At 40.3% G+C, this 1,153,433-nt stretch overlaps 5 protein-coding genes, 2 long non-coding RNA genes and 3 other non-coding genes across 22 annotated transcripts; 5 read left to right on the top strand and 5 right to left on the bottom strand.

Moving 5' to 3' along the window:
• Window positions 1–21,216: 21,216 nt before the first annotated feature.
• Window positions 21,217–142,599, bottom strand: DNAJC13 (DnaJ heat shock protein family (Hsp40) member C13). Of its 5 annotated transcripts, none has more exons than XM_027583525.1 (57): window positions 142,395–142,599; window positions 122,644–122,724; window positions 109,854–109,929; window positions 108,911–109,060; window positions 108,453–108,494; window positions 105,581–105,781; window positions 102,033–102,239; window positions 101,846–101,941; window positions 101,385–101,476; window positions 97,683–97,849; window positions 97,504–97,583; window positions 97,252–97,421; window positions 95,919–96,018; window positions 93,472–93,579; window positions 92,642–92,797; window positions 91,901–91,957; window positions 89,730–89,851; window positions 87,323–87,398; window positions 86,970–87,065; window positions 85,789–85,932; window positions 82,894–82,908; window positions 82,241–82,323; window positions 80,455–80,608; window positions 77,687–77,790; window positions 77,440–77,599; window positions 75,870–75,932; window positions 73,847–73,948; window positions 72,304–72,408; window positions 71,288–71,490; window positions 70,119–70,203; window positions 66,982–67,136; window positions 66,416–66,461; window positions 64,402–64,556; window positions 62,848–63,049; window positions 60,721–60,836; window positions 59,820–59,898; window positions 58,301–58,436; window positions 56,388–56,572; window positions 55,876–55,950; window positions 54,322–54,441; window positions 53,167–53,346; window positions 52,080–52,247; window positions 49,189–49,302; window positions 47,540–47,656; window positions 46,026–46,203; window positions 44,501–44,592; window positions 42,508–42,607; window positions 40,501–40,575; window positions 40,174–40,286; window positions 35,446–35,615; window positions 35,256–35,298; window positions 34,738–34,911; window positions 33,032–33,211; window positions 32,578–32,718; window positions 30,645–30,788; window positions 28,085–28,184; window positions 21,987–22,093 (listed from the first exon to the last, which is right to left on the bottom strand). In XM_027583525.1, exons 2-57 carry the CDS (start codon window positions 122,709–122,711, stop codon window positions 21,987–21,989), a joined length of 6,747 nt encoding a protein of 2,248 aa, XP_027439326.1. In that variant the 5' UTR covers window positions 122,712–122,724; window positions 142,395–142,599. The 5 variants fall into 5 exon arrangements, with proteins under 5 accessions (XP_027439328.1, XP_027439327.1, XP_027439324.1 ...); XM_027583524.2 differs by lacking the exon at window positions 142,395–142,599 and adding an exon at window positions 142,183–142,368; XM_027583527.2 differs by lacking the exons at window positions 32,578–32,718; window positions 142,395–142,599 and adding an exon at window positions 142,183–142,368 and having other exon boundaries at window positions 21,217–22,093.
• Window positions 142,600–200,334: 57,735 nt separating this feature from the next.
• On the bottom strand, window positions 200,335–247,361 carry ACP3 (acid phosphatase 3). Of its 2 annotated transcripts, none has more exons than XM_027586939.2 (11): window positions 246,625–247,353; window positions 239,713–239,808; window positions 236,383–236,469; window positions 235,569–235,721; window positions 230,537–230,635; window positions 226,287–226,379; window positions 224,127–224,259; window positions 219,854–219,936; window positions 217,692–217,795; window positions 214,056–214,225; window positions 200,335–202,686 (listed from the first exon to the last, which is right to left on the bottom strand). In XM_027586939.2, exons 1-11 carry the CDS (start codon window positions 246,739–246,741, stop codon window positions 202,568–202,570), a joined length of 1,254 nt encoding a protein of 417 aa, XP_027442740.1. In that variant the 5' UTR covers window positions 246,742–247,353; the 3' UTR covers window positions 200,335–202,567. The 2 variants fall into 2 exon arrangements, with proteins under 2 accessions (XP_027442740.1, XP_027442741.1); XM_027586940.2 differs by lacking the exon at window positions 200,335–202,686 and adding an exon at window positions 212,078–213,404 and having other exon boundaries at window positions 246,625–247,361.
• Window positions 247,362–325,573: 78,212 nt separating this feature from the next.
• TRNAC-GCA lies at window positions 325,574–325,645 on the top strand. The gene has a single exon. It is a non-coding gene; the product is annotated as a tRNA-Cys (tRNA).
• A 2,607-nt stretch (window positions 325,646–328,252) lies between these two features.
• Window positions 328,253–328,324, top strand: TRNAC-GCA. The gene has a single exon. It is a non-coding gene; the product is annotated as a tRNA-Cys (tRNA).
• Window positions 328,325–333,505: 5,181 nt separating this feature from the next.
• Window positions 333,506–334,287, bottom strand: LOC113918128 (nascent polypeptide-associated complex subunit alpha-like). Its single transcript, XM_035723075.1, has one exon. It carries the CDS (start codon window positions 334,200–334,202, stop codon window positions 333,555–333,557), a length of 648 nt encoding a protein of 215 aa, XP_035578968.1. The 5' UTR covers window positions 334,203–334,287; the 3' UTR covers window positions 333,506–333,554.
• A 198,187-nt stretch (window positions 334,288–532,474) lies between these two features.
• On the top strand, window positions 532,475–1,032,227 carry CPNE4 (copine 4). 8 transcript variants are annotated; one of them, XM_027586335.2, is made up of 17 exons: window positions 535,192–535,600; window positions 549,958–550,038; window positions 667,055–667,235; window positions 864,651–864,830; window positions 890,017–890,088; window positions 896,943–897,017; window positions 911,762–911,845; window positions 915,294–915,383; window positions 980,259–980,357; window positions 992,520–992,606; window positions 995,899–995,958; window positions 1,005,581–1,005,714; window positions 1,014,009–1,014,063; window positions 1,017,338–1,017,389; window positions 1,018,490–1,018,623; window positions 1,024,278–1,024,514; window positions 1,030,480–1,030,614. In XM_027586335.2, exons 3-17 carry the CDS (start codon window positions 667,056–667,058, stop codon window positions 1,030,612–1,030,614), a joined length of 1,674 nt encoding a protein of 557 aa, XP_027442136.1. In that variant the 5' UTR covers window positions 535,192–535,600; window positions 549,958–550,038; window position 667,055. The 8 variants fall into 8 exon arrangements, with proteins under 8 accessions (XP_027442134.1, XP_027442136.1, XP_027442135.1 ...); XM_027586333.2 differs by lacking the exons at window positions 535,192–535,600; window positions 549,958–550,038 and adding an exon at window positions 532,475–532,651; XM_027586334.2 differs by lacking the exon at window positions 549,958–550,038.
• Window positions 552,337–565,078, top strand: LOC113918129. Its single transcript, XR_003518449.2, has 3 exons — window positions 552,337–552,441; window positions 564,525–564,621; window positions 564,936–565,078. It is a non-coding gene; the product is annotated as an uncharacterized LOC113918129 (long non-coding RNA).
• Window positions 744,340–744,479, bottom strand: LOC113918979. Its single transcript, XR_003518738.1, has one exon. It is a non-coding gene; the product is annotated as a U4 spliceosomal RNA (small nuclear RNA).
• Window positions 928,482–957,878, bottom strand: LOC113918130. Its single transcript, XR_003518450.1, has 3 exons — window positions 957,720–957,878; window positions 928,907–928,977; window positions 928,482–928,628 (listed from the first exon to the last, which is right to left on the bottom strand). It is a non-coding gene; the product is annotated as an uncharacterized LOC113918130 (long non-coding RNA).
• Window positions 1,032,228–1,050,983: 18,756 nt separating the features above from the next.
• MRPL3 (mitochondrial ribosomal protein L3) lies at window positions 1,050,984–1,089,346 on the top strand. Its single transcript, XM_027587069.2, has 10 exons — window positions 1,050,984–1,051,244; window positions 1,052,229–1,052,413; window positions 1,053,662–1,053,753; window positions 1,055,654–1,055,752; window positions 1,063,320–1,063,419; window positions 1,065,484–1,065,544; window positions 1,076,919–1,077,027; window positions 1,081,805–1,081,882; window positions 1,083,704–1,083,781; window positions 1,088,631–1,089,346. Exons 1-10 carry the CDS (start codon window positions 1,051,153–1,051,155, stop codon window positions 1,088,781–1,088,783), a joined length of 1,047 nt encoding a protein of 348 aa, XP_027442870.2. The 5' UTR covers window positions 1,050,984–1,051,152; the 3' UTR covers window positions 1,088,784–1,089,346.
• The last annotated feature ends 64,087 nt before the right edge of the window (window positions 1,089,347–1,153,433 follow it).

Here is a 1,153,433-nt window from a genome sequence, read left to right as displayed (position 1 = left end):
CTCAAATAAATAAAATGAGAAATGAAGGAGGAGAAATAACAACCAACACCACAGAATTACAAAGGATTCTAGGACAATATGAAATACTGTACACCAACAGACTGGACAACCTAGAAGAAATGGGTAGATTCCTAGAAATATATCACTTTCCAAACCTGAATCAGGAAGACATAGAAAATTTGGACAGATTACTAGCTATGAAATTGAATCAGTCATCAAAAAACTCCTAACAAATCCAAGTCCAGAATCAGATGGCTTCACAGGGGAATTCTACCAAACATTTAAAGAAGAGTTAATACCTTTTCTTCTCAAATTATTCCAAAAAATAGAAGAGGAAGGAACCTTTCCAAATGCATTCTATGAGGCCAGCATTACCCTGACACCAAAACCAGATAAAGACACCCACAAAAGGTGAAATACAGGCCAATATCTCTGATGAACACATGCAAAAATCCTCAACAAAATATTAGCTAACAGAATCCAACAATACATTAAAAAAATCATTCACCACAATCAAGTCGGCTTTATTCCTGGGATGCAAGCACGGCTCAATATTTGCAAATCAGTGTGATACATCATATCAACAAGAAAAAGGATAAAAACCATATGATCATTTCAAGTGTAAAAAAAGCATTTGACAAAGTACAACATCCATTCATGATAAAAGCTCTCAACAAAATAGGTTTAGAGGGAATATATGTCAACATAATAAAGGCCATATATGAAAAACCCACAGCAAACATACTCAATGGTGAAGAACTTGAGAGCTTTTCTCCTAAGATCAGGAACAAGACAAGGATGTCCACTCTCATAACTTTTATTCAACTTAGTACTAGAAGTCCTAGCTTCAGACAATAAAAAGAAATAAAAGGCATCCAAATTGGTAAGGAAGAAGTAGAACTTTCACTATTTGCAGATGACATTATTTATAGAAAACCCTAAAAGCCTCCACCAAAAAACTAGTAGAAATGGTAAATGAATTCAGTAAGGTCGCAGGATACAAAAATCAATATACAGAAATCCATTGCATTTGTATACACTAATAATGAAGTAGAAGAAAAAGAAATTAAGAAAACAATCCCACTTACAACTGCACCAAAAATAATTGCTTAGGAATAAACATAACCAAGGAGGTGAAAGACCTGTACTCTGAAAACTATAAAATACTGATGAAAGAAATTGAAGTCGACACAAACAAATGGAAAGATATTCCAAGCTTGTGGATTGGCAGAATTAAAATTGTTAAAATATCTATACTACTCAAAGCAATCTACAGATTCAATGCAATCCCTATCAAAATTCCAGTGGCATTTTCAGAGACCTAGAGTGAATAATTCTGCCATTTTTATGGAACCACAAAAGATCCCAAATGGCCAAAACAAAGAAGAATAAAACAGAAGGTATCGTGCTTCCTGATTCCAAACTCTACTACAAAGCTATAGTAATCAAAACAGTATGGCATAAAAAACCAGCAACATAGATCAATGGAACAAAATAGAGAGCCCAGAAATAATCCCTGTATATATGGTCAATTAGTTTACAACAAAGGAGGCAAGAATATACAATGGGGATAAAACACTCTCTTCAATCAATGGTGCTGGGAAAACTGGACAGCCATATCAAAAGAATGAAACTAGACTACTGTCCTATACCATACACAAAAATTAACTCAAAATGGATTAAAAATTTGAACGTAAGACCTGAAACCTACATGAAAACATAGGCAGTAAGCTCCTTGACATTGGTCTGAGCGATATTTTTTTGGATCTAACTCCAAAGGCCAGGGAAATAAAAGCAAAAATAACCTACTAGGACTATATCAAACTAAAAAGCTTCTGCACAACAAAGGAAACAATCAACAACACAAAAAGGCAACCTACTGAATGGGAGAAGATATTTGCAAATCATATATCCAATAAGGTGTTAATATCCGAAATATATAAGAACACACACAACTCAATAACAAAAAAACAATCACTTTACAAATGGGCATTGGACGTGAGCATTTTTCCAAAAAAGACACAGATAGCCAATAGGCACATGAAAAGATGCTCAATATCACTCATCATCTTGGAAAATGCAAAATCAAAACCATAGTGAGATATAACCTTACACCTGTCAGAATGGCTAAAATGAAAAAGACAAGAAACAACAAGTGTTGGCGAGGATGTGGAGAAAAGGAAATCATTGTGCACTGCTGGCGGGAATGTAAATTGGTGCGGCCACTGTGGAAAACAGTATGGAGGTTCCTCAAAAAATTAAAAGTAGACATACCATAAGATCCAGTAATTTCACTACTGAGTATTTACCCAAAGAAAACAAAAACACTAATTGGAAAAGATACATGCACCCCTATGTTCATTGCAGCATTATTTACAAGAGCCAAGATATGGAAGCAACCTAAGTGCCCACTGATGGATAAATGGATAAAGGTGTGGTATAGATACACAGTGGAATAGTACTCAGCCATAAGAAAGAAGGAAATCTTGCCCTTTGTGACAACATGGACCTAGAGGGCATTGTGCTAAGTGAAATAAGTCAGAGAGAGATAAATAGTGTATGATTTCACTTATATGTGGAACCTAAAAAACAAAAGAAACAAATCTCAGACTCATAGATACAGGGGGTGGACTGGTGGTTGCCAGAGGGGAGTGGAATAAGAAGTACAAACTTCCAGTGATAAATAAGTCATGGGGATCTAATATACAGTCTGGGGAATATAGTCAATAGTATTGTATTAACTTCCTATGGTGACAGACGGTAACTAGATGTACTATGCTGACCATTTCACAATGTATACAAATGTCAAATTACTATGTTGTACACCTTAAATATTATATGACAATTATACCTCAATGAAAAAATAAATAAATTAATTAAAATGAAGTAAATAATTCAGTTCTTCAGCTACATTTCAAATGTTCAATAGTCACATGGGGCCGGTGGCTACTTTTCCTCTTTAGCCCACAGTGTGAGAGGCCCCCTTCCCAGTCAAATCACACTCAGTGGGGAAAAGGACTTGGGCATTATTAGAAATGGAGACCAGATGACAAACAGCCAAAAACAACCGTGCACTATGGCAACTAAGGGAAGATAGTGATTTTATATCTTTTATGTTAGCTGGTGAAGGGAAAAAGTTAAGTCCAGTGGATTTCCTGTATTTAAGAGAGGAAAAACAACAACAACAACAACTCAGCATGCCAAGGAATTGCTAAGCATTTCTAGTTTACCAAGGACCTACAGTAGAACCACTCTTAAAGATCATTTCAGGGAGGGCACCTGGGTGGCTCAGCTGGTTAAGCGACGACCTTCGGCTCAGGTCATAATCCTGGAGTCCCAGGATCGAGTCCCACATCAGGCTCCCTGCTCAGCGGGGAGTACGCTTCTCCCTCTGACCCCCTTTCCTCTCATGCTCTCTATCTCTCATTCTCCCTCTCTCAAATAAATAAAATCTTAAAAAAATTTTAAAAAAAGATCATTTCAGGGAAAATCAGTATTTGTGCAGGGTGGTTAAGGTTTCTCAATGGAAATAAAAGGCTGGCTCTAATATTTCGGAAGAGAAAAGTGTAAACTATGAGTCAGAGGCCCCCCCCCAGGTTGGTGGGAATTAATAACTATCTTGTTGTGGGAAATAGGAGACAATATTTTTACAAAATACAAAACTGTGATCATCAGTTTTTCTCTCCCAATTTATCCTCTGCAATATTTTTTATGATGAGGTTTTTGACATCATGGAAAATGGTTTCCAAATGTCTTACTTATTGCATTTTATTTAGTTTAGTCCATAATAACTCCTATCTCTGTCTCCAAGATGCCAAATGAACTTTCTACTATTAAAGGACCAAGCCATGAATAAGGCTGGAGGGAGGGCGCTCTCCCCAGATACAGATGTCCTGTCCCGGAAGGAGCAAGCTCCCCTTCTCCAGATGGCTGAGGAGCAAATGAGCTTTCTTTCACAGGTGATCGTGGCTGCTGCTTCTCAGGCCAGATCAATGTGGACCTGTTGACCTGGGCAGTCTACCCTCCTCCTTTGGTTGAAGTTAGATTTAAATTCTAAATCCAGTTGAAACCTTTCTGCAAGAAATCTCCTTCCAACCCTTCACTGGACTAGGGGCGCCTGGGTGGTTCAGTCGGTTAAGCGACTGCCTTCAGCTCAGGTCATGATCCCGGGGTCCTGGGATCGAGTCCCGCATTGGGCTCCCTGCTCAGATGGGAGTCTGCTTCTCCCTCTCCTTCTGCCTCTCCCCTCTACTCGTGCCCTTTCTCTCTCTCAAATAAATAAATAAAATCTTTTAAAAAAATAAAAAGATTTATTTATTTGAGAGAGAGAGGAGGGGTAGAGGGAGAGGGAAAGAGCCTCAAGCAGACTCTGCACTGAGCACAGAACCCAATTCAGGGCTCAATATCACAACCCTGAAATCATGACCTGAGCCAGAACCAAGAGTTGGACACTTAACTGAGTGTGCCACCCAGGCACCCCTCTCTTTTTAACCTTTCTTTTGCTGACAGAATTTGAGACAAAAACCACCCAGAAGAAAAGAAGAGAAGCAGAAATAGCTATTCATGGAAGTTTTAACATTTTGCCAGAAGTGGAGCATGAATGTTGAGGAAATTAAGATATTTCCTTCCTATTTATCGTTAGCTTTGCTGCCCCATGATTCTTTAAAGCATATGAAATCAAAAGGATTTCTTATTTATATCTAGTTGAAGCAACACAACACCAGACCATCTGGAATTGAAAGAACACTTGATTAGTTGTAGAGGTGAGATGGAAGGCACCTGCAATCATGGGCAGCTCTACTGGTCCTTCCTGAGCACCCATGGAGGATGCATTTGTGGACAGCCTGAAGGTCCTTGATCCCGGGAGGTGTTCATCCCGCTGACGGGTCACTCAACCCGAAACCCCCACCCACTTGTCCTAGTTAGGGCCAGATTTTTGTCTACCACACAATCTTGAGAAAATTAACTGGTATACAGAAAACAAATTATTTTCAAAATTTCTCTTTTTGGATTCTATCTCCTCTATAGAAAGCCGAGGACACTATGCAAGATGAGTTTGGAGCAAGTTCAAATGAAGAATCTAGAAGTGAAGCAAGTGGGATCTCTGCTCATTGGGAAACTCTAGGTCTAGCCCCGAGCCTCACCGGGTCAGACCCTGAAAAACTGGCATCGTTGAAAACACCTAGAAGTCAGCAGAGACCGGCCTGGAGCAGGATTTTGTAACTTTGGAAACTAGCCCACACAGCACTGATTCAGGCACAGTCCATGGCTTTACTAATGTTACTTGGTAAAGGTTGCTGTTGGCCATTAACATTCACTTTGTACCATGCGGATTTGGGCTATTATTTTTTTTAATCATAAAGAACTGATTTATACAAGCACAGTTTAATTCATGCACCGAATACCACTCAGTGAGTGCCTGTTACATTCTACATACACTGCTACATTCTGGGGGATCTAAAGATGAACAAGACGGACACGATCCCTGCACTCACAAAACTTACTTCCTGTGGAGAGATGGTCAATTAAACAAAATGCTTTAATTTGAGGAGTCCACAACCTCTGGTAGACAGGAAGAACAGGAGGTGGGAGGAGGAGAGAAAAATGTTCTGTGCAGACCCATGTGTGTGAAGGTCTGAGGAATAGGCCGGCAAATTCTAGAAACAGAATTTCACTATTTTCAAAAGGATACAGAGATAGCAGCACAGGTGATCACAGAAGGCCTCAATCCAAGAGGAGGCACTGGACTTGGTCCTAAGAATAGTGAGGGGCCATGGGAGGGCATTAAACATGGGATTGAAAAGATTGTATCTGAGTTTTAGAATATTACTCCATGAAGAATGGATTGCATTCAGACTATGTCAGAGGGACACCAGTTGGGATCCTGTTGCACTGATGCAGGGAAGACGTGAGAGGCCAACATAGCGGTAGAGACAGACTGGCCATACATCGTACAGATACTCAATATATAGAAGCAACAAAATACCATTAAAAGTGGTGTGGTGTAATAGCCAAACTGTGGAAAGAGCCAAGATGTCCATCGACAGATGAATGGATAAAGATGATGTGGTGTATATATAAAATGGAATATTATGCAGCCATCAAAAGGAATGAGATCTTGCCATTTGCAATGACGTGGTTGGAACTGGAGGCTGTTATGCTGAGTGAAATAAGTCAATCAGAGAAAGACATGTATCATATGACCTCACTGATATGAGGAATTCTTAATCTCAGGAAACAAACTGAGGGTTGCTGGAGTGGTGGGGGGTGGGAGGGATGGGTGGCTGGGTGATAGACATTGGGGAGGGTATGTGCTATGGTGAGCGCTGTGAAGTGTGCAAGACTGTTGAATCACAGATCTGTACTTCTGAAACAAATAATGCAACATATGTTAAGAAAAAAGAAAAAGAAGATGATAGCAGGAGGGGAAGAATGAAGGGGAGTAAGTCGGACGGGGAGACGAACCATGAGAGACGATGGACTCTGAAAAACAAACTGAGGGTTCTAGAGGGGAGGAGGGTGGGGGGATGGGTTAGCCTGGTGATGGGTATTAAAGAGGGCACGTTCTGCGTGGAGCACTGGGTGTTATGCACAATGAATCATGGAACACTACATCCAAAACTAATGATGTAATGTATGGTGATTAACATAACAATAAAAAATTTTTTAAAAAAGGAATTTAAAAAAAAGTGGTGTGGTGCAGGACATGCTAAAGGTCAAGGATGATGCTCGTGGCTCTGGCAAGGCAACTGGCTAGATTAAAGGTTCACTTAATGTTACTTAATAGATTTTATAGTTTTATTTTTCACTTTTAAACCTTTGGTGCAGCTGAGATATATGTGCATGTAAGAAGATGAGGTAGGGGCTCATTATATAGATCCTTTTCTACCTAGGGTGGGGTCTATACATAACAGCTAGCCAGTTTGCTTGATGGATCCATTTCTCCTCTCACCCAAATATACACACGTGCTTAGCCGAAGGGCCATCTTTATCACGTGCTAGTTGTCATATACTTGGACTGATTTTTAAGACTGGTTCTGTTGACCTTTTGTTCATAGTGCCTACTCCAGTTGTTAGTTTCTGTAGCTTTAAGTTCTGGTTGGAGTTATTCCTTATCCATTTCTTTCACATATTTTTATAGTATTCTCCCAAATAAGCCATAGAATTATTTTATTGGGACTTAGAGATTGCATTGAGTTTACTTTAGGGACAAATGGACACCTCTACAATTTTGAATCATCCCACCAGGAATAAGATGCATCTTTCTATTCAAGAATTTCTTTATGTCCCTCAGTAGAGGGCCAGACTTCGTATAAATCTAGCACATTTCATATTAAGGTTGTTCCTATTTTGTGTTTCTTTTTGTTGTGGCAGATAATATTTTTTTCTATTATATTTCCCAGACATTGTATGTACAAAAGCTGTTTTTTTTTAAAGCTTTGGTGTTGCTGATTTCACATTTCCCCTAATATGTACTGATTTATTAAATTCAGCTTTTAATAAAAGGTGCATATGTCAAGAGTTCAAGAGTGAAAGCATCATTCAAAGCTAGCTATGAAGCACAGTGCTTTCTCCTCCCCACCCTCAAATACGCTCGTCTCCCATTCCCATGGGCAACCACTTAAAACCTTTTAATTGATAAGCATGGCTATCTTCCTCCAAATAATGCAATTATACTACGAATTATCTCCCAGGTTTTTTTGAAAAAAAATTACACACCTTCAGAAAAGTTCTATGACGAGTATAATGAACACCCGTATACCCTCACCTAGATTTGCATTTGCTTTCTCTCTCTCTCTGCTATTTGAGTTAGTGGCAGATGTCATGGCACTTATCCATAACCCAATGATTACATTTGGGAAATGTGACCTTGACAAAACACTACTCTTCATCCATAGTCTGTTATATTGCTACTCCTTGGTTTTTTGTTTTTAGCTTTTGCCATCATCTTTTGATTTCTGCAATTAGAAGATTCAATTGTCTTTCAACTTCTCTTCCCACCAAACATACATACGTTCTCTCACACACATCCTGTTCCTTTATTCTCCCTATGTAATCATATTGGCATTGTCATGATGGAAGTACCATTCAGAACCTTACCTCTCCACATCACCACAGCGATTATTCTGCCCTTTGACTCTTCCAAACTCTTTCCTCAGGTATGTCAGTCTCCTTCCTCTCAGTATACTGAGCCCAGAGACTGTCTATCAGTTTCATCTTCTTGACGAGTTTGTTCCAAGTCTCTGAACTGCTCTGCTCTGAGCTGGTCGCGCTCTAAGTCAGCTGCCAGTTCTTGTCTTAGAGGGTTCTGGAGAACCCCTCCTTCCTTTATTGGTTACTGCACTCAGGGGGAGAACATCTTTCAGGAGCTTCTTACAACACATTCGTGGGAAGTAAAGTTGAGACCTGGTAGGTTTGAAAATGTCTAAATGTTGTCCCCTCACTTAATTGGGAGTTTGGCGGACTCTAGAATCCTAGGCTGGGAAATTATTTTTCCCTTAGACTTTTGAAGGCATCACCCCTTTGTCTTCTAACATTCAGTGCTGAGAAATCCAGTGCTATTCTGATTCTTGCTCCTTTCTAAGAAATGTTCTCTCCTTCTCCTGCCAAACCCTGGAAATTTATAGGAACTTCTTGTTTCCATATTGTAAAATTTCACAATGACGTGCATTTGTAAGGGTTTATTTTCATCTGTTGATCTGTTGGGCTGGGTACTCAGTGGCATACTCTTTCTTTCTGGGAATGCTTTTGAATTTTTTATTTTGTTCTCCACCCGTCTTAGTCAGCTCAAGCTGCTATAAAAAAAATACCATAAACTGGTTGGCTTAATTTTCAGAGTTTGGGAAGCTGTAAGTCCAAGATCAAGGCACCAGCAGCTTCAGCATCTAGGGAGGGCCCTGTTTCTGGTTTTTCACTGTGTTCTCACATGACAGAAAGACCTCAAGAGAGCTCTCCGGGGTCCCTTTATAAAGGCACCACCCTCATGACCTTATCACCTCCCAAGGCACAACCTCTGGTTACCTTTTCCTTGGGGGTTAGGATTTCATAGGAATTTGGGGAAGGCAGGGGCACAAATCCATAACATCTCCCTTTCAAAACTATCTCTTTCTGGACCTTTGTTGGATAATGGGCCTCCTAGACTGGGCCTCCCCGACTTTTACTCTGTCTCCTGTTTTTCCATCTCTTTCTGTTTATTCTGCTTTTTTTTTTTTTAAAGATTTTATTTATTTATTTGAGAGAGAGAGAATGAGAGATAGTACAAGAGGGAAGAGGGTCAGAGGGAGAAGCAGACTCCCCGCTGAGCAGGGAGCCCAATGCAGGACTCGATCCCGGGACTCCAGGATCATGACCTGAGCCAAAGGCAGTCGCTTAACCAACTGAGCCACCCAGGCACCCTGTTTATTCTGCTTCTTAAGGGAATTTCTTCAATGTTATCTCTCAGTGTCTTCCATTATTTCTCATTTCTGCTGTTTGGTGTTTTTTTGTAAGACCTGATTTTAATTCTCTGGAAAAAAAATACATTTTTTTTAAAGTGGCATCCTGTTGTTTTGTGCATGCAATGTTTATCTCTAAAGGTATTAAATATGATAGCTTTCTTTTCCAATGTTCTCCTCTTCCTTTATTGTTTTCTACAAATTACCTTCTTCTTCCTGTTTTGGCCTCATTCATGCTTAAAATCCTGACTGGAGGTATACACTTGTTGGTATTCAATCTAAGTTTCGACTTCAAAGGTTTTCCATCATGCTAAACTGCTTTAGGAATGTCCTGGTCATATGAAGGGTGGGGTATCGTTCAACCCTGTAGCAATTGATAACATTTCCTGCTCTAAACTCAGGACGCACATAAATATTCTGAACTCAACTTGATCGCTCAGGGATGACAAGACAGTGTCTGGCCAACTCTCACATTTAAAGCCAGGAAATATGCTCTATTTCCTGTCTTGGAATGCTGGGAAACTGGATAGATTACACAGAGGGCTGTTCTGAGTCCTGTAAAATATTCAAGGGTGAGAGTGGGGTTTGAGCTTAAGTTCTGGTTGAAGTAACTTTAGTGAATTTGCACACAACTAAATATTTGCAGAATTACTTCCATATGACCTTTTTGAAGACAAATGACTCATTCCTTCACTGACTCAAGTCACATTTTCATAAACTTTTCCATGAAATAAAGAAATTGAGGGCACGGGATTCCTCTTTTTCCGCCCACAGATACTGCCATTTGGCAAGGGCCAGGGAGTGAGGTGAATGTTCCTCGCAGACATTCGATTTCACACATATTGCCACTGGCGTATAACTGAAAACTCTCTATACACAGTAACCACATAACCTTGTTAGATAAACCATATACCCTTTCAATGTTAAAAGATGTAAGCATAAACACTGAATCTTATTTATACATGTAACTGAGACTTTCCGTGAGAGGAAAGTTCTGGAGCCTTTCTTTCCTCTTACAGTTATTTTCCTAAACTGGGGGCTTTGTAAAAATGATGAACATGTATGCATCTTTGGTAAGCTTGGTGGAAAAACAAACTTTTTAACCTGGCTCCCCTAGTTCCTGAATTCATGGGGCCCTGGAACCCACAGTAAACTGGCCTTGCCTTTTACTCCTTCAATCTGGAAGTCAGTGGATGGTCAATAATCCAAATGTGAAGTTTTTTGCTCTAAATGCTAAGTAACATATTAAACATATGTAGTGAAAAAAAAAAAAAAAAAGGCAACAGGAAAGCGTTGATGACCAGGACAGATTCCACAGTGGAGGACAGAGAAGGTCTGTTTCATGATAAGCCCAGTTATTTGTGGGAAACAATATCGTATCGTACATAATTCTTAGAAACTATCTAGCTCTGGGCTTTTTAACTGGGATTAGAGTGGGACTGAGTTCTCTAATATTTAAAAAATATGTGCTTTTGTACATTTTTGCATGGAGGGCTTATATTATCTTTCATAACATTCCTGGGAGTGAAATATTTCCTGACTGACCAACCCGGGCATTTTATAGAAGAAACCGATGCCCAAGGTCAGAGACTTGAGCAGGGTAGGTTCTGCCTGCCGCACCAGGGTTCCCTCCCCGCCCCGGATGCCACCACACCATCCAGGAGGCTGGCACCATATCAGGTGTTTATATCCATTACCTCTTAGCGACAAAACAGCAGAGTAAGGGAGGCGTTAATGACTGCATTTAAAGATAAGAGGTCACACGGTGAGGGCCAGGACTGCTGCCTGGATGGACCCAACTCGCTCCAGGACAATTGGGCAGCCTCTCTCTTGCTCTCACTTGAACAGACTGGGTGCCACGAGACCGAGACACAGAGAATTCAACGCCAAGTCCACACAGCCTCTTGGGGTCGAAGTGAACGAGCATGGACTATTTAGAATCAACATCTAGATCCTTTGGCATCAGCAGTGATTCTGAGATAACCTGGATAACTCAAAACGTAACACATACTTTTTTTTTTTTTAAGATTTTATTTATTCATTTGAGAGAGAGAGAGAGATAGAGAGAGTCCAAGCAGTGGGAGAGGCAGAGGGAGAGGGAGAAGCAAACTCCCTACTGAGCTGGTAGCCCGATGTGGGGCTCGATCCCAGGACCTTGGGATCATGACCTGAGGTGAAGGCAGATGCTTAACTGACTGAGCCACCCAGCTGCCCCTTAACACATACTTTTAAAAAACCCCGACAAACCCAGAAACGCACACTTGGTCCCAGGAGCCAGCCAGTTTCTCAGCTCTAACCCAGTGTCCGTTCCAAGTTTTGGTGTGTGCTGTCGACCAGCAGAGCCGTCACTCCATGCCCCGCCATCTGGACTTTTGCAGGCCAAGGTTTTAGCCCTGGGCTCTTCTCTTGGAATGGAAGCTGGAGGCTGGTTGCTGCTATCCCTCAGCCCTGCTAGAAATCAACTTCCCGGCCGCCTGGGGGCACTCAGCCGTTAAGTGTCTGCCTTCGGCTCAGGTCATGATCCCAGGATGGGATCGAGCCCCACATCACGCTCCCTGCTCAGCGGGGAGCCAGATTCTCCCTCTCCCACTCCCCCTGCTTGTGTTTCCTCTCTCGCTGTCTCTCTGTCAAATAAATAAAATCTAAGAAAAAAGAAATCAACTTCCCAAGGAATTCTTTTTTTTTTAAATATTTTATTTTTATTTTTTATTAAATTTTATTAAATTATTAAATATTTTATTTTATTTTAAGTAATCTCTACACCCAAAGTGGGGCTCAAATTTACAACCCCAAGATCAAGAGTTGCACACTCTACCAACTGAGCCAGCCAGGTGCCCCTTCAAACTCTGAATTCTACATTTCATAGGAAGACAATGAGACTGGCTTGACTGTATAAACGGTCTGTGCTTCAGTCTGCGGATGGAACTGTTCACTGAACTCTGTTTCTTCTCAATTTAAGTCACTTTCTAGGACTTGCCTCTTGGACCTCACCTGCTGGTGAACAAGCAGCAGCTCAGGGAAGAAGATGTTTTCATTGCAGGAAACAGGTAGTCTTGCTGACTAAAGATCATAGCATCTCTGATGTTGGAGCCAAGATGGTTACTTCTTAGTTAGGGATTACATACCAACACGACAACTTCTAAAAAGACTAAAACATTACAAATCATTTTACGTAGACCTAAAAGTCCTTGAAATTTGTTTTACCCTATTCCTGATCCTAAACATAATGAGAAAAATTGCTGTTGACTGTTGCTGACTTCAAGGCTCAGGATTATTACTGCCATTGTCATGCCCCACAGTCCCCAGAGTCCTTCTGCAGCATTTAGTCCTTACGGCAGCACTGCGTGCTTATCAACCTTACCGAGCAGATAAGGGAATGAGCTCAAAGGAGTCTTTGCATTCTTTGCTCACACTTCCTCTGGTCACTCAAAGGGAAGTAGTTGCTTCTTTTAAGGAGTTTTGGCACCCAACATGGGGCTTGAACTCATGATGTGGAGATCAAGAGTCACATGCTCTACCGACTGAGCGAGCCAGGTGCCCCAAAGGAAATGCTTACACCACATAGCACACCATGTGGTCCTGAAAATTCAAGCAGGCCATTAAATTTCTAGTCAATAGGTTGCCAGAAATAGACTAAGTTTACCTGTAACATTTTTTTTCAAACTGCTCTTTCCAAAAGCCTAGTAAAGCTTAGGTAATTAGAGACATTCCATCCTATAATGGAATTTAAAATCAGGAAAGGGATCACAGAATTTCTGGACTGAAAGGGATTCTCCAGCTACCTGGTGATATTCCTCACATTTACTGGCGAGGGCTTGTTCCCTGTGTTCGGCCCCTGCTCTGCTCCTCCACATGGGCTGTGCATTACCTGTGTCCTGAGTTTCACCACCTGGGACCACCTTCCCTGAGACAAACATAACAAACTGATCACACCCCACTGCTGTCTTTTTTTTTTTTAGCAGGTAAAGAAATTTATTGACAAAGGTTTAGATGTTTTAGGACTTTCATGTCCTCCGCACAGTCAAGAGAAAATACTGACAATGGATAAACAAAAGGGAAAAAGACTCTTCAGCAAAGATCTTCCGGAACTCACAGCACCACTGGTCAAACACTGTAACCACTGCTGTCGATTTTTAAACACGGATCTCACTCCTAAATCACAGGCCGGGATGCCCACACCTCCGTCTGGCACTGAGGATGCTGCCCACTGGCCACTCCCTGGGTCTTAGGCTGGGTCCTCTCTCTTGACCCCTATACACCAACCATACCAGACAACTCCGCCTCTAAATGTCCTCGATGTACTTTATTGTCCCCTGCTTGTGCTGTCTTGCTTTCATACCTAAGAACTGAGGCAAAATGCCCCATGTAGAAGTTTTAGGTAAAACCTCTCCTCCGAAAGGGTAAAGCGCAGTTTTCAAATATCTGAGACCCTGCTTTTTCAACAGTTGTTTTGGGTATTTACCCAAAAGTGGAATTGCTGGATCATATGGTAATTACATTTTTCATTTTCTTAAATTGAGGTATAACTGACACACAGTGTTACATTAGTTTCAGGTGTACAACACAGTGATTCCAGTCTATACTTTACACCATGCTCACAAAGGTACAACACTACCATACCATTGACTGTAGTCCCCAGGCTGTACCTCTCAACCCCAGGACATATTCATCCCGTAACCAGAAGTCTGTATCTCCCACACTCCTTTTACCTATTTTGCACATCCTCCATGCCTCTCCCCTCTGGCAATCACTCTGTATTTATGAGTCTGTTTCTGCTTTTTTATTCACTTAAGATTCCACATATAAGCAAAATTATATGGTATGTCTTTATCTGACTTATTTCACTTAGCATAATACCTCTAGATCCATCCACATTGCCACAAAAGGCAAGTTCTCATTCTCTATCATGGCTGAGTAGTATTCCATATAGTCTACATAAACCACATCTTTTTTATCCATTCATCTATCAGTGGTCACTTAGGTTGCTTCCATATCGTGGATATTGCAAATAATGCTGCAATCAACCTTGGGGCGCAAATATCTTTTCAAATTAAGTGTTTTAGTTTCCTTGGGGTACTCAGTAGTGGAATTGTTGGATCATGTGGTAGTTCTATTTTTAGTTTTTTGAAAAATCTCCATACTGTTTTCCACAGTGACTGTACCAACTTGCATGCCCATCAACAGTGCACAGGGCTTCCCTTTCTTTTCTCCACATCCTTGCCAACACTTGTTATTTCTTATCTTTTTGATTATAGCCCTTTTGACAGGTGTGAGGTGGTATCTCATTGTGGTTTTGATTTGCATTTCCTTGAGGATGAGTGGTTATTTTTACTTTTTTTTGAGGAATCACCACAGTTTTCCACCATAGCTATACCATTGTGTCTTCCCACTAACAGTGCACAAGGGTTCCAATTTCTCCACATCCTCATTGATGTTCATTTTCTGTTTCTTGACAGTAGTCAGCCTGTTGGGTGTGAGGTGATATCTCATTGTAGTTTGATTTGTAGTTCCCTAGTGATTAGTGATTCAGCACCTTTTCATGTGCATATTGGCCATTTGTATGCCTTATTTGGAGAAATGTCTATTTAAGTCCTTTGCACATTTTTAAATTGAGTTGTTTGTAGCGGCATTATTCACAGTAGCTAAAATATGGAAACCTAAATGTCCGTTAATGGAGGGATGGATAAAGAAAATGTGGCATATACATACAATGGACTATTATTCAGTTTCTTAAAAAGGAAGGAAATTCTGACATATGCTACATGAATGAATCTTAAAGGTATTATGCTAAGTGAAATAAGCCGTTCACAAAAAGATAAACAATGTATGATGCCACTTGTATGAGATACTTCAAATAGTCAAACTCACCAGAGACAGAAAGTAGAATGGTGGTTGCCAGGGGCTGGGGAAAGGGAGAATGGGGAGTTTTATCAATCAATTCATGAATACCGAGTTCCAGTTTTAGAAGGTGAAAAGAGTTCTGGGGATGGAGGGTGCTGATGATAGCACATTATCAATGTACTTAACACCTAACAGTACACTTAAAATGGTTAATATGATAAATTTATGTTAGGTGTACTTTACCACATTAAAGGAAAAAAAGAAGAAAAAAAAGGGGGGGGTATTTAGGAACCAGGCAGAAGAAGCTTCCAAACTGGAAAAGACAGGACATTTTCAACTTCAATAAAGATACAGGCATACCTTGGAGATATTGTAGAGTCCCAGAGCACTGAAATAAAGTGAATATCACAATAAGGTGAGTCAAATGAATTTTTTCATTTCCCAGTGCATATAAAAAATGTTTACATTATACTGTAGTTTATTAGCTGCGGTAACATTATGTCTAAAAAATGTACATACCTTAATTAAGAAATAACCTTATTGCAGGGTGTCTGGGTGGCTCATAATTAACTTGAGTTAATCAAGTCCAACTCTTGATTTCAGCTCAGGTCATGATCTCAGGGTTGTGAGATCGAGCCCCACATTGGGCTCTAGGCTGGGCATGGCATCTGCTTAAGATTCTCTTTCTCCCTCTTCTTCTGCCCCTCACCCCACACTGCTCCTGCTCGCTCTAAAAAACAAACAAAAAACACCTTATTGCTGAAAAGTGCTAACCATCACTTGAGCTTTCAGCAAGATGCAATTTTTTTGGTGGGGGGGGGTCCCCTGCTTCAATGTTGATGGCTGCTGATTTGATCAGGGTGGTGTCGCTCAAGTCTAGGGTGACTGTGGTAGCTCTTAAAATAAGACAATGAACTTTGCCACACTGGTTGACTCTTACTTCCACAAATGATTTCTCTGTAGCATGTGATGCTGTTTGATAGCATTTTACCTAGAGTAGAACTTCTTTCAAAATTGGAGTCAGTCCTCTCAAATCCTAACCCTACTTTATCAACTAAGTTTATGTGATATTAATCAGTCCTTTGTTGTCATTTGAACAATGTTCATCGTATCTTCACCAGGAGTAGTTTCCATCTCAAGAGACCACTTTCTTTGCTCATCCAGAAGCAGCAACTCTTTTTTTTTTTAAGATTCTATTTATTTATTTGACAGAGAGAGACACAGCGAGAGAGGGAACACAAGCAGGGGGAGTGGGAGAGGGAGAAGCAGGCTTCCCGCGGAGCAGGGAGCCCGATGCGGGGCTCGATCCCAGGACCCTGGGATTATGACCCGGGTTGAAGGCAGACGCCCAACAACTGAGCCACCCAGGCGCCCCCAGAAGAAGCAACTCTTCATCTGTTTTATCATGAGATCGCAGCAAGTCAGTCCCATCTTCAGGCTCCACTTTTAGTTCTCCTGCTATTTCCACCACATCAGCACTTACTCCCCTCCCCCCACTGAAGTCTTGAACCCCTCCAAGTCATCCGTGAGTGCTGGAATCAACCTCTTTTAAACTCCTGTTAATGGTGATATTTTGACTTCTTCCCATGAATCCCAAATGCTCTTAATGGCATCTAGAATGGTGAATCCTTTTCTGAAGGTTTTCAGTTTACTCTGCCCAGATCCATCAGAGAAACCACTAGCTATGGCAGCTAAAGCCTAACAAAACCTATTTCCTAAATAAGGCTTGAAAGTCAAAATTACTTCATGACCCATGGCTGCAAAATGGATGTTGTGTTAGCAGGCATGAATACGTTAATCTTGTTGTCTATCTCTATCAGAGCTCTTAGATGACCATGTGCATTGTCAGTTTGCAGTAATATTTTGAAAGAAATCTTTTTTTCTGAGGAGGTCTCTACAGTGGGCTTAAAATATTCAGTAAACCAGGTTACAAAGAGATGTGCTTTCTTACAAACATCCAGGCTTTCTTATTCCATTTATGCAGCACAAACACAGTAGATTTAACATAATTCTTAAGGATTTTTCAAATGGTAAATGAGCATTGGCTTCAACTTAAAGTCACCAGCTGCCTTAACTCCTAACACCCTGTCTTTTGAAGCTTGGAAGTCAGGCATTGACTTCTTCTCTCTAGCTGTGGAAGTCCTAGTTGGCATCTTCTTCCAATAGAAGGTTGTTTCTCGTCTACAATGAGTATTTGTTTAGTGTAGACACCTTCATTAGTTATCTTAACTCGATCTTCTGGATCACTTGCTGCAGCTTCTCCATCAGCACCTGCTGCTTCCCCTTGCACTTTGATGTTATGGAGACGGCTTCTTCCCCTAAACCTCATGAACCCACCTCTGCTGGCTTCAAACTTTTCCTTCTGCAGCTTCCTCATCTCTCAGTCCTCATAGAATTGAAGAGTTAGGGTGTTGTTCTGGATTAGGCTTTGGCTTAAGGGAATATTGTGACTGGTTTGATCTTCTGTTGAGATCACTAACACTTTCTCCATATCAGCAATAAGGCTGTTTCACTCTTAGCATTCATGTGTTCACTGGGGCAGCACTTCTAATTTCCCTCAAGAATTCTCCTTTGCATTCACAATTTGGCTGTGTGGTACAAGAGGCCTAACTTTCCACCTAGCACAGATTTTGTCATGCCTTCCTCAGTCAGCTTAATCATTTCTAGCTTTTAACTGAAAGTCAGAGATGTGCAACTCTTCTTTCACTTGAACACTTTGTAGTCATTGTGGGTTATTAATTGGCCTAATCTCAATATTGTTGTGTCTCAGGGAACAGGGAAGCCCGAGGAGAGACTGGGGAACAGCCAGTCAGCGGAACAGCCAGAACACATACATTTATTAAGTTCACGGTCTTACACAGGCATGGTTTGTGATTCCCCCAAATAATTCCAATAGCAACATCAAAGATCAGTGATCCCAGAGGCAAAGAAATAGTAATAATAAAAAAGCTTAAAATATTGCAGTAATTACCATAATGTGACACAGAGACATGAAGTGAGCAAATGCTGTTGGAAAAATGGTGCCAAGACTTAGGTGACACAGGGTTGCCAAAACCTTCAATTTGTAAAAAAAAAAAAAAAAAAAAAAAAAAAAAAAAATGCAGTATCTGTGAAGCACAATAAAGCAAGTGCAACGAGTTACACCTATAAGCGCAAAGGAGTGAAACACAGCAAATGTTTAAATCTACGATACTAAAAAATACAACAATAATGGTACTAGTAAGAAAGCAAGTTTGTCACCTTCAGAAGAGGACAGGGAGTAAATTATCTTGAAAGTTGATAAGGAAATGAATTAAGCCTTCCTCCTGCCTTTCCCATACAAAATGTGCCACTGGGTAACAAATAGCAGATAAAAGCAAGCATTTCCTTTTTTTTCTTTCTTTTATTGAGGTAAAATCGGTATATTACATTAGTTTCAGTTATACAACATAATAGTTCAGTGTTTGTAGAAACTACAGTGATCACCAAAGTCTAGTGACCACCCATCACTATACAATTGACACCCTTCACCCATTTTGCCTACCCCCGAATGCCTTCTCCCCTGAATATATATATTTCACATCTTCTTTATCCAAATTCATCCACTGATGGACACTTAGGTTGTTTTCTTATCTTGGCTATTGTAAATAACACTGCAAAGAACACAGGGGGTGCATGTAACTTTTTCAATTAGTGTTTTTGTTTCTTCAGATAGATACCCAGAAGTAGAGTAGCTGGGTCATAGGGTAGTTCTATTTTTAATTTTTTGAGGAACCTCCATATTGTTTTCCACAGTGACTGCACCAGTTTGCATTCCCAACAGTGCACGAGGGTTCCCTTCTCTCCACATCCTCTCCAACATTCGTTATTTGCCTTTTTGATACTAGCCATTTTAACAGGTGTGAGGTGGTACCTCGTGGTTTTGACTTGCATTTCCCTGATAATTAATGATGTCGAACATTTTTTCCTGTGCCACTTGGCCCATCTATCTGTCTTCTTTGGAAATGTTTATATAGATCCTCTGCCCATTTTTCAATCAGATTTTTTGCTATTGAGTTCTTTACAGATTTTGGATATTAACCCCTTATTGGATATGATTTACAAATATTTTCTACCATTCAGTAGGTTGCATTTTCATATTATTGATAATTTCCTTTGTTGTGTGGAAACTTTAGTTTGATGTAGCCCTGCTTGTTTAACATTTTTTCTTTTTTTGCAGGAAGCATTTCTTATAAAAATATTCCAGTTACTAAGAAAGGGCCTCAAAATAACAGCATTTGGTATAGCTCCTGACGTACAGATGGATCTAGTCACACTGAGCTTCCATTATTGTCAATATCACATGACCTACAGACATAATGTACTTCTAAACAAAAGAACCCAGCACCCCTCTAGTCTTGCCAAAGGGATGGAACCTGAATCTGATCAAGCTCCTGGATGTAAAGGACAGAGGATTAAGTTGAATTGCACCAGGAGTGTGTGATCAATAACTTCCAAACTCCAGGAATAACAAAAAATGGCCTTGGGGCCTTCAACAAAGTTATGGGGGAAAAGGGGATGGAAGGGGAGCCACAAGATTAAAAAAGACTCAAAACATATTTAAAGAAGAAAAAGTGCAAGACCAAACCCTAGCGTTTAGGGATATACACATGGGTGATAAACTGCAAAGAAACGCAAGGGAGTGTCGGACAAGTGGTCACTTTTGTTAGGAGGGGCTGTGATTTTGATGGGTGCACATGAAGGGGCTTCTGGAAAGACTGACAAAGTTCTTGACCAGTTTCAAGGGTGATTTGCCTTACATAATGATTCATTAAACTAACTTGTTCAGTGAGATTTTCTGTATCTGTTTTGGTTTACAATATAAAATGTTTAAAAACAAAGCAAAACAAAAACCCCCTGAAGTTTTCCTAGTTACATATACCTGCTGGAGACTGCTGCTGTGATCATGGCTCAGAACACAGACTTTGGTGTCAGGTCTAAGTAGTTTGGATTTCTTACCCTGTTACTTACTGTGTGACTTTTGCTAAGTTGCTTTGCCTCTCTGAGCCAATGTTCTTCACCTAGAAGATGAAAATGTTATCAGTATCAAGCCCACAGGCTTGCTCTGAGGATTAAAGGAGGCTATATATGTATAAGTTTATATGATGTTTGGCATCCAGGCAATGTTCAATAAAGATGAGCTATTACTGTTATTCAAATATCAATGGTTGGAGATTAAACAGTCTTTTAAATATCATAAATGCAATATTTATGTTCTCATAGTATTTAAAGGAAATATATTGATTTGTACTCTCCTAAAACACCTAACTCCTAAATTAGCTGTTGAAATCTCTTTTAATGAACATATTTTTAGGACAAGTATTATCTGGAAACTAAAAGCAGTTATATATTAAAATACTTACACGGGCATATTATTCCAAAATCTTTGAGAGATGATGCAAAATTCTGAATTAGTGATTCCATTCCATTCTGGCTCTGTTTACACAGCTGTGGAATAAACTTGGTTCTTGCTTTCAAAGGCAATGTGAAGGTTTGGGTTATTTCCTCATTCTTTAAGAAATGTTTGTATTCTTTACAGGTTTATATTTTCTTGCAGTTTGTGATCATACTAGGAGACCTACATGTTGAGATCTGTGTTATTTAAAATCTGTTCTCACTCTAAATTTCCCTCCTCTTAAAAATACTGGAATTAATGTGTCTCACACATTAGAGTATTAATATATTAGCTGGCCCACTCCTGAATTACTTAAGAGAAAATAAATGAAATGCTATGTTTCTGGAAATTAAGATGTGGCTGAAATATTAACAAAGGACGTTAGGAATGATCAGATGTGTCAGTGTGGTTGTCTATACAAGGAGCAGTGAACGTAAGGGAAATCTGTGTTTATTCCTACTCCCAAATCTGTCTTAGGAACAGCTTTGAGGTCTTCCATGGGAAAAATTAAATTAGAACAAATATATCTCATTAACAAAGCAGTCAATTCCCTTTATTTTTAAAATTTTATGTACACATATGAATGATCTGTATAATGTACATTCAATATAGAAAGCTTTATATATCTGATAATGTATAGAACATTTCACAATTACACTCATCTCTTACATAACATCTTGACATCCGTTTTTAAATTTTTAAATTTTTTTGCACAAGCTCCTTTTTCATTCAATTTGGTAAAGCCAGTTATACACACCGACATGGACTGTGAGCTCTCAGAAGGTTAATGATTGAGGAGAGGACACCAGGGAACAGGCGCAAGGACAAAAGCTGACAGTGTTTGACGGTGGAGTAGGAGGGCCACGTGGACTCGGTGCAGGAGAGGAGAAGACCCTTTTCCGGGAGTAAGTGACTTTTAGTCCAATTTCTGTAGATTGCAGTTCCACCCCAGAGTCACACTAATTCAAAAAAACATTATAAAAACTAGGAAGAAAGTTTTGTCTTTTTGATTCACAGTCTTGTAAACAGATATAAAGAAACAGAATGTGCTTACATACATCAAGAAAAAAAAATTCTTGTGTACCCACTTAGGTTGATCCACAGAGTGCTTTCTTACAACGTGATACAATTAGAATCACTGACTTTTTTTCCTAAATAAAAATATTTGTATAGAAAAAGGAATAATAACACTGTCATGAAACCAGGAGAAAGGCAGTAAGAGTTTGCTTCAACGTATCAGCTGGAGGAATGTGGACTGGGCACTGGCCTTTCAGCATTTATTGTCTCTCACAAATGTGTCAAGTCTGATAGCCAAGGTCGCCTGCCTCGTGGTCTACAGGAGGCGGCAGGTTAGACATGACTGACGAGGATGTCCCTGCAGTAAGGTAGCCAGCAACTCCAGGTCCTGCAAGAGAAAAAGGAAAACACACACCTTCTAGAGAGCAGAGCCACAGGAAAACATGGACCTTTCTAAAAACGTCAGAAGCTAGTCAAGTACCTTATCACATCTTAACTCACAGCTACACGGGGCCATTTGCAAGGTATGGCTTTACTAGATGACAAAGTTAAAAATCATTTCAAGATTGAGGCTGGACAGTCACACTGGTGTGGAAACATGGGAAACTGTCCCTTCTCAATTCTGGGACTTTAATGGTTCAAAAAATCCTGGGCACTAAAGGATAGCTATGTCAAATAGGAAAGAAATAAAAGGGCGGGGGGAACAAATAGAGGAAAGAAACTCTATACTCAGTCAGCCCATCCAAAAGTTATACTTGATGAAATGCCCGAGAAAAACACTTTATCGACATTCAAGGTAACCAACTTTCATTTGGTGCAAAGAAATGCTATCATACCAAGTTAACACCAAATGAACAAGGGCTGCTACACCAACATCTCTAAAAAAGGAAGGCTCTGGATGTCTGTCATAGGTCAAAACAATGATGCTAGGGGAAAAGATACCAGTATTTTCATTTTCTAGGTCTTCCTTGATTCTAACCATCTCCAGTGCATGGAAATGCTACGTATGCCAGCATTTATCAAGATGAGTCCTATGAGCATTCTCTATAATGGCTTTAGCCCTCCAGTTTATCTTAAACATTGCACAATTACATCCCAGAAGCACTGCACAAACCGTACAGAGTACTTGCGAGAGACATTGCAGCGTAATACCACCGACTGAGCAATACTTTTAGCTGAAACCGTAGGAAATAAGGCAAACAGCTAAGGAACTTCAGAGGGTTAGAACTAGAAAGGCAGTGGAAGCGGCATGCATTTAGCAAAATGGTTCTCTACCTGCTTCAGAGAGCTACACAGAAGTTAGCAAGCTGCCTGGCAGAGCGGATCTAAAGCCCGCTCCTGAGGTGAAGGGGGCTGCTGCCAGTTAGAAGGGAAGGAGAGATACCTGAGGGGAAAAAAGAAATATAAGCAGCAAGGGAAGTTAAAAGGAAGTGCAAACAGCAGAGCAGTTTGATGAAGGCTAAGGCACAAGAGGGACTAATGCAGGACAACAGGGGCACAATTCAGATTCATCTTGTTCACCTTACAAGCACTTGTACCGAGGATGTGGAATGGCTTGCAACCCTGAGCAAACAATGCATCTAGCATGTAATTACACAGCCAGAGACAACTGAGCCTGTGTCAGCTGTCACATGCCAACCAGAGGGCCGAGGCACTCGGACCCCTGAACTAATAAAATGTGGAAAAGGGATTTTCCCTTTTTAAGGCACCGTAAGGCCCACACCTGTCACCTCCTGCCCATCAGGGTGCCAGGCCGTCCCCAGACTGCTCAGGAGACCACCACTGGGGCAACCCACCCCCTCTAACAGGGCAGTGCAGAGCTACAGCACCCGCTGTTACAGTCACTTCGCACCGACCTATCACTCTTTGAACCTTAGGCAGCAGCAAGATTACCACAGAACTATTACGTAGGTCTCACCAAAGACAGAAGCCTGAAGAACAGAGCCCCAAACACCCTGCATCGGTAAAGTTCCCAAGCACTCCCAACTGTGGACTCAACTTGGTTCACGTCAAATGAGTAGATTATGAGACCAAATCATGAATGCTACCTAGAAAATAGACTAAGGCTACTGTTCTCAAACTGTGTGCAGAGGCACCCTGGGACAAATTCACAGGGGTGCTGCTAGGTATTTTAAATTGCAGAGAAACACGGCAACATTTGTTGGACATCACACAACCACTTTCAAGTTGTTTGGACCTAATACTTAAACTTAACTGTTAGGTTATTTCTTTTGGCCTAAGGGTAGATGGGAAAAAAAAATCATAAAGATATTAAGGGCACCGTGAATTGAGAAAGTTTGGGAACCTCTGGGCTAAAATTAAATTGTGAAATGATGGGCCTAGAAGGATCATCCACAAGAGACCAAATTCTAGCCCCACCATTTGCTGCTTTAGGAAGGGCAAACCAATTCCTGGACATTTCTGTATATTAAGTCTGAAATGCTCTTTCCCTCACACCTCTGGCCTCTCCTTTAGACCATGTCTGGTTTCCAGGGGCCAGAAGGTACAGTCTCGTCATTAGGATGGGACAGGGCAGTTGTGTTCTCCAGAGAAAGGTGGGAGGACATAGAAAGAGCTGCCAGAAATGCGGCAGGCAGCAACACTGTGCTAGGCTGCTAGACTTAAGAACGGGAAAAGATGGACAATTAACGAAGAATCCCACAAAATGGAACTGACTGGAATTACGGAGTAGTGGAAAGAGCATGGGCTTTGGTAAAAATGAACATGGGATTCTCAGCAGGGAAATAACAAGGAGGAAGCTCTGCCTTAGCAGTCAGTGACCTATGATAAACTGACGACCTTAGGGAATCTTTCCTAACATTGCTCACACCGTGTAGTCTTGGGACAGGTGTAAAAAGAAAAACACAAGGTAAAAAAAAAAACAACAAACCCGACTCTGTAAAGAACTGACAGACTGGTTTGAGGAGAGACCCAAGAACTGCACCCTCTCTCCCTTTAATGACCTTAGGAAGCCAAGTGAACTATTCCACATGCCTCTAATTAAATATAATAAAACATACACAGGTGTGTGTGTGTATGTATAAAGCTGATCTCCAATTCCAATTAAATATAAATATATGTGTGTACATGTCTTGTGTACGTATACAAAGTTCTTCATCTTCATCTCCAACTTCTACAAGCATGTTTACCTTGGTCTGCTTCTCCTCCTTTCCCTGTTGTTCCTTCCTTCCCTATTCTGATTTTATGAGTGAGGTAAATTGAGGATTTTCACTGCTAAAATTATTTTTATAGGGCCTTGAGTTTGTCAGGACCCAGCTCTTCTAGAACCTAATAAATAGCTAAGTAACAGGGCCCACAAGCAACCACAGCTTTTCTGCATGACGGGTAAAATCTCACTGAGACACTTTTAGATTAAGTGTTAATCATAAAACAAAACAAGTATGCCAGGCTAGAGAGCCTATGGAACCAGGCGGTCTCATCTCAATTCATCAACAATGAGTAATCCTGCCTAGGACACTTTATTTATAACCCCAATCCTGAGCATGTGACTGAATGGTATCTGCTCAGCAGCCAAGGTGAAGAAAAATCATTCATAAATGATTTTTTTTCTTCTTATCCTACTTTGAAATAGTCATTAACTTTCGTTTATCTTTTCCCATCTCCTACACAAAGTCCACTTACTTGCCAAACTCACCCACAGGTATTTTAGAAAAAGGGCTACTAGTAAAGTGTGTTCTCATAGCGCCTTACTTCATTTGCACACTGATTAGAGAGGGGCTGGCCACATTGAGAATCCTCTCAAGGCCGAGGGTAGGGTAGGGTAAATCCTAATCAATTCAAGTTCCAACTCAACACACCACTGTATACATTCCATGGAGTTATACACGCGATTTTACCGTTTTTAAAAGAACTTGTCCCTTTAGCAAAGACATGACACACAATACAAAGCACCCATGGAAAAGCTCAAACACAAGAAGAAAACATTTGGCAATCTAAACAATGAGTAGACAACAATTCGAGGGGTAGTGCTCTGACTCTTTAAACAGTCCTTTCAAAAAAGACTAGAACTGACGGGAAAATATTTTTCAAACATCTCACCAAAAGAGTATCCCAGATTGATGATGTGCTGAGAATTGGGACAATTTGGGGGCCAACACAGTTCAGAGGTTATTCCAGACTGTCCCCTGTGGACGGCAGGCTTCAGGAGGGCCTTCGGAATGGCCACGGTAACACCAGTCCATCTCTGAGTTGGGATTTATACCACTGCCCCCTTGACCGGCTTTATACAGAACCTGCTGCCCCTTGAGTCGGCCCAAAGGAGGGTGTGAAAAAATTTGTGACCCCAGTTTTTCTTCCCCCCCAACCCTCTTACCTCCCTACAGCTCCTCACAGCTCTTCTCACACCTTACTCAGAAGCCACCCCAGGGATCCAAGTAGAAGGAAAGGCACAGACAGGAACCTTTTTAATCCCTGTACTTTTTTTCTCTAGTTTTAGCAAATTTGGATGGGGTGAGGATCAAAAGATTTCTAAAGGAAACCTAGGTCCCTGAAGATAAATCCCTATCTCTTCTGTATTCTAACCACTGACCTTTTGGCCCACATCCTGTTAGTAAGTCAAGGACCATCTCAAGTCTTTTACTCTATTAAGTCAACTCGATGAACACTAAGCACAACGGAGATCACAACAAATTAGAAGAGGTCGACCCAGGGGCGCCTGGATGGCTTAGTCGGTTAATTGCCTTTGGCTCAGGTCATGGTCCCAGGGTCCTGGGATTGAGTACAATATCGGGCTCCCTGCTCAGTGGGGAGCCTGCTTCTCCCTCTCCCTCTGCTTGCTGCTCTGCCTACTTGTGCTCTTTATCTCTCTGTCAAATAAATAAATAAAATCTTAAAAAAAAAAAAAAAAAGAGGTCTCCCTGTAGGGAAGCTTATAATCTACATCTTATTATTCTTCAGGGCCAAACTTTAAATGAGTAGTTGTTTTTAGCTGGAAAAAAATTAGGCAGATTTTCCAGTCACAACATCCTTAGACACAAAATAATGAATGCAATGCCACAAAAAGGTGGTATTATGTAAACTTCTGGGAAGAGTCTAAAGAGATAAAGTGTTTAGTGTGCCTGTTAGAGAACATACTCTTACTTAGAAGCTACAACTTTACTTCAAATTTGAAAGAGAGATAAGAGATAAGCAAAGACCATTTTCTCGGTATTTCTCTCCATAGAAATCACAGGACAGGGAATGGAAAAGTTAGAAGTTAAACCTATGACACTGCTCTACATTCATGTACACCCAGGGCTGGCAATCAAAGCACCGTGTGTTTATAAATGTTAGGGCTCTGCTTATACATTTTAGTGGATTCAAATGAAAGTGGTCATAGTGAAGAAAAAAGCAGCAGTGTCACAATTGAGACTAAAATTAAAACCAAAATGTTTTCTAAAGTTGCCATTTTTGAATACTCAAGATTTAGTCTTCGTGATTTATAAACTTCTATACTAGTGATCAGGATTACTAAAACAATTACACTAGCATGCAAACCAGCGGGTACTATTTTTTTTCCTCTCAGTTTGCACCCACATCCTCTCTGGTTAGAGGAGGATGCAGAGCTGACTTTTACACACACACACACACACACACACACACACACACACACACACACACACACACACTACACGAGCAGATGGCAAAAACCACCTATTATTCTTAAGGTTAATTTCAAACTGAAAACTTTTATACCAGAGATTATATTTCAGATATAGGAATAAAATGGTACGATTTTCTTTTTAAACAGAAGCCAGTATGAAAACAAATATTCCAAAACTGTTATGCAATTAGTGTGTCAAATGGACAAATGTCCTGAACTTCAAATGTTATGATCTTTTGATCCTCACATAATAAAATGTCTTTTCCTTTATGGTACCCACATATTTCTTCCCTTGAGAGGACAAACTGTAAATATTTTGTAAAACTACAGAATCACCACTGGAAACTCAGAAGGAAAATATTTCACAGATGAATGTACATATTTGGAGTTTCAAACTGTTACTCTGGCAGAAATGGAATGATGCTACCATGTTTCTGATACTGACACTTCTGAGTAGATATTTCTCTATACTTTTTACACGTTCAAGATAAACATTTTAATATCATGCTCCAAATGTAACCTATGACACCACGAATTAATTGGGTTAAAACTGACCAAGGTCCACATTTCAGTCAGCACACATTCAACACAACAGCAGTTGACATCTGTCCAGGGCTAACCCCAGAGGTCCACTGCATGCCTGCAGCATCCCCAAGACAAGTGGCTAGAAGCCTAGGAAGAAACTCTTAAGTGCTACATTCAGTCTAGTCAGGACAAAAGGAAGGTTCAAGTGGCTCTGGCCCTATGTCTTCGAGTAACCAATTAGGTGTGGTTTACCTGTGAGGTATCCTGCCGTTTGTGACTCAGAAATAAACAAATCATGTTTCTGATCTTTGAAGGCACTCCAGACTGAAGAACGAGACAAGATTTCATTCACCTAGGAAAGTAAAGCAAAGTCTTTGAGCACAAATGAATTAATAAGAACTGGGTACTGGAAGATAGAACTAAAGAGAAAAAGCAAACTTCCAAGACAAAAGGAAGAAGGTCAGCTGAGGAAAGATCCAAAGATGGAGCGAGACCTAGCATTCATCACTCTATACTAGGTACTGGGAGAGGCACAGCTCCTTAAACCAGACCCAAAGAAGTCCCTAAGAAGTCAATCTTCCCTCTAGAGTTGGATGCTGGTATTTGAACCTATAATTTACTGGCTTGTTTGTAATTTGGGCAGGAAGATTTTCTTGTGATACTAAAAACTGGCTGAGAGTGTGTCATGAGCTCATGAAGTATTCCCAAGGGAGGGGTCTGGGGAAAAGATGCTACAAACTCAAACTAAAACTTAAAGCAGTCTTTCCCCAAATTATGGGCTGTGACCTGTTAGAAGTTTATGAAATCGATTAAGAGGATTGTGATCAGCATGCTTGAGGTTAATAGTTTAATACAGAAAGCACCAGAGTATCACATGTAAAATGGGTAAATACTGATCTGTGATGTATGTATGTATATAGAGAGTATAAAATATGTGTATAGAGTGTAACGGACTAAGATGACAAACATTTCTGTGTGATACATATTAAACAACAAAAGTTTAGGAAATCCCAACTCAGAGGCTGTCTCTTGCATATTAACATTCAGATCAAATATTTATTGGGTACCTCCTTATGTGGAGGCACAATGGACACAAAGGGGAGAAAGACAGCCTCCGTCTCTGAAGTGCTCACCGTCCAGTCCTAGTGGGGGAGACACACAGCGCCAGATAATCTGGTGGCAGGCAACAGAGTAGAGATACACACAGGGCCATGCGAGTCCAAGAGACTCCCTGTCTCAAGCTTGGAGGCACCACTGGAAGTAATTACTTGTGAAGGTGGTGGAGGAGCTGCTATTTTGAAAATCATCACACCTGTTTCCTCCCCTTAAGACTGGAAGATGGGTGTCAGGGTTACTTGGCTAATTTCAACAACAGAAATCCTCAGGCAGGTCAAGGGTAAGACGACTGCCTGGACATGGTACCCAGGAGTGCCTCTGCTTGGCAAGTTTAGAACACCCACAGAAAAAACCCTCAAATACTTCTAAACATATAGCTGATGACTGCAGCAAGATATGTGGCCTCTCTTCTTTAATATTATTTTAAAATGTTCAAATGGTGATACTGATAGAACAGACAATGGCATAACAAATGTTTCTTTAGTGAGACTCTACACAAACACAGTGGAATCACCAAAAGACAATTTAAACCTATGAAAGAACATTAGTAGGGAGTAACAGTCCAAATGTCTTGGGGCGCCTGGGTGGCTCAGTCGGTTAAGCACCTGCCTTCAGCTCAGGTCATGATCACAGGGTCCTGGGATCGAGTTCTGCATCGGGTTCCTTGCTCAGCAGAGAGCCTGCTTCTCCCTCTCCCTCTGCCTGCTGTTCCCCCCTGCCTGTGCTCTCGCCCTCTCTCTGACAAATAAATAAATAAAATCTTAAAAAAAAAAAAAAAGAAAAAACACCAAATGTCTATCACCAGATGAATGGATAAACCAATTGTGGCACATACATATAGGAATATTTCAGCCATAAAAAGGAATGAAGCACTGATACATGCTATTAACATGATGAACCTTGAAAACATGCTAAATGACAGACACCAGACACAAAAGGTCATATACTATATGGTTCCATTTATACGAAATATCCAGAATAGGTGAATTCACAGAAAACAAAGTGGTGCTCGCCAGAGGCTGGGGGGAGGGAGAAATGGGGAGGAACTGCTTAATGGGTATAGAGGTTCCTTTTGGGGTGATAAAATGTTTTAGAACTAGATAAGGTGGTGGGGGCACAACACTGTTAATATGCGAAACACAAATTAATTGTTCACTTTAAAATGTTTAATCTCATGTTGTGTAAATTTCACCTGAATTTAAAAAACAAAACAAAACAGAGCAAGGGAGCATTAGTAGACAATGTTGGATGATAACACTGAATGAGGAACTCCTCAGAAGAAACAATAAGAATGAAGCCAAAGAGGAAAATTAAATTACTGGGCCAGCTGGAAGTGAGCATATGCACGCGACTGACACAGTGTTAACAAAGAAAGAGGCTAAAACTAAAATGGCATTCGGAAATGGCATTATGGGATTGTTAATGAATGTGGTTATCACTACCCAGCAATAAATCCTAGAACTAAACATTAACCTTAACCAGCACTAAATGCTCAATATTCTTCTATGCTGAAGAATTCCAGCATTTTTCTTCTTGAAATGTACAACATGCTATCAGTATTCACCCCCCACCCCCACCCCGAGTGACTATTTGAGTCTATGAGGAGAGGTACAAAGATCATCCATGGTCAAGACCCTTGGCTCGGCAACTACCCTACTGTACCCAGCAAATTGCAGTCACCACTGTGCAGACCCACCTGTTCTCCATGCTGCAGGCTTCGAGTCATGGCCTTGAGAGCTTTAACAATCTGAGCCTTAGTGGCTGCTGGGCTGTCGAGATTTTCAAGGCCAATGCCTTCGAGTAATTTTAAGAGGTATGGGACCAAATCTACTTTCAGGGCCTAGAAGAGAATATTAAGCATATATAAATAGGATAAAAAAAATTCACTGAAGAAACAATTTCACCCCAGAACCATACCTGGAAGAAGACAAACTCCTTTCTTTCATTTTAATGCAGATAAAGATTTCTTTTATAGATCTAATGATAATGACACTCTTAATGGGATTTTATTCCATGCCATTCAACTGTTCTAAATGCTACAGACTGATTATTTTACTTAATCCCCACAACATGTAATGACGCAGGCACTCTGATTATTACTGATGGGAAAACCATCACCTAGAGGGTAAAACCTGATAGTCACAGACAGTGATGGACTCTGTATGTAGGCTCACAAAGTGTTGAACATGACCTTTAGCCACTATACTGGGCTGCTTCTTCTAATCGCAACCACACAAATGGGCACAAAATTTGAAGTATCTTAATATTTTTTTTCATGTCTTCTTAAAACATCAAACTTTGCATTCACCACACATTTCCCAGCAGCCTAATAAAAGTTAGATAATACTCAGGTATCACACAATTTTCACTACCCACCCTGAAGCTCAAAGGGAAGAGGTGGAAGTAACTAACATTTAGCGAGTGCACCTCCCTTTATAGACACCATTCTAACAACCCTGTGAGGAATCAGAACTATTTCACAGATGACAAATCTGAATGTTGTTAAGTTTATGTATCATGCCTGAGGTCACAGGGCCATCACGTGGTAGTACTAGCTCAAGTTCTTTCCAATACAACAACCCCCTCCAAGCCAATTTTAAGTTTGAACTTCAGAGTATCTGGTTACCTCTTTGAGAGGTATCCAGTACTTCTAACTTGCCTAAATGAGGGGCAAGTGGTGGGTGGGGATAGAGAATGGGAGAGGAAAAGGGGCCAGGAGAATTGGAGGGCCAGATATAAAGATGCATGGCCTTGTATTGAGGCTAAGGATGTCAACTGTCACCCTGTCCTCTGGAGGTAATGGGAAACCAATGAAGAGTTTTTAAGATGAACAGTGACCTGGTTATATTTAAGAGTTGTATTTTAGAAAGATCACTTTTGCAATGGTTTTTGTTCCTTTAGGGTCTGTCTACTCTACATTGGTATCCACCAAGTCCTATTTACATTAGGTGGGAGGGTAGTCTCTTTGAAAAAGACAGTATCTTGGCATATTTCTTAAACATGACTTAAGAAATGAAGGCATCAATAAACAGATTGAGTCTTTCCAAAGAGCAGGAAGTAAATTTTACAAAGCAAGCTAAGAATAAATGCTTAGCAGAAAACCAAAATCTAAAATTTAAACATCACAAAAGTACTTTGAAATTGTTTTTTGTTGTTGTTGTTGTTTTTAGAAAGAGAGCACAGGAACGAGAGGACTGGGTGAGGCAGAGGAAGAGAGGGAGAGAGAATCTCAAGCAGGTTCCACACGCAGCACAGAGCCCGACAGGGGGCTCAATCTCACCACACTGAGATCATGACCCGAACCAAAATAATGAGCTGGACGCTTAACCGACTGAGCCACCCAGACGCCCTGAAGTTGGTAAGATTTTTGACAGATGGTCCACCTTTACCAGTGTGTGTATGAATGTACGTATATGTGTGTATATATATATATGCATATATATATACACACATATATATGTATGTGCCTGTGTGTGTGTGTGTGTGTATAAAATATAAAATCGTGCATGCGAAAACCCCCAAGTTATTTCCCTATTAAACCTAAGTCAGAGAAACCAAATCAGTGCTAAATCTATTCACTTGGCATGTTTGTTTTCCTAAAACAGTACTGAATCTAGAAAGTCACTTACTTGTGCCACTAATTCACTCTGCTCCTTCTGAAACATTCGATTAATTGCTTCACAGGCTAGACCAACAGTATCTGGTCGCTTCTTCATTCCATTCATCAGTGGGCCAATGGTATCTAAAGATGCCATGGCTCGAACACACAGCTAAGTGTCCCCACCCCCCCCCCCCAAAAAAAAGAATGTTACTTGTAGAACAACAGTATTTCATACAGCACAATAAATACAATTAAAAAATGTATGAAAAACCTCCATTCAGCTCAAGTTTAATACTGAATTCAAATTCAGTCTCCTATTAATTATATCATTTGAACTAGTCTGAGTTGTTACAATACTGTTGGTTCATATGCAGAAAGGCACATGGTAGGAAGGGGATTTATACTGCAATGTGCATTAATCAGGAAGAGGAGAGCATAAATAAATTCCAGAATTCTAAGCTACTAAATGCATTCATCAATACCTCATTTTCAGACAGGGCATGGATAACACGGATGGCACTCTTAGGAATGGCATTGTTCCTATGATTCATTGCTTGGATCACTTTGGGGAGGTGGCCCAATGGTGGGACCTGGTCAGCCAGCTGAGGCTGTGCATTGAAGAGACATACTGTGGCCATTGTCAAAGTTTCCAGAGTTTCTCCCTGGAGGGTGTAAAACAAACAAACTATAAAATACTGACAAAGTGAGTCCTAAACATCCCTGGAAATTATTTGATATTCTATCCTAGAGATCTATAAATTCTAAGTGCTGATTTTTGAAAACTGATTCACAAATCCTAAGAAAACAACAAACTTCCCACCTTGAAAAAAGGCATGAATCCCAAGGACTTTAAGAATGTCATATCCTAATCTAAGCAGCCTTTCATTGGGCCATGTCATACCTCATTTCTGTTGCAGGTTTAAGAGATCATCTCCCAAAAGATATTACTAGAAAGTTTCAGTCAATGTTGTAGAAATATGAGTATCAGGGAACATCACTAGTTCAGGAGAATGCATAAATCATGAAATGTGTTTCCCAGTTCTATTAAATATCCTACCGATATTTAGGATAAGGCACTTTCTGTTGTGGATGGCAAAGACCTGTAACTTATACCATTACAAGCAGACATACACAACCACAGCATCTTAAACGAACATGGAAATTGGAACGAGCACAAAGAACAATGATATGAGGAAAATATTGTGGTCATTCTTTCCCCTAAGTTTCTGCTTTCTGAGCATTTCATTTTTTTTTTAAGGAAACTATGTATGTAGTAAAAATCCTAGTAAAGAGAAAACGTGACAGGGGGAAAGTGACATATGCAAATATCTGGTAAACTAATATTTTTTCTGAAGTTGTGCTAAGCTAATGAGAGTAACTAGTAATTTCTAGGTACCTGACATGTGCCAGACATTATGCTAAGGACCCTCTATAGATCAAAACTCATTAAAACCTCAGCCTGAGGGACAGGAGCTGTGATCCATCTATAAATGAGGCAGAGCCACGAAGTACTGCTCAAGGTCACAGAGTCAGTCAGTAGTGGAGCTGGTACTGGGGTCCAGGACCATCTAATAACACAGCCTGGGCTCTTTATCACTTTCCCCCATAGCCAGCCTGTTTAATATAACAACAGTCACATCCCTCAATTATTTTTAATCTCAAGGTTTAAATAACAAAACCTTATATACTACCAAGATTTCTGACTCAGCAAATGAAGACCAAGGCTACTTTCTCACTCCTGCTTCCCTAGTAGCTTTTGGCTTTGAACAAAGGTACTAGGTTCACTCATATAGTTACTACTCTCCTGTCAACTTCTTTCATGAGGGTCATTCCAGTCATATATGGAAAGCTGAGTGAAGAACACACCCTAGCAGGACACACTTCCAGGGGAACACTGAACATTTAGGTTTCTCCTTAAAATTTTGCAGTCATTGGAAATGGGGTGGCAAAAACCTTCTTTTAGAGCTTCGGTAGTTGTTAGAAATAACATTCTGTCAATAGACATCTCCAAGTTTGGTTCAGAAATAACTCTTTTACTAACGAGTTTCACTTTCGAAATGCCCCAAAAAAGATGTATACGTATATTTGAATTTAAATGTGGTTGCTATATTGAAAGGTCAATAAACAGAAACACCATCAGTATATTTAGCAAACTATCTGAAATGTTTTGCTGCTGGCTGAAGCTTACATGTGGATTGTTCTTCTCCAGGAACTCAGTCAATTTTTCTAATAGTGCAATAAGAAATTCTCTGGGCTTCCTTAGAACCCATGCTGGTTGTGCAATAAAGATTCTCAAGAAAACTCCTCCAACAGCAAGTTCACCCTCTGCTTCTCCAAACACCACAGCAAAATCGTCAGGCAACTTTAAAGAAAGAAAGGAACATAGTCAAGTCACTTAACCATTAGTCCAACATGACACAAAAAATGCAAATCCCATTAATGGTTATTAATATAATCAAATTATAATCACCATAAATTTTATTTCCCTTAATAAAATTCAAAAAAGGTGCTTTTATTGGTTACTTAAAAAGTGAATATCCCTATTTTTAAATTTAAAACCTTGTTTTCCAGGGGAATATTTAAATGTCTTAATGACAAAATATCTAATTGTCATTAAACTGACTTAGTAGGAATTAAAAAACAACAAATCAACAAAAAATACAGTAAAATGTAAAATTCCTTCCTCTGAATAAAAGTATGTTTTACCTTCCAATTTACATCAGGGTTGTCTCGCTGATTTTTAAAGTGCCTTGGGGGAAAAAAAAAGGAGGGGAAAATATCAAATATCAGTCACAAAATACACTTTCATTAACCTTTAGAATAAATATTAGAGAGGTGATGGACAATGTGGGAAACATCTGTCCTTTTTGGTGATTTACCCGAAGGCTTTACTTACTCTAGCATCATTTCTCTAACTGTTGTAGACACTTTATCTCTGGAGCTATCATTCCAAATCAACTCGGGATTTTCATGAGTTCCTTCAAAAATATGTACAGCAGCTTCAGGGTTGTCTCTCATGGCATCCATAAAAACACTTGGCAGAAATTTCATTAATGTAATGCGGACCTATATGGGGGTTTGAGAAAGAAAAAAGACCTATTGGACAGCTCAGTGTTTGGTGTGCTTTGTATTTCTCTAGGATGGAATATTGATGTATTTGTGGTATGGCTGATTTGGGCCTTAACTATTATCCAAACCGCCTGGAGGGGGAGAAGAGATCAACCTTGGTTTATGCAAAGGTAACTTTAACAAGACTTACATGACCCGCTCTTACGTACCTATCCAGTTTCATTTCTTCTCCTTCTTCAAATTTAAGAACCTTGAAGAAATTCAATATTGCTAATGCATATACTGTCCACAGCACACCTTGCTAGATCATGCCTTGCACACACTATTTCTTCTTCCCAGAATACCCTTGGTTGGCCTGTCCCTCCAACTCTCCCCCAGGCCCCTTGCCCTTGCAAACAAATTTTTCTCAAGCTGCCTTTGTGCCTTTCAAGTGCATTTATTTTGCTATACTATGTTTTATATTATACTGTGCCTTTTTCCAAAAAGGACTTAAAATGCAGCTTTAAAAGTAACACAGGGGTGCCTGGCTGATTCAGTCAATAGAACATGCAACTCTTGCTCTCGCAGTCCAGTTTAAGCCCCATGCTGGGTGTAGAGATTACTTAAAACAAAAGGGGGGAGGCAGTAAAAATAATGCATCTAACACACACACACACACACACACACACAGAAAATTAGTTGGACGCATAACGACAAAGGGAAAATGAAGGTTGGGAAGTTTTCTCCTGCGGTCTTCACATGATTTTCTCTCCTTCATATCACTTGAGCCTGTGCTCAAACTTTTTTTTTTTTTGAAGATTTTATTTATTTGAAAGAGAGAGAGTGAACACAAGCAAGGGGGAAGGAAGGAGGGAGAGGGAGAAGCAAACTCCCCACTGAGCGGGGAGCCCGATGCGGGGCTTGACCCTAGGACCCCAAGATCATGACTTGAGCCAAAGGCAGATGCTTCACTGACTGAGCCACCCAGTTTCCCCTCAGACTTATCTTCTGGAAAGCTTCCCTGACCTAGCCTTTCTTGCTCATTGCTTGTATTTTCAGCCCTTGGCATATAGCAGATAGTCAAAACTTATTTGAACGAAGACTAATATAAAGTCAGTACACAAAGGAAACATCAAAAACTCTACATAATTGATGGTGATATACTACGAATTTAGTTTTGAACTTCCTAAGCAGCCAATGAACTAAAGAAAGTTATGTCAGTCACATAATAGACAGTATTCACAAAATAGGAAGTATTTAACTTTTCTTGGTCATGAGAAAATTCAAACAGGAAGTGATCACTAATATTATTAAACATTCAAGTAAAACAATTTATATAATGCAAATTCTTTAGAGTTATGTCCAGGCTACTCAGTTATTCGAGAACAGGAGTTGGTACACTAGGAGCCTGGCCTGCCACCTGTTTTTGTATACAAAGTTTTATGGAAACACTGCCATGACCATTTACACAGTTACTGTCTACGGCTGCTTTCCTGTTATGATGGCAGAGCTGAGTATTTGTGAAAAAAATCAGATGACCCAAAAAGGATGCAATATTTACTATATTTTTTTCTTTTATAGAAAAAGTTTACTGGTCCCACCCCCATGTCACATCATGTATGAAAATTAACTCAAATGGATCTAGGATGTAAATCCAAGAGCTAAAACTATAAAACTCTAGTAGGAGGACAAATAGGCATAGCTCTTTGTAACCTCGGATTAGGCAATGGTTTTTAGATATGAGATCAAAAGCACAAGCTACAACAGCAACAAAAAAACCAGACTGAGCTTCATCAAAATTAAAAAATTTTGTACAGTGGGGCACCTGGGTGGCACAGTCAGTTAAGCGTCTGACTCTTGGTTTTGGCTCAGGTTGTGATCTCGGAGTCATGAGATCGAGCCCTGTGTCGGGCTCCGTGTTGGGTGAAGAGCCTGCTTGGGGTTTCTCTCTCTCTCTCTCTCTCTCTCTCTCTCTCTCCCTCTGCCCCTCCCCCTCACGCTCCCTCTCGCAAATAAATAAATCTTTAAAAAAATTTGTGCTTCAAAAGACACCATAAAAAAATAGAATGACATTCATGGAATGAGAGAAAATATTTACAAATCATGTATTGGATAAGGGACTGGTATCCAAACAATTACAACTCAATAGTAAAAAGATAACCCAATTAAAGAATGAGAAAAAGATGCAAATAGACATTTTTCTTTTAGAAAACGTACAAATGGCCAATGAGCACATGAATAGATACTCAACATCATTAGTCACCAAGGAAATGCAAATCAAAACCATGAGATACCATTTCACACCCACTAGGATGGCTATAGTCAAAATAGATATCTAATAACAAGTGTCAGAGAGGCTGTGGAGAAATTAGAACCCTCAGAAACTGCTGGTGGGAATGTAAAATCGTGCAGCCATTTTGGAAAACAGTATGACAATTCCTCAAAACGTTAACTAGTACCCTCCGATCCAGAAATTCTACTCTCAGAGAAATAAAATACATATCCACATGAAAACTTGTACACAACTGTTCACAGCAAGTAGAAACAAGTCACATGCCCATCAACTGATAAATGGAAAAGCAAATGCAGTGTATCTATACAAGGGAATATTATTTGGCAATAAAAAGGAATGAAGTATTGAAACTTGCAACAGTATGGAATAACCTTGAAAACATGCTAAGTGACAGAACCCAGTCACAGAAGAACACATATTGTATGATTTCACTCATATGAAATGCTCAGAAAAGACAAATCTAGAAAGTAAGTTAGTGGTTGCCAGGTGCTGGAAGAGGGGGAATGGGGAGTGACCTCTAAAGGGAACAGTTTTTTTCCCTGGATTGATGAAAACTGACAGTGGTTACCCAACCTTTGGATATACAAAAACCACTGAATTGTTCACTTTACATGTGTACACTGTATGCTATGTCAATTATATCTCAACAAAGCTGTTATCAAAAAAGGGGAACAAAGTTTACTGATCCCAGTTCTAAAATATCTTCCTGCAAAGCATTCAATAAAGGAGCTGGTACTTGTATTGGTCCTATACAAAAAATTTAACTGTAAATATATTCACCTTGATAAAATTTGTCCCTCATGTATTCTGAAGGACAAAAAATTACTAAAGAGCTCAAAGTCAACTCCAGTACATGTTTAAACAGCTAAAACATTATCTAAATCATGTAATATTGAATATTACAACTATGAGTACCCAACTCTAGCTTTAAGAAAACTCAGTATTGGGGCATCTGGGTGGCTCAGTCGTTAAGCGTCTGCCCTCGGCTCAGGTCATGATCCCAGGGTCCTGGGATCAAGTCCCACATTGGGCTCCCTGCTCGGCAGGAAGCCTGCTTCTCCCTCTCCCACTCCCCCTGCTTGTGTTCCTGCTCTCGCTGTCTCTGTCAAATAAATAAATAAAATCTTTAAAAAAAAAAACTCAATATTAAATATCAATATTCATGCTTTTATGGACCCTTTCTATAGACATCCAAATGTACTCTCCCTCATCAACCCTTGTGATGACAGACTGTTAACTGTATTCCCAAAGTAAAATTGTTTCAGGGCCTATGACACATTCTCAACATCCAGATCTAGAGATGAGACAAGGAAAAAACCTAAATCCAGATTGGTTTTTTTGTTTTTTTAATTAAAGATTTTATTTATTTATTTGACAGAGAGAGAGACAGCGAGAGAGGGAACACAAGCTGGGGGAGAGGGAGAAGCAGGCTTCCTGCCGAGTAGGGAGCCCAATGCGGGGGCTCGATCCCAGGACCCTGAGATCATGACCTGAGCCGAAGGCAGATGCTTAATGACTGAGCCACCCAGGCACCCCTCCAGATTGTTTTACTGATGTAAAATCGACTTGGAAGTGGGGGCTCAGGAAGCCTCTGAGTCCTGACACATTTCTCTGAGGTGCTGCTTCAAGGGCTAGCACAGACAATGAATGCTTCAGTGAGCACTACTTCTGCTGAAACTGAGTTAATAATAGGAGACTGACTACACCTGTGTCTGGATGGAATTCTACTTAGAAGTACTGTTTTAATACGTTCCTGGTCTAAAAACGGGACTGTGTTTCCAAAAAGCATCTGCTCATCTCCAGATTCTGGACGAAAGATCTCCTTGCAGAATGGAGAGGCTGTTACACTCACGTGCCTGTGTGGACTTACTTCCCAAAGTGGTGTAGCCTTACTAACAAAGGTGTGGGGTAAGAACATAGATCACCATCTCCCCTTCACTAGCTGCTTCCACAGGCCAATCCTCACAGTGTCAAAGTCTAACCTAATTATCTTCTGTCAAAACTTAACACATACTTTTGTTCTTTCTTCAAGGAAGGTAAACAGTTTAACGCCATAACCCAAACACCGTCTTAAGACTTCTCAATTCCAATACAGGCTTCTCCAACTATAATTTTTCTCAAAGTAGTAATATAAAGCAACAATTTCAAGTATGTCAATCTTCCAACTTTCACATCAAATCATGTCCTTATCCTCACCATCAGACTTTGGTAAACTTCATGAAATCAGTATCAAAGTAACAAGAGCTTAAATAATTTCTTTCTAAGGACCTACTTTGTGCTCACCTTTGGACCTATTAGTTTGTCTGCGATCATTTTAGCAAAAAGTTCCGCTGTTTGGGCTCGAACCTGTGGATGTGTTGAATTGCAGAACATATCTAGTAAGTAAATCAAAGCTCCTATGAAGGAAAAAAAGAATTAATACTTAAACTATAAAGAATGACTTTTCTGATCAGCTGAATTCATTTTCAACTTTATTTCAACTTAATGCAGTTTTTTTTAATTATAAGCCTTCCAAAGCATTTTTCTAGTTTAGCAGACTATACAAAACAGTTCAAAATAAGCTTCACTTATTTTGAGCATGACTGGATGAGAAAGCACTCTATACATTACCTTTTGCCATTGCTTCTTTGATTATTTTTGTGCTTGATGTCAAAGCATAAAGAGTTTCTAAAACAAGCTGGCGACCTGCAGGGTAAAAGATATTTCAAGGAATGCATCATCATCACATTAGCTGACATTTACTGGGCATCAGCTCTGTGCCTGGCACTGACCTAGGTGATCTACAGAGGGTATCATACTTATCTCTTCACAAAACCAGAGACAGGTATTACCATAGCCTTATTAGGAATGAGGAAGATGAGGCCCAGTTTAACCAGTCCATGGTATCACAGCTAGTGAGTGGTATAGCTGGGTTTTACATACAGGTCTTTCTGACTCCAAACTGCACACTCGTAACCACCGTGCCATACTGTCTTCATACCTTATTGTTCACTACATGGGCAAAATCTTCTCACCTCCTGGAACCACCCTGAAGGCACTGGTCAGGCATCAAAGATTTTTATCTGGTGCTACGGCCTTAGAGAAGTGAGTTGGAAGCAGCAGTTTTAAGACACTGCTCCAATCTAAGACATGACAGTATCCTTCTGGACACAGCCTACACACCTCTCATCCCTTGCCATCAAAGTATACTCAGCTATTGGACTTTACTCTTCCAGAGTCAAAGAGCAATGACAGACAGCTGACCAAAGGGGTAAGAACTGGCAAAGAGGGTGGAGGCCGCCAAGAATTAGGCTGATGCTGAAGCAACAACAAAGGCAGGTCCCTGGGCTGGGCTCCACTCACATACAGGAAAACACACATTCAAAAGGAGGTTCCCAAGAGAAGCAACAATACTTTACTGAAAATGCACCACTGTTTAAACATAGTTTCAAAGGAAAACAACAAGTCTTTGGAGGAGGAACAGGAAGGTTAAATATTTTATGTGTTTAATATCCCTTAGCAAACAGTGGAAGAGAGATAATTTAGTCTAAAATATAAATGACGGTGGAGTAGGCTGAGATAGCTAGATGTCAGCTATTTAACCCTTAAGATTAAAATAGTGATTGGACTATAATTTTCAAACTATGATTTTTGTAACATTCTTTACTTCATTAGTCAGTGTAATTTTGCATTGTTTGAAGCCTCACAAAGCTACTGAAAACCAATAAAAAAGAAAAACCAACTAAGGCTGTAAGTATGACACAAATGATCTGCAAATGACTTTCAAAAGCTGTCATTTTAGAGAACTATTTCAAATGTCATTTATTAAGAAAACAAAATTATTCAATGGAAATTCAACTCCATGCAAGTCACTGAACTTGCACTACTTGCGTGCAAGGCACTAAGGCATAAAATGAAAGAGACAGGTTCTTGTTCTCAAGGAGGTAGATAGGTGTGAGCCAAGAGCAACACGGCTTCCAAAGCCAAGTGAATAATGCATTCTGATAGTCAGTGGTGAAGTTGGAGCTGTACTGCCATTGCCTTTGAAAAGCAATCTCAAGGTTGATTCTAGCCCAAATACACACTACTTACTACGCTAGACAATTGCACAGTTTAAAAGGAGCCTATATCAGTGCAGGCTGTATTCAAGAAATAAGATAGGTATATTTTTAAAAACTGATCTCACCTTGGTGGTAGTAATCTCTATCTGCATCAAATCAGTAAAGGACAAATAATGCAGGATTGAATTCTAAGTTGAAAACAAGGTAATTTTTATCTTAAGCATTTTTTCCTGTCATCCAAGACCAATGATGTTTCTTTATAAACTATGGGCCAATTCTCAATTACTCATGTGCATACCATACTCAGAAAACTGAAAAACCTAGGTTATTTTCCTTTGCTTTTGGACCGCTCTTACCTCTAACTTTCAACTTTTGAAACGGGAAATACAAAATAGTGTTATTGACTCATGTAAAACATAATTAGGAAGACAACTTTAATATAAAGAATACCACTTAAAAGATTCCAAAGTAAATATGGATATGTTTTGTTAGAGGTCTTCTATTCACTATGTAACTGCTCCCTCTATAGGTTGGCCGTGCTGTGGTTTCCAAAATTCCATTCATGAAATATACATACTTGATGGTAATGAATGTAGAAGAGCCAATAAATTGGACAAAACCATTGATTCAGCAATATTGTTGACACAATCCTGGTTAGATGTCACTATATTCACAACCTGAAAATTAAATCAACAGGATTTTAAGAGTTTGGGAAATAATTTTGGACCTAAATAAAGTCCAGTTAGTCAGACCTAAATAAATTTGAGCCTTCACAAAAGTGAAAAAAAAATGTTTGGAGGACAAAATAATTTTTAAGAGTTTAATTTTAAAAGATTGGCTTTATTACTTTGATCTTTTGTGAAATAATAAAAATAATTAAAAATGTTAATGTTCATGTATATATTATATATATTAGCTTCCTGTTAATTTAGAGATAAGAATTAAATGTAATAATCTAAAAAATATTTTAGAAACATTAGTCACAGTCTCGAGGTTATGAGGAATCCTTCAGTCCTATACTGGTTCATGCTCTGTAACTATGTATTCCAATCACAGAACTGGGGTGGGGAGTGGTTAGGAAGATCATGACCCTTACTACTGGGACTTTATTTTTGCTTTTAGAGGGAGAGAGTAAATGTCTTCAGTGCCCAGCACAACAGATTTAGTTTATCTATTATAAAGAAACAGGCATGTGTTTCTTTCAAAGAGGATGACCTCTCAAGTCTAACTTTTATAGTATACATCTAAAGATCAATGTCACTTAACTTGAACCACGTGGTCAGCATCTCAAACCAATATGTTAGATTTAATAACGTTCATTTAAAAAGTTACAAGGTATGTGGAGGAATTAAGTAGAGAAACGCTCTTCAATTAAAAGAACATGCTTGTTAAGCTTTTTGACCAATCTAACTTGTATTATTTTACTAAAAATCTTTTTTAAAATTTTTTATTGTTATGTTAATCATCATACATTACATCATTAGTTTTTGATGTAGTGTTCCATGATTCATTTTTTGTGTATAACACCCAGTGCTCCATGCAATCTTTTAAACCAAAATGCAACCTAAGATCATACTACTCAACTAATTCATAAACTGCTCATAAACCTGTTAATGCAGGGTTTAATCTGGTGTTCTTTACAATAAATTGTATATGTTACAGTTAGCAGGATCAGGGGTGCCTGGGTGGCTCAGTTGGTTAAGCAACTGCCTTCAGCTCGGGTCATGATCCCAGGGTCCTGGGATCGAGCCCCGCATCAGACTCCCTGCTCAATGGGAAGCGTGCTTCTCTCTCCCGCTCCCCTGCTTGTGTGCTCTCTCTCTCCCCCATGCTTTCTCTAACAAATAAATAAAATCTTCAAAAAAAAAAAAAAATTAGCAGGATCATCTGAAAAATGATCCTGGGAGCTTACTCTGGGTTGCCTAGACAAGGAGACCCCTGTAGCCAGGGACCTCCTGCTTCTCCCAGAGGAAAAGGCTGTACCCAGCTTCCCATGGGACCAGTGGTTTCATTCTCCTAAAAAAGGGACTTCCAACTTCTCTTGGACCTCTAAAGCCCAAAGGTTCTGGGCCGCTGGCTTTCTTAGCTCCTGTAAACAGCATAACAGCCCAGTTGTCTGTCTGTAACACTCAATGAAGGGAAGGGGGTAGGTTGTCCTCTGAACACAAACCTACAGTGTGTGGCCAGCAGTATGCCCTGGTCTCTGGGGACACTGAGAGATCAGGGAAATCCTACCCCTCTTCTTGTCATCTCTGGCTGCCAAGCTTCCCCAGTAAAGCACCCCCTTAACCCACACTGCATGACACTATACAATGCATCCCAAGTTCTGATGCATGACAGACAATGACCACACAGGGAACCACCTTGAACAACACTGTGTAATGTTTGCTCTTCAAAATGAGTATACTAATTTAAATTTTAAGAACATATTTACTTGCCTTAATAGACAAAATGAAGGGAAAAAAAAGAAAATACATGCATACTTTCATTCAACCCCAGATGGTAGTTAATCAAGGCCTAAACCACATATAGTAGTAAAGACAGCATGCTTTAATATAAAATTCCTTTACCTCTAAAGCCAATTGCTGCACTTGACCTGCTCCATGGACTCGGAGAAGAGAAAATATTAACTTAAAGTGCCCAATGCATTCACTTTCAGAGCCTAGGGAATAAGAATAAAAGGTTTATCTTTTATTTTTAAGAGATGTTCTAAAGTACAGACCTTCAGAAAACTGATCTACTCTGTTGTTTATTGTCAATTATAAGTCTATGATAAACCCTTTCTCAACATTGGTGACATGAAATGAATGGAGTACCTCCTGAGCAGCAGTAAATCTCAAGAGGCAAAAAGTAAGAGAGAATTTCTTTGGTTTGTTTTGTTTTCATTTCCATCCATACCCCTAGCCCTCAGGCTAAAAACAAGAAATATACCAAATACATAATCCAAATGCAACTTAAAAAACAAGGGTATAAGGTGTTAATTTTACTCTTTACTCTAGACCTTAGAGCTACCCCCCTCAGCCTAATTACATTTTGGGAGAGTGTGACATCATTTGCTTTTAATTTAGACTGAATTAGAACTCTGCCACTTGAGGACTACATTACAAACAACTGTATGGATATACAAAGGACTCCTTATGAAAATACATAAAACTTAATAGTATTTTCATTCCTACCCATCTCAAAGCCCAATCCCATATATTTCCTACCATTCTGTTAATAGAATAAAAATATTAAACATTAAGACTCTGTTCAGTGTATTTTTCCTTTTATGACATGGTAGTAACACACACAGTATAACTGTAATTTTTTGAGGCTTCTGAAGATAATTCACTAAGACTCCTCAACTTAAAGGAGTCTGAAAATATTCTATAAATAGATTGCTTTTAAATTCATTTTCAAACCACTACAGTACTGAATATATACAGAAAAGAGCAAAAGAGTACCTGAAAGTTAATGATAAATGTCAATAAAAAGGATTTGGGGTCTTCAAGTTACTTAACCGAATTTGTATTGTTTCAGGTTTTTTATGCTCCATATTTGTTATCAAAGTTAGAATTAGAAGAAGCTTTCAAATTTTCACTCATGCATCTCCCTGCTGTCAGGCAAGAGTGGTAACATTTTTGGAAATGTCCTCTTAAGGCTGTTGAAGAATGAAAACTCACACTTTTTTATTTCAATTTTTATACACCAAAAGCTGCAGGTAGTTTCTCAAAAATATAAGTGCCCATATGTACACAGCACTGTGTTAGATACTAGAAGAGACAAATCAGATCGCCTAATAAATCAATCTAACTTAAGCACTTATATGTCAACTTATGTCATCAATGTGAAATTTTATACTATCAAGTTATTCTGTCTTTTCAACTCATTGAGACTCATTTTCTCTTAGAGATATGAATTCTAAACATGATGCCTTGATCTCTCCTCCTTCCACCCTGTTTTTATAGGTAAAAAATTAAGAGCTCAATTCTTATTACATTATACCAAGTAAAACGTTATAACCAAGTATACTATTTTCTTTGAGTTTCTCTGATAAAATTGAGAATTGGAATTATTGTAAGGATCTTACTGATCAAGGGTAGAGTCACACACCTGGATTATATTTTATGACATTTCTCAGAGCCTCCAAAGCCATTTCCACTCTTGGCAAGCGGTCTCCATGTTGCTCCGACTCCACTTTTGCAGCATGTGTGATAGCCATGAATGTGTGGAGGTACTGGGCCTGGGAGCCTATATAATCCAAAAGACTTGCAGCAAATGCTTTTGGAACCTAAGTCAAGTGGAGAAATATTTACAAACATGTGTGCCCTCAGAAGTAACTATAAGACTCCAGAGCAACAACCATCCCCTTCCCCCAAAAAACTTCAAGGTATGGAACGATTAAATTATACATATACATGAACATCTATGGATTTGGGGACAGAGTGGGGAGTAAAACTCAGATGCATTAGAAAGCATTTCTCAACTTTTTTTGTCCCAAAACATTAGAGATCTGATATACCACTAGGACCTTAGCATATCAATTCTGAATTAGTATATCTCTCCCTTTTACAAATCAAAGTAATTGATAGTACCATATGTAACTTCTACAATTTGGTTATATTTTTCTATTTTAAAAAATATATATTTAGAATATAAATTCGAAGGACAGTTTTCAAAGAGACTTCACAAATCAATGAACTCATCCTGCTTAACAGCTATTTATACATATTATTCTGTGATACATAATATACATTATGGCTTAGTAGATTCCTTTTTTCCCAAGTGCAAACTTTAAAACAAAGCCTCACTGGGGCACCTGGTTGGCTCATTTGGTTAAGCGTCTGCCTTCGGCTCAGGTCATGATCCCAGGGTCCTGGGATGGAGCCCCGCATTGGGCTCCCTGCTCAGTGGGGAGCCTGCTTCTCCCTCTGCCTGCCCCTACACCCTCCTCGTGCTTTCTCTCAAATAAATAAAATCCTTAAAAAATAAAAACAAAAACAAAGCCTCACTTCTTCCCTCTTTACAAACCAAGCAACCACCAAATCCTCCTTGCCACTCCCTCCAAAAAAAAAAACTACAACAAAAAAATTCCTACATGATCACCAAGCTCCAGAAGACAAAAAAGCTCCTCTTTTGCTTCTGAAAGTGATTAGGGATCATCACAAGAAACGACATGGTTTGACCTCAATCATTTTCTAAAAAATCTCTTTGTTTTCCACTGGTATTTTCTTATTTTCCTCTAATAATTGGCCAGAGAAGTACTTCTGTCTGGTGGTCTGATATTGTACATGATGGAATGAATGTGTAAATGACCTTGCACTTCCAGGAGAGACTAGTAAGTTGAAGGCATATGCACATGACACAGGTAGCATTATGCATAAAATATGAAAAAATAGTTCGGCAGGAATAACTTATTTTCATGAATCCACAAAACTAAATTCTTCAACATGCAAAATAAAGAGGCTTATAAATTACCAATGGTAAACCCCATCACATACCCAGGTTAGTATAAGGCATTTGGCAAAGAATATGTATTATTTCAACTTATTCAGTGTGAATAAACTAGTAGCTTTCAATAACAAGTGACTGAAGGTATCAGACAAAACTAAAAGTAGAGAGCTTACCTCTAGTTGGAAAGTAGGGACTTCGTTATACACCCTAACAAAAATTTCCCCTACAATAAGTTCTTTGGCATGATCGCTATAGACAAATTCTGATCCATAAGTTTTGTCACAATCACCCTTTTTAAAAAAGAAAATAGACTGTTAGATGTAAATCAGAATCATCAGTGTCTGGTTTATAAATCTAACCATATTCAATTTAATAACCTGGATAGCCTGGAATAATAGCCTGGAAGTTCCATTTCTTATCTAGAGGAAAAATGTGGGGGGACACACATCATAGCACTCAGTGCTGTACTAATGTTTACAACTAATAATATGAACTCTGCAATAGGCATGGGGTTACTTTTTAGTCCAAAGGTTAATATTATAACTCATTTTAAGATTTCAAAAGATCACAGAGGTCATCCAATGAAGTGTCTTAGAGCTAATGTTTATAAAGCAAGTATGACACTTGGTTCTTCTCACTCCACTCAGCAGATATTTGGCCTAGTCAGCTCTGGGGTGATGGAGCTAAGAAATGAACACATCTGGACTGACCTTTAAAAAGTAATACACTGAATGGAAGCGCTAGAAAATTGAGTCTCTGAAGGAAAAAAAAAAAAAAAAAAAAACGACATGGTAATATTACAGAGGTTGCCAAACCAGGAAGAGTTTCCATTTGAGGAAAAGGAAAAAGAAGAGGAATGGGAAAAAAAACAGTACCAATGAAGATTTAGGTTGAAATTACACAGAATTTAAGTTGGACTGAAATGATACAGAAAAGTATGCAATAAATTGTAAAGTGTTAAAGATGCTGGGTGCCTGGGTGGCTCAGTTGGTTAAGCGACTGCCTTCAGCTCAGGTCATGATCCCGGAGTCCCGGGATCGAGTCCCGCATTGGGCTCCCTGCTGAGCAGGGAGTCTGCTTCTCCCTCTGACCCTCCCCCCTCTCATGCTCTCTCTCTCTCTCAAATAAATAAATAAATAAAATCTTTAAAAAAAATTAAAAAAAAAAGATGCTATTATGTTTCTTCTGGTAAAAGAACAGATGTATAAAAATGTGAGACCTGTTCTCCCCAGCTATGCAATTCTCAAAACTTCAATCTATATAGAGTTCTGAGTGACTATCACAAAATGAGTTAAAAAAAAAAAAATCTTGAATAATTCAGGACATAACAGTGGTGTTTATTGTTTAGTAAGTTCTAGGCCCATAAACGTAATTGTCTGCTAAACCATCAAGTCTCAACCATCTACTGTATGGATTATGCAAGCCTTATCCTTATTGGCCACAGTATTGTCTCATTTTTTTTTTTTCCATAGCTTCATAGATTCTCCACTAGGAGGTGGCAAGACAGGAGAAACTGTTCGATTCTGATACCAGAAAGCAACGTCAATGTACTGGGAAAAGAGGCTGAAGAGAACAATTACAAGAGTGCTTCTGTAGAGAAAAATTCATTAAAACGGGGAACAACTACACATAAACAGGACCACAATCACGAATGTATCATTAAGTACAAGAATGCCATTCCTTACGTGGGCCACACATTAGGTGGAAAAACCTGTAGGCCTGATTAACACCAAATGGAGAAACTGTCTTGTCACTACTGAGTTCCCAGAGAATATTTTTTTGAGACTAAGTCACCCCAGAAGTTTATGAAACAATAACATACTTTTTTAATCATGTTTTCTTGTTGGGATTCAAGAAACTCAAGTAGTTCTGCTCTTGTAGAATTGTTCCATATCAAATAAGGGCTCTCAGTGTTGCTGTTGAGCATCTTCAGAATCTAGGACACAGAATGTTACTGTTTTGTAACATTTAGAAAAAAATAGTGCAAGTTATCATTTATTGAAACTGTTGATGACATGCCAAGCACCGGAATAAGTGCCTTAAGTACAATGGGCCTCAATAACTCCATCAAGTTTGTTGATATTATCCATTTTGCAGCTGAGAAAAATCAAAGCTAAGAGCAATCTAATGATTTGTCCCAGGTCACACAGCACAGCCCTTCAGCTGGGAAAAGTGGGATTCAAATCGGAGTCGGTGTGACTTCACCTCCTTAATATTTGCTCTGCTACAGTGAAAATTATGAGATAGTTTGTGCTGAAAACATTTAATAAATAAACACTTAGTAAACACAAGCTTAGAAAGAACAATACCATACTAACTTTATACAAACACATCTGAAAACAAAATCTAAGTGTCTCTGAAGCATACTGCTATGAAGGGAAGCAAAATTTATGGGCAGAGAGTAACTTCAGATTTTCCTGGCCAAACCCAGATTCAAGGCTGCATTAAGCAGTTATGAAGGCATAGCTTCTGACTGCTTAGCCATCCATGGTGCGGAATTTCCCTTTGTCTATTTAGTTCTCAATTAGAAGTGTATAAATAGACATTTGACTCTCCTTCAAATGTTTTAATACAAAGTTTTGTACATTTTACACTTATAAAGCTCTATGCTAGCAGGAAATCAGTGGGTTATTACTTTCATCTTAGATAAAACCAATTAACCTGTTTTTAAAATGTTAACTACATTTTTAAAATGTTAAAATAAAACTACTGTTTTAAAATGTTAAGTAAAATGATAAAAGAATACATTCTTAGGAGGGATGTCTGGATGGCTCAGTAGGTTAAGTGTCTGCCTTTAGCTCAAGTCATGATCTTAGGGTCCTGGGATCAAGTCCCGCACTGGGCTCCTTGCTCAGCAGGGAGTCTGTTTTTCCCTCTGCCTGCCGCTCCCCCCTGCTTGTTCCCTCTCTCTCTGACAAATAAATCAATAAAATCTTTAAAAAAAGAATACATTCTTAGGAGAATTTTAAAACTTTGAGAACTGGTGGTTTAAAATAAGCATTTTTAGGGTGCTTGGGTGGCTCAGTTGGTTAAGCGACTGCCTTCAGCTCAGGTCATGATCCTGGAGTCCCAGGATCAAGTCCCGCATCGGGTTCCCTGCTGAGCAGGGAGTCTGCTTCTCCCTCTGACCCTCCCCCCTCTCATGCTCTATCTCATTCTGTTTCTCAAATAAAGTATTTAAAAAAAATAAAATAAGCATTTTGAAAAATCCAGATGGGAGTTCAGACCAAGATTCTGAAATGCTTTTTTTCCCTCCCTGTAGTTTATCAACAACCTGCAAAGAATGGAAAGAATGTCTCACCAACAAAATACATCATGCTGGTGAACACAAAATTCAGAAAAAGTACAAGGATCAAGCATTTAAAGCTCTTCGCCCTTACTCAAGGGGCACTGAAAAGCAATGGCCTACACCAAAAAAAGAAGATTGAGTTAAAAAAAAAAAAAACGTTTAATAAATTCTAAGAATACTTTACATTTGGAACATTGAGGACTTCTTCCCTTACAAAAGTACTGGATAATCATTACAGAAAACATAAAAATAGCCTACAATTCTGCCATTCAGGGATAACTACAGTTAACATATTAGTATAGATCCATCCATCCATTTTTTTAACACCAAAAATGGGATTTTTAGCCTTTTCACTTAAAATACTTTAAACATCTTTTAATGTCTTTATGCCTTTACAATTTAAGGCTTCATGGTATTCTAATGAATGGATTTTTATGGTTTAATTCTTTAATGCTACATTCTTAGATTGCTTCTCAATGATCCTCACAGAAGAGGCCAAAGAGGTTGGGAGAGCTGTCAAAGTCATACTTGATTTCTGTCATGAATGCGTGTGTGTGTGTGCGTGTGTGTGTGTGTGTGCGCGTGTGTGCGTGTGTGCGTGTGTGTGTGTGTGTGTATTAGCTTTTAGGATTTCAACTTGGAGTCTAACTTAGAGATTGCTTATAAGAAAAAGCCAAGGGGCTCCTGGGTGGCTCAGTTGGTTAAGCAACTGCCTTCAGCTCAGGTCATGATCCTGGAGTCCCCGGATCGAGTCCCGCACGTCAGGCTCCCTGCTCAGCAGGGGGTCTGCTTCCTGCTTCTCCCTCTGACCCTCTTCCCTCTCGTGCTCTCTAGCTCTCATTCTCTAATAAATAAAATCTTTAAAAAAAAAAAAAAAGCCAAAAATAGGGGCGCCTCGGTGGCTCAGTTAAGTGTTTGCCTTTGGCTCAGGTCATGATCCCAGGGTCCTGGGATCGAGCTCCATGTCACACTCCATGCTCAGTGGGGAGTCTGCTTCTCCCTCTTCCTCTGCCCCTCCCACCCACTCATGCTCTCTCTCTAATAAATAAATAAAAATCTTAAAAAAAAAAAAAGCCAAAAATAGACTCTGGGTCTCCTAACTCACAGTTCTCTGCCCATTGTGAAACACCATTTCCAAGTTCATTCTCTTTTCCTGTCTCCTTGTGACTCAAGGTTGGTAAGAATTATGGTGGGCTCCAGAGCCGAGAATAATAAAGTTAATTTCCCCCTGCAGAAAGAGTGGGCTTATAAAGCTGTTATTATCAGCATCAATCCATAATAAACTGAATTTCTTGGATGAGAGAACAAACACGAACATTTTCAATTTTTAGGTTTCCTAGAGCAATCAACATTGTTATGTTGTTCTACTATTTAAATGATCTTGCAACAGTCATCAAATCCCAGGCTACCTCTGAAGCACATACCTCTGTAGCACTAACCACAGCAAGTTTTCTAGCAACATAGGGTGTCAGCATGCCAGCTAAACTTTTTCTTATGGTTGGATTTTCTGGGGTTGCCTGTTCTTCAGGCAGATATCCTCCAAGGCGACTTAGAGCACGGACACTCAGTTTAGCAAGGCTGTTGGCTACTTCCTGTTACAAAAAAAATTAAGACATTGAAGTAGATCTGTCATATTACATAGGTAACATGGTACCTTTATGTAATCAAAACCATATGGGAAAAAAAACAAAACAAAACTATATGGGACATACTTAAGGAGCAGAAAGCAAGTCCCCAACACTGATGTTAGAGCTTATGCATTAGAGCTTACTCTTTCATTTACACAAAAGAATATCAGAATCTATATACTCATTTATATCCAAAAGAGTACCTTGAAGATAACTGGAAGAAGCACACTTGGTGGTAGGGTGGGGAGTAGGGGATAGGAAGGCAGACTTGCCTGCTAGAGGAACATACTAACAATAGGAATAATGAATGGTAGTGACTAAAAAAGGAGAGACAGAAAAAATATTCAAGAAAATCAGTTAAGTACTCAAGTGTCGAGGGGAGGCTAGCCCCAACAGCCCAATATTACTGTTCTATTTCCCTGTGTTACACAACCTAATTTTGCAATCATAAAGGTGACTCTAAGTAATCAAGAAAAGATTGTAATCCAGTATATGTTACTGCAAATTCCCTCCCCTTCAATCCTTCTAGCACAAATGGCTAAGATAAAAAGTTCTGGGGCTTTCAGGCACCTGGGTGGCTCAGTTAGTTAAGCAACTGCCTTTGGCTCAGGTCAGGATCCCAGGGTCCTGGGATCAAGCCCCGCATCGGGCTCCTTGCTCAGTGGGGAGCCTGCTTGTCCCTCTCCCTCTGCCTGCTACTCCGCCTGCTTGTGCTCTCGCTAATAAAATCTTTAAAAAAAAGTTCTGGGGCTTAAAGAGCAATAAACTTAGTTAGCTAGAAAAACAGTTCGTGTCTGGAGCTATGGATAGCTGGAACTTTCCTGTGCATTAATTCGGCATTGGTTTGGGTTCAAATTCAAGATTAAAGCAGTGTGAAAGTTACCTGCTGATTTGTTTCCTCGCTTTTCTGAATGCCACTCTCTTCTAGCGTGTAGTCATAATTAAACAGATAACCAAGCAGATACCACAAAATCCCAGCCTGAAATAGGTGTGTCTGTAGCCAGAAATCCACAGCAAAAGAACTGACACATTCTACTCCAAGAGCAGCAACCCGTGGGATACTCTGAGAGAATTAAAAATAATGAAATTAATTACAGGGTTTAAAAAAACTCCCAAGAGAAACTGGTCGTGAATGTATGTCAAGCTACCTATCTTACTATGCAAGATGTTTACTTCCTCTTTTATTTTCAATTCCAATTTAAATCTGAATCCAATATCCTTTAAAGCCTAAAATTAAAAGTGACCCTGTGACAAGACACACAGAATTATCTTTGAAGCTAGTGTTAAAAAACTTGGGAATACAGTTTTCTTCATTTCTCGTATCTTTAATTTTTAAAAATAGTGATAAGGCATTAATAGCAACTCACATGCTAGGATCTTATGTGTCTCAGAAATATCTTTAGTGCAGGTGTGTGGATTTGCTTCCTTATATCAGAGTTTGTATTCTTATTAAATTCTTCTAAGGACATCATGTAAATATAGTTGAGAGATTTTCATCAGATTCCTTATTTCTAGATACCTCAGTCCAGGATCAGCACCCCAATCCTGTTCTCTTCCAACGCACCTCACCCTGTCCAGTTATCTAAGGCATCTCTCTCCTTCCCAGTCACTTCTTCCATCAACCCCCAGCCAGCTGCCCTCAGCAGTACCGGACTGGGAGGAAGTACTAAGTTCTCAGCTCCCCAAAGCCCTTCCCACCAGGCAGAGCTTGACTTGTTTCAGGTTTCACATGGTCCTTTACTTGCATTAAATTTATTTACTCTAGTCTCTCATTTATTTCTTCTCTCCCTCTCTTCAAATGTTCAGATGAGACCCGTTTCGCTTTACGTGTATCACTTTAGTTTTATTCCTTATGGGCCACCGTAAGAACAAAAGCCTCCATTTACATCAAGGGTGAAAAATGATTTTAGAGATCCAAATAATGCACATAAAAATGATTTTGGGAAAACAGTTTATTTATAAATTGGGGACTGGCTACTTACTTGACAAGAACACCCATTGCTTACTGCATCCAGAAAGCATTAAAAATGAAGTATACCTTGCCAAAATATAGCACCCGACAGAGATCCTTGATGATGCCAGGCATTTCTGTGATCTTCTCTCGGCATTCTTCAAACTGAGCGGCCACACTATAGCATTTGCTTATGTGTCCACACACCTGCATACAACCCAAGAGAGCAAAAAAAGAGTTACATGTGCATTCTTTATTTAAGACAGCAGAAATCAAATCAGCAGAGATTCATGAATAATGCTTAATGGTATATATCATGCTCCAAAATTAAAAACATTTCTATTGAATCGCCAGTATTTCTGGTTAAGACTTCCCATAGATGCAGGGTTGGCAACCAATGGCCACACAGTGCATGGGCCAAATTGACTGTGACCTGTTTTTGTATGACCAGGGAGCTATGAATGATTTTTACATCTTTAAAGGGTTGTAAAGAAAACCACAAAAATATGCAACAGAGACTGCATATAACCTGAAAGTCTCAAATATTTACTCTCTGGCCCTTTATAAAAATTGTTTGCCAACTCTGAATTAAGGTATCTTTGTCCAATCTATTAACATTACAGAATTACAATTCTATGTATGTACTGCACTTCAAAATAGAGGATGAAACTAAAAAGACTGAACTCGATTGTTTTAAATTCTAAAATCTGCTGGCATAAAAAAAATTATCACATAAAAAGAGGCCTTCTACAATAATCTCAATGAATTTCTGATGGATTTTTTATTTCTGATGGATTTTTCTATCAAAGAATTCAATTTAACCTTAATAGAAAGAAAGTCAGTCAATTAAAACACTACAGTGGGGGGAGGGAGCTCCTGGGTGGCTCAGTCGGTTAAGTGTCTATCTGCCTTCGACTGAGGTCATGATCGCAGGGTCTTGGGATCAAGCCCCACAACGGGATCCCTACTCAGTGGGAAGCCTTCTTCTCCCTCTCCCTCTACCTCTGCCTGCCACTCACCCTGCTTATGCTCTGTCAAATAAAAAATAAAATCTGGGGGAAAAAAAACACTATAGGGATGGATTACTGTATCTATATAAGCCGATGAATGTTAGCTGAACCTGTGGTAATCATTTCACAATATATGTAAATCAAAGCATCAAGCTATATGCCCTAAATTTATACAATGATGCATGCCAAATGTCTCGATACAACTGGAAAAAAAAATACTAGGGATGGGGGACAGAGGTAAAGAAGGAAATCAGGGAAGGGGGGCAGAGAGAAATGAAACAAGACTGGCAAAATGACAAATGTTTGAAACTGGGTGGTGGGAATAGAAAGGTTCACTATACTATACTCCAAGAAAAAAAAAAAAAGCCACTAGATCACAAGTGATTTAGTGCAGAACTTCTTAAAGCACGATACAGAGACCAATAGCATCAGTATCACTTGGGAATTTGTTAGAAAAGCATATTCTCAGTCCTCCACCCCAGAACCACTGAATCAGAAACTGGGCAGCAGGGGAAGTGGAGGTCAGCCACCCACATTTTCATAAGCTCTCCAAGTGATCCTCATAGATGTTCAAGTCTGAACTACTACTAGTCGAGTGTAACTTTCTTAGAACCATACATGTTAGCCTCACCTGTACTGACATATCAACTGGTTTACTAGAACGATTCAAAACAGCCACACAGCGACTAAATGCCTCCTGTAACACCTGCAGAGAAAGAAGTCAGCCATTAATTCTCCATTTGGACTTGAAGTCTAAAAAGTCTTTTCTGGTAGGAATAACATATTAAAAACCTTTTACTAATAGATACTTGGTAAATAAATGTGTTTTGCTCAATTAACATTTGTTAAACAAATAAAGGATTCCCTAGAAGTTTCTTTTTAAACATTCCCAATAAGCTATTTTGTAAGCAGCAAGTTTACCAATTCTGAATCCAATACTCTCCAATTCACATTATGAAATAAAGCTCCATTCCACCTTTAATTTTGACACTAGAATATGGAGACTATAATATGTTATTTGCTGGAATAAAGTTTAAGAAATTATATCAACTGTACTTGTACTTGGTGAATTCTCTATTGCCAGAAGTCATACAATGTGCCTGAAACAGCTTGAAGAGAAGCACAGAGGTCATTCCATATTACCTCAATTCCATTCTCCCTTCTGAGCTCTTCAGCATTGAGGGCTGAGCAGTTGACAGTATGGAAAGCCAGCTCTGTAGCAGCAGGCAACAATGGTGATTCTTTTGAGAAAAGGAGGTCATCTGAAGTTTCCATTGTTATAGTCCTAATTAGCATGGGGTAGCCTGCATATTTATAAGGCTGTAAATCTGAAATAATCAAAGGTTAGTGTTAGGAAAATGGAAAACAAAACAAAAACTGATTGTCATGGTTTTAAGTTAATTCTGACACCATGTTCAATTATGTTCCTTTAAGGAAAACGACAAAATATTTAACATCTTAAATGTCTCCTAATTCTGGTTCATAAAAAGAAATTAAACCTGGTATAAATCCCTTGGATCCTTCTTTTTCTAGCACACTTGTTTGGCTGATTTCTCCAAAATGTTTCCACCAAAAATAAAATATTTTCTGACAGATTAACTGAAGTGTGTAGTGGTTTTGATCCTTCACAAAATATCTATTTTCTATGTTGTCCATGGGATCTTTGTAACTTTTCACTTGATCACAGGCAGCACAGATAGATCAGGACCCCACTCCAGAACTTACTGGGTATAAATCCCCTTTGGGATAAGTGGGAGACACGGCCTGAAAAAACATTACGACCTTGATAACAAACCAATGGTGAGCCACAACTGCCACTCTCATATAGTTATTAGCCGTTAAAACATAGCAGTTTGAAAAAGACTTCTTTAAACTCATTCTGATTAGTGGTAAATGCCATATAGCTAAATGCTTTACAAATGTGTTCTGTTCAACTCATGCAAAAATGAGTCAATTAATCACTACTCTCAAATTGCTAGATCCCTATGCTGTCCTCTTGTCTTCAATTACCCAGATAAGTCCTGCTTATCTCAGATTCCCACTGTCCTCTCTTCCTTCTCTCCCAACATCATCCTACAGAGCAAATGGGTCTCTCACACAGTGCTTCAAGCCAAGTTCAGTTCCCAAGCCAAAGGATACCTGCTGTCTTGAACCTAACTTCCTGTCCCCAACAAAGCCTTTAAAGTTTACAACATACTTCTGGCTTTGTAGGTGCTGTTGTTACTGGAAACGGCCCTGCAAACATGCTGGAAATTCCCAATAACCCTGTACTCCGAAATCAGACCTATTTCTTCTACAACAGTGTTTTTCAAACTGTCCCACAGGATCAGAGAAGTTTGGGGGGTTTGTTTTGTTTTTTTAAGATTTTATTTATTTATTTGAGAGAGAAAGAGAGAGCATGAGCAAGGGCAGCGGCAGAGGGAGAGGGAGAAGCAGACTCCCCGCTGAGCAGGGAGCCCAATGCGGGGCTCGATCCCAGGACACTGGGATCATGACCTGAGCCAAAGGCAGACGCTTAACGACTGAGCCACCCAGGCGCCCCAGGATCAGAAAGTTTTGAGAGCTGTCACAGGAAATGAGAATTATGAGAGAAGCATATGATCATGTGAAAAGTTTCTATTGCTTGTTAAAGACAGACCATCCTTTAGAAGTTTTTAAAGTTGTAACAGGCACAGCCTTTTACATGTGATTTAAGAACAACATGAAATGATCCTTAAATTCCAGATTCATTATAGATCTCATTTAATGTTTGTTGCTAAATAGCTAAACACAAAAAAACTAACCTCCACAGAACACAAATGTCCTTCAGGAAGGAATAACGAAAATTTGCTGGAAATCCAAAATATTGAAAACCGTAGGTAAGAAGTAGAAAGTATAATAAAAACAACATTTTGGGCCTTCTGACAGAAAACTACTCTATTACTATATCTAAAATGCAATTCTAAGAGTCTTTAGCAACAATAACTCTAAATCTATTAAAATATGCTATAGAAACAAGTAACCTGGTAGAATTAGCTGGAAGGTAAACTAAAATTTGAGAATAACATATGCCTTACCTTCTTTATGACGGTTGAAGAGGATGCTCTGCGTTTTCAGAATTAAAATTATATTCTCTGGATCTGGTCCATCCACTATTTTTGCTGATTTGGTACATAAAAATTCATATGCTTTATTTACTTTTTCAAACATATCCTGTGTATGACCAAAGATAATTTTTAGTTTGGCACATCTCAAACCACAACTTCAACAGAACACGGCTGGCTTGCATTTTTACCAGTAACTTCTTTAGTTATTATTTTGTTTTGTTTCACATTAAGGAATTCATTCCGATTGTAATCTAGCTGGTATACTTGGAAGGTGAAACTTTTTCTCTTCCCCACAAATAACTTTTTATTGATCATAATACCATTACTAAAAAATTCTTCACTGGGTTTATACCCACATTGAACTCATACACACTAAAGACAGTTTCTGAGCTATTATAAAAATAGTAGAAGAGCTACTCTTTACTGAGTACTACAGTAGGCATTGTACTAAATATGCTTTACAAACATTGTCTCATTAAATCCTCCAAACAGCCATATGAGGCGTGTACAGTTATAGTCTCGCTTTTTAGATAACGGTAAGTAACTTGCATGATGGGCTAAGACTTACATGCAGGTCTGACTCCTAAATCCATGCTCTTAAACTGTTACAATACCGTATTATGTTCCTTGATCTACATGCTGATTCTTGTGTCAGGGTCATACTATTTTACTACTGTAGCTTTAGAGAGTATTTTAACATCTGGTAGGTTAAGTCTAGCACTTTAATACTGATTTCAAACATTTCTTCCTATTTTGTTTTCTCTCCCAGATGAATCTGAATTGCTATACATTTCTCAAAAAATCTGGAGCTTTTGATTAAAAATGTCTTGAACATATAAAAGCAGTATCTTTTCAATACCAAGTCTTTCCTAAATAGGAATACTGTCGCTAATAAAAAAAAACATTAGCCTTGAAATCAGTGGAAATTACTCCAAGTTTCTAGCAATAAACCACCAGTCTTAGTTATAGAAGTTACTGTGTGATTTCATCTTTTATGAATCTTTCTTGATATTTTAGTAGGAAGCTGGAAGAGGCAGGATCAAGAAATGCTCACACCTGATAACTTTAAGTCTGATCCAAATTTCTACTTTTTCAGTTAGAACAATATGAAGTTGGATGTAGTTAGAAAAAAAAAAAATAGTACCCAAAGCAATTTGGATGGCAATAACATCACCTACAAATGAATTACGTTCATCCACATTCCTAATGTTCAATTATTCATGTAACTGTCCATTAGAGTTAATTCTCAGACAGGAGAAAATATCCAGAAGTTACTAGTCACAAGGGCAGTCCTTTTGGTAAACTGAGGGAGGACCATTCGTGCAGAAACCATGGGCATGTGGGCTAAAAGTTAATTTAACATACAATGGGCATTATATTATGAGGCAGATACTAGCAGAGGAAGTGAATATATCTTTTCTCCACCTACAACAGTAATAGAGCAAAAGGAAGTCAATCCAAAAGTCCTAATTCCAAAGGCAGTACATACCCTCCCTTCTGGATTCTTATCAGGGTGGTACTTTTGTGCTAGTCTGAAGTAAGCTTTTCTAATCTTGCTCTCATCATGCCTGCTGAATAGAAAAATTATTTTTTTTAACGGAGTAAGGTGCAAGAAAAAATTTTACATCGTTATTTAAAACAATACTGTAAGAACTTTACTTTTATTATATATGATCATAAATCAGGCATCAAATTAAACCCAGCAAGAGTCAAGAAATTCTTTATATGTTATCTTTACATCTGAAACATAAAACTTCAATGTTCCCTATGGGAAGTTATCACTTCAAATTACAAAACCATATTTGAAGAACTAAGATATTTTTTTCAAGCTAATTTTTCAAAATGATAGTTCAAACTCTGTAATTTTAAGTAATTTAACTATCACAGCCTTGCCAAAAACATACAAATTTAGTCTATACTTAAGAAAACATCCTTTAAACCATTTTTCTCTAATATTATCTACTATAAAAACATCTCTAATAAATTAATGAGGTAAATCTACATTCTTATACATCTGTCACTTAGTGTCCTAAAGATAATGCTACGAGATCTCTTCCTCATGTATAACACAAACTGTAAGAGGAAGGGGTAAGATGAATACGTGAGTAACCACCATGTCTCAGAAATAGTGCCAGGTGTTTCACATCCATTACTTCAATTAATAGAGAGCAAAGACTGTACTAGCTAGGAGAGAAAAATGTTAATTCTGCTAATAAATTTGCAATAAGTGATAATCACATGGATATAGTTCCATATGGCTATTCCCAAAGGTGTATATATCAAAGAATAGGCAAAACATTTATAAATTGTTGGTTTAAGAATTTCGCCTTTGATATTAATATTCTAAGACCAGGCAGAAATTTACTACTGTAATACTGAAAATAACTCACGGCCCCTGTCCTTGAGGGAGATTAAGCACTTCATAAGCATCATCTATTGACATTGTAGGTGGCTTCTTTTCTACTTCCTTCTTCCAGGCATCAAGTGTATCTTTTAGAAGTTTAACCTTAAAGACAGAGGATTAAAATTTATAGCTCTTAGGGGGAGACGAACCATGAGAGACGATGGACGCTGAAAAACAAACTGAGGGTTCCAGAGGGGAGCAGGGTGGGGGGAATAGGTTAGCCTGGTGATGGGTATTAAAGAGGGCACGTTCTGCATGGAGCACTGGGTGTTATATGCAAACAATGAATCATGGAACACTACATCAAAAACTAATGATGTAATGTATGGTGATTAACATAACAAAAATAAATAAAATTTATAGCTCTTAATGCAAAACTATTTCAGAATGTAATTTTTAAGTTACAGAATTCTTGTGTTATATTTAAACTGACATTTCTAGGCTATTCAATTATTACAGTTCTCTGAAATACAAATAATCAGAATCACCTTCTTAGCACTGCTAAATAGATGGCAAGGTATCTGCTATAGGGCTACATCCCTCTTTTTCTTATGTGATTTTTTTTTAGAGGGGGTGGAGGGGCAGAGGGAGAAGGAGAGAGGGAGAGAATCTTAAGCAGGCTACACACCTAGCACGGAGCCTGATGCAAGGCTTGATCCAACAACCCTGAGATCATGAGCTGAGCCGAAATCAAGAGACGGACACTTAACCAAGAGACAACCCTCTTATGTGAAATTTTTATTCTCTGTCCATTTTTGTCTTATTTTTAATTGTTAAGTGTTCATGAAGTACTGAAACATTTTAAATTAGTAGATGATATACTCCAGTAAGAAAGAAAGCAGTATATGGTGGCATGCTTCTCAAGGTGATCTAATGTAATTACCAGTAAGGTGGCATTCAAACAAATCTAAGAGATAGTAAAAACAAGGGAGTCTGAGTAGCAGGTCAGAAGAAGAAAGCTAATATTTACTGCATGCCTTTATGCCAAGGAGCTAGGTGCTTTACAGACTGTAGCACTGTAGCAGACCTTTAATTCTTTTGTAAAATTTCAATAATACATGAAACCATTCAGATTCTGAGAGATAGCTCCATGTTTCCCACTTAATAAGTGATGCAACTAGATTCAAACCTAGGTCTGACTAAAAAGCCCATACTCTTCTATTACTTCATGCTGAATCCAGGCCAAGTAGCAGAGATACCTGTCTTCATTTGGTCACAATAAAGAGGCAGTGTCTACTGGTACAAACGCAACTGTTTGGAAATCTTTTTGATGGTAAGAATGATGGTATAACCTCTCCTACAGTAACAAGCCAACATGGGCACCCAGGCCTTTCCAGGCTTCCAGAAGACATTCAAGGGCTCAAGTTGGAGAGTTCCTAAGGGCACTGCTATATAAATGAGCAGGTCTCACTTAGTGCCTATGTGTGCCAGGAATTACGCTATTTTTTAATATGAGTTCTCAATTTTCCCAACCACATGAGATAGTTGCTATTAGCAGTAGTAGTACTATTACCATAACTGAGGCCTAGAGAAATCAGGCAATGTTAAACAGACCTATTAATGGCCCAGCTGACACTCAATCCCAGACTGCCTAACTCCAGTACCTGTGAGCTTACTCAATATGCTATAAAGACAAGTTTCCACCGAACTATTATAGTATATAATTATTATATATGAAATTATGTTTATATTTGTCAAAAAAATCAAGATTGTAAAGTTCTTAATAATTCCTCAAAAAGTTATCTTTTAGGGTGCCTGGGTGGCTCAGTTGGTTAAGCGACTGCCTTTGGCTCAGGTCATGATCCCAGGGTCCTGGGATTGAGCCCTGCATCGGGCTCCTTGCTTAGCAGGGAGTCTGCCTCTCCCTTTGCTGCTCCCCCTGCTTGTTCTCTCTCTCTGTCAAATAAATAAATAAAATCTTAAAAAAAAAAGTTACCTTTCAGTTTTAGATTTACCCAAATATACTGAACTATACTCAGAGTTACATAGTGTTTAAGCAAGAGGGAACACTTAAGGAAGCTATTATCCTTATCAGAGGAGGAAGAAATATCCAGAAGTGATTAGAGGCTATTTCTACAGTTTTGAGAAGGCACAAAATAATCTACTGACTTACCGGATCTTTAATGGGCCAATCAGGAAACCGGAGTGTATCACAAAGTTGTTTGAGGTAATAAATATTACAAAATAGTTCATTTTCTAGTTGTGGATAGTTGATTACTGGGATGGGACAATATTGATAAAGTGCTCTTGTGTTACTCTGAAGACGTGGTGTGAAATCAGCAAGATGGGCAGCAATCTTCTCTATCATGAGGCGCCTACAATTACAAAAATCTCCAAGAATTATGAAGGGATTATTTCAGTTAAAAAAAAAAAAAAAGGTTTTAAGACAGGTAATCACACAAGATAATTACATGGATCTTCTTTACAGTAATTCAATTATTGGCCTAAAATTGAGTGTTTATGTTACTGAGGGCATTCTAAAGTTAACTCTGTAAAAATCAATAGACATAAACTTATTTGTAGTACTTATCTATAAAGACAACTATAGATCAAAAGGCTGATATTCCCAGTCCTTTCAAAAATCAGTCATTAGAAGGTCAAATGGTACAGTATCTACATACCTCATGCAATGCATGAGGGCATAACCAGGGGACTAGGTTTCCTAGTACCCCAAAGAAGCCCACTACATGGTAATTTATTTTAGTTAACAATCTGGGGTCTGGCCCTCAGTTCAGCAAAAACTTGATTTGATTAGTATACAGACAGTTATATCTTTTAGATAGGGACTCATATTAACCAATCAGAGAAAAATATTAGATAGAAAAATTGTGTTGTAAACCTTTTCATATTCCTGCACATTTGTTGTTCCAGTGAAAAACATGACTGTCATACAGAATATATTCAAGTTGGTGGCTAGCACATGCCAAGTCTATGGGTCAACCTAAGGAGACAAGCCAAATGATAACCAGCAAATGGCACTGTGAGTGTGAAGTCAGCTAAGGGAGTGAATAACTGGCTAGGAAGATCAACTGCCATCCAGCTAAGAGGACTGAAGGGTTCACCACAGAAATGGTGGTCTTGACATTAGATCTATGAAGTGTGTACTCTTTTCCAGAGCCTGTATGGATGCTGACATCTGCTTCTGTGGCTCTAGTTTTTCTTGTTTTCACAGGCTTTTCCTCTTAAAGACATTCTTTAGGAATGCTAACTTCCACATTAAGGTCAAAATGTGCTAACTAGGGGGGTCTCATTCTAAAATGATTTGGGCTATCTCTGGTGTGATCCATTCTATGTGGGCAGTTTTTAATTAGTGGAGTACAGTTCTATTTCCAAATACCAAGGAAGTGTGTCTTGATTTTATCCCTATATATTCCTTGTATATACTGCCTAAAATTCTACCAGCTCTATAGAGTGATTTAAGAATCATCAGTGGTTAACAGGCTCTACCCTTACATTAAGCTCTATTAAGGTAACAGTAACTTTGTCAAATCATGTCAGAATAGAAAAAAGCTTACAGCCCTGTCAAACTCGTCACCTAATTTGGCACCAATGCCTGTAGCTTAGATCATGTAACTATGTGAAAGCAGTTCTTTTAACAGAAATCAAACCAGATGGCAAGATGCACAGATTCTGAGTATAAAATGCAAATGATCAATGGACTATTTACCTCATTTCACTGCTCCAGATTGCTTCTGGAGTATCAAATTCTCCTAGAAAAATCTCAGAAAACTTTTCAGGCTCATAATTTTCTAAGTAACAAACCATTGCTTCTGGAAGGATGTGCCCAAGTATACTTCTCTGAAAAATATCTTGTCCTTTTGTCTTTAAAACAAAACAAGACATAGAAACACTAAAGTTATCTTTCAATTTTCTAATAAATGGATTAGGATTAGAGAGCATTTTAAGAAAACAACTGGAACAAATTGCTCTTATGCTTTGGAAATTTACACAGAAACATGGCAAAATGTGAAGTGGAAAATGTCTGGTATTAACTGGCTTTGACATGAGCTCCCAAGATAGAATTAACACTCACTGGGGCTCCAGCAGACTGAGGTTCCTCAGGTGTCAGGTGCTGCCAACATTATTTAGGACAACTGGCTTTGAACCATGTATAATAGGAAAGGACAACACAAGGAGAGATCCCACAACGATTTACATCAATTATTCTGTGTTACATTGTTGGTTGCAATTTTCACCTGTACTTGCGTCTGTTTTCAAAAACAAGTCAGTCCAGAAAAATCAACATCTTAAAAAGCCTGTCCTCATGAATTGTGGCTATTTAGATGGAGAATATCTATTCAAAGTAATTATAATTAACTATTTTAAGGACTTCATATTCTCTGGCTGGCCAAATGGAATCAGGATAATGACCATACTTTATCATACTAAATTTTAAAACTCATTTCTTTACCTGAGAGAAATAAAATCCTAAGGACTATAAATACTTTTCATTTTTCTTTCTAGGCAAATTGAGAATGTTTTATTTCTCTAGGATCTGACAAAGAGACAGAAGAAAAAACCCAGACATGGTTTTACCACCTAGTGCCAAGACAAATTAGACGATGAATACTTCCAGGCTTTTGGCTAATAAAAATCATAAATTCACTATCCGTTAAATTTTGGGATGAAGAAATGTTTGCTCTGTTCTTATAGAATACTATTATTTGGTAATTCCTGCATCCAGAGTTCTGTTACAAACACAGTTTTGCCCTAATTAACCAAAATATTGTTAGGTGAAATGACATATCATTTCTCATGTTATAAAAACTTGAAAAAAAGATTACATACGCATAACTGTACAAAAAAAGGGAAAAAAGAATGCTAGAAAATGTCTAATGCTATGCTACGGTGGTAGCATTAGAATTTTTTTTTTAACTTTTTTTATATTCTCATTTTCTATTTGTATAAAACTGTAGAAATTACGCTGCCATAGGCATCACTTTAACATCATTAGATTATTTTCCAGGGCTTCACTGGCTTCTCTAAGAAAACATGCAGTTTGATCTAGTGTCCACTGTCAAGGTGGCATAAACATTCCTTGATTAGTCTCCTCAACAGTGGTCTGGTTTTGGTTTATTCTTCTGCTCTCAATAAAATCTGAAAATCAATGTTCCATGAAAATCCTAACAAAATTTGAAACATCTTTCAGTTATGTTTTGACAATAAGTACCTCTATAAAATGTAGGTATAAGGTTTCAGGTTGTCAAAGCTATCTGGATGAGTCTTATCTTTTTTGGACACTTTAGAGCACCTGAAAAATTAAGTAGCTTCAAAAAAGAAACTTGGCATTTCTGCCACCTTGTAATCTGAACAAAAAGAAGGCTGAAGTCTTAACTGAATTTTAGCTGATTATATGAGATTCAGGTATATACTCAAGTATTTATGAAAATTATTAATCTAAATTTTACAAAAAGGAACAAGTTATATTCACAGCAGTGTCAAGTTATAATTCATATCTGAAATTTCAATTTTAAATCTAATGGGCAACATTTATTTTCATTAAAAAATATTAGCTTAAGACTTTCTATGTACAAGGTACCACAAGAATGTGAAAAATGAGTGAAACAGTACCTGCCCTCAAGAGCTTACAATCTAGTAAACATACACAGCTCAGGACATTTAAGTGCCAAGACAGCTTATCCAGTGTTAAGTTATATATTCAGAGGATTAATCTGGCTTACCTCCTCTGACTTGAAAGCCTGTTTGGTATGCGTGTACTTCAAAAATCTAGGGAAAAAAATGACTTGTCAGACATAGGAACTGATTTAAATTTAGTAACCTTAGATTTCTAAAGATCAGATTTTTTATAGATAAATAAAAGCCACAAAAGGCAACTTGTAAATACATATTCCCAAACTGTTTTATTTCTAATTAAGAAATTAAATGAATTAGGAAGATTTTTAAATTATGGTCATATTAAGATTATGTAATATTATGAAAAATACCCAATTTGAAGAAAAAGCAAAATGTAAAACTGTATGTGCAATATGAGTATATTTAAATACATATATTAGAATTGTATTATAAAAGATGGTGACAAATTCTTCGATTAGATGTGGTAAAGTGGTGTGATTCTGAGTTATTTTTTACCCATTCTAATTTCCAAATTTTCAGACATATAATTAAACAGCTTTTATAATGAAAAACTTAACAAAAGCAATGATATACTCAAAAAATAATCAATTAAAAAAAATTTATCCCTGTACATTTCAAATAATAGCTTTAAGATTACCACTAAAGTTCTTACCGAGCAACAGGAAGCACATTGGAACCTGTATACATCATGATAAAGAAAAATACTCCACTAAGATAAAGACGAGGTAACTGTGGGTTATCTTGCATGATATGGTATAACAAAATCGCAACCTTCTCAACAAGGATAGGGTCAAAGGTCAGCAGTAGCTAAAAAAATAAAATGTTTTTGTTACTGGATTATAAAAAAAAACTTGTAATAACATCATTTACCTTAAGTTTATGTATTTCATGTGAAGTTATAGTTTCTTATAAGTTATAAAAGAAAAATTTGTGGGATTTAGTAAGCTTGTTTGTCTACCAGACTCAACAGATTTGAAAATTAGTTCATCTGAAAGATTTGAAAATTAGTTCAAAATGAACTTAATGCAGATAGTATAACACTGAGAACTGATCAAAACTTATTCAGAAAAGGCCCAAAGATGCCTGAAGCTATGTTGTCATGGTTATAGGTAAAACTGTTTCTTATGCAGGAATCTTCCTGAATGGACTTCTTTGTTAATGACAAAAGAAAAAAGAAAAATAGCTATGCTCTGGGTTAGTTTCAGAACATGAAGCATTCCCTGAAGACTACTTGAGAACTCAAGGAGCAGAGCAGAGAACAACTATCAGTGGACACTAACAGCACTAAAAAATAGATGTACAAGTGCAAGTAGAGGGCAAACGGTAACTGAATACCAGCAGTACTTCTACTACTGCCAGATAGTACCAAGAGATGGGGGTCTCTGGAAATTCGAGCTAGGGGTACTGGAGGGAGTACCTGGGACTACTATAATGAATCCAGGCTTTAAAAAATCATACAGAGTTGCTGTGAATAAACACTTGGTAAAAATATTAGTAAGTTTTATCTTAATATAAGTGGCATTTCAATTTTCTATAAACACTTCCCAAGAATCCCCAATGTTGGGTCAAATGCTACCAGTAAAAAAACTGCACTAATGAGTAAATACTAGCTCACATTAGGAGGTCAAAGTTGTAGACTCAGTTACAAGACTGAGTTGCTATATGTCTTTAAATAATTTGGATTTCTCTGTGTTTTGGTGTCTTATCTGTTCGAGTTGTTTAGACTGTTTAGTACTATGACATATTTTATAAAGGGAAAATTTAAAAAAAAAAAAAAAGGAAAGACAAATTGAGATACAGTAGCACAGGATTTTCCCTAGTTTAACAGCAGTTATAGTTCAAGACTTGGTATCACTTTAACAAAAATATGTGAATTAGCAGGCAAAAATTCAGAATATTTGAAATTACGACTATACCAGAAAACCTAAGACATTCCATTCACTATATCTTAGACACAGTCCAAAAATTCTGAAGATGTTATCAAAAGGTCAAGCCAGCGATTGCTCTTAAAGTCAAATGAAGTACAGAAATCTGTACCGACCGATGTAAACAGTATGTTCCTGAAAACTACTATAGCTGCCTGTGTTTAGCAAGATTACAATATCCCAGAATGTGGGAAATTAAGGAAAAACAAAAAGAGCTTCTAAAAAAAATACTTTTTGAACTTAGTATAAAAGATATAGGTGGTATATATTATTAAGAACAGATAGGCTGGACGCCTGGGTGGCTCAGTTGGTTAAGCATCTGCCTTTGGCTCAGGTCATGATCCCGGGGTCCTGGGATCGTGTCCCCCCTGCTCAGTGGGAAGCCTGCTTCTCCCTCTGCCTGCGGCTCCCCGCTTGTGCTCTCTGACAAATAAATAAAATCTTTAAAAAATAAAAAAAAATTTTTAAAAACGGACTCTTCCAAAGTGTCGTGTTATGCCAACCACATCTCTTAAAAGTTTTTTAGTCATGCTTTCCTGGCCAGAAATTCAACAGTGTTTGCATTTACCCCTTTCTTTCCAGTTTCCTAAGTCTTGGAAAAATACTTGGGAGAGGCAGATTTACTAGGCCTTTACCTACATGTCCAGAATAGAAAAAAATCCCTCTCTCCTCATGCCACCTCACATATGCAGCCACATAATCCTCTGGGCTGGAGTGGGTGTTAGGTTACAAGAAAAATAATTGCAGCACTCTTTCATTTAAGCAGTGAAACAGAAAGGTCCACAACAGAAAAGCATACAAATTTTGAAATGTTGATATGCTTAAATAACAGAAGTTGTGGGGGGGAGTTGATAGGTTACTGTCACTGTCGTATTTCAGAGGACTTTTTCATTATCAGTGACTTACACAGGCACTTGCACACCTATGAATGTAATAATATACAAACTAAGTAATTCTCCTCTCCCTTTTCACATCAATGTACAACTGATGTGTACAAATAGCACAAGTTACTGCCATACACTTTAAAGTCACGTCATGCATGGTTAAGATAAAAAACGGGATTTGGGGGCACCTGAGTGGCTCAGTCAGTTAATCGTCTACCTTCGGCTCAGGTCATGATCTCGGAGTCCTGGGATCAAGTGGCGCATCGGGCTCCCTGCTCAGCAGGGAGTCTGCTTCTCCCTCTCCCTCTCCCCCTGCTTGTGCTCTCTCTCTCTCTCTCTCAAATAAAATCTTTTAAAACAAATGAAGAGACTTAACAACAGGATATTTAATAGACAGGAGGGAAACACCGACCTGAAATCTCTGGGACCTGACTTATTTGGATTTAATACTAATCTGGTTAGCCTAATTCCAAAAAAGCAGAATAATGAGGGGGAAAAACGAAGAAAAAATACTTTAGTATAACCTACATTAATTCCAACTCAGTGTGCTGGGTCAGTTGCTATCCATGAAAACACTGAACTGAAAAGAGTCAAACTCTGAGCAAGCTGGCAAGACTGCTGTGATATTTCTTAGAACATAGCCGACCACATGTCCACTTCTGTGGCCCACTGGTATGCTTCTCAGGAGTTCTAACTTCAACGGTGTGATTTAAGAAATGCATAATAAATAAAACCTTTTGAGAGTAATTCTGGAGTCTGGAGGCTTCCTATGTTTAGGTTCTTGTATATACAATCTTCCAGAGTTTATTCAGAATATCGACTCAATTAGGAGTAAGTGAAATAAATGTAAATCAGGGTTCAGGCTTTTTGGAAATGGAATACACTACAATAAACAATGAGTAGGGCTCATGCCAAAACTGAATAAGGGAGAATGATTCTTAAAATACTGTTCCTAATTTGGTAACATAAAGATAACTCACCTGAATAATATGGGGAAGGCAAGCGCTATCTGATAGGAGTCTTTTCACTCTCGGTAAAGGCCGAATGATGGCATTATCTTGATCCCTAGAAAGTATTTTCTAAGGTCAACATTTAATATATTTATTAAAATTTGTATGTGCAGAGGATATGACATTCTACTAGGCATGAAGCATGTTACCTTACTTTTTTGTTAATGAAGACTAAGCTCTCATACAGCTGGGAACATGATTAGGTATTTTGGTTTAAATCTATTTGGCTGCTTAATATGACTTCATTTCCTTCCATAAGATTTCCTTGAAAAACAGTACCCTAGAAGAGCCAAAGACTCTTATTTATTATTTAATTGATTAAACTTGGTGTTGTCCAACACACTGTCAGAGGATATTTCCCCCCAAGGGCATATCTAACTTTGTCACATAATTTTAAACCTTAACTATTCTCAGGATTTTCCACATATAGCTTTAATTTTAATGCTACAATTCCTTCTAAATGCTAATTGTATACTTTTAAGTCTGATCTGAACTTTAAAGAGAATTGGAACTATGAAAGCCTCAAGTGTTATAAAACTGATAGTTTCTCAGTAACTTCCATCACAAAATGTCTCTAGTAGAGTAATAAACAAAATGATACATAATATGCAAATATTCTATAAATATCAAAAAGTTCCATGCAACAGTTATAATTATCACTCTAGAACACAGTCTCACCTTCACTTGTCAAGTGGGACAAGATGCGGGGCAAGATGTGGGCTTAGACTCAAGTTCTATACCAGGAGTGGCTAACCTGACAGATAAGGAGCCAGTGGCACTCACCACTGTCTACAGGCTTCAGTATGTTTATTTCAAATGTTCATATCTGATTCGCAGCAATGTGACAATTGTTACTGTTGCTAGAGTGCAGCTAGTAAGCCTCAATTTGGGAACATTATTTGAAGTCTCCTAGAGAACGTCACTTTTTAGCTACTTTTTCAATATATTTTGCAAATTCTTTATGTTTCAAAAGCTCCAAAACTCAAAGCAGCATTCCCTCAAGGTCACAAATGGAACATCTTTGCTCTAAATCATCAGGGTAATCCCATGTTGTTACTGAGGAAGCTCCCATGCAAATGGAGAGAACAAGATTATTTTAGAGTCCCTGTTAACCATGGAAATGTTCAATTACATTTTACCTGCTTGGGAAATATCCACACATTGTGATCAACATGTTCAATATAAGGGTAGCAAGGTCAGTTTCATTTAGAACAGCCTGTCCACTGGCTAACAGACACCACTTAAGCTGAGGTATTGCCTGAAGTGGTCGCCATCCATCCATGCCTTGAGCCCAGCATCTGGTTTTTGCATTTAACATTCCTTTAGTCCACAATTCTTGCATCTAAATCAATGGAAGGCACCGTTATTACAAACACAAACAAAGCAAAATGAGGTTTGCTAAGGTTTTCTATTTTGTGGTAAATACATGAACTATGGTAATAAACATCCAAGTTCACTATCAAAAAACAATAACAAACTTCTGTTGACAAGTCTTCAAGAACCTGAAATAGGTTACTAATATAAGAAAACAACCATTTAGTTGGCCAACCTACAGAGCATAAAGAACATTGGAAAGAATGAAAACAACAGGCAGAGTGTAAAATGACCAAAATATATACAAGCAGAAGGCTTGGTCTTCTATAAAACTATCTTTGGCTAAATTTGAATTGAGCCTGAGAGGGCAAGATCAAGTATCAGCAGATGTTAAGATGGAAATTGCCTTTGGAGTGCACAGGCAATTTTCAATGAATTTCAGACTGCATATTAAAAAATTTACCTATTCATTCCATATAGAAGCGTTATAGTTTGAAAAGCCTTAATATCTATAATATTATAATACCTTACAATTAATTATTAAGGTAGCAATTGCTATTATTATTTAAAATTCACTAAAAATCTAAGTGCTACCTCTGTAACAACAGCTTATAAACAACAAGGTTTGAAGACATGACTGTGTGTCTGTTTCTGTGTGTGTGGTTCTTTCTAACGGCAAGCCATCTAATCCTTCATGGGGAAACTGAATGGCAGAGCTCTTGGAGGTGATGACAGTACTTCAAATCACAGTTTGAAAGTACTCAACCTCTCTCTCTATGTGTGCTAAGCAGGAGGGCATAAGAAGGACAAAGACCATCACAAAAAGTTCTAAGACACTAACCTCATGAAATCCATATGGGCCACTCCTTTCTTTGTCTGCATTGCCAAAGTACCATTCCTTTTCACTCTCTCTTTTCATATCTGGAGAGGCTTCGATTACATTGCTCTGAGTTTTAAAAAGAGGTAGTTATTTTTCAAGGCAGAAATCTAAGGGGGCAGATACCATAAAAAGTAACACGGTACTAATTTTCTGGGTTTACACTCCTTTGGAAAATCACCTAAATTTCAGGTGACCTTATTTTAAGAGTAAAGATCAGCTGTCTGACCAAGTAGTCCAAAAAAGCTATTTCCTTACTAACACGCATTTGAAATAAATGGTTTCCTAAATTAACTTGGCAATCTAAGCTAAATTCAAAGACATCTACATTCCCTATGGTCATTAAATAAATTCTCACACCAGTAAAATTTTAGTAGCAAAGAATATTATAAATAGCTATATAAAGAAACACATTAACCTTAAACCACAATGCTGAAAATACTAAAGTTCTTTTGAGGGAAAAGACTCCAACTAAAAGTTTCAATAAGTATCTGAGATCAAAGAGTTAAAATACTAAAAAGAAGGTTTTTAATGCATTTAAACACTTTCAATCTACTACCCTCACTACAGATAATTCTTATAATTTTATATATCAATGTTTATGAGAACCAAAGATAAAATTTTTATTCAGTTAGTATATTTTATTAAAACAAGGTTTTTAAACTACCCTAATAACTACCAGCTTATGGTTAGATTCATACAGACAGACATAGCAAAGTGGTTAAGAGCTTAGACATCTGGGTTCTAACTCGCTCTGTTCCTTAATGGGTGGCCTTGGGTAAAACACTTGGCTTCTCTGTCCCACAGTTTTCTCATCTGTAAAATGGGACAGCCACTGGGGAATTTAAAGAGTTAATATATCACATATACCAGAACAGCACCTGATATACTGTCATGCTACACAAGTGTTACAATTACTATTATTCATACCTGACAATAGAAAATTCCATATTCTAAATATTCAAATAGCAATTTTGTACACAATTAAGCCAAAAACTAACATGGAACATCTCCTGGAACCAGGAGATTAAACAAAAACAGAACATAACACCAAAAAAATCACCAGTGAGCTAGGTATAGATCTCTTCTACAAGTTAGGTATCAGAAGAGGCCTTTCAGTAGAGACCTGCAGCTCTATCCTCTTACTGGCTGGTTTCAATAAGGCCTCCAGATTCCTAAAGGCAAAGTATATTCTCAGTGGCTGTCAATGCTCTAAGTTCTAATTACATAACTGAAAAATTCAGTTTAAATCTTAAAGATCACATTGCCTCAAAATAAGCCACATTAGAGAGATACAGTTACTTTAAAAGACAAAAGAGACACTTGAAAAATAAAATTGGATCAACATTGTCCATTTGAGATTGTTCTTCTGGTTCTTTTAACTTTCATTGGCCATATTCAGGACCACATATATTGACAGGTTTTCATGTCAATTTTTACGATTCTTTTGATCCGAAATTGTACTCAAAGGCTGTTAAACTTGTGAAATCTAGATAAGCATACATACTTGCAGTGGTACTGTAGCTCGGCTCACGTGGAGATGTGCAAGGGTAAGCAAGTCCACAAGGATTCTAATTCCATTTGAATCCATGAGATCCTTAACATTTCTCTGGAAGGCAAAAACACTTTTACCTAATTGAAAATTTTTCTTTCCAATAGGTACTATTACCTAAAAGACTCAAAGAAGAAAACATCTAGAATCTCTTTGGAAAAACTGACATATAACCGATATTACTTAGTGTTTTCAGGATTTTGTGTTCAAGGAACATGAAGTTAGATAAATGTGAAAAGGGCAAAGCAAAGAGATTGCATAAAGAATTTTTACTTAAATATATTCTGCGCAAAACAAAAACAAAAATAAACAAAGCCTGGCAGGAGTAACACACACGATAAATTCTTTGGTTCACATTTTCCTAGGTTTTTTGGGTTAATAACCAGATTCTTCTATAAACAGAAACAAAATCTGGTATATTGAAAAATCTTGGGGCGCCTGGGTGGCTCAGTTGTTAAGCATCTGCCTTCGGTTCAGGTCATGATCCCAGGGTCCTGGGATGGAGCCCCTCACCGGGCTCCCTGCTCAGCGGAAGCCTGCTTCTCCCTCTCCCACTCCTCCTGCTGTGTTCCCTCTCTCGCTGTGTCTCTGTCAAATAAATAAATAAAATCTTTAAAAAAAAAAAAAGAAAAACTTTTAATGTTCCAGTTCTTGTAAACTTTAACAACTGGCAATTTCTTAGAAGTTAGGAAGAGATTATAATTTAAATTTTCATAAGATTTATTAATTACACTTCATTTTAAAACATGTGCACTATTTTCTAAAAGAGAATAAAACTAAGCAAGTTAGAATATGATAAATTTAAGAAATAAAAGACCTGCTAAGATTTCACTGCAACATCATATAATTGTGAATAAATGCTACAACTATGAATTCGTTAGAAACCAGTATGAACCTATTAAAATGTCTTTTTTTTATTCTAAGATTTATTTACTTTAGGGGTGCCTGGGTGGCTCAGTCCATTAAGTGCCTTCAGCCCAGGTCATGATCTCAAGATCCTGGGATCCAGCCCCCTGTCAGGGTCTGCGCTCAGCAGGGAATCTACTTGTCCCACTCCCTTTGCCCTCCCCCCACCACTTGAACTCTCTCAAATAAATCTAAAAAAAAAAAAGAGAGAGAGAGAAATGAATTTTTCCTTAAAAAAAATTTTTTTTTTTATTTGAGAGAGAGAGAGGACAAGTGAGAAGGGCAGAGGAGAGGGAGAGAGAATCCCAAGTAGACTCCATGCTGAGTGGAGAGCCTGATGCAGTGCTCATTCTCACCACCCTAAGATCAAGACTTGACCTGAAACTAAGAGTCAGATGCTTAGGGGCACCTGGGTGGCTCAGCTGTTAAACATCTGCCTTCAACTCAGGCCATGATCCCAGCGTCCTGGGATAGAGTCCCGCATCGAGCTCCCTGCTCAGTGGGGAGCCTGCTTCTCCCTCTCCAGCTCCCCCATGCTGTGTTCCCTCTCTCGCTATCTCTATCAAATAAATAAAATCTTTGGGGAAAAAAAAAGTCAGACACTTAACTAATTGAGCCACCCAAGAGCCCCAATCCTATTAAAATGTCTTAAAAAAGAGTGAAAAGCTAAAGTGACTCTCTGTCTTCAAATTACTTTATCATCAAAATGTACACTGAATAAATTAGAAACCTTCCATTTTATGTCAAACATTTATTTTATTTCCAGTCCAATCCTAAGGAGTCCCTAAAGAAAAATCAGCTACTGATTTCATCCCTCATTATTCTTCATTCAGAATTTTATTATCATTAATTTATTCAGTATCTGTAACAATAGGACAGAATGTACAAAGAGTATTTGGCAAAAAATTTTTATTCCAGAAGTTGATAGCACACGGAGATTTCTGAACTAAAAGGAGGGAGAAGAAAAGAATCATGTCTGGATAATTAGCTCAAACTGTAATAATTTATCTTTTTGTTACATATTCATGTCATCTATCTGCAAATAACTGCATACTTAAGCGAAATACTGTACCTTATTAAGGATCAACTTGTTAAGGAAGAGGATCAACCGATCTCGTTCAAGTTTATCTGTGCACTATTGAATAAACAAGAATTTAGTCAGAAGTGAACAGAAACACAAATTATTATCAATGGACAAAATCAGCAACAGCCAATAAGAAAGTCATCTTTTAAACATCAAGAACATGAGAGAAGACTATTAATTATTGTTTAATTCCCCAACGTCTTGCATTCTGTGAAATTTTATATAACTTGTCTAATTTCCCTAGAAAGGCATATATTTTAAAAGTCAAAAACAAATTACTTTAACATATAATTTATATATATACAAATATATACTTTTATATATATATAAAAATTAAAACAAATGAAAGAATTATCCCAAATGACACTTCTCAATTAAGTAAATATTCTAAAGAATGATTAATGATGTTTCATATAAATCACACCATGATGACAGAAACAAGAAGGAAAAATGTATCTGCCTAAAAAATACAAAGGCTATGCTGCAAGTACTCAGGTTTACTGGAATAACAGTGAATTAGAATAATGCACTATTGTGTATTATTAATAATATAACAGCAGACAATAAGATTTTCATCTGGTTATGTTATTTCCTAGGTATGTTTTATGACCCTATCCAGAATCAGTTTTCTAATCTACAAAGTATGGTTGACAGTAAAGGTAATTATAACAAGCACTGATGGTCATTTAAAAATTGGTGAAATGGTTCTAAGGCAGTTCACTGAAATTCAAATTGTTAAATGTAAGAGGAATATAAGCACAAAAGAACAAAGTGTATATACTGCAACAAGTAGGTTACACTCGAATTTGAGCTGCAGGATAGATGAATGGGTCACTATGTTCTTTCCCCCAGCCAAGCTCAAGTGTTAAATTAAAGGACAAACTTTCTAAAACGTGCTAACTCAACGTTCCCTTTTTTGGCTATCATTGTAGTTCTAAAAACTTTTTAAGTGTGTAGTTTTTCACACTCTGAAATTCAGTATGCTAGCAGGTGCCTGGGTGGCTTAGTCAGTTAAGCGTCTGCCTTCGGCTCAGGTCATGATCCCAGGGTCCCGGGATCGAGTCCCACATCAGCTCCTTGCTCAGCGGGGAGTCTGCTTCTCCCTCTCCCTCTGCCCCTCCCCCGCTGCTCATCATGCTCTTTCTCTATTTCTCTCTCTCTCAAATAAATAAAATCTTAAAAAAAAAATTTAGTATGCTAGCATAATTTAAGATTTTTCCAACGTGGAAAACCAAATGTACACACAAATCTAATAGTCACTATTTCTTTTACACACCTGTCCAGCTCATCCATACTTAAATTAAAGACTGGCAAATAAGTCGGTAAAGTTGTTCAAAAGCAGCAACTGAAAAAAATAAACTGACATGGACAAATACTAACCCATTAGCCATTTTCCTATTCACCTAACATATTTAATTAAATATAATGTAAACTACACAAAACTCATGCAGAAAGTTATGGTAACAATGTAATCAAACAATTTATATTCAGTTTTGAAAATTTAATAAGTACCTCAAATGCACTATCAAACAGCAGTTTCCTTAAATGATATTCTTACCCTCTCTAACATTCCAATGATATATCTTGTATCTGTAAAAGGTCCTATTTCTTCATGACATCTGCCATAAACAATAGCAAGGGCTTGTAAACATAAACACTTCATGTTTACTTTTGGGGTGAGCAGGAAACGATGATAGAGCTCGTTGAAAAATTCATACCTAGATTTTTAAAAAAAAGTTCACAATGGAATTAGCCATGAAACTAATAGTGAAAACAAATATAACAAGATATGAAGAGTAGCTTACGATCTCTTAATTGATCCACTTTCTTCATTCTCATCTTCCTCCAATAGTAATCTCAGGTAATAGTCTCCTATTTTGATTTCCTCTGCCAGGCACTCATATTTAACCTTTATTAATAAATGCACATTATAGTATTTTAGTTTACAAGAAGGTTTTGGCAGTTTCCACATAATCACTTCTTAAATTCTGTTCAGAGCTTTTTTCTTTTCTTGTAAGACCACCTTTAGTAGAAAAAAATTCATCATTTCCTAAAATATCTGGTAACTCATTATTAATATAACTTACTATTTTAGTTAAATATTAAAGAGCTGGAATTATATACCAAATTTATGAATGTTAAATTTGTTGATAAAAACTTTCGCAGGACTGTATGGTACTAATGAGGTTGAAGGGAAGGAAGACTCAAAACACTGTTAAGAGATAATGTTTCCCTACCTTCTCAAGTTTGTCACAACCAACTACGGAGTAAATGATCCTGCACCATACATAGTTTGTGCAATTCACACAAGTTACCTCAGGTTTTTCTTCATCTCCCAACACATCAACTACACTTTATGGTGTCTTTTTATTTATTCATTTTCTGCATGTCACATTACCCGAGATTACAAAGGAGGCGATACATGAAGGAGCAGCCCATGATGATCAGGAGCTATGGCAGCACCATGACCTTTGTACTCAGGCTGCACAAAGTAAAGATTTGCAAGCAATTGTAAAAAGGAATTCTACTGAGCAGATTATTAAAATTCGAAAGCCTAAAATAATTTCTAAAAATATAAACTATATGAAATCAAATATATATGTATATCCATTTCACTTTCTTTCCATAAATTCTGAGCATTCAACTTCTATTTACTAAGCATATACTGTGTGTACCATGCACTATTCTAGTCGTCAAGGCTATAGCAGTAAACAAACAAAAATTACTGTCCTTACAGTAGATAAAAAAGTAAAATATACATGATAATTGGGTGACAGTAAGTGCTATGGAGTGAAATAAAGCAGGGGAGAAGGAGAGAGAGAGTAGGGGGTTGTATGTATATACAAAGAAGGCTGCATTTTTAAAGATTTATTCATTCATTTTTAGAGAGAGAGAGTAAAGGGGTAGGAGGAGGGGCAGAGGGAGAGGGAGAGAGAGAATCTCAAGCAAGCTCCCTGCTGAGCATGGAGCCTGACACGGGACTCGATCTCACAACCCTGAGATCATGACCTGAGCTGAAATCAAGAGTTGGACACTTAACCAACTGAGCCACCCAGACGCCCCCGAGGGCTGCATTTTTAAACAGAGTGGCCAGGGAAGGCCTATTCAGATGATGACAGTCAGTTAAAGACCTGAAGGAAAAAACAAGTTATGAGGCTATCCAGGGAAAAAGAATATTCTAGTAAGAAGGAATAGCAAGTAGAGAAAGATCTTGAGTCGAGAACATGAATTTGGTATTTCCAGGGAACTCAGAGTTGCTGGAGCAAGAGTGAAAGGGTGAGTAGTAAAACATGAGATCAAAGAAAGAATGCTTGGGATTGGGTACACAAATCTTGTCTAGTAAGTCATTTGAAGGACCCAGGCTTTTTCAAAGTGAGATCAGAAGTGACAGAAGTACCAGAGGGCTCTGAGCACAGAAGTGACAGGATCTACTTTATTTTAGTAAGATCATAATGCTGCTGTGTTGATAACAGATTACAGGGAGGCAAGGGTGGAAGCAGAGATACTGCTACAATCCCATGAAGAGAGGAGGGTTGGGTTATGGATAAATTTTGAAAGTGTACTGAATAGGATTTGCTGACAAATTGGATCTGGAGTATAAGAGAAAAGATATTTTCAGAAGGAGCCATTATCTAAGATCAGGAAGAGTACAAGAGAAGTAGGTTTGGAGGAAGAGCAAGAGCACAGTTTTAGAGCTACATTCTAGTTGCTTATTGGATATCCAATTATAAGATAACAGTATGTATGAGGTCTCGGAAAGAAAATCTGAGATAAAAATCTGGAAGCCACCAGCAAATAAAAAAGTTAAAGCCATAAGACAATAAATATAAATACGATGTCCAAGAAGCGGTCTTTTGTCCCAGTTTAGCAGTTGGGAAAATAAAAGTGAACAAAGGAGGAGTGTACAATGAAGGAGGAGAAAATCCAGGAGAATACAGATTCCCAAAACCAAAGTAAAGAAAGTTTTTCGAGGAGGAGAGAATGAGAACAATCAAATCATTGTATTTTGCAAATGCAGCTGGATTAAATTTCAAAGCCTACAGGGTCATGAGTATGTTCAAATTCACAACTGCTATGAGAGCTTACATTATACACACACACACACACACACGATTATCTACCACCGTGTTTCTTTTTTTTCTTTAACCAACATGTTTCTTGATATTTTGTTGTTCTTCACATCAATATTTTAATAGAAAAGTAAAATAAGGCCACATTCAGAATCAAACTACCACAAAAGTTAATTAAACAAAGTACAAGTACAAGGAAAAAAGGAAAACAGGCTATATTTCAATGGAGAAAAAAAGCTGAGGAGGAAAAAAATAAGCAAAGAACAGATCTAGAAAGCAGATCAAATTCATTAAAACTCCTATATTTTCAGGTACAAACTGAGTTACTTAATGTAATGAATTTTTATTTTTTGTGTTAAATATAAAAGTTTTCTAATATTTCCTCCACAAAATTAAGAGGGAAAGGTAAAAATGTTATATAACCATAAATCTTTGAAAAACACTCCAAAAATAATATATACTTCCAAAAAGAAAATATTAATATTACAAAAATTAAACTTTACCTCAAATTCATGGTGGTTCCAGGAGATCACATTAGCACTACCGAGCTCTCTATCAATATTAAATGCTCTCATTTCAGATTCAAGACTATCTCTCAGTTCTTCTCGCGTTTTGAAATTCCAAATTAGGTTTGACTTGGCATGATCCTGACCAAACCTATACATATGATCAGAAAATAGTAGGAAGCAATAAACATAAAAAAAAAATCTATAAATACCCCTTACTACATTTTATAGAGTAAGAAAACAGTGGAATTAACAAACTCCAGCAAGTGTAAATGAAGAAAATAAAATCTCTGTATAGTACAATGTAAATGGTAGAATCTTGGTGACAGGTAATAGTGTACACTGTAAAATTCTTTCACCTTTTCTGTATGTTTGAAAGTTTTCATAATACAATGCTAAGGAAAAAAAAAATTAACCCAAACCACAAAAACAAATCTGTGTGGATTTTAAAACAAGGAACTGATATTCAATTTCAATATTTATTGCTAGTATAAATTTCAGTCAGAAAATAATTACAATCAGATATCAGATTTCAGGTTGGGGATAAGAATTTCTGAACTTTGCACCCGGGTAGGATGAGCAACATTCTAGATTAGAATGTTACAAACTACCTATGAAAGAATATAGCTAAACTGCCAAGTTCTGATTGATATTTGTAAAACATCTTTTTATTCCTAGAATAATTTAACTACTGTAATAAATTTGGACACAGGTCTGAACTGGAGGTGGATGGGCATATCCTTTTATTTTCATTCTGTAACACTCCTAAAAAGTCTGATGTCAGAGCTCCAAGAGAGTTCTACGGGAGACAACATAATCGAAGAATTCCTAAGAAAGAAAACCAATATTCTTAAGGCCATTCTAGATACTGTATACTTTCAAAGTACCGTGAGAAAATTCCAAAGCACATATTTTCCTTTATTAGCCAAGGTATAATCAATATGTCAGCTTCCAGAGTAAGTACTGTGAGTTATCCCCCAAAATGTTTCAAAGTCTTTCTGTATTATGTATATGTCTGTGTGTGTGTTTGGGTTGGAGGAACAGTGGGCAGGGCCAGTAGGTAGAGAAGGGGTAAGCAGATCAGAAAGGCTGGAAAAGTATAATAGGCCAGCTAAGCTAGATACCCATTTCCCACAAGTCTCCTTATGTTTTCATCATCTACCTTTTTTTTTTTTTCTTTTAAGATTTTAGGGTCGCCTGGGTGGCTCAGATGGTTAAGTGTCTGCCTTCGGCTCGGGTCGTGATCCTGGGGTCCTGGGATGGAGCCCCAAGTCGGGCTCCCTGCTCAGTGGGGATCCTGCTTCTCCCTCTCCCTCTGCCACTCCCCCTCTGTCCCTCCCCCTGCTTGTGCTCTCTCACTCTGAGAGAGCACAAGCAGGGGGGAGCAGTAGAAGAAGAGGGAGAAGCAGGCTTCCTGCCAAGCAGGGAGCCCGATGGGGGACTCCATCCCAGGACCCTGGGATCACGACCTGAGCCGAAGGCAGACACTTAACCATCTGAGCCACCCAGGCGCCCCCATCATCTACCTCTTTTAAGTAATCATCTCAAAGCCTTAATAAAAATTTAAAGGTAACTTTAGCTCCTCAGACTACCAACACTATAAAAGACATTAATATTATGGAAGCATCATTAATCATACTAATCTTAACAGTGACAATTCTTGACCTTGAGAGCATAAAAATACCCGTAGCATAAAGCACTAGTTTCAAGCAAGAAAAACCTATCATGATCTTCCAATAGCAATACCAAATTTAATCTGTTGGAAAAGAGGCTTTAAGTTTACCTATAATAGAAGAGATCCCAATTTGCTTCTATTTTTATTCTTTGTCTTCTCTTTCGAAGAACCACTGGCTTTTGATTTATATTCTGGAAAAAAACAAAAACAAAACTTCATAGTGCTCAATCTGGGGCTACCAAATAGGTTCAGTGAGAAAAATCAACACTTTGTAAGTGATGAGAAACATTTTCTACATCAAATTTTGGCAGAAACAAATTAATGAAGCAAAACCCATAAAATATGAATATAAAATATTATATCACAATGTGATATAGTGCTAGCAGATATTTCTACAGTGTTGTTGAAATATTTTCCATGTAGCCTAAAGTTATTATTTCAACACAAAATTTTGTTACAGTTTACAGTGATGACTGATAAAATTTATAACAATCAAAAACAGTGACTTGTTTTAAACACTTACATGCAGTTAATACACGAGTCATGGGAAAACAATAAATGCAAAAGATTACAGGTTGTTAAACTGCTATCAAAGCTATAAGGAAGTATAAATTGAAACAGCTAATGAACAAGAAATAAGAATCTACATTCAGACACATGTGAGGTGAGACTTGAATTTATTAGACAAAGAATCTCAAAGACAACTCCACATGCCAGGCAGTTGAATGCATTTCACACATGTAGCAGGGACTTAAACTCACCATATTGTTTCTGTCCTGAATTTAAGTTTAGAAAGGAAAAAATGAAAAAGTTTTAAATAAAAAAGAGAGTGAGCCTATATGTGTTAAGCTGTATCTATCATACAAATTCCACGAGGAGGATGTCAGCTACATAAATCATCTTCATTTTAAGACAGAAGGAGGTCCTCCTGCTTCTCTAAGTCTATGACTCAAATTTTAGGCAGTCATAAACCCATTTGAGAATTCAAAGAAAGCTATGGCCCCCATTCCAGAGAAAGACATATACGTAAGGCTTGTAACTAACTGGAAGGGAAGATTTCAAAGATTTCTTGAAGTCCTACACATGGGCTGGCAGTTAGGAATTTCTGCTCCAAGTAAAGCCTGTAGATATAGCAGACATTAAAATTCTTACCCTCAAGGTGACAGAACCAAAAAGTATAAAGTAGTAGAGATTAAAACAGAAAAGTCTGTAACTTCATTAAAGTGACAAATTATACAAAATAAAGCAGAATAAAGAAAGAACAGAAGGACTAAAGGCTAAGTGAGTAATAAATTTTAAGAAGGAAATACTGTTTCAAATATGAAACCTATTGGTTATATAAGGAAATGTCTCCTACAAATTTTAATTCTGTGCACTCTCATGAAAACTAATATAAGATGACTTGAATAAAGCACATAAACAATTCAAAGATTTAGTTTTAATGATAAAACTTTCTCTAAAACTTCTAATTAAAAAGCACTTTCTTCAGTTTCCCCAGCCCTCAGGACAAAAAGCTGGGAGTCTAGAGTAGTGAAAATATAAATGTTATACACAAAAAGCACAATCAGTTCTCTATAAGTAGAGTTCAGGGACTCAGAGACTTAGGCTAAAACCCCTAATTAGCTAAACAAATTCCTCAACTAAAATAACAAAAATCAGAAAAAAGCAATTTTAACCATTAGCCAGTGGTTATTATTAATCGAACACAGAACATTAGCTACAAATGAAATTGACTTAAAAACATTCTGATTATATAAGAAATGCAGTTCCTTTTAAGGCTAGCCAGTTAATCTTGACAATGGTTAGTTTTCAGACTAGCTAAAGCACATGATCATTCTGTATTTGGGTGTTAATATTTCTACAAATAAAATAGTCACAAAGATTATTCACGTTTCCTAAAGAAATTAACATTAAAAATAGTACTACAGCAAAAAATAATCCGTTTGCTACCTAAACAGTTTCTTGACCAGCATATCTATTTGGCATCATTATTTGCTCAAAGTTTTAGATAACACCCACATAAATGAAACCAACAGAATAAAACATTACTGATATTTAAAAATATATTATTTTGCCTCTGAATTCTTGTCTTTAAATAACTTATGTTATCCACAGTTACAGCTAAAATAGCTTTGCATTCAAACTTATGCTGCATAAATGTTACGTACGAAATCAGATGCCAAAAACTTATTTCAGTTAGATAATTATATCCAACAGCTTGAACAACTATTATTTTAGAAATGGGTTTAACTACCTGGAGTCAAGAGCTCGTAATTTTTAATAAGTGAAAACCACTCATATCATATCTATAGATTTTCAATTACTCAAATGTTATAGGAATATTATCATATTATCATGACCAGACATGTATACAGTACTTCTATTATTACCTTGCCTTTTTGTGAGAGAGAGAGAGAAAGAGAGAGAGGACAAGTTGGGGGGAGGGGAGAGGGAGAGAGAAAGAGAGAAAGAGAGAATCTTAAACAGGCTCAATGCTCAGCAGAGTCTGATGCAGGGCTCGATCTCACAACACTGAGATCGTGACCTGAGCTGAAATCAAGAGTCAGACGCTTAACTGACTATGCCACCCAGATACCCCTATTATTACCTTGCTTTTACATCAAAGCAACCCCATAGGATAGAGAAGGGAGGTATTGTTATTCTGATTTTATGGAAAAGGAAAGTAATGCTTTGGAAACCCATAACTTATGGGTTAATAAGTGATAAACCAGGCTCAGATGTAGGTTAAACGGTTCAACGTGCAATATTCTCTTCACTATCCTCATCATTTAGAAAGCACGTCTAATGATTCTTTATACTGCATATGTCATTCATACAGATTGTCATGAACTCCTTAGGTTCAAGTTCTACAGAAGTGAATTGTGGTCTCAATTTCAGATAGACACACAAGACTATAATTGTTCTGTGGCAGCCGATTACTATGTTTAGATGTTCTGGAAATTCATAAGAAAACTGTTCAGTAAGATATTTATATTATTTTCTTTGTATAAAGAAATAGCTACCATAAGTAAAGAGATGGTTTAAGGGAAAGAATGTAAGTGTGGTCAATAAAAATGGTGAGATCAAGTCAACTTTTATAGTTGATTTAACCACTGCACATTCCATCCTAGAGAGAAGAATATGCATTACTGAATTAGGTTCTATTGATCATACTACATGTTGAAGGATGAGACTAAAACTGTTTTTGATCTGACCTTGATTTGAGGAGCTAATATTCAAAAATTTAAGTACACACAGTAAATTTAACTTAAAAATGTGAATCTTATTACCAAAACACCTGTCTGTCTAGCTTTGAATAAAAATGCTAAACAAGAAGAGCACCTTTATTTCTATAGCTATAAAATAAAATTTGGAGAAGGAAGGAAAGAAGCAGATACATATGAATAAATTAGTATGGAAGAAAACTTAAGAGTGGAATTTTATAAAATACCTAACTAAAATCCTAATCACTGATTCATAAAACTATGAATTAAGAAAATTTATATAAAAATATGAATCAGAATTAGGTGACATTTCTTCCTATGTTCAGTCAGAAATATGTGACTACCATCTCTGTGAATAGCAACAATGAAAGCAAACCTACAAAACATAGATACAAAATACAAAATACTAGCAGTCTGGAAGCAGATTTTTACCTCTTTTTGTGCAATGCCCATTCTATCCCTCCAGTGCATCAACACTAGATCTACTTTTTCTTTGGCAAATTTTTCAACTTCCTTAGCAGCTTTTCCAGCTAGTCTTTGCCACTCTGGAACTTTATTAAATTTTCCATACTGATCCTGTAAAATAACATTAAAATCCATTATAGTCCTGTTTGCACATTCATTTTTAAAATCTAAGTAAAGCTGAGTCACACTATTTATTTTACATAAAATACATACTGGGTGTTAGGGGCTCAGTGAAGAAACAAAGTGAAAATTTCTACAGGGCACCTGGGTGGCTCAGTTGGTTAAGTGACTGCCTTCGGCTCAGGTCATGATCCTGGAGTCCCAGGATCGAGTCCCGCATCGGGCTCCCTGCTCGGCGAGGAGCCTGCTTCTCCCTCTAACCCTCCCCCCTCTCATGTACTCTCTCTCACTCTCTCAAAATAAAATAAATAAATCTTTAAAAAAAAGAAAATTTCTACAATAAATTATACTTTTGTCCAAGAAATCTAACTTTTTTGCTTAAGTTTCAAGATGATTCCTACGTGAGGGTGGCAAGATGTGAATGGGAGATGGGGTGTACAAAGAAAAATGGAGTGAGGAAAGGAAAAGAACATATACAAGACATTATTACACTGGTGTATCTTGAAAGATGTTTAAGTATCAGAGATAGCCCAACCTTAATAATGAACATAGCTTTTATTTAAAAAAAAAAAAAAGTCCTGAGTTAATTTTTTCACTACTGGCCCCTTTCACCATTTATCAATCACACATTATACACAAATTATCACACTATACATTTGAAACTAAAAAAAAAAAAAATCCATTCCTGAATGGGCCGATAAGCTGAGTTAAGGGAAAAAAAATATACAAGGTTACTACTATTCATAATGTTAGATTGAGGTGATGGTTTTACAACTCTATAAATATACCAAAAATTACTGACCTGTACACTTAAAACAGGTGAATTATATGGGATGTAAATTTTACCTCAATAAAGCTGTTATTAATAATACTATGTGTGTGTGTATATACACACAAACAGTAGTACTATACTTTTAGTACTACTATTCAATACAGTGAATTCTTGGTTTATTTCTAAAATTTTTAGTGTGTTTTACAAAGAGTATTCTTTTTAACCTGAACAGACACTTAGGACAATCATTATTTACCATTGCTATTTTCACATTATCTCTAACATGCATCCGATCAGCATCCTTCTCAGGAACTGGATCTGAACTGTCCAAGTATGCCAGCAAGCCTGGCGGCTAAAAGCAAACAAACACAAAACATAAAATCCATTTTCAAAACAACCGCACAAAAGAAAATTTAGCTTTCAAAACCCAAATAATACTATGATTTAAGCTACTGAGGTTAGCATTTATTATGTGACAACTCCTATGATAAGCATCTTTTAAATAAAAAACAAGCAAATAAACTAAAAAAAATCCTTTAACAGTATACACTTACTCAATGAAATTTTATTGGGCAAGAAGACATAAATTTTCCCATTCAGCTGACTTACCAAAATACGTTTCAACAGGTTTGTCGCAGTTGCATTATCAGCTGTCCAGAGTCCCACTAAATGTCTACTTAGCTGTCTGAAAAAAGCAGACGTTGAGAAAGGTTTGCTGCTTTATCTCAGCTAGAACAGAAAGGAATTTTTAAGAACAAAATATCATATAAGAAATATGGCTACAGCAAAGAAATCGTTCTGATGTTAAATATTTAAAGTTAGTACTTTAATGTGGAGAGGTGTATGAGATAGTAATTCAAAATATTGCTAACGTTTTAGAATTTTCTCCAAATCAAAATGTTTCCTTGATAAACTAATTTTCAATGGACTTGAACACAAAGAGGTAGGTTTTTACCTCATTTAAAGAGGGGAAAACAAAACAATTAGACTTGATGATATGATTAGTTTGCGTAACAAGTCCTGATATAGCGATCATATAGCATTCTGGCATTCTTTGGAATTCTGAACATGATCAAAAGTCAATAACTATGTTCTAATATAACCTATTTGGCAAGGTTAGAGATAGAAAGTATTTTCAGTTTTGGAGCCTGGATAAAGACTTAAAGCAAATTATTCTACTCATGCCACTTTAGAGGTTAAAAGCATATTTTGGTTCAGAGTGAAGAATCTAAGATCCATGTTGAATCTATGACTTAGTCATTTATTAATCTTAAACCTCATGATATGCTCTTCATGAGCAGAGAATATATTTTATTCACTGTTGATCCTTCCGTGCTTCAGTAGGGATTCAAATTGCCATTTGCTACAAGAATGGGTATGAAACCTGTGAGAGAAACAACCAAAACTACAGACACAGGTATTTATACAGGTTACATTCCCAGAAGAAAAAAGTTTAAAAACCCAAATTGTACTATGTTCTATCACGAAAAAAATGAACACTACTGAAACGGTTCACTTCTATGTCTAGTTGGAAATTAACTACTACTGAAGTAATTAATTACATTCATAATTTCCTTCACATGCATCAGGTAGGTATCATTTATCAGGGATTCCTAAAAAGGCTTTAAATAGGGATAAATGGGATAACTTTTTTTTTTTTAAAGATTTTATTTATTTATTCATGAGAGACGGCGGGGGGGAGAGAGAGAGAGAGAGAGAGAAGCAGAGGGAGAAGCAGGCTCCCAAGGAGCAGGGAGCCCGATGCGGGACTCAATCCCAGGACCTCGGGATCATGACCTGAGCCGAAGGCAGATGCTTAACCATCTGAGCCACCCAGGCGCCCTGGGATAACTTTTTATAATGGCAATTTGTAAAAGATAAAGCAATGCAAATGAAAAGTGGTAATTTATATTATACATTGACAGCTTTTCAATACTGTAACTGATCACAGTAAGGAATGTAACTAATAAAAAGGAACACAACAAGCAAACATCTAACATGGGGATTTAATGGAATAAGATATCAAATAGTCCCTATTTTAGTGAAAGATGGTATCTAGTATCACTTATAAGGCAGTATACCATGGAAATAATCTTTCTTTTAGATCTTTTTGTCCCCTTAAGCAACAAAAAAGACTACTTTTGTGGCTAACATTTGTAAGTTGAGGGATGCAGACAGTCTCTTATAAGAGTACAAATGGTAGAAAGTTACTGCCAAGGCAGCATACTACAACATCCAGTAACTGGATGTAGGTGACAAAAAAAGGAAATTCATGATATCATAACATAGTAAACCTAAGTCAGAAATTACTGCTATCATTTAAGAAGTCAAAAGAACATGATTAAAAATATTTATGATATTCTTTTCTTTTTTTTTTTTTAAAACTAATGAGTCCTGAGTCATAGTATGCTAAGGATATCTGAAGGGTCACACAACAGGAATCACAAAGAATTAAAAGGAATGGAATTCACAAGGCCTGGAATAAATGAATAGATTTATGTGCTTCCTTGTATTTGGTTATTATAAAAAAAAAGACAATTTACCAAAGGGGAAATTGTTTAACTGTAAGAGATTTAGGATACCTAAACCAGTTAGATATGGTTTTCTTTATTCTTAAAGTAGAGCACCTAATTGACAAAAGAGATTTAAAAATTAACATGACAGCCAGAAGGAAACACAGGAGAAAAACCCTGGGCATACGGTGCTAGTTCCATAAGCTTCTAGAAACCCTTTCCCTGTTCCAGTCCCATGGCTATGGGTGTAGAGCCCTAATAGGAAAGTGAGGGGAAAAAAGCAAACAGATTTGTTGTCCGCCCCCCAAACCCCCCAGCTATCCAGGGGCAGCGGCAATGATCATTTGGACACATTCTTTCTATAGGGAAAGGAAAAGGAGAACTAGATGAAACAAAAGAAAATGAAGCATTTGCATAATCCAAACACTTAATCTGTTTTATGTAATATCTGAATCCATTTTATAAGCAGCAAGTTAATTTATAGCAAATTAAATTTAACCTACCTATTTGTAAGCATCCTTTGATCTGAGCTTATTGTAAACATCGCAGTATGCAAGTGTCGAGGTAAGGCACCTTCACTTAGGGCAAGCTCTTGCATTTTTGTTGCAATTTCTTTGTCACCTTCCTTTGGAAAAAGGGTAAGATGATCCCTAAAGCAGCACTCCAGAACAAACTACCCTAATTTTATAGAACTAATTTTACATCTTTAGGTAAAATAATTATGTAGTATATTATGTAATAAAAATTTGAAGTGCAACTTAACTACCCAAATATAACACAGGTGATACAAGTAATTTTAAAAATATTATTTGCCTGTGAAATGAGGTTTTAAATGTTTACAGATACATTTATCTTATGAATTATGCTTTAATTTAATATTAAAATTAGATTCATTCTGAGTATATATCAGCCAATGAAAGGGAAAGGCGACTCAGGGACATCAGCAATTCCTACGGAAGACCTCTGCAAACTCACCTTGCTTTTATTATTAACAATATATTCATTTTCATGGTGAACACAGTTCTTTACTTTTTTAGAAGAATGATGTGATAAATTGGGGTAGTTCTTTTTATCCCGATTTTATGTGCTTATATGGACTCACTTTGGCAACAGAGTTAAGACAGATAGGACTACTAATCAAAGGTAAGCATAGAATTATAAATTATGTAAGCAAGGGGATATTTAAGACAGCCTGTTGGAAAGCAAAAATGCTCATGTTAGTGAAAAAAAAAGGTACAAGTATATAGTACAACTGATATGTAGTATGTATACAAATATTCACATAGTGTGAATATGTACATTTATCATTCTGACAGTAGTATCAATACAAATATATACGCAGTAGGTACACATATATAGTTTGTATATGTACACATATAATTTGGAACTCTACATAGTCTGAGAGAAAATTTACCAAAATGCTAATTGTAGTTATCTCTGGATGATAAAAATATAAATGATTCATTTTATTTGTTCCTTGAATTTTTTCTGTAAATACCAATGTTTCTTCAAAGACCATATACTGCTTTAACAATCAGAAAAAATAATTTAAGATACTTGCCAGGATTTCAGTGTAAATAAAGAAGGTGGTTCCTTACACAGACATCAGCTCTAGTCACTAGCTATGAGTCTGACATGTGTGGTTTATACTGAAGCCCAAAGTCCACATTTTGGACTTTGCCATGAATGGCAATATACTGGTGAATCAAGGTCAGGAAAATACACTTTTGTTTGGTCTCATGGTCCTAACTGTCTTTGGCTTCCAGCTCTGTGAGAGATACATTACTTTAGAAGCTAAAACCCATTAGCTACAGGAAGAAAATTAGCCTTTAGCTGTAAATACACACTAAAAATGCAAAAAGAACTTTGAGGTATAATGCCTGTATATAATTTTTAAACATCTACTTAAGAGTATACTAATTCTGTGCATTTCATTTAGCCACATGTTATATTTACAATACATATTTACATATTATATTTATATCACTGTGTTTTTTGATAAAAGGGGCATGCTGAAATTTTATCCAAATCACTACAAACAACAAAAAGAATTCAAAGCCATTTGGACTGATGTCACTGTGAACATCCAGTATGCAAGTTGATATTTATAGCCATGATTTTATTTTCTAAAAATCAGAGAGCTAAAGCAACTATCTTAGAGAAACAATATCCCATGTCTCACCAACGATATCATGTCCTGATCTCTAGAGCTTAATTACAAATGCGCTTTAGCATGAAGAACTAATTTTTGTTACCATTCTTACTTAATATCACTTTGCTATGAACTAACTTCATTAACAGATTTCTATGTAACCTCAGTACCTAATGATTTCAATACCATCAATACCATCATCCCCCACCCCCAAAAAGAGCAAGAGAGGAAGAATGCTAACTTTTAATTCTTTTAAAACAAACAAAATACAAATAATGTAGGAACCGAAAGATCTACTTGCCCTAAACCCACTTACCTCATAACTTTAAACTCTTAGTTTAATATTGAGGATTGTTTCTGTAGTTTAAAACTACATTATTTCTGAATAATGACTCAAAATTACTTTTCTTACCCAGAAAAAAAGCATGTTTCCCATAAAAGGCTGTAAAGTAATTTTGTCAGCATCAATTAAAATAGCCAATCAACATTCAAGTAGGCTTAAAATTTCAAAATTGTTCTCACCTCTATTATTGCCTTCATAACCAATCCAGCTCCCTTTATAATTGCCATGGAAGGATGCTTTAAAACAGGGAAAAAAGTATCGCAGAATAAAAGAATTTTATTGCAACATACTAGCTATTGCTTTTAAGGAGGATATACAATTTTATAAGCCATAAAATTAGTAAAGGATACACCTCAAAGTCAGATCACAGTTAGGCTAAAATTTTTGGGTATTCTTACAATATAGCTTTAAGGGTAATTAAAACAGTAGCAGGAAACAGCTGACACTTACTTGAATAATTATAGTTAGCTGAATGATAAATATCAAACAGTAATGATATAAAAATACAAATTGACATTTACAAAACTGATATAAAATAACAAAAACAGAAGTATCATATAGAAACAGATCACATGTACATAATAAATACTATAGTATTATATGAAATGATGTTTTCAACTTTATGAACAGCCCTATTACTTGGGAATTTATAAAGAAAAGGGTACTATGGGCCTATTACAGAAAAAAATGAGTTTTTCACTACTTCTGAGAAAAGATGGGCAACAGGGTCAAAACAGTGGTCAAAAGCCATCAACAGAGCCCCTCAGGAAATACCAAGAAATCTGTGGAATTAAATATCCTTAATATGACAATGTACTAGGCTGTATTTATCAACATTACTACAGAAGCACACATCCCTTATTTTAAAACCAAACTGACCCAAAAAGTGGTTATCTGATAAGAAAGATACAAGCTCTCACCTGAAAGAGCTTAAAGAGGGTTCTTCCATTGGAGGCTACCATCTCTAAGAGCATATCAAACTGCTGTCCTTCTGTTGTCTCGCTATATGGAGCACAGAGGGCAAAAGTAAGGAAGTCCAAGAGTGAACTAATAACTAGGGCACCAGTCCCATGATCCTGAAACAAAGTAACATATTGCCTTAGGACCGAGAAATTCAAATAAAACACAACAATAATGTGCTTCTGTTACCCTGTATGTTAAAAGTAAACGTTTAATTCCTTTACATGAAGCTTAAAGTTTGATTACTCTAAGGAGTAATCCTTAAAACTTGTTTTACTAATGTAGTAAATCCATTGCTTACCATATCTCAAAAGGAAAATAATTAAAATTTGGTCAAATTTCAAGATAATAACCAAACACATATAACTAAGGTTAATATGTGTAGTATTTGTATAAAAAGCAATCTTTGGCAACATTTAAACAACCCTTGACAATTTGTTCCTTTCAGATCTATAGACTACCCATCTCCCAAACTGTTACCAGTGACTGAGGAGCAAAGATTTGGCTTTTTTTTTTTTTTTTAAGAGCAACTTATTTCATAATGACATTAAAGAAAAAGAAGAAAATCTAAAGTCTTTGCAACTTAATTCTTCCCAGATGAGTGGATATAGTCCTAAAACAGAACATTTTACTATTAGTGAGTGACCAAGCTGACCTGTGTATGATCAATCCTGACCAAAGTTAGGAGCTGCAATTAAAAAAAAACAAAAACCCCGCCAAACTGCACTTCTAGAATACCTTTCAATAATGTATGGTATCTCTCATTAAGATAAATTTAACTATAACTCACCACATGAGAATTAAATTTTTCCAGTAAGTTTTCCAGAAACTTCTTTGAAGAGAGAAGAGAAGCTTTGTTCAGCTGTTCTTGTCTTAAGTCATAGTCATCATGCATGGGCTATTGATTAAAAACAGTGATAATTCATGAGCAGGCCCACATGCTGGCATCACACGAAAGTCATTTATAAAGAGTATTCATTAAATACTGAAAGAATTAAAAAACACAGCCTTTAAAGTTAAAGGCAGAAAGGAAACTCGTGATAAGACAAGCAGGCAAAGTGATGATTTCCCCCAGGGTCTGATGAGGCTTCATAGATACTGTGCCCAGCAAGTATCTGTAGAGAGTACTGTACAAGGTACTCTGTCAAAAGTCACAGGTCTCCTCCTTAAAAAGCAAATGACACCCATTTCCTCTCCCCCAATTTTATAATTTAAATTTGAAATGATAAAACTTAGCATTTATTTATTTTTTTAAACAGCATTTAAAAGCAGGTACTAAAATGCACAGCAAATATTTTTTTTTAAGATTTATTTATTTATTTTGAGAGAGTGAGAATGAGAGAGAGAGAGAGTACATGAGAGGGGGGAGGGTTAGAGGGAGAAGCAGGCCCCTCGCTGAGCAGGGAGCTCAACGTGGGACTCGATCCCGGGACTCCAGGATCATGACCTGAGCCGAAGGCAGTCAGTTAACCGACTGAGCCACCCAGGCGCCCCACAGCAAATACTTCTTTGTCTCTTCTGACTGATGGAATAAACGAGAATGGGAAAAAGATTCCAGCGTGAGGGTTAGGAGTAAAGAGATCCAACCCTAATTTTGCTACTGACCATAGCCAACCTCAGGCAAGGGTAAGTTGCTTTAACTCTTGAGTTTCACTTTCCTCAGCCATCCAAGTGAGATTAATAGTACTTAGCTCATAGGACTGTTAGGAAGCATAAATGAGATAATAAATGTAAAATATATAGCCAAAACCTAATATGTAATGAGAGCTCAATGTGTTTGTTTCACAGGTTGGCATTTTATTTTATGTTCTAGTTATCCCACTAATTCTTTTTTTTTTTTTCTTTTTAAAGATTTAATTTATTAGGGCACCTGGGTGGTTTAGCAGGTTAAGTAGCTCCCTTCAGCTCAGGTCATGATCTCAGGGTCCTGGGATTGGGCCCCACATCCGGCTCTTTCCTCACCAGGGAATCTACTTCTTCCTGTCCCTCTGCCCCTCCCCCCACTGTGCTCGCACGCGCGCGCGCTCTCTCTCTCTCTCTCTCTCTCTCAAATACTGTTGGGGAGCATGTATTGGGGAGGGGCAGAGGGAGAGGGAGTTTCAATCAGACTCCATGCTCAGTGTGGAGCCAGACATGGGGCTCAATCTCACGACCCTGAGATCACAACCTGAGCAGAAACCAAGAGTCAGACACTCAACCAACTGTGCCACTCAGGCACCCCTATCCCAGAATTCTTTTAAATGGAATTATTAGTAGTAAAGATAGTAAAATTCACTTTTGAGTATAAATGCAAGATTTTATACAAGTGATTACTTAGGTGTATTCTAAACCTCTAAGTTCGCCTAAAACACTTTAGTCCCATATGCTATATACAACATTGAAGTGAATCTGGAAGTTCAAAGTTATACTGAAAAATTCATTGCTTCTCCTCCTATACAAGCTGTCACCAAGTTAGAGCTTTACCCTCAGCCTTCAAATGTGCCTTCTTTTACCTCAGCATCTTGTTTCTTACATATTTGGTCTACCTGCCTCTAATTTTACCTCTAGTATAGTCTCCACATAACATTTATGAGCTTTTGGAAGTTCAAAGCTATATTACTGCTCCCCTGATGAAAAACCTTTCAGTTGTTCCTTACTAAAGGATACAAATCCAGCTTTTCTGATACAAAAGGCTTCTGATGACTGTCTCTGCATATATTTCTAGCTGTAACTCCTAATCCCACACACCTCCATACATGCTTTATGACCCAGCCATTTCAATTATTTGCTTCTTCCCCAACATACCTTTGCATATGCTATCCCCCTTTCCCAGGAAAGCCTTCTCACAGTGGGGAAAATACCTGTCTGTGCTTTAAGATTCAGATCATTTGTAACATCTAAAAGACTGGCCTCGAATCTTTTATCTTCCCCTCGCCACAAACCCATAAAACTAAGTGCTGCTTTTCAGGGATCCCGTGGCCACTACTACTTTAGATCATACACATATGCCTACCTCACTAGACTGTCAGCAATTTCAAGGAAGGAATGAACTTTGTATTTCTAGTAGATAGCCCAGTACCTGGTTTATAGGATGTGCTAAACAAACATTTATTTGAATCAATAAATTGCCAAGAGAACAATTTAGGAAATAGAGAAACACTGAATTTAATTGGTACAATGAAAATCCAGGTTTGTGAAAATTTAAAACATCAATCAACGTAAGAAAAACCAGTCTCCTTTTAAAAAACCACTACTTACACACATGAGGGCACAGAGCATGTCAACAGCTGCATGGACCACCCCATTGCTGCTCCTCTTCAGTGCCTTCACTACCTTCACTCCCAGACGCTCCCGGAACCTGCGGGGCAACGACAACAGGCGTATCACAGCAGTACCAGAGCATTATTTTATTATTAAAATGTAACATAATAAGTCCTCTTGAGTTTCTACTGCATTCAGCAAGTGCATATTTTAAATTACACCTCTAGATTTAATCGGTTCCCGTAACAGTTTTTTTCTTTGAGGGGAAAGATTTTTTTAAAAATTACCTAACACTAAAAGGGATCTTGGGGGACCTGGGTGGTGCAACCAGTTAAGCTTCCAAGTCTTGGTTTCGGCTCAGATCATGATCTCAGGGTTGTGAGATGGGGCCCTACATTGGGTTCTGCACTGAGCATGGAGACTTAAGACTCTCTTTCCCTCTGCCCCTCTCAAATAAATCTTTTTTTTTTTTAAGATTTTATTTATTTATTTGATAGAGAGAGAGAGAGAGAGCACAAGCAGGGAGAGAGAAACAGGCTCTCTACTGAGCAGGGAGCCCTATGCGAGAGCTCAATCCCATCATGACCTGAGCCAAAGTCAGACCCTTAACTGACTGAGCCACCCAGGCGCCCGTTTTTTCATTTAAAAAAAAAAAAACAAAAAAGAAAACACCTAAAGGGATTTAATTTCCTACTCAAAGTCATTAAAAAAAGAGTCAGTATGGGGCGCCTGGGTGGCCCAGTCAGTTAAGAGTCTGCCTTCAGCTCAGGTCATGATCCCAGAATCCTGGGATAGAATCCCATGTCAGGCTCCCTGCTTAGCAGGGAGTCTGCTTCTCCCTCTCCCTCTGCCCCTCCCCTTCCCTCATGCTTGGTTGCTCCCACGCTCTCTCAAATAAATAAGTAAAATCTTAAAAACAAACAAACAAGACGGGCGCCTGGGTGGCTCAGTTGGTTAAGCGACTGCCTTCGGCTCAGGTCATGATCCTGGAGTCCCGGGATCGAGTCCCGCATCAGGCTTCCTGCTCAGCAGGGAGTCTGCTTCTCCCTCTGACCCTCTTCCCTCTCATGCTTTCTATCTCTCATTCTCTCTCTCTCTCAAATAAATAAAATCTTTAAAAAACAAACAAACAAGCAAACAAGAGTCAGTATACTGCAGGTATGTATAGGACCAATATTCACACCCTTCAGTTCCACTCACCTTCATTTATTTATGAATAAAAACTACCATATCATCAAATGAAAGGTTTTAGACAGATATAAAGAGATAAACTGCTGATATCTATTTTGAGTTGTTTATATTCTCTAAAAGAAGTTCAAAGACCGCTTACTTTGGAAGCTGAGTGAAGGCCAGAAAACCAGCTTTGGAAGCCACAAGCCTCCTCACAGCCTGGAACTGACTCTCAAGTTCTGCATTTGAAGCAACAACATCTCCCTCTTGGGACAATAATGCTGTTATGGCATTATTGATCAGTTTTTCTTTGTTTTCTGAGAAGAGACCCTAGGTAAAAGAAGAATGTTTCAAAAAGTTTCCATTCCAGAATTTAATGACAATGAACAAATTGTAATACAATTTATCTTACATCCTGCGTTACTGCATGCAAAACTCCACTATATGAAATATTAGCGTTGAACCTGAATACAGCATCTGCAAAGTTGCCATCTGTAAGATGAAAAGTTCAAAAGATTTAGAGGTTTGCATTCCTAATTTTTAAATTATTAAGATGGATGGAAATGCAATTATACTTAAATCACTACTTACTTGGAGGTGTGGCTAAAAATCTGAGATGAAGGCTCTCTACTTCCTCATCAACAGGCATGCTGAGTAACCCCCATCGCTGACCTTTATGAGTTGGTGTCATTTTTACACAAACATCTCTGTTACCAGAGGCTCTTACTCCATCCAGCAAACTTGCTAATAAGGAATCTCTAAGCAAGGTAAAAAATAGGTTTTAGTATTGAAAATTAAGGGAACAGGGCTTTAAGAGAAAGCCTGGAGTTCTAATACTAGCTCTGTACTTTGCTGTCACATACCTTGTACAAGTTACTCAAGCACTATAAATGTAACATTTTTGGTTTTTTAAGATTTTTTTAAACAGTTGTACTGAGGTGTAACTTACAAATCAAAAATTCACCCAATTAAAATTACAGTTTAAGAATTCTTAGTAAATGTATATGACGTGGATGGAACTAGAGGGTATTATGCTAAGCAAAATAAGTCAATCAAAGAAAGATAAGTATCATATGATCTTACTGATATGAGAAATTTGAGAAACAAGACAGAGGATCATAGGGGAAGGGAGGGGAAAAATGAAACAAGATGAAACCAGAGAGGGAGACAAACCATAAGAGACTCTTAATCTCAGGAAACAAACTAAGGGTTGTCGGAGTGGTGGGGGGGGGGGTGGGAGGGATGGGGTGGCTGGGTGATAGACACTGGGGAAGGTATGTGCTATGGTGAGTGCTGTGAATTGTGTAAGACTGATGAATCACAGACCTGTGCCCCTGAAACAAATAATACATTATATGTTAATTTTAAAAAGAAAAAAAAAAATTCTCAGTAAATTTATACAGTTGTGCAATTATCCAGTTTTGGTATACTTCCATCACCCCCAAAAATTCCCTTGTGCCCATCTGCAAAAAACTCCCCAGTCCCAGGCAACCACTTACTTTCTATCTCTACAGTTTTGCTTTTTCAAATAACTTCATCAAGAGAATGAAAAGGTAAGCCACAGTCGGCGAGAAAATATTTACAAAAGTCGTATCTGATAATGGACCGTTATCCAAAATATACACATAACTCTTAAAGGTCAACAATAAGAAAAACAACTCAATTAAAAAGTGATCTGAAGTCCCTGACAGACAGACACCTCACCAAAGAAGATACACAGACAGCAAATACACATATGAAAAGATACTCAACACATGTCATCAGGGAAACGCAAACTGAAACAACAACAAGAAGCCACCGCACACCTTAGAATGACCAAAATTGAACACTAATTATACCAAATGCTGGGGAGGATATGGAGCAACAGGAACCCTCACTCACTGCTGCTTGGGATACAAAATGGCACAGCCACTTTTGGAAGACAGTTGGCAGTTTCTGACAAAACTCAACGTCCTCTTACCATATGATCCAGTGATCGCACGACTTAGTATTTACACAAAGGATGAAAACTTACATCCACACAAAATCTGCACACAGATGTTTACTTCAGCTTCATTCATAACTGCCCAAACTTGGAAGCAACCAAGAGGTCAAACGGATAAATAAACCATGGTTATGTCTAGACAATGGAATATGACTAAGTGTTAAAAAGAAATGAGCTATCCGGCCAGGAAATGAAAGAAGCCAATCTGAAAAGGCTACATACTGTACAATTCCAACTATGATACTAAAGCAACTTCGGAGACAGTAAAAAGATGCGTGACTGTCAAGGTTTAGGGAGGAAGGTGAGATGAAATCAGTGGAGCGGTATTATTACTGCTGGAGAGGATCTCTCAAGATTTTTAGGGCAGTGAAAATAGTCTGTATGATACTATAATGGTAGACAAATGCCATTATACATTTGTTCAAACTTATAGGCCCATCGATTGTAACAAATGTATCACTCTGGTAGGGGATGCTGGTCATGGGAGAGGCAGTTAGGAGGCAGGGCAGCAGAGTGTACAGGTAGAGGAGAAATCTCTGTACCTTCTGCTCAATATTGCTACGAACCCAAAATGGCTCCAAAAAATAGCCTATTAAAAAATTCATATAAACAGAATCGTATAATGTATAGCTTTATGTGGCTCGCTTATTTTATATATCGTGTATTTTTAAGGTTCAGTCCTTTTTATTGCTGAGGAGTACTTCACTGTATGGATAATCAACACTTTTGCCTATTCGTTCACCAGGTGATGTATGTATCAATTGTTTCTAGTTCTGGCTATTATGAGTCACGTTATTATAAACATTCACATACAAGTTTTTATGTGGGCATATGTTTTTATTTCCGTGGGGGTAGATACCTAGGAGTAGAACTGACATAGGGTCATATGATAACTACATGTTTAAGAAATTGCTAAACTATTTTTTAAAACACTTTATGATTTTACATCCTCACCAGCAATGTATGAGAATCCACACGCTTGCCAACAATTGGCATTGCCAGTCTTTTTGATGTTAACCATTTTAGTGCACATGTGATGGTTTTACTTTTCCCTAATGCATCATCATCTTTTCATGTGTTTATTTACCATTCAAATATCTTCTCTGATGAGGTAGGTGTCTATTTGAATATTTTTGCCCATTTATCATTTGTTTTTTAGTATTGAGTTAAAAGGGTTCTTTATATATTCTAGAAACAAGTCTTTTATTAGCTATATGTTTTCCAAATATTTTCTTCCTGTCTGTGGCTTGTCTTTTTTCTTAATGGGGTCAAAGTTTTCAATTTGACAGAGTCTAATTAATCAGACTTTTATGAATTCTGTTTTTGGTATTATATCTAAGAAATCTTTTCCTAATCCAAAGTCACAAAGAAACTGCTTTACTTTCTGCCGATAGACTTTATTGGGAAAAATGGCATCTTCTTCATAGGGATCAGGATTCAACAATGTAATGTACATAAAGCACATGACAAACTGTAAATGTTGAGACACCCTCTTCTGATTAGAACATGTGCACTATTTTTTTTTTCAGAAGTTCTCTTCCTTGAATTCAAGACAGGAAAAAAATACGACCTTTTGCTTAAAATGCCATTTTTGTTGAACTTAGATCAAAAGCTTTCCAAGGTAAGAAACAGTTACTGGTCATACTCCAGGAAGTGACAATACTTCAATAAGGCTGTATTGTAGACAGTGGCAAAATGTACCAGAACTGTTTCAACTATCTTTTAAAAACAGATTCAGTCTCAATCTATTTACAACAGCATAAAAGAACCTCCTGGAATGTAAAAACTGCCAAACCCATGACAATGGCTTAGTATTTCGTGAAGGGAGATCTAGTCGTTCACAGTAGAACAGCACTATAAGTAGTTTACCTTACAGAAGGAGTTTATGAGCTATAGCATCTCACAGGTTTTCAGAGCAACAGCCAACTCACAGTAATATAAAAAAAATCAGGCACATTCCACTGGAAAATTATTAACTAGCCTACTGATACTAACTTAAAAGAATCTAACTTCAAGTATATTTAAAGTAACTTGCTGCTGTTATCTAAATAATTTAACAATGAAAGTGAAAGATGCTATTTCAAAATACCTTAAAAACATGTTACAGAAATATTTTATTTTCATCATTCCATTTAAAATCAAATCACCATTTTTATTCTCTTTAGAAATACGAAAACTGGTCATTTTCAATATGCAAAAAAATAATGTCTTTTCCTAAGTTATATGATTTCAAAGTTCTAGATTATAAATCTTTGCTTTTCCTCACTGATGGAGGACTTTGCCTTGCATATACTAGGATCTCAAAATACCTTTCTGTTGAAGAATATTTCCGTATTTGCCCTTTTATAAATTCAATGGTAAAAAGTTGAGGATTTTCTGAGTCACAAACCAATGCAAATACCTAATGAAAACAAAAACCAAGTTCAATAAAAGATGTTTAGTTTTATGGCATTTCCTTAGAAGTACTACATATCATTTTAGCTTACAAAAGTCAATATTTAAAAACTGTTTACGATATCAGAATTTAAGAGCTGCTTAAAAGTTTCATTCAAATTTTCATATAACTGTTGAATAAAAAGTTCCATTCATTGTACACTTTGAAAATAAATTTTGTAATATTCATTGTTCTAAGTATAACAAATACAATAATGTGAAGAATTACGTAGATTCTTATTTTCCATTCTTTAAGCATTAAAAATGTTAAAATAGAAAATTATTCTAATTTATCAATAGGAAGAAGTTTCATTTAGGCTAATAATGTCACACTTACTTCTCCTAAAGGCTTCAAAGTCGCAATATTATAGGTTGCGGGATCACGTTCTACTAAACACGTTTCTGTAAGTGCTAGAACTCGTTTTACGGGTTCCTTCAAACAAAATTGAGACACATTAAAAAGTCATTGAAGAAAAATGTCAAAATCAGATGAACAAATTTTTATTTTTAACACAGGATCTTACCGAATGTCTAGGTGATATTTTTTGGACTATAAACTCTGCTAAAGATGTGATGGATTCATCAGTGCTGTATTTTCCAAAGCGAAGATTCAAATATTGCTCAAATTCTAAAGGTTCTTTTCTGATGCGCAATGAAATCCCTATGTAGTTGCCAGCATGATCTATTGCACTTTTGATTATTTCTTCTCTTTGCTCTGATGCAAATAAATGCTGCACAAATTTTGAAATTTAAAGTCAGGGTTGAAACAACCAAAATGTGACCATTTCGAATCAACTCATAGGAAAAAGACTGAAGTAGCAATTCTAAAGAAAAACAATGGTAGTTGATCATATCAAAGGTAAATAAGCAGTGTGTTGTGGTTTTTTTTTTTTAAGATTTTATCTATCTATCTATGAGAGAGAGAGAGAGAAAGAGCACAAGCAGGAGTGGCAGGCAGAGTGAGAGGGAGAAGCAGGCTCTCCACCAAGCAGGGAGCCTGATACAGGCCTCAATCCCAGGACCCCGGGATCATGACCTGAGCCCAAGGCAGATGCTTAACCCACTGAGCCACCCAGGCGCCCTGCAGTGTGTTGTTTCAACCACTATTACACTAAGTAAAATCACAAAGTCTGGGATATAGAGCCTTGCAAATAACTCATTGAATGGAAATTATCTCATAACTTCTCAGAGTCTGATTCCCGTCACCATGTAGAAAACAGCATGCTGGAGCTTCCAGAAGGGGTCCCAGGGACCCCAGCCAAGTCCAGTGGGGGTAGTGGGTACTATGTGGGCAGGATTCCCAGCTTCAACAAAAGTAGCTCTGATTTATTGTTTTTAATAATAGTGGATTTTCTTGCAAGATTACCTTGAAGAATGCTTAAATGTTTACAAGCCATTGGCCAATGGACATTACAAATCAACCTCCAGGAGTGTTATTTACAAAGGTAAAGATAAGGTATTGCGACTTGCATTTGACGCCTGGGCCAGAAATGCTAAATGTGCTGCAAAGAACAAGGCAGGAGAGTGCCACGCAATAAAGAATTGTCCTGTCTATATTCTAATAGCTCCCCTACTGAGAAACACTGGTTGAGATCATGTTTTAAAACCTGATTTTAGCGGCGCCTAGGTGGCTCAGTCGTTAAGTGTCTGCCTTCGGCTCAGGTCACGATCCCAGGGTCCTGGGATCAAGCCCCACATCAGGCTCCCTTCCCTGCTCCACGGAAGGCCTGCTTCTCCCTCTGCTACTCCTCTTGCTTGTGTTCCCTCTCTTGCTGTGTCTCTCTCTGTCAAATAAATAAAATCTTTAAAAAAATAAATCAATAAAAATAAAACCTGATTTTAGGGGCACCTGGCTGGCTCAGTCGGTGGAGGGGGCGACTCTTTACCTCAGGGTTGTAAGTTCAAGCCCCACATTGGGTGTAGAGATTATGTAAATAAATACATAAAATCCTAAAACCTGATTTTATTCCCAGCTGCTTAGGATAGTCACTACGTATGCAGAAGGTACCAGATAAAGGTTTGCTGAATGAATCTGTCATATTAACATATAACATTATATAACATATATAACATATTAACATATTAACAGTATCATATTAACTAATGCCTTTGAAAAGACAGCATATGCTTAGAAAGTAGATGATTAAAACTAAAATTGTTTTGGGACACCTGGGTGGCTCAGTCGGTTTAAGCGGCTGCCTTCAGCCAGGGTCATGATTCCAAGGTCCTGGGATCGAATCCCACATCGGGCTCCTTGCTCAGCAGGGAGCCTACTTCTCCCTTTCTCTTCCTCTGCTTGTGCTCTCTCTCAAATAAATAAAAAAATCTTAATAAAAAAAGTTTAAAAAATAAAAAAATAAAAAATAAACTAAAATTGTTTGATGCCATTAAGCAATAAAAAATTGTTGCCAATTGAGGAGTATCAAACAATTTTCATCCTTAATGTTTACCTTATGCACTGTAAGGCTTGGCCGAATTACTGTGGTATAGTTGTCCAATTAAGGTTTGTAAGGCTATAGCGTATTCCTGTAATTAGGTACATTTTCCACCAAGGATTTTTTTTTTTTAGAGAAACAGTGCATGGGAGTGGGGAGGAGGGGCAGAGGGAGAGAGAGAAAATCTTAAGCAGACTCCACACCCAGCACAGACTCAGGGCTCCATCTCACGACCCTGAAATCATGACCTGAACTGAAATCAAGAGTCAGATGTTTAATCGACTGAGCCACCCAGGCACACCACCAAGGAGTTAATCATTACAAATTTCACTGTCCATGGAAGAGATAAGCCTTTGGACAGCACTTCAACAACAGGCTTCAGGCTGATCTAGGGTGGGAGAAGGAAGTAATTTTCTCTTTGGGCCTCATCTTTTGGGTCCAGACTCAGAGGTAATAAAATGTCTAGATGTTTGTTTCTAGATGAGGGAGACTAGGTTGGTACCCATCACCTGGGCAAAGAGTGAAAGATGGAAAAAAGCCTGTAACTCTGAAGAGCTAACATACTTTGTAAATCAAATACTTTAGCACCCCTATCCCATTATCATTCCTTTTATTTCCCTTCTGCTACCCTCTAGCCTCTTATGTATCTAAAAGTTCCAGGCTCGCCCTGGCTCTGCTACCTAGAGAAGGATAATTTATCTACACAACACTAAATCTTGGGAGTAGTTGTTCCCAGGCCACTAAGATAGCTACAGAAATTAAAATTCTCAAGAGGAAAGAATCCTGAGAGTAAGTTAAACTGAGCCTTTCCTTGTGGAAACTCTACTGCTCATCTTTGAGATGCGAGGTTTAATTAAGGAAGGCAAATGTTTCTTATAAAAAAAGATGGTCATCATCTATATAGCTCAGCTTCAACTACCAATTAACAAATAGGGTCTGAGCATCTTAAGTGGCTTCTACTGTACCACACAATTAACATATAATTCAGAATTTCAAGACAAGAACACGTAATGAAGTTTCAATGAATACTCAGATTTCAAATTACAAACAGCTGGGGAAAGGAGGGAAGACTATAAAAATAAAAGATCGTAAATTATTTTTTCAAAGAAAGCTTAGAATCTTTCAGTTAAGACATTAATACTAATGAAAATAACAACTGTAACTACCATTTATTGAATACTAAGCCACATATTATGCTAAATATTTACATAAGTTATTTCACAGGATCCTCAAAAAAAAAAAAAAAAACCTATGACGGACATATTACTCTCCCCACTTTTTGTTTTAAATTTATTTGAGAGAGTGAGAGAGAGTGCGTGCATGCACAAAAGGTGTGAGGGTCAGAGCGAGAAGCAGACTCCCCACTGAGCAGGGAGGCCCCCAGTCTCCCGGATCATGACCTGAGCCAAAGGCAGACACTTAACAACTAAGCCACCTAGGCGCCTCACTCTCCCCACTTTAAAAAGCTCTAAGTTGGGATTCAAGCTCAGGTCTCTTTGATAACAAAGCCTACACTCTTAATACCAGACTTCCTTCCAGAAGACTCATGTGAAATTTGAAAATTAAGTGTAAAAACCCTGCTTTCCTTCAAATGGTCATGCCTCTTTTTAAATAACTTTTTTAAAAATGCTACTTACCAATCTACTAAATCCTCCGTAAAGTATACAAAACCCTCCTTGATAATCAGAGAGATCTACAAAGCCTTCAATATTTCTATAGTCATAGGAACAGAGGACTTTGTTGGTTGCAGGATTAATTTGGTCAAAGCCTCCAGGAGTTACTTCTAAAATGACAGGTTTTCTTGTATCACTCCAGTGATGTTTATAGCAGTTATATCTCTAGAGAGAGAAATAATACTACTTTTAGGTTCATATTTAAGCTTACCATGAAATAAAGTTACAGTTAATATATCAGTCACTGCTAAAACAACCAGAAATCTAAACAATGTTATAAATATTTAGAGCTACTATCCAAATTGTTAAAAACATTAATTTTAGCTATTTGGAGGTTTGTATTTAAATAAGAATGTTCACTCAAACTGAAGATACTATATGTTTTTTAAATTAACAAAGGTTTGGGTTACAATATTTTGTGAAACAATTTTGAGTCAGTCTTATGCAAACCTTTAAAAAAAAAAGAAAGAAAAGTAAGTCCTAAAAGAAATGTTACTCTGAAAGTTTTATTGGGAATAAAGATTTCAACTTTTATTGATGGATTCTTTTAATTCAACTTACATATGGAAAAGAGGTAAGTCACATTTTGGGGAAGTTACAGTGTTCAGTTTAAATCTGAGCTGGTTCAATATGCTAATATAGATTTTCTTTCTACACACACAAAAATGCTGAAGCCTCAGTTGGACCTTAGGCTTTTCTAATCACAACAATGGAGAGTTATAAATTTGATTGCATTAGCAAATAAAATTCCACTTAGATAATAACATTCCTTTGTAAATTAAGGTACCTAGTATCAGAAATGATTAGAATGGTCAACATCATTTACTACCCAGTTTTATTCTTAAAAAGGAAAAAAAAAGGTTTAGGTGAGGCTGCTAACCAAAATGTTATGATACAAGAGAAAATAATTTAAAATAAAGACAAAATGAGGCAAGAGAAAAGTAACCAAGTGTCAGATGTGAAATGAATATCCCCTCACCCACCCAAAAGTCCACAAAGTTTTCTACCCAACAATATGAAAAGGAACACATGGTCAGTTACAGGACTCTTCAGGTAAAAGTAAATTGGTTGCTCAGGAGTACAACTATTTCTAATACTGAAATGAGAGAAATTCTCTCGTAGGTATTCAGAAAAGTGAGAAGGCATTAAATAATAAACGCCTCCACGACACCCCAACACTAAACCCAGCAACGAGCCTCAGTTTGGCTCAGGATTATATGACGTCAAGTCCCCTCAGCATTACTGATCGATGGCATAATAATGCACATTATAGTTCCACAAAAGGAATTCTGGAGAAAGACAAAGGGCCTACATTCACCCAAGAATATATTTAGAATATTGATTCTGAACTAAAGGTGCCACTTCTCTCCAGAAGAAGGGAAGTCACAAAAATGGTGGTGCTTTTCCAAACTATGCTTGCTTGCCTGCCCTGACCCACTCTGCAGGATAGTCTCTATTCCCCCAGCTGATAATCAACTGTCATAATGAGATGTGCTGACAGAAACACATCATTATCCCTCAGGATTGTAGAAGCGAAAAGAGAGAGGCTTCGAGATCTGATTTAGAGTACATCTAGGGACAACTGAAGACCTGAGGGTCAAATTCAATTTATGCAAGAGTATTCACCAGCAGAGCATTTGGGGGAGGAAGAGGTGCCATTTATTACTGATTAAAACTAGATAGACTGACTTTCAGGCAATCTTTTAGAGACACTGTTTCCACCTCAGTTTTGAAAAGTATTAAGTGCCTGAAGTTAACTGATATAAAGGGAAGCTCATAAACAAAATCTAAAAGTATTGTTTTTGGAAGCAGTTGTTTTCCAAACAGATGAGGAATACAGAAAACTCAACTGCTAACATAAAGTAATTAAAATAAGCATACCAAATTACAATTTATAGAAATCTGACTGTGGCTCATGAGGAACAAGAAACAAGCAGCTTGCCAACTGCCATTAATCTATTTTAAATGGCTCCTGAGCAGCCATTCAGTTGCTTGACCTGAGATCTGTGAGGTTTCTGGGATGCTAAAACTAGCAGAACATCCATAGAAAGGATGCGGGCTTAAAAAAACAGAGAAATGATGCTGCCAGCTTCTCAGAATTCAGTTCTTGCCTTTTACCAGAAGCCAGAGTTCTGAAGAGTGCTACCAGTTTAGGCATTATTCTGCTCCTGTCCCTGTTATAAAAGCAATACCTTCTCATGGAAAGAAATTTGGTATTTCAAGGGAGCGAAAAAATCATAAACTCCCATCTCCCCTCGTCAGAAGTCTCTGATTTAGTTTAAATGCTATTGTAACATGACTAGAGAACGCCTGAGAAAGTTATGAAGATTCTAATAAGCACCCGTGACTTCCCCAAAGCTGCCAGTGCACCATGCAAAGCCTTATTAGCAGCCAGATCCAGTGCAAGAAAATACAAGACAGTTTTGATATACCCCAAACTTCTTAAAACCTTAATACTTCTGAAATAGGAAAATCCTACAACAAACAACTAGTGCATGTTCCAACAGGTATTACCCAGTGTGACGCTTACTGTTGCTGTTTAGAATACTGAATAACGAGCACCTGAATGGTTATAGCATCAGTTTTAATATTCCATAGCTCTGCCTGAAAACTTTTACTCCAACCATCAACATTAACAGTCATAAATCTAATTCCTCATGTTGGAGTTTGCTATTAAACTACATTCATCTCTCACATAGTGCCAGAAAACCTTAAATGATAATTCCTTTTTTCCCTTTAGCTTTGCCACAAAAAAACAACACAGATCACAGAATGATTTCTATAATAATGGGCAATATTAGAATAAAAACAGGTATTAATAAGGTCAAATACTTGCCCTTCCTGTGATTTTTCCTTCTGAGAAATCAGTTCTAAATCTCTGAAAGAGAAAACAATCACAGTTTATCACAACAGACTGGTAAGGAAGACTCACAGTTCAGTCCTTTCTATCCAAAACATGTAAAATCTCAACTTGATAACCTTGATATTAAATATTACTGATGTTATAGTTTAAGATTGTTCAATAAAAATGTGGAACTTCACTGAAAAACAAGATAGATTAAACATACAACTGCTCTGCTCTGTATATGCGCTTAAAAAGTCTAAACACTATTAAATAGATTTTTCAGTTAGAGAAAGTGAAAGTTTCACAGAATCAAGTTAACAGTCAGTAAGAAAAAATAAGCAGTGTGGGGAAAAAAGCTCAGAACATTAACATCTGTACTTTAATGTAACTGTTTCATTTAAAAAAAAAAGAAAGAAAAATTTAGCTTATTAACATGGAACTGTTCTTACCAATGCTTCTGTAAGCAGTTCTGTTCTGTGCTCTGTAGAAAATTTTAAAGTTTCTGACTTTTTTCCACTGCCTTTACGAAATGTGAGGTTGAATTCTGTTCCTTGTCCTTTTCCAACGGGACTGATGCTGCAAATGTCTCCATAAGGCCACTAACAAAAAGAAAAATTCTTCCAACTGATGCTGTATTAAATACTATTTTTACTACTTTAATTTCACAATCATGGATTAAATGAGAAAAATCTTACAAAATAATACAGAGGCCTAGAAGATGTTATATCTTATAGTAATTCTGTAACAAATTCTTTTAAAGGTTTTCAGTTATCAGAGACAATAAAAACCCCACCTGTATTCCAACTTTCACGATTAATGACATTAATCCAAAGCAATTAAAATACATAAAAGTGAAAAGAAGTGAGGAATAAAATTTTATGATTACCTACAGATCTGTTAAAACAGACAAAAAGGAATCTGTAAAACATGCCTAATTTAGAATTAAAAATAAGCAAGAAAATATTTAATTTTGTTTACTTATCCATATTCAAGTTGGTTTTGCCTTTATAAACAGTAATCCTACTTCTATGACAAGGATTTTTCCAAACACTGCACTGTGACTTATGTATGCCTTTATTGCAATTCCTATAGTCTTTAAAATTATAAAGAATTAATGCACCAATTTACATAAAAGAGATGGCTACAATCAAAAGCAACATATCAAAAAGTTATTATACTTAGAGCCCAGAAAAAAACATTTGTCACCACCCTCTTTTATTTACTTATTTTTGGTGCTCGGCATGAAGTATTCTATAGGCGTATCAATCTCTTTCAAAGTTGACTTTTCTACCTAAAATACTGATTTCAGGCCAAGGAAATCATGGGTCATTACCTGGCTTTTAAAATTCAAATGGAGTTCAAAAAATGCCTAACAGCTTCTAACATGATTACCTGATTTGTTACTTCTAAGGTATTGGGATTATATGTAGTAATCGCATGGGTTCCAACTGAAAAGACACGCTTATACCTACAAAGAAAGACAAGTACTTAAATTTAGTCTTAAATAAAAGAAACATTTTATAATATATGATATTAACACAAAAGGAATATTTCAACAAATAGAAATGTATCAGTTGATTAATGCTAACTAAATATAGTTTAGTTTTATATTCTAAAGTGTTATTAAAACCTACCCACCACCACTCACTTTACTGTGAACTAGTGATCCTTAAGTAGAGAAGTAGGACCTATGCAAGCTTGAGTTGTTAGTATACATGAAGTTAAAATATTGTCTGAGGATGCCAAGATTCTAAATGGGAACATTTTATTAAAACAACACCACTACACACTAATTCTTTAAAAATATGCTTTCAACAAAACCATGATGCAAAGAAAGGAAAAGCTATGGCCTGCAACTGGTCAGTCACAGCAATATTCTGGAATCTTAATAATTTCTACTTAAGTAAGTACCTATGAAATTTAAGTGTTGCAATTTTATAGAAGCAGGAAGCCTACAACACAACAGGCAAGTTTCCTTCTCACTTCACTTCATATCTAAGGAGAAAAATCACCTGGATATCAATAATCCTTTAGGAGAGGAATTCATAATGATAAAAATAGAAACTGAACCAGAAAAACTTAAAAATAAAGAATTAGTTCTTTAAAAATAAAATACATAAAACATCAGCTAGTCTAAGAAAACACAAAAACAAAATTAAGGATATATAAGAATTTATAATCATAGATACAGAAGAAATAATGATGTAACTCTACACAAATAAATTTGAAGTTACAAATAAATCAAACCCTATATAGAAGAATTTAAGAATGCTGCAAAGAATTACAACCTACAGAAGCACCATGGCTCAAACAAGAAGATGAACCTTAAAGAACAGGTAAGTCCCAAGCTTCTGAAGTTGTTCCAAGAAACAGACTAAGGACAGTTTATCAATTCTTTTAGTGATAAGCAAAATCTGGTAAGACAACACAAAAAGAAAAAAAGATACACAATCTATTTTTTTTAAATAAATATTAGCAATAAGAATCAAGTAGCTCGGGGCGCCTGGTTAATCTCTGTCTTCAGCTCAGGTCATGATCCCAGGGTTCTGGAATCGAGCCCCACATCAGGTTCCTTACTCTGCGGGGAGTCTGCTTCTCCCTCTCCCTGCCACTCCCCTTGACTGTACTCTCTCTACTAAATAAAATCTTAAAAAAAAAAAGTAGCTTATGAAAATAGTAGTGCACCATGACCAAAGAAGGTTCATTTTAGGAAAACAGAGTTCAATATTAGAAAAATCTATTAATATAATTGGTCATATTTAATGAAGTATCTATTTGTATTTTAGTTAAGAGATTTTTAAATTACCAAAACTGAATGTTAAATACAATCAAATGCCTTTTTGATAACTACGGAAATCATGTTTTTCTGCTTTATACTACTAAAACTAGGGTGGGGGGATGGGTTAGCCTGGTCATGGGTATTAAAGAGGGCACGTTCTGCGTGGAGCACTGGGTGTTATGCACAAACAATGAATCATGGAACACTACATCCAAAACTAATGATGTAATCTATGGTGATTAACAATAAAAAAATTTAAAAAAAAACCAAACTACTAATACTAAAAAGACATACATGCCTTAAACAAATAGCCATTATCAGACTTGAAGGTAACATGCTAGAAGGATTTCCATGAGATCAAGAGAGATCTTTCACAATTTAATTTTTCTATTTCCATTTTTTCTAATTAGTATATTACATAATAAAAATGATGAAGTTATCTCCACTTGGAAAAAAGAAAATGACATTTTATTAATCTTTACCATGTAGTCATTAAAAAAGTACTGCCATATTACAAATATTTTTTTCACATGTCTAAAATGGAGTTGGAAATGATCAAAAGAATGAAACTACCTCTTCTAACATAAAAACATTCATTTGCTGCTTTCTAAAGCCAGGTGAGGGTTGAGAGATTGGTGAAGTACATGAGGATTAACCTAAACAGCTAAAAAGTCTCAGAACTTCAGAGGCTTTATCAATTAACAGGGACAAATAAGATCTTGTTGAAGACTGCACAATGAAATCAAAAGTCACAAATTCTAACTTTCAGAATCATCTGGAAAGTCAAACATGCCAATTTTTATAATCCTGAAACGAAACTACAGAATTTGTTTATTTTACTTTGGGAGCAAAAGTAGAAGAATTAAATGCCTGAAATGTTTCCAATGTCAACTAATGTCACATTCAAAGTCTTAAAGGATCTCAGCTAAGAAGATCTTCTTTTCAATTCTAAACCAATTTCCTCCACACAACTAAAGCCCTTCTAACATCTTTCTCATGTAACTTTGTTGTCTAGATCAGTGCTGTGCAAAAGAACTTTCCAAAAAGATGAAAACGTTCTATATCTGCATTGTCTAATGAGGTAGCCATGAGCCACATGTAGCTACTGAGCACTTGAAATGTGGCTGATGCAAGTGAATTTTAAATTTTATTTATATTTAATTACTTTAAATTTAAAGTCACAGCTGGTTAGTGACTACCATAACTGGAGAGAGCACATTCTAGATCCTTCAGCAAAAGGATCCTGGAGTTAAGTGCCCATTAGGCCCAAAATACTGTCGTCAAAACTAGTAAACTCAGACCTATCTCTCAGACAAAATACTGGGCTCTACAGCCTCCCTAAGAAAAAAAGCTATAAGGAAATTCTTAAGAGAATTCTCTTCTGTTCTCCTCTCTCCCCCTTCCATGAGAGCTCCCCTTACCTCTGTTCTCTAGAATGGCCGCTGCACTTTCTGTAAGTATAGAACAAATACTTCTAGGTCATTAAAAATGTACACCTTTACAAGCAGCCCTAAACCTTCAAAGATTACCTGTAAAGCTGCCTTAGATATCAGATTTAGAGATTAGAATCTAAATGATCCCACATGTATGGTATGTTAGTCACAACACTTGCAAACTTAAGATTTTTTTTGTATCTAAGTCACTGGTGTCCTAAGTCATAAAGAACAAAGATTCCCTAAGTTCAAGGGGGTACATGTCTTCATTATCTTGAAATTCTAACTCCTCACACAGGACCCTGCACTGCATACAGCACATGCTCAGTGTTTGTCAAATAGCTAAATAGGCCAATCTATCCAATCATACAGCGACATGCATTCAAATCTATGATCTGCTCATTTACTCCTGTTTTTAAAACAGAATATATGTCAGATAGCAACTAATTTCACACTAGTTTTTTACTCTTAACCAGTATAACATCAGGAAATGACAAAGGTCTTATTTTTATGAAGTATTCCCATTTTATTTGCTATCTGCAAAGAGAAAATGCCATTTATAAATTATAATTTGCTGTTCTTATGGGTTTGAGATGAATTTGCTGGCTAATTCCTTAAAATTATCACACTAAAAGTTCCTATAAAATATAGCTATATTAAAACCAAGTAACAAAAGGAACAAAGACTAAAGTAAACAAAACGTATGAGAAACTTACAACAGATGATGCCATCTATATAATATGAAGAAATGTAAAGGCAAACACCTTTTCCCCCAACTGAGAAATTAATAATCATTACTGACTTTACTTATTGCACTTGTTTCCATTTTACTCAGGAACTAAAGTCACACAAATCATTAAATGCCTATAGGGAATAAAGGATTTTCTTCCCTCAAGTTTTCATAACTCACAGATTTATTCTAATATGACAACTTAATAAATAATATAATTTACATTACCATTAACTCTAATGTTATTTAGAATCAGGAAACTAAAGCTATTTAAATAAAAAAACGTATTTGGGGCATCTTTTCTAATGGCCTTTTGCTCCCATAACAATTGGTAAAGATAAGGACAAGTAAAAAGGTGCTAATGATATTGCTGACAGAGATAAGAAAGATCATCTGAAACAAAAGCTGGGGATGTAATCTTGTTTTGAATATGACGGGTGATGTTCAGATTTTTTAACAGACTAAACTTACATTAACTTACATTAAAATGAACACTCCGGTATTATTCTAATTCCTGCAGATAAAAATGTTATGCCATACTTTTTTTTTTTTTTTAAGTAGTCTCCACACCCAGCATGGAACCAATGCAGGGCTTGAAAAGAAAGTAATGTTGAATGTTCTCTATTTTGAGAGTTAAATAGTAATGAAATTTTATGCAGAAGAATATTGTGATGGTGGTATTTTTGGAGCATATATTGACACTATTGTACATGTCTAATTAATACATGCTAGTTAAAGAGTACTCAAGTCTGGAATTAACTTTCAAACGATGACTGACAAGTATCATAACTCTTAACTACTCGGAAGTTCATTTCAGATGTCTGAAATAACTTAATAATAAATAAAATGTTGGGAGGGGCGCTTGGGTGGCCAGACTCTTGATATCAGCTCAGGTCATGATGTCAGGGTTGTGAAATCTAGCCCAAATCAGACTCCACAACTGGGTGCTGAGTCTGCTTAAGATTCTCTCTCTCCCTCTCCCCCCACCTCCCTCTCTCGCAACTCTCTCAAAACAGAGAAAATTCAACATTACCTTCTTTTTGTAAAGTACAGAAAAAGCTTATGTTTACTATAAAATAATGGTTCTAAAATTTCTTGAGGTCATAAAACCTTTGTGTATTACTTTTAAAGTTAAGAACCTCCCATCCAAGTACTAACCAGGCCCGACCCTGCTTAGCTTCCGAGATCAGATGAGATCACAGGCACATTTAGGGTGGCATGGCTGTAGACTTAAAGTTAAGAACCTCAATCCTTTCAGTAGATAGTCTCTGCAGTGGGCCTCAAATAAGCCAAACAGATCTCATCAGAGTTGGAAGACAAGCTTTTATGTTACCTAGCCTAGTCCCCATAACATATAGCTTGAACCTACAGCACTACAGGGTACTATAGTACCCTATAGTACACTAGCAAAGGTGGCTAGTTTTAATTGTTCATTACTGGTGCAAGGGAACTAACTTTCCTTAAGAGTAATTCTATTTTTTTTCCCCAGTACTGCAGATACTAACCATTGTTCCTTAGAATTATATTCTTACCCACAAATTTCACCTGCTGGTTCAAATTCTGTCTTTGAGCTTCTCATAGGATATAATAATTTTTGTGCCAACCAGACTTTGACTTTGAATCCTCTTTCCTAAGCTGAACACCCTAGTTTCTTCGATTATTTAAAATAAGTTTTGGCTACCAATTTCTAAGAAGCTGTTCGGATTCTCACAGAACCTAGGGTTTTTCTGTTTACTATTAAAAGCTTCACAATCCAGTTACCTGAATTAGAATTTTAGTCCATCAAATAATGAAACTAAGGATGACTGCAGTACAAGATTTCTCAAAGAGTTAGGAGATCAATGATAAGCAATGCTGAAAGAGGCACTACAGCTTACTAGTTTAGCCCACCAGCTTTGGAGTCACTGCCTGGGTTCGAATATTGTCTAAGACTATTCACCTTCTATGTATCCTCTGATAATTTGCTTAACCTCTCTAAGCTCCAGTTTCTCCAACTTAAAGATGTGGATAGTATATATATCTATTTCATAATGTGAGGATAAAAGAAATAATCCATGTAAAGTGTCACTTGCTATTTATAATCAATAAATGTTAGCTATTCTTATTGCTATTATTCTGCTGAGTAACGGGGGGGGAGGGGTTCAAAACTCCAGTAGAGTAATTGAATTAATTATAATTAGTACCATTATGCTTCCAGTAACCATAACTGCTAAATCCATACCTAACACATAGAACACAGTAACAGGCAAAGTGATCATTCCTGTTCCTATAATACCAGGATACTCTTGATTCTGGTCAAACTCCACTTGAAAGATGAGTTTCACCTGAGATGACTCACTCACATCAGAAGTTGTACTCATCAGAAAAGAGGAAGAAGGAATGTATAGCACATACTCTCTCTGCAATTATCTATCCCAATAACTCAGTAAGAAAATGTCCCGTTTCTTTCAGGGGAAATAAAGCAAATCCCATGAAATGTAAGGGCTTAAATTTCATGATGCAAGGTCCATATTTTTTCCAGCTCAGATACAGCTGTTTTTAAAAATATTTTTAATTTTTAGAGCAGTTTTAGGTTCACAGCAAGATTAAGCCAAAGGTACAGAGATTTCCCAAATACTCCCTGTCCCCACCCATGCACAGCCTCCCTCATTATCAAATACTCCACCCACCACAGTGGTACATACATTTGTTTAATTGCTGAACCTATACTGACACATCATTTTCAACCCAAGTCCAGTTTACATTAGGGTTCACTTCTGGTGTTGTACATTCTATGGGTCTGGACAAACGTATAAAGGCATGTATCCACCATTACAGTATCATACAAAGTTTCACTGCCCTAAAAATCCTTTGTGCTCCACCTTTTATTCCTCCCTCCTCCTTCAACTTTGGCAGCCACTCATCTTTTTACTGTCTCCAAAGTTCTGCCTATTCTGCAATGTCATATAGTTGGAATTATACAATATGCAACCTTTTCTGACTGGCTTCTGTCACTCAGTAATATGCATTTAAGTTTCTTTCATGTCTTTCCTAGCTTGATGGTTGATTTCATTTTAGCACTGAATAATACTCATCAACTGCATGTACTACAGTTTATCCGTCCATTCACTTACTGACGGACACCCTGGTTGTTTCCAAGTTTTGGTGATTATAAATAAAGGTGCTATAAACATCTGTGTGCAGGTTTTTGTGTGGATGTAATTTTCAACTCTTTTGGGTAAATACTATGGAGTGTGATTGCTGGGTCATATGGTAAGAGGACGTTGAGTTTTGTAAGAAACCACCAAACGGTCTTCCAAAGTGGCTATACCATTTTGCATTCCCACCAGCAACAGATAAGAGTTCCCTTTGCTCCACATCCTTACCAGCATTTGGCACTGTCAGTGTTCTGGATTTTGGCCAATCCAATAAATGTGAGGAGTATCTCTACATTTGCATTTCCCTGATGACTGATGATGTGATGCATCTTTTCATTTTTGTCATCTGTATTTCTACTTTGGTGAGATCTCTGTTAAAGTCTTTGGCTCATTTTTTAATTGGGTTGTTGGTTTTCTTATTGTTGAGTTTTAAGGGTTCTTTGTATACTTCATCCAATGTCTTTTACAAATATTTTCTCCCAGCTTGTTTTTACAGTCTCTTGACGGTGTCTTTTGCAGAGAAATTTTTAATTTTAATGAAGTCCAGCCGATCAATTCATTTTTTCATGGGTCACATCTTTGGTGTTGTATATAAAAAGTCATCACCAAACCCAAGAGTCATCTAGGTTTTCTCCCATGTTATCTTTTTCCTTTTTTTAAGATTTTATTTATTTATTTGAGAGAGAGAGAATGAGAGACAGCACAAGAGGGAGGAGGGTCAGAGGGAGCAGACTCCCTCCTGAGTGGGGAGCCCGATGTGGGACTCGATCCTGGAACTCCAGGATCATGACCTGAGCCGAAAGCAGTCGCTTAACCAACTGAGCCACCCAAGCGCCCTCCCATGTTATCTTTTAAGACTTCTGTGTTTCACATTTAGGTCAGTGACCAATTTTGAGTTAACTTTTGTGAAAAGTGTAACGTCTGTGCCTAGATGTTTTTTTTTTTTTTTTTGCATGTACACGTCCAGATGAAAAGACTATCTTTGCTCCTGGAGCTTGCTTTTAATACAACACTGTGTGTAAATACAAAATTCCTAAAAAGCAGATGCATTATTATTTGCATTTTTGGATGAAAAATGCTCAAATCCCAGATTGCCTGATAATAAGCACAAAGAATTATATAAAGAGAACACAAAAACAGTCCAAGATGCACTCATCTGAGGTTTAGAGGCTGGCAGGGTCAAGAGCTAGATCAATAAAGCAAGGGAAAAAACCCTCAGGATTTCTAGGATTATCAGAGTTGGTGACATCTGTAAATTCCAGATGGCTAAAGAGAGGAGTACCTCTTCTTTTGCAGGATTCTATTTCTACACATAAAGGTATCAGAAATTTGCCAGCTTCATTTTCAGTCGACTTTCCTCTCAATTTCCTGTATCTAGTCACTACACAGACTATATGAATGTCATAGCATCTGCCATTTAATTCCACAGACTGATTACCATATATCCATCCCGACGTATTAAAATCTAGTGCAGATACTAAAGTGCTACTCTTAAATTCAGAGTATTTGCTACAATTAATGTATGCAAATACCAAAGTGATCCACAGGTAGATTTGTAATTTCCACCCAGAAAAAACTAAAAACCTGTATTTTGAAAATCACCCTAAAGTTTCCCAAAGTGAATCTGCACTTCTGCTTTAACTGAAATATATGCATTCTCCTTCCTATTAGAAATGGCTTGCTTCGGCCAAAAAGGAAACTTTGCTCTTTCATGAAAGAAAAGTGCTTTTTACTCCTGAAATCTATTCCCCTTTCCTGTTCCCTCCAGAGCAAACATATAGTTATGTACTTTGCAAGGGGAAAAATGACAAGCATAGGAGAAAAGGCTACTTTGCCAGCTAAGGAGACTACACTAACCGTGAATAGACCTGAATTATTAAGAGCATGGAGTAGTGGCTGCAAAATGAGACACATGAAAACTATTACAAAGGTAATATGAAATAGGTCACATGAATATCCTCAACGGAAATATGTAAAAGAGGTTATTTTTAATTTAGAACATATCTAAATATATAGACGTTTAATTTAGACAAATATTTTTAACTCAGAAATACATAGAAAAATATTTACTCATCTTTGCTGCCACTATCAATAACATTTTTCTGAATGTTGGGTCTGGGTTAGCAGTATGTATATAGGCATGAAGTCACTTACAACTGAGGCCCTAAATCCCCAAAATCACATGTAGAATTTGTTGTAAATAGACTTATTTCTAGAGAAAGGATTCAATTAACAACTCTGAAACAATACAGAATTTTTAATGTTAGCCATTTGTTTTTTACATTAAGACTGATGAGGAATGCTTTAAAGTTAGATTAGAATTGGCCACATAAAATTGGTAGGTATAATAAAAATTTGAGTGCCACATAATAATTTACATGATTAATGAAATAATATCACACTCTGGAAATGCAAGATCTTTCAAGAAGGTAAAAGCTTCAAGGTGTGTACACTAAAAACAACAAAATACTGTTGAAAGGAAATTTAAAAGATGTAAATAAATGGAAAGACATCCCACTTTCATGGATCAAGTCTCAATATTGTTATGGTGGCAATACTCCATTTGATCCACACATTTAATAAAATCCCTACCAAAATCCCAGCAGCCTTTTTTGTAAAACTGACTACCTGACTCTAAAATTCATATGGAAATGCAAGAGACCTAGAATAGCCCAATCTTGAAAACGAACAAAGTTGGAACCTCAAACTTCCTAGTTTTAAAACAGTACAAAGCTACAGTAATCAAGACAGTATAGCTCTGGCATAAGGTCAGGTATATAGATCAATGGGACAAAATTGGCAGTTCAGAAATAAACCTTTACATTTATGGCCTATTATTTTTGACAAGAGTGCCAAAACAATTCAATGGGGAAAGAATCATCTTTTCAACAAATGATGCTGGGACAACTGGATATCCACATGCAAAAAGAATGAAGCTGCATCCCTATTTCACACTATATATAAAAATTAACCCAAAATCGAAGCTATAAAATTCTTAGAATATAGGAGTAAATCTTTGAGACCTTGGATTAGGTAACAGCTTCTTAGATATGACACCAAAAGCACAAATCACAAAAGAAAAACATAAACTGGATTTCATCAAAATCAAAAACCTTGTGCTTCAGGAGATAACCATCAAGAAAGTGAAAAGACAACCCACAAAATAGCAGAAACTATCTGCAAATCATGTATCTGATAAGCAACTTATATTCAGAATATATAATGAACTCTTACAACAACAAAAGGACAAATAACCCAAATAAAAAATGGATAAATTATTTGAATAGACATTTTGTGAAAAATATACAAATGGCCAACAAACACACAAAAAGATATTTAACATCTTAGTCATCAGGGAAATGCAAATTAAAACCACAACAAGGGGTGCCTGGGTGGCTCAGTCAGTTAAGCATCCGACTCTTAGTTTCTGCTCAGGTCATGATCTCATGGGGTTGTGGGCTAAGCCCCGCCTCAGGCTCTGCACTCAGCAGAGAGTCTGCTTGAAGATGCTCTCCTTCTGTCCCTCCCCCCACTCACGCACATATGTGCACACTCTCTCTCAAAAGAGATAAATAAATCTTTAAAAAAATAATAAAAATAGGGCACCTGGGTGGCTCAGTTGGTTAAGCGACTACCTTCGGCTCAGGTCATGATCCTGGAGTCCCGGGATCGAGTCCCACATCGGGCTCCCTGCTCAGCAGGAGTCTGCTTCTCCCTCTGACCCTCTTCCCTCTTGTGCTATCTCTCATTCTCTCTCTCTCTCTCAAATAAATAAAAAATAAAATCTTAAAAAAAAATAGAAAAATAATAAAAATAAAATGACAGAGATACCACTTTATATCCATTAGGGTAGCTAAAATAAAAAAGAAGAGACAATGACAAGTGTTGGTAAGGATGTGGAGAAAGTGGATTCCTTATACCCTGATAGGATTGCAAAATGCTTTAGCCACTTGGAAAAGCTTGGCTATTCCTCAAAATGTTAAATGTAGAGTTACCATGTAACTCTATATAAGTCCATACAACATCAATTCCACTCCTAGGTATGTACCCAAGAGAACTGGAAATACACATTCACCCATAAGGTTACACATAGACATTTACAGCAGCATTATCCATAATAGTAAAAAAGTAGAAACAATACCAATGGTCCATCAGCTGATGAGTGGATAAACAAAATGTGGTAAATTCATATAATAGAATATTACTTGGCAATAAAAAGAAATGAAATGCACAAGCTACAATAGGATGAACCTTGAAAACGTTATGCTAAGTGAAAGAAGACAATCATGCATCTGACTCTTTGTTTTGGCTCAGGTCATGATCTCAGGTTCATTGGGATGGAGCCCCATGTTGGACTCTGCACTCAGCAGAGTTTGCTTAAGATTCTCTTTGCTTAAGATTGCCCCTCCCTCTTTGTTCGTGTGCGTGCACGCTAGCTCTCTCAAAATAAACAAATCTTAAAAAAAAAAAAGCTAATCTTGTGACAGAAAGTAGATTAGTGGCTGCCAGATGCTGAGAAGATAGGAAAAAAGGGAATTGCTAATATTAGAGAAAACTTTGAGGAAGGTGATGAAAGGGCTCCAAAAATGGTTAGTGTCCACTACTCTATTGAATATATTAAAAACCACTAATGGTACACTTTAAAAAGGTGAATTTTATGTTATGAAAATTTTATCTTAATAAAGATGTTATAAAAACAAAAAAGTTTCAAGGTGTCAATAATGGAGGCAAGGAATTGCGCTGAGAGCACATAAACAGTTCTGCTCCAAATTACTACAGAAGGTAAAGAAAGAGGATTGTCTTAAGTCTTGGTCACAACTTTCCTAGAACGTCAAAAAAAAACTTTTCCAGATATCACAATTACTGACAAGCTCACAAAACAAAAAGTGTTCAGTAAGCTTATTCTTTAGAATTATTGTTTCAGTATGCTAGACTTGTATTAAAAATAGAAGTTAGAGTATGATGATCAGAGCAACCTACCACTTAAGGAAAAAATAAAAATAATTTCAATATACAATTTTTTTTAAGGCTGATTCAAAGAACTAAAGAGACTCACACCACCCTGGGTATGTCAATTTTCTAACTTTGCTCAATGAAATTAAATGAAGAAAAAATTTCAAGACAAATATTCTACAAGTATAACAGTTATGCTCCCTAATTTAGGAGCTCGTACACTCTTTCAAAATTATAGTCAGTTTGCTAATGCAAACCAGAAACACTACAGAATTCAGATGTTGCACCATTCTAAGAAGTTACTACCCTATTACCTAAAAGATGAAAAGTTCAGAAAAAGATCCAAAGTTACTGGCTTCGTGTACGTGGCATGGTTTATCTGAGGCCTGATTTGGAATAACGTGGTCACCTATTTGTCAAAGTGTGGGACGCTCATTTTACTTATTACACAAGAAACTTTTTTTTGGTAATGATCAAAGGTACCATCCACTGAATACTCAATGTATTTAAGGCATGATTTTAAAACCTTCACATGCTCCATGTCACTTCATTTAGTCCTCACAGCAATCTGAGGGGTAGGAATTATCACCGGTTTTACAAAAAGGAAACAGAAGCATCAACATCTTGGTCTGACCAGGCAGCCTACTAAAAAATGTCACTTCCTCTCCCAAGGAAAAAATAAGATCAAACCCAATTTTTTAAAATTCATTATAGGACTAAAGAAAGATTATAAAAACACTATTAGCATATTTCTCTGATAGGCAAATCGACACAAAAATGCAGCCATCACACACAGGTTAGTCTCCGGGCAATAAAGCTATGAAATTAATACTCTGCCACTACTATATAATCCAATCACTAACTGACAACATCCAAGAAGGTAGACAGATGGTCTGTTTTCCTTTTGTTACTTTTAATTATTACCAACTCTTACCTAACACAGACAGAAAACTGGAAATGTCAAAAGAAAAAAGAACAATAATTTATTCTGAGTGTAGGATTTGCATTTAAAATATGCACATATGCTTTTCAGAAGAGAAGGGCTAAATGGCAAAAGTGAGCTGTGTGGTACTACTCAAGATATTGAAAATTATGTTTAAAATGATACTTCACAGAAGCACAGAAAAATAAAACCAACAGAAATACTTACTTTCCCCTCCATGAATGTTTTGTTGTGTAGAAACATGCCAAATCCTTGTTTTCCCTAATTATGTTCATTTTGTGCTGAAACCTAAAAGATAAAAATATGGCTGAATTTAGTACAGTTATCCTTCAAGTTTTTCCTGAATCTCCCATACCATACTTTCAGAGCTTGCCATATAGTACTGATTTTAAGGCACAGATTCTTCTACAAGACCATAGGTTTTAAGGAACAGGCACTAGTCGGTTCACGTCTCTCTCACATACTTTAGCACACCGTATTGTGATTGTCTGCTCCCCTCCACTACACTGGGTTTCTTGAGGACAAGAATTGCCCTCAACATCCCAAGAGTAAAGAATCTAAGAAAAAATGTTCATGTAAATGAATCTTTAAATCTCACATTACCAAACAATGCCCTTGCACAATATGGGCACCTAAAAATGTCTGCGAAGTATCAAATCAATTCCAAAAGGTTTTTGTTGAGTTACTAAGAGCCAGCTGTTCTGTTGTCACTGTCACTTTAAGGAGACCCACTGTAAATACAATTTAACTTAAAAATAACAATATTTTCATTACAAAAGTAATGCATGTCCACAGTAAAAAAAAATCTAAAATGCTCATAATGCAAATCCTAGCATCTAAAGATAATCATTCTAGCCTCCCTTCTTCTATTTAGAATAGGCTTTTTTTTTGTTTTATTTTACTTTATTTATTTATTTGAGAGAGAACACAAGCAGGGGGAGACGCAGAGGGAGAAGCAGACTCCCCGCTGAGCAGGGAGCCCAACATGGGGCTCGATCCCAGGACTCTGGGATCATGACCTGAGCTGAAGGCAGATGCTTAACCAACTCAGCCACCCAGGTGCCCCTAGAACAGGCTTTTTTAAAACAAAAGTGAGAGGGGCGCCTGGGTGGCTCAGTCATTAGGCATCTGCCTTCGGCTCAGATCATGATCCCAGGGTCCTGGGATCGAGCCCCGCATCAGACTCCCTGTTCAGCAGGAAGCCTGCCTCTCCCTCTCCTGCTCCCCCTGCTTGTGTTCCCTCTCTCGCTGTGTCTCTCTCTGTCAAATAAATAAATAATTTCTTTCAGGGCTGGTTAAAAAATAAATAAATAAATAAAATAAAAATAAAATTGAGATTGTCAATTGTACTGCTTAAGCCCGTTTTCACACAATTTTAACCTTCTTCTACAGAACCTTCTATGGAATTAAATTTTAAAAAGTGATTTTTTTAAGGCTATATGGTATTCCATTGTATGAATATACTAGAACAATGCTACTTATAGTGTAATCGCAAGCATCAAGCTAAGTACAGAAATTGACAGTGTTTAGAAACCTGAAATTTTGGTGAGTGAACGCCTCTGGCTGAAGAGTACATAGACCAAACAGTTCAGGACTCTAAACTTGTGTGATGGATCACATGGTAATAGCCTCCTACCAGCTTCATGCAGAGGGACCATGTTGTCATATTTTAAAATTAGTCTACTGACTGTAACACAGAAGTGTATGAAATCCAGAACCCACTTAACTTCATGAAAAAAAATTTAAATTTTGCTAACTGTACAGGATAAATTATTGGAACTATTTACTAAGGAAAAGACTGATAAATTTTGAAAATACTACATAATTTGCTTCATACTGCATAAAAGTTAAAATGAATATGGTCATTTATTTCTTCTTTTGTGACTTGACCATCTCTCCCTGCCCTTAGTAAGAAATGTACTTTTAAAAATACTGGATACATACCAAGTGTTAATGCACACTAAATAGCTAAAATTATGGTTCCAAACATATTATGGTTCACACTGGTTTAATTTTTTTTTATTCAGCAAGTATTCTTTTAATAACTTGAATAAAACTAATTTCATTCAAAAAAACACTTTTGTAACAGCTTTTTAAGATACAATTCACATGCCAAAGAATTCACCCTTTCTAAGTGTACAATCCAGGGGTTTTTAGTATATTCAGAGTTCTACAACCAATGTTGTTTTTAGAACATTTTTATCCCCCCAAAAAGAAATCCTGTTAGCAGACACTCCTCATTCCCACTCACTCCCAGCACCTGGCAACCACTTATCTATGGATTTTCTGTCACTATGGATTTGCCTATTTTAGACATCTCATATAAATGAGTCATACAAAACGTGGTCTCCGTGACTGCCTTCTGTCATGTCTTTTAGCATGACATTATCAAAGTTCGTCCACACTCTGGCATGAATTAGTTTCCTTCTATTGTATAGATATACTACATTCTGTTTATTTATCAGTTAATGGACATTTGTGTTGTTCCTACTTTCTTGCTATTATGAATCATGCTGCTATATACATTTGTATGAACATGTTTTTATTTCTCTTGAGTATATATACCTGCACAGCAAAAACATTTTAAAAGACACTGCTATTTTGAAATTGCTTTCTTCATTCTTACTACTTGTTTTTGTATTAGCAAAGTGGTAAAGGCCTCTATACTCTATGTAGAACACTCTTCCCCTAGATACCTACATGGCTCACATGTCCTTCAAATCTGTATTCAAATGTCACTTTTATAATGAGGCCTACCCTAACTATCCTGTTATAAATTGTAATCACTCTCCTCATTCTACACCTTCAATTCCCTCTGACTCCTGCTCATTTTTCCTCTATGGCACCTTTCACTGTCTAGTGTGCAATTTATTATCCATCTAATCCTGCTACCATATCCAGAGAGAAGCATTTTTGCCGATTAAGCTCATTAACATGTGTGTGTGTGTGTGTGTGTGCGCGCGTGTGTGCGTGTGTATCCCCAAAGCCTACAAGCGTTCCTGACACAAAACAGGTGCTCAGTATTTGAGTGAATGAATGAAATGCAGCAACCCCATGGGAAATTCTGATGTCCACTTTAAACTTCATGTTCTAACAAGTACTCATAAATAAGGTTTTGTCAAATCATCTGGAAAAGCATCAACTCATGCTCTGAGGAATAAGAGAACCACAAGTAACTGCAAGGTTAGGGAAATTTTAAGAGAGGAAATTACAGTCAACTGACATCTTCCTACTAGTATGTATGGAGACAGCTAAATATAGTCCTGACAGTTGGTGCGTTTTGTTTTTTTCCTGGATTGTGTATCTGAGATGAAACAGGCAGCCAACTAAGACTTATTAAAACCAGCAAACATTTTTCCTACCTTCTAAATCATTTGCAGTAAATGACGTCGCTGAAAAGAAACTTAGGTAGGATCTCTGAAAATATGCCAAAATAGTGAAAAATACAGGCCTACAGATGTTATCTTTCCCTTATATACTACGACTGAAGATTGGAATAAGGGAATGAGAAAGGAGGACTGAAAAGGTGATGGCCGATACCAAAGAGTGGAGTTTGGATTGCTAGTCCGTAACTTAAGATATCTGAATGACAGACTCTGTACCAAGGCCTATCTTAGAAAACTGACAAAAAATGTACTTGAGAGAAGAGTGACTGGTATCATAAGGGGCTTTAAATTTAAAATGGAAGTGAGGGAAAAATAATAAAGACTTTAAAATGACAGCCCCAAAGAACTTAGAGCATGACCTGGGGGGGATCCTAAAGATGACTTCATAGGTATCGCTGATTTAGGGGAATACGTAACCCAAACAGATCTTTTAGGAGGGGAATTTAAAAAAGTTTACATCAAGAAGGCTTTTCTACAACTTTCCGAAGACCTAGGCACTTGGTGGTGATGAAAGCACCAGACTCCAGAGAGTTCTTAGGTTAGAACAGATAAAAGGAGAAAGGGAGAGAAGATCTAACACACACATTAATATAAAATTAAACTACTAGAAGATATATAAATGGCCAACAGGTATAAGAAAAGATGTTCAATGTCACTATCAGAGAAATGCAACTCAAAAGAACAAGAGGGGGTGCCTGGCTGGCTCAGTCGATGGAGCATGCAAATCTTGATCTCGAGATTGTGAGTTTAAGCCCCGAGTTGAGGAGATTGCCTAAAAATAAATAAATAAGTAAAATCTTAAAAAAAAAGGGCATGAGATAGTACCTCACACCTGTTACAATGGTTATTATCAAAACAAACAAGCGAAAACCCCAAAAGACAACATGTTTTGGCAAGGATGTAGAGAAACTGAATATTGTTAGTGGGAATGTAAAATGGTATAAGCAGTATGGAAAACAGTATGGAAGTTCCTAAAAATTAAAAATAGAACTACCATATGATCCAGCAATCAAACTTCCAGGTATTTATCCAAAAGAACTGAAATTAGGATCTTGAAGAGCCAACACTCCCATGTTGATTGCAGCATTTTCTATAAAAGCCAAGATGTGGAAACAACTTCAAGTCCATCAACGGATGAATGAATAAAAAAAAATGTGGCATACACATACAATGGAGTATTATTCAGCCTTGAAAAAGGAAATCTTGCAATATGCAACGTGGGTGAACTTTGGGAGACATGATGCTAAGTTAAATAAGTCAGTCACAGAAGGACAAATACTGCATGACTCCATGCAGTATTATATGAGTTATCTAAAATAGTCAAACTCATAGAAACAGAGAGAAGAATGGTGGTTGCCAGGAACTGGGGTGCAGTGGAAAGGGGGAGGTGCTAATCAATGGGTGTAAAGTTTCGGCTGTGCAAGATAATTAAGTTCCAGAGATGTGCCATACAGCATGGTGCCTATAGTTAACAATACTGTACTGCACACTTAAAAATCTGTTAAGAGGACAGATCTCATGTTGTGTTCTTACCACAATAAAATAAAATTTAAGAAAATTTTAAAGGAAACTACTGATTACCTGGCCTGAGAGAAGAAATACTGATGCAGATAACCATGTTGACAGAAAAATACAAGATTAAAGCAGTACTTCAACTCTTTAGACATCAGTAGAAGTTCTCGTGGCCAAAATCAGGACACCTGACAATTATCTCTAATATTTTAGGAAGCAACAAGTGATACTGCTATTGTGCATCCAATCCTGAATAACCACCACCAAAAAAGGCTAGTAAAATGGAAGTGCTTTTTTTGGAAGAAAAGTACTCCTTTATCTCAAAAGCTTGCTTTCAGCCATGTTATATGGCTGAGGTATATTTGAGAGGTAAGAGAGGGAGGAGATACTCACCTACATAGCCAAATACAGGGCTAATTCAGTGCTATGGATTACTAGTGTCCGCATAGCCTCCTAATGTAAATCAGGATAACCCTTTTTTATTTAGAGCCCTCAGTAAAGATTACCCTGAAATTGGGGAGGCATGATGACTCTAACAAAAAGATTTAAGACATGTCCTGAAAACAAGGTCCATTGAGTATTCATCACGTGTTAATGATTAGATCAGGCCTTGACCATGCATTTATCTATCTACCTCATTTTGTCTCCATAACACCACCATGGTACAGATATGATGATTCCCATTTTATTGACAAGAAAACTTAGAGAATTTATATCACTTCTCCCTGGTCACACAGCTGATAAGTAGTTGGGCCAGACTGTGGACTCAATCTATTTAACTCCACACTCCACTTAACCTAAGCAGTAAAACCTTCCCTCGAATTCAGGAACTCAAAATAAATTCATTTTGACCATGTAACTACAGATGTATCATTTGACAGCACATTCCTGGATCAATTTAGAACTATTCTAATTATTAACCTTCACACAATTTCAAACAATGAAACAAACTGCCATACTCAACACAAGGCAAAAGAAATAAAAGGCTCCAACGCTGAATATTTCTGTCTATAGATAAGCTTTAAAAATTTTTTAAACGGGGTGCCTGGGTGGCTCAGTGGGTTGAATGTCTGCATTCAGCTCAGGTCATGATCCCAGCGTTCTGTGATCGAGCCCCGAAACCACGCTCCTTGCTCAGCAGAGAGCCTGCTTCTCCCTCTCCTTCTCTCTATCAATCATCTTTTTAAAAAAAAGGCTAAAAAAATTTTTTAAATGAAGTGTTCAAAACAAACATGACAGAAATGTGCTACGAATATAGGATTCCAGGATAGTCTTTAAGGAGCTCGATAACAGAAAAATACTATTTTAACGAACACCTGAACTTACAAAATAACCAGATTAATGAGATCTGAGGCTGGGACCTACTTCTCAACAGTGTAATATTAACCTCTCCAAATTTTCAGGTAAATCTATTTTATATTATCAATAAAACCTCAACCACTTTGTGATGCATTCATTTAATCTAATAAAAAAGCAACTGGTCTGGAAACTGCAGTAACTCTTTCAGACCATGAGGATACTCCTGGACACACAAATAACTCACTAGTGGATAATGGCAATACACAAATATCAGAAAAATGCAGAAGAAATAGGATAAGAATATTCTGTACGGACTACGTATCATTCAAAGTGAGACTTGGAATAACTTCAAGAGAACCACTGGAAAATGAGTGAAGGCAAGTCTGGGGGTCCTCCAAGCACAGCGTTCAAGTGATGATTTAATCTTGTAACACAACCTTGAAACAGCTCCCTGTAGCACAGATACCAGACCACACTAAATGTAACTAACGACTACCACAAAAAGCTACACTAAACTAGTTTTAATTTCAATCTATCATCAAGGTAAGTAAGGGTGGCAAATTTTTAAAATGTTACGTATGGTTGAAGGCAGATTAGTAATAACTGCCATTTACTGACTGCATGACCTTGAAGAAAAGCTTCCTAAACTTAGAATCACGGTTCATCTATGAAAGAGAACAGTATTTGTAGCAAAAGGCTTTGGTGAGGACTAAATGAGATAAATAAAGGGTGGAATGTGATGCCTGGCTCAGGATAAGCACTCAAAAATATTAACTGCAATCATAATAGTTATTATTGTACTTTAAACATACTACCCTAGATATGAAATAGTTGTTTCATATCTCTCTATGATTGATTACCTCTCTTTCAGGCTTACAAGGCCCTGTATCTCTCTTAAGGTGTCTCAGGTGGGAAAGTTAAAATTTTTAAATTACTTGGGGCGCCTGGGTGGCTCAGTCGGTTAAGCGACTGCTTTCGGCTCAGGTCATGATCCCGGGGTCCTGGGATCGAGCCCCGCATCGGGCTCCTTGCTCTGCAGGGAGCCTGCTTCTCTCTCTCCTCCCCACTTGTGCTGTCTCTCACTATCTCTGTCTCTCTTTCTCTCTCAAATAAATAAAATCTAAAAAAAAAATTTTTTTAATTACTAAATCCTAAATCTTTTATCTTTTAATTTCAATCCTTGTACTATTTATTCAATGTATATCACCAAAGAATATCGCTAGGATTTCTACCTTCAAAAGTATAGTGTTTTATTGCTTTAATTGGTATTCGCAGTTTTCACCTGCTCATTCAAAAATAACTATAGCAATATATATTTCTTAAGCTGGGTTGACTATATGAGGGTGTCATTATTTTATTATCCATTGTTATCTTAGTCCTTACAATTTATTTTACCTAAAAAGGTTATTTTTTTTAACATTTTATTTATTCATTTGTCACAGCAAGAACAGGAACACAAACAGGGCAAGTGGGAGAGGGAGAAGCAGGCTTCCGGCCGAGCAGAGAACCCCATGCAGGGCTCGATCCCAGGACCCTGGGATCATGACCTGAGCAGAAGGCAGATGCTTAATGACTGAGCCACCCAGGCACCCCACCTAAAAAGGTTTTTAAAAAGATATAAATAAGGGCACCTGGGTGGCTCAGTCAAGTCTGACTCTTCATTTCTTCACTCCCTAAAAATAATCTATGGTCCATTTAATATTTATGTATTTCTCCATTAATATTTACATATTTCTTTAATAAGCTCCAAAAGTGTTTCTAAAATTGTTGCTCATAGGGGCACCTGAGTGGCTCAGATGGTTAAGCGTCTGCCTTCGGTTCAGGTCATGATCCCAGGGTCCTGGGATCGAGCCCCACATCCGGCTCCTCGCTCTGCGGGGAGCCTGCTTCTCCCTCTCCCTCTGCCTCTCTCCCTGCTCATGCTCTCTCTCTCTGTATCTCTGTGTCTCAAATGAATAAATAAAATCTTAAAAAAAAAATAAAATTGTTGCTCATAGACAAAAACTCTTAGGCAACCATAATTCCCATTAATAGTGATAAAAATCATGCAAAACGTCTAGTATCAAGCAGCTCAAGCATCAAGCAGGTAACAGCAATAACAGTCATTTATAGGCACATTTCTCTAAATAGCAATGAACTGTCCAACTAAAAAAATGTAAAACTTGTTGGATGAGATCTTGGTAGCAGCTGCATCATCAGCACTTGCCACCCTGCCAGTTGTTGAGACGTACTCAAGTTAGCAAGAATTTATCTGTTCAAACCAATTATTGCTTAAATTTCATCTCCTTCGGGGCACCTGGGTGGCTCAGTCGGTTAAGTGTCTGCCTTTGGCTCAGGTCATGATCCCAGGGTCCTGGGATGGAGCACTGTGTCGGTCTCCCTGCTCAGCTGGGAATCTGCTTCTCATCACTCACCTCCCCCCCACCCCTGTGCATGTGCCCTCTCATGAGCACTCCGCTTGCTCTCTCTCTCAAGTAAATAAATAAAATCTAAAGAAAAAAAATTCATCTCCTTCATTCCTACAATAGTGTCCCACTTCAAATTCTCAAAGACCTACCCTTTTTTTGATGAGCAAAACACAAATTTACATAGTCTTTGTAACTAAATCACACAGAAAGCATCTCCAATTTTTTAAGTTGACTTCACCTGTTTTCGTTCCATACCTTATTATACCACCAACAGAGATTTTTTGCAACTTCAGTTTGTTCTTTGAGAGAATTGTTCTAGGGGTTAAAAAGTCAAATTCAGGGCAACACAGGCGTTTTGGCTAAATTCACCCTATTCAATGAATTCCCTTGCTTCATGCTTTTGAACATTTAATGTTCTCACATTCTCTAATTTATTACTGGCAGTAAAACTGGCAATCCATTTAAGACCACTTATGAATAAAATGAGACCGATTTTTCAAAAGATACAATTTTGACACAAAACCACAGGATTTGAGAGTCCACTAAGCAGAAGCCTACACCAAATCGACACTAAGAACAAAAAACAGGTTGAATGGCCTCAACACCACAGACACCCAGACAGATTACAGCCAAGCTGTAAGCAAAAGTATCTGCACACAGAGCAAAACTAGGTGTATGTGCAAGTCTTGTGTTTAAGTAAAAACAGAGCCCTCGTTTAGCCAGAGATGAATGTGTATATTCAGAAAAATACAGATCTTCCTTGACTGACCATGGCATTACCTCCTGATAAGCCCACTGTAAGCTGAAAATGCATTTAATACGCTTAACTTACCAGTCTTCATAGCTTAGCCTAGCCTACCTTAAATGTGCTCAGAACACATTAGCCTATAGTTGGGCAAAATCATCTAATACAATGCCTATTTTATAACAAAATATTGAGTAGCACATGTGATTTACTGAATACTGTACTGAAAGTGAAAAACAGAATGGTTCTAAGTCTATCAGTTGTTCCCCCTTGTGACTGCACGGCTGACTGGGAGCTGTGGCTCGCTGCCACTGCCCGTGGTCACAAGAGGAGGATGCCGCATAGCGCTAGCCTGGGAAGGTATCAAAACTCAACAAAGTATGGTTTCTACTGAATGCATACCACTTTCACACCATCATACAGTTGAAAGATTTTAAGTCAAGGTATCATTAAGTTAGGGACCATATGTGATACACTAGTGAATAAAGGAAGGAAATGGCTTTAATAAACACTATTTGCCTTTAAAGCACATTTTGCATGACCCACTGAGACTAATTTTTACACAACTTGGAGAGAGCAGATGAGATACTAATTTTTACACTTTGAGTCTGTAACATAAAGAATTCTGCTCTCAAATAATGAATTAAAAACATGAGTTTGTCCTGAAATGCATTAAAAAATAAGATGGATAGGGGCGCCTGGGTGGCTCAGATGGTTAGGCATCTGCGTTGGGCTCAGGTCATGATCTCAGGGTCCTGGGATCGAGCCCCATGTCGGGCTCCCTGCTCAGCGGGAAGCCTGCTTCTCCCTCTCCCTCTACTGCTCCCCCTGCTTGTGTTCTATCAAATATATAAATAAAATATTTTAAAAAAATAAGATAGATAGAAAGATGGATATATGATAAAGCAAGTAGTAAATGTTAATGTGAAAATCTTGGAGATGAGTATATGAGTATGTATGTAATGTAAAGTTCTCTCAACTTGACTGTAGATGAAAAATTTGGGGAGAAAATTGCATTTACCTTTATTTTCTGACCAAGCTCACCTATAGAAATGCTGTTTTTCTGCTACACTGTGACACTACACCTGAAAATACGATATACAGTCACAGGATAGGAACTAATTTATTAACTTAATATTTCCTCATACAGCTATATCCTATTAAAAATGCAGGGGGAAGGAGACCACTTCTAAGGCAAAGGCTAACCTTGAGTAATAACCAAAGAGAGAATCCCTTAATACTAGCTTTTTAAAGGCCTACATTTGGGGCATCTGGGTGGCTCAGTCCTTAAGCGTCTGCCTTCAGCTCAGGTCGTGATCCCAGGGTCCTGGGATCGAGCCTCGCATCGGGCTCCCTGCTCAGCGGGTAACCTGCTTCTCCCTCTCCCACTCCCCTTGCTTGTGTTCCCATGTCAGGCTCCCAGCTCAGCGGGGAGTCTGCTTCTCCCTCTGCCTCTCCCCCTGCTTATGCTCTGTTTCTCTCTTAAATGAATAAATAAAATCTTAAAAAAAAAGACCCCTGTACAGTAGGTATTATACACATTACACATACTGATTTGTTCCTTATTTAGAAGGAAATGCTTTTGCCTCTACTTGTGTTATATATTAAAACATGAAGCTGAAAATTAAAAATTAGAAAAGAAGGGGCGCCTGGGTGGCTCAGTCGTTAGGCGTCTGCTTTCGGTGCATGTCATGGTCCCAGGGTCCTGGGATCGAGCCCCACGTCGGGCTCCCTGCTCCATGGGAGGCCTGCTTCTCCCTCTCCAGCTCCCCCTGCTTGTGTTTCCTCTCTCGCTGTCTCTCTCTGTCAAATAAAGAAATAAAATCTTTAAAAAAAATAAAGGCCTACATTTATTTGTAACTGGATTCAAAATCTGAGTGAATTACATCACTTGGCTACTTGTTTCAAATAAAAGGTAAAAATATAAATAGTTAATGTTCCAATTTTAGATATGCTGCTGAAGCCAGCACAAAATATAAAGTTAACGGAACATTAATTTTTATCCAGATTAAAAAGTTACAACTAGACTGTCTTAGATAGAATGTGCTGTGTATGGAGGAAACTGATAGGAACTTTAGCCTCTTTTAATTTTTTTTTTTTAAGATTTTTTTTATTTGGGTGCCTGGGTGGCTCAGATGGTTAAGCGTCTGCCTTGGGCTCAGGTCATGATCTCAGGGTCTTGGGATCGAGTCCCGCATCGGGCTCCCTGCTCCTTGGGAGCCTGCTTCTCCCTCTCTCTCTCTCTCTCATGAATAAATAAATAAAATCTTCAAAAAAAAAGATTTTATTTATTTGACAGAGAGAGAGAGACAGTGAGAGAGGGAACACAAGCGGGGGAGTGGGAGAGGGAGAAGCAGGCCTCCCGCCGAGCAGGGAGCCCGACATAGGGCTCAATCCCAGGACCCTGGCACCATGACCTGTGCCGAAGGCAGACGCCTAACGACTGAGCCACCCAGGCACCCCTTCTTTTTTAATTTTTAATTTTCAGCTTCATGTTTTAATATATAATACAAGTAGAGGCAAAAGCATTTCCTTCTAAATAAGTAACAAATCAGTATGTGTAATGTGTATAATACCTACTGTACAGGGGTCTTTTTTAAGATTTTATTTATTCATTTAAGAGAGAGAGAAACAGAGAGAGCACAAGCAGGGGGAGAGGCAGAGGGAGAAGCAGACTCCCCGCTGAGCTGGGAGCCTGACATGGGGCTCTATCCCAGGACCTAGAGATCATGACCCGAGCCAAAGGCAGATGCCCAACCATCTGAGCCACCCAGGTGCCCGTGTACAGTGGTCTTCAAACAGCTTATAAAGGGGCACCTGGGTGGCTCAGTCATTAGGGGTCTGCCTTCAGCTTAGTGGGGAGTCTGCTTCTCCCTCTACCCCTCCCCTTGCTCATGCTCCCACTCGCTCAAATAAAATCTTTAAAAAAAAAAAAATATACAGTGGGTGCCTGGGTGGCTCAGTTGGTTAAGCGACTGCCTTCGGCTCAGGTCATGATCCTGGAGTCCCAGGATCGAGTCCAGCATCGGGCTCCCTGATCAGCAGGGAGTCTGCTTCTCCCTCTGTGACCCTCTTCCCTCTCGTGCTCTCTCTCTCTCTCAAATAAATAAAATCTTTAAAAAAAAAAAACTTCAAAATAAATAAATAAATATACAGCTTATAAAATAGATCACAAAGTAAGGTTTTAATACATCCTACCTTAGCTTTCTAAAAGCGCTGAAGAACCCACTAACTCCAGAGATAAATGTGGTTGGAGAAGAAAGACAGTGGTACTGTCAAATTTCAGTTTACAATCATATCTCCAAATAACTGCCCAGAAGTTATAATATTGAAACCTTTGCCTTGTCTGCCACATCAAAATGAACTTTTAAATACTTCCATCACCACAGGGTAAGGCAAAATAATCTAAGATCCATCTCCCCATTCTTTAAAAATCCATTCCTTTCCAATTAGAAATCAGATAAATATTCATGAAATAAAAGGGCAAGGGAAACTCAAAAGCAACCCCTAAATCTGAAGAAACACTTTTAATAGTATCTTAATTGGGGGAGGGGCAAGCATAAATACCACAGTAGTTAATTTTGTTGGCCATTCCTATGCAATATAAATATTGAAAAAAATACATCTTTACATTTTAATCACATGTATGCTGATGTCATCCAAGGGAATAATTCTTACTTCTCACAAAATGGACCTCTAGCTGTTGTAACAAAAAGTTTTTTTCTAAGATGCATGATTATGATTTTCCTTTCCAAAACTTAAAAACAGCCCTGAATATTCACCTAAAAAACCCAAACAAATGTGTTCATTTAAGCAATCCTGTGAAATCGATGCTAATGATCATTTACAGTTTGTACACATTCCTGAAAATTTTTAGACCTAATTTCTATTTTATCTTTGAAGCTAACTTAGCTCTGCAAGAAAACGTACTAGTCCAATAAGCTCTTCTTTAGCTCACAAACAGGTACTTAATAATCTTCCTCTATTATACTAAATAGACCCTAATGTGTAAGAGACTGTCAATTGCCATGTTTTAACTTGTTGCTGCTTTTTCTATCACTGTAGTGAATGCAAAATGGAGGACTAAATTTCCTAAGCATATTACAAATTCTTCTTAGAGGAAGTTTTATAGTAAGCATCCTAATAGGCAAACACACTATTAAAAGACAAGGAGCTTAGGCTACTACAATTTCCCTTTCACCCAACACAAAATAGCAACATGTAGGTTCCTCCTTGGGCTCTTTCTGAAATATCCCTGTTATTCCTAACTCTGCCATAGTTCTTCAGATTTTACAGAACACCTCAAATCTACCAGTTAACTAAAAAAAAGGGAAAACTCCACTTTTAAAATTAAACCCAGCACATCTACGGTTGGGGGGAGGGAATGGCTTTATCTACTCTTAAGATTTGGCAAACATCCAAAATACATTCTGTATCTTAACTAGAAGTTTGAGGGGGAGAGAAACCTCATAGCACTAGATGACTAAGGAATACATGTCTGAAATCCATGTATAAGAATTTAAATTTTACTATAATTAGCACAGGATTTATGAAATATTAAGGGAAATCTATATTCATAACCTTATCAATCCTTCATGTTCTGGCAACTATACTTGACAAAATTAAAACATTTAAGTAATTATTTTAGATTGCTTTGGGGTTTTGTTTTTGATCTGTTCATCACAGATCAAATTTTTACTCATCAACTTCACAGAGGTATCACCAATGGTCATGCACTAAAAATGTGACCACCACTTAGGCAGTCTGGTCTACTTCTAAGGGCAACTTAGAACGCTGCAACAATAAAATCCCATTGAATGTAGACTTCGTTGTTTTTTTAAGATTTGAGAGAGAGTGCACGCGCACATGCACGCACACATGAGCGGGGGGAGGGAGAGGCAGAGGGAGAAGCAACACTCCCTGCTAAGCAAGGAGCCTGATGCAGGACTCAATCCCAGGACCCTGAGGCATGACCTGAGCCAAAGGCAGCCGCTTAACTGACTGAGCCACCCAGGCGCCCAACTTTGTTTTAGAGATCACTATTCTCCATAAGCAGTCCATAAAAGTGCAAGTAAAACTCAAATATGCAGGCTATTGAATAAAGAGCCTGTGAAAAGAACTACTAGCAAATTGTTTCTCTTTATTGATAAAATTAGTATTTTACTGAACAACACTTAAGTTTAAGTTAGTAAGATGATCACAACCGTGGGCGCCTGGGTGGCTCAGTCGTTAAGCATCTGCCTTCGGCTCAGGTCATGATCTCAGGGTCCTGGGATCGAGCCCCGCATCAGGCTCCCTGCTCAGCAGGAGGCCTGCCTCTCCCTCTCCCACTCCCCCTGCTTGTGTTCCCTCTCTCACTGCCTCTCTGTCAAATAAATAAAATCTTAAAAAAAAAAAAGATGATCACTACCATGTTGGTTTAAGTTACTACAAAAATATTCCCAAATCAGTGATTCTCAAAGGAGTTCCCACAATTAGAAATCACTCCATACTTCAAGAGATGTTACTGATTGGCATGTGCTGAGCATGTGAAAACTGCTGAAGCAGAAAAATGTGTTTGAAAACCACTGACTACAATTTTAAAGACACTATGATTAAAACACTGAAGTAGGGGCTCCCAGTGGCTCAGTCCGTTATGGGTCTGCCTTCAGCTCAGGTCCTGGACCCTGGGTCCTGGAATCGAGCCCCATATTAGGGTCACTGCTCAGTGAGGACTCTCCCTCTCTCTCTGCCTCTCCCCTCCACTCATGCTCTCTAATAAAGAAAATCTTAAGGCAATAAAAAAAGAGAAACACTAAAGTAGTCCCCTCTATCCACAGGAAATGTGTTCCAAGACCCCCAGTGGATGTCTAAAACCACATAGTACCAAATCCCATATAGATTCTTTCCCTGTATGTACATACCTATAATGTTTAATTTATAAATTAGGTACACTGACATATTAACAATAAGAACAATTATAAAAATATACTGCAATGTTATGTGAATGTGATCTCTCTCAAAATTTACTGCACTACACTCAGCCTTCTTTTGATTTGAGATAAAATGCCTATGTGATGAGATTATATGAGGTAAATAGCACAGGCACTGTGATACAGCATTAGGCGACTACTGAACTTTTTTTTTTTTTTTGAGGATCATCTGATTCTGGACTGCTACTGACCTCAAGTAAAAGAAACTATGAAAAGTGAATAAGGGGTGACTACTGTATTATGATTTAGTGGATGGGGCTAGATAACCCTCAATGTACAAGACAGTCCCACAGGTTGAGAACTACCCTCAACTGACTTTCAAATATCCAATTGGGCATTAAGATAGGTAAAAACCTATTTATAACTGATCCCAATTTTAATTCTGTATTAAATATAAATCACAAAGTACATTTTGCAGAGTTTAACACGCACATAATTTTCTAGGAATGTACCTATCATGTAAATGGAGAGATTATATTTTTGAGCCTCCCGGCTTTTAACAGTGTCTGTATTTTGTCTTCATTTCTGAAAAATATTTTTGCTGTTTTTTTCTTTTGGTACTTTAAAGCTGTCACTCGACTGTCTTGTTTGCATGGTTTCTCTGCTTTAACTCTTTTTCCTCTGTATAGGCTTCTCTTTTCTTTGGCTACCTTCAGGATTTTCTCTGTCCTTTGTTTACTTACCTCCTCAGTTTAAATATGATGTCAAGGTGTGTTTTGAGTTTGCGGGGGGGGGGGGCGGTATTTATCTTGCTTGGTGCTCTCTAAGCTTCTGGATCTGTGGTTTGATGTCTGACATTAATTTTGGAAATTTTTCTATTATTTCCTCAACATTTTAATATTTCTTCTACTCTGTTCGTCTGGGATTCTAATCATTTATATATTAAAATGTTTAGTACTATCCCCAAGCTCTAGGGTGTTTTAACTTTTTTGTGTCTCAGCTGGGTAAATTTCTTCTACCAATTATAATTTCACTGATTCTTTCCTTGGCTATGTCAATTCTGATAAGCCCAAAAGCATTCTTCATTTCTTTACTGTGTAATACCTCTAGCATTTTTGATTCTTTCTTATAGTTTCTATCAGCTAAAATTACCCATCTGATCTTGCATGTTATCCACTCTTCTCCTCAACCTTTAACATATTATAGTCATTTTAAATTCCCTAGCAGATAACAACATTTATGTTAATCTAAGTGTACTTCTGATTGCTTTCTCTACAGAATTTTCCTTTGGCCTTTTTGTATGCCTTATAAATTTTGTTTGAAAGCTGGACACATATAGAAGAGTAGAGATTGAGGTAAATAATTTTTGTGACTAGAAATGGACACATCTTTTCTTTGCTAGGTCTTTAGTGCAGGGTTTGTGTTAATCTGTTTAGGAGTTGGGCTGGATTTATAATTTGCCGTTGCTATGGTTATTCTCAGTGTATCACAGGCTTCAAAAATCTCCAGAATAGCTGGTGCCTATGGTGGGGGATGGTTTACTACAGCAATGTCTATCGGATTCTTTGTGCTGTGCCTCTTTGCATGATATTGTTCCTGGTAATATTCTGCATTCACTTGTTACTCAAAACTTCTTAGAGTGGCAGGGGGATCGAGATAGAATCTTTGTAGTTCTGATTAAGGTTCAGTCTTAGGCATACACTATACCCCTGGATCTCAGGGGTGTGATCTTCTTGCTCCTCCTGGCTGCAGTTTTAAGCTCAGTGCCCCTCCCAGAGGAGATTCGTTCCCCTTTTCTTGCATTGCCCCAGCTCAGTGAATGCTAACCAAGGGGCCAGCAGAGATGCCCTTCCCTTCACAGATTAAGGTTATTGTTCCATAAAAGAGACAGAGAAAGAATCAGTTTTGTGCCCCTCTTAAAAGCTCTGCTGCTTTTCCCCTCTTCTAGGTCAGCACCACAACAGACACTCCCCAGGGTTCTTTCCAATCTTTTCTAACAGTGCCTAGCGAGTTTGTAGAGAAAGAGCTTGGAAGAAGGTGCACTCAGCCTTCATCAACTTGTCAGCTATTCTAGCTGAACTCTTCTTACCAGTGTCCAGTTGTGTCCAATGAAGGTGACACTGAATTCATGTACCCTCTCACCTTAAAAGATTGGCCAATGGTTTGCTCGGTGACCTCAGTTCTTTAACAGTTCTCAAAAAAAAAAAAGTCAAGAATTTAAAGTGAGTCCCATTTTTTTTGGTGCAACAGTGAGAGCAAAGCTTCTTTTTGTCCCAGGACCAAAGCCAGAAGGTGATTATATTATTTAAAAACTATCTCCAGATAATCGAGCGGGTGTTACAAATTGTTAGGAATAAAAAGGGAGTCTTTCTTGGGTTTAATGAAGTTGAGAAACACTGACTTAAAGGATTTCTTTCAAAACAACTCCCCTTTAACCACTGCTAAATATTACAGTCAACATTTGGCCTGAAACTATTAGCAACCAAATCTTTGCTATAGTTTACCTGCACAGCCTTGCTTCTATTTTACTAGTTTTAAGTACCTCAGAGAAGCAGGGGAAAGGTAAGTGCAATGAAAATCAGCTGTGTAAACAGACCTAGTTAAGGAACAGAGCCAAATGAGTTAAAACAGATCTTTTTTATTTCAACTGTAATTTAGTATCTATTGAGAACCAGTTTCCACTATCAACCTTTTTTACAAATTTAATAAAGCCAGCATTGTTATAGTCCACCTCAGCAACTACCGTCTATTTATTTGTGGATAAAGCTAAATTCTTACAAATAACTCCTGTTTTCCATGGTTCCATAACTTTTGCACTGATAACGTTCATTTGGTTTAGCCTATTTACTACTGTCACTTTAGAAAAAGAGGAACATCCATTGCCTCCCAGTGGAATACAAATGGTGGTATTTTCCATGAACTGGACTATAGACTTAAGGTTCCTGACATTCCTCTCTTAATAACCCCCTGACTATTCTTTTCCTCCCTTAATATGTTCTACTTCCTGTTCTCAAACTGGGAATACAGTGTAACATTTTCTAAACAGGACTTATGCCCCATTGTGATATTAACAGCAAAAGCCAAGTTTGAGCTATAGGTGCTTAAACACTGTTTCATGTTACATTTAATATGTTAACAAAGTTTTAGGTTATATGCCAAATTCAGTCAAACAATATAGCACTTTCCAGAAACCAAAGAAATGTGAATCAAGTCTTTTTCGGACAGCGAGTTTCTGACGAGTTTTTGAAATTTCCCTTTTTTTTTTAACTTTTTAGGGCAAATCCTATTTCATATTTCCATAGACTCTCAGAATACTGGTAATATACTACAAAACCCGACCACTGTAATTTCCTCAAACTCAACAGACGGTACTTTCAAACCTAGAAATCTATCAGATCCATAAAGTAAAAAAGAGAATACAGCAAGAAAGACAGTCACTGGGGCAGAGCCTGAAGAAATATTCTGAAATTTTTTTCGCGAAGACATTACACTCCAAGAGGCTCAAAATAACCCAACAGGATAAAGTCCTTCACAGAGGAGGTAAAAGCATCAGGCCTAGGCCCTCCCGATTAGAAGAAATCACAGTAGGGTAAAAGGGAAAAGCAGAGAAGGGAAATCATTACTTTGGGAGACCATAGCCTCATTAGGGGGAGATTTTTTAACCCCCCCCTCAAAAAAAAACTGATAAACAATCTGAAAACATCAACTGACAAAACAATCTCAAGACAAGAGTAGGTAACTGAACACCCTACAATAAGAGAGTTTAACGGAAGGCACTCATTCTTAAGTCTAATAAGTCAAATCTGCGTTTAACCGCCACTTCACTGAGCGTCTGAGTCCTACTTCACCCATTCCAAAGGCCACATTCAGAGGCAAAATCACAGCAGTGAAGGAAAGGCCACTGAAAATAAGCTCCGCTGCAGGAAAGGAAAAACCTGGGGGTAAACCTGATTTTGGAAAAGGGAGAGCCTGGAGAAGAAACGACGCGGGTGCTCCCCACCTCCAAACGAAACGAAACAAAGCAAAGAAAGTCAAAGTCTAAACCGGACGTGGGGGGAAGGAAGGTCGCGGACCCCAGGAAACAGGAGTTGCCGGCAACCAACACAAACTGTGTTCAGAGTAGGAAGCTGGAAGGGAATCCTGAGGGCGGAGCCCAGAGGGGAGTAAGGGGTGTGTGGGGTAAAGATGTACAGACGGGATCTGGGGACCATGGTAGGTAGAAAACGGGAAAACGATCCAAAAAAGAGGGGTGGGGCTGAACAAGGCAGCGCCCAGGGATAATGTCACCTGGAGCCGTGGGGGATCCGACGGGAGAAACCAGACCAGCAGCCTTGGGGGAGGGTAATCTGCTTTCCCTTAGCAGCTGGAGGCTGCGACGGCCAAGACACCACCCCTTTTTTCTCCTGTCCTTGGCGCCCCAAGTCCCCGGGGCGTGGGGAGGGGATAAGGCAGAGCCCCAGAGGCCGGTGCCCGGAGTGGTTTACCTTCGCGGGAGGCTGGAGAGACTCCAGCCCGAGCTCCTCCCGCCGCCGGCTCTGCGTCCGGAGTGAGATGAGGCGCCCTCCGGCCTCCCCCCCAACCACTTCCCCTTTCCCCCTTCGGGGCCCTGTAGCTCCGCTGCCGCGGGTTCCTGGTGCCGCGGCGGCCCGGCTTCCCCGCCCCCTCCGCCTCCTCCCTCTGCCTCTCAGAGGCTCACTCTGGAGGCCGCCATCTTCGCTCAGGCTTTCAGCAACCGCGCTCCAATACGCCTGCGTCGCCACCGCCCAGGCTGTCACGAGACCCGGTCAGCTGATTTCAATTCTTCCGCTTTCTGTCCCGCCTCACCCCCGCATGCATTTCTCGGCTCTCTCCGTCCCATTCGCCCCCTTTCGCAGAAATTCCGCGTTCTACCGGCCCGCCCGGCCCGCAGAATTTACACATGCGCCGAGTGACGGGGCCAGCTGTAGGAGCCGGAGTCCACGCAGTGCCAAGGAGGACCCGCCCTGGAGCGCGCGCGCGCTCGCGGGTGGAGCCACGCCCTCCGGCTTGTTCTCTCCTAAGGTCACGCCCCTCGGCGTGTGGCCCTGAGTCCTGCGGGCGACTGTGGTGCGTCCCAGCTCTTTACACTATTAATCCCCTGAAGTCTTCTTTTAAAGCCTTTCCCCAGCTTCGCCCCAGACTTCAAATGCTGTGGAATATCCGCGAGGCAATCCGAAGGCTCAGCCTGCTACCCGGTTTGGCTGGATTGCGAGCCAGCAGGTTCACCGCTATTAAGACTTACAGAATGACAGTTGAGGGTTTAAATTTTAGTTGGTCTAAAAAAATTAAATAAATAAATACATAAATAAATTTTAGTTGGTCTGGGAGGTCGCCAAGATTAAAGCTTGGGAGGTGGCTACGGCTTGTCAGGAAGATAATACACCTCCATTTATTGTCTGCTGATCACGTGCCAAGTGTTTTATTTGCATTAGTTAAACCTCAACTCTGAAGTAGGAATTATCCTCGTTTTGCGGATAAATTAAGGCACTTCCCCACAGTAATGGACTTGGTGTTTGAACCCTAACAGTCTGACTCCATAGTCTGTACCCTCAGGACCATCTCCCGTGTTCAGTTGCTCTTAATTTGTATGTTCAACAAAGGAGCTGGAGGTGGGGCGTCAGGTTAGAGAAAAGAGGGGACATTGTGTATTACCTGTGAGCAAGTTTAGGAAGTTCTTACAGTCTCCTCTCCCAGACCTGAATTCTAAAGACCACAGTTCAAAAATGAATGATTCTGCTGCAAAGTTCAAAAAAACGGATGGGGGTGAATTGCATGGACACATTATTTTATGAGGGTTAAAGGTGTCTGATAAGGGGTTTAATATTCTGCAGAGCCATGCTGAAACTAATTTCTCAGAGTCCCTTTCATCGGTTGACTTGTTTTTAGAGATGGTAGTTGCAGGATGAAAAATGTAGACAGTGGTTTTTACAGACTTTGCTTCTTGACTCTATTGACCCTTTGCCCTACCTTGGGGCAGAAAAAGACTGCATTTAGCCTTAGAGTAGTAGTCTTTCCTGTACTGCAGCAGTAAGATAAGGCGAATCTTAGGGGTGGTGCCAGGAATTAGCTGGGTGTGGACAGAACCTTAAACAGAGTAGAAGGGGAGGAGAAGAAAAAAGAAACCGGAGGGCTGAGTTAAGGGGGCCTTCTTGCCTTATCCTATGGAAACAAAAACTTGTGTTTATGCGGGATTTTATAGGTTGCAAAGCCTTCCAATATTTCCAGAAGTCTGTATGGAGTGTATTATTTTTGAGGAAGCAAACCCAGAGAGTCCAAGACACTTGCCGGAGGTGACCTAACTCCTAAAGGTTAAGCAGAGATTTAGTCACAGGACTTGGAACACGGCGGCCAGTGAAGTAGTAAACCTCCACACTGCCTTTCTGTTCTATATTTGGGACAGATAAGATCGGTTCTCAGAGTTGGGAGGAGACTTCAGCATTATGAAATGCCCCCATCCCCTGTAGGGGAAAATTGCCTGCCTCCCAAGACATTTATCTTCATTTTTATTATTTTTTTAAGATTTTATTTATTTCTTTGACAGAGAGAGACAGTGAGAGAGGGAACACAAGCAGGGGGAGTGGGAGAGGGAGAAGCAGGCTTCCCGCTGAGCAGGGAGCCCGACGCGGGGCTCATCCCAGGACCCTGGGACCACGACCCGAGCCGAAGGCAGACGCCTAACGACTGAGCCACGCAGGCGCCCCTATCTTCATTTTTAGAAACCATCTTTGGATTCAGCCAACTTGACCTCTCTTTCATGAGCATTTTAGTTCTTTTGTTTTTCCTCTTTGTGACATCCCTTTAAGTATTTGCCAACACAGCTAATCACCTCTCTCTCTCTCTCTCTCTCTCCTCTGCTTATCACTCTGACTACCCCAGCCACAGCTTCCCATCTTCCGAAGCCATATCCCTCATGCTTTCAGCTGTTGCTCACAGGATGTGGTTTCTAGCCTTTTCACAATTGCCTTGGTTGCTCTTAATTTGATTTGTACAAATTTGTCAGTGTCATTCTTAAGACACTAGAACTAAATGCAAGAGTCAGGAAGGATAAGAGGACTTGTCCCTTCTTTCTCTATTCTTACTTAAATCAGTACCCACCCCCACCCCCAACACACATACTCACTCTTTTTTAAAAAGAGTGACAAATACAAGGCAGGCCCCTCAGACTTCTCTCTCTGGATTTGTCTTTTTACTCAAAATTTAAATTTGCCTTAGCTTTCCTGACACTTTCATAGTGTGCACAAATCAAATTTAGTTAGGAAAGGAGAACACAGAAGATACCCTTCTAAATTGTGTGACATATACTGACAGTATTTCTCAGCTTTTTATTTTTTTATTATGTTAATCACCATACATTACATCATTAGTTTTTGGTGTAGTGTTCCATGATTCATTGTTTGCGTATAACACCCAATACTCCATTCAATATGTGCCCTCTTTAATACCCATCACCAGGCTAACCCATCCCCCCACGCCCTCCCCTCTAGAACCCTAGATATCATTAGCTTTCATCAGTAGCATAAGTTAGTTTACAAGTCAGGAGAAGTCTTAGATTTTAGGGAACCCACAAGATGGTCAAGCACCTGTTTATCATACTCCCTATTGCTGTTAAATTGCTCTTCCTAATGAAATCAATGTCCAGATCCAAAATAAATCCCTATGAACTCTATGTAATTCAGCAAGATTGGAACTGTTTCCAGTACAGTAGCCACTTACCCCATGTAACTCCTGAATACTTGAAATAAAGCTAAAATACACACCACATTTAATAGGAAGAATAGTAAAATATTGCATTAATAATTTATGTATTAATAACATGATGAAATAATATTTTGGATATATATTTGGTTAAATAAAATAAAGTATTAAAGAGGCGCCTGGGTGGCACAGTTGGTTAAGCATCCCACTCTTGGTTTTGTCTCAGGTCATGATCTCAGGGTTGTTAGAAGGAGCCTAGGGTTGGGCTCTGAGCTCAGCAAGGAATCTGCTGGAGTTTCTCTCTCCCTCTCTCTCTGCCCCTCCCTGTGCTCACTTGGTGTGCTTGTGCTCTCTCTCCCTCTCTCTCTCAAATAAATAAATCTTAAAAATAATACATTATTAAATTTAATTTCACTTGTTTTTAAAAAAATGTAGCTACTAGAAAATATAAAATGTTATAGGTGGCTCCTATTATATTTCTCTTGGACAGTGCTGTGTGCAAACACAGTCAGAAAATACTTTCCAGTTGAGTTGGCAAGCTTGAAGCTCCCACAGAGTCATCTCCTACTGGACTTAATTTTAATTTTTTATGTGGTTGTTTTTTTGTTTGTCGGTTTTTCTCAAGGTTTATTTCACCACATACAGTTTTTTGTGTTCCTCTATACTATTCTAATAACTATATAGACTTGAGGGGCGCCTGGGTGGCTCAGTCCTTAGGCATCTGCCTTTGGCTCAGGTCATGATCCCAGGGTCCTGGGATCAAGCCCCGCATCAGGCTCCCTGCTCGGCGGGAAGCCTGCTTCTCCCTCTCTCACTCCCCCTGCTTGTGTTTCCTCTCTCGCTATGTCTCTGTCAAATAAATAAATAAAATCTTTAAAAAAAAAAATAATTATATAGACTTGAAATTTTTGCCAACATGTGACAAATGATGATGACACAAGGATTCCTTGGTGCATATACATATGCTTGTGTACATACATAGTTCCCACAATTAAAAAAATAATAAATCTTAGCCTGGTTTCCCCTGCTCACTTAATCCTACCCCATGAACTCTAATTTTATTATTAATGATGTGGGAAACAAAGGCAGAAGGAAAGGTAGATGAAATTAAATGTCCTTAAAACCTGCAGCCCATTGACAAATACTTGAGGCAGGCAGAGTATAATGTTCTTCCAGGAAGCTCCCAACCGTCTTAATGTCTTTTAATGTCTTGTTAGAGGGAAAAATAACCTTGGTTTTGCAAGGCCTCTGGTATCCCAGGAGTTTTCTTTAGCATATGAAAATCCTTTTGAAACTTCCTTTATCTTTACTTCCCCAACCCCAAAGTATATAATCAGTTGCTCCTCACAATCCCGGGGCAGCACCTCTTTCTGCCCACGGGTCCTGTTCCCGTGCTTTAATAAAACCACCATTTTGCACCAAAGACGTCTCAAGAATTCTTTCTTGGTCGTCAGCTCCGGACATCACCAACATTCAAAAACTACATCAATTAATATGAATGAAAATGTCTTTTTAAATGGATAATTAGGGGTGCCTGGGTGGCTCAGTCGTTAAAGCGGCTGCCTTTGGCTCGGGTTGTGATGGGCAGGGGAGAGCGGGGCCCTGTTCAGTGGGAAGCCTGCTTCTCCCTCTCCCACTCCCCCTGCTTGTGTTCCCTCTCTCGCTATCTCTCTCTCTGTCAAATAAATAAATAAAATTTTTAAAAAATATAAATTAAAGGATAATTAAGTTATATAAAGGATTTTGAACTTAAATTAAGAAAAACATGCTTTCATTTAATTACAGAAAATTATTCAGTTCTAACCATATTTTCAGGGTTGGATCAAGAGGGAAAATGAAATACCCGGTCTGTCGTTTAACACTTTGAAACCATTATTGAAATATTAATTGATTAAGGAAAAGGCCTGTGTTTTTTATTAAATTTAATCCCAAAGACTTTTTTTTTCTCTTTTTTTTGGTAATAATACACATTGCTGAGGATTTTCTAATTCAAATGTTCTTACTAGTCAATGCAAACACTTCCAGTATTACCATATTTGAGAAAAATCTAGATGCTTCTATATGTTTTTCCATAAAGGGTTTTGAAGTGAACAATATTTCCAATCTGCTATGAAATTATTATAGTCAGATATTTTTAGTCATCAGCCCTTCAAGGAAATATAAGGTAGTAAAAGATCATAGGCAAGTTCTTGATCCTCTTTAAGCCTCAGTTCCCTCATCCGTAAACTAGGGATATTGGTATTTTGAGAGACGGTAGAGTTAAAATTACTTTGTGGAGCACCTGTTTACCAAGCGCTTGGTACCTGCTGATTTTCTCACTATAGTTAATCTCAGGATCTCCAGCTGGTTTATATAATCCTTGTGTTTGAGGTTCCTCCCTCTAACCAAGACAAGATAAACAGGCATTTAAACTGTTATTCACAAAACAGGGGAGGTTCAATTTCTCAACAACTGTATCTGAACACTCATCATGAAAAATCATAAAACATTTCATGCCAAAAATGCGTCATTATTTTATTTCTTACAAGCGAACACAGAGTCGCCTTGCTAAAGTCGTACATCAATGTACGACACAAAAAGAGCTAGATGCATGCAGTGTTTGTGCAATAGAACATTTGAGTAATGAGCCAAAATTTGATCATGAAGTTCTTAGAATGCCAATGGCCCATTCACACAGAAATCAAGGTGAGAAAACATCCTCTAAAGTTAATTAGGTGCAATAAAAGCTTCTACTTCCCATTGATTTCATCAAAATTCATCTCAACTACAAGGAAAAAATGTCTATCTGTTGATATTGGGTAATGACTTGTTCATATTATGTTCATCTAAGAACATAAAACGTAATTACGCAATTAAATTCTTGCTGACTTTGTGCATATGAAGATGATATGACTGCCATTTCTATGTGAAACCTAATTTTGCAAAGAAAAATATGACTTTTTTTTTCCTTCTGAGCAGCAGTAAATGAGGTGGCAGCCACTCAGCATAAGGGAAAATAAAACTAATATAGGAAGTAGTATTTCAAGCTCAGCTACTGGTTCTCAAAATAGTAAACGAATGTAAAGCAAAATAAAAGGTACCTACTAATAAAGACAATTAAAAAAAACCTTACTAATATAAAAGTAACTCACATAGGGCGCCTGGGTGGCTCAGTTGGTTAAGCGACTGCCTTCGGCTCAGGTCATGATCCTGGAGTCCCGGGATCGAGTCCCACATCAGGCTCCCTGCTCAGCAGGGAGTCTGCTTCTCCCTCTGACCCTTCCCCCTCTCATGTGCTCTCTCTCTCTCTCTCAGTCTCACTCTCTCAAATAAATAAATAAAATCTTTAATAAAAAAAGTAACTCACATATACTAGTCATTGCTGCCACCCAATTTTAAAAAAATGGTACAGCTGAAGTCGATCTATTACAGATCTGCCTGTAAGACAAACCTTTGAGAGTAGAAAGCAGCCTACTGTACTAGAAACAATGGGTTAGTCACAAGTAAGGCCCCACTGTTTTCCCGTTTATAATTATCTTTGGACACTGCATTTACTTACTTGGGGAGATACATTTTTCCCTTGTCTTTTCTTCATCTTGTAAATTTTGAAATCCCAATTCTACTACTTATTAGCTACTTAACTTTGAACCTCAATTTCCTTATCAATGAAAGGAAGGCAATATACATATCAACTCCAGTTGTTTTGAGGATTAAGAGTCAAGACACACTAATAATGTTGGACCAACATTATTTAATATTATAAATGTACATAATAGAAGAATAAAAATCATAAACTTAAAAATGGAGTAAGGGAGGAGAGGGAGATAGTTTAAATGTGCCAAGTCCTTTATCTTTCATAATAGGGAGTAAATTAATACTACCTAAATTTTAGTTTTATTTTTTAATATTTATTTGAGAGAGAGAGAGAGCACACAAGCAGGGGGAGGGGCAGAGGGAGAGAGAGAAGCAGGCTCCCTGCTGAATCCACATGGGGCTACATCCCAGGACCCTGGTATCATGACCTGAGCCAAAGGCTGACCCTCAAAGGACTGAGCCACCTAGGCGCCCCAATACCGTCTAAATTTTATTTTATTTTATTTTATTTTTAAGATTTTATTTATTTATTTGAGAGAGAGAGAATGAGAGATAGAGAGCACGAGAGGGAAGAGGGTCAGAGGGAGCAGACTCCCTGCTGAGCAGGGAGCCCGACGTGGGACTCGATCCCGGGACTCCAGGATCATGACCTGAGCTGAAGGCAGTCGCTTAACCAACTGAGCCACCCAGGCGCCCAATACTGTCTAAATTTTAAAAACCAAAAAAGGGCAAAAGAAAACTAACTTTTATGGAGCATTTACTAAGCACCATTCATGTTCCGCAAGTGTTAACTTTCTCTCTTCCTTATATACCTTTTGTTCTCTTTCTCTGTAATTCTAGAAGCAAATAATGCAACATTTGGGGGCAGTGCTGGATTACACAGTCGGCAGTTTAAGAAAGTGCTTAGGACACCAGCAAAGCAAGGACTCCCAAGATAAAAGAAACTTAAAAGGATTTGCTAGTAAATGTTTTATAAAAAGCACCAAAATAATAATCATGGGAAAAATCAAAATTATGTTGAATTCCCTTCACTTATTTCATGGGTGTAGAATTGAGGACTTCTAATGATCTAAACCCAGCTCTGAGTTGGGGAGGTTTTTATTTATTTATTTGTTTGCTTATTTATTTATTTATTTATTTTAAAAACCTGTGAATACATATTCACAGAATAGGATGCTTTATATTACTATGTTGAAAATTGAAGTTGGAGACAGGCATGAGAGATCAAAGAAGAGTTTTAAGGGAGGAGCCGTTACTGTGCACTGAGAGTTTACCCTATGCCCTGATCTGTTACAACATGTTGTTACCTGTTTTGTATGGATGAGAAACTCACCAAGGTTCAGAGGGCTTATGGGACTTGCCCAAAGCACCCCCTTAAGTAAGTGCAGGAGTTAGAATTTAAATCCATATCCACCTGGTGCCAAAGCCCAGGATTTTCCAAGAGTAATTTGATGACTGTTTTTATTTATAGATAAAATGGTACACTTTGAGCAACAGACAGTTTAGATCTTCTTCTGGTCCTTCCTCAGTAATCCTTAGGAACTTAAAGGTTTTCTTTCTTTTTTTATTTTAAGATTTTATTTATTTGACAGAGAGAGACACAGCGAGAGAGGGAACATAAGCAGGGGGAGTGGGAGAGGGAGAAGCAGGCTTCCCGCTGAGCAGGGAGCCCGATGCAGGGCTTGATCCCAGGACCCTGGGATCATGACCTGAGCTGAAGGAAGATGCTTTAACGACTGAACCACCCAGGCACCCCAGGAACTTAAAGGTTTTCTGCCAGGACCAGAATACGAACTGTGTCATGATTATTATTACCATCAGCAGGTGGAGGAAAAGATGCCTAATGGAGTCACAGATGGTTTTAGGAGAATTACAAAATGAGAATTTCGACCAGAGAGAAAATATATGTACTAACAGCGAGGTAGAAGTTTAGGGGTTAAGTTTTTCATGAGGGTCATTAACATTTCTAAACCAAGGAATTTCCAACATACAGTCTTTTCCTTTTTTTTTTTAAGATTTTATTTATTTGACAGAGAGAGAGAGAGAGAACAAGTAGGCAGAGAGGCAGAGGGAGAAGCAGGCTCCCTGCTGAGCAGGGAGCCCGATGCGGGACTCGATTCCAGGACCCTGGGATCATGACCTGAGCCGAAGGCAGCCGCTTACCCGGCTGAGCCACCCAGGCGCCCACATACAGTCTTTTCTATAGGCCAGTTGTATCATTTATGATCTGATAACAGAATCTTTAAAAAATCATATGAATAGCTTAGATTAAGGAACTCTTTAAAAGTTCACCAAATCGTGGGACGCCTGGGTGGCTCAGTCAGTTGAGCGTTTACCTTCAGCTCCAGTCATGATCCCGGGGTTCTGGGATCCAGTCCTGAATTGGGCTCCTTGCTTGGTGGGGAGCCTGCTTCTCCCTCTGCCTGCCACTCCCCCTGCTTGTTTTCTCTCTCTCTCTCTCTCTCTCTCTGACAAATAAAATCTTTAAAAATAATAAAAATAAATAAATAAAAGTTCACCAAATCACTAAGCTTGATGTCCTTCTTATTCTGTTTTTATATAGTCTTAGAAGACATATTTTCTCTAATGTAGATTTCATTAACCTACGTGTCTGTGTGTATTTTTTTAAATTTTTATTGTTATGTTAATCACCATACATTACATCATTAATTTTTGATGTAGTGTTCCATGATTCATTGTTTGTGCATAACACCCAGTGCTCCACGCAGAACGTGCCCTCCTTAATAGCCATCACCAGGCTAACCCATCCCCCACCCCCCACTGTGTGTAAACATTGATTACTTGAAAAGCTATGTAACTATTAGAAAACTACGTTTGCCAAAAGATGTCTCTACACTGATATATGTTGAACAATTTAAGATTATTTACAAATATGAAAACAAAATAGTTTTCATGTCTAAATCTAAATCTCTGTCAACAACCAAATTGGTTCTAAAACATGAATAAGCCCAGGTTCTGCAAAAATGTCCCCAATGAATAATACAGTGAGAAATTCAAATAGATGGTGGCTCTACGGTGCCTTAAGTCTGAAACAAGCAAAATGTGCTAAATCATTATTTAGCACCTTCCCCTTCCAAAAAGTGCTTAATTTGTTGGGGCGCCTGGGTGGCTCAGTCATTAAGCATCTGCCTTCAGCTCAGGTCATGGTCCCAGGGTCATGGTCCCAGGGTCCTGGGATCGAGCCCCGCATTGGGCTCCTTGCTCAGCGGGAAGGCTGCTTCTCCCTCTCCCACTCCCCGTGCTTGTGTTCCCTCTCTTGCTGTGTCTCTTTCTGTCAAATAAATAAATAAATCTTTTTAAAAAAGTGCTTAATTTGTTTTTAAGGATTTCTATACTATCTCAAAAGGCTAAGGAAAAGATACTCCAGTTAATCCACAATTTTAGTTAAGTTTGGACCAGTTTTCAAGGAAATATATCGTATATCAACCTATCTCATGTCTATTGTTTATTGAATAGTTACTCTGTGTACTGTGCTATGAGCTTTAATACATCATCTGATTTAATTTTCATTACAATCCTGTAAAGGAAAATGCTATTATTATCCCCATTTTATAGATGAGGAACCCAAGACATTAGAGAAGGTAGTTAGCTTTCCCAATATCTTTTTTTTTAAGATTTTATTTATTTGACAGAGAAAGAGTACAGTGGGCGGGGGGGGGGGGCGGCGAGCGGCAGGCAGAGGGAGAAGCAGGCTTCCCGCAGAGCAGGGAGCCCGATGTAGGGCTCGATCCCAGGACCCCGGGATCATGACCTGAGCTGAAGGCAGATGCTTAATGAATGAGCCATCCAGGTGCCCCAACTTTCCCAATATCTTATCACCAAAAGCTGCAGGGCCTTTCCAGATGATTTCAAAATCTGTGCTCTAAACCAATTAGCTTCATTTAACTCATGAGCTCTACTAGCCATGATTTCCTCTTTCCTTGATTGTTAAGGTGTCACTTCTGTTTATAATTCTATTGAAAATGTGTATTAGACATTTTTATATTTTATTTTTTATTTATTTATTTTTTAAAGATTTTATTTATTTATTTGACAGCGAGAGAGGGAACACAAGCAGGGGGAGTGGGAGAGGGAGAAGCAGGCTTCCCGCCGAGCAGGGAGCCCAATGTGGGACTCGATCCCAGGACCCTGGGATCATGACCTGACCGAAGGCAGACGCTTAACAACTGAGCCACCCAGGCGCCCTATATTAGACATTTTTAAATGAAGGAAAACTCTTCTACACTTTGTTTATGGTGTGTTTCCTCAAAATAACACAGGAGAAATACTTTGATGTCTTATTCTTAACATCAATTTTATAATACTGTGTTATCTTTTTATTAAAATTTGACCTATAGGTAAATTAGCTCCTCAAAAAACATTGTGTCTGTAATTTTAAATAACAGAAAATATAACTTACCCTCACCTGCAACCGATCTCTCAGTTCCAGCCCATTTATAGCTTAAATTAGGAGTAACAGAAATGGGGGCACCTGGGTGGATCAGTTGGTGGCTCAGTCAGTTAAGAGTCTGCCTTTTTTGTTCAGGTCATGATCCCAGGGTCCTGGGATCACGCCCCACATCGGGCTCCCTGCTCAGTGGGGAGTCTGCTTCTCAGTCTTCCTCTCCTCTTGCCGCTCCCCCTGTTTGTGCTTGCTCTCTCTCTCTCCGTCAAATAAATAAATAAAATCTTAAAAAAAAAAGAGGAGTAAAGAGATGGAAAGCAAATAGTCTATTTCTAGTGACATCAAATAAATGACAAGGGGGAAGTGAAACTGCAAAATAATCCAAAATCAACTGAAATTAAGCAGCATAGGGTCAAAGCTGATGGATTAAGGAGGACATTTTCATGTTTTTCTTTAAGAAAAAAAAAGTAAAATGGCTGTATCTTTGGATTTGAGTTAATTTATTATATTATCAGTTAACTTGCACCCAGAGTTCCACATCTATCTGGTATTAGGTATATCAAGAAATGAGGTCCTGTAAACTGTTGGTTCTTTTCTTTGTTTCCCTTAATTTTACTCCTTAACTCATTCACCTGTTCTTCCATTTGGCAAAAGCTGTCTTGGGAAAACGAAGAGGACTAGTTCAACATTGGGAACCATCTCGCAATATTTTAAGAAGTGAGATGAATTCAGAAATGAATAGTACATTTTTATTCCTTGCATTTAAATACCTGTTATGTTTATAAAGAACATAATTCAATGGAACTACTAACCCTCTTTTCATTGCCAACGCACTTTTGGTGTTTTGAAGCACCATGACCTCAAAAATGATTTTTTGTTTTCGAGAAGCCAGTCTTAGAACTTTTTAGAAGGTGTTACTTTCAGTACAATTGTTAGAGTCTTAGTTCATAGACAAAAATCATAAAAGATTTCTTGCATGGACTCTGCCCTTGCTCAATAAATGTTGAATTTCTTGGGGGGAAAATGCAGAATTATTAAAAAAAAAAAGAAGCGAGCAGATGAATAGTATTACCACAGCCCTTAATGGTGGTGACACCCCCCCCAAAGGATGAGCAAGGAAAGCTGATTTTTCTCTTCAAACATGTTTAATTGACCTCTCTTTTTTTCTCTTTCTCCAGCCGTATTTTTTTTTCTTTTTACTTCACTTTTTAATCACTCCCCCAACTTCACTCAAAGGCACTTTAAGATAAAAAAATCACCAAAAGGCCTTCAGCCATCAATGGAGTTGAAGAGGCCTCCCACATAGTCTGTTACTTAGGCAACATTTACTACAAAAGCACCCTGATTAACCCTGTTTGTAAGAATCTGCATCGACTTAGTTGGCACTTGATTATACAATTTCAGATTATTAGCTTCCTACTCTTTCGTTGAAAGAGGCAACAAATCGTTCCTTGCTGCTGTCCCTTCATGCCTGGGGTCTTGAACATCTTTCCCGTGGCAGGGGTCCTGGGTGATGGCAAATCCGGTGCCACAAACCACACGGGAGGGGGTGGTGGCTTCAGCATCTGAAAAGAAAACCCAACTTCCTCTGGCTCAGAACGCCAAGATTGTTACTACAAGTCATCCCTGTGAAATTATAGCCCTGGGGGCTCACTCAACCCTCCAGCAATTGGGACTGCGAGACCGGATCTGGAGTTCTGACAGGGCAAGGGCCAGAGGGAATCCTGCAGCACCCCAGACCCTAACAAGCCCCTGCACTGGAGGCTGCTTATCTCATTTTGCACGGAACCTTGATTCTGCCCGTCAGGCAGTGTCACCACAGTTTTCAGATTCCATAAAACAAAGTTCCCAGAGAAGTTCTGAAGATCGCAAGAGGATTTGTTGAAAACAGTTCAATGTACTCCGTTGAAGGAGAAGGATGGAGATTTCACAAAACATTAATTTTTACCACGCTACGTGAAATAACTACAAAACATATGTAGTAGGAAGCTAATAAATAATTCCTGTTACACCTCTCGGAGGAACTGGTTTGATATCAGTCCAAAGAGCCTTCAAAGTGCTCATTTTGTCTCTGTCCCATTCTGCTTTCTGTTATCCCTCTTTCCTCTTTGTGACCCAGTGCATGGCATGAACAGAAACTGTCTAGGATCATTAGAGCAAGCTGTTGCAGAAGCTGGGCTGTTGATTCAGCATTTGGCAGAAGAATAGAAGGCTGTTCAGTGAAAGCCTTGATTTCATTTCTGTTAGGCCAGCAAACAACAGAGCACATTGGCTTTGCTGATAAAAAGAACAAAGAAAACAAACCAATACCTTTTGCTGACATTTCTCTTTCTAATGCAAGAAAGGGAGGTGTTTTCTCCCCTTTCCACCCTTTTCTGGCGTTGGGAAGTCTAGGGTAGCCAGACGAAGACTATGGTCCTTTCTCGGGTATTAAAGACTTAAAAACAAAATCCATAACAATAAATAAGTAAAATCAATGATTGTTTTTTTCTCCCGCTCTTCACTTCTGACCCTGTTCTGCTCCAGACTCTCTTCACTTCCCGCTGTAGTCCACGTTATCTGCTCAATGCAATTATTCTCTTTATAAGCCAGACTCCTTAGAGAGGAAAGATGTTTACTGCTCTGTAAACTTCCTGCTGTCGTAAGCAGTGTTTTGGCTTCCAGTTCAGAGCTGACGTTGCTGAGAAAAGGCTTTCCACCACCGAGGCGCAACGCCCTCTCACTATAGGGTCTATCATTTTCTTGCTATGTTTGGCTAAAGTGTCAATGCTGTGCATTTCATGAGCCCGGTTTTCTAGAGGAGAGGGAGTTTGAGCCCCAAAACAAAGGGCAAAGTCTCCCTCTGCTTTTGTACCAGCTCTTGTAAAACCTCCAATATCCTGGACAACAGGTTTGCTCTGGAGAATATAGAGGTCATCAACTTGTTCTCTTTGGGGAAAATGGTTTGATAATCTCCCATAAAAGACACAGTATCAGCATTAGCATATTTCATAATTTTCAGAATTCTGCCTGTTCTGAGCCAGCTCTGTTCTTATTAGAAGTGGAAGCCTGGGAAACAGTTCAGCTTGGATAGATTTTTTTTCTTAACTCTTGCCAGTAGGAGCTGTCAAGGGTTTCCTTTGTCATCTCCTTCTCTTTCATTAGTTGTTCCTTATTGTCTATTGTCCCCAGTGCCCTCACGTGGAGATTTCTGTTGCAATTTTCCTCAATTGGAAGTTTTTTTAGAATTATTTATTATTTATTTTTTTATTTTTTTAAAGATTTTTATTTATTTATTCATGATAGAGAAAGAGAGAGGCAGAGGCAGAGGGAGAAGCAGGCTCCCCGCTGAGCAGGGAGCCCAATGCAGGACTCGATCCCAGGACCCCGGGATCATGACCTGAGCCGAAGGCAGATGCTTAACTGACTGAGCCACCCAGGCGCCCCTTAGACTTATTTAAAAAGAGCAATAGCTTTCCTAAAATACATGAGATCCAGAGAACAAAGGGACTTTTCTTGTAGAAAAGACCAGCTAGGTAAATGGGAATGTTACCTGTATTGAGATTATAAAAACCTTGTTCTATCTTAAGAGTTTTAGCAATAAAAGAATATATGTCATTTTTCTTAAAGAAAAATGTTAACCCATCTCACACAGGTTCACCTCTCAGTGCTCATTAAAGCTGTGTGAGGTAGGGTGAGGCAGGCATTTCAAGTGCTATGTTCAGAGTGACCCAGGAATTCATCTTGGCAGGGGTCTTGCTGAAATCAGACGAGAACTTTGATGATAAGAATGATACTGGCTGGGCGCCTGGGTGGCTCAGTTGGTTAAGCGACTGCCTTCTGCTCAGGTCATGATCCTGGAGTTCCGGGATCGAGTCCCGCATCGGGCTCCCTGCTCAGCAGTGAGTCTGCTTCTCCCTCTGACCCTCCCTCTCTCATGCTCTCTCTATCTCATTCTCTCTCATAAATAAATAAAATCTTTAAAAAAAAAAAGAATGATACTGGCTATCTCTCCTCCTTGATGAATGAAGACCACAAGCACAGTCCACACTTCACTTTCGAGAGGGAGAGAGTTAAGCAAGTTACTCCAGTCTCTCTGCCTCTGTTTCCTCATCTTAAAATGAGTAAAAAGAACACACACCTTATAGAGTTACAGTGAAGATTTCTATGCACATCTATAGTGCATGGAAAAGTACCTGGAACACAGCAATAACACAGTCAGTACTGGGGCTCCTACTATTAGGACTACAGTTGCAATGATAATTTGTTTCATTGAGGTACCAGGAAGGCTAAACTCAGCTCCTTAAAAAGATGTCACTTAAAAATCTGATAGCATTTCGATTTTTCTGTATTTTTTTTTTTTAATCCCAGCTATTCTAGGATGTTACAAGAATGAGAACTAGTGGGCATCTGGGTGGCTCAGTCAGTTAAGCGTCTGCCTTTGGCTCAGGTCATGATCCTGGGGTCCTGGGATCGAGCCCCACATTGGGCTCTGCTTCTCCCTTTGCCCCTCCCCTCCACTCCTGCACACACTCTCTCTCTCTTTCTCTCTCTCTCTCTTTCTCTCTCTCTCTCTCTCTCTCGCGCGCGCGCGCGCGCGCGCGCGCGCGCGGGCGCGCGCAAAAATGAATAGATAAAATCTTAAAAAAAAGGGCGCCTGGGTGGCTCAGTTGGTTGAGCGACTGCCTTCGGCTCAGGTCATGATCCTGGAGTCCCGGGATCGAGTCCCACATCGGGCTCCCTGCTCAGCAGGGAGTCTGCTTCTCCCTGTGACCCTCTTCCCTCTCGTGCTCTCTATCTCTCATTCTCTCTCTCTCAAATAAATAAATAAATAAAATCTTTAAAAAAAAAATCTTAAAAAAAAAAAGGATGAGAACTAGAGAGCATCAGGACCATTCCATGATTCTTTTTTTTTTTTTTGAGGTGGGGCAAGTATTTTATTTTATTTTTTCTTTAAAATTTTTATTGTTATGTTAATCACCATACATTACATCATTAGTTTGTGATGTAGTGTTCCATGATTCAACCATTCTATGATTCTGAATATCTTACACGCATAGATAAACAGATGTATACATGTATAATGGATAGACATGTGTGTATATGTATATATACATGTATGTATATATAGTTAATTTTGACACAGTGGTAACAAACCACACCCACAGTTCAATATCTTACAGTTTTGATTAACAATATATCTTCAAAATTGGTTTGGCTTGTCTCATTTGTGAAGGCTGGAAATTATTCCATTGTACAGATGAACCATAATTCAACTTCTCTCCTATCGATGGACATTTAGGTTGTTTCCAATCTTTTGCTTTTACAAACAAGCCTGGAATGAACATCACTGGACATAGGTTATTTCAAAAAAATGTGCAAGAAAAAAATGTGCAAGAATATCTCTTGACTTTTTTATTATTCAGTTTGGTACAGTTCTTTCTCACTCTGCAATAAATTGTAGCCTTCCTGTGGCTTAGAATATTTCTACAGTTATTTTATTTTTATAATATGTACACATATTTTAACACATGTAATGTGTTATTATATATTACATATGCCATGTATGTCGCAAAAATAAAGTACATGAACACATGGGTAATGTCTACAAAGATTTCCTGAAAACAACCATTCCCAGTTCTGATATTCTTTTAAGTTTCAATCCTGTGATCTAAGTGTCCTATCCCTTTAATGACTACAGCCTCCGGTCATGTTTTATCCTAAATCTTCTTGAAGTTGAACTCGCTTGCTATATCCCTTGATCATCTCTCATATCCTATATTTTATTGTTTTTATCTCCAGAAATGAAGATGGTGAACTGTGTTTTTTTTTTCTTTTAGCTATCTCCAAAAGCAAGAAAGTTCTTCTAAACATTTTAAAGACAAAGGAATTTCCAACAGCAGAAAAGCAATCTTGTGGAATTCAATATAAATAATCAATGTTGAAAACGCAGATATAGGGGCGCTTGGGTGATTCAGATGGTTAAACGTCTGCCTTTGGCTCAGGTCATGATCTCAGGGTCCCGGGATGGAGCTCTGCATTGGGGCTCCCTGCTCAGCAGGGAGTCTGTTTCTCCCCCTCCTTCCTGCTCATTCTCTCTGTCACTATCTCTGTCTCTCTCAAATAAATAAAATATTAAAATATATATGTATGTAAAAAAAAGAAAACACAAATATAAACTCCCATAGGAAAAAGGATTATATTCAACTGCATTTTAAAAAGAGCATGATAGGGCGCCTGAACGACTCAGTCATTAAGCATCTGCCTTCGGCTCAGGTCATGGTCCCAGGATCCTGGGATCGAGCCCCACAACGGGCTCCCCGCTCGGCGGGAGGCCTGCTCTCCCTCTCCCACTCCCACTGCTTGTGTTCTGGCTCTCTCTTTCTCTGTCTCTGTCAAATAAATAAACAAAATCTTTAAAAAAAAAAAGAGCATGATATAGGTTGAGAAGTATCAGTAAGTTCAACCATGAGCATTAAGTTCATGATAGGCATTGCTAAGACTCAGTTTTATACCTAACCATAGAATAATCCCAAATAATAATAACAGCAGCTGATGTTTATTTAATACTTACTCTTTTCAGACACTGTGCTAATAACACTATACATGCATTATCTTATTTAATTTTTCAGAACCTTAGGAGAGAAATGGAATTATTAGTTCTTATTTTACAGATAAGAATTGTCCCAAATCACCTATACAGGTAGAGCTAGTATTCAGTTCTAATACTTTTAAGCATTTCACTTTATAAAGAAAATACTTTTTAAAAAAAGTTTCAATTTTTAACTCCAATTGACTACTTGATTTTTTTACTTCCTTATTTCTTTCATTTTGGATGCAACTGTTTCTGAACTCAACAGACAGGGCTGGTAAAGAATAAAAATAGGTTGAAACACATGTTGTTTAAGCCGATTTCTAATTACTGAGATTCTACTGAGACTGTGGAGCCCCTATGTTATGGAATAAAATTAGATTGCCATGCTTCCATTTTGCTTATTTTTGAAGTATTACCTATCAATTTCTTCCAGCATAGATTTATATGCCTAATTGGTTTACCAAAAACAATTTATCAAACCAACATAAAACAGAATGTAGTAGCAGGAAAAATCAATAATTGACATTGAAATTCGGCAGTAAATCATCTACAAATGCCAGCTGGTCTACCCATGCCAGCTGATCTACACACGGCAATAGCCAAGTTCATTGAGGAGATCAGGTGTAGCTATCATTTGCTTCCACATTTAGGAAAGAAATCAGCTCTGCGGTTTTATTTCATTCCAAATCCACTATATCAACATGAAGAATTTGGCTGAGTGTGGGGAGAGGAAGGAGGAGGGACTAAAACCAATCGAGTCCTCAGAGTGCAATTTTCCTATGTTCACTTCCATTTTCTCAAACAGTACAACCACCCCTCCATTTCTCTGGGTTGACGCTATCTTGAGAATAAAGCAATGAAATAAAATAAAAGCAATTCTTTTATTTGACTTTTTGAAATTGCAAACTAATATTTTGTTCATTGTAACCAGTCTAACAATACAGAGATGTATCAAAACAAAATCAATACAGAGATATATCACCCACCTTTCTCCACTTGAGGTTATTAACATCCTGTTGGTGTTTATCCTTCCAAGCTTTTCTCTGTACTTTTACCAACACCTACATACATCTGGACAAATATAGTTTTATTTTTTACAAAAGTGGGATGATACTAAATACATGCCTCTAAATCTTGCTTTTTCCCCAGCATATCACAGTCTTCTAGCTCAATGCATAGAAATCTAACTTAATAATTTTGAGAGCTTCACATTGTTCTACAATAAGTTGCACCAGAATTCTATTCCCTTATTGATGGATATTTAGTTTTTTTTCCAGGATCTTGCCATTCCAGACAATGCTGTCATATGCTTTCTTATTTCTTATATTTGAAAAAAAGTTACACACATGAAATTTTAAAGAACTTGGTCTAAATTGGTCCTCCTGCAAGCAAATAGGTTGGGTCAATGGTCAGGCGATGGACAAACGCAGTTCTCATACTGTTTACAGCACCATACAAGGTACGCTTTTAGTAAGTTAACTCTTTGCACTGTCTTATTTGATTGGATTTTTCCAATCTATTCAGGTGTAGTGAGTGCTTTTACTTTGTCATAAGGAAATTAATTTCCATTTAAGCATATTTGAATTATCTGCTACTTTTCAGGATTCTTACCATTGTTTAAAGGTATAAGCTGAGGGGCGCCTCGGCGGCTCAGTTGTTAAGTGTCTGTTTTTGGCTCAGGTCATGATCCCAGGGTCCCGGAATTGAGTTCCACGTCGTCGGGCTCCCTGCTCAGTGGGAACCCTCTCCCACTCCCCTGCTTGTGTTCCCTCTCTCTGTCTCTCCCTGTCAAATAAATAAAATAAAATCTTTAAAAAAAATAAAGGTATGAGCTGAAACAAAGGTAAAAGCTGAAACAAAGGTAACTTTGATTTGATATTATCACAAATTCATATATATGGGATTTATTTTCTCCTGCATTTAAATGTATCGTTGTAATAAATTGGGTACTTTATGCTTTGGGGACCAGTATTAGACAGTAACTACTTAATTGAGTCTCAGTCTTGTCAGATCCAATCTAAAGAATCCCAATACTGTTGGTCTTTATTAGTTTTTATTTTCCAACCCACAAAGTGTTTTTTCCCTGCTAGCTTCTTAACAGCTTTGTTAATGTATAATTTACATATAATAAAACTTACCCATTTTAATTGCACAGTTCAATGTATTTGAGTAAACTCATACAGTTATGCAACCATCACCACAGTCCAATTTTGGAACATTTCAATCACTCCAAAAAGTTTTTTCATTTCCATTTGCAGTAATTCCCTGCTCCCACTTTTAGCCTCAGGCTAACTCTGATTTGCCTTCTGTCTCCGTGGATTTGCCTTTTCTAGAATTTCATATAAATAGAATCATACAACATATAGTCTTTTGTGTCTGGCTTCTTTAGCATGCCTAAAAAGTTTACCCATGCCATTGCATGTGTCAGCAATTAATTCCTTTTTATTTCCTGGAAGTATTCCATTGTAGGGATACACCACAATTTGTTCTTTTACCAGCTGATGGACATTTGGATTGTTTCCAGCTTTTGGTGAATACGAATAATGCTGCTGTGAACATTCTTGTACAAATTTTTAGTTGGACATGTTTTCCTTTTTCTTGGGTAAATGCCTTGGTGTGGAATCACTCAGTTGTATGGTAAAGTGACAAAAATTATGTCTTAAATCAATGCTATTATTTGCGTATAATTTTTACATATTATTCACGTGTAATAGATATGATTTATATACATCACCCATAAATTATTATATATTATCTCTTCATTCCTTCTTTGTTATTCTGGGCCTTTTTAAGGTGTAGAACCCAGGCTTAGAGACAATACTCTAAAAAGGGAAAGTGATCTATGATTCTGCTTGCCTTCATTTCCTTAACAAAGCATACTTCTTCATGTACATTTAATTTACTTCTCACAACAGCACTTCCATTTACTATCCTACTACATTTCTCCACTAACGTAGCAATTAATATGTTTTTACACATTACTGAACTCATCACAAGACTATGAACTTTAACACTGCTTCTCAGAAATTGTCTGAAAACAGATCAAGACTTACTTTATGCAATCCTTGTTAATAATAGATATTATTTGCTATTTTCTGTGTTTACCACATGCCAGGTATTTAATAGGTGCGTTGCAGGCTTCAACTCATTTAATCTTCAACAAATTCTGTGAAATAGATAATGTTATCATTCACATTTTACAGATAAAGAAACTGAGATTAGAGAGTTTGTCCAAGTCGAGACAGGTTGAAAGTAATTTTTGTAACTATCTAAGAACAGTGGAAAAGCTTTGAAGAACATGTTTCTTGACTAGTGGGTGAGAAGAATTCCTGCTTTTTACTTGTTGCTATGAAATGAAATGGAAATTTGACCATTAGTTTAGTCACTATAGATAGCTAAATTATGTAATATAAGACTACATGCTTAAAGTAATAAAATAACCCAGGTATTAGACTTGCCTTAATAGGAACATGCATGTCTCTGTTGAATGTTCCTTGTTTCACTTTTTGATCAGAGTTTAGTGGCTTATAATAGGAGCCCTGAGAACAGAAGAAGTTCTTTGTGGCTGAAAGCATAATTAGATAAAATCAGCATAATTCTTGTCCTCTTAACAAGGAGGATATTTATAAAGTGTTTTTAAGGCAACTTGGGCTTTTGTTGATGGGAGTTAGATCAGTGTCTTCTAGGAACAAGCCTCTTTGCTCAGATGTATCCTGAAGGAGGTAATTTATAAAGATCTGAGGCCAGCCTGGGGCTGCCCCCAGTCAGCTCGACCTGATTTCCAATGTGTCTTTTCAAACACTATTTGCTGAGATCCTCTAATAAGGGTATACCAGTTTTTTATTGTAAAAAAAGATAGGAATGGAAAAGTGACTAGAAGCAAACACATTAAAATTGGTTAACATTTGGTAGTGGTACAGTAAGAAATGTTTTTTAACTTCATTGCGCTTTTTCTACATTTTCAAAATTTTTGATGTTGAGCAAAATAAAACTGTAAGAATAATTTTTCAGAATATTATCCTTTCCTAGCGATTGTATAGCTCAGGTAAGATTGGAGGGGGCAGGTAATGAGGGAGAAATCAACAGAAAGTTGCAATGGTCATCAACCAACAACATCATTTCATTTGGGGCTAAGTGCTAGAATCTAGGATTGACTTTGTTATCCCCACAAAGAAGAAAATTCTTTATAGGATCAACTAGTAGGGAGAGGGAATACTAAATTATATACTTTAGTTTACCCAAATTCACTAGGCTCTCACAATTTGCATCAGAAGTTGGAGTAATGTCCGGTCAGGATCAGGAACCTCTTCAGCCAGAGCGGGAATGTCCACAGGTGCAATTTGTTTCCTTCTTAAATGAACTGGGAACTTAATGAGAGGGAAATTGTAGGATCTTACCCTATATCTACTGCATTAGAGTCCCTGTGGGTGGGGCCCAACAATCTGTCACAACAAGCCTCCAGGTGGTTCTGATGTACATGCAATTTTGAAAATTCCTGGACCACAGCATGCGAATAATTTAAATCTTTTTTTTTTAACTTTTTATTTATTTATTTATTCATGAGAGACAGAGAGAGAGAGAGAGAGGCAGAGGGAGAAGCAGGCTCCCAAGGGGCAGGGAGCCCGATGCGGGACTTGATCCCAGTACCCTGGGATCATGACCTGAGCCGAAGGCAGACGCTTAACCAACTGAGCCACCCAGGCGCCCAGCATGGTAATAATTTAGAGCATGAACTTTGGACCCAGACTACATAGGTGGGAATCCCATTTCTATCATTTACTACCTCTTTAAGAAAGATGAATTTAGGCAAGTTATTAAACCTTTTTTTTTGATTGTGTAAATAAAAACATTTTTAATTAGAAAACCCTACAGTATGCATTGGGAAGGGAAGGCCGGAGGCCCTGGCCCAGTGTGCCGGCTGTGCTGGGCCCTGCGCCGGGCCGAGGAGGGGGCCCCAGCTTCCTTCTGGTAGCAGCGTCAGGGCATGGCGGCCGGGGCCGGGGTGTCTGCCCCCAGCAATGTGCTGAGCGGCTCCTTCATGTATGGGTGCAGGAGCCCTGCTCCTACTCCTTCTCACCGGTCCACTTGATCATAGTTTTGGGCGAGTGGTACAGGAAGCTGAGCTTGGCGTAAAGCTCCTCCCCGAGCTCCAGCTCCTGCGTCTCCCGCACCAGGAAGATGTCCTGGCAGAGCTTGAGGTTGAGGTCCACGCACGACAGCTCCTCGAACATGATGGGGTGCAAGATCTCACTGAAGAAGCCGCGCACGAACTTGCCGATGACCAGCCACGATGGACACCTAGCGGCCAGCCAGGAAGCCCAGGCTGGGCCGGCTGACCTTGTCACTGAAGATGACCATGGGCAACAGGTTGCACTTGGCCTGGCAGTCCTGCAGCTCGATGACCCACCACTCGAGGAAGCCAGCGGCCCCTGCGCCCACGTGCTCCCTCTGCAGCTGGATGCGCACACTGACGTAGTCAATGAATGAATTTTAGTTGGGCAATTGAAGGTAATGAATTTTAATTGGGCAATAATAGTACAATCCTTCATTATAGAGGCATACAGTGTGTCACAAGCTTGCAGCCAGAAGAAGAAAGGATGGAACGCAAAAAGCCAAAAAGCAACATATTCCTCAACTTTGGGCTGGAGCCGGGATAGTGTGACCTCTTTGGTCGAAAGACTTCTCATCCCTGTTTCACCAGGTCATTCCTTCCTTTGGTCTGAATCATCGCTGAGAATCTTGAACATGACACTATGTCTCAGTTTCCCCATTTGAAAAATGGGGCTAGTAATAATATTTTTTCATGTTTGTTGAGACTATAAACCAGTTAATATTTGTGAGGCACTTAGAGCAGTGTATGGCACGTGGTAAGTACTTGGAAAGTGTTTCCTACTATTTTTTTTAAAGATTTTATTTATTTATTTGAGAGAGAGAATGAGATAGAGAGAGAGAGCATGAGAGGGGGGAGGGTCAGAGGGAGAAGCAGACTCTCCGCCAAGCAGGGAGCCCGATGTGGGACTCGATTCCGGGACTCCAGGATCATGACCTGAGCTGAAGGCAGTCGCTTAACCAACTGAGCCACCCAGGTGCCCAAGTGTTTCCTACTATTATTTTTCTAAAATTATAGCAGTATCCTACTTAATGTTGCTGGAATCTACAAATTCCAATAAAGGAACAAACAAATATCTCACATCAAACAAGTATCGTATTCATTTATGCATTCATTCATCAAATATTGACATTTATGAAGTTTAAAGCATGAATTTATGTTCTGCGTACTAACTCATAAACTTAAGAGACACATTTAAGAGTGCATTATTCGTCAGCAGACCACATGATGATCCCTGGAAAAGGATGAATGGTAAAATGATAACACAGAGCAAAACAAAACCCCTGCATTAAAGAAAAGAGGATCTGTTTTACAAAAAACAGAATGGAAAATCCATCAGTGAGGATTCCTAACCTTGTCTTGACTTTCTTCCTAACTGTAATACTATTATCTAGGTGACAATGGTGGACTGATTAGTGTATATTCTACATTAGTTTTGATAAACACGCTTTTATTGTAAAGGAGGGTGTACAGCCCAATAAAGGATATAATTCTACCAATTGATTTTGCTTTCTCCATTTTATTTCCACTTAACCACTTTGCCTGGAAATCTCTGTGAACGGTAGAAACCTTACCTTCATGGATCAAAAGCTATCTCAAGTATTGAGTTGCAGGTTTTTCGTTTGTTCGCTACTTTTACCTAACCCACATTGACCCAGTTGCCTAACTAATGTAATTCCCTCCTAACTATGGCTCTTTTTCTTTTTTTAAAATATTTTATTTATTTATTTGAGAGAGAGAGACAGAGAGCACGAGAGAGAGAGCACAAGCAGGGTAGAGGGGCAGAGGGAGAGGGAGAAGTAGACTCCCCACTGAGCAGGGAGCCCCACACAGGCTCCATCCCAGGACTCTGGCAATCATGACCTGAGCTGAAGGCAGACCCTTAACCAACTGAGCCACCCAGGCGACCCTGGCTCTTTTTTTTTTTTTTTTTAAGATTTATTTATGTGAGAGAGAGAATGTGCGAGCCTGGGGGGAGAGGGCAGAGGTAGAGGAAGAGAGAAACCCAACCGACTACCCACTGAGCATGGAGCCTGCCCTGGGGCTCGATTTCACAACTCTGAGATCATGACCTGAGCCAAAATCAAGAGTTGGACACTTAACCGACTGAGCCACCCAGGTGTCCCTTAACCATGGCTCTTAAGATTACCTGGTAATACCAAAAACTGTGCTGCATAATGTCTTAAACCCAGTATATTTTCAATAGATATTTGCTGAATGAATGCACAAATGAATGATGTGATACTTGCTTGAAATGGGATATATATTTGTTTCCCTACTGGGATTATGTATAACTTTTCCATCATTTTACTTTTGATCCATGTGTATCCATTTGAACTGAGCTTCTTACAGATGGCATAGAGTTGGGTCATGTCGTTTAATCCATCCTGACAGTTCCTTCATTTAAATTAGTATGTTTTGATCGTTTACATTTATGTCATTATTGATATTGTTAAAAAGATAAACTGACACATGTTCAAAATTTTAAGAGTTTATTTGAGCAAAAATGATTTGAATTAGGGGCAGCATCCAGTCTAGCAGATAAAAAGAAGCTCTAAAGAGCTGTATAAAATAAAAGTTATACTAGGCAAAAAAGTAAGTTGGTTATTGCAAAGGTACTTTTAGGGGATGGGTCTACCAGGCAGATTACCTAACTAGTACTGATCTGGCAACTCCTGATTGACTGGTTTAAAATTCCATTTCTGGGAGAGCTGAAACTATAATTAAGTCTAAGTTTGGTGACATGGGGCTTAGTATAAGTGACTCCATTTGGGGCCTGTCATCTTGTTTTTGACAATATGTTTGGATTTAGATTGATGGTACACAAAATTCTGGTGTTGTCCCCCGCCCCCCCCCAAGCCCCACCCTGCAATCTGCCTGTTGCTATTTACTTTCCAGAGTCTTCACATAGTTATTGCATGCATTCTGTCCAGGTTCTATGGCTATATTCAGTGGGAGACAATGTATGAAGCACACTTAATCCATCTACGTACTACTGGAACTTGGGGATAATTATTTTTAGAGTTCCCCTTAAAGCTGAGGGCCAGATTTCAAGTTTCTGATGGTCACTTTAACGTTCCTATCAGATCACAGAATCTCAAATTTGCCATAATCCAACATACTTATATAGGTATCTTCCTTCAGCAATTAAGAAAACCCAAAAAACTCCGAAGGACTCTCAGGATGAGCTACTCATAAAACCCTTCCCAGCTCACTGCTGTAGACTTAAGTTTTCCAGAGTTAGGACATGCTTGAGGCGAGTATTCAAAATGTAGACTTTTCCAGGACCAAACCAGACAGAATCTCTAGGCTAGCAGATGGCTGGTATCACAAAATAATTGTATCTATTAGTTTTTTTTCATCAAATACTGTGGGTTGGATCCTGTTCTGAGTATTTGGGCTGTAGCAGTCAACAAGAAAATGGCCCTTACCTCTAGTGGGTGTGCAGGTGAGGAAGGAAGAAAGACAACAAACACATTCAAAAATAAATGAATCAAATGTTTCAGTTGGTGATAAGCCTTGGGAAGAAATAAAAACAGGGTAATGGGCTACAGAGTAATGGGGGTGGGGGTGGGGTGGCAGAGTGGCTACTTTACCCAGGTGGTCTGGAAAGGCTCTCTAGGAAGCATTTGAGTTGTGATCTGAATGTTGACAAGGAGAGAAACTAGGGAAGACGTGCGGGCAGACGTTTCCAGGAAAAGAGAAATGAAATTGCCAAGGTCTGGTCTGCGTTTTTTCTACCTCTTCTACATTTCTGACCACAAAATTTAAATCTAGATGAGGAAAAGTTGTTTTTTTTTCCCCCAAAGCAGCTGGAGACCTTAATCAAACATCAAACTATGCATAGGTAATAAAATACCCCAGAATTTGATTGCTATAACCCACTCCCTTAATATTTTTTCTGCAGACCAATTAAAGCCCAAGTTCTGGCCCAATATTAAGGGAATAGACATGGCGAATTTTAGCTAGATATAGTGTTTAGAATGGAGGAGACAGATCATTAGATTGTGGATTACAAAAATCCAGATTTGCTGTCTCATTCATTCATAAGAAACACTGAAACATAATTTGCACTTTGAATCATGTTTTTAAGCTATGAAAACAAGCATGCAAATACCATTTTTTTGGACAATAGGTGGCAGACTATACCTACAAACTAGCGGTTGAGTCTTCTGCAGCATCAACTATTTGGGAAAGGAGTTGGCCCCAGCTTCTTGAATCACAAAGATTAGACCATTCAAAGGGTATATATGAAGGATATATACAAATGTTGGAATGATAGGAACTTTCTGTATTCTGGTACCACTAAAAGTACCTCCTCACAGTAAATAGACATCTCAGAGGCCCTGAGAAAGAATATTTTAGTGACAGAAACATCCCAACCTCAGTCCTATAGGATCTAAGATACTATAGGTGGCGCTAACAGACACTGACACTTGTCTTAGATTAGGGATTTTGAAAGAATGTGGGTGGAGTCTTTGAAGTCTTTAGTCCTCTCTAGTTAAAAGACATAGGTAACGTACTTAAGCAGTATGTCAGGAAAAAGCAGTAAAACCTTCAAAAATGACCCTTCTCTACATGGCATGATTTTGAGACATCAACCATCTGCCAGCCTAGAGATTCTGTTTGGTTTGGTCTTAGAAAGGTCTACAACACTGTGGGTCCTCACCCCAAGCATCTCTGACCTAAGGGGAGCTTCTGAGTCAGCAGGGGTACATTTCTAGCAGCCTTCCCTAGGAAATCCTGAGAATTTTGTTTTGTTTTTTAACTGCTGAAGGAAAATACTTATGTAAGTATGTTGGGTTCATGGCAAATTTGAGATCCTGTGATCGGATAGGAAATTTAACACGACAGTCAGAAACTTGGACTCAAATCCCCAGATTAAGGGGAGCTCTAAAAATAATTATTCCCAGAATTCCAGTTATAAATAAGATGGCGTAAGCACAGTTTATATCTTGTCTTTCACTGAGTATAACTACAAAACCTGGACAGAATGCATGGGACAATACTTGAAGACTCTGGAAAGCAAATAGCACATTGGGAAAAAACACCAGAATTTGGAGTACAATCAACCAAAATCTAAATATATCAATAATAACATTAATGTAAATCATCTGAACGTTCCAATTAAAAAAAATTCTCAGAATGGATTAAGGAACATGACCCCACTCAGTGCCATCTATAAGAAACTTAGTTCAAATGGAATGATACACATAGATTAAAGTAAAAGGATGGAAGAAAATTTTCCAGGCAGACCTAGTCAGGAGAGCTGAGGTGGCTGTATTGTTGTCAGACCTGACTTCAGAGAAAAGAAAATTACTGGTGATAAGAAGGGTTAGATAACCGAGAAGCCATAACAATCCTAGATGTGTGTGTAACAACAGAGTTTCAAAATACATGAAACAAAAACTGACAGGATTGGAAGGAGAAGGACAAGCCCATAATTAGAGTTGTAGACATCAACACTCCTTTCTCAGTAATAGACCTAAATAGAATATCAAGGATATAGAGTGACTGAACAAAGCTGGCAACCAACTGATATTTGAAAAACATTCCACCCAACCACAGAAGAAAACATTTTCTTCAGTGCACATGGAACATTTACCAAGATAGACCATATTCCAAATCTTTAAACAAACCTTAACAAATTTTTAAAAATTCAAAGTATACAAAGTGTATCCTCAAACCATAATGACATCAGACTATAAATCAATAAGAGAAATATAACAGAAAAATCTCTAAGCACTTGAAGCTAATCAATACACTTCCAAATAATACATGGCTGAAAAAGGAAGCCTCAGGGTAAATTATAAAATATTTTGAATGAAATGAAAATGAATGTAACATCAAAATTTGTGGGATGCAGCTAAAGGAGTGCTTAGAGGAAAATTTATAGCATTAAAATGTTTATATTAGAAAAGGAAAAAATAATCAAATCAATTACTTATATTTACCTTAAAAAACTAGAAACAAGAAAAGCAACTAAACCCAAAGCAAAGATAACAAAGGAAAATGAGACGAAATGATAAATTAATAAAATTTAAAACAGAAAATAGAGAAAATCAATTAAACTAAAGGCTGGTTTCTGAGTGCAATAAAATTAAATAACTTCTAGCAGGAACAGAGAGAAGATGCAAGTTACCAATATCAGACTAAAAATGGAGAGATCAGTACAGACTCTGTAAACATTAAAAGGTTAATAAGAGAATATTATGGGGGCGCCTGGGTGGCTCAGTCATTAAGCATCTGCCTTCGGCTCAGGTCATGATCCCAGGGTCCTGGGATGAAGTCCTGCATCGGGCTCCCTGCTCCACGGGAGGCCTGCTTCTCCCCCACCAACTCCCCCTGCTTGTGTTCCCTCTCTTGCTGTGTCTCTCTCTGTCAAATAAATAAATGAAATCTTTAAAAAAGAGAGAGAATATTATGAACAACTCTATGCACACAAATTCAATACCTTAGGTAAATGGACTAATTTCAGCTCAACCAAGAAAAATCTATAACTTGAGTTGTCCTATAACTATTAAAGAAATTAAATTTGTAGTTAAAAGCCTTCCAAAAAGAAATTGCCCAGCCCCGATGGTTTCACAGATAAATTCTAGGAACATCTAAAGGAGAAATGGCACCAATTCTACACAATAACCTTCATGAAATAGAAAAAGAGCGAACATATCCCAGGTTATTTTATGAGGCTAGCATTACTCTGATACCAAAAGTAGACAAAGCAAAGATAAGAAAAATAACTACAAACCTATATTTCTCATGAAGATGGATGTAAAAATGTTCAATAAAATATTACCAAATTGAATTGAGGGATATATAAAAAGAATAATAGATCATACTAAGTGGAGTTTATCCCAGGATGGAAGGTTCAACATTCAGACATCAATCAATGTACCCCACCTTATCAACAATGAATTGATACTGAAAAGCATTTGATAAAATCTGAAGATCATTCTGAACAAAAACTTGCAGCAAACTAGGATTAGAAGGGAATTTCTTCAACCTGCTAAAGATTATCTACAAAAAAAAAAAGGAAGAAAGAAAGAAAGAAAACCTACAGCTAATATCATACTTAATGGTTAAATGCTTTCTCCCAAACTCAGGAATAAGTTAAGGATGTCCGCTCTCACCACTCTTAATTCAGCATTGTACTGAAAATTTTAACCCAGAGCAATGAGGCAAGAAGAAGAAGAAGAAGAAAAAAGACATATAGATTGAAAGAAAAAAAACCAAAACAGTTTCGAGTCTCAGATAACATGATTCTGCAAGTAGAAAATCTCAAGCTATCTACTGAAGAGCTCCTGGAATTAATGAGTTTAGCAGGGTTGCAACACACAGTCAAAGATCAAAAATCAATTATACTCTAGCAATGTAAAACTAGAAAGCAAATATTTAAAAATACAATTTACAATATCTCAAACAATTAAATACTTTGGTCTAGATCTAACAAAACGTATAGAATCTGTATGCTGAAAACTACAAAATGCTGATAAAAGAAATCAAAGAAGACATATTAATGAAAAAATGTACCATATTCTTGAATGGGAAGACTCAGCAAAGCAAAGATATCATTTCCTCCCCGAATTGAACTGTAGACTTAATACAATACCAATCCAAAGAGAAGCAGGAGTTTTGGTAGATATAGACAAGCTGATTCTAACATTTATATGAAAAAACCAAGGAACTAGAAGCAGTAAACACGTTTTTAAAGGGGCGCCTGGGTGGCTCAGTTGGTTAAGCGACTGCCTTCAGCTCAGGTCATGATCCTGGAGTCCCGGGATCGGGTCCCGCCTTGGGCTCCCTGCTTGGCGGGGATTCTGCTTCTCCCTCTGACCCTCTCCCCTCTCATGCTCTCTATCTCATTCTCTCTCTAAAATAAATAAGTAAAATCTTTAAAAAAAAATAAAGGAAGAATAAATTTGGAGCAATCTGTAGAAAGAACATTTTTGTACTTCAGTGGAAAACTGCATTGTCTATAAACGTACTTTTCTACTTAATTAGATTCTGATTCTACGGGAGCTGTTTTATAACTGTGTAAGACAGGCATTTTGTTTCATTTGGTAGAGGTTCAAATGTGCTCCCTCACACTCTGCAAAAACCAGTTTCTTCTCCATGTGTAATTCATTTCAGTATTCCTTTACTCCATATAAATGTGTGCTCTTTTGACCTTTCCTTTGAATGATTTATAACATCTGCTCGGTTCCCTTAATAGCAAGTAAAGTAAAATACTTACCATGTGTTCATTTATATCTGTTTGAGTCATGATTTTACCTTTTTCTGAAAATTGTTTGAACAAACCACACTACCTGGTTTCAAAACTCACTAGGAAGCTGCAATAATCAAGACAGCGTGGCGCTGTTGAAGGGATAGACACATAGATCAGTGGAACAGAATAGAGTCCAGAAATAGACTCACACATATAATTTATAATTTTAACAATATGCAAAAGCCACTTAGAGTATTAAAAACAGTCTTGGGAGCGCCTGGCTTGCTTAGTTGGTAGAACACGTGACTCTTGATCTCGGAGTCATGAGCTCGAGCCCCACATTGGGCATAGATATTACTTAAAACAAACAAATAAATAAAAATAGTCTTTCAACAAGTAGTGTTGGAACAATTGGACATCCATGGGTTAAAAAAAGAGAAAGAGAGAAGCACTTCAACCAGAACTGTATGCAATACACAAAAATTATTTCAAAATATACCAGAGACCTAAATACAAAAAAAAAAGCTGTACGACTTTTAGAAAAAAACATAGAAGACTTTGGATTTAGTGAAGAATTCTTACTTATGGCACCAAAAGTATTCTCCTTAAATAAAAAATAAAGTTGATAAATTGAGCTTCGTCACAATAAAAAAAAAAAACTTTTTGCTCTGCAGAAGACACTGTTAGAATGAAAATATAAGCTGCAGACTGGGAGGAAAGGAAATATTTGCAAATCACGTATTGATAAAGGACTTTTATCTACATCAGATACAGGACTCTCAGGAATCGACAATAAGTAAACAAACACTCAATTAAAAATCCACCAAAGACATGAGTGGATACTTCGCCATAGAGATAAAATGGATGGCAAAAGGCACATGAAAAAAAAATGTTTAACATCATTAGCTAGTAGGGAAACTCCAGTAATCAATGAGATATCATTACATTTCTGAGTGGCTAAAATAAGAATTACTGACAACACCAGGTACTACTGCAAAATGGTATAGCCACTCTGGAAAACTGATAGTTTCTTATAAACATAAACTTACTGTCATGACCCAAAAATTCCACTCCTGGTAACTGCTTTAAGAAATGAAAACATATCCACACAAAAATCTGTACACAAATGTTTATCATAGTTCTATTTGTAATTGCCTACATTTAGAAACAACACAAAGTTCCTTCAATGGGTGAATAGATAACTAAGTGTGGTAAATCTGTAAGTCAGCAGTAAAAAGTAACAAACTCCTGATACACATAACAACTTGGATGAATCTTAAAAGCATGCTGAGTGCAAGAAGTTAGTCTCAAAAGGTTACATACTGTGTGATCTCGTTTATATGACTGTCTCCAAAAGGCAAAACTACAAAGATGAAAACCAGATTGGAAATTCACAGGGATTATGGGTAGGGGGAGGAGTGACGTTAAGAGATAATTCAAGGTGGGGCGCCTGAGTGGCTCAGTCATTAGGCTTCTGCCTTCAGCTCAGGTCATGATCCCAGGGTCTTGGGACATCGGGCTCCCTGCTCCGCGGGAAGCCTGCTTCTCCCTCTCCCACTCCCCCTGCGTGTGTTCCCTCTCTCACTGTGTCTCTCTGTCAAATAAATAAATAAATAAAATCTTAAAAAAAAAGAGAGATAACTCAAGGGATTTTGGGGGGTGAAGAAACTGTTTTGTATGCATGGATCTATACATGTATTAAAATTCATACTACTGTACACCACAAGAAAAAGGCAATTTTACTGAAAATAAGATTTAAAAAGAAAAAAATAACATAAAATTTTCTTAATGTCCCTTTCCTTTAAAAAGTGCTTGAAGGGGGTGCCTGGGTGGCTCAGTTGATGAAGCGTCTGCCTTTGGCTCAGGTCATGATCCTGGGGTCCTGGGGTGGAACTCCCCAAGTTAGGCTCCCTGCTTAGCGGGGAGTCTGCTTCTCTCTCTTCCTCTACTCACCACCCCCCACCTCCGCTTGTGCTCTCTCTCTCAAATAAATAAATAAAATCTTTAAAAAGCCCTTGAGGAAAAGGAGGAGGTTGGAGCCAAATTCTACCCCCTCAATCAGAAGCATCAACTTTTGCTCAGTTCTCGATCTTGTTCCACCAAAAACGCCTTCTGGGGCACCTGGGTGGCTCAGTCATTAAGCTTCTGTCTTCTGGGTTGCCTGGGTGGCTCAGTTGGTTAAGCGACTGCCTTCGGCTCAGGTCATGATCCTGGAGTCCCGGGATCGGGTCCCGCATCGGGCTCCCTGCTTGGCAGGGAGTCTGCCTCTCCCTCTGACCCTCCCCCCTCTCATGTGCTCTCTCTCTCATTCTTTCTCTCAAATAAATAAATAAAATCTTTAAAAAAAAAAAAAAGCTTCTGTCTTCTGCTCAGGTCATGATCCCAGGACTCTGGAATCCGGCTCCCGCCTCAACGGGAAGCCTGCTTCTCCCCCACCCACTCCCCCTGCTTGTGTTCCCTCTCTCCTTGTCTCTTTCTCTGTCAAAAAATAAATTAAAAATCCTAAAAAAAAAACAACAGAAAGAAAGAAAAATGTCTTCTATGGAGACATGGTTGAATAGTTTTATGCTTTAAAAGATAAATGATTGTTGTTGAGCTATCAACTGGTATTTATCTGTATCATATACAACTGGGACCATGAACTAGGTCTATCACACAAAAACATAATTGCAATTTGTCAAAAACTTAACTAACAGATTAATAATAAGTAGTTTTATTAATGGACATATATGAGTATATAGACCTTTATTCCAACAATCTGTTTATCTATATAACTTCAAATTGTAACCACATTTCATTGAAATTCATTAAAATTCAAAAGGCATGCTCTTAAGTTTCCATTACTGTATTTTACATCAAGGTGATAAACTGGCCAATAAAACAATTTTGAGCTATATTTTCCTTTCTTGTAGTAGTGTACTATATTCCCCTAAAATTATTCAAGGACTCTTTTTATTTTACTCATTGGATTTGTTGTATTTTCTTTTTTTTTTTTAAAGATTTTATTTATTCATTTGAGAGAGGGAGAGACAGACCACAAGCAGAGGGAGAGGGAGAAGCAGACTCCCCTCTTAACCATCTGAGCCACCCAGTCTCCCCGTTTTATGATGTTTTCTGTTGCCCATGTGAGACTGAAAGCAGATTTCTGTTTGCCCATATGCATTTAGAAAGTCTTTGAAGAATGCAGCTTTTTTTTTCTTCTTCCCCAGAATGAACTAATTCGGTGTTGGGAATAAGGAACCAGTTCCAGAATCTAGAATTTCTATCACAGAATGGTGGCATGACCTAGCAGGTCCCTTAGTCTGCTTTCCAGTATTCCATCTCCCAAATGAAAATGTGAGATGTGATTAATTATATGTATTTCCTCTCTGCTCCCAGGAATACATAATAAGGCTAATTATGCTAATTATAATGCTGACCACCACTGCACCAGGCTATTTACATATGTCATCTCATTGGATTGTCACAACAGCTTTATGAAATAGATATTATAAGTAGACCTGTTAATTGCTGGAAACTTGCAATTCTTCAGTTCATTTCCAGCTCTGACATCCTAGACATCATGACCTTGCAAAGCCCAGGGTCCTCACTCTTGCTCCTCTCCTATGAGCATTCCTTCAGTAAGCCTGCTAACAGCTCTTTCCTCTATGTCATTTGTTGGCCATTCTGACGATGTCCACTGTTGGGTCTCAGGTCTCAGTGGTGTTATAGATATTAGGTGCTATAGATCGTCCATCCAAAATACTAATCTTGCCCAAATTCAACTCCAATGACTACTTCCTCTCCAGTTCAGTTACCCACTAAATGGGTCACATTTTGTATGTGGGAGTTTGATCCATCTTAGAAATCAAAGTCTAAAATCCCAGTTACCGACCAAATCTTCTATCCTAGCTCTTTCATGCCCACACTCCATTTAAGCCTTGTAAAAACCTCAGGTCCCCTCGGTCTCTCCATCTTCCCTTTGGTGTTGGCTCCACGTTCTTCCCACTTCTCTTTCCTTGTCCAGCTTGAAATTCACAATTAACCACTTGACTTTCTTAATCCAGCCCCTCTTTTTTATAGCTTGAAATGTTTCTTGGGCTGATTGTTTCTTCCCTTGACCCGGTGACCTCCAGTCTCGTCCAGTTCCCTCCCTTTTCCTTCTTTACATTCTTCACTTTTACTTCCTTATGCCCCATTAGTTCATCATCCCATTGATTTGTTCTTTGTCCTGCCAAATCACTAAAAGTGCCCTCAGGAGGGTTGTTAATGTTGGTTCAACTGCGGAATCTAATGTAAACAAAATTTCTTAAATCCCTGTATAGTTTGTTGCATTTCAAACTGCGTATCATTCAGTAAGTTTTCCCTTTGGAAGTGATTTGCATTTTCTTTTTTGTGTATTGTCCTTTGTCAGTTTTTTGATTGAATTGTTGACCTTCCTCTTACTAATTTCTAAGAGCTCCTTACCTGCAAAGGAAAGAAAAAAGCCCACTATCATTCATGTTGCCATTTTCTTCCCAGGTTTGTTATTTGTTGTTTGTTAACTTTGCTTATGCTATTTTGTCCCATGCTCTAATTTTTATTTTTATTATTTATTTATTTTTAAAGATTTTTACTCATTTATTTGAGAGAGCATGAGGCGGGGGAGGGGCAGAGGGAGAAGCAGGCACCATGCTGAGGAGGGAGCCTGACATGGGGCTCCACCCCAGGACCCTGGGATCATGACCTGAGCCGAAGGCAGACACCTAACCGACTGAGCCACCCAGGGCCACCCCCATGCTCTAATTTTTAATACATATGTAGTTTTATTTATTGATCTCATAGATTATCACTTCTAAGTGAAAGCCTTTAAAAAAACTTTTCCTATTCCCCAAATTATATGCATATATTATATCTGTATAATCTTACATGTTTTCTTGGTATACTATATATGATTTCAGTTAAAAATGTAAATGTGTAGTTCATCTGAAATTTATTTCTTATATTCTTTCTAAATAGATAGCCAGTTGCTTAGCCCTCTCTTTTCTTCACTGAAATATCACCTGTGTTGTATATTAATTTACATCATTTGTGCATATTTTGGGAATTTATATTCTTTTCCCTCTCATTGGACTGTCTATTCATGAACCTGTACAAAACTGATTTAATTTCTATGGACTTAAAAAAATCACCATTGTCATCTATATACCCATTTTTGTGCCATTGCCATTATGCCTTTGGTACATACATTATGGTTTCTAGAAATAATATATATAAATCTCCTTTTTTCTTGATCCATCACAGTGTCTCTTGTACTTTTTGACTTTCCATGAAGTAAGAAGCAACAAATGTTAGAAAGTTAGGTACTTCCTTGTGCCTCAGTGTCCTCACTGTGGGAAATTAAATGAATTAATTCATGTTATCTCTTAGGATGAGCATATGGTAACTACTCAGTGTTAGCTATTATTAATAGTATGAGTAAGTTAGGACTCCTATTCTTCCCTCTGCCTCTTTTTCTACTTTTCTATCTGTAACCTCCTCCAAATTTGAGAACTTTCGTCATCTCTTCTGTAATCATAATTAATCCTTGCATGCTTTTTCTGTTGGTTGAAGCTAAAATTGATAATACCAATACATAGTATTTCCATTATTGTGATTGTGTTAATATTGTTCATTATTCTATGATTCCAAAGTGTCTTTATTTTATTTTACTTTTTTTGTCATATGTCTTCATCAAATCACTAAGATCATCTATCTTCCTAAACATACTCCATCCATGGTAAGAGATGCAATATAATTATTAAAGATATATTTCCCAGAAACTTCTGCCTTCTTATTCCAATCTGGACCAGAGAGTACTCTGGGCTGGATCCCAGCCTGTCATCCTGACTTCCTTTTTCCCTTGTCTTGGGTTGAAGCCAGTGTTCTTAGATCTCAAATTTTTACCTCTTTTGGATTTTATTCTGGTTATGGCTGAGGACATCTTCAAGTAATTTTCTTAAAAGGGTGCATAAGAAATAAACCTTCTGAATTTTTACATGTCTGAAAATGACTTTATTTTTCCTTCTCACTTGATTGGCATGTTTACTAGGTATAGAATCTTAAGTTCATAATTATTTTTCTCAGAGGGTTCTAAGGGATTCTAAGATGAAATCATATTCTTGTTCCCTTGTAGGCCATATCTTTCCCCTCTCTGAAATCTTAGGATACTCTCTAGATGCTAAGAGTTAAGAAATTTCTTTTTTTTAAGATTTTATTTGTTTATTTGGGAGAGAGAGAGAGAGCACAAGCAGAAAGGAGGGGCCGACTGAGAGGGAGAAGCAGACTCCCCGCTGAGCAGGGAGCCCGATGTAGGACTATATCCCAGGACCCTGGGATCATTACCTTAGCTCAAGGCAGACACTTAACCAACTGAGCCACCCAAGTATCCCAGTTAAGAAATTTCTTGAAGATCTGCCACCGTTTAGGTTGTTTTAATTCTTCCTGTGATCATGATTACATGAGTGTATACAACTGTCAAAAATCATCAAAAAACATGGTATCTTGAATCAAATTGTAGCACCAGGAGGAAGAAATCTTGTAGTACTTAAAGCCTGTGCTACAGCATTCAACATTAAATTATACCATTATGTAGGGCTTCTCTAATTATTTTGCATTTATATGTTTAATGCTTTGATCTTCATCCAAGGTAGGAATTCTTAAACTTTCTTTTGGGCCATGAAACCCTCTGTCTGGCTTTCTGGTGCAGTCTGTAGAACGCTTTCCAGAGTAATGTTTTTAAATGTTTAAAATAAAATACATAAGATTTTAAAAGAGACCTTTTAAATTGAAATATAGCTACCAAAATGCTATATCATTTGTGCATATTTAATATTGTAATAGAGTACTATATTGCTACTTTTTTTTTTTGAGAGAGGAAGAGAGGAGGGAAGGGGCAGAGGGAGAAGGAGAATCTTAGAATCTTAGGGCGCCTGGGAGGCTCAGTTGTTAAGCATTAGCCTTCGGCCTGGGTCATGATCCTGGGGTCCTGGGATCGAGCCCCACATCGGGTTCCCTGCTCAGCAGGAAGCCTGCTTCTCCCTCTCTCACTCCCCCGGCTTGTGTTCCCTCTCTCACTGTGTCTCTCTCTGTCAAAAAAATAAATAAAATCTTAAAAAAAAAAAAGGATCTTAGAATCTTAAGCAGGCTTCACACCCAGCACTGAGCCCAACACAGGGCTCGATCTCACAACCTGAGATCATGACCTGAGCCGAAATCAAGAGTTGGACGCTTAACTGACTCAGACACCCAGGCGGCCCTATATTGCTTCTTTATTAACACTTTAAGTAAGATCTAGTGGAGGATTTTATAGCCACTATTATTTCAAAATAGTGATGAGTATAGGTCTCTTATGGGGGGGCGGAGCAAGATGGCGGAGGAGTAGGAGACCTGGATTTCATCTGGTCTCAGGAATTCAGCTGAATAGGGATCAAACCATTCTGAACACCTACGAACTCAACAGGAGATCGAAGAAGAGAGTAGCAACAACTCTCTGAACAGAAAAGCGACCACTTTCTGGAAGGTAGGACGTGAGGAGAAGTGAATCCGAGGCGATATTCGGGAGGATAGACGGCGGGGGAGGGGGCCTCAGTCGGCCGCTTCTGGCAAGTGATAGAGCCGCGGAGCACAAAATCGGAACTTTTAGAAGTCAGCTCCGCGGAGGGACATCGCTCCAGTGGCTAAGCGGGGGGTGGAACCCTCGTGGGACAGTGTGGTCTCAGGACCCTCGGGATCACATAAAGACCGGGGGTGCCTGAGTGCGGCAGAGCTCCCAGGTATTGGAGCAGGGAAGCCGGCTGCAGAGACGGAGCCGAGGCGCGGGCTCTCAGCTTGGGGTTGCCATAAACTGTGATCCGCGGCCCAGTCGGGCCACTGCTCCTCCAGCAGGGACCCAACAAGCGGCAGAGCTGGGGAGACTCCCCTTCCTCCCCCGGGAGGAGCGGCGCGGGACCGCACCGTAGGGATCTGCTGGGTTTGGAGACTCCACACGGGGTCGGGTGCCAGACATAGAAACACTCGGTCACAGGCCGGGTGAGCACGGAGTGCGGCCGGAGACCGGGGAGACGGCAGTGAGTGCTTTTCTCTGGGGGCGCACTGAGGAGCGGGGCCCCGAGTTCTCAGCTCCTCTGGGTGGAGATTGGGAGGCTACCATTTTCACCCTGGTCCTCCAAAGCTGTACTGAGAGCTTGCAGGGAACAAAAGCTCCTGAGAGCAAACCCGAGCAGCTTGCTTAGCCTGGACTCACAAGGGCGGGGCAATTCCGCCTCCGGCAAAGAAATTTGAGAACCACGGCAACAGGCCCCTCCCCCAGAAGATGAGCATGAACAGCCAGCAAGCCAAGACCAAGTTTACCGATCAAGGAGAACGGGAGAACTCCAGCGCTAGGGGAATACTGCACATAGAATTCATGGCTTTTTTACCATAATTCATTAGTTTTTCAAAGTTAATTTTTTTAACTGTTTTTTTTTTGAATTTTTCTTTTTCCCTTTTTCAAACAACATCTTATCAATCCATTTTTTAAAAAAAAATTTTTATTTTTCATTTTTAGAGTCATATTTTTATCCCTTCATAGTAGTTACCCTTATTTTTGGCATATATATATAAGTTGTTCTCTCTTTAAAATTTTGAAATACAATTTCTTCTAACAGATCAAAATATACCCTAAATCACTAGTGTATGGCTTTGTTCTATTCTCCTGCCTGATCACATTCTCTCCCTTTTTTTTCTTTTTTTCTTTTTCTTTTTAAATCTTCTTTCTTTTTAAAGAAATTCCTTTTATAAAATCTTTTATAATTTTCATCTTTACAGTCATCTGCCATCCCTTCATTGTATTAACCCTTATTTTGTACATATATAAGTCTTTCTTCCTTTAAAATTTTAGCAGGCACTTTCTTCTAACAGACCAAAATATGCCCCAAAGCTAGTGTGTGGCACTGATCTATGCACTAGCCTGATCATATTTGATCATATTCTGTTTTTTTTTGTTTTGTTCTGTTTTTGTTTGTTTTTATCTTTTCCTTTTTCCTCTTTTTTTTTTTTCTCTCTTCTTTCTTTCCCTTTCTTGTCCCCTGGTTTCAGGTCTTTTCTGATTTGTATAGAGTATATTTGCTGGAGACATTGTTAACCTGTTAGCATTCTGTTCTCTCATTCATCTGTTCTCCTCTGGACAAAATGACAAGATGAAAAAAATCACCTCAGCAAAAAGAACAAGAGGTAGTACCGTCTGCCAGGGACCTACTCAATACTGACATTAGTACGATGTCGGACCTAGAGTTCAGAATCATGACTTTAAAGATACTAGCTGGGCTTGAAAAAAGTGTGGAAGTTATTAGAGAAACCCTTTCTGGAGAAATAAAAACTAAAATCTAACCAAGTCGAAATCAAAAAGGCTATTGATGAGGTGCAATCAAAAATGGGGGCACTAACGGCTAGGATAAATGAGGCAGAAGAAAGAATCAGCGATATAGAAGACCAAATGATGGAAAGTAAAGAGGCTGAGAAAAAGAGAGATAAACAACTACAGGATCACGAGGGCAGAATTCGAGAGATAAGCAATACGATAAGATGAAACAACATTAGAATAATTGGAATCCCAGAAGAAGAAGAAAGAGAGAGGGGCAGAAGATATATTGGAGCAAATTATAGCAGAGAACTTCCCTAATGTGGGGAAGGAAACAGGCATCAAAATCCAGGAGGCACAGAGAACCCCTCTCAAAATCAATAAAAATAGGTCAACACCCCGACATCTAATAGTAAAACTTACGAGTCTCAGAGACAAAAAGAAAATCCTGAAAGCAGCTCGGGAGAAGAGATATGTAACCTACAATGGTAGAAACATTAGATTGGCAACAGACCTATGCACAGAGACCTGGCAGGCCAGAAAGGACTGGCATGATATCTTCAGAGCACTAAAAGAGAAAAATATGCAGCCAAGAATACTATATCCAGCTAGGCTATCATTGAAAATAGAAGGAGAGATAAAAAGCTTCCAGGACAAACAAAAACTAAAGGAATTTGCAAACACGAAACCAGCCCTACAAAAAATATTGAAAGGGGTCCTCTAAGCAAAAAGAGAGCCTACAAGCAGCATAGATCAGAAAGGAACACAGACAATATACAGTCACAGTCACCTTACAGGCAATACAATGGCACTAAATTCATACCTTTCAATAGTTACCCTGTGTAAATGGGCTAAATGCCCCAATCAAAAGACACAGGCTATCAGATTGGATTAAAAAACAAGACCCATCAATATGCTGTCTGCAAGAGACTCATTTTAGACCCAAAGACACCCCCAGATTGAAAGTGAGGGGGTGGAAAACCATTTACCATGCTAATGGACACCAAAAGAAAGCTGGGGTGGCAATCCTTATATCAGACAAATTAGATTTTAAAACAAAGACTGTAATAAGAGATGAAGAAGGACACTATATCCTACTTAAAGGATCTATCCAACAAGAAGATCTAACAGTTGTAAATATCTATGCCCCTAATGTGGGAGCAGCCCATTATATAAGGCAATTAATAACAGAAGCAAAGAAACACATTGACAACCTTACAATAATAGTGGGGGACTTTAACACCCCCCTGACTGAAATGGACAGATCATCTAAGCAAAAGATCAACAAGGAAATAAAGACTTTAAATGAAACACTGGACCAAATGGACTTTATAGACATATTCAGAACATTCCATCCCAAAGCAACAGAATACACATTCTTCTCTAGTGCCCATGGAACATTCTCCAGAATTGATCACATCCTAGGTCACAAATCAGGTCTTATCTGGTACTAAAAGATTGGGATCATTCCCTGCATATTTTCAGACCACAATGCTTTGAAACTAGAAGTCAATCACAAGAGGAAAGTCGGAAAGAACTCAAATACATGGAGGCTAAAGAGCATCCTACTAAAGAATGAATGGGTTAACCAGGAAATTAAAGAAGAATTAAAAAAATTCATGGAAACCAATGAAAATGAAAACACAACTCTTCAAAATCTTTCGGATACAGCAAAGGCAGTCCTGAGAAGAAAGTATATAGCAATACAAGCCTTTCTCAAGAAACAAGAAAGGTCTCAAATACACAACCTAACCCTACACCTAAAGGAGCTGGAGAAAGAACAGCAAATCAAGCCTAAACCCAGCAGGAGAAGAGAAATAATAAAGATCAGAGCAGAAGTCAATCAAATAGAAACCAAAAGAACAGTAGAACGGATCAACGAAACTAGGAGCTGGTTCTTTGAAAGAATTAACAAGATTGATAAACCCCTGGCCAGACTTATCAAAAAGAAAAGAGAAATGACCCAAATCAACAAAATCATGAATGAAAGAGGAGAGATCACAACCAACACCAAAGAAATACAAACAATTCTAAGAACATATTATGAGCAACTCTATGCCAGCAAGTTAGATAACCTGGAAGAAATGGGTGCATTCCTAGAGATGTATGAACTACCAAAATTGAACCAGGAAGAAATAGAAAACCTGAACAGACCTATAACCACTAAGGAAATTGAAGCAGTCATCAAAAATCTCCCAACAAAAGCCCAGGGCCAGATGGCTTCTCAGGGGAATTCTATCAGACATTTAAAGAAGAATTAATACCTATTCTCCTGAGACTGTTCCAAAAAATAGAAATGGAAGGAAAACTTCCAAACTCATTTTATGAGGCCACCATTACCTTGATCTCAAAACCAGACAGAGACCCCATCAAAAAGGAGAATTACAGACCAATATCCTTGATGAACATGGATGCAAAAATTCTCACCAAAATACTAGCCAATAGGGTCCAACAGTACATTAAAAGGATTATTCACCACGACCAAGTGGGATTTATCCCCGGGTTGCAAGGCTGGTTCAACATCCGCAAATCAATCAACGTGATACAATACATTAACAAAAGAAAGAACAAGAATCATATGATCCTCTCAATAGATGCAGAAAAAGCATTTGACAAAGAACAGCATCCTTTTTTGATCAAAACTCTTCAGAGTATAGGGATAGAGGGTACATACCTCAATATCATAAAAGCCATCTATGAAAAACCTACAGCGAATATCATTCTCAATGGGGAAAAGCTGAGAGCTTTTCCCCTAAGGTCAGGAACGCGGCAGGGATGTCCACTATCACCACTGCTATTCCACATAGTATTAGAAGTCCTAGCCACAGCAATCAGACAACAAAAAGAAATCAAAGTCATCCAAATCGGCAAAGAGGAAGTCAAACTCTCACTCTTTGCAGATGATATGATACTGTATGTGGAAAACCCAAAAGACTCCACCCCAAAACTGCTAGAACTCATACAGGAATTCAGTCAAGTAGCAGGGTATAAAACCAAAAGACAACCGACAGAATGGGAGAAAATATTTGCAAATGACATATCAGATGAAGGGCTAGTATCCAAAATCTATAAAGAACTTATGAAACTCAACACCCAAAGAACAAATAATCCAATCAAGAAATGGGCAGAAGACATGAACAGACATTTTTCCAAAGAAGACATCCAAATGGCCAACAGACACATGAAAAAGTGCTCAACATCGCTCGGCATCAGGGAAATCCAAATCAAAACCTCTATGAGATACCACCTCACACCCATCAGAATGGCTAAAATTAACAAGTCAGGAAATGACAGATGTTGGTGGGGATGTGGAGAAAGGGGAACCCTCCTACATTGTTGGGAATGCAAGCTGGTGCAACCCCTCTGGAAAATAGTATGGAGGTTCCTCAAACAGTTGAAAATAGAGCTACCATACGATCCAGCAATTGCACTACTGGGTATTTACCCCAAAGATACAAATGTAGGGATCCGAAGGGGTACGTGCACCCCGATGTTTATAGCAGCAATGTCCACAATAGCCAAACTGTGGAAAGAGCCCAGATGTCCATCGACAGATGAATGGATAAAGAAGAAGTGGTATATATACACAATGGAATATTATGCAGCCATCAAAAGGAATGAGATCTTGCCATTTGCAATGACGTGGATGGAACTGGAGGGGGTTATGCTGAGTGAAATAAGTCAGTCAGAGAAAGACATGTATCATATGACCTCAGTGATATGAGGAATTCTTAAATCTCAGGAAACAAACTGAGGGTTGCTGGAGTGGTGGGGGGTGGGAGGGATGGGGTGGCTGGGTGATAGACGTTGGGGACAGTATGTGCTATGGTGAACGCTGTGAATTGTACAAGAGTGATGAATCACGGATCTGTACTTCTGAAACAAATAATGCAATATATGTTAAGAAAAAAAAGAAGAAGAAGATAGCAGGAGGGGAAGAATGAAGGGGAGTAAGTCGGAGGGGGAGACGAACCATTAGAGATGATGGACTCTGAAAAACAAACTGAGGGTTCTAGAGGGGAGGGGGGTGGGGGGATGGGTTAGCCTGGTGATGGGTATTAAAGAGGGCACGTTCTGCGTGGAGCACTGGGTGTTATGCACACACAATGAATCATGGAACACTACATCAAAAACTAATGATGTAATGTATGGTGATTAACATAACAATAAAAAATTATTAAAAAAATAGTGATGAGTATAAATGATATTTTGAGATATTTGTAACAACCAAATGTGCTGTAAAAATATATGTGATTTCTATTGGTAACAAAATCACAGGTGTTGCTCTAAGTACTGTAATTTGTGCTTGTATTCAAAATGGACAAAAAATGCTAAAGTTTAGTTAGAGACTAGGGAAACTAAAAATATAATTTTTCCCTTCTAAGTTCAAAGACCTCCTGAATTTTATGCAGGGCCTCTTATTTATGCGTCCCTGCCTTAGAGTAAAAGCTCTTCAAAGTGTGGCAGACTGCCTGTTCCTGAGAAGGTGGCAGCAGGGTCCCCACCCCTACAGACTCTTTCAGTATATGACTTTGGCATTCCCCCATCAAGAAGTAGACTCTTTCTCCATTTCCTTGAATCTGCCTGTGACAGCTTTGACCAACCGAATATGTTAGAAGTGATGCTATACCAGTCTGAGCATGGGCCTTAAATGATCTGTCAGCTTCTACTTTATGCCTCACAGAAGCAAGACACCATGTAAGAAGTGCAATTAACCTAGACCACCATGCTGTAAAAAACCTAACTAAGCTCTATGAAGAGGACCTGGAGGATGAAATGCCATATGGAGAGAAAAGGTCACCAAGGAACACTGAAGTACTAGACACTTGGGTGAAGAAGCCATATTGGAAGTGGATCCTTCAGTCTTAGCCATCCTATGTGATGCCATGTGGATCAGAGGTGAGTTTCTCCCCTGAACTGTTCCAGAATCCCTGACCTATAAAATTGTGGGCAAAATAAAATGCCTGTTTCAAGCTACTGAAATTTGGGGAAGGTCATTAGAGAGTAACAGAACAGAGGACCATGACCATGTTCCATATGTCTTTTGTATCCTTCACATTAATTAGCAAATTAACAGGCAGAGGAGGGGAACTCTGGAATTCTTGACATAATGAGGTTTGCATGGCATTTTGTTGTCATTAAAGAACTATGGGGAGTAACATCATAGAATCAAAGTATATTGTCCAATAAATGCCCTATGATTCTTTTTTTTTTAAAGATTTATTTATTGGGGGTGCCTGGGTGGTTCAGTCATTTGAGCATCTACCTTCAGCTCAGGTCATGATCTTAGGGTCCTGGGATCAAGCCCCATGTCGGGCTCCCTGCTCAGCGGGGGAGTCTGCTTCTCCCTCTGCCTCTGTCCCTCCCCTCAGCCCATGCTCATGCTCTCTTTCGCTCTCAATAAATAAATAAAATCTTTTAAAAAATATTTATTTATTTACTTCAGAAAGAGAGAGAGAGGGATAGAGCATGTGAGTGCATGAGTGGAGGGAGGGGCGGAGGGAGAGAATTTTCAAGCAGTCTCCCCTCTGAGAGAGGAGCCCACCACAGGACCCATGAGATTATGACCTCCCCGGAAACCAAGAGTTGGATGCTTAACCCACTGAGCCACCCAGGCTCCCCTGGCCTATGATTCTTAAGGTACCCAGCCAGCTTCCCAAGATCTCAGATTAGCCCAGGACCCTGAGATCATGACCTGAGCTGAAATCAAGAGTTGGTGACTTAACCGACTGAGCCACCCAGATGCTCCCAAATGGATCTCTCTTGAAATATTTTCAGTGACTCCTGAATTATTTAAGTGGTTCCTAAAATACATATGTGCCACATATGATTTTAGATAGTGCGCAAATCAACTCTTTATGGTTATAGTAGTTTATATTTGGCTTGTATATTAGAATATTTATGGCAAACATTTCTGGGTTCACACATAGTATAGTATAATATTTTAAAACGGGTCAATTAAAAGATACATTAGGCCGTGAATGCTATACCTATGGCCCAAATGGTGAAGATACAGCTAAAAGGCTTCAAATTGGCAAGTAGAGGTTGTAAATACAAAGGAGACAGCAATACAGAAATGGAGTCATTTAAGGGCACCTGGATGGCTCAGTGGGTTAAGCTTCTGACTCCTGATTTCGGCTCAAGTCATGATCTCAGAGTTGTGAGATTGAGGTCTGAGTCAGAGTCCGAGCTGGATGTGTGGAGCTCCCTTAAGACCTCTCTCCCTCTCCCTCTGCCCCTCCCCACCCTCTCTTTCTAAAAGAAAAAAGAAATGGAGTCACTTATTCATAGTCACTCGACCAGCATCCAGGGCTAGCAATCCTTTGCATTAATTTATTTTATGTTTGACTACTCTAAAATAGGCAGCACTATTTAGAATCTATATCTGCCTTCCAAAAGGACAATGTATCTTTATTTCTTTTTAAGATTTTATTTATTTATTCATGAGAGACACAGAGAGAGAGAGAGAGAGAGAGAGAGAGGCAGAGGGAGAAGCAGGCTCCCAAGGAGCAGGGAGCCCGATGCGGGACTCGATCCCAGGACCCTGGGATCATGACCTGAGCTGAAGGCAGATGCTTAACCATCTGAGCAACCCAGGTGCCCAGGACAATGTATCTTTAATGGGGCAGCAGTAATATTTTCATTTCAGCATGTTTCCCTGAAAAGGATCATTAATTATGGTCTACAAAACACTGGTCTACAAAGTTATTGTGTTAATTTGGTAAAAGTAGATTCTCATCAGGTTGACTAACTTTATTGTCATGTGCCCTGGTTCATGTGCTCTGGTTTCTGGAAACTTGTCCTTATTTATTTATTTATTTATTTATTTATTTATTTATTTATTTATTTGGTGTCAAGGTTTAGCACTCTTTGAGGGGCTTATAATGGACTTGCAATACTAATCAGCTGTTCAGTTGTGATGATATGATTTGGCAGGGGTTTTGCAGCCTGAAAATGAGGGGGAGATCTAACAACTCGGAGTTCTCAGCACTAATTTTTTGTTAAGTGGAGCTAAGGGAGAGCTGAGTTATTAACATGTATCTGATTATTTCATCAACATATTAGATCGTTAACTTGAATATCTTAGACCCAAAATGTCATTCATAAAATTGTGAGAGTATCTGATCTTATCTTCATATCCTATTGCACTTTAAGGTCATGTCTATGTGATTGTGGCAGGTCAGATTTAATCAGGAGAATAACATATTTTGTCAGCTACTTCGTAAATCTTTCAGGGATTTTGAAATGGCCAGATAGGAATGTTATTATCCTAAATGAAGTTAAAAAAATTAAAAAACACCCAACTCAATTTCATTAAGACATTAATGAAGACAGTTTGAAATTACCAAAATAAAACGACGTTCTACTTGAATGGGACTCACATACCATCTTAGCGGTCATTTTCTTTAGGCATTAACATCGCACAAGTGAGACATTTTGGATAGAAGAAACACGACAAAAATAAAATAAGAATGTGATGATTTTCTGAGAATCTTACCTGAGTACTTTTCCTTAAAGGAAGGTAGTATGGTTTAGCAGTTTAAAAACGTGCTGTCTAGAAGAGGACATCTTGGGCTCAGATCCCATCCTTGCCACATTCCAGCTCTGTGACTGTAGGCAGATCACTTTGCCTCAGTCTCCCCATCTGTAAAACGGGCATGACATTACTATTCGTACCTACCTCACAGGACTAGCCCATAGTAAGTGCCATATAAGTGTTTCTTAAATGAATGTACAAAATTTCTTTGTTGACCACAGGAATGTTTCAGGAATGTTTCATCAATTATTTTAGTGAAACTAGGGTGTTCCCAGTTCACAAATTCCCATTCATATGGGTACTTTTCCACATTTTAACAAAGAATAACTTCATAGGAATTGCATATATATAAAGGTAAAATGTTTAAATTATGAAAATAACAGGTTCTTAATGTCTTATGTTTGGAAACTTCATTGCATTAAAAGCATTATAAATGCTTTCTCATCTCCATTTTTTTTAAAGCTTTTATTTATTTATTTGAAAGAGAGAGAATGAGAGATAGAGAGCATGAGAGGGAAGAGGGTCAGAGGGAGAAGCAGACTCCCTGCTGAGCAGGGAGCCCGATGCGGGACTCCATCCCGGGACTCCAGGATCATGACCTGAGCCGAAGGCAGTCGCTTAACCAACTGAGCCACCCAGGCGCCCATTTGTCCCCGTCAGTCTTTTGGAAAACCAAGGGAGGTAATTTTGTACATGATGAATGATCTGAACTGAATGTCACCCTCGAGAGGCCAGGAAGATGATCTGTGTAGAAAGGAAAAAGAAGATGAGCAAAGTGACTGTTTGAGGAACTTGGTAGCATACTCTACCCAGGATTTGCATGCTGTGAGAAAGGACCATTCATGATTTTCTGCAGACTCACTGGAGAGAGAACAGAAATGCCGCCTGGAAAAGCTGCTTCACCGTCTGATCGCGGGGATGACTAGATCCTGCCTCAAATCACCAAGTTACTGAAGGGCCCCCATTCACCAGCAGTCTGTTCAATTTTGGAGACATTGTCATGTCTCCTTCATTGAGGTCATTGAAGCCTGGGCACAGAGGAGGTAATTCACATCTATAATTATAAGAAAGAAGTTAACCTATAGCAAGAGATTAAAGAAAGAAAGCTATCTACCACCTATATTCAGTATTAGTCTACTTGAAATTATTCTATCATTAACAAGATAACAGATCTTTAGAAAACCACTCATTTGCTTGTTTTTGGTTTGTTTGCAGTATCTACCCTCCCACTGAATTGGTAATAACTTAAGCTGGCCTCACTGTGGAATCTTTGTGTTTTAATGACTTTTATTTTCTGCGCATTCTATTACAGTTCACCTTGTGCTAAAATCTAGTTACTCTCCCTCTGACCCTCCCCCCTCTCATGTGCTCTCTCTCTCTCTCTCATTCTGTCTCAAGTAAATAAATAAAATCTTAAAAAAAAAAAAAAAAGAGTCAGATGCTTAACTGACTGAGTCACCCAGGCACCTGGGCGCCTGGGTGGCTCAGTTGGTTAAGCGACTGCCTTCGGCTCAGGTCATGATCGTGGAGTCCCGGGATCGAGTCCCACATCGGGCTCTCTGCTCGGCAGAGAGTCTGCTTCTCCCTCTGACCCTCCCCCCTCTCATGTGCTCTCTCTCTCTCTCTCTCTCTCATTCTCTCTGTCTCAAATAAATAAAATCTTAAAAAAAAATAAAATCTAGTTGCTTTGATTTTTCCAGAGAACATTAAGAATATTATATTCTCTCAGAAATAAATCCCCAACCAAAGTAATATTTTTAATAAGATCTCGAGTTTTCTTATTCTTCCACCAAATGAAACTTTTCATCATTTTAATAATGGTTGTCATTTCAAGATGTGGTATAAGAAGATCGGGAGAATAAAAACAACCCTGCTTTCAAGATTATAGTGAGAACTAATGAAAAATGACATCTCATGGTTATTTCTTTTAACTTTATAAAACTCAAAATCATAAATTTTTAGCTGGGAACGATAAATTTCTGTCTTTTCATTCAACATTTAACAAACCCTTATATGGTGTTTACTATGTGCCAGGCACTGTTCCTGGCACTTTACAAATATTAACCTGTTTATTCCTATAACAATTCTCTGAGGTAGGTACTATAATTATTCCCATTTACAGATGAGGAAACTGAGGCATGGGAATGTTAAATAACTTGCCCAGGATCATATGGCTAGCAAGTGGCAGAGCATGGATTTGAACCCATGCAATTTGGCTCCACTACCTTATTCTCTTTTGTTCCCCATGTTTGATAATGGTATTGAATAATATTCTCCTTGAGTCACTTCACGAAAAATAGTACCTTTTTTTTCATTTTTAAATTTTATTATTATTATTTTTTTATAGGGGGTAGGAGCAGAGAGGGAGAGAGAGAATCTTAAGCAGGTTCCACACCCAGCTCGGAACCTGACGCCAGGCTTGATCTCAGGACCCTGAGATCATGACCCCAGCCAAAATCAAGGGTTGGCCACCCAACCAACTGAGCCACCCACGCGCCCCAAGAATAGTAACATTTAACACATAAGTACTTGACAAAAATTTGGTTTAAAAGACTTGGCTCCTCTTCTATAAAATTTTTAAATAATTTGATTATAGGTAGATCAGACATATATGTGAATAGACATTGCCAAAAAAAAGGAAAAAATACACTTATAAAGATTGAAGAAGGGACATGTGTTTTATTTTCTTCCATCTATCTTATTCAAGTATGATTTACTTTGTACAACGTGTGTAAGGGGGATGGAAGATAGACAGGAAATGGTGGTACTAACAAGTACCACCAAGTTCTTTTAGAAGATACAACAACAAAGAGTTACATATTAAAGTTTGACTTTAGGGGCCCTAGGTGGCTCAGTCAGTTAAGCATTTGCCTTTGGCTCAGGTCATGAGCTCAGGGTCCTGGGATCCAGCCTCCTGTCCGTCTCCCTGCTTAGTGGGGAGTCTGCTTCTACCCCTCTCCCCTCCCCCTCCCTCCCGCTTGTGCTTGCTCTCTCAAATAAATAAAATAACATATTAAAAAATAAAGTTTGGCTTTAAATTTTCTTTGGTATGTTACTTACTTAGCTTTGGTAAGGTTACTATTTGCCCCAGGTTTTTTCAGGGAAGTTACTGTTTCAAATATTTTATTGCATTGTAAGTTTATTTTTCCTATGCTTGGGACTGGGAATATGATCACTGTAAACATATTTCTATTCATTTAATAACACAATTTCTTATTTTGGGAACCGCAAATTGTGAATGGCTGACCTTTTTGAAGAGCCATCACTCTTTGTTCTTAAAACCACAATTTTAATAGGCCTTAATTCTTTAATTTCCTCTATTCTTCAGGTGAGGCTTACTAAAACTACATTTCAGAATGTGAGCTTGTTTCCAACTTCTTCTATGATTCTTTTTTTGGAAATACATTTTCGATGTCTACTTAATTAAGGCAGTTTAGACCTCTGAGTTACTTCACAGCCTTTTTTTTTTTTTTTTTTTTTTGGACTTGATCCCAGGACCCCTGAGATCATGACCTGAGCTGAAGGCAGACGCTTAACTGAGCCACCCAGGTGCCTTACTTCACAGACTCTTGGTGGAGTAGATAAACCTGAAGTAGCAGATAAGTGCTCTGCTCAGCCTGAGGGCTTTACTGCATAGTTTAGAGCAGGGTTTCTCAAAACAAGGTCGAGAACAGCCTGTAGCAGAATCAGATGTGATACCTGCTAAAAAGGCAAATTTCTAGGTGTACTAAATCAGAATTTCCGGGATTGAGGACTGGGAATCTGAATTTTTAACAAGCATACTTGTAGATTCTTTTTTAAAAAATATTTTTTATTTATTCATTTGAGAGAGAGAGAAAGTGCACGCTCATGAGAGAGAGATAGAGAGAGAGAGAGAGAGGGAAAGCACGAGCAGGGCAGAGGGGTAGAGGGAGATGGAGGAGCAGACTCCCCACTGAGCAGGGAGCCCGATGCGGGGCTGGATTCCAGGACCCTGAGATCATGACTTGAGCCAAAGGCAGCCACTTAACCAACTGAGCCACCCAGGCGCCCCGCATCCTTGTAGATTCTTATGCACACTGAAGTTTGAGAACTACTGGTTTAGTTATAGTTTGGCAATGTCTCTGTAATCAATGAATTTGAGGTGGGGTTTCATGAAACCCCTCCAGCTTGAAACTGATCAAAATGTGATACAGTTAGCACCAAAAATAGTATCAGCTCGGTAGATCAACAAATATTCATAGAGAATGTAGTTTGAATCAAACCAATGTATGTTCTTGAACAAGGGTCCGAAAGGAATCTTAAGAATACAGGCGTACTTCATTTTATTGTGCTTCATAGATACTGTATTTTTTTAAAAATTGAAAGTCTGTGGCAACCCTGCACTGAACAAATCTATTGGTGCCATCTTTCCAACACCAGTTGCTTACTTTGTGTCTCTGTGTCACATTTTGGTAATTCTTGCAATATTTTGAACTTTTTCATTATTATATTTGTTATGGTGATCTGTGATCAGTGGTTATGACTTGCTGAAAGCTCAGATGATGGTTAGCATTTTTCAGCAATCAAGTGTTCTTTAAGGTATGTACTTTTTTTTAGACATAATGCTGCTGCACATTTAATAGACTACAGTACAGTATAAATATACCCCCCCCTTTTTTTTAGAGAGAGAAAGAGAGAGCGTGAGCAGGGAGGGGCAAGGGGAGAGAGAGAGAATCTTAAGTAGGCTCCACACTCAGCCCTCTGAGCCCAATGTGGCGCTCTATCTCACAACCCTGAGATCATGACCTGAGCTGAAATCAAGAGTCGGATGCTCAACAAACTGAGTCACCCAGGTGCCCCAATATAACTTGTATATACACTGGGAAACCAAAAATTTCAATGGACTCATTTAATGCAGTATTTGCTTTATTACAGTGACTGGAACTGAACCCCAATATCTCTGAGGTATGCCTGCATATGAATACGTGTTGGTTAAGGCTTGGAATTAGGCAGATGTCTTGTACCCCCAATAGCCCGCTCCTGTGAGACTTGGCCTCTCCAGACACTTGCTCTCTTCCAGTTCTGGCCCTTGTTACTATACATACCGCGTCAGCCTGCCTTGGGAACCCTGAGCCCTCCAGGCCTGTGGACCCCAGCCACTCCAGAATCACCTGCATGGCATCTAGGGTGGAGGGAGCACACCGTGCAAAATTCCTTCTGAGGAGGCAATTTAGACTGCCCACAGGCAGTCCCCATTTGGACTGGCTGCTGGATAGGGTCTATACCAATAATCGAGGCTCCCGGGTACGTCTTAGTGAAGGATACCCCGGCTGCCCACCAGACCCCATTCTGGAAGGGCAGTCCAGATTCCTCCAGCTGTAACTTCAGGGCGAATATGTGCACTTGCGTAGGTTCAGATTGGAATTCGGAAGATGCCTACAGGGAGGAGGGAGGCCCACTGCCCCAAAGCTTCCTGAGTCTGCAGCTTTAAACTGACAACAGCCCCAGTCTGGACTAGCTGTTTGATGGGGTATCGGCTTCTCCATCCAGCAAGTGTCTCTTACTGGAGGATATCCTGCACATCCCAACTCTGGCAAGGCAGTCCAGATTTCTCCAGCTCCGCCTTCAGGGAGAAAATGCGCATTTGTGTCGGTTAGGCAGATGCACGTACTCTGGTGGTCCTGTCTCTCCCTATAGTTGCTCTGTTCTAGGTCCCTGGCTCCACTGGAACACATCTTGTCAGCTGCCTCCAGGCCTGCAGAGTTTCAATCAGTTCCGAACCACCTGCAGAACCCCCGGGGTGGAGGGAACCCACCTCCCAAAACTCTTTCTGAGGCAGCAGCTTTAAGCTGGTGACATCAGTCCCCATTTGGAGCCGTTGCCTATGGGGTCCTGTGTTCGTTCACCAGTCATCAAGGCTCTCAGGTTTCTCATATTGGGGGATACCCTGGCAGCCCACCAGGCCCCTTCTTGGTAAGACAGTCCAGACTTCTACAGCGACCTTCAGGGGGAATATGTACGTTTTGTGCAAAATTAACTAGAAGGATGAGGAGGCCATGTGGTTTAAAACCAGACATGTACTGAAAGGTAAAATTTGGTGACAGCACTACAAAGGAAGGGCCAAGTCCTTGAGGCACTGTGAAGGAAAAATAATATAAGCTAGTAAAAACAGAAAACCCAGTTAAAGAAACTATGGATCTATGAGCTTTATGAAGGTCTACAAATAATTTAGTACTGTATTCCTTATGTCAAATAATGGCACAATGGTACTTAACCTTTCCTTGAGCTAAGATTCTCTTTGAAAAATATGAGAGAGGGATGCCTGGGTGGCTCAGTCAGTTAAGCACCTGCCTTCGGCTCAGGTCATGATCCCTGGGTCCTGGGATGGAAGCCCCGCATCAGGTTCCCTGCTCAATGGGGAGTCTGCTTCTCCCTCTGCCTGCCACTTCCCCTGTTTGTGCTCTCTCTGACAAATAAATAAAATCTTAAAAAAAAAAAAGAAAAATATGAGAGAAACTAGGTACCCTACTTCATTCTAAGAGTGGGCACTTAGCAAATGTTGGTGAGATTAAATTGTGTACATAGTGTTATGTCTTTTTTTCATTTTCCTTCACTGAATGGCATGGCTAACTTTCTTAACTTTGGTGGACACAATTATAGACCTCTTTGCTAGAAAAACAAACTCAGGGTTTCCTGTTAAGGGGAAAAAAAAAAGACCTATTGCACCTAACTTCCCTTCCTCCCAATGTTTTCCTGCAGTAATGTAAAAGATGTTAAAAATAAGAATGAAATCATAACAGTGCTACAGAAAGTGGCAGTGGCAGATTAGATATTTTGTGAAATTCTTCAAAGATAAGCAGATAGGATTGAACTGATGAAGAAGTCAAAATGCGGAAATTGTAGTCAGACCCACAAGAGATGAACGTGATTCATTCTTAGGGAGCCACAGATAAGGTTGGAGCTTCACTCATCACATTGTAAGTAATATTCCAAGCAAACGAGGTTCTTAATGCAGTTATTCAAGAAGATATTTGTTGGGAAAACAGATATACATGACTAAAAGGGAAATCAAGACCAGCCATCCCTACTAATCCATAGAATTCTTCATTTGTGGATTATGATTCCTGAATATTTGAGAAAAACCCAGAGCATGAAAGAGAAAGTCCAAGATTAATAAATTAAAACAACTGAGCACTGAGAAACAGAGGTAATTTAGGGAGCAGAGGAGAACTTGAAAAAAATTCCAAGTAGGATTTTTTTTTTTTTTAAGATTTTATTTATTTGAGAGAAAGCGTGCACAAGTGGGGGCGGGGGCGTGGAGGGGCAGAGGCAGAGGGAGAAGCAGACTCCCTGCTAAGCAGGGAGCCCAACACGGGGATTGATCCCAGGATCCTGAGATCATGACCTGAGCCGAAGGCAGATGCCCAACCAACTGAGCCACCCAGGCGCCCCCCAAGTAGGATTCTTAAAGATTCAAGAATAGATTACATTCATAAAATAAGAAGTGGCCATTATGAAAAAGGAGCAATCAAATAGGAACGTATTCTTAGAAATAAAAAAAGAATGGAGTTGCTGAAGACTAAATTAGTGTTCTGGAAAATAAAATTTCCTAGGATATAGAGAAATATTAAAAAGCTGGAAAATAGGTGAGAGAAGTTGAGCATGGAGGATAAATCCAGGAATTCAAGTTCAAGAATACAATTTTCCTGAGTCAAAGACAAGTGTAAGCCAGATTTAATTAGACAGGAAAGAGATATACATGCCTAGCGTGTATCTAGTTCTAGTGAAATTTCAGAATCCCATGGATAAAAAGAATATCTTAAAAAGATTTAGAAAAAAAAAAAGAAAAGAAAGAAACACCACCAGATTACTTACTTTGGATGAGAATGATACCAATCAGACTTTTCATCAGCCGTCTTGTATGTTAGAAGACAACAGAATACTACTTTCACATTCTGGGGCAAAATGATTTCAACCTGAGAATGTATACCTTGCTGACTGATAGGTAAGTGGAAGGGCAAAATACACACATATTTGGACATGGCATAATCAGAAAGCTTAGTGCTCAAGTATCCTTTAAAAAATTACTTCAAGAGGGGCGCCTGGGTGGCTCAGTCATTAAGTGTCTGCCTTCAGCTCAGGTCATGGTCCCAGGGTCCTGGGATCGAGTCCCACATCGGGCTCCCTGCTCAGCAGGAAGCCTGCCTCTCCCTCTCCCACTCCCCCTGCTTGTGTTCCTGCTCTTGCTATCTCTCTCTCTGTCAAATAAATAAATAAAATCTTTTAAAAAAATTAAAAAATCACTTCAAGAAAATGAAAAAAAAATAGTATAAGAAAGAGGACATCATGCATTATAAGAGCAGGGAAAAATGTGAAATTTTAGAAAATCTAGGTATAAGTATAGCTCATAAAATTCATGCTAGTCACTAGAAGAACTAAAACCAGATATTTTTGACAGGATTGCCTCTGATGAACGGAAGTGGGTAGAAAGAACTTTTACCTTGTATTTTATACCCTTCTGTATTAATGAATTTATTTTTGTTTTAAATACAATCACTTGTAACAAAAATTTTGATAAAAAATTTAAAAGGCACTCCTACCCCAATCTAACAGTACTTATATTCTAAGTGTGTTGTCAGATTCCTTCTTTAGAAATTTTATTAGAAGATGAACTAGTTCATTTAGTATAGGATGGTTTTGGAACCAGTCTGGGGTGCTGCTGTTAAGACAGGTCTGCAAATAAAACATTTCGGAAAAATCCTTGATCAATTCAGCACACATACAAAAACAGTCAGACGTAGACTTGTAAGAAAGATGACTTTCTTTTCTTCACAATAACCTGAAAGTGAATCTTGCAAATTAAAAAAACTTAAAAAAAAAAAATCCAAAACTTTCTTTCTGCTTCAAAAATTTTGTTGTCTTGTGGTGTAAAGTGTAATTGTCCAATATGGTAGCCACCGGCCACATATGGCTGTTGAAACTCGATATGTATCTAGTTCAAACTGAGATGTGCTGTAAGGGTAGAATACACATCAGATTTCAAATACTTAAAAAAAAAACTGAAAAATATCTCATTAATAATTTTTAAAATATTAATTACATGTTGAAATGGTTTTTTTTTCACAGCACTGGGTTAACTAAATTTTATTAGAATTAATTTTATGTTTATTTTAAAACCCATATGTGGTCCTTATTCGTGGCTTGCATTGTGTTTCTATTATTCAGTGCTGGTCTAAAGCATCAATATGTAGCACACATCCATTATTACTCAAAGGGGGTTTCTATAAAGAGAGTTTTGAAGGAGAAAACTCACATTTTGGCTTTCACTTGCCAAGAAGCTCCCCTGGCAATGAAGAAAGGATCAATGCTAGCAATATTAGAACAAGACAGAGTGAGAACAGGAAGTTGGGAGAAGAGGGAACATGACTGAATTCAGGGAGAAGGAATGCCATTTCTAATATAAAAAAGTTTGTTGGTTGAATGACTTCCAATAAAATGTTTGCTTCTAAGGCTTGTACTCTTTTAATACCATAAATTATTCTTTTTATAATCATATTCTCTTAATACTTCCTTTACACAATGCCATTCTAGCTAGGAATTCTCTACCTACAATTTCCTCAGAACTTTTCTACATGTATATTGGTATTTTTTATGTTAGGGCATTTTCCTACACTGATGTGGTAATTACAACATTATTTTAACCTGTACAAAGGCCTCTATACGGATTCAAACTGCCCAAAGTGGGCAATACATTGCAGAACAGAAGTTATCTCAATCCTAGCAGTTATCTTTCAAACAATATTTATCCTCGTGTCAACTGAGCTTCTCCGACCCATCTGAAAAGATCACTTTTATCAGTAGAGGGAATTTGCATATTTCTCTGTAAAAGATGGATGATTAGCTTATTTCCTGAGGAATGTTACAGTGCATTTGTGTTCTCTTGTCACTATAGATCATTTCTCACTTGTGATTTTTTTATTCTGTCATGAACTATGAAAAACAATTACAGTGTTTATCAACAGAGCAGCTCTGTGGAAGGTAAAAGACACAATTAAGTTGGGAGTGAGAGCTTTCTTTACAATAATCAAGAGATGGTAAAGGAAGAGAAATGGGGGATATTAAAAAAAAAATCCAGGGGTGCCTGGGTGGCTCAGTCGTTAGGCATCTGCCTTCTGATTGGGTCGTGGTCCCGGGGTCCTGGGATGGAGCCCTGCATTGCATGGGGCTCCCTGCTCAGCGGGAAGCCTGCTTCTCCCTCTCCCACTCCCCCTGCTTGTGTTCCCTGACTGTGTGTCTCTCTGTCAAATAAATAAATAAATAAAATCTTAAAAAAAATCCAGAAACAATAGAAAGTAGGAGTCCTTTTAGCCATTGCCAGTATTAAAAGATGATATTAGGGAAAGGTTGTGAATGCTTCTACTTTTACATTCTATCAACCCTGTATAAGGCTATTGTTGGGGTCAAACACCTTAATAATTGCATTAGGGATGGACAATTAGTTCAGCGATTAGCAAATAGGTCCTCTATCAATGTTTGTTAAGTAAGAAAATTCATGACTTATGGTTCTATTTTCTACTTCTATTTGCAAATCTCATGACTTAGCATAAGATGTTATGGTCTCGTTACTAAAATGGCTGGCTACTTTACAGAGAGAGTAATTTGTCCTTTGTTCTCGCTGCTATAGATGTTTTTCCCCTTCTCAGGTTGAGAATGAAGCCAGATCTTGCATTTCTTTGCCTACATGCCTTTTGTGTTGCAGGAGGAAGCAGCAGTTGCCAGGCAAGAGAACACAACTTCCTCCTTCTCAGGCTTTTTTTTTTTTTTTTTGCAATAGCTTTGGCTCAGGGAGAATTATGTAGAAAGTGATAGAGGTAAATGCTTGAAGTTTACAGGAGAAAGCTGTGGAATCCAAGGGGAGAGGAAGATTCCTGAGACTAAGAGATGGGGCAGGGGTCTAGGAGGGTTTCTAGTTTATAGGCATCACCCCAGGAAGGGGACGGGACAATGTCAGGATGGTGAAATCCCAGTTTGTGGCCTTGGAAGCCATGCACAGATGTCCTCTGCCTACCTTCAGGACACCATGTGGGAATGAATGGACAGTGTGTTTATTGGAGACCAGGGTGGACAGCAGCCTAGACTAGGGCCCTTATCCAACTCTTCCCACCAATTACATTCTGGGACCTTTAGTAATACCTGAGAAGGTGAAGAACCCTACCAATGAATGAGACTGAATTTCCCACCAACTGGATGGTTAAAGGCTCAGTGTGGGATAAGATTGTTTAGAATACATTTCAGGCGAAATGCAATGGTATCATTCATGAAAGTGCTTGCTTGGACAATGACCAGTCCGTAGCATGAAATGAAAAGTTGTTCACCAAACATGAGAACTAGATGTGACTCCTATGCTCATCTAGTCCAGACTCTTCATTTTTAGATTACGAAACCAAGGTTTAAGACTTAAAATAACTTGTTCCAAGTTGTTGGTCTGAAGCCAGTGCAGAGCTGAGGCAGGGTGTCATCAACCTTCAGCTCACTTTTCTTTTTAGTTTGTCACTTGAGAAATTCAGATCTATTTGTGGTGATTAAATACATTATTATTTCATCATGGCCATGAAAAGTTCTCATCAAAGTAAATCTCTTACTTTTAAGATAAAATAAAGAAATCGGAACTATAAAAGTATCTAGGTCTGATGACGGTAGAGGTAAAAAAGAAGAAACGTGGCTGCCTGGAATTTCCAGTTATTTCCCATTATAGAAGTTGTGGGGGAAATGACCTGAGCTACCATTACAGGAGTTGATATTACAGGTTCTGAGCATGAAATACCTCTCTCTAAGGCAGTTTCAATACAGCTATGTGTTAACACACACACATACACATACAGAAATCTGTTAGCTACCAAACACTGGGTAGGAGTTTCTTTTCAGGAGTGTGTACATGTTTGTATTCAATCTACTTAACAGCTAAAGAGATGATTTATTTATACCTTCTAATTGGGTCTTACTTCCTAAGAAGCATCCTACATGATACTACTTCTAGTTTAATTGTCCTCATTTTCCAGTTTTCTTTAATCTATGTCTTTGTCACACATTGTAACCTTTTGCTCTTTGCAGGAAAAAGGCTGACTGGGGTTCGATTTCTTCTTTCTTTCTAGACATCCGTGCCAGAGAGTGTAACTATCCTTTGCAGAAGAGCCTCCTTCTAGCCGAGAATGAGAAGCCTGCACTACAATGAAGAGGGTAACCATCAGGAGACCTAACCAGGTAACCTGGGGCTCATCCTTCAGTCCCTGAGTCTCTATGAGCTCAGACCCTGCTCTAGACAGGCTCGAAAGGAAGGGTGTGGGGAGGGTGATGTCCACACGGTGAAAGCCTGTCCTTCGAATGAGGCATCACTGAGAGATGCTGTGTCCCAGAAGGTTGATCCGGTGTGTCCGCCCTTAGCCAGCCATCTATTCAGATGTTCCGATAGGGGTCCCTGTGCCAGCAGGGCCCGTGGCGGAGGAGGATAAACAGCAGCACCACTAGGACACCAGACACCAGGCAAAAGGCAACGGCAAGGGCGACCCTTAGAACTGTGGAAAAATTGGAAGAGCAATAATGTAAAATTAATGGATTAGGAAAATATAAAGATTGTAAAATTAATAGGTGAGGAAAATAGGAAGAGCACACATCAGTGCCTTGATTGTGAACTTCAGTGGCATTTCTGAAGCAAGCTTGAAATCAGCATAGTGTTTTTTTTTTTTTTTTTTTAAAGATTTTATTTATTTGACAGAGAGATACAGCGGGAGAGGGAGCACAAGCAGGGGGAGTGGGAGAGGGGGAAGCAGGTTTCCCACTGAGCAGGGAGCCCGATGTGGGGCTCGATCCCAGGATCCTGGGACCATGACCTGAGCTGAAGGCCGATGCTTAACAGCTGAGCCACCCAGGAGCCCCGATTTCTTTTTTTTTTTTAAGATTTATTTAGGGGTGCTTGGGTAGTTCAGTTGGTTGGGCATCTGCCTTTGGCTTGGGTCATGATCTCAGGGTCCTGCCCTTCCACTCATGCTTTCTCTCTCTCTTAGGTAAATGAATGAAATCTTTACAAAAATAGATTAAATAAATAAAAGATTTATTTATTTATGTGAGAGAGAGAGAAAGAGTCCACAAGCAGAGGGAGGAGCAGAGGGAGAGGGACAAGCAGATTTCCCACTGAGCAGGGAGCCTGATGCAGGGCTGGATCCCAGGACCCTGAGACCGTGACCTGGCCAAAGTCAGATGCTTAACTGATGAGCCACCCAGGCGCCCCCGCCCCCGGCCTTTCTTTCTTTTTTTGTTTTTTTGATTAAAGTTTTTCTAAGGTCCTTTCCCAGCATTAACTTCATGCATTTTTATACAGTTAAAATGATCAACTGCTCATGGTCTCAGGGTCAAAGGAAATACTATCATTAATTAGGTCTAAAAGAAACAGAATAGCATCTTCTAGTTTCTGAATATGATTTTCAGTAAATATCTTTTAGAGAGGAAACCTTGAGTACCTGTTAACAGTGGCAAGCATTTTTGGGATGTGTACTATTGCTAATCTGTGCCTTTATTTATACATATCCCTTTGAGAGCTGACCAGTCATGGAAAGATATAGGGGGTCACTTTTTATGAGATGCTATTCATTATTTTATCTGGAAAATTACCTTACATACACACACACACACACACACACACACACACACACATCACAAATATAAATTTGTACCACCTCTAAATGTATGTCTGATCTTCCCTAAAAATAAAGGATTGCTTGTTGGCTTAGACAGTAGGAGAGCAAACATCTCTCTGATCCTGGCAGCTCTGTCTACAGAAGCCCTAGTGCTCCATGGAACACAGTTGAAAAATCACTTATTTCACCTAACCTTATCATTGCAGAGATGAAAAAAAAAAAGTAGAGGGATTAGATAATTTGGCTAAGGATAAGCAAATAATTGTATTTGGGTTGGAATATGTGGGCTTATCAGTCTCATGATTTTAAAAACCATCTGTTCACTAATGACTTCCAAATTTAAATCTTCCCCAAACTCAAGACTCATATATCCAACTTGTACTTGACCTATTCCCTTGGACATCTAATAGGCATTTCAATCTCAGCAAGTCCAAAAACTAAACTCCTGATTCCCTTGTGCCCTCCCCTACCCCAAACTCTGTTCTCCCTGCAGCCTTCCCCATTTCATTTGATGGAAACTTCCTTCTTCTAGCATCTCAGCCCCAAAGTCTTGAAAATTCCTTGACTCCTCTCTTTCTCTCACATTCTATAATCAATCTGTCAGGAAATCCTGTTGGTTCTACCAAAAACTATACCCAGAAACCAGGGATTTCTCCCCTTCTCTGCCACCGCCCTGTTTTGAACCATAATCAACTTTTGCCAGAATTATTACAACATCCTCCTGACTTGTTCCCTAGTGTCTATTCCTTTCTCCCCTACTATCTGTTTTCAACACAGCAGCCAAATGACCTCAAGTCAAATCATGACACTCCTCTACTTAAAACAAAGTCTGCAATGAATGCTCATCTCACTCAGAATGAAAGCCAAAGTCCTAATGATAACAGTTTATGAGACTCTATATCATCTGGCCTGATTAACCTCTTGGAGTTCCTCTCCTACCACTCTCCCTTCACTTACTCTTTTGTCCACATGGGCCTTCTTGTTGTTCCTTAGACATGCCAGAAACACACCCATTTACTGCCTTTGCTGTAGTTGCTACCACCGCCTAGATGCTCTGCTCATGAATCTCTGTATTAGCTAACTCCATCAGCTTCTTTGCTCAAATCTCATCTTTTTCTGTTTTTTAGATTTATTTATTTGAAAGAGAGAGAGAGCAAGCAGGGGAAGGGCAGAAGGAAAGAATCTGAAGCAGACTCCCCACTCAAACTGGAGCTTGATGTGGGGCTCGATTCTACAACCCCGAGATCAGGACCTCGAGCTGAAATCAAAAGTCAGATGCCTAACCAACTGAGCCACCCAGGCGCTCCTTAAATTTCATCTTCTCAGTGAGGGCTTTCTTTTTAAAGATGCAACCAATATGCCCCTTCCCCACACCCACCCCCAGCTTGGCACTTGGGATTCTCACCTTCCAAAGTATTTATTTATTATGTTTATTATTTATTACCCATCCCTCTCTCCCTCTAATAGAATATAAGCTTCATGAAGGCAGAAATCTTTGTCTTTTTTGTTCATGAACGTATCCCAGGCACTTAGAATAGTACCTGGCACATAGCAGGTGTTCAATAAATACTTGTGGAAAGAATTAATGATCTAGAATTCACAGGTTCTCAATTCTTAGTTCAGTGCTTTTCTCATGATGTCAGGATGCCTCTTAGCATCATGAGAAGGTGAATATTAATAAAATTAGATCCTGGTGGACAGGTGCCATTACCACTGTGAGTTAATATAAAGGTAGAGGGAACTGAACAGACTTGAGGAAGGAAGGAAAGGAATAAATGGAAACGAGGGAAGAAGGCAGAGACTAATGAATCTTTAAAATTAATGTTCATTAATGTTCATGGGTGACTTTCTTTATCTGGAAATTTATTTTCAATTTTTTTTTTTATTGGCTATGTTGTCATAGTAGTCCCATGGAATATGCTTTCTCAATCTTTTTTCCTCCTTCATTCTTTCCCAGACATGCAGTGGGCACATACCATATGCTAGGCCACCTATTGGCCTAACCCAGTGTTGGGTTCTGGGGTTCCATGATCCCTGCTTTTGGGATCATCAAAATCTAGTGGGAGAACCAGATAGACAATTATGAGGTCATGTGATAAATAGTAAAATAAAAGTGTAAAAGACTTGCCATTGGAGTAGAGAAAAAGCTGAGATTAATACAAAGCTTTCTATTTAGAAGAGATAGAGGTTGGAAAGCCTTCTCAGGAAATGCTTAAGATTTGAGCTGGACTTTGAAGTAAATAAGACTTTGCCATGAGACAGAATGAGTTGCACAAGAGTGCCAATGAGCAGCTGCCCGTGGCTGGAGGATAGCTCCTAGTGAGTTGAGACCAGAGAGGTAGGTTGGGGCCTAGGTCTTTGAAGGTCTGGTTTGTCATGGGGCACGTGGAAATCATCAAGTATGACACATGGAAGTGACTTGGCCCAATTTGTGTTTACAACAAGAAAACAACTGCAGAGAAAGATAGGATGGTGGAGACACTCTAGGCCTGCTGACTATAGATATGCCTTTGACAAGATACTGAGGGCTTAGCACTGGACGTGTGGTCCTGACGATGCGGATGAGGGAATTCTAGCATACTCCTGAAGTAGAACCGACAGGCTCCGTCGTGGACTAAATGTACTGGTCAAGGAGAAGTGGAATCACGGCCACTCATGGGTTCTAGTTTGGGTGAAGAAGATGATTAGGCTACGAACTGAGATTGGAAGCACATTAAAAAGGATCAGTTTGGAGTGGAGGAGACAATAAATTTCATTTCAAATGTAGGCTTATTATCCTCGTAGAAAGGGTCAGTAGGCAGCTGGAAAAAACAGGTCTTCTGTATGGAGACACGGAAATAAGGATTGTAAGTGTAGAAGATGAGACCTGGGTAATAGTGGCCCATGGGAAGGGTGGAGTGAGGGCACCAGGGACCTGATCATTTAGGGAGTTGGAGGAAGGTATGAGTCTGAGGACACAGAAGATACTCAGGAGAGATTCTCTCTCTCCCTCCCTCCTTAATTTTTTAAATTACACACTACCTTGTACTGTGAAGGATTTTGTGAGTTTGACAGAGTAATGTTCTAGAATCTGAGAAAAAGAGGGAGTGATCCATCGTATCTACTACAAAGAGACAGTGCTGGAAATGACTGAAAGCCCTCTTACCACATGGGAACACGAGAAGGCTGCTGAAGGCAGTGTGAATCAGCACTACTTTTCTGAAAACTATTTTGGCAATAAGTATTAAAAGCCTCTTCCTCTTGCTGTTACTCCCCAAGTCCTGTCTACACTTCCTCTTTCCTCTTTGAATAAGTCTGCCCTCACTCTCATCCTTGGATGATTGCAACAGCCTTCCAGCCATGCTCCCTGCCCGAAGCCCCACTGCTCCCCAGTCCACGTTCCCCATGAGGGCAGAGGTCTTTCTAAAACAAGAAGCCTGTCCCGTCATAGGTCCTCTGCCTGAAACCTTTCTTTTTTTTTTAAAGATTTTATTTACTTGAGAGAGAGTGAGGGAGAGGGAGCAGGGGAAGGGGCAGGAGAGGGAGATGCAGACTCCCTGCTGAGCAGGAAGCCTGACGTGGGGCTCGATCCCAGGACGCTGGGATCATGACCTTAACCGACTGAGTCACCCAGGTGCTCCTATCTGCCTAAAACCTTTTAATGGCCAGAGCTACTCAACTTGACCTGAGACACTTAATGCCCACCTCCTCAGCATCTTCATGCTCTAACCAGACATACTCCTTCTAATTCCTAAAATGCCCCATGCTGTCTCTAGCCTTTGGTCTTCTCCACATTTTCTTTTGTTTGTAACATTTTCATCTTTCCTCACCTCCACTCACCCATTTAATTCTTTCTCTCTTTCAGGCTTTGGTTTAAACATCACCCCCTTTGCGCCTGGGTGGCTCAGTTGGTTGAGCGATTGCCTTCGGCTCAGGTCATGATCCCGGATTCCTGGGATCGGGTCCCACATGGGGCTCCCAGCTCGGCGGGGAGACTGCTTCTCCCTCTGACCCTCTCCCCTCTCATGCTGTTTCTCTCTCTCTCTCTCTCTCTTTCTCTCAAATAAATAAATAAATAAAATCTTTAAAAAAAAAATAAACATCACCCCCTTTGAAATGTCTTCTCTGACCTTTTAGACTTAAGCGAATTGCCTTTCCCATATGTCCTTTATTATAGTATTCACCATACTTAAAACCATTAGGGCTTGTTTAATTCTTTATCCCCCTGTCCTCCTCGCCTGCCTCCCTCCCCAACCTCGCCAAGGGGTCTAGGTCACAGGGGAACAATTTTCTTGTCTTGCTGTTTCCTCAGCAGACTTAATGCTTCCTCTTGCTAACCTAATGTTCCTATTAGGCACATAATAGGTACTCAAAAAGTAGCTACTGTTTATTAAATATTCATATTCTTTGATCCACTAATTTAATTTTTGGGAATTTTGTCCCAGGGGGATGGTCAACAAGCCAGTGTAGGATGGAAAAGGAAGACGATACAGTAGAACTATGGTGTTTACGAGTGTGAGGCTTGAATCCTGACCCTACCACTTGTGGCATGTTTTTTTCTGAGGCTCAGTTTTCTTCTCTGTAAAATGGGGATATGTGATATTGGTAGGAAAATGAAGACAGGTTGCTGAATTAGGCACCAATGACTTTCAAAAGGGATGTTTCCAAAGAGAGATGGAGGGAAGAACGTCATTTTTTTGAAAAGTTCAGGAGTGAGAGAGAGAGATGAGGAAATACAGAATGTAAATGATTAGTTCAAGAAAATTGGGATTGAAGAGTGAGAGCAGGTGCTTGAAGCTGTTCTTTGATGAGAGATTTGGGCATGTTCCTAAGCCAGTGCAGAGGAAGAAAATGAAGCTAAGATTCATCGAGGTCCCAGGAGATGAGGGGTGGGATCATACGCATGAGGAAAGGAGTTAGGTAACTCAAGGAGGAACATGTTTTCCTGAGGGGCAGCAGAAAAGGCAGGTTCGGGCTACTAAGATATTTTGAGGTAGTGACAGGAGAACCTAAAAGACTTTTCAATGGACTATCTTGCTCTTCTCAGGCTATCTCAAAAGAATTAAAGAAGCCAAGATGGAATTAAAAGTTTGGGGAAAATAACAAGGCTTTCCTGTAGAATACAGGAAAAGAGTCCAGTAAGGGTGAATACATTTGCCAAGCAGTGTTGAAAGATCCAGCTGGGGTTGGAATAGAAATTTCAATATTCCTAATCTGCAGTGCTAACAACAGGCTTCTGCTTCACTCAGCCGATGAGAATGCAGAAACTGTGTGGTTGGTTTAATCTAGGTTGGATATTGCTGTGGTGGGCAGGGTATGGGATGGACCACTCTTGTGATGTCAGAACTGCCTAGATGAGGACAGAAGCGGGAGTGAGGAGTGAGTTGGTGTATACCAAAGCAAGTTCCCAATGTCATTAATGAAGGATGACACACGTCCTGGGAAACTGATGATAGTGGCAACAAGAATGAGAAACAGGTGCTGTGATTGGCCTTCGCTCTGAGGGAGGGGAGGTGCTGGAAGGGGCATCATGGAACAGGGGCTCTAAATAGCAATGGGGGAACAAGAGAATGCCAAGGTAACTATGCGGAAAACAGACCACATAACAGACATATTGGCATATACATATGTGTATGTAGTCACTGACTGGGTCTTTATAGTACAGTCACATTTGAGGCTCATTCATAGCCTTTCTCCCCTATTTATTGAACAGTTGGGTTCCAGGCTTCTGATATCTGGGTCCAGCCATGAGGAAGTCAGGCTAAGTATGAAGGGCTGAACATTTATTTATTTGTTTTTAAAGGTTTATTTATTTTTAGAGAGAGAGAGACAGAGGGGTGGATAGGGGCAGATGGAGAGGGAGAGACAGAATCTTAAACAGATGCACTGCTGAGCGGGGAGCCCGGCTTGGGGTTGGATCTCACAATCCTGAGATCATGACCTGAGCCAAAATCAAGAGTGGGACGCTTAACCGACTGAACCACCCCGACACCCCGGGGCTGAACATTTATTCAATTAGTAAATTTTGACTGAAGGTACCAGGTTCTAGGCATTGTCTGAAGATTCAAGGAGGAAAAAGGTCTGGATCTTGCCTTGGGCATGTGCATATTTACTGCAGAGTCTCAGCTTTACAAAGGTAATAAGGGGAAACTAGAGCTTCCCACCAGTAATTCTCCTTCCCACTAAATACGTGATGTTGGAGATTGAGAGAGGGTTTGGGAGAGGGCTAGCAAAGAAAGTCTGACAGTGTCAGTAAAATTCTGGAATTAAGGAAGTATTTTCTAATTTTTTTAAAAGATTTTATTTAATTATTTGAGAGAGAGAGAGAGAGAAGCTGGGGGAGTGGCAGAGGGAGAGGGAGAAGCAGACTCCCCACTGAGCAGGGAGCCCGATGCGGGGCTTGATCCCAGCACCCTGGAATCATGACCTGAGCTGCAGGCAGATGCTTAATGATAGAGCCACTCAAGAAAGTCCCAAGAAAGTATTTTCTAAAGAAAGAATTTTATCATTTTCAAGTAACATAGTATGGAACTTAGACTTATGAATTTCCCAGCAAAGATTCTGCTTAATTTAGTTGATAGGAGAATGAAATTGACTGGGTCTACCAGCACTGGTGAATAACACTGCTTACAGGTATGGGTAGGATTTCATGGGTGGTGGGGTTGCCAGGCATTCTGCATGTCCAAGATATGTCCTGTGTTTAATGGTTTGTCCTGCTTTCTGTATTGGCTTTCTCAGGACACCTGAAATATTCTGTAACCATCTTCCCCCCCAACATATTATAAAAATCCATCAGTTAAAGCTATCATTCAAATGTATCTGAGCACCCTATACTTTTATTTGCTAAATTTTGTGGCCCTACTAAGGAATCATTCAATGCCTATAACCTTGTATACTTTGGCCTGCTTGATGGTGTCTCTGTCAAGGCAAATATGACTTCCTGTTCCAGGAATTTCCCAGCACTGATCACAGTCTGTCTTTCTGAAATTTTTACCCAACACCGATCACAGTCTTTTTGAAATTTTGACCTGCTGCTCCAACATCACTCTTTGAGACCACAGAACAAATCTAATCCTTTTTCCTTAAAGGAGTTCAGTTATTGAATTCACTTTGTTGGAGACCACCTCATGTGGTAGACTCTTAATAAGCTCCCTATGAGCTAAAACCAGCGGTGTGCTAGTAAACTGGATCAAAAACACAAAAAATAAAACTTTGATGTGTGGCATATGCGGATTTCTGTGGTGAAAATGCTCCTGCTATGACACCATGACCAATTTCACACTGCCGAAGTCAAGTCTTTGAATTCAGAGTTGGGAAGGGATGTGCACATTCCACTCTTGAGGTTGGTAAGCGCTAGCTCCAGCACAACAATCCCTAAGTTTTCTTTTTATTGACATATTTTGTAATTAGTTTCACTCTATTTGAATATTGAGTTGTTGATACTGGTATCTTTTTTTTTTTAAAGGTTTTATTTATTTATTTGAGAGCGCACACGAGAGAAAGCACAAGTGGGGTGAGGGGCAGAGGGAGAAGCAGGTTCCCCGCTGAGCAAGGAGCCCGATGTGGGACTCGATCCCAGGACCCTGGGCTCATGACCTGAGCTGAAGGCAGATGCTTAACCCACTGAGCCACCCAGGTGCCCTGATACTGGTGTCTTGAAAAGAATTTTATTTTATTTTTTTAAGATTTTATTTATTTATTTGACAGAGAGATAGAGAGAGAGAGCACAAGTAGGCAGAGAGGCAGGCAGAGGGAGAGGGAGAAGCAGGCTCTCCACTGAGCAGGGAGCCCGACGCGGGGCTCAATCCCAGGACCCTGGGATCACGGCCTGAGCTGAAGGCAGACGCTTAACGACTGAGCCACCCAGGTGCCCTTGAAAAGAATTTTATAAACACTCTACACATAGGTTTGATAAGAGGAGGTGATGGGTTGGCTATGGAGAATAAAGAAGAGGATGAGATAAAAAATAACTCCCGGGTTACCGGGGATCACTACTAATCAAGACAGAGACAAGACAGTAGGTTCAGGGAGGAAGGGTAAGTAATTTATACATTCCTCGAGCAAATGTTTATTGAGCACTAATCCATGTCAGGCACAGGTATTTCTGAGGACAGATATAAGAGAGAACACAACAGATAAAAATCCTTGCTCTTGTGGAGATGATATTTTATCTTATTAGAACTGGCCCCTTGAGGGAAACCTGTGGGAATCTCCTTAGACCCAGAATCTTCTGCTGAGTAACTCCCCTACGCTTTCCAGGTTCAAGCCACTGAGACATTTGATAAATGGCTGTCTAGTACCTTGTACCACACCATTAGAAACCACCATCCAAACTGATTTCAGATGGTGCACCTTGTACCACACCATTAGAAACCACCACCCAAACCGATTTCAGATGGTGCAGCTCCTATAGGTAGCCTTTCGTGCCATTCCTTACTGACTCCCTCCCTCGGAATCCAGTTAACTCTTGTCCTCTAGCAACCCTTGTAGTCATAAGATATAACCCTTGTTATTCTGTGTAATCTGTATCTTTTTGCTTCCCTGCTACATTGTACATTTTCCAAGGGTGTTTTCTTGCAAGTTCCTCATTAATAGATGAAGTAGAGCCATCCATCAGCTTAGCCTTTTTCTGAAGCAGTAAAGTCCACACTAAACACATTTTCAATGTAAAATAGTCATCTAAGCCAGTCAAAATCATTTTTACTTTACATTAATATTTTCCCTCTGGTTACATTAAAATAAAATCCCCAAACAAAAATAGAACCCCTCAAATGTGTCCTTCTGGGATTTTATTCTAATTAAACACACATACATTTTTCACAGTTCATTATAAAAGTAATGTCTTTGAACTCCCTACTAGTGACTTTATTCATTGTTTTACATTTGGCTTACTGCCGGAGGAAAGGTACATGCATGCGGGAGGAAGGGTAATTAGATGGTAGCGCTGGGGCAAATAATTACTTGGGAAAAAATAGTACAAATAACTATATGAATCAATGTCTAATGTCAGTCATCCCATAACCCACTAGGCAAGGGAATGCTTTGCTCTAGACTCTGGCATCCAGTAGAAACCATCTCTAGAAATCATTTCATCTTTATCTGTAACGGTAACGTGGCATGGTGTTCTCTAGATGCGTTGCATCTGCCACCCGGCAAATCTACAGAACTCTAAAGAGTGTCATTTGCACACGATTTCTTCTTGTACAGTGAGTAGTTTCCGCAGGACCTGTGAGCTTGCTTAGGTTTTCTGAAGGTCTCAGGATCAAAGCCTTACACATCCCTTTTGTCCTCAGAAGAGCTATCACACAGCCATACCTTCGACATTCCAGTAAGTTTTGATCTTGGAGGCATTTAGAACATTCTTTCATTTCTAATTTTGTTCCAGTCTGATACGTGTCATTGTACTTTCTCTCTTTAATCAAATCCAGAGTCAACATCTCTTACCATCTTCAAGAGAGACCACTGATGTAGGGCTCTCATCTCTGATGTGTTGTGCACCTAAATAAAATTATTCGCTAGGATGTTTGTGCTCCAAGAGCTGCCGTATATATTACAGACAGCAAAGTTTTCTGGCAAATTTGCTTTTGGTTTCTTCAAAAGTTAACATGGATTTTCCAGGGCTAAAGGACACAAAGAGGTATTTACTTTTCAGATTTCCTACCCAATATGTTTTAACATAAGTAGAAAAAGATAGTACCAGTTTCCCAGTGTAGAGGATTTCTCTGGATCACTCCACTGTATCCATTTCTCTGCCTCTCCTTGTGAGAAGACTGGAACTAACAGATAAGCTGGTCCTTTGCCCATCTGCCTAGGATTAACTTCTTCCCTTCCTTGCTCTCACTCTAGATTGTGGATTTTGTTTGAAATCTGTTTCACTTCCGACACTTAAAGAACGACCTCATTTAATCCTGCTCAAGTGATAGCTGGGAGCTCTTAAAAACAAACAAACAAACCCAAAACGTTCTATGTGGCCAATCATATAGCTCATGGGAGCCCCATGAAATTTGATCTAAACTTTATCTCTGATTCTCTTTTGACACGTCCTTTTCTATTAACACTGAAAAAAACCAAGTCAAAGTTTAGGCCAAGTAGGGGCAGGGCCTGGTGGAGAGGTAGGAGTTGACTGAAATTGGGGGTCCCTGAAACAGACAATTATCACCCCAAACCCATTTCCCTCAAAGCTGGGGGTGATGGCCGAGTTATATTCTCCAAGCCACCATCTGCCTGGAGAAAGGGTACTCTGCCTTTCTAATCCATAACATCCCCAGTACCTTGGTCATTGCTGGTGGTCATACACTCCGTGGACCAGTCTTGGGGGATCACAGGGGCAACCAGCTCAGCAAACTCCGTCAGAGGACAGCTGGAAGTGCAGCCTGGCAACGTGAGGGGGTATGGTTCATGCTGGGTCTCATTCCGGTAGTACATCTCTACAAAGTACTCCCTGGTGGAGGAAGGTAGAAGACGGAGCTGTTAGTTCTGTGTTGTTAAACTGCCATTGAATTATTTTCCACCTGGCCTGTAATATGTCAGCTGTAGTTAAGAAGTTAAGAAGTTACGGGCATCTGGGTGGCTCAGTCGGTTAAGCATCTGCCTTCAACTCAGGTCATGATCCCAGGGTTCTGGGATCCAGCCCCGCATTGGGCTTCCTGCTCAGCGGGGAGCCTGCCTCCACCCCCCACCCCCCATGCACACACTCTCTCTCTCAAATAAATAAAATCTAAAAAAAAAAAAAAAAAAGAAGTTAAGAAGATACAAGTTAAGAGGGGAAGAATTTACAGGAGTGAGTAGATATTAGCTAACTTAAGTGTGGGAATGGGGAGATTGGGGCAGGTGGACCAGATCCAGAGGGTGGAAATGGGAGGGCTGGTTTGTTAGATAACCAGGGGCAAAAGAGGTGGGGAGCGGGATGCTTAATTGGAGAGGGAGCTGAGAGGCGATGGTTGGGGGAATTGGGGTGATCTGATGAGCCTTTGAGTAAGAAGTGGGGGGCAGGTAGGGTATTGGGTTTTCCTTCTCTTATTCTCTCCCCTTCATGATCCTCATTTGCTTCATTTTCTCTTTTCCTCTCTGAGGATTTCTTTTAGGTTTTCCTCTGAATGAAGGTATCTCTGCTTTCCTTATCCAGGCAATAAACCTGGAACTGAGCAATACTTAACACATGTGCTTAAATATACATCCAGACTTTGTCAAAATTACACCTCAGAAAGAGGGTGTAATTCCTTATTCCTAAGTCCTTATACTCCCTCACATTTGATACTTTATTTGAAAAAACAAGATGTATGCCAACCTTATAAAACTAGTATGAGGGCCTTATGGACTCATTTGCCAAAGAGGCGGGAGAGAAACGGAAGTAGGATTTAGTGATTATTCTTGGGGTAGTAACCTCACAACTACAAACAAGTCTTCTAAAATATCACTTTCAGGGGTGCCTGGGTGGTGCAGTTGTTTAAGCATCCGACTCTTGGTTTCCGTTCAGGTCATGATCTCATGGTCATGGGACCGAGCCCCCAGTCGGGCTCTGCGCTAGATGCGACATCTGCTTGAGATTCTCTCTTTCTCTCTCTGCCCCTCCTGCTCATGCTCTGTCTCTGTCTCTAAAATGAATAAATCTTTAAAAAAAACCCTTCACTTTTGGGGTGCCTGGGGGCTCAGTCATTAAGCGTCTGCCTTCAGCTCAGGTCATGGTCCCAGGGTCCTGGGATTGAGCCCCGCTTCGGGCTCCCTGCTCCGTGGGAAGCCTGCTGCTCCCTCTCCCGCTCCCCCTGCTTGTGTTCCCTCTCTCGCTGTCTCCTTCTCTCTCAAATAAATAAAATCTTAAAAATAAATAAATAAATAAACTTCACTTTTAAAAGCCACATAAACAGTAGTAACTACAAATATTCATTTAGAGATATGTTTTTAAAAACTTCCTAATATTATGTGAATGACTACTTATACCCTGAGATGACTTTCCCAGTGACAGCATCTTTTATCTCAAGATGATATGGCAAAGATGACTAATAGTCGAACAAAATTCATGATTCTCGTTCCATATAATAGAGTTATGGCTGAAAAGTGACATTTCCCAGATTGGGAAATCTACACCCTTGCATGTAGGTGGGACCAAGTGACTACACGCATTTCTTGGAGATATTGTGGGTTTTGTTTCAGACCACCACAATAAAGCAAATATCATAATAAAGTGAATCAAATGAATTATTTGGTTTCCCAGTGCATATAAAAGTTATGTTTATACTATATAGTAGTTTATTAAGTGTACAATAGTGTTATGTCTAAAAAAAGGTGTATAACTTAATTAAGAATACTTTGTTGCTAAAAAAATGCTAACCACCATCTGAGCTTTCAGCGAGTTGTAATCTTTTTGCTGGGAGGGTTCTTGCCTCAGTGTTGATAGCTGCTGACTGCAGGGTGGTGGTTGCTGAAGGCTGGGGTGGTTGGGGCAGTTTCTTAAAATAAGGCAACAGTGAAGTTTGCCATATTGACTGACTCTTACTTCCACAAATGATTTCTCTGTAGTATGTGATGCTGTTTGATAGCATTTTACCTATAGAACTTCTTTCAAAATTAGAATCAATTCCCTAAAACCCTGTTGCTGCTTTAACAATTAAGTTTATGTGATATTATCAGTCCTTTGTCGTCATTTCAACAACGTTCCCAGCATCTTCACCGGGAGTAGTTTCCATCTCAAGAGACCATTTTCTTTGCTCATCCATAAGAAGCAACTCCTCATCCATCAGTTTTATCATGAGATTGCAGCAAGTCAGTTCCATTCAGGCTCCACTTCTAGTTCTAGTTCTCTCACTATTTCTACCACATCTGCACTGAAGTCTTAAATCCCTCTAAGTCATCCACGAGGGTTTTGGAATCAACTTCTTCCACACTTCTGTTAATGTTGACATTTTGACTTCTTCCCCTGAATCATGAATGTTCTTAATGGATTTAAATGGTGAATCCTTTCAATATACTTTGCCCAAATCCACCAGAGAGGAATCACTAGGGGTGCCTGGGTGGCTCAGTCAGTTAAGCATCTGCTCTCGGCTCTGGTCATGATCCCAGGGTCCTAGGATCGAGTCCCGCATTGGGCTCCCTGCCCAGCGGGGAGCCTGCTTCTCCCTCTCCCTCTGCCCCTCCCCCGGCTCATGTTCTCGCTCTCTCTCTCAAAAAAATAAATAAAATCTTAAAAAAAAGAGGAATCACTAGTGTATCTATGGCAGTTAAAGCCTTACTATAGGCCTTAAAAAGATGGAAGCTTGGGTCCCCAAATCACCATGGGTGAGTCACCTCCTAATGGCCAGGGACATCTCTCTTTTTTTTTTAGGGGGGAGGGGCAGAGGAAAAGGAAAAGAGAGAATCTTAAGCAGGCTCCATGGCCAGTGCTGAGCTTGATGCCAGGCTTTATCTCACAACCCTGAGATCATGACTTAAACCAAAATCAAGAGTTGGACGCTTAACCAACTGAGCCACCAGGCGCCACAAGTGAGGGACATCTCTATTGGGGTATTACATGAATGAGAAAATGTCCATTGGGATAGGCCTCTGAGAATCTGAGGTTAATTTGTACAGCAGCCAAAATTACCCTTATTAGTTAATATATCTGGAAAACAGTTTTAGGGGACTCAAAATTGGCTCTAGTGGTGAAGACACAAATTAAGATGCATACAAAGAGTTTGGATAAATTATTTCATGAAATTTGAAAGTGGAAAAATAGCGATATTTTTAACTTAGGGAATTATTTTACATAGTATATGATTTTATTTATTTTTTATTATGTTCAGTTTATGATTTTAAATTTATGTACCTAACTGAAAATTAAATATTTTTTTAAAAATTTAAGCTAATAATAACAATAATAACAAAACCTGGGGGCCAGTGGTATTAATTGTGAAAAACACCTCTTAGATACTCACCCCTTCTCAAGATACAATTCCATTATGTGGCAGGAAGCATAGGGAGGAAGGATTCCGTTGTAAACATCTAGTGCCATCTGTAGGCCACTCACGGTAGTGTCATGCTGTGGAGATTTGAAATAAATCATTTTTGATCTTTACCTCTGGTTCCGATGTACATTCCATGGGTAGTATTAAGCACTTGTAGAGAACTGTGGTTTCTGATTCACTTAAAGTTGCCATACCCCCATGGTAGAAGGGAAGAACTAATTTTGGTGGAACATCTGTTGTGTGCGAGGCAGTATGCCTTTTTTTTTTTTTTTTACATATCATTATTCCCATTAAAAAGATGAACAAACCCAGATAAATTAAGTAACTTGCTTAACGTCATATAACCCCCAAATGGAAGAAAGTAAATTTGAGTCTAGTGTTCGGGTTTTGTACCATGCTTTTTCCCAGTGGAACATCTCTGTTTTAGCTTGTTTCATTGATTTTTATTATATTTTAAAATATTTTGGAACATATTAATGCTAGATTATATTTCTTCTGCAGATTAGAATAATGTGTGATTTTAAAGTTGGGGAAGAGGCTTGCCTGGGTGGCTCAGCCGGTTAAGCGTCTGCCTTTGGCTCAGGTCATGATCCCAGGGTCCTGGGATCGAGCCCGGTGTCAGGTTCCCTGCTCAGTGGGGAGTCTGCTTCTCCCTCTCCCTCTGCCTCTCCCTGATTGTGTTCTCTTTCTCAAAGAAATGAATAAAAAAATCTTAAAAAAGTAAAGTTGGAGAAGAATATATAAGATTATAAATGATAGAGAGGTTAAAATGTGAGGAAATAGAGCGCATAATTGAAAAATAATTGTTAATTGTTTATCCCAGAGTGGCTGGAAGGTGTAGGGCTGGTTTTCAGTCCCAGTTTGGCCACTATTTAATTACATAATCTTTGAAAGTCCTCAGCTTCTATATCTACAAAATGGGCATAACATCTGGTTGCCTAAACTATATGGCAGTATACACATATTAAAAAGGGCTCAGAACTGATTTACTGGAGAAAGAACTAGAGTTACAGATTTATGACTTGCCAGAAATCATACAAGTCAGAACGGGAAACCAGATGAGAAACTAAAGAAACTGGCAGAACGGACTGGTTTCCGGAAGCCCCTCTCCAGGGAGAACCACGCTCTGTTCCATCCATAAGCTCTTTGTCTTATACCATTCAGAACCTCTGCTGATAAACAAACTTCCCTGTATCTGGAGTCACCCCTTCCAGCTTCCTGCAGAATGAAAACATGGCTTTCTCCAGCCAAACCATATCTGAGAAATCCTCTGTCCTAGAGAAGTGGGTGGGAAACTTGAGTTCCCATACTGTGTGTTCCGGTTCCCTGCTCATTGCAGACTCCACGGACAGCCATTTCAGTGCTCAATGTACCCCTTGAATCTCCGTGCCCTGCCAATTTCCCTGGCTCCCTGAACACTGCCTCTTTCCCTGGCTTCTGCTCCCAAGGTTGGAGTCTTCTCCGAGACCTCCCTTTTTCTTTCTGCACCCAGTTTGGCTCTAACTTCATGTTGCAGCTCTTTTTCCCCTTCTCTCTTCTAGTCCCTTTGCCTTCTGGAGATTTCTATTTGGAAGCTCCCTGGCATTTCAAACCCAGTTGTCTAAATCGTTACATTCCCCTGGCCCAAGAGCACCTCGGTTAATGGCTCCACTCTTTTCCCAGTCCTGGAGGCTTGAAACATGGCCTTCGTCTGTGGTTTTACCTCCACATCGTTACTCCCCACCCGCATCCCATTCATCATCGCATCCCGTTCATGCTCTGCTTTTAGTTTGGAACAGAAGTGATGCTTCCCTTCTCTGTGTCACCAAAGCACTTGCTTACGCTGCATTTCTATACTGCTCTGCATGGTGTTTATGTCTTCTTGTCAGTCCTAGACTGTAAGTTCCTCAAGGGCCAGAATTATGTATCTAATTTTAAAATTAAAATTTAAAATAAAAACAAAACAAAATTTAAAAATGCCAACCACATAGGTGGTCATCTATACACATATTTAGGAGAGCTGAAGAATCAATATTTAAAATGTCTACCATCTACTGGGCAATAGGGAAATGATGATGAAGAAAATGAGGCTCCTGCCTTAAAGAGGTCACTGTCCGACCAAATGGATGTTGAGCGGAGGTGAAAACACTTACTGCCGAATACATGACAAGTTTTCTGTGGTTCGATGGCTGAGTTGCACTCTTCATGTGATTGAGGATCTCACTGACCAGGATACCTTAGAAAAGACAGATCAACAAAGGAGCTGAACCAAACATGGGCTTAAACTTTTTGTTAATTGCTACTTCGTGATTCTCCCTGCCATAATTCTGAAAACTTAAGAGAGGGAAAGAAATTACTTCGGTTGAGCATCTACTATGTGCTTTATGTTATTTTACTGAATCCCGACTTCTATCCCCCATTTAACAGTGGGAAAGCTGAGGCCCGGCGACATACAGTGACTCATATACAGGCTGGGCAAGGAGAGTTGGATTGACACACGAGGACCCTACTATCCCAAGGTTTTGTCAAAGCTTGAGATAGGAGGTTGAGGAACTTGGAAGGAATTACAAATGGCATTTTTCAGACAGTTGCTAGCTAGTGCTCTTCTCCAGGGCAGCCCTGAAATGACAGCCTGGCATCTACTCTGTCTTCATCCCTCTTGCTTCTACTCTCTGGGAGTCAAACCATTGGGAGGCCATGGGAGAAAGCAGCTCTCTGGATGTCTGTATAGGTCCTGGACTATTTTCTGTGGACCATTCCTCCAGGTTACCCTGGGGATCACTATGAGGGGGCAGCCAGCATCTTCCATCTGAGGGCTCCATAGAAGAGAGCTCTTGCCCTTCATGTTGTTGTTCCTGAGGTGGTGAAGGGCAGGCACACAACTCAGAGTCTCCATCCTCTTGGCAGATGCTGAAGGCTGAGAGGTATCTTGGGGTGGCAGGTGCTGGCTTGAGGACATGGTGCCCCAGGGATTTCCACAACCATCACCTGAAGACTCCTTATATTTCTGGTGGGTTTTTTTTTTTTAAGGTTTATTTATTTATTCGAGAGAGAGAGAGAGCGCGCACAGGGGGAGGGGCAGAGGGAGAGTCTGAAACAGACTCCATGCTGAATGTGGAGCGGGGTGTGGGGCTCGATCCCATGACCTGGAGATCACCACCTGAGCTGAAACCAAGAGTCAGACGCTCAACCAACTGCGCCAGCCAGGCGCCCCGGTGGTTTCTTTACTACACATGTACTCTCCTGGCTTCAGAATGACCAGTTTGTTTTTGTAAAGAGCAGGGCATTGATGTTAACAGACTGTCATTCCTGACTCTGTGGTCCACTCAGCAAACACACTGAGCAGCTACCATGGGTCAGATGCTATGCTAGCTGAAATCAGACTCCTGCCCTCAAAAAGCTCATAACATAGTACAAAGAGACTGTTTTCTCATCTGTCTACCAAGAGGCACCATAAAGGGTTAATTAAGAAGGGAGGCGGTCTGCTCTCTCTGTAGATGCTGGGACTCTTTTGACTAGGAATAGAAGAACCTGGAAGCCACATCTCCAACAGGTCTACATCACTCTGCTTCAGAGAAGGTGGCTTTCTCAGCGTCCTTTAGGGACAACACCATCACCCATCAGCAACCTGTCCTTCGACAGGTGCCTCTGCAGCAGCCTTCGGTGTTGATAATGGGATATGGTATCAGCTCTTGGTTCTGGGGGTGGTTGTCCACCTTGCCCCAGAAGAACCTAGGGGTAACCACCACAGTTACCCCCGGGCTCTGAGGTGCCAATAATTATGTTTGCGGGGGGGGGGGGGCACGGAGGTTCAGAGACATTCAGCAACGTGCCCAAGATTCCACACCCTGTGCACAGAGGGGCTGAACGTCTCTGAACCCAGCATGTCTTAATCATCTGACTACCCTGTAACACAGGCTAGTTTCTGAGTTCCCTGTTGCATCATTTACTGACTGCATACACTAGACAAAATATCACTGACTGGAAGACACAAACTTCCCTTCCCACACTCTTGAGCTAGAGCAGGGGCTGGTATACTTTTTCTGTAAAGGACCAGACAGTCAGTGTTTTAGGCTCTGTGGACCCTATGTTCGGCCGTAACGGTTCCCTCTCAGGGCGAAGCCCCAAAACAGCCATAGCACTACCTAAATGAGTGTGGCTGAGTTTCAGTCCTATTTTATTTATAAAAAATAGGCAGCAGGCTGGATTTGGCTTGCAGGCAGTAGCTTACATCAACCTGGGGTGTACACCGAGGTTTGCATTAGTGCAGATATGACCAGCCATATATCAAAAATTCCTAAATGAACCTTAGGAATTTTTGTGGGGTGTGTGTGTGTGTAGAAGGAGGTGGGTGGAGGAGTACAGAGTACCAAATTGTGTCATCCCTAAAACCAACTGATGGAACAAAAGTTTTGGCAAAGATCAGAAGATGCCAAAATCCTGATGTTCCTGTGTGACTCTGTGTCACCCAGACAATACAGGTTTTCTCTGTAGGATTGTGTTTAGCCACTTCATCATCCAACAAGCATGCAGTTGCCAAATCTCCCTTGCCTACCCAGATCCAAACAATAGGCTGAACTCGGATTTTGGTAGGGATCACTCAGGAAACAATTTCCTGGCCAATCAATAGCCTGGACTTCTCCAGAAAATAGGACAGGTGCATTCACACAAATACCTGCCTTTGGAGTCTGAGACTAAAAGAACAGCTTAGGGAAGGACTCTTAATAGACAGAATCTAATTTAACGCACTCATCAGAGGGGGAAACCGGATTCAAAGAGAAAGTGACTTCCCTGAAATGCAATGTCTAGTAGTCAAAGGAAAACAAGAAGAGGAAACATGAACAAACTGCGAGGAAATCCCCCAGTTTTTCTTCCTATGCAGACTCCTGCATCTATTATTAGACTATTCTCAGTTTCTGCCTGGCTCTCCCTGCCCATTTCCTCAGCATTTCTTGCATCTAGAGAAGTGCTTCTGAACTTTCATGTTTCGTGAGGTGCCTAGGGATTTCAGAAGAATGCAGATTCTGATTCAGCTCGCCTGGGGTGGGGCCTGAGATTCTGCATTTCCAGAGGCTTGGTGATGCTGTTGCTGCTTCATGGATGGCATGTTGAGTAGTGAGGGCTGAATTCCTCAGCCCATTTTGACTGGGGTGGGGGGAAACTCAATCAAGAGCGCTGTCTCCACCCTCTGATGTGACTTGGGATTGGGTCCTACCTCTGGGACCTGGTGGTTCAGGAATAAGACCTGGTGTACGTGTAGCCAGTGGGGCCCAACGTCCACCCTCTGCCTCCTTTTTTGTTTACACATCAGATTGGGCTGCTGCCTGGGCCATGACCAGTGAACATCTGCCCAGTCTGGTCCAACAACCAGGACGCTTTGCCTCTGTCTCCTCCCGGGGCTCTGCTGAACTGGTCCTGACCCCACAGTGAAGAGGGTCTGGTAATGGTTGGAGTCTTGATGTGATTGCTCTGTTTTTCTCCACCTGTCTAGAGTCTATGACTTGGAACATCTCCTGTGGCTGAGAATTTCTTCGCTGTTATGTCATCCTGACATAATGGACCTCCTCTTGCTCTCCATCCTCACTTTTCATGTCTACATTAACAACCCCTAGAGGTGATGCCCCCTTTGGTGTCTTGGCCTGCAGTGCAATTGCCCTTAGAGGCATCAGCATCTCTTGCTGTTCTGCCTGGTTCTACCTTCTCTCTTCCACCCACCTATCCTGATTAGAAGGGCTTGGCAGCCTCTTGCCCGGGTCTACTTTTATTATGATAGGATGTCCTATGCTATGAAGGGCCAAATCCAGCTGAAAGGAGGCATCACTGAGAAATAAATGCCATTCAACACCAATGGAAAAATTTAAGTTGTGTCATAAATTTATCGATTGCAATTATGTATTAATCTACATAACATAATTAATCTGCAAAATGTGTTTTACTAACTTTAACAATGCTACCTCAGGAAAATGGGCCCCTTTTGTCATACTTCCCACTAGAAGAATTCATCCTATAGGCCGCCAGACACAACTGCTTTCCGTGGGGCTTAGATACAAAATCCTTAATTGTTTGATCTGGAAAGGATGAAAAGGATCCTTTAGCTTTAGCCCAAAGCGTCCATTTCCCAGATGGGAAAACTAAGGTCCAGAGTGGGTAACATTAATGACTATGAAAACACGTAATGTTTATTGACAGTGTGTTACGTACCAGGTACTGTTTGTCCCAAACTTTTTGAATACACCCATTTATTTTAATCCTTACGACCCATGGAGGGTATCATTATTATCCCCATTTTGAAGAATGGAAACCAGTGTAGGAGCAATGAAGGGACCAGTCCAAGGTCACACAGCTTATTAGTGGTGGGACGGCACTCAGGCCCTGATCACTCCACCACAAATCTAGTACAGTCCTTTTACGTTTTTATAGACTTACCTCCCTGCAGTCTAGATTTCTCTTTCTGCTTGTGAATTCCATAGATGGACAGGATGCACAACTCTGATAATTCTTTCAGCTTAGTCATGGTGTCCTCTGTGGCCCAGGAGGGTAAAGTGAAATTGTGAACACTCTATAGCAAAGAAAAAGGGAAGAAAATGTGTATTTTTAAATGATTTTTTGTCCTCTTTGTCCCACAAGAACTACTGGGTCTAGCCTTATCCTGTTGTTTCTCTCTAGGAAAACTTTATTTTTTTATTTTTTATGTATTTTTTTAAAGATTTATTTATTTGACAGAGAGAGAGAGAGCACAAGCAGTGGGAGCGGGAGAGGGAGAAGCAGACTCCCTGCTGAGCAGGGAGCCCCGATGTGGGGCTCGATCCCAGGACCCTGGGATCATGACCTGAGCCGAAGGCAGACGCTTAACGACTGAGCCACCCAGGCACCCCTAGGAAAACTATTTTGTGATTAGTAGTGGTATTGATTTTCAGAAGGGAAATTCACAGAGACTGATTTGCTCCTTCCTACCAAGTCCATAGCTTTTGGCTGAACTGTGGGTGCAAAGGGGGATTCCTATTTTGCAGAGAAAGGGTGAGGCAGGGCAAGAATGTACCTCTTTCCTTTATGAAAGGTTTAGAGATCTATGAACCTGGGGGGAAGGTGATACTGACAGGGTTAGATGATGTTTCTGTCAAAGCTGAGTGAGTGCCCTTAGAGGACAGCTGGGAGAGGCAATGTATTTCTGGAGCCTTCAATACCAGACCCTCCACTCCCAACAGCTTCTAGTTTACTGCCTTCTGGGGAATGTGCACTGTACACACAGTAGGATCTTGGTGAATACGTATTAAATGGATGAATAAGCTAGACAGCCGGACTGGTGTAGACTTCCTGCCAATATTTCTTACTTGCTATGAAAAGTTGATTAAGAATCCCCCAGATTCAAAGGTAGGATTGAGAGAGAGAGAGAGAGAGAGAGTACTTGAGAGAGGAGATCAAAGTGGAGTGCCTAGGGAGGAAATAAGTGGGAAAGAAGTGAAAAAGAAACCATGCACCACGGCCACATCATGCAACAGCTCAGATCAACCTGTAGTAAGGAAGAAAAAAAAGAAAATTAAGACTTGAACAAAAATATGGGCTCTTGTCTCTATTGAAGAGTTTTGTTTTGTTTTTGTTTTTGTTTTTAAGATCTGTTTATTTGGCGGGGGGGAGGGGGGCGGGTAGGGGCAGAGGAAGAGGAAGAGAATCCCAAGCAGGCTCCACACCCAGGGCAGAGCCCGACATGGGGCTCATCTCATAATTCTGAGATCATGACCTTTAGCCTAAACCAAGCTTTGGATGCTTAACTGACTAGCCACCCAGGCGCCCCTCAAGAGTCTTTTATAAGGCTAATAAATCTTCCTTGAAACAGCTGTTAATGATAAAGTGAAAATATCAGGAGGTCATGTGAAGGTCAATAAACTGTTATGGAGGGGGGGCAAATTGTGTCGTTTGTTACTGACACGGAACCATGAAAATAATTGCTGGCCCCCAGGCCCTTATGATGATCTTAAGGTGGATATAAGTCCTGTGGGTGGTCAGAATTTTGCCCCAGGAATCAGGGAACCCAGTCGGGAAAACAGGATTACAGAGCACTCCTTTGGGCCAGTAGGTGGTGCATAGTGAGTGAAAAATACCAAGTAGCCTTGAAAACCCCAATGGTAACTGATGGAGCTTCAGAGGTTATTTCATATGCATGTATAGCAAGGAAGAGATTACCAATAAACCAATTTCAATAGCCTGGCTTAAAGTTGTCTTGCTTATTTCTATATCCAGAAATCAGGTACCCTCCCCCTTTTTTTTGGCTCTGTCTATATAACAATATTGCTTTTTTTCATTAAAATCCATAACAGGAGCCCCGCATTCCTGAGTGACTGAAAAATAAGTGAACGGCAAGACACAGAAGAAAAGCAATTTTGCCTGCAATTTTCGAAAGTGTGAAAACATATATAATGGAGAGAAAAAGTTAGTTTTCAATTTAATGTAAAGAAGTCTTGAATTGTGTTTCAATGTCAAAGGAAGCATAATTAATATATCTGCCAGAAAGTGTATTCATCTGTTTCAAAACAGCCATAAGTCAGAAAATCAGATTGCAAGTTAATTTTTGATATTTTTTTCTTTTACCTCACAAAATAAAGGGTCGTAGACTTTAGTCCACATTCCAAAAAGGTCCTGGGTTTGGTATCCGGTGAATGTTGGCAAAGTTTCTATAAAATCCTGAAACACATACGGACAGAGAAAATATTTCTACATTAGAGTCACTCAATTTCAGCATTACTGACATATGGGGCTGGATAATTTTCTTGTGGAGGGTGCCCTGTGCTTTGTAGGGGGTTTGGCTGTATCTGCGTTCTCTACCCACCAGATGATGAGCATCATCCCTATTCCCTCAGTTGTAACAACCCAAAGCGTCTCCGAACATTGCCCGGGTTCTCTGTGGGGCATATCTGCCCCCATTGAGAACTCTGTTCTTCACATAGAAGTGCACCAGGAATATTGGCTGTGGTAATATGAACCCAAAGAATTTCATGAACACTAAATTGATCATTTTTCATGATTACAGTAAAAATGTGGGTGGATGCTGGCTTACTGCCATGTATTCCTGGTTTGTCCCGGAATCAGGCCAAGTGTACTACCTCAAAATTTTGGGGGAAGTAGGTGAAGTAGAACTCACACATAAATGACTGATCAAGATGTGAAGGGAAACCATGTCTTAGGCCAGAGCACCTCAGGAATATACCACAGAAACTGGACCTGCTATCTGGCTATACATTTGAAATTTGGGTGGGATACAAACATTTCTCTAGGTTCTGTATTATTCTTGGATTGTCATGGTAATGAGACCCACTATTCAGCTATCTGCCTGATGAATTTGGCAGCAATTTCTGGGAATCCTTGTGGAAGATATTATTTAATGGATAAATTTTCTAGGAAAATATAAATTTGCCAATTTAACCTAAACAGATATCCACAAAATAAATATAATTATTGAAGATCTTCCCCCAAACCAAGCCAAACCAAACAAAAGCCCCAGGGCCAGATGACTTTATGGAGAAATTCGACCAAGATTTTCAAGAGTAAATTATTCTAATGCTATTTTAACTGTTATAGAGTATAGGGAAAGAAAAAAAGAGAAAATTTCCAAAATATTTTTATTTTTATTATTTATTTACTTTTTAAAAAGATTTTATTTATTTATTCAGAAGAGACAGAGAGAGACAGGCAGAGGGAGAAGCAGGCTCCCTGCTGAGCAGGGAGCCCGATGTGGGATTCGATCCCAGGACTCCGGGATCATGACCTGAGTCGAAGGCAGACGCTTGACTGAGCCACCCAGGCGCCCTCCAAAATATTTTTATGAACTAAGGGCAACACAGACACTAACAAAATACTGGCCAGAAAACTATAGTCCAATGATACTTTGAATATGAATGCAAAAGCTCTGAGTAAAATATTAACAAATAACTCAATATCCAAAGGGGCTTGAGTCTAGACATGTAAAGATGGCTCATTAGTAGTAAATCTACGAATATAATTAATCTTAGTAATTGATCCAAGGAGAAAAATAACTTGATTATATATATATTTTTAAAGATTTATTTATTTGAGAGAGAGAAAGAGAGCACTCACACACTGGGGGGAGGGGCAGAGGGGGGGAGAGAGAGAGAGAGAGAGAGAGAGAGAGAGAGAGAGAGAGAGAGAGAGAGAGAGAAGCAGACTTCCCGCTGAGCACGGAGCCTTACCTGGGGCTCAATCTTACAACCCTGAGATCATGACTTGAGCTGAAATCAAGAGTCAAATGCTTAACCGCCTAATCCACCAGGTGCTCCTTGATTGTATTTAAATAATGTCAAAAAGATTTTTCAAAAAATTAAACACTAGTATTGATAAAAACAATAAAAAATAGGAAAGATGGTTACTTCCTTAACTTGGTATAAATATCTCTATTTGGTCCTAAAGCCAGCATGCTTAATAGAGAAACACTTCTAAAATAAAAAATAAGCTGAGGATGCCCACAGCCGGTACTGTTATGTCCTACTCTATTCTAAGTACTGGCCAGTGCAAATACGCAAAAGAAATCAGAGGTAAAAATAGTTATGTCCTACTCTATTCTAAGTACTGGCCAGTGCAAATACGCAAAAGAAATCAGAGGTAAAAATATTGGAAAAGTTGAGGTAAGCCAAGGTTATTTGCAGATATTATAAGCTTGGCACAAGTTTCAAGATAAATGTAAAGACCTATGTGAAGAAAACCTTAAAAAATTCTTGAACAAATAGGATAATGTACCAAGAAAGGAATACTCAACATCATAGAGTTGTGAATTCTCCAAGTTAATTTATACATTTAATACGACCCCTAGAAACACTAGAAAGTAAAAAGAAAAGTTTTTGGAACTGAGACAAGCTGATTCTAAAGTTCATAAGATAAAAACACAGCCATGAAAACTCAGAAAAGTAGAGAATGAGGGGTGATAAGCCTTTTAGATATTAAAGCATGTATAAAGTCTTACTAAGTACAACAGTGTAGTTTTGGCTAGTGAAATGAAAGAATAATTGGATAGAATAAAAATTCCAGGAACAGACCACATAAATAGAATTTAGGGGAATAAAAATAAATAAAAATAGGGGAATTTTAATATATTTAATAGGAAAAAGATGGGAAAAAGATGGACTAGTCAATAAATAGTGATGGGGTTATTGGGTAATATGGGAAAACTTAAGCAGGATGCAAATTTTGCAAATCAAATATATTTAATAGGAAAAAGATGGGAAAAAGATGGACTAGTCATAAATAGTGATGGGGTTATTGGGTAATATGGGAAAACTTAAGCAGGATGCAAATTTTGCACCCTAGTATAAAAGGATCCAATATGTAAATGCAAACATGAAGATATAGTGGAATTAGAAGAAAACATTACAGACTTCCTTTGTAACCTAGGAATCGAGAAAGCTTCTCTAAATATGACTACAAATATACAAACCATATAGGAACACATCAGCACACTTAGGACTATGCCATGGCAAAAACACTATAACCAGTATCAACAGGCAAACAATAGAAACCATGCCATTCACGTTTGTGGAAAAAAATGTCAAAATATATTGAGAAAGCTCCTACAATGTACAGGAAAGAGAAAACCAATAATCCAAAGGATAAATGGTCAAGGGATAGGAAGACAACTGGAAATACAAAAGGCATTTAACTAGATAAAAATATTCCAAACTCACTCATCACAAGAGAAAAATATTACAGCACAATGCTTTATAATGGTGATGGTTCTGGGCTTCCTTGTCTTGTTGCTGATTTTAGAGGGGATGCTTCTAGTGGTACAGTTTTTTACTTACAGACTGGCAAGTATCCCCAAAGTTGTCTACACACCGTTGGCAAGGTTACAGAGAAACAGGCAATCCTGTGCATGGTTGATCGGGTCAGACATTAGTATAACCTCCTTGGAGAACAATTTGATAATATTTCATATTGTCCTAGAATTTCTACTTTTGGGATATTATTCCACAGATATTCTTGTGAAATTATTTAGATGCACAAGATACTCATACAGACTGTAAATGATTGGAAATGACTCACTTGTCCATCAATATAGACTGGTTAAAGAAAGTACGGTACGTCCACGAATTCCAATGCAGTTATAAAAAATGAGGAAACTCTTTACGTACAGATTGAGTAATATTTCTAAGATATATTGTTAAATGAAAAAAACCGAAAGTGCCCAACTCTGTGAATACAGTATACTACTTTTGTGTAGCAAAGGGGATACTACCAGAATATATTCATATTTATTTGCATATGCATAAAGAAACTGCAAGACTATATAAGAAAATGCTGCCACCAGTTACGTGTGGGGTCATTAAGAGACTTTCCACTGTATTCCTTTTTATATTTTTTAAAATTTTTGAACCACGGAAATGTGTTAGAGATTCAAAATTTTGTTTTTTAAAAACACAGAGCATTATATCTACTTTTTAAGCATCGTCTTAAGAAGGGGTATTTTGCAAAGTGGAAACATAAAATAAGAAAGACTAACCTTTATATATGAAATCAATGGTCCCAGACCCTCAGCCTCATTAGGGAAGATCATTTTAGCCTTGCATGTATTCTGACCCAGCCATGCACTTTCGTCCGGGTCCTTCTGGCACGCGGGTATAGGATTAGAAAGGGACTGGCTTCTTTACCGGCTTGTGGCCCCACGCAGGGAAGGGGACCAGGCAGTGATGACTGACCGTCATTAAACGTTTCAACCCACTGCTCTAACTGGCCACTGGCAGACACATTTCTCCCACACTTTTAAGAAGCTGGAGCTTCATCCTTTGTCTTGGCCCTCACCCTCCCGTGCACCACTAAATGACATGATTTTTAACCTTGTAAGGATGCAACCTCTCCTGGAATTCCGTCGATTTGAGAGTCTCCTCCTTAAGTTCTTTAAAGCGAGGGCAGTCCCGGAAAGGCAGGTACAGCAACTGAGAACAAAAGAAAAACCACAAATTCTTTATTAGAAGAACTTTGCTAAAGAAGCTGCAGCCATGTTTTAAGCCTCATTAGGGGCAAAGTGATCTGAATAAAAGATTCACATGTGTTCTGAGCCGAATGGAAATTCTAAAATTGAGGAAAAAGAGATAAATGGTCTGTAGGTCTTACATAGTAGGATATGCACCCAGAACTGAAAAGCCTTTTTTTTTCCCTTTCATGAACTTGCCTAAATAGGACTGTGTTGTTGGTAAATATTCACACTTCCTGGTTTTCTATGTTGATATAACTATTATTTCGATTCCTACTGGACCTCTTACATTTCTAGCATGAGATACACATGTGTGTGCAAAGGCATCCTGCCCCTCCACTCCATGCACACGAGTATAGAGAAATGAGTAAGAGGCTCTGGAGAGAGATTGATTAGCCATTCACTGACTTAAGTTCCAGTCAAAATAAGGTTTTTATTATTAATTAATAATATCATTATTAAAACCCATTATGAGGACAAAGAGGTGAGTTTAAATTGGACAATCCTCATCCTCTGTAACCTCATGTCTAGGTTGGTGACTCCTCAGCTTATTTTGTTGCTCTGACTTTTCATTTGTGGCTGGTCTTCTCTTTCCAGCCCTTAGTGGACATCACTTCTTGGAGCTTTCTTTGCTTCCTCAAGTTTAACATGTACGAAACTGAAGTCAACTTCATTTTTAACCATTTTGCCTTTGTAATCTATTTACTTTGGCCAATGGTAAAATTTATCACCCTCTTTCATAATCAGTTTTGCTTGTTTACTTTCAAAATATATCCAAAATAGACTCCTCTTCATCATATTCATTGTTCCCTCCCAGTCCAAACCATCATAACCTGTGTTTCGACTAATGAAAGAGCCTCCTGTCTGGTCAGTAGGCATCCATCCATTCTTTCCGTCTTTACAATTCATTCTCCATACCACAGCTACCCTAATCCTTTTTGTTTTATTTTTATAAATACAAATCCTTTTAAAGCATTAATCAGATCATGCCAATTTGTAGTTTATAAACTTCGCTGGCTTTCATCTTACTTGGAATAAAATCCAAACTCAGTTAACCCTAGAGATCTCTGCCCTGCTTTCCTGCTACTGCCCCCTTATTCTTCTCCAGCAACACAGGGGCCTCCCCTCCTTGTCGTCCCCTGAACTCACAGGCTTGGGGGCTCTGCAGACTGTTCCCTGCCCGAGACCTTGCCCCTGGTGACTCCTGCCAGGCTCTTCTAACTCAGCCCCAGCCATGATCACATTAACTTGCTTTATTTCCTTTGGGGAACTCATCACTATTTGAGATTATTACTATTTTTTACATTACCATCTGTTTCCTATAAAATGTCATCTCAAGGACAGCCAGGATCTTGTCTGTCTTATCCATTGCTGTGTTGTCAGTGCCTAGAACAGAGCCTGGCATATTTGTAGCTGCTCAGAAAACTTTTTCAAAATAAGTTGCTTCCTGGGGCACCTGGGTGGCTCAGTGGGTTAAGCGTCTGCCTTTGGCTCAGATCATGATCCTGGGGTCCTGGGATCAAGCTCTGCATCCGGCTCCCTGCTCAGTGGGGAGTCTGCTTCTCCCTCTGCCCCTTCCCCCCCAACTCATACTCTCTCTCTCAAATAAATAAAATCTTAAAAAAATAAAAATAAGTTGCTTCCTGATTCTGTCATTTGCCTTACTCTGCTTTCCTTCCTCTCGTGTCTTTACCATCTAATTTCAAACCTTCATTTCCTCATTCCTGAATGGCTTCCACAGGTATTCTCCGAGGTTCCAGTATCCTTTCCTTCCAAACCGTGGTCAGACAGATGCCTCGGAGCACGGCTTATCACGTGTGCACAGTACTGAGGAACGAACGTGCACAGGTTCTTTTTATGTCCGCGGCTTTATAGCTCAATTTCCCTGTATGGCCTTCCAACTTGCCTACCGAAGGAACGGCACTGTGGAGGAATAGGCGTGGGACTCTCCATTTAAAGATCTAGGTTTTAGTGAATTACTCAGCCTTCCTAGACTTTTGTTTTCCCATCCCACATCTTGAAAGAGGCTGAAAATAAGTGGGATAATCATCTAAATATTTGACCAGCGTTTTGCAATTCACAAAAGCTCTTCCATTTCTTAACCAGGTTTTCACAAGTCGTCCTGAAATATTTAGTTTCTCCTGTCTGTGCCCAACATAGTCAGACATTTTCATTCCTTCTAAATAAGAACTCTGGACACAGAAGGGCAAGCCCTCTATATATTTACCCACTGCCATGTTTTTGGGCTGCTTTCTTCTCCTGTCCTTCCCCCCTCCAAGGTCTGGTTCAAGCTCTCACTCTCTCCGTGACGACCGGAATGGCTGCCTGTGGTAGAGCCACGGGCGTCCTTCTGCGAGTCCCTCTCGCAGGTGCAGCTTGTCCTTGCTTCATCGCCCACCACTTCGTATCGTGGTCTACACGCGTCACACATGCAAATCTGTTTTCATCAAGTGGATGATGAATTAGGGAAGAAACCTGGCCTCGTGTTTCGCTACAGCACTTCGCACAGCTCTGGGAATAACTGTGTGTTGACTGATGGGTGTTTGTTAGGTTTCTTAGCTGATGTTAAAACTGTTTTTATCTTAGTGAGGACATAGCTGGAAGCCATGGGTAGATAATCTTGCTTCTCTCTTCCTCATTCTCCGTTGTTTCTCTTTTCCTTTTTTTTTTTAAAGGTTTTATTGATTTATTTGACAGAAAGCATGCACGAACAGGGGGGAGGAGCAGAAGCAGAGGGAGAAGCAGGCTCCCCATTGAGCAGGCTTGGCCCCAGGACCCCAAGATCATGACCTGACCCAAAGGCAGACGCCTAACTGACTGAGCCACGCAGGCGCCCCTCTCTTTTCCTCCTCTGATAGCTCCTATAGTCTCTTTCCTACATAATTTTATTACTATCTTTCGGGATTAAGGGTTAAACATCTACCTTGGTCTACACTGGCTAAATCTGGTGCTGCTGTCCATGTCTATCTACGCAGAAAAGGCTGTGGCAAAAGCGATTTTTTTTTCTTTTGGAAGAAAATATTCACAAACTCCTAAGAATACTGATCATCATAATACTTCTCTCTTGATTCTGTGAAGGAAAGAGGTACAAATAAATCATCCTGTCTTTTCAGGAAACATCAGAAAAGTGGTTGGAGGAGACTTACCTAGAGTGAGGTTGACAGGGTCAGGCTGCTTCTACAAAGTATTTGGGAAAGATTCTTACGTCATCAGATGCAACAGTTAAGTCAAATGTCTAGGAGTACTGGCAGGGCAAAGAGGTCGGAAGCTTACCCCAGGGGCCCCTGGGCAACAGTCCAAGTGCAAAAGTCATGCTCAGCCTCAGCTACCAAGAGATGACATGGTCATGCTTACAGTGAGACTGCAGGGGAATCAGCACGGATTCCTTGTCCCAAAACTTTCCCTTCAAATAGTCTTTTTTTTTCTTTTAATTTTTATTTTTTAGAAGGGGGAGGAGCAGAGGGAGAGAGAGAGAGAGAAACTTAAGCAGTCTCCACGCCCAGCATCAGAGCCTGAAGCGGGGCTCGATCTCACAACCCTGAGATCATGAGCCAAGCCGAGATCATGAGCCAAGCCGAAATCAAGAGTCGGACACCCAACCGACTGCGTCACCCAGGTGCCCCTCCTTCATATAGTCTTAAATTCCACACCTGGGAGATTAGTTAGATTTATTTCATCCTACTTAAAACCAAAAGCAATTCCTCTGAAAATATTAAAGAGCTTTTGGTGCATCCTACCCAGTGCAAAATAGATTTGAGAGTTTCTCTCAAATAGCCTCATTCAGGCAGCTTGGCTTACGGTACTGGTTCTCACACATGGCTGTCCACTAGAATCATCCAGGGGGATTATTTTAAAAGTACTATGCCTGCATCCCACCCTCAGAGATCCCGATTTGTTATAGAGAGTGCCCTAGGTGCCAGGATTTAAAAAAAATTTTTTTCAGGTAATTCTAATATAATAACTTTGAGAACCACTAGTTTATAGGGAAGGAAATTGCTCTGGAATGAGATAGGCCTGGTTCTAGTCCCAGTAGCGATGCTTACCAGCTCTGTGGCACTGGGCCTATTTTGTTTCTTTCTCTAAGCACATATGTCCCTGGCTATAAAAGGTGAACAGTAATATTGTCCATTGAAGGTTGTTATGAAAGGTAAATATGGTGGCACATATCAAAGTGCTGGTCACTGACTATGCACTCAAATCTTTCTTTTTTCCCCTACCTCAGAATGGGGGTTTTCATGTGGGGAGGGGTATTTTGTAGGTAGAGAGGTCTCAGAATATTCTGGAGGGAGGAGAACCCTATTGTGGGGCACCAAAAGCCTGGGAATTGAAAGTAGAACAAGGGGAACTCTGTGTGTATGTGTGTGTGTATGTGTGTGTGTGTGTGTGTGTGTGTGTGTGTACATGTGAAGATGGAGAGGGGCAAATTGCCATTTTTTTAAAAAGATTTATTTATTTATTTTAGAGAGAGAGAGAGAGAGAGTGAGCATGTGGTGGGGAAGGGCAGAGGGACAAGGAGAGAGAAACTCAAGCGTACTTGGCGTTGAGCGTGGAGCAAAAGAGCCCGATGTGGGGCTCGATCCCATTACTGGGAGATCACGACCTGAGCCAAACCAAGAGTTGGCCACTTAATTGACTGTACCACCCAGGTGCCCCCATGTTGCCATCTGTTGAAAGGGTGGCAAAACAAAGTGGATGATAAAGGTCCAAACTGAAATTCTGTTCCTACTCTCTCTTGCCTGGGGCTTCTTATGTCCTACTTTGTCCTTCACAGCTTTATTTAGAAAAGGATTAAGATTTCACAGACCAAGCAGTCTCCAGACCTCCAAACTCACAAGTACTGGGCAACCTGCCTTCCTCCTCCTAGGCCAAATAGGAGGTTTTTGCAGAATACTCACCCGATCTTCAGAAAGAGAGAGTGTGTGCACTGGGATGGGCTGCCAGGGTAGGCTGGGATTCCAGACGCTGATACCCTCTGGGGGAAATAGGCCTGCAAGGTTTGTCATAGCACTCATCAAAGTCCTATCAACGTCCGTACTTTGAATATAAACCTAGAGTGGGAAAATCAAAGGAGATTCCAACTAATTGGAACTGTGCATTTTTCCCTGTGGAGCAAAGAGTACATTTGAGAAAGGCCAGGACCCTCACACGAAAACATTAGCAAACATTGTGGTAGCATCATGATCATAATATCTACTATAGAAGAGACAGTATTATGAGAATGCCACCTGGTATGTCAATAGTTGAATTGACAAAGAGACCAATTAAGTGGTGGCTAATTGCCAAGCCAAAATATTTGCCATAGGGGTCCATAAAATTTTGCACTTAGTCATATTCATAAATTTTTTAGGAACAAAGTATTTGTATAGAGAGGAGTACATTTAAGGTGCCTGGGTGGCTCAGTTGGTTAAATTACTGCCTTCGGCTCAGGTCATGATCCCAGGGTCCTTGGATAGAGCCCTGCATCAGGCTTCCTGCTTGGCGGGGAGTCTACTTCTCCCTCTCCCTCTGCCCGTCCCCCTCACTCATGCTCTCATTCTCTCTCTCTCGAATAAATAAACAAAAATCTTTAAAAAAAGAGGAGTATATTTGTAAATAAGATCTCTGACTTGTGTAAGTTCTTTGGGAAACTGGAAAAGCACTTTTACAAATGCAACATTATGTTAAATTCTTTCAAGGAAATAGGTTCCCACTCTTGGCTCCCCAACTTGCCTGTTCATGTTTGTAGGACTCATTCAAAAATTTTCTGTATCTTTTCCTTATATACTGTCCAAGTTCATAATGCTGTTCCATGCCCAGCTATGGGAAAAATAAAAGCAAAAATCAGTGAAAGTAAATTCTGTGCATTTCATGTATGAGTCTCATCTCTCCTTATTGAATGTGTAGAGCAAACCATGGTGTAATTTAATAGTTCCACAACAACATATTTTTAAATGAAAACAAGAAAAGAGAGTTGTAATCTTTAGCCATGACTCCTTGAGAAAACTCATGCACCTTCATTAGCACTTAACATAGAGCTTTGCACAGTTAATAGCTGGTGACTGATCTGGTTTAAGTAAATGGTTCATCTCTGGTGTGGTAGAACATCACTGGCTCATCTTTGTTGGTGAAACATTCAAGAGAGCTGGTTGACCACTTGATGGAGGTTTTGTGGAAGAAATTCAACCACCTGATAACGGGTTGGACTTGATGAATCTGCAGATCACTTTCAACCTCTTGGTGTAACGATTTATTATCTGCACAGTTTATTTATGCCTGGTTCCTGAAAAACTAGTCTGTTACCCAAAGTGTGGTCTGGGGATCAGCAGTATTAGGATCACTTGGGAGTATGTTAGAAACCAAAGTCTTGGGCCCCATCTTGACCTTCTGAGCCAGAATTTTTGTCAGGGAGTGGAGCTCAGGAACCCCTTTTTAACAAGCTTATTAAGATTCTGATGGCCAGTAATCACTGAGAAATATTGCTTTAGTTCAGTGATCCTCAAGCATTACTGTGCATCAGAAGCAAAATTACCTAGGGATGCTTGTTGAAATGCAGATGCCTCAGCATTTCCCCCAGAGATTTCCTGCTTGTTAGATCCCAGTGTGGCCCTGGAATCTGCATTTTAACAAGGGCCCCGAGTGATTCAGATCCTTGCAGGAGAGTGCCATGCTTTGAGAAACACTGCCTTCAAGTCTGTCTTTAATCCCGAGTTTTATTAGAACTTCAGGAGTCAGAGAGGATGTGGTCCCTATAACCTCTGCTTGGTCCGACTCCTTCCTTTGCTTGTATTCCTGGCTACCATGATCATCACCACCCCCCTAGGATAGGGAAGGAGGTGGGGAAAGAGTAATGTGTGCTTTGAGTTTTGCTAGTTTCCTGGATGACATGGGTAGCTAAAGAAGCAGGTACTTTGGGCCTAATTTGTTATACTAACTTACAGCTGAATTTTAAAGAGTCATCTTCTATAGAGCAGTGGTTTTCAAATGTCAGCATGCACAGAATCACCTGGAGGATTCATTAAAATAAGGTTCCCAGAAATGAAGCCCAGAGTTTCTGGTTCAGTGGGGAGGGCCAGACAATTTACATTTCTGACAACTTTCCAAGTAATGGTGATGTTGCCTGTCCAGGGACCACACTTTGAGAACCACTGACCCAGAAAGCCATTACCTTGTCATTATGTAGCTTGCAAGTACCTGGCCAAGGGCAGGAATTTGAGCTCTAGAACCTTGTGACTTCAAGAGTGGCCATGTACCAGCATCACTGGCTTCACCTTGGAGTGTATTAGAAATAAAGACTCTTAGGCCTATGTCAGACCTGCTGAATTAGAATCTGCATTTTTTCTTTTTTCCCCAAGTCTTATTGAGATATAATTCACATACATCACTGTATGAGTTTAAGATATACAGCATACAGCTTGGTACACACACACACACACACACACACACACACACACACACACACACACACACACACACACCCCATAATGGAATATTATTTAGCCATAAAAAATGATAAAATCCTGCTGTTTATGACAACATCGATAAACATTGAGGACATTATGCTAAATAATATAAATAATATAAGCCAGAGAAAGACAAATACTGTATGATCTCATTTATATGTAAAATCTCAAAAAAATTTTAAAAACCAAACTCCTAGAAAAAGGGATCAGATTTGTGGTTACCAGAGGCAGGGGAAGGGGGGGAAGAGGATTGGGGAAAAGGTGGTCAAAAGGTACAAACTTCCAGTTACAAGGTAAATAAGTAGTAGGGATTTAATGTACAGCATAACGACTATGGATAAAATAGCTCTATCATACATATGAAAGTTGTTAAGAGGGTAAATCCCAAGAGTTCTCATCCCAAGGAAAAAAAATTTTTTTTTTTTGCTTTCTCATTTTATTGTATCTCTATGAAATGACAGATGTTAACTAAATTTATAACAGTGATCATTTCACAATATATGTTCTCTCGTTTAAGGAGCTGAAAGCTGGGTAGGAGTGAGGTATGGTGGGAGGAGCTCTGACCGGGGAGCCAAAAGACGCTGACCTCAAACAGCCTCTGTGGGATTTCTCCTCTATGAAACATTGTGGTCGAATTAGGGAAGTGATTCTCAGACTTGGCTGCACATTAGAGTCAACTGATCAACTGAGGAGTTTCTAAAAATCCCAATGTCCAGGTCGTACCCTAGATGAATTAAATAAGAACCTCTGTCTGGGAGGCAGACAGACATCGATATTTTTTAAAGCTCTCCAAATAATTTCAATGTTTAGCCAAGACTGAGACCCATTGGTTTAAATGCTTAGTTAAATGTTTGGTTAAATGTTTAGAGACATTCAACTCTAAACATTCTATGACATTTTCTTAATGTATTTAAACATTGCTTTGGTCGGGACAGAAGCAACACACATGGTCTCTGGCTCCAAACAGAAGAGCGATCCACTCTTGCAAGAGAAGGGGGTGGGGCACGGGGGCAGTGACTACAGATGCCTCTGTCCCCTACCCAACCCCGCCTTCACCTTCTCCTTTAGGAAGTAGGTCTTCCTATGTTTAAGACCACTTATAAGAAGGCCTCAATCCCAGTATATCCAGCTGATTAAAAATAAAATTTGATATCAGCACTTCCAGAGGAATCCTGTTTTCCCAACCCTGCTGATTCAGTTTATCGATTATAAGATTATTTTCTACTTCCTCAGGAGGAGGCTGAGGAACTCAAGGGGCAGGCTTCCAAGTATCTCTTGGCTCTCCTCAGCATCTTTAAGCTCATGTATTCATCTGTTGCCATGCACAGCTCTTAGGCTTTAATAAAGCCAAACAGGGCAAAAAAAGATCAAAACGGGCAATTTTATACAATTTTCCTACAGTTACTAGTCACTAGGAGTGACTTGGTCATGATCAGAAATTATCAAAGTTAACCATTGTGCCTCGCCTTTCACAATCAAAACACATTTTCAACTTTTAGTTCCTAGTAACTGAAGTGGTTATATGGTTTCAATGTATTACAAACTCCACACAGTTTCCCTTAAGACTCATCAGCAAACTTTAGCTGAAAATCCAACCAACCTGAGTGAGCTGGCCAAATCCTTGTGGCCATGAGGATTCCTTAATGGGGTCGTTAGGAAAGGTTTCAATGGGACTTCGGTCTCCATGCCTAAATACCTGAAAATAGATCAAGACAGTAACATTACAAATTTCACTTAGGTGTTTTGCCTCAGCTCATCCTAATAGATTTTCTTCTAAACCACTGGTTTTCAACCTTGGGATGTGGCCAGGGCATCAGGATTTTAAAGACATCCCCAGGTAAGGGGCGCCTGGGTGGCTCATTCAGTTAAGGGTCTGCCTTCAGCTCAGGTCATGATCTCAGGACCCTGGTACTGAGTCCTGCATTGGGTTCCCTGCTCAGTGGGGAGAGTGCTTCTCCCTTTCCATCCACCATCCCCCCTGCTTATGATCTCTCGCTCTCACTCTCTCTCTCAAATAAATAAAAGAATCTTAAAAAAAAAAGACCTCCCCAGGTAAATCTCAGGTTAAGAAGCGCTGTTTTAAGCTCAGTAACACTTTCTTGTGTTTCAGGTAATGTAAGTAACAAGACGGTCAGTCATTAGAAAGCAGGCGAGTCACTCATGGAGACTGGTTTGTATATTTGGGCAAGGAGGAACACAAAGCTTAGCAAGATCACTTTATTGCAGACACTGATGAGAAGTAATCTTCCTTAATTATGGAGTTAAAATTTTTACATATGATGAAATAGTAGATTTAAATGCCACATATAATTTGTGACCATCTTGAACCAATGATTAGTTTTTAGATTAGAGATAAAGGACTTATGGAGAGGGAGATTAGAAAAGCTAATTCTTAATACTTTAAGAACATACCTCTGAATTTGTATGCATGTCATGCTATTTTGATTGCACATTTTCCTCTTTGGGGAGAGTAGTTTGGATTTTCAAAACCTTGGTATTTTATGACTCCAATGTGCTTTCTGAATAAAATACCAAGCTAAATACAAAGCTATTTTATAAGCAAAAGATAAGACATGAAAAACACTCAAGAAATCCAAGATGACATCTATACTGATGCCAGCAAACATTTTTAATACGGAGGAGGGCCACGTAACACCTTGCATCATTTGAGATTTCCTGCACTTGTCATTGACACTACCTGGCTAAGATGCTCCAGTAGACACGGAATAAGGAACAGTCCTAAATGTTGACCATCTTTCAGATGGGATTCCAAGAAAGTGAGAGAGGCTTATGGGACTTGGGCTGTGTCTCTGGTGTCTAAAGAAAACTTATCTTTTGGTCCCCTAAACTGGTGAGAAATAAAAATCGCAGTAGAACAGGCTACAGCAAACAGAGGCCATGGCGTAGTGGATCTTAGGAAATCATTTTGGTCAGGTAAGAAACTGCTGTTATGAATGGTCCCTTCATGGCTGGAAGAAAGGCTGCATAATTTCAGAAATTATCAAGGCTAATCATTAGTGCTCTTTCTTTTTTCAAAAGATTTTTATTTATTTATTAGAGAGAGCATGAGTGTGTGTGGGGGGGGCAGACTGAGAGGGAGAAGCAGGCTTCCCACTGAGCAGGGAGCCTGATGCAGGGGGCTCGATTCCATCATGACTTGAGCCGAAGGCAGACACCAACTGAGCCACCCAGGCGCCCCTCATTAGTGCTCTTTCTATAATCCAAACATATTTTTGACTTTTTAGATCCCAGGTAATTGTGCAAAATACTTTCCTAGATCTGAGTAACTAAAATTGTTACGTGGTTTCAGTAGATTATAAATCCTACAATGTTTAGTTTCCAGGGCTTCTCAACCTCAGCACTGTTGACATTTTGGGCTGGATAATTCCTTGTGAGGGGCTATCCTGTCCACTGAAGAATGTTTAGCAGTGTGCCTGGCCTTTGCGCACTAGATGCCAGGAGCAGTCCCTAACTGTGACAACCAAAAAGTTCTCCAGACACTGCCAAATGTGCCGTCGGGGGGGGGGGGGGGCAAAATCATCTCTGGTTGAGAACTCCTGAGTTAGCCAAAGGGACGTCAGATGAGAGACATTATAGCAAAATAATTTACAACACTTCCTACCAGCCTATAACCACAATAACTCCTCAAGGTTTTTTGAATGCTTGCTGTGTCCCAAAAACTGTGCTAAATGCTTCTCATAATTTAATCCATTCATCAGTTCTCCAAAGCATTTACAATTATTATCTTCATTTCACAAACAAGGAAATCAGCCCTAGTTAAGTGACCTCCCCAAGGTCAAACAGCGTGTAAGTGGCATAGCAGAGATCCAAACACAAACCGTGTGCCTTCAATGCCAGCATTCTTAACCCATGTAAGGGGCTCATTTCTCTGCTAAAACGCACCCCTCAGCATCCCACCACCAGTGGGTGATCTGGGATCTGGGGCTTCTTTATAAACTCCGGTCTTTTCCTCTGAGATTGGGAGCTCTGTGTGTTGTGGGGGGAGGGGGTGGTGTTGCACTAGAGGAAAACCTTGATGTAAGAAACAATTCCAAATCCTATTTAAAAAATAAAACTGAGATTATGCATCTAAATGACAGTATAGCCTGGGGAGAAAAATAAGCATGGTTCCCTTAGAGGAGGGTTATTTAAACAGCAGAGCCCTGGAACATAATCACAGGTTTGAACAAGTTTTCTTACTCTGTCCTTACAGGTCACGAATAATTGTACTCCCCTATATTGTAGTAAGTTTTAAGAGTTTTTGAGGTAGTGACTCACACATGCTGTGAGCTCTTCAGAAGGGGTATCTCCCAGATACAATTAATAAACCATCCCTTCCCTGCCCCCGGATGCTGGAAATCAATATGTGTGCGGGTGCATGCGCCTGCGTGCGTATCAGTTAGTGCCCTCAAGTGCACACGTGCCATTCTTGAGCTCCTGGAGTTTCAGCTGGAGCCTTTGGACTGTGCCTCGGTGCTCTTTTAAGCCTGTGGTAAGGCAAACTTCTTAACTGCAGCTCTGTTGAATTTATAACTTCTGTTCTCAATCCTACAATCATACTCTATGAAATCCTTTAGAAACCTAAATATATAGGGTCAGCCCTAGGACTATTTTGCAGTCCTAGTGGTAATTGCAATAGGAAGACATCCAGGAGACCAACCCCTTACATGGGTGCAACCCTCCACGTTTTGTACAGTCTTTTCCCCACTCACTCTTTCAATTCTCACAACTCCAGTGAGGCCAGGCTGGCCCTATTGCTGTCCTGAATAAAGAAGGAAACTGAGGTTCAAAGAGATTGAATGAGCCGTCCAGATCTCCTAGTTTTCATGATTGCTACCCACTGTTTTCCCCACCACATCACATTCACTTCATCCTTTTAGACCACAGGTAACTTTTTAAAAAAAAAAGAGCCATGGTTTGGTACCCCCATGAATGATCCTTCTCCATCAAGTCGGCTGAGCAGATTCGGCGTGTTACATCATCCTGCCTGATCTGGCCCTGCCCACTTCGATGTTACTACCTTATGGTCTTGCTAAACACAGAGCTCCTGCTCTTCCATCAGTACATTGTTCTAGCTTCAGGGCGGTGATGTTCTACCCGTGGAGGTTAGGTGTACAGACTTAACGCGTCCGTAGTAGTTTCCTCACTGTTTCTCTGTGATCCAAGAATAATAAATCTTTCCCACTTCTGAAAAGCTGTTCTGGGCAGCAAGAGGAGGAAACTGTCCTTGGTTCTTCCTTGCCTGTAATGTCCTACTTCTACTTCTAATCCTGGAGGTCACTAAATTCAGGTCCTTCCTGAAAAAGGCAACCAAGAGAGGTCTCCCTTGACTTCCCATACTCACCATACTTATTAGTGTCTCTCTAAAAAGTTAGATATAATGATTCTCTAAGGGTTTTCTAATGGGACACTCTGGAAAAAGAAGGAGGTGGATTCTGTGGTCAAAGTTTAGGAAATACAGTTTACTACTAGATCCATTCCTTTAAAGCCACAGCACATAATAAAATATTATTTTTTTTAAAGATTTTATTTATTTATTTGAGAGAGAGCAAGAGAGTGAGAGAGAGCGTGAGTGGAGGGGCAGAGGGAGAGGGAGAAGCAGACTCCCCACTGAGCAGGGAGCCCGATATGGGAGTCGATCCCAGGACCCTGGGATCATGACCTGAGCCAAAGGCAGACACTTAACCTACTGAGCCACCCAGGTGCCCACACATATTAGAATATTAAAGACTGAGGAGTCCTTCCCTTTAGAGACCTGAAATACAGTGTAACCCTTGTTCTGTTCCCAAAACTGATTTGACTATTGAAACCCATTTTTTTAACCAAGAAACTCCTGTTAACAACTTGTCAAACTAGTATTCCGTGGGACACATGTTGATAAACCTGTTTTTAAAAGATTGTGTGATAACTCTGTTCATGAGACAGAACAAGAACCAAGGACAGTTTCCTCCTCTTGCTGCCAAGAACAGCTTTTCAGAAGTGGGAAAGATTTATTATTCTTGGATCACAGAGAAACAGCGAGGAAACTACCTACTGATGATGTGTTAAGTCTGTACACCTAACCTCCACGGGGAGATCTCAGCTCCATACGCTGGCTTAAGTGCACACAGCAGGAATGGAATATGTATAGTGATTTGGGGCATAGCCTCTTCGATCATACAGCCTGGATTCAAATCCTGACTACACCACGGTTACTGTGTAACTATGGCCAAGTTGTTTAACCTCTTTGCGTCTCAATTTCTTTATCTATAAAATAGAGATAGTAAGGTTTTTATAAAACTTTATAGAACAGTTGCCAGATGTAGCAAACCAAACTACAGGATGCCCAAATATTGCACGAAACATGCTTTATGCTATAAAATTATTTGTTGTTTACCCAAAATTCAAATTTAACTGGGTATCCTGTGTTTTCCTAGCAACCCTACTTTACAGGGTTGTTGGGAGGATAATGTGACATATTCCATATTGAACTCTCAGAACAATGCCTGGCATATAATAAGCATTGAGTAATGATTGGTTATTGTTACAAATGTTACCACTTTGAGCAGAGGCACCTTTCTTTTATTCCGGTTCTAATGATTTTCTAAGGGTTTGCCTGGGCATATAATTTAATCATTTATAGTCATATATTCCCCATAATCAATAAAAAGAAGAAAATAGTATCTCATTGTGTAAGTCCTTAGATAGATATTGTTTTGTAAGAGCCAAGAAAGTTGTATTAAGTCGCCCTTCATCTACCATTAACGGAAGAAAGCCTTGGTAGGAAAAATTAACATTAGTCTTGTGTGATAAATATTATTTATTCCTTTTAGCTCCAGGAGAGCTATCTTTGTAAGGTTTTCTTTTCTTTTTTTAAAGATATTATTTATTTATTTGTCAGAGAGAGAGAGAGCACAAGCAGGGGGAGCGGCAGGCAGAGGGAGAAGCAGTCTCCCCGATAAGCAGGGAGCCCGATGCGGGGCTAGATCCCAAGACCCCGGGATCATGACCTGAGCAAAAGGCAGACGCTTAACTGGCTGAGCCACCCAGGCGCCCGTCAGGTTTTTCTTAGGGAAGAATTAACTTGTAGTCCCTGAACACATGGTAACTGAACGTGAAGGGGGAGAAAGGAAGCCCACAACAGTCTGGTAGTCGAGGGAAGTGAGCCTGCGCTGGAGTAAAACAGGGAGCGAATCGACCACATGCGGTTAACTGCAAGTTCATGGTAGTATCTCAGAGAGGACTACCTCTCAACCAACTTGCCACAGACTGACAGTGTTGACAGTGTCATTTCCGCGGCGTCCCCACACTTGCTTAATGCACATGTTGGCCAGGAACCCATGAATATAAGTAAAAGTCCAACTTGCACGGATTTCTCTACAGAAGGTACATGATATGACACACTTTTTTTTTCAGCACCGAAGCCTGACAGCTGGTAAATCATTTGTAAATAAATTGATATGTTTCTCTGATTCTCTCTCCTGTGTTGACTTCGGACCTAGTAAAGATAATATGCATAATCATATGGTCAGAAATTTGTTTCTGTAGAAGGGAAAGAAAGGAGTTCTGAATACACTAAGCTGAGGAAATAGGAACTTCATGTTTGATTTTTAGGTAAAAGATGACCTCCCTGCAAATTATAGAAATAAATTTTGAGTATTCTTACAGTAAGAAAATTTACTTATTTGTCAGCATATTTTCAGTCTATCAAATAAAAAAAGGTGAGGAAGAGAAAGAGATTGAGAGAGCGGATGTGAAAGACAAAGAGAGGGTCAGAGGCGGAGGGAGACTGAGTGAAACGGCTCAAGAGAAGTAGAGATACCGAGAAAATCACAGACAGAGAAACCGAGGGATTAATTCCAGGACTCACACAGATAAAGTGATAAATCCCCTTCACTTTGCAAACCCCCTTCCTACCTATTTTGAAGACAACGTCAACAGTATATTTTCTTTCCTTAACCTCTCGCACCAGCCACCCCTCTTTTCCCATAACTTGTTACACTGCCCCGGGGGAGAAAAACATTATTTTAATGATCAACCAAATCTACATATCAGGAAGTCCTCGAAATCTCGAATTTAGTTTCACTTTTATGCTTCAAAGACTGTTTACAAATATAGTTTCCAATTTCCTGATTAAAAAAAGGGGGGGAAGGGGCTACTTCATGCAGAAGATGACTGTTTTTAAATAATCATTACACTGAACGAAGTCTGCTTAGCTCCTGGTGCTAACGTGGCTAGCTGAGGCTTCCCCCCCCCCAGCATCATGTGGCTATCAGAAGGAAATGCACTCAAGGCAGCTGTGAAGTAAGTGAATAAATAAATAATAGCAGCAAAGGCACAAATAACCAAAGCAAATACTTTTTGTCAGGACACGTTAAGCATTCGTTAGGAGGAACTTGCGAAACTAGATGATTCACTTTCTGAGTTTGGTCTCTGGGAGACAGCAGTAGGGGGTAAAGTGAAACCTGATACTTGGATATCAGACCCTGCTGGTAACAGTTTTAAGGGAAAAACAATAGAAAAGCTTACTCACCAACATCACCAACTTGAGCTCCTTAGCTACCGCACCTCGGCCTACCCCGGAGAGCAGAAGCAAGCAGCTAAGGCAAAGGTTTGTTGCCCTGGCCACGAGGAGCAGGGCAGGCCTCATGCTGGGGAGTGCTGTCTCGGGCAGCAGTTTGGAGGTGCTGTTTCCAGAGCAAAAGCCATTAGAGGGGAAGCTATTTAACAAAGGATTGAAAGGGAAGGAGTCACTGGGAGGAGTCAGACTCAGAAGTAGTAAGATCACCAGGTAGTTTGGGGCGGGGTTTGGCGTGTCTGGTCAGATAATTTGGGGGCTGGGTGTGAGAGAGCACAATATTCTGGATTTAAGGTAGAACACTGAGCTCCAGGGAGGGGAAAGCTGTTGCTCAAGGTCACGGAGCATGTTAGGAGATTTTTTTTTTTTTTTTTAAGTTTACCATTCTCTTTAGATAGGGTGTGATAGAGTGTTTGCTTTGTGCCTGTCACTTGGGAAAGGGATCTACCTTGACTTTGGAAACCTTAGGCCAGTGATTCCTAATCTTTTGGGAATCCAGGAATATAGGCACAGTAATATGGAAGGGATTGTGGGTACTGGCATATTTTGGGTCTATTCCCCAGGCCAAACTTGGCTTCCTTTTGTAAAACTTTCATGTAGTCTAGAGAGGTGTTTTTATTTTTGTTTATTTTTTTTTTTTGAGAGGTGTTTTTAAATTGAAGAAAAGTAAGAGAAATTTTATTTTGAAATTTTTTAATGACAACCTTAAGATATTTGGGGTTCATCTGTGGCATCTCAAAATTAGGATTAGGAGTACCTTTCCAAACCTGACACAATTGAAAAACAATGACAACAACAACAAACTGACCTATGCTGTCAGTCACCATCTTGTGCCAGGAGCCCTATGTTCTGCATTCTGGGTGAGTCACAGCCTTGCCTCTCCAGCCCTGGTCTCATCAGGGACGCCACAAAAGAGGATAATCCGGACTGAGGGAACGTAGCTTTCCATTTTTTCCCCAACCCGCCACCCCATTGTAGGCTGAACTGACATGATGCTCCCACCCCATCAGCTGAGGGAGAACAATGGTTTGTCCCATAAGCTGTTCTCTGGTACATTGCACATACCTGTGGCAGGAGGGTTCTGTGGTCATAGGATCATAGGACGCCGTAGAATGTGTTGTGTGGGGAACTGGTTGCTTCTTTTGGTGTGGGAAAACAGTGTGTGAAGAATGAATGAATGTGTGGTAGGGTTAGACATTTGAGGGGTCTTGGGATCCTCTCTTTGCTATCACATTCTTCACCTGCTAGTCCCCACTGTCATTTTCAGTGGGTGACATTTTGAGGAGATGGGTTCAGGGAAAAGGGGATGAAGACTGAGAGGTCATGCAGGGCAGATTTGAAATTGCCACATTGATGATCCCTGCCATATGCACCAGGCAACCTGACCAAGGAAGCTCCAGAACCCGTTGACCTTTCACTTGACCCACATGCCTTAAATTGTGCCAGATACATGATTCTGTTCAATGTTTTTTCAAGGATCAGCCTGGCTCCTCATTCTCTTGTCTTCTTCCTTATCTGCCTCTGGATTGATGCCTGGCTATAGCCTTAGTGCTTCCTGGTAATGGCTCTGGTTCTCTAACCCACCTATGCCATGTTGTGCTAGGTTGGATAGAACCCTCTTCTGACCCAGATCCTACTTGCTTTGCGTCACCTCCTCTGGGCTCCTCTTAGCCCTCCAAGTAGGAACAACAGCAGCAGAAGCGGCAAACTTAGAGAGAGAACCAGAAAAAGGCTGATTAAGTTGAAGACATCTCCGTTTAAACTGATTCAAGTTGGAATAAGTGGTTTATACTTCTATTCTCCACCCTAGTCACCACGCTAACTTCTACTTTGATTATTAAATTATGAGGGGAGGAGAAGATCATAAATATAGATCTGAACACCATGAAATTGAGTCTGAAAAACCTCAACTCAGATAAAATTCATTTAAAAATCTTCTTTGGACTCTTGAACCTTGAACTCATAGGCTTTTGCAAAGACTTAAAAGAGTTATCTGGAATAAACATATGGATATGGTAGCATTAAAGGTGAGACTTCAGGGCACCTGGGTGGCTCAGTCGGTTAAGCGTCTGCCTTCAGCTCAGGTCATGATCCCAGGGTCCTGGGGTTCAGGGTCCTGGGATCCAGTCCCCCAGCGGGCTCCCTGCTCAGTGGGAGTCTGCTTCTCCCTCTCCCTCTCCCCCCCCGCATGCTCTCTCTCTTTCTCTTGTGTGAGCGTGTGTGCAAAAATAAGTAAATAAAGTCTTAAATAAAAGGAAAAAAAGGTGAGACTTGAGAAAATATTGGGATGTCTTTACTGATATCCCAATACAGGGTGCCAATAATTTTCATGTCGATGATTAGCAGAACTTAATGTCTGAATCACTTTTGTTTCCTTATATAGCAAGTGTTCCACCTCTACGTAACTAAGACAGCACAATGTTAGAAAAGTCCCATAAGTGGAGCAGGTTGGATTCATTGGAAAGCCAACTCCCAGATGGAGATTTGCATGCAGGAAATTTATTTAGGAATGTTCTCAGGATCAACAACAGAAGGGGGAAGAGAAATAAGCAGGGTTGGGCAGAGGGAGAAGGCCTCAGCTGACCCTGCTAGGAGTGCAGAAGCTGGTGTAGCCTTTTGGAGTTATCCCGAACTGGGGTGAGGGCACTGGGTGATTTTTTTACCCCTGCCTCATCCAGTCATTGGATGTAGGCTGCTCCCAGCGGGGAGTGTGACTGTGGGTAAGGTGGCTTTCTTCTGCCATGGCAATTCTGAAAGGAAGTGACAGCTGAGTAATGTCAGACAACAAAGTCCCAAGAGCTGGAGGGAATTAATCCTTCAGCTCATCAAGGGAAATTTGGGTGATATTACACAGAATCCTTGACAATGAACAATTATTCATAGGGAAAGAATTCATGACTCTGGGTAGATCAAGGGCTGTAAAAGCACTAAGTGTCCCTCTGATAGCAAAGAGTCTGGGTTGGAGTTAAGATCTATCAGTAGATATATTGGTTCCTCACCTAGTAGAAAGGCTGTGTTTAAACCCCCTGACTTGTTATACCTTCACAATTGCATTATTTGACTCTCAGTGACTTAAGGACTATTGGGCACTAACTAGTAATGATTGATCAATAGTTAGCATCAGGGCAAATTGTTGCATCAGAACATGGTTACAAAGTTAGCTGCTCTGAGGCAAAATTTAATCTAAGAGGGGCTTAGAATAGAAGTGTTTTTCCCCTCAACTGATCATTTTAGGTGTTTAGTGTCTGTCTGTAAGTCTGTTTGCCCTTGGTATGTCTGTTTTATTTTGAATATTTAGGTAAACATCCAATGTCAATGTCATTGGTGGTATGGGGGGTGGGGCGTAAGATTAGTGACAATGCCCTGCCAAACTTGATGGGAGCCTGAGGCAAAAGGAAAACTGGTAATGCTGATCCTGTCTTTATTTTAAACTTTGACATCTTTTTATTTTTTATTTATTTTTTAAAAGATTTTATTTATTTACTTGAGAGAGAGAGAGAGAATGAGAGAGAGAGCACGAGAGGGAGGGAGGGTCAGAGGGAGAAGTAGGGCCCCCGCTGAGCAGGGAGCACAATGAGGGACTCGATTCTGGGACTCCAGGATCATGACCTGAGCCCAAGGCAGTCGCTTAACCAGCTGAGCCACCCAGGCACCCCTAAACTTTGACATCTTTTTAAATGATAGATTGCTTTACATTAATTTTTGTTTTTCAAAATACTGTGTAAAAATATGGGTACCTGGGTGGCTCGGTTGGTTAGGCATCTGCTTTGGCTCAGGTCATGATCTCAGGGTCCTGGGATCGAGCCCTGCTTTGGGTTCCCTGCTCGGCGGGGAGCCTGCTTCTCCCTCTGCCTGCCACTCCCTCTGCTTGTGCTCTCTCTCTGTCAAATAAATAAATAAAATCTTAAAAAAAAAATACTGTGTTAAAATATTATTGATCATTATTAGGAAGTTTTGGGCATCCCCTTATGTTATGAGCCCAAGGTGAATGCCTCGCTCTCCTCACCCTAGTTCCCAGGCATGACTCTATGAATTGGAACATGGGAGAGAACAACTTCTTTTTTCTTTTGAGATGAAATAGTCTGACTTCCTTTCGTTCTGTCTCCAAGGAATTGAAGGCTTGGGCAGGGTAAGGACATCAAGAACTGAAAGGAACAGAGGACTTTTATCTGTTAGGTTGAACCAAGCTGACGTTCAGCTACTCCTCAGACAGTAGTTACCTGCATCGGGCTGGCCTACTCCTTCACCCCTGTGATAACGCTGCTTTCCTCACATTCAGAACTAACTCACCTGAGAGAAGATGTGACAGTGACTCATGCCTGAGAAGGAGCTCTGAAGAACAGGGATGGGGTCTGAAATGGTCCCTCAGGAACGAGTCTTAATTCTTCAGGCTCTGCCAGGAGAGACAGTTGTGTTGTCGTCCATCTTGAGAGTCATTCCAAGGCTCTGGTTACAGGGATAACCAGGCAAATATTGTCCTACCACTGTTTCACCTCTAATACAGCCATCCAGACTGACCATCGTATTGGTTCTACTGTATTTAACATGGAAGGGAAAGAACTCACCACTTATAAAAATATTATCCTATCTCATTTTGTGTAATGTGTTGAAGAAACGTGCACATTTTGATGGTGATTTTTTTTCTGGGTGATGTGACTGTGAGTGGTTTTACTTTCTTCTTTCTGCTCTTCTCTACTTTCCAAATTTCTCACAATGAACAGATATTTTTATTAAAATCAGAATAGAAATTTTAAAATGTCTAATATGAATGGTATGCTATTTCTCACTTGATTACCAGGTACGCTCAGAGTTATAGAAGGTGGGTCTGAAAGGTCATTGAGTTTATAGCATAGTTCACCTGACGATTCCTATTATAGGACCAATTCCTAAGCTGCCGAAGAGAGAAAAACTTCTCTCTCCTGTCCCAATTTCTGTCTTGTCTTTTGATGTATCTTGTATTAAAAAGATCCCACAATTGCCCGTAGTGTCGTGAAAATTCCAGGATAATGCAACACCCATTTAGAAAGTCCTCAGTCTGTCCTTAAGAATTCCCTGAATCACATCATGTCAGTGGCCCATTAAAAATCCTCCACTGGCTTCCCACCATACTTAGAGTAAAATCCCAAGTTCCTCCATGACATACAAGGAGCCTGCTACCTCTTCAACTTGTCTCTTCTAACTCTTCCCTTGCTCACTCCGTTCTGGTCACATCAACCACATCGATTGCCCAGCAAGCCAGGAAAGTTTCCACTCCACGCACCTTGCATTTGACAGAGCCCTCTCTCCGGTACACTCTTCCCTCACATGTGGCTATCTCTCACTTTACTTCTTCACACAGGCCTTCCTTGACCACCCCAGTCAAACGGGCAGCTTCCCAACAACATCTGTCACACCATCCTGCTTTATTTCTGCTATGGCCCCTTTCATACCTGACATTATGTTACACATTTATTTGTTCGTTTATTGTCTGTCTCCTCCATTAGAATGTAAACTCTGTGAGAGTAGAGGAGTTTACTGCTGGGTCCTCATTGGATAGAACAAGACCTAGCACATAGTAGGGGTTTAGTGAATATTCGTTGAATGAATGAATGAATCCTAACTAACAATTCCTTTATCTAAAAAAAAGAAAATTTCCCAACACGTTTCAAACTTTCTTATAATATCTCTAAACTGGTATTCTGTTTCTTCCATTCCCAGAAGGGTTTTTCTTTGGATAAATAAAGTCATGTCAGTCATTATCTCTTGATTCTGAGACTTTCAAAGTTTTGTGATTTTCTAAGTCCTCTTCTCCAGTATTTGACTGCTGACTTGAGGCTCTCCGCTAATTTCTGTCAAGTGGGATGTATTTTGGGGGAAACAGTCAGATGAAGGAGACATTTTTGAATTCCATATTTGATGTGAAAAATTAATATAACTTCTTCATTTTATGTGATAATGTTTGTGTTTTATTTTAATAAAAATATTTTAAATTACTTATCACCTCAAAAAGTTAAAAATAGAACTAACCTATGATCCAGGAATTGCACTACTGGGCATTTATGCAAAAAATACAAAAACGCTAATTCAAAGGGATATATGCACCCCTATATGTATTGCAGCCTACTTACAATAGCTAAACTATGGAAGAAACCCAAGTGTCCACCAAAAGATGAATGGATAAAGAAGATGTGGTATATATACACAATGGAGTATTATTCAGCCATAAAAAGAATGGAATCTTGCCATTTGCAATGACATGGATGGAGTTAGAGAGTACAATGCTAAGCGACATAAGTCAGTCAGAGAAAGACAGATACCATATGATCTCACTCATATGTGGAATTTAAGAAACAAAACAAATGAGCAAAGGAAAAAAAGAGAGAGTGGGGCGGCAAACTAAGAAACAGACTCTTAACTATCGAGAACAAACTGATGGTTAGGTTCCCAGAGGGGAGGCACGTGGGAAGATGGGTAAAGAACAAGAAAAAAAAATAAATTACTTATCATGGGGCACACACTCCATGATGATTTTGCCCTCTCAGTCCTGTCTCTCTCTCTCTCTCTCTCTCTCTCTCACACACACACACACACACACACACACACACACACACACACACACACACTCACGAATCCGTACCCCAGGATAAATATACCTCTGGAAGTGTGGCATTAATCATCCTTAAAGGGGAATTAAGGCAAGAAAACATGAGGACCCCTTGTAATACTTGATGGGGAAGCTTTGTGGCAGGCAGTAAGATGGCCCCTGTTATATAATAGTGAAATTGAGAGTAGGCTTCCTAAAACATTCTAAATATATCCACTTTACCCTATTTCATCCTTCTTCACTTCTCAATAAATTTATTAGGCTACATTTGTTCAAATAAAATTGAGTAACATGGGGTTCATATTCTTTACTTGACACTGGTCATTAGAAATAATGTTGAATACAGAAATATTACTCTTAGCATGAGAAAAATTCAATTTAATTATAATTTTGGATATCATGTAGATATAGGATCAAAAATATTTTTATAGTCCCAATTTTGTATGACACAGTAAATTCTTAAAGGAAATTACTGCATTTATGCATAGATATTAGTGGATTAGACCAGATTATAAGTCTACATGATTTTTTCAATCAGAAGGGTCTTATAATTCAAAGGAAAGCCACAAGAGTCTCCATTCATGTGCCCCTTCTTTTTGTTGTCAAAAAGCCTAACAGAAGAGTAGGGTCCTTGTAGCTCAAGGATTTTAAAGTTAGCGCTGCTACTGGCATTATGGAAAAATAGTGTAAGGAGTCACAAAATATATCCCAACATAACAGTTGCTGAAAAATACAAATTGTCTGTATGACAAAAACTACCTTAGCTTAGTGAAGTCCTATCAAAAAGTATATTTTATTGATGTGCTTAATACCATGTTATGGCTTTATAAAATTCCATCTTTTAATCCACAAAACAATGATTCACATCAAATGGTTTCCAATTCCACTTCTTCTCAAAGATCCCACTGGGACGTAGCTGCTATGCTCCATCCTAAATCATCATCCCTTTTGTCAAATCCACAGTACCCAATCCGGGACAGAGTATTTTTTTCTTATTTTTATTTTTTTACTTTATTTTTTTGAAAGATTTTATTTATTTATTTGACAGAGAGAGACGTAGTGAGAGAGGGAACACAAGCAGGAGGAGTGGGAAAGGGAGAAGCAGGCTTCCCACTGAGCTGGGAGCCCGATGTGGGGCTCGATCCCAGGACCCTGGGATCATGACCTGAGCCGAAGGCAGACGCTTAACCGGCTGAGCCACCCAGGTGCCCCAGAGAGTATTTTTTTCTGAATCGGTTTGTTCAGGTGAATATTTACCATAAGGCAGTAGGCAGTGGTACTCAAAGTGTAGGTTGGGGACTCTGAGACCCTTCAGGGGATCCCTGAGATCCTTCCAGAAGATTTCTGAGATCTTTTCTGAGCGTCCGTGGAGTCAAACCTATTTTTATAACAATGCTAAAATACTATTTTCTTTTTCATTCTCTGTCTCTCATGAGTACTCATTGGAATTTTCCAAAGTCTACATAACATGTAATGACATCATTGCTCTGATGGCAAGTTGAATGCGTGCTTGTGTATCCTTGTGCTTTAAAATGTCCTCATTTTTAATTTTGAATACAGTAAATATCAGTAGATACAAACCACACAAACAAAAGCTCTTAAGCACCTTCAACTATTTTTAAGAGTATAAAGGGGTCCTAAGACCCTCAAATGTTTGAGAATTGTTGCTACTGACAGCCAGAGATTAAAAAAATTTTTGAGTATCTATTATGAACAGGCCCTGGGAAGACCAAGTTTGGGCAGACACAACCCCACCCTCAGGGAGCATACTATCTTGTGGGGGAGGACAAACAATAGTAACGTGATGAGGCCAGTGAAACATGCACAGAATGTCATGGTTGCTAAGAAGAGGAACATTGACTTAAACAATTATTAACCTAGTATTTAGGTCAGTAGAAAAGATATGAAGGAATCAGAGAACATGATGCATTCTGGGGAACTGCAAGTAGTTGGACTGGGGTGTCTTAAGGGTAAAAACATCTTTTCCAACCTTACCTTATGTCTTTAGCTACTTTTGTATATTTGGTGATTATTGCTGGACTATATTCAAAATGATCCATTGAATATGTTGTAAATGTTTAGCAACTGGATCTGAAAAAAAAATCTGATTTGTAGCATTTGCCAATTTCCATGGTGTAAATATTCCCACCATGGCCCATTTCAAGCTACCAACATGTTGTCACTGAATATGCAGCTGGGAAGAACTAAGCACACCATTGTATAATATTTCCACCATAGTTAGTACACTCACCATGAGTGTAAGTAACCTCAAGAGAATGGATAATAATACAGTGTAGTAAAATAATTTAGAAGTGATGAATTTTGAGTATTTCTTAACTTTGTTTTTTTTTGTTGTTGTTGTTGCACATTTTCTTCCTTTATTTGACAGAGAGAGACACAGCGAGAGAAAGAACACAAGCGGGGGGAGTGGGAGAGGGAGAAGCAGGCTTCCTGATGAATAGGGAGCCCGATGTGGGGCTTGATCCCAGGACCCTGGGATCATGACCTGAGCCGAAGGCAGACACTTAACAACTGAGCCACCCAGGCGCCTCTTAACTTTGTTTTTAATATAACTTACTTAATTTTAAGTTTATATAGTTTAATTTTTAATGATGGCTGAGCTTAGCAACCAGCTTACAAAATTCCTGAAAAGTCAACATTTGGTTCTCACAAGCCAGTATAAGCTGGCTCCAGCACACCACTGGATCCACCATTGTGTTAGTACTACATTGTTAAGTATGGCGTCACTACAATTTCCTCATTTTGGAGGAGGAGGAATATGGGACATCCTGACTGAGAGACAGGTGGGAGATTGTAAAACTCCAGTTATGGGTGTAGTTATGGGAAAGCGTGGGTTGGCCGGGGAAATTGTGCAAGAGCTCAAACAGAAGGGTAAAGAATGGTAATTAAAAGTCAAGGTCAGAGAGTGAATGCTAGATGTTGGAAATAGAAGTGCCCCTTAGACAAAAAAGAGAGGAAGAGAGGGCAATAACATTGATGGAGTTCCTACTGTATGCGGTGAACTCTGCCAGTCACAAGTCACCTCTTATGTCATTGAATCCCCACAACATACTTGAAAGGCAGATAGCTAAAGGGCACAGTGTAAGAATGTGAACTCAGATCTAACTTCAAAATCCCTACTCTTCTCATTTCATCAGGAAGGACAGAAAATTGACAGGGTAGTGGACTAGGGATAACTGGAAGCAAAAAGTAAGCAGACAGATCCTGAGGCCAGGGCAGCATCAGTGTGAAAGCAAGACCACAAGGTGTTGGACCTGGAAAGGTTAGGGCCTGATGAAGCAGCTTCCTAAGGGGAATGTCTATGGTGTCCAAAAGACAGAACACACTCTTGTGATGAAAGAAAATTATTCTCTTCCTTTCCAAGAAATGCCAAGAGCTCTGTGTGCCTAGCGCCAGCAGCATGAGAATCAGTGTGATAGTTAAAGGAATGTGTTATAGGCAAAATGCAGGAATCCAGAATTAAAAACATCTGAATCATGGCTATCCATACACAGCCCCAACAAGGGAAGAGGAGGGAAAGATCCCAGGGAGATGGTGGTGCTGAGCTCTGCTTTATTTCCACCCCTGCTTCTGTTGATGGTCTTCTGCTCCTTCTCTCTCTATCCTTCCTTCAACAGAGGCTCTCAGCTGCCTGCCAAATACAAGCAGCTTGTTGCCCTGCAACTATTAAGGTGTGGATCCTCCAGGAGCCTCCACTCCTTCCATCCTGCCTACGTCTCATGCTTTCTTCCGTATATTGGCCCTCAGATAGCATAAGGGCTGTTGGCCTTGCCTTGCATTTGGTTAATGTGTTGGTTAGGTCCTCCAGGAAGCAGAGGCCAAGACAGGGTTAGAAGCACAAGCTTTTTATTGGGGATAATGCCTATTAGAGGGGAGACGAAGAAGAGTAGGCAGGGAAGGACTTCAGACTGTGATGCAGGTACTTGGGACAGGTCCTTGTACTTGGGACAAGGAGTGATGGATGGAAGGATTAGGTAGAAAGAGCATCAAACTGTGGCTCAGACTGCAAACACTCAGACTGCAAAATGGGGACTCCTGGGCAATAGAGGAATCCTGAATTGGGCCCAAGTTCAGTATCCCACCATGCTCACTCATTGTCTGGGGGCTGCCTGAGAAGAAGGTGGCCTCAACTCAAATGCTACAGTGGATCCCAAAAGTAGTGCAAATGGAGGCTGCTAGCTAACGGCACTCCTTGGAATTTCTGGCAAGTTTATTCTTGAAGGCAGATCTGAGTGTCACACTGCCATGTGTGCTCAGAAATTTTGTTGCTGCTACTTTTTCCGATAATGAAGGGCTGTTCTCATTGGCTAGGTGTTGATGAGAGGGAGAGTGGGGCCTCAGTCAAGGTAACTGACTCCTGACCGGGGCCCTCCACCCCGTCTGAATGGCTGATGGGGAGCTTCCTTTAGGAGGGCGCTCAGAGCCCTCTCTGAAGCTTGCAACCTACCTTGGTACTCAAGATTCTTTTGGTGGCAGGTGACAGATTTGTTCATCTCAGGCAAGGAAGAGAATTTTTGCCTCATCTAACTGAACAAAGCAAAGAGTAAAGGTCAATGGGGACTTAGAACAAAAATGTCACTGGGGGGGGGTGCCTGGGTGGCTCAGTTGCTTGAGTGTCCATCCTGTCCAAGGAATGGACAGGATGCTTTCAGATAGTAATAATTACTGTAAGTACAATAAAATGAGGTGATATGACACTGAGCAGTCCTGTGGGTGGAAGGGGGTGACTTAAGATGGGTGGCCAGGGAGGGTTTCCCTCAGGTGACATCTGAGATGAGGCCTGAATGAAGTGAAGGTGTGAGCTACAACAGCCTCTGGAGCGGAGTGGACTGGGCAAAGTGAATAGCAGGTGGAGACCGATGTGCCCTGAGACAGGAATGGGGTTGTTGTATCAGAAAGAAGAAAAGGCCGGTGTGGTTGGAGATTAGTGAACATGGGGGAAGGACTGGAGGGCAGAAGGTTGGAGAGGTGAGGGGTTGCCAAATCACACAGGGTCTTGTTTGCTGTGGTGAAGAGTTTGGATTAATTCTGAATGAAATGGGAAGGCAAATGAGGAATTTAATCAAGAGAGTGATATGTGTTACAAATCACTGTGGCTGCTTGTCTAGAATGGATTATAGAGGAGCAAAAGGGGGAGAAAAGAGAAGAGCCCAGAGGCTATGACACTGGCCCAGGAGATAGATGGCTTAGATCAGAGTAGACCTAAGGGAGGTGGAAAGAAATGGATGGATGGAAAAATACATATTTGGAAGGAAGGGCTGACCAGTCTTGGATATGAGACGTGAGGGGTGGGGGAATCAAGGAGCATCCTTAGACCTTGGGTTTGAGAAATTGGGTGAATGGTTCTCTTGTTCCTAAGGTCACATATCAGGGTGCTTTGGGCCATGAGTTGCTGAAAAGCCATCTCAATTTTCATATAACAAGTAATACAGAAGTAGAATATTCCAGGGTTGGTTAATTTAGGGTCTCAAGGATGTCTTTAAGAGCCCGGGACTATTTCACCTTTTTTTTTCTCTTTTAGATTAGCTCTATTCATGGTCTCAAAGTGGCTACCACATTGTAGGTATAGCTGCTATACTATAATGTAGCTATGATACTATAGCATGTAGGTGGAAACAGCCAGGTGTAGAAAAACGATGGATATTTCATTCATTATGGCTCACTTAATCAGTGAAGAAAACTCCATGTTTTATTGACTAAAATTACATCAACACCACCACACCTAAACCAATCACTGGTAGGGGGTAGGATTGCTATGATTGACATACACCAACCATGAGTTATTCCCTGGAGCTGGGAAGGGGCCTAGTCCCATGAAGCACCTGACTGGTACCTGAACAAGATTTGCATTCCTTTAGCAAGAAATAACTGTGGGTGGATGCTGTGGGTAAGCAAGAAAAGTATCAGATACAGATTCGTGGACAGGCAAGAGCAGGAAGTTAAGCTTGAGAGAGAAACGTTTTCTGTTTTTTTTCTTATTTTATTTTATTGAGAGAGTGACAGGGAGAGAGAGAGAGAGCATGAGCTGTGGGGAGGGGCAGAGAGAGAGTGAGAGAGAGAGAGAGAGAATCCCAGGTGTGGAGCCCGATGTGGCTCTCGATCTCACAATCCTGAGATTTTGACCTGACCCGATATCAAGAGTTGGACACTTAACCGACTGAGCCACCCAGGTGCCCCGAGAGAGAAACAGTTTTATCTTATTTAATACAAACTTAGCGAGCTCTTACAGCCCTGGTTCTCACATTGAACCTCACATTGAAATCACTTGGGAATTAAAAAATACCTGTGTCTGGTTGTCACCTCCAGAAATTCTAACTTAATTGATATGGGTTGTAGTAGTCTGGGCATCCAGAATTTTAAAAGCTGCCCCAAGAGATTCTAATGTGCTGGAAAATTTGAGAACCACTGATTTACTATACTGAGGGCTCTGTTTAAAATGCTTTAGGGTGGTTAATTTGTTTAATCCCCTTAACAGTCCAATGAGATAGGTACCATTATGAAACACCATTTTATAGATGAGGGAATTAAAGTTAGAGCGATCAAGTTACTTGCTTAAGGTCACACAATAAGTGAGAAGTCAATATTCAAACCCTGGATGTCTGGCTGCAGGCACACTCCTAGCCACTATATCATGTGGAGTTATAAGCAACAATCCTGTTTAGAAGTGTTTGAAATGTCTATTAAAAATCCAAGTAGAGATGTTGAATGCTTGTTGAATATGTGAGTCTGGAGTTTGGCAGGGACACTGGGGCTCTTGACATAAATCCGGTTACCCTGGACGTAGAGATGGGGTATAAAGCCACAGGCGTATATGAAATCACCTACAGAGAATGTGTCGAAAGAGAAAAGGAAAAGTGAATCTATATATAGAGCAGGTTGACTTGTAGCTACTTAGGCTGGATGTAGGAACCAGAATTAGCTATAACTTGGCAAGAGGGATCTTATTGTGGCAAGAGAAATGTTCTAAAACTGGATAGTGGTGATGGTTGTACAACTCTGTAAATTTACTAAAAATCATTGAATGGTATGCTTAAAATGGACGAATTTTATGGTATAATTATACCTCAGTGATGTAAGAAAAGAAGAACAGAGCCCTGAGGCACAGCAATATTTGGCATGCAAACAGAGGAGGGGCCTGGAAAGGTGTGATGAGGACTTGGAAGGGAATAGGGAGGTGTAATCACAGACGCTGGGCAGAGAGAGAATTTCACAGAGGTAGTGGTTGATGGTTTTGAAAGCCCCGAGTGTTTGCAGAAGAAAGATGAGGACAGAAGCAGTGACCACTGGATTTGGCAAGATGAGGGCATGTTGACTTTGATAAGGAGCAGCGCCCGTGGAGTGGGGGAGATGGAAGTAGAGTCAGAACCCACTGAGAAGTGAGGATGTAGAAGCAGCAACAATCAATGACTCTGGAAAATATTAGCTGTGAAAAGGAGAGGAAAATGGGAGACAGATGGAAAAGTTGAGGAAGAAGATGGGGGCTTTCCCCCTTCTGTGTTTGTGAGTGTTTAAAGTGTTGAGTTTGTATGATGATGTACTAGAGTATAGAGGAAAGTCCTTGAATAGGAGGAAGGAATGGGATCCAGAACACAGTGGAAGGTTGCACAGGAAAAGGACAATTCACACATCTTTTTTTTTCTTTTATGTTATGTTAATCACCATACATTACATCATTAGTTTTTGATGTAGTGTTCCATGATTCATTGTTTGCATATAACACCCAGGGCTCCATGCAGAACGTGCCCTCTTTAATACCCATCACCAGGCTAACCCATCCAACCACCTCCCTCCCCTCTAGAACCCTCGGTTTGTTTTTCAAAGTCCATAGTCTCTCATAGTTCATCTCCCCCTCCGATTTCCCCCCCTTCATTCTTCCCCTCCTGCTATCTTGTTGTTGTTGTTTTTTGAATATATAATGTATTATTTGCTTCAGAGGTACAGATCTGTGATTCAACAGTCTTGCACACTTCACAGCGTTCACCATAGCACATACCCTCCCCAATGTCTATCACCCAGCCACCCCATCCCTCCCACCCCCCACCACTCCAGCAACCCTCAGTTTGTTTCCTGAGATTAAGAATTCCTCATATCAATGAGGTCATATGATACATGTCTTTCTCTGACTTATTTCCCTCAGCATAATACCCTCCAGTTCCATCCACGTCATTGCAAATGGCAAGATTTCATTCTTTTTGATGGCTGCATAATAGTCCATTATATATATATATATATATATATATATATATATTATATATATACCACATCTTCTTTATTCATTCATCTGTCGATGGACATCTTGGCTCTTTCCACAGTTCGGCTATTGTGGACATTGCTACTATAAACACTGGGGTGCATGTACCCGTTCAGATCCCTACATTTGTATCTTTGGGGTAAATACCCAGTAGTGCAATGGCTGGATCATATGATAGCTCTATGTTCAAATTTTTGAAGAACCTCCATACTGTTTTCCAGAGGGGTTGAACCAGCTTGCATTCCCACCAACAGTGTAGGAGGGTTCCCCTTTCTCCACATCCCTGCCAACATCTGTCATTTCCTGACTTGTTAATTTTAGCTATTCTGACTGGTGTGAAGTGATAGCTCATTGAGGTTTTGATTTGGATTTCCCTGATGCCGAGCGATGTTGAGCACTTTTTCATGTGTCTACTGGCTGTTTGGATGTCTTCCTTGGAAAAATGTCTGTTCATGTCTTCTGCTCATTTCTTGATTGGATCATTTGTTCTTTGGGTGTTGAGTTTAAGAAGTTCTTTATAGATTTTGGATACTAGCCCTTTATGTGATATGTCATTTGCAAATATCTTCTCCCATTCTGTCACTTGTCTTTTGGCTTTGTTGACTCTTTCTTTTGCTGTGCAAAGCTTTTTATCTTGATGAGGTCCCAATAGTTCATTTTTATCCTTGCTTCCCTTGCCTTTGGTGATGTTTCTAGGAAGAAGTTGCTGCAGCTGAGGTTGAAGAGGTTGCTGCCTGTGTTCTCCTTTAGGATGTTGATGGACTCCCGTCTCACATTTAGGTCTTTCAACCATTTTGAGTCTATTTTTGTGTGTGGTGTAAGGAAATGGCCCAGTTTCATTCTTCTGCATGTGGCTGTCCAATTTTCCCAACACCATTTGTTGAAGAGACTGTCTTTTTTCCATGGGACATTCTTTCCTGCTTTGTTGAAGATGAGGTGACCACAGAGTTGAGGGTCCGTTTCTGGGCTCTCTATTCTGTTCCATTGATCTATGTGTCTGTTTTTGTGCCAGTACCATACTGTCTTGATGATGACAGCTTTGTAATAGAGCTGGAAGTCCGGAAGTGTGATGCCACCAGCTTTGCTTTTCTTTTTCAACATTCCTCTGGCTATTCGGGGTCTTTTCTGGTTCCATACAAATTTTAGAATTATTTGTTCCATTTCTTTGAAAAAAGTGGATGGTATTTTGATGGGGATTGCATTGAATGTGTAGACTACCCTAGGTAGCATTGACATCTTCACAATATTTGTTCTTCCAATCCATGAGCATGGAATCTTTTTCCATTTCTTTGTGTCTTCTTCAATTTCTTTCATGAGTATTATATAGTTTTCTGAGTACAGATTCTTTGCCTCTTTGGTTTGATTTATTCCTAGGTATCTTATGGTTTTGGTGCAGTTGTAAATGGGATCGACTCCTTCATTTCTCTTTCTTCTGTCTTGTTGTTGGTGTATAGGAATGCCACTGATTTCTGTGCATTGATTTTATATCCTGCCACTTCACTGAATTCCTGTATGAGTTCTAGCAGTTTTGGAGTGGAGCCTTTTGGGTGTTCCACATAAAGTATCATATCATCTGCAAACAGTGAGAGTTTGACTTCTTCTTTGCCGATGTGGATGCCTTTTATTTGTTTTTGTTGTCTGCTGTGGCTAGGACTTCTAATACTATGGCGAATAGCAGTGGTGATAGTGGACATCCCTGCCGTGTTCCTGACCTTAGGGGAAAAGCTCTCAGTTTTTCCCCATTGAGAATGATATTTGCTGTGGGGTTTTCATAGATGGCTTTTATGATATTGAGGTATGTACCCTCTATCCCCATACTCTGAAGAGTTTTGATCAAGAAAGGATGCTGTACTTTGTCAAATGATTTTTCTGCATCTATTGAGAGGATCATATGGTTCTTGTTCTTTCTTTTATTAATGTATTGTATCACATTGATTGATTTGTGGACGTTGAACCAACCTTGCAGCCCAGGGATAAATCCCACTTGGTCGTGGTGAATAATCCTTTTAATGTACTGTTTGATCCTATTGGCTAGTATTTTGGTGAGAATTTTTGCATCTATGTTCATCAAGGATATTGTTCTGTAATTCTCCTTTTTGATGGGGTCTTTGTCTGGTTTGGGGATCAAGGAAATGGTGGCGTCATAAAACGAGTTCGGAAGTTTTCCTTACATTTCTATTTTTTGGAACAGTTTCAGAAGAATAGGTATTAATTCTTTAAATGTTTGGTAGAATTCCCCTGGGAAGCCATCTGGCCCTGGGCTCTTGTTTGTTGGGAGATTTTTGATGACTGCTTCAATTTCCTTCGTGGTTATAGGTCTGTTCAGGTTTTCTATTTCTTCCTGGTTCAGTTTTGGTAGTTGATACATCTCTAGGAATGCACCCATTTCTTCCAGGTTATCTAATTTGCTGGCATAGAGTTGCTGATAATATGTTCTTAGAATTGTTTGTATTTCTTTGGTGTTGGTTCTGATCTCTTTCATTCATGATTTTGTTGATTTGGGTCATTTCTGTTTTCTTTTTGATAAGTCTGGCCAGGGGTTTATCAATCTTGTTAATTCTTTCAAAGAACTAGCTCCTTGGTTTGTTGATCTGTTCTACTGTTCTTTTGGTTTCTAGTTCATTGATTTCTGCTCTGATCTTTATTATTTCTCTTCTCCTGCTGTGTTTAGGCTTTATTTGCTGTGTTCTCTCCAGCTCCTTTAGGTGTAGGGTTAGGTTGTGTATTTGAGACCTTTCTTGTTTCTTGAGAAAGGCTTGTATTGCTATCTACTTTCTTCTTAGGACTGCCTTTGTTGTAGCCCAAAGATTTTGAACAGTTGTGTTTTCATTTTCATTGGTTTCCATGAATTTTTTTAATTCTTCTTTAATTTCCTGGTTGACCCATTCATTCTTTAGTAGGATGCTCTTTAGCCTCCATGTATTTGAGTTCTTTCTGACTTTCCTCTTGTGATTGAGTTCTAGTTTCAAAGCACTGTGGTTCAAAAATATGCAGGGAATAATCCCAATCTTTTGGTACCAGCTGAGACCTGATTTGTGACCTAGGATGTGATCTATTCTGGAGAATGTTCCATGGGCACTAGAGAAGAATGTGTATTCTGTTGCTTTGGGATGGAATTTTCAGAATATGTCTGTGAAGTCCATTTGGTCCAGTGTTTCATTTAAAGTCTTTATTTCCTTGTTGATCTTTTGCTTAGATGATCTGTCCATTTCAGTCAGGGGGGTGTTAATGTCCCCCACTATTATTGTAAGGTTGTCAATGTGTTTCTTTGCTTTTGTTATTAATTGGCTTATCTTTTTTTTTTTAATTTTTTTATTGTTATGTTAATCACCATATATTACATCATTAGTTTTTGGTGCAGTGTTCCATGATTCATTGTTTGTTCATAACACCCAGTGCTCCATGCAGAACGTGCCCTCCTCAATGCCCATCACCAGGCTAACCCATCCCCCTACCCCCCTCCCCTCTAGAACCCTCAGTTTGTTTTTCAGAGTCCATCATCTCTCATGGTTCGTCTCCCCCTCTGACATACTCCCCTTTTCTTCCTCTCCTGTTATCTTCTTCTTTTTCTTTTTTCTCAAAATATGTTGCATTATTTGTTTCAGAAGTACAGATCTGTGATTCAACAGTCTTGCACAATTCACAGCGCTCACCGTAGCACATACCCTCCCCAATCTCTATCACCCAGCCACCCCATCCCTCCCACCCCCAACCACTCCAGTAACACTCAGTTTGTTTCCTGAGATTAAGAATTCCTCATATCAGTGAGGTCATGTGATACATGTCTTTCTCTGATTGACTTATTTCACTCAGCATAACACCCTCCAGTTCCATCCACGTCGTTGCAAATGGCAAGATCTCATTCCTTTTGATGGCTGCATAATATTCCATTGTGTATATATACCACATCTTCTTTATCCATTCATCTGTCGATGGGCATCTTGGCTCTTTCCACAGTTTGGCTATGGTGGACATTGCTGCTATAAACATTGGGGTACACGTACCCCTTCGGGTCCCTACATTTGTATCTTTGTGGTAAATACCCAGTAGTGCAATTGCTGGATCGAACGGTAGCTCTAATTTCAACTGTTTGAGGAACCTCCATACTGTTTTCCAGAGGGGTTGCACCAGCTTGCATTCCCACCAACAGTGTAGGAGGGTTCCCCTTTCTCCACATCCCCGCCAACATCTGTCGTTCCCTGACTTGTTAATTTTAGCCATTCTGACGGGTGTGAGGTGGTATCTCATTGAGGTTTTGATTTGGATTTCCCTGATGCCAAGCGATGTTGAGCACTTTTTCATGTGCCTGTTGGCCATTTGGATGTCTTCTTTGGAGAAATGTCTGTTCATGTCTTCTGCCCATTTCTTGATTGGATTATTTGTTCTTTGGGTGTTGAGTTTGATAAGTTCTTTATAGATTTTGGATACTAGCCCTTTATCTGATATGTCATTTGCAAATATTTTCTCCCATTCTGTCGGTTGTCTTTTGGTTTTGTGGACTGTTTCTTTTGCTGTGCAGAAGCTTTTTATCTTGATGAAATCCCAATAGTTCATTTTTGCCCTGGCTTCCCGTGCCTTTGGCGATGTTTCTAGGAAGAAGTTGCTGCGGCTAAGGTCGAAAAGGTTGCTACCTGTGTTCTCCTTTAGGATTTGGATGGACTCCTGTCTCACGTTTAGGTCTTTCAACCATTTGGAGTCTATTTTTGTGTGTGGTGTAAGGAAATGGTCCAGTTTCATTCTTCTGCATGTGGCTGTCCAATTTTCCCAACACCATTTGTTGAAGAGACTGTCTTTTTGCCATTGGACATTCTTTCCTGCTTTGTCAAAAATAAGTTGACCATAGAGTTGAGAGTCCATTTCTGGGCTCTCAATTCTGTTCCATTGATCTATATGTCTGTTTTTGTGCCAGTACCATACTGTCTTCATGATGACAGCTTTGTAATAGAGCTGGAAGTCCGGAATTGTGATGCCGCCAGCTTTGCTTTTCTTTTTCAGTATTCCTCTGGCTATTCTGGGTCTCTTCTGGTTCCATACAAATTTTAGGATTATTTGTTCCATTTCTTTGAAAAAAGTGGATGGTATTTTGATGGGGATTGCATTGAATGTGTAGATTGCTCTAGGTAGCATTGACATCTTCACAATGTTGATTCTCCCAATCCATGAGCATGGAACGTTTTTCCATTTCTTTGTGTCTTCTTCAATTTCTTTCCTGAGTATTTTATAGTTTTCTGAGTACAGATCCTTTGCCTCTTTGGTTAGATTTATTCCTAGGTATCTAATGGTTTTGGGTGCAATTGTAAATGGGATCGACTCCTTGATTTGTCTCTCTTCTGTCTTGTTGTTGGTGTATAGGAATGCCACTGATTTCTGTGCATTGATTTTATAGCCTGCTACTTGACTGAATTCCTGTATGAGTTCTAGCAGTTTTGGGGTGGAGTCTTTTGGGTTTTCCACATACAGTATCATATCATCTGCAAAGAGTGAGAGTTTGACTTCCTCTTTGCCGATTTGGATGCCTTTGATTTCTTTTTGTTGTCTGATTGCTGTGGCTAGGACTTCTAATACTATGTTGAATAGCAGTGGTGAGAGTGGACATCCCTGCCGCATTCCTGACCTTAGGGGAAAAGCTCTCAGCCTTTCCCCATTGAGAATGATATTCGCTGTAGGTTTTTCGTAGATGGCTTTTATGATATTGAGGTATGTACCCTCTATCCCTATACTCTGAAGAGTTTTGATCAAGAAAGGATGTTGTACTTTGTCAAATGCTTTTTCTGCATCTATTGAGAGGATCATATGATTCTTGTTCTTTCTTTTGTTAATGTATTGTATCACGTTGATTGATTTGCGGATGTTGAACCAGCCTTGCAGCCCAGGGATAAATCCCACTTGGTCGTGGTGAATAATCCTTTTAATGTACTGTTGGATCCTATTGGCTAGTATTTTGGTGAGAATTTTTGCATCCATGTTCATCAAGGATATTGGTCTGTAATTCTCTTTTTTGATGGGGTCTTTTTCTGGTTTTGGGATCAAGGTAATGCTGGCCTCATAAAATGAGTTTGGAAGTTTCCCTTCCATTTCTATTTTTTGGAACAGTTTCAGGAGAATAGGTATTAATTCTTCTTGAAATGTCTGATAGAATTCCCCTGGGAAGCCATCTGGCCCTGGGCTTTTGTTTCTTGGGAGATTTTTGATGACTGTTTCAATTTCCTTAGTGGTTATAGGTCTGTTCAGGTTTTCTATTTCTTCCTGGTTCAATTTTGGTAGTTGATACATCTCTAGGAATGCACCCATTTCTTCCAGGTTATCTAATTTGCTGGCATAGAGTTGCTCATAATATGTTCTTAGAATTGTTTGTATTTCTTTGGTGTTGCTTGTGATCTCTCCTCTTTCATTCATGATTTTGTTGATTTGGGTCATTTCTCTTTTCTTTTTGATCAGTCTGGCCAGGGGTTTATCAATCTTGTTAATTCTTTCAAAGAACCAGCTCCTAGTTTCGTTGATCTGTTCTACTGTTCTTTTGGTTTCTAGTTCATTGATTTCTGCTCTGATCTTTATGATTTCTCTTCTCCTGCTGGGTTTAGGCTTTCTTTGCTGTTCTTTCTCCAGCTCCTTTAGGTGTAGGGTTAGGTTGTGTATTTGAGACCTTTCTTGTTTCTTGAGAAAGGCTTGTATTGCTATATACTTTCCTCTCAGGACTGCCTTTGCTGTATCCCAAAGATTTTGAACAGTTGTGTTTTCATTTTCATTGGTTTCCATGAATTTTCTTAATTCTTCTTTAATTTCTTGGTTGACCCATTCATTCTTTAGTAGGATGCTCTTTAGTCTCCATGTATTTGAGTTCTTTCCGACTTTCCTCTTGTGGTTGAGTTCTAGTTTCAAAGCATTGTGGTCTGAAAATATGCAGGGAATGATCCCAATCTTTTGGTACCGATTGAGACCTGATTTGTGACCTAGGATGTGATCAATTCTGGAGAATGTTCCATGGGCACTAGAGAAGAATGTGTATTCCGTTGCTTTGGGATGGAATGTTCTGAATATGTCTGTGAAGTCCATTTGGTCCAGTGTGTCATTTAAAGTCTTTATTTCCTTGTTGATCTTTTGCTTAGATGATCTGTCCATTTCAGTCAGGGGGGTGTTAAAGTCCCCCACTATTATTGTATTGTTGTCAATGTGTTTCTTTGCTTTTGTTATTAATTGCCTTATATAATTGGCTGCTCCCATGTTCGGGGCATAGATATTTACAATTGTTAGATCTTCTTGTTGGATAGACCCTTTAAGTAGGATATAGTGTCCTTCCTCATCTCTTATTACAGTCTTTGTTTTAAAATCTAGTTTGTCTGATATCAGGATTGCCACCCCAGCTTTCTTTTGGTGTCCATTAGCATGGTAAATGGTTTTCCACCCCCTCACTTTCAACCTGGGGGTGTCTTTGGGTGTAAAATGAGTCTCTTGCAGACAGCATATTGATGGGTCTTGTTTTTTAATCCAATCTGATAGCCTGTGTCTTTTGATTGGGGCATTTAGCCCATTTACATTCAGGGTAACTATTGAAAGGTATGAATTTAGTGCCATTGTATTACCTGTAAGGTGACTGTTAACTGTCTGTTGTCTGTGTTCGTTTCTGCTCTTTGCTGCTTTTAGGTTCTCTCTTTGCTTAGAGGACCCCTCTCAATATTTCTTGGAGGGCTGGTTTCGTGTTTGCAAATTCCTTTAGTTTTTGTTTGTTCTGGAAGCTTTTGATCTCTCCTTCTATTTTCAATGATAGCCTAGCTGGATATAGTATTCTTGGCTGCATATTTTTCTCGTTTAGTGCTCTGAAGATATCTTGCCAGTCCTTTCTGGCCTGCCAGGTCTCTGTGGATAGGTCTGTTGCCAATCTAATGTTTCTACCATTGTAGGTTACATATCTCTTCTCCCGAGCTGCTTTCAGGATTTTCTCTTTGTCTCTGAGACTCGTAAGTTTTACTATTAGATGTCGGGGTGTTGACCTATTTTTATTGATTTTGAGAGGGGTTCTCTGTGCCTCCTGGATTTTAATGCCTGTTTCCTTCCTCACATTAGGGAAGTTCTCTGCTATAATTTGCTCCAATATACCTTCTGCCCCTCTCTCTCTCTCTTCTTCTTCTGGGATCCCAATTATTCTAATGTTGTTTCGTCTTATCGTATCACTTATCTCTCGAATTCTGCCCTCGTGATCCTGTAGTTGTTTCTCTCTCTTTTTCTCAGCCTCTTTATTTTCTATCATTTGGTCTTCTATATCGCTGATTCTCTCTTCTGCCTCATTTATCCTAGCATTTAGTGCCCCCATTTTTGATTGCACCTCATCAATAGCCTTTTTGATTTCGATTTGGTTAGATTTTAGTTCTTTTATTTCTCCAGAAAGGGTTTCTCTAATAACTTCCACGCTTTTTTCAAGCCCAGCTAGTATCTTTAAAGTCATGATTCTGAACTCTAGGTCGGACATCGTACTAATGTCCGTATTGAGTAGGTCCCTGGCTGACGGTACTACCTCTTGTTCTTTTTGCTGAGGTGATTTCTTTCGTCTTGTCATTTTGTCCAGAGGAGAATAGATGAATGAGAGAACAAAAGGCTAACAGGTTTACAACGTCCCCAGCAAATATACTGTATACAAATCAGAAAAGACCTGAAACCAGGGGAAAAGAAAGAGAAAGAAAGAAAAAAGAAAGAGAAAAAGAAAAAAAAAGAAAAAAAAGATAAAAACAAAAACAAAACAATTCAAAAAAGGCAGAATATGATCAAATATGATCAGGCTAGTGCATAGATCAGTGCCACACACTAGATTTTGGGCGTATTTTGGTCTGTTAGAAAAAAGTGCCTCCTAAAATTTTAAAGGAAGAAAGACATATATGTACAAAATAAGGGTTGATACAATGAAGGGATGGAAGATGACTGTAAAGATGAAAATTATAAAAGATTTTATAAAAGGACTTGGTAAGATAAGTTTTTTGAAAAAAGAAAGGAGATTTAAGGAAAAAAAAAAAAGGAAAAAGGGAGAGAATGTGATCAGGCAGGAGACTAGAACAAAGCCATACACTAGTGGTTTAGGGTATATTTTGATCTGTTAGAAGAAACTGTACCTCAAAATTTTAAAGAGAGAACAACTTATATATATATGCCAAAAACAAGGATAACTACTATGAAGGGATAAAATATGACTCTAAAAATGAAAAAAAAATAAAAAATGTTTTTTTTTTTAAAAAAAGGGATTTATAAGATGTTGGTTGAAAAAGGGAAAAAGAAAAATAAAAAAAGTCAACAAAAATTAACTTTGATGAAATAATGAATCATGGTAAAAAAAAAAAAGAAGCCATGAATCTATGTGCAGTATTCCCCTAGCGCTGGAGTTCTCCTATTCTCCTTGATCGATCAACTTGGTCTTGGCTTGCTGGCTGTTTGTGTTGATCTTCTGGGGGAGGGGCCTGTTGCTGTGGTTTCCAAATGTCTTTGCCGGAGGCGGAATTGCCCCGCCCTTGTCGGTCCAGGCTAAGGAAGCTGCTCCAGTTTGCTCTCAGGAGCTTTTGTTCCCTGCAAGCTCTCGGTACAGCTTTGGAGGACCAGGGCGAAAATGGCGGCCTCCCAGTCTCCGCCCGGAGGAGCTGAGAACTCGGGGCCCCACTCCTCAGTGCGCCCCCAGAGAAAAGCAGTCACTCCCGTGTCCCCGGTCTCTGGCCGCACTCCGTGCTCACCCGGCCCGTGATCGAGCGTTGCTATCTCTGGCACCCGACCCCGCTCGGAGTCTCCAAACCCAGCAGATCCCTGCAGTGCGTTCCCGCACCGCTCCTCCCCGGGAAGGAAGGGGAGTCTCCCCGGATCTGCTGCTTGTTGGGTCCTTGCTGGGGGAGCCGTGCCCCGACTGGGCCGCAGATCACAGTTTATGGCAACCCCGAGCTGAGAGCCCGCGACTCTGCTCCGTATCTGCAGCCGGCTTCCCCGCCCCGACACCTGGGAGCTCTGCCGCACTCAGGCACCCCCGGTCTCTCTGTGACCCCAAGGGTCCTGAGACCACACTGTCCTGGGAGGATTCCACCCCCCGCTTAGCCACTGCAGCGACGTCCCTCCGCCGAGCCAACTTTTAAAAGGTCCGATTTTGTGCTCCGCGGCTCTAGCACTTGCCAGAAGCGGCCGGCGGAGGCCCCTCCCCCGCCGTCTATCCTCCCGAATATCGCCTCGGATTCACTTCTCCGCACGTCCTACCTTCCAGTAAGTGGTCGCTTCTCTGTTCAGAGAGTTGTTGCTACTCTCCTGTTCGATCTCCTGTTGAGTTCGTAGGTGTTCAGAATGGTTTGATCCCTATTCAGTTGAATTCCTGAGACCAGACAAAATCTAGGTCTCCTACTCCTCCGCCCTAATTGGCTTATCTATTTGGCTGCTCCCATGTTAGGGGCATAGATATTTACAATTGTTAGATCTTCTTGATGTATAGACCCTTTAAGTAGGATATAGTGTCCTTCCTCATCTCTTATTACAGTCTTTGGTTTAAAATCTAATTTGTCTGATATAAGGATTGCCACCCTAGCTTTCTTTTGGTGTTCATCAGCATGGTAAATGGTTTTCCACCCCTTCACTTTCAATCTGGGGGTGACTTTGGGTCTAAAATTAGTCTCTTGCAGACAACATATCGATGGGTCTTGTTTTTTTATCCAATCTGATAGCCTGTGTTTTTTTTTTTTAAGATTTTTATTTATTTATTGAGAGAGAGAGAGAATGATAGAGAGAGAGCATGAGAGGGAGGAGGGTCAGAGGGAGAAGCAGACTCCCTGCTGAGCAGGGAGCCCAATGTGGGACTCGATCCCGAGACTCCAGGATCATGACCTGAGCTGAAGGCAGTTGCTCAACCAACTGAGCCACCCAGGTGCCCTAGCCTGTGTCTTTTGATTGGGGCATTTAGCTCATTTACATTCAGGGTAACTATTGAAAGATAGGAATTTAGTGCCATTGTATTGCCTGTAAGGTGACTGTTACTGTATATTGTCTGTGTTCCTTTCTGGCCTATGTTGCTTTTAGGCTCACTCTTTGCTTAGAGGACCCCTTTCAATATTTCTTGTAGGGCTGGTTTCGTGTTTGCAAATTCCTTTAGTTTTTGTTTGTCCTGGAAGCTTTTTATCTCTCCTTCTATTTTCAATGACAGCCGAGCTGGATATAGTATTCTTGGCTGCATATTTTTCTCGTTTAGTGCTCTGAAGATATCATGCCAGTCCTTTCTGGCTGCCAGGTCTCTGTGGATAGGTCTGTTGCCTACCTAATGTTTCTACCATTGTAGGTTACAGATCTCTTCTCCCGAGCTGCTTTCAGGATTTTCTCTTTGTCTCTGAGACTCGTAAGTTTTACTATAAGATGTCGGGGTGTTGACTTATTTTTATTGATTTTGAGAGGGGTTCTCTGTGCCTCCTGGATTTTGATGCCTGTTGTCTTCCCCAAATTAGGGAAGTTCTCTGCTATAATTTGCTCCAATATACCTTCTGCCCCTCTCTCTCTTTCTTCTTCTTCTGGGATCCCAGTTATTCTAATGTTGTTTCCTTTTATGGTATCGCTTATCTCTCGAATTCTGCCCTCGTGATTCAGTAGTTGTTTATTTCTCTTTTTCTCAGCTTCTTTATTTTCTGTCATTTGGTCTTCTATATCACTAATTCTCTCTTCTGAGAATTAGTGATATAGCAGTTAGAGCCCCCATTTTTAAAAAATTTTTTAGTTATTATAATCACCATACATTCCATCATTAGTTCTTGATGTAGTGTTCCATGATTCATTGTTTGTGCATAACACCCAGTGCTCCACACAGAATGTGCCCTCTTTAATACCCATCACCAGGCTAACCCATCCCCCCACCCCCCTCCCCTCTAGAACCCTCAGTTTGTTTTTCAGAGTCCATTGTCTGTCATGGTTCATCTCCCCCTCCGACTTACTCCCCTTCATTCTTCCCCTCCTGCTATCTTCTTTTCTTTTTTCTTAACATATGTTGCATTATTTGTTTCAGAAGTACAGATCTGTGATTCAACAGTCTTGCACAATTCACAGCGCTCACCATAGCTCATACCCTCCCCAATGTCTATCACCCAGCCACCCCCTCCCTCCCACCCCCCACCACTCCAGCAACACTCAGTTTGTTTCCTGAGATTAAGAATTTCTCATATCAGTGAGGTCATATGATACATGTCTTTCTCTGATTGACTTATTTCACTCAGCATAACACCCTCCAGTTCCATCCACGTCATTGCAAATGGCAAGATCTCATTCCTTTTGATGGCTGTATAATATTCCATTGTGTATATATACCACATCTTCTTTATCCATTCATCTGTTGATGGACATCTTTAGAGCCCCCATTTTTTATTGCATCTCATTAATAGCCTTTTTGGTTTCAACTTTGTTAGATTTTAGTTCTTTCATTTCTCCAGAAAGCGTTTCTCTAATAAATGCCATGGTTTTTTCAAGCCCAGCTAGTATCTTTAAAATCATCATTCTGAACTCGAGGTCCGACAGTGTACTAATGTCCGTATTGAGTAGGTCCCTGGTAGTCCCTACTGCCTCCTGTTCTTTTTGTTGAGGTGATTTTTTTCCCTCTTGTCTTTTTGTCCAGAGGAGAATAGATGAATGAGAGAACAAAATGCTAACAGGTTAACAACGTCCCCAGACAATATACTCTAAACAAATCAGGAAAGACCTGAAGTCAGGGGAAAAGAAAGGGAAAGAAAGAAAAAAGAAAAAGAAAAAGATAAAAACAAACAAAAACAAAAAAACCAGAATATGATCAAATATGATCAGGCTGGTGCATAGGTCAGTGCCACACACTAGATTTGGGGTATATTTTGGTCTGTTAGAAGAAAGTGCCTCCCAAAATCTTAACTTACTTATATATGTACAAAAGTAAGGGTTAATACGATGAAGGGATGGAATATGACTGTAAAGATGAAAATTATAAAAGATTTTATAAAAGGAATTGATAAGAAGTTTGAAAAAAGAAAGAGGAGGATTTGAAAAAAAAAGAAGAAAAAAAGGGAGAGAACGTGATCAGGCAGGAGACTAGAACAAAGCCATACAGTACAGATTTAGGGTATATTTTGATCTGTTAGAAGAAACTGTATCTCAAAATTTTAAAGAGAGAAAAACATATATATATGCCAAAAATAAGGGTAACTACTATGAAGGGATAGAATATAACTCTGAAAATGAAAAATAAAAATGTTTTTTAAAAAGGGGATTGATAAGATGTTGGGTGAAAAAGGGAAAAAGAAAAATTTTTTAAAAAGTTAAAAAAATAACTTTGGAAAGACTAAAGAATCATGGTAAAAGAACCATGAATTCCATGTGCAGTATTCCCCTAGTGGTGGAGTTCTGCTGTTCTCACTGATCTGGTAAACTTGGTCTTGGCTGGCGGTTCTTGCTGATCTTCTGGGGGAGGGGCCTGTTGCCGTGGTTCCCAAATGGCATTGCCGGTGGTGGAATTGCCCCGCCCTTGCCGGTCCAGGCTAAGTAATCTGCTTGGGTTTGCTCTCAGGAGTTTTTGTTCCTTGCAAGCTTTCTGTTCGTCTTTGGAGGACGAGAGTGAAAATGGCGGCCTCCCAATCTCCTCCCGGAGGAGCCAAAAACTCAGGGCCCTGCTCCTCAATGCGCCCCCAGAGAAAAGCAGTCAATCACTCCTGTCTCCCCAGTCTCCGGCCGTACTCTGTGCTCACCCGGCCTGTGACCGAGCCTTTCTATCTCTGGCACCCGACCCCGTGTGGAGTCTCCAAACCCAGCAGATCCCTGCGGTGCGCTCCCGCGCCGCTCCTCCCGGGGGAGGAAGGGGAGTCTCCCTGGATCTGCCGCTTGTTGGGTCCCTGCTGGAGGAGCAGTGGCCCGACTGTGCCACGGATCACGGTTTATGGCAACCCCGAGCTGAGAGCCCATGCCTCGGCTCTGTCTTTGCAGCCGGCTTCCCCGCTCTGATACCCCGGAGCTCTGCCGCACTCAGGCACCCCCGGTCTTTCTGTGACCCTGAGGGTCCTGAGACCACACTGTCCTGTGAGGGTTCCACCCCCCGCTTAGCCACTGGAGTGATGTCCCTCAGTGGAGCCGACTTCTAAAAGTTCTGATTTTGTGCTCTGCTGCTCTATCACTTGCCAGAAGCGGCCGGCGGAGGCCCCCTCCCCTGCTGTCTATCCTCCCGAATATTGCCTCGGATTCACTTCTCTGCACGTCCTACCTTCCAGAAAGCGGTCGCTTTTCTGTTCAGAGAGTTGTTGCTATTCTTTTCTTTGATCTTCTGTTGAGTTCATAGGTGTTCAGAATGGTTTGATCCCTATTCAGGGTAATTCCTGGGACCAGACGAATGCCAGGTCTCCTACTCCTCTGCCATCTTGCTCCGCACCCCCCTCCCCTCGAATTCACACATCTTAATAGGAGGAGGCTTGATTGTATTCTGAGAGCTTTTAAAGATTTTGTTTATTTATGAGAGAGAGCGAACATCAGGGTGGGGGCAGAGGGAGCGGAAGAGAGAGACTCTCAAGCAGACTCCACGTTGAGCATAGAGCCCGACTCGGGGCTCGATCCCATGACCTGAGCTGAAATCAAGAGTCAAACACTCAACCAACTGAGCCACCCAGGTGCTCCTTCTGTGGGCTTTTATATGCTCAGCAAAAAGTAAGAAACAACATCACTTGGGGAAATGGAAGCAAGGAGGGTGGAAAATGTTTTAGAGACTTTAGGAGCAGTGGGTTGGGAATCACATATCCTGGATAGTGGGAAAATGAACATGCAATGAAAATACAGGCTTGGGGCGCCTGGGTGGCTCAGTCATTAAGCATCTGCCTTCGGCTCAGGTCATGATCCCAGGGTCCTGGGATCGAGCCCCACATCGGGCTCCCTGCTCGGTGGGAAGCCTGCTTCTCTTTCTCCTACTCCCCCTGCTTGTGTTCCCTCTCTCGCTGTGTCTCTGTCAGATAAATAAAATCTTAAAAAAAAAAAAAGAAAAAGAAAATACAGCCTTATTTGCAGGCAGTGCCGGGGCCCATGTGAGGTCTTGGCTATAGTATCTCAATATTCCTTTACTGCCATTGTTTTACCTGTTTATCTTTTATCCAGCACAACATCATTAAAAATGCCTTTCTAGTTTTTTTTACCTCTTATTTATCTTTTCTAATTGTAATAGTACTTAAAATGTAATTTTATTATTAGTTTTTAAAAGATTTATTTATTTGAGAGAGAAAGAGAGAGCACATGAGCATGGGGGAGGGGCAGAGGAAGAATCTCAAGCAGACTCCCCACTGAGTGTGGAGTTGGACACAGGGCTCAATCTCACAACCCTGAGATCATGACCTGAGCCAAAACCAAGAGTTGGGCACTTAACCAAGTCATCTAGGCACACCTTAAATCGTAATTTTAAATCCTAGTTGTGCTATGGCGCATTTTTAGCCCATTTCTGACTTTAAAGGGAATGCTAATGTTTCACCATTAGACAAGAAACTGGACTTTTTATTTAACACACACACGCGCACATAGATATGAACACAAGTTCCCCCCACCCCAAATCCGTAGAATTAAAAATATTCCTCTATTCCTGCTTTATTAGAAGTCTCCAAAAATTGAGAAGCAAATATTAAATAGGTAGTGGATATTTTACAAATTCCTTTTTAACATCCATGAAAAGAATTACCTATTTTTGCTCCTTTGATCTCTTAATATGTTGAATTTTAATTTTAAATTCCTGCAGTCAGTCCCTTTTGGTCATGGTGCATTTTCTTTTAATGCACAACTGAGTTCCATTTCTGTGATTTTATTTTGGATTTTTAAATAATATTCATAAAATATTGGCCTGTAGCTGTTTGCTCTAGTGTTTTCAGGTTTTGGTGTCAAAGTTATACTGGCTTTGTAAATACTGTTTGGATATCCTTCTTTTCTGTTATGCTTTGGAACTATTTTAATAGCATTAGAAATCTTTGCTCCTTGTAAGTCTGACAGAAGCTGATTGAAGTTCCCTGTGAAATTGTCTGGATTTAGTGGATTTTAAAGGGTGGTTATTTGACAATTTTCTGTTTGTGATATTTGGTTTCCTTTTTTCCCCCCATCTCTTTTGCTGTCTCTGATAATTATTTATATTAGTATAACACTGGTATTTACATAAATTTGATAATTTATATTAAAATAATCCATTTCATCCAGTTTTCTCACCATATTTTTAAATTTCCTTTACATTTGTGTGTAGGTGTACATTTTTTCTCACAGCTTCATTTGTACACTTCCTGTTTAAAAACTATATTAGCTAGTGAGCTATTTCACTGTTATTGTTTCAAGATTCAATTCTTGCGTTATGTATTGGCCCTGCCTCTCCTTTTTCTTTTCCTTTTAATTCATTGTTTTCTGCTTTTGTCTTTCTTTCATGTTGTTTCATTTGACCAAAGTGGGAGTTTCAAAATTTTTTGATGACAGAGCACTTCGGTCATTTTTTTTTAATCTTAAAAGATCTTATTTATTTATTTGACAGAGAGAGACACAGCGAGAGAGGGAACACAAGCAGGGGGAGTGGGAGAGGGAGAAGCAGGCTTCCACAGAGCAGGGAGCCCGATGCGGGACTCGATCCCAGGACTCCGGGATCATGACCTGAGCCGAAGGCAGACACTTAATGACTGTTCCAGCCAGGCGCCCCGCACTTTGTTCATTTTTATTACTTTTCAAAAGTAAGTTAAAATCTCGCACTGTAACTGTGTTTCTGCTCACTTCTCATTGCATTTTTTGAAAGTGTTGCCTTATGGATTTATATGCTATGATATTTGCTGTATAACAATTTATGATAATTAGATCTTCTTTGTGGACTGTACCACTATTTTGATATAGAGGCCATTTTTAAGTATTTTTTTTCCCCTACCCAAGTGGCAAACTTCCCCCAATTATTACATGGCTGGACCTTTCCTTCATATTACAATATATATTCTAAACTTCCTCCCATTTTGAGCCTGTCCATCAGTAAAACAACCCATTTATCATAATAAACCAGCCACATGAATTCATAATTTCTATATCCTGAACCATTGCTTCAATTATACTGTTAGGATCCCAGATATCTCTAGAACTTTTCTTAGAATGAAGAAAAATGTAGAATGTAGGAATGTATTCCCTATAAAACTAACCAACCAATCAAACATACAGAAATTGTTACTTGGGCAACAGAATGATCCGGGGATCAGAAGACTGCTAGGCTCTAAAACTGTTCTGAAAGGATCCCCTGGGAATGCTGGGGAAAAATGCAGAATCCTGGGTTCTGTTCCTGGAGGTCCTGAATCTCTAAATTTGGAGGGTTGAGTGGGGGCAGAAATTGGAATTTCAAATAAGTTCTCCAAGTGATGTTGCTGAGCATGGTATGTCAATCTTCCTTTAAAAAACAATGACTTAGGGAAGGACTCTGGACAAAAAATGAACACAGAAATCCTGGAGAAGCATAAAAATGCTTTGCTCTAGGCTGTGTGCCCACTTTGAACAGCAGGGCCCCCAAGGGAGCATGAGCTAATACTCCCGGATCCTTTTCCCATGGGGTCCCACAGCCTCACAGGACATCACTGCATGGAGCTGGAGGAGAATAACGCTATTGCTAATCAGGTTTGATTCCAGATGTCTTGCCCTCTGAGAATGTTTAGCATTCTTTTTCTTTTCTCAGTTCCCCTCTGAGATAACACTTACCTGTCCCTGAATCTTGCCATTGAAGTCTTTTTTTTTTTAAAGATTTTATTTATTTATTTGAGAGAGTGAGAGTGAGAGCAAGAGAGAGAGAGAGAGCATGAGTGGGGTGAGGGGCCGAGGGAGAAGCAGACTCCCTGCCGAGCAGGGAGCCCAATGCGGGCCTCGATCCCGGACTCGGGGATCATGACCTGAGCCAAAGGCAGACACTCAATGACTGAGCCACTCAGGTGCCCCTGAAGTCTATTTCTAATGCAGAGGAAGGAAACACAATGTCATCCAAACAGTCTGCACTGATCTCCTCAGGAATGAAACACTACACAGGTAACATGTATTAATTATTTTTAGGAACTTGTGGTTATATTGACTATTTTAACATACCAAATTAGGTTTTTGCAGACAGCCCCCCCCTTTTTTTCCAGAGCTCAGTTTACCAGGCTGACAAGAGTTAGTGTCTTTTCTTCTCTCCCTCTTCTCATTCTTGCCCCTTATATTAGTTTTCTAGGGCCACTGTGAAAAAGTACCACAGACTACATGGCTTAAACCACAGAAATTTATTGTCTCATAGTTCTGGAGGCTGTAAGTCCAAGATTAAGGTTACTTAATTAAGATTGGTTCCTCCTGGGGCTGTGAGGGAGAATCTCTTCCATGCCTCTTCCCTAGTTTCTGGTTGTTTCCTGGTAATTCTGGGTGTCTCTTGGCTTGTAGATGCATCACTCCCATCTTTGCCTTAATCTTCCCGAGGCATTTGTCTATATGTCTACATTTCCCCTTTTTATAAGTTTTATTCATTAGGGGCACCCTAATGACTTCATTTTTTAAAATTTTATTTTATTATGTTACCTTAGTCACCATACAGTACATCATTAATTCTTGATGTAGTGTTCCATGATTCATTGTTTGCGTATAACACCCAGTGCTTCATGTAGTACGTGCCCTCTTTAATACCCATCACTGTGCTTAACCTGATCATCTACAAAGATCCTATTTGCCAATAAGGTCACATTCACAGGTACTGGGGGTTAGGACTCCAGCACGTTTTGGGGAGACATAATGCAACCCAAAATCCCCCTCCTCCTTCTCTTTCTGGCAGCCCAACTATGGCTTCTAACTGTTCTTACTACTAGCACTGCTTTATACCTCTTTCCTCTTCCTTTGACTATTTGATTGTTTTTTTTTTTTTTTTTTTTTACTTATGTGTTAGCACTTCTTCCCTAGCATGGTTGAACAGGCAGTCAATTATTTACTATTATTTACTTGCTAAATATTATTAGAACAGTCAAATCTATTCATGACGTATTTATGAAAAGAATAAACTATAAAGAAGAAAAGAAAAGTTACCCATAGTATCATCAACAAGTGGATAAGAGAAAGTAGTGTCATAAATCCACAGTATTTTACTGAATCTAATAAAACAGTTGGTTTGAGATGGATCCTAATTTCACAATGTGAGAATATATATCTTGTAATCCATAAAATATAGTATATATATATGCACATACACATGTATATAACTAGAATCACAAAATTCCATGAAAATCTCTCAAATTCCAAAAAACATAATATTCCCACTATTTTTTCCTGAGTATTAGCTAAAGTATTTTCCTAAGATATTATATATATTTTAAAATTTATGTTAATGACTGCATTTCTTTTTTTTAATTTTTAAAAATTAATTAACTTTTTCGAGAGAGAGAGAGGGAGAAAAGCAGAGCGAGCGAGCGAGGGAAGGGCAGATGGAGAGGGAGAGAGAGAATCTCAAGCAGACTTCCAGTTGAGTGGGGAGCCTAACATGGGGCTTGATATCAGGACCCTGAAATCATGACTTGAGCCAAAATCAACAGTTGGTCGCTTAACTGACTGAGCCACACCCAGATGCCACAATTACTGCATTTCTTATAATGTAATAATTTAACATTTGTACTTTTTCTTATTTTGAATTATCCTGAAATGAACATTATTACATATACATATTATGTCATTTTTATTATTTCCTCAGGATAGGTTCAAGAACTGCAACTACTGAATCAAAGAATGTGAATTTGATTTTTTTTTTTTAACTAATCTCTACTCCCAATGTGGGGCTCAGGGTCATGGGCCGAACCCACGACCCTGAGATCAAGAGTTGCACGCTCTACCGACTGAGCCAGCCTGGTGCCCCAAGTCTGTGATTTCTGAAAATGCCCTTCATAATATTGCCAAACTGTTTTTAGGAAACCTCTTTCAATTTTTATCACCACCAGCCATATATAAAACCCCAGTTGAAAGCATGAAATTTCCACACCTTAATATTTTCTTCCTTCCTTCCTTCCCTCCCCTCTCTCTCGATGATTTGATATACCAAAAATAGCATTTCTTTCTTTTTTTAAAAAAATTAACTCTTCTGTTTTAATAATAGTAAATAACAAGCACAGAATGAAAAATCCAAAGATAGGAAATTTGAGAGGAAGATCAGGTTTGGGGCTTCCTGGGGCCATGTCTGGGAGTAGGGAAGATGATTGATTAGACATGTTGATTCTTGTAGGAACTACTCTCTGTCCAAATGAACTAGAATCAGATTACACATGGGTAAAACTGAGGGGTGGCCACAAAGCTAGAGACATATGTTTGAGACCAGTCAGGCCTGTGATGACAGTTAAATCTACTAGAGTGGATGGGATCACCTAGGAACGAGAAAAGAATTGGTTCAGAACCGTTAGAACATTTAAGGAATGTGGAGGAAGAAAAATCCAGAGTCTTAGTTTCTTCAGGACAGGAGATATTCCAAGCCTGATTTATCTTGTGGCCTAGATAATACCCAGCACTGTCCAGATTATGTATTGTGCATTCAATACACACCCTCTTGATTGCTTCCATTTGTTTCTTAAACTTAACTAATTAAAAAATATGTCAATCATTATAAGTCAAAATTCAATAGGTGTGAAAATGTATTTCTTGGTACTCTTGTCCCTTAGCCACTATTTACCCTTCCTGGAGTCAGTAAATATCAACACTCTCTTGTGTATCCTTTCAGAGGAACAAAAATTGCATTTCAGTGTTTCCTACTTGAGTTACATACCCATTTCCTGCTGAGGCTCCAGGGAGCAGCTTCCAAACTTACTTCCTCATTGTTATAATGTTTCACTTTTTTGCCACATCATACAGTCTTCTGAGTGTCTTCTCATCACCCCAGACTTGGAAGTGGTCTTAAGGGTCCATTAATCTCATTACTCCAGCTCTGCAGACAGGGATGTGGTGTACGGATTCAGAGCACAGGGGGAGGTTTGACTCCTGATCCCACCACATGCAATCTGTGTGTCTCTGGGCAAGTTCCTTGAGCTCATGAAATCTGTTTCCTCACCTATAAAACAGGGATGATAATAATAGTGCTTAACTCATAGAATTCCAGGGGTCTGACTCAATAAATAATATAAATAATATGTATGATTATCCTAGACAACTTATCTTTTGACATCCAGTTAACAAAAATTTACTGAACACTTGCTATGTGCCCAGACCAGTTTTAAGTGCTAGTGATACAGCAGTGAATAGCAACATAACAAAACAGAGAAAGACCCTTTTCTTCCTAGAGTAGAAGAAACAGATTGTACTCAAATAAACATAAATCTATGGTATAATTTCAGATAGTAATAAGTTCTGTGAAAAAAAATCAAGCAGGATGAAGGAAAAGAAACAGAGAATACTATTAGAAAACAAACATTAGGGAGGTCTCTTTGAACAGGTGACACTTGAGCAGAGACATGAATAAAGTAAGAGAGTGAAATATGGTCTGAGAAAGGCATAACTCATAAACAGTCGTGGAAGGGAGATGAGCCAGAGAAGAGAGGAAAATACTCGATTTTTCCATTTTATGTTTCCTATTGAACTTCATTTCTTTGAGTACAACTATGGAATTAGACTGGACCTCATGGGAGCTTGTTTGGTATGGGTTGTACTTGCGGATGAGTGACCCTAGAAGAAGAGTAGAAATCTGAGCTCTGCTCTCCTGTGTTAAGAGTAGCTGTCTTTCACTCCAGCAGGCTCTGCAGTGCTTGCGAGCCCAGAATTTGAATCTGTGTAATAAATTAGCTGAGCTCTTTGGTGATGACATAGATTTCCATTGTACTTAGCAGGTAGTTGCCAAGGCTGAGCCACATCTTAGAGGTGATAAAAATGTACCATGTAAAAGCGACCTCCCACAATAGGTAACGACATATTTCAGAAAGAAATTTTTCTTTCTTTTTTACCATAGATCTTTCTGATTTTAAAAGCTAAAGGAAATGTTAAGGGTCTTTTATGTTCAAGGCACTTTATACATGTGTCTCATTTAATCCTCCTAATAATCCCAAATAGGTAGGATTTATATCCTCATTTTTCAAATGAGGAAAGAAGGCTCAGGGAGGTTAAGTAATTTGTCCAAGATCACACAGATAGTGAGCAGTAGAACCAGCATTTGAAACCCAGGTCACTGTGATTCCAAAGCCTATGGGTTTCCACTTACACAGTATTGCTTCCCTCAGGCAGGGAATGTCCATCAGATTAGCCAGTAGGACATTTTCTCCTGAACATTAAGTCACTTCTTCCAAAGGAGTTTCCTCAAATCTTCATATTGTATTGCGGATTGAAAAATGGATTGTGAATTAGGAATGTTTGATAGACTGCTGGTTTATAAATTGATTTTGAGGGACGTTCATGACATTGAAGAGAGGTGCCAATCCAATAATAATTCTCACACAACAGAGAGGTCCTCTTTTTGAAAGATAGGGACTTACCCTGTTTGACAAAAGCTCTCTCATGCTGTTTTTCCATCCTCCTATCCCAAGTCTGCATCATTCAACTTGCACTTGAATGAGGAACCACAGAGAAGATCCTATTGACGATGTTAATCCTTAGGAGGAACTACCATAGTTTAGCTTCACGACTGGCAGAATCTGGATTTAAGTATGCAGAGTAAATACAGATATGTTTCAGTGCTCTCCACGATTGCTCATTTGATTCTTAAAATCCCATCAATGAATGAGGTCACTTCCTTACAGTGGCTTAAACAAGAAACCTTGGTGTTACCCTGGATTTCTTCACCTCCTAAATCCTTGCATATTAAATAGTCGACAAATCCTGCCAAATATTATGTCTTAAATCCAGAATCTCGCTCTAATGTAGTTAACACGAATCTGGGGTTTGGACCCGAGTTAGCCACTTACTAGCAAGTTAGTGAACTTCTCTGTGCTTCCATTTTATCTTTAAAGGATACTGTATTAGTTTCCTATTTTTTTTTAAGATTTTATTTATTTATTTGACAGAGAGAGAGAGACAGTGTGAGCACGAGCAGGGGGGAGGGGGAGAGGGAGAGGGAGAAGCAGGCTCTCCGCTGAGCAGGGAGCCTGATGTGGGACTTGATCCCAGGACCCTGGGATCACGACCTGAGCCGAAAACAGGTGCTCAACCGACTGAGCCACCCAGGTGCTCCAGTTTCCTATGTCTTCTGTGACAAATGACAGAAGCTTTTGTTTTGGTAACTTAAAACAACACAAATTTATTAACAGTTATTACAGTTCTAGAGGTCAGAAGTCTGAAAGAGGTCTCATCTATTTGCTAACATCAAAGTGCTGGTGGGGTTTTGCTCCTTCTGGAGGTTCCAGGGGGAAACTGCATTCCTCTTGCTCTTCTTCCATTCCTTGAGGCTGCCTGCATTTCTTGGTTCGTGGCCCTGTCACCAAAGACAGAAGCCATTTATGGACCAAGAACACACCTAGTAAGCAGGAGAATTCCCCGAATTATTATCATTATTATTACAGATCTCTGTACGACAATGCACCTTGAATCTGTGCCGAGGCAAACACTGAGAGTACAAGTTCCCATCCGAGAAAACAGTGTCAGTGGTGCTGGGATGAAACGGCACAAGACTCCGAAAAGTGGGTCAGCCCCTCTCAAACAATGAGAAAAGAAAAGAAATCTGGAGTAACAGAGCCCCAGTGGCTAAGGACGTTCACCATTTTCTTTGTGATGAGAAATTGGAAATCAATACCAGACATTTTTCGGTAGATCTCTCTCTCTTGCTCCTGTAGCCATGTAGTAAACTGTATGTGCTTCTCATTCCATCATTTGGGCTCATTCTTTTTTTTTTTCTTAAGATTTTATCTATTTATTTGAGAGAGAGAGAGCGCACAAGAGAGCCTAGAGCACAAGCAGGGGGAGAGGGAGAGGGAGAGGGAGAAGCAGGCTCCCCACCCAGCAGAGTGGGCTCAGTCATTCTTAACAAATTGTTTACTGTTGTCTTCAAGCCCTGAATTGAACAATACCTACAAGTGTTATAAATAGCTATTTAGTGGACTTGGGTGGACCCAGGTGGCAGGTGCTCAAAGCTGGGAGACCAGATAAACACTCCCTCAACCCCCACTGGTCTAACAATGCCTGTTTTTCTCTAAGGGTACACTCCCAGATACATCTGCACGTGCTCTTCTCCACCAAGAATGCACTGTCCTGCCTTCAGCTCTTGTCCATGTTTTCACATCCTTTAAGAGCCTGTGTCACTGATGCTTTCTCAAAGTCTTTTCTGATTCCCCCAGGAGTTGTATTGCCACTACGTGTTCTGTCCCACAGCCTTTGTGCACGTCTCTATGACAACACAGTCACTTATTTACTTTCCCTTGCCTCCAGATCAATGGCGACCTCCTCTAGGTACAGACGGCCCCTGATTCTTTCATCTCCTCCAGACTCTCAAGAGTCGCCACCACCTGGCAGGCACCTGGCAAATGTCTGCAAACATGGGTCTCATCTCTAGGGAGGCAGATGGGCCTCACCAGTTCTTGGAACACCTCAGTGAAGGGACAGTTGACTTGCTGTGGACAAAAACCTGGCTGTAGTTGTTGAGTTGTATAAACAGACCGTGATTTTCTCTGGCTGGTGGCTGCTATCTTTGTGCAGGACAGAACACTCTGCCGATCAGTCCGGTTGGTTAGAAGAAAGAAAATGTTCTTACTTGATGAATAGATCATAGTTATGCCCTCCCAGTGACCTGATTGCCAACTGCTTTGTATAAACTAATGGTATTGTGACACAGTGGCTCTTAGTACTTATTACCATTATTATTATTAAGAAATCATTTGGATTTTTATTATTATTAAGAAATCATTTGCATTTTTATTCATCTGGAATAAAGGCACAACTAAAAGTAAACTTAAAATTCTGCTGTTAGAAAGGGTTTCAGTTTAGTCATTCTGAAGACCTGCTAATCACCAACTGTACATTGAACTAAGGATTGAACTGAGGACATACATTTCCTCCCTCCCTCCCTTCCTTCCTCTTCCTCAAATATTTATTGAGCACTTACATGTTGACAGGCCTTGTTTTAGGCATAGGAGATACACAGTGAAGGAGCCATAGCCCCTACTCCCCCGTTGCTTTCTCTCTAGGGCTTTTCATTTGCAAAAAGAGAAAGACAGAAGAAATTTGTAAAACTTGGAATCTGGAATTTGTAAAATGGCAGCTGGTGATTTGCTTTGTGCTTTGTGCCAGTTGAAATAGAAAGCACTTAGAAGGGTAAAAGTTCTCATCAGATAGTAAAATTCATTATTTAATGGTCACAAATCCAGATTGTATTAATTTGTCCTTAGTATACTGATATTGTATTAAATGAATATAAGATATGGCCCCTGACCTCAGGAACTTCATCACTAGAGTGATTCCTTTTATAGGAACCCTAAATTCTTGGCCAACATGATGAAAAGCTAGCATTATTATGTGTATAAATAAACAATATTAGATTAGACCAATAATTCTCAAAGTGTGATCCCTAGACCAGCTGCATTATTGTCACTTGGGAACTTGTTTAAAGAGGCAAATTCAAGGGGCACCTGGGTGGCTCAGTCGGTTAAGCGTCTGCCTTCAGCTCTGGTCATGATCCCAGGATCCTGGGATCAAGCCCCACATCGGACTCTGTGCTCAGGAGGGAGTCTGCTTCTTCCTCTGCCCCTGTCCCTGTTCTCTCCCTCTCTCAGATAAATAAATAAATCTTAAAAAAAGAGATTAATAAAAAAGGCAAATTCATAGGTCCTAACCCAGGGCTACTGAGTCTGGAAATCTGGGGGTGGATTAGGGCAGCACTCCATGCTTTAGCAGACTCTGTGATTTTGATGTATGCTCAGGTGTGATTGAGAACCACCGCTCCAGTCTAGACTCTTAATATTACCAGTGTGGACCGTGGACCAGTAGTGTCAGCATCCCCTGGGAGCTTGTTAGAAATGTACAGTGTTGGGTCCCACTTCAGACCTGTTGAATCAGTATTTGCACTTTCACAAGATTCTCGGGTGGTTGGTATGTACATCACATTTGTGAAGCGCTGCTCAAGATCAGGTTGGAAGTTGAAGGGCGCTGAGCCAGGGCCAGGCTAAGTCTCCTCCCATCTCACTCACACCCACAGGCTGCTCCACTCCACTTCCCTCTGCACTGGTGTGATGCTATTACGAACTGGCCTTTTGCAAGCTTGGACAGCACCAAGGTTTCTCGCAGAGCAGGCTCAGCTCCTCTCCACAAAGTTGGAGGGTGGTGCCTCTTAAAAGATAATCGGTTTGCCAGTAGCCAATAGATTGCTATTAAAATTATTTGTCAGGAGATAATCTTCTTTCTTAAGATACAATTACATTTTTTTGTCTGAGGCAAGGGTAATATAATTTCCAAAATAAGGGAGTCAAGCCGACTGACAAAATAATGAGTAATGGGAAAAATTGGGGATTTCTTAGCCTGTTACTACATTGACATTAGGAAGGGCCGATAGAGTCAATTTGATTAATAATTACATGTAATTCTATAATAGACTGGTAATTAGCTGTTGTTTCCACAGCGCCCCTGGCTACCCAGCTCTTTCTGTGGGATCTCCTTAGAGTTCCCCATGACCCAGAGCCCAGCAACTCTCAAAGTATCCTTTCCTGCCACATCAGGAGCCTCCAGGGCCTTAAATAATGTGGTTTGCATCTTTTCTGTTTTGGTTGGTGCTCCTGCCCTACCACTTGTTAGATACAGCTGATCCTCCCTATGTGTAACGTCTACATTTGTGAATGTGCTTTCTCGCTAAAATCCATTTGTAACCCCAGGTCAATACTCACAGTGCTTTTGCGGTAGTTTGTGGACATGTGCAGGGTAGTGAAATAGTTGACTTGCTCTACGGACACATTCCCAGCTGATGTTGAACAAAGTGATGATCCGCCTTCTTTTAGCTCTCCTCTTGCAAACAACTGTCCTTTTCGAGGTCTATTTAGTGGCACATTTTTTGCATTTTTGTGCTTTTTGTTGGGACTCCGCTGTTTAAAATGGCTCGCCCAGCGTAGCGTGGAAGTGCTGTTTAGTGTTCGTAAACACAGAAGACTGTCAGGGGCTTTCAGAGAAAGCATGTGTTAGATAAGCTTCGTCTAGGCGTGAGTTCTACTGCTGCTGGCCATGAGTTTAATGTTACTGAGTCAACAACATATATTAGGTGAGGTGTCTTTAAACAGAAACACACGTAAAACAAGGTTCCATATCCACCAAGTGATGAAGATCTTATGATCACAGACTTTTGGGAACCTAACCCTGTGTTTTCCCTAGAAGCCCTGGTTAGGTATATTCACCAACTCAGCATTTGTGGTGAATGTATACAACACAGTGGTGAATGTATACAAACACGTTTATGGTTTATACATGTTTTAATCTAATTCTTTACTCTTGATAGCTCTGCTGAAAATGTAAAGAGGGCCATCATCCTACCTTCCCATCGGGCTACCAGTTTCAAAGTACTTGCTGGGTGGGAATGGAGGATAGAATAGTTACATGTTGCAAAGATATTTTCTGAAAAGAAAGTGTGTGAGGGAGCTCAGAACAAGTCTCCTCAAAATGTGCCACTTTGACATGTAGACTATTTTGCGCTGAAGGTAACAGAAACCCTTTTTGTTCAGAGAAACTTTTGCCCCTCCTTTAACTACCTAGAAGAATCTCAGTTGGCTAACTTCCAAGAATAAGAGTTAATATCAGAGATACATTTTATCTGAGTGACCCATCTGTGTGGCAGGGCAAACATCTAATTACCATACACCTGCTCTTTTTACTGCTCCCTGAATCGCCATCCTCCCCTTTGACGCCCCAGGCCCCTATGCTATTCCTTGGCTCAGGATGGCATATAAGCCTCAGTTTACCTTTCTGCCTTTGAACTGCTCATGCATGTCCAGTTCCCAAATGTACAAAATTAAATTTGACTTTTTCCTGTGAATATGTCTCGTGTCAATTTAATTCTTCCATCAGCCAGAAGAACCTTTGAAAGGTAGAGGAACATTTGTCCCCAGCCCCCAACATGGGTTTGTCTTCATCTTTGTATTCCCAAGGCAGCACTTACTAAATGTTTCCTGAATATGGTTAACTGAATGTGAGCCTTAAAGGGCAAATCCCATGAGCTGGTGAGGGAACTACAAGGGAAAATAAGGGGTCTAGTTAGACCCCTGGCTAATGGTCCTTGCAAAATTTATGATGCCTTTAGCTACAGAGTGGATGTGAGAGGTCAGAGGCAGACAGTGGGCGAGAGAACACTGTCCCTGCCCTTAAGAGCGCAAAGCCATGAGCAAGACAGACTTGAAAAACAAATAATTCCCCCTCAGTAATCTCAGCTATATTCCAACCGTTGTAGAGACGTTGTGGGAAATTGGAGGAGGAAATGCCTGATTTTTTTCCAGGTTTCCTAGAGGAGACATTTGAGCTGATTTTGAAGCAGGGAGAAGGGTTCTTTAGGCGAGCAAGAGGGTGAGACAAACTGGGCTGGGACTGGGGAGAATTCTAGGCAAAAGGAGCAGAATTAGCAGAGGCATAAGTGTGTCAGGAGTGTGTTTGTGGATGGGGTGTGTGTGGAGGGGTTTGGCAGATAAGGAAGAGACCAAATGTTGGGGATGGGAGAGAGGAGTTGTGAGTGGGCCCCATGATCGGGGACTTTAACAGTGCAGGCCACAGGAGAGCAGTATAGGATTTGAATTTAGGAAAGATTGCTTTGGCAGCAGTGGGCAAGATGGATGGGAACAGGGTGATTAACACCCAGCTCAAACTGCTTCTCCAGAAAAATCGCTGTCCCCTGGCGGCCTTCAAAGGGATTCCTGCTCTTGGTCTTTTTTCCTAAATTTAACCTTTTCAGGTATGAATGGGCGCGCAAATCAGTAGGTCTGAGTGTGGTCCAAGTTTCTGCACTTCTGAAGAGCTCCCCAGTCGTGCTGTCTATCTTAAAAACAGCCAGTTATTTTACCCAGCAAAAGGAGTTTATTCAGGAATAGCAGAGGAATTACCATTCGTGACAAGTAAATTACGGGAAACAGTAGGCAAGTCCCAAGAGACAAAGGGAAGGTCGGCTTTTAGTAGATAATAGGAGGAAATTGGGGAGGATAGTTTTGAACAAAAGTTCATTGAACCACAAGAGTTTGAGGTTGTGGAAATTGGCTGCAAGCAGTGGTTAGTGCGTTGTTGCGGGGCAGGGAGAGATCTTCCTTCCTCCTGAATGATCTTCCTTCTTGCTGTTTAGGTAGGCTGCAGTGAGTGTTGCCTGCACGACAGCTCCCTCTTCAGGGCTTCCTGACTCCATTAAAGTTTTTTTTCTTTTTAATTTGAGTATAGTGGACACACAGTGTTATGTTAGTTTCGGGTGTCGCCCTGGCAACCATCCGTTTGTTCTCTGTTCTGATAGCTAACTCCATTTTATTTATTTATTTATTTTTTAAAAGATTTTATTTATTTATTTGACAGAGAGAGACACAGCGAGAGAGGGAACACAAGCAGGGGGAGCGGGAGAGGGAGAAGCAGGCTTCTCGCGGAGCAGGGAGCCCGATGCGGGGCTCGATGCGGGGCTCGATGCGGGGCTCGATGCGGGGCTCGATGCGGGGCTCGATGCGGGGCTCGATGCGGGGCTCGATCCCAGGACCCCGGGATCATGACCTGAGCCAAAGGCAGACGCTTAACGCCTGAGCCACCCAGGCGCCCGCTAACTCCATTTTAAATGAGACTTCCTTACTTATTTCACTTCCTTAATAGCCAAAACTATTGGTCCACAGACACACTTTGAGGAGGAAGGCTCCAACTTGTGTGCACAACGGAATGATCTGGTTTTTTTTTGTTGTTGTTGTTGTTGTTTTTGTTTTTTAAAAACTGGTGTCCAGTACCACTCGTAAGACTCATTTAAATAGTTACAGGTTGTGGTCTGGACAGTGAGAATTTTAAAAGTGCCCCAGGTGAAAGATCAGGTTCTTCTGTTTGTTTTGATTCAAAATTTTCACTAGAGGATGCTGGGATCTGGAAGCACCGGCCAGGCAGCCATGCAGGGTGAGAAGTGATTGGGGATTCAGTGTCCTGGGAGGGAAGGAGTCATTGCTTCACCCTGGGCTTGTGTTGCCTGGAGGCGGGAGTGGGCTGAGATGGAATGGGACTTCCCTGCTCATTGTGCTTCAGAGCGTGTGGTCCCTGGGAGTGGGGGGATATCCTAGGGAACCTCTAATAATTGCCTGGTAGTGGTGGCTTTACCTGTCAGCCCAATCATTATGGAATCAAATGTCAGCCCATTTCCATCAGCAAGGAGGGAAACTGTTCTCCTAGCTTCTTGGATCTTCCCCTTAACTCTTCTTTCCTTGCCTTGGTAGGGAAGGAAAAATTCTTCCTCTACCCTTCAAGGTCTTCAGGCTGGACAAAGAATTAAATTTATATGAGACAGATTAACAGGAGAAAAAAACCAAAGCTTTATTATGTGTGCCTGAACATGAAATTGAGACCTAGAGAAATGACTGAGGCAGGCGGATTTTACGCTTTTTAGACAAAGAAAAGATACATTGGTGAGGAATTAACAGGATAAAGAAAACAGATGTTTGGAAGGTTTAATTAGTTAAGAAGTGTAAGTAGAATTTGGGCTGAGGTGTAGTAGATTAGGAAAAAAGTAATAAGATTTCTTTCTATAGCTTTCTCGGCTTTAAAGTTCCTCTCTGGTCATGAGGATATTTTCTTACTTAGGGCAGGGAGAGTACTTTCATATGGGAGATTTATTTCCTGCTTTCAGGGGGACAGAGGAGGGTCTGAGTGTCCTTGCACCAGCTGTTTCTTACATAACTTTTATTTAAAATAATCAATATGCAAAGGTGGCACATTTTGGGGTGGCCTACCCTTAGCTCCTACACCTTCAAGAGTTGTCGTGATATGATATTGGCTTTAAAGTTCCTCCATGAGAACGGCACCAGCCATCTTCTCCCACACTCTATTTGTACTGTAGCAAGCCTCCTTATTTCATACACACTATTTCTTTCCCATGCCTGAAGATGCTAGCTAGAACCACCAGTACAACGTTGTATTGAAGTGGTAAAAGAGTCTGACCGTCCTTGAGTTATTTCTGATTTTATAAAAAATGATCTTAACGTGTTATCATGTTTGCTTTTATTTCTGGAGGGGAGGGGGCTGCTCTTTATTAGGTGCAAGAAATTTCCTCTATTCTTGATGTTAGGAAAAACATTTTTAAATTATGAATATTACTGATGTTCATCAAAGGTTCTTTTTTATCTGTTGAGATGACATAGTTTTCTCATTAAGTTTTTCAAGGTGGAGAATCGCCTTAAAATTAAAGGATTCTCTAATCCTTGCATTTCTGGGTAAAATCTATTTTATTTACTTTATCTTTTTTTTTACATTATCTTTTTTTAATTGATGTAGACTTGACATACAATGTTGGTATTAGTTTCAGATATACAACATAGTGATTCAACAAGTCTGTATGTTACTCAGTGCTCACCACAGCAAGTGTAGTCATTTATCTTTAACACATTATGGGATTTGCTTTGCAAGCAGTTTGTTTACCATTTTTGGTAATTTGTATTAATGAATGGGATTGGCCATGCTATGTTTCTTATCCACAATTTATCAGTTTGGACATCAAGGTTATGCTAAACTCATTAAATGATTCTGTTTACCTATTCCCTGAAAGAGTTTGTACAAGCCTGGAATTATTCATTTCATAAATGGTTGACAGAGCTTGATGGTAAAATTATTGGAGCCTGAGGTTTTTATTTTTGGTAGATTTTTAATTAATAACTTAATTCTATACTGGTTGTAGTGTTCCCTGGTTTCTATAGTGTATATACTCCTCTTATGGCTAATAGCAATCTATCAACAGTTAACAATTGGCTTACAAAATTCCTTAATATTTAATAATTGGCCCTGGATTCCAGTGTGAGGTGGCTCCAGGATAATTTTTTGAGAGAGAGAGAGAGAGCGCAAGCAAGCATGCAGGAGCTGGGGTGGGGAGGGGCAGAGGGAGAGGGAGAGGATCTTAAGCAGGCTCCATACTATGTCTTTTCATTCTTAATATTATCTTGGGGGGCTTTTTTCCTTGATCAATCATCCTAATGGTTCATCTACTTTGTTTTTGTCATCTCTTTCTACTGTATGTTTTATATTGTATTAATTTCTATTTACTTAATTTTTTCTTCCATTTACTTTCTTTGGCTTTAGTCTGTTACTTTTTTAACTTCTTGAGTTAGATACTCTGTCAGTCAGGGTTCTCGACAGATCCATGCAATAGATGCATACTCAAAGAAAGGATTAACTGAAGATAGTTTTTTTTTTTTCCAAAGATTTTATTTATTTGACACAGAGAGAGAGAGGGAGAGAGAGCACCAGCAGGGGGAGTGGCATGCAGAGGGAGAGGGAGAAGCAGACTCCCCATGGAGTAGGGAGCCCGATGCGGGGCTCAATCCCAGGACCCTGGGGTCATGACCTGAGCTGAAGGCAGACGCTCAATGACTGAGCCACCCAGGCGCCCCTAACTGAAGATAGTTTAATGAGGAGAGTACTTATGCAGTTGTGACAGGGTAAGGAAACCAACAAGAGGTGAAGCACCCAGAATTTACAACAATAGGAAGCCATTATTACTCCTCAGTCTGAGGTTGTGAGGGAAGGTGCAGTACTTTCAGAAGCACCTCCCCGCCATGAGACAAGTGGCCTTGGCAGAGGAGCTGCCCCCAAAGAGCTATGACCTTAGGCAGAACAATGTTGCCTCTGCAAACTCCATGGCTCAGTAAGGAGGGAATGGAGAATAAGTAACCCTCTTTCTTTTCCTACCCTCTGATGTCTGCCACTGTCATCCATTGGGTAAACCCAACTAGAAGCCAGTTGAAAGTTACCTGGGCTAATATGGTCCTTGGAGGTGAGATTCTTGGGGGCATAGAATAAGAGAAGGGCAACTGATAGAGGGGTGTCAGAAAGCAATCAGCAGAGAGACTTAGATCGTTTATTTAGTCCCTCCCCACCCTTGCTAAGTCTGTGTATTTAAGGCTATATATTTCCCTCTAACTACTATTTTAGCTGCATCTCATAAATTGTAAAGTGAGATATACTCATTATTGTTTGTTTCTAAATATTTTGTAGATTCTGGTAAGATTTCTTCTTTAATTTGTGAATTATTTAGGTGTATATATTTATTTCCAAACAGAAGGACTTTTGTGGTTTTCGTTTTGGTATTGAATTTTAATGTAATCACATTGATCTGAGACTGTAGTATGTTTGACACTAATTCTTGGAAATGTTTTGGGACTTGTTTTCTGGCCTAGTACATAATGTTCTCTGTGTGGTTGGAAAGCTTGTGTATTTCAAAGCATCTGGTAGTAGTAGTCTATGTATGTCTATTTGTCCCCATTAGATCAAGTGTCTTTATTCAGATCTTTTACGTCCTTACTGTTGTCTTCTTAATCTATCAATGACTGAGAGAAGTGTATTAAAATCTGTCATTATGATGGGGGATTTTTTCCATTTCTCTTTTACTTTCAATCTAATAAAATATTAGACAGAGTTTGGAGTCATTTCTTTCTGGAGAATTCAACTCTTTACAAAATGTGCTGACCTTTTTCATATGCTATTATTATTATTTTTTGTGTAAAAATTGATTTCACACATGTGACTTCCTCCAGTAGGTACACTCTTCTCACATCCTTCTTGTCCTCATGGATTCTTGCCAATCCTTTAATTCACAGCTCATCTTATGCAAGCTTTCTTGACACCTCAGAATAGGTCAGGCTCCTGTCTATGTGGATGATTTAGCATCTTCATTGTCTCTTTTTGGTGATCTTAATAGTTTGTAATTTTACATTTCAAAGTGATTATTTGATTTCATATCTGAGTCCCTCAATAGGCAGTAAGATCTATAATGGCAGGGAAAACGTTCGTAGTTGTTCACCATTGTGTCTCTAGAACCTAAAACAGTCTTGGAAATTAATAACTTCTTAGTAAGTATTTGATGAATAAATAAACAAATGAAGTGAAAGCTGCTTGTAAAAGTGGTGTATTAGTTTATTAGAGCTGCCATAACGAAGTACCACAAACAGGGTGGCCCAACAACAGAAATCTACTGTCTCACTGTTCTGGAGGTTAGAAGTCCAAAATCAAGGTGTTGGTAATGTGGCTTCCTTCTGAGGGCTGTGAGGGAGGGATCTGTTTCAGGCCTCTTTTCTTGGCTTGTAGATGGCCCTCTCCCCCTTTTGTCTCTTCCCATTATCTTTGCTATGCAGATCTCTATGTCCCAGTTTCCTCTTTTTATAAGGACATCAGTCATATTGGATTAAGTCCTGCCCTAATAATCTCACTTTAACTTGATTACCTCTGTAAAGACCCTATTTCCAAGTAAGGTCACATTCTGAGGTACTGGATATTAGGGTTTCAGCATAATTTTGGAGGGACACAATTCAACCCATAATTAACACATGCTTATAAGTTACTTCCTTCACTGGCCACTGGAGGTTGAAGCTGAGAAGGATGGCAAATTCCTGATGTGTGTACAAATGTGTGGGGGGGTATGTTTTAAAGGAACAGAAGCAGGGAAGGCACCCAATCAGCTTGTGGTAGATCTGGAACATAAACTCTTTAACTCATAAGAGGTTTGCCTTTTTCTATATTTGGATGTTTACTTTTGCTTTTGTGGGATAATGTAGCACTTTGAACACATGGGATTTAAAAAAATGATATATTAGTCTAGGGGACTTTTCCCCAATTTCTTAATCGGTGAATTAAAGGTTTTATGGCAAAACATGTTTAGGAAATACTTCAGATACCCATCACCTTCTTGGAGTGTTACAAAGGCACAGGGACATTAAAGGCTCTGAGAAATCTTGCGGTAATGTGACCTAATTAATTTTATTGAATTCAGTATTTCTTGAACTTATTTTTACCAAGGAATACTCTCATTTTTATAGAATAATTTACCATATACTGTATCATTTGATCAGATGGGTTTGGGAAATGCTGGTCTGGGGTTGTTTCTGTGGGTGGGAGAGAGCTGTTAACCCTGGTGGCTTCCTTTGTGTCTTTTTTCTCCTTATAATGGAGCAATTACCTCTCTCTCTCTTCCTGTTTCTACTTCATCAGTGCTTAGGTCTGTCACATTTAGGTTTTCTAGAAATGGCAAAGGCTCTGGCTGAGGTTAGTAGTTTTGGTTGCTGTTAAAAAAGGGAGTAGACAGTTGTGTTTATTGGTGACATTTTGTTTACGAGGAGCTTTACAGGAGATTTGTAAAGAAAACTTCCTTCATTCCATTGCTCTTAGAAACTCTACAAGTCAAGCATAAGCTCCTTTCTGGGTCTCCATGTGCCCCAGCGATGATGTGAGCAGTAGTCATGCATCTGTGACAAGCTTTTCTTTGTGGAGATCCCAGTTTCAAGAGCATCTACAGTGTAAAGTATCACTCCTTAGTGGGATGTTGATTTCAAACAACGGATGAGAGGATGAGATCAGGCTGGTGTTAATTCCTTGCAGCCAATCACACAGGTTTTTGTGAGAACCAAGAGCAGGCTTCTTCTAAAGCATCTGCTCCTTCCCACGTCCTCCCGCTTAAGAGTGAAGAGGAAATGTGCTTGGGAGAACCCCCAGTCCTGCAGCTCCGGCCTCCCTGGAGATGGATAGGTCAACATTTAGGTGAGTGCGATTGGGGAGCTAGTGAATCACTGCCTTTTCACATCCTTACTCATCACCATCTGTGACAGACCAGCAACCCCTGGACAGGACTGCCTGCGATCACGTACGGGATACTAAGGAGGCTGAGGGAGGAACATGAACTCCCCGACCTTCAGCCTGGGGGCTCAGTCAAAGGATGCTGGGAGTGCCAGGATCCAAGGAGCCAGCGGAGGTTTAGGGAGGCTCTGGGGTGAATTTGATCCAGGAAACAGAGCTGTGAACAACTTGAATGAGCGGCCCCGAAGGGTTCTCTTTGGAAACGTTCTCTACCGCTACCGTCCGTTTGGCTGTTACATAATCCTAGGGTCCTTCAGTTTACAAATGAAGTAATAAGAGTAGTAACAATTGCTACAGATTGATTGCTTACTGTGTGTCAAATACGCTTGCTAAGTGCTTTATAAGCACTGTCTTTTAATCTGTAAAATCACCCTATAACGGGGGTTCTTTTTTTCTTTCTTTCTTTTTTAAATTTTATTTTATTATGTTATGTTAGTCACCCTACAGTACCTCATTAGTTTTTGATGTAGTGATCCACGATTCATTGTTTGCGTATAACACCCAGTGCTCCACGCAGTACGTGCCCTCCTTAATACCCATCACCAGGCTAACCCACCCCCCCACTACCCCCCTCCCCTCTAGAACCCTCAGTTTGTTTCTCAGAGTCCGTCGTCTCTCATGGTTCGTCTCCCCCTCTGAATCCCCCCCTTCATGTTTCCCTTCCTTCTCCTAATGTCCTCCATGCTCTTCCTTATGTGCCACAAATAAGTGAAACCATATGATAATTGACTTTCTCCACTTGACTTATTTCACTTAGCTTCATCTCCTCCAGTCCCATCCATGTTGATGTAAAAGCTGGGTATTCATCCTTTCTGATGGCTGAGTAATATTCCATTGTATATATGGACCACATCCTCTTTATTATAATGGGGGTTTATAACTATCTTTATTTTGTAGATGTTGAAGCAGAGGATCAAGAAAGTAAAGCCACCTGCCCAAGGTCAAACATAGCTGAGACTCCCACCTGGATCTGACATCTGAGCTCCTGCTCTGAACCACCTAACTTCATCCTAACTTCATGCAGTGTATGAGGCACTTTGTGAATGGAAATGCACTTTCCCATGTATCTCCCTCCATCTCTGCTACGATTGTGTGAGACGGCGTGAGCAGGTACAAGTACTCCCCTGTTGCAGAAGAGGAAACTGAGGCACAGAGAGGTTGAGTGACTTGCCCAAGTTCCACAGTGATAAGTGATAAGATCCACATAGTCTCCAATTCCAGTTTTTTCCCACTGCCATGCTGTTTTCCAGTCCTTCTTCTTCTTTAAGCCTGAAGGTATGGTCAGGGCTTGAGTTGAAACCCAAGTAGTTACAGAAAGTACATCATAAAGCTCTTAGGATGGAAAGTTATTACTATTTTTTAAATTAAATTAAAAGAATTTTTTGAGAGAGAGAGAGCTCGAACGAACGGGGTGGGGGAGGGGCAGAGGAGAGGGAGAGAGAGAATCTTAAGCAGGCTCCACACGAGCCTAAGGCAGGGCTCAGTCTCACGACCCTGAGATCATGACCCGAGCTAAAATCAAGAGTTGGCTGCTTGACCAACTGAGCCACCCAGACTCCCCTATTATTTGTTGTTTTTAAACAACATATAAAATTTATAATTTTTTTTAAAGATTTCATTTATTTATTTGAGAGAGAGCGAGAGGGAAAGAGAGCACAGAGGGAGAGGGAGAAGCAGACTCCCACTGAGCAGGGGGCCCTCTGGGGGACTGGATCCCAGGACCCTGGATCCCAGCACTCTGGGTCATGACCTGAGCTGAGACAGACGCTTAACCGACTGAGCCGCCCCAGGAGCCCCTAAAATTTATAGTTTTAGTTTGAAATGCAACTGTTTCACTGACCTGCTTCCTACTGCTTCTCCTTAAATAACAAGCAAACTTGATGTAATAAAACTTTAACAAAAGTCTAAGTTGCCAACGCAAAATCCATCCTTTGTAACTTTATGGTCACCTGAGGGGCCAGAGAGTGAATATAAGTAGAATACAGAGGTGGGAGAAGCAAGCAGGGAGGGCAGCATGTGAGGAGGAAGAGAGCAAAGGGCGAAGAGCCTGTGAAATGGAGCTAGTCTGAAAGGCCTCATTTGAAAAATTTTTTGTGGATTAAACTTCAGTGGCTTAAAAGACAAAAACAAAAATAAAAATCCAGACAGACTGCAAACTGATAAAGCTGCTCTTCATACCTTTACCTCTTATTGATACATATAAAAATACTTACAGGTGAAATGATAGGATGTCCGAGATTTCAAAATAATCTAGTAGGTAGGGAAGTGAATGGGGTAAGGTCAAGTTTGGCCACTTGATAATTGTTGACATTGGGTGACAGGTACAGGGGGATTTATTATAATATCGCCTCTATATATGTTTGAAAATTTTCATAGTAGAAAGTTTTTATTTTTTTTAGAAGAAACTACTTCATTATAGCTAACTGGTGCCATCTATGGGTCATTCATGGAAACTGTCCTTTAAGGGAGGAAAACCGGCAAGGCCAAGAGCATGTTGCAGAATAACCAAGAAGTCAAACACCTGGCTACTCAGTTACTGGGAAGGACTAAATACTGGGCAGCTGATGGGCCTTCTACTGTTTTAGGAGTCAGAGGCTTGGGAATAATATGAAATACCGACTTTCTATGTCTTTCCATGTTGAATTCACAGGCCCAGAGTTTAGCACAAGATTGGGTCAGCTGCTAGTAGTCACTAAATGCTAATTCATACAGGTGTGAGTCCCCGGACAACAAAACAATGTTTGCAGAAATGGAATGGGTTATGTTGCAAAATTCGTGCGGTCTGGGTCCCGCGGTGTGGATGATTCAGCCATACCAGCTGGAAGAGTTCAAAAGTTATGATTTCTTCATCTGTAGAAACAAATAGCATACATGTACCTTTTTTTTTCTTTTCCTCTTTTTCTGGAGAGACCTTAGCAAATCAACAACTAGTTTGGAGGGTCATGTAAATTCTAATATAAATAACTTTTGACATTGGAAAATAATTTTTCTGAAATGGTCTCTGCACTAATGTTTCTTAATCTTTCTTAGGTTATTTGGAATCTGTAACAGTTTTCTGGAGTTGAGTGGCCCAGGGGTTGGACTTTTGTCACATCCTGCCCTCTCACTGAGTTGACACTTTTCTACCCAAATGTAGCCAACTTGCAGGCTCAGGTCATGAGACCATTTTTATCAGGAAAGAGATGGGGAGACAAGTATTTCGGTGTCTATGTCCCCCCTACCTCTCTTCCTTTTCTCGTTTAATCCTCACAAACACCTCTCACGTTGTATTCATCTTAGTTTGCTAGGACTGCCAGAACAAATATTTGGCTTAAACCCAACAGACATTTATTTCCTTAGAGCTCTGGAGGCTACAAGTCCAAGATCAAGGTGTCTGTAGAGTTCATTTCGTCGGAGGCCTCTCTCCTTGGCTTGCAGATGGCCCCCCCTCTTGCTGTGTCCTTGCACAGCCATTTCTCCATGCGTGCATACCTTCTTCTTCCTGTAGGGACAGCAGCTTTATTGGATTAGGGCCCATTCCAATGATCTCATTTAACCTTAATTATCTTTTTAAACACTGTATCTCCATGTATACCTGAAACTACTATAACACTGTCTATTAATTATACTTCTATAAAAAAAAAGAAAAAGAACCTATCTCCAAACACATTCTGAGGAACTGGAGTTAGGATTTCTTTCTTTCCTTTTTTTCCTTCCTTCCTTCCTTCCTTCCTTCCTTCCTTCCTTCCTTCCTTCCTTCCTTCCTTCCTTCCTTCCTTCCCTCCCTCCTTCCTTTCTTTCTTTCAAGATTTTATTTATTTATTTGTCAGAGAGAGAGAGAGAGAGAGAGAGCGAACACAAGCAGGGGGAGCAGCAGGGCAGAGGGAGAAGTAGGCTCCCCACTGAGCAAGGAGCCTGACACGGGACTCGATCTTGGGGCCATGGAATCATGAGCTGAGCTGAAGGCAGATGCTTAACTGACCCAGCCACCCAGGTGCCCCTGGAGTTGGGATTTCAACACATGAATGGGGGGAGGGGGAGACACACGATTAAGCCCATACCAGTGTTATTATTATTCCATTTTTTGCTAGTGATGAAGCCAAGACCTGGAGAATTTCCATATCCCCCCAAGGTCTCATAACTCAGAAGTAGCACTGTCTGTATTTGAAGCTCGATTAGTTGCACACTTTTCTTTCTCCCACACTGCATGCTAGTTTCTTTTTGTGCTAGCAAACACTTTTCCCGTCTCTGACCTCCTCCTGATGAGCTAGGCATCATCCTCTCAGCTTCCCTGATCTTTTGTTGTCTCTGAGAATGAAGACTTTTGTTGTTGTTGCTTCATTTTGGTATTTAATGAAGGTTTTTTGGTTTATAATTTTTAAATTTATTTGCATTTATTTCAGTAATAACTGAAGGTTTTTAACTCTCCAGGTAGTTTGACATGGGATAAGGCAAATAGTGAAGGTGGGGGAATAGTGAGTTCTTGTCCGGATTTCCCTAGTCTGTGGCCCCATTGCCTTTCTTAGCTGGCTCTTGAGCTGAGCCTTCTTGTTTTCTCCTTTTATCCTGAACATTAGTTGTTAAATAATCTTCGTCTCCCTTCATCTGCTCCCCTTATCACTCTATCTTCCTCTGACCTGTTTCTCCAAGAAGATGTCTGGAGTCAGTCCCTTAATAAAGTTTGAAGGACCACTTTGAGCAGACCAGCAGTGGTGAATCAGCAGGTGATTCAAAAGCCTGCTGACTTCCAAGTGGCAATTTATATTTTAGGGGAACACCAAATGGGTAGTTTTTATTATTTGCTGTCTTCTTGGTATAGGACTTTTTTTCATACCTGTCAATAATATTAATAATGAAACTTTCTGTTCAAGATGGCTGACCAGGAATGCCTCTTTACCTGTTCTCCCTTCCTAAATCCCATTGGATTGAATGAAGAAATTAAAAAAATTGAGGATACAAATACCTTATATTTCTACTTTCACACATAGTCACTTAATTTTTACAACAGATTTGGGAGGTAAAGTAGTAATACCAGCATTTTCCGTAAGGAAGCTAAATCACAGGGATGCCTGGGCGGCTCAGTCAGTTGAGCTTCTGCCTTCGGCTCAGGTCATGATCCCAGGGTCCCGGGATGGAGCCCCACATCGGACTCCCTGCTCAGCGGGGAGCCTGCTTCTCTCCGTGCCTGCTCCTCCCCCTGCTTGTGTGTGCTCTCTCTCTCTCTCTGACAAATAAATAAATAAATAAAATATATTTTTAAAGATGTTATTTATTTGAGAGAGAGAATGAGAGAGAGCATGAGAGGGGGGAGGGTTAGAGGGAGAAGCAGACTCCCTGCTGAGCCGGGAGCCCGATGTGGGACTCGATCCCAGGACTCCAGGGTCATGACCTGAGCCAAAGGCAGTCGCTTAACCAACTGAGCCACCCAGGCGCCCTAAATAAATAAAATCTTTAAAAAAAAAAAAAAGGAAGCTAAGTCACCTTGCTTGCCCAAGGCAAAACAACATACCAGTTGGGGACCTGACACCTCAAGTGGAATCCAGAATTGCCTCATTGGGAGCTCTGGTCTGTCTAGGTTATTTGGTTTAGCAAGTCTAACCGTCTGATCAGGCAGCACTGACTTCTAATTACTTAAGAATTGCTTATATGGAGAAACCACTTTACATCTAATTTAAAGTCCAAAGATCTGTTTTTATTTGCATTAGTTCTCAATTTACAGTGTAGGATGCATCTGACTTCATCATCCATCCCTCCAGATGATCAGCATTTTCTTGGTGCTTGGATGAAGCTGAGGCTCATGAAGCTGCCTATTTTAGGCAACTCTGTATTTCATTTAGTTTTATAATAGTATCTGTGTTTTCACTTGGGGCCTGAAATAATAATCCAATTTGATATATAATTAAAAAAAACCTTTCATCATATTGGTGTTTAGTTGAAAGTAATGCCAACTGTCCAGTTTCTAAAAGATAAGCAGAAACAGGTGAAGCAGGTGTCTATGGAGACTTTGCCTTTGTCCCTGAGTCCAAAAATGTGTGAAAACCATGGTTTCAGATCATTCTAAATAAAAATGAAAGATTCAAGAGCAGTTATGTAAAGAAGAAATGCATCCAACCCATGCCTTACTGATGTCATTAAATAAGTGTTTAATGACCAAAAGCTATTCAGGAGAAAAATGAGCATGAATCCCTATACTGTCCTCAGAAAACCACTTAAAACTAAACATAGCAGATGTAAGAGTGGATTTTACAAATCAAACTAAACCAAGTCAAACAAACAAAAAACCAGTACCTAAATCTAAGAATTTAAAAGCTGCAAGATGTACCCAATAACTGAAGGACTTGAAAATAGGCTAACATTTAAAAATAATGATTTTTCTTATTTGCTGTATGCTTTTTGTGGAAAGCTTCTTATTTGCTTAAATTCATTATATATTTGGAGAAATAAAACTGTGATTTTACTATATGAACATAATTGCTGCTATTTTTTTAAGAGATCTTATTTATTTATTTGAGAGAGAGAGAGAATGGGGAGAGGGAGAGGGGGAGAATCTCAAGCAGACTCCGCACTGAGCACAGAGCCCAGCAGGGTTTGATCTCACGACCCTGAGATTATGACCCGAGTCTAAACCAAGCGTCAGACGCTCAACCGACTGAGCCACCTAGGCACCCCAAATCACTGCTACTTTTTAATTGTATCCTCTGCCATTCTCTTTATTTCTTTGTTTCTGAATGTGTATAAGCATACACATATTTACACACAGGTACCATGTGCACCATATGTACACACACACACACACACACGTAGCTAGTGGCTACCATACGCATACACACACACACACGCCAGTGTGTATTCAGGATTATATAACATATGCTGTTTTATAAGCTCTTTTTTCCCTTTAACATATAATGAGTTTATTTCCATGACAATGAATGGATGTATATACTAAAAAGTGCTTTATTCCCAAGGCCAATTCACAAGTAGCCTGGCCCTCACCTCAAGGTTCATTCATATTGGCAGGACCTCTTTCTTTCTCATGGATGAATAATATTCTGTTGTGTATGTATACCACATCTTTATCTACTCATTTTGGCTGTTGTGAATAATGCTACAGTGAACCCAAGAAGGCAGATATCTCTATAAGATAGTGATTTCCTTGCCTTAGGATTACCCAAAAATGGGATCATACAGTAATTCTATTTTTCATTTTTTGAGGAATCTCCATATGGTTTTCCATAGCGGCTGCACCAATGTACACCAACAGTGTACAGTGGTTTCATTTTCTCCACATCGTCACCAACACTTGTTATCTCTTGTCTTTTTGATTGTCGCTCTTCTAACAGGTATGAGGTGATACTTCCTTGTGGTTTCGATTTGCATTTCCCTGATGATGAATGATGTTGAACACCTTTTCAGGTACTTATTATTCATCTGTATGTCTTCTTTGGGAAAATGTTTATTCATTTCCTCTGTTCATTTTAAAATCAGATTACTTATTTTTTACTATTGAGTTGTATGAGTTTTAAAAATATATCTTGGATATAGCCCCTTATATGATATATGGTTTGCAAATATTTTCTCTCATTCCACACGTTGCCTTTTCATTTTGTTGATGGTTTCTTCTGCTGTGTAGAAGCTTTTTAGCTTGATGTAGTCCTGCTTGTTGATTTTTGCTTTGTTGCTGGTACTTTTTTAAAATTTATTTTTAAGATTTTATTTATTTATTTGACAGAGAGCGGGAGAGCGCAAGCACAAGCAGGTGGAGCGGCAGGCAGAGGGAGAGGGAGAAGCAGGGTCCCTACTGAGCAGAGAGCCTGAGGTGGGGCTCAATCACAGGACCCTGGGATCATGACCTGGGTTGAGGGCAGACATTTAACTAACTGAGCCACCCAGGCGCTCTGAAATTTTCTGTTTTTTTTTTTTTAATTTTTTTATTGTTATGTTAATCACCATATATTACATCATTAGTTTTTGGTGCAGTGTTCCATGATTCATTGTTTGTTCATAACACCCAGTGCTCCATGCAGAACGTGCCCTCCTCAATACCCATCACCAGGCTAACCCATCCCTCTACCCCCTCCCCTCTAGAACCCTCAGTTTGTTTTTCAGAGTCCATCATCTCTCATGGTTCGTCTCCCCCGCTGACATACTCCCCTTTTCTTCATCTCCTGTTATCTTCTTCTTTTTCTTTTTTTTCCTTAACATATATTGCATTATTTGTTTCAGAGGTACAGATCTGTGATTCAGCAGTCTTGCACAATTCACAGCACTCACCATAGCACATACCCTCCCCAATGTCTATCACCCAGCCACCCCATCCCTCCCACCCCACCCCCACTCCAGCAACCCTCAGTTTGTTTCCTGAGATTTAAGAATTCCTCATATCAGTGAGGTCATATGATACATGTCTTTCTGTGATTGACTTACTTCACTCAGCATAACACCCTCCAGTTCCATCCAAGTTGTTGCAAATGGTAAGATCTCATTCCTTTTGATGGCTGCATAATATTCCATCGTATATATATGCCACATCTTTGTTATCCATTCATCTGTCAATGGACATCTGGGCTCTTTCCACAGTTTGGCTATTGTGGACATTGCTGCTATAAACATCGGGGTGCACATACCCCTTCAGATCCCTACATTTGTATCTTTGGGGTAAATACCCAGTAGTGCAATTGCTGGATCGTACATCATTAGTTTTTGATGTAGTGTTCCATGATTCATTGTTTGCGTATAACACTCAGTGTTCCATGCAGAATGTGCCCTTTTTAATACCATCACCAGGCTAACCCATCCCCCCACCCCCCTCTTGCCATTGTTTTTTAAAGATTTTATTTATTTATTTGAGAGAGAGAGGGAGAGAGAGAGAAAGCGTGTGAGCACAAGCAGGGGAAGTGGCAGAGGGAGAAGCAGACTCCCCACTGAGCAGGGAGCCCGACGTGGGGCTCCATCCCAGGACCCTGGGATCATGACCTGAGCCGAAGGCAGATGCTTAACCAACGGAGCCACCCAGGCACCCCCTTCCTTGCCACTTCTGACTCATTTTCAGCACAATCACTTGCAAGCCTTTTGTTATCCATCACGTGTCAAAAATATTCACTGGAATGTGATGTGAGGGCAAGAAGAAATGTGATGGCAGAAGATAGTACTGTAATGGGGCCAATGGTGGGGGCAGTTCCCTCTGGGTGCTGGCCGTAAGTGGGGGCATTGTCTGTAAAGCATTTAAAAATAGTAATAAAACTAAAAGTTGGTCTGCTTTTTATTATCACCATGCACCAGCAATTCTAAACAATGTCAGTGATACAATACTTCGTCTGTTCTTCCACTGACCGCTCTCACCCACTTCCCACTTGGAACACCACTGCTCAGCAAACACCAGAGTGCCAGGCTTTTTCTGCAGTGAAGGAAGCAGTTTGATGCATTTGTGCCTTCTGGATTAAAATAGCATATAGCAGACCTGTGCCGTCCAATAAGGTAGCCACAGCCACATGGGACTATTTACATTTAAATCAATGAAAAATAGTATTAAATATTAATTTCCTCAGTCTGACTCACCAGCCACATTTCAAGAGTTCATCAGCAGCTCCTTGTAGCTGGTGGCTACTTTATTGAACAGCACAGACATAGAGTATTTCCATCATTAGAAGAAGTTCTATTAGGGGCACCCGGGTGGCTCAGTCAGTTAAACATCTGCCTTCGGCTCAGGTCATGTTCCCAGGGTCCTGGGATCGAGTCCTGCATTGGGCTCCCTTCTCAGTGGGGAGCCTGCTTCTCCCTCTCCCACTCCCCCTCAAGCCACAGCCCGGACAAGAGGGCTTGTGCTCAATCTCTGTCAAATAAATAAAAAAATCTTAAAAAAAAAAAAAAAGAAAAAGTTCTATTAGTCAGTGTTGCTCTACACTATACCAACTGTCTGACCTTATGAAAATATCTATTAATTGTACACTATTTATATATAACATTATTATGTATAATGCTATTTATTGTATTTAATGCTGCTTATTATATATATTATGCTATTATTAAATTAAATATATTATTAATAAACAGTATTACATGTATTATATGTTAATATTTCTGAAATGAACAGTGGCATAGCAAATCACCATTTTATGGAACAGCATTAAGTGAGCTATGTCTCTACCCATAAAAGTTTAAGAATAGTTCTGTTCCATGTAAATATTACTGAATGCCTACTATGTGCCAGAACTCTACTAAGTACTGGAGATAGCAAAGTAAGTAATCAGATTCCTGCCTAGGATATCATTGTCTAGTACGTGAAGCATACAGGTAAACAAATATTATATTGCTGCATGGTATCTGTAATAATTGAAGTGTGCTTAAAGTATGGAGTCAGCACAAAGGAAGGTCTAATAAACTATCTCTACCTTGAAGGCGGGAGGAAGTTGGTATTTGAAGTAAGTGAGGGAAAGGGCAATGTGTTAATTGGAGAAATGAAGATCTAGGATGATTTATTCACAAGGATCAGTTCAGCCCATGCCATTGTAAAAAGGAATAAACAAAATGGTTTCTGGTCTTCAGGAAAAATGGTGAGCTGTGTCCCTAAGTACTTCAAATATTGCTATTGCTAAATTGGAAGATGAGTTTGGTTGGTGGGATAAGAATGGCAATGGAGTTAATGTCACAGATTCTGTGTATTTTGGGGGAAGCCAATGTTAGAGAAGATGTAGGTTTGGTAAGAAGAAAATGGTAACATGATTATTGATTCAAGACATGAGAGAGTGAAGAGGTGTTGAATGAATTGGGGATAATGGCATGCTAAGGTAGGGAAGTAGAGAAGGAGCATATTATAAAGGGCAAAACATCTTAGGAAAAACCAACGGGACCAGACCATCTTTGATCCAGTGTTGAATTCTATCTAGAATAAAGCTAGAGCGTTTGCCATAATTATGGCAGCATAATTACACAGCAGAGGAACTGGAGCCCCAGAGGGGGTGTAGTTTTGTCAAACTCCTAACTGCTTTCTAATACATTGGTGCTTATAAAACACTTGTGGGATAAATATAAATGTACTTATTGTGGTGGATCTCAGAATTTAGTGAGTATGGGAGTCTGCTAAGGAGCTTGTTAGAAATAAAGACGCCCTCCCCACCTCACTCCAGTGGGTTTGGGAGGAGGCCAAGAATTTTTATTATTTTATTTTATTTTTTTAAAGATTTTATTTGTTTGACAGAGAGAGCACAAGCGGGGTCGGGGGGCAGAGGCAGAGGGAGAAGCAGGCTCCCCACTGAGCACGGAGCCTGATGCAGGGCTCTATGCCTGACTGAGCCACCCAGGCATCCCAAGAATTTTTATTTTTAACAAGTATCCCATGTATTTCTGATGAAGGTGGTCCTATTGACTGCAGTTTAAAAAATACTAGTTTATCAGAAAAATCAAATGGTCAGGCTACTGGAAGATTTCTGATCATGCCCCCCTTTACTCAAAAGAGTAAAAAGAATATGCAAAGTGATTATTAGTTTTGATTTCCAACATCCTGAGAAATTTGCATCTAAAGCACATCGCAAATGGATTCCAGAAATTAGTTATTACATGTGGAAATGGGCTGACCTCACTAAGACTACTAAGAGGGAAGTAATCGCTTGCACTTTAAGATTTATTTAATTTACAGCATACATTTATTAGCGATAATTTGCTTAGTTCTATAATTGGGCACAAGGGTAGGGCTTGTCTAGCCAACAGCTCTAGGCAAAATGCTAAGTAGAGACTGAGTGGAAATCAAAATCTTTGTAGCCAGTATGCTGCCTCTCCAACAGTTCTCAAAGATTCTTTCCAAGTTCCCCTGAGCAATGTTTCCCATTTGAGATAAGGAGGCAGCTCAATGTCCTGCTAGTTCACCATTATTGATTTTCCCTAAACTTCCTTTCTGGCCAAATGAAGGGCTCTCCATCAGGGGATCTTCAAGGGAGAGCAGCTCTTCTAGACGAGTGTGGTTTAATGTTCTGCATCCTTGGGGATAAAAGAGAGCCGAGAGGGGTACCTGGGCTTCTTGGAACGGAACAGAGACAAAGGTGAGGAGAATGTAATGAGGTGTTTTGAATCTCTGTGGCTTCTTTATGTTTGATCTTGTACATCCCTTATAACTCCATTTACTTTAGTTATTAAGTTCTTAAATGAATAGTGTTTATTCCTTATTGGTGGATGACAAATTCAGGTGTGACCTGGATAATCAGGAAGTCTTGGAGAGGGTTCTAAGAGGACAAAATTCTGGAAGAGGACTCGAGAACAGTTCGGCCTCCCAGCAGCCTGCTGGAAGAATGTGGATGGGCTGATGGAGATAAAGGTATAACCTCAGGAGAGGTTAGAAAATGGAAATACCTTTTGTGAGTGCTAAAAATCTCCCTAAGTCTCACTGTTACTACCTTTAGGTAGAGTTCCATCTTCCTCATTTGCCTGGAACTGATATGTGTGAGGCTCTTTTCTCTGGACAGGAAGTAACTATGTAGTCAGCCCAGGAAACTGAACTCATGCTACTAAGTGGGTCTCCTCACCACCACGCTCAAGAAAAAGAGTATGAAAGGTTTTCTATATCCGGGAGTGGACTTTTTGGGTGATGATAGACTGGAGGATTTGGGGACGATAGATTAGGGAAGGTAACCCTCCTGTGACCCAGGCTAGGGTTGGGTGGAGCCTGAGGACAGACGAGGACAGCCTAGAACAACAGTGCTGATTAGAAGGAAGTGTAGTGGATGATGGAGTGGGGAGGAGCAGAAATGACAAGGGAGTGGGAAGACTCGGGCTTGGGATACCTGTTCTCAAAAGGTCACGTTTGAGACACTTTCTCCTCCAACTTCCAGAGCTCCAAATAAACCATCTGACTTGTGATATGAAAACCCACATCACACAACTTATGATCCACAGCAACAACTGAGATCACTGGCCCCACAGGACCACATCATTCTTGGGGTTTCCAGTTTCAGGAGACAATGACTATAGAACAAAACAAAAAGTCTCAATGGTTGCTATTTATACCCCCACAGAAACTCTCGCATTATCTAAGGCATTGGTTCTCAAAGTGTGGGCCATGGACCAACAGTATTAGCAACATCCGGGAAATGGTTAGAAATGCAAATTCTCGAGCCCTCACCTCTGATCACTGACTCAGACACTCAGGATCTCATCTCTGAGCCTTAAGGTGCTCAACACTTAGCCAACCTGAAAAACACCCCCACCCCAACTTCTTGGCTTTAATTGGGTTACTGTTTTAGAATTTTGGGGAATTTTAAGAATTTGGGAGTCATGTTTTACTCCCTCTCACTTGGAGCACACAAAGGAATAGCCAATAAATTGAACAAACTCAATGCTTTTCTTTCCTCACCAACTGTCAGAGCTCTTAGAACATGAAATAAAAATAGAAGAAAATTCTATTAGCAAAGAAAATCCATAGCAGATTGGAAAGCTGTAGATTTGACATTAAGATCAAGGTCTTGCAAAATGTATATTCGTATGAGATGTACAGATACCTTTATAAAATTCATGAAAAGGGAGGAAGAAAACGGTGTGGAGAGGTGTAGGCTCCAGAGAGTCAGCACCATCTGCTCCTCAGCCTGTGTACATTTCTGGCTGATGCCTTTATTTCTCACCCTTAATAATGGTGGTTCTCACCTTGAACACAGTGGCTCTTCCAACAGCCCTGCTCTGATTTCCTGGTGCCCCGTCATTTTCTGCTGTCTCACTCACTTGCCGTATTTTCTCCCTCTCCCTCCATTTCCCACTTCTTTCTTTTGGTGGAATTGCCGGTACACACCCCTGTCTATTCCAGACCAAGGTAGAATATGCCTTGGCCCTTCCTATCCCTCCTGACTATCTCATGACATATCTCCCCCTCATTACCTTAATAGTGGTCCTGTTGGGAGAAAGCCGTGTTCACCCACCACCTATGTACTTTCTTTTAGCTGAAGACTCAATTCTACTAATGCCTTTCAGGTAGGGTTGCTAGATTACTAAATAAAAATATAGGAAGTCCAGTTAAATTTGAATTTCAGATAAACAATGAATAGTTATTGTAGTATAAGTATGTCCCATGCAATATTTGCAGCACACTTATACTAAAAAATCTATTTGTTGTTTATGTGAAATTCGAATTTAACTAGATGTCTTGAGTTTTATCTGGCAAGCTTACTTGCAGGGAACAGGGATTCCCACTTTGGTTGCCTAATCCAGGAGAGGTACTTTCTTTTAGAAAAGAACATATTTAGTCATAAAAATAAGGACAGGCTATTTGTACACAGCTGTGCTGTGTAATAAGATAGCCGCTAGCCACATATCGATTGCTATTGAGGACCTGAACTGGGGATTGTTTGAACAGTGTATACCCAATTTTGAAGGCTAAGTATGAAAAAGGAATATAACATTTTTATATTTTATAGTCTCAATAATTTTTTACATATCGATTACTTTTGAAATGATAATAATTTAAAATATTAGGTTAAAATGTATTTTGAAAATTAATTTCACCTGTTTATTTTTACTTTTAAATGTAGCTATTGGAAAATTAAAAATTATATATGTACCAATTTACATTTCCGGCCATGGTGTGTGAGGGTCTGCTTTTCTCCATGTCCTCACCAACACTTGGAGGGAATGTAAAATTGTACAACCACTGTAGAAAGCCGTATGGAGTTTCCTCAAAAAATTAAAGATAGAAATACTATGTGATCCAGCATTTTCACTACTGGGTATTTATCCAAAGAAAATGAAAACTCTAATTTGAAAAGATATATGCACGTCTATATTTATTGCAGCATTGTTTATAATAGACAAGACATGGAAGCAACCCAAGTGTCCATCCATAGATGAATGGATAAAGAAGATGTGGAATGTATAGACAGTGGAAATATTACTCAGCCATAAAAAGAATAAAATTTTGCCATTTGCAACAACATGGATGCACCTAGAGGGTATTATGCTAATTGAAATTTGTCAGAGAAAGACAAATATAATTTCATTTATATGTGAAATCTAAAAAATAAAATATATAAGCAAACAAGAAAAGCAGAAACAGACTTATAAATATAGAGAACAGAATGGTGGTTGCCAGGGGGAGAGGGTTGGGGAGATGGGTGAAACAGGTGAAGGGGATTAAGAGGTACAAACTTTCAGCTCCAAAACCAATAAGTCATGGAGATGAAAAGTAGAGTATAGAACGTAGTCAATAACATTGTAATAATGTTGGATGGTGATGGATGGTAACTACACTTACTGTGGTGAGCACTAAGTAATGTATGGAATTGTCGAGTCACTATGTTGTACACCTGAAACTAACATAACATTATATGTCAACTATACTTCAATAATAAAAAAATAATATATGTAGCTCACATTTGAGGTCTCCATTACGTGTCCAATGGACAGTGCTGGCCTGGAGTGGAAGCCAAATCAGGGAGACCTAATGGCCATCAGGCCATGAGGCAGATGCCCCCATGCCTAGGGGTTAGAGTCCCCTCATTACAAGGATATTGTGGCTGACACGGTTGGGGGTGTACCCAATCCTTGAATATAGTATGTATTTACAAAGTTTTCATTGTTTTTATTTTCTAGTCTGATGATTTTTGGTGATTGGTGATTTTTGAATGATTGCCGAAAAATAGTCAGGGCTGATGTTTGCTATTCTGTGCATTTGGCAGTTGAGTTCTGACATTAGATTGAGATGTGGTGGGAGGGGGTACTGAAGGAGGAGGCGAGCTGGGAAAGATCCTGGCTCCTGGAAGCGGCGCCAAGTTGTTCTTTTTCACTTCTTTTTCTTTCTTTGGTTTTATGATTGCAAACTGGTGGTGGCAGGACAGCTCTGACTATATTTGTTAGAAGCAGATGTCCATGTTAATTTAGGATTTTGGAGACTGAAAACCATAGAGAGTGGCACTATGAAATATGGAAGAGGCAAATGAAAATTTTGTCAGCCAAATCTCTACAAGTCTCCTGACTTCTGAAAACTGTTTACAGAACTGGTTTCTGAAATTGGGACATCTTTTTATAACTGAAATATTTCAGGATTTCGAGGTTTAGATCTAGGACTTAAATTCTCCTTGATCTGCCACTGCCTTTCTCCCCCCACTTACCAACCTTCTTCTGAAGTTCCTGGAAAGTAAAGAAACACTAGTGAAAGCAAAGAAAACTTGAGACCTTACAGGAGCCAAGGGCTTGCTTGGTCTGGTAAAAAAACCTGATCTCTACCAAGTTCCATTTAAAATCTGTATGCCAACCATGTCAAACTGAAGAATCCGTTCTTGGCTGCAGGATCTGCCATCTGTCAATTTCCATTTTTTGTTCCTAATCTTCACCACCCACTGCCTGGGTTGCTGCATTGCCCTCCACAGATGCCTTGTCACTTGGTTCTAGGATATGGCATCCAAGATCTCAGGCCAGTAAAGAAGAGTTGCTGCCACATCCCTTATCTGCCGCCAATCTAGTGAATCTGGTGGTTATTTCACTGAATCCTGTGGCCCTCTCCCCTGTGGCAGGCCTTCTTGTTGGCATTGCTGTCATTATTTGGGGGACCCCTGTAGTCTATGCGTAACACATGGCTTGTCAGTAAGAGGAAAGCTGATGACATTGGCTGGCAGAATGAGGCAGGGAACAGAGACACTGGGGCTGTGTGCCAGATGCCATTTTGGGAGAAGGAGAACGTCTCACTTCCTTGAAGCCTCAGGATCTCAGACCCAAAGGAAACTGGGACTGGGTGTGTAGGAGGAGGGGTAGGTGCTGAGCAGGAGATTTGACTGTGTGGGAAAGTGCCGCTGGCTGCACTCTCTCCCTGACTGGGCATCTCCTTCACTGGGCAGCCTGGCTTGCCTAGACAGGGGTCTGAGGATTGGTACCTGGCTTGGAGCTCTGCCAAGTGAAGCTGGAGATTTGCCAGAAACTTATCAATCACTAATCATTGGTCCTTGTCCTAGACCAACGGGAAACTGGAGATGTAAGGCAATATTCTAGATGGATGTGCCAGGACAGATAAGAACAAACAAAACATTCAGACATGTCGGGCTTTGCTCGCCAGACCATATCGCCAAATTCAACTATTCTACTTTGATTTCATTTTCCTTATTTACTGCCTAGTCATAATCATGTTGCTCACCATTATGTTTGTACTATCTTGGGTTTCATCCATAAGGCAGTGACCCTGCAAATCAGAGCAGGTGAGGGAAGGACGGGGTCTGGATCTGAGCCTCATATACCCCGGTGATGGTGGCCGGGGCTAGTCCGTGAGGTAGAAAAGAAACAGGACCCAAGGGCTTTGTAGTCTCCAGTCTTGGTTGAGGCATAGAGTGGTAGAATGGCCCAACAGCTGTAGCAATGACAGGGAATACAGGCAGGTAGTTCCACTTACAAATTGCTACGTGATAAACCATCCCAAAGTTAATGTGCAATACAACAGCCGTTTATTACACTTATGAATTCTGTGTGTTGGGAATTTAGAAAGGGCACGATGGAGATGGTTTGTCTCTGCTTTGCATCATCTGGGGCCTTAGCTGGGAAGACCTGAAGTCGGGATGACTTGCCAGCTAGGACTAGAATGATCTAAAGACTTGTTCACTCACATGTCTTGCTGTTGGACTTTAGCTGGGGCTGTTGGCCTGAATCCCTGCACATGATCTTTCCCGATGGCAGCTTGGGCTTCTTCCCAGCATGGTAGCTGGGATTCAAGAGCACGAATCCCAAGAAAAACAGGCGGAAGCTGCATGTCCCTTTCTGACCTAGTCTCAGAAGGCCTACAACATTGCTTCTGCCATCCTTTGTGGGTTGTAGAAGTCCCGAGCACCTGGTCAGAATCAAGGGGCAGGGACTACCTTTTAAGGGGAGAAGTGATGAAGAATTTTGGGGTCATGTTTTAAAGCACAATCTGTCCCCTGACCACAAATGTTTACATTCTTCCCGTGTGCAAAATACATTCACTCCTCCCAAGTCCCTACAAAAGTCTCATCCCATTATGAAAATCAAGCTCAACCTCAAGGTGCAAGTGCAAACGAGGCCCCCTTGGGTGTGGCTCCTCAAATCCTTCTTGTGTACCATCCTTCTCAGTCTGAAGACCTATGAACTGAAGAGATTGATCATGTGTCCCCCTATGTTGGGACAGGCCCAGGATATACACAATAGACACTCCCATTCAAAAAAGAGGGGAAACAGGAGGCACACAACAGCCCCTGGTCTGCAGCAATTCTAGAATCTAGCAAGGCGCATGTGACGAATTCCCTGTTAGGGTTCAGGGCTACTGTCATGATTTTCTATGCGTCTTGACTCTGCCTTCTGGGCTCTTAGTTTTGCCCAAAGTTACCTTTCCTTGGTTATAAGAAATGGACTCATAGGCAACGCCAGGAGGTTTGGGAAGGGAGGCGGCCAAGTACCTGGGCCACCCGTCCATAGCGGGCAGAGCTCTGGCCCCTGGCTTTGGTTCTGGAGCAGGGACCTGACCATCAGTGGGCAGACTCTGGTGATAAAGTGAGATCTATAGCTCTCTGTCCTTGGGGTGGGAGGACTAGACAGAAGTTAGTGTCTGATGTCCCTTACACAAAGTGGGGACCTGGGTCTAGGTATGCATTAGTGCAGGGAGCTTGGAGGACCCAGGTAGACGAGGCAGTTTTCCTAAAAGACAACGACTAAAGCTCTTTCAATCCATGTGAAGTGGGTCAAGTCAGAAAAAACTTTATGCTTGTTTTTTTTATTCACTTCCCAGAAGTCAATCAAGGCCCTTTGAGAACTGTATTCTTCCCAGCAATCTTAAATAATGCATTAACTTGCTGTTCCCAGGGGACATAATCAAGGAGTTTTAACCTATAGTAGTTTTCCTTCAGAGCTACTGGAATATTTTAATTATTTCCTTACAGTTTATATTTCACACACTTCCAAATAGGGTTGAGGCAGTACATTTGAAAAACAAGACTAGCAAAATAAAGTAAAAACCATGTGAATAAGTATGCTAAAAACTAGAATTAATTTAGTTACAGTGATTGAATATTAAATTTACTCTGAGTTTCATTCTGAAATATGCTGTGTCTATGGTCTGATATATCTTTGAAAATGTACAAAAGTCTAAATATTTGTTTCTGGGAATATTTACTTCCAGCTCCTTTAAAGATGAAGCTTATCTTAGTGTATATGGAGTGTTATTTAGAAGATGTATTTTGAATGGAATGTTTGAAGTTGGAGGGGTCTTGAGAGATCAATTCCAGGTCTTTCTCTCTGCAGATAAAGGTTGGAGGATCCAAAGAGATTCAGGGGCTTGCCCAAAGATCTGATTGAACAGAGCTGGAGTTGATGGCTAGCCAGGGTCCTCCTCCATACCATGAAGGAGAGATTCTTAGATCTGAAGTTTTCAGTGACCGCTCTGTAAAGCTTAATGAGAAAGGAAAAAAAAAAAAAAACCCTGTATATTTGCTGCAAGAAATTATGATTTGATATACACAGGGCTGATTTCAGATATAAAGTGACTCTAAACAGACACGAACAGGTAAGGGTAAGTGTACGACTAGGAAGGGAGATCTCAAGGGAGGCCAGAAGTTATTCTGGGTGCTGCTTACAGTGAGATTCCAGAGAAAATGACAGATTGAAGTCTCCATGCTACTTTCTCTTTGGCCATCCAATGGGAGAATGCCAGTATAAAGAACGATTTGGTCAGACCAAAGAATTTCAGCTTCCGTGTGTTGTTTGCTGACTTATTTCCTCCAGTAATTAGGATTGAATCAGAACCATATATGTGATATAAAGGATTTAGTATAGAGGTGAGACCTTATTCAGTTGTGGGAGCTGATTGAGCAATATACATAATTCTGGTGCCCTGGGTCTGGTGCTGGGCCTGTGGTCAATGAGGCCAGCAGTCATGACGAGAGGGAAGATGGACATGAAGTGGGGGAGAGAAATGACAAACTGGAACCCCCATCAGTCTCTCAACGTCTCCAAACCTCCAACTTCAATGATGTGGGTGAGCTCCTGGCACATTTCACCCCAGAGCTGCTCTTACGAGGATTCAGAGAAGCTAAGGAGGAGGTCCAGAACTGTGGACCTGGGACTGCCCAAAGCCAACAATGTGGGCCCAGAAATCAGTGCATATGAGTGAACCACAACAGCACCTGTTCTAGCTCCCTCTATCTCAGTGTAAACATTTCCCTCCACCTTCTATCTCCTGCACACTCTCTTGTGGGTGCAACCCTAGCCCAGAACCATGCAGAGAAAGGAATTCTGGGAGATGTAGTTCCAGCTTAACTCAGTTGCTTTCATTCAAGCCACCACATCTATGAATTAAATTATTCTCTTTATCCCCCCAATAACCATATATTCAGTGTGCTATCCAAACAATTGGCAGGTTGGCTATTTTTATTTTATTAAAATTTTTTTTTTATTGAGGTATAGTTGACACACGATGTTACATTAGTTTTAGGTGTATAACATAGTGACTCGACAACTCTACATGTTATGCTGAGCTTACCACAAGTGTAGCTGCCATCTGTCACCATACAGTGCTATTATGATATCATTGACTGTATTCCCTATGCTGTGGCTTTGATCCCCATGACGTATTCATTCCAATAACTGGAAGCCCGTGTCTCCTTTCCCCTTCACCCATTTTGCCCATCCTTTTACACTGTTCCCTCTGGCCTCTTCTTAATGAGTCTGTTCCTGCTTTTTTTGTGTGTTCATTTGTTTTGTTTTTTATTTTTTTTAAATATATTTTTTTAAAGATTTATTTATTTATTTGACAGAGAGAGAGACACACACAGTGAGAGAGGGAACACAAGCAGGGGGAGTGGGAGAGGGAGAAGCAGGCCTCCCGCAGAGCAGGGAGCCCGATGCGGGGCTCGATCCCAGGACCCTGGGATCATGACCTGAGCCGAAGGCAGACGCCCAACGACTGAGCCACCCAGGCGCCCCGATTTGTTTTGTTTTTTAGATTCCACATATAAGTGAAATCATAATATTTGTCTTTTTCTGTCTGACTTATTTCACTTAACATAATACTCTTTAGGTTCATCCATGTTGTCACAAATGACAGGATCTAATTCTTTTTATGGCTGAGTAATATTTCACTATATATATATATATATCACATCTTCTTTATCCATTCCTCTATCGATGGACACTTGGGCTGCTTCCATATCTTGGCTATCATAAATAAAGCTGCAATAAACATAGGTGTGCATATATCTTTTCAAAATAGTGTTTTTGTTTTCTTTGTGTAAATACCCAGGAGTGGAATTATTATTATTAATATTTAAATATTTAAATATTTATTTATTTATTTATTTATTTATTTATTTATTTATTTATTTATTTTAGAGAGAGAGAGCCTGAGCAAGTGGGTGGAGGGGCAGAGGGAGAGAATCTTCAAGCTGACTCCCTGCTGGGAACAGAGTCCCACTCCAGGCTGGATACTTCCACCCATGAGATCATGACCTGAGCCAAAACCAAGAGTCGAACACTTAACTGAGCCACCCAGTTACCCCCAGTAGTGGAATTATTGATAGTATGGCATTTCTAATTTTTTGAGGAAGCTCTGTACTGTTTTCCACAATGGCTGCACCAGTTTGCATTCCCACCAACAATTCACGAGGGTTCCTTTTTCTCCACATTCTCAATAACACTTGTTATTTGTTGTCTTTTTGATTCTAGCCATTCTGGCAGGTGTGAGGTGATATATCATTGTAGTTTTGATTGTTGGCCATCTGGATGTCTTCTTTGGGGAAATGTCTGTTCAGGTCCTCCACCCGTTTTAAAATCAGATTATTTGGGGTTTTTTTGGGGGACGTGTTGACTTGTATAAATTCTTTATATATTCGAGATATTAACCCCTTATTGGATATATCATTTACAAATATCTTCTCTCATTCAGTAGATTGTCATTTTGTATTTTTTATTTTTATGGTTTCCTTCGCTGTGCAAAACTATTTTGGTGTAGTCTCAATAGTTTACTTTTGCTTTTGTTTCCCTTGCCTGAGGAGACATATCTAGAAAAATATTGCTAAGGCTGATGTCAAAGAGATCACTGCCATGTTGGCTATTTTTGGAAAATTTTTAGGAAAACTTAGAGAGGGGCAACATACGCCAGCAAGACAATATTTCATGAAACAAATTAGCAAAGGCATTTATAGAAGGACACAGGACTATGGTTGTCACATAGTAACTTGTAAGGAACAAACTTGCCCATAAATGAGGCACATCTGTACATGAAATTTTAACTTCTGCACTGAAACACTGCAATGTGAGTAGCTTGAATGGACCTCGTAAAAGGGCCATTGTTTCATCTAGAGAATAAATTGAACCCTGGGAGATTGAATCTAGATTGCTTTGCGAGAGAGAAAGGAAGAAGGGAGGAGAGAAGGGGAGGAGACCGTGATTTTGAGAATGAGTTTTAAGGTAAAAAACAGACCTTGCTGTGACCTCAGGGCTATAGCAGAGCACATGGTTTTCCCTTGAAGCCTCTGGAGATGTCAACTGCAAAGCAATTACTAAAAATATCATTTGGCCAATCTTCCCCATGACAACCCATGTGGGTGCCCTTTGACTGGGACACCCCCTCACCCCACAATTTTAGTAAAACTAACATGTACCAGCCCCCAACTTTCTTTCACCTGGCTGAAGGCTTAACACAAATTGAATGACTTCCCTAGACTGGGTATGGATAGAGTAGACAACCTGAGCACAGGACAGGTGGATTTGTGGGTTTGACTGTGGGGCTAAATCCAGAGGCTGCTTTTCCAAGAACAGAAGAATAGGCTCTAATATTAGCTTTATTTTGCTTTTTGGTTAACTGGGTAATGAAAAGGGGCTAAAATAAATGATGCGGTGACCATCTGGGGAATAAAGAATGCCAGGCGGTGGTAGGCCCTGCTGGGAGCAGACAGAGGCATTTGGGTTTGCTGTTGAGTTAGAGGAAGAATTTGTCTTGGTCTGTGAATCAGGCAAAATCTGTTCACTAAGTTGGAGGTCGTGGAGTAGCTTCCCATCAAGTGATATAAATGCTTACATTGCCTGCCGTTTCTACAGTAGGCATGTGTTTGGTTTTTTGAGGTGGCTTCTTTCATTACTCAAGTTCTTTGTAATATTAGGGCATAGGCCTTTTTTTTGTGTGAAAAAACACATAACATTAAATTTACCATTCTAATCATTCTAAGGGTACAGTTCATTAATGTTAAGTATGTTCATATTATTGTGCAATAGATCTCTAAAACTTCCCTATCTTGCAAAACTGAAACTCTATACCCAGTAAACATTAATTCCTTTCTTCCTCCAGCCCTTGACAAGTATTTTTTTTCTTTCTTTTCCTAAACCACTTTATTGAGGTATGATTGACATAAAAAAAGTATACATGTGTAATGTATACAACAACTTGTTGAATTTGGAAATAAGTACAGACTCATGAAACTATCGCCACATTCAAGGCTTTAAATATCCATCACCTCACCTCCAAGTTTCCTCTCACCCCCTTTATTTCTAAATTTCTATCTATCTATCTGTCTATCTATCATCTATTTATCTATATATCTTAAAAGATTTTTTCTTCTGTGATAAGAGCACTTTACATAAGAGCACTTAGCAAACTTTTAAGTATACAATAAAATATTGTCAACTGTTGGCCATATGTTGTACTGTAGATCTCCAGAACTTATTCATCTAGCTTCACTGAAACTTTGTATCCTCTTAACTGGCATTTCCCCATTTCCCCCTCCACTCAGATTCTGGTAACCACTGTTCTATGTACTCTCTAGTTCTATGAGTTTGGCTATTGTACATTCCTCATAAAGTGGGATCATGCATTGTTTTGTCATTCTGTGTCTGGCTTATCTCACTTAGCATAAACTCCTCCGGGCCGATCCATCTTGTCACAAATGGTAGGATTTCCTTCTTTTTCAAGGCTGATTAATATTCCATTGTATATTTATACCACATTTCCTTTATCCATTCATATGGTGATGGACAGTTGGGTTGCTTCCACATCTTGGCTATTGTGAATAATGCTACAGTGAACCCGGGTGTGCAAATATCTCTTCGATAGTCTTCTTTGAATTCTTTTGGAATATGTATGAGAAGTAGTATTGCTGGATCACATGGTAGTTCTATTTTTAATTTTTTGAAGAAACACCATACTGCTTTCCATAGTGGCTGCACCATTTATGGTAACAGTGCCCAAGGATCCCAATTTCTCTTTAACCTCACTAACGCTTGTTATTCTCTGCTTTTTTGATAGTAGCCATCCTAAGGGATGTAAGGTATCTCATTGTGGTTTTGGTTTGCATTTCTCTTGTGATTAGTGATGTTGAGCATCTTTTCCTAGAGCATAGGTATTTATAAGAAAAAAAATCTTTTGTGGAATAAAATGAGGAAAAATTAGGTAGTAAGGCTGATGGTAAATCTTGTGCCCACAGTAACATATTCCCTTTCTTTTTAATCACTTTTTTCTGTCATTTTTGGGCCATCATTTTGCTTTTGACCTAGTCTCCCCACTAGAAGTTAATTTTTAATTTGTGAGTCATACATTGTTGGGATTGGAAAAGATTAAGGAGATCTTCTAAGGGCAACATCCCCATTTTCGAGTCAAGAACCCTGAGGATGAAAAAGTGAAAAAGAATTCAACTAAGAAGGAATATAAGGGGAGAAATCCTTAATATAAGGAGAAAGAGACTTCTGATTACTGAACCTTAAATTCTAATTCATTCCCATTATGAAAGAGTCCTGTGGAATCTGGAAATATCAGGAAGACCCAATTTCCAAAACTCTGTGGTCGAGCATATTTTGAATAACTGCCACAGTTTTCCTGACATTTCTGCCAGATGTCTTGTGCTGTCATCTCCTCCTCTTCTGTAGCCCTGATGTAAATCTTTGAGTGATGGGCTTTGGAGCTCAGATTAGATCATTTGGCTTGTATACCTTATAATTAAAACACATATTAACTTTTACTTATGTTTGATAATGAGACCCAGTTCACATGTGTGACATGATGATAAAGGGAAGAGAAGTTAGGAATACAATAGCAGGCCAGTTCAACCATCATTTCTGATCTCCTAGCTTGTAGGTAGGGCAGGCGGGGGTGGTCTGTGCCTCCTGAGGTATAAAAAATCTCAACAAATGTGGACAGTATCCTCAAGGCCAGAGCAGGCCCAACCATTCTTCCCAGAGCTTGCTGTGTGTGTTAAGGGTTCTCTTGAGAAACGGAACCAACAGATATATGAATAGATTTATTATGGAGGCTGGAAAGTCCCAAGATCTGCAGTCACCAAGCAGTCACCAAGCAGAAGACCCAAAAGAGCGGATGAGTAGTTCCAGTCTGAGTCCAAAGACCTAGGACCGGATGGTGTGAGTACTAGGCGGAAAGACAGCAGACTCAAGCCCCAGGAGCTGATATTTCTATTTGATTCTGAAGACAGGAAAAGACTAATTGCCTAGCTCAAAGAAGTCAGGCAGGAGGAAGTCCCTCTTACTTTTTCTTCTATTCAGCCCTTTAGTGGATTGGATGAAGCCCATCTAAAAAGGGAGAATCCATCTGCTTTATTTGATCTCTGATTCAAATGTTAATCTTACACAGACTTGTACAGACACACCAAGAATAATGTTTGGCCAGATGTCTAGGCACTCTAAAACCATCACACTGTGGCTACCCTCTGAGGGTTTCCAAGATGACTTTGGGAACACATGGACATATTTACCAGCTGTGTGACCTTGGGTAAGGTATTTAACTTCACTGTGCCTCAATTTCCTCATTGTAAAGGTGATAACAATTCCTCTCTCACTGGGTTGTTTTAAGGATTAAGTGAATTAATATTTGTAAAGTGCTTAGAACCCTGCATGGCAAATTATAAGTACAGCATGTGTTTAATACAACTTTAACATATTTCAATAGCTTTGTATTTATTTTGATGTGTAGTAGAAGGAAATACAACTGGCATGATTTCAAGGATATTTTTGCTTAGGATGAGGTGAAAAAAAAAACAGTAGCTTGATTTCAAGACAAATAGTAAGTAAATACTGGTATGGTAGACCTTGTGATAGGGGAAAATGAATGATTCTGTTTGGGAAATATTGTGGATGAGAAAAAAATAAGATAATATGTAGGTTAACCAATGAAACCCAACCCAGTTTTCTGGGGGAGTTCATGGGACACAGGACCTTCAGTGCTGAAACCAGGAGAATGCACCGCAAATCAGGATGTTTAGTGTACTCATATGTAATGTGGAATTGGATAACATTTCTGGACATTAGAGACTATTTGAAGCTCCATTTTCCTTTCCAACTAATGAACTCTTGAGCTGGGCTAGAAGTGGCAATTGGTTCACAAGTAGATGCTCATAAAATTTAGACAGAGCTACTGGCATTTGGATCATATGAGGACAATGAAGTTGGCTGGTACATATGAGAGGCAGTTTTGTTTGATAACACCAATAAAGTAATCAATAAGATAGAAGCAGCTCAACCAGTCAGCACCAAATGAGCAGTTTTTTTCTCTTCTCCTTTCTTCTTTCCCACAAAAATCCTGTGCTTTCCCCACAGGAGCGGGACCCTTTTCTGACTACTCCATCCGGAATCTGTACATCCCAAATTGCAATTCTGACACCCCAAATAAAGGCCTTTGTTCTTTTTTCAGTTTCCCCTCCTTTTCTCAGTTGACAGTAAGTTTGGTATTTATCCCAGAGTCACACATTGTTCCTGGCACAGGGGGTCTCCAAGGAGCTGGTAGTAGGTAGAACCTTGGTTCTGATCCTGCTTTGATATGTCTGTGACTTTATTTATTTATTTATTTATTATTTATTTTTTTAAAGAGTCATCCATTTATTTAAGAGAGAGAGAGAGTGCACGTGCTGGGGGAGGGGCAGAAGGAGAGAGAGAGAGAGAATCTCAAGCAGACTCCTTGCTGAGGGTGGAGCCCAATGCAGGGTTTGATCCCAGGACCCTGAGATCATGACCTGAGCTGAAATGGAGAGTCGGACGCATAACCAACTGAGCCACCCAGATATGTCTGTGACTTTAAACAAGGGTCTTCAGTTTCCCTCCATCTGTGTTTCTTGGTCTGCAAAAGAAGTGGTTGGAATAAATGATCTCCAAATCCCGTCCAGTGCTGGTTCTTAGATATGAAGCACACACTATATCTGTTGCGGCTAAAATCTCAATTCCACTGATGTTCCAGGTGAGAAAAGAACAATGAGAAAAGCATGTACTGTTAGTCTCTTCAGGGGCTCTCAAATCCAGCCTAAGGCAGAGGAGAAAAAGAACGGAATGGAGTTTCTCCCCTCTCCTGACTCCCAACCAACCACACCCCTGACACAAAGTGACCAGCCCACGCTTAGGATGCTTTAAAAAGACCTGAAAAATGTATGTGGTCTGGGAAATCAGCAGAAGACAGACTTCTCAATAGGTTTAAACATGCAAGATTTCCATAAGAAGGACTTGAACTGTTTGTTGGGGTGAGAGATGTCTTTATATAAAGCCATGAAATATAGGTGGCTTTAATTGTGGCTGTGTTTGGAAGCTGAAAAGGAATCTTTGGTGGTAAGTAGGACTGGGAAAAATAATTGACTTAATTGATTAAAGGCTCCTGTTTGGAGCCTTGTTTCTCTTCATCCAATGAACTTTCGGAGTTGACAATATTCCAAGTTCCAGGCAAGTTATGTGTTTTTTTTTTTTTTTAAGATTATTTATTTATTTATTTATTTAACAGAGTTAGAGAGAGCACAAGTAAGCAGAGCGGCAGCCAGAGGGAGAGGGAGAAGCAGGTTCACCGCTGAGCAGGGAGCCCGATGCAGGGCTCGATCCCAGGACCCCAGGATCATGACCTGAGCCGAAGGCAGACGCTTAACCAACTGAGCCACCCAGGCGCCCCTCCAGGCAAGTTATGTTACATAAGAATGTAATTCGCTGACCATCTGTTTTTGTAAGATTAAAATCATCTTACAGTCCTGGCTTGGAAAAGCTATTTCACACCAATCATTATTTATACATATTTTTTTTCCAGAATCAATTTAATGTAACAAATATCTACTGAGGGCAGTTATGAGCTCAGTTCTGTGAAGTCATGAAGAGGAATAAGAATCTCAGTTGCTAGGAGCCCCAGCTATAAAGGAAGTGTGACAGGAATCCAGTCATCGGCATTATGTTGATGTTGCCATTTGTGGAAACCCTGATGATTTTTACCTGGCACTGAGATTCACTTTATGTGAGATGGGGTGGGCAGACAGGCTCTGGGTATTGGGAAGTCTAAGAAGAGTTTCTGGGCTCCAAGAGCTTAGTTTTCAGGAGTCCTGTCGTTTTTTCATAATAAACTTCTTCTAAGGCTTGTAATGCCCAGACGCCTTCCAGGCAGCGTTCTCTCTAATTATAGCTCCCCTGAGTCACTGGAGGTTTCAGAACCAGAGTGTTGAGAGAGAGATAGACTATAAAAACAAGCTTATATCACTGGGGGTATAGCTCAGGGGTAGAGCATTTGACTGCAGATCAAGAGGTCCCTGGTTCAAATCCAGGTGCCCCCTGTACACTCAAATTTTGCTTCAGAAGGATATGGATTGATTTTGGCTCTATTATTTTCCGTAACTTATGGCTGAATAATAACTAATGTCCTTTGTGCATATGCCAGGCACCAGTCTGAATTCTTTGCATCAATTATCTCCTCCATTTCCCTCCCAGATTCTACAAGATACATACCATGCCATCAGTATCTTCATTTTACACGAGGAGACAGACAGACTTGGAGACACCCAGTAATTGGCTAATGGTCAAAAATCTACAAAGAGAAGGTTTAGGATTTGGACTCAGAGCACATGTCCTCAATGACTTCCTGATGCTACTTCTACTGTTCTAGTGGTAAAAGTTTTGTGATAAAATTCCGCTTAGTAATGCTCCCAAGGTGCCAGGACTGTCCGTCCACTTTTAGAATCTTTGGGCTGCAGGGTCAACCCAGCGACTTAGTGACCGTGCTCACACTGTGAAGTGCCCTGGGGAAAGTAAGTCTTCATTCATAAAACACTGCTAGGGGTGAGCATGAAAGGGCCCGAAGTTTAGGGAGCTGCACTCTTTTCCTGCTCTAAAGCTCGAGGAATTTCTATTGCCTTTCCACCCCCCATTCCTTTCCTGTAGCCCCGCACTCCCACCACAGGTGCCTTCACTCAGGACCCAGGTGTGGGCCAGAGGTCAGGCCTGAGTCTGAGTCTAACCCCTGCCCACAGCCCAGGCCATGCTGTGTCTTTAGAGGGGCTTGAACAACACACAGAATGCTGACTACGAGGCAGGACTGTGCCAAGTGGGAACCCCAAGGTGACTAGGGCACGGCCCTGGTCTCAGTGTGCTCTCCACCAGGAAGCAGGGCTGCAAAGTGCACCATCAGAGGGATGGGACTTGCAGGGAGCTGTGCCAATGTCAGGTATGCAGAGGAGGCAGTGATGCTGTCCCTCTAGGGGAGGGAAGGGTAAGGGAGGCTTCCTTGGGTTGCTGATGGCAACAAGTTTCAAAGACGAATAATATCTCCCAGGACAGAGCATGGAGTGGAGGAAGGGGTGTGGGGCGTGGCGGCTGAGTTGCAGCCGGACTAGGCTGCCTGGGCCAAGGCTGGGACCAGATGGATGCAGGTGGAGGCAGCTGGAGAACACAACAAGATTTGGGAGTGTCAGAAGATGAAGTTGAAGAGGCAGATAGAGATCCACATGAAAACAAGCCCGCCTATTGTGCTGAGACTTGGAGCTTCTGGGGGAGGCATTTAAAGGGCCGTGACCCAGATAGACTCCATTTTAAGCAGGGTGCTCTGGGAGCAGGAAGGGGGGCGGCTGTGAGCAGTGGAGGCTGGGAGGAGGCCATTTAGGGGGTGGTGACATTGCCAGTGTTGGGGGTGGGGATGGACCTAAGTGACGTCAGAGCTAAAATGAGCAATACCCAGAGATTAACTGGAGCTGGAGAAGAGAAGCTGAGAGAAGCCCACGGTTGTCAGTGTTCTGACCAAATGATGGAGTACACGGTGGTGTCACCAACCCAGATGGGGAGGCGGCTGATCATATGGTTAGGGAGGCAGGCCTGGCGCTGAGCCCCAAGCCTACACCGGAATCCCGGCCTCAGCACCTCCTGGCTGTGTGACCACTCTGTGCTTCAGTTTCCCTACGTGCAAAATCCATATGCTGATATTAATACCTATTTTATAGCATCTTTGTAATGATCCCCTGGGAAGTTATGGGTGGAACCTTTACTACAATGGCTGGCACATAGCAAATGTCCGGTAAATATGAGCTGTTATTATGACGACAAAGCAAAATGAGGAAGAGGTGCAGGTTTGGGCAGGCAGGTGGCACGTTTGTTTTGGGGCACACTGGGTATGAAATCTGAGGTTTTTGTAAGGCCTCAGAGGGGAGCGGCTGCGAACGGGCATCTGGGCCCCCCCCGAGAGCTGGTGAGCTGAGGCTTCAGCTGCTGTTGGCTCCTCGGCTTCGTGGAGGCGACAGGCCTCTTCAGGGAGGATTTGTTGCAACGGCAGAGATTCTCTCGACCTTTCTTCTCAGTCTCAGAGATACACAAGATTAAAAATCCTCAGACGGGAGCTGAAGGCAATAGGATTCAGAGGTATTAGAGGTGAACTTTGGACTTTGGAATACCTTGTTGTTGTTCGACTGTAAACCGGGACAGTTCATCCTGGATGGAGTCCCCTTTGAAAATCTGATGAAAACATACACACTATCCGATACGTGCACACACACGACATTTGCCTATCATTTCAGAGTCATACCTGAACCTCTGAAGTTTCTGGATACCCGGTTAAGGTGCCCTCCCCGTCCAATACTCGTCGGTGACCCAGTACTTAAACATTCATCGGTGTGAGGGTGCGGGGGAGAACATCTGTAGATGTGCCCAGAGATTCCTGGGCAGTTGGTAGTGTATTTTAAAAACTGGAAGATTATACTGAGAATTACACTGAGCTTTAGGTGCTGGGAAGAGGATGAACATACATGTTCTGGGAAAAGTAGGAGCTGGTGTGTGGCTGAAAGGGAATTGAGGATGAGTTTAAATCCAAGAAGAATCTCAGCTGTAAAAGGTATTTATGAAGTATGATGTAACTCATAGAAGGGAAATAAGTGTCTATGTGAAGCCTATTGCCATCAGGGGGTATAGCTCAGTGGTAGAGCATTTGACTGCAGATCAAGAGGTCCCTGGTTCAAATCCAGGTGCCCCCTCTGTGATCTTTTGCTCTTCTTGACAGCCTTTTTAAAACACTGGGTTTAGGGTGAGGCAAGCAAGGTGCCTAGGGGCTCAAAATTTAAGGCTGTGCTCACTCTCATGTAAGTCCCTTAGCTTGTTAATTCCCCACAGTAGAGCCTTGTGCATATGAATTCACCCCTCTTCCAACATATACACACATAAACACAGTCATCCACCCAGAGACATATATACACACACCCCACACACCAGATGTCCCCCAACCACATACACACACCTGGACCCACACAGCATCACACAGACTCACCAACAGACAAAACATACACGCACGCATACGTGGACTTTCTCACAGATACCTTTATTTTTCCTTTCTGTATGTTCAATCTTATTAACCAGACCCTTTCTAGCTTCCTTTCTCCAAACTTTTACCCATTTACTAGTTTGGATTTACAAAAGAGTTGTAAAGATAATATAGAGAGGTCCCGTATACCCTTTGCTCAGCTTCCCCTAATGTTAATATCTTGCATAACCACGGCACATTAATCAAAACTATGCAATAAACATTGATGCAACACTATTAACCAAACCTTAGACGACATTCAGATGTCACCAATTTTTCCACTAACATCTTTTTCTCTGTTCCAGGATTCAATTCAAGATACCATATTGCCTTGAGTTATAATGGCTCCTTAGTTTCCTTCAGTCTCTGACAGATGCTCAGTCTTTCCTTGTGTTGTTTTTTTGTTTGTTTTTATAATCTTAACACTTTTGAAAAGTCCTGGTCAGATATTTTGTAGAATGCCCCTCATTTTGAGTTTGTCTGGTGTTTTCTCATGATTAGACTGAGGTTATGGATTTTGGGGAAAAATATCACAAAGGTCATGTGCCCTTGTTGTCCTCTCTTAGTAGGGGTAGAAGAAAAGCGCTGCAAAAATTTAGGAGTCCGCTGCATTGTAAAAATTTAAAAGTACAATGGCTGAGGCTTATCAGGATATGCCTTCTAAAGTGAGATACCTCACAGAATGAAACACATCACTTGGTGGGTCTCTTTGGATTTTGGTGTCAGTGTATTTGGATGGGCTTCTTTGGTATATCTACTAGATAACAATAACCCAGAAGATTGTCAGTTTTTTTTTTTTTTTTTTTTTTTTTTTTTGTGGATCCTAGAAAAAGAAAAGGGTCTGCACTCAGTCGGGGCCAGGGGAAAAGCTGTTCCTCCACGTGGGTGTTATGACTTAGTATTGCAAGCGTAAGTGGCAGCTCCAGCTTGGTTAATTCATCTTTCCTTTGTTTCATAGTGCATTGAATTTACCTCTTGTTTATGCTAGTACGTGGTACAACATAACTGTTTATATGTCTATGTATTAGGCTAACCTTGGCAACAGTGTGGTGATAACTCTGAAATCTCAAGAGCTTAACACAAGGAAGATTTATATCTTATCCATGCAAGATCTGGAGCAGGTCTGGTGGTCCTTCACCCTCTTGTAGCTAGGTCATCAAGCAAAATGTGGCCTCCAGGGTCATCACTCCAGGGGTAGTGAGAGTTGGAGGAATCGCACGCCTGCTGCCTTAGCCCGGGCAAGACGCACCACACCTCAGCTCAGAGTTCATGGGACAGAACTAGTCACATGGCCCCCACTTCATTGCAATGGAGACTGGAAAAAGTTAAGAAAGCGTTTGGATGTTAGTGAGTATTAACTTTTACTGCCATAACTGATCTTGCCTACTCCAGTGTGGGCCCCTAGCTGGTAGCAATTCTTTTTGATTCTTATTGTTATCACCAGTGACTGGTAAGTACCTTGTCCATTGTCAGGGCTCAGAAAGTATTTGATGAATAATGACTATTGGCTAATTGAGTGAATGAGTAAATGAAGCAAGATACATAAACAAGGTATATTCTTAAATTATTTGGAAACTGATTTTAGTATAAGGCAAGAATTATACCTCTCACATTGAAAAAAATGACTTATTGATGCTTTCTAAGCAATCTCTTAAAAGATTCAAACTTTTGTTGAAGAAGACAACTTCATGCCCATCAAGTAAAACACAGAACACTAATTTTTTTGCAGCTTTGTTTTACTTTGAAAAAGAAATGGTTACTACTCTGCCTCCCTTTCTAAAATTGTCCACATGACATTTACCCATTATAAGGTCAAAATACCTTTATTGTATAAAACCTTAAGCATATATCAAAGAATGTAGGAGGGAATTAAATTTGGTTGGATCTTTACTACCATCTTTTGTTAACTATTGTCTGTTAAATGTGATGGTGTTTGTACACGTGGGTGCATGTTTTACGTAAGTATACGTAAACATAACAAAAATGTATCAGGCATATCTAAGCAACATCTCAGATCCTCTTGTCCGTTCCTGTTTCTGAGGCCCTTGGCCAGCTTTTCTCCCCTGGCTGCCACTGCAGTAGCTGAGGAGGTATGGACTCTATCAACGTCACTCAGGTCCACCCAGCAGTCCCTCTCCTGTCCCTGCTGGATGCCTCTCACCTCCTACTCTTGGCTTCCCTCTTGCTTTTGAGTTATAAGAGGCCATGAGACCCCCTTGGTACCCCCACATGCAGAATCTGGAGGTGTTCAGGAGTTAATGCATCATGGGGAAAACCTTTCACCACCAAGATACAGAGGCTGAGGGCTAAGTCTTCTCCTCGCTTCCTCAGCACAAACTGTCCTGTGATGCAGTAGTTCATACACCCTTTGGAGAGACAGCTTTACGAGCTCGAGCAATCAAGTGCACTTGTTAACAAGTGACAGCCAGCTTGGAAATGCCCCTTTGCACTAACTTACCCTTTCTCTGCCTCACTCTCTTTTACCCCTCTCCTCCCAGGGATCACACTTGGTGAAAAACTAGTGACACCCAAGCTTTTGCCTCGAGCTCTAGGCTCTGGGGTATCCAGAGACCACAGACAGTCAGGATACTCTTTCCAGTTCTCTCTCAGCCTTTACCACCACACAATAGAAAGGAATTGCGTCCAAGCTCTCATTAAACAAGGTATCATCCCTGCCAGGTTCCAACTGCCAGGATCTGCATCTCTTCCCCTGAGTTTTTTTGTTTTTTTGTTTTGTTCCCCCTGTTTTGGCAGCCAGAGTCTCTATCTATATCTGCCCCGGGGAGCAGCCTTCAAAGAACAACGGACAGAGGTTGCTGTTTAAATAACTCAGATTCCTTAACCCCTCCCCCATGGACGAACTTAGCCAAGATGCCATCCACCTTGGCTCCAGAGTTCCCAACAGTGTTAGGTGGGGCTGCCCACAGCGTTAACTTGTATGACAGAGCAAACCTCATTGGCTGCTTCCCTTTTCCTGTCTCACTTCCGCTCTCCTCCATCAGTGTTATCTTGTGGTCACCTCCCGCAGAAGCTCCTTGAATTTGGGTTCTGGACGCAGAGTCTGCTGCTATGGGAACCCAAGCCAAGACGTCAGCCTACAACATAATTTAAAAGATTGTTATAACCTGATCCTTTTCATTTAACAAAATAACCTGTACCTGATGTTCAATATTCTAAAACTTATCTGAAATAGAAGAGTTTAAATGCTGCATGGTATTTATCATATGGACTGTAGAAAGAATATGTTGGACATTTCTGCTTCCAACTTTCCTATCCAGCTGTAGGGAACCCAGCACCAAACAGAGCCAGATAGGCTTTGTCTCTGGGGGTCAGAGTTGCAAATAAATAAGCTATAGATCAGTCATTTGTGCACGTGATGGGAAAGGAATAGCCAACATAGAGATTTCCCCTGACTTCTATTTGATGTTTTTTGAAGGTTGCCCTGTAGCAGGGCTTCTTAGAGAAATATCAAAAGCATCTCGATTATGTTCTGCTTTAAAAGGAAATGAATTGCCTCCAAGCTTTCATTAAACAAGGTACCATCTTGTCTCATTTCTCTTTGAAAAATAATGACTGCAAAAGCTCATTATGTGGTACTTTGCTGCCTGATGGATTTTGTTTTACTGTGGGACAATTTGGGGTTCCTGCTTCCTAAGGGACAGACCTCTCTCACTGTTAGACAGTTAGGATGACTGCTAAAGTTTTATTCCAAACCCCTGAATGATTTGGGGCCAGTTAACCAAACTTTGTCAGTTCTGGGTTTTCGTTTGTACATTGGAGGTAATAAGAGTGTTCCCCTTACTAAGTTTGATGTCCGAATTGTATGCTGCCAATGAATCCACAGTGGCTGCTCAGTAAATGATAGCAATTACTTCACAGTGATTGCATTTTCAGTGGTGAGAGGAGTAGCACAGAGCAGAGGGTGGGGCTTAAGAAATTTTCCAGGGGACGTAGCAGTGGGACAAGCAGATATCTAATTAGATTCAGGGAACACGAATGGCTGTCTGCTCAAAGGTATCTCCTCTACATGCTCTTCCTGCTGCGTCAGAGTTGGACTCAAAACCCTGCAGAATTCCAGCCCTTCTGCCTGGCATAGCCTCTTCTCAAAGTACACCAGGAACATCAGCAACGCCTCGGGAACTAGTTAGAAGTGCAGATTGTCAGTTTCCTCCTGGGACATTAGAATAAGAATTTCTGGAGGTGGGGCTCGGTAATTTATGTTTTATTTATTTTTAAGATTTTATTTATTTGTCAGAGAGAGCGAGAGAGCACAAGCAGGGGGAGCAGCAGGCAGAGGGAGAAGCAGACTCCCATCTGAGCAGGGAGTCTGATGTTGGGCTCGATCCCAGGACCCTGGGATCATGACCTGAGCCGAAGGCAGACGCCTAACTGACTGAGCCACCCAAGGGCCCTGGTAATTTATGTTTTAGAATGCTACTCTTGTGCATCCAGGTTTAGAAAATCCCCAGTCTACTCTAAGCCTCTACCTTGGCTTGTCTAGCCCCTCCTCCCATGGCCAGCCCAGGGGGCTCTGCCAGATTCATGTTCCTCCTCTTCAAGCCTTCACCCTGAAATGTTACTGTGTGTTCGGTTGCAATTACACACGCCTTTCCAGCTCTGATTTTCATCTCTTGTCTTGTGCACTATACTAAGACCTTAGGTCTGCCATTGGGTGTGATTTCAATCCCTCCCTTTGTCCCTGTGTCTGGCAGCTCCAGACAACTCCTCCTGGTGCAGTTTAGTGTCCTCAGTCTCCCTGGAGTCTGATGAGGAAGCTGATATTTCTTTTTTTTTTTTTTCATCCAACAGGAAGCCATAACTTTATTAATGATAGAAACAGTACAAATTTCAAACCAAGCTGCAGTTATTCTTTTGAAACACCAAAAAAAGTCCTCGTTTTCAGATGGTTACATTGTTAATTCCATAATAGCATTTACAATATCATTACTGTTGTTCTTCAGGGCCCGGACTGCCTTTGCTCTTGACACATTTGCTTGTGACATGACCAATTCTATGTCCTTAACCTCTACACCGGTTTCATCAACCTCTTCTTCTTCACTCTCCTTTTGTACAGTTGGAGTCTGTGTGTTTTCTTGAATGTTTGAGACAGCTTCACCTTGAACTTTGAATTTCTCAGCAGCTGCTAGTTGTCCTTGCTGAGATAAATCCTCGATCTTGGCTTCCCCAAAAACTATGTAGGTATCTGAAGCGGGGCTCTTGTAGACATCTGGTTTTGTGATGACAAAGAGGATATTCTTAGATTTCCGGATAGTGACTCTTGTAGCCCCTGTAACCTGTCGAAGACCCAGTTTGGACATAGCCTTCCGTGCCTTCTTTTCACTCCGGCTCTGTTTTGCTTTACTGACTGGTTCTTCATCGATTTCAGCAGCTGCTGCCAGCTGGGCCTGTTGTGTGGTTGCCTGTGTGGAATCCTGTTCCTCAAGCTCTGGTACTGGTTCATCACTGTCAGATTCTGTTCCAGACCCTGTCTCAGTCTGGGGCTGTGGCAACTCCTGCTCTGTAGCAGGGACGGTTTCTGTGGCTTCACCAGGCATTTTGTGAGGGGAACGCGGAACCAAGATGGCAGCAGAAAGAGAGCGAGCGAGAGCGTGACCCACGCCTGTTGCAGAAGGAAGCCTGGTGGAGTGGCGAAGCTGATATTTCTACCAGGTTTTGGCCCCTGCAGGAGGACTGGCCCATTAGTAGCCCAACATTCGGGCTCAGTGCTGCCCCAGTCTCCAAGAGAGAGTCAGGCATCCTTTTTAAGATTGAGTCCCTGAGTCATAAGCTGTCATTTCTGTTACATTTTATTTGTTAGAAACAAATCACCAAGAGTGGTTCACATTCAAGGGGAGGGGAATTCGGCTTGACTTTCTGAAGGGAGGAGTTTCAAAAATTTGAGGGCATGTTTTATAACCACAGAGTCAGTCTTTGGGGAAAGCTTCTTTCCACATACCACCCATTTTTTTTTTTTTTTTTTTTTTTTTAGAGAGAGAGCATGCAAGCATGGGGAGGGAAGATAGGAAGGGCAGAGAGAGAGAAAGGGAGAGAGAGAGAGAGAGAGAGACACTTAAGCAGACTCCATGCTCAGCGTGGATCCTGACTCAGGGCTCGACCTCACGACCCCGAGATCATGACCTGAACCAAAATCAAGAGTTGGATGCTTAATCGACTGAGCCACCCAGGTGCCCCCATACCACCCAATTCTTAAGATGATCTGCTCTGCTGGCCCATTCTGGCAGATTCTAGATGCTCACCTTTATCTTTGGCCAGGGGTCCTAAACCAGCCACTAGACAGAGAGCCTTTTCTATTTCTAATATTCAATCGAGGTTGCTGTCAATATCCAAGGGGTCTAATCTCTTTATAATGATAAGGTTCAGTCATTTATTGAGCACTTACTGTGTGAATTGGTAACTGGTGCATTGGTTATGCCCTAATTGCCTGTGTCTTCCTTGGTGAGTCACATGTCCTAACACAACCAACCAAAGCCTTTGTCACTAAGAGATTAAATTGAGTTAATAAGTTCCAAATTTTTGTATATTAACCAGGCACAGAACTGCCACATGAATATATGCAGCTAGAACAGAATGCAAAGCTGCTCAGCTGAGAGGGTGAGAAGTGGCTGAAATCTGGCCCACACTCCACCAGCTGAGTTAATTTGGACTCCATGTGCCTAGAGGAAAGGGAGACTTTTTCCGACGTGCACAGGTGTGCTATTGATCTGCTCAGCACGAAGACCTCAGGGCTAATTTTTACATCCGTGTGTGTGAGCTGGCAGTGGCCCTGGTTGGATGTCTTTTTGTTGCACACAACAAAAACCAACTCAAACTGGTTTTAGCAAAACAGAAATTTAAACGAAAAAAAAATCTAGCTTTCATAGTTGGCTTCAACATGGCTGGATCCAAGTAACCAGGTCATGTAGCCAGGAATCTCTTTCTCTCCTTTTCTTAGATCTGCCTTTCTTCATGTTAACATTATTCACAGGAAGAATCTCTTAAGTGGTGGCATGTTGACCAGATTTACCTCCTCTCTTAGCCACCCCAGGACTAAAAGAAGTTTTCTAGTGTTTCCAGTCCTGTGGTTAAATCTCATGGGTCTGTTTTGAAGCATTCATGTGCCAATGGCCATGAAATTCTCTGATTTGACTGTCTCTAGAGCTGGGGAGTTGGTTCTACCCCGTTCAAACCACACTAAATTTGAGAGTGGATGGTTATCTATTTTTTTAAAAAATGATGCTTTTACCAGAAAAAAAGTAGTGGAAATAGATCTTGGATGGATTAACAATAATACATAGCTACTACATCTATTCACTGGATTCACACTTGGGTATGGCCAGTCAGCATAGAGTCAAATTACAGAAAGGGGACTGAGAAGATGATAAAGAAAAAGTGTGGGTCTTACCCATAATCCTGTGGCAGCCACAGGTTACCCTCAGGTAACCTACAGATTCTCTTCTCAGGGAATTGAAAAGCTATTCCCGTAGCTCGGTTTGGCCTCTCAGTATCGGCGATATAACTGGGATCTCTTACATAGCCTCTGGATTTTATCTCATTCCATCCTGTTTTCTATCTAGCTCTTGCTCATGGCTCCTTGTAGTATATACTGCAGAAGCCGGGGTTTGAAGAATACTCATGGTATGCTTTGGATGTGTCAGTCCTTGATGTCCCTGACTTTTCCTTTCTTGTTCTCAGGCTGTCTCACTTCTGAGTCTTTTTCTGAGGAGTGGGAGCTGATATCTATAGGCACAGACTCTTCTGAAGGGACCCCAAAGAGCCTTCTTCTCATTCACAGGAGGTAGGTAGACCTACCTGAGAAAGGTCTAGAAGAGGATGGTCTAAGAAATGCTAGTTTGTTATGTTACCTATCAGAATCCAGAGATTTGATCACAAGGCAGGAAACAGTCACTTGAGGAATTTATCCTATTTGGGGCCGTGTGCTTCAGGGTGGCCCATTCTTGGCCAGTGTTTTAAGCCAATCCATCAGTTGCATTTCTTGGTCTACAGAAATTGGTTAGGAAACGGAGTCACAACCCAAGGACAGCCAATGCTTCTCAAAGGGAATGTTTCTGGTTCTTTTAGGAAAGGGTTCCTTTTTTGTTTGTTTACTTCTTGCAGGCCTTGAACCTGGAAGTATGCAAAAGCTGGAGCTTTTTTGCCAGCTAAAAGCCATAAAGAGTAATCAGCTCTGAGGAGCCACTAGTACAGAGGAAGTGAAAGCTAAGAAATGGAGAGAAAATGCCAAGACGTGGGAGGTAGTTTTAGACCTTGGAGCAAGTCATGCCTGACTTGCTAGACAACTCCTGGGCATTTCAGTCTTGAGATCCAGAAAATTCACTGTCTGTCTTGTTCTCTATCACCTGCAAACAAAAAATTCCTCAGGAATGCATCCTGACACCATGCTGTTCCAGTGATTACAGAGGTCCACTAGGGCCTGCATGCTCCTCTTCAGACCCAGAGCGCGGCTTCTCACATTCCCAACCCTATCTCCAGAATCCCAGTTAGCCCCTCCCCACCCTGCTGAACCCGTTTCTCTCTTTGTAAATGTATGATAATAAGTCATGCCACCCACCACCTACGGGGGTTGAGGACTAATTAGAACACTTGTGAAATTCTTTGCTTTTACAAAATGTCAGCAAAAGAGCTCTATGTATTATCTCTTACTCTTGATTCTCCTGCCCTTAAAAAAAACTTCTGCAAAATAAAATTTGTCTTTTCTTTTAAAATATGACCAATTATCTAGATTCACTTCTTTTTAAAAAAATTTATTTATTTGACAGAGAGAGAGACAGCTAGAGAGGAAACAAAAGCAGGGAGAGTGGGTGAGGGAGAAGCAGGCTCCCTGCTGAGCAGGGAGCCCTATGTTGCGGGGCTCCATCCCAGGACCCTGGGATCCCAGGCACCTCCTAGATTCACTTCTTAAGGCGCAAACAGCTAGATGAAAAATATTTCTCTCTGTGGTAGGGGGTGGGATTCGGGGACAAACTGGCTCTCTCTTTTCTGTTCTCTCACTTTTCCCCCTGGATTTTTCTAAATTCTTGACTTTTGGGTTTCCAGTACGGGAAAGAAATGCAGTTATTCAGACAATGCCAACACCAGTGAGAGGTTAACTTGACTTTGTTTTGAATCTGGGTTTATCCCCAATTGGTATCATTTTGAGAAAATGTTCCCCTCATTTGTGTGAGTAAAGTAGCTTTACCATGGAGGAAATTGACCATCTGATAAGAACATCAGGAAAGAAAAAAGTGCATGAAAATGTATTGGAAAGGAAGGGGAGAAATAGAGGATGAGCAGTAAAGAGAGGAAGGTGACATGGATTGAGATAGAAAATGTACTTGAATCAACCTCTGATCATGGTGTCAAATTTTGGTTAGATAATAGAATACTGGTAGGGTTGCCAGATTTAGCAAATAAAAATACAAGACACCAAGTTGAATTTGAATTTTAGATAAATAATAAATAATTTTTTAGTATAAGTATGTCACATTTAAACATTGCCAGCCAATCTTTGAATGTAGGAATATGGGGATTTTTCTTTCTTAGGGTCAATGAGTTTTCTTTTTTTTTTTTTTTTTTAATTTTTTTATTGTTATGTTAATCACCATATATTACATCATTAGTTTTTGGTGCAGTGTTCCATGATTCATTGTTTGTTCATAACACCCAGTGCTCCATGCAGAACGTGCCCTCCTCAATGCCCATCACCAGGCTAACCCATCCCCCTACCCCCCTCCCCTCTAGAACCCTCAGTTTGTTTTTCAGAGTCCATCATCTCTCATGGTTCGTCTCCCCCTCTGACATACTCCCCTTTTCTTCCTCTCCTGTTATCTTCTTCTTTTTCTTTTTTCTCAAAATATGTTGCATTATTTGTTTCAGAAGTACAGATCTGTGATTCAACAGTCTTGCACAATTCACAGCGCTCACCGTAGCACATACCCTCCCCAATATCTATCACCCAGCCACCCCATCCCTCCCACCCCCAACCACTCCAGTAACACTCAGTTTCTTTCCTGAAATTAAGAATTCCTCATATCAGTGAGGTCATGTGATACATGTCTTTCTCTGATTGACTTATTTCACTCAGCATAACACCCTCCAGTTCCATCCACGTCGTTGCAAATGGCAAGATCTCATTCCTTTTGATGGCTGCATAATATTCCATTGTGTATATATACCACATCTTCTTTATCCATTCGTCTGTCGATGGGCATCTTGGCTCTTTCCACAGTTTGGCTATGGTGGACATTGCTGCTATAAACATTGGGGTACACGTACCCCTTCGGGTCCCTACATTTGTATCTTTGTGGTAAATACCCAGTAGTGCAATTGCTGGATCGAACGGTAGCTCTAATTTCAACTGTTTGAGGAACCTCCATACTGTTTTCCAGAGGGGTTGCACCAGCTTGCATTCCCACCAACAGTGTAGGAGGGTTCCCCTTTCTCCACATCCCCGCCAACATCTGTCGTTCCCTGACTTGTTAATTTTAGCCATTCTGACGGGTGTGAGGTGGTATCTCATTGAGGTTTTGATTTGGATTTCCCTGATGCCAAGCGATGTTGAGCACTTTTTCATGTGCCTGTTGGCCATTTGGATGTCTTCCTTGGAGAAATGTCTGTTCATGTCTTCTGCCCATTTCTTGATTGGATTATTTGTTCTTTGGGTGTTGAGTTTGATAAGTTCTTTATAGATTTTGGATACTAGCCCTTTATCTGATATGTCATTTGCAAATATTTTCTCCCATTCTGTCGGTTGTCTTTTGGTTTTGTGGACTGTTTCTTTTGCTGTGCAGAAGCTTTTTATCTTGATGAAATCCCAATAGTTCATTTTTGCCCTGGCTTCCCGTGCCTTTGGCGATGTTTCTAGGAAGAAGTTGCTGCGGCTAAGGTCGAAAAGGTTGCTACCTGTGTTCTCCTTTAGGATTTGGATGGACTCCTGTCTCACGTTTAGGTCTTTCAACCATTTGGAGTCTATTTTTGTGTGTGGTGTAAGGAAATGGTCCAGTTTCATTCTTCTGCATGTGGCTGTCCAATTTTCCCAACACCATTTGTTGAAGAGACTGTCTTTTTGCCATTGGACATTCTTTCCTGCTTTGTCAAAAATAAGTTGACCATAGAGTTGAGGGTCCATTTCTGGGCTCTCAATTCTGTTCCATTGATCTATGTGTCTGTTTTTGTGCCAGTACCATACTGTCTTGATGATGACAGCTTTGTAATAGAGCTGGAAGTCCGGAATTGTGATGCCGCCAGCTTTGCTTTTCTTTTTCAGTATTCCTCTGGCTATTCTGGGTCTCTTCTGGTTCCATACAAATTTTAGGATTATTTGTTCCATTTCTTTGAAAAAAGTGGATGGTATTTTGATGGGGATTGCATTGAATGTGTAGATTGCTCTAGGTAGCATTGACATCTTCACAATGTTGATTCTCCCAATCCATGAGCATGGAACGTTTTTCCATTTCTTTGTGTCTTCTTCAATTTCTTTCCTGAGTATTTTATAGTTTTCTGAGTACAGATCCTTTGCCTCTTTGGTTAGATTTATTCCTAGGTATCTAATGGTTTTGGGTGCAATTGTAAATGGGATCGACTCCTTGATTTGTCTCTCTTCTGTCTTGTTGTTGGTGTATAGGAATGCCACTGATTTCTGTGCATTGATTTTATAGCCTGCTACTTGACTGAATTCCTGTATGAGTTCTAGCAGTTTTGGGGTGGAGTCTTTTGGGTTTTCCACATACAGTATCATATCATCTGCAAAGAGTGAGAGTTTGACTTCCTCTTTGCCGATTTGGATGCCTTTGATTTCTTTTTGTTGTCTGATTGCTGTGGCTAGGACTTCTAATACTATGTTGAATAGCAGTGGTGAGAGTGGACATCCCTGCCGCGTTCCTGACCTTAGGGGAATAGCTCTCAGCCTTTCCCCATTGAGAATGATATTCGCTGTAGGTTTTTCGTAGATGGCTTTTATGATATTGAGGTATGTACCCTCTATCCCTATACTCTGAAGAGTTTTGATCAAGAAAGGATGTTGTACTTTGTCAAATGCTTTTTCTGCATCTATTGAGAGGATCATATGATTCTTGTTCTTTCTTTTGTTAATGTATTGTATCACGTTGATTGATTTGCGGATGTTGAACCAGCCTTGAAGCCCAGGGATAAATCCCACTTGGTCGTGGTGAATAATCCTTTTAATGTACTGTTGGATCCTATTGGCTAGTATTTTGGTGAGAATTTTTGCATCCATGTTCATCAAGGATATTGGTCTGTAATTCTCTTTTTTGATGGGGTCTTTGTCTGGTTTTGGGATCAAGGTAATGCTGGCCTCATAAAATGAGTTTGGAAGTTTCCCTTCCATTTCTATTTTTTGGAACAGTTTCAGGAGAATAGGTATTAATTCTTCTTGAAATGTCTGATAGAATTCCCCTGGGAAGCCATCTGGCCCTGGGCTTTTGTTTCTTGGGAGATTTTTGATGACTGTTTCAATTTCCTTAGTGGTTATAGGTCTGTTCAGGTTTTCTATTTCTTCCTGGTTCAATTTTGGTAGTTGATACATCTCTAGGAATGCACCCATTTCTTCCAGGTTATCTAATTTGCTGGCATAGAGTTGCTCATAATATGTTCTTATAATTGTTTGTATTTCTTTGGTGTTGGTTGTGATCTCTCCTCTTTCATTCATGATTTTGTTGATTTGGGTCATTTCTCTTTTCTTTTTGATCAGTCTGGCCAGGGGTTTATCAATCTTGTTAATTCTTTCAAAGAACCAGCTCCTAGTTTCGTTGATCTGTTCTACTGTTCTTTTGGTTTCTAGTTCGTTGATTTCTGCTCTGATCTTTATGATTTCTCTTCTCCTGCTGGGTTTAGGCTTTCTTTGCTGTTCTTTCTCCAGCTCCTTTAGGTGTAGGGTTAGGTTGTGTATTTGAGACCTTTCTTGTTTCTTGAGAAAGGCTTGTATTGCTATATACTTTCCTCTCAGGACTGCCTTTGCTGTATCCCAAAGATTTTGAACAGTTGTGTTTTCATTTTCATTGGTTTCCATGAATTTTTTTAATTCTTCTTTAATTTCTTGGTTGACCCATTCATTCTTTAGTAGGATGCTCTTTAGCCTCCATGTATTTGAGTTCTTTCCGACTTTCCTCTTGTGGTTGAGTTCTAGTTTCAAAGCATTGTGGTCTGAAAATATGCAGGGAATGATCCCAATCTTTTGGTACCGATTGAGACCTGATTTGTGACCTAGGATGTGATCAATTCTGGAGAATGTTCCATGGGCACTAGAGAAGAATGTGTATTCCGTTGCTTTGGGATGGAATGTTCTGAATATGTCTGTGAAGTCCATTTGGTCCAGTGTGTCATTTAAAGTCTTTATTTCCTTGTTGATCTTTTGCTTAGATGATCTGTCCATTTCAGTCAGGGGGGTGTTAAAGTCCCCCACTATTATTGTATTGTTGTCAATGTGTTTCTTTGCTTTTGTTATTAATTGCCTTATATAATTGGCTGCTCCCATGTTCGGGGCATAGATATTTACAATTGTTAGATCTTCTTGTTGGATGGACCCTTTAAGTAGGATATAGTGTCCTTCCTCATCTCTTATTACAGTCTTTGTTTTAAACTCTAGTTTGTCTGATATCAGGATTGCCACCCCAGCTTTCTTTTGGTGTCCATTAGCATGGTAAATGGTTTTCCACCCCCTCACTTTCAATCTGGGGGTGTCTTTGGGTGTAAAATGAGTCTCTTGCAGACAGCATATTGATGGGTCTTGTTTTTTAATCCAATCTGATAGCCTGTGTCTTTTGATTGGGGCATTTAGCCCATTTACATTCAGGGTAACTATTGAAAGGTATGAATTTAGTGCCATTGTATTACCTGTAAGGTGACTGTTAACTGTCTGTTGTCTGTGTTCGTTTCTGCTCTTTGCTGCTTTTAGGTTCTCTCTTTGCTTAGAGGACCCCTCTCAATATTTCTTGGAGGGCTGGTTTCGTGTTTGCAAATTCCTTTAGTTTTTGTTTGTTCTGGAAGCTTTTGATCTCTCCTTCTATTTTCAATGATAGCCTAGCTGGATATAGTATTCTTGGCTGCATATTTTTCTCGTTTAGTGCTCTGAAGATATCTTGCCAGTCCTTTCTGGCCTGCCAGGTCTCTGTGGATAGGTCTGTTGCCAATCTAATGTTTCTACCATTGTAGGTTACATATCTCTTCTCCCGAGCTGCTTTCAGGATTTTCTCTTTGTCTCTGAGACTCGTAAGTTTTACTATTAGATGTCGGGGTGTTGACCTATTTTTATTGATTTTGAGAGGGGTTCTCTGTGCCTCCTGGATTTTAATGCCTGTTTCCTTCCTCACATTAGGGAAGTTCTCTGCTATAATTTGCTCCAATATACCTTCTGCCCCTCTCTCTCTCTCTTCTTCTTCTGGGATCCCAATTATTCTAATGTTGTTTCGTCTTATCGTATCACTTATCTCTCGAATTCTGCCCTCGTGATCCTGTAGTTGTTTCTCTCTCTTTTTCTCAGCCTCTTTATTTTCTATCATTTGGTCTTCTATATCGCTGATTCTCTCTTCTGCCTCATTTATCCTAGCATTTAGTGCCCCCATTTTTGATTGCACCTCATCAATAGCCTTTTTGATTTCGATTTGGTTAGATTTTAGTTCTTTTATTTCTCCAGAAAGGGTTTCTCTAATAACTTCCACGCTTTTTTCAAGCCCAGCTAGTATCTTTAAAGTCATGATTCTGAACTCTAGGTCTGACATCGTACTAATGTCCATATTGAGTAGGTCCCTGGCTGACGGTACTACCTCTTGTTCTTTTTGCTGAGGTGATTTCTTTCGTCTTGTCATTTTGTCCAGAGGAGAATAGATGAATGAGAGAACAAAAGGCTAACAGGTTTACAACGTCCCCAGCAAATATACTGTATACAAATCAGAAAAGACCTGAAACCAGGGGAAAAGAAAGGGAAAGAAAGAAAAAAGAAAGAGAAAAAGAAAAAAAAAAGAAAAAAGATAAAAACAAAAACAAAACAATTCAAAAAAGGCAGAATATGATCAAATATGATCACGCTAGTGCATAGATCAGTGCCACACACTAGATTTTGGGCGTATTTTGGTCTGTTAGAAAAAAGTGCCTCCTAAAATTTTAAAGGAAGAAAGGCATATATGTACAAAATAAGGGTTGATACAATGAAGGGATGGAAGATGACTGTAAAGATGAAAATTATAAAAGATTTTATAAAAGGACTTGGTAAGATAAGTTGTTTGAAAAAAGAAAGGAGATTTAAGGGAAAAAAAAAAAAAAAGGAAAAAGGGAGAGAATGTGATCAGGCAGGAGACTAGAACAAAGCCATACACTAGTGGTTTAGGGTATATTTTGATCTGTTAGAAGAAACTGTACCTCAAAATTTTAAAGAGAGAACAACTTATATATATATGCCAAAAACAAGGATAACTACTATGAAGGGACAAAATATGACTCTAAAAATGAAAAAAAAAAAAAATAAAAAATGTTTTTTTTTTTTTAAAAAAAGGGATTTATAAGATGTTGGTTGAAAAAGGGAAAAAGAAAAATAAAAGTCAACAAAAATTAACTTTGATGAAATAATGAATCATGGTAAAAAAAAAAAAAAAAAAGCCATGAATCTATGTGCAGTATTCCCCTAGCGCTGGAGTTCTCCTGTTCTCCTTGATCGATCAACTTGGTCTTGGCTTGCTGGCTGTTTGTGTTGATCTTCTGGGGGAGGGGCCTGTTGCTGTGGTTTCCAAATGTCTTTGCGGAGGCAGAATTGCCCCGCCCTTGTCGGTCCGGGCTAAGGAAGCTGCTCCAGTTTGCTCTCAGGAGCTTTTGTTCCCTGCAAGCTCTCGGTACAGCTTTGGAGGAGCAGGGCGAAAATGGCGGCCTCCCAGTCTCCGCCCGGAGGAGCTGAGAACTCGGGGCCCCACTCCTCGGTGCGCCCCCAGAGAAAAGCAGTCACTCCCGTGTCCCCGGTCTCTGGCCGCACTCCGTGCTCACCCGGCCTGTGATCGAGCGTTGCTATCTCTGGCACCCGACCCCGCTCGGAGTCTCCAAACCCAGCAGATCCCTGCAGTGCGTTCCCGCACTGCTCCTCCCCGGGAAGGAAGAGGAGTCTCCCCGGATCTGCTGCTTGTTGGGTCCTTGCTGGGGGAGCCGTGCCCCGACTGGGCCGCAGATCACAGTTTATGGCCACCCCGAGCTGAGAGCCCGCGCCTCGGCTCCGTCTCTGCAGCCGGCTTCCCCGCTCCGATACCTGGGAGCTCTGCCGCACTCAGGCACCCCCACTCTCTCTGTGACCCCAAGGGTCCTGAGACCACACTGTCCCGGGAGGATTCCACCCCCCGCTTAGCCACTGCAGCGACGTCCCTCCGCCGAGCCAACTTTTAAAAGGTCCGATTTTGTGCTCCGCGGCTCTAGCACTTGCCAGAAGCGGCCGGCGGAGGCCCCTCCCCCGCCGTCTATCCTCCCGAATATCGCCTTGGATTCACTTCTCTGCACGTCCTACCTTCCAGTAAGTGGTCGCTTCTCTGTTCAGAGAGTTGTTGCTACTGTCCTGTTCGATCTCCTGTTGAGTTCGTAGGTGTTCAGAATGGTTTGATCCCTATTCAGTTGAATTCCTGAGACCAGACAAAATCTAGGTCTCCTACTCCTCCGCCATCTTGCTCCGCCCTCGGGTCAATGAGTTTTCTTGCTAACATTCCGGAACCTATGAGTGAGACTGACTCCAGCTCCTATCTTGAGATCGAAACCATGGAGTAGTTGTCTTATAAGTTCCTGAAACTTCTAGGCTCTTCCCTGTTTCAGCAGATGCCTTCAGAGGGCTGACATGTTCACATATTCTTTTTATCTGAGCACTGTGAATGTATCATCCTTTTTTTTAAGCTTTTATTTTTTTATTGTTATGTTAATCACCATATATTACATCATTAGTTTTTGGTGCAGTGTTCCATGATTCATTGTTTGTTCATAACACCCAGTGCTCCATGCAGAATGTGCCCTCCTCAATACCCATCACCAGGCTAACCCATTGTATCATCCTTTCTTAAAAATACTTTTTTATTGTGGGAAATTTTCAAATACACACAAAAGTAGAGAGAATTACCATGAACTTCCATTACTCTGTTTGAAGACTTGTCAACATTTTGCCAATCTTGGCCTGCTTACTCCCCACCCCCCCTTATTTTGCAATAGTATTTTAAAGACAATCCTAAACTTCACGTCACCTTCAGATACGATGTTTCTTTTTAAATTTTATGTTCCCTCTCCTGTCCTTAAGTATATATCTGATCTGTTTAATATTGCCAAGATTCCACTTTCCCCCTTTATTTCCTTTCATATAAAATAGTTAATATAAAATAACGGCTGTCTTCCTTCATAAGATGATCTTGGTTCATTTTCTTCCTCAAAGCATCCCTGTAGTTCAAGACTTTGCCTCACTCTGGTGACCTGTTCAGGCCTCAGGGATCTGGCCCGCATTGTGCTGAGGTGTCTGTGGACCATGGTGGGTGGGAGAAGGGTTGGGGGTGAGGGGGTCATTTTTTGGCTTTCTCTCAAACTTCCTTCCTGTGACAAGTGCTCATCCTTTCTCTCTTTACTCCTAGCTTTATGCATCATGCAAGTCTATACTTTTTAGGGTAACTATGGGATCCTCTGATTTAATATTTAAATATTCCCAAGAGGGGGCGCCTGGGTGGCTCAGTCAGTTAAGCATCTGCCTTTCACTCGGGTCATGATTCCCAGGGTCCTAGGATTGAGCCCCGCATTGGGCTCCTACTCCCGCTGCTTGTGTTCCCTCTCTCGCTGTGTCTCTGTCTGTCAAATAAATAAATCTTAAAAAAAAAAATTCCCAAGAGTAGGTTTGAAGACACTGTGAGCAGCATGACAGAGGACTGTGGCTCTCACTCTTCGGGGAACACATGGTCCCTTGAGGTCTTGTTAAGACACAGACCCCGAGCCCACCCCCAGAAGTTCTGGTTCCATAGGTCTAGAGTGGGGTCTGGTGGTCTGGGGAGCACAACCTTAGAACCACTGGGATAGTAACAACTTTCTGGTTATGCAACCCTGAAGAAGAATCCTTGTTCTGGGACCGTGGGCAGGTTACTTAACCTCTCTGATGTAGTCTCCTCATCTGTGATCAACAGATGGTCATTTCTTCTCCCTTTCCAGTGATGACTTGCTGCTTTTAAGAGTGTTAACAGAGAAGGGGAGGCAAAACTGAAAAGGAACAAAGGCCTTTATTTGGGGCCTCAGAATTGTAATTTGGGGCACGCAAATTCCAGAGTAACCAGAAACGTGTCCTGCTCATGTGGGAGAAATCAAGGGATTTTTATGAAAAGAAGGAAGGGAAGGGGTAATTCCATAATTTAGATAAAAAAGAGAACAGAAAAAAAAAACAACACACTGCTAATCTGGTGCTGACCGGTTGAGCAGTTTCTGATTACTATCCTATTGATTATTTTATTGGTGCTATCAAACAAAACTGTCCCTGGTATGCACCAGTTATCTTTCCTGCCCTCATATGATCCAAACTAGCCAGCTGCTCTGTTGAAATTCTATGAACAACTGCTTGTAAACCACTTGCCACTTTTGGCCCAATTCAGAAGTCTTAGTTGGAAAGAACAGAGCTTCCAATGGAGTCTCTCATGTCTAGAAATGTTAGACGTTTCTACAAACGCAAGAGCTCACCCTTCCTTTGTGCTGTTTTGTCAGTGGCTAATTGGAAATGGTTTTGCCTGTATTCACGTCCTGGAATCCAGTTGCATCCGTAGTGTGGAGTTTTGGGTCAAAAAGGTACTGTTGAACTCGGGGTTGTACTCTGGCTCCTGAAGAGAGGGAATGATGAGGAGATAGCTAAAGGTCGTTCATTCAACCAGTTTGTATTGAGCACCTACTGTGTGCCAGGCACTGTTCCAGCTGCCAGAGATACAGTTAGACAGGATCGTCGTCCTTAAGGAATTTGCATTCTAATAGGATGAGAAAGAAGGGAACATTCCTGGTGAGGCCCTGAGGAAATAGGAAAAATACAGCGAGGAGCCAGTTAAATAATAATTTATATTATTCCCTCACAGTTCCGGAGGCTGCAAGTCCAAAGTCAGCTTTGCTGGGCTAAAGGTACGGTGCTGGCAGGACTGCACTCTCTCTGGAGGCTCTTGGGGACAATCTGTCTCTTACCTGTTTTGGCTTCTAAAGCTGCATTCCTGGGCTCATGGTTCCTTCCTCCATCTTCAGGTCTCCCTTCCATCTCCTCACCTCACCTCCTATTGCCTCCATAACACAAGACAGTGTGGGGGCAGTGCAGAATGTAGAGGAAGGGTGGAAGATGACCCAGAAAGGATGGGAACAATGTCTGAGAACTGTGCTGACTGTGGCCACCGGGGCTCCACGAAGCCATGTGGTCACACAGCAATGATAAGCAGTGTGTATTGGAAGGTCTCCACGGACCAGTGCTTTACAGTTCTCACAATTACCCTTTGAGGGAGGTGCTTTTACACATGACAAAACTAAGGCTCAAAGTTCAACTTGTCCAGAGTCACTCGGTGAAGTGGTAACACCAGGAGTCCAAGGCAGGCAGCCTGCCTCCAGAGCAGAGCCCCAACGAAAGCCTTCCTACTCAGTATGTAGACTAGCAGCACTGGAATCCCCACCACGAACTCGAACTCAGCAAAAGTGCAGACTCTCGGGCTCCACCCTCTACCTGCTGAATCAGATTCTGCATTTTCCCAAGAGCCCCTGGGAATTCCGATGCAGGAATTGGTTAGAGAATCCCTGCCCTCAAGCATTCCATTGGAAATGCCGTGAAAGGACCTTTCCAGCAAGCTGAGGAAGCTATCTTGCTCTTTGGTGTTCGCTTTAACAATACTAGGGAGCCCAGTTATTCTGATATGTCTTCATCTGAGTAAGTAAACAACAATTAAAAATAAACCCTCCCTGAGTTCATGTCTCTAGGCCTAAGGAAGGACATCACAGTGCCCTCTAAATAGCAGTTACTTGTCTCCTGGGCACTAAAATATTTGCTGACTCAGTTATTCATCATCTCTGTGTGCTGCGGGGTCCAGGGTGATAAATTATGGAAGAGAGTTATTAAATTACAGCAGTCTCTCTTACATCAGATGCTGGTGTTGGGCATATTTTGGGCATTGCTATCATCACACAGGAAGTAGAGAATTGTGATTATTGTGCTTATAAAAGATGGCTATTCTCAGAAGTTTGTTTTTACCCTGGGTCCTTGTTAGGCTGGTATTCTATTTCTAAGGCTTAGAGTGTGTGATTTTGGCTGAATCAAGGAATAGAATATATAGAAATAGAATCGGGCTAGCAGACCAGTGTTTCTCATGAGCCATTTGCATTAGAATTGCTTGGTGCTGGTTAAATGTATAGATCTTTGGCCCCCCCCTGGAAAATTAGAGTGAAGGGTGAGATCCAGAAATTTTAATTTTTAACTGGCTAACCTGGCAATTCTTACATAAGTGAATCTTTGAGAATTACCATTGTATACATCAGACCTAACTCTGTTATCGTGTGATGACGAATCAGAAAAAAAGAGCAGCATAATGACTTGGCCTAAAATTTCAGTGCCCCACAGAGAGTAACATTTCCAACTTCCTATAATATAATATATATATGTGTGTATATATATATATGTATATAAAAGTCTTGTATAGATGGTTGGCTTTTTCGGAGAGCCTTTTGGATCTATCAGCATCTCTCTCTTTTTTTGGGTCTATCAGCATCTAATAAAGGCAAGGCTAGCTGATTGTGTGGCTACATGTGAGATAGGCAAGTAAATGCCAAAGAAACAGTAGTGCAATGTAAAAATTCTCTCATGTGATAGATACTAAGTGACCATTTTGTCGTCAGGCATGCCAAATCCAGAGGATTTTTGCTAGAATTGAAAGAGTTAAGGCACCTGGAAGAGTTCCTTGAACGAGCTGACATAATGCCACAAATTGCCAGGAGGGGGCAGCAGAGAGCTGCCGAATGGCCCACAGTGGCCCGTTGAACCAAGGTTATCAATTAGGAGATGTTAGAACAGCGGCCAAAAGCTGGTTCTCCCAGGTGTGTCTGCTAAGGAGACATCTAACCTGGACAGTCTGAAGCTTGGCCCTAAAAGAAGAAATCTGGGTCTGAAGCAGAGGCAAGTTACCTCTTAATGAAAAAAGGCAATGCCCAGGCTAGTGGGTGGAGGAGAAAAGCGGGAGTCAGAGAGGCAAGCTGAGTGAGTCAGGAGCAGGGGTAAGTGGTGGTGTGCCACAGTGGGGTGGTGGACTCATCAGGAAGCTAAGGGGCTGTCGGGGAGCACGAGCTTCTTCTGAGGCACTTACCTTGATTTACAGCATTTTAAGGGCCACTGCCCTGGTAAGATTAGGAAACAATGGGGCTCCTGATGAAGAACATTTCCTAAACAGATTATTAAAAAACCTGGAACTTAATCCTTTATTTGACAAGCCCTTTCATAGTGTAATCTTCAAATTCTTTTTGGAAAATGCCCTAGTATTAAAAAAAAAAAACTTAAGGAAAACAAGGCAGTGCATGATTAAATACTGCAATTATGGTACAATCAATACTTGCTCCAGAAGCTTCAGTGAAGGGAGAGATCAATGAAGGTTTGAGTGGCCAAGGAAGGTTTTTTTTAAGGAAGTGAAATATGAGCTGAGCCTTAACCAGCGAGTATGATTTAGAAAAGCAAATGAGGACACTCAATGAGTCAAGGGAGAAAACCTCTGTCTGTTTGCAGGCCTGTGATATAGCCTGTCTGCCTATATCAAGGGGGCCTGGAGTGTTTGTTGGGCTGGGGCATAAAGACACTTGTTTAACCTTTGTTTGATGGTTTCTGACACATTTTGAAGGAAGAGGGTCCAGCTTCTTATGCAATAGGAGTGTACCACTCACTTAGAGGAAATAAACATTGATGCCACATGCATCTGATGCAGGTAGCTCACAATGAGAGAATTTGCTAGCGGGGACATGTTGTCTGATTCCTTCCACTTAGGGCACCATAATCTTGACTCTGCGAATAGGCAGGATCTGCTCAGTGCATGTCTAGATCTATAAGATTATACCCAAATTTTATGAAGATGATAAAAGGTTTTATTGCAAATTCCTGAAATCATATTCTGTGCTGAGAACCAGGTACGGTTAACCATGTGCTTACACAGAGACCCATCTCACAACAGATCTATCTTCTACCCACGAACGGGCAGGTGATTAGCCCTTATCATTGTGGCCCAGAGAGTAATTACCATGTATTTGGGTAGATTTTGTTTGTATACCCCGTCTCTCCCCGGATGTTAGCTTCGCGCTTTTTATTACTAATCACTGATAGATCTTTTTGTCTTTGCTTATAAACTAGTTAAAAACACTATCTCCTTTTCAACTAATTTTTATAGAGTGCTTTATGTCCCTCCAACACACTCTATAAAGTATTATTTGGGTTCTTGACACAGCAGCTCTTGTTTTTCTGATGTAGTGTCTCTCAACTTTATTTGTGTATTTATTTATTCATGTATTCATTCATTAATTCATGCATTTATTTTTGAGTCTGAGTAACTTGAAAGATAAAACACTTCCCATCAAAATCAGTAACAGTGGCTCCCTGTGCCAGTGATTCTCTTGGGAATGGAAGTGGGGCCGAGGGTGAAGTTTCCATTGGCGATTCATCACAGAGATCCCAAGAAATCCTCCCCTCTAAGCCCTGCGGTGCTTCTAGCTCAGAAGCATTGCTATCACTTCAGGATTCAGGACAGCGTGAGTGTGTCCGGCACAAGCGCCGGTATCTTGCAGTAATCCGTGTTCTCTATCTGCTGTGGTTTGGGAAATTTTTCCTTCTGGCGAATCCCTTTGGTAGGTCCAATCACTTCCAGTTTGGGATCCAAGGGAAAGCATGTTCCTCATGGGTGGTACCAAGGGACCTTCTTGGAGAACACCTCCACATTTCTTCCTGGCAGCGTGAGTTTAGAGGGAGATCAGCGATAGTATTATTTAATCATTTAATGCCCACTCTCGGGTTATGCATTCTTTCAAGAAAGCGTTTCCCTTGAGGACATTCCTCAGGGTGTCAGGACACCCATAAACAATAGTTGAGGAAGAGAAAAGAGCTAAAGTTAGGGTCAGTTGTCTGAAGCTCCATATAAGAAGGATAACTTAGATGAGAGGAAATTAACCCTTGGAGGTGTTTCATACCTCTAAATGGCTGAGAGTAGGAAGTATCAACAAATCTGAAATCACAGTTGAACGCTGTGTTAGTGAGTCCAGGCCATATTAAAATGGATGAGGGTTGCATATGTCTGTAGATGGGACTATGTTTTACATGCAGAGAGTAGGTAGTTTATTTCTAATTAACTGATCTGATCCACACTGCTGGATCCTAATTTTTAGTCCAATGGAATAATTTTAGTCCGACTCAGTAATTTAAAGTCTCTATAAGTTTATGCTTATTTTCTTTGCATAGACACTGTCTTCCTGTCCCTACCCATTGTGCCTCTCTAAAGTGGTGGTGGATCCATTAGGTGTTGTCGTATATGTGACCTTGGCTGGTTGGTGCGGCGGCGGGGGGGCGGCGGGGATGGAATTCTTGGACTGCGCTGTTTTCTGGAACTGCTCCCATCACTGTGGCAGAGGGGCTGTGTTGGGCTGCTCCCCAGCTTGGAGAACTCCAAGGTTAACTAGCTCCTCCAGAGGAGTGTTCAGCTGATGTCCACTGCTGAACCGCAATGGTTTGGCAGGTTTCCCTGTTACCTTAGCCCTGCCCTCATTCTTGCTGTGCTGTGGGTACCCCTGAAGCCTGGCGGGGATTGCTTCTGTGAAACTCCCCAGGCTGACTTTCAGGGGCTTTGGGGAGTTTTGGGTACCATCTATGGGACCAGAAGGCAGCAGCTTTGGAGAGTTAACTAAAACCTTTCCTCAGGGATGCTCACACCAGTGTATTTTCATTCCAGTGCTGGAAACCATAAGCTGGATAGAAGTCTTTTCCTTTTTGTAAATTCCCTCAACCCCTTCCTAATACACCGCTGTTCTCTGAGTCTCCAATCCAAATAAGGGAGACTGATGTGCATCTTGCTTCCTCTGTTTCCTTTCTTCCTTCCTCCATCCCTCAGGTTGGAAGGGGAAAACTTTGTGTTTCCCACTTCCTTGCCATCTTACCTTCTTTCTCCCCTGGGGCAGCAAGCATCATAGTGAGTCATCAAATGTGTGTGGAGTAACCTCCCTATGGTGATCCCCACCCTACATGGACTGGCAGCATCAGCACTACCTGGGAGCTTATTAAAATGCAGAATCTCAGGCCCTACTTACCCAATGGACCAGAAGCTGCCTTTTTAACAAGATCCCCTGGTGACTTATGTTTATATTGAGGTTTGAGAAGCACAGTTGTAGAAGAAACTGTATGATCTTATTCACGTAGGCTTAGCCCTTAGCAAGTTAATAGGAATTAAAGAGATTTAAAAAATTCCTTTTCTCTTGAAAAACCTTGCTCTTATAAACCATTAAGTTGCTGCAAAACTCCAAAGCTGAATATTAACTGTTTTTCTTTTTGCACTCTTGCTTTAATAAATCATTAACCTTCTAAAGGGAAATAGATGTTTCTGAGAGACTATGGGATGTTTGGTATGAGGAAATACAGATGTTAATCATACTAAAGTATTGTCCCTTAGAGATTTTGGAAAAAGAGAAGAAAATAATGAGAGGTGAAGTAAGTAAAACAGTTAAGTTGGTGACAATATAATTTGTTATACTTAAATCTTTTTGTAATGACTCTGGTACTGTACAATTTATAAGTAGAAAGCAAATTTAACTGATTTATGTCACTATATCCATGCTTCCTAAAAGTGTGTTTTGCCAAAATGTCCAAAAGAGGTGGGTTTCAGGGGGGCCTGGGTGGCTCAGTTAGGTGTCCTACTCTTGGTCTCAGCTCAGGTCTTGATCTCACAGTCATGAGTTCGAGCCTGGTGTTGGGCTCCATGCTGGGTGTGGAGCCTACTTAAAAAAAAAAAAGGTGGCTTTCATAATCAGTTTAAAAAGTGCTACGAACTATATATCACTCTTGGAGACTTACAATAAATATTGTTATTATAAAGGAGCTGCAAAGTCCTGACGGGAAATCCCTCTAACTCATCTAACAGGGTTTTCTACAGCTCGCTTGTCTGTGGAACACTGTTTCATGTAATATCCATTAGCATACCACAAAACCTATGTCCTCTAGAACATGCTTTAGGATATTCTAATCTAGGGGCACCTGGGTGGCTCAGTTGGTTGGTTGTCTGCCTTCGGCTCAGGTCATAATCCCAGGGTCCTGGGATCGAATCCCGCATCGGGCTCCTTGCTCAGCAGGGAGTCTGCTTCTCCCTCTGCCTCTGTCCCTTCCCCCCTTGTGCTCTCTTTTGCTCAGATAAACAAATAAAATCTTTCTAAAAAAAAAAAGAATGTTTTTTTTAAAGATTTTATTTATTTATTTGTCAGAGAGAGAGAGAGAGAGAGCACGAGCAGGGGAAAGGCAGACAGAGGGAGAGGCAGACTCCCCACTGAGCAAGGACCCCAATTCGGGACTTGATCCCAGGACCCTGGGATCATGACTTGAACCAAAGGTAACCGCTTAATCAACTGAGCCATGCAGGCATCCCAAGAAAGAATATTCTAATCTAAAATAACCCCTTACATTAACTATGCAATGATTGCAAGTCTAAGTTGTGGCGTTCCCAAGTGCAACCTGGTGGCTCCTAACTGGTCTAAACTGACCCAGATTCTCTTGACTCACAATCAACGTCAAGGGCCCTAGGATCCACAGGGCTCCCTCCAGGTGGTGCCTCCTCCTCCCCTGTGTCCTAGACCTGGCTGCTCTGCTGAGATATCTTTGTATAGCTAGGCCTTGTTTTCTGCCTCTATAATCAGCCAGTTCAGTTGACACCATGGATTGTTGGCTTGCCTCTCAATTCACTTTCACCTCAGATGCCACCTCTTAGATCTTGGAATTGAGCATGGAACATAGGATAAAGAAGTTGACATCTCCCTCTCACAACCCAGCTCAGCTCCCAGGCCAGGTTCCTGAGACTCTTGCTGCTGAAGAGGAGAGCTGCACAATTACTGAAGTAAATCTACTCTAATGAGTCAGCACAGACTGCCTGATGACAGCTGCAAGAGCCAAGACATGGCTTTGCAAACCACAAAAGAGGACACATCATCTGTATGGGGTTTCCGTGTCCTTTCTTGGCAGTCTTGGAAAATTGTTCATATGCTGTGTGAGGCTAGACTTGCAATTTCAGATTCTTTCTGGTAACATTGCATAAAGTACATGCATGTTTAGAGAGGATGAGGTCTCAGAGATTCCCTCCTCTTTTTCTCTTGTGGCAGAAAGAATCTGGTGTGCACTGTGTTTGGAAACCAAGCCTCATGCTGTAGTTACACATATGATCAACTGTGTATAGGTTAGCATGGAGTATAATTCCATGGGACTGATGTTGCTAGATATGAGTCAGAAGAGAGTCCTATGGTTGAAAAATGTTGGGAACTGCTGGGATGATAGTTGGAATATTGGTGGGGTCAGAGCGGGATGGAAGGAGTGTCAGAAAGCTAATGGATTGTGAGAAGGCAGTCGAATTACACACCTATGCTCAAGACATGGCCTCATACTAGGAGGGATATACTTCCCTGCCCCTCGACTAGGGTTTGGCTATGTGTCTTGCTTTGGCCAATAGGATATTAGCAGACTTGACATGAGCAGAGGCTTGAAATAGGCATGTGCAAGAGCTTCCCCTGGGTGGCCTACTCCTTCTCAGTCTGGGCCTCAGAATGAATACTCCAGAGGCTGACCTGAGCCCAAAAGCCAAGCTCAGCCAATCCTTAGCCTGAAACAGAGGTGCCTGACTTAGTCCAGCCTAAGTCAGCCAAATTACTATCAACCTGCAGACTTATAAGTGTCAGAGTAATTGCATGCTGTAAGCATTCCCCATGGAATTTTGGGGTTGCTTGTTATGCAGCACTATTGTGGCAATGACTGCCTAATATACTGGATTAAAGAAATTAAATAGGTTTCTGCATTGCATTATTTCTTTAATCTTCTGTGTGCACAGCAAATCTTTAAGATGGCCGTAGAATTAGTGGCAATTCTCATTAGACCTTTCTTTTTCAGAACAATTTATGATATCAAGGCAGGTAGAGATATAACCAGAGTTGGCTTTTAGGGGGAGGGTAATTAACCCTCCTCTTTTCTCCAGCCCCTAATATAACACACACATACAGAAGTTCACCCTGATAAGAAGGATTGCTGATATGATGGGCTACAGCCCCATAGTTAAAGGGTCAAAGTGTTAGAAGGAATAGTTTTGGATGTGGAGAGGGGAAAGGTGAAGTTTTTGAGGTTGTTCCATTTATTATCTTTATGCACATAGCTGTTAATCGATTCATTCTCTGGGAAACGGCTCAAAAGATAGCATAAAATGAAGAAAATACGTACTGTCTGAGGTAGGGGAGCTACCCACCTGTGAGGAATTAAGAATGGACCTCAGAAGTGTGGCAATAAGGTAATCCAGCTAATTACCACACCTGCTAGTTCACTGGGGGTATGTTTCCTTCCCAAGTTTTTCTTGTACCTCCTTTTCTCTTATGAGGGCTGACTGGAGCTGTACCCTCATGGCAGGAGCCTCCTACATCGAGCAAGCCTTGGGTGGGGGAACCCCGGACTGTTCTGCTAGAGGTCAGTCTTCAGGGGAAGTGGTTCCGTGTTCCTCCTGGGTAGATGTGTACTTTCCTTGCCTGCTCTCGCCGCTGGAGTGATGAAACCCAAAGCTAAGCCAAAGACACCAAGGAGGCCATTTACTTCTACCCTTTGGGACAGGGGTTGGAAAAAACTCTGTTTTTCCAGAACCACACAGTAAGTATTGTAGACTTCCCAGGCCACGCAGTCTCCATCACAACCACTCATCTCTGTGGTTGTAGTGTGAAGACAGCCACAGATAGTATATCAATGAAGGAATGTGGTTGGGTTCCAAGAAAGCTTACTTACAAAGACAGGTGATGGGATGAATTTGGCCTGTGGCCATAGTTTGCTGACCTCTGCTTTGAGAAATGATTTCTTAACAACGAACGCATCACTGTGCTTTAAGTCAACCAAAGCCCGTTGTCTGGAAAACACATTTTCCTGAGGTTTCCCCTTGGCACTTCTTGATCATGAACCTGTGGCATAAAGTGTTAGGTTGGAGGGTCCTGGTTTTTTGTCATCATTCCCTCTTTTTTCTCAGATGGGACAAAAGCATAATTTATAATGCTCTTGTGAAGTGAGCTGTATGCATTATAATTTTGCCCCTCTTTTGTAGGTGCTTGACATTTACTTTCGAATCATCCACAAAAGACATGGGGGGAAAATCTAATAGCAAAATAAATTGTAGGACATTAAATACTACAGTTTGGTTAATTGTAAAAAGATAGGTTAACTTTGCAATAACCATTGTGAGACATGAGACCCTGGTGTATTGCTTGTGCATTAGAAGGGTAGGCAGCACATTTAGTGTAGGTGAGTAGGGATAACTCTGAATTCAATTTCACAGTAATGAGACCCACGCTATCTGCACAATAGCCTTCCTGCATTTCTGTGCACTTGAAACTTTAATGACATTACCTCAAAACATGGCCCAGATTTCTTTCCTTTTATGAATCTCCTAAGTTTTGTGCCACCACGATTTCTCATAGAATAACTGCAGGCCATACGTTTAAGCAAGCTGAAATGAGTTACACAAGAAGTCACTCCTGCTGTTCATGATCCACTTAATTACCAGCTTTGCTAGATCACCCATCAGTAACCCCAGAACTTTTCTAAAGAAACACAGCCACAGTCAAGGGGAGAGATTTGATGGTTGACAGCATGTGGCTGCATTTTTCTGTCTTTGGATACCAGTGGATTCATTTTCAGGCTTGCAAAGGTCTTAGGCACCTCCATGCCTTCATTCCACAGTGGGAAGTTTCTCTAGACACTATGGGAGCACAAAGAACGCAAGGAGAGAATTCTGGCAGCTAATTTATAAATCTTTATCTTAAATTCTATCCTATTGGCTCTCCTGAACTCTATGAAATCGAATTAGACAATTCTGTCTGATTTTCTCCCCAAACCTTATGTGCGTTTTGTATCTTCTCATTTTGATGCCTAATGAGTGGGACTGGGTTCACGCTTATGTGCTGGTCTTCCTGGGGTCTATGAAACCATTTCCAGAGTGAAAAAAAAATCACAGACAACAGTTCCAATTAGCAGAATGTGTGTAACTTTCTTCTAAAAGAACCCAAAGGAGTAGCCTGGGTGACATCTGCTTTGGATTAGTTCCTGCTTTCAGTGCCTAGGCAGGGAGGCTTTCTGATAAAACAAAACAGCACCCCCTGACCCCTGCCCTGAAAAATGAAGATGTAATGTGTCCAGTGTGTTAGAGGCTTTGGAAGTGACCCAAACACCAACACAAAGTAGACTGTATAATTGCTTCTTCTGTTGCATTTTATTTATTTATTTATTTATTTATTTATTTATTTATTTATTTATTTATTTATTTTCTTGCATATTTACTACCTTGTGTGACCTAATGGGCCTATTAGAAGGGGTATGTTTTAAAACACAGTATGTGAATATCACATATTGTATCTGATGAAAGTCAGATTTTGTTTGCCTTTGTTTTGGTAACCAGTGTCTGTCCATCTCACTTTTCCTACCAACTATTTGGAGGACCCGCTTTCCCCTTTTTGTTGTTAAAATTCTGCTTTCCAACTCCAGACTCACCCAACTCCATGCCATGTAAGGCGGTCACATCATTGCCTACCTTCCGGCCACCAACATGAGTTTTAATTGGGTCATAGGTTCATTGTTAAGCCAATGAGATATCTTGAGGCTATCCCTGAGACATATAGGCTAGAAGCAAGTGTTCTTTCTACCCGTTTTGAATAGAACACGCTGTAGCTCTTTGTATAGTTTCAGCCATTTTACTGTCCTGTGAACGTGAAGCGTGCGTTCAACCTCTACAGGGCAGAGCTGAGAAATAAAGAGAAAGAAAGGTTTTGGGTCCCTAATCAGTTCACATTTGATTTCCCCCTGGATTTTTCAATGATACAAGATAATAAATTCTTTTCTTGCTTAAGCCCTTTGGGTTGTATTTTCTGTTACTTGTAAGCAAATGAGGTGTAAATAGTCAGATCCAGATGACCACTGTTCATGCTGAAAGGAACCTCAGGGATGATCCACTTCAACACCTTTAGAGTGAATAAATCAGGGAGGTGGGACTCTGACTTGATGCCAGTTCCATAGTCTGCTGGTGGTAGAAGTATGTGTAGCATCTGGCTCTCTTTCCTTTCCTGCTGTTAAATTAAGAACTATATCTATCCTTAGGAGATGTGACACATTCCAGAAAGTTGCTTAATCTTTTTTATTTATTCTCATTCAAATATGCCAGCTCTAATGTCCATTTTTACTTTTATCTTCTAAAATAAAATCACAACTGGCTTGCCAACTAAAAAAAAAAAATAAACCCACAAAAATAAGAGTTATTGTAACAGGCCTTTGACTTGTCAATTTGAGTTGAAACTATAACATTCCCTATGACTATGTGATGGGCCTGCTCTGGTCTTTGTTACCTCAAAAGTGGGTGCATCCTACCCACTGGCATCAGGTAACTTGACTTCGCTCCCATGGTGACTTCTAACGGGCCCAACCTCCCAGACTTGGGGACTGAGCCCCCATCCCTTTCTCTCCTGGAGTCAGCCTCTGCTCAGGTACCTTCTCAACTTTGGGCAGAGTCTCTGGCCCTCCCCGGAGTTGATGTTAAAGTCTTATCTCCACTCACACTGCCCTGCCCCACCTCACTGAACTCTCTTCCTAGGATTCTACATATGGTTTGAACTCTGGTTCTCCTTATAAACCTGTAATGATGGTCCTTTCTGCCTCATTAAAGGATATGTGTGTTGTTTTCTTGCTCAGATAGCCCTTGGAACTCCTCTGACTATGCTCCTTGGGAAACCTGGAATATTGCCTTTTCTTTTTCTCAAATAGAGCAATTACCCTATTTGCTACTCCCAGAAGACTTTAGCTAATGCTGATGTCCTGAGGGCCTAATTGAATTTATAGACTTAAGAAAAAATAAATATGAGCCAATATTTAAAAACCTGTGATATTATGTCGCAAGTATCTAGTTTTAGACTATTCTTTAAAAATGAGATGATCTGGCAACAGTGTTTCCCCATTTTCACCTTTTACAACTGTTGGATGTGAGTTTCAGGTGCCCTTTTGGAGAGTGTGCCACAGTCCCCAGCATTCCCTATTGTACTGTCATGTGAGCAACAGCCCCCACAGCATCACAGGGGCCAGCCAGGAGTGATGGTGGCCTATGAGCGTGGGACAGCTTTAAAGGAGAGTGGGGTTGGAGGGAGAGGGACAGTGCTTATTTCTGGTTGGGTTCTTTTTGCATTGGAGATTTGGATGTGGGAAGTTTGTTGGGCTTTGCTCTCAAGATCAGCCCCTGGGCTGAGAGGGAGTAAAGAAAACAAGACTGGGAAGAGAGAGAAGTTGCACAACAAAAGACCTCAGTCAGTCCTACAGGGGGTTCTGCAGCCGGGATGACATTTCAGAGTTGTCCTGGATTGGGCCAAGTAGATTAAACCTTTATATTTTCCACCCCAATCTCTGGATGTGGGCTGCTCCTGAGAAGACAGAGTACACCCGAGGTAGGGGGGCTCTCTTCGGCTGGGAGCAGTCCCCACAGAGGGACTCAGCTGAGAGCTTTCAGGCTCCACAGCTCCCAGCACCTGGAAGTATGAATACTTTAGTCCTGGAGGGGCAATGCAGGTGGCTCTCAACAGCATCTACTAGAGTGAGGTTTGGCAAACTGGGGCCCAAGGGCCCAATGCGGCCTGCCACACATTTTAGTAAATAAGATTTTACTGGAACACGGTCATGGTCATTCACTTCTACACCGTCTGTGGCTGCTTTCCTTTCACAAAGGCAGAGTTGACTGGTTGTGCCTAGAGTATTTATTATCTGGCCCTTGCAGAAAAAGTTTGCTGCAGACACCCAGGTAGGAGTAGACCAATCCAAAGTGTCTTGTTCAGCAGAAGGTCTTTGTGACATTTTCCAAATACTAGGGTAGTAGGAAGCGGGTGGAAGGAGGGAAAGGTGAGCATAAGGGGGAAGATTCTGGCTTAGGCAGGAGGCCTCATTAAAAAATTTGCCTCGAGCCATTTAAGTACAAGAAGGTAACTTCTGGAGGTCTCACTGAGCTGACCTGCAGCCTGGCTCAGGGTTTTCTCCTTCTTCTACATGATGGGGTCAAAGAAGGAAGTCCATGATTGTTTTTACAAAGGTGAGGTAATTCATGAGAGGCTCATATTTTTAAATTCATTTGCTACAGCAAAAGAGAGGGTGGCCAACTCAGTCTTGTAACAAAGTCTGGGATTTAAAAGGGTCTGGCATATTCAGGAGCTCTAAGGCCCATGTTAGAGAGAAGGGGAGAGCTCCAGAGGAGCCATGGCTCAAATTCTCCATGGTTAGAGACAAACACATCTGAATGTCAGTTGGCCAAGATATACACTTAGAACAAATGAGACTGCCCAAGCTTTAGTATGAGCTTGTTCATTTCCATGTTCAGTGTTCATTTCAATGTGGTGCTTCTTTATCATTCACTTAAAATAGGTAGTTTCTATAACAACAGTCCTAACTTAAATAAATGCATGCTCGTCTCTTTGTTATGGAGGAAAACAATGTTTCAAAGACTCTTTTCTGCTTTGCTAATCACTTTCAAAGCTGAAAAAAATGTTCTGACTTCATAACTTCATAGGAGACTGAGCCCATCTCACTAAGTTGTCTCTGTGAGCTCTGAATTACTATTTTGGGGCAGAACCCAGCTGCCTGTGGAGGCCAGATACCCATTTGTCTCTGTACAGCAGTGAGGTTAGATGCATTTGGTCTTGAGTCTGGGCCGAGACAGTTAAAAATGCAAGACACTGAGTGTGGAAGACACCCATGAGCCCTTCAGCAGGGCAGGTGGGAGGGGAAGTTCAGGATGAAAGGAAGCTTTTGAAGGGTGAGGGCAGTGTTTCTTAAGAAAGACCATCTACTGCAGGATCACTTGGAGAGCTTGATTTTAAGAAAACACTCCTGAACCCCAACTTGATCCTTCCAAATCAGATTCTATGAGAGTGGAACTCCAGAGTCTGGACTTTTTAAAAAACAAGGTCTTCAGGTGATTCTGATGCACACAAATTAGAGGAACATCTTGGCTCATCTTTTGCTCCCTTGCTATCTATCTGCCTCATCCAGGGGAAAATGTATTTACATGACTAGCAAGAACACATTTGTTGGGGGTGGATAAAATTCCAATGAGGGATTTGTATTTTGATGGGTTTGGCATTTAGGGATGTGGTGGTGATGCCATTAGGGTTTATGATTTTATGTGTTCGAACTGCAGATCTGTCATCCATTCTTGCTAAATTCAGTCAACAAACATTTAAATATTGATTGACCACCAGCCATGTTGCGGGCATTGTGCTAGGCTTGGTGAGTAGTGGGAAATATAAAAAGAATGCCTACCCTCAAGGAGTGCACAGTCTGGCAATTGCTGCCATTTCACAGATGACAGACTTTGGTGGACAGAGGTGGGCTGCTACTAAGTGGCAGAACTGGGACTCCGTTTTGAACTCTGAGTCTCCTAGTCTGGTGTTTTTTTGAGCGCTTCTATCTTTTTAAATGTAATGATGCCCTTTCTTTAAAAAAACTAGACTTGGCTTGGAACGTGAAGAATCATACTCAGCATATTTTTATATAGCATATAAAAATATTTTTATATAACATAAAAATATATGCTATATAGCATAAAAATATATGCTATATAGCATAAAGCATATGGCATATAGTTATTTTATTTTAATGCCCCAGCCATCTCTTTGGAGTCAGAAATCCTGCTATCATTTGGAAATGATTCTGACTATGCAAGTTTCTCACTATAATCACGTTCAAGTTGCAAGACTTTCTTTCAAAACTCTCCTAAGGAAGCTTCCCTGCAAGGAGGTCACAGAGAACAAGATCCAGTACTGCAGAGATGTTGAATAAGAGGAAAATGGAGGCACAGTCAATGTGTCTCCCACATTCGTGGGACATAGGAGGCCATTAGTGACCCCCGGGGTGAGCAGTCCTGTCCAGTGGTCTGGACAGAAGCCAGAAAGCAGGAGAGTAAAGAGGAGTTGAGGGAGGAGCAGGAGAATGGAGCTGAACTCAATTAAATGATCAAGATAAATGGGATCAGATAAATGGAGGGAACTGAGACAGGGAGCAAAATTTGGCCAAAGAAGCTGGGAAATTGAGCATAGGGAGCGGTGGGTTAGAACTGGAGCTGAGGTTATTTCCAGAAATGCAGAGCAACACCCAGAGGCCGTTGTTTACACTCACCCAAGTGGGCAGGCCACATCTTGTTACAGCAGTTGGGACTACATAGCTGGCTCTGATGTGGTCCTTGGCCAAAACAAGTAATGAGGTCCGCTCAGACTCGAAGGATTAGGAAATAGATGTTTAATGGGAAAACTGAAAAATCACACTGCAAACTGGAGTAATTGGGGCCACTTTTGCAAATAGTCTACCCAATCATCCTTCTGCTTCCATGAGCAGGCAGAACCCACCATATTGGCATGTAAGTCACACTTCGTTGTCTGCACAGAAAATCAACTCCCTTTCCCCAGGGGTGAGGTCTGCCCAGGTACCCACTGAATGAATTGATGGCTACCCAGTTGTTCTATCTCTACTGCCTTGTCTTAGGCCTGGAAAGCAGGCTTCTTGGCCCTGATTACCTCCAACATGCTCTGTAGTCCCTTTGAACTTGAAATGCTTTTAGTAATGCCTTGCCACCCAAGGGACCCAGTTCTGAGAGGAATGTATAATGTTAGCAGAAATGAACAATACAAAAGAGGCAATTGAGCCACATGACTTCTGGGAACATCCAACACAAAAATGTTGTCATTTCGACACTCCCTGGTCTTCTCAGAAAACGACCAATAGCACAATGAACTTGATATCATTAAGCAGTAAGCTCCCTAGGTGATTATGTTGGCTAACCTTAATATGTACAGAATGTTGCCTTCCTCCTTCACCATCACTGTGCTGCTAGGAGCTGCCTTTAGGACTTCTTTGTAGTTGAACAAAGCTGGTGACGATCCCAGTGTACTCAGTGAACCCCTTCCAAGGGATGGCCCTTGAATATCAAATATGCTGCTCTCTCTCCACAGGGCATGCAACGACCATTAACATTCTTCTCATGCCTTTTGTGAGAATTACAAACTAATTACAGAATGCATAATTAAGTGCTTCATCTTTCAAATGTGAAAAAAACCCCACAACAACCAAGCATTCCTCCCTTTGAGCTTGATTTTACTATTGGTGATTAGCAACATGATTCACTCTGAAATGGGAAGGCTGTGCTTTGAAGCATACTTCTCATTTTTTAAGCATAATAAAAGGTTGGAAGCTCAGGACAGGTTTGAGGTATTTTTCCCCATAGAAGTAGAGTTCACCGGAAACCCCTTACCTCTCACCCTTTGTGAATTATTGTTTAGTTCTCATGGGGCTTGTGGAGTGCATTCTTTCTTCATTGGCTCAGGTCAAGGTAGTGGGTCTCCGAGGCATAATACAACAACTACTGACATTCACTTAGCACATTATAGTCAGGGGAGCTTCTTTATACCCATCTCTCATTTAGTACTTACAACAAGCCTGTAAGGAAGCTGATTCTATCTCAATTTCACAGTTGAGGGTCCTGAAAGCCAAGGAGTTGATGTGATTCAGAGTCATATGACTAACTAAAGGACGACTGGGGTCTGTGGCCAGGCTCAATATGATTCTAAAATTCCATGTGCTTCCTCCTACAACATTATGGAAAGGATGGGGGTTCAGATGGATAAGTTGTTTGGACCATACCTTGGGATCCCCCACTTTATTTTTCTCTTGTGTTTGATACAACCCAGCACTGCTCTTTGTGATGTTTGTTGGGAGTCGAGTTATGACAGCACAAATAAACAGGCAAACTCATCCATTCAAGGAAGCAGATGTAATACTGTCTGTATGTTGAGATTTAATTATGGGGTCAGACCTTGTTATAAGATAATTTCCCCTTAAAATGGCTTAGAGAGTGTGGAGGAAGCCTCCATAGACATGAACATGCTTCAAAGTAATTAGACATATGTATCAGAAAACATTCTACTTCTCTATTCACACCACACTTTTTGAAAAAAGATTTTATTTTTAAGTAATCTTTATGCTCAATATGGAGCTCAAATGTACAACCCCGAGATCAAGAGTTGCACGCTGCACTGACTGAGCCGGCCAGTGCCCCCACACTTACAACATTTCTGACACAAGATGTGTGGGTTTTTTCCACACCCACCAATTCTTGGACACCAGCTGGGTGTCCTGCAATTCAGTTCAATTCTGATGCTGTCTCCCTGGAGTTAGTATTAGTATCAGATCCCACAAGTTAAGGGCTCAGTCTCACAAGACTGACCCCCACCCCCACCCAGTTTTAGAGACCAATCACAAGTCCAGGTTGTCACCTATAGTACAATTCAGGGAAATACTTACTTATGTATCCTGGTTTAATAAATAATAAAGGAAATGTTAAAGGATATAGAAGGACAGCCGAAGGAAAATATACATAGGGTGAGGTCTGAAAGGGTCCTGAGCACAGGAACTTCTGTCTCTGTGGAGTTGGACAGGTGGATGCGTTCTCCAACCCAGAAGCTCTCCAAACCTCATACTTTGGTTAATTAACTTGATTTCCAGCCCCTATCTCCTCTCTGAAAAAATGGGAGGTAGGTCTGAAAGTTCTAAGATTCTAATCATGGCTTGGTCTTTCTGGTGACCAGCTCCCCTCCAGGAGTCCACCAAGAGATGCTTGTTAGAACAAAAGATGCTCCTATCACCCAGGAAAGTCTGAGGGATTCAGAAGCTTGTGTCAGACACGCCTATCACTCAAGAAATTACAAGGGTTTTAGGAGCTCTGTGTGAGGAACTGGGGTCAAAGACCAAATATTAGTAGGAACCAAGGTAGTGGGCAGAGAATGTATAATATATACATTATATATATATATAATGTGTGTATAACTCTCTTATTATTTCATAACACATTAACCCCATGAATAGCTACTGTCTGCCCCCTCCCTGCCCACTTCTCTCATTTTATTATCTTTTCTCTTTTTTGTCCCCACTAGATTATACAGCTGTCCACATTTAAATTCCAAATTGGAAATTGCATGTATATTTAATGTATGAATCAACTGACATTCTTCCTGTCTTGGGTCTGGAAAATGACGTCTAGGAGAGCTTTGTTGGGATTTCCAGAAACTGCCAATGATCTCTTTTGTAGTAGATGTTCTAGAAACCCTACTTATACTTCACTGGTCTACCATCCAAGTGATGGCACTTGATTTCTTTTCCTGAGGACTTTCTCTGGACGCCAGAGTCCATTTGAGTACCCACCAGGCATCCTCCAGAACATCTTCTGAGACTAGTCCTCAAACAATGAGTTATAGGAACTGGTGGACAAATACTCCAGTTCCCTCACTTCTTTGGCAGGATAACTTTGAGGCATATGGCCTCCAGAGTTTTTCCAGTGAGACTGGGCTCTAGGTACCTACTAACATACCCGACTTGATATTGCTGCCTTTTCGTTCCCCTGTCTTGCTCCCCCCCTCCCCTGCTGGTGTTTCCTTTATCTCCCACATAACTACTTGCATTCGGTTCTACTCACAGCAGATTTAGGGTCGGTCTCTGAAGGAATCCAAACCAAGACACCTTTGTACTCAAGCAGTAGAGATACTTCCTTCTGCTAAGTCAACAAGTGTTTGTCAAGTACCAATTCTAGGTCAAGCATCATGTGTGGAGAGCAGGATATCCCAAGTGAGTTCTCCAGACTCACTCTGGTCAAAGCAGATCGGGAAGTATAGCATGCTACAATCTCCCATATAGCACATTGGCATATTAAAGGTTCTGAGAAGTTGAGCAATAAAGAAACAAGCTTACCATTGTTTATTTTAGTATTTCTTAAAATTTTTAGGTAAGGAACTCAGTTTCTCTGCCATAGCAGCTATTATATTCCTGGGCAGCGTGATGGCAAATGCTTATCTAGATGGACTGTTACATCAGGAAGGAGCAACTCAGGACAGAATTCTGATACCAGGAGTTTCTTCTATGCGGTGACAGATTTTTTCAGAAAGAATGTTAAACCAAATCTTTTAGGGTTAGTCTTCTTTCAATATGACACTAAAATACTCTCATTCTCTCCATCTCTGTCTCTCTTTACATGTCTATATATTTATGAATTCATCCACTTAACCATTCTCTTATTCACTCATTCGATTAATATTTGAATAATTACCATATGCAAGGCATAGTGCTGCATATTGGGAGATATAATGCATAAGTGGATGTAACATTTCCACCTTTCCAAATATTACTCAACCCTAAAGAGAATGAGATCTTGTCATTTATGACAACATGGAAGGACCTAGAGGGTATTATGCTAGGTGAAATTAAGTCAGAGAAAGACAATTATCATAGGATTTCGCTTATTTGTGAATCTAAAAAACAAAACAAATGAACAAGCAAAAAGGCAGAAACACCCATAAATACAGGGAACAAACTGTTGGTTGCTAGAGGGAAGAGGGGATAGGGAGACGGGCAAAATGGGTGAAGGGCGGTGGGAGATACAGGCTTCCAGTTATGGAATGAATAAGTCACGGTGATGAAAGGTACAGCATAGGGTATACAGTCAATGATATTGTAATAGTGTTGTGTGGTGACAGGTGGTGGCTGCACTTGGGGTGAGCGGAGCATAATGTATAGAGTTGTTGCATCACTATGTTGTATACCTGACACTAATGTCATTGTGTGTCAACTATACTTCAATTAAAAAAAAATTTCCACCTTTCCAAAGTACAGAACGATTTTGATACATTTTGGGTCTTATTTTAAAACTAAAAATCTACTTTGTGTTCTGTCGATTTCGGTGAAAATATTAATTTTTGATACTTTATTTGTTTAGAGAAGTTTTAGATTTACAACAAAATTGAGAAGGAGGTACAGAGATTTCTTAAATACCCCCTGTCCCCCTACATGTCTAGCCTCCCCCATTATCAACATCACTCACTGGAGTGGTACATTTTATACCAAGGATGAAGCTACATTGACACATCATAATCACTCAGTCTGTAGTTTACCTTAGAGTTCACTCTTGGTGTTGTACATTGTATGGGTTTGGACAAATATATAATGATGTGCATCTATCATTATAATATTATATAGAGTATTTTCACTGCCCTAAAAGTCCTCTGAGCTCCACCTGTTCATCTGGATTTGGCCATTCTAATAGTATAGTGGTATTTCATTGTTCCTTGAATTTGCATTTCTCTGATGACATTTGAAGGGGAGCATCTTTCATATGCTTATTTGCCATCTGTATATCTTCTTTGGTGAGGTTTCTGTTAAAGTCTTTGGTCCATTTTTAGATGAGGTTGTTTTCTTATTAATGAATTTTAAGAATTCTTTGTATATTTTGGATAAGTCCTCTATCAGATGAGTTCTTTGCAAATATTTTCTCTCATTCTGTGGTTTGTCTTTCAATTCTCTTGATATTGTCTTTCACATGGCCGAAGTTTTTAATTTTAATGAAGTCCAGCCTATCAATTATTTCTTTCATGGACTGTGTCTTTGGTGTTTTGTCTAAAAAGACGTCGCCATGCCCAACGTCATCTAGGTTTTGCCTATATTATCTTCCGGGAGTTTTATAGTTTTGCATTTTACATTTAGGTCTGAGATCCATTTTGAGTTAATTTTTGTGGAGGGTATAAGATTTGTGTCTAGATTCACTTTTTGCATGTGGATGTCCAGTTGTTCCAGCACCATTTGTTAAAGGGACTGTCTTTGCTCTATTGTATTGCCTTTGCTCTTTTGTGAAAGATCAGTTGACTATACTTATTAAGGTCTATTTCTGGGCTTTCTCTTTTGTTCCATTGATCTATTTGTGTGTTCTTTTGCTAATACTGCCCCCTCTTGATTACTTATAGTAAGTTTTGAAGTTGGGTAGTGTCAGTTCTCCAACTTTGTTCTTCAAAATTGTTTCGGCTATTTGAGGTCTTTTGTCTCTCCATATAGACTTTAGAATCATTTTTTTCTATTTCCATAAAATAACTTGCTGGGATTTTGATCAGAACTGCACTGAACCTATAGATCAAGGTGGGAAGAACTGACATCTTGACCATATTGAGTCTTTCTGTCCATGAATATGAAATGTCTTCATTTATTTAGTTTTGCTTTGATTTTGTTCATCATTTTGTAGTTTTTCTCAAATAACACTTACACATATCTTGTTAGATTTATGTCTAAGTATTTAATTTTTGGGGTACCAATGTAAATGATGTTGTGTTTTTAATTTCAAATTCTAATTGTTCATTGTTGACTTTTGCAAAGTATTTGTTTTAAAATCAATTTTGTATAAAGTATGTTTTTGATCACGATGGAATTAAGTTAGAAATGATAGAAAGAAAGAAGTTCGGGAAACTCACTAACGTGGAAATTGAACGATACTCCTAAGTAACCAATGGGTCAAAGAAGAAATCACAGGGGACATTAAAAAGTACTTTGAGATGACTAATGTAAAGTACTGCTTGGAGATAAGTTTATAGCTATAAAATGCCTGTTAGAAAAGAATAAAGATCTAAAATCAATAACTTAACCTTTCACTTTAAGGCACTGGAAAAAAAAAAGAACAAACTATACTTAAATCAAGCAGAAGAAAGGGAATAATAAGGATGAAGGCAGAAATTAATGAAGTGGAGAAATGAGAAACAATAGAGAAAATCAACAAAACTTAAAGCTGTGTTTCTTCAAAAAAGATCAACAAAATTGACAAACTTTTCACTAGATTGACCAAGAAAAAAAGGGAAGAGTCAAATTATTAATATCAGAAATGAAGAGGGGACATGATTACTGTGTGTCTTAGCTCGGGCTGCTCTAACAAGATACCATACATTGGGTAGCTTATCAACAACTGAAATTTAGAGGCTGGGAAGTCTGAGATCAAGGTGCCAGCATGGCTGGGTTCTGGTGAGCTCTCTCTTTCAAGTGGCAGACGGCTGACTTATTGTAGCCTTACATGGTAGAAAGAGTACATTCTAGCTGGCTCTCAGGCCTCTTCTTGTAAGTGCACTAATCTCATTCATGAGGGCTCTACCTCCATCATCTAATTACCAAAGTCCCTACCTCCAAATAGTATCACCTTGGGGGATTAGATTTCAACATATGAATTTGGTGGGGACACAAACCTTCAGTCTTTAACAGCAACCTTACAGAAATTAAAAAAATATGTTAAAGGAATATTATGAACAGCTGTATGCCAATAAAGTAGATAGCTTAGATAAAATGAACAAATTTCTAGAAAGACACAAACTACCAAAATGAAATCAAGAAGTAGAATGTCTGAACAGACCAATAATAAGTAGAGATTGAATTAGTAGTTTAAAAAAAGTGCCCCCAAAGAAAATCTCAGGCCCACATGACTTTACCGGTGAATTCTACCAAATATTTAGATAGGAATTAATACCAATTTTTCACAAACTCTTCGAAAAAACAGAAGAGGAGGGAACATGATTAATACAATCTGCTTCTCCGGTTCCCAGCTCCACAACTTCAGACCCTAGTTTACAACTCATCCCTTGCATGAGTTGAGCTTACTACTTACCACTTCAGTTTGGCCTTGGAATCCCTATGTGTGAATTGTCCCTTTGGAAAAATCCTGATGAGATGAAACCTAAGATCCTGGATCTATTCCTGTCTCTTGGCTTGGGCCTCAGAGGACCAGACCCTGTGCAGCTGAGATGCTGTCTCTCTCTATTACTTCCCTGGGCTAAGAAATGGTTTAGCCACCCAAGAGACATGGGGACTAAATGCTACTCATCATGCCTCTGGTTGTATTTAAGCCAATCAACAGCCATATAGACTCCCTCAGAGTGTATGCCAACTGATTCTGGATCAGCTTCCAGCCAGGATCTGTCTGGTAGCACCAGGTCAAGGGAGGGCGTGTGCAAGCACATGGCTAGGTTCAGTCTTTTCCCAGGGAAATGAACCATCTTTAAGAGGTTTTTGGCTCCAATTAAGCAGGACAACTCGATGGCTATGTCTGGCTTTATGGTCTATATCAGAAGCTTCTTGGAATAAACTGATTCATATGAAGGGCTTATAATAGTGTCTTGGACGTAAAAAACCCTCAACAAATGTTAACCATTTATTGTTCACCACGTTTATGGTGCCTGGCTCTTATGGAGACTCAATAAATGATAATTTACCACTCCTGCCAACTCATGCTATCCTGTGTCTCCTACAGAGTTTATATGAAATCAAGAGAGAAATAATCCTGTGGGTTCTTGGTAATCTGCAAGGCACAAAACAAATGCAAAGGAAAAATTTCCTGATCCTAACAGCATTTATGATTTTCAAAGAATTATGAGAAAAAAATAGTAGACGTGTATGAGAGTTTTTGACTAACTGATTACTAAAAAAGTTTACGAAATCTTAGCAGGGTTAAACAATAAAATCCCTTTAGCAAACTTATCATTAGACCTGCTGTGGAATTACTAATTTTTCATGACATAAGAAAAAGTTAATGTGTTTTTCTTATGCCTAAATCTAATCTTATGACTTAACTCTAAGCATAGATTTATTATATGTGATGGAATTCTAGGATGTATATTTTGAGACAATTCACACTAATTATTCCTTACATTTTCCTTCTCATTACCTTGTTAGAGTTGAGGGAGAAGACTATTTTTGAACTTGAAAGCTTCTATGTAAAAAGAGTAAGGTTCCCATTGTTTTTAATGTACCCTAATTACTCCAGAAAGAGTCAGCCAGGGGCTAAGAATATTTTATAAAAATAACCCCAAATCAGTTTGTTCTCTCTTGTCTCTGCCCCATCCTGCCTGGTGGGACCTGGTTTCCTCTACAGGGCTCTGGAAGTTCCTGGAGCAGGTCTCACATGTGCTCTTCCCCAGTCTGCTTTTAGTCTTTTCCTCTCATGCACTGATCTGCTGTGGTAGATCCTCCCAGTCCTGCCTTACCACTCCTGATGGAGCTGTTGCTGCCTCAATGGTGCCAGTCCTTGTCCAAAAGCCACTGACCCTAACCCAGTGTGTCCCGTCACCACAGAACCTGCTGCTATTAATGCCTCCTTAATGGCCCAAGGAGATCATAAATGAAACCAGCTGTATTTACTCCCTTGTTTATTGCATTCCTATTTCCCCATGATTCAGACTTGAGTCTATAGAGGTTAGGGAACAATCTGAGGGCAAACATGTTCTTCTTATAGATATCTGCATCCTTCAGAGCCTGGGCCCCTACCCTTGAGCCTGACTCCTGCTCATCCTGGCCTCTCTTTCCTGGGTCCTTGTAGCCTCAAACTTGACCCAGCAGCCCACATCCCCAGGCCAACACAACTCGGGACCATTCCCAGACTCCTGTTACTATTAATGAAGTCCAATTGGCAATTAATTTTTAAAATCAAGCAGACCTATTCTTCTTGAAAGAGGAAGTACATTACAAAGAAGGTGATATAATTCCTATTTCCAGAAGATCCTTACAATTCCCTCATAGACAGGCTTCCAAAGTGCCCCCGGGGTTGATTTTATACCAGCTATATCCCAGCATGGGTTCTGGAGTCACATCTGGATTTGAATCCTATCTCTGCCATTTAATTAGCTGTGTGACCTGGGCAAGGTGCTTAAGTTCTATGAAATTTGATTTGTTCATCTGTAAAATAGAGATAAAAGATAACTTTCTTATGAGATGGCGGTGAGCACTAAATGGTATATGTAAAGTGTTTAAGAGAGAATGTGTCCCATATTGAATATTATAGTGCCAATACCAATCTTCAGTGATAATGGCTCTTGGGGTCTCCAAATAACTTTGAAAGAAGACAAAGGCCCTTCTGGCCTATAGTAATGAGGAAGAGTTTTTATTATTTTTGTGAGGTCAAAGGAAAGACAGAAATAGACATACCTCAAGGCTGCCTCAAAGTGTAAAATTTGGCCTAAAATGAACATTGATAACGAGAAATCTCTTTTCCTAGTGTAAGGGATGGGAGGGGGATGTCACTAGTTGAGGTGGGTCACATTAACTAACTGTTGCACCTTCTCTCTTGGAGGCACTCTTAGGGTGGCCAGATGAAGCAAAGAAAAATACAGGACACTGAGTTAAATTTACATTTCAGATAAATAACAAATACTTTGTTAATGTAAGTATTCCCCACATGTCGCATGGGCATCCTATATTTTGTCTGGCAGTCCTAACCCTTCTACCACTCCTTTTGAGATCCTGGCACTATGTGGCTTTCTGCTTTGGACATTTTACCAGACATCTTGGTGCTTGTCTGTCTGTGTTGGTTGGTGGTTGACATGTCCATTTCAGAAGGTCAACAATAATCCTGAATTACAGAGTTCATACATCATGACAAGGAAAAGCAAAATCTTCTAAAACTAAACTCTGGGGTGTGGGTCATCATGAGGCTGCTCTATTTAGCTCGTGAGGAGATGCTGGCTGCAGGGCTTCTGCCTGGCTCAGGTCTTGAGCATCATCATCATCCTTAGTGCTGAAATAGGCAGCTCAGAATAGACCAGGCTTTGTGGCTGAAGCCAGCCCAAGGAAACACTTGATAAATAGTGGTACTTATTAATATTTGTCCCCATTTCACCTGGGTCTGCTGATCACTGGGAACCATCTGTTCCAGTTCCACTGTGTGAGAAGACTTGATGGAAATGCCCATTAATCACAGCTGGGTCTACTGGGGAGTAGGATTGATGGCAATTAATTGACAATATTTATTTGGGAAGCTGCATTACTTTGTGATAATTATAGAACCATGAGTAAACCATCCCCTCCCCCCTTTTCAGTAATAATTAGAGCCATAGAGACATGTAGAAATTGCTCTGCTATCTTACCGATCTCTCCAGGAGGCTACTTTTCCTGGATGGCTGGAGCATATTTGGGAGACTGGGCTGGCTCAGTGGTGGCTGTTGCTCCTCATCTTTCCAGTAGGAACATGACAGTCTGGATCTTCCTTAGGGCCCTTAAGTGGTCACCTGCCTGGCTTTCCTTATTAACAGTCTCTCCTGACTTAGTGGGAAAGCTAGAATTATTAATAAAAACTCATGGACTGAGCTTGCAAGAATCAATAATAAAACTTTACATTTGTAGGGGTTCTTGCAAGACTTCTTCACACATTTTATCCATTTGTGGATTCATAGCGATCACTGAAACCTCCATTTCGCAGAAGAACAAAAGTGTTGGGACTTTCTTAAGGTAGTTAAACTTCTAGGATTAGAATCCAGGTCACCTGACCATTAGGCCACATTCTATCTGATGGCTCTGATCTTTTGTGGTCATCTTCCTAGGAGAGGGAAGTTCATTTCAGTAGCACCTGAAGAACAATTTCATGGTACCAGAAGAAGGTGTCATTCCTATTTGGCCCAAAATTTCAATTAAGGCATCATAGAAATAAGCAAATATTACCCACCCCTCCACAGCCAATTGTTAAATAATTACTAGTATACCATTGCTAACCATTCAGAGCACAGCTGCTTTCTTCTGTCAGTCTATACACTTACTTCTAAACAAAAGGCTTTCTCTACTACAGTTCTACTGTTCAGTCAAGGGAGCACTGGGCATTTGTGTCTGTACAGCACTTGAAAGGTGGCTTGTCCAAACTGAGATGTGCTCTACGTGTAAAATACACACAAGATTTTCAAAGACTTAATATGCAAAAAGGAATGTAGAATATCTCATTAATAATTTTAAAAATATTGATTACATGTTGAAATGGTAATATTTTAGATATGCTTGGTTAGATAAAAGATATTACTAAGATTAAGTTGACCCTTTATTTTTTGCTTTTGTTACCGTAGCTACTAGAAAATGTGAAGTTAGGGGCGTCTGCGTGGCTCACTCAGTTAAGCGTCTGATTCTTGATTTTGCTTTTTTTTAAAATAATTTTTTATTGTTATGTTAATCACCATACATTACATCATTAGTTTTTGATGTAGTGTTCCATGATTCATTGTTTGTGCATAACACCCAGTGCTCCACGCAGAATGTGCCCTCTTTAATACCCATCACCAGGCTAACCCATCCCTCCACCCTCCTCCCCTCTAGAACCCTCAGTTTGTTTTTCAGAGTCCATCGTCTCTAATGGTTCGTCTCCCCCTACGACTTACTTCCCTTCATTCTTCCCCTCCTGCTATCTTCTTCTTTTTTTTTTGTAACACATATTGCATTATTTGTTTCAGAAGTACAGATCCGTGATTCATCAGTCTTGTACAATTCACAGCGCTCACCATAGCACATACCCTCCCCAATGTCTATCACCCAGCCACCCAATCCCTCCCACCCCCCACCACTCCAGCAACCCTCAGTTTGTTTCCTGAGATTAAGAATTCCTCATATCAGTGAGGTCATATGATACATGTCTTTCTCTGATTGACTTATTTCACTCAGCATAACACCCTCCAGTTCTATCCACATCCTTGCAAATGGCAAGATCTCATTCCTTTTGATGGCTGCATAATATTCCATTGTGTATATATACCACTTCTTCTTTATCCATTCATCTGTCGATGGACATCTTGGCTCTTTCCACAGTTTGGCTATTGTGGACATTGCTGCTATAAACATTGGGGTGCGCGTACCCCTTCGGATCCCGACATTTGTATCTTTGGGGTAAATACCCATCAGTGCAATTGCTGGGTCGTATGGTAGCTCTATTTTCAACTGTTTGAGGAACCTCCATACTGTTTTCCAGAGGGGTTGCACCAGCTTGCATTCCCACCAACAGTGTAGAGGGTTCCCCTTTCTCCACATCTCCTCCAACATCTGTCGTTTCCTGACTTGTTAATTTTAGCCATTCTGACGGGTGTGAGGTGGTATCTCACTGAGGTTTTGATTTGGATTTCCCTGATGCCAAGCGATATTGAGCACTTTTTCATGTGACTGTTGGCCATTTGGATGTCTTCTTTGGAAAAATGCCTGTTCATGTCTTCTGCCCATTTCTTGATTGGATTATTTGTTCTTTGGGTGTTGAGTTTTATAAGTTCTTTATAGATTTTAGATACTAGCCCTTTATCTGATATGTCATTTGCAAATATTTTCTCCCATTCTGTCGGTTATCTTTTGGTTTTGTGGACTGTTTCTTTTGCTGTGCAAAAGCTTTTTATCTTGATGAAATCCCAATAGTTCATTTTTGCCCTGGCTTCTCTTGCCTTTGGTGATGTTTCTAGGAAGAAGTTGCTGTGGCTGAGGTTGAAGAGGTTGCTGCCTGTGTTCTCCTTTAGGATTTTGATGGACTCCTGTCTCACGTTTAGGTCTTTCAACCATTTGGAGTCTATTTTTGTGTGTGGTGTAAGGAAATGGTCCAGTTTCTTTCTTCTGCATGTGGCTGTCCAATTTTCCCAACACCATTTGTTGAAGAGACTGTCTTTTTTCCATTGGACATTCTTTCCTGCTTTGTCAAAGATGAGTTGACCATAGAGTTGAGGGTCCATTTCTGGGCTCTCTATTCTGTTCCATTGATCTATGTGTCTGTTTTTGTGCCAGTACCATATTGTCTTGATGATGACAGCTTTGTAATAGAGCTGGAAGTCCGGAATTGTGATGCCGCCAGCTTTGCTTTTCTTTTTCAACATTCCTCTGGCTATTCGGGGTCTCTTCTGGTTCCATACAAATTTTAGGATTCTTTGTTCCATTTCTTTGAAAAAGGTGGATGGTATTTTGATGGGGATTGCATTGAATGTGTAGATGGCTCTAGGTAGCACTGACATCTTCACAATGTTTGTTCTTCCAATCCATGAGCGTGGAACGTTTTTCCATTTCTTTGTGTCTTCTTCAATTTCTTTCATGAGTATTTTATAGTTTTCTGAGTACAGATCCTTTGCCTCTTTGGTTAAATTTAGTCCTAGGTATCTTATGGTTTGGGGTGCAATTGTAAATGGGATCAACTCCTTGATTTGTCTCTCTTCTGTCTTGTTGTTCGTGTATAGGAATGCCACTGATTTCTGTGCATTGATTTTATAGCCTGCTACTTGACTGAATTCCTGTATGAGTTCTAGCAGTTTTGGGGTGGAGTCTTTTGGGTTTTCCACGTATAGTATCATAACATCTGCAAAGAGTGAGAGTTTGACTTCGTCTTTGCCGATTTGGATGCCTTTGATTTCTTTTGGTTGTCTGATTGCTGTGGCTAGGACTTCTAATACTATGTTGAATAGCAGTGGTGATAGTGGACATCCCTGCCGCGTTCCTGACATTAGGGGAAAAGTTCTCAGCTTTTCCCCATTGAGAATGATATTCGCTGTAGGTTTTTCATAGATGGCTTTTATGATATTGAGGTATGTACCCTCTATCCCTATACTCTGAAGAGTTTTGATCAAGAAAGAATGCTGTACTTTGTCAAATGCTTTTTCTGCATCTGTTGAGAGGATCATATGGTTCTTGTTCTTTCTTTTGTTAATGTATTGTATCACGTTGATTGATTTGCGGATGTTGAACCAGCCTTGCAGCCCGGGGATAAATCCCAGTTGGTCATGGTGAATAATCCTTTTAATGTACTGTTGGATCCTACTGGCTAGTATTTTGGTGAGAAATTTTGCATCCCTGTTCATCAGGGATATTGGTCTGTAATTCTCCTTTTTGATGGGGTCTGTGTCTGGTTTTGGGATCAAGGTAATGGTGGCCTCATAAAACGAGTTTGGAAGTTTTCCTTCCATTTCTATTTTTTGGAACAGTTTCAGGAGAATAGGTATTAATTCTTCTTGAAATGTTTGGTAGAATTCCCCTGGGAAGCCATCTGGCCCTGGGCTCTTGTTTGTTGGGAGATTTTTGATGACTGCTTCAATTTCCTTCGTGGTTATAGGTCTGTTCAGGTTTTCTATTTCTTCCTGGTTCAGTTTTGGTAGTTGATACATCTCTAGGAATGCACCCATTTCTTCCAGGTTATCTAATTTGCTGGCATAGAGTTGCTCATAATATGTTCTTAGAATTGTTTGTATTTCTTTGGCGTTGGTTGTGATCTCTCCTCTTTCATTCATGATTTTGTTGATTTGGGTCATTTCTCTTTTCTTTTTGATAAGTCTGGCCAGGGGTTTATCAATCTTGTTAATTCTTTCAAAGAACCAGCTCCTAGTTTCGTTGATCTGTTCTACTGTTCTTTAGGTTTCTATTTCATTGACTTCTGCTCTGATCTTTATTATTTCTCTTCTCCTGCTGGGTTTAGGCTTTATTTGCTGTTCTTTCCAGCTCCTTTAGGTGTAGGGTTAGGTTGTGTATTTGAGACCTTTCTTGTTTCTTGAGAAAGGCTTGTATTGCTATATACTTTCCTCGCAGGACTGCCTTTGTTGTATCCCAAAGATTTTGAAGAGTTGTGTTTTCATTTTCATTGGTTTCCATGAATTTTTTTAATTCTTCTTTAATTTCCTGGTTGACCCATTCATTCTTTAGTAGGATGCTCTTTAGCCTCCATGTATTTGAGTTCTTTCTGACTTTCCTTTTGTGATTGAGTTGTAGTTTCAAAGCATTGTGGTCTGAAAATATGCAGGGAATAATCCCAATCTTTTGGTACCATTGAGACCTGATTTGTGACCTAGGATGTAATCAGTTCTGGATAATGTTCCATGGGCACTAGAGAAGAAGGTGTATTCCGTTGCTTTGGGATGGAATGTTCTGAATATGTCTGTGAAGTTCATTTGATCCAATGTTTCATTTAAAGTCTTTATTTCCTTGTTGATCTTTTGCTTAGATGATCTGTCCATTTCAGTCAGGGGTGTGTTAAAGTCCCCCATTATTATTGTATTGTTGTCAATGTGTTTCTTTGCTTTTGTTATTCATTGCCTTATATAATTGGCTGCTCCCTCATTAGGGGCATAGATATTTACAATTGTTAGATCTTCTTGTTGGATAGACCCTTTAAGTAGGATATAGTGTCCTTCATCTCTTATTACAGTCTTTGTTTTAAAATCTAATTTGTCTGATATCAGGATTGCCACCCCAGCTTTCTTTTGGTGTCCATTAGCATGGTAAATGGTTTTCCACCCCCTCACTTTCAATCTGGGGGTGCCTTTGGGTCCAAAATGAGTCTCTTGCAGACAGCATATTGATGGGTCTTGTTTTTTAATCCAATCTGATAGCCTGTGTCTTTTGATTGGGGCATTTAGCCCATTTACATTCCGGGTAACTATTGAAAGGTATGAATTTCGTGCCATTGTATTGCCTGTAAGGTGACTGCTACTGTATATTGTCTGTGTTCCTTTCTGATCTATGCTGCTTTTAGGCTCTCTTTTTGCTTAGAGGACCCCTTTCAATATTTCTTGTAGAGCTGGTTTTGTGTTTGCAAATTCCTTTAGTTTTTGTTTGTCCTGGAAGCTTTTTATCTCTCCTTCTATTTTCAATGATAGCCTAGCTGGATATAGTATTCTTGGCTGCCTATTTTTCTCGTTTAGTGCTCTGAAGATATCATGCCTGTCCTTTCTGGCCTGCCAGGTCTCTGTGGATAGGTCTGTTGCCAGTCTAATATTTCTACCATTGTAGGTTACATATCTCTTCTCCCGAGCTGCTTTCAAGATTTTCTCTTTGTCTCTGAGACTCGTAAGTTTTACTATTAGATGTTGGGGTGTTGACCTGTTTTTATTGATTTTGAGAGGGGTTCTCTGTGCCTCCTGGATTTTGATGCCTGTTTCCTTCCCCACATTAGGGAAGTTCTCTGCTATTATTTGCTCCAATATACCTTCTGCCCCTCTCTCTCTTTCTTCTTCTTCTGGGATCCCAATTATTCTAATGTTGTTTCGTCTTATTGTATCGCTTATCTCTCGAATTCTGCCCTCATGATCCTGTAGTTGTTTATCTCTCTTTTTCTCAGCCTCTTTATTTTCCTTCATTTGGTCTTCTATACTGCTGATTCTTTCTTCTGCTTCATATATCCTAGCAGTTAGTGTCCCCATTTTTGATTGTACCTCATTAATAGCCTTTTTGATTTCAACTTGGTTAGATTTTAGTTCTTTTATTTCTCCAGAAAGGGTTTCTCTAATAACTTCCACACTTTTTTCAAGCCCAGCTAGTATCTTTAAAGTCATGATTCTGAACTCTAGGTCCGACATCATACTAATGTCAGTATTGAGTAGGTCCCTGGCAGACGGTACTACCTCTTGTTCTTTTTGCTGAGGTGATTTTTTTCATCTTGTCATTTTGTCCAGAGGAGAACAGATGAATGAGAGAACAGAATGCTAACAGGTTAACAACATCTCTAGCAAATATACTCTATACAAATCAGAAAAGACCTGAAACCAGGGGACAAGAAAGGGAAAGAAAGAAGAGAAAAAAAAAAAAGAAAAAGAAAAAGATAAAAACAAACAAAAACAGAACAAAACAAAAAAACCCAGAATATGATCAAATATGATCAGGCTAGTGCATAGATCAATGCCACACACTAGCTTTTGGGCATATTTTCGTCTGTTAGAAGAAAGTGCCTGCTAAAATTTTAAAGGAAGAAAGACTTATATATGTACAAAATAAGGGTTGATACAATGAAGAGATGGCAGATGACTGTAAAGATGAAAATTAGAAAAGGAATTAATAAGATAAGAAGTTGTTTTTAAAAGAAAGAAGATTTAAAAGAAAAGAAAAAAGAAATAAAAAGAAAAAAAGGGGAGAGAATGTGATCAGGCGGGAGAATAGAACAAAGCCATACACTAATGATTTAGGGTATATTTTGATCTGTTAGAAGAAATTGTATCTCAAAACTTTAAAGAGAGAACAACTTATATATATATGCCAAAACTAAGGGTAACTACTATGAAGGGATAAAAATATGACTCTAAAAATGAAAAATAAAAATGTTTTTTTTAAAAAAGGGATTGATAAGATGTTGTTTGAAAAAGGAAAAAGAAAAATTAAAAAAAAACAGTTAAAAAATTAACTTTGAAAACCTAATGAATTATGGTAAAAAAGCCATGAATTCTATGTGCAGTATTCCCCTAGCGCTGGAGTTCTCCCGTTCTCCTTGATCGGTAAACTTGGTCTTGGCTTGCTGGCTGTTCGTGCTGATCTTCTGGGGGAGGGGCCTGTTGCCATGGTTCTCAAATGTCTTTGCCGGAGGCGGAATTGCCCCGCCCTTGTGAGTCCGGGCTAAGCAAGCTGCTCGGGTTTGCTCTCAGGAGCTTTTGTTCCCTGCAAGCTCTAGGTACAGCTTTGGAGGACCAGGGTGAAAATGGTGGCCTCCCAATCTCCGCCCGGAGGAGCTGAGAACTCGGGGCTCCACTCCTCAGTGCGCCCCCAGAGAAAAGCAGTCACTGCCGTCTCCCTGGTCTCCGGCCGCACTCCGTGCTCACCCAGCCTGTGATTGAGCATTTCTATGTCTGGCACCCAACCCCGTGTCGAGTCTCCAAACCCAGCAGATCCCTGGGGTGCGCTCCCGTGCCGCTCCTCCCGGGGGAGGAAGGGGAGTCTCCCCAGCTCTGCCGTTTGTTGGGTCCCTGCTGGAGGCGCAGTGGCCCGACTGGGCCGCGGATCACGGTTTATGGCAACCCCGAGCTGAGAGCCCGCGCCTGGGCTCCGTCTCTGCAGCCGGCTTCCCTGCTCCGATACCATGGGAGCTCTGCTGCACTCAGGCACCCCCGGTCTTTCTGTGACCCCAAGGGTCCTGAGACCACACTGTCCCGGGAGGGTTCCACCCCCTGCTTAGCCACTGCAGCGACGTCCCTCAGCCGAGCCAACTTCTAAAAGTTCCGATTTTGTGCTCCGTGGCTCCACCACTCGCCAGAAGCGGCCGACGGAGGCCCCCTCCCCCTCCATCTATCCTCCCGAATATCGCCTCGGATTCACTTCTCCGCACGTCCTACCTTCCAGAAAGTGGTCGCTTTTCTGTTCAGAGTGTTGTTACTCTTCTTATCTTCGATCTCCTGTTGAATTCGTAGGTGTTCAGAATGGTTTGATCCCGGGCGCCTGGGTGGCTCAGGCGGTTAAGCGCCTGCCTTCGGCTCAGGTCATGATCCCAGGGTCCTGAGATTGAGCCCCGCATCGGGCTCCCTGCTCAGTGGAGAGCCTGCTTCTTCCTCTCCCTCTGCCTGCTGTTCTGCCTACTTGTGCGTGCTCTCTCTCTCTGTCAAATAAATAAATAAAATCTTTAAAAAAAAAAAAAAAAAAGAATGGTTTGATCCCTATTCAGCTGACTTCCTGAGACCAGACGAAATCCAGGTCTCCTACTCCTCCGCCATCTTGCTCCGCCCCTCCTGATTCTTGATTTTGGCTCAGGTCATGATCTCAGGGTTGTGAGAGTGAGCCCCGCATGGGGGTTTGTTCTGTGTGTGGAGACTGCTTAAGATTCTCTCTCTCTCCCTCTCCCCATATACCTCCTCTGCTCCCTCTATTGAAAAAAAGAAAGAAAGGAAATATAAAGTTACCCATATGGCTCACATTATATACCTAATGGATAGCACTGCCAGACTATAAGCTCCCTGTGTACAGGAACCATGTTTCCTCAGTAACTAGCACAGTGTTTGCTACATAGTAAGTACTTCAATAAATATGTGTAGATTGAATGTATGGAAGAAGGTGGAGGAGAGACAATGGCTATATAGGGAATAATTACATGGGGTCTTGTAATCGATAGAGGTATAAAACCATTAGAGAGTTGGAAGGGACTGTAGAAGTCATATGTGTAGACCAAGTGCTCTGCCACTGATGGAACACATCTTTAGGTGTCCTGATTGGTGGCATCCTGCCTTTGTAGGAAAATGTTTAGTAATTGGGAACACAGTGCCTCAAAAGGGCATCTGCCTCTGGCTGGGCCTTCATTTGCTCCAACAATCCTTACTGCATACTTGGGTGCATGTGCACATGTGTGCCAACATGCACATGCAGGCACACATGTGTGCATACACATGCATAACCCAGCAGCCGTCTACTTGAGGTGAGGAATAACTCCAGGTTCTACCTCTCTCCCTCTTCCCTGTTGGCTCTGCTCTTGGTCTCCTTCCGGGATCTCCCTCTTTGTCCAGCTTCCATGGGTTTGGTGATGTATTTGCATGGTGTTGGGGGATTTTGTATTCATTCTCTCCCAAAGCACTACTGCCCACTTCATGGCTCCCTCAGCTTCACATATCCCAACTCCCAAATAAGAGAAGGGCATAGCCTCATACTCAGACCAGGCTTTGTAGGTAAAGACCATTGGTTTGAGGCACCACCCAGAGCTTGTCCTGCCCAGACAGGGGACCTGGGATGGGAGCAGCATACCCTCTCATTGTGGGATGGCATCTATCTGTAGGAAAGCTTCCCTCTTTTGGAACTGAGTCTGTCTCCTGGAAACTTTCACCAGTTAGTCCATCTTCCTCTACCTCCTCTTCCTTCTTTTCATCATTGAATAGAAATAGCTAATATTTATTGAAAAATTCCATGAGCCATTGGCTCTGCTAAGCCTTTCACACCACTTATCTTATTTAACTCTCATAACTACCCTGTGAGGCAGGTAGTACTAACTCCATTATAAGATGAAAGAGCTAAGGCTTAGAGAAGTTAAGTTACCTGCCAAAGTTCATCCAGAAAGAATGGCAGAGCTGGGATCTGACCCAAGTTCAGTCTGATTTCAAAGCCTAAGCTACTAGCCATGTTGCTATATTGTTTTGCAATCAGTTAATTCTACATTCTACAGTCTGTTCCTGCTTTCAAGAGTTTGAAGACAGCACACCCCTCTTCCCTGGCCCAAACACCAATCATAATTATTTTTTCTTTTTTTCAGAGTGGTCACTTTTATTTTCTTCCACTTCTCTTCTGCTTCTGGCAACCCTAATGCTCCTGTTCCTCACATGTTAGCTTGGTGTTGGTCATGCTACCATTACAGAATTAGAGGAAGTGTTGGTGTATGAGAAAATAACATATAGCTCTTGAAAAAAAGGATTTTTACATATACTGTATTTTATTTGAGTTTTACAACAGCCTTGAGAGATAGTCTTCATATTTTCATATATTATGATAATAGCTGACAAGAAATTAAGTGATTTATCCAAGATCATACATGTGATAAATGAAAGAATTGAAACTTTAAAACTAGATCTTCCTATGCAGACTCCATCTTTCCCCCACTTAGATGCCCCCATACATGATGTTGGGGGTCTTTATGGATATTGACGTATTAGCCCCCTGGGGCCTTGGTTTCATGAGTTCCTGCACCAGAGCCCCTTGGAAAGTCTATGAGACTACGTTGAAAGCCAGATTCCTTCTTTCAGAAATGTTACAAAGGTATTGACATCTATTTATAAAGATACAAGTTTTTTTAATTGAACTATAATTAACATATAATATTATATTAGTTTCAGGTACAACATATTGATTTGGCAAGTCTATACATTACTCAGTCCTCCGCACAATGGATGTCATCACCATCTGTACTCTACGATGTTATTACAGTATTATTGACTCTCTTCCCTGTGCTGTACTTTTCATGTCTGTGATGAAAATGCTTTTATAACTGGCAGTCTGTACCTCTTGATCTCCTTTATCTATTTTTCTTATACCCCACTCATCTCCCCTCTAGCAACCATTTTAAGAGTCATTATTCACCATAGCCAAGATGTAGAATCAACCCAAGTGTCCATCAATTGATGAGTAGATAAAGAAGATGTGTGTAAATACAGTGAAATATTACTCAGCCATAAAAAGAATGAGATCTTGCCATTTGAAACAACATCGATGGACCTAGAGGGTATTATGCTAAGTGAAATCAGTCAGAGAAAGATAAATACCACATGATTTCATTTATATGTGACATCTCAGAAACAAAACAAATTAGCGAGACAAAACAGACTCTTCTTTAAAAAGGATTTTATTTATTTATTTGAGAGAGAGAGAGAGAGTGGGCATGAGCAGGGGAAGGAGCAGAGAGAAAGGGACAAGCAGACTTCACAGTGAGTGCTGAGCCCCATGCAGGGCTCAATCTCATGGCCCTGAGATCATGACCTGAGCCAAAATCAAGAGTAGGATGCCTAATAAACTGAGCCACTTAGGCGCCCCAAGGCAAAACAGATTCATATAAAGATGTAAGTTTTTGAAAGAGTATTTGCATCTTTTCAGCAAGGCTTAATTTTGGTGGGAAAAAAGACAAGAGACTAAAGGGAACCCATTACAAACACCTTGGTGAACCAAAACTTAAAGCCATGCAGGCTCTGGTGGAGCACTTTATAAAGTACCTGGTGTGCAGCAGGACTTCAATAAGTATTCGTTGGAATGAGTGAGCTTACATAGGTTTACAAAGGTGAAATAGAGCAGACTAACCTTCTTTCTCCATGTAAGGAGCAATCAGAGCCTAATAAACCAAGGTCACTTTTCAGTATTTAGGAATATTGAGTGTTTGATGACATCACTGAGGCTAGAGCTCAAATATAGTTTTCTGAGCCAGCCCTGGCTTTGGTCACCACCTTATACCCCTGGTAGAATGCCTTAGAAAGGTCCTTTTGGAGGGTTGGTAAATAGGTGCCATGGTAACCAGGTTCCAAGGTAACTAGACACAAGTGGGATGGTGGCAGTGTGCTGTAATCAGCATACTTCACATTGCTTCCATGAACACAGCTGCCCCTACCGTTCCCTGCGAAGGACTGGGGCATGCCCAGCAGCTGACAGGTTTCAGACGGAAATGAAACAGTTCCATTAAAGGTTTCTGTAAAATCACCCCTGAATTACATTGTAGGCCCCTCTACTAAGCCTTCGGAGCTCTCTTTTATTAAAGCCCTCTGTGTTTAACACCGCTCACCCACTGTAGTCACAGTGCAGTTAAACTATGTAGCATTGCTTTGGCTATCAGATGAGTTTGCACAACTCTTAAGCTAGCTTGCTGCCCCTTTTGCCTCCGCCAATTTGCTGGGAAACAGTGGCACCATTTTTTTTGTTTTTCCTGAATGGCAACATAAATGCAGATTGCCCTGCTATTACACCAGCTTAACAATAGTATGTATATATTGATAAAAATGATAATACTTTGTGGCTATAATCATTATCATGTTTTATCCACACATAAACTCTGGGAAGTACTTATTATCCCCATTTTCCAGATGAAGGTGAGAATGGAGTCTCAGAAAATGTGAATGTCTTATTCAAAATCATGCAGCTGGTAGTGAAGAGGCTGGGACTCAAAACGAGGTGTTTTCAACCTTCAAGCTGTGTCCTTGCTGCTCCACTGTATGACAGTGCAACCCCCTGCATGTTTTTCCAACCTTTTCTATTGCTGCTCTTCCAGAACCATCCCCATCTGCTCTGTGACATTCCTGTTGAACTGTTTGCTGTTCTCCAAATATCATTCTGCTTTTCAATTTGCTGCTTTGTGTTTCATTCAGGAATCTCCTTTAGCTCTTTGCCTTCCTGGACAGTGTCTCCTCACCTGTAGAACCGAGGTAAAGCATTCCCTCCTCTGTGAGATATTCCTAGAACCTCTCTTCTTTATTAGAAAAGACTTGCTGTTTTCATGAAAAGCAGTTACCTGTTTCCCCCATCCGACTCTCACTAGGGTGTGAACGGATTAAGGGCAGGGCCTGGAGCTCTTTGCTTCTGTTTTTCCAGGACCCACTTCAGGGTCCAGAAGCAAGTAGAAACTTAATAAATGCCTTTTGAAATGAAAGGCCCACATGTACTTCTAATGGTTAAAACAATTCAATTTCATTTGATTTATGAATGTGTCATTCCTTTCTGAGGACTGACACATCCTTGCAGAGGATGAGCTGTTTGGCCTCTCCATGTGGTGAGGCATTCCGTGTGAGTGATTGAACAGCATTCCAATAGATCACGAAGGCACATTTTAATTGTCAGAATGAGAGTCCTCCTCCTCAACGGCCAAGATTATTGGTATTTATTGTTACTTCCCACTCTTTAGTCTTTGGTTGATAGCTCCTATTAGCATATCTTTCTATAAAATTTGTCTTAACAATTATTGTGTACAGGGTCCAGTTTACAGCCCTTATTACTTGGAGAAATTTGAAAAATGACTTGTTTTTGGCTCAAGAATGCTGGACACTGTGCAGTTTCTCATCTCTTTATAGTGACGCTAAAGATTAATTTATTTTCTCAGGAAAAACAATTTCTCTGTCATTGTGAATCCCACACTTTGTCCTTCTCATTGAAGATAATGGTCTGAGACAACACCACTTTTCCTAAATGACAATAAGAGAATTATAGGCAAGTTGCCACTGGGTTACTGCAGCTTTGTTTTGGCTAGAGTTTTCCGATTGCTCTTCCTTCATCTATAGTTAGAAACTTTTCCTTTGTTTTCAGTGAAGGGAGTATCTTTTAGACAACTACATGCTAAGAATTAGACTTAAATATCATGAAGTGAGTATCAGTGTCAGTATTTGTGGTAGACATCACAAGGCATTTCTCTTAGTCCTTGCCAGGAGAACCCCAAATTAATTCCCAAGAAGAATATATACAGCCTCAACAGAACACTTAACAATGAATGTAGTAACTGTATCATGGCTTTCTGGCTCTCCTTTGCTGGACAGTTCCTTTTTCTGCCTCTCTGGAAGCCAGGGATAGAACTTTGAGTGTTAGTGAGCCCAAGGGCAGGTTCTTAACTTGGCTACTCCTATCCCTCTTGCTTCTTGCATTAGAGCATTGAGGTGACAAAGCTAAGGTAAAAAACCCAAATTCTTAGAGCAGCAGAGGGAAGGACAGAAATTGCTAGATACTTGAGGACATATATGAGCTGCTGAACCAGCCGTAGACTCCTACCTCTTGGCTTGTTAAGTAAACCAGAAATGTCCTTAAAGTTTGAGCTGCTGTCTGTTAGACTTGTTATCGCTGTAGTCGTTTGTTGCCAGGGATGGATATAGTGTAGTGAGGATGGTCCTTCCACTACTCTAGCCGTCAGGACTCTACCCAGTGCCCAGACCTGTCTCTGCCCAGATTATGAGCTACCCCTCAGAAATATATTGGTTTTTTTCCTCTGGTGAAGCATGAGCTAGCTACCCATTTCTTTGTAACTTCAGCTTGCATTAATCTGCATTTAATCTGTGTTCTTTTCTCTGCCATCTAAGGTCTTCTCAGCATTTGTATTAATATTTCCAGGCAACAGCAGGTAGTAGGTGAACTGACTCCTATCGCAGCAATTATAATGAATACTTTGCTTTACTGTTTTGATTGTATGACTGTCTCTTTGGTCTAGACAGTGCTATCCAGTAGAAATATAATGAGAGCCTCAGACATAATTTCAAATCTTCTAAAAGGAAAAAGTACATGCATGTTATAACATTAACAATAATATCTTATGCCATGTAGTGGTTAGAGTGAAGTGTTATTCTCCCAAAACAATAAAGTACGTTTAATGGAAAAAAATGTTGGCATTGCTTTAGTTTTAAAATTGAAATGAATTAAAATTAATTTATTGCACTGGCCACATTTCAAGTGCTCAGTTGCCTTATGTAACTACTCTCGTGGATAGCTCAGGCCAATGCTGTAAAGCCCTTGCAGGAAGGAACTATGTTCTCTGCAGCTCTCTTCTTAGTTATTTGTTCTTCCTGGAACCCTTCCTGGGTCTCCTAACCTGGCTTAAGGGCCCTTTTACAGGCTCCTATAGTCCTCTATGCTGATTTGTCTGGCAGTGTGTGCACACCCCTGTATTGCAATTACTTATTTACTTGTCCGTAGGTTCCTTACAGGTGAGGGCTGTTTCTAGTTCAGTTATATGTCCTGTGCTTAGTAAAGGGCCAGGCATATTGTAGCATTCATTAAAAATGTACTGCTTTCTTTCATGAACTGTAAGATTCACCAAAAATGTTGTTTTTGGAGCCTTTATCAGAACAAGAGTTCCTTGAGGGTAGGGATCATGACTTATTCATCTCTGTACCCTCTTCACCTAGCCTAACGTTCAGCACGTAGTAGGTGTTCCATAAATGTTTGTTGAATGACTACGGAACCCAGCCACAACCCCAGGCTTTGCAACCCTTCTGCCCTTAGAGCTGAGGATGGCAGGTGTTATAGGCAGCCTTACTCTTTGAAACTTGTAGTCACCATCTGAAGGCCTGTGTCAGATTCTCTGAGCTGGAGTCTGCCCTGCTTCCTCAGTCTGGCTGGTGCTGGGCCTGTCTTGGGCTTATAAGGCTCACTCTGCCTTCCTCAACAACTGGCTGTATGACCAGAGGCAATGGCCCCACTGGCTCTCTGAGCCCAGCCTCCCTCTGGAATGCTTCATCTTGGATAATGCTTTACTTTGATTTTTACATGGTTATGGTCTCCTGGGATAGACTGATTTCTGGCCTACAATCATGCTTGCCTAGTCTTGGGATTTCCTCTTCTGCCTACCAGACTAGATTTCCCCTCAAGTTGACCTCAATTCAGTTGTTTGGATTGTGCAGTGACAGGGAACACCTCTAGGGGGCAACATTCACTTGCAATCACCCTAGATATGAAGAGTTATTTTGACAACATTCCAGCAGATGGCAATAAAGTGTTTTGAGTAAGGGGTGCATTTTTCTGGTTTGCACAAATCTCCCAAATCCACTAGTATCTGAGCTGCCAGTGGGATGTGCCTGCAAATCTAGGAGGAGAGTCTAGTTGTAGTTTCTTGCCCCTCTCCTCTCACCCTTAACCTTCTAGTTAGTCTTACCAGGCCAGGTATAGAGAAGCCATGCTAAATAGGAAAACCTCATGCTTAGGGAATGAGATACATTTCCTTATAACTATGTCTTGTTGCCAGCATCACAGGGTGGTGCAGCCACATGCACCACCCCTAAGCCTTGCCTCAGTTCTTACACTCTGGTCTCATTCCCTTGTTTTCTGTAATTGATCTGTTGACAACACCTGTACTGTATCATGAGTCTGCTTAAGGTTCTTAGATGGCGCTCCATTTTCCTTATGGGCACCAGTGGAACATGGCCCTGGAGATTGGAGCCACGGTCTTGGAGCCTTGGAGGAATATTCTATGCAGGATATATATGTTTTTTTAATTTAAAAAGAAAGCCATTTAAGACCATTAAAAGGAAAGGACAAAGAAACAGAAGGGAGCTATTTAGTGGTTCCAAGAGAAGGAAAGTGTTAAAATGCTTGTGATGCTAATTTTCCTTTTAGTCCTAATTGTCTGGACTGGTGGAATCATCCTTAACTGTGAGCGATTTATACAGCTATGAGCATCTCCATGTGTGAGTCCATCGGGAGGAATGCAGCCCTCTGATTATGGACTTTATCATGCTGCATTTCAGAGCACATTTGGGAAGGAGAATCTACAACCATAGTCCTACAGGGCTAAATGCCATTGCCTCAAGCCAGTAGGTTCTAAGGAGGAGTATATCACAACATGCAGCGTTCCCTCAGTTTTGTCTTGTTTCAGAGCTAACTTTATCCCAGAGTCTCCTTGTCCTCCTGTTTTCCTGAAAATATATTCCTGCTTAGGAGAGCAGAACCAGTAATTCTCTTGTTTGGTTCTTCTAAGGTTGGACTATTCTTTGGAATATTCCAGATTATTTCTTGGTGGTTTGTGAGCCAACTTGATATCAGGGTAAGAGGTCACCCCGCACTGCCTAGCGAAGTGCTCACTGATCTGGCACAGTGAAGATTTGCTCAACTTTCTTTCCAGAAGCTATGTAACAGATATGCCTAAGATTAAGAGGAAACAATTTCATTCTGAGACATCACTGGGGATACATAATAGAACTGGATTGGGGGAAAACTGAGTTCTAGCACTGGTCCTACATTTTCAAGTAGTTATGTAGCTTTGGGAAACACCCTTTTTGGATACTTCTTGTCTTACATTAAAAATGCAAGATTTGAAAGAGGGGAAGTTTCCAGAACTCCCTGACTTTGGGTGCTGTATAACTTGACAGGCAATTGCCAATGCAAATACTGAACCCCTAAGAGCAAGAGTACCAAATGCCTAGCACTTTGCAGCCACATTACCCATAATCAATCCCACTAGTCTTTCCTATTTAGCCTGAGTGTGGTCTCAGAATCTTTCTCAACACAATGTCCGAGGGGGCCATTACGAGTCATGAAGTTGGAAGGTTCAAGATGGAATCTTCTTGCTGTGCAGACTGAGATTTCAAGGTTTCACATCTCTCATGGCATTGGAGTTTCCATTTTCCTAGCAGCAACTAAAGCTAGTTAGTTGTTCATGATGACAGGCATCTTAACAGACTCTCTAGGATAAACTCCCATTCCCAACTTGTGGCATACATCAAAGAAAAGGGTCTGAATGTGAAAATAAATGAAATGAAATAAGCAGCAGCAGTAAAGACAGAGGCTGTATCAATATTAAGGAATGACATTTGATTTGTGTTATATTAAGTAGGAGAGAGAGAGAGAATTAAAAAAAAAAAAAAGATTCCAAAACTAGTTTGGCAAAGCATCCTCACATCTCAGAACAGGGGGAAGAAATCCCTTTGCCTAATCCATTTGGTTAATAATGTGTTAACAATTCTGTATGGCTGATTTGAAAACTGAAAGCTTTTTGTTTGCCTTGGTGTAAACTGATGGACGGTATAGACCATAGTCTATGTTCCCCAGGGACAAGAACCATGTGTTCAAGGTCTTACATTCTATATACTTTTATGTTAATCCCTTGAGTCTTATTTAGATCCAGTATTGTATCGTTGGGCCAGAATTTATTTCATGCTATTAGTTTTCAGTAGTGCTTCTCAGACTTTATAGGTAATAGAACATCCAGGAGCTTACAAAAAAATGCAATTCATTGGGCCCTGTCTCCAGAGAGTCTGACTTAACAGATGTGAGGTAGTGCTTAGCAATATTTGTTATCAAGTCCCAGATAGTCCTTAGATGACAATTTGTAAAATAGTTATCAATGTATAGTAAAGTAGTTCTTTCCTGAGCTTAAAACCAGACATTGATGGCTTCCATTTTTCATGTAAGTGAACCTCATGGTGCCATAATTTAATTCTGTGGTGCTCAGTTTGTATCATACCTTAAAGAATAAATTGAAGAAGACATAGAGAATAGCAGTGGTTCTTGGGTATGAAAACCCCTAATGACAAAATATTTATATATCCATGTGATAATATTGAACTTTTGGTATCTACTGATAGAAAACATACACCAATCATGAGAAAATGCTATTCATTAACACCTTAAAGGCATTTATAGTTCATCAATAGCATCTATGCACAATCAAAAGTATTTGTGTACATGTGTGTGAAAGATACTGTTTATTTAATTTATGTACAGTAGACTGGGAAACCCTAGGAAGGAATTCCATCAGCTAAACCATGTGTCTCCCATCGTGCCTTAAGTGTTCTTGACATAGAAATTGGAATCACTGGGAATAGGGAAGGGCCTAGCAAGACTTGAGCTTTAATTCCACAAAGGACACACACTGACTGAGTTATGTAGCTACTTAATCCATATGTCTTCATTTCCTCATCTGTAAAATGACGATGGCTAATATATTCCTAATGGGACTCCTGTAAAGATTGAATTATGTAATATATGCACCGTTCTGGCCTGACCTAGACAACCAGTGCTTGTTTTCTTTTTTCCTTTACAAGAATTAGTGAAGGGACTCTTTAAGACTACAGCCACAGGAGAATCTGAAGCTTTATACTTTCCCCTTTGATTCAGCTTGAACGTCCCAGAGGCTTTCTTTCTCTGTGTGAGATGGTTTTGAGGAACTTCCCAACTGGGGCTATGCTGATGCTTCTTTTGTGGCTGTAGTTGACCAAGAGTCTATAAATAAGGCATAGAATGAGAGTGGGCTCCTGCAAAGTTACAAGTGTCTGACATTATTTTTCTTCATTAAAAAGATTCTCAGCACTCAAGGAATCATACAGAACAAACGCCAGCCCCATCCCCTTCCATTTGGAGAGGGACACAAGGAGCATCACCCATAATTAGTGTGTTTTTGTTCTTAATGTTCCCATGTCAAGTCTACAGATGGAGCCAAGGTTATTACATCCACTTGGCACATTGTTTTTTGTCCCTCATCAGGAGATAGCAGGAGGAAGTTTGTGTTTCTCTCTTCTGCAACTATTCTAAAATCTGACACTGCAAACACTTGGGCTCGAGGTTTAATTTAAATATCTATGGTATAAAATTACCAGTGTTCACACCCCTTAGCATTTTCCTGACAAATTAATTGCCAATACAATTTTCAGCAGCAGGTGTGTGTGGAGGGTGGTGGGGTTGCGGGTTCAGTTTACAGGAGGTAATTACGGGTGCCCTTGGCCAGGAAAGAGCAGATATGATATTAAGGGAGCCAATGTTTTGGGTAAGCAGCACCTGCTCCTTTGCCTGCTCCACAGACCCATGGATCTAGGAAACACATATAATTTGGAAGATTTAGGGTGTCACACATTTAGTACATGTAATTTAATCTTTTAAACACAGGGTGATCTGTGACTGCCATGGGCTCTCTGAAATCACACTGGGTGTTACCATTACCTGGTTCTTGGATCTTTGTTCCATTTTTTTCAGCATTTCAAGTCTTCAGAACAGCAGGATCAAGAAGACAAACAGCAAAAGGCCTAAGGCAGAGGTAAATAGGCTACAAAGAAATTCTTTATTTCAGCTGGGTCTTGAATTTCGGGGCACTTTTGTTGACATATCTGAAAGTAACTGGTCTCCTCTGAAGGAGGTGGGAAAACATTGAGCTGGGATGAAGCATCTGACCTTTTCAGAAATAGCCTCTGCTCATTCAAAGTCTTCATTGAAAAACCGTTTCCCTGAAATACACATCTTTAGACAAGACGCCTAAGTTCCCTTTGCAGCCTGTCTCTCTCCACAGTTGTAATTCTTTAGTGTCAGAGGCATTTGCTGTTGGAGTTGTTTTCATTTTCATTATGTTTCACTGTCACAGCAACAACAACAAAAACAAGTGAACAACAAAAGCCAGCAAAAATCCCAAGCTGGGGTGAGGAAGGGGTGGAGGTAGTAAAGACCGGAAGAGATATAAACCCTTAAACATCCTCCTAAAATATTTTCAAGTGTTTAAAATATTAGCGCTTTATAGATTTCTTTTCATCTCAAAGATAGTTTTGGAAATAAAAGGTTATAACCTTGTGTGACAACAAACAAAGAACAACAACCACAACCAAGTAACAAAAACCAAGAGAAGCACGTACATTTGATTCCATTAAGTCTTGTTCTCAATTTTTCTCTCTGATGCCAGTTGCTTTTAAAAATATTAAAGATCCAATGAGGATGAGATAATATTTCTGGCATTTTAGTTTCTAGAATAATGGAATCGGAGAGAAAGGAAAGAGGCTGTTTGTTGGCTAAGGTTAGTGGACAAGGGTTTCAGTTGTGTTTTTTATTTATTTATTTTTTATTTTTATTAACATATAATGTATTATTTGTTTCAGAGGTACAGGTCTGTGATTCAACAGTCTTACACAATTCACAGCGCTCACCATAGCACATACCCTCCCCAAAGTCCATCACTCAGCCACCCCATCCCTCCCACCCCCAACACTCCAGCAACACTCAGTTTGTTTCCTGAGATTAAGAGCCTCTTATGGTTTGTCTCCCTCTCTGGTTTCATTTTGTTTCATTTTTCCCTCCCTCCCTTATGATCCTCTGTCTTGTTTCTCAAACTCCTCATATCAGTGAGATCATCAGTGAGATAATTCTTTCTCTGATTGACTGATCTTGCTTAGCATAATACCCTCTAGTTCCATCCATGTCATTGAAATGGCAAGATTATTTTTGATGGCTGCATAATATTCCATTGTGTGTGTGTGTGTGTGTGTGTGTGTGTGTGTGTGTGTGTGTGTGTACCACATCTTCATCCATTCATCTGTGGATGGACATCTTGGCTCCTTCCATAGTTTGGCTATTGTGGACATTGCTGCTATAAACATTGAGGTGCACGTGCCCCTTTGAATCACTACATTTGTATCTTTGGGGCATATACCCAGTAGTGTAATTGCTGGGTCATAGGGTAGCTCTATTTTCAACTTTTTGAGGAACCTCCATACTGTTTTCCAGAGTGGCTGCACCAGCTTGCAATCCCACCAACATTGTAGGAAGGGTCCTCTTTCTCTGCATCCTTGCCAACATCTGTCATTTCCTGACTTGTTAATTTTAGCCATTCTGACTGGTGTGAGGTGGTATCTCATGGTTTTGATTTGGATTTCCCTGATGCCAAGTGATGTTGAGCACTTTTTAATGTGTCTGTTGGCCATTTGTATATCTTCTTTGCAAAAATGTCTGTTCATGTCTTCTGCCCATTTCTTGATTGGATTATTTGTTCTTTGGGTGTTGAGTTTGATAACTTCTTTATGGATTTTGGATACTAGCCCTTTATCTGATATGTCATTTGCAAATATCTTCTCCCATTCTGTCGGTTGTCTTTTGGTTTTGTTGACTGTTTCCTTTGCTGTGCAAAAGCTTTTTATCTTGATGAAGTCCCAATAGTTCATTTTTTGCCCTTGCTTCCCTTGCCTTTGGTGATGTGTCTAGGAAGAAGTTGCTGTGGCTGAGGTCGAAGAGGTTGCTGCCTGTGTTCTCCTCTAGCATTCTGATGGACTCCTGTCTCACATTTAGGTCTTTTATCCATTTGAGTCTATATTTGTGTGTGGTGTAAGGAAATGGCCCAGTTTCATTCTTCTGCATGTGGCTGTCCAATTTTCCCAACACCATTTGTTGAAGAGACTGTCTTTTTTCCATTGGACATTCTTTCCTGCTTTGTCGAAGATGAGTTGACCATAGAGTTGAGGGTCCCTTTCTGGGTTCTCTGTTCTGTTCCATTGATCTATGTGTCTGTTTTTGTGCCAGTACCATACTGTCTTGATGATGACAGCTTTGTAATAGAGCTGGAAGTCCAGAATTGTGATGCCGCCAGCTTTGCTTTTCTTTTTCAACATTCCTCTGGCTATTCGGGGTCTTTTCTGGTTCCATACAAATTTAGGATTGTAGGATTGTTTGTTCCATTTCTTTGAAAAAAGTGGATGGTATTGATAAAGATTGCTTTAAATATGTAGATTGCTCTGGGTGGCATAGACATTTTCACAATATTTGTTCTTCCAATCCATGAACATGGAATGTTTTTCCATTTCTTTGTATCTTCCTTAATTTCTTTCATTAGTAATCTATAGTTTTCTGAGTACAGATTCATGGCTCTTTGGTTAGATTTATTCCTAGGTATCTTATGGTTTTGGATGCAGTTGTAAATGGGATCGATTCCTTAATTTCTCTTTCTTCTGTCTCATTTTTAGTGTATAGAAATGCCACTGATTTCTGTGCATTGATTTTATATCCTGCCACTTTACTGAATTCCTGTATGAGTTCTAGCAATTTTGGAGTGGAGTCTTTTGGGTTTTCCACATAAAGTATCATATCATTTGCAAAGAGTGAGAGTTTGGCTTCTTCTTTGCCGATTTGGATGTTTTTTATTCTTTTTGTTGTCTGATTGCTGTGGCTAGGACTTCTAATACTATGTTGAATAACAACAGTGATAGTGGACATCCCTGCCATGTTCCTGACCTTAGAGAAAAAGCTCTCAGTTTTTCCCCATGAGAATGATACTCACTGTGGGTTTTTCATAGATGGCTTTTATGATATTGAGGTATGTACCCTCTATGCCTACAATCTGAAGAGTTTTCATCAAGAAAGGATGCTGTACTTTGTCAAATGCTTTTTCTGCCTCTATTGAGAGGATCATATGGTTCTTGTTCTTTCTTTTGTTAATGTATTGTATCACGTTGATTGATTTGCGGATGTTGAACCAACCTTGCAGCCCAGGAATAAATCCCACTTGGTCATGGTGAATAATCCTTTTAATGTACTGTTGGATCCTACTGGCTAGTATTTTGGTGAGAAATTTTGCATCCCTGTTCATCAGGGATATTGGTCTGTAATTCTCCTTTTTGATGGGGTCTGTGTCTGGTTTGGGGATCAAGGTAATGGTGGCCTCATAAAACGAGTTTGGAAGTTTTCCTTCCATTTCTATTTTTTGGAACAGTTTCAGGAGAATAGGTATTAATTCTTCTTGAAATGTTTGGTAGAATTCCCCTGGGAAGCCATCTGGCCCTGGGCTCTTGTTTGTTGGGAGATTTTTTATTACTGCTTCAATTTCCTTGCTGGTTATGGGTCTGTTCAGGTTTTCTATTTCTTCCTGGTTCAGTTTTGGTAGTTTATACGTCTCTAGGAATGCATCCATTTCTTACAGATTATCTAATTTGCTAGCATATAGTTGTGCATAACATGTTCTTATAAGTTTGTATTTCTTGGTGTTGGTTGTGATCTCTCCTCTTTCATTCATGATTTTATTTATTTGGGTCATTTCTCTTTCCTTTTTGATAAGTCTGGCCAGAGGCTTATCAATCTTGTTAATTCTTTCAAAGAACCAGCTCCTAGTTTCGTTGATATGTTCTATGGTTCTTTTAGTTTCTATTTCATTGATTTCTTCTCTGATCTTTATTATTTCTCTTCTCCTGCTGGGTTTAGGCTTGATTTGCTGTTTTTTCTCCAGCTCCTTTAGGTGTAGGGTTAGGTTGTGTATTTGAGACCTTTCTTGTTTCTTGAGAAAGGCTTGTATTGCTATCTACTTTCCTCTTAGGACTGCCTTTGCTGCATCCCAAAGATTTTGAAGAGTTGTTTTTTTCATTTTCATTTGTTTCCATGAATTTTTTTAATTCTTCTTTAATTTCCTGGTTGACCCATTCATTCTTTAGTAGGATGCTCTTTAGCCTCCATGTATTTGAGTTCTTTCTGACTTTCCTCTTGTGATTGAGTTCTAGTTTCAAAGCACTGTGGTCCAAAAATATGCAGGGAATGATCCCAATCTTTTGGCACTGGTTGAGACCTGATTTGTGACCTAGGATGTGATCTATTCTGGAGAATGTTCCATGGGCACTAGAGAAGAATGTGTATTCTGTTGCTTTGGGATGGAATGTTCTGAATATATCTGTGAAGACCATCTGGTCCAGTGTGTCATTTAATGCCTTTATTTCCTTGTTGATCTTTTGCTTAGATGATCTGTCCATTTCAGTGAGGGTGGTGTTAAAGTCCCCCATTATTATTGTATTGTTGTCAATGTGTTTCTTTGATTTTGTTATTAATTGGCTTATGTAATTGCTGCTCCCATGTTAGGGGCATAGATATTTACAATTGTTAGATCTTCTTATTGGATAGACACTTTAGGTATGATATAGTGTCCTTCCTCATCTCTTATTATATTGTCTTTGGTTTAAAATCTAATTTGTCTGATACAAGGATTGCCACTCCAGCTTTCTTTTGGTGTCCATTAGCATGGTAAATTGTTTTCCACCCCGTCACTTTAAATCTGGAGGTGTGTTTGGGTCTAAAATGAGTCTCTTGCAGACAGCATCATATCAATGGGTATTGTTTTTTAATCCAATCTGATACCCTGTGTCTTTTGATTGGGGCATTTAGCCCATTTACATTCAGGGTAACTATTGAAAGATATGAATTTGGTGCCATTTTATTGCCTGTAAGGTGATTATTACTGTATATGGTCTCTGTTCCTTTCTGGCATATGTTACTTTTAGGCTCTCTCTTTGCTTAGAGGACCCCTTTCAATATTTCTTGTAGGGCTGGTTTCGTGTTTGCAAATTCCTTTAGTTTTTGTTTGTCCTGGAAGCTTTTTATCTCTCCTTCTATTTTCAATGACAGCCTAGCTGGATATAGTATTCTTGGCTGCCTATTTTTCTCGTTTAGTGCTCTGAAGATATCATGCCAGTCCTTTCTGGCCTGCCAGGTCTCTGTGGATAGGTCTGTTGCCAATCTAATGTTTCTACCATTGTAGGTTTCAGATCTCTTGTCCTGAGCTGCTTTCAGGACTTTCTCTTTGTCTCTGAGACTCGTAAGTTTTACTTTTGATGTCGGTGAGTTATTTTTATTGATTTTGAGGGGGCTTCTCTGTGCCTCGTGGATTTTGATGCCTGTTTCCTTCCCCAAATTAGGGAAGTTCTCTGTTATAATTTGCTCCAATATACCTTCTGCCCCTCTCTTTCTTCTTCTTCTGGGATCCCCATTATTCTAATATTGTTTTGTCTTATGGTATCACTTATCTCTCAAATTCTGCCCTCATGATCCAGTAGCTGTTTTTCTTTTCTCAGCTTCTTTATTCTCTCCATCATTTGGTCTTCTATATCACTAATTCTCTCTTCTACCTCATTTATCCTAGCAGTTAGAGACTCCATTTTTGATTGTACCTCATTAATAGCCTTTTTGATTTCAACTTGGTTAGATTTTAGTTCTTTTATTTCTCCAGAAAGGAATTCTCTAGCATCTTCCATGCTTTTTTCCAGCCCAGCTAGTATATTTATAATCCTCATTCTGAACTCTAGTTCTGACATCTTACTAATGTCTGTATTGATTAGGTCCCTGGCAGTGGGTACTGCCTCTTGTTATTTTTTTTGAGGTTTTTCTGTCTTGTCATTTTGTCCAGAGAAAAATAGATGAATGAGAGAACAAAATGCTAAAAGAGTAGCAATGACCCCAGAAAAATATAAACAAAACAAGTCAGAAAGGACCTGAAACCATGGGGGAAAGAAAGGGAAAAAGAAAAGAAAAGAAAAGAATATGATTGGGCTCGTGAATAGAACAGAGCCACACACTAGATTTTGTGTGTATTTTGGTCTGTTAGAAGAAACTGCCTCCCAAATTTTTAAAGAAAGATTTATGTATATACAAAAATAAGGGTAAATACAATGAAGGGATAGAATATGACTGTAAAGATGAAAATTAAAAAGGATTTTTAAAAAGGAATTGATAAGATAAAAAGTGGGTTGAAAAAAGAAAGAAGAAAAATTAAAAACAAAAACACAAACAAAAAAAAAAAGGAGAGAATGTGATCAGGCGGGAGACCAGAACAAAGCCATACACTAGAGATTTAGGGTGTATTTTAGTCTGTTAGAGGAAACTGTATCCCAAAATTTTAAAGAGAGAAAAACTTACATATATACAAAAAATAAGGTTAACTACAATGAAGGGATAGAATATGACTCTAAAAATGAAAATTAAAAAAGATTTTTAAAAAAAGGAATTGATAAGATGTTGGTTGAAAAAGGGAAAAAGAAAAAAAAAGAAAAAGGGAAAAAGAAAAATAAAAAAATAGAAAAAGAAAATTAAAAAAATTAACTTTGAGAGACTAAAGAATCATGGTGAAAAAGCCATGGATTCTATGTGAAGTATTCCCCTAGCGCTGGAGTTCTCCCGTTCTCACTGATCGGTAAACTTGGTCTTGGCTGGCTGTTCTTGCTGATCTTCTGGGGGAGGGGCCTGTTGCCGTGGTTCCCAAATGTCTTTTCTGGAGGTGGAATTGCCCTGCCCTTGCTGGTCCTGGCTAAGGAATCTGCTCAGGTTTGCTCTCGGGAAGCTTTTGTTCCCTGCAAGCTTTCCGTACAGCTTTGGAGGATGAGAGTGAAAACAGCGGCCTCCCAATCTCCGCCCTAGAGGAGCCGAGAACTCGGGGCCCCACTCCTCAGTGCACCCCCAGAGAAAAGCAGTCAATCACTCCTGTCTCCCTGGTCTCCGGCTGCACTCCGTGCTCACCCGGCCTGTGACCGAGCGTTTCTATCTCTGGCTCATGACCCCGTGTGGAGTCTCCAAACCCAGCAGATCCCTGTGGTGCGCTCCCGCACCACTCCCCCGGGGGGAGGAAGGGGAGTCTCCCTGGATCTGCCGCTTGTTGGGTCCCTGCTGGAGGAGCAGTGGCCTGACTGGGCCGCAGATCACGGTTTATGGCAACCCCAAGCTGAGAGGCCACTCTTCAGCTCTGTCTCTGCAGCCAGCTTCCCTGCTTCGATACCTGGGAGCTCTGCTGCACTCAGGCACCCCAGGTCTTTCTGTGACCCCGAGGGTCCTGAGACCACACTGTCCCAGCAAGGGTTCCACCCTCCCTCCCCCGCTTAGCCATTGGAGCGACGTCCCTCAGCGGAGCCGACTTCTAAAAGTTCCGATTTTATACTCCACTGCCTTGGATTCACTTCTCCACGCGTCCTACCTTCCAGAAAGTGGTCACTTCTGTTCAGAGAGTTGCTGCTATTCTTTTCTTCGATCTCCTCTTGGGTTTGTAGGTGTTCTGATGGTTTGATAGCTATCTAGCTGAATTCCTGGGACCAGACAAAATTTAGGTCTCCTACTCCTCTGCCAAGTTTCCCTGCCTCTCACTTGTATTCTTGAAGAATTTGGATCTCATCCAAAATTCATCAACCATCTTGGCTAGCAGGCTTCTGCCATGTTTCCTGGGAGGCAGGCCCACTTTCAGAACTCTTACCGGTGTTTGAAGATCCCAGAGTTGGGCAGGACCATCTATTCTAATCTTTCATTTTACAGAGGCCCACTGATGGTCAAGGGACTTATCAAAGATTGTCAGGCAATTTAGTAATTGAGCTAGGGCTAGAACCTGGATGTAACTGTCTTTAAAGTAGCAACAAACAAATGTCATGGGGCCATAATCAATTACTTTACATGGAAATGGCCTTGAATTCTTAATTTGAAAATCAGCTTTACTCTACATAATTTACAGATTATGATGCTTTTGATACAAATGCCATGGTGCTGACAGGCAGGTGGAGCTGGGGAAGGAGAAGAGAGTGGATGTTTATTGAGCACCTTCTATAGCAAGGCACTTACAATTTACTATGGCATGTAATTTTCACGTGTCTCTAATGAAGGAGATATTTATATTTTGTAAGTGAGAAAAATCAAGGCATTTAGAAGTTGAGCATTTGCCCATCCAGCTGTCCCTATAGGATTTGAACCCATCCATATATGCTCCAAAGTCCTTCTATACTCTTTGTGTCAGCCCATTCCAACATTATTTTTGTTACTCTTTTCTAGCACCAGGCAAACCGCAAAGAAGGGTCAAGATAATCACCCTTATCATGTAACACAAGCATTTATAGTGCATCTATCAAGTACTCGGCTTTGTGCTGGGTAGGGGGAAAATACCAAAAAGCTATGAAATCTTTGTGTGACTGAGAAAGGCTCTAGAGGTATGAGGGCATCACATAAATGTGGCTTTCACTGCAATTGCAGGAGATCCAAACATTGTCCCATGGCTTACAAGGCCCTATATTCTTGCTAGTCACAGTGGGCTTCGAGGACCAGTAGTTAATATCAGCCTCATCTGGTAGCTTATGAGAAATGTGAAGCCTCAGGCCCCAGCCTAGACCACTGAATCAGACTCTGCATTTTAACAACATCCCCAGGTGATTTGTATTCACATTCAAGCTTGAGAAGCATAGCCTACAACCTCTTTGTTACTGCCCAGCCATAGTAGCCTTCTTTTTGCCCATAAACATGATTTTCTGGCTCCTACCTCAGCACCTTTGCCCTTGCTATTCCCTTCCTCTGACTGCCTTGTCCCCCAATTTCTTTCGTGGCTCTGTTTTGTCATTCAGATTTCGGCTTAAGCAGTATTTCCTCTGAAAGTCCAAGAGTGCTGACTCCTAGATTACTGCATTATCCTCTTATATTTTCTCATGTATTTATTATTCTCTGAAATTATATATTGCTTATTTGTGTCCATACTTATTATCAGTTTCCTCTCACTAGAATGTTAAACTTGAATGCAGGACTGCTTTGCCTGTCTCGTTCACTGTTTTATTTCCAGCACCTGGAACACTGCCTGGGTCAAGCTTGATGTCCAGTAAGTGTTTTATAAATTAAGAAATGAATGAACAACGGAAAGTATTTCATTGCTTTTGAAATTTCAGCATGTTGATATTAAAAGCTAAGGTTATTTGCAAACATTTATCTAACCAACTACCAATCTATATGACCACAACATTTTTTTGTGTGTTTGCTAGTTTGAGATAAAGTTCTTTGGAGCTGCAGTTCATGGATCAAGGAGAGGAAAGCTGTAGTAGGAAAAAAAAAGTTCTTCCTAAACTTTTGCCATTTTATTATAAATTGATTTTGGTAGGCTGGCATTGGGGAAATTTTGACTTATCTGCATAGGTAAGTTTTCCTCTTAATACCCTTTCAGCAATTCCCTTGAGAAATGCAGATATTTACTCCTGGCACATGCAAAAATGTGATTGGAAATCTTCTCTTTTTATTTATAGGCACCTACAAGGAAGTGGTTTATTTCTTGGTTAAAAACACCAGTTTAAAGAGACTTCATGCATACTTTACGAGCTGACTCTTCAGTAATACACTGCAGATATTCCTGGAATGAACGGCAAAGGTAACTGCCCTGAATTCTGATCAGACAGCCTGGGAAGAACTCGCGCACCTATGATCTATGAGGGTCCTATAAAAAACAAAATGAGAAAGAAAAACTGTTTGATACTTAATATATGCCAGGTGACTTAGAAAACAAGATCTCATTTTAAGTCTCATAACAACCTTATGAGGCAATAATACCCCATTTTACAGAGTGAGACATGATGATGAAGATGTTAAGACTTAATCAAAGTCATCCTGCTGGTAAGTGGCAGAGCTGGAATTCAAATCCATGTTCTGGCCACCATAGTACTGGCCATTCTTAGTGAAACTTCATTCTCTACCATCCACTGTCCATGGTAGGGTGAGTCTGCTGCTGCCCTTTCATATGAAAACTTTTTCGGTGAGAGCCAAATTTTCTACTTCCTTCAAAAGAACACCCCAGGGACCAATGGCATTATAAAGGACTTACGAGGAAAATAGACAGAGAATACTCTAGCTCTGAGGTGGGGAAATCCAGAGATGAAAATTTTGTTTACCTCACAGAACTGTGTGGCATTTTTAGTCAGTGGATCCAACCAGATATAATTTATTAAGAATTTGAGAGATCAGTCATTGTGATTTCACATACACATGTGCGTTATTTTATTAGCCAGAGAGTGACAGCCATTGTCAAGTGGAGGACCTAATTCAGACTAAATATTCCTGACTTGTTTTGTCTACAGAGGAGAAAATAATTTTGAGGGCAATCTGATATTCAGATGCCTGAATCTTTCTTTCTAGTTACCTGAAGGCATTGAGAGGAGAGGTTGTTTGGACAGTACCCCTCTCCCCATTAGATTCTACTCCTAAGCCCTAGCTCTCTCTCTCTCTCTTTTTTTAAAGATTTTATTTATTTATCTTACAGAAAAAGTGAGAGACAGAGCAGGGAGGAGGAGGCAGAGAGAGAGAGAGAGGCAGACTCCTTGCTGAGCAGGGACTCGACAGGGGACTCGATCCCAGGACCCTGGGATCATGACCTGAGCCAAAGGCAGACGCTTAACCGACTGAGCCACCCAGGCGCCCCAGCCCTAGACCTCTTAAAGAGATGATCTGGAGCCTTGATTTCCTGAGGGCTCATTTTACATCTTTTCTCCTGGAAATGAAATACCCTAACTCTATCCCAGTATCCATGCAAAGGACCAAGGCAATATTTTTCAGGTGAACCCAAAAGGTTTTGCCTGGGTTCCCAGGAGTTTCCTTTTCTGTGCCAAGAGGCCATTTGTGCAAAAGGAGTCCTGAATTTCTTTGCTAAGTGCTTTGAAATTTCCCGACAGAGTTTGGGTAATTCCCAGTAGATGGCGCTCATCAGCAACTTTCTGAAAAAGCCATGCCTTGAACTTTCACAAAAGTACTTCGAAAAGGTTTTGAGATTACAGCCTTTTGGAAGACTAGAGCTTTGTAAAAGATACATTTTAGCTCATTTCCTGACTCATTGCCCATTCTTTCAGAAATAAGAATTTGACGGGCAGGAGGGAAGGTTGCTTTCCCTTAGTTTATAAAGTTACTTTCTTTTTTAAAATTTTGGTAACTTTAATATCTGGCTCAGAGGAAAAAAGAATAGTCAGAGAAAAATTCTTCTCCATCTAGCCCCCATTTTTTTTCCCCACTTAGAGGATCCGAATGTATCTCTACCCCCCAAACACACTGTACCCCAGAGGTTTTTATTTAGATGTCAGTTGCTTAGAACTCAAAATTACCTTCTTTTTGAAATAGGTATTTTAAGAATGGCGGTGAGGCCCCCATAAATGCCTTCTCAACTCCTGCTGTGCCTGAAGTTCAGAGTCTCCGCGCTATTTCAATAAAATCTAGGCATTGTGGATGCCATTGTTTCTATGGAAAATGAATTCTGAACTCCTTTACTCTCAGTGGAGCTGCAGGGGCTGATACAGTTTTCCTGGCACCTGTAACTTGTCAATTACCCTGTGTAACAGAGGGAGCGCTCATGAGCCTTTATGCTTTGTTATCCTTAAATGGGCAGTTACCCTCCCGGCGCAGACCTGAGCTTCCTCCCCATGCAGGGCTTTGGGAATCCACTGTTCTCAAAGCAGAAGATGCTTTTCCTCAAAATCAGGTCTCCGATTGAGTTTATACCTTCTTTCAGTAGTTGAGTAATCCTATCTTTGGCAGATGCAGCCCCACAATAAATTACAGAATTTTAATCACATTGATTATAGATTATAAAGGATATCTGGGAAAAATTGAAGTACAAAAGGACTGAAAATGCAGTTCAGGGGATAGCAAAATCAGAGGAAAACTTTGATGGTAGGTAATTCACCAAATCTTCTTTTAGAAACTGTGGTTCATTTTATCACCAGCTGATGGTACACACCATTCCTTCTATATTCAGGCCCTGTCTAGTCTAAGCAGTGATGGGGTCCTTAGGTTGGGTCCCAGGTGTCTCCTAAGACCTTAGGGTACAGATGCTAAGTCTGATCTTAGTACAAAGTATAATCTTAGCTCTTTGTTAAGTGTTAGAAGGGTAGAAATATTAAATTTTAGTGTTATGCACATAAAAGACAATAAGGCTTTTTAAATAAAAAGCTATTGCCAGATATATACAAGGGTCATTTTGCTAAGTATTTATTTTCCCCTTTCCGAACGCTCCTACACTGTTGGTGGGAATGCAAGCTGGTGCAACCCCTCTGGAAAACAGTATGGAGGTTCCTCAAACAGTTGAAATTAGAGCTACCATTCGATCCAGCAATTGCACTACTGGGTATTTACCCCAAAGATACAAATGTAGGGACCCGAAGGGGTACGTGCACCCCAATGTTTATAGCAGCAATGTCCACAATAGCCAAACTGTGGAAAGAGCCAAGATGTCCATCGACAGATGAATGGATAAAGAAGAAGTGGTATATATACACAATGGAATATTATGCAGCCATCAAAAGGAATGAGATCTTGCCATTTACAACGACGTGGATGGAACTGGAGGGTGTTATGCTGAGTGAAATAAGTCAATCAGAGAAAGACACGTATCCTATGACCTCACTGATATGAGGAATTCTTAATCTCAGGAAACAAACTGAGGGTTGCTGGAGTGGTCGGGGGTGGGAGGGATGGGGTGGCTGGGTGATGGACATTGGGGAAGATATGTGCTATGGTGAGCGCTGTGAATTGTGTAAGACTGTTGAATCACAGATCTGTACTTCTGAAACAAATAACGCAACATATTTTAAGAAAAAAGAAAAAGAAGAAGATAGTAGGAGAGGAAGAATGAAGGGGAGTAAGTCAGAGGGGGAGACGAACCAGGAGAGATGATGGACTCTGAAAAACAAACTGAGGTTTCGGGAGGGGAGGAGGGTGGGGGGATGGGTTAGCCTGGTGATGGGTATTGAGGAGGGCACATTCTGCATGGAGCACTGGGTGTTATGAACAAACAATGAATCATGGAACAGTACACCAAAACAAATTATGTAATGTATGGTGATTAACATAACAATAAAAAATTTAAAAAAAGGTAATATTTTCCCCTTTCCCTTCTATTATTTTCAGCATTTCCTCCCAGAGAGTGTTCTGTTTAGATCCTCATTTATTTATGCATTTGATAAATATTTACCAAGCATCTTCTACATGCCAAGTCCTCATCTAGATAAGAGATCAGCAAACTATTGTTCATGGGCAAAATCCAGCCCACCACCTATTTTTGTAAATAAAGTTTGAATAGAACAGAGCCATGCTCACACATTTACATATCATCTATGGCTGCTTTCATGCTACAGTGACGGGGGCTAAGTAGTTGCAGCAGAGACTGTTTGACTTGCAAAGCCCTTTACAGAAAGACTTGTTGTCTATAATGAAGATACAGTGGTCTATGGTCCTAATGAATTAACAGTTTTGGGAGGAGACGTGATGCTAGAAAGAGAGAGACAATAAATAAGTAAACACACACACACACATATATATATATATATACTGCTAAGTGCTATAAAACAAATAAAGCCAGGTGATGTACAAGAAAATGGATAGGGGACAGAGGAGTTATTTGAGATGGCATGGTGAGGGGAGGTCTTCCGGAGGGACTTACATGTGAACAGATCTATCTGAGTGTAGGGAGAGGGCATATATAAGGAGATCTGGGGAAAAGCCCCTGAGGCGAGGGAAGACCACCAGCAAAGGCTTAGTCTGGAATTAGGTTGATATGTTAAAGGTGCAGAGACAGGTTGGTTAGTTTGGGGTGGGCACAGCGAGAGGAAAAATGACAGAGATGAAGTCAAACAGGTGGTCAGGGGCTGGATCAATGGGGCCTTACAGTGTTCCCCAAACACTGGGAAGCCTTTGGATGGTTTGAAGCAGGCTAGTGACATGAACTGATGAATACTTTCAAAGATCATTCTGGGTGTCAGGAAATGGGCTGGAGTGGGGCAAGGATGGAGGAAGGAGACTGATCAGGAGAAATCTAAGTGAGACGGAATGGAAGCAGTGGTGATGAGAAGTGGATTGATCTGGGCCATCTTCTGGAGTTGTGACCAGTGGGACATGCTGATGGATTGGGTTTGGGAGTGTGAGGGAAAAAGAGGATTCAGGGTGAGTTTAGGTCTTGGATGGAGTAACCAGTGGATGGTGGTGTGTTTATCTACCTGGAGAAGACTGAAGGTGGAACAGATTTGGGTAGAGATGTGGATAAAGAGTTTTGTTTGGGGAAAATTAAGTTTGAGGTGCCTGTTAGATATCCAAGTAGAGATGTCAGAGAAGCTATTAGATATGTACTTTTGATATGATATCAAAATTGGAGTGCTATCAGAATTAGAAATACGAACTTTAGAGTCCGTGGCGTATCGATGGTTTTCATAGCCATGGGGGTGGAAGAGATCACCTAGGAAAATAATCATATCAACATGATTATTTATATAGATAGAAAAAAGGAGAGGGCTACCAAACAGGTATAAGTATTGCAAAGATCTTCTCACAGAATGGGAAAAGTATGAATTAGATTCACATTCTAATTCCTCCTCGGCTTTACTAGCCATGCAGCGTTGGCCCTTTTACATCTCTGCTCCTCTGTTTCCTGAAGTGGAAAATCTTAAAAATCTACTACTTTAGCCTCTGATTTAACCAGTGATTGGTTGCCAAGTCATATTTCTTATCTAATCATGAGTCACTTCTACATGGAAGAACAAAACTCCTTGGTCTTCATGTGTTCTCACTTGAAGTCATTTCCCAGATTTGTGGATTAAGGAGCAGAAGTGTTGGGGATCCAGTGTTTGGAAACTCTTGTTTGATCTGCACGCAGCTAGGATGACAGAGCTTCCTAGCAGCCTTCCCACCTTGTGCTGATAATGTGGAACCAGTGGTGATGCTAGCTTCGTATAGTCCTCTGAGTTGATGTGGAGAGCAACTATATCTCCATGCAGGGGAAGAGCTGTCTGCACTTTTGAGTTCAGAGCAGACTTCGGGGCTCTAGGGCTCTGAACTTGGCTGGAGTATGTCCAGGAGGCTTAGAATTGGGAAGTTCTCCAGTCATTCCTTTCAGTATTTTCAAAGAAACAAAGACACTGTCATCCTAAAGCCAGTAGACCTCTGCCCCTATTTGAATCATCCTAAACTGGAGAATTGGAGATTGCTGGCCTCACTTACTATCCCCTACCCAAGACAGCCTAGAAGGATGATCTCAGGCCATCGGAGACTTTGTGACCAAAGAGTCTGCATTTATAGAGTGATGTAAGCAAGATATTTATTTTCTTTGAGCTCAGTTTTCCCTATCTGTGAAATGCATGTAGTATCAGCTTTATTGGTTAGTATACAGATTCATGGAGATCATCTTTGTGAGAATGTCTAGCAGAGTCAGTATTAGTTTCTTCTCCTGTGGGGTACACTCCTGGTCTGTCCTTAGTATGTGTGCCCTGCCCCAGTGACTTATGCAATGATGGTAAGACAGGGGAACTAGGGCCAGCCTTGGGAAGGAGGCCTGGAGAATGAATGGGGATGTTAGAACTGGTGAGAAAAGCAATATTCGCCTGTAACACTGGGGTGCTGTTTCCTGCATTCCACTCAGTCTTCTCTGTTTTATAAATTTTCTCCAGGTATAATGTACTAGTTGTACCATTTATAAATATATTATATATTTATAATAAATATATGTTTTGTTTTTGTCCATTCCTGGCACAGAGCTCCTAACACCCTTGGAATTTCCTGTGATGAGGGTGGCAAAATGTCTTTTGTTATGCTATCGAGGCAACTTTTGGAAAGCTACCTAAGGATGTGGGCTGGTTGCCAGGGGAGCCAATTGTATGATTGGTGGGTTTAAACTTTTAGTTGTGTCCCCCTCCTCCGATCCTGACCTCCAGAAGGACAGAGGAGCTACAGATGGAGTTCAGCCATCAATAGCCAGTAATTTAATCGATTATAGCTATGTAATGAAGCCTCCATAGAAACCCTAAAGGATGAGATTCAGAGAACTTCCAGGTTGTTGAATGGGCATCCATCCACATGCTGCTGTGCCAGGTCCCGAACTCTGTGGGGAGAGAAGCTCCTTTGAGACCTCACCTGTTGTAGCTCTTCATCTGGTTATTGATTCATATCTTTTAATACCCTCGGTCATAAACTAGTAATCTAGTGAGTAAACTAATTTCTGAGTTCTGTGGGCCACTCCAGCAATAATTGAACCCAAGGAGGGAGTTGTGGGCATCTCTGATTTAAAGCTGGTTGGTCAGAAGCACAGGACAATCTGGACATGTGATTGGCATCAGGAGGGGGGGGCAGTATTGTGGGACTGATTCCTTAGCCTATAGTGTCCGATGCTGTCTCTGGGTAGATAGTGTCAAAGTTGAGGTGAATTTTAGGACAGCCAGCTGGTGTCAGAGAATTGCATGGTGTGATATAAAAAACCCCACATATCAGAATTGGTGTCAGTATCATATCATTAAAAACCACCTTACCTCTTCCAACCCTGCACAGACACTAAATGTATTGAATTTAAACAAACTCCATTTATTGTGCACTTCTTTTATGTTGAGAAGAAGGTATAGTGTAAAGAAGTTTTAGATTGGAGCGCCTGGGTGGCTCAGTTGGTTAAGCTTCTGCCTTCAGCTCAGGTCATGATCTCAGGGTCCTGGGATGGGGCCCCACATCCGTCTCCCTGCTCAGTGGGGAGTCTGCTTCTCCCTCTCCCTCTGTGATCTTTCTTGCTCTTATTCTCTCTCAAATAAATACATAAAAATCTTGACAACATAAAAGAAGTATCAGATCAATAAATTCAGAGGGGAGGGACTATGCTTCCAGCTTGGCTTATATCCAAGGTTGGGGTATCTGTAGAACTTCTGTATCTATACAACAGAAGAGTTTACTCAAAGCCAGTGCATTTGAGTTACTCAGACTTTTATTTATTTTTTGAATTTACTCAGACTTTAAAGTGCTTATGATTCATCTTGAAATCTTGTTAAAATGAAGATGCTGATTCAGTATGGATGGTGTGAGGTCTGAGATTCTTCATTTCTAACAAGTTCTCAGTGATCTTGATGTTGCTGCTTCAGGGACTACATTTGAATAGCAAGGGTCTAGATTTCTGCAAGGTTGAAAATGTTATGATTTTATGGTAGGGGATATAGAAGGTATATCTCTGCCACCATTCATTTATTCATTCATTCAGTAAATATCTAGGGCTCGACATGGGTCAAGACCTGGGATTGTAGAGCTGAATGTGGCCTAATCCCACTTAGAAAGTCAGGCTCTAATTAAGGAGACAGACATGGAAACAAACATTTTTCAAAACCACTCTGACCCAGATTCCTGAAACAGCGATTTCTTTTATTTCCTTAAAATCTTTTTCTATTCTCTGGCTAAGTTCTTTTATTCTCACATACTGAGGCCATATTAAAAGGTATACTATAGGGCAGGAAGCTGATTGGCACGTGTCTAATGAAAAGAGAACTGGATTTAGAACATCACAGAGTTTATTTTGAGTCTCAGCTCTTTTATAGTCATGAGGCCTTGTTGGAGATTCTTGAAACCTCAATTTTCCTATTGCAAAAAAGAGGAGAATTATGACTAGGTTACTTATCACATGAGATTTTTACGAAGTTTAGTCTGAGATAATGGATGTAAAATGTGTTTGAAACTGTAAAGGGATGTGTCAATGCAAAGAGATTGCCAGATTATCACGTGTGCATGCAGTATAGTGTTATCTACAATGGTGAAAAATATTTGAAATTAAGTGTCTCAAAGATGGGACTGCAGTAAGGTTGGGACCATATGACTAGTTCCAGCCAATGACCTGGGAGCTGCAATGACATGTTGTCAGTTCTAGGCTGTGGCAGTTTAAAGCCAATGTGCCTCCTCCATCCTTCCCCTCCCCTGATGCAGAGACCCTGAAGGCCACACACACCAGATTGTCTACATGATGGATGCAACCCAGATCTCTAGTCACCATTTGGGGGAGAACCACATAGGAGGGCCACCTGTCCCACATCACACTTTTAGTGAGGATAGAATAAATTTTTATTGTGTTAAGCTGTTGCAGTCTTGGAGTTATTATCAAAGAATAGCCTTTCCGATTCTAAGAATACAGTTAACTCCTTCAGACTTTCTATGCATTTAGATATATAAGTAGTTATAAATATATACTATTTCCTTGTGTATTCTTCCATAAATGTCCTGTTACTGTATATATTGTATTGCAATTTATTATTTTCACTCAAGAATATATTGGAGACATATTTTATGTTGGTTCATATAAGTCTATCTTATTCTTTCTGCAGATACAAAGGATTCATATTAGGCATGTAGTCATCCCTATACTGATAGATATTCCATTTCTTGCTCTTTCAAACAATATTAAAATAAGCATATTTATACATGCTCCTTGGTATACAGGTGGGTGATTTTTTTAGAAGAGATGCTGAGCAATGGAATTGCTAAGTTATAGGGCATATGCATAGCAAATGTTAATAAACACTGCCAAATTGCCAACCAAATTAATTTTTTTAATAAATGAATGCAAATATATATATATATATATATTGCATTCAGCATACATTGAATTTATACTCCTACCAGCAGTGTGTGAGAGTGCCCATTCCCTATTACCTTCATATTACTTAAGTAAGAATATCTAAAAATCATTGTTTAATTTACCTATTGCTGTGTAACAAAACACCCTAAAATTTAATGGCTTGAAACAACAACCATTTTATCATTTCTCATGATTCTATAGCTTTACTGGGCTTAGTTAGGCAATTCTGCTTCTTGTGATATAGTCTACCATTATCTGGGGGATTCAACTGTACTGGGATGTCTGAGATGGCTCATTTTTGTGGCTGCCACTGTGTCCTCTCTGTGTGGTGTGGTCTTCCTATAGAAAAGCAGCTGGGTTCCTAGGGAATTCTCTTGAGTTGTCTTAAGGCCTGGGCTCTGACACCCTAGAACATTATTCCCCCCCGATATTGGCCAAAACACTTACAGGCCAGCCCAGGTTCAAGTGCAAAGGACCCCAAAACTGTTGGCAGCAATTTTTAGAGACTACTTACACAGTTATTATATATTATCAGAACAATATTTGTGTCTTTGGGTTTAAACAGAATTGGAGAAATGGCATTTGCCTAACTTCCAATATGCAAGGGTTGCTTAGAGTGTTTGACTCTTGATTATGAAGTGGAATGTGCTCTGTGCTCATCAAGTTGGAGAAATATGAATTTCTGCTAGGAATTCTCTGAGCTTGAAGGTCAGTCATCCTACCAGTGACTATATAAGCCAAGGTGTGAACAAGCTATAATTTCTTCCCATTCTAACACTTTCTAAATATACCAGTAGAAAATCAAATGAAGAATCAAGTTCAGGCTCATTTCTAGCTATCCATCATGTATTTGGGAGCTTCAAGGGTAGATATCTTGGGAAATATTAAAAATAAATGGCTCAGACATGTACAAGATCTGCATCATTCAGAGTGATAGTTTATCAGTTAATCTCCTCCTAAGATGGGGTAGGAGGTGAGGCAAGTGAAGGAGTTGTAGTGGGAGGGGAGGGCAGGGCTTGGAGGCAAGTTCACTGATGGATCAGGACAGTTTTTCTGATTTGTGGTCTTGATTTCGCTATACATTGCTGTGTGGACCCTGGAATGGTAGGAAGAGATAGGAACCAGAGCCAGGGAAACAGTTTGGGATAAAGGGGGAAGAAGATATTGGTCATTTCTACTTACTCATGGCTCCTTAGGAAGGGCTTTTTTTCTTCTTCTGCCTATTCCAGAGAAGAGGTCTATGGAAAATATTCATGATCTTGTATGATCATAAATTTCCTGGAGGAAGGACATTAAGCATTAAATTTAGGGCTTCCTAAAATGTTTGACGTGGAGTTAGAAATACAAAAGCTTATGGAAGAGTAGCTTTTGACCTTTGAAAGGAAAAAGGAAGGAGCAGAATTAGGCAGGGAGTCTGCACTGTGATGCTGAACTAGTAAAGCTAGTTAGTTCTGCTAGTCTGGTCAGGGATTAGCTAGTTCTGCTGGTCCAGTGGGGGATTTGGAGGTGGGAGGGAAATTGTCCACTAGAGGAGTCCTGCTTTCCGTGGAAATGGGTAATTCTTGCACCACATGTTTTGCTTAATTATTAGCTGGAGGCTGCCACCAGGATAGCATGGCCTCAACTACATTGCTTTAGTCAGTCCTTGACTGCGGGCTGCTAGAAGAGCGTGCCCTTGGCCTGAAAGTGGGGACGGATCAGTCAACCACATTGCCTTCAGCTGGGCCTGGAGTTCTTTCTCGAAGGAGTTGTGCTTTTCGGTGTCTGCCACATATACCTTATCTTTCACCAGTTTTTTTCCCCCAAATTTTCTTCAAAGCTGCCTTGCAAGAGCAAGGGGTTCTCTCCTGTTGATATGGTCATGAAACTCTTGGTTGCAAGTGTTTGAGAGTGACTTGAACCTGCTTAGGAGAAAAGGGGATTTTACGGCTCATACTGTGGGAAGGCCAGAAATAACTGACACCAGAAACTCAGATGCTCCCAAGATGGTCACTGCCTCTCATCTCTACTCTTGGTACGTTGGGTTCTTTGAGAGTGCTGGAAAATATGTCAGCCTTGCATTCACCATTCTGCTTCTGCCAGAAGAGGGGCACATTTCCTCTTGGTTCTCATTTTTTTAATCTCAAGCAAGGATTCTTGCTTAGATATCAAGCAAGGACCACCCCCCTCCGTGCCTTTTCCTGGGTCCAGCTTCATTTTCTAATTGTTTCCAGCAACAGATGTTTAGTTTAAAGGTGAATGAACATTCAGTTTTAATCAGGCTCTTTAAACAGTATTTGGGCCACTTGAGGCTTTATCGCTAAGAGCAGTTGATATTTGCTTTCAGGGAAAATAAAGAATATCGAAACCTCTTTCCAGCCTGCAGCGATGCAGACTCTTACCTCACCCACTGCTTTGAGAACCTCCATCAACTAAGAAGATTTTGTTCGGTTTTATTTTTCTATAGTTTTGGTGTCAGTTGGATATTCTTTTTTTTTTTTTTTTTACTCTCAAAAGTTGCTTTATTGCTTATCTCATTTTCTTTTTTTATTATTATGTTATGTTAATCATCATACATTACATCATTAGTTTTTGATGTAGTTGGATATTCTAGTGAAACAGACTACCCAAAAATCAGTGGCTTCGAGCCATAAGCATTTATGCTTGCTCACAAGTTTGTGGGTACGTCTTCCAGTCTCAGCTGGAAATATGCTCACATATTTGTAGTCTGGTCTAGGCTGGCCTCATCTGGGACAGCTGAGCTCTGCTCTGTGTGGGCACCTGTGGGCACCTGTGCTCCAGCAGCCTAGCCTAGGATTGTTCATGTGGTGGTGACAGGGTTCTAAGAGAAGGAACAGAAGTGTGCAAGCCTCTTGAGACCTAGGCCTGGGACTGGAGAACCATTAAACAAGCCAGATCCAGGGTGTGAGAAAATAAACTCGATCCATTGATGGGAGGAGCTGCAAAGTCACATTGCAAAAGATGCAGATATAGGGAAACATGAAGAATTGTGGCTATTTTTGCAAAACAAAAACAAAAAGAAAAACAACTTACCACAGGTTTAAAAAAAGAGAAACACCTTAAGGTTTTTTTCAAGATATGGTCTTTTATTATAAAATTAAAAATTTTTTACACTATGTCTGCTTCCTCCCTACATTTATAACTGCTCTCCCTTCCATCACCTCCCTCCCTTCACACGCTATGCACCCCTGCATCCAGCCGAGGAGGGCTTAGAACCTAGAGAGGATTCAGAAAAGACAGATTCTCTGACTTGACAAAAAAAGAGACATAGGGACTGGATTTACTGTGTGTATAAGGAGGCCTGTTGGATGAATAAATAAAAGGAAGGAAGGAGATTAAGGGGGTGGGAATGGGTGACCCTTAAGATGCCATCAAGATGGTGTATATTGAACTTCGAATTTATAGTCTTTTTGATTTACTCTGCCATTTCCCCTTTTCACAGAAATTCCCCTCACATCAGAGAAGGGGACAGACAGAAGAATAGGGTTAAAAGGCACTCAAATGATAAAACAGAGTAGGTTGGGGACAGCAGCATGGAGTTAGGGAGAGCAGGAGAAACAAGTTGCATTTATTGAGTTTCCCTGAGACACTAAGCTTTGCATCTACATCTTCTGCTGTGTTTCACCTTTCTCACAACCTGGGCACCAGACAATATCAGCCCCATTGTGCGGCTGGAGAAATGGAGGCTCAGCAATATTAAGAAATGTGCCCAGGTCTCACAGTTAGCAGCAGCTTTGCTGTTGTGTGTTTATCCTTCAAAGTCAGTGATTGGAAGGTGAGGAACAGAGTGGGATCAGCAGCAGTTTTGCAGGCAGCTGATGGAGGAGGAGCTCCAAGTTCTGTGATGATGATTGTGAGTCTCTTGAAGACCCGCTGTGCCGATTTCACCTTTGTATCCTCACTGCTCAGCATAGTGCCTAACACATGCTGAACATTCATATTGGAGATATAATCATGTATTATCCAGCAAATAATGAAACAAGGGCTCTGTTAACATGTAATTAGCATGTAATTAATGACTGAAGTGATGGGCAGTGAGTTATGGTGGGGGCCATAGGAAAATACAAATGGTTGACAAAGCCAGGAGCTCCATGGCTACCAGGCTACCAGGTTGAGGGGCAGGCATGGGGTGAAGAGGAAAGCTAATGGAGACCAACTTTCTCCACTTAGTGGCATTGGATACTGATGCTCTCCAGAGTTGCTAGAACCAAATACTGAAGCTTTTCTCATGGACTGAGAGAGGGAAACACCTGGCCATCTTTTAGCTTTGCCACAACTTGGGGGAGTAGTCAGTAATAATGGAAAAGAAAAGACTAAGAATGGAATGAAGTACAAGGGATTGAGAGAGTCTTCAAGCAGCTTCTGTGGGTCATAAAAGCATCCTGTCTTATCACAAAATGACAGACACTGGGCATTAAGCAGTTATTTTAACAGGTGATGAAACAAGCCCACAGATACAGGACTTTGGGTTTAATGCATATGTCTTTTTTTTTCTTTTTTCCTCTTTTTTTTAAAAGATTTTATTTATTTATTTGACAGAGAGAGACACAGCGAGAGAGAGAGAGCACAAGTAGGGGGAGTGGGAGAGGAAGAAGCAGGCTCCCCACTGAGCAGGGAGCCCGGTGTGGGGCTCAATCCAAGGACCCTGGGACCATGACCTGAGCCAAAGGCAGACACTTAACAACTGAGCCACCCAGGCGCCCCCCCCCCCCGTTTTTTTCTTAATCAAGCAACCAGTAGTAGTACAACTGAAGGCTGTCTTAAAAAGATTGGATAAAAATACCCAGGAAAATTTGTCTCTAAGATCCCAAAGTTTTGCTAGTAGTTGATCTACCAGTGTGGGTCCAGTTATTGTTTGTAACAAACCAGCCCAAAACTCAGTAACTATCTTATCATACTCACAGAGTCTTATCATACTCACAGATATCATACTCATAGTGGCATAAAATAACTATCTTATACTCACAAATTCCAGACAGGGCACAGCAAAGATTGCTTCTTGGTATCTGGGGCCTCAGATTCAAACTCAGAGTTTCTCAAAGGCTTGGGGACTGGAATCATCTGGAAGCTTTTTCACTCACACATCCGTTGATCCTAGCTGTTGGCTGGGACGTCAGCTGGGCTCTCAACTTAAACACCTACATATAGCCTCTCCATGTGGTCTAGTTTGGGTTTCCTCCTGGTATGGTGGCTAGGTTCCAAGAGCAAGTGTCCCAGGAGAACATGCCATTTTAATGTTTTAGCCTCAGAAACTGTAGCATCAATCCTGCTCTTTTGGTTGAGGAAGCCACAAAGATCTGTCAGGTTTCAAGTGGGGGGGACGTAGACCTCCCCACTCACTGGAGGAACATCAAGGTACAGTATAAGAAGAGCACATGGGATAGGGATGATGTTGCTGTCTTCTTAAAAATGCAATCTTTCGGGGGGCGGAGCAAGATGGCGGAGGAGTAGGAGACCTGGGTTTCTTCTGGTCTCAGGAATTCAGCTAAATAGGGATCAAACCATTCTGAACACCTACGAACTCAGCAGGAGATTGAAGAAAAGAATAGCAACAACTCTCTGAACAGAAAAGCGACCACGTTCTGGAAGGTAGGACGTGTGGAGAAGTGAATCCAAGGCGATATTCGGGAGGATAGAAGGTGGGGGAGGGGGCCTCCATCGGCCGCTTCTGGCAAGTGATAGAGCCGCGGAGAACAAAATCGGAACTTTTAGAAGTCAGCTCCGCTGAGGGACGTCGCTCCAGTGGCTAAGCCAGAGGTGGAACCCTCGTGGGACAGTGTGGTCCCAGGACCCTCGGGGTCACAGAAAGACCGGGGGTGCCTGAGTGCGGCAGAGCTCCCAGGTATCGGAGCGGGGAAGCCGGCTGCAGAGACAGAGCGAGGCATGGGCTCTCAGCTTGGGGTGGCCATAGACTGTGATCCGCGGCCCAGTCGGGCTACTGCTCCTCCAGCAGGGACCCAACAAGCAGCAGAACTGGGAGACTCCCCTTTCTCCCTTGGGAGGAGCGGCGCAGGAGTGTACCGCAGGGATCTGCTGGGTTTGGAGACTCCACACGGGGTCAGGTGCCAGAGAAAGAAACACTCGGTCACAGGCCAAGTGAGCACGGAGTGAGGCTGGAGACTGGGGAGATGGGAGTGACTGGCTGCTTTTCTCTGGGGCCACACTGAGGAGTGGGGCCCCGAGTTCTTGGCCCCCTCGGGTGGAGATTGGGAGGCCACCATTTTCACTCTCATCCTCCAAAGCTGTACCGAGAGCTTGCAGGGAACAAAAGCTCCTGAGGGCAAACCCCAGCAGCTTGCTTAGCGTGGACCGACAAGGGCGGGGCAATTCCACCTCCAGCAAAGACATTTTGGAACCACGGCAACAGGCCCCTCCCCCAGAAGATCAGCACGAACAGCCAGCCAAGACCAAGTTTACCTATCAAGGAGAACGGGAGAACTCCAGCGCTAGGGGAATACTGCATATAGAATTCATGGCTTTTTTTACCATGATTCATTAGTCTTTCAAAGTTAATTTTTTTAGCTGTTTTTTTTTTAATTTTTCTTTTTCCCTTTTTCAATCAACATCTTATCAATCCCTTTTTTAAAAAAAAACCTTTTTATTTATCATTTTTAGAGTCATATTCTATCCCTTCATAGTAGTTACCCTTATTTTTGGCATATATATATAAGTTGTTCTCTCTTTAAAATTTTGAGATACAGTTTCTTCTAACAGATCAAAATATACCCTAAATCACTAGTGTATGGCTTTGTTCTAGTCTCCCGCCTGATCACATTCTCTCCTTTTTTTCTTTTTTTTTAAATCTTCTTCTTTCTTTTTTCAAACAACTTCTTATCAATTCCTTTTATAAAATCTTTTATAATTCTCATCTTTACAGTCATATTCCATCCCTTCATTGTATCAACCCTTATTTTGTACATATATAAGTCTTTCTTTCTTTAAAATTTTAGCAGGCACTTTCTTCTAACAGACCAAAATACACCCAAATTCTAGTGTGTGGCACTGATCTATGCACTAGCCTGATCATATCTGATCATATTCTGTTTTTTTTTTTGTTTTGTTCTGTTTTTGTTTTTATCTTTTTCTTTTTCTTTTTTTTTTCTCTTCTTTCTTTCCCTTTCTTTTCCCCTGGTTTCAGGTCTTTTCTGATTTGTTTAGAGTATATTTTCTGGGGACGTTGTTAACCTGTTAGCATTTTGTTCTCTCATTCATCTATTCCCCTCTGGACAAAATGACAAGATGAAAAAATCACCTCAGCAAAAAGAACAAGAGGTAGTACCATCTGCCAGGGACCTACTCAATACGGACATTAGTACGATGTCAGACCTAGAGTTCAGAATCATGACTTTAAAGATACTAGCTGGCTTGAAAAAAGCATGGAAGTTATTAGGGAAACCCTTCCTGGAGAAATAAAAGAACTAAAATCTAACCAAGTCGAAATCAAAAAGGCTATTAATGAGGTGCAATAAAAAATGGGGGCACTAACTGCTAGGATAAATGAGGCAGAAGAGAGAATTAGTGATATAGAAGACCAAATGATGGAAAATAAAGAAGGTGAGAAAAAAAGAGATAAAAAACTACTGGATCACGAGGGCAGAATTTGAGAGATAAGCGATACCATAAGACAAAACAACATTAGAATAACTGGGATCCCAGAAAAAGAAAGAGAGAGAGGGGCAGAAGGTATATTGGAGCAAATTATAGCAGAGAACTTCCCTAATGTGAGGAAGGAAACAGGCATCAAAATCCAGGAGGCACAGAGAACCGCTCTCAAAATAAAAAAAAAAATAGGTCAACACCCCGACATCTAATAGTAAAACTTACGAGTCTCAGAGACAAAGAGAAAATCTTGAAAGCAGCTCGGGAGAAGAGATATGTAACCTATAATGGTAGAAACATTAGATGGGCAACAGACCTTTCCACAGAGACCTGGCAGGCCAGAAAGGACTGGCATGATATCTTCAGAGCACTAAACGAGAAAAATATGCAGCCAAGAATACTATATTCAGCTAGGCTGTCATTGATAATAGAAGGAGAGATAAAAAGCTTCCAGGACAAACAAAAACTAAAGGAATTTGCAAACACAAAACTAGCCCTACAAGAAATATTGAAAGGGGTCCTCTAAGCAAAGAGAGAACCTAAAAGCAACATAGACCAGAAAGGAACACAGACAATATACAGTAACAGTCACCTTACAGGAAATACAATGGCACTAAATTCATATCTTTCAGTAGTTACCCTGAATGTAAATGGGCTAAATGCGCCAATCAAGAGACACAGGCTATCAGATTGGATTAAAAAACAAGACCCATCGATATGCTGTCTGCAAGAGACTCATTTTGGACCCAAAGACACCCCCACATTGAAAGTGAAAGGGTGGAAAACCATTTACCATGCTAATGGACACCAAAAGAAAGCTGGGGTGGCAATCCTTATATCAGACAAATTAGATTTTAAAACAGAGACTGTAATAAGAGATGAGGAAGGACACTATATCCTACTTAAAGGGTCTATCCAACAAGAAGATCTAACAATTGTAAATATCTATGCCCCTAACATGGGAGCAGCCAATTATATAAGGCAATTAATAACAAAAGCAAAGAAACACATTGACAACAATACAATAATAGTGGGGGACTTTAACACCCCCCTGACTGAAATGGACAGATCATCTAAGTAAAAGATCAACAAGGAAATAAGGACTTTAAATGACACACTAGACGAAATGGACATCACAGACACATTCAGAACATTCCATCCCAAAGCAACGGAATACACCTTCTTCTCTAGTGCCCATGGAACATTCTCCAGAATAGATCACATCCTAGGTCACAAGTCAGGTCTCAACTGGTACCAAAAGATTGGGATTATTCCGTGCACATTTTCAGACCACAGTGCTTTGAAACTAGAACTCAATCACAAGAGGAAAGTCGGAAAGAACTCAAATACATGGAGACTAAAGAGCATCCTACTAAAGAATGAATGGGTCAACCAGGAAATTAAAGAAGAATTAAAAAATTCATGGAAACCAATGAAAATGAAAACACAACTGTTCAAAATCTTTGGGATACAGCAAAGGCAGTCCTAAGAGGAAAGTAGATAACAATACAAGCCTTTCTCAAGAAACAAGAAAGGTCTCAAATACACAGCCTAACCCTACAGCTAAAGGAGCTAGAGAAAAAAAAAGCAAATAAAGCCTAAGCCCAGCAGGAGAAGAGAAATAATAAAGATCAGAGCAGAAATCAATGAACTAGAAACCAAAAGAACAGTAGAACAGATCAACGAAACTAGGAGCTGGTTCTTTGAAAGAATTAATAAGATTGATAAACCCCTAGCCAGACTTATCAAAAAGAAAAGAGAAATGACCCAAATCAACAAAATCATGAAAGAGAGGAGAGATCACAACCAACACCAAAGAAATACAAACAATTCTAAGAACGTATTATGAGCAACTATATGCCAGCCAATTAGATAACCTAGAAGAAATGGATGCATTCCTAGAGATGTATCAACTACCAAAATTGAACCAGGAAGAAATAGAAAACCTGAACAGACCTATAACCACTAAAGAAATTGAAGCAGTCATCAAAAATCTCCCAACAAACAAGAGCCCAGGGCCAGATGGCTTCCCAGGGGAATTCTACCAAACATTTAAAGAAGAATTAATACCTATTCTTCTGAAACTGTTCCAAAAAATAGAAATGGAAGGAAAACTTCCAACCTCATTTTATGAGGCCACCATTACCTTGATCCCCAAACCAGACAAAGACCCCATCAAAAAGGAGAATTACAGACCAATATCCTTGATGAACAGGGATGCAAAAATTCTCACCAAAATACTAGCCAGTAGGATCCAACAGTACACAAAAAGGATTATTCACCATGACCAAGTGGGATTTATCCCTGGGCTGCAAGGTTGGTTCAACATCCGCAAATCAATCAACGTGATACAATATATTAACAAAAGAAAGAACAAAAATCATATGATCCTCTCAATAAATGCAGAAAAAGCATTTGGCAAAGTACAGCATCCTTTCTTGTTCAAAACTCTTCAGAGTATAGGGATAGAGGTTACATACCTCAATATCATAAAAGCCATCTATGAAAAACCTACAGCGAATATCATTCTCAATGGGGAAAGGCTGAGAGCTTTTCCCCTAAGGTCAGGAACGTGGCAGGGATGTCCACTCTCACCACTGTTATTCCACATAGTATTAGAAGTCCTAGCCACAGCAATCAGACAACAAAAAGAAATCAAAGGCATCCAAATCGGCAAAGAGGAAGTCAAACTCTCACTCTTTGCAGATGATATGATACTGTATGTGGAAAACCAAAAAGACTCCACCCCAAAACTGCTAGAACTCATACAGGAATTCAGTAAAGTGGCAGGCTATAAAATCAATGCACAGAAATCAGTGGCATTCCTATACACGAACAACAAGACAGAAGAGAGACAAATCAAGGAGTCGATCCCATTTACAATTGCACCCAAACCATAAGATACCTAGGAATAAATCTAACCAAAGAGGCAAAGGATCTGTACTCAGAAAACTATAAAATACTCATGAAAGAAATTGAAGAAGACACAAAGAAATGGAAAAGCATTCCATGCTCATGGATTGGAAGAACAAACATTGTGAGATTGTCAATGCTACCTAGAGCAATCTACACATTCAATGCAATCCCCATCAAAATACCATCCACTTTTTTCAAAGAAATGGGATAAATAATCCTAAAATTTGTATGGAACCAGAAAAGACCCCGAATAGCCAGAGGAATGTTGAAAAAGAAAAGCAAAGCTGGCGGCATCACAATTCCAGACTTCCAGCTCTATTACAAAGCTGTCATCGTCAAGACAGTATGGTACTGGCACAAAAACAGACACATAGATCAATGGAACAGAATAGAGAGCCCAGAAATGGACCCTCAACTCTATGGTCAACTCATCTTTGACAAAGCAGGAAAGAATGTCCAAGGAAAAAAGACAGTCTCTTCAACAAATGGTGTTGGGAAAATTGGACAGCCACATGCAGAAGAAAGAAACTGGGCCATTTCCTTACACCACACACAAAAATAGACTCCAAATGGTTGAAAGACCTAAATGTGAGATGGGAGTCCATCAACATCCTAAAGGAGAACACAGGCAGCAACCTCTTCGACCTCAGCCACAGCAACTTCTTCCTAGAAACATCGCCAAAGGCAAGGGAAGCAAGGGCAAAAATGAACTATTGGGATTTCATCAAGATAAAAAGCTTTTGCACAGCAAAAGAAACAGTCCACAAAACCAAAAGACAACCGACAGAATGGGAGAAAATATTTGCAAATGACATATCAGATAAAGGGCTAGTATCCAAAATCTATAAAGAACTTATCAAACTCAACACCCAAAGAACAAATAATCCAATCAAGAAATGGGCAGAAGACATGAACAGACATTTTTCCAAAGAAGACATCCAAATGGCCAACAGACACATGAAAGAGTGCTCAACATTGCTCAGCATCAGGGAAATCCAAATCAAAACCTCAATGAGATACCACATCATACCAGTCAGAATGGCTAAAATTAACAAGTCAGGAAATGACAGATGTTGGCGGGGATGCAGAGAAAGGGGAACCCTCCTATACTGTTGGTGGCAATGCAAGCTGGTGCAACCCCTCTGGAAAACAGTATGGAGGTTCCTCAAACAGTTGAAAATAGAGCTACCATATGATCCAGCCATTGCACTACTGGGTATTTACCCCAAAGATACAAATGTAGGGACCCGAAGGGGTATGTGCACCCCAATGTTTATAGCAGCAATGTCCACAATAGCCAAACTGTGGAAAGAGCCCAGGTGTCCATCGACAGATGAATGGATAAAGAAGAAGCGGTATATATACACAATGGAATATTTTGCAGCCATCAAAAGGAATGAGATCTTGCCATTTGCGACGACATGGATGGAACAGGAGGGTGTTATGCTGAATGAAATAAGTCAATCAGAGAAAGACATGTATCATATGACCTTACTGATAAGAGGAATTCTTAATCTCAGGAAACAATCTGAGGGTTGCTGGAGTGGTGGGGGGTGGGAGGGATGGCGTGGCTGGGTGATAGACACTGGGGAGGTTATGTGTTATGGTGAGCGCTGTGAATTGTGCAAGACTGTTGAATCACAGATCTGTACCTCTGAAACAAATAATGTAATGTATGTTAAGAAAAATAAAGAAGAAGAAAATAGGAGGGGAAGAATGAAGGGGGGGGAAATCGGAGGGAGAGATGAACCATGAGAGACGATGGACTCTGAAAAACAAACTGAGGGTTCTAGAGGGCAGGGGGCTGGGGGGATGGGTTAGCCTGGTGATGGGCATTAAAGAGGGCACGTTCTTTGTGGAGCACTGGGTGTTATGCACAAACAATGAATCATGGAACACTACATCAAAAACTAATGATGTAATGTATGGTGATTAACATAACAATAAAAAATTTAAAGATTAAAAAATGCAATCTGTCACAAATGATGATTCCTGTTTTATGACTTAATGCCGGAGTCATCATAACCAATATCCTTCCTGGCCCTAGACTCTTTCTACAACACCATCCTGGACATGAGGAGAGTGTCTGGCAGAGCTCATCCTAAATGAGCACCCTGGGCTAGAAATCAAGTGGCCAAAATTCCAGATCCAGCTCTGCCACAACTAGCTTGTCCTCAGCCCCTCATCTATATAGTTTGAGAGGTCTAGGAAATTAAGAACTTAGTTCTTAAGTTAGTAGGGAAAGACGCTTTCCTTGTGGGCATTGAGTTGGATTTCCAAACCTCATCAGAAGTAGCCTCTGTACAAATCACTTCATGCCCCCTTCTAAAAGAACCTCCCTTGTGCCAGCCCCAGAGAGAGCAGCAGTTCTAGGTACTAGATGACTTACCACCCCTCTCTGTCCCAGGACAGCTGTTCATACTAGGGAACTGCCTAATCTAAGCTGCTAACACTGGAGTTCCTCTCTTGGGACTCTGGAATTTCAAATGGGAGACTAATCAGGTGATGCTGGGTGTTGGAGTGGGAGGCCATGTTGAGCTTTTGAGCCCTTTCCCACCATGTGCCACCAAAGAACAGAGTAAGGCCTTAGAGGAAACAGAGAGAGGGGTGAGGGGAGGGGGGACATTAATGAGTGAGAGCACAAGAGTGAGGGAATGGGGGTGAGTAGCACTGTACATGATTTGTGGTCCCCGATTTCAGCCTCTTGTAATATCTAGCTGTGCTTCATCCATTTCTGTTCTAAGAAAGCCCTGCAGTTTCTATAAAATTTCCCATTTGCTTGAGAAGTACAAACGGGATTCTATTCTTCTCAACAAACCAGGCCTGACCAAGATGCATATTCCAACTTCAGATAATGAACTTGACATGATAGCCCAGAGGATACCCATCCATCTCAGAATACTCCTCCTCCTAACTCTCAACAGTCACAGACTAGTGCTCATACTGTAACATCCTTGATGATTTTCACCCTGCAGTGTTATTGTTTTGTTTTGTTTTTTATTCTGCAAGGACATAGAAAAGAGAAGAAAAGTGGTAAATATGAGTCCTCAAAGAGACCTTGGAGGCAGTCTAGACAGCAGCCCCTCATATTACAGAGAAGGGAACTGAGAGCAGAGAGGGGAAGTGACTTGCCCAAAGTTGTAGATAGTAGATTAGTTAATAGTGGAGCTGGGATGAAAAATCAGGTCTGATTGTCATTTCAGTCCTGCCTGACTTTAAATCAGCCAGAGCTATCTGGGAGAAAGACAGCAGCTGATTGAGCAATCACATATATATTCTGCATTGCTTTACTCTCCACCTCTGTTTGCTCTCATGGGCATCAGATGCTGTAGGGAAATTTTTACGGATAGCAGTGACAGATGTTTGGTTATTGCCCCGATGTGGGGGGCAGTAGGTGTAGAGGGAAATAAATGAGGGTCATTTAGGGGGTCAAATTAAATTTGTGTAATGCTCCTGAAAACTCCAGCAACACCACTTAGCTTATAACGTGCACAAGCACGGAGAGCACTTGTTGACCTTCTCAGGGGAGGACAGGAATCGATTCGATGTCACCTCAAGGCCACTTCTAGTTCCATGACTCTAATTATGTTGTACCAAAAAGACAGAGGTGTTTCTTTTCAACTTTTTATTCTGGACTATTTTAAACATATAGAAAAGGGGACAGAATAGAGAAAGGGTTTCCAAGACAACAAATATATATATATATTTTAAAGCTTTATTGATATATAATTGATGTGGAATAACATGCATATAGATAAAGGGTACAATTTGAAAAGTTTTTACATGCACATACACACCATCAGTTATGAATCTATCAACATAATCATGATAATGAACATACATTTTACACCGTCCCAGGTTCCTCATGCCCCTTTGTAATCTCTCCCTGTGGCAACTTCCCACGATCTCTCCTCCACCTCCCTGGTCCCTGTCTGCGGGCAACCACCATCTGCACTCTGTCACTATAAATTAGCTTACATTTTCCAGAGGTTTATATAAATGGAATAATTATGTACTCCTTTTAATGTCTGATTTCTTTTACTCAGCATCATTATTTTGAGAATCCTCCATGTAGTTGTGTGTATCAACGGTTCATCCCTTTTTTTATTGATGAGTAGTATTCCATTTATGGATGTAACAAAATTTGTTTATCTAGTCACCTGCTGATGAACACTTGCATTGTTTCCAGCTTTGGGCTATTACAAATAAAACTTCTATGAACAGTTGTGTACATGCCTTTGTGGGGACGTATACTTTTCTTCTTCTTGGGTAAGTCCTGCAGTGGGATGACTGGATTGTATGTTAGTTGTATGTTTAACTTGTTAAGAAACTGCTCAGCTCTCCCCAAGGTAGCTGTAGCATTTGACATTCCCACCAGTAGTATATGAGAGTTCTGTTTCTTCCATATCCTCGTCAGCATTTGATATGTTCAGTTTTTAAAGTTTTAGCCATTCTACAAGATAAGTAGTGATATCTAGTTGAGCTTTTATTTTCAATTTATAATTGAAAGTATAATTACATTGAGCACATTTGCATGTGCTTGTTTGACATCCCTATGTCTTCCTTGATGAATTGTATATCCAAATCTTTTGCCGTTTTTTTAGAAGTTAGATTTTTTCCCCTTGCTATTTATTTTTTATAGTTTTAAAAATATATTTGGATTCAAGTTCTTTATCAGATATGTACTTTGCAAATATTTCTCCCAGTCTGTGCTTGTCTTTTCATTCTCTTCACAGTGGCTTTTGAAGAGTGAACATTTTTAACTTTAGTAAAATCTAATTTATCAATTGTTTCTTTTATGGATCATTCTCCATTGAATTGCCTTTAGTTTTTTTAGAAGGATTCTGGGAAAGTCAAGGAGGTGATGGCATCTGACCTGGACTTTGAAGGATTAGTAGTTTTGGGAAAGGCAGCCTCGTGCTAGCAGTCTTCCAGCACCCACTCAGCCACAGAAGATTGGTTCTCAGGCCTCACCAAGGGATAAAGAGTTCACACATCTGTGCTGGGCTTATCACCTTGGGTGGGAACATTTTTCCCTGTTTCAAACACAATGAGTATTCTTCTCTCTGCTCAAAGTGTGTGCCTCACATGGTATGTGGCCAACCCCATAGTTATGTCTGTCCTCTGAAAAGAGAGGTAGGTTTCCTTCCACTGGAACACAGGAGGGGTAGACATAGGCAAGTTGCCCTGCGTGGGATGCTGGGAGAAACCCACTGGCCAAGGCGACTGATGCCCCACTATTGAGTCTGATCTTGCTTTGTCTATTCTTTGTGTATGTAAAGTACTGTTCTGTCCAGTGCTTGACTGTGTTGTATTTTCTTTGGCACCTCTGATACCAAGATGCAGTAGGCAGAGGTGTTTAGGGTCCTCCCCTGAGACTGGTGACCAATGCATGCTGTTCTGCTCCCTTGGGATTGACAACTGATGCAGAGTCCCCTGCTTGACAGTGAAGACTGTAACACTGGGTGAAAGGAAAATCAATGGTCAGGAGGTTAGACGGTGTAGGACTCACAGGGCAACAGCAGCACAGAGGTCTGTATGTGAGACACTAAAAATCAACTCTGGTACTAAAGATCTTTCTACAGTGCATCTTCTCTTAATCACACTCTGTTTAAAACCTTCCACTGTCTTCCCATTCCCTGCAGAATGCATACCAGCAGCTTCATCATCTGACCTGTCTTGTTATTGTTCAGAGTCATCTCTTGCCAAATCCCCCAACCCTACTGTTCCAACTCAAGGTCCAGATAAACCAAATGGTATCTAATTTTCTCTGGGAGCCACACTCTCTCTAGACTGTGAGACTTAGTACATCCCGTTCCCTCTGCCTGGAACCCCCTCCTCCATTTCCCTCAATTCACCTTTCCCAGCTATTTCCGACAGCCTCTTAGGACTCAGCTTTTGAGCTTTCCTCAAACCCAACTCTACGTGTCCGTAAAACATGTTGCTAATTGGTGGGGAGTGGGGTGGGGGGGTGGGAGTTGGGGATGGAGGGTTTACAGAATTTTCAGAGCCCAGTGGAAAATAAAATGTGAGGTCCTTTGTTCAAAAAGCAGGAGAAAAAGTGCCATTAAAGGTACTATAATATAAAGCTTTTTCTTTTCTTCCATAGTCTCTCTCTTGTCTGTTTGCTATTTGTTATTTATGTGCTATTTAATGTCATTCTAAGTAAAGAAAATTAAAATTTAAAATTATTAATTGACATGAATTTTGCCATTCACTTCTATATTGTGCAAGGCCAGTTTTATATAAGAACCTCTACCTCACATGTAGTGTCAGAAAATCACACAATTCATGATTCAGAGATTGTACATGCAGATGTATTTTGTTCTTACCAGACAGTAGAAAATATGCACAAAACTAACTCAAGACTTTGAGTTTTACTTCCTGATAAGCACACATTCTACCAACACTCCTACCTTCAGCTTACTGATGAATAAGGAAGGTCTGAAAGGCAAAGGATCTGTGGGTTGCTGGCTGGATATTTTCCTTCCTTCTCTATCATCATTTTTAGCATAAGTAGTTGGCTAATACAGGGAAGTAACATGAACAAAAAAAAAATAATAGTATTTCTTGGCCAAACATGTTTGTTAGAATGCCATTGTCTTCTTTCTGTATTTGATGCAAATTTTGTTTAGAACTTACGTAAGTGTGGCCTCTTGGAGTTGTCAGCTGACCCCCTTCCTCTACTCACTCAGTTGTACAAGTAACAGTCTTGTCATGTACTCTCTTTGAGTCTCACTGAGCTCCCATGCATTGTTGGTCTGCTGGAATTAGTATGTCACAGAGCATCACAAATGCTGTCCAGGAATGGGGTGGCAAGGAACAGTGAACATGCATCTTACATGTAGCTTCTTCTGCTCACACATGCTCCATTGTTCTATAGGACTCCACTTACAAAATACAAGGTTGAAGATAAAATTACCAAACTTTAAGATGGTGACAATAGAGCATCTAACCCAGGCCTTCTTAGTTTGGGGCCCTATGTGACTACACAGGTTGCATACCCATGAAGCCAGTCCTAGTGCTAACACAGGTTATTAATCACTGTATCATAAATGCCTGAGATTGTAGTTGAGTTCTGGGAAGTTGTATTAGGGTTCTTCAGAGAGACAGAAGCAGTGTCTGTCTGTCTGTCTGTCTATCTCTATGTATGTATGTATCTATCTATCATCTATCTATCTATCACCTATCATCTTCTGGGGACCCAAGGAAGAGTTGATGTTGAAATTTGAGTTTAAAGGCAGTCTGGAGGCAGAATTCTTCCCTCGGTCTTAAAGCCTTCAACTGATTGGATGAGGCCCTCCTGCATTATGGAGATAATCTGCTTTATTCAAAGTGTACTGATTTAAATGTTAAACACATCCAAAAAATACCTCATAGCAACATGTAGGCTGGTGTTTGACCAAAAACTGGGTACCATAGCCTAGCCAAATTGACACATACAATTAATTGTCACAGAAGTAGACTCTGAGAAGGATATCAGTGTACAGGTTTATTAAGGAGCTCTCTGGGATCAGTACTTTTGGAAAGGAAGGGAAGGAAGCAGGATTGGTCAGAAGAAGAAGGTAAGCTGCAATGCAGTGTCAATGTCAGCCAGCCCTATGGGGTATTCTGAAGAGCAATGACCTTTTACAAGTGCCCTGGTTTGGAGCAAGGGGACTGTGCCTTTGTATACTAAGTTGATCAGTTATTGGATATGAACTCTTCAGGAAGTGGGCATGACTTTGGGCAAGGTGATTCTCTTCATCTAGGCATTCCCCCTAAGGGACTAATGCTTTTTCCCGCAGCAGGGGGAATAAATCCTTTGGCATGAAAGGGGGATCTCAGTGCCACATCAGAGCATCTATTACACTTAACTTCCCTTTCCTATTACCCTTCCCAACCCCACACTCCATACCTCATCCCACAGACTAGATAGTCTTTGAGGATCAGGATTTCATTATATTTCTTCTGTATTTCCAACACATAGTCCATTGTCTGACACATAACAGGCACTCAACAAACCTTTATTAAATGAATCAACAAGGATCTTGAGCAAAAAATAATATCCTCTAAAAAAAGTAGACTTTGATAAAGAATAGGGTGACTGTGAATGCTTATACTGCTTTTCACAATTCCCGCAGCTTTTTCACATTTGGCTCATTTAAGCTTCACAGCAACTTTGTAAGGTGGGAAATGACTGTTCTCATTTCTGGAAGAAGAAGCCCAGGCTCAGAGAAAAAAATAGTGTGCCTAGAATCACAGAGTTAATGAATGACTTTGCAAGATTTCCTTTGCTGCAACTTAGAGTGATTGTATTATGCAGACTAGACATGTCCTGTCCTTCTTATCTCTGGAGACTGGGTCCTCATAGTCATGCTCTAAGGATAAGTGAATAATCAAATACCCTTCCTCCCATTAGCTGCCCAAAGGATGCTACAGACTTGTGTTTCTAGTAGCAGCATGAGTTAAGGAAGACCCACCCACACTTTCTGGATTCCATTATGTTTGCTGGGGTCAATGGTAGTTTAGGTGGCTCCAGAGTACGTCAAAGCCACTTCATTGAACTCCCCAGGGATAGAACTAGTCCTTTGTCCTCATTATATAATTGTGCTCTAATTACCCAAGGTAACTGGCTATTGATAACACAGGGTCAGGCTTGAGACTATTAAGAGTAGAGGGATTTGTGGGAGCACTTCTTAAGCAGTTTCTCCTTTCACTTCCATGGGGGCTGACCTTTAAAAAATCCTGCAGATCATCAGATGAAAATAAAAATAGCCCTTCTTGGCAATGAATTATTTTACTTCCCTTGACAAAGAGGTCATAAGATTCCCCTTTTTGGATGGTTTCCTCTTTCTGTCTGTCGAGGAAAGAGCATTCTACTCTTTGGAAGAAGAAAAATGGAAATGTTTAGGTAAAGGACATCTTTTTTTAAAGCTGCATTTTTAGGTGACTTCCATTTGATCTTATAGAATCCGTAAAGTATAGATCTGTGGGTTGGAATGATAGCAACAGAACTAAACTCTATTTTTTGAAAGTAAATAAGATGTACCAAATATGTCTTCTGGTGCTTGGGTGTCCTAATAACAAGGAAATTAAAACCAAAAGTCAAGAGCCCATGACTCAGTGCTCTTCAAGCCATCTGTGATGTAATGGGAAAACAGTAGACTCAGATGTGAGTGGACTTCAGTCCATCTTGTATTTACTAGCTCTGTGACTCTAAACCTCAGATCCTCAGCTGTAAAAGAAGAATAAAAACATGTGCCTTACTGGATTGTTGTTCAGGGCAGATAAAATGCAAGTGACAGTTCTCTGCGAACAGTAAAGTGATTTTTACTAAAGCACTTTACTAGTCCTAGTCTGAATAAGGGTGAAAACAGACTTGCGAAGGCCTATGCTAATTGGAGTTATTGGGTATCAGGTTTAATAGTCATATCGTGTTTAATCTAATCAAGAGCAACATGACAGCCTACTAGATTCTTTTTTTAAATAATTTTTTATTGTTATGTTAATCACCATACATTACATCATTAATTTTTGATGTAGTGTTCCATGATTCATTGTTTGTGCATAACACCCAGTGCTCCATGCAGAATGTGCCCTCTTTAATACCCATCACCAGGCTAACCCATCCCCCCACCCCCCTCCCCTCTAGAACCCTCAGTTTGTTTTTCAGAGTCCATCGTCTCTACTGGTTCGTCTCCCCCTTCGACTTATTCCCCTTCATTCTTCCCCTCCTGCTATCTTCTTCTTCTTTTTTTTTCTTAACATATATTGCATTATTTGTTTCAGAAGTACAGATCTGTGATTCATCAGTCTTGTACAATTTACAGCGCTCACCATAGCACATACCCTCCCCAATGTCTATCACCCAGCCACCCAATCCCTCCCACCCCCACCACTCCAGCAACCCTCAGTTTGTTTCCTGAGATAAAGAATTCCTCATATCAGTGAGGTCATGATACATGTCTTTCTCTGATTGACTTATGTCACTCAGCATAACCCCCTCCAGTTCCATCCACGTCATTGCAAATGGCAAGATCTCATTCCTTTTGATGGCTGCATAATATTCCATTGTGTATATATACCACTTCTTCTTTATCCATTCATCTGTCGATGGACATCTTGGCTCTTTCCAGTTTGACTATTGTGGACATTGCTGCTATAAACATTGGGGTGCATGTACCCCTTTGGATCACTACATTTGTATCTTTGGGGTAAATACCCAGTAGTGCAATTGCGGGATTGTATGGTAGCTCTGTTTTCAACTGTTTGAGGAACCTCCATACTGTTTTCCAGAGGGGTTGCACCAGCTTGCATTCCCACCAACAGTGTAGGAGGGTTCCCCTTTCTCCGCATCCCCGCCAACATCTGTCGTTTCCTGACTTGTTAATTTTAGCCATTCTGACTGGTATGAGGTGGTATCTCATTGAGGTTTTGATTTGGATTTCCCTGATGCCAAGCAATGTTGAGCACTTTTTCATGTGTCTGTTGGCCATTTGGATGTCTTCTTTGGAAAAATGCCTGTTCATGTCTTCTGCCCATTTCTTGATTGGATTATTTGTTCTTTGGGTGTTGAGTTTGATAAGTTCTTTATAGATTTTGGATACTAGCCCTTTATCTGATATGTCATTTGCAAATATTTTCTCCCATTCTGTCGGTTGTCTTTTGGTTTTGTGGACTGTTTCTTTTGCTGTGCAAAGGCTTTTTATCTTGATGAAATCCCAATAGTTCATTTTTGCCCTTGCTTCCCTTGCCTTTGGCGATGTTTCTAGGAAGAAGTTGCTGTGGCTGAGATCGAAGAGGTTGCTGCCTGTCTTCTTCTTTAGGATGTTGATGGACTCCCGTCTCACATTTAGGTCTTTCAAACATTTGGAGTCTGGCCTCCCCGCTCCGATACCCAGGAGCTCTGCCACACTCAGGCACCCCCGGTCTTTCTGTGACCCCGAGGGTTCTGAGACCACACTGTCCCACGAGGGTTCCACCCCCCGCTTAGCCGCTGGAGCGACGTCCCTCAGCGGAGCCGACTTCTAAAAGTTCCGATTTTGTGCTCCGCGGCTCTATCACTTGCCAGAAGTGGCCGACGGAGGCCCCCTCCCCTGCCATCTATCCTCCCGAATATCGCCTCGGATTCACAGCTCCGCACGTCCTACCTTCCAGAAAGTGGTCGCTTTTCTGTTCAGAGTGTTGTTACTATTCTTATCTTCGATCTCCTGTTGAGTTCGTAGGTGTTCAGAGTGGTTTGATCCCTATTCAGCTGAATTCCTGAGACCAGACGAAATCCAGGTCTCCTACTCCTCTGCCATCTTGCTCCCCCCCCAACTAGATTCTTATATCAATCATTTTGATTCCAGAAAGCCCTTTGCTATTATTTGAGTCTAAATAATTTGAGCTATAAAGCTGTGTTTTTCAAATGGTAAGTCATTACCTATTAGTAGAGCCCAAATGAATTCACTCGTTTTAAATTCACAGTTCCATGAATTTTGACAAATGTAGACAGCCATGTAACCACCACTGTAATCATGATATAGAATATTTCCATTACCCCCCAAAATTCCCCTGTGCCTGTTTGTAGTAAGTGCCTCCCTCCATAATATGATATATATATCATTATATATGCCTCCTATATATATATGATATATATACATGTCATTATATATGTCGTCTTCATGGGTATATATATATACATATATATATATTTGTCATTAAGAACAGAATTCTCTTATATAGGATTTTATACAAATGGAACTATACAAAAAGCATTATTTGCATCTTGCTTCTTTTGCTCAGTGTAATCTGTGAGATTCATTGATATTGTGTGTATCAACTGTTTGTTTTTGTTGCTGAGTGGTTTTCCTTTGTTGGGATAATCACAATTTGTTTATCCATTCATTTGTTGGGGACTGGTGACAGTTGTTTCCATGTTGGGGGGATAATGACTAGAGTTGCTATGAATATTCATGTGCAAGTCTTTGTGAGAAAATGTGTTTTTATTTCTCTTGGGTATATGCTATGAATTGCCTGATCTTATGGTAAGTGTATATTTAACTTAATAAAACTCTGCAAAACTGTTTTCCAAAGTATCTGTACCATTTTACGTCTTCATTAGCAACGTGATGATGAGTCCCAATTGTTCCACCTTCCCTGCAACATTTAGCACTGTCAGTCTTTTAAATTTTAGCCACATTAGTGTATGTTAGTGGTATCTTATTGTGGATTTCGTTTGCATCTCCCTGATAAGTATCTTTATTTATTCTGATGAGTATCTTTTTATGAGTATCTTTTCATGTGTTTATTGGCCATTTGTATATCTTCTGTTGTGAAATGTCTGTTCAAAAAATTTGTCACTGATAGCTTTTAAAAATGAAACAAAACAGAATAGGAAATATCGAAGTACGTTACATGTAGTATGTTTTGTTCCAGTAGACTCTTATTTCAGTATTTATACACATAAGCACATGCATGTGTGTATACACAGATATACACACATTATCCACATATACTGTGTTGCAATGTTAAGTCCATCTATGATCACTTAATACCAGATTTCTTATTAAATGATAAAAATATCCTCCTCTATATCTTTGACTCATTGAAAGTTGAGTTTTCTGTTCCTTGTAGCTGAAAGCATGTCTGATCTGACTTATGCTTTTAGAGTTCTTTCCTGGAACAACCTCTCTCTGTTTCACTCCTTATATTATGCACAGATTTGGAGTTGTGCATTTGAAAAATAACAGAAGCTTGTTCATTTTGCTTGGTTGATTGCTAAGTGTGTGATTGCTGAAAAGTGGAAGTCATCTCTAGCTATTGACATTTGGTTTTGTAAGCTGAGATGGAAAAGCCTGGTAAGAAAAGAGCGGACGTGCATGACCTAAAAGACCTTTAGGGTAGAAATACAGGAAATTTTATGTACTTTTTCAAATTATATTTTATGCTCTTTAATTGATTTGTAATTAATTGATTGTCACTTTGGCAGTAGTAGTGGTAGTTTTCCAGAAGATTCTGGAGTTTATTAGCTATATCATTTTGGGTTTCAGAACATTTTATTGTTCAGGGACTCTGTCCTTTGACTGGTTATAGGGTTAAAGTATTTGCAAGAGATTCTCCACATGCTATTTGGAAAAGGAGTGAGAACTTTCCAGCTCATTTTCAATATATTCTTCATATCCAAAGTGTAAGGCCAAAACTATCCCTTTCATGGTTTTGAGTTGTCTACAAGTTTGCTGTTCCCTGGATGTTACACAGCCACTTAATAAGACTGCAGGATGTTTTACTTTTCTACACTAAGTGGTTAGCCAAGAGATTGCATATCCTCCATCCAGAGAGAGCTATTTCCTGACATGTTGCTTATATTTGTTAGGATAGTGTAAATTTCAGTAACAAACCTCCAAATTTCAGGGCTATACCCAATAGAAGCTTACCTCTGTCTTAGGTAACAATCCAATGGGGCTACTCCTGATCAGGAGGTGGATGAATGGGAGTTGGCTCTGGGGGTCAGTCTATGCAGTCAGTGAAGGACCCAGACTAAAAGAGGAGCTGCCATCTTCAATACCTTCCTTTCATAGTTGCCCTTGATACTGACACGTAGCCAGAGGAGAGTTAAGGGCAGGGAAGATCATGCATGGTACTATCTCATAGGCTGGGCTTGGAAGTTGTACACAGAACTTCTGCTCACCTTCCATTGGCCAGACCTCAGTTGTATGGGCTTACCTAATGTAGGAGAGGCTGGTGGCTAAGGTCTGAATGTTTCCTATGTTGAAATCCTAATCCCCAAGGTAATGTATTAGGAGGTAGAGCCTTTTGGAGGTGATTGGTTAGGGCCTTCATGAATGGAATTAGCACCCTTATGAAGGAGGCCCCGGGGAGCTCCCTTGCCCCTTCCACCATGTAAGGACACAGCAACAAGGCACAGATTTTGAACCAGATGCAGGATTCTCACCAGACATCAAATCCACTGGCACCTTGATCTTGGACTTTCCAGCCTTCAGAACTGTGAGAAATAAGTCTCTGTTGTTTATAAGCCATCTAGTTTATAGTATTTCGTTTATTTTGTTATGGTGGCCTGGATGGACCCTGGAACACTTAGTTTGGCTGTGTGCTCAGGGAAAAGAGGAGAATTTAGATTTGGATGCACAGCTTGCAACCTTGGTACCACTGCCCCTCTCATACAGCAGGGAAGTGGAGGAGCCAGGATGCTTAGGTCTTTCCAAACTATATCACCGTATTCATGGCTTTTGAATTTGATTTCAGCCAAGACTCGGCATTTTTGTTTTATTGGTAGCTGTTATTGGGACCGAAATGCAAAAATCTCTGACAGGTAAGAGGGTTAGAATTTATTGTAACCATTTTAAGAGTAAGGAAAAAGAAGACAATTGACCTGCCCAAGGACACATCCAGTAAGTGGCAGAACAAAGAGAGGAAATAAGATGTTCACGTTTGCCAGCCAAAGACCAGTAGCAACATACCTGTGGTTGAATGAGTTGGGTTCATTGGTATTTGTTTCGACAAGGGAGGACACACACCACAGGGAACCATAGGGCATTTCTGTAGGAGAAATTTGTTATAAGATTGAGCTTGGAGATTTGGATGCAGGGCTTTATTCTGGATTGAGCGCTATTAGGAAATAGGACAATTCTACAGTTGGGTATCTTAGTAACTTTTATTTAGGAGGTCTGAGAAATGGAGCCGAGATAAAGCTGTAATTGATAAAGAAGCAGCAGCTACCCATTTTACCCACTAAGGAAGACATTTTTGTGGTTTGCACACTATTCTTCAGAGGTCTTTTTATGTTTGACAAGAGTGATATATTTTTTTTAAGTAGGCTCCATGCCCACTGTGGAGCCCAGTGTGGGGCTTGAACTCATGACCCTGAGATCATGACCTGAGCTGAGATCAAGAGTCAGATGCCTAACCAACTGAGCCATCCAGGCTCCCCAAGAGTGATCTTATCTGATCTTAATGTTTTCTGAAATCGTTAGCTATAAAATACTGAGGTCTACCTGAGTGCCAGTCACCTAACATGTAACAACTGTTGGGAGCTGCTTTTTTCTTTTTGAAGGATATTGGCACGTCAAATCCAGTGTTCTTCTCACTCCACTACACCACCCACCTATATGCATGCAGTTTTCTCAGCACTCTGTCAAGTTTTACAGGTTTTGGAGAAGGGACAATATGAGTCAGGGTGGTGGTGGTGTATTATGAGTTTGCCTCCAGTCTCACTCCCAGGCTACCAACACCACACATCCCCTATTTCCCCTCAATACTCAGTACTCAGTGCTGAGTCTTCCCTATCAGAACCTACTCCCCTAGAAGATTGGGAACTGACACGCCTTGGATGTAAATGATGGGTGACACTCCCAGAGACCCTTTGCAAGAATGAGGTAACAAATTCCATCTTTTCTAGAGGATTGTAGAATTTTCATCAGTTTACTTTTTGAAGTCTTTTTTTTTTAAAGATTTTATTTATTTATTTGAGAGTGAGAGAGTGAGAGAGAGAGAGCACAAGCAGGGGGAGCTGCAGAGGGAGAGGGAGATCCCAGGACCCTGGGATCATGACCTGAGCCAAAGGCAGACAAGCGACTGAGCCATCCAGGCGCCCCTATTTTTTGAAGTCTTTTATTTTCACTAGAGAAGTAACATATGTTCACTAAATGACAATTAGTATGGTAGAAAAAAAAATTTTTTTTAAAGTCACTCATAGGGGTGCCTGGGTGGCTCATTCGGTTAAGTATCAGGTCATGATCTCAGGGTCTTGGGATCGAGCCCCCCTGTTGGCCTCCCTGCTTAGCGGGGAGTCCTTCTCCATCTCCCTCTGCAGCTCCCCCTGCTTGTGCTCTGTCTGTCAAATAAATAAATAAAATCTTAAAGAAAAAATAAAAAGTCACTCATAGTCGCACCACCCGAAGAAAAACACTGTCGATATTTTTGGGAACATTTCTACTAGAATTTTCTCTGTGCATAATCCCGTGTGGGGTGTGTGTGTATGTGCATGCTTGTGTGTGCATTGTTTTGATCAGACTTGTCATATAATTTTTGTTCTTTTTATTAACATATGAATATTAGCATATGAATTGCAAACATGAGTTTTAATATTTAAGATGCCATGCCAAATTTATTTCATACTTTTATTTTGGGGCATTTACATTGGTTCTACTTTTTTAATATATTAAATAATCCTGTGATAAACATCCTGGTGCAGAACTCTTGTTGCATTTCTCGGTTTTGTATTTTTTTTTTTCAGACTAACTTCCTATACCAGGGTTGATAAATTGAAGGATGTAAACATTTGAAAGACTATTAAAATATATTATTAAATTTGGACAGTTACATTTTGAGAATAAAAATATCAGGCTAAAGAAATGAAAATCTAGTGGAATTCCAGATATGGGCCAGCTCGTTGGTGAAAGGGAAGAAGTGATACGAAACATCAGTTCTTCTGGAAAGCATGTCATTCTTTCTCTTCCACATCCCAGGTTTTCCGAAGGTCTCTGGAAGGAACTTAGCAGACCCAGAGGGCAAGGGACTTCAGACCTAGAGGACAGGAGAGGAAAAACCAAAGATTCATTCTTAATGCGGTGACCTTGCCTTAATTTAATCCCCTCAGAAGGATTGCTTTGAGCCACTTGCATGGCTGAAGGCTATAGTATGATTCCAGTCTTGCCCCTGAGGCTGTTGAGATGAGGAGAGTGACTGGTACTTGTTAGCATTTGCCCAAGATGAGTCATGGGAGAAGAGAAGTGCACATTGGCATGGCAGGTCTAAACTGCAATTGGCTTCAGGATCAAGGCTCCGCCTTCCCAGCTGCTTCTCATTCAAGACATCTTAATTCCCCCTTGTTCTCTGGGTGAGGCATTAACTACACAGCCCGAGGGAGCTGGTGAACTCTGGGTGCCACCAGGGGAGAAGCATGCTAGCTGATTCTTTCTTTTCTGGATGGTAATTCTCTCTCTTTCCTGACCTCTGCTATTAAGAATGCTGAAGCACTTTTGAAAGCCTGCTGTTGCTTGGAACAAGCTTTTGTATCTTAAATGAAAGGTGCAAAGCAGAATGGTATCAGTTTCAGAAGGCCACTGGCAGTGGGGGAAAGCGGGAAGGATCTGGCACTTCTTGGGGATCCGGGAGCCACTGGGAGCCACAGGGTAGGCAGGTTATCAAGCAGAGAGCTGGAGGGATGCATTCTGCCAAGACAGTAGGGAGTATGTAACTGGTGTAGAATACTAATAACTTTTTTTTTTTAAATTTTTTTATTGTTATGTTAATCACCATATATTACATCATTAGTTTTTGGTGCAGTGTTCCATGATTCATTGTTTGTTCATAACACCCAGTGCTCCATGCAGAACGTGCCCTCCTCAATACCCATCACCAGGCTAACCCATCCCCCTACCCCCCTCCCCTCTAGAACCCTCAGTTTGTTTTTCAGAGTCCATCATCTCTCATGGTTCGTCTCCCCCTCTGACATACTCCCCTTTTCTTCCTCTCCTGTTATCTTCTTCTTTTTCTTTTTTCTTAAAATATGTTGCATTATTTGTTTCAGAAGTACAGATCTGTGATTCAACAGTCTTGCACAATTCACAGCGCTCAAGGTAGCACATACCCTCCCCAATATCTATCACCCAGCAACCCCATCCCTCCCACCCCCAACCACTCCAGTAACACTCAGTTTGTTTCCTGAGATTAAGAATTCCTCATATCAGTGAGGTCATGTGATACATGTCTTTCTCTGATTGACTTATTTCACTCAGCATAACACCCTCCAGTTCCATCCACGTCGTTGCAAATGGCAAGATCTCATTCCTTTTGATGGCTGCATAATATTCCATTGTGTATATATACCACATCTTCTTTATCCATTCATCTGTCGATGGGCATCTTGGCTCTTTCCACAGTTTGGCTATGGTGGACATTGCTGCTATAAACATTGGGGTACACGTACCCCTTCGGGTCCCTACATTTGTATCTTTGTGGTAAATACCCAGTAGTGCAATTGCTGGATCGAACGGTAGCTCTAATTTCAACTGTTTGAGGAACCTCCATACTGTTTTCCAGAGGGGTTGCACCAGCTTGCATTCCCACCAACAGTGTAGGAGGGTTCCCCTTTCTCCACATCGCCGCCAACATCTGTCGTTCCCTGACTTGTTAATTTTAGCCATTCTGACGGGTGTGAGGTGGTATCTCATTGAGGTTTTGATTTGGATTTCCCTGATGCCAAGCGATGTTGAGCACTTTTTCATGTGCCTGTTGGCCATTTGGATGTCTTCTTTGGAGAAATGTCTGTTCATGTCTTCTGCCCATTTCTTGATTGGATTATTTGTTCTTTGGGTGTTGAGTTTGATAAGTTCTTTATAGATTTTGGATACTAGCCCTTTATCTGATATGTCATTTGCAAATATTTTCTCCCATTCTGTCGGTTGTCTTTTGGTTTTGTGGACTGTTTCTTTTGCTGTGCAGAAGCTTTTTATCTTGATGAAATCCTAATAGTTCATTTTTGCCCTGGCTTCCCTTGCCTTTGGCGATGTTTCTAGGAAGAAGTTGCTGCGGCTAAGGTCGAAAAGGTTGCTACCTGTGTTCTCCTTTAGGATTTGGATGGACTCCTGTCTCACGTTTAGGTCTTTCAACCATTTGGAGTCTATTTTTGTGTGTGGTGTAAGGAAATGGTCCAGTTTCATTCTTCTGCATGTGGCTGTCCAATTTTCCCAACACCATTTGTTGAAGAGACTGTCTTTTTGCCATTGGACATTCTTTCCTGCTTTGTCAAAAATAAGTTGACCATAGAGTTGAGGGTCCATTTCTGGGCTCTCTATTCTGTTCCATTGATCTATGTGTCTGTTTTTGTGCCAGTACCATACTGTCTTTATGATGACAGCTTTGTAATAGAGCTGGAAGTCCGGAATTGTGATGCCGCCAGCTTTGCTTTTCTTTTTCAGTATTCCTCTGGCTATTCTGGGTCTCTTCTGGTTCCATACAAATTTTAGGATTATTTGTTCCATTTCTTTGAAAAAAGTGGATGGTATTTTGATGGGGATTGCATTGAATGTGTAGATTGCTCTAGGTAGCATTGGCATCTTCACAATGTTGATTCTCCCAATCCATGAGCATGGAACGTTTTTCCATTTCTTTGTGTCTTCTTCAATTTCTTTCCTGAGTATTTTATAGTTTTCTGAGTACAGATCCTTTGCCTCTTTGGTTAGATTTATTCCTAGGTATCTAATGGTTTTGGGTGCAATTGTAAATGGGATAGACTCCTTGATTTGTCTCTCTTCTGTCTTGTTGTTGGTGTATAGGAATGCCACTGATTTCTGTGCATTGATTTTATATCCTGCTACTTTACTGAATTCCTGTATGAGTTCTAGCAGTTTTGGGGTGGAGTCTTTTTGGTTTTCCACATACAGTATCATATCATCTGCAAAGAGTGAGAGTTTGACTTCCTCTTTGCCGATTTGGATGCCTTTGATTTCTTTTTGTTGTCTGATTGCTGTGGCTAGGACTTCTAATATTATGTTGAATAGCAGTGGTGAGAGTGGACATCCCTGCCGCGTTCCTGACCTTAGGGGAAAAGCTCTCAGCCTTTCCCCATTGAGAATGATATTCGCTGTAGGTTTTTCATAGATGGCTTTTATGATATTGAGGTATGTACCCTCTATCCCTATACTCTGAAGAGTTTTGATCAAGAAAGGATGTTGTACTTTGTCAAATGCTTTTTCTGCATCTATTGAGAGGATCATATGATTCTTGCTCTTTCTTTTGTTAATGTATTGTATCACGTTGATTGATTTGCGGATGTTGAACCAGCCTTGCAGCCCAGGGATAAATCCCACTTGGTCCTGGTGAATAATCCTTTTTGTGTACTGTTGGATCCTATTGGCTAGTATTTTGGTGAGAATTTTTGCATCCATGTTCATCAAGGATATTGGTCTGTCATTCTCTTTTTTGATGGGGTCTTTGTCTGGTTTTGGGATCAAGGTAATGCTGGCCTCATAAAATGAGTTTGGAAGTTTCCCTTCCATTTCTATTTTTTGGAACAGTTTCAGGAGAATAGGTATTAATTCTTCTTGAAATGTCTGATAGAATTCCCCTGGGAAGCCATCTGGCCCTGGGCTTTTGTTTCTTGGGAGATTTTTGATGACTGTTTCAATTTCCTTAGTGGTTATAGGTCTGTTCAGGTTTTCTATTTCTTCCTGGTTCAATTTTGGTAGTTGATACATCTCTAGGAATGCACCCATTTCTTCCAGGTTATCTAATTTGCTGGCATAGAGTTGCTCATAATATGTTCTTATAATTGTTTGTATTTCTTTGGTGTTGCTTGTGATCTCTCCTCTTTCATTCATGATTTTGTTGATTTGGGTCATTTCTCTTTTCTTTTTGATCAGTCTGGCCAGGGGTTTATCAATCTTGTTAATTCTTTCAAAGAACCAGCTCCTAGTTTTCGTTGATCTGTTCTACTGTTCTTTTGGTTTCTAGTTCATTGATTTCTGCTCTGATCTTTATGATTTCTCTTCTCCTGCTGGGTTTAGGCTTTCTTTGCTGTTCTTTCTCCAGCTCCTTTAGGTGTAGGGTTAGGTTGTGTATTTGAGACCTTTCTTGTTTCTTGAGAAAGGCTTGTATTGCTATATACTTTCCTCTCAGGACTGCCTTTGCTGTATCCCAAAGATTTTGAACAGTTGTGTTTTCATTTTCATTGGTTTCCATGAATTTTTTTAATTCTTCTTTAATTTCTTGGTTGACCCATTCATTCTTTAGTAGGATGCTCTTTAGCCTCCATGTATTTGAGTTCTTTCCGACTTTCCTCTTGTGGTTGAGTTCTAGTTTCAAAGCATTGTGGTCTGAAAATATGCAGGGAATGATCCCAATCTTTTGGTACCGATTGAGACCTGATTTGTGACCTAGGATGTGATCAATTCTGGAGAATGTTCCATGGGCACTAGAGAAGAATGTGTATTCCGTTGCTTTGGGATGGAATGTTCTGAATATGTCTGTGAAGTCCATTTGGTCCAGTGTGTCATTTAAAGTCTTTATTTCCTTGTTGATCTTTTGCTTAGATGATCTGTCCATTTCAGTCAGGGGGGTGTTAAAGTCCCCCACTATTATTGTATTGTTGTCAATGTGTTTCTTTGCTTTTGTTATTAATTGCCTTATATAATTGGCTGCTCCCATGTTCGGGGCATAGATATTTACAATTGTTAGATCTTCTTGTTGGATAGACCCTTTAAGTAGGATATAGTGTCCTTCCTCATCTCTTATTACAGTCTTTGTTTTAAAATCTAGTTTGTCTGATATCAGGATTGCCACCCCAGCTTTCTTTTGGTGTCCATTAGCATGGTAAATTGTTTTCCACCCCCTCACTTTCAATCTGGGGGTGTCTTTGGGTGTAAAATGAGTCTCTTGCAGACAGCATATTGATGGGTCTTGTTTTTTAATCCAATCTGATAGCCTGTGTCTTTTGATTGGGGCATTTAGCCCATTTACATTCCGGGTAACTATTGAAAGGTATGAATTTAGTGCCATTGTATTACCTGTAAGGTGACTGTTAACTGTCTGTTGTCTGTGTTCGTTTCTGCTCTTTGCTGCTTTTAGGTTCTCTCTTTGCTTAGAGGACCCCTCTCAATATTTCTTGGAGGGCTGGTTTCGTGTTTGCAAATTCCTTTAGTTTTTGTTTGTTCTGGAACCTTTTTATCTCTCCTTCTATTTTCAATGATAGCTTAGCTGGATATAGTATTCTTGGCTGCATATTTTTCTCGTTTAGTGCTCTGAAGATATCTTGCCAGTCCTTTCTGGCCTGCCAGGTCTCTGTGGATAGGTCTGTTGCCAATCTAATGTTTCTACCATTGTAGGTTACATATCTCTTCTTCCGAGCTGCTTTCAGGATTTTCTCTTTGTCTCTGAGACTCGTAAGTTTTACTATTAGATGTCGGGGTGTTGACCTATTTTTATTGATTTTGAGAGGGGTTCTCTGTGCCTCCTGGATTTTAATGCCTGTTTCCTTCTTCACATTAGGGAAGTTCTCTGCTATAATTTGCTCCAATATACCTTCTGCCCCTCTCTCTCTCTCTTCTTCTTCTGGGATCCCAATTATTCTAATGTTGTTTCATCTTATCGTATCACTTATCTCTCGAATTCTGCCCTCGTGATCCTGTAGTTGTTTCTCTCTCTTTTTCTCAGCCTCTTTATTTTCCATCATTTGGTCTTCTATATCGCTGATTCTCTCTTCTGCCTCATTTATCCTAGCATTTAGTGCCCCCATTTTTGATTGCACCTCATCAATAGCCTTTTTGATTTCGATTTGGTTAGATTTTAGTTCTTTTATTTCTCCAGAAAGGGTTTCTCTAATAACTTCCACGCTTTTTTCAAGCCCAGCTAGTATCTTTAAAGTCATGATTCTGAACTCTAGGTCCGACATCGTACTAATGTCCGTATTGAGTAGGTCCCTGGCTGACGGTACTACCTCTTGTTCTTTTTGCTGAGGTGATTTCTTTCGTCTTGTCATTTTGTCCAGAGGAGAATAGATGAATGAGAGAACAAAAGGCTAACAGGTTTACAACATCCCCAGCAAATATACTGTATACAAATCAGAAAAGACCTGAAACCAGGGGAAAAGAAAGGGAAAGAAAGAAAAAAGAAAGAGAAAAAGAAAAGAAAAAGAAAAAAAGATAAAAACAAAAACAAAACAATTCAAAAAAGGCAGAATATGATCAAATATGATCAGGCTAGTGCATAGATCAGTGCCACACACTAGATTTTGGGCGTATTTTGGTCTGTTAGAAAAAAGTGCCTCCTAAAATTTTAAAGGAAGAAAGACATATATGTACAAAATAAGGGTTGATACAATGAAGGGATGGAAGATGACTGTAAAGATGAAAATTATAAAAGATTTTATAAAAGGACTTGGTAAGATAAGTTGTTTGAAAAAAGAAAGAAGATTTAAGGAAAAAAAAAAAAAGGAAAAAGGGAGAGAATGTGATCAGGCAGGAGACTAGAACAAAGCCATACACTAGTGGTTTAGGGTATATTTTGATCTGTTAGAAGAAACTGTACCTCAAAATTTTAAAGAGAGAACAACTTATATATATATGCCAAAAACAAGGATAACTACTATGAAGGGATAAAATATGACTCTAAAAATGAAAAAAAAATAAAAAATGTTTTTTTTTTTTTAAAAAAGGGATTTATAAGATGTTGGTTGAAAAAGGGAAAAAGAAAAATAAAAAAAAGTCAACAAAAATTAACTTTGATGAAATAATGAATCATGGTAAAAAAAAAAAAAAAAAAAAAAAAAAAAAGAAGCCATGAATCTATGTGCAGTATTCCCCTAGCGCTGGAGTTCTCCTATTCTCCTTGATCGATCAACTTGGTCTTGGCTTGCTGGCTGTTTGTGTTGATCTTCTAGGGGAGGGGCCTGTTGCTGTGGTTTCCAAATGTCTTTGCCGGAGGCGGAATTGCCCCGCCCTTGTTGGTCCGGGCTAAGGAAGCTGCTCCAGTTTGCTCTCAGGAGCTTTTGTTCCCTGCAAGCTCTCGGTACAGCTTTGGAGGACCAGGGCGAAAATGGCGGCCTCCTAGTCTCCGCCCGGAGGAGCCGAGAACTCGGGGCCCCACTCCTCAGTGCGCCCCCAGAGAAAAGCAGTCACTCCCGTGTCCCCGGTCTCTGGCCGCACTCCGTGCTCACCCGGCCTGTGATCGAGCGTTGCTATCTCTGGCACCCGACCCCGCTCGGAGTCTCCAAACCCAGCAGATCCCTGCAGTGCGTTCCCGCACCGCTCCTCCCCGGGAAGGAAGGGGAGTCTCCCTGGATCTGCTGCTTGTTGGGTCCTTGCTGGGGGAGCCGTGCCCCGACTGGGCCGCAGATCACAGTTTATGGCAACCCCGAGCTGAGAGCCCGCGACTCTGCTCCGTATCTGCAGCCGGCTTCCCCGCCCCGACACCTGGGAGCTCTGCCGCACTCAGGCACCCCCGGTCTCTCTGTGACCCCAAGGGTCCTGAGACCACACTGTCCCGGGAGGATTCCACCCCCCACTTAGCCACTGCAGCGACGTCCCTCCGCCGAGCCAACTTTTAAAAGGTCCGATTTTGTGCTCCGCGGCTCTAGCACTTGCCAGAAGCGGCCGGCGGAGGCCCCTCCCCCGCCGTCTATCCTCCCGAATATCGCCTCGGATTCACTTCTCCACACGTCCTACCTTCCAGTAAGTGGTCGCTTCTCTGTTCAGAGAGTTGTTGCTACTCTCCTGTTCGATCTCCTGTTGAGTTCGTAGGTGTTCAGAATGGTTTGATCCCTATTCAGCTGAATTCCTGAGACCAGACAAAATCTAGGTCTCCTACTCCTCCGCCATCTTGCTCCGCCCCCTACTACTAATAGCTTCTTAAGCAGGATACAAATCCCTTGGTAGGAGGGACACTATTGTTGTAATGGGCAAATTGGTTATCATGTGTTATACTTCAAGAAAGAGAAGGAAGGAAGAAAACTAACATTTGTCAAGCTTCTATTAAATTTTGGGACCCCACTTGGCCCTGATCTTGCACTTTCTCATTTATCTCCCAACCTGCACTATGAGTTAGATGTGTAAATAATATTAAAGCCCATTTTATTGGGGCACCTGTGTGGCCCAGTTGGTTGAGTGTCCAACTCTTGATTTTGGCTCAGGTCATGATCTCAGAGTCCTGAGATTAAGCCCTGTGTCAGGGTCCGTGTTAAGCATGGAGCCTGCTTGGGATTCTCTCTCTCCTTCTCCCTCTGTGCCTTGGCCTGCTCATGTGCATGTTGTCTCGCTCTCTCAAAAAAAAAAAAGCCCATCTTTCATGTCAGCAAATCAAATGGCATGCAGAGAGGTGGCTCCTTGCTGAGATCATAGAGCTGGTTGGGGTGGAAACCAGGATGCAGAGGCAAGGCTGATGCCCCTGTAAAAGAAATAATTTACAGACAAATGCATGAAAAATGCATTGAAAGAAACATTTAAAAAGTTCAATATTTAAGTGTGTTTTATTGAGTTATAATTTACATAAATTCACCATGGTGGGGCTCCTGGGTGGCTCAGATGTTTAAGCGTCTGCCTTCGGCTCAGGTCATGATACCAGGGTCCTGGGATTGAGCCTCACATCGGGCTCCTGGCTCAGTGGGGAGCAAGCTTCTACCTCTCCCTTTGTCTCTCCCCCTGCTCATGCTCTCTCTCTCTCTGTATCTCTGTGTCTCAAATGTATAAATAAAAATCTTAAAAAAAATTCACCCGTTGTAGTGGTAAATGCAATGGTTTTAGTAAATTTATAGAATTGTGCAACTAGCACCACAACCCAGTTGTTAAGTATTTCTATCCAAGTTTACTTCTTTTCATTCAATAAAGTTCTGTCTGAAAGTATGGGTAGAGAAAATACTGTAATTTCCATTGGTTGCCTTTCTCGATTCTAGAGGAGGGAAGAGGATATTGATCCAGGGTGCAGGGACACATTACGGCTTCTTAAAGCAAACCAAAGAGGGTGAGATTTCCAGAAACATGATTCTAAAAATCAGTGATGGCCCATATAACATTCCTTGATGGGCTATGAAATAAACTACATAGAGTCCTCCTGGTATTAGTATACATGCAACATTAGCATGTTCAAGTTATTGGTCTGTTGCTATAATGTTCCACTTATATTCAATGTAGATCTTAAACACCATAGGTTATTGAAACATTTGGCTATAGAAAATTGAGATGATGTTCTTTCTTTGCCTATATCTGGTTTTGGCTTAGCCACCACGTCCTTCAGGCAGCTGTCTCTGACCTTCCTTCTACCCTTCCCAAGTGTGGTTTATATCCCCCCATAAAACCCTGTAATTAATGCTACCATATTTTTTCTATCTCTGTGTGGTATTGTTCTTCCAGCTCAGTATTTTCCCCATTAGATTCTAAGCTACCCAAAGGTATAGGAATTTTTTCCCTCCTTTTCAGTACTAAGGAATTCACCTTGATTCCATTTCTATTCCAGTTCACTTAGAGGATTGAAAACATAAAATGCTATATCTTACTTGAAATTTTTTTATGGGGGGCTAGAGAAGATTGATTGCAAAGCATCAGGAATCATTACTGCCTAAAGGATAAAAATCCATCAGAAAAGAATATAAAATATCTGAGTTTTTAATGTAGTTAAATGGGACAAAGATGAGACAGTGTGTTGCTGGGGTTTGGGGATGAGAATTGTTCAGAAAGAAGGTTTCCAGTTATAAAAAAAGGTACTTTAAAAAGTCACATATATACAATAGGATTCCCTAAACTTCTATATTAATTAATAATTATTTACCTTCCCCAACCTTGAAATTTTGAAATTTTCCTAAAAATGTTTAAAATGTGATAATAGCTTTAAACATTGGCCCTGAATTTTCATTTGATTCAATTTTGTGTAACTCCAGTCCTCACTTTGAAAAAATATTTTAAAATGTATAATATTTTATCTGAAAAATCACTTTCTTATGTGATTGTTCTATCCATAGCAATTTGATTTTATTTTGGCCACCCTAGGACTGTATGTATTAACTAAGTGAATGTCTGGAGCTTTATTTTAAACATGAACTTGGATGCTAGTAATTATTTAACCTTTGATATTCTTCTTATACTTCTTTTTTTATTTTTTTTAAAGATTTTTTATTGATTTATTTGACACAGAGAGAGAGACAGCTAGAGAGGGAACAAAGCAGGGGGAGTGGGAGAAGCAGGCTCCTAGCTGAGCAGAGAGCCCTATGCGGGGCTCAATCCCAGGACCCCGGGATCATGACCTGAGCCGAAGGCAGACGCTTAACGACTGAGCCACCCAGGAGCCCCTACTTCTTAATCTCCTTATAACCTTTATATTTTATATGATGTGCTCTTCAGCTGATTCATATTTAAAACAACATTTGCACCCCCCCCCCCCCCCCGCCCACTACCACAAAGTTCCTCACATTGTTGTTCTGTCTTGTGCTCTAGAAAATATAGGTCACTTTTTGCTCCCTGGTAGCAAATATAACTGCTTCTGATTTCTTTATTTGCTTGTTTATTGGAGCAAGGGGGAGACTGCCGTCTGGATGGTGATTAAGGAAGTCAATTAGCCCCAATTATCTTTCCAAGGAAATGTGTCTCTTCTTGGTATTTCCTGGAATTCCTTAACCTACTCTAGGGATAACTGGGAGGCCACAACAGAGCCACTGTTAACCAGGTTTCAACTATGATGGCAAAAATAGAACACTGGGTCAGCATTGGTGGCCAATGAGAGATGCTGTGTTTTCCTCCACAGGACGTGCCACTGTTTCCCTTTTTCCTTTCTGTCTACGGCAAAGCATTTTATGTTATACTAAATTGGGGTGCAAGTTCAGATGTGACTGTAATAATTATTTGTATTGGTGATCTTTTCTCTTGGAAGCTAGACTCTCCTCGGATACCTTGTGGATCTGGGAGCTCTTCAGCAGAGTCACAGAGGAGAAATTGGGACTGAATGATACAACTATCAATGCTCCCTGTGATCCTCAGGGTTTCATCCAACTGATAATGGTGAAATCCTGACTGAAGAGACTGACCATCACTATTAATCTCAGTGGTTTTCTATTACCCCTTTTGTCATGCTTTTTCTCCTCACTTCATGCAATTCATACTTTCTTTATTTGGACCTCGGGTGCGTAGAGTTAAGATTGGCATTCTCAGTTTTTGGCACACTGTCGACACAGTTCCCTCTCTTGTTTTATTTTTATTTTCTCTTTTATGCCTTAGCCTCTCTCCCACTCCTTATCCATGGCTGGATACCTCCCTAGGCACCCTCTCGAATGTATCAGATACATAGCCTTGGCTGTGTGTGGATCCTTAGAAAATATAGTGTGTGTGTATATTTTTTAAGTTGGCACAGAGGATTTTGCACTACAGCCTTTATTCTGATTTATTTTTCATTCAGCATTAACTTTTTGAGATTTAGTCACATTGTTTTGTCATGCTGAACATCTAGTTCGTTGCTTCTAATCCTGCAGAGTATTCCACACTCTGGGTCTACATTTTAGGTCTCTGTTTCTCTAATGAATAAACCAGCTTCCTCCAAATTCCTGCTTCCACAAACAGAATTCTGATGAACATCTTTGACTACTTTTGAACATCTGTAGGGAATACACCTCTCCTAAAGGAAGGGGGTGTTGGGATTTCAAGGACACACACATTTATCTTCATCATCTACAACCAGATTTATTTCCAAAATGGCTGAATAGGCTCAGAATTCCAGTAGTACCACATGAAGCTTCCCTTTTCTGTACATTCTTGCCAATACTTGGTATCATCTGATTTTCTTACTAATGTGATGAGCAAAAGTGGCATCTTATTTTTACTTGCATTTCTCTAATTATTAGTCATGTTAGCTTTTTGGGGTGTCTCTTTCTGTGGCTAATCTATTCATATTTTTTTGCTTAATATTTGTTTTTATTGGTGTTTTTATCTTTTCTATTAAACTTTTTGTATTTTGTGGGAAAAATGTATAATTGATAAGTAATCATGAATTAGTTATCCTATTTTAGTGTGCCTATATCTCTACCTATCTTTCCATCTGCTGGCCATGGCTTCCTACCAGCCCTTGTAATCAATGAGTTGATATAATGACAGCTAAAATGGCCTGATATATCTGTTGGTCTATATGGCCATATTGTAGTAAGCATAGCATTTGCATTAGCCTTCTTAAATGTTTGAGGATAGAACATTGATGACACACTTCAGAACTCCTGGAAATCTATCTCACAGGAATCCATCTGGTAATCATTGAACTAATTCCCTAAAAGGAATTAAAACAAAATCTTCCTCAAACATATGGTATTTTTTTCCTGGGCTTAGGGATCTTTAGGGCTGACCATTTGACCAATCAATGAAGTGGTACTGCATATAAAGGAATGGCCTTATAAATTGCTATATAAAGTAAGTGACCCCATCAGAATTAGATGTATACATCGAGCTTTATTTTTTTTTTTTTAAAGATTTATTTAAGGGGCACCGGGGTGGCTAAGTTGTTAAGTGTCGGCCTTCGGCTCAGGTCACGGTCCTGGGGTCCGGGGATTGAGTCCTGCATTGGGCTCACTGCTCATCAGGAACCCTCTCCCACTCCCCCTGCTTGTTTTCCCTCTCTTGCTGTGTCTCTCTCTGTCAAATAAATAAAATCTTTAAAAAAAGCATTTATTCAAGAGTATTTATTAGGAAGAATCAAATGTGATTTCTCATGTAAAGTCTAAGTATCATTCCAATTCCCACCTTTGGAGGTAGCATCTTTCTTCCAGTGGTGCTGTGCTTGTTCAAAAGACTTTCTATTTTATAGTTATAAAAAAAATACAAGTGTTTCTAACCTAGGCCACCACAGTTTGGAGCTAGGAGTTCTGAACTACTTTCCAAGGGAGCCGAGTTGAGATGCAGCTTTACCATTCTTATCCGTGTGACATTGTGCAAGATATTTAACATCTCTGAATCAATCTCAGTTTTCTCAGGCAATAATGGTTCTTCACTTACAGGATTGTCAAGGAAGGTAAACAAGACAATATAGGAGAAAGTCATAGACTAGGGACAAGCACATTAATTAACGCTTTCAAATACTACTTCCATTGGAATCTAAATTTGTTTAAAAATCATAATGAGCTCCATAGAGAGGCCCTTGTCTAGGTTCTGAAATGTAGAGAGGCAGAATGCACTGAGTATCACAAAGTTTTGTTCTTGATGTTTACCTGTGTCTTGGTGAGACTCCCCAGTTGCCATCCTTTTTCTGTGATGGAGGCAAGTCTATCCTGTTTCCTCTCAAAAGAACCTGGCAGTGCCATCTTTCTGTGGAGTAACAATAGTACTAACTTAGGGTGATTATGGAGTGACCTGAGGGTTTCCAGAAAGCTCTCTGTTGCTGCCTGAAGTAAGTCCAACCAGTACAACATTCCCTGACAATGGCACCTATGGCTAATGGAAACTGAAAGGTTCAGCAAGGATTCTAGGGACAGATTTGTATCCTGCCTTTACCATCCTAATAAAGCAGTTGTGGGCTTTTGAAAACTACCTGTCATTGATAGTTCTCTTACATCTAAGTTATTCTGTAGTCACATTCATCTTTTGGGTTCCAAGAACACAATGGAATAATAGATCCAGATTCAAATCTGCATTCTCATTTTTGCTAGCCATGTGACCTTGAGCAAGTCATTTCATCTCTTTGGGCCTCCAAAGATGCCTTTGCAGGGCTGTTATAAGGATTAAATGAGATAATGCATGAAAATCTTAAGCACTTTGCCAGGCACATTGTAGGTTTTTAGTAAATTTTATTTCCTTTCTGATTCACTCATCCACAAGAAAAATTAGATTGCTCTGTGACTTGAAAGCCACGTGTGCCAGTGTCTGATTCCAAATTGGGCATTCTTCTCAGATGCCTATCAGGTACTCTAAAGTGCATTCTTATTTTGACAGATGCTAGACTCTGGATTTACAAAACTCACTCTGTGACAGTGTTGTGTATGCAAATGGAGCTTTCCGATGAGCTGCTGAATATCAGGAAGACAGCATTTCTTTTAATTTTTTTATTGTTATGTTAATCACCATATATTACATCATTAGTTTTTGGTGCAGTGTTCCATGATTCATTGTTTGTTCATAACACCCAGTGCTCCATGCAGAACGTGCCCTCCTCAATACCCATCACCAGGCTAACCCATCCCCCCACCCCCCTCCCCTCTAGAACCCTCAGTTTGTTTTTCAGAGTCCATCATCTCTCATGGTTCGTCTCCCAGGAAGACAGCATTTCTTCCAAAAACTATTGATGCATTCTCTTTTGCTATCGTTGCTCAAGTTTTCAGGAGCACCTTTGAAAATTTTTAAATGAAAATATTTCAAGGGCTTGCCATGGCAGGACTCACTCTTTCTCACTGCAGCTTGAGAAAAATGACTGGATGACTGGACTGGTGAGAGGATGAATGACTCACTCACAGCCGCTGAGATGTTGACCTAAGCTAGGGTTCTAAGGCCATGGGGTCAGAGCACATAGTTTTGAGGGAGGAGAATAAATAGAAATCAGGGGAGAGGAAAGGGCTAACCCTTTCATTAGGGAGGATGTGAAAAAGTGGCCTACTTTGTTGGTAGTGAGGGGCCTCTTCTGCTCAATTTGTCTGCAATCCATTTGCCAGGCTACAGCATCCAGAGCAAGAGTGCAGCTCTACAGTGTAGAAGAGGAAGACGAGGCCTGTTTCAAGGAATATGGTACACAAGACTTGGCTGCACAGCAGAAGTCCTCACTCACTCAGGACTGCAGAAGGCAGAAATCTGTAGAGACCACAAAGCCAGAAGCTAGGACACTCGGGGACTCTGTGGTCTACTTACAAATTTCCTTTGCATCTCTTACCCGACATCTAGCTCTCTTCTCTAGCTTTGACCTAGGCATTGCCCTTAGCTACTCTAGAACTGTGAACGAGGTATGAATATCAGAAGCCTATAATAATAATATTATCATTACTACTAAAAAAAATCTGGTACAGGCTATATTATATATGAGTAGGTCTTATATGGTGTAAAGGAATCAGACAGAACTGTACAACTTACTTAAATCAGACATTGGCTAGTGTAGTGGTTAGCTATTGCCGTGTAACAAACAACTGCAAACATCTCAGTTGTTTACAATAAGCATTTACTTAGCTCATATGTCTGCTGGATCATTGGGTGTCTCTGCTTCAAGCTGAGGGTCTAGCTGGCTCAGATATGCTCCGTGTGTTTCAGTCTGAGGTTCAGGATAAAGGGACAGAAATTACCTGGAGATAATTCTTCTCAAGGCAATGGCAGAGGCACAAGAGTAAATAGAAATACATGAGGCCTTTAAAGGCATAGGCTTGGAACTGGCACTCCTGCCCATTTGTAATTGGCTAAAGAAAGTCACATGATCAAGGCCAAAGGCAAGGGTTTGGGAAATGTATCCCATCAATAGAGGCAGGAGGAAATTTCTTTTTCTAAAGCTCCTAGCATGGTACACAGGGAAGGGTGAAGGACTGGAGCCAGTGATCCCAGCCAGGAATTAACAGGGAGATCAGAACATAGGAAAATTCTATTTTATTAAATGTAATTCCCACTTATTTACTTTTCAAGTCACTTTGTGGTTTGTGGTACTGGATTAATGGCTAATGTTTCCCTCAAACGCACACATGCCAAGCACAGTGGGATATGAAATATCTTTGCATGTGTTATTTCTCTGTTCCAGTTAACACATTCATGAAGATAAGTCAAGAACTGAAACTAAGGTGTGAAGTTCGCAGAGTTTGTCTTAAAATGTTTTGCTGAAGAATAACATATATTCCAAAAAGTGCACAAATCACAAGGATGTACCTTAAGGAGTTTTTACAAACTGAGCCCAGCAATGTAATCAGTACCTAGATCAGTTGACAAATATAACCAGTGTCCTTGGAGTCTACTTTATGCCCTCTTTCAGTCATTATCTCTCAAGAGTAGCCACTGTCTTGATTTGTAATGCTATTGATGAAATTTAGAACTTTATATAAATGGATCGAATCATAGACCAGATTCTGTTTTTTGAGTCTCTAGCCTCTCCTTTATGTGTCTCTTCATTGTCTTTCCAAGTTTCAAGAGCCTTTATTTGTTTATTTGTTTATATATTATTGAGTTATAATTAGCATCAATATTATGTTAGTTTCAGGTATAGAACATGATGATTCAAAATTTTTAATATATTATGAAATGATTACCTCAATAGGTCTAGTTATCCTCTGACATAAGAGCCTCTAATTTTCACATCTTCCTGGTTAAGGGATTTTATAGTTCATTGGCATTTTAATTGATAGACAGTAACACCAGTGTGCTGGCATTCAAAATTATTTCATCTCTGAATACCAGTGGAAGATGTGTCCCCTGGTATAGATTTTGTGGGCAATGGTGTGAAGGTGGCTACAGTGGTTCAGATTTTCTACTTGGTAATTCTATTGTTTTTGAGAGAGGTGTGTTAAAATCTCCAACTAGAATGGTGGATTTGTCTATCTCCTTTTAGTTCTGCCAGTTTTTGTTTCATATACTTTGAATTTTTATTATTAGATGTATATATACTTATCATTTTTATATCTTCCTGACATATTGATCCCTTTATTACTTTTATTAAAGAGTCTCTTTTTGTCTCCAATCCATTAACCTATTTGAAAGAACTGAGATGCAACTAAGGATACGGAGCTTATTGTCAGAGTTGTGTCCTTTCTGCGAAGCCACCACCCCTGACTAGGGGGGGAATCTTTGTCATATGAACCTTTGTATAGGTTGAGATCCTGGAAGAAAAGAGATGGCATTCTTGAAAGTTTTAGGTGAAGAGAGTTTAATTCAGGAACCACTTATAAAGTATGAACAGAGTTAAGGCCAACAGTGAAGGATAGAAGAACACCCAGAGATTGGCAACAGAGGGGAGCTGTCAACTCCGCTAGACTGAGAGAGGGAATCAGGGATGTCCAGAGTCCATGGAGAATGGGAAGGATAGGAGAGAGTCCACCTAGCAGGAGCGGTGGTCATGGCTAAGCTAGAGATGTTGGGAGGTAAGGAGGGAGCAGAGAAGGATCTCAGTGTAGAATAAATATCCTCTGCCCACTCTCTTATTTCCTGCCAGCCTTTACATTGGCCAAGTCCAGCTGGAAGCCACAGTGAAAGGGAGCCTAGGTGCTGTAGGTGAGGTTCAGCTTGCCAGAACTCAAAGAGGGCAGAGTAGGGTGACAGGTGGGGCTGGAGCTTGAGGAGGAGACAGAGAATAAACAGCAGCATTCCTACAACGCTCCAGGATGGAGAGTGTAGAGCAAAGCATTTAGGAGCCCAGCTTCTGGAGCCAAACTGCCTAGGTTCAGACCATGCATCTGCCACTTAGCAGCTGTGTTACTAGTTACTTATCCAGTGCCTCCATTCCTATTCTATAAAATGAGCTTGAAAATAGTATCTGCCTCAGGGGGTTGTTTTGTGAAGATTAAATGACTGTATGTAAGTCACTCAGAAGAGTGCTGGGCATATAGTATTACGGAGGAGATGCTTTTATTTCTATAGCCCAGTGGCCTGGAAATCTTCCTTTTTAAAGGTCTGTAGTGTTTGGGACATACTGCTTTGGTGTTTCAGTAACTTTGAAGCAAATATGGAGGATAGGACTTGACAGGATCCTGGTGTGTGGGTGGAGGAGAGACAACCTCAACCCTAGACGTCAGTGATTGGCAGGACCATGGGGGTCCAGCCAGTAACAAGAGGATTCTCCTTTGCTAGCAGAGGGTTCAGGGATGAGGTCTATATTTTTCTGAGTGCATATGTGGGTGCACATATGATGATGCTAACATAACAATTCTCAGATTTTGCTGCTAATTCTAGATGTTAGAAAACCAACCAAATGAGGGGCACCTGGGTGGCTCAGTCATTAAGCATCTGGCTTCGGCTCAGGTCATGATCCCAGGGTCCTGGGATTGAGCCCCGCATCGGGCTCCCTGCTCGGCAGGAGGCCTGCTTCTCCCTCTCCCACTCCCCCTGCTTGTGTTCCCTCTCTCGCTGTGTCTCTCTCTGTCAAATAAATAAATAAAATCTTTAAAAAAAAAGAAAGAAAACCAACCAAATGAGGAGAAAGACTGAAAAAGTGACTTGTTTGTATACAAGTATTTACCATCATTCATAAATATTAGTTATCACTTAAGTATAATTATCAAGCAGCACAACATGAATATGGTTAGCATTCCATGCATTATTTTATGAGGGCTAGAAACTCAGCTCGTTTTTTGCATGGCTTTCAAAGTTTGTTGTCCACATAGGATGACAAACGGTAGAAGCTTCAGTAAAAAGTAAAATAGATGTGTGTACCAATTACTACCTCCATTGCTAAGTGAGTGGGTAACTTAGGGTTCTCAGTAAATTAGTGTATGAAATTTCTCTCTACACATATTGCAGAAGCACTTTAAGATCCTTGGAGGTGAGATCCCTCTTCTTTTTTCCAACGAATAAGCTTGGAGTTCCAAAGAATGATTATTGACAAAAGAAGGAGGGAGATGACACTGGGTGCAGCACAGAGCTCAGTAAATATTCATAGGGTAATAGATTGAGCAGCCCGACAAGAGTCATGCTCACAATTTGCTGCCTTTAAAACGCCATTAGCCTTTTCTACTTATGTCAGAATGATGATGTATCGGTAAACCTCAGTCCCTCTGTGTCATCTTTCCAGAATTTCCTTATCATTTTTACTTGCCTTCACTGTCTTCCCAGTAAAGGGCTCACATGAACTGATATGACTCATGTAAGTCCCAATATCCCTTAGAAAGTTTCTTTTGTCAATTAGGAATATGTTTAGTTGGAAATAAAAGAAAGGCCAACTGAGAGAAGTTTAAACAAGGGGTTTACTTTTCTCACTCAATAAAAAGCGTAGAGGCAGGCTGGTGCAGCTGCCTAGTAATGCCCCTGTGGACTCAGGCTGTTTTTCTATTCTATTCTTCATCCTTATTGGGTCAGGCTTTATCCTCGTATTTGTCAACTCATGGTCAGAGATGGCTCAGCAGCTAGATCTCTAGCTGATTGCAGGAAGAAAGGTAAATGGTGGAGGAATGTCTTTTTAGCAAGGCTTAAACTTTTTTATCCAGGGACTTTTCAAATTGCCATAGGGTCTTTTGCCCATATTTCATTGGTCAGACATATACTATCAGACCACCATTGTGTATAAAGGCGGTTGAGAAATTACATATTTTTAAATGGGTATACTACTACCCTGAACAAATCAGGTTAGTAAGGAAGAAGTATAAATGTGAGTGGGGTGGAGGGGGAGGGGTGCATTGTGGGAGGGGGAGGAATGGCCCTTGGGTAGACAGTTAACAATGTCTATGACAAATTCATTTGTCATGTAGTTTTCGTAATAGGGCCTCCATTCTCACCCTTGACATATCTGGGAGACTGCCTTGCTTTATACGCACACAGACATGAATAAGGCAGAGTTTATAACCTAGTGGGTACCTTTAGCAAAGAGTCCTGGAGGTAAGCTAGACGCTCTGCTTCTCTTTATCTGTCTTAAAGAATAAGAGACTCCCTAAGAACAAGATGTTCATCTATTTTGCAGTAAGTGCCTGAAACAGTAATTGGGGTGCATGTTGCATCTTGCAAGTGAAAACAACCCCACCTGTTGTTGCTGTGGGAAACAATAAAGAGGATCACTGTACTGTTTGCTGGGACTTACCCTCTGCCCTAAGAATATCATTCCCGAGTTCTTTCCCCTTGTGTCCTAACAGCATACCACTCCTTGCTGATCCAATATACCAGAGTAGAGTCACTGAAATGACATCATAATATCATCCCCCTGCATTTGAAGAGCCCCCATGTTCCAAAGCCTTTTCTGCGTGTATCACTTTAGTTGGATTTTCACAATTACTTGGTCAGGTGTAGCAGTAGGAGAATAAATTTCAATTATTTTCTTTGTAGATAAGCAGACTTGATGAAAGGTGAGGACTTGGGTAAGGTCATCTCACTAATATTTGCCCAACTTCTGACCCTAATCCATTAAATGAGGAAACCCACTTATGGAACCAGCTCCTGCTTCATTTAAAAAGCCACAAATGCTGGCTGACATTTTTGGTGATTTGATGCTTACCTCCTGCTTTATTATCTTTTATCTCTGAATCCCTATTTTTGACTTTGAATATCTTCTTAATTTGATCAGATTTGGGACCATTTTCATCTCTCTCCTTAATCTTGTGCCTGGGTTCCAACATAGTTGCCGGTTAGCTGTGCCCAGATGGACTCCTTGCCCTATGCGAGCCCCGCCCACTCATGGCACCTCATCCCCAGCCACCTTGGGCCACCTATCATGGGGAGCAAGTCATTCTATCTCCTTTGTGCCAACTTGCCTCTTCATCCTTGTGCCATCTTACAAGCCACAATGCAATCCTGTTTGGAATGAAACCATAACCAGAATACTACTTCCCTCCCAACTTTTAATTATCTATAACAAAGACGAACTTACCAGGCTGGCATCAACTCTTACATTCAGCTCATTACTGGTCCCCTGCAGCACTTCTCTCAATCCCACATCAGGAAGTCAGATTTGTGCTCTTGCTTTTGCTCTGCAGTCTCACAAATAGCTTTCTGATCCACCTAGCAGTTCCTAAGATTTGCACGCTTTGTGTTCCCTGTTCTCATCCCCTTTCCCATCTGGAAAACCTGTGTAGCTACTTGAATTCTCTCTCCTTCACTGCCAAGGCCCTGGCTGAGGAGCGTTTTACTTAATTCTTTTGGGCTACCTGTTTTCTATCCCTGTCCTTTGTGCTCTTGTCACTGGCAACAGTGTCCCCAGTCCCTTGTATCTAATTTTTAGTATTGCTATTTTGCCTCTTCCAACAAAAGTGTGTTGTGATGAGGTGAGAAACATCGGAAGGAAACAATTCCAGATGACAGCAGGCACTCAATGTATCTACATTCTTTTTTTTCCTTAAGATTTTATTTATTTGACAGAGAGAAAGACAGCGAGAGAGGGAACACAAGCAGGGGGAGTGGGAGAGGGAGAAGCAGGCTCTCCGCTGAGCAGGGAGCCCGATGCGGGACTCGATCCTGGGACCCTGGGACCATGACCTGAGCTGAAGGCAGACGCCCAATGACTGAGCCACCCAGGCGCCCCTTGTATCTGCACTCTTGAGTCCATCTCTGCCTGCCAGCTGTCCCCTGGCAGGGGGGACAGATTTCCTGGTCGACCGCAGCTTCCTTAACAGGGGCCCCTCTGCCCTATTTCTGGAAGGGTTACTACTGGCATCTCTGTTATTCTCCAGCTGACAAAAATAAATGAAGAACAGGTGGCCAGCTTTCTTGGCCCAGAGCCAGGAAGTAGAAAGGTTGAATAAAAAATTGGAATGCTTTTTCAGAATTTCAAAGTGGAAATCATCTCAGATCGCATGTTGTGCCTTGGAAGAGGAAAACGCGGTGCTGTATCTAATGGTTAATGTGAAGTAGAGCAAAAGAATTGGAGGCCCAATAGAAGACACACAAATGAGATTTGGGTAACCTCTGTGTGATTCGGAACAAATTAGTTCACCTTACTGAGTCTTGCAATTGGGCTAGTTCTCAGTCTCTTTGCAGCTTTAAAATCCTACAAAAGGAGCAACTGAAGGTTTCCATCTTTCTGTAGGGCATCAGCTATGCCTGAGTATACTCTTTAAGTCTTATTCTCAAAATGTATTTGTAAGTAGGAATCATTTTCTCAGGCGGATCCTGGGGTCCAGGATAGAGGCTATCCAGTGTGTGCACTCTTTTTATGAAGAGTCTGCCTGCTTAGCACTTTCTCTTTTATTTTTTTTAAAGATTTTATTTATTTATTCATGAGAGACAGAGGGAGAGAGAGAGAGAGAGAAGCAGAGGGAGAAGCAGGCTCCCAAGGAGCAGGGAGCCCAATGTGGGACTCGATCCCAGGACCCTGGGATCATAACCTGAGCCGAAGGCAGATGCTTAACCATCTGAGCCACCCAGGTGCCCCACCTTTCTCTTTTAAACACAAGGCCTGTGTCCTCCCTTATTGTGAATTGGTCTGGCATAGCGCAGTGGTTCTCAAATTTGAGTGTACAACAGAATTACCTGGCCTATTAGAACAATAGATTACTGGGATCTACCCCCAGAGGTTTTGTTTGTTTCTTTATTTTTTCGGAAAGCCTGGGGTGAGGCCTGAGGATTTGCATTTGTAATGAGTCTGTAATGCTGATGCTGAAGGTGCAAGGCCCATAATTCCAGAACCTTGGTAATGGAATGAGCAGACGTTTGGCACATGAGTTCAAATTCTGACTCTTGTCATTTACTCTTTATGTGACTTTGGGCAAGTTATTTCATCAGTGTAAGCCTTGGTTTCCTCACCCATAGCCAGGACAAAAATAGTTGTATTTCCTATGGTTGCTGTGAGGTTTAACTATTGCTGTCTACCAGTGTCTGGTATGTTGCCAAAATTCATTTCCTATTCCATGTTCTTTTCCACCTCCATTTGAAATCTTCCAGGAAAATAATCAGATCATGGATTATCTTGTGGATAGTGACCATAATCTCACAAGCCGAATTGAGGGAAATTAACTGCTATTCTAACAGCCTCCTGGAAGGACATAATTTTAATGAGTTTAGTAAAAACTTTCCAGGATACTCAAGAAAGTATTTCATAGGAATCTTCCCATCTAAAACTTTCAAATATTTTTCAATGAAAGTGTATTTGGCTGATACATTAACCTTTGTTATAAATCCAGAATCCCAAGACAATCAGACCAGAACTAAAATGAGGCATAAAATCTTGAGGAAATAGGTAATTGTCATTCCTTTCCATTTCCTCTTAACTTAAACGTGGGGATTATGTATCTGAGTGGGTGACTAAGAATGTTTGGTACCTGTTATTGGAGAAATTACCTGTTCTCTCAGCCCGGTCATGTAACAAGTCATAGGGATGAGATAGCAAGGACTTCTGGATTAGATAAATACAGAAATCATTAGGAGAGTTGGGAACTATTACAGATATTATTAAGGGGAAGTGTTTAAGGATTCCTTCAATCAAGAGTCACAAACTCAAATATCTGGAGTTGTTCAGATACGAGTCTTTGTTAGGATTTATTTCCCATCAGACCACCTTAAATTACATTTATTTCACTCAGATTAACTTTTATTTATTTATTTTATTGAACCCGTATGGAAGCACTCTATGGGAATGCTGACAACACTGACTCCATCTTTGGGCCACCATCTTGTTTATGCCCATGCAGTAGCCACCCTTGGGGTTACGTGTTCCAGGCCCCATAGAGGTTAGTGTATGCCTGACCAGAATGTGGGAAGGCTCGTTCTGATCCTCCCTAAAATGACACACAGAAGGCTTCACTTTAGCTAACTGGTGGAGCTGACTGGTGCGCAGATGGCACCACTTTAGATAACTACTCTTTGACCTCACCACAATGCCCCTCACTGTATAAAAGCTGTGCGTTAAAGACCAGACTTGCCAGAGAATAAGGGTATTATTAGTGACAAATAGTTGTATACTGCCTGGATCATTGTCTCCCTGATTTCCCCCTGTCAGTAAGTTACCCTGAGTAAGACTGTAAATGGTATGGAGTGGCTTGGGTCATTTTTTGGTCTCAAGGTGCCTTCTGAGTGTGGAGGATACCTTACTGTCTTCCCCCTTCTAATATTACAAGGAAATAAGCTTCCTCTTATTGTCTTCATACACATGCCACCTTCTTTTTTAATCTTTCAACTTATTTTAGAGATGTGGAGACAAAAACAATCTCACTTTTAACTCTTTAATAAAAATGGCAGCACAAATGTGGTGATAAAAGGAAACTGTTGCTCAGTCTCAGGATAAAGGAGATAAAAAGAAGGATAAGGACTGTGAATAAAAACTCATGTCCTGTTTGCAGGGGCAGCTGCTACATGCCCAGAGCAGATTTCCATCATGTGAGAATGTAGGCTCTTTGCTGCCATATTTGTTTCTTTGTTTGATGTAGTGTTCCATGATTCATTGTTTGTGCATAACACCAGTGTTCCATGCAGAACGTGCCCTCTTTAATACCCATCACCAGGCTAACCCATCCCCCCACCTCCCTCCCCTCTATAATCCTAAGTTTATTTCTCAGAGTCTCTCTGAGACCATAGTCTCTCATGGTTCGTTTCCCCCCCTGATTCCCCCCCTTCATTTTTCCCTTCCTACTATGTTCTTTTTTTTTTTTTAACATATAATGTATTATTTGTTTCAGAAGTACAGGTCTATGATTCATCAGTCTTACACAATTCACAGCGCTCACCATAGCACATACCCTCCCCAATGTCTATCACCCAGCCACCCCATCCCTCCCACCCCCCACCACTCCAGCAACCCTCAGTTTGTTTCCTGAGATTAAGAATTCCTCATATCAGTGAGGTCATATGATACATGTCTTTCTCTGATTGACTTATTTCACTCAGCATAACACCCTCCAGTTCTATCCACGTCATTGCAAATGTCAAGATCTCATTCCTTTTAATGGCTGCATAATATTCCATGGTATATATATATATATATATATATATACCACCTGTTCTTTATCCATTCATCTGTCGATGGACATCTTGGCTCCTTCCATAGTTTGGCTATTGTGGACATTGCTGCTATAAACATGGGGTGCACATACCCCTTTGGATCCCTACATTTGTATCTTTGGGGTATATACCCAGTAGTGCAATTGCTGGGTCATACAGTAGCTCTATTTTCGACTTTTTGAGGAACTTCCATACTGTTTTGCAGAGTGGCTGCACCAGCTTGCATTCCCACCAAGAGTGTAGGAAGGTTCCCCTTTCTCCACATCCTCAACAACTGTCGTTTCCTGACTTGTTAATTTTAGACATTCTGACTGGTGTGAAGTAGTATCTCATTGAGGTTTTGATTTGGATTTCCCTGATGCCGAGAGATGTTGAGCACTTTTTCATGTGTCTGTTGGCCATTTGGATGTCTTCTTTGGAAAAATGTCTGTTCATGTCTTCTGCCCATTTCTTGATTGGATTATTTGTTCTTTGGGTGTTGAGTTTTATAAGTTCTTTATGGATTTTGGATACTAGCCCTTTATCTGATATGTCATTTGCAAATATTTTCTCCCATTCTGTCGGTTGTCTTTTGGTTTTGTGGACTGTTTCCTTTGCTGAGCAAAGGCTTTTTATCTTGATGAAATTCCAATAGTTCATTTTTGCCCTTGCTTCCCTTGCCTTTGGCGATGTTTCTAGGAAGAAGTTGTTGCAGCTGAGGTTGAAGAGGTTGCTGCCTGTGTTCTTCTTTAGGATTTTGATGGACTCCTATCTCACATTTAGGTCTTTCAACCATTTGGAGTCTATTTTTGTGTGTGGTGTAAGGAAATGGCCCAGTTTCATTCTTCTGCATGTGGCTGTCCAATTTTCCCAACACCATTTGTTGAAGAGACTGTCTTTTTTTCCACTGGACATTCTTTCCTGCTTTGTCGAAAATTAGTTGACCATAGAGTTGAGGGTCCATTTCTGGGCTCTCTATTCTGTTCCATTGATCTATGTGTCTGTTTTTGTGCCAGTACCATACTGTCTTGATGATGACAGCTTTGTAATAGAACTTGAAGTCTGGAATTGTGATGCCACCAGCTTTGCTTTTCTTTTTCAACATTCCTCTGGCTATTCGGGGTCTCTTCTGGTTCCATACAAATTTTAGGATTATTTGTTCCATTTCTTTGAAAAACGTTGATGGTATTTTGATAGGGATTGCATTAAATGTGTAGATTGCTCTAGGGAGCATTGACATCTTCACAATGTTTGTTCTTCCAATCCATGAGCATGGAACATTTTTCCATTTCTTTGTGTCTTCCTTGAATTCTTTCTTTTCTTTTTTTTTTTTTTAAAGATTTTATTTATTTATTTGAGAGAGAGAATGAGATAGAGAGAGAGAGAGCATGAGAGGGGGGAGGGTCCGAGGGAGAAGCTGACTCACTGCTGAGCAGGGAGCCCGATGTGGGACTCGATCCCGGGACTCCAGGATCATGGCCTGAGCCGAAGGCAGTCGCTTAACCAACTGAGCCACCCAGGCGCCCCATGAGTATTTTATAGTTTTCTGAGTACAGATTCTTTGCCTCTTTGGTTAGATTTATTCCTAGGTATCTTATGGTTTTGGATGCAATTGTAAATGGGATTGACTCCCTAATTTCTCTTTCTTCCGTCTTGTTGTTGGTGTACAGGAGTGCCATTGATTTCTGTGCATTGATTTTATATCCTGCCACTCTACTGAATTCCTGTATGAGTTCTAGCAGTTTTGGGGTGGAGTCTTTTGGGTTTTCCACATAAAGTATCGTATCATCTACAAATAGTGAGAGTTTGACTTCTTCTTTGCCGATTCAATGCCTTTTCTTTCTTTTTGTTGTCTGATTGCTGTGGCTAGGACTTCTAGTACTATGTTGAATAGCAGTGGTGATAGTGGCATCCCTGCCCTGTTCCTGACCTTAGGGGGAAAGCTCTCAGTTTTTCCCCATTGAGAATGATATTCACTGTGGGTTTTTCATAGATGGCTTTTATGATATTGAGGTAGGTACTGTCTATCCCTACACTCTGAAGAGTTTTCATCAAGAAAGAATGCTGTACTTTGTCAAATGCTTTTTCTGCCTCCATTGAGAGGATCATATGGTTCTTGTTTTTTCTTTTATTAATGTATTGTATCACATTGATTGATTTGCAGATGTTGAACCAGCCTGCAGCCCAGGAATAAATCCCACTTGGTGTGGTGAATAATCCTTTTAATGTACTGTTGGATCCTACTGGCTAGTATTTTGGTAAGAAATCTTGCATCCCTGTTCATCAAGGATATTGGTCTGTAATTCTCCTTTTTGATGGGGTCTTTGTCTGGTTTGGGGATCAAGGTAATGGTGGCCTCATAAGATGAGTTTGGAAGTTTTCCTTCATTTCTATTTTTTGGAACTGTTTCAGAAGAATAGGTATTAATTCTTCTTGAAATGTTTGGTAGAATTCCCCTGGGAAGCCATCTGGCCCTGGGCTCTTGTTTGTTGGGAGATTTTTGATGACTGCTTTAATGTCCTTGCTGGTTATGGGTCTGTTCAGGTTTTCTATTTCTTCCTGATTCAGTTTCAATAGTTTATACGTCTCTAGGAATGCATCCATTTCTTCCAGATTATCTAATTTGCTGGCATATATTTGCTCATAATATGTTCTTATAGTTGTTTGTATTTCTTTGGTGTTGGTTGTGATCTCTCCTCTTTCATTAATGATTTTGTTGATTTGGGTCATTTCTCTTTTCTTTTTGATAAGTCTGGCTAGGGGTTTATCAATCTTATTAATTCTTTCAAAGAACCAGCTCCTAGTTTTGTTGATCTGCTCTACTGTTCTTTTGGTTTCTAGTTCACTGATTTCTGCTCTGATCTTTATTATTTCTCTTCTCCTGCTGGGTTTAGGCTTTATTTGATGTTCTTTCTCCAGCTTCTTTAGGGGTCGGGTTAGGTTGTGTATTTGAGACCTTTCTTGTTTCTTGAGAAAGGCTTGTATTGCTATCTACTTTCCTCTTAGGACTGCCTTTGCTGTATCCCAAAGATTTTGACCAGTTGTGTTTTCATTTTCATTTGTTTCCATGAATGTTTTTAATTCTTTAATTTCCTGGTTGACCCATTCATTCTTTAGCAGGATGCTCTTTAGCCTCCATGTATTTGAGTTCTTTCTGACTTTCCTCTTGTGATTGAGTTCTAGTTTCAAAGCATTGTGGTCCGAAAATATGCAGGGAATGATCCCAATCTTTTGGTACCAGCTGAGACCTGATTTGTGACCTAGGATGTGATCTATTCTGGAGAATGTCCCATGGGCACTAGAGAAGAATGTGTAGTCTGTTGCTTTGGAATGGAATGTTCTGAATATATCTGTGAAGTCCATTTGGTCCAGTGTGTCATTTAAAGTCTATTTCCTTGTTGATCTTTTGCTTAGATGATCTGTCTATTTCAGTGAGGGGGGTGTAAAGTCCCCTACTATTATTGTGTTGTTGTCGATGTGTTTCTTTGTTTTTGTTCTTAATTGGCTTATATAATTGGCTGTGCCCATGTTAGGGGCATAGATATTTACAATTATTAGATCTTCTTGTTGGATAGACCCTTTAGGTATGATATAGTGTCCTTCCTCATCTCTTATTATATTGTCTTTGTTTTAAAATCTAATTTGTCTGATATAAGGATTGCCACCCCAGCTTTCTTTTGGTGTCCGTTAGCATGGTAAATGGTTTTCCATCCCCTCACTTTCAATCTGGAGGTGTCTTTGGGTCTAAAATGAGTCTCTTGCTTACAGCATATTGATGGGTCTTGCTTTTCTATCCAATCTGATAGCCTGTGTCTTTTGATTGGGGCATTTAACCCATTTACATTCAGGGTAACTATTGAAAGATATGAATTTAGTGCCATTGTATTGCATGTAAGTTGACTGTTACTGTATATTGTCTCTGTTCCTTTCTGGCGTATGTTACTTTTAGGCTCTCTCTTTGCTTAGAGGACCCCTTTCAATATTTCTTGTAGGGCTGGTTTCCTGTTTGCAAATTCCTTTAGTTTTTGTTTGTCCTGGAAGCTTTTTATCTCTCCTTCTATTTTCAATGACAGCCTAGCTGGATATAGTATTCTTGGCTGCATATTTTTCTCGTTTAGTGCTCTGAAGATATCATGCCAGTCCTTTCTGGCCTGCCAGGTCTCTGTGGATAGGTCTGTTGCCTATCTAATGTTTCTACCATTGTAGGTTACAGATCTCTTGTCCTGAGCTGCATTTAGGATTTTTTCTTTGTCTCTGAGACTCATAAATTTTACTATTAGATGTTGGTATTGACCTATTTTTATTGATTTTGAGGGGGGTTCTCTGTGCCTCGTGGATTTTGATGCCTGTTTCCTTCCCCAAATTAAGGAATTTCTCTGCTATAATTTGCTCCAATATACCTCTGCTCCTCTCTCTCTTTCTTCTTCTTTTGGGATCCCAATTATTCTAATATTGTTTAGTCTTATGGTATCACTTATCTCTCGAATTCTGCCCTCGTGATCTAGTAGTTGTTTATCTCTCTTTTTCTCAGCTTCTTTATTCTCCATCAATTGGTCTTCTATATCACTAAATCTCTCTTCTGCCTCATTTATCCTAGCAGTTAGAGCCTCCATTTTTGATGGAACCTCATTAATAGCCTTTTTGATTTCGACTTGGTTAGATTTTAGTTCTTTTATTTCTCCAGAAAGGGTTTCTCTAATATCTTCCATGCTCTTTTCAAGCCCAACTAGTATCTGTATAATCATTATTCTGAGCTCTAGTTCTGACATGTGGGTAATGTCTGTATTGATTAGGTCCCTGGTAGTTGGTACTGTCTCTTGTTCTTTTTTTTTGAGGTGATATTTTCCCTCTTGTCGTTTTGTCCAGAGGAGAAGAGATTAATGAGAGAACAAAATGCTAACAGGGTAACAATGACCTCTGAAAAATATACACTAAACAAATCAGAAGAGACCCAAAACTGGGGGGGGGGGAAGAAAGGGAAAGAAAGAAAAAAGAAAAAAAAAAGAAAAAGCAAAAAAGGATATGATCAAATATAATCAGGTTGGTGAATAGATCAGTGCCACACACTAGATTTGGGGTATATTTTGGTCTGTTAGAAGAAACTGCCTCCCAAAATTTTAAAGAAAGAAAAACTTATATATGTACAAAAATAAAGGTAAATATGATGAAGGCATGGAATATGACTGTACAGATGAAAATTATAAAAGATTTTATAAAAGGAATTGATAAGAAGTTGGTTGAAACAAGAAAGAAGAGATTAAAAAAAAAAAGAGCAGGGAGAGAATGTGATCAGGCAGGAGACTAGAACAAAGCCATATACTAGAGATTTAGGGTATATTTTGGTCTGTTAGAAGAAACTGTATTCCAAAATTTTAAAGACAGAACAACTTATATATATACCAAAAATGAGGTTAACTACTATTAATGGATAGAATATGACTCTAAAAATGAAAATTTAAAAAGATTTTTAAAAAAGGGATTGATAAGATGTTGGTTGAAAAAGGGAAAAAGAAAAATTCAAAAAAAAATAGGAAAAGAAAAAAAGAAAATTAAGAAAATTAACTTTGAAAGACTAAGGAATCATGGGGAAAAAAATCCATGAATTCTATGTGCAGTATTCCCCTAGTGCTGGACTTCTGCTGTTCTCATTGATCGGTAAACTTGCGGTTCTTGCTGATCTTCTGGGGGAGGGGCCTGTTGCCGTGGTTCCCAAATGTCTTTGCCCCTCCCTTGCCAGTCCAGGCTAAGTAATCTGCTCGGGTTTGCTCTCGGGAGCTTTTGTTCCCTGCAAGCTTTCCCTACAGCTTTGGAGGACGAGAGTGAAAATGGCAGCCTCCCAATCTCCACCCCGCAGGAGCTGAGAACTTGGGGCCCCACTCCTCAGTGAGCCCCCAGAGAAAAGCAGTCGGTCACTCCCGTCTCCCCCGTCTCTGGCTGCACTCTGTCCGTGCTCACGCGACCTGTGACCGAGCGTTTCTATCTCTGGCGCACGACCCCGTGTGGAGTCTCCCAGCATATCCCTGTGGTGCACTCCCGCACTGCTCCTCCCAGGGGAGGAAGGGGAGTCTCCCCGGATCCTCCGCTTGTTGGGTCCCTGCTGGAAAAGCAGTGGCCCGAGTGTGCCTTGGATCACAGTTTATGGCAACCTCAAGCTGAGACCCCACTCCTCGGCTCTGTCTCTATAGCTGGCTTCCCTGCTCCAATACTTGGGAGCTCTGCCGCACTCAGGCACCCCCGGTCTTTCTGTGACCCCGAGGGTCCTGAGACTACACTGTCCCGTGAGGGTTCCCCCTCCTGCTTAGCCACTGGAGTGACATCCCTCAGTGGAGCCGACTTCTAAAAGTTCCAATTTTGTACTCTGAGGCTCTGTCACTTGCCAGAAGCGGCAGAGGAGACCCCCTCCCCTGCTGTCTAACCTCTTGAATATCGACTCAGATTCACTTCTCCGCACATCCTACCTTCCAGAAAGTGGTCGCTTTTCTGTTCAGAGAGTTGCTATTCTTCTCTTCAATCTCCTGTTGCATTCATAGGTGTTCAGAATGGTTTGATCCCTATCTAGCTGAATTCCTGGGACCAGATGAAATTTAGGTCTCCTACTCCTCCACTGTCTTGTTCCTCCTCCCATATTTTGATATTTTTAAAGAGAATTGGGAAATTAAGGTTTTTATGTGAAAATAATTTTTCATGTTAAATTAATTAAATACCATACAAGGTATCACCATGTATGTAAGATAGAATCTGCTGGCTGCTTCTGCCATAGGCTGCTAGGGTTCTCCCTCAGCTTCAGTGCATCCTGAAAGTCCTCTGAAAAGGCAAACTGGTTATAATCACTGTGGTTCAGGAGGTTGAGAAGCAAGCCCAGACGCAGAAGATGTGGATTTCAGACTTGGCTTTAGTGGTTAGATCTCCTACAGGTACTCCCCAGGTTGGGAGGTGATGTTAAAAAGTCTCCAATAAAAGGAAAACCATCTGGGTGAAATAAATTGATGTTACCTTTTCATATCTTGGACTTGTGTGACTTTGTAATCTTTTGTGACAGGTGTTGACATACCATTCCTTTCCTTTTAAAAAAGATTTTAAATAAAAATATTAACACATTACACAGAATATCTTTCCCTTGATTTGTGTCTTCTTCAATTTCTAACATTGATGTATTATAAATTTCAGGGTACAGACTTTTCACTTCTTTGGTTAAATTTATTTCTAGGTATTTTATTCTTTTAGATGCAGTTTTAAATGGAATTATACTCTCAGTTTGTTTTTCTGGAGATAGTTCATTGTTAGAAACACAACTGATTTTGTGTATTGATTTTTGTATCCTGCAACTTTACCGAATTTGTTTATGCTAACAGTTTTTTTTTTTTTTGTGGTGGTGGTTTAGGGTTTGTCATATATGGCATCTATTATGTTGCTGTACATTCCCCGTATTCCCAGTTTGTTGAGAGTTTTTATCATGAAAGAATGTCAAATTTTATCAAGGGCTTTTTTTTTTTTGCATGTATTGAGATAAACATATGATTTTTATCCTTTGTTTTTTTTTTTTAAAGATTTTATTTATTTGAGAGAAAGAATGAGAGAGAGAGAGAGCACATGAGAGGGGAGAAGGTCAGAGGGAGAAGCAGATTCCCTGCCGAGCAGGGAGCCCGATGCGGGACTCGATCCCGGGACTCCAGGATCATGACCTGAGCCGAAGGCAGTGGCTTAACCAACTGAGCCACCCAGGCGCCCTATCCTTTGTTTTGTTGTTGGTGTGTATCACATTGATTTATGGTTGTTGAACCATCACTGCACCACTGGATGTGATCCCACTTGATCATCATGTATGATCCATTTAATGCACTATTGAATTTGGTTTTCTAACATTTTGCTAAGGATTTTTGCATCTATGTTCACCAAGAATATTAGCCTGTAGTTTTCTTTTCTTGTAGAGTCCTCGTCTGGTTTTGATATTAAGGTAATACTGGCCTCATAAAATGAGTTTGGAAGTTTTCCTCCTTTTCTATTTTTGGAAGAGTTTGTGAAGGATTGGTATTAATTCTTCTTTAAATGTTTGGTAGAATTCACCAGTGAAGACATTGGGTCCTGAAATTTTCTTTGTTGGGAGGTTTTTGATTACTGATTCAATCTACTTACTAGTTATTGGTTTGCTCAGTTTTTCTATTTTTTCATGATTCAGTCTTGGTAGGTTATATGTTTCCAGGAATTTCTCCATTTCTTCTAGGTTTCTAAATTGTTGGTATTAGTGATCTGTTATAATCCTTTGCATTTGTTATCAGTTGTAATGTCTTTTATTTCAAATTTTATTTGAGTCTTTTCTCTTTTGGTTAGTCTAGCTAAATATCTATTTTGTTTATCATTTAAAAAAGCTCTTATTTTTGTGGGGTACCTGGGTGGCACAGTTAGTTAAGCATCCAACTCTTGGTTTCAGATCAGGTCATAATCTCATGGGTCATGGGATGGAGCCCCTCGTGGGGCTTTGCACTTTGAAGAACGTCTGCTTGAAGATTCTGTTCCTCTCTCCCTCCCCCCACTGCTGCACTTCCTATTGTCTTTTTAGTCTCTATTTCATTTTTTTCACTAAGATCTTTGTTATTTCCTTCCTTCTACTAACTTTGAGTTTAATTTGTTCTTGTTTTTCTACTTCCTTGAGGTATAAAGTTAGGTTGTTTTTTTGAGGTCTTTCTTTTTTTCTTAATGTAAGCATTTATTTTTATTAACTTGTCCCTTAGAATTGTTTTTATTGTATCTCATAAGTTTTGGTATATTGGATTTCCATTTAATTTTGTCTCAAGATAATTTTTCATTTCTCTTTTGATTTCTCCTTTGACCCATTATTTGTTGAGCAGCATGTTGTTTAATCATCACCTATTTGTGAATTTTCCAGTTTTCTTCTTGTCATTGATTTCACTTTCATACCATTGTGGTCACAAAAGATGCCTGATATGATTTTAATCTTCTTCAATTTATTAAAGCTTGCTTTGTACCCTAACATATGATCCATCCTAGAGAATGTTGCATGTGTGCTTGAGAAGAATGTGTATTCTGCTGTTGTTGGATGGAATGTTCTGTAAGTGTCTGTTAGGTCCATTTGGTCTAACATGTAGTTTAAGTCTGATGTATCCTTCAGCTTTTCTCTCTAGATGATTGGCCACCTTATCTTTGACAAAGGTGCAAAATAAATTCTGTGGAGAAAGGATGGTCGTTTGAACAAATGGTGCCTAATGCATTTGGAATTCATCCATGTTGTTGTGTATTTCAGCAGTTATTTCTTTTTTATTAGTGAGAATTATTTCATTGAGTGGATGTGCCACATTTTATTTATCCATTTACCAGTTGAAAAAATTTGGGTTGTTTTTGGTGATTATAAATGTTGTATAAATAATCATGGGTAGGTGTTTGTGTGAACATAAATTTTCATTTTCCTTAGGTTAATACCTAGGAGTGGGATTGTTGGGTCATATGGTAAGTGTATGTTAACTTTGTAAGATATTGATAAATAGTTTTCCAAAACGGTTGTAATCTACTGAGTTTCCATAAGTAATATATGTATCTTCCCATTGCTGTGTGTTGTCATTTACACTTGGTATTGTCATTATTTTTCATTTGTCAATTTTGTGTGTGAAGTAGTATGTCATTATAGTTTTAATTTTCTGCTTTCTAATAGTTAATAATTTTGAATAATGATGTCTAATGACTTCTTTGATATATGTATATTTTCTTTGGCAAAGTATGTCTATTTTGGGGGGGTTGTTTTCTTATTGAGTTTTGAGGGTGGTTCTTATATATTTAGAATTTAAGTCCTGTATCAGACATGTAAGTTGCAAATATTTTTTGCAAGTGTGTGGCTTATCTTTTCATTCTCTTAATGGTGTCTTTCAAAAGGTTGAATAGTATTATCTACAAAAGCCAAATTATGGAAACAGCCCAAATTTCCATGGACTGATGAATGGATAATGAAGATGTTGTGTATATATATATACACACACACAACACAATGGAATATTACTCAGCCATAAAAGAGAATGAAATCTTGCCATTTGCAACAATGTGAATGGAGCAGAGAGTATTATGCTAAGTGAAATAAGTCAGTCAGAGAAGACAAATACCATATGATTTCATTCATATGTGGAATTTTAGAAACAAAACAAATGAGCATAGGGGGGAAAAAGAGAGAAAGAGGTAAACCAAGAAACAGACTCTTGACTATAAGAGAACAACCTTATGATTACCAGAGGGGAAGGGGGTGGAGGGATAGGTGAAAAGGGTGATGGGGATTAAGGAGTGCACTTGTCATGATTATCACCACGTACTGTGTGTAAGTACTGAATCACTAAATTGTACACCTGAAACTAGTATTACACTGTATGTTAACTAACTGGAATTTAAATAAAAACTTAAAAGGTAGAGCAGAAGTTACAAATTTTGATGGAAGAGCAATTTATCATTTTTTTCTCTTACCAACTCTGCTTTTGGTATTATATTTAAGAAATCTTTGCCTAATCTGATGTCACAAAAATTTTTCTTTAAAATTTTCTTCTAGAGGTTTTGTAAGGTTAAGTTTTACCTTTAAGTGTATTATCCATTTTGATTAATATTTGTATGATGTGTGAGCTATGGGTCAAGATTCTTTTTTTTAGATGAATGTCCAATTGTTCCAACATCATTTACTGTTCAGTTCACTGATATCTCCTCATACACACACACACACACACACACACACACACACACACACACACACACACACACACTTTTTTTTTAGAGAGGGAAAGAGAGAAGGGGAGGGGGGCAGAGGGAGAAGGAGAGAGAGAATCCTAAGCATGCTCCACACCCAGTGCAGAGCCTGATGCAGGGCTCAGTCTCAGGACACTGAGATCACGACCTGAGCTGAAATCAAGAGTCAGATGTTTAACCGATTGAACCACCCATATGTCCCTCTCTTCAGCTATCTTAATCTAGTTTATCTTTAATACCTCAATTGGATTTTCATTTTTAGTTGTATATTTTATTTCTAAAACTTTAATTTGTTGATTTTTAAATTCCAGCAGTTCTTGATAGAAAGGACTTTTTTGTTTATTTTTAGTTTTATCTTTTATTTATTTAAACATTTATGTTTTTATAGTTTGTATCTGATAATATAATATATTTTCATGGTGATTTGTTTCCCTGTGTATTGGTAGTTTTGTACTGTGAGATCATATCTAATTGACCTTCTTCTGTGAGATTGTTGAGAGCCTCAATTGGAGTTGCTGTCACCAGATAGGACTTATATGTGTTTCTACTGGGAGTGAGTGAGAATACTGATCTGCAGCACATTAATTTCTTTTGAGAATGTAAGCCTAATATAGAGGACTTAAGTTAAGTTCCCACCTTGCCTGAAGTTTAGTCCCCCTTTTCTAATGCTAGTTTTGACCTTTTCCCTCAAGGAAACACTGGTTTTTGATCTTCCTCATTGTTCATCTTTCTAGTTATAGCTTACTCACTCTTCCTCTCCTTCCTTCCACCTAACACGACCTATTTGGTGCTATGCCTTACTTTCTTGTGAGCTCAGCAATGCTTTGGAAAGATTGATTTTTGTTGTTTATTCAGGATCTACTTATATTTCAATGAACGTGCTTTTCAGAATATGTATTGGCCATACTACAGGGAGCAGAGGTTGGTTTATTCCCTTTTTTTGTCTTTTTAAATACTGTGCCTGGAAATGGTCACATAAGTCACATCTGAATATTTTTGTTATAGTTAAGACAAATAATTCACTATTTCAGGTTCACAGTCAAAGTAGGTTCGAGAGCAGTCTTTCCTCCTGTTTTTCATAGCCATCTTGTATTGACAGAGTGGGTGTAGACACACCATCAGCCATTCATCTTCAGAAAGTCTGTAAGAAGAAACATCCTAGAAAACAAGCCAATTGCAGAGCATCATTTGTTCTGTATGCACCCTTGGGGTGGAGAACATTAACTTCTTTTTACTCAGTCATCCTGGGAAAAAGGAAAACATATTGTTAAGCAACCAACTTCACCAGCACATGCTGTCCCATAGCTAGAAACAATAATGACTTCTATTGTCATAGCTTCTTTGAGAGGTGAATGTGGGTATTGGCTGGAAAGCCTAGGTTCTCTTCTTTACTCTGGGAAAAATGGGTGGAGTGTTTCACATGTCTCCTGAACTTTAATTTCCTCCCTCTTTAACTATTATAGGGCTGCCCCATCTTAAATAAGCCACAGAGGGCTATCAAGAACTGGATTCAGATGTGGATTCAGTGCAAAATTGTGAGGAAGTTGCAGTCAGGGGATGTAGCTATATTACCTTTTCAGAGATCACTTTTCTAATAAGCATGACTTTTCCCCCTCAATTTGCGTGCTCTTTTCCAAATCCATTTTGTTTAACACAAAGTTAGTCTTTCCTTCCCCTTTCTTTATAAATCCATAACCAAGTTTTATTCCTGAGAAAAGAAATAAGGTAATTGACTACATGCTCATTGCAAGACATGTTCTTATTTTTCCTGAAACTAACACCGTGAACAGATAGAAAGGTCCTGTGTGTTTGTTTGTTTGTTTTTTAAGATTTTATTTATTTATTTGTCAGAGAGAGAAAGAGAGTGCACAAACATGGGGAGTGGCAGGCAGAGGGAGAAGCAGGCTCCCCGTTGAGCAAGGAGACCAACATGGGACTCCCTCCTAGAATCTTGGGATCATGACTTGAGCTGAAGGCAGGTGCTTAACTGACTGAGTCACCCAGGTGTCCCGGGTCCTGTGTTTTTAACAAAGATAATAATTTTAAAAATTTGTCCCAAGGGTACACTGTGACAGATTAAAATTGCCCGATAAATATGCATTTATTTTTATTTGCTAGATGTAACAGCCCTAGTCAGAAACCATGTTAGGGACTTTACATAGTTTTCCTTGACTAGTTATCACAATTCTACAAAGTAGGACAAACAGTGGCCAAACCAGAGTTTGAATCCAGCTGTATCTTGTTCCTGAGTCTAAACCTCTGCTCTGCTTATTCAGACCACTCAGTCTAGGAGTCCAAATAATAAACGCCGATGAGAATGCACAGTGAGATTGATACTCGTGCTGAGCTGATCTTTCATTTTAGGAAGAAGGCAACTTTTCTCACCTAGGAATTAAGCCTCTACCCAGAAGTCAAAGAGGACCTTGAGAGTAAAATTGTCAAAAGGCTTAACTATCCAGGATAAGAGGTAAGAGTAAGAAAAATCTTATTTTCCTGACCTTTTATTTTTATTCTCTGTGGTTTGAGATATAATATGTTCTAAAACATGATTTTCATAAATGGCATAGTGGGAGCTCAAAGTCTAAACAAAAGCTATTCCCCTCCACTCCCACAAGGAAACCAACCCTTCAATACCTCTTTACATAATGATCTTTGATTTCCCTTTCAACAAAGATTCTGTGATTTAATAAAGTGAATGACTTTTTCCTTTTTAAGTTACAAAAAAAGGAAATGTCTATTTTTCTTTAATTTTAAAAAACATAAAAAATTTATTCTAAATACAATTATAGATATGGTCATATGATCATTGAAAGACTTCAAGACAGGCCGTAGTTCACACTTGTGAATCATCTGTGAGCACTGGACATTTCCCAGTGGGAAAATCCAGTCCATAAGTCTGAAATGGCTTCTGAGTGGCCTTTCTATTGGCCCAGTGCTAGTGAGGAAGTGCTAGTGAGGAAGATATAAATGCAGCTTAGAGCAGTGTTTCCAGGCTTTGGCTACTCATATATCACCTACAAGATTTTTGCAATATCAATTTTCTTGTGTTATTTACTTATTATCTTTAAGTCAACTTGTTTTTTTATTTAAAAAATAAATTTAGCCTTATCCTAATCAACAATATCCATGAAATTGAGTTTGATAAGGTGATTATATATTTGTATCTAATAAACATTAAATCACAAACATAACTTAAAATTTGAAATATTTCTTTAAAAATTTTTTTATTATGTTAATCACCATACATTACAGCATTAGTTTTTGATGTAGTGTTCCATGATCCATTGCTTGCGTACAACACCCAGTGCTCCATTCAGTACGTGCCCTCTTTTATACCCATCACCAGGCTAGCCCATCCCCCTACCCCCTCCCCTCTAGAACCCTCAGTTTGTTTCTCAGAGTCCATAGTCTCTCATGGTTCATCTCCCCCTCTGATTTCCCCCCCTTCATTCTTTCCCTCCTGCTATCTTCTTCTTCTTCTTCTTTTTGTTTTTTAACATATAATGTATTATTTGTTTCAAAGGTACAGGTCTGTGATTCAACAGTCTTACACAATTCACAGCACTCACCATAGCACATACCCTCCCCAGTGTCTATCACCCAGCCACTCCATCCCTCCCACCCCCCACCACTCCAGTAACCCTATTTCTTTGTGAGTTACTTAAAGTCATCCAGTAAACCCATGTACCTGTGGTGGTATGTTTACAATGCTTTGGGAAATACTGAGCAAAAGTCAACAAACTTTGGCTAGTTGCCTGTTGGTGAAAATCAAGTTTTATTAGAACACAGGTCCATTCAGTTTTGTATTGTCTATGGCTGCTCTCATGCTACAATCGCAGAGTTGAGTAGTTGTTACAGAGACCTTATGTGTTGCAAAACTGAAAATATTTAGTATGTGCCCTTTATAGAAAAGTTTGCCAGCCCCTAGCTTGGAGGAACACTTCCTAATTGGATTCTGTACATTTCTATGGACTGCCATCTGGTTTCCATTCATGATCTAAGTCCTCTTCTCCTTAGAAGTATCCTTCATGAGAGGAGACTCTTCCACATTCTGTGAGGACCAGACTAGAGAAAATTCACTTCTGCGTAGGCTGAACCCACAGTGTCTAATGAAAGTCTATTGATAGATCTCCACCAAATGTCAATTTACTGCAGGAACTAGCTGTCTCATTATCCCCAGCCAGCTGGACTGAACATTCCTGCACTTTTCTTCTCTCCAGTCTTCAAAATGGCAGTGACATAAGATGAGATTTAAAGCTTGAAAACTGACTTTGAATCAAAATTCAACATTGATGTGATTGTCACCTTTAGCTCTGATATCTATATTCCTGGCAAGTGTGGGCAGCTTCTGTTTGAGGTAAAGTTGAAAATTGTTAAGCAGGAAAGTAATTTTCATCAGGTAAAGTAGGGAGAACAACTGTGAAGTTGTGTCTCCTTATATTACACTGTTTGGCATTTTAAAAAATATTTTATTTATTTGAGAGAGAGAGCATGAGCAGGAGTGGGGGGGTAGGGACAGAGGGAGAGGGAGAAGCAGACTCTCACTGAGCAGGGAGCCCAACAACACAGGGCTCGATCCCAGGACCCCAACATCATGATCTGAGCCAAGGCAGACGCTTAACTGACTGAGCCACCCAGGTGCCCCTACACTGTTTGGAATTTTTTTTTCCTTAGTTGTTTCTTGTGGAAGGGACTAAAAATCCTTATGTAAAAGCAAATGAGAATTGCTAATTTTGAGAAGCAAAGAGAAATTGTCATGTGCATATGTATTAGCTATTGTTTGCTTTGAAAGTATTTTTTATTGTTCTTATTGTTATAGTTCATTGGATAATAGCATTAAAATATACAATATGAATCTAATGAGATAAGAAGGTATCACAATTAAGTGTTTTTAGTATAGGCCTATTTCTTTAAGGTGTTTGTGGACTAACCAAATTATGAACAAAGGAGATATTATAGAGAAGACATGGTTTATTTTATTTTAAGTATAATTAACACACGGTTTTATGTTAGTTTCAGGTGTACAGTATGATTCAGTAATTCTATACATTTCTCAGTGCTCATCAAGATAAGTATATTCTTAAGAAGATGGTGATTTATTCAGGGGAGGGTGTGTGGGTATGTGGGTATATTTAGGCTGAGGAAGGATTGGGTAAGTTTCCATAGAGGACATTTTATTTGGGTCTAGAAGGATGAGTAGGAGTTTTCTAGGTGGAGAAGTAGGTGGAAGATATTTCAGGCAGAAGGACCAGTCTACTTCTTTGAGGAGCCAGTGGTCAGATGTTATAAGAAGATGCATTAACTGTATCTTCATTGTCCATAGAAAGTTTGACCCTCGACAAGACTTTAGGAACATGGTCTTTTCTGGATCTGCTTAGTGGGTCTTTTGTGAATGAGCTACTTGGTCTTGGAAAAAGATATGCTTCCTTGTTTTTGGGTAGAGAATATACATCCCCTAATGCCGGATGCTTTGGCCTGACTTACCAAACCACATGATTTCTGTGATGTGGTTCATGTTGAAGCAGTGAGGGTTAAGGTTTGAGAAGGTAGGTGATATCCAGTCCTCAGCCTAACTCTGGCTGAAATATTTCCTTTCCTGGGTGACTGTGGGTGATTCTAAGAAGCCTCCCTGATACATCTGCACCTCACACCGTGATACAGTATCTTGCTGACTTTGCCATTGTCTGGATCCTCGATGCCAATTCTTAATTGGCCCCTGTAGTGGGGATGGAATCAGCCAACAGATGTTGATCTTGTCTTTCTGTATCAATGAGCGTCCCACAGGGCCAGGATCCCATGTTTCCTGTAGCTCAGCCTTTATCCTTCTCTTGGGAAATAGCATTTGTCCTCTGGGGGAAAAGCAGGTGTGGCAGCTTCTATTCCAGGGTCTCCTTGCCCAAGAGCAGAGAGATTCACAGGGCCATTTTCTGCTGTAGGCATGGAGCAGTGTGTGAGCAGCCTACTGAGAGCAGGGGCTTTGTTCACAGTGGCTCTGACAGGATGCTGCAAACAGATGGGTAATGGGGAGTAGGGTCAAAGGCAGAACTATAGCTTTCACAATCTAGGGCACATCAAGTGATAATTGCTAGTGACTTAAATTTGGCAGAGACATGTGTTAGGATCTCATGAAGACTGCAGTAGTGTAGCCTGTATATCAGGGGGTGGTGTGGGATAGACACTCCAGCTTCTCTGAGATCAGTATTATCTGGAGGATGGCTGAAGTGACTCAGCCAGGAAAGCTTCTTGGCAGGCTGGGAATAAGAAGGAGGGAGGCTCAGCCATAGTCTACCAGGCCTGAATCACAATGAGGTCCAAATGCTCCTTACCTCTTTTGTGAACCCCCTTAGATTCACATAGTTCATAGAATCATTGCATGTAGAAGTGGAAGGTATCTTAGAGTTCATCTGCTTCAAATCTTATTTATTTCAATATGAAAACTGATGCCCAGAGAGGGCAACTAAATGAAGTTGTCCAAGAATGGCTAAAATGCTGTGCCCTCTCCTTCCTTCCCTCCTCCCTCCTCCCCCACCTTCCTTATCCCCCATTCCCCTCCTTTTTCTCCTCCCTCCTCCCTTCCCTTCCCCCACTTCCCTCCTTTCCTTTCCTCCCTCCCTTCTTTCTGCACATATTTATTAAGCACCTACCATGTTCCAGGTAGTCTTCTAGGGACTAGATTTGAGACACATCAATGGACCAAACAGTGAAAGATTCCTGTCTTCATGGATCCTACATACTATTGAAGAGATAGACATTAAACAGCATGCATCATAAATAAGTCGTACAATTTGATAAATGCTATGGAAAAATGCAGGGTAGGATTCCTGGGGGTGGGAGAAGGGAATGCAATTTTAAACAGAGTGGTCAGGGCAGAATTTGTTGAGAAGGTGCTGTGAGCAAAAGTTGAAGGCAGTGAAAATCTGCTATGTGGATCTCTGGGGGGATATTCTCAAGTATTCTCTAGAATATTCTCTACCTAGAGTTTTCCAGGTAGAACAGCCAGTGCAAGGGCCCTGAGGTAGGAGTATCTCTGGTGTGGTTGAGGAATAGCAGATTCCAGAGAGTGGAATAAATGAAGAGAATAAAGTAGATGAGATCAGAGAAGTGGCAGGTTTATAATTACCTGTAAATGATTGTGATGGACTTTGGTTTTTATTCCGAATAGGGTGGGAAATTACTGGAGAATTTTTTAAGTAGAGAAATAATACGATTTGATTTCTATTTACAAAGGATAATTTTGTTTGCTGTTTTGAATATGGACTATAAGAGGGCAAGGGGAGAAGCAGGGAACTCAGTCAGGGCTTTTTTTGCTCAGAGAGGTGATGAGATATTCTGGGTATATTTTTCAGGGAGAGCCAGCGGCATTTGTGTTGGATTGAATTGTGAGGTGAGAGGAAGGTAAGTTACGGATGACTCCATAGCTTTTGACTTAAATGATGGGGAATATAGACATGCCATTAATTGAGATAATTGAGTCTTAGAGGGAGTAGGTTTTGAGAGAGGAAGTTAAGAGTTTAGTTTTGGACATGTTGAATTTGATATGCCTAGTATATGTCCAAGTGGAGTTGTTAGATGGGTGGCTAGATGTTGAAGTCTGTGATTTAGGAAAAAGTTCTGGACCGAAGATGTAAACTTAGAAGTAGCCATTGCATATATGGTATTGAATCTATGAGGCTAGATGGACTTGTTAGGATAGTGCCTATAAATAGAGAAGAAGAGATGACCCTGGGGCACGTCAACGTCAAGAGAAGAATTTTAGACTGTGTGTGAACAACACTTTCAAAGGGTTTTGCTATAAGAAAAGAAATGAAGTGGCAGCTAAAGGGAAAGTGGGAACTTCTAGAGAGGGTCTTTCTAAGATGAGAGAAATAGCATGCTTGTAAACTGATGGAGACATTTTTAAAAATTTTTTATTATGTTAATCACCATACATCACATCATTAGTTTTTGATGTAGTGTTCTATGATTCATTGTTTGTGCATAACACCCAGTGCTCTGTGCAGAACATGCCCTCTTTAATACCCATCACCAGGCTAACCCATCCTCCCACCCCCTCCCCTCTAGAACCATCAGTTTGTTTTTCAGAATCCATCATCTCTCATGGTTCATCTCCCCCTCTGATTTCCCCCCCTTCATTCTTCCCCTCCTGCTATTTTCTTCTTCTTTTTTTTCCCTTAACATATATTACATTATTTGTTTCAGAGGTACAGGTCTGTGATTCAACAGTCTTGCACAATTCACAGTGCTCACCATAGCACATACCCTCCCCAATGTCTATCACCCAACCACCCCATCCCTCCCACCCCCCCACTCCAGCAACCCTCAGTTTGTTTTCTGAGATTAAGAATTCCTCATATCAGTGAGGTCATATAATACATGTCTTTCTCTGATTGACTTATTTCACTCAGCATAACACCCGCCAGTTCCATCCACGTCATTGCAAATGGCAAGATCTCATTCCTTTTGATGGCTGCATAATATTCCATTGTGTATATATACACCACATCTTCTTTATCCATTCATCTGTCAATGAACATCTTGGCTCCTTCCACAGTTTGGCTATTGTGGACATTGCTGCTATAAACATTGGGGTGCACATACCCCTTCAGATACCTACATTTGTATCTTTGGGGCAAATACCCAGCAGTATAATTGCTGGATCATATGGTAGCTCTATTTTCAACTTTTTGAGGAACCTCCATATGATGGAGACATTTTGATAGAGGGAGGCAATTTGATGATGTAGGAGAGAGAAAGGAGAATTGATAGAACAATATCCTTTAGTGGTCCAGAGGGGATGGGTGCAAAGATGCAAGTTCAAAGAGGAGGGATTTTTTTTTAGATGGGAGTGTGGTTAATTGGTATGTTAGCATGTGAGAAGATGGAAATGAGGCATTGGAGATGGTAGATAGGAGGGGTGGCAGGGTTTGCCAAACTTCTACTCTATAGTTTCAAATTTCTCCACTAAGAAGAAAGAATTGGCTGGAGTAAGGATGTGGGAGGAGCCTTGGGGTTTGAGGAGAGAAGGTGTGAGAAAGCTTTCAGTAAGGAAAGTTAACAGATTAGGAAAGTTCTGTCTTCTGTCCTTCTTTCCTTTCTTCCTTACTTGAATCCAACTTTCTCTTGCATATCTGTAACACACCAAGCACTGGGTATCTGTAAGTGAACAGTCAAACATTTTTCTTTGGGGAGTCATCCTTGTTCCATGCTGGTATCATGAATTAATTAGTCAGGCCTCAGGCCCATCCCACAGTCTTCAGAGCTGTTCCTGGCAGGTGATGATGGATGGCTAGAAACGGGAAGTCAGAATGCTGGGTGAGAGCTTCTGTAGGAGAGGACAAATCCAAAATCCAGCAGTGAAACTGAGTTTGCCTCACTCCCACACTTAGGCTCTCAAATTTCATTATTTCAGGAGGCTGCTCTCATAAGTCAGTTGACTAGAAATTGAATTGGGGTTGTTTTTTAGAACTAGATTAAAATCATTTTGTTATAATGTAGTGTTTTCAGGAATATATCCAAGCCAAGGCAGTTAATCATTTGAAATCAGCTAAGAAATATTGGTCAACATTTCTTTTTCAAGGACCAACAGAACTCAATATCTGATAGGTGTTTGGAGCATGTAATATGGATTGGATTTTGTCTTTATTCATAGGGACCTAAGACAGAGCTCTATAGAATTTACAGATTGGCTTAATTACAAGTGGGAAATTGAAACCTCCATAGGAAATGGAATGGTAGGTATTCCATTCTAAGTAGCTTTTCTCCTTTCTCAAAATTCTGAGGGTTATTTAAAAAGAAATATGAGCTTTGGTGGGTTTTAGTCTCCCAGCACATCACTTTGACTCTTATTTTCATTTTGGCCTCTCTCTTGTCTCTTCCCTTAGTATGTTAACCTGTTTCCAATGATTGAGGGGCCTACAGTTGATCAAGATATTTAAGGTCGACCGAAGCTAGATACGTAGTTCTTTTTTTTTTTAAAGATTTATTTATTTATTTGAGAGAGAGAGAATGAGAGCGATAGAGAGCACGAGAGGGAAGAGGGTCAGAGGGAGAGGCAGACTCCCTGCCGAGCAGGGAGCCCGATGCGGGACTCGATCCCGGGACTCCAGGATCATGACCTGAGCCGAAGGCAGTCGCTTAACCAACTGAGCCACCCAGGCGCCCTAGATACGTAGTTCTAATTAGAAATGCATTTTAGAGGTTCTACTAGAAAGTGCTTATGTTTCTAGGGGGAATAATTTTTTAGTAAGTTATGGTCATATCTATAATAGAGATGGTGCCATAGTATCATCATTCCACTTGCCAGCAAATCATGAAGTGCTTTGTGGTTGTATTTACTGTTCAGTCTGTACTGTGTTTAAGTATGGATTCCTCCACATAACTAACTGCTCATCCAACACTCTATTTGATGTGGGTCCTCTTTCTTTGAAGATGGTCCCTTGTGGAACCCCCTGGGACAGTCCCCTTGAAGGGATAAGTATCTTTCACTATGGGTCCATCAGAAGAGTGGATGAGGAATAAATAACATATCCTTTACCCCCCCCCCCCCCCTTGCTGATGACACTGTATTCAACCTGCACCACTCTAGGTTGTGTGGATGCCATACTTTACTGAAGAGCTAAGAGAGGATATGTTAAACTATAGGTTAAATTTGACTTTTTGCAACTCTCAGTTCCCCACAGCCCAGATGATTTTTCCTAAAAATACTTTATTATAAATCCTCATCTCAGAATCTTCTTCTTGGAAGACCTTAGGAAAAGCCTACCTAAGACACACACCATCTCATCTTAAGATAGATTTGCGGCTTGTCAAAAGAAGCCTTTAAGGAAATTTCACACCACACCCTAGAAATAGTGGTCATATTTTCTTCAAATGCCAAGAGAACTTATACATATAGATGTTAACAAAAATACACTTGGCAAAATGATTGAGATATTAGTTTTATTTTGGTCTTTCCCATTTCTATTTCAAGACAGTATCCAGGCTCTTTGTAATTCCTTGTAAACTGGGGTTCTGTAGGGCACAAAGCTGAAGTTTTTGGAGAAAACTATTCCTTCTCTGTGAAAGCCCAAACTTAATGAAATTATAATGTTCAATGTCTCAGGAGGAATAAGAAAGAAGAGAGAGAATTTCCTTGAGGGCCCTGAAAGAAAGGGATTGTCTCAACTGGGAAGGGGATGGAGGTTGACAGGACCACAAAATGTAGCACCCAAGGAGTATTCTTGGGGAAGGCCTTGAAAGGAGATGGTTTCATGGTGGACCTAGGGGCTGGCTTCCTACCAGGTCCCACCATATAGAGAGTGGGGTTTTCCACAAGTTGTATGGAAAGTCACAAACCTGAAGTTAAAAAGAAGGGAAAAAAAGGATCAGCTGTGACAGGGAGAGGCAAGCATCTGAAAGCAGATGAGCAGAATTAGGAAAATTGAAAAACATGTGACCTTATAAGAAGCCTTATAAAGCTGCTGGTGACAGTGGTGAGACCAACCCTCACCCCAATGGGCAGAAATGGCATAGATAACACCAGTGTTCTCAGCAAGGTCAGAGTCCTTGGAGAAGGAGACAAAAGCAGCAGCTGCTATGTAAAGTCACTGTGTAGGGTGTTGGATATGACACCGTTGGCAACAGTAGTAGTAATAATGATGGTTATTATTATTACAACAAGGATAATAATTATAACATTAGTTAAAGTTACTAGAGAACCAGCTATGAGCCATGGGCTTTAGAAAAATGAGCTCTATGATCTTGAGAATCATTGAGCAAGGTAAGGATTTTTATCCTTATGTTTTTAGACACTGAAACTGTGATTAAGAAGATTAAGTAATTTTACCAAGATCATGCACCTATTAAGAGTAGAACTGGGATTCTGACCAAAATAGATCTGATCTAAAAGCCTGTGCTCCTTCTATTGCATCCTATGTCCTCTGTAGGAAACTTTTAATGTTCACTGAGGAATCTCAGATTCCACTTTGGGAAAATAAAGAATTTGGAGGTTTGGGGTGCAGGGATTCTCAGGGTTGAGGTAATTGAAATAGTTACCCAGTTCTTCACGATTCTCCCTCTGATTAGTGTGACCTAGAAGGCAAGGGTTATATTGAAATATAGAAAGTGAGTAAAGATTTCACTGGGAAGAAGCCTTTTCTTCCTGATCATTTTAATTTCCTTGTACTTTGGTTTTTAGGATCTTGAAGATACTTCTCTTAAGGTCTTTATTTGAATGGAATGAGATGAGTTGACTGCCATTTCATTGCAGGGGTATCTCAAACCACCTCATTAACTATTTGTAAGTATTATTCAGGAACACTATGTTAAATCTGGGTTTATGGACATATCAACCTATTTCCTAGTCATTTTGTTTTAAGTGCTGCTTATCGAATCATCTCCATCATAAGTAACTCTTTTTAAATCCATTTTTAAAGCATTCATTTTCATTAAATGTTTGCATGCAAAGGAGTTAAAGAGTCAAACTGTGTTACAAGATTTGATATGAAAAATTAGCCCTCACTCCAGTTTTTTTCCCTCCCTCCTAAAGGGCCACCATTTTCATCTCTTTTAGTGGATTCTCTCTCTCTTTCTGTCTTTTTTAAGATTTATTTATTTGAGAGAGAGAGAGAGTGAGAGAGAACGTGTGCATGGGGGGAAGGGCAGAGGGAGAGAATCTTCAAGCAGACTCCTCACTGAGCAAGGAGCCCAATGTGGGGTTCTATTTCCCAACCCATGAGATCATGATCTGAGCTGAAACCAAGAGTTGGATGCTTAACTGACTGAACCACCCAGGCACCCTGGTCTTTCAGTGGATTCTTTTGGTATTTACCACCATACTTTTTAGTAACATCCTTCTGTTAGGTATTATCTATTGACTTTCTAACTTTAGAGGATGTAATTCCCTTTCAAACCCCATTCTCCTACCATCATACTTCCCACTCTCCTGTCCTACTATCGTTATACCATAATATGTTAGATTAATTCTCAGGGTTTACCTTGTGACAATGTACATAATTTACAATGGAGTCATGTACAATACAAGATAATTATTTTGCACTTTTTTTTTACAGTGAAATTGTCCTTTGTTTGCTTATGTAGTTTTCTATATACTTTTCCCTAAATTAAGCCCCAAATTTTCATCAGCTGTCCAGTTCACCTTTCAATATATTCAGAGGCATCATCTTCGCTGAAGCTCTGGAGACTCAGCCAATGGATGCAACTCAAAGGCCATTGGCACACTGAGCATTTCTTTCTCTGGACATATCTAAATGTCTACTGGAACACAAGGGTTGTTTTTTCTTTCCCCAGCCACAGTCATCAGCTTACTTCTCACTTAGAGAAGATTACAGATAGTCCAAAATTAGTGTGTCAGTTTTCCCTGATTGAGGAAACAACCTCAAAAAGAAAGAAATTGAATTGATACTTATCTGTGGCATATTGATTTGATGGAACAAGTGGGAGGCAATGATTAATTTCATTGTTTATAAAGCCTTGTGTGAATTCATAATATGATAAGTAGAATAGTACATTTGAACCCTGATAAATAATGTTCTTTTATTTTATCCCTTCTCTGAACTACTCTGCCTTGGAAAAAAACAAACAAACAAACAATAGTGTTTTATAAACTTTGGAATTCCAGAAGCTGAACTAGGTGTGATTTAACAACTCGCCATGGATTTGGAACTCTGATATCACACTTTGTGATTATATTTTTTCTTCATCTTCTTCAGGCAACAACTTTCTCCTGGAGACTTTCCCTTGATCAGCAGTCGTCCTGTCAGAAGCTATCCATGGATACAAATTTTAACATCTATTAACTAGGGGTTCTGATTATTTTGGTTTGGCTTTTTTTGTGCCAGGGTAGATGACATTTCTTTCTCTGTAATATTAGTATTTTACCACCATTCAGGACATTTTTTTTCACGGTGCAATTAAAATAGAAAAGATCTTGGCTTTGTTGGATCCCAGCTCTGCCACTTACTGACTGTGTGGGAAAGTTCACTTAACCTCTCTGTGCCTAAATTTCCTTATCTGTAAAAGGAACAGGTACCTATCATGTTCTGAACACCTATGAAAATGAGGAGGAGGGTGTCATGGGATTTTAGATGAGCAGTTTCACCCAGAGAGAGGTATGGGAGAGACAGGCAATTATTAACATCACTAAATAGCTAGGTACTAGGAATTATGTACTGAGGAACATTCAAAGACTTAAAATTTAATTTGGCTCACTATAGGAGGGAGAAAAGGGAAATCAAAACAACATTTTGAATGTCTGTATGCCCAACATATGCTAGGTACATTTACATATTTCACCTTGTTTACATTCTTAAAAGGTTCTACAAGATATTAGTTTGCTACTTTTTCAGCGGATCCATAGGCTTGCCAGACTTATAACATGGCCTTGGCTCCAAAGATGAGCTGGACACAACCAACCCTTGCTCTTGGGAATCAGAAAACAGAAGGTGATGTTTGGTGAAGGGGGAGCTAGAAGGAATATAGTCCATAAGAGGATTGGGGAGAACGTACTTCATCTCCACGGCTGCCTGAAGTGCTATTAATTCTGTAGCTCCAAGTCAAGTATATCCCACCCAATCCCCATCCCTTTCAAATGTTCAAAGATGAAATCATGTGGGTGGTTCTTCTGAGGTCCCAGTTAGCATCATAACATTGCAAACACACACACACACACATACACAATTCCCAGCAAGCCTCTCCTGAGTAATGACTGAGAATCAGACACTGCATATAGATAAGGGAAGCCACCAGGGCCTCACGGCTGTAAGGAATAAATTTGAGATTTCCCCCAGGGTCTCCATCTGCATATTTGCTCACTTCTCCATAGCTGGCTCCTAATGTCCAGGCTTTGCCTGGCCAGTGAGAATAATTGATGGTGAGCTTCCTAATCCTGTGGAGCTATATAAAGCAATGAGTTATTAGTATCTGATCAGCTCTTCCTCCCCCATTGTTTATTGTCTACTTTGCTTCTTGCCCTTTATACCAGGGCAATTTAGCTAAATAATTAAACAAAAGAAAACAATTGTGTGTGGCTGTGGAGCTTCTCCCCACCTCTGTCTCTTAACTCTTAGCCTGTTCCTGATCTTCTTTAGTTTCTGATCTTCATTCTCTGATCACTTGGTTCCATAACCATGAACCTGACCTCACCTCTGATCAACGTAAGCCTTGCCTTTCACCTTCCAAATTTTCTGTGATACCCCTGCTGTTTATCATGATGCCTGAAGGTCCCTTAGCAGCAGCTGGACAATTTGTAGTTCCTTGCAAGAGCAAGGAGGGCATTTAGGTATCCTTCCAAAGTTCATTTGTCAACACCTGCACTAGTGGAATTTAGCTACTAAATAGAGCAGCCAATATGTGAGTCCATATCTGACAAGGACTAGGATAGAAGGCAGAGGACAGAATTGGAATAAGTCAGCATCCTGAGATTCTTGATGGCTAGTGAATTCCTGCCTGTCACTGGAGACCTCAATGGGATACAGGAGAGAAATCTGGCAGGTGTGAGGTTTATCCTGGTGCCCTGAATAATTTAGGTGTGTGGCAAGAATTCAGTATCACTGATAAATTGATTGATTGCTTGGTTCAGTCATTCATTCTCTTGTTTATCATACATTACATATCTGCCTGAACTGGGTCTACCAACAAATCTTTTCTGCTTCCATGAACTTCTTCAGCCATTGTATTTCCAAAAATAAGCATTGTAAACTGGCCAGATGTGAGGCCAAGGCTGTGAACAGGAAAGCCCCATTTTTCAAGCTGTGCTGGTGGCTGAGAAATTACCAGAACAATTAGATTTGCTCTTTTTCCTCCAATAGCCAGCTGCATGGTGCAATCTGAGATCTTGTGAAGGAAGTCAAAGTCCTTTAGAGTCCACATGGAAGGGTGTCCCTGCCAAAAACACAGATAGTTACAGGGCAGGTCTTGCTCCTTGCTCCTTGCTCCTTGGCTTGGCCAGTATCTGAGCCACTCTCTGTAATCAGAACATTACAGAAGTCAACGAATTTTATATTGTCTGTGATCTAACCTTCCAGACACAATCTTGTGTACAAATAAGATTATAATATATAAACTATTTGTATTTGGCTTTTCCTACATCGTTAAATATTTTTAGAATAGAATTATAATGGCTACATACATTTCATTACTTGGGTGTGTCCTAATTTATTTAGCCATTTTTATTTTCCTTTATTATAAATAGTGCTTTTATGAACATTCTTTGTCTACATCTCTGATTATTCTTTTAGATAGATTCTTAGAAGTACTGATTTAGGGATTTTTAACTTCTAAAGGCTCTTGATCCATACTACAGAAAGTGTTTCTTTTTCCAGACTGAAAGTTCCAAAATGCACCCCATCAGCAATGTATGCAAGTGATTGAAAAAGTATCCTCTCTCCAATATTGTGTATCACTTTCAAAATTCTTCTATTATTGAATTAGCTGTTGAATTATCTCTTGAAGTCTAAAAAAGAATCTCTTGGCTGCCTGGGTGGCTCAGTTGGTTGGGCGACTGCCTTTGGCTCAGGTCATGATCCTGGAGTCCCAGGATCGAGTCCCGCATCGGGCTCCCTGCTCAGCAGGGAGTCTGCTTCTCCCTCTGATTCTCCCCCTTCTCATGCTCTCTATCATTCTCTCTCTCTCAATAAATAAATAAAAAAGTCTTAAAAAAATAAAAAAAATAAAAATCTTAAAAAAAAAAGAATCTCTTGTTGTATCTTAATGTTTACTACTCTATTTCCCTGAGGAGGATGAAGAGAGAAAATCAGGTGTCCAGAAAGCCCTCGTTACTTTCTGCCTCCTCCGATGTGTCTTCATCTTGCTGCCAAGAGACATTATAAATGATTCATGTTCTTTTTCACCCTCACCCCCTCAGAACACTTGTCTTGGTGATTTGATGATTTCTCTCTTCTCCTTCTGGCTGATAAAGAAGTCAGAGTGTACTTGGGGGTATGATATGCCTTGGAGCTACTGATTAGGATCTGGGAAAGAAAGTTATTAGAACTTTCTTGCCCACTCAGCATTTTGATCCTGACTTAAAAGTAACCTCAAAGACAGAGTCCTACTCTCCTACTTTGTCATACCACCAGATGTCTTCATTTTTTTTCACCCTGGGTCGCCACAGAATTATTTTCAAATGTAACTAAATATAATTTATTTTGAAAATTAATTTGAAAAACCTTTTTAAGAGAAGGGAGTATCATAAAATCAAACCAATATAATAGAGTTTCTCAGCTCCCTGAAGATTGACAAATATTACCTTAATGGCAAAGGACCTTCTTCTGTGCTAGGTGTTTTTATATTGCTGAGAACAGTGTTGTAAGGTTGACTGGGATGAGACCAGTGCTGGGATTACCTGCTTACTGGGATGAACTCCCAGTTAGGGAACAGAACTAACTGTGGGAGTTGGAAATAAAGTGCAGCCTAAGTGTATAACATGGTATCTAAATAATATGGCAACAAACACTAGGTAATATGATAATAATGGGTGATACAAGAAGAGGGTTTCATTCCAATATTCATGCCAATATTATGTCTCATAATAATGGGTGATACAAGAAGTGGGGTTCAACAGGGAATAATGGAGATGTCTCAATAGGTAGGTGCAACACAGTGCAAGAATAGATGGCTGCGTGAGCCTGCCAATGTGGTCAACACTTCAGTGAATGCTTTCATAAGATTGTATGTGTCCAGATGTTATGAATATAGGACCTGGGCTCTAGTTCCTGTCTACCTGGAAAGGGTAAGATGGTTGAGGCCCCTACAGAGACTGAGATCTACGCAGGCAAAAGAGCAGAAAACCAGATTAGGGCATGAGGTTGTCACTTGATTTAGGAAAGAGGAGTTCTATAACCTAAACAGAGTTTAAGGCCAGAGCTACCTTACAATCTAGGGTGACAAAGCTGGGTCATGGAGTGTTAAGCAAGAGCTTTAAATAACCTCCTGGCTCAGACCTGGCTTTGTCCTAGGACAGGCTGGCAACTGAAGGGTCAAAGGGATGTTGCTATAGGGTGAAGCAGTTGTGTTTGGTGGGAGCCAGGCAGGCCTGACTTTAGACCAGAAACACAGTATGGGTAATGTAGTTCATGCTTTTGTTTCTGTTTGGTATCAGCATGGTATCCTGTCTTTTGAATGCGTAGATTGATTATAAAGACAATTTTCATCCATCCCTCTTATTTTCCCTTTGCTCATTTATCTGCCAGAAGCTAATCATCAATGCCCTGTTGAAGAGGTTGGAGAGAGGGGCCTGAGAAAGAAAGTGCATCCAACCCCCTTTCCAATGTCCTACCTGTCAGGAGGTAGAGAAGGACTGCAGGCATAGCCCATCTATCTGTCTCCATGAGTGTGTTATTTTTTAAAATTTTTTTAAAGATTTTATTTATTTGACAGAGAGACACAGCGAGAGAGGGAACACAAGCAGAGGGAGTGGGAGAGGGAGAAGCAGGCTTCCCGCTGAGCAGGGAGCCTGATGTGGGACTCAATCCCAGGACCCTGGGATCATGACCTGAGCCGAACGCAGATGCTTAATGACTGATACACCAAGGCACCCCTTTGAGTGTGTACTTAAAAAAGCAATTCATGGTGCCAGGGCAGTCCTCCATCACAGCACCCTTAGCCCTTTTCACAACCATGGCAAAGTCAGGAAAGTTTTGTGCAAAGAGAGTTTGGAGGAAAATGCTCTGAAGTTAAGAGGTGGAGAGGAGAATAACAGTTTCCATGCTCCGAGGTTAAGAACATGGAACATGGAGACTGTTAATTTTCTTTGCATATTGGTCAAACCATCAATCTACTCTTCAAAGCACCTGTCATGTTGTGCAGTGGGCAGAGCACGGACTTGAAGGCTAAACACACCTGGGATTGAGTCCCAGTCCTCCCACTTATTAATTGAAACTGATCCTTGGGTTCCTTATTTCTAAACCAGTATCTTTCTTGCCTGCCTTCTAAGATTGTTTAGCATATCAGTTGGAATAATGCAAGTGGAAATGCTATGTAGAGTGAAAAGTTCATAAAAGCAAATAGAAAGTCTGGTTACTGAGTAAAAAGAACAATTGAAATAATGAATCATTTGTCCTCTAAGCTGATCATCTACCTCTAGTTCTAACAGTGGCCAGAATCTGGAGACAAACAGGGCAATGCTTTAACATAACGAATCTAAGTCAAGGCCCACATGCAGCATCATTCACACTATCTCATGTGTAGTCATATACTAGGAAGGGAAGGCCTACATTCAATCTCTGTCTTTATTGGAGCTCTACTCCTGGAAAAGAAAGAAGGCAAGAGACCCGGTCAGATCTCCTAGTAAACATGCTAATGGCAGGCTCCTTGGAAAATAAAGCTTAGTCCTTGTCTATAGAATGCTGTTAGGATTCTATGAGTCTTATCCTAAACAAACCTGACTCTATGGATTTCTAGGTCATGGCCCTTGGAAAATGGCAGGTAAGCTAAGTTACTAACTGAACACAGGATGACCTGTTGTATAAGCGATACGAATTGCACACATTGCTTAGAGAGTCATAGGTTAATGTGAGCCTGAAGTGTGACCTGATGTAGCAAGAAAGGACTTGGGGGTTCAGTGTCAGAAGTCTCCAAGCCTCTCCTTGCTTTGTCTGTGCCTTGTGTTATCTGTATCTTTGAAATTATTAGAAAATCTTGGTAACTGTGTAAGACCTCTGATTTCATGTTAGTCTGATTTGACAATCTGATCCTTTGTGTTATCTCCTATACCTTCCTTAAAAAAATTTCAAAAAAAAAAAAAAGGAATTACTGGCTCATTACTCTCTCTAGAGAGTTCTCATGGGTACTAATATAGCTGTAGCCTGTTCATGACTCAATAACACAGTAGCAACTCTCGTGTCTTTATCAGCCAGTCATATTGATTTCTTCTTTTCTCAGCTCTTTCTCCACTTTCGGCTTCTCCTCAACATCTCCCTCCCAGTACCATATTATGAAGTCCTGATAATTGGATGTTCAGTTTACTATTACTTCATTAGGCCTCATTAGCACTGAGGTTTGTAGGGTCTCCCAGAGTCTTTGAAGCTAGCCCTTCTCTTGAGACTGCTACCGAATGTACCATCTTGTAGAATCCTGGTAGACCTGGTTCCCATCTGGGTCTACTGTGTGTATGACCCTTTTATAGATTCTCCTTTCTCAGAATGGTTACTGCATTTCCTGGACCCTCTGGCTGACTCAGAGGTTCCTGTCTTACCCTCCTTTCATTACATGGATTGAGAATTACACAGCTATAGTTCACAGACAGCTATAAACTTAATTAAACACTCTACACATCCACACTCTGTCTCCTTAACATCACTACTCACATCAAGTGTCAGAGTAGAGTTTAATGCACTGGCAGAAAAGTTGTCTTAGAGTTTCTCATCCATAAATAGTTAACTTCCTGCTGTACCCTGGTTGAGGAGAGATGGCCTTCCCAAAATCTTTGACAAATGAACCTGTTCTCATGTACTGTTCTGCCTCTATGGATTTGTTCTATTATAGGTGTCCTTAAAAATCAGTTTGAGAGGATAAAAAATGTTACATGGGAAGAACACCACCTGATTCTAGTTTTTTAAAGTGGGTATTGAAGGCTCTGGAGGATGAGGAATCCTGTCTAGGATGACTATGTGTCCATTTCATTATTCTCATTGTGCCTCTTGGGAGGACAGGAATAGGCAATGTGGTTAGATGAGAAAGGACATGAAACTTGAAGTTAAGGATCATGAAATGGAGAGACCCTCTCTTTCCCACTTAGTAATTGTGGCCTTGGACCCATCCTTTCTCCTGACCCTCATTTGCCTTATGTACAAAATTGAAATAAATATATACACTGAAGGGTAGTTGAGAAGGTCAAATGCAATGGTGAGTGTGAAGGCATTTTGTAAGCTATAAAATGCTACAAATAAATGTTCTGATTGATATTTCAAATAAAATGGGCTTGATTGTTTTATGGGATATTCTGAGTTTTCCTCATTATCCCGCTCCCACCTCTGATCACCAGTTCCATAAACATTTAACGTGGGAGGTTAGGCTCTATCAGGCTCTTGGCAGACCATCTGCTAAATGAATCCTGAGATCTGTTAGAACAGAAATATAAGGGACCAGAGTACACATATACACGCATGCATGCAAATAGATACACACAAGCACTCATATAGACATCCCTTCCCCCCAAATCTCAGAGGTATGATTTCTAAATCCTGTGTTGAACAAAATATGATTTTTTCCCCCACAGCTTTTTATAATGCCACCTGGGAAAGCAGCACTGGTACGTTATGTGCTGGTGCCCACATACTGATTTGGGAGCTCATGGTGATCATGAAGTCAGAAGGGAGGTGGGAGGAGAAACAGGACAGCTCCATGGAAAGGGTCATCTTGGGACCAGAAATCAGAGTTAGGAGTCAAAATGTGAAGGTTGTGTTGTCATCTTGGCTGGGGGACTGGTCCCTTAGCTTTGTTCTCACCTCTGTGACTTTATGCTATTATCATGGGGATGATTGAGAAGAGAGTGAGGTCCCATTCACTGAGCCCTTGGAATGTTCCATTTAGTTCAATAGAGGCAGGATCAGAGCAGCAGAATACACTCAGCATGCTCTCTGGTGATTGAGGAAATTGGAATCTGGTTACTCTGAGCTACAAGGTCATTACTGGGATATATAAAAGTTATGCTAGACCTGTGTGTTTTAAACCAGGTACCTGTATCTAAGAATAACTCCATAATTCTCTGACTTTTCATCAGGCAAATCTTGGGTCTTTGTCCAAAATAAGACTTAGAAAAACTAGCTATTGAATTATGGCTGCTCTTTAGCTGTATTCCCAGATATTTAGTACAATGGAATTAGACAGATGTTGGTTTCAAATCCTACCAACTAATTTTGAGGTCACGGATAAGATGGTTGATCTCTCTGCAGTCAGTTTCTTTATTTGTAAAACGTGGATAATAATAACCCTTTGTGTTCTTGTAGAACAAATAGAGAAAACACACACTATGGCCCAACATGGAGTAGGTACTCACAAATGTTTGTTCTTGCAGTCCCTTTCCCACTTGCGGCTCCCTCTGTTGGGTTTTCCCTTGACAACTCACTCCATCCACAATTGCTGTTTAGATTTAGATTGTTTAAAACTCACTGGGTTATTTGTCCAGCTGTTTTCAATCTAATGGAGTTAATGATAAGACTTAATAGTACTTATCTCACAGGTTCATTGTAGAGGATAAATGATATGTTACAAATAAAACAGCACAGAGCTTGACAAACAGTAGGTAGATACAGGTTAGCTAAATTATTATCCCTCTATTCAGTGAGGAAGAAAGGAAAAGAGAGTCCTTAAGCTCCAAATCTACCCCATTCTTGGTGTCATCTCCACAACTTAGTAATCCCGAGTTTGAATCAAGAAGTCCTCAAAATATTGTTCCAAGGTGACCTGACACTACAGAAAAATTTCAAGTCAACTAGAATCTTGTCTTTGTTCTATTTTTCCTGCATACTTTCATTGTTTGGCTTGTTGCAATAGGATTCATTGAGACCATTCCCAAAGAGTAGATTGTGAAATGTTCCTGAAAATTCTGTGTAAGGCTTTCTCTGTTTTCTGGGCTTGGGCAGTGATGGTGAGGTGGCAGGATCTGGAAATCCTCCATTTTACAAAGAGGGAAACACTTCCTAATTTTATCCTTTTCTGGTTTTAGTTTCAGATCACAATGCAAAGACAAATATACCTCCCCCAACACACCTACGGCAATCTAAGGACAGCACCCAGTTGCAAATTACAGCTTCTTGGTGCCAATTCCTCCTACTCTGCTGTCTTTAGATACTAATATTATTGGGACTCAGTTTTTTCTAATTTTAAGAAAATAATACGTAACAACACTGATAAAGGTGAAAAAAATCTCTACCCAGAAATGCATATTTGTATCATCAGAAACATGCAGCTGTGTTCAGGCATATCTAGAACTGGCTCATTGGATTACAGAATTTTTTCAATGCTTCTTTTTCAGGGCATTCCCTAAATCTTAATGTGTAGAGAATGGAAGGATGCCACATTAACTGTGAAACAAATTCCTATATTCCTTCCTTCCTTCCTTCCTTCCTTCCATCCATCCATGGTAGGAAGAAAAATTACCATTTTAAACAGCAGAAAAATTGAATGTAGCCACTTTTGCAGGCTGGGGAGGGTTTTATTCCTGCCAGTGCCTAAGGGAAGAAACACAGCTAGAGCAAAATGTCTTATTTCTCAACTTTAAGATGTCTTAAATTATTGTAGTCCCCATTCCATTGCGTCAAACTTTGAGTGATGTTTGGTTATACAGACCCAACCTAGGTCAGTGGTGCTTTGTGTGGAATGAAGGACCATGGTGAATTCCCAAGGGGCTGATGATGTGCAGAAAAGACAGAGCAGTTGCAGGAGGAGGGATGCAAAATGGAGGTGGAAGACTCCAGAAAAGCAGGAAACTGGATCAAAAGATGAGATGAGCAAGGGACAGGTTAAGATCTATGGGAATCCTCAGAAACACTGTAGTGGGCAGGGAGAAGAGGAAGAGTATGGGTGGATTTTCCAAAGAAAGTAGGGTAGAGGCTCTAGTAGTTCTGTTTGAAAATTAAAGGACAGATGACCCCCACAAAACCTGAAGCTGTGGGTCCCCCAGAGGGAGCTGATTTGTGTGTATGTTTTGTGTGTGTGTGTGTGTACATGGCAGGAGAGGAGAGTCCTTGGGTGAGGCAATTAACAGTGCTGATACCTTTTACAAACACACCACTTCATAATTGAGAGAGCTCTATTGCATGAGTCTAGGGCTGAAAAGGGAGGCTTGATGCATGGTTCTGGTTCTTGACAGTAACCTATCCCATGTTGGCACATTGGAGGCAGTCTAGGTGAGCAATACCATAATGTCAGGCCAGAGGTAAATTTTGTAGATGAACTTACCTTTTTTAAAAGAGGGTCAGTTACATTCTGCTTTTCATCTACAGCTGTGCTGTAGATTCCTTTGCCCTTGCAGGGCTATTGTGGTGACTTGGGTTTTATGTACTACAAGAAGGCACCTGGTTAGGGTAGGGAGTTGTTCATCATTCTTTTTATTTTACTTCTTTTTTGTCTTTTTGTAACTCTCAGTTCAGTGTTCTTTGCACAATGTGCCTTCAGAATAGTCTTATTGACTGGCCAAACTTTTAAACTCAGGTATATCTAGAATAGGTCCATTGGACTATAGAATTTTTTCAGTGATTCTCTTTCTGGGCATTCCCTAAATCTTAATGTGTAGAGAATGGAAGGATACCATATTAATCATGAAACAAATTTCTCTATTACATTTTTTTGTACGGCAAGAAGAAAAATTATCATGTTAAGCAGCAGAAAAATTGAATGTAGCCACTTTTGTCCCTCTGAGGTAACATTTTTCTATCTCTTCAACTTCTAAAAAAAGAGACCATGAAATACTACACAATGTTGGCACGTTCTTGTGCTTTTCTTAAGGGAAATAAAACCATTATTTCATGGGAGGCTTAGAAAATGAAAATTTCCCCTAAGAATGCTTATCATATCTATTGTTTGCACTACTTATCATAATCAGACTTACTTTACAATTATATATATTGCAACTTGATCTTCCCAGCTGGAGTGTGAGGGTTGGTGAAAAGGAGCCATGCTTTATGCTAAGGCCGGGATGACAGAGACTTCATCTTGGTACTATTGGTCATGGCTGCCAGGAGTAATGTGTCTGAAAAAAAAATGGGGGGGGTGTATTTGTGTTGGCTCAGGAAGGGACTGTCACAATCTATTAGTGAAGCCTGCTATGGGTATGGAAGAGAGGGGTAGGCCATGTATTACTTGGTCCTGCTCTAGGTCCTTTTTAGAGCGTTGAACAGAATAGGCACTCAATAAAACTTGGTTTTATTTCATAAGTTAAAAATGCAATGCATAACTACCAACAGAGCTCTGGAATTACCACACTACCCATTTTCGCTCTATGTAGGACAAGGAGATCCACACCCATGACCATATAGTTTATTGTTCAAACTGGGACACTCTTGCTATTTAAGCGAGGCAATATTAATAATTATGCTGGAACTGTGGATATATATACTACAACTGTCATGGTTAAGTGAGACATATGGGTCACCCTATATGTTTCTCTAAAGTGGCCCTTTGGGTAAATGAATATTTCCTCCAAACCAAGGGTTAGCAAACTATGGCTCACAGGCCAAATATAGCCAGCCATCTGTTCTCAGGAAGTTTTATTATAACATAGCCATGCCTATTTATTTATGTTTTGTGTCTCTGGCTGCTTTTGTTACAATAGAGCCGGATAGTTGTGACATAGACCATATGGCGTGCAAAGCCAAAAATATTTGCTATCAGGTTCTTTACAGAAAAAGGGCTGACCCTTGCTAGTCAATAGAATTCTTGTTGAAAGTCTCTAGCCTCCTGGAGAAGAAAACTAATATGTTAGGACCTACTGAACTTCATGCTAGACACTTTGCATATAGGATCTCACTTAATCTCAAATGACCTTGCAACCTAGGCATAATCTCCTGTTAATCTAAAATTTTCCAGGCTACCAATGATAGAAGAAATGAGGCTTCCAACCCTGCAGTTCTCAGAATCTTTTCCTCTCAGTGCTCTGTGGAATGCTCTGACAACAACCTATGAGCCATTCATAACTTCTGTCTCTCACATCCCACATCCAATCGGGCAGTAAATCCTATGGGCTTTATCTTTAAATTATTTCCAGAATTTGACCACTTCTTACCATCACCACCACTGCCCCCCCCGCCATCTGAGTTTTCATCCAGCATGTATTATCATCTCCCACCTGGTTAAGTCAGGCTTCCCTGGTTCTGTTCTTGACCCTACAGTCTGTTTTCATTGGAGTGTAGTGATCCTTTTAAAACCCAAGTCAGGTCATGTTACTCCTCTGCTCTCCTGAAGTTTCTTCCCATCTTATTCTGAGTAAAAGCCAAAATCTTGACAATGGCCTACAAGGCTTTTCACTATCCACTATGGTAGCCATATGTGTCTATTTAAATTTAAGTATATTAAAATTAAATACAATTAAGGGTTGACACTAGTCCCACTTAAAGTGCTCAATAGCCCCAGTGTGGCTAGTGCCTACCATATTGGACAGCATAGATATAGAACATTTTTATCATCACGGAAAGTTCTATTGAAGACACTGGGATCTGCTTTCTCCTTATCTCTCTGGACTTGTTTCTCGCTACTTTCTCTCTTTCTTACTCCATTCCAGCCACATCAGTCTCCAAATTATTTCTTAAACCTCTGTATCTCAGGACTTTTGAACATGTTTTATCCTCTGCCTGGAACATTCTATCCCTAGATAACAACATGGCTTGATTTTTTAGAAACTTTAGGTCCTTGCTCAAATGACACCTTCTCTGACACCCTGTTTAATCTGCAGCTCCCCGTATTCTTTCCATTCCTCTCCCCTTCTTTATTTCCCTATATCATTTCCTGTCACCTGACATATATATGCACAAATGTGTATATACACTTCCCCATTTCTAATCATAAGACCTCCATGAGTCTAGTTTTTAGTTTTTGTCTCTGTTTTTTCTACTTCATGATTTTCCCCAGCACCATAATGACTGACCTAGTAATCACTCCATTTGATGAGTGAATGAATGAATGAATGGGAATATTGACAAGCATTTCTTTGATCCCTTAGAAGCCTACCTAATTTCATCTGTACTGTACCCCATTATATTTATTTTTTTAACCCACTAATCTATTGCTTTGTTTTATAATTGACAGTGGTTTTATCTCTGAGTTCTTCTCCCCTCCCAGGGGCTAACTCTCCAGGAGTCTAGAGACTGTGTCTTTAATTCTTCTGTCTCCTCTGCCAATGCAGAGTGACCTTAGTTCAGTGCATTTTGACTCATTATGTCCACTGAACCAAGAACCCTGTTTCTCTACTAACCCAAAGTAGTAGAAGAATATTAAAGAATTGCCAATATTCCTTCTACATTGGTACTTCTAAAAGTTGTTTTCCCCATTGTCTTGAGAAACTGATGTGAACTAGTGAGATTATGCAAATGACAGAGTATTTTTATTATCTTAATCCAATTTCTACAAGTACAGAAAAAAAATCCAATGAAAGCCAATTTACATGACAATGTATAATCACAGTATGCTGGTAAAAGAACATTTGTCTAAAGCTTTGTCTTCATGTCCTTATCACTGAAAAAGCTTGAATTTGTGTCAAACAAAGCCTTATCTCAGCTACTGTAACTATGGAATATGGTGAGGAGTTTTTAATGCTGGTCTCATGGCACACATGTTCTAGGGAATAAAGTCTGACCAAGGGTCCGTAGCTCAGAAGGCCTAAAAAATAAGTCCATGTAAGTAAATTCAGAGTACTGAAAAGGCACTGGCTTTGACTCAAATCCTGAGTTGGACATTTTGGGGCTGTGTGAATCTCTGCATTTCTCTAACCCTTGGGAGAGACCTAGAACAGCACGGTATGGCAAAATGAATTCAGATTTTCTTAGGAGCCAGACCAATATTGAAATCTCTGACCCATGATTTACTGGTTCTGTGAGCCAAGGTAAGTTGTCTGTTTCCTCTGACTTGTGGAGATCAGAGATGAGGTATCCGACACAAAGTGGATGCTCAATAAAAATGGTGGCTTTATTGGTGGATTGTTCCAATTCTGCTACTCACCAAATGAGAGACTTTAGGCAGATCACTTCAAGTATGGATTTTGTTTTCTCATCTACAAAATAAAGGGATGGACTAGATTAATGCATCTTTTAGGTCCTTCTTATGTCTAACAATTGATGATTCAACTGTATTGATACTCTGTAAAGCTGTGTCTTCAACTTAACTCCCATGAATTTCATTCATCTTCTTCTGAGTGTTAATGTTGTTATCCATGAAAATAAGAGAACTGTAGAGGAGCTCTCTCCCTTTGTTTTCCCCAGATCTGCTTCTCGATCCCTCAGGCATGAGCCATAATGAGCTCATTTCCAGCCTGACAGTGAACCTTCATTCTTGCTTCTCACTCCCCATGTCATAATACCCTTCAGTAAGCTCACATCCTTCAGAACCTACAACTAATTGCCTGTCATCCTTGCCAACTTTCTGCTCTACCTGAGCTGGAAGATCAAACAGAAATATGGACTTCAACATTCAAATTTTGGTTCTTCAAGACTTGCCTCAGGATTAACACCTGTGAGAAGTCTTCTTTAGCTTATCTCTTAGGTCAGGTTCAATGGCCCATCTCTGTGCTTCGATAGTGATGCATGCATGTTTTGATCATGGCACTTATCACACTATATTGAAATTGTTTATTTCCCCATCTGTACCCCTTATTAAATTTTCAGCTTTTCGAGTGAGGATCAAAATCTTAATCAAATAGGAATCTACTGTACTTAGCAATACATATGATAGATGTGTTGTAAGCATACATACAAGAGATGCTTAATTAATGTTTAATCAATAAATTCCTATTACCTGAGGTCAAGTTGCAAAGCCTTTCTCACCACTTATTTTTCCCCCAAATTCCTTCCTTTAATATAAAAGAGACTAAGGACACAGAGGCAGAATAGAGTTATTCTCAATAACTGTTCTTCAGTCTGCTACCATATTATAATCTTTCATTTCCAGAGGAATTTATCAATACTACAGTACCTCTACATTTGTTGTCTTGCTTCAACTTCCCCACTGTCCTGTGAGAGCACAGCTTGAGTATTCTTGTTTGCTTTTAACAGATGTAGAAGATGAAGCCCAAAGAGTTTTGGTTATACTTGACTGTACTTGAATACCTAAGGTTATAGAACTAGCTAGCGATGGAAAACAGTATTGGGATCCAGGTCTTCCAATTCCAAACCCAGTGTGTATCTTGCTTCTGTGACTTAAAACATCTTGGTATAGCATATGAAAACATTCTTTATACCTCCTTTGGTTCCTCAAGTTTGGCAGACTTGGTAGAAAATGAACTTGGGAGGAAAAAAGTCTAGGAAAATGGTCACATTCTCAAGACGTCAAAAAAGAGAGGAGTTTTTTTTTGGCAGGGAGGGCTATAGCCTGCCTTCACTCGGGCCTCCATTTGTAAATTGTCTGGGGATAGACCAGACTTGACCAGAATATTGATAAACAGATCAGTTAGGAAAAGGCATAGTATAACTTCTAGAATCAAACAAAAATAGGGTGAGTGAGGCTGAGATGCTAGAGATATGTACAAAGAACAAAGGCAACTCTTTTTGCTCAGGGTAGGATGGGGAACAGATCAAGATAATTTTAGAAGATTGGCTGCCTTATAAAGTTCAGAAAGTCCTGTGCCAGGAGAAAAGTGGATATAAGAAACACTGTATCAGCCTTCAGCAAAATGTCCTAGAAAAACTGCCTGCTCTCTCAGAGATAGCTGTCTGGTCGTCCTCCTTGCTGGGAACCAATACCAAGTGAGAGAAGTTTGAAATCTTTCAGGTGAGGACTGCTAGCAGGTGGCTGGGTGATGAATGTGACCAAGGAGAAGGGCTGCAGCTCCTGGCAGAGAATGGCCTCCAATACCCTGGTTTTCAGGGAGAAAGAGACACATAGAATCAAAGACAAAAATCAGAGTTGGAAAGATCCACAAAATTGTAAGAGTTAAAGAGTCATGGATATTGATGATAGGGTCACACTCAACCCCCATTCACACATCAGGGGTCAAACTGGAAACCAAGATCATGTCATAAATCTTACCTACCCGGAGAAGGGTAATTAAAGTGAATCAGGAGGAATTGGGGGTGTCAGGACAAGGAGTGAGAAAATCTATGGAGCATCTTTTGTAAGACTGAAACAGGGTGAGCACGGGGGCGGGGGGTGATGTAAAATCTGAAAGGATATGGAAAATCTTCTTTTTAAAATACATTATCCATTTTCTTTTACTTTTTAATTTTTTTACTGAAGTATAATTGATATACAATATCGTATTAGTTTCAGGTGTATGTCATAGTCATAGTGATTTGATACTTTTATACATTATGAAATGATCCCCAAGATAAATCTAGTTACCATGTGTCACCATACAAAGTTATTACAATATTGATTATATTCCCTGTGCCGTATATTGGAAAGCCTTAATATGAACTTGTTCACCAAAACCCCTGAGAAATTGGAAGAGCCAATTCTAGGATCACCAGAGAAAGGCATGGTTTCATGCAGCAGACAGTAAGCATGAGATTTGTAACAAAAGGTAGTAGAGCTGAAGTGAGTGATTTGAATTGCTGACCTCATTGGCGACTACCATGATCTTCCAAACAAAAGTCTTGGGGTCACTCTGAGAAACTAAAATCTAGATTAAATAAGTTATATTTCTGATTTTGTAGTTTATTGATGTTAATGACTTTGCTGTTTTGTAAAAATGTCTCATAAGCTCTTTCTAAGAGATTCAAAGGATACTAAAAAGTATAAATAAGATCTCCAAATCTCACCATCTAGGAATAAACCATCATTAACATTAAGGGAACATTATTCTGAACATTTCTCTCCCTTCCCTTCACCATACACAGGGTTTATAGTGGGTTAGATGGCAATGATTATATTAAGATAAGAGATCATACTATATATGTCATTTTAAATAAAAATTATTATGTTACCTTAAATTTAAACCTAAACAATGATATCCCAAGAGAATCTACTTCCTAAAAGCCCCTTGTAAGGCATTGGTCCTTGGACCAGCAGTATCAACAATCACCTGAAAACTTGTTAGAAATGCAGGCTCTTGGGGCATCTGGGTGGCTCAGAAATGTCCAACTCTTGGTTTTGGTTGGGGTCATGGGCTCAGGGTCCTGGGATTGAGCCCCGAGACTGGGCTCTGTGGTCAGGGCAGAGCCTGCTTGTCCCTTTCCCTCTCTCCTCCCTGAGCTCTCTCTCTCTCTCTTTCTCTCTCATAAATAAATTAAAAAAATCTTTTAAAAAAAGGAAATGCAAGTTCTCAGGCATCAGCCCACACCTACTGAACCAGAAAATCTGCAGATGGGGCCCAGCCATCTGTATTGTAACAAGTCCTCCAGGGTGTTCTGTGGATACTAAAAATTGAGACACATTTTCTCTCTATAAGAAAATACTTGGTAGGAACATTGATAGGTAGGAGTCAATATGGTTTTTTCACTGTGGTCCATGTTTATACAATATTGATTGTTTTTCTACTATGAAAAAGGAAAAAGCACATTTTACATTTTTTCCTATTTTTCTTTCCCTCACTTTCTGATTTCCTTTAGCTGTATTTTATTTTTAGGGCGTCCAGATTTAAAACATTTACTTCTATTTTGTACCATAATTCCCACAATTGTTTAATCCTGATTTTATTTAAAAGGAGTTAGCTCTTTTAACTACAGCTCCTTTATTCTTGAATTCTGTATTTTGATTTAATGCTTTATTGACTTGATTTAATCACTGGGGAGGTTTTTTTGTTTTGTTTTGTTTTGAAGGCATCTCAAGTCTTACCCCTTAACTCCTTCATGGTGAAAGCAATTTTTTTTGGTTCCTGTACTTGAAAGACACCTTAATTTTGTAAGATAGTCTTGGGCCAGAGTTTCTTGAACTCAGAATTTTGTAGGCATTGGTCACTGACACTTAGTATTAAACTCTGCTGGGGAGATTCTGAAGCCAGACTATTTTTTGTCCTCATGACTTGCTTTTTTGTCTATTAAATACCTGAAGAATTTTCTTTTAGCCTCAGAGTCCAATAACTTAACTATGATTTCAATAATTCTCTCACAATTATAAACTTTCCCTGGAACATTCTGTATCCTTTCAGTTTGTAGTTTTTCCTTACTTCAAGGAACAGCTCTTGCATAACTTTTATTTTTTTATTGAAGTATACATACAGTTTTTATTGAGTATAACATACAGTGTTATATTAGTTTCAGGTGTACAATACAGTGATTCAACAATTCTATACATTACTCAGCAGTCAGCATGATAAATGTACTCTTAATCTCCTTCACCAGTTTCACCCATCTCCCCACCTACCTCCCCTCTGGTAACCATCAGTTTGTTCTCTATTTAAAAGTCTTTGGGTTTTTGTCTCTTTTTCTCCCCTTGTTTTATTTCTTAAATTCCACATATGAGTGAAATCATATGGTATTTATCTTTCTCTGATGGACTTACTTCACTTAGCTTTATACTCTTTAGGTCCATATTGTTGCAAGTGGCAAAATTTCACTCTTTCTTTATGGCTGAGTAATATTCCATTGTGTATATATACCATATATTTATCCATTCATCAGATGGACACTTGGATTGTTTCTATATCTTGACTATTGTAAATAATGCTGTAATAAACATAGGGGTGCATATATTTTTTCAAATTACTGTTTTTATGTTCTTTGGATAAATAGCCAGTAGTAGAATTACTGGATCGTATGATATTTCTATTTTTATATTTTGAGGAAACTTTGTACTGTTTCCCACAGGGGCTGCAACAGTTTGCATTCCCACCAACAGTGCATAAAGTTCCCTTTTTTCCCCATTTCTTCACCTACACATTAGTTCTTTTTTATTTTAGCCATTCTGACAGGTGTGAGGTGATATCTCACTGTGGTTTTATTTGCATTTTCCTGATGATGAGTGATGTTGAGCATCTTTTCACCTGTCTGAAATCTTTATGTCTTTGGAGAAATGTCTGTTCATGTCTTCTGCCCATTTTTAAATCAGATTGCTCATTTTTTTGTTGTTGGGTTGTATAAGTTCTTGATATATTTTGGATATTAACCCTTTATTGGATGTATCATTTGCAAATATCTTCTCCCATTCAGTAAGTTGCCTTTTTGTTTTGTTGATGGTTTCCTTTGCTGTGCAAAAGCTCTTTATTTTGGTGTAGTCCCAATAGTTTAATTTTGCTTTTGTTTCCCTTGCCTGAGAGACATCTAGAAAAAATATTTCTGCTGCTGATGTCAAATTATGTGGATATATATGTATATACATTGTGTGTGTGTATATATATCTATATCTATATATATCACATCTTCTTTATCCATTCATCTATTGGTGGACACTTGGGCTACTTCCATATCTTGGCTGTTGTAATTAATGCTGCTATAAACATAGGTGCATATATCCCTTTGAATTAATGTTTTTGTATTGTTTGGGTAAATACCTATAGTGCCATTGCTGAATCATAGGGTAGATCTATTTTTAACTTTTTGAGGAAGCTCCATACTCATTTCCACAGTGGCTGCACCAGTTTGCATTCCCACCAGCAGTGCATGAGGGTTCCTTTTTCTCCACATCTTCATCAACAGTTGTTGTTTCTTCTGTTGCTGTGATTTTAGCCATTCTTACAGGTGTGAGGTGATAGCTCATTGTAGCTTTCATTTACATTTTCTTGATGGTGAATGATGTTAATCTTATTTTCATGTGTCTGTTGGCCATATGGTTGTCTTCTTTGGAGAAATGTCTGTTTATGCCTTATGCCCATTTTTAAATTTGATTATTTGTTTTTTTGGGTTTTGAGTTGTATAAGTTCTTGATGTATTTTGGATACTAACCCTTTATCAGATATGTCATTTGCAAATATCTTCTCCTGTTCTGCAGGTTGCCCTTTAGTTTTGATGATTGTTACCTTTGCTGTGCAGAAGCTTTTTATTTTGATGTAGTCCCAGTAGTTTATTTTTGCTTTTATTTCCCTTGCTCAGGGGACCTATCTAGAAAAAAGCTGCTATGGCCGATGTCAAAGAGGTTATTGCCTGTGTTCTCATCTAGGATTTTTATGGTTTCAGGTCTCACATTTAGGTCTTTAATCCATTTTGAAGTTATTTTTGTGTGTGGTGTAGTAAAATTGTCCAGTTTCTTTCTTTTGCATGTAGCTGTCCACTTTTCCCAAGACCATTTGTTGAAGAGACTGTCTTTTTTCCATTGCATATTCTTTCCTTCTTTATTGAAGATTAATCGACCATATAATTGTGGGTTTATTTCTGTTCTATTGATTTATGTGTCTGTTTGTGTCAGTACCATACTGTTGATTACTTCAACTTTGTAATGTAACTTGAAATCTGGAATTGTGTTGCCTCCAGCTTTGTTTTTCTGTTTCAAGATTACTTTGGCTATTCAGGGTCTTTTGTGGTTCTATACAAATTTTAGAATTGTTTGTTCTACTTCTGTGAAAAATGCCATTGGTATTTTGAAGAGATTGTGTTAAATCTGTAGATAACTTTGGATACTGTGGACATTTTAATAATATTTGTTCTTCCAGCCCATGAGCATGGAATGTCTTTCCATTTCTTTGTGTCCTCTTCAATTTCTTCCATCAGTGTTTTATGGTTTTCAGAATACAGGTATTTCACCTCTTTGGTTAGGCTTATTCCCAGGTATCTTATTATTTTTAAAAAGTGGTGAGAGTGGACATCCTTGTCTTATTCCTGAACTTAAGGGAAAAGCTTTCAGTTTTTCCTCATTGAGGATGAGGTCAGCTTTGGGTTTTTCATATTTGGCCTTTACTATGTTGAGGTATATTCCCTCTAAACCTACTTTTTTTGAGGGTTTTTATTATGAATAGATGTTGTACTTTGTCAAATGCTTTTTCTGCATCTATTGAAATGATCATATGTTTCTTAACCTTTCTCTTATTGAGGTGATGAATCATGTTGATTGATACGCAAATATTGAACCACACTTGCAGCCCAGGAGTAAATCCCACTTGATTGTGGTGAATGATTTTTTTAATGTGTTATTGAATTCGGTTTGCTAGGATGTTGTTGAGGGTTTTTGCATCTATGTTCATCAGAAATATTGGCCTATAGTTCTCTTTTTTTAGGGTGTCTTCATCTGGTTTTGGTATCAGGATGATGCCAACCTCATAGAATGCATTTGGAAGTTTTCCTTTCCTTTCTATTTTTTTGGAATAGTTTGAGAAGAGTAGGTATTAACTCTTCTTTAAATGTTTGGTAGAATTAACCTATGAAGCTATCTGGTCCTGGACTTTTGTCTGCTGGGACTTTTTTGATTACTGATTCAATTTCTTTGCCAGTAATCGGTCTTTTCAAATTTTCTATTTCTTCCTCCTTTAGTTTTGGTAGTTTATATGTTTCTAGGAATTTATCCATTTCTTCTAGGATGGCATATAGATACTCATAATATTCCTATAATTGTTTGTATTTCAATGGTGTCAGTTGTTATTTCTCCCCTCTCATTTGTGATTTTATTTATTTAGGTCCTTTTTTTTTTTTTTTGGTAAGTCTGGCTAAAGGTTTATCAATTCTACTTTTTTTTTTTTTTAAAGAACCAGCTCCTGGTTCCATTGATCTGTTCCTTGTTTGTTTAGTTTCCACTTATTTCTGCTCCTTTATTATTTCTTTCCTTCTGCTGGTTTTAGGTTTGTTTGTTCTTTTTCTAGCTCCTTTAGGTGTAAGGTTAGGTTTTTTTTAATATTTTATTTATTTATTTGACAGAGAGAGAGAGAGCAAGAGAGGGAACACAAGCAGGGGGAGTGGGAGAGGGAGAAGCAGGCTCCCTGCTGAGCAGGGAGCCGGATGCGGGGCTTGATCCCACGACCCTGGGATCATGACTTGAGCCAAAGGCAGACACTTAACAACTTAGCCACCCAGACGCCCCTAAGGTTAAGTTGCTTATTTGAGATTTTTCTTGCTTCTCAAGTATTCCTATAAACTTCTCTCTTAGAACTGCTTTTGATGCATCCCAAAGGTTTTGGACTGTTGTGTTTTCATTTTCATTTGTTTCCATGAACTTTTAATTTCTTCTTTTATTTCCTGGTTGAACTAGTCATTGTTTAATAGCATACTATTTAACGTCCATGTATTTGTGGTCTTTCCAGATTTTTTTCTTGTGGTTGACTTCTAGTTTCATAGCATTGTGGTCAGAGAAGATGCATGGTATGACTTTGATCTTGAATTTTTTGCGGCTTGTTTTGTGCACTAATATGTTATCTACTCTGGAGAATGTTCTGTGTGCACTTAAAAAGAGTGTGTATTCTGGTGTTTTAGGATGGAATGTTCTGAATATATCTATTAAATCCAACTGTTCCAATGTGTCATTTAAAGCCATCATTCCTTTGTTGATTTTCTGTTTAGATGCTCTGTACATTGATGTAAGTAAGGTGTTAAAGTCCCCTACTATTATTGTGTTTCTGTTGATTAGTTCCTTTATGTTTATTATTAACTATTTTATGTATTTGGGTGCTCTTGTGTTGGGTGCATAAATATTTACAATTGTTATGTCTTCTTGTTGGATTGTCCCCTTTATTATTATATAGTGTCCTTCTTTGTCTCATGTTACAGTTTTTGTTTTAAAGTCTATTTTGTCCAATATAAGTATTGCTATTCCAGCTTTTTTTGATATCCATTTGCATGATAGTTGTTTCTCCATCCCTTCACTTTCAATCTACAAATGTCGTTAGGTCTAAAATGAGTCTCTTGTAGGCAGCGAATAGATGGGTCTTGTTTTTTTATCCATCTGTCACCCTATGTCTTTTGATTGGAGTATTTTGTGTTCTATTTATTTAAGGAAATAGCCTGGACCACTGGGAGAGAGGTTGGTTTGGGTTGTGTGTAATCTTTGGAGGACCTGGGACTTCTCTTTCTTCAGAAGCTTTGTCAAATGTCCCCTATCAGGACTCATTGCACCTGGCTGGGGCTGTTTTCTGTTCTTGTGGAAGGGAGAGAGGACAAGGATTGCATCTTTCTTTGGATCTGTCCTCTACGTTATTGTAGATTGTACTTACATCAGAGAGGTCATCCTACTTATTTTTTATTCTGTTTCCATTCACCTGTCATTTCCCAGTGCCTATTTCTATTCCTGCCAGTAGAAAACAAAAACAAAAACAAAAGCCAGCATCTAGAGATTTGACTCCTTATTCAAAGCTCCAAGTGGAGACCTGAGTCTTCATCTGGGGTTCCCCGTACACCTCACCCCCATACACACACACACCCTAAAAGCAGTTTTTTGTCTTATTCTGCTAAGTCCCTATTATTGTTGGAGATAAATCTAGGGATTTGTCTTGCAAAATCTAGGTAGTCCTAACATTTTGACTTCCTTCTTATTTCTCTCAGCTGGATGATGCTCAGATGGAGTGCTAGGAATTACTCTTATCCCTTGGAGTTCCTGTGGTGATAGGCACGGGCTTTGAAAGAGTTTTTATAACCTTTCCCAAACTCCTGACTTGAGGGCTGTTTGTGATTATTCTCAGGTTTGTTGATTGATTTTCTTTACCCAGCACTGATCCTGCTAAGTAAGCTGCCCCAGAATCTTCTTTTACTTCCCTGACTCAGCTGCCATTTTTATAGTTCATATCTTAATGTTGGTTGTGGTAGTTCTTTTCACTTTTTAAATAATGTGTGGTTGTTTTTATTGTTATGTATTCAGGGGAAGGGGAGTCTCTGATCTACTGTCTTTACCTGCCAGAGCATTTATCTTGTTATGAATTACTAAGGTTTTTTTTTTACTAAATTTAGAGGTGTTCCTGGCTGGATGTTCGTAGCATTGGCGATAATTTGCTGATATGTTGGTAAATTTGGGTTTGGAAAAAGTAAGGGGAGTTAACACTAGTGTTCTTGATATAGTCCCCTGTGGGATTGCCCAGATGCTTAGAAATGTTCTTACTGAAAGTTCCACCAGGAAAAGTAAACATGGAAAACATCCAAATGAAACAGTAAACATGGCTTGAAATCAAATGATGAGTGGAAAAAGAATGAGTTTTGGAGTCAAACAGGCCTCAGTTAAATTCAATCTCTACCACCCACACATGCGTGATATTGGTCATATTCTTTAACCACCTGAAGCTTTAGATTCCTCACCTGTAAATGGGAACAATAGCCCTTGTTGTGAAGATTTATGGGGAGAAGTCAATGAGAGGGCATATTCAAAGGATTGGATCTATCACCTGACATTTCTTAGGTGCTGGGAACTGGTAGTTCCTGCTTCTCCTTCATCCTCTCTCTTCCCTTCCCCCATGCTCCTTTCTGACCTGTAGACATGGCCATCTGATCTGAGCTAGGTGGGTAGAGACCTCTTTGCTTAGTGAGGAAATGAATCTGGGAAACTGGCATACATTTACTTTTCTCACCTTTTATCATGATCTCCTGTGAGGTGAGATCAAGTGGTGGGGGTGGCAAAGAATTTGCTTTCTGATCTATCCCTAGAAAATGTGTTATGCTTTCCTTTAAAATTCAATTTGTGTAAAACTCAGGAAGTCTTAAAAAAATGATTATATACTAAACTAATTGTTCCCCAGGGAGGGCTCTTGACAAGGCCCCGGCAAGAATTGATACATATTAATAAAATATAGGTACAAAAGATTGAGGTATTTGATTTTTAAATGATTTATGGTAAGCATAAGCTCCTCTGCTTGCCCCCAGCTATCAGTGAGGAAAATGGAATCTCAGCAGAGAACTGAACAGACAGAGGCCCTGGCAGGGAGGGCAAAGGTGGGACTTGATTAGAACATAATACTCATCTGCCCTCTGGAGAAGTGGGGCTGGTGGGATCTGGCCATGATTGCCTCTCCTTAGCGAGAGGGGTAGATTGAAAAGTTCAAAAAGGGAATGAGGAGCTTTAAAAAATCGTCTCTGGGTTATGTAATGCATAATTTGGATTTCCCCAGAAGCTAACCCTGAGACAAGAATTTTGGTGCAGGAGATTTATTTGGGAAGTTATCCCAGGAAGCAGAATTGAGTGGAGAGGGCAGTAAACATGGAATGTCAGAAAGCCAATAAAGATCATTCATGACTGGTTACCACTGCAGGCAACTGGGGCTCCGTTTCAATGAATACTTCCTGAGAGACTTTACAGAACATGCCTTAGAACCATCCCATGAAAGGATGAGCAAGTTAGGATATTTGTCTGCCAGTTTCCTTCCCTCTTTGGTTGAAGGTCACTGTTGGAGGCATTGACTTGCTTGTTTTCTGGCCTGCACCTTGCCAGTGCCCAGAGAATGCCCCCAGACTCAAATGCTGGCAGCCTTCTGTGTTGTATGGCAGTTGTCTAGAGGTGACCTCAGATTTGGGTGGAGGAGTCTTGGCAAGGGATGGGGAGGCAGAATACCAATAGCATCTGCTACAAGAAGTAAGTAAAACCCATGTAAATTGATGTCACACATTTGAACTATTCAGGTATTTTGGATCCATGATAAATGAACTCAGGTCACATGAATTTTTATATTTCTCAGAAATTATCTAGCTCTTCTATCCTCACTGTCACCATTTGGGTGTAGGCCACCATCATCTTTCCACCAGATCAGTGCCTCCATCTTAGTCTCTCTGCTTCCTGTCTTGCTCACCTTTAATCAATTCTCCATTCAGCTGCTAGAAGGAGCTTTCTAAAATGGAAATAAAATCATGTCAGTTCCCTTTTAAATTTTTTTCAATGACTCCTTAAATTCTACTCTTTAATGGTATTATAATATGGTCCATGATCTGCCTCCTTTCAGGCCCACGCCCCCTCATAATTCTCGTGGAACTTATGTCACAGAATCAGCCAATCTCCTTTTCCCATCCTCAGCCCCACCCTTTCCCCCCGCCTTTCTCTTCCACCTCTCTCCCCAACCACTTTTGCCTCTGGACTTTTAAGTGCAAAATCCTTTTTCTGCCTTTTCCCCTTCCTTTAAGCCCATCTTCTTGGGCAACTCATACTGACTCTTTATTCTGAGCCTAAGTATTACCTTTTCAGGAGGCCTTTCCATTTTCCTAGAGCTGGTTAACTCCCCCAGTTTTGTGCTCCCACAGCACCCGCACCTTTTCTGTCATAACCTCACCATGCTTTATTAGGCTTATTTGTTGCATGACTTATTAACCCATGAAAATATCAATTTTTTCCTTGTATCTCCAGTGACTAGCAGAATACCTGGCACATAGCAGGTGCTCAGTAAATACTCATTGAATGAATGAATAAATAATTGGTCAACACTTGCTTTATATTCCCTGAAGGAAGCATTCAAGAAGAAGAAATGGATCACAAATAAAATGACTTGCTATTTGTGGCAACTCTAATAAGAGGCTGTGGAATATAGTATCTGTGTGATCCTGGTCCTTGTTTTTTTATGGATGGGAAAATACCAAATAAAGAGGGGTCTTGAAGTCCAGTTGATTTTATATCTTAAAAAACAAAGATATTATGATGTGTAGAATTATTTTCTATAAATTTGATGGCCTGAACCACCCCCTTAAATGACCTGACATTGTTCTTTATCCAATTTGTGCTGCTTTTACTTGTAAAACTGGTTAATATTGGTGGGCAAGGGGTTAAATAGTAAAATCTCTGACATGCTAGAGCCAGAAAGAATGTTTTGTGGTCCATAAAGAAAGAATCCTGTTTCTGCTCAAGGCAGAGATGTATTTTTAGTTTGGGCTTAATGTGAAAGCTACTCTTTCTGTCCCCAAAGAGCAGAATGTCAGATGTTTGTCCACCGAAGCAGAGGAGGTGAAATACAGAGATGGAAAATAAGACCAAAGAGAGAGAAGCCGTGCCCTAGACAAGGAGCAACCAGGAGTGAGAGTTAGAACTACTCTTGGAAATAGTTGATGAAGGCTCTGCATTTAATATTATAGAAGAAGATAGAAAGTTTCTACCGGCTGTGTTATATCCTTGCTATAATTTCATCACAGAATTATGTTGAGAAGAGGCTCATCAGAATCTGTATAATCTGTGAAGATTGCATATCCAAAGCAGACCACATACAGAGCATATATCCTATAAATTATTATGAATTCATCCATGGAAAACTGTGTAGTGACGAATGCAGGGTCGTTATGAACTACAGCCGGCACCTGTGACTCTCTTCTTAATGGTACCCCAATTTTCATTTAATTGGCCACTATTTCCCCACACAACCCACTTATTTGGGGAGTGGGAAGCTTAAGTCATCAGCATGTTACATTATCCTGGCCCCAGCATTGGCTCTTTGCTGGTCATATGGTCTAAGTGATCAAAACAGAGCAAACCTTCTAACTTTTGCATGGGAGTTTTGGACAAAAGCATTTTCTCTCATCCTCTGGACCTGTGAAGGTGTGATCTGAGCAGTTATTAACTATCTCATGATTTGAGATCAAGAAGAGTAAGACAGGGCGCCTGGGTGGCTCAGTCGTTAAGCATCTACCTTGGGCTCAGGTCATGATCCCAGGGTCCTGGGATCGTGTCCCACATCGGGCTCCCTGCTCCGAAGGGAGCCTGCTTCTCCCTCTCCCACTCCCCCTGCTTGTGTTCCTGCTCTCACTGTCTCTCTCTGTCAAATAAATAAATAAAATCTTAAAAAAAAAAGAAGAGTAAGACAGAGCCAGAGTTATGGGATAAAACCACCTGATTATTATATTGTTTCTCAAGTCTTCCAAATACACAAGCCAATCAATTTCTGATTGTTTAAGCTAGTTCATGTTCATTTTTCATTTACTTACTACCAAAAATATTCCAACGTGGCTCTCTTATATACTGACTATTAAAAATTGTGGAAATTCTTTTGAGTAAAGCGTACATAAGGAAGGAAACCAACATGTGATTCATTCATTCAATAAATATTAATTGAGAGTCTATTATGTACCAAGCTCCATTCTAGCCTCCGGTATGCAATGGCCAATGAGATAGATGGGAATACAGATAATTAAGCTAGCAAATACAACATGGAGTGCTAATAGTAAGTACAGGCTACTTGTGGGTACATAATAAGACCAATTATCTTGTTTAGGAGATGCAGGGTAGGCTTCTCAGCAGGAGGGAAATTTCTTGTAAGACTTTAAAAATTAGCGTGTGTTTGTGCGCACACATGCACACGCACATTCCCAGCACAGGAAACAAACAGCATGTGGAAAGACTCAGAAATAGGATTCGAAGGACCTGAAAGATATTCAATCTTGCTAAAGCACTGATATGGAGAGCTGGAGAGGGCTGTAGTGTGAGACCAAGCAAGAAATGTAGAGAGGAGTGGATCATGCTATCGCCCATGTTAAGGAGTTGAGACACTCCTGGGAGCCATAAGAAGGTATAGAAAGGTATGAAGCAGAGGAATGACATGATCTAATTCACCATCTTATTGACCCAAAACAGACAATCTGGAAGTAATGAACTAGCGGAGTCACAAATTCAAGAGCATTGGAGGAAATTATCAAAAATGCAGGAGTTAGGGAAATGGGGCTATTAGGATTAAAGAACTATTATACAGGTTTGACAGAGGAAGTTGGAGAGTGAGCACAGGAGTAAAAGGGAAAAGGTTTGGAAAGAGACTAACAAAGGAGCGATGGAAGAGCAGGGCAGAGCCACACAGGGTGGGAGAAGAGGAGTGCTGAGTGGTTATCCCTGGAGTCACCTTGCTTTTAGAAGAGAAACAAGTCAGTTTGTCAAAGCAAGCCAGTTGTCATTGTGATGTAATCACAGATTTACATGAAGATGAATGCATTTGATTTAGACTTGCTAAAGTTAAAAAATAGTTTTCTTCACCTAGCTCATTCTCTCCACTGAATAGATAATTCTTTACAAATGTATACATATCTACATGCATTGCACATTATCTAGAAGACAGCTGAGGAAACCACTTTAGTTTTATCACATTTAAATAGCTATGACATTGGGTTGTGTTGGTTTTTCTTCTTGTTTCCATTCTATGGGCAGGGGTTGTAGTTGAAGGAGTGGAGACCTTAGATTTATTTAGTCCTTGGACTGAATTCTGACTATCCACACTTACTGGCTGGGCAGAGTTGGGAAAATTACTTAATCTCTCCATGCCTCCGTTTTCTTATATCTTAAAAAGAAATGACTATTCTTGTATCAGTTTGCTATTGATGTATCATGAACCACCTCCAAAACTCAGTGGCTTAAAATAACAAGCATTTATTGCTCACAGTTCTCCTCAGGCTCAGCTGTTTTGGGCATGGCTCGTTTATGTGTTTATGGCCAATTGAGGGTTGGCTGGGAGCTGCTTTGCTGATCTTGCCTGGGCTGTCTCACATCCTGGGCTTTAGCTGCAGTGGCTCATCACTTGCCCATCTCTCACTCATCCTCCAACAAGATAGCCTGTGTTTGTTCTTATGGAGGTAGGGTGGAATGTGCCAGACCTCTTAAGAGTCCAGGCTCAGATCTGGCTCAGTATCACTTCTGCTGCCTTCTCTTGGCCAAAGCAAGTTACAAGGCCAGCCTTGTAACCCACTCAAGAGGGTAGAGAAACAGACGCCCCTCCTTGATGGGAAGAGCTGCAGAGGCACATTGCAAGGGGTGTGGATGTAGGGAGGGGAAGAACAGTGATCATTTTTGGAATCTCCCACACTGTTACTCTGCACAGGTGGGAGCAATCGATGAGAACATACTGTCAGGGCTAGTGTAGTGTCTGGTGCACATATGCTCAACACCTGTTAATGTCTCCCTTCCTACAAATACAACAGCAAGATCAGACATGATGTAGATCACCCACAGCATGCTGCTATAGGAGGAGGTGATAGAACAGATAAACTTTTTAATCTATGCCTCAGCATTATTTGTGCCTTTCCCAACCGGCAAGTGTTTTTCAAAAAAGATCTTCAAAAGAGCAAAATTATAGGCCTTGCTTTTAGAAAAAGTAGGCAATGTGGTCTCTCTCTTGCTCTTCTTTCTTTTTTCCCCAAGAATACCCTCAGAATGATAGGACTTCACCTTTTCTTCTCTAGAGGAACAATGTGTTATTTTGGTTTGCCTTTGATCACTGGTGATTCACTTTAAAGGCAGTGCTGCTGGAAAAATGCAGAAAGTGGAGTTGCAATCAGAAAAATGACTATGTAAAAAAATGGCATGCTCTGACTTTCTTTGTTTCCTAGAAGGTTTTTGGAGTTTTGTGTCTTTTTTTGCAGGGGGGTCACTTCTTCATTCCTTTGCCATTTGAGAACGACCATTCTCTGGCGTTTCTCATCAATATTCTGAGTTCTGCCAGGAGTTAACTGGGGAGTGTCTTCCCGTGGAATTTGCCAAGAAGACATTTGACCTAAAGATGACAAGCAGATAAAGTAAGGTTTTTACTTACAAAACAGGCCAAAATGATGGATTAAGTTAAATTATTCTGGTAACATCACAAAATGTATCAAAAACCTGAAAATTATACAGAGTTTTCACCTCAACTAGTCTAACTTTATCCTAAGCAAACAAGTGAGAAAGTTGTGTGTGTGTGTGTGTGTGTGTGTGTGTGTGTGTGTGTGTGTTAAAAATAAGTCTTTAATTTGGGATAATTTTAGATTTACAGAAAAGTTGTAAAGATAGTACAGAGAATTTCCATATCTTCTCACCCATTTTCTCCTAGTGTTAACACATTATATTACCATGGAATATTTGTCACAAACCAGCACTGGTATATTGCTATTAGGTAAACTCTGGACTTCATTTGGATTTCACCAGTTTTCCCATTAATGTCCTCTTTCTGTGCTAGGATCCAATCTAGGGCACCACATTACATTTATTGTCATGTTTCAGTATCCTCCTGTCTGTGATAGTTTCTCGGTATTTCCTTATTTTTTCTTTTTTTAAAGATGTTGACAGTTTTGAGGAGGACTGGTGAGGTATTTTATAGATTTGGAGCACCTGGGTGGCTCAGTCAGTTAAGTGTCTGACTCTTGATTTCTGTTCAGGTCATGATCTCGGGGTCATGAGATCAAGTGCCTCATTGGGCTCCATGCTCAGTGAGGAGTCAGCTTGAGATTCTCTCTCTCCCTCTGCCCTGCCCCATTGCTTGCACTCTCTCTCTCTCTCTATAAAAATTTTAAAAAATGTCCCTCAATTTATGTTTGATATTTTTCTTATGATTAGACTGGGATTATGGTTTTTTGGTAAGAATACAACAGAGGTGCACTTCTTGGTATTCTTGTCATATTACATTAGGGTATATGATATAAGTGCTCATAGAAGCATTATATACAATAGTAAGAAATTGGAAACAAATGCCCTAAGAGGATTAGTTTAGCATATTTTGTTATACCCATATATGGGGATAGTTCATAGCCATCATAAATTATGATGTATGTTAATATTTTTATTTTTAAATTTTTATTTATTTTAAGATTTTATTTATTTATTTGGCACATAGAGAGAGAAAGAGAGTGCACAAGCAGGGGAGCTGCAGAGGAAGAGGGAGAAGCAGACTCCCTGAGCAGGGAGCCTGATGCAGGGCTTGATCCCAGGACTCTGGGATCATGACCTGAGCCAAAGGCAGACATTTAACCAACTGAGGCACCCAGGAGCCCCATTATTTTTAGATATTACCTACATGAAAATCTAGGTTGCAAAGCAGGATATATATATATGTATATATATATATATATACATATATATATAAGATTGAAAATAATAATTAAAAATATCTTTATGTATTCATGGTTTGGAAACTCTGCATACTGGCCCACAAGAGCCCTATGAGGAAGACACTTCCATTCTAGAATCTGACCCTGAGGGCCTTGTGGCCTGGTCCATTCCTGTTATAGCAGTGTACCTTCTTCCCATTGGAGCCAGTGTCCACTGCCATACAGAGTCCACCCTGTGACTCAGGAAGAAGGGGGCCTTCCTAGTGCAACTGCACACATCAGAAAAGTTATCTCCCATCAGGAGTAGATGTTTTTCAAAGGTACAATCTACACAATGGCACTAGTGATGTCTTCTAGAATTATTGCAAGGAGTAAACAAGGTAATACAGACAGCCAACATGTATGAAAATATTTGACCCATGCTGGCCAAACCTGAAGAATCATTAGGAAAACAGAAGCAATGGGAAGAGCCGGTCTTATGAGGAAAGGGATTCTGCTGAGGCTAATCCTGTTCTTCCTTTAAATCTCCTTTGTGGACATTTGGATTTACTCTTCCAGAAATAACCCTCTGGTGGTTGCCTGAACTCACTGCCCAGAGGTCTTTTTTTTTTCCGTTGATGTCGATGGGAGCAGATCTTGTCTTTAGTTTTTGGGATGAAAGTAATTCCCATCCAGGGGGCTCCTCCACAGGAACCTGTGGGGTTCATTGTCTGTTCTATGCTCTGCTCTGGGTTATATGATCCTGAAGAACGAGGGCAATGTGTTTGCAACCCCAGGACCTAGGAGGGTGTTTGGCACAGACTTAGATGCTCGAAATGTGTTAAATTAATAAAAATAACAAGATAAGTCCTCTGGCCTGTTGAAGCCTCCTCACATCCCTTTCATCCTTCCTTTCTCTTTCTCCCTTTAAGGAGTTTGGTGTGGTGTAACTGGCTCTCTTGTCCGAACTCTTAAAACTGACCATTAAGAATATAAATAAAGGGCACCTGGGTGGCTCAGTTGGTTAAGCGACTGCCTTCGGCTCAGGTCATGATCCTGGAGTCCCTGGATCAGTCCAGCATCGGGCTCCCTGCTCGGCAGGGAGTCTGCTTCTCCCTCTGACCCTCCCCCCTCTCATGTGCTCTCTCTCTCGTTCTCTCTCTCTCTCTAATAAATAAATATAAAAAGTCTTAAAAAAAAAGAATATAAATAACTTTTCTACCTCCGGGCCTTTGTACTTGCTATCCCCCTTCCCGGAATACCCTTCCCCCTGATCTGCATGCTGCTCATTTCTTACTTTTTAGTTCTCAGCTCAAATGTTCTCTCTGTAGAAGGTCCTTTTTTGACAACCTTATTTAAAGAAGCATTTCCCAGTTACTCCTGTCTTATCACCCTTTTTCTTTCTTTCACGAGGCTTATTATAATCTATAGTTATTCTTCCTTTCCTTCTTGTCTCCCTCACTCTCCTCTCTCCATGACTGTCAATCTCATTTTCTCTTTTTCATTTCCGGTCTCCCCAACTTGACTGACAACTCCATGAGGGCAGAGACCTTTCCAGTCCAGTCCATCATTGTATCCCTAACACCACAAGAGTGCTCAATAAATATCCAGTTAATGAATTCAATGAAAAGACACCTTGCTCTAGGACGTCCCCAACTCTAATATTTTCCCTCTCTAATCTGCCTCAATTTAACACTAATATCTGATCACTACTACCTGCTCAAGATTCTTCATTGTCTTCCAGCTGATTTCTAAATATTTAGATTTCACAGAACAGATCCTAAAACACTTTTCTTGGTTTGTCCTTGGCACATAAATACTTATATTTTACCAAGTAAGGACATTTAAAAAAATGACAAGACCAGGGCACCTGAGTGGCTCAGTTGGTTAAGTATCTGACTCTTGATCTCAGCTCAGGTCTTGATCTCAGGGTTGGGAGTTCAGGCCCTGTGTTGGGCTCTGTGCTGGGTGTGGAGCCTACTTGAGAAAAAAAAATGGGGGGGGCGGAGCAAGATGGCGGAGGAGTAGGAGACCTAGATTTTGTCTGGTCTCAGGAATTCAACTGAATAGGGATCAAACCATTCTGAACACCTACGAACTCAACAGGAGATCGAACAGGAGAGTAGCAACAACTCTCTGAACAGAGAAGCGACCACTTACTGGAAGGTAGGACGTGCGGAGAAGTGAATCCGAGGCGATATTCGGGAGGATAGACGGCGGGGGAGGGGCCTCCGCCGGCCGCTTCTGGCAAGTGCTAGAGCCGCGGAGCACAAAATCGGACCTTTTAAAAGTTGGCTCGGCGGAGGGACATCGCTGCAGTGGCTAAGCGGGGGGTGGAATCCTCCCGGGACAGTGTGGTCTCAGGACCCTTGGGGTCACAGAGAGACCGGGGGTGCCTGAGTGCGGCAGAGCTCCCAGGTGTCGGGGCGGGGAAGCCGGCTGCAGATACGGAGCAGAGTCGCGGGCTCTCAGCTCGGGGTTGCCATAAACTGTGATCTGCGGCCCAGTCGGGGCACGGCTCCCCCAGCAGGGACCCAACAAGCAGCAGATCCGGGGAGACTCCCCTTCCTTCCCGGGGAGGAGCGGTGCGGGAACGCACTGCAGGGATCTGCTGGGTTTGGAGGCTCCACACGGGGTCGGGTGCCAGAGATAGCAACGCTCGATCACAGGCCGGGTGAGCACGGAGTGCGGCCAGAGACCAGGGACACGGGAGTGACTGCTTTTCTCTGGGGGCGCACTGAGGAGTGGGGCCCCGAGTTCTCGGCTCCTCCGGGCAGAGACTGGGAGGCCGCCATTTTCGCCCTGCTCCTCCAAAGCTGTACCGAGAGCTTGCAGGGAACAAAAGCTCCTGAGAGCAAACCCGAGCAGCTTCCTTAGCCCGGACCGACAAGGGCGGGGCAATTCTGCCTCCGGCAAAGACATTTGGAAACCACAGCAACAGGCCCCTCCCCCAGAAGATCAACACAAACAGCCAGCAAGCCAAGACCAAGTTGATCGATCAAGGAGAATAGGAGAACTCCAGCGCTAGGGGAATACTGCCCATAGATTCATGGCTTCTTTTTTTTTTTTCTTTTTTTTTTTTTTTTTTTACCATGATTCATTATTTCATCAAAGTTAATTTTTGTTGACTTTTTTTTATTTTTCTTTTTCCCTTTTTCAACCAACATCTTATAAATCCCTTTTTTTAAAAAAAAAAACATTTTTTATTTTTTTTTCATTTTTAGAGTCATATTTTATCCCTTCATAGTAGTTATCCTTGTTTTTGGCATATATATATAAGTTGTTCTCTCTTTAAAATTTTGAGGTACAGTTTCTTCTAACAGATCAAAATATACCCTAAACCACTAGTGTATGGCTTTGTTCTAGTCTCCTGCCTGATCACATTCTCTCCCTTTTTCCTTTTTTTTTTTTTTCCTTAAATCTCCTTTCTTTTTTCAAACAACTTATCTTACCAAGTCCTTTTATAAAATCTTTTATAATTTTCATCTTTACAGTCATCTTCCATCCCTTCATTGTATCAACCCTTATTTTGTACATGTATGTCTTTCTTCCTTTAAAATTTTAGGAGGCACTTTTTTCTAACAGACCAAAATACGCCCAAAATCTAGTGTGTGGCACTGATCTATGCACTAGCCTGATCATATTTGATCATATTCTGCCTTTTTTGAATTGTTTTGTTTTTGTTTTTATCTTTTTTTCTTTTTCTTTTCTTTTTCTCTTTCTTTTTTCTTTCTTTCCCTTTCTTTTCCCCTGGTTTCAGGTCTTTTCTGATTTGTATACAGTATATTTGCTGGGGACGTTGTAAACCGTTAGCCTTTTGTTCTCTCATTCATCTATTCTCCTCTGGACAAAATGACAAGACGAAAGAAATCACCTCAGCAAAAAGAACAAGAGGTAGTACCGTCAGCCAGGGACCTACTCAATACGGACATTAGTACGATGTCGGACCTAGAGTTCAGAATCATGACTTTAAAGATACTAGCTGGGCTTGAAAAAAGCGTGGAAGTTATTAGAGAAACCCTTTCTGGAGAAATAAAAGAACTAAAATCTAACCAAATCGAAATCAAAAAGGCTATTGATGAGGTGCAATCAAAAATGGGGGCACTAAATGCTAGGATAAATGAGGCAGAAGAGAGAATCAGCGATATAGAAGACCAAATGATAGAAAATAAAGAGGCTGAGAAAAAGAGAGAGAAACAACTACAGGATCACGAGGGCAGAATTCGAGAGATAAGTGATACAATAAGACGAAACAACATTAGAATAATTGGGATCCCAGAAGAAGAAGAGAGAGAGAGAGGGGCAGAAGGTATATTGGAACAAATTATAGCAGAGAACTTCCCTAATCTGAGGAAGGAAACAGGCATTAAAATCCAGGAGGCACAGAGAACCCCTCTCAAAATCAATAAAAATAGGTCAACACCCCGACATCTAATAGTAAAACTTACGAGTCTCAGAGACAAAGAGAAAATCCTGAAAGCAGCTCGGGAGAAGAGATATGTAACCTACAATGGTAGAAACATTAGATTGGCAACAGACCTATCCACAGAGACCTGGCAGGCCAGAAAGGACTGGCAAGATATCTTCAGAGCACTAAACGAGAAAAATATGCAGCCAAGAATACTATATCCAGCTAGGCTATCATTGAAAATAGAAGGAGAGATCAAAAGCTTCCAGAACAAACAAAAACTAAAGGAATTTGCAAACACGAAACTAGCCCTCCAAGAAATATTGAGAGGGGTCCTCTAAGCAAAGAGAGAACCTAAAAGCAGCAAAGAGCAGAAACGAACACAGACAACAGACAGTTAACAGTCACCTTACAGGTAATACAATGGCACTAAATTCATACCTTTCAATAGTTACCCTGAATGTAAATGGGCTAAATGCCCCAATCAAAAGACACAGGCTATCAGATTGGATTAAAAAACAAGACCCATCCATATGCTGTCTGCAAGAGACTCATTTTAGACCCAAAGACACCCCCAGATTGAAAGTGAGGGGGTGGAAAACCATTTACCATGCTAATGGACACCAAAAGAAAGCTGGGGTGGCAATCCTTATATCAGACAAACTAGATTTTAAAACAAAGACTGTAATAAGAGATGAGGAAGGACACTATATCCTACTTAAAGGGTCTATCCAACAAGAAGATCTAACAATTGTAAATATCTATGCCCCGAACATGGGAGCAGCCAATTATATAAGGCAATTAATAACAAAAGGAAAGAAACACATTGACAACAATACAATAATAGTGGGGGACTTTAACACCCCCCTGACTGAAATGGACAGATCATCTAAGCAAAAGATCAACAAGGAAATAAAGACTTTAAATGACACACTGGACCAAATGGACTTCACAGACATATTCAGAACATTCCATCCCAAAGCAACGGAATACACATTCTTCTCTAGTGCCCATGGAACATTCTCCAGAATTGATCACATCCTAGGTCACAAATCAGGTCTCAATCGGTACCAAAAGATTGGGATCATTCCCTGCATATTTTCAGACCACAATGCTTTGAAACTAGAACTCAACCACAAGAGGAAAGTCGGAAAGAACTCAAATACATGGAGGCTAAAGAGCATCCTACTAAAGAATGAATGGGTCAACCAAGAAATTAAAGAAGAATTAAAAAAATTCCTGGAAACCAATGAAAATGAAAACACAACTGTTCAAAATCTTTGGGATACAGCAAAGGCAGTCCTGAGAGGAAAGTATATAGCAATACAAGCCTTTCTCAAGAAACAAGAAAGGTCTCAAATACACAACCTAACCCTACACCTAAAGGAGCTGGAGAAAGAACAGCAAAGAAAGCCTAAACCCAGCAGGAGAAGAGAAATCATAAAGATCAGAGCAGAAATCAATGAACTAGAAACCAAAAGAACAGTAGAACAGATCAACGAAACTAGGAGCTGGTTCTTTGAAAGAATTAACAAGATTGATAAACCCCTGGCCAGACTGATCAAAAAGAAAAGAGAAATGACCCAAATCAACAAAATCATGAATGAAAGAGGAGAGATCACAAGCAACACCAAAGAAATACAAACAATTATAAGAACATATTATGAGCAACTCTATGCCAGCAAATTAGATAACCTGGAAGAAATGGGTGCATTCCTAGAGATGTATCAACTACCAAAATTGAACCAGGAAGAAATAGAAAACCTGAACAGACCTATAACCACTAAGGAAATTGAAACAGTCATCAAAAATCTCCCAAGAAACAAAAGCCCAGGGCCAGATGGCTTCCCAGGGGAATTCTATCAGACATTTCAAGAAGAATTAATACCTATTCTCCTGAAACTGTTCCAAAAAATAGAAATGGAAGGGAAACTTCCAAACTCATTTTATGAGGCCAGCATTACCTTGATCCCAAAACCAGAAAAAGACCCCATCAAAAAAGAGAATTACAGACCAATATCCTTGATGAACATGGATGCAAAAATTCTCACCAAAATACTAGCCAATAGGATCCAACAGTACATTAAAAGGATTATTCACCACGACCAAGTGGGATTTATCCCTGGGCTGCAAGGCTGGTTCAACATCCGCAAATCAATCAACGTGATACAATACATTAACAAAAGAAAGAACAAGAATCATATGATCCTCTCAATAGATGCAGAAAAAGCATTTGACAAAGTACAACATCCTTTCTTGATCAAAACTCTTCAGAGTATAGGGATAGAGGGTACATACCTCAATATCATAAAAGCCATCTACGAAAAACCTACAGCGAATATCATTCTCAATGGGGAAAGGCTGAGAGCTTTTCCCCTAAGGTCAGGAATGCGGCAGGGATGTCCACTCTCACCACTGCTATTCAACATAGTATTAGAAGTCCTAGCCACAGCAATCAGACAACAAAAAGAAATCAAAGGCATCCAAATCGGCAAAGAGGAAGTCAAACTCTCACTCTTTGCAGATGATATGATACTGTATGTGGAAAACCCAAAAGACTCCACCCCAAAACTGCTAGAACTCATACAGGAATTCAGTCAAGTAGCAGGCTATAAAATCAATGCACAGAAATCAGTGGCATTCCTATACACCAACAACAAGACAGAAGAGAGACAAATCAAGGAGTCGATCCCATTTACAATTGCACCCAAAACCATTAGATACCTAGGAATAAATCTAACCAAAGAGGCAAAGGATCTGTACTCAGAAAACTATAAAATACTCAGGAAAGAAATTGAAGAAGACACAAAGAAATGGAAAAACGTTCCATGCTCATGGATTGGGAGAATCAACATTGTGAAGATGTCAATGCTACCTAGAGCAATCTACACATTCAATGCAATCCCCATCAAAATACCATCCACTTTTTTCAAAGAAATGGAACAAATAATCCTAAAATTTGTATGGAACCAGAAGAGACCCAGAATAGCCAGAGGAATACTGAAAAAGAAAAGCAAAGCTGGCGGCATCACAATTCCGGACTTCCAGCTCTATTACAAAGCTGTCATCATGAAGACAGTATGGTACTGGCACAAAAACAGACATATAGATCAATGGAACAGAATTGAGAGCCCAGAAATGGACTCTCAACTCTATGGTCAACTTATTTTTGACAAAGCAGGAAAGAATGTCCAATGGCAAAAAGACAGTCTCTTCAACAAATGGTGTTGGGAAAATTGGACAGCCACATGCAGAAGAATGAAACTGGACCATTTCCTTACACCACACACAAAAATAGACTCCAAATGGTTGAAAGACCTAAACGTGAGACAGGAGTCCATCCAAATCCTAAAGGAGAACACAGGTAGCAACCTTTTCGACCTTAGCCGCAGCAACTTCTTCCTAGAAACATCGCCAAAGGCACGGGAAGCCAGGGCAAAAATGAACTATTGGGATTTCATCAAGATAAAAAGCTTCTGCACAGCAAAAGAAACAGTCCACAAAACCAAAAGACAACCGACAGAATGGGAGAAAATATTTGCAAATGACATATCAGATAAAGGGCTAGTATCCAAAATCTATAAAGAACTTATCAAACTCAACACCCAAAGAACAAATAATCCAATCAAGAAATGGGCAGAAGACATGAACAGACATTTCTCCAAAGAAGACATCCAAATGGCCAACAGGCACATGAAAAAGTGCTCAACATCGCTTGGCATCAGGGAAATCCAAATCAAAACCTCAATGAGATACCACCTCACACCCGTCAGAATGGCTAAAATTAACAAGTCAGGGAACGACAGATGTTGGCGGGGATGTGGAGAAAGGGGAACCCTCCTACACTGTTGGTGGGAATGCAAGCTGGTGCAACCCCTCTGGAAAACAGTATGGAGGTTCCTCAAACAGTTGAAATTAGAGCTACCGTTCGATCCAGCAATTGCACTACTGGGTATTTATCACAAAGATACAAATGTAGGGACCCGAAGGGGTACGTGTACCCCAATGTTTATAGCAGCAATGTCCACCATAGCCAAACTGTGGAAAGAGCCAAGATGCCCATCGACAGACGAATGGATAAAGAAGATGTGGTTTATATACACAATGGAATATTATGCAGCCATCAAAAGGAATGAGATCTTGCCATTTGCAACGACGTGGATGGAACTGGAGGGTGTTATGCTGAGTGAAATAAGTCAATCAGAGAAAGACATGTATCACATGACCTCACTGATATGAGGAATTCTTAATCTCAGGAAAGAAACTGAGTGTTACTGGAGTGGTTGGGGGTGGGAGGGATGGGGTGGCTGGGTGATAGACATTGGGGAGGGTATATGCTATGGTGAGCGCTGTGAATTGTGCAAGACTGTTGAATCACAGATCTGTACTTCTGAAACAAATAATGCAACATATTTTGAGAAAAAAGAAAAAGAAGAAGATAACAGGAGAGGAAGAAAAGGGGAGTATGTCAGAGGGGGAGAGGAACCATGAGAGATGATGGACTCTGAAAAACAAACTGAGGGTTCTAGAGGGGAGGGGGGTAGGGGGATGGGTTAGCCTGGTGATGGGTATTGAGGAGGGCACGTTCTGCATGGAGCACTGGGTGTTATGAACAAACAATGAATCATGGAACACTGCACCAAAAACTAATGATGTAATATATGGTGATGAACATAACAATAAAAAAAAATCAAGTAGAAAAAAAAAATAAATAAAAAGAAATTCATTAAAAAAAAAATGGTAAGACCTCACAAACAATTGATGATAAGACTATAGTGACTACAGTGACTAAGACTAAAAAAAAAAAAAGAAGAGATCATCTCAAAAATTTAGCTGTTTAAAAAACTTCTTGTTTTTCTCATTTCATTGTGGATTAAGGAAAATTTTGGAAACTCAAGATTTGGGAATAAATGACTCATGGAATAAAATCAAATCTCCATTAAGTAAGTCTCACAGGTCCTTTGTACAGGTCCAGCTTGCTTGTTTGCTTCAGTCCTTTCTCCTTTACCCCTCTTTTTGCCCCAGATGTAGTGGGTTACTCAGTTACTTCAGGTTCCTTGATCAGGCCATGCCTGCTCTTGACTCGGAGCTTTTGTGTTATTTCCTTATTTGGAAAGCCTTTTGCTCTATACCTGCCTGGTCAATTTCTATAGCTTATGAAGATAAATATCATTAGTGTTTTCTGTGGTGGAAAAAAAGCAAAACCATGGGAAAAGTGATACAGAGAATGGAATGGGAGCCTTGAAATAAGCTCGTATGGACCAGAATCTGATGACACTCACCAGGAGAATTTCATTATGCGTTGTGGCAAGAGCCAAGTGGCCTCCCTATAACTAACTAGCTATGTAGATTTTGACAAGGTTCTCAGTCTTTCTCAGCCTCGGTTTGTTAATGCAAGCGAGAACAACACAAAAAAGATGTGGTATTCACCTTGTTAGGTTGCCATGAGACTTAAATATGATAATGTCGTTAAATCATTGACCCAAGTTTCTGATGCATAGAACAGGCTCACGTATTATTTTCTTTTTCTCTAGACATCTATCAACCTCTTCTCCAGGAAAATGAAGAGCAAAGCTGCTCTTCAGCCAAACTATAAAATATGGGATAATTATTTTGGGGACCATTAATGTCCCATTTCCTCCCTTTTGGCCCATTTGCCATATTGAAATGAATGATTAATAATTATCATGTTGTGGGTACATACATTGTCTTGTTTCTTTTAGCTAAGATCTTGTCTTGTACTCTGTCCAAAGTAAAGGGAACTGGGAAAAAAATGGTTTATCCAGTCATTAATAGAAAATTGTCTAGGTGAATTTCTGAGGGTATATCAGAAATAATACTTGGCTGTTATAAAAAACTGAAAACAGTGGCTTATATCAATTGGTAGTTTTATTTTTTTCATAATAAAATTGGTGATAATGTGGTTGTCTCATGTCACCAAAGACCCAGGGTACTTTTATCTTTCTGCTTAGGCTGCCTTGGCAAATACTGCTGCTTCATAGTCACATGATGGCTGACCTACCTTCACCTTCAGGCAGAAAGAAGGGAGGGGTAAGCAGGTAAGAAAATAAAGGTGCATGTCAACTGAATCAGTATGTTCTTCCCTTGTAAGATTCTCATAGAAACTGTCCTATAACTTCCATTGCCATCTCAACAGCTAGACCAGTGCTGCACAGCAAAACTTTCGGCAATGATGGAAATATTCTATATCTGATCTGAGATGGTTAGCCATTTGTGACTATTAGCATTTAAAATGTGGCTAATATGACAGTGAAGGGAGCCGTCAATGAAACAAAAAGGCAACCTACAGGGGGCTCCTGGGTGGCTTGGTTAAGCCTCTGGCTCTTGATTTCTGCTCAGTTCATGATCTCAGGGTCGTGAGATGGAGCCCTATATTGGGCTCTGCGCTGGGCATGGAACTTGCTTAAGATTCTCTCTCTCTCTCTCATTTGTGCATACTCTCTCTCTCTGGGAAAAAAAATTAAAAAAGAAAAAAAAGGCAACCTACTGAATGGGAGAAGATATTTGCAAATGATATATCCAATAAGGGGTTAATATCCAAAATATATAAAGAACTTATACAACTCAATACCAAAAAACAAAACAAAACAAAACCAAAAACCCCACAAAAACCAATCTGATTAAAAAGTGGGCAGAGGACACAAATAGACATTTTTCCAAAGACATACAGATGGCCAACAGACACATGAAAAGATGCTCAACATCACTAATCCTCAGGGAAATGCAAATCAAAACCACAATAAGATATTACCTTACACATGCCAGAATGGCTAAAATGAAAAAGACAAGAAATAATGGGTGTTGACAAGAATAGAAAAAGAGACCCTCATGCACTACTGGGAGGAAGGTAAATTGGTGCAGCCACTGTGGAAAATAGTACGAAGTTTCCTCAAAAGATAAGAAATAGAAATACTATATGATCCAGTGATTCCACTACTGGGTATTTACCTAAACAAAACAAAAGCACTAATTTGAAAAGATATATGTACCCCTATGTTCACTGCAGCACTGTTTACAAGAGCCAAGATATGGAAGCAGCTTATGTGTCCATCAATGAATGATGGATAAGGAGGATGTCACCTACAGAGAGATATTACACAGCCATAAAAAAGGATGAGATCTTGTGATGGATGGACCTAGAGGGTATTATGTTAAATGAAATAAGTCAGACTGAGAAAAATATAAGATTTCACTCATGTGAATCTAAAAACAAGTAAACAATAAGCAGAATCAGATGTATAAATACACAAAAAAACTGATGATTGCCAGAGGAAAGGGGGGTAGAGGCATGGGGAAATGGGTGAAGGGGAGAGGAGATACACGTTTCTAATTATTGAGTGAATACATCGTGGCAATAAAAGCCACAGCAGAGGGAATATAGTCAGTGATATTATGATAACCTATAGTGACAGGTGCTAGGTACACTTATGATGGGCATAGCATAATGTATAGAGTTGTTGCATCACTATGTTGTACACCTGAAACTAATGTAACATTGTGTGGCGACTATACTTAAATAAAAAAAAAAAAAGAAAGAAAGAAATTGACCCTGCTGGACCTCAATTTGAGACACCTATCCTACAGAGCTGTAGAAAATAAGTTTCTTATTGTTTAGCCAAAAATAAAAATTTTTAAAAATGTGGCTAGTATGAGGAAATGAATTTTTAGTTTTACTTTATTTAAGTGGATTTTAATAAATTTCAATTTAGTTACATGTGTCTGGTGGCTATCATATTAGTGCAGGGCTGGACCTTTGTCACATGACTATCCTATCTGCAAGAAAGGCTGAGTAATTTGGTTTGGGGCTGAGCACATTGCCACCTCCCACGAAATTGTGCCTTTACAAACAAAAATGATTACAGGCTAGGCAAATAGCAGTCTCTGCAACCCAGTGAGATACATACTCACATTCCTTAAACCCAAAGGAATGGAGTCTTAGTGGGTTTATCACAAATAGGAGGAGTGGTGTGGCTGGGCAGATACTATGTAGCTAAAAAGCAGAATCTCAGAGCTAGAGTTCAGTTCAAATACCTTCTTTTCATAATGAGGAGACGGAGGCTTAGAGGGGTGACTGAGAGGCCTAATTAGGAGATAAATGGGATAACCTGCTCTGAAATAATAGCTGATTTCATGTCCTTTTAAACATCACCTGTGGTAAAATGCAAAATCTCAGAAAATGCTCTCTGCCTCCTTTTCTTTCTTTCTTCTTCTTCTTTTTTTTTTTTTTAGGTAATGAAGAAAAGCTAGAGGAATTTTGATGCCACCTATTGGTAGACAAAAGTATAAGGCATCCCTTCTAGCATAGCTTGTTACTGAAGGGTGAGGCACCAGAGGTCATACAGGGTGCCATCTAGAAGAAGCACCGTGGAAGGTCTGATCCCTGTGTCAGTTTGGGACAGGTGTATCACTTCTCTCTTGACTCTTAGCATCCTAGAAGGGCTTTCTTAGAGCTTTCCTTTCTGCTTTCCAGTAATACAACCTGTCTCAGGCATATACAGAAACAGAGAGGAAGACCTATCAGTCAGTTTTCAAAATCACATGAAAAAAAAACCCCACATTTTTTTGAGCTATAAATAAATCTGGGGGGGGGAATGCAAGGTTTTTATTTGATCCAAAGCCTCAAAAATAAATCCTGTTATTTACAGCCATCCCTTTGACTTGTTGAGTATGTAACCATCCTACAGCTTGAAAGAAAAAAAGAAAACAGAAATTCAATTTCAAAACAAAATGCTCACGCTGACTCACTCAGGGAAGGATCCAGGGTTTTTAACGCAGGGCACTGACTCTCTGCCTGTTTTTCCCCTTCATCATCTGCTACCCTTAAAAAAATGGTATCAACTGCATTGGTAAGAATCCACATTTCTTCCCTTTTGTTCCCTGGCTCCATTCCAGCATTTCCCTTGTCACATTGATGGGTGGGGTGCCTTTCCTATTGGCATTGGACAGTGAGCGGATGTCTCCCCTTATGTTATCAAACAGAGACCCAAGAGTGAATCTACCCAGAGCTGGAGCCTCCTTTGTGGCTTAGGAGCACCAGGAACACCGTGACTCTGTGGTTTGGATGTAGATAATTTTGACTATGGCTGTAGAACCCAGCAGCTCAGAAGCCATGAAAAGGAGAGTTGGAAGGAGGTGAGTGATACAAATAACGGGATGTCGATGTCACAGTTATTGAAGGACTCCGGCTGGTGAGCAACTTGCTGTGGGGGCAGTAATTGCAACCATAGTTCATTAGCTGGTTATGTATCTTCATTTAGAGAGCTGAGCTGTTGATTTCGTACGAGAGGTGGGAGTAAATTCTCCTTTATGTGCCCTGCGAAGAGTTTCTTTGCATTTACCTTCAGTGTCATGCCTTGAAAAAAAAAATCTAAGTTTCTGGAAAAAAGCTGCACGTGTGTTCTGCACACTGACTTGAAGGCGACCGTTTGTTTCTAATTAGGGAGCTGAAGCCTGCTGGCAGGGGAAACCATATTTGTCATAAGTTGTGGCGTTGCATTTAGTTTGTGTGTCTGTGCTTTTAACATGGGGGTCAGAGATGATTGTATTGGATTCTTCCCTATGGGTTCTGACTCTATTCTGCTCCATGGTTCATGTGTTCAGCCAATCTCACTTGTGCCTTCAGAGCCTGCTTCCACTAATACTCCCTGTTCTCTCATTAACTAGTTATATTCCCTAGTCTGGGCTTTCTGACCACTGAAACCCCAGGTTTGTTGTAGATATCATAAAATCTACCTGGGCAGACTGTGGAGAAAATTAGATGGGATGGTCAATAGAGTGCCCAACAGAGTTCCTGGAAATAGTACATGCTCAGCACATCGTAAGTCCTTTTCTCTCACTTAGAAAATAAGACATTTGTATTACATGATCTTTAAGGTATTTTTTTTTAATTTAATTTAACAAACGCTTATTGACTACCTGCTAAGTGACAGACATCAAACTAGGCATCGGGGTCACAATCACAAACAGACAACAAAACATGGGACTTAAATTTCAGGGAACAAAATCAACATGCAAAGAAATGCATAATCACTTTCCTTTTTTTTCCTCATAAGGAAAACTTTGAATTTTGCAAGTTCAATCCAGCTCAAACTTCAAGTTCATTACCGAGGCTACTTCTTAATTAAACCTGAAATACTTTCTGACTTAATATTTTCATATTTAGTAAACATAGGCTGATTTTGCCAGCTCAGCATTGATTCCCGCCCCCCCCCCCCCCCCCCCCCGGCCCTCGCCTTGGTAGGAAGATCTTGAAACTATAATGGAGAACCATCCCTATGTTTCACTCTGAGTTGATGTGGATCAGGGGGTGCTCCACTCTGGCTCCAGGAGTGCTACAGAGCACACTGAATACTCCCAGACACTGTGGAAGGCCTGGTCCTTCAGTGCAATCCGATATCCCAGGGTACATTGATTGGCTTATGTTTAGCCACATGACCCAAGTTTTTCAAATCAAAGTGAATCAAAGGAGCTTTGGTGCACAGGCAAGCTCCCTAAGATCCTAGGGTCAATGTTTAGTGTTATCCTACTTCAGAAGGTCTTGAGAGGTGAGCTGAGGGAAGAAATATATTATTATTTTTCTTTCTGAAGGCTCTTGCCCTGCATCTCAAACATCTTCCTAATTGCCTCTATAGAACCATTAGTGGGGCACCTGCTCCTTATTGCATTATTTCTCCATCTCTGCGCTTTGAAATTGAGAACTCAGTGGTTGGTGAAATATTCTTGGCTGATAACCTCTTCACATGAAGAGTGGTCTTGTTAAGAGGTTGGGGAGGAAGAGCCGCCTACCTCCCTGCATTCCTGTCTATGTTATATTGTAACATCCTCCATGTCATCCCAATGTCAGAGACAGCCAATATGTGATTCTGACAATACCTGAGAGATATGGTGTGGTAATATGCTGACAGAATAGTTGTCTAGTTTATCTGCTGTTGCAGAAACAGTCAGACACAATGCACAGTATGTCCTTCTATTGCTCATTTATCTGAATTTGACTTTGAATAAGTTTTGGAACAGGAAAGCCATACTTGCTTCCTAAAGTGCTTCATAACATGTGAAAGCGGTTACCCCTTACATAAGACAGCATGTTTCTAACTATTTTTAAACATAGTACTCTCTAAGTTAATTTATTTATCTTACACTTATTTGTGAGATGTATGTATTCAGGAACACGTGTGATGAAGAAAAGCCTCCTCCATTCAATTATTCATGCATTTACTTACTAAAAAAAATAAATATTCGGCTCCTACCATATGCCAGGCACTTTTGTGCGACCCTGAAGATACAGAAGTGGGCAATACCATATCTTCATCTTTGGTGGCAGTTGAGCTTCCATCCAAGAAGTTTCCTTGAATGCGTGCAAAAAGAAGTATCACTCCCACCCCCTCCCAGATATTACCGCTTTATTCTGAAGTGGAGATGAGGTCTAAGCACTTGGAGAACTCAGTTACGGTCCCCAGGACCCGGGCGTGAGCGACGGAGCCCAGCGGCAGCACGCCCCCCCCCCCCCCCCCGCCTCCAGTGCCAGCGCTGGGCGGGGCCGCGGACTCGCGTTCCCGGGGCAGTGCTCGCCTCCGCCGGAACCCCCCCAGGGGGCGCTCGCGCCGAGGTTTCCCAACTGGTATCTGGCCGGTTGCCGGGAGCATGGGTTTCGTCAGAAGGTGGAAATCTCTCTGAGAAGCTGCCATCTCCCCGCCACCCTCGCGTCCCCGTCTCTTCCTCCCTTCCTTCCTCCGGTCTCCTCTCCGTTCCCTCCCGCTTCCTCCCCGTACGTTCCACTTACTCTGAGTTTACTGAGAGCTCAGCTTCCACCTCCAACATTTTCACCCTTTCCCCAGCCCCCACCTCCAAGGATGGAGTCCGGGTTTACGGAGAGACCAAACTCCCCTCTCAGCATCTTTCCCGTCCGCTGTTGCTAAACTGGCCTGAGAGGACCAGGGGGGAGGGCGTCCAACTCCCTCACACCACCACCAACTACACCACCAACCACCTCCACTCCAAAGCCGGATTCTGCATCCCTAGCGGTAGGACAGACCTCGTCCCAGGTTCGATTCTCTTCCTACTCTTCGAGGTTGGCACCTCCAGGTAAGTAGATGCCAACTCTGCATTCCTGTGTTCTTGGGGCGCTACGATGGCAAAGTCCTTTGGGGCTGCTGCGTAGCAAGACCAACTTTTGAGATGCGCTGGGTTTCGCTCAGATTTGCTTGCTTATCATTGCTGTTGTTGTTTTAAAGAAGCAGCTACGAGCACAGTCTTTAATCCGAGGGAACTTTCATCTCATGCATCTCGTCTTCCGCTGTCCGCCCAACCCGCCCGGGTGGGGTGGGGCGCGCGGGGTGGGGAGCAAGCCTGCGGAGGGACCGCAGCTCGCCCGCGGGGGAGCCGGTCCTGCAAGTGGTGGAGGGGGGAGGGCATTGCTGTTTTAGAAATCGGGGAGGGGGATGGGAGCAGAGTCCTGGCTGAAGTTGCAGCTTCCCTTCTGACAGTTGAGAAAGCTGTGGGAGATTGTAGCGGTGGCCAGTGGCTTGACCTCGCTGCTGTTGGAGTTAGCCTCCCAACCTCCTTCCTCCACCCCAATTACAATAGGTCCCAATGGTATGTAATTGTGACCGGGGCTCTCGGGCTTAAAACTGATCAGTTTGTAATGTAAGTCCCTTGATTCAGCCAAGTCCCTCAACGCTCCTTCTGTTAGACAAAGTAGCCATGAGGGAAAGTGGGCCAGGGGTGGGACTGGTGGGACGACCGAAGCGCTAGCCACGGCCAGTTAAAGAGATCGGGACCCCTTGTGGGATCACAGAAGCTCGTGGATCGTTAGGGCGGAATCCAGGGAGACAATTCAGAGGCGATCCATGCCAAGTCTAAGTGTTGATGATCATCCAGTGGGGAGCTGGCTGAAATACTCTTAGGAAGATGCACTCCTTCCCCTTCCAAGAAGTGGGTGGGCTTTAAGTCTCCAGTTCCCATCCTGCCCTCCAGATCCGACCGCGCCCCGCGTCGTCCTTGCAAGACTGGCTTCCAGTCCCAGAACTTGGGAGGCTCCAGGAAATAGCACAGACTGCAGAGGTGATCCCTGGGGCACGAGTTTAGGAAATGCGTGTCCTAGGGATTCCGAAGGTGGAGGGAGGAAAGAAGAGCAGAGTAGTGGGGATGGGTGAGGTAGGGAGGGTGAGTGTCCTTGGAAACTTTGCAAGAGAAATATCTGGAGAGAACACCCCTACTCCCCGCCCCCCCATCACACATATTGATCCACTGATGCTGTAGTGTTTCAGTGCCTTTTGGGAGGAGATTTCTCCGTTCCTCTGCCCCTGTGTTCAAAACTATGCAATATCAACCCTCATTCTCTTGTTTCCTCTTGTTGCTTTGCCAGGGATTTTTAAAGCACTTCTCTGATTGTTCTTGGCTCACGTGGTTTTCGTTTTCCTAAACAGCATTTTTGAGCGGTCCAAGGTATTTTACTTGTTCTTAAACTGGGACTAAAGCCTAGCAGTCTTAAGGAAAAATCCTCTTAACTTCAAATGAAATATTCTTTTCTCCCCATTCCTTACTTCGACTGCCCTCTTAACAATCCCTATTCTCAAAGATGCTTGTAAGGGTTTTTTTTTTTTTTTTTTTTGGCTTTACGTCAAAAGAACCCCTTCCCCCAGAAAAACCAACTTTCCTAGAGCATAGATGTTTTGAATCCATGTCAGTGTTTTGTAGTTTGTACACACTGGTTAAACTGCATTAGCACATCCCCTCAAGAGCCAGGGGCAAGCAAGAATTTTACTTATTTGATGCCCTTCAAGTTTAGGAAGGTCCCACTTTTTATTACTCAGCAGATAAGACAGCGCTCAGGATGGCTATTGCTGTGATTAGATAACTTCCGATGTTTTCATTTCCCTTACTGAGCTGCCATTTCTAGGTTAAATTCATTTTATTGGCTTGTCTATTTTTAAAGAGAGACTGACAGAGTTGCTCTAGCAGATCAGGTGTCTGAGCTCAGAGTAGGTCAAAGGTACTCACATGTAGGGAAGTGGATCAAAATAGGAAGGTTGGCAAATACAGATAGGACACCTGTGTTAATGTGCATATTAATGAAGGCCAGAATCTTCTCATTTATCTCTGATGGGAAGATTCTGACAGCTTCACAAGATCAAACTCAAATCACATCAAAACTAGGTGATATCCCCTGAACATTACATTACATAAAAGGAAATATCAGTCCATAGCAGGAGTGGGTGTTGAATCCTGGGCAGTTTTGAATGGTTGGGTGAAGAGAGCTTGCCTATAATGGAACCAAAGGTCTACTCATGTGTTACCATGTGAAAACTCTCTTGGCCACCAAACCTAACTCCTGTCCCGTGAGTGGTCAGCCTCATTTTTATCCTTCCAGACACATTCCTAGTATAATTTATTGGAAACAGGCACAGATGGGGTCCAGTTTGAGTTTCCCAGAATGAGACAACCACTTCACTAGAGCTTCTAAGTATTTCTTTAAAAACAGTAGCTCTGAGGTTTGTGCATTGTTTTTTAATTGTACTTAAAAGACTTCCTGTTTATCTCCAGGTCTCTGGTAGCAACATGGCATTTTGCTTGAATCATTGATTTTTTTTAGGGTAATCCTGCTTTTAGAGTTTTTAATTGAAAGGTCTTCTGATTAAAACATACCTCATTCCAGTTAGTAGGAAAAAAGCTGTTATCTGTTTCCAAAGAAGTTTTATGTAGTATTCCAAAAACTAGAAGCTTTGATTCTTCCTATCATCAGATTTTTTGAGTCCACCATGACTAAAAACCTTAAGATTATAGTGACTATAAAAAATAACTACAGAGAAAAAAGTAGGTCAATAGTGGAATCTTTATTCTCATTTGTGTTTGAATCTTTTGGAACCCAACTGAATGTTTTCATATGGTTTGCACCAAGTCTTTTTATGTACCCTGAAATATAACACTCTGGATCATTATGACCACCTTTATTCACATAAAGGATTTTTCCTTTTGGAGGCAAACATGTTGGAGGTGAACAGTTGATATTATGTGGCATTAATGACACATACTTTCAGGGGGATCTGAATCCAGAACAAAGAGTGAGAAGAACACTTTGATGGCATCAACCTGACAGATTGGGAAAAAGGCTCTACACTAATTGGGAAAGTCACTTCATGAATCTTTGTATTTTTTAACCAGATATATGGCCAGAAGATCTGTATGTCATTCATTTTGAAGAAGAAAAAGGCTAAATTTGTTCTCTATATTTGATCTTTCCATTTTTGTCTTGTTAATATTTTAAAACAAAACAAAAACCCCTTTGGATCCATACAGTCACCCAAAGTCATATTGCCTTGGCAACGGTAGCCAGTACACAGAGTCACAAAATATCAAGACAGGAAATGCATTTAAAATAAAAATGTCACATGGTTCAAGACCATCCTACAGTAATAATAGAGTTGCATCTGACTCTGCCTTTCTCCTGATTGAATATAGATGATAAAGAACAGATTATAGGACTTTAATTTTTTTTAGGATGTCCTAAAAATTCTATAATGGTTTTTCTTTTGAGAGAAGCATGTAATATAAATAAGTGGGTTGGAGTTAAAAATCCATTCTTTGGATAAGGTGTTTATGTGGAGGTTGGTGGAAGTCCAAAATCAAGCTCAATAAATGGATCAGGCATGATGTGCTGTCTTTTGTATAATATTGGAAGTAGACGATAGATAGTAAAGCCTCAATTAGTACTGAATTCACTGAGTGGGTATCTGCTACCACGTGTGACTGTATAATAAAGACATCATAGTGCCTACATCTACTTTCCGTCTTTTCTGCACTAAGAATCTCATTTATGTGGGAGCTTTCTGTTTAGTCTATGAATTACTAAATATATATGATATAGTATGTTTTTCCTAAGTTGGCAAAGCCCGGAAAGTCCTTTCTTTGGCTCTCGTATTCTTTGGAAGCCTCTTGACGACCACTAGATTTTTAGATCAGTAAATATTGAAGGGTTGAAGGACAGTTTTGAAAAATGGAAGAAAGTGGTAAGGATGCCTTATTTGGGAAGGTTTATTCCAGTTCTCTGATTTTAGTACACTCCTGGGGGTGGGGGAGCCAACTTAGAGTTGGCCTGTGGTGCGCTCATTTTTAAACTGTGAGCAGCAACATTATTGCTTTGAATCTGTGACTCTCCGAACTGGAAGAGAGCTTGGGGATTGTCTGTTGAGACCAGCTGTTTAATTTGACAGATGTGGAAACGAAACCTCAGAGAGGTGACTTGCTCAAGATCAGGGGATTCACTCAACAATCCCCCTGATGACTCTTTTCTCTTTATAGAGACTCAAGTTCCCTGGAGGTAATTACCGTGGTGGTGCCAGTCTCTGGTGCCGCGGGCACTGATAATTTTTACTGAGTTGAGGATAGTGGGGTGGGCGGCTCCTGCCTCCATTGGAGTGTTTTGGGGAGCAGGCTTGGGACTTAACAACTTTGCTCTCTCTTGGAGCCAATGCAATATTTACCCAGTAGATGTGATTAAATTTGTACAAAATCATTGTCTGTAGCCATCTCTGTTAATGTGCATGTTTTGTGAAGAATTGTTCATGCACAATCTTGGTTTTCTATTTTAAATGTCATAATTGAATCAATAAAATAAACAAAGAGATTTTATGAGTGTTTACACTTCCAGGAACTCACAAGGGAATCTTTTATTCTGTTTTAAATTAAAGGTCCATTCAGAAAGAACAAACTCCAAAATGTTGTTTTTCCATCTTTGGCTCAAAACATAGTATTTCTAACTTTGTATTTTGTATTACTTAAAAAACTAGAAACATTTCTCCTTGGAAACATCAGGGGAAAAATACAGTATTTCAGGTTAAACCTAGAAACCTTCTCAGGTTTAAGGTGTATTGACTAAAAGACCTTCCTTATCCAAGAGATTTCAAACCTCTGCAGGACAATTCATTGCGCTGTGAGGGAGAGGAGGAACAAAATTAGGCTAGCAGGGGTCCAAGGTGAGGGCCCGCCCCTGGTAGCTGTTGAGGCAAGGGGGAAGGGCTGGAGAGAGTTGGCTTTAGAGCGGACGGTCGCTAGAGGGCGCCGGAGCACCGGCAGAGCCCACCTCCCGGGACCATGAACCTGACTTCTAGGCTCAGCAATGGGGTTTGACTGAACCCAGATGTGCTCAGCTATGAAGTATTGGTTTTCCCGGCGCCTCTTACTCTGCAGTCCAAATTGCCTCGCTACAGAGAGAAGACAAAAGATGTTGCCTTTAGAATCCGGTGGGGGCGCTTCCAGTGCCTGCTTGGGTTGCCCAGTAGCTGGACAGCCTGCCTGCTCTTAGGATTCAGCATGACGACTGTCCTGAGTCTGACTGCCCTCTGTTTCCTGACAGTGGGGCCTCTTACCAGTGGAAGAACTCTGGATGCAAAAATACCTGGTTTGAATTTGGGGCTTACAGTTTTCAAGCTGCAGACAGAGTAAATTACTTCACCTGCATGAGTGTTAGCGTCCAGAAAATGGGGCTGGTAGTGTTTGTGAATGTGGAATGTTTAAAAGCGTCCAGTATTTTAGTGGGCAGGCAAATGCTAGCTCCTGTGTTCCTTCTCTTAAGAGTTCCTCCAAAACTTCATCCTTTCCTTTCCATCTGAGCTTCTTTCTCCCCTCTCCACACCCCCACCCCCTCAGCAGAAGGGTCTTATTTATCCATCTGTTGCATAATAATGGATCACAGCCTTTATGTTAGGCACTGGGGATAAACGTGATGTTCATATCTTTGGAAATGGCAGGCTTGAGGGGTAGACAGGTGCATGAGAACAGACATTGAAACCCGTGGAGGTTAAGTGTGAGGAGAGAAATGAGGAAGTTATGTGGGTTGAGAGACAAGGGAATCATTTGCTTTGCCTCAGAGAACCTGGGAAATGGTCCCTCAAGTCCTTTATACTCAGCTGTTTTTGCTTCTCCCTGGATATTAAGGAACCTGGTCAGGGGAGGGTGATTCTGAGGGAGAGGAAGGACCGGGGTGGGGGGAAATCTCACTCAGTGTGCACTTAAGTTTGCGTGTATGTTTAGCAGTGCTGATGGAGGTTCTTAAATGCAGTCAGCTTGTGCCACCACCCTGTGTATTTTAGCTTCATCTGTATCATAAGATAAATGCCTATATAATTGACTTAATCCATTTAAACAGGAAAATGATTTTTAAAGGAATCATGAAAAGTATAACAACACAACAAGGAACTCATCACTAAGGGGTGGGTCTGGAACAATCTAAATAAGGATTCTGTTTTTAAAGTATTGAAAGGTTTATTCAATATACATGCCAATAAAAATGAAAAATAATAAGGGTCGTAGTAGAATGGTTAAAAGAAATGTTTTATCATTATCCTTCAAGTGGCAGAAAAGCTTTTAAGTTATTTGGAGACCCTGGGGCACAGGGTACCTGATTTGATGTCTTTGTTATATTTTGTACAGTTGTTTCAACAAGTAACTTAGAGACAAAAATTCCAGTGACAAAATGGAGAAGTCAAGGAGGTTTGTCTATGAGATCTTGTGGATGTGACACCAGGGGTGGGCACCTTGGACCTCATATGTTAATTTTCTCTGACTAGGTAGACTGCAGAGTTCCTAGAGTCCATGGTTGGAATTCTGTGACTTGACGGATTGTCTGTCATGTTAGAGGAAAGTCCTGATAAGAGGAAAAGGGTAGAAATAGCTGGTTTGGTACAGGAGGGGTGGGTGAATAACATTCATCAAAGCTCATGGCCCGATTTGAATTTTATAGAGACAGGAAAGTAAATGCTTCTTATGGAATCAGAGAATGTGAGAGCCTGACAATCCTATCAAATTAGGTATAGCCCTTTCCTGTTTTTCAAATGAAAAAACTGAGGCCCAGCAGGGTGAAATCACTCAGGCAGGCTGTTAGTTGACTTAGGGCAAGACAGAGGATTCCGCACCCTTTGCCCTGGCCCCTTGCTGCATGCATCTTTCCTTCCCGCTTCGCGCTTCACAGGAGCGGGACTCTCCCTGTCTTGGTCACTGCTGGACCCCAAACAGGACCATCCAGCCACTGTTCAAAAAGTTTTGGTTGCATGGACAATGTTACTTCCTTCTTCCTCAATCTTATTTAGGAGTGTGCCAAGAAATCACTAGGTTGCGATGCAATTTGGTAAAGACAGAGATAAAGACAGATATTTGCCCGAGTTTTGTTAGGATGTGGGCTTCAGCTTTGAAGGTAAACAGACTTTGTTCAAATTCTGGCTTTGCCACTCAATAGCTGTTTGGCTTTGGGAAAATTACCAAATCTCTCTGAGCCTTATTTCCTTGTTTGTAAAAATGGGGATAAAGCAGAGGACCTGCATCATAGATGTGCACTAAGTGTTACTTTTTTCTTAGCCTCCACTCCTCCTCTCGCCATTGTTCCCAGAGAAGATTTAAAGGAGGACACAGTACCTTTTCAAAAGTGATTTTAATTTCAGATAATACCCATTTATCTTGCATAAAAAATAAAATTATTCCACTGTATAAACATAAACACATATATAATCACTACAAATACATATTCTGTGGGTTAGATATCATTAGTCCCCTATTATAAATAATTGGGTCAATGCTGAAGCACTAGCAATAGGGGAGGACTCAAATCTAGGGCGTCCCCACCCCAATTCCAAAGCTAGGGTGTTTTGTTCAAATGCCTGTTTCCTATGATCTTTGTCTCTTACCCATCCTTCGACAGCTGCTTCTCTCGCGAAGGCTCAGATCCCCTTTTTCACACGCTCCCACGGCCTGCCTGGGCTCTAGCCCCTGCCCTGTCATATCACCAGGCATGGCTGTGTCCACTCCCCTGGCATATCACAAGCTTTTCTGGGTAGCAGTTGTATAGTGCGCTTCTTGCGATAACTCCTGAGTGCCTAGAACCTTCTGGAACATAGATGACTCTCTGTCACCCAGTCTGCGTGCCCACTCCCTTAGCACGTATCCTGCGTGAGGCCAGGTCGGTGGGTGCCTACAGTATACATTGAACTTACTCAAAATCAACTCTACACCCTCTCTCATTTATTAAACATCTTCTCACTGTATTTTGATTATTCTAAATTAATAATCTCATTTATATTTTGATTATATTCTAAATTAATGTTCGAAGTGGTATAGATATATTACCGTAGACATTGCATATGTAATGTAATATATATTGCACTTGATGAACAATTTATGGGATTTTTTGGGGGGAGAATTATTTTGACTCTGGGTGAGTTTTACTTCATTCATTGAATCATATCCCCTAAAATGTGCTCCATTATACTTACAAGGCTATACTCTGTGCCGTATATAGGTAGGTAGAACTTTTAGTGAAAAGCATAAATTTTTAGTCAGGCATTGGTGGATTTGAATCCCAGCTCTGCTTCATGTCTTGAAGTTCAATTTCCGCAGATGTAAAATGAGTAATGACAGTGCCCATAGACTAGGGTAGCGGTGAGCCTTGAAGGATACAGTGCATATCTGTAGTGTCCCAAGTGCCCATCCGATTGCAGGCACATGGAAATTACTCAAATTGCAACTAGTACTGGCTGGTGGCACCCCTCAAAGTTTAGAGCTTGTGAGTGATTACCCTAATGGTAGTGGTTTGCTATACTTACAAGGGAGTTGCGAAGACTAGGAGTGTGTTTTTGAAGGTCTGATAGAAATCAGCAATAAAATGTATGCTCCCCATGGTTACCGACACAACCATTTACCTTTCTCCCCTCCCCGTTCTCTGTTCCCACCCACAAATTGTATGACGAGCCACAAAGATGACTCAGGGGTTATGCTGGGGTTTCTCTAAAATAAAACTTCCTCTGTCCCTGCTGGTTCCAGCTTTATTTCAGATGCAAAGTGTGTTTAGTGCTGGCCCCCAGATATACAGGCAGAATGCAAAATCAATCACACTGCCCTGCAAGGCCCAGCAACGGACATTTATTATAGTTGACTTTATGTATCATCTACCTTTGTTCAAAAAAGATTCCAGGAAGCCAGCAATAGACATACTGGGTACTCTATCTGCTATCAAAGTCCAAAATGCTACTAGCCATAAAATACTCTTTTCAGAGAGACCAATGCAGGTCTCAAAGCTGTGGTTCTCACACTTGAGGACGAAATCAGAATCTCCTGGAAAACTTGTTACAACACAAATAGATGTTTCCTGGCCCCTGCCAGGTTCTGATTTGGTCGGTCTAGCGCTGGAGCCAATTCATTTGTATCTCTGACAATTTCCCAGGTGAGGCTGATGCTGCTGGTTTGGGGACCACCCTTTGAGAACTAAGTCTTAAATATTCACTTCCTATAGACAAGCTGTGCATTTTCTATCCTGTGTGGTACAACTGAGAACAGCATTAGTGGTAAAGAAAGGGCTCTGATATTTTCTGAGCCACTGTGGACATTTGCGATATGCCCGGCACCTCACCGGTCACTTTATGCATATTATCTTATTTAATCCTCGCAACTGTCCAGCCTATCGTGGATAGTTCTTAATTATTTATTGATTCATAATCAATTCATAATTATTTATTGAGACCCTATCATGTATCATGCCATGTGCTGTGTTAGGCTCAGGGGATCTGGAGGGAACATATAGACATAATCCTGACCTTGTGGATATCATGTTTCAGCAGGGAAACTTGCTTGAGCAGAAATTTATAAGGGTAATTAGTCTGATCCATAGAAAATGGAAGTCCAGAAAAGCTGAGTAACTCAGCTAAGGTTACACAGCTAATGGGAGACAGAGGAGACAAAAACAAACTTGAAAACCACCTTACTCCAAAATGCATGCTCCTTCCACTAAATCAGAAGTTCTTAGACTTTTTGGTCTTAGGGTCCCTTTCCACTCTCAAAAATTATTAAAGACCCTGGAAGAGCTTTTGTTTGTTTAGGTTAAATCTGTCTACGTTTACTGTATTGGAAATTAAAGTGGTTCACCTCTTGAGAACTGTTGCACTAAACCATGATGCCAATAGTACCATTTTTCCTAGATTCTCAACCCTAATTTGTTTCAATGACTTTTGTAGCCAGCAAAGATGTCTCATCTCCTCCTAAACTTTTTTTTTTTTTTTTTAATATGAGAGCCTCTCTGAAGCCTTAGCCTATATTTCTAGTGATGGGAACTTCCTAAAGAAAAGGCTGACCTGCTTTGGAATTGCTTTCTTACATTTTATGTGTGTCAGTATGAACGTGTATGCACATTCATGATAAGGAAGAGTGACAGTTAAACTGTCTATTTCAGACCAAACTGAGATGTGATGGCTTTATTACTCATTGAAGGATCTCTATCCCAGCCGAGGGCATTTAGAAAGATCCAGTTCATGCACGTTTGTGACATGTGTTACCTTCAGGGTTCCCCAGGGCACTTGCCACTGAAAGGAAAGCCCAAGGACGAAGTTGAGGGCTCTCTCCTGCTACCTCATTACTGTGGAAGAGATGAACGATTAGACTCCAGAGCTGTGGCCTTTGTGTCATGTTGGCAGCTGAGTTGTGTTTAACTGTGGGCTAATGACCGAAATACTGCCCCTTGCCATCACTTTTATTCATTATCTAACGGGAATGAGAAGTCCTAGTAGATACTTTCCTTTGGTGTGTAATGGTCCGTGGTTGTTCAGACACTGATGCGCTGGCTGACTCTTAATGCTTTATGGCATCGTTAAGTTTTACTGAGTAAAATCAACCAAATCAGAGCTGACATAACTCAATGTGGTTCTCAACCGATGATCAATGAATGAATTCAAATCTCTTTTTATTTTCATAGAAGCCAATGAACTAAGGGCGATGCTGCAGCAGGGTCAGGGTGGTGATTGAGATGTAGCAGATCCTTGGATGAGAAGTTGGAAAGAGGGTAAATCTTTCAGTCCTTTGACTGTTTGGTCTTTTTAACAGTAAACACCTGGATCACTGGTTCACAGAGACACTTTAAAAATGTTTATCCAGATGTTTGGTGTCACAGAGGCACGTCCCACAGCCAAAACAAACAAATGGAAAAATGTGATGCGAGGTGCTCATTTGTCATCTTCCTTAAAAGCCGAAATTTGACATGAAGCATTTCTATGAGTTGACCAGAGGCAGCATGGATTCCTTCACATGGTTTCTCTGTATAAAGGGCACATTCTGCTGGGTAATTATAACTTTGTAAAGGAGTTCCCTTTCTGGAAAGCGGCAGTTGGAGGAGGGTCTAGGGCATACATGAGCGTACTTGCCAGTCGTGTCTTCTCTTCACTTACATCGAACGGGAGTCTGTGTGATATGTTCCACGAGGACCATCTCCTGGGAACCCTTTCAGCCAAGTTTTTGATGCTGTTTTTAAGTTGTGAGCTTTTTGCCCCAAATTCTCAAATTCAGACTCCTTGGGTTTGGGTGAGCAACACACGCTCACTCTCAGTGATGAACCCTGTTGGTTTTGCAGGTTGCTGGGGCCACTTTTGAGATCACCTTTCTCTAAAGCAGACACAAACAGGGAAGGATGCTGGCCCCTTTCTCCTCACTCACCCCCCTACCCGACCCCCTGCCCAGGGGAATGAACTCAGGGAAGATCAGACCTGCTTACTGACCCTTTGAGTCTGCCCTGCCAACCAAGCTAAGCAGCCCAGCTTAGACTTGCCTCCAGCAGGAATGGATGGGAGTTATTGTCCATGGGGACAGAATGATGGGAATCTGCCTGATATCCTAGGAATATCATCTTTCCTAAACTGGGGAGAAGAGATGAAATCCAGTCAGGAAGGCTCGGTGCTTGGTTACTTAGTTGAAAACTTCTGTCCCTCTTTGCTTGGATGGGCAGGAGCAGTTCTATTTATGATTCCTCTTCCTTCCCTGTGTTTTGTGGATAGTTATAATAGCTGGTTATAGGTTCATTCTCTAAAACTCTTGTTCTGTGATTTTTCCTATATATACTTTATAACTTTTATGAATCTAAGGGAGGTTTGAGATTGAATATGACCTGATTAAGGCAAACTTAAGATCTGCAGCCCCAAAAGGTCATTGTCAAATGAGACCCACTAAGGGCAAGTGTCAGAAAAATACAGCCTGTGGGCCAAATCCAGCATGCAGACTTTTTTTTTGTAAATAAAGTTTTATTGGAACACAGTCACACCTGTTAATTGCCAATAGTTACTTACATACTACAATGCCAGAACCGGGTAGTTGTGACAGACCCTATAGCCCACACAGCCTACTGTCTTGCTCTTTGTAGAAAAAGTTTGCCAGTTCCTGTGCTTGGGACGTATTTCTATTTGGCCATCCCCAGATGGGAAACGTACATAGACTTAAAAACCAAGGGAGCATTACTCAGAAATTTGACCTATAGACCAAATATCTAAATGATAGAATTTTGTTGTTATGCATTGTGAAGATCTTGTAAATAGTAGGTGCTTGTAGGATGAATGATGGGGAGTTTCTAGATGAATGGTTTATGGTCTGGGTTCCATTTCCCCATTTATAAAACCAAAGTATCTGATTTGATCTCCAAGGGTTCTTCTTGCAGGACTATTTTACATATTAGAGAGAGAGAGAGGAGGCAAGACACCCTCAGTGCCTTGCACCCCAGTCTGCCAAAGTGACAGCCACAGCTTCTTGAGTCACCCTCAGTCATATTAATTTAGCATCAGCTGGAATTATTACTCAGGGTCAAAAAGCATGACGGCCCACTATCACAGTATTATCAGGTGTCCTACATGGAGAGAGACATGCAGTTTAACAGTTGAGAGCATCAAAATCAGGCTAAATATTTTTTCTGAGTCAGTTTATGGAGATGGGCTTGAAGAACATGTTTATTGTTCACGTTGAGCAGCTCTTGGTATAATCTTGGGCACATACCAGATGTGCTTGATGTCCCTCTGCTCATGCACCAAAATCATAGGTGGAAATCACACTCCCTCTGGTTTCCAAAATTGCCATACAGGGGGATAGAGAGCTATTGATTGCCTACTTGGTGGGGGATGGAGGAGGGAGAGGTGATGGTAATCTCCTGGTTCTTACTGTCCTCCACCTCTGGGGAGAGGGGAATAAGAGATGTGTCATCCTGGGAGAAAGGCTCATGCTCTGTGGTGTGTTTGGGTAGCCAACTCCTGCTTCAAAGCATACATTGTGCCCCTCTTTTGGGACTGGAGTTCCCGCTGTCCCCTTTCCTGGGGACAGGGTTTCCATGTGCTCAGTTCCACAGATTTGACCAAGGGGTTATCATTTATTAATTCGTTCATTTGGGAGGGTGTCATGCTGCCTTTGCTGAGATGCGAGCAGAGCCTCAGCCTCTGCATCCACATCCCAGGCGGCGCCCGGGTTTCCTTTCGGGCACTCCAGCATCCAGAGCACTGGGTACAGATGGAGCAGCCCTGCCTGCCTCCCCTCATGGTAAGTAAGTGGCTTCCTCACTGGCAGGTCCGACAGCTGAGAGCAAGCAGGATCTGAGAGCAAGCAATATCGTGAGCAGCCCTGGGGCTGAGGCGGGAAAGCCGGCCCACAAGCTCTTGGCTTTCACAGGCAGGACCCAGACCACTTCCCATTCAGAAAGAAGAGGGGAGGAGGACCAGACAGAGCTGACACCGGCACCATGCTGTTTGTACCACCTTCTGACTCTGGCACCCCGGAGCTCCATGGGTAAAGGTGTGTTGCCTGGAAAGACTGCCTTCTGGTCCTTCCGGCTGAAGAGCAGAATTTGTTCCTTTCTAGGATGTTAGTTTCCAAGAGCTCCTAATTCTTAGAAGTTCTGAGAGCCATTAGTCTCAGGACTGGACGCAGAGTGACTGTTTTTTGGTCTGCCGAAGTATGGCAAATGTAGCCGCTCAGTTAAAGTGGCAGGGTTGTGTCAAGAGAGAGCATTGAGGCACATTTCCTGAGCCTTGAGTTTCATACTGGTTGCCTCTCATTCTGTTTTTTTAAAGTAAGTGGGCAGGGGCACCTGGGTGGCGCAGTCAGGTAAGTGTCTGCCTTCAGCTCCTGGAGTCTCAGGATCCAGCCCTGAGTCAGGCTCCCTGCTCAGTGGGGAATCTGCTCCTCCTTCTGCTCCTCCCCCTGCTTGTGCTCGTGCTCTCTCTCTCTCTCTCTCTCAAATAAATAAATACAATCTTTAAAAAAATAAAGTGGATAAATCATATGCATATGATTGTAAACATTTCTTATTCTTTTATATGTGTATCTTTATAGGTCCCAGTTACTGTATATTTACCTTCATTCATTAAATTTATTTTTCAGAGGTAAGGTTACAGACTGATGCAATACCATGTCTTTTATTTTGAATCAAATTTATTCAGATCCTGCATCTAAAACAAGAGCTATCTGAGTATTTCTGCTACTCGCTACCTAGGGCTTAGATTTCATGTGCTATCAAGGCAAAGTCTTAAGAGTTAGAAGTTCCTTTGGGTAAGAGATGGCACTGTTTCTGCAGCTTGGAAATGAAGATGCTAATATTCAGCTTCACAAAATTGGACGTAATTTAAAACTTTAACATACTTCCCTGCTTGCTTTATTTGTAGATGTTGATCCTGGCATGGAGAACCTCAGAGCTTTTCCTATTTTCTTGTTTCACATCTCCTTAGGAACGTGCAAAAGGAAAGGTAATAAAGGACAATCTTTTCAAGATAAAACATGATTCATAAAGGTGACAGCCATGCCATATGTGAGCAGTGATTAACAGCTGCAGAGTCTGCTAACGCCTTTTTAAAAATAAAGTGATAAAGCAGATTTTCCCATTATTTTGCGTTTCAGTGCTTGCTCAAGTGCATCGCCCTGATTTTTCTCGGCTTCATTTTATTCTGTAGCAATTGAATCACCCTTCATGTCCCTGCGGTGCTAATTTAGGGCTTAGTGAAATATTTCACATATATCTCTGGTTATACTTCCAGTGATATTTTAAGTTTCAAGACGATGTGATGTATTACAACCGTAACCTCCTCTAAAACTGCTCATTTTATTTCTATAGAGTGTGTTTGGATGGACAGAAGGGAGAGCATTTCAAGGCTTGCTCATTTGGAATTGGTTTACTTTAATTTAGAGTTGTGATGGCAGTGGGCATGGGCTTAATGAAGTGTCACAAGTTTAAATGGCCTTCCCCTGCCATCGCCAGCAGACACAGGCTGCAGGGCTGGTGGGTACGGACAGGCACAAAGACTGTTCACCTCTGAGATTCAGGGTAGAAGGGGAGGAAAGCTCTTATTTTAAAATTCAGTTGTCATTTTAGTGAAATAGTTAATTCCTCATGAAATTCAGTTGTCTTTGGCAAACTAACCAGGCATGCTTTTCCTGATTGATGAGTCCCCAGCAATTTGCCTTATATAGGGTGATAGTTTTAATCTTGTTTAGGTCACCGTTCCCTTGGAGAATCTACTGAAAGCCATGGACTTTCTCCCTTAAAAAGCAAACACACCTATTTGTACCCAAGTCTGCTGCTAATTTCAGGGGTTTACGGATATAGACCTTCTCCCTTTCCCATCAACAACCCCTTCATTGTCTCCTCAGTGGATATGTTTCTCATGGCAAATTTCTTTTTAAAAAAGTATGTACATGAACATTTATAATGTTGTGGCATTTCTGTTAGAGGGAAAAGGGAACAGTAGGGCTGGAGACATCTTGGGAAGCCCAGAGCTGCCTGGGATCTTTTTTTGGGTTACCACAAAGAGCTGTGCATTTGTCAGGATGTAGACTCTAGCCTTCCTGCATTGTCCAGGGCACAGTCCAGATTGAGTGTCTGGGTCTTCAGGGGCAGATGGAGGAGGCGCAATGGCAGCGCCTCAGGGGGTTGGTGGTGAAGGAGGCATGGCTGGATCCCAGTGAGTATCCTCAGAGGCACTCCCCTGCCCCCACCCCGTGGAGCCTCAGAGCCCTGATTCCCCGATGGGCTGCCCAGGGAGCCAGTGGACTGAGTGTGTCATGTGACACCTTGGCACAAATAAGAGGAGAAGACCTCCTACTGCAACTTCTGGTGGCCAGCCAGTAGTGCCTCAGGCTTCTGCCCGGACATCCTCCAGAGCTATAAGCCCTGGGCCATGAAATGCAGCCTTCCTGGGGCTGACTTCCCAAGATCAGTGGCACTGTACCTGCAGGAGATGGTGGGTGCTGGCCAGTGAAGCAAATGGATGTTGGAGGTGGTTTACACACAGCTTTATGAAGGAGCACCGACAAGCCTGGGACTAGGTGCTGGGTGCCTGTAAGGCACCAAAGAATATTTCGGAAGAAGAAATAATATAAAAATGGAAGATCCAGAAGTTCAAGGGTAAGACTTGTCCTCTGCCCCTTCCTTTTCTTTTATTCTACCCTCCTTCCTCCCACCCTTTCTTCTGCTTTTCCATTTTTCTTTCCATCCTTCCTTTCTTTCGTTCTGCTCTTCTCCATCCTAACCCTTCATATTTTCTTCCCTTTTTATCATCCTTTTCTTCCGTCCATTCTTCCTTTCCTGACATCCTTTCTTTAAATCAATAGATGTATCCAGTGTCTCCAGGGTGCTGTTGGTTCTTAGCTTGCGTGGAATTCTGATTCCCTCCCTCATGCTACCGTGGGGCCCATTTTTGTTCTGTGTTACCTCTCCGCTACTCTTACCTTCCTTTTTCGTCTTCCTTAATCATTAGCGTATGTTGAACACCTGCCATGTGCAGTTTACTGCCTTAGAGAAAAACGCTAAAATAATTATGGACTTCCCTTTCAAGAGTGTTAAGATCAAAGTTAGGAATCAAGGCGTGTGTATGTGAGAAGCCAAATAATAGTGTAACAGTTATATGATGTCACAAAACAAGAATGTGAGATGATGTGAGACAGTGTTACTGCATCATTGTCTGATGTCAGATGTCAGAGCATCATTGCTAGGTGAGTGGAATGAGAGACATTCTGAGTTCAGGGAATGGAGCATTTTTTGTGGGGTGGATGGGTTTGGGGAAGTCTTAGAGCAAAGTAATGTAAACTGGGGTTTCAAAGAGGATTTTAATATTTAAAGAGGAGAAAATTTCAGTCCAGGAAGGGAGACTGATGTAAGTAAAAGCTCAGCATCCCCTCCCCCCGACCCCCATCTTCCTTTTCCAAGGGCAAGTTCCAGGGGTAGCTGTTTTCCTCTCTTCCAACTCCTTTGGCTTCTCCTCTCCTGACCACACTGCCTTCTCCCATCTAGTTTCCATTTTTCCCCCCAGGTGCCACTTCTCTTCAGCTGGCAATGGGCTCAGGGAAATCATTCAGTTTATCTCAGATCCTGCCTTGATCAGTAGATTGGTCAGTTTATGCTGCATGTGAAGAGCCACTTGGAATGGAAGTCTGAATTGAGGAGAGAGCATTTGAGGTGTATTTCCCAGCTGTGGTTGAAATCCTAGTCTTTAACTTTTGGCAGCTGTTGGGTGAGCCAAAGTGCCACTCTTAGGGTGAATGTCTGATGTGCTGGAGATCTCAGAGAGCCAGGAAGTCAAAGATCTCAGTTGGAATTCCTGGTGTGGCTGATCCAGTATGGTAGAGTCCAATCCAGGATGCAGTGCTTGGCATGTTGTTAGATTCTTGTTTGCTTTTTATTGCAGCGGCTCCGGGTTACTAGGATCTTAGAGATTGTCTTGACTTTTACACTGTTCAATCTTATAGGTCAGGAAACTCTCCTGTTTTTCTTGCTCCTTGATATGTACATTTAACCTGTGTTCTTGGATGTTTCCATAGTAAATGTATGTCTTACAAGTTGAAACCAATTCATAGTATTTATTTCCAGTATCTCCAGTCCATGAAGGAGTATTTTATTTTCAGGTGCCTGATGAGCCCTGATCCTAGACTGATGTCTGGCTCTTTCCTGGCAGTGACTTGAATGAAATCTGACTGATACACTCTGGTGAAGTTCAAGATTCTAAATTTGTTCCAGCTGAGGCTGGCATTTCTCTGTGATTGTTCCATGTGATGCATTTAACAGTTTACCCTCATTGGCAGCATTCCTTAGGAGATATAGGATGGCTGGAATCCCCTCACCTTGTCCTTTTGATTTTTGCCCTTAAGGAAATAATCCCTTTGTCAAATATTTTCTGGCTGCTCAAAAAATATATTTTCTCATTGGTATATTACAACTGATTATTGGAAAGTTCATATTCAGGTGTCATATATGTCGTGTGTGTGTGTGTGTGTGTGTGTGTGTGTGTGTGTGTGTGTGTGTCTGGGAGTTAGAACAAAGAATTCTTTTTCCTTCCAAGGACAGTGTGGTGATGCTTAGGGTCTATTCGATTTTTTTCCTCCTTCCTTCATCAGATGAAATCTGGTTAAAAGGGTTATCTTGTAGCAGAAAGAAAGAGGCAAGATGGTCCTGGTGGTAAATGGAAGCCTCACTATAAGCTATCCTAGAATGGTATTGTCAAAGGGCAATTTTGAAATTTTTTTAAAAAGATTTTATTTATTTACTTGAAAGAGAGGGACAGAGAGAGAGCATAAGCAGGAGGAGAGGAAGAAGCAGACTTCCCACTGAGCAGGGGGCCTGACACGGGGCTCAATCCCAAGACTCCGGGACTGTGACCTGAGCTGAAGGCAGTTGCTTAACTGACTGGGCCACCCAGGTGCCCAATTTTGAAATGTTTTGTTCAATTCCATGTTATAAATGAGGGAAACGTAGGTACAGAGAAATGTAATGATTTGGGCCAAAGTGATTTGGACCAGCTCTTTAGCAGGTTAAAGAAAAACCAGAATCTGAATAAAGATTCTCTGACTCTTGGAAATCATTTGATACACAGAATTTTTATACCCTAATACCAAAATATGTTAGACAAAAAAAGCAATGATAAGGAAATTAAATATTTGATCAACAGAGTAAATCAAATAGTTTTGTTTTACATTTCAGTAGGAGTGATTTAACAGAATTTTGAAGAAAGATTTTTAAAATGGAGGATAAAATATTTTTCAAGAATATAGAGGTCTTTCACAAAGATAGATAGGGTCTGTTTGAAAAATATTGTCAGTTAAAAAAAGCAGTCAGACTTATTGCACACTCTCTCATAACATGATATAATGACTTTGGAGGTATAGAATACTGAGCTAATTAAAAGCTATCCAATTGCTCGAAACTATTAAGTACTGTTTTGTGAAAGACAGAAGCCAAAAACACAATATATTAAAAGACAATAGAAGTGTGACCCTCCCTATATACCATGGGATGTAATCAAAACTATAATTAGACTACATTTCCTACTCCCAAGTGCCAATGTTAGACAAGAAAAACAGATTAAAATAGCTTCTGAATCAAAAACATTAAAAAAAAAGGAAAAGAAAAAAACAAAATAATCTGGATATTGAGGAAGGAAAATCCAAGTGTTGTAATGAAGAAGGCCATCATTTCTAACCCCTGCTAAGTAGAGCTTCTCCTCCACTTCCTCCTCAGCTACCTCTAGTCTTCGTCCCAATCACTGGGAAATTCAGAATGCTTGACCCCTGCATTCCCCAGAAGCGGGATCTTGGAGAGACCGGGAGGTGGGAGTGGATGTTTGCCCTGGGGCCATTTTCTCTACCCTGTCCCCTTAGGGAAGGTTCTGAACCTACCTAGAGAGAGCATCATTTCCAGCTGTTGGCTTATTTCCAGGGCATTCCAGCCTGATGCTATTGAAAATGGGCTTTCTTAAACAGAGCTGCAGACCTGTCTCCTTATAGCCCTTTCAATGGCATCCACCACTCTTAGAACTCAGCTCCCTCTGAGAGGGGACAAGACAGTACAGTGTTGCCCACCTCAGGAGAGAGTGGCTCAGAATGAGTCTACTGACAATCATGCACAATTTGGCTTAGCTTCAATCCAGACCTTGGTTTTTGTTTCTCATCTCTCAGAGTGACTACTGTCATTGGCCCCAAACATTTATTGATCACCTATATTGGTTGCATTATTAGAAGCAGTATTACACAGAAGTTAAGAGCACTGGCTCTGGAACTGGGATACCAGGGTTCAAATCTGGACTCCATCACTTGCAGCTGCATGATTTTGGGCAAATTACTCAATCTCTTTGTGTCCCAGTTCCATTATTTGTCAGTGTGGAATAATAAAAATAGTGGGCCCTGAGTCATAGGTTGTTGTGAGGTTACTAAATGAGAAGGGCCTTAAAGCACTCTGAATAATGCCTGACGTAGAACAATTGTTCCTTAGATGTTAGCAATTATTATTTGACCTGTGGGGACACTGGGCAAGGGTATAATAATACTGAGAAGTACAAAATATGGTCCCTGTCCTGGAGGGATTATGGCATAATCTGGAAAACAATATTTTTTTACTCGTGAAGAAGGAATTGGTCTTGTGTTCTGCTCTCTAGTAAAGAATGAGTTGTTATGCCTGGGGGTGTACACTAGCCTTCTCCCTCATGGTCTGGCAAACATGGAGCAGAACTCCCTGTTTCCTAAGAAAAGGTAAAGCCTGTAGTAATGTTAATGGCTTCCAGATTTTAGGCCTCTGAGAAATCCTCTTTGCTTTGGTGATACAGCCATATAATTGGCTAAAGAAATACAACATACATGAATTCTTAAATATGCTCCTGCTACCAAGGCCTTCTTTTTGGTGGTTGTACCCCTTTGGTGTCCTGAGAAAATGTAGAGGAGAGACCAGTCTGGTTTTCAGAATCTTATACTAATTTATTAACATGATGCCCAGACAGATGCCATGGGAACTAGCATTTGGGGCATATCTTAGAATGAAGCATCCATGCTCCAGATAAGTCCCTTCTCTTACTACATGATACCAGTCTCCTCTGTTTAATCTTCTTCCCAACTCCATGATAATCAAGGATAGAATCAGAGTAAGGTTTTCCCACCCTTGCCATGTTGGGTTCTCATTTCTGTTTGTCTAGGAACATCCCATCTTGGTGGCTTTAAAACCTGTCAATGAGCAGGGGCTAAGGTTCTGCCCACCTCATGCTCAGTACCATCTAGAGCAGGGGATAGCAGACTGTGACCCATGAGTCCAATCTAACTAACCACCAGTTTTTATAAATAAAGCTTTATTGGAACACAGCCACAATCATGAGTTTGCATATTATCTGTCTGTGGCTGGTTTTGTGCTACAATGGCAGAGTTGAGTAGTTGTGACAGAGACCATATGGCCTACAGAACTGAAGAAATGTGGCCCTTTATATCAAATGTCTGCTGACCCTTGACCTATAGATTAGACAGAGGAAGAGGGGGAAGTTTTTGTCCCGAGGCAATATAAGGAAGTTGACATCAGCAACTGGTTCCCATTCAGGAAAACAGATGTTGCTTAAGCTATAGTATATAGTCACTCATCTATTTCCAACTGAAGGTGCCCCTAATAATATGCCATGTTTTTCTCATCACAAAAATCAAATGAAATACTCAGGAGGTGGGAAATTTAATGGGCTTCTCTGAAGAGATTTCCTGTTTTCATAGCTATGCCATGCTGGCTGTTACAATTTCAAAACAAAACTCTCCTTTGGGAGTTGACCTTGCATATTCAACTGTTGACTCTGAACTGGGTGATTGGGTTCCCTTTCCCCAGCTACTGGAGCCCCCTTACTCCTTTGAATGTGTTGAGTTTTTCTGGGCCACCAGCTCTGTCTGAAGTATCCTCAAGGAGCCCACACCATGGCAAGTTGTCTGCCTTTCCCCTTTCTGTCATTAAAGGGACCACAAGGAAGATGAATTGTGAATCCACTTTTTGACCAATAAGTCTTGTTTTGCAAGGACAACAGAGAATTCAGGAGCCACTCATTTTCCATAAATAACTGACTCTACTAAGAAGTTGTCTTATCTCAGCTCTGTGACAACTCATTTTTGTGATTTTGGGCAAACTCCTTCCAAGAGCTTTTGTAGGGGATTGTTCAGTGGACAGTGAGACCTGTCTTGGCCCAAGATCTGGGCCTCTTGCACTTGTCAGGCTGTGTATTCACCTTGGCTCAGGAATGCCTCCATCCAGATGGGTGCCATTTCTAATTTGCACAAAGGGACCTCATGGGCTAGTGGCAGTTCCTGGTCCCTTCTTTCTGAGCTTCAGTTTTACCAGCAAGGGGAAACTATGCTAGATGGTTTCCAAAGTATCTCTGAACTCTTTGATTTGAAGGCCTTTTGAGGCAGTCTGTGTGGCTGGCTAAGCACTTCTCCTCATGCTCTGTGGTGCTCCCCTGCCTGGGGTGCCTTTGAAGCCAGCAGGGAAAACCACGCACCAGGAAATGGGGCTTGAGGAGAGGAGAGCTTCAGGGTTGCTCTGAGGACAGGGCTCTGAAGACTGGAGGTAACAATGTTGAGGCAAATGTTGGCTATGAGAGGTCAGAGGGGTGTTGGACCAAAGGCAGATGTGGCTAAGTCTGGCCTGATTCTGCTCAGTATTGGAACAGCAGAGAAAGACCAGAGCCCCTCTGGCTCCATGCAGAAGGAAAATACATGCCTGAGTATCAGGTATCAATAGTTTCTTCTCTGTGACCAGATCATCACTGGGGTCAGGCTTGGCCTGTGGTAATGGAGATCTAGACAGAAGAATGACCAGATAACCTGGGCTGAGCAATGGAACAGTAATAGTTAAGGAAGGCCAACAAGGTGGCCTGTGGGGTGTTAGTACACAGTGGTGAGACTCACTGGAGCCAAAGAGCCCTCTAAGGAAAGAGGCAACAGGTCTGAGCATCCCTGAGATCTTTCAAACTCAAATTCCCTCAAATTACCAAGGTACTTGGTAAATTTCTCTTAAAACCCTGTGTTGTTCTGTTTGCCCTCACTTTGTTGAGCCTTAAGAATCATCACTCAGGTATTGGTAGCTGTGTGTTGACATGGTGCTAAATACATTCTTATCATCATCTCATGTAATTTAAACTTTGTCCAGTTAGGGGGTGGCCAGTTCTGCCTGTGTTTGGCAGAAGAGGAAACTGAGGCTCACCAAAGTTAACCTGTCCAAGGTTGCAGAGCTAGAAAGTTCAGCACCTAAAATTTAAATCTAGATCTTACACTTAGATGATACTACTTTTAAACTCTATGCCCTGATGCCTCCCTACACGCCCTGAATGTGGCTAATTTAATTGTTAGTGCAATGAGGTTGCAGGGGAAGAGGGAGCTTTCTTATCTGTTCAGTGTTAATATACCCCAGTGTTTCTCAACCTCAACACTATTGACATTTGTGGCCAGAGAATTCTGTTGTTGGGGACTGTCCTGTGCACTGTAGGATGTTGCGCCTCATCCCTGGTCTCTACCCACTAGGTGCCAGTAGCACTCTCATTTCTGCCCCATTGTGACAACCCAAAATATTTCCAGACTTTGCTCAGTATCCCCTGGGAGACAAAATTGACCCTGGTCAAGTGAGAATCACTGACATAAAGTAATGTTAATTTGCCATTAAAGAAAAAAAATCTCTGCATATGTAATTTCTTTATTGTTTTCCTTAATTTTTTTCTTTTGCACCAAAATTCTGTTATTAATGACTTGGGCCTTTCTCTCTGCCTGGCTGACATTCTGAACTGTGTCACTAGGAACATTTTACCTTGTTGGCATCTTCCCAAACTCCCCAGACACCCTCTCTTTGAGCCTGGAGTCTCCTGGGGAAGTATTAAGAGCCAACCAGCTATGAAAACAATGTGCTCTTCCTTGTGCTAAGTGCCTCTGCTCAGGCAGTAAAATGCTTCAGTGGCATGAACATATGGCATCAACATGGCCTCTGAAAACCATGCTGGGTGTCTAACAAGCATGGAGGGAAGGGGACAGGCTGTGTTGAGCTCCGGAAGCTTATAGAACAGACAGCCCCAACCCCCAAGAGCAGCTGAGCTGGGGTTCCTTGGGGATCTTGACTCCACACAGGCCAAGGCTTTATGGGGAAGAGGGCTGGTATCTTGAAGCCATTGCATTTTGTTCCTTTAATAAAACACCCTGCAGACCTTGACATCTGCCACAGAGAAAGACCCAGAGCAGCCATGTGGCCCAGCACCAGCCCTTACCTCTGGCTCCAAGCAGGCATCCTGTTGAGCTATGCCTTCTATTAGGTAAGAGGACATGAGCAGCTCAGCAGTGACCCACTGCTTTCTGAGTGCACAGCCTCCAGAGAGTTTTAGGTCAATAAACAGCCTGGGGTATTGGTCACAGAGCAGGTATCTGCACTGTTCAGCAACCCAGTTTAATAATCCCAGGATGCAAAAGGTTAGGGAGGTCATTGGAATAGTTTGCCAGACAAGTGGACTGCTTGTGAATTTTCATAATCCTGTGTAGAGTGAGATGTCTTTCTCCTGGGTAATATCATCATGGGGCTTGATAATGTGCTTTTTAAATAGGCATTTTTTTAAGGATGTAATTTTTTTGGAGCTAAAGAAAGTTACTGTAAAAATCTTTAGAAATTCAGTTCAGTGAACTCTTCTTCATGAAAGGGTTTATGGGCATATCCTGAACTGTAGCGACAGTGTGAGGTGTACCCATGCCTGTACCTTCATGTCCCTGTGCACACATGTGTACATATACTGATTTCTCCATATGGAAAGATCAGATGAGCCTGTTTTAAATTCCAGTTCAGTCATTTCCTGCACATAAGGCATGGATGAGTTACTTAACGTCTCTGAGCCTGTTTCCTTGTCCTTAAAAAAGGAATAATGGTATGTATATTATGGCATGGTTGTAAAGGTTGGTTCTAATGTATTTGAAGTTGCAAAGCATAGAAGGCATTTGATAAATAGGATTATTATTATCACAGTATCAATTTATGAACCATTAAGAAAAACAGATACCAAGTCTGGGAGAGGGCTGATTTTCTTGGACTACTCTTCAGTCATTAGGCTGTTATACCTGATACTCTGTGTCACACTTGGAACTCAATATGGGTGTTTTCCATTCCAAAATAACTTTCTTTCAATCCTTATTTGATAAGGAATGATAAGTCATCTTTCAGGACTCCTAATTATTTCTACTTAACATTTCTAAGGTCGCAAGCTTTTCATTAATTCCATTAACATTTATTAAATGCTTATTATGTGTCAGACACCAATCCAGGGGCTGGGGGTTCAAAATGAAAATGGAGACAAAGACCTTTGCTCGCTGGTAGTTTTCATGCCAAGTCTGCTTCAGACATGCCTTTAGGAAAGATGTATATCATTCACCATCAGAGATATCTGTTGTGAACAGACTTTGTGCCATGCTCTGTGCTGGGTGCTTAGGGAAGCAGGATGTAGCGATGAACAGAAATAGTAGGATACAGCAATATGGTGGGTGTATTGAGTAATTGACACATGAGCAATTGACTGTGAGACAGAAATCCATAGGAGGTGGGATTAACTGCTCCTGATGGCTTGCTGCTGGTAAAGACAATTTATTTCTCAATCACCTCTTTAATATAACAGCTCAACACACAGAACTACCAAGGTAAAAGAAAAATTTATGTCTGGTTAAAAAAATGTGGGTAACGAATACAATTTTAAAGTTTCAGTAAATGGAGGGTTGTGAGTTATAGGACTTTGGAAGGGGAATTGCAGTATATATTTATTGCTTTGCAGAAGGATACTTAGGGATAATCTACTTACTGTTGTAAATAGACTTTACATCTTTTATTCTTGTTATCTTTTTTAAAGATGGGGAGGAGTGAGGAAGAAATTTGTATTTCTGAGTTATGCACTTGATTTCCACAATTCCTTCTAAGAGTCCTGAAAGGAAGATATTGTTACCTCAGTTTTATTGATGATAGAACTGAGGGCTTCAGAAGTCACATGACCCAGGGTATGGGTTGAAGTTTTTCACATTTGGACTGTCTGCTGCATATTCCGTGCTCTTTCTACAATATTGGATATTTTAACACTCGGGAGGGAGGAAGGGACTACTTTCCTTGAATAGAAGGAGAAACAATTCTGTGTTAATAATAATATTCCAGGTAATTAAAAGGTAAATAAAAAACAACAGTAGTAGGTATTTAATGAGTAAATACTCTGTGTTAGGCATTATGCTAGATCTTCTATTCTCACACCACTTCAGTGAGGAAAGTACTGTTTTTAATCCCCATTCGACAGATGATGAAGCTGAGGCTCAGCGAGATAAATGACCTCCCCAAAGTCACACAGCTGTTGGAAGCGCCCTATCTTTGTACTCTTATGGTTTTCTTCTCTGTTAGACTTTACATTTCTAGAAGGCAGGGACTATCCCTGATTAGCCTCTTTATTCCTAGAAGCCCCTGCAGAGTGGTTTTTCTCATAGTAGGTGACTACTAGACTAGACTAGACATAGTAGGTGCCTACTAGACATAGTAGGTCAATGTCAACTGACCCTGAGGTCTGCTCTCCCAGATCCCTGCTTTTGGTTCCTTCACACCTTCTGACCAAACTTGTTTTATCAGGTGGACAGGTGGGGAAGAAGAATGCCTTAACAGATTGTTGCCTTCCTTCTCTTCTGTAAAGCCTACAGCTATCATGTATATATGATAGGACATATGATTGGAATGGAACATTTCATTCTTTTTTTGCGTGTGTGTGACTATATTAGTGTAAGATAGATTATGCTAACTTAACAAATAACCCCAATGGCTTAGTACTACTGAAAAGCTCTCTAGAGCAGTTGTTCCCCATTAGCAGTGGTCCAAGGCACTGTCTTGATCTCTGGCTCTGCCATTTCAATACACGGCCTCCTTCATAGTCACCACAGCAGGGCAGCTGGGTGCTGGCACTGTCTTGCAGTGGTCACTGAAGAGACACACATTGCTTCTGGTCACATCCTATTTGCTGAACTTGGTCATATGCTCTCAGACTGCTAAGAAGGTGGAGAAGAGGAATTCTCCCTTGTGCTCAGAAGGAGAGGAAACCTAGATAAAAGTGAGCTCCACAAGACTCTACCTCAGTGGTATTGGTTATTTTTTTTCTACTACTGACTCATGGAAAGGATTAAAGGTAACAGCTATAATACCAAGATATTTCTTCAGAGTGGTTTCATGGACTTACACTTCCATTAGGCATGTGATGTTAATTTTAATTTCATTTGCTTAACCACAGTGACTCAAGTCCAGATTTGGCTATTTGAAGTTTCTGTATTGTTGGCTATACCAGTAGGTGCGATTTTTAAAAAAGAATATTTCTTCTAAACCATCAAGAATGTTTTGTTCTGAGAAATTGTTCTATTTTCTTGATACCGTTTCAAGGGATGACTTACCTGGAGTTCTTGGGTTTTTTTTTTATGTCAGTGTAAAAATATTTTCTATCAGATTGTTAAAATCCTTCATAAAATGATGCTAAGGGAACTTAATAGAATATAAAACTATATGCATTATGATCCCAAATTTCTGTGTTTCTGTCTCTCTGACAATTTCTATGTCTGTCTGTCTCTCTCTCTACACACACACCTGCCCCCATACTGAAAATCCATACATCAAAATATTCACAGCTGTGATCTCTGAACTTGATGGTTAGTTTGTTTTCTATGCTTTTCTGAATTTTACTGAAGTTTTATGCTGAAATTCAACTTCTAAAAATTAACATTATTTGTTTTGTTTAGATATGTAATAAGCAGAAAAGATACATTTTAGATATAGAATGAATACTTAAAAGTTATGTGTGTATTTTTGCAATTCTGTTTCACAGAACGGAATTATTCTCTTGCTCTGTTTTCTTTTTGAAGTCATTTAGAACTTATAGATGGTGTTGAGAGAAGTATGCGGAGAGCAGGAAGGGAGAGAGATGCTGTTCAGAGATGACGGGACCATCATTTTCATCACAAATTCCAATTTAATTAGGGTCAGCCAGTCCCCACATCACAGTCCCCTTCTGCTCTTCCAGGTTAGTTAATTCGGTATCTTCTGATGAATGTCATCTTGCAATTAAAATGCTGGTGCTGGCAAGTTTCAGCAGCTCAGCTTCCATGGCCCTTCACTGTCAGCAGCCTTGTCTTTTTAATCAGGACTTGTATGACTCTCTTCCATCAAGTAACTTCTTATTTTCCCAGATTCCAATAAACTTGGATGGAGAAGAGAGATATTAGTTGAATTTTAATTTAATCACTTGTCTCTCAGGATATATGCTAAAAAGATGCCACTAGGATGCTTCATACTAATGCAAGGATGATGTATCTACCGGGGTCTGATCCCCACTGACTCATCACCCCATATGGAGCACTCAGGGTGAGCCTGAGGCCTACCACCCAGAAGCATGATGTGAGGATGGCTTCCTTTGGAAGTAGGAGAGAGATGGGCGTGCAGCTTTTGAGTCATCGTACGCCTGTTGTCCTAGTCATGAGAGGAGGGGGATTTGAGCTCCACTTGCCTGTTCCCCAGGAACAAATAAGCAAGGCAAGGTGCTAGGGTCTGCGGAGTGTGAGCTGACTAGCAGGGGCTTTGTGAAGAGGCTCATCAGACTAATAGCTCAAAGCCTCCTGACTACAGAGAATTACCCCAAATAGATGGAGAAGTTGCCTCTTGATAGATGGCCCCACTATTCCCTCACATACCTCTTAACTGCAGTCCCTCACGTGGCAGCCATGATGTCGTCTGTGTGGCCCACAGGCTTACAGTATAGTGAGTACAGTCACGGCTTGCAGCTGCCAACGATGAGTAAATGAGCAGAGTGTGTCTATGACCACGAGGTCCTTTCAGGACTCACAGAGGTTATTCATTGAACTCAGTGCTTCCTGAGTCCCAGTGTGCATACCGATCACTGATGCACATTCTGCATCAGTGGCTCTGGAGTGGGCCTGAGATTCTGCATTTCAGCAAGTTTCTAGGAGATGCTGAGACTGCTGATTGCAGGACCAGACTTTGAGTGATGAGGGTTTAATTAATGGACAGCTCTTGTCTTCTTGGGGATATTGGCCTATCAGATGGGTGTTGCTTGGTACATTCCTCTATTTAAATTTTTATTATAAAGGGTGATTTTTTTTTAAGATTTATTTATTTTTTTGAGAGAGAGAGAGAGCACGAGTGGGAGGGGCAGAGGGAAAGGGAGAGAGAATCTCCAGCAGATGCCACGCTGAGTGCAGAGCCTGATGCAGGGCTCCATCTCACCACCCTGGGATCACAACCGGAGCTGAAACCAAGAGTTAGACACTTAACGGACTGCGCCCCCAGGATTATTGTTTTAATATGGCCTTTGAGATGCAAATAACTCTTAAAGGGATTGATTCATGGTTGGGTTTTTTTCTTTTTTTAAGTTGCTAAATGGACATCATTGATTGATTTTTTTTGCAGGCCCGACAGAGGCATACCTCCTCACCTCAAACCTGCATCCCCAATTTCCTAAACTGTAAGCTTCTGGAGAACAAAGGCCAATGCTTCATGCAGAGAGGTACCTAATAAAGACTTTCTTGTCATATTTCACATTTTTCGAATGTGATCTAACTTGGCAAAAAATAAAAATAATTAAAAAGGCTTAGGTATTTGGGTTAAAAGTGGCAAGAAAAATTAAATTTCTCTGGAATATCATTGCCTTGTATTCCTGTTTAAATCAGAGTTCAACTCCTTACAAAGACTCCCATAAAAGTGACAAGTCAGCTACACATTAATGAGCACTTTGATCTGTGTCACTCGCCTTTTCTTCCTGGGTCCCTCTGAAGCTTTCTGCTGAGGCATGGGTTTAATTTAATATCTCCATCTCTGCAGTAATTGGTCATTGGCCTTCTGAGATCCTATTCTGAACGCCATGGTGTGCTATTGAGATGACTGATGGGGCAAATAAGAGGAGTCAAGAAAGCGGCCATGGGAGGCTGTTGCCACAGCGGAGGTGGGTGCCAGAGGTGACGACAAGATTGGCAGCCTAACAGATTTTTAGTAGCTGGTGCTGCTGTGTCTGCAGTGATATCATCCTTCGGAAAGGAGCCCAGGACTCACTGGGAACAGCATAACCTTGTTAAGGAAAATAAAAATGTTTGAAAAGGATCACAAATGGGAAAACAATCTTATTCAGCAGGAGCCGATCTAGGGAAGTTAGAAAAATGAGCTTAGTTGCATATGGGCTACCAGAGTTAACATCCAATGATTTTTTGCACTGAGCAAGCCTTAAATAACCTTCTATAATTTGGAGAGGCTCGGTGGTGTGACCTATAGATGTGGGGTTTAGCCTGGATTTGTCCCTTGAGTCTCTGGATATTCTTTTCATCTGTGGAATGCATGGAGAGAGAAAGGCTGAAGGCCCATGTTCCATCTCTTCATATAGGCATGGAGCTGTTTTTAAGAATCATTGCTTGGAATCACATACTCAGTATGGATGGATTTTTTTTTTTTTTTTAAATGCTGAGAACTACATGGCTCCAGCTATTTCCTCTGGACCAGGTCAGTAGGCTTTGAGTTTCTGTTTGTAACAGTTGCTACATCATGTTTGTGATGTATTTATAGTTTTCATTTGCAGACAGATTGCCTTTATCATTTCATCTGTGGTATATTGATTAAAGCAACCACATTGCTGGCATTATCTACTCATCACACCTGGATAAGACTCTCCCCCTGCCCCTTTAGGAAAGTATTTTATTTTGGTTCTTCGGCATTAAGATTAATCACAATCCTCATCTACTCAAATCAAGTTATCTTTTGGTCAACCTAGTTGACCTTCTTGTTCTCTAGCCAGCCAAATAAATCATTTGGTAATCAGGATTTAGTTGAATTTGCTTTGCTTTCTTGCTCGGGTTTTAATATTAAGAAGCTTAGCCTTTTCTCTCCTGGTAACACTTGCAATACAAAGCGAAGATCAGAAAGACTATGCTTGTACATTAAAGCCACTTTGTTCTGACATGGTCATGCCTAATTTTACTGAGGTTTTGTTTTGAGTTGAGGCTGTCTTAACATTTCTGTGCCTTAGTTTTCTCACCTGTAAAATGTGGATGATAATAGGACACAGCTCATAGGGCTGACCGCTGTGGGATTACATGAGATAATGTCCATTTTTTAAAAAGATTTTATTTATTTTTGGGGCACCTGGGGGGGCTCAGTCGGTTAAGCGTCTGTCTTCGGCTCAGGTCATGATCCCGGGGTCCTGGGATTGAGCCCCATGTCAGGCTCCCTGCTCAGCGGGGAGCCTGCTTCTCCCTCTCCCCACCCCAGCTTGTGTTCTCTTTCGCTCTCTCTTTTCAAATAAATAAATACAATCTTTTATGTAAAAGATTAGAGAGCGAGAATGGGGAGAAGGGCAGAGAGAAAGAGGCAGAAGCAGGAGCATTTCAAATATGTTAAACATCAAAAAATGGAGGGGAACCTCGGTGGCTCAGTTGTTTAAGCTGCCACTCTTGGTTTGGCTCACGTCATGACCTCACGGTCATGAGATCCAGCCCCAGGTGGGGCTCTGCACTCAGCGTGGAGTCTGCTTCTGGACATTTGCGCTTATGGTTTGTTCTATCTGCCTGGAATGTTCTTCCTCTGAAACCCTAATCATCAGCTCTCTAATCCTTTATGTTTTTACTCAAGAATTCTCTTTTCAATGAGATTTCCCTTATCTAAAATGTTTACCTCCACTTTAACATTTTATATCCTTCTTCCCTGCTTCATACTTTGTCTTGGCTCTTATCACTAATAAACTGGATATTTTATTTATATTGTTTATTGACTGTTACTTTCCCCCCAAACTAATTAGAATGTAAGGTCCATTAAATTAAAAACCAAAAGACCAAAAATGGTGCCCTGTTTTGTCCCTAGCACTTGAGGATAAGTATTTCTTAAATTAAATTAATGTAATGTTCTTAGCACAGCTCAACACATAGTAAGTACTTAATAAACATTGCATTGTGACTAGGAGAACTCACACTGCCTTTTCTCCACTTATTATTTACATTCTGCAGCTGAATCCAGGTTATCTGTCTTTGTGGGCCCACTCAGAGGTTCCTCTTTGCCAATCACTTTCTTCTTTAAATCCCATTTCTATGGTAGCATTATTATTTTATCTCTTCCAGGTTATTCTCTAATGATTTCATACAAGTTGGCCCAATCTCCCCAACTATTTTTGCAAGCTTCTTTTTAGCAGGGATAAATAACGCCTATTTTTTTCCTAGTTCTTTCAGCATAGTGCCAGGGCATAGTGAGTATTCACTGGACATTGTTGCTGAATCAGCTGCACTGAGGAAATGCTATATGACTACCGAATTTATCATTTATCAACTAGAAACCATGAAACCAATTGAATGGAAGAAAAGAAGTATTATTTTCAGCCAAAAAACACAATAGTGAAATACTTTTACTTGTGTAGATGATTTAATCAATACTGGTCATCATCACGTTAGGGTGCTCAAGTTGTACTGACCTTCTTTTCTTTCCCAAACTTTTATTATGAAAAAATGGAAATATCAGAAAAGTTGAAAGTATTTTACAGTAAACACCTGTGTACCCACCAGTTAGGTTCTACTGTTACAATTTTAGTTGAATAGATAACATATCTATCCATTAGTTTACTCTTCTATTAATCCAGCTTATATTTGGTGCATTTCAGAGTAAATTGCAGACATCAGTACATTTTCTTCTAATTATATCAACTAGAATCCAATGTTGCAAACACCATTCTGATTTTTTCTAGCATAGATTTCTTTTTCCTCTTTGGGACTTCATATAAATGGAGACATTTATATGAGGCTTATTCACTAAACACAGTGTTCCTGAGATTTATCCATGTCCTTACAAGCCCATTCTTTTGAATTGCTGACTAATATTCCACTGCATGGCTGTACACACTTTGTCCTTGTACCAGTTGCTGGATATTATCAATAAGGCTGCTGTTCATGTACATTTGTGTGCAAAACTATCTTTTTCACCCTATATAAATATCTAGGATTGAGATTTCTGGGTCATAGGGTACATTGTCTTTCTTATTTGTCCTCAAACACACTAAGGTTTTTCCTGCTATAAAACCTCTATGCTAGTTCTTTCCTTTGTCAGGAATGCTGTTCTCTGTGTATAAAATACCTTTGTCCCTTATCATCATGTAACTGTCTCTTTTGTATCACTCAGATCATAGCCTTCCCTGACCACCCATCCTATATAATCACATAGTCCATCTTTAGCACATGACTCTATTTTAATACTCTGCATAGCATTTCTTATAATCTGATAATTTTCTTCCATTATAACATAAGCTAGGGATAGGGCCTATCTGTTCTACTACTCTCATTCCATAATCCAAATTGGTTGACAATTGTTTAGTTTTAATAGGTTTAGACTATTCTGTGGTCGAATTTGGCATGATATGTAGTAAGCACTCAGTAAACATTTGATGAAGAAGTGCATACAGGAATGAGTAATTAAATTCCTAATTGCTACAACTCCATCTATCTTACTTACTGTGTTAGCCTCAGTACCCAATACATAGCAAGCGCACACTGTGTATTTGATGGATGAATATATGGGAACCGTTTCTTAGTGGATCAGAAACTCTTAAGAAAATGCCACTCTGGAAGATGTCTTCTTTCCTGCCATTGTCAGATGAAGGAACTTAATTCAATTTTTTAAACATATTCAAAACCTGGATAAAAATGGGTCACAGCTGGAGATGTGAGGCATTTGCCCTATGTGCCTTGATATCTAGGGAGAAATTGTTGGTGGCAAATTGGAAAACACACTTGTAAGCTGTCACGTGACCAGATTGGCTCATCTAATGTTTAGTACTGCTAAAATATATTTCTCCCAATATAGTTCCTTGTAGCCATCCTAAATAAGGGGGTAAGGGTGGAGGAAGAAGCACTTACCTTACAGGGTAATTACTACACACGGTGGGGTTAGCCATTGGACATGGTTTTCTTGTCTTGCTCATGGATTGTTATCTAGAATGCCTGTAGCCACAGCAACAGGGGATCTTTGAAGTTCAAAGACAGGAAAAATCAGCATTTCTATGCTCTTGGAGTTCCTGGAGTGGCAGAGAAGGACAAGAGAGAAAAAATGCCTGGTGATATCTACCTCCAAGTCTTCCCTTTCTCAATCTAGCTGACCTTGTACTATGTAGGAGCAGAGAACTGGACCTGTTCATCATATGAATTGAGAAGAGAATCCCTGAATTTTATACTCCATGGAAGAAATGGACAACCAATGGGGACGTTGGAATAGAATCTTCCCCGTATCAGCTTCTCTTTGCATTGGCCCCGGGTATGCATGTGTCCTGAATATTATAAACAGAGGTATGAAAAGAGGCAAGTTACGATTGAATTTGTACATAGACCCCAAACTAATGCTACCCCCATCAGTCCTAGTCTGATGCCACAGTGCCCAGTGGAGAATCCACCTATTTGGAGACCTAACTCAAGCAGCCATCTTCCATTGTGCCTTTCACTATTATTAACTCAGCACTTGCTCCTCCTCTCTCAATAGGAACTGCTCAGTGTGTAATTTGAATCAAACCATGTCTGGTAAATTCCTTGGTTTGAGGAAAAGGTAAATTGATAGTATTAAGACAATCTAGGCAGCTTGATGAGGGATGAGGGGAAACTTATCTGGATTTCTCTTTCTGCAGTAGGCATACCATGAAAAACCAAGCACCCATGGAGGTTTTTGTTTTGTTTTGTTTTGTTTAAATCAGGCTATTGTAATTCAAATGAAGTGCCAGCTACTCTGTACTGTAATATTTTGTGAAGTAGAGTTCATACCGTAATGTGAATAATCACCCTGCATTATGTCCTTTAGAGACTTAGACTTTGATCTATTCAATTGTATTTTATTTTTTTTAAAGACTTATTTATTTTAGAGAGAAAGAGAGAAAGAGAGAGTGTGCACACAAGCGGGAGGGGCAGAGGAAGAGGGAGAGAGAATTTCAAGCAGACTCTGTGCTTAGTGTGGAGCCCAATGCAGGGCTTGCTCTCACAACCCTGAGATCAGGATCTGAGCCTAAACCAAGAGTCAGATGCTTAACCGACTGTGCCACCCAGGTGCCCCTATTCAATTGTATCTTAAAAAGTTTTGAGTTTAAGGGCTACCTTAAGAGAGAGGATTATGGGAAGATGGCAGCCTGAATGTGTATCCTTCATATAATTTCCTCTCAACTCCCATTTACTTCTACTGAGCCAAGTGGCATTTGGGATTGACAAGCTGGCAGACACTGGAAGTATAATTGAGGCTACTTTCCCTGGAACTTCTGGATAAAAGAACAAGGTCAGAACATTATTTCCCTTTGGGCCAGACAAGTTCTAGGAAATCTGAATGCTGAGAGGCCAGGGGCAAAAAGAAAAAAAAAAAAAGCGCCAAGATAGCCAAAAAATGGCTATGTTGATGTACTTTCTTAAATAAGGAGTTCAAGTGTGTGTGTTTTTTTTTAAAGATTTTATTTACTTATTTGACAGAAAGATAGAGAGAGCACAAGTAGGCAGAGAGGCAGGCAGAGGGAGAGGGAGAAGCAGGCTTCCTGCCGAGCAGGGAGCCCGATGTGGGGCTCAATCCCAGGACCCTGGGATCATGACCTGAGCCAAAGGCAGCAGCTTTACCACTGAGCCACCCAGGTGCCCCTCAAGTGTGGTTTTTGATAAGCCTAATGGATCTTCCTGGACCCTGAGTGACTCCCAGGAAGTTAAGGGGACAGGATGAAATCCTTCAAATCCTTGAGTCCAGGAGACTACTAACTCTTACAATTCAGAAGGTCTGGGTGCAGAGAAGCTTCCCCTAGGCGAATGAATAAAAGATGGGCAGTTACTGACCAGTACTCCTCTGGCCCACAGTGACTGCCGCATATTCCACTATTTGCTGGAGGGTAGGAGGAATATGGAAGGTTTTCAGTTGTGATTAATCAAAGGAAATAATTGTGCAGCCCTAGGGAAGAGGGCCCAATGGAATATCTAGACAGGTGTCACCTACAGAAATTGAGCTATTAGGGATGCAAGATGACCAGTGATAATAAAAGAGTGTTTAGGAAGATTTGTTTACAGCCTAAAAAAGAGTTATTGGAATTTAAAAGTTATTTTTTATGTTAAAAATGTGATAGTTCAACTGAAAGAGAAAATAATTGCTATTAAGAACTAAAAGAGTGCCTTGGAAGATGAATGGGAAGAAATATTTCAAAGCACAAAGCAAGGGTACAAAGATATTAAAATAATGAGGAATACTAAAAGACCCAGATGACATTCTGAGGACTCTAACATAGGTTTTCCAGGAGGTCCACAAAAGAACAAATGGAAAAAGGCAGTTATTTAAAAAAAATAGTAAGGGAAAATTTCCTTACTTTGAAGAAAAACTTGAGTCTATAAATTGAAGGTTCTGAGTTCTGAGCAGTCTTAATTTAAAAAAAATAAAAAGGACACAAATTTGGCGTATGCTTTTAGAGCTCCTGGCTTTCCCTCAAATATAGATGAAACTATCAAAAGTTTCCAGTTATAAAGAAGTTAATGGCAAGAGAAAAAAGAAATCAGATTGGCATCAGACTTCTCATCTATAACTCTAGAAGCTAGGGCATGGTAGAAATAACATCTGTGGAAAGTTTGGATTTTTATGTCTAATGTTGAACTTTCTGAAAAGAGATTATTTTTAGTTTGACTACATGACTTAGAAATGCTAATTGCTTTAGTGAGACAGAATTCAGAAGACTAGTAGGCACTCCCACTGATAATCCCTTGTTGTTACAGGAAAAGACCTTTAATTCTCCCAGACCTCACTCTTCCTTCTTGGGAAAACCCTTTCCCAATATCTCAGAAAATAGTTCTTGAGAACAGAAATATTTGAGAATACCAGACTTAAGATGGATCTTTTGTATTACCTTGTTCTACCGCTTTCTTTGTAAAGACCAGGAAACTAAGGAATATCAAGTAACTTAATCAGAACTTCACAGGTAATGAGTGGAAAAGCCAAGATAAGAATCTAGATCTTATTTCCAGTCTAATAAGTCTTTCAGTCATGTTGGAGGGAGGAAATCCTTTATTTCTGTGATTTACTTCATATCCTTCCAATACATGTCTTTGTTAAGTGGCCTTGTGGGTTTCTGTTGCTTACAACTGAAGGATCCTGGCTGATTAAAAGACTAACTAGCCTCTTAGTTTCAATAATGACATGTTCTCATATGATTACCAAATTGATATTTGTAGGCATGATCTTTTCCTCTGCTTTCAATATCTCAAGTTTCCTAAGAAATGTTTCTCTTTGTATGGTGTACTCACTTTTCAAACTCAACAGACAGCAAATCAAACTTACCTTATTATTTCCAAACTGGCTGTTTTCCTGATGTCCCTATTTCTGTCACTGATGTCACCATTGCTCTGGAAACGCAAATTGCTTTTCATGAAATAGCATTCTCATTATGCCACTTTCCTCCTCAAAAACCTTTTTCTGCTGCTTGCAAGATCTTGTTTGCTAACACTTTGGCCTCACATTTAAGTGCCTGTCAAATCTGACCACTTTATTGTTACTAACCTAATTTTTTTAATATTCATACCTGTCAATATATTGGACATTCCACCTAAAATGGCTTCCCTCTACCAATAAAAATGTTCTCCATATTGTACATAATAAAAGAAGCTCCAGCTCTGTGCTTGAAATCAAAGATATTGGGCTGTGTGTTGGTTCCACTAACACTAGCTATGGGTCTTTAGCGCTCCAGTCTTCTCATCTATAAAATATGTACCTTTTCTCTCTTCTAGGTAAGACCTTTCATTTTATTCATATAAGTAAAGAAAAATAAGATAGAATTTAGAGCTTTATTGAGGTCCCATTGCTTCCAGACTGAGGAAAATTAAATGGATATTAGATGCTGCATCCTCAAGTAGACCATTTCTCAGGAGCCCTGTTGCCTGTTGCTGCTTGTAGCATATTCAGCTCTGAGGTCCTGTCTGTGCAGCAGGGAGGAGGAGGACTGTTTGGGCAGAATCTGATCTGTCAAATTTGTTTTCATGTTCAGGATAACAGTAGCTGTTACAATATCTGAAAATTTCATTCCTGAGTGGTCTGCCCTTTCCACCGTTGGTTAAAAACAGACTTTTCATATCCTGGGAACTATTTTTTCAGGCAGGTGAATTAGACAGTTGAAGGGTTGCTAGAAATCCAAAGACCTTATATGAAAATAGGTTACATGAAAACCATGGTGGATTGAGGGACTCTTTAGGCACTTCCAGTAATAATACTAGTGTCAGCACTTATGATAGCCCCTTCACCCTAGACTTATCCCTGTATTATTATTTCCATGTAAGAGTTCTTGGTATGACCCAGCCATTCTCATCATCAGCAGGTAGGGTCCCACGATTTTTTAAGCAGATGCTTTGGACATGTTTCAAAAATGCTGGTACAAACTTTCCAGACCTCCTAAAATTCGGGTTGCTTTATTTCTGGACAAGAAGATACTTTTCCAAAGACATGGGGCCATGCCTTCATTATCCCCTCCTAACTAAAAACAAAACAAAACAAAACAAAACACAACAGATCATGGCTTGTAGGGCTGTGACAATGCATTCCCAGGAAGCTGGGGATTCCAAACCTGTTGAACTCTGCTGTCATACAGAACCATCAGACCAGTCTGATCAGATCACATCTGGCGCTGCAGTCTGACAATGGCAGAGTTGAGAGGCAATGATCAAAGTACCAGACTGTAGTAAAAACCCTCACTGCTGGTGTGAGGATTTTCTTATGTGCTCATCTCTGGGCTCTCTCTCTTTCCTTCCTTTATGACTCTTTCCATCTCACTCTGACATTATTGAGTCTCTCCTTCTAGGGCTCCTCTTTTTCTGCCTTCACCATGTGCATGGATTCCTTCCTCTCCCACTTATTGACTTTTTCATCTCCAGCCTTTCTGCCTTCCTGCCTGAGTTCACTTTATTTTTAATAGAATTTCTCCTTTGGTTCTTCTCTCTCCTCCTACTCTCTGTGTTCTTCCACAATCCCCCAACTATAAATAACCCAAAGTATCCAACCTTTTGCTCTCATGGAGAAATGAATAATTAAAACTCCAAAGGAAGACACGTGGATTAAGTCAGGCACTTAATTTCTTCAAAACACAGCATTTCATGGTATCCTGTGCAAATGGATGAGTCACAGCCAATTACTTCAAGAGGGGGAAAAACTGAGGTTTAGCTTGATCAACATCATATTACAAAAATGGAGCATGCTGAAGAACATCAGATACTGGACGGGAACGCCACTTCTCCCAAATTCAGCAGCATGAGGTCTACGGAGTCCTTGCTCCAACACACGCGGTGCTGACAGAGTTTACTGACCGGTGGTTTCTACATAATGTTTCTCTGTAATGTTTCTTTTACATCATCAAATACCACAAATTCTGAGCTGCTACTTGCTAAATGTGCCACAATAGCAATTCATTTGTTAGAAATAATCTGTTTGGTGAAGTAGGAAGTTGAGCTTCTCTTAGAGACCATGTTGAGGTGATGGCTATACGAAACTATTTAATAGTAAGTGCTTAGAAAGCAGTCATCGTGCTGTGTGTAGATAATGTCTCAGGAATGGATAGGCCATGAAGGAGGTTGGGAAGATTCCAATGATGCCGGGCTCTTGGGCCATTTCTGAGCCAAATGGTTCTCACTGGCTTCCCTCATTTTACAGGTTCTTTTCAGGCTCTCCAAAGACTGGCCAGTTCCTTCCAGAGAGGTCTCGTTTCATGGTATCTTCTCTCACCCTGAGACATCTTGCTTATGTCAAGGCCAGGAAAGTGTAGGTATCAGGATCCAAGATGCCAGAGCCTGTTCTGCTGCTCTGTGAATGGGCTTTCTGAAGGAAAGAGAAGAAGCATGTTCAACTCCGGGACCTTTATATGGGAGGCAAAGTCCTCTACAGAATCCTGAGGGAAGTGTAGCATTCATAGACCCATGAGGAGAAAGGGTCTGGGTCCTTGATTTAGAAATAAAACATACACACAAACTTAAAGAAAGTATTGGTAATTTCACAAAAATATCTAAGACCTGGCTCAACCCCTGAAATAGCCGAGTGTTGCAGCTCCCTTAAAAGAATGTGTGTGTGTGTGTGTGTGTGTGTGTGAATTCTGCTTTGAGAACAGATAAAATAAAATTAAAGCTACGTTAGAAGAAATTACTCTGTGAGGTAGGAGTGAAGAATGGCATCTTAGAACTTGAATAATACGGATGGCAGTGCACTTATGTTTTTATTAAAAAATTATTTGGCATCGTGCTTTTGGTTAAAATCCTTCTTCTCTTTTAACATTAACTGTTTTTCCCTACAAATGCCAGTTTTGTTATAGAAAATATATATATTTTTCAACTGTGTGTCTGTCTGTCCTCCAGTATATATGCTACTCTAAAAGTTTAGGTCCTTAGAGAGCGGTAGGTGTTAATAAAGCTAACTAGTTGCTTTAACTCATTCAGACCTCAGAGATAACTTTAGGGGCCCAGCATAGGAGGCTCTCCCAAAGAAACAAACTTTTGAAAGAATTTAATTAATTTCCTTTACCTGTACTTTGCTGCCTAAATAAGAGAAGAGTCTTTGGATAACAGTGATTTATTTGGGGGAAGGGCTGGAGGTGAAAATCACACTAACTTCTCAGACTGGAACGTGCATACAAATGGAATTGCCTGGGAATCTTGTTAAAAATGCAGATTCTGGTTCGACAGTTGCCAGATGGTGCAACTGCTACTGCTGGTGCAGGAACCACACTCTGAGAAGCAAGGAACTGGCATTTCAAACTAATTCCATCACACTCGAAGCTTGGAGTTCTCTTCAACTTTTTCTTATATAAGGTAACACATTTTACAAAACATAACCACAAAACTCACTTTACTGATATTTTGATTGGTACCCAGTTGAATCTACACAATGATATCAGGTCTTCCAATCCACCAAATGGACATTGCCATTGCCATTTATTTAGGTCTTCTTTGATTTTGCTCTTTAATATCTGATAATTTTCAGCATATAGATCTCAGGCATATCTTGCTAAATTTAGACCATCATCTAAATTTAGATCTCATCTAGATTTAGATTTCATGTTTTTGGTGCCACTGTGAATAGTACTTTTAAAAAATGTTAATTTTTCATTCCATGGGCAGTATATTGATATGCTGTTGATTTTTGAATATTGTCTTTTTATCCTGCAACTTTGCTAAGTTTGCTGTTAGTTCAAATAGCGATTTTGTAGACTCTTGGAATTTTCTATGTAGATAATCACTTTGTCTGAGGATAGAGGCAGTGTGATTTTTTCCTTTCTAACATGTATGCTCTTTGTTTTTCTTCTTGTGTTTTTGCACTAACAAAGATCTTTAGTATGATTTTGAATAGGAGTGCTTTAGTGGTTCTTTTAAAGCTAGGAATATTATTTCAAGCAACAATTAAGGCAAATTTAAGTGTGGTGTCTTAAACTGAGAGGCCATTGCCTATTAACATACTCTCAGGCATTTTTTCATAGTTACTGTGCTTCAAAGAGAGAATCTTCTCTGTGGGTTTCTAACCCTCTAGAGCTCATCCTCTACCCAAGGGTTTTGTTTCTATTTCTGCTTCACTTTAGGATGTTGGAGTTGACCCAGACAGCCCCACTTTGCAAAGTCATGATTAGCGACTCCCAGAACTTGAGCTTACCACTCAAGTCAATCCCAGAATGCTAGTGATTCCCAGAACTTGAGCTTACCACTACCTAAGCAATGCTATCTCTTACCATTCCTGTGCATAACGCAGGAGTGTTTTCTGCCCAGGCAGCCCGCACTTGAATAGCCATCACTAACAGTATTTCTCTATGACCATCTTTTGCTTTTTCAAAAGGATGCTGAGCATGACATAAAAATTGTAAGTTATCTGTGCCCTTTGAGAAAGGTCCCAGACCTGGGTAGCAATTATCAATCAACATAGCTTCACATAGCAAAGGGAACAACAGAAGTGTTCTTCCTTTAGCACTTTAGCACCATCCATGATTCTTTCATATCAGTGAGGAGAAAGAGAACAGAACATTTTTGTGTGGACCCGCTTCCTTATTACAGTTCCTTATACCTCTCTAGGTCCGTTGCCAAGGGACCTCTTCCAGCTCTGCCATATGCCTTATCCTCCATAACCTTTCAAATTCCATTATCCCCTTTCTCTGTCATTATCAGTGGGATATCCTGGACAAATAAACCACACTGGAACAGAAAGAGAAAGGAACACCAATGAGTATTTTCATTTTGAAGTATACATTTCCAAATCAGATATCTTATTTTACTGTAAAAGATCAAAGAAATTAAGGAAGTCCAGATCTTCCCATATTTCATTCTATACTTGCATCATGCTGTTCTAGAGACAATAACATTTCTGTTTTATATATATATATATATATATACATATATATATATTTTAAGATTTTATTTATTTGAGAGAGATAGCAAGAGAGAGAGCACGAGCAGGGGAAGAGGGAGAAGCAGGCTCCCCACCAAGCAGGAGCCCAATTTGGGGCTTGATCCCAGAACCCTGGGATCATGACCTGAGCCGAAGGCAGATGCTTAACCGACTAAGTCACCCAGGTGCCCCTCTGTTATATATTTTATTGAATATGTCCTTGGAAAGCTTTGTACAATTGCTTTGTGTTTGCTGGGGGATGTTAAAGAGATAAAGAACAACATTTATTCCACATACAAGACACTCATTCCACCTTTGTTCAACAATGGCCATTTGGACTTAGTCACTAAAAAGTTAGTTAAAACTCAAAACTCAACTCAGCCTTCAAACTAAGACATTTTCAGGGGGAAAAAAAAAAAAACCCTATAGTATGCACACTCAGAATTTAGATAGTGAAATTATTCTTTTACAAACCACCCCCGCCCCTTACTGGCTATGTCTTTTCTTTAAGAAACTTGAATATAGATAAATTTTTATCTCGGAGGTGTGGTCATATAAGACTACAGAGACTTAAATGATAAACAGAAAATAATAAATGAAGATAAGCAATTTTAAATGTCTCTTTGATGTACAGAGTTGTCAGTGAAACCTTGAGCATCACAATTCAACGGTAGAGAATATGAGTTTTGACTAAAAATTAATAATACTTTGATATTTACTTTGGTCTCATCACCCCACAATCCTTCTGTTCTATAACCTTCAATAGCTTCCCATTTCAGCCTCTTTAGCACAGGATTCTGTGCCCTCCGTGCTCATTTCCGATCCTACCTACTCCAAAGCCACCAAACTTCACACCAGACTGCCGTTTCCTAAAATCCAAGTGCAATTTTGCTTCTTGATGTTTTGGACACAATATAGGGCTTCTTTTTTTTTTTTTCACAAAAAAGTTTCTTGGTTTGAAGGCTGAGTCGTCTTGGGCTGGGCAGGCTTTTCTGTCTGTTGAAATTTTATTTATTTCCCATCCAGCACCACCTCAAATTTCAATGTCTTTATAATGCCTTTCCTGTCTCCCCAGTAAGAGAAAATATATTGTTCCTCTATCTTTCACAAAACTTGCCCCTCTCTCTTCTCAGCACCAATTTCGTACTATTTGGATTTTCTTTTGCTCTGTCTCCCTGGTAAATTACAGTTCCATGAGGGTAGAACTTGGTTTATGGGTCACCAAACTTGTATTCCATTTTGACCATTGTTAGTGCTCAAGATGTAGTTTTTTAAAGATTTATTTTTTTTTATTTATTTGAGAGAGAGGGAGGGAGAGTGAGAATCGGAAGCAGACTCTGCACTGAGCGCGGAGCCTGACATGGGGCTCAATCCCATGACTGTGAGATCACAACCTGAGCTGAAACCAACAGTTGGACACTTAACCGACTGAGCCGCCCAGGCGCCCCTCAAGATGTATTTTTTTAAAAATAAGTGCATTTGTAGCCAAAGCCTCTGGTGACCCACCCACAGTGATGGTCAGAAACTCAACATTTTATATTCCAGAGCAGCATTTTATGCCTGAAACAAGCCTGAGTGCTTTTAGGGGCATTTAGTTAACCTACGGAGACCACAGTCAACTCCAAACTCCCATGTGTTGGTGTTGAATCTGATCTCCATAGCCACCAAAAGGTTTCATTTCCTCTAGATGTACAGTAATGTATCCACATGTGCAGGTTGTCTCCTCGAATTTGTGTTTATCATTTACCACCCTTTGTGAGATGCCTGCAGTCAATTTAGGCAGGCGGGCTCTGAATGTACTTTTAAAATGTATGGTGTATGCTTAAATAAATGTAATTTTTATTTGTCAAGTATACCTCAGTGAAGCTGGAGAAGAACCCCACTGTTTCACATGAAAAAATATATTACTCTGGGAAGTAAATTCAACACACTGCAAGCCAGCAGAACACACAATTATAAGCAATTTCCTAAGCATGTGTATCCATATATAGTAGTCTTTGAGCACTAAAGGGGAGAAGGAAGGGAAACGTGAAGAGAAAGGTGATTTGGATTCAATTTTTGAGTTTTGGGGCTTTATGTTCACAATGAAACCTGAGTGGACCTGGCATTAAGAGTGTTCCATGGCTGTGTGAGTCTATGCTGACCATTGGGAAAGAGATCGAGTTCTTGTCAAACCTTTTTTTTTTTTTTTTAATTTGTGGATTTATTTCTAGGAAAAGTCTTAACTGGGAAACTTGCATGAAACTGGGATATTTTTGGTAAGCCTGGAAAATACGGAAACAATAAGGACAGCGTTCCCAGTTTTGTGAATGACACTCCCCATTTTTATAGTTGTGCAAATGAGAAGACGCAGAGTCACCTTTGATACCCCCCCATAGTCAGGTTATCATCAAGACCTGTCCATGTTCCCCCATAAGTCTCTGGAAATCATGTTCTACACTGTATAGCTATCACCCTTGTCCAAGCTAATAGCATCTCTCCTTTGGTCTGCTGGACTAGCCTTCTTTCTGGCCCCCCTCTAATCAGTCCTACACACTGCAGTTAGAGTGATCTTTTTAAAAATGCAAATCTGATTATGCCACCCCCCTACTTAAAACTTTTCAAAGGCTTCCCATTGCTCTTAAGATAAAGACCAGAATCCTTAATGTGGCTTTCAAGGCCCTGTTTTCTCTGGCCCCTGCCTGGATCAGCAAACTCTGCTTACCACTTACCATCCCTCCTTACCCTCCAGGCATATTGGCCTCCTTTCAGCAACTCAATTTCACCATGCTCTTATAGCATTTATCTCAGTTGGGATGAGTGAATATGTGTGCACTTTCTGGTCTGTCATCTATAAACTCTGGAGGATGGGGAACAGGCACCTTCCCTGACGTGTTCATATCTATGTCACTTGCTTCTAGCACACGGCCGAGACTCACTGAGGTAGTTTTAATCAATGAATGAGTTTGTTACACTAATTGTTTGACCTCAGCAGATGGACTTCCTCAGGGTACGTGCCTGAGGCTTATTTGTGGGCTTCACGTTCTGCATCAGCTGGGTCTAGCCCTCTGCCTGGCACATTGTAGGCACTGGGAAATATTTCTAGCAAGTTGACTTCTAAATCACCCCTGGCTCTAGTCTAGAGCCTTGAGACTCAAAGTGTGGTCAGACCAATGGCATCAGCATTGCTTGGGAGCTTGTTAGAAATCTAGAATCTCAGGACCCACCCAGACTACTAAATCAGATTCTGCATTTCCCCCTCCCCCTTAGTACCACTATTTTATTGTTGAGATATACCATATATGCAGTAAAATGTATAAAATGTAGTCAACTTAAGGGTACAATTTAATGTGTTACCTGTGTTCTACCTTTCAGAACAAATGTAAAACATTTCCAGCACCCAAGAGGGTTTCCTTTTTCCTCTTTCCAGTCAATACTCTCTCAGAGGTAACCACTAATCTTACTTCTCTCACTATTAATTAGCTTATTAGCTTTTCCTGCTCCTGAACTTATAAAGTACCACAATTTTTTACTTCATATTTTCAGAACCTGCATTTTCACAAAATACCCAGGTAAGTGGTATGCACATTCAAGTCTGAGAAGTGTTGACATGGAGCAGTCATTCTCACCCCTGCCTGTCATCCATAACAGCTGATGGCTGGTGCCACTCCCAGAGGTTCTAGCTTAATTGGCCTTGGAGGAGGCCTGGGCAGCAGGATTTTTACACAGACCTCAGGGGATTCTAATATGCAGCCAACGTCGAACACCACTGCTCTGTATCTCCTAAGTTCTGCATTGTACATCTCCTCCTGTCTCTCTGATCCGTGCTGAGAAAGAACAGTGCTTACCTCTCTGAATGAAGCAGAGCTTGCCTAGAGCAGATTTTGCCTGCTTTCTCAGTTTACTGCTTTTCTCTTCTCCCACCTTCCCTAGAACCTAAAGAAGACATATTTAAGCCTTTGGTTTCTGTTATCATCATCCCACGGGAGCAGTGGTATGCTGGAGCTGGCTCATATTGGCTTGTGAAGGCAGATTTTGTGTTTCTCTTTCCAATTATGCATTCAGTGACAACACGTTGGTAGCTTGAAATTGGCCATGGTAGGAGTATTTACACCACAGAAATCGGTAAACACTACCAATCACGTTCTGATTCTTCGCCCATCTCCTGGAGAGCTGGTTTGCTACCACATGCTTCCCTATTGGTAAATACTACTAAGGAGGTGGGCTTAATCTAGCCAAATTAGTTGTAAAGTCCAGTTGTCTGCTCGAGCTTTCACTTTTGCCAAGCCTAACATCATTTGGCAATTAATAATATGTTTATGTTAAATAATGTTGGCAATGTAACCATTCCTTTGGACATATAAAAAGATGGGCATGCGTATTATGTTTTTTCCATCCAGCTTGGTTGGAAATCCTTGGAATCACTATGGTCTGGTCTTACTTAGGCCATTATGCACAGTGTTCTGCTCAGTACTTGGACAACATAGCAGAAATCATTGGTAGCATTCATTACTGCATCTCCCCTTAAGATTTTTTCATTGAATCTATTGTTCTCTGGGAATTAATGGCTGTATGACTTATTTGATCTCTATTGATCATTGAATGCCACTGATTACAAAGTGACTCAAGATATTTTGCAAACTTTTGGCATGTAAACCTGTGGGGCTACCATGACAAAGGACTGTTGATTCTTGGCTGAAAACAAGACTTTGGAATCAGATAGACCTGCATTTGAATCATGGCTCTTCTCCTAGCTGGGTGACCATAGGCAAATTGCTGTAAGTTTCATGTTTCTCATCTGTAAGAAGAGTATAAGAAATACTTTGTTGGATTGTTGTGAGGATAAAGTAAGATAAAACAGGCAATGCACTAAGCTTCAAACCCACCATGGTGAAACTCATTCTTCCTTGTTCTCAAATCCAAGGAGTGATCATGTCAGATTTGGAAGATGATCTCAGGAAATACTGGTGGGGCATGGGGAAGTGAGACAGGAAGAGATGAAAGCCAATAAAGGGTGCATTATTGAGCATATTTGCACTGTGAGCAATTGGAATTTAATCCTACTAGGGAACTCTGAAGATAGAGGAAGTTGATGCATGAATCCATTAATTCCCATCAGTCATTGGTTCTGAATTCCTTGGCACTGCAACCTGCCATGTATATGAGCAGAACAGAATCCAGGGACCAGAGAAAGCCCTCAAGCAAAGAGATGTAGACAGTGGCAGTAGGAAGTTGGACTGACATGCATAGACATAGTTCAGGGCAAAAAAGGACAAGACTCATAAGTGCTGACCTCTATGGTAGTTCCATAACTCATTAGTGTTGCTATATATGGGAGATTTTCTCACACCCCAAGTTTGTTTACTGATCAATTATTGTGAGAGAGGCAGGATGGTATGGTCAAAGGAGCATTAGTTCATCCCCTAAGGCTTGTTGCAGCTCCAATTTTCATAAATGTCTCACAGCATATTTCTTTGTATATGCACAAACATTGCTGCTGTTGGATTAAAATCACACACACACACCCTTATGTAGTTTTACTTTTCATCCTGTGGTGATGAGGAATAGTACTGTTGTAGCCATTCAATGCTACTATGATAAAACATGCATTTGCCTGGAGGCAATGTGGCTCAGTGGAAGGACCTCAGAATGGGGAGTTTGGAGATCTTTGTGGAAGCTTGGCTCAGTCAGTTACCATCTGTGTGGGCTTTGAAAGGAGCAAAATCTCCCCAAGTCTTCACGAAAGGGAAAAATTACCTGTCTGGTCAATTTGTTGCAGTAAGGAGCCCATGGAATAGTTCTTTAAAAAGGGGTTGTCTCAGATGCAAAGGTCAACGTAGGAGTAGCTAAGTCTTCCATCAGCCACCAAAGCAAGGGGCTTCTGATTTCTTTTGGCAAGATTCCTAAATTCCCTGTAGGGCTTGGTGATTACCTCACGCTTCTCCTGTATCCACAGCACTGCCGTAATGTTTGGCTTAAAGACACAGTGATTGTTGAGAGGCACATGAGACACATTAATGTGTATCAGCTGGCTCCAAGGATTCCGAGCAGCCCTTGTCTTCAGTCGAGGGTGTGGCTCCACCTGCTTTGCTGAGTGTCTCCTGGAAGGCAGTGTTGATGTCAGTGTCTCTGAGATCCTGGAACTTTTCCTGGTCTCCTCAGACATGAAGGAAAAGAATCCATGCCAAGTGCCTGAATAACTTCATTCCTCCTGGTTCTCACATCCAGGGAACGACCATGTCAGATGTGGTGGTGTGGAAGGTGTCTATGCCCTCACCAGGCCTCCCACTTTCTAAATCCAGTTCCACTTATATACATGGTATTGGTTTTGAATTACTGAACAAGTTATAACTGGGTAAATATTTAGGTGGAAGACGTTGGAAGTCTAAGAATTTACTGCATTATTTTAACTTTAAAGAGCTCTTTTTCTATAAATTAGGTTATCCAATATAATTCTTTTCTTGTTGCTCCACATGGAGGCAAGGAATTTATAATATGTACATATTTTAAAGATGCAATGTGGCATTCTAGCAATTAAACAATCTCAGTATGATGTAAATGTAAATTAGTCCTGTCACCTTCTGTATTTTAAATTGCAGTGCAAAATTATATACATTTTGAAGATGAACCTACTCTTAGAGAAAAATAGCTCTAAATATCTCTTTTCTTTTAAAAAATAAATTTAGCCAAATATGGAATTAACAAGAGTTAACTAGGGCGCCTGGGTGGCTCAGTTGGTTAAGCGACTGCCTTCGGCTCAGGTCATGATCCTGGAGTCCCGGGATTGAGTCCCACATCGGGCTCCCTGCTCAGCAGGGAGTCTGCTTCTCCCTGTGACCCTCTTCCCTCTCGTGCTGTCTATCTCTCATTCTCTCTCTCTCAAATAAATAAATAAGTAAAATCTTAAAAAAAAAAAGAGTTAACTAGAGTTAATTCCCAAGACCCTAAACTCAAGTATCTGAAAATCTAGGTATTTATAGGTTAGTGTTTTTTAATCAGAAAATCTAAAACTGACCAAAAGTATCATTCAATATTAGTGTGGTTACAGTATTTTCTAATTTCAATTTTTAGAAAAAAAATTTGGTGAAATGATTTGGAAAATAAAAATGATGAGACAAAGTTACCAGTAAATAATTGTCTCATCTTTTTCTCCTTTAAGAAGCTTTTGTTTGCTCAAATCAGTACTATCTATCACTTAAACATAAGCACAAATTTCAGGGCATTCATGAAGATAATGCAGACAAAATATTTTTAGATAGTTTCATTATAAGCCACATCAAAGTTTACTGAATATTATATATATATGCACAATATATATGAAAATAAATCTTGGTCCTTTCTCTTTTTTCCTATCAATATGAATTTTTTAGTATGTTAACAAACAGAAAACTCTCATAAGCATGTACCAATAATATACCACCAGTGATCCTGGCAATAGAACACACAAATAAAGTGGAAGTTATGATCTTCCTTGAACCATAAACTCTAATCATGGTAAAAAGGATAGGCTGTTTATAATAAATCAACATATAATAATTATATTTGAGAAATCAGTTACTCCTTTTGTGTGACTTCAGTTTCTAAATCTAGCACTTCGTTTTGAAGGACCTACATATGTTTGCCTCCTGTGCATAGGTGTGCAATTAATAATTGCAGGTTAAAAAAAATAATTGCAGGTTGACTGGACTCCTATGAATTCTGGTATTTTCATTAACTTATCTCCATGACAATTTATGTTTCTGCAGCTGTTTTTGCTAAATTACATTATAGACTTAAGACTTTTCACTAGTTTAAAATGGTTCATCTGTTAAGAGATCTGAATGGATAAAGTCTTTGTGGTAAGAGAATTTATCTCATAGATTACATTGGTAAATGAAGCTAAGGGATATAGATGTAACAAGTTTCTAGAGGTTTCAGTGATCATATGATGGACATTTTAAAGAACCATCTTTGGAGGAGATGCCTGAAACTAATAGCATAGCAGTAGTGTGTGTATGTGTGTGGGGGGGGGGCGCTGGTGTGGCAGGTTTGGGGGAGGTAGTTTCTTCCTTGGGTGATTTATTGCCTAATATGAATTTACTGGATTTTTTGCAGATGATACCACTTCAGTTGCAGGTCTTGGTTGAAGTGTGAGTTTTTCTTGTGCTACTTTTCACAGCCATGAGAGAAGGTGTTGTGATGGCTAATTATTACTGTATCTGACTTATTACTGTAACAACAAAATGCTGTCTTGCTTGAACTGATTATCACCCATGTAGTAAAAATTTTTTCCCAGTGGTTTGGTTTACTTATTAAACAATTGAAGTGCAACTTGCGGGGGGAAGCTCGCACTTTTTACCTGTCTCTGCTGCTGTCAGTTTCTTGTATATAACAGGAGACTGGTCTTTGTCCCTCTCTTGCTGTGTCTCCTTCACTTTACCCCTTTAACTCCAGGATACCTGAACATTGTTACTGCACAGAATTAGTTCATACTTCATTTGCACCTTTACAAAGATTGTTGGGGGAAAGAATAAAGTAGGTTCACCAAAAGTGGGTTTATCAAGAATGGAAATGTTTTTCCTTTATCACTTACTCATTTTTTAGGGTTGGACGTTTTATTTCTTTCAGATATTTAGAATCTGACTGCCAAATCCTTTGCCAGCCATTACACAACCAGGTCATCTCCTTTGGCTCTAACTCAGAAGTAATTTCCTTGATCATTTTTATGATTCCTATCCCTCCCCATGCCCCCCCACCCCCGACCCCTCCAGCTTCCTTTAATTACTTTTCCTCTTGGGTATTGTGCAGCTTGATGCTAGACTTAATTTTCTTTTCTTTTTTTTTTAAGATTTTATTTATTTATTTGAGAGAGAGAACACACATGAGTGGGGTGGGGGGGCAAGTGGAGAGGGAGAAGCAGACTCCTTCCTGAGTGGGGAGCCTGACATGGAGCTCGATCCCAGGACCCCGAGATCATGACTTGAGCTGAAGGTAGATGCTTAACCAACTGATCACCCAGGCGCCCGTAGACATAATTTTCTGATATTCATTTTAAGAGACTACTTCAGGGGAAGGCTTTTCTCTTTTTTTCCTTCTCTTCTTCTCCTCCCCTACTTTCCCTCCTCCCCTTTCTTTTTTTTTCTTTTTTCTTTTTATTTTCTTTATTATTTTTTTAACATTTTTTAAAAGATTTATTTATTCATTTATTTGAGAGAGAGAGATTGAGAGATAGAGAGCGCGAGAGGGAAGAGGGTCAGAGGGAGAAGCAGACTCCCTGCTGAGCAGGGAGCCCAACGTGGGACTCAATCCTGGGACTCCAGGATCATGAGCTGAGCCAAAGGCAGTCGCCCAACCAACTGAGCCACCCAGACGCCCCTCCCCTTTCTTTAGTAAACAAAAAACAAAAACAAATTTTAAAAAACCCAACTAATAAACTTTCTCTTACAGCATCTCAGACCCAGATTGTCACATACTGGCTGATCTCTTAAAGGAAAAATAGCTTAGGCAAACTTTATTAAATTTTTCTGTTCTCGTTACTGCGTTGTCATTTATTTGCTTGTTTTTATAATGAACCAAGCTTTTTTGATTAGGAAAGTAAACCATGGTCAAAGTATAAAAAGATTTTAAACCTTATAAAAGTAAATCTCCCTCCCACCCCAGACTCCTGACCCCAGCCTTCTTACCCAGATGCTCTTGCTGAAGTGATAGGTCGTGCTGATTTGAACAAACAAAACCTTCATAAAGGAGAAAACGATGAGACAATTACTTCCTAGTATCTTCAACTGCCTCATGATTTTTGTTTTGCAAGTTAGTAAATTTCTAAATTCAGTAATTTTCTAAATAAAATAATTTTTGACCTAAAGACACAGTGATTGTCTCGAGGCATGTGAGACACATTCCGAGCAGCCCTTGTCTCATTCGGGGGTGTGGCTCCACCTGCTTTGCTGAGTGTCTCCTGGAAGGCAGTGTTGATGTCAGTGTCTCTGAGATCCTGGAACTTTTCCTGGTCTCCTCAGACATGAAGGAAAAGAATCCATGCCAAGTGCCTGAATAACTTCATTCCTCCTGGTTCTCACATCCAGGGAACGACCATGTCAGATGTGGTGGTGTGGAAGGTGTCTATGCCCTCACCAGGCCTCCCACTTTCTAAATCCAGTTCCACTTGTATACATGGTATTGGTTTTGAATTCCTGAACAAACTTTAACTGGGTAAATTTCTAGGTGGAAGACTTTTGGAATTCCAAAAATTTCCTGCATATTTTGAACCTTAAGAAGCTTTTTTCTGCTATAGAGTATTTCTATATTCCCAGGATTAAATGTTATACAGGAGAGAGGACAGGGGAGAGAGAGAGGATGAGAGAGCATTCTCTTTTTAAAAAAGAATACTAGTGACAGATTATTCATGTTTCTTTTTACAGTGTATTTTTAGAGGTCTTTTTATATTAATATTCTCAGGTCTGTTTCATTCTTTGTCACAGCTGCCTAGTGTGGAAAAGTTATAATCTGTTTTACCTGCCATTTATCAGTGGCCATTTCCATTATCCCATTCATTCATTCATTTTGGCTGTTACAAGCCATGCTGTAATGATTATATTTATTTGTACATCATTTCTTCATAACTTGATGTATATATTTGTTGAGTAAATTCCATGCATACTAGACGTAAATGTCTATGCATTCAGGTATATGTTTATAGCTACTTGTATACACAATGGAAACATTTAGCACCTGGAGTTTGCATCCTGATTTCCTTACTTTGCGCAGTACCTTGGGATATCAACAGGTACAGAGCCACCTCATTCTTTTCAGGCTCACCTTGCATTTCCCCTCCATAGATGTAAACGTCAGAGTGTTTATTTCTGCAGTGTAGGCAATCAGGGTCTGCAGAGGCAGCGTGAGCAGATTTCCCTGGATAGGAGATGAACAAGGCTGAAGAGGTTGGAGCCAGCAGTATCCAGGCTTGTCATAACTCAGAAGCCTAGGCTGGAGCAGTGGGAGAGATGACAAGGAAATTGAATCCAGCCCCTCATTCTCAAAGTGAAGGGACTGGGCATCTAGGGAAAGTCAGTCTCATGCCTGAGTCACCTACTCTGGTGAGGAGCAGAGCCTCCTATCTTGCCACTCAGGGCTTTTGTACTATACCATGGAAACCTGCACTTTTGTCCCTGTATTCCCTGCAGGCTGACTCTTCTGCTGTTTCTTATTTCTCCTCATGACCTTGACTAGGATCTCTTGACTTAATTTAGAGTTGAAAGGGGCATTTAGACACCATCTCATTCAACTTCCAGAACCTAGTTAAAATTTGACATTTGCCAACTTCTCTGAGCCCCAATCTCAAGTTGTTGGTGGTTTCAAAACCACTACTAGAAATTAATGATATAAATTGGAAAAAAAAATGGATGGTTCTCTTACTTGCATCACTTTTGAACAGGCTGAGGTGACAGGGGAGACAATGGGCAGACAAGCCTGGTGCTGTTGATACAGCATGGAGGAGGGAAATAGCAAGTAAGCAGAGACTTTTTTCTGCCAGTGGCAATCTTACCGAGTCAGATGACATCCAAGTTGGCCCTTTTCTCCTTAGAGGCAGGGGAGAGAAGATGCTGCTTGACGACCTTTTTTTTCAGCTGAGTCACTTCCGGAGGAACAGGTCATCTGTCAGAATCATGAGCCGAGAAGGCCATGGTGAGGAGAAGTTGGGAAGTCAGTATATGTGTGTATGTAGGTGTTAGATGTGTATGAATCGGCACATTATGTGTGTAGGTAATGCACACTTTCTGTACCTGTGTATATACACACATGCACATGTATGTATTTATGTATAAATGTGGGCATAGGCACATACATATACACCAAATAGATTTTACAATGTATAGCTGCAAAGGGAAGCAGAGGAGAAGGGCTCTCTCTCTTTTTTTTAAATGTTATTATGTTATGTTAATCACCATGCATTACATCATTAGTTTTTGATGTAGTGTTCCATGATTCATTGTTTGCGTATAACACCCAGTGCTCCATTCAATACGTGCCCTCTTTAATACCCATCACCAGGCTAACCCATCTCCCCAGCCCCCTCCTCTCTAAAACCCTCAGTTTGTTTCTCAGAGTCCATAGACTCTCATGGTTCATCTCCCCTTCCGATTTCCCCCCCGAGAAGGGCTCTCTTAAACCTCTTCCAGGGAGAAAAAGAACAAACAACTATATTAAGAAGATCTGAGAACAGAAAGTTCTGACAAAAGCAAGGGTGTTTTTTTTCCTAAAGTGAAAGATCTCCCACAGGACAGATTCTCTCCAAATACCCCCTTCCTATCACAAACAGGATTTTAATGACAGCCCTTCTCCTGTCTGTTTACATGGGGGCATCTCCACTGACTCTGGTTGCCATGGTGATTTAAAGCAACTGGTCTGGCCCTGTAGTTTGGGATAACATATTTCAAATAGTCAAGGTAAAGAGCCCAGAGAATGCACATTTTGTGGCTTGGTACCTTGCTAAGCTGTGCTGAATTTTTAGGGTAAAAAAAAAAAAATCAATGCTGTGCTTGGTGAACCAATTTCTTATGACAAGGTAAGTGCTTTTGACATCTCTACTCTTCCCAGGTAATTGTTAAATAGATAACACAGATTAAACTGACCTTAGAGATAAGCATTACACTCATTTCTCCACTGTTGTAACTATTCAAAATATTCCTTCCAGATTTCTTTGGAATAGATTCCCATGTGGGGAAAAGCTATTCAACATAGTGGGTTGAAAGCATTGACTCTGGGATCAAATTGCCTGGGTTTGAATCCCAAGTCTGCCACTTACTAGGTGGGAAATCTTGAGAAAATTACTTAAATGTTCTGATCCTCAGTTTTCTTGTCTGCCAGTGGGATGATATATTCTCTATCATTCAGGGTTGTACTCAAGAATAAATTAATATATAGGAAGCACTTAGAATCCAGGCCTGTTCCATACTAGGGGCTATATGAATGTGTGATCTCTTCCTCCTCCTCCACCTCCTTCTCCACCTCCTCCTCCTCATTACTTTTTTCTATTATTATTACATTGAATTCTTGATGGGGAAAACTGACTTTTTTTTTTCCCCATTCCACACTTCAGTGAACTCTGGGGAGATGAAGAAAACAATAAAGTCCAGAGAACGGAGGCTGAAACTTGAAATCACAGACATTCTTTCAAGATCACGTGAAAATCTGTGAACACATTTGAAAATCTCCACCCTATCTTGTAAACTGAGGTTTTGGTAGCTTTTAAGGTAGCTCTGATACCACTAATGAGTTGTATAAAATGACTTTTCTCCAAGTAACCAAAGGCACTTGGAGTTTGTGCTAAATCACACTCTGCTATTACAGCCAGCTGGAGTTTTGGAGCCAGGAGATGAGTTAGGGAGTGTGCCCATGTGATGGGGAAAAAGATGGGACATAACCTAAATTGCAGACTTTTGTTATGCTTTAATTCTCTTTTTATATGTTAGTGCTTTGTTGCTAGGCTTTCCTTGAAACCTGCAGTCTTAGAATGGTAGATCTGGGATAAGTCCATTAGGAACATCCAGTCCAACCCTCTCATTTATGGGAGGAAGAAGCAGAAGACTAGAAACATGAGTGGCTTGTCCAAGATAATCTGGGTGGTGGAAGGACAGGAGTGGCATGAGAACCGAGGTTCAGTGCAGGGCTAACTTTCAGAAGTAAAGATGTTCGTGGGTTGAGTCCCCTGGAGCATTTGGCCTCCTCCACATTGTCATACTCTTCCAGGTCCTAGTCTGGGGTGTAGGAATGATGCTTGACACTATTAGAGGATTCTTCGCAGAGGTGAGGGACATCCTTTGTTCCATGAGAACAGCAGCTGCCTGTGGGATGCAGTGTTCCTCCTGTGGAATTCCGACGGGAAAGACCAGCGTTCTGTATCCCCAGGAATGTCATCTATTTATTTAAAAGGGAACCAGAAGTCACTGGGGACTGGCATTTGTTCTAGTTCTGTGTATTCACTTTATCTCAGACAAGGAAACTCTGATTCTAAATGCTATGATGAGGCTTGGAGTTGTTCAACTTAACTTGAGGAATTCACGCAGCAGGAGCTGTAAGCTTTTTTTTTTGGTCATACTGGATTGTATACTTAATGGTGGCAGTGACATCTTTGTGTGCCAAGGGAATATTGACATTTAATCCTTAGTCTTTTCATTGACTTCAAAGATTTTGAGAGAACAGTATTTATTTTCTTCTGAGACAATAGGCATTTCTTTCTGGCTTATTTTTTCTTTTTATTCTTCCTAGGATAGGATGATAGGAAGTCTCATTAATCCCAATTCTTACTTTTGGTTGTCATGTGCATTTTCTTCTCTTAAGTATATATGCTTGGCCAGTCTCTCATTCATTCCTTCGTCTATCCATTCATTCTACAAACATTCGTTAAACATCTACCAAGTGCCAGGCAAAGAGCTAAATGAAGGGACGCAAAGGCAACCAAGAGCCCACCCTGGACCATGAAAAGTCAACAGGCTAGTGGGAGAGAGGTAAGTAAGTGGTTCCATTTGTGTGCTCAATAGCAGATAATGCTTCATAAATGCTTGGAAAATTCAAGTGAATCAAATAGTCAAAATTGAAATTTGGAGACTAATTGGTAAGGTATTTCAGGTCTGTAGTCTGAGAGAATATTTCATATCTTCTAGTCCAAGTGAGGAAATATTTCAAATCTTCTGGTCTATTGATGATCAACTTTTTAGAGGTATTTTTGTCATTGTTGCTTTTTGACATAGGGTCAGTTTAAGAAATGAATTCAATAGTAGTCTCCTCATTGATTTCTCATTAAAAAATATTTTGATGTGAACATACACAAAAAAATCTAAGAATATAATTTTTACTCAACACTGCTCTCAAAGAGGCCTCAAATAGATTTAATTTTAAATTGTTTTAATGAAACCTGAATGCATTTTATTTTTATTTCTCTTAAAGCTGCTATCACTCCTAGGCCTGAAGGGACAGTGGAGTTTTTGTAAATGAATCCAAGTAAACCCTCTAGGACTAAAAGGAAGGCATTTAGATTCAAAAGGGAATTACTTTTTGCTCATCAAAGCAAAGTCCACTCGGGTTTTTGGATCCAGAGATTTCTTAGGGAATTTGAGGAGCAATTAAGAGGTTCTGTTTCATGGTGTAATAAAGATGTTTCCAAATGTTTTTGTTAAGCCCTCCTCCCACTGAGACGGAACCTAATCCCCCTCCCTATGAGCTGCATATAGCCTAATTGGTCTTTTTTGGCCAATATATTTCAGCAGAAGTGATTTCTAGGGTGCCTGGGTGGCTCAGACTGTTCAGTGTCTGCCTTCGGCTCAGGTCATGATCTCAGGGTCCTGGGATTGAGTCCCGCATCGGGCTCCCTGCTCAGTTCAGAGCCTGCTTCTCCCTCTCCCTCTGCCATTCCCTCTGCTTGTGCTCTCTGCCTCTATCTCTCTGTCAAATAAATAAATAAAATCTAAAAAAAAAAAAAAAAAAGGAAGTGATTTCTGGGATTTCCATGGCTAGGTCCTAAGAAGCCTTGGAACACTTTCTGGGTACCTCGATTTGCCATGTAAGAAATCCATTTACCTTGAGTCTACCATGTTCTAGCAGGCACCCCCGTTAACAGACCCAGATGAGCCCCCACCTTCTAGTTATCCCACCAAAGTGCCAGGTATGTGAGCGAAGCCATCTTGGACTCTCTAGACACACCTAGCCACCAGATAACACCACAGAGTGTCCTCATCTATACCACATGGAACAGAAGAATCACCCAGCAGAACCCTCCCCAAATTCCTGGCCTACAAAACCTGTGAGATACAATAAAATAGTTTTTGTTTTAACCCCCTAAGTTTTGGGGCAATAGATAATCAGGAAGCCTCTTAAACTGATGATTTTAATTAATTCATATTCACATTAGTATTGAGAGATAACAGTAGCCCTCCATTAACCCCTATACACACATATGCTAACTCATACAGCTTTACAGTTCCGTGGTAAGAGATCTAGCCCGATAATTGACTCTAATGTGAAGCTGTTGAATTCTGGATAGATTTTGGTTTCTGAAATGGAGAAGCAGTAAAGAGCAGCACCACCAAATATCCTAGAAAGTGCAGCATGGGAAAGATGATCACCCTCATCACCTTGAGTTGTCTTTAAATAAAAGTTTCATTTTAAGAAACCATAGTAAATTTTATGCTTCTTGCCCAGATTCTCCATCAAGGAAACAAACATTTTATTCATGTCAGAGGGAACTTTTTCATTAGACTAATTTTTTGTTTATTTTTTATTTATTTGACAGAGAGAGAGAGACAGCAAGAGAGGGAACACAAACAGGGGGAGTGGGAGAGGGAGAAGCAGACTCCCTGCTGAGCAGGGATCCTGATGTGGGGCTCGATGCCAGGACCCTGGGATCATGACCTGAGCTGAAGACGGATGCCTAATGACTGAGCCACCCAGGTGCCCCTCATTAGATTAATTTTTTAAAAAAAATTCGTTTATTTATTTGAAAGAGAGAAAGAGAGTGTGCATGAGTGACAGGGAGGGGCAGAGGAAGGAGAGAATCTCAAGCAGACTTGGTGCTGAGTCCAGAGCCTGACACAGAGCCTGATCTCATGACCCTAAGATCATTACCCATGATCTTTTTAAAAAAATTATTTCTTAATTTAAATTCAATTAATTAACATATAATGTATTATTAGTTTCAGATGTAGAGTTCAGTGATTAATCAGTCTTATATAACACCCAGTGCTCATTACAGCACATGCCCTCCTGAATACCCATCACCCAGTTACTCCAACCCCCTACCCCCCTTCCCTCCAGCAACCCTCAGTTTGTTTCCTATGATTAAGAGTCTCTTATGGTTTGTTTCCCTCTCTGATTTTGTCTTGTTTTATTTTTCCCTCTCTTCCCCTATGATCTCTGTTTTGTTTCTTAGATTCCACATGTGAGTAAAACCATATGAAAATTGTCTTATTCTGATTGACTTATTTTGCTTAGCATAATACCTTCTAATTCCATCCATGTCATTGCAAATGGCAAGATTTCATTTTTTGATGGCTGAGTAGTAGTCCATTGTATATGTATGTGTATATAACGCACACACACACACACACACGCACACACACACACACACACACACACACACACATATATATAAAACACATCTTTATTCATTCATCTGTCGATGGACATCTGGGCTCTTTCCATAGTTTGACTATTGTGGACATTGCTGCTATAAACATTGTGGTGCAGGTGCTCTTTTGGATCACAACATTTGTATCTTTGGGGTAAATATCCAGGAGTGCAATCACTGGGTTGTAGGGTAGTCTAATTTCAACTTTTTGAGGAACCTCCATACTGTTTTCCAGAGTGGCTGCACCAGCTTGCATTCCCACCAACAGTGTAAGAGGTTTCCCCTTTCTCCACATCCTCAACAACATCTGTTGTTTCCTGTCATGTTAATTTTAGCCATTCTGACCAGTGTGAGGTGGTATCTCATTGTGGTTTTGATTTGTGTTTCCCTGATGGCAAGTGATGTTGAGCATTTTTTCATGTGTCTGTTGGCCATTTGTATGTCTTCTTTGGAGAAATATCTGTTCATGCTTTTGCCCATTTCTTGATTGGATTATTTGTTATCTGGGTGTTGAGTTTGATAAGTTCTTTATAGACTTTGGAAAGTAGCCCTTTATCTGATATGTCATTTGCAAATATCTTCTCCCATTCTGTCAGTTGTCTTTTAGTTTTGTTGACTGTTTCTTTTGCTGTGCAAAAGCTTTTTATCTTTATGAAGTCCCAAAAGTTCATTTTTGTCTTTGTTTTCCTTTCCTTTGGAGGCATGTCTAGCAAGAAGTTGCTGAACCTGAGGTCGAAGAGGTTGCTGCCCTGTGTTCTCCTCTAGGATTTTGATGGATTACTGTCTCACATGTAGGTCTTTATCCATTTTGAGTCTATTTTTGTCTGTGGTGTAAGAAAATGGTCCAGTTTCATTCTTCTGCATGTGGCTGTCTGATTTTCCCAACACTATTTGTTGAGGAGACTGTCTTTTTTCCATTGGATATTCTTTCCTGCTTTGTCGAAGATTAGTTGACCATAGAGTTGAGGGTCCATTTCTGGGCTCTCTATTCTGTTCCATTGATCTGTGTGTCTGTTTTTGTGCCAGTACCATACTGTCTTGATGACAAAGCTGTAAAGCTTTGTAATAGAGCTTGAAGTCTGGAATTGTGGTGCCACCAGTTTTGGTTTTCTTTTTCACATTCCTTTGGCTATTGAGGGTCTTTTCTAGTTCCATACAAATTTTAGGATTGTTTGTTCCAGTTCTGTGAAAAAGGTTGATGTTGTTTTGGTAGGGAATGCATTGAATTTGTAGATTGCTCTAGGTAGCAGACATTTTAACAATATTTGTTCTTCGAGTCTATGAGTATAGAATGTTTTTCTATCTCTTTGTGTCTTCCTCAGTTTCTTTCATGAGTGTTCTATAGTTTTCTGAGTACAGATCCTTTGCCTCTTTGGTTAGGTTTATTCCTGGAGTATCTTATGGTTTTTGGTGCAATTGGTAATTGGGGTTGGTTCCTAATTTCTCTTTCTTCTGTCTCATTGTTAGTGTATAGAAATGTGACTGATTTCTGTGTGTTGATTTATTTATTTTGAGAAGAGGAGAGCATGACACATCATGAACAGGGGGAAGGGCAGAGAAAGAAGCCCACCCCCTGCTGAGCAGGGAGCCTGATGTGGGACCTGATCCCAGGACCCTGAGATCATGACCTGAGCCGAAGGCAGGCGCTTAACCAGCTGAACCATCCAGGTGCCCTGTGCATTGATTTTGTATCCTGCCACTTTGCTGAATTTCTGTATGAGTTCTAGCAATTGTGGGGTGAAGTCCTTTTGGGTTTTCCACATAGAGTATCATGTCATCTGCAAAGAGTGAGAGTTTACTTCTTCTTTGCTGATTCAGATGCCTTTTATTTCTTTTTATTGTCTGATTGCTGAGGCTAAGACTTCTAGTACTATGTTGAACAACAGTGGTGATAGTGAACATCCCTGCTGTGTTCCTGACCTAAGGGGAAAAGCCCTCAGTTTTACCCCATTGAGAATGATATTCACTGTGGGTTTTTTGTATATAGCTTTTATGATATTGAGGTATGTTTCCTCTATCCCTACACTGTGAAGAGTTTTAATCAAGAAAGGATGCTGTCCTTTGTCAGTTTTTTTTTTTTTTTTGCATCTGTTGAGAAGATCATGTGGTTCTTGTCCTTTCTTTCATTTATGTAGTATATCACATTGATTTGTGATGTTGAACCACCCTTGCAGCCCAGGAATAAATCCCACTTGGTCATGGTGAATAATCTTTTTAATGTACTGTTGGATCCTATTAGTCAAATTTTTGCATCCATGTTCATCAGGGATATTGGTCTGTAATTCTACTTTTTGGTGGGGTCTTTGTCTGGTTTTGGGATCAAAGTAATGCTGGCCTCGTAAAAAGAGTTTGGAAGTTTTCCTTCCATTTCTATTTTTTGAAATGGCTTCAGAAGAATAGGTACTAATTCTTCTTTAAATGTTTGGTAGAATTCCCTGGGAAGCCATCTAGCCCTGGACTCTTGTTTTTGGGAGATTTTTGATTATTGCTTCAATTTCCTTGCTGGTTATGGGTCTGTTCAGGTTTTCTATTTCTTCCTGGTTCAGTTTTGGTAGTTTATACTTTCCAGGAATGCATCTTTTTCTTCCAGATTGCCTAATTTGTTGGCATATATTGCTCATAATATGTTTTTATAATTGTTTGTATTTCTTCCGTGTTGGTTGTGATCTCTCCTCTTTCATTCATAATTTTATTTATTTGGGCCTTTTCTCTTTTCTTTTTGATAAGTCTGACCAGGGATTTATTGTTCTTATTAATTCTTTGAAAGAACCAGCTCCTAGTTTTGTCGATCTGTTCTACTCTTCTTTTGGTTTCTATTTCATTGATTTCTGCTCTAATCTTTATTATTTCTCTTCTTCTGCTGGGTTTAGATTTTATTTGCTGTTCTTTCTCTAGCTCCTTTAGGTGTAAGGTTAGGTTGTGTATTTGAGACCTTTCTCGTTTTTTGAGAAAGGCTTATATTGCTATATACTTCCCTCTTAGGACTGCCTTTGCTGCATCCCAAAGGTTTTGAGCAGTGTGTTTTCATTTTCATTTGTTTCCATGAATTTTTTAAAATTCTTCTTTAATTTCCTGGTTGACCCATTCATTTTTTAGTAGGATGCTCTTTAGCCTCCATGTATTTGAGTTCTTTCCAACTTTCCTCTTGTGATTGAGTTCCAGTTTCACAATTGTGTTCTGAAAATATGCAGGAATGATCCCAGTCTTTTGGTACTGGTTGATACCTGATTTGTGACCCAGTATGTGATCTATTCTGGAGAATGTTCCATGTGCATTTGAGAAGAATGTGTATTCTGTTGCTTTAAGATGGAATGCTTTGAATATGTCTGTGAAGTCCCATATGTTCCAGTGTGTCATTCAAAGCCTTCGTTTCTTTGTTGATCTTTTGCTTAGATGATCTGTCCATTGCAGTGAGTGGGGTGTTAATGTCCCCTACTATTATTGTATTATTATAGATGTTTTTCTTTAATTTGGTTATTAATTGGTTTATCTAATTGGCTGCTCCCATGTTAGGGGCATAAATATTTACAATTGTTAGATCTTCTTGTTGGATAATTCCTTTAATTATGATAGTGTCCTTCCTCATCTTTTATTACAGTCTTTTGTTTAAAATCTAATTTGTCTGATGTAAGGATTGCCACCTCAGCTTTCATTTGATGTCCATTAGCATGATAAATTGTTTTCTACCCTCTTACTTTTTTTTTTTAAAGATTTTATTTATTTATTTGACAGCGAGAAAGGGAACATAAGCAGGCAGAGTGGGAGAGGGAGAAGCAGGCTTCCCACCGAGCAAGGAGCCTGATGTGGGGCTCGATCCCAGGACCCTGAGATCAGGACCTGAGCCAAAGGCAGATGTTTAACCGACTTAGCCACCCAGGCGCCCTCTACCCCCTTACTTTCAATCTGGATGTGTCTTTGGGTCTAAAATGAGTCTCTTGCAGCCAGCATATCTATGGGTCTTGCTTTTTTATCCAATCTGATACCCTGTGTCTTTTGTTGAGGCAATTAGCCCATTTACATTCAGAGTAACTATTGAAAGATATGAATTTAGTGCCTTTGTATTACCTGTAGGGTGACTGTTACTGGATATTGTCTCTGTTCCTTTCTGGTCTATGTTACTTTTGGGCACTCTCTTTGCTTAAAGAAGCCCCTTCAATATTTCTTGCATCAAAAATTCCTTTAGTTTCTATTTGTCCTGGAAGCTTTTTATCTCTCCTTCTATTTTGAATGACATCCTTGCTGGATAAAGTATTCTTGGCTGCATATTTTTCTCATTTAGCATCCTGAATTCTCATTTAGCAGTCCTTTCTGGCCTGCCAGATCTCTGTGGATAGGTCTGCTGCCAATCTAATGTTTCCACCCTTGTAGGTTATGGACCTCTTGTCCCAAGCTGCTTTCAGGATTTTCTCTTTGTCTCTGAGATTTGCAACTTTCACTATTATGTGTCGAGGTGTTGACCTATGTTTATTGATTTTGAGTGAGGTTTTCTGCCTTCTGGACTTGAATGCCTGTTTCCTTCCCCAAATTAGGGAAGTTCTCAGCCACAGTTTGCTCCAATATACCTTCTGCCCCTCAGTCTCTTTCTTCTTATGGGATCCCAATTATTCTAATATTGTTTCACTTTATGGTGTCAGTTATCTCTCGAATTCTCCCCTCATGATCCAGTAGTTATTTATCTCTCTTTTTCTCAGCTTCTTTATTCTCTCATCATTTTGTCTTCTATATCAGCAATTCTTCTGCCTCATTTATCCTAACAGTTAAAACCTCCATTTTTGATTGCATCTTATTAATAGACTTTTTTATTTCTACTTGATTAGATTTTAGTTCATTTATTTCTCCAGAAAGGGATTCTCTAGTGTCTTCTATGCTTTTTTCAAGCCCAGCTAGTATCTTTATAATTGTTATTCTGAACTCTAGTTCTGATATCTTATTTATATCCATGCTGACTAGGTCCCTCACAATCAGTACTGCCTCCTGTTCTCTTTTTTGAGGTGAGTTTTTCTGTCCTGTCATTCTCTTAGAAAGTGGTCGCTTTTCTATTTGTAGAGTGTCGGCTATTCTTTTCTTAGATCTCTGGTTGAGTTCACAGGTATTCAGATTAATTTAATAACTATCTAGCTGAATTCCTGGGGCCAGACAAAACTGAGGTCTCCTACTCCTTTGCCATCTTGGACTCCTTCTAGACTAATTTCTAAGAACAAAATGCAACAAGGAAATGTGCAGCTAATGAGACTTAATCAGGAAAAGGAACTAATATTTATTAAGCACAGTGTTGGTCAGAATATACTGGATTATGCTACTGTTACAAGCCCCAACTGTCAGTGAATTAATACAGGAGAAGTTTATTTCTTGCTTGTACTATAGTCCCAACTGAGGTTGGTTCGGTTTGTATTCATGCTATGAGCAACAACAAAAAAATGTGCTCAGATGCCCCAGAGCAAAATACAGACCATCCTTCTGAGTGACAGCCACACAAAAAAACGCATGTATTAGAGCTATATGTCAAATATTCCTTCCTTCTTTCTATTCACTCACTCAACAGCATTTAATGAACACCAATATTGGAAGATGCTATCTAGGAACTTAAACATTTATAATTGAGTATTTTATCTAAGCCGTGGAATCTTAGAAAAAGAGACATCCTTTAAAAAAAGGTTTACAGACATTTGAAGGGCCCTCTTGTAAATTAATACATGCTGCATCTCTTGAAGCTTGAACAAGGTATTTTATAAAATATAAGGATTCTTTTTATATACAAATAGCGAAGTCTTAGAACTTGTTCAGGTATAAATGTATGTTGTTACTCAGGGACACAGGATAACTGAGGTATCACCTCAACTTTTGCTTTTACCATCTCCAGAGCATTGGAAAGGGAACTGGCAGCTCACACACTGATTCTTAAAACTTCATTCAGAGTGCAACAGGAAACTTCCATTCCCATTTCACTTGCCAAAGGAAGTCATGTGATCCACTCAACTTGAAGAGGGCAGGGAAGTGTGCCTGGAAAAAAAGGAAGAACCAGAAACCCTTGGTGATCAGCAATAATTATGTTCATCAGTCTCTATTATGAAGCAGATACTTTAGTAGGCATGTCTCACTGAATTCTAACAAAATTTTATTTTATTTTATTTTATATTTTTTAAAGATTTTATTTATTTATTTGACAGAGAGAGACACAGCAAGAGAGGGAACACATGCAGGGGGAATGGGAGAGAGAGAAGAAGGCTTCCTGCTGAGCAGGGACCCCGATTTGGGGCTCGATCCCAGGACCCTGACATCATGACCTGAGCCCAAGGCAGACGCTTAATGACTGAGCCACCCGGGTGCCCCTAAAATTTTATTTTATAAGTAGAAAACAGGCCTGTGGAAGTCAAACAACTTGCCCGTGGTCATAGCTAGTAGTGGGAGAGGAAAGCTTGGAACCCAGGTCCTTAGATCTGATTCCAAAGGTCATGCTTTTTTTTTTGACATGATGCTTTTCAAGCATATTTGTATTATTTAAGAACTAGAAAGGGCAAAAGGAATTGAGGAAAATTTAATAATTGTATTTGTATTTTGGGGCCACTTTCATCTTAATAAGGCACTGTGCTCCCCCTTAGACTTATGCTCTCAAGTTCAGAGCACTGTTCTTGATCTTCAAGGAAAAAGAAAAAATCAAGACACAGTCTCCAGTATCCTTGTAGAGTTTGTTATACTACAGGAAGAATAGATATCCTTTAAAATAAGGTTTATGGACACTTAAAGGGCCCACTTGTAAATTAATACATGTTGCATCTCTTGGAGCTTGAACAAGGTATTTTATAAAAGAATAAGGCTTCCTTTTATATGCAAATATCAAAGTCTTAGAACTTGTTCTGGTATAAATGTATGCTGTTCCAAGCAGAGTTTAGAAAATGGTTCTTAAATTTTTTGAATCAGGAACTCTTTTGAGTATCTGTTGAAAGCTAGTCTCGCTCCTAGGAAAATGTATTTACACATTTGCAAAGTTTTTTAGTTTCAGGGGCTCCACAGATGCATTCCTTACCAGAAGCTTATCCATTTGCTTAAGACTCCATGGTTTAGATAAATATTCAATTATAAATGTTTAAGTTCCTAGATAGCACCTTCCAATATCAGGTGTTCATTAAATGCTGGTGAGTAAGTGAATAGAAAGAAGGAAGGAATATTTGATATATAGCTCTAATACTTGTTCTTTTTTGTGTGTGCTGTCACTCAGAAGGATGGTTTGTATTTTGCTCTGGGGCATCTGAGCACATTTTTTGTTGTTGTTGCTCATAGCATGAGAATTGGGCCCAGAGGAACTGAGAGAAGACCAAACACTGAATCAAAATAAAGCAATGCACTGATTATAACTGTCAGAATTGGCCCTGACAGTTGGTTGTTGAAACATGTAACAAATTCCAAGGGAAAGAGAAAGATGTCTCATCATTCACCCTTGACTGAGCACCTGTTAATTACCAAGCCCTTGTTGGGTAGATACTGGGGAAAAAGAAATTAAAGGGAAAATTCTGATCTTGGGAGGACCTTAATCTAATGGATCAAACAGAAGGAAACAACCACCCATAATGCACTTTGAGAATAGTCATTATGGAAGCATGAGCAACTTGCTGTGGAAGCTAAGAAAAAAGGTAGGGCCTTGAACAGTGACCAGAATTGGACTCAATTCTAACATGTGTTTGTGTGGGGTTAGGGGAAAGGGCAGGCTTCCCCACAGCAACAAGCCATTCTCAGGCACTAGTAGGATGTCTGAGAATTCAGCCCAACTCTGACACTATCTACCAGGAGACAGCATCAAATTCCACAGGTTGGGGGCTCAGTGCTACAAGACTGCCTCCTCTCCCACCTCAGATACCAGTTGAAACCCCAGGTTATTATCTGTATTTCTGACAAAATAAATCAGGGGTCCTCTATGACCTTCTCCTTCTTTGGGTTTGATCAGTTTGCTGAAGTGGCTCACAGAACTTAGAGAAACATTTTACTTACTAGATCACCAGTTTATATAACTGAGTTATATCACGAGGATATAACTCAGGAACAGCCAAATGGAAGAGATGTATAGGGCAAGGTATGAGGAAAGGGCAGAGATTCTATGCCCTATCCAGGCATGCTACTCTTCCCCAGATCTCTGTGTGTTCACCAGCCTGGAAGCTCTCCTAACCCTGTCCCTTTGGGTTTTATGGAGGCTTCATTACATAAGGATAATTGATTAAATCACTGACCATTGGTGATTCAACTCCATCTCCAGCCCCTGTCCCTTCCCCCAGGTCAAGGGTTAGGAATGAAAGTTTCAACCCTGAAATCACATGGTTGTCTCCACTGGCAAGTAGTCCCCATCCTTAGGTGGTTTCAGAAAGTCACCTCATTAACATAAAAAAAGATACATTTATCACTCTCAAGGCTAGGAAATTCCAAAGGTTTTGGGAGCTGTGAGCCAGGAAGTGGAGGAATATATACACACACACACACACACACACACACACACATATATATACAATATATGTATGTATATATATACATATATATATATTCATAAGTCACAAGGAATTTGCCAGGTTAAAAGGGGAGTCTAATCAAAAGGTGACAGCAAAGGCATGGACGTTTGTATATGCATGGAATTCTGAGAACTTCAAGAAATCCAGTGCTTTTTTCGGGGGGGGGGTGAATAGGAAGATGATAATGGCCTTTCATACAGGATGGATTACAGTGGTAAGAAATGGGGTGCCTGGCTGACTCTTGATCTCGGGGGTCCTGAGTTTGAGTCCCACATTGGGTGTAGAGATTACTTAAACAAACAAACTTGGAAAAAAAAAAAAGAAAGACAGGAAGCCAGGAGACCTGTTAGGTGGTAATCAAAGAGAGGATATCCCCGGGGCCAAGAATATTCTTCAATGAGTATTCAGTGAATACTCCTTACAAAGCCTAGAATGTAGGAGGTGAATTTGTTGGGTGAATGAATGAATGATGAATAACTGAGACAATCTAGATTTGGCCAGTTGGAATGGAGATAAGTTAATGAATGAGAAACACTTTGGAAGTGGAATGGGCAGGACTTGGTGAAGTGTATACAGTGGCAGACCTGTGTCTCCATAGACAGAAGGGAGAGAGCGAGAGAGAAATGGAAGTTGCTTTGCGATATCTAGTTTGTATGATTCCTGGTGGTGTTGTCCCCATGGCCTCTACTCTTTGGCCTGCTGGTCTTTCTTTAAGGGCATGGTTTAAGGACAGTAATAAGGGACCATAAGCCTCCTTTGATTCTACATATTCTGCCTTCAGTCTTCTAGGTTTGGGTCTTGAGAGTCAGAAATAAGCAACAGGGAGAGGAGAATACTTTTGGAGTAACATGGCATGCTTGCTTGTAATGGGGTAGTATATCAAATGCATATTTTAATGGCAGTTTCCTTTCAGCTGAGTCATTGAAAAGGCTATTACTTTAGCACACTCACTGTGTAAGTAGCCTGACTCCATTTCCTTTGGCCTTGTGATAATGCGTATTTGCTGACCACTACTTTGGATGGGTTCTTGTGTCAAGCTGTACCACGCAGGTTTGTTCCTCATAGCAATACTGAGAGTCAACCAGAATTCCCATTGTTTAACTAGTGATAAAGCTGAGGCTCAGAGTGATTAAGTTACTCGACTGGGGTTGCGGAAGAGTATACTGAAACTCAATCCTTTAAAAAAAGAAATCAGTCTATGAGTCACAGTTATTCTTCAGAGGTTTTTTGTTGTTATTCTCTCTCTACAAAAGCATGGAAGAGAGTACCCTGGACAAAGATTCAGGTGATGAAGATTTTACTCCCGAGTTCTGCTGCTTCTGCTGCTGACTACCTACCTCTGTGGCCTTAGAGTAGTTCCTTGAACGTTTCTGGACCCGTTTCCTGTGGCATCTCTCTGAGGTTGTCTTATCTGTACCCTAAAGTTTTGACTAGATATAAGCTATGTTGCTTGTTCTGATATAAATTATGGTAATGAGACTAAACTGTTTGAAATCCATTCTAGGTTGGAAGGCAAATCAAGTATCAAATGAAAATAAACACTGTCAGAAGATATTATCAGCATTTTCAAAGCCATAAGGGTTCCTGAAGTAATATGATTGTATCTTATGCTATTCAGCATGATGGCTCTCTCTCTCTCTGTGTGTGTGTCTCTCTCATATGCCTCACAATTGTTTTCTTTTCAAGGCTGCTTTTGAGTCATCTTAATGACCCGAATCTTTAGAGGCACCACATACTATGACATATTGCTTGAATTTGCTATTGCATTTTAGTATTCAGAGATAATAGTTCTTAAAATAATGGGGCTAGTCATTCAAAAGAAAGAAGGCTCTGTTAGGCATTCAAATTCATAGGTCACTGTTGTTGTAATTCAGGGCACTCTAGGACTGTATAATTTAGGTGGCTCTGCAGGTGAGTGGGTGGGGGTGTGTGGTAAAGGGGAGCAAATGAGATCACCCTAAATTGCACCTGGGAGTAGAAAACATTCTTTGTGAGCTTCCATTATTTTTCAGGGGGCACCATCATGCTTCAGTGTTATAAGCAGTTAACACAAGTAAGCTAGACTGGGTGGAGGAGAGATTTTTTTTTTTAGTTGGGTGTTTCAGTTTCACCTTCCTATAGTCTGACGGTGTGTTCGACAGTTACACAGTGATCTTGGGATGAGGGTCTAGGAAGCTGGTATCTGTGCCTTGGTGCCACCTGTAAGACTCTGTCTGGCTCAAGCATATCAGTTTCCGTGATTGATAAACACTGTTCTTTCAGAACAAATTGAGTTTGTGATTTTTGTCTCATGGGTTTTGATTAGAAACAGCCTGTCTTTTCTCTCCCCCCCCCCCCCCCAGTCCCGTGACTGCTTGGATCTTGCAATATTTCATTGGGTTTTTTCCCAATTATTTAATGTTTTTTTATGTCTTCAGGGCCCAGTAATGTCCAGTTCCTCTGGACCTCTGCACTCATTACTCCCAGTCTCTCCAGTCTTCTTTTCTAACTTACTGGTCTTTTGGTTTCAGTTAGAGGACTCTTGCCTGATTCACGGCCTGTGGCCAGTTTGTAGCCAGGAAATTGGGCTGTGGGTGTCATTTATGGAGACTTCGCTGCTCTAAACACTTTGCTTGCATTCATCTCATTTTATTCATTATAAAACTCTCCAGGATTGGGGAATGCAGGAGTACTTATTATGAACACCAATTTAGATACGGGAGAACTGAAGCTTAGAAAAGTACATAGATTGCCAAAGGAGAGCAGGAATTTCGCTTCAAATCTCTGATTCCAAAGAGTCTGGGATAGAGCAGTGGTTCTCAGGCATGGAGTGCATCAGAATCCCCTGGAGGGCTTGCTAAAACAGTTTCCTGGAACCTAGCCCCAGTTTTTGAATCAGCAAGTTAGAGGAGGGGACCTGGAAATTTGCATTTATAGCAAGTTCCCGTGTGATGCTGATGCAACTGGTCTAAGGACTGCACTGAGAACCCCTGATGTAGTGGTCAGAAATGGATTTCTAGATTCAGTCTGCCTAGATTCAAATCCTGGCTCCATTACTAAGGGCAAGAACTGGGGAATATCACTTGGTCTCAGTTACTTACTGTTCATCTATACCTTCCTCAGAGACTTGCGGTGAGGATAACATGAAGTAGAGCATGAGGGTTCTAGAGGGGAGGGGGTGGGGGGATGGGTTAGCCTGGTGATGGGCATTGAGGAGGGCACGTTCTGCATGGAGCACTGGGTGTTATGAACAAACAATGAATCATGGAACACTGCACCAAAAACTAATGATGTAATATATGGTGATTAACATAACAATAAAAAAAAAAAAAAAAAAGGCTTAATAGAGTACCTGGAATCCAGGAGTCATTCTGTAAGGTTACCTCTTGTTCTCATTCTTACTAAATCACACTGCCAGGACTCTGCTAGTGAGTCTCATGCTCTGAGACATCATATGTTTTGTTTTCTTGAAGTCCCATTATTTGCTTATCACATCTGTATTGTTTTCTATCAAATTCTGAGGTATTCTTTCTCTCCCTCATCAACAAGTATTGCCCTTAGCTCACATCTTTCTCCCTCCAGCCAAAAATGTGGTATTTAGAAGCTTCCACATCCACATGGGTAGGATAAAGTTTGCAACCCTCTGGCTTTAAAATTTGTCCACCCAACTTCATTTCCAGCTCTTCTCTGCTTATCTACGTCGAAGATACGAGGCACGAAGATGTAGTAGATCACTTAATTTCAGAACTCTCCTTCTAGAATAAGTTCCTTGAAGACGGGGGCTATATGCAACAAATCTTTGATCCTCTGCAATGCCTCCCACAGTTAGCAGGACCCTAATAAATATGTGGTGAATGACTGAGGGAGCTGGAAGGCCTGAGGTTAGAAGAATTTTTGTTACCTGGAGCAGATTCTTTCCCTGATTTGGGTTTTGTTTCCTCAATGAAAGTCTTGAATTTGGATTAAAAATTTTTTTGAATGCATGTCTTTTCTGCTACATCTGCACATCCTTCAGGTCAAATGATTTCTTATTCAGCAGTTTGATAACAATGCTGATAACCAAAGGCTCTGTGAATGCTCTTCTTTAGCTTGTTTTAGAATAAGGGTCCCATTCCCATGTTTCTGGGTGAAGAATGGAACACAGGGAAGGCTAGTATACACTATGGAGTCTTGTCTTTTTTAAAATCTCCATGACTCACTTCAAGAAGCTATATTTGTGCCAGGATCAGGCTGACAGGCATGGAGACATTATTTTTCTTTGGTAAGGGTTGCATTTTTTTTTTAGTTCGGAGGATGCCCTAGATGTATCCTGACAAGGGTAAGGCTCTAATGGGTATGTGCTGTGATAGCAGTTATAGTTGTCAGCAATTTCTCACTGAGTTCCACTGTGGGGTGATGTTGCATCCCAACTCAGTCTAAGTAGGACATGGCATTGAACTAGGAGAGAATGCCTCGCATGCAGGATGATCTAACACTCCATCCTGGATAAGTGTGGCTAGGAAGCAAGAGTGACTTTTGAAAATATTTTATAACATGTTTTCTTCCTGATGACAAAAGTATCATCATGTTCATAATAAAATATATAAAGTTTTAATGAAGAACATAACAAGATTAAACTTTGGGATATATCCTACTAATCTTTTATTCTTTCTTTTTCTCTCTCTCCCTTACTGTTTGCAAACAAAATTAAATAATAGAACATACAGCTTTTTCTCACCTGCTAACCCAAAGTATTTTCTCATAACCTCTAAATGCTCTTCAAGAATCTAACTTAATAGCTATATGGTATTCAATTGGGTGGATTTAACATATTATTTAAAGCATTCTCATTTTTTTAATATTTGTTTGTTTCTAAAATTATTGGTATTAATAAATGCTATATTGAACTTCCATCCCTACATATAAATTTTATGTAAGTTTATGATTTCAGCAAAAGAACTCGTACTGGATCATAGGGCATAAGCGTGTTTTGCTGTTCCAGAAATTTCAAACTACATTTTTTTATGCAAACCATTTTAATACTTAAGATTCTATTGACTGATAGAGACATAGAAAACCTCAGTGAGCCAATATCCACTCTTAAAGAAGTAGTCTTGGTGATTAAAAATATGTTCCATCAGTCCTATATCTCTCAAATATAAGAAATATATCAGGCCAATAAAATTTGAACACATTTCATCAAACCTCAACAAACTGGTAATCCCCATCTTATGCGTAATTCAGAGAACACAAAAAGAAGAAAAAAGCTACCAAACCCATTTTATAGACAAATATTACTTTGATACTAAAATTAGATATGGACAGTAAAAGAATACTATAGACTAATCTCAGTTAGGATCAGAAATGAATAATTCTGAATAAAATATTAGCATATAAAACCCAGTATTTTTAAAGTATATCATAACCAAGAAGAATTTATTTTGGGGGTAAAGGATGAATCTGTATTAATTTTTATATCAATATTTCACCATATTCAATCTGAAGGAAATTAAAAGAAAGAAATGTTAACATTGCTCAATATATGCAGTAAGTTTTAGCCTGAGTACCCTAGGCTAGATCTGCTGGAAAGCAGAGCCTGGGGTATGGATTACAAGGTTGACACTTGGAGAGGTACAGGTTTTAGCAGTGACAGTGAGGAAGATAGGTAATGTTAGGCAAGGAAAGATGTGAAGCAATTGTGTTGCTATACTGACCACAATTTCCAAACACCTTGCAAAGACATCAAGGCATATTTCCTCAGCTCATGGGAACTTTTCCAAAAGGTTGGCAAGAGGAAAGTACACCATGGAGCAGTCAGAGAGGGGCAAAAGGAGGGGAAATTTATCAGTCTGGTTTCCTCCTGACTCTTGTTTCCCATTGGTCAAGTTTCCTCCTACAGAGAACTAACACTCCCATACACTCTGCAACAGAGCAACTGCTAAAGAAGCCAGATCCTAAAACCTATTGTGTAGCATTTCATCCAAATCCGGAGGCAGAGAGGAGATTCAACGCGTTGGAGTGCCAACCAAGAGAGAAAAGAAGGAGGCGGCTTGAGGGAAACATAAAAGGCACACAAAAGAACGTACATGCAATACAACTAAGGAAAAGCATTGGATGTGATGTAATATTTATGATAAAAAAAAACAGAAAAGCCCTTATGAAGTAAAAGGAAATTATATAACATAGTTAACTATACTTATCCAAAAGCTATGGTGATTTTCATATTGATAGAAGTTTAGAGATAGTTCCATTAAGTTGTACAAGACAAGGATGCTCACTTTCACTACTACCTATTCCACCTTGTACTGGAAATCCTAGCCCTTACCACTTGAACAAAACAAAACAAAACAAAACCACCCCCCCAAAAAAACCCCCACAAAACCCCAGAAATTAACCACATGATTACAAGGGAGAGTAGGATACACAATTTCTAGTGGGTGGCCATGTGCTCTTCTAAAACTGGTATGTGTATTGGGGAGTAGGTTCTTTATCAAAATGAAAATATGGTGAATGGATGCCGGACTATAATTAGTATTTTCTATCACATGTGTATGTAAAAACCTCGACAGAATCTATAGAAAATAATTAAAACTAACAAGAGATAGTGTTTCCAGATAAAACATTATGTAAAAATTTCAGTAGAGTGGTAATGTAAATTGGTGCAGCCACTATGGAAAACAATATGAGGGTTCCTCAAAAAATTAAAAATAGAATTACCATATGATTCAGCAATTTCATTTCTGGGTATATATCCAAAGGAAATGAAATCACAATGTTGAAGAGGTATCTGCATCCCTATATTCATTGCAGCATTATTTATAGCAGCCAGGAAAGTGGGTAAAGAGCATTAACAGGCAATTCATAAAGGACCAAACATATAAAAGATATTCTTAATCTTACTAGTAATTTGATAAATCCAAATTATTTTTTATTGTTTTTTAATTCTGGTATAGTTAACATACAGTGTTATATTAGTTTCAGGTGTACAATATAGTGATTCAATAATTCTATACATTATTCAGTCTTCCATCAAGATAAGTGTATTCTTAATCCCCATCACCTATTTAGCCCATCGCCCCACCTCCTCCCCTCTGGTAACCATCTGTTTGTTCTCTATAGTTAAGAGTCTGTTTTTTGATTTATCTATTTTTCCTTTGTTTTTGTTTGTTTCTTAAAATCCACAAATGGGTGAAATCATATGGTATTTATCTTTCTCTGACTTATTTCATTTAGCGTTATACTCTCTAGGTCCATCCATGTTGTTGCAAATGGCAAGATTTCCTTCTTTTTATGTTTGAATAATATTACATTGTATATATATGCCACTTCTTCTTTATCCATTCATCTATCACCGGACACTTGGGCTGCTTCCATAATTTGGCTATTGTAAATAATGCTGCAATAAACATAGGGGTTCATGTATCCCTTCAGATTAGTGTTTTTGTATTCTTTGGGTAAATACCCAATAGTGCAATTACTGGATCATAGAGTAGTTCTGTCTTTAACTTTTTGAGGAAGCTCCATAGTAACTGTACCAGTTTGCATTCCCACCAACAGTGCATGAGGGTTCCTATTTCGCCACATTGTCTCCAATGCTTGTTGTTTCTTACGTTTTTGATTTAGCCATTCTGACAAGTGTGAGGTGATATCTCATTGTAGTTTTGTGATAAATCCACATTTAAACAAACACAAGTTGCCATTTTCTGTGCCTTGGAGCTACAGAAGTTAAAAATAGTAACAATACCAAGGGTTGAAAAGGATGTAGGAAACACTTGGATGGAATTAAACAGGATGAAAATGAAATAGGTAGACACATTTTGAGCAACAATGTGCCAACATCTAATAAATGTAAAGATGGCTGTACTTTAATATCTAGGAATACTACTTCTAGCGAATCCTCATTACTCATAGATTCTATATTTGCAAATTTGCCTATTTGCTAAAATTTATTTGTAACCCTCAAATCAATATTCAATACTGTGTTTTCACAGTTATTTGCAGACATGTGCAAAATAGCAAAAAAATTTGAGTCACAATGTGCACAGTCTCAACTGAGGTTGAACAAGACAATGCCTTCTTGTTTTAGTTCTCATACTGTAAACAAGTGTCCTTTTCATGGTCTACTTAGTGCCATGTCATTTGCATTTTTGTGCTTTTTGTTGGTGATTTCACTACTTAAAACACCCCCCAAGAATAGTGCTTAAGTGCTGTCTGGTGTCCCTAAATTCAAGAAAGCTGTGATGTGCTTTACAAAGAAAAGCATGCATTTAGATAAACTTCATTCAGGTATGAGTTATAATTATAACAAGTGCTATTGGCTGTGAGTTCAATGTTAATTAATCAACAATGTATATTAAATAAGGTGTTTTAAAGCCAAAACTAACATTAAACAAGGTTATATATTGATTAGTTAACAAAAATGTTGTGACCAGAGGCTTGCAGGGACCTAACTCTGTATTTCCTTTAGGAGTTCAGTATCTGCTAATTCAGTATTTGCAGTGACTTTATAGAACACAGCTACTACAAGTTACAAGAATCAACTGTGTATGTCATAGAGAAACTCTCACACATGCACAAGAAGACGTATATGAATATTTTTTGCTTGTAATGGTGAAAATGGAGATACAATCCTAATGTTTCACGTGAGGAATGGATGAATATATTGTGTTTTATTTATACAATGGAATATTCATGGTACTAGCATTTTAGTGGAAAGACATGGAATAAAAAATACCTATGTAAAATATATACTATGTTAAAAGGTGTAGCAAATGCTATGGAGAAAAATAAGGAAGAAAAAGGAGATAGCAAGTAAATCTTGGGGTGTGGGGTGCTGTGAAATATTAAATAGGGTGGTTAGGGAATGCCTCCCTGCAAAGGTGCAAATAATAATAATTTGATCTTCTCTTTCTATTCATAAGGTAGAGCTTCTAAAATGTATTAAATAGTAATTGTAATAGCAGATGTTCTTATTTTATTCCTTACTCAGAATCTAGCAACTAGTAGATGATGAATAAATGTTTACAAAATGAGTGCCTCTGATGTTTCACCTTTACATATGATTTTGGCTATTGTCCAATAATTCCCCATTTGGGTGCTCTAGGAACTTGCATTCTTGTGTGTGTCTTATTGAGTATTTCAGCTGGAAGACTGGAAGAAGTATTTTAGATATCTTGGCTTTCCTTCATTCTTATCTAGAGTTTTATGATTAACATTTTAATTTAAAGTATTGTACCTGGCACGAATTCATGCTCAATAATTTTTTAATTTGAGAGGTGAAGGGAGTACCATTTTTACTTTGATTTGTAATTTTCAAGTAAGCAGATATTTGGCAACTAGGCATTTTTGTTGTTGTTGTTCTGTTGCCCCAGGCTCTACAGATGGTAGGAATGGGCTTAGCTAGTGTTTGTTCAGCAACTATTATGTTGTAGGTACAGAGTGTAGTCATTTATATGAAATCATAACAGAACCCTTGAAGTTTGTTATCATCTTTACAGAAAAGAAAACCATTTCAAAGAGGTTATGCAATCTCTCAATGTCACACAACCTAAATCATAGCAGAGCTGGCATTCCAACCCAGTTGGCCTGACACCAAAACCTATGTTCTTTTCTTCATATAATGGTACTGGTTCCCATAGTCATAATCAGTGTGTTGGTAATGGCCTATTTATTTTTGTTTACTTTTGCTTATATTACATTTTATACTCAGCATCTACATGCCAAAGCATATCAGCAGATAGAGGAAACCACTTATTGTTTCCAATTTAATAAAAATACTTAGTGAGCTCCTACATGTTTTGTTCTTTTTTTCTTTTTTTAATGACTCAACACTTATAGAGTTTATTTCTTATTCATATACACTGCAAAATGGATGATCCTGATTGTCAGATGTTTTTTCTCCAAGCATTGATTCAAAGATTCAGTCTCCTATCATCTTGTGGTTCTGCTATCTGCAGTCTTTGGTGTCCAAGTTTCCTAGGAACTATTTCCATTCCAGAAGGGTAAAGGAACATGTTAGATCTCACGAGGGAGGTTTTCATGAGCTAGATATGGCAATAGTACACATTCCACTTACATTCCAATGATTAGAATACAGTTGCATGGCCACAGCCCAGTATAATCAATGTAGGCTGGAAATGCAGTCAACTTTGTGATTTCAAAGAAACTAGTGAAAAAAAAATCATCCTTGACAATTTCTGATTCTGATCAGCTTCACAGAGATTGCTTGATGGCGAGAGAGAATGAGTTTCCTTCAGAAGCTGCAACCTGGATTATTTCTCATGGAATGGATGTAGTTCCTTTACAGCTTCAGGAATTGCATTGATTCATTGCCAAGTTTCTGATGTACCTTGTTTCCAGGGTTTGCCTTTAAAGGTTTGGCCTTTTTCTAGCTTGCTAGGGACATAGCTTGTCTCCAGCCCTTGTGATAATACATATTCCCTCTTCTATGTGCCCTCTTTTCTGCCTTTAGTTGTGGAGTTTGTTCTGCCAGTCTTCAGGTCAATTTCTGGGGTATTTAGTATGATTTGATAGTTATCTAGTATTGATGGGATGAGGCAAGCCTAGGGTCTTCCTACTCTGCCACCATCTTCCCAACCTACATCAGTTGTTTTCAGTGCTTTGCAAAAAGATATGACATACTCAGTATGATAAAAGACATCTATGAAAAACACACAAATAACATTATATTTAGTGATGAAAGATCGAAAAGTTTTCCCCTTATGATCAGGAACAAAACAAAGATGCCTGCTTTTTACCACTGATATTCAACATTGTACTTGAAGTTCTAGCCAGAGCAATTAGATGAGAAAAAGAAAAGTAAAAGGCTTTGAAATTGTAAAGGAAGAAGTGAAATGATATCTATTCACAGATGACATGATCCCATATATAGATAATACCAAGGAACCCACAAAAAAGTTATAGGGTAGACAAATTCACCAAAGTTGTAGTATACAAGATCAACACATGAAAATTAGTTGTGTTTTTATACACTAACAATAAGCAATCTGAAAAGGAAATTAAGAAAACAATTCCATTTATAATAGCACCCAAAAGAGTAAAATGCCTAGGAATACATTTAACCAAAAATATGAAAGACTTTTCACAAAAAATTATTAAACATTGTTGAAAAAATTAAAGAAATGGAAATAAATGGAAAAACATCCTGGACTTATGGAATGGAAGACTTAATATTAAGATATCAGTCCTATCCACAGTAACCTACATATGCAATTGTAACCCTATCAAATTTTCAATGGTCTTTTTTTTTTTTTTGGTAGAAAAGGAAAAGCTGATACTCAAGTTCACATGGAACTGCAAAGTCCTCTGAATGGCCAAAACAATCTTTAAAAAAACAACTTCTAAACCTCAACATTTACTACAAAGCTGCAGTAATCAAAACAGTGTGGTACTGGCACAAGGATGAACATACAGACCAGTGGAACAGAACTGAGAGTCCAGATATAAGCCCATGTATCTATGGCCCATTGATTTTTGACACAGGTGCCAAGATTTTTCAAGAGGGGAAACAAATGGTACTAAGACAAGTGGATATTTATATGCAAAAGAATGAAGTTGAGACCCTTACCTCACACCACACACAAAAATTTACTCAAAATGGATCAAAGACCTAATTGTAAGAGCTAAAACTGTAAAACTCTTAGGAGAAAACATAAGGATAAATCTTCATGACTTTGGCAATGAATTCTTAGATATGACACCAAAAACATGGTCAACTTAAAAAAATAGACTTTATCAAAGTTAAAAACTTTTGTTTATCATAGGACATTAACAAGAAAGTGAAAAGAACCTGCAGAATAGGAGAAAATGTTTGCCAAATATATATCTGATAAAGGTCAGAATATATAAAGAACCTTACAACTCAGCAACAAAGATAAACCACGAAATTTTAACATGTACAATGGACTTGAATAGGCATTTCTCCAAAGATTATATGCAAATGACCAAGAAGTGCATGTAAATATGCTCAACATTATTAGTCATTAAGGAAATGTAAATCAAAGCCACAATGAGGTACCACTTCATACCTACTAGGATGGCTATAATTTAAAAAATGGAAAATAACAAGTTTCAGGGGGTATATAGAAAAATTATTTTTTGTAGTTTCAAGTATTTATTTAAATTCCAGTTAGTTAACATACATTGTAATATTAGTTTCAGGAGTAGGATTTAGTGACTCATCACTTCCATACAACACCCAGTGCTCATCATAACAAATGCCTTCCTTAATACCCATCACCTGTTTAACCCATTGCCTTGCCCACCTCCCTTCCCGCAAACCTCAGTTTGTTCTCTGTAGTTAAGAGTCTGTTTTATGGTTGCCTTTTTCTTTCCCCCGCCCCCTGTTCATCTGTTTTGTTTCTTAAATTCCACATATGAGTGAAATCAAATGGTATTTGTTTCTCTGACTTATTTTGCTTAGCATAATACACTCTAGCTCCATCCATATCATTGCAGATGGAAAGATCTCATTTGTTTTTTTTGTGGCTGAGTAATATTCCATTGTGTGTATATATCACATCTTCTTTATCCATTCATCAGTTGATGGACATTTGGGCTCTTTCTATAATTTCGTTATTGTTGATAATGCTGCTATGAATATTGGGGTGCATGTGTCTCTTTGAATCAGTATTTTTGTTTCCTTTGGGTAAGTACCTAGTAGTGCAATTGCTGGATTGTAAGGTAGTTCTATTTTTAACTTTTTGAAGCATCTCCATACTGTTTTCCAGAGTGGCTACACTGAGCGTATGGAGAAATTGGAGCCCTTCTACATTGTTGGTAGGAATGTAAAATGGTTCAGGCACTATGGGAAAACAATTTGGCAATTCCTCAAAAAGTTAAACATTGTATTACTGTAAAGACCCTGCATTTTTATCTTTAAGAGAAGAGAACACAGTAGGTGGGAAGAGCTTCCAGGTTACTGGGCGAGTCTGATACCTGTGGAAAGAGAGCAAGAAGGCAGGAGGATTGGGTAGGAAGACCCTCAGACTCCAGTGTCTCCAGGATTGGGTAGGAAGACCCTCCAGACTCAACCAGGCAATGCAGATCCCCAGAGCAAAGATCACCCATCAGAGGCATCAGCTTTGGGCTGGAATGACTCATCTCTTATACCTGAGTCATTCTCTGTCATCAGCTGGGAGGAACCCTGGGTGAACGTAGCCTCCAGGACGGATGCTGCTGTGGATTCAAAGGTATGGCAGCCAGAAGATGTTTGCCAACTCCCCATTTGCAGCAGGTTCTCTTGAAGGACGATCTGAGCAGTACACCTCCGTGGTCATCAGTGTGATACTGGACACGTCCCATATTCTCTCTGAACCTCATTTGCAAAATAGAGTTAATGTCATCTCCATCACCAGGTTTAGAAGGACTAAATAAGTAATATGAGTATCTGGCATGGTAGCTGGAATGAATGTAAGTGGTTAAACCATTATGCATAGGAGCAAACTTGGACTCAGAGAGAGAAAACTACCTTCCCGAGGGCCACATAGCCAGTAAGTAACAGATTTAAGATTAAAACCCAGGCTCACCTCACATTCTATACATATTCCATTCAAGCACATATTTATCTAAGATTTTATTCCCAGTACCTGGAACTAGGGACTGCATGGGTACTCTCTGTATTCTATAAAGCTGTCTGTGAAGAAATATCTGCCAGGCCTGGGGTTGCACATATGTAGCTTTTACTTCATTTCCTCGTGTCTTACTTTCCACTCCACTGGCACATCACAGAGAAGTGCCAAGCATCTTCTGTTGTCATTAGATGCATATTAGCATTTGGTGTTTTTGGAAGGTAACAGTTCCAGCCCTTAAATATTCATCACTGATACACACTATCTTAGGAGGAAAGAACTTAAGATGTAAATTGGTTTCATTTAAATCTCACCACTTCCATCACACAACGCCACCAAGGTGACACAGCAACACTGGAAATGGCTCCCTTTCTCCATGTCATCTTTGAAGAGGGAGATGGATCGCAGCTGCTCCTCGTCCGGGGCTTCCGAGTCATGGGGGTAGCCAGTTGAGGGTGACTTGAGCTCTGCTCATTTCCCCTGCCACTATTACGTTGTTAAAAGTAAGTATTGGGGCACCTGGGTGGCTCAGTCATTAAGCGTCTGCCTTCAGCTCAGGTCATGATCTCAGGGTCCTGGGGCCGAGCGCCACATTGGGCTCCCTGCTCCGCGGGAAGCCTGCTTCTCCCTCTCCCACTCCCCCTGCTTGTGTTCCCTCTCTCGCTGTGTCTCTCCCTGTCAAATAAGTAAATAAAATCTTAAAAAAAAAAAGTAAGTATTGACCATCCTGTTAGCCAGGAGCAACTTGTGGTCAGGGACCTGTGGTTTCTCTGCCCTTTGTCTTTACTTCGTATGCTTTTCTGGTGTTACTCAAGAACACACGGCAGCCCATCCGTCCCTCCCTCAAATTGCCTATATCACAAAGTCATTTGTCAGCTTCCACTGCAGAAAAGATGGCACCAAATGGACTCCTTTGGGCTTTCCCTGCACAGATTATTCCCTGGCCAAAAGAGAGAAATAGGGTCAGCTTCATTATGTTTAGGAGATAAACGTTTGGTGCCTGGTTAACCTTATAACACAGTGCTAGTCCTGGGATTCAGTTTTGTAAACATTTTTAAAATTTTTATTTATTTATTTGAGAAAGAGAGAGAGCGAGTGAGCGCGAGAGCGGGGGTGGGGCAGAGGGAGAAAGACAGAGAGAGCCTTAAGCAGACATAGTGCTGAATGTGGAACCCTTCGCGGGGCTCAATTTTACGACCTTGAGAACAGACCTGAGCCGAAACCAAGTTGGATGCTTAACTGACTGCACCACCCAGGTGACCCAGTTTTGAAACATTTTTAATGCTGACCATGTCTAGGTGCTAGAAATTTGGGAGTTGAAAAAGATAGGCCCTGTCTTCAAAGAGGGAGACATAGGAACAAACCATTCCAATCACCTGTAATAAATGTGGTGGTAGAATGAAGTTAGAAATGTGGCAGAGCAACAACAGGGAGGATAGTGATTTGAGGGGTGTGTAGGGGGGGTGTCTGAGTGCATCAGGAAAGGCTGCCAGGAGGAGGTGCTGCCCAAAAGGGACATCAGGTGGCTAACAGAGATAAGCATCACAGGCAGAAAGAAAAGCCTGTGCAAAGGCATGGTGTGTTTGAGGGGATTTAAAGAGGTCCTGCTAGTGTGTGAAGCACAAGGAGAGATATAGTAAGAGAGGAAGAAGAAACCAGAGCAAGAACTGATGTGGTAGATCATACTAAATGACTTAGACTTACTGGCGTCAGTGACAGGACCCCAGTGAGTCTGGTAAGTAGGGAAGATGTGTGGTCACATTAGAATGATCCTGTGCTTATAGGGGAGGATGAGGGCACAGGCGGAGACTGAAGGGTGAGAGAGTTGGTAGCTGATAGAGAAGTCCAGGAGAGAAAAGACGAAGATCAGACTTAATGCCAATGAGAGTGGCAATGGAAAGAAGGGGCAGACATGAGAGAGCCTTTGGATAAGAGATAGTAACCGTAATGGTGACAGTAAGTTGTTGCTGTAGTAACATTTTTTGAGTCCTTATATCTCCACCGGGTCCTGTGATAGGTAAGGTCTCTTTATGTTTACACTAACGCTATGAGTTATTAAAGGGCTACAAATCCTTACCCATGATTGTAAAATTTCTAAAGTGCCCCAGACAAAAAGTTTTTCCAAATTCATTGGCAATAAAACTTGGCTAGACTTTTGAACTCACTTGGAAAAGTCTGACCTGAAATGATAGGTGGGTTTTATTTGTTACCTAGTACAGATGGCCACATGTTCTGCCACGGGAATATGAATGTGTTTGATTGTACAGAGTGCTGCCCCAGACCCTTCTGGGGATGTTACCAATTGTTACCTAGTACAGATGGCCACATGTTCTGCCACGGGAATATGAATGTGTTTGATTGTACAGAGTGCTGCCCCAGACCCTTCTGGGGATGTTACCAAATATACAATAGATGATGTAATGCCCTCTGTGGGCATTACAAATTATACTTTATATCCACTTTATTACCTTTGTAAATTCCAAAGCTTCCTGATTTCCTTAACACATCTGACCCCAAGGATTTCGGATAAGGGATTGTGGACCAATAGTCACCACTTACAGCTGTGGACATGAAGGCACAGAGAGGTGAAGTAATTTGTTCAAGGGTACACAGCTAGGTAATGGCAGAATTGGGATGGAGACCCAGCATTTTTGGACTCCAGAGCCTGCACTCTGAACTCTTGTTTCTGCACCGTCTTCTTAGGTGGGGCATAAAGAAATCTCAGAGGTCATTTTATGGATGAGGCAACTGATGTGTTTCTTTTAAACTACCTTCTATAAGGGGGCCTGGGTTGCTCAGTCAGTTAAGCATCTGACTCTTGGTTTCTGCTCAGGTCATGATCTCAGGGTCCTGGGATTGAGCCCCTTGTTGGGCTCCCCACTCAGTGGGGAGTCTCCTTATCTCCCTCTCTCTGCCCCTCCCCCTGCTAATGCTCTCTCTTCCTTTAGAGTAAATGGATAGTTGCTTCTAAAAAAAATAATAAAATAAAATAAAGTAAATGGATAAATCTTTTAAAAAATTAAAAATAAACTAGCTTCTGAGCAAGATAATATCTTGCTTTATAGGCATCAGAAGAGTGGAAGTGTTTCTTTACCAAAGTTACTCAAATTAAATCATTTGGGGAAAAAAAACCCTCAGGATGATGGAGAATGTTTCTGGGGCTAGAGTTGGTTGACAGTTTGGGAAGATTTCTCAGGTAGAGGTGAAATATAATAGTTGCCTAAGGTTGTAGAGCTCCAGATTAAAGGAATTGGGATAAGGTTCTGGTCCTCACTTTTTAACTCACTAAAATAAAATAATGGTGTGCCCATGCACACATGCACATACATGCACATGCACAGGTGCACACACACACAGGACCCACACACATAAATTGGGATGAACCCTGTCAAGATGTTAACAGTGGTGAACTTTGGGTGACAAGATTATATTTGATTTTGGTTTTAATTATTAAAGCTTTCCAGATTTTTCACAATTGTCACATTTTACTATAATTAGAAAATATACTTTTAATTTTTTTTGTTACAAATCATGTATAGTGGGAGAGAGAAAGCAGGAAGTGCCTTGTAAATAAATACTACTTTCAGTAAATACTTCATATTTTCAATTGATAGACTACTTTCGTATCCTACTTGCTAATGCCCCATGAATACTGGAAAATTTAAAAGTAGAATTTTTGTTAGCTACTTGGAATTATTTCATGTTTTCTAAGTGTTTTTCAGTGTTTTAAAGCTATACTGGTCTATTTTATTGCAATAACGCCTTTTAAAAGGAATCAAAAGATTTCCGGGTTATAATGTTTGGTAAAGATAAAGCAATACTTGGAGTGCCTGGGTGGCTCAGCTGGTTAAGCATCTGACTCTGGCTCAGAACTCAGCAGGGAGCCTGTTTGAAGAGTCTTTCCTCTGCCCTTCCCCCCACCGTGTGCCTGCTTGTGCACGCACACTCTCTCTAAAATAAATAAATCTTAAAAAAAGCAATACTTAATGTAATGAACTTCTGATAACATTAGAGAATTTAGGCAGTCTTTTAAACCTTATTAAATTATTTATTTATATATAAATTACTAATTTTATTTATATTAGGTTTTAGTAAGAGAGCAAAAGTCTTCTTGTGTCCAACAAGATATTATTATGACACTTATACATATTAAGAGTAAACAGTAATACATCTGTAAAACACAGGAGGCAATTTTTTTTTTTTTAGCACCTGATTTGTGCTAAGATTATCAGAGGACTCTAGTAAAGTGGCAGGCCTGATCTTGGATTTTAAAGTACATATCTTCAGGTGCCTGGGTGGCTCAGTCAGTTAAGCATCTGCCTTTGGCTCAGGTCATGATCCCAGGCTCCTGGGATCCAGTTCCACATCGGGCTCCCTGCCTTGACAGGGAGTCTGCTTCTCTCTCTATCCCTCCCCTCTGCTTGTGCCTCACTCTCTCTCATGCTCTCTCTCATGCTCTCTCTCTCTCTCAAAGAAAGAAATAAATAAAATCTTAAAAAAAAAATAAAGTATGTATCTTCTAACTGGAAGTTTTAACCTTACTTAACCTTTCATCAAATCATCTTTATAATATTTTCCCTTAAAGAAACAGTAAATAGCATCAGATATACTGTATGATTTTTTCAAATATAACCTCTCTTTGGACCTTGGTTTTCTCATACATAGTTGGGGATCTATTTTATATCTAAGATCGATTTTATAGAGGTATGACCAGTGGTGTGCTGGTAAATGTTTAACAAATAGCCTGTAAAAAGAAGGAACAGAGGGGAAGAAGAGCTCTGATTTATAGTGTTTCCTAAGTTCTGTGGTGTAAATATTCCCACTGTTGCTGATTTCAAGCTACTTTGGTAACATCAAAGAATCATTATATAGTCTTTCCTCCCTTACTACATATGTAGTAGTTGTAAATAACCTTAAGAATATAGATAATAGTAAAATACAGAAATATAGTCAAATAATTAGGAAAGAATGAGTTTTCAGTATTTATTACCTTTGTTTTAAATATGAAGTTTATACGATTTAATTTTTAATAATGGCTGTGTTTAACAACCAGCTTGCAAAACTCCTGAAAATTTAGCAGTTGGCTCTTGGAGCCAGTGCAAGCCAGCTCCAGCATACCACTCACTAGGTGTTAGGAAGATTAAAAGGAAATCATTAATTTTAAAACTGCCTAATTGTGCCTTGAAACATCTTGGGTCCTCCATAAATCTTAATTTTCTCTTCTCTTGCTTTATGTTTTATTAAGCCCCATTCTCCTCTTTGGAGTCTCTGACAACATCTCTAGTTTTAACACCATCTCCAAAGACAAATTAGATTGATGCATTATTCAGAATATTCAGGAAAATTTAGCACGATTCACTTTCTCTCAGTCCTCTGAGAGGTTAGATATGAGGGAGAAAGGCATTGGCGTCCTTATGTCTCCCTGTAAACATTTGTTCCTACTCACAAAACCTGCATGTCTCGAATTCACTGCCCCCTTTTCCCTGGCTCAATAGTTACTCATTCCCCTCACCCCAGAACCAACCAGCAAGAGTGATCTTTCAGAGAATTAACCTGTGGCTTTATTCAGCTTTGGATGAGAGTTCTGGGAGATGTTTCCCTCCCTATATTGGAAAAATATGTACTTCATTAATTTTGATGTAGTCATTTTTTGTTTTATTTATTTTTGACTGTAAGCCACATGATTTAGAAGTCTGTGTGTATTAGAGCCTATATATTTTCCTTTATAAATAGATTATGCTTTTCAAAATACAGTAGATAAAACATACTCAGTATAAGAAAACATGAAGTAATACTGAAAAATATAAAGATGAAAAAATTACTCATAATTCTGCAACTCAGAGAGAGCCATTGTTATTTTTTGGCGAATTTCTTGTTTTTTCCTGTTTGTGTGAATTATATAATTGGGATCATACTACATATGAAGTTTAGTATTCGGCATGGACACCTGTCGAGCGCCATGATGAATGTAGAATATTCATATATTATAGATGAGCATTGTTGGAAACAAGTTTCATCAAAAGCCTAAACTTATCTGTTTTTCCTTCCTATGCAAACCATCATAATACCTTAATATCATGATTGAGTTATAAGAAATTAAACTTTTCAATTCCAAACGATATGATTACTTATATTAAGCTTCAGGGATGAGGTTTGAACGCATACACACACACACACACACACACACACACACACACACAAGTTTTGGAGACAGGCAAATCTGGGTGCAAACTCCAGTTATGTTATTGCCTGGCTGTGTGACTTTGGGCAAGTTACTTCAACTCTTTGTGGCCTCAGGTTTCATCACATGTGTAATGAGAATGGTGTTAATACCTGCCTGGAAGCGCTGTTAACCAGATTAGATGATGACGGAATGCATATAAAGTGCTTAGGGTATGGTAAATGCTCTACGAAAGATTGCTACTGTTACTTTTGTTCCTGACTGGCCCAGTCCTGCCAGCATGAACCCAGGATGAGAATGAGACACTGACTACATACAGCAGCAGTGGCACAGAGAGAGCTGGGAAGATTCAATATGAAGTTTTTAAAACGGTGCCTCAAACAGTATAAGTGCTACATAAGTGTTTGTGATCATTGGCTACCAGTACAAGTTAATGGTAACCTATAATTTATCATCTGAATTGAATTTTGAGAGTGAAAAGAGGCATTACTAATAAATAGACTGGAACAACAGGTGTAAATCAAGACGGTCAAGGTCGTATCAGGATAATTCTAAACAAACTAAGACGTGTAGTCCACTCTATCTATCCACCATGTTCTCCAAAACCCTTCCCAAAACTTGTATTTGTTAATAGTTTCTTAAATATTTTCCAGTTTCTTTATAAATACACAAATAGACATACATGTGTTTTCTTATTTTCTTCCTTTTTATACAAAGAACTGCATTTTTTTTTTCTTTTTTGAGAGAGAGAGAGCATGCACATGTGCGCAGTGGGGGAGCGGAGAAGGAGAGAGAGAATCTTAGGCAGGCTCCACGCCCAGCATGGAGACTGATGTGGGGCTCGATCTCATGACTCTGAAGATCACGACCTGAGCTGAAATCAAGAGTTGGACGCTTAACCGACTGAGCCACCCAGATGCCCCTAGGGCAACATTTTCTAGACACTGTTTGTAGTTTCATTTTTAAAATTTATAATATATTCTGGAGATCATTCCTTATGAACATGGACATCCATTCCTACTTTTTTTTTGATAGCTGCATGGTATTCCATTACTTAACTGATTCTCTATTGTTGAATTGTTAGATTATTTGCAATATTTAGCTATTTCATATAATGCTATAATGAATAACTTTGTGTATGTGTGTGGAGAAGTGGAGTGGCTGGGTCAAAAGGGTACATGCTTTCATAATTTTGAACATTTTGAACAGTACTGCTAAGTTTCCTAGAATGAGCTGTGTACCAGTTTGCATTAGCGGTGTGTGAGAGTGCCCGTTTCCCCGGGACATTGACAGCAGTATTTTGGCAAACTTTTATTTTTGTTTTTGGCAATTTAATAATATTTTAGCACTAGTAGTATGAATTTCATAATATGCTAAAGAGTAGTCATGATGGTAACTATCCGTCTTATTCCTGACTTCAGTGAAATGACCTATGAGTTTGCCCATTAAATCTAACACTGTCTTTGGAGCTGAGATGTTTTTGTTATTGGTGTTACATATACATATACTCCTATCATGCTTTACCAACTTTTTTAAAAAAACTTTTACAATGTAACATTTCCCTTTTTTTCTTACCATTTGATATTTAAAAAATTCCTGATATTATAGATTTATGTAACATACTTCGCCCTTCATTATTTGTTTCCCCTTCTTTCCTTCTTTTCCTTTCCTTTTTCCTTTCCTTTCCTTTCCTTTCCTTTCCTTTCCTTTCTTTCCTTTCTTTCCTTTCTTTCCTTTCTTTCCTTCCTTCCTTCCTTCCTTCCTTCCTTCCTTCCTTCCTTCCTTTCCTTCCTTCCTTCCTTCCTTCCTTCCTTCCTTTCTCTTTCTTTCTTTCTTTCTTTCTTTCTTTCTTTCTTTCTTTCTTTCTTTCTTTCTCTTTCTTTCTTTCTTTCTTTCTTTCTTTCTTTCTTTCTTTCTTTCTTTCTTTCTTTCTTCCCTTCCTTCTTTCTTTCTTTCTTCCCTTCCTTCTTTCTTTCTTTCTTTCTTTTCTATGTATAAGTGATATCATGCAGTGTTTATCTTTCTCTACCTGGCTTTCTTTACTTAGCATAATACCCTCCAGGTTCATCCATGTTGTTGCAGGTGGTTTCTTTCTTTTTAAAGGCTGGATAATATTCCATATGTGTGTGTGTGTGTGTGTGTGTGTGTGTGTATGGTATATTTCATATATATAGTATATATGAAACATATATATGCACATATATTTCATCATATTCATGATATATTTCATATGTATATATCTATCATGAATATAATGAAATATTGATATCTATCTGAATATTACCTTTTCTTTATGTATTCATCCATCAATGCACTTTTAGGTTGTTTCCATACTTTGCCTATTGTGAGTGATTCTACAGTAACATGGGAGTACAGATGACTCTTTGGGATGGTGATTTCTTTTTGATATATACCCAGAGATAGAATTGCTATATCATATGTTAGTTCTAGTTTTAATTTTGAGGAAGCTCCACAATTTCCATAGTGGCTTTACAGTTTATATTCTTACCAACGGTGTACAAGGGTTCCCTTTTCTCCACATCCTTACCAGCATTTCTTATCACTTGTCTTTTTGGTAATATATATTACTTAGCAGGCGTGAGGTGGTATCTCTTTGTGTGTCTGATTTGCATTTCCCTGATGATTAGTGATACTGAGCATCTTTTCACATTCCTGTTGGCCATTTGTATGTCTTCTTTGGAAAATGTCTGTGCAGGTCCTTTGTGCATTTTTAAATCAATTATTTGTTTTGTTTTTTTGCTATTCAGTTGTAGGAGTTCCTTATATATTTTGGATATTCACCCTTTATTGGATATGTGGTTTGCAAATATTTTCTCCCATGCAATATGTTGCCTTTTCATTTTGTTAATGTTTTCCTTACTTTGATGTTGTCCTACTTGTTTATTTTTTTCGTTTATTGCCTATGCTATTAATGTCAATTCCAAAAGAATCGTGGCTAAGACCAGTATTAAGGAGCTTACCCTATATGTTTTCTTCTAGAAGTGTATGGTTTTAGGTCTTAGGTTCAAGTGTTTAATCCATATTGAGTTGATTTTTGTGTATGGTATAAGGTAATCACCAGTTTTACTCTTGTACATGTGAAAGTTTTTCCCATCACCATTTACTGAAGAGACTATCCTTTCCTAATTGTGTATTCTTGGTACCTTAGTTGAAAATTAATTGACCCTACATTCATGGGTTTATATCTGGCCTCTTTATTCTGTTCCATGGGTTTATGTGTCTGTCTTTAGGCCAATACCATACTTTTTGATTACTGTAGTTTTGTTATATAGTTTGAAAGCAGGAAGTATGATGCTTCTAGCTTTGCTCTTCTTTCTCAGATTGATTTGGCTATCTGCAGTCTTTTCTGGTACCATGCTAATTTTATTTTTTTTCTTCTATTTTTGTGAAAAATGTCACTGTAAAGCACATTGAGTAGTAAGAGCATTTTAACAAAATTATTTTTTCCATCCCATGAACACTGAATACTTTTCCTTTTATTTGTGCCTTCAGTTTCTTTCATCAGTGTCTTTAGTTTTCAGTATACAGGTCTTTCACTTCCTTGGTTAAATTTATTCCCAGGTACTTTATTCTTTTTGATGCTATTGTCAATAGTTTTCTTAATTTCTCTTTTTTGACAGCTCATTCTTAGTATATAGAAACACAACTGATTTTTGTGTATTGATTTTATATAGTGCAACTTTACTGAATCTATTAGTTCTAACAGTTTCTTGCTGGAGTCTTTAGGATTTTCTATGTATAAGATCCTGTCATCTGCAAAGATAATTTTACATGTTCTTGTCTGATTTTTTAATTTTAATTTTAATTTTTTGACTAATTGCTCTCACTAGGCATTCCAGTCCTATGTGGAATAGAAGTGGTGAGAGTGGGCATCCTTGTCTTCTTTCTGATCTTAGAGGAAAAGCTTTCAGCTTTTTATTGTTCATAATGCTAGCTGTGGGCTTCTCATATATAGCCTTTATTATGTTGAAGAACATTCCTTCTATATCAAATGTGTTGAGAATTTTTATCATGAAAGGATGTTGGGTTTTGTCAAGTGCTCTTTTCTGCATCTGTTGACATGATCATATGATTTCTGTCCTCAATTTTGTTAATGTAGTATATCACATATTTTTGATTTAGATGTTGAACCATCCTTGCATCCCAGGAATAAATCTTAATTGATCATGCTGTATTAGCCTTTTAATGTATTGTTTATCACAGCTTGCTGAAATTTGGTTGAAGATTTTTACATCAGTATTTATTAGGGATATTGGCCTGTAATTTCTTTTTTCTTGTAGTGTTCTTGTCTGGTTTTGGTGTTAGTGTAATGCTGGCCTTATAAAATGAATTTGGAAGTGTTTCCTCTTCAGTTTTTTGGAAGAGTTGGAGAAGAGTTTGTTTTAATTCTTCCTTAAATGTTTGGTAAAATTTAACAGTGAAGCCATCTGGTCCTGGATTTTTCTTCATTGGGGACCTTGTGATTACTGATGCAGTTTCCTTACTAGTAAATGATCTGTTCAGATTTTCTATTTTTTCATGATTCAATCTTGATAAGTTGTAGGTTTCCAGGAATTTACCCATTTCTTCTAGGTTATCTAATTTGTTGCCTTATAATTGTCATAATAGTTTCTTATGATCCTTAGTTTGTGTTATCAGTTGTAATGTCTTCTCTTTCATTTCTGATTGTATTTACTTGAGTCTTATCTCACTTGATTCATTTTCGCTGTGATCTTTGTTATTTCCTTCTTCCTAGTAACTTTAGGCTTGTTTAGTTTTTTCCCCCTCAGTGTAGGCATTTATCACTGTAAACTTCCATCTTAGAACTGCTTTTGTTGCATCCCATAAATTTTGATATATCATTGCCTCAAGATGTTATTTGACTTCCCTTTTGGTTTCTCTTTTTGATCCATTGCTTGTTCAGGAGCATGTTGCTTAATTTCCACATATTTGTGAATTTTCAAGTTTTCCTCTAATAATTGATTTCTAGTTTCATCCCACTGTGATCCAAAAATATGCTTGATATGATTTCAATCTTACTTTTGTTAAAGCTCGCCTTGTGACCCAACATATGAGAATGTTTCATGTATGCATAAGAATATATTTTTGTGCTGTTGGATGGAATGTTCTATAAATGCCTGTTAAATCCATCTGGTCTAGCATGTAGTTTAAGTCCATTTTTTTTTTATCGGTTTTCTGTCTGGATGATTTATCTATTGTAAAAGTAGGATAGTAAAGTCCACCACTATTATAGTGTTGCTGTTTCTTTCTGTTTTCTTTCTGTCTTCAGATTTTTAAATATTTGCTTTATATATTTAATTGCTCTGGTGTTGAGTGTGTACATATGTAGAATTATTAAATCCTCTTAGTGAATTGAACTCTTTGTCATATAATGACCTTCTTTGTCTCTTATTACAGTTTTTGGCTTAAAATCTACCTTGTCTAATATAAGTATAGCTGCCCCGACCTTCTTTTGGTTTCTACTTGCATTGGAATATGTTTTTCCATCCCTTTACTTATAGTCTATATGTGTTGTTAAGCTGAAGTGAGTCTCTTGTAGGCAGCATATCGTTTGGTCTTGTTTTTTATCCATTTAACCACTCTGTGTCTTTTGATTGGGCAATTTAGTCCACTTACATTTCAAGAAATTATTGATAGGTATAGATCTACTTATTGCCATTTTGTTGTTTTCTGGCTGTTTTTCAGTCCCTTTTTTTTTTTTTTTTGCTCTCTTCCTTTGATGATTGATGATTTTCTATGGTGGTATGATTTGATTTCTTTCTCTTTATGTTTTGTGTATCTACTATAGGTTTTTGTTTTTAGTTACCTTGAAGCTTACAAAAGCTTACAGTCTATTTTAAGCTGATGACGACTTAACTTCAAACACATACAGAAGTTCTACATTTTTACAATCCCTCCCTTTTATGTTTTTGATGTCACAGTTTACATCTTTTTCTGTTGTGTAGCCACTAACAAATTATTGTAGTTGCAACTATTTTTTAATACTTTTGTATTTTAACCTTAATACTAGTTATAAGTGATTTACCCACTACCATTGCCATATTAGAGTATTATGAAATAAACTATATATTTACCTTTACCGGTGAGTTTATACTTTCATATGTTTTCCTGTTACTGCTGATTAGTATCCTTTCATTTCAGCTTGAAGAACTCCCTTCAAGTTTCTTCTAAGGCCAGCCTACTGGTTTACTTCCTCAGCTTTTGTCTTGAAAACTTTTTAACTCTCTTTCAATTCTGAAACACAGCTTTGCTGGGTAGTGTATTCTAGGTTGGTAGTTTTGTTTTGTTTTTTCCCTTTCGCACTTTGAATACATCATCCCACTTCTTTTTGTCCTGTAAGATTTCTGCTGAAAAATCTCCCAAATGTATTATAAGAGTTTCCTTATACATAACAAGTTGCTTTTCTCTTGCTGCTCTTAAGACTCTTTATCTTTAACTTTTGATAACCTGATTATGATGTGTCTCAGTGTAGTCCTTTTGGATTCATTTTATTTGGTATTATTTTCTTTACACTTCTTGGATCTGTATGTCTTTCCAGGTTAGGGAAGTTTTCAGCCATTATTTATTTGAGTAAGCTTTCTGCCCCTTTCTGTCTCTCTTCTCCTTCTGGGACCCATATAATGCATATATTCATATATTGGTCCTTTTGATGATGTCCCACAAGTCCCTTAAACTATCTTCATTCTTTTTCTTTCCTTTTTTGCTCCTCTGATTGGATGATTTCCACTGCTCTGTCTTTGAGTTCACTGATTCTTCTGCTGGATCATGCTTGATGTTGAATTTTCAGTTCAATTATTGTACTCCTCAGCATTATGATTTCTGTTTGGTACTTTTAAATGTTTTCTCTCTCATTGTTGAAATTCTCACCTTTGTTCATGCACTGTTCTCCTGAACATGGTGAGAATCTTTATGACTTTATTTTGAACTCTTTATTGAATAAATCACTTACCTCCATTTCATTAAAGTTGATTTCTGGAGATTTATCTTATTCTTTTGTTTGGAACATACTCCCTTGTTTCTTCATTTTCCTTGACTCTCTGAGTTGGTTTCTGTTTATTAGATAAAACAGCCACCTCTCACAATCTTGAGTAACTGGCCTATATAGGCCATGAACCACATCAATCAGCCCAGCCTGAGCTCCTGGCTGCCTTGCAAACCTTTATGATTGTCTAAGTTGCTGTCTTTGTTTTAGTGCTTCCCAGTAGATGATGGTGTGCCAAGACCTGTCAATGTCACAGAGGTATGGGGAATGATCATATGCCTGTTCAGGTTCTGAGAAGACTGCTAATTGCCTGACCCTTCAGCTTTCTGACTCCTAGAATTTAAATTTAAATTTAAACCTAACATGGCAAAACAGAGATACACTTTTTGCACTTCAGGTAAAGCCCTTACCTTTAAGTGAGTGTTGCTGGTCCTTTTGGGAATCTGTCAGTATTGAGTTCTCTTATCTGGTTATTCATATATTCCCCTCCAAGGAAGCTTCTGCTTCTGCTCAGAGGCTTTTGGCAGCCCTTTTATGTGTTTTGAGGCTCTGTGGATTAAATCTGTTTCCAGTTCTCACTAAAAAAAAATTAAAAAAATAAATAAAATTTAATTAATTAAATTAATTAAACCAATATCAAATAATTATTTAATTGAAAGCCTGTCCTTAAGACAGCAGCTGGGAAAGCCAGGACCTTAGATATGCCCCTATCAGGAAGGAACTGAGAGCTGAGTGTTTTTGACTACTCACTCCATGTAGAGCCAGAGGAAATAGAGAGTGCTTGTGTGCAGAACCACCTCTTTATTTTACATGGTGGGGAACTCATGAATTCTGAGCCCCATCATCTCCCAGAGCTAGGCAATTGGAGAGTCAGTTCCTCAGTGACAGCCATAATAGTTAGGGTGCTACATGTGTGGACAAGCTACTTCCAGGGAAAAGCTGGCCATTTGGTTTTATAGCTGGAGTGAATGAGGAGAGACAGCAGGTGATGTGCCCACCAGCTCTTTCAGGCTCCCAGGAGGATCCCAGTCTGTACCCACATTCAAGCTCATTAGAAGCCAGAATCTTAGGCAGCAACTAGGAAAGCATGTAGTCAAACCCCTTTCAGGGAGAGACTGGGAGATGGGCATTTTTGCCTGCTCCTTCTACACTGAGCCCTAGAGGGGATAGCACAGTGAGTGCTTGTGTGCCTACTGACAGTTGCTTCTTTGTTTGCTATTGTCCTGTGGGACTTGTGAATTCAAACTCCATTGGCTCTCAGAGCTAGGTGATGTTGGGGTCTGTTCTTGAGGTGTCAGCTTTATAAGCTGGAGCACTACATGTGTGGTCCAAACCCTTTGCTCCTCATGGAGAAGCTGGGAGTTAGGAGGTCCCTATCAAATGTAAGGCACTGCTGGATATAGGGTTTATGTTGAGAATGTGTCTCAGCCCGTCCTACCCATTTCAATTTGGGTATTTTCTCAGTCACCCAGTGTGTAAGAGTCATTCAACTCGTTTCTGGATTTCTCTCAGAGGGAATTGATCCATATGTAGCTGTATATTTACTGCATTTGTGGGAAGAGGGGAGGTCAGGAGCCTCATATGTCATCATCTTGGTCAGCCCTTATTTCCTTCACCAAAATTAGTTAGTGACAAGTAAACATATTGGCCCTTTTCGCTCCTTCTGGTTTCTCTTTTTTACCCCCTTGATTTAGTCAATAATGTCTTTTCTATTGATCAACTTTGTACTATCAAATATGACTATATTTTTTGTTTTTGATTTATCAGCTTTAAATGATACAGTTTTCTTGTCAGATATTATATATAGGAAATAGCAATCTTATTTTATCTACAAACTTTCCTCATTTCTCCCCTATATTCCTGTTATTTACATATGTTTATATGGTCAAGATGTTAATATATACATTCTGTTTTGGCATCTTAATACTTAACATTTGTTTTTGTCTTCATTGGAGAGTTAAATATATTCAATGCATTATTCCTTTTGCCATCATTTCATCAGTCATCTTGTAATTGGCTTAAGTTTATCTTCTAGTATTTTCTCAAAAGATTTTATAAGTACAACAGTCTTAAACCTAACAAGTTCAAAAATGCTAGTCAGTGGACTTTACACCTGAAGGACAGTTTGGCTGTATTTAAAATCCTTGACTCATCACTTCATTCTTTGAAAACCTTATTAAGTGTTGCTGCATTGTCTTCTGGTATAGAATTTCTCTGTGGAGAAATCTTACACCAGCCTGATTTTTCCTCCATAGTTTTGCATGCTTGCCCAAATAATTATTTAAAATGTGGAGGAGAGGGCACCTGGGTGGCTCAGATGGTTAAGCGTCTGCCTTCGGCTCAGGTCATGATCCCAGGGTCCTGGGATCGAGTCCCACGTGGGGCTCCCTGCTCCTTGGGAGCCTGCTTTTCCCTCTGCCTCTCTCTCTCTCTTCCATGAATGGATAAATAAAATCTTAAAAAAAATTGTGGAGGAGAATATACAACAGGGAAAAGAGAGTCTCTTCAATAAATGGTAGGAAAATTGGACAGCCACTTGCAAAAGAATGAAAACAGACCACTATCTTAAACCATATATAAAAATTAGCTCAAAATGGATTAAAGATTTGAACATAAGACCTGAAACCATAAAACTCCTAGAATAAAACATAGGCAGTTATATCCTTGACATAGGTCCTGGTGATAATTTTTTGAATCTGGCACCAAAAGCAAAAGCAACAAAAGCAAAAATAAACAAGTGAGACTACCTCAAATGAAAAAGCTCTGCATAACTAAGGAAATCATCAAGAAAGTGAAAGACAACCTACAGAATGGGAGAAGATATTTGCAAATTATAATATCTGATAAGGGACTAATATCCCAAATATATAAAGAACTCATACACCTCAATAGCGAAAAATACAAACAATTCAATTTAAAAATGGGTAGAAGATCTGGAGAGACATTTTTACAAAAAGGTCAACAGGTACAAGATGCTCTACATCATTAATCATCAGGGTAATGCAAAGCAAAACCACAATGATATATCACTTCACACCTGTTAGAATGGCCATTATCAAAAAGACAAGAAATAACAAGTGTTGGCAAGGATGTGAAAAAGTGGAACCCTCATGCACTGTTGGTGGGAATATAAATTGGTGCAGCCACTATGGAAAACAGTATGGCTGTTCCTCAAAAAATTAAAAATAGAACTGCCATATCATCCAGGAATTACACTTCTGGGTATTTATCCAAAGAAAATGAAAACACTAACTTGAAAAGATATATGCAGCCCTTGTTCATTGAAGCATTATGTATAATAGCTGAGATATGGAAATAATGTTAAGTGTTCATTGATGGATGAATAAAGAAATTATATATACATCACAATTTCTTTATACACACACACACACACACACACACACACACACACACACACACACACACTAGAATTTTATTCAGCCGTAAAAAAGAATGAAGTCTTGCTGTTTGCAATAAAATGGATGAACCTCGAGGGCATTATGCTAAGTGAAGTAAGTCAGAGAAAGTTAAACACTGTGTGATGTCTCTTATGTGTGTAATCTAAAAATAAATAAAAATCAAGCTCATAGGTACAGAGAACAGATTGGTGGTTGCCAGAGGCAGGGGGTGGGGGATGGGAGAAATGGATGAAATTTTTTTTTTAGTTTAAATAAATTGAATTTTAAAAAATAAAAATAAAATGTGATAATTTGGGCTATGTCTCTATATTGACTATTTTTATGTAAATTTCCTGGTGCATATAATACCCTTTCAATAAGTATATTCAAAGCTTTCATTACAGGTAAGTTTTCTTGATTATATTTTAATTAGTTATTCTGTTCTTTTGTGTAGTTTTTGTTTAGTTTAGGTTTGGGGAGCTCTGATTATTCATAGGTTGGATCTTTGCTTTTCTCATATTTTTTTTTTTTTTTTTTTAAGAGAGAGTGTGAGTCAGTAGGGGTGAGGGGAGAAGCAGAAGGAGAGGGAGAGAGAGAATCCCAAGCAGGGTCCACGCCTGGCATGGAGTCTGATGATACAGGGCTTGATCTCAGGACTCTGAGATCATGACCTGAGCCAAAGAGTTGGATGCTTAACTGACTGAGCCACCCAGGTGCCTGCTTTTCTCATATGTTTCATTGTCTAATCGCTAACTCATTTATGTGCCTGTCTTTGGTTTATTGTTTTCTTACTCCTAGTCTACATGTCCCTTATTGTACTATCTTTGATGTCTACTCTTCTAATATTATTTGAGGTTTCATATTTATGTCTGATTTTTTTTCTTTGCACTTGTTTACTAGGTTCTGCTAATTCATTTCTTCTTCTCTTGTTTTTCTGTCTCTTTTCTGAGTTCTTATTATTACTGCTCTATGGTCTTCCTTAATAGAAGGAATTGTTTCATTAAATTTTAAAAATTTGTGGTAAAATTTTTTATCACGATTTTCATGTGTACATGAAATTTTCTAATATCTATTTTTTGTCTGTAAGTTTTTTCCTCCTGTTTTGCACACTTTTCTTATATTTTCTTTGTATCAGGTCTTTGCCAATTCACTTTTTATTGCTCTTAAGTGAGCAAGTTGGATTTCCCTGAACTAGGGACTAGGGACTAATAATAGTAGTAAGTTTCTCTTTGAGATGGTAAGGATCTAGAATAAACTTAAAAGCATCCCAGCCCAAGGATTCTCTTCTTTTTTGCTGCACACAGACAAAACTCATCCTAGTGTTTCTTGTGTAATCCCCTCTCATTTTCTCTGCACCAGACTTAGTACATCAGGGCTTCTGCTACCAGTCAGTCATGCTTACCCAACCCATGCCTAACATGGCAAAACAGAGATACACTTTTTCACTTCAGGTAAAGCCCTTACCTTTAAGTGAGTGTTGCTGGTCCTTTCTGGAATCTTTCAGTATTGAGTTCTCTTATCTGTTTGTTCATATATTCCCCTCCAAGGAAGCTTCTGCTTCGGCTCAGAGGCTTTTGGCAGCCCTTTTATGTGTTTTGAGGCTCTGTGGATTAAATCTGTTTCTAGTTCTCACTAAAAATGGCACTTGAAAGTTTTCTTTATACTCTCTTTATTACTTTTATATGCTTTTTATTTGGAAAAGAGTACAAGTTCTGACTTATGCAGCCATTATCATGTCAGAAGTTCTGAATGCTATTTGTGCAAAAACAAAAAAAACCCCACACATACAGAAAATAAAAACAAAATAAAACAAAGCAAAACAAAATAGGAGGCTCACATTCTTGGACTGAACGCTCACTGTCCCAGCCTTAAAATTACTCCTGAGTTTTCTTAATGCATAAAGGGAAATTCATAGCCCTCTACAATCCATACATATTCCTCACAGACCTCAAACACTGTTTCCTCCCTCCAAAACCCATTTCCAGGTGGTGTTTCCTGGAATTCTCCAAACAATGCACTTCACCAAATCTTTTTACTTCCATTGCAAACATTTCATCCTCATTTCGCCTAGGTTGATATCTGGTTGAACCCCTAAGGTACCACTCTCCCTGTAGCCTTCTCAGGCAGAGTATATTTTTCAAAGCCACACTATCAAGCCATGCTGTCTTCTGTCCTTACTCCTGGTCACACTTTTTCAATCACTGAAGACCTGGCTCAGTCTTCCTCAGCTCTGTACTTTCTGCTATTGTCCTAGAAAACTTGACATCCTTGATTCTGACATATTTGAATATCCCCAAAAGAACTGAGACCTTCTGATCTCCAATGATCTTTTGCTCTCCTCTACTCTACCTATCCTGTTTCTCATTTTTTACTTTGGTCATCAATACAAAGTGCCCACTGCCAATATTGTTAATTCAATCATCCCACTTTTCAGCTCACTCAACTATCTCTACACAATGATTCTGAGACCTCACTGAGATGGCTAATCTACTATTTCCTCCAATTTTTTAAATCTGCCTCCTCTTGTTTTATTTCTGTCCTATTCCAGATTATATTCCATTAGCCTTCATTTTAATCTCTCTAATGCAAATACCTTCAACTTCCTTACCCTACTCTCCATCATTGCAACTGAACTCAGCCCAACTGCACGAAACCATATGCCCACATCCAAAGAGCTAGCTGGAGGCCTCTGGAAAAAATTGTACATAGAGAAAGGATGGTATTAGTGTCAATTCATGAGCATCCACCCTCATCTGGGTCCTTGACATTGCCAAAATATCTTATTTAGATTAATTTACTGACCTTTTTCTTCATCACTAAACTTATTTCATATCTCCTTAATTCTAAATTCCTTCCCCCCAACCTTTGTTAAATGATGTCTTTCTGTTCACAGAAGAAATAGAAGCCATCAAGTGAGAACTTTCCTTCTTACCACCTTGAGGTCCACAGATTTATCTGCATTTCCTTCCTTTCTGCTTGAGGGAAGAAACATCCTTCTTCTAATCAGCAGCCAGTGCCTCTGCAGATTCTCCAGGCATCATCCCTTCTTATATTCCCATGGCCTTACTTTACTAGGTATTCCTTAGAGCTCCTGCAACTTTAATCTCTATTCTCTAACTGGCTCTTCCTTAGCAGCCTGCATCCATGACATTGGTATACTTTATCTTTAAAATACTTTTCCTTACTATTACATCTCTCCATGACATTTTACAACAGACTTCCCAAAATACCTTGGTATACATCATGCTTCTTCCACTTCCTTACCACCCATTCACTTTTTGATTTATCCCAATCTAGATTTGCAGCTATTACTCTACTTAAACTTATCTTGTTAAAGTCAACAATGGCTTTCCTAAATCTAAATGGTCATTTTTAGGTCCTTATCTTCAATGGCGTCACAGAAGCATTTAACATAGTTTATTATTGAGGATTAAGGAGTGTACTTCTTGTGATGAGCACTGGGTGATGTATGGAATTATTGAATCACTGTATTGTACACCTGAAACTAATGTAATACTGTATGTTAACTAACTGGAATTGAAATAAAAACTTAAAAAGCCAAAAATATATATATAAATAAATAAAGATGTTGTCTCAATAAGGAAAAAAAATAACATAGTTCTATCAAAACATAACTCTTGATTTCCATCTCTGGTTCCCATATTTCTTCCTTTCCCAGTGTCTCCCTTTTCAGAATATGACGTGTACCTCCAAATATGCTGTTGGTCACACCATGAATATAGGCAGGTGTCATTCTGTCATCTTCTTAATCTTCTATTCACATATTCCAGTTTGCATAGGACCTGTCAGTTTTTCTCCCAAGATAATTCTAAAATCTGCCCATCTCTCTCCTCCTCTGCCACTGCTTCAGGCCAAGCTTCTGGCATTTTCTGACTTCACAGCTATAATGACCATCTAGCTGTTCTCCTTACTTCCATTTTTGCTATTCTCCAATCCATTCTTCACACTGCTCCAGAGTGATCCTTTATGAGATTACATAGGTCGTGTCACTTACCACTACATTTAAAATTTCAAATCTTCAATGTGGTCTACAAGGTGTGTTCTGACCCTTGATTGCCTCTCAGTATCGTTTTCCTTCTGTTGTCTCAGCCACATTGACTAACTTCAAATACAGACAAGCTTGGAGACTTTGAATATACTGGAAAGTTCCTCTATCAACTTTTTCCTTAGCTGATTCTTACTCATCCATCAGATTCAACTTAAATGCTCTTACCTCAGAAAATCCTTCTCTGACACCAAAAAGTACCCCTCTTATAATATCTCATCACACTATCCTTTCTTCATGGTCCGTAACCAAGCATGTAGATATATATTTATATACTTACTTGTTTAATGTCGGTCTTTTCCATGATGGTGGAGTTCAGGTCAGTTTTGGTCACTTAATCACCAGCACCTAGCATAGGACATGACACAAAGCAGGAACTCAATTGATAACATTCACTAGATGATTGGGAGGGGATCTAGGCTAGGTCTTCCTTTGAGACAGAGGTATTTAGTGGCCTAATCTTTCATGTTTTGGATATCTAGATTTCCCTTCAGTGTTCTATTGGTGACCTTGAAACCAAACTAGCTGATTTTATGATAATGAGGCCTTTCAAATTGTCAGCTCTGTATACTTCTGTTTACACTGTTGACCTTTGGTTCCAAGACCTCCTATCCTCCTGTCCAAACCCATTAACTTAAACGTGAGGTGTCTCTGATATTCACAGCCACGTCATTCAGGAAGTGTCTTGAACCTTCCTGTCTTCTGACTACTATGTCCGTTCAGAATGTTGCCTTTGTATTATGGTAGCTGCAGCGGTATCTGATTGGTGCTCACTCGGTACCAAACTAGAAGTAGAAAAAAGAAGTAGCATTGTGAAAGGCAATGGACTTCAAGAGGGGATTGTTTCCCCTATCTTGGATTAGGAGAAAATACATTATATCTCTAATCTAAGTCTCTGTTATACAGGTAAGGAATTTGAAGGCCAGAGAAGTAATTTCTCTAATGTCACAGTTTCATGATCCCTTTGTCATGAAACTGTTACTTTATGTTACTTTATGTTAGTAACTAAACTACGTGCATGCCGACTTTAAATCAGTTTTCTTGGAATTTTTCCTGAGTTGTAAAAAGGTTAGAACAAAATGAAGTTAGGGATGAAATGGGAATGGGGACTAAAACAGTCTCTGTGGTTAGAGGGGAAATACTCAGAGTTGAAGAGGACCTCAGAAGTCATATATACCATAAACACTGGGGCAGGTCCTACAAACACAGTTGCTATAGCCAAGGGTATGATATGCAACATTGAGGTAATTAGGGACAGAGTTTACTCTGACTATTGTTCCTTTGCGAAAGAGTGCTGTTGGTCAAGATAAGGTTACTCTCCTACTTGAGGAGACTTCAGTTCTTCCCTGACCTTTTAATTAAATTGGTCCACCAGTTTCTCCTCTACTGAAATGATTTTCATATCCTTTCCTGAGACATTTTTCACTACTCATATGCTGAGGATTTTGTTCAGTGGTGTGTGGGTTTCGGGAGCATATCGCAAAAGATCCTATCAGTCTGTTTGGTAGAGCAAGTTTCATTGGCTGTACTTTCTGCCATGACTGAAACTGCTGTGAAATTTATGAGGAATGAGTAAGTGTAAGTCACCTTTGCTAAAATATCAGGTAGTGATATTTCCTGTATGATGTATTGGCCTATGCGTTGATTGGAAATATTTCTAATCAACACCCTTAGATTCCTGTGTGTGAGCTCATTCTTTCTCACCTCGCATCTGTTCATCTGCCTTACCTCACCCTGTGAGAAAGGCAAAGGCACAAGAGAGGAAGCAGGAAGTTTGAAAACCTGTTTCTGAAAATTTTATGATCGCAGGAGACAGGTTTGAAAGTAAGTTCTTTGATAACTAAAGGAAAGAGGTGAACTGAAGGGTGGCAGCTCTGTTCCTTAAGTTCTGATAAGTGAGGACCCAAAGAGATCTAAATATAATTGGCAACTTTAAATTTAGTCTGTCTCAATTGAAAGCAGTAAAGGAGTTAATATTCACTGAGTACTTATTACCTGCCAGGCACTGTACTGTGTTTAATAGGGCTGCCATATTGCTTGATACCAGGGGACACCATTCACATTGCACTCTGTAAATTTTACCACCAAAAGTTGTGCAATGAGATATCCTTAGGTCTATTATCACAGTTACTACAACTGCCCCATAAGTAATCACACCAATAAGTAAATCCTTTGGCTTCTATTTTTTTTTTTTTAATTGGGAGCCGCAGCAGGAGATCAGAAGAAAGGATGAGGTCAGGGTATGCATTCCTTGGCTCCTTCCTACAAGATCTCTCTGGGCTGGCTGTGTCCCTAATTTGAGTGTGCATTTATTTCCTGTAGGGATCCTGACTAATACAGGCTAGATTTCAAGATGAAGTCTAACTAGAAAGTTAAGGTCTTTTCCAATACCTCTTGTTAATACCCACTGAAAAGTACCAATACTTTAACACGACTATCTATTGAGTTAAGTGGAGTCACTGGCAAGACCTTTCAGGATGGTGCATGTTAGGTGCCTACTTGCAAAATCTCCACAGCGCATTTACAGTAGCACTTGTAGCCAAGCGGACCTGCTCTGCATGTACATCTTATAGATGGTACTCGAGTGATTGTTGATTAAGAGACACTAGAATAGTACTTCCTGTGGAAAGGGTCTTTCTGCTCCCAGAAACTTGTCAGGCAGCCAGTGCCATTAATGCAGATTCCTTCAGTAGCACTAAGGTTTTACATCTCTAGGAGTTCAGTTAAAGATTAAAACAAAACAAAAATCTTATCAGTAGTACACATTTTTGACAGAATGGCTCATTGGTTTAAGAACTTTACAACAAGATAACTAGGCAGAAGAGAATGGGACACAAAAAGGGTCAATTTTGATAAAGGGGGGAGAATGTGCAGAGCAGCATTTGGAACTTTGCCAAGGGGGCAGGTTTGTGCAGGTGGTTTGGTACTGTGAGGAAGTTCTAGGAGGCCAAGGGCCCTACGTAACAGGAGATGTGAGGGCAAAAAGAAGGGATAGAAATGAGACATGGGACAAGGCTAAAGTCTCTAACTACCTTACAGGTTTTTCTCTTGCAGGTCTTGGATGATGTCATTGTAGATCTCTGGCAAAGCATCTTTCAGGCTTAGGTTTAGTCCTTCCACCTCATCCTAAAGAGTCACTCTGATTTCCTATTTATTTTCCATCTGAAGAGAAATTCAAAACAAGTTATCATGAGTCCACAAACTGGAAGGGATTTTCATGAAAGAGATCACAAGAACAGGAGATTGGCAAGCTTTTGGAGGGGCACACCCATTCTTTAGTTGTTTACCCTTTAAATTAGGCCCAGGGTTATGGTAGGAGCTACCAAGAAACTACTGGAGACTATATCAGTGCCATCTTTGTCCCACCTTCCACAGCCTTGGTTTTAATAGGAATACCTTAGATAGAATGGAAGGAGAGAGGTGGTGTGCAGTGGAGTAGAAAGGGCCATGAAAGAAAGGCCAGTGGTTAAGAACAAGCTCTGATATTCAGACTCTGATATTTAGTAATCATGTGGCTTTGGCTAAATTGCATTACCTGATTGAGCTTCAGTTGCCTCATCTATAATTAAAATAATGATGATGATGATGATACATACCTTAAGGTGTGCTGTGAGAAATACATTAATTCAAGTAAAGTCCTGGTACATACTAAGGCCTCACTCTTTGTTGGCCTTCATGGTTATTGTTGCTAGTATGCAGAAAGAGAGGGAATCTGGAGCATTATTAACAGTTAGGAAAACCTTACCCACTCAAGTTTGGCTGGAACTGATCCAGATTGTATAACTCAGAAGTATATTTTTGGGTCGCCTTTGTCATTCATTCACCCATTCAACAAATATGTTTTGAGTGTCTACAACATGCGAACTGCTGAAAGAGGTGTTGGGTCTATAATAGAGAACAATCATAGTCTCTGGCTCAGTTCACTTGAGAGTGGAGGAGACAGGTTGGTGAACAGATAGTTACAGTACAGGAGGGCATGTGCTATATCAAGGACAGAGTCAACATGTTCATTGTCTATGGAGAAGGAAGAGAGGAGGGAGATGGGAAATTTAAATTTGTTTGGAATACTGTCAAGGTTGGCTTCCTGCTGATGCTGACCAATGATAATGCATTAAACAACAGACTCAAGATCAGTTACTTTACTAATTGAGGTTGGTGCTCTAAAACTCCATGAGGTCAGAGACTTTATCTCTTTTACGTAATTATCAGTCAACACCTTTGGACTGATGCAATGATGATGTAAAGGAACACAGAGACCTAGATGGTACCAAAAGTCATTCAAATCTTAGTCTATACTAGGACTGCTGGTCCCTGGTGGGCTTAGTGTTTGTACTAAGGTGATACCTGTGCATCTTATCAGGCACAAATGAATGAAGAGTGAGTAAATGCAGCCATCAACTCACTGGTGTCTTCCAGAACATAGCAAATCTCTTTATAGTGTGTGAGGACAAGTTGGGTGCTGGTGATTGGTAAAGAAATGAGAGGGTGGCAAGATGTATGACATATAAGTCTGGCTGAGCTTAAAAATCTTAACCATCCCAGAGGCGGAGGGAGTCTTCTGTCTCCTCAATGCTCATTTGATGGACATTAGAAATCAGAATGACTTTCTTTGCAGCCATCATTTGGAAGACTCTCTAGCTCTGCTTTTCCTCAGCTATTGCTAGGATTGGCTGTCTCCACTGGACTGCATCCAGAGCCTTGTTACTCACTGTCAATACCCGAAGCCAAGCTTCGATGCTGGAGCAGCCAGCTGCTGCTCATTCTCTTCGTTCTCCACATCCTGACATGACTGTCAGGGAAACAAAAGCTTCTCAAATGACAGCTTCCTCTGGCTCTTCCATCTGTTTCAATCTGGCCTGGAGTGAGTGTGGACAGCCAAGTAATCACTCCAGGATGTTTGCCTTAACAAGCATGGCCAAATGCAGGCATGGACAGGACACAGCTTCTGTTTCCTCATGGTGATCACGCCTCAGGTGCACCTGCTTGGACACAGCTTCGGGTCTTGAGGTGGGCTTTGGAATGCTTGCTGTGGACAGTCGCTGCTAGGATGCTGTTGGCCCTTTAAGACCCTCTCTATAACGGACGGGCAACTCAGATTGTTGAATGGCAAAGGAAAAATGGCTGTGGGGGGGTCACTGGCTTGAAAGGCTTGTTCCTTTGAATAGGTTTGGACTGCTTTCATGATGAAATGCCCTTAGGTTTCATAGCCAAGTATATTTTAAAGTATGAATCACTAAACTTTTGTGTTAAATACAATTCATATTTTATCTGCAAACAATTTTTTTTACAAAAGCAGACTAGGTTTTAAGTTATCTATACTTTAATTCACTGATATGTATATTTAATACATGCTTATTGTAGATTTTGAACATCAATATTATACTACAGGAACTCATGTCTACAGAGTTTGCTTAGTGCTTTAAAATATAATCCTTATTGTGTTTTTGTTACAAAAGTAATATATGAATTGTTATCTACAATTTAGAAAATTCCAAAATGTACAGCACTGAAGATTAAAATCACCTGTAATCCCATGACTCTGAAAGAAATTAATATTAACATTGTAGTGTATTTTCTTCCTAGGCTTTTATCCTATGCATGCGTCTAATATGTGTTTGAGTGGTTGTTACATATTTTTACATAAAGCTAAATGGTATCAAGAATGCAAACAAAAGAAAAGGGAATTATTTTTCTTGCCTGTTTGCAAGGTTGTTCTTGAATGAGTGTTCTCTCAAACATAACCTAACTACCTACCTCCACCTCCTGCTACAAAGACAAAGTAAGAAAACCATATTGGGGAGGCAGGGAGTGAGGACAGGCAGAGAAAAATGAAACTCTGGTTAATGTCCAGATCAGAGGGTAAACTATCCTGCTGAATATATTTTGAGGATTGCTTTGCATAGGGGAACACAGAGATGATTTGATTGAGTGATTCATTCACTCATTCATTCATCCATTCAACAAACATTGATTGAGCCCTCGTTTTGAATTAGGCATTGTACTTGGCAATGGGATAAAAATACAAATACAACACACCCTTGACCTCAGAGAGCACCCAGTCTGGGGTGGGAACCAGATGAATAATTCACCAATGACAATGAGGTGTCTTGAGTTCCGACTGAGCCCCATGAATACGTGTCAAATAACAAGTCATTTGCAGTGGATGGAGGGAAAGACACTTGTGGAGATATGGTAGGAAAAGGGCTCTGTGGAGTTTGTTCTTAATCCTGAAAGTGCTGGAGTCCACTAAAAGATTATAGAGAGGGGAGTTAAATGATCACTTTTATATTTTGGCCAGCACAATTGGAAGCAAACAAGATTTGAAATCAGACAGCTCCAGGATCTTTTGAAAAGCAAATACAACTAAACAAGCAAGCAAATAAACAAGATTCTCTGAGCTTCAGTTTCCCCATCTCTAAAATAGGAATAATAACTGCCTGTAAGGTTGTTGTGAGGTTTAAATAAGAAAAAAAATATTTAAATGAGACAGAAAGTAAGTTGTGAGGCAAAATCGCTGAAACCTAATAAATGTAATATATGCATTGTTAATGACCCTAGCTCTTGTTAGTAGCAAGGCATGCCCTGTCCTTCAGTTCAGCCTCCTCTTGATTGCTGCACTCTCCTTTCCACCACATCTAATCACATGGATCATTCAATGCTGTACTCTAGCCTCCCACCACCTCAACCTCAGACCTCCATTCCTTTGCCCAACCTGTTCCGTTTTCCTGGTGTGCTGTTTCCTCTCCCTCTTGTGTGCTTTAAGACCCATCCTCAAGTCCCACCCTTCTCTAGAGTATTAAAGGAATTTTAGACAACACAAAAGAAATGGACAATTTCACATTCAAAATTGGGAGACTGAGTTTAAAAGAATAGGATTAACAGTCTCAGGCATTTTGTCTAGTGAGATTTATAGATACAAACCTTAAACTAGATTATTCTTGCTTAAAATAGCTATACCTACAATCAAGGTGTGCTTCTCCAAGGGAAGGTCCATGGGTACCTGACCCAGGAATATCAGCTTCCTTCTCTGGTTTCTTCTCTTCAGACCCCTCCTCAAAAACCCTCTCCTGTTTTATTCATGGTTTTGTTTTCTATTATCCTCCAACAACCCCACTTGTTTCTTCTCATTATAATTCTTTTTTATTATTATTCATATCTTTTAAATATATTTGTTATAAGTATCATTATTATTACTCATTTAAAATTCTTGGTACATCTATTCTGGTAGTTCTGCTTCAAATCAACAAATGTTTATTAGCTAATTGTCTTTCTTTGCAGTGTTTGTCACATGCTAACTTGGGGGAGAAGCAGACAAAACACTTTAGTTTTTCTCCATCCTGTCCTTCCCCTTGGGGTTTCTCAAAATTTTTAAAAGTAATGCCTCTAATCCATACCTGCCTCTTATTTCTATAGATTCTCAATGTTGATTTAGATTCTAGTGGAGACAACCTGCAGTTCAGGCTAGTTAGCTATCTCCTTATTTACCTTAAAAAATTGCACTTAAAAAATTAATTTGGATACAATAAGTTGTAAAGGTTGTGTGTGTATGTATGTATTTTTAAAAATCCAATTAGCTAGATCATAGAATTTTTTTCTACTAATCATTAACTGCTGTGATACCTAATTATTTTCTCTTTCATTAAATAGCTTACTTGCTATTGAAACCCATCAGAACTGAGCAAATCTTAGCACTGGGATATCACTTAGAGATGAAATTTCCTACAATCTGATGACTATTACTTCTACTAGTCTCTTCTTTATTCCATCTGCAGGTATAAAAGAATCATCCTATTTCTGACTTCTTCACTTTCCTGACCAGCAGGTGGAAAACATGTCAAATGTCCCTAGATGCCCTGAAATTATGAATAAATGCAGGATAACATGGTGATTAATCACCAAAAGTCCGAATGCCTATGCTTGTCTTTTAGCTCAAGTGCTCATTTGTTGTGTGATCCTGGGGAAACTGCCCAAATAGTCCAAGACCTTACATTCTATACACTGGGAGTGTCTTAGTACATCCTTTGGATGGTTGATTTAAGAGCCCCACTTACATACATATGTACTTTTGAATAGCATTGGGCACATTATAAGAATATATTTTCTCTTCTTTTTATTCCCATTTTTTTCTGCCCCACCCCCAATCCCCAAAGATGTATTTTGCCATTCAAGTAGAAGGGTAAAAAAATCTTTTTTTTCTCTCAAGCAGAACTTTTTTGTGTAAATAGTAAATTTATTTTTTATGTCATGTGCCAATTGATGGGGATTCAGATGGAAATATGGAGGGTCTGTGCCTTCATGGAGTTTACAGTTTTGTGCAGAAAGCAGGCAGATTAATCAGTGGCTTTAATCAAATGAGCTAACTGCTGGTGCAGTGATGAACCCAAGGTATTATGGGAGCTGTGAGGAGGGGCAACCAACTTACCTAGCACTGTCTCTGGTTGACTTCCCAGAGTAGGTGATTTTTCAACTGAAATTGTGATGTGTGTGTTGGGAGAGTGGCAGGACATTCCAAGAAAAGGAAGTTGCAAAGTTATGAGAGAGAGAGACAGAGAGAGAGACAGAGAGAGGGCTTGGAAGTTGGGGTGGAGGGTGGAGATGAATGGTTATTCAGGGGGGAGGACAAATGAGGATTTAACAGATGAAAGGGAAATAGGACATGTCATGTGGCTATTTTTATTAATTGTGCTCTGATGAGATGGGTTCAGGACCTTTGTTTTTTCAGTGTCCTTGGCCAGTCCCCAGGGAACATGTAATATGTGGAGGACATTGCAAATCAATCCTATCACCAGGTGGACCATTGACCCAAATCCCTATCTAGTCTCCTGCTCTGTTGAATTGAGCTGAACCACGTGAGAGTCAGGAGGGTCCCTTTGGTTATTTAGATTGAGAGAAGAATAGAAGCAGCCATCTGGCCCCTTGGTGCTTTTGTCCTCTGCCTCTGGGTCTTACTCTTGGTGTAGAGAGGAGAATTAGAAAGAAAAGCTTGGAGAAATATGAGAGTCATTTTCTTTAGGGCCTGAGGCTTAGCTGGCACAAGCCACTTATCTACTTAAGATATCTTTTTACTAGACCCCTCTCTGGTCCTATTGGGCTCTCTGCATTTCCTTCAGCTTCTCACAAGCCAGATGGCCCTGATTTCACTTCGGTGATCAAAAAGCAAAAGTATCAGATTGCTTTAAGGAATGATACCATATAATTTTATGAAGTTGATGTCTGGAGTAAACCTGGGCTTTGTGACACTGATATATATATGTAAGTCTGTTAGAGTATCTTTAAAGAACGACACACTGGGAACAAAATCCCACATGTCCAGTGAACCAGTCTAAATTATAATTGAACCTGTTTGTTCTGAAGTTTTTAAATAAATTTAACATGTCAATATAATGGAATATTAGTTATTAAAACCAATGTTTAGAAAAACTTATGACAGTGGGATATACTCTTTAATATATCTTTAGGTTAAAAAGCAGTACAAAAAATTATTAGAGAGGAGGGCGTGAGGGGATGGGCTAAATGGGTAATGGGGATTAAGGAGACCACTTCTTGTGATGAGCACAGGTTGATATACAGAATTATTGAATCACTATATTAAAAAAAGGCAGGACAAAAAACTAGTACAGATTCTGATTCTGTTTAAAATTCATGAACATAAAAAGGCTGTAATAAAATATGCCAAAATAATAATAGTTTTTAAAGTCTGGGTGGTGAAATTACAAATGGTTTTTGTTCCTTTATGCATTCTTAATATTTAAACCATGAACTTGAATTTCTTTAATTTCTGAAAAATGTTATATAAAAGAAAAATGTAAATTGTCTTTTAAGAAATATTTGATGATTTATGTAAGGCACAAGAGATAAAACCCATGGACAGAAAATTAATTCTTCCTGGAGAAGTCATAAATAATGGACAGTGTCCCTGAAATGCTGGAATAACAGGTACTTAGTGGCTGGTTATAGAGAAAACCATGAGTGATTAGAGAGGAATTTGAGGGATGGATTAATGAAAAGTAAGAATTGAATTTCAAGAGACTCTTCTACCTCAAAGCCATTCTAGGAATAGGCACTGGTGGAACATTCAGTTGTCATTATAGATTGTCATTATAGATGACTTACTCCAGAAGACCCTTAACTGAGTCTAGGAGATGGGTCTGGCAATCAGAGTCAGTAAATCATGTCTGCATTCTCACAGAGTGATGCTTTTCTCTGACAGTGTATACATTCTCACATACTTTTTCTTTCAATCTCTTTTATTTATACCCCACTATACACATACATTTTGTTTGAGTCAAGAAAGGAAATTGATATGGATATTGCATTGATCAGGATAGATTAGGTTTATGTTGCAGTAAGAAGCCCAAATGTCAATGCCTAACACACCAAAGGTTTATTTCTTACTTACATAAAGTCCTTTTTAAGTCCAGGTATTTCTCTATGGCTACTGTCTTTTAGTGTTGACTCAGTGACTCCAGATGCTTTGATATTGTCACTCCAGTATCTCACTAAAAGGCTTTTTTGATCAACATGGCAAGGGGAAGAACAGCTAAAGGACACGCACTGACTCTTCTACACTTCTTAAAGCAAAATGCTACTCAAAACTAGTCACATCGTTCTGCCTAACTGCAAGAGTGCTAAAGGAACAGGTGCAATATTGGGCGAGAAGATTTTTATACCACCCCCCAACACACACACATAACCTTTTTGCCTATGCTTCTTCAGTCCTACTATTAGGACAAAAGAGGGCTATGACATAGCAAGGTTACTTATAGCAGACTTTTAAATTAAACTAAACTTTGACTTCCAAGTAAGAATGAAGTTAGCTAATTTTTAACCCTCCCCCAAAGCTAATTATTTTACAGAACTTGCCAAAAAATTTCACATGTCTGATGAACAAGTATAAATTACAATTGAACCTATTTGTTCTAAGTTTTTGACCCAAACCAAAATATATGAATGACCATGAGCTTTTAGTTTGGAGTCTTGAATTATAATAATGATTGATTTTTAAATCATAGGTCTCTCCAATAATCTGACACTTGAGTATGGAGAGCATTTGGGCATTTGCTATATTCTGGACCATAAGACCGGAGAAATGGAACCAGAAAGAACACTCTTAGGGAGTCTACTCTGTTGGTTATTATGCTTCGTTCTTTTATGTCTATATCTGCTCTAATCTCCATGATAGCCCTTGGAGGTAGCTATATTTATCTTCTTTCTCAGAATGAGAATGCTAAGGCTCAGAAAAGTTATGTTACAACTAGGAAATGTCAGAGCCAAGACACAGATTCAAGTCTTTGGGTTCCTAACATTTCCAACTCTATCATGCACCACACAGTTGATATTCTTATCCATTTGAGCATCTCATGACCTCCAGACACAGCATGCTACTTCTGTGTTTTTGCCATTTTTTGATGACTGGACATATAAATTGGCATTTCCCTTCTTCTTTTCTAAGGCTCTCCGAATTCAGACCAGGCTTTTGGGTTTAGCTTTAGACCTGTCTCTTCCATTTTATAGATGATGTATTAATGGTTTGGTGAACCTTGGCATAAAGAAGGTTATTTGATGAATATTGCCTTTCATCTTTCTTTGCTACACTTTGGAAAAAAATGTCTCTATCTTTTCTGGGTTTAATCATCACTCGTCTTGTCCTTGCTAATTACTTTAGCAATTCATCATATGGTACTTGCAGAAATATTTTTCACATTAACATTGGTACCATAACAATTATTTAGCTCTTAATCTGTGCTCTATATCTACATTGTTACTCCTTGAATCTTCACAACAATGCTAAGGTAGATCCTCCTATTAGTTCCATTTTGCAGATGAAGAAACCAAAGTACATCTTGCCTACAGTTAATAGAGTTAATAAATTGTAGATTCAGGATTCAAGCCAGGCTGTCTGACTAAAAAGTGTACATATTTAAATATCATGCTATAGTGCCTTCCATGAAAAAATATTTCATCTACTTAGTCACACTGACAGTTCTTCAAAGGCAGTGACCACATCTTAGTATTTCAGTGCCCCTCATAGAATGTAATAGAGTATTAGGCACAATAATTATTTGTCAGGTTGAATTTTAGGGATCCTGGGGGTGAAAGGAGAGTATCCCTGATTATGAGCATCTCTTCCCAGTGGTCCAGGATTATACGAATATGTCTTGCTTGCTTCCTAGGCTTTTTGCTCCAGTGAAATAGACAAACACAAAGACTAGAGCCTGAGGGATCTAAAGGTTAGGGAATGTGCTTAATTGTTCTAGTCCAGTCGGTGGTGGAAGTAGAAATGAATTGGGTGGGGATAAATTGAATTCTACCCAGAAGTAACATAATTTCTTCTTAGAGAATTGGATTTCTGAGATGCAGAGGCAAAAGTGTTAGTATTAAAATTATTGCCCTTTGGTGCACCCCTGTGAGTGTCAACTGTGTGGGTACAGTGATGTCACTCCCTCAGGCATAAGCAAAAAACCTTTGTTGTGATTGTTGGGTTACTCACAGTTATCCAGTCCAACTGAACCTATGCATTTCAAACGCTCCATGTTTTTCTTTTGTTTCAGCCCTGTACTGTGTAAATCTGTGTTTCAGGCTGTGTTAGTGAGAAGCTTAATGCAGGGAGAGAGAGGGAAGGAGAATGGAAGCAAAGTGTCTTCTTGGATAGGATGCTTTGGAATCTCACATTGATGTAATATTTGGTTCTAAGATGACAGAGTAGATCATACTTGTTACATTTCTTAGTCACCTGCCATTTTGAGGGTCTGACTGGCTACCTCAGTCCCTATTTCTGATTCTAGAGATATCTTTATCAGCTGGTGGAGCCGCGCATTTTAAATACCCAGGAGCTTCAGCCTGTCATCAGTCGGTGTAGGAGGCTTCATTCCCAGTCGATCCTCCTTTCAACTTTCGTTGAACAGTCCTTGGTTCCTACCCACCAGGACCACGAAAACTTATTGTTTTAACATGTGTGTGATAATTGATGTGAGGGGACCATAGGAACACAAATTAAGGAGTGTCTAATGGGTATGGTGGTAGTCATGAAAATTTTATCAGGGGATTAAAATGGGGCCATGAAGGAGGTCTAAGTGAGCAGGACTTTTTCATGTGATAAAAATTGTATAATTCAATGGGCATTCCAGTAAAGGGACAAAAAGACTTGAATGAGTGATAAAGAGTAGTGATAATAGAGCAGTTTAAAGTGACTGGAGAAATCTCCATACTGTTTTCCAGAGTGGCTGCACCAGCTTGCATTCCTACCAACAGTGTAAGAGGGTTCCCCTTTCTCCACATCCTCGCCAACATTTGTTGTTCCCTGTCTTGTTAATTTTAGCCATTCTGACTGGTGTGAGGTGGTATCTCATTGTGGTTTTGATTTGTATTTCCCCAATAGCAAGTGATGTGGATCATTTTTTCATGTGTCTGTTAGCCATTTGTTTGTCTTCTTTGGAGAAGTGTCTGGAATATAAGGAAGAGTGCAGCGGACAATAGGTGAAGGGAGGGAAAACTGAACGGGAAGAAATCAGAGAGGGAGACAAACCATGAGAGACTCTTGACTCCTGGAAACAAACTGAGAGTTGTGGAAAGGGAGGTGGGTAGGGGGATGGGCATTAAGGAGGGCACGTGACGTGATGAACACTGGGTTTTATATGCAACTAATGAATCACTGAACATTACATCAAAAACTAATGATGTATTATATGTTGTCTAATTGAATTTAAATTAAAAAGAAATAAAGTGCCTGGAGAGTAAATGGTATGTCTGATGGGCAAAGGTAGAAAAAGTCAGTTAGTGATTCTAAGATGAGAAATGTGGACTTTGGCCTACAGAATTTATGTACCACAGAAGGATGTTGGGCAGGGGACTGACCAAATTTGGGTTTAACAATTTGGCAAACACCCCTGAAAACCTAGTAGTTGCTGATTGCAATGAGGAATAAATTAAATTGAATCTAGATTAGGGGAAATGAGAGAAATGATTCTTTTTGTCTCACTTAAGGTTTGTTTCCTTAGATTCTTTTTTGTCTCATATTACTGTTACCAACCCCAATTTTTTTAAATTGAAGTTTGTCTATTTTTCTTTATTATCTATACATTCACTCATTCACTTGTTTGCCTATTCATTTACTTGGTGTAGTTTGCTTTGTCTGTATCATTTAATTAGATTTTAAAGATAATCTAAGGTTCTCAGTCCTTTAGTAAGGGTAGTTTAACTTCTTTATGACTACTAACATATTAAATATGTTGGCCTTATGTATACCATCTGTTATTATTATTATTTTTTAATTTATTAATTTGACAGAGAGAGACACAGCGAGAGAGGGAACACAAGCAGGGGGAGTGGGAGAGGGAGAAGCAGGCTTCCCACTTAGCAGGGAGCCTGATGTGGGGCTCGATCCCAGGACCCTGGGATCATGACCTGGGCCAAAGGCAGACGCTTAATGATTGAGCCACCTAGGTGCCCCCATCTGTTATTTTTTTAAGTAAAATTCTATCCAAGTGCAACAAGCATACAGAGAATTCACATCCTAAGTATACAGCTCCATGAATTTTTACAAACACTCCCAAATCAAGATATAGAATATTTCTGCATCCTGGAAGCCTCTTTTGTATCTCATCATAGCCTCCACAAAGGGTAACCATTATTCTGATTTCTATCAATTATAATGAATTTGGGCCTCTTTTTGAACTTGATATAATTGGGACCAGACAGCATATACTCTTTTGTATCTAGCATATTTTTTTCAACATTGTGTCTAGGAGATTCATCCATGCTGATATGTATCAAAAGAGATCCTTCATTTTTGTTACTATGTGGTGTTGGGGAGCAAGAATTTCCTGTTCCCTTCAAAGGTCCTTCTAGCTGGACTGAGAATCAAATAGACGTGAGACAGATTAACAGGAGAAAGTCAAATTTAATTTTGTACATAGAGGGAATCCATACAGACATGAAAATTCCAAAAACAGGCAAAGTGAGGTATATGTCATTCTGAACTAAGGAGGGAAAGGTTAGGGGTGTGGGACTTTGGAGGGAGAGAATGCGATTCTCAGGGCAATAAGAAGAGCAGATGTTTGCCTTGCCATACAGGTGGGTCATTCAGATAAAGTTTATCTCTTCTAACAACCTTTATTCTGGAAGAGACCCTCAATTCAGATCCTTCCATGTGATTAAGGAGCAAAAGTTTCTCTTGAGTCTGAGGAGTGTCAGTTGCCTTCAGCTCAAAATAGGACAGCCTCTTTTGCCCTTTTGGGGCATTCTGCCCTTGGCCCCTACAATGGCATTCTGTCACATAAATAGACCACAGTTTAGTTATCCACATCCTTTTCTTAGGTCACATGTTATTTTCTATTTACTCATTCAGGATTGGTTGGGAAAAAAAATCTTCCCAGCCTGGCATTTACCAGTAGGCAGGCTAAGTAGAGTGTCATTAATCCTCCTCACTATCCACTCAGTGCTAACTTCTACCTCTCATTTGAAGGTCACCTTGATATCTAGTACTGGCCAAAGTTGGTGAACTCAGTCGGTATTTATCTGGAATAGGTTGGCCAGACTGTGGCCAGAGCTCTCTGACTCAGCCAAAAGCTCAGAGTCCATTCTTCTGTGTAGTGTGGTACATGAAAGACAGTGCCTCCCACACTGCACTGATTCCTTTCTTGTCTCAGCCCCCAATTACAGTACTTACCATGCGAAACAAAATATCACTAAATGCAATATGCCTCTATTGCCCTTTAACCTCATTTTCCCAAAGTTTTGGTTTTTCTTTTTTGCTAATAATTTATCTTTGAGTGTATTCCATGAAAAATTTTCTGTGACTAAATAAGTTTGGAACATTATACCCCATACCTACCTCCTTTTGGAGATTCACAGAGCACATTCACATAGTAATGACTGAAACTTCCTGCTGTAATGAAACGTGCTTTATGTTATAAAAATCTTACACTTGCTTCTTTTGTGAATATCTTTTAGTACCTCACAGAGTCAGAACAATAGTTCCACAGCATAGTGCTCTGTAGAATACAGTCAGAGGAAATTTCACCGGGATGTTTTTTCCTTTCTAGTGCTATTGTGAGCTTCCAAGTTTCTCCACGCCTATCTTAATGGAAATATGGCAGAGGCATAACAGCAAATTAATCCATTATAAATATCTGCTTATCTATTTCCCCATTTGTCTGCGAGCTCCTTGAATGTAGTGATCCTGTCTTTTCATCTTTGTATCTCTCAGTACCCAGCATGGTTTTCAGCACATACTTGAAGTGTTCAATAAATATTTTATGAATGAATGAATGAGATATAACACTCTGGGACTGCCAGCATTGAGGGACGCAAGTAGAACTAGAATCTAAACTTAGATCTTAAGGTGTACAGGGGGCAGAACAACCATTACAGAAGAAAAATCCTGAACTTTAGAGTTGGGGTTCAAAAAATCTGATTGAATCCTGCCTCTTCCATTTTTTGGTAATGTGATCTAGCAATTTACTTAGATTTTCTGAATCTCAGTTTTTCAACTGTAAAAATAATATCAAGTTCCCTTTTATAACCGTTGAAGCCGTATAACCGTTGAATAACATTAAATGTGATAGTGTAACCAGAAGCATTGAGCACAGTGCTGGACACATAAGTATTCAAGAACAGTTGCTATAATTGGTATCACTGTGGCTGTTATTATTTTATGTGTGGCACTTGTTTCTCTGGTCTGTCTCTGCCCACACTGGAGCCTGCAGATTTTCCTGTGCTCAAATTCTTCTCACATTTGGTGAGGATTGGAAATCCACAGAACTCTCAGCTGCCACACACATGGCATCTGTCAAGTTTCTTCCTCATCTAATAATGTCTCCCCAAAAGCCTTGCCCAGGTACATAGACTTGATCAATTTGACCATCCCCTCCTGCTGCCAAAGGACGCCTAGTTTCTCTGTGCTAGCAGAGAGATTTTTTTCCTTTTCAAATAATTCCAATGAATATACATTTCTTATATTGTTACTCAAAAGCTCTCCCACCTTGCAGTATGGTCCTCAGGAAATTTGAGAAAGAGAGAGAGAATGTGTGTGTGTGTGTGTGTGTGTGAGTGTGTCTATGTGTGAATGCTGACATACAGATACCACTCCTTCCACATGTGCTATGGCTTTCCTCTTCCCCAGAGTATCCCTCATGTGTCCGTGAGGGCTGCTCATATGACCTATCTCTGAGACAGACATGATACTATTTGTCAAATGTCCTCCCTTTCAAGCAGTTCTTCTCCACTCCCAAAAACATACCCAGTTCACATGCTACTTCTACCTGAATTCTTGTCTCTCCTTTGTTTTTATCCATAGCTGCTCTAACAAGGCCATTTGCCACAAAGCTTATGTTCTGCCATTTTGAAATGTTTAGTAGAAACATTACACATCAGACTTAAAGGTAATGCCACATTAGAAAGAAGTTCTTTTTTTTTTTATGTTCAGTTAGCCACTGTATAGTACATCATTAGTTTTTGATGTAGTGTTCAATGATTCATTAGTTGCATATAACACCCAGTGCTCATCACAATACATGCCCTCCTTAATACCCATCACCCAGCTACCCCATCCCCCCACCTTCAAAACCCTCAGTTTGTTTCCTGGAGTCCATAGTCTCATGATTCTTCTCCCTCTCTGATTTCTCATTCTTCAGTTTTCCCTCCCTTCCCCTATGGTTCTCCACGCTATTCCTTATGTTCCACATATGAGTGAAGCCATATGATAATCGACTTTCTCTGCATGACTTATTTCACTTAGCATAATCCCTTCCAGTTCCATCCATGTTGATGCAAATGGTGGGTATTCATCCTTTCTGATGGCTGAGTAATATTCCATTGTGTATATATATCACATCTTCTTTATCCATTCATCTGTTGAAGGGCATCTCGGCTCCTTCCACAGTTTGGCTATTGTGGACATTGCTGCTATGAACATTGGAGTGCATGTGCCCCTTCTTTTCACTACATCTGTATCTTTGGGGTAAATACCTAGTAGTGCAATTGCTGGGTTGTAGGGTAGCTCTATTTTTAACATCTTGAGAAACCTCCATACTGTTTTCCAAAGTGGCTGCACCAGCTTGCATTCCCTTACACAACAGTGTAAGAGGATTCCCCTTTCTCCACATCCTCACCAACATTTGTTGTTTCCTCTTTTGTTAATTTTGTCATTCTAACTGGTGTAAGGTGGTATCTCATTGTGGTTTTGATTTGTATTTCCCTGATGGCTAGTGATGTTGAGCATTTTTTTGTGTCTGTTAGCCATTTGTATGTCTTCTTTGGAGAAGTGTCTGTTCATGTCTTCTGGCCACTTTTTTACTGGATTATTTGTTTTTTGAGTGTTGAGTTTGCGAAGTTCTTTATAGATCTTGGATACCAGACCTTTATCTGTAATGTCATTTGCAAATATCTTCTCCCACTCCATGGGTTGCCTCTTAGTTTTGTTGACTGTTTCCTTTGCTGTGCAAAAGCTTTTATCTTGATGAAGTCCCAAAAGTTCATTTTTGCTTTTGTTTCCCTTGCCTTTGGAGATGTATCTTGAAAGAAGTTGCTGTGACCGATGTCGAAGAGATTACTGCCTATGTTCTCCTCTAGGATTTTGATGGATTCCTCTCTCACATTGAGGTCTTTCATCCATTTTGAGTTTATCTTTGTGTATGGTGTAAGAGAATGGTCCAGTTTCATTCTTCTGTATGTAGCTGTCCAATTTTCCCAGCACCATTTATTGAAGAGACTTTTTTCCATTGGATATTTTTTCCTGATTTGTCAAAGATTAGTTGCCCATAGAGTTGAGAGGCCATTTCTGGAGTCTCTATTCTCTTCCATTAGTCATTGTGTCTGTTTTTGTGCCAATAATATACCATCTTGATTACAGCTTTGTAATAGAGCTTGAAGTCAGGCAACGTGATGCCCCCAGCTTTATTTTTCTTTTTCAACATTCCCTTGGCAATTCAGGGTCTTTTCTGGTTCCATACAAATTTTAGGATTGTTTGTTCCACCTCCTTGAAAAATGCCAAAGGTATTTTAATAGGGATGGCATTGAAAGTGTAGATTGCTCTGGGCAGGATAGACATTTTAACAATGTTTATTCTTCCAATCCATGAGCATGGAATGTTTTTCCATCTTTTTGTGTCTTCCTTAATTTCTTTGATAAGTGACCATCTATGAAAAGCCCACAGCGAATATCATTATCAATGGGGAAAAGCTGAAAGCTTTTCCCTTAAAATCAGGAACATGACAAGGATGCCCACTCTCATCACTATTGTTCAACATAGTGCCAGAAGTCCTAGCATCAGCAATAAGACAACAAAAAGAAATAAAAGGCATTCAAATTGGCAAAGAGGAAATCAAACTCTCTCTTTTCGCAGATGACGTGATACTTTATGTGGAAAATCCAAGAGACTCCACCCCCAAATTACTGGAACTCATACAGCAATTCAGCAATGTGGCAGGATACAAAATCAATGCACAGAAATCAGTTGCTTTCCTATACACTAACAATGTAACTGTAGAAAGAGAAATTAAGGAATCAATTCCATTTACAATAGCACCAAAAACCATAAGCTACCTCGGAATAAACCCAACCAAAGACGTAAAGGATCTATACTCTAGAAACTACGGAACACTTATGAAAGAAATTGAGGAAGACACAAAAAGATAGAAACAAGTTGTAAAGAGATTCTTATCCCCAGTATTTTCCTTAAGGTTTGTCCTGGTACCAGCAGAAGAGCCCACAGGCTGCCACTTTCCCCTGCTATGCATGTGGGCGGCAGCCATCATTAATCATGCATTCTTTCCATGCAGAACCATAGGTAGTCCCTGCCAGTCAGCTGGGCTGGCACAGGAGGAAGCCTCTGAGCCAAGCTTGGACCTGTTAAGTCCTTTCAGCACTTCTGCATCCAGTCTCCACCAAATAGTGGGCAGCTAGATTTCTCTTGTAAAAGAGTCCTGTTTTAATGAATCACTTTGAGGTGAGGTCCTAGACATTGCATTTATACTGGGGAGTGTTTTTGAGCAACACCATTTAGCTTTTGTCTTTAGGAGAAACAAAAAGAAAAGGAAAGGAAAGGAGAGGAAAGGAGAAAGGAAAGGAAAGGAAAAAGAAAAAAGAAAAGAAAAGAAAAGAAAAGAAAATGGCTATGAACCATAGTCTAATACAGTGTGTCTAGCACACATCAATTACGATAGCCACTAGCCACAGGTGGCTTTTTAACTTTAAATTAAGATGAAATAAAATTAAAAACTCACTTCCTCAACTGCACTAACCACAGGTGAAGTGCTCAATAGGTATGCTGTATTGCACAGCATAGATATAAAACATTTCTATAATCACACATATTTCTGTTGGGCAGAGCTAAACTACAGGTTGTGTTCTGTATCCTAAGAGGTCTTTCTTTTTACACTTGGTCATCTACTCAATCCCTTCTTCTTTCCCAAAACACATCATGTTGTCCTCTACCAACTAAGCAAAAGCATGTAAAGGCTAGGATGTCATTGAAAACGGAAGCAAGTCTTAAATGAGAAGGTGTAGGAGCAGGTAAGGGATCATAAGTAGATCAGTTATCATGCTTTCTCAAGGAAATTGGCTTCTGGCTTCATATGCTGTCTGTTTCTCCTGTTGAATATAAAGATAATCTTACCTCCTTTTTCTTTTAAATTTAGCTGCATGTATGAGACCAGAAGCCCAAAATCCATTTTATGAGCCCCCAGCTTCCTGTTAACATGACATTAATGGAAGAATCGAACCTATGATTATATTAAAAAGGGAAAATAACCGAACAAAATAAGACTGGGATTTGATGTTTCTACTGGGTAAATTTAGTTGCCTGAGAAACAGGAGGAAATTATTTCAGTGCCAAAATAATAAAGAACATCGCTGAATTTGCTCTTTCTTTCTCCTTCAGGAGCTAGAATTGGAATGAGAAGAAAAAGAGGACTGTGACATGGAAGAGATAGTCATTCATATGATTTCCTCTGATATTTTGTTCAAGTTTTACTTCTAAAAGTTTCTATCAGCCTTTATAATTTTCCAGTGAAATTTATACATCCAGTTCTCCTAAAAGTGGGTGACATTTGAGTGCTATAAAATTAATACGAATGTGATGCAATGGACATAATTGCTTTCTAGAAAAATCTCATCTTTATGACTCACTGTTAGAGACAAAAATGTGAGCCTGTAAGTTCCTAGAACATCAATATATCTGATTCCTTATGCACATTTTCCCAGGAAAGCTGTTTTTCAGGAAATAGCATCTCTGCTGGATTTTTTCTTTTAGTCCCTCTGTTGTCTCAAATTAGAAAGCTCAGGAAATGACTGAAGTAATAATTTACTGCACTTGAGTGATTTGGCATCGTATATTCTAGAAAAACATTCATGTACACATATTGTCAATTTTGAATCTTATTCATTAGAACCATGGCCCTTTGTGGTTCACACGGTTTTACTTCTGGTTTTGCTGGGTGCATGCGTAACCCAGCAAATGCTCAGTGTTTGAAAATGTCAGAGTAGGGACACTGGGTTCCCAGACCCTCCAGCTTGCTGGGTTAGGCTGCTGTTGCAGAGTGCAAAAATGATTTGGGCCACCTGAGAGTAAGGGAAAAAAACAAAAGTGAATTTTTAAAGACTGCTAAAGCACAAGCTCATTAATGCACACGGTGCACCCTAGAGACTTGTTAAGATTGGAACAGGGTTGAAGTTTGCCTTTGCATCTAGAAGAAAGTAATTGTTAAGGAAATTAAGAATGTAAATTATTGTAAGAAATACTCAAATATGCAGGTTTGGGAGTCCATTAGACCCAAGCTTCATTCCTGGCTCTGTCACTTACCAGCTATGACTTTGGGGCAGATTACTTAACCACCATGAATCTCATTTTTTATATCTATGGCATGGGACTGACAATTCCTATCTCAAGAGATTGTCTTAAGGATGAAATGAAACAGTATATGTGTAGTTGGTTATTAGTGTAGTTAGCATTAGTGGCTAGGAAAGCAAGTTATTTTTAAAAGAGATTTATAGAGAATGATATGCTTGAAGAGGGTAGAAAGTATAAATATCCATACCTTTTCTCCCTTTCCCACCCTCTAGGGAAGATTCAGTGTTTGTACTGCCAAAGGGGGAGCTGACAGGGTAAGTAATGATTAAAGTTGTGAGAGCGAGAAACCTAGAGGGCAGATTAATTTACAAAATAAAAGACTAGCTGTGGAGGAAAAAAATAATAAAGGATCTAAAAGCCTAGAAGACTGAGAGAGAAGAGTGAGTGCTGCAGGTTTTGTGGGGTAGACAAAAAGGAGAGAGGCGCAGCTGCAGTCTGACATTCAGGGGAACCAGGCGGGTCAAGAAAATTTGGGGAAATGTCCTGTGCTTTCTTGAGAGTCTTCTTACGTAGCTGTTCCACAGGGAGGCAGGTGTAGCAGAGTGGTAAGGGTCCAAATTCTGGAGCTGGAGTTCTGGCTTCAAATCCCCTCTGTGCCTAGATAGCCATGTGCAACTGTTTCACTTCTCAAAACTGCGGTCCCTCTCCTCGGAAAGGGGCATCCTTACAGCACCTACCATGAGATTCTCCTGGGGGATCAGGTGAAGGATTCTTCTGAAGATTGGATGACTTACTGTTGAGTGCTTGGCAGATATAGAAGAGCTTGATAAATGTTACCTGAACCTACTGGTATAATTTCTAAAAAGGACAATAACAGTTTGCATTTATTGAATGCTCACTGTAGAGGAGGCATTCTTCTGAGGAGTTTATGTGGATTAATTCATATAATTCTCAAGACAACTCTACAAGATAGGGACTTTTATTATCCCATTTTACACGTGAGAAAACTGAGGCATAGATGATTCAAGTAACTTGCTCATAGTCCCACAAGGGAATAGTACTTGGGTTAGCCTCAAATACACTATCTCATGCTTCATCCACACTCTTGCCCTCTATGGCTTTCTGCATCTCTTTTGTGAGTGTCTTAACCTGTGGAACAGTTTGTCTTATTTTATAAATGCTTAGTTTATATGCAACCACCTTGCTACTCAAAGTGTGGTCCAAAGTCCAGTAGGATCAGGGATACCCAGGAACAGAATCTGAGGCCCCACCCCAGACTCTTGAAACAGGAACTACATTTTAACAAGATCTCCAGGTGATTCATGATCGTATCAAAGTCTGAAAAGAAAAGCACTGCTCCAGAATAAGAACCTTCAGGCAGATGGACTGTCTTATTTATGTCTCCATCCTTTATACTGTTCAGCACAGTGTTTGCCATCTAAAAGTAGATTTATTCTTTCTTTTCTTAAGATTTTATTTTTAAGTGATCTGTACACCTAAAGTGGGGCTTGAACTTACAACCCCGAGATCAAGAGTTGCAATGCTCTACTGACTGAGCCAGCCAAGCTCCCCAACTATTATTCTCCACTAAAAGTAAATCAAGGAATGTTGAATAGGAAATAAATTGATGAGTCCTAGTGGAATAACACTTGGTTTATCTTCAGCTGAGTGAATGAATGCTCAATACCTCCAGCTTCCAGCACAGTGCAAGGCACTGCAAAGCAGATACTCCATACATAGTTTTAGAATCGAGATAGAAATGTTGTGTGATAGTGTGATAGAGACATCCAGCACACCAGCCTTCCCTGGATGTGCTGTGACATTTAAAAAGGCCAAATAATGCCAAAGCAAGCAGAACAGTGATTATGCACTTATTCTTAACACAGTTTTAAGACAAGCTCTGCTCAATTGGTTCCCCTGTGAACTCAAGCTGATTCTCTTCTCTCTTGAGCTCTCTATTGTCTTCGCATTGTTTGCAACTCATTCAGAACCTAATTAAGTTTCAGGATCAGTTTGTCCTGTTAGAGAGAGTAGATATGCTGAAGTGGTGGGATTTTTTTTTTTTATATATGTAACTTAAATTATCTGAGTGAAAGGACAATTATAATTTGCTTCTAAAATTGGCCAAAAGTCAGCTTTCATCAAAATAATTCTCAGCAGACATTAGTCTCTGTAAAACCAGGGTATTGTATGAAAGGCAACAAAGAGGATTTAAATAGGCCTCGGGAAATGTATTGATAATCTGTTCATTCTCTAACAGAGTGTGAAATTCGTTGTTTACTTCACTTATCTGGGGCTGGAGGTAGCTGATCACTCACTGACAGAGCCATATTTTGTGATCACCTTTCAGCAGTGAGCTTCATCTGGGCCAAAGCCAAACAATTTGACTTGATTGGCCTATGTACCACCTCCAAGTCAAGGTCAGGACTACTGTTCTCTGTGGGCAGCCAGAAGAACTTATGAATTCCAGTATATCTGGTCAGGGCTTTCATTTGTGCTTGTACATGAAGGTAAGCCAGGACCTAGGTATAATTGTGAAAAGTTAGGAGATTTATCTTCACTATCTCCACATTTCTTTCCTATACTCTATCTCCACGCCCCATCCAAATTGAAGGTTTATGTTGGTTTCATCACCAGTCTACAAATATTATCAAGATGAACATTACTGGGGATGCAATGAAATATGAGTGTCTGACCTAAAGGAGTATATATATATATATATATATATATATATGTATATATGTATATATATATATATATATATATATATGCACAACAGAGATTAACTACTGTGGTGAAATAGACCCTGTTGAAACTCTGCCCAGATCCCTTTATCAACTTAGTGGATCCATCCCCCAGTGGTGGTGAGTGTTGGCTGGTAATGGCTCATAGCTGTCCCTTTTCTGGAGAATTGACTGCCCTCAGCTAGTGGGGGTAGGAACCCAAACTAAGAGGTTATGTTTTCTCTACCCTGGGTGGCTCCGTCGTTAAGCGTCTGCCTTCGGCTCAGGTCATGATCCCAGGGTCCTGGGATCGAGTCCCACATCGGGCTCCCTGCTCCGCAGGAAGCCTGCTTCTCCCTCTCCCACTCCCCCTGCTTGTGTTCCTGCTCTCGCTATCTCTCTCTGTCAAATAAATAAAATCTTTAAAAAAAACAAAACAAAACCCTAGCATGACTGACTGACATGGGGTTATAAGAGGCCAGACCTCTTTCCTTAAGGTGGACAAACCCATGGTACAATCCATGCTAGAGAGCCCCCCTTGGAACCATGCTAAAGCTGGGCCTCTGGGGATTACCTTCTTGTTTCCTTCACTTTCTTTCTATCCTCTACTCAGTTAATCAAATGCATCTGAATCCCTGTTTCAGGCTCTGCCTCTATGATGCCCAACTTAAGACTGGTAGGAAACTAATACTATCCATAAATGTGATGGAGCCAAAGGAAGAAATAGTTTTACCAAAGCACAGTGATAGTTAGAACCTTGGAGACAGTTACCTGACAGGACCAGGGTCATGTAGGGACTTGCCACTGCTAAGGAGCAGGGTAGGAGTTAGGAAGAAATATATTCTTTTCTCTCTCCTCCCTTCCCTGGGTCTGCATCCCTTCAACCCAACGGTTGTCTTCATCTGTCTGAGCTGCTATAACAAATCACCATAGACTTAGTGGATTATAAACAACAGAACTTTATTTCTCACAGTTCTGGAGTCTGGAAGTTCAATATCAGGGTGGCCTTCAAGATCAGCATGGTCAGGTGAGGGCCCTCTTCTGGGTCGCAGACTTCTCATTGTATTCTCATATGGTGGAAAGTCCTAGGGACCTCTATGGGATCTTTTTTATAAGAGCACTAATCTCATTCATAAGGGTTCCACCCTCATGACCTAATCACCCCAATGTTCCCAACTACTAACACTACCACCTTTGGAGGTTAGGATTTCAGTGTATGAATTTGGGGTGGGACACAAACCTTCAGACCATAACAGCAGGAAAGTAGCCAACAAAGAGCTGGCAGTCAGTAAAAAAGTCAGCTTCTTAGGTCCCTAAGCAGGAGAAGAAGGGAGAAGAATCAGTGAGGAAGGGATAATGACCAGCATAGCAGCCTTTAGACAATCACAGACTTTTTTCTCTCCTTCAGTCCAACCATCATATTGGTACCAGATTGATCTTTATCAAGTGCTTATTTCATCATATCCATTTTCCCAGCTTTAAATCCTCCAAGTGTTTTCCATTGCCTAAAGGAATGATCCATAAAATTTCTGGATTATGTACCTCATTGGTTAAAAAAAAACAACTCTGAACATGTGTCCCAGTTCATTTATTTATTGCAGGTGTGGGCTGCAAAGACAGAATGTATTTAAGGGGTCTAGTAGAACTTTGATCTTAAAGTAATAGTGGGAATTCTAAAAGAGTTCCAGTTGGCAGTGGGGAAATGAATTTTTTAATATTGAGAGCCATCAGATTACAATAATAATAGCTCCACTTTTGGAGCACTTGCTATATACCTGGCATTATGCTAATCACTTTACATATATTATTTCATCTGCTTATCATAGCAACTCTTCAGGATAGGTGTAACTATGAGAGAAGTTAAGTACCCTGCTCATGGTCACATGCTTAGTGAGTAGAGAAGCCAGAATTTGAAACGGGAAGGAACTCTGTCTCCTTAATGGAATCTTTCTTCCATTATACCTCATAATTAAGACTAGACCTTAGAGAAATGTCTCATTCTGAAGAATAAGCTCGTGTTCTATAGAAAGAGTCAGTGCATCAAGAAAGTGGATAAATGAAAGGAGGCAATCTGAAAAGGCTATATACTTTATGATTCCAACTATATGAGATTCTGGGAAAAGGCAAAACTGTGGGGACGGCAAAAAGATCAGTGGTTGCCCTGGGTTATGGGGAAGGAGGGATGAATAGGCAGAGCAAAGAGGATTTTTAGGGCAATGAAACTACTCTGTATAATACTATAATGTTAGATACATGCCATTATATATTTGTCTAAACCCATAGAATGTACACCAAGGGTGAACCCTAATGTAAACTATGGGCTTTGGATGAACAGTGTAGGTTCATCAATTATAAGAGATATACTCTGGTGGGGCACTTAGATGATGCGGAGGATATGCAGGTGTGGGAAAAGGGGGCATATGGGAAATCCCTGTATCTTCCTCTCAATTTTGCTGTGAATACAAAATTGCTCCAAAAAATAGATTCTTTAAGAAAAAAAAAAGAAAGGAGATGGATGTAGGCATGAGTCTATAAGGATGGGACAGTTAGAAAAGATAATGCCTCTAGAGATACGAGAGACCACTCAGAAATGCACAAGAGAAATGTGGATTCCAAGGAGTCATTTTATGCATTGGGAAAAGTGGAATTCAGGAAGACATTGATTGAAGAATAAGCTATTTTTATCAAAAAATTGATAAAGTGCTCACATTTCCAACACTGCCTGAACACAAAGCTTTGTTCCACTAGTCTATTCCTTCTCTCTGTTCACTGTTCTTATAAATTGCATTTCATATATACTCTGCCTTCTATGGTGCTCTAATAATTGGTCTGCTTACAACCTATAAAGACAGAGCATTTATGCTCTGCATTTATGATTTGCGTATTTTCTATATATGAATGCATATTTTCTATATATGAATAAAATTTTCTCAAAAATATAAGGAAAGTATGATTCTGTATGGAGGCTGAAATAAGTCAGGGATATTGTATCCACTGTTCCTTGGTAGATACAAACAATTCTCCGGCTAAAGGTATTACATGTGATAAAAATAGCATTAGGCTAGGGGCTGGAAAACTGGCATTCTGGCCCCAGCTCTGTGATGACAATAATTGTGTGGTATGGGTAAAGTACCAGTTCTTTCTGAGCTTGAATTTTCTCATATGTAAAAAAGAATGTCCTCGAATTCCTGTTAATGTTCTGTATGGTTGAACATAGAACAAGTCTCATCCTCAAACTGACTCCATAACAGATACTAAAATAGAATCGCAACTCTTCCCCGACTGCGAATCCCCGTTACCTGATATTTCAGAGCAGAGCTTGGAAAACATTTTCTAAAGAAGGCCAGATGGTAAATATTTTAGGCTTTGCAGGCCATGCAGTCTCTGTTGCAACTACTCAGTTCTGCAGTTGCAGTGAAAGCAACCACACACAATACATAAATGAATGAGTTTGCCTGTGTTCCAATAAAACTCTATTTACACAAATGGGTGGTGAGCCAGATTTGACACAGAGGACATAGCTTGTCCATTCCTGTTTGAGGACATAACTTTGTGGCAGTCAGTGCAATTGCAATTTCCCTTCAGTATATATATATATATATATATATATATATATATAGAGAGAGAGAGAGAGAGAGAGAGAGAGAGAGAGAGAGAAACCTATATTCACAGTAATTAGATAAATAAGGCATTGGAGAGTTGGAATGGGAAAGAAAGAGAGAGGGAGGGGGGAGGGAAGGAGGAGAAGAGAGAGAAAATAGAGAAGAAGGGAAGGAAGGAAGGAAGGAAGGAAGGAAGGAAGGAAGGAAAGTGGAAGAAGAATGGAGAGCAAGAGTGGAGAGCTTTGTGAAAGAGCATTGGGAGAGAAGGTTGGATGACATCTGCCATGAGTGAGGGGCATTGTCAAATCGGAAAAAGCTTGGCTTTGGCATGGAGCTAGCCTAGCAGCTAAGTTTGGACAGACCAGTTGGGGTGTGGGTGTGTAATGCTGAGGCACACCCATCACCTTGTGAAAGAGGTGGCACTGTGTACTTGAACGTAGTGTGGTGCTGAGTACCAAGGGGAAACCCACTGAATGTTTGTTGAGTAGAGAAGGAAGAGAGGGATTACTCTCACTTTATAGACGAAGAAATTCCATTCTACAGCCCTGATGCTGTGTGAAGTGGAGGAAGCCATTGTCCTTTTCCTAGGGAATCTACAAGGAAACAGAATTCCATGAGGAGGATATTGAATTTCATTCCTGAGAGAATCTTTCGATGTCCTAACAGGTCCAGTCCTCCTCAGAGAAGGAGAAGATTGTTGGTGGCCTTGGGGGGATGCCCATAGCCCAGGCCTGCATGATACAAAATGTGGTCACGAGGAGATGGGAAAGGGGCCTGAGTGCTTACCGTGACCACTGTTTCCGTTGAGTTCAGAATCAGAAGCTGTCTTTCCTCTCACACAGTCTCCCCTTTCCTTCGCCCCCCCCTCTTTTTTTGAAGATTTTATTTATTTATTTGACAGAGAGAGACACAGCGAGAGAGGGAACACAAACATGGGGAGTGGGAGAGGGAGAAGCAGGTTTCTCGCTGAGCAGGGAGCCTGACACGGGGCTCCATCCCAGGACCCTGGGATCATGACCTGAGCCGAAGGCAGACGCTTAACCCACTGAGCCACCCAGGTGCCCCTCTTTCCCCCCTTTTGATTCTGAATTCTGATGTGGCAGATAAGAGGGAGGAAAGCTGAGGATGGACTTCCACACTTGGGGCAGAAAATCAGATTCTGGGCCTCTTTCCTGGAGCTGGCTGGCTGTTGGCATCTCGAGAAGGTAGGCCAGGGTTAGGAAAGGGAAGTTGGGACAGTGTCTTCGGGTAGAACAACATTCTTCTCTGTGCCATCACACAAAAGGAAGAGGAGAACTGGATTTTTAGGGAGTCTTAGAAACATGGAATGTGAATAAATCGATTAGCCAACAAATCTATAAGATTTCCCACAAGCCAATGCACTTAATATAGAGCTGGATTACAGTTTGCACGTTTTCATTAATTTTATTTCACAAACTAGAAATTTTACTATGCAAATCGTATAGAAAAATAACCTTAACCAAGCGCACCAGCACCTGTTGGGATTTCTTGTTGTTTCTTTGGTTTTGTTTGTTCATTTTGCTGGCACTGGGCCACTGGGGTGGAAAGTGAAATAATAAATACATTCAGGGTTTGAAATTGTTTGTTAAACAATATCCTGAAAGGTGATTGGAAGGCTTTCTCCTTTGACAAATAGCATGGTGATTGGTGTGTCCTTTTTCCCTCTCTTTCTTGCCTAAAACAGAATGAAGAAGATGAGCAACATTTATGAGTCAGCTGCCAATACGTTGGGAATCTTTAACAGCCCTTGCCTGACCAAAGTTGAGCTGCGTGTGGCATGCAAAGGCATTTCTGACAGAGATGCTCTTTCCAAACCAGACCCCTGTGTCGTCCTCAAGATGCAGTCCCACGGGCAGTGGTTTGAGGTAGGCGTGTCCAAGGAAGTGGACAGAAGCATGGCTGGGGGATCTGTTCAAAAATGTGTTTGTATTTCCTGTCTTCCGGTGGTTTCTTTTGATGAGATGGAAAATTCTTGAAATGAATATGATCACATTTCTGCTTGTATAGTGATGTTCTGATGCGGCGGTTTTAATGCCCTGGATATTTTGACGTTTACCCTTAATCTGTGTGCTCACTGTGGATTTAGGGACCCTGGGGAAGAGCAGGGAGGATTGCCTTTCAGAGGCCACATCACACAACATTTATTTTGGGGAGGGAGAACTTAATATTAGCTATATTCTACTGAGGGCTCATCAAGGGTCAGGCACCGTTCTAAGTACTTTATGTAAAATAACTAAGTTTGTCCTCACAACCATCCTCTGAGGAGCAGAGACAGACGAGGAAACACAGAAAGGTTAAGGATTTGGCCAAGATCATTCAGCTTGTGAATGGAAAATCTAACATTTACACCCACGCTGTTGGGCTCCAGAGCCTGAACTCTGTATTGCTATTTTATACTTAGGGTGGGCACCAGTGTGTGTGGTCTTGGTTTGTGTGGCAATATTGCAGCTTGAATTTTGCAGTTGGCTTTTGTTCATTGATTTAAAAGTCAAAACAGGTTGGATGAGGACGGTTTTTGTATGTTTTGTTTTGTTTCATTTTTTGTTTTTGTTTGCTTTTAGATACCTGGTCTGAGTAAGCAATGCTTTAAAGCTCTGTTCTGAGGTGAATGATGGGATAGGGAGGAGCAGGGGGTGAGGCAGAGGGAGAAGTAATTATCATCTCAAAGGGCACCAGGTACTCTCCCTGGAATTTGGAGAAGGGATTTGAAGCCATGCTGAGCAGAGCAATAGTAGACAGATACTTGCTTTGGGTCTCTTACAGCAAGCTCCTCAAAGTCTTCAATACTTCTCCCACCTGTTTGCAAATAGCTGAAAGACGCTCTTCTAGGGAGTAAAATCTTCCATTCCACGGAAGAAAGAAGGCTCCAAAGGCCCGAGAGGCAGCATGTTTGGTGGGTGAGCCGATGAAATTCAGGTGGAGGCGACTTGCATGGGGGAATGCAGGACAGATGAGCAATTTGGGGGTCTTTAACCTCAGACTTATCCAGGGCTTATACTGTAAACATAAAACAGCATTCACAGGTATCTTAATGTGTAATATCTTCTTTTTCCTTCTAAATAGTCTCATTGACTTTGTTGGTGGGTTTTATTGTTTTTTATTTTTTATTTAACAGAATGAAATGGCAGCCTGCATTAGGAAAAAATCACTCCTTGAAAATTAGAGGAAAGAAATTAGAAAGAATTCATCTCCTAATGCCCCCTCTACCTAAGTCAACTATTGTATATATGTCTTTTCCTCTGGCGTTCATATTCTTATATGATTCTTAGCGTACATATAAAATTTTCTTTCCTCATTTTATCACTAATAATAGTATGTTTTTGTGTATTGATGTAATATTCACAATTATAATTTTAAAATGCATAATATCCCAACACATGAATTTATTTAATAATTTTCCTTTTTTTTCACTTTGAAGTTCTTTCCAAAAATACCCTATTTCAATGAACATCTTTGTGCATAAGGCTTTTCCCTACTATCTGAATGAGTTCCTAGGAGACATTGTCAAAGTAGAAGAACAGGTACAAAGGATAGGAGACTTTGGGGGCTTTTCGTACAGATTGCCATGTTGCTTTTCTAGAGTGCTCTATTAAGTGTTGCTCAAAGTATGGTTTGCACACAGCTACCAGCTCACAAACTCTTTGTTACCGGTGCGCAGATAAGAAACTTGTGTCCCAGTGTAAATTGATTCACTGCTTCCTTCATTTAAAAAGTCTTACTCTTTAAAAACAGTAATGTCAGTTAAATTTTCAGCATATGTAGCAACAGGCTGATTTATAACCTGGCACTTTGAGAAACACTTCTGTAATATACTTTACACTCTTTTAACAATATACATTCAGGATACAGTTAGAAAAACAGAGCCCATACCAGGTAACTAATAAAGGATTTAATTCAGGGAATTAGTAATAAAGGAGTTGGAAATGCTGAGAACTAAATAGGGGCAGTGTGGGAACCCAGGCATTAATGGCAGGAGCCTGTTACTTTGCTTAGGGTGTGGTAGTAGAGTGCTGAGGCCGGCTTGCATAGGTTTGTGAAAGCTGACTCTCGGTATTCCGAAACTTTGCAAGCAATTTTGGTGTGGGTATTCACACCACAGACATTGGCAAACATTTTAAATCAGGGCTCACCTCCCACCCAGAGCCAACCGTTACACATATATCAGCAGACCACTGGTCAAGAGGGGCCAAAGAAGGAGATGGTAGTACCATAACCAAACAGCCATCTAGCACAAGCTAGATCCATGGAAGGGGGCACCAATCTGGTAGGAGCAAAAAATAGAGGAGATGCAGATGGTGCTGGAAATGCTGCCTGAAAGGGAGAGGAGGATACCCCAGCATCTGCCTGCCTGTCGCTCTCATGTATCCCATTAGTGCATTCCATTGATCAAATCTTGATGGAAGCCCGTTTACAAGGTTTGCATGGAAAGGGTATAGAACGTACTTGAGAACAAAGAGGTAAATGACCAGCACATAAACCTTTGACAACTCACAGTAACTTGAATAATCATTCTCCCTCTCAGCAAGTAATGCATATTTGTTTACTGCTAACACCTACTTTTCAGTACAAATTCAGCAAGTGGTATTATGCTAGGAGTTAGAAGCGTACTGTGTGACAAGTTAAAAACATCTGACAGTCTATTTAAACCATGTGGCTACTACTATCTATGTTCAGTGAAGGCTAGCAAACATGGACAGTGCACTGGGATAACATTTATTGATGCGTGCATTTTCCTGTGTCTACCCCTCACAACATGTCTGGATTTACAGAGAGATTTCCATGTACACAGTTACAGAGTTGAGAGAAAGCCTTGCAGAAGAGAATTCATGTTGGCTCTGCCCATGTCTTTTTTATGGGGAAATCTGGTTAATTGCCTAAGTGAAGGGGAAAAAAAAAAGAGGCTAAGCTAATTTGCATGACAAAGAGATTGTTGGTGGGGGCTGTGTGGGGGTGAGAGAGAAAAGCAGGGTGAGCTTATCTTTCAGAGGGAATTTTGAAGTTTGGCAGAACAGACTCTCTCTAGATCAGCACTGTCCAATGGAACACCCTGTGATGATAGAAATGTTCTCCATCTGTGCTGTCTAGTGAGGTAGTCCCTAGGCACATGTGGCTACCGAGCACCTGAAAGGTAGATAGTCTAACTAAGGAACTGAAATTTTAAAATATTCAATTTCAATTAATTGAAGGGTAAATGTAAATAGCCAGCGTGGTTCCAGAATCTGGCCTCTAAAGTGATCATGAAGCTGTAAACCTGATTTTTAGACTCAAAAAGACCTACAGTCTGACCTTCTGTGCTGTTAATAGTATTAAGGGTCAATGAGGATAAACCTATGTCTTTGAAATACTGGAAATCAGTTGGTCTGAAATACACAAGAAATTGTTGCTCTTTGCAAACCAGCAGAGTTTGGATGAATAACTGAGGAGTGAGAAGAGGGAGAGATACTTTTGTTTTCTCCCGGAATATGGAGGTGAAACTTTCAGTATTTCTTTAGTGGCCATGATTTTAAACTGTCACAAAGGAAGGAAAAGAATACTTGTAGATTGGGGGGCACCTGGGTGGCTCAGTCGTTAAGCATCTGCCTTCGGTTCAGGTCATGATCCAGGGTCCTGGGATCGAGCCCCGCATCGGGCTCCCTGCTCAGCGGGGGAGTCTGCTTCTCCCCTCCTCCAAAACAAAAACAACCATCAGGGCTTGTGTTCCCTCTCTCGCTGTCAAATGAATAAATGAAATCTTAAAAAAAAAAGAATACTTGTAGGTTGGAAATGCATTCGAAACTGAGAGTTTTAGACTTAACATTTAATTTCCTTAATTTGGAATCATACCCATTTAAAAAAATCTTCCCCTGCATGATGGCAGTTGTATATGGTGCAGTATAGTGTAATGGTATATAGACCACATTTCATTTTCCAGTGAACAGTGGAAATAATTTCCTCCTGCCTTCTGGTGAGTACTGATGTGTTCACTAACTTTGGAAGTAAAACATCATAGCCAAGTGGGAAAAATTAACACTTCTCAGGGATTCAAAGACAAGGGCCCTTGTGAACTAAAGACTTTTATTTAGTTTCCTGGAGAGTATGTTCATCCCCTGGGCACATGGGTGTTCCTCCATGAAGCAGAGCTAAGCCCACAATGCCATGGCCCTTTGCAGAAATCCTACAAATGGCATGTACTTGTCTTCATGGGAAAAAGACAAATTATTCCTACACTATAAGGATGTTGCTCCAGTCACCTTTTAATTCCATTTTTACATTTAATTTTAATACACAGTTATTGAGTTCCTCAATAGGAAGCTCTAAGTAATTCTGAAAACTAATTACCTTTGGATCAATTCCATATGAAAAGCATCTCCTATATGAATCGTGTGCTTTGGTAGATTGTTGGTAATAACAGTAATTGATAGTAATAATAGTGTGGGTCCTATCAAAGTGTTATCAGTGTACTCCGATGTGAGGTTAATTATTACTTATAATATATATCCATATATTTATATTCACAAAGGCCATCTACTATATTATTTCATTTGCTTCTTATAATAGTTTCATGAAAAGATGTTACAGACATTGAAATTAACTCCAGCATCTATTGGGTATCATGAAAGAACATGGTTTGTACCTCAAAGACCTCAGAGTCTCCTGGAAGAACTCGGGTCTTAGGTTCAAATGGTCATAAGTCCTTTAGGAAGAAGGCTCAAAACAAGGTAGGGACTTAAATTAACTCTTCCTTTCCCCTGAACCTGTGGTGGGTAGATGTTTTATGGCATTTCAGCCTATCTAAAACCAATGTTGTGGGTGGACCCACACTGTGGTTCTTATTATGATTGCAAGATGTCTTTCAACAATAACCATCAGGGAAACTTTGAAAAAATAAAAGTTTATTACTTACAGGACCTGGAAATTAGATAGCATACCTGGGGCCACACAGCGAGATCTTGGGTAGAATGAAGAAAGGGAAGGTGCACACAGGCCAAGGGTTCTGTTTTTATTGAGAGTTGAGGGTGGGGACCTAGGGTTTGGCAGGCTCACTCATTATTGATGAATTTAAATGTAGGAACGGGAATTTAAGTGCAGGAAGGGAAAAACAAGGGGCCCAAATGGTCAGTTTTCAAAATCAATCAGGATTCCTGAAACAAAAGAAGCATCAGTACGGGGAGGTGGCCTGGCTCTTTATGAAGTCCTGTGGCTGGCTATGTGTTTATTTGTGATAGTCCCTCTTTGAAGTGGATGCCTCTTTGAAAGCCTCAACAAGAGGCTCTGGGTGGCTCAGTTGGTTAAGCGGCTGCCTTCCACTCAGGTCATGATCCCAGGGTCCCAGGATGGAGCCCCGTGTCTGACTCCTGCTCAGCTCCCCCTGCTTGTGCTCTCTCTCTCTGTCAAATAAATAAAATAAAATCTTAAAAAAAAAAAAAGGTTTTGAAAGCCTCAACAATGGAAGCTTAAATCCGTACCTGCTTACCACAAACAAAAACAAAACAAAACACCATCAGGGCTTATATTATAGCAGACCATCTCAAGGGTGCATAGGCTACCATAATGTGCAGTGGGGGTAAAAATAAATTGCTCTTTCATCGCTCCTTATTTTCCATCCTCTCTCCCCCACTCCCAGCCCACCCAGGTATAGGGTCGTGGTTTGCCATATGATTGACATCTGACTAATTGCATACAAGGGGAAATATGAGTCCGTGGTGGTGAGCTTGTCCACTCCCAATAAATAGGATGTGAACTTTTTCAGCAATTCGCTTTTGGCTAGAGGGCTCACTGGACGAGTTCTGTGGAACAAGTCTCTTTCACGTTTGGGACAGGAGTGAGCCATCACCCTTTTGTGTATGAGCACGCAGCTGAAGCCAAAACAGTAGTTTTTATCTGTAACCTGTAACAGAGATAATCAATTTTCTGTTGCTCCAGAGTGCTAGAATTTTATAAAATGGGTCAAATATGAACATTTGTGTGATGACAAAATAAAGTAGCCATCTATATATGTTGATACCAGCTAGGAACATCCATCATTTCATATATATTCTTTCTAATCCTCACAACTACCCTGCAAGGGAGACTCTACTAACCAGGTAAGGAAACTGAGGCTGAGCAGAATTAATGAATCACCCCAGGTCACACAGCTATAAGTAGTAAAGCTGGAATCTGGTGAATCAATCTATATTTTCTTTACCTTACCAGAGGTTGCAAGCTTGAAGCTGGAGGCCTCTGTCTAGTCCTACACATATTTTGTTTGCCCTTCATGGTGTTCAAGCAAGTTTGTATTGTTTGACCAACACCTAAAGATCGGGATATTTTTTCTTAAACACTCCAGATTTCTGGTTTCTGTAAGTAACCAGAAAACTGCAACGTGGAACCTATAGTCCTCGTGTAGCAGTGAGCTGGACGTGGGTAGCAGCTGCCCATTTCCAGAATATGGGTTTGTCCTCGTGCTTCCTGCTGGCTGGCCTGCCCTATTCACTTACCCTACTAGCATGGCCCATGTGGGTATTTGAGTTTAGACTATACTCCTGCACCTGCCCCGGCTGGGTCTCTGAAACACAGTTAACCTCTCAATTGTGGACACAGACAAGAGCTGAGAAATGAAAAATTAAGTCAATTATAGTATTCCCTCTGGATATCACAAACAGCCTCCTTTTTCAAAAGATTTTCTGTTCACACTTTGCTGACTTGCAGCGTTTCGGTGGCTAACACCTGGCATGACAGATGATAAAAAACAACAGTTTTCTTCAGTTGTTCACAAAGTTTTCACTGTGGTTTTGCATCAAACTCCCATTTGGGAAAACTTTGATGCTGCTTTCTACCTCCCCCTTAACACATCCTTAATAAGAATAATTTCTTTCCTTTAAAAAGGTGGTATTAGAAATCTTACTCAAAGCACTGAATAGAAAACAAAATGAAACAGTAGAATCAAAAAAAAATTTCCTCTGATGTGACCTGCTACCCGTGGTCACATCCCTTTGACCAGAGACTGCAGTTGCCTGATGTGCACTGTGGGTAAGTGATGCACTTGAGTAAAGGGAAAGAAGGAAACTGCATTTCATAAGATGCCAAGTGGCTTTCTTATCAATGACAGTTCAAAATTGTCAATGTCATGGTGTCTGAGAGCGGAATTGTACAAGATGGGAAATTGGGGGCTGCAAATGAGGAAAAAACAATTTGAACTGAAATTTTATGTTGACTAGTAATTCTCTTATGTGCCTTGGAGATGATTTATCAGCTGGAAGAATAATGTCTGGCCTCCTGAAGAGAGGAAAGTGCCATGACATGGGCTTCATTGCCTCCTTAGCTTGAAGAACCGGTGAGCCACACTCTGGACATTCAGATGGAGCACTGGTCGCCATGGCTTTTTATAAGGTAACTTGAGTCTCATGATGAGTATTTGGAAGATGATGTTGCAGTTCAATGAAAGAGCTTCAGGAGGCATTTATGATTTATAGCCCTCTGCCTCTAGCTTAAACCACCTTCAGCATCTCCAAAGAGATATTTTCAACACGGTTCCTGGATTCCTATTTTAATGTTTAACTAGACTCACTGCTGATAATCATCTCCTTAAGAAAATCATATTTCCTTTGTAATTTCAATCCGTTTACTCTTTTTAATTAACTGTAATGGTGGTTTATTAATGACAATACCCTAAAATGTTGGGAGTAGTTATATGCTGTATCAGGTAATCCCCTAAGTACTTTATATATGTCATCATATATAATTACCAAAACAACCTTACAATTTGAGCCCCATGTATATTTATAGACAGGCACCGAAGAATTAAGTAATTTGCTCACAGGGCACCCAAGTGTAAGTTGAGGAGTCATAGCAAATTGAACCCAGACGGTCTGACTCCAGAAACTATGCTGCCACTATCCTTCATTGCCCTCCTCTGAGAATGATGAGTGCCATTCTCCAAGTGTATGCCATGTGTCATGCCTTTACATGCATATTCATATAATCCTCATGACAGTGTTAGGAGATGGAGGCCGTGCTTACCCATTTTACAGGTAAGGAAACTGACACATAGGAAAGTACATGTCCAAGGTCATGAGAAGAGGAAGAAGTGGCTATAGGATTTGAACCCAGGTCTTTGTGTCTCCAGTGCCCATGCCGTGACTCTGTGCCTCTCTCATCCTGGCCTCTGTGGAAGTAGAGTAACTTCATATACTACGACTAGGCATTTAAAGTGAACATGTTTGGGGTGCCTGGGTGGCTTGGTTGGTTGAGTGCCTGACTCTTGGTTAAGGCTCAGGTCATGGTCTCAGGGTCCGGAGATTGAGCCCTGTGTTAGGCTCCTTGCTCAGCATGGAGTCTGCTTGAGATTCTCACTCTCCCTCTTCCTGAGCCCCTCCCCCGACTCATGTGCACTCTAAATAATAAATAATAAATAAATAAATAAATAAATAAATAAAATCTTTAAAAGATAAAATGAACATGTTTTCCTCTCCTCAGAGAATCCAAAAATTCATTTAAAACTGTTTGCATTTATCTTTTTTAAACAGAAATTAAGTTTGTTTTGGTAAATACTTGAAACATCCTCCTCATCCCCCAATTTATATGGTTTCAGCCTAACTTCCTAAAGGTTTCCAGTGGTGCATGGCATAGGGGTCCTGAGCTCAGGCTTTTGAGGCAGACTATCCAGATTGAAGTCCTAGCCCAGCCATCGTTAGCTGTGCCAATGGGCAAATTACCCAAACCTTTTTGTGCCTCAGTTTCCTCACCTATAAAATGGGTCCTCGTGGTACCTACCTACCATTATGAGGATTAAATGATTCAATGCTTGTAGAATGCTTATAATAGTTATACAATAGAGTTAGTGCTCAATAAGTGCTATGATTATGGAACATTAGTCATTTTTCGAGAACTATTTTCTAAATAAAGATGTGCTGTTTGGTCCTCAAGTTTTCTGAGGACTGATGCAATTAAAAGAGCCCTGTGACTAGAGGCAGAGCAGTAGAGACATATCTGGAGGTTACTGGAAAAGTAAATTCTGGGACACTAAAGTTGTGACCATTTTATTGATTTTGCATCCCTAGTATCTACCACAATGCCTGACAAAATAGATGCTTGTCATTCAGTAAGTAGAGGGATTTCATTTCCATGGTCCATTTCCCCATGTTCACCTCCAAAGACCCTTGGATTTTTTAGGAGCATCCTGTTCTCATTCAGGAGAATAAGAACCCAGCTTGTTAGAACTCACCTACACCATTAGGCTTATTCTTTTTACAGGGAGAAAGGATTATTGGTGCCTGAGGAAAGAAGTTTGATTTAAAGGGATTTTCTTTATGTGTTTGTATGTAAATTGTACAGGCAGCATTTGTAACTGTGTTGAATGGAGTCACAAGATGATGCTTGAAGGACATTTCCTGCTACTCAGGGATGCGGACCATGGACTAGTTTGTAACCAGGCTCTATTAGCCTCTGTTTCCTTCCTTATATCTTTTTGGTTTTAAACTTCATTGTGTTCCTCTTCTTTTCTCCTCTTCCCTTTTCTTCCTCTGGGGAGAATGAAGTGGAGAGGGGCAAGGAGAGCTGTAGCTGTGATTAGTGTTGGAGACTGGGTCTCCCTTTGTCTTCTCCACCACAGGCTCCATCTGGATTTATCCTCCTCCTGGAGGCGACACTATGGGAAACAGAGTAAATTATGTGAAAACACAGCTTCCTTCCACCTAGTTTTCTCCTCTGTCTGCTTCAAAAGCAACCTGAGTGTAGATGAGGTAGCAAGTTTTTCTTGTTGGCTTCCAGGGATTAAATGGTTTTTTTTTAAAGGCCATAGAAATTCCTGGAATGAGATTGAAGTTCTTCAGTGTCTTTATTTGAACCTTAGGGCACAAATAATTCTCAACTTCCCCCTTCTGTGGCACCACACCATTTGCTTTGAAAACTTATAGTGTTCGGGGTGGAGGTGAGGCTAGCTACTTTGGAGGTACTGCAAACATTTGTTTGAGATATAAATATAAATATAATTTTTTGCTTCTCAACTTTGATGAGGCAATTTGCATATACAATACAACCGAAAACATCCATTTTGGATGTGTAGTTGGATGAGTTTTGACAAATATATACACCATTCCTATCCCAATCAAGATATAGAACATTTCCTAGAATATGTGTTAATTAAAATATATAATAGGGGATGCCTGGGTGGCTCAGTCAGTTAAGTGTCTGCTTTTGGCTCAGGTCATGATCCCAGGGTCCTGGGATTGAGCCCCACGTCAGGCTCCCTGCTCAGTGGGAGTCTGCTTCTCCCTCTGACCCTCTTCCCTCTCATGCTCTCTGTCACTCACTCTGTCTCTCAAATAAATAAATAAAATCTTAAAATAAAATCTATAACTGGAAACAACATAGATAAGTTTCAACACATCAGAAACCACTAACTCTCAGACTGTGTTCTCATTGATTGACATGATAGTAAGTGACAGAAATTTCAACTTATAAAATATATTTATACTAATAAAATTCACCTTTAACTGTTAAGTATACTGGGGTTCTGTGTAAGATTTTTAAAAGAGGAAAATATGGTTCTATAGCTAAAAAGCATTTGAAAAGTCAGAGAAAGAGTACCATAAGAAGAAAAATAGACCCAGAGCTGGTTTAGCTCAGAATCAAACTAAATTATTTATGCTGTGACTCACCAGGCTTCCCATCAACCTGAAATCCCTGTGGCTGACAACTTAGGAAGCTGCCATAGCAGCCAGGCTTGATCTGAAGTCAGTTTGGAAACATGTCTGAGGTCCAGCACAGGTTAACTATGTGACCTTAGAAAGTCACCTAACATCTCTGAGCCTCTCCTACTGCCTTGTGTCTAAATGGTTGTTGTCGGGATGAAACGATTGGTTGGCAGGACAGTGAAGTGGCAGACGCTACCCACTCTGGAATCAGACCACTTGGGTTATCCATATAACCCCATGCAAATGCCTCAGCTCCCCTGGGCCTGTGTTTTCAACATCTGTAACACAGAGACATAAACAACAAAACCCTATTCTGTGGGTTTATTATAAGGATGAAATGAGATGATACATAAGAGTTGCTTAACATAGTACCTGGGTCATAGTGAGTGCTTAATAAATATTAAATGCTGTAATGTTTAAAGGAGATAATGTGTGCAAAACTAATGTGGTTAGCACATCACTTAGTGCTCAGTATGTGGAAGATATTATCAGGTAATACCTACTTCAAGGTGTGTTTAATGTCAGCGACAAGGTTTTTGTCTGCCGCCCAGCCCAACAAGAATTCTTGGTCCCAGTCATCTGTGTAAAATAAGAGAACTTTCAGTGAGAAAGTTGAGCAAGTCTTTTTAAGTTTCTGCCAAATCTCTGACTAGCCACTTTGATCAATTGGTTTGGGCCCCCCGGTCAGGAATTATCTGAGCCTCCTCATCTCCCGCATTCCCTGCATTTTGAAGAAGATGGATAGACTCAGAGCGACTTCATTCCACTTGTCCACACTCTCTAATCTGTAGATGGGAATCAGAGAGGCCATGCTGATAACCTTTCCTTTCCATCTTTACTTCTGTGCCAACACTAGCCCCCACTATTTGGCAGTCTCGGGGAAGAAAAATGTTCCCTTCTGGAAACTCCAGATGTTCTCGGGGTCAGTTTATAGGCTAATTAAATATTTTATCTTGATTCAAGCTCAGAAATGTTCAACTTTCTATCTTAGCTAGTCTGTTTTCAAACGCTTGAATTTTCAAGAGCTTCTTCTCATCTGAGAATTTAGTCTTAGATATTTTCTTCTTGAATGTGAAGACTAGTTCTTCTTGTTGAAAGATTACAGATTTAGAACTGTGTGTCAAAGCAAGAAATAAAATACCCTTTTAACCATCCTTTGGTGAATTCTAGCATTTTCAAAACAACTTCTGAGAAATGGATTTATGGTGGGGGAACCTATTTAAGCTTGCCCCTATTGAAGATTTACTTCAGCCAGTTTGTTCCAGTGACTACTCTTGCATAACAGTTAGCCCCAAATTTAATATCTTAAAACAAGCATTTTGTTAGATTCCTGGATTCTGTGCATTGAGACCCCAGATAGGGCACAGTGGGGATGGCTTATCCCTGTTCCACAACGTCCAGGGTGTCCATGGAGAAGCCTGGAGGGCTGGGAGTGTTTTAAGTCTGGGGTTTCAAATCATCTGAAGGTGTCTTCACTCTCATGGAAGGCTAGAACTTCTGATTAGAGCATCGGCATGTGGCCTTCCATGAGTAGGCAGTCTCTGGCCAAGGACAGAAACCCATCCTTTTCATAGGAAGCGTGTTGAATGTTTGCCGCACAGTTAAAAAAAATCTATATCTGGAAACATTGATTAACTAAGGAGCCCCATCTTATTATTTCATGATCCTATGATTACCCTAAAGGGTGTAGATAGGGGGAATGTAGGCATATTTATCATCTTAATTCCCATTTAGGGTACTGTCTTAGAAGTTTGAAAGATGCAAATATAGAACCTATAAAAGGAACAACTTTTTGCTCTGAGTGTTAAACTTTGGAAATGCATAGCTTCAAGAAGTACAACAGAGAGAAAGTATAAATTGAAATCTCTCTCTTGATTTTGAACACCAATTTAAAGAATAATGTGTATATATGCTACCACCACTAGATATAACACAGAAGAAGAACAAAAAAATAAGAGTCACTGCTATATACATAGTCCTCCCACATTTTCTTTCACTGATTCCTCACAGCAGGCTATTAAATTCAGTGCTATTATTTTTATTGCCAATTTACAGATGAGAGAACTGGAAATCAGGGATGTCATACCAATATTTCCAAGATTATATGCTCAGTATGTGTGGAACCTGCCCTTTAAAATCTTCTGACTTCAGATTTCAAATCCTTTGGTTGTACCATGAGCCGTCTCCTGCTGGTGCCCATTATTACAAGTCCTGCCCCTTTGTAGAAGGCAGTGTACCCACCCATGGCTGTGGGAGCCACCAAAGCCCAAACGATCATCTTCATCTTCTTGCTACTCAATCCTTCTCTTGCCCACTCCCTACCTGCTACCTTGAAATTTGCCCAACCACATTTTCCAATACAAATACCTATTTCCACAACAATTTTTTAAAGATTTCATTCATTTATTTGAGAGAGAGAGAGAGAGAGAGAACAAGCAGGGGAAAGGGCAGAGGAAGAGGGAGAAGCAGGCTCCCCGCTGAGCAGAGAGCTCAGCGAGGGACTCAATCCCAGGACCCCAAGATCACTACCCGAGCCAAAGGCAGGCACCCAACTGACTGAGCTACCCAGATGCCCCATATTTCCACCATAATTTACTGGCAAGAAAGAAGTTCATCCTATGGGTATATAATCTATGATAGGTAGTAGAAATTGCTATGAAGGAAAATGAAGCAGGGATGAGAGTAGGGAATGATGGTTTAAAAATCGTGGTTAGGTAGGGCTTATCTGAGGAAGCAGTATTGCACAGAACCTTGAACAGGGAAGGGAGTGAGCCATCTGGATATAGGGAAAGAGTGTTCTAATAGAAATATGAGCAGAGGCCACGACACAGACATTTCTTGCCCTATTTAAGGAATGGCAGGGAGGCAAGAAGGCTAAAGAGCAGTGGGATATGAAGACAAAAGAGAGGAAATGATGTGGGAGAGGCAGCTAGGGACCAGAATGTGTAGGGCCTGATAAGCCATGTAGGGATCCTGGATTTTTATGATGTGATGGAGGGGGCAGAATTGGAAGGCTTGGAGCAGGGAAGTGATTTGCATTTTAAGAGATAACACTGTTTGCTGTGCCAGACAGTGTACAGAGACAGGAACAGATGCTGGAGACGACTCAGGAGCTACTGTATTTGTCCAAGTGAGAGATGTAATAGTTTAGATCAGGTGGTAACCATGGAGAGGATGAGAAGTGATTGGAAGTGAGATGTATTTAAAAAGTAAACGCTATAAATTTGCTGACGGATTGGATATAGGGTATGAGAAAAAGAGAAATCAAGAATGATCCCAAAGGTCTGAGCAACTGGGTCGGTTATGACAGCACTGGAGGATGAGCAGGTTGCATCAATAATTCTGTAATGAACATGCTTCTAATGGTGGAAGACAGTGTAGTATACTGGTACTGGTACAGTGTGACCCTGGTTACAGACTGTCTGTATTTTAATCCCAGCTCCATTTACCAGTTATAACATCTTCTACAAGTCAATTTCCTCCATTTTCCCATCTGTGTGATGGAAACAATGAAAGTACCTACTTTGTAGGGTTGTTTGGAGATTTAACACACAACAGTGTCTAGCACTTAGAATTACCTGTTAGCCATCAATGTTGTTATTAATTTAATTCTGTGAACACTAATGATTGTTTCCTTAGGGGAAGTTTTGGGTCAAAGGACATAGACATATTTTAGGCTTACTCGATTGCTAATCTGGAATAATCCTACCAATGTGTCCCTACCAGCAAACTGTGAGATGCAAAGGAAGCAAAACTTTAAAAAATATTTTAAATATTTAGAGTTTAATATAAAGACTCCCTAGACCTTTGTCATCCTATCTTGCCCCAGTCACAGAATGAGTATTTCCTTGGTTTGGCATCATTTGAGCTCACTTAAGTGATTCTAATCACATTTCTGTCCTCCTTCCAAAATTATCTTTATATTAATATGCATTGCAGTTATTACTATAACATGACTGATATAATAATAAAATACTAACATAATTAAAACAACTAATTACTAACATGTTTTTATTACTGTACAGTGTATATGTGTGAGTTTGCAAGAGAGTGAGAAGGTGCATGAGAGAGATATGGGTTGTGTATGTGTGTGTATTAGAACTGAAGAATGAATCCAAACATCTCCAGGTTGTCACCTTTAATTCTGAATGATTACTGAATTTGATTCTGTGCTTTATTTAAAGAGAGGAAGAGAAATTGATTTAATAGCCTGTCACATTATACAACACAAGAAGAACTTGGGAAGAGAAAACGCTCTGGTATTCTAAGTGGGAAGAAAAATATTGTGACAGTTCCATGGAGAAATCTCTGTGCAGAGAGAACTGGTAAAAATGATGGTGATGAGCTGAGGATCTTAGGAAAATGCATGGCTTCCATGGGATAAATGTGACCACTAAATCACAGAGCTCTGTGTTACGGAAGACTGTGTCTCTTCCTTATACAAGGAGAGCAAGAAAAAAGAAACTACAATTGTTCATTCTCTTTTTCTCATTCCTTGAAAATAATTTATTCCATCATCATTTCTTCTGGGGGTTTCTAAAATGCTCTATTTAACTGAGGTGGGATCAATAACAATAAATTGTGATAATATGATAGAATTATAAAATTTGATCTAGAGTGTTTAATATCTTAGTGTTAAACTCAGGCATCCTGGAGAAGTCGGTTTGTACTTTAGTGAACAAATATGTTAGGGAAAAATAACCTCCAGCCACTAGTAAGACATCTAAAGCTGAACAAGTTGCTTTATTATTGCTTATTGCCACAAGGGAGAACACTCTCCTTGGGGAACTGTGAGGCATCTCAGTAAGAGAGTTTAAGAAAGGACTTCTAGGGGCGCCTGGGTGGTTCAGTTGTTAAGCGTCTGTCTTCGGCTCCGGTCATGATCCCAGGGTCCTGGGATCGAGCCCCGCCTCGGGCTCCCTGCTCAGTGCGGAGCCTGCTTCTCCCTCTGTCTCCCTGTCTAAAAAATAAATTAATTAAAAAAAAACTTAACAAAAAGAAAGGACTTCTAGAATTTGGGTTATTGCTAGGTGTTTTCAGGAGTATTTAAGGAGGGACAGCTTTCCTCTGGTTTGAGTGGTTTCAGGGAGCTAGGGCAATTTTATAACTGAGTACATTAACAGGGGAAGAGGGAAGAATAGCCCAAGGCTAAAGCTATAGTCAGTAAAGAAGCAGCAGTCACTCATTTTTACTGGGATGGGGAATGTTGGCTCATTTTTGTGGTTAGGACGGTGTTTATGTTTTTGTCTGGTTCAAGGGTAATTATGCAGCAGTTTAGTTTCTGTCTTGCTCCATCATGGGTACATAGTGGCCATGTGTTATAATAGTGTTCTGTGAGATATCTTCTGTTCGACAGAACACTAAAACCTAGCTGTACATGCCAGGCCAGCTGCTGGTAACACCAAAATCTAGCTGATAGCACTAAGTCAGCCCAGTAAGCCAGCTCCCAGACATCAGGGGCTACTCTCCTCGTGCTCAGAGTGAAACCTTGAAATTAAGCTGTTCTATTTCAAAAACATCTTAACAAAGGTCCAATTTGTTGGCTAAGCAAAATATCAATCATAACAGGTCTTGAATCCAAACAAATAACCTTTTTATTTCTCAGCTCTCCTTATTATCCAAAGAATGATAATTATTATATTCAATGCACCTGGATTCTTGAAGTTATTTTTTTTTTCCCCTCCTTCAATTTAACCCTGAATCTCCTTTCTACTCTTTATCTCCCTGATCAGTTGGAGGGAAAATTCCCAAGAGTATTTTTAATGACATTCAACTTTCTGCTCATCTCTCCTAAGCTCTTTAAGAGATCGGAGGGGGAGACGAACCATGAGAGACTATGGACTCTGAGAAACAAACTGAGGGTTTTAGAGGGGAGGGGGGTGGGGGGATGGGTTAGCCTAGTGATGGGTATTAAGGGGGGCACGTATTGCATGGAGCACTGGGTGTTATATGCAAACAGTGAATCATGGAACACTACATCAAAAACTAAGGATGTAATGTATGGTGATTAACATAACATAATAATAATTTAAAAATAAATAAATGAACCGAAGAATGAAAAAAAAGAAAGAAATGTATAGTGTTTGCATTTTTGCTCATAAATGATTCAAAAAAAAAAAGAAATTAAAAAAAAAGAAATACTCTGAGTCTATCACATAGGGAATGAGTTTTCTCAAGAGAGCTAGACAGGAGATTTTTTTTTTTTTTTAAAGATGAGGTAAATGGCTTAATTTCTGTCCCATTTATTAAGGCAGCTCCTAAGTTGTGTTTGGGGGAAAACTATTTTCCACAAGTTCCATTTGTAAGTATTACCTGGTCACTGGCATTTATTCAATAAATGGCTACTGAATACCTACTGCACGCCATGCCTCCTCAATGGCTACTGAATACCTACTGCACGCCATGCCTCCTCCTTGCCACTGGACATGACAATGGACAGTTATGGTCTCTGTCTTGAAAACCTCATATTCCTTAAGGGACTGAAAAATGTGTGAGCCAAAATATTCTTTATAAGTTTGGAGGGGTCAAAGGAAAGTATATTCAACTCTAGACTGGGAAGATGCTACTTAAACTAGATCTCTGAGGCTGACTCTGCCAGGTAGACAAGATAGGGAATAACATTGCTTAAAAGGGAAAATTATGCTATATGCAAAGGATAGACTTTAACAGGAGGCAACAAGCCCTCCTAATCTCCAAACTCAATAATTCTGTTGATAAATTGTTCTTTTTTTTTTTAAAGATTTTATTTATTTATTTGACAGAGAGAGCATGAGCAGGGGGAGCGGCAGGCAGAGGGAGAGGTAGGCTCCCTGCTAAGCAGGGAGCCTGACGCAGGGCTCGATCCCAGGACCCTGGGATCATTACGTGAGCCGAAGGCAGATGCTTAACAACTGAGCCACCCAGGAGCCCCGATAAATGGTTCTTGAGAGGACTTTATGAAAGGACCATCATCTTTTTGGCTAGAGCTCTGCCTAAGCCATACCCCCAGAAGAGAATATCTCTTCTATTTTTAAAGACCTTTTGAGAACAGGTGTCCACAGTCATCCTAGGAGGTGGATGGGTTTTGAGTCACAGAGCCTATTAGCACAGATGGTGTTCAGCAATTCTCAGTGGGGAGAGGAAGAGATGCTCCAGGAAGGATCAGGGACCAGTTTTGAGGGTTTAATCCTTTGAATAGAGAATAACTCTGATGTAGCCTTGAGCCTGAATTAGATTGCTTCTGTGCCAGTCCTGAGAACATACCACAGGAGCCTGGATGTGGTAATGTCACATGAAACAACTGACTTCCTTTACATCACGAGATCTTGGGGAACGATGAGGAAGTTTAAGAAAAAAATTATTAATGGAAGTAGGTCTATGTTAGTCACAAGGTATCTGCCTTAGTTACACACACCCTTACTCATACACACTCCTATAGTGTTCCACAGTCACTTCATTCACTTCATGTAATCATATTTTTGTCTCTTAGATAATCTCACACACTGTGTGGTCTGCCCTCACTGACAAACTCTAGGAAATAGTTTGAATCTGTCTGTTTTTACAAACAACACACACCCTTATACACTTTTAGATTCACTTCATAATTAATTATGGTTAGTGGACTTACCAAATGAAACTGATTCAAGGAGTTAAAAGGAGATAGTCTCAGTCATACTTTTGATAGAATCTTCCAGAATAAACAAATGAATTTCCTAGGTGTTCTTTATTCAGGAACTTAGGGTGGGCAAGATAAGATCTAGAAGGGTAAGACTTTTGAAAAAAATTATTATTTAAATATGGCTGATATATAATGTTATATTGGTTTCAGGTGCACAACATATTGACTTGACAATTCTATACAGTACTCAGTGTTACTCAGTAACATCTGTTACCACACAAGGTTATCACAATGTTATTGACTATATTCCCTAGGCTATACTTTTCATCCCTGTGACTTGTTTTATAACTGGAATTTTGTAGCTCTTAATCCCCTTTACCTATTTCATTTATCTTCCCACCCCCCTCCTCTTTGGTAATCACGAGTTTGTTCGTATTTATGAGTCTGTTTCTGTTTTGTTTATTTTGTGTTTTAGAATCTACATGTAAGTAAAATTATATGATATTTGTCTTTTTCTGTTTGACCTATTTCACTTGGCCTAATACCTCTTAGGTCCATCCATGTTGTTGTAAAATGGTATGACCTCATCCTTTTTTATGGCTGTATAGTTTTGTATGCATGTGGGTCTGTGTGTGTATCATTGGACATGCTATCATTGAACACTTCTGTAGTGTTCAAGTTGCTTCTGTATTTTGGCTATTGTAAATAATGTTGCAATAAACATAGTGGTGCAGACATCTTTTTGAATTACTGTTTTTGTTTTCTTTGGGCAAATACCCAGTAATGGAATTATTAGATCATATGGTATTTCTATTTTTAATTTTTTGAGGACTCTGCATACCATTTTCCATAGGGGTTGCACCAATTTACATTCCTACCAAGGGTGCATGAGGGTTCCCTTTTCTCCACTTCCTCACCAATACTTGTTATTTCTTGTCTTTTTGATCTAGCTGTTCTGACAGGTATAAAGTGATATGTCACTGTGGTTTTGATTTGCATTTCCCTGATGATTAGTGATGTTAAGCATCTTTTCATGTATCTGTTGGAATCCATGTTTTCTTTGGAAAAATATCTATTGAGGTCCTCTACTCATTTTTTAACAGATACTTATTTTTTTGGTGTTGAGTTGTATAAGTTCCTTATATATTTTGGATATTAAACCTTTATTAGATAAATCATTTGCAAATATCTTCTCCCATTCAGTGAGTTGCCTTTTTGCTTTGTTGATGGTTTTCATTGCTGTGCAAAAGTTTTTTATTTTGGTGTAGTCCCAATAGTTTAGTTTTGCTTTTGTTTCCCTTGCCTGAGGAGACATATCTATAAATATGTTGCTAAGGCATAAGGGCAAGACTTGTATCTATCTTACTCATTGTTGAATCTCTAGCTCCTAGGACAGTGTCTGGTTCTTGGTAGGTGCTAAACAAATACTTGAAGGTTTAGATGAATGAGCTTTTCTCTTGCTTATAGAGATTGTTGGTGCTTTATCAGTGCTGAATTTGATCATTTGGGGGTTCTTCTGTAGAGATTAGTGCACCCTATCTAGTTGTAGCACATTTGTTCTTAATGGAATATCTTGGATTTCTTGATGGCAAATGGGGGTCAAGGATATGTCTTCTTGTTATTCGAAACATCTAATTGGAGTGAAATTTTGTTCAAGTCCGTCTTTGGAGGAATGTTCTCTGATAATCATTTTAGGTAAACTTTTTATTTTACAAGTCATAAGTGTATAGCCCAAGAAATTTTCAGAAAATGAACATAACTATAATACTGGCACCCAGATTGAGAAACAGAACATCAGTTTTACCCTGGTACACATTTTGTGCCTCCTTCTGTTTACTACCTCTCAACATGTGCCAGAAGTAACCACTGTGCTGACTTCTAACAGCATAGGTTGGTTTTGCCTTTTTGACTTTCATACAAATAAAGCATGCATTATGTACTTTGTGGTGGGCTTCTTCATTGAGCATTATATTTGTGAGATTCCTGTATTGCATAGAGTCTAGTTTATTCATTTTCATTGCTGTGTACTGTTCCATTGTATGGATATACCACAGTTGATTTATCCATTCACCTGCTACTAAACATTTGGATTATTTCCAGTTTAGCCTATAATGAATAATGCGCCAAGAACATTCTTATACATTATTTTTGGTGAATATATATATATATATATAATGTATATATATATGTATATATATTGCTCTGTATAAATACCCAGGAGTACAATTGTTCGGTTGTAGGATGAGCATATGTTTAGTTTTAGTAGATATTTCCAAAAAGTTTTCCAAAATGGTTGTACAAAAGTACATTCCCATCAGTAAGTAGTGTATGAGAGTTCTAATTACTCCACATCTTCTTCAATATTTGATATGTCTATCTTTTCACCTTAGCCATGTGGTAGGTATGTAGTAGTATCCCCACTGGGGTTTTAATCTGCATATCCTTGATGAATAAAAATAAGAAGACTTGCATATATTTGTTGGGCATTTGGATATCTTATTTTGTGAAATACCTCTGCTGATAAACATTTTATTTAGTTGTTTTCTCTATTCTGCATATATGTTCCCAACCCCAACAGTTGCATTCTTTTCAACGTGTTCCTAATTCACTCCTACAGTAGTTATTACAGTAATCACCAGGGTAATTCTTAGCTTTTATAGTCATTTTTACCATTACTCTTTTTTTTTGTTTAACTTTACTCTCTTTTAATTACCTTTATTACTGATTGATATTTCTGTTATTGATATCTTTCAATTCAAATTGCTATTCTTGACCCACAATTGTTGTAATCATCCATATTATATCAGAGGCTTTATAGTAAACCACAGTACATCTCTGTACCAGCTAAGAATGCTTTCACCTGTGACAGAATGAGGCTAGAGGGTCTTAAACAAATAGGGGTTAATTTCCTCATGTAACAAGAAGTTGCTGATGTTGGGTCATCTGCTCCACATCACCATTAGGAGCTCAGATTCTTTTTGCATTTTCTTTGTGCCATCCTTAGTAAGTTTATTGGCTTTCCCCCCCTGTAGTTGTTGCCTTCTGGACACAAGATGGTTGTTGAATTGCCAAATATAATATCTACATTCTAGACAGAAAAAAATGAGGTTGGGCGGGAGCCTGTGCTAGCCATGCCTGAATCCTTTCTTTAATGGACAATTTTTGTTCCTAAAACCTCTTTTTAAAAGATTTTATTTATTTATTTGCAAGACAGCAAGAGCGAGAGAGCACAAGAGCATGAGCAGGGGAGGGGCAGAGGGAGAAGCAACTCCCCACTGAGCAGGAGCCCAAAGCAGGGCTTGATCCCAGGACCCTGGGATCATGACCTGAGCCCAAGGCAGAAACTTAACTGACTAAGCCACCCAGGCACCTTGTGTCCTAGAACCTTGATGTGCTTACATTTCAGTGGTCATTAGTGATCATTTTATCACTGGTTACTACTAGCTGTAAGGGACCCTGGGAAATTAGTGTTGGTTTTATAGTTCCTAAAGCAGAAGAAGGCAAGAAGAAGAGTGTTTTATCAGTTCTAGTAGTTTCACAGTAAACATCTTTGCAGCAAGCATTTTTGTGGCAAGGATTTTAGCCACATAACTAATTGATTATAAGGCAATTTTGCCATTAAAGGTAAAAAAAATGGCTGGGTGACAATTTGGTTTGACAGCTTGTTGGTTTTAACCAGCTGGTTGAGTGTTTGGTTTCATTTCTCCATTGATGCAGTAACTCCCATTTTTTTAAAAAAAGATTTTATTTTTTTATTGAGGGAGAGAGAAAAAATGAGCAGGGGGGAGGGGCAGAGGAAGAGGAGAAGCACACTCCTTGCTGAGCAGGGAGCCCAATGCAGGGCTCAATCCCAGGACTCTGGATAATGACCTGAACTGAAGGCAGATGCTTAACCAACTGACCCACCCAGGCCCATTTTTATATTAAATAAATCTTAGCCCTCATAATGATCTAGACAGTGGTACAGAGATTTGAACCCACATTTCCCATAGAACTTGGAACATCTATCAACAGACATGTGACAATATGCCAAAAACGAACAATGGTATAGAAGCTTTCACAATACAATACAAAGCTCAGTTACAAATATGCATTCTGGTATTTGGAAACTGATACCTTTCTTATGGAGGAAAATATAACAAAAAAAGAAAAAGTGCAATGCCAAATGGGGAGATGAATCAACAAGCAAAGAAGAAAGAAAGAAAGAAAGAAAGAAAGAAAGAAAGAAAGAAAGAAAGAAAGAAAGAAAGAAAGAAAGAAAGGAAGGAAGGAAGGAAGGAAGAAAGAAAGGAAGAAAAAGAAAGAAAGAAAGAAAGAAAAAGAAAGAAAGAAAGAAAGAAAGAAAGGAAGGAAGGAAGGAAGGAAGGAAGGAAGGAAGGAAGGAAAGGAAGGAAGGAAGGAAGGAAGGAAGGAAGGAAGAAAGAAAGAAAGAAAGAAAGAAAGAAAGAAAGAAAGAAAGAAAGAAAGAAAGAAAGAAGAAAGAAAGAAAGAAAGAAAGAAAGAATAATATGACCCAAAGACTTTGAAGACAAGTGCTTAGGTACAATCCACAAAATAGAATCATTTATTTATGCAGAATCGATGAATCTACACACAATTTAAATACAAATTATTTTGTATTTTGCAACAAAGCCTTTCTAATTTTGTTATTCATTTTTCTGTTTAATATGTCCTTTTTAATGAATCTCTCTCTCTCCTATTTTTTGTGTTTTTATCTTATGGCAAAATTGACTTATGGCCAATTAGTTATGCAACAAAAGTGCTTGTGGTAAAGATGCTTATGGCAAAAATACCAGACAAAGATGCTTATGGCAAAAATACCAGACACTGAAGTTTCGGTGTCAAGGAAACAAAAACACAGTGTCTGCTATAGACAGTTAAAAAAAAGAAGCCACAGACAGCACGATACCACCGACTCCTCTTTAGACTTGAAGAAAGTAGCACTAGAATGGCTTTTGGAAATATAGAAAATGTCCTTTGTTTATGCTAGTGCACCTTATACCTAGTGCTTGGAGTGTGATTTAGGGAGCATTTGCCATGTTGTCCCTAGCTGTTGCTTCTGATTAGTGATACTGCACACATGCTTCATTAGGTTCTGCTACCTTTTGTCAGTTACCACACAGATTAACCTTTACTGAAATTGATGATAACACACACACACACACACACACACACACACACACACACACACACAATGAAAAGGGGGAAAAGAATGTCTCATAGCAATAAACAGCTCTCAAAATCAGTGAAGGGCAGGACTTCTATTTGGTTGTGGTTGGAATTATGTATAAATAGATAAATATAATTTGCTTTTGCTTTTTATTGATAAATATGGGACCTTGTTTGCCTCTGGTAAAGTAGCTCATTTGTTTTTTTAACTGCACTAATGAGTAAATAGAATGAAATACCAACCAACAAAAACCAAACAACCTGTTTAAGTTTTCAAAAGCCCAGGAAAATTTCTGATGGCAAAAGGCAAAATGGTTCTTTCTGAACATTTTTCCAGGGCACCTGGGTGTCTCAAGTCAGTTAAGCGTCTGCCTTGGGCTCAGGTTGTGATCTCAGGGTCCTGGATCCATCCCCACATCGGGTTCCCTCCTCAGTGGGGAGTCTGCTTCTCCCTCTCCTTCTACCCCTCCCCCCTGCTCGTGTCTCTCCCACTCTCTCATGCTCTCTGTCTCAAATAAATAAATAAAATTTAAGATATTTTTTCCAGATTTACTAAAGAATGATTGACAACTTAAATTTGTATACATTTGGGACGCATGGGTGGCTCAGTTGTTAAGCGTCTGCCTTCGACTCAGGTCATGATCCCAGGGTCCTGGGATTGAGTCCCACATCCGGCTCCTTGCCCAACGGGGAGCCTTCTTCTCCCTCTGCCTGCCCCCCTCTCTCTCTCTGAGAAATAAATAAATAAAATCTTTTAAAAAATTGTGTACATTTATAATGTTCAACATGGTTTTTTGAGGTATACAGTGTGATGATTTAATACATATACACATTATAATATGATTACCACAACCAGTTAACACATGTCACCTCACATAGTTACCTTTTTTCCCGCTGGTTAGAACACCTAAGATCTATTCTCTTAGGAAATTTCAACTATATAATACAGTATTATTAAGTATAGTCACTATATAGTACATTAGATTCCCAGAAATTACACATCTTATGACTGAAAATGTCTACCCTTTGACCAACATCTCCCCATTTCCCCCCCTCCACTGTTCTACTCTCTGGTTCTATGAATTCAACTCTTTCAGTTTCCACATATAAGTGAGATCATACAGTATTCATTTTTCTGCGTCTGGCTTATTTCACTTAGCTAGTGTCCTCCAGGTTCATACATGTTGTAACAGATGGCATGATTTCCTCTTCTTATGGCTGGTCTTCTTTCTTTCTTTCTTTCTCTTTCTTTCTTTCTTTCTTTTCTTTTCTTTCTTTCTTTTTTTTTTTTCTTCTTCTTTTCTTTCTTTTCTTTCTTTTCTTTCTTCTTTCTTTCTTTCTTCTTTTTCTTTCTTTCTCTTTCTTTCTTCTTCTTTCTTTCTTTCTTTCTTTCTTCTTTCTTTCTTCTTTCTTTCTTTCTTTCTTTCTTCTTTCTTTCTTCTTTTTTCTTTCTTTCTTTCTTTCTTTCTTTCTTTCTTTCTTTCTTTCTTTCTTTCTTTCTTTTCTTTCTTCTTTCTTTCTTTCTTTTTCCTTTCTTTCTCTCTCTTTCTTTCTCTTCCTTCCTTCCTTCCTTCCTTCCTTCCTTCCTTCCTTCCTTCCTTAGATTTTATTTATTTGAGAGAGAGAGAACAGGAGCAGGGTGAGGGGCAGAGGGAGAAGCAGATTCCCCACTGAGCAGGAGCCTGATGCAGGCTTGATCCCAGGACTTCAGGATCATGACTCGAGCCCAAGGCAGATGCTTAACCAACTGAGCCACCCAGGCGCCCCTCTTATGGCTATTTTGTGTGCCAGTCTCAGCCTACTGATAACCAGTGTTGTGGCTGGACCAGTGCTTGTGGTTCTTACTGTGACTGCAAGATACCCTTTAGCAATAACCATCAGGAAACTTTGAAGAAAAAGAAGGTTTATTACAGAATCTGGGAAGCAAATGACATACCTGGGGCCACATAGGGAGGTCATGGTTAGGGGGGAGAGCAAGGGGCACAGGGGCCTGGGGTTCTGCTTTTATTGGGGTCAAGGGTAGGGGCAAAGGGCTTCATGGGCTCACTCTATATTGGTGAATTTAAAACATAAGAGTTGGAACTTAAGGTGCAGGAAGAGAAAGAAAACAAGTGGCCCAAATAGTTACTGAAAATCAAGTTCTGTAAAAGCAAGGCTCCTCAATGTTCGGAGGGTGGCCTGATTCTTTATCTAGTCATGTGGCTGGCAATATATTCATTCAAGATAGCCATCTTTGAAGTGGGTGTCTCTGCAATCACACCTGGAGTCAGACATTTGCATAACAAATTCTGTATGTATGTGTGTGTATATTCTTATATATATATATGTATATGAATATACATATAATCACATTTTATGTATCCATTGATCCATTGACATACAGTTGTTTTCATGTCTTGGCTATTATGAATAATGCTGCAATGAACACAGGAATGCAGACATTTCTTCAAGATAATGATGTCATTTCCTTTGGATGTATACCTAAAAGTGGGATTGCAGGATTATATATGGTAGCTCTATTTTTAATATTTTGAGGAACCTCCATATTGTTTTCCATAGTGGTTGTGCTTACACTCCCACCAATAGTGTGTACATGATTCCCTTTTCCCTACACCCTTGCCAATGCTCATTATCTGGTCTTTTTGATGATAGCCATCCTAACAGGTGTGAAGTGACATCTCATTATCGCTTTGATTTGCATTTCCCTGATGATGAGTGACATTGAGCTTAGTCTGTTCTTTTTATAGTTCCTTGAGCATTAAGGTTAGGTTGTTTATTTGAGATTTTTCCTTCTTTTAAAATGTAAGCATTTATCACTAAAACTTCATAGAACTTCTTTTGCTGCATCCCCAGAAGTTTTTGTATGTTGTGTTTGCATTCCCCCATATTTTTTCGTATACTTGTTGGCCATTTGCATGTCTTCTTTGGAAAAAATGTCTATTCAGATTCTTTATTCATTTTTAAATTGGATTATTTAGGGTTTTTTTTACTATTGAGTTATATTAATCTCTTTATTTTTTTAGATGTTAATCTATTATCTGATATAAGGTTTACAAGTATTTACTCTCATTCCATAGGTTGCCTTTTCATGTCATTGTTTCTTTTGCTGTGCGGAAGTTTTTTAGTTTAATGTAGCCCCACTTGTTAATTTTTGCTTTTCTTGCCTATGCTTTTGGTGTCATATCCAAAAAATGATTGACAAGACCAATGTCAAGGAAGTTTTCCCCTATGTTTCCTTTTAGGAGTTTTATTGTTTCAGGTCTTATATTTAAGTCTTTAATCCATTTCAAATTAATTTTTGTGTATGGTGTAAGATTAGGGTCCAATTTCTTTTTTCTTTTTCTTTTTTTTTTTTTTAGCATGTGAATATGTAGTTTTCCCAACATCATTTATTGAAGAGACTATCCTTTCCCTTTGTATCTTCTTGGAACCCTTATTGAAGATTAGTTGACTGCATGTGGTTGTGTTCATTTCTAGGTTCTCTATTCTGTTTCATTTACCTATGTGTCTGTTTTTAATGCCAGTACCATACTGTTTTGATTATAACAGCTTTGTGATATAATTTGATATCAGGAAATGTAATGCCTCCACCTTCGTTCTTCTTTCTCACAATTGCTTTGGCTGTTCAGGGTCTTTTGTGATTCCACACAAATTTTAGGACTACTTTCTATTTCTGTGAAAAATGTCATTGGAGTTTTGATAGGGATTACATTGCATCTATAGATTCCTTTGGGTAGTATTTAAACAACATTATTCTTCCAATCCATGAACACAGAATATCTTTTCACTTATTTGTGTCTTCTTCAATGTTTTTCATAAATGTCTTATAGACTTCGGTCTTTCAAGTCCTTGGTTGAATTTATTCCCACGTATTTTCTTTTATGTTATTGTAAATGGGATTTTTTTTTCCCTTAGTTTCCTTTTTGGACAATTTGTTGTTATAGAAACACAAAATTGAAGTCATATCAATGTCTTTTCCAATCACAGTGGTATGAAACTAGAAATCAATAACAGGAGGAAAACTGGAAAATTCACAAATACGTGAGAAGTAAACAACATGCTCCTGAACAACCAGTGGGTCAAAGAGGAAATTTTAAAAAGGAGATCAAAAAGTATCTTGAGACAAATGAAAAAGGAAACACAACATATGAAAACTTTTGGGGATGCAGCAAAAGAAGTTCTATGAAGTTTTAGTGATAAATGCTTACATTTTAAAAGAAGAAAAAATCTCAAATAAACAACCTAACCTTAATGCTCAAGGAACTATAAAAAGAACAGACTAAGCCCAAAGTTAGTAGAGGGAAGGAAATAAAGATTAGAGCAGAAATAAGTGAAATAGAGACTAGAATGACAATAAATAAGATTAACAAAACTAAGAATTGGTGTTTTGAAAAGATAAAATTTATAAACCTTTAGCTATACTACCCAAAGGGGAAAAAAAGAGAACTCAAACAAAATGGTTTCTTAAATAGCTTATGTTTTTCAGGATCCTTGGAGACACTTTCTTTCATTTAGCCTGTGGTGTGTGTGTGATCCAGTATTTATGTAGTGCCTTCCATGAAGCCATGTGTTATGGAGTCAATCCATGGCTTTTATAGGTTAACAGTCTAAAGATGGAATCCCAAATCTTCTTCATACTTGTTGAATAAGCCTGAGCAAGTTACTCAGCATCTTAGCCTTTAGTTTCCTTGTTTGTATAATAGGAATAATGCCTATCTCATTGGTTTGCTATGAAAATTAAATGATATGATGTTGGCACATCCCCTTAGTCAAGGCCAGCAAAGGCCTTAAATGTCAGTCTAATGACCTTATATTCTGTAGAAAGTTTGGGTCTGACAGTGGAGGTAGGTGTGTGAGAAATATCCATCAATAACACGCATGTAATTTTCTTTTGTCTTGTTTAGCTTTAAGCCAAAATCTTTCCAACTTCTCCCATTGTTAAAAGGAACTCCATATGTGAATTTTAAAATTCATTTCTTTACTATATAGTTGAAATTAATGGTTTTCAATGAAACAACATTGTAAATGAAATGAGCATATTAAATATAAAAAGAAAAATGAAGTAGCATCATTTTGCTTTAGATTCAATCCAATATGTATGTAATGCCTTCATATACATAAACTCAATATTTACAATTACTCTGCCAAATCAGTGGTATTACCTTTATATTTGTAACTGTGGAAACCAAGGTCACAAAACCAGCAGAAGGGGTCTTCTTACCTTCCACTCTGCAGCAACCTGGAAGCACTTCAGGAGTTCAAGAAAGGAAAATAAGTGGTAATTTCTCAAGATAACCCGTTTATAAATGCACCATAGCATCTTGAGGGCTGGGACTGTATCTTGTCCGTTCCCTGTTTTATTCTGTGTTTGGCCCAGTGCCTGGAGTGCTGTAGGTGCTCAACAAACACTATCCAGTGAGCAATGGATGAATGAATAGCTTGAAAACTAAAGTAGTTTTAAATTGAGATTAAGTGGTCAAATGGTGCATTCTACACTGGACAGTCACCTTACTGTGGATATCAAAGCCTAGGTAGACAGAAATGATTGGGGGAAATATCTAGTAGTTCCTCCCTCTTCCCAAGCCTATGGGCCAGCTGTGTCCTCAGGAGTGGCCTGAGACTGGAAAAAAGAGGCAGGTAGTACAGAGGGAAGCTGAGGAGTCAGAGAAGGTACAGAGGTCACTTCCGCCTTCCAACTGTCCCCAATTCCCAGTGCATATCTTGCCCATAGCTCTCACTGGGCTGAAATGAGATGATTCATTTCTGGTTAGCCACCCTTTTAGAGTGTGGGCTCCTCAGGGATAGAGACTGGGCATTTGCCGTTACTGAATTCCCAGTGCTTAGCATGAAAGTGAGTGTTTCCCACCCCACCCTTCCCCAAGCTTAACTGAGGTATGATTAACAAATTAAAGTTGATATACTTTTTATATATAGGTTTTACAACGTGATGTGTTGAAAGTCACTGTTATGTAGATATTTGTGAACATGAATGGGACACACAGATGTACTAAACAAAATGTTTCCCATGCAAAAGAATTGTATCTTTATTGCCCCTCAATTATCCCAATTGAGTTCCTTGCATATCGGATGCCTCAGAGTGGTCTCAGGGTCTGCTCACAGAGCCAGGGAAGTAGAGCTTGTTCTAAAAGATCGGGATATTACAAAGGGAGGAGGAAGTATTAGCAGGTTTCCTAAAGGCAGGTTTCTCTGGCTGAATCTCAGAAGCTGGCTTTACCAGAGTAATAATTTTCATCCCCCACTGTATCAGTCAGGTTCCAGTCAAAAGAAGGAAACTACAAGTTATTTTAAGAGAATTTAATATGAGGATTTGTTTACTAGGAATTAAAGATGTGGAAAGGCAAATAGGAGATATGAAGGTATCAAAATGACAGCAACTGCGGAAAGTCGGTTTTGCCCTTGGGGCTGGAAGAATAAGGGGGAAAAAGTTGACCAAAATTCAGACCTTTGAGGAGGAGACTGTGCTGTGTGTCTGAAGGGGACAACAAGGCTGGTTCTGTGAGTGTTGGAAAAACTGGGAAGTGGATTCAGCAGCTTCCAAAGGAATGAGGTGACATTGCTGGGCTGAGAAATCTTGCTTGGGGAAGGTTGCTGATGCTCATGGGGACAAGAAGCAGAACTAGAACACAGAGAGGTAGGTCTTTTCCTCTTTCTTCTCCAGCCTTGTAGTTACCTCTGGTGACCCCTCTTGGTACAGCTTAGCAGGGATCCAGCTGCCAAAGCAGAAAGCAGTTTTCAGAGTCTCCAGCCCAAGCCTCACAAAGTAACAGAGAAGCATGGGTTGGAAACTGAGAGACAAGAGTTTAATAATTGGCGTACCCACCTGCCTTCCCAAAGCTGTCAGTCACAAAGCATAAGCTGTCTGCATTTATTCTGCAAGACACCTAAGCTCTGACATTTACTATTGCTAATACTTAGTTAGGATTTCATCCTCATACTACCAGCAGTCCTAGGTAGGTGAGAGTAGATTTTCCAGTCTTGTCTGAGTTCTCACCCTGTGATCTTTAATATTGAGAAGTGGTTAAGCTCCAGGTTGTTCTAGGTTGTGGAAATTTGAATTTTGCCTGAAGTTTGAATCTTCACTTTTCCAGTACTATCTGGGCAAGAGTCATTGCCTCTTTATGCCTTAGTTATTTCAGTTTCTTTAGTAAAAGAACCCCCTTCATTGGGCTAGGGCTGGTGTGTATATTAAATAAATTTGTACCCATATGAATTTAGGGCATCTGCTTGTATTAGTAGGGACTCAGTGAATATCAATTCTTATTATTTATGTTGACCTTGGTAGAAGGTGTCAGAAATGGATAGAGCAAAATGAGATGGGTCCTCCTTTATTTATTGCCCTGTGCTAGGTCTTGGAGACATGCAAGTGAAAAGATGTGGTTTCAGCCATCTGAGAGTTCCCGATCTTGTGATAGATAAGGTAAATGAATTACACTATGAATTACTTCATGTGATAAAAGCTATGATTTCATTAAAATGGGTACTGTAGGGCCACGTAAGATGGTATCTCTGTTCATTTCCTACTGCTGTGTAAAACTTTACCTTAAACCTTAGTGAGGTAAAGAAACAAAAATCATTTATTATCTCTCACATTTTCTGTGAGTCAATGATTAAGACAGTGCATATCTGGGTTAGTTTGTCCCTGCACAACGTCTGGGGTCTTTGCTAGAAAATTTGAAGGCTAAGGGCTAAAATCATCTGAGGCCTCATTCACTCACATGTATGATGTTTTGGCTGGGGGTCATAACATCTGCATATGACCTCTTCATGTGGTCCAAGCTTCCTCACAACATGGTGGCTGGGTTCTTAGGCAATTATCCCAATTGAGAGCCAGACAGAAGCCATATTGCCTTTAATGACCTAGTGTTGGAAATCATGCACTTCTATCACAATGTATTGTTTGAGCCAGTTACAAAGGTCTACCCAGGTCAAGGTAGGGGAACAAAGATCCCACCTCTTGATGGAGAAATGTCAATGTCATGATATAAGAAGAGGATGTGGGACTGGATATATGTTGGTGCAGACATCTTTGGAAAATGTAATCTTCCACAGGATCTAACTCAGGCTGTGGTTAGGGTAGGAGGTGATCAAAAAAAAAAAAAATTGTAGAGGTGATGGTGTTCCTGCTGAATTCTGAAAAAACATTCTCAATGCTGACATCTACGAATACAATCCTATTCTTAAGATCTCTAGGAAGATTCCTCAACCTTCATTGGTATATATTATTTCAATCCTCTTAACTCTTATCAGGAAAAATCCCAATTAATTCTTATTTTCTAACTATGATTACCTCCTGGAGCAGAGGGAACACACCCTTCCTGTTCTGTTTTTACTCCTTGGCGTTGTACAGCAGTTGACCGCCATCAGCTTGAAGTGCCACTTATAAATACTTAATGTTGCAGATTCTTTTTCCTGTACCCCCCCCCACTTTACCCAGGGACCGGTTTCTATCTTTGCAATTCTTTAATTCCTTTATGTTTCCTTTGCCCCCTCTTTAGACTCTTAGAACATTCTCCCTGAGGTCATTTAATGATTGATGTCCTAAACTACTGTCTTTTCCCATCCCCCACTTCACTTAAGACATCACTAGGCACTCTTCACAGAGGATGTTCAACAAATGCCTGGATTTTCCTAGGAGGTTACAGAATTCCCTTTCTACCTTCTCTTCTTCAGGCTGAAAGATCTCACTTCCCGAGAGGGTGGCTCCCTGTGCTTCCTCCGACGTGGTTGAGTGTGATGTCCTCAGTCAAATGATTTCTAAATAGAAACCTGCTAGCACCATTGTTAATTAGCATCCTTTCTCAGAACATCTAAAAGAAGCTAATTGGGAGAACAATGTGCTCCCAACAAAGCTAATGAAGTTTAGAAGTTGGCTGCTTTAACAGTAAGTAAATAAGTAAATGCAGCCTTTGCTGATTAACTTTGCATTCAGTTTATCGAACTTCTCTTCTTTTTGCCTTTCCTTTGCTGTCCCTTGATTTCTCACCCACTGCCTTCTGGTCCTCTCCCCTCAGAATGATACTAGTTGTCTTTTAATGACCACACTGTGTCCTGTTCATGCCTGATTATTAGCAGCTGAAGCCCTCATACCACCAATTTATTCAAGGACTGCTTCTATTGGCAAAACTGGTTCCTTCTTGAGGGAAGGGAGCATGTCTTATTTGATCCCTTTAAGCTCTATAATTACAATGTTAAAAAACAATTCAGTTGAGTAAATTTGAAGATCTAACTGGCTTTATTAAACAGTTCATGAATTGGGCAGCATCCCATCTAGCAAATAGAGGGGAGCTCCAAGGAGTGCTATAAAATGGAAGGTTTTTATGGGAAGGAGAGTTGGACAAGAAGTTATTAGCAAAAGAAAAAGAATTGTTTCAGGCAAGGTCACCCTCCCTTAGGGGAAGGGCCAGGGGTGGTATCACCCAGATTACCTCATCTTCCTTTAAGGGATGGGGAGGGCTGATATTACAGATTACCTCATTATCCTGACTAGAAAATTCCAGATTGCTTGTCTTAAGATTTCATTCCTGGAGAGGTTGAAACTGCAATTAAGTCATGTTTTGCTGCAAGTGACTCCACCTTGGGCCTATGGTTTTCTTTTTAACAACAGCAAAGTATGTAGCACCTAGTTGGTGCTCAGTGAATATTTAATAACTGACTGAATGAACAAATTATTAGTAAGTAGTGTTATTTTGACCATTTTGGCTAAGGTGGCCAAGTGGGACCCAGGAGGGTATCCTGTCATGATCCCACTGAGATAGATGTTCCTGGACAGTTGCCCATGCTGTTCATTCTGCTGTAGACATTCTTCCAGAACATCTTCTACTCATCGTAGATAGGTCTTAGATTTGCTGTCATTTCCTTGAGAAACCTTCCTTAACTCCCTCTTATCAAACTTTGCTCTCCCTTCCTTATCAAATTAGGACTCCTATATATGCTTCTTTATACTTCTCATGTCACAGGAAATGCCATATTTTACTGTTTGTGTATTATCTATATTCACCTTCAAATTGTAGGCCTCACAATAAAACCACAATAAAATATAACAGATACAATGCATTGTATAAAAACCCAGCAACATCTTTTATTTATGCTTTTATCCAAAAATATTCTGTTACTGTAAAATATGCAGAAGTGGAAGATGCACGGTGCACAAATTTTCCTTAAATTGAAAAGCTGGGCTAACTAATGGGCTTTGGCTGCCTCTGCTGTTCTTTGGTAAAGGGCTGTCCCAGCTGTTTGGAGCATCATAGTTTCCATCCATCTACTTCTTAGAGGAGGATATGTTTACTGTGAGAAATGCTGAGGAGTTCTACATAAAAACAACAAAAGGAATTAATAGTTCTTTTTAAAAAATTTTTTATTGTTATGTTAATCATCATATATTACATCATTAGTTTTTGATGTAGTGTTCCATGATTCATTGTTTGTGCATAACACCCAGTGCTCCATGCAGAATGTGCCCTCTTTAATACCCATCACCAGGCTAACCCATCCCCCCACCCCCCCCCTCCCCTCTAGAACCCTCAGTTTGTTTTTCAGAGTCCATCGTCTCTCATGGTTCCTCTCCCCCCCCTAGAACCCTCAGTTTGTTTTTCAGAGTCCATCGTCTCTCATGGTTCATCTCCCCCTCTGACTTACTCCCCTTCGTTCTTCCCCTCCTGCTATCTTCTTCTTTTTCTTTTTTCTTTACATATGTTGCATTATTTGTTTCAGAAGTACAGATCTGTGATTCAACAGTCTTGCACAATTCACAGCGCTCACCATAGCACATACCCTAGCCAATGTCTATCACCCATCCACCCCATCCCTCCCAAGGGAGTTAATAGTTCTAATATAACCTGTTCCAGAATAATTTGTCTTACTGTTTATACTTCAGCTCCTCTGGGCAGTGAGAACACAACAGCACTGTGAGGGAGACAATGTGGAATTTGGGTCTCACTCAGCACAGGGAGAAGCAAGACTGACCTCCCCACCCCTTCGCTTTCTGGAAGTGATAAGACTTATCCGAGTGTTTTAGGACTGGGGATAGCATATAGGGAGGTTAGGTGGGTAGGAGAGGTAAGGACCTCTTTGTCTCTTTCCTGAAAAATTCCTTTTGAAGCCTTGGCTTAATTCTCAGAAGCCTGTGAAATGCATGTCACAGCAACTTAGCAAGTTGTGTTTTTGTTTTTTGTTTTTTTAATTTACCTGATATTTCTGATACCGTGTTCTCATTTCCTCCTAGTCCTTGCTCAGATACTTTGAGGAGAATAAGAATCCTTTGTAAAGGTGGTGTCCAACATCCCCTGCTTAATTCTAGAGAGGTGATTGTCCTCTTTAACATGTCACAGGGATGTTTTTCCACGTGGAGGGCAACATGAGCTGCTTCAGAGATGTTCTAGACAACGATGAATTCTCTCTTAGGGGAAGGGTCTTTAATCTGCTATGGGTTGCTTTTGTCTCTTTAGAGAGAAGTAAGGAGTAAATTGGGCTAGGTGTCAAAATTGTCCTGTATTCAAATGCTAGCCCTATGAAAGTTTTCAGCAAATTGTTAAATCTGTAAAATAAAACTAGTAGCTCCTGTATTTGTATCAGCAAGTGAAGCAAATAAAAATATTAGTTATTTAAACAAAACAGAAGCTTATTTTTCTCATACAATAAAGATGTCCAGAGCCTGCTAAGGCAGATTCATGGATTCATTAGGAATCAAGGCGCTCTATCCTGTTGCATTGCCATCCTCCACATGGAGCTGCTACCCTGTGGTCCAAGATGTTGCTTGAGCTCCACCTGTCAGTTTGCACTTGAGTCCACAGGAAGGGGGAAGGTTGAAAGAAGTGCATGATCACCTCTTTTTCAGGGCACATTGTGGAAATGTTAATAGTTTCTGCCAGAACTTAGAGAGGTGTCATGTCTATCTGCAAGGTGGGAGGCATGGGTGGAGGCTGGAAAGGCAGCCTTTATTTTAGATGGTCATGGACCACGATAAAAATTAGGGTTCTATTCCTCTGCAGACAAGAAGAATGGGTATTGGGGGACCATTATAAGTCTTTGCCAGCACCTTCCCTCACCTGCAAGGATTAAGTGATACAAAGATATTTCATAAACTCCTCAATCTCTATCCTTGCTAGATTTTATTTTTAAAATTCAGTAGTACTGTTCTTATGGGTGGGAATTTAGAAGAAAAAAGACAAAGGAATGAGGGTTGTCTTTTTCTGAAAGGGCAATTGCTAGGTGAAGTTTCATTTTGGGGAGAGTTACTGCTGAGATCTGTTTTATGAAGGATTATTATAAGGAAAACACATTATTCATTATCCATCTACACAGAGGATGAAGGAAAACTGAGAAAGATGGTCCACCTCCTTCATTTTGCAGATGAGGCCCAAAGAAGGGGATGTTATTTTTCCAAGGTCATAAACCTGGTTAGTGGCAGAGCCAGAATTAAAATCCAAGGTCCCTGGTAGAATATTCAGTATTCTGTCCATTGCACAATCTTACCTCCACAAAATGAAAATCAACTATAAAATAAGGGGTGATGGGGTGCCTGGGTGGCTCAGTTGGTTAAGCATCTGCCTTTGGCTTAGGTCATGATTTCAGGGTCCTGGGATTGAGTCCTGTGTTGGGCTTCCTGCTCAGCAGGGAGTCTGCTTGTCCCTCTGCCCCTACCCCCTGCTTGTGTTCTCTCTCTCTCTCTCTCATAAATAAATAAAATCTTTAAAAAAATAAAAAATTAAATGAAGGGTGATTAAACTATGGAAGGTAGTTGTACAGAAGTTGCTAGAATTTTCTGATAATGGAAGGAACTGGGCATTTGCACAGAGGGCTAGACGAGTTGAACTCTTATGGTGACCTCAGGCCCAGGCTTTCCTTATGACTAGAATTAGAATTCACAGTGTCTCATTCAAGTTGTCTGTGTCCTTTTGTTTCTCAGTCACCAGTTGATATTGGCCACCTTATGGCTACACTATGGTTCCATTCTTCTCTTGTTCTTGAAATCTGGTTAGGATTTTGTTGTCCTCCGGGTGTGCTGCCTTCTGAATTCAAGGATTCTTAGTTTATCAGCTCCTGGTGCTTTTTGTCCTGGTAGCTTTTCTTACCCACTTCTGTAACTCCTGTAACAGCTGTGCCCCAAGGGAGGTGGGGAGTCTGTTCCTACTGAGTGTCACAACCTCCTTTCCATCTCTTCTCTCGCATCAGAGAAACCTATTTCTGTCTTCAAAATGTGACCTTTAGCTTCTTTTATGAACATTGGCAACAAACTCTTAACATACTCCCAGCAGTACCAGCCGCCTTTCTGACTTCTCGCTTGAATTGCTAAACGAGTGTTGCTGACTAGTTGCTGAGATTCTTGTGCTTTGTGTCTTAAAGCTTGCAGTTTTGTTTTAATGCTCGGTGGTGTCTTGTTCCTGTTTTGCCCTTTTCTTTGTTATTCTCTTTTTTTGCCCTCTTTAATTTAAGATGACTTTGGTTCTTTGTCCCAGCAACCTGTTTTCTGCGGTGTCAGGCACTATATGCCTCTCTCTCTCTCCTTAATCTCCTCTGGCAAGCTTAATTAATTCATGTAATTTTGCTATGCTAAGTGGGAAACTGTCACTTTACAGAACAGCAGTTACCTTATGAATCCACCCTGTCGCTATGCTCTCCAGTCTTTATTAAATGTCACTTGTTTTCTCCTTTGAACATAGGTTTTTAAACCCGGATTCATATGGCAGAAATCCCTACTTGCCTAATATCCATTCTTCCTTTTTCACCAACAAAACTCTGCTTTGGGGGATAGTGAGGAGGCAATCGCTCCCATCTATAAAAATTATAATTTCCATGTTACTCATTTTTTACCACAATAAAAGACAAAACTTAGATTAGTTCATACTTCTGTTGCTCTGAAATTGTTATTTTTATGTGTCTGTGTTTTGTTTCCTCATCAAGACTCTAAACTCTGGATGGAAGTATGTCTTATTTATAAATTTCTAATCTAGTATAATGTCTTATACATAATGACCAATGTAGTAGTAAAAATTCATAAAGATTAATAAGTGTAACTATGATGGAAAAATTATGATTTCCAGTCTCCCTTTCATCCAGGTGTGGCTATGTGATAGGGTTCCCACCAATGAGATATAAGAAAGAAGTCTGAGCCGAGGATTTCTGAAAAAGTTTCATTCCTTATACATACCAGCTCTTTCTTCTTTATTCTTTCTCATTTCTGCTCCCTGGAAAATGGACACATACATAAAGCTGCCACAGCTGTTCCCTTGACCGTGAGGTAAAGGCCCAGAGGAATGAGGAGACCTCAGTCCTAGAACTCTGAGCCACTGAACTAATGTCAGTCATCTCCAACCTGCAGAATTCTTGTTTGGAGAAAAATAAAGCCTCTGATGGGTGTGTATTACTGCTCTTAGTACTCTGCTACTCTTAGCTAAATGCAGTTCGTAAGTGATTCATTTATAACTAAATGAGTTGAGTCTCTCTGATGCACACTGCAATGTGCCACTAGGTCCATACAAGGAAGAACTCGTTGCCTTGGTCACTGGCCAGCTGTCAGCAGGTGATCCTCAGCTGCTAGCCCCTTTATTTATCTTGGTGTCAAAGAACCTCTTCCTCCAGCATTACTCCCCTTTCTGGAGTGCCCCACATTCAATAAATCATCAGTTTGGTTGTATAAAGGCCTGATCGTGTTGATCCAACCTGGGACAATTCCGGAGGGCCATTTAGAGCTCCTGTGGGAGTGGCTGTGGCTGTCATTGAACTACATAGCAGCTTGACTTGTCCCTCTGTCCACCCCTGATTTCCTCCCTTCCCTCCCACAGGTACTAGTCCCAAGAGCACTCCTAAATGCATACCTCTGTACTAGACTCTGTCTGGGTCTGTTGCTAAGAGAACCCAACCTGTGATACCTGCTATGTTGTTTTTCAGCCCACAGATGTGGACTGATATCCTGGCCAGTACCAGGCTCTATACCATGCCTTGAATGGTGGTTGGTGGGGGGGGGGGCAGGTTGAGAGCAGAAAGATGAATAAGACACAGTCCTTATTTAGAAGTAGCCTTAGTCTTAAGAGAGGTTAAACTAATACTTTTTATTTGGTGTGGTAAGTCTGATTATAGGGGTGATTATGTGGGAATATATGGAATATATAGATTGAAAAACTGCCAGAGAGAGCCGGAGAAGGCCTCACAGAGAATGTGAGCTTTTAGAGGAATTTTGAATGTGGAGGTGTTTGCTATATAGAGTAGGAAGTGAAGGGCATTAAAAAAGGAAGAGTATATGTTGAAAAATGTAAGAGCTTAAAAGGGCATGGCTCATTGGAAAAAGACAAATGATTTTCTGGTAGGAAGAGAGACAGCCAGATCATGGAAGACGTATAAATCTTTGGGAAACCATTGGTATTTGTTTGTATCAGAGTGAAGGTTATACGAAAATTTGAGGGTTAATGAAAGACTAATTACTGGCTATATAACAGGAGGTTAGGTAGGGAGAAATCAGAGAGAAGCAAACCAGGAGGGAGCCTGGTCAGGTATCCAGGCAACGACTGATGGGAGACTGAACTAGAGCAGGCACTGTGGGTACAGAGAAGATGAAATGGATGTAGGAAATTTTGGTGGGAGAACTAACAGGGCTCAGAGTCTAAATTGATGTGAGTGGTAAGGAAGAGGAAGGAATCAAAGATGACTGAGAATTTTGGCTGATGAGATATGGTCATGGGGCTCTCAAGAGCCAGAATAAGAATTATGAAAGATTTGGGGTATCAGAGACATTTAGAAGACAACTTGAAATAAATTTCTAGCACACAGAACCATCTCTGGGCTGCAAATGTAGGTTTCTGATACACTAAGGTGTTTGTGTTCTTGAAACTATACATTTGGGTGGTATTGTTCAAAGAGAGGATGTAGAATGTAAGAAAAAAATGGCAAAGGACTGGCCCCCAGGGAAACAGCTCTCGTGTCTGGTGAGACTTAAATAAATATTGTTGAATCCTGAACAGAGTGACAATGATGAAATATTTGTGTCCCCACTCCCTTCATTAACGTGCACTGTAACTCTCCCTTTGATGATTCTAAAAAACTCCTGGCTGGTGTTTAGGCTTTATCCCTTTGTGTACTCACTGGCCAAAGCTTGCCCATCTTCTGTGCCCTTGAACTCTATCCTACTGAAGGGAAAGTCAGGTTCTCCTCAGTTCTAACATTTGATTCCCTTTTAACAATGTAGGATGGCACAAACTGAGTCATAAGAAGGTGACTGGCTTTCACAGAAAGCAACCATAAATCCTGAATCCTTGACTCAGGAAGTTTTCTGCAATAGAAGCACTTATTCTATAAATTCTTTGAAAGCAAGAACTCTTTTATTTGTTTTTGAGAGATTTGGTGAGGAGTAAACACTTAACAACTTTGTGTTAAACTGAACCAAATGGATCTGAACCAAGCCTGTAAGAATCTCTTCAATAAGTGATGCTTTACAATCATTACTAGACTCCAAATGTAGGGTTTTCTACAAAGATGGGCAAAAATATCTAGTTTCAGGAATACTGAAATTGAGGTTAATATATTTCTGATTATACTCAACAGTGAAACCTAAACTCATTTTTATATGAGGTGGTATAATCTTAGTGCATTTAGGCTGCTTTTATAGAATACTGTAGACTAGGTGGCTTATAAATAACAGAAACTTATTTTTCACAGTTATGAGCCTGGGAAGTCCAAGATTAAGGCACCAGCAGAGTTGGTGTCTGGTGTCTGGTAAAGATCTGCTTCATGGTTATTGCTGTGTTCTCAAATGACAGAAGGGGCATAGGACCTTTGGGGTCTCCTTTATAAAGGCACTAATCCCGTTCATGAGGCCTCCACCCTCATGACCTAATCACCCCCAAAAGGCCACATCTCCTAACACCATCACATTCACTGGGGATTAGATTTCAGCATAAAAATTTGAGGAGAACACAAATATTCATTCCATAGCAGGTGGATAGAAATGCTTGAAGTCAGTGGTGACAGAGGCAGCAAAACATACCAAATGTGGGATTTGTATATTGAAACTAACAGCTTAATAGGAGTTTCATGCACTGATGTCCAGAAATTCTACAGGGTTCTATCCCCTCAGGTATTAAAGGCAAACGCATGAAACAGGTGTTATTCATTCAAAAACACTCAACCATCATTTGTGAGCCTCTTGTTGGGCTAATCACTGTCATTTATTGATTATTGTTGTTGCTTTGCATTTTTTGGCACACAGAAGATAGGAGTTGTCTTATTTTATCCTTCCAGCATCTCCTGTGGCATAAGCAATATAACTCCCATTTGCAAATGAAGAAATCAAGACTCTTGAGTTTGACTGACTTAGTCATACAACCTAGATCTCGGATTCAAACTTAGGTCTAACTGACTCAAAGTTCTATACTCTTTAAAACATATCCATACTGTTTCCATTAAATCCTTTATTAAAAATATGTGCAGCAGGACGTCCCTGGGCTGACCTCTTGCCGCGAGGCTGCCTAGAGAGCACCCACGTTGGCATAAATAACCCAAAAAGCAGCCTGAAAACTGGCAGAACAGACTCTCCGCAGCCCGGCATAGACAAGAGGCCACAGCGAAGCAGATCCACCCTCTCTGATCGCTCTTGGCAAGATCCTGTCAAAGCGGTGCCACAAGCCTGGCAGTGTGTGTGCGGCCCAGACGAGGTCAGCACCACTCCAGAGTGAGTCCTGCCCCAGGGAGAGGGGAAGATAACCACACACCCGTCTGACTGTGACCCCAGCAGTGGGCTGAGGGCAGGCAGCTGGTCTGACTGCAGGCCCCACCCACCAACAAAAGCTTTTCCGGGGACGACACAGGGACAGTGCCTGCAGTTTGGTGCTATTGCATCTCTGGCAAACACCTGGTCTGACTCGACTCAAGCCCAAGGCAGCCCCGGAGCAGCCCACTAACACCACGGGCACCGGACTCTGCCCACAACAGGCAGGGAGCCATCGCAGACAACAGGACTGAAGGCAAACACTGAAGGAGCCACAACGGTAGGACACCCCCTGGAGCAACACACATAGGAGACACCCCCTGAAGCACCAGGTTCTGGGGAACAGACATTACACTGCAGGACCTCTTCTTCATAGAGCCACTACTTTCAAGTGCAGGAGACGTAGCTGACATTCCTAACACAGAAAAAGAGACAACGCAAGAGACAGAATGAGGAGACAGAGGAATGTGTCCCAAATCAAAGAACAGGACAAAATCAGAGCAGGAGACCTAAGCGAAACGGAGATAAGTAATATGTCTGATAGCGAATTTAAAGTAACGCTCATAAAGATTCTCGCTGGAATTGAGGAAAGACTGCAGGACGTCCTTGAGACCCTCCACCAAGAGCTAGGAGATGTCAAAAAGAACCAGTTAGAGCTATTGGATTTACTAAATGGAAATAAAAATAGACCATCTGGAATAAATAGCAAGGAAGAGGAAGTAGGAGAAAGGACTAGCCACCGGGAGGACAGAGTCATGGAAAGCAATCAAGCCAAGCAGATGAGAGAGGGGAAAAATACGCAAAATGAAAATAGACCCAGGGAACTGAGCAATGCTGTCAGGCCTAACAGTTGCATGATAGGGATCCCAGAAGGAGAAGAGCGAGGAAAGGGGGCAGAAGATTTGTCTGAAGAAATAATAGCTGAAAACTTCCTGAATCTGGGGAAGGAAAGAGAAATCCAGATCCAGGAGGCACAGAGAGCCCCCAATAAAACCAACCCAAAGAGGTCTGCACCAAGACACAAAGTAAATAAGACGGCCAAAAGTAGTGAGAAAGAGAGAATTTTAAAAGCAGCAAGAGAAAGGAAAGCAGGTACATACAAAGGAAACCCCATACGGCTATCAGTGGGTTTTTCAGCAGAAACTCTGCAGGCCAGAAGAAAGTGTCATGATAGATTCCAACTGCTAAAAGGAAAAAACCTACAGCCAAGAATACTCTATCCAGCAAGGCTTTCGTTTAGAATAGAGGGAGAGATCAAGTTTCCCAGAAAAACAAAAATTAAAAGCAAAACCAGCCATGTCCCTGTCACACACGATGCCATCGGCCTGTGAGTCCCAAATTCATGGTCCAGCTGCCCTCCTGCCCGAGTCAGCGTGCATGGCCTGCCACCTGCTAAATGCCAAGTCAACACACCTTCACCTCAGATTGCCAAGGGCTCAAATTGACACTGTTCCCCTCAAATTTCAGCCCCTGTGCCCAAGTTTGTGCACAAAAGTGGGAATAATTATAACAGCAGAATGAAGCAACCCAAACATCTATTTCTGTGGAATACAGAATGGATAAAAGGAGTGTGCTAGGCTGAGAACATCTCCAAAAAGCACATGAACAATACATACAGCATGATTCTGGTTAGTTAAAAAAAACCCAAAAACCTGGGAGGAATAAAACAAGATGAAACCAGAGAGGGAGACAAACCATAAGAGACTTCTTAAGCATAGGAAAGAAACAGGCTTGCTGGAGGGGAGGTGGGGGGAGATGGGGTGACTGGGTGGTGGGCATGAAGGAGGGCACGTGATGGGATGAGCACGGGTGTTGTATGCAACTGATGAATCACTGAACTCTAAAACTAATAATACACTATATTGTTAATTAACTGAACTCAAAATTAAAAAAAAAAAGGAACCCCCCCCAAAAAAAATGTGTGCAGGCTCTCAAGCCTTCAATAAAGTGAAGTAAATATAATTTTCAGATGTCTTAATTCTCTTAATGTATCATCCAGCCCTGGGACAGGAAATGCTGGGGAATATGCAGACTTTGTTTCAACTGTTTCCCATTTCAGATCCTGCCATTTCTTTGTTTTATAGCCATAATTAAAATGAGCTCAATTAGTTTTTGATTCTTCATATCTTCGAATCTTGGTCCTTTTCTATTTGGATTCTGTAATCCTCAGTTAATATCTAAACTGTTCCTAAAAAGTTATCACTGTAACTTTTACTTTTTTAAGTCTGTAGCCTCAGAAACTACAAAGTCTGGTGGAGTGGGTCTTTATTATGACCATCTTTATTTCCCAAACTTAACTTCTGAGGCATTTGGCATCATGCTTTGTTATGTGATATGCTAACATAGCTGTATAGACACAGAAGGGCTGACTTTAAAGACCCAAGTGCCTTTGCTTGTCTAAATGATGATGTTGGGTATGTCATAATTCTATGTACATGAGAGAAAGATGGAACCCAGGAGAAGGTGTTCTGCTTGAGAAAAAGGAAAGGAATGAGGAAATAAGTGCTGAGTGAGGAAGGGTAGACTAGTGGATGATGGGTCATTCTGTGGATGGATTTGCATTGATGTTTTCTATTTTAATTAGTTTCTGGACTAGGTTCTACTGGATCAGAATCATTACAATTTCTTTAGGCAGCGTCAGTGCTTCTCTGTGCATCTTTTCCCATTAGCATCTGACACAAATTTTGTCTTTTGATGTAAGGTTTGGACATCAGCAGATTCATGGAGTGTAATCTAAATTGGACAGGGTTCAGTGGTTGGCAACACTAGCTGCTTTTTGGAATCATGTGAACAGTATTGGTTCTCAAATTTGACTATACACCTAAATCACCTTTAAAAAAATACTGATGCCTGAGTTTTACCCCCAGAGATTCCACTTTTATTGGCCTGAATGATTGAATATTTAACCCCTCCCCCAGGAGTTTCTAATACGTAGCTTAAGAACCACTCTGATAGAGGTTGAAAATCACTGAGATAGATGCTAAATTTGGGGGAAGATAGTATGGAAGAGGGTCAAAAGGAAAGACTGGCTTGAGTTGCAAAAGTAGCCAAAAAGAGGTCAACTGCAGGTGGTTTCCAATTTTGGGTATTGGGTAGAGAAGAACATCTTGAGGACCACTGGGATGCCAGCAGATGAGGGGGAAGCAAAATCAGGAGCCAAGTTCAGGTTTGTGACCAGTTTTCTTGGGGTGTTTCATAGATAGCTTGATATATAAATTATCATCTAAATCACACATTTGTGAAAATGAAAAGGAGTGCTGTTAATAATTACACTGAAACAACAGGCATTAAGCAAGATGATCTTGGACAAATTGGACGTATGGTTACCCTTAGCATGAGTCTCATTCATCAAATCTGATGCTATGATCATTTGGTTGGTGTAAACATATCCTTTAAAAGCAGAAAGTGGTTAATATTTTTGATCTTTGATAATATCATAGCCACAGCACCACCAGCTTCTTTAAACAATGGTTCTCAACCTTAGCTGCACATTAGCATCACCTAGAACTTCTAAAAACAAATGGCAATACCTGGTCCCCATCCTCAAAAAATTCTTTTAAAGTTTTCTAAGTGATTCTAATTTGCTGCCATGGTTGCCATTGGGTTTGCTCAAGCTCAAAATGTTTGCATCCCTTTGTGGAGGGCTGACTGATGACAAGTGGCAATATTATAAAGTTGGCTTGTAGTGGTTTATGTAATGGATCTTGTTTTACAGCCACAATTCCTAGATGTACTTTGTTCCATTTGCTGTTAGAATTATGTAACCTTTATGTGATGGTTTGGGAACTCACCATGTTTTAGTTGCTATAGGTTTGTGAACACTTTGGCAGTGATTATTTTCAAATGATTCACTGATGTGATGGTATGCAAAGGAGAAAGTGTTTAAAACCCCTTTGATTAAACTTTTCGAAGTCCATAATATTACCCTAGGATGCCAATGTGTAAAAGATTCTCCACAGATGACAAGTAAAGAAAAGCATCTCCCTTTGTGTTTTCAGTAAATATTAACACTGCCTCTTTGTCAAATAGCCAACCTTGAAAGTCCAAGGCTCTGTGTCGATAATCAGTGCTTCTCTGTTCTCTTATCTTTTACCCTGGGGCTGCTTGTTTTTTGAGCTGTAGCTCATTAGAGTCCATCAAAGAAGGGAACATCATAAAGAAGGAGAAACCGGACTCAAATGCTATTTTCATTAATAGGTGTGGTGATAGGATTGAGTGGGCGGAGAGTATGAAGCTGGCGTTGAAGTGGTGGTTTTACATTATCTTTGTGATGCAATTCAGTCATCTTTTTTCACTCTTTCTGTTTTGGGAGAACAAATCATGGCCAAATCTTTAATTCTCTTGGCCTTCAGAATTTAAGAAAAGTTTGAAGATATAATTGCAGGAACTAACTCACACACATGACAAATTGATATTTTAAAATTAATAAAAATCCCTGAAGAAATGCGTATGGCTGTTCTAAAAAGTTGAGTTGTCAAGAAAAGAGACTTATTTGCATAATTTGGAGAACTTATTCCCCTCCCAACACCTGTGTGGTAGTATTTATATGGGCTACATCTGGTGTGAGTTTCTGTGCTCCTTTCTTTTTTTTAACCACCTAGCACCTGCTTGAAATTGCTGTGTTGTTAGGAGAAATTAGGGTTGTATTGAATTCCTCAGTGGATTCTACAACATAATTAGTCCAGGAGTGTAACTGAGAAGCAGAGAGTTTGGAGAGGCAGTGAGTAAGGGCTATAACGGGGTTTCCTTCTGCCATTCCACAGAAGATTTCTTTCATTAACACTTCCCCAGAAAGTAGGGACCCAAAAGAACATTTCTTCCTGAAGGCAACCAGCACTGATTCCATACAACGGAGGAATATCATATCTAAGGCATTAGAGAATTTCTAGTCACCCACACCTCTTTTCTGTAAAATGAAGAAAGTAAGGCCCAGGGCGACGGAAATGTTCCCATATCAAGCTAATTCAGTTTTCTAGTTCCTCCTTCATTGTTCTATTCACTGCATCCCACTGTCCAGTGCGACATTTACCAACTCCAGGGCTCCACTGCCTTGTTTGGGAATTCTACGAACAAGGAAGCGTTCTTGTCAAACAGTGAGTGAGTGAGCCGCTACTAGAAGACCCCCTCTTCACTTTTACCTAATTTGTGTTTCAGAGTTCTACATAAGATTTTCAGAGTAGAGAAAGAAATTACAATCAGTTTTGCTATCAAAAAATAAAGTACCCATTGGCCAAAAGGGTAACTTGTTGAACACAGCTTTGAAACCCTAGAATCTGGCACTGGCATTAGGACAAAGTATCTCTCAGTAAGATCTTATCTAAAGAGTAGGGGAAGGAACAAATGAATGAAATTATGATCTTTGTTTCTCTCCTTGTGTAATCCTTTCAGGCAAAGATTTGACATATACTTCCAGGTAGAATATACACATGATCTAAGTCAGGGGAAGCTACCATGTCTTGTAAACAGAAATATTGACCAAAGCCCTACCCTCTTATTCCTCTGAGTGAAGGAAATCATGTACCATCATGGAGAAGAGCATGGGCTCTGGAACCTGACTGAGTTCAAACCCCAACTTTGCCTTATATTCACTGTGACATTAAATTTTCTGTACTTTATTTTGCTCATCTGTAAAATGGGCACAATAACATCTACCTTAGGGGAAGATGAAAGGTTTTAAGATATACAAAACTTTATAACAGTACCTGGCAGATATAAGTATTTGATGAATATTAACAGTTGTTATCAGCCATGAAAGATAATGCCTGGAAAGTCCTTTTGTGGTCATCTTCTCCAAAGTTCCATCATTTCTCAGTTGATTTTTCCTTCTACCTCTTACGTTTCTCATTCGCATGTGGGGGTTCCCCCTCCTCCTTCCAATATCTTAGTGTAGAAACTGCATGTGAATGTCCCATCTTGCTGTTGCCTAGAGTGATCATATGCTGTACCACCCTAGAACGTTAGAGTTAGAAGAAATCTATAGAATATTTAGAATGTATAATGCCTGTGACTTCCTGGCTCATTCACATCAGCATTTTGGAATACTTTGTCTTCTATAAAACATCTTAACTTGGATGGAATGAGCATATGATCATTATGAAAAACAATTATACAGAGATGTAAATGGAAATGTTTATGTCTTGCTGAGATGCTGCATATACTGGCTGCCCCCAGAGATGTTTGCTGAATTGAACAGACTTTATAGATAGAACCACATCGTTGGTCATTTTCCTTTTATCTGCAACAGATTATGTTATCAAAAGTTCCTGGCCTGTGTTGGAGGAAAGCATAATATCTTGGCAAATTGGGACTAGTTTAAACAAATCACCTATTGGCTTGAATCTCAAATATATTTCTAGTTTCAGTCAGAGGAGGACTCAGGGAAAAGCAGATATATGAGACCAAGGGCAGGAAGAAATGTATAATAAATTTTATTTTATATGAACTCAATATCTGTTTATTAGAAAAGATCAGGCTTGGCTGCAGGGATAATGATGACAAATATTGCTAGATACATGATGATAGATTTAACTAAGCAGAGTCTGAAAGTGGAGACCCTATCAAAAGAGGCCCAAACAAATTCTTCAAAATTAAATGGTTGCAATATTCTCTCTCTCTCTCTCTCTCTCTCTCTCTCTTTCTCACACACACACACACACACACACCCTCACAAGCCACAATTGGGAGAATAAATGCCTATTCAGATCAAAACAGAAATTCAGGAATTCATTATTTATCTAATTGTGTAACTGAGTGTTAGCTGGACAATGAAAATGATGATTTTGAAACCAACCCAAGTCTTGGAAAAGAAGGAAGAGCTGCAGGAGGGAAGACATCCTTTTCAAACACCTATAGCACCTTTCTGAAACAAAGGCAGAGTCAACTTTATAATCAGAGTGCTGTGAAAGATGCTGCAGTTATTGGCAAGTCAAGAGCCAAAAATATTACTTGTGCCTAGAAATGGCAGATGGACAGTCTTAGGTGTTTGTCCTTTTTATATCAGCTCATTGGATCCAAACTCAGTGGGCACACAAGCCTAGTACCTCTGTAGTGGTAAAGAACTAGATGCAGAACCAAGTGTCCTAGCTGTCACATAGGCCAATCTTTGTCTAACTAGGAAATCATGAGACCTTGTTAATCAATAGAGAGGTGTGTATCTTGGGGACCAGAGAAGAAAAATTCAAAAACTGTGAAATGGATCAATTGAGATCAGGCCTACTGAGATCCTCTTGAATATTGGAAACTAAAACCCAGAAAGAGGCTAATAAGAAATGCACTGACATGAAACAAAAGCTAGTTTCTCCTAATCCTGCCTTTTCATTGGGTTGCTGATCAAAAGGGCAGCTTTTGTGGGCTTGTCCAGGCCCAAGGAGAAAAGTTTGATAGACAAGCATTTGGATGTGTTTGTCGCACTTTGAGCATACAGAATTTAAATTTTTGGTTTGAGTGGAATTGTGTTCTTCAAATAAAGCTCTTCCAGCTCAAAAATTCAAAAGAAGTAGAAGAAAAAAGAAAGAGAAAGAGAGAGAGAGGGAGAGGAAGATAGGGAGGAAAGGAAAGAAAGAGAGAATAAAAGAAACATAGTCCCTGTACCTCTGAAACAAATAATACATTATATGTTAAAAAAAAAGAAGAAGATTGCATTTTGTATCTTATCTAAGAAATATTTGCCTTTTCCAAAGTCACAGAAATACTCCCCTGTTTTCTTCTAGAAGCTTTATAAAGGTCACATTTTATATTTCAGCCTATAATCCATATCAAATGAATTTTTGTTTATTCAATGAGGTAAGATTTGAAATTATTTTTTATACAGATATCTAGCTGTTTCAGTGCCACTTGTTAAAAACTTTAACCTTTTTTGTTCCATATTAGATTGCTTTGGTGCCTTTGTTGAAAAGCAATTAAAAATGTTTGTATAGGCTTATTTCTAGACTCTTTTCTGTTCCATTTATCTACTTGTTTATCCTTACAACAGTATATTTTCTTGTTTCTATATCTTCATAGTATATCTTGAGTTCAGACGTGAGTCCTCAAACATTTTTATTTTTCAAGATTGTTTTGATTATTCTAAATCACGTGCATTTTGACAAAAATTTATGATCAATTTGGCAATTTTTTAAGAATTCTACTAGTATTTTGATTGGTATTGCTTTGAATCTGTATCAATTTGGGGAAAATGAACAACTTATAATCTCTCAAATTTTTTTTAATTTCAACAATTTTGTATGGTTTTTACTGTTTAACTATACATGTTTTGCTATATTTCTTTCTTTTTTTTTTTTTAAAGATTTTTTTTTTTAATTTATTTGAGACAGAGAGAATGAGAGAGAGAGAGAGAGAGCACATGAGAGGGGGGAGGGTCAGAGGGAGAAGCAGACTCTCTGCCGAGCAGGGAGCCTGTTGTGGGACTCGATCCAGGGACTCCTGGATCATGACCTGAGCCGAAGGCAGTCGCTTAACCAACTGAGCCACCCAGGCGCCCTATTTATTTCTAAGTATTTTATTTTTATACTGTTTTTAAGGACAACTTTCTAATTTTATTACTATTCAGAAATACAATTGATTTTTATATATTGACATTGTATCCTATGACTTTGCTAATTCATTTATTAATTTTATTAATTCCACAGGACTTTCCCACCTTATACATGAGATATTGTCCATGAGTAATGATAATTCTCCTTTCCACTCTTTTTTTTTCTCCCTCTTGCACTGTCTAGAACTTCAGTACACTCTTAAATAGATGTAGTAAGATGGAAATCTTTGTGCTGTTCCTGATGTTGGGTTAAAGTGTTCAGTGCTTCACCATTAAATATGTTAGCTCTAGGCCTGTCATAGATGTCCTTTATCGCACTCAGGAAGCTCCCTTCTGTTTCCAGTATCCTGAGAGGTTTCAACATGAATAGGTTTTTGAATTTTGTCAAGTACTTTTTCTGTACCTCATGTGATGATGATCTCTTTTTCTTCCTTTATTATGTTAAATTATGTTGTAAATTATATTGATTCACTTTCAAATGTTAAACCAACCTTGTATTATTTCTGAAATTAACCCCATTTAGTTATAATATATTATCCTTCCTATATTTTTGCTATTTATACATTGCTTATATATTGCTAATATTTCAGGGGAGACACAGCCACATACTCTCACTGGATTTAATTCTTTTTTTTTCCTGTTTTATTCCATGTTGTGTTGCTTTATTTTTATGTTTACATGTTTACAAACCCTTGTGTGGAGGGGTGACTTTCAGTAGATCACAGTGAGGGAGCTACTCTGCTAGGTACGAAATCTTAGTCCATCTTGAAATGGAAATGAAGTATTATTGCAAATGTGGCAACTTCCTTTCCTCCCCATAACAATGTGTGTAAGTAGAGAAATCAGTTGTTAGTTACTTGGGAAAACCTGTGTTCTTCAATATTAAGTTAACAGAAATTATACTTAGAGAAATTTAGATTTCACTGAGGCGGACATAATTCAGTTTCACCTTAAAATATTTTTTTGTAGTTGTTTCTATAACTGTAGTTTGGAGACATTTGAAATTAGAATATTCTACTCACTGGATTTAATTCTTGAGAAGGCAATTTATTTCTAATCTCTGAAAGAGCCCATCACTGTATCATACTCATGGTGTCCAATAAATACACAGAAAGTATTTTATTTTAAGAATATAAGAATTCATGAATGAACAAATGTATGTGCTTTGGTTCTCCTGTGTCTCTTTCAAGAGTAGGCTTTGCTTAATAAGACGCTTGAGCTTAAAATCTTCTCTGCATAGGTTAGAGTGCCTTATATAGCGGTCTGCCATTACAGCTGTCCATGGTGTGGACCAGCATCCCGATGGCTCCATTCTCATTCATGAATGGAGGCTCCTCCATGAGACTGTAGTGATCAGGGATGCTAGTCTGGGCTCTCCTGCCACCAGGAGATCTTGAGCAACCCACTTTTGCCTCTGTCTCCATTTCCTCATCTATAAAGTAAGAAACCTCTGTGGTCTCTAAGAACTCTTCTAGGTTTAAAATTCTATGTGTTTAGCGTGCAGCCCAGTGAGGGGAGGCCAGGAATCGAAACCAGGTCTTCTGAGGCCAAGTAGGCTTTTTCCTCCACTGGAGGGCTCTGCTTTCCTCTAATAATGACTATTCCATGCTCTTTGTTTGGGGCTTATATTAAAAGTTTTGAGTAAAAGGAATGCCTATTCTCCCTCTCTTCCATTACCAACTTCAATGAAATGACTCTACAAGGTTTTTTATACCCAGTTTCTATTAATGTGAGAATGGAAGTCAAACCCTTACTTTTTTTTCAGCTTTACTGAGCTATAATTGACAAAATTGTAAACAAACAAACAAAAAAGATATTTGAAGTATACTCAGATTCTTATTTACTGATATGTTACTCCCTCAGTACCTTGGAGCCATTCTGTATGTATGATTCATTTGAAGAATAATGGTCCTATCTATGTTTTATGATGTTCTAGTTCTCCTTTTTTAGCTTCAGATATATTTCCTCTGCCACTATTGCACAGCTGGTGCTAAGCTCATAGGATATTCTTCAAGTTTAACCCTTTGCAGTTTCTCATTGAGTTTTTTGTTAAGGAGGGATTAAAAATATTTATTTTTAATTGAATGAGTAATATACAAATACAGTCTCATTTTTAAAACTTTCAACATTATAGTCAATGCTTAAATACTTCTGAACCAAGCACCTTCTTTCTTGGTCACTTCCCAAGAGGTTACCCATTTGGTGACTATTCTTATGTATTTACATAGGTACGTATACCTAAAGAAGTCTAAAATGTTAATATAAATGGCATCATGTAATATACAACTTTCAACATATTTCCTTGTTATGTTGTGTCGGTTTATCAATATTATGAATGGTTCTGCAATGAAGGGTCTTATACAGGTTGACTTGTACAAAGGTACAAGGAAAAGTGACAGGAAGTAGAATTGCTGTATCATGCAACATGTACATATTTAATGTTAATAGATAATGTTACAGCAGAGTGGTTAAAAGCCTGGGCCCTGCAACCAGACTATCCAAGTTGGAATCACTTTTTTGCTACTTCCTAGCCATGTGATTTTTGGGGCTTGTTAACTACTCTGCAAAATGAGGATAAGCTTTCATAGGATTGTTATGAGGGTTAATTAAGATAATGTATGTGACCTTTTTGGAGCAAGATGGCAGAGGAGTAGGAGACCTGGATTTTGTCTGGTCTCAGGAATTCAGCTGAATAGGGATCAAACCATTCTGAACACCTACGAACTCAACAGGAGATAGAAGAAAAGAGTAGCAACAACTCTCTGAAGAGAGAAGCGACCACTTACTGGAAGATAGAACATGCGGAGAAGTGAATCCGAGGTGATAGTTGGGAGGATAGATGGCGGGGGAGGGTGCCTCCGCCGCTTCTGGCAAGTGATAGAGCCCCGGAGCACAAAATCGGAACTTTTAGAACTTGGTTCCGCTGAGAGACTTGCTCCAGTGGCTAAGCTGGGGGTGGAACCCTCGCGGGACAGTGTGGTCTCAGGACCCTCGGGGTCACAGAAAGACCGGGGGTGCCTGAGTGCGGCAGAGCTCCCAGGTATCAGAGCGGGGAAGCCGGCTGCAAAGACGGAGCCGAGGCGCGGGCTCTCAGCTCGGGGTGGCCATAAACTGTGATCCGCGGCCCAGTCGGGCCACTGCTCCTCCAGCAGGGACCCAACAAGCGGCAGATCCGGGGAGACTCCCCTTCCTCCCTGGGGAGGAGCGGCGCCGGAGCGCACCACAGGGATCTGCTGGGTTTGGAGACTAGACACGGGGTCGGGTGCCAGAGATAGAAACGCTCGGTCACAGGCCGGGTGAGCACGGAGTGCGGCCAGAGACCAGGGAGACGGGAGTGACTGCTTTTCTCTGGGGACGCACTGAGGAGCGGGGCCACAAGTTCTCGGCTCCTCCGGGTGGAGATTGGCAGGCCACCATTTTCACCCTGGTCCTCCAAAGCTGTACCCAGAGCTTGCAGGGAACAAAAGCTCCCGAGAGCCAACCCGAGCAGCTTGCTTAGCCTGGACTGACAAGGGTGGGGCAATTCCGCCTCCGGCAAAGACCTTTGGGAACCACGGCAACAGGCCCCTCCCCCAGAAGATAAGCACAAACAGCCAGCAAGCCAAGACCAAGTTTACTGATCAAGGAGAATGGGAGAACTCCAGCACTAGGGGAATACTACACATAGAATTCCTGGCTTTTTTACCATGATTCATTAGTTTTTCAAAGTTAATTTTTTTAACTTTTTTAAAATTTTTCTTTTTCCCTTTTTCAACCAACATCTTATCAATCCCTTTTTTAAGAAAACATTTTTTATTTTTCATTTTTAGAGTCATATTTTATCCCTTCATAGTAGTTACCCTTATTTTTGGCATATATATATAAGTTGTTCTCTCTTTAAAATTTTGAGATACAGTTTCTTCTAACAGATCAAAATATAACCTAAATCACTAGTGTATGCCTTTATTCTAGTCTCCTGCCTGATCACATTCTCTCCCTTTTTTTTTTAATCTTCATCTTTCTTTTTTCAAACAACTTCTTATCTTATCAATTCCTTTTATAAAATCTTTTATAATTTTCATCTTTACAGTCATCTTCCATCCCTTCATTGTATCAACCCTTATTTTGTACATATATAAGTCTTTCTTCCTTTAAAATTTTAGGAGGCACTTTTTTCTAACAGACCAAAATATGCCCAAAATCTAGTGTGTGGCACTGATCTATGCACTAGCCTGATCATATTTGATCATATTCTGTTTTTTTGGTATTCTTCTGTTTTTGTTTTTGTCTTTTTCTTTTTGTTTTTTTTTCTTTCGTTTTTCTTTCTTTCCCTTTACTTTTCCCCTGGTTTCAGGTCTTTTCTGATTTGTATAGAGTATATTTGCTGTGGACGTTGTTAACCTGTTAGCATTTTGTTCTCTCATTCATCTATTCTCCTCTGGACAAAATGACAAGATGAAAAAAATCACCTCAGCAAAAATAACAAGAGATAGTACCGTCAGCCAGGGACCTACTCAATACAGACATTAGTACGATGTCAGACCTAGAGTTCAGAATCATGACTTTAAAGATACTAGCTGGGCTTGAAAAAAGCATGGAAGTTATTAGAGACACCCTTTCAGGAGAAATAAAAGAACTAAAATTTAACCAAGTCAAAATCAAAAAGGCTATTATGAGGTGCAATCAAAAATGGGGGCACTAACTGCTAGGATAAATAAGGCAGAAGAGAGAATTAGATATATAGAAGACCAAATGATGGAAAATAAAGAGGCTGAGAAAAAGAGAGAGAAACAACTACAGGATCACGAGGGCAGAATTCGAGAGATAAGCGATATGATAAGACAAAACAACATTAGAATAATTGGGATCCCAGAAGAAGAAGAAAGAGAGAGAGGGGCAGAAGGTATATTGGAGCAAATAATAGCAGAGAACTTTCCTAATGTGAGGAAGGAAACAGGCATCAAAATCCAGGAGGCACAGAGAACCCCTCTCAAAATCAATGAAAATAGGTCAACACCCCGACATCTAATAGTAAAACTTACGAGTCTCAGAGACAAAGAGAAAATCCTGAAAGCAGCTCAGGAGAAGAAATATGTAACCTACAATGGTAGAAATATTATATTGGCAACAGACCTATCCACAGAGACCTGGCAGGCCAGAAAGGACTGGCATTATATATTCAGAGCAGTAAACGAGAAAAATAGGCAGCCAAGAATACTATATCCAGCTAGGCTGTCATTGAAAATAGAAGGAGAGATAAAAAGCTTCCAGGAAAAACAAAAACTAAAGGAATTTACAAACACGAAACCAGCTCTACAAGAAATATTGAAAGGGGTCCTCTAAGCAAAGAGAGAGCCTAAAAGCAGCATAGATCAGAAAGGAACACAGACAATATACAGTCACAGTCACCTTACAGGCAGTACAATGGCACTAAATTCATACCTTTCAATAGTTACCCTGAATGTAAATGGGCTCAATGCCCCAATCAAAAGACACAGCCTATCAGATTGGATTAAAAAACAAGACCCATCGATATGCTGTCTGCAAGAGACTCATTTTAGACCCAAAGACACCCCCAGATTGAAAGTGAGGGGGTGGAAAACCACTTACCATGCTAATGGACACCAAAAGAAAGCTGGGGTGGCAATCCTTATATCAGACAAATTAGATTTTAAAACAAAGACTGAAATAAGAGATGAAGAAGGACACTATATCCTACTTAAAGGGTCTATCCAACAAGAAGATCTAACAATTGTAAATATGTATGCCCCTAACATGGGAGCAGCCAATTATATAAGGCAATTAATAACAAAAGCGAAGAAACACATTGACAACAATACAATAATAGTGGGGGACTTTAACACCGCCCTGACTGAAATGGACAGATCATCTAAGCAAAAGATCAACAAGGAAATAAAGACTTTAAATGACACACTGGACCAAATGGACTTCACAGATATTTTCAGAACATTCCATCCCAAAGCAACGGAATACACATTCTTCTCTAGTGCCCATGGAACATTCTCCAGAACTGATCACATCCTAGGTCACAAATCAGGTCTCAACTGGTACCCAAAGATTGGGATGATTCCCTGCATATTTTCAGACCACAATGCTTTTGAAACTAGAACTCAGTCACAAGAGGAAAGTCGGAAAGAACTCAAATACATGGAGGCTAAAGAGCATCCTACTAAAGAATGAATGGGTCAACCAGGAAATTAAAGAAGAATTAAAAAAATTCATGGAAACCAATGAAAATGAAAACACAACTGTTCAACATCTTTGGGATACAGCAAAGGCAGTCCTGAGAGGAAAGTATATAGCAATATGAGCCTTTCTCAAGAAACAAGAAAGGTCTCAAATACACAACCTAACCCTATACATACAGGAGCTGGAGAAAGAACAGCAAATAAAGCCTAAACCCAGCAGGAGAAGAGAAATAATAAAGATCAGAGCAGAAATCAATGAAATAGAAACCAAAAGAACAGTAGAACAGATCAACGAAACTAGGAGCTAGTTCTTGAAAGAATTAACAAGATTGATAAACCCCTGGCCAGACTTATCAAAAAGAAAAGAGAAATGACCCAAATCAACAAAATCATGAATGAAAGAGGAGAGATCACAACCAACACCAAAGAAATACAAACAATTATAAGAACATATTATGAGCAACTCTATGCCAGCAAATTAGATAACCTGGAAGAAATGGGTGCATTCCTAGAGATGTATCAACTACCAAAACTGAACCAGGAAGAAATAGAAAACCTGAACAGACCTATAACCCCTAACGAAATTGAAGCAGTCATCAAAAATCTCCCAACAAACAAAAGCCCAGGGCCAGATGGCTTCCCAGGGGAATTCTATCAGACATTTAAAGAAGAATTAATACCTATTCTCCCGAAACTGTTCCAAAAAATAGAAATGGAAGGAAAACTTCCAAACTCATTTTATGAGGCCACCCTTACCTTTATCCCAAAACCAGACAAAACCCCATCAAAAAGGAGAATTACAGACCAATATCCTTGATGAACATGGATGCAAAAATTCTCACCAAAATACTAGCCAATAGGATCCAACAGTACATTAAAAGGATTATTCACCATGACCAAGTGGGATTTATCCCTGGGCTGCAAGGCTGGTTCAACATCCGCAAATCAATCAACGTGATACAATTCATTAACAAAAGAAAGAACAAGAATCATATGATCCTCTCAATAGATGCAGAGAAAGCATTTGACAAAGTACAGCATCCTTTCTTGATCAAAACTCTTCAGAGTATAGGGATAGAGGGTACATACCTCAATATCATAAAAGCCATCTGTGAAAATCCTACAGGGAATATCATTCTCAATGGGGAAAAGTTGAGAGCTTTTCCCCTAAGGTCAGGAACGCGGCAGGGATGTCCACTATCACCACTGCTATTCAACATAGTATTAGAAGTCCTAGCCACAGCAATCAGAGAACAAAAAGAAATCAAAGGCGGGCGCCTGAGTGGCTCAGTTGGTTAAGCGACTGCCTTTGGCTCAGGTCATGATCCTGGAGTCCCAGGATCGAGTCCCACATCGGGCTCCCTGCTCAGCGGGGAGTCTGCTTGTCCCTCTGACCCTCTTCCCTCTCATGCTCTCTATCTCTCATTCTCTCTCTCTCAAATAAATAAATAAAATCTTTAAAAAAAAAAAAGAAATCAAAGGCATCCAAATCGGCAAGGAGGAATTCAAACTCTCACTCTTTGCAGATGATATGATACTGTATGTGGAAAACCCAAAAGACTCCACCCCAAAACGGCTAGAACTCATATAGGAATTCAGTAAAGTGGCAGGATATAAAATCAATGCACAGAAATCAGTGGCATTCCTATACACCAACAACAAGACAGAAGAGAGACAAATCAAGGAGTCGATCCCATTTACAATTGCACCCAAAACCATAAGATACCTAGGAATAAATTTAACCAAAGAGGCAAAGGATTTGTACTCAGAAAACTATAAAATACTCATGAAAGAAATTGAAGAAGACACAAAGAAATGGAAAAACGTTCCATGCTCATGGATTGGAAGAACAAACATTATGAAGATGTCAATGCTACCTAGAGCAATCTACACATTCAATGCAATCCCCATCAAAATACCATCCACTTTATTCAAAGAAGTGGAATAAATAATCCTAAAATTTGTATGGAACCAGAAGAGACTCCGAATAGCCAGAGGAATGTTGAAAAAGAAAAGCAAAGCTGGCGGCATCACAATTCTGGACTTCCAGCTCTATTACAAAGCTGTCATCATCAAGACAGTATGGTACTGGCACAAAAACAGACACATAGATCAATGGAACAGAATAGAGAGCCCAGAAATGGACCTTCAACTCTATGGTGAACTCATCTTTGACAAAGCAGGCAAGAATGTCCAATGGAAAAAAGACAGTCTCTTCAACAAATGTTGTTGGGAAAATTGGACAGCCACATGCAGAAGAATGAAACTGGGCCATTTCCTTATACCACACACAAAAATAGACTCCAAATGGTTGAAAGACCTAGATGTGAGACAGGAGTCCATCAAAATCCTAAAGGAGAACAGAGGTAGCAACCTCTTCAACCTGAGCCACAGCAACTTCTTCCTAGAAACATTGCCAAAGGCAGGGGAAGCAAGGGCAAAAATGAACTATTGGGATTTTATCAAGATAAAAAGCTTTTGCACAGCCAAAGAAACAGTCCACAAAACCAAAAGACAACCGACAGAATGGGAGAAAATATTTGCAAATGACATATCAGATAAAGGGCTAGTATCCAAAATCTATAAAGAACTTATCAAACTCAACACCCCAAAGAACAAAAAATCCAATCAAGAAATGGGCAGAAGACATGAACAGACATTTTTCCAAAGAAGACATCCAAATGGCCAACAGACACATGAAAAAGTGCTCAACATCTCTCGGCATCAGGGAAATCCAAATCAAAACCTCAGTGAGATACCACCTCACACCCGTCAGAATGGCTAAAATTGACAAGTCAGGAAACGACAGATGTTGGCGGGGATGTGGAGAAAGGGGAACCCTCCTACACTGTTGGTGGGAATGCAAGCTGGAGCAACCCCTCTGGAAAACAGTATGGAGGTTCCTCAAACAGTTGAAAATAGAGCTACCATACGACCCAGCAATTGCACTACTGGGTATCTACCACAAAGAAACAAATGTAGGGATCCGAAGGGGTACGTGCACCCCAATGTTTATAGTGGCAATTTCCACAATAGCCAAACTGTGGAAAGAGCCCAGATGTCCATCGACAGATGAATGGATAAAGAAGAAGTGGTATATATACACAATGGAATATTATGCAGCCATCAAAAGGAATGAGATCTTGCCATTTGCAACGACGTGGATGGAACTGGAGGGTGTTATGCTGAGTGAAATAAGTCAATCAGAGAAAGACATGTATCATATGACCTCACTGATATGAGGAATTCTTAATCTCAGGAAACAAACTGAGAGTTGCTGGAGTGGTGGGGGGTGGGAGGGATGGGGTGGCTGGGTGATAGACATTGGTTAGGGTATGTGCTATCGTGAGCGCTGTGAATTGTGCAAGACTGTTGAATCACAGATCTGTACTTCTGAAACAAATAATGCAACATATATTAAGAAAAAAGAAAAAGAAGAAGATAGCAGGAGGGGACGAATGAAGGGGAGTACGTCGGAGGGGGAGACGAACCATGAGAGACGACGGACTCTGAAAAACAAACTGAGGGTTCTAGAGGGGCGGAGGGTGGGGGGATGGGTTAGCCTGGTGATGGGTATTAAAGAGGGCACATTCTGCGTAGAGCACTGGGTGTTATGCACAAAGAATGAATCATGGAACACTACATCAAAAACTAATTATGTAATGTATGATGATTAACATAACAATAAAAAAATAAAAAAAAAAGATAATGTATGTGAAGCACTTAAAATAGTGCCCACCCCAATGTGTCCTCCACTACACTTCAGTTCACTGAAGCCAGCGACCATGTCTCACTCATGTTGTGTCCCTGGTGAAGTGCTGCACTTGGCACATATTAGGATTTCTGGAAATCCTTATTGAACAGTCTTAGTTTAACACAAAAATGACTGTTCTTCCACATAGCCATAGTAGCTCCTTGTGTAAGATTAGAAGTGGAGTAAAGGGGGGGAAAAATGAATATCTGTTGAGTATCTGTTTTGATATATGTCAGGTATCATGCTGGGTATTCTATAATCCTTCCCTAATTTAATTCCCCTATTAGGTTTCACTTTATAGATCAAATAATTGTGGCTCAGAGAGATTAAGTACCTTGTCGAAGGCCACATAGCTAGCAAGTTATAATTCAAATTCAGTGTTGCTTGCTTTCTGATCCAATGAATATTCTCCCAGGACAAACAGCAGAATGTCTTCAGTTACTATAGACACAGTCCCCATGGGGGAAGGTATACTTTTTCTGAGGTCCTATATCAAGAACCTTCAGAAAATATTTTCTTAAAAGTAGTCACTATCCTAAGATTTAGTAATATTAAACAGATGAGAGGAGTCCTGGATCTTAGCCAAAAAGTTAAAAAGTATTTTAAAATTCAGAAAAAAAACAGAAGTGATGGATTGTGCAGAGTGTATCAACCAAACATATACTCCAAATATTAAGGAGACACCAATCAGAATACTCCAAATTTTATACACAATGGAATATTGCATTTGTACCTTGAAAGATCTATTTATAGCAACAGACCAAGGACAGAGTACCTACTCTCAGCTCTCAATGCCCTGCATTAGTACTATATCAGTTTGCTATTGCTACAATGATGGTGTGGGACAAATAACCATAGAAACTCAGTGGCACCAGAAATATGACTTTATTTAGCTCAGGGGTCCGTGGGTTGGCTGAGGGCCAGATGGTTTAGGCTGGGCTCCTTCATGTTCTTTTTGGTTGGGGCAACTCTGTTCCTTGAATTTCTTATCCTCTTCCTTGGACCAGAGGGTTATCCAGGAACATTCTATCATGATAATGGTGAAAGTCCCAAAAAGCAAGAAGCGTCACAGAAGGCCTCTTAAGGCCTGAGCTCAGAGTTAACACACTGTCCCTTCTGCCTTTGTTCTCTTGTCAAGGAAAGTAACATGGACAACCCAGAGTCAAAGTGTAGAGAAATACACTCTGTACCCTTAGGGCGAAGAAAAACTACCGGCAAAGGGCATGGAGTCAGGAAGGGTAAAAAATTGTGACCAGCGATGCAATCTACGACTAGGAGTTCAGTGAGAATTCCCCTGAGGATGTATATCTGCTCCTCCAACCTCGATTAGGTGGCTAAAACAGAAAGAGGAGATGGATTGTATCTCTGTTTTTGTTTTTATGTTTTTTTCTCTTTTTTGGAATCAGCACTCTCATTTCACTAGTAAGGCTGTGATGGAAAATGCCTTCTTCAGTCCTCCCTCCCCTATGGGCACATGGAGTTAAGAGTAATTTAAAATGAGCAGGCTGCTTTAGAATTTTCAGAACACCTGCATCTTATTTTAGAAGCAATTGATGCTCTTGGCCTGGATTGCGCTTGGGCAATTTGGAGTGATTAAAGAATTTTACATCTCTCAAGTGCTTCTGTGTTCAGATGAGCCAAAATAGGGTTTGGGTGCAAATCTTCTTCGGTACTTTTTTTTTTCTTTGAGGCATTTTTAATAACTAATCACCTAATAAAGTAGTTACGATATGAAGTTCCCAGTGTCCCAGTTTGAATTCATAGCAGAACAAATTTAGCAGCCTCCCTGGCAAACTCCAACTCATTGGCTTGGTATTTTTTCTCCTTTCCTTTCTTATTTTTAACAACAAGAAGTCTTTGCCTCTGTATTTGTCATTTTTGCTTATATGGTGCAGGCTTGAAGGAAGTCAGCTTAAAACAGATGCTTTCTTAAATGAGCCGTATTCTGGGATGAGATGAAGTAGGGAGAAAGGAAGAGTAGGGGAATGGGTGGGGTAGAAGTCAGAAAACAAGACTGGCCACTGGTAATACCTGCTTTCTGTTAGGGATACACAGATAACTGAGGGCTGCTGATCTGGATGCAAAAAAACCAAAAACACTTTACTTTTTTAAATGAAGCTGCCTTCCAAGGAAGTAGATTGTACAAAATACACTTTCCACTTGTTAAGCAGAACAATGGCTTTGGAAAGGCCAAAAGGTGGGTTTGGAAATGTAGCTTGGCAATAGGAGCCTGGAAGAGCAGAACTGATCTGCATAAAAGAAAAATATGGAATTCCCAAGAGCCTTCTCAAAGTATCATCCTGGGACCAGCAGCATGGGCAACACCTGGGAGCTTGGGCCCACCCTAGACCTGTTGGATTAGAATCCACATTGTAGCAAGATCCCCAGATGATTCACATATACATTGGAGCTGGAGAAGAGCTGCCTCAGAACTCAGAATAGTCAGGATGGAAAGGAGGGGTAAAGAGGGGGAGAAAAGGAGATTAGGAAGGATATGGTTTGGGCTAAGGAGTGGGAAGCTGCCTGTGAAGAATCACCAGTGGTAGGCAGGCCAATGGACTTTTAAGAACAAAATTGCCTAATGCTCAACTTTGGTAGTTTGCTTTCCAGAAGTATAAATCCCTCATCTGTATCCCCCCTACCCTTCAGTAAAGTTTGTTCTGTGTATCGTAAAGACTTGTGGTGGTGTCTGTTTCTCCTTCTGCATGTGTGTGTAAATCCCAGGACTATCTGAGTTTCACATCTGAGTCTAGGTGGGAAATAATGGAGATAGCAGGTTCAGCAAGGCAACATGATTCAAGACCTGACCTGATCTGTTGGAATTGGAAATTGGGATAAGAGACAACCAAGGAGATGCTGTTAATGATGCGAATGTTTTAGGATATGTTAATATATTTTCCCTGTTAGCATTTGCTTGTGACACCCGTGTTCAACTAGAGGAAAACTTTGCCTCAAGAAGTGCTGGGATTATTAAAACAATCAGAGAGAGTTAGTGTGCAACTATTTATTGTCTTGAAGATTAAAAGGATTTCTTAAATTGCAGAAGCTCCCCTTTATATATCAGGACTCAAGCCTATCTGGCTCTGATCATAGAATGTTATTCCAAACTCTGGTGTAGAGAAAATTCAGACTATGAATATAGGGAAGGAACCATCTGGCAAGAAGTGGACAGGGAAGTCTTCAGCAGAGTGAGGAAAGAGATAGTTGAGGAGATGGGTCTGAAGTAAGGGCTCTGCCTCACTAGGAATCCAGTTTCTCCATTCCATTGGCTTTAGCTTGAAGGAACTGAGAAGAAACCCTAGATAGGTTGAGGAAGAAGCCAAAAGCAGAGAGGACTTCCTGTTTGAAACTGGGAAGAGACATGGCAGAGCTGCCTCATGGCAACATGTGGTGACCACAGTAGGATTGAAATGGCATCGTAGAATGTAGAACGCAGAACTTGATATTATTTTCCCACTAACACCCACCCCACTGTTCCCAGAGCCTGTGGATAATGAGGAAAGAACCACATTTTACCTCTGTGTTCAGTGCAAATATGTAGATATATGAAGGTTATTCTCTGGCAATCTCTGGCCAAAATGACCCTGTGGCCAAGGGCTTCAAGAAGGACTGGCCAAGCTGCTATTCAACTGGAGTCATAGTCAGAGCTCAGAAGATCAGCTGAGCCTGCAAAAGCTGATGGCAGAGTCAGCAAGGAGAACCCAGGCCTCAACCACAGGTTGAGGTGACCCCAGCTGTGGAGCAGTGTTGCACTGAGGACAGAAGCCCACTGCCTAAATCCTGGGTGAGGTGACCTGTGCTCAGCCTTGAGTTCATCAGGGACTATAGGGAAGGATGACAGAAGACCAGACATCCCTTCCTCCTGCTCCCAGACTTCTTGTAGAAAGATGGAGAGGTGGAGAGATCCTTTAAGAAAAGAGAAAAACACACATGATGGGGGAATTTGACAATTGACAGAGTATTTACCCGAAGAGGTGGAAATAACTAGAAAGTATATTTTAATGTGAGGAATGTCACTTTTAATTGGCACATGCATGTTTTCTTCAAAAATTGAGAAAAAGATGAGATGACTTAATAGAAAATAAAAGAAACTACATTTTTGTAATTTGATCTATTGAGTTAAATCTCCTCCTTGCCCATTCACCCCAACACACATGCACATACACATTCCTGAGAATTTAAAAAATATGGAGGGGTCTTTAGAGTTCCATAGTGTATGAAGTTGGGGCCCTTTAACTCTATGGGCATGGAGACCCGAGCTGAAATCTGAGTAACAGCAGGTATCAGGCACTTGAGCATCTTTCATGTGCTTTGTATTGGTATTTAATATATTATTCAAAATAACTTTTACAGGAAAGCCTGTGATTTTGGTGGTGTTATTTCAGTTAGAGATGGGAAGTCAGAGGCTCAGAAGGGCTTACTTACAAGTAACTTAATCAGTGTGACATGGCTAGTAAGTGATAGCACTGGGATTCTAATATAGACTTAACTCCAAAGTTGATGTGCTTTCACTTTCTTTATTTGATAGTGTCCCAAAAATTTATACTTGCATTTTAAGACTGTGTAACAGCATGCATTTCCCTTCTCCATTCCCTCCTTCTAGGCCCTCCATTTCTATTTTGCTTTGCTTTGCTTGCTCCTTTAATAATGGCTTAGTGAATATTTCTCTCCAGGCTGATGGAGATATCAGCATGTCTGTTCTTTGCTGTCATCTGTGCTCCGTAGGCTAACTCCTGTGGTATCACTGGGCTTTCTCAGTGGTCCTCAGCCATTGCAGAGGAGAGGCACATGGGTTCCAGTGTTCATGCACATCATCCCCAGAGACACTAAGTATGGCCTAGCTCCTTTGATTGTTTACCAGAACTTTGGCCTCCTGTTTATATCCTGGAAAATGGCAGTGGTGACAGTGCCAGGGAACCACTCTCGCTAGCTGTTATCATCGACTTTGGTAATACATGACATTTAGTACAGGTGTGTTCTCTCTAAGTGTTGGAGGTTCCCAATCCCCTCTGGACTGTTGCTGCTCTTCATCATGGCATGGCCTGATTGGTTCTGCTATTATATGAAAGCTGTAGAACATTCCCTCTTATTGTGTTGCTTATTTCCGGAACATACTTTCCCTGGTCCCACTGTTATTTTGGGAAACTCATGTGGGATTAAAATCTGAGAATTCAGTGATTGAGTAAAATTATGTATAGCTATTATGAAGCCTCCCTAGAGTGAGGAGACCTGGAAGAATTGGAAAATGCTGCTTACCCAGCCTATAAAATCAAAAATATTAAAGAAGAATAGAAAAATCTAGAGCCAAGTTTGCAGTATGTGTGTGTGTGTGTGTGTGTGTGTGTGTGTGTGTGTTTGTGTCTGTCTGTCTCTCAGAACCTGTTTATTTTAGAAAGCAGTTCTGCTTTGCAGGATCACACTGCTATCTACATTCTAATTCTTCACGAGTTACCCTAATTTAGTGTTTACTTTCCTCTCAAATTAGTGATATCACAACAAATGTCAAAAATGTGTGATTTGCTTTGCAAGAGCACATTGGGAAGAGAGGCATTGGTGCTGCCTGCAAACCCAGAGGATACATAAGATACACATATCGGATTGGCTGCAGGACAGTGGTAAGATGTGCAAGTGATAATACACTGCTATTTATTCCTACTATAAACTAGTCAAGAGAACCAAGATTCAAACATTTTCCTACACTTTGAACTAGTCATTTCACTTTGGGGGATACTTCTTAAAGAAACAATGAAAAATGCAGACAGAAATTCTGATTATATAGTATTTATAGTATAGGTTTATTAATTCCTTCAATTCCTTAAAGAACTTACCTGTAAGACTATAACAACTTAGCATGCTTCAGGGGGCAATACTTTGAGAACTTTTCCAATTTCTTTAATGATTATTAGACAGTTTCAACTGTCTGCTTTTTCTTGTGTCGCTTTTGTTGTATCCTATTTTTTCACCAATAGTCCATTTCATCAAGCTTGTCATATTCCTTTGTAGTTTCTTAAGTCTCCTCCATATTTGTGGTGATAGACTTTCCCCAGCATTTTCTCGTGAAATTTTTCAAACATTCAGAAATGTTGGAGAGATTTTATATACCCACCCCCAAAATTCTACCATTAACATTCTATTGTATTTGCTTTATCACATTTCTATCCATCAATTCATCTTTTTAAAAAATGTACTCCAAAGTAAATTGCAGACATAATGATAAGATTTTTTAATGAACAAAATTATTATTTCTTTAGCATCATAATACTCTTGTATTATCAGTTGATGTGTCTGAGGGTCATGGCAGGAAAGAGATGGCATATCAAGTTGGGCAACTTGAGGACCATTCACAAAGATGGAAACCGTCCTGTGCCCAGGGGCAGTGAGGCACCAATGTCACTCTGGGGTCTTGTGGGGGCAAAAGAAGAGAGTGCTCGCTAGCACCAGGGACAGAGCTATGTGGAGAGCAGAAATACAGGAAGGAGCTGGGAGAATAAACACCAGCCTTCCATCTCTCTTCTTCCAGTCTCCTGCTCTGCTCCACTCAGCCAAACCCAGCCAGAAGCCATGGGGCAAGGTCAGCCTTTGGAGCAGAAGGCAGGACAGTGAAAAGTAGAGTGGATCAGGAGGGGAGAACAGAAGCACTCAATTTTGAGTTTTCTAGTTGGAAGCATTTGGACCACCTACGTAGCATAAATGCAACATGTTCAGCAATAACCTAGATTTTGAAACCCTTGGAGTAGCTTGAGTGGACCTATGCATGGTAGGTGCCCAGGAAATGTCAATTAAATTAATATCAGAGTTGTGAAAAGCTTAATTTAAGGTGATAGAAGCCTGAAAAGCCATTGGCACAATAGCAGAAAGGCTTCTGCATGCTAGAGGGAACTGAGGGAAGGAGAGAGCAAAAAAACTGTGTGGTGGACTGACTATGCAGTGGGTTTTTATTTCCAGTGGCTCTCCTGCCCCATTAGATAAAATAAATGGCAAGACCAAATGACTGTGTCAACTGCATGAAAGTATGCTCTCAGCTGTGCAAATCTGGGTTATTGCTGATTCACTTAGGCTGGCCCACTGGCTGCATGGGCTTGGGTTAGGCCAAGAGCCAGGAGATAAAGAGGCCCACATTACAAAGCATAGTAGGGGCTTCACAGTTCATTCAGCTGCCACACCTATTCCTATATTTGGGAAATCTCCATCTTATAAGTTTGTGTACAATAACTTCCTACACCCATAAAGTCTCAGGTTCTGTAAATTGGTGATGTTGCTGCTGAATCTTGACTCCAAAGCTAGTGAAACGAGACACAAGGGACAGGAGTTCTTTCTTTTTGGTGGCTGTTGTCATAGGGGCAGTAGTTTCTTCACCAGAATCAGTTAAAAAGGGAGGCATTAGTCCTGTTTCCTGGCTGCTTAGCCTTGAGGTTGGTATTCAAGCCTTCCTACAGACTCCTGGGAAGGACCTCAAATCCTATAAACACAGTTCTCTCCCTCTGTCACTCTCTCTTTTTCTTTCTTTCCTCCCTCACTCCCTCCTTACTCTCTCTCTTTCTTTCTTTCCTTGCAGTTAAGAACTCTGACAAATATTATCACACCCCAATAGATACATGGGCACAGACTATGGACAGATAGTTCCTAAAACAGACTCTTAAATGGCTAACAATCATTTTAAAATACTCCATTAATAATCAAATAAGTGTGGATTAAAATAAGATACAATTTTCTAATTATCATAATTACTTAGGTTTTTAAAAATGATAATATCCAGGATTGTTGAGGGTGCGGGGGAGGGATGCTCTAAACCCATTATGATTGCTGGTGGGAATAGAATCTAATGAATATGTAAACTTTATGTATAGAGAAAGGTGCTTCTCACAATGTTATTATAATAGTGAAAATATGAAAACAGCCTACATGTACAATAGGAAAGTGATTACATAAATTATGTTCATACAATTCACGAGTGTTCAGCCATTAACAATGAGATTTTCAAACAATATTTAATGATATAGGTCATGAAATAATGCTGTTTAAAAAGGATATTTAAATGGAGGGGTAATATCCCATTTCTGTTAAAATTATGAAAAATAGGGGTGCCTGGGTGGCTCAGTCGTTAAGCATCTGCCTTCGGCTCAGGTTGTGATCCCAGGGTCCTGGGATCGAGCCCCGCATCGGGCTCCCTGCTCCATGGGAGGCCTGCTTCTCCCTCTCCCACTCTGCCTGCTTGTGTTCCTCTCTCGCTGTGTCTCTCTCTGCCAAATAAATAAATAAAATCTTTTAAAAAATTATGAAAAATATGTTGTTATATGCACAAAGTTACCAGAAAAAAAAAGCCTCACTAAAATGTACAGACTGGTTATCTGTGTGTTATGAGCAAATGAGATGTTTTAATTTTCTTCTTTATTATAGTTGGTATTCCAAGTAGTCTTTAATAATCAATTAAATTATTTTTTTAAATCCATGGTCATCATTTTCTCTCTTTTATCTGACAGTAGTCCATCTGTTGCAGGTAATATCTGTTTTCTCTCTCCATTTGAATTTTTTAGTACTGTCTTGAAATAGTGGGATTTTTTTTTTTTTAAACAGTTGGGTTTCTAAAGTGGTTGGTAATCTTCATGCTTCTGAGCTGGCTCTTAATGTTCATTGTGCCCATCTGGACAAACCTCAGTGTGTGGGATTTGAGTGAAACCCTATTATTTTGATGTTTTAACACCTGATTAGCAGTAGCCTTGAATTCAACCTCTACTGATTCATGATTCTCTTTCCAGTTTTGCTTCAAGTCAGAAAAGAACCAGATTTATTCTCTGAATAGACAGGGTCAGCAATGCATTCAGTTATACTTAATCATATATGCCCAGAGATGCAGGAAAATAAATCATTAAGAACATTAGCTTTTGGAAATAGGAATACTAGTTATGACTAATGATGAAATGAATGGAATGTGCTTTACTGGGGAAGAGGCAGAAAAGCAAAGGGCACATATAAAAAACTTTTATCAGATAAAACTGACAGTGAGTAGAAACACTGGTGATGAGCAAAAGCAGGCGCAGGTGGACAGCTGGGTCCAGGACATAGCCGTGGAGGAAAATGAGATGAAAGCTGTAAGATACCAGCATCTGGAAGAAGAATGGCAGGGACACAGCCTATGAGGAGCCAGTGATGAGATACTATGCCTGAGAGAGAACACTAGCCCAAGTTAGTTAGAGTCTGGGGGCATGGGGAGTGTAGCAGATTGTATTTTCCAAAGATGGCCTCAGTAATTGACCATCCCTCATGCTCTTTCTGTAATAGGACTTCGACATCCCTCTTCCCATGCTGTGACTTGTGACCATAGTGAATGTGATGCTATGTGACTTCTGAGGCTAGATCATAGATGGGAATAGAGCTTCTGCCTGGTTTGGGCTGGGAGGACATTTGCTTTTGAAACTCAGCTATCATGCTGTGAGGAGCTCATGGAATCCATGAGCATGTTAAATGGTGGCTTTACACCACTAAGTTTGAGATATTTGGTACACAGCATGGAAATTGGTGTAGGGAAGATGTGAACATAAATCGTCAAAATCTGGGAATTCGGTGCAGAGACAAGGTGGATCCCAAAGGCTAGAATCAAGTTGTTTGCAAAAGAAGGCTAAAAACAAAGCAAATCAACTGATTTAAAAGTGACATTTAGCTAGTAGTAACTCCATGCAGCAATATCACCAAAAGCAGAGGAGAAGAAAATCCACAACTCCTCCAAACATTGAGAAAGACTCAACTCTAGACGAGTTTCCATACACTTTAAATCTCATGGAGCTGAATTGAGAATCTTAGGAGGCAGCCTGCCATCTGAAGCCATTCACCAGTGTGAAAGAAGTAAGGAAATACTTTCTCACTTCCCTAGTAGGGTCTGAACCAGGCAGAAAACGGAACATATTTTTACTGTGTGGATATGAGTTCATGAAGCAGTCAACTTATTCTATCCTTGCCATGCCTTCTATAAATGTTCCTAGTAAATTCTCAGCTGATTCACTACTTTCATCTACCTTCTGCATAAGTCCAAGCCCTTAGTACCTCTCTTACTACATATATCCTGACACAGTTTTTCCCTGTCAACAAGCAATGAGGGTAAGAGGAAGCAGGCTGTGCCCGGGGTAACTGGGGTGATGCAAAGGGTTTTTAAAGATAGAGTTCTGACAATAAAACACAGTAAGTGAAGGGTTAAAGAAGAATGCAGGTAGCTGGACATGGTGGGGAGATAGTGATTTCTGTAATTTATTCCATCAAGAAGACATCATCAGCTCATTCCAGAGCATCTGTGCTAAATGAATGTCTTTTGGATCCTGAGAATTATTAGATATTATTACTAATTACTAATTAGTAATTACTAATTATTACTAGATATTCTTAAAGAATATATACTTACTAAGTGCCAAGCACTTCTGAATGATTTACATGTATTAACTCATAATAACTCCATGAATTAACTATACCTTTCTCCCCCCATTTTACATATAGGAAATAGACACAGAAAGGTTAAGCACCTTGCCCAAAATTGCATAGCTTGTAAAAATTAGAATTTAGGCAGTCTGATTTTAATCTCTGTGCTATTGACCTCTATGCTATCAAACTTCAAGTGTTTAATTTAATTTCACTTAACCTTCCAGAACTGAGAATAGAATCAAGGATGCAAACTGAAAAGGTTTATCCCATTTCAGTAAAAGTCATGGAGAAAGGGGCACCTGGGTGGCTCAATCGGTTAAGCGTTTGCCTTTGGCTCAGGTCATGATCCCAGGGTTGGGCTCCCTGCTCAATGGGGGCCTGCTTCTCCCTATCCCTCTGTTGTTCCACCTGTTTGTGCTCTCTCTCTCTCTCTCTCTCTCTGTCAAATAAATAAATAAAGTCTTTTTAAAAAATCATGGAGAAAGACTCAGTCCTCAATTAAGTGCAGCTAAAGTTTTGACACAAAGCAAAAATACAAAGCCTGTAAATATCCAGGTGCTTTTAAAATATTCTAGAGGGAACCAAAACCAAATTAGTGTCCAATTTCTGCCACATTAAATGCCAGAGGAAACTGAATAATCTACATAGTCTTTGAGCAAGAAGGGTACGGACCAATAATTTCATGCCTAGTCAAGTGGCAATTTCATCAACTCTTTGTTCATTCATTCAATCAATATGCTTATTAAGTGTCCTTTATGTTAAAGGAAATATATGAAAGTAGCAGAAAAATATCCTTAGATATATATTAATGATCTTGGAGCCATGTTCCATTTCTGTGTTTCTTGACTGTCATGAGTTCTTAAAGGCATGGCATGTTTTTCCTGATGAAGTTAAGTAGACTATTAGAATTATGTTACAGTTAACTTTAGTTTTCAGATTTGACTACAGTTAAATGAGTGGGCAGTGTAAACTTTGGAAGGCAGATCTACATGGTAAAGAGCAAAAATGCTGATGTCAGAGAACACACTGGGTTTGAGTCCTGGGTCAGCTACTTGGATGTGACTTTGCTAAGATATTTAGCCCTTTTAAGGTTCAGTTTCCTCATTGTGAAATGGAGTTAGCCATATGTCAGAGGGTTGTGGTGAAGATTAAATGGGGCAATATATTTAAATGGTTGAGCATGGTACCTGGCATAGAATTAATATTCAGTATAAGGTAATAATGATGGTGATGGTTGTGATGATGTTATAGTCATATACAGTAGGAGTTAGTATTTTAAATCAATTTGCTAAAACTTTTCAGCAAGTCTTAAATCCAGTAAAAATATACAAGTGAAATCAAAATATTGAGAGTTTATTTTTCTTTTTTTCTGTTAGATATTTCCCCAAATCATCTTCTTATCTCAACTGAAGTTGAAATATATAAAAGAACTAGCAAGGAAAGTAATTATAACTAAATAATGAATGTATAAACTAGAAGTAGCAGATGGGATAAAACTCATAGCACTTTTCTAAGAGTATTGAATTGTATAGTGTACAGAATATGCTTCAGTGTCATGTGGGTCATTCTGAAGAACTTCGAAAGAGAAAGAGGAAGGTTGAGGCTGGGCAAGATGTAACGTTGTCATATATATATGTAATATTAATATAAAACAAATATGTAATGTTTATACATGGTTTATATATAGGATATACATAAATTATATATATAGGTTATTATATATGTATATATACATACATATATAGGGACTGCAATTAAAAAATCAAAAATGAGAAAGTGATTATATTTTCTATGATCTATCCTGTTCCATACTCTTAAGGTTGAAATCAGACAACCGGCATGAATTGGGTGTCTACACTATGCCAGCCTCATGAGGGACTCTGGTGTGGAAAGGGCCATGAGGTATGGACATCACAGCCTAGTTCCTTAATGCTTAAGCTACTGAGTTGACAGCCTGGACCCAAATACCTACCCTTTTCTTTCATGGATCTATGATCTTTTGTCCATTATCCTCTCTGAGCCTCCATCGACTTATCTGTAGATAAGGGGATGATAATAGTATCTAAAACAATGACTTCTGAATATTTTATAAGATATCTATTAAAACTATTTGCTTGGCATATAGTTAACAGTAATAACATGTTAACAATTATTTTTTACTACAATATCAATTTCAAGGAGCCACAGTTTGGTGGATAGAATGGGTTTGAAATAAGAGAACATGGCATATATATATATGGAACATACAGAGACCTTTAGGGTCATTTATAGGAAAAAGTTGCTTTTGTCTTTCTGGAGGACTCAAAGAAAATGTTACAGAGACCTTAGAGAATGAGCAGACATTTGTATATGCTGTAATTAGAACACAGACTGGGGCCAACATGGGGGTTAGGGACGGGGGTGTTGTGCAGAGGTGGTAATCAAGGATAAGGAAATGGAGGGAAAAAAACGTTCTTTCAATTAATTTTCCCCCTATATCTTTGTGTTGCTTCCATACCACTGCCCTTCCCCATGTCTTCACACTATTCATCTGTGTGTGTGTTGGGGCCATATTCAGACCAGGTCAGGGAAAAAGAATCCATGCTATTTAAACGGCCTCATGGCAGTAAGTCCCCTTGGTCTCCTTTAACAATACAAGGCTAGGGAAATCAGGGCAGAGGATCACACTGGTGACCCAGGGATAAAGGAAAAAAGGTCCTTATCATGCTAGACTCACACCATTTGCTATATGTACAGCCTATCTTTTCATCTTCACAGTGACCTTTGAGGAAGGTCTTGTTACCCCATTTTGCACAGGAGAAGAATGAAGCTCAGAATGATCACAAAACTGAAACTAGTGTAAAACTTGAAACTACGGTTTAGAAATAATGTGTTGCTTGTCCAAGTAGCCTGCTGAATAGCGGGGGAGGAAATGACTTTTTTTTTTTTTTTAAATCATGGACATTGTCAACACACATTACATGATCTTTAAAAAATGTAACTAAAATGTATAGAATTGATTAATAAATACTCACACTTTCAATGTAAACACTCTATTCTGTGCACCATAGCGCTTTGCCCTCTTTATTTGAGCAATGTACCCTGTGCTGTGTAAATAAGAGATGACAACTCCTATAATATGTGTGGGGAGGAATGGATTTGATAAAGCAGAAGCATGCATAATTCAAAAAGCAAGCCCTGTCCCACTCAGTTTCTGCATAAATAATTTGCAGATTTTCTGGATTTCTGTCAGCAACTGCCAACCCCCCTTCTCTCAGAATCATATTGGGTATCATATATGGAGATAGGGGTGGTAGAGATAAGATTTGTTTTTCTCTGAATCTAATTATTGTCATTTCACTTTTTAAAATGTTTTATGATTAATATTATTGGGTTCTACTTATTTTTACTAGCAGACAAATTGAGATGAAGAGATGGTTAAAGGCAGCCCAAGGTAGCGTTGCATATTGGTGGAAGGGGTGAGATTGGGTCTGCGAGCAATCATGTTGCGGGGGCACCTGGGTGTTTCAGTTAGTTAAGTGTCTGACTCTTAAACAAAAAAAAAGTGTCCGACTCTTGATCTCAGCTCAGGTCTTGATCTCAGGGTTGTGAGTTCAAGCCCTGCATTAAAAAAAAAAAAAAAAAAGGAGCAATTTTGTGGGACTCAGCTCATTGAGCTGTGCATTGTTCTTACATGCCTTATTTGCCCAGTGGGTAAATATTGTGCATCATCTCTTGTTCTTCCCATCATGGAGCACCTTTCAGATGTGTATCTAGTGGAATCAAGCATTTCATGTTACTTTTAAAGATATGTAGATGGCTTAAATTTCTCAGTGACAACTCAACTGTGAAAAGATCTGTTTTTCTACAGCAAAATATGACTTACTCCTGAGCCCTCATTTCTGCTTGATGGGGATGGGGATGACCCTAAACTTGCCTGCTGGAGGTAACTTTGTCATTTCTGGTTTATAAGTCTCATCTAGGTTAACACAACCATTTTGGAGTAAATAGTCAATTGAAGATTTAAATTGAGTCAATTCAAAATTCATACTTCCTATCCAGGGAATTCTTCTGTCTCAAGGAGACTTCTCTTTCCAATACGGTGCCTGGGTTCAGATGGACACTGCATAGATAGCTACCTGGCATGAGAGGAAGGGTGGCTGGCTTTTGTGCAGTCATCTGGATCCTTCCTGGTCTCCTCTGAAGTAAATGTCTATATCCATTGTACTGAGTGCCCTGGGAAATGGATCCACTTGGACGTTAGTGGAGCTCCAGCACCTGCTGATGTTCATGGTACCTATTGACTTTCTGTCTATGTCCTCATCATCTCAATGGCAGGTTTTTGGTTTTTGTTTTTTTTTCCCAGGTGATTGGCCCTTTTGAGCTATTTCTATTTCCTGCAGAAAGTTCTGCAAACCACCTATAGGTACTGGGAAACCGAAACATATACTTTTACCCCTCCCCTCTCATTCAAAATGCTATTCTATTTTTATTCTATTGTGGTAGCCTAAATTGGTCAGGGGCACTCTAAGAAGGCCCCAAGCCGATCTAAGTTTTCATTCTATTTATGCTTGAAGAAAAAGGCATGGGGCAGACTTCAAATTGTGTTTCAACACCCCTCTCTCCCTCTTTCTCAGTCTCTCTCTCTCTCTCTCTAATATATATATATATGTATATATATATTTATTTATATTCATATATATATGGCAGAATTTTTAGATATAGATCTATATCTAGATCTATATCATCCATATCTATATATACCCCTCCAGGCAGAATTTTTATTTCTTCCCAGCATGGCAGGAAACCACCTTCTCTTTTATATCACAATGTCTCCTACCCCATGGTGTAGAGCTGGCTCTGGGGCTGAGGTGATCTCCAAAGAAGCTGATATTGAGGACTGTCTATCGATAGCACTCCCAACTGCAGGGGTGACAACTCCTTCCCTAAAGGAAGATCTGGGTGGTGTATCTCCATGTCCATTACAATGATGGATGACTTCTAAACTTTTTAGTGATATAATTTCGCCTTTATTCCTATGCATATCTAAATACCCTATGTTCTTTTTCTATGTAGGAATTTCTTTGCCTGGTGGCAGTGAAAGGAGGGGGAGTTTATATTCCTTTGGGAAGATGCAGTCACTTCCTCATGGGAATCTGAACCAAAAATTGATTTCCTATACTCTTGTCAGCTCTGGTACTTCCCTGTGTGACACCACTTAACTCCCCTTCTCAGTGCAGTAATTTGATGGTACCTCTCTAGCCATTCCAAGCTCAGCATGATGCAGGTGCTACACTTTTCCCTCAGGAGCTGGAAGGACAACATTTCCCCTCCTTACTAGCTAGTGATGGGAAGAACTATGTTCAGAAGCATAATGCAGGTGCAGGCAGGAGGGAGTCAGCAGAAAAGGTGGACAGGAAGCTACCCTACTTCTTGAGAAGTAGAAGTTTCCCCAAGGGGATGACACAGTCAGTGGCCCCATATATGGTCACACCTGAAAGCCCTCCTGAGGTAGTATGAATGCTTATTTGTATCATTACTACTGGGAAAGCAACTCCAAGTGCATTTCCTACCAAGACCAGGTCATTAACAAGCCAGAATTTGTGTTCTAGAAGCCCACTCTGCGGATGTGAGGGCATTCAAGTGGCAAAATACAAAAAGCTAGATAATGAACACACTATGGGACTTCTTAAAGGGCTGCCAAGGACTCAGGGTGCTGTCTGAAGGTATTCAAGAGCCATACCATCTAAAGTTGGCAACTGAAATACTAACACAAGTATTTGTCTCGCTGCTTTGAAGGTCCTTTGATTAGAATTCTGGAGTTAACCAGCTAGATATACCCCACACTCAGCTGAGCAGAAATTTAAATCAAACTGTAGAATTAAAATCCTGTTGATAAATATTTTGGCTGACTGTTTCCTACTGAGGCCGGCATTTAGCCAACATATTTGTTAACTGAGCTGCGATTTGTTCTTTTGGATTCCAATTCACTGGTTTTATGTCACTCTTTGGCTGCTGACAGGGCTCACTGCAGAGGAAATTGAAATAAAAACTAATAATGATCCAAACGACTAATGGAATAAAATTGGAAGCCAATTGAGAAAATTATAGAGGAGAAAATCAGCTGAACTGGGAGTGGAAGAGATAAGGCTGATTATGCTAACTCCTTCATGAAAATGTTTCTGCTCACCCTGCCAGATGTGGCTTCTCCTCCACTAACCCCTCATGGCACTCACCAGATTCTCCCTCATGCTAGACGGATTAATATGTGTAGACCATTGTTTACTCCTGATGAGACACTCAGGTCCTTGAGATTAAGTCCATCTTTTCTATCTTGTGTTGCCTCGTATAGTGTCTCATGCATGCTTTGCTAACTGAAACTGTGAAATAACAGAGCGGGGAACCCTGAAAAGATATCATGTAACTCCTCCTTCAACATCTAAGGGAATTGAGAAGGAGAAGGTTTTGACGGTTTACCTGGGGTTACCTGGTTAGTGGCAACACAGTGACTAGCCACCAGGTCTCTTGACTCTCAAGGCATAGCATTTTTCTGATTATGATACTATTATATGTTTACATATGTGACACATGAAGATTATGATACTATTACATGTTTACATATGTGACACACTCCCAAATGTGACAAAAACATAAAGCATTAAATAAAGGCAACCTATAAACTCACTACTCAGAATAATCACTATCAACATTATATTAATGTATGTATATTTAAATATATAAATGTATAAAAGAGACATTTAATATAGTGACATATAAAATAAAATATGTAAGATAATATATAACCTATATGCAAATGTAAATAAATATGTTTGTCAAATTTTAGTAATTAAATATATATTAAATTGGATAAACTACATAAAATACGAATATATTCATATATAATACGTGTGTGTGTATATATATATATATATATATATATATATATATATATATATATATAGTTTTGTGCCCTGGTTTTTAAACTCATTTTATATTCTATTATAAGCATCTTCCCATGGTATTATATTGTCTCTATACATATGATCTTTCAATTAGCAATAATCGCGCCTCGGATGAACCTCATTGGCTACGATACTGCCACTGCGCAAAGCTCTATACATATGATCTTTAAAGACTACCTTAGAAATTACATTGTGGAAAAAAAAAAAAACCTCCATTTTGACTTACGAATATTTTCTCCCAATTTGTAGCTTGTATCTTCTTTTAACAGTGCCTTCAGCAGTACAAAAGTGTTTCATTTGATAAAGTCTAATTTATCGGTTCTATTATGGATCACCCTTTTGATCTCATATTTAAGAACTCTTTGCCTAACCACCAGTCACTAAGGGAAAATTTTTATTTCCTTTTTTCCAAACTATATTTATTTTGTTTTCCCTGTCACACAAACTAGAACGTCCTTATGTTGGAAAGGATGGTGAAAGTACACATACTTGCCTTATTCTTGATCTTAGGGGGAAAGCATCCAGTCTGTCACATTGAATATGATGTGAGCTGTACATTGTTTTGTAGATGCTTTTTATCATGTTGAGGAAGTTTCTTTCTGTTTTTTACTTGGCTGAAAATTTTAAGCAGGAATGGGAGTTAAATTTTATAAGACTTTCTGCCTCAATCAATACGATCATATAGATTTTCTCCTTTAGATTATAACTATGGCAGATTGCATTAATTCATTTTTGTGTATTGAACCAACATTGTATCCTGAAATAGACCCCACTTGGTCATGATACATTATTCTTTTGTGTATTTACTAATGTTTTGTTAAGTTTTTGTATCTGTGATCCTGAAGGCTGTGGTTCAAATGCCAATTTCATTTTAAAGCCTTTATTTTTTTTTTAAGTTTTTAAATTCCAGTTGGTTAACCTACAGTGTAATATTAGTTTCAGGTGTACAATTTAGCGATTCAACACTACAGCATCCGGGCTCATCACGAGAGCACTCCTTAATCCCCATCACCTATTTCTCCTATCCCCTACACACCTCTATTCTGGTAGTGCAATTCTGGTCAGCCCCACTTGTGCACACTACCTGGAGGACAACCTGAAGCCTGGGTGATATGTGATACCATAATTCAGTTCTCAGAGCATTTGCCATGTTCATTCTGGTTGGTTTCATGCATGGGCCGCTTCAGGGTAACCTGGGACTTCGCACACAGATATAAGTGATTCCTTTCTAGCTTCCTTTTCTCAGCATCCTCTCCCCGCTCTCTGGTTAGGGTGAGGAGGGAAGAAGAGAGATGTTGCCTCTGCTTACGTTTGCTTAGTGAGGGTGTGGATAGTCCTGTAGAGCTCCACTCCACTCTATCTGTAGCTGTCACACCGGGGGGCATCTGCTCGGTGTGAGGAGTGAGTTGATTGGGCCCCCATGCCAAGACTCTGGTGGATGTACTCCCTGGGGAGAGGCAAAGAAAGGGACACTGCCTATACGCTACAGCTGTGTGGTGGGCTGAGGAGGAAGCTGCTTCTTTTGTGGGGTTAGTAGGGCAGGTAGGCTAACAGGGATCCATCCTATTAGGCCTCTCTCTTCCCAGTCCTCTGGATAGAGGCAAGCGGACTTTTTCTTGGGACATTATTTTTTACTGTACCCTTTGGAGGTTCTGTGTTGCAGGCAGCTCAGCACCCAGACCAAAATATACATGAGACAAAAATAAACCCCAGGGAACTCACCGTCAAGTCCTTCTCCTTCAGTAGCCCAACCATCTTCCTGATTCCACCTTTCAGCATCCTCTGATCGTTGCTTTATGTTGGTCCAGGGTTTTATTTGTAATTAGCAGCAGGAGGAGGGTAGAATCTGCTTATCCCATCTTCACCAGAACCAGAGCCATCATTGTGTTTTCATTACTAGGGAGATAGAATTTATTTTCTGTATTCATTATTCTTATTTCCTCACTGAATTACTTGTTTATGTCCTCTGGCCAATTTCAAAGGAGTTTTAAACATTTCTCTTATTATTTAATAGGAACACTTTATATGTATTACTTGCTCATAATAATTTTATTTGCTATAAAATAATTTCTCCTTCTTTTGTTTTTTATTTTTATTTATTTATTTATTTTTACAAATCTGTAATTATTTTTTCTATTGTGATTTCTTCTTTTTACATCCTATGGTCAACAATCAGTTATATCTTCTTTGGTTTCATGTATTTGTTTTTCACATTTAAATCATAGTCCATCTTTTTTTTTTTTTTGAAGATTTTATTTATTTGACAGAGAGAGAGTGAGAGAGCGAGAGCAGGAACACAAGCAGGGGGAGGGGGAGAGGAAGAAGCAGGCTTCCCCCTGAGCAGGGAGCCCGATGTGGGGCTTCATCCCAGGACCCTAGGATCATGACCTGAGCCGAAGGCAGACACTTAATGACTGAGCCACCCAGGCGCCCCTAAATCATAGTCTATCTTGAATTTATTTTTATTCTATGGCAAGAAGAGATTTAACTTGATTTTTTTCCCAAATAGTTAATTGTCTCAGCACTTTTGTTTGTTTAGTGATCCTTTCCTCGTCTACTCACAGATATAATTATTGAATGAATAAGCCCCTTTTCCCTCAAAGAAAAATCTCTTTGCCACCCACGCCTTTAAGCCTAATGAAGCCTCTCTTGGAATCTAAATAAGAAAATAAAATCTAACTTCTCTTATAAAAGGTGGCACAGAAAGATTCTGTTTGTCTTCATTTTTTGACCCCTCCCTCATCAATCCACATCTAAAGGAATAAATAAGTAAATGAGCCAAACAAAGAAATAAGAAACATAATTTAAAAGGAGATAATGAAATCTGGTTGTCCTGTGTTAATAATAAAGGGAGAAAATGCAAGAAGATAAAGGTTATTATAAAATCTAAAGAGGGAATTTAAACCACAGACTTTCACTGTAGTTTGCATTTTTCTCACTAACTTTTATCTTTTAAAAAATGCAAAACATATGAGTATTTATTGTCATCCTATCTTTCCAAAATGTGGAATTAAAGCTGGTGTTTCATGGAGAAATAAAATAATTGTATCTTTCTTGATTTGCAGATATTTCTTGTTTTCCTGCTTAAATCCTTTGAATTATTCAAATAATTCTAATTGGCTATTTTAATAGTTATATGAATTTAAAGATATACATCAGCCCCCAATTGCCCCTACGTTTGGACAGATGGAGAAAATATACTCCAGTTGCCAATTTCCTCTTGCTGGAATGTATGCTACTCTCACAGTGGAAGAAGGAGTCGGGGTGAAATGTGGGGTAGAGAATTGGAAATGTTGGATGTTCTTGATGAGTCAGTGGTGACCTTTGTAAATTTCCCCAATTTTGATGAATTATTTTTGAGCTAGTCAGCCCAACTGAGTTTCATATCTTGATATGTTGGGCCCGCCCTCCTCTGGTACAGATGGCATTTTTAGCTGAAAGATCATCCTTGTTCCCAAAGTGACTTCACTTGACCCATCATTTACTGCCAGTCTCCATTCAAAACTGGCTGGGCTTGCTGTATAAGAATATCTGCAACAAGTGCTCCCTCCCCCAACCTATAATGACGTATTGATGTAAATGTCAACTACAAAATAAAAGCCATAAATACATTAAAGAGAACTTTGTACCCTTGGCAGTGTGGATTCATGGGTGCCCTGAACAGGGAGGATTTGAAATTAAAGGCCAAGAATCTTGTTTGAACCAGAAGGGAACTATCATGTTTTAAAGCATCTGGTTGGTGGTTTCACATATTCTATAATGTAACTGTCACATCAGTCTGCAAAATAGGCACTATTTGCCCCATTTCACAGGTGAAGGAAAGTGAAACTTGGAGAGATTATGTCTCTAGCTCAAGGCTTCGGAGTCAGTAAGTGATGGGGTCAACATTTGAATCTGGTCGTTGCCCTCCAGAGTCCATGCTAACCGCCATATGGCACAGGGACACAAGAATATTATAGGGGAAATCTGGGCATAGTCTTGAGTAATACTGAATCACACACTGAGATGCATCTTAAAATTCTCTTTCTACTGACAATGTCAAAAAGAAACAACTTTTGTTTTGGTATTATATATTTTCATATCTTTTTTAATATTCTATGTTCTTCATTTTCTTTTCTTTTTTTTTTTAAGATTTTATTTATTTATTTGACAGACAGAGAGAGACAGCGAGAGAGGGAACACAAGCAGGGGGAGAGGGAGAGGGAGAAGCAGGCTTCCTGCTGACCAGGGAGCTTGATATGGGGCTCGATCCCAGGACCCTGGGATCATGACCTGAGCCAAAGGCAGACGCTTAATGACTGAGCCATCCAGGTGTCCTATCTATGTTCTTCATTTTCAAAAAAGATAAAAAAGACCGCAAACTCAAAGCATTGGGCCAGCAATAGTATCGAGCTGGAATTTAATAACTTTTAAATTTTCATTGTATGTATGCTTTTTGTCTCTTCTGTTTATGGCAAGTGGTACTAATTTTTCATTTGTGGTACTGATATAAAGCTTCAGTTTTTTAGATATACTTAATTTTGTAATATGTCAATTTAAAGAAAATATATCTAGATGCAAGTAATAGTAGTACATGAAAGATGAGTATGTGGGAAGCACACATTTTGTTTTAGTTATGATGCTATAAATTCTTAGAACAGTGTCAGTGCTTGAACAGCAATGATGTATAATCCCTTCCTCTAGGGCTCACAACGTTAGGCCCATGTGGCATGGACCACTGAATTTGAGAAATATCTGTGCCAGAACATGACAGCATTTTTCTTGCAGGGTAAAGAAAAACTTATTGTTCTCACTTTTGAGGAATATCTAACAATGTAATATACTAGAGGAACTGCTAGAAAAACTAGATTTTTTTACCTTTAAAAGCTGCCTTCTACTTCCAGGTAAGATAACTTTTACCTCGAGTTCTACATGAAATTTATAATTTGACATGCAACAATGCTTATAACAGTATCTTTTCAATATATTTTCTAAATTCTCCATGCTGAAGACCTTAAGGGAGACCTTCATTTTTCAGAAGCATCTAATGCAAGGTTATTCATTTGTTCCACAAATGCTTATTGAGTACCTAGTACATGCTAAGCATTGCACACTTGGGGTATAATCTGTGAATAAAATAGATGAGAATTTATGGAGCTTGCCTTTGGGAAGAGGCAAAGGAAGCTGGCTAGGGAAGAGAGACAACAGATAAAATCTGTAATAAATAAGTACACAGAGAGAATGTGATAAGCGCTATGGTATAAGGAGAATTGGGACGGCGGGCTGGTGCTGGGATTTAATTAGGGTGGTCTGAGCAGGCTTTATCAGAAGGATGACATTTGAGAAAAGACTTGAAAGTGGTAAGCAAGAGTAAGGAGAGGGAAATACTATCACAGTTCTACGATTCAGGAGTATCCTTGGAATGTTCATGGAATATCAGGGAGGCCTGAGATGCAAGAGCAGAGGGTGTAAAGAAGTGAAATGGTAGGAGGCAAAGTGTTTGGTGGGAAATAGAGTACCAGTGATCTATCTTATCTTTTAGAAGAATCATGCTGACAGCTAGATTGAGAACAAGCTGTAAAGGAACAAGGATGAAAGCAGGGACACCAGAAGGAAGGGTGTTAGAGTAATACAGGTGAGAGATGATGGTAACTTGCACTAGGGGAGAGGTGGAGAAAAGTCTTAATATTCTGGATATATTTTGAAGGTAGATAGATTTCTTAATGAACTGGATGTAGAGTGTTAAAGAACTTGTCAACAACAGGGCAGCATAGGATGGGATACCTGGGAAGGAATCACTGTAGCAAAGACATAAATCCAGAGAAAGATATGGTCCTTAGGTAGCCATATTTTAATGGAATCTTCTAAACTCTAAACACATACTTAATTCAAGAGAAAAGATCTATAAGATACTTGTTTTTTTTGCCTGTATAGCAAAGTAAATCTAGATGATGACCAATACTTCTTGCCAGAATCTTCCATAATGTTGAATTTCAGTGTGTGTGTGTGTGTGTGTGTGTGTGTGTGTGTGTGTGTGTGTTTGCATGTACATAGGATCTGCTAATTTCCACCTCTAAAAGCTATCATCTGGGGCTTCATTGAAATGCATCATCACATTCTGCTGGTAAACAGTGCCAATGGCAGTGATGTGTATGAAGTTATTTCAACAACAGATGACACATAAATCCAACCAATTTCTCCCAATCCTCTTGTGAAGGGGTGTCACTTTTGATTTATTCTAGCTTAGTATCGTCAACATTTGTCAAGCAATGTCCCATTGGGCTCTTAACTCCTTAATTTGTTGTTTTTATAGTATAGTTACAGTATCATTTTATAGGATTGTATAGTTAATATTCTGGCATCTTTTTTTTTTTTTTTTTTTGTATTTGTTGCCATGTCAGCTCCATCTGGGATTTGAATGTTAATTCCTGGCTCATAACTTTTCATCTTATGCTGATGAGGTTGGGTTGTGGATAAGAGGGAGTGACTAAACTGTACCAGTGAAATGTAAGTTTAGGTGACTCAGCAGAAGCACACATTTCATTTCCCAAATATTTACTAACCTCTGGCCATGTGCCAGGCACTGGGATCATAATGATGAAGAGATACTGTCAAGATACTTCAAGGTGCACTATTCCAGGTGAATGATGATAAGGCCTGGTCTAGAGCAATGACATTGATAGTAGATGAGAGAGGAGATGGAATTCAAAAGTGTATTATCTATGTACATAAAAAACAAAGGCATATTTGTTTAAGTTCTCAAGAAATAAACCATTTCTCAGAAACGTATCACCTACCAAACTTTTCAGCAAAAAGCATTCAAATATGTGATCCAGATTACCAAGAGGTTAATCAGAACAAAAGTTCAAGAATAAAATGTGTGAACTTAACAATTGCTCTCCTTCATATTCATCCATGAAAAAAACATATATCCACACAAGGACTTACACAAGAATGTTCATATCATAGTTATAATAGCCCAAACTGCAAACAATCCAAATACCCTTCAATGTAAGAATAAATAAGCAAATATGGTATATTCATACAATGGAACACCACCCAGCAAGAAGAAACTATGAATATATACAATAATCATAAATTTTATTTTACTGAAGGAAGCAAAATAAAAAAAGCACGTACTGTATGATTCCATTTATATGACCTAAAAATAAGCAAATCTAAGTTAGGGTGATAGAAATCAGTACAGGGAGAAGCTTTCTTGGATTGTGTAAATGTTCTATATCTTGATTATGATACTGGTTATAAAAGTATATACATTTGCCAAAACTCATTGAACTGTACTCAAAATCTTTGCATTTAATTGCTGGTAAATTATACCTCAATAAAAAAAAGAGTTGAGGGGGGATAATATTTGAGGATAAAGCAATCAGAAAATTACCACCAAGCAGATTTAGAATCTGAGCAATACAGATTGCCCTAGCCTTATCAGGATGCTACCACCATATATATGATTTACTATATTGGGCTTTTTAAAAAATTTTTTTCATTGTTATGTTAATCACCATACATTACATCATTAGTTTTTGATATAGTGTTCCATGATTCATTGTTTGTGCATAACACCCAGTGCTCCATGCAGAACGTGCCCTCTTTAATACCCATCACCAGGCTAACCCATCCCCCTACCTCCCTCCCCTCTAGAACCCTCAGTTTGTTTTTCAGAGTCCATCATCTCTCATGGTTCGTCTCCCCTCCAATTTACCCCCCTTCATTCTTCCCCTCCTGCTATCTTCTTTTTTTTTTCTTAACATATATTGCATTATTTGTTTCAGAGGTACAGATCTGTGATTCAACAGTCTTGCACAACTCACAGTGCTCACCATAGCACATACCCTACCCAATGTCTATCACCCAGCCACCCCATCCCTCCCACCCCCCACCACTCCAGCAACCCTCAGTTTGTTTCCTGAGATTAAGAATTCCTCATATCAGTGAGGTCATATGATACATGTCTTTCTCTGATTGACTTATTTCACTCAGCATAACACCCTCCAGTTCCAACCACGTCGTTGCAAATGGCAAGATCTCATTCCCTTTGATGGCTGCATAATATTCCATTGTGTATATATACCACTTCTTCTTTATCCATTCATCTGTCGATGGACATCTTGGCTCTTTCCACAGTTTGGCTATTGTGGACATTGCTGCTATAAACATTGGGGTGCACGTACCCCTTCGGGTCCCTACATTTGTATCTTTGGGGTAAATACCCAGTAGTGCAATTGCTGGATCGTATGGTAGCTCTATTTTCAACTTTTGGAGGAACCTCCATACTGTTTTCCAGAGTGGTTGCACCAGCTTGCATCCCCACCAACAGTGTAGGAGGGTTCCCTTTCTCCACATCCCCGCCAACATCTCTCGTTTCCGGACTTGTTAATTTTAGCCATTCTGACTGGTGTGAGGTGGTATCTCATTGAAGTTTTGATTTGGATTTCCCTGATGCCAAGCGATGTTGAGCACTTTTTCATGTGCCTGTTGGCCATTTGGATGTCTTCTTTGGAGAAATGTCTGTTCATGTCTTCTGCCCATTTCTTGATTGGAATTTTTGTTCTTTGGGTGTTGAGTTTGATAAGTTCTTTATAGATTTTGGGTACTAGCCCTTTATCTGATATGTCATTTGCAAATATTTTCTCTATATTGGGCCATTTTTAATCGTTGCTTCTACTTGGTTCTACTTCATTCTCCCTCACTGAGCTCATTAGTCTCTAATTCACCTTGGTTGAAAGCATAATGCATATCATAAAGTATTTTCTTTGATCTCTTGTGTTCCTGGCCTAGGAAAACCATCAAAGCTACCAGCCCAGCTCCTGCAAGATTTGTTGTAGGACAGCTCTATGCTTATGCCATGCTCCAATTTGACTATCTGCTGTAAGGTAAACATTGTACTAGACACATATATGTGCACATACACACACACACACACACACATACACACAATTTTATTTCATCATAATCCACAACCCCGTGAAATAGGTATTATTGCCCCTATTTTCAGGGGAAGGAAATGGAGCAACTTACCCAGCATATAGCTTGTATGAATTAGAATTAGACTCCAGGGCCCATGATCACCTATCTTACTTCAACTCCCTAAAACACTCACTCATTTCACTTATTTATTCATGCAAATCCAGGACTTGTATTGAACACCTACTATGTGCATGTCTCTATCCTGGGGATTTGGGATGTTCTTAGTGTCTATAGGAATATTAGTTCAGGCATTTTTTTTTTTCCTTCAGCAGTGAAAATACTTAAATATAGATTCTACCAGAGCTTTCATGGAGTTCTCTGCTTTTATCATAAATTTCTCTGGGCCCCTTGCATTTTTTAAAATTATTTCTAGTTCACACATTGTACATCAAAGACCTAGGGCATAGGGTCTGAGCTCTGGGTCATGCTTTGGTTATCAACTGCCATGCTAAGAACATATGGCCTGTGCCTTTGGGTCTGCTGTTGTAGACTGGGCAATATCGAATGAAATGACTAAGAGTTCACTGTGTGTTATAGCCTTTACGAAGCCCAAGGACCTTGGCTGGGCCTCTCTCCAGTGACCTGAATCACAGTCATCAGCCTGGGGAAGAATTTTATGACTACTTTCAACATAAGCCTTCACAGAGTAGATGCATCCTAGCCTGCCTTGAACTTTGTGTTAATACTCAAATTACTGTATTCAAGGCAAATCAGGACATGACCAAGAAGCAGCTAACACTGGTAGGAAAAAGAATGAATTCTTACATATTTACTTGTTCTCACATTCTTCTTGGGACTAAGCTCTACCTTAGAAATGACTACTCACAAAAATTAGCACTTTATTTGTTGATCAGTCCTCAAAACAGTGAAAATGGTTTTGCCAAATTTTAGCTGCCATTTCTAAGGATCATTTTTAAGAATATGCTGCAAGAATCATTCACATGGTCCCTATTTCTCACTCTGGATAACATTTGAAATACTAGGACACCAAAAGCTCCTAAGGAGTCTCGGGATAGATCACTCATAGTTCCCTGAAGCTCCTGGGTCCCTCACCAGGTCCTGCTTCAGCAAAGCCAGTTAGCTCATTTAGACTCCACTGATGGTAGAAGTTCAAGTGTCACGTTCCATGAGAATAGGACTAGAGGCTCCACTTGGGTGGTCTCACCAAGATTTCAAGATTCTGTGCTGCTATGAAAAATTTTCAGGAACATCAGGCCTATCTTACTTCCTGTTCCCTAATTTGCTCTCTACTCCAGATCCCTAACCAAAGATGCTCTTCAAATCCAAGGTACCCTAGAAATGAGAGGAAGGATACTCTGCCTCTTTCTCTAGTTTCTCTCTCTTCTCTAATTCTCCATACAAGACGGAGGTGGACACACCAAATAACTGGGGAAATTTTTTCTTCTGAAGAGGTTGCTATGCTTAATCTGCTTTTGCTTATACAATGTGCTGTTTTCTTTCCTGTGAGAGAAGATTACACAGGCTTACCTACTTAAATATGGATAAAACTGAGACCCAGACACATTAAAAGACCTGATCAGACCCCTGACTGGAATTAACCTCAGCAGTTCTACCCTCTTTCCCACCATACCCAACTAAAGGATAAGGCTAGGCACCAGGTCACATCACATGTGCAAAGGTTACTGGTATCCACTAAAGATTTGAATTCCATCCTTTGTCCACATACTCAAGATTCATCAAGCTGCCTTTTGATCTAGGTAGTCTTTCTTTCTTTCTTTCTTTTTTTTAAGAGAGAGAGCATGTGCATGTGTGCATGAGTGGCGGGAGGGACAGAGGGAGAGAGAATCTTAAGCAGACTCCACACTGAGCACGGACCCTGACGTGCGGCTTAATCTCACGAGCCTGAGATCATGACTTGAGCCAAAATCAAGAGTCGGATGCTTAACCGTCTGAGCCAAATGCCCCGATCCTTGTTCTTTTTTTTTTTAATTTTGAGTTCTGCATTTCTTTCTAAGCCACATTTTTGTCAAACTCCTATGTTATTGGATAGCAAGAAAGATATCAGAGAGTAAGTGTGGTCTGAATAACTGATTCTGTTTCGTAGAATCATAGAGTCATGGTGTTAAATGGGGCCTTTCAAACCTCTCATATGACAAATAAAGTAGGAAAGACCAGAGAATTTAAATTACTTACCCAGCTAGTTAGTTGTAGAAGTCAGGTTTTCTGTCTTCTAGACTCAAGTTTAGTCTGAGAGCTTAGCATATTAAAGATTCTTAGTCAGTGTTGGATTCTGTCCTCTCGCCTCTGAATAAGGAAACAGGATCTCATTCATTCATTCAGTAAGAATTTGTTGTATATCCTTTTTGTGCTGATAAAAGAGCTCCAAAGAATTGTGAAGTAGCTCCTGTATCCAGACCTTACAATCTAGTTACAAGTGGCAATGTGCACATCAGTGCCTCCATTTCTTTTTTTCATTTAAATAAATAAAGAAAAGAAATATCTGGCTTGCTACATGTGATACCAGACTGGAAACAGAATATAGTTTTGATGTTGGTCTTATTGAAACCCCGCAACATGTGCTTATCCTTAAATATTTTGCAATGTGGCTGATGAAAGCAACTTGGCCTTCATGCCTAACTTTTAGAGAGGGTGTGATTGCAACATGATTTTACAACTCCAGTCATTTTTGCATTCATTAGAAAGTGCCTCAATGATGCTCCAAAGCTCATTCTCCATCATGTGCTTTCAGGAAGGTATTTAATTGCCATGTGCTCAGTGAAAATGAAAGTCTTGACCCTGTCTGTATTCAGAACATATGTCCCATTTTAATCCCAACAACTCATAGTGGTGGCATCTGTATTGATGTGACAGTCTCCAAGAGGCTGATTTCTGAACTGTGGTGCTGTCAAACTTGAGGCTTGCTGACTGCGCTGTAGTGGAAGGCTCAAGAGTGACGGAGTTAGGGTCAAATACAACTCTGCCAATTACAGGCTGTGAGATCTGGGGCAAATTACTAACATCTCCAAATGTCCATTCAGTGAAAATAACATATCATCCTGCAGGGTTGCAATGGGGGTTGAATGATATGTGGAGTATCTAGCATGATGCTGGGCACATAGTAGGCTTTTAATAAATGTTAGTTTCCTTCTTTTTTTCCTGCATAAAGAAACCTGTGATGTGTAAGTAGCCACTTATTACTGCCTCCTTGCTGAGAAATGGAGAAATTATGTTGTAGATCCAATACTGGATGAAAATAACAAGTTGAAGCATATGAAACAGCAATACTCCCAAATGATCTTTTAGGTAGCTGGATTTTTCTGGGACTGCAAAAGTGAGGCAGTGACCTCGATGTGTGTTACATCTATGTGAACAAGGTACCTGCTGACTCTAAAATTGTGTCTGGGCAGGCATTTGGTTCTCTGTGCTGTTAGGAAAGCCAGTCAACTCCCCAAGGCAGACAAAGACATTATCCTTGTTAGCTGAACAGCAAACTCAAGGTCAAATTCTTTCCACCCTGTTAAATTAGTGAATTCTGAATTATGTGGGAATATGGGAATAAGATAGATATTTAAGGACAAGAAGAATAAACTGATTATTTTCTAACCCTTGTTAATTTATCACTTTGGAAAAATGATCCATTTGAGCTATAGCTAGACTTACAGTCATTGGTCTGTGCTGATCTAAGGATCAGGGCAACCAGCATAAGGAACAATAAAAATCCCTCTTTGGGTGGCACCTGGGTGGCTCAGTCAGTTAAATGTCTGCCTTCGGCTCCAGTCATGATCCCAGGGTCCTGGGATTGAGCCCCGAGTTGGGCTTCTTGCTCAGCAGGGAGCCTGCTTCTTCCTCTCCCTCTGCTGCTCCCCCTGCTTGTGCTCTCTCTCTCGCTCTCTCTCTGTCAAATAAATAAATAAAAGCTTTTTAAAAAAATCCATCTTTGGGATTTCTTGACAAATAACCAAATTCCAAATTCTATAAAGGAACTCTGGTAGGATTCCTACAGAGGTATGAGGAAATACTTTTATTTTAGCCTGACTGGAGGTTAAAAATCTAAGTTGTTTACTTTAGAACCTGAAAAAAAGAAGACTTTATTTTGCACCAGCTCCATTAACTTCTACTTTATTTTGTAAATCCAGTTTCTCTGAATTTACAGGATTTGAGAATTAATTGGCTTCCCCTGCCCTGGTTTTTAGGAGTATGTGTAAAATAGCAATTTCCCCAGATTATGGGAATATTTACCAAGTCCTTCTTACTTTCTGAAAATGTAATTTGACATTACACTTCTTTTAGTAATGAGGGAATAAGTAATTCCTTGAAGAGATACTCAGGGTTGATTATCAAGTTTTCCTATTTTCCAAAGGAGTCTATGAGCCATAAACAGGAGGTATAAAAACCCCTGGAGCAACCTAGGGATCTGAGAAGCAGGATCCTGAAAGGATTCCAACAGCATTAGAATAGGAAGAAAAAGTTCATTTAGTTTGTGGACGTAAGACTGAGTGAGCAAGCTGCAGTAATAAGTGTGGGAATTTGCACTATAGTGCACAGCTACATTCCCCCTTCCAAATATACCTGTTTTCTCTTGTGAAACGAAATCTCCCCCAGTCTGTGTAGCCTTGGTGGGAGAAATATTCCATGTGCCTTCATCGATAGTGGAAACCAAAGGGAAATGCCCTCTCTGTCCTCTCCCTAGTATAGGCATGGGGCATCCCACAAATGATTTCTCTCCAGACCTTCCATCTTGAGTGAGTGACAAAGGGTAGAAGGAGTATTTGAGAGTCATTCATCACATGGTTACCCTAGCAGAATGGACGGCATCTGTCCAGTCTGCTTGCAATGAGACATCTCCCTTCTGGGTTGCTAGCCCCACAAGGCTATGTAGTCCTGACAGTTTCCAAGCTCAGTCCTCCAGCCTTCCACTGATTCCCTAAAGTCCTAGTATTCTCCAACAAATGTTCTTTTTTATACATTGGCCAAAACTAGTTTCTATTGCTTGCAATCAAGAAACCGTAACTGATCTAGTCCTTTACCCTAAGCTTGTCTCAAAGTGCATTACAAGCCATCAACTAAGAGGTGGGATTATGGATGGAGAATTCTCAAGCTGAAAGGGGCTTTAGAGGTCCTGTAATCTAACCACCTCTTCTTTTGCAGTTCTTAGGGGGAATGTGGGGTGAGACGTGGGTTCATTACACGTGAAATGTGGGAACATTGTAGCATAAAGGTTAAGCGAGTTGGCAAGATGCATGAGTCACCTATCTCAACAAATGAGAAGAAAGGGAGCACAGCTCCTTTGACACTTTGTTTAATCGTTGACGGACTGAGTTAACATTGAGCAGGCACAGCAGTGGTGTGGTGAGCAGGCCTACCTATTCAATATAGTGTCCTTTCATTCCCAACTGCTTGTTGGAGCTGACTGTTTCTACTTAACTCTCTTCATTTGTTTCTTCAACTGTAAAATGGAGATGAACATTACCTCACAGATTTACCGATAATAATTATAATTATTATTATAAATGAGATGAGTATGGGTTTCAGAGCCCCAGAGCTCAGGATCTAAGGAAGTACTAAAAGTTATTTTTAAGAAGGGAAATTTTTAGAATGTTAATCATAATGGGGTTCTTCTGGACACCAGAATCTCTATTAGTAAGAGCCGTTTGTAAGGATTACATATGCAAAGGAAGTAACACCAACATTACTTGGGTAGTGTGTATTTGGATATAGAGATGTGACACCCAGATCCCCCTTCGGAGGATTTGTTGCCTAGCTGCTGTTAATGCTCTCAGTCCCTTCAGGGACTGACTCAGCTGCAGAGAAACCCCTTACCCAAGGTCACGTCCTTTCTTGAGCACCCTGTCTATTGACTGACCGATGGAGGTGGGATGAATGTCCTGGCCACATCAGCCCATGTCACACAACTCTGTCAGGCCATGTTAGCTCCAGAGCTTCCCATGGAGGTCAGCCGAGTCTGTTGTTGGACCTTCATCTGTCCTCTCTTGCTTTTCCTTCCCCCTCCACAGTTGTCGATGCCAGGGGCATTCTCTAATAAATACACTGAGCACTAAACTCAGAATCTGCTTCCAGGGAAACCCAATCTACAGCACCCTGTGTTGGGCATTTTACACTGAATTCTTTTAGGGACCTCATGAAATATCTATTATTTTTCCCATTGTAACAGATGAAGGAATTAAAGCTAAGTGAAGTACGCAACTTGTCTAAGGAAACACATTGCATAACAAGCTAAGACTCAAATCTAGTTCAGTTTGATTACAAAGACTGTGCTTCAAGAAATTATTAATGTATCTTTTCTTGGCCTGAAAGAACGATTTTCTCTCCCAGAGTGAGCAGCTGGGCTCATGCTTTGGGCAGGGTCAGAATCAGTCTGTCTGCATAACTGCTTTGGTTGGTTCAGAAGAGATTCCCTTCCTTTTGCCTTTATTCATTGGCATCCTACTTCACTCCCTGAGTTCATGGCTATTGTTTTAGCCTAAAAATAGCAAGTGTCAGCTTTTACACATTTTCAAAAATTTCAATGTAATCATTTAAAAATAGGCTCTGAAATTTTGTTTTCCCTCTATTGGCAACCACGGTTGCTATGGAGTTCAAGTAATAGATTGTGATGTTTAACACTGAATTAATTACTACTTCTCACTCCCAGGGAACATCTAATTATACATATTCATGCTGAGCAGGATTTGGTTTTCTTAAGGAAAGTGTGTGTGTGTGTGTGTGTGTGTGTGTGTGTGTATGTATGTATGTCCTTTTACTCTACAAGATACATGGGATGGAGGAAGAGTTTTGGTTTGTGATCTTCTGCAAAACTTCTCTTTCTTCCTTAATTACAGTGTCTCCTACTAGTATTGGCCTATATTAATATCATATTTCTCTCTTACACACTCAAATGGCTTTTTCTACATGGTTATGGTGGCCTTTTTCTTTTCTTTTAAACATTGTGATGAGGTAAAACACGAAGATGTCCCCTTATTTCCTCCCTCAGTCTTGTTCTCATGACCACATGTATCATAAGGCAGTAAAGTATTACTGGAAATAGCATGTGTCTTTTGGAACCAGATATATACCTGAGTCTGACTCCTGGTTTTACCTTTTAATTGACTTGGAGCAAATCACGTCAGGACTGAAACTCAACTCCTTCATCAGTAAAATGGGGATGATTTTTGTCTACCACATGGATTAAATTAGATTTAAAACAAACTTAGCACTGTGCTTCTCAAATTTTAATGTGCAAAATGGAGATCTTGTTAAAATGAAGATTAGGCATTGGGCCTAAGGTTCTGCATTTCTAACAGGCTCCTAATTAATGCAGATACTGCTGGTCCATGAACCACATTTTGAGCAGTAAAAACTTAGATAATGTATACATAGTATGAGGTCAATGCATTTGTAGCTATAAGTATGAACCCTTCATTAGTTATCCTATACTTTTTTGGACAGAAGAGCGCAAAATTCATACCCATTAGCCCGATGGAGAATCTGAGCCAAGAGCAAGGAGATCATGCAGAATCAACAAGATGACCACTGGCTGTCTCTGCTGCTTATTGTTGCCTTACCCCTGAGAAGCATATATTTTTCTCTTATGGGAGCTGTTGCAAGTCTTGCAATTAATGGGAGTTACCCAGGCATGTGTTGAAGAAAGAACATAAGTCTTGTGGCATTTTTATGTATTCAACTAATAAAGCAATTCTGTGTTTTACTGAAAAGAAACCAATTTTTTGACACTGACAGTAAGGCGTTGAGGAATTTACTCTTTTTGATGGACTTATCAGATTACTATTTTTTTAAAATTGTATTTGAGCTGTTCATTTGAAAATGGAATTGTGGCTCAAAAGCTTAGGGGACCCAAATGGTTGAAATTGTGCAAAACAACACAGTGCCTTTTGAGATTAGAATGCAGCCCCTTGCTGAAAAGATCCTGGGATTCTTACAAAACAGGAGTTGGCAACCTTTCAGATGTGGGTAGGCGGTGTTTCTTTTATTTATACTCTTCATTTAGGGGAGATGGTAAAATGCTACTTCTTTGAGAAGGTTGGGGAAGGACTTTTCTGCATTCCTTTATCAGTGGCTCAAGGGAGTACTTCTTTCTTTAACTTATGCTGTGAGCATCAGCAACACAATTTCATGTCTCCTGGGCCTTCTGGCTTCTTTCCTAGAACTTCTGTGTTCTTCTGGTCTGCTTTCTTCTTCTCTCTCTCTTTTTTAAAAAAAGATTTTATTAATTTATTTGAGAGAGAGCACAATTTGGGGAAGGGGCAGAAGGAGAGGGAGAAACAGACCCTCCGTTGAGCAAGGAGCCCTGACGAACATGGCGCTCCATCCCAAGACCCTGTGATCACGACCTGAGCTGAAGGCAAACTCTTAACCCATTGAACCACTTAGGCACCCTGGCCTGCCTTCTTTAATCATTCATCCCTTCAGCAAGCCTTTGCTGCTCCATCTTTTTGGATCTTGGACCACGACTATTACATACCTGCCACTTTTTCCTTGACTAATGACCTTGCTGGCTCCAGACTCTCCTTCCATGCCCTCTTATGAATGGTAGAATAACAATAGTCAAAGTTCTCCAGTGGCTATATAGGTTGGTTCCTCCAAAACCTTTCTGACCTTCTGTTCTACTACTTGCCTCTCACTTACCACACTCCAGCCACACTGGTCTCCTTGTGCTCCTTGAATATACCAGGTACCTTCCTACATTAGGACCTATGGCTGTCCCCTTTGCCTGGAACTCCTTGCCACCTGAGAGTAGCTTGGGTAACTCCCTTTCCTCCAAGTCTTACCTTCTCAAGGGAGGCTTGCCAGACTACTTCTTTAATATTGCAAATTGGGAATCACGGCCACTCCCACTCCCACATTCCTGATCCCTCCCCCAACTTTGCTTTTTCTTTTTTCCATTGGGCTAATAACCTTCTGTTCCTATGTAGTGAACTACAGTTGCAGAGAAATCACTCCTTACCTCCTCACTCCCTCTCAACATTACCAATTTGGACTGAAAATTCCCTTTCCTCCACATTAAGCAAATCTAAGTCCTCAGAAACAGCAGAAATAGTTTGTTTCCTAAAGGAAAATGAAGGCTGTTATTTATCTTGATTTTGCTGGTGGCTACACAGGTATACACACTTGTCAAACTCATCAAACTATACACTTTAAATGGGTACAGTTTACTATATACAGATTATACCTCAATAAAGTTGATTTTAAAAAAGAGGATATAACTGTCCATCTGGGGACTTGGGGTAGGTATGGGGTGGACTGATATTATAGGGTAGAGGTAGTAATTGGCATTTAGGAAGGTAAATTTCTTCCTTCTAAATAGTGTGGATGAAGAAATCATTACAAATTGATGTCACGCAAATCACTCTTTCTGGCTTTGAATGACTGGAGAAAATTTCTGAATGTTAACACATCTGCATTGTCCTTGCTGGTTCTTCTCTTATTTGCAGAGTTACTCTTAAGAAACCCAAAGATTAGGGGCACCTGGGTGGCTCAGTCAGTCAAGCGTCTGCCTTAGGCTCAGGTCCCAGGGTCCTGGGATCGAACCCTGCATTGGGCTCCCTGCTCAGTGGGGAGCCTGCTTCTCCCTTTCCCTCTGCCGCTCCCCCTGCTTGTGCCCTCTCTCTCTGTCAGATAAATAAATAAAATCTTAAAAAAAAAAGGAAACCCAAAGATTAGAAATTTTCGGGTCCGTTTAGTTTTGTGTTGTTCCGAAGTGAGTTGATCCCCGTTTCACTCCTATGAGGAGGTGTGGATTAGAATCTTTTAACTCTGAAGACATGCAGTTTTCATCTGGAAAACAAAAACAGAAACAAACAAATAATCCTCCTCATCCTTTCTGTTTGAAAACAAGCTAGAAAAATGTAAATAACTGAATTCTTCTCATAGTAATACCAGAAATGACTAGTAAGAAACCAGTTAGGAAGCTTCCCCAAATGTGCATACTCAGGTATCTAAAGGTGTCCACTCCCACCTTCTCCAGTTTCAGTTTTAAACTTTTTGAAATAAGAGAGACAAACCTCTGATGTGAGGATGCAAAGAAGTGAAGGGAAGACATAAATCTAAATTTTGCCACGTCTGAAACACCCACCATGACAGCATGGAAAGTTTGAGAAGGCCTATGAGTACCTCAGTATCAGTGTTAGTCCTGGACATATTAAAACCTATGGTTCTAGACTTGGAAAAATATTAAAATCTTTATAGAAGTACCTTAAGTAACAATATTATAGTGGATGTTAGGAATTTTCCTCAAATGTAATCCATGTATTTATTTATAGCTAGGTTCTGGAATGTTCCCATACTGGGTTCATTGTGAAGTATTCCATGGTTTAGTTAAACTTCAATTCTTAGAAGTGTTATCAAGAGGATGTATCTGCTTCTATCCTGTTCCCTCAAGTTGGAATCTGGCTAGCAATCAGAAATCTCTAGCATGAATATAGGAGTTCAGGTTTGCCCCACATGCTCTTCATCTCCATCCCCGGACATCTCTATATCTCATCCAATTCTTATCCATTGGATTTTCTTTTTCCTATCTTCTCAAATAAAAAGTATTCCATAATGCTTCTATCTCTTTCACTTTATACTGTCAGCAGTTTGTCTAATTTCATGATATCAGAGCCTATTTCCTAATATCTATCTCTACAATATCTAGTGCTACTTTCTGTTTTTCATGCTAAATAATTCTCCCTTCTGATCCTGTACATCTTATGAATATTTTTAGATTCTACCATGTCCACCTCTACCACCCACCGTTGCTCCCTACTGGGTTTGCTCAGCCAAACTATACATATTTAATTCTTCTAATCTTCCTTTATCCACCAGACTCACCGGTCTCTTAAAATTGTGTTGCTCTTCTTTAGACCTCCTCCTGATTGTTGGTGCCCTGTGTCCCTGCAGGCTGTCATTCAGAGATGGTATTTGAAGGCTGCTAGCATCATATCTCAGTGCCTCATGCCTCTGTTAAAAATAAACAATGCGGAAAGAAGGATTCTTGTGGTTGTCATTGGCGATGTTTGTCAAATATTTCCAGTTATCTGTCATCTGAACACACAGTGGGATTGCACTTCCTGGGCTCTTACCATTGGTAGAGACTTGTGACTAATTTTGGCAAGTGAAATATGAGTAATGAGTCACTTCCAGACCAGTGAAAGACCTTCCAGAGTGCTGTTTTCTCTCTAGAACAGTGACTGCCAGTGTTCAAGATACTGGTTGCTCTGTTAGCCTGATTCCTTGAGTTACTACAATGAGCTAAAACCCCTCTGCCAAGCTATGATGTCCATGTAAAAAGAACGAAGAATATAGTTTTGTTGTTTTAAGCCTCTGAGATTGGAGAGCTGTTTGTTACTGTGGAATAATCTAGCCTGTCCTGACTGATACAATTCTAACAGATACCCTTCGAGGCTCCCATATATTTAGGTGTCTATGTTATACCCAGCAGCCTATTTTAGTAGTTTGAGTATGTGAACACAGCAAATGTCAGTTGGATACAACACCACATCAACAATGCCTACATCCAGACCTATGCCCTTTATCAGCCGTACAGAAATCAGGTCCAGAAGAGAGAACACAATTGGAACCTTTTGCCAAAGACCCAAGATACAGAAAAATTAAGTATCCTCCCAACTCCGGCAGAAAAATTTCAAAGCTATGTTGGGTGTAATTAAGCACATCTCATCTTGGATACAGATACTGTGACAGTGACAGGAATAAATATGTGTTCTGGGACTTTCCCTCCTAGAACCCACTGTTTCATAGCATACAAATCACTCCCTCTTCAGTTGGTTGCTGTTTGATATTTCTATTTAAGAATGAAATCACTGAACTTTTTTTCCTCCCTGAGAAATAGGTTAACTTGTTTCTTTCATACTTAGATAAAATGGAATATTTTAGATAACCTACTAACCCGCTTTTACAAGATCCTGATGAGTTTGATATCACTTTGGTTCACCACGTTTTAAATTTATACATACGTATGTGTATGTATACAGACATACATTATACACACACGTATTAAAACAACATGAATGGATTTCCAATATTCCCATGCTTCTGCTATTGTTTTTTTTTTTAAAGATTTTATTTATTTATTTATTTGAGATAGAGAGAGAGTGAGAGCATGAGCCAGGAGACGGAGGGAGAAAGAGAAGCAGGCTCCCCACTGAGCAGGGAGCCAGACGTGGAGCTCAATCCCAGGACCCTGAACCGAGTGAGCCACTCAGGCGCCCCCTTCTGCTATTCTGTTAAAACAACCCTTGTTTCTGTTTTCTTTTAATCTTCATCAAAATGGAAACATATTTCAGACTGGAAATTATATTACACATGGAATTTTTGTTCTTTGTATTTTACCTGACATTATTTCCTGAATTCTTTTCTCTATTTCTACATAGTCTTCACAGATTCTCCCTCATTTTCATTGGAATAACTTCCATTAGATTGAAATTCCACTGGGTTAAAAGATGGAAAACTGCCATTTATAGATCAAAAATAGTCAAATAGACTATTGACTCAACATAACATTTTTTTTTTACCTATTCCTTAGCAGCTGAACATGCTGATTGTTTCCAGGTTTGAACCTCAAAATAAACCTTCTTTATGTATCTTTATGCATTTATTTAGAAATCTGTTTTCTTAGCATATATTCCCAGCTGTGGGATTCCTGCCTAAAATGTTTATTCTTCCCTTTATTCCTCTCTAGTGAACTCCTGTGTATACTTTAAGATCCAACTGAAATGGTCCCCTATTCGGGAAGACATCCAGTATACTCCTAGGGTTCCCCTGCAACGCTTCATATTTTGAAGCGCTAACTGTTCTATACATCTTGAAATTTTTGGTCTGCTAGTCTGCTTTCACTGGCCCCTGAGCTGCTGTAGGGCAGGGGCTGTATTTTATCCTCCTCTACATCACCAGTGTTGTCAATAGCGCTTGGGACACAGTGAGTGCTCAACATGTTTGTGGAATGGAATGAATAAAATGTTGAACACACTCTCGGGAACATAACATTTCCATGTGTTTGATATTTATTGCCAGGGCTGTTGATCACAAGACAAGGCTCAGAGAAGCTCAGATTCTTTTGTTTTTGTTTAAATAAGCGGGAATTGTGTTTGGGCTAATTGACAGAACCGCAGGCTCTGGTATCTTTGTTTTTGTCCCTGAGCCTGGTTGCTACTTTGACTGGACCTTCACCTTGCTTTGCATCATACTGTGCTAAATAGTTGTCTTTGCTTTTTTCCCCTTCCCAAGCATTCCTTTTGCACCTTTCCTCCCCTTACCAAGCTAAATCTCTTTGTTTTATTTTCATCATAATGTCTCTAGCTTTATTGATTCTTTGAATAAAATTGTGCTTTCCAGACTTTGCGGGGTTCTTTTTTTCTCCCAATTTGGACAGCATAATTTCAGTCTTCTTTCTTTCCTCTTGGGTAACCACAAACACTGGGACCAAATTATGGCTCTGGATGATTTAGACCCTCAGGACACAGAAACAAAATTGTGTAACTTGTTTTTCGTAGACCTAAAGACCCAGACAGGGAACACACTGGAATTCCTAGCAAGGACTGCTGACTTCTGAGTCCCACCTCTTATGGACAGCTGATTTTCCCATACTTGAATGCCAAGCAATACCCTTCAACACTGCCTTTCTGAAAAGCCACGTTCCTAATTTTGCTGATTGTTAGCTGTGTGACCTTGGGCAACATGCCTTATTTACCTTTTTGAGACTCAGTTTCCTGATAAGGATAATTATAGCTACCAAATAAAGATGAGGGGGTTAAATGAGATGGTGCATTTTATATTTAAACCCCTGAACACAGTGCCTGACATGACATCCGCTCTTTGTAAGTATGGACATCCTCTTTATTTTGGATTGTGCTCATCTTGGTTCACTCTACTGATTGTTAACTTGAGAAGATCTATGTAATAGCCTCCCTCTGAGGCACTCAGCAGACTGAGAACTTTTACATAAGGGCTAATTTGAATAACATTTTCGAGAAAGAATTAGAGGCAAGGCTGGGACAGAAGGAAAACATGGAAGGGTTTGAAAGATAGTTTTAAATACATAATAGAAACCAGTTTGTACCAGATGACTGTGTTGCTTGGCTGGGAAGCCATTCACTGAATCGTCTTTCCGTCATTTCTCTGTCCATGTCCTAGTGTGTTCCAAACCAACATATTTAGGTTATTTCTAGGTATTAACATCTTTATACATTGATGTCTCTTACACCTCTACTTCTTTTCTTCATCTTCCTCTTCTTCCTCTTCTATTTCTTCTTCTTCTGTTCTCCTTTTCTTCTCCTCCCCCTCCCACTCTTCCTCCTCCACATTTGACCTTAAAAAAATTTTTTTTCTTGTGTGTCTCACAAGATTTTTGACCAATGAAGGAATATAACCTATTATCCTGATTACTTAGACTAATCTAAGATAGTAATTTTGACCCTTAAGAAACACTGTCTGCCTTTTAATAGTCTACTTGCAGATATTTATTCCCTTTTGTGTTAAATTTGCAAAGTTCTACAATAATTTATCAGACAATTATGACCTGTTTATGCTCTTATAAGTGAATATGATATCTTGTGATCTGTTTGTCCACATTATAGTTCCTGTTAGCACATGTTCCATTGGTTTCTCATTAACCCTGGTGTATTTTATTGCCAAACTTACCTGATTTTTATTGCCACACAGTTGGGTTTGACCCCTCATTTTCTGCTCTTTCACTATCTCTTAGGTATTTAGTGAAGCTTTGTGGCTGAGGGGAGAGCGCATATTCAATTTCTATTGCTGTTGTAACAAATTACCACAAACATAATGACTTGAAACAACACATTTATTACCTTACATTCTGTATAAGTCCAACATGAGTCTCAATAACTAAAATCAAGATGTTGGCAAAACTGGAGAGAATGGCAAAAAAGAGAGAATCCATTTCTTTTCTTTTTTAGTTCTAGAGGCCACTTATATTTCTTGGCTTGGGGCCCCCTTCTTCCATCTTCAACCATAATGATAGGTTGAGTCCTTTTCGTTTCACATTATTCTGACCTACTCTTTGGCTTCCCTTTAGGGGACCTTTAAGGACGCTTGTGATTACATTGGATAGGATAGAATGTAGGATAATCTATTTTAAGGTCAGCTGGTTAGCAACCTAAATTCCATCTGCAACCTTAGTTCCCTTTTATCATAATCGCAGATTCATAATACACGAACACACACACATATACAGAATGCATGCACACACATGCATGTATGCACCCCATATCATTGGGAAAACCACAGGCTACTATTATCAAAGATGTAAGTTCTGTTCATTCAGAAGCTATAGAGATATATACTTTTGGGGGAAGTACCTTCCTCCTGGAAACAATTACTTTTATTACAATGCCTACTTCCCCTGTTACAAAATCCCTTACAACAGATTCTTCTGAAAACACTGGGCAAAAAAGTTTATTCTTTTCAATATCGGAATAGAAACTGGCAAACTGTCATATTTCCTTTTTGTTCTGGATATTAGGAACCTCGATACTAAATTTATTAAATAGATTTTCTCACAGAAGTTATCTTTATTATTTTAAGTTTTCTAATTTCACAAATAATATATGGAATCATTCTATTTAAAATATTTTAAATATTATACAAATGAGCTTATTTTTTAAAATTTCAGATTATTTGTAGTAAATTAAGCTTACCACATTTTAGTGACTGTTCTTTAAGATTTTTTTTCTTTCTTTGTGTTTCAGTTTAAGTAGTTTGTGTTGACCTATCTGTCTTCAAGTTCACTGTGTCAAGTCTACTAATGACCTTATCAAAGTCATTCCTCATCTCCGTGACTGTGGTTTTTATTTATAATATTTCCGTTTGACTTCTTCTTATAGTTTCCATCTCTCTACTGAAATTCCCCACTTTATCATGCATATTGTCCATCTTTTCCACTTTAGCCTTTATATGTCAGTTAATCACTGTTATCTTAGGTCTTCTGTCTGATAGTTCTAACATTGGTCATCTCTCAGTCTGGTTCTGTTGATTAGTTTTTCTCTTGATAGTAGATTTTTCTTTCTTTTTCTTTCTTTCTTTCTTTCTTTCTTTCTTTCTTTCTTTCTTTCTTTCTTTCTTTCTTTCTTTCTTTCTTTCTTTCTTTCTTTCTTTCTTTCTTTCTTTCTTTCTTTCTTCTTCCTTCCTTCCTTCCTTCCTTCCTTCCTTCCTTCCTTCCTTTCTTTCTTCCTTTCCTTTTCTTTTCTTTTCTTTCCTTTTTTTTTGTTTTTACTTTTTGTGTGTTTCAGAATTTCTGATTGAATGGTGGATATCATGTGTAGGAAAATAAGCTCTGAGGTAAGGAGTATCTATGCCAGAAAATGAACACTCCTCATATATTGCTATGCTGTTGGTATGGAGAGTTGAATCAAACTAGCGAGGAGTTGAGCTCATTTTCAGTGTTGTTATTGCTATTGTTACTTTCAGGTCACCACTGGCTTAAAATTCCTCTAGAATTACCTCATGCTTAGTTTGGGGGTTGGTTTGCCAGAGGGTTTTTCTCAATGTCTTTTCCACTCCCACTTTTAGGCTTTTGCTTTCTGTCTGTACCTCACAGAGGGTCTCTTCATGCTCTTGCCTCTCCCAGTAGGAGATTGCTTTTGTATATTACTCAGTGTTTGCTAGTCTGTTTGTGGGAGAGGGTGTTCTCAGTTGTCCTCCTCCAATCTCAGTCTTAGGAAGACCCTTGACTCCTGATTCTTAGGTTTGGGGTTTTCTCAGTAATGATGCCTCTTCCTCAGTGGTAAGAGACTGCTAATGGTCCTGTCCCAGAATACTTTCCAGTTGCTTTTCCAAAGATAGAGGATTTTTTTCTTTTTCCTTTTTCCAAGGGTTTTTACCTGTGCCCTGGAGGTGCCAGGGTTTGCTACCCTTCCCCAAGCATTTAACACTTTTACCCCTTAAAGTGAGAAGTGTCTGGTGGGGACCCTTGCTTTTCTCACAGGGGTTAGTCTTTCCCTCTAGGCTTGTACCTCTGAAGGAAGCTTCCTCCAGTATCCTGCCTGCCTCTAGTTGTTCTCATGAGCAACCAATGAGGTCATGGAGAAAAACCTGTAAATGGATATGAACTCTCCCTGTGTCTGTGGCTTGTGGAGTTCTGTATACTCACTTTAGACCAAGCCCACACTTAGCTTTAGCAATTCATTAAAAATTTTAGCTAAATTCTTTTTTTATTGAAGTATAAATGACATATAATATTATATTAAATAGGTTTCATGCCCAGCACAGAGCCTGACATGGGGCTTGATCTTATAACCCTGAGATCATGACCAGAACCGAAATCAAGAGTCAGATGCTTAACTGACTGAGCTACCCAGGCACCCTGCAATACAATATTATTAACTATAGTCACCATGCTGTACATTACATGATTTATTTATTTTATAACTGGAAGTTTCCACCTTTTTACCCCTTTCACCATTTTGCCCACCACCCATCCTCTACCTCTGGCAACCACCTGTTTTCTGTATCTTAAAGCTTGTTTTTTTTTTTTTATTTGTTTTGTTCTGTTTTTTTATTTTTATTCATTTTGTTCTGTTTTGTTTTTAGATTCCACATGTAAGTGAGATCATACAGTATTTATCTCTCTGTGTGACCTATATCACATATTGTAATGCCCTCAAGGACTATTCATGTTGTGACAAATGGCAAGATTTCATTCTCTTTTCATGGCTGAAGAGTATTCCATTATATATATATATATATATATATATATATATATATATATATATACCACATCTTCTTTACTCATTCATCCATTGATGGACACAGGTTATTTCCATATCTTGACTATTGTAAATAATGCCACCCTGAACATGGGGGTGCATATATGTATTTGAATTGGTGCTTTTATTTTCTTTGGATTAATATCCAGAAGTTGATTTGCTAGATCATATTGTAGTTCTGTTATCTAATTATTTTAGGAAACTTCATACTGTTTTCCATAATGGTTGTACCAATTTACATTCCTACCAACAGTGTACAAGAGTTCCCTTTTATCCACATCTTTACCAATACTTGTTATTTCTTGTTTTTTGATAATAACCATTCTAAGAGGTATGAAGTGAAATCTCATTGTGGTTTTGATTTGCATTTTCCTGATGATTAATGATGTTGAGCACCTTTTCATGTACCTATTGACCATCTGTATGTCTTCTTTGGAAAAATATCTGTTCAGATCCTCTGAGCATTTTTTAAAATCAGACCTTTTTTTTTTTTTTTTTTGCTACAGAGTTGTATGAGTTCTTTATATATTTTGGATATTAACCTCTTATCAGCTATATGATTTGCAGATATTTTCTGCCATTTAGTCGCTTGCCTTTTCATTTTGTTGATGATTTCCTTTGCTTTCAGAAGCTTTTTAGTTTGATGAGTCTCACTTGTTTATTTTTGCTTTTGTTGCCTTTGCTTTTGGAATCAGATCCAAAAAATCATTGTGAAGACTAATGTCAAGCAGCTTACTGCCTATGTTTTTTCCAGGAATTTTATGGTTTCAGGTCTTACATTTAAGTCTTTAATTCATGCTGAGTTAATTTTTATGTATAGTGTAAGATAATAGTCTAATTTGCACCTTTTGCCTATGGCTGCCCAGTTTTCCCAGCACCATTTATTGAAGAGACTATCCTTTCTCCATTGTATATTCTTGGCTCCCTTGTTATAAATTAATTGGTTATATATGTGCAAGTTTGTTTCTGGACTCTCAATTCTGTTCCATTGATCTCTCTGTGTTTTTCTGCCAAACCATACTAGCTGAGATCTCCTTACCCACTTTTATGGTAGTCTGGTCTTCCTCTCATACTCTGTCACAGGTGTGCTAGTGTCAGCAGCCCATCTCTCCTCACAGTTACTTGTCTTTCCTTAGATTTGGGACTGGTTTGTTACCTCATGACCTCAGTTCTCTGTTGGGTGTAAGAAAAGTTATGAATGTTTAGATTACCTGGCTTTTTCTGACTGTTATCGTGTAAGTAATGTTCTTTTCAGTTTTTATCATCCTAAGCAGAAATCTTTATTTCAAGTAGATTTAAGGAAGGTACATTTCTTTTTCCATCCTCCTCTATGTTTCATTCATTCATTCATTCATTCAATTAATATTTATTAAATGTCTTCTATCATGTACCAGGAACTGTTTTAATTTATGTATATGTAAAAATAAGGAAGACGGGCAGTGTTTTCTACTCATTCTTTTGCTGTTAAAATTTATCATAAGTTTTGGTTTTTGGAGCAAGATGGCGGAGGAGTAGGAGACCTGGATTTCATCTGGTCTCAGGAATTCAGCTGGATAGGGATCAAACCATTCTGAACACCTATGAACTCAACAGGAGATCGAAGAAAAGAATAGCAACAACTCTCTGAACAGAAAAGCGACCACTTTCTGGAAGGTAGGACGTGTGGAGAAGTGAATCCGAGGCGATATTCGGGAGGATAGACGGTGGGGGAGGGGGCCTCTGTTGGCCGCTTCTAGCAAGTGATAGAGCCGCGGAGCACAAAATCAGAACTTTTAGAAGTCAACTCCGCTGAGGGACGTCACTCCAGTGGCTAAGCTGGGGGTGGAAACCTCGCAGGACAGTGTGGTCTCAGGACCCTCAGGGTCACAGAAAGACCGGGGGTGACCGAGTGCGGCAGAGCTCCCAGGTATTAGAGCAGGGAAGCCGGGTGCAGAGACGGAGCCGAGGCGCGGGCTCTCAGCTCGGGGTTGCCATAAACTGTGATCGGCGAAACAGTAGGGCCACTGCTCCTCCAGCAGGGACCCAACAAGCGGCAGATCTGGGGAGACTCCCCTTCCTCCCCTGGGAGGAGTGGCGCGGGAGCACACTGCAGGGATCTGCTGGGTTTGGAGACTCCACACGAGGTTGGGTGCCAGAGATAGAAACGCTTGGTCACAGGCGGTGTGAGCATGGAATGCGGCCAGAGACCAGGGAGACGGGAGTAACTGACTACTTTTCTCTGGGGCTCACTGAGGAGCGGGGCCCTGAGTTCTCGGCTCCTCTGGGGCAGAGATTGGGAGGCCACCATTTTCACTGTCATCCTCCAATGCTGTACGGAAGGCTTGCAGGGAACAAAAGCTTCCGAGAGCAAACCCGAGCAGATTGCTCAGCCGGGACCAGCAAGGGCAGGGCAATTCTGCCTCCGGCAAAGACATTTGGGGACCACGGCAACAGGCCCCTCCCCCAGAAGATCAGCAAGAACCACCAGCCAAGACCAAGTTTACCGATCAATGAGAACGGGAGAACTCCAGCGTTAGGGGAATACTGCACATAGAATTCATGGTTTTTTTTACCATGATTCATTAGTCTCTCAAAGTTAATTTTTTAACTGTTTTTTTTTTTGAATTTTTCTGTTTCCCTTTTTCAACCAACATCTTATCAATCCCTTTTTTAAAAAAAAACATTTTTATTTTTCATTTTTGGAGTCATATTCTATCCCTTCATAGTAGTTACCCTTATTTTTGGCAGATATATATATATAAGTTGTTCTTTCTTTAAAATTTTGAGATACAGTTTCTTCTAACATATCAAAATATACCCTAAATCTCTAGTGTATGGCTTTGTTCTAGTCTCCTGCCTGATCACATTCTCTCCCCCCCCTTTTTTCTCTTTCTTTCTTTCCTTTTTTTAATCCTCTTCTTTCTTTTTTCAAACATATTCTTATCAATTCCTTTTTAAAAAGTTTTTATAATTTTCATCTTTACACTCATATTCCATCCCTTCATTGTATCAACCCTTATTTTGTACATATATGTCTTTCTTTCTTTAAAATTTTAGGAGGCACTTTTCTAACAGACTAAAATACACCCAAAATCTAGTGTGTGGCACTGATCTGTGCACCAGCCTGATCATATTTGATCATATTCTGTTTTTTTTTGTTTTGTTTGTTTTTGTCTTTTTTTTTCCTCTTTCTTTTTTCTTTCTCTTCCTTTCTTTTCCCCTGGCTTCAGGTCTTTTCTGATCTGATTAGAGTATATTTTCTTGGGACATTGTTAACCTGTTAGCATTTTGTTCTCTCATTCATCTATTCTTCTCTGGACAAAATGACAAGATGAAAAAAAACACCTCAACAGAAAAACAAGAGGTAGTACCATCTGCCAAGGATCTACTCAATATGGACATTAGTGCGATGTCGGACCTAGAGTTCAGAATCATGACTTTAAAGATACTAGCTGGGCTTGAAAAAAGCATGGAAGTTATTAGAGAAACACTTTCTGGAGAAATAAAAGAACTAAAATCTAACCAAATCAAAATCAAAAAGGCTATTATGAGGTGCAATAAAAAATGGGAGCACTAACTGCTAGGATAAATGAGGCAGAAGAGAGAATCAGCAATATAGAAGACCAAATGATGGAAAATAAAGAAGCTGAGAAAAAGAGAGATAAACAACTACTGGATCATGAGGGCAGAATTCGAGAGATAAGCGATATGATAAGACGAAACAACATTAGAAAAATTGGGATCCCAGAAGAAGAAGAAAGAGAGAGAGGGGCAGAAGGTATATTGGAGCAAATAATAGTAGAGAACTTCCCTAATGTGGGGAAGGAAACAGGCATCAAAATCCAGGAGGCACAGAGAACCCCTCTCAAAATCAATAAAAATAGGTCAACACCCCAGCATCTAATAGTAAAACTTATGAGTCTCAGAGACAAAGAGAAAATCCTGAAAGCAGCTCGGGAGAAGAGATATGTAACCTACAATGGTAGAAATATTAGATTGGCAACAGACCTATCCATAGAGACCTGGCAGGCCAGAAAGGACTGGCATGATATCTTCAGAGCACTAAATGAGAAAAATAGGCAGCCAAGAATACTATATCCAGCTTGGCTGTCATTGAAAATAGAAGGAGAGAGAAAAAGCTTCCAGGAAAAACAAAAACTAAAGGAATTTGCAAACACGAAACCAGCCCTCCAAGAAATATTGAAAGGGGTCCTCTAAGCAAAGAGAGAGCCTAAAAGCAGCGTGGACCAGAAAGGAATACAGACAATATACAGTAACAGTCACTTTACAGGCAAAACAATGGCACTAAATTCATATCTTTCAATAGTTACCCTGAATGTAAATGGGCTCAATGCCCCAATCAAAAGACACAGCCTATCAGATTGGATTAAAAAACAAGACCCATCGATATGCTGTCTGCAAGAGACTCATTTTAGAGCCAAAGACACCCCAACATTGAAAGTGAAGGGGTGGAAAACCATTTACCATGCTAATGGACACCAAAAGAAAGCTGGGGTGGCAATCCTTATATCAGACAAACTAGATTTTAAAACAAAGACTGTAATAAGAGATGAGGAAGGACACTATATCCTACTTAAAGGGTCTATCCAGCAAGAAGATCTAACAATTGTAAATATGTATGCCCCCAACATGGGAGCAGCCAATTATATAAGGCAATTAATAACAAAAGCGAAGAAACACATTGACAACAATACAATAATACTGGGGGACTTTAACATCCCCCTGACTGAAATGGACAGATCATCTAAGCAAAAAATCAACAAGGAAATAAAGACTTTAAATGACACACTGGACCAAATGGACTTCACAGACATATTCAGAACATTCCATCCCAAAGCAACGGAATACACATTCTTCTCTAGTGCCCATGGAACATTCTCCAAAATAGATCACATCCTAGGTCACAAATCAGGTCTCAAATGGTACCAAAAGTTTGGAATCATTCCCTGCATATTGTCAGACCACAGTGCTTTGAAACTAGAACTCAATCACAAGAGGAAAGTCGGAAAGAACTCAAATACATGGAGGCTAAAGAGCATCCTACTAAAGAATGAATGGGTCAACCAGGAAATTAAAGAAGAATTAAAAAATTCATGGAAACCAATGAAAATGAAAACACAACTGTTCAAAATCTTTGGGATACAGCAAAGGCAGTCCTGAGAGGAAAGTATATAGCAATACAAGCCTTTCTCAAGAAACAAGAAAGATCTCAAATACACAACCTAACCCTACACATACAGGAGCAGGAGAAAGAACAGCAAATAAAGCTTAAACCCAGCAGGAGAAGAGAAATAATAAAGGTCAGAGCAGAAATCAATGAACTAGAAACCAAAAGAACAGTAGAACAGATCAACGAAACTAGGAGCTGGTTCTTGAAAGAATTAACAAGATTGATAAACCCCTGGCCAGACTTATCAAAAAGAAAAGAGAAATGACCCAAATCAACAAAATCATGAATGAAAGAGGAGAGATCACAACCAACACCAAAGAAATACAAACAGTTATAAGAACATATTACGAGCAACTATATGCCAGCAAATTAGATAACCTGGAAGAAATGGATGCATTCCTAGAGATGTATCAACTACCAAAACTGAACCAGGAAGAAATAGAAAACCTGAACAGACCTATAACCCGTAAGGAAATTGAAGTTGTCATCAAAAATCTCCCAACAAACAAAAGCCCAGGGCCAGATGGCTTCCCAGGGGAATTCTACCAAACAATTAAAGAAGAATTAATACCTATTCTTCTGAAACTATTCCAAAAAATAGAAATGGAAGGAAAACCTCCAAACTCATTTTATGAGGCCACCATTACCTTGATCCCAAAACCAGACAAAGACCCCATCAAAAAGGAGAATTACAGACCAATATCCTTGATGAACATGGATGCAAAAATTCTCACCAAAATACGAGCCAATAGGATCCAACAGTACATTAAAAGGATTATTCACCATGACCAAGTGGGATTTACTCCCGGGCTGCAAGGTTGGTTCAACATCTGCAAATCAATCAACGTGATACAATACATTAACAAAAGAAAGAACAAGAATCATATGATCCTCTCAATAGATGCAGAGAAAGCATTTGATAAAGTACAGCATCCTTTCTTGATTAAAGCTCTTCAGAGTATAGGGATAGAGGGTACCTACCTCAATATCATAAAAGCCATCTATGAAAAACCTACAGCGAATATCATTCTCAGTGGGGAAAAACCGAGAGCTTTCTCCCTAAGGTCAGGAACACAGCAGGGATGTCCACTATCACCACTGCTATTCAACATAGTATTAGAAGTCCTAACCACAGCAATCAGACAACAAAAAGAAATCAAAGTCATCCAAATTGGCAAGGAGGAAGTCAAACTCTCACTCTTTGCAGATGATATGATACTTTATGTGGAAAATCCAAAAGACTCCACCCCAAAACTGCTAGAACTCATACAGGAATTCAGGAAAGTAGCAGGATATAAAATCAATGCACAGAAATCAGTGGCATTCCTATACACCACCAACAAGACAGAAGAGAGAGAAATTAAGGAGTCAATCCCATTTACAATTGCATCCAAAACTATAAGATACCTAGGAATAAATCTAACCAAAGAGGCAAAGGACCTGTACTCAGAAAACTATAAAATACTCATGAAAGAAATTGAGGAAGACACAAAGAAATGGAAAAACGTTCCATGCTCATGGATTCGAAGAACAAACATTGTGAAGATGTCAATGCTACCTAGAGCAATCTACACATTCAATGCAATCCCCATCAAAATACCATCCACTTTCAAAGAAGTGGAACAAATAATCCTAAAATTTGTATGGAACCAGAAGAGACCCCGAATAGCCAGAGGAATGTTGAAAAAGAAAAGCAAAGCTGGCAGCATCACAATTCTGGACTTCCAGCTCTATTACAAAGCTGTCATCATCAAGACAGTATGGTACTGGCACAAAAACAGACACATAGATCAATGGAACAGAATAGAGAGCCCAGAAACGGACCCTCAACTCTATGGTCAACTCATCTTTGACAAAGCAGGAAAGAATGTCCAGTGGAAAAAAGACAATCTCTTCAACAAATGGTGTTGGGAAAATTGGACAGCCACATGTAGAAGAATGAAACTGGACCATTTCCTTACACCACACACAAAAATAGACTCCAAATGGTTGAAAGACCTGGATGTGAGACAGGAGTCCATCAAAATCCTAAAGGAGAACACAGGCATCAACCTCTTCGATCTCAGCTGCAGCAACTTCTTCCTGGAAACATCACCAATGGCAAGGGAAGCCAGGGCAAAAATGAACTATTGGGATTTCTCAAGATAAAAAGCTTTTGCACAGCAAAAGAAACAGTCCACAAAACCGAAAGACAACCGACAAAATGGGAGAAAATATTTGCAAATGACATATCAGATAAAGGGCTAGTATCCAAAATCTATAAAGAACTTATCAAACTCAACACCCAAAGAACAAATAATCCAGTCAAGAAATGGGCAGAAGACATGAACAGGCATTTTTCCAAAGAAGACATCCAAATGGTCAACAGACACATGAAAAAGTGCTCAACATCGCTCGGCATCAGGGAAATCCAAATCAAAACCTCCGTGAGATACCACCTCACACCCGTCAGAATGGCTAAAATTAACAAGTCAGGAAACGACAGATGTTGGTGGGGATGTGGAGAAGGGGGAACCCTCCCACACTGTTGGTGGGAATGCAAGCTGGAGCAACCCCTCTGGAAAACAGTATGGAGGTTCCTCAAACAGTTGAAAATAGAGCTACCATACGACCCAGGAATTACACTACTGGGTATCTACCACAAAAAACAAATGTCGGGATCCGAAGGGGTACGTGCACCCCAATGTTCATAGCAGCAATGTCCACAATAGCCAAGTTGTGGAAAGAGCCAAGATGTCCATCGACAGATGAATGGATAAAGAGGAGGTGGTATATATACACAATGGAATATTATGCAGCCATCAAAAGGAATGAGAGCTTGCCATTTGCAATGACGTGGATGGAACTGGAGGATGTTATGCTGAGTGAAATAAGTCAATCAGAGAAAGACATGTATCATATGACCTCACTGATATGAGGAATTCTTAATCTCAGGAAACAAACTGAGTGTTGCTGGAGTGGTGGGGGTGGGAGGGATTGGGTGGCTGGGTGATAGACATTGGGGAGGGTATGTGCTATGGTGAGCGCTGTGAAGTGTACAAGACTGTTGAATCACAGATCTGTACTTCTGAAACAAATAATGCAATATATGTTAAGAAAAAAAAAAGAAGAAGATAGCAGGAGGGGAAGAATGAAGGGGGGGATAGCAGAGGGGGAGATGAACCATGAGAGATGATGGACTCTGAAAAACAAACTGAGGGTTCTAGAGGGGAGGGGCCTGGGTCGATGGGTTAGCCTGGTGATGGGTATTAAAGAGGGCACGTTCTGCGTGGAGCACTGGGTATTATGCACAAACAATGCATCATGGAACACTACATTAAAAACTAATGATGTAATGTATGGTGATAAACATAACAATAAGAAATTCTTTTAAAAAGCCAAAAAAAATTTATCATAAGTTTTAAGAAATATTTGTAAAACCAGTAAATGTATAAATGAGAATGTATGGAAACAAGTTATTTCATATTTTGCAGATTAAGATATTAATTGGTATACCCACTTCAGAGGATAATTAGGCAAGATTGAAAATATATATCTTTAAAAATGCATCTTCTGTGACCCAGGGATTTCTCTTTTTTTTTTTTTACCCTGGAGTGATATATGAAAATTCACAAGGAGACTGTTACAAAGACATTCATTGCCACATTGTTTCAGAAGAAAATTGGGGAAGAAAATAAATATCTGTAAATGGGAAAATATATTCTACTTTGTCCATACTGTGAAATGGTATGCAAGAGATATAATATAGTAGATCTGTATGCAGTGACCTAAGTATTCTAAGACAAAATGTTTTTTTTATAAGGTGTGAAAGGGTATATGTAATCTGATGCCTTTTAAGATATAAGTTGTAAAACACCAAACTGTAATTTTTATTTCTATAGGTGCATATGTGTACATGTCTATTCATAGAAAAAGATCTCGAAAGGATACAAAGCCAAGAAATATGATTTGATAATAATATTAAAGGTAGTTTCATTGGAATTTCAAAAGATCCAAGGCTTTGAGGAATGGTAGGGATTGCTAATATAGTCCAAAATCAGAGCACTTCACTTCAGAACACAACAGGACACTTCAGAATACAACAGTGAGAGGGAATCAACAAGATGAGATTGATTAGCAGTGAAGATGAAGGCTCACCCTTATGTTCCAAGAGTCAAGTATGCAAGGATATAGGAATTAAGAGACCTGACTCAACTGAAATTTAACCTAGGGGTTTGTCAGCTGTGAGATCAGTAAAAGCCACGAACATGATATGAATGGAAAAGAAATAATGCATAAATATATCTGTACAGAGAAAGAGAATGTGTTCTCTCTTAATCACTCCATGTCAAATGTCCACAAGATTTTGTTAGTAGGATAGATATCAAAAAATAAGTGATAAATAGAAGAACATATTAAAGAGAGGAATCTAGATGGTTTGTGATCTGAAAACAGTGCTAAATGATGAATAGTTGAAATAACTACTTAGAGACAACAGACAGATTTGAATAATGCTGGGGGAGGAGGAGTATTTCCTCATAAACCCACTATTCAGATATTCACTAAGAAACTGGATATCCGCATGAGTTCCTGAGTTGAGCAAGTAGATAATTACACTAGCTAACTTGAAGGTCTCTTGCAGCTCTGATGTTATATGAGACTATTAAAAGTCAAAAGCAAAAGCAAACTTGAATTTGTATTTCTAATCTTAATACTCAAGTGAGCAAATGTGCCACTTGGCCCCAATACATGAGGACAACTTAAGTTCTAGCAGGAAATGTTGCAGCTAAAGAGAACTGACTGAGAAAAATATAAAATGGGCTCTGAGGTGGTTGAATGGTTTCATGGAGCTTTATATTATCTATTACTGTGTAACATCTTACCCTGAAACTTATTGGCTTAAGACAATAAAATGTTTTTTGTTTCACACTATTTCTGTGGGTCAGGAATTTGCTGGGTGGTTCTGGCTCAAGGACTCTCATGAGATTACAGTCAAAATATTGGCCAAGGTTGTAGTCATCTGAAAGCTTGACTGAAACTGGGGGATTTGCTTCTTAGGTAGCCTATTTGTGTGGATAGTGAGTTGCTGTTGGCTGTTGATGGGAGGGCTCAGTTCCTCATCATGTGGACCTTCCTGTAGGAATAGGTGAGTGCCTTCATCACATGGCATCTAGTTTCCTAGAGTAAGTGATCTGAGAGAGAGCAAGGTGGAATCTGCACTATTTTAGATGACCTAGGCTCTGAAGGCACACCTCATCATTTCCACAACACCTTATCCGTTGCACAGGTTGACCCTATTCAGTGTGGGAGGGAACTACACAGGAAGGTGGTTACAAGGAACTGGGAATCATTGGAAACTGTTTTGGAGACCAACCATCACAGGGTTATTTTCCAACCCATTGTATTTTAGCCACATTACTAAAGAAAGTGATGGGCAGACTACATTAGATGATAAGAATGATTTCTATCACTTTTTTGTGATATGTTTAGTAAATTAAGAATTGGATTTTTCCATAATTTTCCTTTCAAATTTAATTGCATTTAAATTGACTATTCATGATTGCCTATAATATGCTAAGAGGATAGGAGAGGAAGACTAGCGTATCTGAAGTTATAAGGCAGCTATTTTACAGCAGGTTTTACATAATGTTGTCATATTTAAGCTATTCAAGAATCCTGTACATGAGTATAATTTGTTCCATACTGAGAACAAATGAAATGCTTGTAATTTCATACCCAGTCCTTGGTGTTATCAGGATTTGAAACCCAGACAGTCTGTCTCAATATGTTCTTTTCACTAAGCTAGGATGAAAGGTATTTTCTCCTTGTTTCCTTAATTTTCTGTCCAGTAATGTGGAATTGATTTTATTGAACTTAAGAAAATAGGGACTACCAAAAATCATTTCTCTGCAAACAATGCAATGATGATGAATCTCATGAATAAGAAATATAACTTGCTCTATTTTCTATAATACAATTTAATAAACTACCCTGTTCCTACAAAAAAATAGCAAACTTTAACATCTTTTTTGTGGCTTCCCAGACCCTCCTCATTCCCTGTCTAGATGGTATCAGAGTTAGGCACGGACCACAAAGGTGGTCCCTGAGACATCCTTTGCTTCATGGCCTTGAGGGCTTGTGACTTCATGAGGCTTCAGTGTCTGGTTTGGGGCAAGAAAATTTTTGTTCAAGGTGTCATCTGCCCCCTGCCTGTGCTCACCATGGCCATTTCTCCTCTACAGATTTGCTATGCCTCCTTTTCTCCAGTGCTCCAACACACTGGCCATTCAGAGCATTGGTTCTAGGTCTCTAAACTCCCCCACACCTCTCTGAATTTGTTGGCAATCCATGGCCTGGCCAGGAATTCATCCCCTTGCTCTAAGATTATGCATACCTTTCTTTCTCTTCTCTTCCTCTTAACTTGGGAAAACTCTATAGTTGTGAATAAGAAGAGCCCCTTTACCTCCTGCTTCAATTTAAGATTTTTTTGTGAAAACTTCAAACTTTCTCCTTCCTTATCCATCTCCCTGAATGGATGTTAGGATTTTGGAAACACTTCTGTTTCTTGCAAACCATTCATTCTTCCTCCACCATACTATATCCTTCTTGAGAGGCAAGGGACATGGAGTAGACCACCTATAGGAGACAAGAACCAGAAAAGGAAGGAATACCTTTGTTGTAGCTTATGGCTTCGAAAAGTGTCTCAGAGAATTTTGTGAATTTTCACCTTTTCCCTGCACCTGGGACTTAACATCAGCTGACCAAGTTGGCTGTGGGTTTTTGCTCCTGGCAGAGACTGACAACTGCAGAATTACTATGTTCTGATTAATATTTTAAGGTGAAGTTTATATTTTAAATTAAATATCATTTAGCCGAATGTGGAAAGATGGCATCCAGCCAGCAGATGCCAGAGAACAGAAATGTTCTCATTAACTTCAAAGATGCTTTTTAGGAAGACTCAGGGAAAATTTCAAGTTCTAATTACATCCAAGACCTGGCTGAATATGGCCACATAGTATTTAATGTCTAAGTCATTAGCTAGTGTGATTCTAGCCACATGTTACTAAAAGTAAAGTGACTCTGGAATTTCCTCATTTCCCATTTTTTATACACACCTTTGGGAAGTTTTATTTTCCAGTGGAGGCTATACTAGTATCTTCCACCCCACATGTTCTTCTTTCAGTGTGACATTTCTATACCCATGGGAATGAGAGGTAGAATCCATGTCCCCTTTTCTTGTGCTTAGGCATACCTTTTTGACTGAATAAAGTATGGACGAGATGGTACAATCTATTTTACAATGAAACTGACACTATGTGACTCTTGAGACATTAAAGTATGTACAACTTCTGCCTAGCTTTCTCTTGGAACACTGGTTTTTGGTACCCAGTCTCCATGCTTTGAAGAATTCCAGGCCATGTGAAGAGACCAGTTGTAGGTGTTCAAGCTGACAGGCAGCATTAATCCCAGACAAGTGAATAAGGAAATCTTCAAGATACCTTCAACTCCACCGACAGTCTGGCTGCAACTTCATGAGAGACCTGGAATGAAAATCATGTAGTTGAGCCTACTCCATGCCCACAACTGTGGGAGATAATAAGTGATGGTTGGGGTGTTTTTTAAATGTTTAAATTTAGGGTGGTTTTTTAAGACAGACAGAAAACTGGAACAGAACAGGGACAAAAACAGCCCTGAACTGGAGGTGTCAAAGTTGTTGGAATCACCTGCTTGTGGTTTCACTGAAGCTCCAGATGCTAATTTTTTTTTATCCACCTCTTTATCTTGCCATAAATACTTGGAAAGCATGAGAACTTCCTGTCACATACAGCTCTGCAAAATTATTCTTCAAACTAGCTATCCAGAATAATGTATCTCTCCAGGGCACCGAGAAAAGTAAGAGATAGCCTTCCCAGGGGAATGCACATCTCTCATTTTTATAGGTACCATGTGATTTGATCATGGGCTGATTAGATGGGAATGAGGATAGAAAACTCACAGAATGGGCAACTAGAACTTTTCTGGCTGAACTCAAGGCAAATGAATCTGGAAAGTGGTCAGATTTCTGTTCATTTTAGAATCTAGGTCAGTTTCTGACTATTTCCCTTCGATAATAAACCATCCAATCTATAGTGGCTTAAAAAACAAACCATGCATTTAGCTTACTATTATGTAGGGAGAAATTTATGCTGTGCTTAGCTGTGCAGTTCTTCTGGTCTCAGATGAACTTTCTCTTGTGTCTGTGCTCAACTTCAGTGAGGCCTGGGTAATGACAATGGCAATGGGGATGACTGGGCAGCGTGTCCCTTGTTGTTCAGCAGGTTAGCCTGGGATTAGCCACATGGCAGTGGTATAGTTCCTAGAGAAAGAGCTGAAGCATGCAAGTATCTGGTAGCCTTGGCTTAGACCTGGCACACTGCCACTTCTACCACATTCCATTGGCTAAAGCAGGGCAAGCCCAGATATAAGGAATGAGGGAAATACACCATCCCTTTTGATGAGGTGAGTTGAAAAGTCACATTATAAAGGAAGTTGGCACAGGAAAGGGTAAAAAAAAAAATCCAGTTTAGCAATGACTTTGTCCGGGTCTTGGTTGACCAGTAGTATAAACCTTTGTGCTAATTCCGTGGATCAGGCTGTGGAGAGCAATCTAGCTGAATGCAGGCATTTATTCACAAAGCTGAAGTCATATTCAGAAGACTTACCTTCATTTGAAAGCATATGTTCTATAGATTTTGACAATTTGTATTTTTGTAATACTTGCCCGCTCCCTGATATTAACATTTCCTCTCCAGTAACCTGATTTGCTTTGCCTAAATCATGTGGATTCTTTTTAGGGCTGACAACTGAGTTCCACGGAGATATAAATGCTGCTGATGATAAAACCCAATGTGAATGGATCAGAAAGGCAGAAGGGATATCAACTCTCAGAATTTCTACCTGATGGTAGAATCAAATGTCAGACTTCCAGTGCTAGAAGGGAATTTCAACCAACCACATCAGCTCTGATGCGATAGATAAATTAACAATGGTGTGTGTGTGAGAGAGAGAGACAGAGACAGATTTATTTCTAGGTACTGTGAGGCATAAGAGATAAAACAAGGTGAGAAAAAAGAATTAATATCCGTTGTGCCAGGAGCCATATCTTACAAACTCAGATGTTCAGAAATGCAGTCAACCTTAATAAGAACCATAATTTCTTATTTGGTAAGAGGCTAGTTCTTATTTATGGTTGTCTATTCTTTTTATAGCTATCATTTTGACTACTGCATGATGTTCCATCAATTAGAAGCACATAATTTATTTAACTCTTTCCCTGTTGTTACATATTTATATTGTGTCTTGTTTCTCATCATTACAAATAGTGCTGTAGTAAACATTTCTGAGCAGAATATGTACTCCCCAACTTGTAAATAAGCTTCAGGAGGGAAGAGAGTTATACATCTTATGTGTCTCTGGTGTCAAGAACAGTGCCTAGCACAGAGCAGGTGGCTAACAATGTTTTTCAGTATCTTTCCTCATATTTTAAATTCTTTGCTCAGGAAAGATTCCCAGATGCCTATGCCTTTAAAAGTGTTCTTATCCAAATAGTTCCTTTAAAGAGAAGAACAAGTCACATACAGTTTTCCTCCCTGTGAAAAACTTGACAGAGACAATTATCAGCTAAACTCTTTACTTTTGTTCTCTGGCAAGATATAAAGAACTGAACTGGAATGGGACTGACTGTACAGAGAAGGGGGGAGAGAGTGGGCTCTTCTCATCACCTGCTATGTGCCAGGCACTGTGCTAGGCATGACGCTTGCATCATCTCCTGTCACTCTGACAACACCCAAGATGTGGCTGAAATCATGCCCATAGCCAAGCCTCTGGGAGATTATGCAACTTGCCCAATCCCAAAGGCACCAGCTGGCTAATGGTAGAACCAGGATTTGAATTCAGATTTGTCTAATTTCAAAGCACTTCCGGTTTTTTAGGGGGTTTTGTTTTGCTTTTTTTGTTTTGTTTTGTTACCTCTCACTGCCTCCCTGGAAACCAGATTGGATATATAACATAGAAAATATTCTGGGGCGCCTGGATGACTCAGATGGTTAAGCGTCTGCCTTCGGCTCAGGTCATGATACCAGGGTCTTGGGATCGAGCGCCACATTGGGTTCCCTGCTCAGCGGGAAGCCTGCTTCTCCCTCTCCCTCTGCCTCTCCCCCTTCTCATGCTCTCTCTCTCTCTCTCTGTATCTCTGTGTCTCAAATGAATAAAAAAAAAATCTTTGAAAAAAAAAACATAGAAACCACTCTAATAAGCCAACCCCAAAACTTTAATTCCAGTCTTGTGTTCATCAAAGTTTTCAATCTGAGGCCAGGATGTTAAAACCCAAGGCTCTAAGTACCCATTTAGAGACAGTTATCCTTGTGGGTTGCTGAGCTGTTCTATTGTGATTTTTGCTCTGTGTTATCATAACCTGGTCCCTCTTTGCAGATAGGGGAAAAGCAGCATCTTTTTCTATATCTGTAAAGCTGAGTATTCTGTTTTCACTGTTTGATTCAGTTCTGAACTTCCAGATACATTAACAGATTTGGAGGAGATTCCAGGGTTTCCCTCTATGAACACTTTGTGGTTTGGGGATGCTGCTATGGGGCTCTGTTTAAATATCTGTTCGTTGACATCATTCACAGGCACAGCCTTGCTGTGAGATCAGTACAGTGTGACTTAGGTCTTTCCATTTAATAGTGCCTGTCTGCACTGTCCTGGCCCTATCCCAGCTATATTCAAGGCATAGGCCAGCATCTGCTGACTGCCTCACTCCATCTCAGTTTTGGAACCCAGAGGGAGCAGCTGGATAATTTGTCAACATTTTTTGCTGTGCAGACCAGAAGAGTTTGTAATAGTCTACTGTTCTGCACCTGAGACTGGAGGTCTGAGGCATTTGAGTGATATTGCTTAATATTCTTGGTGTTTTCTGCTTTGGGGACCTGATGTTGCTGTGGCCCTGAGTCTCTGTTACCCATTGAAAGGGAGTCTTGCACTCTACTTTGGCCAGGTGGGTGAGTCCTCATTCTTCCCAAAGTCCTTCTGGGACATTTTCTGTATTATTCTTTTCCTCTCTCACTCTGGCATCATAGCTTGATTTGGCATGGAAACCCTCCGTTTATCTTTTCCTTGAACTTCCCCCACCCTGTTTCCTTGGCCTAGAAGATAGCCTTAGTTTATTGCCATCTCATCTGGGGATCCTAGCGTGCTGTGCTCTCTCTGTTTCCTTTGGCTTCTGACTTAGTTTCCTTTGAATCCTAGCATTGCTTAGGCTTAAGCCACTAGTCAATTTACCCAGACTAAGTCCTGGCACAGAGCATTTACTAAACAACCTATCAACACCCACAAGCAGAGAAAATAGTGATAAAGTGTACTACATTTTATATTCCAGAGTTTTTTGCACTATGATGCCATTTTGGAAAGAGTTAACCCAGGGTTGAGTCCTGTCTTTGGTAAGAAGTAATGGCCCATATCTCTCAAGACTCCTCAGTTTCTCTTCTGCTGACATATAACATTGGCAGAGACCTGAGCAGATGGAACATCTGGATTTAATTCTACTTCTGTTTCTGTTAAGGGTCACAAGGCAACTTTGTGCCTTCGTCTCATAGATTCAACTCTTCGGCAGTGGTGTACATGGTCTGGAGTGATTAGACAGGAAGTTCTTGGGAAACGCAGTCAAGTGCAAAAATAAACGTGACCCCATTTCAATCATGAAAGCAGCATGAGCTTTTTAGAAAATTTCAGGCACTGCCTGAATAGTGACTGATTGGCTTGCTGTAGGCTTTGCTAACAGAAGCAGGTCATTTCTCTCAGACCCCTTAAATCAATGATGGAGGCTGCCTGCAAATGCCATCTGAGGAAATGTATGTTCATATGCCCCATTACAGGGTTCTGGATACTTACTCTACTTGATGTAAACCCCTGCTGGTATTTTGAACTCTGTCCTTTTTCTTATCTCTGTTTTCTTCATTACAACCAACACGGAATCCCTTGGGAGTCTTTCTAGATGATCCCCTTCTGTGATGATGTGATGAGTTCACCCCTAAAATGGCCCGGAATCCCAGTTCTTTTTCTTCTCACCCTTATTGAGGACTTCATTTCTCTCATAGCGGATTGAGTGGCTGCTGGTCAGTCACATCTGCCTTTGTCCTCGGCCTTCTCCCATTGCTACCAGCATGGTTTCCCCAAAATAGATCGAATTATGTTGCTTATTCCAAGCGTAGATCCAATCATCTTTCCCATGTGTTTAAAAACCTTCATCATGAAATTAAGGCCACAGCCTTAGGCTGACATTCAGAGCCTCCCCAATCATGACCCCAGTGTTTCTTTCTTGGATTATCTTCAGCCAGGCCTTCCCAGCCTGCACATGGGCAAGCATTAGTGGGAGATACACAGTAGGAGGGCCTCACACAGCATTAATAGCCCCACAAAACTCACTACATTAAATAGAATCGGAAGAGGCCCTACTCTTCTCACCCATCAAATATTTTGGCAAGTAATGTCTCAGATCTGTTCTACCTCTAACATTTTAAGAGTCTGTAACATTAAAATATTGGTACATTTAGGAGCAGAATCCTGAATATTGTTTCCTTTTTTGCCAGGAGTGGATTGATAGAATGTGACAGAATGAACAAGGTAGTCAGATTGTGCAAAACCATTTTTTCTGTCATTTTTCCTGAGGCTACAACCCCAAAGTAACACCCGTTCTAGCATTTATCCACCCATCTAGTCATCAGTAAGTATGTTTTGAGCAACCACTATACGCTAGGCACTGGCAGAAAGCTGAGAATATACAGGTTTCTAAGATAAATGAGCCCTGTCTTCAAGCAGCTTGCCATGTAATGGTGGTAGAGACCTGCACCCAGAGCTGTGTCATTATGTTAGGAGAGGTGCAATATCAATCATAATGGCTACAAGGGGAGCACAGACTTTCTTGGGGTGGTCAGGAAAGGTTCCAGGGAGGAAACATGAAATACTCACACACCAGCAATAAAAAGTCCTTATGAAGACTGAGATCTGATGTTTAGGGCTCTCAGAAACTAAAGTCTGCTCCATTTCTAGACCTTGCTTTTGTTCTTCATCAATAGGAAGAAAGCAGTAACTGTGGCTGCTCGCGCCAACCACTTCTTTACTAACCCTGAGATAATCTGCAGGCCACTGAATTATCATTCCAGGTATGTTTTACCTGTGATTGCAGTAGGTAAAGGGAATCCAGGCTGCCATTTAAAACCATGATTTTATGTAGCCCTAATGGTAGTAATAGAGCATCATTCATGGGAGCTGAGGGACGGGAGAAAGGGAGAGGATCGTGGAAGAAGATTATTCCAGTTTATTTCATAACTGAATTTGGAGACTGGGGAGTAACAGCAAAATATTAGAGAACAAATATAAAAATAAAGCAAGCAGGTAAAAAATAAGGATCCCTTTTCAGCATATGTAATAATTCTGTGAATCCCTTTGTCTATAGAGTAGATTCAGAGTTGGGACCAAATACACCCTTGCAGGCTCATATGGGAGAATTCTGAGCCTAACCCGACTCCTTGGGTCCTGTATCTTGGATGACATTATTATGATGGTTCCATTTAGTATTGCAGCTCTGCTCCTTGCCTTGGTCTTAAAGATGCTGCACAGAGTTTAACCTTTAATGAGTTTTATTTTTACCTCAGGAGCAAGTCCTGGCCCAGCTGTCTGTGTCTTTTCTAACTCAATTATATCTAGTCTCTCATGGGATAACTTAAAAAGTTAAAAACATACCCACAGCAGTATTCATGACATTTTTTTTTCTTTCTGAGCCAGTTTTCAAAATTCCACAAAGTGAATAAATACAACTTAAGCTCTTTGGAAATGTCAGGAGAGTTTGGAGAAAATTGTCTTTAATTGACTATAGGACACACAAGTTCAATTTAAATTCCAAAATATAATGGAGTTAAACCTTCCACTATTTTATCTTATTGATTTTCTTCTTGGTTTTGAGTTAAAAGAATGAAGAAGAAAAAATAAAAACTTCCAAGCAATCTCTTTTCTTTGTGAAATTCAAGCTATGATGCCAGAAACATTAATGCCATATTAACACCACCTAATTAATGCCACATAAACACCACCTAATGCCATTTAAGTGTCCCAATTCAGCTAAGTATTTCATCAGGATGAAAAGAGAGTAAGAGACAACTACGTTCTTTCTTACAAACTCTTGCCTAGTTGAAAGAAAATTGGGAGGTTGAAAAACTGTTTCCTTGGACTCCCAACTACCTCCTAAAACTATCACATCACACTCAATTTAAGAATCACCTGGGCTAGGGGGACCTGGGTGGCACAGTTGGTTAAGTGTCCAGCTCTTGGTTTCGGCTCAGGTCGTGATCTCATGGTCTTGGGAGTAAGCCCTGAATAGGGCTCCGCACTCAGCATGGAGTCAGCTGAGATTCTCTCTCCCTCTCCCTCTGCCCCTCCCACTAGTGTGCTCACTCACTGTCTCTCTCTCTAAAATAAATAAATAAACCTTAAAAAAAGAGAATCATCCATTTCTAGGAAATATCTTTTAAAAAATGATTTTATTTATTCACTTGAGAGAGAGAGCACAAGCAGAGGGAAGGGTAGAGGGAGAGGGAAAAGCAGGCTCCCTGCTGAGCAGGAAGCCCTCATGTGGGGCTCTATCCCAGGACCCTGAGATCATGACCTGAGCCGAAGGCAGAGGCTTAACCAACTGGAGCCACCCAGGCGCCCCTAGGAAGTATCTTTAATTACCCTTACTAGGCTAGGTTAGATGATGTTCCTGGGTGTCAATTTCCATATCACTCTATGCGTATCTTCAACATCAGACTACATTATTTTTGGTGTTTGTTTATTTATTTATTTATTCCTTTATTTATTTGACAAAGAGGGATACAGCGAGAGAGGGAGTACAAGCAGGGAGAGCAAGAGAGGGAGAAGCAGTCTTCCCGCAGAGCAGGAAACCCGATGTGGGGCTGGATCCCAGGACCCTGAGATCATGACCTGAGCCGAAGGCAGACGCTTAACCGCCTGAGCCAACCAGGCGCCCCTTTTTTGTGTTTCTAAGTATCTGTTTATGGGTCTCTTTTATACAGTAGCCCCACCCCACCCCATCCCATCCAGTTTCACTTTTTGTGGTATTAGTTACCTGCAGTCAACTGCAGTCTGGAAGCAGATGCTCCTTATTCTGACATTGTCAGAGGGTCAATAGTGGCCTCCCTCCATCCCAGTGCCCACCTCATTCACCTCATGTCATCCCATCATGTGGCCATTTTATCATCTCACATCATCAAAAGAAGGGTGAATACTGTACAAGAAGATATTTTGAGAGAGAGAGAGAGTGAGACTATATTCACATAACTTTTATTATAGTTTATTATTTTAATTGTTCTCCTTTGTTATTATTGTTGTTAATCTCTTACTGTGCCTCCCTTATAAATTAAGCCTTATCCTAGGTATGTATGCCTAGGAAAAAACATAGTACATATAGGGTTCAGTACTATCTGTAGTTTCAGGCATCCACTGGGGGTCTTGGAACACATCCTCCACGGATAAGGGGGAACTGCTGTACTATAATATTCCTGAGGGTAGAAACCGTGCCCTATTTATCTTCCCATTGTCTTGCATGAGGCATGGAACAGAGTAGGTCCTCAGTGGTCATTGAATGAATTCTTGTCTGTATTTCTGTAGATCATCTCAGTTGGCAGAAGTCTATGACTGAGGCCTTTTGAGGATTGCTCTTCTTCTAATTATGGCAGAAGTTCAGTGGTAGAGCATGTAAGGTCACAGGCTCATTTACTGGGCAATTTCATTCACCCAGTGCACTTAATAGGCAGGCCTCAACACAGCTCCTTCAGTGAGCTTTAAAAAGACATTGATGTGTTATGTCTGAACAGGACAGTCAATCTGTCGCAGAACATCTACTTTAGTTTTAGTGAACAGTGACCAACCAGCTTGCCATTCCTGACTGGAGTATAATGCTTAGCCCATTTTCTATAGCCATTGACTCTAATGTATTAACAAGTTTTATAACTAGAGACCCCTCATTTCCATGTCCCTGGTTCCTACAGGGTAGGTATCCTGAGTATTGGACCATTCTAGGATGTTCATTTTGTAAGCTTGTAACACAGTATAATTGAAAGTTTCTAATGGAATGTCTTGTCACCTTTGTCTGCATTCTGGGAAGGGTCTCTGTGAAAGGATAAACCAGTCAAGTCTTGATTAGTCAGTGGCTTGAAGCCAGTCACCATAATGGTTTATTTGTACATAGATGCCTAGTAAATTGGATATATTCTGTACTGTCTTATCTAGAACAACTCCCCTCCCTTGCCAGTTTGGGGATACTTGCTCAGGAAATATTAAACCCAAGAAAACAAACTGAAGCCCAAGGTCATTACAAATTATGAGGGTATGAAGTGTTCTGCTGGCAGCTCATCTCTCCTTGACAAATTAAGAATGCCAAGAAAGATGGTCCCGATGAAGTCAGCATTTCAATCCAGAATTCAGACTTTCTTAGCTTAAGAATACCAAAGCCACTGTGACCTACAGTATGGAGTAAAGCTTAAGTAAATACATGTCTAGAGGCTGGAGGTGACTAATACCATCTGGAGTGAATAGGAACCGTTCTGCCCTTTCCAAAGAAAGACTGTTTGGAGACAGACTTGTTACCTTTGCAAAGAAAGTTGAACTTGCCCAACATCATTAGATGAAAAGAATATATGTGTATTATTCTAACAACAAAGCAATGGTAGTGAGAGGAAGACTCCTGCCGTCTGCTTCTGTGAGCTACAGAGGCATTGATGCTCTTTGAGTGGGAGGTTTCTGTTCATTTGCAAATGCGATGACATTTTCAGCTTTTTGTACCAGGAACTGAAGCGCCTTGGGAACCTTGTGGTTGAATGCATTCTCCCTTGAGAGTAGCAAATGAGGTTAAATCCATTTACTGATGGAAGGTCTAGGGGGGAAGCCGGAGCCAGAGAGAGGAAGGGGCAGATGAACAGACTTAGAGAAAATGTATTTGTTTGCATCCCTCCCTCAACCTTCATTGTTTCCTCCAAAGACTGCAGGACAAGGCTTGGAAAACATGGTCATAGCAGAAAGCTAAGGGGGTGGTTGTATGCTCTTGACCTGAGGAGGCAGATCCAGAATAAATAAATGTGTCTGTAATTAAGCTCCTGGGGACAGGACATCTGACTTCATCCAAGTTAGGGATTCAATTCAACAGCAAGTTTGATAAAAAGGAAGGTTGGTAGTGACCAAACTAACCCCCTTAAGTAGTTAATGAGGCTGAAGATAATTCCAAAATGGCTTAATGTGGCAGAAGTTGTCTCGCAGGATGGTTTTGATTCAAGTAACCTGGGCCAGCTGTGATGAAAAAAATAAAGAAAGTTCTCTGTTTATAAAAGCTCTGCTGCTATCTTGAGCCAAAGATACTAGATCCCTATATCTAAGTTGCTGGATTGGTCCTGAGTACCCCCTGTCAATTTCCAAAGGAGGAAAAATGAACCCTGAGAAATTAAATGACTCCCATGGAATTGGACACTATCATTAATGTACTTCTCTGTGCTTTAATGATTATGCCTCTTGCTCTGGAATCTTGTATCCAACTGTTGCCCTGTAAGCCTTGGTTATAGACCAGGGATCACCCAAAGTAACAGTGAGAATACTGATCATGGAAAGAGCTCCAGGTATTTTGTCAATTCACTAGCAGCTTTTTGACTAATGGAAATAGCTTCTACTGGGATAGGGTGCCTAACCTCTGAATAATGGAGTTGTCATCTGCAAAATTAAACAATAAATATACAACAAAAATAATAGTATTGCCAGGGCAACTCTCTACCACATGTGGCACCTTTGCAGAAAAGAGAAAAAATACCCCCTCTGGTTGAATTTGAGAAAAAAAAAAAAACCGTTTCCTCTGGACTGACTTTCCCCTGCCAGAAGACCGACTAGGTGAGGGGCTAGCTTTTGTCCCTCACACACCCACTTAGCCAAGCACGCTTCTTAGGATGACTGCACACCATAAGCAAGGTAACAGAAGGGCAGCCACTGACAACAAGCTCATAGAAAGAGGACACATAATATGTGAGTGACTGGAGAATGCAAGGTGGGAACTCCAACAGGAGGGTCCTGATCTTACATACACAGTCAAGAAGGTTTGCAAGTCTGCTGCCCAGTTCTGTGCGACTCTCTCCTCATTGAAGAGGTGATATTTGCGCTGAGACCTGAATGACTAGAGGAAGCCAGCCAATTTGACTATCTAGGTGTAAAGCATTCCAGAAAGAGGAAATGGTTAGTGCAAAGGTCCTGGGGGCAGGCACAAATTTGGTGTGTTCAAAAAAAAAAAAAAAAGAAATGGATTGATATGTTTGGATTTTAGTGATTTGAGAAATGACCAGAACAATGGAGAGAAGTCATATCATGTCGGGCAGTGGTTGTCAACTCTCACCATGGATCAAAAATGCAGCCGTTCTACTTGCAGAGATTCCAGTTCAGTTAGTCTGGGGCAGGATGCTGGTGTTTCATTTTTGTTGGTGTGGCTGTTGCCACACTTGTTGTTATTTTAGGCTATCCAGGGGATTTTAGTCACAGGTGAAAATTTACTGATATAGAACCTTATAGACTCTAACAGAAGTTTGGATTTTATTTTAAGAATAATAGAAAACCAGAAAGGACTTTAAGCAGCAAAGTGACATAGTATGATTTCTGTATTTAAAATGTCATTCTTGCTCCTGTGGAATCAATTGAAAGGGTAAAAAGGGGCAAGAATGAGGGACACTATCAGGAGACCATGTCAAATATTCATGGAGGCTTGCTCTAGTGGAGAGAGAGGGGAAATGTGAAGGTGGCATCCTTCACATTTTCTAAAATGTTTATTTGCTGATGGATTAGGATTGGGGGGAATGGGAAATGATGAATGACCAACAGATTTTTCACTAGAGCAACTTGGTGTATTGTGATGCCATTTACAGAAACAGAGGACCCTGAGGAAAAGCAAGTTTTTTGGAAGGTAAGGGAGTAGAATAAAAAAAAATGTCTTGGCATGTTATCTTGGTGCTACATGTTGGATTTCCAAGTTTAGATGTCTAGTTGGTAGTTGGATATTCACAATAGAAATCACAAGAGAGATAAAGGCTATGCACAGAAAATTGTGAGTTTATATAGTAAACTCACAAATTATTGGGGTATCTAAGGCAAGTGGGTGTTTTTTTGGGTGAATTAAAATTGGGAATAATGTCCCTATGCAGAACACCCTTACACTAGAATTAAAATATCTTCCCTGAAGAAGAAAAATTATTGGAAGTGGAAGAAAATGGAAGAGTTTGTTACATATACAACAACAATGTATATTACATAAATTTATGTATATGTTAAATATATTTCTATGCAATTAATATATAACAAACTGTTGATTGATTTTTCTCTTGAGAAAGAAATTGGATAGAAACAGGTATGAGATGGTATGAAGATGTGGAGCAGGACTAAACTGTTCAGTGAAAACAGTGTAGATTCTTTCATACTATGGCAGCCAAAGGCAAATCTAGGAGGGTAAACATTGTATCCTACTCTGATCCTGCTCTTCATTCCCAGCTTCGTTCTCTCTGCCAGGAAAGTACTTTTAGGTCCGGTTTCCTTTAATTCTGATACAAAAGAAAACTGCCAGCTTTGTGCCTGAATAATTATAATCCAATATGGTAAGTAACTTCATGATGTCTTAATACCAGGCTTAAGGGTGAAAATGTCGTGTTGATAGAGAATGGCTGAAGTCATAGTGGACACAGGCATGGCTGCAGATGACTGAGGAGAGGTGAAGTCAGCCACCAATATGGCGCCAGGGCACCAAACGGCCATAGGTGGTACCTTCCTAGAGAAGTTTGATGGATTTCTCAATCCCAGAAGCATGACAGTCATTTGCCTCTTTCCCCAATCTTATATGGTCTGTTGATTCATTGACTTAGGGCAGCACTCTTCAAACCTTTAGGAAGGCACGAAGGTTTTCTGAAGAGTACACAGGGCTTAATTTATAGTTCAAGTTTCACCTGCACTATTTCCTAAAATTGAGCTGCCTAGGAACTCACCCTTCTCCTACTTTATCTAAGGAAAGAGACTTGGTGCTGCTGTGCTGTTTGTGACGCATTACTCTGTGTTTTACAAAACCTCCTAAGTGCTAGACAAGGGGCCATTTGAAATACTAGTGTAGGTCTTGAGAGAATGGATGACAGTCCTGGGGTGCCAGGGTGGCTCAGTCAGTTAAGCGTCTGACTTCGGCTCAGGTCATGATCTTAAGGTCCTACCATCGAACCCTGAGTCCTGCCAGGGTAGGGCCCTGTGCTCAATGGGGAGTCTGTTTATTCCTCTGCCCCTTCCTCCGTTTGTGCTCTCTCTTTAAAATAAATAAAATCTTAAAAAAAAAAAAAAAAAGAAAGAAAATGGGTGACCATTCTGACTTGGCAGTCAACAAATATTTCTGTAACTCAGGTCTTCCCATTCTTTGCTTTCTACATAACTGAAGGTGGACCTAATTGACTTTTCAGTTGCTGGATCATTAACAATAATTTTTGATGATAAATGACCATGTGATATTGACGTAAAACTTGGAAGGGGTACCAAATTTTTTTTAAAAGATTTTATTTACTTGACAGAGAGAGAGAGACAGTGAGAGAGGGAACACAAGCAGGGGGAGTGGGAGAGGGAGAAGCAGACTTCCCGTGGAGCAGGGAGCCCGATGCGGGGCTCCATCCCAGGACCCCGGGATCGCGACCTGAGCCGAAGGCAGACACCTAATGACTGAGCCACCCAGGCGCCCTGGGGCACCAAAAATTGAGTGGCACTGCTATTACAAAAGTTCCATTTATTTATTTATGAGAAGAAGTTTCTCAGTTCTAAGCATTTATGAAAATGAAAAATAGGAATGCAACTGAGGTTGAATCTCATTTATTCTAGTGATTGGTTATATTCATCCATGAATACATGAAGTAATTATAAGAGGAATAGCCATTCATCTCATTAAGAGATGTATTTTGAATTATTATTTTAACTTTAGTAACTTTTTATCAGAATTTAGAAGACATTTTATTATTTTGACCAATTTTTTACTCATAATTGTAATGTTAACTCAATCCAAATTAAAGTCCTTACTTAGGATTACAGAAAACTTTGTAAAGATTACACTTACAGACATATTTTTGTCACAAAGAGGTAGGAGAGACCGATTAATAAAATATTTTAAAGCATAAGATTCTATTTCATTAGGATAAAATTTTATGAGGAAAATACAATGGAAATACAATTTGAGGGGGAAAAGGAAGTTTTAAAAATTTGTCTAAAAAGAGCTTGTTCATGTAAGTTTTTCAGTAGATAATAGGTTTAAATCACTATGGCATCACATTGCCACTCTTTAGATTTCAAACAGTTGCAAGATGGCAGAATTAAAATATGCTGCATATTATATTCTTTGCAGCTGCTGACACCTGTGATGAAATATTTTGGATGCCAGTTTACAGGTGTTTAAGTGGAGTCATAGTTTTTCAAAATTCTTTTTAGGGGGCATATAAGCAACGAAGCTGGAAGATGACCCTTTCAGAGCATGTGGTGGGTCTTCTTATGGGCCATTTAGGTTCTCTTAGACTAAGGACACAAATCTTCATTCTAAGTGGCCACTCTTGGGCCACTGAGTATTGCTGTTGCAGTCTTAGTTCAGGATAATTTCAAAAGTGACTATGGGGCGGGGGAGGGGAATTTATATATGTAAAATATATATAACATAAAATTTATCATTTTAACCATTTTCAGGTGTACAATTCTGTGGCATTAAGTACATTCACATTGTGCATCCATCACCACAATGGATATATATATTTTAAAGAACTACTTAGCACCTAAAATATTTATCATCAGTGAGTTGCAACTGATTGATCTTTGCCAAGAGAAAACCAGACACATGGAACTTTCTACCTTATTTTCTGCATAACTTTGATGGAGAGTCTTGTTTACTTTATGCTACCATTTTAAGTCCCATGTGAAAAATGCTTCCTAGTGTGCAGGAATTGGAAAGAATTTGATTTAGAAAATGTTAGCAATGGTTGGGCTCTTAGTTTTATTTATCTGCATTAAAAAAGCCTGTGATAATCCTGTATTCCTTTTGTGGCAAAAATATAAAACAAGAGAAGTTTGGATGCCTTTTACTGAGGAAGGTGGGCTATCTGCTCAGCTCTAAATGACTAAGGGTGGCCCTCTTTGAAGCCCGGGAAGACACAGTCCAGAAGGAGGTCTATGAGGACATCTTTCTATCTAGAATTTCCACTGTTATCTTTACATAAAGTTGTATACCTAACCTGTCTGGGAAGTTCATTTGCTCATTCACCCATACATCATTCATTCATCAAACATTGAGGACACCTACAACATCATGCTGGCACTGAGCTACAAGTAAAAGATAAAGAACCACTTTTTTTAAAGATTTTATTTATTCATTTGAAAGAGAGAGAGAGCACAAGGAGGGGGAGAGGGGGAGGGAGAGAGAGAAGCAGATTCTCCGCTGAGCAGGGAGCCCAACATGGGGCTCGATCCCAGGACCTGGAGATCATGACCTGAGCCGAAGGCAGATGCCCAACCAACTGAGCCACCCAGGTGCCCCTTAAAGTCTTAACCATAAAAATTGAAGTCATAAGTCTAAGAAAACATAGGTTAATATGACTCTGATTTTGAGGTATTTGAATTTTGGAAGCAAGGAAGGAAACCACAAAATAAATTCATAGTTTACTTATTTTAAACTTCCCTATGTGGAAAAAAAGGAAAAACATTCAAAGACAAATGAACAATTTGAAAAATACTTGTAACAGATTAAGTCATCTTTTTCATAAATAAAGAGATCAGAGAAGCTGACTAAGGTAATAAAAATACCCTAATGGGAAAAAGCAAATGATGTGAAAGTACAGCTCCAAAAAAGAAGAAATACAAATGACCAAGAAATATATTGAAAAGGTCTAGCCACTTTAAGAATCAGAAGACTACACTTTTATTTTTTTATTTTTATTTTTTAAAGATTTTATTTATTTATTTGAGAGAGAGAGTGAGAGAGAGAGAGAGCCCAAGAGGGGGTAGGGTCAGAGGGAGAAGCAGACTCCTTGCTGAGCAGGGAGCCCGATGTGGGACTCGATCCCAGGACTCCAGGATCATGACCTGAGCCGAAGGCAGTCGCTTAACCAACTGAGCCACCCAGGTGTGCCTGAGGACTACACTTTTAAAACAGATGAGACTATTTTTCATCTACCTAACTGACAAATTTAGAAAAGATAATACCATAAACAAAGATTGGGGAGATGAGATTTACATATAGATTTGGTGGCAGAATAAATCTATACCATTTCTCTTGAGGACATTTTCACCATTTGCATAAAATGGTGAAAATTCTAAATGACTTTAAATGAAAATTCTGTCAGGATGCCCGGCTGGCTCAGTCTGTACAGCATACAGCTCTTGATCTCAGGGTCCTGATTGCAGCCCCACATTGGGTGTAGAGATTATTTAAAATATCTCGGAAATTATCTGAGATATAAATACTGATAAATATCCAACAACAGAAAAGTTAGGATTAAATAAATTATAGTTTATCCAGTTACTGTGAAGCTATTAAAAACCACATCATTTAATGAAACTGGAAAATGCTTAGGTTATAATGTTAAGTTGAAAAAAGTCATACATAGCAACATGAGTCTTTATTCACTTAAAAATATATTTATACATACACACACACACACACATATATATATATACTAGATGAATAGAAATTAGCAATGATGATGAAAGGAGGGTATAATGATGATAATTATGGCATTTCCTTATTCTTTTTTCTGTTTTCAGTATTTTTATACTGTGCACATATGAATTTTATATTCAGAGAACTCAACCACACACGCACACATTTGTTTATTTACTTTTTTATTTATTATTTAAAAAAAATCTCTACACCCAATGTGGGGCTGCAATCAGGACCCTGAGATCAAGAGCTTGTATGCTGTACAGACTGAGCCAGCGGGCATCCTGACAGAATTTTAAATAAGGGGCAAATAACAGAGGGCTCCTGCCCTTCCACCAGCCACCCATCTTCTGCTACTCTCCTTATATTCATGAAGGATACTTGAATCCTCTCAGCTTCGTCAGTCAAAATACTTGACATGATTGTTGCAGTTCTGAGAGTGTGCAAATTGCTGTGAAGTGTGAATTTTGAGTTGCACATGTTTGAGTCTGAGTCCTAGGCCAGCCCATGACTCACTGTGTGTCTTGGGCAGCCCCCTTATACTCTCAAAGACTTACTTCCCCCTTTCTTTCTTTGCACAACAGGGTTATAAGGTTACTAGTATTGTGGCAAGAACAGTATGGTACAACAGTTCAAAGCACAGTGTCAGGTTGCCTTCGTTAAGCTCCCAGCCCCACTATCTACCAGCTGTGAGACTAAGGCCAAGTGATTTAACTCGGATGGAATGTGGTGGCACCCTATTTAATGGGAGATAATAATAGTGCCCATGCTGCAGAGTTTTAGGAGAAGCATAGGGGTTAATAAGCACTCAGAGCAGTCCTGAGTAGACACTATGCCAGTGTTTGCTACAATTATGCAAGGAGGCATCTAACATAAAACAGCACTGAAGATATGCAATTCAGTTAATTAATAATTTAGTGCCTACTATGTACCAAGTCCTTGTTAGGGATCCAGAATATTAAAATGTAATACTTCTGATTTTGAGAAAGTCATGACTTTGAGAAAGAGGTATGCACTGGAAGGCAAAAAAAAAAAGAAACCCTAATAGAATAGAATAAACCAAGTTGGAGTTCTGTACAGGACACTCGAGGGACACAGAGAAGGAGCCCTTCATTATGTAGTCCATGAGCCGAAGCTTAAAGCACACAGTAGGCACTCAATCAATGTCTGTTTTCTTCCTCTATTCCATCCTCCTTCTAATGACCTCCCTTTTTCAAGTCCTTAAGGGGAGACTGCGTGACAAGAAATAGGAGAGGGAATAAGGGAGAATCATGCTCATTCTCCTAGTTCCACTTACCCACTCCCATTTCAGGCAGCCTGGCCGTAAAATACCAACTTGCTCTCATATATGACATACTTTTGACATTTCAGGGTTCTTTCTTCTGTTCCTGCCAGCCAGATATGGGAGTTATATACTTCTCCTTCATGGGTTGGTTTGACCTTTCGTGAAAGGCTATGCTAACTCCTGTGCTCACAAAGGAGTAAATACCCATGTCTTGCTGTCACAGAGTTTTAAGAACACAGGGATATTTGAAAATTAACTAAGCTGCTTAGCCAAAACCCACCCTCTCCAGGGGTGCTTCTTTGTTCTGCATGCTGAATGGGACCTATCTGGATACCCCCCACCCCAACATAGCTGATTTTGTTTGCCAGTCGCTCTGTGCCTGGCTCTAATTGGCACCTTTCTTAGGAGTCTAATTTGTAAATTCAAATCTCTCCAGTACAGATCAAGATTGGGCCAAGCCTACTGAGGGCTATTTGGGAAGGCCAGTTGTGCCCTCTGGCTAGAAATCCTGCCCTTCTTTTCTTCACCTGGCTGATTCCTCCTTGTCTTCTGAGACTCAGCTGGGGCATCATCCCATCTGAAACTCTTTCTGTGACTCTACCTCTTGGCTCAGTTAGGTACTTCTTAGACATCAGCAACAGTACTTATCCCACTGGTAACATTTAGAGTAATTCTCTTTCCCACACTCAACCCTGAGGTTTTTTTTTTCTTTGAAAATGGTTATTTAGGGGTCCTGGGATTGAGCCTGTGTGGAGCTCCCTGCTCAGCAGGGAGTCTGCTTCTCCCTCTCCCTCTGCCTCTCTCTGCAGCTTGTGTTCTCTCTCTCTCTTGCTCACTCTCTCTCTCTCTCAAATAAATAAATAAAATCTTTTTAAAAATATTTTAATACACTTGCCCTTCATTTAGGTCCATGGTATGATGTAGGTGCTAATTAGTCTGTTTTTTCTCAACAAATTGTTCAAAAGTGATATATTGAGTGATCCTTTCCCCTGTGATCCTTGGTACAATTCTCTTCTAGTTTTTTATTTAACAAACATCTGCTCTACCCTCATTATATAAAGGGCATGTGGTAAGGACTGTGGTATGTCTTCAGATCCATAATTCCCAGCTTCTGCCCTCCAGGAACTTTTTTTTTCAGCTTTTATTTAAATTCCAGTTAGTTAACATACAGGGTAATATGATTTTCAGATGTACAATACAGTGATTCAGTGCTTCCATACAACATCCGGTGCTCATCACAGCAAGTGCACTCCTTAATCGCCATCATCTATTTCACCCATCCCCCCACCCATCTGTCCCCTGGTAACCATGTTTGTTCTCTATAGTTAAGAGTCTGTTTCTTGGTTTGCCTCTCTCTCCCTCCTCTCTCTCTCTCTCTCTTTTCCCCTCTGTTTGTTTTGTTTTCCACAAATGAGTGAAATCATATGGTATTTTTCTCTGACTAACTTATTTCACTTAGTATTATACTCTCTAGTTCCATCCATGTTGTTGCAAATGGCAAGATTTCAGTCTTTCTGTGGCTGAGTAATATTCCATTGTATTATGTACCATATCTTCTTTATCCATTGGTCATGGATGGACAGTTGGGCTTTTTCCATAATTTGGCTCTTGGAGATAATGCTGCTATGAACATTGCCCTCCAGGAACTTATAATCAAGTGTAGGAACGTCAAGCTACTGAAAGAACTCTCACACAAGATGGAAGGAAGAAGGAAGGAATCATTTTGGTGATGGCCTCAAGGTCCATTCGAATATTAATGAAATCTTATGTCTAGTTTTAATCTCCCTTGTAGAAGATGCAGAGATGCATCATCCAGATCCCCCTTCGAGGAAGGTTGATACCCAGCAGTGGGAAAGATAGTCATCAGAGAACCTCTGGCTATTAGACCCTTTGGGGTCTGGCTGGGTTGCAGAAGAACACTTCATCCAAGGACATGCCCTTTTAGGGGCATCTGGTAACTAAGCAAGGCCAGGGCATAAAAACCTGTTATTTGGGCCTAATGCAGGGTAATTCTGATAGCAGTATTTGTTCCACATGTTCCCATGGGTTTGCCAAGACTTTATCAGCCCTGTTTTGCAGTTTATTGTCTCCCTCCGCTTCTTCCCCTTCCTCTCACTGGTGCTAATCCCTCATAAACAGCTTGCAATCCCTCATAAACAGTACATGCAAAACCACTTCAACATCTGCCTCTGGAGAAGCTAACCTGAGACACCCTTCTTCTCTTTCCCCTATGTATTAGCCTGAACTGAGGGGTCAAATCAGTCCTTCCAAGGTGTCTACAGAAACTTAATTCTGGTGACTTAGGAGAAATCATACAAATGACTTTGGTACAGTAGGAAGTGAGTTGGAGCATGATGAATGCATCAATTAGCAAGTAATATGAATTTTACTTTTTTTATTAACATAAAATGTATTATTTGTTTCAGGGGTACAGGTCTGTGATTCATCAGTCTTACACAATTCACAGCGCTCACCATAGCACACACCCTCCCCAATGCCCATCGCCCCAGCCACCCCCCTCCACTCCAGCAACGCTCAGTTTGTTTCCTGAGATTAAGAGTCTCTTATGGTTTGTCTCCCTCTCTGGTTTCATCTTGTTTCATTTCTCCCTCCCTTCCCCTATGAGCCTCTGCCTTGTTCCTCAAATTCCTCATCTCAGTGAGATCATATGATAATTGTCTTTCTCTGATTGATTTATTTTGCTTGGCTTAATAACCTCTAGCTCCATTCACGTCATTGCAAATGGCAAGATTTCATTTTTTGATGGCTGCATAATATTCCATTGTATATATATATACCACATCTTCTTTATCCATTCATCTGTTGATGGACATCTAAATTTTAAGTGTATGAAGATACAAATAGAGAGGCAGAAGTTCAAGTTGGTAATAACTGATGTGTTCACAGAAGGTGTACAGGGAACCACCTGGCAGTCAGAGTATATGCTGGTGTTAACTTCTTAGGATATGAAGAAAGAAGCATAGCATCATCCCTTCTTGTCCAGAGAGAGGATTTTGTTTTCCCTGCACAGTACAAATATGATTTCTAAATGGGTGCTGTATAATAACACCTAACATTTGCAGAGTATACTATGTGCCAGGCACTGCATTAGGCACTTTCTAAGGATATTCTCACTTAATCTACACTAGTAATTCCATCCCCGTTTTCCTTAGAAAGTTTAGGTACCTTGCCCAAAGTTGTACACATGGTAAGTGGTAAACTCAGAATATGTGTCTCAGCAGCCCAAACACTACTTCATTCTGGGTGTGTCGGCAAATAACCAACTGTGTGACCTTGGAAATTTCCTTTAACCTCGTCTGCTTCTTCTCTAAAATCGGCACACTGGTGCCCATCTCATAGAGTTGTTTGCATGACTAAATTAGCACAATATAAAGCCTTTAACATTTTATCTGCCACAGAGGAAACTCTTTACATGTCAGTTGTTATTATCGGTGTCATTATTTTCTAGGTTTCTAACATGAATTTCCCCATTGTCTGAAGTATGTCTCATTTTATATGAGAATCTTCTAGTTACCCTGGCAAATGGATCTGACATAGAAAGAACTCTGTGCTTCTCCAAACATAAAGAAATGCTAGGCAAAATCTACAACAGCATTAAATAAACACAGAGCTGGACTTGAAAGTAAGACAAGGCAATCCCAGCTGCCAGAAATGAGGAAGGGGGACAAAGCTGGAGTATTTGGCAGAAGTTGTTGATGACCAACTCATAAGGCTGCAGGATCTGACTGTCAGATCCAAATCCTAGAGAGCTGGTGTTAAAACTCCCATACAGGACAAAAGAAGAGGCCTCTGGGCCTCGCAGCTAGGCTCTCACATAGCCACGGGAGTTACCCTGATTGGAGAATTAAAAAAGAAACCTGAAGAAGCATCAGGAGAGCTGGTCATTTATCTAAAGGTAAAAATAGAAATAGTCACCTGGGAGTAGTTAACATAGCCCTGATTTACACTATCTGAATATGTAAAAACCCAAGTTAAGAAATTAATGCACATACCAAGTAGCCTGGAATTTGTGGTTCCCTTAGGGTCTTGGCAGAATCAAACATAAAACCCATCCCTTAGGGATGACTAAACCCAGGGCACCCAGACTCTCAAGGAACATGGCTCCTTTGTAGATTAGTTCACAATAAAAATTACAAAACACATAGAGAAATAAGCCACCATGAGAGAGAGTTAGCAGATGGAATAAACTGCCAATTTTGTACCGAAAGAATGGGAGATAATAGCTTTATTATCTCTTTAGAAACTTTAAAAGAAACACTTTGGAAATATGCAGGGAGCTAAAAAGGGGGAAGTAATAGGGTAAAAATAGGAATATAAACAAAAACTTTGGAGATTGGTGGAAGCCATGGGGAGAAGGACTGTAATAAATAAGGTAATCAGGGAGGCCTCCTGGGGAAGGTGAAAACAAGCTTAGACACGAAGGAGGTGAGGGAGTTAGTCAAGTACGTATCAGAGAGAAGAGAGTTCCGGGTGCTGAGAACAAAGAAAGTCCCGTGAGACAGGACTGTAGCTGGTATGTTTGAGGACAGTGAAGAGGCCAGTTAGCTGGAAGGGAATGAGTTAAGGGGGAGAGTTAAGTTATCTAATCTCCCTGAGCCTTTGTTTACTCAGCTGTAAGATGAGGAATACCTCCTTCTCAGAGTTGGGAAGATTAAATAATTCAGCAAAGAAGCATATTTATGGAAGAACACTGCTTTAGATCCATAATGTCTGCTGTGGAATCCTCACAGGAAGCCTCTGAGGTAGGTCTTATTATGTCCATTTTACGCATGAGAACACTGAGGCCTCAAGAAGTCAAATACCTTGACCACAAAGATAGTGAGAGGTACAGCTGGAGTTTAAACATAGGCCCTTTTGTCTCTAAAGCCCAAGCTCTTTCCATCGTCTTCATATGGAATGGCCAAGCACAGCAATGGGCACACCGTAGGCAATTAACTGCAGTAGTTTCATTTTTTTCTTACCCTGAACCACATACATCAGCAATTGATTCTTAGTTTGAGTTCCCCCTAAAGCAGAGCCTCAGGCAAAGATTTGAATGTAGGTATTTTATCTGGAAAGTGATGCCAGAAAGGAGAAAAGCAGGAATGAGAGAGTGAGACAGGGAGGAAGAGGAAGACCCCAAAAGCTCTAAGTACTATCGGCAACTGGGGCCTAGTCCTACTGAGGACGTGTGAGAAATTGTGAGCAGAGCACATCAGCATGGGCTCTCCACAGGTGGGGGTGCTGGGACGTTCACCCATCACTTTCTGACTCTCATTGGTTAGGGGTTGCCTCTGGGGCGATAACTCACCACACCTCCAGGCTGCCTTCCCCAAAGGCTCCCAGGGCTCCAGAAGAAGTTGTTACCTTTTCCTTCTAGAGGAAACTTCAGCAGTGCATGAAGTACTGAGAGATCTACATTTCCATTTATCACTCTCTAGCAAGGGGACCTAGAATTAGAATCTCTGGCTCTCCAGCTGCCACACCTTTCATAGTGTATTATATTCTCTTTTGGAAGAGTTTACATCTAGTTGCTTAATTCTCAAAACCATGGATGTCCTTTTTGGAATAAAATTAATCCTTCAAAATAACTAGGAACAGGGGCACCTGGTGGCTCAGTCAGCTGTGTCCAACTCTTGATTTTGGCTCAGGTCACGATCTTGGGATTGTGAGATCAAGCTCTGCATTGGGTTCCACACTAAGCAGGGAATCTGCTTGGGATTCTCTCTCTCCTTCTCCCTCTGCCCCTCCCCTCCCCTCTGAAAATAAAAAAAAAAGCTAGGAACAATGTAAGTGTGTGTGTGTGTGTGTGTGTGTGTGTCATTTTAACTAAATGAGATAAACCAAATTGAACTTACTCAGATGTGTTCAAAGTGCACTGAATATTGGGAGGGTATAGACTAACTTATTAAATGTTTCTACATAATTATAAAGTATTTGTAAGATATGATGTGTCGGTGCACACTTAATCTGAGTAGAGGGGAGATGGTCATAGTATATGATTATCTTTTCACTAAGATATTATGTGTTTTTAATATGAACTTTAGAAACTGTCATCTTCAGAACTGATCAAGAGTTCCCCTTACATACTACAAAGTATGACTTCCTTTGTTTGAAGTACTCATCTACTTAAGATTTTGAAGATGCTTAAGAGCATACTGAAAGGAAGAAATGAAGAGTGGCAGAAAGAGTGGTATTTTAAAGTCATTTAACCATTTCAGAGTATTTCCATGTCAATTATCTCATATCCTCCCTCACTCATTTATCACACAACTACTGGTATCCTCTCTGTGCCAGGATCACTGGCAGAGGCTCTTGGAGGTGGAGATTTCAAAAACTTGTCTCTGCCTCAAGAAACTCTGACAGCAGGCTTATGGTGTTGGTGCTAAGGTCCTTTGGTGTGCTCTGAACAAAGGAAAGCAAATCTTACAATTAAGCCGTTTACATAAGGGAACAAGTCATCAGTGTTTGAAAGAGCTGGAATTTTGACCATGTCTCCTGGCTTATGTGAAAAGCCCAGCCGTTTTTAAAATAATGCATTTAGTAAGGGTTTCACCTGGCGTGTGGACCTAGAATGTTGATTTTTGAACCAATCATGACCCAGAAGAGAAATTTTAGAAGGAACATGCAAGAATTTTCAGTTGTGTGTTCTCATCTCAGTGAGTGTTTTCTTACTTCAACCTGAGTTTGGACTCCTCTGCATATCTTAACTGCAAACACTTAAAATTTAATTTTTTTGGTCTTTTATGTAGAACACCCTGTACTTTGCTCTGCCATTAAGATCTGAGTGGCTTTTGCATGTTTATTATTCATTGGTTTCTTCGTTTTAGATATTCAGATGACTGGGGTAAATTTTGAAACTTTAACTCTGGTAAACACAAGATGGGGTACAGATTTATGACATTGTCTTCCTTATGGAAGGCGGGACAGAAATGTCTCTTCCAACAGGTTTTCTGCTCTTTTAGCATATTTGTTCCTGAAAATTATCCCCTTCTAGCCATATCCAGGCAATTTATGTAAAAACTGGGGAAAATGTTCTTTGTGTTTGTTGTTCACTGCGGTATTTTGACTTTTTTGGTAGGAGTTGGACCAAAGTTTGACCCAATTTCATTTTATCCATACCTGGGTTAGCAGGCAGGGATAAACTGATTCAGAGGGAATTCTGTTCCTTCTTTCTCCCTACCTTAGACAAATGTCCAGCCAGACTCACTCATGCAACTTTCCGGGGACCCTGAGAAAACTGGTTTCCACCCTGGCCAAGGTTCGTGTCTTTCTCTCCATTCCAGCCCTCCTCTAGCCTCTCATCCATCCATTTGACCTCAGGCTGTGCACTGAAGCCCTGGTTCCATAATTCTCCCCCTTGGACCTGAAAACAGGTTTAGCTTCTCTCATTTGCCCATCAGTGTTCCTCCCTGGGCACCGGTTTTATATGACCTTCAACTCAATAAGCTGCCGTCCCATTTCACCCAGTTCCTGAGCAGAAGGTTAAGACAAGTAGGGGAAAAAGTAACTGTAGCTTACTATCTACAGTGTCTACATATCCTAGGAATTTTCCCAGCTCTCCCACACAAATCAATTGTGTGACAGATTTTCTGATCTATCACACAATAGAATTGGAACAATAGAGGGAGCAGATAATATCTACCACTTATATATATCCTACTCTATGCCAGGAATTGTATTTTACCTGTATTTCTTGTCTAGTAGGGACTATAATTCCCATTTTCTAAATGAGGAAACTTAGGCTTAATATGACTTGCCCAATGCCACATCACTTGTAAGTGTCAGAATTTGAACCTTCCTCCAAATTCATACTCTGTCTGGAATAGGCTGTGTGTCATAAAACCTGAACTAGAAATGCATTTCTGGGAGGCGCCCATGCTGGGGAGTGGGGCAGTAGGTATGCATGAAGTACATCATGCAAGAAGCTGGCCTTAGGGAGGTCTGGTGAAAGCAGCATGGTGTACCTAAAGGCAGAAGGTAGGAGTGGGCAATATGAGGCGCTCCAGTGGACAAGGGTGCCTTGTGAGAGACCTATCATTGGTTTGCAGGGAACAGTCCTGATGTTGGAGGTCAGGCCAGACTCTAATCCAGAGGACAAGTGCAAGATGAAGGCAGGCTCCCTATGCGAGGTGGAGAAAGCCACTGGAGAGCAAAACTCAGTCCTGTTGTGGGACTCCATTTTGACAACTGCATCAGAATCATAAAGAATCAGTGTGAATCCCCTTTCTGAAGACAAACCTATGAAATTCCCTCAACACACCATTGTTAAATAACAGCTTCGGTAAAGGGGTGTATTTCACCTCCAGGCCTGTTCGGGAGTTATCCATGTAGTTTCTTGCCCAAGGACATGTGCCAGGTGCTTTTCATTCCACATCCTCATCATCCCTCTACCCACCTAAGAACCACTCTTGGTCTTAGAGGGTGCAGGATTCTCCTGGAAATGTGGAAAGGGTGTTGCCAATAAAGAGTGAGACCAATGGAATTGCACAAAATAGTGGGGTCCATATTGAGTCTCAGTGGCTGCCATTGATAAGACATCCTTCTCAGGGAGAATAGCCGCTATACCTCCTGATGAACAGTGATCTGTAGAACGGCACTGAGTCTGCTTCTAGATCCCTTTTGACCTGTCTCTCCAATGTGATCTGTCCTCCAGTGGGACAACCCTTATCTACCTCTGGGGAGATCTTCCTGCTCTTCAGCTCATTCTCCCCAATTCTCCTGTTTATATTAAGGTTTGCTTTTGTTATCTGAAATTGCTAGACTCTTGAAACTGAAAATAATTTTCCTGAAATGCTGCTGGCAATGCAACATTTCCTGAAATGTTGCTGGTCCGAAGTTTCCTTAAAAACTCAAAGCTGAAGACATTTCCTATTTTTCCTTTGTTTCTACAGTTATAGATCTACCTGAGGGCAGGGTGTGTTGAAAGCTCTTACTGCTTTGTGAATTCTGGGAGAAGTTAGGAAGTCATTGTAGGGGAAAGACACATGCATTATTCTAGTATTACCTCCCCATGCAACCTTGCAGGAGTAAAAAGGACTTCCACATTAAAGATGCACCTTTACTGTGATGATGAACCCCTGCTTCAAGAAGATTAATGTGTGTGTTTTGGAATCTATGTTGGGTGAGGCAGAGTCTGTAGGTGGGGTATAGTCCAATGGTTGTGCTCTGAGGATGGGAAGAACATGGCACCTCCAGTTAGGAAATACGAAAGTACAGCCACCTCTAGTACCTCCTTGCACTACTAGGGGACAGAAGTACCAGTAACCAATATAAAACTCAATAAACTATGCTGTCACTCTTTAATTCAATCTATACACTTGCTTCAGTGGACTTCTTAATGTTTGACAGGTCTCCCTAAATATCTGTGTAGCAGGTGGAGGATGAAGAGGGGAGTCGCTTTTTTCCTGAAGGAAAGTCCTTAATCAATTTCAGCTCCTGATGAACAAAAGGCCATTGTCCAAGAAGATGTGATAGAGGCAGTGTATTAGGTGAAGTGGCCCCGTTTTCAGTGGTTTGTGTAAAATATATTGGCTTTTGGAGATGCTGATTGCTTCCAGTCCAAGTGCTTTTGTGCAGCACTTTTCCAAAATTGGCATCTGCTTTATCTCTAGGGGTATTTCCCTCACTTGGCTTCAGTGCATCAATTCGAAGCTGACTAGAATGGTTTTGTCTGAAAGAAAGTTCCCATCATCACATTCTCTTCTTATCCCTTGTGGGTGGCAATAAAATGCCAAGGTGACAAATGTTCGGCCAAGATGCCCTCAGCCTCCTTCCTCTCTGGTTGCAGTCTCTGGCTTCTTGAAGCTTCCATTCAGGGCTCTGGAAGGTCCTGAGGCAGTGGAAAGAACAGACTCCCCCAATTGGAACCCTGGTCTGCCACTTGCTAACAGTGCAACTCAGAAAATTCCTTAAAATGTTTGAGTTTTGGCTTCCTGATCTGCAAGAAGGGAGACAATTTTATTGAAGGAGGTAGGATCACCTCCACTGATATCAGGTCCATGACAAATACATGAAGAGGCTGATGTGTGATACCCAGCTAAGATGCATGATTGTTTGGGGAAGTTATTGGAAAGCTAGCAGTTGTGATGGAGTGAGTCAGTGACAAGAAAGATACCCTGGGTAAGATAGAGGGGAGAGAAGAGGCAAGCATCAAAAAGGACATCCTTCTCCTGGAGAAACCAGGGCCTGAGCCTACAAGTGTGGGTAACAATTTGTCTGCTGCCTCCCAGTTATCTACCTCATCACATTTGTGCATGAGCGCCTAGGAAGCTCTGCAGCCTTGTTAGTCTGGCGCATGTACTGGGCATTCGTTTTCATGATGTGCTTTGCGCACAAAAGGCCCTCCTATCAGCCTGTTCTGATCTTCTTCCAAACACAGAGAAGCCATGACATTTGCACTGTTTCCTTCACCTTTTAGTTCTGAAGTCTGACATTATGGATTGAGACAAATAAAGAAGAAAAAGGAAATAGGGAACCCTGAGCTCTCTTTCTTATCCAGCTGGAACATTTCCAGATTTTTTCCCTTAACTTACTCTTTGGCTTTGTGCAAGTTGCCAGGAGGATCTCTGATCCACAGAAAATAGAACCCAAAGATTCAGGGCTCTCAGGCCATTCCCATTTCTCATTTTTTACTAGTATCCCATATCACAAACCTAGAGAACTCAGCTTAGATCCTTCCAAAGAGGTATGCATTCAGTGGCATTTAAACTTTCCGAAGTGGTTAGAACACTTCCTCTCCGTTCCCCGCTTCCTCTTCTCTGTTCTTTTTCTGTAGCATCTCTTAGACACTTAAGATGTGTGAACTAAAATTTTACCCCACCAAAGATGGTTAACTTTTCTGGAACAAAAGAAAATGATCATAGAAACCTGTCTTGAGAATAATCAAAGGTTTTGAAGAACTTCTGCTCCGAGCTGTTTGCCACAGTACAAATTTTACTGCCCCTCACCCCCCAGTATCTTCTCCCCGTTCCTCAGTAGGACGCATGGCCATTTCACTCCTCATCAGGATCTTCCCTAGAAGTGAAAAATGAAAAAAAAAGACAAAAGAAAAAAAGAAAAAAAAGTAGAAAACAAGTTGACTTAGCTTTTTAAACGCCCAAGGGAAAAGAGATCTAGATAAGAAAGAGGAAATTAGACTAGTTCAGTTAAAGCATGGTTTCTGAATTACCTTTGGATTTCATCTTTCCTTCCTTTCTGCTCCATCCCTTATCAGCCAAAATAATTGAAGCAAGCTTTAGGCCAAGATTTTAAGAAAAATCCTCTTAAGAAGCGGAAGACAACTGCTAGTTTAAGAGTTGGCTTGAAGAAAAAAATCCATCTTAAAAGAGGCTGCATAGTGTGGTGCTATGGTTTTTTATTATAATCAGGAAAAACTTTTTAAGACCAATATCTAAATCTGAGCCTCTGTGTATTAGGAAGTGAGGTGGGGGGGTAGGCAGTGGAGGGCAGCGTGGGGTCTCTCCAGCTTAGCTTCCCCTTATTCTTGGTAGCAGCCCTTGAAGCACTGAAGAGGATTCCCAGGGGCCGCCAGATCACATCACCTTGGTAATGTTGTGGGCTTTGTGGTCAGTCAGGCCTGGGTTTAAATCTCATCTCAGTCACTCTACCAACTAGAATACTTTTGACTACAAGTAATAGAGCACTCAACTATTTATTAATTACTATTATTAATGTTCCTCCAAACCCAGGCTCTTTCATCCTTTTGTGCCTCCTTCCAAAGCATGTTGGCTTTCACATTCAGGCTGGTTCTGCATTTTAGTAAGATGGTGGCCACAGCTCAAGACATATCCCCCCTCCACCTTTCTGTGTCCACAGAAAGAAAAGGGTTCTTTCTCCTTCCGTGAAGACTCTGCCTACTGGTTAAAACTGGAGTTCTATTAGCCAAAAAGAAGGGATGAATCACTATTGGGCAGGCAATCGAGTATCTGATGATCCTGAACCTGTTCTTTAACTGACAAATAGGGAAAACAAAACATATTTGACAAGATTGTTGTAAAGATCAACAAAAGGTGAAATCAGCAAGAAGCTCAGAAAAGATATTTAGGTGTTATCTTCCTTGTAAAGTTCTGAATTGGCTGGAAGATTAAATAAAGACTTGTGTCTTTGCACGTGAAATTCAATTGCCTCCTTCTTGTAAGATACGGGATCTTCTGCCATCAAAACTCCAATGAAGCCACTTACCCATCTCTTCAAAATAATAGATTCAAGTATGACTTCCTGAGAAACCAATGTATTAAGTCCAGTTCAGTTACAACCCGTAGTGAGTTGCTTGTTCAACAAAAACAAAACTGAAAGTTGGCCCACTATTCTGAGAGACAAAAATCAACCAGCGAAGAAGTAATTTTCATCTGATATGTGCATAATGCTGCTATCAAACCACATATTCTGATTTTAAGTTTACACAGTTATGTTCATCTTCCATATGTTATGAATTAAGAGACTTATCTTGAGAGACATTATGTTTTTCAGTTTCCTTAATTTATAGGACCACTCTTAGAAATGCTTTTTAGTCCTCTTTGGTTAAAAACTTGATAAATTTCTTGAAAGAACTAAAATTCCTACGCAATAAGGATTGTCCTTAAAGGGGCACTTGGGTGGCTCAGTCAGTTAAGCATACAACTCTTGATTTTGGTTCAGGTCATGATCTCAGGGTTGTGAGATCATGCCCCGTGTCAGGTTCCATGCTAGGCATGGAGCCTGCTTAAGATTCTCTCTCTCTCTCTCTTCCCCCTCCCTGTGCCCCTCCCCCCCAAAAAAACAGAATTGTCCTGAAAAATTAAAAATGCAAAGTCACACTAACATTGTGTTACATGTTCTATCAATATTTCTTATTTCACTGAAAAAAGTTCAAGAAATATTCAGCATAAACCATTATGTGTAGGGTACTTTCACTACTGGATGCCATCTTTTTTTAAGCAAAGATTTTATTCCCTTCTCCACTCCACCTCCCCATGATATCTCAGTGAGAGTATTTAGAAGTATTGAAACTTTTGAAGCCATATTTGGGTATAAAATATCCCCAGTAGCTTAACTAGTAAATACTTAGAGGAAAGCTTTCGCTTTCTGTGCAACTGTAGAAAGCTGAAATACTTTACACACACATTTTGCACATTGAGATATAAAAGTGTTCACCCATGTAACTATTTGGAAAGTACTTTGGCCATATGTTTATAAGCCAATAATTATGGATTATTGGTAATAATCCAGGGGATTATTCCAATGGGGGATGATTTCCAATGAAATAACCCCCAAATATGAGAAATGTTGGGCACATATCTATTCATCATCCTGTTATTTTAAGGGCAGACATTTGGAAGCCATTGAAATGTCCAACAATAGAAAATGGTTAGGTACGTTTTGGTTTAGCCACTTAATAGAATATTACATAGCTATTTAAAATATTTGTAAGGAGTCCTCATAACAAGTTGAAATGCTAACACTAGAACATGAATTAGAAAAACAGAATGCCAGATTTTATCATTATTAAAAGTCAAGAACCAAACACAATTCTTTGGATAGGGAATTTTACAGGATTGATGACATGAAATCTGTCAAAATGCTACAGTGACTGCGTGTGCAGGATGGGATTGTTTTTTCCTTTATGTTTCAGTCTTTTCCAAACCTTCATTAATCATCATGTATTGTTTTATCATTTTAAGAACATTAATTTATACACTTATTAAAAGAATGTTTGTCCTTGCTGAAGCTAGCTAGAGAATCTTCCTTAAGATTCTATACATTTCTCTCTACAGATTAAAACGCTGGTTTAACAACCACATAGCCAATTGTCCTCCATCATACTGCCTCATTTAGCAGACTATGAGATCCCACAATGAGGGGAAAGTGATTTTGCCTACACTGGATTCTATGACATTCTGCAGTGCCTAATAAGTACTAGACACCCAATAAGGTGTTTAACTAACTCTAATCTACCCATGAGTTAGTTCAGTCCAGAAAATTCAGTATATTCTAAAAAGGTTTCAATAAATATTTGCATAATTGATCATTTATTAGTTCTCAAGGAATCTTATGATAGAATTTGGGGGCATATCCTAAAGTTGTTGAGATGTATTTCTCAAAGATCAACCAATGCATTTCATTACCAGACACACCACAAACTTTTATTAATGGTGTTTATAGGCAGCACATCAGGCCAGGGGCAGCTCAGCCTTCAATAGGCAATGCTCACTGGGCAGCTCAGAGTTCAAGCTTTCTGCATGCACATCAATGATATAGGCCGACAAATCATTAGTTCTCAAAAGAAACAAAGTGTAAACAGGAACAAAATGGAAGGAATGTGCTAATATTAAGTCATACCCAGTAAGATCTGGGGTAGATAAACATCCCTCCCCACTGCACTCATTCCTTTTAATTGACAGGGCATTACCAAGCCATCTGTGTTTCACAAATCTGCATAGAAGGACCAGGTAACTTCACATCAATAACTTCAGTTTCAGGGAAAAATTATGGCTTCTTGCATTTGTGACTCTCTGCTGAGTCTACGAGGGAAGAAGATACATCCAGTGATCCTGATGCTGTTGAGAAACTCTAAGTGGAATTTCCGTGCCCATGAGTAACATGGTGATGCTACCTCATAGCTCACGTAACTCTGTGGACACTTGTCAGAGCTGTACAACCACATTTTACTGTGGCCAAAAACCTTGAGATCTCACTCTTGTTAGTACCAATTAATTTTATAATAAAATTTATCCATCCATTCATTCACATATGTGGAATTATTCACATATATTCATATTGGCATTTTGAAGATTTGTTGTTTCCTAAACAGTGAGCATCTATTTTGTGGCACACTCTGGGCTAGACCCTGAGGATGTAGCATTAAAGAAGTTACATATGCTTTTATTTTTATGGAGCTTAAAACTTGGTGGAGCCAAAACTTTAAAAATAAGCATATAGAAATAAGGAATTATAATCAAGATAAAGGCTATAATGGTTCCAGCCATTGCTTTTAGCTATTACTTTCATAAATAAATTTTCCTGTGTTCTGTTTAGGTCGATAAAATGGAATATCTAACTTCTGAAAAGATACATGATCTCTCCATATTTTGCAGGTGGACAACTCTAGTATTTGTCTTGTGAGTGGTGTAGAGTCTTCAGCAGTTCAGACTCGGGGGTCCAGCTCATGACACTTAACTTAGGTAGCTAGGTCAGGGAGGTTTTCCAAGATGAGAACTATTGATGGCAAAGACACAAATTAAGCTGATCCTAAGCGGGGCAGAAATCTTGGGATATCAGCTTTAGAAATTGCTCTTCTTGGCTTATATATATATATACCAGCAGGTGGTCAAAAGCGCTGAGTGGAGGACCTCAGCTCTCTTTAAGCTGTACCTTCACTCCTGCCTCTAGATAATTACTCCATAATTTCCTGGGACTCCTCCAGGTGTCAGCCCTCAAGAATGAGATACATGCAAGATAGTTCAATGCTGTCTGCCTTCCAGATAGCCATTTGACCAACAGAAAAGTCCCCCCATCTTAGCCACACACCAAATGGTGGACGTCCTTAATGCTCCTGCTCTCCCCTTCAACTCTCTTATTCTACTGCTCAAATAGGCACCAAGGAAATATTAGCAAGCCCACTGCATAAGCAAGTGCCTAACCAGCAGTCATATCTGTCTCTCCTTGCCAGCCCTGCCAGTCTCAAGGAGAGCTCTCCTATAGTAAACTCTGCTCCACTGAACTTGTAGAATGAAGCTTTACCTCAAGTCACAACCCTCCCTATAAGCCAATCAGAGCAACTCCAGTGCTTTGCAAACTTCCCCTCCTTCTTTGCCAATTCTAAGTTTCTATCAGAGACAGTGATTAGGGATTTGGTTGTCTCCTCAGAGGGGGTGTCTGGCCCAGTTTACTCTTCTCTTTAAATATGGGGAACTTAATATCTGTGTTCTCAGCTTGAGGTAATTCTAAGGCAAAAGGAAGGCCCCATGAAAAATCCTTTCACATTTGAATACGTTAACACAATCAGAACACAACAATTGCTTGTAAATCTACATGGTGGCTGGTCAGTATACAAAACACATTTATACTGTGAAAATAAACAAAACATTACATACATATAGAAATTGAATAAGTCGAAGTCATTCAAAGCTTAAGGTTCCTGCTTTGTTGTTGGAGTAAATGCATCATGAATATGCAAATTCATCTTAAGTGTTTTGTGGCTCTGACCAGGAGTAGTTTAGCTCTGAGAATAATTGAAGGTTTATCTCTGGCCTATTTGGCAAAAAGAAAAAAAAATGTAGCTAAGAGGAAATAGGCAAAGCTCATCTCATAATGCAATTGTAATTATTTGCCTTCTACAGAGTGCTGTTTATAAGATAGGACACACCCATCCATGGGTTAGCCTGGTGATGGATATTAAAGAGGGCACATATTGAATGGAGGTCCGGGTGTTATACGCAAACAATCATGGAACACTACATCAAAAACTAATGATGTAATGTATGGTGATTAACATAACATAATAAATTTTAAAAAATGCAGCAACGTGGATGGAACGGGAGGGTATTATGCTGAGCAAAATAAGTCAATCAGAGAAAGACATGTATCATATGACCTCACTGATACGAGGAATTCTTAAACTCAGGAAGCAAACTGAGGGTTGCTGGAGGGGTGAGGGGTGGGAGGGATGGGGTGGCTGGGTGATAGACACTGGGGATGGTGTGGGCTATGGTGAGCGCTGTGAATTGTGTGTAAGACTGTTGAATCACAGACCTGTACATCTGAAACAAAATAATACATTATATGTTTTAAAAAAAAAAAAGGAGAAGAGATAACAGGAGGGGAAGAATGAAGGGGGGAAATCGGTGGGGGAGACAAACCATGAGAGACTATGGACTCGGAGAAACGAACTGAGGGTTCTAGAGGGGAGGGGGGTGGGGGGATAGGTTAGCCTGGTGACGGGTATTAAAGAGGGCACGTACTGCATGGAGCACTGGGGTGTTATACGCAAACAGTGAATCATGGAATACTACATCAAAAACTACTGATGTGGGGGTGGAGCAAGATGGCGGAGGAGTGGGAGACCTGGATTTCGTCTGGTCTCAGGAAGTCAGCTGAATGGGGATCAAACCATTCTGAACACCTACGAACTCAACAGGAGATTGAAGATAAGAATAGTAACAACACTCTGAACAGAAAAGCGACCACTTTCTGGAAGGTAGGACATGCAGAGAAGTGAATCCGAGGCGATATTCGGGAGGATAGACGGCGGGGGAGGGGCCTCCGTCGACTGCTTCTGGCAAGTGCTAGAGCCGCGGAGCACAAAATCGGAACTTTTAGAAATCGGCTCCGCTGAGGGACGTCGCTGCAGTGGCTAAGCAGGGGGTGGAACCCTCGCGGGACAGTGTGGTCTCAGGACCCTCGGGGTCACAGAAAGACCGGGGGTGCCTAAGTGTGGCAGAGCTCCCAGGGATCGGAGCGGGGAAGCCGGCTGCAGAGACGGAGCCGAGGCGCGGGCTCTCAGCTCGGGGTTGCCATAAACTGTGATCCGCGGCCCAGTCGGGCCACTGCTCCTCCAGCAAGGACCCAACAAGCAGCAGAGCTGGGGAGACTCCCCTTCCTGCCCGGGGAGGAGCGGCCCGGGAACGCACTGCAGGGATCTGCTGGGTTTGGAGACTCCACACGGGGTCGGGTGCCAGAGATAGAAATGCTCAATCACAGGCTGGGTGAGCACGGAGTGCGGCCGGAGACCGGGGAGATGGGAGTGACTGCTTTTCTCTGGGGGCACACTGAGGACCGGGGTCCCGAGTTCTCAGCTCCTCCGGGCGGAGATTGGGAGGCCACCATTTTCACCCTGGTCCTCCAAAGCTGTACGAGAGCTTGCAGGGAACAAAAGCTCCTGAGAGCGAACCTGAGCAGCTTGCTTAGCCCGGACTCCAAGGGCGGGCGGGCAGTTCCGCCTCTGGCAAAGATGTTTGGGAACCACGGCAACAGGCCCTACCCCAGAAGATCAGCACGAACAGCCAGCAAGCCAAGACCAAGTTTACCGATCAAGGAGAAAGGGAGAACTCCAGCGCTAGGGGAATACTGCACATAGAATTCATGGCTTTTTTTACCATAATTCATTAGTTTTTCAAAGTTAATTTTTTTAACTGTTTTTTTTTTTTCAATTTTTCTTTTTCCCTTTTTCAAACAACATCTTACCAATCCCTTTTTTTAAAAAAAAACTTTTTATTTTTCATTTTTAGAGTCATATTTTTATCCCTTCATAGTAGTTACCCTTATTTTTGGCATATATATATAAGTTGTTCTCTCTTAAAAATTTTGAGATACAATTTCTTCTAACAGATCAAAATATACCCTAAATCACTAGTGTGGCTTTGTTCTAGTCTCCTGCCTGATCACATTCTCTTCCTTTTTTTTTTCTTTTTTTTCTTTTTAAATCTTTCTTTTTAAAAAACAACTTCTTATCTTATCAATTCCTTTTAATTTTCATCTTTACAGTCATCTGCCATCCCTTCATTGTATCAACTCTTATTTTCTACATATATAAGTCTTTCTTCCTTTAAAATTTTAGCAGGCACTTTCTTCTAACAGACCAAAATATGCCCAAAAGCTAGTGTGTGGCACTGATCTATGCACTAGCCTGATCATATTTGATCATATTCTGTTTTTTTTTTGTTTTGTTCTGTTTTTGTTTCTGTCTTTTTCTTTTCCCTTTTTTTCTCTTCTTTCTTTCCCTTTCTTGTCCCCTGGTTTCAGGTCTTTTCTGATTTGTATAGAGTATTTTGCTGGAGACGTTGTTAACCTGTTAGCATTCTGTTGTCTCATTCATCTGTTCTCTCTGGACAAAATGACAAGACGAAAAAAATCACCTCAGCAAAAAGAACAAGAGGTACTACGGTCTGCCAGGGACCTACTCAATACGGACATTAGTACGATGTCAGACCTAGAGTACAGAATCATGACTTTAAAGATACTAGCTGGGCTTGAAAAAAACATGGAAGTTATTAGAGAAACCCTTTCTGGAGAAATAAAAGAACTAAAATCTAACCAAGTTGAAATCAAAAAGGCTATTAATGAGGTGCAATCAAAAATGGGGGCCCTAACTGCTAGGATAAATGAGGCAGAAGAGAGAATCAGTGATATAGAAGACCAAATGATGGAAAATAAAGAGGCTGAGAAAAAGAGAGAGAAACAACTGCAGGATCACGAGGGCAGAATTCGAGAGATAAGCGATATGATAAGATGAAACAACATTAGAATAATTGGGATCCCAGAAGAAGAAGAAAGAGAGAGAGGGGCAGAAGGTATATTGGAGCAAATAATAGCAGAGAACTCTCCTAATGTGAGGAAGGAAACAGGCATCAAAATCCAGGAGGCACAGAGAACCCCTCTCAAAATCAATAAAAATAGGTCAACACCCCGACATCTAATAGTAAAACTTACAAGTCTCAGAGACAAAGAGAAAATCCTGAAAGCAGCTCGGGAGAATAGATCTGTAACCTACAATGGTAGAAACATTAGATTGGCAACAGACCTATCCACAGAGACCTGGCAGACCAGAAAGGACTGGCATGATACCTTGAGAGCACTAAATGAGAAAAATATGCAGCCAAGAATACTATATCCAGCTCGGCTATCATTGAAAATAGAAGGAGAGATAAAAAGTTTCCAGGACAAACAAAAACTAAAGGAATTTGCAAACACGAAACCAGCCCTACAAGAAATATTGAAAGAGGTCCTCTAAGCAAAAAGAGAGCCTAAAAGCAGCATAGATCAGAAAGGAACACAGACAATATACAGTCACAGTCACCTTACAGGCAATACAATGGCACTAAATTCATACCTTTCAATAGTTACCCTGAATGTAAATGGGCTCAATGCCCCAATCAAAAGACACAGGCTATCAGATTGGATTAAAAAACAAGACCCATCAATATGCTGTCTGCAAGAGACTCATTTTAGACCCAAAGACACCCCCAGATTGAAAGTGAAGGGGTGGAAAACCATTTACCATGCTAATGGACACCAAAAGAAAGCTGGGGTGGCAATCCTTATATCAGACAAATTAGATTTTAAAACAAAGACTGTAATAAGAGATGAAAAAGGACACTATATCCTACTAAAAGGATCTATCCAACAAGAAGATCTAACAATTGTAAATATCTATACCCCTAACGTGGGAGCAGCCAATTATATAAGGCAATTAATAACAAAAGCGAAGAAACACATTGACAACAATACAATAATACTGGGGTACTTTAACACCCCCCTAACTGAAATGGACAGATCATCTAAGCAAAAGATAAACAAGGAAATAAACACTTTAAATGAAACGCTGGACCAAATGGACTTTACAAACATATTCAGAACATTCCATCCCAAAGCAACAGAATACACATTCTTCCCTAGTGCCCATGGAACATTCTCCAGAATTGATCACATCCTAGGTCACAAATCAGGTCTCAAGTGGTACCAAAAGATTGGGATGATTCCCTGCATATTGTCAGACCACAATGCTTTGAAACTAGAACTCAATCACAAGAGGAAAGTTGGAAAGAACTCAAATACATGGAGGCTAAAGAGCATCCTACTAAAGAATGAATGGGTCAACCAGGAAATTAAAGAAGAATTAAGAAATTCATGGAAACCAATGAAAATGAAAACACAACTGTTCAAAATCTTTGGGATACAGCAAAGGCAGTCCTGAGAGGAAAGTATATAGCAATACAAGCCTTTCTCAAGAAACAAGAAAGGTCTCAAATACACAACCTAACCCTATACCTAAAGGAGCTAGAGAAAAAACAGCAAATAAAGCCTAAACCCAGCAGGAGAAGAGAAATAATAAAGATCAGAGCAGAAATCAATGAACCAGAAACCAAAAGAACAGTAGAACAGATCAACGAAACTAGGAGCTGGTTCTTTGAAAGAATTAACAAGATTGATAAACCCCTGGCCAGACTTATCAAAAAGAAAAGAGAAATGACCCAAATCAACAAAATCATGAATGAAAGAGGAGAGATCACAACCAACACCAAAGAAATACAAGCAATTCTAAGAACATATTATGAGCAACTCTATGCCAGCAAATTAGATAACCTGGAAGAAATGGGTGCATTCCTAGAGATGTATCAACTACCAAAATTGAACCAGGAAGAAATAGAAAACCTGAACAGACCTATAACCACTAAGGAAATTGAAGCAGTCATCAAAAATCTCCCAACAAACAAAAGCCCAGGGCCAGATGGCTTCCCAGGGGAATTCTACCAAACATTTAAAGAAGAATTAATACCTATTCTCCTGCAACTGTTCCAAAAAATAGAAATGGAAGGAAAACTTCCAAACTCATTTTATGAGGCCCATTACCTTGATCCCCAAACCAGACAAAGACCCCATCAAAAAGGAGAATTACAGACCAATATCCTTGATGAACATGGATGCAAAAATTCTCACCAAAATACTAGCCAATAGGATCCAACAGTACATTAAAAGGATTATTCATCATGACCAAGTGGGATTTATCCTGGGCTGCAAGGCTGGTTACATCCGCAAATCAATCACGTGATACAATTCATTAACAAAAGAAAGAACAGAATCATATGATCCTCTCAATAGATGCAGAAAAAGCATCTGACAAAGTACAGCATCCTTTCTTGATCAAAACTCTTCAGAGTATAGGGATGAGGGTACATACCTCAATATCATAAAAGCCATCTGTGAAAAACCTACAAGGAATATCATTCTCAATGGGGAAAAGCTGAGAGCTTTTCCCCTAAGGTCAGGAACACAGCAGGGTTGTCCACTCTCACCACTGCTATTCAACATAGTATTAGAAGTCCTAGCCACAGCAATCAGACAACAAAAAGAAATCAAAGGCATCCAAATCGGCAAAGAGGAAGTCAAACTCTCACTCTTTGCAGATGATATGATACTGTATGTGGAAAACCTAAAAGACTCCACCCCAAAACTGCTAGAACTCATACAGGAATTCAGGAAAGTAGCAGGATATAAAATCAATGCACAGAAATCAGTGGCATTCCTATACACCAACAACAAGACAGAAGAGAGACAAATCAAGGAGTCGATCCCATTTACAATTGCACCCAAAACCATAAGATACCTAGGAATAAATTTAACCAAAGAGGCAAAGGATCTGTACTCAGAAAACTATAAAATACTCATGAAAGAATTTGAAGAAGACACAGAGAAATGGAAAAACGTTCCATGCTCATGGATTGGAAGAACAAACATTGTGAAGATGTCAATGCTACCTAGAGCAATCTACACATTTAATGCAATCCCCATCAAAATACCATCCACCTTTTTCAAAGAAATAGAACAAATAATCCTAAAATTTGTATGGAACCAGAAGAGACTCCAAATAGCCAGAGGAATATTGAAAAAGAAAAGCAAAGCTGGCAGCATCACAATTCTGGACTTCCAGCTCTATTACAAAGCTGTCATCATCAAGACAGTATGGTACTGGCACAAAAACAGACACATAGATCATTGGAACAGAATAGAGAGCCCAGAAATGGACCCTCAACTCTGTGGTCAACTCATCTTTGACAAAGCAGGCGAGAATGTCCAATGGCAAAAAAACAGTCTCTTCAACAAATGGTGTTGGGAAAATTGGACAGCCACATGCAGAAGAATGAAACTGGACCATTTCTTTACACCACACACAAAAATAGACTCCAAATGGTTGAAAGACCTAAACGTGAGACAAGAGTCCATCAAAATCCTAAAGGAGAACACATGCAGCAACCTCTTCAACCTCAGCCACAGCAACTTCTTCCTAGAAACATTGCCAAAGGCAAGGGAAGCCAGGGCAAAAATGAACTATTGGGATTTCATCAAGATAAAAAGCTTTTGCACAGCAAAAGAAACAGTCCACAAAACCAAAAGACAACCAACAGAATGGGAGAAAACATTTGCAAATGACATATCAGATAAAGGGCTAGTATCCAAAATCTATAAAGAACTTAGCAAACTCAACATCCAAAGAACAAATAATCCAATCAAAAAATGGGCAGAAGCCATAAACAGACATTTTTCCAAAGAAGACATCCAAATGGCCAACAGACACTTGAAAAAGTGCTCAACATCGCTTGGCATCAGGGAAATCCAAATCAAAACCTCAATGAGATACCACCTCACACCCGTCAGAATGGCTAAAATTAACAAGTCCGGAAACGAGAGATGTTGGCGGGGATGTGGAGAAAGGGGAACCCTCCTACACTGTTGGTGGGAATGCAAGCTGGTGCAACCCCTCTGGAAAACAGTATGGAGGTTCCTCAAACAGTTGAAAATAGAGCTACCATACGATCCAGCAATTGCACTACTGGGTATTTACCACAAAGATACAAATGTAGGGACCCGAAGGGGTACGTGGACCCCAATGTTTATAGCAGCAATGTCCACAATAGCCAAACTGTGGAAAGAGCCAAGATATCCATCGACAGATGAATGGATAAAGAAGAAGTGGTATATATACACAACGGAATATTATGCAGCCATCAAAAGGAATGAGATCTTGCCATTTGCAACGACGTGGATGGAACTGGAGGGTGTTATGCTGAGTGAAATAAGTCAATCAGAGAAATACATGTATCATATGACCTCACTGATATGAGGAATTCTTAATCTCAGGAAACAAACTGAGTGTTGCTGGAGTGGTGGGGGGTGGGAGCGATTGGGTGGCTGGGTGATAGACATTGGGGAGGGTACGAACTATGGTGAGCGCTGTGAATTGTACAAGACTGATGAATCACGGATCTGTACTTCTGAAACAAATAATGCAATATATGTTAAGAAAAAAAAAGAAGAAGAAGATAGCAGGAGGGGAAGAATGAAGTGGAGTAAGTCGGAGGGGGGAGATGGACCATGAGAGACGATGGACTCTGAAAAACAAACTGAGGATTCTAGAGGGGAGGGGGGTGGGGGGATGGATTAGCCTGGTGATGGGTATTAAAGAGGGCACATTCTGCGTGGAGCACTGGGTGTTATGCACAAACAATGAATCATGGAGCACATCAAAAACTAATGATGTAATATATGGTGATTAACATAACAATAAAAATTATTTTAAAAAACTAATGATGTAATGTATGGTGATTAACATGATAAAAAAATAAAAATAAAAAATGCAAAAAATAAAAATAAATAAATAAAAGGACACACAAAAAATTATTCACAGTCCAACTCAAAATAAAGGAGGAGGAGAACTTGCTCTCCCCACCACCCATTAGCAGTAGCCAAATGGATTGCCCCTGCTGCCAGGTAAAGTCTCAGATCAGCAAGACTGGTCATCCAGGGAGGAGGGGCAGGAGGAAGTGAACAGGTAAGACTATGGAGAGAGGCTTCTTAGATAGTCCTTGTGAGCCCTGTGTGTCCTTTCTACTGTCCCATGACCACTTGCTGACAGCAGGATTTTATCCTCTGCTCCCTGACGAGACAGGTTATCATCACGGTGGTTTGGTAACCATTCCTCTCTGGGCATAATTCGCATCAGGGCTCCTCAAAAACTCATCATAAGAAAAAGCTTGAATCTTTCCTTTTCAGTGCAGACCCATCAGCTATCCTGTCTACGAAAGTAACTATTAGTTTTAACATATATATTCCACACAAGCATATCCCCTCATTTATAGATGGTCATGTCTCATGGTTTGTCAGACGAAGGGAACCTGGCACTTGAATTTTCTTCATATCTTTCCACAACTCTGAGAGAGACACCCACAAGTAGTGTTTCTCTATTTTTACCTGTGTAGCAAAGTGATTTTAGAGGTCTCCAAACCCAATCCCTGAGCTTGCCTTCTGATGATAAATATTCAAAAGAGGATCATTGAAGTAAGTGTTATCTCACCTAACACTAGGGAATCCATAAGCACTGGAAAATTCCATGGGCAACTCGTTGTGGGTACTTCTCACAGCACTAATGTATGAACACAAGCCTGGACAAGCTCAAGGTTTATAGATGCTTGATCAAAAGCAACACACTCATGCCAGTGTACACCTAAAAAATATAACATAATAACAATTTATTCTGCCCAGTCATTAGGGCTATGAAATATTCAGAATGTCTTTTTCTAGTATATATAAGATACAGAGAACTTAGGATTTCCCTTGTATAAGCAAATTGCTTTGGGAAGGATGGAGGTAGACTTTCTTTCTAACTGGACTAGTTTGGGACTTGAGTTTCTTTCCACGGGACTCATTCAGTATTCATGCACAATCTGGTTGCACTGCAGGAAAGTATGTCATTGAATTCATGGTGCAGCAGATAAAAAACAAGGCAAAATCATCCTTGACAGCAGAAGGAAATCAATTCTGTTTTTCCCAGGCCTTTCAACAGCTGATCAGAGGGAGCCATTCCCCATCCTGCTTATGATGAAGCTGTTCAGCAAACATCCCTCTGGACCATTTTGATTAAAGCCATTTTTGCCGACAGCGTTGGCTGAGTCTTAGCCAGTTCAAGGTCCTTTAAGTGCTACAATTTCTTAAAATTGAGAGATTCTATTTTATACCAAAACAGCACTGGCTGGAAAGAAAAGATCAACATGAAGGGCATTTACACAAAGGAGGATTTCTGATTCAATTTCTGTCCCCATGGATGGACTCATTCTGGGCTCAGGATATTACATTTATGATAGGAGTTTTTTCAAGTCTCTCGTGTATCCAGTTTAGCCTGTCGAGTGGTCCATTTTTATTTCCACCTCTCCTTGCAAAGTGAGAAATTGGAATTCCTGGACTCTGACAGAATCCCTCTTTCCTGGCATCCTTAGTGACCTGGACAAGCCAGCGGAAGTCAGAATTAGGTTCTAGAATGAGTGGGTGCAAATGTTCCTCAAAACCAGCTCCTGTTTTTCTGCAGAAATGCTGGGAGCAGGAGAGGATTGAAACGTCCGATACATGCAAAATGACCTCAGCCTGATTACAACCATAAGCCTTAGCCTCCTTTTCCACCAAGCTGTGAGATTCCTGATATGCTGGGCCATAGCTACAGTAAGTTACTTTTCTTTCCCTATCTTTCCCTTCACCAGACCTGGGAGGAGAAACAAAGCAAGGGAGCAGAAAATCCTAAAACCCAAATAATCCACAAACTGGAGACTTGGGTTTTCAAATAAAATAGTAGGGTATAAGCTCTATTTGAAAAGGGTACTTGACTTTCCAGATACAGACACTCCAAATGTGTTTCTCCTAAAAACTGTGAAATCTGAGTGTGGGTGTTTAAGGAGAGGGGATTTGGAGAATTGAAAAGAAATTCTAGCTTACAGTTATCCTTTTGGGAGGCAGATTGGATCTGAAGCTCTTGTTTTGAAAAAATATTCACTGGGAAAGCAGGGAAAAATTGTGACTATGATTTTTTCTTTTCCCTTTCAATTCTGAGAAATTATGAACAATGTTCTCTCCTTGCCTAAAAGAGAAAGAGGTCATGATTGTCCCCCCAAGCCCCCTTTCAGTGCCCCAGCTATGCTGAAGGGAGCCAACTGGGCTGTTAGTATAAAAAAATATCACTCACTGGACTCAGACAGGTCTAGCCCTTCATTATGGAGTCTTGCTTATTTTTTAACCAGTCTGAACTGGTTTTCTCTAGCTTTCCTTAAAGGTCTAGCTCTAAATATATGTCTCAGTATGGTTTATCATTGCTGGATAGAGTGTAAACCAAGCTGAGAAGTGATGGAGGTCTTTTATTAAATATCTAAATATATGTGAACACCACACAAACACACACACACATGCTGAGCACTTTCCACATAGTGCTTTTACTAGCACATAATCAGTTGTTATAGATAAGCTACTTTTGTTGAAGACAAAAGCAGAGGAGGGAGGGAGGAGGGAGGGAGGAGGGAGGAAGGAATGAAGGGAGGAAGGGAGGGAGGGAGGGGAGATAGAGAAAGAAATAAGAAAGAAAGAAGAAAGAAAGAAAGAAAGAAAGAAAGAAAGAAAGAAAGAAAGAAAGAAAGAAAGAAAGAAAGAAAGAAAAAGAAAGAAAGAGAAAGAAGAAAGAAAAGAAAGAAAGAGAAAGAAAGAAGAAAGAAAGAAAGAAAGAGAAAGAAAGAAGAAAGAAAGAACGAAATAAGAAAGAAAGAAAGAAAGAAAGAAAGAAAGAAAGAAAGAAAGAAAGAAAGAAAGAAAGAAAGAAAGAAAGAAAGAAAGAAAGAAAAAGAAAAAAGAAAGAGGAAGGGAGGAAGAAAGGAAGTCAGGCAGACAGGCAGGAGGGAAGGGGAAGGAAGGAAAGAAAGCCTTTTTCTCTTCCTTGCCCACATACGTAGACTCTAAAGTTCTGTTATGATGTATTGTGTGTATAACATTAACAGGCATCCAAATGAAAGAAAAAATTCACTTACAGCATTGCTTCACAACAAATCAAACTGTTCTCACTTTGCTGTATTCTCTTCCTGTCCCCATCCTGATTTTGTCATCAACTTGTCTGCATTTAATGTTGATTCTAGAGGAGCATTGCTTATGAGGGGCATCATTGATTTATTAACCACTTTTCAGAACAAAAAAAGTTAAGGAACATTAAATGTAGGTTGTAAAATGCATCTGAGCACAGAAAATTGGCAAAACTGAAAACTGTATCTTAGAATCAAGGAAACCTGTAAGTTACCATCTCATTATAGACATAATTTTGAATATTGATTGTGTTGTATTATCATAAGCATTTTATAGGTCGTATCTAGTCTTCATAATTCTAATTTTCATAGCATTCCATTAGATTATCAAGGGACATTCTACTGACCATTGTGCTTTGGCACATATTTAAGCCTCTTCCCAGGGGTGTGTTTGAGCTGGCTGGTACCAGCTTGTGGGAACCCTTTGTGCACATCTCTTCTCTACTCTGGGTTCAAATTCACAGCTTAAAATTGGCCATGGGGGGAGTCTTTACACCATGAAAATTGGCAAACATCACAAACTTACCAGCACCCTATTGCTTATTTCTACCATTTTTACTAGTCTACGTAATACCATAATGAGTATCTTTGACTAAGCACCCCTCCCCCCCAATTTTTCCCCTTCTAGTAGGTGGAAGAATTCCACAAATGGGATAATGATAATAAAGTGATAATAAATGAAGGCTAACACTTCTTGAGTGGCTTCCCTGAAGTCACACAGTTAGTGAGTGGCAGGGTCAGGTTCTGAATGCAGGCTGTCTGGTGCCAGAGGTCATCCCCTGAACAACAGTACGATTGACAGCATCCCCAGAGCTCCACACTGAGCCCCAACACATGGACTCTCTGAAACCCTAGCCTACCAAGCCCCTCCCTTCCCTGTCACAAGCCCAGTAGAATTCACATATCCTCCCTGGCCACCCCCAAGCCTGGCAGCCCTGAAGCTGCTGGTGCCAGATCAGCTCAGGGTGCCTCTTCCCCTCCGGGCACCATTTGGTTCCAATCGTCACTGAGTGGATGCAACTTCTCTGTGCTCAGAGTCTTCAGCACTTCTTCCTCACAGTTCACCTCCTCTTCCTGCCTTCCTAGTGATACGGCTGGCCTTCGCGGGGTTCTAGGGTTTGCCTCTGCCTCAGCAATATAACTTCCGTCACCTCATCAATCCCTCTCGCTTCCAATGTCTTCTCCTGTTCCTGAACCTAAGAGGAGTCAGTCACCTGTTCCCTCTGCAAAAGACCACCAGAAACCCTACTGGTCAAGAAAGCAAATTGTATTCGCCTTACTGCAGTGAGAGAGAAGGCCACCCGGAGAGTCTTCTTAGTGGTATCTCCGAGGATATTTAAAAGGTTTTAGGGTCTGGGCTGGGTGAGATACGGCAGGTCTTTCAAGGCAGGAAACAGGTTAGGGTCGGGGCGACTGTGTGAGCTTATGATTGGTGGCCACAGTCAGGTGAGGGACCTAAAACAACCCTTAATAAGCTAGCCATTAGTCTTCATAAATAAGCGATTATGTTGGGTCATGTTCTCATCTTCCCGATGTAAGTATTCTCTAACGTGATTAACTAAATCACTTTTGTTTCTTCCCAGTAATGTGTAGCACAGAAAGAGGAAAAGGGCTTGTTCCCAGTATCATTTATACGAGAGAGAAAAGCATGATATTTTCAGTTTCCAGAGGGAAGAGGCCCTTTCTGCACCAATGCTTATGAGTTGCCAAAGACGAGGCCTGGGGCCACTTCTCACAGGCCCTGGTGGTGGAAGCCGGAAACCAGTCCCTGAAGACAATACTGGTGCCCACACAGAGCCGTGGGCTCCAGAGGCCTGCCCTTCCATGACCACTGGTGTTCTTGGATTTAGGGCTATTTTATACTTTTTCTTGGTGCACATCTTGGCTTTAGTGACACCCAGGATGCTGACAGGAGGCCTTTGCTAAACAACCTCAGAGTTCTTCAGTATTTTCTGGTCATCCTCTTCCCTTACCAGCCTGAGGAAAAGCTGTACAAATAGGAATGCTGGTAGCTGGCCCGGCTTCTCAGGGTTCTACCAGTGGATGCCCAAACTAAGTATTTCACATATATTTCTTACTAAATGCATGAGGCAGTTTTCTTCTTTTGAATCATGAACAGAGGATCATTTCTAAAAGTAGAGCCACCGAGTAACAGAAAATGAATGTTTTCATTGCTCTTGACCTGATTTATAGTGCTGGCTACCTTCTGTAGAGGGTGGTAACAATTTATACTGTCATCGGCAATGCACGAGTGTACCGTTTCCACCACAGTGTGGCTAATACTAGGTTTCATGATTCAAAATATATATATACTCTAATTTAATTATAATGTTATCTCTCATATTTACATTTCCATTTCTGTGATTTCTAAGGAGGCTTAACACTGTAACATTTGTCACATCTTTGTAACAACGATTGGAACTAAAAAATAAACCACAACAACATTTTGGAAGCACCAGCGATGCCACCCCAAAATAACCATTGTTCATATAGTTGGATATATCTTGAAAGATCTTTAGATTTCTTTCTGCCTATAAATACATTCTTCCCTTTTTTCTATAAAAATGGGGTCACACTGTTTGACCTATTTTGTAACCTGCTTTTTTCATACACTCACGTATTTTGAAAAATTTTTCTGTGAAATAATATTTATCTCTAACACCATCGTGCTGACAGAACATTAGTCCGAGGCAGCATAAATAGTGTAAGTCATGGAGATGGAAGTTGCAGCATAGGGGATATATATAGTGAATGATACTGTAATAACACTTCATGGCGAAGAATGGTAACTACACCTGTGGTGAGCACTGCAGAACATATAGAGATACTGAATCACTACATTGTACATGCAAAACTAATATAGCATTGTGTGTCAGCCATACTTTAATCAAAACAAAACACAACAAAAGAATGTAGACTGTGGCGCCCAACTGCTGGGTCCAAATGCCAAGTAAGCCATTTAGCAGCCATGTGACTTGGGGCAAATTATTTATATCCCTGTGATTTAGTTTACTGATCTGTAAAACAGGGATGATACCACTGCCTCATAGGGTTGTTCTGGAGATGAAATAAATTAAAACTTGTAATACTCCAAGAGTCTGGCACACCATGTAAGTATTTGCTGGAAATAATATTAGGTGTGCCATAATTAATTAAACCCATATTATTAGACATGTCAGTTGTTTCTTTTTTACTTCTGTTAACAAAAACTGTTGTGATGAACATTTCTTGAGATACATTCCTAAGTCTTAAACTGTTTGGTTGAAGAACACATACATATTTAAAGCTTTTGTTACATATTGCTAAATTTTCCTCCAAAAAGCATATGCCATAAGCAATGTAGGAGAGTGCTATTTCTTCCTTGATGTTAGCAACCAATTTCCTGTAGATTCTTTGCCTTTCCGAGACAGGTAAAGTTTGGGAGGTAAAAATGATCTGATCGGAGAGCCAGAGACACTTTTTCCTGGGGCCTCTTTGTTCTGCCATCATAATCTCCTCATTAGCAGGCCCAGGACTTTATACCAGAGAACATTAGCCACTTAGGCAGTATTTTAAAGTGAAAAATAATAACTGGTAATATTGCATTTTGGGTTATCATTAACTTGAGCTAAATTACAATGAGACATCTCCAGAAATAAATGGAAGGTTTAGAGGAATAACAACCAAATTTATTATAACTCCAATTGAACACAATGAGCATTGGACAGGCTTATCAGGACCGGTACTTCAAAAGAGTATACTTTAGGTCAGCTGCATCAAATGAAGGCCACGTGAATGTGGCAACTGTGGTTCATGTTATCTCAGTTATTAAGGCAGTTGCTAAACCACATTTATCATGATACTTTATTACTTGTCTGATTTAAAGAGGAAAATTTCATTGTGCAAGAGAGTCCAATACTGACTGTTTTATCATAATTAAGGACACATGCAACAAACAACCTGGAATTTCTTGGAGAAGTATATATTACTGTATCTGGAGGAGATTCTGTGGTCATGTCCTGGGTGGAAAAGACTTTTATTTCCTAAAAGAAACTATTTTGTGGTATATATTCTTTCCTGCCTTACCTCCTTCCCCATAGGAATCTCAGTGGGGTAGGTCTAGTCACGTGTGTGTGTGTGTGTGTGTGTGTGTGTGTGTGTGTGTGTGTGCCTTTTTTCCTGCCTTGACAGGTACAAGTTTAATTGTAATATCAAAAAGACTATAAGCCTAGGCCCATTGTCACTTGGCCAAGGGGAAAAATAAGGTATATCTAACGTAAGGGGGGGGAAGTTGATATTTTTGTTATTACCCGAGCTTTCCCACTGAAAGCAATGAAATTATACTTATCAAAGCTTTTATTTCAAGGAGTGGTTATCTAGTTCTTGTTTAATATTGTTCAGATGTCAACTTTTTGCTTTTCTGGTTACCTGCGTCAGGTCATGTGCCTGACTACTAATGTGTTAATTCCTGAGAAAAAAGAGTTAGAACATGCATGTCATCATACTATCTCTCTTTAGTTGCTCTGGAAAGAAAGTTTGAAGACAGAGGTTGCAACTCTTGGCCCAAATGAGGTAATGGGCTAATCTCTATCCCTGATACTCTTCCTCCCCCAAAACCACACAGATGGGAAGGTTGAGTCTTTATAAGCTGGAAGCATGGGACAGTAAACTCATCTGTCATTTACAGTGTTCAAAACGTGTATTATTTACTCTGATTTATTATTCAAGAAACAAAGACCTAGAAAAAGAGAAGGGATGAGACAAGACACTGAAACTGACCAGACAGTAAGCATCAACTATAGACTGGATATGCTAATATATGATAAATGACTTAACCTCAGCTCACAACCATGAGATAGTATATATCCTGGCTTGGCAGACATAAAATGCATCATTGAGGTCAACAAAGACCATTGGTGTTTAAGTTATCAGCAGTCACCAAGTACATTACAGGACTTAGCAGGGCTAATACTAATTAACAAATTAGTTAATTAATATTGTGGTTCTTCAAGAAGGGGATATAATATGCAGAACTTTCCAGCTTATTTGGCACAAGTCCCCCACTCCCTCCCTCACACACATATAATACACATACAAACAGGCACACTTTTTTTTAATAGAGTATCTTATCAATTAATGTTTCATAAAATACATTTAGAAAGTACCCTTCATTGTACTGGTGAGATATTGGAGACACAGAGAGGCTAATGACTGTTTCAAGCTCACACAGAGATTTCAAGATAGAATTGGTGCTCAGCCCTAGGGCATCTCTTTTCAGTTCATCTCACTCAGAGCAGATCTTCACCTTGAGCAGTCATAGCATTGGTTTAACACGAAGCCTCATAGGTGGTAAAAAAAAAAAAAATAGTTGAACTCTAGCTGATAAATATTTTTCCTCTGTTTTTTTTTCATTTTTCCTGTATATCATTCACTATTAATTCTCAACTCGAGTAACAAAAGCAAGTAGTTCCTTATTTGTCCTAAACAAAAAAAAAAAAAAAGCAAAAAACGAACAAACAAAAACACAAGATACTGAACCTTTGTTGAGAAATGAGATGTCATGGAGAAATTTATCAATCTGTGATTTCAGCAGGCATGGTGCAGTGATTAAGGGCATCACCTTTGGTTGAGACAGGCAGCCCTGACCCATATCTGACTATGTCACTTAACCGCTGGGTTCTTTAGATTTAATGAGGGCAGTGTCTGATTGGTTTTGTTCAACAGTATATATGTACTGTTGGCTTACAGATCCTTAAAGAATAATAGTTAAGCATTATCATTCCAGTGGCCCACAAAGTCGCTCATGATCTGACTCCCACTTTATCTCTCCAGCCTCCTCTATTCTACTCTCCCCTTCACTCAACCTGCTCCAGCCACACTGGCTTCCTAGCTGTTTGTTGAGCCTTCCAGGCCCATTTAGGGCCTTTGAAAGTGGCATTCCCTCTACCTAGAATGCTCTTCCTAAAATAGCTCACTCCCTAACCCTCTTTGTATCTTTACTCAAAAGTCACCTTCTGTTTGCTATCTATCACTATGTAATAAACTGCCTCCAAAATTAATGGCTTAAATAACAACAGTTGACTATTGTCATATCTTATGATTCTGTGGGTCAGGACCTCAGCCAGGACACAGAGAGGAAAGCTTGTTTGTGCGCCCCAGTGTCTGGGGCCCCCGCTGGATGACTTGAGTTGGAGATGGAAACAGGGAGGGGATGGTTGGGACTCTTTCCCTCTCTTCGCATGCTTCTCCCAGTGCACGGCTGTGGCTCCCGCACAGCACAGCACTCTCAAAGTAGTAAAAATCCTTTCATGCAGTTCTCAGCTCCAGGAGACCAAAGTGGAAGCTAACAGTCCTTTTGAAGCATAGCCTCTGTCAAACACTGTTGGTTAAAGAATACACCAAATAGCCCAGATTCTAGGGGAAGGTATAAACTGACCCCCTTTTTTAATAGGAGGAGTGGCAAAGAACTTGAGCCCTCATTAACCTGTTTCTTGACTCAATGAGGGCTTCCCAATCAATCCTATTTAAAATTCCAACCCCCCCTAATGTTTCCTATCCTTAATCTTGCTTTATTTTTCAGTTTTGTTCACTGCTGTATCTTCAGCAACTAGAATAATGGGTGACACATTGTAGGCACTCTATAAATAGTTACAGAAAAGAAGGAAGGAAGGAAGGAAGGAAGGAAGGAAGGAAGGAAGGAAGGAAGGAAGGAAGGAAGGAAGGAAGGAAGAACTGGGGTAAGACCTTCAGTTTCCTCATCTGCAAAATGAGAATAATACTACCTTCATTCTAAGGTTCTTATGAGAATTGAATGAGATCGGGTATATAAAATATTTAATAGAGAACCTGGCAAATACTTAGTAACTATTAATTTGAGTGGCCACTGGTTTCACTTAAATGGATTTCAGAAAGATCATAAAATAGATTTAGACACTGTCTTCCTGGGCACCCCTTAACATTCTGACATATGGATGAACTGGACAACTTCAAACCAACTAAGGCTTCACTCTCCAGGATAATTGAGTTTAACCACAAAGGGAGAGTGAAGGTTTGATGGAATGGGCAGGAGTCATTTATTTTAAAAATGAGTTTCCTTTTGAAGTGAACATCAAAGTTGCTAGAAAGATCCTTAATAAAAATGAGCATCATGAGGGGTCACTATTTATATTTCACCAAGCAGGGAAACCTCATTTGAGTGCTATCATTTGCTCCTTAATTGATTGACTATAAATAGTAATCCAATCATTTATTTCCACTCAAAAGGCCTCTTAATTTGTTCATTTGAGCATTAAAGCAATGCTAATGCAGATTTTCATCTCCTCTCAGCTGGAGAATCATGGATTTTTTTTAAGAAACATCCAGATATCCTACCTGCTTCCATTTCTACATCTGTCTTTGCTTCCTCCTCTTTAGAGAGTTGTTGAGAGTTAACCCAAGATATCATTGTGGGGTGGCACAAGTCCTGGGGTCCTAAGAGAGGCAAATGGAAGGAGAAACAGCAAGAGCACAGAATTTCAAAGTTCCTAAGTGCAGGTGTCAGCTGCCTCAGGTATCTGGTTGAGCTTGACCCAAACTGTTCCATGGCCTGTGGGTTCTAGAGCCACCCCCTGCCCAGCACCAATTGATGAAAGTGCTCAGAAATTTCCTTTCTTGTGGAACTCTGCCTCTGTGACCCCCAATCTTTTTCCTATAATACCATTCCATTATTCCAGACAATATGCCCAGGCTGTTCATGAAATTTTATTTAAAATTCCATTTTTCTCACGTGTTTTATGACATTGGTAACCTGATTAGAAATGAGGGTGGTTGTTGAAGTGGAATCACTCCATATGTTAAGAGACCTTTGCTCATTTCATCTGCTCTACACTCTTTTCCCTGTCTTCCTCTCCCTGACTGTTTCCTCCCTCTTTGGAGAAAAAAAGCAAACCTTACCCCAAGCCTCAGGCTTGAGAGTTCTATCCTCATTCATTCAGATTCTACCCCCAGATGGATTTACCCAGGCATCTTCTCATTGAGGAAGATGTGTCTCTTCCTTCAGGGAGTTCTTGAACTAACTGCTAGGAACAATAAGTCATCTCCCTGAATCTGCTTCTCTTGATTTGACCAAGCTCATATCCCCCATCTGATTCACCATCCCTTTGGTCCAATCACCACCTGAAATCACTACCTCATGAGAATGGACAGAACTGGCAATCTCATTTTAGGAGAAAGGGCTATTATCTTCACTTCCAAATTGCCCTTTTGAAAATAAAAATTGTCACATATTTAAACTTTCCTCAGAATGAAATGTCTGGTTGCTCATGGAATGTAAATGAGAACTTCCAAATCTTGGCTTGGCAAATCATCCTCAAGAGCAAAATGATTTATCCCATCCCATGAAATATACAAATGGGCATGCACACTTCACCTTGAAGGTGACTGAGGTGATCTGGGGGGCGAAAATGGGGAAAGGTCCTGGCATTCTGCTACATGTGGGGCTAAGATTTAGGTCACCTAAAGTGAAGCTTTAGACACATGTCACATGGGAACCTGGGTTTGATTAGTGAATGGGGAACTGTCAAAAGTTTTGTTTTTACAGTTCACTTTAAGAAAAGCATCAGATTCAAATACCAAATCTGCAACTTAATAGTTAAGCATCCTCAGGCCAGTTATAAGCCTTCCCTGAGCCTCTTTTCCCTCATCAGCAAAATAGGGAGAAGGATGCCCACTTCATAGGGAGAGAATTGTGAGAATTAAGTTATATACAGACATATGATAAGGTCTCAAAAAATGTCAGTCTCATAATTTCCTCCCCTAAATCAGATAAAATCCTATAGTCATAACTTAGACAGGCTTCACTGTCATGCATTTCATTTCAATAAGATTGTTCTGGAATTAACAGCTATGGTGGCAGTTCCAGTATTGATGGAATTATTTCATTCCGTACTATTTTCACTCTGACCAAGGTGCCTCAAGGTTGCTAGTAAGATGCTTATATAAGTGGGTTTCATAGCAGGTCACAACGACCAGGCCATTCATTCTCTTTGTAATGGAGGAAGTATTATTTCAGAAGTGGCAAAGCTTTCTAAGGTTGATTCTGTAAAATGGACACCCAATAAAGCCATAATACTGACAGCCTTCTGTCCTCCACAGCACTTAAGGTACATTAGAGTACACTCTTTGGAATAGCTAGTGAGGTGTCTTACAGATCTATTAACATCTATAGGAGGAATGGTGCTGAAGTTTCCCATTTCTCATTAATGTTAATCACTTCCTTAAAGACTTTCCCTGCAGATATGCTTTAAAGAATCTATAAATTTCCTTAAGCCCTCATGCAACTTTCTATCTATTATCCTAGCAATGATAAGGCAGTTGACATAATCTGATAAATAAAACAGTGTTGGTACTTGATTGTAGTTCCATATTTTTCTCCCATTCCTCACTTTTATTTGGGATCTGATCCAACATCTTTCTTGCTTGGGCCAATAGCTCCATGTCCATTTGCTCATTTGAATGGCAGGGAGAAGGACAGTTGGTATTACCATTAAATATTAGGGCCCCCATTTTGTAAACTCGAAGTTGAACTTTAGGGAAGAAGAAATCAGTAACTATGGCTTGACCACAGTAAATAAGAGAATGGAAAAAGGTTTCAAGAACTCAAATTTCTTGACTTTCAGTGACAACTCTTTTAAGTCAGCCGGCCTGTTGGTGAAGATTCTGATGAGAGTCTACTGTGGCAGAGGAACATGGGATAGTAAACCTACCCTATCTATAAATGGAAGCTATAACCTATGGCTCCAAAACCAATTTGTTGCCTGCCAAGCTCAGTGGCTTTTTAGCATCCATCTGACCTGTTCCTTGCGGCCCAATGGCCTGTGCTATGATTTCTGACTTGTTCCTTCCTTCTTGCTTGGCTCCTTCCATTTTCTGCCATTCCCATTGTCTAAGTAGGACTGGCTAGACTCCAATCTTCTTCATTCTCTCTTTGAGTTAAGCATGCTTCAGCTCCCAATCCTGGGCCTCCAATTTAGCCTCTTGCTATTGAATTTCTAAATCCCCAAGAATTGTCACTGATGGCCTTGTCCCAAATGGGACTTTTTAAGGGTCTGCCATCTCCACTGCAGTGACCCTCTCCTGCCATCCTCTGGCCCAAACTGAAGCTGACCAGCTGCCTTCCTCCATTTATCTTTCCCATTCCAAGTGAGAGCATAGGTGGGTAATCATGGAATTTACCTTTCTGGGTGAAGGTACTTTGGAACAACAGGGGTAGCAACAAAGTAGGAGAAGCTCTGCCCTATAATGGTATGCCTAGATTCTGGCTGTGGATAGTGAAAACTATATCCAGGTAGGCTCCTCTGGGAGTATGGTGGACGTTGAAGCTTAAGAATTGATGAGGTGGAAATGGAAGCCTGAGCTAAGAACAAATGTTAAGAAAAACCTACCCTTTTCTCAGAATCTGATAAGGGAGGACTAAGCAAGTGAAATATATAACTGTTAGTTTTATGAGGTCATTTTTGCTTAGCACTAATGAATACTTGGAGGCCTAATTACCAAGACAATATTAACGCCTCTTGTGTTTGACAAAAGAGATGCCAAAGTGTTTTAAACACCAAAGCTTTTTGGCATTTTTTTTTACCCACTGTCTGTAATAGGCACCCACAAAATCCCTGTGTAACACTCGCATTGCTTTTGGTGGTATGATAATTATTGCATCAAGCAGACTTAGATGAGTTTATTGGCATTTTCTTGAGAGGGAATGGAGATTTTATGCAAGCATACCATCAAGAATTTCTCTTGGACATGCCAGGGAAGTTTTGCATTTTGAAATTGGATTGCAGAGTCTCTCTGGAAAATGTTTTACTATGCTAGCAACCCTGACAGTCTCCAGAATAAGAATGCCTAATGTGATGGGACAAATGATCCTAATATGATTTATTTAATAATGATATAATAAAGTAGACATGTGGCCTTTGTATTTAACAAATCCCATTATAAAACACACAAAGGAAGTAATCAACACTAAAATGTGCAAATTCTGAATAGATCTGATGCCTGGCTTCTGAATATTAAGAAACTTGTCAAATTTATTGTGTCTCCTAGCAAGGCCCCTCTCAGATTTATGGCTCCTGAAAACCCAGTATAACACTAATCGATTTGTAATTGTTTTGTATTCTTTCATCCCTGCAGGTTGTAATGGAGGCAGTGGATGGAATATCAATTAACTCCTCGGGGTAAATAGGAGTAAAATCAGTGGTAGCACTTTTGGGATTATTATTATTATTATTTTACAAATTTACAAAAGGAGGAAAGAGTTGATTGTGATGGTCATCTGTCACAGGCCCATGTAGCCATTTTCATAGTAGTTGCAACCACTGCCTCCTCTCTGCAGAGGTTTGACCTTAGATAGTGTATGGGTCCTGTAGCAAATGATGCACTCACAGTGACTTTAGTGGCTCAGTAATTTACAGTGGACCTAGGCTGAAAGAAATAACTTTCCATTCCGTTTATTAAGTGGTTAGGTCCAAACAACTGAACAAGTCCTTTGAAAAACTAATAAAACAAATTGAAAAAACAAATCTTTTAAAATTTTACTCTTTAATCATTATATTCCAGTATAATTATATATTCCATTGATAATGGAATGTGTATGCCTGTTGGGCACTGCACAACTTCTCAAGCCTCGAAATCCTATTTGGATCACATCACTCTCATTTCCTGTTCCACATTTTAACAACTGCTAAAAATCTAGTTTCATAAGGGTATCATGACATTGAAAGAAATGTAGTAATGAGATCTAATGTTGAAATGAAAACTACTTCAAGTTAGTAGGTTGCAAGATAGCCAACAGATATCAAATATCCCTGTATTTCTCTTGAAAATATCCATGTTACCTGTGAGTTTATTGCACTGCCTTGAAGTGCCTTGGTGTTCAGTTTAGAGCCACGATCCATAGTTTCAGGTCACAGAGGCACCAAACTTATACAAATTCAACTCTACCATTTTGCTGCCAGAAACTATTCCTGTGTTAAAATGTATTTTTAACACAACATGGTCCTTACATGTAAATCAATTAATTCAACTCACTCTTATACAAAGAATCAGAATCTATTCCAACCTGGGAAGAAAAGTTAGTTGTTTTGGACTTACTGAAAGATATTATATCTATATTTTGTAGGTGATATTCTCAAGTAGAATAGGTGTTTCACTCTTGTATTTTAGCCAGCTGATGGGAATTAAATGATATCTTGTTACTCCAATTTATATCTTCTTGAATAGTAGTGAATTTGAGCATTCTAAAATATGTTGGCCATTTGGATTATCATTCTGTAAATTGTCTGTTACAAACAATTTTGCTGGGAAACTAAAATTTAAAATACAATACCACTTACAATTGTTCAAAAAAAAAAAAAAAAGACCCTGAAATACTTAGGTGTAAATCTAACAAAATACTACAGGCCTTGTATGCTAAAAACTACACAATGTGAATAAAAGAAATAAAAAATCTAAATAAATGAAGACACATGCCATGTTCATGTATTAGAAGATTAAGCATAATAAAGTTATTAATTCCCCCCAAACTGATAAGTAGCCTTAACACAATTTCTGTCAAAATACCAGCAAGATTTTTTTGTAGATGTAAACAAGATTATTCTAATGGCAAAAGAACTAGAATAAAAAAAAACAATTTTGAAAAAAAGAAGACTAAATTGGGAGGAATAAGTCTACTCGATTTCAAAATTATTCTATAGCTACAGAAATTAAGACTGTGTGGCATTGGCAGTAGGGTAGACACATAGACCCATGGAACAGAACAGAGAACCTAGAAATGTACTTACAGAAATATGTTCACTTGATTTTTGACAAAAGTACAAAAGTAACTCAACAAATGGTGCTGGGACAATTAGATATACATAGACCAAAAAAATGAACTTTGACCTAAATCTCACACTGTATTAAAAAATTAACTCAAAATGAATCACAGACTTAAGTGTAAAACTTAAAAAAATAAAACTTTTAGAAAAAAAATTGGGAAATTTTGAGGATTTAGGGCTAGGTGAAGAATTCCTAGACTTGACACCAAGAGTATGATCCATAAAAGGAAAAACTCATCCATTGGACTTTATCAAAATTAAAAACTTTGGTGTACAAAAGACTCTTTTAAGAGAATGAGAGGACAAGTTGTGGACTGTCAGAAAATATTTGCAAACCACATATCTAACAAAGGACTAATATCTTGAATATATTTAAAAATCTCAAAACCCTACAGTAAAAAACAATCCAATTAGAAAACGGTTAAAAGACTTAAAGAGACATTTCACTGAAGATGATATATAGATGGCAAATAAGCATATGAAAAGATGTTTGGCATCATTAGCTACTAGGAAAATGCAAATTAAGACCATAGTGAGATATCACTACATACCTATCGGAATGTAAGATAAAAAAATAAAAACAGCAAATACTGTGGGGGATTTAGAAAAACTGGATCACTCATACACTGCCAAGGGGAATGTGAGATGCCACACTCTGGAAAACAATTTCTAATTTCTTTAGAAATCAACATGCAGGGTGTTATGGTGAGTGAAATAAGTCAATCAGAGAAAGACATGTATCATATGATCTCACTGATATGAGGAATTCTTAATCTCAGGAAACAAACTGAGGGTTGCTGGAGTGGTGGGGGATGGGAGGGATGGGGTGTCTGGGTGATAGACATTGGGGAGGGTATGTGCTATGGTGAGTGCTGTGAATTGTGCAAGACTGTTGAATCACAGATCTGTACCTCTGAAACAAATAATACATTATATGTTAAAAAAAAAAAAGAAGAAGAAGAAGAAGATAGCAGGAAAGGAAAAATGAAGGGCAGGAAATCGGAGGGGGAGATGAACCGTGAGAGACTATGGACTCTGAGAAACAAACTGAGGGTTCTAGAGGAGAGGGGGGCCGGGAGATGGGTTAGCCTGGTGATGGGTATTAAAGAGGGCACGTGTTGAATGGAGCACTGGGTGTTATAGGCAAACAATGAATCATGGAACACTACATCAAAAACTAATGATGTAATGTATGGTGATTAACATAACAATAAAAATTATTAAAAAAAACTAACGATGTAATGTATGGTGATCAACATAATATAACATAATAAAATTAAAAAAAAGAAATCAATATGCAATTAGCAATCCGACCCAACAATCGCACTCCTAGGCATTTGCTCAGAGAAATTAAGATTTATGTTCACAAAAAAGCCTGTTCACCAATGTTTATAACAGCTTTATCTGTAATTGCTGAGAACTAGAAACAACCTAGGTGTTCCTTCATGAGTAGAACAAACAAACTGCGTGCATCCATATCATTCTACTTAACGTTCTAGGGGAACAAACTGCTGATACACACAACAACCTGGAGGATTGTGCTAAAGGAAAAAAGTCAATCCCAAAAGCTTACATACTGTACGAATTCATTTAAAATAGAAAACAGATTAGCAGTTGCCAACAGTTAAGAAAGGTGTGGGGGGAGCAGTGAGGGAAGCAGGTATGGCTATAAAAGGGCAATATGAGGGATCCCTGTGATGATGGAAAATGTTGTCAGGGCACCTGGGTGGCTCAGTCAGTTAAGTGTCCAATTCTTGATCTCAGCTCAGGTCTTGATCTCAGAGTTGTGAGTTCAAGCCCTGCATTGGGCTCCATGCTGGGCCTTCTTAAAGAATTTTTTTAGCGGTGCCTGGGTGGCTGTCAATTAAGCATCTGCCTTCAGCTCAGGTCATGATCCTGGGGTCCTGGGATTAAGCCCTGAGTCGAGCTCCCTGCTCAGGAGGGAGTCTAATTCTCCCTCTCCTTCTGCCCCTCCCCCGCCCCCGCATGCGTGCGCGCGCTCTCTCTCTCTCTCAAGTAAATAAAATCTTTCAGAAAGAAATTTTTTTAAATCTGGGCTCCTTGGTGGCTCAGTCAATTAAAGCATCTGACTCTTGATTTTGGCTCAGGTCATGATCTCAGGGTCGTGAGACTGAGCCCCACATGGGGTCCACACTCAGTGGGAAGTTTTCTTGATAATCTCTCTCTCTCCCTCTGCCCCTCCTCCCACTCTCTCTCTCTCTCTCTCAAATAAATAAATAAATCTTTAAAAAATGTTCTGTATATTGACTGTATCAATGTCAATATCCTGGTTATATTATACTATAGTTTTGTAAGATGTTACCATTGGGGGGAACTGAGTAAAGGGTAGAAAGGATCTCCTTGTATTATTTCTTACAATTCCAAATGAAACTACAATTAGTTCCAAATTTTAAAAAAGTTTAATTTAAAAATAAATTTAATTCCAGGGCAACTGGGTGGCTCAGTTGGCTGAAACCAACTCTTGGTTTCAGCTCAGGTCATGATCTCAGGGTCATGGGATCAAGCCAGGTGTTGGCCTCCATGATCATCAGGGAGTCTGTTTCTCTCTCATTCTCTCTCTCTCTCCCCCCCGCCTCTCCCACCACTCTTTTCTCTCTCTCTCTCTCTAAAATAAATAAATTTTGTTTAAAAAATAAAATAAGTAAAAATAAATTTAGTTGCAAGGTTTTTTAAAAAAATCTTTTATCACTGTTGGGGCATCTGGGTGGCTTAGTCAGTTCAGCATCAGACTCTGATTTTGGCTCAGGTCATGATCTCAGGGTTGTGGGATCGAGCTCTGGGTCAGGCTCCACGTTCAGCTGGGAGCCTGCTTGAGATTCTCTCTCTCGCTCTCACTCTGCACCTCCCCACCTTTCTTTTAAAAAAAATCTTTTTTTTAATCTTTTTAAAAAAAATCTTACTGTTACAAGTGGACTATTTCCTTTATTTCCATTTCTGGGTACTTACTGTTAAGTAGAGAAAAGTCAATAGGTTTTCAAATTTCTGTATTAAATTCTTATATTTTATCTTTAGGCACATTACTGAATTCCCATATTAATATTGATAGATTTTATTAGAGTGTCTTGATTCTTTGTAGATATACAATCATGTAATTAGCAAAAAGAGGTCATTTTAACTATAACTTTAACTATAACTTTCAATGTATCTACCAGTTAATTTTCTTGTTTTCAAACAATATTAAATATTAAATAATATTAAATAATAATAATGGCAATTCTGGTCTAATTACTGGTTTTAATTGAAATGATTTTATTATTTTATTCTATTTAGATTTGGTTTGCTTCTAATTATTTAAGCAGGTTTCAGCCATTCCTATTTTATTTAGTATTGTTTTCCTGCATCTATAGATATGATCACATGATTTCTTTCCTTTAATGTATTGATATAATTAATTATATTGTTAAGTGTCCTGATATTTAATTCCATTTGCATCACTGGAATAAACTCTATTTGGTCTTACTGTATTTTTGTATACACTGCTGGGTTCTTTTGCCAATGTTTTATTTAGAATTTTCTTATCTATATTCCTAAATGACGTTAGGTATGCTTTTCTATTTTTCTACTATTCTTTATCAGATTTTGGTATGAAATTTATGCTTGTTCCATAAAATTAATTGGGGAGCTGTCTAGCTTTTTCTATGGCATGGAACAGTTGAAGTAACATGATAATTATCTGTTCTATAAAGGTTAGATCAGTCTCAGCTGTGAACCCATCTGGTCCTAGTGCCCTTTTCAATGATGGTTCTAGAATCACCTTCACCAGCTTCCAGCTTGTCTACATTTGTTGGTCGGTTCAACTTTTCCACTTCTTAAATAGGTTTGAGTATTTATATTTTGCCAAAGCAATCATTTCCCTTTGGGAAATAACTTGCATGTAATATTCTTTTAATCTTTCCTACTTCTGTGATTGTTCTTTTTCTTTTATCTATATTCTGACTGCTGGGTGTTAGTCTGTTTTATTTTACACACTTTTTCAAAGAACCACCTCTCAAATTTATTTATCCTTTCTAATATTTGTATTCCTTGTCTTCCATTTTGTTGAGATAAGCTTTTTTTAAAGATTTTTATTTATTTATTTATTTATTTATTTATTTATTTATTTATTTATTTATTTATTTGAGAGAGAGAGCTTGAGTGGAGGGAGGGCAGAGGGAGAGGGAAAGGGAAAGAATCTCAAGCAGACTCCACACTGAGCACGATGTCTTTTGCAGGGCTCGATCTCACGACCCTGATCTCATGACCTGAGCCAAAACCAAGAGTCCCACATGCTTTACTGACTGCACTGTCCAGGCACCGCAAAATAAGCTTTTATCTTTATCCCTCCTCCTAGTTTCTTGTGATTTCTTAATTGTTCTTCTAGTTTCTTAAGATGAATACCGAGTTTCCATATTTTTAGTTTTATTCTTTACTAACAAAACCATATAAGGCTACACTTTTTCCAAAAAGTCCCAGAGTTTTTGATAAGTGTTTGGTTAGTTGCTTTCTAGATTGTTTGAAATTTCTTTTTACTCCTCCTTTAACACAAAGATTATCTATGAATTTTGTTTTTAAATTTCAAAGTAAATAAGATTTTTCTTTTTAATTCTTTATTTCTACTTTTATTGGATTCTTTGTCATATAAAATCTCTACTGTTTAAACTTTATTAAGTTTCACTTGGTGGCTAATTATAAAGCCAATTTACATAAATATTCCATAGACATAAAGAAAAACAGTCTCCTACTTAATGAGGATAAGATATGTATGTATGTGTATATATGTGAATATACGTGTGTATGTATATATACATGTATGTATATGTGTTTTAATTCATATGTGTTATGTGTGTGTATATTTTGTGTGTATGTACCCACTTATTTTTTTGTACTAGCCAATTCCTCTGCGGCCTTATTTATTGTTTATTGCTTATTTATATATTGTATTGTTTATTTATTAAATCTGTCCATTCTGAGATAGGTGTGTTGAAATCTCCCATAGTAATTGTATGTTTATAGCATTCTCTTGCCTAAGTTTTGTTTCACATATGTACAGATGATCTTTATGTATGCATGAATTCAGGTTTACATATCTTTTCACAAGTTGTGCAACTTATAAATACATGGCACCTCTATTTACTCTGGTAAGTACTTTAACCTTAAATTCCATCTTGTTTGTTATAACTACCACTAATCCTGCCTTCGTTAAATTTGTATTTTACTGAATTTATCCCTTTATGTTTAATATTTATTATTTTCTCTAACTATGCTTCTTATAAACTACATTAACCAGTTTTTTTAAGCCAGTAAGACAGTATGTGTATTTTAATGAGAATTCAGTCTATTTACATTTATGCACTGACTGTTCTATTCATTTTGTTTCTTCCGTCATATTTTATGTTTATTATTTTATGTTGTTATTTTCTTTTGTTCATTTTCCTTACTTTTGCTCATATGATAAAGTTGCTATTCATGTCTCTTCATTAATTTGTAATTTTTTCTTCCTAATTTTCCTTAGAAAAATCAGGAGTGGTTATCAGGAGCTCTGTTTTGACATGTCAAGTTTGAGATACCTGTGAAATGTAAACTGGAGAGACAGAGTGGGCTGTTGATCTGTGCTTAAACCCCCTTGTCCAGTTAGATTTTTACGCTTTACTGTGGCATGCGGGGCATGGGACCAGGGGGAAAAGGGGGTGGACTTGGAGACTTTAGAGTTCAAGGAGTTTCCATTTTGCCTCCGATTTAGCAGTAGTTCTGAGGTTCTTTCTCCAGTCTGCCCTGAAAGTGTGAACCATGAGTATGTGCACAGTCTCCCAGACCATCAGGGATGAGTATAATTTTACTTTAAAGGCCTGGCTTCCTAGGAGCCATCTCTGAGTCAGAGTAGCTTAATACTTAGCTGCTGTTGGTCTGAATTTGTACTAAATCCCCTTGAGCTCATAAAGCCTCCATGTTTTGCTGATGGATCTCTGCATGGCTTAGGAGATGCTTTGGTGTCTGCCCCATGTTCTTCTCTGATTGTTCCTGAATGGGTGCAGCTTAGAGCATGCCCCAGCCTTCCTAACCCACCCACCCCCTTCCCACCAAGGACTCTTCCTGACTTTCCCTTTCCCTAGTTCTCTCTGTTAAGTTTTTGGCTGGTCTGTCAGGTGGCTTGTTGCTACTAGGATCATGGGACTTCTAGCCCTCTCTTCACTGCTCATCACCGAGATCTCTGTGGTTTTTCAACATCAAGGTGTTTAGGAGAACTTCTCCAGGCTTTGTTCAAAGTAAAATCAGCCCCCTTTGGCAGAGCACTCCTCTTTAAGGTTTGCTTCTCTCCTCGGACAGAACCTCTGTGTCACTGCACCAAGGTGGGGGTGGGTTCAGTGCAGATAAATTTGTTTGTCTGATGTTCAGGGTACACAGCTGGGCTTGGAATATTACTTTGGAAGTCATTAGTTTATCAGTTGTATTTAAAACCATAGGATTGGAGCCAGTATAGAGATGAAATAAAAGCAGTCCAAGAATTAAGCCTTGGATCATCCCAACCTGGAGAGCTGAGCTAAGGCATTTAGCTGTGAATAGAAGAGTTCTGCCTGAGGCTAAGGCCCAGAAACACTTGGCTCCATCAGCCACAGGCCAGTGCCATCAGAAGCCAGACTAGACAGATTGAATTTCAGTACCTCATATGCCTCATCCTGTACCCATATTACTTGCTTATAAACATGCTTTTTTCATCCATCAAGTTTAGCATATGCTGTTGTCTCAAGGATCCAACTGGCTCTACGGGTAGGAAATGAGCAGAATCCTTTCCCAATCTGACTGTCTTTGCTACCTTGAAACCGAATCAAGGCAGGCTGCTCCGACATTCATATTTGGTGTAGAAAGTGGTAACTGGGGTGTGGTTTAAAAAACAAATCAATAAAACCTGGAACAGAAAGCCTGGCTTCAGGTTCAGCACTGCCAGGAGCTGAACGTGTGACCTTGGGCGTTATTTAACTTCCTCAGGTTTAGTGTCATGGCCTTTAAAGTGAAAGCATTTGATTATATCTACCTTGCAATGCTAGTGTGTTCTGAGACTTAAGTAATATAATGTGAGTACAGTTGCATGAAGTCGATGCTCAATAAATGTCAGCTTCTTTCCTTTCCTAATCATAGAGGCCAGGGAAAAGCTATTAAATCCACAGAGGGGCACCTGGGTGGCTCAGTCAGTTAAGCGTCTGCCTTCGGCTCAGGTCACAATGCCAGAGTCCCAGGTTCGAGCCCCATATCGGGATCCCTGCCGGGCAGGGAGTCTGCTTCTCCTTCTCCCTCTGCCCCTCCCCCCTGCTCATGCACTCTCTCTCTCTCTCTGTCTCTCACTCTCTCTCTCAAATACATAAATTAAATATTAAAAAAATAAACCCACAGAATAATCCCTAAATTTCCATTTTAGTTATTTCTTTCCTATCAAACTATTTGCCTGCCTATAGTTACATTGTTTCAAGGGTACCTGGATTTATTTTACTCAGGTATGGTGAGACACATAGACACAGAAGTAACTGTCATAAAGGAAGAGATGTGTACTCATATTTCCCTAGAAACAGAAGACGTGCTTCATGCCACACCAGGCCACATGGGGAAGTACTGGGGTCAGTCAGGAGGCAGAGGGGGTGAGGAGAACATGGGCTACAGTCTTTACTATGCTTTTCATGGAGAAGAATGGGCAAGGCAAGGTAAGCAGGTTTAGGATTGGCTAGGTTGAATAATTTCAGTGAGCTCCAGAGAATAGGGGCTCACCCTAGTTGTCTGATACCTGTCCCTGGGCTGATTGGGATAGGGGAATCATGGCCCAGAGCATAAGAGCTGGACAAAGGAGGTCACTGGGTGTATGAGCAATGAATTGGTTGGTTTGCTTATGAAGGGCATGATACAGATTCCTTTACTATTTCTAAGAATTAGCCAGCCCCAACAGGGACAGTCCCTTCACAGTCAGCAAGGCTCTAAGATGTCAAAGCATAAAAAATATAGAAAATAAAAAGTCATGATTAATACATTTATTCTGTTTTGTTTATGTTTGTGCATATGTACTAGACCAAGAAAAACAGACCTCACATTGGATCAAGCAAAACCAGGGAGCTGGAAATGAACCATGGACAATCCATAACCACTAAACTTATTCTCTAGGTAATTAAAAACTATCCATTCTCTGGCCATCAAAGCTAGCTTAAAAAAAATCATTTTTGGATTCAGCAATAGAATTAGAATCCTAGAGTTAGAAGAAACCTTAAGAATTAGTCCATTCTTCACCGCCCCCTCCCCCACATCTCTTATTTAAATCTCTTCTTTTTCATTCCTGCTAAGCAGTGTCTTATTCCTTCTTTAGGTTTTTCTGATTGTAAGAAAGGTCTTCTGTGTATGGAACCAAAATCTGCTTCATTTTGTCCCCAGCCTGTTAATTCCTGAAAGTCTGATGTCTTGCTGTACAAATACAAAAAACATTTAGCCCAGCTCCCAAAACAGCTGCTGGATCAGACAAAATATGCATAAGGCTTTCAGAACTGATGAAGAGCCACTCGTATTTGTCACACATATTGTACATCTAAAGATGGCACTTAGGAGAATTTGTTTTCCATCTTGCTTTCTCTGAGCAGGAATGGCTCCACTGCAGGGCACCACAGTGTTGCCAATAGCCACCACTACACAGAATGTCCTTCCTGTGCACTCAAGGCTTTCCACAGAACAAATGGGACCTTGAGTAGGACATCTATATTATAAGTTGGACTCCATGCTTTGGATTGAATGGTAATGTATCTAGTTTAAGGCTGAACCCCTAGGACCTAGCTCAGTGCTGGAAAAATCATATGCACTCATTAAATCTTCATTGAGTGAATGAAAGAATGCATGGAAATGAGTACAAATTGCTAATCAAAAGCCTTGTGCAGAATTCACTTAAGTTGAATAAATAAGACACAAGAAAATAAGGTTTGGATTGCTATTTGAAGTGAAAACACAGTCCTCCAGGGGACGAAGGTTAGGCACTGAAATCACTGATGTTGCTACAAGAAAGCAATATTTTGGATGACATTTCCTGAGCCCTCTCACCTGTTGAGCAAGGAACCAACAGAGGGCTCCTGTGTAGCTTCAGGGAGAGAATGAGTATCAGGAACTTAGCACAGAGCCCATGGTAAGCTGTCAGCACACTCCAGATATTATTGATCTGCTACTTCTTTATAATCATGAGATTGCCCAACCCCGTGCTTGTAAAATGTAGGCCTGCAATAAATATTGATTGTTGATGATCATTTTAATGATGCCAATGGTGATGATAGTGTGATGGGAAAGTTCATCACTTAAAGACTTGGCTCCACTCACTAATAGCGCTTGTACCTAGTGAAGCACCCCGAAATGTAAGCTCTTCAGTATGGCAGAATTACTGACAAATGTGTGAGTGATGCTACAGCACCGGGGGAATATGCCTCTAAAAGAGACATCTGTTCTGAAAAAGAGGCATTGTGTGCTGTACATACATGTGTGTGTAAAGACAGGGGAAGTGGAAGTTAAGGAATAGAGGGAGAAAAAGGAAAGAGAAGGATTTTTACCTCTTCTAATAAAGACATTGTCTTGTGACAGCTTTAGAATCCTTGCCATAAAGAATCAGTCTACCCGAGTGGTTGGCAGTGAATTGAAAATCCGTTGAGATTAATTTTCTGATTACCCATCCTTTTCATTTATCAAAACCTCTCTCTCTGATGTTTACAAGGAAAGGAACAGGAATAGGAGGGGGAAAATACACATTTGGAGAGCTCTTTGGTATGTGGAGTAGCTTGAGTCTTCTGGGGTGAAGGGGGAGCTGTCGTTGTCTCTAGTAATCTAGAACATTCTAGTATTCAGCCTACGGAAGGGTAGACTCAAGGCCCAGATGATGGGGCTTAAACAAAGAGAATGTGCTTCTAAAATTTGGGGTGTCCATCCTACCATGCTTTCTCTCAATCCTGTATGAGCAGCTTCAACTTTTAAATTAACAAATATAGTAAAATGTTGGGAATTCCTTGGCTTTAAGAAGAAATCTTTTAGAAAGTAGTAAAGCAAAACATGATATATATATAGACAGGTAGAGAGATATAGAGATATCTATAGACTGATCTATATCTATATCTACATATATAGAGAGAAACGGGGCAAAAAGAGTGGGTGCTAACTGTTGGGTTGCAGTGAAGAGGATCCAGGTGTATATAATTAGTGACCATCGGATGGGCAACACCCCGAATTTGTCACCCAGCAGGGCCTGTGATGTAGGGGCTAAAGAAAGCTGTTTGGTCTAAATTGACAGTGGAAAGAGGGTCAGGGGCCTGTGGCACATATTGGAATCCACCCCAGCTTGAGAAGAAACTCATTTCTCTCTACTACTGTACCTATTTTCGTAACACTTTAATGCAAACTCCATAAATATGTCTTGTTGGATATTGATATATGTATTTCTGAGAAGCAAAGGAGGGTTTTAAAAGTTTGGAAAATACTAGAAAAGTTAATGCATTTCTTTGCTGCCGAACTCAAGAGCCTTTAATATAAATTCTGCACGATGGCTTTCTAAGAAAAGGGTATAGTAGGCAGGGCTTTCAAAACTCCTTTGACTGCAGAATGCTTTATTTCCAGGAGCTGCTTGTAAAGCTAGTGTATTATAGCACATGCTTCAGGAATGCTGCTTTGAAGTAGTCCCATTCAGGAGACATTCGGTGATGTCCGATCGTGTGCCATTCTCTTAGCTGACCACTCATGTCTAGCGTGGTTCAAGGACCTCTTTGACTGATGCCGGTGTAGGGAGGCACCTGGGCCAGCCCATTTCTTGGTGTGGCCCAGTTCCATAGTGTTGCCCCCTTCAGAGAGTTGGTTTTTTAGAATTTTGTTTTAGATGTTGTGGGGGATTAGTTCTCATTGATAAAACCACAACAAAAGGCTGGGGCGCCTGGGGGACTCAGTCGGTTAAGCGTCTGACTCTTGATTTCAGCTCAGGTCATGATCTCAGGGTCGTGCGATCGAGCCCCGCATCAGGCTCTGCCTGAGCATGGAACCTGCTTAAGACTTTCTCTCTCCCTCTGCCTCTGCCCCTTTCCTACCCCACCCACACCCCTGTACATGGGCTCTCTTTCTAACAACAACAACAACAACAAAACACCCCCACCACACACACACACACACACACACACACACACACAAATGTCTCCAAAAACAAACAAACAAACAAACAAACAAACAAACAAAGGCTGAATGTATATGAATTTTTTTTTGTGTTAAACTTTGATGCTAAACACCAGGCCCTGGATCCTGTAAGTTGTGCAGCTACATAGGAAGTCATGGAATAAGAAGTTTGATGTGGTGAGATGGAGCATTGCCCTAGGAGTCAGAGAATCTAGCTGAATCCACATCTCAACTGTTTTTTCAGGTAGTTTGTAGCTTCATGAAATCTAAGAATGTCATTTTAATGGGCTTCAGCTTCCTCTGCTAAACGTTGAATCCCCAGAGTAGAAGAGGAGTGACATACATGTGACACATTAGCCACTCCTACCTCCTCCTACACCCAGGGCAGATACTGCTAAGTGATCAATCTTCTCAACTAAATCCAGAGATAGCCTCAGGTACCTTTGCAATACCACATTCCCACCAATCACTGAACTGAGAGCAGGGTGAAAGCAGCTGCCATTTTCATACTCGATGAACTAAGGGTCAGAGATCTGAGATTTTTGCTATCAGCAACATATACTTCATGAGAAAAGCAAAGTGTCAAGGAGAGGTAGGCACCCCTGGATTAATGAGGGAGTGCCATGGGCAGAAGGCTGACGTGTTCTCCCCGACCCAGTGGCAACTGGAGAGGAGTCACTTGGAAAATGTGACTGATTCACAACTTGGACATTTGGGAATTGACTTACAAGCAGAATGGATATTGGTAATTCTAAAGGAGTTGGCAGGGGGAGGGAAATGGAACCCAGGGGCCTGACCCCAAGCTAGGGATAACCTCCTCTTGCTTCTTCCCTGCACGTGGACACCTATTATGAGGAAGGTGGAGGCAGGTCTCAGTGAGTCTACCTGCACAGTGTGCTGGCTGGTGAGCATGTTGGACTTGGGATGTGTAAGCAGCACCCTGCAGATGAGTTTCTTTTCACGATTTCAGACATCAATTAATAAGAAAACTAAGGCTCTCCAGTCTTGGACGACCTTTCCAGAGTACTCCACAGCTGTGACAGAGAGATGAGATGGTGGGAACATCCTGTTAATAACCAACATCTGAGTGAAGTGCAAATTGCTTTACACTTGTGTGGGATTAGCCTCCAAGCTCCTGTATGAGGAGGATCTGACAGTAGCTGCAACTTGGAGTGACCTGCAATCCAACACCTTCCCACTCCCGAGCCTGGAAGCCTCTGCCTACTTTTAGCAGGCAGGCCTGGATTTTGTAAGGCAGTTTCTGATTGCTTGATATTTATGTGCCAGCTTACAGCTGGAGTGGGAGGTAGAAGGCAATTGATTTAGGACTGAAAAACACCATTTATGTTATAGAATCTTCTTGTGTCTTCTTGGCTTAGAGCATCCAGACTTCTCCTGAGCCATTCTAAAGGAGCTCTGGCTAAGTGGGGGAAATTTGAAGAGAAAAATATAAAAGGGGGGGGTGAGAGAAAGTTTGAAGACTAGGAAAGGTGCATCGGACACTCAACAGTCACACTGAAAAGACTAGGGTCTCTCACCAGGCTGAGGGTGTTAAAGATTGTTTTTCTCTCAAAGAGCGTTTGGAGTATTGAGTTTGGGAAGGGCACTTCTTAAAACCACTATGGTCAGAGGATACCTAAATAGATTTGTTCTCTTCAAGAGAGATCCCAGGAAAGAGGTTCAGGGGAAATCCCAAGTGGCTCCGTCACTTAATAGCTGGTGACTTTGGGCAAGTTAACCTCTTTGACCCTAAGTTTATTCATATGTAAAATAGTGGTAGTGATAATCTGTGATTGTTGGGGTGACTAAGTGAAATAATATATGTGAAGTGGTTAGGACAATGCTTAGTTCATACTAAGTACTCAGTAAATGTTCCTTATGGCTGATTATTTGAACATGGTTGGGGACTAGGATATTGTGGCTAAGAGGAAGTTACCACACGAATCCCATAGGGATTACCGCTTTTCAAAGTCCTAAAAATATCATAGAATTCACTCATCATGAGCCACCAGACTGGACACAATTTCATCTCCCCTTAGGATACGGAAGACTTTTCCACGTTTTTGCAGTCTCTTAGACCATTTTTGAGAGCATATCTGAATCAGAGTTCCAGCCAAAAAAAGAGTTGTTAATAAAGGAACCACTTATAGCTGCATGGACAAAATTAGAGGGATGAGCAAGGGATGCTGAGATGCTCTGGGACCAGCAGCAGTAAAAAGCCACCACTATGCTTACTGGACAGGCAGAAGTAGCAGTGTTACCAGAATCCGGTGAGAGCTAGAGTCTTGCAGGGAGGGATTCTAGGCGATCTGTAGGGGGGGAGTGACATAGTCGCTGTCAAAATTGCAACCTGGGGCACCAAGAGGGTAAGAAAAACATACAAGCCTCTTGTTCCTCCCACTTTATGATCTCCTACTGGTGCCTCCCATTGGCTGAAGGAGGCAAGCTGGCAGAAAAACCCAAATGAAGCAATGCATGTAGGCCAGTTTCTTGGGACACAGAGCAGAGCAGAAAGATCTGGAGATGCAAAGGAGAATAACCACCACATTCACCAACTCTTGTTTCACAGATTGGGAGCACGCCATTAATGGAGTTCTCAGTTGGATAAGACACCCAAATAAACCAACCCATAATGTGGTTCTTTCACTAAGTTTTGATGTCCTATAGCAAAATGAGCAGCAGTCAAAATGGCAGTTTCCAAAAAAGTGGAAATGGACCGATACACAAAGTCTGATCCAGAGGCTGGGGTGTGACACGTGGAGTAGATCCCACAGTACTTTGTTTCCTGGTCTCTGTGTACCTTGGGGCTGAGCCATAACAGTTGGTAGTATAATATTACTGGTTTTCAGACTTAACTGTGTACATTGGTTAAGATTTTTAAACTACTGGGTAGTTTAGCCATACCATAGACTGGGTAGCTTGTGAACAATATAAATTTATTTCTCATAGTTCTGGAGGCTAGAAAGTCTAAGATCAAGGCACTGGCAAGTTCACTGCCTAGTGAGAGCCCTCTTTCTGATTCACAGACTGCCAGCTTCTCACTGTGTCCTCACACGGTGGAAGGGGCAAGGGAGATTTCTGGGATCTCTTTTATAAGGGCACTAATCCTATTCATGATGGTTTCACTCTCATTGAATTAAAAATTCACTTTCTCAGGTCCACTAGCCACATTTTATGTGCCTAATAGCCACATCTGGCTAGTAGCTACCATACTGGACAGTGCAGATATAAAACATTTACATCACAAGGGAAACTTCTGTTATATAGCACTGGTACCGTGACAAAACCTCCAAGCTAAGTAGGCTGGGGCTCAAGGCAATGAGATGTGGAGTAGAAATCAGAAAACTAAGCCATTCAAACTGAGATCTCACACTGGGGAAAAGGAACAGCTGTGGAGGACAAAGAGGCGTTCAGCGCAGGGAGACATATTCGTGACCCCTGCCAGTATGCTGATTGAGTCAGGATTTGCTCAGACTCTGGATGGAGGCAGCAGTCTAGAGGGACTGGGGAGGGCAAAAAAAGGAAGAGGAAGACCCAGAAGCCATCATTGTGACACCTGAGACTCTCTGAAGGTGCTTATTTATAGAGTCATGCTCATCTTACTTACTTCTGAGCCATACTCCTAGGCAAGGTGATGTGATTTTTACTGTCCACTCTGAATGGCACAAGCCTGGAGCTATGTCAGGTGGTAAAAGGAGGCAGGTTCATCTCCAGGGTGCCGTAAATGGAACCTAGCTGATGCAAGAGCCCCTGTTAACTTGGGAGCCAGGTTAAGTGTAAAGTAGGAAGATGAAGGGAGGGTTCACTCAGTAGTGAGAGAGTCATTTGTAATCTTGAACTCCCTACTCAGTTTAATCTAGAGCATTTGGAGTTTTTACGACGGTGGATGAAGAGTGCCTGTTTGGAGATAAATCTGTCAGAGAAGCCAGGATGGATGTTTCTTGAGAGAGGTAGAATGGTGTATTAGTTTATAAGGAGTGTTGTAACAAAGTACCACAGACTAGATTAAACAACAGAAATTTATTCTCTAACACTTTGGGAGGCTAGAAGTCCAAGATCAAAGTGTTGCCAGAGTTTGTGCCCCTAAGGGCGCTAGGGAGAATCTGTTCCTTGCCTGTGTCCTGGCTGCTGGTGATTTGCTGGTAACCTGTAGTGTTCCTTAGATTGTAAACACATCACTCTAATCTCTTCCTTCATGTTCAAATGGCATCTCCATGCATGTGTGTCTGTGTCCAAATTTCTTCTTTTATAAAAGACCAGTCGTATTAAATCAGGGTTTACCCTACTCTAGGATGACTTCATCCTTATTTAACAAATTACTTCTGTAACGACTTTATTCCAAATAAAGTCACATTCTGAAGTACTGCGGATTTAGGACTTCAACATATGAATTTTAAGGGATATTATTCAATCCATAACAAATTATATAGTAGAAAGAACATATATTTTGGAGTCAGACAGACTGGGTTTGAGCTTTGCTTCTGCCACTGCTTTTCTGATGCAGTTTGATTTTATTATCTGCAAAATGAGGATGATATATTTAATAGAATCATTTGTAAAGTGATAAATCAGTGATAAAATGAAGTACTTTCTTATATCACCAGTTAAGAAAAAATGCTTCCAATTAAACAATGCCATATCATCAATTATAACATGCCTTCCAAGTTTAAATACGTTACATTGTGAAATAAAAGTATATTTTAAAATCAGTGAAGGTAGGGGCACCTGGGTGGCTCAGTCAGTTAAATGTCTGACTCGTGATATCGACCGAGGTCATGATCTCAGGGTCATGAGATCCAGCCCCGTATCAGGCTCAGAGCTGGGTAGTACTGGGTGTGGAGCCTGTTTAAGATTCTCTCTCTTCCTCTGCCCCCCCCTCAAAAAATAATAAAATAAAATCAATGCAGGTAAAGACTGAAGATGACATATAAAGTGCCTCCTGTGGAAAGGTAAGAAGGTGTGCAATTAGGTGCATCATTTTTTATTTGTATCCCTTCCTTTGCCTGAGCAGAAAAGTTGTCATCACCATTGGTCACCACCCAACTTGCCATCCATTTTGAGAAGGAATGAGATAATTTACTGGGCAGGGGTCAAAAGAATTCCCCAAGGAGGTAGCTTTTATGAAGTGTGCTACTTCCACAAAATTTTTATGATTGCTTCAAATAGGGGGTATCTTCCCGAGTTTCTCTGTAGGACCCCACTCTGTATTCCTATGTTGGCTAATAAGTACATTCATGTGGATGGTTCTGAGAACCAGATAGAAAAGTTTCTCTATTTGTTTAGTTGGGGTGGGGGCAATTCTTGCTCTCTCTCGGACCCATGATATCTTTCTTCTCCAGTAGCTTTTATCTTTGGGATAAGGGCCTGTACTTCTCCAGAAACCTTAGACCACTCAGTGACTGGCATCGGTTAGGGCTCCTGCCTTTACCTTCCCCCACTAATAACATCACATTGTTTAACCTTCACAGCTCCCACCTCTTTTCCAGCCCTTGGAACCCCAGGGGGCAGACAGCCATTCTGTGCAGAGTCTTGAACTGTTTTTTTGCTTTTTTTTTTTAAGATTTATTTATTTATTTGAGAGAGAAAGAGAGAGGGGAGGGGCAAAGGGCGAGAAAGAATCTTAAGCAGGCTCCATGCCCAGGTGCTGGTGCCCTTTGAACTATTTCTTGATGACATACTGACTTTGTCCCTTGCACAATCCAGTCTCTATGGGCGGTGTTCAGGGCCCCCATTCTATCCCTAATATTCCTAGTGGACAAATCAGATCTACAGAGGCACAACCACAACGTCACTCACTGACTTCCCCCCCACTTCCGCATTTTACATTTGTCATCTGGCTTATGTGTTACTCTGAGCAACAGGGTTTAGGTGGGAAAGCTTCAAATTTGCATGACTAGCATAAATCTGAAACACAGACTTAGGAGCTTGACTACCTAGGTTCAAATCCTACCTCTTTCTTGCAAGCTGTGTGAAATTAGGAAAGTTAGAGGGTGTTTTTACCTCCCAGTAAGAGGGGATAATAATAGTACTCACTTCATAATGTTGTCATAAGGATGAAAAGAGAATTGCCTGTCAAATTATTTGAACAGATACTTCATCAAAGGAGATATACAGATGGCAAATAAGCATATAAAAAGATGTTGAATACCATTAGTTATTAGGAAAATGCAAATTAACATCACAATGCGATACCACTACACACTTATTAGAATATTGAAAGTTAAACATAACGTGTATTTCAATCCTAGGTATTTACCAAAAGAAGAAATATATGTCCATACAAATGCTTGCACATGAATAGTTAATGGCAGTTTTATGTGTAATGGCCAAACTGGAAACAATCCAAATGGCCATCTATGAAATATTACTGAGTAATGAAAAAGATGAACCACTCATGCACATAACAATGAATAAATCTCAGAATAATTATACTGAATGAAAGAATAAAGACAAAAAGACTATATACTGTATACTATAAGTTTATAGAGGATACAAACTGATCTATTATGACAGAAAGTGGACCAGTGGTTTCTGGGGAATGGGGTGGGGAGGGAGGGGTAAAAGGAAGGAGTTACAGAGGGGCATGAAGAAATTTGGAGGGGCAATGGCTATGTTCACTATCTTGATTGTGGTCATGATTTCACAAGTATGTACATATGTCAGAATTTATTGAATTGCATAATTTGAATAGATGTGACTTATTATATGTCAATTATACCTGGATAATGCATTTTTTAAGTAAGTGCCTATGACAGGGCAGGCTTTTTTTTTCTTTAAATTTTTTTGTTATGTTAATCACCATGCATTACATCATTAGTTTTTGATGTAGTGTTCCATGATTCATTGTTTGTGCCTAACACCCAGTGCTCCATGAAGAATGTGCCCTCTTTAATACCCATCACCAGGCTAACCCATCCCCCCCCCTCCAGAACCCTCAGTTTGTTTTTCAGAGTCCATCGTCTCTCATGGTTCGTCTCCCCCTCCGATTTACTCCCCTTCATTCTTCCCCTCCTGCTATCTTCTTCTTTTTTTTATTCTTAACATATATTGCATTATTTGTTTCAGAGGTACAGATCTTTGATTCAACAGTCTTGCACAATTCACAGCACTCCCCATAACACATACCCTCCCCAATGTCTATCACCCAGCCACCCCATCCCTCCCACCCCACCCCCACTCCAGCAACCCTCAGTTTGTTTCCTGAGATTAAGAATTCCTCATATCAGTGAGGTCATATGATACATGTCTTTCTCTGATTGACTAATTTCACTCAGCATAACACCCTCCAGTTCCATCCACGTCGTTGCAAATGGCAAGATCTCATTCCTTTTGATGGCTGCATAATATTCCATTTTATATATACACCACATCTTCTTTATCCATTCATCTGTCGATGGACATCTTGGCTCTTTCCACAGTTTGGCTATTGTGGACATTGCTGCTATAAACGTAGGGGTGCACGTACCCCTTCGGATCCCTACATTTGTATCTTTGTGGTAAATACCCAATAGTGCAATTGTTGGATCGTATGGTACAGAGCAGGCTTTTTATTAATGTTGTATTATACACTTTAGTACTATACTCAAAAATGTTTTAGATGAAATTTTTAAAGGGGCATCTCATCAAAAGCAGTACTCAATAATTGACTCTATCACCATCATACTATACCTATAGCTGCATTTTCCATTTCTTTCAAGGAATTCTCACAAATAAACTTGAATTAATGGCACCTGGGTGGCTCAGTTGGTTAAGCGACTGCCTTCGGCTCAGGTCATGATCCTGGAGTCCCAGGATCGAGTCCCACATTGGGCTCCCTGCTTAGCAGGGAGTCTGCTTCTCCCTCTGACCCTCCCCCCTCTTGTGCTCTCTCTCTCATTCTCTCTCTCTCAAATAAATAAATAAAATCTTAAAAAAAAAAAACTTGAATTAAGGAAAATAGTCCAGGCTGTGAGGTCAGAAGGCATGAGTTCAGGTGCTCAGTCTATCATCTAGTACCTTGTGCTGATATTTGTCCTTGATTTTTCTCGTATACAAAATACTATAAAGTCACATCACATAATTGCTACTAGAATCAAATAAAAAAACTGGACCTAAGCATGTTCTGCAAATTATAAAGCAACATGAATATATCAGTTATTACAGCTAGGAAGGAAAGGAGATAAGCAGACTTTTTGAAGACTGAGTAACAGAAGACCACCAAGGTTAAAATAAACCTTGACCAAAAAACCTCACAGAAGAGCAAGGGATAGACCCTACATCTCTGAAATTCCCTTATGCTGATATTCCTACATCAGAATTGACTGGGACACTCTTAAAAATGGAGGCTTCTGGGTCCCACCTTATACTTGCTTAGTCAGAATCGCTGGTGGTTGAGAATAGGAATCTGAGTTTTTTTTAAAAAAGCTGCCTGATGGATTCTGATGCAGCTGGTAGCACCAGTCAGTGGATGGTCTTTTGGAAACAATCACCTTGATCTTCATGCCTCTCAGTGAGGAACATGAGCTATTATTCTAGGCTCTATTGCTCAGATTAAACCTGGCTTCAGTCTCCAGAAAAGATAATGCATCTCCCATAATGGCTGGGAATGCAACCATCTTCTAAATAGGCATTTGGTATGGCAAGCACTTCTTCTATTAGCATCATTATTTTTCTGAGCTCCTCTATGCTCTTAGGATTCTTACTAGCTCTGAGATTATCTTTGGAAATTGTCTATCTTGGTAATGCAATTGGGTATTTCTTACTTTCTTTCCAACCAGTCATTTCCCTCAAAAAACCAAGTCATTCCATGTTGCATGTTGACAGCTTGCCTTGGATAGACTGTCAGAGGTCAGTGGCTTGATGCTAACATGAACTTATACCTATGTGGGATTGTCATCTGAAAATCAAGAAGTGAGAAGAAAAGCAGCAGGATCGGTGCACATCAGCCCCTTGTGCCATCTGGGGTGGTTAAAGCTGAGGAACAAAGACTGGAATTGGATGGAATTTCCATCTCCTATCTTATCTCAACCCGCCTAGGACTCTATTGTTACACACATAAGGAGGGAAGATTCCTTTTCTGTGTCTTGAGGATGTCAAATCCATCTAGAAGTTAGTTCTTGGGGGCTATTTCAAAATCCTCTCTCAAAAGTCACCCCATGAATATAATTAAATCTCTTATATGGCTCATTATTCTGTGAATTTGGGCCAGATGTTGCAAAAATGCCTCTAGGAGTCAGGGAAACTCACTGAGGCAGAAGAGCTTGGAGAGTGAGTGCCCCATCTGAATGGGGCAGTCCCCAGTTGTTGCCATGTATGAGTGTGGCCCCACATTGCCAGATATTCTTATTTTTTTTCCAAAGGTGGGAGGGGCAATAGAAATAGTCCCTTGTATGGGACTATTTTATTTTATTTATTGTTGCCTTTTATGTTGGCAAATTAAGGAGGAAAGTACTTTCAAATGGGACCATAAAACACCTCCAAGTCAGCTTGAACTTGCAGACTGCCAGTTTGTGGCCTCTAATTTATACTATTATTCAAAATGATGATCTTTTAACAACTGAAAAAAATTATATCAATATAGTAAATCCTTGTACCTATACAACCAGCCAGTATCACATTCAGTCCTATCCCACAGAATGAATATTATATAAAAATGTAAAATTCCATAGGGCACCTGGGTGGCTCAATTGGTTAAGCAACTGCCTTCGGCTCAGGTCATGATCCTGGAGTCCCGGGATCGAGTCCCACATCGGGCTTCCTGCTCAGCAGGGAGTCTGCTTCTCCCTCTGACCCTCTTCCTTCTCGTGCTCTCTCTCATTCTCTCTCTTTCAAATAAATAAATAAAATCTTTAAAAAAATGTAAAATTCCAGCAAACCATAAGAGACTTAAAAAAAAAAGATTTGTTTATTTATTTTGAGAGAGAGTGAGAGAGTGAGCATGGGGAAGAGGGAAGAAGGGGAGAGGGAGAGAGAGAATCTCAAGCAGACTCCCTGCTGAGTGTGGAACCCTTCATGGGGCTCTATCTCATGACCCTGAGATCATGACTTGAGCTGAAACCAAGAGTCAGATGCTCAGCTGACTGAGCCACCCAGGCACCCCAAACCATCAGAGACTCTTAACTACAGAGAATAAACTGAGGGTTGCTGGAGAGGAGCCAGGTGGGGGAATGGGATAAATGGGTGATGGGCATTAAGAAGAGAACATATTGGGATGAGTGCTGTGTTTTATGTAAGTGATAAATCACTAAATTCTACTCCCGAAACCAATACTACACTATATGTTAACTAACTTGAATTTAGATTTTAAAAATGTAAAATTCAGTTCAAATAGAAGGTCAGCCTTCAGGAGAAGCCAGAAGAGTCAAATAACCATTGGTCTGAACAATAGCTTATTGTAAAATGCTAATCAATGGTAGGTTGGGATTTGGTGTTCTGTCTGTTGGACAGGGACCTAACCAGAATCATATTCTCCTCCTCACAACCTGTATTGTCCATCCTCTCAGGAATAGCAGGTGATGTTTCTCACAGGACAACTCTCTCTCACACATGGCCCATAGGGATGGTTGGGCCAGAGACAAAACACTGAATGCAAGAATGTCAAGGGACTGTGCCCCAAGAATTTTTTCTTTGCTGGATAACATGTATGTGCATGATATGGTTAAAGACAATCTTCCCTTCAGTTTTTGAGAGAATGTTTCTCTGTACTCTAATGAAATTGCAGGAAATGTTTTTCCCAGTTTGTGCTAATGAACAACATTGGGAAGTATCCAATAGACCATGTTTCTATTTGAAAGCCAAAAGTACATGTAGGCTCCAGTTGATTTGTAAAATATGAGTAATGGATATCCCCAGTTGGGATATACTGTAAGATCTTGGGTTAGCTATAATTTGGGTTAGCTGTCATTAAGATCTTGGGTTAGCTTTCCAGAATATAAATAGTGTTGTAAATGGTGTTTTGACATGTGACAGACATAGAAGGAAAGAACCTTAATGGTAAGGGTACCGGTAAAAACAGATGGCATACCCAGAGAGTTTCATCTAAAGGGCTAAACTCTTTATAGAGGGACGCTTTCTGGGGGCATGGGCAGGGATAAGGGAGCCAACAAAGGATAGTGATTAGGGATAGCAACAGTAGAAAGTCATTACCACCCCCTGGTCTGAAGAGTCTAGAGAGGGAGGGGGCATTGTGTTACCAGGACCCGCAAAAGATCCCTCTGTGGAAGGGAGTCTACTAGCAGGCTCTATGTGTGCAGAGGCATGGTACTGCTGCCAGTACCTCTCTATCCTCCCACCATCTGATCTCCTGCTAAGTCCTGCCTTTGGCTGATTCAAACCAGAACATAGAGGGCAAGGAAGTCCAGGGAATTCCATCCATAAAGGTCAGCCTCCAGGATCAAGAGTAGGGTGGAGAGTAGGGAGATATGGATCTGAGAGAGGGGGGCAAATGGAGAGTTATTGTCACAGAAAGCAAGGGGAGTCATAATTCATGGAATGTTAGAGCAGGAAGGGGCTTTTCATCTTCCAATCCTCAAATCTTCATTTTGTTGATGAGGAAACTGAGGCCCAGGGAATTGAAATGACTGAGTAACCATTATAAACCCAATAAAAGCCATAGTTGAGACCAAAGGCAGTCATCTTCATCCCCATTCTCATGGCCTTTCCACTTCATTATGCTAGGAATCAGGTGTTGCAAAACTCATATTAGAGTAGGGTTGGCTAAAATGGGGTGCCTACATGGTCTTTTGCCATTTCTGTGCCCATCAGACATGACTAATCTATTACAGATTTCTTTCCTCCTGAGCCCAGATGTGCTTTCAGACTCCTTTTCATCCTAAGGCTCCAGGTAGTCACTAATAATTGATCCATCTTGTTGTCTTATTACCTAACAATATAACATGCTTTAAATCTTTAAATGCAAAGCTTCAGATTATTCTGAAAGAAGATTTCCCTCCTTGAAACGTCGCTCATTCTCTGAGGGTGCCTCCTTGTAGGCTTTCAAACAGCTAGCTCTTGTGACTCAATGGAGGGCATTTATGGTTTGGAAGAAGGGAAGCACCATAAGATTATTTCACCTAAAGGGTAATAATAAAAAGCCCTAATCCTGGTGGGGTTTTCTCTTCTTCTCTCCTTGCAGGTTGACAGAACAGAAGTGATTCGCACCTGCATAAACCCAGTGTATTCAAAACTGTTCACTGTGGACTTTTACTTTGAAGAGGTGCAGCGTCTGCGGTTTGAAGTTCATGACATCAGCAGCAACCACAATGGGCTGAAGGAGGCCGACTTCCTGGGTGGCATGGAGTGCACACTTGGCCAGGTGGGTCCACAGAGGTCCTTTCCCACTCTTTGCCTCCTTGAGGCCTCTCTTCCTCCCCTTTTTCCTCTCTCCTCGCATTCTTTCTCCTTTGGTTTTATTTTTCCTTTACATGTAGCATTTTATGAGTTCCCATATACTGTCATATCCAGTATAGCTAACAGTTATATTTACATAAGGATGATGTGGCAAATATGGGAAGACCTACTTACTTTGCAAAATTAACCATTTTCTCTTCTGAATTCCTTCATTGTGTCAGTTATCTCACAACTATATATTGAGCATTTACTATGCTCTGATTGTGTGCTATAGTCTTATTCTGTTACATTATAAATTTCCATCTCCCAAATCAGCTATGAGAACCCTCATACAGAGAGTATTGCTCAGTTACATGTATTCCAAGCTTCTGGTACCAGAAATAGCCCAAGAGAGGAGCTAAATAGATATTTGGTGAATGAATAAATGCTTTTACTTAATGCTCACAATGATGTGAAATAAACTTCATGATTATATCAATTCATCAGTGAGAAAACTAAGACTCAGAATGGTTAAGCCTAAAGCCACACACTAATAAGTGGCAGAACTAGAACTCAAACCAGATTGGCTCCACTCCAAACCCCATAATTCTTCTTCATGACACCTTTCCTTTTTCCTTCCCTTACTGTTGTACCCAGAACTTTAGTAGGTGCTGAGGAGAGACCTAAATGAAGAAATAGTCCTTATGCCCAAGAAGTGGACACTCTAATTGGAGAAGGCACACTATATGTACCTAAAATAGATAATGCAATTTAAGCCATAATGAGATAGAATGTCCTGGACTTATTTCATAGGGTGTGGGCCTTCAGGAAGGGAAAGCTTCCTGCTGGGTAGAATCAAAGAAGGCATTGTGGATTCAAACTTGGGGAAAAAAAAAAAACATATATATATATATATATGGTCCACAGATTGGAAAAAAGGAGGAGGAAGGACTTTCAAGTAAGAAATCAATATAAACAAGGCATAGAGGTCAGAACAACCATGGCAGGGGTAAGGGGCAGAGGAGAGCAGGTTCATTGAATCAAAGTCCGATGCTGATTTACTGCAAAACCAGTGAAGCTTGAACTTCAGAGCCCCTCACTTGGGTAGACTGCAAAGCTATGTGTTACATTTTTATTTGTAGTCTTACACTTTTTTCTCAAAGGATTCCAAATTATATAAACCTCAAGCCCCATAAAACCTGCATCAATCCCATGCAGAGACAAGGGTCTGGTTTAGGGATTAGTAAGAAAGAACCTGCCTGGCAAAAAGATGACAAGCATGCATGTCTGTTTGTTTTTACCATGACTCGTGTCACTTATTACTAACTTTTCCCATGTGAGTGCTGAGTGACAAAACAGACAATGTCCTCAGACACCTTTTTCAGCAGATATAGTGATTACTTTCATTAGATTGTTCTTTGTTCTTTTAATGAAAGCCAAAAGCCTAATGTAGAAGGATGGCGAGGGGAGGCAGAGGAGGAATCTGGGATTTTCTCCATCAATATAATCTCTCTCATGACTTTTGAAAATAGTTGATAGCAGATAGTGCAAGTGCCAGGTACAATGCTTAATAGATAGTAGGCATTCAATGAATGAATGGTGGATTTGAGGTAGAATTCTGTAATGTATAAATAAAGTAAGGTGATTAAAGTGGCATCTCTCATAGATATAAATGAGCCACTCCCAAGATTCTCTTTTAGATTACGGACATCCCCTTATGTATAAAAGTTATATTCTGCCCTAAGAAACAAACATAGATCCATGTAGGAATCATGTGAATCAAAGATCTTTTCCATCAAAAGATTGATCATTTTGTCCATGTGAATGACCCTCAAACTTGCATCTTTAGTCTCTCACAACCCTCATCTTTCCAGCGGGCAGTAAGTCCTTGACCCTCTACTTTGTGCCAGGCATTGTACTGGAGGTCAGTGGTGTAGTGTTAAGTCAAAAACATTGTCCCTACCTTCAAGCAGCTCACAGTCTAGTTGTGGATAAATATGGGAGGCAAATACTTAATTAAATTACACAAACAATTAAATTACAAGCATTGTAATTATTGTTAAGGAGAAGTATGGAATAGGAGAGCAAAGATTGAGAGCATGGTGTCAGGTGGAGAGGCGATCAAAGAAGGATTCCGAAGGGAAGTGACATTTACACCAAGACTTGGAGAGTGAGTGCATCAGGTGAGAAGAAAGAGGAAACATGTTCCAGGCAGATGAGAAAATTATATACAAAGGCTGTTGATTCAGGAAGAAGTTTGGCATATGGTACATAGTATCTTCATTTGGGTTTCCCAAGAAGCTAACTCTGAGACAGGAAGTCAAAGGAGGTGAAGGAGATGCCACAGCAGAATGAGAAAGTAAGACGGGAAAAGGAAGGCAGCCTGTAAGAGTGTTGTCAAGCCAGCTACCACTGTGGCCTACTGGAACTTAATTCTGCTGGGGAAATTCTGGAAGCCAGTATAGAGCAAACACCACAGAGTTATCTTACCCCAGAGATGATGGAACTTGGGTATTTATATACTTGGAATACATAGTTCATCAGTCACTGAGGGCTGTTTCCAGGGTTGATTGAACATCAATCCCCCAGTATTTCTGGCTTATTGCTTGGGCAGCAATGCAGGCTCCAAGTAGCCCAAGAAGCTTACAAGCAAAGAAATACAGGTGCTGGTGGTCAGACGTTAGTGATGTGCACTGAAGTCATAGGCCCCGGGAAATGAGCAGGGCATTGACGGCATCTGTGACACAGAGGCACTCTGCTGCCTACCCAATAGCCAATCACTCCACTCTTTTAGCCATTAGGCCCTAATCATTTTCAGATAATTTTCTATCATCTGTCTGTGTAGAAAATAGCCCTATCTCTAGCTCAAGGGTGAATACTGAGTAATCTCAACTAATCATATGAATCCCATTCCCTTTTGCCAGAGATTGGTTTAGGGGTGGGCTTGTGGCCAGTTCTAAATCAATAAGACATGACAGTTTTTCTTAGAAAGCTGTTCTAGCCTAAAAGAGAGAGAGAGAGACATCCACATATGAAGAAAGAGTTGTCTGCCTGTGATTCCTGGAACCACTGTAGCCATTTTGTAGCAAGGGTGAGGATGAGAGCAACCCTAAGGTGAAGTCAGAGCCAGAAGAGGTGGAAGCACTGGCTGACATATTGCACCTGGAGCCCACCCTATCTGTGGACTCCTTATCATGAGAAAATAAAGTGTCCTATTGTTAAAGTTGTTTGGGATGGGGTTTTCCATTCCTTGAGCTAAAAGCATCATGATTGATATAGAGTATACCAGTGAAAGTGTATCACTGAAAAATGGATGGACTGTCTGGAGTGGGGTGAACAAAAGGAAACTGGGGGAGTGCATTGGCTTAAATTTTTTTAAGCCCTCAAGATGAGGAATATATGGAAGTGAGCACTCAGGGTAAGATTACAAATAGTACTTTCTAAATATATCTTGATACTTTTGAAAGAGCTTCCATACTGACCATTTCATTTGATCCTCTTGACAATGCTGGGAAGACAGGTGGCGTCATCTGCATTTTATAGTTGAGAAAACTGAGGATCAGAAATATTTAGTGTCCTGACAGAGCCAATACCAGAAGTCAAGATCTTTTGGTTCCTAATCCAAAGCTCTTTCTTCTGCCATAATTTAAAGAAGGATAATGGGGAGAGGCCACATGTTCTGAGATCTCTTTCAACATCTGACTTTGGTGAAGCAAGTGAGAAACAAGTCAAACTTGTTCAGTGTAGCCCTAAGCCATGTTTCCCAAGCCACATTGCTTTCCCGCCCACCCCAGGTGACACACTAGCCTCTCTGAGTATCAGAGAGGGGCAACAACCCTTTTATATTATCAGCCATATGATAGGTATGATTGACTTTTCCATACTTTTGGGGTGGGCACTAATTTGCTGAAATCAATCAGATGATCCCATTTTTGTGGCTACAGTGATTAGTTCAGTGAAGGTATATAACTAATCAGAGAGTGAAATGTAAATACATATTTGCTAGAGCCTTCTGAGAAAGATAAGGTGAGCCTGTAAGGTCTAGAAATGGTACTCTTCAAAGGGAGAACATGGTGCTGCTGGGGGAGGAAAAGGAAGGGTGATAACATGACAAAATGTGGGTGAAAAGGAAAGAGGCTGGCACCTTGAAGGGAAGAACAGAGAAATAGAGAGAAATCAGGTCATATTCCTTGCATACTAGGTGGTGTCCTGTCTGAAGCCATTTGTTCCTGGGAATTTTGGTCAATAGCTTCCCTTTATTATTTAAATCATCATGAGCTAATTCCTTTTGCCACTTGCAACATGGAGTTCTAACTAATCAAGTTATATTCCATAGAACCCCTTCTCTAGGCCTTAGGGACATTTTCAGACTCCAAGATCCTAAAACCCATCTCCACTCATTTAGTAACTTCATTGAGAAGTTCCTTTTTCTATCATTTCTTTCTTAATTAACATTTATTTTTATACATATCATCTGGGCCCCCAGCTAGATTACAAGTTTCTTAAGGCAGAAGCCATAATCAGTACTTCATGTCAAATGCAACACCATGCTTTATATATCACACATGCTCAAGCCACATTTATTGATTAGCTTATTTTGAAAATTTTAGATCAGTATGAACTTTTATTTTAAGATGTAAGTTCCATTCAATCACGTATTCATATTTCAACAAGCATTTAGCAAGTGCCCCAGTTATGCCAAGTACCCTGGTAGGTGCTAGAGACACAAAAATGAAAAAGACAGAGGCCTGTCCCCAGAAGAGCTTATACTTAGCTGGGAGACACAGACTGGTAAATAAATAGTTAAAATGCATGTTACTTTGTGCTACAACAGAGATGCGTTCCAGGGGCCACAGGGGAAAGACTTACCTCTACCTAGAGGGAATCAGGGAGGTCTCATAAGAAAGATGACTCTGACCTGAGTCTCAAAGGATGAGTAGGAATTCGGCAGCAGAGAAAAGAAATAAAGACTCTGGGCAAAATGACCAGGACACACAAAGGCATGGCAGCACAAGAATAACAAAGAACTCTCAGTGACTCAACATGGCCAGATGGTCAAGGAAGGGTGGAAAACAGATAGGGGAGGCTGGAAAGGAGAAGAAGAGCCAGACCAGGAGGATTTAAGTGCCTTTCTCTAAAGTTTGGAGAGCTTGGATGTGCTGCACTGGAGGTCCTGAAGGATTTTGACCAGGGGGAGAACAAGATTGGATGTGTGTATCAGAAAGATCACTTTAGCGTTCCTGTGAAGTCTGGATGGGAGAGAGTGGATTTGGAGCCAGGGAAACCAGTGAGGAAGCTCATGCCATAATAGGAAGAGACGAGAGGGCAGTGGTGATGCAAGTTGAGGAGGCCCAGGCAAGAGTTTGGCCAAGAGCAGCATCAGCAAGCCTTGGTGTGCAGGTAGCTGGCTGTGGTTACTGGAGAAGTGATTTGCCTCTCTTTCAGGAGAATCAGATTGAGGAGTGGAGTGGGGAATAAAATGTGCTGGCATGTTAAGCCTTTGATGACTGTGGAGAATACAGAGGAGGTTGCCAGTTGGCACCCAACCGCATGGATCTGGAACTGATACAAATTTGAGAGTGGACTCCCTATAGCACAGGTAGCCTGAAAGTGGCTGAGATCCCGCAAAGAGACTGTTTTTATTTTTAGAAGGAAATTCATTGAACATTCAATATGTGAACAAATCATAAAGGATTTTTTTATTATTATTATTATGTTCAGTTAGCCAACATATAGTGCATCATTAGTGCAGGGACCATTGGGGAAGGGAGGGAAAACCGAATGGGAAGAAATCAGAGAGGGAGACAAACCGTGAGAGACTCTCGACTCCAGGAAACAAACTGAGGGTTACAGAAGGGAGGGCGGTGAGAGGATGGGGTAATCGGTGATGGGTGTTAAGGAGGGCACGTGTGGTGATGAGCACTGGGTATTATATGCAACTAATGAATCGTAAAGGATTTTTTTAAAAACCGTTGAGTATGCGAGGACATCTCTCCACATTCTTTCAGATAAAAGTGTGAACTCGATGTTCAATTTTGGTATGAAGAGGAGCTTTCTCTTTTTTCTAAACTGTACTCTCTAGTATGAGCCAGCAGAAAACAAACAAACAAACAAGAAACCCACCACAAAACACAGAAAGACCAAAAAACATTAGTACTTTCCTTCTTCATCACTTCAGTGGTTCAAGATTTTTTTTCCTTGTACTGCTTAGTTAGGCAGGGAAATGGCTGGATCCAGGAGCTGCTGAGCTGCTGGAGGAATGGCACATTCAGGGTCTGAAGCACTGTTTCATAATGCTTAAATGCACCCTCTGTGGAGCCTCATGGGCTAGAGTCAAATCCCAGCTCAGCTGCTCTCAAGTTGTGTGTCCACAAGCAAATTCTTGCCGCCACTTAAGCCTCAGCCTCTTCATATGCAAAGTAGAGATAATAATAGAGCTGGTCTCAAGAAATATTGTGAGGATCGAGTGAGAAAACACATATAAGGTGCTTAGCAGAGTCCCCAGCACAGAAAGAGCATTCAGGATATGGAAACTGTGATTCAGGATTTGAGAATCTAGGAAATGATGGGGAAAATCAACATATCAAGGGGTTAGCTTTGTTTTAGGAGTGAAGGTGGAAGTGAAAAGGGTGAAAATGTTATGACAGAACACCCATGTTCTGGGCAATTAGTAAAACCGAACTTAGGACTTTCCCTCAAGTTTGTTGAAAATTTTATTTAGTCAAAGGAGTCAGTGTGTGTGTGATGTGTGTAATATTTAGTTTACTCAGACTATTTTTAAATAAAATTGGTTTCAACTCAGATCTCTGAAATAATTGGGGGTAGGTATTCCAATTCCTGCCTTAGCACAACTAAGGCCCAGAAGGAGAGATAAAGTGACATCCCAAAACCCATGCTGGAAGTCACACATTCAGAGCTGTCTCCTCAAGGCCATCTACAGGTACTTGCCCTGTCCATGTGAGTTGGCCACATTCTCACTCTGCCATGTGAAACAGAGGGACTCGTGGCTTATAGGAAAGGAAACTAGCAGCCCTCAGCATGCTAGAAACTGGCATTGGCCATGAAGTTGCGGATAAGCACAGCCAGTGACTTAGCACTGAGCAATAATGCCAAATGAAGGATCATGTCCTCCAAGAGCACTACAGGCAGAACTGTGTGTTCTCAGCAGATGGATGAGGGGGGCGAATCACAGAGATGCAGTGTGCCCAGAAGGCTGTGTACTCCTTCTGGGTGAGCTTGGAGACTGTCCTTGGATTTCTGTTGGCGGAAAGGACACCAGGAGCTAAGTCCCTCTCCTGCTGCACCCAATAGAGGGCATGCCAAGGGGAGCTGAGATGAGCCCTCACCATCTAGAACAGCAAACAGAGAGAGACACAGCGAGAGAGGGAAACACAAGCAGGGGGAGTGGGAGAGGGAGAAGCAGGCTTCCTGCCGAGCATGGAGCCCGGTGTGGGGCTCAATCCCAGGACCCTGGGACCGTGACCTGAGCCGAAGGCAGACGCTTAACGACTGAGCCACCCAGGCGCCCCAAGCAGACCTTTAATGTGGTGCCTTCACTTTCTTTCATTGCTTACTAACTAGTCCAGTCATCCTTGAAGTCTTCCACTTCTTCATGCACCAAATGCAGTGCGGACACTGAATCAGAAATAACAAGAACAGTAAATGTAGCACAGTTAACTTTCTCGAGGTACTCGTATTTACCAGTCACTGGGCGGGGCATTTGCTATACTGCGCTTAAATTAATCAGCTGGACGTCCCTGGGAAGTAGGCACTACCATTATCCTCATTTACATTTGAGGAAACACACTGAATAAAGCTGGGGAACTTACTTAAGGCCACACAGCTAGTAAATGGTGTAGCTGGAACTCAAATGCAGATCTGTTTGGCTCCAAAGCCCCTCATAGCTCGTCACTAATTAGTATAAATTGGAGTGTAATATCTATTAATGCAAAGCCAAGTCAGAGTTGACCTTGCTAAGATTTTATTTGGGTTATTTTTAAGTTTGTTTGTTTGTCTTATGCGAAGCTGATAGGAATCCTCTTGCAAAAAAGAAAAACAGCCTTGGTCATTTTCCCTCCAAGTTTGCAAACTGAATTTACTCTAAATACAGCATGGTTTCTTAAATAGTATCAATGTCTCAATCTCCCAAAACCAGAACCTTATAAAGTCAGCACCCAGAGGGTGCCTCCTCCTGGTCTTTTTGCCCTCAACCATGTTGAGCACCCCATTAACCAAATTCAGTGGTTGCCCTCGGGTCTCATCATTGCTTTTCTTGTGGGCATTTCCTCTTCTCCATGGCTCAGAGTACAATTATAACTGTCCACCTCTCTTCACTGCCATGTAGCTGTACTTTAGTGTATTTCTTCCCCCAAAGTTCAGAGGACATCTGTTAAAACCAAGAATGTCCTGCTTTCTGTCGTCATGAGTGGGGCAGGGAAATCTGTGATTCCTTAAAGGAGTCCTAGGCAGTCTGGGGGGCTCCAGCCCTCACTCATGAGAGAGGAATCATGCACTGCCTTCCCACAGAATAACAATTCTCAAACTTGAGCTGTAATCAGAATCCCTGGAGGCTTCTTAAAACCCAGCATGGGCCCCCACCCTCAGAGTTTCTGATTTAGTGGATTTAGCAAAAGACCTAATCATTTGCATTACTAAGATCCCAGGTGATGAGGATGCTACTGGTCAGGGGCCACAGTGTGAGAAACTCCCTCCCTCCCCCGCCCCCGCAGAATCTTGGGGGAGGAATGCTAATAAGTCTTGGGTACTGAATCACTAGTTTTAATTATGAAAGAACTAACATTCAGGGCAATTATCTGGAGAAATTAAGGAGGACAAAGAAAACATCTAGAGAGCAGGAAAAAAAGTTGCTTCATAAAGTTTACAGTCTCACAAAGGATCATGTACAGGAATTTGGAATTTACATTCTTGGTGAAGATCTTAACTCCCCTCCACTAAGTATAATTCAACGGACCTATTAGCTGGGCTGTTGGTTCCTTTCCTGACACAGGTGAATGTTAGGATTACATCAACCACGGTGGCCCCTGAAAGGACTGGCAGACCACATGGTGTCAGTGGTCAAGGGGAATTTGGTCTCAGGTGGGTTGGACCCAACTGGTTGACACTGGGGGTATGACGATGCCGAGGGTGCTATCCAAACTCAATGTAGTGCTCACATTGAGATTCCACAGTTTGATATTTTGTTGCATAACATCTAATATCCTCATGGCATAAAATTGATGGCCCAGGGAAGTCAAATTTACACATTACAGCAAGCAACTCATTTCCCTTCTGCTTCTCATGTGAACAGCTTTCCCTAACTTTGGGAAGTGTGAGGGCAAGGTTTTGGGGCAAGGTATTGGCTGAGGCTGTGCTCTCTGTCAGGTTTTTGAGAGAGCATTCTGTAGATGCTGCAGGTAAAGCCTTAGTTCTCACCCCCCTACCCCTTTACCCAGGGAGGAAGGTTGGCTTGGGTAATCTGATTCTGATCTTTTGTAATACCATTTTTGATTACAGGAGAGACCATGGAGGGCTTGGAGCACTAATAAGGAATAAGTTCAGGATGCATCACTGGAACTGCCAAGAGGTTCTGACATTCCCCCAAAGCCTGGAATCCCCAGTTCAAGTCTAATTTGGGAAAGAGAATATTTTTATTTTGAATTGGCCTGGTAAAGTTTAGGGGGAGAAGAAACAGTAACTGCTTGGGTTACAAAATCATTTCCAGGAGTCTTGGTTTCAGATTCAAGGACAAAATGAGGCTGGTATGAATTCATTAATTTGTTTTGGATGGAATGTGAGCCTTTGGGGCTTCTCTGTACGTGAGGGCAGGTCAGGTGAGGCTGTGAGTGCGCTGATTCATGTGCTTCACCCACCCTTCCTTGGCATGCTCACAAGAGGCTGAGGTCAGCACATATTACCAAACCAGTTATTAGAAACAAGGGAGCAAAATTCCTCCAAATCCCTCTCTCCCCAGTGAGAATCAAACCCAGAAAATGAGTATTACAATAAATTTGCATACAGAACTCCAGTAGAATCAGAAAAGCTTGAAATGGGGAGGAAAACCAAAGCAATGTTGAGTCTAGCCAGATCAGTGTGGGAGGCTGCTCTCTGGTGCTCCTAGCCTCTACTTAACTACTTCCAAGGAGGGGGAATTCATTCTCACGTATCAGGTATCCTGATAACCTTAGGGTAACTTATGACTGCATTTACCCCAGGCCATCCTAGTTTTTACCTATTGTCGTGATTTAATTGTTAACACTGTCCCCTTTCATTTTCAAAAGTGCGTCAGTTTAGACAATAGAGTTTATGGTCCCTTTATGATAACAAATCACTTTCATAGCTAACATTTACTAAGTGCTGATCATGTGCCATGCATTCCTGAGCTTGGTGCTATTGACCTTAGCACCATCATCATTGTTACTATCATCACAGGGCAACACACGTGTCCTAAGGGGCAAAGTCAAGATTTTGGATTCATATTCGGAGTACTTAGCAGTTCCTCCCGTACCCCTAAGCTATACTACCTCTGGGCTTCCATTTGACAAACTCAGGAAGAAGATCCATATCCCTTTACAGATCTCCCAAATCCTCCTGCTGACTTTCTCATAAGCAAGTGGTCAGTTGCAAGGAGCAGACTGATATTCTGGGGGCCTTTTTATAACCCAGGTATCATGTTATGTGAAGCCAGTATCTTTCCCACTTGATAGGTCAAGAACTAGGCTGGAAGATCTCAACTAATTCATCCAAGATCATGCTGACAGCAAGTTGTGGAGCTAAGATTCACACCGGAGTTGATCTGATTTCAGTACTTGCCTTCCCCTTATACCACATTGCCTACCACACTGCATTCAATTTCTACAACCCTTTGCAGATTGGAAAAAGTGGATTAACAATTCTCCCTAAATGTTATCACCATGAGACTGCTAACCAAGGTCAAGAAGGAAGCAACCTTTTTCACGAGTTGATGAATTGACTCCTCTATCTAAACAGTCTCTTTCTCCCAGCTCAGGAAGACCTGTGACATCCATGTGCAAATAGACACCCCACTCGTGAGTATTTATCTGAAATACTCCTGGACCAAAAGGGTCTGAGCGACTTGTAGTGTTAAGGCCTTATCCTTCCCTTGGCATGGACCTATTGTTCATATACCAATTAAGGATAACAATCAGATTTAAATAACTGGTATGTATTCATTCATGTGTTCATTCATTATTCATTCACTCAATGAATAATGCACTTAATGCTAGCAGTGATCATTTAAAAGCTTATATACACTTATTCCCTCATCCAAATAATTATGTATGAATTTATTCATTCATTTACTGGGCGCTCACTGCATGCCAGATACTCTTCTAGACACTAGGGCATCAGCTGTGAACAAAGGGAACAAAGCTCCGTTCTCATGGAACTTACCTATTCCTACATAATATAATAACAGACAATAATAGTACTATGGAGGAAAACCCAATAGGATAAGGAATAGAGAGTGGTAGCAAGGGGGCAGTTGCTAATTTAGATAGGAGAGTCAGGGAGGACCCTTTCTGAGCAGAGACCAGAATGATGTATGGGTATAAGCCATGTAAAGAAATCTAGAAAAGTGTTTCAGGCAGAAAGCAGAGCAACTGTTCTTATATAGTACTGCCAGACCCTATGCACGCATTATCTCATTTAATCCTCAAAAATCCCTGAGGGGAATGTGCCATTATTTCCTCATTTTCTGTTAACCTCCTGAACTTTGAAGTAACTTGCTTAAGTGCACACCATTTTTTAAAAATTTTTTATTGTTATGTTAATCACCATACATTACATCATTAGTTTTTGATGTAGTGTTCCACGATTCATTGTTTGCGTATAACACCCAGTGCTCCACGCAATACGTGCCCTCTTTAATACCCGTCACCAGGCTAACCCATCCCCCCACCCCCCTCCCCTCTAGAACCCTCTGTTTGTTTTTCAGAGTCCATCGTCTCTCATGGTTCGTCTCCCCCTCCGATTTTCCCCCCTTCATTCTTCCCCTCCTGCTATCTTCTTTTTTTTTCTTAACACATATTGCATTATTTGTTTCAGAGGTACAGATCTGTGATTCAACAGTCTTATACAATTCACAGCACTCACCATAGCACATACCCTCCCCAATGTCTACCACCCAGCCACCCCATCAATCCCACCCCCCACCACTCCAGCAACCCTCAGTTTGTTTCCTGAGATTAAGAATTCCTCATATCAGTGAGGTCATATGATACATGTCTTTCTCTGATTGACTTATTTCGCTCAGCATGACACCCTCCAGTTCCATCCACGTCATTACAAATGGCAAGATCTCATTCCTTTTGATGGTTGCATAATATTCCATTATATGTATATATACCACATCTTCTTTATCCATTCATCTGTCGATGGACATCTTGGCTCTTTCCACAGTTTGGCTATTGTGGACATTGCTGCTATAAACATTGGGGTGCATGTACCCCTTCGGATCCCTACATTTGTATCTTTGGGGTAAATACCCAGTAGTGCAATTGCTGGATCATATGGTAGCTCTATTTTCAACTTTTTGAGGAACCTCCATACTGTTTTCCAGAGAAGTGCACACCATTTTTAAGTGCAGGAGCCGTGAATTGAACCAAGGCCTCCTGACTCCCAGACAACATCCCCACTGCAACTACTGAGCAGTTGTGTGCCTTGGCCAGTCTGCAACACTTGCCTGCACTTTTTTTTTTTTTAAGTAGGCGCCGTGCCCAGTGTGGAGCCTAGTGCAGGGCCTGAACTCACGACCCTGAGATCAAGACCTAAGCTGAGATCAAGTGTCGGACTCAACCGATTGAGCCACCCAGGTGCCCCTGCCTAAACTTTTAATGCAAGATTGAGAAAATGATCCCTAAGAAACGTCTGCAAAGCCTGCATCATCCCTCTGATATTTTGTCTGATTCTGGTCCTTTGTAATGCTTTTGATCACAGAGGAGACCCGAAAGGGTTTGGCACACTACTAACCAGCAAGTTCAGGACGCCCATGGGTCCACAAGGATGGGGAGTTTAAATCTTTGTGTCCCCAGGTGCACCAAATATGGAACTGTAACAACTTCTAGAGTCTTTTGCTCCCAAGACCGTCCCTCAGCTCTGTTGCAGGGCCCACATCTCTGGCTCCTCCTCCAGACATGCAACAACTTTTTCCATGTGATATCCTTGTAAACCAAGCAAGAGGGTGCCTGGGTGGCTCAGTCGGTTGAGTGTCTACCTTCAGCTCAGGTCATGGTCTCAGGGTCCTGGGATCAAGTCCCCGTCAGGCTCCCTACTCAGCAGGGAGTCTGCTTCTCCGTCTACCCTTCCACCCTGCTTGTGATCTTTCTTTCTCTCAAATAAATAAATTTTTTAAAAAGCAAGATTTTCCATCCCTCCACCCCATTATTTGTAGGGAATGGTTTCATTGTTTTTCTGTACATAAAGGCAAGACAAGCCATTTTTAAAACTATTCAGAAATACACAAAAATACTAAAATCATCCTTCATCGCAACATTGAGAGATAGCTAGTAAACTTTCTGGTGCGTATTCTTCCAGATTTTTTCTATGTATGCACAAACATACAGTTCTTTTTTTAAATAACCATTTGGTCATTTATACATGCCTTTTGTTGCTTGCTTTTTTCTCATAAAAATATATCATGAACACCTTTCCATGTTAATGTATATATTTCTGCATCATCTATTTTAAGGGCTACACAGTATTCCATGATCCAAAAATCATGTGAGGTGTCCCGTATGGGGGGTATTAAGACTGTTTCTGGTTTCCCACAATTATAAACAACCCTTGAATGAGCATTGTATTATATATATCTTTATGCCCTCTGATATTGATTTTTTAGACTAAATTAATAACTTTAATGTTCGGGCATACATTTTAAGGTCCTTGATACAAATCGCCAGGTATGTGTGTAGAAACATGGCAGCAACTGCCACTGCCCCATACAGCCCACAAAGGTATTCTTTTTCATGCATCTTCCATAACACCTCCCACTTTTAATCTTGTTCCTTTTGAAGCCTCAAACAGCACAGGGAAAAGAAGGCCACTGCCCTAAACTGGATGTCACCCCCTCTAGAGGCTCCCTAGCCCCAGCCCGAGCAGGGAGGACACAGAGGAGTGTGACCCCTCAGCTCCTTCATGGTCCTGGAGGTGGGGCCCCCACAGGGTTTGTCCAGAGGCTACAGGTAGAATGAGGAAAGGAGACATCGCCCTGAGTCTCAGCCTTGGAAGGTTGCCTCACTCTCAGACTGTATCCTCTCTCTCCTTCATAGATCCCCCAGTAGCTCCTGCCCTCCCATTTCTCATCCAAACACTGGAGACTCCCAGCTCAGGCCTCTCCCTTGAACCCCAGACTCATGTGTTCAACCCTATCTAGATACTAATTCTACTCAGATGACTCACAGACATCTCGGACTCCACAGCTCCAACCAAGCTCACCATCTCCTTTTGCTCTCCCTGCCCCTCCTCCTCTGTGCCCCACTCAGGAAATGGCACCTCCATCCTCCCAGATGGGGAGACCCCAAACCTGGGAGTCTTCGCTCGTGTCACTCACTCTCTGTACCCCACAGCCTTCCCATCAATCAATCACAAAACCCCATCAATTCAGTGTGTTAAGTATCTTTATTAACCACCCCCTTCTCTGTCTACTGCCACGACCCCTGTCTAAGCCAATCAATGACTATAATTATCTCTATGTGGAGATTGATAGGATAGGAGAGGAAAGAGGAGGAAGGAACGTTTTCTAAGCACCAGTATTTGCCTGATGCTGAGAGGTTGTTAATACTCATTATGTACATGATAAACCAACAGAGTAGATAATATCACCATTTTACAGAAAAGGAAACTGAGGCTCAGAGAGGTTAACCTGCCTGGTCCCACACCAGACTCAGCCATCAGAGCCTCATGTGTGATTATATAGCAAAAACGAAGCTAGGGGACCAGTTGAGTGGCTCTTGCAGTGGTTGAGAGGGAACTCCCTCCATGGTAAGTTCTTTGAGTGCAAGGAGTGAGTATGAATCACTTTGCATATCTGGTAGGGTTTAGCACAGGGCCTGCTTCTGTCATTTATGGGAGGCAAAAGAGTGTAGCAGTTAAGGGAATGGAATTGGACTGACTAGATTCAAATCCCATCTCTGCTGCTTCTTGGCTCTGAGACCTTGAGCAAGTTACCTAGCCTCTCTGTACTGGGCTAAATGGTGGCCCCCCCAGAAGATATGTCTACATCCTAACCCCATAACCTGTGAATGTGACCTTATTTAGACAAAGAATCTTTGCAGATCTAATTAAGTAAAGGATCTCAAGATGAGGAGATCATCATGGATTATCCAGGTGGGCCCTAAATCCAATAACAAGTGTCCTCATAAAAGAGCTCCAGAAGAGAGACATAGATGGGGAAGGAGAGCACCACATGAAGGAATGGAGTGATGTAGCCACAAATCGAGGAACAATGAATGGCAGGTACCAGAAGCTGGAAGAGACAAGCTTTGGAAATCTCCCTTCGAGCCTCCAGGGGGAGTATGGCCCTGTAGACTGCTTGATTTCACACTTCCGCCCTCCAGAACCAGGAGATAATACATTTCTGTTGTTTTACACCACCAAGTTTGTGATGATTTGTTATGGCAGCACTAGCATACTAACACTCTCTATACTCAGTGTTCTCATCCATAACTGGGTGTATGATAATACTTCGTAGGGCTGTCATGAGAATTAAATCAATACACATATGCAACTTAGAACAGTAGCTGGCACATATTAAGACTCTTGAAGTAGTATTTATTGTGACTCTTTAATAGTTGTGTGACCTTAGTTATCTTTGATCCTCTGGTTCCTTCACCTGGTTGAATGGTAATAAAAATACTTACTCTGACAACCTCAAAGTTGGGAGTTTGCTTCCTTAACTTAGAAATGGTCAAAGAATTTCTCTAATCCTCTTCTGTCCTATGAACTACTAATTTGATTGCAAGCCTCACTGGAGAGAAGTCACAGACTGCCAAAGGTGCCTTGTGGAAAAGGTGCCTTGTACCCTTGACCTGACAAAATGTTCTATCCTGAGCACTGGGCTGCTTGGAGAAAGCAGTTCTTTCTCTTTCTCCTGATTGCCATGTAGTATGGCAGGAGTTGCGGGCTTGGGAGGGTGGCCTCTGAGCCAGGTCATTTGTGATGAGGAGGAGGCCTAACCACCATCGTCAGAGGCAAAGGTGGATAATTAATACACAAGCAGTCGTTAAATCTCTCTCTGAAACTCTCTCCACTCCATCCCTTGCTAATGAAGTCAGAGAAAGAGTAAAGCCTGTAATTACACTTGAAGTAATTAGAACCCTGTTTAATCGAAAGCTTAAGACAGGAAGCCCAGCCCAGTAGATCACCCATTGCTCCTGTCATTCTGAATCATTCTCCCCAGAGTTCCTTTTGTAGATCTCCACTGGGGAAGCAAGGACTGTACTGAACTTACATAAAATGTATGAAAACATGCATGTTACATGTCCTCTCCCCTGAATGGCTGAGAAAGCTTCAGTGTATACCTTTCTTAGTTCCTACAACTTTACCCATTAATTAAAGTCTAAATCAGCAGAATGGATATATTTAAAAGCCCTTTTCTAGAAATCTTTAAAATCTGATCATATCATACTAAAATTGCCTCCATTCAATTCTCACTTTCTAGCTCAGTGCTTCTCAACTTTAATATGCATGCAAATCACCTGACGATCTCTTTGAAATTTAGATTCTGATTCAGTAGGTCTGGGGTGGGTCCTGAGATTCCGCATTTCTGACAAATTCCCAGGCCTGACAAATTCCCAGGCTGCTGCTGGTGCTGCTGGAGGGAGCCAGATAGGGTAAGTTAGAGAGGACACCCATGAGGAGCAAAGGAAAAGTTCTTATATGTCCCACAGGTGACCACTTTCCTCCTACACAACAACTATTGAAGACTTCTAATGTGGATCTTGAAAAATGAATAAAATTTGCCAACTGAGGAGAGTGGGTATGAGTCATCCTAGGCAGAAGTATGCTTTAAAAAATACTCTTTAAAATATTTTTAAAGCTTCCCTTTAGTGTTTAGTGCACAGGAGAGGCCAAAGATCTCAGGAGTTACTCTGTGTTCAGACAAGATTGTGGGTCCTTTAGGTTAGCAGTGGGAGCAAGGCAACCAGGAAATGGAGGGAGAGCAGCAAGAGAAAGCTCTTCTAGCATAATCTGTGTCTTGAGCAGGTCTAATTTCTACCAGGTGTAGTGATATTGCCCAGAAGTCCTAGGAGGAGAAATGGAAAGGTAGGGATTTCCCTAAAATCAGTCATCACTGAGGCATCATTACATCCTTTCCTGGACTTTGAACCTGCTCATGGACTAAATCAGTCTATTAGTTCCCTGTGTTTACAGTTACAAATTATCACAAACATGGTGGCTTAAAATAACACGTATTTATTCTCTCACTGTTCTAGGGGGCAAAAGTCTGAAATCAAGGTGTCAGCATTGCCATGCTTTTTCTGAAGGCTATAGGGGAAAATCTATTCCTTGCCTCTCCCAACCTCTGGTGGCTGCCAGCATCCCTTAGCTTGTGGCCACATCACTCCAAATGTCCACTGCCTTCAAATCTCTCTGCTCCACCTTCATGTTTTCTTCTCTCCTGAATGTGTGTTATCATATTCCCCACCCCCTGATTCTCTCTTATAAGGACACCGGGATTGCATTTAGGGTCCATCCAAATAATCCAGGATAATCTCCCCGTTTTAAGATCCTTAACTTAATTACAACTGCAAAGACTTTTTTGCCATATAAGGTAATACAGAGGTTTTAGGCATTAGGATATGAATATCTTTTGGGGGGGGATCATTTTTCAGCCTACCATAAGCCAACATTGCTAAAGCACCTTGTGTCAGAGTGCAAAGCCCCCAAGAGCCTAGTCTCTCTAAAGTAAAGGTCTTCTTTCTGTCTTCATACTCACCCTCCTCCTCATACTCATTTTATGCCCTTCTGACCTACAGTGCTCTCCACTTGGAGTATCATCCCTCCCCTCTTTGACTATTCAATTCTCTTCCAGAAGCTTTCAGGTCAGAAGTAGTTTCTTCAGAAATGCGTTGCCTGACCTCCTGGACCAGGCCAGTCTTCCTTCATGGCATGACTGTTCTTCTCCTTGCAGAGTTGGAATTTGACCTGTGTATTGTGTGGCTATTTCTGGGAGGGCAGTGCCCCTGCCTGCCTTGTATCTTCCCTATATTTTCAATGCCCAGCACATAATATTCAATACATATTTATTCAATGAAGGAATGAATCCTGGCTTCAATTCTTATAAAGTATGTGTATTAGCTTGTTTGGGCTGCCATAACAGAATACCACAGACTGGTGGCTTAAACAACAGACATTTATTTTATCATAATTCTGGAGACTGGAATTCCAAGATCAAGGTGACAGCAGGGTTGGTTTGTGGTGAGGCCTCTTTTGCTGACTTGCAGACAGCTGTGCTCACTATGTCTTCACATAGCCTTTCTTTTGAGTACATATGTAGAGAGGGAAAGCTCTCTGATGTATCCTCCTCTTCTTATAAGGACACTAGTGCTATAGGATTGGGGGCACCCCCTAAATGAGGGGGGCGTCCACCCTCATTTAACCTTAATTATCTCCTTAAAGTCCCTACCTCCAAATACAAGCACTTTGTGGTTTAGGGCTTGAACATATGAATTTGGGGAGGACCAGTTTAGTTCATAACGTTATGTGACCTTAGATAAACTCCTTATTTTCTCCAAGCCTTGCCTCTCTTGTTCCAATTGCTTGGGGGGAAGAAAGAGTGTTGATCATTAAATGACAACAAAGGGATAACATATGTGAAGCACTCAACACATTATCTGGCACAGAGGAAAAGTTTTGGTTGTTTTTCCTAGAAGTAGACAAAGACTGGAGAGAAAGTAGAGAATTTGGGAGGTGAAGGAAAAACCAAAAGGGGAGTGGAGATGTGAGATGAGAAAGGGAAAGTAGCCAACAAAGTAAAGGGTACATTGTCTAATAAATCACCACTGGAACAACTAGAGCTTCCTCCCACTGAGGAAACTCTGCTGCCTCTGTAGAACAAATACCACAGAGTCACCCCGTCCCTGGGGCAAAAGACTGGGGGATTTCCATACCAAAGTCCATCAGTCATTGGTTGATGTTCACTGCCAAGGGTGTTACTATCAGCCTGCTGCACCTGCAGACAACAGGCAAGCATATCAGAGAAAATCTTTAGGTAACAAAATGCCAATGCCAGTGGTTGGAAGCCCAGCCTGCTCTGCAGTAGTAAAACCTGAGGAGATCAGGCATGTCTTCCTCTCTCTGCTACAGTGAGCCATCAGGAAACCTTGGTTGTTCTCTGTAGTGGTGGTTGTAGTAATTACTAGTTTGCAAAACTAGGGATGCTCCTTGACAAAAGGTTCTGGGGCCAAACAAGTGTAAGGAATGCTTCTTACATGGTTGTACTCAGGGGGACTCACAAATAAAGCTCTGTTGATGTCTTACAGTTGAGCTATGAAACTTCTTCTGATCCTATGATTTCCAGATTTATTTCCACAGTTTTTTCATGCACTATGTACTTACCTTTTAAGAAATAAAAATTCTCTGATACATGCTTTGGGGGTAATCGATTCTGATTCAGACCAGAGATGTGACTGTCAAATATTGTAAAGAAGTTTCTCATCTGCTCACCACGATAGTCTCAGAACAGTGCCTGGCACAGAGAAGTTGTTCAATAAATGGTTTTTGTTACAACAGAGTCTTAAAGAAATTTCAAAAAAGAATCTGAAGACATTTTCAATGAAAGCAATCCCATGAAAAATGACTGTCTGATTTCCAGAATGACTGTTTTGAAAGACTTTGAAAGAAAGTTCAGCTGAATGTACACTTGTTGAAATATTGGCCAAAGTATTTTTTATTCTCCTGGCTTTCTTACCGTTCATCCAAATGAAACAGTGGACTTTCCTGAAAAATGAGGACCGATGCGGTTAGAATATTTTCCATTTCAAAGGAACGAAGTGCTTCTTCCCCTGATCCATCTGTAAATACAGATCATGTGCGGCACTGATGTCCTTCTGGTCCACCTTTGCTAAAAAAGAGTGTTTCTGCTTCTATTTCCTCCCCCTATACTTCACCATTTTATTGAATGGTAAAGATTGCAGTTATGACCCCACTGTAGGGTGGAAATCAAATTAGAATCAAATTAGAGAACTTCTATCTTTAGGTCTAAAATGAGTCTCTGGTGGGCAGCATATAGATGGGCTTATTTTTTATCCATTCTGTCACCCTATGTCTTTTGATTGGTGTGTTTAGTCCATTTACGTTCAAAGTAATAATTGATAGATATGTAGTTATTGCCATTTTATTACTTGTTTTGTGGTTGTTTCTGAAGATTTACTCTGGTCCTTTCTTGTCTCTCTTTCATGTTTTGCTGATTTTCTTTAGTGATATACTTGGATTTCTTTCTCTTTATTCTTTGAATATTTATTAGTGGTTTTTGATATATGGTTACCATTATGTTTGTATATAACCTTTTCTGCAAATAGCAGTCTATATTAGGTTGATGGTTGTTTAAGTTTGAACCCATTTTTTCTCCTCTCCTCCCCACATTTTAGATATATGTTATTATATTTTATATCCTTTTTTTGTGAGTTCCTTGACTGATATGTTTTACAGAAATATTCATTTTTACTGCTTTTGTGTTTCCTGTCTTTATACTGTCACTTTTTTTTTCTCCTTTCCACTCAAAGAGTCCCCTTTAATGTTTCTTGTAGAGCTGGTTTAGTGGTCATGAATTCCTTTAGTTTTTGTTTTTCTGGGAAACTCTTTATTTCTCCTTCTATTCTGAATGATAGTCTTAATGGATAGAGTATTCTTGGCTGCAGATTTTTCCCATTCAACACTTCGAATATATCATGCCACTGTCTTCTGGCTTGCAAAATTTCTGTTGAAAAATATCCCACTAGCCTTATGTGTTTTCCCTTGTAAGCTACTGACTTCTGTAGTCTTGCTTCTTTTAAAGTTTTTTCTTTATCACTACATTTTGTAAATTTGATTACAATATGTCTTGGTGTGGGTCTACTTTTGTTGTTTTTTTGTGGGAGTTCTCTGTGCCTCTTGAATCTGTATATCTGTTTCCTTCCCCAGATTAGGGAAGTTTCCAGCTATTGTTTCTCCAAATAAATTTTTTGGCCCCTTTTCTCTATCTTCTCCTTCTGGGACTCCTAGAATATGAATGTTATTACATTTGATGGAATCACTGAGTTCTCTAAGTCTGTTCTCATTTTGTATAATTCTTTTCTCTCTCTTTTCTTTAGTGTGATTACTTTCCATTACTCTGTCTTCTAGGTCACTAATTCATTCCTCTGCTTCTTCTATCCTGCTCTTAATTCCATCAAGCATGTTTCTCATTTCATTTATTGAGCACTTTATCTTTGCAATGTTATTCCTTATCTCTGTGTTAAGGGTCTCACTCATGCCTTCCACTCTTTTCTCAAGTCCAATGAGTAATCCTTATGATCATTGCTTTAAATTCTCTATCAGGCATGTTACTTGAATTAGAGGACTTCTAACAAGTGTATCCTCTTGCCAGGCAGTGCTGGCTGGTTTGTTTTGTTTTTTGTTTTGTTTTGTTTTGGTTTTTGCCTCAAATGTCCTCTGACAAGACCTAAGGCCTTCCTGAGCCTGATGTAGTTGCTTCAGCTGCAAGAAAGCCTACATGACAAGTGAGATTTGCAACAAATAGCCTTTTCCCTATAGATCACTGGCCCAGCTGGCCATCCCCACCACATTTGCCCAACAGCCCTAAGAATGGCAACATCATTGTTTGTTGATCTTTATTACAATGAAAAGCTTGAAACCCTAAATATTATTCATTCTTTGGAGATGAGATGGAGGCCTGGAAGCTGTAAAATAAGTTTGTTTGATTGCCTGCTTAATTAGTCATTTGTATACCCAAATGCTCACTTATTAAGCAGGAATATTTCTGGGGAGATTGCTTACCTTCCTAGCATTAGCAAAAGATAGGAGTTGGAACATAATAGCATTCTCCTCACACCCAACAAATGGGAATGTTGGCATTTCTAGATAAGAGTGAGGAAAGAGAATGTGACCATCCAACATCTTGTAAGTTAAGTTTCCCTTGGTCTTGCTTGAAGAATGAAAATGTGGATCTTGGAAGACACAGTCTGTAAAGACAGTGTACCCATAACCACACCTGGTAATCCAGTGGATTTTTACAATGCTGAGAGGATGGTTGGGGTCACTTGAAGCCATAGGGGTAGGACACCCATGTGGATGAAGCAATGACAATGGACAATAGTATTTCTGAGGCCAAATTTATTTGGGAAACAGGATATGTTACCTTTCTTTAGTCAGATGTTGACCTGGATGCTGCTTATCAGTGACCCTTGTTTTGTCATTGATTCATGTGTTTTCCCTATTCCTCCGTGCTGAAAACCCCCTGGAGAGAGACTATAAAGTCTTCCTAATGTCCCTTTCCTGTTTGTTTCCTGTGTTTCCTCTGTGTTTTGGTTCACCTCAAGTTCAAGAATGATGTCTACATTTTTCTAGGAAATGGTAGCTTTTCTAAAACCTGTGTTAATCTGTGAATGGGAAGGGAGAGGGGATAATGATTCTGACTACAGGAGAAGAACCACTTGAACCTTCTTAATGAGTAGGGTGGGAAATATGAGTAATTTAGATTCAGACGTAACTATAGGAAGGGACGCAAATTCCTTTATCATCTGAAATTTTTTCATGTCATTTTATTGATAGCCAGCTGTGAATAAAAAAAAAACTATGTTCTTAATCATTATGCTACACTGCCCTTAACCAAAGCCAGTGTCTTCAGATTACTCCATTCTTGAGGTTTAACTTGATCATTTCTTTTCAGTCTTCTTCATATTTACATATTGAGGGTTAAGCACACAAACGTAAGATCCAGGGCTTAAAAGCAAACACATAGAGTCCAAATCCAGCAGTGAAAATTTTCTGAATCTCTTTCATGAGTTCATATACCAATCAAATGTAGCCGGAGATCAGTTTCTGGAGTCAGACCCATGTTCAAATCTCTGCCACTTCCTCTTAGCCTTGGGGCTTTGGAAAAGTTACTTAAAATCTCTGTGTCCTATTTCTGTCATCTATAAAAGGAAATTAACAATACCAAATTTGTGGGGAAATAAAATTAGCAATAAAGTGACCACTAAAACAACAACTTTACTCATTTCCTTCAGATTTCTCATTTCCTTCAGATTCTATTCTCTCTACCTCATTTTATAGCCAAAACTTATTGAAATAATTGTCTTCTTGTGTTTGCTCTGTTTCCTTCCCTCTTTCTCTCTTCTTCAACCTACTCCAATCTGCTTTCTGCCCCAAACCTGAATATGTGTTCTTTGCTCCCCAAATTTAATGTCCTCTTTCAGTGTCCCTTATCTCAATGAATGGCACAACCATCTGATCCAATGATGCATTTATCATTTATCATACCTCCTGCTCTCTTCATTTTTAATCCATTTCCAAATTCCTTCCTCTTCCCTCCATTTCCACGACCACCACCACCTCTTGCCTGGACTACTGCAAAAGATTCTGAAGTGGTCTACTCTCATACACCCCACCACCTATCCACTTATTGTTCCCACCACAGCCAATGCATCTCTCTTTTGTGCTGAGTTATATTGGTTTATTTGACCATTTGGTTAATGCCTTTCTCTGCCACAGAATGTAAGTTCCATTAGGTCAGATATTGCATCTGACTTTGCTTACCACTCTATTCTTAGTGCCCAACACTGAGGCTGGAACAATGAAGGCTAAGTAAATATTTTGGGAATGTGTACTCCTTAAATGGGAGTTTCCATTGCTGTCATTATTGTCATTATCTTCATTGTCATCACTATCATCATCCATCACCAGGTGATTTCTTACAGAAATACTCTTTTCTCTTCAGATCATAGCCAGTTGAGCATCAGGATCTTTAAATCTGCTTGGCCTAGGAAAGTTCTATGAACTTTTTGCATTTGACACTAGCATAGTCAAAATATTTACATTGCTCTAACACAGAGACAAAGAGATATAAGGATGTCAGAGAATGGGTTTGTATCCCTGCTTTTTACAGTGATCTCCTTTCCTAGTCTGTAAATCATATGTATATTGTTACCTGAGCTGCTATATAGGGCTACTCACAACATTGCAACTTGCTCCCTTCAGCACAAGGGCTCTGAGAGAGAAGAATAAGATGGTGATCAAGAAGGAAGTTACATTCATTTTGTAACCTAATCTCAGAAGGGATACTTCATCATTTTTGTGGTATTCTATTCATTAGAAGCAAGTTATTAGGTCCATCCGACACTCAAGGAGAGAGAATTGCACAATGGCATGAATAGGACCATTGAGAGCCATCCTATATAGAAGCTGTCTACCGCAAGGTATGACTTTGTTCTCCCTCAGCAAGAGCACAGCTGTCATTTGATTAAATCTTTTCTCCTTTGAGAATCATGGATTCCATATCCATCAAGGCCCCAATACCTTGTCATACATTTCTTTCAAAAATGGGAAGGAAGAGCGGGGTGGGGCAAGTTCTGCTAAGAATAGCTCCCAATATAATAGCAACTTTAGTTGTCATTGCATGTTGTGCATTGACACTGAATCATGAAGAGGACCCCAATTACTCCTTTTTGCCTGTCTGGGCAACAGTTTTCTAATGACTGACTTTATAGCTCCCTAATGAATATGTTAAAAACAGAACTCTAGAGATTATAGATATATAAAGTGTATATTTAGACCTTGGGTTTCTTTTCCTTCCTGTAGCCCACCCCCACTTTGCACAGAGGTTTTAGGGCTAATTTGAGATCATTCTGAAACTTTATCTGTTTTATCAGAAGGTACATATCCAACATTTTCCATCTAATTTTGTTGTAAATGCTTCAGATTGAGTCACCTCCTAATTGACTGACTCATCTATAATTTCTCATGCCCTCACTCTCTTACATCACAGGTCATAAGAAGAAAGAAGGGAATAACCTGTATTTAGGAGAGTTTCATGGAAAAAAACCTTAGAAAATAAATAGACATAGTGTTATAATTTCAAGTAGAGTTGTGAATGCAGAATTTTGTAAAGAAAAAATTGAGAAGTAGATCTACAATCATATAACTAGTATCTCCACTTTTTGTTTCCTTTTGTGCAGATTGTTTCCCAGAGAAAACTCTCTAAATCCTTGTTGAAGCATGGAAACACAGCAGGGAAATCCTCCATCACGGTAAGCCCTTCCTTAGCAGCCCTCTGTCCAGATGCCCAGATGGAGCAGCTGGTCCAAACCTTACAGTAGGAAGCAAACCCTCTAACTATTGGGCGTTGATGCCACAACTGCTTAGCTATCCAAATTACTCCTTCCCTTCTTGTTCCTTTTTCCTTTTTGCCAATACAATTTTGACCCTTCTACCCCTAGGGAAAAGGGATAGAAAAAGAATTTGAAAGTGAGGCCATTCACTTCTACTAAGCACTTCTGCAGTTAATATGTAGGTTTTAGTGGGGGACAAAGATGGAGTTGCCGAGAACATTAAGAATGTAAAATTTCAAATCATCAAGCTACCTTTCCCTGCCTCTCATTTTTTTGAGAATTAAAAATCTGCTCTAATAGCAGTTAGTCCAAGGTTAGTTTTGTTTCCTAAGGACCAGATAGCTCAGCATTTAACTCTCCTCTTTAATATACTAGTTTGGAGTTATGTTATTGTATTTAGTAGCCACTACCCACATGTGATTATTTAAACTTAAATAAAATTATTCAAAATTAAATAAAAGAAAATATCCCCATACCTTACACTAGCCATATATCAAGTGTTCAGTAGTTACATGTGGCTATGAATGTGGGGAGGAAACAGAGATCCAGATTCAGGAAGCACAGAAATCCCCCAACAAACAACCCAAGGAGGTCCACACCAAGACACTTAGTAATTAAATGGCAAAACACAATGATAAAGAAGGAATGTTAAAGGTTGCAAGAGAAAACTAGGCAGTTACATACAAAGGAAACTCCATAAGGCTATTGGCTGATTTTCCAGCAGAAACTTTGCAGGCCAGTAGAGAGTGGCACAATATATTCAAAGTGCTGAAAGGGAAAAATTTGCAGCCAAGAATACTCTATCCAGCAAGGCTATCATTCAGAATAGGAGAAATAGTTTCCCAGATAAACAAAAATTAAAAGAATTCATGACCACTAAACCAGCCTTACAAAAAACGTTAAGGGGGACTGTGTGAGTAGAAAACAAATACCACAAGTAAGAGTGAGAAATATAGGAAGCACCAAAGCAAAAATAAATAAATAAGTAAATAAATTTATCCTCAAATATCAGTCAAGAGAAGTGCAAAATAAAAGGATGTAAAATGTGATACCAAATATCTGAAACATAAACGGGAGACGAGTAAAGAATGAGTTCAAAATTAAGCAACCGTCAGCTTAACATAGACTGCTATAAGCAGAAGACATTATATATAAACTGAATGGTAACCAAAAATCAAAAAACAGTAATAGATATGCATAAAATAAAGAGTAAAGAATCCAAATATTTTACTAAAGAAAGCCAACTTTCTTCAAGAGAAGAAAGGAACAGAGAACTACAAAAACAACCATAAAATAAGTAACAAAATGGCAATAAATACACACATATCAATAATTACTTTGAATGTAAATGGACTAAATGCTCCAATCAAAAGACATAGGGTGATGGAGTAGATTTAAAAAAAATAAAGAGTCATCTATAGGCTGCCTGTAAGAAACTTATTTCAGATCTAAAGACACATACAGACTGAAAGTGAAAGGATAGAGAAACATTTATCATTCAAATGAAAGTAAAATAAAAGCCAAAGTGACAATACTTATATTGGACAAAACAGACATTAAAACAAAAGCTGTAACAAGGGACAAAGAGAGACACTATATAATCATAAACAGTACAATCCAACAGGAAGATATAAGAATTGTAAATATGTATGCACCCAAGATGGGAGCACCCAGATACAAAAAGCAGTTAATAACATAAAGGCACTAATCAATAGTAATACAATAATAGTAGGGATTTTAACACTCTACTTACATCAATGGATAGATCATCCAAACAGAAAATCAACAAGGAAACAGTGGCTTTGAATGACACACTGGATCAAATGGATCTAACAGACATATTCAGAACATTCCATCCTAAAACAGCAGAATGCACATTCTTTTCAGGTGCATATGGGCCGTACTCCAGAATAGATAACAAATTAGGCCACAAAACAAGTCTCAACATATTAAAAAAGATGGACATCATACCATGCATCTTTTCTGAAACTGGAAATCAACCACAAGATAAAACATGGAAAGCACACAAATACACAGAGGTTAAATAACATGCTACTAAACAATGAATGGGCCAATCAAGAAACCAAAAACAAAATAAAAAATACATGGAGAGAAATGAAAATGAAAATGCAATTGTCCAAAATCTGTGGGATACAGCAAAGGCTATTCTAAGAGGGAAGTTTATAGCAATATAGGCCCACCTCAAGAAGCAAGAAAAGTCCCAAATAAACAACCTAACCTTGTATCGAAAGAACTAGAAATAACAACTGACACCACAGAAATACACAAGATTGTAAGAGAATATTATGAAAAATCCTATACCAGGAAATTGGACAACCTAGTAGAAATGGATAAATTCCTAGAAACATATAAGCTCCCAAAATTGAATCAGGAAGAAATAAAAAATTTGAACAGACCAATTATCAGCAATGAAATTGAATTAGTAATGAAAAAACTCCCAGCAAACAAAAGTCCAGGGCCAGATGACTTCACAGGTGAACTCTACCAAACATCTAAAGAAGAATTAATACCTATTCTTCTCAAACTATTCCAAAAAATAGAGGAGGGAGAACTTCCTAATACCATTCTACACTGATACCAAAACCAGAGAAAGACATTGCAAAAAAAGAGAACTACAAGCCAGTATCTCTGATGAATGTAGGTGCCAAAAATCCTCAACAAAATACTAGTGAACAGAATCTAACAATACATTTAAAAAATCATTCACCACGATCAGGTGGGATTTATTTCTGAGATGTAAGCATGGTTCAAAATTTGCAAATCAATGTGATACATCACATCAATAAAAGAAGGGATAAAAATCATATGATCATATTGATAGATGCCAAAAAAGCATTTGACAAAGTATAACATCCATTCATGATAAAATCCATCAAAAAATAGGATTATAGGAAACATACTTCACAAAATATACAAAAAACCTACAGCTAACATTATACTCAATGGTGAAAAATTGAGAGCATTTTCTCTAAGGTCAGGAACAAGACGGGGATGTCCACTCTCACCACTGTTATTTGACATAGTACTGGACTTCCTAGCCCCATCATCAGACAAGAGGAATGAATCAAAGGCATCCAAATTGGTACGGAAGAAGTAAAACTTTCCCTATTTGCAGATGACATGATACTATATAGAGAAACCCTAAACACTCCACCAAAAAACTACTAGAACTGGGGTGCCTGGGTGGCTCAGTCAGTTAAGCATCTGCCTTTGGCTCAGGTCATGATCTCAGGGTGCTGGGATTGAGCCCCACATCAGGCTCTCTGCTTGGTGGGGAGCCTGCTTCTCCCTCTTCCTCTGCCTGCCACTCCCCCTGCTTATGTGTGCATGCTCTCTCTCTCTGTCAAATAAATAAATAAAATCTTTTAAAAAATTACTATAACTGATAAATGAATTTAGTAGGGTTGCAGGATACAAAATCAACATACAAAAATCCATGGCATTTTTATATACTAAAACTGAAGCAACAGAAAGAGAAATTAAGAAAACAATCTCATTTATTATTGTACCAAAGAAAATTAAATACCTGGGAAAAATTTTTTTTAATTTTTATTGTTATGTTAATCACCATACATTACATCATTAGTTTTGGATGTAGGGTTCCATGATTCATTGTTTGTGCATAACACCCAGTGCTCCATGCAGAACGTGCCCTCTTTAATACCCATTACCAGGCTAACCCATCCGCCCACCCTCCTCCCCTCTAGAACCCTCAGTTTGTTTCTCAGAGTCCATCATCTCTCATGGTTTGTCTCCCCCTCCAATTTCCCCGCCTTCATTCTTACCCTCCTGCTATCTTCTTCTTCTTTTTTTCCTTAACATATATTGCATTATTTGTTTCAGAGGTACAGATCTGTGATTCAACAGTCTTGCACAATTCACAGCGCTCCCCATAGCACATACTCTCCCCAATGTCTATTACCCAGCCACCCCATCCCTCCCACCCATCCCCACTCCAGCAACCCTCAGTTTGTTTCCTGAGATTAAGAATTCCTCATATCAATGAGATCATATGATACATGTCTTTCTCTGATTGACTTATTTCACTCAGCATAACACCCTCCAGTTCCATCCACGTCGTTGCAAATGGCAAGATCTCATTCCTTTTGATGGCTGCATAATATTCCATTAATACCTAGGAAAAATTTAACCAAGGACCTGAACTCTGAAAATCATGAACGATATTGAAGATGACACAAACAAGTGGAAAGATACTCCAAGCTCATGGTTTGGAAGAACAAATATTGTTAAAATGTCCATCCTACCCAAAGCAATCTGCACGCTCAGTGCACTTCTTAATCAAAATACCAACAACATTTTTCATAGAACTAAAATAGACAATCCTAAAACTTGTATGGAACCATAGAAGACTCCGAATAGCCAAAACAACTTTGAAAAAGAAAAACAAAGCTGGAGGTATCACAATTCCAGATTTCAATTTGTATAGTGAAGTTGTAGTAATCAAAACAATATGGGACTGGCACAAAAATAATTACATAGATCAGTGGAATAGAATAGAAAGCCCAGAAATAAACCCACATTTATATGGTCAATTTATCTTTGACACAGGAGGAAAGAATATGCAATGGGAAAAAGACAGCCTCTTCAACAAATGGTGTTGGGAAAACTGGATGGCTAAATGTAAAAGAATGAAACTGGACCACTGGCTTACACTATGCACAAAGATAAACTCAAAATGGATTAAGGACCTAAATGTGAGACCTAAAACTGTAAAAATCCTAGATGAGAGCATAGGCAGTAATTTCTCTGATATTGGACAATAGCAACTTTTTTCTAGATATGTCTCCTGAGGCAAGGGAAACAAAAGCAAAAACAAACTATTGGGGTTTCATCAAAATAAAAAGTTTCTACACAGCAAGGGAAATGATCAACAAAACTAAAAGACAACCTACTGGATGGGAGAAGATGTTTGCAAATGACATTTCTGATAAAGGTTGATATCCAAAATATATAGGGAACTTACACAACTCCACATCCCAAAAACAAATAATCCAATTAAAAATGGGCAGAAGACACTTCTCCAAAGAAGACATACAGATGGCCAACAGACACATGAAAAGATGCTCAGTGTCACTCATCATCAGGGAAATACAAATCAAAACTACAATGAGATATCACCTCACCTGTCAGAATGGCTAACATCAAAAACACATGAAACAACCAGTGTTGGTGAAGAAGTGGAGAAAAAGGAACTCTCTTGCACTGTTGGTGCAAATGCAAACTGGTACAGCCACTGTGGAAAACAGTATGGCGGTTCCTCAAAAACTACTCTATGATCCAATAATTGCACTATTGGGTATTTACCCAAAGAATACAAAAACACTAATTTGAAGGGATACATGAACCCCTATGTTTATTGCAGCGTTATTTACAATAGTGAAATTATGGAAACAGCCCAAGGGTCCACGGATAAATGAATGGGTAAAGAAGATGTGATACACACACACACACACACACACACACACACACACACACACACACACACGCCTGGAATATTATTCAGCCATAAAAAACAATGAAATCTTGCCATTGGCAATGACATGGATGGAGCTATAGAGTATAATGCTAAGTGAAATAAGCCAGTCAGAGAAAGACAAATACCATATGATCTCACTCATATGTGGAATTTAAGAAACAAAACAAACAAAGGAAAAGATTTTTAAAAAGGAGAGACAAACCAAGCATAGACTCTTAACTATAGAGAAAAAACTGATGATTACCAGAGGGGAGGTGGGGGCGCTGAAATAGGGGATGGGGATTAAAGAATACAGTTACCATGATGAGCACTGAGTGATGTATAGAATTGTTGTATCACTATATTGTACACCTGAAACTATTATAATACTGTATGTTAACTAATTGGAATTTTTAAAAATTAACCAAAAAGTAATTACATGTGGCTAGCAGCTACTGTACTGAACAGTGCAGATTACAATACATTTCTGTCATCACATAGTGTTCCATTGGGCAATACTGGAAGTATTTCTAAATAAAACCTTAAAATTTCAAGTAAAACTCCAGTACTTGAAACTTTGGCATCTTGTTTTAAAGCCCATGAGGAAGGTAGAGAAAGTGGCCTCATCATTGTGTAGACAAGAGAAAAAGGTAGAAAAATGTACCAGGAAAATCTGAATTGCTAGGGGGGTAAATTGCCAGGTGGCAAACCTCCTGAGGTCCTTTGAACATTCCTTTTTAACTTGAAAGTGACCGATTCGTTTTAAAAAAAAAAATGTTAAAGTCGTTTTTAAGGGAAAAATGCAAAAAGATTCCCTGTGGTGTAAGTTATGACCACTCTCACAAGCACTTACCTGAGTTTGTTGCTTGAATATTTTAAATGATGCATTCATATCAAGCTTTTTCTTTTTTTACTTCCATGTCCAATCCATACAAACAGTTCAAAGAGTCTTTGAAGACCCCATTGGTGCTCTATAAAGCCGTGGATCCAAAGAGTCACTCCCAAAGTGCACAAACCCAGAGAAGCTTTGGGATGGTGAATCCAGGTTTGAGGTTTGCCTTTGGCCTTTGTTCTTTCCCAGAAGAACACTACCTCATCTTGCCACTTTTACTGTAAGACTGGAGATTTTGCTTCTCCCCACATCCCAGAAAAATTTATCTCCTTCTTCATTTTAAATATTTAAATACTCCTCTTAATCTTGGGTCCTTGGATCAGAACAGTGGCTTCAAAAGCTTCTGGAAAACACTTGGAAATATTTGAAAATTTTTTTCTTTAGGTGATTGCAGAAGAATTATCTGGCAATGATGACTACGTTGAACTTGCATTCAATGCACGGAAATTGGATGACAAGGTAAAGTGTTTGGCATTAACCTTACTGAAGGAAGTAATAAAGCTAGCATGCAAAGTTTAATCAGATTTCCCCCTGCAGCTTTTTTTTCCCTTCCAATCCACCTTATTAAACAGATCAAAGATTTCAGAAAGGTCTGCAAAGTAAGACTTTCCCCAAATTGAGAAGCAGTTGATGAGAAGGGGGAGGGACTATAATTAAAAAAAAGACAATTTTGTTACACCAAGTCTTCGTTTATTCCCAAATGCCCAGGTCAATGTGCACAGGTAAATATGGTTTAACCCCATTGCTAGGGACATTTCATAAGAAAACAAATGACATGAAAGGGAGAAGTGACATTTATGAAGCACCTATATTTTCCAAGCACAGGCTTAAGAGCTTTTCATGCATTATCACATTCAATCATTCTTACAATTCCCACCTAGCAGGCATTATTAACTTCGTTTTGCAGATGAGGAAATAGATTCAAAGATGAAGTAACTTGTCTAAGGGCACTCCACGTGTTAGTCCAGATAATCCCAGAAACAGGATTAAATATGCAAGGATTTTATTAGGAACATAGGGAGGAAATCTGCAGACGGCAATGCAAATCTGACCATGGGTAAAGGAGAGAGGGAGAAAGGGGTGGGCAGCAGTGTTCTGGAATGCCATTCATCTAAGGAAGATTAAGGAAGGCCATCAGAGAGTCCTAAGGGTCAATATTGGCCAGCAGGAAAGTTTCATGTCCCGCATGCCTGCCTTAATATCCCCTACACATGCAGACACCCGGAGCCTGGCCTCAGTGCAAGTATGTAAAATAAGGGATGTATTTCAGGGCACAGCAGCTGGGGATCTTGGTCAGTTACACTCCCTGTAGTGGGAGGTGTATAAGGCGATTTTCTTGGCTACCATATCCTGCTAGTAAATGGTTAAAATGGAGGATTCATTTCCATGTCAGTTCTAGGGGAATCTGGCTCCCAGCTGTATTCTTTCTATTATATCTGATAACTTCCACCCAATCACAGGCCATGTTAGTCTTATATATACAGAAAAAGTTCCTCAGTCTCCACCCCTTAAAAAAGGGGTGGAGTATCCTTTCCAACCTTACCATATATTTATGATTTCCCTCTAACCGTATCCTTAGGTCAAAAACACATCACATTAATAACTGTATTCACAAAGGACTCTTATTTTCCTAGAGCACAACTAGAGAATGGGATTTTTGGAGGTGGTACCACGTTTTCAAACAATTGCTGACAGGCATTAGGCGGAAAAAGGTAAAACGATGTATCAGGCAGTTCCCTAAAGTCTTAGGCAGCCATTTACAGCCTGGCATATCTCATTCCCTTTCACCTATGAACAGTACTCAGACCATTTATGCATTCATTAATTCATTCTTTTATTTGTTCATTCATTCTTCATTCATCGTTCATTCACCGAACCTTTGTGGCATGCTTGTTTTGCATCAGGTGGTGGGGTAAAGACATTTTAAACCATTCTCACAGATAAAACCTGTAATTCACTGCCTAACTAAGTGAAACATAAATTTAAACTACAAATAATATAAATAATGTTATAGCCATGATGGGATGTGATAAGTGATGTATAACCGCTGTCTGGAGAAGGTAAATTCATTCTGCCTGGGGACATCGGGAAAGACTTTATCCTTATGAATAAATTATATTTGGATTCTTTTAGTATCCTGGGTAGACTGTGTGAACCTTTCATGAACTGCTACTTTTTGCCATTAGCATGAGCTAGGTGCTGGGAACTGCGGTGTGCACTGATGTCAGTTGGATGTAAGATTTTAATCCTCACTTCCTGATGGCTGTTATGTTCTTTCTCTCCCATCATCTCCCCAAGTTTTGGAATAAGTCACCAAACTGCTTTGTAGTATCTTTTCTGGTGCCATTATAAGCCATTGGGTCAGTGTGTAGCAGTTTTAAGCTGCTCAGTTAATGGCTTAAATAATGGCTTCTTTCTACTTAATAGTCTCTTAAGCACCTCTAATCTGCCCTCTAACTGACTTCTGTTACAGTGCAAGAGGACTTGGGGGTTTGTTAGAGGGCCCATTAGCTCTGACGTGTTTGAACAGTTTCCCTTCATTCCAGGGAGCACTTGATCACAAAGCTGAAAAAGCCTCATGCAGCACTTAATATGGCTCTAGGCGACCATTCTCACCTTTGTCTGGGTTGATTATCCAAGGCCCTGGTCACTGCTGAGCCTCACTGCCCCGAAGCTGTAGACTCCAGGTCATTCATAATGTGGGTATCTTGCCCAGTCTCTCTTAGTAATCCAGAGAGGAGTAGGTCCTGTTTAGCACAAAGCGGAGGCCATTGTTCCTCTTTGGACTGAAAGGTAAATGGTCTCAGGTGGAAAAAGGGAAAAGTAGCATTAAGGAGCCAGATGATACCATGAAATCACTTCAAACAACCTCTTCAGGAAAGCAAGGCTCAGCAAAGTCTGATGACTTACCCAGATACTACTACTGCTGATAATACTGGTTAATAGGTAATACTGGTTATCTATTGCTGCGAAGGAAACCATCTCAACACCTAGTGACTTAACTATTCTACTACATGTCATGGTTTTGAGGGTCAGAAATTGAGGCAAGTTTCAATGGGGCAATTCTGCTTCTTATGATGTTGACAGAAGTCACTCAGTGATATTCAGCTGGGGAAGGAGCTTGTTTCTAGAGTTCAGTTTAGCTTTGCTCACGTGCCTGGCACATGGGATGGCTGAAAGGCTGGGCTCAGCTTGGTTGGTCAACCAGAGTGCCTACACAGTGGCCTTGGGTTAGTCACATTTCCCACACAGTGGCTGGCTTTTCCCAGAGAAAACATCCCAAAAGAACAGAGAAGCTGTGGCCTGTTCTGACCTAGCCTTGGAAGTCATGGAGCATCAATTCTGCTGCATTGTGTTAGTTACATGTAAGTCATAAAGCCAGCTCAGAGTCAAGGAGAGGGGAGTTAGAATCCACACCTTGATGGGGGAGTGGCAAAGTCATATTATAGAAAAGCATGTGGACAGTGGACATGGTTGTTGTGGACCCCCACAGTTTTTTTGTGATCAGAATCAGAAGAAGATAGTACAATTATTTCATGTCACAGCTGGAAAAATAGTTCCGAGTTTATTAAGGAGGACCTCTTTCTAGCTTTTAGCATTCAATGATATTATAGCTACTTGTGTTTTAGCAGTTGGACTTATATCTATTAATTAAGAAAATATATCATGACTAAAAGTGACTGAGATAAAGGTCTTAATTTTCTAAATTTTGTTAATTAGCATCATGAGACTAATTTTGATATACATTTGAAATCTTTCAGTATGAATATGTGGGGAAAATATGTTATATCCAATTCAGACAATGGTTATAGGACATCAGGATCCCCAGTCCCCTTGTTATCATTCTGGTAACCTTTAGATATCCAAATATGTCAGGTATAAAACCCCTGGTCTAATGCAGCTGCCTTCTTTTACAGATGAGAACATTGAGGTTCAGAGATGTGAAATGACTTACCCAAGGCCACACATATAAACACACACACACACACACACACACACACACACACGCACAATCAGTGACAGAATGGGACTTAATTGGGTTGCCTAACTAAAATCTAAATTTTTCTTCAGGGCAAAGGGTTAATGAACACATGTTGAATTGGTCTCCAGATGTGGAGGACTTGGTAATGTTCCCATGTATTTCAGGGAAATAGGAAGCCAGGGAGGAAGGAGGTGAGCAGTCCAGCAGTCCTGCAAGTGTTGTCCAAGGTCCCAAGACCCTTTCAGGGAACTACATGAGGTCAAAAGTGTTTTCATGATAATACTAAGATATTATTTTCTTTCTTCACTCTAATTCTCTCACATGTGTACAATGGTTTTCTGGAAGTGGCATGATGCCTAATATCACAACAGATTAAATGCAGAAACAGATATGAGAATCCTGCTGCCTCCTATTAAGCCATTAAGTTATTAAACTGATTTTCAAAAATGTCATTTTTCTGGCTTTTTTTTACAGTTGTCTTCCATTAAAATGCTATTTTTGTTATGATGTACTGGGTTTGTTTTTTTTATATTTTTAAAATGATATAACAAATGAATGTTTTTTAAATTTCATTTTCAGTTTATATTGGGTAAATATTGATAGATAAAATCTACATGAACAAAAGCTCCTTGGGCCCCTCAATAATGTTTGCTTCAAGTGTTGTCCAAGGTCCCAATGGCTGCTGGTCTGGTGACAACATTGGAAAGGCAAGTTAAAAATGACTATTTCTATCAAAAGAAAAGTGGTATTTCTCTCTCACTGTGGTTTGCAAGGTACTTAGTACCCCCTGGTATACCCTACAACAGCAGTTCTCAAACTCTTTGGTCTTAAAACTTAAAATGCACTGCTTTTAATCTAATAAAATAGATTAGGTTTGCAAGAAATAACTTATTTATCTAATGTTAATGCAATTCACTTAATGGAGAGGTGGACTTTCTAATTTCTAAAGCACATTTATTACATTAGCAGCTAGTTGGCAATTAATCTAATAAGTAAGTAGAGATATGAATGTTATCATTTAGAACATTCAAGCTAACAAACAGTATTCTCTCTCCTCTCTTTCCTGAGAAAGTATTCATGTTGGTATGCTGGAACTGATTCTCACACTGATGGTCACCACATCTGTAGTAGTATCATTATAAAGTACATTTTTAGTTTTCCCATAATTCTAGATTGTTGGGGTGCTGTATAAAAAAACAAATATGTCTCTAAAGCAGAGGTCAGCAAACCTTTTCTATAAAGGACCAGATGGTAAATATTTAAGGCTTTGCAGACCATATAGTCTCTGTCCCGGCTACTCTGCTCTGCCTCTGAAGCATGAAAACAACCATAGGCAATACGTAAATGAATGAGTGTGGCAGTGTTCCAATAAAACTTTATTCACAAAAACAAGCAGTGAGCAGGATTTAGGCCACACACCATAGTTTACCAACCCCTGTTCCAAAGCAACATTAAATATCTACCTGCTGGGCTGTGATTTTATTATGTTCAAGTATGCCTGCCTAAAAACTAATCTAACCTGGGTGGATGATAGCAAGTTATAATTAATGAGCATCTACAGTGTACAAGGTGTCAGGTGTCTAACCTGCATTATCCCCAAAACTCAAAACCATATTCCCAAAGGTGGAAATTATTATTTGCATTTTACAGATGAAGCATAGTAAGGTTAAATAAACAGTTTGCCCAAAGTCACAAGGGTAGGAAGCTATAGAGTTTGGGTATGACCCCAAATCTTTCAGATAATCTTTCTTATTCCAATATTCCATTTTCAAGATCACTGTCATAGAAATGCACTGCTTCCTTTTCTATTCCAAACCTCAGCTGATTGCTTATTGCTCTCTTGCATAACTAAATTTCTTTCATATTGGACTAAAAGGGCAGAGTGATATGGCCTCCAAGTTATTAAAAATTTCACCATAGCAAAACTTCAGTAAAATGCCTATATCATTAACCTTGCATGCACTGAGCTGTCCCAAGGGCCATCTTAATGCTGAGTCCAGCAAAAACAGCCAAAAATTCCAGATTGTGTCACATAACCATACAGTTAGGCCAGAGTTGTGTTTTTAAGCTACAAATTTCTTAGTGTACATTTAAGATATTTTTGAGCTGCTTATGAATTGTTTTATTTCCAAGAATCAGATGCCTTCTTAGTAGTAATCATCCCTGATAGTTGTGTAGTGCTTTACAAAGTGTCTTCATACACCTATATTGATAAAGCTCATGGCAGCAACACTTTTTGAGTGCTTATCATTGCCAGGTGCTAGACTCCACATACTGTATGGATCACCTCCTTTAACTCTTCCACAGTGCCAGGAGGCAAAATGTGACATTCACTCCAATGACTGACCAGAAAACTGAGACCTGAGGAAATTAAATATCTTGCCCCAGATCATGCAGATTGCATACAGTGGAATCAGGATTTGAAAGCAGTTCTAAAGGCAGTGTGCCCATATTAGATTTTCAGTCACTTGAGGGCAGAGATCACATCTGATCCTACCTTCCTTGATTTATAGTATGTCCTCCTGACAACATCTCTGTGCTAACCCCAAATAGTATTTTAAAAGGATATAAAATAAAATAGAAAGAGCATTGCAATATACTACCAGGAGAAAAAGAAAGGTATTAAAGTTTATGTCAAGTACGATTACAAATATATTTTTAAAAGAAAGAAAAGAAAATTATGTCTAGATTCTCGAAAAATATTTACCAGAATGTTATTGATAGTTGTGGAATTAAGGGTAAGAGTATGGGCTGGGTCTTTTTTCCTTCTTTTTTTCTATATTTTCTATTTTTAAGAAAAAATAATAACAAAAGTTTAAAATTATCAATGAAAGGAAAAAGAAAAATAACTGATAGAGTTCCTCCAGTGTGGTCAGCAATTTTAAGTGCAGTGCACCAACACATTCCCTGAGGGAGCAACAATCTATTTAATGAAACAAACCTGAAGCTCCTAGAGAGGAGTCCAAAGGCATCTAGGAACAAGCTCATGTGGCTCGCATCCATTATCAAAGGGAGGTAAGAGGGAGGTTCCAATTTTTTAAGGTGAGTGTTGAAGCAGAAATAAAGGGGGTGGGGTGTGAATGTCTTGAGTAAATGTGTAGAGGTAGGAACCAGCTAGCAGTGTGTCTGGAAAGGAAAAGGACCATTTTGGTGGACAGACAAGGTTGCAGGACAGGCTTATTGACAAAAGCAGCCACTGTGGGTTCTTGACAAGATGAAGGCTGTGGTAATTTGGTACCTTCAAAAATAGAGCGGAAGTGTATATTCTGGACTCCGGGTGTTGGGGCACCTGGTGTTTAGCTCTGGGCTAGGGTGGGAGGACCACAAAGGAGAAGACAGATATATCTACCTCCCATCCTTTTTCTTTCCAAGGTGCCCTACTAAGTTTCTAGGCTGATATTCTTTTTTTATATATTTTATTTTTAAGTAATCTTTATACCCAAGGTGGGGCTCAAACTTATAACTCTAAGATCAAGAGTCACATGCTCTGCTGACTGAGCCAGTCAGACACCTCAGGCTGATATTCTTTTTTTTTTTTTTTTTTTTTTTAGATTTTATTTATTTATTTGCCGCAGAGAGACACAGCCAGAGAGAGAACACAAGCAGGGGGAGTGGGAGAGGGAGAAGCAGGTTTCCTGCCGAGCAGGGAGTCCGATGCGGGGCTCCATCCCAGGACCCAGGGATCATGACCTGAGCTGAAGGCAGATGCTTAACTGAGCCATCCAGGCGCCCCAGATATTCCTTACTATATAGAGCCAGTCATATTATTTTCCAACTCAAAACCCATCATTGCTTGCCAGCTGCTTCCCAAGGCAGGTGCAAAGGCTTTGGATAAGCATTTAAGGCCCTTGACATCATGGAGCTGACTTGCCAGGGTTGTTTCAAAACCCTCCCCTACACATCCTTAGACTGCAGTGGAATTAACCTGCCTAGTGTGCCCCTCTGTTTACTCTTTCACACTTCATGCAGTCTGTTTCCTCCCTAGAAATATCCTCCTCACAGCCCTATTTTCCAGTGCAAATCCATCAACTCCCTCTTCTTGTCTGTTGTACATTCATTCATTCATTCATTCATTATTAGCCTTGGGTTATATTTATTTATGTACTTGTCTTACCACCAAACCAGATGGTACTTTGGAGAATTGAGACCAAGTTTTATCCTTCCTTGTATATTAACATCAAGCACAAGACTCTATGATCAGTATATTTCCTGAGAATATTTTCTTGAGCTGAAGACTAGGATGGCTATGGGCTTCATTTTGCTTTGCTGCAGGCTAGAATTCTGGGGGAAAAAAATCACCTGATGAAATACATTATAAGAGTGTGGTAACTAAAGCTGCTGCTCAGTTAGCCTCCTATTCTATACCAGGTATTCATGTCATTCATTCATTTATATGTGTATTCATTCATACATTCAGTAAACACCATGTACCACTAAACCCTAGACATTATGGAAGTTGAGGAAATGGTAAGAGATATAAAAGAAAATCAGACATAGTTCCTCCTTCTGAAAGTTTATAATCCAGTGGAGTAAAAAATAAGTTTAAAGGAAGGATATCGATATGATTACTTCCAGTAATGAAGTACCTGCTTGTTTTATATTATTCTCCCACTGAAAGTGGCTAGAAACACTGGATAAGGAACAAGAGACATCTTTTGGGGAATCCAAAGGCAGTCAAGTTTTGAGGGGCCAAAAATGGAGAGGAGAGAAATCCACTGCAGTGATTCAGACATAATGCCCAGATTTTCCACTCAAGGCAATTCCTCCAGCCTGATTCATAAAACACCATGGGTAGGGAGGCTAAGAAGCCTAGCAGAAAATAGTTCTAAGAAATAAATAAACTGAGAAGAGGTCTTTGTTGTCTCATGCGCCTAAAGAAGCAAAACCGAAGTTCAGGGATACTGAGAGCTAGGGTTCAGGATTCACAGATGCTTCAGAAAAACAGTCTGAGTGTCCTTTCCTCTAAAGACTATCACTAATTAGCAGATAGCAGCATAAAGAGAAACTGAACAAAAAGCCGGAGTCAAGAGATTATGGAGATAAATAGAGCCTTTGAGAGTCTCGCAAAAATTAGTATTGAGGGCATGTCAAGGAACAACAGCCCTTATAAACACAAATCCTTTCAGTTAGAGTCCTTTATTTATTTATTTATTTATTTATTTATTTATATTATGTTGTATTAATCACCATACATTACATCATTAGTTTTCGCTGTAGTATTCCATGATTCATTGTTTGCATATATCACCCACTGCTCCATTCAGTACGTGCCTTCTTTAATACCCAACACCAGGCTAACCCATCCCCCCACCCCTCCCCTCTAGAACCCTCAGTTTGCTTCTCAGAGTCCATAGTCTCTCATGGTTCGTCTCCCCCTCCGATTTCCCCCCCTTCATTTTTCCCTTCCTGCTATCTTCTTCTTCTTTTTTTTTAACATATAATGTATTATTTCTTTCAGAGGTACAGGTCTGTGATTCAACAGTCCTACACAATTCACAGAGCTCACCATAGCACATACCCTCCCCAATGTCTATCACCCAGCCACCCCATCCCTCCCAACCCCCACCACTCCAGCAACCCTCAGTTTGTTTCCTGAGATTAAGAATTCCTCATATCAGTGAGGTCATATGACACATGTCTTTCTCTGATTGACATTTTGCTCAGCATAATACCCTCCAGTTCCATCCACATCGTTGCAAATGGCAATATTTCATTCCTTTGGATGGCTGCATAATATTCCATTGTGTATATATATACCACATCTTCTTTATCCATTCATCTGTCGATGGACATCTGGGCTCTTTCCATAGTTTGGCTATTGTGGACATTGCTGCTATAAACACTGGGGTGCACGTACCACTTCGGATCCCTACATTTGTATCTTTGGAGTAAATACCCAGTAGTGCAATTGCTGGCTCATATGGTAGCTCTATTTTCAATTTTTTGAGGAACCTCCATACTGTTTTCCAGAGTGGTTGCACCAGCTTGCATTCCCACCAACAGTGTAGGAGGGTTCCCCTTTCTCCGCATCCCTGCCAACATCTGTCATTTCCTGACTTGTTAATTTTAGCCATGCTGACCGGTGTGAGGTGGTATCTCATTGAGGTTTTGATTTGGATTTCCCTAATGCCAAGCGATGTTGAACACTTTTTCATGTGTCTGTTGGCCATTTGGATGTCTTCTTTGGAAAAATGTCTGTTCATGTCTTCTGCCCATTTCTTGATTGGATCATTTGTTCTTTGGGTGTTGAGTTTAATAAGTTCTTTATAGATTTTGGATACTAGCCCTTTATCTGATATGTCATTTGCAAATATTTTCTCCCATTCTTTTGGTTGTCTTTTGGTTTTGTTGACTGTTTCTTTTGCTCTGCAAAAGCTTTTTATCTCGATGAAGTCCCAATCGTTCATTTTTGCCCTTGCTTCCCTTGCCGTTGGCAATGTTTCTAGGAAGAAGTTGCTGCACCTGAGGTTGAAGAGTTTGCTGCCTGTGTTCTCCTTTCGAATTTTGATGGACTCCTCTCTCACATTTAGGTCTTTCAACCATTTTGAGTCTATTTTTGTGTGTGGTGTAAGGAAATGGTCCAGTTTTCCCAACACCATTTGTTGAAGAGACTGTCTTTTTTCCATTGGACATTCTTTCCTGCTTTGTCGAAGATGAGTTGACCATAGAGTTGAGGTCCATTTCTGGGCTCTCGATTCTGTTCCATTGATCTATGTGTCTGTTTTTGTGCCATTACCATACTGTCTGGATGATGACAGCTTTGTAATAGAGCTTGAAGTTTGGAATTGTAATGCCACCAGCTTTGCTTTTCTTTTTCAACATTCCTCTGGCTATTCGGGGTATTTTCTGGTTCCATACAAATTTTAGGATTATTTGTTCCATTTCTTTGAAAAAAATTGATGGTATTTTGATAGGGATTGCATTGAATGTGTAGAGTGCTCTAGGTAGCATTGACATCTTCACAATCTTTGTTCTTCCAATGCATGAGCATGGAACGTTTTTCCATTTCTTTGTGTCTTCCTTGATTTTCTTTATGAGTATTTTATAGTTTTCTGAGTACAGATTCTTTGCCTCTTTGGTTAGATTTATTCCTAGGTATCTTATGGTTTTGGGTGCAATTGTAAATGGGATTGACTCCTTAATTTCTCTCTCTTCTGTCTTGTTGGTGGTGTATAGGAATGCCACTGATTTCTGTGCATTGATTTTATATCCTGCTACTTTACTGAATTCCTGTAGAGTTCTAGCAGTTTTGGGGTGGAGTCTTTTGGGTTTTCCACATAAAGTATCATATCATCTGCAAAGAGTGAGAGTTTGACTTCTTCTTTGACAATTCAGATGCCTTTTATTTCTTTTTGTTGTCTGATTGCTGTGGCTAGGACTTCTAATACTATGTTGAATAGCAGTGGTGATAGTGGACATCCCTGCCATGTTCCTGACCTTAGGGGGAAAGCTCTCAGTTTTTCCCCTTTGAGAATGATATTCACTGTGGGTTTTTCATAGATGGCTTTATGATATTGAGATATGGACCCTCTATGCCTATACTCTGAAGAGTTTTGATCAAGAAAGAATGCTGTACTTTGTCAAATGTTTTTTCTGCATCTATTGAGAGGATCATATCGTTCTTGTTCTTTTTTTTTTTTTTTTTTTTACTAATGTATTGTATCACATTGATTGATTTCTGGATGTTGAACCAAACTTGCAGCCCAGCGATAAATCCCACTTGGTCGTGGTGAATAATCCTTTTAATGTACTGTTGGATCCTATTGGCTCGTATTTTGGTGAGAATTTTTGCATCCATGTTCATCAAGGATATTGGTCTGTAATTCTCCTTTTTGGTGGGGTCTTTGTTTGGTTTTGGGATCAAGGTAATGGTGGCCTCATAAAACGAGTTTGGAAGTTTTCCTTCCATTTCTATTTTTTGGAACAGTTTCAGAAGAATAGGTATTAATTCTTGAAATGTTTGGTAGAATTCCCCTGGGAAGCCATCTGGCCCTGGGCTTTTGTTTGTTGGGAGATTTTTGATGACTGCTTCAATTTCCTTAGTGGTTATAGGTCTGTTCAGGTTTTCTATTTCTTCCTGGTTCAGTTTGGTAGTTGATACATCTCTAGGAATGCATCCATTTCTTCCAGATTATCTAATTTGCTGGCATATAGTTGCTCATAATATGTTCTGATAGTTGTTTGTATTTCTTTGGTGTTGGTTGTCATCTCTCCTCTTTCATTCATGATTTTGTTGATTTGGGTCATTTCTCTTTTCATTTTGATAAGTCTGGCCAGGGGTTTATCAGTCTTATTAACTCTTTCAAAGAACCAGCTCCTAGTTTTGATCTGTTCTACTGTTCTTTTGGTTTCTATTCATTGATTTCTGCTCTGATCCTTCTTATTTCTCTTCTCCTGCTGGGTTTAGGCTTTATTTGCTGTTCTTTCTCCAGCTCCTTTAGGGGTCTGGTTAGGTTGTGTATTTGAGACCTTTCTTGTTTCTTGAGAAAGGCTTGTATTGCTATATACTTTCCTCTTAGGACTGCCTTTGCTGCATCCCAAAGATTTTGAACAGTTGTGTTTTCATTTTCATTTGTTTCCATGAATTTTTTTAATTCTTCTTTAATTTCCTGGTTGACCCATCCATTCTTCAGTAGGATGCTCTTTAGCCTCCATGTATTTGAATTCTTTCCGATTTTCCTCTTGTGATTGAGTTCTAGTTTCAAAGCATTGTGGTCTGAAAATATGCAGGATTCTCAATCTTTTGGTACTGGTTGAGACCTGATTTGTGATCTAGGATGTGATCTCTCTTATTAATGTCCATATTGATTAGGTCCCTGGCAGTTGGTACTGCCTCTTGTTCTTTTTTTTGAGGTGATATTTTTCTGTCTTGTCATTTTGTCCAGAGAAGAATAGATGAATGAGAGAACAAAATGCTAACAGGGTAACAAAAACCCCAGAAAAATATATATTAAACAAATCAGAAGAGACCTGAAACCAGGGGAAAAGAAAGGGAAAGAAAGAAAAAAGAAAAAAAAGAAAAAGCTAAAAACAAACAAACAAAAAAACAGAATATGATCAAATATGATCAGGCTGGTGCATAGATCAGTGCCACACACTAGATTTTGGGTGTATTTTTGTCTGTTAGAAGAAAGTGCCTCCCAAAATTTTAAAGAATGAAAAACTTACATATGTACAGAAATAAGGGTAAATACAGTGAAGAGATGGAATATGACTATAAAGATGAAAATTATAAAATATTTTATAAAAGGAATTGATAAGATTAGAAGTTGGTTGAAAAAAGAAAGAAAAGGATTTAAAAAAAAAGGGGGGGAGAGAATGTGATCAGGCAGGAGACTGGAACAAAGCCATACACTAAAGATTTAGGGTATATTTTGATCTGTTAGGAGAAACTGTATCCCACAATTTTAAAGAGAGAACAACTTATATACATGTACCAAAAATAAGGTTACCTACTATGAAGGGATAGAATATGGCTCTAAAAATGAAAAATAAGAAAGATTTTTTAAAACAGGGATTGATAACATGTTGGTTGAAAAAGGGAAAAAGAAATTTTCAAAAAAAAGAAAAAGAAAGTTAAAAAAATTAACTTTGAAAGACTAAAGAATCATAGGAAAAAAGCGATGAATTCTATGTGCAGTATTCCCCTAGCGCTGGAGTTCTTCCATTCCCGTTGATCGGTAAACTTGGTCTTGGCTGGCAGTTCTTGCTGATCTTCTGGGGGAGGGGCCTGTTGCCGTGGTTCCCAAATGTCTTTGCTGGAGGCGGAATTGTCCCGCCCTTTCCAGTCCAGGCTAAGTAATCTGCTCGGGTTTGCTCTCGGGAGCTTTTGTTCCCTGCAAGCTTTCCGTACAGCTTTGGAGGACGACAGTGAAAATGGCGGCCTCCCAATCTCCACCCCAGAGGAGCCAAGAACTCAGGGCCCTGCTCCTCAGTGAGCCCCCAGAGAAAAGCAGTCAGTCACTCCTGTCTCCCCGGTCTCCGGCTGCACTCCGTGCTCACCCGGCCTGTGACTGAGCATTTCTCTCTGGCACCCGACTCAGTGTAGAGTCTCCAAACCCAGCAGATCCCTGCAGTGTGCTCCCATGCCGCTCCCCGCCAGGGGAGGAAGGGGAGTCTCCCCAGATCTGCTGCTTGTTGGGTCCCTGCTGGAGGAGCAGTGGCCCAACTATCACCGATCACAGTGGCAACCCCGAGCTGATAGCCCGTGCCTCGGCTCCATCTCTGCAGCGGGCTTTCCCGCTCCAATACCGGGCACTCTGCCGCACTCAGGCACCCCTGGTCTTTCTGTGACCCCAAGGGTCCTGAGACCACACTGTCCTGCGAGGGTTCCACCCCCTGCTTAACCACTGGAGCGACTCCCTCAGCGGAGCCGCTTCTAAAAGTTCTGATTTTGTGCTCCGCTACCCTATCACTTGCCAGGAGTGGCTGACGGAGGCCCTCTCCCCCAGTTTTCCCTCCCAAATATCACCTCGGATTCATTTCTCTGCATGTCCTACCTTCCAGAAAGTGGTCGCTTTTCTGTTAAGAGAGTTGCTGCTATTCTTTTCTTCAATCTCCAGTTGAGTTCGTAGGTGTTCAGAATGGTTTGATTCCTTTCTAGCTGAATTCCTGGGACCAGATGAAATTTAGGTCTCCTACTCCTCCGCCATCTTGCTCCTCCCCTCCAGTTAGAGCCCTTTAAAGATAATATTCAAAGAATAAATGAATCAAAAATATATTGTGCCTATAAAGATTTTTGAAGAAATCAATCTCTAAATAGCTCAATCTTAATTGGATTCAGGTAACTTCCCCCATTCTAACTGCTTACCAGAAGCTAAAGACTCATCTGAAGCCTTTATAGTCTTTCTTACAGTGTCTGGTATACCAAGAGGCAGAACGAAGAAATAGATAATAAAAACAGATCCATAGGTGATCCAGATACTGCAGTCATCAGACAGAGGCTTTAATGATAACTATAATTAATATGTTTAAGACAACAGATGCATTGCTTTTCAAACAAGATCATTGGAATTGATCTTTGAAGAATACTTTGGATTTTACTCAACAAAGAATGTACTTCTCCAAGGACTTGGAGTTCAGATGCAGTTCATTCTAACCAAGGGTGGATCATAGAGATGAAGAACAAAACAGGGAAGGGTCAAATCTAGTGGCATTTGATTCAAGGCAGGATCAAATATGTATAGGTGGGGAATAACTGATTTTTGTTTATCTATTTTAGGATTTCTTCAGTAAATCTGACCCATTTCTGGAAATTTTTCGTATGAATGATGATGCAACCCAGCAACTAGTACACCGAACTGAGGTGAGAAGAGTCATCTTCAGCTTTGCCATCTCATCCCCTAAGATAATAAATTGACCTGTTTCAAGAAGTCCCTTACATTTCTTGATGTGTAGCCTGGAATCTTCACTGTCTTTAAGAGGACTCTCTGCCTTTTGTAGCTTTTTTAATTCTCAGTTTAGATATATTACAAGACCCTTTCTCACCCAAATTTTCCATTGTTGACCTTCAATACATTCAGTCAGCAATTTATTAGTAATAAAAATATGAATATTAGCTAACATTTAATGAGAGTGATTAAGTGCCAAGCATTGTGCTTAGTGATTTATATGCGTTACTTTATTTTCTTCTCACAGCAATCCCTTGACATGATTATTATTACCCACATTTTATAGTTGATTAACAGAACCTTTGGGAAGTCAAATGACTTTCCAAGTTCTCATAGTTAGCAAGGGGTAGAGCAGAGGTTTGAACCAAGTTTGTTTGGCCTGAGCTTCACTATAATTTGGGAAACCAATCTGCCTCCACAGTAAAAGTTCATACACTGGGCTGATGTCAGGCCTATCATACGAACAGCTGCCCTATCTCAGCTGCCACTTGGCCTAGCTGCATCTCCTTCTTGAGCCCCCTCCTCTTTCTCCCTGGGGCTCCAAAACTTATCCCTTATTACTACCACCACCACCCAGTACCACACACCCATTCAATGACCAAACCCAATCTCCACTTTTTATTTTATTTTATTTATAAGCTAGTCCAAGAGAGCCTGTAGGGATGAGAAGTACATTGAGAAGGAGGACGTGGGGTGATTGTGATGAATAACAGAACTGAAAGAAGACTGTTGTATACACACACACACACACACACACACACACACACACACACACACACCAGTGGTGGAGTAAATGAAGAAACCCTCATGACTTTCATCAGATGTTTGTGGGGCTGCCATGTTCCCACTACCTCACATTAGAAATCCATTTCCATTTTCCTAAAGTAATAGAGTTGCAAGTAGCATTAGGGGAACTTTTTGTGTTATATTTAAGGTAGACAAGAATTAAATAGTCTTGAATGGGCAAAGTCTATGGATATGGTACATAGTTGTCATTTAATAAAATGTGCTTAATAAAAGAATGGATAATGAATGGAGTTGAGTATAGATAATATGTCTACTACATGTTATAGTACAATGTGATTATCTGGAATTTAATCCCTGGGGAGTAGATTGAGGTGCAATAGTTTCCCTGAGTGGCACCAAATTGCCACCACCAAATAGAGTCTTTTTCACACATACAGATTCCTTTGGTGGGACAGACTTCTTCCAGGAGAAGTAAATAAACTTTGGTGAGAATTAGAAGTGTTGTGTCCATTCATTCTTTTGCTCCGGTCAGTGAGTGAGGGCTTTAATGTGCAGACAGAAAGGAGATGGGAGTTGTATTATTAGACTTCTCTCACAAGATCCCCCTCTCCTCTGCTCCTGACAGCAGTCCTTTTCTCATTATTGGAATTGATAAATTCTCCTATTCCCAAGAATCTCTAGAACTCCTCCCATACCTCATTCCTGAGGGGCCTCTGGAGTCTCACAAGAAATGTGATTGTAAAGTTTTCCAATGAGTCAGCAACCTGACATCGATTTTTTTCGTCTTTCTTATTCAACAGATATGAAATAAATACTAAGAATACTGTTTTCTTAGGGGAAGAGCACACACACACACACACACACACACACACACACAAATTCTAATTTCATAGGAAATTTCTAGTTGAAACTTTAATCTGCTATTGAGCTTTTCAAAACTGTTGCAATGAAATATCATCACTTCTTAGTGTTTTTATATAAAGGTGAGAACTTTAAATTAACCCAAATGCTTTTATCGAATTTTTCTTCTCACTATCACTTTGATCATCCCCAGGGTATCAGGGCACAAGACAAAGCCCCACATGAACATTATTTTTGTACTTTAATGCATTAAAAGAAATTTAATAATTAGAGTCCATGATACAATCAATAATTCATAGTTATATTAAGGAATCCAGTATAAGAGAGAATCACTTATAAAATAATTATGTTATTTAGATAGAGAATTAATTTTTTTATAATGCTAAGACTTCTGCTAACTAAAAATTTCATAGGAAGAAAAATCGATATGACAGAATTGTATTTGACTTCAGTTGTACGTACCCTAGAGCAGTAGTTCTTGAATTTCATGCATCAGAATCATATAGGGGGCCCACCTCCAGAGTTTCTGTCAGTAGGTCTGGGTACAACGTCAAAATCTGCACCTTTTTTTGTTTGTTTCTTGCGTTCTTTTTTTATTGTTATGTTAATCACCATACATTACATCATTTGTTTTTGATTTAGTGTTCCATGATTCATTGTTTGCGTATAACACCCAGTGCTCCATGCAGAATGTGCCCTCTTTAATACCCATCACCAGGCTAACCCATCCTCCCACCTCCCTCCCCTCTAGAACCCTGTTTGTTTTTCAGAGTCCATCATCTCTCATGGTTCGTCTCCCCCTCCAATTTCCCCCCCTTCATACTTCCCCCCTTCTTCTTTTTTTTTGTTAACATATAGTGTATTATTTATTTCAGAGGTACAGATCTGTGATTCAACAGTCTTGTGCAATTCACAGCACTCACCATAGCACTTTTAACAAGTTCCTAGGCGATGCTGGTTCTCCTACTGTTCTAAGGACCACACTTTGGGAACCCCTATCCTAAAGTACACAGTACAATTCCAGGCACAGAGCAAATACTCATGTATTCTAAGCCCAGTTGACTTATTTGAATCATAGTGATGGCAGACTAAGATGACTTGTATGGATTCTTGGGCAGGATTAATTAGTAAGCTGCTTCCAAAAGGACTTCACTCTTATAGACTTAGTTTGTGACACTAAAGATTTGAAGATCTGCCCTATTTTGCCTTCCTAGGATAGCTGGTATAAGTATACTCCTGGGATTTTTCTTTTAGAAACTTCTCCTCTGACTTGCAATCTGCTCTGACTCGAGGTCATGAGTTACCAAAAACCATTCAATTCTTTAGCAGTAGAAATGACCTACTAACACTCTCTACACCAACCAATGGTCTTTACTTACACTGCCATAGGAATGACAGTCCTATAGAACTGGAGATCCTTTATCAGAGGACAGAGACAGGCCTGCTTCCTCAATCCTAGCTCCATTTGATATAGAAGGGTCATCCCCAGCCTCCACATGCTGGACTATATTACTGTCATTATTTATGAGACAACAGCCAGACCAGTGGCCACAAGAGTTCTGCCCGTAATGACCCACTTAATGGGAACCCTTAAAAGATTTTCTACTCCATATTTGCATTAAGACATCTATTCCAGGCAATTGTCCTTTTCATAAGCACCACAATGCTTCTCTAACAGTTTCTATATTGAAATCTGAAAATGTCAAGTATTTCTTCCCCAACCCACCACTCCTCTTCCTCTCTTTCTTTCCTCAGGTTGTTATGAATAACTTAAGCCCAGCCTGGAAATCATTCAAAGTATCAGTCAATTCTCTATGCAGCGGAGATCCAGACCGCCGGCTGAAGGTCAGAAATCTATGTCCAAGAAATGCAATTGTTTATGTATTTAACTCTCCTCTTTCTCCTCATGTGAATGTTGGCAAACCCAACATTTTCTGTACCACTTACGCAAATCTCTTAGCATCTTGATGGAAGATGCAGGGGCTATTTCCTCTGCAGGAGCCACTGAAGCTCATGAGATAGTCCAAGATAAATCCTGACTGTGTTATGTCAAGAGGCAAAATCCGTGGCTTCTCAGAGAAAAACTGTGGCAATAAGTTCATGGTGCAATTGGGAAATATTAAAAATACAAACACTGTATCAGTTATCTGCTGTTGCATAACAGACAATCCAAAATTTAGTAGCTTAAAACAATAATCATTTATTTAGCTTATGACCCTATGCATCAGCAAATTGAGTGAATCTAGGAGATTCTTCTCTTGGTCTTGCTTGGACTCTCATGTATTTGCAAGGTGACTCTGCTTCTGGGGCTTGACTAGCTTATCATCTGGAATGACTGGGCATTTGAGCCATTTATCTCTCGTCATCCAGAAGGTTAGCTTGGAGACTTATACACATAGTGACCCCAGAGTTCTGAAAGAGCAAGAACAGAAGCTGTAAACAAAGTCTCTTAAGGTCTAGTCACAGAACTCATATGAGGTCACTTCCTCCACATTCTATTGGCCAGAGCAAGTCACATGGCCATCCCAGATTCAAGGGGTGAGGAAATAGACTGCCTCTTGGTGAGAACTGCCAAGTATGGTGGCCATTTTTTTCAATCTACCATAAATGCTTTTTGGGTATCATGGGAATATATATGTTGGAAGAAAAGACACCTTGTGAGGGTGACCAAAGAAAAACAAGAGGTAGAATGCCAGGAGCAGACTCCAGGAAGCATTTTTTATGGTCTAAGTTCTGACCCTCCTTCTGCCTTGGGAGTCCAGAAGCTCCATGTTATCCATGCCCCAGAGTTGATTCTACCAATTCAGGATGACTAAGTAAATTCAGTAGAGACTGGAACCTATAAACTGAAAGGCCGATTAATTCATGTTCAGTGAGAAACATGCCCATCAAGCAACCTCAGCATTCACATCAGCTTAATCAAGACACTGTCTCTCTGTGGGCCAGCCATAGGAAAGACAGCTCTCAGAAGGCTGCTATAATAGTCTGACAGCAGAGCCAGGGGTGCTGAATAACAGGGATGGTGAATGGCTTCAGACTCTGAAAGCCTAGGGCCTCTACCTCCACTATGGGAAGATAGGTCCATGAGGCAAACTAATCATCCATGTTGATCTTTCAGGGCACCTAATCCCCTGGAAACTGTTAGATGGGCTTTGCCAGTGTTTGTCTTTGTAACTTTACATTGTCTTCACTCTTTTTGCCCCACAAACCTTCTTCTGATAGAATTCTTTTGATTTGACAGTATTGTCAGATTAGAATCCTGTCTGGTTGATTAGTCCCAGCTTCTTTAATGTGACCTTGTATATCTTTGCTTCACACTGTTCTATGTGGACTCGGTGCTTGAACTCTCAGCAGACATGCTTCCCTCCATGTTCTCGAGGAGCAACTCAGAGTTGTCCCAAATATCTTGTCTCCGATAAGAGCTAAGATATGTCAAGCCTCACTTGCCATTGGGACTGTCTTTCATGTCAAAATCAGGACTCCTGGCTGTTTGGGATTTCATTTGTCAGTTCATATGCAGAATGCCAAGAGCTTCAGCTTCGGGCCCAGGGTGGTGATTGCTGCCTCTATTCTGGGCAGCCTCCCTTCCATTCCCAATGAGATAACTGGCCCTATGTGGGGCAGAAATCAAATAATATGTCCATTAGCCATAGATCAATTTTGTCATAGGGAGTTATGAATTGAATAAAAGGAGAGGGTTGTCTGAAATGGTATAAACAAAAATTCACAAAAGGAGCCCTCTATGGTCTTGTGAGTGTTCTGCTGTCTGTAGGGGAACAAGTGGGAATAAAGGAGGTAGGTGATGGGTGATAGATAGATGAGAAAGAAAGATATAGGGAGTTGGAGAGGGAGAGGGAGGAAGGGAAGAAGGAAGGATCAGGGCTTCTCAACAGCTGCACTGTTGACATTTGGATTTTGTTGTGGGGGCTTGTCCTATGCATTCTACAATGTTTGGCAGCATTCCTGGTTACTAGATGCTAGCAGTACTCCAGCCCCATCTGTCTTACAGCCAAAGGTCTATTCAGACATTGCTAAATATTTCCTGGAGGGTAAAATTACTCCCGATTGAGAACCAATGGTTTCAAACTTAGCATGCGTCGGAATCACATAGAAAACTTGCTGAAACGCAGACTGCTGAACCCCAGCTTCATAGTTTCTGATACAGGAGGTCTACAATGGGCCTGAGAATTTTGCATCCTAACAAGTTCCTGGGTGATGTTGCTGCTGCTGGTTTCAGCCCATACTTGAAGGACCCTGGTGTAGACATTTGCTTCTCTCTCTTTTTTTTTTTAAGACTTATTTATTTGAGAGAGAGCATGAGTGAGAGGGGCAGAGGGAAGGGGAGAGAGAATCTCAAGCAGACTCTATGCTGAGCATGGAGCCCAACACAGGGCTTGATCTCATGACCCTGAGATCATGACCTGAGCTGAAACCAAGAGTTGGATGCTCAACCAACTGTGCCACCCAGGCGCCCTGACATTTGCTTCTTCATGACCACTTTCCCATGGCCTAGTGTCTCCACAGCATTTTCCAGCACCCAATCTCCCCTTTACCACCACTTTTCTGCCCGCATTCATACCTATCTGCACCGTCCCAGCCTTCTCAGCTTTGCACACACCTCTCTCTCTGCCCAGAATGCGTTCCTCCGTCGGCTTTTCCTGAAATATGCTACTGCCCTTCAGGTCTCTTAAATCTCCCTCCACTTCCAGAAAACTTTCCTCTTTCACTTCTGTGGGATGCCTTCTAACCCTCTCCACCTACCCCATTAAAATACCTCTCAAGTTGTGGGATGCGTGGGTGGCTCAGTTGGTTAAGCAGCTGGCTTTGGCTCAGGTCATGATCTCAGGGTCCTGGGATTGAGTCCTGCATGGGGATCCTTGCTCAGTGGGGAGCCTGCTTCTCCCTCTCCCCTCCCCCCACCTCCCACTCATGCTCTCTCTCTCTGACAAATAAAGAAAATCTTAAAATAAAATACCGCTCAACTTGTTTTGAAAATTTCCATTTACATCTCTGTCTCCTCAGTAGCTGCCTTGTTCTTTCCAGTTTGCCCCTACAGGGTGAGATCCATGTTTTGTTCACTGTGTATACAGGTGTCAAGCACAGTACTTGGCACAGAGCAGATATCCAGTACCTTTTTGCAGAGTGAATGGATAGAGGAGGGAGGGAAGTACTGAGAGGTCAGCAGGGGGTGTCTAACCTTACTGGGGCGGGGGTTGGGGTGAGGTGGAGAATTATCCACACCAGTATTTGGTATACTGGGGTTTACCCAGTCACAAAGCCTATATTGCACTCACCTGCTCACAATATCCAAATGCAGCTTTTCTGAAAGGCAGGATAGACTTCTTGTATTGCCCTTTATTTGTATTCATTATTTTGTCACAAAGGCCACTGTGAAATTCTCATAATGCTGTCCCTAGCCAGCTTGCTCCAAAATAAAATGGTACCTTATTGGTAGGCAGCATTTTCATCCATATGGGTGTCATTCTTCCTACCATCAAAACACTAGAAAGCAAATTTAAAAATTTTTAATTTTAAAAACTCTCTCAGGTTAGATTTTAAATCTTAGCAAAATTTTAACAATTAGGTCTTTGTGTCAAATGAAGCTTGATATCTTTGATTCTCATTTATTCAGGACCCACGTGAACATGAAGTTCAAATAACCAGCTTTTTATTTTGCTTTTATTTATTCTGTACTGCTCCTTTGTGTAAAAAATAAAAACATTCAAAGAAGCCTTTTCTTCAGAAACTGATGCTTTAACTTATTGTGGAAATGTTCAAACATACATAAAAGGAGAAAGATGATATGATAACTCCCCATGCCCAGGCACACAACTTCAACAATTACTGTCTCATGGCGAATTTTCCTTCACACACAGCCCTAATACCCATTTCCCCCTTCCTCTCCCCACTGGATTGTTTTGAAGCAAATCCCAGACCAGGGCAAACGCATCCATTAAGCACAGTGCCAGGGCCCAGCAGACTTTCAGGAGTCCACGAAGATGTTTTCATTTCTTTTAAGATTAGAAAGGAAAAAATGAACTTGTAAGATTGAATAAAATGTTTTAATTTTTTCTCACCTCAGAAAGCAATGACATTTTTAGGATCCCAAAAGTCTACTATGGTGGGAGGGGACCCATGAAGGCAGAAGTGCTGAGGGCCAATGAAGGTCATGATGTGGCCCTGTCCCAGATATCATTTCACCCCAAAATGCTTCAGTATGTATCTCTAAAGAGTAAGGAATCATTCTATAAACATAACCATAAAACCATTATATGACATCTAATTATATTATATATCTAAGAATATTAACTAAGCCTCCTTAATATCATCAAATATTCTGCCACTATTCATATTTGACTGACAGCCAGCCTCATTTATTAAGATATATATATATATATATATATATATATATATATATATTGCTTTTCTTTTTTTTTCAAATTGGGGTCTAAATAAGGTCCAAGCATTGCATTAGACCAAAATACCTCTGAAGTTTCTTTTAATCTGTTAGTTCCTTCTTTTTTTTTCCTTGCAATTTACTTATTGAAGAAACCATATTGGTTTATCCTGTGGCATTTCTCACATCTGTGTTCCCTATAAGTGAGTAGTAGTTGGGCTTGATCATATTTGAGATCTGTTTTCTAGCAAGAATGCTTTTTATAAGTGATGCAGCTTTCTCAGGGCGTGAACAGTCATTGAGGAACATTGCCTACATTTCGTTAGTTTGTTAGGGTTTTCAAGATGGTAACTTTCCCATTCTATCATTACTTCTTTATTTATTGTTTAATGTCTTCTGTAAAGAAAAACTTTCCCTTTAATAACTATTTGATTCCCTGAGGTGTGATTCATATAAGAAAGATAGGAAAAATGTTTTATCTTTCCTTCTTTTTAAACCAATTTTCAGAATAATAAATTACTTCTCTTGCATCCTCCATAGGTGACTAGTGAAGTCCCCCAGTATTATTAAGAATTATGGGTTTGGGAGTGCCTGGGTGGCTCAATGGGTTAAGTGTCTGCCTTCAGCTCAGGTCATGATCCCAGGGTCCCAGGATCGAGCCCCATGTCGGACTCCCTGCTCAGCAGGGAGTCTGCTTCTCCCTTTCCCTCTGCCCCTGCCCCTTGCTCTCTCTCTCGCCCACTCTCAAATAAATAAAATCTTTTAAAAAATTTATAGATTTTTAAAAATATATCTGAGAGTTTCAGTCTATTTCAGTTATTATTCCTTTGAAATCTTGAATTGCTGCATGTTTAACCAATGAAAATTGCTTTAAGTTAACTCAAGTTCTTTTTATTTTTTTCTATTTTGTTTTATTATCTTATGTTAATCACCTTAACTCGAGTTCTTTTGACATAACTTAATAGTAAGTAATAGTTTCCTTGCTTTCTGGTATACATTTCAAAATTCATGAATTTTGAAATTTTGAAATTCTTTTTCACCATTGGATCCATCTTGTAGATGCTGAGTTGTATATTAAAAGTCTTCTTTTTTTTTAAGATTTATTTATTTCAGAGAGCGAGAATGAGAGAGAGAGAGTACATGAGAGGGGGGAGGGCCAGAGGGAGAAGCAGGCTCCTCGCAGAGCAGGGAGCCTGATGCGGGACTCGATCCTGGGACTCCAGGATCATGGCCTGAGCCAAAGGCAGTCACTTAACCAACTGAGCCACCAGGCGCCCTATTAAAAGTCTTCTTGAAACAATTCTTCTCCATAGCTAAACCTCAATCCCATAGAACTCTCAGTTCATTTGTTTCATTTTGCGTTCAGTTTCTAGGAATTTATTTTACAAATTTAATTTTGGTCTATAACTATGTAAAATGTTTACATGATTCTCAAGTCAAAACTACAGAACAAGTATATTCAGAAAAATGTAGCTTCCTTTCCTGTCCCTATACCACTTTTTACCATCTTCTCTTACAGGCATTTTGTAGTATACTTTAATACTTGGCAGAGCTAGCTCCTTCCATTTCTGTATTCCTTGTCTTTTTAAGGGTTTTTCTGGACATTTTGCTTGCTTTTTTCTGTCCATTTAGCTTTACAAACAACTAGTACCAGGGGGGAAAAAACCTTGATGGTATTTTTATTGATATTGCAGAGGAAACCTCTTTAATATTGAATCTTCCTATCCTAGAATATGTCATGTCTCCCCATTTGTTCAAGTCTTCTTTTGTGTCTACAGGAGTGCTTAGTGTTTTTCTCTTATAGGTTTCCAACATTTATATTTCAATTTATGCCTAGTTTTTATTTGTTTCTTCGACTCTTATAAATGGAATCCTCCATTATGCCTTCTATCATTTGTCAATATAAGGTTATTGAATTTTGTTTGTTTTCTTTTTTTAAAAGATTTTATTTATTTGAGAGAGAGAGAGTGAGTGAGAGAGAGCCCACAGCAGGGGGAGGGGCAGAGGGAGAGGGAGAAGTAGGCTCCCACTGAGCAAGGAGCCCGACGTGGGGTTTGATTCCAGGACCCTGGGATCATGACCTGAGCCGAAGGCAGACGCTTAACCGACTGAGCCACCCGGGTGCCCTGAATTTTGTTTGTTTTCTTAAACTGCAATTTTATTAAGTTTTATTATTGTTTATAGTAATTTTCTATTACTTTTTCAGCATTTTGCAACTGTATAATTATATCATCTGAAAATAAAGAGAGCTTTTACCCATACTTACTATCCTGATGGTTCTAGTTATCGCTCTTCTTTATTTTCATGGACTAATACTCCCAATACAATGTTGAATAGTAAAGGAGAAAGAAGACATCTTTGTCTTATTCATCACCATAGTGGAAAATTCTATAGTGCTTTTCCCTTCATTCTGACTTAAATTAATTTTTGAAGTGATTATGAAGGTGTCAGAGGCTTAGCGCTTTCTTAGCCACATGTACTGAGCCTCAAAGACCTGTGCTGGCATTCAGAGAAGATTCTTGTTTGTATTGGTAACCCTAGAGACAAAAGACACTGCTCTACTTCCTGAATAGATGTAGACTTGTATTTAATATTAGCTGTTTAATGATTTTATCCATGATTTCTATGAATATTACAGCCCCTATCAAAATCCTAGTTTCATTTACTTCCAAACATACAGTGAGGTAGCTTCATCGTCATTTTACAGATGAAGAAACTGAGGCTCAACACCCCCATGCAATCAAATGTGAATTTTAATGCTCTTTTTATCGAGTTGTACTGTCTCTATTTTGTTGTCTTTCTTAGAAAATAAATCATCTTGATAAAGCATATCACTTAACCCTGAACCAACTAGAATGTTTTATTTACCATCATTCTAACAGTTAACAGAAACAAGATTTGTCTGTATATAACATATTTCATGAAGTCTGAGAAACTACCAGTTATATAAATCACCACTAAGGGGGGAAAAAGTTCTTAATGAAGTCATAATGCAATGTTCTCTTACCAATGTGTGGTTATAAGAAAATCTGTGCCTCTTAAATTCCATGAAATGTGATATTAATAATTTCTTTTGATTTCATCAATGCATTATGAATATCCAGTATATATTCTTTAGAAGGCAATGCTAGTATTCAGAATAGATTCTACCAGACAAGGGTCTTAGAGAAGAGGGTGAGAAGGCACTATCAGCAGGCATTATTAACACATTGTTAACACCCTAACTGTACCTCATACTATGGGAAGATGCCATGACAGAAAAGTCTAGAAAAACACCATATAGAGGCACCTGGGTGGCTCAAGAGGTTAACTGTCTGCCTTCAGCTCAAGTCATGATCCCAGGGTCCTGAGATTGAGCCCTGTATTTGGCTCCCTGCTCGGCGGGGGGTCTGCTTCTCCCTCTCCCTGTGCCCTTCCTCCCTGCTCATGTTCTGTCTCTCTCTGTATCTCTCTCAAATAAACAAATAAAATCTTAAAAAAAAGAAAGAAAGACACCATATAAGCACCTCAAGGCCATTTCCTATCTCCTCTAATTCTCAAACCACACAGGTAACCTGGACACTTTCTCCATGCAGAGTTCATCAGGTATTTTCTGAGTATGGTTGCCTTGGAGAGGTATCTAGGGTGATCTCTGTATCAACCTGTCCCCATGCCTATGCAAGAGAGAGGCCCAGTTTTTCACTGAGGTCATGGTGCAATGGGAACAAGCAAGAAAACAGGCAGAAGGAAGTAACAGAAAAAAAGGAGAAGCAGGTCCCCAAAGTCAAAGCAGAGGCTATAGGACTCAAGAGCCCATGACAGCATGAGAGGAGGCCCAAAGTCCAAAGCAACTAACAAATGACATTTTTACCCACGATTCATCTTACTCACCCTTTATGCCCTCTCTTTTCTGTAGCCATGCATGATTGATTTAGAATAGCCATGTTCATGAGCCCCCATATGACACCCCCAAAGTTGGATTTCTGGCCAATCAGAAAGGTGCTCTACTGAACCGGGATCCTAGACCCCAGTGGTCCTGGAAGCTTCACTTTAGCAACTTTCCTAAACAATGTTGGTGCAAGCCATTTGCCAACCACACATTGAGAATCACTGTCTTCCTATTGATTCTCCAAACCTAGCTGACCTGCTGGTACTTCTCTTAGGTAGGTCAGTATTTTTATTGCAAAGCTGAGTGTATATGTATGTATACATTCTGCTCTTCCTCCTATATGAAATCCTTAACATTTGTCCTTTGGTTACAGAGAACTAATGGTTCTCTGTAATTAGAACTAATGGTTCTAATTTCTCCCTTTCTCAAGTGTGACCAGGCCATCTTGAGTTGAAATTGTATTTTCACCAAAATTCATTGTCTTTGCTTTGTACTGTCTGAGCCAGAGTGACTCACAAGTGCCAAATGGACTGGACTCTAGGAATACGTTTTTGAGTTTTCCTTGGACCTTCCCCCTTTATTCCCAACACCATGTGACTCCTAACTCCTGGATTCCTAAGTGCCTCTTATTTTTCTTCTGATTCTTTGGGCTTAGTTGCCAAACTTGTTTTCTTTCTGCTTCATCCTGTTTTTCTCTAACAAACCTTCTGACTCTTAATGCTTGAAAAGGAAAACAAAAAAACAAACAAACAAAATCTCAGTTCTATCCCCCAGATCTCAGTCCTTGACAGTGGCCCCAATTCAGCCCCGTAATTCCCGCAAACCTATAGATTTGATTATTAGGTATCCCATGGATTACACCAACATTTTCTGATTCTTGGTGCAAAACACAGGAAGGTGGAATTAAGAGGTCCATCAGTTAACTATATTTGGCATTGTTGGAAACCCCTGTAATAAAGACAGCCTCAGGCAGTTGAAAGCAAATTCACTTCCTTCTCTATCTACCTTACAACTGAAAGGGGGAAAAAGAGCCTGAATGGCCCATGGACTTGTTTTGTTCTCTTGAGATCTGTAAAATTCAAGTACTTTTTTTATGGCCTTCTGGGCTCAAGGGCTTCTGGGTTTGTGCCTGTCAATAGTTCACTCAGCCTAAATGTCCTACAATTACCAGAGGATTGCAGACTCATCTAGGTGTCTCTATATTGGATCGGCCATGGCACAGGAATTCTTAACTCCACTTAAGTAAATGGCATCCCAGACCCAGCAGGCTGCCTCTACTGAGATCTGTAATCAATACTGGGGCATGGGAAAGCAATAACCAGCTTAAATAGTGTGAAATCATGCAGGAATAAAGGGGGCTTCTAAATGAGAGAAAAGCTACATACTCTCTCAACTTTAATAATTCTTTCACTTTTCATTAATATTCCCTCTTTTTTACAGATTGGGAATTCAAGAATATGTGTAAGCAAATTGCTTAAGATTACACAGCTAAGTAGTGCAGCCTAATTTAAACCCGGGTCTCTCATGCTCTGTGGTCCTTGCTCTTCACTACGGAAAGACAGCTAACATTTACTGGGCATTCACCAGCTACCTGGTACTACACTGGACACTTTGCTTAAATTATCTCATTCAACTCTATACTTACCCTAGGTGAAATGATACCGCAGTAACCAAGAACATCCATGCAGTAGAAGTTTATTTCTAGCCTACATAATAATCAAAGATAAATCTTCCTAATCAGCATTGTCTCTCCTTCATGCAGTCATTGGAGAACCCAGTTGCTTCTATCTTGTGGTTCATCCATACCTTAGGGCTTCATTGCTATTTGCATTTAGCACGCAGAAGGGAAAAGATGTGGAGAGGGCTCTCTCCAGAAGTTTTAGCTGAAAACAGCACTTGGCATTGCTTGCCTATATTCCAATGACTAGAACTTAGTCATATGACTACACTGAACTGCAAAGGAGGCTATGAAATGTGATCTTGTTGGGGCCTAGAAAAGAAAACAAATGTTTTGTGTCCCGCTAGCTGGTTCTTCCACTGGAAGATATCGTTATTGTCCCCATTTTGCAGATGAGAAAACTAAGGCTTGAAAAGATAAAATATCTTGCTCAAATTCACAGAGCTTGCATGCTACCTAGGCAGGATCAAGTCTGTCTAACTCTGGAAACTATACTTTATAGCTGCACTATCTAATAAAATTTTCTGATAATAGAAATACTCCATATATGTGCTGTCCAAAAGAGTAGCCACTGCCCACATACAGCCAGAGCAATTCTCTCCCAACCTCTCTTCTCTCTTTTCCTTTAAGCCTTTTTTCTATTTTCAGTGCCCTTATGTTAGGATCCCATCCCTTTTTTCTTTTTTCAATCAACACCATCCAAGGAGAAAATTCTACCCCTTCATGTATCAGGCTTCTGCTGCAAATGGGAGCCCTCGTAGGCCCAGTCTTTAATGATTCCAAAGGGGAAGGAATGGGTCTCCTTCAAATGGGGTCAACAGTAGGTTCTTCAATGCCAAGATAATTTTTCATCAGTGAGAATTAGATCTGATTTCCTTAATATCTATCTGGGAAGAGAGCACACCTTGCTAAAGCAGGTATTATGGGTTTTGGGTGTTTTTTTTTAAACCAGGAAACCACACAATCTGGTTTTAAATTTTTTTTAAAAAGAATCTTGGGAGTTAGTGTTTAAAGGATATAGAGTTTCAGTGCGAAGATGGAAAAGTACTGGAGACAGACGGTGGTGATGGTTGCACAACAATGTGCACTTAATGCCACAGAGCTCTACACTTAAAATGATTTTATGTTACATATCTTTTACCACAATAAAAAAATTTATTACCAAAAGAACCTCCTTCCCGTTACCATTACTTTGAACTTCCCATTGTGAAACAACTACTAGGTATTATTGTCCTAGGAGTGTTTGACCTGGCACACTTTACCTGATGATGGCTCTTGTCTCAGCAATCTGGGATGAGGGTATGACAGCTTCCAAGAGCTTTCTCACCCCCAGATTCCCCCCTCTCAAAAATCCTTCTAAGGCGGGAGGGGTGGTCCTTCTTTTCACCACCATTATGAACAAAGAACATAAAAAACGTGATGTAACCTGGTCAAACTATTTTGTTGGGACAGTTGTCCCAACATTTGTTCTGTCATTGACTAACCCCAAATATGATTTTGAAGAAATCACCTTTGGAAGATACTTTGACATTCTGAACTAAGAGCACCAAACAAACACTCATCAGTGCCCTGGTGAGATCATTTAAGGTGCAGAGGGAGCCCTCTTGTCATCCAAAGTGGACATTTCTCCCCTAGAGAGAATTTCCATCTCAATAAATCACAGATTCCACATTATTTAACCCATCTATGTCCACTTCTGTACTAAAACTTAAGATAGCTAATCAGCTACTGGAAGGACGCTTGAATAAATAAAACTAGGAAGCTAGACAAAGTTGCCGAATGATGAAGTGGAAGGAATATTCTAAGGAAAAAGTTTGAGAATCCCCTGATGCAACTTTGTGGCATAATTCAGACTGGTGGGGTCTCTGCTCTGTCCAAATGATGCTGTATGCTGGTGACCCAGACATTCATTTCTTTTTTTTAATTTTTTATTGTTATGTTAATCACCATACATTACATCATTAGTTTTTGATGTAGTGTTCCATGATTCATTGTTTGTGCATAACACCCAGTGCTCCACGCAGAATGTGCCCTCTTTAATACCCATCACCAGGCTAACCCATCCCCCCACCCCCCTCCCCTCTAGAACCCTCTGTTTTTCAGAGTCCATTGTCTCTCATGGTTCGTCTCCCCCACTGACTTACTCCCCTTCATTCTTCCCCTCCTGCTATCTTCTTCTTTTTTTTTTCTTAACATATATTGCATTATTTGTTTCAGAAGTACAGATCTGTGATTCAACAGTCTTGCACAATTCACAGCGCTCACCAAAGCACATACCCTCCCCAATGTCTATCACCCAGGCACCCCATCCCTCCCACCCCCCACCACTCCAGCAACCCTCAGTTTGTTTCCTGAGATTAAGAATTCCTCATATCAGTGAGGTCATATGATACATGTCTTTCTCTGATTGACTTATTTCACTCAGCATAACACCCTCCAGTTCCATCCACGTCGTTGCAAATGGCAAGATCTCATTCCTTTTGATGGCTGCATAATATTCCATTGTGTATATATACCACATCTTCTTTATCCATTCATCTCAGACATTCATTTCTGCTAATTATTCTTGGTTGCTGCTTGTATTCACTTGTTTAGTTACTTGTTTATTAACGTGAACCACTTCATCGTTCATGGCCCCCCTTGTTAATATTGAAGCTGAAAAACTTGCCTCAAGAGCTCAATTTTTATTTTTGCACTTTTGGAAATGTTGTTTTTAAACCTAGCCTTGTCAATAGGAAGGCTTCCACAAACTGAGTTGACATCCCAAGAGGCCATTGCATTGATTCAGTTTCTGTAGGACATTCAGCTACTCTGCCACATTTCAAACATTAAACAGGAAATTTTTTTTGAAGTATTGCAATCTGCAGCCATCCTGGGCATTTCTCTCCGTAAAGTGTTTTCAATAGAATTACCAAACAAAATAGTAAGAGAGCTATCTCTTAGGAAGTATAGCTTTTATAAAGAGAATCCTTGAGCCCAAGAGAAACGACCCATTTTTAGGTACTTGGCAGGACGCCACAGTCCCTCTTTCTGAGGAACTGGAGGAGGTATCAGCATCTCCTTATGGAAATGTTGCCTGTGAGATTCCAGCTGTCTGCAAAAGTGCTTGGATTTCCAAAAAAGTCTTGGGAAAAGCCAGGGTTTTGTCTGTGGGGAGCACATGAAATTAATATCAGGGGACAACAGGTTGACTGACTTCATAAGAAATGAATTATTTATTCCCTGAGAGCATATAAATTACCTTTCTTCCAATGTCCTTTGACTCATTGCAGAAAGGACACAAATGCTTTTGTGCCACACCAATAAGGAGAAGAAAGTTAGAATGATCATCTCCCCTGCCTCCACCCTATAGAGTTAGAAAGAAATGAGATGATGCCTACAGAGGCTGCTCAGGCTGGACTGCTCCAGCCAGAGTTCCATCTCACCTGGTGTGGTCTGCAGCTTCTTTGCTTATATAGGAACTCAGCTTTGTCCAATCACCCTGACGTGATGAGACCTGGAAAAATTGATTCATAGTAGAGGTAGATGCATAAGTCAAGAAGCCAAAATATTAAATTACAAAACTTTTAATACAATTTTAATAAATTAATTTAACAAGAACTGTAATCCTTGTGCTCCACACAAGGTTCTCCTTCCCTGATATCTGAATACTCATGAAGCAAAATTATCAATCAGAAAGTTACTTGGCAAAAAGATGGAAAAAATCAAGGCAAGGGTGTGTGAGGAGTCTTGAGAGATTCTACTTTGGTTAGCCATTTGACACGAAGACCCTCTGAAGAGTCTGATTAAGTTAAAAGGATATTTACTTTTAAAATGCATACAGTTCTAGGGCTTTGTGAATTCATTAAAGCTGATCTCTGGACTCCAGACCTCTGAGCTAAGCCATGGTGAGTTTTGTCAAAATATAATTTTCAAAAAGTTAAAAGCATGACTCTCATCCAACTATCAAATGAACATATGTCAAAGATTTTATTCACCTCATTCATTAATGAGGAAGCCAATAAGATGATCAGACTGTTCTCCAAGAGCATTTTGAAGAATCGGGTTTACATAGTCTTTTTCTTTAAACAGGACTAAGCGTTCTAGAGATAAAATTGGTTAATGTCCTTCACAGCAATAAATCATAAACTTCAGGGTTATCTTTGCTACCAGACAGAAATCATTGTATCATATACAAGTTTATCACGTATAACTTCACAGAGTCTGAGCACTGAGTTCATAGATAATAAATAGGAAAATCAAGCAATGGTATATTCATGTAGGAAAATAAATCATCCTTGGGAGGGCCTGTTAAAGCTTCAGCATGCCATTGAAAGGACTCACAGTCACACTTTTGGTTAGGTTATGGATATTTTTTTTTTCTTAATAGGCTCAGATAGGCCCCGAGTTCACATTTCTAGAACCTGATATATGCCTGAAATCCCTAAGTGTCTCCCTTCACCCCCTCTCCACCTCTGAATGGCTGGCCCATTCTTTTTTTTTTTTTTTTTTTTTGACACAGAGAGAGAAAGTATAAGCAGGGGGAGCATCAGGCAGAGGGAGAGGGAGAAGCAGGCTCCCCCGCTGAGCAGGGAGTCTGAGGCAGGCAGGGCTCGATCCCAGGACCCCGGGATCATGACCTAAGCCAAAGGCAGTTGCTTAACGGACTGAGCCACCCAGGTGCCCCTGGCTGGCCCATTCTTAACCTTCAGGTGTCGGCTCCAAACTCAGCCATTCAAAGACACCTTCCAGGCTTCATTGTTCATACCTGCATTCCTGCAGTTAGAATCCATCTTACCACCTTATCAGTCTTCCTCATGGCACCTACCATCATCTGTAATCATGTCTATTTGTTTATGTGGTTACTGTTGTGCAAATACCAAGGTCTGAAGGAAAGGAACTGGCCTATCTAATTCACCTCTGTCTCCTCAGCCCCTAAAAGTGCTTGCATATAATTATAGCTTGCATATAGTGCTTAATAAGTATCTGCTTAATGGACAGAAGCATGGATGGATGGATATATATATGTGTGTATATATATATATATATGCCCATATATACATTAACTAGATCCTATGAAGACATTCTGCCAAGTTTGTGCTATTTGGTCTGCCCTTTTAAAGGCTCTAAGAAAAACAGTCCTCTCATCCATTTATTCTTATCCTCACGTCTATTGACACTACTGATTAATTTACTAGTGTCATCACATCACTTTTGACCTGTGACACTTCCTTTCAAGGCAAGTCTAAATTCATTATGGAAGCTTTCTTTCCTTATTGTCAGTGTCTTAGAGAATCCCCAAATGCAGTCCATTTATCATTATATCCCCCTCCCGTAGTTTTTCTATCAAATTTAAACACATCTTTCCCTCTACCAGCCTCAGAATTCCAAGAAGGAAAAAAAAGAAGGGAAGAGTCTGGATGAGGTGGAAACCAGCAGGGAAAGACTCTCCTTCAGGGGGGAGGGGCTGGAATGAAAGTCACAGAAAGAAGAAACAGTGTCTTGGCCTCACCTGGCTCTCACAGCAGAGCTCTTGGAGGATAAGGGGACCTAAATTCTCAGAAAAGGAATGGGAAGGAAAGCAGCCTGGTAGATTTTCCAAAAATCAGGTCTCTCATTTCACTGGCATAGTTCACAGTCAGGTACATTACTTCCTTCAAACCATCTCTGAAATAGCAGGGACTAAGTCTCCTATTAGGAATGATGAATGCTGGCTTACCTTTAAGCCATGAGATTTGGAGGGGAGGTGGGAGAGTGATGGGGTGGGTGAGACAAGCAGGATTCAGTTAAGTCCTGGAGTAGCTGAGAAAAGAAAGGGCCATTCTCTATGTTCTGATTCTCAGAACCTTTTCTGTAATTTACTTATCTTTTTTTCCTTTCCTTTCCTTCTCCCTGGCAATTAAACATCTACCCAAATATTATTGTTGTTGACCACCTGCATGCCTGGTTGAACTGTCATTTAAAACATTTTATGACAGCTATCCCATGAAAGAGTAAAAAAATCACTAAATGGACTTGTCAGGAAGCATTACCTCCAGCTCATCTCCCCTGCAGACCAGCTGGCCCTCTTCATAAGCACTCTTGCAATTCACTCACCCCTGCCATTCCCAGTAATGAAACCCACTCTTGAAGGCATACAATGTGCCAAACTGCAGCAGACCTTATGACAGGTCAACATATGATCTAGAACAATGTTGTCAAACTTGAGCATGCATCAGAATCTCCTGGAGGTCTTGTTAAAACACAAAATTCTGGGCCCAAACCCCAGAGTTTTTGATTCAGTAGGTCTGGGGTGAGGCCTGAGAATTTGCCTTTCTCACAACTTCCTAGGGCATGCTGATGCTGCTGGTCCAGAGTTCACATGGGGAGAATCACTGATATTGAAGAAATAGTCAAGAGACAACCTCACTATCATGTTTCCCTCAAGTCACCCATCTCCACCTTAAAACTACTCTATATCTGCATCTATTGTTTCCTTCTTTCCAAAACTAGCTTATTCCTTTGCCCACTTCACTCTAGTTCTTCAAAATACTCAAAGGCTCTTCCACAGCTGGTCATTGATACAAAGCCAGTAGGAAGCATTGAGATCATCTAGTCTCTCAATCGGGGTTCCTCAGCTTCAACAATACTAACATTTGAGCCAGTTCATTCTTTGCTACAGGGGGCTGTCCCATGCATTGTAGAATATTTAACAGCATCCCTGGCCTGCACTAACTAGATGCCAGTAACACAACCCCATACCCCAAGTTGTGACAACCAAAACTATCTCCAGACATTGCCAAATTTCCCCTTGGGGGCAAAATTGCCCCTGGTTGAGAACTACTCTAGTCAAATGTATCTCTAATCGCTCCCTCTCTGGTGGGGTTTAAGAGTGAAAATTCATGACATCCCTTCCTGAGTTTGGTCCAAATGAGAAATAAAGAAGGAATTCAACAACTTGGAAATCAAACCAGCACTTCATTGCTGCTAAAGCAAGGAATGCTTCCTCTGGGGGAGGTTTGGGTTGTGACTAACAATAGCTGAGGAAGCCCACAGTTAATCTTAGGATGGGCAGAAAACAACCGTGTCAATGCCAGGCGGCACTCCAGTAGCCTAACTATGGCAGGAGTTCTCAACCTTGGACATGTATGGGAATCACCTGGGGAGCTTTAAAAATTATTGATTCCTAGACCCCATCTCAGATCGATTAAATAATTTCTGGGCATGAGGCCAAAGCATCAGCAATTTTGATAGGCTGCCAAAATGATTATAATGTGCACACATGGTGGGGAACCACTGCTCGACTCAATAGACTGAGAGGATTGAGCCCCTTGTTGGATTTCTCTGATGGGTACTGAGGGGACAGCAGTGTGATGCAGGAACTCCCAGCAAGTTTCTTAAGACCCAATGAGTCTTCAAAATTCTGCTGACATGTACATTATGTAAACTTACTACTATAGAGAACACAACATATTTACAGGCTTCAGAGGAGGCTTCCTGGGAGAACATAGCATCTAAGCCTGGACCTTGAAAGTATGTAAAAAGGCCCAGAAGTATGTGATTAATAGACCCAGTGCTACCACATTTTAACATGTTGGGACAGAGGCCCCAGGGCAGGATAAGAGATGGCAAAGCTACTGAAGTAAACAGCATCTTGTCGGTCATGCTAAGGAGTTTAGATTTTTTTTCCTGAGAGCAATGGGAGGCACTGAGTGTTCTATGCAGTAGAGTGACTTGGTCGTGTTTGAATTCTTGGGATTAGTATTCTGCCTTTTTTGTGGAATTTTGATTGAATGAGGGTGAGGCTGGAAGCAGAATATCTGGTTAGAAGTCATAGGACTTTCATACAAATTTTAGGATTGTTTGTTCCAGCACTTTGAAAAATGTCATTGGAATTTTGATTGGGATGGCATTGAAGGTATAGATTGCTCTGGGGCACGTACTGCATGGAGCACTGGGTGTTATACGAAAACAATGAATCGTGGAACTCTACATCAAAAACTAATGATGTACTGTATGGTGATTAACATAACATAATAAAATTAAATTAAATTAAAAGAAAAAAGAAGTCATAGGAGTAATCCAGGTAAGAGTTACTAGACGGGGATAACCAAACTTGGTACCAGAGTCGCTACTGGATAGAGAGAGAAGAGGAATGCCTCAAGAATTCATCCCTAATTCCTGGCATGGTCACATGGATAGAAAATGGCACCATTCCTTAAGATCAGACCATTGAAGGAGCAGGAGTTTTGGGTGGGAATGATGAGTTCAGTTTTGTACTTGCTAAGTTTAAGGTGTGTATGGGCCCTCCAGTGGGCTGTAGGCCCAGGATTGTCTCAGTTTTAGCACTGAAAGTTCTGCATCCTAGGAAACCATCAGTCTTGGGCAGACCAGGACAGTTCAACAATCTGGCAACTGATTGTTCAGACACTTTGAGTCTGACTCTCAGAAGAGAGAGCTGGGCTGGGGCGTAAATGTAAGAACTGTCAATAAATGGATGGTGTGTGTGTATGTGTGTGCACGCGTGTGTGTTTGAACATGAATGCAAGTGCACATGTATACGTGACTAGAGGAAAACACACCAAAATGATAACTGTTAACAGTGCACATTTCTTAGTGGCTAAATAATGAAGTTTTTTTTTTAAATTTTAATTCTGCTTTTCAAATTTTTCTACCTCAAGCCGTGTATTACTTTTGCCACAAGGAAAAAGAAAACACTAGTTTAAAATACACAATTTAAACAATAAATAAATAAAAATAAAATGCACAACTTTTGATATCAACACCAATTTTCTATATTTTCTTAGACCTTTTTAGTTCATATTTTAAAATTCAGAATTGAAATTATTTTTCAAAGCCCCAGAGGGTTTTCCTGATGATAGGCAAGCACATCTTAATTTTATATAGTAACATGATACAAAGTTAAGAAATAGAGCATGGATCAATTTGGCTTATCTCCCCTTAAACTCCCCTAAGAAGATCTTAGGGGTAAATAACCTGGCAATAGAGCAATTGCTTGGTGAGGCCATCAAACAAATCAGAGAAGGCTGCTGTCCTTCTATATACTTTTATTGGCTTCCTAAAATGAGTATCATATACCACATTTCTGCATTGTTCATCCTACAATTACAACCTTTATTACGCATTAAGTATATAAGGCAGTAAGCGGTTATTGTGTGCCTACTGTGTGCTGGGAACTATGCTGGGTAATTTCCCACATTCCATCTACTGTAATCCACACAACAAAATAGTAAGATTAACAAAGAAAGAAACTGAAGCTCAGCAAGTTGAATAAGTTCCTCAAAATTCACAGATCTTCTAAGGACAGAACCTGAAGCCCCTGGTTTTGAAGGTTTCCTAAAGCCCCATGGTCCTACTATCAGACCACACTATCTTCCGGAGATCCACTATCATGATGCTTGGGCTAAGTGACGATGATCTCCTGGGGGTATCAGGTTCAATCCTTATTTTCAAGGTAGAAGAAAAACAAAATGGAAGACTTATTTATCCATCATTCTCCATGACTGAAAGACGAGGGAAGAAGAGGAATGCCAAGGATATTCTTGCACCTTAGTATCACCCATCAGTCAGGAAACAAGAACCTCAGGGATTCTTGTAAGCTTGTTATAAAATCCAGAGAGTTCCATAATACTTTAACCCTCTTGGGAGCACCCATGTAGGCATAAAGGAGATGGTAGCGTGAACAGTTGTTTTTGTTCTTCTTGGTTCAAAATCAGAGATGATAAAAACTCTCTTTTGCTTTTCTGCCCCCTTTGTATGTACTTTATCTAATTCCAAATGCTTCCCAACATTTTCTCTTCAGAACTTCATCTAGGAGGTAGACAGGGCAGGATATATTATTTCCATTTTGCGGATGAAGAAATTGAGACATAGATTAAATCATTTGCACAGAATATCACAGAAGAAAAGCTGAGAAATTATTTTCTCCTCTGTATCAATCAGCATTCTGGCGGGGCATTTAGTAAAGGACTATCAGCAGATGTAAAACAAGAGATGGTAAAGTGCCCAGCAACTAACAATAGCAGGAAGCTTTTACCACTGCAGGTCCAAATGGGTGTTACACGCAACTAATGAACCATTGAACACTACATCAAAAACCAGTGATGTGCTATATGTTGGCTAACTGAACATCATAAAATATTAAATAATTAAAAATAAATAAAATAAAATATGAAGTAAATAAATAAATAAACAAGGAGAGGGAGTCAGGTTACCAGAAAGCTAAAATAGAACTCACTTCCCTCCTCCCCCCAGGAGCTGTGGCTCTGAAGGAACATAGGTAACTGCCAAAGCCTCAGCATGGCAGGGAAGCAGCAGAAGTAAATATCCTGTGATATTTACCCTCCTGCAGGTGCTTCTCCTAGTAGGAAGACAGCTCTTCACTAGTCTTTCTACTGGGTTTCCATTAATGCCATTCACAATCTCCTGAAAGCTCTTACTTCAGAACTGATGCTTTGTATGGCCTGTCTCTCTTTAGTGACAACAGTGGGTTCTGGGTGTGGTTGTTTCTTAAGCATGAGAAGGAGCCTGTTTGAGGACCATCTACCAGGACCATAAGGATACTGGACTGGAGAGTTCAAACCGTTGAGTGATTCAGTATTGATGGAGCTTGGAGTTCTGGGAGGCAATCTGATATGACCTCCCTTTTCATTCTACTGTGATGTGCTAAACTGAAACAGCATACCAAAAACTGCTGCTTTTTACAAATCAATTTTTCACCTGGGCACAGCCATCCTATCAGCTGTCGTCCCTGTGTTTCCAGGTTCCAGGCCTTGTAAATCCATCACCAATCAAACCCAGAAGCATAGAGTAAAGTGGGACAGTTTTTGGTTTCCATGCTTGCCTAGCTAGTTGTCATTTTGTTCCAGCGAGAAAGGACTTCTGCAAAACTGGAAGAGCAGGTAGACAACCAGCACTTGCTTCTGGCTCTTCCACCTACTTACAGGTGATTGGACCTCCTTGGATATGCCCCAGAGCTTAGTACCAAACCTCTCTGAGCTTCACTTTCTTCAGTAGTCAAGGGAAGGTAATAGTACCTGCCCTGATTCCATCGGATTGATTCATTCATTTATTCATTCACTTCTTCATTCAATAAATCTTAAATTGCCTACTATGTGCCAAGATAGCCTTAAGAATCCACATTAAAAAAAAATGTCATCAAGGTGAAAACCCAGAACTTTCAGAGCCATCTCAATTTCAATTATTTAAACCATTTATTCCTTAAAAGTGATTAACTGTTTGCTGAATATCTTTTAAGAAGCAGCTCCCTTAACTACATTAAATATGTAATCATTCATTCAGTCATGTATAAATCTCTCTTTAAGATCTACTCTCTATGAAGCACGATGCTAGGTTCTGGAGCCACAAAGATGAACATCTCCCCCATCAGGACATTCAAAGTATAAGGAGGAAGCCTGATGTCAATGCATAAGCAGAGAGATGTTTTTTGAAGTGTAGTAATACCAAGGAAAGAAAAATTCATAGGGTATCTGGGGTATCAGAGAAGAAAGATACGGTCAGATTTGAATCTCTAATAGTTAATCTGGCTCCATGGTTTTGAACGAGGGAGAGAAGCAGTTAAGGTGCTACTGTGGTGTCTGGACAAGAGATTATGAGGCCCTGAAGTGCAGTGGTATTGAGGGCAAGAGAGCAGAGGAGTCATCTGTAGACCTATTTAGGCAACAAATTTGGCAGGAAATGCTGACCGCCTAGATACCAACTGGGGAAGGGGAGAAGGGAAATGGAGGAATGAAGGGTCTTCTCCAACTTCTAGCTTGAGTTATCTTGTTGATTTCTCTCATCAGCCCTGCAGGGTAGGTATTGTTACTGCCATTTCACTCAGAGAGCCTCAGGATCAAGTATCTAGTAAGGTCCGAGCCAAGATTCAAACCCAGGCCGGCCGGACTCCAAAGCCCATGCTTTTCTACTAAAAACCAAGCCTCTTCCAGGATCTTCATATGAGTGTGACCATTGACCCCTCTTCTTAGATCCAAAAACCCACTCCCAGAACCATTAAATGGGAGAAAGGAAAAGAGGGACGTGGCAGGATTGGAGATGGTGGAGGGCAGGTAAAGGGTGGGGCCTGACAACCAGACATCCCATCCTTCCAGCATCAGCATCCCTTTCCCAGGGCTCTTCTCCACCAGCAGGCGCATGGTTCTCAAGGTGCACCAGGTAATGTGGTCCTATTTGTAGGAATCAGCACAGGCAGTGTCTGCAGTGATTTCTGGCAGGCAGATTTGCTGGGATTGCTCATGGCATTTCCAGTTTGGGGAGGTATCGGATGTGCTCCAAAGGGAATCGCCTAAGAGATGAGAGTCCAGGAACTCCAGTTTGCTGTTTGCTTGCCAGCATTCTCAGGCTCCATCCTTCACTCCACCATCATTGGCAGTGCAGAACTTCTCTGTCTGGCCAAAACAGTATCCAGACAGTGGAAGGGAGCTATTTTACCCCCTCAGTTTCCTCTGGATTGGCACAACAGTTATGAGACAGCTGGGGGGAAAGTAGAAAACCCTCTTCCCCCATCTCTTCTGAGACTCTGCTCCAACTTCAGCTGGTGGTTCAGATGACAGAATGGTGCCACCTGTGGACCAAAGCTCATCAGTGATTTCGAGTTATGTTCTCTAGCAGCCACGGAGCCCAGAGATGGTACCCACCTGTCCTCACTAGCTGCCCAGGGTTTTCCTCATCCTGAAATGCTTGCATATCTCTTTTTCTTCAACTTACCCATTTACTGCTGCTCCAAATTGCCAAAGAAATTTTTCAAGAATCTAATGGCCCAGAGTTGATATGGTTTCCTAGCACTGGCTATCTTGTGACTGTCCTCAACAGGACTCACTCTCTGAATTTAGCCCCGTGACATCTGTTTTACCCTGGAGACATAAGAGAGGTTTTATGAGGAAGTTTCCTGAGGACAGAATTTAACCTGAGTTTTTCTGCTGTCATAATATGTAGGGGAAAGAATTTTCATAGGTTGTTTCAGTTAAACCAATAAAATTACCTAAAGCAAATTTTTATTTTCCTGTTGATTACATTTTGTATTAAGAAACATATGGGACAGGGAGCCCTTTGGCCTGACTTTTTTTTTTTTTTTTTTGAGAGTGAGAGAGAAAAAATGAGCATGAGCAGGGTGAGGAGCAGAGGGAGAAGCAGACTCCCCGCTGAGAAGGAAGCCTGATTCAGGGCTCAATCCTGGGGCTCCTGGATCAGGACCTGTGCTGAAGGCAGACACTTAACCGTCTGAGCCACCCAGACGCCCCTGGCCTGACTTTTAATTCTTGGGGCAATGTATGTTTTGAGAGAAATGTAACGAGGACCCTTCAGTATCCTGCCTGATATGCAATGAAAGGTTTTCTATTATTTTCCTTCTATTTGTGTATAGTTTGCTACCTTTTTCAGCAAAGTTTGTGTCCTTAGTGACTCACAAAGAGTGAGATTCCGGAGGCTTTCTGTACAAAGTAACCCCCGCATTAGAAATTGGATACTCTGCAGCTGTTGTAAAGAGAGGCTTTTCATGGGCAGGTTCTTGGGCTTCCTGAGTCTTTCTCCAAGATCAAGGTCTGAGTTCTACTCACAATTGTGAAACTCTTCTTTGTGACTCTGGATAAATAACCTTCCTGTACTTTAAATTGCATTATCTACAAAACAAAGACTGTAATGCCTGCTCCCACTCACTTCTCAGTGACATTATTTTGCATCAGTGAGAAAGTCAGCACTTCGGGTTGCTCTCAGGGACCTGCTATTTTAGAAATGCCTTCTTAGCAGTCAGGGCCACACAGGGCAGCCAGACATATGCCACAAAGGATCTGAAGATTGAGACTTCAAAGAAAAAAAATCCACTTACTGCTTACTTTCTCAAGACTCTATATTTGAAATTTTGGCTCTTGTTTACTTTATATGACAAGGTAAGATACGTCTCTGGACCTCTGGCATGAAATAGTACCTGCTTCATAGCTCTGCAATAAGAATTAAAGGAGGAAGTGCACGCAACACACCCAGCGTGGAATAAGGGGTCAAGAAGCATGGGCTAAGTGACCTGTGTTAGATGTTATGATAGATCATTCATTCAGATGTTTTATTGGCCAGGAACCCAATTAAATTAAATGTACATGAGGTACCAGCCACTCCTATAAAGAGCGTCAGGATTTCCAAGAAAAAAAATGGCTAAAGCTGAAAGATGCGGAGATACTATCTGTAATTAGTAACCAAAAGGCCTTTAGCACAGGTGATAACTCTAGCTCTTAGTGCTGAAGGCCTGGTCTCATTTCAGGGTAGGCACAAAGTTAGTTTAACATTGCAGATGGATAGTGGATGGATGGCAATAAAGGAAATGTAATTTAAGCTATCTCATGTCCTTTAAGTTCAGAGAATTTCTCCCCAGCACGATTTCAGTCTTCTGGCTTTTTCCTGTTTCCTCCTCTAGGCAGTGATGGTTTGGTACTTCCAGGATCTCTCTTGACAATTGATTCCCAGGCCCAGCTCATCAGAGGCTTTTTGTTAGGACAACATCACTCTCAAGTCTCTTCCTCCTTATCTGAAAATTGCTTTTTATTGAGCTGCAGCTGAATTATCTAAAGCTAGAATAATTGCTTGCTGTTTCTTTGCTTCTGTCCATTACTGGAAAACCATTGAAACTTTAAATTGTGCCCAGTTTTTCTTCACCTGCCTTGATTATGCCCCTCCTATATTCCTGCTAATTTTATCTGGAGTCCATAGCACCGTTGGACCTTTTTCATTTTCCTAAGGCCCAGAGGATGGTACCCCTTGCTTGAGGCTGCAGATACACAAGCAGTGAGCTTAGACAAGAAACAAGGTCTCCTGACTCCTTATTTTGGGATATTTTCACTTCCTCTGCAGATGGCCTCTTCTGTGGAAGAGGAAATGTGATTCATATTTCCATGTGGACATGAAAAATGGCCCAAACTGTAAAGAACTATTTATTAGCAAGTACTTAAACTAGTGTTTCTCAAAGTGTGGTCCTCTAACCAGTAGCACCAGCATCACCAAGGAACTTGTTAGAAAGGCAAAATCTCAGACAGCACCCAAGACCTAATGAAGCAGAAATTCAAGCCCCACAGGTGATTCTAATATGTGCTCAAGTTTGAGAACCATAATCATATACCTTGATTATATATGGCCATTAAATAGCCACTGATACATGAAATTGTGTTTGGATTTCACAAGTAGGTTTGAATTTCAAGTCTGTTATTTTAGCTGGAAGACAAGGTAAACTGATATGTTTAAAAGTCTGAGGTTCTGCTGAAATTAGCAGAAGTGTTCTCACAGCCCCGTGGGATCACAGATCTACCTGAAAAAAAAAGCAGGATTCAGGGTGGAAGGCAGATATTTCTCAGGATGGAGCATATACACTGTACTGTTCAATTCAACAGAGATATTAAATCTCTCTCTAGTCTTAATTATGTTGCTTTAATGATATATTTTATCTTCCTGGTCTCTGAAGACATTTGAGTTTGCCACCAAATCTTATTTACTTTGTATGCAGGGTATTAGATAGATGTGTCAGCTAGCACTGTCAGGTAGAACTTTCTGTGATATTCTATTCTGTGTTCAATAGAATGTTCAATATCACTGCTGTCCAATAGGGTAAGCACTAGCCATGTATAGCTATTGAGCACTTAAAATGTGCTTTGGGGCAATAGAGGAACTGAGTTTTTAGTTTTATTGAATTGTAATGAATTTATACTTAGGGGCACCTGAGTGGCACAGTCGGTTAAGCCTCTAACTATTGCTACCCCATCCCTCCCACCCCCCACCACTCCAGCAACCCTCAGTTTGTTTCCTGAGATTAAGAATTCCTCATATCAGTGAGGTCATATGATACATGTCTTTCTCTGACTTATTTCACTCAGCATAATGGGAGGGATGGGGTGGCTGGGTGATATACATTGAGGAGGGTATGGGCTATGGTGAGTGCTGTGAATTGTGTAAGACTGTTGAATCACAGACCTGTACCTCTGAAACAAATAATACATTATATGTTAAAAAAAAAAAAAGAAGAAGAAGAAGAAGATAACAGGAAGGGAAGAATGAAGGGGGGGAAATCGGAGGGGGAAGACGAACCATGAGAGACTATGGACTCTGAGAAACAAACTGAGGGTTTTAGAGGGGAGGGGTGTGGGGGGATGGGTTAGCCTGGTGATGGGTATGAAGGAGGGCACATACTGCATGGAGCAGTGGGTGTTATATGCAAACAATGAATCATGGAACACTACATCAAAAACTAATGATGTAATGTATGGTGATTAACATAACATAATAAATTAATTAATAAATTAAATTAATTAATTAATTTTTAAAAAAGCCTCTAACTATTGGTTTGATCTCAGGGTCCTGGGAATCAAGCCCCACATTGGACTCCACACTCAGTGCAGAGGCTGCTTGAGATTCTCTCTCCCTCTTCCTCTGCCCCTCCCACTCGTGCTCTCTCTCTCTCTCTCAAATAAATAAATAAATCTTTTAAAAAATTTACACTTAAATCACCACATGTGGCTAGTAGCTACCCTACTGGAAATGCAAATCCAGATATGTCAATCTAATATCTCACAAAATAATTGATTAAATAGAAAAGTAAGTATACACTTTTCAAAACTATTTGGAAAACTTACAAACTGATCATCTACAATACCCTTTTTAAATATTGGTGGCCCACTTCTAGGGCCAGTCCAAAAGTGATTGTGCCTAATCATTTATTAGGACAGTTTGATAAAGTTAGGAGTCTTTCATTCGTGATAGGGACTAAGTAATTCTAGGACCAGCAAGTTTTCTGAGACTTTTCATAACTTCAGTTCTTTGATAATCTATTTTTTTTTTTAAAGATTTTATTTATTTATTTGACAGAGAGAGACACAGCGAGAGAGGGAACACAAGCAGGGGGAGTGGGAGAGGGAGAAGCAGGCTTCCGGCTGAGCAGGGAGCCCGATGTGGGGCTCGATCCCAGGACCCTGGGACCATGACCTGAGCTGAAGGCAGACTCTTAACGACTGAGCCACCCAGGCGCCCCGATAATCTATTTTAAGTGGGAAGATGTTGCTGATTCAAATTTGAAAGAAATCGTAGAATGTGCAAATGACAGTTCTTCAACAGAAATCATACAAAAATGTTTTAAAAATCTAAATTCATTTTTGATCCTGAGTAACGTCACCTATTAAAAAGCTATCATTATCAAGTTTTGCAAAAGGTTATATATCAATAAAAAAATTTGAAGTTTAAAAGTTCATATGTGACTGAATTTGAGTACTATTTGATGTATTGTCAAGTTCATGTTTCCAGATATTTTTAAGTGTTTAGAAATTTCCTCTCCCAAGAAAAATAATGCCCACTCCCTTTATTTTCCACTTAGGATGATTTCAGTTTATGAAGTAATGATACAAAACCGAGGAATAGTCTTTCTTAAAACATAGTTAGAATTTTTTTAAACCTTAGTCTCACTTGAGTTCAGAAAGAACACTGATTCAACGTTACCTTATTCTCTAGTCTCCCTTCCAGTTATAGGGCATTGTCAGGCTTAAGAACAATACTGAAGGTTAGAGTAGGTTTAAGGTAGAAGTAATCATATTTACCCAATCTAAAACATTCACTTCAAGAATGGAGATGAGCAAATAAGGACTGACCATGAAATTATTGAATATTACTAGCCCCTTAACTAGAGACCCAGGTTTAATTGTCCCTAGAATGGCTTTGCTACCTGAAGTTCAGCCAAATTGGATTGGGATAATAAGTGAGTTTGATTACTTACTTTCTTCATTGGTTCTGACAGCTCTACCTGGGGAAATGATCCAAAGTGAAGCACTCTTTCTAGTCTAGATTTCCTATGGATAAAGCCTTGGCAAAATGTTTGCCAAACGTGGCATTCATATCTTCTAAACTTATTAAGTCAGTTAATGGATGCTCAGAGTATGCAAAGTTCAAGAGATTATTAAATGTGTTTCCAATATCTGAGGGATAAATATGCCTGTTGATAGGGAGGATACACTGTGATACCTCAAAAAGAGCAAGATCAAGAATAGGAGGAGTGTATTGTTATTAAATTTATCAAGAGTTGTATAGCCTGCCACATTAATTGAGGTCGTTGTGGCTAACCATAACAATCCCCAAATATATCTAAGACCTTAAACGTGTGCACATTTTTTAGCCTCACAGTTCTATTTTTTAAAAGTTGTTCTATATAAATCATCACGGATTTTATATTTATAAATGAAATGTTTAACATAGATGAATGGTAATATGAACAATATAAGAATATACACAATGGAATCCTCTTTACCCTTTAAAAATAATGTTGCAAAACAGAGTTCCTAGATAGGGCATGCAGGGTCTACAAATTATTTTCCTTCCTTCTACTTTCTCTTGGTTTATTCTATTCTTTTTTTTTTCATTTAAGTTGAACATTTGGCTTGTCAGATTTTAAATTTTATTTATTTTTTTTTAATTCAAGTATAATGAACATCCAATGTTATATTAGTTTCAGGTGTACGATACAATGATACAAGTCCATACAGTTTTTAGCCTTTTTTCATTACTAATATAAACATTTAAGGCTTTAGCTTTTCATTGAAGGATCATCTTAACCACATCATACAAATTCTGATATTTAGTATCTTCATTATCTAGTTCCAAGTTATGTTCAATTTCCATTATTATTTATTTTTTATGAGTAATTGAGATTAGTGAATTTTTTTAATTAGATATATGGAGTTGTAATTGGTTTTTTAAAACGTTTATTTACTTATTTGAGAGAGAGAGCATGAGCGGGAGGGGCAGAGGGAATGGGAGAGAGAATCTCAAGCAGCATCCCTGCAGAGTGCAGAGCCTGATCTCAGGACCATGAGATCACAACCTGAGCCAAAACCAAGAGTCAGCCACTTAACCAACTGTACCGCCAAGGTGCCCCTGTAGTTGTTTTTTAAAGTCAGTTTTTAACTTAGGAGTAGTTGCAGAACATGACCTGTCTTATACTGATTCTTCGACTTTTCTGAGACTCGGTTTAGGACCTAGCCTTAGCCAGAGGTCAGTTTTCATTAAGATTTCATAGGCACTAAGAAGAATATGTTTCCTGAGTGGATTGGCAGTGGGGAGGTGAGCAGAGTAACTATAGAGGGGCAAGGGTGGAAGCAAAGACACTGGCTAGGAGGCTATTAATTTAGGCAAGAGATGGTGGCATGGACCAGGGAGATAGTAGTGGAAGCAAGGAGGTCGAGCGGGATTATGGGTATATTTTTAAAGTAAAACCACATGATTTCCTAAAGGATTGAATGTGGAATGTGAGAGAAGAATTGCCTGAGCAATGGGAAGAGAGGGATGTCATTAACTGAGCGGGAGAGGACCACAGGTGGAACAAATTTGGGGCAGGAGACTCAAACGGAGGTATGTGTTACACACCCAAACGGAGAGGTAGAGTAGGCAAGCAGGGGAAAATTCTGACCTGAAGAAATAAGCTTGGGATATAAACTTGGGAATTTGGGGCTTATTGGTGGTTTTTAAAGCCATAACAATTGATGAGCTCACCTAAAGCATTGGTTCTTATCTGGGGCTGACTGGGATGGATGCTCCTGGCACCTAGTAGGTAGAGGCCAGAGATGCCGCTAAACATCCTATAATGCACAGGGTTGTTCCATCACAACAAAGAATTACCTGGTTTAAAATGTCAATAGTGCTAGGATTGATAAAACCTGACCTAGGGCACCAGGATAGCTAGAGAAGAGAATGTGCTCAAGGACTTAGCTCTGGGGCACTCTTTACTAGGAGCTCAAGGATATGAGGAGAAATAATCAAAGGAATCTGAAAGTGTATGTCTAGTAATACTGGAAGGAAACCAAGAGAGTACTGTATACTAAAAAGCCAAGTACAGAAAGTCTATGGAGGAGGAGAAAGTGGATGGGTTTGTCAAATACTGCTGATAGGTCAAGAAAGGTAGGACTGATCATTGGAATTTGCCTCACATTAACAAGAGCAGTTTTAGCAGAGTGGTGTTGGCAAAAGGTCACTGGGTGGCCTTGGGCAAGACACTTGGCATCTCTGAGTTTTAGCTTCCTCATTCATAAGATGAAGATCATAATCTGCTTGATGGAGTTGAATGAGATAATGTGAGTAATGTTTGTAAAGCACCTAGCAGGGAACTGGCACATAGTAGGCACTCATAGAATGTAAGTTCTCCTTCCACAACTGTTCCATTCATTTCCAACTTCTCTCCTCCTATACCACCCCCCCCCAAACACAAAACTACGGCTTCAGTGCTTTATCAGTACCTATACTCTAGGTACTATTTAGTATTATATGAGGCAACTCTTTCATTAAAACACTTTACGTTGGGCACCATATCTCAATTATCCCTTGTTATGAACTGAAGAAAAGGAAATGTGTTAATAATTTGAGTTTTTTCTGTATTAGGTGATAGATTGGACTGGGAGAGAAATAGTGGCAATTTGAAAATATACAGAATCAGAAAGTAATTTCTCATGTAATTTCTCATAAAGTAATTTCTCATGAAGTTAAATATTGTATTAAGTTGCATTATGTATTAAGTATTTCTACAGTTTGGGAATGGTGCAAATCTAAAACAATAGCTCCATTTGCTAGGTTTATTATTGCTCTGAATATTTTCCCCACATTAAACTTTTATATTGCAAACTCTCATTTAAAGCCAAAGTCCTCAGAGAGCCATGTCAAAGTATGAGATGGTTGGAAATCTAGAGAGGTGGAAATTCAGTCTTTAAAACCTTTTACTCTGGAATCTTCCACTCATCCTATATTCTTTGGGGACTCAGGAAAATGATTATATATTACTCTAATGATTGCATAGTAACTTTATAAAAATGAATTTAATTTCAAAAGGTCAAAGGTAACCAAATTGTGGAAAAAAGCTATCTGAAAACATGTCATTCTGCATTCAATTCTAATTTCCACAGAACTGGGGGTCCTGGAAGTTCATCCAAGTAATGAGATTTTGTGCTAATTGCTTGGTTAGTCACAGACAGTGAACTCTTGGTCCAAGTGGCTCCTGACTGCTCTAAATGCTCAGAAAGCCAAAGAGGAATTCTCCATGATATAGAACTCCTAGATGTTCTGACTCAGTACCAAGTGATTCTCAGGCAGCCTGATTCTCATATGTGCCAAGTCCTCAAAGAGAGGTTTAATTTATCCCCCTACCTCTGCAGCTCTTGTATTTCAGTGAGTCTAAGAAATGCATTTGGCTTAAATTCTTTTGTCTCAGAAATCAGGTCACAACATACAATCAATGGCATGTTACTATAGCTGTTGGTCAGCACTATCTGAAAGAATACTTTGTTTCATATTTCCCTGATGCCGAGTGATTTTGAGCATTTTTTCATGTGTCTATTGGCCATTTGTATGTCTTCTTTGGAGAAATGTCTGTTCATGTCTTCTGCCCATTTCTTGACTGGATTTTTTGCCTTTTGGGTGTTGAGTTTGGTAAGTTCTTGTAGATTTTGGATACTAGCCCTTTATCTGATAAGACATTTGCAAATATCTCCTCCCATTCCATAGGTTGCCTTTTAGTTTTCTTGACTGTTTCCTTTGCTGTGCAAAAGTTTTACTTTCCTTCAACACCACTCTTCATTTTTTTAATAATTTTTTTATTATGTTCAATTAGCCACTGTATCATTAGTTTTTGATGTAGTGTTCAGTGATTCATTAGTTGCTTATAACACCCAGTGCTCAACACAACACGTGCCGTCCTCAATACGCATCCTATCCCCTTACCCCTCACCCCTCTGAAACCCTCAGTTTGTTTCCCAGAATCCATAGTCTCATGGTACGTCTCCCTCTGATTTCTCCCCCTTCAGTTTTCTCTCCCTTCCTCTATGGTCCTCCACGCTATTCCTTATGTGCCACGTATGAGTGAAGCCGTATGATAATCGACTTTCTCTGCTTGACTTATTTCACTTAGCATAATCTCCTCCACTCCCATCCATGTTGATGGAAATGGTGGATATTCATCCTTTCTGATGGCTGAGTAATATTCCATTGTATATATGGACCACATCTTCTTTAGCCATTCATCTGTTGAAGGACATCTGGGCTCCTTCCACAGTTTGGCTATTGTGGACATTGCTGCTATGAACATTGGGGTGCAGGTGCCCCTTCTTTTCACTACATCTGTGTCTTTGGGGTAAATACCCAGGAGTGCAATTGCTGGGTCATAGGGTAGCTCTAATTTTAATTTTTTGAGGAACCTCCACACTGTTTTCCAAAGTGGCTGTACCAACTTGCATTCCCACCAACAGTGGAAAAGGGTTCCCCTTCCTCCACAACCTCTCCAACATTTGTTGTTTTTTGCCTGGTCAATTTTTGCCATTCTAACTGGTGTAAGTTGGTATCTCAATGTGGTTTTGATTTGAATTTCCCCGATGGCTAATGATGTTGAGCATTTTTTCATGTGTCTGTTAGCCATTTGTATGTCTTCTTTGGAGAAGTGTCTGTTCATGTCTTCTGCCCATTTTTTGGGTGTTGAGTTTGAGAAGTTCTTTATAGATCTTGGATACCAGCCCTTTATCTGTAGTGTCACTTGCAAATACTTCTCCCGTTCTGTGGGTTGCCTCTTTGTTTTGTTGACTATTTCCTTTGCTGTGCAGGAGCTTTTTTATCTTGATGAAGTCCCCAAAGTTCATTTTTGCTTTTGTTTCCCTTGCCTTTGGAGACATGTCATGAAAGAAGTTGCTGTGGCCGATGTCGAAGAGGTTACTGCCTATGTTCTCCTCTAGGATTTTGATGGATTCCTGTCATCCATTTTGAGTTTATCTTTATGGATGGTGTAAGAGAATGGTCGAGTTTCATTCTTCTGTATATAGCTGTCCAATTTTCCCAGCACCATTTATTGAAGAGACTGTCTTTCTTCCATTGGATATTTTTTCCTGCTTTGTCAAAGATTAGTTGACCATAGAGTTAAGGGTCCATATCTGGGCTCTCTATTCTGTTCCATTGATCTATGCATCTGTTTTTGTGCCAGTACCATGCTGTCTTGGTGATCACTGCTTTGTAATATAGCTTGAAATCAGGCAATGTGATGCCCCCAGCTTTATTTTTCTTTTTCAACATTTCCTTGGTGATTCAGGGTCTTTTCTGGTTCCAATACAAATTTTAGGATTGTTTGTTCCAGCACTTTGAAAAATGCCTTTGGTATTTTGATCAGGATGGCAGTGAAAGTATAGATTGCTCTGGGCAGCATAGACATTTTAACAATGTTTATTCTTCCAATCCATGAGTGTGGAATGTTTTTTCATCTTTTTGTGTCTTCTTCAATTTCTTTCATAAGTGTTCTGTAGTTTGTAGATTATAGATCCTTTATTAGGTTAGGTTTATTCCAAGGTATTTTATGGTTTTTGGTGCTATTGTAAATGGAATCAATTCCCTGATTGCTCTTTCTACAGTTACATTGTTAGTGTATAGGAAAGCAACTGATTTTTGTGCACTGATTTTTTATCCTGCCACATTACTGAATTGCTGTATGAGTTCTAGTAATTTGGGGGTGGAGTCTTTTGGATTTTCCACATAAAGTATCATGTCATCTGCGAAGAGAGAGGGTTTGACTTCTTCTTTGCCAATTTGAATATCTTCTATTTCTTTTTGTTGGCTGATTGCTGTTGCTAGGACTTCCAGTACTCTGTTGAAAAATAGTGGCAAGAGTGGGCATCCTTGTTGTGTTCCTCATCTTAAGGCAAAAGCTTTTTATCTTGATGAAGTCCCAATAGTTCATTTTTGCTTTTGTTTCTCTTGCCTTCGGAGACATGTCTAGCAAGAAGTTGCTGTGGCCCAGGTCAAAGAGATTGCTGCCTGTGTTCTTCTCTAGGATTTTGATGGATTCCTGTCTCACATTTAAGTCTTCCATCCATTTTGAGTTTATTTTTCTGTATGGTGTAAGAAAGTGGTCCAGCTTGGAAGAGCTAAAATTAACAACTCAGGAAACAACAGATGTTGGTAAGGATGTAGAGAAAAGGGAACCCTCTTATACTGTTGGTGGAAATGCAAACTGGTGCAGCCGCTCTGGAAAACAGTGTGGAGTTTCCTCAAAAAGTTAAAAATGGGGGTGCCTGGATGGCTCAGTTCATTAAGTGTCTGCCTTTGGCTCAGGTCATGATCCCAGGGTCCTAGGATCAAGCCCCATGTCTGCCTCCCTGCTCAGCGGGAGGCCTGATTTTCCCTCTCCCTCTACCCCTCCCCCCTGCTTGTGCTCTCTCTCTCTCAAATAAATAAATAAAATCTTTAAAAAAAAGTTAAAAATAAAGCTACCCAATGACCCAGCAATTGCATTACTAGGTATTTATCCGAAGGATACAAACAGTGATTCGAAGGGGCACATGCACCCCAATGTTTATAGCAGCAATGTCCACAGTAGCCAAAATATGAGAGCCCAGATGTCCCTTAACAGATGAATGGATAAAGAAGATGTGATAAACATACACACACACACACTGGAATATTACTTGACCATCAAAAAATGCAATCTTGCCATTTGCAACAATGTGGATGGAACTAGTGGGTATTATGCTAAGTGAAATAAGTCAGTCAGAGAAAGACAAATACCATATGATTTCACTCATATGTAGGAATTTAAGAAACAAAACAGATGAACATAGGGGAAAGGAAGGAAAAATAAAATAAGAGGAAAACAGAGGGAGACAAACCATAAGAGACTCTTAACTATAGAGAACAAACTGAGGGTTGCTGGAGGGGAGGTGGGTGGGAGGTGGGGTGACTGGGTGTTGGGCATTAAGGAGGGCACTTGATGTAATGAGCACTGGGTGTTGTAGGGAAATGATGAATCACTAAATGCTCTCTCTGAAACTAATAATACAGTATATGTTAATTAAATGGAATTTAAATTTTTTAAAATTTTTATTATTTTTAAATTTTATTATGTTACGTTAATCACCATACATTACATCATTAGTTTTTGATGTAGTGTTCCATGTTTCATTGTTTGCATATAACACCCAGTGCTCCATTCAGTACATACCCTCTTTAATACCCATCCCCAGGCTAACCCATCCCCCCACCTCCCTCCCCTCTAGAACCCTCAGTTTGTTTCTCAGAGTCCATAGTCTCTCATGGTTCATCTCCCCCTCTGATTCCCCCCCCCTTCATTTTTCCCTTCCTGCTATCTTCTTCTTCTTTTTTTTTTTAACATATAATGTATTTTTTGTTTCAGAGGTATAGGTCTGTGATTCAACAGTCTTACAAATTCAAAAGAATACTTTGTGGTGATGGAAATGTTCTGTATCTGTTCTGCCCAATACAGGCACCGTCCAGCCACATGGCTCTTGTGCACTTGAAATGTGGCTGGTGCAACTAAATAAATGAATTTCTCATTTTATTTAATTTTCACTGTTCTAAATTTAAATAGCCCTATGTGGCTAGTGGCTACCACATTGGACAACACAGGTACAAGTTGAATTCTTCCAGAAAGGATTTACATTTGTTTCTTCCACTCATCTGAGGAATGACCAACTTGAGACTCCCTTAAATTAAATTCTTTGCTTGAGGCTTGTTTGAATGCTCTGGTCATATGATTTCAGACCATAGATCTGAATGAATACCAGGTTTGGCTCAGATTCTCAGAAGACGTTTTCCTCCCTCAACTAGTGGCAAGACTGAGATATGTGAATGTTTCTGCTGTCCCTTCCTGCATGATGGGTGTTTTTTTTTTCTCATTTGCTCTTGCCTTCAAGGGTAACCCTATGGAGTCCCAGCATTATGCAGAAGTCTCCTATTAAACTCTTCATCTTGAATGTTTTTTATTTTCATACAAAAACCTAAAATAAGTGTGCCTCCTTCAATCAGTAATAACTTAAGAGCCAATGATATACGGTAATGTAACTTCTGATGGATAGTAGAAGTTTAATATATGTTGAAAGAGAGAGAAGGGAGGGAAGGCCAAATAGGGCCATACAGTTTGGGTGTTTCTTAAAATAATGGTCCTATGACCCCTTAGATGTTTGGGGGGGGGACGGATGGTTAAATGCATGCTAACTTTTGTTTGAGTGGAAGAAGAAAGGAATTGGAGAGGAAATATACATATGAGACCCTGGTAGAGTACAGGGAGAAAGAAAGGCATAATAATCAGTGTATCGGTCAGAGTCCAGGCAGAAAAGAGATGGCAAGCCATAGATGGATGGAATGGCATCTCCTTGGGCCTGACTTTTTGAATTGGGCTAGAGCCCTGTTTGCATAGGTGAGATGAGAAGCTAACAACACTGTTTCATGAACATCTTTATGAGCTTCTGTACATAAGTGCAGCTTTGGGGTTCAGGTAACAATGCAGGACATGTGCAGAAGGTCCTTCTCTTTACTGCTACAAAACTCAGTCCTGCTCTGGACCCTACATCTTGAGGCTTTGAGAACTTTGAAGGTCACTTTCCTCAGTGCAGGTGTCATCCTGGACACCAGTGGCAGCTCCAGTCATGAGGCATGCTTAAGTGGCTAAGGAAGGGCTAAGAAAAGTGACTGTGCCCTATGGTGATGAAACTGGACAGGTTGGTTTCTGAGTACAGTCAGAGACTCTCTAAGATACTTGGGATATAAACTGACTCTGGAAATCTGCAAATGACCATTCATTTCTGCTTGCATACATGGAGCTCAGCTCTAGCAACATTTTAGTAATAGTATTTGTGGGACCTCACTTCAGTTGAAGAGAAGACGAGAACTGGGATATTCAGATCATGGTGGGGGGGGCGGGAATGAAGAAACTGAGTTAGTTCTTCCCAAAACTGAAACTTAAATTATGGAGGAAAATAACTATAAATATCCTTTTCATCTAATCCATACAGATTTTATCCAGAAGATGTAAATAAAAACTGTTAATTTCTGGAAAGCTATAAGCCTATTGGACCCAAGACATAAAGCTGGGATTGTGCATAGTCCATTTTTAGGCTCTGGATTATTGGACACCAAAATGTGAGAGGAGTATTTGGCATTATAAACAGAGTGCCCTGGCCTTGGGTGAGAAATCTTGGGTTTCAGTCAATTCTGGCAAAGCTTCACCACCTTGGTGAATTCACTTAACCTGCCAAGCACAGTATCCTTGCCTGAAAATGGGATATGATACACTCTCCGACCTCAAAGAGTTTTTTTATCAAGTGAGAGAATAGTAACCAAGTGTTATAGGACTGTAGGGGGGTGAACATACTTTAAAAAGGGCCAATCTAAGGCAAAACATTATCCCATTGAAGAAAGAAGAAAGCACAAATGATGTTCACCTACTAAAAAATTACCCAAAAGTAAGAGCTCCAGGTTCCAGTCTATATCTTTCAACATAATTGAATCTACTTGGATTTCGGGTTGAATTGAACATACAGTAAGTTCTATCAGTGATAAAAGAGAATAAATATATAAAGTTAATAGGCTTTCTAAAAAATATACCCATTTGTTATTCCAGTTTTGTTTCCTTACTCTACTATTGCACTTAAACTGAGGAAGAGACAAAAAGAAGCTCTAGAGGAAGGGATCTCCTATGTATGGTGAGAAAAATAAGACCTTTTATTTTCCTATGCAAGAGCAAATTACTTCTCTCCAAGGTATAACCCTGGAAATCTCTAGGGGCACCAACAGTTCCTAGAAATTTGGGCCCAGGTCTCAGCAGCAACTAGGATAGTACCCCATGGTTAAAATGAGAAAGCTATATTCCAAGGTCGGATATAACAATGGGACATGGTCATGGGGCAGAGAGCCTCTGAAAACTTGATAAAGAAGATGGGAAATGGTGGCCAGAAAGATGTCTCAAGTCAAAATGAGACTCCAGATGGATTCATGATGACACAAAAGATACCAAAATGACATGAAAAACTCAGAAAGACACTCAGAATAGAGCAAAGGCAGGCACCCAAAATTAAGGAGGATGGTGAGAAAGCGTCAGGCCTGACAGAGCTAAAGGGCAGGACAAGGTGGCGAACAAATGTTATGGCAAATGGAAAGAAAAGGAGCTATACCCTCTTTATCTTTTATCCGCAGAACCTAGGGCAGTGTCTAATACAGAGTAGATGCCCATTAACTTTTGAATGAATGCATAAGCCCATCAGACACATTTAGGATATTGGAAACTGGTCTTTCTAATTCAACCAACTGATAGCCTAAACCAGCACTTCTCAAACTTTAATATGCTTGTAAATCACCAGAGGATCTTGTTTAAATGTAGGTTTTGGTTCAGTAGGTCTGGGGTGGGGGCTGAGAGTCTGCGTTCCTAACACACCTGTAATCACAATGCTGTTGATCTGCAGTTACACTGATCCACACCACTATTTGAGTAACAAATACTCAGACTCAGCAGCTTGTAACAGCTTTTTGTTAAGGTGGAAATCAATTCCAAGAGGGAGGATTGCAAGTGGAAATAAGGAAAGCATCTTTCAGCATAAGGAAGTAGTTTGGGCAAGAATGCCAGTTCTTGAGAAAAGTGGTTTGGGGAACTTTCCTGGGACAGAAGCCGCTGACAGCCCCATGGCCAGCAGGAGGGAACCATGATGGCCCAGAATTGTACATGCAGATTGGGGGATGATCGCAATTTGGCAGTTTGTAAAATGGTTTTCCACGGGAGCCATCATAACTTTTGATAACCTGAATAAAAATCATTACCCAATAATGGACTTTATTTCAGTACACTCCATCTGTCTTGTTGCATAAAAATAAAAGTTCAAGTTTATTTTTTTTAGTTTGACTATGTTACTACCATAGAGTTTAGTGATATAGAAAGCTGAATAAAAATAGAGTTGATGGCGTGGCAAAAAGATAGAAATGGGAACTCTGTAGACAGAATTATCATATTAACTCTATAGTCTCCCATTAACTACTCAGTCCTTCCTCTATCATTGTACCTATTGCCTTCTGTGAACTGTAGCATGTGGTCTGGATTTAAAGCATACTTGTGGATTTGAGCATACTTCTATCTCTTCTAGGTGCCCCTAGGTGTAGCCACCAAGTAACAGGCCAAGATAGTGATGCAGAATCAACCCCAACTTGAGTGTGAGGAGATTGTGTTCTAGGACCAGCACCAACACCTTCAGCACCACAGACAAAGGCAAATCCCTGTGGAGGCATATCTCTGACTTCATTATGGTCTTTGCAGATGATCTTCCCCTCGCCACTGCACAAGACAGTCATTTCTAACCTGCCCTATCAAGTGCCCACCTTTCCTATCAATTGTGGCCCCTTTCCTTATGTTATAGGACTATTTCCTAATGTGTATATACAGGACACCATACTCCTTTTTCATAGGCAGGTGCTGCCATATATATTCCTGGAATTTGGCATCCATTTTTCAAACAAGTTATTCAAGATGCATCTCTCATATCATGTCTACAGGAGTAGGAGGTGGCCTTCAAGACTTTTAAAGGAGGCATACTTTAGGACAAGAATTCATGCAAACTTAAGGTCATGTGTGGTGACTTTGCTGAGCAAGGTCAAGCTGCCACTCTTCCTTATTATAGTATAGCAAGTCAAACTCCCTTCATAGGAGCAGATCAACTGTACTCCCTGAGACCAAACTTGAGAGCAAGAAAGTAAAATTACAGGAGGTTCCTGACAGTGGTGAAACCAGATAGTAGACAGCAACCAGACCTAGGGCTGATGCCTACAAATAAGAAACTTTCTCTGAGGTACAAAGAGTCATAAGACACAGGGCTCAGCTTAGGAAGACGGTTGATTATCATTGGGAAAGAACACATTGGAATGTGACATGCCTTTTAATGGACAAGTTTCTAGCAAACATTATCATAATTTCCTCAGAATGAGATTTAGACTGTAAGGGTAAATGGGGAAGATTCTCTGAAGCTGCCCATGAGAGCTGCAGTTTCTGATGGATAATGGCCCAGAGGGCACCTGAAGTGATAACACCAGAAGTGAGAGCAGATGCCCCTAGCAAAGGCATTGAGATGGGGCACTGTCACCGGCAATTACAAGGAATAGAAACTCCAGGGATCTCATAGTCACAGGAGGGTATTAGGGCTTACCTGCTGATCAAACCAGGGTCAACACCATAGACTTTGAACTTGGGCCTTAATTTGACCCCTTTCCTGGCTTTTCCTAAGGATCCCACTTGGCCACAAGAGCCTTCCTGCTCAACATGGAAATAACACAAAACTGATCGCTTAATTATCTTACAGTTCTGGAGGTCAGAAATCCAAAATGAATCTCTTTAGTCTAAAATAAAATATAAGCGGGACGCCTGGGTGGCTCAGTCGGTTAAGCGTCTGCCTTCGGCTCAGGTCAGGATCCTGTGGTCCTGGGATCGAGTCCCACATCGGGCTCCCTGCTCAGTGGGGAGCCTGCTTCTCCCTCTGCCTGCTGCTCCCCCTGCTTGTGTGTTCTCTCTCTCTCTCTCTCCCCCTTTCTGATGAATAAATAAATAAAATCTTTAAAATAAAATAAAATATAAGCAGAGCTCCATTCCTTCTGGAGGTTCTAGGGGAGAATCACTTTCCTTGCCTTTTCCAGCTTCTAGAGGCTGCCTGCATTCCTTAGCTTATGACCCCTTTCCATTACTCTAACCTCTGCTTCCCTCATCATATCTCCTTCTTTTTGACATCTGCCTCCCTCTTATAAAGACCCTTGTGATTACATCAGGCCCACCTGATAATCCAGGTTAATCTTCCTATCTCAAGATCTAATCATATCTGCAAAGTCCCTATTGCCGTGTAAAGTAACATATTCACAGGTTATAGGAATTAGGATGTGGACATCTTTGAAGAACGATTATTCTGCCTACCATAGGTGGTATCTTCAGTGAAGGCCAAAAAATAGCATTTATGTGGCCTAGAGGTGTCAGGCAACTCTGGACCCAAGGGGCTCAGAAAAAATGGCCCACTGTGCTAAAAAAAAAAAAAAAAAGAAAAGAAAGGATTTACACTAGCACAATGTGGTCAACCTAAAACCTTTACAAACTTTCTTACAAACATAAATTCTTGCTCCAAGAAACTCTTTAAATCATTTCATTGCAATATAGCATCATCATTATTTTTTAAATCAACCAATTACAGTAATCTTTGTGTTCTGAAAACAGGGACACAATAGTTGGCTGCTCCCCCAGAAAGCCTTTTACATTTTTTTTCACCTATGAGTATCATGAAATCATAGGACACATTATGCAGCCAGAGCAGTGCACCTGCATGCCACTATCCTCTGGCTGGAGCTCACACTGGAGCTCTGGCTGGATCTCCCCTGGGATGCTCACACCCAAGGGAACATGGTAGAATGGAACATGGTAGAATGGCTGTTTGTGCTTTTGCCCTACTTAGAGGAGGATTCCATTGTGAGGCAGAAGTTAACAACCCACAGAACTTTGGACAGTCTTCAGGGACTGCAGAATTTTCTTTCCTGTAATCAGTCAAGACCTGTAAATTCTACCTCCTTAATCTTTCTCCACTCCCCCTTCCTCTTCAACCTTATGCCACTTGTCAAGGCAGCACAATACATTGCAGAGTTTTCCCAAAATGATCTGATCCTAACAACCACCTAAGATAAATATTAAACGTGCAGATTCCCTGGCACCTCACTTGGAAATTCCGATTTCAAGCCTTGGCAGAGGGCTTGGAATCTACATGTATAATAAACACATCCCCCCCCCCCCCCATGTGATTCTTATTCTCAGGCAAGGATGGGCAAGACTGACATGATGAAACAAGCTGGGCTTGGAAATCAGGCACACCTTTGTTTGAATATTTTTTAAGCTGGTGAACTTGTGCAAGTTACTTAGCTTCTCTGAACCTATGCAATGAAAAGTGCATAGGTTGTTTGGAGAATTGAATAGGATTGTGTGGTGTGCATTTCACTGTATACAGAGCCCCAGAGTTCAGTAATTGTGAATTCTCTTATCTCCTTGAGCTTTATGCCTCTTCCCCCAGTACCTGCTAGGTTTTCACAACTGGGAGATGTTGACTGACTGTGCAAATGTCGTAGAATGACAACCAGCAACACTTGGTTAATCTCTTTGCCAGGACCTACCCTACCCACCCAGTCTTAACTTCGTGTAATTAAATGGGTTTTCAGGGCTCTCCCTGCCATAGGGCTTCCTCTCATTTATGAGGAAACAAAGGTTCCCCTTTCTTCACCCGGCTGCACAAAGAATGCTAATCTTCCTCACAGCTGTGTCAACCATAGTCCTAGCAAGTGCCTCCAGGAAAAGCTTGACTTTTATTCTACAAGAAAAAGAAGCATGACAGATTTGCTTCTCAGGAGGCTGAGGTTACAAGCGGACCCTAGTCAGGGGTCCCTGGTGGCCAGAGTTTTGTCACCACTTACAAGGAAGGAGGAGTCTTGGAGACATGGTAGGCAGAAATCAATGGCTCCATAAAATGCTCAGTGGATTTTCCTTGTCAGTCTTTCTTATTACATAAAAGTGCATGTGCCTTTCTTACTTTTTCTTTCCTTCTTTCTCTCCTCTTCCTTCCCTTCCCTTCTCCCTCCCATCCCTCCTTCCTTCTAAAATGCCTTCTCTGACTCCTCATTCTGACTTAGAACCTTCTTCTCTGTTTCCACAGCATTATGTCCTCATCTTTATCATACCAAGTTCTCAATTCTATAACTGTTGGTGTGTTTGCCTGTCTTTCCTCTTTACCACTCCTCTGCCTAGCACCTCAACTCCCTGCACACACTAAATTATAAGCTTCTGGGAAAACAGGTACCATGCCTTTTTATCTTTACATCTTTGATCTCTAACAGAGTATCTGACACATAGTAGTTGCCCAGGAAATAGTGAATGAATGAATGAATGAATGAATGGCTTCAGTGGTAGTGGGTTAATGTTGGTGTCTCACAGAAGCCTTTGAAGAAGATGGTCACAGTGATGAGGCAAAGGCTCAGAATGATTTGTTGGGAATCAAATAAAGTTACCACCATTCAAAAGGATCCTGTTTATAATCCAGTGGAGATTCTGACTTAATTTGAGGAGAATTCCTATAATTGCAAAGTGTTGCACAGAAAACCAAAGATACAAAGAAGAAACTGTCCTTAAGGATGAACCTTTGTTATAGTCCAGGGAAGGTGGCATTGGGATGAAGTTGAGGGTTATAATAAAGACCAGCATTTCTATTTCAAATTTTAGTTTACAAATTATTATCAAATATACTATCTATAAAGAAGGCATAGGTGTTAGAAGTCAGAGGATCTGGGTTTCCAAAAAGTGGCCTAGCCTCACTGAGTTTTAGCTTCCTCATCTGTAAAATGAAAATGATACCTCTGCCCATTTCAAAGGGTTGTTGAGAGGCTCAGTATGTGATAGCAGTGGGGCTATTATAAATAGTCCCATGAAATAAGTTATTGAACAGGTTGGTAAGATGAGGTTTTACTGTCTCTGAGCTAAGAGCAAGTAGAGCAAGGCTTTAAAAGCAACACTATCGTGAGTAAATTTTGTGCTGCTCATCCTCCTACAACCTGCTTTCTTATCCTTAAAATTAGAGTCAGAGTGGAATGATCCACAAATTGCCAATGAATCTAAGATACTAAGATTTCTACAACCAGCTTGAGGCAAGGCATGGTGAGTAAGTTCCCATTTAATGAATCTAAAGATACTAGCACTCATCAGAAAAGTGCTCAGACCCTATAAATCTATATCACACAGGGTGCAGGGTGAGTATCTGAAGCACATTGTCCTCTTACAGCTGAGCTTGTTGGCCATATGTCCCTAGTCCTCATTATCCCTAGTGGACCTGGACCAACTGGCCAAAACCTTACATATACTGGCAGAGCTAATTATTTATAGATGTAGCGCAGCAAAGGCTTTGCACCTTCCTTTGTGGTAAGGGCTGATTTCCCTGACTCTCCTTCTCCTTTTTCTCTTTTATGTATTGTCTGTTCCTTAATTCCTTGCATTTTTATGTGTCTTCAGTTCTGATTAATTCAAAGCTGTGAAGATATTAACTTACTAATCCATCAGTTGGGAGTGATCAGGAGGGAGAGGAGAGAAATACTATCCCAATTCTGCAAATAGAAAACCTGAGCCCAGAGACCTAAAATGAAGATTGGAGAGTAAGCCTCAGCTATGTGTCAAATCCATCACTAGAGGATTTCCATAAGACTTTATGTTGGTTAGGCTATATTTATTAAAAGGAATTTTGGTGACCTTTAGTTGGGGTGAGTTGTGTAAGAATTCACCTTAAAAAAAAGGAAGATTAAAAAAAAGATTTGCTACAGATCCAGGATTCCAGGAACAGATGAACTGCCAGTTCTCACAGAGCTTATTAAGTAGTTCAATACTCAATAAATCATTCAGAGTTTAGAGCAGTACTAGTGACTGGGTCCTCTGGTCCATCTCCAAAACAGCAAGGATTCACAAATACTGATTCTTATGCTCCACCATTATGGCAATTCAGCTATTCTTCCTGTGTCCATCAGCTACTATTCCCAAAACCTACTGCTTCTTTCTTTTTCTCTGTCTCAAGTTCTGATTGGTCCAGTTTGTCCCTTTGTCCATGATAAGCAAAAATTCCAAATCAGGTCATCTATAAAGTCCTAGCCAACATACAGACTGGCCATCCTTAAACAAGGTGCCCACTTTAGGGGAGGATGGGCATGAGGCACCATTATGGCAAGTTATATGAAGACAAAACCTCAGAAGAGGAACGTGGGAATAGATGTTCTGAAGCCTAGCCTGTTCAGCAAAGGGTTCAAAGTCAGTGTGCCATAACAGAGGCTGAGATGCCTATATAAACCGAATTTTCTTTCCTATAAGTAACTATGATTTATAAAAAAAAAAAAAACTTCAGCTTAAAAAGCACAAAGATTTTGAGAATTCCTTTATGTATCATTTTATTATTTTAAAATTCATTCTATACTACTCTCTTCTTTGATTAAAGATCATTCAATTAGTGAGGTTCTTAATGTGCTAAAATATAATTTTAATTTATCAAAATGTAATGGTCATGTAACGTCTAAGGATCATTTACTGAACAAAGTGAAGCACACATGTTCAAGGTTGTGTTAGGTTTAACTAGAAGTATTGCCACGGTGTTATTTTCTGTGATTATCTATTGCAGAACTGAGTGCATTAGATTTATTCCAGGTGACCTAGGCTTATTGTGGTAAGCTGGAGACCTCAACTATTTACAACTTTGTTGCAGGAAAATAATGTTCTGAGTTCTAAACATTCAATTGACAGTGGGGACTCCCGGAGTATAATCATTTCTAAATTAGAAATTAATGCAGTTTTATTCCAGAAATCTTATATCAAGCATCTTTGAAGTAGCCACTTGCGGCAAACATTTTAAAAAGGGCTCTGCTCATCACAACCATCTTATGACATTTTAATTCTTTCCTTGTCTTGAGAAGTGGTGCAAATATGAGGGAAAGGGAACTGTATATTTCTCTAAGACAGTGGTTCTCAAACGAGGGTCACAGAACTAGCATATTGCCATCACCAGAGAATATGTTACAAGTACAAACCCTGAAGCCTTACCTCAAATCCACTGAATCAGAAACTTTGCAGATAGGGCCCAGAAATCTGTGTTTTAACAAGCCTTCTGGGAGATTCTTGTGCATGCTAAAGTATTTCTGTGAGCTTCTGAAACCCCAGGAAGTCTCCATTTCTCATGAGAACAGTGCAGTATCCCCATGCCTTGGTTAGGAACAGGAGGCTATATTATCTTCCTAGTTACTTCTGAGTGGGGGTTAAATCTGGGAGGAAGCCCAAAGTAAGGATGAATGTGGTCAATGTACACTGGACCTGTTTGACTTTTCTCTGTTCCCTTCTGCTTCAGCAGGCTGCTGCCTCCTCTTTCTAAGCTCCTTCAATTTCCTATGTAGAATTTACTCCTAATTCCTCTCTGTCAACCCAAACTCCATTATTTCCTTCCAGATTTGCTTCAAAAATGACTTCCTTCAAGACACTTTCCATATTCCCTCTCACTTGCATTCATCAAGCATTTATCTAGCACTTACTTTTTTCCTGGCACAAGTTACAAAGACAAATAAGACTCTATCCCTGTTGTCATGTCCAATAAGAGCACACAACAGATCACTCTTCTCCTTTGCTTTTACTCAGACCTTTCTTATAGTTCCTAATAAATCATCACCCAACTTCACTTTGCTTTTAGGTTACTTTCAGTACATGTTTATCTTCCCTACTAGATGGCAAGCTCCTTGAGGGCAGTGACCCATGTTTTAAACTCACAATGTGTATGGCATGTTTCCTGGCAGCCTACTGAGCACATATTGGGGGCATGCTATTGGGCTGAATGAATAAGATTATGATTGAAACAACAGTATAGACATGTACAGAATGGAATTGATACTTTCAGAGTAAGTTTCTCTGTATTTTCTTCCTCTGACCTTTGATCCATCCTTACCCACCAACCTAGGGTATAAAACCAATAAAACCCTACTGACAACTCATTTGAAAAAAAAAAAGTAAGGGGGCGCCTGGGTGGCTCAGTCATTAAGCGTCTGCCTTCAGCTCAGGTCATGGTCCCAGGGTCCTGGGATCGAGCCCCACATCGGGCTCCCTGTTCTGCAGGAAGCCTGCTTCTCCCTCTCCCACTTCCCCTGCTTATGTTCCTCTCTCGCTCTGTCTCTGTCAAATAAATAAAAAATTTTTTAAAAAAAGTAGGTTCATGTTTCTCTGTGCTGGGCTGGAAAGAAATCCAAACAAGTGTTAGGCCAACTACCAGGTCAAATGCCAATCCACAGAACTCTTCATTAAATTTAAAAATAAATCTTAAAAATTATGCCTTATTTTCCCCTTACTCTTGGTTGGACTTTGAAAAAAAATTTCTGTAGAATCCTGACTCAGGACCAGAAGGACCAAGTGGATGCCATTAATTAGTGAAATTGCAAAGAACCTGCCAAGTGAATGATTTGTACTTGACCAGAGAGACATAGAGGAGAGCAGTGGTCTGTTTAGCAGTGTTTTTATATCTAAATCTTTCAACTGAACTAGATTACATGCCAAGCTGAATTCTCTAAGAGCAGCTGTCTATTGCTTACAAATTCTCTTTGACTCACATGTCAAAGCAATACTTAGGTCTATAAAGCACATACCTGCTTGCCAAGGTGATGGTTTGCAAATTTGAATAATAATATATTAGAAGCTCCATGTTTGTTAATTTGTTCACCTCTTCATAGATCAGAGCTCCAGAGAGTATCTTAAAAGCTAAGCTTCTAAGTAAGGACAGAATGAGAAGAAGGCAAGGTTCCTGTGGCTCTCTCAGAAACTCATGCTGGGGAAATCATCAACATCATCATTATATTCATGGGATACTGGGCTCTTCAGTCATCAGGAGACTTTGATATTTGCTATCTGATCATGTGGCTTTAGTGACATACAAAACTGGCAGGACTTGCCGTGGAAAACACATGGGTTTGTGACAAGGATAGGTGGGAGGAAGAGAGATGGAATGATAATTCCTGTGAATGAAGTAATTTCTTGCTACCTCATTGTGAGTTCTTGATAGTCTTTTCAAGGTTGCAACAAAATGAAAGGTACCTTTTTAAATAAAATAACACTCAGGATCACTAAGGCTGTCAGTAGGAGAAAGAATCTCAGAGTAAGGAAAAGCAGCTGAATTTAAAAACCTACACCTCCCACGAGCATTCACTAATTAGCAGGCTCAGATGTACTCTGGCCTCCAGATAACCCAGCTTTCTATTTAACTCTGTCCTTATCATGGACACATGGTTCTCCTTTGGCTAGTCTGTGGCCCAGCTATGACAAGGCCAGACCATTCAAATCAAATGTCACTGAAAGAAAGGTGAAAACAAAGAGAAAATAAACCTGAGAAGTAGTATTACATGAAAATTATCTGGTTTACAAGATATGACTCACTCTCCAGGGCTCACAGTCCTGCTCCAATGGATAAGGTGATGATCTTCAGGTAGTTCTTTCCCTCCTAGCACCCACCCATCAGTATGTACTAGATGTATGTACATCCTGACATATCAGACTTGAAAACAACACTAGGAAATAGGTTTTAATCTTATATTCCAACTCTGCTCTATAGACAGTGACCAACTAGGATGCTGGATTGAGGAGGGTTCCAAATTTTTATCCCAATTCAATGAGGAAAGTATAATGATTGATTGGTGATATCTGTAATGGATGAGGATAAGAGGATGGGCAGGGAGTAGTGGGAGGGATGGATGATAATGCCTATGTTGGGTATTTGCCACCCTGGTCCATATCTAAGAGGGTAATTCCAAGAGACAGGTACAGAATCCTCTCCTTCACTGCTCTAAGGACCTCTTCTTTCATGGCTGATACTTGAAATAATGCCTTCCCATTTCAGGGAAGACCCCACCTAACCACAGGTCTAACTAGCCTCAGTACTCACACAGAAGAAACTCATGCTAATGGGCAAGTCATATCTTTCCATTAACCATTTTTCTTTCTGGAAAAGAAGGCTTCCTTTTGGCCCCACAGAACTTGGAGTTTCTGGAAGTTACAAGTAGCTATCACAGGGAGAGAGTCTGACCCTTCTGGATGACTAAAATTTACAAAATGGCCCATAAATGAGAGGAAAACTCTGACTTGGTCCCACCTACCCAGGCTCATAGTGAATTTCATAGGTATTTTCATTCCTGGTCAGCTCAAAAAGGAGAACAAGTTATAAAATGGCCTTATTGGGGCCGGGGGATGGGGGCGGGAGGTACTGCAGAAGAGTGTAAATTGCTTCTTTTAAAGGCAAATGGCAGAAGGAAAACTAAGTGAAAGGGGGGACTAGTGGGCAAAGAAGTAAGTCATGAGTAGGAGAGACCTAAAAAGAGAAAGCCATTCCAGATAAAGAAGAACTGAATGATTCTCAATATTGGTTACCCTCCCAAAGGGCATCAGTTAAAAATCAAGCTAAGCAGCAGGATTGGACTGAATATAGAGGTGCAGGAACCAGCTTTAAATCTGGATCTGGAAAAAAAAGTCCCTATCAGCATTAAGCCTCACAGTAGCCCAGAACAACAATTTAGACAGGGAAGCGCCAAAACATCACAAGTCAACCTTCACATCCCATATGTGGCCCGGTGACAAGTGTTTATGCAATATGATTGATTACCCTGCAATTTACTTTGTCAGTCAGTCACAGAGTTAATTACATGTTACTCTTGGGCACTATTATAAATAATGGTATGGCAAACAGTGCTAGATTTAATGGTCCTTAGCGTTCAGCTATTAAATTGATGACACAGCCACATCAGTATTGATGAACAAGGACCTCTTCCATCAAGGATAATTTATATCACTAAACGTAATGGGCTATCCTGCTCCCAGTTTTGCCAAGACATTATTCACACTGATACAAGCAATGAATCCATCAATAAAGGAGAAACAAATATTATTATGTTTTGTGGGTTTTTTTTTAAATCCCCTGATAAATACTGATCATGAGGAAACGGGGACTTTATATCACTGACATAGAACTTAGGGAAATTTGAGATCACCACAAAAGTTGCCAAAATGGGAAAGTCGGATGGATTCAGGAGGAATAATTTGCATACAAACACAGACTCCAGGAGGAGTCTTTGAATGTGCTGTCCACCCTGCCTAGAACACCCTTCTTCTCCACCCACTCCCCATATACCTGGTTGACTCTACTCATCCATTAGACAGCATCTTAAGTTGCACATTGTCCAAGAAGTCTTCTCTGACTTTCTGAACTGGATTAGATGCCCATCATAGCCTGGGTCATCCAGAAATTGGCTCTGAGACAAGAATTCATGTAAATGTGTTCCCAGGATTAGCTGATAGGTGAGTGGGCAGATGGGACCAGAGAAGGAAAGGAGGCAAAGTAAGGATAGGATATCAAGCAAAGTCTCAAAGAGGGCGATTTTTGGCTGAATCCTGCTAGGAATGAGTGAATGAATGAGTAAATAAATAAATAAATAAAATGTAGAGTTGTCTCAGTCAAGGATAGCACTTAACTCTCTGCATGTGTCAGTCATTGCTTAAGGGCTACCCTGAGAATTCTGAGTACTACACAAACAGGAAAAACAGTCTGGCAGCTTGGGGACAATCCTCTAACAAAGATATAAGTGCTGGTGTTGGGAGAGAAAGGATATCAGGAGTTGGTGTGCCCCAAAATGGTAAAGGGATCCAGTGTGACATGGGCGGAACCCATGTCTGCTGTAGTGGCCTTGCGAAATGTTTCCATAGCATTCTGTACACTCTGTAAGATAGCACTTATCATGCTGCGTTGCAATTGCTTAGTTAATTGTCTGTCTTACCTGTTAGCTTATAAGCTCTATAATAGCAGAAGACACGACTGTCTTGTTCCTCATTTTATCACCAGTGACTAGCACAGTAGCTGGCCCACAGTTAGTCCTCAAACAGTATTTATGAAAGGAGAGAAGAAAGGGAGGGCAGAAGCAAAGTTTGTTTAATGCAAGGATTACACTAGTGTAGTGTATCACACACTTCAGCAAAGACAAAGTCTTGGTAAAACAGCATTCTTACAGGGATTATGCTGATGTAGTTTCACTCATTCTGAGCATGAGAATCTTGGTTCTAAAAGTCAGGTATTATCCATCCAGCCAGGAGTTCATTTGTAACAGTGCAGGAGGGGCTCTTAACTGGATGGGGGGAAAATAATCAGATCCATGGTCTGAAATTAAGGCTGTGATCATTTTACCACACTGTCAATCTGAACAAACATAAATATGACAAGAGTGGGATTTCTATTAATTCCTAGCTCCTTTTCATTAAATGTTGAAAATCCTTAGGTAATATGGGCCAGAGATCCAGCTCTATTCTGACCACATCTGTATTGCTTTTTAACCTTTCATTCATTCTTTTACATGTATTATTTACATGTATTCTTTAAAAACTGACTTCTAAGTAGCTTAGTAAAATGGAAGTTTATTTCTCAGTTAAGGAAAATCCAATCAGTGTTCCATGGGCAGCTTCATACAGTGATTCAGAGATCCAGGCTCCATCCACCTTGTGGCTTCACCACCCTCTGAAACCTTAAAGTCCTTCCCTTTCAGCCAGTGGAAAAGAAAAGAGAGCAAGAAAGCACACCCCTTTCTTAACCTTCAGCCTAGAGGTGAAACACAGCACATTCCCTTGCTGGTGACCAGCAACAGCTCTACACTGGGCTGGGTAGCTAACCTACTCTGCCACATAGTCATTCAACAAATAGTTATTAAGCACCTAACGTACACGAAGTTCTGTGTTCACTGTTGGGAATAAAATGGTAAATGAAACAGGAGTGCTTGCTGCCCCTGGAGCTAATTTACAGTTCATCAGGAAGATAGAAATTAATCAGGTAATCATGAAAAACATAATCCCAAATGTGCAGTGAAGAAAAAGTACAGGGACAGAAGAAAGTTTAAAACAAGCTAGATCTAGTTTGAATGCCTGAGGAAGGAATATTTAAGCTGACACCTGAAATTTAAACAGAGCTGTCTAGAAAAAGTTGGAGAGAAAAACATTTTGGTTAGAGGGAACAGCAGGTGTCAACATCCCGACATCCTGATAGAAGAAGGATGTTTAACTTCTATTATCCCAGGGTAACCCAAACTTATTTGAGGATCAGCCCTTTTCTATTTTTCACTATACCTATTAACCTCCTTTGCAACTGGTGCTCTGTAAAATGAACTTTTAAAATGCTTTGCTACTTAATAAATTTTTATTTCTGTTCTTTCAAATGATAACCTTAATGTAGAATTTAGTTGGATACCTGGGTCTATATATCAAAAACCACCATTGAAAACATAATGACTGCTAGGTTAACCAGAAGACTTTCTAATTAGTTTCCACTACTTTTTCTGGCCTCCCAAGTAGTTATTGTTGAAGCTGTTACTGGGAGGGCCTTTCCCATCAGTGAATGGATGGGTTTATACCTCCAGGTAAAGAAGTTCTGTTTCATCTTCCCAGAGACAAATATAGCAATTGGTCTGTCCAGTGATAGAAATGGAATGAGAAGAAAGGTTCAATTACTTGGGTAATAAGGCTGATAAGATAGGTCAGTGGCCCTGCTTACCGCTGTCAAAATCTCAGCTCTCTGCTTGTCCATCTTGCAAATGTGTGCCTGGCTCCATCCAGATGAAAAGAATAGGGTGTCTTCCTGGCTAACTCATATAACCAAGTCCTATCTCTCAGGAAAATGTTCTGTTCAAAAGTCTGTCTATAATAATTATTGTTTGGAAGAGGAGAAATGAGTCTCTTTGACAAATAGAGTTTTACCAGTAGCAATTTTAGGCTAACAACATAGTCCAAACTCTTGGTTTTCTCATTTTATCTAGGAAATTCCAAACTCTTTTTTTCACACTATCTAAGTAAGCATCATAACTCAGTGAGGCACAGATTGACCACGAATGGCCAAGTCTCTGTAGGAAGGCTAAGTGACATAGAGACCTTTTCACACATACATACACACAAAAAATGAAATTTCAAAAAATAAGTATTGAATTTGCCTGAACTTGGCTGGAATAAGTCTACACAAGCCTTCAATCAGAGGCTAATTCCTAAATGAGGACCCAAGATCCAGACCTGGGTCAAACATGATGGTTTCCCAAAAGAGTCATGAGTGAGAGGATCCCAAGGATTATCTAGACTCTAAAGAGTCCTGAACATCAAAGGTTATATTCAGAGGATAAGCTAGACACCCAAGCAAGTCAAAGAAACATTATAAACACTAGAACAGAGCAAGGACAAAGATCAGTGGTAGTGATGAGGCGAGAGGATCCAGAACAATTTATGTGAATCTGACTGGAATGCCTGAGTTTGTTTTATATTGTCTTATGGATAGATGGTAAATCCAATCTAAATACCCAGAATTGGTTTGGATACGTCAGCACCAAAACTGTTTTCTGATGATCATTTCATGTGATTGATTAGGAGTGGCTCATTTCTGCATGCTTTTAGGGTCTGTTTTGTTCCCTTGTTTTAAAACTTCCAAGTCTTGAACACCTATGATGGTTGCATAGGCAATAATTAAACAAGAGTAGCAAGTAAATGAGCTTATGTTGGGAATACACAATAATCAGGTTGCCTGGCCGTGCCAAGACTTCCTCCTGGCTGTCAGTGAGTCCTCCATTGCCAGCTTGTGGTTTCCAGACCCATTAAGCCACACAAATGGAGTCATCTGTTCTTTTCCGGTCTTCAAGTGCCTTTTCCTCCTCAGGGACCCAGCAGGAGGTTGTCTGTAGGCATCAAATTATAGCAATCAATAAACTACAAGCGGCATGGATCATTTAGAAACAGAGACACAGGCATTTTGCTGGAAGAAACAGTGATTACTTACCACAGGTCCAGAGAATCATGGTGTTTATTAGAGGTCAAAAATGTGGGATTCAGCATGGCCAAATACTAAACTATCCCTTGGTCCTCAAACTTGTTTTTCTGTGATTCCTGTCCAGGTAAATCGTACACCAAAATACCCAAGCCAGAATTTTAGGAACAATTCTAATTTTTTCTTCCTCCTTTTCTTCTCTCTCAACCCCAACATCTACTTAGAGATTGAGACCTTTAGCTACCATTTCCTTACTATCTACATAATCTTCCCAATTTCACAGGTTAAGTTCAGGCCCTCATTAGACTTCTGTTTCTCCCTTTTGTTCATTCTCCACTTGGCAGCCAGAGGGATCTCTCTACATTGCCTGCAGAGGACTACTCCAACCAAGGAATTCTGTAGAATGTTCTGCTACTTGATAAATACTGGGGTGAAATGACTTCATAAAAACAGTGAAATAGCACCCTATTCCAACAGTCATGTAATCAATGCCCAGAGTATCTGCACATGAAACATAGTAGATATTCAGTAAATATTCATTCAATGATGAGAAAACAGGTGGTATGGTATACAGAAAAGCACAGACTCCCCCAAGAGACCAAGGTTCAAATCCCAACTTTACCACTTTCTAACTGAGTAACCTCAGGAAAGTTACCTAACATCCCTGGGCTTCAATTTCTTTCAAAATGTTATCAGTACCTACCTAGCAGGTTTGTTGTGAGGATTAAGTGAGATGTGCTTAAAGAACTTGGCAAACAAAAATAACTCAAATGCTAACTGTATTAAAAACAAATAACTTGACAGAACAGAAAACATGTAATTATTAGGCACCACCTATACCGGGTACTTTACAAGGAAAATTGATGATTTGTGACCTCTCACCTCCAGAACTTAAAGCCTACATCACACATCTCACCCCAGTTCAGTCAGTCAAAGAACATTTACCCCGGGCTCATCACTCAACTGGAATTCAAAACCTTGCCAAAAATCTAACATGGGAATCTAATAGGGAATTTAACATGGGGTTACCCCAATGTCAGTTTAGTTTGATAATATCAATACCTATTGGAGTTAGATCTGTATTAGGTAAAAATCAAATGGAAGATTTTAGAATTTGCCTTCCAACTTTGGTGAGTCATTACTATCTAGAATGGAAGCAATGGCACAGGACGCAGGATACAATCATTCTTCCCAGAGTTGATCAAGTATGATCCTGCTGGTGGGTGGGAATGACACTAGTGAAGGAGAAGGAAATCACTTAATTTTTCAATCATTTTAAGAGTAGGACAGAAACTTAAGGACCATTGAGTCTAATCCTTTCTTTCTCCAGATAATAGCCTTGAGCCCCTGAGAAATAAAATATCCTGCTTAAAAAGGTAATGGCCATTCTGAGACCAAGAGCGCTCATTTCCTGACTCTGTCCAGTACTCCTCTTCCACTGAGAGCTGTGCTGAGCATTTGTTTTTGTGACTCGGTGAAAAGCAAATCTTTATTCAGAATGTTGAGATTCCCCCCCCCCGCCCCAAAGTGCCTCTCTCCCTAGTATCCCTCTAACATGAGATGTAGGTGGGCTTCTATTTCTTTTCATGGCACATATTGTGGATACAGTGTCTCAGACTCTTGAGCCCTGAAATGGCCTTTCTGTCTTAAAACCCTGAGGTTATAAAGTTATGATGTTATAGGTTATATAACTAATCTAAATTCTAAATGAAATAGATTATATTCCTAATCTAAAGTCTAAATTCTGTATCAGTTCCTACAGATCCTCCAAAACATTAGTAGGGAATTGTTGCTTACCATTTGTGCAAAGTGTTCCAAGATTCTTGTATGAAAGATGCCATTCACATGTTTGTTTCATTCACTCATTCATTTACCCAACTGAGTCCTTAATTTTACACTTTTTCCATATGGGATTAATGTCTGTTTTTATGACTAGACTGTAAGCTTTATGTGAGTAAAAATTAATTCATCTATCTTTACCATTCATTGCTCTATGTATTGCACCTAGCTCATTTCCTGACAGTGTAGATACTCAGTAGAGGTGTGATAATGAATCAAAAAAATAAAATAAAATAAGAAAAACAAAATCCATAGTCACTTTTTCAATCTCCTATTATCAAATATATCAGATTCATCTGCACTGTTTCAGGAAATATACAGAGGAGGTAAAGATATAGAAAAGAAAGAGACTGGGAGCCAAGAGAGTACGAAGGAGGTCCTTAGAACTCCTCAAGGAGAACCATACTTCATTACATGTTAAGGATAGTATGCATCATACTCCAACAGCCTACTAGGCTGACTTATATTATTGAATATCTGTGCATTGAGTAGAGATTGTGTTCATATTTGCAATTCACATAAGGAAGTTTCCTGAGTCCAACACCCATCAGCCCCTGATTGACTATCAGCTTCTCAGACAGATCTTACACCTGTAAATTTGGTGGTAAAAAAGAGTGGTACAGGTTGAACCAATTCAGAGTGACTTTGATCGTGAAGATAGAGCTCTTGTTGAAAGCTTGAGGCATAAGTCACTGTCAAAGCCTGCCTCTTCACTGTGCCCACACAACCATGGGAGCTTCAATCTTCCTAAAGAGTAGCGAGGTGTGAAGTTAAAGAGGTTTGGACAAGCATTTGGGAGCCTCTGAAGCTTATCTGAGCTAACCAAGCCTCCCAAAGCCATAAATCTCCAATGAAAGCTTCCAAGAGTGACATACTTCGTTGTGGAATGTCCCCAGGGATTGGCTGCAGTCCAGAAAAGGAGATGTGTAAGCTGCAAGATAAAGCCAACATGCGCATCACTCTTCCCTCCTGGGAATCTCTCAGTCCAACTCTCATGAATGTAACATTTGAGAATGTTGCTTGCCTGCTTAGAGCAGTGCTGCATTGCATGATCATTAAGGAGTCAGGATGGCTCTTGAATGTTACTTTCTGTTTGTGGTCAGGTTTCTCATTGGATTGAAGAAGACGGTGTGAGCCAGGATGTAAACATAACTATTGCCACTGTCATCCCAGACTCCTGGATTTTCTGTCTATTGCTTCTCAAAGTGTCCAGAGGCCACATGCATGCAAACTGGCAACATGCTTGTTTTGAAGGCAGATTCTTGGGACCCTCCCCAGAAAACTGAATCAGAATCTCTGATAGGGCCTAGGAATCTGAAATTTAAAAAGCTTTCCTTAGGCATACTAAATCCTTAGGCATAACATTTTCTTATCACTGTTCCTTTAATGCAAGCCAGTCATTTTGCAGAAGAGGACTGAGGCCCAGAGAGAAAGAATGACCTGCTTAATGTCTCCTAGCTGGCTAGCATCAGAGGCCACGCCAGGACCCACCTCTGTGCTTTCCCAGATCTGTCCTTTTTCACCACCACATCTCCGTCATCATATCCTGGAGCATTCATCATGGCATAGCACAAGTTCCTGCAGGGAAGTGCTCTGAGATGCTTGCAGTGTCTCTGGACCATGTAACATGAGGGAGACAAGAGACTCAACTGGGCAGATTACATTCCAGTCCCGTGCAGGCTCAAGGGTAAACAAGGGTAAACAAGAGGAAGGAGAAAGTAGCTATGTGTCCTCCAGTTGTCCCTGCAGGCACACAGAGTGCTCTTCTGCTCTATCTGTCCTTACTTTATGCTCAGAAAAGGATCTGCTTTTAGCCATTTATCCTTCTGTATAAATAAATCAAAGAGCTCTTATACTTGCATATGCCGCTTAGCAGGTGCTATTTTCTTATTTGCTCTTGGAAGCCTTCCTGACTGTCCATGGTGACAATCCTTGGCACAACCCCCCAGTTTTGGCATGTCCACTGTGTTATCTATTTGCAAGTGCATCTCCTGCACTAAGTTGTCAGCACCTTGAGGGCAGGAGATAGTCTTTCATCTCTTTATACCCATTGCCAGCATAATCTCTGGTCCATGGTAGGTGATAAATAATATATATGTGTCAAATAAATTCTTGCAACAACCTAGTGAATAGAGAGGACTTATCATCCCTACCTTACAGATGAATAGACTGGGTAGGAAAAGGCAAAGTGATTTGGGGATGATTACACAGTTGTCCAGGGAAAGGGAAGAGATTTGAATCAAATTATGAATGATTCCAAGAGTGCTGCCATTTCTCCCCTTATCAAACCACTAGCACGTTACCCCCAAGGTCAAGGTATTCCCTCCCCTGGGGGTCATTACATCTTCAACCAACTCTCTAATTTTGGAAAAGGCAGTTTGGCCTGATTACTAGAAATGTAGTGAGACAAATGCAAAGTATAAATTGAGAGCAGATTTGGAAGAAAAAGCAGCAGTTGACAGCAAGAGAGTCTAGAACCAAAAAAGCAGATTGAGTTAGATGGCACTGACCCGAGTCTACAAGGGGAACTCATGCTTTGGGATCTTCCTCCCACTAAGCACCTGGTCTAAATTTCAGGATTAGAGGAAGCCGCATCATTCTGGACATATAGTACTGAAAAGGAACACAGAGCACTCCCTCACTGTATCTAGACTTCATGTCCCAGATGCTCTGTGTTTCCTCTTGAGGTGGGGATCAGTGAGTGAGGGCAGACCAGGCAGGGAAAACAGATGGTGGTTGACTATGCACGGTGTCATTTATAGGGTCCACACGGGAATTAAAACATGCCAGCATACCCAATATTTAGTATAGATTTTTTTTTTTTAAAAGACGGGCACTAGGCCCTACATTTTACAAGGTCTTGCTTCATCAGCTGAGGCAAGACCTCTGACCTCTCTCCCCTCCACTTTAAAGTTCACCCTTCAAAAGAAAATTTCAAGCAGGTTCTTGCATACCCTCACCCACAAGTCATTTCAGCTACCTCATGGCGTGGGCCATGCCCTCCACCCTCCTTTGGTGCATTGTCTCCTGCTTCTGCTACCCCTGAAGCCCGCTGAAGGCCCTTCTCCACTTTCACAGGATGAGAAGCATTAACCACAAGCCAAGGCAGATCTTATTCCATGGATCCCAAAGATTCCAGCACCATTTTCTCTCTGCTGCTGTTGCTGTTCCCATTATCCCTCCTCCCCCAGCTCCAAGCAACACCTCCCCTGCGTGGAGGTGCACCTGAGTCCCTGCGACTGCATTCTGGTACTCTCAGTGCATCAGAACCACTCTCTCTGTTCTCTTGGCCTACATAAAACCCTGGTATTTTGTGAAAACTGCTCTTTCAGGCTGCCTTTTTACTGAAAGCCCCCTCCCTGGGAGAACACAGACATGAATCCCCAGGGGCAAAGCCTGTAGAAAAACCTGAGTGATTGTCATCAGACTCTACTCAGCCTTGCCCCACTCCTGCAAAATCCAATTCTTTGCTCCTGGACCCATATCTCTCTCCTCACCTTAGATTGAGTCCCTCAGATTGAGAGACCCAGCCTACTCTCTGCTCACCTTAGATCGAGGCCCTCAGAAGATAGTTGGACTGTCATACAGACAAATTTCCACTAGTCCTGCCCACCATTCCAGCAAAGGTGGCTCCTAGAGATGGACATGGCTGAGGCCTCTCCTCTCCATCTAGATCCTACATATAACCATTCAGCTGCACCCAGCTTCAGGCTCTGCTTTGCTGTGAAGCTCTCTGTCTTTACTCCATGTAGCACTCTGCCCTGCCAAACTCAGAAGTCCAAATCAGAGTATTCATGTCACAATGGAGGAGCTACTTTTAACTCTTATCCTAACAGCTGGGTCAATGTCAGATAGTTATTGCCAGATCTGCAGTAAGCAATCACAATAAAGTGATTAAAAGATAATCAAGGGAGCTTGGATCCTCTCCCCATGGACATACCCAGCCAAGGTCTGTCTGTGCAAGTCACAACCATCAAATAAACAAATATATATTTAATGTTCTTTTTGTAGATATTTAGAGTGCTGTATAAACCACTAAACCAATTTTGTGTTAAGGGTTGTCAATGCATTTTTATAAAAAAGAAGTCATCCCAAACATTAAATTATGGGTGAAATTCTCACAAATCCCTAATCATGGCTGTCTTGAAATATGATTGCATGTATTTGCCTAAAAGCCCCATAAAGTGATAGAATATTGCCTGATTTCCTAAAAGCTGCAATTAGAAAACTGATCTAGACTGAGTGATATGAGAGCACAGTCTGGTTTCTACATTGTTAGCATTTAATTTTGATGGTCTCAATTTAAAATTCCACCTTTAAATGAACCCAGTAAGACCCCTCCTGGGTTAATCATGCTGGGCAATTTTAAAGAGTTCTTATTATCAAAGAGAACATTAAAAATGTATATAAGTGTATTCTTCCCTGAGAGAGGTCAGATATCATGAATTAGTTGATTACTTAAAAAAAAAAGAAAGAAAGCAAAGCAAAGCAAAGCAAAGCAAAGAAAAAAATAAGCTGTCCATTGGAAAGGCACCTGGCAGAAGTATATTGTGAAGCGATGTGGTATAATGACAAGGGCCCTGGATGTAGAGAAATGAAGCCAGGTTCAGGGTCTCATTCAACTCTTGCTAGCTCTGCACTTGGGAATAAGTTACCTTCAGTTGTTTTATTATATTTTAGGATCATCATCTGTAAAAATGGACCCGTTTTCTCCCTGGGGCGGGGTGGCTTTTGTGAGGATCACCATGAGACAATGAACAATGGACTTTTAGCTCTCCAAGGTGTATAAATATACCTAGCAAAAGAGAGCAAAGAGAGTATTGTTAAATTAACCAGGTATTAATAGTTAATTAAGAATTGTATTGCTTTAATATGATAGTCTCAGACTTTGGAACAGAAGGTTGGAAAAGGAATAAAGATGCAATGTCATGTAACTAGGGAGTTCTGGATTGGAAAGGAACTTCACATTCCTTTCAATTCTCATTCCCCAGACACCCATTTTATAGATAAGGAAACCAAGGCACAGAGGTTGAGAAGCCTTCCCGAGGTCTCACGGCACTACCCGCAGAGGTCAGACTAGGATTTAGCTCTTCTGCTTCCCAGCTCCTAGCACCTGTGACTACAATCCTTAAATTATGTCCGTAATCCCATTTCTGCATTCCTACACCTATGTCTACAACCACCAAAGCTTATTTTCTGGTTCAAGTGTCTCCTTTAGTAAAAATCAATGAGATGAATGCAATATCTTCCTTTCCCTTTCCAGTGTAGACAGGACCAACCACTCAGAGAACTGCCATCAACTTGATTCAGGGAGAGAGACCTTTTTCATTCACTTATCAAATATTTATCTGAGTTTTTACTTGTGCCCAAGAATTGTGCTAAACCCTGATAAAAAATCTGAGTGTTCAGAGGTTTCCTTCAAGTCATGGATGTAGGCCAGTGATGACCATGTAGTTGGAGATGTTAGAGCAGTTATAAATAGATTGCAATGGAAGCTTAAGGGGATGGTATGACTAAGGAGCCAGGAGAAACTTGACAGCAAATTCTGCTTCACCTAAACAAATTAAAGGAGACACAAATAAATGGAAAGACATTGCGTGTTCATGTATTGGAAGACTTAATATCATTCAAAATATCCATACTCCTCCAAGTGGTCTACAGATTCAATGTTCTCTCCATCAAAATCCCAATGGCATTTTTTTTACAGAAATAGAAAAACAATCCTAAAATTCATATGGAACCACAAAATCTCCTTTATTTTAAAGTCAACTGATTATTAACTGATCAACTGTGTCTGTAAAATAATTCCCTGCAACACCTAAATTAGTGTTTGATTAAATAAAAGTACTGTAGCCTAGCCAAGTTGACGCATAAAACTGACCATCACAAAAGGATAATGAACAATAAGTTGGCATACCTTTCTTATAATGGGTTCCATGCAAATGTAAAATAAGAAGAGGATGGAGTAATGCAAACTCTCAAGACACATCTATCTATGCAGTTCACAGACAGAGCTAAAGAGACCCAGAGACCATGCACACACTACTGTCTGGGCAGCCTCTTGCATGGGTTCAGTGAACATTTTCTCTCTGTTGCTTGGTGCGTTCATTGAGTTTCAGGGAATCTTAATAGTTTATAGTTTCAATCACAGAATGGGTTATTTTACACAGAGCAAATTAAGACCTCGATTCTGAACTTCTGCTTCCATTAAGAGGCAATATGGTATATTTGAAAATGTATCAGCTATGGCACCAGACACCTGGATTCAAATCCATCCTTGTCACTTTCTAGGTGTCCAGTCAAGTCACTTAATCTCTTTAAGCCTGGGAGTGGCAATTACCTATGACTGGTAATAATAGTATTGTCATATCAAGGTTACCATAAAGGATTAAAGATCATAAACCAAATGGCACGGGTTCAGAAAAGATGACCAGTTAAGAAAAGCTATGAACTTCTTTTAGTTCAAAGATTATCTAATGTTAGCTGAGTGGTCTTGGGAAACTTACTTTACTTCTCTGTGCCTCTGTTTCCTCATCCATAAAATGAGCATAACACTAAATTGTTCTGGGGATTAAATGAGCTGATATATATATTTTTTCATATATAAAGTAAATATATATATATATAATAAATGCTCAGAACAACATCTGGTACACAGTAAGCACTATATATGGTTTAATTATGATAATTTGCTATTTGTGTGGTAGCTGTGAAATCAGGGAGGTGGGAAACCTGGATTTTAGTCCCAGCCCCGCACTGGGTGAACTCACAGAAGTCACTTCACTTCTCTGCCATCATGGCTTTCTCTGTAAAATGAGGGAGTTGATTGGACCCTCTGTGGAGCTCAGACCTGGTAAGACTGCATACTACACTCTGCTGTGAGATGCAGGAACTTGAGAAGACTTCTGGCTCACAGAGAGTTTCCAGCTGCTGATCTCTCACAGATCTGTCAAGGCTTCCTTATTGATTCACACCAAGAACCCTGCCTCAGTTTCAGTTTTTCTACAGGGCAGCCAATCTGTTTACTTTTCACCAAAATGTGTTCCTCTCTCAACCACATCAGAGCTGTCACAAGTCAGCTTCATGGCACAGAGAGACGGAAAAAGTGTTTTTGTTTTTCTGCTTCACTGTGTCTGCCTTCCTTTAGGGTCCCTTCTGAGAAAGGTCAAAACAGACTTCTGCATCTGCCGTAATGAGAAATGCTAGCCAATCGAAGAAGCAGGGCCCATGTAAGCGACAGGGCCTGCCCCTGGGGGGGTGGGGGGCAGGACTAGAGTCCTATCAAGACTGACTCCTCCTCCAGCCTGTGGAGAGTCCATGGTCACTCTCTCTCTGCCCCTGAGAGATAGCACATTACAAATGTCCTGAATGTTGTGCCTGGCAGGGAGAAGGAGGGAAAGTTACTAACTACAGCATGAGGGGACATCTAATAGTGGGCAAAAAAGGAGTGACATGTGGTTTTTGCCTAAGATTTCGCGACAAGCTGAAGTACTCTGTACATCCCCTCTTGCTTTTTCTATATTCCACTAGGACTAGGGAGGCAGGAGGAAGGGGATTCAACCTCTTCTCCAATGCAGAAGAGTGTTGAAAAGGCTGCTTCCACTTCTTTTCTCTCCTGTGCTTTTGCCCCCTTTGTCTCTTTATCTGCTCCTTCAAGGTAGAAGACTATCTGAGTGTCAGCCTCAGGTGTCTCAGGGCTGTATTTACTACCAGGCAAAGTTAGGAGCCTTAAAGACAGGGTCCCAAGAACCACCCTTCTTTCTGTGTCCAGGCCCAGGTCATACGTGTGTAAAGAGGGAGAGGCAGTAAGGAGGGACTGGCAAACAAAGAGAAAAACCCCTGGTTGTTAGTGACTGCAGATCAATGGACAGTGTTCAACAACGTGATATTTACAATGCACATTCTGAGCCATTTTTCCAAATGGATAAATCATTGATTGGTTCCATCATCCATTGGAATAAATGAGGAAGAACTTCGTCCTACTTTGAATTAAAAAGGGGGTTCTCATCATTCCTACCAAACATTGCAGTGCTTAGCATTTCAACCAGAAAGAGCTAAGCCTTTCATTGACGTTATTTTGCAACCTATATAACTCCAACTAATCTTAGCATCTCCAAGTTAGAGGAAAACTCAAAGAACATCCCACCAAATCCTCTATAACATTGTCTACTTGACTTTCTCTACCACATTTTTGGGGCGTAGTCCTGCAGTTTCTTCTTAAACATTTCCAACAATGAAACACTCACTCTTACACAAACAGATGACTTTATTTCTGGACAGGTGTAATTCCTGAGAAATACTTTTTTTGTTATTTCTTTGCAACTTCCTCACAAAATTTGTTCTCCCCCTTTTGGAGTCAGACAAAGTAAATTGAAATACCTTTTCCTATGACAGCGCTTTAAGTACTTAAATCGTTCTCAGACTGGGTTATGTGGTAGCAATCTCAGTGGCTAAGAACGGCAGTGATTTATTTCTTATAGATACAAATGTCCATCCTGGGTCACCTGGGGACTCTGCTGCACATTTCGCTCACTTAGAGACTCAGATTGATGTAGCAGATCCTATTAGTAGTTTACTTTTAGCATCTACCAATTGAGTAAACATGTAATGACCAAAAAAGCATAAATTGAATGGTTTCAACTGAATGTTATTTGTAATTCTCCAACTTCCTGGAGTCAAAGATTCATTTCAAAATCTAGATATCTTGAGTTCTACTTCCATGTACTGCAGAAGTTGACACCTCCCCAGTGTTTCTGTGGGGTTCCACTCCTAGGAGTCATCTGTCCGGCTCTCTCTCCACAGCCCTGCTCCCTCAGTTTTAATCCCTATGGACGATATCACACTGCTGTCCCATCTGCTTGTCCCAAAACATGGACATAGCCCCTCACCTTTATTCTCCGAGTCACAACCAGCAAAATGTTGTTATGGGTGGCAGATTTACTAGAGTCTCAGGGATAACAGGAGAGGAGGAAGTAGAGAAGACACATGAGGGGAGAGATATCCAAATGACTTGACCTTGAAATTTAGACCTCACAGTTTCCAAAGTTCCTTACTTGTCTCTTACCTCTTCCTACTCCAATATCAGGCCCATCTTCAGCCCTCTGATGAATCCTTGCCAAACTTCCTCTCAACCCACACCCCTGGTTTATGTCTCTAGTTGCAAAGGGAAAACTCAACTTGACATTACTTTATTCAGCAGAGCAGTGGAGCTCCCTTTATCTTAACCTCCTCCATTTTGATTTATTCTAATACAATCTCCTTCATAACCGAAGGAGTTATTAATATGTTTTCCAAGCAAAAGAATTATCTACCATAGATTCCACATTGAAAGAGAAAGCAAAAGTTGAGAAATGCGTTTTTCTTCAAGATGCCTTCAAAAAGAGGCGCCTGGATGGCTCAATTGGTTAAGTGTTCGCCTTCGTCTCAGGTCATGATCTCTGCGTCTTGGAATTGAGCCCCACCCCTGTTGGCCTCCCTGCTTAGAGGAGAGTCTGCTTCTCCCTTTCCCTCTGCCCCTCCCCACTGGTCATGCTTGTGCTCTCTCTGTCAAATAAATAAATAAAATTTTTAAAAAATTAAAAAATTAAATTAAATTTAAAACTTAATTAAAAAAAAAAACTATAGAAACCAAAGGCATACTACATCCCACATGCCACACTCTAGGATTGTGGCATCTAGACCAGGCATCTTTCATCAGTTCTTCCTCATAAAGTTCACAATGCCGTCAGCTACTGTGGATGCATTCTTGACTTGTTGTTTTTTTTTATAAGATACTTCTTTCCTCTTACAGTGCATAGTGTGGGACTGGGACTCCAATGGCAAACACGACTTCATTGGAGAATTCACATCGACATTCAAGGAGATGAGAGGAGCAATGGAAGGCAAACAGGTAGGTGGTAAACCACACATGATATTTCGCCCAGACGCTTCTCTCATGGTGTGTCCTTAGCACCCACTACACATGGAACACCTAGAGAAGAGATATCAATATTTGATTAAATGTGACAAGTAGGAAACATGGTGGGATTTGAGTACCTAGATTCTACTACTAACCCGACCAAAGTAACTAGTATGACCTTGGAAATGACACTGCCCCAGTGTGGTGCAGTTTCTCTATCAGTAAAACAGAGAGGTCAGAGGAGAATATTTCTAATTTCCTTTAGCTGTGGAGTCCTGGATAAGTGACTTAACTTCTCTGTGGCTCAGTTTTCTCACTTAAAAATGAAGGTGGTAAGTGTACCTACCTAATAGAACTTCGTGAAGATTAAATGAGATAATCCGTGGTAGGCACTGAGCAGAGTGTCTAGCATGTAGCTAGCACTTCCCAAATATCTGCTTATGGTAGTACTATTCTTTCCATGACTTGGCAACATTAATTACACATTCACTACTTTGGAAAAATTATTGGGTTCCTCCAAATATTCATTCTGGCCACTAGATTTTAATTTGGCTCCACCATTTTACTCAATGCACTGGATACTGAGACATGGACCCAAACACTAGTACGTAACAGGGGCATATAGGGATTTCATCGCATCACACAGAAACCTAAACCTCCTCTCCATTTCTCTCAGACACACATACATTCACATATCTATAAATTTATAGACATGGACATGGACCCTAACCATGTAACTGCTGTTCTTTACCTGTTCATTGTTTACCTGTCCAATTTCTAGCCATAAAACCTGTATCTCTTTGCCTATGGGCTTTCTCTGGTGACTGGAGCCTGTTCTGCCTATGCCCACAGCAGGCTGAAGTATGAGGGGAGGTGTAGCTCCTTCCAGGGAGCAGCCCTCAACAAGTAACTAATAGGGGGTGAAGTATAAATACTCCAGCTCTCTTGCCCTGCAGGGGGCAGAACTCTGAGTGTGTCCTCTATGCAGTTTCCTAGAGCTCCCCAGCAGGAATCGGCCCTGGTTGCCCACAGTGGTAACTGACTTGCACACCTCTTTGACAGCCTGCACATCTCAATGCCCCACTCCTCAACTGGTGCTTCCTGGTATTACCTCCCAAATGAACTACTTACTTGCCTCAGGGGAACTCAAAACCAAAATACCTGACCTTCTTACTCTGGGGCCCACTGTCCCCATGGAACAGAAAAGAGTGACAGCTGAGCATTCAGTGGCTCTGAGAAAGGTCTTTCCCTTAGAGATAAGATCCTATACCTGACCTGGTCAGAAGTGCTGATTACAGAGGATGTCACAAATCATTTTTCATGTCTCTTCGTTCAGATATAAGGTCAAGATATACCTAGATTGGATGGGAATAAACATTCTTTAGAACTGGAAGCTTAATCTGAATCAGACCATTTGTCAAGTACTTATATTTGGTCTAGAAAATCAAGGGCAATTTTCCACGTAGTTCCCACAAAGCCTGTTGTATATGCTCTATTAAATATTCAGGATTGCAAACAACTTGTGTAACATGCAAAGACATTCACCACGAGCAAGCATGCAGCGGTTCAAGGCCACGGTCAAAACCAACACTGAATTGGGGCGCCTGGGTGGCTCTGTCAGTTAAGTGTCTGCCTTTGACTCAGGTCATGATCCCAGGGATTTGACCACATCTCATGTGGTCCTGGGATCAAGCCCCACGTCAGGCTCCCTGCCCAGCAAGGAGTCTGCTTCTCCCTCTCCCTCTTCCATTCTCTTGTGCTCTCTCTCTTTCTCAAATAAATAAAATATTAAAAAAAAAAAACCCAACACTAAATTGCAAGTGAAGTCACACCCAGGATAACAAGATAGCCAGAGAAGAAATTTTCTGTTGAACCAGGCCCTACTGAGCTAATAAATTAATGAGTTATCAATACCACGTATTAGAGTTCTAAAAAGTTTCACAAAGTTGTGCCTTGTTCTCCTCTACAAGAAGAAATAGCCAAATCAATAAATGTGGGAAACATTTCATCTTTAGGTTCCTAAGAGAGTAGTACAAGTAAAATTATAGCATATATTATAAGTGAAGAGCACCAAAGTCTAATGCTTTCAAACAAACAGAAATGAATCTTTAAGTTCCACTGAGGAAATGAATCATATGCTATGTACTTTTCTGTATCACTGAGATACCAGAAAGTTTTCATTTAGTCCAATCACTCAGCCCCATATGGGCACATATGCACTATAGGAAATGTTCTCTTATTTATTGATTCTACTAGTATTTATTACAGAACACCTACTAAGTGCCAAGTTCTACGTGTGTCATGACTGTGCATCAGAGTAGAATATAAACATGAATCAAATAAAAAATAAAAATGTAATTACAGCTTTTGACAAATGCTATAAAAAAACTGAACAAGTTTTGGGATGCCTGGGTGGCTTAGTCGGTTAAGCATCTGCCTTCAGCTCAGGTCATGATCCCAGGGTCCTGGGTTCGAGTCCCACAGCGGGCTCCTTGCTCAGCAGGGAGCCTGCTTCTCCCTCTGTCTGCCGCTCCCCCTGCTTATGCGCTCTCTCACACACAAATAAATAAACAAAATCTTTAAAAAAAACTGAAAAAGTTTAGTATAAAGGTGTGGTATTGGAAAGATAAACTTAAATAATTAATTTGAGTCCCTTAACAATGAAAAGAAGCCAGCCATGTAAAAAGCAAGGGAAAAGCATGTAGGCTGAGGGAATAGCATTCCTCAGTCCTGAGTGAGGAAAGAGCTTGGTGTGATTAAGGATGTGGAGAGAGACCAGTGTATCTGGAGCAGAGAGGGTGGATGGGATATGCTCAAAGACAGAGGCAGGGGCCAAGAAAAGCACATTCTAATAGCTCGAAGAAAGGAGTATGGATTTTCTTCTAAATGTGGTAAGAGACAGTTTTGTGCTCACCAGGATAGGAGCCACTAGCTACATGTGAGTGTTTTAGTCTTACTTTTAATTAATTAAAATTAAGTTTCAATTTCAATTCCTCAGCCACACAAGCCACACTCCAACTGCTCCTTAGCCTCATGTGGCTTCAATATTGTTTGTACAGATATAGAATACTTCCATCATTGCAGAAAGTTCTCCTGGACAATGGTGCAAAGAGGTCCAAGCCAGAGAATGACATGACTGGTTTTAACTTTTTAAAAAATGACTCTGACCACCGTGTAGATAATTCATTATAGTGAGAGAAGACAGTGAAACAGATCTGTCAGGAAGCTACTACTGTAGGCAAGACAAGAGGTGATAATGACTTAGGTTCAAAAAGTGATGATGGAGGTGGAGAGAAGTGGAGTGATTTAAGATGGATTTTGGAGACAAGAGCTACAAGACGTGTTGGGAGTTTGGGTGTGAGGGGGATAGATGAGTAAACGTTGGTGCCATTTCTTGAGTAAGGAAGTCTTGTTTCAGGGAGGTCCAGTTTGTAAGGAAAGTTCAAGAATGGGGCTGGGGAAACTGGAGGAGAGGCCTACCTGGGGATGTATTTTGGAGCCATCAACAAACAGGTGGTTAATGTCAAGAGAATGGAGGATAGGGAGGGAGGATAGAGGAAGCTGGAACTGAGGAAACTCAGTAAGTAGAAACAGAGACAAAAAGAGGAGCCATGGGGGGGCGGAGCAAGATGGCGGAGGAGTAGGAGACGTGGATTTCGTCTGATCTCAGGAATTCAGCTGAATAGGGATCAAACCATTCTGAACACCTACGAACTCAACAGGAGATCAAAGATAAGAATAATAACAACACTCTGAACAGAAAAGCGACCACTTTCTGGAAGGTAGGACGTTGCGGAGAAGTGAATCCGAGGCGATATTCGGAAGGATAGACGGCGGGGGAGGGGGCCCCCGTCGGCCGCTTCTGCTGCAGAGCACAAAATCGGAACTTTTAGAAGTCAGCTCCGCTGAGTGACGTCACTCCAGTGGCTAAGCGGGAGGTGGAACCCTCACGGGACAGAGTGGTCTCGGGATCCTCGGGGTCACAGAAAGACCGGGGGTACCTGAGTGCGGCAGAGCTCCCAGGTATCGGAGCAGGGAAGCCGGCTGCAGAGACTGAGCCGAGGCGCGGTCTCTCAGCTCGGGGTTGCCATAAACCGTGATCCGTGGCACAGTCGGGCCACTGCTCCTCCAGCAGGGACCCAACAAGCGGCAGATCCAGGGAGACTCCCCTTCCTCCCCGGGGAGGAGCGGCGCGGGAGCGCACAGCAGGGATCTGCTGGGTTTGGAGACTCCACACGGGGTCGGGTGCCAGACATAGAAACGCTCGGTCACAGGCCGGGTGAGCACGGAGTGCGGCCGGAGACCGGGGAGACGGGAGTGACTGCTTTTCTCTGGGGGCGCACTGAGGAGCGGGGCCCCGAGTTCTCAGCTCCTCCGGGTGGAGATTGGCAGGCCACCATTTTCACCCTGGTCCTCCAAAGCTGTACTGAGAGCTTGCAGGGAACGAAAGCTCCTGAGAGCAAACCCGAGCAGCTTGCTTAGCCCGGACTCACAGGGCGGGGCAATTCCGCCCCCGGCAAAGACATTTGGGAACCACAGCAACAGGCCCCTCCCCCAGAAGATCAGCACGAACAGCCAGCAAGCCAAGACCAAGTTTACCGATGAAGGAGAACGGGAGAACTCCAGCGCTAGGGGAATACTGCACATAGAATTCATGGCTTGTTTACCATAATTCATTGGTTTTTCAAAGTTAATTTTTTAACTGTTTTTTTTTTCAATTTTTCTTTTTCCCTTTTTCAAACAACATCTTATCAATCCCTTTTTTAAAAAAAACATTTTTTATTTTTCATTTTTAGAGTCATATTTTTATCCCTTCATAGTAGTTACCCTTATTTTTCGCATATATATATAAGTTGTTCTCTCTTTAAAATTTTGAGATACAATTTCTTCTAACAGAACAAAATATACCCTAAATCACTAGTGTATGGCTTTGTTCTAGTCTCCTGCCTGATCACATTCTCTCCCTTTTTTTTTTCTTTTTTCTTTTTCTTTTTAAATCTTCTTTTTTCTTTTTAAAAACAACTTCTTATCAAGTCCTTTTATAAAATCTTTTATAATTTTCATCTTTACAGTCATCTGCCATCCCTTCATTGTATCAACTCTTATTTTGTACATATATAAGTCTTTCTTCCTTTAAAATTTTAGCAGGCACTTTCTTCTAACAGACCAAAATATGCCCAAAAGCTAGTGTGTGGCACTGATCTACGCACTAGCCTGATCATATTTGATCATATTCTGGTTTTTTTTGTTTTGTTCTGTTTTTGTTTGTTTTTATCTTTTTCTTTTTCCTTTTTTTTTTTTCTCTTCTTTCTTTCCCTTTCTTGTCCCCTGGTTTCAGGTCTTTTCTGATTTGTATAGAGTATATTTGCTGGAGACCTTGTTAACCTGTTAGCATTCTGTTCTCTCATTTATCTGTTCTCCTCTGGACAAAATGACAAGATGAAAAAAATCACCTCAGCAAAAAGAACAAGAGGTAGTACCGTCTGCCAGGGACCTACTAAATAGTGACATTAGTACGATGTCGGACCTAGAGTTCAGAATCATGACTTTAAAGATACTAGCTGGGCTTGAAAAAAGTGTGGAAGTTATTAGAAGTTATTAGAGAAACCCTATTAGATTTTAAAACAAAGACTGTAATAAGAGATGAAGAAGAACACTATATCCTACTTAAAGGATCTATCCAACAAGAAGATCTAACAGTTGTAAATATCTATGCCCCTAATGTGGGAGCAGCCAATTATATAAGGCAATTAATAACAAAAGCAAAGAAACACATTGACAACAATACAATAATAGTGGGGGACTTTAACACCCCCCTGACTGAAATGGACAGATCATCTAAGCAAAAGATCAACAAGGAAATAAAGACTTTAAATGAAACACTGGACCAAATGGACTTTACAGACATATTCAGAACATTCCATCCCAAAGCAACAGAATAAACATTCTTCTCTAGTGCCCATGGAACATTCTCCAGAATTGATCACATCCTAGGTCACAAATCAGGTCTCAAGCGGTACCAAAAGATTGGGATGATTCCCTGCATATTTTCAGACCACAATGCTTTGAAACTAGAACTCAATCACAAGAGGAAAGTTGGAAAGAACTCAAATACATGGAGGCTAAAGAGCATCCTACTAAAGAATGAATGGGTCAACCAGGAAATTAAAGAAGAATTAAAAAAATTCATGGAAACCAATGAAAATGAAAACACAACTGTTCAAAGTCTTTGGGATATAGCAAAGGCAGTCCTGAGAGGAAAGTATATAGCAATACAAGCCTTTCTCAAGAAACAAGAAAGGTCTCAAATACACAACCTAACCCTACACCTAAAGGAGCTGGAGAGAGAACAGCAAATCAAGCCTAAACCCAGCAGGAGAAGAGAAATAATAAAGATCAGAGCAGAAATCAATGAAATAGAAACCAAAAGAACAGTAGAACAGATCAACGAAACTAGGAGCTGGTTCTTTGAAAGAATTAACAAGATTGATAAACCCCTGGCCAGACTTATCAAAAAGAAAAGAGAAATGACCCAAATCAACAAAATCATGAATGAAAGAGGAGAGATCACAACCAACACCAAAGAAATACAAACAATTATAAGAACATATTATGAGCAACTCTATGCCAGCAAATTAGATAACCTGGAAGAAATGGGTGCATTCCTAGAGATGTATCAACTACTAAAATTGAACCAGGAAGAAATAGAAAACCTGAACAGACCTATAACCACTAAGGAAATTGAGGCAGTCATCAAAAATCTCCCAACAAACAAAAGCCCAGGGCCAGATGGCTTCCCAGGGGAATTCTATCAGACTTTAAAGAAGAATTAATACCTATTCTCCTGCAACTGTTCCAAAAAATAGAAATGGAAGGAAAACTTCCAAACTCATTTTATGAGGCCAGCATTACCTTGATCCCAAAACCAGACAAAGACCCCATCAAAAAGGAGAATTACAGACCAATATCCTTGATGAACAGGGATGCAAAAATTCTCACCAAAGTACTAGCCAATAGGATCCAACAGTACATTAAAAGGATTATTCACCATGACCAAGTGAGATTTATCCCTGGGCTGCAAGGCTGGTTCAACATCCGCAAATCAATCAACGTGATACAATACATTAACAAAAGAAAGCACAAGAATCATATGATCCTCTCAATAGATGCAGAAAAAGCGTTTGACAAAGGACAGCAGCCTTTCTTGATCAAAACTCTTCAGAGTATAGGGATAGAGGTTACATACCTCAATATCATAAAAGCCATCTATGAAAAACCTACAGCGAATATCATTCTCAATGGGGAAAAGCTGAGAGCTTTTTCTCTAAGGTCAGGAACGTGGCAAGGATGTCCACTCTCACCACTGCTATTCAACATAGTATTAGAAGTCCTAGCCACAGCAATCAGACAACAAAAAGAAATCAAAGGCATCCAAATCGGCAAAGAGGAAGTCAAACTCTCACTCTTTGCAGATGATATGATACTGTATGTGGACACCCAAAAGACTCCACCCCAAAACTGCTAGAACTCATACAGGAATTCAGTCAAGTAGCAGGCTATAAAATCAATGCACAGAAATCAGTGGCATTCCTATACACCAACAACAAGACAAAAGAGAGACAAATCAAGGAGTCGATCCCATTTACAATTGCACCCCAAACCATAAGATACCTAGGACTAAATTTAACCAAAGAGGCAAAGGATCTGTACTCAGAAAACTATAAAATACTCATGAAAGAAATTGAAGAAGACACAAAGAAATGGAAAAACGTTCCACGCTCGTGGATTGGAAGAACAAACATTGTGAAGATGTCAGTGCTACCTAGAGCAATCTACACATTCAGTGCAATCCGCATCAAAATACCATCCACCTTTTTCAAAGAAATGGAACAAATAATCCTAAAATTTGTATGGAACCAGAAGAGACCCCGAATAGCCAGAGGAATATTGAAAAAGAAAAGCAAAGCTGGCGGCATCACAATTCCGGACTTCCAGCTCTTTTACAAAGCTGTCATCATCAAGACAATATGGTACTGGCACAAAAACAGACACATAGATCAATGGAACAGAATCGAGAGCCCAAAAATGGACCCTCAACTCTATGGTCAACTCATCTTCGACAAAGCAGGAAAGAATGTCCAATGGAAAAAAGACAGTCTCTTCGACAAATGGTGTTGGCAAAACTGGACAGCCACATGCAGAAGAATGAAACTGGACCATTTCCTTACACCACACACAAAAATAGACTCGAAATGATTGAAAGACCTAAACGTGAGACAGGAGTCCATCAAAATCCTAAAGGAGAACACAGGCAGCAACCTCTTCGACCTCAGCCACAGCAACTTCTTCCTAGAAACATCGCCAAAGGCAAGGGAAGCCAGGGCAAAAATGAACTATTGGGATTTCATCAAGATAAAAAGCTTTTGCACAGCAAAAGAAACAGTCCACAAAACCAAAAGACAACCGACAGAATGGGAGAAAATATTTGCAAATGACATATCAGATAAAGGGCTAGTATCCAAAATCTATAAAGAACTTATCAAACTCAACACCCAAAGAACAAATAATCCAATCAAGAAATGGGCAGAAGACATGAACAGATATTTTTCCAAAGAAGACATCCAAATGGCCAACAGACACATGAAAAAGTGCTCAACATCGCTCGGCATCAGGGAAATCCAAATCAAAACCTCAATGAGATACCACCTCACACCTGTCAGAATGGCTAAAATTAACAAGTCAGGAAACGACAGATGTTGGCGGGGATGTGGAGAAAGGGGAACCCTCCTACACTGTTGGTGGGAATGCAAGCTGGTGCAACCACTCTGGAAAACAGTATGGAGGTTCCTCAAACAGTTGAAAATAGAGCTACCATACGATCCAGCAATTGCACTACTGGGTATTTACCCCAAAGATACAAATGTAGGGATCCGAAGGGGCACATGCACCCCAATGTTTATAGCAGCAATGTCCACAATAGCCAAACTGTGGAAAGAGCCCAGATGTCCATTGACAGATGAATGGATAAAGAAGAAGTGGTATATATACACAATGGAATATTATGCAGCCATCAAAAGGAATGAGATCTTGCCATTTGCAATGACGTGGATGGAACTGGAGGGTGTTATGCTGAGTGAAATAAGTCAATCAGAGAAAGACATGTATCATATGACCTCACTGATATGAGGAATTCTTAATCTCAGGAAACAAACTGAGGGTTGCTGGAGTGGTGGGGGGTGGGAGGGGGTGGCTGGGTGATAGACATTGGGGAGGGTATGTGCTATCGTGAGCACTATGAATTGTACAAGACTGATGAATCACGGATCTGTACTTCTGGAAACAAATAATGCATTATATGTTAAGAAAAAAAAAAAGAAGAAGAAGATAGCAGGAGGGGAAGAATGAAGGGGTGTAAGTCGGAGGGGGAGACGAACCATTAGAGACGATGGACTCTGAAAAACAAACTGAGGGTTCTAGAGGGGAGGGAGTGGGGGGATGGGTTAGCCTGGTGATGGGTATTAAAGAGGGCACGTTCTGCGTGGAGCACTGGGTATTATGCACAAACAATGAATCATGGAACACTCCATCAAAAACTAATGATGTAATGTATGGTGATTAACATAACAATAAAAAATTATTAAAAAAAATAAAATATAAAGCTATAAAAAAAAAAAAGAGGAGCCATCTTCTTTTAAGCTCCTTCCTGTGAGAGTCATGGTTCTGCAGGGTAAATTCTTGATTAACTTGGGTTAATTCTCAGGGGCATTCTTGAACAACTTTAGTTTGAGGTGGCCAAAAAGGAAACTTGCAAGAACAAATAGGAGAGCCCCTCCAAGGCCCTTCTAGGGGAAGCGCTATGTTAGTAGGCCAGGTTTTGAAGTGAGACTGATGTGGTAAATCCCATCTCCACCAGTTGCCACCCATAAGACCTGAGCCTCATCTTTCACCTCTAAAAGGGAGTTGGGGGAGAGTTAAATGGGATTGTAGATGTAAAGCAAATAACCTATAATAACATTTATCCCAACATACATGCACAATACTTAGACCTGGTTCATCAGCACCCACTTCCCGCCCAACGGGCATAAAAGCCCCAAGTACCTGTGGGTTCTGATTCAGCTTCCTTAGAGCCCTTGTCTGGCGGCACCAATCCTCCCCTACTGGTTCGCCTTAGCCCAAGATGGAAATGAGGAGACTTTTCATGGATTATCACTATAATTCTTCAGATAACTTGAAATCTAACTCATGTGAAGTTTCATTTGTTATGTCCTGCTTGACTGAAGAAATTGAGGTTAATAGAAATTATTGAAAGTGACAAAGGAATCATCGCAGCTAATTGTGGATCTTTTCTTTCCAACTGTAAGGTAAATCCCTATGCTACTTGTTCATACAGTGATATTAGAGGAAGATTTGGGGGAAAGGCAATTTCAGTTTTGATCAGTTTGGGAGGGACTTGGGGTGCTTTGTCTGAAAATGCTAGATCCACTTTGCGACAAGCTAGAATTCTTGTTTATCAAGCACTATCCACATGGAAAGCTAATGAGAAGAGAAGCTAAGAGAGGGAAAAAAGACAACCATCATCATGATGGAAAGATTAGGCCTTTAAAAAAAACAACAGAGTTGGAGATGTCTTGATTTCAGATTCAATTTGATTCTTCTTTCTTCCTCTCCTCTCCTCCCACCCTCCCTTCCTATCTTCCTTCCTTCCTTCCTTCCTTCCTCTTTTTTGTTCCTTCCTCTTATGAAAAGAGTTTTAGAGGATCCTTAGCCAGTACAGGATTCCTTTCTTCCCAGCCCTTATGTGGTTGCTCAGCCCCTAGTGGAACTTCCCCAGTACTGAGAAACTCCTGGTCTCAGTTATCTGTTGCTGAGATACAAATTACCCCCAAAACTTCCTAGCTGAAAACAACAATCATTATTTACTCACAGTTCCCTGGGTTGGCAGTTTAGGCCGAGTTCACCTGGGGCAGCTCCTCTCTGTTCTACATGATGCCAACTGAACTCACTCATGCATTTGTGCCTCAGCAACTGGGATGGCCGGGACATTTCTCCGTGTACTCTTTTATTCTCCAGGAGATCAGAGATCAGCTTTTTTACATGATGGTAAAAACTCCCCAGCAGCAGGAAGAAGGCAAGCCCCAATGCACAGGCACTTTTTAGTCCTCTGCTCATATTACTTTTGCTAATGTCCCATTGGCCAAAACGAGTCACATGACTAAGCTCATCATCATTGTGGAGGGACCTGCACAAATGGATGAACACTGAGAGGAATGAAGCAATGGGGGTCAAAGCTGTATCAGTCTACCCCACTCACATCTGCCTCAGAAACTGCTTTATTTTCAGACACTCCTAATTGTCAGAGAGAAAGTGAAAATTTGTCTCCTGAGTGGAAATTCAAGGATCTGGTTCCCACAGAATGGTGGGCAGGAACATTCAGTGGCTCTTGGATGTTTGACTTGTAGTTGGTTTTGTCACATGAAGTCTTCTGTGGCCTGAAAATGTTGATATCTCTTCCCCTAGACACTCCCTTAGTTCCCAGCTACCTCCTCAGTTCCAAGCCACTCCGGCAGCTCTCATACTATCCCCTTTGGAGATCTATTGTGTCACCGTTGTGTTACGTATCACTTCATTTTTTAGTTCTCAGTGAGGGTCTATGCAAACTCATAATTATTCCCACTAACTTCCTGTAGCCAGCATTCAATGTCTCTCAGTGTTCTGACATTTTAAGCCATTTCCTAGGCACTAAGACTCAACACTTGTGTTAGGAACGTGTCTACAGACATCTTCTCTCTGTTGCTTGATTTGACCCTATTAATAGAAAGCATTCATAAGTGCCAGGCACTGTTTTAAATGTATTACATGGATTAATTACTAAAGCTTCACAATAATCCTGAGATAGATACAATTATCACCTCCATTTTACAGAGGAGATATCTAAGGCATAGAGGAATCAAGTAATTTGCTAAGGGTTGCATGGCTGGAAATTGGTGGGATCAGGATTCAAACCAGGCAATCGGATAGCACTCAACCATGCCTCTGAACTGCATTATCACACAGAGACCGTTTGTCAGCCCTCAGATCCATTTGCTGCAGCACCTGGGGGCTTAGTCTTACTGAATCACTCCCCTTCTTCCTGAGCAGGCTCTCTTGTTGCAGGTGCAGTGGGAGTGCATCAACCCCAAGTACAAAGCCAAGAAGAAGAATTATAAGAACTCAGGCATTGTGATTTTGAATCAGTGCAAGGTATGTATGTAGTCCCTCTCTTTCAAGGAGTGTGAAGCTAGGGCTGTCTGGGAGGAAGAGCTCAGGTTGTATGGTCAGTGAGAGAGAATGTCAAGGAGGTGTGGTGTGTTTTAAAATAAAAATCAGAAAGTCAATGTATGAATGGATGTGCAATGAGAAATGTAAGCATGGGGGGTCTTGGAGCTGTGGTGGCCCGATGCCACCATCCCTTCCACAAAGACAGTCATACCCCCAAAGATGGGGAGTCCTGGTCACATGTCAAGCTCTCTCTGTCCAGAAGAGCATCAGAGGGAGATCCCCCCAAAGGGTAAGCCAACATTTCCAGAGCCCCTATTGTATGCTTGTCACGGTGTTCAGTGCTTTCTATGTGGCACTTCACCCATACTGAATGGTACCATGAACACAAAGCAGTGGTGAAAGATCACAAGGGCCTAGAAATTCCTCCCAGAAGGGCTCTAACCTCACAGAAAATCCTACATGCTAATAATCAAATCTCTTAAGTCACATCTGAGAATAACTCTGGCACTGGTTGAGTATATACTATGTGAGAGTAATGATGATGAATTCTGTTTAGCTTGTATCCTAACCCTGAGACTTCAGTTGTCAACTGAGATCATGTAACTAGTCACACATGTGGTAAGTTTAAGAGCTGAGATTTTAACCTATGCCTGTTTGACTCCAACATACAAGACTTAAATGCCATCTAGTTTCTCTCTGTGTTTGTCAGGTTCCTTCTCCCAGATTGGCCGCTCCATGGCTGCCAGGCGCTGTGGGCACACATCCTCTCATAGCAAGAGCGAGAGGAAAGAAAAGACGGATATGCCCACCTCTTGAACCAGTCAGTGGGACTAGGGGATAGTGTATTGGGATTGGCCATCTGGAATCATTGTATTAATTGTGTCTTTTATTTTCTACAGTTTTTGATGCTTTAACATCTTGGAGCCTTGTGGACCCACGTAGGGTCTGCGCCTCCCAGGGCTAGCTAAATTTCTGGAGATAGCAAACAGCTTGCTTGTGAGCCTACCTTTGATATGCAGACCAACCAATCCAGAGCCCATACCCCCAACCACCTCCTTTATGGAGCTCTCACATATGGAGCCAATATTCCTGTGGTCCTGTATGACCCCGGGTCCAGGCTTCAGATAATTAGAGACCATCCCTATAGCCCAGAGCCACAAAAATTATTCAGACTCTCCAATACTAAAACAATTTAACTGCTTACCCTGCCCCACTCATTCCTTACCACAAACACACACCCATACACACACACACAGACACACACACACACACACACACACACACAATAAAGATTTCCGCCCACACTTTCCTTTCAATCTTTCTGCCTTCTGACTGACCCTGGTGCTTCCCCATGTGGCCCCTGAGTGGTATGACATGCTTCCTATCCTCTGAGGAGTTGTGAGTAATAAACTCTTCTTCTAGGGATGACTGGGTGGCTCAGTTTGTTAAGGATCTGCCTTCGGCCCAGGACATGATCCCAGGGTCCTGGGATTGAGTCCTTCATCGGGCTCCTTGCTCCACAGGGAGCCTGTTTCTCCCTCTGCCTGCTGCTTTCCCTGCTTGTGCTCTCTCTCTCTCTCTCTCTCTTTCTTTCTCTCTCTCTCTGACAAATAAAATCTTTAAAAATAAAAGTCCATATTTTAAAAAAAATAAACTCTTCTTCCAAAGGCAGTTATCTCTGGTCATCTTACCTAACAATCAAATCCCAGGCACATTCAAAGCATCCTTGTGCCTAGGGAAGCAGGAAAAAACTATCTAGATGAACCACTTCAGTGGTTGTCTATCTCCTTTAGGTGACTGTGCGTAAGTCTGTTTTGATCCTCCATGAATTGATCTTATAGTTTAGTGCTCAGGGGCCATGTTACTTCAACTCATTCCCAAGTTCTTATTTCCTTGATATACAGACAATAGTAGGGTATCCCAACCTTCAAGCAAAGCATTGCATAAGGAAGCCAGGAGCATGGGGCACCTGGGCGGCTCAGTCAGTTAAACATCTGCCTTCAGCTCAGGTCATGATCCTGGGGTCCTGGGATGGAACCCCACATCAGGCTCCCTGCCCAGTGGAAGTCTGCTTCTCCTTCTCCCTATGACCCTCCCTGCCTGCTCGTGCTCTTGCTCTCACTTGCACACTCTCTCTCTCTCTCTCAAATGAATAAATTAAAAAATCTAAAAAAAACCAAAAAGGAAGCCAGGAGCAGGCACTGTTCAGGGGGCCAAGTAAACATCAGCCCTGAGAAAAGTCTGCCAAGAGATGTGTGCCACCTGGAGGTGGTACCTAGAGACACCAACATGGGATTTTGTGGGTTGGTCTCTGAGAAGCTGCCCTGAGCATCAGATGGAATCTGAGGATTGAGGGTCAAAATCATAGTTACTCCCTGCCCAGGTACAGGGGCCAGTCTGCAAGCTCCACAACTGCAGGGATTGTGTCTGGTTTTCTCATCACTGTATCCCTAGCATCTAGTGCATAGTGGGGGCTCAGTAAATCCTTGTTCAATAAATAAATGAATGACTGTCACCCAGAGTCAAGCAGCAGAATCATAAGGAAGCAGAAATGAAGACCAGAGATCGGTAAGGCACACGAGAACACAGGTTATCATGGTTGGGCAGAAAGCAGGGGCCGTACTGAATTCCGGAACAGAGGTCCAAAGGATGGACTACACGGTCCAGACTGCCGTCATTAGAGTCCCACCTCCACCATCAACTGGGTAGGTGATCTTAGCCTCAACTGCCTCCTCCACAAAATGGCACAATAATAATGATAGCACCACTTTTATAGGGTGGTTCTAAGAATTAAATGAAATTATGGATATTAAGCCCCTGGCTTAAAGTTAGTGCTCATAAGTGTTAGTCATTGTTCATGGCATGGCAGGAATCTAACGAATGGGAAACTGTCAGTAAAGGCCTTCTCAGGACATTTCAATCCTGAAGCCACCAAACTAGATTACTTGTGGTATTAAGAATGTTACCAGGACTGGGACTTAGACACGGGGAGCAAAACTGAAGCCAAGTGTAGTCTCTCACCGGAGGCTTCCATAACCCAAAAGAGGGGTCCAGGGCATAGGTAGTTGCAGCCCTCACAGGGCCATCTGAATTGAGCATTGCTTTTTCTTGCCTGTAACATAACAAAATCAGCTGACCCCTCTTTTTCTCACAGATCTCTTTCTGCTCTTTCTTCTAGGTTAGCAGCCTAACCCCAAAGATTAAGCTTCCACTCCATAAGGAAATAGATTGTGCTGTTACTAAAACGGTTTCCTCTCCTCCTCCTCCCATGCAGATCCACAAGATGCATTCTTTCTTGGACTACATCATGGGTGGCTGCCAAATCCAGTTTACAGTAAGTTGTTTCCATATTTGTTCATATTCAGGGATGGGGGATGGTGCGGGGAATGGTGCTGGGTTGGGAGAATGAGTAGACAAAAGTTTATTAAAACCCTGGGTCAGCTTTGTTCAGATCTCATTGCTGGAATATTGTATGGTATCATGTTTTTAAAGTAACTTCATACTTCTGTTTTCTCCAGTGAGTATGGTTGTCAGGAATTCATATCGGGAAATTCATGCCACTCATCCTCAGGTGGTTTGGGAACCCTCCTAATGCTTCCCATTCTTTCAGTAACTACACATGGCATGGGGCAGTGGGCATATTGCCAGATCTGATCACCTGGTGAGTTGGATGGCAAGGAAGTAAACCATGCTGGTAAGTCCCACTGAGCCAAGGCAGATGCAGCCCAAACACAAGCACCAATGCCCAATGGTTAGTACCAAGAGGAAGCCATCCAAATGGTTCATCAGACAATGAAGAGGTGAATTCCAAAATATTGGAGAACTAGTCTTTCAGAGTTGAGAAATAGAGTACTAGACTCAGTGGGTGGATCAGGGATCATCTCCTACATGTAACCTGCGAGCTCATGGGATTTATACACTCTAAATATGTATTTGGGTGGGTAGGCCGGGTCTTTTTAAGATGCCTGATAGACCAAGCTTATGAGTGCATCTGCCCTGGAATAACTTACATAATATTCAAAACCCTCCTAGGTTTGGGCAGATGTGACCTCCAGAAAGAGCATCCCCAGATGGCCAGAGATAGATCTGCTAAAAACCTATGCGAAAGCCACATGGCAAACAAGAGAAACACAATCTAAATAGCTTTTGTTCCTCATCTTATAGACGTATGCTCATGAAGTTCAGCCCTGTTTAGCTCCCTCGACTAGTTCAGTCATATGAGGAAAGCAAGGCAGATGGTTTAACTGTTTTGTCCAGGTTTAAGCCCAAGAGAGTAGACAGGACCAATGTATTTCTGGGACAGGGATGGTGGTACTCAAAGGACTAAAAGGGGGAGTTCCAAGGGGGTGAGGTAAGGGGTTGTGTGATAGGCTGACCTCTCCTTAACTAGAGGCTTGTCCTCTACTCTAATCTCAGATGCATCTACCTTTGTCCTCCCTAAACTTTGGGCATTGTTCACCTACCCCTGAATGGTTATGAGTTAATTATAGAATTTGGTCATTTCTTTAAAGTCTAAGGCTCTCTGAAGGTGCATCCACCCAGCCCTCCTACGTGCATTGCATGCCGGCGCACACAGGGAGTAGCAGACATGTCCATCATGAGCGCGGACACCTAACGCTTAGCTGTCCTGTGAGCTTGCTGTCATGCTGAATGTACACAAATGGGAGTAGAGAAGCCAGCAATGTCATAAAGGAGAGCTACTGGAGATAGTGTCCCACAATCTTAGGCAAAGGAGCCATTCCCGAAACTATTTATAGGTTTTCAAGGGAAAGCTCTATTGATTTGGGTCTGTTTTAGAGTCTATAGATTCCATGCTCTTGAACAACCCTTTATTCAACCTTCAGGGGCTTGCTCTGCCCTTGGAGTTATACTGCAAAGAACCAGCCCCCGTGAACACCAGAAGTTTAACCCCACAGGGTCCCTAACTCCACACCCTGGGTCCACAGGGCCTGCCTGACACAGAAGGATGACCCTCCCCTCCTTTGTCACTCCTGCTGATCCTCCCCAGCTGGGAGGCACCACCTTAATGGCTCTCACCACCACCTCCCCAGTTCCAGCTCCTCCTCCCTTACCTATTGACTTGGTCCCCTTCAGACTTTTTGAATTGTCCTTTTATTAAGCTCTCCTGGATCATCCCTTTTGAGGGGACCATTTGTTTCCTGTCAAGACTCTGACTGGTACACTTTACAAGCAGGGGCTCAGAGAAAGCTTTTACACTTTCCACAGATACCTACTGCTTCTGACTCAACCTTAAGAATGTCAAAAGTGGAGCATCTTTCCCTTCAGGTGCCAGGCTGATGTATATTAGGTACTTTTATTGAATTATAATGGATTGAACACTAAACCTTAAAGGAGAGGTAAGGTTTAGGAAAAAACAAGAAATGAGATGAATAAATAGGATACTAGGATTTTCCTTTAAAAGCATCCCTACAGGGGCGCCTGGGTGGCTCAGTCAGTTAAGTGTCCAACTCTTGATTTCAACTCAGGTCATGATCTCAGGGTTGTGATTGAGCCTTGCATCAGGATCTGTGCTGGGCATGGAGCCTGCTTAAGATTCTCTCTCTCCCTCTCCCTCTGCCCCTCCCTGCCTCCACCTCTCTTAAGAAAAAAAAAAGCATCCCTATGAACTTAAATGTTTATGCATCTGTATATTCTAATGATAAATATCGAAAACATATTTGCGTTAATATGCATAAAGAGGGTAGCTTCAGAGGAGTGTTGGAGAAGTTGTTTGGATTAAGAATTTGAAGGGCTTTTAATTTTGAAGTAATGTGGTGGATAAGGGAATGGTCAGAGGAATCTTGAGCAGGACACTGAAGCAATTGGGCCCATGCTTTAGGGAACTAAACTGGGAGTGTTTGGTGAAAGGCATCGAAGGTGGTGAGGGGGCTCTGGAAGATGAAGCAAGAAGAGATTAACAGTCCTGGTGACAAGTAACAAGAGGCTAAGCTAGCAGGGCAGCAGTAGGAAGGAACGCTGTGGCAAGAGAGTCCAATAAGCCTTGGCCCGTAATCCAGTAAGGAGATGGAAGGCAGGGAATAATGAGGAGCCCAGAGGACTCAGATCTTCTGTGCCTGACTGACAAAGCGTGGGGTGGTCCTATTCATGGCAACATGGAAATCCAGAGGAGCTGCCAACAAGATGATTTGCTTTTGGACCTGACGGAACATACTTTCAGGCCTCTCAGTAGAGATGGCACTTAGAAATATGGCCCTAGGTTTCAGGAGAGAGGTAGAAGTTGCACACAAATGGGTCCGGGTGAGATGGCCAGAGAGAAGGATATAGAGAGAAAAGATGTCTCAGGAAATTGTAGAAGATCTCCATTGGGCAGCGAGGGGAAGAGGGGCAACCACCAGGGGAAGAAATGCCAGAGGAAAAGGTCCAGGACGAGGCAGTACTTCAAATGACCAGGAAGAAAATTTTATAAGATCAAGGGCAATAATCCCATATGCAAGAGAGAAGTCAGAAGGTGAAGACTAAAACACTGGGTCATGTGATAAAGAGGCACATATCATCTTTTGAAAGAGCAATTTCAACAGCGTGAGACAGGGAGACCCAGGAGTTAGGGTGTAGACAGAAGGTAAGGAAGTGAACACAGTGGGTACAACTATTCATTCAAGAAGGCTGGCAGTGAAGAGGAAGCAAGAGGGGGACAAGAGGTAGCAACTTGAGGATTAAAAGGGGGGAGGTTTCAGGCTAGAATCTGACCTTAGGCTTATGCAGAGGAGAAGCCCCAGTGGAGGGAAAGAGATTAAGATGCTAAAAAGAGCCCTAGTCAGTGATTCTTTTTTGGTCAGCAGCCCCACTTGAGAATCTGATACACAATCTATATCCTCTCACTGCAAAATGCACACACCTGATTCTGCATGCAGTTTCGGGAGGTCAAGAGCGCCCCTGAGGACGTTCTGTCTCCTCATGGGAAATCCTCAACTCATAAGAACTTGAGGGCAATTGTCACATGGCAGTCTTGGAGGAGGTGGGAGGGGGTGAGTGGACGAGAAACAGACTAGAGAGGGGGAGATGGAGTTCACTGTGTTTGGCACATGGCACAGCAGCCAAAAATAAAATTTGATACTAGAATTTCACACACAAAACCCAAAATTATAGACAGCCTAGGAGAGACAGACACCATAAGGGATTTGGAAAGAAAATGGTAGAAGAGTTCACTGTTTCCTTTGAAAGTTACTGCTTTTCCAGATGCATAAAAATATACTTTATAAAGCAGATTTTTCAGAGACAAGCTGTAAGCAACCTAAACGTCCAACAAATAAGATAATGGCTATGTAAATTACAGTACCTCATTTAGGTGGATTATGATAAAGCCATTTTAAATGATAATTATAATGATTGATGATAACATGGGGACATGTTTATGACATAATGTTAAGTGAAAAAGAAAAAGAATGTAAAGCAGAGCTACCCTATGATTATAACCAGGTAAAACGTTTATGTCTTAAGACCATAAGAGAGAGAGAGGAGAGAGAGAGAGAGAAAATCTAGAAAGGGAAAAGAAAACATGACTTGTTAGGCTAGTGAAATCCCTGAGGAAGAATTGACCTCAGGGGCATCCTCGACCTCCCAAAATTGTGTGCCGAATAAAGTGTGTGCATTTTCTGATAAGAGGATATAAATCTTATATCTGATTTTCAAGTGGTCCAGGTGACCCCCAAAAAGGTTTTTTTTTTTTTTCATATTTTCAGATGGCCATTTTTCGTATTGGTAATTTTCTAACATTAAGGATGGTATTGCTTTCCTTTATCTCTGATTTTATAGTCTACATTTTGGTAATACAATATGATATAATAAGCTGAATGTGGCTCCTCCCAGATTAACCTTCCAGCCTAAAGAAAAGGATCACCTATGACAAATTCTCTCAGGAAATCTTCCCAACCCTAACATGTTCAGGGCATCCTATGTCCACACTGTGTCCCAGTTTAAGTTTTAAATCTCTACATTATATCCCAGACTAAACACTGGCGGACTCTGGTGTAGACCTCTGAGAAATGAGGAGGAGCCCTGGGTTGAAGAGGGGAGGGCTTTGCAGTTTGTGGGAAATTAACCAGACAACCTTGGGGTCTCTCCCATCTAGTCTAGGTTCCTATTTCTTTGTCCCCAGTGGAGTTTTGAGGAAATAGAAAAGCACAAGCGTTTAACCTGTCATTTAAGAAATGGTCCAGACTGAACAGTATCTCCACCTACAAGGCTTATTGTATGGGTCCAAATTGTATACAAATATAAAAAACAAACAAACAAAAAACAAAGAAAACTGCCGCCCCAGCAGATGATACGACAAAGGTTGACTGCAGGGTGATTACAGAGAGATTAGGCCACTAACCAGAGGTTGGTTCACAGTAACTTGCCTTAGAAAATATCCGGGAGGTTTCAAATGGCTTTTTTGTCACAGGCAGACAAGGGGATCTGAAGAGTGGGCTCGTTTCACGTAAGAAGCTAAACATGTCCAAAGATAGATGCTTATCGTTGGCTTCCAGCCTTTTCCGGGAAGCAGCTCTGCACCGGTGGCTTGGTGGCAATGGAGGGAGCATTTCGCATTCTTACCCTACAAGGTTTTGCAAAGCTGTTCCACAGCTCTACTTAATGAGGAGCGAGCCCTCCTGGGCAGAAGGGGAGAGCCACGGGCTCCGCCTGTTCCTGGGCTGCCTGCTGAGAAGATTGGAGCACGTACCGGAACCACAGGCTTTCGTAAATGCTTCCTATCGGCAAATGAAAACGTGGCCGCCCTGTGAGCTCACCAGCATTCAGAAAGCCAGGCATCAGTGGCCACCTCCACAAACTGGCATTTTTCAGTCATTTTCTTGCTTTTATTTCTCAATTTAATCCCGTCTTTCACTGCCTCCCTGTTGCTTTTTAAAATAAACCTAACCTTTCACTCTGTTCTCTTTCCACTAATGCTAACTTAAAGAGCACAGAGAATTCTTGGTAGAAGGCCACCTCCTGAAGATATTTTATCCCCAGCTTCATCAGGGAGACTTGAGAAACCATCACTTGCCAGGAAAAAGATCTTTCAGCTTCATGTCCTTAAGACCGTCCATGGCTGTCTAGTCAATGATAAAATATTTTTGTTCTGAGCAGTGGAAACTACAGAAAGGGGTAGGTGGTAAGGATCATTGCTTTACTTCCTTTTTCACCGGGTTATTTGTAAGTTCATACCCTTCCCCAAAGCTCTATCAGAATCTCTGGAGCTAAAATAGCCTCTGTGGTTGTCACAGACACTGGGGCTATCCCGTGGGAAAAGTGGAAGCCCACCCCACCCCACCCCCGCTGCCCCCAGAGGTCTGCCTGCAGAAAAAAAGTAAAATTTCCATCAGGCCCGTTCATATGTCTACACAGCACCACCAAGAGCAGGCAGCCCAACACCGAGCTCCTAACGGTGATCTTCAGATGCTTCTACTATCCTCAAGGTGTCATCTCTTCCATTTCCAAAGAAACGTAGCCACTCCTTTTCCCTAACTGCCATCCATCAGTTACCAAATCCTCTTCATTTTCTACCTTAAATCTCTTCGGTCACAATCCCCTTCTCACTATCACCTCTGCCCCACACTAGTTTGTTAAGCGTAAGGGAATTATTCCAAGCCTGAGGATGAAGAGTTGATAGGAAATGAAACGACCAACAAGGCCAGAATGAGGATGAAGCAAGAGAGGCACCTAGGGTCCAAGATTTAAAAGGAGGCACTCACTCTCAAGATCATGCAAGTGTAGGGTCAGCTGGGAATGAATGCCTTCTTGACTGTATGCCCTCATCATCTCTCTTGCCTTCCCCTAGTCCCAACCCAATGATATGTTGCTCTATTTTAAAATATATTGTTGCCAAAATCTGTGTGTGTTCATCTAGACATTATACACACTTCTCCCCATAACACAGCATATTCATTCAGGTGATACACCCAGGCTTGGATGCTGTCACTTGGTGCCTGCATACTTGGAGGATCATGCCCATGCCTGGGGAGGATAAGAGGAACATTTAGGTTTCTTGGGTTGTCTTTTTTTTTTTTTTATGGAGGTTTTCCCTTCTGGCCTATTACCTGGTTTCATCCTCTGGTTTTATATTAAGACACCAGCATGTTTTTGTCACCATGGAATACCCTTGACACTCAGGTAATCAGCACATGGGACAATTTTCACCTGCAGCATCAAGAAGCACAGGCAGAGGATTGTGGCAATCCATGATGAAGAGCATCTTAAACAGAACTGATGTGAGCCATCGGTACTAGCTATTAATAACAACATCTCGACACCTGCCAGTGATTTGCATTTTAGATAAATTGGAGCAGAATCAAGGTTATCTCCATAACAACATTCTCACATTCTCTAGACTTCTCTAGAGTCCTAAAATGCTTTCTTCAGTAGGAAAGAGGTGGCTTTACATCTGGTCTTCCCAGCACTGTTTTTACCTTCTAAAGGCCATGTACACGTGTGGGAGGTGCTCATACCCCTTAAGTGTGTCTTGTCAGGACCAAAAGGCTGAGAATGGTGACTCTGCATGCTTGAGCTTCGTAAACCAGGAGGACCCTAGCTGTACGGTTTCTTCAGACACTGTCTCTCAAGCACCTCCTAAGGGTTCTCCTTAGAGAAGTTTTCCAGAAATAATCTGCATGTATTTGGACCTCTGTCTGTTTGAGGCCACATGGGTGGGTCCTGGAGTGCTTCACATCTCCTTCTTATTCACAAAATACATGGAGGCCCCTGACACATGACCTTTTCATCACAGTCCTTGATTAAAAGGACCTTCACCTATTGTCTTCCTCTTCTTTCCAGTGGCTTGACTTTTACCTTGTGGCTGGAATCTATCTCAGAAGATGCTGGATTTTGCTGGTCCTCTTAGATCACCTCCAGTCATCCTCAGTAACACATTCTCCCTATTACACTCAGACACAGACACACACACACACACACACACACACATGCACACTTTAATTGCTCTTTTCCTACCTTTTACAACTGTTCTGATTACAAATAGCTGTTCATTCAAAGCCATTCATCTCTCCTAAATTCCTCTAGTTGCCACTAGCTAGTCTCCCTACTTCCAGGCTAAATCACCTCTGTTCTTTACAGGAATAAACGTAGCCATGTGACATCTTGGCATGTTAGCCACAGCCATATATGTTCTCTTGGGTGTATAATGGCATAATGGAGGAGCAGTCTTCAGAGGCATATAGACTTGGGTTTTAACCCAGCTCCATCCCCAGCAAACTTCATCACCTTTGGACACCAGAATCTTCATCAATAAAAAGGAATAGCAATCTCTGCACCCTAGAGTTTTTTTAATGAAAATGAAATAACACAATACCTGGAAAGCAGATCGTACAGTGTCTGACACAGAGTAGGGTTTTAACAAAGGTTACTCCTCTCTTCGTCCCTTTGTTATCTGGGCAAGGGCATCTCAGGGTTAGGGAAGTACTGTGTGATGTTTCTCCACATGACCTTTCCTTTTGAAACACCGTTAGTACTAGCATTTTATCAGCTGGTACTCCCTTTGTTGAAAACATCAGGGTATTCTGAAAATAGATTTTGAATCCTGCTTAAATTTCTTTTCAACACAGTCCTGGGGAGGGGTGAGGAAGAAAAGGGGACACAAAATCAGTGATGAAAAAGATAACTTCACGAAAGAAAAAAGAAAGGTTGTAAGTGAGCTGTTAGCCTATCACTTTTTCTCTTCTAGTCACTTGGATTCAATTGCAGCAACACAATATAAGGTATGGGGGCTATTGCCTATCCGCCTTACTCTTACAGGCTGATCTTTCAGGAGCAGAAACAAAACACATAGCACCTTTTCTCTGTCCTTCCAGAAGTAACATTCCCCCTAAATAAATCTAATAGGACATTCCAATTATGTATCATAATGGAATTTTGTCAAATAGTATACAAATAACATTTCCCACCCACAAGATCATAAGAGAAAATAAAGCCTTTCTGTCATTAGTAAGCCCATGAGTAGATTCTGGCAGGCCCTGAAGAAAAAGAGAAGATATAACATGAACATTTCTTTCTTTTCCTACAACTCCTTTTATTTTAACTTTTATTTAAATGGTAATCCTGTTGGAAATCAGAAGAAATGTTCCTTCCCATTTTAGCACTCTCCAGGCTTGAGCCTTTAGTTTTTGTTTGTTGTTGTTAAGAGTGTTAAGTGAGTCAACTCTTATTTAGATAATGATGCCAGGGGCCAAAAGAAATTTAAGAAGTTCAAGGATAATATCTACTTGGTGACAAGACAGAGGTTTCTCTTCTCTACCTCCCAGTCATGATGCCATAGCACTCAGCCTTCTCTGTTATAGACAGGACTTCTCACATGAGTGGAAACCAAGAGCTGAATGCCTCACTCAAAGCTGCTGCTTGCAGAAAATTTATTATAACCACTTCAACACACCTCTGCAACTCACCACACACAAAAATATGACTATGGCTTTTGGAGATAGACCACATCTTTTTTTTTTTTTAAGATTTTATTTATTTATTTGACAGAGAGAGCACAAGTAGGCAGAACGGCAGGCAGAGGGAGAGGGAGAAGCAGGCTCTCTGCTGAGCAGGGAGCCCCACGTGGGGCATAGACCACATCTTTAACACAGAATTTAGTTTTGAGGGATTTTACATCTGCCTCTGAGTTGGAATTGTCCTGCCTGGAGAGCAGAGAAGGCTTTTCTTAGTGAATTAGGAACTGGGAAGCAGATATTCCACCCGTCCTCATGCTGCTTGGTGATGTGGATCAGCAGTGGCTGGCCTTTCTGACTGACATGTCCATCTCAAGTTCTGTTTCGGCACTGGGAGAGAGGACAATTGAAGACTATGGAAATGGCCTCAACCACATTAATAACTTTCCTTTTTGGCAGGGTATGTGATGTGCTGCTTTTTTCCATCTTGAGCCATGTCTTTTGTGTGGCTGATCATAGTTCCTATGAGATGCATTCACTTTAATCTACCCATTCTCCTATTTTCTCTTCCAGGTAGCTATAGATTTCACAGCCTCAAACGGGGACCCCAGGAACAGCTGTTCCCTGCACTACATCCACCCTTACCAACCCAACGAGTACCTGAAAGCCTTGGTGGCTGTGGGGGAGATCTGCCAAGACTATGACAGGTACAGGACTTCCGGTTGGCTCAGGCCTTCTCTCTCTGTGGATTCTGATGGTTCCTAGCTGATCCTTGGCAGAAAAATGGAAATTAAGTCTAGCAGCTACCCATACTGAGGCTCATGAAGGAACAGGATAAAAGCTTGCCCAAACATTTTATCCTCTCCACACCTAGAGAAGCTGAGTTCAAACACACACACACACACACACACACACACACACACACACACACACACACACACACACAATCCTTTCTCGGCTTTCTTTTCTTATTTGTCTTGCATTTTGTGAAGTTTCAGAACGTGTCTTGCTACTCAAAGTTTGGTCCGTGGACTAGCAGCATAGCACCACCCAGGAATTTAGAATCTTGAGCCCCTCTCCAGACCTAGTGAATTAAAATCTGCATGTTAACAAGATTCCTAGATGATTTGTGTGCACTTTGGAGTTTGAGAAGCACCAGTTTATTGGACCTTATTGCATCTAATCCTCACATTCCGCCTTATGGAGTAGGCACTATTTAACAGGAGAGGAAAACTGTGCAGGGAGGTTAAGCAATCTGTGCACTCACTCAGCCCAAGGCAGGATTTGAATGCAGATCTAATTCATTCCACCGCTAAAGCTCATAATCATGGTGTTTCACTGACTTCAGGGTTATTGGTAACATTAGCAGAGGGTATGAGTCTGCTCACGTGCATGTGTGTGTGTCCGTGGAAGTGTGTGTGTGTGTTTGTGTGTGTTTGTATGTGTGTATATAGAAAACATGATTTGGGGATCAGATCGATATTACATTTATTTTTTCTTGATGGTAAATATTGACCTTTCCCACCAAGAGAATTGTGATTTATGTAAATTACATTAAACTGAATTTATTTTGCCTTTTCAGTATTTCCAGGTTGAGGTGAAGTTGTTCACATGTTCAAGAAGGTTCTTTGAGGTAGAACCGATGTAACTATAAATATGGGTAAATCTCAGTTGAGTCCTTAGTGTGATTGTCAAACAAGGCTAGTTAGTAATAAGAAGCAACAAACTAACTAATCCTTTGAATCAGGAAAGTAAAGTGATTCTGTCCCCCAGTTTCAGAGAAATTGTATAGGACAGCATGATTTCTGTTCTTCCTAGTCTCATAATTAGTGGTAGTTCCATTAAAAATCAGTTGCCCCAGGCACTATAGGGAATGAGACAATCTAGTGACCACAGTGTGCAGAGAAACCAACAGGACAGGTAATAAGAAGGGTGTCATCAGTGTCCTTCGTGCTGGTGATTTTCTGGATTCGGCTTGGTCATTGCCAGTAACTCAACTGGGTATAAGGGCAGCTGGGGACTGAATGAACAGGTCCAGTAAAATGAAACAACTTTAAACACTCAGGCCCTTGCTGACACTTGCCCTCTTGTACATTTTAGAACAGAGGGCAATAGCATTTTAAATTACCTTGTCCAAGTGATACTTCTTACACTTAACCTTGAGATATTGACTACGAAGACAACTTGAATTTCAGCTCTGACTTCTTTTGGCCCAAATACATGGAGTATTCCTATAGAGGGTATATATCATATGGAGAGTTCCACCAAGGAAAGAAAAAACTGACAAATTGCATCTCCACTGCCAGAAACTTCTTTAGCCATCCTCAGGACACCAAAACAGTCATCTCTCCTTTCTAATAGGCACACAAATGATTTGTTGTACCGGTGTATACATAAGAAGCAAGAAAGAAGGGGGAGGTGGATATCTACAGGATTCTTAGTAACTTAAATCCTGACATGCTCATCGAAGAAATAAAGTAGGTAAAGCACTCGGTACAATACAATAAATAGATGCTTAACAATAATGTTGACTCTCTTCAGGGGAGAAGGCAGTGTTCTAATGCATTCCAGCGAGAGGATTGGTGGGTTGACCAGAAACTAAGCTGCCAATGCCCGGAGTCTTGGCTGTGGTTCTGCAGCAGATTTATGGGATGATCTGGAACAAGCTGCTGAACTATCCCTGTTTTCTGGTGACCTCACACGCAAGATGAAGATACTACAACCCCAGTAACCCATACATCTTTTAGAGCTATTATCCCCTTAAAACATAAAAGCCATGCAAAGGCAAAGCCCAGAGAGTGTTTTGTATTCATGCAAAAATACAGATTCAATATAAAACTAAGATCTGACACCTTAGGAGTTACATGAAGAATTATTGTAAATGATTCTTTTTAAAATTTTAATAGGATAATCCCGAAGTTATCGGCCCAACTGTCCAGGAAAATCAGGCTTCTGCAGCCCAGTGGAGCTTTATGTATACGTATACATATACGTATATGCATAAAGAAGGCAGCTCCTCATTAAAAGGGCAAATACCTAAGGAGGAAAAGGCCTGAAAAGCCCAGGCGCTCTTTTGAAAGACTCCCTGGAAGAATGTGTAATGCAAGCTGCTCACTTGAGAACTGACAAGGTTCCGCAGTTTCTCCTTTGCGTGGGTGGATAGACAATAGACAGGCAGAGTCAGGAAATTTCAAGTTGGGGCTTTGGAATTAATTTATTCTCACATCAAAGTCACTGAGGTTGATGTTCAAAAGAAACACTTGAATAAAAACTGACAGAAGGCGACGTACCCCCTCCTGCAGCGACAGAGAGGTTTTTAATCCCCATGAGCCTTAGAAATTGCTCCCAGCCTCTGACAGCCTGGGGTTTTTCTTTCTGCCTTGTACAGTCATTGCTGAGGGGTCAGTACGAGGTGATCAGTGAAGTAGAACAGCTTGCGAGGGGCATAAAGCCCTTCTCAGGGTGGCCTTGAAGGGGAAGCTTTCCCACAGATATCTAGGCCTAAGCCCAGAAGACAGTCCTGTCAGCCCGCTCTGTCTCCCTGTTTCCGTGCCTTGGAGAGAGAGAACACTGCCCATACTCTCCCCTTGGGCCCCCCAAGCATGCACACGTCTATGCATGCATGCACACACACACACACACACACACACACACACACACACACACACACACACACACACACAAGCTCATATATTCCCTGTCGGTTGTAGCACTTGCCCAACTCCTGTTCAGGCTGCTCAAGACCAAGGTGACATCCATTCCTTGGGCTCAGCAGAGATGTGGGTCTCTGACCACCTGCCGTGTCCTCCAACAAAAGGCCGGTCTCTCTGCTAATCAAGAGACTATAGATACTGAATCTATTGCTTGGAAGCATAGACTGCCATTTCATGGATGTGGCCACCCCACATCTGAGGCAGGAGTCCTCCTGCATGGTGGTGCTAGGAGGCAAAGTTAGGGCTGATGCCCCATCTGACAGGTATTGGGTTTAGAATCAGAAGATAGGTTTGTATCACAGTGCCATTCCTTCCACTCTACAAACACCAGTCGGTGGCTCTCAGCCTTGGCTGAGCACTGGAATCATTCAGGAAGTCTTAAAATATGCTGATGCCCAGGCCCCACCCCAGAGCCTGATTTAGTCTGGTATACATCCTGAGGAATCAGGATTTTTCATGGGCATTTTTCTAATGGGCATCCCAAGTTGAGATCCAGAGTTAAATCAGTTAGATGGGTCAGATGCAACTACGCAGCACCTGTTGGCTTCCGGGTGCCTCACATGGTGCCATAAAGACAGAGACAAATTAAGAGAGTGTAATTTTCCCCCAGCTGCTTCACAGTCTCAGGGAGAAAAAGCCAATTAAATAAACCACAGCCCAGCATAATCAGGGCAGCTTGCCCTGTGTAAGGACGGGGACTGCATCAAGAGAAGGAGTAACTTTCCTACGTAAGTTTCCAAGGTAGTGAAGGAAGGCCTTCTGGGGATGGCAAATTCTGGGATGTTCAGAATTCTGCTAATTCCATCCTTTGTTGTTTTTAGAACATGGATGGACTTATCTTTATTATTCTGAGTCTTTAGACCAGACCAGCCTCCTACAAAGGGCAGAGTCAATAGGGGTGATGGAAAGAGCATGGGGTCCTAGTGACAGGTAGACCCTGGGTTCAGACCCCAGCTCTGCTGCCTCTGTTCTGAGGTTTCCTTCCATTCCATGGGCCTTGATGTCCTTGATTTCAAATGGAAGATTTATCAAACTTTCCTTGCAGAGTAGTTGTAAGGATTAGATATAAAGTGGCTAGCTAGCGCATGTTCTGCCTGTGACACTCAGTAAATGATGGAGGCTATTATCTTCGATACTCTTAATTAGTTTTAAAAATAAACTGAACACAAAAGGAAAAAGGGATTACAGTGTCAGATCTAAAGGACATTTTGGACCAATAACTTTTAATTTTTAGTTTGGGCATATACTCCTAAAAAGAATTTTATAAAAATGTGTAATCTCACCCATTTTTACATTGATATCTAATGTTTTCCATCATGAGTTTAAACAATGACAAAGACCAAAAATCCTGGTGTATTGTAAATATGGACATTTAAAACTAAACTCTTACATAACTCTTGTGAATACATTTAGTAGGATCTAAATACCATAGCTCTGTGATACTCACCATCACCCATTTAAAAAATGCATGAACAAGTTCTTTAGCTGGAGTTGAGAATTTTAATTATTTCTTCGTTTTCATGAAACTGTATTTCCAGTCCCCTCCCCCAAAGAATTTCATCCTAATGTCTCTTTAAGGTTTTGGTTCAAAATCCTTTTATTGATTTCTACAATAAAAATAGGAATATAAATTTTAAAATTTCTAATTTCTAAAATTTTGTGTTGAAAAGACTCAAAAGATTTTTAAAAATCTTCTGTTTGAGTCTTTTATTACAATCATTAGTGCATAATTGATCAAAAGAACATAAATATAATTATTGCATATAAAAAATAAAAACTTTTAGTTTTTTTCCCAAGTAGTTTACATATCTATAGATAAATGCTACCTGGTACTAGAATAGAAGAGTCTAGCATCAATTCTAATCCGATTTTTTGTTTTTATCAACATAAATACTGAGAAAACTTGTTCTTATAAATAAGTATATGGTAATGAAAAGAGTTTGACTAGCAGTATTACTTATTTCTTTCTGTTTGAGGTTATATATCAAAAAAAAAAATCACATAATGGTTTATCACCAAAATGTATTTTTAATGATCTACCAGCTGATATCAGCACTTCCTACAATTTTTAAAAGCAAAAATTAGCAACTATCTGACTTGCAATAGGATTTGTTTCCTAGGTCCCTTATTTTCTACTGCAGAGTTTTTACACTCTGGAACAATGCACCATTGTGGTTAAGATTCAGAGTGTGTAAGGAGAAGGAGAACTGTGAAAGGGAAGGTGTGAATGGAGAGCAGGTCTTTCTATTACAGGTGTTCCCTGAAGATCAATTTCAACAGAGAATACATATGAAAGTAGAGAAACTGAATACTGATTTCCTTTAAAAAAAAAAAAAAAAAAAAAAAAAAAGGCCATGCTCCCTTACTCCAGAAAGGCTTTGTATTTCCATGTACTTAAGACCATTGTCTAAAAGAACAGTCTTAATTAAATGTCTAGGTGTTCCAAAATGCTGTTTTGCTCTGAGTCAGTCAGCCTCTGTTTCCTTATGGATGAGGTAATTTGTCTTTATTTTTATTACTGTCTTTCTTCATCCCAAAGTCTTCCTTAACAGGAGGGTAAAAATGGTGTTTGAAAATGAATCTTCTGTCTGGACATCATTGACCAAGGTCATTCTCTAACAAGTTCAGGAACTCATGCTCCTTACCACTGAAGACTATGGGCTCTTTTATTGTATTTTATACTGTTTTATTCCAACAGTAAGGATAAAAGATTGCCTTTATCAATGTGGTAATATTGAATTTTCCAAGTTGGCAAGTTCCACTGATCATTTTCCCAGTAGTTGCAGAGTGGCCCCTTTTCTCAGTGCTGAGTGGATTCAATCTCAAGTTCTTTGATGCTGGTGTACAAATGCTTGCTTGTGTGCTCAACCTGCCTTCTCTTGCCTCTTGCATAACACTCCGCTCTGCCTAGTTTTATTTTTAATCAGGAAGCATGGACGTTTAAATCTATTGTGCTTAGGCTTGAAAATTTTTCTTTGGTATGTTCGTTGGTTAGAGACTTTGTGGTGGCTAACTTCAGAGAGTGGATGCGCTCCTGGGTCATTAATTATTCCTCTTGTAGGTGAGGCATTTCCCCTACCTCTCTGCTCTTGAAATTCAGTTACATAACAGTGCATCATGCTCAGCAAACTTCAAATCCCCCAGGGTAGCTTAGAAGGTATAAAAAGAATATCATCAAGGCTGGAACATTGGTTTGGTGATTAGAAATGGTTGGAATATTAGATCTCACCCTTTCTAAACTCATCAAATAAAAAAGCAAAAGGTATGGAGCCTCCTAGGTTTCTGTTTTGACTTCTGAGCCATCTCCAGGTTGGAAGAACCAGGACCCATTCTCCACCCTGGAAAATTTTCTTCCAGACTTACCCTGAAAGCACCTGTGAACTCTCTCTCACAGATTCCTTTTCATACCTGCTCACGCTTGTCTCAGTTAAGGAAGAATTACTGAGGCAATGTAATTCTGTATTTCCAAGGACCAGAAGTATTTTTTTCTTAGAGCTGTGGCTAATCCTTCATAAGACATTGTGTTTTTCTATTTACCAGTATTAATACCTTTTCTACTACATGCCATGTGCAAATGCACCACAAAGCCTGTATCTCCCCAATAGTGAGGAAAAGGGAGAGCTGGTGGTTTTCTAGAGAATTTGACTAATTCCAAAAATGCTGGCTTCCTTGTATCTCCCAACCCCTACCCCAAATTTGCTCAACTTGGCTGTATTTTGGTGAAGTGTTATCAAAGCTGTCATTGGCTACTAATGACCTGTACGTCTGTCGGATGGTGATGGCTTTGGTACTTTAGTACTTCGACTTCCCTGTCAGCCTTGAGAGGTCCCCTTTGGTTGACAGAGCCATTCAGGGACAGTGAGCCCAAATCTGAATTTCCTTTTTTCCTTGACTAACTCTGCAAAGAACTGAGACATGTAGGAATTGTTCCAAGAACAAATCTCAGTTGTATTTTTAATGGGAGAGAACGTAAAAGGCAGATGGCATGAGAAGGATATGCCTCTGCCAAGAGGCATATCAACATTCAATCGATATTCAGTTCAATATTCCAGAGCCCCACTGCAACAAAGTTTTCCTAAAGAGAGTCTTACTTGTCTGGTCAGGGGGCCCCGTTACTGGAAGTTCCAGAAGGAAATTACATTTAATGCCAAATAAAATCATTGAATTATAATGGGACAACAGAAAAGGCATGGGCTTTAGAATCACACAGTCCTCCCTGGTAAACACCTTCAGCCATTTTCTTAGCCTTTCTGAGACTTAGTTTATATATCTATAAGCAGGAATAATAAGTAGGTGGAACTTCAAGGGTTGCGTGAGAATTAAATAAAAATGTGCATTGCCTAACATCATGCCCGGCACATTGTATGTGCCAATTAAAGTTAATTCTTCTCCCCATCATCTCACCTATAGTACAGTAAAGTTGGAGTTAATATAACATACATAAATGAATAAATTAAGAGAGAAATTTCAATATGCATAAGAGAAACCAAGCCATGATTCAATTCATGAGTTGTCTAGTCATTAAATATTTATTGTGCCCATACTCTATGGCAAATACGCTGAAAAGAGGGTCAAGGGGCAATTTGGGACAGAGAGGCAGTGGAGATGGAAAGATATTAATGCAGAAAAAAACAAAACCAGTATCCCTTTGCATTCAGGAAATAAGAAAAGACATGTAAACAGTTTATATTGTTTGTATGAGTTAAAATAATGGATGCAATGAGTCCTGTAGATGGAACCAAGCGCTGACAGTTAGCCAGCCTTCCAAGCTTCCCATTGATTTTTAATATCTCTTCGGATTTAGACTCATCTGGATTTGAATCCTGGCTTTAACTAGCAGCCTGATCTTGGATAAGTCACTTTACCTCCCAAGATATTTCCCCACCTGGGAAATGGGAATAATGGTCTCTCCCTACAAAGATTTTAAAAGATAATATATATGAAAAACCCTAATAGTCAACCATTGGAGTTACATAATTCATGACCACTTTTCAAAGACAGAAAACTGGGGTAGGGGAAGTGAGGCAATCCTGGGCCATTTTATTCCTTAGTATCAAATCTAGCAGAAAGTTATGGGAAGAAATTGCAGACTAATGACTATAAAGCACTTTGGGGATTCCTTCTTGATTTTAATTACCCATGCTACTGCTATCCCCTGTTACCACAGATAATCAAGAAGCATGAGTCAGCATTTTGACATAGTGACATTCCTAGTGAGGTAATGCAGGTTCATGTTTTTCTTCCTCATTAGATGAACAATTGAAGCAACTTCTTTTTTTTTTTTCCAGTGACAAAATGTTCCCAGCCTTTGGGTTTGGTGCCAGGATACCCCCAGAGTACACGGTAAGTGAGTAGAGAACCTTTGCTGTAGCCAAAGGATGACTTGGGTTTCCCTCATAGGAGTTCACTCTTTTGGCCCTTGATAAAATTATGTAAGTAGAGCCCCAAAACTCAGAAATGGTCTTCAGAACCAGTGGGATTAGCTCACTGGAGCCTATCTTTTGATGAAATTCAATCTCCTGTATTCTGGATGGGTCTTCTCAGACCCAAATGAGGGGTACCATTGTTGAGCTTCTTAATAGATACGGTGAGAGACTGAGAAAACACTCAGGAAGTTGATCTCCACTGGCTCAGAACCTATCTATCCAGGTATCCCCCAGAGAAAGGTCCTACTGACAATGCCAATGGTGGAAGTTCATGACAGGGATATCTACAGACTCCTCATTCCAAGTCTCTGAGCCCCAGGCCTATGGGGAGAGACACAGTGAAGTCCTGAAGGAGAATCACTCTGGCTTCGAGTATTGGGAAACTGAAAGGTTTCTGTGAAAACACTGGAGTCCTATTTGATACTGATTTCTCATGAACAAGGAAGGCAAAGATTGTGAAGAGAGATTTGCACTGCAGTGGAGCTGAGGCATTGTGCTGTGGTATACCAGATGCTTCTGTGGGACACTCTCCACAGAGAACTCTGCTCCCACAGGTAGAAGGGCCTTGGAGAGACAGCAAGGTCCCTACCCCAGCCTCACCAATTCCTCTGAGGTACAAGCTAAGTGGAAGCAATACTGCTCAGTCATCAGTTTCTCTTTTACTGATTGAGTAAAATGCAGGAGAAAAATGCTGACGTTTGCTCCCACACCAGAGCTGTCAGACCGAGGGCTTTCCTCTCCTGTGTCCTTTTTGAAAAAGGGGAATCCATATCCCTGTTACTGCTGGAGTGAGCAGTGGATAGAGTGGCATGTCTCTCTGACCTGTCCTCTTTCTTGTTTGCCTTATGTCCCACACTGCCTTCCCTGCCCGGCATGGCTACAGAATTTTAGAAGCATTTGTTGGAAATTGAGCACATGGGGGGGAAGAACACAGAACAGGAGCTGCTGACTGGTGGCCTGTAGACATTATTCAGGCCACAAGTGTATTATATCTGACACACATTTTTTTTAAGAATTATACAATTTCATATACAATGTCACACTTCTTGCTTCTCCAGAAAAACTAAAAGACCTGGCAACACTAAGATTAAAAGATTAGACATGCAAGAATTAACCAGAACTGAGGAGATGCAGTCCCCTTTAGATGGGGTATCAATTCCAGAATGTGGGCAAATGGGTGCCAACCTTCTTCCCAGAGCTGCTGAGCTTTGAGAATGAAATGCACCTCAAAAACCACCAGTCCATGGGGCGCCTGAGTGGCTCAGTCAGTTAAGCATCTACCTCTTGATTTCAGCTCGGGTCATGATGTCAGAGTCATGAGATCGAGCCCTGTGTAGGGCTCCGCACTCAGCAGGGAGTCTGCTTGAGATTCTCTCTCTCCCTCTCCCTCTGCCCCCACCCTCCCCATCTCTCTCTCTCTCTCTCTCTCTCTCAAATAAATAAATAAATCTTTAAAAAAAACAGAAACATAGAAACAACCACCAGTCCAACTACCCAAAGATGCTTGAGCATTCTCCACCCCATCCCCACCAGGTAATCTTCTGGTCTCAGCTTGGCCCAACAGGACAAAGATCAGAGGTGTGCAGTACACTTGTTTCATGCCCTCCTTATCTCATCTGTGACATCTGCCTGGCCCCCCTCCTGGAGTAACTCATCCTTCTTGCTGTTTTCTGAAGTCCTCATGCTGACCTGATCCCTTGGCTCCATGCTGCCTGTCAGCTAACTTATTCTTCCTGCTGTCTTAACAGGCATCCCTCCCATATCCTCATTGCTGTTCTTGAAAAGTCATGCAAATGCCCCTTTTCCATGTCTAATTTCCCCTCTGCCCTGACAGGCACTGATGGTCTCAGCCTGTCGGATGCCCCCAGAGGGTTTATCACAATTGACTTCTTTAGGATAAGATCTCAGAGTTTGCCTTGAAACTGAGCCACAAGCACCTCTGTCTTAGTTTGCACTCTCTCGGGAATAGACCTTGAGACAAGGATTTGGATGCAAGTTATTTATTTGAGAGGTGGAGGAAACCTCAACAGAGGGTGGGGACACGGGGAAGTCAACATAGGGTATGCTAACAAGCCAGTTACCACTGTGGGCACTGAAACTTAATTCTGCTGGGGGCCTCAGGGAGATAGTGTAGAGCATGCACAGACCCCAAGAGATAAGACAGCTGGGGTATTGATACACCATATCCTGTCATCCAGTGAGTGATTAGGGGCTGCTCCCCAGGGACATGAGTTTCCCAACACTTACAGCTAGGCAGGCAAAGCAGGCTCTGGAGGCCTGAGAAAGTCTTAAAGTCAATAAAGCAAGTAAGATGGTTGGAAGTCAGCTGACTTGCCTGGAAGTGCTCAGGGCAAGGAAATGTGGGGTAGGGCACCAACACTAAGAAAAGAGGGGTCTTTTAACACAATGACCTATCTTCTAACCCCCAAAAGAGTCAGTGCTTAGAAATAGCCTTTGAAATGGAAGTCTGTATAATTTTCTGTATAATTCCAGATGATCCAATAAAAATGTCCAGATGTCAGAACATCCCTCTTGTTTTATCAGGTTTTAGAAACAAAAAAGTAAACAATATCCTTTTTGACCTTATGCATAGGTCCTGCCAGGTAGAGGAAATTGTGTTGGAAGAGTAAAAGGTGTATTACTTTATTACTTTTCCAAGAGTAGAGTCTATTTTAACCTGTGTATATGTGAAAATCCTTCTGCCCTGTATGTCTGCATATCATGTTAGAATGATTCTTAAATGTCAACAGCTTAGCTGGAGCCTTCATAACCATCACCATGTTGGGCAGACAGCTTGCGTTATTGGGCTATCATTGTTTTTATCACTGGGTCCAAATAGAGCTCAGCCAAATCTAAGCCTCCAGGCTGTGGCCAGTTCTATCTGGAAGCTATTTGGAGTTACATTTTTCAGAAATCTTTTCTTCGATTTCTTTTTTATTTGCCTTATTCTCCTCTCCTGCCAGCATTTATCTGATTCTAGAAAGTCTTCCTGTCACCTGAACTCCACAGGGAGCTTAGAATTCACCCTCCATCTCAGATTGATTGTGTAAAGGCTTAAAATGGTTCCTGCTGCTTAACACATAATGAATGTAATGGGCATCTGTTTGCAAACTCTAAACCCCAGTGCCTCCTTACTGGATTAAAGTTATAATTCTCTTTTCTTCCTTTTTTAAATTTTAATTGGTGTCTAGGTCTCTCACGACTTTGCAATCAACTTTAATGAAGACAACCCAGAATGTGCAGGTAAATCACACATAAAAGCAAGCTGAGGTCTCACCGCCCTTCCGTGGGTACCTTTCCCATTTTAGTCTCTCTGCTCTGAAGCAGCATCTCAGTTAGCCACAGTCATCTGTCCACAGCAGAGAAGTAGGCTTTCTGGATCCAAATAAACCATGCTACTCCAAAGGCAATGGAGAGCCATAACAGAGCAGAAAAGTAGCTATAAAAGACAGAATGCAGAAGAGGTCTTGAGCTTACAGCAAGAGTATTGATACCAATTCTGGATTTCTCTGGCCAAAAAACGTGGGGAAGAAATATACCTGATGGGCAGTGATTAGCTACCTCTCTTTCCGCTTTCTAAATTTTCATTATGTATTTATTTATCACAACTTCCTCTCTGTGAAGGAATAAGGAAGGGGGAAACATGGAAAGCATTTGACACTTTCCACATGCTAGCAAAGGATGTGACTTCAAACAAGTAGCTTTATGCTTTTGTGCCAGAAAGAGCCTTCTCAAAGGCTTTGGTCGGTGTTGCATTATTTCCAGCTAGAAATTCTTCGACATATTTCATCAAATAATGATGATGAAGCGATGTACACATGACTCCTACAGGTGGCCCAGGGTGGTATATACTAGAGGAGACTCAGCAGGTGGTGTGAAAACTAGAGAAGCATGAAAGCTGACTTGCCTAGTGGCTGAGAGCACAGCCCTTAGATAGAGCCAGACAAGACCTGGGCATGAATCTTGAGACTACAACTCACTTGCTGTGTGACCTGAGGCAGATCATTTAACCTCTCTGAGCCTCAGTTTCTTCACCTATAAAAGGGTATAACATCTATCTCGTTATGTTATGAGGATCTAATGAAATCATATGTGTAAAGTGGGACATTTGGGAAAAGTTCGTGTAAATGGTTGCTTTTGACTTGAGCTTTTAAAGAGAATGATTGCAGCGGGAGTGTAGGCAACACCAGGGATGTAGTATTTTCTTTTTTACCTTTAGGATGTAAATGTGATGTTGATAAGGACTATTGGGGGCAACTGAATGCTTTATTTCTGTGTGTGTTTGATTACACCTATATTTGAGGGGACTACTGAATTACTGATCTTTGCCGATTTCACCTTAGGAATTCAAGGAGTTGTGGAGGCCTATCAGAGCTGTCTTCCTAAGCTCCAGCTTTACGGTCCTACTAACATCGCCCCCATCATTCAGAAGGTTGCCAAGTCAGCATCAGAGGAGACTAACACCAAGGAGGCATCGGTAAGGAGAGGGCTGGTCCTCCTGCTAATGGGCGTTTACCTGGATATTGGCCCTAGCACCCATCCCACTCTGACAATAAATCCAAACATTCCTACCTGTGTGAGTTTGGACAAATGCCTTAACCTTCCCCTATCCTCAGTCTCCTCATCTGAAAAATGGAGATAATCATACCCAACTCTGCTGGGTTATTGTGAGGCTTAGCAAGGCCACATCTCAAATGTCTGCCACATTACCTGAACACAGGAGACACTCAACAATGGAAGCTACTGTAGTCACCAGAGTATGGGTCATACCCACCTCATGTTCTTGGGGAAGAAAAAACTGTCCAAAAATAAGCTTCCTTTCCAATGTACCCATACTACAGATGAAAGCAAAGCAAAACAGAAGTAAAACAATGGATGAATCTGTCTCCCGGTGGTCAAATGCGACAACACAAAACACCATGGCAAAGATTTGTTTCACATTCTGTTCTTGGTTTTCTTAAGAAAAATGCAAACCAAAAAAAAAAAAAAAGAAAGAAAAAGAAAAATGCAAACCAAGGCAAAAAGACCAAACAGAGTTTGTTTTTTTCCCCTAAAATTTTAGAGTTAAATATATTACCATAATAACTTTTCTGTATATCATTTTTAATGATATCAATATAGTCCTTTTCTAGCTTTCTTAATTTTTTTTCAGATTTAGTAGAATATTACCGATGTCTGAAATTGTCTCTAATTTTATCCTGGGTTCCAAGATACTGAATTTGCATGAAGAAGATTATATATGTCTCCCTTATCTGCTGACATGAACTCATCCAAGCTATTTGCACTGTACCCAGGTTTTCAGCCGTCCTCATATTAGAATGGATGGAGGACCATGTTCATATCTGATGTCAAACTCTTGTGTACTGGGGCACGTTCCCTCTCAATTATCCAAGGACATTGACCCAGCAGTTATGTTCACCTTCTCTCCTTATCATCTGTTTCCCCTTCCTACTGAAGACTCATTCCCATTAGCAAATAAAAAAGGCTTTAATACCTATGAATTAAAATCTCTCCCTTGATACTACTTAACCCTTTAGCTACTGTCCCTTACTTTACTGTCCTTCAAAGCACAAGGAAAGTCTCCCTCACTGTCTCCATCCACCCATACCAGTCAGACTTTCCTCCCCAACATTTGTCTGAAAATTATACTTCTCAGAGTCAATGACACCTCCATCTTGCCAAATGCACAGAGGCCATGGAGCAAATTTGAATCCTCACAGATGCAAGATTTAGAAATAAGGGTTGAACAGGATCAGTATTCCATTTTATGTTTTTTTTTTTTTTTACTTTTTTTCATCACCAGAACTTCAAATTCAAATTCTTCAAATGATAACTTGGCTCAGAAACCCAACATATAAAGTAGATTTTAAGAAAATAGACTGTCCTTGCTAAATCTGTACTATGGGGTGGGGTTAGGTAGGTCTGCTCTGAAAGGGCAGGTCAAGAATCGGTGGAGGAAGCCTCTAATCCTCACAGCCCCAAATAATTTACCCTATAGGCCAGAAACATTGATGTTTTGCCCCAGAGATTTTCCCTGTTCTTTGAACAGTGCGTGGTCCAGGGCCCCTTGCTATTACTGATTGCTAAGGATCCTAACCTTGAACCTCTTTGGCAGGTTGTGCAGGGAGTCTATGGCTGTCAGATTTTCCTCTCGATTTTTGTGGAAGTCTTGTACAAATTAAAAACAAACAAACAAAAAAATCCCCTCCTTATCTAAACAGGACCTCAAGTTCATTCAAAGACGGTAATATTTCATCTGTGAGCATTTTCTAGCCTGACTTTAGAAGCAACTACTACTGCTCGCCTTACTGGAAATTTCCATCAGGATTTCAATCCAGCAGTCTGCAGCATATTACCTTTAGCTAGACTGAACCTTGAAGGAGCAGATTCTAGAATCCTGACAATCTCTTTGGATCAGTGGTTTTGGACCTTTTTTGTTCCATGAACACCATTAACAGCTGGTGAAGCCCATGGACCCCTTCTCAGAAATGCTTTTAAATGCGCAAAGTAAAATATATATTATAAATAAATCACATATATTGAAATGCATTCGGCAAAATATTTTTAAATGTGGCTAAGAAGCATGATAAATATAGCAATAAAATGCTTCTTTTATTAACATTAAAGTATGAGAACCAGTAACTAGTCTAATAATTCTGTCATTTCTAAGTAGTGTTGATATAAATGATGTAGTAAGATATTTACAGTCACTGTAATATAATAGGAAAATATTCTGTGATTTCTATTGGTGACTAAGTCACAAGCACAGTTAAAACTAATTTTATTTGTTGATTATAATTCAAAAAAATTATAAATTTTAGTTAGAGGTTAGTGAAACTAAAATATAATTTACCCCAAGTTTACAGATTGTCTGAAATCTTTCAGTAGTCCACTGGCCCAGGTCAAGAATCCCTGCTCTAGGGGCTCCTGGCTGGCTCAGTTGGTAGAGCGTGCACCTCTTGATCTCGGGGTTGTAAATTTGAGCCCCCTGTTGGGTGTAGAGATTACTTAAAAATAAAATCTTTAAAAAATAAAATAAAATCCCTGCTCTAGATGAAAAGTCAACAAACTGCATTCTATAGCATGTTTATCAATGGCTTGTAGGCTAAGAATGGCTTTTACATTTTTAAATGGTTGGGGGAAAAAAATCCAAAGAAGAAGAATTTCATGGTACATGGAAATTATATGACATTCAAACTTCAGTGTCCATCAGTAAAGTTTTATCAGAACACAGCCATGCCTGTTCACATTAAGTAATGAATATGGCTATTCTCACACTATTCTAGCAGTGTTAGGTTGTTGCACAGAGATCACTATGGCCTGCAAAGCCTAAAATATTGATTATTGTCCCTTTACAGAAAATATTTTCCCAACCCTGTCTCTAGACCATTTCAATTCTAAAGTTTCTTGATGTGGTAGCGTGGCTATCAGGTGTTTTGTTCCTGGAGGTATTGAGCAGGTAGGGGCGATCCAACCCTTGGACCACAAAGATCAAATCAAACGGGAGTTGCGAGAGGTAGAGAAAGGAGGAAAGAGGACATAGAAGTGTAACTCACGCAAGGGCCCATCTGCTCTTGAGTCAGAAGTGGTTTCCCTCCAGGTGTGGCATCCACCTGGCCTTCCAAGGTGTACCCTGGAAGGGTGATTTATGATTCTGGTGTATTACACACTCCTTCCCCCATCCCCAACCACCAAGTTGCCTCCTTCTGCCCCTTCTCTGCACCTTCCTAGCTGCACCATCAGGTCATCCTACTGAAACCTTCCTCTAAACTCCCAAGCACCCTTTTTGTGACTGTATATGACTCAAAGAGCATGGATATGGGATGAAAATGTACAATTCGAATGAATTTGAAAATTGGTTGGTTAGCTAGAACTAGGGATGGGTAGTTAGTGGACATGGAACAGAATTAGTCTTTACATTAAACTATATAGAAAGCATTTAAAACATATGGCTGTCTTCATCATAGTGTGAATTTCTGTTCCCTCCAGTTGCACTTCTGACATGTTATTTTGTTTAAAATATTTTTTCCGACTTACAGAGAAAAGCAGGAACCTTTAACATTAACAGCCTGTGTGCAACCTTTTAAGTATGATTCTCAAAACCAGATGTTTTCAGAATGTGGCTAGGCTATCCAGCCTTTCTTCTTTGAAATATGGCAACTTGAAATGGCTTACTAATCCCACATTTACCCCCTGCAGATGTCGGGCATATTGCAAAAATTACATTAGATTGGCATGAATTGGCCTTCCTTCTCCAGACCCCATAGCAGGTCGTGAGCCCTCCCTGTGCTGATGGAGACAGAATGTCTTCTCCAGTTTTGCTCTCGGATGAGCCCCCTTCAGCCTATACAGGTGGAAAAAGGCCAGCCAGGCTGCAGGCAGGGAGCTGGGACTTGGAGCAAGAAGCCACAGGAGCTCAGCACCACAAGCACACTCAAACTGGACCAGACCATGGTGTATGGCCTTTGGGGCAAGAGGCAGCAACCCACACCCTCCGTTAGCAAGGCTTTAGACTAGTGCTGTCCACTAGAAATATAATGGAGTTGTATATGCGATTTTAAATTCTCTAGTAGCCACATGTTTAAAAGTTAAAAGAATCAAGGGAATTAATCTTTTTAATTTTATTTTATTAGGTTATGTTAGTCACCATACAGTACATCATTAGTTTTTGATGTAGTGTTCCATGCTTCATTGTTTTCGTATCACACCAGTGCTCCACGCAGTACGTGCCCTCCTTAATACCCATCACCAGGCTAACCCATCCCCCACCCCCCTCCCCTCTAGAACGCTCAGTTTGTTTCTCAGAGTCCATAGTCTCTCATGGTTCGTCTCTCCCTCCAATTTCCCCCCTTCATTTTTCCCTTCCTTCTCCTAATGTCCTCCATGCTCTTCCTTATGTGCCACAAATAAGTGAAACCATATGATAATTGACTTTCTCTGCTTGACTTATTTCACTTAGCATCATCTCCTCCAGTCCCATCCACGTTGATGTAAAAGTTGGGTATTCATCCTTTCTGATGGCTGAGTAATATTCCATTGTATATACGGACCACATCTTCTTTATCCATTCATCTGTTGAAGGGCATCTCGGCTCTTTCCACAGTTTGGCTATTGCAGACATTGCTGCTATAAACATTGGGGTGCATATGGTCCTTCTTTTCACTACATCTGTGTCTTTGGGGTAAATACCCAGGAGTGCAATTGCTGGGTCGTAGGGTAGCTCTATTTTTAATTTTTTGAGGCACCTCCATGCTGTTTTCCAGAGTGGCTATACCAACTTGCATTACCTCCAACAGTGTAAGAGGGAATTAATTTTAATCATATCTTTTGTCTAATCCAATATAACCAACATATTCTCATCTTAATAAGTCTTCCGTATAAAAAATTAATAAAATATCTTACATTCTTTCTTTTGTACTCAGTCTTCAAAATCCATGTGTATTTTATAATACATCATCTTAATTTGGATACTAAATTATCGCTGCAAATACTTGATCTTTTTTAGGTTTTCTATATTAATAGCTGAGAAACTAGAGTCACATACCTGAGTTGTTCCAAACGTATTTAAAAGGTTTCCAATAACTGAATCAAGTCTTCATTTTGAAGGTTAAATTTGAATTCATTAAAATGAAATAAAATTCGAATTTCAGTGCCTCCGTTACTCTAGCCACATTTCAAGGGCTCAGTAGGCACATGGAGCTAGTGGCTATTGTATTGGGCAGTGTAGCTATGGACTCTGAAAATTCCCTGAGCTGAAGAGGTCTGGTCCCACTCCTCAGGAAATGAAGATGTGTAGACCCAGAGGAGGTAAGTTTTCCCAGGAACTCAGAGAATGGAGGCTTTGAGGCCAGCCTGTCCTGACTCCCCTCCACTGCTCTGTCCACCACATTGTGCCGTGTAACTGTCATTAAGGTGATTCTTAGAATTAACCCACAATTACTATGCCTGCATTGAAGCTCCATTCATCATAGCCTTAAGTCTTTAGGGCTGCCAACACAGGACTCGTTAAAGTCTGTCGGCACTGTCGCTGTGGTCAGTACACACGAAAGCCACCCGGGTGCATAACAGGTATTGTCCTTGTCTCCCCCACCTCCCTGTCCCCATGCTCACCTGGCCTCCGGTCAACCCCAGCAATACTTCATCCTGCTGATCCTCACCGACGGTGTCATCACAGACATGGCCGACACCCGGGAGGCCATTGTCCACGCCTCGCACCTGCCCATGTCGGTCATCATCGTCGGGGTGGGCAACGCGGACTTCAGTGACATGCAGATGCTGGATGGAGACGACGGCATTCTTAGGTCACCCAAGGGAGAGCCTGTCCTTCGAGACATCGTCCAGTTCGTGCCCTTCAGGAACTTCAAACACGTACGCATATCTCTGGGGCTTCCTGTAGGAGAGCAGAACCAAAGCAAGCTCACTCCCACAGTTTCCTACCAGTGTTTGGGGTAAAGCAATGCCAGCTATCCCTGCCCGGGCCAGGCTGTCTCACACCCAGGATATGTAGAGCTTCACTCTCTGGAGAAAGACGTGTAACTCAAGTAATAGTCGAGGAGTCACGCTAACTGTGGCAGCCAGCATTTCACTGGTGCTTGCCCTCATCCATGTAATTTAGGCTCTCTAGTGCATGCAGGGCTCCATGTACAGTTGGGCGGGTTGCTCTCTGCCTAAAGGTGCCTGGCTGAAGTAGCGAAGAGAAGCTAAAAGTCAGCATGGGTTCTCTTTGTCAAGCCATGTACCCTGGGAGAAGCCTGTGTTTGCCTTGGAAAAGTATATTTTTGAAATCATAATAACCTAAATCCTCTGTAAATATACAGTAGGCAGCATCAAAGATTTATTTAACTCATTAATGAGGGAATCAGAAAGATGACAAAGCTTGTTCAAAGGAGGGTATAAAATAGTTGATTATGGTCAGTGGTGGCGTGGGGGGGGCGGCAGGAATACTGGAATAAGTTTCCTAAGGCAGATTCAAAACTGGCTAATGACCAAAAGGGTTAAAAAATCATCATCATCATCTTTAGATTACCTTCTCTACTGGGCAGAAATCTTATCACTTTTCTGCAAGTTAACATTTAGCTTTACAGTCTTGGATTCCCATCAATAACAAATAGTAAGTCAAGCAGTGTCACAGTCCCCAGATGACCCTGAAGCATCTCCAAATTTGGGATAATTATCAACTCCACAAAAGAAGAGGCACCTTCATTTTATTTTCTTTTTTTAAGATTTTATTTATTTATTTGAGAAGGAGAGCACGAGAGAACACAAGCAGGGGGAGTGGGAGAGGGAGAAGAAGCAAGCTTCCCACGGAGCAGGGAGCCCAAACTGGGGCTCGATCCCAGGACCCGGGGTCATGACCTAAGCTGAAGGCAGACGTTTAACCAACTGGGCCACCCAAGTGCCCTGAAAAGGAACCTTTAAAATTTACATAAAACCTTGCACCCTTAGGGCTGCAGTGGGCCAGGGTGACACCCTCTCTGATTCTCTCAAAGGCTCCCTCTGTGCTTGGTAGTGGCCTGAAGAAGCCTTCGGAGCCTCCTCCAGCTGTATCTGGGAGTCACATGGGTTGTCACAGACAGTCCTCTGTGTTCTTTTGTTCTATGCCCCTCATGGGAGCCACTCCAGAGCAGAGCATCCCCGACCCCTGCTATGCCTCTGCTCTGCATGGGGTGCCACCGAGCCTGCTCCCAGGGCTGGTAATTGAACTGGAGCTGCCCCGGCAGGAGGGAATCTCCAGAACCCTCAGTGCCCTGAAGAGACCCTGCAGTCCCCTGGGAAATGACAGGAGTCCCCTCCTTTCCATGCTCCAGAGACCCTGCTGTCACCTGGACCATTAATGCGGCGAAGTCTGTGTCCCTACACCTCCAGGATCCCTGCTGCAAATGTCCTTCACTTCCTCTCCAGCCCCTCCGTGCTCAGGCCTGAAGTCAGTTATTTAGGGTCAGGGTGAGGAAGGGACAGGCACTGAGCCATCCACTCTGAGCTTTCCCTCCTGACATTTTCTGGAAAAACCTTTCTCCTCAAGCCAAAAGCCCTCATTCAAATGAATCCCTTTTGCTCTCCTAGCCATTTTATCAGATCTGTCCAGAAATGCCTGAATCCCAATTTGGGCTCAGGCCAGGACCCCAGCTACGCTGGGTAAGGCAATTATAGGAGCAGAACAATGGCTGGATCATTGTCGATTATCGACAAGTCCCAGTACCAGAGTCAGAGCCTTTGGCATATGCTTTTTGTAAATTGTTGTTTGCCACCTTCTTGGGACATGCTTTAAAGCAAACATTCAGATAAATAATGAGCCCAGCAGCCTCCAGTGAACCCTACATCTCTTGGCCTGCCGGGGCCACTTAGCGAGATCCCTGAACACTCCAGGGCTCCCTGAACAATAAGGTATTGCTCATAATGGTACTGCCGCACAATTGCGATTCTCCTTTTAGGGAGGACTGTGTGTAATGAGCATCATTAGAGGAGTCTAAAATCAATCCCTGACTACAGTGTTGAATGCAAAGGGAGTTCCAAGTGACACCCAAGCCCCCAGCAAGCACAGGGGTAAAAGCGTGGGTGAGGGGCTAGCTGTGCAACCATAGCTCCCCTTCAGTTTGCCTGGGGTGGTAGGGGGGGCAGTGTTTCCAAATGAAACCACTTGCTAAATAAAAGAGGCTCACCAAGCCCTCAGGTCGTCTGCACGTAGGACTGGATCCACTACGTGGAGGGATGTACAGGAAGAGGTGAAATTTGCTACAATCGTGTTCATCACGACTGAAGTGATATGAAGTGACTTACTTGCATAATGCCCAAGGTGGGGAGAGGGGCTTGTTCTTCCAGATTTTCATGTCCTGCCCCATTTTGTCAGCCAGACAGAAGTAGCCACATCACTGACCACCACCCATTACTTTGCATGAATGGAGAGGAGTAAAAGAGCTCACTCCCTAGGAGATTCATGCACTTCCCCAAACCACCGTCTTTCTGTCCCCGCATGCACACACACATGCAAACGCGCACGCGCGCACACACACACACACACACACACACACACACACACACACACACACAGCCACAGAGCCACGCACGTTGCAACCTCTCCCCCAGCCTCCTCCTGTTCTCAAACATTCATGGAGCGCCTGTTGTGGGCACAGCGAGATGATAAAGCCATGGATCCAGGCCCCAAGGAACGTACTGGAGAATTACATGGTTGGGACATAGGTGTCAGCAGAAAACTGTGCTAAGCAACCTATGGGTGGTGAAAAGGGGCTCAAATGTTGCTACAGGACTTGAGAGCAGAGAGGAGCAGCCGTGAGAGAAGCCTGGCAGCTTGCGCTGGTAAGAGGAAGGACAGACCGTTGGTGCGCAAGGGAGTGGGCTCCTGCTCGCAGGTGTCTTCTACACAGTCTCTAGCTGCTCTGTGGGTGACAAAAACAACACCAGGAGCATAGCACGCCCCTTATCTTCATGGACTTCAGCTTAGAGTTTGAAAACCATATCATTATCCAAACTTACCTGTTCTGAATTCAATACACAGTAAAGAAAATGGAAGGAAGCCGGTAACCCATGAATTGCCTCCCTTTGCATGATAACTCAAAGCTTTCAAGTGCACAGGGCATAGACTCTGAGCTGTGTAGCTCCTGGCAAGTTATTTAACCTTTCTGTGCCACAGACTTTCATCTGTAAAATGAGGCAAATGACAGACACATTAGAAGAGTAAACGTGGTGCCTATATAAAGCTTAGCACAGCACCTGGTCGTCGCAGGTGGTTAATAAATACCGCTGCTGATACCAGCTGCTTTCCCTTTTTTGGCCTGTTCCCAACCAGATAATGCCCCCAGGTCCTAATTGCTCACCAGAGCCACCAGCCCAGATATGCAAAGGAGTGGGAGAGTCATTTAGAAACTGTGCTGTCTAGATACAGTGACAAATAGCTACGTGGGGCTATTTAAATTTAAATTAACTAAAATGAAAAAAAAATTTAAAATTCAGTTTTTCAGTCACACCAGCTACCTTTCAAGGGCTCGATAATCATGTGTGTCTAGTGACTACCACATTGGACAGGGCAGATACACAGTATTTCCTTCACTGGACCAAGTTCTATTTGACAGTACTGTTGAGGGATAGCATGGCTTCACATAACAACAGATCCATCTTACAGTGGATTGCACAAGTGGTTCTTAACCAAGGACAACTTTGGCAACATCTGGAGACATTTATGATGGTGACAGCTTTGGGGTGCCATTTGCATGTAGTGGGTAGAGGCTAGGAGTGCTGCTAAACATCCTACAATGCTCAAGACAGTTCCCCACCCAAAGAATTATCTGGCCCAAAATGGCAATAGTGCCAAAATTGAGAAACCCTAGACTGTATAAAGACAAATACGTTGTTCTTAGGTAACTAGATGTTAGGGACTGGTGGCTGCCCACATCTTTTTTTCAGTGATTTGATAGTATCAGGGCGAGCACTTGGTGATTCCCCTTGCTGTTTGCTCGTGATGATAAAACAGTTGCCATAGCTCCAGGAATTACATTCTAGTTCAAGGAAAAAAGGAAGAGGAAAGGAAAACAGAACCAACCATGTCTGTCCCCTCTAACCAAGAAAGAAAAGCTTTCCAAGAAACATCCTCATGTCTTAAAGGATGAAATTGGGTCATATTGGGGCGCCTGGCTGGCTCTGTCAGTAGAGTGAGCGACTCTTGATCTCAGAGTCATGAGTTCAAGCCCCACATTGGGCGTGTGGCCTTCTTAAATAAAAAATTTTTTAAAAAAAGAAAGAAAGAAATTGGGTCATATGGCCATCCCTAAGTGCAAGGGAGGCTGGGAAATTAAGTATTTGGCTTTCTAGCCTTTATATGAGATGTGGCTAGAGAGAAAATGGTAGGAATGGGGCTTTCATAGCTACCCTAGTGTACGTGTGGACCATGCTCTGATCCACAACCCTGAGCAGACATTTATAAACTAAAAGAGCATTTGTGGATGCCAAGTGCCCAATATGCTAGGACATCTTTGAAATGTGAGGGGTCACTTTTGAAAAACCCCTCACCGTGTTTTCAGATTGTTTTTAAGATTTGTGTCTCTCTTTTGAGCCTCCTAAAAACTGTGAGATAAAACCAATCCCTGTTCTTTGCTATTTCATCTCTGAGAATACTGGGGCTTAACCAAGTCGAATGGCTGAGTAGCAAGCCACATGAGGAAGGAAAGAGCAAGAAACCAGGTCATTCGGCATTTAGTCTAGCCCTTTCTTTACTTTGCTGAGGAATCTCAAACGCCCATTAACTGGTCCCTCGGCTTCAAGTTTTCGGCTTCAATAATAGCTAATAATGAGGCTCAGGCAATTTTACTTGCCCGGGGATTGGAAAGCTAGTACCGAATGCCAGAGCCAGAAGTCAGATCCAGCTCTGCATGACTCCAGAGTCACGCAGAATACCAACCTCCACCTTCCTCTGCCCCAAATCAGACAGTGGGATCATAATGCTGATAGAATAAAGGTTACATTAATTAGTGGTATTCAAGACCCTCCATCGCCTGGCCACAAGCTTATTTTCCAACTGAATACCCCCACAATCCTAAATCCGCAACACACCCACGTACACTTTCTTTAGCCCCATCAGATGACTCACTGTACCTAGAATGATCAAATGTCATTCCCCTTCTCTACATTTTAAAACATGCCCAACTTAAACACCACCTCCCCTTGGAAGCCTGCTGTGATTTCCTCTAAGATGACTTAGTCTTTTCATTTTCTGTGCTCTGGTCCCAGGGTGTTTGTGACTCTAGAGCTGTGCTTCTCAAATTTCAGTATGCATAGGAATCACCCTAGAGCATCGAGTTAAAATGCAGCTTATGGTTTAGTAGCTCTGGGATGCTTCTAGCCTTCTGTATTTCTATTAAGCTCCCATGTGATGTGATGCTGCTGGTCTGTAGCTGTAGCAGGTATAGCAGTGTTCATTGGGGCCACACCAGGCTCCCTTCTCATGATTATAACTCCCTTAATGGCAGGAACCACACACCCATAAACCCTAGCACAGTGCCTGGAATTGAATGCAAATTGGGAACAAAACTTAAAGAAAATTCATTCTGCCCTCCAACTTTCCCCCATCTTCAGATGTGAATAGTTTTCTATTTTGAGACAAGCATGGGAAAATATAATTATAAAATAAAAGGTTCATTTTCCAACAATCTGACAACTCTTGGTTGGAGTAGATGCTCAACAAATATCGGATGAATGAAGGAAGGAAGGAAGGAGAGAAAGGGAGACTAGCTGCTCAGAGCAAGACTGCAGTCTTTTATGCTGATTCTGGATCAGATTCCTTTGGCCAGGTGCCAAAGTCACGGTGATTTCTTCTTCCCTCCAGGCATCTCCAGCTGCCCTGGCAAAGAGCGTGTTGGCTGAAGTCCCAAATCAAGTCGTGGACTATTACAATGGCAAAGGGATTAAACCAAAATGTTCATCGGAAATGTATGAGTCTTCCAGGACACTAGCACCGTGAACTCCACATACTTTTACAGAGTTCTGAAATACTATTCCTGCTAATATTTAATACTTCTACTACTCCTGTACTTAAAAAACACACACACACACTTACACATTTAAAAAATAGCACGTTTTGGTGATTTTTAACTGACGATTTTTTTTGCATGTGTAGCCCTGAGGCCTGGATCTGTTAAGCTCTTGTATTGTTAAAGACTTTTTACAAAGAAACATGAAAAATTATAACTTACTCTTTACATTACAGCATGTCGCCTTGAAATAAAATGTTATCTGTATCTGTTTTTTATACAGGTTTGTTGAAATTTTGCTAAATTTCTTATTATCTTTACACTGTAAAGCATTTTGACACATTTATTGAATGTTGACAGCCAAAACATAATTTGGTTTTATCTGTTACAGGATGAGAGACTTTTCAAAATGGCAGATGCATGGACTGTATTTTGCATGTTTAAAATAAAAAAAAAAAAACCCACACTGTTTTTGCAATTGTTATCTATAATCCCTCCCTGCTAAGAATGGTCTCTTTATTGAAGAAGAGGTTTACCCACCTAGACATAGTCTTCTAGAAGTGGGTCTGGAGCACCTAGCCCAGCACCTCTCAGACTTTAATGTGCACACAAATAACCTGGAGATCTTGTTACAAGTCAGACGGTGGTGCAACAGGTGTGCGTGGGCCTGAGATTCTGCATCTCTAACAAGGTCCCAGGTAATGCCATTGCAGTCCACACTTAAGAATACTGAGGTTCTAGACTCTAGGGTGTCGTCCCAGAGACCATCTGACACAGGGAAGCACCTAGTCTGCTTGAGAAGGGCACTTCTCCCCTGCTAGTAGCGCAAAAGTCCCACCTGTCTCCGAGGTGGGAATAAAAAGTAGTGAGACTGATTCCAGAAGCTGCATACCCATCAGTCTCACTGCTTTATAGTCACACCTCTTCCTTAAACAGACTAGGGAGTATTCCTCCTCACCAGCCTCCGCCCTCTCAAAGGAGGCATCCCACAACCTCAATGGGGATGGTTCCATTTTTATGTCAATCCCGAGGAAGGACCTCAGAGTCTTTGGTGGGACCACAACCACAGAAACTCGTCCATGGCAAATGGCTATGCGGTATGGCTCCCCAGAAACCTGGCCTGCCAAGTTGATCTTTAAGCTTACTGTGGGGCGTCTTGTTGCCTCTTTTTATCACTCCTGAGAACAAAGTCTATCAGCAGAAATGCCTAGGATCATTGTTTTGCGTGGAGGTGTTTTGTTTTGATATGAACTGGCCAGTCTTGAACCAGAAGAAAGAATGTTTCACTTGGGTAATGTTCTCACGGAGAAATGGACAAGTGTTTTGCAGGTATAAAAGGCACAAGGAGGAATTTATTTTTGGTGAGAGAGATAGGGGGTAAATCACAAGGCAAAATAGATCTGTTCGTTGTTTGTTGCGGGAGGAAATATTAATAAGCAAAGCAAATGCCTTGTATGATTTCCAGTGTTATAGATCCTAATCTTGCAAATACATGTCAGCCAAATGCACAACATTTTGGGAGTGATGGTAAAAAAAAAAAATGTATGACTAAAAAAATCATAAATATTTCAACTGTATTGTTTTATGAATAAATTGGGTACTTACAGAATTTTTTCTGAGAGTTATAGTCTCGTTTCTCTTTTCATGGCAATTCGCTAACAGTGATTTATTTCATGTAGACGACATGCCCTCAGATTAGGACTAGCTCTTTCACAATCCCACAGAAACAAAAAGATATTGTTTTTAACAAGCGGGGGATTAAAATATGTAGGCCCTATTGTACAGAATTATCTGATGGTGGTTTCTAACCCCAAACAAGGACATGAGCTTCCACGTAGATGTGCCTGGAACATAGCAAGCACTCAATAGATACTTAATGAATAAAGAGATGACTAATCGAATGAATGAATGAATAGACCTGTTAATGTGCCTCTTGAGTGATCTCAAATCTATTGTCGATGTAAGAGGTGAATTAAGTGGCTATGCCTGTCAATCAAAATGATGCACCACTATGTCATTCTCAAATATCTGCTGGGATCTATTGCATTCCTGTCAGAATCTCTGGGATCTGTGAGATTGGGTGATGAGGACAGAGTCCAATTTGCCTGGCCAGAATCTTATGGCAGCTTACTTCCTTTTTCGTAGCCAGAATGAAGCCCTGCTCAAAAGAATAATAGAAATAGTAGCTAACAATTATTGAGGGCTTACTGGTGCCAGGTACTGTTCCAAGTGCTTGCTATATACTATGTCATTTAATTCTCCCACCGGCCCTATGAGGCAGATAATATTATTAATTCCATTTTGCAGATGAGGAAACTGAGACATAGAGAGTTTAGGTAACCGACGCAAGGTCACACAGCTATCAAAAGACATAGCCAGAATTTGAATGCAGACTGGCTCCTGAGCCCATTTCCTAATCCGAATTTCAGCTGCCCTCCTGGGCCTATACCTATTTGCCATATCAAGCAGTAGATAATTAGGATATTTGCGAGAATGAGGCTTAAAACATAACCTTTGCCTCCATTTCAGAAATTTCTCTCCCATCTGGTGATCTCCGCTTCTTGATGTGGGCTCTGGAGCAGTGGAAGAGAGACGGGATTCAGCCAGGTCTTCCCAACTTCCTGCCACCAAGGAGACCATATGGATCAGACATTACAAACACAAACACTCCCAGGAGCTGAGTGAGCCATGTGAGCGACTGAGGAGGAACAGGTTTAAACAAGGGACATAAAGAGTAGACTGTGGTGAGGATGGAGAGAAACGGGAAAGCACGTGTCCCAAAGAGGGTCCAGCCCCAGGGGCCCTGCACAAGTGTGGACCCAATGCCGCCAGCCCATCAGTTTTGCAAGTGAATGGGAGAATGTGGTATTTCACATTTATTCAGGATTCAACTATTGTTTTAAATATTACAAGGGCCAAACTGTAGGACTCAAAGGAAAAATACCTCTGGGCTTAAATTGGCTTGGAGGGCAAATATGGACCCATGTGTGGTCTGCGTACCACGGGGCCTCAGTAGATAACATACACTCCAAAATTCTTAGGGACCCCAAAGAGATTTTATTTCTGTGGTTTATATCTAGCAATATTTGCTGTATTCAAAATATTTATTAATTCATTTATATAACAATAACAAACCCATTACATACTAACATAAATAAAATATTTGTATTTTAAAAACTATTTCAAAATAAAATAAAATAAAAAACTATATTTCTGGGGTGCCTGCTGGCTCAGTCAGAAGAGCATGCAACTCTTGATCTCAGGGTCATGAGTTCGAGCCTTACGTTAGGCATAGAGATTACAAAGAAATGAATGAATGAATGAATAAATTTTCAAAACCAAAAATCGCAAGGCAAGCAGCATTGTACATCTTGCTTAATAAAAGCCAGCTGGATTCTCATATCTCCTTCTGCACTCACCCTGTTGTATAATGATGTTTTGGTTTTGGTACAACGAAGAAACTCTAGCCTTACGTGGCTAGGTATGTGGTAACGGGAAGAGTATTTTCAGCCTTCTCAAATAACTGTGCTAATTCTTTTCACCACACCAAATCTCAACAAGTTTCTTAAAGGTTAGTTGCAATGTGAAATACGAAATCACGTCAATAAACCCTTCCTGGCATTTTCAATGTTCTTTTACCCATGCATGACTTTGTAACATCGTGCACCAGTCACTTGGGAAATATTGATCCACTCACTTATTTAGATGTTCAAAATGCTTACATAGTTTAGTTTACCACACCAAAAAACTCACATTCTTTTGCTGTAGAACATCTCTGCTATCTCATCAGACAGACTAAGTATTGAGAATCTGTCAAATTATAGTGCCAGATTCAGGTTTTCCAAAATTCTAAACTTTGCTAGAAAGCTCAAATGTTTTCACTGGCAACAAATACTGTCAGTTGTTTTTGTTGAAGTGACAGATGCATTTCATTCATTTTCAAGAAAGTATCTCCCAAATACCCACATCTGAATAACTCTAGTTTATATCAGTCTTTTTTTTTACCCCAAGTATAAATGGCGTTCTGTGAAAAAAACAAAACAAAAAAGAGCAGCCAGTTCAGGTCACAACAGGAAGGTACGCATGCCTTCGTTTGAGGCAACCGTCTTTGGTCGGACTGCAGTAGGTATGCTGTATGTGTGCTTTGCATTTTGTCACCCAGCATATGAAGAAGACATGGACTCAAGGATCAAGACTTGATAAAACTACTCACTTTTCTGCTCCATCAAGAACATCCTTAAATGAAACCATGCGTTCTTTCCTGGTCAAGTGTGGTACCATCTTCTTGATGTGAGCTAAGATTCCAACAGTTTGCCCTCCAGTGCTTTTGCAACATTGGTACAAAGATCAGCACAGTGAAAAAGGCATTTTATATCTTCGTGTTATTATGAAAAGAGTTTTGACATCGCAGACTCCCTGGAAGGGTCTCAGGGACCTTTGGGAACCACACTTTGGGAACTGCTTGCTCTAGACCACTTGACAAATTGTATATTAGTTTGCTCTTCCTGCAGTGTGGATTACCATGAGCTTAGTGGCTTAAAACAACACATATTTATTATGCCACAGTTTCTCTAGGTCACAAGTCCGGGAAGATAGCTAGGTCCTTTGCTAAGGCCTCATAAAGCTGAAATCAAGATGTCCACAGGATTGCATTCCTTACTGGATGCTCTGGGAAAGAATCTGTTTCCAGGTATATTCAGGAGGTTGGGTGCCGTTGCAGAACTCAGGTCCCATTTCCTTACTGGCCGTCAGTTGGGGGAGGGGGACTGCTCTTGACTCCTAGAGGTTTTCCATATGGCCCCTCCAGCACTGGTGGGTCAAGTATCTTCAAACATTGAATCTCTCTGACTTTTGTGGCATCCCTCTGACTCCAGCCAAAGAAAGTTCTCTGCTCTTAAGGGTTCACGTGATTAGACTGGACCACCCAGGTAACTCAGGATTCACTATCCTGAGACTGGTACCTTTAGTTACATCTGCAAAGCCCCTGATGTCATAAAATATAACATGTTTATAGTTTCCAGGGATTAGGAGTTGGACATGTTTGAGAGGCCATTGTGCCTGCCAGAGAGAATGCAAGATATTGCCAGATGATTCAAAAACAAAATGTGGTATGTTCAAGAATTGTAAAAGGGCTGCCTGTGGAGACAGAAGGAGAATATAGACGAGGTCAAGGAGTGGTAGTATAAATACCTGCCGATTCCAAATCTCTGCCCAGGAGAGCTCATTCTAAATCTGTTTGAATAGCTCCCTTTTTCAGTCTTTCCAGCACTTGCTAAATACCAACCCTGCACTAGGCTTGAGGGCGAGGATGGGGCTGGATGGTTGACTTGGAAGAAGCAGGAGGAAAAATACATGGTGTCGGCTCTGCTCGCAACCTAGAGCTGCCTTCTGATTCTAGGACTTTGGAATCTTATTGCACATATTTTCCATGCCTCAGCATTTAAGACCTATAATATCTAAAGACTTCCTCATGAAGATGTTCTTCAATACTGGAAGTAAAAGAGTAGAGGGAGAGAGGTAGTGACGCATGTGAGAAGAAACAGCAAGCCTGCCAGCCATTTGCAGCAGCATCCTCCGCTTTGCCCCACACATGACCTAGACCTTCAAATTAGTCCTAAACAATTCTACTTTCTAAATACCTCCACACTCTGTGCCTTCCTCTTGAGCACAGTTCAGTGGAAATACCGAGTGTTTTCAAGCCAGGATAAGTGGATCCAAGTCCAATCTTTGCTACATAAGAGTTGGATAATCTCTTGAGTCTCAGTTTTCCCATCTGGGAACACAACATGCATCTGACATCCACTGTCCCCTATCTAATCCTTGCCCACCTCTGGCCAACCCACCTCACACTGTGATCTAGCCACCTCTTCTTGCTGCATTTGTTGAAGCGTTCCCTGCCATCCCTTCACTCAGTTGACTTCTACTCATCTTTAAAGCCTCAGCTCAGGCACCAGCTCCCCTCAGAAGCCCCTGGATTTGGCCAAGCATCCCTCCTGCCCCTTGCCTCATTTAGCTTGTACATGCCTCTGTCAGAATCTTTCTCTCCAACTAGAACTAAGTCTCTCCCACAGAGCAGAGCGCTGTCTCACCCACCTTTGCACCCCACGTCTTATTATTGGTGCCAATTCATGATGAGAGCATGCAGGAATAAATCAGGAAAGGGGGGTACATTCTGATGGGAGGGAACGAGGTGCGTGATAGAACCTCACTGCGGTCCTCTGAGAAATGCAGCTGCTGAGCAGAAATCAGATTCCAGTGCATTAAATTCCATTACACCAAAATTCTCAGTATAACACAAAGATCTTCAGGCAAACACCATTAAGGACAACAAACTTCCAACACAAGAGAATGTAGCCAGTGCCTTAAGGTTTACGTAATGTAATTACATAATCCAGATGTCTCCCAGACTTCTCCAGCCTTTCATTAAAACCCCCAATAGAACAGAGTCATGGAAATGTCTTGGAGATGGTGGTGCACCACAGTGTGAATGCACAAACCGTCACTGAATTGTCCAGGTTAGAATGGCTGATTTTCTGTTGTACGTGTTACTTTATGTGCATTTCACCTTAATTTAAAGCAAAGCAAAACAAAACAAAAAAACAAACATTCTAATACCCCCTGATTTGATTAGAAGGCAGTCCAGCCACTCACCAGGCTGCCCTCCCAAACCCAGCCTCACTTCTCTCTTTGGACCTGGCTCCAGGTCCTCCTGCTAATCACCTCCTGCCACCCAAATCTCATTAACACATTTCTGGGCTGCTGAATTTTTCTTTAAATCATACTTCACCCCCCCACTCCCCACTCCCACCACCACAGACACAATTCCCTCGCGGACCTCCCTGAAGTCAAGCCAAGAACACACAGCAGTTACTTAACCGAAGCTTTCCTGAATACTTGAACGGAACAAAGGACATTTTAATGCGAAGAAGATACACTTAAAACTGGATACCTTGTTTGTGCTGAGAACTCACAGATTATAAAATGCATCATTAATTTAACAACTCATTGGAGGAAAAGAAACACTTCATTAAATACTTACAAAAATTTCGTATTCACCAACAATGGCACACATTTATCCCCACAATCCCATTTTCCTTTCTTCTTCAGTGTCAGAATACATCTAAGCCTTCTTCATATTGTGGCTTTAAAGGTTCTTCTGCCATTTGCAGTTACTCAAAGAAATGTTGGGATTTGTAACTATGCCTGGGACCCTGACCTTTTCGGGTCTTTGGGGTGAGTAATCTAACTCTGAAGTTTACCCAAGAACGCTGAGGTTTTGTATGCATTTCCTATTTGATTAAACTTACAGCAGTTTCTATTATAAAAAGCCCAGCGTGGACTCACAAAGAAGCACCACGCTGCCATTCTACTCCTGTCTGTGTTTCTGATTCCTGGGAGCATAAGAGGATCCCAAAACTGCAGCCTTGTTAACAGAACACAAAAATACTTTTCCCCAGAAAGTAAATACAGCTTCAAGTTCTGGCATGATGAATAATGTCTCTAGTCTTACCCAAGAATTTCTGAAAGAAAAAAAAAAAAAGCTTCAAATAGACACTGATTTCTCATCGTCTATGGAGTGCCCTTTCTCTTTATGCGTATATGTATATATATTCATTAACTTTCACTTTTATAAAATTGAAAGCAGAACCCAAGGTTGGCAGGCTCGCTCTAAAATGAACAGACACCATTTCCCCTGTATTGCTCCCATCCTGGAAGCCGGCGTGAGATCTCTAAGAAAGGAAGTTCTTTCACAGATGATTAAAAGGCATGAGGTTTTTCAAAAGGAAAATCTTTTCTTCTCTCTCACATACCAAATGATTTTTCCAAGTAACCTAGACGTGCTAAGAAGGACCTCTGGCATTCATTAACAATCCAAAGGTAAATCCTTGGCAATAAGCTGGGATCCACTGGGATTGAAATCCTTGCATCATGGAAAGCAATCAGAACACCAAATGTCAAACCCAGGTGGACTGGAATGTGAGATATTAAAAATACGTACACCCAGAGAGACTGGATTAGGCTGAGAAAATAATTTCATAATTGAAACTAATTCATTTAGAGTTCAATAGGAATCAAATGAATTGAAAGTGGCTAAAAATATCATTAAATATAGCCACGGCCCAGAAATTACCACCACATTCCATCTATGTCTCTTTATTTCATATCTGCAAGATCAGAACAAGCTTAGCTGAGCTGCCATTCTGCAGATCTCAGTTCATCCCAGGATGCACATTTATCCATTCCAGCAAGGATAGTTAACAAGCTGGCCTGACCCTCCTAAAGAAGGCAGAATTGTGATGGTTATGAGCGAGAGCTTTGGTGTCAGGCAGAAATATGTTTCCCAGAGAATATTAAATTGAGTTACCTTCTCTGAAGCTCAGATTCCTCACCAATAAATGGAAGCAATACCCTCTACCTCTTAGAGTTCTCGTGAGGACTTGAAGAGATAATATATTATAAATGTCGGGCTCTGGGGCGCCTGGGTGGCTCAGTCGTTAAGCGTCTGCCTTTGGCTCAGGTCATGATCCCAAGGTCCTGGCATTCAGCCCCGCATTGGGCTCCCTGCTCAGCGGGAAGCCTGCTTCTCCCTCTCCCACTCCCCCTGCTTGTGTTCCCTCTCTCGCCGTCTCTTTCTCTGTCAAATAAATAAATAAAATCTTTAAAAAAATAAAATAAAATAAAATAAAATGTCAGGCTCATTGGATGGCACAGAGGAAGTGGTCTCTAAGTCATTATTTATAGCATACCAGGCAAGTTGTGTAGACTAGAAGACAAAAGCATGGCAATAATAATAATTATAATAATAATAAGGTAGGCTAAAAGAAAATGCGAAACCCTGCAGCACTGAATGGTCCTCATCACAGTGACTGGCTCAGGGATGTACATGTGACCTGAGCCAGGCCAAAAAATCCCAACCCAGAACTTGCTGGAGCTCTCAGCAGAAGGTAACTTTCCTTTGATGTGGCTACACTGAGGGGACAGAAAGCTGCGTGGACAAGGAGGCATCCTGCCACCTTGTGGGAATGAGGCCAAAACAGAGGAAATTCTAAGAGGTAAAATAACAAAAAGAATAAGATATCCACTTGATGACCTCCGTCAGCCTCTGGATCCCGCCTTGACACTGGAATTTTCAGCCACCAAAGCCCATAAATCCCCTTTTCACTTAGTCCAGTTGAAGTGGGGTTTCTGTTGCTTGCAACCAAAGATTTCTAATGCAGCTTGACCTTGGGCAGACAGGAAAGATGGCAGGAGAGGGGGAAGGGGAAAGAGTGCTGCCCAGCCGTTCTTCTCTATTCCTACCAGCCACAAAGACAACCCGGCTCCCTGACTCCTTTCTGGTCGCTGAACTCTTGTAGGGAGGAGAGGTATCTAAATTAATATGATATTACTTATCCATTAATATTTTATCGTGGGCGCCTGGGTGGCTCAGTCGTTAAGCGTCTGCCTTCAGCTCAGGTCATGATCCGAGGGTCCTGGGATCGAGTCCCACATCGGGCTCCCTGCTCAGCGGGAAGCCTGCTTCTCCCTCTCCCACTCCCCCTGCTTGTGTTCCTGCTCTCAGTCTCTCTCTGTCAAATAAATAAATAAAATCTTTAAAAAAAATATTTTATCGTAAGTATTCTGCCTTAGGACATTGGAGAACAGGTTCATCTTTGATTTTCCCGTAGGATTTAGCACCCAGATAGCAGAAGGAACATAAGATTTGGAACATGGAAAGTACTTGAATATTTGTTGAATGAAATGAACATTCAACCAGCCTCTACTTCCCTTCTTACGTGAGAAGGAAAAGGAACAGGAGAAACGGATCATTTGTTCCTAGACTGGATAAAATCATTTGAGATTCCACCGCAGGGAAAGGGCAAAAGGACAGGCAATTACAGTCCTCCACCTCTGGGAAACCCACTGTGTTCCTTCCTGATAGTCTATATCTAACCACTTGTTACTATTTCCCTTTGACATTCATTATATGATGAGCCACTGCATTTTTCATTTCAGGACTAGGAATAAGAGTACTCAGATTTATACGCATGGAACAATGGAGAGATTAAGATCAAATCTCTCTCACATTCTTGGAAGCAGGAGGGAAATGGTGATTAAGGTGTTCTCTAAATTTGCTGGAAGTTTGAGGCAAGGGGAAACTGAGGGAACTTTGAAGAAGAATGGCTCCTTGTCCTGTAGGCTGGCTTTTTTCTCCTTGGGAAAGACCACTCTGCTTTTGAGTCCAAGAGAGCATCCATTATGACTGCCAACTATTCTGCTTGAAGCCTCCCCACTGCCCAGTACTGGGACCTTACTTGTGCCCCAGGGAGAAAGTGCCAAGTTTAGGTGACAAAATCAACTCCCCCAGGAATCCATTCCTAATGTACTCTATTTGGTTGCCTGACCAAGTCCCAAACTCCCTTTTGCAGAAGGACTTTCATACTTGAAATGACATTTTACATTAGACACTTCCAATCTGTTGATATTTTGCTTTAAAGATCATTTTTGCCCTCCCCTGCTGGCCACAACTTAAGCAAGGAGACATTTGACAGATAACTTCTCTTTTCACTCATCCAAAACAGCAAACCAAAGGCCCCAGCATCATGTAGACTAGAAAAATAGAATGGGAATTGGGAGACCTGGGTTCAAAACCAGACTGAACTAGGTCCATGGCTTTGTTAGGGATGTTTACTAGATATGTGGTCTTGGACAATTTACCTAACCTTTCTGGCCACAGTGCTTTCCTCACAGATTGCTCTGGGGATTAAATGAAATAATATTTGCAAAATATTTAGTGTCACACCAGACACTATACAAATGTCCTTAAAATTAAATGTATTATGAGCATTTTTCATTGCTAGTATTACTACTAGTATGGTATAACAGTAGTTTCGTTTCTGGAGAACACATGTTCTCTCAAACACATGGCTGTTCCCATCATGACTGATTCCCTTCAAGGAGACTGTTTTCCTTTATGGCAAAGTTTGCAGACCCACATGTGGCATTCTCTGTAGTGTTCCTGGACTGGGGATTGTGAATTCCAAAGAGAAAGAAAGGGATAGAAGGAGATGAAAGGAAGAGAGAGGAATGGGCTTGACATGAACACCTTGTCCAGATGTAGATGATGGTGTCTTTAAATAATGGTAGCGTTATTCTTGTACATGTTACATCTCTGTAGTCTTAAGAGGTGATCAGCAAACATGGAGATAAAGGAACTTGAGGCCAAAGAATGATGAAGAGATCCCCTAACGTCTTGTTAGGAATCTGGCATAATTGCGTCAAGATGAAATTGTTCATGGAGAAAATACCAATGGGAAAGCCAAAAAAAGGATGAGTTGAGATTTTTCATGATTATTGTAATATCTAACAGAAAGTGAATGTGAATATTTTTAATAAAAAAAGTAGTCAGCTCTTGTTTCATTGCTACCATGTGCCAAGTACTGTGTTAAGCACATTGTGTGCATCATTTCGTTTCATCTGTACTGTTGCCTGGAGAAGGAGGCATTTTTTTAAATCATATTTTACCAATGAGGAAGCTCAGAGAAACTAAGTGATTCACGTGCGTGCGTGGAAATAGTAGCAGCAACAGGATCTGAACCCAGACCTTCCCACTTCTAAAAATAAAGACTGCTGCTAGCCATTACGTGGGTGTACCAAGTGCTCTGCGGGTGGAGGAGAAGGTGGAAGGAACATGCTAGACATTTGGTGACTCAAGCTCAGGCTCTCTCACCCCAGCCGTACACCTCACGATGTACAAAATAACTGCTCCAGTGTTCCTGTACTCTGGTCGGTGTGGTAATGCTGGCCACTCTCGGGATTTCACAACAGATTTCCACAGATCTCCAAATTTCTTGTTAATGAGGTATAATTCACATCCCAGAGAACTCTCCCTTTCAAAGTGTACAGTTCAGTGGTCTTTGGCATAGTCACAAAGTTAAAATTTCCAACTATTTCTGGAGCTTTTATTATAGGTGTAGGGTTTCTGGGAAAGCTGAGGGACTATGCATGACCCTGCCTTTAAAGAGTTTGCAGTCTGGTCGCGAAGACTCGGTTTCTAAACTTGCAGCTTCTCGCTGCTTATACTAAAGAGAATAATACCATGTAAGAACATGTGTGCACAGGGTCAGGGCTAAGAGAGGAGAGGAATTCACTGCCGGGGGTGCCATTATGAGGGGATTGTCATGGAGGAGGCAGGTGGAAAGCAGACCTTGCAGATGAGGGAAAATCGAAGAGGTGATATGAGCTGGGAGGGTGTCAGAGGTAAGGGCTGTCAGGCTAAATGGCCCAAGCGGTCGAGTCTTGCCAAGCATAACTACTTGCCCTTCTGAGAGACTGGGGGATACTTCAGTAGGAAATAGAAAAGAGACTAGATGGAGCCCAGTGATTTCAGCCAGAGATCGCCTGGACTATTTGAAGGTAATTTATATAATAGTGACCCCCAGCAACTCTCAGAAACTCGGCGGTGACGCTCATTGGTCACAGCGGGTTGTGTGCTCCATGGAGTGAAGACAGCATTTGGCCCTGGGTTGGAAATTCCTGCTTTAAAAAGCCATTTTGTTCCATTTTGAAATAAAGTGGGAGTGAAAGCCATGCCCCGTGATGCTTCGTGGCTAATAAAACTGCAAAGGCATTTCTGCCTGGGCATAAAAGATTATTTTAAGCATCATCTCCCGGGCTCCTCGGTTACTAAGGGAATCCTGTCTCAGCTCAGCCACGCGGACAAGCGAGTTGCCATGACGACCCTGCCAGGCCTGGCTGGAGTCTAAATACCACAGGGAGAGGAACCACTGTCCTTTCCTGACTCCAGAGCAGGTCTGGCCACGCCCTCCCTGCCCCTCGCAGTTTGCCGCTCCTCCTCCAGGACGCAGCCCGCCAGCCCGCTGCCTAGTCCTCGCCACCAGGGGACACAGGCAGAGCTAGAAGGGCCCTCGGGGTCAGTGGCTCGCCCCGTTCAATGGCCAGTCTCTCCTTCTGCTCCAGGGGGTGTTGTTCACGCGGGTCATATCCAAGTCCTCTTGGGCACACACGGTCCTACAGGACTTTGTCTCTCTGAACAGAGGATGTACTAGACTCTTACCCAGAAGCTGTCTGAGGGAGTAGAGGAAAACCTGGAATATATCTGATTTTCTTTCCTGTAAACCAGCCAGACATAATCTGGAACTTTTTTCCAGGGTAAATCTGTCATGGTAAATGTGTCAGCCAGTGGTCAATTCCTGCAACTACCCAAATGCTTTCCTTTCTTTCACTGGAAATACACATGGTGTTTGCGGCAGATTATATTCTCAAAAGATGGCTGTCACAACGTCTCCCATCCCACCTGCTCTTCTTACAAGGTGATCTTGCCATGTTCATATTGAGGAGTGAGTTTATGTTCTTACCCCCCTGAATCTCAGCCGACTTGTACCTGAAGTGAAGGAATACCATGTCATTTATGACGATAGGTCATAAAAGGTGACACAGCTTACATCTGGTTCTCTTGAGATGCTTGCTTTTGGAACCCAGCCACCATGCTGCAAGGAAGCCCAAGTAAGCCCATGGAAAGGCCATATAGAGATGTTCCAGAGAACAGCCTAGTCGAGGTCTTGACTGATGGCAGCATCAAGCACCAAACATGGAATGAATGAGCCTTCAAATGATTTCAGCCCCTCATCTGACATCACCTCCAGGCTTTGAGTCATCCCAGCTGAGCTCCCAAACATCAAGAAGCAGAAACAAGCCATCCCCTCTATGCCCTTTCTGAATTCCTAACCAACAGAAGCCCCACAGATAATAAAATGGTGGTTGTTCTCATGCCAAAAACTTTGAGGTAGTTTATTACCCAGCAATAGTACCTGGAACCATGTTCCCTTTACTTGGAATGTCCTTTCCCTACACTGTCCCTGAGCACTCTTATTCTCCCCTCAAGGAGTAATTCAGACGTTAGCTCCCCTGTGAGTATCCCACCTGGGGAACTTTGTAAATATACCTTTGCTTTGGCACTTATCGTTTTGGTTCTTGACCTCCTCTGCCTTGCCTGCTGCGCTGTGTTCTCCTTGAGGACTGAGCTTATTCTGTCTTGCTTGTTTGAATTAGAAGCAAAAGAGTAGAGCGACTGGAGATTTTGGAGTCAAACAGACCTAAGTTTTGAATTCCAGCTGGACTACTTACTAATTGGGCAAGTTACTTACTCTCTGAGTAGTCTCATGTACAATCACCTATGTAAAATAGTGACCATGTCTATCATTACTGTCAGGAGCAATCTTGATGGTATCTATTCTGAGCCCAGTGTTTGGCATGTAAAATGCCCCATTACAGAGCAGGTATTATCATTATTATTTCATTACCCCCTGCATTTAGTGCAGTATGATTTAAATTCATTTGATCATTCAACCAGTATTTGCAGAGCACCTAACATGTGCCAAGCACTATATATTTCATAGTTGATATTCAATAAATATTTCTAACATATGTGTGTACAAAATAATGCAATTGGCAATGGATACGAGGCTTCTTACCAAGGATTCTTTTTCTCAGACTCAAAAGTAAACTTGAAGATACAACAGGGATTTTAATCTTTTTGTCACATCTCAAAATGGTCCCAAACCAAGGTCTGTTTATTCTATGAATTGCCAGCCTTTAGAACTTTGGGCTTAAAGGTTTATATTCATTTTCTATTGCTGCCATAACAAATTACCACAAACTTAGTGGCATAAAATGACACAGATCTATCAGCTTATAGTTTTAGAGGTCAGAAGCCCAACACAGGTTTTACTGAGCTAACTTGCAGATGTTGGCAGGGCTGCATCCATCTGTGGGTGAGAGCACCCACTCCTTGCCTTTTCTATATTAAAGAGACCACTCACATTGCTTGACTTGTGGACTCCTCTCTCCGTCTTCCAAGCCAGCAGAGGCCAGCTGTATCCTTTCCACATTACATCTGCCTTACATTTTTTTATTCTTGCAGCCGGGAAGTTTCCCCGAATTGAAATTGAGAGACTCATGCAATTACATTTAGGGCCCACTTAGATAATCCAGGATAATTTCTACATCTTGAGGCCCTTAACCCTAATCACATCTACAAAGTCCTGTTTGCCATGTAACAGAACACATTTACAGGTTCCAGGGATTCAGATGTGGATAACTTTGGAGAGCATTACTCTGTCTCTTATAAAGAATTTCACTTAAAAAGCCTGGAAGGAGCCTCAGCCGGATGAACCCTGCTCCTCTACCAGCTCACAGATGAAGAAACAGAGAGGGAAGTGCCTTACTCAGTGTCACACTGCTAGTTCAGTTTAGAGCTGAGGTTGGATCCCAAGTCTCTTGACTTTGAGTTCAGAACTCTTTCTGCTACTCGAAGTTGGTCTGCTCACCAGCAGCTACACACATGACCTTGAGCTTGTTAGACATGCAGACTTTCAGGCCCCACCTCAGACCTACAAAACCAGTCTCTGCATTTTATCAAGATCCTCAGGTAATTTTTAAGTATCTTCAGGTTTGAAAGGCACTGATCTAGGACATCACAGAGCCTCCTGTTTCTTTCCTGACAAGAAAGTTGTACACAATCGATGGGTAACTATCTCAAGAAGTTTGGCCTCATTGCTCCCTCCTGAGCCCAACTGATTTTGATCCAGGCTAATCAAATCTCTAAAGATGCAGATTTAACACGACCATCCCCAGTCCTTGTTTGTCTGGGGCAGCCCCTGAATGCCAGGTTCAGCGTTCCAACATCGTGCCATACAGCTTTCTCTTCTTGAGAAAGAGGCAGTACAACAGAGCAGTTGGCACTTGGACTCTGGACTCACCTTGCCTGGGCTCAACTCTGAAAACCACCACTTACTTAACAAACTTGAGGTCTGTGACCTTGGGTGAGTTGCTGGTTTTCTCTGTGCCTCAATTTCCACATCTGCAAATGAGAACACAGTACCTACATGATAAGTGAGGAGGGACTTAACATATGTAAAGCACTCAGAACAGTGCCTGCCACTCAGCAAGAGTGATGTGTTAGTTCTTTCTCATTCTTCTGGGACCCCTTCCAAGACTAATCAAAATCCCAAATGAACTCAGTCTCTAGGAATTTCTCAAGACTCTGTATCTTCTGGGCTCAGAGGAGACACCCTGACCATGGTTCCAGGTGACGAGAATATTCACTGGTTTAGAACCACACTCCAGCCATCAGAACTACACTGGCATCAGGAGAAAGACCAGGAAGAAGGACCTGGCTTTGGTTTAGAGTATTTGGTCCCCTCACATGCGATGTGTCGGGTCTGTCTGATGATGCCCACTGTCTATAGCTAACACTTATGTTCAGTCATCAAAGAGTTTTAAAGCAACGTAGATGGGCTTACTTACATTAAGTTTCAAAACCATTCTGAATAAAACAGAGGAGGGCAGGATGCTGAGAAATTTCAAACCCACATCACTACATAGGCACCCCCTCCTCTTTTTCCTCCCTCTCCTCCTCCTCCTTTCACTCCTCCTTTGTCTTCTTCTTCTTCTTCTTCTTTTTTTTTTTTTTTTTTTTTTTTTTTTTTTTTTTTTTTTAGGTTTTCCAGTATGGTCATCTCTTGGATCCCTATAATAACTAGGCTGACTTAAGAATTTATAAATAAAAATTATGTTTTTAAAAGCATTATATCGAAGTTGAAAATTGTAACTTGGCTTTACTGGAGGACGCTGAAACAGAATTCATCATCTTACTGAATGAGCATCTGTGGATTTTGCAATATGGCCTTTTAAGTTTTCTGTTCAGCTAGCAATGGAATCTCAAAGTTCAAAGCTTCTTAAAGTTCATTTTATCTATTCCCCCATCCAATGCTCAGATCACCTTCATAACATCCCTCTTGATTTTAGAACTTGCTAAATTCTCACAGCTTTTAGAAAAATGGAAGAGAGCCAAGGATAATTCTTTTTTATTTTTTATTGTTATGTTAATCACCATACATTACATCATCAGTTTTTGATGTAGTGTTCCATGATTCATTGTTTGTGCATAACACCCAGTGCTCCATGCAGAACGTGCCCTCTTTAATACCCGTCACCAGGCTAACCCATCCCCCCACCCCCTCCCCTCTAGAACCCTCAGTTTGTTTTTCAGAGTCCATCGTCTGTCATGGTTCGTCTCCCCCTCTGACTTACTCCCCTTCATTCTTCCCCTCCTGCTATCTTCTTCTTTTTCTTTTTTCTTAACATATGTTGCATTATTTGTTTCAGAGGTACAGATCTGTGATTCAACAGTCTTGCACAATTCACAGCACTCACCATAGCACATACCCTCCCCAATGTCTATCACCCAGCCACCCCATCCCTCCCACCCCCCACCACTCCAGCAATACTCAGTTTGTTTCCTGAGATAGAGCCAAGGATAATTTAATGGAAAGTTTAAACTCACCTCAAAAAGATTTCTAATTTCAAATATAAGGCATGTTGTGAACTAAGAGACAGCATAAATGAATATAAAATGTAAGTTAACCATCGATGAATAATTAATTAGTCTGCAATAGGCCAACCATACAGGATATATCACAAACATTATAAGAACTAACTAAAGAGGAGTGCCTCGGTGGCTCAGTTGGTTAAGCGGCTGCCTTCGGCTCAGGCCATGATCCCAGGGTCCTGGAATCGAGCCCCATGTCAGACTCCTTCCTCAGCGGGGACCCTGTTTCTCCCTCTCCCTCTGCCTGCTACTCTGCCTACCTGTGTTCCCTCTCTCTCTCTGTCAAATAAATAAATAAAATCTTAAAAAAAAAAAAAGAACTAAAGAGCCTAAAAGCAGAAACACGTAGAAAAGATATTTCTAGTAAACCATTGGTTTGAAACCTACTCCTTCTGTGATGATTCTCCTTTGTTGGACATGGCTTTAGAAATTCAGAAGTGAATCTATTCTTAATGTTTTACTTAAAAAGGGGAACACTTGTTAAATCAGCTTTTTGAATTATAGAATTGTAGTACTAAAAAGAGATTATAGAGGTTATCTTTGTTCCAATGAGGAACTGAAGCCCCAGAGAGGCCAAATGGTGTCCAAGGTAGGGCAGGATCTGAAGGATGACATCAGAAAGTATAAGAATCTTGAGCATGGTGCTTGAGTGCCCTAAAGGAGTCCCGGCTGATTTCTTCGAGAACTGGGCCTGGTCATTGTCAATTAGCAGCATACTGCAGTGACAAAATCAAACATGATGCCATCTCCAGGTCCAGCTTGCAATCAGGTGACGTGTGCTACATAACAGGAGACAAAGCATGTTTTCCTTAGATTCAGTTAAGCAGTGGTGCCTGCTAAGGGTTTCACTGACTCAAGATCTCTACTATGGACCTGGGGAGAAATGGCACCAGGGGCAAAGGCTAGACTAAATGGCTGCCTCCTCAGTACTCACAGACCACGGTGTATGATATGTTTACTTACTAACTTTCCCTTTTAGCCCTAGAGAGATTCTAATGCAATATCTGTCACAGAGAGCCAAAGAAACTAAATTGCTAAGGGCACAAGCTTTGTGCTCATACTCCTGAGATTTAAATCTTGGCTCTACCACATACTAGCTGAGTGACCTTATTTAAGTTATGTAACCTCTCTGTGATTTTTTCCTTGACTTTTTATGGAGATAATTATAGTATTAGCACATAAGGTTGTTATAAAGATTAAGTGGAAAATAAACTGAAAGAGTGAAAATAAATTCTGTTAGTAATCAGACTACAGTGTTTATAATGGAACATCAATAGAAGATTTCTAACAGACCATACCCAAGGCCACACCACTGCTACAAAGTGACTAACAGTTCCTTCTTCTGAGTGAGTTCTGCCTTCATACCAACATCATCCGGAGTCTCACTTTGTTCTTCCTGCCTCCAGAACAAAATTTTCGAGATGCCCAATAGCTGAACTGTCCTTGCTTCTTGATAGCATTCCAAAATGAGTCCCAGCTTCCCTGATGCCAACTTAAAATCATCTGGCATAAGTCCAAATCTTATAACAAGCCCCTCTCAACTCGTAAAGACATCATCACGTGTATGCTTTCTCTTATCACAAGCTAACTAAACTTAACCTTGTATGAGTTCAGGTGTGCTCCCAGTGGTCTTTGATAGATTTCCACAACACTGAGTACATACCATATGCACAAGAAATGCTAGCTATTGGCAGTGATAGGAAAGTCGTCTTTCCTCCAGCTTTTTACATGTACCATGCCTCGAGGTATGCTTGTTCAATGAAGAGCCTTTCTTATGTAACTGGGAAGCCAGGTAGCCTGGCTAGAATTAAGAGACAAAATTTTTCCTCCAAGGCCCAAAATATTATTTGGAAGTGTCCCAGGTAACCGCAATAACAATTGGTTGAATGGAAAAGCAAACAAAGCAAAGATTTTGAGCCTACTGAATTCCAAGTAGTAACCAGGAATTGCTCATTGCCTGGAGATTTTAAGTCAGGCTAGCCAGATCACTAATAAAAAAAGACGGTTGAAATAGCTAAATTCTCAAGTTCTTGTTTCCAAATTTCTACAAACACCCATTTAACAAATAAGGAAATGGACTCTTGGAGAAGTAGAATGAGTGCCCAAGGCACATGCATGCTGATTAGGCTGGGTCTGGAACACAGGACAAGGCTTTATTTGTATAGAAGGTATATTAGCTACTTACTGCTGCATCACAAATCACCCTAAAACTTAGTCAAAATAAGAGTCATCATTTATTCTCTTTAGCAATTTCTTCTGGTCAGGAACCTGTGAGAGCCTTGGCTGGGCAGTTCAGGCTCAAGGTCTTTCATGAGATGCAGCCATCTGAAGGGTTGCCTGGGACTGGAGGATCCACTTCTAGGTGGCTCACTTCTGGCTGGAAAAGAGCCTCTCTACAGGGCTGTTCGAGTGTCTGTAGGACATGACTGCTGTCTTTCCCCATAGGGAGCAATCCAAGGGACCAAGACAGTAGTAGCAACATTCTGTATGATCCAGGCCTGCAAGCCACGCATCATCACCTTGGCCATATTCTACAGTTAATACATGCCGGCCCGGTTTCAGTGCCAGCTCTGTCCGTCTGCCAGATGTACTATTTTGAACCAGCACCAAAATTCTGAGTCTCCGTTCCCTCATTTATAATATAAAAATAACAATTTCCTTTTGGGGCCGTTTTCAACATAAACCAGTATAACAATATCAAGGTTTGTTCAGTACAATGAGCTGCCCCACAATGCACATTAGTTAGAAGTGATTTCGCTTCCTTAAGGAGCCTGTCTCTATTCGCCTCATTCTTGCCAAGTTTTAACTCCAAACATCCCTTTTTTTCACCCCTGGGGAGACAAATCAGTCGTCAGTCCCTGCCCAACCACCTGCTGATCCTAACCCGGATCCGAGATAGGACTATCTAGAGGCGGAACTCTAGTTCCAGGGATGACCGTGGTGCCCGGAATGCATTGGGAAAAGGACCGGAAGTGGCTCCGGGGCTCTTTTCCGATCACTGAGGGCCACGGCAGACACCGGGCGGCACGTTCCCGGGACCCTGTGGCGGACTCGCGGCTGCAGCGTGGGGACGCCTTGAAAGCAGAGCAGCGGGGCGCAGGAAAGAAGAGCGGGGCAAGCCCTCCCCGGCCACTCTATGCCTGGTTGGAGGCTGCTGGCTCAGGCCGGCGCCCAGGTGCTGGGCTGCCGCGCGGGCGGCCTGGGTGCTGCCCGGGGCTCGGCAAACGGGTGGGTGGGCTAGAGACAGGGTGTGGGGTTGTGGTCCCTGCAAACCACAGACCTGGAACAGTGACATGGCCCAGTGCGGAGGGGTCTGCCCAGGGTGGAGGAGGAAGGGGCGCAGTACCAGAACGCAGGCACAGAGGGGTAAGGAGCGTTACTCCAGGGAAGTGCCCATTAAAGGAGTGAAGGGGTGATTTTTTGTTTTTAACGTTTATGAGCCAGCGACTGGTAGAGAGCATTACCAGCAGCAATAATATCTACCAATTAGTGGGCGTTTTCTATGTATTGAATGCTTTGTTAGGTATATTAGGCGCCTTAGCTCGTGTAGCCTCACGAGATATAATTGCTATTGTTACTCGTTTCACAGACACTGTCATTATTCCGTACTGTCATGATTGCAGTTTGCAGGTAAAACGAAAACTTGGGGAAATAACTTACCCAAGGTCACTCAGCTAATTAGTGTAAAATTGGGACTCTAACCTGGATGTACCTGACTACAAAAGGTGGATAGGTGACAGAAAGCCTTACTTCATTTCTGACCCTCCGTGCAAGAATTACATACCTCCTTCCCGACACAAGGTCTTCCTTGGTGTGTTCACGTGCTCAGAGATCATGTCTTTTATGGATTTCTGAGCCTAGGCCTTGTCATTGCTGGGAAGAGGTGAGCTTATCAGAGATCAGCATCCCACATTCTGCCACCTCCACTGGATGTAAACGATTAAGTACACATACAAATGGGTCAGCTGTTCCTGTGTCTAGGTGGGACATCTCTGTTAGAAATTGGTTTATTCCAGAGGAGAAGATGAAGACCTTTTACAAAGTGTGAACCCCATTATTATCATAAGGAATGTCAGGAAAAAAACTTGCACAGATACCAAATCCTTTCCTAAGGCCCAGACTACACTTTCCAACTCATGTGACCTCTCTTCCCCACATTAAATGGGGGAACTTTTTATATTGTGATTTCTTTTATAATTTTTATTTTTACAGAACGGACATCTGGCTTTTGGTTAGAAGTCTCCATGGCAGGAGTGGTACTTGGTGGGATGAGCATCTTTCTGAGGAAAATGTCCCATTTGTTAAGCAGTTGGTCTCTGATGAAAATAAAGCCCAGTTAGCAAGTAAACTGTGTCCTTTGAAAGATGAGCCATGGCCTCTACATCCTTGGGAACCAGGTAGTTATTTTATATTTGATGGTTTCTCATTTCCTAGTTACTGTGTGGCTGGAACATTCAAAATCATAGTGACTGCTTGATGAATGTATCACCTCTTGAATTTACTTTTCGTGTCCTAAGTGTGTCTGTTTCATTGTGGTTTGGTTTGCAAGGTTATTTCTAGCATGCTGGTCTACTATTAGCAAATGTCTGATGGTAATCAAGACCTCCTCAAGACGCTGTTTTTAGGTGAAAGGAAAATCATTCTGCATATGTTTTATTTCCTTCAGATTAAAAAAAATTATATAAAATAAATCAGGGAAGAAAAGCTGGAGGAGTATGATCTAAACTACACTGTGTCACACAGATGTTTTCAGTTGGAATGTTCTAGCACTCCAGGTTTGCCAAGCATAACTCCAGAATCAGCTCCTTGTGCTTAGTAGAGTAGTAAACCCATGTGTAGCCAGACCAAAAATAAGGCCTGTCCTTATTTGAGGTTGAGAGTGGTCTTTGGTTGGGGTTTATTGTGACAGTTGAATTATATAGTGATCAGAAATTCTAGGGACACCTGGGTGGCTCAGTCAGTTGAGCATCTGCCTTCAGCTCAGGTGATGATCCCAGAGTCCTGGGATCGAGTCCCGAATCCAGCTCCTTGCTCAACGGGCAGCCTGCTTCTCCCTCTGCCTGCCACTCCCCTTGCCTGCCGCTCCCCCTGCTTATGCACTCTCACTCTCTCTGACAAATAAATAAAATCTTTAAAAAAAAAAAGTTCATAGTGGAGCAACTTTACTAACTTAGGCAAGAAATCTAAGTGGCATGGTGGAGGCTGACATATTTTAGCAACTTGACCACTTGTGTCATCCCTTAACGCCAGCTAAGTTCTTAGAATTTGAGTAGATGTTTTCTAATTAATGACATTAGATATGACTTGATACTAGGAAAGCAAAGCATAAGGATGGATTTATCATGTCCTCTATTAATACCATTGTTTTAAAACCAGAATATATCAGTTTACCTATTTTCTTTATTTTATAGTTACCATATATTTATTCATTATACAGAGATTTCTTAAGTAACAGTGTGTTACCCAGCCATGGTTGAAGTCACTTACATCTCTGAGGAATAGTAGTGTTTTAATCTATGAATATATTAGCATGTTTCTTAACTGTCTGTCGCTCATATTGAAACCACAGTGTAGAAATACTGTTGCTTCATGTTGGCGAATGTTGAAAAAGTTTGTAATAACACTGATTTGTTTTTAATTACCAGGTTCCTCTAGAGTAGGCCTTATCGCACTGAAGCTGGGTATGATGCCTTTATGGACCAAAGATGGTCAGAAGCATGTGGTTACATTACTTCAGGTAAGAAAGAAGCAGAGGATGTAACAGATCAGTATGTGTGCAAGATCTATTTGTGCAAACCTGCATGGACGGTATTTGTATCCTGAAATACATGACTGATGAAGAATGGGCTAATGTCAAGCATAAATGCTATTAAAGAACTTTACTTCTGTTTCAGTGAATGTTTCACTCTTGCCTGAGTGGTGGCCTTCTTGATACTGGCATAAGGATAACTACAACCATGAATAAAAAAAAAAGATTGTAACCTAGCTTCTCACAGCTGTACGAGTTGAATTTGTAATTGGAAAAAAATCTTAGTCCCATCTTATTTTCGTTCTTTCAACTCAAAAATAAAATTTTGATCTCTTTGCTAACTTAGAATGTAACATTCTTGTCTGGGGAAGCAGCATTTTGTTGTCTGAGATAAGACAAACTAGTGGTTAAGAATGTGGTCCCTGAGAACAGAATATCTGACTTTAGATCTTGTTTCTGCCACTTCCTAGCTATGTTCCTTGGAACATTCTGCCTCTGCAAAAGATATAATTGTATTTGGTAAAAGATATAGTTATTAGCTACCTCAAAGGTTTTTGTGAGGGTTGCACAAGGTAATAAACGTCAAACACTTATATAACAGTGTTAAATGTCCAATATACATTGACTGCTGTTGTCTTTATGATTATTATTAGAGAAAGATTACTGAGAGAGTTAGGAGACCATCATTCCCCAAATCAGTTTGGACACCTGAGTTCATCTTTGGGGCCTAGTCTTAGACAAGTGATTAGACAGATGTTAGTGATTGAAATGAGAGTTCATGCACATAGACCCAGGGGGCCTACAAGCCTTAGGATATTTTTATTAACTCTGAATGATCAAAGAGAAGATTACAGTTTCTAAAACTCTAATGAATTTAGGGAGCTTTCAGGAATGACTGGTGGAATTGTGCATTGGTACAACCACTTCAGAAAACAATTTAGCATAATTATGTGGTAAAGTTGAGATAGGTGAATCTTGTAGTCTTAGCAGTTCCACTCCTGAGTGTTAATAGAAAACTTGGACTTTATTACTTTACGACAATGTTTATAGCAGTATTGTTCTTAATACTCCAAAACTGGAAATAACCCAAATGTCCAATAGCCGAACGGATAAATAAGTCGTGGTATTCATGTAATGGAATGCTGGATAGCAATGAAAATGAACAGAAGAGAGTTACACACAGCAATATGGATGAAACTTAGAAATATAAACAAGTGAAAGAAGCAAAACATGGAAAAGTACATACAATCTGATTCTGTTTATACAAAGTCTAAAGCAGGCAACAATAAACTACATGCTTTCAAAGGTAGCAACTGTAAGGAAAAGTAAGTAAATGATTACCATGTGTCAAGAATAGTACTTATTTCTAGGCCAGTGCTTCTCAAACTTTAGCAAGCCTTAATCACCTAGAAGGTTTATAAAACAAGGAGATTCTGATTCATTTGGTCTGGGCTGGGGCATGAGGATCAGCATTTTCACCAAGTTCCCAGGTGATGTTGATGCTGCTTGTTTGAAGACCACACTTTGAGAACCACTGCTCTAGGGGTTAAAAAAAGGTGGGGAGGGAAATTACTAGAAAGAGACAGGCTTTGTGGATTCTACTTCTTGACCCCGGTTGGTGGTGAATGCTTATTTTCTTCGTAAATACTCATTCTGTTGTATATTTATGTTTTAGGCACTTTTCTATGTGTGTTGTCTGTATGCTCTGTCTGTGCTTGACATTTTTTTTTTAAAGTTTACTTCTATATTTTAAGATTGTGGTTGGTGTTAGAGGAATGATGAGATAACTAGGGAATTCCTAATTGTCCTATGGCTTCAGTGTGACTGGTATGATATGTTAAAGTGTATCTTAGCACATACTTAGTTTTTTTTATATTTGTTTCCTTAGGTACAAGACTGTCATGTTCTAAAATATACTCCAAAGGAAAACCATAATGGAAAAATGGCAGCCCTAACTGTAGGAGGAAAAACTGTATCACGTTTCCATGTAAGGATGTGTTTTCATTCTTTAGAAGAGTACATTTCATTAGTTTCAGATCTGAGTTCTTTAGGTTTTGAGGCTATTCCATAGTCACAAATTTGTGTTTATCCATGAGGTAAATTATGGATTTGAGGGAAGGCAGTCTAGTGAAGCCATTGAGCCCAGGATTCTGAGAGAATTTGAGTTTGTTCCAGTACCTCTCCTCAGTATTTGGAACAAGTAACTTTACCCTCTAAGCTGAAGTATTTGCCCACTGTACAATGGGGATAAAAATACTACTTACCTAAGAGGTTTGTTACCAGGATTAATAGGATTTTTCATATGTGCCTAGCATGTCACAGACACTTAGTAGATGGTAGCTATTTTGTCATTTATGTTTAATTTCTCATTTTTTTCTAAGTTGTCTCAATACCTGACACCAACAGCATGTGGGGATTAATTTGTATATATTAGAAAGAACTTTCTTTGTGTGTGCAATTTTTTTAATCTGAAATCATCACTGTAAATATGAGAATACAGTACAGTATATCATACAATCAGTAAGTTGTTTTTGTTTTCACTGTTATACACTGTGTATAGCGACAAGGAACGGGAAGTTTTGGAGGAAAGACGTGTGTGAGGTGTTTACAGAAAATTCAGGTGGAGTTGTCCTATAAATAGTGGGATATACCGATCAGTGAGTTCAAGGTGGTTAAAATCACTGGAGTCCTATAGTTTGATAGGACTAGAAGCCATTTAGGCCAGTCTCCTAAGTGTTAGAGAAGTTAGCTACTTTGCATATTATGGTAGTCTAGTCTATATATATTTTAGTCTGCTATTAATTCTTGACAGTTTATTGCCTAATAATTTTAGGGTTTAAATAGTTTCACAATAATGAAAAGCACAGTGAGGTATTAATGAAAACTTTAAAAAAATGTCAGATTTTTTCAAATGTTTGAATTTTTTAAATGTGTAAATACATGCTAGTCTTCATGTGAATAATTCTTTGATTTGATAGGTGCCTGTTTTCTCATTGATTGTACTTCTGTGCTTTTGTTTTGTTTAGCACAATCATCTTTATTTTCATTACCAGTTTTGTAAATACATGACTTTATTGCCTTGATATTTGTAAATCAAACATGATGTTGGGATAATCCATTCTTGCACCAACAGATCTGTAAACATTACTTCCCAGAACTATGAGAAAGTGGAAAAACAAGTGGATGTGGGGTCAGAAGAGCTGAGTTCTAATTCTGACTTCTCCCATTAGCTCCCTTCACTCCACTTTTTTTAAATATCCATTTTCTTACACATAAAAACAGGGAATTCGACTTGATGGTTGCTAAATCCTCTTTTAGTTCTAAAAGTCTCCATTGGTTCTCCAATATCTTAGTTCTCAAGAAAAAAACAAAAGTTCCCCCACAAAATGTATTTGGCCGCTCAATTTATTCTATTTTACTTAGTGAGGAAAATGTCCTACAGAGTTTATTAATACTAATAATTAAAATATTTCAGAAATGGGGAGCCTGGGTGTTTCAATTGCTAAGTGTCTGCCTTTGGCTCAGGTCATGATCCCAGGGTTCTGAGATGAAGCCCCAAGTCTGGCTTCCTGCTTAGTGGGAGCCCCTCTCTCTGCTTGTGCACCCTTTCTCTCTCTCTCTCTCAAATAAATCTTTAAAAAAATTTCAGAAATAATAGTACTTTCGTACTTGAGACTGTGGTCTACATATTTTAAGCTTTATTCTCTTTAGTGAATATACCGCACAGCAAGATGATTTGGATGCCTTATTATGTTGTGGTGGATTTCCACCCACTTACTTACACACATTTTTTTATTTACTTCTCTGGTATGGAAAGCACTACAAGGGTCTTTCCTGTTCTTTAAGATATACATTTTCTGGGGGTGCCTGTGTGGCGCAGTTGGTTAAGCAACCGACTCTTCGTTTTGGCTCAGGTCCTGATCCCAGGGTTGTGGGATTGAGCCCCCCGTCAGGCTCTGCCCTCAGCGCGGAGTCTGCTTAAGATTCTCTCTGCCCCTCTCCCCTGTGCATGCGCGTGCGCGCACTCTCTCTTTCTAAAATAAATAAATAAATCTTTAAGAAAAAAAGAAGATAAGTTTTCTAGATCCAGAGGACGTGTATTACAATATTAAGAAAAAACTTTGTCTTTGAATGACCTTTCTTCAGAATTAGATATGAAAATGAAGTTTTAGAGTTCTTCATAAGTAAAGAATTTTGGTTCAGAAAGGAAAAAGATTTTCAAAACTAAAAATATGCAAACTTCCTCTTGCATATTGTAACCCTCACAGAAACTGCAAGTAGATTGGTTATAGAAAGTTTTAAAAACAAATAGACCTGGGTGCCTGGGTGGCTCAGTCGTTAAGTGTCTGCCTTCGGCTCAGGTCATGATCCCAGGGTCCTGGGATCGAGCCCTGCATCGGGCTCCCCGCTCAGCGGGAAGACTGCTTCTCGCTCTCCCTCTCCCCCTGCTCATGTTCCCTCTCTCGCTGTGTTTCTCTCTGTCAAATAAATAAATAAAATCTTAAAAAAAGAAAAAAACAACAAATAGACCTATGCATATAAAATATCAAATAGTTAAGTATTCTAAAATGAATTGACTGAATCAGTTTTATTTATAATAGGGCTAAAACTGTTTTGTTTACCCTGTAAAGAATTTAGGCCTCCCAGAAATTAGACTGTTTTGCTTTTGCTATTTTTGTAACTTATTATAAATAAAAACATAGGAAGTTAAGTGGCCTTAAAAGTTGATTAAATCAATTCATCTTAGGAGCGAGAAGCATTTTCATTGTGAGAAGGATAATTGCAGAGAACTTAGAAGAGGGAGAAAATAAATGCAGCCTCATAGATGGGATTATCCAAGTGTGACACTGCTGTCTTTTAAATTGCCTTTTGAAATCATTTATTTGGAAGTTAAAAAAAAAAAAAACTTACACTGCTGCTGCTTTCAACTCAACTTGAGCATTTGGATTTTCTCATGATTGATACCTAATTAGTTTTATGATATTTTGATTTTTAAAAGAAAAAATTAAAGTATTCAATTATATAGTGAAATTGGAATATAATCAAGAGTATGTATTACCTTTTATGTCTCAGTCTGTAGTTACTTAGATCAAGATGTTTATCTTAGCTATGTTGTGTTTCTGAAAAAGTAAAAGTTTTTTCTTAGAAGCTTCCTCACATACTTAGAAACTGATATTAATAAAAGAATATGCTTCTAAAATCATCAGGTGGAATATGTGAATGTCAAAAATAAATTTTAAAGTCTGTTCTAAAATGTAATAAATTTAAATCTGATACATCAGGGAAATAATTGCAAGGAGGCACATTTTTAAATGAGAACTTATGTGTTTGCTTTTAATGTGAAGGAGGTGTGCATGGTTGAAGATGAAAATAGGGGCCTAGGGACACCTGGGTGGCTCAGTCGGTTAAGCATCTACTTTTGGCTCAAGTCATTGATCCCAGGACCTGCGTCAGGCTCCTTGCTCAGCGGGGAGTCTGCTTCCCCCTCTTCCGCTGCCCTCCAGCCTACTCGTGCTCTCTCTCTCTCTCTTCTCTAACAAGTAAATAAAGTCTTTTAAAAAAAGAAAAGGAAAGTAGGGGCCTTGATAAGGGTGGTGTTGAATATCAGTGTTAGATTTCAGCATGTGGGAGGCAAAACTATAGGGAATGACTAGGATGAACTTACGTTATCACTCTTGGAGGAAAGGAGGAAAGGATAGCTTCTTGAGGGAACACCGTAAGGTACAAAGCAACCTTTTGTGGGCATCCAGAGCAGAGCTTCTCAGCATCTGTTGCATGGGTCCACTGGAGGGCCCCAAGGACATTCCCAGGGCTTGTGGGCTGATCCAGAAATTAACATTCGATGCTTACAGGCCAGGGCCACCCAATTTCATGTTGACCAAAGGCAGCCTTCTCAGTAAGTTACAAAGTGGCACTAACAGTTTATATTTTAAACTGAAATCATCAAGTAACTGAAGATTGCTACATATTCATATAATCTATAATTAAGACTGGCTGTGCAGATACTCCATTGGATTGGGGGCAGTGATGCTTGGTTATCAGTACATCATCAGCATCGTCTTAAGTTGGTTAGGGTCTTTCAATTGCTGCTGTTCTTGCTTTTTTTACTACAAATTACTCTTGGTTTGGTTTCATAGTAGTTTAGTTTCTTGAAGATTTGTTCTTCCTCAGAATAAGATCTTTATTTTAGGCCTACAATTTTTTAATAACTAGACTTGAAGATAACATTGCAAACACAGTAATGTTATGTGCCAAGAACTGATGCAGCAGCAAGAGTGGAAAGGTGTAGTGACTTGGAGAGGCAAACCAGGACTTCACACCCAGATGGATGTCTGTCCTCCATCTCTTGTGTCTTCACCATTCATTTAGCTCACTTCTGCAGTGTATGACTTGCCACTGTGCTTAGCTCTAAAGTTGTAGACACAGGTGAATAAAACAGTTCGCCATCCAGGTGCTCCAGCAGGCAGGCAAACATTCGTGTAAGTTGATAAGTGTAAAGTAATGTGGACAATAATTGAAATATAGGCAAGGTCTAGAGAAAGCACAGACCAAGGAGTTGTCTGCTCTGGCAAGGCTGCCCAGGCAGGAATCTGGACAGGAAGTATTACTGGAGCTGAGACTAGACATAAACAGATTTTTAATGAGCTTTGGAGGTACAGGGGTGGGGAAGAATTACAGGCCAAGAGACCGACATAGGCAGACATAGGTAAGCATACATAGAGTACTGTGGTTCCTTGGGGACCTGCAGGTGCTTCTTTTGTGATGAGAGGGGAAGTTGAAGGGGAAAGAGCATCAGGAAGATAGATACACCTGTGTTGGTTATAGTTCCATGAAAGAAGCACTCTTCACATCAGGAAATATAAAGTGGTACAACTTTTTTGTCAAGTCTTCTAGCAGTCTGTATCAAGAGTCTTAAGAACTAAGAAAAGAAAAAAGACTCAGGACATTATTTTAAGGAAATGAGATATTCATAAAGTTTTCTATTCGAAGATATTTTTTATTCAAGGATATTTACAGTACAGAAAAAAGGGCATGAGTGGAGGGAAAAGCAGGCAGCGGGACCTGCCAGGAGCTGGGGATGTAGCAGCAACTAAAGTTTCTGTTCTCAAGAAGCTTACATCTTGGTGGGCTTGGGGATGAAACAGGGAGGCCGTGGCTTAGAAGATAAACAATAAAAAATGTGTATCACAACAAATAGAAGTGCTTTGTAGACTAATAAAGTAAGCTGAGGGAATTGCAAGTGACAAAGTGGTGCTATTGTAGATAGAGTAATCAGGAAAGATAAGTTAATATTTAGATGGAGGCCTGAATAAAGTGTGGGAGCAAGCCCTGCAGAAATCTGAAAAGCATTCCAGGCAGGGGGAATAGTATGTGCAAAGGACCTGAGGTTATTGTTTATTTTTATTTTTATTTTTAAAAATCTTTTATTTGTTTATTTGACAGAGACAGACACAGCAAGAGAGGGAATACAAGCAGGGGGAGTGGGAGAGGGAGAAGCAGGCTTCCTGCTGAGCAGGGAGCCCGATGCGGGGCTCGATCCCAGGACCCTAAGATCATGACCTGAGCCGAAGGCAGGTGCTTAGCGACTGAGCCACCCCGCACCCCCTGAGGTTATTGTTTAATGTGTTCTTGGAATGTGAGGAATGCCTTGTACCTGAAGCAGGGTGAGCCAGGAGGAGAGTAGTAGATGAGGTCAGATTGTATAGAACCTTGGAAACCATGTTAAGGATTTAGGATTGATTCTGCATGAGACATAGGTAAGCTAATGCTTATAAAGCTAATAAAACTCAGATTTAGCTTGAGTTTTAAAAGGATCATGCCAGCCGTGACTGGAGAATAGACCATAGGGTCAGGAGTGTGGAAGTTTGGAGACCAATTAGGAGGCTATTAATATAATCCAGGCAAAAGATGGTGGTTTGAGGTGCAGGGGAGAAGTAATTGATGTGGGCTTTATTTTTAAATAGAGTCTGCAGGAACTGCTGGTGTGTGGGACATGGGATGTGACAGAGAAAAGAGTCAAAGGTAACCACAAGATTTTGGGTCCAAGCAACAGAAGTATGGAGTTGCCATTTATTGAGGTTTGGGAAACCAGAGGAAAGCAGGTGTCTGGGAGGAAGTTGAGTTCAATTTTAGACATATCAAACTTGAGTTGCTGTATGACATGAAAGTGAGATACTGAGTTAGCGGTTGGACGAAAGAATTTGTAGTTCAGAGTAGAATTTGCAATGGAGGTTAGAAATGTGGGATATGAAGGAACTGAGAGAGAGTGCAAGTCTCAAGGAGAGAGTGGTCACCTGTGCCAAGCATTGCTGGTAGAGCCAGTGAGATAAGTATTGACCAAGGTATTTGACCACATAGAGATGGTTGGTGACCTTGATAAGCACTTTGCATTGAGTATTTAGGGGCTGCAAGCACCTGATTAAAGTGGGTTTGAGAGAATGGGAAGATAGAAAGTAGATTCAGCAGAAGTTTTTCAAGGAGCATTGTCATAAGGGGGAACGGAAAGGAGACTATGTGGTCAAGGGAAAGTTTTGTTTTAATATGAGTTATCGTGACATCTTTGTGTACTGATAGGATAATTCCAGTAGAAAGGGGGAAATTGGTGATTCAGAAGGCAGTGGAGACAATTTCAGGAGTAAAGCCATTGAATAGGTGGGAGAAGGGTGGGATGAGTACATAGTGAGGGATTTGGCTTCTAATAAGAGCATGGACAGCTTACCTGTCATTGTGATTTCCAGCCCCAGTTCACATCAGAATCATAGGGAGTGCTTAAAAAACACACTGACACCTGGATGACACCTTCGATCAGTGAAGCTGCAGTCTCCACACAGAAGGCCCTTGGCATTGGCATTTTCTAAAAGTGCCCCATGTGTATCTTGTGCAATCTGGCGGGGGGTGGGGGATGGCAGTAGGTAAGTGCTTGTGCAGGAAGTTTGATTGGGTGATAAGACGTTGGGGAAATGCTCCTGTTCTTCTGGTTTTTTAGTGAAATCTGAGGCAACATGGTCAGCTCAAAGAGGGGAGAAGGAGGGAACAGTGCTGGAAATTTTAAAAGAGGTTGTGAAAAGGGGCTTTGGAGAGTGTGAGAGGGATTTAAGTAGGGAAATGAAGGTTGGCCAGACCACGTTTGGGACTCACTTTGAAGTTTGTGATCATACGTTTGAATGTGACCCGGTATGTCTTCTTCCAGCTGCTTGGAAGCAGGTGCAGAGTAGACAGAGTTGAATTTCCCAGGATTGGGGTTCTTGATATTTAGTCTCCAGTCAGAATTCAAGTATGAGCACAATTCTGTTTCTTTTCCTAAAGAATAAAGGTCTTCCACCATGTAATGTATATGAGCTCCACCATGCACCTGGTTGGATCCTGGGTGAAATGGATTATAGATAAAAATCTCACATCCCTTAAATAAGAATATGGTGCTCTTTATTCATTAGGGGAACAGAGTGCTCTTAATGATTTGTTCTCTGGGTTGTTAAGGACTTGGTTTAGATCTCTGTGCATTGAACTCCACCTTTAGTATAATGGGTTACTTATGTATGCTGCTTTTCCTCTAGAAATCTACATCTGTATTGGAATTTTACCAAGAACTTGGATTGCCGCCAAAACAGAAAGTTAAAATCTTTCATGTAACAGATAATGCTGTGATTAAGCCAGGTAATCTGAGGCTGGGGAGAGGAGGGAGACAAAAATACCCAAATATGTGATTTGTTTAATGTTAGGCCTTTCAATAAAGCTGAATCCACAATACAAAGTCCTAAACATTTATTTTTAAATACAAAGCGGTATCTGATTTTTAATCACTAGGGACAAACAAGCCTTTTTCTTTTTTGACCGGAAAGAACTGTAGAGAACTCTTTGTTTTCATTAAAGAGGGAGGAGCACTTTTGTTTTTAATGTACAGAGAGTTTCACATTTGGAAAAGCCACTCCAGATAAATACACTAACTTTTATTTTTTTATTTTTTAAAATACACTAACCTTTAAAAATGTGAAGTTCCCTCTGTGTAGGCTGTCATTTTAATGAGTGAAGAATAGGTAGACTCTCACTGAGATAGAATTTTCATGAAACAGGAAAGTGATTGACCATAGCATCTCGATGTAAAGGTTCTAACTTAAAAATTCTGAAGTATTTTACCTACTCCCTGAAATGTCAAAAATTAAGATTTGGCAGCATGGTTTTATTGGTTTATGTAGTTAACAGCATTTTGACATCTTTGAACTTAAGAAAAGCTTCCTGATCTCTTGAACTTGAATTCTAACAAGTAGATAGTAGAAGGATTTTTTAAGATTTGGTATTAATATCTGAACTAAATTTCATTAAGTAAGTAAGCCTTATTAATTGGAGTGACAGAGGATCAGCCTTGATATAAGCTAGAATTAAGAGTATTTATTGAAGTCTAAGTTTTGTAGTTTGAAGCTAAAGTGAATGGAATTAAGGTAACAAGTGTAAAAATTAAGTCCCTGTTCACTTTGTTGTAGCTCATACTATGTGGAATTGTTTTTGTGGGTGAAAAGTGGTCAAGTATCAGCAGTTCAAGTCATTCAACCTCCTGGAAATTCAGTCAGTTTTAATCTCCCCAGTTTTTCTTAATTCAGGGTTTTTCTTTGCTCATAAAAATCTAGGTTAGGTCCTACTCTCTGAGAGCCCATAGTACCTTACTCCCTGTTTTAAATAAGCCATAATTAGCATTCAGTTGATTATGGCTTTTTTTTTTTTTTTTTGAGAAAAAAGTCTTATTTGATGATGTTAATGTTGATTCTTCACTTAGATAATAAATTCTTGAGGTCAGGAGCTTTGTCTTACCTTTTATATTTCTAACTGTACATATGGTAAGTGCCCTATAAATACTTGCGGATTGTCAAATTAAATAGTTCTCATAGTGTTAATTCCAAATTGATACAAACAAAATGTTGTGAAGGGCTTTCACTTACAAAATTCCTCTAAATAACGTTTTTCCAGTGCCTTTTAAGTAAGGTTCTATTTACATACAACTTGTTTTGGAAATGTTAGTATATGAAACTAGGGGTATCAATAATGACAATTTTTCGGAATTCAAAATTATCCGGTCATGTGCTGGAACAACAGGAATTTATTGGCACAGTGACCAATCTACCAACAATCTGATATATGTGGGTTTTATGTGGATATCACACATACTATAATCACTGCCCAGTATACAATGGACCTGGGTTCAAAACAGTTAAAAGTTCCTATTTTTGGATAACTTATCTCTAATGGTTAAAAAAGATTTGATCCAGCTGCAGCGTTTTTTGAGTCATCCTTTTGTTTTTATTTTGTTATATGAAATAGGAAAGGTATCTTAAGTCTTAAGTCAGTATATTATTATTCACTAAAACAACAAAGAATCATCATTGTGTATTTACCAGCAAGAACACTGTGTTTGTCTTATGAATTGCCCATTTCAGCCAGTACCACGTTGGCCTCTGTGAAAGCACAAGCCCATCAGCTACCCATGGTCTGTTAGCCTGACTCCAGCACCATGTGCCTTGTCCTGGGACATATTGTTCTTCAGCCCATGTACAGTCAATTAAGGCATGTTTGATGAACAGTTTTATTATTTTATTGTTGATGTTTCTAATAATTATAATTGTGAAGAGAATCTTCTTTTTTTGAAATCTGACAGGCTTCCTAGATGTAGTTTATGTTTAGTGAAGTTGGGCTGACAAATTTCTTATCGATTGTTTTCTTTTCATAAAGGCACCCCTCTTTATGCTGCTCATTTTCGCCCAGGACAGTATGTGGATGTCACAGCCAAAACGTAGGTCCACATTAACAGGTTCTTTTCCTTTTTTTTTCCTCATATATTAAAACGTAATGGAGCGAGTGAAAGTATAGTCTTTCAAGGCAGTGAATAAAGATAACCATTATTCTCATTTGTAATTCTATAATGTTACTGACTATACTAGATTTTAAATTGCACTGAATTAGTTGTATGTGAACATCAAGTTACAGGTTTGAAACTGAGATGTATGCTTCTTGAAATGGGACTACAAGAAAGGTCACATTACTTAGGTTCTTTGTGGGTTGGGCCCACTTCTATTTTAAGACCAAAGGCTATATATCATTTGATGGTGATATATAAATGAACAATGCTATGGAGTTCTTTTGAGATTGTGTCATCTAGTAAATGCTGGTTCTTTCCAACTCTAGGAAACATACTGTTTGTGATGGTTGTTTTGCTTAAGGTTCCCCTAGGGTAACTGTAAAACATTTTGTTAACTGTGTTAAGAGCCTATCCGAAGCAGGAAGAAGTAGTGTTACACCTTAAGCCTCTGGTAGCATGGCATTGTCTCTCAGTACTAGACAAGTGAGACAGTGAGACTTCATAAAAACAAGATATTTTTTATCCTGAAACAAGGGTTTAATTTGGGAGAAATCAACACTTAATTGTCACACAAACAGAAATGCTGACTTTGAGTCATATTCAGACTGGGAGGAGAAGCAGTTTTTCAAAATTTGGTTAAGGTTACTTCACTAGAGAATGAAGTAACTGAGCCCTTACATATGTTTATATAGAAATTGCTCAGTATATGTTAGTAGAATCTGCATGACTAGGCTAAACTCCAAATATCAGCTGTTGGCTATTCCTGTTTCTTGTTCTGTCAACACAGATGATGATTTACTTCTCTGTGTGCCTTGATTTCCTCCTTTTTTGTCATTCAACAAGGTCTGCAGCCTATGTAATTCTGACAGTGGTCCACATGGGCTCTGGGATTGTCTTACAACCACAGTGACTGAGCCAAAGAGCTTTTATCCAAGGAAACCGGAGCCAGCATTAGTTTCCTTAATGGAGTCGGTTAGATACACTTTATTTCCACCCCATTATTGCCTACTTTCAAATATGAGCCATTGCAAACAGCCCTTACCTTTGATTAGCTGCTTAGAAGTGGAGTCAGATAGATTGACAATACAGTGGGTAGAGAGATTATGGACTTCTTTTTTTTTTTTTCCTGCATCCTGATTGTTGCAGATTCATTCCTACTGACTGGGGCCTCTAAAATCACTTGGTAACTTTTCTTGTTCTACCTTCCCTTGTCAAGAACTCAGAATATTAGAGCTGGAAAGCTTTGGTTTGGTTAGTTGGGGAGATGTGTGTGTTGTGATTCAGATAATTTTACTTTTTAATTTCTGAATTAATTATTACATATAATAAAGTACCTCAGTAATTCTGTTAATTTGCATAGAGGTGATAGTGTGTGAATTCTGTTACGTAGTTTACAGAATATATGAGATATTCTGAGAAGTCCTACAAAGTCAGAGACCTTTGTTAGCAGATGCTTTGTGGTGGGATTCGTGACTAGCTTGGATTAGAGCCAAGCTTTTCAGATGCCTGTGTTCAGCAAATGCTCTCATTCATACGCTACTATTGGGTTTCTGGCTTCTTAAAAGTTATTTTTAAAAACTTCATCCTTCTTCTTGTGAGTATAAAGTGAAAAGGAAAGTATTTTAGTTTGTTTTAAGATCATGTACCTAGAAAACAAGACTGTAAAGCCTGGTGCCAGCCTAGGGCCTAGGTAGCTGATAAGAGCTGGGAGAATAGCCCTGGGATTTAAAGTAGTTGCCATACAACTCTGGAGAAGGGAGGACCTTCGTTTGAGAAGATCCTCACTATTGTGTGGGCTGCAATAGAGTGTTCTGTTGACTAATACATGAGAATTTGCATTTCTCTAACAAGTGCTCAGGTGATGTGGATGCTGCTAGTCCACGGCCTACACTTTGAGAACTACTAGCCTGGAGAATAGTCAAGGGCTCACCAGTGGAACCGCTTTTCCTTCCTACTCCTTTACCCAGCTTAGAATCCTAATCCCTTCCTTTCCTTAAACCTGTGCTCAAATTATAACATTGAAACATCTGTTTTAAAGCAAGCAAATTTAATCAATCCAGTTTCAAATAACTGTCAATAAAAGTAGGCCTAGTTAGTACTCACATTTTAGTTGGCATAAAACTGAAAATTGGTCTCTTTAGTCATCAGTTGGCTTCGTCATCTTTCCATTAGAAAAGAAAAATCTCAAATTAGTCTCTAATTGAAACTCTTCATTTTTCTCATACTGTAATAATTATATTTGTTACATCTACACTTATTTTGAGTATTTCAAGTTTTTTTTACCTTATACCTTCAATTTTAATTGCTCAACTAAACATATTTTAGAAATAACTAAGAAAATTTAAAACAAAATACCATGTAATTTAAAAAAATAAAGTGTTACTAGAATCTACTTTGAGAATGAAATTATCTGCATTTTTTTAAGGTGACCAGTGACCAACAGTAGCAGCTTCTTCTTGAAGACTTCCCTAAAATTTTTAAATGTTTCTCTGTTAATAATTGCATTGGGAAATCTGCTTGCATTGAAAGATACAATTTACCTGTGCCAAATTTGTGTATTATTCTCTATACAACTAAGTATTTACCAGTGTTACTTTGGAGTGTGAGGTAAATACATATTTACCAGAGTTCATTTTAATTTTTACTTTTATAACAAAAATAATTTTTTATCCAGAGGGTTTGAGAATCTAAATTCAATTTAGATTAATGGGAAAGATTTTTACATCTAATATTTAAAACCATTCTAGCAGAATAACTTTTTAGTTGCATTATTCTGTTAACAGCTAATAAAGCCCTGTCTTTGAAATATGACAGTTTTGTGTAAATCATTCTAAATAAATTTTAAGACTAGCATGTATCATGTGTCCCTCACACCCTGCCCTAGCACCCTTTTAAAGTTTCTATTCTTGTTCTGTAATGGCAATTACATTCCAGCGTAACTTCTAATAGATGGTGGTTTAGGGTCTAGCGTTTTCCCTTTCTCTCATTCTCGGTTTTGAGGAGGAAACAGCTATGGATAATATATAAAGAGTGTGTGAGATAGGGTGTGACTGTTGAGTCTATCCTCAACATAGCCCATTGTTTTCTGGTGAATCTTAATGGTGCTTTTATTATATGTTGTAGGTTTTTTTAAAAAAGGAAAGAAATCAAAAGAATGAAAGAATGAACAAAAAGAAAACTGTAAAAATGCGCTCTGCATTATTAGGGGGAAACAGTTAGGTCTTTGTCTGAAAGGACTTGAAGGACACCGATGGTGGTGATATCTCCCTAACAGTGGGTGTGGTGCACTTTCCTGCCAGGTCTTTTATTAAGCTTTGAAGTCATGACAGTGGCATACCTGAAGTAAGGGTTTTTTTTCTGGTTGTCTGGAATTTATTTATTTATTCCCTTGTTTAAATTCTGAAGCCCACATTGAAGTCCGAAAAAGTTCATTCAGCTACTTTAAAAGAGTCTTTTCTTTCTGGGTAAAGGATAATCTAACAACCTTGTCTCCAAGTCTGGGCTAATTAGGACACCCCATATATTTTCAGACATAATCTTATTACTGTAAAGTTGTCAGTGCTCTTTCAAATCTTACTGCCCTTTGGTCTCAAAATAGAAAAATAGGCACTTAACTTGATAATGTTATCCCTGGTAGTAGAAATGAAAGGAGTGGGGGAGATTAGATGACTGGTAGAGCACCTTTGCACATTTACTGAGATTTGTTTAATTTGGGTTCTTTCATTAAAATATCACATTATATACAGAAATATGGTTGCCCATCAAAGTCTTAAGGTGATTAAAATGCCAGGTGGATTCTTAAAAGAGCAAAGACTCTTTGAGCTCTATGCCCGGTCCCTCCCTCTGTCAGAAACCTTCCCCACTAGCCCATTGTTCTTCTGTTTCGCAGATGTTTGCTCGAACACTAGGAGGGGAAAACAAGGCATGTGCTGCCTTCAGGATACAGTTGCTGTTTAGCCCTGTACATTTCCAGTTTTATGTCATTTTTAATAAGTTACTTTATTTACTATTCAAAGCAGTACATTTTTAAGCCTAGTAATGAAATAGTTTTCAAAACTAGTGATTAAGTGTAGAAGGAAATCATCTCTATAAAAACTAATCCTTTTTAAATCAGTCAAAAGTGAATGTCTGTTTCAAGATAAAGGAGAGTTTGGAGGGTGGTGTTTTAGGGTTATATTTGTTCTTTGCTTTAAAAATTTGTATAGTAATCATTTATAATAGCCTCACTTTTAACTATGAAATAGCATTTTTTTTTTTTATCTCAAAACCAGCAAAATTAAGGCCTGAGAGGCAGTATAGGGAATGGCTAAAAGCATGGGCTTTGCTTCTCAGTAGCTGTGTGACCTAGATAGCTTTCTCAGCCTCTCTGTTGCCTCATCTTTAACATGAGAATAATTGTAGGACCTGCCTCATAGCCATGTTGTAAAGACTGAATGTGATAACGCACAGATAGCTATTAGCTCAAGGCCTGGCACATATTAAATGCTCAGGAGTATTGGCTACTATCACTATTATTGGTATTACTGCTTATTAATTTGTTTCAGATTTTAGAAGGAAAAATCTTTTTTTCAATAGGAAATATCTTTTAAAATGAACAAAAAACATGAAGTCATTAGGAATTCTATTGTGGGATTTTCTAATATATCTAGTTATTGCCTCCCTAAGACTGACTTGTAAAGCAAAGTTGTAGCTTTCCAAGCACTCTGGGTAATTTTAAGATTGCATACTACCTGCTGCATCTAGACATTACTGCGTAATGAGGATGCCTTTGAAATAGCTTCATGCCACTCCGATGTGCTGGACATTTTCGTATTTTTGCTCTAAACTGCTTCCCAAGAGGCAGTATGACCTGGGTTGAAAACATGGCCAGATGCTTCCATTTACCAGGGATCTGTCCTTGAGCAAGTGGATTAACATGTCTGAGTGTAGATTTCATTGTCTTTACCATAAGGGCATGGGACTGTGTGGTTTCTAGGATTCCTTTTATTCCAAAAAATTATTTACAAAAAATAATCCCTGTTTTCCAAGTGGTATAACTCACTCTTAATCTATATTAATGAAGAAGTAAGACATAACAGTAGATTCAACAATACACGGCAGTATGGTCTTCTGGTCTATTGAAGAAAGTGGTGTGGCTGACAACCTGCAGAAAACTGTTATGTCCTTCCATGATACTATGAAATTTTTTAGTTATTTGAGTTTTCTTTTTTGAGAAATGCACACTGAACTTAGGACAACAGTTGTGGTTTTCTCGGTTTATTTAGGACAGCCAGGAAATGCTTTCTTTTTTAGGGGGACTCAGGAATCACTGCACATTTGGCTCTTTGTACTATTGAGTAAGCTCGATTTGAAGTCGGGAAGCTATAAGCAATGCACTCTTAGCAGTCACTTGTTGATAAAAATGTTCCCAGATATTGATGGGAGGTTTATGGTTTTTAGACAGAAACAGAATGCATTCTACCTTTCAGGTCATGCTGTCACAAACTCATCCTAGAAAGTAACAGCTATACAGCTATCCCATGCCAGCTTTTAACTAAATGTGATAGAACACAAAGCAACTGAAAAATTCCACCATGCCTTACCTGTGGGCTCAGGAGCTGTACGTCACTGACTAAATAGGTTTAGACAACACTGAATCAGTAGAAATTGACTCCCAGAATTTACAGGGGTCTTCAGAGAGATGCTTTATCCTTGGGATGTGTGGAGATGAAAGTAGGTAGATAATATCTATCTGCATGAGTTTGTTGAAATGATAAGCTATAATTAAAGCTTAAAACGTTTGTGCTTTATTAGTTTGTCATAAATTAAAAGCTAATCCTGATGGAGATAGTGAATTAGCTAATAGGGCCTTTTATATGCATGTAATTTGTTTTAGTAAAAATTGCCCTTTTTTGTTTACTAGAAAAAAATTTTTTAATTGAAATCTTTTTGGGTGTTTTGAATCTAAAACATAGCAAAGTAATGTTAAATTATATCCTTCAAGAAATTCTTTTGATTGTTGATTTGTAATATTCCACATTACTTTTTCACAAATAAAGATACCATCTTACTCTAATCTGTTCTCAGTGGTTCAGCTTCATAAAGAAGCAACCCAGTCATGGTTTTGGCCAGAACCTGATGTGAATCTCCATTTCCCTGTATTCAGTGTTTAACCATAGAGAAGCTGGTTTTAAACCAATGATTTCTTCATCTTCCCATCCTCATCTCCATAAAAATATGACCTGATCTTGGGGCATCCTTAGAGAAGTCAAGAGTCCTCTCTTCCATTTAGTACTTAGTTGCTGGTTCTCTGAGAGATTATGTACAAGTGACTTAAACTTTTTACAGCTTTAAATCAGCTAAAGAGAGAATGTGAAAGCTTAATTTAGAAATGGTTCTGATACAAAAACCTCTACTTACAGTATGGATTTTGATTATTTTTAATAAAGAAAATCAAGTACTTTGTAGCCCATGTGACGCTTGATGACAAACACATTCGGTTCTCTTTTCGTGGTAAGAGTAGAAAGTGCAGTGAGATGGGCGTGTGAGGCTGAGGCAACAGAATGAGCAAAAACAGGAAAGAGAGTGGCCTATTTAGGGGTTCGCAGAATATTCTGCTACGATGAGGATTTGTGATGGGCAGTGTTTGAAAGGTCAACTGGACCCAGTCATAAAAGGCCTTATATGCCCCAAGCTAAAGAAGTTACTGGGAACCACTCAAGGTTATGGTTTAGTTTGCTTTTTTTTGTTGTTGTTGCTGTTTTGCTTTTTAAAGCAGGGGACAGCTTGTGTGAAAAGGCTGTCATCTTGGGAATGTCACTCTAGTGGCGAGGAAGAAAGAGAGACGTTAAGTTTCTATTTCTGAAACATTATAATTGAATGGTAGGGTACTTCTGGTTGCCTATGATCAGTACCTCTGTGGAATAGGATAGTAGCAGAATTCTTGCCAAAGGGCAAGTTTTGTGGAACTCCGGCTTATTAGTAATAGGCTCAAGAGTCAGCAGACTTTCTCAACGAGCCAGATACTAAATATTTGAGATTTACAAGCATTATGTTCTCTGTTAAAACTACTCAACTCTGCCATTATAGGTCCATAGCAGCCGTAGGCAATGAGTAAATAAATATAGAAGGCTGTGTTCCAATAAAACTTTATTTACAAAAACAAGTGGCCACTGCTGGCCATACTTTGCCAACCCCTGATGTAAACTGTATTGAAAAGAGGGTCAGCAACGGGTCTCTTAAGTCCATCTTTTCATGTAGCAGCAAAGGGAAAGGAAGGTCTCAAGGAGCATTAGGGAAGCAGGAAAATAGGGAGGAAATGATGACTGAGACTAATGGGGGAGAGGGTGGTAAACATGAAGAATAGAGGACTACTCTTTCTATTTTAAGAAAGGCCATAGAAATTTGAATACTGACGAGGTATTTGATAGTAAAGAATTACTAATTTTTTTAGATTATGATAACGGTATTGTGGTTTTGTTCTTAAAAAGGATCCTTAAAAGAGACCCATGTTAAAATATTTTTGAATGAAATGATATGATATCTGGGATTTGTTTAAAAAATAATCCATTGGAGTTACAGAGGAGGGGAATAGATGAAACAGAATAGGCCTTGAGTTGATAATGTTTGACCCTGGGTAATGGGGTACATAGGGATACTTTGTACCAGTCTCTGCTTTTCAGTATGTTATTTCATAATAAAACGTTATTTTAATAAAAGGCTTTGGATTTGGGAATTAACAAAGTGGAGAAAGAGGGATACCAAGGAGAGAGAGAGAAAAGAAGCCCATGTTAAGGGAAAGCCTCAGTGATGAGAATTTTAGGGGAAGTTCTCCAAGTACTCAGAATGAATCAAGTTGAAAGCACTCTTCACCTTTGGACATTTTGTTTTATCCCCTATACAAATATATCTAGAATCATGCAGTCAAGGGCACTTTCCCACAAAATGGGGAAATTCATGATGGGTTTGTATTAAAACCTGTGTGTCTGAGGGTAGACATTAGTGCTTTTGACGCAGTATACCAAGGGAATGAAATTCACATAGCAGTAATCTCTAGAGACTTCAAGAATGCAGTGGGAAACATGAAATTAAGCATTTTCTTCTTTGAGATACTTATGACTGTCATGCCTTTAAGCCCCTCCTCCCCTTTTCTTAATACCATCTTCTTAAACCTTATAAAAGGCATGCCCATTACACAACATTTGAAAACTACAGGACAAAATAAAGGAAACTAATTATCTTTCTTCCTAAGACGCAGCTATAGCCAGTAACAAAATAACTCTGACTTTTCTAGGTTGGGCACAAGGGTTAAATAATCATAATCCCCTGCCCTTCCTGAGCTTAAAATGTACGCAGGGGCAATGGACTGAAACAAGGGCAATAGAGTCTCCTAAATTTAAATAAGATCTCTGAGTTTTTTAATGAATTTTTGGTTTATCAAGTATAGATGTTCTAAATATATTTTTATGTTTTCCTAATTTTCTGATCTGTCTCGCTAAATGTGGAACTTCTCACATTGTTTTCTTTCTGACTTGAATTTTCCTTTATTCGACTTTTTTTCTGCTAACTAAAAACTGCAGCAGGAAAGGGGTAGGGGAGATAAAGCGTGTGTGCTACGTGCTGTGTGTCATTGTTATATAAAGGTTTTCTTTTATGTGACCTGTGAAAACCTTATATTTGAAGTGTGCCTGGGTATGCTAAGTATAGATCAGTTCTCTTCTTGGCTTTTGTTTTGTTTTTGTTCTCATGTTGGGTGACAACTGAAAGACCTAGTAGAATAGCTACCTGAACCACCCACGGATCAACAGGTGCACTCTATTCTCCATAATCTGAATTAAGGCCAATAATTTGTCATGCCATTTATCCTTTTGTTTAAAGGTTATTTATTGAAGACGTTCCCATTGTACCCAGTATAACAACATGAGGCATTCTAGAGCTAGATTGAAAAACAGTCTGTAATTAGCTGACAGATAATTAGCCCTTTCAGGATACCACTTTCATCTTACAAGCATTTACTCTTAAAATGAGCTAAATTGTCTTCTGTAATTTACCTGGCATTTGTTTTATTGGTGCACACACTAGCAGTCTTTCTTTCTAAGTAGAGCGAATCAATTTGAGAACTCAGAAGGTACCAGCAAACTTTCTACCAAGAATGGCCAGTGTTAGAGTGTGGTATTTTTAAAACATGTTCAGTTTAGCTAAGTGTTGCCGGTCCCCTCTTTTTATCTTTAAAGTGTTATTGGCCAGACAATATCCGTATGATAAAATGACTTTGTAGGTATTTCTTCTTTATTTTTAAATTGCCAAGCTTTTTATTTTTCAAATGTGTTCTAAAATTCAGCATTAACTAGAAATATTTAAGTTTCTGAAGCAAACTTTCAGTAAAATATTTGGTTATTATAGTTTCTGTCCCTAGATGTTAATCTCCTTGCAAAATTTATAGTGGGTTTTTCATTTAATACATGTTAAATTACTGTTTTAGCTCTTTGACCAGGAATAAGCATTATTTTGAGTTTTTGAGGCAGAGCAGAATTATGTGCACACCATAAATGATGGTTCAGTTGATTAATCTGAAGAAAATGATGTAAATTACATTTAAATTATTCATATACAAGTAACTTTTGACATGGAATTTCATAATCTGTTGTTAGGTTCTACACATAGTTTACATTGTTTTTATGCTGAATTCTTGACTTATTTAAAACAATTGTTTGTATGGGCTTACTTCAATCCATTACTCTCTGATAATTCTTTGTTAAATGCTTAGCAAAGTCCTTGTGGAAATAACGTGGTTTTTATTATCTTGTGCTTTTGGTCCTTTTTGTTAGTGGCCTGCACTAGGGTGCTGTCTTAAATAGCTTTGTTAGATTTGGAAATATGACATTAAAAATAAATTGACTTCGGGGGGCCTGGGTGGCTCAGTTGTTAAGCGTCTGCCTTTGGCTTGGGTCATGATCCCAGAGTCCTGGGATCGAGTCCTGCGTCAGGCTCCTTGCTCAGGGGGGCCTGTTTCTCCCTCTCTCACTTCCCCTGCCTGTGTTCCCTTTCTGTCTCTCTTTCTCTCTCTCTCTGTCAAATAAATAAATAAAATCTTAAAAAAACAAAAATAGGTTGACATATTATCTAGTGAAACGTGAAGAAGGTATTATCTTAAGAGTATAAAAATATCTCCGGTATAATCTTGCAGTCCATTCTAGCCCTTTTATTGTATCTTCATACTGATATATTTGACAGAGACAAACTTTAATAATTCTTGAACCTTAGTATTTTCCGCTTTCTACCTGCATCACAGAATGCTTCTCTAGTTAGTGGAATTTGAAAATAGAGCGGTTTCATTTAAAAATTGAAATTCTAGATTTTTAAAAAATTGCTAGTTTCTGATTCTATTTCTCTGTGAGCTTCCTATTCAAACCTTGAGACCAAGATGTTTCTGATATCTTATAAAAGTAAAACTTGTCCAGCATTAGGGCATTATTGTTTTATTTATTGTTATATTATCTACTGCCACCTAACACATTACCCCAAAACATAACAGCTTAAAACAACGAACATTTATTACCTCACAGTTTCCATAGTCAGGAATCCCAGTACAACTTAGCTGAGTGCCTGTGGCTCAAGAGGTTTTTACAGGGCTGCCATCAGGCCGTCAAGGCTGTAGTCATCTCAGTTCAACCTGGGGGGCACTGCCTCTGAGCTCACTAATGAGGCCTTTGGCAAGCCTCAGGACCACAGTTGTTGGCTGGAGACATCTTTGCCACATGACACTGTATGGGAAATGGCAGTTGATTTCCTTCAGAGCCTCGAAGGAAGAGTGTGCCAAGTTGGAAGCCATAGTCTCTTTATAACCTAATGTCAGAAGTGACATCTTACCATTTTGCCATAGTTTATTCCTTAGACATAAGTTCCTAGGTCCACCCGGACTCCAGGGGAGGTGATTACCAAAGGGCATGAATACCAGGAGATGGGGATCTTAATGATTGCCCCATAGTTATGAGTACTTGGGAATATCTAAAAATTTACTACTTTTAACTATGTTGTTTCACAGGATTATGATGATAAAACTCCCTGCTCAGAAAGAACTCCCTTTGCTTAACTTGTTCTTGTCTCATCATCTTGAATTAATCATGTTGTATGGAATGAGGCTCCAGGAAGGGATGCAAACTAGGACGTAGATAAAGAAATGTTCATTTGCAGTTTCTCTTGCATAGCTTTTCCTAGGTATTTAGATAAGCAGCGTTGTTAAAACTCTAAGGTAATATTAAGAAAATGCACAATTGGGAATATTTTATGCTCTGTTTATTATGTAAATTCTAATGTTTATCTTGTTCAGTATTGGTAAAGGTTTTCAAGGCGTCATGAAAAGATGGGGATTTAAAGGCCAGCCTGCTACTCATGGTCAGACAAAAACCCACAGGAGACCTGGAGCTATTTCAACTGGTGTAAGTATAACTTAGTGGTCCCCTTTTTAATGCTAAATATTCAGCTTCTACACATAGAGTGCTTTAGTCTGTCCTTGGGATCAGGTCACATAATTTTAATCTGACTCCAGGTGGATCACAGTACTTGTCACATTTTTATGGGTCCTGGCCTCACTTACTTTCCAGAACCAGACTTGAATCATTTAGTAACAACCCCTATACTTACAGCCCGTATTCTCATTCCTGCCTTCTTTCTCATTTCCATCTCTGTCTCCCATCCTACCCTCTGAAGTCAGCTGCAAGAAATCAGGGATTAGAATGTCCTTCCATCTACCCCACCAGTTCTTTTACAAATTAATTTTTGCCTTAACACAGACAGTTGGGAAAGATTGTCAAGGACAGTATCATGGTGCAAGGGAAAAGTAGTAGAGAGGAAATGGGGACACAAACAATAAGAGCACAGAAAATGGAGAAGGACTTTTGTATTCTGAAATAATTTTCTCTAAGTTGTAGGATCGAATGGATAAGTAAATATATTGATAATGGGAGCAAGTTTCTTACTGCTGGAAAAGGATATTCAGGTATGAAAAGGAGGGAAATTAGAACAAACCCTGTAGTGTTGAATTCAGATTGCAGGTATCCATCATACACATTTACTGTATGTGTACATAAAGAGAAATAGATATAGGTATGTGTGTGTATATTTATTCCTTAGCTCTCTCTGCTGAAAGAACCTAAAAGCAAAAATATTCTATAGCAGCGAGCCACACCTAGGGCCTAGATCTTAGTTTCTAAATATCATTGCCCACTGAAAGGAACTTGGGCTCATTGGAGAAATGGCCCATTTCATGCATGGGGCAGGAAGAGTATAAGATGAACCCAAAATAGCTTGTTCAAGAAAGTGAGGAATGTAATGTACCGCATGGTAACTATAGTTAATAATGCTGTGGTGCATATTTAAAGGTTGCTAAGAGAATAGATCTTAAAAGTTCTCATCACAAGAAAAGAAGTTTTTTGTAAGTATGTATGATAATGGATGTTAGACCTATGGTGACCATTTCACAATATATACAAATATCGAGTCATTACTTTGTACACCTTAACCTAACATAATGCTGTATATCCATCAGACCTCAATAAAAAAAAATAATTCTTTTAGAAATTAAAATAACAAGGAAGAAAGAAAGGAGGTGCTTTAAAAATGATGGCACATGAAAAGGACACAGCAGCCAGCTAAAATGAGCTCCCACTTGTAAAACTTGGGACGGTTTGATCTGAAAATGTAAAAAATGACAGAAAATGGAATAAAATTAGAATTGATGATCTCACACTGGTACAGATGCATAAAGTGAATGGATAGGTTAATAAATGGGAGAAAAGGGACTGCTCTTCTTTGCAGTATAATATTAGCAAATAAATGTAGAAGGAATGATGGAGTTAGAATTTCATTTTGACAGTCATCGTAGGAATAATTGATTCAGCCAGGAATTATCAGTGGATGCTGAAACAAGTGCTGAAAACTTGATGGAGATGAGTTTATATACAGAGTCCCCAAAACAACTCATCGATTAATTACAAAGGGAAAGATAATAGCCTTAGAGTAGATTAACCTACTGAAGACAAAAAGGACAAAAAAGAACACATCATCATTTCTGTGGTGATTCCTGCCAAAAAATGCATCACCTGAATCTGATCATGGGAAAACATTAGACCCAAAGTGAGTGATAATCTACAAAATAATTGGCTACAAAATAATTGGCTTCAAAAATGTCAAGATCATGAAGGACAAAGGCTGAGGAGCTGCTCCAGATTTGAGGAGACTAAAGAGACATGACAGCTAATTACAGTGTAGAATTCTGAAGTGGATCCTGGACTTGGGGGAGCATTATTGGGGCAAAATTTAGAATGTGGACTACAGATTAGATAATAAATTTTTTGAGTTTCATAAATTGTACTGTGGTTATATGAGAGAATATTCTTGTTCTTAAGAAATACACACTGAAATACTTGCAGGTAAAGGAGCATCATGTCTGCCATCAGATTTTTAAATAGTACAGGGGAAGATGTGCATATATAGAGGTAGAGTGAATGGTAGAGCAAATGGGGCAGCATGTAAACACTTGGTGAATTTGGGTATAGAGTATGGGAGTTTTTTGCATTTTGCAACTTCTTTATGAATGTGAAATTATGCAGTTATAAATTATATGAAAATAAATTGTTAAAAAATTAGGTAGATCATAGACGTAAATTTAAGAGCTAAACTATAGAAGTCTTTTAAGAAAACATAGGAGTAACTCTTTATGACCTTGGGTTAGGCGAAGCCTTAGATAGGACGCCATAAATACAAGTAACAAAAGAAAATACAGGTAACTTAGGCTTCATCAAAATTTAAACTTTTCTGTTGCAAACAAGACAACTCACAGAATGGAAGAAAATATTTGCAAATCATATATCTGCTAAAATTTATAATCCAGAATATGAAAAGATAACCCAATTTGGGGTCTGGGTGGCTCAGTTGGTTAAGCATCCGACTTTTGATTTTGGCGCAGGTCATGATCTCAAGGTTCTGAGATCAAGCTCCACATTTGCCTCCACACTCAGCAAAGAGTCTGCTTGAGATTCTCTCTCTCCCTCTGCCCCTCCCCCTGCTCCTGCAAGTGGGCTTGTGCGCTCTCCCCCTCCTTCTCTCTCTCTCTCTTAAATAAGTAAGTCTAAAAAAAAAAAAGATAACCCAATTCAATCCAAAGAATTTGAATAGGTATTTTTCCGAAGAAGATATACAAATGGCCAGATTAGCATATGAAGAAATAATTAACATCTTTATCCATTAGGGAAATGCAAATCAAAACCCAGTATGCTAGCACTTCAGCACCTACTGGGATGACTAGAATTAAAAAGATAGATGGACAGTAACAAATGTTGGCAAGAATGTAGAATAATTGGAACCCTCATAACATTGTTGATAGGTATGTGGAAATGATAACAACTGCTTTGGAAAAGTTTGGCAGTTGCTAAAAATGTTAAGTGTAAAGTTACCATATGACTCAGCACTTCCACACCTAGGTATATGCCCAGAAGAAGTGAAAACATGCACAAAACACTTGTGCGTACATAGCAGCATTATTCAAAAGAGCGGAAAAATAGAAACAACCCAAATGTTCATAAATTGATGAATAGACAATTAAAATATGGCAAATTCATACAATAATATTTAGCAATAAAGAAGAATGAAGTATTGATACATGCTGCAACATGGGTGAACCTTGAAAACAGTCACAGGCTGCATATTGTATGATTCCATTTACATAAAATGTCCATCCTAGGCAAATCTTCATGATGAAAGTATATTAGTGGTTGCATAGAGCTGGAGTTGGAGTGACTACTAATGGATTTGGAATTTCTATTTTAGATTGATGAAAATGTTCTAAAATTGCTTGTGGTCATACACAGCTCCCTGTATATAGTAAAATATTTAAATTGTATACTTTAAAAAGAGTAAAATCTATGGTATGTGAATTATACCTCAATAAAGCTCTTTTAAAATTAGGCATGTAGAAGAACCTATTACTATGACTCAAGTTAGTTATTTGTCATGAAATGCACCATTGTGTTTGTAAATACTGCTAAGTATTAGCTAGTCAATACCTTTTTAGTCCTAAGAGGGTGTACTTTTTTTTTTTAACTCTATTTTATTATTTTATGTTAGTCACCATACATTATAGCCTTAGTTTTTTGATGTAGTGTTCCATGATTCATTGTTTGCGTATAACACCCAGTGCTCCATTCAATACGTGCCCTCCTTAATACCCATCACCAGGCTAACCCATCCCCCCACCCCCCTCCCCTCTAGAACCCTCAGTTTGTTTCTCAGAGTCCATTGTCTCTCATGGAGTGTGTACTTCTAATGAGAATGTAAATTTAATTGGGGAGGGCAGAGTCCGTTTTTAGTAATGCTAAGCAAGGTGTACCTATCACAGAGAATGTCTGTAGAATGAATAAGAGTGATATTTAGTCCATAACACACAGAATTGTCTTTTAACCTGAGTTGGTTACCAAGTCTCATACTAAGATGAGCTACTTCCACTGAGAGTTTTACCTGTTGATGTCAGAGTAGTGACACAGAAGTGTTTATGTTCCAGGAATTCATGTGTCATGAGAAGCTTTCCCGTTTTAGATGTAATTCAAATTTGCTTCTTTAGAGACAGTATTATCCATTATCAAAGCCAAAATCAGAGAGACCATGTGAAGCTGTTTGATTTATGTGAATCAGAGACAACCAGAGCTAGACAAACAAACTCAATATTCCAATAACCAACTCTGTCCTTTAATCATTCTGGTGAAGGAAAGTAACATCAAAAGCGAGGGTGGAAGAGTAGACCATCCCAGCAGCAGGGGTGTAGATGGAGTCCATTAAGTCAGTTAATGCAGAAGGTTAGTGAAAACAGACCAGGCAGTCAAGTTTGTTCTTTGAGTGGTGGTGTGATGTGGGTTTACATTTCTGTAATTTTTTTCTTTTCTACTTCTCAACCAGTATTAGCGAAGTTGCTACTCTCTTGTTAATCAGTTTTTCTCCTACATCTGTTTCTTAGCCTGTATTTATTTTGTTGCTCTAATTTAGAAGGGAAATCATCTGGGGTAATTGTGTCTAAATCCACATTTAGTTCCTTACTGGGGCCTAGCAGAATGAGGAAAAAATGAAACACTTTAATAACTCCTATCTCGCTTTGCATTTTGATTTGATCAGTGCTATTGGAAATTCAGAGTACTTAAAAGTGCTAATTTTGGTTTTCTTATGTAGGACGTCGCCAGAGTCTGGCCTGGAACTAAAATGCCTGGACAAATGGGAAACAAAGATAGGACAGCATATGGACTGAAAGTAAGTTTCTGAAATGGCTGTTTTAGGAATAGTCAAATTAATACCTGAATGTAAAGGCACCAGAGGATGTACGGCATCTGTGTCTGCATAGGGTCGTTCTGATACCTGAAGAGAGAGAGGGAGGGAGAGAGAGAGAGAGAGAGAGAGAGAGAGAGAGAGAGAGAGAGAGAGAGAGAGTGTGTGTGTGTGTGTGTGTGTGTGTGTTGTAGCCATACTGTGTGTGTGTGTGTTCTGGTACCTGAAGAGTGTATGTGTGTGTGTGTGTGTGTGTGTGTGTGTTGTAGCCATACTCATGGTAGTGTGTTCATTTAACACCCAAGCTATGGAATGTGCAGTCACTGAAAAGAAAAAGGTAGTCATCTACTGTTTGATCTGGAAGATTTCCACAAGATGGTGCATGAGAAAAGTTAGATTCCAAAGCATTGTGTGTAATACTATCCTTTTATAAAAGAATGAACAAAAGCTCTCTCCATGTATATGTTACTGTGCCATTATATAAGCACAGAGAAAAGTGGAATTTCATGCCAGGGTATTTTGGATTATATGTCGAATGTGTGGGTGGATAGAAGTAGATGTGGAGGAGGAGGAGAGAGGGAGACCATCAAAACAGGAGGGAAAAGATAGTACTAAAGAAAGGATTGTGGTATATATCCATCTTTATAAAATAACTATATGTATTTAAAGGGGGGGAGTTAAATTCAGTCCCTGGTAATTTGAGGAATTTGACAAATAACTAATGTTTATATGTGTATGTGTATATGTTTCAAAGTATAGAAAGTACAAAGAAGAAAATAGCTCCTCCTAAAAACAATACCCAGAGATAAACACTGTTAACATTTTGGTGCATGTTCTTCCAGCCTCTATTCTAGATACATTTTATTTATAAATTTTGACCAGCAGAGTTTTTTAAATTTTATGTAATTAAATCTAAGATTTTTTTCCCTTCTACTACTTTTACATCTATAAGAGATCACCTATTTATATCTTTGTGTGTATTTTCTGTGCGTGTGTGTGTGTATTTGCATGTGCATATGTGTGCGATATTTCAATTTCCGTAGTATTTAACATTTAGCCACTAGGAGCTGTGAGCTGTGGGTCAGACTTGATTTTCCCCCCACATGAGTTGTTCTTTCACTACCATTTCTTGACCATTCTCCCCCATTTGTATAAGCTTTTTTCCACATGAAAGGCCACCCACATGAGGACCATCTGCTCAGCACACTTATTTTGAAAATTAGACCCAGAAAGGTTGTGGCTTCCCCAGTTTCTAGTTGCAGCAAGCTAGTATTAAATAAAACTAAAATAAAATTGAATTTCCACTTGTTAATGGTGCCAGCAGAGTCCATTGAGATATCCAAGCAGTCTTGGTTGTTCAGTCACATTTGTATTTAAAATGATGAGAGTTTGCGGGGTGCCTGGGTGGTGCAGTCAGTTAAGCATCCGACTTTTGATTTCAGCTCAGATCATGATCTCAGGATTGTGGGATCAAGCCCCACGTCTAGCTCTGTGCTCAGCATGGAGTCTGCTTGAGATTCTCTCTCCCTCTCCCCCTCCCACTTGTGCTGTCTCTCTCTAAAATAAATCTTTTAAAATGAGTGTTTGCTACCACTTCCCTAAGACATATCTGTTATAATCATATATTACAAGTCATCAATAGGATTTGAATTTTTCCTATTCTCATTCAACATTTTGAAGTGCCAATATGATGATTACTTCATAGGCTACTTATAGCCTCAGCTTTTAGTAACATATTGCTTGTCTTAATACAAGTATATTCTCAAATTTTTAACTCTTAAAATTCGATTTCATTTCTTTCTTTAGGTATGGAGAATAAACACAAAGCACAATATAATCTATGTAAATGGCTCTGTACCTGGACATAAAAATTGCCTAGTAAAGGTATGTATGTAAACCATCTTTATTTTCCATTGTTCAGTTACATGAATATGTGCCATAAATTCTCCTTTAACTCATAAATGTGGCTTGAAGATAAGTGACTGTTTCTCCACATTATCTGCTAAATTAAATTTTTTTCCACTTTTCAGTAGCACCTGACTGAAAAAATTGTACAAAATAGCCAAAACCTGTGTTTATAAAACCATGAACCTGCACAAAGGGTAGGACCAATAATTAGAGGCTTTTTAGAAATACAAAAAGGATATTGGGATAACTATTGCCAAAATATCAGTATCCTTCCAAAAAAGAACTTTTTTAATTTTTTACAGAATACTTTGACACAGTCACTGGAAATACATGAAATGGATATTCAGTGAGAGAGTCAACAAGATAGGTGATAAAAGGGCACCTGGCTGGCTCAGTTGGAAGAGCAGGTGACTCTTGATTTTGGGGTGATGAGTTCAAGCCCCACGTTGGGTGTAGAGATTACTAAAAGAAAAATAAAACAAAACTTTAAAAAAAAGGAAGGTGGTAAAAGGTAGACATTTTAAGGAGAGATTTATTATTTTTATTATTATTATTGTTACTAGCATTGCTCTGATTATACTTTTTAGTGTTTTTCTTAAAAATATACATGTTCATTTTTATGTTCAAAAACAGAAAAATGTACAGGAAAATTTTGAAAAAAAACTCTTGCACTCTCACAGACTTACGCCTATCAAATAAAATAGAAAATAAATATTCTGCCTGGGATTTAGACCAACATAATATAACATGAGAAATCACTTTTGAAATTTGAATCTTCCATTCTGAAAATAAATTTATAGTAGAAGTGATACCAGCTATTCCCAGAAATATATTCTTTATTAATTTTCTAACAGTAACAACAAAAATAGGTTAAAACTTAAACCTCAAATTTTTCAGATTGGGTCTTTATTCTTTTCATTTCTCAAAGTAGATTCTGTTACTAGTCTAAAGTATGATACTTGTTTTAATCTTACAGTAGTTAAAATTCCCTTTCTGCAATTAACTTTCTGACTAGATTCTCATTTTTCTTAAAAAATACATCTTATGAATTCTTACAAGTTTTTTGGCTTTTTTTTTTTTTTTTTACTTTGCATGTTTTTAGATTTAAGTGGGTTTCCAGTCTCCAAGTGACCTAGTCATAGACACAGTGACAGGTTGTCGAGGTTGGCAGGTTGTCATTGTACTTCTTAGAACATTTTGGCTTCATAATTAAATGTATCCCTCTACATTCCAGGCTTATTGCATGTTTATAAATATCATAACCTAATAAAAGAGAAAAGAGGGAAATGATCCTTTTCCATAATGAAATCATACTGTATAGCAGATGAATTTTTAAATTTTGACAAAATGTTGTCAAATCTCCCTTTTCTCCCCATTTTACTGCATACACGGTTCTAGGCTGGCTTTCCAGCTGCACCTTACTGCTGCTGTGGCTTCTCAGGTACACTCAGCATTTTCTTGGATGCCAGTATAGATGAGTAGGTCACCTGTCTTGAAAAACCGTAATATGTGCAGTGATATTCTGACTGGTTGCTAGAAACAGTTTATAGGCAACAACATTTAGTACTCTTCCACCTACTTCAACAAAAGAATTGCCTCCAAAAACTCAGCTCTCTGCAAGAATGATGGCTTGCCATTACTGAAGACATTCAGAAGATACACCAAAGGCAATTCCAAAAGAGGAGTCCAAATATATTTCAAGAAACTAGCATAGGGGCTCCTGGGTGGCTCAGTCAGTTGAGGGTCTGCCCTCGGCTCAGGTCATGATCCCAGGATCCTGGGATCGAGGCCTGCCCCTGCATCGGGTCCCTGCTCAGTGGGGAGCCTGCTTCTCCCTATGCCCTTCCCCCTCCCCGTGCACTCTTAGGCACATGTACACCCTCTCTCTCTCTCTCTCTCTCTCTCTCTCTCTCTCTCTCTCTCTCTCTCTCTCTCTCTCTCGCAAATAAATAAAATCTTAAAAAAAAAAAGAAACTAGCATCAAAGAATGTCTAGTCCATTTTGAACTGTTAACACACTAATGAATGTATTTGCAAGAAACGTATTTTGGGGCACCTGGGTGGCTCAGTCGTTAAGTGTCTGCCTTCGGCTCAGGTCATGCCATGGTCCCAGGGTCCTGGGATTGAGCCCTGCGTCGGGCTCCCTGCTCCGCGGGAAGCCTGCTTCTCCCTCTCCCACTTCCCCTGCTTGTGTTCCCTCTCTCACTGTGTCTCTCTCTGTCAAATAAATAAATAAACTTAAAAAAAAAAAAAAACTTATTTTGATTTTTAAAAACTCATTTTGAAAAAAAAATCTTTGAAATAGAGTGTCTAAACAAGTGTCTTTTGTAACCTTACACAAATGTCTGTCCCAGACATTAAAGACAGGTGTAGTGAGTATTTTGTGGGCTTGTGTTTTAAATGTCAGAAGTGTGGTACACTTTTTGAAAACATTCACCCCACTTTTTCTGTTCCTCCGGGTGATTCCATAGCAAGTGATAAAACCCCCTTGCCCATGGGGATTGAGGCACGTCCCAGTGGACAGGCAGCCTCTTTAACATTGTCTCATCCCAGGGCGCCTGGGTGGCTCAGATGGTTAAGCGTCTGCCTTCGGCTCAGGTCATGATCCCAGAGTCCTGGGATCGAGTCCCGCATCGGGCTCCCTGCTCCTTGGGAGCCTGCTTCTCCCTCTGCCTCTCTCTCTCTCTCTCTCTCTCTGTGTGTCTCATGAATAGATAAATAAAATCTTTAAAAAAAACAAAACAAAACAAAACAAAAAAAACATTGTCTCATCCCATAGGAGCTTTTGCACCCTGCCCCCGCAACCCCGCAGAGTACAGGGCTACCAGTACCTTTTTTTATTCTAAAGTTAGTAAAGATAGTCTTAGGGATGACCAACCTGTTTAATCAATGTAAGCATTTTTGTTGTTGTTTGGATTCACTAAATCTATTAAGAGAGCCAAAAGAACTTGTTTACAACATTATGTAGTGTATGTTATCATTATTGTGTATGTTCATTCCTATTCCCTAATTTAGAATTTGTAAATTTATTCTAGATTTCCTGGTTTGTGTGTGTGTGTCTGTTTGTGTGTCCTACCCCTCACCTTTCCTCAAAGGATTTGAACTGGTTTGCCAATATACAGAAATATAAAAAGAATGAGCTGGAGAGTTGAGGGAGTTTTGGTGAGGGTAGGGAAATAAGGAAGCCAGAGGTTAGATTAAGTGCACCAAAATACATACCATAGAGTCTTACACATTTGTTAAAGATGGGTTGCAAGCTTTTGGCCCTCAGCCTTAGAGCAAAGACAAAAGAGATTTAAATAAAATGTCATCATTTATGTTTCAAGTCAATGAATTTATAGTACTGTTGCATTTACAATTAGAATATATAAACAGTGCTTTTATCTGAAATGTTCCTCGGGGAGGAGAGATCTATCAAAATGTAAAAGCAACTGAGAATTTGCTACTTAGATCATTTATGACTAAATTTTCACATTTATCAAATTAGCACAGAAAGTTTTGCTATTGTTGGTTTTGTTGTTTGCTTGGGTTTTATCTTCAGTTCTAAATTTTGAGACAGTTTAAATTGGTAAAGAATAGGACTTTTTTTTCCTCAAGTTAAAGTTCAACCCAAGATTAGTGAATTGGAAAAAAAAATTAAATGAGTTTATTTTCTTCTGGGCAACTTACTGAAAATTTCTTGGAACAGTTTTAACGAGAGAGATTAAAATAGATGTTTTTCTGTACTTAGCTGTTCTTAGCAGCTGTGTACTTAATTTCAACCAAATTATTCATTTCTCATTGCCAAAATGATTATGCCTTATTTTACTCTGTGTGTATAATTACATGTAATTTTTTTTATTTCTCTCTGAATGAAAGCTGTAGAATGTCAGAAGCTTTAAAGAATCCAATAGTGTTTTCCAAAAATAAAGCCCAACATTTTAGATCATATCAATATCTGAACTGTTCCTTGGTTTACGAATTCACAGATATAATTAACATATTTTTAGAATATAAAGAGTTAATAGAGTTAATATAAAGATGTGTGGATTTTTATTTTTGCTAAATACTATTTTGTCCTTATTTTGTCAATGATAATGGTACTTGTTAAATGTAAGCTTATTTCCTTAATAAAACTTGATATTCTTGGTTATGTGCCCTTTGATAAGACTAACAAAAATACTAGGTAAAAGTTATTTTTTTAAAACTCAACTTAATCTATGATAGAAAGTAAAATAATAAAAATATGTAATAGGAGTAGATAATAAAATCAATAATTAGGTAGTAATAACTTTTAGGTACGTAGTTTGGATATAATTGATATCTAAGTAGTAATTGTAAAATATAATTTATCCTGTTGAGCAGTTCTAGAGATTTATAAGTTACGGATAAGATATAAATTAATAATCAGTAATTTTATTATGAGTAGATGATTAACTTGAGGAAGGCTGTATTTCTGTCATTGGATTAATTAAATTTATTGGAATAAAAAGAATACATTGAGGGCGCCTGGGTGGCTCAGATGGTTAAGCATCTGCCTTCGGCTCGGGTCATGATCCCAGAGTCCTCGGATCGAGTTCCACATCGGGCTCCCTGCTCCTTGGGAGCCTGCTTCTCCCTCTGCCTCTCTCTCTCTCTCTCTCTCTCTCTCTGTCGCTCATGAATAAATAAATAAAAATCTTTAAAAAAAAAAAGAATACATTGCGTTCCTTTTACTTCATGTGACAGTTGTGTTATTCACATTAGAAAATGTAGGAACACATATTCTTTAATTAATAATTAAAACAGACCTTATCTTTAACTTAATTGGTAATACTTATTAATAATCTTTGTCTCCTTCCCCACAGATCAGAGATTCTAATCTGCCTGCATATAAGGACTTCTGTAAAAATCTACCATTTCCTACATATTTTCCTGATGGAGATGAAGAAGAACTACCAGAAGATTTGTATGATGAAAATGTGTGTCAGCCCAGCGCACCTTCTATTACGTTTACCTAACCTCATTGGACGTGGCAGAACCTTAACATATTTTATGAGCTTTGATGAGCCAGAACAGTAATATAACCAGGAAATATGTTTTCCTTTCTTAATCACAGTACCATACTTGTCATCTTTGTCAAGGGCATAAATAGATCATTCATCCCCCAAACTAAATTATGTTAAAAAAAATTACCACGTTAAACAGATCAGTTAAGTAGATTGAATATGCCAAATTTAAATGGACTGGCAGTTTGCATGTGAACAAAATCTTTGTAATTTGTGAGGTTCATTCTTTTTTTACTGCATATTTCTCAAGTTACCTCAAGATGCTTGTAAATTAAACTTCTTTTATTAAAGATTTGTCTGTCTTTGTGAAGGAATGGCTGTGGAACAGTGGCAAACCATTTGGGAGTTTTGGTATAACCTATTCAGAAAAAGAAACCATTTCCTAAAATTCATTTTTATCATTCTTACACTTTTAGAGCCCTAAACAGGGGAAGTAAGATTTTTATTTAAATTACAGAAATATGTATGTCATAAAGGCCTGATGAAGGAAAAACAATAAAATCATAAATTTTGGATCCTGTTTACACTTCTGTTGGGAGGAATATTTTTTAGTTTGATCACTCACCAATAGATAGGTTTAATCATTTTTCCTGATACCTTCGCAGAAGGATTTGAAATGGCCTGGGATTGTACATTCAACAAACTTGTGAATCACCTATTTCTGAAAATGTTAATGGCCGTTGGGTTTTCCTTCATTGTATGAAATTAAGATGTGTTTACTAATGGCTACTTAAGTCATATAAGCTTAATAATATTAAGTATAAGCAGGTCTCACTGAACTCCTGGATTTCCTCTGTACCAGATTCCTGAGGACCCAGAGACTCCAACTTAACTCCAGACGTTTTCTGAGACTTGATTCATATGGTCACCCGAGAGACTTATTAATCATACTGTTAGGTCTCCATATAATTTCCTGATAACTAAAAAAAGTATTTTTTTTGTTTATATTACATTTCTCTCATTCTCAATTTTAAATCCAAATGTAGCCACATTTTCTTAAAGTTTTCATTTATTTTCACCTAATTCCACTAAGATTTGTTGCAAATGACAGGAAGTCCATACAATAAAATAGTAAATGAAGAGGAAATACACCAAGGATAATATAAATCAGAATAGGTGGGAAGGGGTGCCTGGTGGTTCAGTCAGTTGAGTGTCAGACTCTTGGTTTTGGCTCAGGTCATGATCTCAGGGTCATGAGATTGATCCCTGCACTGGGCTCTGTGCTCAGCACAGTGTCTGCTTGTCCTTCTCCCTCTGCCCACCACCCCAGGCCCCACTTGCTCATGGGTGTGCTCTCTCTCTCAAATAAATCTTTAAAAAAAAGAATAGGTGGGAATTTGGGAAAGAATAGTGACGATACAATACAGATGAGCAGACTATGACAGTTACACTCAGTTTGACTCAGCTGCCTGGGTACCAAAGTAGAACAACATTGATCTTTTACATATTTCTCTTTAATCATGAGTTCCTCAAGAGGAACTATTTTAAACTGGAGTACTCTTGGTCACTGTACCATTTTTTATTAAAAACAAGAATAACTTACCAAACTAGAAATTCCTGGACTTGTTAAAAGATTATCTCAAACGCATTCAGGGATAAGATATTAGACACATTCTTGTCAGAGATCAAACAAGGATACCCTTTACTACCGCCATTCAACAATGTTCTTGGTCCCTGTCAGTACAATTACTAAGACAAGAAAAAGTAATGATAAAAATATTACGAAGTGAGAACAATATTATTTGTAAGAAATATCTACCGAGGTCAAAGACAACTGACAAGCCATCAGAACCAATAAAGACAGTTCAGAAAGGTGACTGAAAATAGGATTAATATCAGCACTATTCAACTGAGAAATTTTATGGGGTGGGGAGGGAATGGATATCATTCACAATAGCAGTTTTTTAAAACGTTACCTAGAAAAAAAAAAGCCTAACGAACGTGCTGGGGTCTTATTGGAGAAGATAAAATTTTATTGAAGGATATAAAAGAAATAGTGGAGAAGAATACCATGGTTATGAGTGGGAAGTCTTAATATTGTAAAGAATTCAATTTTTAAATCTCAACAGGATTTCCCAATCGAACTGTTCAAACTGATTCAAAAATAGATGTGAACGTGAAAATTCAAGAATAGCCAAAACATAAAATCATAACCATTAGTTTGGTGTGCCCCATACTACACTTAGGGACTTACACTTATTTAACTTTGAAATTCGGAATTCCGTATGCCTAATTCTACTACTTCAGTTGCATTTGAGCAAAAGATTTTAATGAACTTAGAGATGCATGAAATTTGCTGATACGCCAAAGGAAAAGCAGCTGTTCCCTTGCAAGGCAAATGAACAATCATTGCTGGGAGAACATAAAATCTTGTTTCGCTATAAAGTATTTGCGGAGATGGAGAGAAAGGAATCCTAGCACCTGAAGGTAACCAGATGACAGATGATGGGGAGAGCAAGGAGCCATTCAGCAGTCATTTGCCCAGGACATGAAGTGTTTTGAAGAAGACGGGGAGCCCTCTCCACTGGAGAGCCGGCCCTAGAACCATCACCATTTGTCTATAGTCTTCAAGTGGTCTTTGGATCTGCATTTGAGCTTTAAGGAGAAAACTTCTGATCCTCTTTTAGGATAATGAGCATGAACCCTATCTTCTAAGAGAGCCAGGGAGCAAAGCATCCACTTCCACTCCCCACTTTCATCCACCTACTCCCACTGCCAGGACCCTGTATAGATATCTTACCTATTGAAGAAGATCTGGGCCCCATTCCTGCAAACTTCTTCAGTAGCCCAGAAGAAGTAACCTGAGCTGTAGTCTACTGACCCAAGTGGAAAGGGAAGAAGCCTCGACAGTTACGGCCATTTCCTTCCTCAGGAAGGCCAACTGGTCGAGGCACATGTGCTTTATGAGTTACACTAAACATTGGTTGTCCTGCTTCCTTTCCAGGACCCTAACCTTACTAGAGTAGCTGAAGCTGAAATGCTAATGCTGCTTAGTCCTGTCTCCACAGTGGGCCCTGGCGTGGGAGGACAATTGGATGGTGACAAGCTGTCACAAACACTAAAATGTCAAGGAAAGCATTTCTTTTCTTTTTTCTTTCTTTTTTTTTTAGGGTTTGTTCTGTCTTTTAATGGGGCGCCTGGGTGGCTCAGTCGTTAAGCATCTGCCTTCGGCTCAAGTCATGATCCCAGGGTCCTGGGGACAAGGAAAGCATTTCTTACCTACAGCAGATGTGAGGGTATAATTTGCAAGGAGATTACGTTTTTCAAAGTCAATAAATAGTGCTTTCTGTAACATTTAATGCTGAGATACAGACTTGCTTTTCAACTTTTCACAAGGTGTAGACTATGAGGATGACTTTTACAGCTTATTTCCAAAGGGAAACTTGTGAATGGAACCCGAGTGCATCTGAGGAGATAGGATGAGATATGTACAGAACTACGGGGTTTAGGTTTGGGGTGGGGGGTTAATGTGAAGTGTTGCGACGCACACGAGCTAAAGCAGCCACTCAGGGTTCCTGATACTGCAGGGTAAGTTCCACCAGTCTGTGGGAGCATTGTCTCATGTTTAGCCGCTTCTGTTTTAGTAATCAAAAGAACATGTCTTTGAGGGGGAAAAAAGTGTCAAAATGAGAACCCCTCATTTCTGCAGTGAAACTGGACCTTGGTCCTAAGTCACTGCCCACAGAGATCGTGTGGGCTGTATCACAGCCAAACCCACTGCAGGGGTCGGAGAGCATTCAGACCGCTGCCACCGGGTCTGCTGTTCGGGTCTCCGGGATGGATGCTCACGCGAATGCCTTTAAGCATCTGTATCACTCCTCATTCTCGTTCCAGTGGAAATATCCTGCCACGGCTCCTTGGGCCGTTCCACCTTGCAACGTGGTCTAGCCTGCAGTGTGATGCCTTCCATCAGCTACTTTGTAGTTTGCTTTTCCATGGCTGCCCACAAATGCCCATTCCTGCCTGTGTCCCCTGAGGTCGGTACTCTGGAAGTTCTCCCCAACTCTTGCAGGAAGCATGGCAGGGAGAGTGGACTTCAACTGTTTACCTTGTTTTTATAACTAGTCCTGTAGTGGAGCACTTTAGTGATGAGGAAGGGCATGTTGCTGATTTCAGTTTTGCTCAACCCAAAGCGAGCATTTAAATACAGACAGACAGAGGTGGGTCACCGTGCCATGAGGCGTCTTGGGCAAACATTTTCAGGAGCTTTAGAATCACATGTGTCACTCCATGGCTACCTGTTTTCTATACAGGAAGCAGTTCTTCACATGAGATTTACTTGACTAATGATGGATAAAATTTCTTCCGCTTTCAGGAATTTTCTTTTTTTTTTAAAGATTTTATTTATTTATTTAACACAGAGAGAGAGAGAGAGAGAGAGAGAGAGAGAGAGAAGGAACACAAGCAGGGGGAGTGAGAGAAGGAGAAGCAGGCTTCCCGCGGAGCAGGGAGCCCGATGCGGGGCTCGATCCCAGGACCCTGGGATCATGACCCGAGCCGAAGGCAGACGCTTAACGACTGAGCCACCCAGCTGCCCTGCTTTCAGGAAGTTTCTACCAAGTTGACTCTACTGTAATAACACATTTCTCCTTCAGTTTCCAGTTTTACTGCCGTATATGTTTTAAGACCTCATCTGCCAGCTTCTGGTAATAATTCCCGGCTCCAGGAGGGAGCTTGGCCCCAGAAATAGCCATGGTCTCTCAGAGCATGCCTTACAAGACCAATGTGTCTGCCATGCAGAATGCCATCCATTTTGCCTCTAGCAATTGCCTAGGAGTCCCTGAAAGAAGAGAACCCAGTTAGGGTGTCCTCAGCCCCTCCAGAAAACAGCCAGAGTCCTGAGTGTGCGGGTTGCCAGGCTTCATTTCATCATTTGGTTTTCTGCTTTCAAACCACAGAACTTACAGGAGTCCACCTCACACCTTGTTTTTCATTCTTTTTAGACTAATGAGGTGGCCCATGCAAGTTAGACAAGCCAAATTAATCTCAACGAATGCATCCCATAACCCCATAAAAGCACATCAGTGACTTTAACTCAGCTGGCCAAAGCATCTTCTTGGCGTGAGAGGTGCCTAGTTCTTCTTTCCTGGCTTTGACTGGAGGAGTGAAAGGGACAGTTGTGACCTCGATCCTCCTAAAATGGACTTTATACGATCACTAAGTATGTGTTGGAACAAAAGTCCATTGTTTTTAAAGAAAAAGGGATAAGATACCAAGTTCGGACAGTGCATCAAATCTGCTTTATTTGATAAGGAACGAATTAAATACTCCATCATAAACTTCCTGACAAAGAGGCATGGATGACTGTATAAAGGGACTGTGTCAGAATGAACAATAAAAAATGGCCTTCTTGGGTATCCAGCATAAATTGCCTCATCTACAATGATGTGTTTCAGTGGTGAAGCAAAGATGGCCACCGGGCTGTTGACTGATGGTCCATTTTGCTCTGCCAACAGCAGAAACGCTGAAGCGATGCTTCCTCTCAAGCAGGAGTACTGGTGCCTATAAGGAGGGCACGCTTCCCCTCCTCAGAGAATTTCACAAGCTGCTGGTAACAGCCGGCTGGCTGCCAAAATATCTATGAATGAGAACCAAGGTGACAGCATCCACAGAGAAAAATGGGTATTTAGGAAAACATGAATCAAAGCTGAGGAAGTAAGCAAAGGAAAAAAAAACTGATAAAAAGAAAGTAAACAGGAAGAGATCTGTTCTACAGAAACTTGAACCTTGGGACACCTGGGTGGCTCAGTTTTTAAGCATCTGCCTTCAGCTCAGGTCATGATCTCAGGGTCCTGGGATCCAGTCCCGCATCAAGCTCCTTCCTGGGCAGGGAACTTGCTTCTCCCTTTCCTTCTGCTGCTCCCCCTGCTTGTGGTCTCTCTCTGCCAAATAAATAAATTAAAAAAAAAAAAAATTGAACCTTTTTCTACTTGTAAAATTAGAACAGGGAGGTTCTCTTCCCTGCATGCATGGCTCAATTCCCTAGCCAGTCACTGATAAGGACATCTCTGCATGGGAAGAAGGTTGTGTTTTAAAGATCCAAAGCTCCTTGTTAGATGCCACTCCCCATAAAGAGGCTCAAAGTGCTGTGGCCCAAGAGCCCTTGAACTACACAGTGATGATGAGGCCCAGCCAAACACCAGGACCCTGGAAGGGAGCCCATCAGGCACAGGTAATTCTCACAGTGGTTTACAAAAGCAGGTCTTACCTTCACTGAATGCAGTGCTCCTCAACCCTGGCAGCACATCAGAACCACGCAGGAGGCTTTGAGAATTCCAGTCCAATATTCTTGGAATCTCTGGAGCTCAGCCCCAGACATCAGTATTTTTTAAAGTTCCCCAGGTAACACCAATGCACAGTCAAGGTTGAGAACCACTGGCCCAAAACAACATGATGTATAGACAGGCAAGTTATTTGTGGTACCCAGGCCCGTTATTTGGGAGCCTCCTTAAAGCCATTCACATTGGAGAAATGCTTATAAAAATATAATATTAATGTTTTATATGTATGTAGTACTTTATATTTTAAGGTGTTTTTGTGTTCTTATGAGAGTACTGTCTGGGGAAAATGCTTAACATCTTGTAAAACTATACAAATGTTAGATACTGTCAATCTCGTATAACTGAGAAAATAAGCAGAATGAGAAAGGACTTGTATAGGACCTCACTAAACAAGTGACTAGCAGAGCTTGTAATAAAATCAGAGCTCCTGATTTTCCCCATATCCCTCTACACAGCTGAGATTCATGACTATCTTTAAAGAGAACCTAAAATATTGATATGTTTGGTTTCCTCTATTATGTACTGTGATTTAGTCTCATACACAAGTATGTATTAAATTGTTTTAGGCGCCTGGGTGGATCAATTGGTTAAGTGTCTGCCTTCGGCTCAGGTCATGATCCCAGGGTCCTGGGATCAAGTCCCACATTGGGCTCCCTGCTCAGCGGGGAGTCTGCTTCTCCCTCTACCACTCCTTCCTCATGATCTCTCTCTCTCTCTCACTCACTCTCTCTCTCAAATAAATAAATAAAATCTTAAAAAAATAAAAATAAATTGTTTCAGCCTCCTTTGGAAATGTGTTACTTTAGTATCTCACCTCAAGGATAAAAAAAAATCACAAGTGAAACAAATTGTCAATCTTAGCAAGTCTGAATGTTCCAGTTAGTTATTGTTGTTGTCAATATTTGCTATTTATTTATTTCACTTGTCCTGTACCTGCAGCAAGTATCAGAGGTTCTGGAAAAATTACTGAGAGGAAATCTTGAAAATGGAGAGAATTATATGCACAAACTTAGTTTCTTTTTCTACAAGTTGGGATAGATGAAGACTGTTCTTTTCTTTTCATGGCTGAATGCTTTAGAACAACTCCAGAGAAGCTGATGTGAAGATGGAGTGTTGGGTGTAGGGTGAAGCTACACCAGCACATTCCTAAGGGTTGACATATTGCTCAGTGAATCCTCCTCTCAGGCCACATCAGGGCCCCCCCTCCTTATGACTCGAAGGTTAGCAGTCAGAGCTATGAGACATTTCTTGAACACTCACTAAGTGTCAGATGTTTCACACATAGGGTCTCGTTCAGTTCTTCAACCACGCCGCCAGGTATTTGTTATCACCTCTACTTTGTACATGAGGAAATTGAGACTCGGAGATGATATAGCATTTCCTAGTCCAATACCCAGGGAATGGCTGAGCTGTGAGACAGGAACTGAAGGTCACCTCTGGACTCCAAGTCATGCATTCTGGGCAGAGTTCCAGCTTCCAGACACCTGAGTTTCCTAACCATTCTGGAGGATACCACTGAGTTCATCCACTTTTCCACCATGAAGAGATAGGAGCCCAGTGTGCCTCCTCACTGCACCTGTAAACATGTTTAGACAACTTTCCTGAGGAATAGTTTCTCCCACACAGGGTAGAAGTCAGTGTGAGAGGAAGAGCAGGGCGTGAGGGTAGGGTTTCTTGCCACCAGACCGTGGAACCTTGGTGGAGGCCCCTCCTATTTACGACGGGGTGAAACTGCTCTCCTGACAGGGCTATTTCGCCATCCTCAGAGAAGGAGAAGGTCGAGGGGTTGAGGGTATGAGAGCTTCTGCCCCTTCACTCCCAGGACAGGTCAAGACCAGGTATTACCGTCTCATCCAGCTCCAGAAAGATTATTTTGAACTCAGCAAGGGTCTTAAGCCTGACTAACAGATATTGATTAGACCTGCAAATAGCTTCAGGCAGTAAGACAGTATGAAACCTAAAAAAAAAAAAAAAAAAAATCCTGAGTTTCCAGAATATCAAAGAGGTCATACCAACTAAAACTGTTGAACCAACTTTTTAAAAAATAAGCATTGATTAAAAATTTAATTGAATAAAGAACTCTCACAGCTTTTTACAGACCATATCCCAATTTTCTCTCCATCTCATGGGTGGTAAGGTGCATTGGACCCCTCTTCACGGGTGCGCAGGCCTAGGAAGAATGTCTGTGGAAGTCATTTCTCCTATTTATTTGGTAAATTGGGTTGACCTAATTTATCCAACATAGAAGCTCAAGGATCTGGCAGATTTTTAAAAAATGTTCTAGTGATATTTTTCTTTCACCATCAGGCAGGAAAGCCCCTGAACTTTCAGGATCTCGCTGCTCCCCTCAGCATGGAAATTCCACTGTTTCTTCTTTGCTGATCTCTGTGTGGAATTATTTGCCTGGCCAAAGTAGGGGTCCCCTTTGTTACCTCCTGGGATCTTGGTTTGTTGAGTCTACATTGAACCGGGGTTAGTTTCCTGTTTTCACTGAAATGATAAAGAGACATTCAGAGAACCCATTGAATGAGTAAATAAAGATTGGGAAAAGGTCATTATGGAGCAATCACCCAGTCTGATTTTATGGGGACACCAAAGAAAATGAGTAATAAGATTTTTAAAACAAAAATAGACTGTTTATTTTGCATTATTAAAAAAATATTTGTTTATTGTGCAGATTTAGAAAATGAGAAAAACACTTCATGATCCCATCTTGCATAATTACCAAGACTGTGGACATCTTCTAGAGCTTTCCTGCCTGCATATGTGTATGTTTGTATAATAAATAGGATTATACTGTGCATGCTATTTCATGAGTGTTTTAGTTTCAGTTGATAATAGATCTTTTCATGTCATTAAAGTTTGGGGTTTTTTTTGTAGTTTTTGATTTTTTTTTCAGCTGGAAAAAATGCCATAATGGACATCTTTATAGCTAAACCTTTGTGGACATCATTAATTATTTCCTTAAGTAAATTACTGGAAGCAAAATCACTGGTTCAAAGGACATGTAAAACTGAATTGCCCCTCAGAAACATTGTTCCAAGTTAAATATGTTCAAAATCTCCTCTATTTACTTAAGACAAAAATGGCTGGTCCCTCACTTCCTGATGTGAGGTGTGCACAGGCGTCCTCCTCAAGCAGGCGCCCTAGTATTTCTCCCCTGGTTCCAGCTGGGGCTGTAGCTTTTATCCTTTCCTTTCCCAAGTGCCAGGGTAGTCAGTGCCCAGCCTTCCTTTATTTCACTCTTTTCCCTCCGCCCTAGGGATTTATCTCCTCAGTGAGCCATATGAGGTCTCTTAATACCAGTTTGGAATTTCCAGAATCTCTAGGAAGAGCCCATCCCTGAGTGATGTTATTAGGCCATTGCATGGCAAGCAGAAGGGAATGCAAAAGCACATATCACTTCAACCTGTGATATTGGGTGGATCCCCAGGAAGAGTGGGGAAGAAGAACAGCTGGGGAGGAAGGAGGCTGGCTTCACAGGGCCTGCCTGGGGAAAGGCAGCATTCAGGCTGGCAGTGATGAAATGGTATTAACCCTGGTGTGGGCTGTCTCTGCAGCAAATCATGTCTGTAAGGTCCAAAGACGGCAGGTGTTGTCATGAGCCCTGCTGCTGAGGACAATGTCCACGTTCATATAGAGGATGGCATGCTACTTCCCCTTAGGGAGTAATGTGAGGAAAGATCTGTTGCTCTCCAGTCAAAATGAGCATGATTCTTTGAATCAGGTAAAGGAAAATTTTATCCTTTATGTGCTTCTACCTTGACTCCCCCCAAACTAGTAAAAGTGAACTGACTATTCTTAGCCCAATTTCTGGGATAATTATCTCTCTTTACCCCCTCCTTCCTATCCATGTTGCATGCAACTAATATTTAGGTCTATACTTCCAGGTATGTACAGTGCTACTCTGTATATATCTCTTAGGGTAAGTCATATCACGTTTTCAAAGGAAGGAAAGAAAAGTTAAGCTGGAGGATTTCCCGAGAGGTTAATTTGAAACTGAACTGTGGGTCTCAAGTTCCACTCTGATTTACTTAAATACTGGAAAGAATTTACTCCCTTCCATTTATCCAGAACTAGATGGACAAAATAAATGTTCATCAAATTCTTGTTTACTGAAGAGAGAAAAGCGAATAAAATAACCAAGGACATGTAAAGACAGACAGACAGAGGAGACTCGAGACTCTTCAATATGCTACTTTTATTCACTTACCAAATCAGCCTTATGGAGGTTCTACACTAGAGTGTTTCCTAAATACCTGTGGGAGGGAGGGAAGGAGAAAAGAAAGAGGGAGAAATAGGTTATGGCCTGGGAACCTCACCTGAAACCACAGATGGCACCCAGGACTAGAATCACCACTGCACGGTGACCCGGGCCATTTCTCTCCACCGGGTGCGTAATGCTTGCATCTGGGAGCTCAGGCCTAATCTGGCGGAGCCACAAGTGATCTAGGCCACATCCCAGGAGTTGACAGCCTCCTAAAAGGTGCTGAGAAGCTAATAGAGCCAAAAGAAATTTGCTGAGCACTTTTCAGACCCCTTCATTGTAATGGTCAGTGGTGTCCGACGATTTTAGTTGTGTATTTCAGAGCACAGAGAACAGATGTCTGAATGCTTCCAGGTGATGCCCCTGGGAATCCCTGCCCTTTCCCCAGACAGCTCTGTCCCTTGGGGCAGGATGTAGAGAGTGAAACTCTCAGGAAGAGTTTCCAGATTTTAAATTATATTTTTCTCAAGAAAATGTTTAAAAAAATCACCATATATACTCTCCTTTCTTTTTTTCTGCCCCATGTGCTCTTATTTGGTATGTGTGCAGCTTTTCCAGGCTGTAAGTTAACACATTATGAATTAGTCATATAACATTTTATTGAAGCTCATCATCAGACTACATTAATAATTTCCAGCCAGCACTTTACCACCTGCTGTGTTAAACAAGGTTTCCTATTACCTGCCTAAGACCGCTGTCTTCAAGCTCCAGGAAGCAACACTATAGTCAAGACTTTTGAAATTTGATAGAGAAGTTCATGATCATTCCATCCCCACTTCATTAGGTATCAACCCTGCAGCCCCTTAGTCTCCTATGGACTCCCAGAGGCAAGGCCTGTGGTTTACTCATTTCTGTGTCCCCATGGCTGACAGTGTCTCACAGGTGACATGGGGGTCTCCAAAAGACCCTGTACAAAAAGGGAATGAAATGGGCATATTGAAGACTTTGTTTTGCCTTCTATCCATTTGACTTTATTTACTTTTCTCTGGTCTGGCTTCCCCTCTGTGTCCCCACATCTAATACAATGTCTTGCAGGTGACAAGTAGAACCTCCAGAAGGCTGATTTGGTAAGCAAATAAAATTAGCATATTGAAGAGTCTCAAGTCTCCTCTCTCTCTCTCTCTCTCTCTCTCTCTCTCTCTCTCTCTCTCCCCCCCCATCTGTCTGTCTTTACATGTCCTTGGTTATTTTATTTGCTTTTCTCTGATTTGACCCCAGCACCATAGTGACAAAGTGACATACTTGTAGAAGTCTGAAATCTTTTGAGAAAACACAGAGCAATAGCACATCTATGTACCCTATGCTTATAGAAATGTATTCATTATAAATGTTGTTGGTCAGATTAAAACTTTAATTAATGGAGAGCAGACTTGTTCATGATGAAAGGACTACATATCACGAAATTGCCTGTTATTTCTAAATTGGTCCAACACAGTTCTATCATAATGCCACCAGAGTTGAGGGAAGGCAGTGAAGAGAAAAGGCATAGGGAGTAAAATTTTGTAAGAAAGTTTCTAAAATTCATCCAGAGTAATAAACTGGAGGAAATATACAAAAAAATTCTAGATAATGAAAAATGGGAAAAAGATTTATCTTTTGAGACTCTAAACCATAGACACTGCTTTAAGAATGAAAAAAGCCCCGAGATGCCTGGGCATCTGACTCTTAGTTTCAGCTCAGGCTGTGATCTCACAGATCATGAGATCAAGCCCTGCATCAGGCTCTGCACTCAGCGGGGAGTCTGCTTGAAAGATTCTCTCCCTCTGCCCCTCCCCCAACTTGTGTGCACTTGTGCATGCTCTCTCTCTTTCTCTCTAAAATAAATAAATAAATTTTAGAAAAAAAGAATGAACAAGGCTCTTGTGATAGTGGCGTAAGATATAAACAGATTTTTAAAAATTAAAACAAGTATAGAAAGATATTTTTGAAAGTCAGCTTATTAATTTGAAACCATTTGAAAAAAAGGAATCCATGAGTCCATACCAATAATAAATATAAGTAAGTGAGAGAAGGGAGGACGGTCACTTGCAATAGAATGTTGAATGGCAACAGTCAGTAAGTGAGGCAGGAGTGCGAGAGGTGGAAAATCATCATTTTATAACCAATACAATAAAGACTGGTTCAGACAAAAATCATCAAAAGATACTAAATCAAGGGGGACGGGGATAGGTTTTGATGGGGAGCAAGAGATTTTCATGGCCTTAAAGTGGGTCCCCAGAGATTGCTTTAAATTAATTGAAAGGGGAAATACCAGCTATAGAGTGATTGCCAGCTGATAAAAATGAACATCACCAATGACAGACAGATGAACATCATATGTCACCAGCTCTAATACACCGAGAAGGACATAATGGCACTTGTGTAATAGCCCAGCTGAAAATGCATAACCTGAATCTATTCATTAAGGAATGTCAGGCATGCCTCCAAAAGAAATAAAGGACTGAATTCTTCAAAAAAAAAATGTCTAATTTTATAAAAGACAAAAGAAAAAAAAGGGAGCTCACAGGAGCTGTCTATGTTGTTGGAAATGTCTCATAGCTTGATCTCCTAACAGCTATGTGAGTGCATACGTTTATATGTAAGAATGCCATGAGTTGTTGACTTAAGATGTGTGTGCTCATACACATTATACCTCGGTTATAAATTAAATTTTTAAAAAATTTAATGGGGAGTTGAGAGCAAGTCACCTGTACGAGAGGGTAGGAACAGGAAGTGAAGGTTGCAGTGAAGGAGGTGACATGATACCAGGAAATAATTACTTCAAAATTTGCCTCAGAACTTTCACACATGAAACAACAAAACTATCCTAGAGTACCATAGAACCATGTGCAACAGGATGATCTAGCTTACCTACCGCTGCTGAAGGAACCAAGTCGGAGAAGGATGGGCAGGGAGGTTGGTTAGGAAAATGTCCAGGGAACTTGCACTGAGGCTTGGCTGGAAATGTAGGAGTTAGAGAGGGAGAGGAGTGTACAGTATCCGTCTTCCTAATTTCCCTTCTTTGACCATTTATGTAAGATTTTACCTTTGGGTGGCTTTCATTTGAAACTGGTCTTCTTTTTTAATGTGCAAATACAGAACTGCAGAAAGCCATACCTACGGGACAAAGAAATCAATGAGCATATGTTCTCTCTCTGAGAAGAAGTTTTTTAAAAGGACTATGATGAGCACTGTGTGTTATACGCAAACCATGAATCATGGAACACTACATCAAAAACTAATGATGTAATGTATGGTGATTAACATAATAATAAAAAAGAAAAAAGAAATAGAAAAGAAAAACTACATGAGACATAAAATAGCAAAATGGCAGTTATAAATACATTTATATTATAATCAATAATTATATTAAATGTAAATGATATAAGCACTACAATAAAAATAGATGATCAGACTAGATTTAAAAATGGGATGGGGGGGCGCCTGGGTGGCTCAGTCAGTTAAGCGTCCAATTCTTGATTTCGGCTCAGGTCATGCTCTCAGGGTGGTGGGATTGAGCCCTGTGTTGGGCTTCTTCCTCAGCGGGGAGTCTGCTGGAGTTTCTCTCTCCCTCTTCCTCTGCCCCTTCCCCCCTCTCTGTCTGTCTAAAATAAATAAAGAAATCATATAAAGAAAAAAAAAAAGGACTATGGTGATAGATTCTCAAGACCTGGGCTGCAAGAGAAGGCTGGCATTACCCAAGTCAGCATACTTAATTAAATCCACATTCATGGAGGTGCCTCTCCCTTGTCCTCAGCACTGGGCTATGTCTGGGGACACTGAGTGTGCTGTTCCCAGCCCCGGCCCTTGACGAGCTTACGCACTCATGGGCTGATAGTACAAAGGGCAAGTTGCGACCTCTCATCGGCAAAGTTAAATGAGATCACATTTTTCCCAGCCCTTCTGCTCCAAAACACAGCAGTGAGAGTCAAAATATGTAAATCGGTATAGCCAGGTTTCACAGCAAATAAACTAGAAGGTGAGGAGGGGGGGAACCAACAAAATAAAACAGAGAACAACCCGAAGCATATGCCTCTTAAGACATGAATAAGAAAGAAAATGAGAGCATGGGGCTAAAGGGACCAAAACACTTGCCCCAAGAGGGGAGACAAAGGTGAGCTTGTTACGTGAAGCTAGGGGAATGGCTTTCCCATTCCAATATCTTCCTCAAATGAAGACAAGGGAAAAGAAACACAAACAAAACTATTGTTGTTTATGACATTTGCTGTGTCAGAGATTCCAATCTAAGTTTTATAACCAAGAGATATACCAAATTTCTCCTGGCCCAATACCTGGATTTGCAACCTCTCCACTAGCACCAGAGATTAGTATCTTCTGAAATAATTTTGGATGAAGGGCCCAGAAGCAAAGTAGAAGGAACTACAAAACCATCAGATGAGGACAGATGAGCAATGAGGTAAAAATAGCAAGAGAAAATACATTTTTAAGAGGAAATCAATGAAATGTCTCTCTTTCAAAACGAAAATTGTAAAAACACAAGAAGAAACCAAACACTAAGAAAAAGCCAATACAATCAACAATCAGAATGAATCCCCCCAACATGAAATTAAAGTTAAAAGCAGTACAACAAAAATCTGAAAATTAATGCATTTAGGATGCTCAAAGGATGGCTAACGTTTTAAATTCTATTCAAAACGGTAAAAAATAACAAAATAAAAACAGACAGAAGGGAAACAAGAGTGGATTGCTTTATCATGACATGCTATGTACCTCACAATTTAACTCAAAATATGTAAAGTACATACAAATAGAATTATAAGGGAAAAAACACAAATCTGTGATCGTAGTACATAAGAACAAAACTTGAACATATTTCTATCAGGTACATTAAACTGATAGAAGAAGCAAAGAAAAATCAGTAAGGACATGGGAGATTTGAACAACACAATGAACAAGTTTAATCTAATGGACATTTATAGAGCCATTACTTCCTGGCCCCACGAAACTCCCTCTGCTCCTCTTGGTGTTAAATTAATATTTTACTGTCTTCCAGGAAATTCATCCCAGCTGTAGCCTAGATGAGGCTCCTGTCATTTCCGCCTTTCTTGCATCAGTGGCAATAATAGCTAAAACTTACTGAGCCAGGCCAAGGACTGACTAGACTACCTTGTAAGCTAACTTAACCTTCAAAACAACTCTCAAAAGTTGTGCTTTCCAAAACGCGAGCTACGAGCCCCATGTGACTCTTGAATAGTTGAAATTGACTGGTCTGAATTGAGATGTGGTGTAAACATAAAACGCGCCCTGGAATTCTAAAACTTAGTGCCAAAAAAAAAAAAAAAAGGCCAACAATTTAACGATTTTTATGCGTATTACATTCTGGACACAGACAACTTCATCTGCCCAGCAACAGACAAGGCTACTTTGTGACTATCATAGAGCAAAGCAAAAAACATCACTCGGAAACTGTGTCTGAGCACAAATGAAACCATAAACATAACCAAGTATTCACCTCGCCCGGCTCAAATAAGTGACTACTTCTTTACCAATTTTTGTTCCTCTCATCTCTGAGTGATAAAAATTATAAAGGTATAATAGAATCACTCCTGCTCTCAGCACCCAATAGAACAAAACCACACTTTTTTTTTTAAGAAATGGTTTATCACTTCCATTTTTTGCATAAAACGTATGGGGGAACCCCAGCCAATTGACACACAAGTGCACTGCCACATAGGAAGGTAATTTCATCACACTTCCGGTCAAAGAACATGCAAATGTTTCTTTTATCGTGTCTGCAGTAACTGTCAAGGCTTGTCCATTTAATTGTTTACAAAAAATTCACATGTCCCCATTACTTCCTCTGCCCTGGTTACAGTACAATGACTGGGAGGAAGAGGATTGGTTAAAACAACTCTTCAAGCAGTTTTCTGCTGTCCCTTCTCTCTCAATCAGAGATTTGGGAGGGTTCACACCACCCCCAGCTACAGTAGCCTTAGTAAGAGAATCCGAGCCCTCATCACCAGGGGTGATGATCCGCTTTACTGTGAGATGGTGCAAGAAGCATCAGCCTCCAACCCACAGAGGGGCAGGGAGGCCCTCCGGCTGGGCTATGCTGCACATGGCAGCAGTGGCCACCCCTTCCGTGGCCCAGGGTGTGGCCCGCGGGACCCGGTAGCCCTGCTCTCAGAGCGAGGCAGGTGCTGCCTAACCTTGGGCTCGACCTTGTCCTTTCCAGCTTCGCCTCCAGTCATGGTCTCTCGCTCTCGCTACCACCCAGCCATAGCCACCTGCGAAAACCACACTTCTTTGAATTCTCTCCCAAATCACCTAACCGGAGTTCAAATCCAGCAAAACAACCCTCCTAATGCCTTCTTTCTGAAATGCCTCCTGGCCCTTTGCGGAGTGCTATTTCCCTCATTGCTGCCATCCACTAAATCAACTTTGTTCCCCAACAGTGTATTCCTAATGGTCCTTAGCTGGAGGGCATTGGCAAGCCCATTTAACAGATAAGAAAACTGAGGCACAGAGAGGCTAAGTAATTCATTCAAAGTCACACCGATGACAGGGCTACAATCACTGCTCTTCAACCCCACCTGTACATCAGCATCTCTGGACATGGGACCCAAGTATTCATACGTATTACAAAGCTCCCCGCCGTGATAGCCAGCCAAAGTTGAGAAACGCCAGGGGAGATATGTGCACCCCAGCACATCTCAAACTTTAGCATGTTAATTGCTGCCCTGGGAAATCTTGTTAAAACGCAGATTTTGATTCAGTAATTTGGGGTGGAACTTGAGATTCTGCATTTCCGACAACACCCCGGTAGACGCTGCTGCTGCTGTCTTGAATAACAAGGTCTGAAGTTCCTTAGAGCTGACTTCGCAGAAATGAGTTTTGCTTGTCTATCTTTTTAAGTGATCTATTTATTCATTTATTGAGCACTTACGATTCATTAAGCACCACGCTAGGCATTGGGGATCCAGCCGTGAAGCAGAAAGAGTATGTCTCTGCCCACCAAAAGCTGACTTTCTAGGGACTGGGAGGGAAGAACCCCATGTGGTTGAAGCCAGGAGTTCAGTTTAGAGACCTAGGACCAGCGTTGTGTGCTCCCATTCTAGCCTGGTGCTTTTGGTGATTAGGACCCTGATACCCTCCTTTGGGCATCAACACTGTATTATTTTCTTTTACCCTGAATAGTATGAATTTGGGAATCATATATTTATTCCAGATGTATTCATTTGCTACAATAACTATAATGTTGGGAGGTCACTATATATTCAAGGTTATGAGAATAGGAAGTGTGTTGTTAATAAAAAACCAGCAACTGTAATAGAATTTAAAAGTAAATTATTTAGTATCCAGGAAATAATCCCCCCAAAGATTATCACAATTTTAAAGTAGGTCAGCTTCTGAGACTTCGTGTTTCTACACTATACCTATAATAAGTGAACTCAAATGTTTCATTGCTCTTGCATCTAAATGGTTTTGACATGAAATTTTAATTCGTCTTCAAGAGTCATCATATGTCTGCTGCTGGGAGCTTGGGAAATTTGTTAACCCTTCTTGGGAATGTCAGAATTGCAGAACCCGTTTAGTGAAAGCTGGAATTTTCTTTCTCTTAACATTTGGTCCATTGTGTGGGGCGAAAGAGAGAAAAGCAGTCCTTGACACCCGAAGGCTGGCTTGGTGCCCTCCCATTGAACATAACACGTGTGCAGAGCATCTGCAACAGACAGGATCTCTCTGCGACCTTGATGGATAGAGGCAAAAACAAGAACACCCTACAAATGTGTCTGAACACACACAACACACGAACACTGTCCAAAGCACGAAGATGACCACATATCCCGCTCTCCTGGCTAAGAGGAGTGACCACTGCTTCTTTGTCAGGTCCTGCATTAGCCTTGGTCTATTCCTCCCTCCTTCTAGATAAGATTTATTAAGGCACCTGATCATAGAATTCTCCTAGCACGTAGCAGCCACTTAAGATAGAACGGTTGAATAGACCTCCACATTTCCTGATTTCAGATGCCTTCTTCTCTGACCACGACTTGCTGTTCTAGCTCCAACGTCTTATCTCAGAGGCCTTGATCTCGCCGAAGAGAGCTGGCCTTGCTGTCTCCCCAGGCCCGGCCTCGGCAGCTGGACACTGCTGGACGAAATCACCACAGTGGGTTGACTGCTGCCCCTGAATTCGTGAACACGGACGACAGCGGACTGCTCACACATGGTTTCAGGTGATGGCACAGATCCTGCAGGGGTCTTTCTGGTGGTGACATTGAGTGGTGCTAAAATCTAGGGAAAGGAAGAGGAGTTTGAAGTAGAACTGAGAAGTCCTGAGGGAGAAAACAAGGAGCAAAAGAGAATCAGGAATGGGGGTGTCATCTTCAGAAGCACTGACTTCTAGTGGAAGAAAGTGGCATTTTGAATGTCTCTGGAACAGAAAGGAACCAATTGGGAGCGTGACCTTTTATTACCCATCCCCCAAGATCCGAGTCATCCTATCTATAAGCCCTTTTACAATATTTTAGAAGGAAGTTCATTTAACAAAAAAAGCGCCACCAACTAGCTTAGTGCTGTGTTTGCACGCAGTGGGAGGGAGTCTCAGAGTGGCCTCGTCTCTGCAGAGTCCCGTCTCACTGTTGCGCAGACCGTGGGCGGGCATGGAGTCTTCCTTCTCCCTGCCCCGCGAGCCCCCTGCCCACCTTTGTTCTGTCCTCTGCTCCCACTTCTCGTATTTTTTTCTCCTGTTTTGGGCCATTCTAGAATCTTCTCCCAAAAGATGCCTGTTTTCTGAGCACCAGCCCCCCCCCACCCTGTCACCTGCCTCTTCCCTAAATACACCTTCAGTGTTAATAAAGGAAGCCTTTCTCCTCAAGGCAGAGCCTCAGAGCAGCTGGTTTTAACGCTCCCACAAAGAAGCTGGGAGGCATTCTTTCTTGGGGAGTGTCGTAGGGTAAAAACACAGTGCCTCAAAAGATGCAGGGGTCCTGGGGCGCCTGGGTGGCTCAGTCAGTTGGGCGTCTGCCTTCGGCTCGGGTCATGATCTCGGCGCCCTGGGATCAAGCTCCACGTCAGTCTCCCTGCTCAGTGGGGAGCCTACTTCTCCCTCTGCCTCTGCCCTTCTCCCCCTGCTCCTTCTCTCTCTCTCACTCTCTCTCAAATAAACGACGTCTTTATATATATATGTGTGTGTGTGTGTGTGTGTGTATATATATATATATATATATATATACACATATATAAAAAAATTATACAGGAGTCCTAATTCTTACCTTACGTGGCCAAAAAGGACTTTGCAGATGTGATTACGGTAATGATCTTAAGATGAGGGGATTCTCCTTAATTGTCTGGGTGAACCCTAAATGCAATCACATGTGTACTTATAAGAGGGAGGCCGAGGAGAAGGCAGTGTGACCACCGAGTGATGTAGCCACACGGCAAGGAGCACCAACAGCCACCAGAAGCTGGAAGAGGCAAGGAACAGATTCTCCCCTACAGCCTCCCAAGGGAGTGCAGCCCTGCTGTCACCTTGAGTCAGACGGTTGCCCCAGAACTGAGAGAATCTACCCCAGGTTTGTGGTAACTTGTTATGGCAGCCCTAGGACACTAATGCAGGGGTAGGGGCACCCTTCTCTCCCCCAGCTTTGGCATCCACCACAAGTGTGATGTGGAATTGAGAAACCGCCTTCCCAACTTCTTTCCTGTTGGGTCACAGAGCTGAGGGAGCTGGGGAGCAGCCCACCAGGGAGCACAGGAATGGGGGCGAGACACAGAATGACAAATAAATGAGTTGGAGCAGCACGGCGGATTCTAGCCTGTTCTTTGCCAGCGTTTCTACTCTTGACCTGTCCTTGGGTGATGTGGGTCACTACCCAAGGGCAGGCAGAAAATCTGTGGCTTCACACAAACCCAGAAGCCCTCAGCTCCAAAATAGCATTTCTTGGCAGGGTTGGAGGGACCGTTTTTGGAGTAGAAGACATTTTCAGGAAATGCCTTCAGGGAAGTGACCTTTCTTGAAATGTCATGGCCTGTGCAAACTTCCAGTGTTTGGTTAGGCAGACATGGCATCTGCAGCTGACAGAAGAGGAAGGCCCGGGGGAAGACCTGTCCTGGGTTGGCCCAGGGTAAGCTGACATTACTGAAGGCTGTCAGTATAGAAGGGGCTAGAAGCACCAGGGCCTGAAGCCTTTTGCAAAAATTCCTTTTCTTTTCTCAAACAATCCCTGAGTTCACCTAATTTCAATGGTGTTGGGTGCTAAGGAACCAAAACTTTCCAACAGAACAAAAACGCTTCGTGCCTCTGAGACCTACCCCTTCCCCAGGCTAGTGTGAACAGCAAAAATGTCCCTCCCAGGGTGTGAGCCATGCTGTGCCCAGGAGAAGTCTGGGATCCCTTCAACCAACTGTTCTTTCTCTCTCTCTCTCTCTCTCTCTCTCTCTCTTAAAAGATTTTACTTATTTATTTGAGAAAGAGAGAAAGAGAGAGAGCACACAAGCAGGGGGGAAGGGTAGAGGGAGAAGCAGACTTCCCGCTGAGCAAGGAGCCCGATATGGGACTCGATCCCAAGGTCCCGGGATCATGACCTGAGCCGAAGGCAGATGTTTAACCCACTGAGCCACCCAGGCATCCTGTTCTTTCTCTTTTGAATAGTTGTTTTTCATAGTTAAAATACATAAGGATTTTATAAAAACTTTGTAAAATAGAGACTAGAAGAGGGGAAAAAAGCATACCGTCTTCTCTCTAGTGGACCCACCCACCGTTAGGATTTCAGAGTCTTTCTTTGTTCACGTGGTTTTCCCTTGGTTTCAGAAAGCTGCAGTCAGAGCATTTTGGCTCTCCACCACCATTCCTGAGGGCTTGTCCTGACCGCCCGACCTGGAAAGGCCGCACCTTCATCACTTTGCCCTGCCTGCTTTTATGTTCCTCATCGCCCTCACCATAATATATATGAAAATCCACATGTGATTCTCGCCTCCTTATTGACTAAAAGTGTCTTCCCTTTGGCTCCTTGGGACTCTGTTCCGGGCCCCACCTCAGACCATTCCCAGGACCTAGAAGAGCGCCTGTCACAAATCTGAGTGCGATGCAGTAATGGGATGGATGGATAAATTCTGTATATTCTCTTTTCTCTTAACTGTTGCATCTTAATTGTTTTCCTTCTGCCTATACAGTTGTTGAACTTACAATTCAAACTTGGTTTCCGAGCATCGTCTACCCACAATTCTTCTCCATCTATCCCTCGTATTTACCCCACACGTTAAAAATAAAACCCAAGGCATCATCAAGGAGGCTGAGGGGAGAAGCTGCATAGGCCGAGTGAGGGCAAGGAAGGCAAGGCAAGGCCTGGAAAGAATCAGAAATCGTACGGTAGAGTAGACTGGACACGGGGCTTTTCCATCAGATTGGCCTGGTTTTCGATCCCAATTCTGTCGCTTGCCTGCTGTGCGATCCTGAGTAAGTAACTTAACTTCTCTGTGCCTCTGTGCCATCATTATCCTGGGGAGACCTTCTCCCTCCACTTGTTGTAAAGGTTAAATAGGACCATGTATGTAAAGTACCTGGTTTTTTTTTTTCTTTTGCGGTAGTTACAGGGATCTTTATTGGGGTGCCTAGCTGGCTCAGTTGGTGGAGCAGGCGTCTCAATCTCAGGCTTGTATTCAAGCCCCACATTGGGTGTAGAGATTACTTAAAAAAAAAAAGAAAAGAAAAATAAATAAAAGTATCCCACCCCCTGAACCCTTGGTCTTGCTGCTCACTCGCTCCAGCGAGTGAAATAGCTACAAGAATAGTTGCTAAATAAATAAATCACTAAATTATCACTTAATAAACTACTATACACACTTCCATATCATGCTGACATGACAATCCTTCCAGAGGGATGACTTACAGAGTAGGCAATTATAAAGCTCATGGTTGATAATATAAAATTTTTTGTATAGAAGCAATATGACCCCAGTCTGTATGTATACCCACTAGTAATGGGCACAGAACAACAGAGAATAAATAACAGCTTTATGTTTGTTTTCTTTTCTTCTCTCTCTCTCTCTCTCTTTTTTTTTTTTTTACAATTTTCATATACAAAAGTATAGGCTATTCAAATTCGTATGATGCCGTTCTGCTTCAAACAGTGCTGTTTACAAACATGCAGAATCAAAGAAGGAAAATGTTACTTGGTTTGTGCCACACCAAATACACACATTTGACTTGTAAACACTGATAGAGATACTGTTGCAAATACTTCTAGAAAGAGAGATACACACGTTTGAACACTAAATTCTGGCTGACTTAAAGATCAAATGAAACGTAAAGGGATCTTTCCCTAATTCGCCCCCGGCTCTTGCACACGTTATGTGCCGGACTGTGTTTCCATGGACTGCTTGATCTACCCCGACCATGACGGGGAAGATCCTATCGCTTCCCAAACCATACAGATGCTGGTGGAGTCGGATTCAAACCCAGGCGGTCAGGTTCCAGAATCCATTCCCTTTAGAATCAGAACTGTGCTACCTTTTTAAAATCTTAGGCAAGCAAAAGAAAAGTTATTCAGTGACAGAGAAGTGACATCAGACAACCTCTACCAGTGCACACTATCCGTGGTACAATAAGAAGTATATGTGGTCCTTCCTGGAACAGAGCTCCCAAAATCCCTGAAATTTCCCGAGTGATAGGAGTGTCCTTTGTTATTCATGACGAGTCTCTTTTGGTCACACCTGAGTTCCTGTGAATTCAGTGACTTAGGGTGGGGTCCCTAGACAGTCTGAGGATGGGGCGAGTGACCAGCAAGACCGCGTGATCAGGGGGTAGGAAATCTCAGCTCCAGTCCCACCTCCAAGGAGGGGGAAAGGGATGGAGACTGAGCTCCATAAAAACTCTTGAACAAGATTCCAAGATCTTCTGGGCTGGTGACTATCTCAGGGTGCTGGGAGGCCCAGGGAGGACAGGGAAGCCCCATACCTTGCTTTATGCATCTCTCTCATTTGGTTGTTCCCGGGCTGTATTCTTTATCAGAAACCAGTAAATGGTAAACATAAGTAAAGTGAGCCGTTCTAGCAAATGATTGAGTCTGAAGAGGAGTTAAATGGGGACCCCACGATTCTCAGCCAGTGAGAACTACAAGAGGCCTTCCAGGACTTCAGCTGTCCTCTGAGGTGGGGCCAGTCTTGTGGGACTGAGCCCTTACCTTGTGGGGTCTGCGCTAACTCCACCTTTTAGTTATTGTGAATATGCTCTTATAAACAGTGGTGCACAAATATCTCTTAAAGTTCCTGCTTTCAGTTCTTTCGGGTATACACCTAGACGTGGAATTGCTTGATCATATGGTAATTGTATGTTTCATGTTTTGAGGAACTGTCTGGTGGTAGTTCTGAGAAATCCCTTTAAGAGGGACTGGTGCTGTGGGGGACACATCTTTTTTTTAACCCCTCCCTTCTACCTTTACTTCCTTTCTGAAACACGGATGCAATGGCTGGAGCTTCAGCAACCATCTTAGAACCTGAAAGGATTCTGAGGCTGGAGACCAGGAGCTAGGAGGGAGGAAAGTATCGTGATTAGATTGTGGAGTCGAGTATAGAAATGGATCCTGCTGATCTTCAGGTCTCCTTCTTGTGAGAGAAAATTTGTTTTGGGGGTGGGTGGGTAAGAGTGGTCTCTGATACTTAGAGAATACAGTTCCTAACTGATATAACCCTCTTAATACTGACCTCTATCTTGAGGTAACATCGGTTCAGTTTTGTTCTGCTGAAAATTATCTGTTGCCGAGAAATAACCCTGTTGCGCTATATATGCTCCAGAGCTCCCAGGGACCAGACTGGCTGTGGCTTTGTCAGTTAGACACCACAGATCTCCTTCCCCAACCCCATCCTGCTTCCTCCCCCTGCTTCAGCAGGCCTTGAGCTGATAAACACCATTGTGAGTTAAATAAACACAGTCTGAATCCTCCTGCTTCCCCCCGCTGTGTGGCATTCGGTAAACTACTTGAATTTTTACATCTACAAGAGGCAGATAACCATCTCTCCTTTGGACCGTTATTTGTGAATTCAGTGAGCTAATGCATGGAAAGTGTCTGGAACTTGCAAAGGCATATGCTAATAGTATTATTATAACTTCCTTTAGCAAAAATCTCATTGTCCATTCAGCTTCACACAGTGATTCATATAAAAGAGCTACATATTGAGTGTTCGTTAAACAACAGACAATAGGATCTATGTGTCTTTCCCCTTTTAATCTTCACGGGAACCCTACAAGGGGTATTCATTAATATCTCCATGTTAGAGGTGAGGAAGTTGAGGCTCAGGCAGATGAAGTAACTTGTCCAAGGTCACACAGCAAGTAAGTAGTGGAGCCAAGATTCAAATTTGGGTCTCTCTGTATCCAGAAGTACGACATAATAAAAAATATATGTATTGGTGTCTGCCTTTGGTTCCTGACACAGAACCCTGAAAACCCTTATAAATAAGGGTGCCAGGAAAATCTTTTGTTCTAATATTTAGTCTTTGACCCCAGTTCCCAACACCAAGCTCAGAATTTCCCAGGTGATAGGAGCATCTTTGGTTCTAAGGAAGTGACTCGTGGTGGACTCCTGGATGGGGGCTGGTCACCAGAAAGATGTGTTATTACAAGCAGTGATTAGAAGCTTGGAACTTTAATGCCACCCCCCCATTCTCAGGAGAGGGGAGAGGGGCTGGAAATGGAGTTCATAACTGATCGTGCCTACATGATGAAGCTCCATAAAAACCCCCACAGTACGGGCTCTGAAAGCTTCAGGGGTTGGTGAACACATCTATATACAGGGAAGGTGGCACACCACAGCTCCCTCGAGATAGAAGCACTTACACTCAGGACCCTCCAGTCCTCGACCTATGTAACTGGCTGTTCATCTATATCTTTCATCATATCTTTTATTCTACAATAAACTAGCAAATGTGTTTCCCTGAGTTTTGTGAGCTGCTCTGGCAAATGATGGAATCCAAGAAGGGGATCCTGGGAACCTCCAATATGTAGGAAAGTTGGACAGAAGTTGTGGGTAACCTGGGACCCACTCCTTGCGGGCAACTGATGTCCGAAATGAGGGCTGCCTCGTGGGACTGAGCCCTTAACCTGGGGGGCCAGCGCTAACTCCGCTTAGTGTCAGGATGGAATTGAACTGTAGGACACCCAGCAGGAGTCACAGAGCATTGGTGGGTATGGGGGAAACTCCCACATGTGGTGGCCAGAAGTGTCAGAAGTGAAGTGTTCTCTGTGAGTTGTAAAGGACAGACCCAGGACTGTGCTCTTCCTGGACAGGAACCCAGAGGTTTAACCACGTTGGGGCACAGCTTTCTGTCCTGTGGCTCCTCTGCCTTCAAACCCTTACTAAAGCAGCAAGGGCTAAAGTAATGATTGTTAGTTTAATATTAGCACGGGGAGGTCTCAGGGAGAACATAGATTTAGATATTTACTTATATATCTTAAAATTTATTTTCACTGTGGAAAGATAACCCTCAGTACATACTCTAGACCAAACTAGGGCATGACTGAAGAATGAAATTGCTCTGCATGTAAAGTTGGAAGAACTTTGAGCTTCTGTGGGAATCCCAGAGGGAGGAATGGAAGGGGACAGAACCAGGGAAACTGGACGAGCTGATTGGAAGCCAAGCAAGACAGTGAGAGGCAAGGTACAGGGGACAGGTGTGGCTGAGGGCCTTCTAAGAACACGGCTGCCCAGTATCTGGTATTAACTGACTTGCTATGCTTGGTCCAAGGGCCCCCCCAACCCGACCTATGGTCATCCTCAAGTCTTTAGTAGCAAAGATTTCACCCAGTGTGAGTGGTGCTGAGGGAGGCAGAGAAAGGAAGCCGGATCCGATGGTTGGGCAGATATGCAAGGCAGAGAGAAGGCAATGGCCACAAGAGCCCAAATGGGATCCGGATATCAGCAGAAGCAGGAAATCAGAGCAAGTGATAACCAGGAGAAACCTGTGCATTTAAAATTCTCGCGAAGTATGGAGGAAGAAGTCAGGATTTTGGAGGACTTGAACCTTCTGGGTAGTGCCAGCTCAGCCTGACTAGAAACTGGCTGATGCTCATGTCCCTGCACTAGGAGAGCCAGGACCCAGGACAAGCAGAGCCTGGGCCGCCCCCAACCAAGTCCCTTAGAGAATCCTACAGGAGGGAGAGCCCCCACCTCACCCCAGGTCACCTGGGAGCTTGTGTGCCTGTGTGCGCGGGCACGGAAAATTCTTCAGGACTGGGGCTGCCTCTACCTTCCTCTTCCCTGAAGACCAGCCTTGGGGAGCTGAGGCGGGAGAACCACAGGGTGGGTTGCCCAGGGCTGGAGGAAATCATGCATATGAATGGACTCTGCACAGGACCTAACCTTTTCTCTCCCCCCACAACAGTGGTAAAAATAAATGCTCCTGACATCAATACTTAATGGGACCAGGCCTTGCATACTAATGAAAATCTCTGCAGAGCAGCCACCTGGAGGGAGAAAAACATGGAAACTTATTAACCCTCAAGCAGCAAGACCACATTCCTCTCAAAGGCCTTGTCGGCCAGGCAGGAAAAGCCTCACATCCTCCACCTGGAAGTGAAGCTGTTTAGTTTTTCTGTGTTGTCGGGGGCAGGGGCGAGGGTCTTGGGCCACCCCTCACCCAAACAGACCCCCCCCACCTGCCTTTTTCCCACACACGGTGACAGAGGCCAGAGGGAGGAAACCCAGCTGTCATGGGACTCCTTCTGTGTGTTCACTTCCCACTTCTCCCAGTGAACACCAACCTAGTTCCCCCTCTGAATGTTGTCTTCCAAGGTGTGGGACATGAAGAGGACTTTGACCGCCTGCATTCTGACCTCAAACTTTCTAGTTGTTTCTCTTGGCTCAGACAGAAGACTCTGAGGGTAAAGCATCCCCTGATGGGAACCAAACTACCCTATCAAGCAACACAGATTGCCCTGAGCCAGCCAGACCCCACCCCACCCATGACTGACTCCAAGGCAACGATTGATTGGATCTTCACTGCCCACTTGCAGGCCGCCACCCACCTTTGCCCCGCCCTTTCCTTATATAAACCTGGAAGGATTTCAGCACCTTGGAGACAGTCTCTGAGACTCAGTCCCCTGTCTTCCTGGTGTTGGTTTCACTGAAATAAATTCCTTTCTTGTTTCACCACCACTTATTTCTTTCTCTGCCTTTGGATTTTGTCAGTGGCAAATGGCTGAACCTGGTCTGTTGGGGGGCCTTGGATCCAGGCGCTCTTGCACCCCAGTGCCCTGGCTCCGAGGCAGCAGCTAGACTGGAAGGACGAGACAGCCTTGGGTTCAAAGCCTGCCCCCAGCACCTGCAAGAAGCAGCGACCTGTTCCCTAGCAAGACGGGGATGGCAGTCCTGTCCTTACAGGAAAGTCCTAAAGAAGGGAGGAGATTGTGAGCACAATCCAAGATTGCTTGGAACGGAGCATGTGCTCAGCAGATGGCAGTTTACATTTGCTCTGAAAGAACCCAGAGCCCTTCCCCACAATTTGCTCTTCTGCCCAAGTCAACAAGAAAGGGAAACAGGAGGCCTGTGATGTGATGTCAAGGAAGAGAAATATTTGCAAGTACCTCCCAAGAATCCAACAGGGGCTGAGGGCTTTCCTGAAACAAAACAGCAAATGTGTGGGAGATCCTAACAAGGAGCCCAGCCGCCCATCCCCAACCTGTGGCCCCTGCCTCACCCTGCTGGGGGTGGGGCTGCAAGCTTGTTGCCTGTGAGGCAGGAAGGCCAGTTGTATCTGGGGGAAGGTTGGAAGAAGGTAGGGCTGAAAACGTCTTGGGGGGAAGGTAGCTGCCATGCTGAGGAAATACTCAAGCAACCCTGTCGAGAGCATGGTGTGGAAAAAAAAAAAATACCTGAGGCCCTTGGCCAACAACCAGCTCACCCCACCAGCTCCCTGAGCGAGCCACCTTAGAAGTGGAATCCTTGTATCTTGCTGCCCCAGTCAAGCCTTCAGTAAACCAAGGCAGAACCACTCAGCCAAGCTGCCTCCAAATTCTTTCAACCCATGGAACCTGATCATAAAGTTATTACTTTAAGCCATGAAGTTTTGGGGTGATTTGTTATACAGGACTAGAAAATCAACACACTGTTTTACATAGTACAATTCCAAGTAAAATTTCACTTGAAAAATTCTGTTGCTTAAAACAAAACAACAGCAAACAAGAGAGCTTATAAAGTCATCATCTAATCAAACTTCTCAATCCATTGATAAGAAACGGAGTCACCAAAAGTCAAGATGTAGTGATTATAACCAAGTCATGGCAGAATCAAAATCAGCACTCAACTTTGATTTCTATCTCATTACATCCCATTCAACAAGAGCAGGTATTCAGGGAGTACCAAGTACCAAGATGTTCATGATTTACCATTAGGTAAATATGGTCTTCAGTTTTGATTTGACATCAAGGGTTGATATAAATGATAAAAGAGGTCACTGTTTATCACTATCCTGAACATATCACTATCCTCAATGATGACTTGGAACTCTAAGGACCTTTAAAAAAAGAAGCATTTTATAAATAAGTTTGAAACTCATCAATCCATTAACTAAAAGTGTTGCTGCCCAAACATGGCAATTTCCCAAACACCAAATCAGTGATTTGCAACATAAATAAAGCAATCAGAGTGATGAAAATAGATGGCTTCCAGCAAAATCCATTTCTGAGAGTTGCTGTGACAGGGAGAAGGAAAACCATTTTCAGGCTAAAATCCTGACTGATAATGAGCTGAGAATACACTGAAAATTATCATCTCTCTCTGAAATCCAGTGGTTAATTATGTTGTTCCACAACAAGGTGGGTACAGATGCAGCTGGGATAAAGAAAATAAATGTACAGAGGCAATTCAAACCACATTTCCTCTGATGGTATAGTATCATTTTTTTTTCCTCTTACACACCAGGTTGCAAATGCCATGCTGACTTCTCTCCACAGTGGACGCAAAATTGCTAGAAAATGGCAGAAGACCTTTGCCCTGTCTCTTCAAATGATTAGTTGTCAGATCTCTCATTTGAACACTCCCTCTTCATTGCTATTTATGTTGCCATCTGGAAGCATATAGCAGCATGTCAGATTGACCCCAGAATTTGTTGGCATTCCTGGTGCTTCGTCTGGCTCTCTGAAGAGCAATGACATGGAATGTCTCACATGAGCAACAGCTGGGTCACTACAACTCTAAATGGATATTTTCCCCCCTTCCCCTCAACTCAAGACATGATTTACATTATGATGTAATTTATGTAAATACCACCTACTTTCAGTCAAAGACTGATAAGATGGGACCATTGAAACAATCTGAGCCTCAATGTAGCTCATGCAGCAGGGTCTTTCACTAAGGTATCAGTCTGTGGATTTCCGCAAGCCTTTCCTCAACTTCTAAACTGGTGTCTGGACCCTCAATGTTTCCTTGCCTCAGGGATTATTGTAGACAGCGGAGAAAAAGGAGCTGCTTAAAGTTGAAAGCAACTCCTGCGTTTTGAAAACTGGAAGATTTCAAGGCATGTCAGGTTTTCCTGCACAATCTGAAAGAATGATCACATCAGTATACCTAGAAGCCATTTCTATAGCCAGTCACATACAACAGACCCTCTGCTAAGGGTCTGGTTTCACATTTGGGCCAATGTACTCAAAGTTCTCCTAGGAAGAATGGCTTGCTGCCTGGCTGATGGGGCCCCAGCCTCCCAGGTGGCAATGAAGCTCACGTCGTGGCAGGCCAAGATGTCTAAAACATAGAGAGGACCTCAAGAAAATAATTTATCAGATTTATAGGTTCTCCAGGTTAAATGTGGTGGGTAGACTTTCTTGGGCTTGGTTCCCCAGCCTCAAGATAGGAAAGCAAATAATACTTTTCAAAGTCCAATAGTGACCCCTACTCAGTAGAGTTGCTGATACCGCCTGGCTCTAGTTTTCCAAAGCAAGCCCAAGGCAGTCTGTATGGTTATATAACACTCTGACTGCACCTCATAATTATCAGGCCAAACCTAATGAGAGCAGCCTTCCTTGTGATCCTAAATAATCTCCAAAGATTATTTATGATCACAAAGGGGGAGACTGTTTAGAAAAATTACCTAAATTTGAAGATAAGCAAAAGAGGTTATGAGGGGGGCGCCTGGGTGGCTCAGTCGGTTAAGTGTCTGCTTTCAACTCAGGTCATGATCCCAGGGTCTTGGGATCGAGTCCTGCATCAGACTCCCTGCTCAGCAGGGAGTCTGCTTCTCTCCCTCCCCTGCCCCCCACCCTGCTCGTGCTCTCGCTCTCTCTCTCTCATAAATTAATTAAATATTTTAAAAAGAGAGAGAGATTATGGGGTATTCTTGCAGAATATGTCAGGAGGGCACCTTTGATTGGCTTTCTAGTGAATATTTTACAGCCCTGCAGGGGTAGAGGACAACTTGTAGGAAACTGGTAGCAGTGCAGATGATGCCTGACAAATGCAACTTTCATCTGATAGTGACAATTGATTTCCATTGGCAAAAATGATAATCCCCCAAATCCTTTATTTGTAGGATATTAACCAGTTTCACATTTATGAACAAATTCATTTTGACTTTTTTTTTTTTTTTTTGGTCTGTTGTAAAACTCTGTTCTTCAAATTCTCCTTTGAATTAGTTTTATATTATGGTTCCCAATGAGTGGAATAAAATCTTTGACATGTTTATTTGATATGTGTATGAAGGTCATGTATTTAACTTTTGGAAAAGTGTTCTTCAGCACATGCACTAAACATATTCTGGAAGTTTTGTGATGAGCCTCCTTAGCCCAATTTTTCCCTCCAGTTCATACTGTAGAGCCAGAGTTAGCGTCTCATTGTGCAGCTCTCACTATATCACCCCTTCTTCCTCTTGATACAAAAAGGTTCAAATACATTAGATTTGTATTCCAGGCCTTTTACAATCATGCCCCAACCTCTCTAGACCTAACCTTAGCTCCAGATAGAGAGTAGGTACCCAGTAATGCTTGGTAGCATATGGATGAATGAACTCATTGATACCATTTTCCTGAAGGTCGTGGTTTGCTTTTTGTTGCTACGAAAGAATGAAAGCATCCCACTTAAAATATTTTCATTATCCTTGTCTTAGTTTGGCTATTTCCAGAGGTAGACCCTAAGACAAAGATTCAAGGACAAGTAGTTTATTTGAGAGGTGATCTGAGAAAACACCAGCAAAAGAGTAAGAAAGTAGCCAGGGAAGAGAAAGAAAGTGATAAAGGGTGTGTTATTAAGCCAGTACCCACAGTAGGTAACTGGAGGGCAGTTCTACTGGGGTGCCTTAGGGATAGAGCAGGACCCTCCTCAGAGATGTCCCACCCAAGAGGTGAGGACACAGAGGGTATTTATTTCTTAATTCCCCACCTGTCATTGGTAGAGTGTTGCTTCTAGGGACATTATCTCCTGACAGTTGTAAGCATGCTCCCTCAGCCAGACAAAACACCTCAGGCAGAGAGCCAAAGATCTTCACGGTTCTCAGCCTTCAAGTCCCCTACAGCCTGGGCTACCACACTGGAGAAGCTTCCAGCCAAGTAACTCAAGGTGTTTCCCCTAGATTAAAAGACAAACTCCATTCTCACACCACCTCTCTGTCAGAAGCTGAATTTTTTCCTGGCTCTATTCTCATACTACTGAGTTCTGTGATGGTCCTAAATTTAGGCATTATAGCTTTGAAATATATTGAAGCGTCTCAGGAGTCTGGACTCAGTAGTATCAAAAAAATAAACAACTGATTAAAAAATGGACAGAGGACCTGAATAGACATTTTTTCTGAAGAAGACACAGATGGCCAACAGACACATGAAAAGATGCTCTACATCACTCAACAGGGAGATGCAAATCAAAACCACAATGATATATCACTTCACACCAGTCATAATGGCCAGTATCAAAAAGACAAGAAATAGTAAGCGTTGGCAAGGTTATGTAGGAAAAATGAATCCTCGTGCACTTTTGGTGGGAATGTAAACTGGTGCTGCCACAATGGAAAATAGTATGGAGTTTCCTCAAAAAATTAGAAAGAGAGCTACCATATAATCCAGGAATTGTACTTTTAAGTATTTACCCAAAGAAAATGAAAACACTAATTTGAAGAGATACATGCACCCCTATGTACATTGCAGCATTATTTATAACAACCAAGTTATGGAAGCAACCTACGTGTCCATTGATACATGAATGGATAAGGAAGATGTGGAATATTACACATTCAATACAATGGAATATTACTCATTCATTAAAAAAAAGAATAGAATTTTGCCTTTTGTGACAACATGGATGGACACAGAGGGTATAATGGTAGGTGAAATAAGTCAGACAGAGAAAGACAAATACTATATGATTTCACTTATATGTGGAATCTAAAAAACAAAACAAATGAACAAACAAAACAGAAACAGACTCACAGATACAAGAAACAAACTGTTGGCAACCAAAGGTAGGGGAGGTTGAAGGCGCAGGCAAAATCGGTGAATGAGATTAAGAGGTACGAATTTCCAGTTATAAAATAAATAAGTCATGGAGATATGAAGCACAGCATAGGGAGTATAGTCAATAATATTGTAATAACTTTGTATGGTGACAGATGGTAACTGGACTTATCATGTGGATCATTTCATAAGGTATAAAAATACCGAATCACACCTGAAACTAACAGGATATTACGTGTCAATCATACTTCAATTTTAAAAAAAGATTGTATAATGAGATTGGTTGGGGATCCTGCTGCCCTTTGTGGCATTACTTCTCCATGCATTTAATGTGCTCCCTCTGGGCTCTGTTTAGCATGCAGGTCACAGTGTGGGGAAGCAGAGGGGAAGCTGGGAGACCAACCGCTGGAAATCAGAATCATCCTTGCTAAAAGATATTCTACATGCAAATGGGGAAGGCCAACAGGAGGCTCACATCTCTCTGCAGGAGGCACTTGAAAAGCAATCACAGGAAGCTATCTGGTCACCTCTGGAACAGAGGCTGGAATGGAACATAGCTTTGGGAACCCATTGGGCCATGAGAAGTTTTAATTGGTGGCAAAATATAACCACCATTGTGATGCGATACAGTCAGAACAAGGTTGACTCCCCAGTTCAGGCTGGATAATTATATTGGAGAAATGCTATAACCCGTGAACTTACCACACTGCCAGGCCACTAGCACATCCCTCTGCCTCTCCTCCCCATTTTCAGGAAGTGCCTTACCTCCCTGGATTCCCGTGTTCTTAGAGCACGTTCAGATTTGCAGTAATACTTGTGAATGGTGGTTCTTAAACTTTAGCTGCATCAAAATCGCCTGGAAGTTTGTTGAAATACAGTTGCTGGGTCCCACCTCCAGACTTGCTGATTCAGTAGGTCTGGGGTGAATTTACAGCTCTAAGAAGTTTCCAGGCACTGCTGAAATGGCCAGACCAACCAACACACTTGGAGAACTACTGCATCCCTGACCTACTAGTTTAGAGGTTCCATTTTGGCAAGATTTTTCGGTGATCCATGCGCCCATTGAAGTATGAGAAGCACTATTTCTTTGGTTTTCCCAAGGATGGTACCATTCTAGATGCACAGAAGAGAAGTTAATTTTTTATATACAATGGATGCTTTAAGCATTAGAATTTAATTTTCCCCTAAAATGGTTGGTAAAAGCTGAAATGTCTAGAAAAGGAGTTCCCAAGTTTTTCAAAAATGGAATCCCTTTATAAGGTCAAAGTATTTTATATGCACTATTCCCCATGTGAACATCCACTTAATAGGGAAATAACTGGCCCCTTAAACCACGCAAGCACCCAATGTTCACGGCATGGGACGCCTCCCCCGTGGACTCGTGGTCAGACGAGCCACAGGGACAAGTAAGTAAAAGCCACCAAGCTGAGACAGGAAAGGCAAAACAAGCAGGCAGGAGGCCAGGAAGCTCTAGGAGTTCTGAGAGCTGGAATAAACTGGAAAGTTTAGAAAGCCACAACATAGGCAAGAAGTTTTGCCACTGAGGGAGACATGGCTATCTTGCTTCAGCCAGAAAGTCTTCTCTATGCCAGCAGCCAAGACAATGTCTTCTGAAGTTGGACTTAGCCCTCTGGGGCCCAGGACCCGAAACAGAGCTGGGTGCAGCAACCCTCCACACTTTGCAGGGTCTGAGGATGTGAGCCTGGGAAAGAGAGGGCTGGGAAGCAGCAGAGCAGTTAGGAAGATTTCTGGAGCCAGGCTGCCTCAGTGCAAACTCTGACTCTGCCGCTTACTAGCTGCGTGACCTCATCAGACCTGCCTTGAGCGATGGGTTGGAGGCAGGCTGTCTGGCTCCTGAGAACCCACTGTGCACAGCCTTTCCCACTCGCCGCTACGGGGCAGCCTGTCACCCATCCCAAGGAATCTTGGATGTGGTGGGCATATTCCCGCGTGGAAAGAGGCCCCTAGGCCAGCTCCAAATCAGGGCTTCCTCCACACCCCCCCAGCCCTAAATAATCCACCAGCAAACCACTGCTCACTGCTAACTTTATGGGAATCCGAGTAAGAGTATACATGTAGTTACAGGTATGTTTAAATATTGAAAAATTCTAAATCACGCTAACGCACTGTTTTATAGAATAGCTCCACCCTCCAACCCTGGCAAATAGATCTTTATGATGACTGGAAAGCTATGTTCAAATTTAGAACTCTAATGCTCTTCAGAATTCCCTGTTGGGTGGCCGTAGGCGACAAGCCAGCCCCCACCTGCCTTCCCTTCCCACTCTGTCCCCAGATCCATCCCTCTCCATGTGAGGACCCCCAGCCTGTACATTCAAGCTCCCCCCAAGCCCCCAAACCACAAACGCTGCTCCTCAGCCTCCTTTCTGGCCTAAGGGTGCCCATGGGCTGGGGGAGGCCCACTCTCAGTAGGACGACCCTGGGGAAATGCCTGCATGGGACCTAGAAACATCCCCAGGGCTGCTTGGGCAAGGAATTCCGGAGTTCTGGGTACCTGGCTGTGGTCTAGAAGATAGAGCAGAGCCTCTAGGTAGACAGCATCTTGGCCCCACTGATTCCTCATCCCATGGGGAAGGGGAAGGCGAGAAAAGGCCAGTGTAGGGTTCTCTAAAGCAGTGCCCTGGGCAGGGGCCCCTAAGCTCTGTGCCTCTGTTGTTTCTTTTCACTGCAAAATGACAGTTAAAATAGCCCTAGGGCCACCATAAGAATTAATATGTTAATATTTATGTAGTGCTTAGTCTTGGCCCATAAGTGGTTTATAAGGGTTTATTATCTAAACTAAACATTTGTTCCTTGAAGAGCACACTGGACATTGGGAGTCTAAAATCCCGGCCTTTAAACTCTGCTCAGCCATCTATTAATTCAGAGATATCCCCTCACCTTTCTGAGACTGTTTCCTTGCCTTAAGTGTGGAATTTGGACTGGATATGTTCCGTAGCTAACCGTGGCTTATTTTTCTAACTAGCAAAGGGATCTTATATTCACAAAGGATGGAAAGATAAAATGGTTTCCATAGGGGAGGGGAAAAAAGCCTTATCTCTAGACCTAGCATCGCTGCCCGAATTAGAATTTTAACCACACGTAATCCAGTGCCGTGGAAATTTCTCCCTTGTTGGGATGTGTGGTTAACAGGGTTTCTTTGTATTCATTATGGGAGTTTAGCATTTTGAAGACATTTACATTTGAAGAATCCCAGGCTCGCCTTCCCAGGCCAGGGCCACGGGAGTGAGCTGCCCTTCAGCAAGGCGGCAGAGAGTGTGACAGTGGGGTCCCACATGGGTGACAGCCATCCCCCGTGGCTCCTCTGGCCTGCTTTCCTTCTCAGCAGTGCTCAAGAGGTCTGTAACAGTTATCTATTGCTGTGTAACAGACCAGTCCAGATTTAGTGGTATAAATGGCAACTGCAATTTATTATTATGCTCTTTCATGGGTCTGGGGGTTGACGAGGCTCAGCCAGGTGGTTCTTTTTCAGGGTTTTTCATGCATTTGTACTCAGATAAGAGCTGGGACAGGAGTCATCTCAAAAGCCTCTTCATCCATATGACTTGGTGCCTCCGCTGAGATGACTCAACAGCTGGGCTCCTCAGATATCCCTCTCTGTTTCTCCAGTGCAATAGCTTCCAGTACGTGGTCCCTCCATCTCTCCAGTACAATGGCTTCAGGGCAGCCATACTTCTCACATGGAGGCTCGGGGTGCCAAAGGTGCATGTCCCTAAAAGAGATCCAGACGGTGGCTCTATTAATTTTCATGACCTAGACTTGGAAGTCACCATCACTTTTACCACATTCTCTTTATTAGAAGTGAGTCGCTAAGGTAAGTCTACTTGAAAAGGGCAAGAAATTAGACCCAATCTCTTTTGGGCAGGAGGGTCAAAGAATTTGTAGACATGCTTTAAAACCACCACAGATTTCTCCCCCTCACACAGAGATTGGATGGAGATAGAATTTGAAGAAGTAGACAGGGCCCTCCCTTTCCAAGGAAGCTCCTTCCCAAAAGGAAGCCAAACTGAAGTGCACAGGGCCAACTCAGGAGCCACACTCCTCACAGGAGGCTGGACAGCCTCAGGCAGAGTGAGGCTTCATTGACCTCTCTCAATCCCCCAGGTTCAGGTGAACACATACCTTAAGACTATCTATTTGAAAGGATACTACATTATTAGCCTTATTGGGTACACAGATGCCTCTGTACAGACTTACATGTCCACTCTCCTATGCCCTGAAACTTATGGCAAAGCTCATCTGACACCCATTAAAGGGAGAAGGCCCAAGTGGTCACATTTAACCACATGTAAGTGGATTACATGTGGTTAAAATTCCAATTTGGGCAGCAAATGCTAGGTCTAGAAGTCCACATCTCCCCAAGAGACTGAATATACAACAGGCAATGGCCACACTATGTAGAAATAGAACTGTGATCCACAACCCATGCAGTAACCAGTTCAGGATCCAAACCACACCCTCTGCAGCAACTGGTCAGGACTTGGTCAGTGACTACTGGCTTCCCTAATATTGCAGCCACTTCCAACTCAGGACCAACAAAAGAAAGCCAAATATACTCCTCAAACTAATCACATAAGACACTCTGCTTCTAGTTAGCCCATGTCCTGCTTCCCATGCTAAAGCCTCCAATCAAGCACACCCAAAGCCTTTCTTTAATTCACTATAAATCTTTCCCACTCCCCTGCTTGCCTTTGGGACTCTGACAAATGCATGATGGTGGCTGATTCCCTTGTTACAGCAAATGCTGAGTAAATAGCGTTCTCATTTGGGTGGCCTTTGATCATTTCCACAAACCTAGGAGTTTTCCTCAGAAGGGGACTACAGAAGTCAGTCTTGTTGAGAAATAATGGTGGCAGGGGCTAATGTGGTAGCACTGGAGCAGGTGAATAGAGGTTTCTGAAAGTACTTTTGCAAGGAAGCCATAGGGGGGTTGCTGATGGATCAAATATGGGTGAAAGACAAAGAGGGTTAAGGATGACACCAAGTTTGGGCCCTAAAGCAACAGGAATGATAACACCAGCATATGAGATGGCAAAGATGGGGATCAAAAATTGAGCTTGGGAATGCCTGCGTGGCTCAGTTGGTTAAGCGTCTGACTCTTGATTTTGGCTCAGGTCATGATCTCAGGGTGGTGGATCTCAAGCCCACCTTAGGGCTCTGTGCTGGGCATGGAGCTTGCTTGAGATTCTCTCTCTCCCCCTTTCCCTCTGTCCCCCCAACCCCTGTTCATGCATGCACCCACACTCTCTAGAAGAGAGAGAGAGAGAGAGAAAGGGTTGAGTTTGGGGTATGCTTATTAGAGTCGAAGATATGAATTTGGAGGTCACTAGCTAGTAGATGGGGCTTAAAATCATGAGACTAGATGAGGTCACACTGGGAAAAGGATGGTTCTTTCCATTAATAAGTACATATTGAGCACCTGCTATATGTCAGGCATGATGGTGAGCTTTGTGGGTTTAGTGGGAGAAGACACAAGACACTGGCCCAGCATTCAGAACTGCATGGTCTTTTGGAGATTCAGATATTAATCAACTATTCATGCAAGTGAATAGGGGTCAAGTAGTATGAGAACAAACAATAAGGAGATGTGATCCAGTCAGAGACTCTTGAGCTGAGACCTAAATTATGACTTATTGTTAGCAAGGTGAAGTGGGGAGGAAAAATCATGCAGGGGAAGAGCATGTGATTCTGTAAAAGGAGGGAATTTGGCTATTTGGGGATGAACTGCGAGATGGAAGGACAGCCTCATGGGAGCTAAGCAGGTAAGGTCTGGTCTAAGCAGGACCTCAGAGGCCACGGAAATATAGAGTTTAGTTTTTTCCTAGAAGCAATGGGAAATTATTGGAGGAATTTAAGTGTGCTTAGTGTAAGATCAGATTACTTTAAAATACATGTACCTAGGACCCACCCTAAAGATTCTGATATAAGAGGCTTGAGTTGAGACCTAGGTAATCTGCATTTCTAGCAAGCACCCCAGAGGATGTCACATGCAAATAGTCAGTGAACCCTTATTTAAAGAAGCACTGGGACTTGCTGAGTCTTCAGAGGGTTGCTAAGCATCCAATGACACTAACCGAGACTTGGGCATTGCAGAAATTTGTCTCAGAGAAAGGTACCAGGAGGGTAGATAGTGTTTGATTAAACACTAATCAAAGAGATGGTTTGATTAAAATAGAACAAAATGCACAGAGGAACATGCTATTTTGCAGGGACAGAAAGCAGGGGACTCTGTCAGTCTGGTAACCCTGTAGTGTGATCCTGAGACTGCCAGGCCTTGCACTGTTCTTGGGGGCTGACCCCAGATTGACTTTTCAGTAGCCAGATTTCAAAATGGTATGTTCATGATTTCCTGTTCATCCTGGGAGCCCAGCAGAGGTCAAGACAGGGCTTTGGAGAGCATCAGCTCCAAACTCTGGGCAATCTCTGTCCAAGTTTCTCCCCAACCCTCCTTGGTGCTAAGAAGTTAATGCCTGTGATATTTTGTCTTCAACTTGCTAATTTGTGTACCACTATCACTGTAGCTTAGCCTAACCCCTGTGGAGCAAACCAACTGGGTAGAGGCCAGCAGCCAGCCAGTGGTGAAAGAATTCTCCCAAGGCAGAACAAAGGAGACAGAAGTTTATCAAATACACCGCAAGGGAGAAGCGGGCAGGACAGCAAAGGAGAGACTGTCTGCCAGGAGGCGGTGGTGAGGGGCTATAGGTATAGGGTGGAGTGAGGAAGGATGGGAACTTGTGGAATTTTTCTTCTTTGGTAACTGTGCCGGATGTAAGTAACCCATTGGTTTGCTTGGGCATATGGGTATTTTGAGGTGGGTCACCTAATCAGCCTATTTGCATTCAGCGTGGTGGTCACTGTAGGCCCTTTTACCTTACTTGGATTTCCATTTTCAAGCCTATTGCCTAAAAGCAGCCTCCCCAACCCCAGTCTTCCAGACAAATCATTGTGTGAATTGAATTTTAAAACTGAAAAATAGCCAGCAGAGCCAACGAGGAACAAATGTGGCCCTCTCTGCTCTCTGCCATGTGAGGATATGACAAGAAGTCAGCAGTCTGAAACCCAGTAGAGGGTCCTCACCAGCACCCAACCATGTTATCACCCTTATCTCAGACTTCCAGACACTTTCAGAACTGCATGACTCCTCATGAGGTGTACTGTTGGATTTTGCTTTGTCAGCAAATCTGAACACTACTCCTTCAATAGATCTAAGACAGTACAATATGGGAAGCAAAGGAAATAAAAGGAATCCAAATAGAAAAGAAAGTCATTTTACTTACATGAAACATGATCATCTTTGTCGAATATCCTATGGAACCCTCAATAAAGCTACTATAAGTAGTAATGCATTTGGCCCCCACCTAGGCCAGAGAAAAGGTGATGAGCAGAAGCCGTTTTCCTTCCCCACCCCCCAGAACATGACTCAGCAGCTAAGCGCAACAGCTTAAGTTGTAGAAAATTGATGGAGATACAGTTGGATAGTATCATTCTTTCTTTCAGAAGTTTAAAATATATAAACTAAGAAACAAACTTTTGCAACACCTAAAAATCCAAGTAAGAGGAGCGGTAAGCTGAAACTATTGATGTAGAGTGAAAAATAGAAGGAGAAAGAAATAATCATAAGATTACTGCTGGTCCTTGTTCTCTCTGGATCATTTCCTAGTTTTCAGAGATGAAGGAAAGATGGGTTAAAAATAAGCAAAACAATAGCCACAGGAAAAAACCACCAAGGCCAAAAAAAAAAGATTCCCAAGTTTGAATATTTATGAAGAAAAGTACTTGAGAAGAAGGGCAGAATTGAAGTCAGTCAATTATATATATAAATCCCTTAGCAAAATATTTTGTATTTATTAAATTAATCAAGTATTTTTAGGGGGAATATGTCCTCAGAAGAAAAATAATAAACTTCTTTAGCAGCGGGTTTGGGGGATGGTTTATCATTCAAGTTTGGAAAATAATAAGAGCTATTTTTTGAAAAGATGTTCTCATGGATAATAAAAATGAAAACATTAAAAAACCAAAAAATGTGAATCCATTACTTCTAAAATTTGAAGAATTAAATAAAAAACAAACACTATCCACATAAACTGTTAAAATGCTATAATGAATCTGATAAAATGTTATGGTAGTTATACCTCAATTAAAAAAAAGTGATTGGAATAAATTACTATATGTAAAAATGAAAAAAAAAAAAAAAAGGAACTAGAAAAGAAAGACGACGTTGTTTTAACACCCCTTCCTGGTCTCCTGAGAATCTGGGCAATGGTGGTGGCTTGAACAAGGATTACCGCGGTGGGGAGGGAGAGAAACAGAACTGTGAAATAGACTGGAGGTAAGAGCTTCTGCCACTCAACGATTGGTCCGCTGCCCAGATGGCAAAAAAGTTCTCACCCCATTACTAGGGTGGTTCAGGGTCAGAGTGACAGGATTAGGGCAGGCCTTCCCCTAAATCCCATCAGAAGGCAAATCTCCCAGAGGAAGATAGCCATCACCTCAGTCCTTATCGAGCCTTCCCACCTTTGCGTGACTAACGCGACGAGACCTGACCCCGAGGAGAAGCCGGTGCACCGTGGGATGATGCTAAATGCCAGGGCAGGAGTCCCTGGCTCAAAGGCCTACCTGGGCCGGCAGGTAAAGTGAGCGAGGGGAGCCCGCTGCGGCCAGAGGACTCCTGGCGGCCAAGGCCCAGCGGAAGCGGAGATCAATGCTCACCTGCCATCCTGCGCCCCTGGGGTTCGACCCTTCTCCAGCCCCGGCCCTGGCTAGCGCAGGACAAGGTGGGTACGGTAAAGCTTCCGGTTTTCTAAGAGATGGCAGAAATGTGGATTTTTTTTTTTTTTAAAGTGGGAGAATTCTCCATGTTTAAACATTGGAACTGATTCAAACTTTTTTTTTAAAAAATCGGGGGATGGGGGAAGAAAAGAAAAATAAGATCCATAGGTCAAACCTTGCCGTAATTTTGGAACTTCTAGCCTCATATGTTAGATATTAACTCATTTAATCCCTACATGAATCCCGGGAGGTTAAGTATGAGTGTCCCTATTCTACAGGTGAGAAAAATTGAAGCTCAGAGCGCATGGGATTTGTTCCAGAATCAAAGATTGTCCTTCGGTTCCTTCTGGCAGCTCCTCTTGTCATTTTTCCCGGCATTCTTCTTCAAAATTTGACTATATTTTCTATGGAATTGTCTTTTTCTTTACTTTTTTGGTAGCTATTACATTGTTCATGGGCTTCTCCACAAGGAACAGTTTTAAAGGTTGGTGCTTCAGAATACCTTGTTCAAGGCTGATTCTGTTTGAAAAGATGTTTGTGTCTTTTTAATCTCAAAAAAGAAAAATTGCATCCAGCTAGCCTGGCTTATTCTGACTCTCCCATGGAAGCACAGGAATGTACTGCAGGGGATAGAGACACAAACCACATCTAAAGTGAGCTAGAATTACTGAGAACCATTATAATGTACCTTTTTTTAAAATTTTTATTATGTTAGTTACCATACATTACATCATTAGTTTTGGATGTAGTGTTCCATGAGTCATTGTTTGTGCATAACACCCAGTGCTCCACGCAGAACGTGCCCTCCTTAATACCCATCACCAGGCTAACCCATCCCCCCACCCCCTCCCCTCCAAAACCCTCAGTTTGCTTCTCAGAGTCCATCGTCTCTCATGGTTCGTCTCTCCCTCCGATCCCCCCCCCTTCATTCTTCCCTTCCTTCTCCTAATGTCCTCCATGCTCTTCCTTATGTTCCACAAACATTGTTAAAATGTCTATGCTACCCAGAGCAATCTATACCTTCAATGCCATCCTGATCAAAATACCAATGGCATTTCTCAAAGTGCTGGAACAAACAATCCTAAAATTTGTATGGAACCAGAAAAGACCCTGAATCACCAAGGAAATGTTGAAAAAGGAAAACAAAGCTGGCGGCATCACAATTCCGGACTTCAAGCTCTATTACAAAGCTGTGATCACCAAGACAGTATGGTACTGGCACAAAAACAGACGCATAGATCAATGGAACAGAATAGAGAGCCCAGATATGGACCCTCAACTCTATGGTCAACTAATCTTCAACAAATCAGGAAAGAATATCCAATGGAAAAAAGACAGTCTCTTCAATAAACGGTGCTGGGAAAATTGGACAGCTATATACAGAAGAATGAAACTCAACCATTCTCTTACACCATCCACAGAGATAAACTCTAAATGGATGAAAGACCTCGATGTGAGCCAGGAATCCATCAAAATCCTAGAGGAGAACATAGGCAGTGACCTCTTCAACATCGGCCACAGCAACTTCTTTGTAATTTACTTTTGAAACAAACGTGTGTGCACGTGTGTTTGAGGCCAGTCATGTAACTGGGATTTGAAGCTTACACATTATTAAGACAGTCACAGCAATAGCTTAGAATTTTGGCCAATAAAAGATTTTTAAGGGGAGCAGTGTTGTTAGAATGACCTGTGTGTGGTGACGGTAGAAAACAAACTGACTTTTAGTCAGTTTATTATTTTTATATCCTTTTCATAAAATGGAAACTTTTAATTGCTTTACTTTGGGCAACTGCTCTCACCATCTACTCTTATTATTCTGCTGTAGAGGGATATCGGTTTTCAACCATAATTCTGGAAGAATCCAGAGGTGTGACAGAGTCTAATGTTGGACAAGATTTGGGGTGTCTGGAGGTAGAAGGGAGACAGAAGGGAAAGGAGAAAGCAGAATATACTCACACGCTGCTGGAGGAAATTGGGATCCCTGGTAATGGTTATGAAAATTAAACATAAATATACCTTTCAATTCGATAATCCTACTCCCAGGAATAAATTCTGTGGAAATAAAAGTCCTAATTCATAAGAAGCAATGGGCGACAACACTTGTTGGTCATTGTTGATGGTAGAAAAAAATGGGAAAAGGCTGAATGCGATCAGAATATTGTCATATATCTGAACCATGGAATTCCACGTGGCCACTAACAAGCTCCATCTGTACTGTTTGACTCAGAAAGATCTCCATGATGTTTTATTAACTGAAAAAATGCAAGAGGGCCAAAATTGTTCACCACCAACAAGGCCCTCTGCATGTGAATATGTAACTGTATGATTGTAAGAGCCAAGAGAAAGGCATAGAAGGATGCATACGCATCTCGCTTATCAGGAGAAAGAGGTGAAGAGTCAGAGAAAGAAAAAGTGTGCTTTAGGTAAGAGAATAATGGAAGAGTCCCCTCATAAGAAACAGCATGCAAAATATTTCCATATATAACACTGCATGTACTTGTTCAGTGTCCCAGTGGACTATGGAAATAGGCCCCCAAACTCCTCAGCATTGTCCATTAGAACTTTCTAAAGTGATGGAAACGTTTTATATCTGGGCTATCCAAAACAGTAGCCAGTAGACACATGTGGCTACTGATACTTGAAATGTGGTTAGTGCAACTGAGAAAAGAAATCTTTCATCTTATTTAATTTTTTTTAATTTTTTAATTATGTTCAGTTAGCCAGCATATGATACATCATTAGTTTTTGCTGTAGCATTCAACAATTCATTAGTTGCATATAACACAATATGTGTCCTCCTTAACACCCATCACCCGGTTACCCCATCCCTCCACCCCCCTCCTTTCTGTAACCCTCAGTTTGGTTCCCGGAGTCCAGAGTCTCTCATGGTTTGTCTCCCTCTCTGATTTCTTCCCATTCAGTGTTCCCTCCCTTCCCCTGTGGTCCTCCGCGCTCTTCCTTATGTTCCACATAAATTTTAATTAATTTTAAATAGTCAGTGCAGCTACAATGATTTTCTGTAAGTGGTAGAGTAGCAGTTTATTTGTATTTTCTCTCTTCTACTCTTCTATGTTTGAATGTTTCTATGAGGAACAGTTATTTATGTAATCAGTAAACAAACAAAAACCCATGGAAAAGCAGTATGTGCAGTGATTAAGAGCTCAGATTTAGATCCAGACAACCCGGTTCAAATCCTAGCCTTGCTATTCATTGCTAATAATTTGGGGCACATTACTTAGCCTCAAATTAGTTTCTTAATGTGTTTCAGTTATCTCGCCAGTAGAACGGGCTTGGTCATGATACCTGCCTCAGGGGGTTATTGTGAAGTTTAAATAAGTTCATCCATGTAAAGTACTTAGGACAACTCTTGGCACATGGTGTTTGATAATATTGGCTGAACTTGTCAGGGGTCTTCACTGTAGATGGTAGAAGACACTGGCTATGGAATCTACTAGATACTGATATATTGAGATATCTGGGGGACCAGGTTCAAGGCTAAGACAGCAGGCCCCAAATAATGTTTCCCCACTGGTTCTGAGAGAGAAGGCACTGATGCCAACATAGGTTGTCTGGGAGCCGTTGCTTCCCTTCTGTTCCCGAGTGGAATTCCTGCCTGGGTACGTGAGACTGGCAGAGCCTAGAGCCCATGCACGGGTCCTCGCTGCGAGGCAGTCTGGGAAAGCGAGGCTTCTGCTTGGCACTCTCGGCTTCTGTCGGGGCAGGTGGCCGTCAGAGGCTCCCCCCAAATTAAGGATTTCATGTGCTGGACAGCCAAACACAAAGATAGAAAATACATGACAGATGCTATTTAAACTACGGCAAGCCTGGGGAGAAAGGGCAACTAATGGAAAAGTGCCAAGTAGACCTGGGTTCTGCATTCATTATCTCCAAGTAGCCTTGCAACTTTCAGAGGTACCTGTAGCGGTCTGGACCATGGTGGTTTTCATATCTGTGAAATAAAAGGGTTGGATCGGTGTCTGGATGTTGGCAGCTGTGAAATGTCACATTCTCTGGTCATCTCTGTGACTGACATGATTTGAAAACAAAGAACATCAAGATCACATAATTATGTTGAAAAAAAAAGGGTTTTATCCAAAGTTGCCTCAATGTCCGTTTTTGGAAATGAGCAGGGTAAACCTTTTTATAGGCATTTTTATTCCTTTATTTAAAATAACTTGCCAAAGGGACACTGTTGATTATTGGAAGAATTGAGAGGAGACCTTCAATCTCTAGATCCCAAAGCCTGAAATGGACCAGGCCGTTTGTAAACAGGAGAGGCAAAGGTGCCATAAGGTGGGAAAGGGGATCCAAAAAGGTAGACTCTGCTTCTGTAAAAATCCGTTGGAACTTGCTGGCTGTTTTTGTTTTAGCCCCATTTAGAAGTTGAGAAACAAGACAGAGGATCATAGGGGAAGGGAGGGAAAAAATGAAACAAGACAAAACCAGAGAGGGAGACAAACCATAAGAGACTCTTAATCTCAGGAAACAAACTGAGGGTTGTTGGAGTGGAGGGGGGTGGAAGGGATGGGGTGGCTGGGTGATGGACACTGGGGAGGGTATGTGCTATGGTGAGCGCTGTGAATTGTGTAAGACTGTTGAATCACAGGCCTGTACCCCTGAAACAAATAATACATTATATGTTAAAAAAAAAAGAAGAAGAAGTAAGGGGAAGAAAGTTCTTGTTGCCTCTGCCATTTGTCCCATGAAAGTTGCTAAGCCTCTTGCAGGCTTTCTTTCTCTATTACTATGATATAGTTTTAGGCTGATTTCCATTTCATTTGAAAGTTTTTCTTTGGATTACAGTGTATGTGCATGTGTCTAAGTTTGGTTGAGACCTCAAGTGGGATTCCATGGCACCTCAATTTCTTTCTTGGTGGAGGATACATCTCTTATTTTGTAAGCCTAATTTGGGGGTTCCCAGAGGTTTTCACACCACGGCACTCAGGAAAATGCTATTTGTACAGTAGATGAGGTTACTTCAGATCCTGAGGTGGCCATCCAGTGGCTCCAGCCTTCAGCTTCCCCGGTCCTAGCCCAGCTGCCCCGAGGACTGAAGGCATCAATGAGGCCACCATCTGTATCCCATTTATGGCTCACCCGTGCGTGAGGCTCTCCTCGACAAGCTCTGGCCAAAGCCAGTAGGCAAACTGCATTTGATATACCAAAGCACTCTACACACAATTTTCTGGGATTGGATCTGTTGAAGTGTGGAATGGATCGCAAAGGGTGGATCTCATGAGTGGACAGAACAGTGGAACGGCCCGGCGTCATCAACAGAAGAATGGTTGAACAAACTGCGGTGTATTCAGACGGTAGACTTTACTTCTGAATAAGAAGGAAAGACTGTGGATTCCATGCAGCCACATGGATGAAGGTCAAAAACATGCTGAGTGAAAGCCAGACACAAAAGAAAACATACTTGTGTTATTCCATTTATATGACATTTTAGAACATCCAAAACAAATGTGGGGGCGTGTGTGGGGTGGGGATTGGCTGGAAGGTACATGAGGCAACTTTCTGTGGTGTGGTCCTGTTCATCTTTTTTTTTTTTTTTAAGATTTTATTTATTTATTTGACAGAGAGAGAGACAGCAAGAGCAGGAACACAAGCAGGGGGAGTGGGAGAGGGAGAAGCAGGCTTCCTGCTGAGCAGGGAGCCCGATGCGGGGCTCAATCCCAGGACCCTGGGATCATGACCTGAGCCGAAGGCAGACGCCTAACCAACTGAGCCACCCAGGCGCCCCAGTCCTGTTCTTTATCGTGATAGAGGTTTGGGTTGCACAAGTGTATGCATCTGCCACTTAAGATTAGTGTCTCTCACAGTACATAAGCTTTATCGTAAAGATAAATAAATAAAGAAATGTTGAAATGCTAGTTAACACTATGCATGCTGAAATGCTTAGGGGTGAAGTATGCTGACATCTGCCACTTGTGACGGAATGAAGGACAAAGGAATAGGTAGATGAATAAAAATGTGGCAGAGTGAGTAAAAGAATATGTTAATGGTAGAAGCCAGGTGGTGGGTGTATAGAACCTAGGCGGCTGGTCCCTGTGCCATTCTTTCAACTTTTCTGTATATTTGAAAATTTTTATAACAAAATGGTAGAGCAGATATCAGTAAAATCATATTACCGTGGGCCATTCATAAAATTATTTACTGTACTTAGGGTAAGGGCGCTCTTGTGCATTTGTAGCTGCTAACGAATCCTAGAGCAGGAAAGAGTCTTAGAGATCAATTCCAGTGACCTCATGTAACAGGTGGGGAAACAGGCCGGGAGAGGAAGCAACTTGCCCCGGGTCACATAGCTAGTTGGGAGCAGACCAGGCCTAGCACTGAGGACCTTCTCGGGTCTACCATTTAGGAAGGGTGTTTGCCCCAAACTGAAGCATTGCAATCAAATGCATTTTAGAATCTTGGAGTTTTGCTTCTATCTAATAAAATACTTCTACAAATGATAATCTTTGGTATTACCCAAGCAATTAGTTCAAACACTGTATTTTTAAAGTTTGTTAACACTGGGGGTAAAAACAAAGAAAATGAAATGGTACTTTATTTTAAGCGGCTTAAAGTCTTTTGCTACTTATCCATTTATTGCTTTATTCTAAAGTGTTTTTGCAGTGCCCAACTGCTTTGGCAGAGCTCGGAGAAATACAATTATTAATTACTGTTATCATAACCACTTCACAAAGCAGTAAGTCCAGAGAGCTTGACTGTAATTCCCAGGAGCAAAAGTTTCACGTCAACATTCCTCAAAGACAAGCAACTCCAGAGTCAAGCACTCCTATGAATCACCAAGAGCTGTTAGTACAACCTTTGCAGGCTTTCTGAGTGTTTACCTAAAAGAAGATTTAACTTGGGTGTAATTTGAGGAGAAAATACAGGGCTAAAATGTAATATTTTTCTTCTCCCTTAAAGAGTTCTGGTCCTTGACCCCATTTCCTTGTCCTGCACTGCCGATCACTCCTAAGAGAGAAGTCTCCCCTGTAGGGCTGAAGTGTGTCCGTAAGGAACGTGTCGACCCCTCTTCTTCACTAATAATTCACTACTAATGCCCCCAGTCTTTCCCTTGTCTTACCCACTCTTTGCTAGGCAGTTGCCATGATCTTGCTAAAATAATTCATACATGTAAATTATGATTTCATTTATATGAAGCTCCAGAAAGTGAAAATTCATCCTTATTGACAGAAAGCAGATCAGTGGTTGCCTGGGGGTAGCAGCTGAGGAAAAAGGGAGGACTGGAAAGGGGCAGGAGAAAACATTTGGGGGTGAGGGATATCTCTCTTGATAGTGTTTGTGGGGTCAGCAGCACAGTGCGGAGATGGAAACTTACCCAAATGTATACTTTAGGGGCGCCTGGGTGGCTCAGTTGGTTAAGTGACTGCCTTCAGCTCAGGTCATGATCCCAGGGTCCTGGGATCGAGCCCCGAGTCCAGCTCCCTGCTCAGCGGGGAGTCTGCTTCTCCCTCTCCCTCTGCTCCTCCCCCTATTCATGTGCTCTCTCTCTCTCAAATACATAAAATCTTTTAAAAAAGAGAGAGAGAGAAATGTATACTTTAAATACGTGCAGCTTACTGCATGCCAATTATGTCTCAATAAAGCTATTAAAAAGAAAACTGAATAAAAACTTATTGGCGAAATAAAAAGCAAATATGATGTTGCCCTATTTAACACTTCAGTGTTTTCCCAATTCTCTTTGGGTGAAATCCAGTCTCTGTAAGGTTGGCTAGGAAGGCTTGATGATGTGGTGCCCGGCTCAGCCTCCGTGCAACCCTTACCATGTCCAACCTCTCAAATAGGGGCCCCAGACATCCTAAATTTCTTCCAATTCGTGGGTCCACCCCAAGCATTTGCATCCTTTTGCTTCTTGGAATGTTCTCCCATGCTCCACTCCTACACACACACACACACACACACACACACACACACACACACACACACACACATTTACCTGGATAATTGCTTTAGGCTTCTGCTTAGATGTCCCTTCCATGAAGCTTCCCCTGACCATCCTCCCCTCCTCCCGTGACTGGGCTAGGAGCCTCTCCCATGTGCACCTGTCGTACACAGAGAGATCGCCATATCTTAGCACTTATTCCTCTGCCTTGTAAGCACCTATTTGTTTCTCTGAAGCCTCTTATTCTCTCTTACAAAGTTGTGACGGCCCTAAATATGTCTGTCTTATCTCTCATAGCCCCAGTGCCTTGAACACTGTACAGACTATGGTATGTTTGTTGAATGATTTGATAACTGAATCAATGGTACATAGAAGATCCAAGAGTGTATCGTAACTACTGAACCTAAAGAAGATCCAGGCCAATCCTGTAAATGAGGCAGAGGCATGGTAAGGGCTCAGGTTCAGTGTCAAAGGGACTTGGGTTCAGATATCAGCTCTGTCACTTAGTAGTGCAACGACATGGAAGTTCCTTAACCTCGCTGTGCCTCAGTATGTATGCTTCTCTGTTAAATGGAGACAGAGTGATGTTTGTCTCATTGGGTTGTTTTAAGGGTTAAATGAGATAATCTATGTAACTTGAGGTCCAGTGCCTAGTTTGGCCCAATAAATGCTAACTACAACCAAGCAAAATGATATCATCATCCTTAAGAACAAAAGGAAGCCAGTCACATCAATGGTTCTTGTATCACCAAAATGGGGAACCTCATTTGGGGTTAAGTAGCTTACTTACTTAAGTTTGGTGGCTCAAACTTACGGCTTTGCCTTTGAGGCTTCCTGTGTAGTTTTCCTGCAGTGTCTCTTTGGTGAGTCTAAGGCTGGTGAGGCCTTTGAGTTTCTGTAAAACCCTGCCGAAGTAATACCTGGAGGTGAGGAGTCCACAGGAATGTTCCATCAGGGAGGAGGTGTCACTCTCAGCTTACCTGTGGGTCAGCTCCTTGCAGGGGAGGCTGTGCTGTGCTTCCAAGTTTCTAGGGGTATTGGCAGGTGCCACTCAACTGACACCCCATCTGGGAATTGCCATGGCTGGAGAGAGACGCTTCACCCACATTCACACTCTCTTCCTAGGGGAAGCTGCATCCCATGACAGGTTGGTGTGGAGGTACAAAGGCCTGGCTACCTTGCCCCAATTAGACACGGCTCTGAAGGCCATTCCAGCTCCAGAACTCCCCATAGGACTGGCCTCTGTTGTGGCTGCGGAGCAGTTCAACATTTCCCTCTGCTCAGTTGGTACCCAAGAGCTCTTCTCAATAAACCTCTTGCCTGCAAATCTCTGGCTCAGAACCTCTTTCCCTGGAAGCTGAACCTGTGATATCCTGAGTCTGAACAACCCTCTCTTGACTCACTGGACATCCTGATGCCCGTATACTCATGTGACACTGGGCAAGCAGCCAATTCAGGGCCCCAGTACGTTCTCTGAAGTGAACCCAATGGAGCAGCAAAGGGTGTCTTGGAGCAGAAGAATACAAGCAAATTCCTATTGCCTTTATGAATTTGAGATGTTGAGTTATATTTCAGGGCAAGTAGCATTTGGGAAAGAGGCACTGAGTTTATTAAATGATTGAAAAGGATATTTAGGGTGGAAATCTGGGACATCAAGACACAGACAACTGAACTGCTCTGACTAAAATGTAAACTCCTGAGGGTAGGGATTTTTGCCAGTGTTGCTCACTGCTGTGTTTCTAGCACTTTAAAACGTGTCTGGCATATAAGAGATCCTCAAAAAACATTTCCTGAGTCAATAAGTCTGAAGTTTGGCAGGGAAGAGGTGGACAGGGAGGGAGGCAAAGCTGAAAGCAAAATGAAAAATAGAACTTAATTCAAGTCCCATAGAGGCAGTAAGGGAGTGAAGCTCAGTGGGTCAGATCATAAGCTGTGACCACGTGCAGACCTGAGTTCAGTTCAGGCTTTGCTATGTATAGCTCTATGACTGTTGGAAAATCATTTCATGTCTCCAAGCCTCTTTCCTTATCTGTACAATGGAATTCATATTTAATAAGATGACCACAGATTAAATAAAATGATTTAAGTTAAGTAGCTGGTACATAGTAGACACTCAATTCTGTTTATAAATGAGGATATATGATAGTTACATACACACACACACTCACACGATCTCAAGGGAGTCCAGGGCGATAGTGTTTAAAGCATACCTCCAGATCCTCAGGAGGAAGTAGTGTGGTGCTTTGTCCTTTGTAAAAGGCTTGATAGCCTATTGGCTTTTAGGATAACAAAAACTGATGCAAAATGTTCTGTCCAAGTAGAGCCTATGAAATAAACTCACAAGGCTACACCAGCCCATTAATTTGAGTCTTAACCATATTACTAATTTTATAGTCACTGAAGCAAATAAATGTTTCGAAAAACCCTTTGGAGAACAGCCTAATTTGTAAGTGGTTTTTTTTTTTTTTTTAATTGGCCATTTGAGATACTGCTGCTGAGGCTTGAATATTCAGCTCTGACTTAGAGTAGAAGGGTTGTGCACCAGCTCCAGGAGAGGCCATTTGACTCATCTCTGCCCAAGCATTCCGAACAATAAAAGCTAGGGACGCAGGATTAGCTATGGTATCTAGTTACCATGGTATATAAGCTACCAAATCCATTTCTGACTTCAGTCTCTCATTGAATATGGGGCGGGAGTGAGAGAGCTGCCAGGGAGAGACAGTGGTTTCACACAAATCCTTCAATTACACGGAATTGTTTGAAATCAGGCAGAACAATACTTTTTGCTTGTGCCCCCTTTACACTGTGATTGACAAAAATAATCATGTACTTAATTCAGAGGTAATGCTCTGCCTTCTGTGGTACCATTGTTGCCAGTTTGGACGTTGTAGTTTTCTTCCCTCTCTTATTAAATAGCAGCCATGAAATCTGAATAGAATTGACTCTCAAACTTACTGCCCTTGGCAGAGTCACCAACTCTGTTTGGCAGATCTCTCCCAGACCTAAGCCAATTAGCTCCTGGCCTTCCTTTGGCCACAGGGATTGGCCAGGGCTGGCCCAATCATGGCAAAACTAGACTCTTCCCTTGGATACAAATAAGGGAAACAGGGCGAGATGGAGCTTCACTCTACAATAGAGCATAGTGAGAGAATAAAACTAAGTCATTGAGCCTTTGGATCAAATATTCCTGAAATCGACATACTTCTCAGATTTCCAGGTATATAAGTTAAAAGGTCTTAAGTTGGACAATCTGTTAAAACCAAAAATGTCATAAATAATAGAGGCTCATCAGAATGTGGAAATGTGTTTACATTTCCAAAATTATATTGGCTTCGGGCATTTCATGACAGGGGGCTCTGCTCACCATTCCCCGTAGTAGCATGCGTCATCACGGCGGATGATCTCACTTAAGCAAAATGATTTTCTTTCGTATCTGAAGTCGAATCTGAATTCTGATTTGGGGACTTGTTTGTACATGAGCACTGCACATTCTGACTCCCTCTCTAAATGGCGATGTACGTGTAGTGAAGGTTCGGAAAGTCATGCGGAACCAGAGTTGGACACGGTACCTGCCTGGTGAGTCCAAACCCAATGAGGTAATCAGACAGGGGAAGCATCTTTAACATCCGTTAGCCCATGAATGGGTCAGCAGCAATTCAGGGCTTGCCCGCAGCCTCTACAGGGCCAATCCCAAAAGGCTTCTCTTTCTTGCTTGTCATCAACAAACAGTAGATGGGTTTTGTTAAAGGATTAAGTTTACCAATGAATTTACCTAACCTCGTCTACCTGTACATCTTGTTTGGTTTCACACAATTAGTAAGTGGCATTTAATCACAAATGTCCCAGAAATAAAGCTATGAAGTATATTTCACTCTCCTAGTAAGAAATTCAATCAGAACTACCTCGTTGCCCAAATCTCAATTACAATAAATATAAAGGCAGGGACAGTTGGATCATCCTAGTAGCTTTTTTTTTAATAGTTTACTTATTTATTTATTTGAGAGGAAGAGTGAGCAAGAGAGAGAAAGAGAGAGAGCACAAGCTGGGGGAGAGGCTGAGGGCGAAGCAGGCTCCCCACCGAACAGGGAGCCTGATGCGGGGCTTGATCCCAGGACCCTGAGATCATGACCTGAGCCGAAGACAGATGCTTAACCCACTGAGCCACCTAGGCCACATGGATCATTCTAGTAGCTTTTAAAGGTCTGTTCTTTTTTTTTTTTAAGATTTTTTATTTATTTATTCATGAGAGACAGAGAGAGAGAGAGAGGCAGAGGGAGAAGCAGGCTCCCAAGGAGCAGGGAGCCCGATGCAGGACTCAATCCCAGGATCCTGGGATCATGACCTGAGCCGAAGGCAGATGCTTAACCATCTGAGCCACCCAGGCGCCCAATAAAGGTCTGTTCTTAGAAAGCCCAGAATGTCCTAGCTGGGAATGACAGAGTGGCAGACCACAGGCTGAGTTGGGAGGTATTCAGCCATATTTAATGGTACCTGAAAAATGCACAATTTACCAAATGGACTTGGTTTTTCCATTAAAAAGTATGGAACTAACACTTTCTATGAATAATCTACATCTTAGTGTAATTATAATTAGCTATAATGTACACAGACTTGCAGGACTAATCTGCCCACGGCTACCAGCATTTTTAAAATTTTTATTTGTTTAAGTAATCTCTACACCCAAAGTGGGATTCAAACTCATGATCCTGAGATCAAGAGTTGCATGCTCTCCAGACTGAGCCAGCCAGGCTACCCCCACCAGGCGCTAGCAGACTTGAGGCAATGATTTATGAATTTAATTCCCTTAAAATATTATGAAACTGAAGCAATATGACCTTCTCAACTCACCAGTGTTATTTTTAAAAGTTTCATGCAGGCAATACATAAAAATATGTACTCTGGTATGGGACACTATTTTAAAAAATTATGGTTGTTTTGTAAAGGACATAAAGCCCTTCACACTAAGAAGATGAATCATAGAATTTTAGTTATCAGCTAACAAGTAGAAGAGAATCTGAGAAGTGTCTGTAGGGACCACTAAAACCTTATCACATAATAGTCAGTGAGGCTGATAAACCTCAATATATATATTAGGTAGGCTCATCTATATTGCGTCCATCATTTGATGAGTAGGAAGTGTGACGTTGCCATGGTAATAAGTTGCTGGGATACTTCCAAGCAGCTCTGTAAGCTCTCTGTTAAACTGGTGATATGGATTAAAAATTAATATGTGTTTTGATTGGAAAGAGTGAGGGGAAATGTTTCTTTGCATTATTAGGAAGCCAAAGAGGACCCTTTGAGATAATCTATCCAATCCTTTCACTCATTTTGCAGATTAATTTATTCAAATATTTATTGAGCACATACTACGTGCCAGGCACTGTGCTAATAATGGAAGATACAGGGCACCCTTGAGATGTTCACAGGAGATGGGAACACCAAAACCCAGAGAAGTTAGGGAGATGGCTCCAAGTCACGTGACCACTGGACTTGTAAAAAGACTTGAATTCCAGTCTGGTGCTATTTGCCACCATGTGAAAAAACTTGTTGAAAAAGAATTAATGTGAATTCAAAATGAGCTTCCATAGGCTTATTTAACTTCCTTAAGAGAAAAGACTTTTTAAGAAGCGTGCATTCAATAAGCATTTTACTGACTGCTTACTGAGTCTACTTTATTAGCAACATGCCAGATGCTGGGGAAATAAAGTCGTGTTCCAGTAAGGCCAAAAACAATTTAAAGGAAGAATCCTGGCCGGTGGGATGGTGCTATTCTCTGGTTGCCATAGCAACCCAGAAGTGAAGGGGAAAAGCTGCCCTATAGGGGTGATGAGCTTTGAAGGACAAGCAGGCATGAGAGAGGCTTGGGGCAAGGGGGACCTTCCAGGAATGGACAGCATTTAACGTTAATTACCGTGTTACTAAAAAGAGGATTGGCATTTTCTCAGCAGTGCCCGAAAGCTGGTGCCTGATGCCTATGGAGACCAGGTGTCCAGTTTCAAACATTTGGCTCTTTTGTTCCCAGAAGTTGAAGCTGCCTCAACTGATGACAGATGCTACTTTGGGAAATGGGGTCATGCAGCCAATATTTGAATGGATCTTAAAGTACAAGGGTGCTCGAGTCACTATGAGTGGTTCAAGAGGCTAACTTATTCTGCCTAAAACATCCGTCCCAACCACAAACCCAAGTGCAATTGTAACTCCTTCCATAAGCAACTGATCTATAAAGGTTTTGCTTGCACCCGTGCCTGCCTCAGCCAGGTAGCTCTTGAGACCGTTCCTTGTCTACCTGTGATCTCCTGCCCTGCTTGGCCGAAGCCTGTTAGTCCCCTTTAAGGGATACTTGGGGCTGGCCTGGTCCCTGATGGCACAGGCAGGCCTAAGGCCCTCACCCTCCCGGCCTGCTACCTCAGAACCTCCTCCCTCTTCCACCACCCTGCGTTATCCCTCACTGGCTCCAAAGCCGCTTCAAGCCACAGTGTTTGGTCTCCATCACCCCACCTCTTGGTTCCCATGCTCATTGCTGCCCTGTCCCAGCCTCTGCCTGGTGCCTCGGGTAGCGGGCGAGCCAGAGCACCCACATCGTTGGCATATTTGACTCCTTGTCTCTCAGACCTCCCTGCATACCAGGGGCTGTTTCTTAGAAGTCACGTATGATTTCGGATGCCTCCAAAGTGGACAATGAGGCTTCTCCCATCCTGCCTTTCGCCCACTCTAAGACCTCACTGATGCAGCACGCCATATTATTTTCTGTACCTCTCAGAAAGAAAATGACTGTCATTAAGCCATAACACAATGCTTTCCTATCACTTGGAAGTTTTTTTTTTTTTTTGGATTTTTGGACATTTTTAGACTTGAGTTTTCATCATAGTTTACTCTTGTGCATACACAGAAAGGAAATATAAGCAAAATAAATCGATTCAGATAGTCCTCACACTTCCACACAGTGTCCAGCTCTTTTAACTTGGGGTCACAGGTGGCTGAGTTTTTCTATGGAATGTTGACTTCTGTGTCATCGAGAGCCATGGTGTTGCAACATTTCTTGAGCTATCCACAGTAGTCTCTGGGATTTCCTCCCAGCTGTGGATATTCCTTCCAAAAATTTTCAGGCGGATTGCAGCAAATGACAGCTAAGTCAAGACCACTACCTGGCATCAACTGTAAGACCATCCTGATTTCAGAGATTTTAAAATGTGCATCGTAGAATAATGCAAACAACGGTAAGTCTGACCTGATGTTTCTGAGCATATTATCACTTCTTTAAAACTTATCAGAGAGAAAATCCTGGATCCAGAACTTTCCCTTGGCCTTTTTACATGGCACCACCGTGTGTCCATCTCCAGAGATTTCTGACTTGTGATTTGACTCTGGGCAGCATCTTCGCCGTGAGGCCCATTTTCTGAAGGAGAAGGATGAGAGCTTCAAAGCCCGCCCTATAGCAGGAGCTGCTGTCAAGGACTCTCTGGTTTTAATCCAGCCAAATTGGGTAGGCCAGCAACAAGTGTTTTCAGATCCCATATTCTCTTTTTGTAATAAACATTTCTAGCCACCCAGGGGCAAATTGTATTTTCCAAAGATGGCCACAAAAATATGTCACACGTGATCTTCTAGAGCTTTGTCACCCCCTTATCAAGAGATGGAGCCTCCTGTCCTACCCCATGAAGCTGTGTGAGTTTACATCTTCTTTGTAATCAGTAGAAGGGGACAGAAGTGCTGTTATGTCCTCTGAGGCTAAGTCAGACAAGGCCATGCAACTTCCATCTTGCTTGCTGGAACTGCCATGTTGGATCCTGACCTGCCACGTAAGCAGTCCGACTGCTCTAAGGCAGCCATGCTGGGAGAAAGTCCCCTGAGACTACGAGACTATGTGGACAGAGAGAGATGCCTGGCCAGCCCCCGGCTCCTCAGGCTCCCAGCCTCTATCTGACTCCAATCATGAAAGATAAAGTGATTGTTGTAATTCGAAGCCCCTGAGTTTTAGGATGATTTGTTACATGACAATAGTAACTGGAAAACACCTGGTGTCCCAGACACTTTATGCTCACAGAGATACAATTACTCCCTCTCCCTCATCTCTCCTCCTCATCACCCCTAAGTTCTAGAATAGAAAATTTAGATAGCTTACCATCTATTGCATAAATAAGAAATAATTCAAGTTAGCTCTGGAAGCTGAAAAAAAGCTTTCTTTTTAAGGGTGGGGAGGGGCAGAGGGAGAGAGAAAATCTTAAGCAGGTTCCACGAGGAGCACAGAGGCAGATGTGGGGCTCAAATTCACAACCCTGAGATCACGACGTGAGCAGAAATCAAGTAAGATGCTTAACCAGCTGAGACACCCAGACATCCCAGAAGCTAAAAGAAGAAAAAAAAAAAGTTAAACAGATGACCGTGAATTCCTCCTTCCTGTCTCAGTCCTAGCATGAGGGGCTTCTGGGGGTGTGGGGTGGAGAAAGCATCCTCCTGTCCCATCCGAGCAAGGGGGTGCCAGGCCTCCACACATGGGCAGGACTAGGTTTTGTGGGATGTGAATCTTACACAATTTGGGGAATGCTCTTAAAACAAACAACAACCAAAATTAGAAAGAAAAAGAAAGAAAGAAAGGAACCAAACCAATTTAGAATATCAAATCACAACTTCAAAAAGCTGAAAAAGACCACAAACATGACATAATCCAGGGAAAATTACAGAAAACAACGACGAATTACCTGGCACACCTTTTTAATATTCTTTCCTACTTTTGGGGGGTTGCGTGTTCTTTTATTTTTCTACTCTCATTTTCAATATGGTATGAAGGAAATTAATCTAGTCTGGAAGGTCAGGGCCAGAGAATATTTCCCTCCGGAAGTAAGAGTCAGAGTTACTAGGCAAACTGTGCCTCCGGCAAGAGAGAGCTGAGGGAGGGCGGAGGGGCGGTGGCTCGTGTGTGAAAGAGAGTGGGACTTTGTCCTCAGTAAGCCTGAGAGCCACATGGTTTTCTTCACTCTGGGGGGTTGGAGGATAAGAAACTAAAGAGGAGATGATTAAAATGCGGGGAACCCCTAGTGCTGCCCCTATTGGAACAAAGAGGAAGCGTGAGTGCCTGGCCTTTTTTAAAAATCAGTTGTCAGATACAGATGTAGTGAAAAGAAGGGGCACATGCACCCCAGTGTTCATAGCAGCAATGTCCACAATAGCCAAACTGTGGAAAGAGCCAAGATGTCCATTGACAGATGAATGGATAAAGAAGAAGTGGTCCATATATACAATGGAATATTACTCAGCCATCAGAAAGGATGAATACCTACCATTTGTATCAGCATGCATGGAACTGGAGGGGATTATGCTAAGTGAAGTAAGTTAGGCAGAGAAAGACAATTATCATATGGAACATAAGCAATAGCACAGAGGACCATAGAGGAAGGGAGGGAAATCTGAAGGGGGAGGAATCAGGGAGGGAGATGAACCATGAGAGACTATGGACCCCGGGAAATGAACTGGGGATCTCGAGGAGGGGTGGGTAACAGGGTAATGGGTATTAAGGAGGGCATGTGTTGTGATGTGCACTGGGTGTTATACGCAACTAATGAATCGTTGAACACTACACCAAAAACTAACGATGTACTATATGTTGGCTAACTGAACATAATAAAAAAAAAATTATGAGCATTAAAAAAAATCCATTGTCTATGTGACACAACATCACTGCCGCCTCCCTTGGAGAGCTGCTCCTTCCTCAGATCTGCTCCCCACTCCCCCAGCCACCCAGAGGGCCCAGCCCAGGCCAGCGGGCCACACTGCGGTGTCCGGTGGCCTGGCTGAGGGAGGGGCCTGGGGGGACACGGGGCCACACCTGCTCAGTCCACACCTGCTCAGTTGGGCTCCACTTGCATTTTCTCTTTTGGGGTTGGAGAGTTTAGGCCTTCCCACAACTCGACAAATTCCCCCACTCTTCTTCTGGGACAGGTCCTGCACCCACCGGAGTCCTTTCCTTGTTTCTTTTTAATTTTTAAAAAAAGATTTTACTCGTTTATTTATTTGAGAGAGTGTGATGGAGGGAGGGGCAGAGGGAGAGGGACAAGCAGACTCCCTGTGAAGCACAGAGCTCCCACCCTGGGCTCAATCCCATGACCCTGAGATCATGACCTGAGCTGAAATCAAGAGTTGGGTGCCCAACCGACTGAGCCACCCAGGAGCCCCTCCTTGTTTCTTTAGATTTTGGGGGCCGGGTTTCTGTAAACTCACAAGAAAAAAAAATTATTTTTTAACTAGTCACTTATGAACATAGAATACCTACATATTGCAAAAGATTCAGACAGTATGAAAAAGCCTAAAGAAAAAAATTTCAGAATTCCTATCATTTATTTCTAGTTGCATCATTTTGTGGTCACACCATGTGGTATGTACTCTCTTCATTTGGAGAAGCAGTACAAGACTGGAGAGGATTTGTCGAGGTTTTACAAGGCCCAGTACCTCGCTTGCCAAATGTTTCCTGGGTCCTGAAGGTATATGCTCTGCTTCAGGTTAGAGTTCAATCTTTGTGAGGTGAAGCATAGTCATTGTTTTGTTGATCTTTGTGCCCAAGTTTCTTTATTTGGAGTATGGCGATAATAGTATCTCCATTTCATGTGGGGTTTTTTGGTTTTTTTTTTTAAGATTTTATCTATTTGAAAGAGAGAATGAGAGAGAGAGCATGAGAGGGGGGAGGGTCAGAGGGAGAAGCAGACTCCCCACTGAGCAGGGAGCCCGATGCGGGACTCGGATCCCGGGACTCCAGGATCATGGCCTGAGCTGAAGGCAGTTGCTTAACCAACTGAGCCACCCAGGCGCCCCTCGTGTGGTTGCTCTAAGGAGTAAGCAAGTTAATATATGAAAAGAGCTTGGACTAGTGCCTGCCCAGCAGCAAGGACCACCAAGGACTGAGGAAATGTGTTTGTCGTCTCCCCAAAACATTCTGGTGATTCTTCCTTGCATTTCCCATAGATCTTGCTGTATGTAATCTGAAATTCATGACAATTATGTGATCGTTGTGGACAAGCTCTTCATCAGTTGAAGAGTTCTTAGTCCCACCTAGTGCTTTTGATACTGATATTGATATTAATATTATGACAATTATTTACTTTTTGACTGCAATTACCTGGTATTCTTTGCCCATCTTTTCGCATTCAACCAGAATCATACTGCTCTGGCATGTCCCTTGAAATAGTAAAAATTTCATGTTTTTAATCCACCGTGAGGTCATTATCAACTTCAGAAACCAAACAGTACCCATTCATTTCCCCAGTAAAATTAGCATATTTTTGCGCTTCTTTCCATCTCCTCCCTCTTGACGTTTACTAGAATGATCTACAATTTGGGACAAGCATATTCATCAAATTATTTAATTTTTACATTATACATATTTTCTTTCAATGGTATTTGTATTTGTATTATTTTATACCCATCATTAGCACAACTCCTTAGCACTAAGTTTGTACAGAAGAGGAGCTAGTGCTCACAAGTTTCTTACACAATTTCCCCCGTTGATCAGTTCTTTGCTTTGATTCATCTTGTAGGCTGCTAAGAACATTTTTGTTGTTTTCCTAAGAGACCATGTGGGTAATATACATGCTTTTGCATTTGAATATCAGTTTGGGGAGATAGGAAGTTTTTGCTACTGTAAGTGACCTAATTTTCCTGCCTACCAATGTGCTTGAAATAAAGAACAGCATCCTGCTGTTGTTTTTCAGTTTTTGTCTCCCCCCCCCCCAACCCCGAACACAGGGAGTCCTGCCAATCTGCAGGTTTGGATCTCCTTTAGTTTAGAGAAGGTTTCTTCTTGTTTCCTAAAATATTGTTTATTTTACATGTGTCCTGCCTGTTAATATTTAAGCCTTTATTATTTAGAGCAATACCGGGTTCACAGCGAAACTAAGAGGAAGGTACACAAATTCCCCATATGCCTCCACCCAACACATCACAGCCTCCCCCTTGACCAACACCCCCCACCAGTGGTACACTTGTTAACTGATGCACATACATGACCCATCATTCCACCCAAAGTCCAGAGTTTACCGCAGGTTCGCTCTTGGTGTGGTACGTTCTATGGGCTACCTGTTAATATTTTCATTCTATCAATTAACAGTACTCTGGATTTCCATTGGGTGGTCTCTCCACCTCTCGCGTTCTCTCTGGTCATTTTCCTTGTTTGCTACTTATTTTGTTCTAGGAGGTTTTCTTAAGCCTGCTCTTGACATCAGTGGTAGTTGCTTCCAGCGTGGGCAGTGTTCTTTGCTGTTCCGGGGTAAGTCAGAGCTAATGGAGAGGTCTGTGTCCTTGAAGCCCTTCTTTGGTGCTGCCACCTACTTCTCGTCTTTCACCTCATTCCAGAGTCCATGTTCTCCTTAGTCCCTGAGCAAACACTGCTTCTGTTCGTTGGAATAAATCTCCCAGAGCATGCTCTTTATCATTTACATCCAGGGTTCCTTTCATTTTTTTGGAACAGATCTCATGTTATCATTAATTAGAGGCAATTCTTCTATTCTTTGGCCCTCAGACAAGCATGGGGGCCACTCCCCGGCTCACCCTGCCCTGTTTACCTGCATTTTGCCTACTCGCCACCTTGGAATTGGTCCTAGACAACAAGAAGTTGTGCATTTATCAGCCTGTCCTGTGACCTGCGGAGGGTGGGGGGCTGGGGCTGTGGGTAATAGCCATCCTCGCTGGGGTTTTTCCAAGGGCTCTTTATAATTATTGGAAACCCCACCCAGGGCTCCTCTCCCTCTGTGGAAGGAGGGGTGTCCTCACCACTGCATCAGCTGGGAATGCCTAGGAAAAGGAACAGAACCCATGGGGGACAGGGAACGATACGGGCTCCGGACATGGGTTGGCATCTCTGTATCGGGCAAGCTGAGCACTTTGGGGAAGAGCCGGTACACAGACTCCCTCCAGTCTGCTAGGGGAGGAGATTCCTTCGCAGGTCCTGTCCTTCCTTGTATGCCAGTGTTGCTTTGCCTACAAGGTGGTTTCATCTCTCTGCCAGGCTGCCTTTATCACTGGAGGGAACACGGGCTTCCATATTCAAGCGGAGTCAGATACAAAGTAGAGGGACCAGGGGAGGTGAGGCCATGTGGTTTCTCCTTTACGGAGTTTTCTGTGGCCTTAAATCCAGTGGATGTTTCTCTTTTTCCCCTGCCCTGACCATGTCCCCAGTCCCTCTTCCTCAGAATTGTGTTTTAAATAGAATTCCCTCACTTCCTGCTCTTCTGCCCCTCTGAGGTAGGCCTAGGGCCAATCTCTGTTCGTTTGGCTCAAATTCTGATACCATTCACTAATTTCATCACAGAGAAAATGTTTATCCCTCTCATTTTTTTGTCCCGTTCATTTTGTCTGTGTGGGGTAGAAAGTATGGGGAAAAAAAATGTTTTCTCTGCAAGAGATTGAAACTCGCAGAAAACATCCCTTCCCACTTCTCTACGTCTGCCTTCTCTGTTTCACTTAGCAGCCTCTGAGGACCCAAGTATCTGGGAAGGACCAGCGACACTTCCCTCAGATATTGCTGCCTATAAAAGGTTGGCCAGAAACTTGATAACTGAGTACCACTTTGGCTCAGGACAGCCTGGGGCCCAGGAGTGTTAACTCAGCACCAGCAGCCGCATAATCCAGGAAAAAGCACAGAACTGAGAAGTGTGAATATGTAGCTGATTCTGAGAAAGGCAGAAATATGTTTGGGCATGGGAGGGGGTTGCGGGGGGCGGGGGGCAGCCTGGGCTGCTCAGCTTCCCGGAGACAAACATGCTCACAAACAGGAGCCAAACGTGGCCAGCATCGAGTACCAGTGAATATCGAGGCCCCGTCCCCAGTGCTGCCTCAGTGAGCCCTCCCCCCAGGAACGTAACCCCAGTGTTCCAGATAAGGAATAGGTCAGGTGCTGGCTGACGGTCCCCACAGCGGCTAAGGGCAGGACCGCTGGGAAGGCTGCTGTCCCCACCCGATGGCTGGTTTAACGAGGTCAGGGAGATCCCATGTGGACAACCATTCCCAGGTGTCCCCGTCCGGCAGCAGGGACAACTATGGGTGAGAGAGGGAGAGACCGCGGCGAGAGACTTGCCGGCCCCCTGGCCTGCCTGTGGACTGGAGGGACGAGGCGAGCAACGCGTACTCAAGCCACGGAACGATGGACGCCTTTAAGATGGCTCACTGACTGGGACGGTATGTGCGTGGGAGGCCACAGGAAGGCCACGGATGCTCCCCCTCAGCATCACCAGAGACTCACCAAAATAAGGAGACTGAGTAGGAATAAAAAAGTAGGTTGAGGGCTCAAGTGCCAGGAGGCAGGGAGAGGAGACGCAGGCCCACCGAGGGGCTGTGTGAACGCGGTGGGAGGTGGGAGGCTCAGCCAGGCCACACCCGAGAATGCGAGAATGCGCTCGGGGCCGGCGGACCTGCCCAGGCCCTGTCTCTACAGCTGCTCCCCACCCCCAGCCCCTTCCAGGGCCAGGAACCGCCACAGCACCACACTGCTCCCCGCTGTGCCTCCGGCCCACCACTCACCCCTCCTTTGTGCAAAAGCCCCTCTCCTTGGAGTCTCCCGCTGCCCTGTCATGCCCGCGGTCCCCTCCTGGCAGCTGTCGCTGGCCTTTAGGTCACCCTTGTTGTTCACTAAGGACGGTGGCTCCTAGTCCACCCTAGCTTCTCCAACATCTGCGTCTTGCTTCATCACACGGACCTTGACTTGCCCTGTGACGGCTCCACCTTTCAATTTCAGAAGCATCCGCCTCTGGCTCAGACACGAACGACTCCCACCGGCCCCACCTGTTGGGAGTTCTGCCTCATCAAGACCCCTCATGCGCTAACCCCCCTGAAGTACCTGTCTTCATTTCCCTTTGTGCGCAGATCAAACCTCTCACCCCACGGCCCATCCTTAAGGTTTCTCTAGTGCAGCCCTTCCTTCCCGCCCTGCCTCTCTCCCTTCCCTGCGCTCCTCTGTAAAACCCAGCTCGGCACCGGAGGCTTCATCCTAGCTGCTGAACGCCTGGGATGGGAAGACAGGTGC

Source organism: Zalophus californianus, chromosome 1 (genome assembly GCF_009762305.2).
Source record: "Zalophus californianus isolate mZalCal1 chromosome 1, mZalCal1.pri.v2, whole genome shotgun sequence".
Lineage (NCBI taxonomy): Eukaryota > Metazoa > Chordata > Mammalia > Carnivora > Otariidae > Zalophus > Zalophus californianus.
Note: the sequence above shows the minus strand (reverse complement) of the source record. Positions and strands in the feature narration are given on the sequence as shown.

Bases quoted from the DNA above. Each gene is read 5' to 3' on its own strand.
- DNAJC13 (XM_027583525.1), bottom strand. From the start codon at position 122,711: ATGAACATAATTAGGGAAAACAAGGATTTGGCATGTTTCTACACAACA. The intron at 58,437-59,819 runs GTATGTACTGCC...GGTCATACACAG, and splicing joins ATAAGAATCCAGAAGGGAGG to GATATGTTTGAAAAAGTAAA. The intron at 32,719-33,031 runs GTATTGATGAAT...GGGGACACTTAG, and splicing joins ATGCCCTGTCTGAAAATGAG to CTGTGTGTTCGAGCCATGGC.
- ACP3 (XM_027586939.2), bottom strand. From the start codon at position 246,741: ATGAGGCCTGCCCTGCTCCTCGTGGCCAGGGCAACAAACCTTTGCCTT. The intron at 236,470-239,712 runs GTTGGTTGGATT...TTTTTCCCATAG, and splicing joins GATTTGGCCAGCTCACTCAG to CTGGGCATGGAACAGCATTA. The intron at 224,260-226,286 runs GTAAAAGAAAAA...TCTTTGCTATAG, and splicing joins ACGACCCTTTATTTTGTGAG to AGTGTTCACAATTTCACTTT.
- LOC113918128 (XM_035723075.1), bottom strand. From the start codon at position 334,202: ATGCCTGGTGAAGCCACAGAAACCGTCCCTGCTACAGAGCAGGAGTTG.
- CPNE4 (XM_027586333.2), top strand. From the start codon at position 532,599: ATGGCTGTAGAACCCAGCAGCTCAGAAGCCATGAAAAGGAGAGTTGGA. The intron at 995,959-1,005,580 runs GTAAGTTGTTTC...TTTCTCTTCCAG, and splicing joins GCTGCCAAATCCAGTTTACA to GTAGCTATAGATTTCACAGC. The intron at 1,018,624-1,024,277 runs GTAAGGAGAGGG...GGTCAACCCCAG, and splicing joins CTAACACCAAGGAGGCATCG to CAATACTTCATCCTGCTGAT.
- MRPL3 (XM_027587069.2), top strand. From the start codon at position 1,051,153: ATGCCTGGTTGGAGGCTGCTGGCTCAGGCCGGCGCCCAGGTGCTGGGC. The intron at 1,063,420-1,065,483 runs GTAATCTGAGGC...CTTTTCATAAAG, and splicing joins TAATGCTGTGATTAAGCCAG to GCACCCCTCTTTATGCTGCT. The intron at 1,083,782-1,088,630 runs GTATGTATGTAA...CCTTCCCCACAG, and splicing joins ATAAAAATTGCCTAGTAAAG to ATCAGAGATTCTAATCTGCC.